Below are 1,153,433 nucleotides of genomic sequence, written 5' to 3' on the forward strand. Positions count from 1 at the left end.
CCCGTGTCCCCTGCAACGGCAGGCGGACTCTCAACCACTGCGCCACCAGGGAAGCCCAGTAGCACACTTTTTAGATCATGTGATCATCCTTGTAGTACTACCTAGTGATGAACTTTAAAAAAACTGTTACAGCTCATTTTAGGAATAGTACTTCTGGCCATAATGGCACATGGAATTAGAATTTTCCTTTTGCCACAGCACCTTAAAAAACTGAAGCAAATTTCCTAAGGGTTTTAAAGAAAGGTATTTGGCAATCATTCCTGAATTTGCTCGTGTTTTGCAGGTGAAAATGATTAATTAGCCTAAAGCAGAAACTGTGTAGTATAAAAATACAAAAATAAGACACACCTGTACCTCCCATAGAATTCTTGGTCACTGAAGAAGGCTGACAGTGACTGGCAGCAATGTTTAAGTAATGAATATGGGTAGCGTAGGAATTGTGAAGAAGTGAAGCAGAAATTATGTAGTTCATACACGTGGCTTATCTACTTGGTCCTGCAGTTTCAGCCCATTCTTGTGGGTTCCAGCTTATGGTTCCAACTTATTCTTACCCCTCTCAACTATCCTTTTCTTGACTGCCTGTGGGCTTTAGTCTCCAGCATCAGATGCACAGCATAGACATCTTTGAGACTATTAAACCAGCTCCCACAATTAAGGTCAAGTCTCTGTCAACAAATCTTTTTGGGTCATTTGGCTCCCTGGATTGAATGCTGACTGATTGATAAGAACAAAATTACATGATGCTAACCTACAGTCCGAAACTTGATATTTAACGCCTACTGTAACATTTAAGTATATTTTTAAGAATATTCCCACTAGCAAAGAATTAGCATGGTTCACACGTTATTTTGCTGAAGAATGTCTATGAATTTTACATATTTTGATATTATAAAATGAAAATGGGAAAATAAAACTAAGTAAAACAGACTCAAAATCAACAACTCCAGAATTAGTCTCATTTAAAAACTACCTCTAATAAACTCTCAGTAACATATTCTGATGCTCTTTAAAAGTATCAGTAGAGTTTCTGTATTTAAATACAACTACATATATTTGATCAGAGAAAATATTTTAGATAGGAGTGAAATGCACTAGCTAGATTTGAGACAAAAGGAACAGAAATCTCAATTCCAGTTTAAAAGATGTCTATCAAACAGCATAAACCACTTAATCTGGTGCCCAAGTGAAGAAAGTGGTATTGTTTTGCCAGAGGAAAAGTAGGCTTGTACAGGCTATATGACACTGAGAGCAGAACATGAGTTTTAAGATGCAACTCCAAGGTGAATGTAAAATTAGTTTTCACTATTCTAGTAGAAGCCCAGTTTGTCTTTCTTCCCTAAGTAACTAATATTCTTCTACCTTCCACATAGAATCACTACCAGGGAGCTTATTATCCAAAACCTATATTCACAAAAATGTAAAGGGAAACATAGCCATATCTGCATGCAATTTATCTTAGTGCTTTTGCTAAAACGTTACCCCAAACTAAATTTTCATATAGTTTTGAAAAGCTCCATAATTAAATAGCAGGTACCATTTACCGACCCAGGCACACAGGGCTACATTTTTTTCTACCAACTACTTTACAAGGTAGATATCACTCCCATTTTACAGACAGGAAAATGAAGGTAGGAAACACAGGTCTCCCCAGCTGTAAATGAAGCTGAAATTCATGACTGGGCTCTTAAATAGCTACTACCTCATTCACTCATGAAGAATTTAAGGAAATAAATAGCACAAACATTTTTCTAACAAAACCACTTTTATTTTTAAATCATTTCCACTACCAAATACAGAACAAAATTCAGTGTGGAGGCAGTGTTCACTTGATTTCGACTGGTTATGTGTTAAAAGGCTTCTGTCCCGTGCAACCCTACCTTTGTGCATAAATGTTCACTGAAAAATAACCTAAGTATAGACTCCCTTCACGACAGCATCTTAAGTGAGTGGTGCTATTTTAAAGCCTAAAATTTCTTAATCCCTTTTGAGAAATCAGCATACTATATATTCAAAGACTACAAGTGAGGGAATAAAATTTGAGTAGTATTAGGCTTAACCAAGTGAAACTGCCAATATCTTACTTTTGACTTACAAAACCGACAATATCATTTGGTTCAATCTTTAAATGTTTTTCTACTAAAATTTTCTGTAAATTTAAAGAATGTCATTTGCGTTCAACTTCGTGTTTAAAAATGCAGTGATTTTTAGGACCATTACTAGAACGTCTTACTCACTACAGACAAAATTCCCTTCCATAAAATCTTTAAAAAGTTACTACAAACTGTAAAAACAACACTAGCTTATCTATACGGCATTTCACTTCTAAAAGTTAAAAAAAAAATTATATTCCGATTTGGATAAAAGCTACAATTCCGGCTCATTTTCCCCTTAATCCCAGCCACTCAGACACTACTCATTTCATAAATGAATAAATATACTATTTAGTATTGTACAATAGATACATACCATTGAGTTTCTATACTATTCCAGAAAAGTATGTTTATATTCACCAAAAATATAAATTTACTAGATATAGGTGGGATCATTTATCCTAACGTTCATTGCTTTACTCAACCCAAGTCCTACACCCAAAATATAAGAAAATTACACTTAGAAAAAGACTGTTTTAGATAGAAATTAAACTAATTTTGACAATTCTAATGGCAACTAATCACTAGAGTGATGGATTCCATCTTACTACTATATTAAAATATGTGGACTGAAAGGAAAAAGAACTTGATATGTAAAATGAATGAGGTAAATGCCATACATTCAACAATGTAAATAAATACAAATACGGTTTTACAGGAACATAAACATAAGTTTAAGGGTTTTATTATCAAAGTCTTGTAAAACAATTTCAGAAACTGTACATCAACATGGCACAGACTGTAGCCTACTTTTGTTTTTACTGCACAAAAGTGAAGCTTGGAAACTCCTGTAAGAAAACAGTTGCCTAACTACTTTGCATTTAACATGGAATCACTGTGTGCATAAGATTACTACTGCAGTAACAGTAACACAAAATTTACTGGTTTTATACAACTTGAGATCAAATAAAAAGTACATTATCAAGTAGATCTGTCTTATTTTTAAAAGCATATGAAGGTCAATTTAAAATGCACTATCCCCCTTTTCCAACAATGAGATTAAAACAAATAAAAGAGTGGACAATTGAAAATCAGGACAAGAGATAACTTTCTTTTACAGATGGACTTCAGGATAGGCAGATAACTTTCACTGATGTAGATGTTCAATAAATTATTTTAGGAAAAAAAATTCCCAAACACCTTATGAAAAAGTATACAACCCTACTTCAAAATATGCTATTTACTCACTGCCAGAGACAGTTTCATTTGAAATCTTGTTTCTGTAATTAAAGCCTAATTATAGCCATCAAAAAAGGTTAGTGCATATATAACCCTTCAAAGTTAAACAAAAGCCACAAAAATTTAGCCACAAGGCTTAAAGGATTATCTATTTCAAATGCTCATTTCCAGATGTAACTATAAGAATGTTAATTTGTCATGTCAACAAACAAGACCATAAGTAGATCCATCATGTTGGAGGATTTGAATGACATTTAGAATATTCCTGCCACAATTAACATGCAATCAGTGCATTCCCTACATGGCTCTATTACGGCAATGAATCAAATTCTAGAAATACTATAAGTGAACTTAATAAAGGAGATCATACAACATAAACAATCCATGCCTGCTGTAGATGCATGCAGCTTTTCATTTTTGTTATGAAGCAGCACCAGAATAGTAAAACTGCTTGTTTACTCAATCAGATTTCAACCTGTCAAGAACTGGTTACCCATATCATTTTTCTAAAAGCTTTTGGATGTAAATAACTAATATCAACATCAAGAGCTTTATAACCATTTATGACTCAGAGCTGTATACATCTAGATTTGAGATGAACAAATACAGCATTAAGAAATCACACAGAGGAATGACACTGATGCACGTATACAGTTGGGATTCCCACAGAGGAAATATTCAGTCACTCATATCCATGTCTTCTTCATGATGATCATCGCCATTCACTTTGGATTCTCTTAGTGAATCACCAGTTCCCTTTTCCACAGAACACTCTTTTGCTTTAGGAGAAGCTGGCTCTGTCAGTTTCTTCTCCTCTTTCTTCTCTTTCTCGCTGTCATACCCCTGCTCCTCTTCATCATAGTCCCGTGTAACCTGCTTTGCCAAGGAGAATAAAAAAAGTAAACGTCTTCACAGGAAAATCACTTCTTTAAAGTACCAGCACCAGCCCAAACACCAAAATAAATTAGTTTGTAAACATACTTTTACATCTTTATCACTCTCTGATTTTCTTTCCCGTTCCTTTTCCTTATCTTTACTTTTCTTCTTCTTGCTTGTGGATCGTTCTCTTTCATCTCTGCTTCTTTCTTTGTCTTTATCTTTCTTCTTCTCCTTTTTATGTCTAGGATGACAGTAAAATGCTGACAAGATGCTTGAAACGAACTGCTCAAGAACTATCACCATTATTTAAATAGGAATAAGTTTAAACTTGTTTTAGATGGCAAACTTGACCCAAGTTCACTTGCTATAAAGAGGACAGCAAAGATCCAATTTCAAGTCCCTGGATACAAGCTGTATATAAGTAATATAGGGAAGAAGACTATAACTTGATAACAGGTCTAAAATGCCAATCCTAAACAGTGTTTATTATAACACAGACTCAAGTCATGAAGGGAATGTATCAGCGCATTCTTAAGCATTTTAATTCCTGAAAAGGAAGAAAAACTCGGACAGTTCCTGAAAAACAGGATAGATTTAATAAAAGATTAATATCCTTACCTCCTAGGGGATGGTGAACGAGACAATTTTCTTTTGGGAGACCTAGGCTTTTTAGGAGATCTTGTGCCACTTCTGCTTCTTCGTCGTCGTCTCTCTCTAGAACCACAAATGTGCAAACTAGACTTTAAAATACAGTATTATCCCAAAAATGCAGACACATCATAGCAGATGTGTCTATGATGGAGCTCCACTAGAAAGAGAATTCTGAAAACGAAAGACCCATTTTCAAATACTGTTCTGAGCCTAAGAAGCAAATGAATACTAAAAAACTGCAATTCTTTTTTGTAAACGATGTGCCTTTCCTTTAATGCCTAGCAATACTTCTTAAAGACATTATGTCATCAAAACATTAGAAATGTTTAACTTGGGGAAAAACTGATTAACAGAAGTTCTAACTCAAGGAAAAACAGTCTGAAGTAAATTATTATTTATGGAATCAGTTCTAGATTCATTCAGTGGCCAGAACGTGTATAGGATAATATGCTGTGTTATGGAAGGCAGTTGCTAATAAAATCCAAAATTACTTCTAAATCATTAGGTAAAAATTTAGAGAACTAGAGTTAGTGGTAACACAGATCAAACTGACTTCCTGTTGTCTAGCAAACCATGCCCAATTCATGCCCTGCTTTGAGCAATTAGCGTTTTAAGATGTACCTCTCCTCTCTAAATTTTGACTTAAAAAAAATTCTGCGTCTACAACGCAAACAGATGGCAAGGAAAGTTCTGCCCTGTTCTTGGACTGGAAGAATCAATATTGTTAAAATGACCATACTACCCAAGTCAATCTACATATTCAATGCAATCTTTATCAAAATACCAATGGCATTTTCGTAGAACTAGAACAAATAATTTTAAAATTTGTATGGAAACACGAAAGACCCCGAATAGCCAAAACAATCTTGATAAAGAAAAACAGAGCTGGAGGAATCATACTCCATGTCTTCAGACTGTACCAAAAAGCTACAGTAATCAAAACTGTATGGTACTGGCACAAAAACAGACACACAGATCAATGGAACACCATAGAGAGTCCAGAAATAAACCCACACACTTATGGTCAATTAATCTATGACAAAGGAGGCAAGAATATACAATGGAGTAAAGACAGTCCCTTCAGTAAGTGGTGCTGGGAAAACTGGACAGCTACATGCAAAAGAGGGGCAGAACATTCTCTAACACCCTATCCAAAAATAAACTCGAAATGGGTTAAAGACCTAAATGTAAGACCAGATACTATAAAACTAGGGGAAAAGTAGAACACGCTTTAACATAAATCACAGCAATATTTTTTTGGATCCATCTCCTAAAGTAAAGGAAATAAAAGCAAAAATGAACTAATGGGACCTAGTTAAACTTATAAGCTTTTGCATAGCAAAGGAAACCATAAATAAAACAAAAAGACAACCTACAGAATAGGAGAAAATACTTCCAAACAACGAGACTGACAAGGGATTAATCTCCAGAATATACAAACAGCTCAATATCAAAAAAACAACCCAATCAAAAAAAACGGGCAGAAGACCTAAACAGACATTTCTCCAAAGAATACACACAGATGGCCAACAAACACATGAAAGGATGCTCAACATCACTAGTCATTGGAGAAATGCATATCAAAACTACAACTGAGGTATCTGTCACCTCACACTGGTCAGAATGGCCATGATCAAAAGGTCTAAAAATAATAAATGCTGGAGAGCATGTGGAGAAAAGGGCACCCTCCTACACTGTTGGTAGAAATGTAAATTGATACAGCCACTGTGGAAAACAGTATGGAGATTTCTCAAAAAACTAAAAATGGAACTACCATATGACCCAAATTCCACTCCTGGGTACATATCCAAAAAGAAATCCACAAAAAAAACAAAAGAAAAAACAAACCCACAAACAAACAAAACCAAACCCCACACAATTTCGAAAAGATACATGCATCTCAATGTTCACAGCAACATTTTTTAGCAACTGCCAAGATATGGAAGCTATGTTAAGTGTTCATCAACAGAAGAATGGATAAAGAGAATGTGCTGTAACTATAAAATAGAATATTAGTAAGCTATAAAAAAGAATGAAATTTTGCCATTTGCAGCAACATGGATGGACATGGAGGGCATTTAAGCTAAGTGAAATAAGTCAGACAGACAAAGGATAAATCTCCAAAACATACAAGCAACTCATGCAGCTCAGTATCAAAAAAAAACAAACAACCCAATCCAAAAATGGGCAGAAGACCTAAACAGACATTTCTCCAAAGAAGATATACAGATTGCCCAACAAACACATGAAAGAATGCTCAACATCATTAATCATTAGAGAAATGCAAATCAATACTACAATGACATATCATCTCACACCGGTCAGAATGGCCATCATCAAAAAATCTATGAACAATAAATGCTGGAGAGGGTGTGGAGAAAAGGGAATCCTCTTGCACTGTTGACTGGAATTTAAATTGGTACAGCCACTATGGAGAACAGTATGGAGGTTCCTTAAAAACCTAAAAAACGAACTACCATACAACCCAGCAATCCCACTACTGGGCATATACCCTGAGAAAACCATAATTCAAAAAGAGTCATGTACCAAAATGTTCACTGCTGCTCTATTTACAATAGCCAGGACATGGAAGCAACCTATGTGTCCATCCACAGATGAATGGATAAAGAAGATGTGGCACATATATACAATGGAATATTACTCAGCCATAAAAAAGGAACGAGACTGAGTTATTTGTAGTGAGGTGAATGGACCTAGAGACTGTCATACAGAGTGAAGTAAGTCAGAAAGAGAAAAATACCATATGCTAACACATATATATGGAATCTAAAAAAAAAAAAAAAAAAAAAAAAGGAAAAAAGAAAAAAAATTGGTGAGGGCTTCCCTGGTGGCGCAGTGGTTGAGAGTCCGCCTGCCGAGGCAGGGGACACAGGTTCGTGCCCCGGTCCGGGAAGATCCCACATGCCAAGGAGGCCCGCGTACCGCAAAAAAAAAAAAGTCAGAAGAACCTAGGGGCAAGATGGGAATAAAGATGCAGACCTACTAGAGAATGGACTTGAGGATATGGGGAGGGGGAAGGGTAAGCTGGGACAAAGTGAGAGAGTGGCATGGACATATATACACTACCAAACGTAAAATAGATAGCTAGTGGGAAGCAGCAACTATACAGCAACATAGCACAGGGAGATCAACTTGGTGCTTTGTGACCATCTAGAGGGGTGGGATAGGGAGGGTGGGAGGGAGGGAGATGCAAGAGTGAAGAGATATGGGGACATATGTATAACTGATTCACTTTGTTATAAAGCAGAAACTAACACACCGTTGTAAAGCAATTATACTCCAATAAAGATGTTAAAAAAGAAATAAGTCAGACAGAGAAAGACAAATACTGCATGACATAAGTTATATATGGATCTAACAAATACAACAAACTAGTGAATATAACAAAAAAGAAGCAGACTCACAGACAGAGAGAACAAACTAGAGGTTACCAGTGGGAAGAGGGAAGGCAGGCGGCAATATATGGGTAGAGGATTAAGAGGCACAAACTATTAGGTATAAAATAAGCTATAAGGATACACTGTGCAACACAGGGAATATAGCCAATGTTTTATAATAAGTATAAATGGAGCATAATGTTTAAAAATTGTGAATCGCTATACTGTACAGCAACTAAACTTAAAAAAAACAAAACAAAAAACAAATCCCACCTAACGACAGCAAACTATCGGGTGTAAGACAGGCTCAAGTATGTACTGTACAACATGGGGAATACAGTCAATATTTTGTAATAACTGTAAGGGGATAGTAACCTTAAAAATTGTATAAACATTTAAAAAAATTAATTAAATGAAAAAAAGTATAGGACTTGGAAGATGACTATTATATGATTTAGGGACAAACAAAATAATCAAAAAAATAAATATAGCCCTATACCTTCAGTTGTCTTCAACTTAGCTTCCAAATTAAGCTTTAAATAACAAAAACCACCTTACAAGTCATCTGTGACCCCTGTCCTGGAAGCATTACCCAGAACTTTCCCTTCATCAAATATTTAAGTTTGTCAGGGTTGTATACCTTACACTTTATTGTACTGCTTTGTGTAACTAATATCCCAAATTCCTTAGATGGAAAAGATGTTTTTTATATGGTATTTCTGTGCCCTTTGATAGACTGTAGTACAGTGGCAAACAATAAAAATGTATAGAATATGCCATAATTTAAGAATGATTCAATAATTAAATAGGATAAGGTGCTTATGAATAAATCCATTAAATAAAAGAAACAGGCAAACAACATGCCTCCAGTTTTTAAGGTAAGAAAATACATACCGCACATCCCATCTTTTATGCCCCTTTGCCACCTCAGACCTACTCTAGCATTTCCCTGAGCACTTATATCTGGTTTAACTTTTTTTTAAATATATTTATATGTATCTTTTTAAAGAAAATATTCAGCACCTTGAAAGAAACCCCATATCCTTTAGCTATCACACTCCAACCACTAATCTACTTTGCCGTTATAGATTTATCCATTCTGGGCATTTCATATGAATGAAATCATATACAACATGTGGTCTTTTGTGTCTAGCTTCTTTCACCCGGTATGTTTTCAAGGCTCATGCATATTGTAACATGTATCAGTACTTTGGTTCCTTTTTACTGCTGAATAGTAATCTAGTGTATGGAATGTACAACTTTGTTTTATTTGGGTTGACTTTTTGGTTTTGAATAATGTTGCCAAGAATATCCATGTACAAGTTTTCGTGTGGACATGTTTTTGTTTCTCTTGGGCATATCACCAGGAGCAAAAATGCTGTGTCAAAAAACGCTCCCTGTTTAATTTCTTTAGGAATTGCCAAACTGTTTTCCAATGCAGCTGCACAAGTCTACATTCTTTCTAAGAGTGAGCTGTAACAGTTTTTTATATATTCTAGATACAAGTCCATTATTGGAAACATTATTTTTCTAGCACTGACAGTTGTCTTTACGTTCTGAGTGTTCTTTGAAACAAAAAAAGTTTTTAGTTTTCATTATCCCCAACTAATCTATTTCTCTTTTGGTGCTTATACTTTTTGTCATATCTAAGGAATCACTTTCAGATACAAGGTCATGAAAGTTAACTTACATATTTTCTTCTAACAGGATTTTCGTTTTGGCTTTTAAGTCTTTTATCCATTTTGAGTTAATATTTATATACAATGTCAGACTCCTAAGTGAATTTAATCAAGATTAAGAAAACAAACACTGCAGTAAAATGTGTAAACAAGACTGGAAGAAAATGATTTGCTGAGAAATTCAACAGCTTTAAATTTTGAGAGAAACTAAGCCTCATCTGTGTCTGTGGTAAAAGATTTAAGGACTCTTAGCGATGCTAGGAGTCCTAACATTTGAAGGAGAATTATTTCCTTACAGTTTTAAAAAAGTACAATGACCCTTTACTTTTGCTTAATGGAAAATGAAAAATGTCAAGAAAATGTTACTGGGACTGACATATACACACCACTATATATAAAATAGGTAAGTAATAAGAACCTACTGTATAGCACAGGGAACTCTAGTCAGTACTCTGTAATGGCCTATATGGGGAAAGAATCTAAAAAAAGAGTGGATATGTGTATATGTATAACTGATTCACTTTGCTGTACACCTGAAACTAACACAACACTGTAAATCAACTATACTCCAATAAAAATTTTAAAATAAAATTTAAAAAAAGTAAAAAACAAAACAAAAAACAGAAGATTGGAAGAAAATGGAATTAAGTATGGCCAGGCCTTACTACTATCATATGAATTCCATTTTAAGTGTGAAAAATATATTTTCTGAGGAGAAAGTTTGCAACAAGGAATTTTCACTACAGCAGGTTAAAGATAGAATTACTACTCTAACAATTACACAAATCAGAACTTGCATTGCCTCCAATTATTTTATCAATGAACCACTATGTATGGGAAAAAATATTAACATGTAGGTATTTTAAATATAACTTACTATGATAAAATGAATTTAATGTGAAAATGCAGTATACTTTAGCCATTAAAACTCAGATGTTTAGGGGAAAAAAACCCACACAAACAATTCGAATTATGATGTGAAATGCATACAGCAAACATAAAAACAGACCTCTGCTCAATTCCCACATTATTTTAAATACACTCTATGCCATAAAACATTAAGTGAAAAGAAAAATGAACTTTAGGTTATTCTCCACAAATTGCCTTTAAAAACACTTCACCACGGGCTTCTCTGGTGGCGCAGTGGTTGAGAGTCCACCTGCTGATGCAGGGGACACGGGTTTGTGCCCCGGTCCGGGAAGATCTCACATGCCGTGGAGCGGCTGGGCCCGTGAGCCATGGCCGCTGAGCCTGTGCGTCCGGGAGCCCGTGCTCCGCAACGGGAGATGCCACAACAGTGAGAGGCCTGCGTACCGCAAAAAAAACAAAAACAAAAACAAAACCCCAAAAAACTTCACCACTGAAGTATGTAGCCATGTACTGGAAAACATTTCATGTTCACAGCCTATTGATAGTCTTGCAAACAAAGCTTAAAAAAATGAAAGCTTAGGAGAGGGGGAAAATGGAGGAAGAGTAAGATGTGGAGATCACCTTCCTCCCCACAGATACATCAGAAATACATCTACACGTGGAACAACTCCTGCAGAACACCTACTGAACGCTGGTGGAAGACCTCAGAACTTCCAAAAGGCAAGAAACTCTCCAAGTACCTGGGTAGGGCAAAAGAAAAAAGAATAAACAGAGACAAAAGAATAGGGACGGGACCAGTGGGAGGGAGCCGTAAAGGAGGAAAGGTTTCCACACACCAGAAGCCCCTTCTAGGGTGGAGACAGAGGGTGGCGGAGGGGGGAAGCTTCAGAGCCGTGGAGGAGAGCGCAGCAACAGGGGAGCAGCGGGCAAAGCAGAGATTTCCCCCCCAGAGGATCAGTGCCGACCAGCACTCACCAGCCCGACAGGCTTGTCTGCTCATAGGCCGGGGTGGGTGGGGCTGGGAGCTGAGGCTCAGGCTTCGGTCAGAGCGCAGGAAGAGGACTGGCAGCATGAGCACAGCCTGAAGGGGTTAGTGCAGCACGGCTAACAGGGGGGGAGTCCGGGAAAAAGTTAGGACCTGCCAAAGAGGCAAGAGACTTTTTCTTCCCTCTGTTTCCTGGTGCTCGAGGAGAGGGGATTAAGAGCTCTGCTTAAAGGAGCTCCAGAGACAGGCGCAAGCCGCAGCTAACAGCACGGACCCCAGAGACGGTCATGAGACTCTAAGGCTGCTGCTGCCGCCACCAAGAAGCCTATGTTCAAGCACAGGTCACTCTCCACACCTCCCTTCCGGGGAGCCTGTGCAGCCCGCCACTGCCAGGGTCCCGGGATCCAGGGACAACTTCCCCGGGAGAACGCACAGCGAGCCTCAGGCTGGTGCACCAACATGGCAGCCTCTGCCACCGCAGGCTCGCCCAGCATGTGAACCCCTCCCTCCCCCCGGCCTGAATGAGCCAAAGCCCCCGAATCTGCGGCTCCTTTAACCCCGTCCTGTCTGAGCGAAGTACAGACGCCCTCTGGTGACCTACATGCAGAGGCGGGGCCAAATCCAAAGCTGAACCCCAGGAACTGTGCAAACAAAGAAGAGAAAGGGAAATCTCTCCCAGCCACCTCAGTAGCAGCGGATCTAATGTCCACAATCAACTTGATATACCCTGCATCGGTGGAATACCTGAATACACAATGAATCATCCCAAATTGAGGAGGTTGACTTTGAGAGCAAGATTTATGATTTTTTCCCCTTTTCCTCTTTTTGTGAGTGTGTTATGTGTATGCTTCTGTGTGAGATTTTGTCTGTATAGCTTTCCTTTCACCATTTGTCCTAGGGTTCTATCCATCCCTTTAAAAAAAATTTGTTTTTCTTGATAATTATTTTTTAATTTTAATAACTTTATTTTACTTTACCTTACTTTATTTTATTTTCTTCCATCCTCTCTCTCTCTTTCTTTCTTTCTTTCCTTCCTTCTACTTTTTCTCCCTTTTATTCTGAGCCGTGTGGATGAAAGGCTCTTGGTGCTGCAGCCATGAGTCAGTGCTGTGCCTCTGAGGTGGGAGAGCCAACTTCAGGACACTGGTCCACAAAAGACCTCCCAGATCCACGTAAAATCAAACGGCGAAAATGTCCCAGAGATCTCCATCTCAACACCAACACCCAGCTTCACTCAACGACCAGCAAGCTACAGTGCTGCACACCCTATGCCAAACAACTAGCAAGACAGGAACATGACCCCACCCATTAGCAGAGAGGCTGCCTAAAATCATAATAAGCCCACAGACACACCAAAACACACCATCAGATATGGACCTGCCCACTAGAAAGACAAGATCCAGCCTCATCCACCAGAACACAAGCACTACTCCCCTCCACCAGGAAGCCTACACAACACACTGAACCAACCTTAGCCACTGAGGACAGACACCAAAAACAACAGGTACTACGAACCTGCAGCCTGCAAAAAGGAGACCCCAAACACAGTAAGATAAGCAAAATGAGAAGACAGAGAAACACAGAGCACATAAAGGAGCAAGGCAAAACCCCACCAGACCTAACAAATGAAGAGGAAATAGGCAGTCTACCTGAAAAAGAATTCAGAATAATGATAGTAAAGATGATCCAAAATCTTGGAAATAGAATAGAGAAAACACAAGAAACATGTAACAAGGACCTAGAAGAACTAAAGAGCAAACAAACTGTGATGAACAACACAATAAATGAAATTGAAATTGTCTAGAAGGGATCAATAGCAGAATAACTGAGGCAGAATAACAGATAAGTGACCTGGAAGATAAAATAGTGGAAATAACTACTGCAGAGCAGAATAAAGAAAAAAGAATGAAAAGAATTGAGGACAGTCTCAGAGACCTCTGAGACAACATTAAAGGCACCAACATTCGAATTATAGGGGTTCCAGAAGAAGAGAGAAAAAGAAAGGGACTGAGAAGATATTTGAAGAGCTTATAGTTGAAAACTTCCCTAATATGGGAAAGGAAATAGTTAATCAAGTCCAGGAAGCACAGAGAGTCACATACAGGACAAATACAAGGAGAAACACGCCAAGACACATATTAATCAAAATGTCAAATATTAAATACAAAGAAAACATATTAAAAGCAGCAAGGGAAAAACATCAAATAACACACAAGGGAATCCCCATGAGGTTAACAGCTGATCTTTCAGCAGAAACTCTGCAAGCCAGAAGGGACTGGCAGGACATATTTAAAGTGATGAAGGAGAAAAACCTACAACCAAGATTACTCTACCCAGCAAGGATCTCATTCAGATTTGATGGAGAAATTAAAACCTTTACAGACAAGGAAAGCTGAGAGTTCAGCACCACCAAACCAGCTTTACAACAAATGTTAAAGGATCTTCTCTAGGCAAGAAACACAACAGAAGGAAAAGACCTACAATAACGAACCCAAAACAATTAAGAAAATGGGAATAGGAACATACATATCGATAATTACCTTAAATGTAAATGGACTAAATGCTCCCACCAAAAGACACAGATTGGCTGAATGGATACAAAAACAAGACCCATATATATGCTGTCTACAAGAGACCCACTTCAGACCTAGAGACACATACAGACTGAAAGTAAGGGGATGGAAAAAGATATTCCATGCAAATGGAAACCAAAAGAAAGCTGGAGTAGCAATTCTCATATCAGACAAAATAGACTTTAAAATAAAGACTACTAGAAGAGACAAAGAAGGACACTACATAATGATCAAGGGATCGATCCAAGAAGAAGATATAACAATTGTAAATATTTATGCACCCAACATAGGAGCACCTCAATACATAAGGCAAATACTAACAGCCATAAAAGGAGAAATCAACAGTAACACAATCATAGTAGGGGACTTTAACACCCCACTTTCACCAATGGACAGATCATCCAAAATGAAAATAAATAAGGAAACACAAGCTTTAAATGATACATTAAACAAGATGGACTTAATTGATATTTATAGGACATTCCATCCAAAAACAACAGAATACACATTTTTCTCAAGTGCTCATGGAACATTCTCCAGGATAGATCATATCTTGGGTCACAAATCAAGCCTTGGTAAATCTAAGAAAACTGAAATTTTATCAAGTATCTTTTCTGACCACAACGCTATGAGACTAGATATCAATTACAGGAAAAGATCTGTAAAACATACAAACACATGGAGGCTAAAAAATACACTACTTAATAACGAAGTGATCACTAAAAAATCAAAGAGGAAATCAAAAACTACCTAGAAACAAATGACAATGGAGAAACGACGACCCAAAACCAATGGGATGCAGCAAAAGCAGTTCTAAGAGGGAAGTTTACAGCAATACAATCGTACCTTAAGAAACGGGAAACATCTCGAATAAACAACCTAACCTCGCACCTAAAGCAATTAAAGAAGAACAAAGAAACCCCAAAGTTAGCAGAAGGAAAGAAATCATAAAGATCAGATCAGAAATAAATGAAAAAGAAATGAAGAAAACGATAGCAAAGATCAACAAAACTAAAAGCTGGTTCTTTGAGAAGATAAACAAAAGTGATAAACCATTAGCCAGACTCATCAAGAAAAAAAGGGAGAAGCCTCAAATCAATAGAATTAGAAATGAAAAAGGAGAAGTAACAAGGTACACTGCGGAAATACAAAAGATCATGAGAGATTACTACAAGCAACTCTATGCCAATAAAATGGACAACCTGGAAGAAATGGACAAATTCTTAGAAATGCACAACCTGCCCAGACTGAATCAGGAAGAAATAGAAAATATGAACAGACCAATCACAAGCACTGAAGTTGAAACTGTGATTAAAAATCTTCCAACAAACAAAAGCCCAGGGCCAGATGGCTTCACAGGCGAATTCTATCAAACATTTAGAGAAGAGCTAACACCCATCCTTCTCAAACTCTTCCAAAATAGAGCAGAGGGAGGAACACTCCCAAACTCATTCTACGAGGCCACCATCACCCTGATACCAAAAGCAGACAAAGATGTCACAAAGAAAGAAAACTATAGGCCAATATCACTGATGAACATAGATGCAAAAATCCTCAACAAAATACTAGCAAACAGAATCCAACAGCACATTAAAAGGATCATACACCATGATCAAGTGGGGTTTATTCCAGGAATGCAAGGATTCTTCAATATATGCAAATCAACCAATGTGATACACCATATTAACAAATTGAAGGAGAAAAACCATATGATCATCTCAATAGATACAGAGAAAGCTTTGGACAAAATTCAACACCCATAAAAACCCTCCAGAAAGTAGGCATAGAGGGAACTTTTCTCAACATAATAAAGGCCATATAGGACAAACCCACAGCCAACATCGTCCTCAATGGTGAAAAACTGAAAGCATTTCCACTAAGATCAGGAACAAGACAAGGTTGCCCACTCTCACCACCGTTATTCAAAATAGTTTTGGAAGTTTTAGCCACAGCAATCAGAGAACAAAAGGAAATAAAATGAATCCAAATCGGAAAAGAAGTAGTAAAGCTGTCACTGTTTGCAGATGACATGATACTATACATAGAGAATCCTAAAGATGCTACCAGAAAACTAGAGTTAATCAATGAATTCCATAAAGTAGCAGGATACAAAATTAATGTACAGAAATCTCTGGCATTCCTATACACTAATGAAGAAAAATCTGAAAGTGAAATCAAGAAAACACTCCCATTTACCATTGCAACAAAAAGAATAAAATATCTAGGAATAAACCTACCTAAGGAGACAAAAGACCTGTATGCAGAAAATTATAAGACACTGATGAAAGAAATTAAAGATGATACAAATGGATGGAGAGATATACCATGTTCTTGGATTGGAAGAATCAATATTGTGAAAATGACTCTACTACCCAAAGCAATCTACAGATTCAATGCAATCCCTATCAAACTACCACTGGCATTTTTCACAGAACTAGAACAAAAAATTTCACAATTTGTATGAAAACACAAAAGACCCCAAATAGTCAAAGCAATCTTGAGAACGAAAAACGGAGCTGGAGGAATCAGGCTCCCTGACTTCAGACTATACTACAAAGCTACATTAATCAAGACAGTATGGTACTGGCACAAAAACAGAAAGATAGATCAATGGAACAGGAACAGAAAGCCCAGAGATAAACCCACACACATATGGTCACCTTATCTTTGATAAAGGAGGCAGGAATGTACAGTGGAGAAAGGGCAGCCTCTTCAATAAGTGGTGCTGGAAAAACTGGACAGCTACATGTGTAAGTATGAGATTAGATCACTTCCTAACACCATACACAAAAATAAGCTCCAAATGGATTAAAGACCTAAATGTAAGGCCAGAAACTATCAAACTCTTAGAGGAAAACATAGGCAGAACACTCACTCTATGACACAAATCACAGCAAGATCCTTTTTGACCCACCTCCTAGAGAAACGGAAACAAAAACAAAAATAAACAAATGGGATGTAATGAAACATAAAAGCTTTTGCACAGTAAAGGAAACCATAAACAAGACGAAAAGGCAACCCTCAGAATGGGAGAAAATATTTGCAAATGAAGCAACTGACAATGGATTAATCTCCCAAATTTACAGCAGCTCATGCAGCTCAATAACGAAAAAACAAACAACCCAATCCAAAAAATGGGCAGAAGACCTAAATAGACATTTCTCCACAGAAGATATACAGACTCCCAACAAACACATGAGAGAATGCTCAACATCATTAATCATTAGAGAAATGCAAATCAAAACTACAATGAGATATCATCTCACAGCAGTCAGAATGGCCATCTTCAAAAAATCTAGAAACAATAAATGCTTGAGAGGGTGTGGAGAGAAGGGAACACTCTTGCACTGCTGGTGGGAGTGTGAATTGGTACAGCTACTATGGAGAACAGTATGGAGGTTCCTTAAAAAACTACAAATAGAACTACCATATGACCCAGCAATCCCACTACTGGGCATATACCCTGGGAAAACCATAATTCAAAGAGTCATGTACCAAAATGTTCATTGCAGCTCTATTTACAATAGCTAGGAGATGGAAACAACTTAAGTGTCCATCACTGGCTGAATGGATAAAGGAGATGTGGCACATATATACAATGGAATATTACTCTGCCAAAATAAGAAACGAAATTGAGTTATTTGTAGTGAGGTGGATGGACCTAGAGACTGTCATACAGAGTGAAGTAAGTCAGAAACAGAAAGACAAATACTGTATGCTAACACATACATATGGAATTTAAGAAAAAAAAATGTCATGAAGAACCTAGGGGTAAGACAGGAATAAAGACAGAGACCTACTGGAGAATGGACTTGAGGATATGGGGAGAGGGAAGGGTAAGCTGTGACAAAGTGAGAGAGTGGCATGGACATATATACACTACCAAACGTAAAACAGATAGCTAGTGGGAAGCAGCTGCATAGTACAGGGAGATCAGCTCGGTGCTTTGTGACCACCTAGAGGGGTGGGATAGGGAGGGTGGGAGGGTGGGAGGGAGACACAAGAGGGAAGAGATACGGGAACATATGTATAACTGTTTCACTTTGTTATAAAGCAGAAACTAACACACCATTGTAAAGCAATTATACTCCAATAACGATGTAAAAAAATAAAATAAAAATGAAGGCTTAAAAAAATGGCGAGAATTCATAATGCTACCCTACCTGCTCGCACTTCTGGAACGTCTGGCTGTGCTGTAACTTTTTGGTGGTGTTTTGGAACGTTTCTTTTCTTTGTCTTCTTTCTTTTTGTCTCTAATAAATGAAAACAATTTATGAATGTATTAGAAGATTCAACTAATACATACTTCTATCAAACTACAAATAAAAACAGAAGTACAGTGAAATCTAATCTGATTCTTTAATGTTACTGTGATACAAACTTAAAAATAATAGTAACTCAAGTGGCGTATTTGTGGTAAACAAATTTTAAAAATCCTATTTTCCTGGTATTCCACATAAAACTTCTCTCCATGAGCAAAGCAGACTATATGGCAAGAAAACAAGGATGTTGGCCAGTTTCTTTGTATGTCTGGCGATAAACGGTAATAGTTTAAATAATTTCCTCTAGGCTCTTCAACACTGTTTATCTCTCAGCTAAGTACCAGTTTCCCAACCGATCCTCGCTCTAAATCCTCTACTGACAGGCCAAAACCCCATCACTATTGTAAGTTCTTCTTTCAAAGCACACACCCGATGTAACCTCTTCATGGATGAAGCCAACCTTGTAACTTTTTCCCTGCTGCTATATATTGTGGGCTATTCAATGCTTTTAGAAAATAAACATCAAAATGGACTGGTACTACAACCAGGCCTCAACTAAAATCTTTCTACAGATTCTTCTAAGTTTACTTTTATTCCCCACAGCATTTTTCGCCCCAAGATTCTAGACAAAAGGTAAAATATATACCTTTTTATAATATATGTATGTCCCTTATATCCTTATACTCGTAAACACACACCTATTTTCAACTGTTCTACAGTTTTAGAGATTAAAGTATCTCTTCCGTTTTTCTAGGCTAGTCCCACCCTATATCCTGTGTTTCATTCCCTCCCATCTTTGCTCATCCTGCTCCATCAGTTATCCTCTCTATTCATTCAAGTCTTTATCACTGAATTTCTAGATTATTTTAATAGTCCCTTAAGGGGCCCCAGTCATGTTTTCCACAAATTCATGCTATACCCCGAATCAGAAATCTTTCAAAATACAAACTTGAAAATATTAATTTCCTGCTCATCACTTTTCAATTCATTCCTCTTGCCTCCTGGATCAGCCGCAAACTCCTTAGTGTGAACAACAGAGCCTTCTATGGTGATATGTCTCTTTAACTTTCCTGGTCCTTCTATACCAAAATACTTGTTATTTCAAGAATTCATGCTAACTTTGTAAACATTCTCTACCTGAAACCATGCCCCCCCCCCCAGTCCAGTCAAATCTTTCAGAATTCAATACTCAAGAGTCACCTCTCAATAAATCTCTTCTGACATCCGTAACAATGGCCCTTCCTTTGTAATTACATTCATCTCTCTTCTAGTATAAAGAAAGTTCCCTGAGAGAAGGAATGCCTAATTGCTTTGTATAAGAGATGTTTCATTAAGTAAGCTTGTTTGATTGACTGAATTAAGAGATGACTAACTGTAAAACATGAGTAAAAGCCTCATTAGAGGCTGAACACTCAGTAAAGCTATCCCAGAACCTCTGTCCCCACTTGAGTTATATGCTTACCAAGAATAAATTTTGTTGCCCCCTCCCTGTGATCCTTACTATTTTAATTACATAATTAAATATATAAATGGGTAAAGCAGTATAAAATATAGGGCTGCTTCTAGAAAATTAAGGCAAATATTTTAGAAAGAGATAAAGGACATTTGTTAAAAATTAAGTGTTGTGAAATTGTATTGTGTGACAACTAAAAATGGGGGAAAAAATCGAGGTATTTCCAAGTAACAGAGTTCTCAACACTTTTAAAGGTGGTTTAAATGAAAAGAAAGTGATTTGGTATGTATTACTCCAGACTAGGCCTAATTTCAAACAGTTTGGCCCTATATGAAAAAACAAATTACTAAATGCATGTTTAAGTTGAAATACAGTGTTAAGGTGGGGATGTGTTTTTTAATGAATCCTCACTTTAATTCTCTACTAGTCCCCAAACCATGGGATAAGACTGTTAAGTATGGTTCAGCCTCTGGAATATAGCAATACTGAATTCATATTTACAAAGGTGCTCACGATGAGGTATATAAAGATGAATTAGGAAGGTATGATTGTCTGCCATAAACTCTTTGGCATACCAAGAGATGTGGCTGGTAACACTAAATCCTTAGTAATGGTTGAATGGAAAAGAGGAAATGAAAAAAGGCAGTAGAAACAGCTAAGAATTTTTACTACGAAGAAATTTTATCTAGGGCTTTAGCTGTAAGCAGAAATCTCAAGTTTATGAAGGAGCACAAGAAAACAATGTCAGCCTCCTCCAACAGTTTCTTCCTCAGTATAGTCCTATCTCCTATCATAACCTCTTCTTTGTCATTAAAGCAGCAATATTTGGGGGTGTTGGGAACTCTAAAATGTGTCTTCCCACTCAGTGTTTGTTAATAGGTTTTTACTGTACCTGTTTTTTGATGTGCTCCTTGACCTTCTACCCCTCTCTCTGGAATGAGATCTTCTCCGTCTTGGACTTTTGGATCGTCGTCTACTCCTTGACTTAGAATGTGATCGCCTTCTTGATCTGCTTCTTGACCGCCTTATAATGTAAAAGGAAGCAAACACATGTATGTAAATAGAAAAAGACTAGCTCTGTTTCTGACTATTTCATATAAGCATCAGACAAAAGATTCAGACATGTGGACTAGCCATCAGTAAGTGAGGGTGATTTCCTGCCATTATTTATTTACTCCACACAACATGTTTGATATCCTAGAAATTAGTAAATACGTTTTAACACCTAGAATTCCTCACCTTTTAATCTTTTGCTCAACCTGTCAAACCAATCCTACTTTGCCCATTAAACTACAACTCCAAACTTAAAAATACTTCTAGAGAATGAAGAAAAACAAAAAATATCTGACTCATATGCATCATTTCGCAATTACATAGCATTTTTGCAAGTACACCTTATTTGATTCCTCACTATTGCAAGTTAAACCCATTTACTACTTATCGAATACTTATTTATGCCCACTACATGCTTTAGAAATACTAACTCATTTACCCTCATAATAAACCTAATAAAGTATGTACCATTATTATTCCCATTTAAAAAATGGAAACCATATAGTGTGTTGCCTTCTATGATTTCCAATTGTTGTTCCCTGAAATATATTCCACTTCTTCGATTTACAGTTTAAGAGAAATCCAAGTATGATACAGATATATTCAACTCAGTACAAACTGCCTTTTCTACTCTTATGTGTCCTCAACATTACATCATCATCTCTTTCCTGCCATGTAAGAGATGTTTCTCTCTGTGCCTACTGCATACCACCCTGACCCCCATACTTTCTCTAAAAGGTTAAGTGCAATTAACCTTTTGATGTTCTTTGATCCTCCTTCCTATATTTTCTTCCTTTCTATTTTAAGAATTGAAAATAAATTGCAGTTCTTTGCTTAGACTTGGTCATTTAATTTCTAGTGGACCATTCAACCTCTTTCCATGGAACACTTCAAATACAATTTAAACTTTTTGCTTTCACTTTTTCAAAGTGCCAAAGGACGGACATTTTAGTAATGTAGAAGATTTGTGTTCAAATCTCATTTATAAGCCAGTTAACTGAGAGCATTCATTATTTAACCTCTTTGAGCCTATTACTTCAGCAAAGAAAAACAATAGCACCTCCATCACAGAATAGTTGAAATTATAAAGGCCAGCTCAGTGCCTTACTGTAGACATATATATTATATACCGACTCCCTCTTCTCTTACTAATGTGCCAACGTAGTATTGCCATCATTCTCTAGAGCAGCAAAACCCATCGGTAGCAGTGTCTCATCAAATTCAGTAACTTTATGTTTTGCTCATTTCTTATTTGTGACCATATTTGAAACTATCTACTAAAGCAATCCCTCTCAATAACATGTCTATATCCTAGGAAATTTTCATGTAATGCTTACCTACCTTTTTCTAAGCTCCATAAGGACAAGGGGTATATATGTCTATCTTATTCACCACTGTACCCTTGAGCAACTACTACAGTGTCTTGACTAGTAAAAGGTACTACTAATATATTTTGAGTGAAATATTGACCCTATAAAATATCAGAACCATCATTTTCTTATTAAGAATTTTTTAAAATTCTGGAAAACCAAAATTGATGCTATTAGAATTAAGTATTGTTCATCTTTTGAGAATTCTGGCTTTAACAAAAATTTAAGTCAACAATCATCTTAGCACAACGGTTACACATTTATCCTACCTCTAATGTATATAGGAAAAAATATAGTTGTAGGAAAAAATCATAAGTGCATTCTTGTAGGTTTCCTTCTAAACAAAGTGATTAATAATATAAAATAGTTAAAAAAATCTAATAAGCAGAGGTATTACATCAATCAATTTATTATAAGGTGCTGAAAGTTATTCTTCAACAGCATTGCACTGCAGAGCCACTTCAACACAGTTTACGTAAGCTTTTAAAAATTAGAAAAATAAAGATCATATCATGTATCTAAATATGTAAAAAGCTTATTGAACGTAATGGTCATTTTATATACCAAGATGCTTAAAATACTACAGCAACTCATAATATTTATCTTTCTGTTATGAGGCATTACTACAAGTGTTCAAAAGCACTTTGTTCAGGGAAATAAATGTTTCATTGTTATTTCCCATTGGTCATAATTAAAATTATTATTTGAAAGCCTTAGCATGTCCCTGTTATGTACAAAGGAAAGAGATATAGGTTCTCCTTTTTAAGTCTTTTTAAGTGTTAAACTAAGCTATGAGAGCACCTGTCCTGGAAGGTTAGGATTCTAAGTACAGGCACAGCTCAGAGATTCTATGAGTTTGTTCCCAGGCCACTGCAATAAATTGAGTAGCGCAATAAAGTGAGTCACAATGAATTTTTGGTTTCCCAGTGAATATAAAAGTTATGTTTATACTATACTGTAGTCTGTGAAGTGTGCAATAGCATTATGTCTAAAAAACAGTGTATGTAATTTAATTAAAAATGTGGCTGAAGATTGCTAAACATCACCTAAGCTTTCAGTGAGCCGTAATCTTTTTGCAATAGTAACAACATCAAAGATCACTAATCACAGATCACCATAACAAATATAATAATGAGGTTAGCTATTTTGGAGTGGCAATTGACAAGTGTGGAAAGATTAAACCCAGATGAATAGTAAAGATCCTTGAACACCATTCTAAGGTTTTATGTGTCAACTTATTAAGACAATAAGGATCTTCTAAAGGTTTCATAGAGCTGTGACATGTTCTAGATTTGGGTTTTTGAAAGACATCTTTAAGAATGAGATGGGCTGGGGGAAGGTGGGTGACAGACACACCAGACAAAACCACCCTGTAACATTCTGCTACAGACTGAATGTTTGTGTCCTCCCAAAATTCTTATGTAAAACTGAATAACCAATGTGATGACATTATGAGGTAGTGGCCTTTGGGAGGTGACTGCATTATGAAGGTGCAGCTTTCATGAATAGGATTAATGCCCATATGAAAGAAGTCTCAGAAGACTCCCTGGTCCATTCCCCTATGTGAGGACACAGTGAAGAGACAGCAAAGTATAAATGAGGAAGCAGGTCCTCACCAGACACCAAATTTGCTGACACCTTGATCTTGAACTTCCCAGCTTCCAGCACTGTGAGAAGTAAATTTCTATTGTTTATAAACCACCCAGTCTATGGTATTGTTATAGCAGCCGAATGGACTAAGACACAGTAGTCTAAGAAATGACTTAACAATGTTATGGGGCCTGTCAATTTTTTTCTTCAAAATAGTAACAAGATATTTTTTGCCTTTTCCACTGTGACATTTACACTAATGGTGCAAGAGCAATGGTGGTGTACAAGTGCTGGCATCTCCCTATTACAAATCAAGGTAGTGGCAACTGAACCTCCCTATTATCTACTGTATTCTTCACTGGCATTTGTAGTATGCACTTGCAGTAAAAAGAAAGAAAAAAAAAAAAACCCTGCCATTTTCACTAAGGATGTCTTTGATAAAGCCAGTAAAAACTCTTAATTTTATTAAATCTAGTCCCTTGAGTAATATTAGAGTAGTATTATTGACTAGTAATATTAAATCTAGTCCTTTCAGCAATATTCTGTGCAACAAAATGGGCAGTATGCATAAATCACTTCTGATACTTTATAGTTCAATGACTGTGTCAAGGAAGACACCTGTGTGACTGAGTGTCAGCTCAGCTAATTGCATTTGCCATGAAACATCATCTTTACCTGAAAGAACAAGTGACAAACCATGGTTGTTCAGACTTGGGTATTCGGTAGAACACTTTCATGGAAAATGAGTAAGGTTTATCATTTCAAGGAAAACTAATTTGTTGCCAATAATAAAATTTGAGCTTTCAAGAGAAAATTAGATTTTGGAAAACTTGAACACACCATTGTGAACTTGACAGCTTCCTAACATTTTAAAAGGGTTTACTGATGAGATGTGTGGCGATGTTACCAAGTCATTTTTTGATCTTGTGTAACAAAATGTGTCAACATTTGAAAACTTGCATAATGCAATAATCAATCATTTTCCAAACCACCAATGCATAACTGTACAAAAGCATGCCTGGGAAAAAGATCCATCAAGGTGTAAGAAAGATCAATAGATTTTAGGTAGCAAAATATAAAAGGTTCACTATTACGGTTTCAGATTCCCTATTACTACTATCTTTTAAGAAAGCACTCTTGTTAAGTTTTGGTATTGTATCAAAGAATACTATTCCCAATTACCTGAAAAGACTATAAAATTACTTTTCCCTCTTCTCACTATATATTTGTGTAAGATTTTCTACATATGTTAACTAAAATATACTGCAATAAGTTGAATGCAGAATCCTGTACATGCCTTCTAGTAAGCCAAAGGTTAAAGAGATTTGCAAAGATTTAAAACAAAGCCATTCTTTTAATTTTTCTGGAAAAGTTTTGTTTCAAAGCTAAGTTAATACAAATGAGTTTACTATTGTTATTTCAGATGGTTTCAAATTTTATTATAGCCAACAATGATAGATATAAACCACATAAACAAAAGCTCATCGGAGTACTCAAATTTTCTACAAGTATAGAGGTCCTAATACCAGCAAGTTTGAGAGCCACTGGGCTAGACAGACCCTTACAAACTTATACAGGAATGTCATGTGAAAAAGAAAATACACTGGTCCTTTTAAATTGCCTAGTCTTACTCTACGTAGGATAAAGAATAATCGGTACTATCATGTGGTCTGTCCAATAATACAAAGAACAATCTCAAAAAAGGATAACAAGTTGTCATCTGCAAATATTCAAGCTTTAGATGGTAATCTGCAGGCTGCATGACGACATTCCATGTTCAAACTCTCAGGAGTCCCGTGAAAAGTCAGAACTAGAATTCAAGTTAAAAGTTTCAAGTCCAGTGCTCTTTCTATAGTACTAATTCATTTTAGTGCTCAAATCCCAGTGGCTTCCTCCTAAGCCTGGAGTTTTCAGGGTTTTAAAGTATCAATCATCCATGTCTTTTCTCCATTTATATATGTGTGAACACTTATTCTCACACTCTGCTAATAGCAGTAGTTACCAAAAACACTTTAACCAGGAGGTAATTAGGTTAAGAGATAAGCAGATGTGACACATAGAGAAATTATCTTTGTCTAACCTACAACTTACTACCAAAAAGCAATCAATCTAATAACCTGTGCCTAGAAGATGAGGGAGTCCTCCTCCTCCTAGAACGTGATCTTGACCTCGAGTGCCTTCGTTTTTCTTCTTTCTTATCTGGATTTAAAAGAAAAGGAACCTGGCTTTAGACATCATCAAGCAGGAAGATTATTCCCATTCAGGAGTTATTTTTATAATTTATTACCTTAATTTTCAGCTTTAATACAAAATTCTTAAATTCAGGCAGCTAAAGGTTCCTTTGACTATTTCATTTGCCAGACTTAGGAGGCTGTCAAGTGTCACCCATAAAACAATCTATGAAAATAATTACCTTTCTCATTCTTGACCCTTTAGAGATTTCTAAATCATGAGCCTCTTTTTCCATTCCTAGGTTCTACTTCCCAAAATACAGCTACCATTCACCCAGATTAAAACTATAATCTTTACATGTTTATGTATTAATAGCATCTCCCCAACCAGTACTTAAACGTAAAATGTTTAAAAAATACGTTTACGCTGAAAATATAAAATAAACATTTAAAATTGTTGGTCCAGCAAAATGTTCCTTCTTTCATTCATCACTTAGCTCTATGCTCCTTTCTTATATAAATAGTGTCTCATTCATTAACTCTTTTCACTATACTGCTGGGACAGAACTGGATTTTACTAAGCTAGCTCTTTTTTTAATCTGTCTGTCCTTCTTCCTCACTGATTTTCAACTGTGTAAGTGCAGGGAGCAGAGCTAGAAAGATCTGTCATCATTTCCTAGTTTTAAAATAACACATAAACTCAACTTACTCCTTTAACTTAGGACATAATGAAAGAGAAATCCAGCCATTGCATTCTTCGTATATGGACTACCAAAGTGAGACGGAGTTCCTCTTTTACATTTAGATCATTTCATTAATAGGATTCAATTTATTGCGAATGTCATTACTAATAAATTAACAAAAATCTTGGGGCAAAAAAAATTCATAAAGCAACCAATTTTAGTCATTTCAGTTATGAGTTTTCAATGAAAACAGAAATGGTGTTCTGGCTTTGGAGTCGTACAGGTCCAGTTGTCTATCAAAAGTTCCTACTGCTTGCCATGTGACCTTGGGCTAATTATTTAATAATCTGTTGATTAAATGAGATAATACACATAAAGCACCTGGTATTAATTTATCCATTATACTTAACAATTATTTGCCTAATACTATATATAATAAAAACCATCCCATTTATTAAGAAATAGAGTGAAAAATGAATAAAACATTGTTTTTAATGGGGGGAAAAAAAAAATCAGGACCAAAGATCAAAATACATGCAGGAAGACAATGGGACAACCATTCATTTCATCTCAAAAAGACAATCTGCAAAGAATAACATATTTGCTTTTCTTTAAACAAATGGCATAAACAGAAGATCTTTAATAGGTTTTCTTGGTCAAATAAAAGACTGAAATCAATTAGGATACCCCAACTTAGGCAAACATAAATGATTAAAAACCACCAAAAAAAAACCCCAACCTCATAAATTAAAAACCACCAAAATATCACATGAAGCATTAGGTAATCCTAGGCACTAATGTTTCAGAATGAAGAATTCTTTGTTTAGGGAGTGGGAGGTGTTGGACACTATAGGATGTTTAGTATATCCCTGGCCCTCTACCTACCGGATGCAGCTGTTACCAGCATGACAACTAAGTGTCTCCAGATATTTCCAAATATGCCTGGGTAACAACTCTTACCCATATCACCCACCCACTCCCAAATGAGAATCACTGCACTAAATGATCTTTTATCAAAATACAGAAAATAAAATTTTAAAAAATTACTTAAGTATTATTCAACAAATTTCCAAACATAATTGCATAAACCTATTTTACCTGGTTCTATAGCAGCAGAAATTAGGGACTGTGCTTCTCGTACTCTCTTCATGGCTTCCTCTATTTCTTTACTAGAGGTATCTGATTTCAGACTTGGTGAAACAAGACCAGCAGCTACATGATTCAACCTGGAACAGAACCAAGAATTGCATCTGGAATATTTAAAAATGTACAACAGCACTTCAAATAAACACATGTTCCTATCATCATTTTAGTAAGATACTCCTTGAAAAAAAGTGGGAGGGGGGAAACTCTACAATTTTGATAAAATTATATGTAATACGTATATAGTATAGTAAGCTTTGGATATTTACACTGGCACCTGCATTTTAAAAGACTCAGAGACGTGTGGAATAAGAAAAAAAAATCTATTTAATTTTGCTCAACATCCATGAACTTTCTATACACATTTTGACAAATGTTAGTACATGGGAATATGCTGATGCTAAATATTTTTGATTAACAGAACCTTCCTTAATATGATTTAAAAACTTTCTACATCATCATAATTTTGTTGGGGAAGAGAATTACTTTTAAGCTTGCAGATGGGGAGAAACTGAGGCAGAAGCCAATGGCACACCAATATTACTTATGAAATGCCTGAATGGAAAGGCTAAAGATACACCTTAAGGGTTTATAAAAGTGAAAAAATACTGTAGACACCAAGTTGAGGCTGGTAGTTATTTGTGGGTAGAGTGGGAAATGTAAACAAGAATGAGTACACAGGGAGTCTTTAAAAACTGTATTAGTGATTTTTTTTTTTTTTTTTTGCGGTACGCAGGCCTCTCACTGTTGTGGCCTCTCCCACTGCGGAGCACAGGCTCCGGACGCTCAGGCTCAGCGGCCATGGCTCACGGGCCCAGCCGCTCCGCGGCACGTGGGATCCTCCCAGACCGGGGCACGAACCCGTGTCCCCTGCACTGGCAGGCGGACTCTCAACCACTGCGCCACCAGGGAAGCCCCTAAAAACTGTATTAGTGATATTTTTATAAGCAGGGTGGTAGACACTTGGATTTTACCTGGTAATTTTTAAGGAAAAAAATGCCACTAACTACTATAATCAAATGAGTCTGTCCTGCCTCCCCCACATGCTCTCCCACTTACCGACAGTGACTTTCACCAAGTTAAGAAGCATTAAGCTCAGATTTAATATACTAAGAAATTACCAATGAAAATATCTCATGAATTTGTGATATATCAAGTAGGAAGTATAAGTTACAGCATGAAGAAAACTTCAAAGCCCCTAAAAAGATGTTGACTATTATTATGTGACATGTATTACGCCTTTACTCTGGGCTAGTGTTTCCCTCACTTCTGTCTTCCTCTTATTCATCCCCTAGGGCAGTGGTCCCCAACCTTCCTGGCTCCAGGGACCAGTTCTGTGGAAGACAATTTTTCCATAGACGGACGGGGTGTGTGTGGGGTGTGTGTGTGTGGGGGTGGTGGTCCAGGCATAATGCGAGTGATGGGGAGCAGTAGACGAAGCTTCACTTGCTCGCCTGCCACTCACCTCCTGCTGTGCAGCCTGGTTCCTAACAGGCTGCTGTGGACCGGTATGGGCCGCGGCCTGGGGGTTGGGGACGCCTGCCCTAGGGCTTAGCCTCTCTGATCTTTGAACTAAGTTCTCCTCCTTGTAATAAGTTCCCATAGCACCTCTGTACTTCCTCTAGTTGGATGCACATGCTTTACTATAGTTAAATAGTGTCTCCCTTTCTGAGTATAAATGCTATGAAGGCACAAGCTTATAGTAGTAGTCAGTATAATTTTTTAAATGAATCAACTAAAGACAACACTTAGCTCTTTACTTGTCATCCTGGTTTAACCTATTTACAATGATTTTCAAAGACCAATAATTATTCCAAAACAAAAACCCTTTATAGATGGGCTTACCTCTGGATTTTTTCTCTTGTTTCTAGAAAACAGGATTACATATTGCATGCCTTGAGAAAACCTTCTTTTAGCTATCAAAAATAAAATACCTGTTCTCTAGATATTACTATATCTCTATCACCAATGGAAACAGAAGAAAAAAATCCTTACTTGGGATCAACAGTACTCATAAGTTTCAGCAACTGATCTGCTGCAAGAGACTGGAAAAACAAAAAAATAGCAATGAGAACACACAGAACTATAAACGATTACTATTTTAATTTTTTTAGTATGTTGAAATGTCCTAGAACAATCTGGCAAACCTACAGAAACTAACATATCCCAAGCACAACAATGACCAACAGAAATATAATGCCAGCCAAATATATCATACTAAGTTTTCTAGTTGCAACATTAAAAAAGTAAACAGGTGACATTAGTGACTGTAGTACTGGATACCCAGAGCTGCTTTATCAGGTTAATTATGAAGATTATGAAGCTGAACAGTCCAGATTTTATAGAATAATCACCTCCTCCTTATTTTAAGACTTTCTAAAGGCAAGGAACATTTTAAGGAAACATATAAAACAAAACTCAAAGTGCTTAGTCAGTATAATAGTCAAAAGAATTCCATGAAGTAAGGACTTCAGAAAAAAGTTTAGCCAACTCGCAAAGAGGGAAAACAAAAATTTCCAAGTGAGTAGATAAGAGAATAAATTATGAACACACATTCCTATCACTTCATGACTTTATTTTGACTTCGTAACATATTAATGTGGTGTGGGCTTCCTGTGAAACTAGTCTACTTTGAACTTTATCCAATGAGAAATTCTTTGATGGGCAAGGGGCCAATAATGCAGTGACCTTTTAAATCTCTCATTAACAAGTTTACATAAGAAAAAATTACTACAATATATAACAGTCAGTTATCTCCTGCTCTTGAAATGCAAACTAACATTTAATGAAGTAAATTTTTAAATTACAAAAATGAGCTCAGAGTTGAAGGGTATTAAGTTATACCTGAGAGTTCAAGTTTGCTCCAGGAAGCCCAAGTGCAGCAAGGGCAGGATCAAGAGTAGGAGCTCCCAAAGCAGCCAATGGAACAGCGCCAATCTGTGAAATTTCAATTTTTATTTATTTAAAATCTTGTTTCTGTTTCTTATACTGTGGGGGTTGGGGGAGTGCGTCAACTTTTATTTCCTCTAAAGGCCAGATGATAACTAGTTTAAGTCTGTAGGCTGTGGGGACTCCGGTGCAACTACTTAACTATGCCACTGTAGATCAAAAACAGTCAGAGACAATACATAAATAAGTGGCCATAATTGTGTTCCAATAAAAATTAACAGATAACGGGGGTCTGGCCCAAGAGCTATAGTTTGCCTATCCCTGCTATAACATGATGGCCTCATTTTTCACTCATCACAGCACATTTATCCCTAAAATCAGTATTTAGAAAAAATGCAAAGATTTTCACACATTCTTGTGCCATTTATGAATACTTACTGCTTCTTAGCTCCAAATCCACTGTTTGTTGTTCTACTGTGTGATACTGAAGGCAGCACCCTTATAAGCATTTCTCCTTTGACAGCTGGCATGATGTTAAGCTTTATTTTTCGGGGGGGCTGGAAGGACACTGACTGTGGAAGGGATTCTTTCTAGTTCTTTTGTCTCCTTTCTGATTCTTATTGCAGTGCCACATGGGACACTCAGTGGCGTTCACCTCAGTGAGTTTCAGTGCCATCCTCTTAGGCAGCTTCCTAGTAAGTTCCGTGGTACCCCAGAGAACTTTCTACTGTATCTACCTCTTTGAAGGAGGTCTGAATCTTAGCCTTGAGGGGGAAGATGCGCCCGCTCACCTACATGTGTTTCTTTCTTGTGTTTTCTTCCTTAGCTTAGAAGTAGAGGTTGCTTCCTATACTTGCGATTCTGGTACTCATTAGAGTTCCCTTAGTAATCTCCTGTTACTAATTAGTAATTCCTTATACTAAAACTTTTCTCCTTCGAATTACGGTATGGTTCTGTCTCCTGCCTGACCTAATTCTGATTAGTCAGTTTAATGCACACATACCATGCAAAATCTTATAACTTTGGAGGCCGCTGACCTTCTCTACAAGCACTGTGCTGAAATTTCTCCTAGTTTCATTATTATTTAGTAAAAATAAGTTACCAAACTTCCTGCAATGTACTGTTTACTGAGTTAAAACACTGTTAATACAGTTGATCCTTGAACAACATGGGGGCTAGGGGTGCTGACTCCTCATGCAGTCGAAAATACACCTGTAACTTTACAGTGAGCCCTCCATATCTGCTGGTCCACATACCTGGATCATGCAGTACTATAATATGTATTAGTAGAAAAAAATCCTTATATAAATGGACAAAGCAGTTCAAACTCATGTTGTTCAAGGATCAACTGTACTATTATAAAAATGGTTTAGTTATTACACAATTTTATACATCAAAGGCATCTACAAATTACCCAGATCTTTGAATTCATCTTTATTTTAAGCCACCTACTTTTTAAAGCCCAAGAGCAAGATAACAACACATGAAGGAAAAAAAAAAAAAGTCTGAACTTCACCTTAATTTTCTTTTGTAGTTCAAATGAACATACTATTTTAAACAACATGTGCAATAGAAATCTTATGCCTCCTGACTTATGGGCTATTTTGAGAGCCAGTGACAAAACTGATAAAAGATATTTACAATTCTCAGAATGTTCTTAAAATGCAAACTACCACTTTAATATTTATGATTACAATACTACAACCTTCTACAATGCTCTGACCACGTGGTAACAGTATATGAACCAGAATCACAACAGCACTCAAAAAGCACAAATATATTTCCATTCTTTAAGAATTCAACAGAACTAATACCTGGGTAAGTGGGTTAGGAGTAGGCAGGAGTCCACCACCAGGCAGAAGACCTGCCACTGCGTTAGCTGGTGCCAACAGAGACAAAGCCTTAGTCTCATCAGGAATAACTCCTGCAGAGAAACATCCATGCATTAGAACACACTCTTTTGCAAGACAGAAAACACACAAAAACACCCAGAAAATGTCTCCCTGATACACCACCTGAGTTTGTTGAAAGCATTTATGTTCGCTAAAATATAAAGCTTGATTTCTATGATTATTTATCATTAATTTTATGTCAGAATGAAACTTCAATGTGTGAAAATCTGTATCCTTTTTCTCTACAAATGGTTAAGTTTCTAGAGTAAAAAAAAATAGCACAATACACACTACTTTTTTGTTAACACTGCCAAGATTTCATCACCTGTACTCGATTTTTAAGTCATGAACCAAACGTAAGCAAGCACAGTCGGTTCTCCAGGGGTGTGCTCTCAACTTTCAAAAGCTGTTTTATGAACAACGACTCGTGTCGGCTGCTTCACTATAAAGCACACAGAAAAATCAAGATACACAAGACAAAAAAAGTTTGATTTAGGGGTTAATAATATGGTACAGTTACTATGATTTTCTTTTACACCTACCATACAAATTTTGTAAAAATTAAGAGAAGAAAAGTATGTAAAGGAAATATTCTGTTGGAATCAAGCGTAGGGCTTTTGCTGACTCATGAAAATGAATATGAATGTTTCTGAAGGTCTCTGAATACACACAGGATGTGTGTGTGGGAGTGAGTGAGAGAGAAAGAGAGAATAAGTAAAACAACATGGCACATTCCTTACCTGTACTGTAAAATGCCTTATGTTCCAACATGTGCCATGCTAACCATACCAAAAATGCTGCTACATAGTGTCAGTTGAAAAGCTAACTTAGCCAAACTCCTAAGCCAAAAACAACATGTATGTCTGTTTTTAAAGCCTAATCTGTGTATTCAGATAAAATCTAAGGGCCCTAAGACAAATATTTATGTAGACAATTTAAATTCTATCCAACAGCAAAAGCCCTATACAGATGGATTAATCTGTTAATGTGCCCAAGCCCCCAAAATGAGAGTTCAATAATACAATTAAACTACATATTTGCAAATACCAGTAGTATTTCTGTAATACATATTAAGAAACTGCATCTCATCATAAAACATACAATATGTACAGGGCACTTAAGAGAAACTGGATAAGCTGCAGAAGAAAACTGTTGGGTGGTATTTTCAGCAGGGCCTGGTATATAGTTCAGGCTGAACCAGGGAAAAGAACTGTAAAACACAACAACAAAAAAGAAAAACCACTGTTAAATAAAGGTAATGGTTCCTTCCACCTAAACTGAGAAGTGCCGATAATATAAACAAATGTATACTACACAGCACTGTTATCTTGCTTGTGTCAGAGCTGTCATCAATTTAGATACCAAGAGTTATGGAGGGGGGAGGGGGGGAGAAGATCATTTAGATATAGGGCATTAATGCATCATTATTAACAAACCTACAAAGATTATGGGATAATTTTGCATGCAAAATTATGTCTCAAGAGGATAATATTAAGTATCAACATCTTACTAAAATTAGTGCATTTGCAACATTTCTGGCAAACTAAAATCCTCTTGAATTTATTGTGAGACACCTGATAGAAGATCTGCATCCATTAAAAAAAAAAAGTCATGCATCTGATCCTCTGATTAAAAAAAGACTATTTAAAAATAAAACTACAATTTAAAAATAGCAATGAGGCCCCTCACCAGTTAATTTTCATGCGTCAAGAGTATTTTTTTTTACTGCTGCTTTGATAGAACCATGAAATACTGCATGAATGTGTAGAAACGAAAGAAAAAGAAACAGACAAAAGAAACAAACATTAACCAAGGAACCTAAATAATCCCCAAATCCATTACTATTAAGAGTTCCTTCCAAATCCAGCTATCTCAGTTTTACCAGTTATGACTATTCCTTACCGTAGACTTTGTGTCTATTGTTCTAAAACACTGACCAAGAACCAACACCAAAGCGTAAGAGCTAAAACCAGGGTGAATGGTGACAAAGGGATTGAGTACATCAGATATTTAGTGGAGATAACATTAATACAGCATACCATAACAAAAATTACAGTAATACACTAATAGATTCTGAAACTAAATATTTCTGTAATTCTATATATGTGCTCCCTGAATATTTCACTTTCAAAACAGATCCAGAAAAATTATTATGGTCTAAAAATATTTATGAAAACCAGTTATATGATATACTGTATTATGTTCAGGGCTTGGGAACTATAATACTTAGCCAATAAGAATTCTTTAAATTAAAAGGCTAACTAATGTTTTGTAAATTACTCACATGATTTGACCCTTGTTCCAAAAGCTATGTTCTACTTTTTACTTATCCTAAATTTGAATTCTGTAAATTTTCTCTTGGTGATAAGTCTTATCCTACAACAGGCACACTGATATAAAAGAAAATGCTCAATCAAAACATACTAACTCATAAGTTTATCAGCATATATATATTTTAAAACCTTAAAATTGGGCTCATACACTTTAATATCACGGACATAGATTTACTATTATTATATAGCATGCCTTAACCCAACTATGAATGCAATTTAATTTCTTTAGAAAACCACAGAGGCAATTTTTCTAAGTTTTAAGGACTAGACATTTCACAACTTTTACAAGGAATGGTGTAAATGTTCACATCAGTATTCAAAGATCTAAGATAGCATCTAAAGTTAACAATATCAAGATTCTGCTTCCACTGACCAGTTCACTAAGGAAAGGGGAAAGCATTTATATCCCGGTCAGCATATATGTTAATAAAATCCAGTAGTTTTAACATATTTCAGTGACTTCTTTGACTCAAATTTATAGTTACCAAAAAGCAAATAAAGTAGCAGTACATTGGGAACAAACTAATATATGTCTCAGAAAATTTTACAAAATGGAATTAATAGAGTGCTGTCTTGTCACAGTGGCTTTTTTAGATCCAAAAACCCTGCTCATTATTTTTCTGCCAAATTACTTTAACAGCCTAAAATGTAAAAAGAGAGAAAAATGTAGTTAACAAATGGTTACACCAGGAAAACACCTGGGGGACTTGAGTGCTTGCTGGCCTTTAGTTAATGTCTAGAATCCCCTGTAGCTGCAGAGGACCCACTGTTTTTCAGTCATCTGGAAGAGTTTTGCATTTGCCTTCTCCACTACAAAAATCACACACACAAATAACAGAGAGAAGAATTTATTATTTAGAGATATTCTAGAAAATATAGCAAGAATGAACAAGAAAATCTGGCATAAAAACAAAACACCCAGTGCCCATCTGGCACCTAAGCTATAGGAAATCTTAAACTTTCATAAAAACCAAAATCATTGCGACCCTTGGTATACTGAAATTCAATGTGGGATACATTTTTTAAAGTTATCAGTGAGAAGAATCACTAAGAGGAATCACTAAGGAATAAAACCAACCTGGTCACATTTATTCAAAACAGAAACAACATCATGCATTTATTTGAAGGTTTCTGTGTAAATGTACATGGCGTGAACTGTTCACCTTCAGGACTTTTTCATAAAACAACATTAAATTAACTAAGCAGATATTAGGGATATGGTTTTAATGAACTTAAAAATGCTTTAAAATAATGCAAAAGGTTAAATATCTTATAAAAACAGACCTGATTTCAAATTTTTAAGTTAAAAAGAAAGCCTTCAAGTAAAAATATGGACCACAGTATAACAAGGGTTTCAAAATGTTAATAGCTTAGATTTTTAACATGCTACTAATGCTCACTCTAAAACTACACTGAGGTAGATGGTCATCATAGGATGCCCACATAGGTAGTTAAACAAAGCACAAACCTTCTGCATATGGTACGACTATCAAAGCTCTGTCAACGAATACAGTGTTTGTCAGATGCTGTGCCACAACTGCTGAGTCCGGATCATGGAACTTAACAAAGCAGACTCGGGATGAGACTGGCAAAGGCGAATCACTAAAAAATAAACAGATAACATAAAAGAAGAGAAAAATATCAGCTAAAACAGAAATGAATGATTCACAAACGACGCTTGCATTCCAAAAGTAAAAGAGGCAGATAAAAATACATAACTGCACACATATTAGTTAACCAGTTCAAAAATACGTGACATTTCCAATAGAGTACTACCCACAGAACTGACTGTAGCAAACTGCACCTAGACAAAAACAATCACTGTTTAAACTTACAATGCATCAAGTTACAAACAGTTTGAAACTATAAAGTCTCAGAGTCTGAACAGGTCACAAAAATGTCAACATTTATTTCATAATAACAATACCAGCCATTTAAAAATACAGGTAACAAGTAATTAGTTTTGGCTTAGAGAACTTTTCATTACGGCTAACTTTTCAGAGTTAAAAACAAAACCTTTCCATTTTAGGGACATACGAATATTGTGGTTAAGTACATCTATTTGACAATGAGTTTTCTTGATCTGCCACTAAATGCCCTGTCCTATTAAACCTACAGCATATTAAAACTCCCAGGCATTATAAATAGTTAAGGCTCTCCCAGTAGAGCACTTTCACAGAGAAAAAGAAAATTAAGCACACATGGGAATAATACTACACCCCGCCCCCCAATTAGGCAAAATTTCAGTAAGCAAAGAGTCACTCCCCTTGGCAATTGCGTTCTTATATAAAACAAAAACAAGTTGCTAAGGTGCAAGCAATGGTAGGTCTAAGTAAGATAAGATTAGAAAAAGCAGAGTTTTTGCTGTTTTTTAAAAATGTAAGATGGTTAAATTTCAGCCAGCCACTAAACTCTCTGTGAAAGGGAAAGATTAAATAAACAAAGGCAGGGGTTGCCTTAACACCAAACCAAAAGCTATTTGAAAATCAATACCCTAAGGCAATAGTAATCACGTCATCCCTGGTTTATACTAGAATCATGGCGGGAGTGGGGGGGGGTACGAAACTACAATTACATCAAGATCTCTGATGAATGAAGTACTGCTGCCTTCTTTAATTCTCCCTGACAATTTTAATATGCACCCACGGTAAAGATAGGTTCGAAACAAAGCTGTCAATGTATATATCATAGATATCGAAATGGACTTAAACCATCTTGTTACAGAAGTTTACCGCAAAATGTCTTTGAAAGGATACATTTTTTTTTTAGTGTAAAGCATCACTGGTCTAAATTAACAATGTTGCACCCAGTACATTGAAAAGAATGCTGTTGCGTTAGTTTTAGTACTAAAGCTATAATAGCTCTTCGTATTTCTTTCCTGACTTTCACATTCTTACCACTAAATTAAAAAGCTCTTTAAACGCTATCATTTTATGTTCTTAACATTTAACACAATGCCTTGGCAGGTAGTGAGCACTTAGACTTCTTAAAAAGTGACCTCTACCATTTCTTTGATACCATCTATTGTCATTTAACTAAAAGAAAAAGATAATGACTATCAAATATTAGGTTTTTAAAGAATATAAACATAACACTTCTTTTAAAAAAATTAGGGGGCTTCCCTGGTGGTGCAGTGGTTAAGAATCCGCCTGCCAACGCAGGGGACACGGGTTCAAGCCCTGATCTGGGGAAGATTCCACATGCCACGGAGCAACTAAGCCCGTGCACCACAACTGCTGAGCCTGTGCTCTAGAGCCCATGTTCCGCAAAAAGAGAAGCCACCGCAATGAGAAGCCTGCGTACCGCAATGAAGAGTAGCCCCCGCTCCCCTCAACTAGAGAAAGCCCGTGCGCAGCAAGAGACCCAACACAGCCAAAAAATAAATAAATTTAAAAAAAAATTAGGAAAGTATGCCTACATTCTCCCAATGTATTTCCATTTACTTGGCAATCTTAAATAATTCACATTTTTTTCTACCCACTCATGTCTGTGCAACATTAGTTGGCTATATCAAACCTTTAAGTGGTGGTGAAGTAAAGATAAAATACAAACAATTTAAATATCACGGAAAAGACAGTCACAGTAAGACAACTCAGAAGAACATAATTAATTTCTCTCCACTTTAAATAGTCTTGTTTAAAACCATTGCTATTTGGTCCCACAAGTATAGTGTCATACTTTCTCAGTTAAAATTAATAAGAGATGTTAAGATAAAGAATTGATACCGGAAATTAATTTTCATACCCTAGAATGTTGTGCAAGTACCACTGCTACAAATAAGATTGTCTTTGCTCCTTATCTTTAAGAATTAATACAGAAGAGGCAGTGCAGCTGAAAAGAACTGAGGAGCAAGACTGGTGGTGGTATTGTCTCTACTTTCTTAAGAGTGACCTCTAAGGGTTGTTTCAGAATCTTCTGGGATGCACATATAAAATTCAGATTACTCTTTTCCATCTCAAGCCCGCTGAATCTGAGAATCCCTTTTTTTAACGGGAAGGCTCTGATCCTTAACAAGATCCGTAGCTTATACTCGTGCCTGCTAAAGTAGAACTGCTGGTTTGGGTCAGAAGTTCTTTCAACCCCCAACTTAATACTGAGCTAACCATTTCTGAGCAGAGAATTTTGAGCTTATAAACAAAGCATCTCCTAAACGCTGCAAAACAGCAAGCGTGTGGCAAAGTTAACAACTCTGTTGACCTCATATGCCCTTTCCATCATATGCTCTTATTCAGTTCTAAAGAAATACAGTAAATTGTTGCATTTATTTAAAAAATTTTAAAAGGTTAACTATGTTCTTTCCCTTACCTAACTATATTTACTTATATGATCATTAAAGTATCTCTTTTTGGTCGCTGAAAAGTTAGTAATGAATTTATCTGCGGTGTTATAAGTAGCCTTCAGTTACTGCGTAACTGGCATATGCGTCTCAAGGATCATTACCTGATAAGGACTCCTGTTACATTCTCCACTCTGAAATCCCACTAAAATCAAACATTTGAAGAATACCTACCAGGCGTAAAAGAATGATTCCACTCACAAGTTGTTTGGTTAAATCAAGGAAATCCTGATCAAGTGGCAAAAAAGAATCAGAACATTGGGGTTCGAATAATAGTTCTGACACTAGTAGAGGGGCTTGTGTATACAGAACCTATGTGAATTTCAGTCCACTCATTTGTAAAACAGGGTAAAATACCTTCTTCTTTTGAATATGAAAGGACTGAGCAAGATAAAATAGGAAAGCATTTAGCATACAAGAGACAAACCATGTTGAATATTCAATATGCATTTTAAGAAAAACCAGAATCAAAGTAACATTTTCTTTTAAAAAGGAAGAATGAGGGAACACTGACAGATGCTTTCAGATAGCTGTAGGTAGGGCTATCATACTGAAAAGAGGGATAGAATACTACTTCCTGTGAAGAGAGATTGTATTATCACTGCGTGAAACTATAAGCCAGCAATTTCTGGCTTAAAAGAACCAAGAAATAGATGGTTCAATAATGAAACAAAGGGAGACACCTTGAGGAGGTTGTCAGTGAAATGTCTGGCATAATCCCAGATCCTAGGAATTTTCCCCCTAAACAGGCACTTAGAACTGAAATTAGTTTCAGCAGGTATGGGTTGGGGCTCAGTCATGTAAGTTCTTTAAAAATGCCGCTAGGGTGATGTTGATGACCCCAAGGGACCTCATTCTAGAAGAGGGAGGAAGTCAAGCTTGTAAGCTGGTGAATGGTGCTACACACAAAAAGCAGTTAAACTGAATAGAGAAGGCAGGGAGCAGGGGTGTTGTATTTTTATATAGTGTGATTAGGTGACATTTGAGCAACAAAAGAAAGCAAGCCCGTCACGGGCATATCTAGGATAAGAGTTCCAGGTGGATAAGAATAACTTTTAGGAGAAATACACACATACCCATTAAAAGAAAAAAAAAATCAAACACCAAACGTGTTTACAATCAATAGAATTTTAAGTGATCCGAGTCATTCAATCTTATTCTACGTATAAGAGTAAATTTTTGGAGTATTTTTGGAATGATGAACCCCTTTTAGACTGCTAGGGATTCCATAGCACATTATCCCCAGCAAACTACTGTTGAAAACCGTAGCGAGCTTAAAGAAACTGTCAATAAAGTATTTCCAAACTGTGCAGGTCAGATTAGCTGAGGCTTAAATTAGTTAAAAAAACAACAAAAACAACAATGTTAAAATGAACAAAAGTAAGCATCTACATTCACACTATTCAAACCGGAAAGGCCACTAGCAATGTAACATTCACTGTATTGTTACCTTACGCATTTTCAGAAGAGAAAATGATCTGTATGTGGGAGCATATATGAAGGAGTCAAAGAGAAAAAATGTGTCAATATTTATCTATTCCTCCCAATATAGGGGAAAGAATCCTCTTAATGCATAGCACCCCCAGATCATGTTACCTGGTACACAAAACTCTCCTGGTTATGATGGAACCACTCCTTTGACTACAAATCAAAAGCCAGACTCTGTTCCATCATGACTTCCTCTAAGATATGGACCATGCGTTAGGTAAAAGATGCAGTAAACTTCCCACACTTCTTTCTCATCTTTTTATAAAAGTATCATAAAAAGAACACCTTCCAAATAAGAGCATTTTACAGTCAGCACCTATAAAAAAGTTCTTAATGACTTGCTGGACCAGAAATAATTTTTTCATAAATAAATCCAGTATCTCACATATTTTGAGAAACAACATGATTACAATCAAGTCATCAATAACAATCAGATATGTCACTTTTATTTTCTGCTATTTACTGTTTATTAATTTCACTAACAATTTAATAAAGGGTATGTTGTGAGAAAATAAGAGCAAAACATCTATAAGTTCCTATTATGAAAGTTATTTGTCCTTCACCGTCAAAGCAAATTTCTGTTCAAAATAACTGTAACAAAAACTTGTTTGTTCCTAGACTTCTACACTTCATGTAAATTACTCTGAAATCTCCCTCCACATGTATATTCCCTCAAAATTAAAGACAACACAACACCTGCAAACAATAATAATCATCTGAAAATACTTCAAGTAGAAAGTGATGAAATACAGTAATAGTTAAATACCGCAGTATGATCAACTTCCATTAATTATTTCAGAGAAGTGTACAGAGATTAACGATTTATTACATCCACAACCGTGGATTCCGCGAAGATTCCAATTTCCTGTTTAGAACTTAAGTGACATCATAAAACTCTTATGGTACAGCGGGTACTGAGTACCCACTGACAGTAAAATCTGAATTTTCACTCTTCCCAAAGAGCACTGTTTTATTATATCAAATTTTTGCTCTAATATTTATCACATTTTGTCATAGCTTATTTTTTTCTTTACAATTACTGCACTCATTCAATACTTTTGTGATACAAATAAGAAATGAGACAGTAGGATAAAAACAAAAACCATATACCCCAAATTAAAAAGTTTAACATTCTACAGAATTCCTTCTGAAGAACAATTCTGAAATATAAATATGTACATTATTTAAACAAAGGAAAACCCAAGGTTTCAGCTATAACTCATTCTCTCATTTTAAAAACTACTTAGGCTCACTGAATTAACTGTCTGTCCAAACGAGTATTAACTCTGAATTATGTTCACTGGGCCAGAATCACTGAACAACAATATTTAGCATTAAGTGAACAACAGCCTATAAAGTTCAATATCAAATTAACATAGAAATGAATATTTTTGTTACTTTCCAAAGAATTCAAACATTTGTTTTTTATAAAGAGATTAACCTATATACAAAATACATCAAGTGGGCAGTTCGTCTTGATTTAAGTGCCCAAAGAACGACCACGCTGGCACAATTTAAGGAAAAAGAAAAGAAAAGAAAAAAAAAAACCCAAGACTAGAAGCGTCTCCTAATCCCCCAAACCCTGGCCCTGCTTCTCTGCATTATTATTAGGCCTAATGCACAGATTGCTTGCGTAAGTAAGTAAACGCAATAGCCAACCTCAACTAAAGCAGCCTAGCCCAGGGAAACATGAACAAGGGCCTGCAGGAAATGCCGTGCGTTAGGCCCAGGCCGAGGAGGAGTTAGCAAAAACCGTGATGGTGGACGATACTCACTCAGGCGGGAAGAGGCGCAGTTCGTCGATCTTCCCTAGGAAACCGAAGAGGGTCCGCATCTGCTCAGAGCTAGCGCTCGGGGAGACATTAGTCACCTGGATTACCTCGGTGCCGCCGCCTCCGCCGCCGCCGCCGCCCCCCGGCCCGCCGCTGGGGCCCGGGCCCGCAGTGCTGGGGACGATGGTAGTGTTGCTCATGGCGCTGCTCGCGTACTCGCTCCTGCTTTAACACATCAAACACACAACAAACAGTGAGAGGGAGGGGAATAGGAACCGGTTCGCCGGAGAGGGGACAGGACGGTGTCCGAAGCTGCAGCCGCTGCTGCCGTCGCCGCCGTTTCTCCGCCCCGCCGGTCGCCGCGGGGAACGAAGAGGCCGCGCGAGCTCGACACCACGAGAAAACAAACGACCGCCCCCACCTCGCTCCAACCACCTTACTCGCGGCCCGAGCTCCCCACAATGCCTTGCGGCGCAAGGGCGCGTCACTATCGGCTCCGCCCCGTGCCGGCCCAGCAAGCCTCACTCACAGCCGGAGAAACGCGAGAGGGACCCCGGTCTCGTGAAAGGAGTCATCTCCATCCCTCTGTGCTCCCTTTTTTTTTAAAGACAAGAAAAGTGGAAGGCGTTAACTTTTTTTTTTTTTTTAAAGCAAGCCTCCACTCCCCGGCAAAAAACTGCATGCACACTTTAGCAACTATTCTTATTAAAAATGCCCACGATATTTATTTCTTTGTATAGAGTATCTTCTACAGATCTGTCCAGTTACTAATGAAATTTATACCCTAGCTATCAAGACTTTCCTCCCTACCACTATAAAATTTTCTAAATCTTTACACACATCTTTGTAACACTGAATTTGTGACGAATTTGCTTTCCCACTAAAATCTTCAGAAACATATTTTAATGTTACACTCACTAGTGCTTTATAAGCTAATTTCACAAATTCACTCTTTTACACTTGATCTTAGCCAAAAGGCCGAGAAGCGATACAAATTCACTTTTTAAAAGAACATTTTACAGTACCTAAATATGTACAAGTATGTGATCTAAAATTTCTACAGAAAAACCTGCTTTACATGCATATTCTTGCTTAAAATAATTTTGAAGCTTTTGATCATAAAAAGATCCTTGCCTAATTTTTCAACCTCATGTGAATTATTCTCCCACTTTCATACAGTGTTATCCAATGACTTGCAGTTCCCAAACCTGACAAAATCTTTTATTTCACAGTGCCTTTACACAAATTATTAATGACCTCCCTCATTTTACCTAACTGCTATCCCCCATAGGGCCTTCCTTGCCTCACTGACGCAACTTCTGCAAGCAGAGTTAGGGTTTCCTTCTCACCACTCAACAACAGAGGTACATATATTTGTTATACTGACATGTACCCCACAAAACTCTGAGTTTTCTGGGTCAGTTTAGGACCTAGCACAAAGTCTGTCACATAGTCAATGCCCAATAAATGTGTTGAACACATACACAAATATGCCTTAATGACTCATTTATTCTAAGACAATTGTTAAAAAATTTACTTGATCCTAAATATTTCTGGAGGCCAAAATCTGAGGACTTATACAATGTTTTCTTTAGTAAATACTTCTGTGGAATAATGCAACTGAAAGTGTAATTTGTTAGAGATTAGAAACTAAAGTTACTGAGATATGGATGTAGAGCCAATTGGCTAGGTTTTCTTACTATTACGTCATTTCTGCTTTTTCTTATACAAAGGGATGGGTAGGTTGAATATACACCTAGAAAAATTACAATTAACTGCATGTCATTCATAAATGTGTACCTGTGAATATAAAAGATGCCAGATAATTAATTTTCTTATTTTGAATCAGACATATGTAACTGTCAAATACAGATTCTTAACAGTTTGATAAAGTTAATTAGTATATCAGTACCCACAAAATGGAGGCCGCCACAGTAGCCCAGCCCAAGTAACAAATCTAAACCTAAGTCAGCCGGCACTCACAGGAAACACCTGTCAAGGAAACCTAACATAGCAAATCGCAATCTTCCAACTCAGTTTTAGCTAGATTACCTTGACCTAGAAAATAGGACCTGCTAGCCTTATGAAGAAATTCTCCACCTCTTGGCCAATGCTTCTTCTAATTCTTTATAAAACTCCCTCTTGCCCAAAATCCCTTGTGAAGAGTGCTCCGTGCTTGCCAGGCACTGTACTCTCCCAATCCATGGATTGTTTTCCTTTGAATAAATGGCATCAAACACCTTACTAAATTGTTTCAGTTTTGTCACTTGATACATTTAACTCTTATAAGAAGTGGCTATGATGTTCTATGACAAAAGGGCAAATAATACAGGGGCAGGGTTCATGCCTGTCTTGTTTTTTTAAATGTTAACATCTTTTTATTCTCTGTGGTGGATACACAGAAATCTTTTCTATTATTCCACACTTTTCTGTATGCTTGACATATTACATAATTAAAATTACAAATTCAAGCCAAAGAAAAACATAGTTCTGTGATAAGATAAATCTTTTAAGTCCTCAGAAACCAGGTTACACATAAAAACTAACTGAACACACAAATAAATGGTGCTTCCATATGGAGAAACAGTGGCAAAAAAAAAAATCGTTCTAATAAGGAGGATTTCTGAATATTTTATTTTCAAATCATCTAGCATCTAAAAAAAAAAAATACTGGACTTACAGCCAGAAGACTGGCTTAAAATAAAATACTACCTTGTTATTAATTGTGATTTGAGGAAATTTCACTTCAAAGAACCTACTTCAGTCAGAAGCTGAGTGAGGAGCTGAATCATAATTTTGAAGATCCTTTTAGGTCTAATAAATAGATTAAATAACTAAGTAACTACCTTGTGTTATTACTGTCTGTTTCCCATAGAAATGAAATAGCTAAAGGCAAATAACTAATATACGAAAGCAAATAAATATATCCAATCTATACTAGTATTAAATCACTTTAGTTTTATTTAGCTTCCCAGTTGAACAAGACTATAAAAAGTACAGAATCTGGACACAAGTATCATGCCTGTCTTATTTACTTTAACCCCAGTATGATGAAAATGTTAAAAAAAAAAAAGCCTCACAAATTCCTTCAAGTATTATTATGCCCCTGCTATGTTTCAGGATTTTCCTAGCCCCTAGAAATACAGCAGGGAAAAAAGACAGGCAATGTTCCTGATCTCATGAAATGCCAGGTTCGGTATGGCAAACTCTCAATACAAAAACAAAGACGTAGGGCTTCCCTGGTGGCGCAGGGGTTGAGAGTCTGCCTGCCGATGCAGGGGACACGGGTTCGTACCCCGGTCCGGGAAGATCCCACATGCCGCGGAGCGGCTAGGCCCGTGAGCCATGGCCGCTGAGCCTGAGCGTCCGGAGCCTGTGCTCCGCAGTGGGAGAGGCCACAACAGTGAGAGGACCGCGTAGCGCAAAACTAAAAACCCCCCAAAAAACAAACAAAAAAAACCAAAGACGTAAGGGAGTAATGTGCTATGATGAAAATAAACCAGGATAGGAGATGGGGAGAAGGTGTTATCTGAGCTGAAACTTTATTAAAAGGAGGAAGCAAAGCAATCCAAGCGGAGGAAATAGACAATTAGAAAGGTACTCAGGATGAGAACAAGTTTGAAGCTTTCAAGGAAAGTAGGAAGACCATTTTCTTTGTTGATTAAATGCTTTACAGTTTATATTTCAGAGAGAGACTTATAAGAAAATCCTGTCAGTATCATGTGGAAAGTGAAGTGAAAGAAGCATGCATAGGGAAGAGCCACTGCTCATTTTTGGGAGTGGGTTTGGGAAGGCTTCCAGTTATATTTGAATGAAAATCATTACCAATCTTACTAATGGTTGATGCTATTTCCAAAGCAAAAAGTAACCTGTCATTTTGGCCTCTTTAGTCATATTATGGCCTATTAGTCATGTTTGGCCTATATATGCATATTATAGTGCATAATTTCTGATAGGCTTTTTTTTTTTTTCTTTTTTTCAGTACACGGGCCTCTCACTGCTGTGGCCTCTCCCATTGCGGAGCACAGGCTCCGGACGCCCAGGCCCAGCGGCCATGGCCCACGGGCCCAGCCGCTCCGCGGCAATGTGGGCTCCTCCCGGACCAGGGCACGAACCCGCATCCCCTGCATCGGCAAGCGGACTCCCAACCGCTGCGCCACCAGGGAAGCCCTCTGATAGGCTTTTGAAATGTGAAAAATAAGACTCTCGATAGTAGTGCGCTATTGCTCACAGGTGGGGAACTGCTACTACCACCACACTGCTAAGAAAAAGTTAGAGGTGCTTGATATTGTAAAGAAAGTCTCTCAAAGAATATTAGAAAATAATACTTGATGCAAATCCTCAAAACAGTACCAATCCTATCAGTCATAATGAACAAGCTTTAGTTCTTTCCAGTATCAAGGTTCTAAAAGATCTCATGTATAAAAGAATGAAACTACACCCCTATCTTATACCACTCACAAAAATCTGAAATGGACTAAAGATTTAAATGTAACACCTGAAACAATAAAACTCCTAGAAGAAAACATAGGAAAAAAGTTCCCTGATGTAGGACTTGGTAATGATATTTTGAACGTAGAAAGCATTAAGCAACAAAATTAAAAATAAAGAAGTGGGACTACATCAAACTAAAAAGCTTCTGTACAGCAAAGAAAACCATCAATAAAATGAAAAGACAACCTATGGAATAGGAGACAATATGTACAAACCATATATCTGATAAGGGGTTAATATCTAAAATATACAGGGAACTCCAAAACACCTCACATCTGTTAGAATGACTAGCATCAAAAAGGAAAGAGATAACAAAAGTTGAGGAGGGATGTGGAGAAAAAGGAAACCTTGTGTACTACTGGTAGGAATGTAAATTGGTGCAGCCACTATGGAAACAGAAACACCATGTTGAGATGTCTGTATCCCCATGTTCATAGCAGCATTATATACAATAGCCAAGACATGGAAAGTGTCCATCGATGGATGAATAGATAAAGAAGTTACATCTAAAAAACAAAGAAACAGGGGCTTCCTTGGTGGCGCAGTGGTTGAGAGTCCGCCTGCCGATGCAGGGGACACGGGTTCGTGCCCCGGTCTGGGAAGATCCCACATGCCGCAGAGCGGCTAGGCCCGTGAGCTATGGCCGCTGAGCCTGTGCGTCCGGAGCCTGTGCTCCGCAAGGGGAGAGGCCACAACAGTGAGAGGCCCGCCTACCGCAAAAAATAAAAAAAAATAAAATAAAATAAAAAATAAAAAACAAAGAAACAAACAAAACCAAACTCACAGAAAAAGAGATCAGATATGTGGTTATCAGAGGTGGGGGTGAGGGGAGGGAGAATGAGAAGAAGGTGGTCAAATGGCACAAACTTCCAGTTATAAGATAAATAAGTACTTGCGATATAATGTATGACATAAGTATACTTAACAATGCTGTATGATATATATGAAAGTTGCTGAGAGAATAAATTCTAAGCAGTCTCATCACCAGGAAAAAGTTTTTTTTTAATTTTTCTTTTATTTTCTATCTATATGTGACGATGGATATTAACTAACTTTGTTGTAATCATTTCAAGATAAAGGTAAGTAAAATTGTGATTCTGTACACTTAAAACTTATACAGTGCTGTATGTCAATTATATCTCAATAAAACTGGGAAAAAGAACAATTGCAATAAAGACATTTCTAAGGGAAAGAAAAAGACCTCATGTATTTAAATGGAAATTCTTTAATTAAAAGATAGACTAGCCATAGGTATGTACAATAACTCTACCCACTGGACACCATGTTCCCAGTTGGGTAAGTCAACTTACCTGTTACTGTTAGCCACCTTTGTTCACACTACTGAAAAAGATTGTAGAGTCCTCTAAATCAGGGGTCCCCAATCCCCAGGCCACACCACTACGGGTTCATGGCCTCTTAGGAACCGGGTCGCACAGCAGGAGGCAGGCAAGGGAGCAAAGCTTCATCTGTATTTACAGCCGCTCCCCGTTGTTCGCATCACCACCTGAGCCCCGCCTCCTGTCAGATCAGCAACGGCATTAGATTCTCATAGGAGTGCAAACCCTACTGTGAACTGCGCATGAGAAGGATCTAGGTTGCGCACTCCTTATGAGAATCTAATGCCTGATGATCTGAGGTGGAGCTGAGGCAGTGATGCTAGCGCTGGGGAGTGGCTGCAAATACAGATTATCATTAGCAGAGAGGTTTGACTGCACAGAGACCATAATAAGTCAATTGCTTGCATACTCATATCAAAACCCTGGGCTTCCCTGGTGGCGCAGTGGTTGAGAGTCCACCTGCTGATGCAGGGGACACGGGTTTGTGTCCCGGTCCAGGAAGATCCCACGTGCCGCAGAGCGGCTGGGCCCGTGAGCCATGGCCGCTGAGCCTGCGTGTCCGAAGCCTGTGCTCCGCAACGGGAGAGGCCACGACGGTGAGAGGTCCGCGTACCGCAAAAAAAAAAAAAAAAACCCTATCAGTGAGTGGCAAGTGAGAATTAAGCTGCATCTTACAGAGTAGACTGGACATAAGCAACAAACGTCAGGTGTCACTTTCTCCCATCACCCCCAGAGAGGACCACCTAGTTGCAGGAAAACAAGCTCAGGGGTCCCACTGATTCTGCATTATGGTGAGTTGTATAATTATTTCCTTATATATTACAATGTAATAATAATAAAGTGCACAATAAATGTAATGTGCTTGAATCATCGTGAAACCACCTCCCCCAGCCCCCCACCCCCGGTCTGTGGAAACCTGTCTTCCATGAAACCGGTCCCTGATGCCAAAAAGGTTGGGGGCCGCTGCCGTAAATTGACACAATTTTGCAAATCTGCACAAGCAACAGGTCTTTTACCAAATTAGTTGTTAAGCGGCTCTTTCCCTCTACCAAATATACTTTTTGAGGACAGGGAAGGCAAAGTATTCATCCCTGTGTTTCTGATATCCAACAATATTTTACTGGAACAAAGTAAGCACTTGACAAAAACTTACTGGTATCATCTGTGTGCTAGAAGCTTTAAAAATGCCTTACACAATCTACTCAACAAAGGCTTGGTGAATGAAGGCAGGAATGCATTTGCTAGATTTACAAGGAAGTTTGGTTGAGAAACTCTCAAAGTATTTGGCTATACATTTCCCCCCCATAGCTATAGAAAGCAGTAAGAAAAACATGGGAAATAAATCGCTGCTTACAAACCATAACTTAAAAAAAAAAAAAACTTACCTGCAGATCTGTTTTGTTTTTCTACTTCTGCAAATTAGATAACTGTATTTCTCTATTTCTAATTCTATTGATTAGATGATTCTATAATGATTAGTATCTACTTTAAAATCATAATCGTAAATCCCACACTCCTTTTTCTGCTCCATCTAAAATGAAGGGGAGAGACTAAAGGATAAGTCAGCATTAGGGGGCTAATGGACAGAATGATGGACAGACACACACCAGAACAGAAAAAGTCTACTTACTTCCAAATACTTGTTTTGTTAACTTATATTGTCTGTCAATAGCAGAAATTCTATATCTACATTTTAAAATTGACAGCATAGGGTCTGTGAACACCTTGAAACTGTAGGCAAAAATCTGTATTTTTCATTTTATTTTTCAAAGTTTGTTTTTATGATTAACATAGAGAGAAAAGGAGTTAGAGCATTAGGATACTGTTGCCTATAGCCATACACACAGTACTCTCAGCTGTGGTCCATACAATCACAATCAATTTATTTGTAACAGATTTATTGGTGTTTGGATTGAATAGGGTCAACAGAAATATTTGCAGGGGAAAGCTCCAGGTACTGACTACTCACTAATATCCTCTATGTTATATGAGATTATTTTAGTCTCAACTGAGAAAAGGCCATTTGAGGGACTGCTTCATAATCTTAAAAAAAAAAAAAAGTGAAAAAAAATCCAGTACTTACATGTATCTTTATTCTAAGTAAATAGTTTCAAGCATTTTAATACTAAAGAGTTTTCCCTGATCAAGGAATTAGACATCTGCACAATTTGAGCTCTTTTTCCCCTTACGCTGTAAAATTAACTTTCTCATCATGAAGGAAAATTATTTCTAAAGAGTCATGAAACTGGTAAAACCGAAAATGTACTCAACTCAGTAATTTGATGATCTACATTAGCTGAATGCTTTTAAAACACACTTTAATCCTCACAACACTTAAGAAGTGCTACAGTGATTAAGAATGCAGGCCTAGAGTCAAACCAAAGGGGCTCTGCCACCAATTAAGGTATTTGCAATCTTTAGCTCACTACTTTGTGCTTCAATTTCCTCATTTGAACAATGAGGATAATAATAATTTCCAACTCACTGGGTTGTTTTTTGGATGAAGTGAGAATACAAATGCTTAGAAAACATAAATATCAACTACTATTATTATCCTTAATCTACAATTTAAAAACTTTCAGTTTGAAAAATGTTTACCTCAACTGTGTTCCATTTTATACCATCACTCTATTTTAGGCTAGTATCTTGGACTATTACTACTTCATCATTTACGTGAAAGATATCAATCAAAAGAGTTAATTTATACAGTAAGAGGAGTTTCTTACTTAAGATCCCACATTTTAATATAGGCGTTTGGTGGCATATTTTTTTTTACAAAGATTATAAAATAATAAATGCAAAATGTAAAATATTAAAACTATATGAGTGTAAAAAAGTAGAAGTCCCTCATTCCCATTCCCCTATGCATGTTCTCAACTACTGTAATAGGCAATGTGAACCTCAATTTCCTTATGTGAAAAATGGAGATAATGATACCACTTAAAGTTTTTAAGATTAGAAATATTATGGATATGAAATACCTAGCACAGTGCCCAGGACATAGGTACTCAACAAATGCTTTATACCATTACAAGAAAGTCTGTGTTCCACTTCCTCTTCTCTTCAACAGATGAATAATAACAATAATACTTCTGGTCTAACCTTAGAGCATTACTGTCAAATGTGAAAATACTTCGTAAGTGGTAGTAAACATGTGAAGTATACTATTATTAGATGCTCCTTCTCCTTTAAGAGGCTGCTGCAATGGAAACATGATGACAGATTTCAGATTTTCATATTCATTTTGTTCCTAAAGCAGCACTTTACCAATAGCATGTGTAGATAGATGACAGCTAAACAAAACATTCTTTTTTTGATAAAACACAAATGCTTCATGGAAAACTCTTGCTAGGAAGGCTTCAATTACTTTTCCATATTTTTAGAACAAGATTGCTATTCTAATTTTCAAAAGACAAACAACTCCACATATGCTTGATCAATCTTAAAAGTACTGTGACATGGGTTAGAGCAACAGACTACCAAATAACCAAAGCACCGATTAAAAAAAAAAAAGCAAAATATTAGTAAATACACAAAACAATCTGAATTTCTGATACACGCTAAAGCAAAAGGCCACAATGCTTTTTTCCTTCAATTTCCATCTTAGCCACTTTTAACTATGAACTGCAGTTAGTTTCAAGCCACAATTAGCTCATGTTGAAGTCTAAAGCACGTGGAGACATTGATCAAATAATTATTTTGAAGGAAGCAAGAGATGGTGGAAAGGTAACTTTTTAGGAAACGAGGAATCAAAAGAGAAGCAAAAAGGTCAGAAGCTCTAATAATGGAAAAAAATCAAAGCTTTATTAACAGCAGATAAATTTAGTGATGAGTGCAAAACATGTATCTCTACAAAGATGAAGAGCAAAAGCTCTGGGTTCACAGATTTGCACTGTGGAGACCAAGTATTTAAATGTTCACTAGTATTTCAACCCCCCCAGTAACAGTACCATTAAAATCACTTAAGCATATGTAACTGTGATATTTTAAAGGATGGAAAAAAAATGATGTAGAAAAAAAGTAGTGGACACTCTTGAAGGTATTTTGAAAGTTAAGCTAACATTTTTCTTAATTGCAATTGTGAGTATAAATACTCCACCTCCAAATTTAACAATCAAATTTTTAAATAAAAATCTATCAATTGTGAATGTCAACAAACTATCAAATTATTACTATTTCCCCCGTATCAACTTCAGTTGGTACTAAGAATGAAGTCTCAGGGGCCATATCTTGTCTCATTAAAACTGTTGGGGACGTTTGCTTATACAGAACATTTACCATGTCTAATTATTTAATGTCTCTTTTTGAAGTATTGAGCAAATGGAGTTGCAAGCCAAATCCAATAGAATAAAAATGTTGGCGGGGTGATATAAAGTCAAATTTTAAAATAGTGGATTTTGATTAAAATGATTTTTCTTTAAACAGATCCATTTGGTAGTTGTTTTGTATCTGTTAACACAAAGAAAGAATAGTATTATGAAGTACATTCTCAGATTTGGTGCCCTAATTTTATCTCTGTATTACTTTGCTACTTTAAACAAATTCATAAAACCTATACAATTGATGTTAAAATTAAGAGTTGAAATCACACAACACATTAATCTTGGAAAAACGATCAAGAAAACAGCTATATAATGTTAGGAGTAAGAATCACTAGGGATTATGGGAAATATTTTCAGCTGATTTTAGAAAAAGAAATAATACCATAAGTACTTTTTATTTAGTGACATAAGCGACTGCTTTATAACCACCACCTGTGTTTTAGCTTTTTTTAAGACTATAAACAAACAAAAAAACTAAAAGTAATTAAAATAAAAAAACTTTAAAAAAAACCCTACTTCTTCCACTTCATGAACATCAGCAATGTAAAAGCCTTTTTATAAGAGGAAAGTAAAAATATTTTCCTAAAGCTAGTGGACTGTAATTCTTTTACACTGAAAGTAGAGAGAAACAGAAGACAACATTTATATCAAATATTAAACCTAGAGCAAGCTCACTGCTTCCTGATTCAAAAGTAAGGGAAGCACAGGCAACATACAAAGGATGAAAATGCACCGTCTCCTGAAAAAATTACCACACAAAGCTCCAATGACAACAAAATACAATTCAAAGCCACATTTGAAACTATGAATAAATACGCAAAATATGTACTACCTTCAAGGAAACAGCATGTTTTCTACTGACTACTTTTAAGTTGGCAGTTATAAGCCTAAATGGAAAACAAATGGGCAAAATGCAATTTTCAAAGGAAACTAAAGCACCATTAACGTTGAATATTTAAAACACGACGAGTCCATGTGCAATATAATTTTGCTCTCAATTTTGATAATTCAAACCAACTAATTTACAGAGTAAGGACAAACATAGAAAGAAAACTTTGAATAATAAGCATATGAGAATGTAAAAAATTCAACTCAAAGAATACTTAATAAGCAATACATGTTAGGTCCAATAGCTCCAGTCAATAATGACAGTATTAAAAAGTAGAATGTTCTCTCAATAAATAACGTTAGCATAAAACAGTTCTCACAGATAAGGCAATGTTCTGAAAGGTGAACATTATACTGATTCAGTATAGGCTAAATCTAAATCTCCTATTTTATAGAAAAAGAAAACTTCCTAGAGATGTCTGCAATCAAATTCACTTTGCTCCTGATGACATTAAAAAAAATTGTGCTCAAAAATTTGCACAAATTAATGCCATTTTCCTTTGCCACAATTTCTCAATTTGCCTCAATAAATTCATCTTACCAATTGTAGCTTTCAACTTTGAAAATATTTAACATGTAGCAATGTTCATAAGAATAACACAGCCATGTTTTAAAATCTTATTAAATTTTAATGGTAGTGATAAGCTGCGCTATCTTACTTTGATAAGTCATACTTCCCATTATGAAATAGAACGGCATTCTTTGGCCGATACAATTCTTAGGGTCAATATATTTTTGGTTTCTTCACTTTCTGTTTTCATTTAGCAAAGCTAGAAGACTGAAACCTTCCATACTTTAATAAAATGAATATAATAAACAGTAGCTAGGAAAATTCTGTTACAAATGGCAGCTATGCAGCAGTCTCCAGCCCCTACAGAGGAGATATCCATTTCATATTATTTTAATAATCCATCTTTTTTTTTAAAAAAAGCAAATACTTTAGCTTCATTGCTCATGTTGAAAAAGGTTCGGATTTTTTGTTTTAATGCATTCTTTCAAAAGTAATACAATGAATATACAGTGTTAATTCCCACGAATATAACTATATATAACTACACTTTCTCATAAAGAAGCTCAATTAAGTTGATAAGCTTTCAGTTTGCATGAGTTTTAGATGAAACATGATTTTCCTGATTGCATGAGGTAATAGTTTTCACCCTCACTTGTTCAATCTGCACTTGCTACAGAGGTACAATACACAGTGTACTACAGATATATACTTATAAAATTTTTATACATGTCGGTTCGTATCTATTGAAGTTTACCACAAGAGTGCAGTCACTTGGATTTTTCAGAAATACTCTGCCATTAATCAGGATATGCTTCTCATACAAAATGCAACAATGTTTCAACATAATACTATAATTAAATGTCAATAATGAAATATTTAACTTCAAGTAGAACACAATAAATCAAAAAACTGTATCTTCCCTATAATTAAAATGAAAAATTGAACTAAAGAAAAATCTATTGTAGGGGGAGAGGTGGCTACTGTAAAATTTTATACTTGAGTAAATAATCCTCCAAAGGTAGGCTGCTACATCCTACAAAAGAGAAAAAGGGTTTTCTCTAATAAATAATTACCTTCTAAAACATAATTGAAGTCTTCCTAAAAAATGGTTCGAAGACAAAAGTTGAAAATGGTGAAATAAAAGCCACTAGGGAAATCATAATGATTAACAAGAAAGGTTTTAGAGAGAGAGAGAGAGATCTAGGTTCAAAGGCCTGGTTGTACCACTTATAGAAACTTATGACTTTTGGCAAGTTTCTTAATCCTTTTTAGCCTCAATTTCTTCACCTGTAAAACTGATCCTTGTGCTAAATAAGAGATAGTAAAAGAGGTATTATCAGCACTGAGCCTGATACTTAGGGCCCAGTAAGGTAACTATAATGATTATTGTCAAGACAAACTTGGGTGGCGGGGGTGTTTATTAGTGACCTTGCAAAAACTGCTATGTTCCTGGCTTTAAAACCCACTCTGCTTGTTTGATAGTGTAATTACTGGTAGTTTTCTGCCGTTCACTTTCAATGTAAAGGACTCCAGAGAATTAAGAAGAAAAATAATCGAGGGGGTGGGGATTTAGAAACCTGATTTTACGGTTGGCAAGAACGTGGACTGAGGCAAAACCGTGTGCACTGCAGAATTTGTTAGCGGGCCGTCATATTACCTTTTAATTATCCTAATGATCACCAGCCGAGCTGATGGGGGTTCAAAGGATATCTCCCGGTATATGCTTTTTAAAACAAAATTACTTTAGGCAAAAGAAAAGTCTAGCACCCAGGACAATACTAAAGAGGATGAGTTATTAATTACTTATTGAATGACTCACTAAAGCTGTATATTTCAGGCAGAAACTAACTGTCCAAGATATACGACTTACTGCACAAAATTTTCATCTTCCATTCTGAACTGGATGGAATCCGTTTCCTCACCAAGCTCTCAATATTTAAAACTTCATCTTCGCTTAATTATTTCAAAAAACCCGAATGAAATAGGAATGATTAACCCTAAATTAATGAAAAAGGAGTGAGCTTTAAAAGCTGTCAAGTAAACTGCCTAAAGTTACACAGTTTGTAAGCTACATAAGGAGTTGGCATTCGAACTCGTAAAATCCAATAAATCTCGCTACACTCAAGCTTGCGCTTCCACTTGACTTCCCTAAACCATCCGGTAGAGAGAACATTCATTATGAAGCTTTTCTTTTCTTTTTTTGTGTTTCCTTCTCTGTTGCCAACCCTTCCATTTCACACTACCTCCTATGTTGGGCTACAAATTCCATACAACAACAGTCGAGGTGCACTAATGCTAGGAGTCGGAGTATAGGCCCGAAGAACAGAAATTGGTTTTACTTCCTACGCGGAATGGAGGTCTGGCGCCAGCACCAAAAGCGACAAACAGGCAGGGGTCCAGAGAGGCTGCAGACCGCGCCCAGGTCTCAAGTTTTAGTCAAGGCCCACGTTCCGGCCAGGCGAGGGGAGCAGAGAAGGTTATCCTTTCTTGACACCCTCGCCGCCGCGGGAACACAGAAGAGAAGGTTGGAGTCGCAGTAATAGTGCCCACAATAAATTCAAACCCCCTCTTCAGCCCGTTAAACGCACTTACTTGAGCGAAGTAATTTCCAAGACACAAGGCCGACACCGGCAACGGGAAGGGCCCCTCGGTCCTCCTGCCCCAGACGCTGGCGGTGACGACATCCGAGCCGCGCCGCCGAGAGCGAAGGCCCGGCGCATAGAGCGCGCGCTCCCGACAGGGGCTGGGCGGCTCCGCGGCGCCACCTTTAAGCGTCACTGGCGGGGCTCTGCTTCTAAACACCCGGGTTTGAACATGTCGCGGCTGAAGGGAGTAGCTGGGCGGGATCCCCGAGCGGGGTTCCGAGCTGAGAGGAGAGACTGCGGTGCCTCCGTACCCCAGGGGCTATTAAAGGCGGCGAGGAAGAGCGGGCAGTTAAACCTGTCGGGCCGCAACCTCAGTGAAGGTAAGATCCAGAGGTACGACCCGATTGTGCGACCTGGCAGAAAGCACTTGCCCCACGTAGCCTCCCTTTCCTCTGGCCTGGGTTTGGCCGCCTTTGGCCCAGGCTCCTAGCCAGGATCCCGGTGCTCGAATTCAGGCACTCATAACATTTCCACTGGTTCGGTCAGCTCGTTCGGTTCCTCCTTTCTCTCCAGGAGTGTCTGGTGCAGGGAATGTGCTGGGAATACGGTCAAAATTTAAACGGGGCGCTTTCTGGGATTCCTACATTCTGTGGAATAAACAACATAATGTTTGACTAAATTAGCTATCAAGTGATGGGCACATGCTTTGTTTCTTTGGCCCTCTGTTCCTCCTCTTAATTTAATCACTTAGGGCAGTTATCAGCGCTAAAATTCTGTATTTTATCTGCTCCTTTGTGAACTTAGAGTGAATGCCACTGTTCTCTATCAAGACCCTTTTCTGTGTGCAACTGGACAGAATCCTAAATACAAGGAATAATGAACATAATCCTAAATTGAAGATCAAGGTGGATGCCATACAGAGTGAATTTGGGGCCATCCTGAAAATCTAGTAAAGATAAAAAGCACAAATCTGGACACCATGAATGAATAATAGCCAGATGCTCTTCTGATTTTCTGTTGTATATGGGAGGGAGTGGGAAGTAGGGAGAGAGAGATTATGGCATTCCTCCTGTTTTCCTCTACTTATATTTAGGTTTAAGGCTACCTGGGATTAAAAGCTTCCATTTCCTTGTAATGATTGCTTTTTTTATTGTGCCATGTATAGAGTTGACCGTGCAGACAAATACTTGCTGAATGAATGGAAGGGTATATGACAAAATCTCTGCTCTACGTAGAAAAGCTTTTAATCAATGGGGACATTAGTATTCTAAAACTACAGATGTGCATATACACTTGCTTTTTCCAAAGCCTGGAACTTTCTATGTGATACCTGACTAGGGTTCACTCTGCTTCCTGTAGGACTCTGCTCAGATAGGCCCTTCCTAACTACCCTATCTAAATACCATTGCTAACATGTATTCTGTTTTTTTAATAACATTTATTACTGTCAGAATTTATATTATGTATTTATTTGTTTATTGTCTTCTCTCCTCCGCTAGAGTATTAGTTGTATGTGGTCAAGAAGCTTTGTTTTATTAATTGTTGTGTCCCTAGCACTCAAAATAGTGCTTAGTACATAGTAGATTCTTATTAAACATTTGTGGAAGGAATAAGTAAATGAATGAGTACTCCCAAATACTAAGTGTGTGCTGGAATGTACTTATTGATTGGATCCAGATGGTTTAGTCTATTAAAGTTTCAGGGAGCAAATGAATTTTGACTCCTAGCTTCATGATGACATGGATCAGGGCTGTTTAGGTCATTATTGTATAAACAAAGCCTAACATAATATCTGGCACATACTAGGTACTCAGCAAATTATGTTGAAGGTACAATATTTCATAAGAGACAAAAGATGTAAATGGAAGAGGCACATGGTATCTATAGCTTATATATAAAAAAGGAATTCTTGTTATCATAGTATAAAAGGTGTTTTTTTATCTAGTTGTAGCCTTCAACTTCATCTGTTGTCTCTCAGCCTTTGATATCCAAACTGCTGTAATTCTGAACTATTTGTAGTCCAGTATGGGGCCGTGTTTCTTATCTCCATATCTTTGCTCATGTAACTTTCAGATGCTTAATCTCCCTGTGTTTTATTTTCTCATTTATAATGTGATAGTAGGAATAGGACCTACTAAGGTTTAAATGAGATTATACACAAAAAAGGCCTGGTACATAAAAAGTACATGGTAAAAATTGGCCATTGCTATTACTGTTGCAATAGCCTCCTAAGTGGTTTTCTGAATTTCTTGTCTTAAATCTCACCCTCTAAATCAGTGTCATTACCAAGAATTATCTTTCCAAAACAAAGATCTTACTATGTCATTCACATTTAATGACTCCCAGTAGCCCACAAGATTCAGCATAAAGTTCTTAGTACAACAAACAAAAAAAGTCTTTTGAAATCTTGCCCCTAAGTGTCTACAATAAAGCCTCCTGTCTCTTTTCGGAATCCTATACTTTAACAACAACAACAATAGCAAATCGTTTTTCCCCCCGAGCAACCGTACTTTAAGGTTTTTTTAGAACAGTTTTAGGATTCCAGAAAGTTGAACAGACAGTACAGAGAGGTCTCATATACCCTCTCTCCCCAGCTCATAGTTTCCCCTATTATTAACATCTTGCATTATGTGGTACATTTGTCACAATTGATCAGCCAATATTGATATGTCATTATTAATTAAAGTCCATTATTTACGTTACTGTTCACTCTTAGTCTTACACAGTTCTATGAATTTTGACAAATGCATGTCATGTATCTACCATTCCAGTATCATATAGAATATTTTCACTGCCCTAAAAATCACCTGAGCCCTACCTATTTATTCCTTACCGTGCTTCTCCAGAAGCCCTGGCAGCCACTCATCTTTTTTTTTTTTAAATAAATTTATTTATTTATTTGTTTTTGGGTGTGTTGGGTCTTCGATGCTGCGCGCGGGCTTTCTCTAGTTGTGGAGAGCGGGGGCTACTCTTCGTTGTGGTGTGAGGGCTTCTGATCTCAGTGGCTTCTCTTGTTGTGGAGCATAGGCTCTAGATGTGTGGGCTTCAGTAGTTGTGGCTCGCAGGCTCTAGAGCTGAGGCTCAGTAGATGTGGTGCGTGGGCTTAGTTGCTCCGCGGCATGTGCACTCTTCCTGGGCAAGGCTCGAACCCGTGTCCCCTGCATTGGCAGGCTGATTCTTAACCACTGCACCACCAGGGAAGTCCCAGCCCCTCATCTTTTTACTCTTTCTATGGTTTTGCCTTTTCCAACATGTCATATAATTGGAATCATACAGTATGTAGCTTTTTCAGGCTGCCCTTTTTCACTAAGTAATGTGCATTTAAGGTTCCTCCATGTCTTTCCATGGCTTGATAGCTCATTTCATTTAACACTGAATGATATTGTACGGTATGGATGTACCATTTTATTTATCCATTCACCTTTCGAAGGACATTTTGGTTGCTTCCAGTTTTTGGCAATTATGAATGAAGCTGCTGTTTGTGTTCAGGTTTTTGCGTGGACATAAGTTTTCAATTCATTTGGGTACAAACCTAGGAGTGCCTTTGTTTTGCTTTTTGGAGCTTTCTGGAATTTTTTTTCCCTGAATATTTTTGATCTGCAGTTGGTTGAATATGCACATGCGGAACCCAAGGATACAGAGGGCGGACTGTATACTCCAGGTCTTTCTTTCGTCCTTTATATTTATATGATTATATAAATGTATTTGTAAAGTGCAGTCATGTCAATTGTTTCTAAATTGGAAAAATAGAACCTAGCCTTTAATTTTGGTGTATATAACAAAAAGCAGTTAAAATTCTGTTGATTCTTTTTTTTAAGAGCAAATGTGGATTTTTATTTGGAAAGAAATCATAATACATTTTAAAAAATTTAAAGCTAACAAATACCAAAAACATTCCAATTTTCAGAAAGGACAATATATATTTTTTACTAACTGCCTAACAGCTATATACAGGGCATGATTTCTATAATGCTTTCTTTCCTACATTTTTGACATCAAATTCTTTAGTCACTTCTTCATATGACAGTGGTTTTGCAATATCATTTTCTGTTGTAAGAATGGAAAGGTAATTCAGCCCTTCCTGTAGCATGGTTGCTATAATCTTTTTTTCCTTTAAGCACAGCATTTAATCTGTTTACATTTAATATAATTATTGATACATTTGAGTTTAAATCTATATTATTTTCATTCTTTCCATTTTGTTACTTTTTTCTTGTTTTATTTTGGTTTAATTTTTTTAAAATTTTTATTGGAGTATAGTTGACTTACAATGTTGTGTTAGTTTCAGGTGTACAGCAAAGTGAATCTGTTATACATATACATATATCCACTCTTTTTTAGATTCTTTTCCCGTATAGGCTATTACAGAGTACTGAGTAGGGTTCCCTGTGCTATACAGTAGGTCCTTATTATTTAGTTATCTATTTTGTATATAATAGTGTGTATATGTCAATCCCAATCTTCCAATTTATCCCTCCCCACCAAAATTCTATTGATTCTTATTCTTAAGTGTTGGCCTCCTGAAATGGATTCTTCTTAATGCGGTCACTTCTAAGAGCTGTGAGGCATTTTATTAACTAGATGGGGTTGTTAACTGGTACCCGTACAGTGCAGATAAATATTTACCTGTAACTGAAATCTGTGTACTCTTGAGGGTTTTTAGATACGCTTTCTTTTCTAGTTCCTTTGCAAAAGAACTAGGTCCTAGTTCTTTTGTAAAAATACTATTTATTATTTTCCTCTGTATATAACCAATATATCTACTATAGAAAAAGTAGAATCTATATACAGCATAAAAAATGAAAATAACCATCTACGGTTATCACTGTTGATATTTTGGAGGTTTTTCTTCTATAGTTTTTTTTGTGTATGTGTGAATATATTTAATTTACTTTCTGTTTTTTATTTTTAACAAATTCGGAATTGTACTGAGTTCTGCTTTTTTGACTTCTATTTGTACATTTTTCAGGGACACTTGAAAAATAGTCATTAAAATAATCAGATAATAGTCTGTCTTATGAATATTGTGATTAATTTAAATATCCAAATATTGTTGGCAGTTTTAGAGTCATCATTCTGAGTGTCAGTTCTATAAGTTACTTAGAAAGGTATACCCAAACAAAATAACTAATAATAACAAACTTCAAAGAAGAACATTAGAAATATTCTGGAAATTTTAAGTGACAGCTCTTTTCATGAGCAGCAGTGTGGGAATATATTATCTTTTGTTCAATATAGATATTGCAGCTCTTTTTCATTGGACCAGATAAAATGAAAGTAGAATTGTAAAGGAGATATTGATTGTTGCCTTGTGCTTGCATGACCATGGCAGAACAGTAGTGTAGGAATGTTTTTGAGTGACTCATCAAAAACTCAGTGAAAGTAAGAGGGGCCAGTGTTTGGAACAAAAGACTGCTGTAAATTCTAAAGGAAACCACACTATTGAAGTGACAAGAACATTGGTAAGTGGATAATTTATTAAATAAGCCAATTAAATTTGTTTGGAAACCATATTATTTGAAAGAGAAATATGGGTGTAAGGCTATCATTCCTTATCTTGAAGAGAGCAGTTTGGTTAGTTTCTGTTTGTGGAATTAAGTAAATAGGTCTAGGGCTTCTAGGCCCCAAGATGTCATGTTGTCTGTTTTAGGGTAATGAAAATTTGCCATGTTCAGTTTGTACAGTTTGTTGTGACAGGATAAAAAGTGTAACACAAACCATATGTTTACTAAGATTTTAAATAACCATCCTTAAATCTGTATTAACCATGTTCTGCTTTACTATTTAGCTTAACTCTGTATTTTGACTCCTGATTGTCTTAATGGAATTTACTGTTATATTCTAAAAAGCTAATGAGAATTAACCAAAGTATCGGTTTTATAACAAATAATTCCAGAAAGATATGCTTCCAGGTGAGTAGATCATCAAAACAAGCTAATTCTTTTTTTTTTTTTTTTTTTTTTGCTGTACGCGGGCCTCTCACTGTTGTGGCCTCTCCCGTTGCGGAGCACAGGCTCCGGACGCACAGGCTCAGCGGCCATGGTTCATGGGCCCAGCCGCTCCGCGGCATGTGGGATCCTCCCGGGCCGGGGCACGAACCTGTGTCCCCTGCATCGGCAGGCGGACCCTCAACCACTGCGCCACCAGGGAAGCCCAAAAAACAAGCTAATTCTTAAACAGTTCTTAGAAATGAAAACACGAGAAAAGTGCCTTAATCCATATGTAATGGTAAAATCTGAGGTGAACATTTAATTTTTCGTTTACTGAAATCCAGGGAAGTCTACTTGTTTAGATTATAAAACAAGGACCTTGACAGTTAATTGAAAATCCCATTCCTATTTCTTGATATGTTGATATATTTCTAAATGTTAGTATTTTAACCTGTTGGGATGTGTATCCCAAGTTATCGCCAATGCCAAAGTTTATTTAATAAATTAGTGCAAATTTAAACTTACCCCTATATTAATATCATGTTCACTCACTTGCATTTTAATATGTTTTCTTGAGTAGAAGAGAAAAAATACAGGCTGGGAAGAATGGAATTATAGTTTCAGTGAGGCTTGTCTTCACTATAAAACTGAATGTACCCTCAAGTTAATGTAATAAATTCAAGCATGTTTCTCTCTTAAAGTGATTAGTAAACATGTTTCCTTTTTATATGTTTAACATTGTTTCACTTTTTTCTTACAGTATCCTGGACTTCAGGAAAGAAGTGTTCTCTTCATGCATTCTAAAATAACAATGGTTCAGGTGTTCTAAACCACAAAGATATATTCCTTTGAATCAACCTAAAGCTGCAACTGAGTTAATGCCTTCCATATAACCTTTTAATTTTACTTTGGGGTGTTTGTGTGTGTGTGTGTGTGTGTGTGTGTGTGTGTGTGTGTGTGTGTGTGTTAAACTTTAAAGATAGCCTCAAAGTGGCACTATAATATTATGGTTTATCAATTTGGAATTCTTTGTTTAATTTAATGAGGCCATTGGTGGCCATACATAAACTACTGTGGAGAAAATTGGAATGTTTACCAATGAGCTTTCCCGGATCCTTTACAGAGTGACTTGATCTATTGGTTTATTCTTTTAAAGTGCTCATAATTGGGTAGACAGTTTAGTAAATGGCATTTGTAAGATAAACTATTATCAGAATATTACCCTGCATCTAGCAAAAGCCTTTTTGTGCTACTGTTATTGGATTCTAGCATTTAAGTGACAGTAGGGCTCTCTCATTTAATCAGCGAGGAAACTGGGGACCAGAGATACTAGGTTACTGGCCAGTTTGATTAGTTATACAGTTTAAACCAGAGCCTTAGGTCCCTGACTCTTTGGTCAGTGGTATGTCCATGATGCTATACTGTGTATCATAGTTGAATATATTTACAATCTTTTAGAAGATGGTAATCAACTTAGACTAGATATAGACTTTAATGGGTATGATTTTCTGCCTTAAGTAAACAGTTATTATTGTATACTGTGCATGATCATTATATTTATGAAACTGTCCAAAGGAGCCCAAAAAATTTTTTAAATCTCATGATTGATTGCTCCTATAGTTTACTGGCTACACATTCTTTTATTCAGCCATGTAAACACCATTTTAGATGTGTTTTTTATTTCTTCTCTGTTTCTTCACCTACCCACTTGTATCTTCCTCAAATTAGACAGTTCTCTGCTGTCAACCCATTTGTGACTCCCTATTTCTGTAATTAGCTGTTGTCAATGGAAGAAGGAATGAATTGCCAAAAAAAACATGTAAAGAAATCGTTTTTCAATGTTTGTTAAGGGTCATGCCATCCCTTGTGGAAGTCTCTAGTCACATATGGCTATTTAAATTTTAATTAACCAAAATTAAATAAAATTAAAAATCAAGTTCTTCAGTCACTTTAGCCACATTATAAGTGCTCATTGGCCATATGCAGCTAGTTGCTACCATATGGAATAGGGCAGATACAGGATATTTCCATCATTGCAGAAAGTTCTGTTGGGTAATGCTGCTTAAGGGTATTATCTACCCTGTGAGAAACATATATATGTATATGTATACATATATATGTATGTATGTATGTATACATATATATACACATACACATATATACACTTTAATTTTTTTATTCATTCACATATATACATATGTGTACATATGCATTCATAAGATTGTCTTGATATATTACGTCATCTATATTTTAAAAATTTTCACTCTTTATCTTTAGTTATCTTTATTGGGGTATAATTTACAAACAGTATGTACATTCATTTTAAGTGTACAGTTTAATGAGTTTTGACAAATATATACAGTTGTGTAACCTTTACCAAAATCAAGATAAAGAACATTTCCAGTACTTGGAAAGTTCCCCTTGCTGTCAGTCTACCCCCACTGCTAGCTCCATGGAACCATTGGTCTGCTTTTTGTCTGTATAGATTAGCCTCTTCTAGAATTTAGTTCAAATAGAATTATACATTTGCAAATTTTCCGTGTTAGGCTTCTTTTGCTTAGTATAACGTTTTTTGAGGGTCATCCATATTGTTTACAGAAGTAGTTCCTTTTTATTGTTGAACAGTAATAGTCCATTGTATGTATGTATTTCAGTTTGTTTATCCATTTACCTGTTGAGTTGGGTTTAGCTTTTGGCTATTATGAATAAAACTGCTTATGAGTTTTCAAGTACAGTCTTTGTGTAGACATATGTTATCATTTCTGTTGAGTTAAATACCTGAGAGTGGAATCGCTGGACATATAATAATACATGCATATTTAACTTTATAAGAATTCACTAAACTGTTTGTCCCTAGTAACATGAGAGATTCAGTTGCCACACATCATTACCAACACTTTGTATTGTCATTATTTTTAACATTAGCCATTCTTATGGTTGTGTTACAGTATCTCCTTATGGTTTTATTTACATTTCCTTGATGATTAATGATGTTGAGCATATTTTCAACTGCTCATTAGTTTTTTGTATATCTTTTGCCAAGTGTTCAGATTTTTTGTCTATTATTAATTGGGCTGTTTGTCTTACTGAGTTATAAGACTTTCTATATTCTGGGGATGCAAGTCCTCAGATATATTGTATATCTATATTGGTATCTATCTAATATATTCTCTCAGTCTGTGGCTTGCCTAATTTTCTGAACAATTTCTTTAGAAAAACATAAGATTTTTTAATTTTGATGGAGTCCAATTTATCCATTTTTTTCTTTTATGATTATACTTTTTCTATACTGAGAAATTTTATCCATCCCAAGGCTGTGAAGATTTTCTCCTCTGCTTTCTTATAGAATTTTTATAGTTTTATCTTTTACATTTAAGTCTGTGCTCTACTTGGCATTAATTTTAGAGTGTGTCACAAGGTAAAGGTTGAGGTTCATTTTTTATCTATACGAACATTTGTTGAAAAGACTATTCCTTTCTTATTAAGTTACTTTGGCAACTTTGTTGAATATTAATTGACGTTATTTTATTGCCTGGAATTTTTTCTGAACTCATTTTTTTTTTTTCCTGTTGGTCTATATGTCTGTCCTTATACCACACTGTCTTGATAAGCTTTATGGTAAAAATTAAAATCAAGTACTGTTAAGTCCTATCGCTTTCTTCTGTTTCAAAATTGTTTAATCTATTTCAGTTCTTTTGCATTTCAGTATACATTTTAGAATTAGCTTTTTAGTTTCTACAGAAAGGCCTTCTGGGATTTTGATTAGGATTGTACTGAATCTATAAGTCACTTTGAGAAGTGACATCTTAACAATATTGAGTCTTCAAGCTGTAACATGGTATATTTCTCTACTTATCTAGACCTTCTTGAAGTTTTCACAGCAAAAACCACAGGTCTTTCATATATTTCGTATTTTCATACCATAGGTTTTGCATATATTTGTTAAATTTAACACTGAGTATTTCATGGTTTTAGATGTTATGTCTTGTAAATCCTTAAGCATTTAAGAATGTTTTCAGTTACTGATTGCTAATATGTAGAAACACAATTGATTTTTGTATATTAATCTTGAAGTCTGTGACCTTTCTAAACTCATTACATATAACTTTTTTTGTAGCTTTCTTAGGATTTTCTATATAGATGTTCATGTCTGCTAATAGAGACAGTTTTACTTCTTCCTTTTCAATCTGAATGGCTTTCATTTATTTTTCTTGCCTTGTTGCATTAGTCAGAACTGCTAGTAAAATATTGACACAGTAAGAATGGGCATCCTCACTTTGTACCCAATTTTAGAGAGTAAGCACTGAGTTTTTCACCATTAAGTATATTGTTAGCTGTAGGTTTTTCAAAGATACCCTTTATCAGGTTGAAGGAGTTCCCTTTCATACCTAGTTTTTTGAGAGTTTTTATCTTGAATGATTGTTGAATTTTGTCAGATGCTTTTTTTTTTTTTTCATTCCTTGAGAGTCATATTGTGTTACTCTTTTTCTGTTAATATGGTCGACTGCATTGATTCATTTTCAAATGTTAAAGCAGCCTTGCATTCCTTATATAACTCACTTGATCATGGTGTTTAGATTTGGTTTTTGGTTTTTGGCTTTTTCCTCCCCCCCTTTTAATGTCTTTGATTTTGGTATCAGAGTAGTGCTGGCTTTATAAAATGAGCTGGGAATTTTTCTTTCCTCTATTTTCTGAAACAGTCAGTAGAATCAGTATCATTTCTACTCTAAATGTCTGTAGAATTCACCAGTGAAGCCATCTGGGCCTGGAGTTTTCTTTGTGGGAATGTTTTAAATAACAAGTTTAATTTCTTTGATAGATACAATGTGCGTTATTGTGATTTATAAGAAATATATATATTTGGTCATTCAGATGACCAAAATATATTTCTCAGAGATATTTGGTCTTCATCCATAGTTCCTGGCCCACAGCTCCAAAACCCTTGGAATTTCCTGAATAAGATCAATGGGAGCATCCTTTGTTATAATATTTGGTTTCTTGTCCTCAGTTCCTGAAAAACAAAAACAAACCCCCCCCAAAAAACTGCTTCAGAGCCATAAAAGTTAAATGGTGTCTTGTTAACAAGACTTTAGTACCACAAGTGAGTTTATGTTAATGAAAGTGACTTTTGCAAAACACCTAAGGATGGAGGCTGGTTGCCAGGAGAACTAACCACAGATAGAATCAGAATCAGAAACCCTGATTCTGGGGAGGAGAGAGGGGATAGAGGTTGAATCAATCACCAGTGGCAAATGAGTTAATCAATCATGCCTATGTAATGAAGCCTCTGTAGAAACCAAAAAAGGAGAGGGTTCTGAGAGCTTCTACATTAGGGAACCAGTATGCTCCCATGTGCCATTGTGCCAGACCATGAGCTCCACGAGGATGGAAGCTCCCTTTTTCAGACCTTGCCCTGTGTATCTCTTCATCTGGTTGTTGGTTTGTATCCTTTAATATTGTTCGTAATAAATCTGTGATCTAGTGAGTAAATGGGTTTTCCTGAGTTCTGTGGGCCATTCTAGCAAATTAACTGAACCCAAGGAGGGAGTCGTGGGAACCTCTGCTTTATAGCCAATTGATCAGAAGTACTGGTAATAAGCTGGGCTTGTGACTGGCCTCTGAAATGGAGGGCAGTTCTGTGGGACTGAGCCCTTTACTTGTGGAATCTGATTCTATGTCCCCTAGTAGTGTCAGAGTTGAGACACCAGGAGGGTGTCTGAGAACTGATTGTGTGGGGAACAATATGCACACTGGAATTGGGTCCAGGAACCCTTTCAAAAGGCTACTCAGATTTCCTGTTGCTGTTGTGCTTTATTTTTTTCCCCCCGAGGGAATTTGTCCATATCCTCTAAGTTGTTGAATGTATGGATATAAAATTGTTCATCATATTCCCTTATCCTTTTTAAAAAAAATATATTTATTTATTTATTTTTAGGGTCTTCATTGCTGCACGCAGGCTTTCTCTAGTTGCAGTGAGCGGGGTGGGGGGGGATACTCTTCATTGTGCGCGGGCTTCTCACTGCAGTGGCTTCTCTTGTTGCGTAGCACGGGCTCTAGGCACGGGCTTCAGTAGTTGTGGAACACAGGCTCGTTAGTTGTGGCTCACGGACTCAGTGTTGTAGCTCGTGGGCTCTAGAGCGCAGGCTCAGTAGTTGTGCACAGGCTTAGTTGCTCCATTTCTATCTTCCTAAAATTGTAGTTTAGATCATTGTGAGATGGGATTATATATGAGCAAGATTAGCCATGAGTTGATAACTGTTAAATGTGGGCGGTGGGTACGTGGAGCATTATTTCATTATACTATTTTTAAATTTATGTATATATTTGACATATTATATAACTTTAAAAATTACATAAGGCAAATAAACCTAACTCCATAGTAAATTTTTTTCACATTTATATGCCTATTGACATTTATTTTTTACCTGATAGTTTCTGTTTTGTGAATTGGTAAGCTACTTTTAGGATGGCTCCACTGAATTCCTCAATAATTAGAACAATATACCTTTCAGTGGTTCTTCATATTTGTGGGGAGGGAAGAAAAGTGACATGAATCTTGGTGCTATAAACTCTTGAAGAAATCGAGATATTTCACAAACAATGGGGAAAAGAATGAGCAGTAAGTCAATGTTTATGGAGAAGCAAAGTGATACCTATTTAATAACAGTAGTATGGTATCAACAGTTATCCATCCCGTGATAGTTCCTACAAAGACAAATTTGGTTAACCAAAATATCTGAAGCAATAATGATAAAATTTTAACATTCATTTAGTGTAGTTGATGGGTAACAGATATTTTTGTTGTGTTGTATACAAATTTCTTGTGTTCTCCACCTTCCTCCTTACAAAAAAAGATATTTTCTATTACATTGCCTTTTAAGTATAATCGTCTTAATGTATCTATGTATAGGTGTTAAGATAAAAATATATGCACAATGCTCTACATATTTTCTTTAGGAGTAGACTTGTGCATATCACATAGCTTCTTCCATACATTTTTTTTAATGTTTTGTATTGTTTTGTCTTGCCTTGTTTTTGTTGTTGTTGTTCTTGTTCTGGAGCTTTTTGTTGGTGACCCAAACTGGTATGGCACATTTGTAACTTTTTTTGCTTAAGGGTAACATTGATTTTTAGTCAAATACATAAATGTACCCATTTCTGTTGACTCATTTGGTGTCAGTAACTTCACATGCTAGTGATGGGCTGATGTGTGTTTCTCATTCCCACTCAGTCATCCATATCTACCCACCAAAATAATAATAACAACAGTGAAGATACATTTTATGCTGCTTTTGTGCTCAAAGAGTTAGAAAGAGTGGTTTTTGTTTCTTTGCCTTGCTTTAAAAATAAACCTCTGTCCATAAACATGGGTGGATTTTCATTCTGTTTTATTCCCATTTGCTGGGGATTGATTGATAGAAGAGTAGAGAAATACAGATTGCTTAGGCATAGAGAAGGGTAGGAAAGGGATCTTATAATTTATTCTAATACAAATATAGGTACCTCATTTTTTTTGAGTGAACGGGTTTCAGGAACTTTGCTTTGCTTCTGTAAAACCATTGTATTGGATTGCTCGACCTGATTGTGTCCTGAACTTGAAACTTTGACCACACCTTTCCATTTAATGTCATTTTAAAATGATAGTCAGTAACTGTAAGGCATAACCAATGGTTGCCTTGATTAATATTAGCTAAAGTTCTAGATCATACCCATATATTGTCCTACTGGTATCAAGGAATGAAGGACTATTTAAAACAGTTCTGCTATAGCACTAGAGCAAGTTAATATTTTCTAGATCTTCAAGTGTTGTAGTGATAAGCCTGGACTCTTTCTATTTATCTTGAACAGTCTTATTTGCAGTGTCAAAGGAATTGCTGTATATGCTGCAACAGAAATAATACAATGTTGTGTGATGGGATAAGAAATAAAATTGTACGTCAGATAAAATAGAGAGCAGCTACCAGAGTCAGATATACCTTACAAATATTCACTGAGAAGCAAGACAATTTAGTTTTTCCAGGGCTTAAATCCCATCTAGCTATATAACCCTGGGTAAATGATACATTCTCTGTGCCCCATTTTTCTCATCTGTAAAGTGAAAATAACACCTACCTCATGGAGTTGCTATGAGATATAAATGAGTTAGTTTAAATGTTGATTTCCATACGTTTTCTGTTATGGTAGCATAATGGTAGAGTCCATTCTTTATTTGTCTTGTAATCTAACGACTATGTGCTATGCAGGGAATGTATATAGTAAATGTAGTTGAATGAAGATAAGAGTGAGATCTAATATGAAAAATACATATCCAATATTCTGTTTTGGAATAAAGTCAACTTCCACTGTAATGTAGTTGTAATTCATTGCTATTTGTTTGATTTATTTGAAAGTGTTTTTTTAGTGTTTCAGAAACTTCTTTTCAGTAGATAAGCAGAATAGCTGTTATAAACATATGTACTTAGTATCTCACTTCTTTCCCTTCTTTTTTTTTTTTTTTTTTTTGGTGTGGTGGTGGTGGAAATAGTGCCTCAGTGTGTTTGGAGAATAAATGTGGATATCCCTGAAGAAGCTAATCAGAATCTTTCATTCAGTGCTACTGAGCGATGGTGGGAACAGACAGATTTGACCAAACTAATCATATCAAACAATAAACTTCAGTCACTTACTGATGACCTCCGACTCCTTCCTGCACTGACTGTTCTTGATGTAAGTTGACTGATTATAAATATGGATCTTCGTCTGAAAAGACTCTAAAGCTAAATTTAGGCTTTGAGAAACAGAAGACCCATGTTCAATCGATAGAGTGCAAGGAAGAATAACAAATTACTGTGTTCGGCATAGCATAATGGTTAAGAGTGCAGAGTCAGAACATCAGGCTTCAAATTTTGACTCTGCCACTTGATAGCTGTGTGATCTCGGGAAAGTTACCTCTTTGTGCTTCAGTTTCCACATTTATAAACCGAGACTAGTACTACTACCTGTTTTTAAAAATTGTTCTTTGAATTAAATGAGTTAATGCTTACAGACAGAATTGGTATTTAACAAGTGGTTGCTGCTGCTCGTCTTTTTTTTTTTGCTATTATTTTTATCATCATTATTATTCTAGGTGTTAAAGCAAGTATTTAATATTGTTTTGTTTTTGTTTTTTTGTTTTGTTTTTTTGGGTTTTTTTTTTGGTAACTTATCTCCAAGACTGACTTAAATTATTGGGCTTAAGTTTTTGTGTGTTTATTCAGGGACTATGTTTTTAATACCTAGTTGCCATGTCATGAGTAGTTTATTTCATAATCCACAAACTTCTGATATACTTTACTTAGGATCATCAAAAATCTTCCATTTCATGTCTGAAAAAGTTGGATGTAGTCAGATTTCTAGAGAAGTTTTTATTTTCTTCATTTGTAAAATGAATGGATTGGCATAAGTGTTCTCTTAAAGGTTCCTTGTACCTTGAAAGCAATATGATTCTGTAAGAACATGAGAGAAGTCTCCCTCCTCATTTATTTTTTGGAAATGTTGACATAAATCATACCATCAGAGGGCTGTTAGTTTCTGACCCTGTCATCTCTCATTTGAGATTGAAGTTCCACTCAATGAGGTGAAGTTTTTTTTTTTAACTGTAGTATTTTAAAATTGATCTCTTATCACTTCATGATTTATGAGCAGCAGTTTGGTCAAACTCCTTTTTCTCTTCTGTACTCAAAACAAATTACCAATAGCCCAGCTATGCTCTTGAGCTAGAATAACGAGACTGTCATCAGAGAATATTGTACAATAGCAAAGCTCATGGTTAATTATAAGACTAAGATATTGACTGTGTCTTTTAATAACTTTTAGATACATGATAATCAGCTGACATCCCTTCCTTCTGCTATAAGAGAGTTAGAAAATCTTCAGAAACTTAATGTCAGGTAAAATTTAAACTTATTTCAGTATTGCTAGTATAAGGGTGTAAATCTAACATTCTTTAAAATTTTTTCAAACATTTTTTCTAACATGTAAAAAATGTTTTGTATTATCTCAGAAAGTGATTAAGCAGAATAATAATTTTAAGTTTTAATTCTCAGATTATTTTATTTTTTGTTTTAGAATTGCCTGCATGTTTTCTGGTTTTACAAATTTAAGGCCAGTTGATCTTTTAAAAAATACTTTTTATTTTTATGAAATAATTTTTAGTGGTTATAATGAGGAAAATTTCATGTTTTCGATATTAGTAGTTTTTAAACTTTTCTGAGGACTCCTGGGATTCCATGGGTATGCGTCTGGTACTCACTGATAGGTACATGGGAAGCCAGGTGGCTAAGGCCCTAGCTAACTCTGTTTGCCCTTCAGTACACACTCAGACGTTCAAGAAAAATAACTGCCTTACATGTTATATATACACAGGGGGAAAGGGGTTAGGGAAGATTTAATTTAGGAGAAAAAAATGAAAAAGTTTAAGTGTTCAAAATGTAGTTTGAAAAGCTGGGGCTTATAAAATAGATATAAATCTATCTATCACAGCATGATAAAGTTGCAGTTTCCTGGAGTTAACTGGTTTGAGGGAGAACAGTTCCTCAAATAACAGTCCTTATTTGGTGAAAAATAAGACTGGAGTTGCATATTGCATTCATCTGGACATGCCAGGCCCTCAAACAGAAATAGCTATTTTTGTCTTGAGTGCTACGTTGAAACCTAATCCCCATGTAAAATGTGACTTCATTGTAGTGTATGTATGTGCACATCTTTGTCAAAATTCTAAAACTCATATGCAGTGTAAAAATTATAGCTCAATGTATTCATTTATATGTAAAATCAAGTTGATTAAAAGGAACCAATCAAAAGCTCACAAATTATATGTTTGGTTAAAAATCTTTATTTCTTTGAAACTCTCAATTTGATTACTTTAGATTACTGTCATTTTAATGGGTGTGTACTTTTAGGATGTAAAGTTTGTAAGTACTTAAAATTAGTAACCTTACTTCATTTTTTTTAATGAGCCCAGGTAGTCGATTAGCAAAAATGCCTTTATAAATATTTATTGTATTGTCACCAAATTGTTCAGCATTTGTTTTATCAATCAATAGCCATAACAAGCTGAAAATACTCCCTGAAGAAATTACAAATCTAAGAAACCTGAAGGGCCTATATCTCCAGCATAATGAACTAACTTGCATACCAAGGGGATTTGAACAACTTTCCAACTTAGAAGATTTAGTAAGTTTTGATTTTGCAATATTTATATAATTTGGGGCTGGTGGGATTTTTCATTAGGCTGAAAAATTGTATGTATGATGAAATCATGGGTACATGGGCAGCTGATTGTATGACTAGATTATCAGAAACTGTGAATTACAATTAGAGTGCTAAATTAGTAATTGTAAATTTGATTTTCTTATGTTTTTCTTATGAAGGAAATCACCTTAGATTTTAATTTAGGAATAGAGTTTGGGAAAGGAGCCATTGAGGATGACTTTGTTATTCAGAGGCTTTTATGGCTTAGCAAAATAGAGGAAAAGTGTTTTTAGCGTATACCAATTCCCTTTTTTATCTCCATTTTCATTTCCTCCTCTGTAGCCCTTATGGCCCTTTTGTCCTCTGAGTGTCCAGATAATGCCTTCAGGGCCTGCTTTTTCTACCCTATTTTTCAAAATGGCCATATTTCCTGGTAAAAATTTTTATTCTATCCGTTTCACATCTTAAATAGAGATAACCATAGAGCAATGCAAGTATTATTTTAGTCATATTGTTAAGAATAATACAAACAATAGGCACTTTGCTATACATATAGCATATTACTATATTTGCTATACATATAGTATATTACATATTACTTTGTTGTGTATATAGCAAAGTAGATAGTTTTATCCCCATTACAGATAAGAAACTAAGACTTGTAAAAAAAAAAAAAGTAACTCATCCAAAGTCATATAACTAATATGTAAGGAATTTAGGAATTTAACATAAAATAATTTGACTTCAAAGTGTATCCTTTTTTTGTTCCCCCACTTTACCACAGAAGAAGTAAGACTCTACTGTAAGGTATCCTATCTGAAAGACTTCAGCTGTATTAGATCAGATGTTCTAATATAAATCTCTACTCCACATAGTTATTTCATGTTACATTCTTGTTCTAGTCACAATTACATGTTTTGAAAAACTCATTAGTCATTTTAGGCTTAAAGTTTATTTTTTATTCAAGGAAAAATTGCTTCTTTTACTTATTTTTTCTTGATATTTCACCCATCTGCTCTAGTGTTTGAAATCAAAATACATACTCTCTTCAACCATTTCTTCAGTAGCTCTTTGTTTTTCAACCTGATCAGATTGGAAATAGGTTTGGAAAGTAAAAGGCATAGGTAGGTGAAATGAGTGGTAAAGAAAGGAGCCATCAGATTTCCTTATAAAATCTACTGGTAAAAGATAGCAATTGATTTAAAAAGAAAAAAAAAAAAGAGCCTAGTAGAAAGCTTAAAGGAAACCTAATAAACTTTTCTTATGGGTTCCCAGATAGTCATTGCATAACGAAAGGATGTTGCAGCTGAGAACTGTGTTCTTAAGGACTCATTATCAAATAAATCATAAATGTGAGCAACAATATATTAAAACATTGAAAGTATAAGATCTATAATAATTTAAGCTAGTAATATTTCTTAAAGTTATATAAAAACTGCTTAACACAATGGTACTAAATAAATATTGAAGAAATGACTTAGCATAAATAATGATTAATTTATATGCACTGTACTTATTTTGTATCTAATTTAGTCATTAACTGCAGTAATTGAATATTTATTAGCAATTCTGTTGTTTTGGGTTCTTTAAAACTTAAGAATTTGTGAATCTTTATCATAAACTTTTTTTATTTTTAACTTTTGATATTGGAATAATTTTAGATTTACAGAAAAGTTGTAAAGATAGTACAGAGAGATCCCATATACCCTTCACCCACCTTAATGGGCGAACTTTTTTTTTTTTTCTTGCGGTACGTGGGCCTCTCACTGCTGTGGCCTCTCCCATTGTGGAGCACAGGCTCCGGACGCGCAGGCTCAGCAGCCATGGCCCACGGGCCCAGCGGACTCTCAACTACTGCGCCACCAGGGAAGCCCTAATGGGTGAACATTTTACATAACTATGGGATATTTGTAAAAACTAAGAAATTAACGTTGGTACAATATTACAAACTAAACTACAGATTTTATAATATTTTCCCAGTTTTTCCACTAATGTCCTTTTTTTTTTGTTCCAGGATCCAATCCAGAATACTACATTGCATTTAGTGTCAGTAACTTTTGATATTACTAAATATTTATTTATTAGTAATCTGTTGATTCTTAGACCTTAGAGTATTTGAGTTATATATTATTATACTGATGTTGTAGATTATGATAATATGTTATTTTATGTTATTATAATAATAGTATGTTTTAAAAAATACACTGATCTAGCATTTTTCCTTTTTCTATCTTAATTTATTTGGAGTTACAGTTGTTTAACGTTAGACTAAATCATAGTCTTCAGAGAACAGTTCCTTTAAGTCATTTTTTTCTTATTTATTGTTGCCACTTGCCTTACCTAACAGTTTAATGATAGCTGGTGTAGTACTTATATCTGATTTGAATGTCGTAAGAAGAATACCTGACTCATAACATTGTCTTTTAAAGGGACTTTAAAAAAAATATTCTGTCATAAAAGACAAAACAGAAACAAAGACTTAAAACAACATCAAAGTATAGAGATTAATTAGGCAAGCTTGAATGAGTGAAAACTAGAGAGTAGAGTAGACTTCTGTACTTAGTTAAAGCAGACTTGCTGAGGTCAGCAGAACCAAGAGGGAATATTTTTTTTCCTCCCAAATTAAAATGGCCATTTTTTTTCAGCTTACTTTTTTTTCTTCCAAGAATTTTTCTTTCTTGCAAAGCTGTTTTTCATTTAACCATACAGTTTGCCTGATTTATTATAGGTACTCAACAAATATTGGATGAAAAAATAAATTTTTTTTGAAAGCATGACTTAATATTAACAGAAACTTTTGTGTAAAATAGTTTTGAAGTCAGAATTCATTTTAATTCCTCTCTACTACATTATTAGGCACATAGTAGGCCCACAGAGTATATTGAGGTAATGAATAATGATCTGTGAAATTGTCAGTGAATGAGAGTTACAAAACATATCATCTGTAAATAGTTTTTTTAATGTTGCAATGCCCTCAAAATTCTAAAATTCCCCTTAGGGATCCTTTCTTTTTTTATTTACTTGTTCATTCATTCATTTTGTCTTTCTCTTTTTAAAGGATCTTTCGAACAATCGTCTTACAACTGTTCCTGCTAGTTTTGCTTCTCTATCCAGCCTGCTACAACTCAATCTTTCCAGTAATCAACTGAAGAGTTTGCCTGCAGAAATAAGTGGAATGAAAAGTAAATCTTCTCTATTTTAAAAAATAAAAAAATTTGAAGTTGGTGCAACTTACATTTAAAAAAATAAATTTTTATATAGTTAGTTACAGAGAAGTAAAATAATAGATTTTATGGTGGTAAATGCAAACAGTAACAACTGGTCAGATTTTCTCCAAGCCATTGTAGTCTAGCAAGTTTGTAAAGAATTACCACCAGGGGACTTCCCTGATGGTCCAGTGGGTAAGACTCCATGCTCCCAATGCAGGGGGCCCGGGTTCAGTCCCTGGTCGGGGACCTAGATCCTGCATGCATGCCACAACTAAGAGTTTACATGCCTCAACTAAGAAGTCCGCATGCTGCAACTAAGAGTCCGCATGCCACAACTAAGATCTTGTGTGCCACAACTAAGACTTGGCGCAGCCTAAATAAATGAATAATAAAACAAAACAATAAAAAAAATGAATTACTGCCAAAACAATACTTTGGCATATCAAGCAGAGAAAAAGAAAATAAGATTATAAATTGTGGTAATATTGTATACCTGAGAAATTGATTAAGGTTTTGAGCTATTCTATCTCTTCATTCATTTATTCAACATTTACTAAGAGGTCATTCCCCTTTCCTAGGTGATGCCACCTATGATACATGGTTATGTTATAGCTGTATCCTCCTTGAGGTCCATAAGTAATAATGTCAAGAGATAGTATAGTTTTACTCAAATTGTCAGTTCTTTTAAAAAAAAAGTTAAAATTTAGTGGTTCCATTAAAGTTTACCATTGAACCATTATGTTTGGTGTATTGTAGAACTAATATTAAGGGATAAAAAAAACTGAAGGTACATTTCAGTACCTTTTAAGTAAGTATACTTAATCATGTTAGAATTCTTGATTTAGAGTCCAAAATCTTTATAGTGACTTTTTTTTTTTTTGTCTAAAGGCAAACTATTATTATTTCTTAGTTGATGACCACACTGTGTCAGCTATAGACCTTACTACTCTTTTTTGCTAATCATATATGAGCCTTTTCATTTTTTTAAACCTCCCTTTTGTGGAGGAAGTCATAGATGTGATTTTGTACCGTTGATTACAGATTATTTTGCAGTGAATTTGTACAGTTGTGCTGTTTGACTTAAAAAATTAATGTATAATTGACTAACAATATTATATTATCTCAGGTGTATAAGATAGTGATATTTTTATACATTACAAAATGATCACTGCTGTTTTACTTTAGATTAATGGTTATTTGTAATTTATAACAGGAATGCATAAATTAAATCTGCCATAAATTCAATTGACATTTCAGGGGAGCCTTTAGTTGTGATACCAGTAGTTGATTCTGCTTGCCTTTGCCATTTTCAATAAAGGTATCAGAAAGTAGAGCTAAACATAAAATATGATACCTGGAGTGTGTATGTAAGCATTTTTTTTTCACAAATTGAGTAGAAATGTTGAGAGAGAGGAGCAAATATTGAAGTCAATAGAAAAATACTTTGAACTTACAGCAGTTTTTTTAATATACTATATAATTATGCTCAGATGCTTTCTTTCCTTCAGCTATGACAATGATACTTTTAAGCTATCACCAGTAGGACATTTAGTTATTATTTCACTCTTCATGATGAGATTCCAAGAACAGTATCTAACATTTGCATGGCTCTTTGTAACTCAGAATACTTTTAAATATATTATTTTGCTGCCACAATAGTTCTACAAGTTAGTAGGGATGCATATTATTTACATTTTAAAGATTCAGAAACCTAGGCTTAGAAATTATGTAGTAAGTTGTAGAGCCAGCGTTTGCATCTTCTTACTCCGTCCCCATTGCTCTTTTTTTTTTACTTTTACTATTTATATTTTTTAATTTATTTTTTTATTGAAGTATCATTGATTTACAATGTTGTGTTAATTTCTGCTGTACAGCAAAGTGATTCAGTTATACATATATAAACAATCTTTTTTTTTTTTAAAATAGATCTTTACTGGAGTATAATTGCTTCACAATACTGTGTTAGTTTCTGTTGTACACCAAAGTGAATCAGCCATATGCATACATATGTCCCCATATCCCCTCCTTCTTGAGCCTCCCGCCCATCCTCCCTATTCCACCCCTCTAGGTCATTGCAAAGCACCAAGCTGATCTCCCTGTGCCATGCTACTGCTTCCCACCAGCTAACTATTTTACATTTGGTAGTGTATATAAGTTGATGCTACTCTCACTTCGCCCCAGCTTCCCCCTCCCACCCTGTGTCCTCAAGTCCATTCTATGTCTACATCTTTATTCCTGCCCTGCAACTAGGTTCATCAGTACCAATTTTTTTTTTTTTAGATTCCATATATATGCGTTAGCATACGGTATTTGTTTTCATCGTTCTGTCTTCACTCTCTAGGACAGACTCTAGGTCCATCCACCTCACTTTCTTCTGTGTACTGCTTCTATTCTCAACCAGTGCTCTTAGATGCAAACACTTGTGAAAGCTAGTTTCTAAATTTAAAACAAACTTGCTTTATAGAATTTATTGGATATAGGGTAGATCAGACTGTGACATTTTTCTCAGTGATCTAGCCAAATAATACATAAATTATCATATTATAAGTTGAAAGTAGTACTATTAAATTTGTTTTGGAAAGCAGTTAACTTCTTTAAACAATGAAAGAAGTAGTCTAAGGCAGTACATCAATTCAGTGTTGAATTATGTTAAAATTGACAGGCTCAAAGTACAGGAAAAAAAGTTGTAAAATGCATATTGCCTATTCAAACTATAGGGTTGAGAATATATAGTGGAAAATATATGGTGGCCATTGTAAGTGGAAGAATTTGTAATATGGATTAGGGAGAAAACTGCTTATTAAAGTCTTAAGAGAAAGAAGATCTTTACTTTTTTTCCATTTTTGTTTTCTGTTCTGCCTTTTAAGAAAGATCCAGGAGGTGAGAGAGATGCTGCAAGTGAGAACATTCTTCTTGAGCTATCTATACCTTCTTATCAAGAGTGTTAGCTAAGTTGTTAGTGAAAGAATGTAACTTAAAAAAAATTAGAAGAAGAAAGGAAGGAAAGAAGACAGGGAGAGAGGCAGTATGAGTAGATGAAAGAATAAGAGGGAATACATAGAAATCCAAGGGTTTTTGACAGAACATCAATTGCCTATTTTAAATACAGATGTGTCTAAGCTACTACTGGCCAGAGTTACTTGACATTCTTTCATACGAGTAGTATGCTTGTATGTTTACCTTAAGCTTTTTCTTTTTAAAGATGTATAATTACTGAGAGAAATAATCTCATAGTATATAGTTTATATATTTTAGTGTACTTTAAAGGAGTACTAGAGTACTTTGTTTTTTAAATCTTTACAAAGATGACCTGCCCTATTATTAAACATTGATTTTAATATCATTGTTTCTCTTTAATTATAACTAAGTATAAAACATTTTTAGTTTACATTTGTGTAATTCAATGGTATTCTAGGATTCTTGATTATTATAGCAGTATAGAATATCACAGGTTTGTAAGTCCTCATGATTATGTACACATTATTTGAATGTATATACAATCTAAACCAGTATTTTTTCTGTATTAAAATATCTTTGTACTTCACTAAATATATATTACAGGATTAAAGCATTTGGATTGTAATTCAAATCTCTTGGAAACTATACCTTCTGAATTGGCTAGCATGGAATCACTAGAATTGCTTTATTTGCGGAGGAATAAATTACGTTTTCTACCGGAATTTCCTTCTTGTAAATTATTAAAGGTACTATTTAGTTGATTATTAAATAACTATACATTTTCTGAAAGTTAATCGTGAAAATAAAATTTTAAATGTATTTTACATTGAGAATATGTGTTAGTTATGTGTTATTTTTTCCTATATTCCTATTTTTCAGAATTTTAATGACTAAATATATTAATGGTATTGTTAATAATAGATTTTTTAAAAAAAAGCAGTAATCAATTTTAAAAATAAGAATTTTTCCATTTCATCTGGAGAGTAGTTTATAACTGGAGAAGTAGTAGATGATGAGGCTAACAAAGTAAGTTGGGACCATAGTGCAGGAAACCTGGAATACCAGGAATGAATATGTATCTAATTCTATAAGTTGCCAACTCATGTTTACCTCATCATAAAGTCTGTTTAAAATTAATTACTTTTTTTGGTATTAAGTGTATAGCATTAACATTGTATTTAAATTTGCTATGCTTTGCTTTTCTGTATGTATACTTTTATGCATTAGTGTTGAGTTTGTTTTGTTTTTTGTTTGTTTTTCTGAACATAGTTGCTTTACAATGTTGTGTTCCTTTTTGCTGTACAGCGAAGTGAGTCAGCTATATGTATGTATATATCTACTCCCTCTTGGACCTCTCTTCCAGCCCCCCCACCCCTTCACACCCATCTAGGTCATCACAGAGCACCGAGCTGAGCTCCCTGTGCTATACAGCAGGTTCCCACTAGCTATCAGTTTTACACATGGTACTGTGTATATGTCAATACTAATCTCCCAATTTGTCCCCCTATCCCCCTCTGTCCACACATCCATTTTCTATGTCTGTGTCTCTATTCCTGCCCTGCAAATAGGTTCATCTCTACCATTTTTCTAGATTCCACACATATGCGTTAATATACAATACTTGTTTTTTTCTTCCTGACTGACTTCACTCTGTATGACAGACTCTACATCCATCAACATCTCTACAAATGACCCAATTTCATTCTTTTTTATGGCTGAGTAATAATTCCATTGTATATATGTACCACATCTTCTTTATCCATTCATCTGTTGATGGACATTTAGGTTGCTTCCATGTCCTGGCTAATGTAAATAGTGCTGCAATGAATATTGGGGTACATGTGTCTTTTTGAATTATGGTTTTCTCAGGGTATGTGCGCAGTAGTGGGATTGCTGGGTCATATAGTAGTTCAATTTTTAGTTTTTTAAGGAATCTCCATACTGTTCTGCATAGTGGCTGTATCAATTTACATTCCCACCAACAGTGCAAGAGGGTTCCTCTTTCACCACACCCTCTCCAGCGTTTATTGTTTGTAGATTTTTTTTGATGATCGCCATCCTGACCCGTGTGAGATGATACCTCATTGTAGTTTTGATTTGCATTTCTCTAATAATTAGTGATGTTGAGCATCTTTTCATGTGCCTCTTGGCCATCTATCTGTATGTCTTCTTTGGAGAAACGTCTATTTAGGTCTTCTGCCCATTTTTTGATTGGTTTGTTTGTTTTTTTAATATTGAGCTGCATGAGCTGTTTGTATATTTTGGAGATTAATCCTTTGTCAGTTGCTTTGTTTGCAAATACTTTCTTTCTGAAGGTTGTCTTTTCATCTTATTTATGGTTTCCTTTGCTGTGCAAAAGCTTTTAAGTTTAACATACACAAAAATAAACAAAATGAATTAAAGACCTAAATGTAAGACTGAACACTATAAAACTCTTGGAGGAAAAAATAGGCAAAACACTCCTTGACATAAATCACAAAAAGATCTTTTTTGACCCACCCCCTAGAGTAATGAAAATAAAAACAAAAATAAACATATGGGACCTAATTAAACTTAAAAGCTTTTGCACAGCAAAGAAAGCCATAAACGAGTTACTTTTAAACAGAATGGTGACAATGATATAAATAACTGAAAAAAATATCACTTAATAAGATTAATTATCTATCTGATAATCTTAGATTCTGCTAGTGAGAAATCAGTATATATAATAATCACTAATAAAAATGTTGAGTAACAAACCTTTATTATAATATAAATAACTTTTTTAACTTGTACTGATTTGTTTTAAAACTTTAATTTTTTATCAGTATAGTTCTTGGATTTGTGTTTTTATTAATTCTGTAAATGTAACTACTAAATCATTTCTCGGCTTTGGTTTTATAAACTTTGAACTTTCTTCCAGATTAAACCTTTAATTAATTTTTAAATTACTAGGAAATTCTTGAAAATTTTCCTTTTTGTCATTTTTCTTTAACTGTAAGATTGCTTAAATATAATTAAAAATTTAAGCATCTTAGTAATTAGATAATTTTCCATGTATTTTTCAATGATTTGAAATCAAGATTTCAATTTTATTTTCATTATCTAGTATAAAGTTGAATACAGAAATATACATGATTGATCTTTGCTTTTGTAGGAATTACATGTAGGTGAAAACCAGATTGAAGTATTAGGGGCAGGACACCTTAAGCATCTGAATTCTATCCTTGTGCTAGACCTGCGAGATAACAAGTTAAAATCTGTTCCAGATGAAATTACACTCCTGCAATCTTTGGAAAGGCTTGACCTAAGCAACAATGATATTAGTAGGTAAGTTTAAAGATGGAATGAATAAGAAATCATTTCTGTATTTGGTTGTAATTCATAAGTTATAAAAGCATGTAGAGATCTCTTTTATAAATCAAATTCAATAACTGTTTATTGAGTAGGTATCATGTGTAGACCTACAAAGACTTTGTTCTTGGCAGCAAGCTTAATATGCTAATGGAATCAGTTACTCCAACTCAGTAGGACACAAACTCTACGAATAACTCCTAGATCAGTGCCTGGGTACATAGAAGCTGCCTGATAAATATTTGTTGAATTTGTTAAATGACGTAAAGCCATGGGAGAGATACGAAATACTTTGGGGGTTTAAAGGAGATACAGGAATCACAATTTATTGAGAAGACTCAGGGCAGACTTTGTGGAAGAAGTAAAATTTTTAGATGATATTATAGAACTGGGACCAGGGTGAAGCAAGTTAATTGCCTAGAGCACAAAATTTAAATGTACACACAGGGTCATGCCTCATTATAGTCCTATCATGTGATCTTTGAAGGATGACCACTATTTTCAAGTGCATGTGTAAGGTGGTCAGAATGACTCATTTGGCAGGAGGAAACTGCACAAACAAAGCTCTGAAAGTTTAGAAAATGAATTGTAGGTACATATAGAGAGAACAGCAAGGAATCGAGTTGAGATGGTAGGGTGCACGAAAGGAGATTGTGAGAATTTAGTTCTTGAAAGATAAGTTGAGGCCACGTGAAAGAGTTCCTTAAAATGCCTGTGAAGAGCCAGTTTTCGTTAATTAAGAGGTGGGGAGATTAACAACAAAACCAACTTGATTGTAATCTCATTAAAAAATAAATTGGTGATAGTGGGTCAGATACTTTGGATAGGAGTGGTTTTGTAGATGGGAATTCTAAAAAATTCTATTAATCTAATAATGATCACTAAGGAGCACTTGCTATATCCAATTTACTGAGTTGACATCTTTGTAGATTTCTCTCTTATGTAATAAGGACCTAAACTGTAGTGATAATGGGAATGGAAAGAAGAGGAAAGATGTGAAAGGTGTGATGAGTTAGAATAAGTAGTATTTAGCAATTGATTGTGTTGGAGCTGTAGAGGAAGAGGGTAGTGAGCAAAGAATCATAAGGAGTTATAAAACCATAATATTTAGAGATGGAATTATTTTACAGATACATAAAAAAAAGACTCAGACTCACCTAAGATTGTATGCCAGTTAGGTGTCTGAAGTTTTATGTTTGGATGTCAGAAACATGGTTTGCTCTTCACAGAAGTAGAAAGGTTAAGCAAGGTAGACTTTCTTCTATGTGTATATTTCAATAACTTTTTAAAAATCAAAATTGTTTTCACAGTGTACATATGGCATATGGTACATATTTTTATTTTATTTTATTTATTTATTGTTTCTGGCTGCGTTGGGTCTTCGTTTCTGTGTGCGGGCTTCTCTCTAGTTGCGGCGAGTGGGGGCTACTGTTCATTGCGGTGCGCGGGCTTCTCGTTGTGGTGGTGTCTCTTGTTGTGGAGCATGGGCTCTAGGCGTGCGGGCTTCAATAATTGTGGCTCGCAGGTTCTAGAGTGCAGGCTCAGTAGTTGTGGCGTGTGGGCTTAGTTGCTCCATGGCATGTGCATGTGGGATCTTCCTGGACCAGGGCTAAAACCCATGTCCCCTGCATTGGCAGGCGGATTCTTAACCACCGTGCCACCAGGGAAGCCCCATATGGTACATCTTGACCATAGATTTGAATGCTTGGACAGTGACCATTCTTTCCACTCACTTCTATTTATGACAGAATTAATAAGTGACCTGGATATTCCTAAAAGTACTTATAACTAATGAATGAAATAATCGCTTGCCTCATAAATACTGACATATACATTTTCCCCCATAACAGTCTTATTTTGGCTACTACATGAAAGCAGCAGAAAGCAAATATTTAAAACAAAAATGATGACAAATAATATTAAATAAATAATGGGTACAAATATTTCTGATATATCTGTTTCTCTTTCTCCAGAGCTCTGGATATAAAGTGTGTGTATATCACAGGGCCTAGAACATAATGAAACTAATAAGTATTTTCCTTCCTTTCATCTGATCTCATACTTCCTAGATATTAGACCATTCTATGCATTTTTTACCCCTCCAGAATCTCCTCTAACTAAAATATTGATTCCTTTCAATGCTACCAGAGTAATTTTTATAAGGTACAAATTATCAGGTTGTTATTTTCCTTCCCTTCATCTGATCTTATACTTCCTAGATATTAGACCATTCTATGCATTTTTTGCCCCTCCAGAATCTCCTCTAACTAAAATATTGATTCCTTGCAATGCTACCAGAGTAATTTTTATAAAGTACAAATTATCAGGTTGTTCTTCTACTAAAAAACTTTGATGATTCTCCATTCTTATAGCACTGTTTCCCAAATATGGTTATGTATCAGACCACATGAGAAGCTTTAAGAAAAAATGCAGATACTGAGGCAACAATGAATCAGAATCTTTAACAATGGAACCTTAGAATTGTTTTGAGTTTTATTTTTAAAAATTCCTAGGAGATTTTGATGCGTCTGGTTTTCCATCCAGCAGTTGGGAATCACTGTCTTGCAAGATAACATTCAGAATTTTTAGTGTAACAGCCAAGTACATCTCAGAGTCAGACTTCATTCAGTCTCTCTTTGTCATCTTTCACTTCCACAGGTATCCTACTCTGACAACACTGAACTGCAAATGTACTGACTTTTTCATTTTCTTTACCTTAGAATGCCCTTTTCCTGCCTGACTGCCTGATGGAATTCCATTCTTTTTAAGCCCAAATCCAGGCTTTGCTACTCCCTTCTCCCTCTACCCCCCTTGCTAATTTCTACTTCTGTACTCTCAGAGCAACTTTACTTGTTTAGCACTTGTCTTATTACATATATATAAAAAAATATATTCATTTGTTGACATATAATCTGCATACAATAAAATCTACCAATTAAAATATACAATTTGATGATTTTTGACAAATGTATGTAATTGTATAACCATTGTTACAGTCATGAAAAACATTTCTGTTTCCCTAACTTCTCCTCCTACCCTTTGCAGTCAATCCCCTGTTCATATCCCCAACCCCTAGCAACCAGTGATGTGCTCTGTCACTGTAGTTTTGCCTTTTTAAAAATTTCATATAAATGAAATCACAGCATATAGTTTTTGTGTCTGTCTTTTTTCTTGTGGTATAAAGCTTTTGTGATTCATTCATGTGTATCAATAGTTTATTCACTTTTATTGCTGAGTGTTATTTCATTATACAGATATACCACAATTTATTCATCTCTTCACTAGTTAGTTGATGGATATTTGGATTACTTTCAATTTTCTGACTATTGTGAATATTCATGTAAGTCTTTGGTTGGACATTATTTTCATTTTTCCTGGGTAAATATGTAGGAGTGGGATTGCTTAGTTGTATGGTGAGTGTATATTTAACTTTAAAAAACTCCACTTTCTAGAGTGGCTGTGCTATTTTATATGCTCACCAGCAACATAAGATAATTCCTATATTTTGGTTAGCGATACATGTGTCCTTTTCCTTTGTTCAACTAAAAATTTTTTAAGGGAACGTTCTTGTTATCCCTACACCAATGCCTAGTATAGATTATAGATGCTTAACAGATTTTGAGATTTAATATTTATGTGTATAAACTGGTTATCTTTTTGTGTACCAAAGATAAAAATTACTTTCTTTACTGAATGAAAATATGAATTATGCAATTGAAAATTATTTTTTCTCATTTTTTTCAATTAGGAAATATTTTGTTTGCTTATATTTACTTTTTAGCACTGGATACAATTTAGCAAATGTTTTATAGCTCACATTCTTTTTTTAGTAATCACAATATGATAGTATCGAAACAAATTTCTTTTTTTTTTTTATTTTTAAACAAGTTTGGCCTCTATTTCGAGAGGAAATATTTTAGGCCTAAATTACTTAGGCTTTCTTTGACACTATTTTATGGTGTATAGTTTGTCATATGTTAGTTTTATAATCTACTACTTGGTTGAATTATACTTACCCTTAATGTCTTCCTTGAAATCAATTTAATCTTTTGTAGTCTGCCCTGTTCCTTGGGAGAACTTCATTTGAAATTCCTGGCACTAGAAGGAAATCCTTTGAGAACGATTCGAAGAGAAATTATAAATGTAAGCATATTTAGAATTCAGTGCTGGGGTTTTTTTTGTTTGTTTTGGTTTTTTTTGCGGTACGCGGGCCTCTCACTGTTGTGGCCTCTCCCGTTGCGGAGCACAGGCTCTGGACGCGCAGGCTCAGTGGCCATGGCTCACGGGCCCAGCCGCTCCACGGCATGTGGAATCTTCCCGGACCAGGGCATGAACCCGTGTCCCCTGCCTCGGCAGGCGGACTCTCAACCACTGTGCCATCAGGGAAGCCCTCAGTGCTGGTTTTTAAATTTGATATTGAAACATACACATTGATCTATAAAACTGCAATGTATGTCTTGGTGAATATGTCTTTCTCCCCACATTTTCAGAAAGGAACCCAAGAAGTCTTAAAATATCTACGAAACAAGATTAAAGGTACTTTTCTATTTTCTCCCATATTTTGAAGGATAACATGAAAAGTGGTAAAGAGTTAATAGTATATAAATTTACATGTATTTTTGGTGTAAATATTTGGAGAGAATGGTCCCTGGCAGGTGTGGCTCTAATTCTGAATCCACTAGGCCATAAATATGCTGAAATTATTTAAAAAATCATTAAATTCACAATAATACCGTTCTATCCTTAATCTCTTTGAGTTGTGTTATACTGTATCAATTAGAAAATATAAAAAAAGATTCTGTAAGCACCTAATGCTTTACCTTTGAAAAAAGCACAAAACTTGACTATTATGGTATAATATAAGGGTTCTATTGACTGGGAAGTATATTAACAGGCATTTGAATATATGGTCCATTCATAGTTTTGGTAAGTTCTGACAAAAATAAAGACAAAACACATTTTTTAGGAATGCTAATTTAGCACAAACATGCACCAAAAGAAAAATTACCATAAATTTAATTTTTAATGTTTCACTAAAATTGTGATTTATTCCAGTTTTTATTTCATGTATGTTATTGTAGCACACACTACATGTAGAACATTAAGAAAAAAATTTTTGTGCCAGTGTAATGCTGCATAACAAACCACTCCGAAACTTAGTGGCTAAATACAGTAGCTATTAATTTAGCTCACAACTCTTGGCTATGCACAGCCTAGTCTAGCACCATATTGTCAGTCAGTGATGTTAAATAAATAAGATAATTGTATACTTAAGTAATTTATATTTTCCACTTTGCCCTTCAAATAAATTGACATAATTTTCTAAGACTCTCATTTTCTGACAATCAGATAATGTCCTTTTCTCTCCAGATATACTTTCTCCTCAAGCAAGATTGATTATTCTGATATAAATCAGTTAGAAGTCATGTCAGAATAATCAAAAAAATTTTTAAAGCCTTTTTTTTAGACTAGTTTAAGGTTTACAACAAAATTGAGAGGAAGTTACAGAGATTTCCCACATGTCCTCTGCCTGCACACATATACCCTCCCTCAATATCAGCAACACTCACTAGAATAGTACATTTTTTACAAAGGATGGAACCTACGTTGACACATCATAATCACCCCAAGTGCATAGGTACCCTAGGGTTCACTCTTGGTGTTGTACATTCTATGGGTTTGGACAAATGTATAATGCCATGTATTCATCATTGTAATATACAAAGTATTTTCACTGCTGTAAAAATCCTCTGTGATCTGCCTATTCATCCTCCCTCCCCCACACAATCCCTGCCATCCCTGACAACCACTGATCTTTTTCTTGTCTCTGTATTTATGTCTTTTCCAGAATGTCAAATAATTGGAATCATACAGTCTGTAACCTTTTCAGATTGGCTTCTTTCACTTAGTAATATGCATTTAAGCTTCCCTCATGTCTTTTTAAGGCTTAATAGCTTATTTCCTTTTAACACTGAATGATATTTCACTGTCTGTATGTACCACAGTTTATCTACTCACCCACCTACTGCAAGACGTCACGGTTGCTTCGAAGTTTTGACAGTTATGAATAAAGCTGCTATTTTTTGCATATGGATGTCCCATTGTTTCAGCATCATTGTGAAAAAGGCTATCTTTGCCTTTGTATATTCCATTGTATTACCTTTGCTCCTTTGTCAAAGATCAGCTGACTACATTTATGGGGGTCTCTTTATGGATTGTCTATTCTGTTCATTGATCTGTTTGTTCTTTTGCTGTATCACACTGTCTTGATTACTATCTTTAAGTTGGATAGCATCAGTCTTCCAATTTTGTTCTTCTCTTCCAATACTATGTTGCCTGTTCCGGCTCTTTTGCCTCTCCATATAAACCTTAGAATCAATTTGTTGATACTGACAAAATAACTTGCTGGGATTTTGATTGGAATTACATTGAATATATAGATCAAATAGGGAAGAACTGACATCTTGACAGTATTGGATCTTTCCATCCATGAATATGGGATATCTCTCCATTTATTTAGATCTTCTTTGATTTCATTCATCAAAGTTTTGTTGTTTTCCTCATATACTTCTTATTCACATTTATTAGATTTATACCTGAGTATTTCAGTTTTGGATGCTAATGTAAATGGTACTATATTTTTAATTTCAAACTCTACTTGTTTATTGTTGATATAGAGGAAAACAATTTACTTTTATATATTAACCTTATATCCTGCAGCCTTACTATAGTATAATCACTTATTAGTTCCAGGGGGTTATTTTTGGATTTTCTAACAAGATGGTTGTGCCATCTGTGAACAAAGACAGTTTTATGTCCCCCTTCCCAATCTGTGTACCTTTTATCTCTTTTCTTGTCTTATTGCATTAACAAGAACTTCCTCCAGTGCAGTGCTGAAGAGGAGTGAGTGGAGAGAGGGCACATCTTTGCCTTGTACCTGATCTTAGGGGGAAAGCTTCAAGTTTCTCAACATTAATTATGACAGCTGTAGGGCTGTTATAGTCTTTATTAAGTTGACAAAGTTCTCTTGTTTCTGTTTTACTGAGTTTTTATCATAAATGCCTGTTGGATTTTATCAAACACATTTTATACATCTATTGATATGACCATGTAATTTTTCTGTTTTAGCCTGTTGATACGAAGGATTACATTAGTTGATTTTTGAATGCTGAACTAGCCTTGCATACCTGGGTTAAATCCCAGTTGTTTATGGTGTATAATTCTTTTTATACTTTTTTAGATTTGATTTGCAAGTATTTTGTTGAGGATTTTTACATGTATGTTCATGAGAGATTTTGCTTTCTAGTTTTATTTTCTTGCAATTTCTTTGTCTGGTTTTGGTATTAGGGTAGTACTGGCCTCATGGAATGAGTTAGGAAGTATTCTCTCTGCTTCATTCCTTGGAAAAAGATTGTAGAGTATTGGTATAATTTCTTCCTTAAATGTTTGGTAGAATTCACCAGTCATACTGTCTGGGCCTGGTGCTTTCTGTTTCGGAAGGTTATTAATTATTGATTCGATTTCTTTAATAGATAATAGGCCTATTCAGATTGTCTGGTTTTTCTTGTGTGAGTTTTGAAAGATTGTGTATTTCTAGGAATTCACCCATTTCATCTAGGTTATCAAAATTGTGGACATAGAATTGTTCTTAGTATTCTTTCATTATCCTTTTTTGTGTGCATGGAACCTGCAGTAATGTCTTCTCTTTCATTTCTGATATTAGTCATTTGTGTCCTCTCTCCTTTTTTCTTAGCCTGGCATAGAGGCATACTAATTTTATTGATCTTTTCAAATAACTAGCTTTTGGTCTTATTGATTTTTCTCTATTGATCTCCTGTTTTCAATTTCATCAATTTCTACTCTAGTTCTTCTTATTTCTTTTCTTCTTGATTTGGATTTAATTATCTCTTCTTTTTCTAATTTCCTAAAGTAGAAACTTCGATTGGCGATTTTAGATCTTTCTTTTTTTCTAGTATATGTATTGAATGCTGTGAGTTTCCCTCTAAACACTGCTTTCAGTGCAAACAACAGATTTCAATAAGTTGTGTTTTTATTTTTATGTAGTTAAAAATATTGTAGAATTTCTCTTTAGATTTCTTTTTTGAGCTATGTGTTACTTAGAAATGTGTTGTTTAATAATCACATATTTTGAGAATTTCCAGTTATCTTTCTGTTATTGATTTCTAGTTTAATTTCATTGTCCTCTGAGAGTAGACATTGATTGCTGTACTTTAAAAAGGTATGTTTTATGGCATTATAAGGTACAAGGTCGACTAAATATATTAGGATATATACTAAGCTGTTGTATTGTACATGACTTCTCATATGCCATTGGTCAGAACTTATATTGCAGCCACTCATGTAAGGGGAGCTGGGAAATACAGCTTTTTTTTTTTTTTTAAATAAGAAGCAGCTTTATTGTCATGTAATTCACATGCCATACAATTCTTCCATTAGAATTGTACAACTACATGTTTTTTGCTATATTAACAGGTAAGTACAACCATTGCCATAGTCAATTTTAAACATTTTCATCACCTCAAAAAGAATTGCAGTACCTTTTGGCTATTATGGATAATGCAGTGATAAACATTTATTTACAAGTTTCAGTGTGAATGTGTCTTCATTTCTTTTGCATATACATCTAGGAGTGGAATTGCTGGGTCGTATGGTAATTTTATATTAAGTCATTTGAGAACTGCCAGACTGTTTTTCACAAACCAGCTGCACCAGTTTACATTCTCATTAGTATTGTATTAGGGTTCCGATTCTTCCACATCCTCACTAACACTTGTTTTCTGACTTTCTGATTCTAGCCATTCTAGTGGGTATGAAGTGGTATCTCATTGTAGATTTGATTTGCATTTCCCTGATGAATAATAATGTTGAACATTATGTGCTTATTAGCCATTTGTACATCTTTGGAGAAATACATTGCCCAATTGAGATACATTGCCCAATTTTTAATTATTTTTATTATTGAGATGTAATAATTCTTTATGTAGTCTAGATATAAGTCTCTTGTCAGATATATGATGTGCAGATATTTTCCAGGCTTCTGTGGGTTTGTCTTTTCATTTTCTTGATAGGGTCCTTTGAAACACAAGTTTTTTTTGAATTTTGATGGAATCATTTTCTTTCTTTTTTTGCTTATGTGTTTGGTTTCATATCTAAAAGTCCTTTGCAAAATCCTGTTTTATGAAGATTTCTCCTATTTTTTCTTCTAAGAGTTTTATACTTTTGCTCTTACATTCATGTCTTTGATCCACTTTGAGTTAATTTTTATATATAGTATGAGATAAGGGTATAATTTCATTCTTTTGCTTGTGACTATCCAGTTTCTGTGTACCATTTGTTGAAAAGACTTCTTTTCTCACTGAATGGTCTTGGCATTTTTTGTTGAATATCACTTAACTATAAATGTAGGATTTATTCTGTACTCTCAATTTTATTCCATTGATCTATATGTCTATCCTGTGCCAGTACTACACTATCTTGATTACCATTGCTTTGTACTAAGTTCTGAAATTGGGAAGTGTAAGTCCTACTTTATTCTTCTTTCTTGGGTTTGTCTTGGCTATTCTGGGTTTCTTGCAATCGCATACAAATTTTAGAATCAGCTTGTTAATTTCTACAAAGAAGTCAGCTGGGTTTCTGATAGGGATTGCATGGAATCTAGATCAGTTTATGGAATATCGCCACCTTAGTTTTTTTAATCAAAAAGTCAATAAATGTATATGGTAAAAATAATTCAAGCAATATACAAGAACATACAATGAAAAATAAATCTATTTCTAACAGTAGTCCCCTCCCAAGAGACAACAGCCTCTCTCTTTACATTCTCCTTGATGCTGATTATTAAAAGTAGCTCTTTGGAAAGTATTGAGAATATTCTATTTCAATATGTAATCATGCTAATATACATGTATATTTAAAAAATAATGCTGGGTTTTGTTGCTGGTTTAATATGTCTCTCTGCTGATGTAATTTGGCAGTATATATTACATATTTTTTAAAGTGACATAACCAAATTGCTAGGGAACTTCTAAATACCAAAGCATTTCACTTGGTATTAATATTTCTCTCAGTGTCTTTTATTTCTATTTGATATTCTGTCATTTATTCTGTGCTACTTCTGTAAATAAAATATTTATATGATATGTATTTGTGTGGAAAATAATCACTTAATAATTATTGATTAATGAATAACTGATGAGCTTAATGCAAGAGAAATACACTTGGTATTCTTTAACAAATGTTCACTAAATGCCTACTGGGTTGAAGCAAGATCAGGGATACTACTGATTTTTTTTTTTTTAATGTTCTTTTGGCAAGCCTCTGCTCTTAACATATGAATACTAGGACCGTTTTATCATTTTTGCATCGCTAAAAATTAATAGACTTATTTTATTTCTGTCTAGATTGCTGAAGTCTCTTTTGCCAAAAAATCACAAAGCTGTCTCTTAAATGTGTATGATTTTTGTTTGTTTTGTTTTTTATGCTATATTATGACAGTGTGAAACATTAAACGGTCTCTGGAGATTAGTGAAAGTGTTGATTGTATGTAAATGTGTAAGTAGGTATGCATGTTAGGAAATATCTATTTAAAATAAAGTCTTATATTTGCTAAGAAAGATCTTAATGTGAGTAATGTACCAAAAGCTTACTTGACTATGCAAATTGCCAGATTTTAAATGATTGGGGATAATCAGCTTCGTAGTATCCTAAACTGAAAAGATAGGCAAATGCCTATTTGGTAGAAATTTTGGGGAAATAATACTTTACCTTTGTTAACAAATTACTTCATTAGAAGTAATACCATATTATTTTTGCTTAAGAGGAAGGATTGCTTGTCATTGTTTCTTCTGAGACATTGTAGTTATCCTTTATTCTTTCCTACTCCTAAATTTTCTTATGGTAGGATTTATTAAAATATTTTGAACTTTATTTCTATTAAATAAAGATTAAATTCTAGATCTAGATTTGAGATATTGGAAATAAAACATATGAAAAGATATTTTCACCAGTAATATCTATCAATAGAAATCATGTAAACTATTTTTAAGTATTTTTAAGAATTTTTAAAATGACCTTGCAGTATAAATATTGGTTTTTATATAACTTTTCTTTTGCCAGATGATGGACCTAGCCAAAGTGATTCTGTTACTGAGACTGCCATGACACTACCAAGTGAATCTAGAGTCAATGTACACGCCATCATCACATTAAAAATATTAGACTATAGGTATGTAATTCATTTTTTTAAAAATTGCAAAACACATAGGAAACTTTCAGAAATAATCCTTCAGAAAAATTGGTGAAGAATTCATCAGAGTGCATTAGTACTTAGAATAATAGCAATTGCAAAAATAGTGATGAGATAAAAGCATATTAAAAGTACAGTGAATTTAAATGCCCATTCCTTAGGTGATTTGTGTTTATTAGGCTTAAGAGATAGATAAATGGTCGTTAATAGTAAAATTTTTATAATAAAGAACATTTTATTATTATAAAAAATAAGAGTGACAGTATTCATTGGTAATAAAATTTTCAGACTCAGTTACCAGCATCCAGAGAGAATTTTATATTGGAGGGGCTCCTATATTGGTAACTAAAAAATAAGTATCATTTATTTAATGAACACCTCAAGCAGGCAAAGCGTGAGAGGTTGTACTCTGTTTATATATTTGAATACAAGTCAAATGATATGTCATAATAATGTGCTCTGGTAGCACATATGATAAACCTGAAATAATTACAATGTTGGTATATAAACTGAGGCAGAAGCCTAATAATTTTTATATATTATGTTTGTGTGTTCGATTGGAGAAAGAAGATACCTATGCATAGATTGGAAGTGGTTGTCAAGTATTCTTCAGTACCATCTAAGGCAGCAATGATAAAAACAACCAATACTGTCAAAACTCTTGCAGTGATTAGCTCATGTCTGGGTATTGTAATGAAAATAAAAAAGAATACAGACTCAAGTTAGATAGTGACTGGGTTTGTTCAGTTACCCACACAGCCAGCATTAATTTCTGGCCTCTTTTCCTTAACGTATCAGTAGGTACCACCTGCTGAACGGTTAAGATTCAGTCTCTGTTTCAGATTTGTTATGTTCCATTCACATAGAAATCACTACCCTAAACCACCTTCCTTCTTTGACACTGTAACACCGGGTAGTACTCTTCCCTACTTGTAGTTGTGTCCTTCTTCTCATAGCATAACATAGCAATTTAGCATGTCTTATCTTACACATAATATAGCCATTTATTCAGTAGGTAGTTTTGGAGTCTACTAGGTATGTATCAAATTCTATGCTAGCTGTTGTACTACACTGAATGATCAGACAGACTTGATTCCTGCCTTGGAATTTCTTAGCTTAAATTTCCTTTTATCTCTGGCTTCCATTCTTCACCCTGCATGGATATGATTTATTGAGTTTCTATTCTGTGCTGGACATTGTACTAGGTAATTCACATATGCTCTTGCTTTTAATCATTTAAAAAATCTATAAAGTAGTAGTGATACAATTTTTTTTGGTGGGATATAATCATTCCCATTCTTTAAAGGTACAGATGTCACAAAAAGCATAATGAAGATAGCACTTAAGACCATACATCTTAAATTGTTTTGATTCTAAATTTATTGTAATTTGTTTTCCTTGGAGACTTTAATTGGACAGGAGTATCCTATTCAAAATATAAATTATTTCCCAATCTTAAGGCATAAATGCCTTCAACTAAAGTTTTAAACATAGCGTAAATCTTCAAAGTTTAATTTGAATAAATCAGTTTCCCATGACTTGAGCATTTCTGATGGAAAAGATAAAAGTGCTCCATCTGCACAGCAGAAAATGGGTCCTGAAAGCAAAAGTGGAAGGCATAATAACAGTGAAATCTAGGCTTTTTATCATTTTTTTATCCTTTTATCTTTCTGTATACTGTATGCTTTTCTTATACAGTTCTCCCATAACACACATTATATGTAATATTGTTTTCTTGCTCATACAGTCATTCGACATTCCATTGAAGATTCTTTTAAGTGGATGAGGTTAGGCATTAAAAATTGTAAAAGAATAACATAAGCATAACAGCTAATTATAACATCAAATTGTTAAATCTGCAAATGTCAGAGTTCTACTATACTTTCATTTAAGATTAAATTTATATTTTATTGAAAATATAACTGAAAATTTTAATGAAAAGGAAATGTATTTATGTTTATATTTGCAAAAATTCTGACATAAATAACAATGAATAATTCTTCAGATTCTAATTTCATAGAACTGAGGTTTAAGGAAGGTAAATTACAAAGCTTATTTTATTAATGGAAGAACCAGGAATAGTTTAATCCAAGGTCACTACTCTGTGTACCTTTTCACATGCTAAATGAGAGAGAAACCGGTTTAGGTTATGAGAAAACTAGTTTAGTACAGTGTTGAACTTTTAAAAATGATTGTTCTTATAGTTAACTATATACCCAAAGAAAGTTGAGAGCTAACCTCTGTTAGAGATTTTTAAGAAAAGGGGTGAGAACAGTTCTTTAAATTATACATTTAGTTTTACTCTGAGATAGAGGAATCTATTTACTGTTCCTTTACTGTATGACTTTTGGACATCTTAGGCTCTGAAGATATCTCTCTGTTTTTATTCCCATTGAGTATATGACTACACAGAAGGTGTGGCACAGTGTTATGACACAATATGTTGTCTGAATTCCTAACAGTTAACATTTTGTGGGTTGGCAGGTTTTTTTAGTAGCATTTTTACAGAACTTCATAATCAACTGTCTTGAAAAATCTCCTTATGAAATCTTTAAAGGCCTTAAAAATGAAAAGCAATAATCATATCTTTCCAGATTGCTAAGAATGATGCATTTTAAACCATTTTTCATTTAGTGATAAACAAACAACTTTGATTCCTGATGAAGTGTTTGATGCAGTAAAAAGTAACATTATCACTTCTGTTAACTTCAGTAAGAATCAGCTATGTGAAATACCCAAAAGGTAAGAACTGTTCGTGATGCTATTTCTGTTAAGTTGTGAATCATTCTCAGTTGTACTTGCATCTTAGTTGCAAGAATAATTACTTTTCATAGTTTCTTAATTAAAAAGTACATGTAAAAATTCTTACATTGTTAATATTTGAGGGATTTGGCAAAATTTACTTAAGTATTCCCTGAGACACTTTTAACATTGGTTCTGAGAGATAGATAGGTTAAAACTTTCTTTTTCTTTTACATTTTAAACTTGGAAAATAGGTATTAGAATTATTAAAAATATTACTTTTTTCCTATATAGTGAAATATCAGAGGAAAGTTTTAAGAGACCATCTAAAGCCAATTTCATGTAGATTAATAGGAATTTGGGGCTTTATGTTAATGAATTGCCAAGCCAGTGAATTTTTCCACTGATAGTAAAAGCAAAATTGACAACTCTGTTAACATTTTCCTCCTAGAAAAGGATTCTTCATTTACAAACATTAGAAATCATTTGCCTTGTACTTTGTACTGTTTAATACATCTCTCTGGATGTTAATTATAGCAAAATCTTTAGGTTTTGAGAGAATATTAGTTTAGTATAGTGTTGAACTTCTAAAAATGATTGTTATCTTGCCATTAACTATATACCCAAAGAAAGTTGGCAAATAGCGTTGCAATTAAAACAGCAGTATGGGAGACAGGATAGGGTAATCATAAAGAATTAGGGCAATAGAGTCAGTTGCTTGTATCTATATCCCAGATCTATGAGCTTTGTGGCTTTAGGCAGGATAACTAGCTTCTCTTAGTTTCCTCAGTTGTGAAGTAGAGATAATAATAGACCTATTTATAAGAATTAAATTAAATGACATATCCACTTAAAGCATTTAACCAGTACCTAGCACTTTATAAATACTTAAGTACTTTTAAAAAAAAGAAAAAGAAAAAAGAACGTGATGTATTGGGGAAATTTCATCTGACTGCCCCAAATTTTTTTAGATAGCTTAAAATTTTTAAAAAGTCAGACAAACTATTATTTGCTTTCTATTTACAGAGAATAGTTTGAGGAATGTAGATCTTGAAAGATGATAACCTTAAGAGATTCTACTGAGAAAGGGGATCTAGTTCATTTTCTTTTTCTCTCCTTTGAAGTGTTCAGAAGGTATTTGAGCATTTAGATTGGCTCTTAGATAAGACAAGTTTGCCTTGGGGATCCTAGATCAAACAAGCTGATTGGGGATGAAGATGGAAGGAGTTAAAAGATATTATGTTATTGCTTACTTTCTCATTTTATCCCACAGTCTGATTATTTTTATGCAAAACAGTATGCTATTCTGTTACTACAGTTATTTTGTCATGTTTTTTTCACAAGTCACAAAATTGATTGCAAAAATAATACTTATTTATAAAATATTGGACTAAATGAAGAGACAAGTAATTTATGGTCTCATCACTGATTTATTCTATTGACTTCCTGGCATATTTTATTTCAAGCTGCTACCCATTTAGAATTACACATATAATTCGTATCTTGACTGGTTTATTTGTCATAAACATTTTCCCATGTTGTAAACAATACTTTAAAAATGTAATTTATCTATATACCATAAGCTTGATTATGGCAGTAAATAAAACAAAACATTGTATCTCTAAGCCAAATTTTCAGAAGAATTACTAAATCAGAGTATGGCTCTCGATATATAAGTCCAAAAGCTTTCCAAAAAAGTTTTATCAGTTACATATCCAGACTTATGGTATCTTTCACAGAATCTTCTTTAGCACAGCATTTGATATTCTTTCTTTTTTTTTTCTTTGCTAATATGATAGACAAAAATGATTTACAGTTTAACTTTTGTTTTTTGGCAAATCATATGTAACATCTCTTGTTCTTAAATTAATATCATACTTTCAAACTACTAAGTTTGATCAGGTTTACTTAGAAGTATTTAATTCTTCCTCTCTAAGTATTTGGCTTAAGTTGCTTAGTAGTAACACTTAGCAAACCTAGGAATTAACTTACTGTTTTCTTGCAATCATGATTAAATGATAATTTGGATAAGATACTATACTTTTAAAATGTTGCCATATCATATTTAAAAAACATTTTGATGTATCAGATACTTCTGGTACTTAGATGGTTTTATATTATGGAGTCTAAAACGATAACTATGATGTTACAGAATATATGTCTAACAATTTATTTTATGGATTCAAGTCACAGATATAGTATAAACATTGCCTAGATTGAATTTTTTTTGTCCATAATTGGTTTAAATATAAACTGAATGGTTTCTTAAACTTCAATCTACATTTAAGGTCAAATAGCAATTCTTGGATAGATAATATTATGGCTGTTTTTAAAAACCTATTTTTATCAGTTACACATCCAAACTGATTGCAATTTTTATGAGAAAAGTAACAGTTACAGAAAATCTTAATTAGCAAAAATAATGTAAGATTTTTTTCCTCTGCTTGTAGTTTTGAAGTTCTGACAGTGAATTCAAATAGTATTAACATTTAAAAATTATCTTTGTTTCAGGATTGTGGAACTGAAGGAAATGGTTTCTGATGTCAATCTCAGTTTTAATAAGCTTTCCTTTATATCCTTGGAATTATGTATGCTTCAAAAATTAACTTTTTTAGATCTCAGGTATTTATTGATACTATTGCTTCCCTTTTAAAAAAATTATTTATTTATTTTATTTATTTATTTTTGGCCACATTGGGTCTTCGTTGCTGTGTGTGTGCTTTCTCTAGTTGTGGCGAGTGGGGGCTACTCTTTGTTACGGTGCATGGGCTTCTCATTGTGGTGGCTTCTCATTGTGGAGACAGGCTCATGGGCTTCAGTAGTTGTGACTCGTGAGCTCTAGAGTGCAGGCTCAGTAGTGTGGCCCATGGGCTTAGTTGCTCTGCGGCATGTGGGATCTTCCCGGACCTGGGCTTGAAGCTGTGTCCCCTGCACTGGCAGGCAGATTCTTAACCACTGTACCACCGGGGAAGCCTTGCTTCCCTTTTCTAATAGTAACTTATCTTTGTGTTATACCTAACTTTTGCCCTTTCCCTCATGTTTTTCTAAGAAAAGAAATTGGTCTTTAGTTTATTAATAACATTTTAGAAGAAATCTGTAATTAAGCATTTAGGAAATATTTTAATCAGATGTCATCTGAAGGTAATTTACAAGTTATGTGACAAGACAAAATTACTTAAAATATTAGAAAATATTAATACATTATTTAGATTCATGCTTAGGCAAAATTACAGATAGCACATGGAAAGTGTTTGCTTCACATTGTTTCTTTTTTGCATAAAACTCTCAAAACCCTATGCTGGCACGGCAGCTAGCATGACTTCTCTCAGAAAGAACCTGTTTGGTTTCAAAATATTATATTAACCATGCAAGGCAAGAAATAAAGAAAAAGAACACTATGAGTGGCAATAAAAAGAAAAGAAACTATTTAAGGCTCTACAGAGGTAATAGGAAGTTTAGTTTAAATATGTCCTAAGTTGAAGTGACAGGATCAGAAATGTCACAGTTTTGGGGGGGTAATAATAAGTATTTCAGGGTTAGATAGTCATTTATTTTCTTGGGCTTTAAAACTTAATTTGTAAAATATGTTTCTATTACCTGGGCTTCTTACTGCTCATATGTTGTTATTTTTAGCTGCTCTTGCTTTGCTCAAACAATAAATTACAATAAGCTATTTATATCTGTTTGAAGATTTATTCTTCCTGTAGAGACGAAATTTTTTTTTATGGGATTAAAGCAAATACACTAATAACTCTGCTCCTGCTAAATGCGGAATTGCTTCTTTTTTCCAGGGGTAATTACACTGGCAAAACAGTTTAAAACCTCATTTTAGTTCAGTATTAATGGAACAGTGAGAATAAATTCCTGCCTCCATTGCTGCTGACTTTATTTTTCATCCCATTCTCCTGTGTGTGTGTGTGTACGTGCGCATGCCTCTGTCTGTAACTATACCTGGAAATTTCTAATTAAGTGACTAAAATACGCCTTTATGTTTGCTATCAGTAGGTATAAGACTCCAGGAAAAGATAGAAACCATCATTGTGTTATTCAGTACAAATTAATAAAGGCAATAACTGGATAAAAGTACAGAGAAAAGAAAACACAACATATGTTGAGAAAGTATGACTCATATATTAGGCTTGACTTCTGAATGCAAAGATATAGGTTAGAGAAAATTATTCAATTATGATAGATAGCCATCTAGTTGGATATAACTTTTTCACAAATATTTTCTATTATTAGTACTTATACGGCCTCTAGAGTGCTTCTACCTTCTTGTTAACCTTTCTTCTAAAATTGTTCCCAGATCTTTTCAGTAGTAAATGAGATTCCCTTTACTGCTGTGTTTTATTGTAAGATCTTAAAAAATTATACACTGTGCAAATTGAAATTCTAAACTTAGAGTAGAAATGGACTTACTTAATACTTATGTAGTAGAAAGCTCCAAGTTTCTAAATATATAGAATCTCTTTATTTTCCTGTTTCATCTTTTTCATGTAATTTTTCAGTTGTTCTTGGAGTAGAATTTAATGTCTATATGTGAAATATTTCTATTAATCAAATACTTATAATACTTGTGATATCAAATAATGTAGTATTTATAAGCATAACTAAAAGGGCTCTGGCTTTGGAAAGTATTGTTGATTGCAGTTTGAAGGAGATAAGGGATTAGTTTACAGTGTTTACCCTGTTAAATCTATTATTAAAGAGTTAATTGCAGTATCAGTTGGTTGCACATTGCCATTAGGATTTGGCACATTAATCAAATACTTGAAGCAGCTGACCGATTCAGAATTCTCAGGACACAGCCTTAATGAAATCAAGAATTGACAAACTGAGCTGCATAAATTTTTGTCTGGTCAACATTTTAATTATAAACTAAAGTTGTACAAATTTTCAAACTTTGTAAATCATCTTTTTTCTCTCTAATTTAGGAATAATTTTTTAAATTCTTTGCCTGAAGAAATGGTATCATTGATAAGACTACAAACAATCAACCTTTCCTTTAATAGGTAAGAAACAGAACAGACAAATCTGAATAACAATTTTCTGTGGAAAATTTGTAGGTCTTACTAGAGAATACAACTAGAAGAGCCAAATAAACAAAAAGGCCCTATATGTTTTCTTTATTTAAATATCCAGGTTTATTTTCACTTAGTTCTACTTAGAATTAAAAGTCATGTGGCTTTTTTAGAATTTTCACAACTGATGTCTAGTAGATTTTTTTTTTCTTTTAACCATTTTAAGAAACCTGTAACCTAGTAGGAAGACAGATATGCAAATAAATAATTCTAATCGCTGTAGTGGAAGCACAGTGCATAGACATAGGTGTTTCCAGAGATTACTTGAAGGTAGAGGAGGTAGCTCTGAAACTGAGGCTTGGAAAATAGACATTTGCCAGACACACAGGGATATGGCATCCCATGTAGAGCAAATAGCATGTACTAAGGCACAAGGATGTGAGAAAATGATGGGACACGTCAAGAAGTTCAGTATGGCTCGGACCATAAAGTGGCGAAGTAGAAGAGTGGAAGTCACAAATGAAGTTGGGTGTGTAAGCAGTAGCCCTTTAAGAGCTTTTTTTTTTTTTTTTTTTTTTTTAATTTTATTTATTTATTTATTTATTTATGGCTGTGTTGGCTCTTCGTTTCTGTGCCAGGGCTTTCTGTAGTTGCGGCAAGCGGGGACCCCTCCTCATCGCGGTGCGCGGGCCTCTCACTATCGCGGCCTCTCTTGTTGCGGAGCACAGGCTCCAGACGCGCAGGCTCAGTAATTGTGGCTCACGGGGCTAGTTGCTCCGCGGCATGTGGGATCTTCCCAGACCAAGGCTCGAACCTGTGTCCCCTGCATTGGCAGGCAGATTCTCAACCACTGCGCCACCAGGGAAGCCCTAAGAGCTTTTTATGCCCAGTGAAATTTAGATTTTATTCTGTAAATACTATGAAGATACTAATAATTAAGAATAGCTAATATTTATTGGGAGCTTATTTATTAATATTTATTATCTGCTGACACTGGACTAAGTACTTTACATGTATTACCTCATTTAATCCTCACAAAAGCCCTACATGGTAGGTTCTGTTATTATGTCCATTTAGAAATGTAGGATTAGGAATTAAGTAACTCACTTAAGGTTCACATAGATTATAGAGCTGGGGTTTGAGCCCAGGTGGTTTGACTCTAGAAGTTGGGCTCTTAACAACTATGTCATATTGTTTCCTATGGTGAAAGTTGATTCTGGTAACAAGTTAATATAAATATTAGTAGCTATCATTTAATATATTACAGATACTATACCAAGGTCTTCAAGTATATAAGTTTAGTACTATTATTATTCCTCATTTACAGATGAGGAATCTAAGGCACAGTGATGTTAAAATATTACCTATTTAAGCTTTTGTTCCGTCTACTCTATTATTTGTGTTTTCTCGTGTAGGTTATACCACTATTGTCATTATTTAAAAATATATGCACTTCTCAGATTTCTTCTCATTTTTATTTGTGAATTGAACTATCGGTTCTCTATTGAGCTATCAATTGCATTGTTAATTAATGTCTTTTGGGGAGCTGGCAAAACCTAACCCTAACTTCTGTGTTAACTGGTGAGCTACATCTTTTTTAATTACCTTGTTTATGGGTTGTGCGGGAAAAAGAGGAGATACTACTTAGGGTGGTTTGGTCCATCTGTACTCCTTGTTATTGATTGTCCGATCCCTCTGTAACTTCAGAGGTGCCTTGAGTTTACCCTTCATTATTGCTTTTTTTTTTTTTTTTTAACATCAAGGCAGCAAAGGAAGGGCAGTATGGGGAAGTGAAAAGGCCAACTATAAAGCTTTCTTTCAGCTCATCCTTGTCTTTTCTAGTTGAGGCAGCAGTTTGTCTCACACTAAAACCAAACTAGCTTCTGTCCCCCAAGAGATCCTCGGGGATTTTGTGTTAATTACTGAGAATTGCTCTGAGAGCCATAAGCTTTCCCGTCTCTCTTGTGGCATCTTCAGGGTTGCTTTGGGTGAGAAAGCCAGCAGCCTATAGTAGTTTTGTCATTTTTTCAAAAACCAAAATGAGTGTATTTTTGGTTGTTGAAAAAATGACAAAACTAGTCAGATTTGAAGCTTAAGTCAAAGCAAAGTATAAATCTCTAACTTTTACTTAAAATATTGGCAGTGATTCTCTTTCATAAGAAGTAAAAGTGAACTAAGGAAGAATACCTACATGGAGACATTATACAGAGAGCATTTCAGGAAGATTTCCTTGTCTCCTGAACGAGAAAAGAAAAACATAGGAAAATTTACTCCAAATTTTTGTTTGATTTTATACATTAAATAGGAACTGTTACAAGTCTGTCCACTTAACATATATTTCAAGGTTTCCAGAATTAATCCAGGTTCAAAAAATTTTCTGAAAAATTTAAATGCAGAACTTATACCAAATATTAAAAACTTACATTAAGAAAACTTTATCTCATGGTATCAAACTTAGGACCATCTATTTGAAGGGATGATTTTGCTTCTGATTCTAATATATTTAGGTGTTCTGTTCATATTCTTATAGGTTCAAAATACTACCTGAAATTCTGTATCGAATTCCCACACTTGAAACAATTTTGATTAGTAACAATCAGGTTGGATCTTTGGACCCTCAGAAAATGAAGACAATGGAAAATCTGATTACATTGGACCTTCAAAATAATGACCTCCTACAAATTCCACCAGAGCTCGGTAATTGTGTGAACTTAAGGTAAATGCACCATTATACTAAGTTTTCCCATTCGATTTGTTGAAGGGTTGTTTTTCTGTTTTGTTTGTTTTTGTTTTTTGAGGTACTCTTGCAGGCAAGTTGAAATAAAAAATTTAATGTCCCATTAAAAAGAACAGGTAACAGGGCTTCCCTAGTGGTGCAGCAGTTGAGAGTCCGCCTGCTGATGCAGGGGACATGGGTTTGTGTCCCGGTCCGGGAAGATCCCACATGCTGCAGAGCGGCTGGACCTGTGAGCCATGGCCGCTGGGCCTGTGCGTTGGAGTCTGTGCTCTGCAGCGGGAGAGGCCACAGCGGTGAGGGGCCCGCATACAGCAAAACAAACAAACAAACAAAAAACCAGGTAACAAAACTCCGAATCCCAATTCTGTTTTTCAAATGTTACCAAATATATTTTTTAGTTTTGTTTATACAGTATGTATATGTGTAAATACAGCAATTGATTGTTTCTAGTGATACTTTTCTCATCACTATGTATGTGTATAATCTGAAACTCTACTGCATAAAAATGTCAAGGAAATATAAATTCCTTAGCTGTGCATGTAAGTTTTTTCAATATCTGATTACAGCCTACTACCATTTTTTCAAGGCCAGCATGGTCCTTCTTATTCTGTGTTTGCTGTTACCTCAGCCTCAAGTGCCTTTATCCTGCTTTTATCAGTAATCAGCCTAATTATCACCTTTGAAAACCTTTCCGATATTCCAGGCAGAGTTAGTCCCTTCTCTGATTTCCCATCCTGCTTTATGTGGACTCATTTATACCATTTCTTTGTCCTCCTTTGGAAAATAGTTACCCCAGTGCCTAGACCATAGTAAGCACCTAATAAGTGCTTGTTAAGTGAATATAAAGGGAATTTGAGACATGAACAGAAAGCCCAGTAATTAACAGAATGTGTCAGAAAAATTTAATTATTGAAAATTATAGAATACAAGTAAGTCGATTATTGTTATGTGCAATAGTTGTATTCTGTAAAGTCTCTGCGAACACCAAATTAGTGAGTACTAAACCATTACTCCCTAGGGGAAATAACAGAGTTAGGCTCTTTCAAGCCTCTGGTCGCGTTTTCATCAGCCAATCAACATATAACCTTGTGTTACGTGTGTTTCTGTATTAAGATGCCTTATTTAATATTGTTGATTCATTAATATAGAGCTATGGCCAAACAGCACTGTGATTTATGCCTGAATGAAGCTTATCTAACATACGTATCTTCTGTGTAAGATACATGATATCCTTCTTGTGCTTAGAAAAACTAGACAACACTTCAACATTTTGCTTGCAGGCCATATTAAACAGTGAAATCACCAAGAAAAAGTACAATAATACAAAAAATGTTGCACTAAATAGGCCATGGAAGGAACGTTTGTTTACAGTATGGGAGCTGAAACAAAAAAGGCAGAGTGTCACCTTGTTTGAGCTCAGTTGGGAATGTGCCTGTCAAGTGACTCAAATGTTTTGCTGCTCTGTGCATGTCCAAAATGACCTTCAAAATGCCACATGTATTGATTTGGAGGTTACTGGTAAATTTTAGTGAGTAGGCAAATTAGCAAGTTTGGAGTCTGTTTGAGTAATGAAGATTGACTGTAATTAACTTTTTTTCTATAAATTAAGAAAATCATTCTTTAAAATAATTCCCAAGGCACAGGAATATTTGAAGATATAATTTAGATCTACGGTATAATATGTTGTGAATCCTTTGACTTTTATTTACATAAACACTTAAGTTATTGAAAATTAATATAAAAGTCTCTATCTTATAATTTAAGATATTTCATTAATTAAGTAAAGAAACAAATCAACCAGCCCTTAGATCTTAAACTGAACCTCATTTCAGAACATTTAAAATAGATTTTGTATTTGTGTCTGGTCAAGGGAAGGAGTATGAGGGCAGGCGTGTTAATGTTCCCAGTGTGGAAAAGGATATATCGACTATGTTATAGTCTTTGGTATGAGTATTTGTCAGTTTGCTCATTCTAACACTTGTATAAATATAATTCAACCATTTAGTATATGATCATTATAGGATTGAGAATGTGATGGGTAAAATGATGGTTCATATCCCAGCTCTTCTGTTTAATAGCTGTGTGATCTTGGACAAGCCTTTCTTACCTTCCTGAACTTGTGTTTCCTTATCTATAAAATAGAAATATTAATGGTGCCTACATCACAGGGTTGTTAAGATAATTAAGAGAGTCAGTGAATGTAAGTTACTTAGAACAATACCTTTCACATAATATGTATTCATTTAATGTTGTTTCAGTCATTATTGTAGTTACAATTCCAATTGTTTTAATGCTTAGATTTGAAAAGGGACAAATTTTTTAAAACACACAAATTTTACTTATAAAATAGCAAATGAAATTAGAAGAAAAGCCTCCCTAATGGAAAATGTTTTAAATTCTTAATTTCTCTCCTTTGTTTAGGACATTGCTACTAGATGGAAATCCGTTCCGCGTTCCTCGAGCAGCCACATTAATGAAAGGAACAGCTGCTATTCTGGAATATTTGAGAGACCGAATTCCTACTTAAGTTGGAGTTGTTACATAATCTTGGTCATGTTAATTCTTAGAGTTCTTAGATTGATAACTAACATATTTCTAAGGTATCATGTGCATTTATAATGGTGTAACTACGTATAGTGTTCATACATTTGCTCTGAATGTTTTGCATAAGATTTATCCTCACTTTCATTCCCTTATAACACAGCAAACAGTTTCTTCAGAAGTGAATTTTTATTTATCACAGTTTAATATTTTTATAATGACAAAGCATTGTTGTAGAGGTGGGTTTTTTTTTCCCATTTCTGTTTGTGTTACGTATATTATGACCAATTGCATTGAATATGACCATCCAATTTCTACCTTTTTATTGGATATAAAATTGAATTGAATTTTATTTAATACTGTTCTTTGGCATTTAAAAAAATAAGACTTTTCATTATCCATAATAGGACTTTTATGATGTGGTTGGTGTCAGTATAAGTTTCAAATTAATATTTACCGGCTTGCTTTTGTTTATGTAGTTGAAATGTCTTTACCTAGCCTTTTTTACATGTTTCATGAAATCATTTTGTCGGGGTTTCTAATGTCACAGAAATGCTACATAAGATATAGTTATTGGTGGAGAAAATAGTAAAAGTGTTGTTATAATTGCTCTCACAATTCTGAATTTAAAACTTGACTGTGTTTTTTTTTTTTTTAAGATGTCTTAGTGTTAAGTTTCCATACAGTAATCTAGTACTTCTAGATTCAACAAATTTAAAGAAACTGGATCTGCATATTTTTCCCTCAGAGTATGAGCATTTAAAAAATACCTTTTGTTCTTTAAAAAAAAAGTACTGAAATTTTATTAATTTTTATGGATAACAGCAACAGAAAATAATAGCATATACTACATAGAAACCTTGAAATGTATTTTGTTTAAATACTTACTAAGCAGGTATTTGTATATATAATTACTCTGTTGATGTGTTCTAATCCATCCTTGTGCATTTTTTTTATTTCCAGGGTCTTAATTTTTAAATTTGCTTGAAGTCATGTGGTAATTTTCTAAAAGGGAATTTGTTATATTTGATAAAAATCAAATATGAACATTTGTATTTATACCAAAAATATCAGAAGTAGGCTAGTCAGTCATTATAAAACATACTATGTGATTCTATTAAGTAACTAATCAATAAAATGTATATTAGTTTATATAAATAGATGGATGGCTAGGTACGTAAGTAGGTAGATAGATAGGTGGATGGATGGATAGATAGCTTTTGGATGATTGAGACATGCTCATATTATGAAAAAAAAAATCATTGCTAATAAAGATAAATACTACATGTTCATTAAAAAGTTACATTTTTCAAATATTGATTACAATGTTTATGTTTTTGGTTTAAAAGAAACATGTCCTTTTCATACAACTCTGTGGCTGCCTAAGAAATCTGCTTCGGTATTAAACAAAAGACATTTTACAATAAGGTGACATTTTATTATTTATACAATAAAGAGACTTTTATGTTATTCAAAACACTTTTTTAAATACTGAAAAAGTTGAGTACACCAAAGCCGAAAAATGGCTCTGCTATACACTGCACAGCATTATTTTAGTCCCTGTATTTTGTATCTGTACAGAAAGCATCTTCAAAATGCATTCTAATCACATTGTACACCTTTACTGATTAGTGTCAATACGTAAAATAAAACTGGAGAATACAGCTTGCATTTGCAAATTAACTGACAAAGTAATTTCACTGATTCAGTAAATTTAAAATATAGATTCATAGGACTTCTTTGCACATAAAATGAAGCAGCTTTCAAGGTTGTCATGGTCTCATACTGCAAAAAAAACATTAACTACATTCACAATCTATGTTAATAAAGTAGTAAATATGTCTTCATTCAGTTTTTATTTACATCAATATGTAATTCAACGAAAAAGTACTGTTAATTGTGATACAGTAATTTCTTTTTTAACACATACAAAAATGACAATTTTTATATATAATTTGAGCTCAAAATCACGATTATCTGAAAATATTAATTACAATACAGCCATTTCAATTAAACATGTCATGATTTAACTTTTTATAAAATGGTAAAATTTGTTATTAAAGTAAGCAATTTGTTTTGAATTGGCTAGAGTTCACCCACGTAGAAAACCTTAAATGGTAAGAGGTGTTTCCAGCCCCCTCCCACCCGAATTTGTATACAGCCACCTAAGCTAGCAAAGAGACAGAAAAGGCCCCAATTTATAAAGATTAAGCCTCTTTTGCTATACCGCTGTGGCTTGTTGTTTCTTCCATAAAAGCTTTACAAGGGTAGTGTCAATAAACTATGCAGTGAAATGCATGCATTAATATACAGTATGTCTGTAAAATGTTAGTGTTTAGTGCACATTAAAATGTTCACAAAGACTGCAAAAGAAGTCATAAATAAAGAAGCACTTACAAAGATCTACCAATTGCAAATTGTAAACTTGAAAATTACTTGATAATATAATGGAATTTCTTTGAAAACAGATCCCAATTCAAGTTCTTTCTCTGGCTAAAGGAGCTCTAGTTACTTGGCCTTAAGATGTCACTGTTTAGCTGCACATATGGTAGAGAAGTCAGATGTCATAAAAGAATATGAGTCTAGAGACTGTCTTCATTTTACTGAAATAGTGGCCCAATGTTGCATCACTGCTTAGGATTTTTTTTTAAACTTACAGAAGAGTGAAATATTTCACTAACTGAATTATATGACCTCAAATGAAAAATGGAAAATTTGTGTGTGTGTGCATGTGTTTAGCATATGGAAAAATATTAATATAAATAGGTGGAATTAGAGCTTCATTATACAGTAATAAAAGGATTATGCCCCAAAATAACTGAGGTCAAAAGAAATCAATTATCAAATAGTTTAGGAATGAGAGAATTTTCATGGATACTTAAAAATCCTAAAAACATAGTATCTAGTTTCTTTTTAATTCTTAACAAACCAATTAAAATTTAATCACTATCTTTGTTTAGAATTGCTGTTGTTAATTTAATATTTCTTCTCTGAATAAAAAGAGGCTATAGTTCATATTTATGGTTTACTTATATACAGCTGGGGGGTCATGCCCTTGGCTGGTTATAAAGTGGGAAAAATGAAACTACAGTACCTGCAAACCTTACTTTTTGCAAGGTTGTTTTTGATGGTCTTTGAAATTTATAAACAGAATTCAGTAGATTTTTACCTCTGATTTTTCAACTAGGAAAAAATTCCTCTTTCATATGAAGACAGTGTCATTGTCCTTAAGCTTCCTTTAGTCCCTTCTATACACTGAGTACAGAGAGAAACTTGATTGGCTCTTGACACAAAAATATCTGGTTTATCTATCAATTATCTTTCTCGTGAATACTAAGGCTTGCATTTTTGAGGAGGAAAACGTAGTTGAGGATGTTAAAAGGAAATGCCTAAAAACACCATAAAGCAGTATTAAACATTTATTGCATTCCATTGACACTAGGTGTCATCAAAGCTAAAACCAAATTTTCTAGAGTAAAACTTAACATAAAACGTTCCTTTCTGCCCTGAACAGATGCCTTTCCACATTCAAGACCAATAAGAGTCCTCTGAGTGGAAAGACTGCAAGTATTGAAAATAACATTTATTTTAGCAGTACATTCTGAAAATAAATTACCATAGCAAATATGGGAACTGCTTTATGTTCTATCTGCCTGAGAGTTTCATCTTGATTTTCCTGTGGACTATTCAAAAAATTACATAAGATCTCCTGACTAAATAAGGGAAGGGGATTGGGGAGAGAAAGATACAAAGAAATATAATGTGATTTTTTTTTCCCCATTCATCAAATACTTTCACTAATCTAGCTATCATAAAGGTCAGTTGACCTGCATACCTGGGCATTATTTAACCTCATTACATGTGCAAAACAAGTGCAAAGAAAAACACCTATGTATGTCTATACAGAGACATAAAACCTGAGTCACAATAAAAAGTTTTTAATATAAGAAAACTTCTCTTAATGTAGGAAAATAATTTCTAAAGGGCCAAAAATACCTTTATACAATATAATCTGCTAACTTTAAAACTCAGTGTGCATAAGCATCACATATTTTTTAAGACCCAACAAAAAAAGGAATCATTTACAGTTTTCTTAACTATAGCTTAGATACCTATATTTCAATTTCTAACATCTATTTTCATTCCCCTGAATTCATTAACTTTTCTAAAAGAAAAAAGTTAAAAGCACATTCAAATATGAGGACTGTTTAATTTCTGATTAACAGTTCCTGCTTTTTTCTAAATATTGAGGACATAGGAGATTCGGGGTTCCTAGGCATATAATTTAATGTCAAGCCACAAAGGAATTCTAAAATTCAAAAGAAAATATATAATAAACATTACTTGGAAAAATATTTTGTGGATAGAGTTGGGCCAAAGTCTGCATGAAGCCATTCTTATTTGCAGGCTCCCTTTCTGCAGATGATTCACTCTTAAAAACTCCTTTCCCTACACTCCCATTTCCTTAGCTTTCATTTTATTTCATTTCCTTAGATTTCCATACTTGAACCCTGAATTGTGCCGACTGAAGCTCCATGGTTCACATTCAGCCACAAGGTACAGTGTCTTCTTCACTTAACTAAATCTTTATCTTTTCCTCCTCAGGAGCTCAGTTTTCTGGGATGACTCCCTGGCCCCCTCTCATGTACCCCTTTACTTATTAGGAAAAAAATCTGTTTAAGTGTCCCTACTGTCTTATCACTAGACACTGATTTAAGAATAATTCAAGACATACTTATCTCCTGGGCTGTATACATCTCAGATGCATACTGAGAAAATTTTATAGAAAAATGAGGGCAAGTTGCTTCTCCATCTGCCCCCAGATAACATTGTCATTAATTATGCATTTATGTCAGGTAAGTCACTGACAGAACAGGAAGCCATCTGAACCAAAAGGTTCAATCCTTGCCTCTGTAGTTGGATATAGGGCCCTGGGCCTTTCAGTACTTGTATCAACAGGTGAATGGATTCTGGACAGTGTCCTTGAACGCTGACTTTCCTCTCTGGGGTCAGCAGGCCTGGTTTGGGGAATCGGGTGGGAAGTGCATGTGGTAGCTTAAGGGATTAGAGGCATTAACCTAGGGAACTGTACCCTTGCTGCCTTTTTATATGACACTTGCCTGAGGATCACTGGAAGGATTTTGTATTGTGCAGAAGGCTAAAAGCAGAGTTACACTTTCTCTGCCAACAGGCTTGTTACCATGGGAACCAATGCAGAAAAATGAAAAAATGACAAGAAGCTGAGAATTAAATGTGGAGAAAATTGATAGTTGGTTTCAACATGGCAATTTGAGCACTTGAGATTTAAACAGGATGTTCCTTGTGTGGCCAGACCAATGAAAATGGACAAAATGATGTGCTGGTCTCTGGTCCTGGAGGCTATCTGGGGAATGCAGGAAGAAAGCAGTAAGCGTGCTGTAGTTTGGATAAGGGGGGCTCTGTAAAATTCAGATCCATCTCTGATGATGTTGAGCTCTTCAGCCCAAATGTTAAATTAACCATATGATCAAAGGTGTCCTTCAAAAGGCATGCCCATGCTTAACTTGATAAATGAAAGCAGCCTGCTGTAACAATTCTCACCTTTCCAAAGCCAACACTACCTGACAAGAGTATTGCATACCTAATGTTATTGCTTGAAAACCTTCCCAAATTTAAAAAAAACAAAAACCAAAAAGACACAGCTTTCAAATCTGTGGTCCCTCTCCCCCCTCCCCCCAACAAGGCAGCTAATTAACCTAGAATTTAAATTAGTTTTATTCAGGAAACCACTATTTCACTTTACCTGATACAAGTACTCCTGTGTACCCTCCTTTGTTATTCTGGAGTTGATAATAAACTGATCAAACCAGATGAGGATTCCAAGACAATTTGTAAAAAGGACTTGGAGTTTCAGCCTAATCTGAGAAAGCAGACCTACATATTGCACTTTTGGAGGCTCCAGGGAGACATCTGTCCTGTCCTCTAGCTTCCCAAAAGGCTGCTTTCTGAAATCCTATGATTAATGCCTCATTCCTGTGACCAACCTTTGGCCCATATTTAAATGTAATTCCCCTGAGGAGATGAGGGAAGGTCACACTATAGAGGACTTGATTTCACCCTTCCTGCTGGAGAGCTAGTTTTCAAGTAGTAGTGAAACCCTTCACCTGATCCACCCTCCTAACAATTAAAAGCTAAAAACAACATCACCCAGGAAGTAGGAGACAAGCCATTATTGTATAGTTGTCTTTGGGGTATGTCTAACTTCAAATGGTCTGAATAAAATATGCTGTTTGTGTGGTTTAAAGTCCACTGGCCACAGATTTCACTAGAGACGCTTTTTTCTTTCTCACTAATGACTTGCTGTTCTAGTTGTTAGAATTCCTTACTGAATCCTTTGACAGTCTCAACAATGAGTTCTTGAAATGCTAGAAGCCCATTACATTTCTGTTTTTCCAAGTGTGCATACAGAGTTCTGAAATGCAGTAAAACACCTTATTTTCTACTACTTGCAGAGTTTGGAGGCAAACTTGATAATAAACAGAAATTTGAGTACAGTTTCTTGCTTATGCTAAAATAACTTCTTATATCAATATTTCAGTGAGTTTCAGGATTTGAGACATCTATGTTTCTGAGGGTAGGAAGCCTTAGAATAACCTGATGCAGGACTAATCTTTAAAGCTGAAGCACTAAGGACAGTTCAGCAGATCTCTTTCTGAGATAGACAAATAAAATATAATAGGGTCTTCACAAGCAGTAATGCCTTTGGATTTGACATATGATAAATAAGAGACTGCTTCTTTTAATTTCTTTTATCTCTAAAATCAGGCAGCAGATGCTTGGAGGAAGACTAAATGGTCTGCCTTAAACTAAAGAATGATTATCTTTTTCTGTGAGTTTTAATACTAATTCTCTCACTGGTAGATCATACTTTGGACAAACTTGAGCTCTCCACCAGGCCAAGAGGCCACCTGACATTAATATATTTAATAGTCCTACAACATCCCTTCATTCTTCAGACAAGAATTTGAAACAGTTATAACACATCGCATGATATATTGAGAATTTAAATTTGATTCCTTCATTTTTTTAAACAATTGATTTCCCTTCTCAATTTTTTTGAGGTTGTGTGATTCCCTGCTGTATCATGTACCATAAAGATTTACAGACATAACTTTTACATAGTTTTCTCTAGTATATCATTCAGTTCAGCATATAGTTCACAAATAGCCAGTCTTGCCAATATTAGGACATTTATTGCTTTCAGCTACCACAAATATTTGGAAATCAAAAAAGTTGAGTGGAATGATGATCTCTGCATGGAAGGCATATGATGAATAGGTCTAGAGATCTAATATGCATGATGACTATAGTTAACAACATTGAATACTGGAAATTTGTTAAAAGAGTAGATTTCAGATGCTCTCACCACACACAAAATGGTAACTATGTAAGGAGATGAGATGTTAAATAGATAGACTGTAGTTATCATTTCACTATGTATTTGTATATCAAATCGTGTTGTACACCTTAAATATATGTAATTTTTATTAAAAAACTTAAAACAAAAGGAGGAGGCATCACACTCAATAGCTGTCCTTTCTGGATTAAGGTGAGGTGTTGACTAAATAAACAGATAGTTCAATTTAACAGAGCCAAAAAAAAAATAATGGCCTCTCATACTGACCACTGACCATACGTATATATGTAGATACTGGCCTTTTTTCAATACCTTTCAAACTTGATCTTAAGAAATATGCCCAAAGTGATATCTGTAGGTCAGAATCCCTCTGATTAAGAATTTAAGAAGCATGATCTCATTTTCAAATTCAAGCATGCTACACAGTCCATTGCAAATAGTTTTAATAAACTTCCATTTTCTAAGTTGCTGCACAAAGCCACTAAATTGCTTCAAGGTTAAACCCACCGCTTCATTACCAAATGGCAGCTAATTTTCCAGACCATGGTTGAACTCATATACTTTTTGAAACCCCCTTTATTATACAGTTGCTGTCCTACCTCTAGGCTAATCCTAACCTGAGTTTGACAATCCTTGATTTTAACCTCAAAGAGCAAATAAAAACTCAGGGGTTTTGTTGCATATAAAACCATATCTGCTATTTCTCTTCAGAATCTCCTTCAGAATAACTTGTGGGAATTTAGATGGCTTCCACTCCTTAGTGCTTAAGAGATGTTACCAGGGCAGCTGCAACGGTCAACACTTAGGGAAGGGTGTGGGGATTGGCCACATAGGTATTTCAGCTGTCCATCTAAATGGTATGTGTGAGAGTTGGTCTGTATCTGCATAGTTCTAGGCACTCTTTAGTTTTCTACTTTCTAGAAAATTTTATCATAGGTACTGCTCAAGTTGCATTTTTTACTGAACTCTAATGGATCCTGTTCTGTTCTTAAACACACAGAAAGCATCTTCCTAACGTGGGGGTGTTTATTAATAGTCAAGAGTGTGATCTTTTCCTTATATATAGGTACATAAGTATTTAGAATATACAAGTCCACTAAAAGTATGTACATTTTTTAAGGTGTTTAAAATACAAATTATTTTAAAGCAAAGATTTCAAGAGATGCTAAAGGTTAACTGTTCTATTCTCTCCTTTCCTGATATTGATCTCTTCCAAGTGGAACAGTAGGCCTTTGTTATCAGGCTTTGGTGCCCTCCCTCCAGGAAGCTGGAGATGCCCTTGATTTCTGACTTTGACTCCTAAGGGGCAGCCCCTAGGAAGGACAAAGACAAATGAAAGAGGAAAGCGAGAATTTAGCTAGTGACCATCCCTCCCAGATATGATTTGTTCTAGACCATACTGCAGAGATTTACATTCTCACTGTCGCCTGAAACTTTGTCCTTTTTGGAAAAGAACATATATCAGGGATAGAATCCTGCCTTCCTACGGGAGTAGAAAAAAATTCCTCATCCACATTAGAAAAACTTAATAAAGCTGAAAGGAAGCATTTGCCATTTTATTACACTGAGACAAAAAGTGATAATACACTGTTCTCGCCTTACATTTTGTACCTACACAGTAGCATTTATTAGACTTTTTATGTGTCTGTCTCTCCATTAGATTGTGTTTCTTGAGGGGAGGAACCATGGCTTATTTATATTTATATTTCCCTCTGTTCTCAAAATCTTTTGCTCATTAAATATGTTTATTAAATTGAATGCACAGGAAGAAAAAATAAATTGTTTTTATCACTGATAATTTTTCTTAAAAGATAAACACATAGATTGGCTACAGGACAAATCTTAGGATAGTTCAGAGGAAGACTTAGGAGAGAATTACTTAACCACCTCTCCAAGCTATAGATCTATTCAAACTTACATACAGGTCTGGATGAATATTCTAAATATGAGTGTATATTGTTGTGGGAGTGTAGGTGAATGTACCGGGCATATTTATGGAAAGTTTAAAAAGAAAAGAAGACATAGTCCCTTACCCTTCAGTAGTTTATGATGATCTAGGTCCCTAGGTCACCGGGATAGTAACTATCATTTTGGGGAAGTACGTGAAAACCTAAAAAAAATAGTACCCGATAGTGTGTGTGTGTGTGTGTGTGTGTGTGTATGAGAGAGAGAGAGAGTCTTGAGTTTGAATTTTTCTGAGAAATGGTCACAAACAGATTTGTAACATTTGCTAGCAATATTCATGGTTTTATAAAGAACACAGAGTAATGGCCTGCTAGAGAATCTGTCTTGATCACAACTTAGCAATAAGTATTTTGCATATCAAGTGCAAAATACTTATTGCTAAGTTGAATGACACCACAAGTAAGGCTGAAAATTTATGTCCAAAGACTTGCTATAAAAGATGGATAATTTAAAACAAACAGAAGGACAGCAAGTAAAATGTTACAAGTCAAGAACATAATGATAAAATAAAGGAAAAATCAGATTTGGAGATTGAGGCTTGCCCACGACTTAACAGCGTTTTCTTTTACAAGTGATTTCTGGCTTAATGAACATCAGTAGAAGTAAGTGGAGTCTTGAATACGTCCATCATTCACTTACTTTATAGGGAGATGACACAATTGGATATTCAGCATTCTGTTGGGAGGGGGGAGGCATGCAAGGATTGTTGCAAAGGGATGCAGGCATTTTAAGCAACGGTCCCTCGCAGGTTTCTTCTTCCCTCAACTGCTTAGGGCTCCACACCCCAACCCAACCTTGGTGGTTTTCTCATTTGTTGTACCTAAAAACAGAGCTTCCCAACCTCTTTACATCATGGCACAGATAGAAAACGGTCGTGTTTGTTCTGAATAATGGGGTATAGGTGAGTAAAATAGATAAGGCCTCTCTGAGCCCTAAGTGAAAGCAATAAGTTACAAGCCCCTGTGCTCTGAGGGGATCAATATCTCAGTACTTGTGAGAACTAAGCTGGCTGCTGAATGGAAAGCACTGACCTAGAAATTGCTCCCAGGAATACAAAACTAAGACTCTCCATACATGATAAAATATAATACTTTAGGTACTAGTTGATACCCAAGATCTAGAGATAGTCCAGTACCACAAGCATTAATAAACAAACAAAAAAAACCCCACTATTGGAGTACAGAAATGGCTTTCAAGTAACTCTTCTCTCATTCTCAGTACAAATTCTTCCTAATTTACATTCTAATATTTAGTTCCAGTTTCTACAACCAAACCTATCATGGAAAGCTTTTGGAAGTCTGAGAAGGGATGAAAAAGATGATGAAATAGAAAATAAGGCAAATTAAACAAGCCAAAATCTGTATTCAAAAGAATAAAACCCTGGTGGACACCTTCTATATTTGCTTTAGAATGTGTGGCTATGTTATGTACAATTTAAATTGTTTAGGAAATATTTTTCTTTTCTGAAAAGAGAAGAAGCATACTTCGTAAGCAAACCCAAGATGGTTCACTAAAATTGGCACATTTGAGGTCATAGAGAAGTTATAAAGCACCAACCCCCAAAGAAGGTTGACTGAATTTGCTAAGAACATACTGTGTTAGTGGTGGGTGATCATGTGGCCAGAGGAAACTGTTTCCTTTGGAGGAAAACACCAGAGGATTTAAATAGTTTTACCTAGACTTTGGGAAAGAACACTGTGTTTTCTTTCTACTTTTGCTTGGGTTTAAAAGAAGCAAAGATTAAATGATTGGCAGAGAAACACCATGAATAAGTAGGCCTTTGGTGGAATTAGTAAAGGGGAGGCTCAAACAAGGATGATGACTAAGCTCTGAGAGTGAGGGTATAATAAACTTAGAAGAGGTAAACAGAAAATTTTGGTTTTTTAAAACAATGCTCTAGCCAGTAGAGGCCCTGAAGTTCCAAATGCCTACGAACCAAAATAGCTTGAGGCCACAGGTCACCAGAGCTGCTCTGGGCTCTGTGCCAATACCCAGACATTCTGACTGAAAGAAGGGAGGTTGGGGGACATTGTAAACTACCCCTCGACTCTGTTTATCACTTTATGAGACATAGTTTGAAATACATTCCATATTCACTTTATAATAAAGTAAAATCTGATTATAATATTAGGCTAATTATTTGTGCACATCGATAAAATGAAAAGTTAGGAGTTTATGCTAGATAACTTGTTACTGCCAGATGTCAGCTAGAAATAAAGCTGTATACAGATATACACATATTCAGACGTGGACTAGTTTTAGAACTATATAGTCAAGGCTATATGCTAGGCACACTTAATTCCTGATGTTTAAGTTTTGGAGAGCTCATTTAAAAATATATATTTTAAAAAATTTGTGGCAAATATCTTCCCACATATTTGGAATGAGCATATTTGAAGGAAACTCGTTAAAATAATGGCAGATAAGCTACAAAATATTTGGAAAACTGAAGCTAATTAGAGAACGATTAAACTGGCAGATGTCATAATTAAACTGAACAACTGGAACATCAGAATTTTAAATCACACATTCACCTGAGGCTGAGAGAGAGAGAGCAGAGTCTCTTTCTCTCTGTGATTGGCTACTAGGTGGTTGATACAACTGAGAGGTTTAGTCAAAAATTATAGAAACTGCTTAAACTCAAAGCTTTTAATTGTTTTTCTTGTATTGTTTAAATTTAGAGCATTATTTCAAATTAATTCTCTCAAAAGAGTGTGGAAAGGGGTGTTAAAAGTTTTATCAACAGTTTATTAATATTTTTTTATGAACAGTTATATCAGTACAACAGGTATAAAAATGGACTGTCCAGAGCCTGTGGTCATCCAAGCTACAGACTTGCTGACTTAGATATATAATATAGATATAAGGGCTCCATCTTGTGGCAGCTCTTCCAAACTGCAGACATGTTCCTAAAAAGTGTGGATCTGTCCTACTAAGTACGAGGATACTATTGATATGCTAGACTTGAATCCAGTGATTTTAAACAGAGGGTCTTATTGGGATGAAACATATGATTTGTTGCTTTATTAGGGTGGGTTAGTGAGGGAAGCGGTAGCCTCTTCTCTGGAGGTTTAATTCCCTGAAGGCGAACCAGATCCTCTCAAGGTCCTTTTCTGTCTTATGATAGAACAATAATTTTCCTCATTTTCTCACAGAACTTTTACCTATGGCTATATTGTTTGATATTGGCCTTTATTTCAGAAAAGTCCTATGGTAATATTTTTTTTATGAGCTAAGTTTTAGTGATTTTTTTTTCCTTTACTGAGAAGTTACGTGACTAAAAAAAATTACCCACTATATTACAAAAATACTTTCTGGCATAAATAACGATTAAACGAAAGATATTTCTAAAATATGCCTTATTTTTCACTTTGAATTCTTCTTTCTATTTCTGGAAGAGTATCAGGGAGGTCAACTACCAAGAAGAGCTGAAAGATCACTCTTCCTGCCAGGAGAGGAGGGAGAGGAAGGGAATTCTGGGGCTGGCTGAAGGAGGGGTGTGGTCAACGGGAGACCAGAGGGTGTGTCTGAATTTGGGTCTGATCTCTGCCGTCCAGTTTCTTTCATTCCTTTCTACCAGCCTTTTGTCTCCATTCTTTTCCCTTTCTCATTCTTACCCCCTTAATGACTTAATAATTTCTCCCCTTCATCCAGCCTATTCTTACTCTTCCTCACCTTTCTAAAATGCTCTTACTGAAAATACTTAAAGAACTACTATTCTAAAATACTCTTACCCACTTACTACTCACTTGTTACTCTCTCAATTAATATTACCCTTTTCATTTTCACTTCATTTTTGTTCAAACAGAAATCGGCATTGTTTTCCTCATGTAAATATATAGACACTGGGCTATAAGACCAAGGTGTAGGCTTCTGGGCAGTTTGAGGCACCCTACTATCAAAGAAAATGATGGAAGTTTCCATCAAGATATACTTAACGGCTCCTAGATACAAAATTCCATGAAAAGACGACCTAATCAGCCTGGTAGCAAGTTCTCCTCATATAAAGAAATTAAAAGGCAGAGGCAGATGGAGTAATTAGTATTTAGTATTATTAGTATAAACAAAACAGTAAATGAGAAATGGATTTAATGTTTGAGACGATTTCACTGAATTCTGTATTCAATTTTCTATGAAACCCAAATAGAAAAATACGGAAGATACCATTGAGAGAAAGCTAAGAAAGAAATGCTTTATTTCCAAGGAAAGCAAGATACTATGAGGTAATAAAGAAACTCTGGTTAGGAGGTTACCAACCTAGTGTTCTTCTCCCTTAGACCCTTTGTTTTTTTTTTTTCAGGGGCTGAATTATATTATTTTTGCCTCTAATGAAGGCAATGTATCTAATAAAGCCAATTCCAATGGCAGTATAAATAGTTTTCTTTCTACTTTGAGATCAGTAGGCCAGATTTTGACCTCTATAAAAGTTTGGGAGGGGGTGTGGGGTTTTATCAAGGTAACCAAATTTTCTGTGATTTATGTAAATAGTTCATCATGTTAATTTAAAAGCTTTTACAGTGGCCTGAGAATTCTGGCTGGAGTGTATGACATTTCACTTTAAGGATGAATATGGTGGAATCTGTCCATGAAATGATCCAAAATGCAGTGTGAAAATATTGTTATGCTGAACTATGGACAAAGGCCTGTGGACAGACTTTTCTTATTCTAGAACAGGCAGCATGAGGCAGTGGTTTCATTAAATTTTAGAGCTAAAATAGGATTGGGGATTCCCTCTTCTAACTACCTTTCCCTGGCCCCATCCCTATCACAACTTCCTTTACTATTGCCCACATCTCCAAATTTTAAAGATAGCCTTGGCAAAGTAATCTACCAAGTCACAGTGTACAGGTAGAAGAACCTTAAGTATGGACCTAAAACCAGATCTAACGATGTACTTTGTCTCCTTAGTTCACAGCGTTGCTTCACCTCTCCAGGCCTCGGGCCTCTGGTAAAATGAGGGAACTGGGCTTAATTATCTCTAAGCTGCCTGTAAGATCAAGACCATGGCACTAAAAGTTCAACCTTATGCACTCATTTCTCTGAGAGATTTCTGCATCAATCTGCATGACTCCTTCAAAGAAAAGAAGACTCAAACAAGTCAAAAGGATAGATATGATGTACTCCAATTCAGTGAACAAAAGCCATTTCTTAAACTTTTTGGACAGTGTTAAGGTCCTTAGAACACATAAAAGGGAAATTAAATACAACTTTTGAAACACAGCACAGTAACCTAAAAGGTCTTAGAAGAAATTCTGAGGAGGAGAGGAGTATTGGGTTAAGAGGGAGAATTGAAGAAAGAAAAATTAGGACTGAACTGAGAAAATGAAAGTTTCATGGTTTAAGTTGATTATGTAAATTGAACATCAACTTCCTGTTAATTCAGTATTTATTAAATGTGTTTATGTGCCAGGCCTATCATCCACTTAATCATTGTGCAAATATTTATTGAGCATCTACTATGCTTCTGACACTATGACAGGCACTAAAGATACATACTAAAAACCAGATGTGCCTTCTCAAAGCTCTTCTGTCTAGAATGCCTCTTTTAAGTATTGTCTGATCCTCTCAAGGAGCATACAGGTGATAGGAGAGGAAAGAGCAAATATAGATATCAAACCTCTATGACTGTTGATAGAATGTGGTAAGTACTGTAAAACATACAAAAAATAATATGATGGTATTAATATGAGGGAGAGAAATTTCTTCCAATTAAGATTAGGGAAAGTTTCATGGTGGTAATGTTTGAACTGCACCCTGAAGGCCGCATATAATTTTGATAATGTAGAAAGAGAATAGGGAGAGGAAGACATTCCGGTAGAGGGACCATTATGGACAAAGGTTGAGATTAGAAAGTACTCAGTGAAAGGTAAGGATTTTTAGGTGTCTAAAACACTGAGTATGTATAGATTAGGTGAAGAAAAACAAGCAATTCCTAGATTCAGATAATCAAACTTTCCTTGGAAGAATAAATAGATGTCTATGATATGTGAATATGTGTGATCCTACCTCATGCAAACAGTATTTTCATGGTCTGGGCTGAACAGCACACAGTGAAAATACTCTTCACCACACTGAAGGAACTGAAGTAAATAAACATGAAGTGCAACCAGCTGAATGAATATTCAACTCATTGCATTTCTGAGGGGGTCACTCTAATATTGGACCCTATGGACTCACATGCTTCCTGACAGTCTATAAGAGGCAGTGGTCATAGGAGGGACTCTTTGGGGACATTCAACATAGAAGAATCTCTTCAATCAAACATGCCAAGCCTTTTAAAATACTGACTTCTATCTCTTTCCTCCATCATGTCAGAGGAATACAGACACAGTGCTGAGCCAGGTTGAGGGACATCATTTTTTCTAATAGTCTCTCTCTTATTTGGAGCGAACAAATTGGCAAAATTCTCTTTCACAGATTCGAAGGATTATAGCTGCTATTTATCTTGTCCAGTAAGGCATCCACTCTTGCCACTTCTAGCCTATCAAATATTGTCCTAAGTCTTGGAAAACATTCATATTGCCTCCCAAAGGCCATAGGACCCAGTGGGGAGACCTATCTGTAGCTCCAAATGGAGAAACCATGCTCAAACCCAAAAGAGATTTGACTAGATAAAGATGCTGCTTCCTTTTGCAGTACATGGGCTGAGGGCAGGGACAAAGGGACTCACCATATGGCCTTGCACTGTCTTTGATCTGGAAGTTCTCTCATCTTTCCACTTGATTGTGAGATTCTGTGCAGAGGACACCATGTTACAGCCCTTGCAGTGCCTGGTATGTAGTAGATGCTCAACGAATATTTATTAACATTGCATTTAATGTTTTTGTTATATTCTTCAATAAAATGTCCCCAAATGTTTTGAAATTATGAATGACATACCTTAGGCATCTGAGATTCAGCTACAGTAACTGTTCTCCTATGGAGGAATTGTGGAGATTGGTGATGAAAATAAGTCTCTGTACTAAGATATTTTACTCTACGTATAGAGATACTGGACTATTTGTAGGCTGCTTACACATCATGTTATTTTAAAGCAGGAAAAAACCTGGCACAAATAATACAATTTGTGTGTTTGTACAACAGTGATAGTTTTAAGAAAAAATATTTGTATTTTCAAAAGTAGAGAATGGTTGGATGATTCATTTAACTTTTTTCCCCAACACCCTTTCCTACACACATTGAAAATTATGCTAGCTTAAAGAATGAAACATTTTAAAAGCTCCCCACCCCCACCCAGCCCCCCAAAAAGGGCGAGGCCTACAACCTCAAGAGTCACAGGATTTCAGTGCTTTCTACATAAACACTGCTTGAATTTCACAATCTTCCACTCTGAGGTGCTGCTATTAACAAAAACAAAATTAGGCAAAAAAAGTGAGTTTTGCAGCCCAGGCTAATTTGGGGAGATATTTGTGTGGCTGAAGAGATACCCTTCTCATCTGTGCCTGCCTTACATCCAGGTCCACTTCTTATCTTGTTCAGTGCTCAATGAGTTGTTACAAAGCATAAGCTAACTGTTACACAGCAAAATCCAACAGGAGAAACACTACCAGATAAAGTAATGCTTAAAGTTGGAGCCAGTGAATTATTTTCCTCTCTTTACTTCCCATGGAACTGCTCTCAGGGAAGATTATGATAATCACATAGTTAAAAGCCCAAAGGCTTCAATATTCCTAGGTTTTCATTTACTCTTTTTAATCAAAACTTAGAGTGGACTTTCCCCCTCCATTTATCAGAAATCTCGGCATTCTCCAAAGTAAAAGTTGTACAATTTATACCCTCACAGTATAGTGTTTCCAAACCATTCTCTTGCAGACAGTGTCAAAGGTGAAGACGATTGCAGCCTGTCCCCATAACAATCAGGTGGGAGCCTCAGAGAGAGTCCTCAATACCGTAAAGTTCAACATTTTAAAAACAGAAGTGGAAACAGTTCTATTAAGGCATTGCCACCTTCACCCTTGCATACAAGCTTTGTTTGATGTTGTCAGACTCATAAGTGCTTTCACCTTTGAGCCTTTGTTAATGCTACTATTCCAAGTTCCTTGATCACCCAAGAAAGTTCCTCCAAACTGGGAGCTGAAACCATCAGCTGATACTCAGGGGTCTCCAAATAGAACTCTAAGGGGGCCTCTTATTCTTGTGTCAGCAGGATAGAAGCGGCCATTTACTGCCTTTGGAACATCATGGAGAGTTGAAGGAATGGATGTTCAGCAGCAGCAGCAGTGAGGAAGAGAGGTCAGTTTTGCATACTAGAAACAAAAATGCCCCCCAGAACGTTCAGAATATAACTAGAAAATTTGATTGTATCTGCCTTAGTTTTATACAGTGGGGTGTTTCAAAAAATATTCTCTGAATAGTTTAGATCAAATGAAGCTGAAAGATTGCATAGGAGAGCTGATACACAGGATATCCTATAATATTGCCCTACATGCTTTCTTTGGTGCACATTTATTTTTCCACAGCCCACATTCTATTTTCTTGCTATAATGTATACTTGGGGGATGGTTTTGCTGAGCAATGGGGAAATACTCTGGGCCAAGTCAGGATGCTTTTCTTAATGGAAGGTGTATTGCTAAGGAAAAAGTTCATGCAAGTGATCTTGAATCTGAATATTTCCCCCGAATTCCCAGATGATCAGGTAACTACAACCATAAGAGAGGGCACATCACCAACCCAGTGTCTGAACATTTTATTAAGCCTCAGAATGATTTATCATTTCTGTGAGAGGAACTTTACTAGACACTCAGCCCTAGTTTTCTGGATACTACATGAAGGACTCATCTTCTTAACTTATTATATTTCATTATTTGCATAATTTTTTACTGACCCAGTGTTTCAATAAACCTGCTGTTTTGTCAGTATATCAGGAATCAGTCGAATATGTTGTCTAATTGAATTTACCAAAGATTTAGAGTGGTGGTCTTATGCCAACGTGGCTCTTTATCTGGTTATGTTGTATTGCCCTTTGATAAGAGGGTATTCATCAGAATACACCTTCTTGATCTGTGTGCCAGTGAGGGGCAGAAATTTACTGAGGACAGCATTAAAAGCCAATGGAAAGACAAGTTGGCAAACACACTATATTTTCCAAAGCTTTAAATTGTGGTGGAGATATTAAATCAATTTTATGAATAAAAGTAAAATGTTTTTCTGGCTTCATCAATTATTTTGGCAAATGCAGATACTTTTCACCTAATATATGACCATATAAGACTAATTTCTTCAAAGCCTTCCTCCCTTTGAATATTCCCTCTCTTTAGCTCTCCCAGTAAAAGGTATTTCAGTCCTGCTTTTAAAAAGTAATTATATTAGTGATATATGTATATCATCTTTAAGATTAAGAACTAATTAATGCTGATTTGTCACCCTCTCTTTAAAACTGCTTTCCATCCCAAAAACACAATCCAACATAAGGCCCCAAAACAACCAGGGCTGTTTGACATCTATGTAATTACAATTCTTATTAACTGGAACACATATATTTTTAGATTTCAATGAACAATAGATTAGCATGATGTACATATTTGTATATTATATTGACTTTCAATATTCCTTGTCAAAAGTACCTTTTTATTTTAAAATTGTTATGTTTGTTTAGGTAGCTTGTGTTGTCTGGCAGGCTGGAATTATCATAATAGAGCTTTTGTGACAATGTATGATAAGCCATGTAAATAGTTTTAAAAACTGTCCAGTAATGCCTATTTGGCTTGCAAAATCTGCAGCAATTTTACTAATAATTTTTAGTGCTTATTCTTTCCACCTCTGATTTTCTCATTCCCCTCTGTTAGGTACAGGACAGCTTCCTCAGCAGAAAGATTCCAATAAAAATCAAAGACAAAGATGAGTCTATTGGAGTCATCATGAATTCCACTCCTTTTTTTGTGGTTGTTGGTTTTTCTTTTTTTTAAAGGCACACCCTCAACTTTTGTTGTTTGTTTTTGTTAAGATAAACCAGATTCTGATTTCAGAGAGTAAAGCCAATTATCCAAAAAAGGCAATACTCAGAAATCAGTGTATTATTTGTTTTGGTCACCCATGGAATCAATTAGACTTTTTTCCCCTGTAAGTGATCAGTGATTTTTTTCAGTCCACCTAAAAAACATACCTCTTTTCAACATTACCTGCCTTTTTTCAGTATGCAGCATGGCAGTACAATTGACAGTGAGGTGCTTTGGCACATCAGATTTCTTTTCCAGTTGGTCAGGGATCACTTTTCTCTTTTCCTCATTTCCTGAGAACAGGAAGGATTAAAGCATGGCCCAAGACAATGTTGTCACATCAGGAGTGGTAGAGGTGTTTACTAGGATTATGATCCTCTCAGCTTGGCCTCAGAAGCATCTCCTGAAGCCCTGGGTTTGATGTGGAAACCTGACATAAAAAAAAAGACTTGGGAGGTCCTTTATCTGGCTCTTCTCCTACCTCTCCCATAAAAGATTAAACAAATCCAGTGGGATGATTGGAGGTGCTTCATTGCCACTGAACTACTCCCATGGGTTTGTTGTTCCTTTAAGTGATCTTGCGAGGCCAGTGAGGGCCTCTATCTTGATTAATGATGATCATCCTATAACAGTGGCTGGATATGGTGGTTTGGTGTGAGGTTTTGACAAAGAAAAAATTAGGCTCTGAAAGACATTTCTCATCAGAAACTGTCAATATATTAAAATGCATTTAAAAGTTACTTCTGGGAAGCATATTAAAGAGGCCAATCATTTAATCATTTGCTAAATGTCAAAGCCTACAAAATCATAGTATAATTATAATGTCACTCTGACATAAAGCAACATCAAAATTAGTGCCTCATCTATAAAGTGAAGTATCATTTGCCTTCAAGTGACAAATTCTATTGCCAAAAAAATACCACTGTACTTCTAATAAGTGACACTCATTTTAATAGACCCTACAAAAATACAATATTTTCAATGTCCCCATAAAACAGTTAACTTACAAATATTACTCTCAGAGCTTTGGTGACATCAATATGTGACACTTGTGAAAATCCTAACAAAATACTTGGAACGCTAGCATGTAAAGTAAATCCATTATATATATTTAAAAAAAGAGAGCTATGTGAAAATATGAGAAAGAATGCATATAACCAACTCTGGAAAATTATTCTGGAATTTCAAATTAATAATTTAATCAAATTAATGACTAATATATAAAAAATATTTTTAAAGGATTATAAAATGAATTTTGATCATTTATAGAGGAAAACATTTCCAATGTAAACATAACTAATTCTATACTAATTATGCTAATCTTTGTTTTCAGTGAGACAATTTAGAATTGTATATACTTTGAAACTTTGGGGGAAAAAAGTTATTTTCTCTATTTCTGCCCTCAAAAGCAGGCACAGAAATTAATAATTCAGGTAGACCATGGCTCTGAGAAATTATATTTGAAGTTTCATATTTAATTACCAAAGTTTTTTATCACCCACCATAACTTTCTAACAATAGTCTTTCTTAATGATAAATTTTATCAATACCCCAAACTCATTTTAAATGATTTAAAAGTAGCAAATTGGATAAAGCAACACACAAATAAATTCCACATTTACAAGTAAAGAAATCACAGGGGCTACAGTTGATAATCAACATAAACTTGAAAGAAATAAAGCAACACCTTTCCTGCCACCCATCATTCACTGCTTACATTTGGGGTGAAAAAGATTTATCTACAATGACCTTTAGTCTGTTTCTAAACTCTGCATGTTTTGTAATTAGCTAAAGGCATTGAACAAATTAGTTTGTCCTATTTTTATTCAGGTCCCAGAGATAAATGGCTAATTTATGAAATATTTCACTCTGTGTTATGAGAATTTAGCAAATGAATATGGAACCAAATATAAACACTTTATACCATATGTACAGTTGCTTTCATAAGGCATTATCTTGTAATTTTTATTGAAAAAGATTCAATATAGGAAAGTCTTATTTTAAGATATATTTTCTTTCTCAATCCGAGATGTTTAGTTTATGAAAATATTGTTTTTTCTCTATATTCTTTTTGTATATATGCCAACATGTACCTTGTGCTAGAAATATTTTATGGGAATTACAATTCTTTATATTTGTATTTTCTATATAAAGGCATATACAACTTTGAGGCAGTGTTTCTGATGGAGAGCAGAATTCGTAAAGAGCTTGTGTGTGCTTCCGTGCTCCGAAATTATATGAAATCCACTTCAAGAAGAAACTTATTTGATTAAAAAAAAAAAACAAAACAAAACCAAAACTGCACCAATGCACAGCCAGAGGCTGACAGTTAAAATAATACATGACCACATGAACATCATATTTATATAGTTAACATTTTTAAGGATGACCAGTGCTAACATATAGTATTATACATTTGGCACTAATGTTTGCCATTGGTCCAGCAATTGGCAAAATTTGTTTCTATGTATAAATTTATTTTTGAACATTAGGTCTGGCTAGACGTATCTTCACTATTTATAAAAAATATTTAGACAGTAAGCTCACGTTGAATAACTAGGTCTACTGTGTTCTGGAAACTCTTCAGTAGTAATACAGCTTTTTCATGTTCCATATGTACAAAACTATGTCCATTTGCCTGTAAACACACAAATAAAACAGGGCAATCAATGTAAGATACTTGTTTACCACATTATCATTGTTTCTAACAAAAAAATTCAAGGGAGTATTGAGCAACCAAAAGTCATGTGTTTTTAAAATTCACAGCAGAATTGCAATTATGGGAACAACTAATTTCACCCAGCTTCAACTCAATTTATTAATTCAACAAATATTTATCAAGTATCTAGTATATCCTACTTAGGATTGTCCTAGTATAGTTCTAGTCACTGTGCTAATCATAGAGATATACTGGTCAGTAACAGACAGATACATTTGAAATTTAATAGTTGTTTTGTTGTTGTTCTGATTTGTTTGCAGGAACTTAGTTGAGATGGTTCGGAAGTGTTCATAGGACCACTGCCTTTTTGTTGCATAATCACTGATATAAACCCATCAACATGGTCAAATGTTTCACTCATGCAAACCATATAGTATAGTTAGATCTTATTTTGATCCACTGAAAAGTCCTTAATTTACACGTTTTTATATTAAAAAGATAATTTTTATTTCCCTCATTTTTGAATGCAAATATATTCATTATTTATACCAGTGGTTCTCAATCCCATCCAGAAATGAATAAATTTCTGTGTGGTCTAGATTCATCTTGTTATTTTATAAATGAAAGAGCTACACCTCAGAGAAGCCAAGCAACATGACTAAGGTCACACTGCTAAGCTAGGGCTGAGTCATCTGATACCATAATATTCTTACTATTTCTCTCAATACTTTACTGACATAATAACACTACAATTGTTTCTAGTGATTTGAACTGATATTTCATTGATCATGATAAAATAATCAACATTTTCCCTTTAAAATTTTGCTATATCACCTCCTACCATAATTTTTTTTCTTTACAGTGTTTGCAAAGCTGTAATTGTCATTCAGATTCCTAACAGGTTTAATTTAACTTATTCGAGTACTGGTAAAAATAACATTTAGTCCTAAATTTGGATCTACCAAAATGCTAAATCTCTCATTCTTATAGTTTTAACTCTGGCTTAATTGTGTTGTTGTAGTTACACGTGAACTATTTCAAAAGTAGAAAGACTAAGTCAGACTATCTGCTAGGGCAATGAGACTTGAGAGGAAATAAAAAGGAGAAAACTTTTAGGGTAGAATCAATAGATTTAGCATCTGATTGGACAAGTGTATAAAAACAAACAAGAATCAAACTGTGAGGCCATTAACAGAAAATGGAAACCTTGGAGGAGCAGCAGGCTTAGTTGGGAAGACAACAGAGTTTGTGGTACTGACGACACATGCAAGGAAAATGTTGCACATATATTTAGAAATAAGAGACTGGAGTTCAGGAAGGATGTCAGGGTGGCAACATTAGAAACAGAAGTTAGGTTTTACCACACTCTGGTATTTACCACAGAGAATGCTGAGAGAATTATCAGAGAATAAGTTTAAAAGGGAGCATTGTGAAAGAAGGGAAATCTAACTAGGGGAGCAGGATGGAGCCATGGCTTTGGATGTGTAGAATAGAAGTTAAAGACAGTGTTTGCCGTTGACCCGGGCATCTAGGTAAATTTGTCTGAAGTGAGGGAGGGAAAGGTCAAACAGAGCCCAATCCTTCCTGCTAGAGGATGGCAGAAAGTAGACGCTAACCTGATGGCTGAACTAAAGAATGAGGATACCAATGCACTGAGGGGAGGGAACAGGAAAACTGGCAGGAGGAGAACTGGAAAGGGTCATCCTAAAGGGGATCAAGGTAGAGGGCTCATAAAGGTAGCAGGAAATCCAAGAGGGTCAGGTATTTCCTAGCGGCTTCAATTAACCCTAGTTTTCTGAGGCACAGAGGAAAGAGCAGAGGAAGACCATAGCTTGATTAATTCTGTCCTGGAATCTGGGTCTGTTTCCAAGAAACAAGGCTTCAATATGTTCAGACCCACAGTCCAGGTTCTGATTCAAGCTAGGGAGACTCCTTGTATAAATTAGCTTTTAATATTGCTTTAAAGCATTGACTTTTAATTTTCATGCTTTGTAGGTACAAATGATAGTTATATAGTTGGAAACACAAAGAGTTGATTTCCCAGAAGGAAATAAGCAGGTTGATAAATTAGACCACTGTGTCAAATAAACATTAGGACTCTACCTGTAATTCTAGTCCCCAGAAATGTGTTGGCTCTAAGCCAGAATTTAGGTGAATCTCAAGAGGATTATTTAAAAGAGCATAACTAGGGACTGCCTGGAAATGGCTTCAAATTACCGAAAGGATTCTGGAAGATCAGAAAGCAAATTATTTTAGAAAGTTTATTAAAGATTAAATGAGTTAATATATGTTAACTGCTTAGGACAAGGCCTGGCACACTGTAAACGATCAATAAATGTTAGCTACTACTATTTTTTTTGCTTTATAACAAATTTAATCAGTTATACATATACATATGTTCCCATATCCCCTCCCTTTTGCGTCTCCCTCCCACCCTCCCTATCCCACCCCTCCAGGCGGTCACAAAGCAACGAGCTGATCTCCCTGTGCTATGCGGCTGCTTCCCACTAGCTATCTACCTTACGTTTGGTTGCTACTATTATTAATATTACTTCACTATTACTTTCTTGAATTTAAGAAATACAATTTTCATTAAGCCATAAGAGTAGAAGGACGAAATGTCAGAGGAAGGAACTGTTTAGTTAACCTTAACTTTTTTTTAAAGATGAAAATGTGAGGATCAGAGAGTTACACGAAATATCCAAGCTCACACAGCTAGTGGCTAGATGGGAATTTATGTCACAACTCTCTGTATCTTGACACAATTCGTTTCATTGGTGTTGTGAGGTTGAAACAAATGTTTTAGGTTCATTAAATGAATTCACTTGTTAAGATTAATTGCACTATTTCTTGATATGGAACATTATGGTAGGCCTGATACCAGGGGAGGTAATGACAGAGGGGTTTGAATGGAAGGAGAAGATAGAATCTCAGTTCTAGAGAACTTTCTTTTATATTCTTAGGACAGAAGAGCCAAGAGAATTTATGTTGTATTTGTTCAAATGAATATGGCTATCTGGCTTACATCTTAGATGGTTCAGACAGGGAATCAGACAATTATGTTACTACATGTGTGCAGGGCTTTTCCAATTAACATGAAGTTCAGAAAAATCACAATATTTCAACTAGAAAGGTTTCATGGTTGTTTCATGTGTGTGAATAGAAGAGCTTAGGAAATAAAGGAGGATACTATTTAATATTAATTGCAGAGTATAAATCTCATGAAGCTTTGAAACGAAAATGCATATAATCTACATTTATGCATTTGACATTTTGAATATGTATATAATATAAATATAAAAGATGATTTGAAGGACAAATGTTAAATTAATAAAGTTTTAAAATATGTTGCCACATTTGGCTACATATATGTTTTATATAAACACACAAACTATCATGGATTATAATAAAATGTGTGCAATTTTGAGGAAATTGCAACTTAAGTGAATGGTTTAAGTCAAAATGAAGTTAATAAGAAAACAATCTATGAAAGGAAAGATATTCTAAAAATTTTATGCTTCAAGAATATATAATTAATGGATTTCTGGCTTTAGCTGATTTGAAGTATAAAGGATCATTTTACAATAGTTTTTATGTTTTTTCCAGAAGGTATACTTCCTTGTTTTAATTCCACTTGACATCTGTGCCACAAAAGGTTTTTTAATTGCCCCTTTGCATGATTTAGACATGACAAGATAGAAGGTTAATGAAAATAACATTTGCAATTCTAACAAAAAGTAGAGCTTTGTGATTACAGCTCATCAATTTACTGTAAAACATACTCAGTTTCTGGATTTCATCCTCTTATTCCTTCCTGAATTTATCTTTGATTTTCTTCTGCTAAATGTTTTGTTAAGTGGATAAATTATGGATGTTTATATCAAAGAAATTCTCCAGAGGATGTTGTAATTCTCCCAGGAATTCTGTTGTATTCTTATTATTCAAAGCTCTAAATTTAAAAACTAGTTTCTTAGAAGACTTGGCCACAAAATTGGTGGGATTATCCAATAAGAAGGACAGCACGATACTTTTAAGAATCCGAAAGAGAAATGGGATTAGAGACTTGGTGTATGATTTTGAATTGATTAAACTAACCCTCAAGGGACAAACATTTAAAGGGCCAGTATACATGTATTTTGTATGTTAGATATACATTAGTACATTAATATAGTGTCCTTTGATTGACTGTAGCTCTTGGGATGAGGGAAAATGAAAATATACAGCAACCATATTAGAGTTATTGGGCAAGCCTTCATGTTGTCTAATCCTGACAGCCAGACTATATGAGACCAAACAGTGGAAATCTTAGGTAATTATAATTATGTTTCCCATTAACTACCTGGAATTATTTCCCATTGGAGAATTTTAATCTGATAGAGTAGTCTCATTAAATATTAGGATATATTTAGGGCTGAGTATACTGTATAAACAGTACTCCAATAACTGTATGCCAAGTCATTTGAAAAATTTTCCTATCAAAAAATCTGACCTACAGAACTTAAATTCTTAGAGAGTTCCAGTGAAAAATTTACACTGCACTTTTTAAATGTGAGGAAGTTTGAAGTCTCAAGTGGCTTTTACTGTAGTATTAAAAAACATTCATGGCAATAGAATTAGAAATGAAAAAGGAGAAATAACAACTAACACTGCAGAAATACAAAGGATCATGAGAGATTACTACAAGCAACTATATGCCAATAAAATGGACAACCTGGAAGAAATGGACAAATTCTTAGAAATGCACAACCTTCCAAGACTGAACCCAGAAGAAATAGAGAATATGAACAGACCAATCACAAGCACTGAAATTGAAACTGTGATTAAAAATCTTCCAACAAACAAAAGCCCAGGACCAGATGGCTTCACAGGTGAATTCTATCAAACATTTAGAGAAGAGCTAACACCTATCCTTCTCAAACTCTTCCAAAATATAGCAGAGGGAGGAACACTCCCAAACTCATTCTACGAGGCCACAATCACCCTGATAACAAAACCAGACAAAGATGTCACAAAGAAAGAAAACTACAGGTGAGTATCACTGATGAACATAGATGCAAAAATCCTCAACTAAATACTAGCAAACAGAATCCAACAGCACATTAAAAGGATCATACACCATGATCAAGTGGGGTTTATCCCAAGAATGCAAGGATTCTTCAATATACGCAAATCAATCAATGTGATACACCATATTAACAAATTGAAGGAGAAAAACCATATGATCATCTCAATAGATGCAGAGAAAGCTTTCGACAAAATTCAACACCCATTTATGATAAAAACCCTCCAGAAAGTAGGCATTAAGGGAACTTACCTCAACATAACAAAGGCCATATATGACAAACCCACAGCCAGCATCATCCTCAATGGTAAAAAACTGAAAGCATTTCCACTAAGATCAGGAAAAAGACAAGGTTGCCCACTCTCACCACTCTTATTCAACATAGTTTTGGAAGTTTTAACCACAGCAATCAGAGAAGAAAAAGAAATAAAAGGAATCCAAGTCGGAAGAGAAGAAGTAAAGCTGTCACTGTTTGCAGATGACATGATACTATACATAGAGAATCCTGAGGATGCCACCAGAAAACTACTAGAGCTAATCAATGATTTTGGTAAAATTGCAGGATACAAAATTAATGCACAGAGATCTCTTGCATTCATATACACTAAAAATGAAAAATATGAAAGTGAAATTAAGAAAACACTCCCATTTACCATTGCAACAAAAAGAATAAAATATCTGGGAATAAACCTACCTAAGGAGACAAATGACCTGTATGCAGAAAATTATAAGACACTGATGAAAGAAATTAAAGATGGTTCAAACAGTTGGAGAGATATACCATGTTCTTGGATTGGAAGAATCAACACTGTGAAAATGTCTATACTACCCAAAGCAATCTACAGATTCAATGCAATCCCTATCAAACTACCAATGGCATTTTTCACAGAACTAGAGCAAAAAATTTCACAATTCGTGTGGAAACACAAAAGACCCTGAATAGCCAAAGCAATCTTGGGAAAGAAAAATGGAGCTAGAGGAAGCAGGCTCCCAGACTTCAGACTATACCGCAAATCTACAGTAATCAAGACAGTATGGTACTGGCACAAAAACAGAAATATAGATAAATGGAACAGGATAGAAAGCCCAGAGATAAACCCACGCACATATGATCACCTTATCTTTGATAAAGGAGGCAAGAATATACAATGGAGAAAAGACAGCCTCTTCAATAAGTGGTGCTGGGATAATTGGACAGCTACATATAAAAGAATGAAATTAGAACACTCTCTAACACCATACACAAAAATAAACTCAAAATGGATTAAAGACCTAAATGTAAGGCCAGACACTATCAAACACTTAGAGGAAAACATAGACAAAACACTCTATGACATAAATCACAGCGAGATCCTTTTTGACCCACCTCCTAGAGAAATGGAAATAAAAACAAAAATAAACAAATGGGACGTAATGAAACTTAAAAGCTTTTGCACAGCAAAGAAAACCATAAACAAGACGAAAAGACAACCATCATAATGGAAGAAAATATTTGCAAATGAAGCAACTGACAAAGGATTAATCTCCAAAATTTACAAGCAGCTCATGCAGCTCAATATCAAAAAAAAAAAACAACCCAATCCAAAAATGGGCAGAAGACCTAAATAGACATTTCTCCAAAGAAGATATACAGATTGCCAACAAACACATGAAAGAATGCTCAACATCATTAATCATTAGAGAAATGCAAATCAGAACTACAATGAGATATCATCTCACACTGGTCAGAATGACCATCATCAAAAATCTACAAACAATAAATGCTGGAGAGGGTGTTTAGAAAAGGGAACACTCTTGCACTGTTGGTGGGAATGTAAATTGATACAGCCACTATGGAGAACAGTATGGACGTTCCTTAAAAACTAAAAATAGAACTACCATACGACCCAGGAATCCCACTACTGGGCATATACCCTGACGAAGCCATAATTCAAAAAGAGTCATATACCAAAATGTTCATTGCAGCTCTATTTACAACAGCCAGGACATGGAAGCAACCTAAGTGTCCATTAACAGATGAATGGATAAAGAAGATGTGGCACATATATACAATGGAATATTACTCAGCCATAAAAAGAAACGAAATTGAGTTATTTGTAGAGAGATGGATAGACCTAGAGTCTGTCATACAGAGTGAAGTAAGTCAGAAAGAGAAAAACAAATACCGTATACTAACACATATATATGGAATCTAAAAAAAAAAGGAAAAGAAAAAACAAATTGTCATGAAGAACCTAGGGGCAAGACGGGAATAAAGACACAGACCTACTAGAGAATGGACTTGAGGATACGGTGAAGGGGAAGGGGAAGTGGGGACAAAGTGAGAGAGTGGCATGGACATATATACACTACCAAACATAAAATATATAGCTAGTGGGAAGCAGCCGCATAGCACAGGGAGATCAGCTCGGTACTTTGTGACCACCTAGAGGGGTGGGATAGGGAGGGTGGGAGGGAGGGAGACGCAAGCAGGATGAGATATGGGGACATATGTATATGTATAACTGATTCACTTTGTTATAAAGCAGAAACTAACACACTGTTGTAAAGCAATTATACTCCAATAAAGATGTTAAAAATATTCATGGAATAAAACATAAATAAGAATTTCTCTTCTGCCTTAATTTCACACATGTACTGCAGCTTGAATGTTTCATGAATTCAGGCTCAAAAAAAGACATGGCAAAATAGAAAAGACTCAACTGAAGAATCTGTCCATTATTTGTATAGAAAGTCAGGCATGGAAATGGTAATAAATAGTAATCCTGAGGATATTTACTTATTGATCTACTTTGACTTTAGAATGCCTGTTTTCTTCGAAAGAAGCATGTGGAATGAGCATCTCTAAAAACCTATCTTGGTTTGCAAGCAGTTCCCCAACAAGCTGCACTTTATTTCTGTACTTTACCACAAAAGGAACTGCAAAATCAGCCTCTCATTTTCAGGGAACTGTTTGTAGCCAGGTTGGTCTCTGTTTTGGTGGAGAGCTTGCTGTTAAGAGAAAACAGACTGGGAGTTGATTTTGTTGCATGTTTGAAGTCAGCTTTTTCCTGTCTCTCTTCCTCCATTTTCTTCTCTGTGTAATTTTGGGCACGTCTACTTCCTGGGCTAGGTGTGTAAAGGTAGAACCTTAGTTCTATTTCCTTGTTGCAGTGTTCACGCGGCTTGGCATAACACTTTGTACCTTGTGGGCATTTAATGCATATTTGACAAATCAGGAAATGGAAAATGTGATGCTATCAGTAAAATTTGCTCCAGGAGAATCAGTGTTGTATAATGGAAGAGGCTCAAATGAACTATTTAACCTCTGTCAACAACAGATAACTTGCAGGGTTGTTGTGTGTTCTAAATGACCCAAGATGGATGCTTAATTGATATTTTTATTTCAGCCAAATTATGGAAGTTAGAGCCAGCTTAATGAACTTAATTTGTCTTTATTGTTTTTCATGTTTCACTTAGTACCTAAATATTATTTTTTTGATTTACAAAAAGTATTTACTCCGTCTCTAATTAGTTATCTGTGCTGAACTTTATACACTGTGAACAAACCATATGGATAAAAGTATGCAGTGAAACTGGCTTATAAAATCATACACAGTTAAAAAATTATTTTTGGTTATCTTCTAACCAAATGCTATTTTAAAATATTTGCACATGTATTTTATCATTATAAGCAATAATTTCTCTGAACATTAAGTGTTATACGATGCTGAACCCCCCCACCCCCCTACACCCCCACCCCCACCTTTCCCCAAACCTCTCCAATGTTTTTGATTTTCAACCACCAAATAAGATCAACAATAGAAAAGTGTTAACTTATTTAGCCTTGTTGGGAAATGCTTTAGTGAAATTTCCAAATACTTTATTTCTTTAAGGGTCCCACACTTCATTTTAACCATAACAAAAATTTCTCCTCTTTACATTTTGTAGTCTTTTGGGGGGAGAAATCTTAAAGAATTCAGAGAAATAAATGTACTCTAACCCATTCTTAGTGACTCATGATAATAATTATGAACATGAACACTCTCTGGAATGAAGCTGTGGACCCAGTTAGTTTCTTACACTAGAGGTATTCCCCTAAGTGTGTTCTGTGGAAGTGGCTAATTGATGTTGTTGGTCAAGAGGGCTGCATGGTTAAATATGTTGGGATATATCATTTTGTACGATTTTTCAGGTTCTTAATATGCTAACAACGTTGTGAAATTCTGAAACAAAGGATTGAGTCTGAGGTGGCTCTGAACTTATTTGAGTAAGGAACTCTTTTTAAAAAAGATATTTTAAAAGATTCCATTAGGAAACACTATTCTATACTGAATGACTCTGTTTTACTTTTTTGAATTTCTTTTCTTTCTTTTAAAAGACGTTTCTCTCTCTTCCTGGACAGTGAAACTGTCAGCTATGACTTCTTGCTTCTGGCAATGTGCCTGGATCCAGACGCTTTCCCCTCGGTGGTCTGAAAAACTAGGTAAAAGACTACATGTATGAAATAAAGTCTCTCTTATGAGTAAAAGGCATGAGATTTAGTGCATGGAATTTGTGACACTTATTATGGCTTCTCATAGCACTTTGTTTGTTTAAGGTTGTTGAATAAATAAACTTTAGCTAAGTAAGATAATACCGTTAGCAGCTAACCACACGTACTTGTCATTAAAAGAGGTACAAAACTTCCATTCAGATAAGGAAGGTTTGATTCAGTGATTGTATACAGATATAGCACCGTGTATCTGTATAAAACTGACCCAGCCATCCACTGACATTTATTTTGTTTAGACTTCTGAGAAGTTAAACTTTTTCTTCCCATTCTGAACATGGACAGCTGTAACTCACTATCTCCTCCTCACCTCCATCCCCACTCCAAGCCATGTCTATGTTGAATTCTCTAACTCAGTGAGAAACTTTAAAATCTTAGGGTTTTCTTTCTTCATACCTGGGATCCCTCTCCCCTCTCACTGTACTCCACACTCACCCATTCTGGCATAAGGCTCTCACCTCTGCTCCTGGAGACAGATGCCAGTCTAGCCCATGGGTATTCTTCCTCCTACTCATCCTCTTTCTCTCCTCTCTGTTAAGCCTGGAGTAATTCCTGCTCCATTAAGAGTAAACTGTCTTGATAGCATGCTCTGGCCCAAACAACCTACCAACAACTAACTGAAACTTGACAGACATATTTGTTGACAGTGATTTCTCGACTTGTCTCTATGAATTGGAGGACAAAGGTGTTTCAAGACTAAAAAAAAAAAAAAAAAAAAAAGCAGGCTTCCCTTGTGGCACAGTGGTTAAGAATCCACCTGCCAATGCAGGGGACACGGGTTTGATCACTGGTCTGGGAAGATCCCACATGCCACGGAGCAGCTAAGCCGGTGCACCACAACTACTGAGCCTGCACTCTAGAGCCCGCGAGCCACAACTACTGAGCCCGTGTGCCACAACTACTGAAGCCCACACGCCTAGAGCCCATGCTCTGCAGCAAGAGAAGCCACCGCGGTGAGAAGCCCGCGTGCCACAACAAAGAGTAACCCCCATCCACCACAACTAGAGAAAAGTCCGTGCCCAGCAACAAAGACCCAACTCAGCCAAAAATAAATAAATAAAATAAATAAATTTATTTTAAAAAAAGCACGACATATCAGGTTTGTTCGAATTATCATCTCTTTGATTATTCTATTTTGGTATCTTTGAGATATAGCCATAGACAAGGAATATACTTTGGATTACAAATTCCAAACTCTTAAAATTATTGCAAAGTAGAACTGGATGTCATAAACTAATTATAAATAATATAATTTCTCTTCGGTCAAAGTTAGGCTCTTGTCCTGGGAAGGGGTGGGGGCAGGTAAATGAAGAGGATAGGTATTGACTACCATGATAGACTAGAATACAATATACTTACAAGTGAGCTGTAGGCTACAACTGTGAGTCATGTTAACTATCAAGTACAATATATTCTTTTTTTCCAGTCTATTCATCTTTTCAACAGAGTAACTATAATTAATAGATATTCTATATTTAAATATACTTTAAATTGTATAATGAATTAGAATGAATATTTTAACTGCAAAGAACATTAGAAAAAAGAAATTATGATGTTAAATCAACAAAACTGCCACTTCAAAAATGGTCAGATATCGGAAAATTCACACAGCTCAATTTAATAACATTTTTTATGCTCCATGTGCTTTCCCTGGTTCTCTCTCACACTTCTGTAATTCGACTTGACAGAAGGTAAGGCTGTGAGGGGTCAGTTGTCCTAGCACAGTGCTCTTTCCTCATGCCACACTGTCTTAAACCAAAATGACTTTCTAAGCACAGCAAGTCATTTGAATATGCACATGAATTACAGTATCTATTCTAGGAAAATGAATAGTAAAATGACAGAATAATCATGTGCATATGTTTTAATTAACATCATCCCTTAATACACACATCTTCATGTAAGTCAAATAACATACTCATAATACCATAGCAGAATAAGAGAAAAGTGGGTAAAAAGATTTACAGAAAAAAAAATATATAGCTCTTATATAACAAATTCTGGGTTTGGGGGAAACTTGGGAAAGATACATCTCTTGCTATTTTATATCTCTTTTGCTACTTGCTATTGGGTTAGATCAAACCCAATAACTGCCATCACTTAAAGGGGAGATCATTCGTTGTTTTTGTTTTTTCCTTTTACCTTGATTTTCCAGGTAGTATGCTTTCATAAAGGTTTGTAAATAAAGTTGCTCCAGTGAGGATATATTCTAATGATCTTGTAAGTGACAGATAACTCAATGTTATAAACTCATTTTTTCCCAGTGTTCTTTAAACTAAGAGCCACAGTATTATAAAGAGACAAATATATAATTTGCTCTCTTAGCATCTGATGTTGGCAATGATTTCAGTTTAGAATTAACAATTTTTATTTCCTTCAGAAAATATAATTGGCCACTTGTCCTTTTTAACTAGTATGAGTGAAACTAAACATAGCAATTTATTTGATTAAAGTCTATGGGCATTTTTCTTTTACTGAAAATTGACTTTGATTTTATTATACTAGATACAAATAACTTCTATAGCAAAAATAAAATGTTACATCATTTATAGTCATTTGTGGAGAGAAGAGAAAACCCAGGTGCAGCTCTTCTGCAGTTTTTGTGACTTTTAACTGATTTGGCTTATAATTCCTTCCTACTTCTTGCATTGGGAATTCATTTCTCTGTGCACTTTGCTGTTTCTGTATACATCTCAGGGACTAGAAATACTAAACCCTCATTTACCCACATATAACCCTGCTAGAATTTCACAGCCAGAAGTGTATTCTAACCCTGCAACTAGAGGGGTTGCAAAAAGTCACCTTGTATACAGCTAAACTTTTGTTCAAACATCTCAGCAGGGAGAGTAGAGAGATATAACCAGGTGTTTCATATTATTCAAACAGTAATAAGCTTACTGTTGAGAAATTAAACATGGACAGTCTCTTCTCCCTCATCTAAAGTCACGTAGATACCCTATTTGGGTACTTCATTATTCTTACTACACTTGATACTTATGCATAGATTCCTGTATGTATCAATTCTTCTTTCATTCCCAAAATAACACCATTCATTTAAACAAAAATATTCAGAACACTTGCCATGTGCCAGGTAATGGGGATATAGGATTCTATAGGTCTGAAATGGTTTCTGACCTGCCTCTCAACCCCAAAACAATAAAGGCAAATAAGAAATGTAAGAGGAGCTTATGTTCAATCACTTAATTCAAGTCATTCAGCTTAATAACTTGGGTACATATTTGTTTCAGTGTTGGCCTTAGAAAGCATTGCTTTTTATGTCTTACCTGAAGGATCTTATCACCAGGCTGCAGCAGGTTGGATGCTGGTCCATCAGGCTGAACCCTAGTAACAAAGATACCCTATAAGTCAGAAGTAACAGAGGTTAGGATTCTATTTTCAAGAACTAGATCTACTTAAAAACTTTTTCATTCACATAGAAAACAGTGAAAACAGATTAAAAAGTTTACACGTGAGGTTAAAATATTATTATAGTATTTTAAGCAAAGCACCACCCTCTAAATCAAGTTTAAGAAAAGCAACATTTTTACTTGCACAAAAACGCTCATATTGTTTTGTTTTGTTTTTTTGTTTTTTTTTGCGGTACGCGGGCCTCTCACTGTTGTGGCCTCTCCAGTTGCGGAGCACAGGCTCCGGACGCGCAGGGTCAGCGGCCATGGCTCAAGGGCCCAGCTGCTCCGCGGCATGTGGGATCTTTCCGGACCGGGGCACGAACCCGTGTCCCCTGCATCGGCAGGCGGACTCTAACCACTGCTCCACCAGGGAAGCCCTTGACTATTATTTTATCCCGGCAGTCAAAGTCTGTGCTATCTAGTTAATTTTGATTGCCGTTCTTCAGCTTATTGTACGGGAACAGTTTTAATAATTTTTGTATGAATCCAGACCATAGGAACTCAATTGTGGCCACCATATTGCAATGCTGAGAGGAACTAGCAACACTCCACAACCTGACTGCTGAAAGAATACCAAAATCATGTCTCTAGCAGGTTTAATTTCAATCATCACAAAGCTCTGGGGGGTTCAACCACTGTTCTGGAGACTTGCTTTGAAGCTTTCTCTTATGGTGGCCTGAGTCTTCCTAAGCATTTATTGCTGTTTTCTAAAGCGTTAATATTTGTTTTCAATCAATAAATTTTACCAACTAAGAAATTGCTACTGCCCATTGGCATAGTTTCTCTTTCTCTCTGTCTCTTTCTCTCTCTCTATATATATATCCTATCAGCCAGCATATTGCCACATTAGTCAAAACAGATAGCAATGAGTGTTATGTTTGATAATGGTCTGTAGCATTCATTATTTTTGGAGGTGGAATGTTTCCCCAAAGACTGCCTGAAAAGGCCAGTGCCCTAATTTTTCACTGTATTTATGTATTGACATATAAACACTGTCATATGAAAGAGACCAAATAACTCTGAACCCATTTTTGTGGTCTCTGTTATGATGAATATTGATGAGAAATATGAAAACTTTGACACTGTTTTCAAAAAGTTCATTGTAGCAGTGTGTGTGGCACTCAGTATAGGGTCTATAAATGTTATTCTAATTATTGAAAGTCTGAAGGTTGAGCTATAATCCAGGGTCTTTCTTTGCAGCAAAGCCTGCAGTAAGAGATTCTGAGTCTCCCAACTGTACCAGATTTACTGTCAGAAAATTCTTCATTATTCTTAGTCTTAGAGTACATTGAAAGGCCGACATTTGTTATCTTTACCTTGAATTCCCAACAGATAAGAGGATTTGCATCTTTGATTTAGGGAAGGGGAAGGCAAGAGGGCTGGAAAGTCTCTCCTGTATCATCTGTAGTTTCCTAGTGGGGGCTGTCAGTGATAATGGCTCCAATTATTGTTTACTCTCAATAATGGACATAGGTCCCAACAAGAGGGCTTTCTGATGGTTCTTAATAACTTTTAGAGGCTACTTCCTTTGGTAGTTCCAAGCCAACATCAGCTCTGTAACAATGGCTGCTAGAGTCTAGTTACTGGCTTCTGGCATTTCTGACTGTGTTTCTCTAATGTTTTGCACCTCATCACCAGCTCTCATGTTCCTTAGTGGCTTGACAGCACAGTGGTTTTCCCTTAGCACCACCTCTAGAGGGTATCTCACAGCAGAGCAACAAGACAAGTATTGCAGTCCTTTCCAAAGAATGCAAGTCTTTTCTCCTATCAGACACCAATATCTGGGTGTGCTTGAGACAGACACAGACACAATGGACTCATGTATCACAGAGGGACCCCCATAGGTTTGAACCAAAGCTAATCTGGAGAGCACTGGCTGGATGCTACAAATAGGCTTGACCTTTTGCCATTTCATGTTTCTTCCCCAGTTTTTAAACCAGTCTTCATATAAGTCATAAATGAAGTTTTTCCAAAAGTACCCATAATGGGTTTTTTAAAAGTTTTACTTTTCACAAGTAATTTTGAAAATGGATGAGTATAGAAGGTTTTTCACAGTGTTAAAATCTGACCTTGTCTTATTGGTTACCTAGTCTCTGCACCTCTGGACATAAATCTTGAAGGACTCAAAGTTCCTTGAAAGTTAGTCTACAAGGCCAACATTTAACATTCTAACTTTAGAGGAGAAAGGAACTTTATATGGCTTTTTAATGATGAAGGTGAATGACTGTGACAGTCTCAGCTATTGTAAATGTAGACACCAAAATAGAACTTGTCTTAAGGGAATTACAAGTTCAATTTGTGAAATATGCTTTTCTTTAAAATTCTGAAAAAACTTGGCTCTAGCTGATGCTAAGAAATTGGTTTCTAGGAAGGCCATATCTCAGATAAAAATTGCATACAATTACAATTACAATTACAATTCAGAACACATTGGTTATATATTATAGAATATGGTATCATATGCTTTCATATAATTATAAAAGTTCAAAGAGCATTTCTGGAGAAAAAAACTGACCCATAAAGATAGCAAACACAGCCATAGATTCAATAGCTTGCAAGGGGAAACTTTTTTTTTTTGGCCAAATATTGGCAAATAATTTCTTTTTATGAATTGAGCAAGGTTAATATTAAGCTATGATGCAGTTCATAGAAGCAGCATTACACATACACAGTAGACTGTGTTTACTTAATCCCTGTGATTATTAGAAGACACATCAAGAATAAAGGTGTTTCAATAGATTTACTCTCTATGAGTCAAAGTGTGAAAACAAAATATTTTAAGGTTAATGCTGAGAGACAAATCTTGAGCTTTGAACAATTTACTACCTTAACAACTGAGGAATTTATATGCAGCAAGCGAAGAGATTTATCCCATGACCATTAGAAACTGAAGGAGAGGGCAGAGGGAGGAAAGGAGAGAGGGAAGGAAAGGAGAGAAAGAGAAAAACAGGAGGGCATTGGCAGCTACATATGATGATTCAGTGTATGACTGAACTTTAGCTGACAAAACAATGAATTGTAAAATCCATAAAAAATGAGCAGAAAGAAGAATTGCTTTAGAAACCTAAAAAATTTGAGCCTCAAAAGACAGAGATAGAAATCATACAACTGACCAAAGTCCTCTAAAAATTTCACAAAAATCTTATGCACAGATGTTTAAAGGTATCCAAAACTCTCTTTCATTAAATTTTAAATAAAGAAATATTAAAATAAAAATCACTTGGTTGCATTTGTAAAAAATAAAACTACCATATGACCCAGCAATCCCACAACTGGGCATGTACCCTGAGAAAACCATAATTCAAAAAGAGACATACCACAGTGTTCATTGCGGCACTATTTATGACAGCCAGGCCATGGAAGCAATCTAAATGTCCATCGACAGATGAATGGATAAAGAAGATGTGGCACATATATACAATGGAATATTACTCAGCCATAAAAAGAAACGAAATTGAGTTATTTGTAGTGAGGTGGATGGACCTAGAGTTTGTCATACAGAGTAAGTCAGAAAGAGAAAAACAAATACCGTATGCTAACACATATATATGGAATCTAAAAAAAAAAAAAAAAAAGGTACTGATGAACCTAGTGGCAGGGCAGGAATAAAGACATAGACATAGAGAATGGACTTGAGGCCACAGTGAGGTGGGGAGGGGGAAGTTGGGGTGAAGTGAGAGTAGCATCGACTTATATACACTACCTAATGTAAAATAGTTAGCTAGTGGGAAGCAGCAGCATAGCACACGGAGATCGGCTCAGTGCTTTGCGATCACCTAGAGGGGTGGGATAGGGAGGATGGGAGGGAGGCTCAAGAGGGAGGGGATATGGGGATATATGTATGCATATGACTTATTCACTTTGTTGTACAACAGAAACTAACACAGTATTGTGAAGCAATTATACTCCAATAAGGATCTATTAAAAAAATAATGCATTGGAGCAACAGGAGACTAAACCCCTAGAAATTGGCTATGTGATTACAAATATCTTAGTAACAACGTAATGGAGTGATCCTAACAGAAAAAATACACTTGCACCATTCTTTTATGTCATTGTAAAGATTTGTTTAGTAGCCAAAAAGAAAAATGTATATAAACATATAGTTTTCAAGATATTGCCCTTATGACTTGATAAAAACAACCAAGAAGTAAGCAGTTTATTTCCTTTTATCTGAGATTCCTGTTAGAAATGACAAATTGACTACTAAAAAATCGATTTTTTTTTAATAGTTTGGTGTTGATCACCAGGCACTACTCTCTTTTGGGGAATTTGAATATAAGAGTTGAAATTATGTTTGGCTTTGATTACTTTATACAGGTGTACCTTGTTTCATTGTGCTTCACTTTATTGCACTTTGCAGACAATGCAGTTTTAAAATTGAAGGTTTGTGGCAACTTTCTGTCAAGCAAGTCTATCAGTGCCATTTTTTCAACAACGTTTGCTCACTTCATGTTTCTCTGTCACATTTTGGTGACTCTTGCAATATTTCAAACTTTTTCATTATTATTCTGTTTGTTATGGTGGTCTGTGATCAGTGATCTTTGATGTTATTACTACGACTCGCTGAAGACTTAGATGATGGTTAGTATTTTTAGCAATAAAGTATTTTTGAATTAAGGTATCTACATTTTTTAGACATAATGCTATTGCACACTTAATAGACTATAGTATAGTGTAAATGTAACTTTTAAATGCACTGAGAAACCAAAAATTTCGAGGGACTTGCTTTATTGCAATATTCATCCTATTGCAGTGGTCTGGAAACAAACCCCAATATCTCTGAGGTATTACTGTTAGGAATTATAATTGTAATTTTCCTTTTATTGATTGCTTCAGTATTGCAATTATTCCATAACAGTTAAAAATCTCTGGGAGTCTGTGTATTGTTGACTGAATGTACATTTTATTCCTGTTTATTTCTTGGTAAAATTCTTAAGCTTAAAGATTCCTTAACTCTTTGGGAAAAATAGGTGAAATATTTTTCATTTCTTTTATTTTATGAATTCTTTAAAGCCTGTATTTAATATAAGACCTCAACTGGTGGTGAATATATGGATTGCTGAGCTTCATACAGTTTACTGATTTGATCAGAGTTCCTACTGGCTTTTCGTCTCAGCTTTTTTTCCCTTCTTTTAAATTAATCAATTAATTAATTAATTAATTTTGGGCTGCATTGGGTCTTTGTTGTTGTGTGCAGGCTTTTCTCTAGTTGCAGTGCGCAGGCTTCTAACTACGGTGGCTTCTCTTGTTGTGGAACATGGGCTCTAGGTACGTGGTCTCAGTAGTTATGGCTCGCGGACTCTAGAGCGCAGGCTCAGTAGTTGTGTTGCACGGGCTTAGTTGCTCCATGGCATGTGGAATCTTCCCAGACCAGGGATTGAACCCGTGTCCCCTGCATTGGCGGGCTGATTCTTAACCACTGAGCCACCAGGGAAGTCCTCTTCTCAGCTTTATACATAGCATAAAATAGTAGATGACATTAAAAACAAGAGTGGGAAACTGTAGGTGGCTGTGGCGTCTCCTTCCTAGGTACTACTAAAATAGTATCAGTAATCAGCTTTCTGATTATCATCCTTTCAGTCTTCCTCAAAGCCCCTTTAGTTGTCAAATTTTTTGACACTATCTACACCACTTCAAAATAATGGATTGAAAAGTGAAGAATTCGGTCAAAGCTTTTTTGTCACTTACACTAAAATAAGGCTTTTAAAGTAAAAAATTATTGTATTGTAAACTACATTCAGTCAAACTATGATTCTTTTAGATAAAATATGGTTTTATGTAGAGTAGACCATACTAGAAGTATTGTTTAGAGATCACGGTGAAATCAGGAGGTCAAAAAGGCCAGTGACAAATGTCCAGAGGACACTCTAGTTGTGGATTCTTGATACATTGACTGACAAAGTGGCTCTTAGGCCACGGCTGTGCATTGGCAGTGTGAGGTGGAGTGAAAAGGGAGGGTTTTTTTCTCACTTTTTAGTCTCTGTATTTCTATATTATTTGAATTTTTATAGTGAGAGTGTTTTCATTTCTTACCTGTATAATTTTTAAGAGATATAAGTTAAAGAAAAAGGACGTTGCAGTTGTGCACATCTGAGACTAAGAACATATTATGATTTTAAAGGATGATTATGTCGATTATGTTGAGAATGCCCTAGTTCACAATCAGTAGGAGGTGGCTAAGTAAAAGTGGTTCTCGATTTTCTGTCTCTTTCACCACTCTCACATTACAGCTCAGAGGTGGACACCTTCAGAGAACTGAAGCCACCCCAGCTGGTGTGTGCAAGTCATACAAAACCCAGCATATGGTAGGGTCTTCTTGCAGTATAGGAATAAGCAAATCTTGTACCTTAGTCTACGTATCCTACTAAATTAGTCACAGAGTCAAGGTGGAAACATTTTTTTAAAGTAGAGGATAGGATGAATGTATGATTTTTCTCTCAATAAACACACAGACCTTGGTATACCTCAATGAACAAAGAGAAACATAAATTTAAGATACGATTTTTCTTTAATCACTTTAATGTTTACTCCAACACTTCCTATTTTCTATTAATAAATGTTCTTGGCGGTTAAATGATAGTGCCCTGTTATGGGAATGTGGTTTGTGTATGGTAATGGGGTTTGATCCAGTGGGTTTCAAAAATGGGAAATAATTTCTACTGCATTATACTTAAAAAATAGAATTGGTTACTAAGATCATGTATAGCTATGTTAATTATACTGTAAGGATGATTGCAATTAAACAAGTGCATAGTTGTAATTTTGTACCTTATACAGTAATCATAAACTGTTACTACTTGTTTACTGCTTAATGTAACTCTGAATTTATTAACAATATATATTTTTAAAATATATACACACACATATATATATATACATATATATACATTTTAAAATAACACAGTCTAAATTCTGATCTAGTAGTCCAACTTTCCAGCATAATTCTAGCACCTTCAGGTTAACTTGGTGTCTGGAAATCTGTTCTCATCTGTTTATGGTTTTCCTTCAACTCATTCAAAGGATCTTAGGGAGGATTTAAGTTGGAACTTACAGAAGTTGAGAATCAACTCTTTGAGTTCTCATGATTTCCTTCACACGCCCAAAAGAGAAAAATGACACAATAAAAGTGTTTTGCAGTTACTTGGGTTTCCTTCTCAGCTGTTTTCGATTTCTCCGATCTTACCTATTGTTACCTAAAATTTTTTCCCATCTAAGTGTGTTGCCTCCAAACTTCCCGCTTTTCTGATCAATATCATTTTCTAAACCACTTTCTTTCGCTGCCAAAGAACATAGATTTGGCTCAATTAGTGATTACTATCTCTTAGAGAGACTAAGACTATATTTGTAGAATATAGCAGTGTTTTTTTTAAGAAAAAAATTAATCAGAAAAATTACAAGTATTTAAAAGCAGATTTAATGGGTCTCATTGAAAAAACTATGACACAGCAAATTTCAGGATCCACACTGAAGTATCAGTTGCTTTGGCAATCCCTCTCAGTTAGATGCCATGGTTGAAAGCACTCAGGCAGTACTTCTCATAGATGAGCATATCAGAATTGCTGGTACTAAAGTACTTTTAGTTTGAAAGATGAAGAACATCCATTGTTTCATAGTTGCATAATGGACGCTTTTGGGGACCTGCCCAGATTCCCTTTATCAGATTCATGCTCTCATCCTGCAGGTGCTGCCGGCAGCTCACATCTAATCCTTCTTTTGAAAATTACCCTCAGCCTGGAGCATCCTTACTGGGAAATGCTGGGAAGGTTATGCTCCTTCCCATATAGTTAATGACTGATACCAGGGTGCAAAAAGCTGTTACCCTCCTCAAGGTGAGACAACTCTGTGGTACCATTGATGCTCCAGAGCACCCTGTACCCTGTACCATCCGGTTTCCACTAAATTCACATCTTTGTGGATTTCCACTTTCTTCACCTGACCTATCCTGCATCCCTTATTCTCATATAGATTTCACTGGACAGCAATTCTTCAATTAACTACTTGCACAAAAGTCTTCATCTCCGGTTCTGCATCTTGGGGAGCTGGCTTTAGACAAATATAAACTACAAAAATTAAAGCTCTGCAGTATCTTCTTTCCTGGAAGGTATACATAGATTCTATATTTTGCTTACTAGCAATTCTTTGGAACCCAGTACCAGGAGATAAAATGCACCTTTGCTCCCCAAGTATAGAGCAACTTTGGGGGTAGATTGGGGGAAAAATGGATAATATTGTTATTAAATACATATTATTGAGATACATCTCAAATGTTATATAGGTAAATTAAAAAAAGCTAAACAATATTGCTACAGGCAGAGACATGGAAGTTATTACTTTTTAATTTATTTTTGTTTTATTTCTATTAATCTGGATTCACAATATTTTCAAGAATTCTAGTTGGTTGTAACATTTTCAAGCAGAAACTAGAAATACTACGGAGGTCCCTGCAATACCACTTAAAACTTGTGTTAGTAACTTTATAAATGGCATATGAAAGATTTCACAGGTTTCCCAAAGATCTTTTGGACCCTCAGTAATTAACTTTCTCTCATTGTTGGACCTGTCAATTCTTGTTAGTTATTACCTAAAATATTATTTATGAACTAATTTTAAGTGCTTTCACATTTTGATTGAGAAGTCTCTGACATTTTTCCATCAAATAGCAACAAACTTAAAATGTCCCAAATCCTTTCCCACACCATTTTCTGTCTCCTTATTTAGCTTATTTTGTTCCATGCTAAATGGCTGAAATGATGCAGCAGACAGAACATAGATAATATTTAACTCTAGCAACTAGTATAGCTGGCTATGTACTTGGACTTTAATTTTAATGAAAATTGTTTTACTGATTGTTAAAGAATATCACAAAGTGATAGCAATCTCAATTCTAGTGACTTTCTAAATATATTGTTGAATTAAAATGTCCCAATCAATGTTCTTATTTAAAATGGTACTTTTAAATCGCCTTATTTTTTCATATGTATGATGGAATGATATTTTCTTAAAGAACCAAGTCTGTGTTGAGTTATATTTTATTATATCTTTTCACAAGCTGAAATCTTATATGTCTTCTTTATAATATAATATCTTGACATTGAAATTATCCAATTGGCTAAAGCACACTGCCATGCCTTCTTAAAAGGCCTCATATAGGTGGTCATACCTATAGGAATCCTATTAATAGGAGATTGCAAAGACTGCATTTCTATCAATATTTCTGAATAGATTCAGTTCTTTTTCAACATATAAGACAGAACAGAACAGGCAAAAATGCATTTTTTATTTAAAAAATTCTTGCTTTTAAAGTCCTCAAACAACCAAGTGGTGTTCTGAACCTCAAACTGCAGTGTGACTAAGATGAAGCTGAAGTAATTGTGTTGTAAAATAATTTGTTTGTTATTTATTTTTAAAAATTCAGTTTTATATATAAATTATATACATTTATATTATATCTATTCCTTGCTCCTGAATGTTACTTTCACATAATTAATAGATTCTCCAAATTACTTTGCATTACATAATCGCTTGAAGTAGAATTAAAGATGGGACAGATATATAAATTATATTATACTATTAACTTAGAAATATATAAAATAAATCACCTTTGTCTAGGAATTGTACAAAATGAAGGAAATATTATATGTAATTTAATGTTTATGTAGTAAATATAAATCATATGCTCTGTGGAGTTCTAGACAAATGTGTTTGCTATTCCTGATTTTTATATCCATGGAGAATACATGACAAGGTATAGACATAGGATATGCACCTTTTTCATAAGTCAAGAGCATATCTTTTGCAACTTTTTATTTATGAATCACCCAGTGTCATGAGGCTGAACAAACCCAGAAAATTATTCTTGTGCATTTTCGAATTTGCTACTGCCAAGCATGCCTCTGGGTATTGTTATCCCCAGGTAAAGATGTCAAATAAATGCTTTGGATCTGCACATCTAACCTTTCTTCTCTTCGTAATATTAATCATATAAAACTTTTATTTGATGCAATACTCATCTCCACACAAATTTTCTTCTAGGGGTGGAAGGTGGGATGTAAATAGGAGGGAGGCTGTTTGGCATCTGGAATCAATTTTTTAGAATTTATGTAGAATTAGATATAGTAATTTATTCTGAAATTCCAGAACATTTATTTAGAGTATATTGGTGATTATAGTATTTTACATTTGCCATGCCTATAATATTCTTCCTTGGCTTGGGATTTTACCTGTACCATGGGCAAATTAAGGCATTAAAAAAAAAAGGATTGTTTCTTCTATCATTTATGTGTCTACATGCCGATTGCCCAAATCAGTGGAATTATGGGTAGACTCTCTGGCATCTGCTCAGCATGAGTGTTTATAATAAAACTGTGGAGAATAAGTGGTTCTTTCGGCCCAGTGTCCTAGTATGTATATTTCCTGATATCAAGTGATTTGAGGATATTCATAATACAGCTTCCATTTTGATCCTGTGACTAGGTGATTGTTCATGGCATTGTTCAGTGCTGTACCTTTACAGTATATAGAGAAAGAGGCTATGAGTTCTTGTTAATATCTTTAAACTCCAGAAGCTTCGTCCTTCCTTCTAAAATGAGGCAAGGTGGGATATCAGTCCCTAAATGATGAACTGTGTGAATACATCATTAAAAATTTATTTATTTTCGGAGTCTCAGGCTGCCTTATGAAGTCACACAACAACATGATATCAGTCATCCATTAATCCAGTCTCTTCGTCCTAACAACATCTCGTGGAAACTGTATTGGTATATTACTTAAATTTTGTAATCATGAATTATTATTTTATGAACATTTAAATATAGGGAAAGATTATTGTGGTTTGTTCCATTGGCAGGATCTCCACTGTAATAATACCTTAGTCCAAAAGTTATATAAATGCTTAGCAATCTAATGTATATAGTATGCTTCTAATTATCTAAGTTCAGTAGAGAATACATGCTGACTTCCAAGGACTTGAAGCAAATATCTAGACTATAACTAATTACAGTGTTCTGTAACACTTTCAGTATTAGATTATTGTGTTAGTCTCAACTCTAGAGGGTATAAATTTGTCATGTGGCTCTTCAGCTAAGTGGTATTTGCAGATAGAGGTATGTATCATAGTGCTTGTTAAGAGAAAAGGATTTGGAATCAGATCAATTTGGGTTCAAATCTTATCTGCCACAGGTCAGCTAAATGACCTTGGGCAAGTTAATTAACCCATCTGGGCCTCAACAAAATGGGGAATAATAATAATCAACTAACACAAGTTGCTAAGAAGATCAGATAAGTTCATGTATATAAAGAGCCTGATACAGTGACTAGCACATTACAGATACTCAGTAGAAGTCTATACTTTTATTATTATCATCAGATTTGTTGGATCAAAATCTTTTCTCTCTCTGGAGCATCGTGCCATCTTGACAGCAATGTTTCTCTATAATAATAAACCAGATAATGGCTCCATCCACTTCACAGGGAGGGCAAAGGCAAGCATTATATGAAGGCTTTTTCATCTGGTTTTCTACATTTTTCTCTTTCCAAGTATGTAAAAGCAGTTTTCACCTGGCAGTGAACCCAAAATAATGAACTCCATGATGAGTGAGTTGGGTTGTTCAACTACTAAACACTGTTCTGACAATGATATGAACTGCAGGACTAATTGTGCTCCATCCGTTTAACCTAAGGAGACCATAATCAGACTACCCTGGCGTCTTCGAAAAGAGTTAAATTTGCAAGACCAGATGCTGTTCTAAGCTCTCAAAGTCTGGTACAAAACAGTCTTCATATCTTAATCCTCAGTTCTCCCTAAAGCCTCAGTTAACTTTTGGGCTGTACCAAGAGTTTTTCTGCAATAGTCTCACATTACCACAGAACCTAAATTGGAACTTCTGCCAGACTGAACAACACAACTCACTTTTGTCCCAGTTTCATACTCTCAGCCCTTAGGGATGACTGCTTCATGCTTTTCCTATCTGGCTGTAAACCAGGTAATCAGTTTGGATGCTATTTCACTTTAGTCCTTGGCATTTGGCTGAAACAGTGGTTCCTAGCAATCATAATGAAGAGAATGGAACAAATCTGTTGGCTACTTTAGTACAGAAAGTCTTCAGTGACTCTAAGACATTCAGATATCTTGGATACTTAGAATTTTGAGTGTCATTACAAAACACTTAAACATTAATGAACAGTAAGTAAAATAATATAGTATGCTCAAAAGACTGCTTCTAACCCATGACTTGTTTATTGGAAGGGGGTATGTATCATAATAAAGTTTAAGCTTTTGCATGACTAGAACTCCTTATAAAGAAAGCATCAACCTCTGACCCAGGTTGAATTAAAACATCTGTTTATTTTGGTTCTCCTCATCCCTCCTCACAGCTGTAAATTAGCCAATTTATGATATAATTGTCCTTCAACATTGGAGAGAAGAGTATTTTTAAAGTTCATTTTCATTTTCTCACTGTTTGATATTTTTAGGTTGATATAGACACTGGATTCCACTCTAAATTTTATGCAACCTCTACAAGAATGGGGCACTGGGGATAAAAAATGCAACTGAATTTCCTCAAGATTAATCCCTTTCCTTGTAAGTGGATTAAATTCTTATAGAAATTGTCAGAGCCAATGTCTTTAGATCGCCTCAACACTTTTAACTAAGTATCTACCATATGTTTGGTGTGGTCAATAAATTAAGAGCAGTCTGAGTCTTCTGTAGATTTGGAACTTTTAATTACTCTGATCAATTTTGCTGTAACAGAGATTCACTTTTCAGATTTTAAGTGTTTTAGAAAGTAATCAGGCAAAGAAAAGTGCTTTTGAGGGGAATCTTTCAATGGATAGATTATATAATTCAAGCTCTATATCTGTTGCATTTAACCAAAAGAGAAATTATAAGATCATAGATATAGTTCAGTCTCACTAGAGTCATCAAAATGTTGCAATGAAAAAGTAAATGAATAGTTATAAAGTGTTCATATTTCATCACAGTGGAAGAATAACAGGCAATGATTTGAAAGCCTCACACCTGCTATCCCCTTCAGTTGAAAATAAAAGCAGAAAAGTAACAGCATTCAGACATCTTGACTACTTAGCAACTTGTGCATCTTTAATTGAAAAATATCTATTACCCTGTGCCTTCCAAAAATATCGTGAAAAGATATATCTGCTGATGAGATAGGAGAGGAAAACATGTCTTTTGAATTTCAACTATCTTATGAATGATAAGGTTGTTACCTTTTCATTGAAAGAACTTATGGAAGAGATGTAAAACCAGAGACAAAAAGAGGGGTCAAGATGAATAAGACAATGATTTGAGGCTTTTAAAAATACCATCATATGTTTCTGATAATTTTGACTTTTCATGCTTTTTGTCTTAAGATATATTAATAATTTATTAAAATTCAGTAAACACTTGGTCCTACTAGGCCATGAATATTTAAATTCTACTAAATCAATGATTATCCTCAACATCATTTCAAAAAGGAAATGTAGTAGTTACTTATACACAGACATTTCTAACTGGAATTTCCTTAATTATATATGGCTGCTTCATATACATTCCTTATATATGAATACCTGCTCCAATCAGTTAACCAAAGAAACTCTTATCTATGGCCACTGGGGATTTCTTTCTACTCCTTTCCATCCAAATAGTCCAACCTCTTTCTTTCTTCCTCTTCAGAAAGGAAAGGAAGAGGTCATAACTAATGGTAGGAAACAAAAAGACTGGGAAGAAGTAGAGGAAAATAAGGGATTAAAGGCTATGGAAATCTCCAAAGTAGGGGCATCCAAATTTTTTCAGAAATATGTCTTTAAGCAGAAACTGATGTGTGGGTGATTTTTACAATAGTGTTAAGTTGAAAGGATCCTCACCACCTTGTGACTCAAAGGTTAAGTCGAGAGCCTGAGGAGGTTTTATTCATAGCTAATTTCTGTCTTTCTTCATCATCCCAAAGTTTTATGATGTCACTTAATGCAATTAAATTTGATGATGCCAAAAGCAGACAGTTTCAATGATCATCAAATTATAATCACTAATTGTTTAAAAGCTGAGAGTATTAAACCCTGATGGCAGAAGGCAGGTTACATAGCTCAGGGTAAATTTTTTTGCTTAAAAAAGTCAAGTGGTCCATAATGGTATCAGACAGGCCAGATGTGAACATGTGCAGCATGGTGGATATTCAGCAACGTTTGAGGTTAGAGTTGGGAGTGGTGGTGAACCTTTACCCATGATTTGACAGACAGGGGTGAGCATAAGAGGAGGACCTCATTCCTCTGCCATGGCTAACACTGATTTTCTCACAGAATATTTGTTTCCCATGGTCTTTCAGTTCTACAATTCTATTAGTGAAGTACTTTACAAACATGATGGATTAAAGAGATGGCAATCAGCTGGCCCTGGCATTGAATCATTATTTATTCATTCTGTTACTATGAGAAAACTTTTTCCCAAATCAGTGATCCACAAATAAAGTTTTGGAAAAAACTTGTTAGAAATTGCCTATATAGCTTCGTTTACAAATATATACAACTGTGAACAAAACAAAAAGCAGGGCTTCCCTGGTGGTGCAGTGGTTGAGAGTCTGCCTGCCAATGCAGGGGACACGGGTTCGAGCCCTGGTCTGGGAAGATCCCACATGCCGCGGAGCGACTGGGCCCGTGAGCCACAATTACTGAGCCTGCGCGTCTGGAGCCTGTGCTCCGCAACAAGAGAGGCCGTGATGGTCAGAGGCCCGCGCACCGTGATGAGGAGTGGCCCCCACTCGCCGCAACTAGACAAAGCCCTCGCACAGAAACGAAGACCCAACACAGCCAAAAATAAAATAAATAAATAAATTAATTAATTAATTAAAAAAAAAAAAAAAAACAAAAAGCAAAAACAAGCCACTTCCTTTTCAAGGAGAATGCTTAAATTTATTTTTTCTCATTCATAGGATTTGTCAAGCACTGCAGTGAATTCTTTTTTCCATTTGCTGAAAAAGTTTCTAATTGGCTTCATAGTTAGCTAGCTTATTAAAGCACAGTAAAACCAAAAAATTGAAAAAAGTTTTTTTGCTGCAGTAGAATATAGTGTTTTTCTAATTAAAATTGACAATAAGAAATTCAGTTCTTACCTTGTCAGAAGGTTTAAATGGATTTCCTTGTCCACTAATTCCACCACTGATACTAAATCCAAGGCCAGGATTCTTTTCTATTCTCACACAAAACTATGCAAAAAAGATATAAAAAGGTAATCAAATACATATAAAAGCTAAATATCTTCAAATAACTGTATCCCAATAGAAAATATTCACATTTCACTTAAGTTCTCAGGGTTAGCCTATGTTAACTTGGTATATAAAAGACAGTATAAACTCTGACAAAATAGTGTTTCTATAAGTATCAGTTATAATTGTAACTAACTTAAAATTACCTGGAAAGCAGACATGAGTAAATTTTTATTCGTTACCTGTGCAGGACTAAATTTTGATTTGCAGTTTTTAAAACTTAGAAAACTCCTTAAAAAAAGATTGTACATTATTTTAATTATCTACTTTAAACATACATATTGTCTGACTAATTAGAAAGTACTGTATGAATAAGTGAAAGAAAATTTGCAAATGTAGAGTGAGGGAAAAGATGGCTATTTGATTAATTAGTTGATTAATTATTTACACATCTTTATTGGAATATAATTGCTTTACAGTGTTGTGTTAGTTTCTGCTGTATAACAAAGTTAATCAGCTATATGTATACATATATCCCCCTAACCCCTCCCTCTTCCGTCTCCCTCCCACTCTCCCTAGCCCACCCCTCTAGGGGGTCACAAAGCACTAAGCTGATCTCCCTGTGTTATGCAGCTGCTTCTCATTAGCTAACTATTTTACATATGGTAGTGTATATATGTCAGTGCTACTCTCTCACTTCGCTCCAGCTTACCCTTCACCCTCCCTGTGTCCTCAAGTCCATCGTCTATGTCTGCATCTTTATTTCTGTCCTGCCCCTAGGTTCGTCAGAACCAATTTTCTTTTTTTTTTAAGATTCCTTATATATGTGTTAGCATACAGTATTTGTTTTTCTCTTTCTAACTTATTTCACTCTGTATGACAGACTCTAGGTCCATCCACCTCACTACAAATAACTCCGTTTCGTTTCTTTTTATGGCTGAGTAATATTCCATAGAATATATGTGCCACATCTTCTTTATCCATTCGTCTGTTGATGGACACTTAGGTTTCTATCATGTCCTGGCTATTGTAAATAGTGCTGCAATGAATATTGTAGTACATATGGTTTTTCTCTGGGTATATGCCCAGTAGTGGAATTGCTGGGTCATATGGTAGTTCTATTTTTAGTTTTGTAAGGAACCTCCATACTGTTGTCCATAGTGGCTGTATCAATTTACATTCCCACCAATAGTGCAAGAGGGTTCCCTTTTCTCCACACCCTCTCCAGCATTTCTTGTTTGTAGATTTTTTGATGATGGCCATTCTGACTGGTGTGAGGTGATACCTCATTGTAGTTTTGATTTGCATTTCTCTAATGATTAATGATGTTGAGCATCCATTCATGTGTTTGTTGGCGATCTGTATATCTTCTTTGGAAAAATGTCTATTTAGGTCTTCTGTTCATTTTTGGATTGGGTTGTTTGTTTTTTTGATATTGAGCTGCATGAGCTGCTTGTAAATTTTGGAGATTGATCCTTTGTCAGTTGCTTCATTTGCAAATATTTTCTCCCATTCTGAGGGTTGTCTTTTGGTCTTGTTTATGGTTTACTTTGCTGTGCAAAAGCTTTGAAGTTTCATTAGGTCCCATTGTTTATTTTTGTTTTTATTTCCATTTCTCTAGGTGGTGGGTCAAAAAGGATCTTGCTGTGATTTATGTCATAGAGTGTTCTGCCTATGCTTTCCTCTAAGAGTTTGATAGTTTCTGGCCTTACATTTAGGTCTTTAATCCTTTTTGAGTTTATTTTTGTGTATGGTGTTAGGAAGTGTTCTAATTTCATTCTTTTACATTGTAGCTGTCCAATTTTCCCAGCACCACTTATTGAAGAGGCTGTCTTTTCTCCACTGTATATTCTTGCCTCCTTTATCAAAGACAAGGTGACTATATGTGCGTGGGCTTATCTCTGGGCTTTCTATCCTGTTCCATTTATCTATATTTCTGTTTTTGTGCCAGCGCCATAGTGGCTTCATTACTGTAGATTTGCAGTATAGACTGAAGTCTGGGAGCCTGCTTCCTCCAGCTCCATTTTTCTTTCCCAAGATTGCTTTGGCTATTCAGGGTCTTTTTTATTTCCACACAAATTGTGAAATTTTTTGCTCTAGTTCTGTGAAAAATGCCATTGGTAGTTTGATAGGGATTGCATTGAATCTGTAGATTGCTTTGGGTAGTATAGTCATTTTCACAATATTGATTCTTCCAATCCAAGAACATGGTATATTTCTCCATCTGTTTGTATTGTCTTTAATTTCTTTCATCAGTGTCTTATAGTTTTCTGCATACAGGTCTTTTGCCTTCTTAGGTAAGTTTATTCATAGGTATTTTATTCTTTTTGTTGCAGTGGTAAATGAGAGGGTTTCCTTAGTTTCTCTTTCAGATTTTTCGTCATTAGTGTGTAGGAATGCAAGAGATTCCTTGTTTTTTTAAATAAATTTATTTATTTATTTTTAAATTTTTGGCTGTGTTGCGTCTTTGTTGCTGTGTGTGGACTTTCTCTAGTTGTGGTGAGCAGGGCTACTCTTTGTTGCAGTATGCGGGCTTCTCATTGTCGTGGCTTCTCTTGTTGTGGAGCATGGGCTCTAGGCACACAGGCTTCAATAGCTGTGGCACGTGGGCTCAGTAGTTGTGGCTTGCGGGCCCTAGAGGTCAAGTTCAGTAGTTGTGGCACACGGACTTATTTGCTCCATGGCATGTGGGAATTCCCAGGCCAGGGCTCGAACCCGTGTCCTGTGCATTGGTAGGCAGTTTCTTAACCACTGTGCCACCAGGGAAGCCCAAATGTAAGAGATTTCTGTGCATTAATTTTGTATCCTGCTGCTTTACCAAATTCATTGATTAACTCTGTAGCTTTCTGGTAGCATCTTTAGGATTCTCTATGTGTAGTATCATATCATCTGCAAACAGTGACAGCTTTACTTCTTCTTTTCCGATTTGGATTCCTTTTATTTCTTCTTCTCTAATTGCCATGGCTAAAACCTCCGAAACTATGTTGAATAATAGTGGTGAGAGTGGGCAACCTTGTCTTGTTCCTGATCTTAGAGGAAATGGTTTCAGTTTTTCACCATTGAGAATGATGTTGGCTGTGGGTTTGTCATATATGTCCTTTATTATGTTGAGGTAAGTTCCCTCTATGCCTCCTTTCTGGAGAGTTTTTATCATAAATGGATGTTGAATTTTGTCAAAAGCTTTCTCTGCATCTATTGAGATGATCATAGGGTTTTTATCCTTCAGTTTGTTAATATGGTGTATCACATTGATTTGCATATATTGAAGAATCCTTGCATTCCTGGGATAAACCACATTGATCATAGTGTATGATCCTTTTAATGTGCTGTTGGATTCTGTTTGCTAGTATTTTGTGAGGAGTTTTGTATCTGTGTTCATCAGTGATATTGGCCTGTAGTTTTCTTGTTTTATGACATCTTTGTCTGGTTTTGGCATCAGGGTGATGGTGGCCTTCTGGAATGATTTTGGAAGTTTCCTCCCTCTGCTATATTTTGGAAGAGTTTGAGAAGGATAGGTGTTAGCTCTTCTGTAAATGATATAATTTGCCTGTGAAGCCATCTGGTCCTGGAGTTTTGTTTGTTGGAAGATTTATAATCACAGTTTCAATTTCAGTGCTTGTGATTGGTCTGTTTATATTTTCTATTTCCTCCCGGCTCAGTCTTGGAAGGTTGTTTTTTTCTAAGAATTTGTCCATTTCTTCCAGGTTGTCCATTTTATTGGCATAGAGTTGCTTGTAGTAATCTCTCATGATCCTTTGTATTTCTGCAGTGCCAGTTGTTACTTCTCCATTTTTGTTTCTAATTCTGTTGACTTGAGTTTTCTCACTTTTTTTCTTGATGAGTCTGGCTAATGGTTTATTAATTTTCTTTATCTTCTCAAAGAACCAGCTATTAGTTTTATTGATCTTTGTTATCATTTCCTTCTTTTCTTTTTCATTTATTTCTGACCTGATCTTTATGATTTCTTTCCTTCTGCTAACTTTGGGGATTTTTGTTCTTTCTCTAATTGCTTTAGGTGTAAGTTAGGTTGTTTATTTGAGATGTTTCTTGTTTCTTGAGGTAGGAATGTATTGCTATAAACTTCCCTCTTAGAATTGCTTCTGCTGCATCCCATAGGTTTTGGGTAGTCATGTTTTCATTGTCATTTGTTTCTAGGTATTTTTTGATTTCCTCTTTGATTTCTTCAGTGATTTTTTTATTATTTAGTAGCATATTAGTGTTTGTATTTTTTACAGTTTTTTTTCCTATACTTAGTACCTAGTCTTATAGCATTGTGGTCAGAAAAGATACTTTATATGATTTCAATTTTAGTAACTTTACCAAGGCTTGATTTGTGACCCAAGATATGATCTATCCTGGAGAATGCTCCATGAGCACTTGAGATGAAAGTGTATTCTGTTGTTTTTGGATGGAATGTCCTATAAATATCAATTAAGTCCATCTTGTCTAATATGTCATTTAAAGCTTGTGTTTCCTTATTTATTTTCATTTTGGATGATCTGCCCATTGGTAAAAGTGGGGTGTTAAAATCCCCTACTATGATTGTGTTACTGTCGATTTCCCCTTTTATAGCTGTTAGCATTTGACTTATGTATTGAGATGCTTCTATGTTGGATGCATGTTTACAATTGTTATATCTTCTTCCTGGATTGATCCCTTGATCATTATGTAGTGTAGTTCTTTGTCTCTTATAATAGTCTTTATTTTAAAGTCTATTTTTTCTGATATGAGAATTGCTATTCCAGCTTTCTTTTGATTTTCATTTTCATGGAATATTTTTTCCATCCCCTCATTATCAGTCTGTATGTGTCCTTAGGTCTGAAGTGGGTCTCTTGTACACAGCATATATATGGGTCTTGTTTTTGTATCCATTCAGCCAGTCTATGTCTTTTGGTTGGAGCATTTAATCCATTTACATTTAAGGTAATTATCAATATGTATGTTCCTATTACCATTTTCTTAATTGTTTTGGGTTTGTTATTGTAGATCTTTTCCTTCTCTTGTGTTTCCTGCCTAGAGAAGTTCCTTTAGCATTTGTTGTAAAGCTGCTTTGGTGGGTTGAATTCTCTTAACTTATGCTTGTCTGTAAAGCTTTTAATTTCTCTCTTGAATCTGAAGGAGATCCTTGCTGGGTAGAGTAATCTTGGTTGTAGGTTTTTCCCTTTCATCACTTTAAATATGTCCTGCCACTCCCTTCTGGCTTGCAGAATTTCTGCTGAAAGATCAGCTGTTAACCTTACGGGGATTCCCTTGTATCTTATTTGTTGTATTTCCCTTGCTGCTTTTAATATTTTTTCTTTGTATTTAATTTTTGATAGTTTGATTAGTGTGTCTTGACATGTTTCTCCTTGGATTTATCCTGTATGGGACTCTGGGCTTCCTGGACTTGATTGACTATTTTCTTTCCCATGTTAGGGAAGTTTTCAACTATAATCTCCTCAAATATTTTCTCAGAAACTTTCTTTTCCTCTTCTTCTTCTGGGACCTCTATAATTCGAATGTTGGTGCATTTATGGTAGTTATTTCCACTATTATTTCTTCCAGCTCACTTATCCTTTCTTCTGCTTCAGTTATTCTGCTATTGATTCCTTCTAGAGAGTTTTGTTTTTTGTTTTTTGCGGTATGTGAGCCTCTCACTGCTGTGGCCTCTCCTGTTGCGGAGCACAGGCTCCAGATGCTCAGGCTCAGTGGCCATGGCTCACGGGCCTAGCTGCTCCGCAGCATGTGGGATCTTCCCGGACAGGGGCACGAACCCTTGTCCCCTGCATCGGCAGGTGGACTCTTAACCACTGCACCACCAGGGAAGCCCTTTAGAGAGTTTTTAATTTCATTTATTGTGTTGTTCATCTTTGTTTGTTTGCTCTTTAATTCTTCGAGGTCCTTCTTAATCATTTCTTGTATTTTCTCCATTCTATTTCCAAGACTTTGGATCGTCTTTACTATCATTAATCTGAATTTTTTTTCAGGTAGACTGTCTATTTCCTCTTCATTTGTTTGGTCTGGCAGGGTTTTACCTTGTTCCTTCATCTGCTGAATGTTTCTCTGTCTTCTCATTTTGTTTAACTTACTGTGTTTGGGATCTCCTTTTTGCAGGCTGCAGGTTCGTAATTCCCATTGTTTTTGGTGTCTGCCCCCAGTGGGTGAGGTTTGGTTCAGTGACTTGTGTAGGCTTCCTGGTGGAGGGGACTGGTACCTGTGTTCAGGTGGGTGGGGCTGGATCATGTCTTTCTGGTGGGTAGGGCTGCATCTGGTGGTGTGTTTTGGGGTGTCTGTGAACTTAGTATCATTTTAGGCAGCCTTTTCTGCTAATGGGTGGTGTTGTGTTCCTGTTTTGCCAGTTGTTTGGCATGGGGCATCAAGCACTGGAGCTTGCTGGCCATTGGGTGGAGCTGGGTCTTAACGTTGAGACAGAGATCTCTGGGAGAGCTCTTGCCAATTGATATTACATGGGGCTGGGAGGTCTCTGGTGGTCCAATGTCCTGAAATTGGCTCTCCCACCTTAGAGGCTCAGGCCTGACATCCGGCCAGAGCACCGAGACCCTGTCAGCCACATGGCCAGGTACGTGGGGATTTTCTTGCCTTTTGGGAAGTCTGAGGTCTTCTGCCAGTGTTCAGTAGGTGTTCTGTAGGAGTTGTTCCACATGTAATTGTATTTTTGATGTGTTTGTGGGAAGGAGGGTGATCTCCACCTCTTACTCCTCTGACATCTTGAAGGTCCCCTGATGGCTATTTAATTTAAATCAGTTGTTACTGCTTTCTAGGAGAGTAGAATATTTCATCTTCTTGGTAGATAATTCTATTGTTTAGACATAGCAGGGGTTTTACTGGGTTGGCCAAAAAGTTCATTTGGTTTTTCCATAAGATCTCAACAGAAAAACCCAAATGAACTTTTGGGCCAGCCCAATAGTTTGAGAAAGGTGAGAAGTTTTATCCACAGTTAGAGTGAAGGTGAAACAAAAGAAGAAAGAAATACTCAGTAAAAAGAGTTTTGGGTTTTGGCAGCAGCTCCTGAAGAGGCAGTTACAAATGTTAGAGGAAAGAGGAAAACACTGTGAAAAAGAGAGAGGTCAAAAATATGGAGAAATTGTGACAGGGAAGAGTCAATAAATATTTAGGACCATGAAGGCTAATATTCCAGTATTCTGTGCTCTATTACCTCCCCAAACCCCAAATCGTCAATGAAATATGTTAAACATCAGAGCCTTATGCTTTGCAGTACTGTTGGGTAATGATGGCATTAGGAGTAGGTCCACCTTGGGGTAAGGTTGGAGTAAAGATAACAGCTATTATAAGAATTGATACAGGGACTTCCCTAGCGGTCCAGTGGTTGGGACTCTGTGCTTCCACTGCAGGGGGCATGGGTTTTATCCCTGGTTGGGGAACTAGGATCCTGCATGCCACATGGTGTGGCAAAAAAAAAAAAAAAGAAGGAATTGATACAAGCAACGTAGATCAAAAATTCAGCAGAAGGGAAATCAGTGTCAGGATGATCTAGAGAAACTATAATAAACCTAGGAATTCCTGATGATCCTGAGCTGGGGATGTGTATGTGTGGGCTGTGGAGAAAATGTTAGCTTTCCATGTAAAGTGGGATGGGGTGACCCCAGATAACTGAAAGACTTGGCACCCCAGAGGTAGCATACACTTTGGTTACACAAAGGGAAAAAAACCAACTTCTATAACTTTTAAGTACAGAATGAGTATTGGAACTAGGGTGAACCAAGTATTACCAGAGATTAGCAGGCAAAAGATTATCATTAAAGAGTTAAGAAAAAATCTAAAGAAATACATTAGCATATATTTTGTATTTATATAAATATATATTGGAAATGTTCTTAAAGATGATTGGAAATATTTGCTTTTTTAAGTAGCTCAATGTTTTCCCCAGCAACATTGCTTAGCCTATTAATTTGCTTATGGGAAAATGCAAATGCCCCAAATGTTCTCTACATCTTTATTTTTAAGGTACCTTCAATACTTACCTCTTAGATAGTTCAAGGCAAACTTGAGTCCTATTCCTGACTTAATTAGCATATATTGTGAGTCGATGGGAGCTGGATCAGTTAGGTTTGGCCATTTAATAGGCCTATCCTTAATTCAGTCATATTCTTTCATAGTAAACAATGTTTATTACATAGTTCACTTGCAACACAAGGACCCAAAACTATCCACTAAAGTGATTTTTATGATAGAGTCATTAATGAACAGTTTCTAAATATGAGTAACTGCAATTACCATAAATACTCTCCTATATTTTTATTTTAAAGATTGGTTTAATTACAACTTTTCCTTTAATTGATCTAGATTTGTTAAAACTAGTTATCATAGGGTGGTAGAAACTACAGTTTCTAATAGTTTTGTATTTATATGGCTCACAGTCTGTGGATCTGAACATATGATAGTTTGATTAGCTCAAAGGAATACTTTAGCTTTATTCATCACACCAGTTCACCTTGTAGTCCTTTTTTTGTTATTGGTGGTTAATTAGAAAATGACAAGAAAAGAACTAATACTATTTAAACATTTTACTGTTGCTTTTCCCATATATCTGTGCATTTCCAATAAAATTATTTAAAATTTGGGTTATATCTTTCTAATGTGAAAATTTTATATTGTATAACATAATATGTGGAAGGTGTACACTTTGGGCTTTCTCCAGGCCACTATAAAAACTGAAAGGAAACATATGTAACAGATTTTATTTACAAAGTAAGTTGCTGAGGGTACTTTCTAGTCATTCTCTTTCAAGGTAGTGACTATATCTATTTTATATTATTGTCAATCTGGAAGACACTAAAAAATCTTAGGAAAACAAATTTCATACGTGCCAAGTATCCGAAGAACTGCTTCAATATATTTTTAAATAATAGAAATAATAAAGATGACACTGTGGTTTTATAAATGTGACAAACAACCACAAATTCTGATCTGAAGCTAGGCTCCCCTTGGGCACGCTATGGTATGGCTAATAGGTTGTGTTGGGACTGCTAGTTCCATAAATTGTGTCAGACAGAGTATTCATCTCACATAGAAGGAGTTCCACCTGTCTGCTAAGGCCCAAAGGGGCCATAAAATGTAAGAGGAGGGAATGCCTCACAGCCAAGAAACAGTCTGAAACTAAAGGGGTTTAGCAAAGAGGAAAGGCAGTGTTCTAGAAAAAGGTCAGATCTAGGAGGCTAATAAATAGCTTATTCAATGAAAATCAGCTTTTCTATATTTTGTTAAGTTATTGATATCAATGAGTGAAATTGCTGGCTGAAGGTAACAGCAACAGTTTGGCAGTAAATGGTGCATTTGCTTCTTTCAGAGTCCGCTTCCATCATTTGACTACTTGATATTTCTGGTTTGTGTTAATCTTGCTCTAATTAAAATACTGGGTCATAACTTGGAGAGGCCTATGACAAAATGGATTGTAATGTAGCAGTGAAGCTCTGTGAAGTCATAATGTATAATCTCTGGAAGGCAGTGATCTCATTTGGTCTTGCAATGTTCTAAAACCCAGTAGCAAGAACAAAGGAAATAGGTGTGCGTGGGGGGGCGGGGGGGCACGTGTGCATGAGGTGTAATTCAGGATTAGAGAATTGCATTGTAGAAAGATACCTGGTGATGCTGTAATTAACGTGCTTCCTATGCTTTCTTCTAGTGACCATTCTCTTTCCTAGCAGTATGTATTATGAAGCTTTTAGTGGATACCTGCTGTTTTTGCTGCTCAAGATCCATTCATTCTTTGTCTGGCAATTATAACCTCAAATTCTCTTTGAAAACTACCCACTTCTTTATTCTCAACCTGTATGCTTTCAGTTAATCATGTTATCTAGACCTAAAACAAAGCACTGGATCCCCTAAAAATATGATTTATTATAGGATGAGCAGGTCACTTGATCAACTAGGAGTAATGAGATGCTTATTAGGATTTTCAGGAAAGAGAATCTTGCTCTTTCTTGCTTGTTTTAAGACTGCGAGAGTCTGAAGCTCTTGAGCTATCTTTCTGTCACGAGGGGAAAACTTCTTGGCACAGGAACCAGCCGACAGAGAGAGAAGTCATGGTTTCCTCTGAGCCTAGCATTAAACCTTATCTGAAGCTTCTCCCATCTCTGGAGTTCCAGCTGATATGAGTTTAAACATTCTCCTTTGGCTTAAGTCTTATTAGGTTGTCACTCATAATCAAGAGGCATAGTTGACCAAAAAATATTGAGAAGAAACTTGCTTATTTGTAGATATAAAAGAATTGATTTATCTTTTATTTTAAAAAGAAAACAAATTATACACTTGTTAGAAAATTCTTTTGGGAAATGAAGTGAGCAGAATTTCAAATATTCTGTACTGTAAGAAATTCAAGGTAAATTTTTGATTTAAGGACTGTTAATTGCTGAAGCATCAAGAAAGGACCTTGTAACTAAAAATGTTTCACCTCTGAGGCCATTTCCAGGTTTGAACCCTGAGAGTAGTAACATAGAGAAGGTCTGGTGAAGAGACATCCACATTCCACATGGAGTTTTAATCAAGTAGGACATCTGAATCACCTCTGAATGTCTATTATGTTATCTCTTCATTGACTATCTAGAACAGTGACTGGCACATAGTTAGCACTCAATTAACTTTTGGTTGAATAAATAAATCGGTAATATGCATATGTGACAAAAGATACTCTCAGTTATTCACTGTCAAAAGTGTATGATGACTCTTTCTTAAAACGTGATGAGTTTTTCGAAGATATGCCAGTTATTCAAAGAAGTGCTCCAATTATATAATTAACTGCTTGGAAAAACCGCTGTAACTTTGAAAATGAAAATGATTGTAGAAATCATGATTCATGCCTTCATGCCACAAATATTTATTGATTTTCTACTAAGTGCTAGGCACCTTATCAGACAGACAAAAAATCCTTGCCCTCATGGAACTTACATTCTAATGGGGAAGACAGATAGTAAACATGTGAACAGAAAATAATTTCAGATAGTGATATGAGCTGTGAAAAAAAATAAAGCAGGAAAGTAAGTACAGTTTGACGGAACAGGAGTGAGGAGATATTTTAGTTGGAGTAGCTAAGAAAGGCCTCTCTGAGGATGTGACATTTGAGCAGAAATGTGAATGAGGTAAAGGATCAAGCAACAGACAATAAGAAAAATGGGAAAACTATTCCAGGCAGGGAGAACAGCAATTTTAAATGCCCTGAAGACAGATGGATCTTTGTAAAGTCAAAGAACAGCAAGACGGCATATGGACAGACATATAGATCAGTGAAATAGAATGGAGAATCAAGATATAAACCCTAACATTGTGGTAATTTGATTTTCAACAAAAGGTCTAAGATAATTCAATGAGGAAAGAATAATCTTTTAAACAAATGGTATAGGGACAACTGGATATCTACATGAAAAATAATGATTTTTACCTGTACCTAACACCATACACAAAAATTAATGCAAAATAAATCAGGGACTGAAGTGCAAGAGCTAAAACTATAAACCTTTAGGAAGAAAATACAAGTAAATCTCCGTCATCTTGAGTTAAGCAATGATTTCTTAGATATGAAACCAAATGTTATAAAGGAGATGACTGACTTTATCAAAATTAAAAACTTTGGTGCCTTAAAGAGACCATCAAGAAAGTGAAAAGACAACCTACAGAATGGGAGAAAATATTTTGTATCTGGAATATATGAACGACAGTTACAGTTCAAATAACCTAATTAAAAAATGGGCAAAGAATTTTAATAGACATTTACCCAAAGAAGATATATGAATGACTAATAAACACATGAAAAGCTACTCAACATCATTAGTTATTAGAGAAATGTAGATTAAAACACAATGAGATACTATCAATACTTCACAAGATGGCTATAATAAAAAAGAAAGACAATAACAAATATTGGTGAGGATGTGGATAAATTAGAACACTCATTCATTGCTGGTGGGAGTAAAATGTGGCAGACACTTTAGAAAAGAGTTTAGAAGCCCCTTAAAATTGATAAACATAATTACCATATAACCCAGCAAGTTCATTCCTAGGTAACTACCCAAGCACAATAAAAATGTACCTTCACACACAAATTTGTACATGAATGTTCAAAAAGCGGAAAGAACGCAAATGTGTATCACCTGATGAATGCATAAGCAATATATGGTATAGCCATATAATAGAATATTATTTCACAGTCAAAAGGAATGAATTACTGATACATGCTACACTAAGCACATTATGCTAATTAAAATTAGCCAGTCACAAAAAACTTCATATATCATATGATCTTATTTATATGAAATGTCCAGAATAGACAAATGTATAGAGATACAATGTAGATGAATGATTGTCTAGGGCTGGGAGCAGAATAGAGGGTAGGGAGTATGGAAGATGACCGCTAATGGGTACAAGGTTTCTTTTTGGAATTATGAAAATGTTTAAAAATTAGATTATGGTGATGGTGGTACAACTGTATAAATATACTAAAAACCACTGAATTGTTCACTTTAAACAGGTGAACTTTACCGTGTGTAAACTATATCAATAAAGCAGTTAAAATCAGCAACAACAGCATGATCAGCATGACGAGAGAGAAAATGGCTAAGGAGAGAGTAGAAGGAGATGAGGCAGGGTCCAGGTCTGTAAGGACTTCATGCCATAGTGAGGATTTATAAGGGTTCAGAAGTTTTCAAGCCACTAGGGATTTTTAAGCAGAAGACTGACATGATCTGATTCATGTTTTAAAGAGATCACTCTGGCAGTGGAAAACAGACTGGAGAGAAGCAACCGGCAAAAGAGAAAACAATTGTGGAGCTACTGAAGTAGATAGGAGTGAGGTGATGGCTGATAAGGTGGTAGCAGTGCAGGTGATGAAAAGTGGTGAATTCAGAATATATTTTAATGGAATTGCTGTGTCTTGTACGTGGGCTGTGAGAAAGGGGAGCCAAAGATATTTGGCCATAGCAAAAAGATGAATAGAAGAGCCATTAACTGAAATGGGGAAATCTAGAAGAGAAGCAGGTTTGGTAGGGGCAGGGCCGGGAAACAAGAGTTTCTTTTGACTATGCTAAGTTTAAGAAATTCATTGGACATCAGGTTGAGATATCAACAAGTGGGTAATTGAATATAAACATCTGGAGTACAGGGGAGAGGCCAGAGCTGGAGATACGTAAATCTTGGACTCATCCATCCCAGAAGTGAATGAAATCATATAGGTGTGAGTATGGATACAAAAGAGAAGGGGGTCAAGGTTTGAGCACTGGATAACTCTATCATTTAAAGGTCAGGAACAGAAAAGGAGTCAATAAAGAAATCAGGAAAGAATGGCTAATGTGGAAAGAGGGAAAGCGATAGAATAGTGATAGCCAAGTGAAGAAAATTTAAAGAAAGAGTTCAGTCAAGCCACTTGCTGAGAGATCAAATGAGATGATGATGGCGATTTGATTATGGGACTTGACAGAAGTAGAGAGAATGCTTCATGGTACTGAAATTAAACTGGAGATTAAATTTGCTGCTACTTTCACTTTTAGTTCCTGGTCTTATAAGTTATTATATAACAGTGCTTGTACAATAAAGAGTGCTATGCAATGATAAGGTATTTTAACTTTTGTTGTGATTTACACTATGTGTATTGCACAGCCATACAAAGTCTACATAAAACTTCTTTGCATTCCTATAATTTCTAATGAGCCTGTGTCATAGACTAAAAAAGGTAATAATTATAAAAATATATAAATGTTAATATTAAAAAATATTTTTTTGATCCTTCTATTTTCATATCTTTTTCTGTTGTGTATCAGAGATGCAAGTCCAATGAAAAGTGCTAATTAAATCTTTTGAGGAAACATACTAATAGATTGATGAATAAAATCCTTTGAGTAGCATTTTCTAGATCTTTCAGAAAAAAATAGCCAACTTTGTATGTATCTAAAAAGTAGAAACTCAAATGTTTTTTAGTCTGTAAATGCATTTTAAAGGTTATTCACTTCATTTCCTTCATTTTAAACTTGAGGAAACCAAGAAGACCATACATGTATTTAGTGGAACACTGAAAGAGGCCTTCTGATTCCTACTGTAGTGTTTACTGAATCCTACTATTTAACTGCACATAATTCATAAAGTCAATTTGTAGAATTTGTGGTGTTGAGTTAGACATTATTTGTGTCAAAGTATGAATTTAGAGTTGCAGTATTACTTTGGTTACTGGAGAATAAAATTCTATGGGGAAAATATGCATAAATAGCAGTACTTTAAGTAGAGCAGGATGAGGTATGGGATGTCCCTGAAATCATTTGAGTAAATAATATACATTAAAACCATCTTAATATCTATTTTCTAACCATCTTTATTAAATTATTGCCTTTTAATTTTAAAATTCATAATTAAAAAACCCAAATATTTCCAAGTTTTTCTTCTTATATCAAACACTCAGGATAATGTATTTTTCTTCACTTGGTTCCGAGTGAACCTCACCTGCAACCTCACCTGGATGAGGTGAGGTTAGATGAAGCCTCACCTGGAACCCTTGTGAGCCCTTCAGGCAACTGATCAGAGCATCTAAAGAGATGTCTGAAATCATGTCTTAGCCAAAACTTCATGTACTCCACATATTATTAAGTATCAAAATGATTTCTTCCAGGGTACACTATAGCATCTCCTTCAAGGAGGGTTTCAGAGCTTAACTGGTTTTTGTTTGTTTGTTTGTTTTGTTTTTTGTTTTTGGTACGCGGGCCTCTCACTGTTGTGGCCTCTCCCGCTGCGGAGCACAGGCTCCAGACGCACAGGCTCAGCGGCCACGACTCACGGACCCAGCCGCTCCGCTGCATGTGGGATCTTCCCAGACCGGGGCACGAACCCGTGTCCCCTGCATCGGCAGGCGGACTCTCAACCACTGCACCACCAGGGAAGCCCCAGAGCTTTGTTTTTATTTCCCCTTGAATATGATGGGTGTGAGCTGCTTTGTATAACTCACAAGGCTTATTCTAATGTAATTCTAATGTAATGTTACAAGTTCTCTTTTAGGCACAAACTTTAGTTCAAATGTATACTCACAGGAACTGGCAGGAAACAGCTATGGAACTCTGGCCCTCCTGATATGTTAGGTTCATTAGCGGATATGTTCTCTTGTCTGGGGCAGACATGGAGTTGAGTGTGCACTTTTCTATTTTTATTCTTCCAGTGTGGGCTTACTCTTGACCTCTATGTTTGGCTATAGTGCAGCAGGCTGTAGCATATTATGCGGTAGACTCATGAAACTGGATTTTAATTCTAGCTCGACTTCTCTGAATCTTAGATTTTTAGTCAGTAAAACAGGAACTGCTCTATCCACCACAACATTATTGATTAGATTAAATCAGTTAATACATGAAAGGATTTTGAGACATTTGAAGCATCATGCTGATGTTTTTCCTTCCTAATTCTGCTTTGAGGTCTATATGTTCCACATATACAGATATGCTTTGCCTTGGATTATACATTTGCAAAACAGAAAAACCAAGTTTATGTTAGTTTCTTTAAAAACTATTCAACAAGTTATGTATGACTTATGTATACTTCTAAATAGTGTTAATAACAATATGTTATTCAGCTGGCAAATTGCCGAGTTATGGAATATCTCGATATCAGTTCTCAGCCTTGGCTACACAATAGAATCATCTGGGGAGTTTCAAAAGTTCCCATTACCCAGCGCACATCCAGGCTAATGAAATCAGTTTCTTTGGGGATGAGGCCAGGGCATGAGTGTTTTTCAAAGCTCCTGAGCAGGGCTTCCCTGGTGGCGCAGTGGTTGAGAGTCCGCCTGCCGATGCAGGGGACACGGGTTCATGCCCCCATCCGGGAGGATCCCGCGTGCTGCGGAGCAGCTGGGCCCGTGAGCCATGGCCGCTGAGCCTGTGCATCTGGAGCCTGTGCTCCGCAACAGGAGATGCCACAACAGTGAGAGGCCCGCGTACCAAAAAAAAAAAAAAAAAAAAAATGCTCCTGAGCAACCTCCATCGGGCATCATGGAAGTTCCTCAAAAAACTAAAATAGAACTACCATATGATCCAGCAATTCGACTCCTGGGTATATATCCAGAAAAAATGAAAACACTAATTTGAAAAGATATATGCACCCCAATGTTCATAGAAGCACTGTTTACAATATCCAAGACATGGAAATAACCCAAGTGCCCATAAATACACAAATGGATAAAGAAGACATAGTATATATACACAATAGAATATTACTCAGCCATAAAAAAGGATGAAATTTTGCCATTTGCAACAACATGGATGAACTTGGAGGGTATTATGTTAAATGAAATAAGTCAGACAGAGAAAGACAAATACTGTATGATATCACTTATATGTGGAATCTAAAAAATAGTACAAATGGATATATGCAACACAGAAACAGACTCATAGACATAGAAAACAACCTTGCAGTTACTAAAGGGAAAGGGTTGGGGGAGGGACACATTAGGGATATGGGATTAACAAATACAAACCATTATGTATAGAATAGATAAACAGCAAGGATATATTGTATATTACAAGGAATTATAGCCATTATCTTGTAGTAACTTATAATGGAATATAATCTGAAAAAAATACTGAATCACTATGCTGTATACCTAAAACTAACACAATATTGTTAATCAACTATACTTCAATTAAAAAAAAAGCTGAGCAGATTCTAATGTACAGCTGAGGTTGAGAACATCTGATAAAAAGTATTATTTTATTGTGAAGGGGATGATAAGCTGAATAGTCACTTGGACTGGGAAATAAAGGGAAGAGCTAAGAGAATGGATATGATGGCTAAGAGTTTTCATGTGGAATGGGAAGGAGTCAAATCTTACTTTCTGGCTTTCTTCAGCTCACTGTTTAGTACAACTCTATTATTCTCTATTATGCTCATCAATAATCAAAATGGTTTATGCATTATAATCCCTTTTCTAAGTAAAATTCCCTGATAATGAATTTCAAGTGACATGCACATGATTTTGTTGTAGATAATTTGTTAAAAAGGATATCCATTATTATACATCAGATTTCTAGTCTATGGAAATTAATACCTTGAATCTGGGTCGCACATTATGGTTTAAAAATCACTTCCATATATTTTATGCCATTTAATCCTAGAGTTGAAAACAGATGATACTTAATGTCTATGAAAAATAGATATGTTAAAGTGTATTAAATTAGAATTCTTAGATATTTTGCCTTGTTTTATTGTGATGGGTAGTTTGAAAGTTGAGATGGTTTCATCATTCAGGTGGAACATCAAAGTTTACTAAGTACTTCTTTATGGCTAAAAAAGGCTAAGTGTGCTGGTTAGGTAAAATATGACATTAATTTAAGTTCATTCAACTTCATTAGTGGTAGCATTTATTATGTATGTTCATTGCTATATGGAACTTATTTTAATCAGATTAGAAATTCATTAGTTCTTTAGGTCACATTAAGAGATACAGAGGTATACTTTTGCTAAAAATAAAACTTTCCATTTGTTGAGTATTTTTGCTTTTCAAAGCATTGGAAGTGTTCATGTGAGTTCCAGTCAGCATACCATCTGTATAAGACAGTTCTATAACTCTGAATTGTAGCTGAAACACGTTTAACTAATATTATTTGACAGAAGGGGACACTGAGGCCACAGCAAGCATCTGGATCATGTGGTTAATTTAATGGTAAGATTGGTACACAGAACTTGGGTTCTGGGTTAGACAGACCTGGATTAAAATTCCAGCTTGACCAATTATACCTCTCACAAGTAGCTTGACCAATTATACCTCTTACAAGTTACTTATTTTCTCTGTGCCTTGGTTTCTTCATTTATAAAAAGGAAATGAGATTATTGTGAAGACTAAATGGAACAGCATGTGTAAGCAGGACCAGCTATGTAATTAGTGGGGCCTGATGCAAAATGAAAATGTGAACCTCCTTGTTGAATGATTTTTAAGAATTACAAGCTGGTGACAGCAGAACATTAAACCAAGTGTGGGGCACTTCCAAGTGCAGGACTTTGTGCAGCTGCACAGTTCACACACCATGAAGCCAGGCCTGTGTGTAAGATACATGGTATTTATAGCATAAATACACTATATATAGTATAAATAGCATAGTAGGCAGTCAATGTATGGGAACTGTTGTCTTTTCTTTTCCTACTTTCATTCAGACTTCTCTTCCCTGAATTAAAAAAAATGTAGATTCGTTGTAATTGGTTGTTTTTCACCTGTAGCATTCCAATAAGTGATTACTTTTTTAAAGTAAAATCTCCAACCTTTAGTAGAAATTATTGTGCTTTATCATATTGCACACAGCATGTTTATTTGTACTGTTTATTTTTTATTTACTTTTTTTAACATCTTTATTGGAGTATAATTGCTTTACAATGTTGTGTTAGTTTATACTGTATAACAGAGTGAATCAGCTATATGTATACATATGTCCCCATATCCCCTCCCTCTTGTGTCTCCCTCCCACCCTCCCTATCCCACCCCCTTAGGTGGTCACAAAGCACTGAGCTGATCTCCCTGAGCTATGCGGCTGCTTCTCACTAGCTATCATTTTTACATTTGGTAGTGTATATGTATCAATGCTACTCTCTCACTTCATCCCAGCTTACCCTTCTGTACTATGTTTATGATGTCTCCTTGCACTTAAAAATTATGAATGACTTAGATTTTTTCCATATTGTACTTGACCAAATTTAACATTGTTTTTGTAGTAATCATTTAAGAAAACTCTGTTTTCTCTTAATGGCACTTTTAATGCACCACTAGAAATGGCTTATGAAAATAGAGTATCTTGATTTATATGCCTGAAACCCATATTAGAATTTTCAGTTACCTCCTTGGTCTTTGCAGTTCAATCGCTACTCTATAATTTTCGTGTGAAACTATACAGTTCTTAAATGCTTTAAATATTTTCCTCCTTTTTTTTCTTGTTAAATATGGAAAAAGTCTTGCTTTAAAGGGCACACACACATATTAGAGAGGTCTGAGTTTTCAAAAGAAAAATGAGTTAGGAAGGTAAAAAATACATAAGATATTTTTATTATGAGAGTGAATTATATAACCTCCGTCAGCCTCTTTCTGTTTGTTTGTTTGTTTGTTTTCTATCTATAGCTAGGGAGGTTGGACTGATATTCATTAAGTGCCCTCCAGTATTTTAATGCTTAAAATCTTGTATTTCTATTTCTTTTGTTTCCTATTTCTTTACTCTCAGTGCCAGGCTTACTTTGTGTGCATGTGTGTGCGTGCAGAATTGTATCATTTGACTCTCTCAAAAACTTTTTGAATGTTGTTGGTGGATGGTAATGTTCTCATTTTATAAGGAGAAAAACAGAACCTCAGGAAAGAGTTAATGACTTGACCAGATTCACACACTTTAATAAAAGTTAACATGAAACTCGAACTCCAAATTCTGAGACCCATTCCTAGTATTCTCTTTCCTGAATGCTATAGAACTAAACAAAGAAGTGGAGAGGTTAGAAAAAGAAAAAGAGATGAAAGAAAACAGTGTAGTAGTTGTGGTGTGCTGGAAAATGTTTAAGAGCTGGCTGGGGGAAGGGGAGGGCCCTGGTTTGTAGTGTTTGCTTATTTCCTTGGTGTAATTATCCCCACAATTTCAACCTGTCAGTGTGGTGTTGCTGAAGGCAGAGTTGGGAAGATATGCACACAGTAATGAGCCAGGACGAATATGCTCCAGCATGCCACTGGTAGTGGATAAATATTACACTGAATCATGAAAAAGGTTTTGAGAAACTGTCTCCAGATTTATAACTCAGGGGAGGGGGGAGCATAGTTTGGGGACCAGTACTATTGGTTTAAATGCTCCTTAGGCTTTCTCGTGGTCACTCCAAAGTTTTCATCTCAGCATTCCAAACCATTTCAGTCTGAAACCAAGGCAGAAAAGACCAGGAATTCAAAAGGAATTACACTTAAGTACTTTCCTTAATATAACCATTGAATGTTTAAGATTTTATCTCTCAGTTTGAAAGACACCTGATGTTGTTAGAGTTACAAATCAGAACACTTACAATGACTATAAATACATTCTTTGAAAGAATCATGATATTTTAAGTTTGATAAGCATGTAAACTAAAACTTAGTAATCCTGTCATTAAGTCAAGCTATATAATTTATATATTTTTTGAGAAATAATATAAAAAAGGCCTTTAAATTTAGAGTGTTCAGAATAACTGTATGCTAATACTAACCCTACTATTCAAAGTAGGGGAAACAGAGGGCATTGATCTCAGTGGATTTTAAATGTGCTGATTCTGGGAGAAAAAAAAATTTGTAATAACTTATTAATTATTCCTGTTAACAAGAATCATTAAATCAGAGAACTGGATTGAAGTTATGATATTTGTGGGGGAGAGGATATATGAACAATTTTTAACCTAAGATGCCTGTGGTAAAGCATAATTTAAAACTTTATTAACTTTTTAGAATCTCTGGAGAATTAAAAACCTCACCTCATTACCTGATTAAAGACACCTGTCTGATTTATTTTACCTTAAATCCAACATTTGGCCTAGATCAAGGCAGGATAGGAAGAAGATTATCTTAAAAAACCCTATCTCAGCTTCAAGAAGTGTATTAAGAAACACAGGAGATGTCAGGATCAGCTGGGATCCAAATAATAAATGACTCAACAGCATAAAGGAAAAAACTGGAGGATGAAAATAATCTTGTCTGATATGTTTAGAAAATAAGGATGGTGATACGTGAAGCTTTGAATAAGCAATAATAAAGTGAAACCTTTATAAACCATATTAAGGGGTTAGAGAAGTCAGTGGGAGCTTTGCCTAGTTATCTGAAGAATGAAATAAGAGAAATTAATTTTAATTAAATTTAATTAATTTCTCTTATTAATTAATAAGAGAAATTAATTTCTGAGAGTATTAATATCTTGATGTCTTACTTTCTAACCTTAATATGACTCAACAGATGAGATCTTATTCAGTGTTCTGGCCTTAAGAAAGAAAAGCAGAGTCTACAATGGAAAACCAGATCCTAATTTAAATAGGTCAGAGGAGCAGCATTTTTTTTTTACTACATGGCACTTATCAATAGCTTTTGGAGCATTTCATAAATGTTTCCTTCCTAACTGCTCTTTATCATTTTGTTCATAGCAAAGCTTTATCTCTGTATTACTCAAAAATCAGAAGATAAAACTTTTAAAAAATGTTCCCACAAATCGAGGGGAATATACAGTTTAGTTTTTACACTGTCAATTTCACCAAAGGCCTTGGTAAATATACCGAATCCATTGAAGCTCTTTGTAACATTCAAAAGCTGTGCTGCAGAGCTAAGTTGGAGTTGGGAGTGGGCAGAAGGAGGTGCAGGATAAACCAGAAAAAAATATTCCAATTCATCAATTTTTCTTTATGTGAAATGGGCATCTTACCAACCATCAATTACTATATGTTGTAGTTCTTAGCCAATGAAAATAACGATAAAATCCCTACAAAGAGTGCTCTACTCCATTCAACATGGTGACAGCATTAATGTGTCCCAAACTACATTAATGAAGGAAGGCAAAACACGGATTTATGGGACTTTCCCCAAATATTTCCTGAAAATTTATCAATTATAAAAACTCTACTCACCTGCTCTGGATAGCCATCCATACTCCTTTGCCCTTTAGTTTGAATTAAGCACCGTCCAGGCTGAGGTCCCCGGGTGGCCTGTGAAGAGGGGATCTGAATAGGCAATGGTGACTGAAACTGCTGGATGGTCACTTTATTTATGTTTCCTTCATATGGCTGCTGCTCCCGGCTACGATGTTGAAGGCTCTGGGACCCCATCAAGGTCTGGATGTGGCTGCCTGCCTGTGGAGAAGACAATCTGTCAGAAGATTTGTGGTGCTGAAAGGATGTGATTAAAGTAGAAAAAAAAAAAAGTACAGAATACCCCTCCGGTAAGTAAAGTGGCATCATTTGGGCTTTCAGCCATGACTAGGAAGGATAATGAAAAAACAGTAAGGGTCTGCCTGCCGTGGTTTGTGAAAATGCTAATATCGGAGCAAGGTCACGTTAAATACACTTGTCGTCATCTGATGGCTTGCCAAAGCTTATTTTAGCCCCCATTTTAAGGAAACAAAGTTCAGTTTGCAAAATCTCAAGAAGAAAAAAAAGTCACAACTTAAAAAATAAAGTGGAGTTCTATCTGGCATTTCATTTAGAATAATAGCAGGGAGAGAGATGTAATATATGAAACATCAGGGAGAAAATTATAGAAACTACTTTCTAATTCTGCAGCAGAAGAATTGACTTGCATATTTGCCTTTATGCCACACACGTATAGTAAGCTTGTTCAGGTGAGTATAATCAATATTTATTATTTTTCTGCAATATTAAATCAAGAGTATGGTTTTTGCAATCTTTAAGTTCCATTAAAAATTAATCATGTGATAAATTCCTGCGAATATCTGTAGCCTGTAGAGGCACTAGACATGGAAAGGTCTTTAAAGTGAACTCTGCATGCAGATCATCTTCACATGAGCTTTCAGAGAGACTCATCAGTACCTCATTCAAAACAACAATGATCATTTATCAGCCCCTGAGGGTGGTTGCTAGAGGAGAAAGGACATGCTTACTTTGGTCTCCCATCTTTAAATGACTGGTGCCTAATCCTGTTTCTCGTTCATTCCGATTTTCTTACCTTCATTCTAGCATGGGCTCCTTGAGTCATTCTACCTGATATCTTTTCTGTCAAACAAGTAGTTCTGTTTGTGAGCTGATAACCTAGAACATGCCATTTATTTATTTATTTAGCCATGCCTCGCAGCTTATGGGGCTCTCAATTCCCTGACCAGGGATCAAACCCGTGCCCCCTGCAATGGAGGGGCGGAGTCCTAACCACTGGACTGCCAGGGAAGTCCCCTAGAACCTGCCTTTTAAAATTAAGTATGGTTTAACATGGAGGTCTAACATGGGAAGTGTATGCTTATCTTTAATACTTTTAAACCTACGTTTTAATGCTGTGCTTGGTACTTCACCCATTATTATGGAAGGATCTGAGGAATTACTTCCTGAATTCATTGTCTTTCTTGTTGACCTTTTAAGGGTAGGCAATTTGGAATTTAAAAGTAAATTTCACCTTAGAATTCAATAGTTAGGAAAGTTTGTGAATTTTCCTGACTAATCAAGATTTTTAATTACTATGAAAAAGTCAGATTGGAGGTATAAAGGTAAAATTATTAAACAAGTAATCAAGGAAAAGATGAATTTTAATTATTTTAAAATTCTTAAAGAAGAGCAACATAAGAGACATAGGAGATGACAGTGATCATGCAAAATCATTTGGAGAGGAAAGGAATATTGTTTGATTCCAAACAAGAGGTAATTTCAGTGAAGAAAATATTCAAAATTATTATTTAGTAAGATGCAAGGCAAAGAAAAAATAATTTGAATATATTTTAGATATCTAATTGATTGTCTTATTATGTACAGCTTTTTACATTCAAAAACAGTAAAGATATTTCAGTCATGAGAAACTGGAGGAAAAGATGCAAAAAAGAAGTTTCAGGCTATAACAGCACAATAACAAAACGATTAGCAATCTAATACTGTCTAATGCAACCAGGGATCAGAAAATTATGACATCATAAACACAACTAAGATAACCTCATAAAGGACAAAGGTGTATTTCTCTAATGTATCTATTTCCTTCTTAGAAATCTAAATGAAAGATGTCACAACTTTCTCAGCCATTCTAGAAGACTGAACACCCTTCTGGTCGAGTTTTTCCTTGTTGCAAATTCAATTCTCTCCTACCTCCTTGGAATTTCATGTTCTCTTGTTTGGTAGGCAAGGAAAGCCATGATAAATCCAGTATCACATTTGGAGCTGCTGTACTCTGAATGAAGTCACTGGCCTGATGAGTTATTTAGTTAGAGAAAACAATTTCCTGGAGTTATAGGAGCTGGGCGTGTAGGCCGACTAAGGCTTACTGGCCTGGCTACTGAACAAGCAATTGATTTTACATTTATATCTGCTTCTCACATCCACTGGTATAATACTCATGGGTCTTCAGTTAGTCCTTGAGCCAGTGGGAAAGAGGAAGATTGGTTGTTTAACTGAAAGTGACAGACAAGCAAAGAATTTTTACACCCAGAAAAACTTAGAGAGCTCCAGAACATAGCTTTAGTCCCACAATGCATAATCTATTAGAAAGTCAATAATGACTGCTTAATAATAATTTCATTGATTAGAATATTCTGGTAATGGTCTATCTAAGGGTAAAAAACCATAGATATTATAGAACTATAATAGCCTTTAGACTTATTTTTATGGTTTATTTTTTTCCTTCTGATGGGACAGTTTAAACTTTAATTATGCTTTGATTTGAAACACCTTGAGGGCAAGCACCACATATTACTTACCATCTTTAATAAACAGCACAGTAACTGGCACTTAAAAAACAATGGCTACTATTCAAATACTAGGTGCTAGATAATGTACTAAAACTTATCTTATACATATTGCCTCCTTTAATCCTTACAATAGCATTAAGGGATAATTATTATTAGTTATTATTATTTAATTTTACTAAGGAGGAAACTAAGGCTTGGAGAGGTTAAGTAACTTTCTCCAGTAATTTGCACAACTGGTAAACTGGCTGGACTGGGATTTGAACCAAGGCTGTCTGGCAATCAGAGTTCATGCTCTTAAACACAAAATTACATTGCAACCACCATTCCCCAAAATTGTCTCTCTTCCTACAATAGTTGAACTATGAACTGAAAAGAAACCACAGAAAGGAACAGAAGGATCTGATTGTTAAGAAAGGATATATTAAATTTCTTTAGCAGCTCTTCAATTTGCCAAAGGGCCATTCCTACTTATTGAATTAGGTCTATTATCTATTTTAGATCCTACGTATGTGACTTAGAACTTTATACTTGAGCAATTAGGAGGATACTCTGTGTATTTAGTAATCTTTCCATGATTATGAAATAATGACACTCAGATTCACAGATGGCTTGGCAAAGCATATAGTGGGCATGGAAAGAACATTCTGTAAAATGATTCTGTTCACATAAGTAGCAGTTTTTTCACTCTTTATTGGGGCTACCAGGTGCAATAAATGAGGATAGGGAATGACAAAAAAAAGAATTAACACTAAATTCTTTGTGAAGGTAAGCAAATATAAATGACACAAGACATCTAAAGGGACAATTATGGTGTGGAGGGACTGTAAAGAGTAAGTTATTTTGACTGGCACAGAGGCTTAAGAAAGGTAATAAGGATGCTCATGGTGAAGTACAAAGGACTGATGAAAATGTAGGAAATATCGAGACTGGATTCTTTCAGATAGAGGGTTAGCTATGAGAACACTGACTCATACTGAAGGAGAATTTGAACATGAAGGTTTCTATAAAGGCTGAGGTACACATCTTGAATGATAAAAAGAAATAGAGATTTGACATTTGTTTTGAACTTTCAATGGGAGGTTGGACAAAATAACATGTATTTGAGAATGCTGGAATATGATGTTTTCAAGTTGACCCAAAACCATACTGTCAAGGTTTATGGGGAAAACTTCAATATCCATAGGACCCAAGGAAATATTTATGTCAAAGTCACAGAAAGAAATGTGATTTGATACCAAATGGCACTGTTCATATGCAATTCATCTCACAGCTTATCAGGCTTATTATGTGGAAAGTTGAAGTGTTTGGGAGGTTTTGTATGGTATAAAATAAATGACTTTTTCACTACAACAAAATTTTGGTTCACATTATTTTCTTAGGAAAGAATGTTAGACTGAGAAGTGTATTACTCAATTTGTTTATCAGTTTTACTACCCATCGTTGCTCTTGGACCACTTGTGGTGCTCCCAAAAATCAAACACAGCCTCAAAGGATGACAGTTTATGCCACTGAGAATATTCAAATGGGTACAACTCATTCTCTAAAATTAAGTTCAAAAGAGTTCTAAAAATGTTTGGGGTCAGTGTCAACAATACAGAATTACATACAAAGGATAATTAAGTAACTGATTTCAAGGAAACATCAGCACTCATTTAAATGAGTCAGTTTCAGTAATTTTGTAAAACAACAACAAAACAGTCCTATCACTTTCTATCTGCACCATGTACTCTGCAGTGTTTCTCCTTCCTTTGTTTTTTTTTAACATGCACTTTAGGTTTTAGAAATCGAGACACTAGGATTTCTGCTCCTGGTATATGGAGTAGATATACTATTCCCTATTCCCTCCATTAAGAACAACAAAAAACTCTGGACATTGTACATAAACAAATATAGGAAAACTCTGGGAAGTAGACTAAAGAAGCTAAGGACCAAGTAACAAGATGGTGGTAAATTTCTCAGGTTTTATTTTTGTGTCATATATCCCAGACTAGGAGTTGAAAAAGTGGGCATCCCCTAAAATGCCAACCAGCGCAGACAACAAAAGCCCCAACAAAAGCCTACTCTCTCTAGCCAAAGAACCAGGAAATAGGGGCATCCTAGCAAGACAGAAAACTTTTAGATTGCTCTACTACAGCCAAACAACACGGAAAGAACTGTGGTCCCATTCCAACAATGCCAGCAAAGTCCAAGTGGGAAGCTGATACTTCTACCCTTATAAGGATTTAACAAGGCACAACACTCCTGCTGGGGTGGTGTCAGAGAAGGCCAAGTAAGGTGTCACTGCATTCATCCCCACTGGCCAGTAGTAAGCCACTCCTCACCCAGTGGTGTTAATGGAGACCACATAAGGAGCATGAACTTACACTCTGACCCAGCAGTAATGAGGCACTCCTCTACCTTCCCATTAGAGTGGTTAGAGGAGGTCTTAGTAGAGAGTCAGGATTTTCTCCATCACCCAATTATAAAGTGGTATCAGTGGGGTTATCTGGGAGCTGGAACTTCAATCCCCACCTAGCAATAATGAGGAGACTTTGCCTCAAGTGTCACTGGATGCTAAATGGAAAAATTGGACTTGTACCTCCACTTGGCCAAAATGAGGTGCTCCACCATTCCCCAACTGGAGTGGTGTCAGAGAAGGCCAGCTGCAACAGATGGTTAAGTACAATCCAGAGTTTTGTAACATAATATGAAAATGTCTAGGTTTTAATCATACCAAGAACCAGGAAGATCTCAAACAATGAAAAAAGACCACTAATAGAGGCCAACATTGAGAAGACAGAAATTAGAATTACCTGACAAAGATTTTTAAGACAACAATTAAAAAAGTGCTTCAATGACCAATTACACACATGCTTGAAAAAAACTAAAAAATAGAAAACTTCTGTAGAAATATAATGTCTTAGCAAAGAAACAGAAGATATAAAGAAGAAACAAATAGAAATTTTAGAGCTGGAAAATACAATAACTGAAAAGCTCTGTGAGTAGACTTAATATCAGAATGTAGAGAACAGAGGAAAGAAACAATAAACAGAAAGATAAGACAGTAGAAATTATCTAATCTGTAATGGAGAGAAAACACATTAAAAAAACATGAACAGCCTCAGTGACTCTGTTCAGAAGTTCCAACAGTAAGGAATATTATCAAAAAAGACGAGAAAGAAAGTGGAGCTGAAAAATTAAAAGAAGAAATAATGGCTGAAAAATTCTGAAATTTGGCATATCTTATAGATTTAAGAAGCAGAGAGAATCCCACAAAGGGTAAACCCAAAGAAATCCATGCACAAACACATGATAATCAAACTTCTGAAAACTAAAGGCAAAGGAGAAATCTTAAAAGCAGCTGGAGAAAAATGACGTCTTACCTATAGAGGAAAAACAATTTGAATGACAGTGGATATCTCATCAAAAACCATGGAGGACAGAAGGAAGTGACACAATATTTTTCAAGTGCTGGAGGAAAAGAATTGTCACCCCAACATCCTATACTTGTGAAAATATTCTTCAGTAATCAAAGGGAAATTGAAACATTCTCAGGTGAGGGAAAATGAAGAGAATCTGTCACCACTAGACTTATCCTAAAATAATAGCTAAAGGAATTTCTCTAAATCAAAAGAAAATGATAAAAGAAGAAAATTTGGAACATTAGGAAAGGAGAAAGAACATGGCAAGCAAATATATGGGTAAAAAAATAAGCTTTCTTTTTCCTCTTGAATTTTCAAAATTATGTTTGATGATTGAAGTAAAATTATGTTACTGTCTGAGGTGATTCTAAATGTATATAGAGGAAATATTTAAGACAATTATACACTGAGGAGGGTGAAGGGACATAAAAGAAGGTAAGGTTTCTATACTTCAGTTGAACTGCTAAGTGATGATGCTAGTAGACTCTTATAAGTTATGTATATGTAATGCAATACCAGGAACAATAACTAAAAAAGCTACACAAAAAGATATACTAGGAACACTGTAGATAAATCAAAATTAAATTCTAAAAAGAATTCAAACAACTCAGGAGAAGCAGGAAAAAGAAATTAGAGAAGTAAAAAAAGAGAACAAACAGAAAACAAGGACTTAAAAAGACTTAAACCTTAATGTGCCAAATTAAATTAAATGCATAGAGATTAAATACACAAATTAAAAGACAGATCCTGGCAGGCTGGATTAAAGAACATTATTCAACTATATGCAGACTATAAGAAGTCACTTCAACTGTAATGAGCTAGGCAGGTAGATATTAAAAGAATCAAAAATAAATATCATGCAAATATGAATTAAAGGAAATGAGAGGTGGCTACATTAATACTATATAAAGTGGATTTCAGAGCAAAGGAAATGTACTAGGAATAAAGAGGAATTTTATAGGATGAAGAAGAGTCAATTCACCAAGAAGACATAGCAATCCTAAATGTATACACAACAAACAACAGAGGTGCAAATGTGTAATGCAAAATTGATAGAACTAAGCAATAAATAGACAAATTCGTTATTGTTATAATTGGAGATTTCAACACCCTTCTCTAAACAACTGACAGAAGAACTAGACTGAAAATTAGCAAGAAAAAGAAGAATTCAACAATACCATCAACCCACCAGATCTAATTATCACTTACAGAACATTCTATCTGACAGCAGCAGGATACACATTCTCTTCAAGTTCCTACAGAATATTTATTAAGACTATATCCTGATTTGGAAAACAAATCTCAACAAATTTAAAAGAACTGGAATCACACAGAATGTGTTCTCCAACCACAATAAATCAAACTAGGAATGAATGATAGAAAAATAAAAGGAAAATATTCAAATACTTGGGAGCTAAACAATGTATTTCTAAATAATTCATGGATCAGAGAGGAAGTCTCAAGGGAAATAAAACAATATACTGAACTGAATGTAAATGCAATTTTGAAAAATACAGCTAAAGTAGTGCATATACTAGAAAAGAAGACACCTCAAATCAATAATTAAGATACTACCTCAATAGCTTAGAAAAATAGGAGTCAAATAAACCAAAAGCAAGCGAAGGTAGGAAATAATTAAAAAGTTCAGAAATTGCTGAAACTTAAAATGAATTACAGGTAAAATGAATAAAACAAAGAGCTGGTTCTTTAAAAAGATCAATAAAATTGACATACTTCTAGCAAGACTGGAAAAGAAAAAGAAAGCCACAAATTACCAAAATCAAGAGTGAAGGGGATATCAATAAAGGCCCTACCAACATCATAAGGATAATAAGGTATAATACTATGAATAGCTCTACATAAGTAAATTTGACAACTCATATGAAATGGATCATTTCCCCAAAAAACACAAACTACTATAACTCACACAATATGAACTAGGTAATTTGAATAGTCCTGAAGCTATCAAGGTTGGATATAATTTAAAAACTTCCAGGAAAAAAATCTCTGGACGCAGATGGTTACACTGGAGAATTCTATTAAAAGTTTAAATAAGAGTCAAAAGTAATTCTACACATAGTTTTCCAGATAGTAGATGAGGCAGAAAAGCTTCCCAATTTGTGAATAAAACCACATAAGGACAGTACAAAAAAAAAAAAGAAAGAAAGAAAGAAAGAAAGAAAAAGAAAACTACAGACTAATATCCTTTAGAATACAGATGCCAAAGTCCTTAACAAAATATTGGCAAATAGCATTCAGCAATATATAAAAAGAAATATCATGGCTGAGTGGGGGTTACTTGAATAATACAAAGCTTTTTCAGTATTTGAAAATCAACCAGTGCAATGCCTTGTATTAATGGGCTACAGAAGATAAATCATGTGATCATATCAAACGAAGCAGAATAATGTTGTCTTGAAGATGAGTGTACTTATGTCAAGCACCTTAGTACAATGCCTAATATGTATTGTAGATACTGTTTTATGATTATGACAACCAAACTGTTAAGCTTTATTTTTTTCTTCTTGTGGTGTTTGTATTCAGCTAGGGCAATTTTGATGCCAAAAATCTATGTTCTCCCATTTGGACATTAGAGGACACACTTTTACAAATACATGAAAGGGAGATCTGAAGCTTGAAGGAGAGGGGGTAGGAAGTTGCTGTTTCTCTTGCCCTAGGGACTTGGTGACAGTGCATTCTGCTGGCACAGTGCAGTATTGGGGGGGGGATTCAAATTATTTGCAGAGCTTAAATTTTTTAGAGCCAAATACTGGTGATATACTCCAGTGCTTCAAATGACAGATAAAAAAGTGAGGCAATAGGGCCTTTCCCTTCAGTGCATATGCCTTAGGATGGCTTATATGTGCAGGCAGTCATTTGTGGCTTAGTGTATCTCCATAAGCAAATTTTTCTGTGATTAAATGCCAACTTATAAAATATATCTCTGGAATTGGAAATTATTAATCAAAATGAAAAAAACAACAGAGGATCCATAATAGAAAAAATGGTGAAATTAGAGCTAAATCTACACATTCCACAGAGTTTGTTGTGTGATGATGCTGACTTTTACATTCCTGAAATAAAATGAAAAGGAAGATGTTAGCACTAACAATAAAAGTTTGACAATCACTTATCTTGCCCTTAAGATTTCTAGGAACTAAAGGTAGTGAAGTAAGTCAGATAAAAATCAAGTGTCAAGAAATGGCACCTTATCATTTTGACATCCTCTATTTGGCAGCAATCCTTGATCATCTGCCAGTTGTCATGTGGTTTAGGTCTTCAAATTACATACTCAATCACGGACATTTTCATTACAATGGATTAATTTCACATTTTATTTTTGCTTTTATATTTCTTCTGAAATGAAGATAGTATAAATGTTATGAGTTAGCTCCATTTTCTGAAGTACAATAGTCGTTTGTTTTAAGGAATACCTATGTTAAGAATTGATGAAGTAAGTAGTTTTAATCTGCCACTGTTTTCTATTGCTTTAATCTGTGCCAAGATTTTTTTTTCCTCTTACTTAATAGCCATTTGATAGGCACTCTTTGGGTTTGCACTTTTATTAAGGAAATAATTTAGAGTCAGTCTGGATAAGAGCAATCTCCTGATTTTATGACAGTAATGTCCCACACTACTGGAGATAGCTATATTGTTGCACTGGTATTAGGAGATAAAGTAATGTGCTTTGTGAATTAAAGAATTAATGTTGTATTAAGTATGAAAATCCAATACAAAAGCGACTGTGAAACTAAACAATACTTTATTCAGCTGTCGTTCTTGCTGTAAGTTAGAGAAGAATTTTCCATTCACATTTCTACAACTTCCTACCTGCACTATTTTTTAGAACAAATTTAATTACATAATAGGAATAAAGTAAGTTTCAAAAATACCTATGAATTAAATAATACTAAAATCAACTGATTAAAATATAGCATCCTGGCTGTTCAGATCGACAAAAGGAATATTTGAAATGGATCATTAACATTAAATACAGAAAATTATTCCATTGATTTTTTTTCAAAAGCTTCTTCCTGATTTAGCCACTAAGTGTATGGAACTGCCTCTGAAGGATCCCATTTTCATGAAATTTTTGACTTCCTACTGGCCATGTACTCTTGCTTTGGCAATTAATTCTTGTTAAGCAAGCAAGTCTTTATATATTTTCAGCCTTCTCTCTCTTATATAAATAATTTCCAATTATAGGGAGATTTGAATCTCATTGGATGTATTCATTCTTATTTCTCTAGTATAGCAAAAGGCATGGCTTCATGGGCACACTGGAAAAGGTAACACAATCATCAATCAATAAGCCTTTTTTAAAAAGAGTACAATTTAGTTCATCTGAATAACAGTTCTGATACTGATAAACCCAAAAGAAGTGCAATACAAAATTCTCAAGACTAGATTTGAACCTTAGCTTACAATTCCTATAATTGTTCTTTGGATTGTTCTATATATTTTAACCTGTACAACCCCAAACAGTGCATTTTTATCCTGTTCTAGAACAATAACATATTTATTCCATAAAGGCCATGCTGAGGCTAGTGTGGTAGAGACAGAGGCATGTATTTGTTAGGGAGGGAAATTAGTGGCTGTCTTAATATAGACAGTAAATATAAGCATCAAAAATTTCAATGAGCCTTCAATACGTGTTTGATAGATGCCTAAAAATGTCATCAATAGTTGATCCTTAATCACAGAAGTCCCCTAAGATATAATTTTCATCTATTTACTTTATTCCTAATCCTTCCTAACCTGGAGTGATATTTATGACAGTGGGTATGTTCACCTCTCAGGCAACTGGTGTGATTGGAACTGTTGCTTAAAACTCCCTTTTCAACCTAAGGGTGAAATTAAGGTGTGGATACTTACTATTCACACAAATATTCAGTTCCAGATTATTTCTGAATACTAAAACTCAAAGGAAAGTGGAGTTGCATAATCATTGATCTAGAGAGTCAAAGTTCTGCTAGGGTTAGAGGTTCTTTTTCATTTGGACACATTTGGTATTTTCCCACAGTTCCACTTTCCTTTTTAAACTTATGTCCCTTGAAAAAAAGTGACTTTTGATCAAAAGAAAAACTCAATATATTTGCGTAAGAAATGTCTCTCTGGGGGCAACAGATAGTGCTAAAAGTTTTTGTTTATTTGTTTTTGATAATTAAAAAATATATAATTGTATGACTTCATCAATCTACCCTTTCACTGACTCACTTCTCGTTTTGGGGGCAAAGCTCCCTGATAACAAATACATTTGACAGCTATTTCTTTTTGAAGTCCAGCAGCCTCAGTAGAAGTGACACCAACATGAGTGAGGGTGATAGGAAGAGGATGGTTGAGGGAAGAAAGGAGAATCTCAACCTACCAACTGACTCAAAAAGATCTCTTTTCCTAATGTTTATAAAAATGTTTGGAGTTCAAAATGACTCTAAATGCAGGATTCCAGTCTGTTTTTGAGTTTCAGTGATGACCCAGTCTACCAGAAGAAAAATTTACCACAACCAGTGCAAAATTTGCTCCTATCAGAGGAGAAAAATGAGGCTTGGGAAAGAGAATCAGAAAAGGGGGAGTCAGGATTGTGCTTGGCATTACTCACAGTAATAGAGAATATTGGTTTTGTTTGCTTATGGACTGATGAAGTCAAGTCATTACTCCTGGGCATTCTTCACTGTTAATAATGCATATTGCTTTAGGAGGGAAAAACTACAAAGCCTCAGGTGAAACTTACACTACTTGACATATTTCTTTCTGTACAAAAGGAGAGTTTAGCTACGGCATTGACATTCACTAAAGTTTCAGAAGCATTTTTTTTTTTAAATTTCAATATTACTTTAAACTAGAGCAGATATGCTTGACTTTTATGTTATTGATGGAAACAGGAAACATTTCTATTTCTCTGTCTCTTATCTCTCATATGTTAAGGTTTACCCAGTTGATTTTCATATCTGCTTCATCCACACCTTGACTTGCTCTCTTATAGCCTCAGGATTTGTTCTGATTATTGCCATTCTTATGTTTTCTAATATTTAAATCTTCACTGATCTTTCTTGTCTATTCCAGACTTTCCTCTATTTCTGTGTAAGTAAGTTACATCCGCCTTCCGCCCCTGCCCCACCTCCCATCCCCTGTTTTTGATATAAGGGATTCCAACAGCAATAATGTTCATTCTCAGTTAAATACAAAAGCCAATAATTGTAGTTACATTTATTTCAGTTGCACATGTATAGAGTACTGATAGCAATATTTGTTTTTAAAGGCAGTAATTTTGGAGAAAATTAATTTTCAATGACTACAACTTAAAGATTATACATTTTAGATAAGATTTTTATAGCATAATAAAATGATTTTATTTAAATTACTAAATGTATAGCTTGATTTTTCTTAAGTTGATTTTCTTTTAAACATCTACTTATTTAAAAATGACATAAATTTATTCTTATCCTGTGAAAAATTCTACAACAGACTGATTTTTGTTACCAAGTGAAAAATCAATCCCTATAGTAGTTTGATTCAGTTGTTTTAAACATAAATGATGGTGCGGTTGTATAGTCAATAGCAAAACAATTTAAGATTTTCAAAAGATATTTTAGACTTGATCTTTCTATATATGTATAAAAAGAAACAGTAAAATGCATTATACTAAGAAACATGACAAATGGCAAAATTATAATAAGGAATTAATGTTAATAAATTAAAAAAAATTTTAATACGTCATATGGTCTGAAAAAGCAAAAATTTCGATTTGGGGGCCTGTGAAAGAAAGAATTAAAAGAACATAAAAATGATCAAACCCCACATAATTTCTTTTAGTTTCTGCTAATGAGTTCCTGGGCATGCATCAGAGATGACGAGCATCTGGAAATCCTGACGCTCTTAATGGCTGAGCTTCCAATGCCTGGCATTGTAGATGTGAGAAAATCATGGGCAAGTTCAGCATAAGGGGCATGTCTGTGAGCCAAGACTAAATTAGCTACATTTTTATACCTTTTTCTTCAGCTATGTACATCCTGATGTTGACCCTTGATACCCACCTTTATTATTCTAACTGCCAAGTCATTATGCACTTAACCTAGAATAACAGACACTTGAGGAGGGAAGAGTCACTAATGCTGAAAGAGACCTTTGAATGTCTAGTCTTTACATATTAAAGAATTTTCAGATTTAATATCACTGGAATTTTAAAGTTTCTTGGATACCCTTTCAAGAAGAGAAACGTTTTAAGTTTCATTTGTTTTAATATGTCACTTCAGCCTTTTTCCTGCAATGTTTTCCTGCTCCAGCATTTTAACATACCCTTACAGGTATTGTCCTTCAATTTAAAACCTTCTTAGGGATATTCAACCTTTTTAAGACTCTCAATACTTTTAACAGAGTTTGTCATGTCAGATTTAGAGAAAAACAGCCTTGTCATCCTTATGGAGAGTTCTACCAAATCAGAGTACAATGTCTGACTTTAAAATGAAAATGGTTTTCGTTTATATTTTACATTATGACCTTCATACTATATTCGGTTACATTTAGGAGAGTCATCTAAAATATTTAGTCACCCATGTGATCTTGGCAAGTAACCTAACCTCAATTCCAAGTCTCTAACTGAGAAAGTCTAAATTCAGTTTCTTCTTTCATTAAAGTGGACAAAAATAATAGTGTTTACCTCATATGATTGTTGTGACGATAAGATGAACAAATACATGAAAGCATTTAACACAATGCCTGACACAGGGTAGTATTTAATGCATGGTACCTCATAGTTCTTACCATGGTGACTGCGACTTAATCCAATAGACTGAAGCAGTAAAAGCAATGATGCGATACGACTCTAAAATGCAAATACTCCTTCTGAGCACTTTTGTTAAAAACTAAACTTTTTAACAGCAATTCTCAAAGTGCTCAAGTAGTACTGTCTGGAATTTGAGGGTGTGAGGGTGGATTTACCTTACTGTGACATGTTCTTCTAGCAGTGGTTCCCAGACTTTTTGAATTAATGGACACCAGAATTTGAGATTTTGGAGACTGACATAGCAAGAGAGAATTTAAAAACTACCTCCTACTATTATGCCACTGAAAAAAGAGGGTAGGATTTAACACCCTCAACACTTTGCCATATATTAGCCACTCTCAGGTACATAGAACAATGATGGTAGATACAGGAGCAAAATTCTTTCTGATAGATGAACACATTGTCTTTATTTTATATATCTAAACCTCTGGATCCACAGCTTGGAGGGTACCCACATTTGTCCTCCTGTAATGCTTGGAGTACTGCTAGGCATAGCCATAGGTATTACCAATATTAGTTCAAAAGATACAATAACTAGAACAGAGAGCCACAAGTTCAATCATAGTCTTTCTAAAATAGATTTCCCACTGAATCTCTGCAGCATCACAGTACTTTCTGATCACAGTAGTATCACAGTACTAGTATTATCCTAGTAGTAGCAAAATAGTAGTATCCCTTGGCATAGAGAAAATATTTAAAAAATCTTCTGCAGAGACTTTGAGAAGCAGACTGAAACGGGTACTGACTAAGACTTCTTCACCACTTATTATCCTTGATTCCTCATTCCATTTGTAGTTTAATTTCTGATTTTTCATTCTCATCCTATCTAGCCTAATGACTACTTACTTCAGGACAATGACAAAACCAACACTGACTTTTAAAAAAATTGATTGTAGAATAAAATATAAGCTCAAAGAATAATAGTACAACGTTCACCCCTATTTTGGTAAATCCAGCAGCCCAGGCTAATAATCCCATTACCATTTTCATTTCCTTAGGTTGATTCTCACTAGAATTTTAACTTGATATCCTCAATTAATATATAATAAACTAAAATTGAATATTTAAAGCATTCTTTATTCTCTTTAATCTGTGACATAATAGGTAAACATATCCATTATTAGGTTCTAAAGTCTCAGATTTTAGGCAAAAGTGTTATAACATAAGGTACTCAGAAAATGCTTATGATAGTAGGAAGAAGCTATAAGTGAGTCTACACATGAAGGACATGGTAAAATTTTAAATACATATTACATTATTTTACATTTGACAAGATGTATAAAAGGCTACTGAAATTTTCAGATAGATTAAACAATTATTTTAGCCATTAACAAGAATAACTAGCTCACAAATGTTTAATCAATACAGAATTGCATGGGGTTCTCAAAGCAAGTAGAGAAGCAAGCAAATGATCATCATGATTTGTATTGATGATATGATTAAACATAATATTATGGACTTTGAAAATAGATTTTATGTAAAATGGATGCATGAATGGATAATGTAAACAACTGTTAATACCATTTAGAGTAATAAATGAATAAGGCTTTTCCTTTTATGGGAAAATTATAGTAGCCCTTTGCAACTAAGTATGTGATTACGGTTCTCTCCTTTGGTTAGGTTATGTAAGGGTCCCTTGGCTCTGATAGGTACTCCTTCAATTTCCTACCATCACATTCACAATCTCCTCTTTTTTCATAAAGAAGCAGATTTCCCTACTTTCCTGAGATTTCCAACTTCTTCTTCACCAATCGCCTCATCAGCCTTTAAATGTAATCAGGTGTTTGCCATCTTAAATATTCCTTCTATCTTCCTCATATCCCCTTCCAGATTCTACCATAATTCTCTTTCCTTTTAAAAGGAAACTCCTTTCCTGAGTTTTTTTTAGTTTCTCTATTTCTTAATGTAGGTTTCTATGGATTCTGCCCCTTCAGTTAAGTAAATTACTTTTGCCAAGACCACCAATAACCTTTTTGTCATTAAAGCCAAGGAGCCTTTACTCACCTTGCTTGATATTTTTTGCACCATGTGATACTGTTGACCCTTCCCTCCTTTAAACATTTTTTTCTACTTGATTTCTAAGGTGCCACTTTTCCTTGTTTTTCCTTCTACAGTTTTTTAGTAGTCATTGGAGTTGAAAGTGCATCTATTCTATTCCAACTGATTAGTCTAGGCCAATCATACAATTCCATTCATCTTGCTAGGGGTGAGAAGTCCTTAGCTATTTTGGATCAATGAGATGTAAAAAGAGGCTTGTGGGGGGATTTAGGGAAGACAGGTTTTGCTTGTAAGAGACAGCTATGGGAAACTTGGTTCTCTCTCCTGATGGATTGGAAGGAGGAAGCTTGTTATCTTCAATTGCCATAAGTAGCCATCTGATAATTAGGAAAGGAACCAATTTTAGGATAAAGGCAACAATATGAATGGAAGAATGGACAGGGAAAAAAAGACCTAAATAGACATTTCTCCAAAGAAGATATACAGACTGCCAACAAACACATGAAAGGATGCTCAACATCTTTACTCATTAGAGAAATGCAAATCAAAACTACAATGAGATATCATCTCACACTAGTCAGAATGGCCATCATCAAAAAATCTAGAAACAATAAATGCTGGAGAGGGTGTGGAAAAAAGGGAACACTCTTGCACTGCTGGTGGGAATGTGAATTGGTACAGCCACTATGGAGAACGGTATGGAGGTTCCTTAAAAAACTAAAAATAGAACTACCATATGACCCAGCAATCCCACTACTGGGCATATACCCTGAGAAAACCATAATTCAAAAAGAGACATGTACCAAAATGTTCATAGCAGCCCTATTTACAATAGCCCGGAGATGGAAACAACCTAAGTGTCCATCATCGGATGAATGGGTGAAGAAGATGTGGCACATATGTACAATGGAATATTTCTCAGCCATAAAAAGAAATGAAATTGAGCTATTTGTAATGAGGTGGATGGACCTAGAGTCTGTCATACAGTGTGAAGTAAGTCAGAAAGAGAAAGACAAATACTGTATGCTGACACATATATATGGAATTTAAGAAAAAAAAAGTCATGAAGAACATAGGGGTAAGACAGGAATAAAGACACAGGCCTACTAGAGAATGGAGTTGAGGATATGGGGAGGGGGAAGGGTAAGCTGTGACAAAGTGAAAGAGCGGCATGGACATATATACACTACCAAATGTAAGGTAGATAGCTAGTGGGAAGCAGCCGCATAGCACAGGGAGATCAGCTCGGTGCTTTGTGACCGCCTGGAGGGGTGGGATAGGGAGGGTGGGAGGGAGACGCAAAAGGGAGGGGATATGGGAACATATGTATATGTATAACTGATTTAATTTGTTATAAAGCAAAAAAAAATAAAGAAAAAAAATTTAAAAAAAACCTAAATATTTACAATTATCTAACTGAAGACTAATCTGAGCCTTACCCTAGATCTTGTCTACTTCTTATGTTAGCTAAATATTTTAGTGTTCAAGGCTGGAATTTTCTATAACTTGTGGTAGAAAGAAACTTATTGACAAAATCGTTGGTCATTCCTTCTCTGTTCTTGTTTCTAAGGACATGCCTTAAATGTTGGTGTTCTGTGGAGTTCTATGTCGTCTATCTGTCTCACTCACGACTCAATTATGACTTATGTTTTAATGATTGCTAAATTTATATCGCCAACTAAGATTTCTCTCCTGAACTTCAGGAAAATATAGCTAAATATCCACGAAAAATTTCCACTCAGATTTCCTAAAGATACCTCAAATCTACATCTTAAAATTTAAACTTCCCTCCCCTCCTCCACTTACACCTATTACTCTTTTGCTTTCCCATCTCAGTGAATGGCACTTCATGACTCATACAAATTAGAAACCTGGGGATTAGTCTTGGAACTCTTAGCTGTCTCTTAGGCCCTATGTCCAGTCAATCACAAGATCACTTTGGTTCTACCTTTTAAGAATATATTGGATCTTTGCATTTTCTCTCTACCACCCGTTGCTTCCATCTACTCTCCCTTGGATTACAAGAGAAGCTTTGTAACTCATTCCGTGGCCTCTAGTTTTTCTGCTCCCCAATTCATTCTCTGAAAAGCTGTGAAAGTGCTCTTTAGATGAAAATTTAATGATGTCTCTCCCCTGTTTAAAACACTTCTTCCCATTTCTTTCAGGATAAAGCCCAGCATAATCTGGTTTATGCTTATCTTCCTAGCTTTATTTTATGCCACCTTTCTCGCTTAACTTTCTTTAATTTCTTTACTAAACTGGTGTCCTCTCCAGGTGCTCTCCTAGCTATCTTCACAGGACTATATCTGCAGTGCAGGATATTGCACAATAGGCAGATTAATAACGTGTATAACACCTGCAAATCAGAATATTAACAATTATTTTGGGTAAAATAATTTGATATTTAATATATCTTTAAAAAAAAGCACTGAAGTATTTATCAAGGGAAAAATCACCACTTATGTTACAAAGAAAGTATGGGATTATGTAGTGTATATGTTATAAAGCACAGTTATAAAATGAACATTTATGAGCTTAAGAACTAGAGTGTAAGAATCACAATTCCGCTTAAGAAACAGAACAGTACTAAAACCAATAATAGCTTCCTCCCTGATTCTACCCCCAGCCTCTCCTTTAGAGATAACCATAATCCTAAATTTATGTTAACCATTCTCTTATAAAAAGTTTTCTCACTCATATACTTATGCTTAAATAATATATTTTTAGTTTTGCTTGTTTTAGAGATGTATAAATATGTAACTCTTGATGTGTGCCATCTTCTGAAACTTGTTTTTCACTCAAACTATGCTTCTAAAGTTTATAGACATTATCCTGATTATAGCTAACAAATGTTCATTGCTATAAAGTATTCCCTTGTGTGAATATTTTTTATCACGTTTCTTGTGATAGACATTTAGGCTTATCCAGTATTCTACTATGTTAAGTGTTGGTACCTTGAATGACATACACAAGAGTTCTTCTAGGATAATATCTTAGGAAGGCACTTATTGGAATGTTGGGTATATGCATATTTAGCTTTATAAGATAATTTGTTGCCAATGTGATTGTGTTTTATACTCCCACAAGAAGTATAGAGTTTACATTGCTCTTATACTTGCAAAGAACTTATATTTTCATACTTCTTAATTTTTGTTAGTCCAGTAGGTATAAAATAGCATTTTTTCTGTTTTTCCCTGATTGATAAAAAGGTTCAGTTTTATTTTAATGTTAATTTACTCTCCTGATGCCCTTGTATTTTACCATACTTTTGGTACTGTGTTATATGTCTTTTCATAATGATTTGTAGGAGTTTTAAAAAATATATTTGGAATATAAATCCCTTGTCCCTCATATATGTTGCAATTATCTTCTCTGTTATAGCTTCCTTTTTGCTCCCTTTATGGTGATTTAACATGAAGTATTACAATTACCTACTTATCACTGAACTTACCTCACCAGACTAATAAGTCCTAGAGGTAAGACACCATACCATATCTTATTCATTTTTGTTCCCTAACATCTAGCAAGTACTCAACACATAGTAGTGCTGCTTAGCACATACAGTTGCTCACTAAGTGTCTGATGAATGAATGACAGGATGAATGAGTTGCTATGACTTTAGAAATGGTGAATCAATCTTTTGTGGTCAAATTTCATTTTATGCAAATTGGCTACACCATTCTGCTGAATCCAACAGAAAGTATACATTACACAATTTCCTGTAGCTGCACTTCAAAGGTGGGTGTCAGACACAAATAAGAGGTGACAGATCTTCAGAGAGGTGGCAGGATGTTGTTTATAAAAATTCATTACCAGCTCTGAGCATTTGGCAATGCTCACTTTTCATTCTTTTCAATGCACTTACAGTTAGCCAGACTCCCTATTGTGGGATAGTATTTAGCCTAAATTTATCACAAAGTTAGAAATGATGTTAAGACGCAAGATATGGATTACATATTACAATGGATATGAAAGATTCATGGTTTGTGTCATTAATTTGAAATTGGTTACCTTTTTAGTAATGGTGTCCGGAGGTACATCCCGCCTCCCAAGAGGATAAGGATTCCACTGGCCACTAGGAGATACATCTTCTTGTCCATTGTCTAAAATGTTGCTTTGCTGGGACGGGGTCTATTGCAAAAATGGTATGGCATTCTTTAGTGATGTAATAGAAGTTTATCATAGTTTTCTGAAAAGAGTCCCTCATGATTATGGTAAAATTAATTTTGTTTAATCACAGAAAAACATATATCCTAAACTGGAGGTATTATTATACACTATTTACGTGGTAAGAATTGTAAATTAATAGCTTTTTGGAAGCAGTGAGAAATTCAATTAAAATAACCATCTTATAGTTATTTACTGAATTTTAAAGAGAAGTTTAAATTTACAGTACTGGAATAAAAATAATCAGGATAAAATTAACCAATTGTTAAAAACTACAACATTTAAAAGTTGCTTCATTTGTCTCTTTAGTGTGATCTTACCATTTGGAATATAAACTGAAACCATATAATACATAGTATGTAACTTCCAATATTCCAAACCATAACCTAAAACAAATTTTATAAGGCTGTATTGATTCTGGGAGAATGTGTCTTGCACTAATCCAAAATGGTATTAACACTAGCATAGTGCGAGATTCGTGGCACTATGACATTATCTACAGATCGCTTAGAGGAAAGATTAACACATCAAAAAATATTGTGCTGTTAGAATTTCAGTGTAAATAAGGCATAATTGTTTTGATTCCAAATTTATTTATATAGATCATTTACGCATTAAAGTTTACACTCTTCATATATATTTTATTTTTGGCTGATTTACTGCTTATTATTTTTAACAAATAATAATACTCCTGTCTTTATTGTTATTACTACTAGATATTTTGGGAGGCTTCTGTAGTCTGACCTGAGTAACAGAAAATAATCATACATCATCAGAAAGATGGCCTCCCGTGGAGGGATACAGTAATGGGATATTTTTCCTGTCAAAGCCGATTAACTTTTTCCATAGGCTTTTTCCTCCTCTAAACTATGGGATATACAAGTACTGCTTGATTTCCTGGGGAATTCTTATGTGGTGAGATATTATACTCAATGTTTCCTATGCCATTTTCTCCACATGTTTTGGAGGATCCCTATGGATAAAGGAAGCCTGGTTAGAGAGTGTATGTGCAGCTGTTTGTGTGAAGAATGGTCCTCCAACCCTGGAATGAGGGAACTGGGCCATTCTTTTCATAACATGGCACAGATGGACTGCTTGCCAGGCTTCATCCAGTTATACAGAGTGCTCCTTCCTAATTGTTCTCCCTTAGGAAACAATTATATAACCACCCTATCTGCATTTTGGCTACATGCATTTTTAAAAAGCATTGCTTGGAACTATTAAAAAATAAAATTTATTATGACAAGATTAATTAAACAAAATTAGATGAAATTTTCCTGGGGTCTAGTGGATATGGTGAAAAGTAAGGAAATAATTCAATTTTCTTCTTTGACTTTGGAAGTGTGAATTCCTTTTTCATGAACATATCAGAAAGTATGAAAAAAGAGAAAAAATGTACTGAATTGAGGCTCCTGGGTTAGTTAGGAATGAATTTACATGTGTTTGTTTGAAAATCAAATAGAGGTAACATATTTAAAGTATATATTACTTGAAAATAACCAGATAGCTATTCAATGACATCTGTCTGATTTCAAGCATTAATTTTCTAGTCTTTACCTTTTAGAGATTAATGTTTGCATATGCCCACACACGGTTTTTCTAGCTATTAATATGATAAACCAAACTGTTAAAATTAAGCAGTTAAAATATAATTATGCAGGGCAGGCACTACTGGACAGTTTTCTTTTTGAATTTTTAGTACTCATGTCTTTTCTGGTTTGGTTTCTTTGCCAATGAAGTGGAATAATAAATATATTCAACTAGCTGGGTCTGTGGAACACAGATTTTTGAGAAGTGGTCAGAATTCAACACATATAATCTTTTTTTCCTCCATGTCATCTTCATTTCCATCTTTATTTCCTCCACTAAACTCCCTTCAGCTACTCAGACATGACTCCTAGTCACAGAGAGCAACTGAGAATTGCAAGATTCTTTTCAACGTAAAAGAAGGCTAAACCCCCTAGTCAAAATCCTAATATCATGATAATGAGATTCTTCATTAATTTAGCAATTAATTTCTCTCTTTTTAAAATTAGAATTAACAACCGCACCAATTCCTTTATGTTATAGGGCCCAAAGAGAACATAAACATGCAGACACGTGAAAAAATACTTTGACTAGACACCAAAATTAAAGGAATTTCCTGAAAGCAATTTCCTTTATTAATTTCAAGAATGCTCTGCCCTCTTTGTTTTTCTGAAGTGAGACACCCTAGGGGTGACAGGTTTGCAAAAAATAGACCGTGAAAAGAGTTTATTAATGTTTGGGAAGGAGGAACCCAAAAGAGAATTATGTAGTGGGTTCACATTCTTTCTCAAAAGGAGTGAGTATAGCTATTTACAAAAAAATGTACTTCTGATAAACTACTCCTGAACTTTACATAAATGCAGTTACTTAGTTGTTAAAATTCTATGAAAAGTTACAAGGAGCAACTGTCACTATTGAATTTTATTATTTCAAGGGAAATAAGCAAATTGAGGTTCAATTATCTTTAGTACCACATTCTAGTTATTTTCTTTAGATACTTCATAAGATTAAGAATTAGTCTTTTCCTCACCACATATGACCAATTAAATATAAAATACGTGGAAAATCATCACAATATACCATTTCTTCAGCTTCTAAATTCTGTAGATCCTTAATATTTCAAAATAAAAGAAAAACTCATCAATGTGATTTAGTGAAAAGTCAGAAATTATATTTGTTAAGAAATTCGGTAATGCTAGTAGAAGTTTTGCTGAACAGATGCTAATCCCAGAGAAGACTGTGGACATTTGTATATTTAACGTTTATGATTTTGACTACTGTGAATGATCACAAGCATCTATTGGAAGGAAGAAGTAATTTCTAATTTGCTGAGACATAAATGTACATGAATATGTGTCTCTATATATCTGTGTATGCATGAGCATGTATATGAGTGTATGCATGCAGGTATGCATATGTGTGCCCATATGTGAGGATATGTGTATGTAGAGGATTCACATATATGAGTAAATGAGCTTAGCTGATCCAGTAGCTTTGCTCTTGACTGTTAATTAATGGGTGCACTGAAAATTTGGGAAATTCACTTATGGCATTTAGTTGGAGGAATTATATGAGAGTGGTATTAGAATTTGGCACTGTTCAAAGGTCTTGGGATATATTCCTTAAGAACTCAAGGATCTATTTTGCTTAGTAATTGGCACATGGTTCACAGAGGGCATTACCACAGCTTCAAAAAAAATGTGTGAAAACAACTTTCCCCAAAGTATTTTCAGTGAAATTATTCTTTTTCTGCATATTTTTTGAAAAAAGTAGATTATAAAGACAAATATACACCAAGTTTGGATCTTAATTATTATGATTTCACAGGGTTCAATCTGAAGATGGTAATGTAATGTCCAGATGATTTTAAAGCTAGTATTTCATTATAATGGTGGGGAAGCATCTGTACGAGTACTAAGCTTATTTTGGTAATTTTAATCACTGTCTATGAGGATTTATGTGGATTTACAGGCTGAAGGCTTTTTTCATAATTAGAAAGATAAGTGAATCCTTCGTGAGCAATAGGTAGCCAATAATAAATGCAGCAAAATCAGTAGACACTACAGGCATAAGTTACTCCAAGGTGCTGCAGAAATATTACTTTGCTTTCAGCAAACAAAACAAAACAAAACAAAACAAAACTGGAATTAAGTAAGTAACACTTGGAACTAGGGTGAACGAATGCATATCAGATATTGTTACTATTTGATCCTGAGTCACTTGCATAGGTCTATAAGAAAGGACATTAGAAATTTGAAAAGAATTTAGGTGCAAACATTGCTATCTAAACTCTAATTCAAAAGATGGTGGAATAAGTATCAACTAATAAAACAGATACTGAGGCCATCTTCTTCCAGGCAAAATTATATGAAAAGATCATTGAATACATATGTTTCCATAATTTCAACTTCCCTTCCTCTGAAATTGTAATTTATATTAGTGTCTGTTTCAATAAGCCAATAAGCAGTAGGTACTATGGTGTAATATTATGTTGGTAAAAGTTAAAAAAAAAAAGAAAAAAATTATCAATTTCTCCAGTGTAGAAGAGACCACACTATTTATATTGGCAGCTGGACACCTGCAGATGGGGAGTTAGAAAAGGCCAGGGATTTCTTTCCCAGCCTTGCATATCTCTGGAGCAGGAGTATTATGGCTGATTAAGTTGTGATTTTCTTAGGTTCAAAACCTTTGGTCTTTTCCTGCTACCAAACATATTTCTTGGTGCTACTGACTGCTCAGGAAATGCAAGTGGATCTTAAAGAGGGCAAGGTAACTATTAGCATTTATTAAGCTCAGCTGAATAAAAGAGCACTGTATCTGTAGCACATAGGGGATGATTTGGGTCATGATATATTTTAGATTAGTTATTATGTTCTACTTGTGTATTCTTTTCTCCGTCCCATAAGATCTACTTTTCTGGATTATTGTGAAGATAATATAATTATGTATATGAAAGAGCTTTATCAACCATTATGAATTACAGTCTATGAAAATGTCCGATTTTATAAAAATTTGAGAAGACATCATCATATACAAGAAATAGCAGGGACTTGAGTGCTAAGCAGAGTCGGATTCAAATTCTACTACCATGCTAGGTGTTGGGGTTACAACAGTAAAACAGTGAAAATATAGTTGAGTTCTTTTATGTAACACATGAGTCTCAGTTTCTTCTTCTATACAATGGTGAGAAATAATTCCATTCACGGTTTTTGTGAGGGTTGTGCAAAAAAAAAAAAAATTTAAAGTATCTCATGGTACTATGTACATAGTAGATTTCCAATAAATCCTAGTCTTTATTCTTCTCCTATCAAAATATTTATTTTTTCTACCATTAATCTGGATAATAAAAATGACAGTTTGAACTGACATTTTACAATATTATATTTCTCTTTGATAACATAAAATTTCAAGACATTAGCTAAGCTCAATCACAACAGAACACATCCAAAGAAGCACATTGAACCATCAATAACGTCATAGGAAGTTGTCTTAAATGCTTTTTGGAGAGGCAGTGAATAAATGACAAATGAATAAATGAATGAATGAATGAATGAATAAGTAAATAAATAGAGAATACTAATAATTTATAATTTAACAGCTGACTTATATGCCTTAGATGTTCTGGTTATAAATACTATTAAATTTTTTACTAAATTAGAGTAAGCATCAAAAGATGAAAATATTAAAGGAAATTAAATTTATTAAACTAATTTTGTGGTTTTCTTTATTTACATTCTGTTAGTATCAAAACACCTTCTGTAAAATTACCATAGAAAATATAATTTAATATCTATAATACAGAAAGACTATATTTAGCTTGTAGTCCATGAAAAATGTACAGTACTTGACCTGGAATATAATAAATATGAAAAAAATAGAAATATTCAAAACACATAGCAAAATCTGGGAGAGTCTTTTCTTTTTATCCACATAAATATTCACTGTGTAAATACTTCAAGTTCAGAGTTCTTCAATCTTTATTCAAAAATAGTTATATCATTTAAGTAGTTTATTACAAATTTGTTTAAAAGAAAATTGAGAAAAAATTATTAGATATGTTTGGTAGTCTAAAAAAAATAATCCAAACCGAAAAACAAATAATTTGCTCAGTCAGGACCTCAGGTAGTGCCCTTTTGTCAATTACCATAATGGAGGGATGGGGAGGTAGGAATCACAAAAAGGTGCCCTCTCTGGGTACATAACTTGCAAGAAGACAATCTCAGTGTAACAGAGAAAATACAAAAATGTGCTCCTTTCTTCTAATTACAAGAGGTTAAGTCTTGCCAGCAGAGAGTGTGGGGAAAGGGTCTGGATTTCAGCCCATGAATGTTCCCTGGGGAGGACACCACCTATACAAAAGTATGCTGCAACTCCATACCCAGTTCTTAACTGGTAATATGTGAAAACATTCATTTAGATTCCTTAGGACACTTCATTTATTCTTTCTAGGATACCCCAAAATCATTTACCACAGTACTTAACTAGAGAGAGCCAGTGTTATCATTCAGGAATTTTATGAATAAAAAGATAGCTCCAGGATTTTCACAGGAGAATGAACAGTTTTTGTCAATTTTATCTACTGAAATATTTTTATTTTGATCTTACTCTATATTTTAGTACAATTCTCATGGCTAACAATCATTTAGAGGCTGTAATGATATCTTAAATAGCTGCTACTAATTTTTATTATCTTAAGTGGCAAGATGAAAGTGCTGTAATAGGTTTTTATGTATTTGTAAATCAAAGGAAAATAATTTTTGCCTATCTCCTCTCCTGGTGAGAAGGGTTCCAGGAAACTGAGCCTCAATCATAGGACCGGTTATCAACAGTTAGTGGAGAATCTGAAAGGCTGCACCTTAAGAAAGGTTGACTCTAAAGTTTGGCAGAAAAACCAAACAAATTTTCAAATTAAGGAGCTATGCAGAAGAGATGTACCTGAGCCAAAGGCAAAAGGGCAGAGACTTAGATTGGAATCCATGAAAGGAAGTAGAGCATGGAGTAGTCTTGAAAGTGATTAAACATCCAGTAACCAAACCTGATAATGTTCCTGCAATAGCAGCAAGGTAGCAAAGTTGTCCAGATGCTTAAATGTCTACAGTTTACAGGGCTTAAACTCATCATTTGGGTCATAAAATCTTTTGGGGGCAATGGAGTAGTTGCCCTGTTTATTTCCATCCCTTGCTTTCTTTCTTCTCCCTTTTATTTATTTATTTTTTGGTGTGTATAATAAAGTATTGATGAAAATTCGTTTTGAGATAGACTATTTCAATACTTGAATTACTATTTTTGGGGGGCCTGGATGGCAGCTTGTTTATTTATTTATTTATTTGTTTGTTTATATTGAAGTATACTTGATTTACAATATTGTGTTAGTGTCAGTTGTATGCAAAGTAATTCAGTTCTATATATATGTATATATATACTGAAATGTATATATAAATTTTTATATATATTCTTTTTCAGATTCTTTTCCATACTTGAATTATTCTTGGTTTGCAAGTTAAGGTAGTTTCCAAAAAGAATTCCTTTAGGTCATCTCTGTGCCCAACTGAGTAAGGTTGCAATGTCTCCAAATATAACTGCAATATTTCTGTTACAGATCATCTTAGAGCTATAGTAATAGTTAATGAATCGATTCTATAGGGTACCCCCCAAAACATCAGGAAATTAATATAGCAACACAGAGGTACCTAATTTATATCTGGAGAATAATTTATACATTGAGAAACAGTGCTTCAAGTGTATTACCATTTTTCAGACACTGAATATATCTATATTATCCTATAGATTGATGAGAAAATAGGACTAAAAACTAAGCAAAATAAGGGGTTATCCATATGATATAATTTCAAGGGGTTCAAGCAATAGCTTCTTTCATACCAAGATCTCTCAAATCTGCTCACTGTATTTTGAAATTCTATGATTGTATTTTAAGGGTTTGATTTCTATTCAATTACCAAGCCCTCCAGGAAAGGTATCTATTTAAGTTGTGATAGCTCGTCTGTTCCTTAGCACAAATAAGTTTCAAGAACTTTTTGAACACTGGTTTTGTTAAGGCAGAAGATGAAAGCCCTGGGCATCTAAGAGGACATGAAGAACAGACTAGAGGCTCCAGTGAAAAGGGTCTCACTGATGGTCGTGTGCTGGAGCCGACTTGTACTAGCTCATGAGAGCTGACTATTCTCAGTCCCAATTCTGAGTTCATTGATGTCAAATTACTACTTTGAAATTGGCCAGAGAGGGAGTGCTTTATCACTGACATAGGTAAACACCATAAATCAGTCATTTTTCTCCCTGGAGAGAGTTACCTACACAATACTGGTCCTGTAACAGGAGACTGAGGACAAGGAAAATAATTTTCAAAAGTTTTCAATTAAGTTAGCTTTTTTTTTTCCCCCAAAGTGATCATGGGTGATAAAAAAGCTGTGAATTTAAATGTCTCTTTAATTTTATTACTCTCCTCAGAGTAGGAAGCAAACTATACAGAGTTAGGGGCTGTTATTAAGGCTAATTTGACAATAAAACATGAGTTTGTGGTCTTATAACACTCACTTTTCTGGGATGGGAGTTTGCTCCATATGTTCATTAATTTGATTAATAGAAGAGTGTTTGGAGGCTACCATCATTTTGTTATCCTTACTTTTGCATTGCTTTTTTTTTTGTAAAAACTTACTAGGTTAATGACTACATTAATAATATAGTCATAATGACATATTGTGTGAAAATGACTCATTAGTTTCCATCGAAAGGTAACTAAGAGTGCATTAGTCAATTTAAACAGGTAAAATGTGTATTCTCTGTTTTGCCTGAATAAAACAAGCAGAAATGGTCCTTTGACAATGGAAATGTTTCCTCTTACAGTATATTCTCTTTCAAATAAGCCTATATTTTCATTTAAAATCATGTGAACTTTCCACTTTTCCATTAACCCAGGATGAGTAAAAAGTTGCTAGCTAAGCTACAAATTTGTTTCTCATGTTTTACTTCTGCGTAATATTTCCTACAAAAAAAAATGGGCTAAAGAAGTATTTAGAAGTGCCAAACACTTAATTTTCATTCTAATTTAGGACTCCATGTCTTTTCCAAAGGAATCAACTGAAATCCAATAATAATTTCTTTGTGTGTGTGTCTCTTTGTTTTGTTCTTTTATTTTTATTATTTCTTTCACTTCATGAGGATTAAAACTGTAGTTCACATCCATTCTCAATCTCAGCTCTTGTACTCAACCAGCATTTATTTAATCTTTTCTTCTGAGAATTCCTTACTTATAGCTAGTTCATTGGTACATTTAAGGCTTAGATTAATTGACCATAACTGTGTGGGTTTATTTCTCAGCTGTCTATTATGTTCCATTGATCTATGTGTCTGTTTTTATGCCAGTACCATCCAGTAATAATTTCTAGTTCTGTTCTCAGAATGCATCAGCAAGAGAATAATAGGGTGGTCTCCAAAAAAGTAAAAAAAAAAAAAAAAAAAGGTATATATCAATACATACATATACACACACAAAAGAAAGAGAAGCAAAGAATAAAAGAAAATGAATAATAAGAAAAAATGAGTCTTAAAGCAACACAAAAAGCCATGTACCTGCTCAATCCAAAAAGTAAAGCTGTTAAGCAGGAACCTGATAATCAATCTAGCTATAAATATTCATTTAGCAGCTAAGAGTTTGGGCTCTACATTGTTTGCCCTTGTGCTTTTTGGACTCCTGAGAGTCTATAAGCAGGGCCGTATGTACAGCCCAAACACATTACGTGAACAAACATTAATTGGCTTTGGTATGCTGACACATGTAGGGCAGTCCATACTTACTTTCTGAAGAGGTAGTTCTTGTAGATCAAATTTAGACTTAGTCTGCAAGTTTAAAGTCATGCTTCTGCCTGCATGCATTGCTGAAATACCTCCATAGGGCAGCATGCCAAGGTTAACTGTGCTGTGTTTGTAAGCAGCATTCTGAGTAGAGGAAATAATCATGTGACAGGATGTGAACACATGCTCAACAAACTGATTATTACATGAACATGTTTAAGTTTATAACATTTAACTTTAAGCAGGCAAACAGTAACTTTCCTTTTTAAACATGCACTTGATCAGACAGAAGCATACAGTAAACAGTGTTAGTTATGCACATAATGAGTACCATCCAAAACTACAGAAAAGACGAAAAGCAAAGATAACATTCATTTTACATTTGGTGCTAACTCAAAGGCATAAAATCTATCTCTTATATATCATGATTGTAGTGACTTTGGACAAATGTTCATCAGTGGCGGTCTATTAATTCAAAAATTTCAAACAGCAAGGTCTTAATCAAATTTTGTCAGCTGCAAATCTTATGGTCTCTTTCACATTGTGAGATTAGCACATACAAATTAGCTTAGCTTAAAATTCTGCCTTAAAACTAATACACTGAAAAGTTAAAGCCAAAATCAGTTGCTTTTAGTTCTCTGTCTATAGGCATAATTATGGCAACTCAGAAAAAAAGAGCTCATCAAAAAATCATACAATCTGACCAGTGGATGATTGAATTTGCTTATTAGTTTAGTTAAACCAGTCAACTTGTATGTGAATCCAAATATTCTAACTTTTTTGTTGTTTCTTAAAAATTACATTTTAAACTGGAAAAAATTCATAATGAAACTAAAGGAACTATGATTTGAACTATTAATGCTATTTATCTGATATACCTAAATACCTATAGAACATTCTAGTGATATTTGCATTGTAGCTACCCTTCAGTAGGTGCATCTAAAGTTATTCCAAGTGTCTGATAAGTAGTTTGTTTTTTTCTGCAGAACTTCATTTAAAAATTAAAACATTTTGTATACCCTGTCATCAAATAGTTTCCATCAGTACAATCTCTACTTTCCACCTATCATGGACATGTAATAATTGACAGCATTTGGCCCTTTTAAGTAATTCTCTTAATTTGGAAAAAAAATCTACAGAAGTTAACTTAGTATACTTTTAAAAACTGAATATTATTGAACATTAACAGCAGGCAGCTATTCTATTCTGAGGGCATTATTTGCAAAGAAATGATTTTTAGCACCAGAATTCCATCAACTGAAAGACTATTATACTCCTGATGGTGTGCTGTCTACTAATCATATTTGTTATGGATCCCTGATTATTTCATCCAGAGATTTTTTTTTTCATTGTCACCATGCCAAAACTGAAAAGGACACTGAACATTTCAATCTAGCACTTGAATGATTCCTTAAGGGTTAAAATGACTCCAGTCTAGTGCTCTCTCAGCTCCTATGGAAGAGTAGCAGTCTTAGACATATGGGTTCATGTTTTCATTTATCTCAGTCAAATGGGGCTATATAGTGGAAGCATGAGCCTTGAGATAAAACCAAAGGAGAAAACAAGCATCTTTAATCTAGAGTAGTACTTGGAGCTGCCTCTCCAAGGTCAACACCGAGCAAGATCTTTAACCAACATTACGTAGAACACTTAAGCTTATCCAATGTCCAGGCTTCTAGGCAGTTCTCTTTTATAAGGAATGGACAAAGATCTTGTAGTTTCTAGTGTAACTATTTGATTTCCAGGGTTCAAATCACTCAACTAAATTTCACTGGAAGAAGCACACTGTGTCTGGGGCAATCTGACTTTGGGCAGAATGTTAAGAACAACAGTACAGAACTATTTTTACATAACAACTCTGTGTTCCAGCACCCTGAATTTATCTTGCTTTAAGTTTTAAGAAAGATACAGCCTGAATAGCTCAGTAACTCAATTTAGAGAGGGAAAGAAAAGTTACTTGGAGAAAAGAGGAAGAGCTTTCAAGATTTGATAGCTTGAAGCAATATTCTAAGGTAATTTAATTTCATGGAATTAAATGAGAAGCTATTGAATATACATTGAAATTGCTCTGAAAAATGAAAGACAGACTGAGGGAATTATAAAGACGGAGGATATGTGAAGACTAATTAAAAAGGGAGGTATTGTCACAGTAATGGAAAAATACATACAAATTTACTTTTAGTTATCTGGATCTGGGACAGGCAGGGCCTCCAGACTTCTGCTGATCCAATTCCCCCTTCCCCAGTCCTATTTTCCTCCCTCCAAATTCCTGCTCCAACTAGAGGAGTCACCTACTTTTCAGTAGCTCTGATCAAAGGAAAGGAACCATTTATTTGGGAAACCAGTAAATAAATGATGGTACCAAGTGCTTAAAATTTTGTCTTTTCTTTTTCATGCTTTGTTTTCACTCACTCTTCTGTTGCCTCAAATTACTAGTCATTGTATATATGCTCCAAAAAGCTTCTTATAACCTTTCTTGGCTAGTTCATCTTACCCTGTTACGTATGGTCGTGTCTACACGAGGCCAGAGTTCCCAAACTGTACTGTTTTATTTGGCCCCAAATATTTTCGCCCTCCAAGTTATCTGTCTACATGGAGGGTATAACTTGAGGTAAGGCATGGTGACAACCGACCAGGTGTCTCCCACTGACAGCCAGTCATGAGGCTTTGATGAGGCTCCCTTCAATGGGACTGAGCACACCTATTTGAAACAGACATTCTGATGAAATACTTTGCAAGGCAGAACCAGTTTCCACATTGAGAAACTAATACCCACACCCACACTTATTAGTTCACTCTTTCCCTATAAATAATTGTTTTCTTGTCATGTAGACACGACCTACAAACAATATAATTATTTTAAAAGAGTACACCTGAAAACAAAATTCAGCATTAAGAAAATATATAATAAATGCAGTGACCTGTGTTTTTAGCAGGACACCAAATAAAATAAAACTATTGAGTGAAACATTCTAATGGTATATTATTACCCAGATCCCCAATTTACACTGAGCATTTAAATCTAGAAAATGAGAACAAAAGGCCTTATTTTCACAAAAAGGACTTTTAAGATTCTAAGGTCAATGCAGAGTACACAAAGCCCTCTACACCAAAGCCGCAAAGTATCAATACACTCAATGGTGATGGTCAATTGATCATAGTTCTAGAAAATGCAGACTTCTCTTGAGAGATACAAACAACAACAAAAAGTAATTCTAGGCCTTATACAAGTTTTTTTTTTTTTTTCTCTCCTCAATTGCTATGCATTTCATGATTTGTTGTGATTCAATTTTTAGCTGCATTGGGATTAATGTCCCCCCCTTTTTTGCTGCAATATACACACTAACTTGTACGTTTGTATTCTTTATAAAGACATCATCTATTTTTGTTGTCTGTAGTATGATTTGAATTTAACCATTTCTTTCTATATGAAAAACAACATTCTAAATGGCAGGATTTCATTGAGTAAAATAATGTGTATGAGGGCATTCAATCTCTGCTTATTTTATTTTTCTGTTTCTTGCTGAGAAGATTATTGCTTATTAGAAGTAATAACTTTAGTAGTCCCATAGCAGTAACTATATGCAAATTGTATAAACAAATTAGGTCGGATTTTAATATAAGTGAGTCTGTGCAGAAAGGGGTAGAATACTCACTTTTTATAGATTCAATAAAAATCATACTCTTTAGGTCACTAGAGAACAGTTTTGTGTCCTAGGAGATGCATTTTGCCTTAATGGCTAGAAAGCAATTGAAGCACTATCCCATATAACAGAGTCAAATTCTTTCTTACTAACCATATTTAGGATAGTTTTGATAAATAATTCACCTGTACATTGTGAACTCTCAAAGAGCATCAAACAGTATCCATGAAAAACTATTATGATCAATTTCCCCACAATATAAAGATAAATAAAATGCTGATCATCTATTCATTCATGTAGTTCATGCTTCACTACATGTGCTTAGAAATGCCAATAAAGTAAAACTAAAGGCAGGAGGGATATTCTTACAGAGAAATGCCAAACATACCCTGTCTAACCTTCTAGCTTCTATATGTCTAAGCAGCTGTTGTCTCCAGTCTGCAGGCATTTTACCACAGCTCTCCTCTCCCTTCACAGGAGTAGGCCTCGTCTTTATATCACTGTTATCTGATGGCTTGTCACCATAGTTACCCAAGTTATAGTCAGATGGTATTTTTTCCAAAAGAGCTGCCATAGTAGGCCTAGCTGAAACTGGCCTGGTTTGGGAGGCACCATAACTCTCTGTACTGTAGCTTCTTGCAGACAATGGCCTCCTTTGGGTAAGGTTTTTAACTGGAAAACTTCCCGCCTGAGCTTTCACTTCTTGATATGAAGGGTGTTCATCTTCATACCTGCCATTCCTTTTCAGGAACTGGGACTCAGTCACTGAAACGCTGCTTTGGCGATCCAGACCTCCCCTATATGGAGGTCTGCCGTACCTATCATTCGGAGGCAGCTCATGAGGTTCACTGACCCTTCTAAACATGGCCATTTCTGTGGAACTTGCCAGGGAGTCAGCTCTTCTCAAGAAGCCTGCCCTGGCACCTTGGCTTGCAAACTGGGCATTTACTACAACATCCTCATTAACAGATGGCTGAGAAAATGAAAATATTTGCTCCATCGGTGCGTATCCTCTGTAAGCTCTAGGACTAACCAAATCCTTGGTGATGTTTTTTCCCGGCTGTTGCACGTACTCAGAATTGTGTTGAAATGGGGGTGGTATCCTCTTTTCAGCTTTAACCTCCACTGCTCCTTGGGGATTGAAGCTTTGGTCAAATTGATAGACTTTTTTTGTCATGGAAGCTTTTTGTTGTTGTGGCCCTTTACTACTTCCATAAGTGAGCATCTCGTCATCCAGCATCGGGACTGACTGGCTTCGAGACATACTGGACATACCATGCTCTGGTCCTAACATTTTGTCAGGTCGTTCGTGACTTCCTAAGTGATCACTCCCAGAAGCATAGTTTTCTAATGGTATATTATAAACCTTGTATGTGCCAATGTCAATCTCATCGATACTCTGTGACTTCTTGAATTTATTGGACTTGATGTCTTTCATTAGTGGGGAAAGCCTCTCTGTGCTTTTGCTAATTGAAATAACACCTTTAGAAGACTCTGGGCGGCAGTGGATTTGAGAAAAGACATTACTGAGACTCCTGTTGGGATTAGAATCATGATACTCCCATGGTACTCCTGGAGAAAAAGGACTAGGTATTTCAGCAGATTCTTTTATATGTTCTTTCCTTTCAGGCAGTGGGCTGGTGGTAGGGGTTGTCTCTAATTTGGAAGGGAAAGCAGTCCTGTCTTCAAAAGGACTAGGGGTTCTGGTCCAATTCTGCCAAGGATTGGAAGGAGGCACTTCTGTTTCTGGTGTGTGTCTGTGTGTAGACTGCTCAAGTTCCAGGGGAACACCAACAATCCTATCCTGCCTAATCAAAGGCCTGCGTCCATGAGAAGATGTGCTTCTAGATTTTGAACTCAGGAGAGGATTATTGTTGGCATTCTCGCCTGTGGTTTCCTCTGCAACAAACCCGGTGTTATCATAATGTGAGCCATCAGTCCAGTTGTCAGTGAAAGTGTCACTCAATGGCAGCCGGTCAGGACGCTGTGGTAGATTCCCTGGGGGGACAGCCTCCCGCTGGCTGAGCAATGGCTTTGCATCAAGAGGCTGTGGGAAAGATTGTGCAATCCTGTGAACACAATGGGAAGAAGGAACATGAAAATGAGGAAGATCTGGGTCTTTGCCAGAAAGAACAAGCAGGCAAGAATACCACCATCCTTTGTTCAACTGATCATTCATCCACACCTCAATTATGATTGACGATAGCATTATTATTCCATGTCCAAAAAAAGTCACCCCTTTACCCTGCTCTAACTTTTATTTCTTCTCAGTTATCATTACCTTCTAATATACACAGTTTACTTACCTATTATATGTCTTGTGTCCTCTGCTAGAATGTAAACTCATGAGGGCAGAGGTTTATTTCTCTTCAGGCCTAGCATAGTGCTTGGCACATAGTAGGTACTAAGTACATATTTGTTGAATGAATGAATGAATAAATGAGTGAATGAAAGAAATATAGATATTTTTAGTAATGGTCCTGAAACATGTCTGATAATTAGAGCTACCTGATTCCTGGTCCCCATCTCTGGAATTTCTGATTCAGTACATTTCCAAACTATTAGTTGAGAGTACATTTCTTATCAATGCTTCTCATATCTAATGAACCCAAGTTGTCTTCAAATAACATATTTGAGGGCCAGGTATTGGAAGACAGTAAACCCATTGTATAGTGTATGCATTCACATATCTTTTTCTAGAATGTAAATTAAATTAAATTAAATTAAATTATGAGTTCTGGTCATTGGCATGTTTATTCTGGTGACCACAGTGTCTCTACAAGATGCTCATTTTTCTAAGTTTATTCTAAACCGTTTGCACACTAATGATATTGAATTATATATCTTTTATTAAAGACTTTTAAGTGCTTTTGCTAATTGAAAAAAAGTTCATTTAGAAGGCATCTTCCAAAAGTACCTAAATTAGTCTCAGCTTATATAACAAATAATAAATTTACAAACTGAAAGAGTTAAGATTTTTATCATGGGCATCAATGAGTAGAAATAGTTATCCATCAATTACCAAAGAATATATTGTTAACAGTATTGACATTATCAGTAAATTTAAGTGAAAGTCATTGACTACCTATATCATATGACAATTTTTATTTGCTATTTGTACTGTGAAACATAGCAACCTGTTACAAAACAAGGGAATCAGCGCTGGGTAAATACTACTTCACTGAGTCACTTTATTGACCTCCGTGGCTTTTGATTTTAATATATCTGTAAAATGGAAGTAATATAGAGTAAGAGCCATTTTGGAAGGATTAAATACTTTTACTTACATTCTAACTTTTCCAGGTGGTGATAAAATGATGATGATGAAGATGCTGATGAAAAATTTATTGAATGTTTACTCTGTACTTGGCACATTAGTGCTTTCCATGAATCTTTCTTTAATTCATAACACCATTTTGGATGGTGAATGCCCAAATGTGTCACTATTATGTACTGAGGCAAACACAATTTTTGATTTTCGATTAAAAATTTTTTTGGTTCTATCATCTCAATCTGTTAATGTACTACCCTCGCTCCCGTAAACAATGGTTTTGCTGTGTAAAATGGATTTATCCACTCTTGGAAATCCCAGGGGGACTACATTTGCTTACCTTCCCCTCTGTCTTCTATGCCACTCATGTACTGAATACAATCCCAAAATTAAGAAGATTCCATTTTTTAAAAATGTTGCTGAAAGTAAGCATTTGGGGACAGAAAAGAGGGAATTCTAAACACACCTGTTACCCCACAAAGAATTATGTACTGCCTCTTTAGCTGTTGTCTGCAAGGACCCCACTTTAACCCGGGTGTTAGAGGATCCTGAGGAAGCCTGGGAAGGCGAGTAGTCTGAGTAAGTGCCTGAGGAAACACTGTTATTCAGACAGTGAGTTTTGTCAACTTCAGACTCATCGGTTGATTCTGAAATGTAAATGGGAAAATATTATAATGTTGTGAACATTGACAAGTATAAACACAGAAAGGCAAGTATGAAAAACAGCATACCAATGAATGTTAGAGATACATATTTATAAAATATTTATATAGACTATGGTATATCATAATTTACAACTGGTGATTCATCATGCACATGCATTTGTGGCATATTTTCCACATCAGGTTCACAATGTTACCTTTTTTGTCCTTCCCTAGCAGAACAAGTTTGGGTGGGTACAGAGGGGTCTCAGCTAATGAAGGGTGAAGTTCCCCAATCCTCATTTCATTAGCTGGATGAACAAAAGAATCCTGAGAGATATAATAATACAGGACAAGGAAAGTAAACATTTAAACATTGGTTAACCAAGATGGCAATATCTTTATTTGGCTCAGATACAAGATGGGACTCCAGAATTTAATTCACCATGGCGTACTAGGAGGAGTGAATCATATGTATCTCTGAGGTAAGCACTAAAATGTTTTATGTTTTTCTAATTTAAATGAGTCCATTTATTTAGCAGACATTTTTTGAAAGCTGTTTATATGCCTGGCACTGTGCAAAGAACTGTGGAGTTTCCAAAGAAAGACAAAATGTCACCAATGTCCTGTGGGAGTTTACAGTCTAGTTAGGGAGATAGATGTAACTCATAAAACACGACTGAATTATAATAAGTCATATATAAGTAATACAATACATAATCTATAACATATAAACATGTAAGAGTTCTAAGGGATGAAGTCTTTTAAGAGTTCTAAGAGGGATATATTGCTGACCAACTAGTTTTTTTTTTCAAATATTAACAAAGTTAATGCACAATTGGGCCCTATAAATACAGCTTTTACTGCCAATCTCCCTCTTAATTCCTACTGTTACCCAAGTGATCTTCTCAGTTTCTTTAGTTTTACCATGCGTTCTTCCTAAGGTTTCTAGTTTTCTCATGATCAATCTAGCCTGCTAAATCTTCAATCTACACCCTTTCACTCAGTATAATGAGCAACACTGGTATAAGAATACAACTTTATGACAAATAAATGTATTTAAAAAAAACGATGAATTTTAAACTTCTGTAATTCAAATTATTATTCCCGGTTAACCAGGTAGTGGGAGGACATTAGGAAAAGCAACATTCTCACTTCCTTCTAGATATAAAAATGGCTTGTTTATGCTCAGGAGTAAGTAGTGATATAAATTTATGCACAGCAGTTATCTTTCTGTCTTTTCCCCTTAAACTCAATTTGAATTCAAAGAAGAATTTTCAGTTTTTTTCGTTCATTAGTACTTGTTTGTTTGAACATTAAGGTAATACATTTAGAAGTATTTTGTTAAATTGGAGAAAGAATACACTTGAGGACAAAATATAATAATGCAATGGTTCCTGCCTTATAACTAATTGGTTGGTAATATCAGAAAGAAACTCTTACTATACATTTTGTCTACCCCCGCCTGCTACCGCAAACATGGGTATATCTGACACTTAAAAAAAAATAATATTTCAGTGGGAGAAGATTGGAAGATCATCTAGTCCAATCCTTTCATTTCTTAAAGGTGGATTCTGAGACTCAGTGAGGCCCAGGCTTACATAGGTAAGTAGACAAAGATCCCGCATGCAGGTAGGATTCCTTTGGGCTCTAGTCCTATGATTATCCCTTACATTGCTGCCTCCTGGTTAGCTCAGCTTGAGCATATTAGAGACTTAAAATGCAGTATTGTATATATTTGAAGAGGAACGGAAAAGAGAATGGGATTGATGGAAATTCTGGAGATGAATAGGAAAATCTGTGTTTTCATGGATTTTGAAAATTATTTCAAAAGTCTAGCATAAGAAACTTTGGATAAAGTTTTGAGTTGAGAGAATAGAGTAAAAGCCTTCACACATCTTTAGAGACATTTATTAAGTAGAAGCAGATGCAAGTTTGAGAAATGGTACTATGAAAGGCATAAAATATGTTAAGACTTTCAAAAATTTTTCAGTTACAAAGTTGCATATTTCTGTTTTATTACTGCTTTATCACTTATTAATCAGGTTGCCTCGAGCAAGTCACTGTAACTCTCTGGATCTTATTCAATTTATCAATAAAATGGGGGTAATAGATAATAAGAATTAGTGCAAATTTCTGTCTGATACTAACATTCTATAAATATCATATAACTTATTTGTTGAAATAATATTTTAAAAAGGAAATATTCTTATGACATTTTATTATAGAAGTAAAAGCATTTTGTTTTAGTCAAAAACAAATAAACAAAATAGTTGTATAAGCACAGAAATGTAAATATAGTTAAGGGTTTCCACTACTTTTTTTTCCCCTTATGCCTTACACATTCAGTACTCAAGTTATCTTTTATGTATAGATCAAACATTTACACTTGTATCTCACAATTGTGACTGGAGCTCTGCATGGCAGCTATAGTTTGACTTAAATTCTAGTCTCTGACCCTGCTCAAGAATTTCTATTTTGAATTAAAAAAGAGCCCTCATGACTGGGAAGAATGATATCAGCTAATCATGAACTTGCATCTCTTCTCTAGAATTCTGTGGCCCTCCACCTAGGTAGAGGACTACTACTGAAACAAGAGTAATGGATTTACACTGACCCAGTTAGACTCTCTTATCTTTATGAGCAAAATAATGATGATGATGATGGTGGTCATCAGTTAAGAAGAATCTATTACCTGTCTACTATTGTGTTACTATGCTAAACACTATTTTATCCCTGTTGATTATTTAAACGATAATCTTATTTTTATTGTTATTTATTATTTTAAGTTGTTTATTATTATCATCTTTGTTTTACAAGTAAAGAAATGGAAGCTCAGAGAGGTAAGCTAATAATTCCAAGTCACAAGCTTAATAGGTGGTAGAGCTGGGATTTGAACTGGAATCTGTTCTTCTTGGAGGTCTTCTATTGGATACTGTATATGCTATATTGTCTATCCTAAGAAAAGCTCACTTCTCAAATGGGCTTCACATAGCAAAGTTAACTATCCAACAAAGGAAATTAATAATTGGCTTTGCCTCTATAAAATCTTATATAAATAGCTGGAAGAATCAAGTTCATGTTGGAAAAGTGGGTGAAACTTTTGGGACTACTATGGGTGAAGACAGTGGAAGTTACCAGTAGGGAACCAAATTTAGTGGAGTTCCCATTATAAGTAAATTGAGCCATAATTTTTTCTGGTGAGGGGACAGAGATTGAGGGGAAAGAAAAGTAAAATCTTTTTTTTTTTTTTAACCCCATTGCCCTTCCACTGGTCAAACTAAATCTTGGCTGATACTGCTGTAGTGAAAGGGAGCCTAAAGCCTAAGGTAGAAGTCAAAGGGGGAAAAAAAGCTTATGCCTGAGCTTTCGAGTCAAAATAAATAAAGGCATTAATAAAAGCATTTAAGGAAACTTTCAAGGGTAATTGACTATTCTCTTTTTCCTGGAGAAAGATGTGATTCCTCTACAGAGAGAAATTGGACTGAGTCTCTTAAGAAATGGAAAAGTGCCTTCCTTTATGAAAGTGGTTAATGAAAGCTAGTGACTCACAGAAGTATTAAAGGAGAATGTGGTAGGGTCTCCCTCTCTTGTGGATGGGAAAGGAATAGTCATTTACTGCAGCTTTCCTCTGTACCATGAACTGTGCTCAGAACTGTTATAAAAATTTGTTTTCATCTGATTTCATCTCCACCAAAACTCTGAAGGACTGTTACTATTATCTGTATTTTTAAAGATAAAAAACCAAGGCTCAGAAAGTTTTCAGTGACTTGTCAAGGTCATACAATTGGTAACAAGGTGGAGTCAAACTTTGAATTCATGTCTTCTAGACTTAAGTCCTTTCCCCTGTTCTGAAAACTGTGTTCTTGAGGCACTCACAGTGCTGTTGCTAATTCACAGGGACACATGGGTTATTTTAAATATTTGAGGGGAAAAAAACAATACTTGACATCAGTCAGATTCTGTAAGAACTGCTACCTTGAGGTAGCTCTCAGTTTCAACATTAGATTGCACACTTCTTTTGATTAATAGTCTTTGTGAATCTGGGTTTTTGGTGGTTGCTGTGATAAAAAATAATCAAGTGCCACTCGAAAATCAATGTGAAACAGAAATTAGAGTTGTAGTACCCAATATGATTCCAAGGTTTGAGAAGGTAGGTGGTGTCCAACAGGTGCACACATTCCATGAGTAAGTAGTTTTGGTTATTTAAGAATGAACTAAAACTATTATTTTCTCTTTCAATTTATGTGTATTGTTTTTTCAAATAACCACTAAGTGGGGCATAAATATTTACTAAGTTCTTCAGACCTATCAATAATAATTGGAACTGTTAGGTATTTCTTGGCTATCACTGTATATTAACCCTTGATACTTTTGAGCCTTTGAAATTTTGATTTTCAGTCTCATAGGCTTTGGTTTTTACATATAAATAAAATCTGGCTCCTTAAAAACTGTTTCTAAGTCACCCAGTCTATGGTTTTCTGTTATAGCCATCCAAATGGACTAAGATACTGGGGGAAAAACAAATGTAATCTCCACAAGGCATATATGAAGGAAAATGGGGGCAAAGGAGAACCTTCATATCTCTCTGACCTCCTTGTTCTCATGGCTCTCTTGGCCATATTCTCTATGTTAAAACTCTTGGCATAGGGTTGCAAATAGAAAGTGATCAATAAATGATATATCTTTCCTTTTCCCTCTTTCTCTGGTGCATTTGTAACCTATTTACCTTGCTTCTTCTTTCTGTTTTCTGCTTTTGCTCCTGCCTACCTCTGTTTGTTTTTTCTTGGTTTTCCATATTTAACAACATGGATAAATATGTCATACAGCGTGTGACACCCTCTTCCACCTTCTTGGTAGTATGATCTAAATAATGATAACCCAAAAATGGCAGGCACAGGTAAAACATATAATAAAAATGCATAGCATACACTGATCAGCTAGACACTTGGTTATTTGTGTTTATTATATCTGGAAGTAGAATAGAATTAGGACCCCTTAATTTGGATGCAGTAATGAGAAGGGAGGATGATACAGAAAAGGACATCTCCTAGCCCTAGGATGGCTAAAAGTTGGGGACAGAAGATCTAAAATCTCAATTTTAGAAAAAATATTGATATTATCAGTGAAATTTATATTCAAGAGGAAAAGGCTAGTAGATGAAGAAAACTAAGAAAGAGTGGGGTGAATCATAGAAATGAATATAAAGCTGAAAGTTGAGCTTCAGTGATATTTAGCTTGACTGCTTTAGCAAATTAAGAAGATTAGATAGGCAATACAAAGTCACTATAGTGTTTTTTTTAAGGAGGACAAGATTAGATATGTGTTTTAAAAGGATCATTAGCAAGGCAATGAGGGGGCTTGGGACAAGGTAAGCCAAGAAATTGACAGTTTTTACAGAAATGCAGGACAGAGTTGAGGACCTGAAGAGATAGAGGAGATACACGTAGATGAAAATGTATAGGAGTTAGTGACTGGAAGGGGCAGGGGGTGGGGAGAAAAAAGGAGAAAGAAATCAACATACCTCCCAAATTTCTAGCTTGAGTGAACCGGTAGATAATGGTGCCAGCTGACATCAAGACCAATTATACTGAAGCAGAAGCAAGTTTGAGGACGAAACATTAAAATTAATTTGGATTTGTTAAGTTTGAAGTGCTTGTGGGACAATTTTAAGATTTTTTTCTACTATTGGGATATTATTAAATTCATGACCAAAGCCATCATTGTCTCATCTCTCCCATCCCTGTATCAAGCAATTTTAGGATCTACGTATTTTGCAGTAGTTATTCAGTTTATGGGTTATCATGACCTTACAGTTATTTTGATGTTAAACTGTGATGACATGAGATCTAAATATAAAGTGTATGTGTATTTAGGGTGTACCCACTAAATGTTAGTTTTACTCCTTTTTATATTATTGCAGTATCTTAGAGATAAAAGAAAAGTATGTTGCTTTGCTATAGTATATCTGTAATGTCTTAGAGATGAAAAAGTATAATAATATGAGTTTTATAAGCAAAATGAAAAAAACAATGAAAAGAAATATTTACTTAAATTTTCTTCCTTAGATATCCAGCTATATTCCTCTCTTTTGGGTCAGGCTTGTACTTCCACTGGCAGATATACACACCATGCTTATTTTTGCTTAAGCTTTCTTTTCTCTTTGCCTAGAATGCCTTCTTCTCTTTTTGACTTGAAAAGAATCATCTAATCTTTAATATGCAGTTCAATCTTAAGCATTTCACATAACTTTTAAAGTGATTGGCAGTGACTGCTTATCACTCCATTTTCTTAGAGTATTATATTCTCCATCACACAACCAACGATGTTATCATGTTTTATATAATACGTTCTCTAATGGCTTCATCTGTGTTAAGTTTACCTGGCTAGGTTCTCAATTATTTGGGGACTATTCACACATTTCATATTTCTTTTCTCTCTCTCACAGTGTTTAGCACAGTGCTAAATATACAGTTGGTGTTTAATGCAAAAAACTGATGCTTTGAATGCAGATTTGTAAAAGAGTTTTGTCAGCCTAGATTTTTGAGCAGCAGGTATAGGAACTTCTAGATGTACTCATATCAATTATGTTTCTAATGAAGATTAAAAGATGATAACCAAATTAGTTGAAGAGTAGATGAAATAGTACAGAGGTGGCATAAATGTAGTTGTATTCTTTTCAGACCATACAAGTTGATAAGGATGAATATCTAATTCATTCTAAAATATAGGAACTAAGCTTCATATTAGATTCCGTAAAGCTAAATTTCAAAGTAACTGCCCCTTTTTATATAGTAGTGTTTCCTATAAAGGGTGTAACCCAAACACAAAAACATTTTAAAAAATTGGCTCTAAATCTGATCAAGAATTTTACTGAGATTTACAGAATACTAATAATAAAAAAAACTTCATTTAGGTTTTTCTAATGACTCATACAATAAAAGTTTGGGGTAGTCAAAGGAATATCATGAAAATGATTTAATGCACTTACTGACCAGGCCTAGCTGGGTGAGCGAATTATTCCTTCTGTGTGTATTGGAACTTTTGGAGCTGTATTAATGATTTTAGGCCATGAAGGTGCATTTATTAAATGCAACCCTCATAGTTTGGAAGAGTAGAGAGACTCATTTATATATTAGGAAAAAATGCACTTATCAAGGAAGATCTGTTCAGTTAAAAAAACATATCATTTAGTAATTCCAAAAAATCCAAACCACACTGGCAATTACCAATAACCTTGAAATACCTCCACTGTAATCTCCTTTGGGGCTACAGGCCACTTGTGTTCGTATTTTTCTTTCACAGTTTGCTCCGTGTTAGCAGTTGGATTTGAATTCTCAACACGCACTCCATGGCTTGGCTTACCCACCAGATTTTGAACAGATTTTACCATATTCTTTAAATCCTCTGGGTAAGGAGTTGGATATCGTTTTAGGTTTATTTCAACCTAGAAGTTTATAAAAAGAAATTTAACATAAAAATACCTTCAGCAAGCATGTTCACAAAACTACTCCATTTTATGTGCAGTAGTATAACCAAATGCAATATAGTGAGTGTTGAGCTGGCTGAAAAACTGTGTTGTAGAGTAGAACACACAGTGTTCTTTTCACATTCTGCCTCCTGGGACTTCTCCCCACGCCTGGCCACCTTTCTAGATTAAAAACAATTTTTGGATTATATCTTATGTTTAGGTCTACTCTATAGATGGTTGAAATAGCAGTAGGTCAAACACTTAAGTGATTGGTAATCTCTGAAAAATTTAATTAAGTTACTATCAGCTGCTTTTATACTTTAGAGGCTGTTCCCTTACCTATTTTAATTATTTAAAAATAATCATTTTGACATTAAAAAATATCTTTGGAGTATCAATGCAGGTGATGGGAGAAGACCCCAAAAGATTTACAAGTGAGTTATCATGTATTAAAAAATGGGGAGTTGACAGTATCTGCCATCAAATATGCACCAGCTCTGTGTTAATTAGCATGTTACATCAAAAGGTAGGGTAGCTAATTCTTGTTAATAACTTAAAAAAAATCCTTCAAGGAGGCTTTTATATTTAGTTTTTACCATAATAAAGTAACATGCTTTATAGGTTACATCTTACAATAAAGAGAAATAAAAAATTGAGAACATTGTCTAGGATATTCTAGGTAAATATGTAAATTTTGTCTTATACTTATCCAGAGACTTATTTCTATTCTTTTTTTTTTTTTTTTTTTTTTTTTTTTTGCGGTGCGCGGGCCTCTCACTGTTGTGGCCTCTCCCGTTGTGGAGCACAGGCTCCGGACACGCAAGGCTCAGCGGGCATGGCTCACAGGGCCAGCCGCTCCGCGGCATGTGGGGTTTTCCCGGACCGGGGCACAAACCCGTGTCTCCTGCATCGGCAGGTGGACTCTCAACCACTGCGCCACCAGGGAAGCCCTATTTCTATTCTTGAATTCATTTTTGGTGTATCAATCTGACTTTAGGGAATATACATATATTAATTACTATTCTTCACATTTAATTCAGAGAGAGAAAATATGAGACATTCCATACAGAATATCCCACCTTCAAAGTACTTAAACTATACTTAAAATGGAATAGATACAAATTATCCAGGCTGATTAAAATGGAGTGGGAGGAAAAATAAGGGGGCATATTTACTTTGCTTGGTTTATTCCAATAGTCATGTCTTTTTGAATCTGAGTAGAACCAACTTTACAAAATGCAATGATTTATGTGATTGTGGTGAGTATGTGTTGGGGAAAGTGTGTGTGAGGGTCATTGGGGGAGGGTAGAGGTGGAAGAGAAGCTGAAAGGGAAGAAGAAAGAGGGGGATGAGAGATAAAAAGAGAAAGAGGGTGGGGCACACACATACACACTCCCTCCACACCTATGTAACACATGGGATGTAAGAAACTATGATAGTGATATAGATCTGAGGATTATAAATATGAATTAAAACACTTTTGCTCATCTTCAGTTTTAGCAAATCCACCAACTTTGTTATTCTAGTATTTCATCTTCCTGTGGCTCACTGTCCATGTCAAATACTGGGATTGGACTTCAGTAGATGATTTTTAACATTCCTTTCAGAACTAAAATTACAAAATTATTTTTCCAATAATTTTTTGGGAAGCTGGTGAAAAACCAGATAAATTTATTAGTGTAAATCTCATTGAAATGTAATTTAATCTTTAATATGCTGAAACAAATATGATGAAGTTAATAATATATAGAAACAAAGCTACAAAAATATAACCCAAGAAAAAAAGTTAGGCTTTACCAAAAAAAAAAATGTATAAGTTGTTAGAGTGTAATATAAGTATATCTCAGGGTACTTTATAATGCATTCTTAAATAAACATAAAAAGGATGATAGCCATGCTAGACAAAATCCATTGGGATGAATGCATTCTTGGATCTGCTGTTTAAATTGGTATTAGAAACATTAATCACAAATTTGATCTACGTTTAAAAATTATATTGTTGAACTTGTTTAAAAGTCCTTGATATCAAAGGACTTAAAAGTCAAAAAACTACATTTAAAAAATGTAAATTGTAGAATGGTGTGACTATTATGCCAATTAAGAACATCTTTAAATTTTTAATATGAATGAAAAATAACTTTCAAATAGGTCCTTAAATTAAAATTCTACACACCTTAACAATCCTCAATATTAAAACTACACTTCTAAATTGAATCAAAGGCAAAAAATGGGAAGTGTTCTTTTTTTTTATCTATAAATTTATTTATTTATTTTTCGCTGTGTTGGGTTTTGGTTGCTGCACATGGGCTTTCTCTAGTTGTGGTGAGTGGGGGCTATTCTTCATTGCGGTGCACAGGGTTCTCATTGCGGTGGCTTCTCACATGGCAGAGCACAGGTTCTAGGTGCATGGGCTTCCGTAGTTGTGGCTCGTGGGCTCTAGAGCACAGGCCCAGTAGTTGCGGTGCACGGGCTTAGTTGCTCCGCGGCATGTGGGATCTTCCCGGACCAGGGCTCGAACCCATGTCCCCTGCATTGGCAGGTGGATTCTTAACCACTGCACCACCAGGGAAGCCCCCTGGGACGTGTTCTTTCTTAACTGAATTAAATACATCGAGTAATGTATTCTAATTTTTGTAGATGCTGTGTCTCTTCTGACGCAGAGGGCTATTTGCTAATGGCCATGGTACCAATATTTTCTGGTTATTTTATAAGCAAGTTAATGTTATATTTTGGTCACATCACCAGAATATATTTGGGTACTTTATCTCTGTAAAAATATTTAAATGGGGCTTCCCTGATGGCGCAGTGGTTGAGAGTCCGCCTGCTGATGCAGGGGATGCGGGTTCGTGCCCCGGTCCGGGAAGATCCCACATGCCGCGGGGCGGCTGGGCCCGTGAGCCATGGCCGCTGAGCCAGTGTGTCCGGAGCCTGTGCTCTGCAATGGGAGAGGCCACAACAGTGAGAGGCCCGCGTATCGCAAAAAAAAAAAAAAAAAAAAAAAAAAAAAAAAAAAAAAATTTAAATGTAGAAATAAAAGTGGATTTGCCATTAAGCTAAAGAAGCTTAAGTTTTAGGGACTGTCACCTGCATGGGCTCTTTCCAAAGCCTTGTGAGGAGCCCTACTTATGTATTTACATGGTTATTTTATATTCTTTTCCTTAAAGAGGCTCCTCTCCAAATTGTGGAAGCTTCAGCTCTCATAAAACTTGGATCTGTTCCACCTATACAATAAGCTACTTGCTTCCCATTTACTAGTCTACTAGCAGAATTTACTGGACTTAGAGTCAGAAGACCCAACTTAAAACCACAGATTTACCCCCAACTAGCTATCAGCCACAATCTTTCTGTCCAGTTTCTACTCATGTAAAATGGGAATGATAATATCTTGGGTTAATCTAGAGCTCGAATGAGATAATAAATGTGAAGTCCCTTGAAAATGTATGATTTTAATGCAGAGATTAGATACTATTTCTAATATCAGATTCTTCTTATGTATTTTTTGAATCTGGAGTCTTTTGGCAATCTAGTTTTATTATATATATGTCTAACTATAATACCTGTAACTGGATTTTTTTCAGGTTGTATGCAGCAATAACTATCATTTACTCATTATCTGACATGTGATAGTCACCATGCAAAGTATTTTATAAGAATATATAAAACTAATTATTATTAGTTATTTATATAATAAACAATACTTATTTTATTATTTACCATATGGATTTAATTATATATGAATAATAAATAGTTATAATTAATAATATTAATTAAAATCTATAATTATAATTAAATCTCATTTTAATTTCACAACCCATTTGTAGCATCTGTTACCATTTTACAGAAGGAAAACAGGGACTCAGATGGTGTAAGTTACTTGAAGGTCATACAGCTACAGGAATCAATGCCCATATTCAACCTCAGGTCTAACTCCAAAGCTTATGCTTCACAAGTGTTACTTGGCTCAGAGCTATTCTCTGGTATAGGTGCAGCATATATTTGTACAATCTTGTGGAAGAAGTAGTGTAAATCTAAAGTGTGAATTTTATTGAGTTAAATAAGATAATTTCAATTTTTAAAACATAAAGTTAACATAATATTTTATAATTAAAGACATGAAAGTATAGTATTTTATAATTCTGTTATGGTTGTAAGCTCTCTAAAAGCATATTTTTATACACTTTTACAGATTGTTTTGCCTCTCTATTTTTCAATGCACGTGTGAAGTGCTTCAGAAATGAATAACCATGATCATAAACACAATTATATTAATAGTTCAGTAATGCCCAGTTAGTTTCTTTATATTGCTAAATATATAGGCTATAAATATTCCCTTATTCTAATATGGGATATATGTAATAGGTGGGAAAAATTTGTCAATTATGTTCTTACCAAAATGTTGTGTTTATCACTCACCATAAAGTATTTGCTCATTTTACAGGTACATTTTATTAAAATCAATATTTTTACTGAAATGTTATTTTATTTTGGAAAATAGAAGTGTTTCACAACATTCTATATATCTCAGATCTTAAGAAAGTGCAGTAAATGCAAATAGTAGCTGCAAGATGTTGGAGACTCCCAAAGATTTAGCAATGAAGAAAGAAATAATGTTAATAGCTAGGGCATTTAGAAGTGATACCTTGAATTCACAAAGAACTATGCTTTTCTTATATAATGATTAAATTATAATTTGATTTGATTGTAAATTCCAGTAAGAGAAATAATAGTTAATGCTTTGGTTATTAATTGTGAAATATCTTATTCTAGGTATTAATTGGAACATTTTACATAGAAAGGAAACTTATAGCAGTTTTAGTTAGGATTCTCAGCTTGCCATATATTGTAGAAAGAATATAAGACACAGAATAAGAATTTAGTCCATTACATGTGGATAAGGTTTACAAAAAATGTAGTGTTCTTCCACAACCCATTAGGATTTTTTTTTCATTAAACTCTTCAACACCCCACCCACTGAGATAATGAAGCCCTATCTGCCAGAATTCCCAGGCCAATCTTCTCTTACAGGAATTCTCATCATCTGTGCCTTCAAATTAAAGGGAAATTGTTGCTTTTCAACAGATGTCCATCTTTGTGCTCAAAGTCCACTCTCAGCAAATTTCAATTCAAATCTCATGCTGTTTTAGAATCAAGTTTTAATTATTTAATCTCCCCCAGAATTGATATTACAAAAAAATGTGTGTATGTCTGGGGACAATTTAGTTTGCATCAGTAGTGTCATCAACATTCTGCCCGACTATTGGTATTCCCACACTTTAAATAAAAATCTTGAAAAATAAAAACATAAATAAAAATGAAGCACCCAACTTAAAAAACATGCCAGATATCCCACCAGTGGGCACATCATATCGATGTTCCCTCCCCCTCTGACTCAGTTCTCCCCACCCCATTGCCAATGTCAATGAATAAAAAATTAAACTGGGATCAAACACTGGCAATTGAAAGGTTTCTATATGATCAACATTTCTTAACCCAAATCATGCAGAACATACCCCATAAACCACTGTTCCAAGGTTGCCTCTACGTAAGGGATTCTCCTACCCCAAACACCTAGGCCTACCTGTCTGCCACTTAGAGAGGGAAGAGTGGTGGATTGTGCTGCAACTGGCAATGGAGTACACATGCTCCTTTCCTGCTGGAGGCCACTTATACAACCCCATGCCAGCTGTGGGTCATTCTGGGGGACGGGCATATCTTGGATCTGCTGATCACACCTGGCCCATGGTGTGCAGCAATCGCCAGACAGTCTGGCAGGTTGGAGAGTAATCCCACGCTGGCCCCTTTCCCAGGGGGCTTGGCAGGGGTGATCCTGTGGGAGAAGGAATCTCCATTTTCTGGGAGAAAGAGGAGCACTGTAGCAAAACTTTCACTTTATCATTTTTCTATTCTTGATTTTTTTTTTCATTCTGGGTAATGCATTTAAAACAATCATCAGAAAATTAGTTTTAATTCTATGTAATAAAACAGTACCAATATTATATGAAGCTAAAGGGTCACAATTTCTTCACACAATGCAGCTTTCATACTAAACTAAACTGAACTTTCATACTTTCATACACTAAACACATTATAAGTAGGGCATTATACTCTAGTCTATTTGGAAGTTGATGCCATAGGTCAGTGGTTCCCTTTAAAATTTTATGTAAATAAAAGGTAAAATGGTGCTAAATTTAATGTACATGTAATGAGCCAGAAAAGTATAATTAATTTAGTTCAAGATTTCAGCATATTCCATTCATCATCATACTTCCATGATGATTTATTTAGAAATTTGTTTGTGTTCCAATTTGTCCAATAGCCAATGGCATTGGAAATACTCAAATTGGTCAAAACCAAGTAGTTTGAGATTTTGGAAACATATTATTTCACCAATATATAAAATAAATCAAATATAAATAAACATAGAGAAAATGTACTCTAAAGTATAATGAACCTACTCTAATTATAATCAAACTTGATCACATAACACACAAACAGGGCTTCTAAATGTCTGTTTGCATTTGCTATATTTTATGCTTTCAATGACACATATACCAGTATTAAATGCACTCTTTTCTTCTTGGAGCCTTTGAATATAGGTTACTTTTTAGGAAGAAGTATGTAGTTTTTGACATTCAATGAAGTAAAAGAATGAATCAGAGGTCCAGTATAGAATGCATCATCCATTTGTTCTGGATTTAACATATAAAATCCTTACAAGAAGAACTGAAATGTTCTAAAGATCTTTTTTTGTTTATTTTTAGTTAAAAAATGTCTCTTTGGTTATTAGATAGCATTAATCCACCATTCAGAAACATTTTTTAAGCCCAAATCTTTAATAAAATTGTCATTTTGATTTGGGAATCCATTTTGATTTCTCCACAATGATATAGGTAGGCTTTGTCAATTACCTTACTGACTAATTCCAGTAAGGTTCTAGAGTATGCTGGTTTGAGAAAAAAGTTTAGAAAATGTGAGAATGAGGGGATAAAAAAGAACACATCACACAATCCAGATCTATTAATAGGATGCGTATACAATTACTTAGGTAATTAGTCACTAAGGGTGAGAGCTGTTAGTATCCATGATGGAAAAAGTGCAAAAATAATACCATAAAAAATTGATGAGAGATTCAAGATGTTGCCATGATGATAACATGAAGATCTGATGTTGATATAATCCATATAAATTCTGTTATTTTCAAATTTATATAATGTAAAAATACAGATTTTAAAATTCCGACCTTGTTACTTGACTTAGATTAGTGCCAATAAGCATTTTTAAAAATATGCTTTAAGGTGAAAAATTTTAAGTAATTTTCCCTAAGGGACATCACCTACTATTAGGCTTTTACCTCCATTAAAACTTGTCCTCACACTTAAGAAAACTCATAAAGTCTTCTCAAATATTCCAGAGACATAGAACCTTTCTGAGATTTTAATGCCAATGTAATATATTAATCCAATGGTTCTTTCATAAATGTGTATTTTGGCTTCACACAGTCTGCATGATACCTTGCCTTGATCAGTGATTAAAAAAATAAAAACACACATCTCAGTGTTTCAAAGAGGAAATAAGGTGAAGCCCATCACCCAGATTTTTTTGTTTGATTCTTAGTTTTGTTTTTTTGTTTTTTTTTGGCTTTCTCTCAGCTTGAATCTCTTTCATGTTGCTATTCTGTAAGATGGGGTGGCATATGAAATTTTCTCAGTCAGGATGTTAGTCTCATTCCGAAGCACAAAAGTGCATCCAAAATCAGCATCCTGCTATAATGAAAGGTATCACCATGAGACTTTAAGATGTATCTGACCTTCTAGCAGAGGTCAGTCAATTAGTCCCAAAGGCTATTTGAATAATAACAATGAACAAATAAAAATAATGAGAAGGAAGAGGAAACAAAAATTAAAAGGTTCACCTTAACTTTCCCAGCATTTTCATCATCTTCCTTTTTTTCTTCAAATTCAAAGGCAACAGTCATGCGTTGTTGTCTCTGTTCTTCCCACAGTGTAGGGTTAAAGCTGTCACTGTCTGACTGGAAATCTACAGTTAGATTCCAAAGTGTTATTGCTTTTTTAAAAAATCATAAATTGTTATTTAACAGAGCTTAGTATGCTATGCAAAAAATGGTGATAGGTACTAAAAACAAATACAGAAATAAAAAAAGAAAAGGAAAAATAAAGAAACAGAAAGAAAGAAAGAAGTAAAGAGGGAAAGAAAGAAAGAAAAAGAAAGAAGGAAAGAAAGAAAAAGAGGGAAAATATTCCCCTCATGTTTGTTACATAGTCTTTTAACATCTTAACTCACAGTCAGCTTTCTTAAGTATACATTAATTATATATTGGGGTTGAGAAGTTTTCCAGTGTAGAGAATGGGCTCTCCATAGCATAATTATGATAATACACCTGAATTAGGTATTTTAAACCATTATCTCTTTTAATCTTCAAAACAGCACAATGGTAGAAGTAATATAATCCTCAATTTAATAATGAGAAAACTATAGCTGAGTTTTAAGAAACTTGTTCAAAGCCATGCAGCTTCTCCACAGACAATGCAGGATTCTATACCATGACTGTGATTATACAGTCCATAACTGTAACCACTAAATGCTATTAGGATGTTATAAAAGGTATTACATAACTTTGGTTTTGCAATAAACTGTCCAAGATTGCAACCTTTCTTGTCGTTGTTCGTTTTTTTTTTTTGTTTGTTTGTTTGTTTTTTGCGGTACACGGGCCTCTCACTGTTGTGGCCTCTCCTGTTGCGGAGCACAGGCTCCGGACGCGCAGGCTCAGTGGCCATGGCTCACGGGCCCAGCCGCTCCGCGGCATGTGGGATGTTTCCGGACCGGGGCAGGAACTCGTGTCCCCTGCATCAGCAGGCGGACTCTTAACCACTGCGCAACCAGGGAAGCCCTGTCGTTGTTCTTTTGTGTGTCTGGTAGGGGGCAATGTAGTGGTGCTTGGTTTTATGGTAAAAAAGCATTTGGAAAATAGTCTTTAACATTCAGGTCTCAATTAATCTAAATGTGTCTCAAATTAACAGGGAAAAGAAATGGCTTATCAATCTTTAACTTACATGTTGGTTAATGGTAATATCTTCTTTGCAACAATCCTGTGAAGATCACATGAAAATGCAATAAAAGCACTTCCCAAAGGATAACCTTTATTATATAAAACTTTGTGTGTTGCCAGGAATTCTGCAAATTTACTCATTACACTTCTGCTTGAAAAACCAAAGGGTGACTTGCTTAAATTTCAAGAAAACTTTTCTGTTACCAACTCTGCTTTCCTCAAAGGAAAACAAAGTGAAACAAACTAAGCTAATTCCTAAAACATCACATCTTACCTAACTAGCTCTACCTCATTCCATGGAACAATTTAGGGATTTAATCTGTCAGGCTAGATCTCAGAAATGGCCAGAAAATATGAGACACTTTTCATTTTCCCCTATATCCTTTCAAAATGAAATATTTTGTTAATCTAGGGATATTAAAATGAAAATGTAAGTAAAGTTGCATGAATAAAGCATAATCCTTATTTAAAACTGTTGTTATACCCTATGTAAACACAGTGGCTTTTCTTTCATAAATTCAAAAGATCAATGTTACTGAAGCCTGAAAAATACATATGAAACAATCTTTCCTTTTTCTACTTCTGTAAGTCAAAATTTGAATAAAAATATCCTAAAATATCTCAAAATAATTCATTTCCCTTTTTAAGTAAAAAAAACTAAAGACATTTATTATAATTATCCTGAAAATAAGAACTACATAAGCAAATAGTTTCTTTTAAAAGTTGTTCTCTTTTAAATGGGTTGGGTGGATTTAATCCATGAGTGGATTAAAGTGGGTTTACTCTTTCAAGAATTACTATTACTGTTAGACTGTGGTAAATGTGCATGTCAGCCTGTGCTGGCTTGGGCTAAGGGGTCTGTGCTGAGTTCCAAATGGTAAAGGATAAAGCTCCTTTAAAAATTTTATGAGTAATGTGATCATAGGAGAGAAAATTTTATTATTGAAAAAGGTTTAAGTCTTTCAAAAATTATTCCTATCATAATTGCTGACATTGTTTAGGAAAACTCAAGTTGAAAAATTAGTCGTTTGCAAGTCATCTCTTTACGGTTGACTCTTAACATGAAATAATTCGGGGCCTGAGATCAGGACTAAATGTTTAAATTGTGTTCATAAAATTAGTGAATGCAGGAAATAAACCAACTTATCTTCCTTAAGATCTGACTGTTCTTAGCTCATTTCAACTGGCTAGGTATCACCTTCTGTTAACTAGTCCTGGGTTTTGCAATCCACCAAGAGAAGATGTCGCTACTAAAAGTCAACATTATTTTCATGACAGATATAAAGAGGAAGAGTTATGTTTTTGAAATCTTACTTAGAATATTACAGTACGGAAGAGAAGATATCTGCTTAGAGTTAACCCCCAAATGATTTATGCGTGTCATGTAATTATGTGTCTTGCCCATGTGCCAGTACTGGCCAGAGATTAGAATAAAATTAATCCCTTTTATTGATAATCATACAAGCATAGGAGAAATTTCTACTGACTGTTTACCTTCATCACCACGAGGTTGCTGTGGAAACATGTAGTTAGTCAATACTCTTTGCTTTGTTTCTGGATGGGCTTCAGTTTGTAAAGGGATAAGGGCTTTGGACTGGAAGCAAAGGACATAAATTAGATTAATAAGATTGGAAGTATAAAGAATATTTCTTTTCTATAGCATAAAGGTCAATAGTCTGGCCTCACTGTGCTGAATGAACAGTTAAAGTAAGGAAAAAGGTAATGAAATAAGAAAGTATAACATAAAATAAGACTATTGTAGAGGAATATTTTGAAATTCTAAGGTTTTCATAATGAGATTTTCTTTTTCTTTAGAACGTGCTTTTATAAGACCTATTCATCTTCATTGAGTAATGTCAGTTTTGATCTTGAAGAGACCAAAATGTGTCAAACTGTTTCAACTAAGTAAACTTTTGGTATAGTCCTATATTTTCATGAACTGTTGCCCTAAAAAATAAACGGAATTTGCTATCGAATTTATACTATACAAGATCATCTATGAATTTAATTAGGTTAAAACATAAGCATTTATTTTAAAGAGATTTTTGTAACCAAAGACAGGGTCCACATACACATAAGCAACAATCCTTGTATTTGATATATCACAATATATTTACCTATGTATGGTAACATTTAATTCTCTATTATTAATTTTATTTCAGAAATACTATTTATGAAGGTATTTTTTAGAACTTTGATATTGTATACTATTTTTATATAAACATATTGAAAATAATCATATTATTTAATATTTTAAAATACACTTATTTCATGACATTTATTAATAAGAGTGAAGCACAAAGGGGATTTGGGATACCAACTTGTCTCATGAAACTAAGTCAGAAACACATTAAATCACTGTTCTAAATAAAAGCTAAATGGTGCAGCCACTGTTCTGTTCATTCTCCCACAAGAATAATAAATCATGACATTAGGGGATGTTTTTTTACAATGCAAGACTGTAGAAAAGACTGTTCCATTAGCATAGTTCACGTTGATTCCAGAAATGATTTATTTATAATGATATATTGATGCTTTGAAAAATCTACAGTCCATTGGTAAGACTTGAATTTGAATGACAATCTAATTTTTTTTAGTAGATGGAAGAAAGTGTTGTAATGACTGTAGGAATACAAACATTATTCTCACACTTATATTTCACATTTTGTAGAGGTTTATTTTAATTTTTTACAAAAGTAGCCCAATACCTATGTCTGAACAATTCATTTACCAGTAATGCTGTTTTTATGCTCAGAAAATAATCATAACAAACTAAATCCAAGATGATTTGTTTTTACTTGTTAATTCATATTTTGGGGTAGGATGTTTTAAAATTTTAGGATTACAAGAAAAAAGTAAAAATAAGAAAAATAAACTATGTCAAAATCGTCTATCACCAGTTTTTCTGGTGGCAAATCAGATGTCTTCAACTATTTCTTTTTATTTTCCAGTTAATAAAATTATTCATTAACACTCAATTACTAATTCAATTATAATCTATTTTCATAAGTATAAGAATTAATATCAAAGCAATTTCACAGAAGATACTGGTAATAGTAACAAAAGACATCACAAATTTTTTGAATAAAGTTTTAGAATTAAGTTGATTATAATTAAAAGCACACACACACACACAAAAGGAACATGGAGGATAATAATTCCCTCATGTGGGAATTGTAGTAATGATTTCTTATTCTTTACCTTCAGAGGTATAATTAAAGTACATCCTCTGAGGACATGTATGTACCACCTAGAAAAATGATCATTTTATGTATTAGATCTCTGAGAATGAAGTAGACGCTAGATTGAAGCATTTAAAAGGGGTGAGAACTATAGTACTGTTTGTCCACAGCAATGAAATACTTATTTGTATTATTACCTTTACAAAAATCTCTCCTCCAGGGTATAAAGAATCTATATTTTGCAGTGATTGTCAAAGGTACCTATTGGGAATAAGTTAGTAATTCAAAGTTTCAACTGTAGTTCATTTGAATAAACAAAATAAATCAGGTAATAAAAAATTTTACCTGATTGTCAGAAAGCCACAAAGCTGCAAGCTCCTTAAGTTTGGTAAATGAGAATGGTAAATTCTTCAATCTGCAAAAATAAGAAAAGTCTAATAGCATGGGTGAAGATGGATAAATTTCATTTTTATGAAGAATTTTTTAAAATACTATAACTTATTTGTTTCATTCTTCTCTCTACTTCTTTCTCCATTGAGCAGCCTGAGTAATCTTTTAAAAGTGAAAATCTTGAGTTTACAACTTTTATCAGCCTACTCTGAGGATTAACCAAACTCTTTTCTTCTGTCTGGAATATTCTTTCTCCCATACTTCAATTAACTAAAATTCCACATATTCTTTAACTCTCAGCTTAAATGTCAGTTCCTCAAAGAGGCTTTTCTTGACTCCTCATTTAAATTTCTTTCCCCAGTTTAGTCTCAAAGCACTTTCATGGATCATATCACAGTTTGTAATTTTTTGTTTAGTTTTGTGGTTATTTTTTTACTGTCTGTTATCCCCATAAAATTGTAGGCTCTATGAGGGCAAGAGGCCATTTCCACCTTACCTCGAAAGGAATTTACAGCTCTTGAAAGCGTGTCCTTTTGTTCTTTCACCCTTCGTATATTGTGTAATAGATATTCAAAGAGGGAATCTTTAAAAATAGCATTTTGAGATAAGTGAAGTTGGTATCAGCCTTGGTATTCAATCAAAATTATGTATTTAGCTTTGGCTTCAGCCTGTGGAGGGCCAAATCACCAAATGCCTGCTTCAACATACTGTATGATATCCCTGAAATTGTGTATGATCAATATATTGTCATTACATGGGTTACCACCATAGCTAGTCAACAGAGTGAATAATACAAACAAGGCACACCAATGAATTTATTGTTACTTTCTGCATGTTCACTTTCAAATACAAACATTTTAGATATGACTTGGAATGAAAATTTCCTTGAAAGTCTTTAATATGTTGGAATTCTATCAGCCAAATGATGAATAAATATATTTTGATAACAGAAGTGGAAAATGTTACAATAATTAATAAGGATGGTGGAAGTAGTTAATTGTATATGCAAAACAATTAAGCACTATCAAATAATTTAATAAATATGAAAAGATATTGACAAGCCAAGAAACATATCAACAGAGTGTGTATTATCTAGGTAAGTTTAGGAAGGTTATAATAACCTTTCTGAGCTAACAGAAACTTGTAAAACATAAATAAGTATATAAAGAATGACAGGGATTAAATTATATCACAATTATTTTAATAGAATTATTTATTATACTAGCATTTATAACATTAAACCAAATTGCCCATTAAAGTTTTCTAATTTTTTAGTTATTTAAATTAAGTCAGAAATTATGAAGTAATGTGTTATGAGGAGAAGTTTTTACATCATGTGGAGATGAATTAAAAGTAGAATATCAATTCTGCCACATAAAAATTACATGAGGGGAAAACTGTCCAGAATCATATACAATAGCCATGATAAATCATCAATCAAATAATAAATGTAGAGTATGGAAAGAAACTGTCAGAAAAGGATGTTAACCTCATTTTTCCTTGCTCTTCCAGTGACCACCATTGCAAGTGAGCATTTATTTAGTATCATAACTGTGTGGTGTATTGATCACAGGAGCAATCTTACAGTTGACAGTGTAAAAGAATCATTGTTCCTGAACTATAATGACAAACTTCTAAAATTTATTACATTTTAAATATAAAATTGGAATAATCATGACTTTTGGATAACATTTAATATTTAATCTTTTATCCAAGCAGTTTATTCTCTGACAGTGATGTTCAACTTTAGCCTCAGCTTTGACTGAATGTTGATTTTAATCTCAGGTTAAGATTCATTGATTAATTCATCAATTTAAAAATATTAATTTGGCTCTATACTATGTTCAAATCACTGTATTAGAAGACAAACTAGCTTATATTTCTGACCAGATGAAGTATTTTAAACTCCTACTATTATGAGATTCTCAATGTCTCATTAAAATCTTTTGCATTGACATTTAGCAACGTGCTGTCCTATGATACATACTCACATGTGCTGTATTTGTTGGATAAGTAACTCCATTAGTAGTCCTAACTATGGGTCATTTAAAAATATTTTATAAGCATATTTTCCATATCATCATGTAAATTATTAATGTATAAAATTTGAGCAGACCAAGTATTTAGGAGAGACTTCCAGCTCACCATGAAAACCCTCCCTCCAGGTTGATAATAATGGAGCTTGGTTCCACTGGGGACTGTAATTGAATCCACTGGAATCCATCTTCCTATGGTATCTCTATGACCATGTTTCTAATCTTATTCACAAGAATATAATTAGAAAATTCTGAAAAATGTCTTACTGAAAGTTGGGCACATTTAATGCATTTCCTTCATTATCTTGTCTGTTAAGAGTCAAAACAAGAAATGGGGTTGATTTTACATGAATTACTCTTGATGCACCAAGCTATGAAGCTTCCGTGTCACCTTGATTTAAAAAAAAATTCCAAAGCCTTTAAAAAATATTTTATTTCTTACATGGAATGTTTTAAGCTACTAAGTGAATGGTTTTTGAAATTCACATTAGTAGTTTTTTCTTAGACAAACTAACAAACAAATGAGAACTCCCACACTTAGTGAAACCTTAGAATCTGAACATTCTCTGTGATTCCATAAAAGCTAATCTTTGTTAGTTTTGTTGCAGTATCTTAGCTTCTCATATTGTCATTTATCTGACTGAAACTTAATGAAAACAAAGAGTTCAAGTAGTCTATTCTAATCCACAATCACTTTATCTTCTTAGAAGTTATTTTTAGTCAGTATTGGTTTTTATCCTTTCCTATTTGAGGATGACTGTGGTAGAAATAAAGATGAACAGCATTTTCAGCCATTCACCAATATAACAACTTTGTCACAAGAAGAGGACCTATCCTTTCTTTGTTCATCCTTTTCAGAACATGATTAAATAACCATTTGGTTGTCTTTACTATAATGTGCAAACATTATGACTTTTGAGTACTAGCTTCTTGGCAATATTCTCACCAGTGTTCTGGTGGTATGGACAGTATATACATAGCTCAGTTAATTTACTGGAGACATAAATATATACATGAAGACATATATGTATGCATACATACATAACTGTGTACATATTTTTATTAATAAATTTTGTAGATTTTCACTACAGTTATTTTTCTATGTTTTCATAATATTATGCTTTCTGCATATGGGAGGGTTTTGGTACATAAATTTGGGTGTATAAATTTTACATAATTTTAATATACAATATATGTTTCTATATAATCAAACAATAAAAGTTTGAAATATCAGTTTAAAAACAATTTAGATTCTGCCATTTTCTAAATGGATATTTGCATACTTATATAAATATTTGCATTCCATATACTTCATAAGACAGAAAAATTTTTCAAAATTATTGATAAGAAACAATAATTTGCTTTTAGAAAATAACATGTGATTGTGAAATATTGCAGAAATACCTGTTGTCACTCAAATTTAAGACTCTTAGTTTCTGCATCTGTCCAATCTCTTCAGGAAGAAATTCCAGTTTATTGGAGCGTAGAGACATAACTGTTACATTCTTACAGCTTCCAATCTATGGGTAACAAAAGAAAAAAAAAGTAAAGAATCACAGTGTAAACTATTTTTATACTGACATTTATAATTTATACTGACATTCATAATTAATTTATAAATTTCTTTATCACTTTTAAGACTATCAGTATGTGTATTGTTTTATTTTTTATAATCTCACTCTCTAAAATATGTCTATAATACATATATTCCTTTAGATATTAAGACTGTGTATCTCATATTTTTTTACATATTATGAAGGAAAAATTTTCTTTTTAATTTCATGATTAGAATACTTGTTAGCTTCATTGTTTTCATAAATCACATTGTTTTTGTCTATCCGAGTAAATACTAATAATCTATGTTTATAATAGATCATATATACTCAAAAATGAAATATTGTTGATATTTCCTTTGAAAAGTTAGTTTTATTTAATGTTACATGGTATTTTTATTTTTATTCATAACTTTTGTCTCTAAGTAATGATATATGAATTATTGTTTCTGTATTATGAAAACATTTAATAGAAAATGTTAAATTGAAAATATACTTCACAGTTTTTTTCTTGACATGAATACATGAAAGTCCCATTTAGAGATGAATGCTAATGGACCATTTTGGTGGATCCTGAAGTTAAAACAATATTATGCAACATGATACTTTAAAAATCTTATTTATATTAAAAACTTTCACTTAGAACTGGAAGTATAGTTATCTCAAAATTTATTTATTGTTTTTAAAAGCAAAATATATAAGTTGGATTAGTTAAAATTGTATTCCTTAACATGAACTAATTTATAATATTTTATTACTATTTTTGGCAAGCAGTGTTTAAATCAAATGTATTTCCTGGGTCAAATATAAGAACTTATAACTTGCCATTTAAAAAAGAATGATTAACAAATAAATAATTCCTGTATACATTCACAGCTCAACTCGTAAGCTACACTGCTACTGAACCTGTTAAGATTTAATCCCCAAACAGATTCATTAAAAGAAATTAATAGAAACAAGTTTATTCCTCACTTCTCTGGGTAATTCTGGAAGGAAATTCTCATCGACTGCTAATGTCCGAAGACTGTGAAGGTAGCCAATAGTAGAAGGTAGTGACTCCAGTTCATTACAGCTACAGTCAAATTCTTCTAATAAAGATAAACTGAAAATTAAATATATTAGTTAGACATTTTAAAAGGTCATGTGGCACAAAAGTTTTGGAAAAGCCATATATTCAAATTCACCAACCAAATTATTTATCTAGTGACTGTGTAATATTATATAAGTTAATTTATCAGTTCAACCAAATGGTTCAATACCATTTAATAAGTGGTTCAATTTGCTGAAATAAATGTAGTTCATTTTTCTCCTTTCTTAATTCACCTGTCATTTAAATGAGTCATTGAGAATGACAAAAGTTTTGTTTGTTTTTATACAACTTAGGTGTCACATATAGTCAGAGGCTCATAATGTATATCCTTGGAATGAGTGCATATAACTGGCATGGGCAGGTAGAAGGGTATAGAGGGCAGGTCCAAGAAAGGGAAGATAAGGGGGGCAAAATATTAACAACAAAAACACTGATTAAATGCTAGGTATTTTACTAAGCATTTTAGAGATAAAAATAACTACTCTTTTCTTTAAAATAACTCTAGAAGATATCTATTATTTTAAACCCATTTTACACATAAGGAAATTGAGGCATAAAGAGGCTAAATAACTTGTCCAAGGCCACACAAAGTAGGAAAACTAGTACCTAAATGCAGACAATATGGCTCCACTCTATTTTCTTGCTTCTCAGCCTATGCATCAGTAGCGGAGGCTACGGACAGGGCTCATTTCAGCCTGCAGATGTGTTTTGGTTGGTTTACATAGTATTTTAAAAAGTGGTAAACTCTACATAATGACCCAGACTTTTGCAGCCTTTTGAAAAAGAAGAAGATCTGCAAATACTGGGCTTTTATTCTTGCATGACAATAATGGAAACAGAGTAATGGCTGCTGTCTTCAAATGAGCACAGCTCTCCAGTTTGCCAAAATCTCCACCACTCCAAACTTAGCCTGCTTTACCCCAAATCTACAGAAAGGAATTGTATGAGTACACTTTCAAGCTATTACAAGGGAACAAGACATTTCATTGTCTGGTTTGAGATAACTGGGAAAGAAAGAGTGCCCGGCACAGAGTAAGCGCTAGCTATATTTAAGTTGTCATGGATGTTAATATTATTACACTGTTATTACCATTCATATCATTGTTTTACTGTAATAGGAAGGAACCCTCAAGGATGATGATCTCACCATTGTAAAGGGAAGAATGAATTAGAATTAGCTGGAGTAATATTGTAGAATCAACTGCCCTTTTTTATATCTTGGAACTAGCTGGCTTGAATGCAATTTATTCCCATAATTTAGTTAACAAGTGAACACAGAAATTAAGCATTTGGGTTTTAAGTTAGAATGGATTTGTGTCCCAGTCTTGTCACTTATTAGACATATTATCTTGGGTATCAAAAAATAAAACAAGGGGCTCCCTGGTGGCGCAGTGGTTCAGAGTCCGCCTGCCGATGCAGGGGACGCGGGTTCGTGCCCCGGTCCGGGAGGATCCCACATGCAGCGGAGCGGCTGGGCCCTTGAGCCATGGCCGCTGAGCCTGCGCGTCCAGAGCCTGTGCTCCGCAACGGGAGAGGCCCGCGTACCAAAAATAAATAAATAAATAAAACAAGGATCAGAGCTCAAAAATCAAAGTTGATTTTATTTACTGCCAGGAAAGGGAACACTCCCTGTTCACACTCAGAAGAAATTCACTTAGTAGTGCACTGTGGGGGGAAAAGTCAGTGCTAAAAGGGGGTGGTGACAGGAGGTCATGATGATCATGCTCATTAAAGATGAAAAATTTGCATTATGGAGAGGTTGGAATAAGTTCACAAGTCTGTGTACAAGTAGGTAAATCAAGTCCCATCATTCATGGGTCAGGGAAGAATCTAATTCAGTCAAGTTCAGTCTGACCCTGATCAGGGTAACTCATGATTTATGGTCCTTAACAGCATCAACTGGTTAGAACCCAGAAGTGGTGAAACACAGTATTCAGCTGTGAATAATAGCTCTTAGGCAAATGCTTTTCCTTTTGCATAGCCAAGTCATATTACTTTTCCACAGGCCTTAGTTTCTTTGTATTTGCAGTGAGGATACTAGTAATTCCTGCCTCATGCAGTTTCTCTGAGTATTTCATGAAATACTGTAAGTAAAGAACTTAGCACAATACCTGCCATAAAATACACACTCAGGAAATATTTTCTCTTTTTATTAGTGAACCCTGAGAAATTAATTTCTAAAGCCTTTGAGGCCCACACATTCAGGGGTGGTCATGTCAATGGGTACCAGACATACATGGCTGTGTGACTCGGTATGTATGCATTGGTGGTGGCAGAAACCAATGTATGTGGAAAACCCAGTAACAGATTATTTGTTTCTTAAAAAAAGTCCAGCACAGTGTCATACACATATAATACACTAAGAAAATTTGGTAGAATTAAATGAAAGAAGTTTCTATCTATGGTTTGTGGTCATGTACTCAGCAAGTGGTCATGAAAGTACGAGTGATTTTTAAAAATAAAAACTAGTGAGACAGTGGCATGTACATATATACACTACCAAATGTAAAACTGATAGCTAGTGGGAAGCAGCCGCATAGCACAGGGAGATCAGCTCTGTGCTTTGTGACCACCTAGAGGGGTGGGATAGGGAGGGTGGAAAGGAGGGAGATGCAAGAGGGAGGAGATATGGGGACATATGTATATGTATAGCTGATTCACTTTGTTATAAAGCAGAAACTAACACACCATTGTAAAGCAATTATACTCCAGCAAAGATGTTAAAAAAGTAAAACTTCAGATGTATGTTCAGAGGTAGAAGTCAAAGAATTAAACAATTAAATAATATAATTAAGGTTTCTTATTTTTCTTTCTTTTATAAAAACATTTTTGAAGTTAGTCTTGAATCATAGTAAGGCACTCCTTACTTTCCACAGATTTCAGTTATCATGGTTTCCTTGAATAACATTAGTCCCCCAACAATATTGCTCAAATTTCAGTTACCTCGGTATATTAACTGTGAGTAACTGCATAAAGTAAAAACTTTGCTGCTAACTCTTCAGTCCACAAATTGCTGTGTAAATAACAGATGCACATCATGATCAGTGACTAGTCATATTACTTTTTTGAGTCTGTCAGTGATCAGCCTCTGCATATCCACTATTCAGTTCACACACAGACAGTAAGTCTTGTAGTTATGTTGCCTTCTTGTCAATCGGCTATAGAGAGATACTATATGCACCATAATTTAACATTTAAAGTGCTACTCCTGTTGGATAATGCTCTTCGTCATCTTATTGCTCTTGGGGATTTAGATGAAAATGTGAAAATTTGCTTTTTATCACCAAGAACAACTTCATTAATCCAACCAGTGGACCAAGGAGTTATTTCAACTTTGAAGGCCTGTTATCTTACACAGACTTTTGAAGAGGCTATTGATGCTACAACTGGAGATCATACAGTTTCTTTAGCTGAGTTTTGGAAGAAATATGACATAAAGCATTCAATTGAAAATATTCAAACATCAGGGCAGGAAGTAACAACAAGTAATACTCATGCATTGTAGCAGAAACTTTTAGCACACTGTGCAAATAACTTGGCAGGATTTGAACTGAACATACATGGGATTATAGAAGAAACAGCTGACTATGGGAATGCTGCCTGCCACTATTTGAGAGCCTGTAGATCTGCTGCCAGAGGAACTTAGTGAAGGAAAACTTGTTGACATCAATGAGGAAAGTGGTTGTAATGAAAAGGATGAAGATGTCTCAGAGGAAGTGACCCTGACAATAAACTTTACATTAAAGGAACTCTCAGAGATATTTCATGATATTGAAAGCACAAAGGATAAAAGTTTGGAAGCTGATCCAAGCTTAAAAGGAGGATGACAATTCACTGACTCATAGAAAAGATATTCATTCTGAATTACAACTTACACAATGAAAAGAAGGCAAGCACTGTTCAAAATAATTTTGATAAGCTTTTTTTTTAAAAAAAAACCCACTTTAATTCTTGATGCTCCTAATGTTTACAATGACTGTGTATTAAATCCACATTGATTTATTATTTTTCCATTTCTCTATACATTTATAACCAATAGCAATAGTACTTAATGTTTGAAAAGGTTTAAAGATTTTTTGTCAGAACAATCATAATTTCCTCCATTGATTCTTAAGACTATTTTGCATAGTTTCAGTGTGCGTGGTTGTTTTCATAGTCCCCACTACTGTGCAAAGTGAGGACTTCCTACAATAAAAGGACAACATTTTTACTGCATCATGGGCTATACTGAATTATAATTTATAGCCTGAAAGTATTTTATATTTTTGGGTTACAAAGAAAATCTATTATGTGCAAAACACATTCTTCAATGATCTCTGAATTCAAAGGATTCAAACTCAAAATCTAACAGTCCAGCTGACTTTATTGATGGTTATCTTGTTATAAATCACCTAAGGTATTTTAATACAGGATCCTATATGAATACAGTTGTACCACATTTACTCAGATTATCACTGGCATTCAAAAGATAGACCAAAATTAGTGAAATAAATCTGACAGAGAAAGACAAATACCATACAATTTCACTTATATGTGAAATCTAAAAACAAAAATAAGCAAAAAAAAAAAAACCCACAACCAAGCTCATATATACAGTGAACAGTTTGGTGGTTGCCAGGAGTAGGGGATAGGGGGTAGAAAAAATGGGTGAAGGTGACTAAAAGGGATCAACTCCCCATTATAAAATAAATAAGTCATGGGGATGTAATGTATGGCATCATATAGTTATCAATACTGTACTTGAAAGTTGCTGAGAGTAGATCTTAAAAGTTCTCATCACAAGAAAAAGGTAACTATGTATGGTGAAAAATGTTAAGTAGATTTACTGTGGTGATCATTTTGCAATACATACTAATAATGGAATCATCCTGCTGTACATCTGAAACTACATTGCCCTTTGTACAAAAAAAAAAAGATAGACCAAAAGCTACCTTTTTTAGAAGTTTTCTCTATAGTCTATAATAGTACACATTAAAAGTGAAAACAGCTGCAAAGGAAGTATAAAGTACTTCAAAGCAGTGCTTCCCAAACTTTAGTGTGCATATGAATCACCAGCAGAACTTGCTAAAATGCAGATTCAGTGATTTGGGGTGGGGCCCAGATTCTGCATTTGAAACAAGCTAGTGGGTGATGGAGAAGCTCCTGGTCCTGTGACCATACATTTTTAAATAAAGTACTTGCAAATATGGCAAGAGTAACATTAAAACACACACACACACACAGATGGAGAGATATACCATGTTCTTGGCTTGGAAGATTCAACATTGTGAAAATGACTTTACTATCCAAAGCAATATACAGAATCAATGAAATCCCTACCAAACTACCAATGGCATTTTTCACAGAACTAGAATAAAAAATTTCTCAATTTGTATGGAAACACAAAAGACCCCAAATAGCCAAAGCAATCTTGAGAAAGAAAAACAGGGCTGGAGGAATAAAGCTCCTGGACTTCAGACTATACTACAAAGCTACAAAGTAATCAAGACAGTGTGGTACTGGCACAAAAACAGAAATATAGATCAATGGAACAGGATAGAAAGCCCAGAGATAAACCCATGGTCACCTTATTTGTGATAAAGGAGGCAAGAATATACAATGGAGAAAAGACAGCCTCTTCAATAAGTGGTGCTAGGAAAACTGGACAGCTACATGTAAAAGAATGAAATTAGAACACTCCCAAACACCACACATGAGAATAAACTCAAAATGGATTAAAGACCTAAATTTAAGGCCAGATACTATAAAACTCTTAGAGGAAAACATAGGCAGAACACTCTATGACATAAATCATAGCAAGATCCTTTTTGACCCACCTCCTAGAGAAATGGAAATAAAAACAAAAATAAACAAATGGGACCTAATGAAACTTAAAAACTTTTGCACAGCAAAGGAAGCCATAAACAAGATGAAAAGACAACCCTCAGAATGAGAGAAAATATTTGCAAGTGAAGCAACTGACAAATGACTAATCTCCAAAATATACAAGCAGCTCATGCAACTCAATATCAAAAAAAGAAACAGCCCAATCCAAAAATGGGCAGAAGACCTAAATCGACATTTCTCCAAAGAAGATATACAGATTGCCAACATGAAAGAATGCTCAACGTCACTAATCATTAGAGAAATGTAAATCAAAGCTACAATGAGGTATCACTTCACACCAGTCAGAATGGCCATCATCAAAAAATCTACAAACAATAAATGCTGGAGAGGGTGTGGAGAAAGGGAACCCTCTTGCACTGTTGGTGGGAATGTAAATTGATACTGCCACTATGGAGAACAGTATGGAGGTTCCTTTAAAAAACTAAAATTAGAACTACCATATGACCCAGCAATCCCACTACTGGGCATATACCCAGAGAAAACCATAATTCAAAAAGACACATGTACCACAATGTTCATTGCAGCACTATTTACAATAGCCAGGACATGGAAGCAACCTAAGTGTCCATCAACAGATGAATGGATAAAGAAGATGTGGCATACATATACAATGGAATATTACTCAGCCATAAAAAGAAATGAAATTGAGTTATTTGTAGTAAGGTGGATGGACCTAGATTCTATCATACAGAATGAAGTTAAGTCAGAAAGAGAAAAACAAATACTGTATGCTAGCACACATATATGGAATCTAAAAAAAAAAAAAAAAAAGGTTCTGAACAACCCAGGGGCAGGACAGGAATAAAGATGCAGACATAGAGAATGTGCTTGAGGACACGGGGAGGGGGAAGGGTAAGCTGGGACGAAGTGAGAGAGTGGCATGGACATATATACACTACCAAATTTAAAATAGATAGCTAGAGCTGCATAGCACAGGGAGATCAGCTCGGTGCTTTGTGACCGCCTGGAGGGGTGGGATAGGGAGGGTGGGAGGGAGGGAGACGTAAGAGGGAAGGGATGTGGGAACAGATGTATATGTATGACTGATTCACTTTGTTATAAAGCAGAAACTAATAAAAAAATAAAAATAATAAATAAAATAGATAGCTAGTGGGAAGCAGCTGCATAGCACAGGGAGATCAGCTCCGTGCTTTGTGAACACCTAGAGGGGTGGGGTAGGGAGGGTGGGAGGGAGACACAAGAAGGTGGGGATATGGTGATATATATGTATACATATAGCTGATTCAATTTGTTATACAGCAGAAACTAACACAAAATTGTAAAGCAATTATACTCCAATAAAGATATTAAACACACACACACACACACACACACACAAGATATGTCAATGATGGCTAAAATTCATGTATAAATATTATAAGAGTTGTGTTTGGTAAGGTTTTACCTTAGATCACATATCAGTACAAGCAACACTACTCCAAGTAGTAATGCTTGACATTAAACAACAGCAACAATATTGACTTAATTTTCTAAAAACATTCTCCACATTTTTCTCTACTTTAGTTTGGTCTTTATGAATCAGTCTTGGATGAGAAGATATTACTGTATCATTAACCCTCAACTACCTAGCTAATGGGGAAGAGGAATTGTGAATATACTACATAGATAATCTATGATTAAACTTTAACATCATTTATGACCATTAGAGACCATTAGATACCATTAAATCTTCTATTAATGTAGATGCTAATAAACATAAAAATAAATGACTTTGGGCTTCACTTTCTTAGTTCACTTTTAACTCTTAACAGAGGTAATGTAATTCCGTGAAAATATTCAGACAGGCTTGGGTTCCAATTCTAGTGTGGCCACTTAATATCTGAGTGAACTTTATCTACTTATTAATCCCTGTTTTTTAATCTATAAAATTGGTTGATAATGCCTGGTATGTAGAGTATCAGTGAGGATTCAATGTATGCTACCTTGCTAGCACATTGACCTTGGACTTCCCAGCTTCTTGAACTCTGAGAAATAAATTTCTGCTGTTTTAGTCACCCAGTCTATGCTACTTTGTTATGGCAGCCTGTGCAGAATAAGACAATGCATTATTATCATATTTGTAAATAAGTATAAGACATTTTTCTTGTTAAGAACTGGATCTTTCATTCATGTTATATTACTAATCCTTACACAGATGAACATAAGAAAAATCAATCAATAAATGTTTTTTTGCTTATTATTATTGATGACTATTATAATTTATTGAAGGCTATCTAACACTCAGTCTCATAATAACCTCAGAGATGTATTATTTCCATTTTACAGATGAGAAAACTACAGCTCTGAGATGTGAAATGACGTGTCCAAGGTCAGTTAGTTAATGAGTGGAGAAGCCAGTCTAGTTCCAAGTCTTGCAAATATTCCCCTGTGCCATACTGCCTAGGTACAATGAAAAGATTAAACATGTTCAAGACATGATACCAACATTTAATGAGCCCATATACTAGTTGGGAGGGAATGACATTATAATTTAAAGGTAAATGATGATACAAAAGATAAATACGAGACTTATTGGTGGAAATGTAAATTGATACAGCCACTATGGAGAACAGTATGGAGGTTCCTTAAAAAACTAAAAATAGCACTACCATACGACCCAGCAATCCCACTGCTGGGCATATACCCGTAGAAAACCATAGTTCAAAAAGAGTCATGTACTACAATGTTCATTGTAGCACTATTTACAATAGCCAGGACATGGAAGCAACTTAAGTGTCTATTGACAGATGAATGGATAAAGAAGATGTGGCACATATATACAATGGAATATTACTCAGTCATAAAAAAGAAACAAAATTGAGTTATTTGTAGTGAGGTGGATGGACCTAGAGTCTATCATACAGAAAGAAGTAAGTCAGAAAGAGAAAAACAAATACCATATATTAATGCATATATCTAGAGTCTAGAAAAAATGGTACACATGAACCAGTTTGCAAGGCAGAAATAGAGATGCATATGTAGAAAACAAATGTGTGGACACCAAGGGGGGAAAGCGGGGATGGGGCGTGGTGGTGGTGGGATGAATTGGGAGATTGGGATTGACATGTATACATTAATATGTATAAAATAGATAACTAATAAGAACCTGCTGTATCATAAATAAATAAATAAATAAAATTAAATTTTAAAAAAAGAAGTGACATAGGTCAATTAGCAGCTTAGATTTGAAATCTGATAACTTCTCTCAGCCTCTGTTTCTGTATCTGTTGATGGAGAGATAATAATACACATTGAATAGTGTTGATGGGGCCTTTAAATAAGAATACATGTAAAGCACCAAACATGGTATCTGGCACAATATGAGCAAACACAAAAAGTTGTTTGTTACTATTTTCATTGTACATTCAATTATTAGAGTGGCTGGAACTCCTAGGCACAACTTAAGATTCAACAACAAAAATAACTAATTTTACAAGTCATTTGGTACAAAAGTCATGGATGTTGAGAAATGAATTCTTTCAGCAATTTTTACTAGTTGGACTATTAAAAATTAATAAAGATAAGCCTAACCTATTGAAACATTCGATGTGCAGAATGAGAATATTTTTGGTCACTGCAGCTGATCTGAACATTTTGGTGCACAGAGTTCTAGGTAGAATGTCTCATAATAAAATAAAGACCATTTCACTACTTACAGAACACTTTCTGCATGTGATCTGGGGTGCCATTAAATAGGATTCTAATCAAATTTTATCTCTAGCCTTGAACTAAATCTCTGATCTATCAGTTCTGAATTCCCTAAAGAAAGCAAAGCCATTATATCATTATTATTACTTTTACTTCATACAGGTTGTTTATTAAGGTATACTATAAAATTTTAGAAATTTAGTTTATTTTTTGCCACAAGTGCTACCTTGAAGTGAGAACATGTTAGACAACGGCTGTCACAATTTTACCATCCAAGACATGATGTATTATAGAACTGAAATCTTCAAACTTTTTCATTTTAGGACCTCTTTACACTCTTAAAAATCATTGGTAATCTTAAAGTACTTTTAAAAATATGGTTTATACCTATTGGTATCTATAATATTATAAATTAAAAGAGGCATTTAAAAATAGTTATTTATTATTCATTCTTAAATAACAATAATAAACCCATGACATGTTAATGTAGGTAACACATTTTTATAAAAGTAAGTATACTTTCCAAAACAAAAACCTTTAGTGAGAAGAGTGACTTTTTTATTTTTGTGAATCTCTTCAATGTTTAGCTTAATAGAAGGCATCTGTATTCTCATATCTGCTTTATATTCAATTTGTTGTGGTATATTGTTTTGATTAAGTTATACATAAAAAAGTCCAAACTCACACAGATAGGTAGTTGGAAAAGGAAGGAGTATTTTCATGGTCTTTTTGGATAATTGTGATTATTCTTTGATACTACACCCAAACTCAACAAATGGCAGTCTTTTTAGGGGATACAGTAATTGCCATGTAGAATCTGAAATACATCAATGAACTTTTCTTACTTTTCATACCAATACATTAAAATCAACTAATCTTTTTGCACTTTGAATGGGTCTATTTCTCATGTGTGATTTTGTAGCTCACGCATTGGTCATTTGGAAAGTGTTGCTTCACTGAGTTGAACAGATTTTCCAAATGTTGACACATTTCATATTACAATATCAACAAATCACATTCATTATTACACCAGTGATATCACACCAGTCTTATCAGGAAAGGCTTTAAATATTGGGAAGCTGTCAAACTCATAGTGGCAGATACAAATTTTCCAAAATTCTAATTTTTACTTGATAGCTCAAATTTCACTGTTGGCAACAAATTCTGTCAGTTGTTTTCCTTGAAGGACAAGCTCACTTTGTTCATTTTTGACAAGATGTTTGCCAAATACTCAAGTCTGAGTAACCACAGTTTGTCAGTCATTCTTCCTTTTTTTAAAATAGACTTTATTTTTATAGCCATTTTAGGTTCACAGCAAAACTGAGCAGAATGTAGAGATTTCGCATATACTTCCTACTGTTTTTTTATTCTGCCTTTTTTAATTGTAATAAAATATAGTCATATAGTCCATTTCTTTAACACTTCCCCTAATGGCTTTATATGAGTGTCAAAACATCAAATTGTAGACTTTAAATATATGCAGTTTATTGTACATCAATTATAGCTAATAAATGTTTTTCTAAAAAAAAGCTAGGCTTTCTCCCTACCACCCCAAGTACACCCAAATCTGTTAAATTATGGATTTATATAATTCTTCACATGAAATGTGGGGCAAGATTCCTGTAAAATGGCCTTACATAATGTGAGAATAAAGACAGCTTATTGATTTCTCACTTTACACAAGTTGTAAACAAAAGAATTTCAGTGCAACACTGATAATAACATACATATGTTTCTTAAAGAACTGTAAATCAAACATTAATGGCAACATAAAATTAGAAGTAAATCACTCTCAAATAAATGGAATATATTTTGTCCTTAAAAGGCAATGATGACCTTTCACCTTGCAGCTTTTTAAAATGTAAGCTAAAACAGATGCTTATCTCCTTAAAGTCTAAAAATACATTGTTTCCACAAATATCAAATTTTACTAACAGTGTAGTGGTAACATATACATAATGCAGATCTTATCAAAATTGATTTGGTTTTGTAAGACATAAGTGAATTTAGAGCTGTTAGTCAAAAACATCAAATTAATAGTATCTGGAAAATTACAGGCAATGGTATAATTGAAGGTCTGGGTAATCAATTTGCTTATGAAAGAGTGATAGTTAAGTATTTCTTACGCTATTATCAATATATAGTTGGGTGTCAATGCAGTGTCTAAATATAAAACTAAATTAAGATAAATTATATACAAATATATAACTAAATAAAATGTGGTCTAAAATGAGTTTACATATGAACAAAATTATTGATATCTCTAGCAGAAAATGTGTGAAATTAGAAAACTCAATATATTCTTTTGTTTCTGGCTTTAGAGAGACTGACTGGTATGAAACTTTGTCACTTACTTTCCGATTGTATTGGGTAGCATTGTAAGTTGATTGTCATCTACTTTTAGAGTAGTTAGTTTTTTCAACAAACCTAAAACAGAGAAGAAGATATATTAATATATAAGAATAGATTTCTGACAAAAAATACAATATAAAAGGAATCGCTTTTTATGAGTTGTAGTCCTGATCAAACTACTGCCCCTGCCCACCAGTGGAGCCAGAGGGGGGCTGACAGTCTCAACATCACTTGATTGGGTGATGAATGTTTGTCATGCTAATTGGCTGCACTCTACTTATATCAACCTACAAACTGATATTCGTGTGTCTAGTTTTAACCTTCCAGTTACAAAAAATTTACTTACATCAATGAGAGTTCAAGTACATTGATGGAGACAATAAAGAAAACATAGGGCTCCAACGAAACCTGAGTTGGCAGTACTACTACCACATTTCCCTTTTCTATTATGCAGCAAATGGACCAGATGAAACTTTTCAAGCCAGCTGTGTTCGGTATTTAATTAACCCATAAGCACTAATAACTAACATTCCTGTTGAATTGAAAACAAATCTGAATTAAGCCTAATAATCAACAAATGGGTGCTGAAGTACTGCAGTGTAATGGTTATAATTATTGACTTGGAAAATTACAACATGTGACTTCATACTCTTTCTGTTACCATAAATTCTTGACTTGGATCAGCAGTAAGCACAAAAACTTGTAGTTTTTAATCTATCAAGTAGAACTGGTCAAGAATTGAAGTTCCAACTATTTATATTTCACTGCCTGATTTATGCCCTCCATACCCTTACTGTTTGATCTACTCCTACTCTCAGGGTTTCAAAGAGCAAAAACCACAGAGTAATTGAAGAACAGCTTCCTTTACCCAGCCGTAACAGAACCCATTGTATCAATATGGCTTAAATAGCTAAAATCCAAGACAAAGCATTAACAGTGGCTAATTCTTTTTTTACATTGGAACTATAGATATACACTATAGATGACTTGTTTTGCAGAAAACTTGTTCTGATGGATATAGTAGGTTCCATGGTTGAAAGCGTTTGGGAAATCTAAATTAAACAAAATCAACCAGATTTCTTTAATGAAGTTTTTCTAGGAATTTTTAATATGCTAATATAACAGGGTGACGCTAAAGTTATTGGGCAACTTGTGTGTATGCACAGAATATCTTGTATAATGGTGTTTTGCGAACATGCTCTCAGAAGCACTGCTATAGCTCATGTCTACTCACCTCAAGTATTTTGAGCATACCTTAAAGGCAAAAAGTAAGTCACAAGAAGTCTGAAATAAAGCCATTGTTGCACTTTAAGTTTCACTATGCTCAGTTACGTATTCTGCAGAAGCACTCAGAATTTCTGCTCCGGTGGAGAGAAATGTTATCACTATCAGACTGCTGTGAGAAAATACCTACAATATTTGGAGATTAATACATCAGCTTGTGCTGTTAGGATACATGGCTGAAAACAGTAGCACCTGAGAAAGAAGACAATTCTCACTGGGGTAATTAATCTCTGAAATTTGAATACCCACTGCCATATTCATCTATGCTCAAAGGGTGACTGAATCACTTTAGCTTCTCTGGTGCATGTGTAAAAAACTATAGACCTTGGAAATATAAAAGAACTCCTGAGCTTGTTCATCAATTGTGAAAAGACAACAGGGGACTATGAATTACAGCTAACTTTTTTATGAGTTGTAATCCTGATCAAACTACTGCCCCTGCCCACCACTGGAGCCAGGGGAGGGCTGACAGTCTCAACATCGCTTGATTCAGTCACGAGAAATTTTGGGCTGGGTTACAGATGGCTCTGCAAACATGAAACCAGGTTGCAAAGCAGTCTTTAAGAGAATCACAGTTCCTAGGTCTGAAGTAGTGGTGAGAAAATTTCGAGGCAGGATAGGGATGAAGGCCAAAAGACTGATGCAACAGATTTTTTTTGAAGAATGGAGTAGTGGCTCTGAAAATTGACAGAAGCTTCTATAGCTTTAAAGGTTGAAGTGAGTTAGGGCTCCCTTCTTAGTTCCACGTCTGTGGACTTAAGGGAACTTCACTCATTTGTGGTGTGGCTACTTTGTCACTCACATAAATGTATCCCTTTGGACACATTCTGGAGCTTCTGTAGGAATCTGGTTGTCCTTGGAGTGGAAATAGGCCACCAGCCTCAGCTCTGTTGCTCATGAATTCCTCTTGCAGATAAATACTACATAGCTATATCATATCTGCTTGGACTCTCTTCTACCCTCAGGCACCAAAGGTACTTTATCCTATTTCTTCCTCAATTCCCCACCTCTTTATCCTATATTCCCAACTCAGATATACTGAAGAGGAAGAAAAAGGAGGGTTTTTTTGGCTATGATTTTAGCTACTTATATATAAATATATAATAAGCAGTAATGTATTAAACATTAATATCAAAAATAGCTAAAGTTTACATGGCATTTACCCTAGATAATAAAATTTTGAAATCCAAATGGTTGTGCACTCACTCATCATATCTACGATTATAATAATTATTATATTATGATAGTCCCTAACATTGATTGAACATTTATTATGTGCCAGGTACTGTTCGAAGCAAGTTTACATATATTAATTCATTTATTTCTCAGAATAATCCCCTGATGCAGGTACTATTACTTCCCCACTTAAAAGATGATAAAAATGAGGCACAGAGAGATTAAGTACCTTGTGTGAAGTCACACATTTAGTAAGGTAGAAAACCCAGACTTTGAACTCGGGTAGCTTGACTACAAAACCTGTCTTTAACCACTAAGTGAATAAGATAAATTATTTTGGAAAGTAAAAAAATTGTATTCTCCTTTACTGAGTTTCTCTGTTATCCAAAGAAGATGGTTATTAAAGCTCTATCTAGAAAATGTAAAGAGCCCCCTTCATTTTCCCTGCAACCAGCACAAGGAAAGGGACTCAGCATACAGGGTTCATTGTTGAATATATCACTCCATTCAAACACCCCACAACTGCAGAATTAAAACAGGTGTAAAGGAAGTAAAGATTTTATTTTACTTGCTATTTCCCTTTATTAATACTGTGACGTTTCTTGTCTTTTATTCTTTTAAATGTTGGTAGTTCAATAGACGATTTATGCTCAAATAAAGAAGAAGAGATGCAATTTACCATCCAATCAGAATCAACAAATTATTTTAGGATCTTTGAACAGAGTTCACAGGTATTTCTCTTGACCAAGAAGGAAATTCTTAGAGGAAAGTCAGCCATTCTACGTGTATAATCAGGTACTCTGGCAACTCTGCAGATATATAAATGCAATTTTCCCTAAAAGGTCAATAGGGTCCAAAGAGAGTTCCAGGAGTAAGCTACTAACATGTTATTTTCTTAATTTGAGAACCACTCAGATTCTAAGTGAAGATGTTAAATATGTAATACCACCTGCCTGTGCTGGTCTGTTTTATCAGCCCAGGATCTAATCTGATATTTTCTATCATCTATACATGCTGCCTTCCCCAGACCAGAAGGCTAATTCCCTAGTCTGCTTTCTTAATGGAAGATATTTTAAACAAATAATCATATCATCTTTTATTTCACTATGTGGCATTTTCATTTCCAGAATTTCTAATTGGTTCTTTTTTATAACCACCTGTTCTTAGTCATAGCTCCTGTTTTTGTTTTATAAGTTATTTTTATTTTTACAAATGTTATTCTTCCTTATATCTATTTGAGGATCTGCACATACTTAAACATTTTTTTTTTATATTTCTTGATAATTTTGGTTTCCCTTGGGGTAAATTTTCCTATTGTTTGAGTTTTTGGTTGTTGTAACATTAGTTTTCCTTTAAAATTTTTGCTTTCATGCCCATTTGTGAGGGTAAATATTTTTTCCTTACCTATGCTCACCCCTCCCTGTCTGGCACTTATGGTTACCTCCACCTGACCCCCAAGTTTCTGGAGTTCAGGACCAGGTCTTATATTAGCAACATGGTACTCTCATTTGAGGTGGATATTGCAGATTCAGTCCACACCAGCTTGTGACGGGCCGTAATTTTCAGCAGTGAATCTGTATCTGTTCTCTCCTTCCACCCTAGCTCTACATATTAGTTGCAGGTTTTTTCAAGTCTCTCTTTGCAGAAAAGGGTTCCTTCCCTGCCTCAGTCCCTGTAAGTCTGTATTCTTCTGTTATGCTTAAGGTCTTTTTTTTTTTTTAACTGCAGGAACAATTTATGGCTACCACTTCTGTTTGTGGTCTGAAGACCATCAGTCAGGCCTGGGGTCACTGCTGTGTTTCCATTATGTCTCAAATCCAGGTATATGTTCATTCTTCTTAAGCAGGGTAAAATTATTTTATTTACTAAATACTTAAGGAGCACTTACCATACACCAGGCATAATTCTTTGTACAAAGGAGGCAGTAATGAACAAAAATATGTTCTTCTAATATAGTTTTTCCATTCTCATTGTGTCTTTGAAGAGCTATAGAGTGGTGATTGAGTAGGAGAGTAAGATATGTATTTTGACCATATGGTTATCTTGACCAGATGACCATCTCTGTCATCTTGACTAGAGGATGCTCTTTTAAACTATTATATTTCCTTACCTTCTACAACACTAAATAGTATTTTCTAAGCTTATCTGATCATAAGTTTCATCTAGGATATTTAACAAGAATACAGAACAGAGGGCTTATTACACATTTATTGAATCAGAATTTTCACAGAACAAGCCTGGAAATGTGGAACTGTTTAATAAAGCTCTCAGATAAGTCTTATGGGGAATAAGTTGGAGAAACACTGTTATAAAAATATATAATTATATAAATAAAAAAGTCATCAAATCTACAAAGAAAGAAAAGCCAGCCTGTTCTGTTAAAACTAGTATTCTCTATTAGCTTGAAAGAATAGTGAAAATGGAAGCAATAAAATATTGAAGAAAAATTTGGGAAACTGTTTTGTCTTCTAGCTTCCCTTCAATCAGGCTACCTAGGTTGTGACTCAATTTTCAGAAGCATTAATAAGTTCCAGAACATATGATACATCTAATTCAGAGTGTTAAAAACTACATTCCAAAGTTAAGTAGTTCGATAATTACTCTCCTAGCTGTTTCCTCTCATAAATAATAATAAGATATACATACAAAATGTTTACTCATATTTAAATTAGATTCTTTCATTATTTTACTCAGATAAAATGTTATGACAAAAATAGATTGAGTGGTGAATATATACTAACCGACAAGATATCTGGCCTCATGAATCTTAAATATAAAAGTGAGATGTCTTTTTTGAATGATAGTAATATAAGATATTTCATATTGTGTTATTCCTAATTATAGTGATGTTACAATATTATTAAAAATAGAATATAGCCACACTGTGGATAGAAGCTACTATAATTCTATAGTAATAAAAGGAGACATACATGTTTATCAAAGTACTTAAATCTAAGATATAGACACCTTATAATAACATTTTACAACTTAGGAGATCTAAAATTATTTAAAATATATCAATTTAGTAGGATCACTTTAATAAGAGAGTCTTCTTGAGTTTAACAACTATAGTTACCATTTCATTTTAAGATATTGGTAAAATATTTTATCACCTTGAATAATGATCATGCTAATTTATTAATATTATGCTAAGAGTATATACCCTACATCTGTGAATGAGCTATAGAAAACAGTATATTTGACATAAACATTCGTGATGAGATATTATGTTCTCACCTATAGAGTCAGGCAACTGTTGCAACATATTGGATGACAGTAAGAGGTCCTCCAGGGCTTCACATCCAGAAATGTCCATGTCAACCGTTTCTATTCTGTTTTTTGACATATCCAGGTATACCAACGTCTTTAACTTCCCTATAGACTTGATGACATTGCATAAACTCAGGGTTAGTAGAGAAACTTTCAGGAAATATTTTAAAGTTGTAAAAACCACAACACTATAAATTAATTTTAAAAGCAAATGCAACAATAACAAGTTTTGGTGAGAATGTGGAGAAACCATAACCCTCATACATTTCTAGGAGGAATGTAAAATTATACAGCCACTTTGGAAAACAGTTTGGCCATTTCTCAAAATATTAAACATAGAGTTTCCATATGACCCAGAAATCCCTAGGTACATACTCAAGAATGAAATATACATCCACAAAGAAACACAAATGTTCAAAGCAGTGTTATTCACAACAGGCAAAAAGTGGAAACAACCCAATGTCCATCAAGTGATGAACAGTTAAACAAAATGTGGTATATCCATAAGCTGCAGTATTATTTAGCAATAAAGAGCAATAAAGTAGCGATACATGCTACAAAATGGCTGAACCTTGAAACATGCAGTGAAAGATGCCAGTCACAAAAGACCACCTATTGTATGATTCCATTTATATGAATTGTCCAGAATAGACAAATCTATGGAGTCAGAAAGTAGATAAGGATTGCTAGAGGCTGAAAGGTCAAGAGGAAGGGAGTAACTGCTAATGTTTCTTTCAGTGGTGATGGAAATGTTCAAAATTAGATTGTGGTGATGCCTGTTCAATTATGTGAGTGTTTTGAAAACCATTGAACTGTATACTTTAAATGGGTAAATTTTATGATATGTGAATATATCTCCCAATAGAGACAATATGTTAAAAGGTAGCAGCAAATGGGCTTCCCTCGTGGCGCATTGGTTGAGAGTCTGCCTGCTGATGCAGGGGACGTGGGTTCATGCCCTGGTCCGGGAAGGTCCCACATGCCACGGAGTGGCTGGGCCCGTGAGCCATGGCCTCTGAGCCTGTGCATCCGGAGCCTGTGCTCCTCAACGGGAGAGGCCACAACAGTGAGAGGCCCACGTACCGCAAAAAAAAAAAAAAAAAATAGCAGCAATAATCTCAAAGTTGCTGTAGAATTAAGTAAATTGAAAGAAAGAAAGAAAAAGGAAGTAAGGAAAAGAAAGGAAAAAAGTTGCCACCTAAACAACATATGCTGACATTCTGATTCTTACAATTTCAAATGCATAAGAAACATATTAAATCGTGATTTGGACTTCATCTTACTACTCAGAATCAATTTGTTCATTCAACAGTCCTTTTGTTCTTTTGAGGATCTACTATGTACCAGGGCTTTTGTTATATACTGGAGAACAATCATGAATAAGTCAGCTATGTGAGCGAAGAGACTTGTCATGATATAGATAAAGTCTTTAAGGTGCTTATAGCAGTGAAGGAAACTGTCAAATAAATAACTATAATACCCTATGATATGTACAATAAAAAAAGCATGTAGAGAATGCCCTAGAAACAAAGGGATGCAAATTGCCTGGAAGACACTGCTGTCAAGAAAAGGAGAAACTGTACCTGGAAGAGAGAACAGCGCAGAGAAGTGTGAGGAAGCGTGGTGTGTTTGAGGGAGAGTGGGAGATTCAACGTCACTGAATACAGTGATGAAATTAAGCATCATAAGAAGCCAGCTGTTAAACGGCCTTGCCTGTCATGTGAGGATTACGTGATCTCTATCTTATAGGCAAGGAGAGCTATTCAAAGCTTTTAAGATGGTGAATGACATAATCAGATTTGTGTTTTGAAATAATGACTTCAGGGAAATGTGAAGGGAAGATTCATGACTGGGGTTAGAGTAGATCTGAAAGGATTAGAAGGATTTGGAAGCAGTTTAGCTGAGGAGATGAAAGGGACCTGAGTTAAGGCAGCAGAAGTGAGGATGAAGAGGGGATGGATTGAGAAAAATTTAGATGTGAAATGATTGGATTAGTAACTGATTACTGAGGACAGGGGAAGAATCAGGTCATACATTGCACAGGGAGTGAATAGTGATTGTTTAGCTTGGACATGTACTATGGGAATTAGAGCAAGATAAAACCCTTCATTTTCCTTTTCTTTAAGGGCATGATTTGCAAATAAATGCCCCAAATATATCTGTGTTCAATGGGTCATCTGCTTGTTGGTCTACCTGTATACAATTTACTATACTGTCTCTACTTATTTGACAGAGTATAAACACATAAATATTACATAAACAAATTTATTATGCAAGCACACACTTGGCACTGTGCTAAGTACTTTATACATATTACTTGACATAATACTTTATATTCTTGCTGCTCAGAACATGTTTTACACAGCAGCAGCATTGGTACAACCAATGTTTGTCAGAAATGTGGAATCCAGACCCACTTCAGACCTATTGAATCAGAATCTGCACTTGGACACACATTAAATAAAGCTTAGAGGTTAAGTAATGTCACATGCTGGTTTCCCTAAGAACTGGAGACAAAGAGAAATTTATGAGAGAGATTCTTGGAATTAATACCAGGGGAAAGAAAGAGGGAAGGAAGGAAGCAGGATTGGACAGATGAAGGTGGGTTATGATGAAGTTTTGAGGAATTCCTCAGCTGACCCTTCAAATAGTGTTGAAGTAGCAGGGAAGGGGCCAGGCCTTCAGAGTCTTATTTGATTGATCACTGGCTGCAGGTCTCCTGGAATAGGGGTGTAACCCTGCATGAGAAAGTTCTCTCAGCTGAGGCAATTCCTGAAGAGGATGGAGAGCTGCAAGCAGAATGCCCAGAAGCTGGGGAGTTCATTCAGGATGATGATGCATGACAGGATATACTACAAGTAGCATTCCAAAGTTGCCCCATTAATAAGGGGTGGAGCTAAAATTCAAACTCGTTTTTACTGGAATTCAGACTACAAAGCCTACCGATTACATTAGCACTTTCTGACTGACGCCTTAATTAACTCAACTCACATCTCTAGCCCTGCTCCTCCAGTTCCCCATGTGGGCAGAGGGCGAACACAGTCTTAGAACAGGTGAATAGTTGCTAGGCTCGGAACTGGGTACTCTGGGTGAGTCAGGCCACGGGACTGAGTTTCTCCTCATGCCTAGAAATATGTTCCTTGGAAAAATACTGTCACTTTACTTATAGCTCTCCACCCCAAGGAACTATTATGTTACCTTAGCTCATCTCTTCTGATGAGCATAGAAAGAATAATATATGTGATTATGTGTCTATGTGTGTGTATATTTATTTCTTTGTTTCATTATGATGAGAAAATTTCTTTTCTCTTTGAAGCTTCCTGAATTGCTATCTCCAGCAAACTCAGTAAATATTTTGGTGTGAAGTTTCTAAATATCTTTTTTCGGAAGCAAAATAACAATTTGGTGTTTATTTTTGTCTTTCTAAACCCTTACTTTCAAATATCTTATAAAAGCAATAGTAGCCTGGAGTGTTAAAGGCCTTTAAGGCCCAATGTCTCAGAGTTCTTGAGGATGCTAAATGTTGCTCCAACATCTCTCTGAACATAGAGGGGCCTACAGGTGAGTGGTGGACAACAAATAAAATGTGGAAGCCATCACAAGCAAAAGAAGATATTGGAGTTTGCTGTTTAGTCATATTTTGGTTGATTGATCTTAGAGTGATGGCCACAAGACAGAGCTATGTAGCAAACTAATTTTTGATCATTATCTATTTGCTTCTCTGATTTATGAAAAACAGTGGAAAAATGAAAGCCCAGGCTTCCAAAAGTATTTAAAAAGTATATTAGCTTAATGTATTTTGGTACATGAACTAAAAATAAAAAGGAACTTGCTTTTTTCCCTGTGTCTTATGACAGCAGTCCCCAACCTTTTTGGCACCAGGGATTGGTTTCATGGAAGACAATTTTTCCACAGACCGGGGTGGGGGAGGGAGGATGGTTTGGGGATGATTCAAGAGCATTACATTTGTTGTGCACTTTATTTCTATTATTATTACATTGTAATATATAATGAAATAATTATACAACTCACCATAATGCAGAATCAGTGGGAGCCCTGAGCTTGTTTTCACTTGCCACTCACTGATTGGGTTTTGATATGAGTCTGCAAGCAATCGATTTATTATGATCTCTGTGCAGTCAAACCTCCCTGCTAATGATGATCTGTATTTGCAGCTGCTCCCCAGAGCTAGCATCACTGCCTCAGCTCCACCTCAGATCATCAGGCCTTAGATTCTCATAATGAGCTCGCAACCTAGATCTCTCACATGCTCAGTTCACAGTAGGGTTTGTGCCCCTATGAGAATCTAATGTCGCTGCTGATCTGACAGGAGGCGGAGGTCAGGCGGTAATGCCAGCGATGGGGAGAGGCTGTAAATACAGATGAAGCTTCACTCGCTCACCCACTGCTCACCTCCTGCTGTGTGGCTTGGTTCCTAACAGGCCATGGAACGGTACCGGTCCATGGCCCAGGGGTTGGGGACCTCTGTTTTATAACACTAAATATTTAGGATTAATCATCCTGTGAAACTGACAGACATGGGCTGAAGACTGCATTCAAGATTAACCTTTCAAAGTCAAGCATTTCTAGGTAATTGCATAAAAACTAATTGCCAACACTGGACATTAAAAAAACCATGCCTGTTTAGGGTAGGGAGGTGTGGGGTATTCCCACAAAGAGCATCACAAAATGTGGAATTAAGTGTACTAACTAAAGTGAGAAATCCACTTAAACTTGGCAGTATATAATAAAAAATCTACTTTTGAAGCAGAAAAAAATTAGGCAGCACTGTTTTACAGAAGATTTAATCACTACTTTTCCATTTAAATAATACACTAACTAAGGAATTAGAGGTCTGAGTTGATTTCCAAGGTTGGATTTTGGGAATGGAGTAACTGTGAAAAGTAAGATGACCCTAATTCTCATTTATACCTTCTATTGATTCTATAGCAACAGAATTTTGGAGCATCAGAGGAACAAAAGCCTCTGGAGCTGGTATGAATTACAGATCCACCATTTACTGGCTGTGTGACCTTGGCCCAGTTACTTACTCTTTCTGTTTCAGTTTCCTCATCTATAACATGGGGTTGGTAATAAATCTGCTTCACAGGGTTGCTGTGAGAATTTGGTGAATCATTTGTAAAATATCTAGATAGTGCTTAGCCCATGATAAATGCTATGTAAGTGTTTTTGAATAAACGAATACATTGAAGAAGCAGATATAAACTTTTCCAACTAGACATACATTCTGATTCCTCAGTATTTGCATAAGGGATTGATCACTGTCTTACTTGTTGCCCCAGGGTTTGTACATACCTTGAATATGATACAAATCAGTCTCTGCTATGTGTAGTGGAATACAGATTTGTCTCTCATGTTATATGTGAGCCCCTCAAACAAATATATTCAAGGTCATTGAGTATATTAATTTTTGTAACCCTGACATTAACATGGTTTCTAGTTCATAGAGGTATATGTGTGGTTTCAAATGGTTTTTGAATAAATCAATAAATAGAAAACATGCATGCTTTTCTGTTTTGCATTTGTGATGATAGTAGAAATGTATTCCTTTGGTGAGAGGAGAAAGTATTTTTCCCTAATCTTTTGTCATATTTTCTTCTTTATGTGGTCCCATCCTTGTTCAAAAGAGACTAAGCTTCCTGTTCTTGTTGCTTTTGCAAAAATTTTAAAAAAATTTTAAATGTTAATTCAAACAAGGAATAAGTTTGACTTTGGGAATACACATCTAAACCTCAGTGACTGAAGAATTATTACACAACCAGCTGCCCTGGCTTCTTAGTCCAATGCAAGGAGTTTAGAGTTGGCTTTCACCAGAGACCCTTGTGGTTGTTGTTGGTGGTGGTGGTGGTGTGTGTGTGTGTGTACATGCTTATATTCAAGTGCACGTATTATGAGTGGTAAGAAGCAGTGTTTTATGGAAAGCCATTCTTTCACTGGATGAAAAAGGAATGAATAGTCACACTCAATGAGTTGACTGATAAACCTACTTTTCAGGAGGTATTGTTGGATTTTCTGTTATTTGAGAAGAAAAATCGATTCTAGTTTAACTTTCTATTTTTAACAATTTATGCTCCTTGCCTTTTTCAAAAAAACTCAAATGCGTTCTATTGGAAATCACCTGAACCAAGAGAGAGAGATTTATTTTGTGCAAGAGCTCTAACAATATGAGCAGAAACCATTATCTAGTTACCTACAAGAAGGTTGATTTTATAAAACTAAGACTTGGTATTATGTATAGCATTGTTTTTCATTTAACAATGTGAACTTTTCAGCTTTTGAAAAACAGTAAATAGGGAAGGAGATGAAAAATATACTCCTAAGAGAATAAGAAAAAATTTCATACATTTTACACATCTATAACACTCATAAAAGTTATATGAAATATTAAAAAAACAAATTAGTGAAAAACACTTGATGACGGAACACTCCTAACAAATGTTTAACTTTGAAATGAAAACACTGGGATTTAAGATGTAAGATTAATCATTATCAGTTATAATTAACATACAACATAGATGCTAGACAACATGGAATAATAAAAACTTACATACCCCAGGTAGCACTTGCAATGCATTATTATCCATCCACAGCTCTCTTAAATTTTGTATTTGATCCATAACTTCAGGCTAGGAGAGGAGTAGGGAGAAAAGAGAGAGGAGAAGAAAACTAAATTACTCTTTTCTCGTCACAATATAACATGTAATTTCTTGGATCTGGAGCTTTGATTTGGGAATCTAGTGTTAATCCTCTAAAAAATTCCAAGTTTAACAGACCTCTTCCAGCAAAACTGGTAATCCCTGAGGTAGCCAACCTAGAATTTATGTGGAAACAATCAGAACAACAATAATAAAAGTTAAAATCTATTACTCTCCCTTAACACCCTACAATTATCCTTTGTAGTATTTATTATACTCTACTCTGTCTTCTTCACTAGAGTATAAGTTTTTGAAGGGCAGAGTAATGTTTGGTTTTTAATCACTGTATCCTCATATCCCCATTGTTTGCCATGATACTTGGTAAATAGTAGGTTTTGATCATATGTGTGTATTAACACCATACACACAAACATCTCCCCCCCTCGCCCCTCTCCCAGGCATTACATTACCATGATGTGATAATAGTATAAACCCACTCATTTCTTATATTTTCATTTACTCAACAAATAATTAGTTGTTGAATAGTGAGGATGCCTACTACGTGGAACACACAGTGCACGATCCACAGTTATTCAAACTCAGTTCCTGCCTGGAAGTAGCTGATGATCTAATTGGGGAGACAAATGCATATAAATAACTAAAACACAAGGCATCATATGGGAGAAAAGAATAATGTAGAGAAGTCCAGAGAAAAAAGAGAGATAATATAATCAAGGTGTAACCTACAGTGCATAATGAAACACTTTAACTCCCTAACTAGAAGCTGTCTCTAGCTTCTATCTCCTGGGCAGCAGACTATATAGAGAAGATAGATGTTGCTATTGCTGTCAGCATCATTTCTTGATTTATGATGACCTATTGCTGTTTTCTTTTCAGAAATCATCCCCTCCCTCACCCTAAGGCCACCTGCTTCCCTTGAAGTTGAATCCTTTTTACCACTTCAGGGAACTGACAAAGGCCTGAGCTAATTAGTGCATTATCTTCACCTGGCCACAGGGTTTGGCTCAAGGATCCATTCAGAGCAGATAAGAAGAAATGGTTCTCTGACTGGGACTTCTGGGGAAAAGACTTGCTCTTGCCTACTGGATTTGAAACTGGAAGGGTACAGCCCTGGGGGCTTCAGGCACGAGGAAAGGGGAAAAGCCTGTTTGAGTTAAAAGATGGATCCTGATGACATCATATAAGCCTAGAATTAAGCCACACCTGAAGTCAGATTTTTTTGTCTCTTCCAACTGAAAAAAATATCACTGAAAGAAGATACAACCATAGTTTAATAAAATTTGAGACCTAATTAGGAAAGCCAGTGTATTTGATAGAATACTTGTGGAAAAGAATGGAATTGTATCAATGTTACTATTAGACTATTGATAATTGTGGGTCAGTACAATACACTTCAGAGACTTCCAGGACTACTTTGGCAATAGTCTCTGATACATTTAGCCTGCAATTGCAGTGGAACGTGGTACTATTCCTGGGAGAAGTTTCATTTATAACAAGCATCAAAACTTAAAGTTACGACAGGGAAAAAAAAGGACTGCATGAGTAAGTGCAGGGGGATACTTTGTGTAGGAAATATTCCACTGTCACTTAGATTGTAGGGAACAGGCAGTGAACTACTGGAAAACATCAGTCACATGATGCAATTTTTCTAAGCCCAGGCATCATGCAGACCTTAGGAGAAGAGAAAGAGTTGCATACCGGATAAGTTCAACACAACTTTATGTATGTAATAAGATAGAGATTAGTGTATAAACTTGAAACAGTGAGCCTTATTCAGGATGGACTAGATTATGCTGTGGTAACAAATTAATCCTGAAATCTCAGTGTCTTAACACAACAGGATTACTTCTTACTCTCACTATATGTCCCATGTGGTTTTCTGCCCCCATGATCTTGTGTTACCTGCAAATCAAGACTTCCAAAAGAGCCAAAGCAGGAACGACTATGGAAAACTAGCCACTGCTCTTAAAGATCTCAGGCTGGAAGTGACACTTATCACTTCTGCTTATAGCTCATTGTCCAGAACTGTTTATATGGCCAGGACCTAAGTTTAGGGAAGGCTGGGAAATGTAGGAGGAATTCATGGAATATTTGGTGAACACTACTGCCCCTGCCACACAGTGACACCATATGAGAAAAAGAATGACAAGAAGGAGTATATAGTACTTTCATAATTTAGTTATCCCTTCATTCAGTAAGTACTTATTAAGCAGCTTCTAGGTTCCAGGCACTGCACTAGAGTCATAATGCATGGTATGGTCTCTGCCTTCAAGAAACCCATGGTCTATTTCTTGAGCAAACATACAAAGAACAAATACATGACATTATGGGAATATAAAGAAGGGGGTACCTATATGCTTTAGTATTGAGGGAAACCAGACATGGATTCATGGAGCTGAGATGTGAAGGAGCTGGTCAGAAGAGAGGAGAGGAGAGGAGAGGAAACACATTTTAGCCAGAAGCAGAGTGGTGAGAAACAGCATGGTGTAGGAATGGTAACAACAGGCAGTTTGCTTTACACGATTGTCAAGTTTAAAATGGAATAAGTAGCAGAAAATGAGCCTAACAAAAGAAGGTGCCGGTCTGTGAAGGCCTCATGTTTTGTTAGGGAGATGGGACTTTACCTTATGGTCTAGAAGCATAAAAACTTTCTAAAGGAAAGTGATTTTGGAAGACCAATGTTTTATATGTATCACTCTATCCTGGTAGAAAAAGGAAGCAAAGAAACCAGAAAAGCTTATTAGGACTAGTAATAAAAGAGATAATGAGGAATAAAGAGAAGTTGGATTCAGAAAACGTTTAGAAGATGCATGGCCCCCAGTTTCCCAGTACTTAGTAGTGCCACCAATGGAGGTGCAGAATTTGGAGGTAGGAGCAGATTTATGAAAGAGGCTGAATTTAGTTTTGATCATGATTAGCTTTAGGTTCCTGTGAGACACCGGTGGAGATGTCCAGAAATCAGGTGGCTATTAAAATCTGAAGCTTAAGGAATAGGTCTGTGCTAAGGTTGTACGACTTAGGCATTTTGTGGAAATAGAAACCCATGTGGATGAGCTCCCTATGGGGAATGTGAAGGGACTCAGAGGTGCAGGTGATCGAGGAAGGAGCCCTGTGGAACACTAACACTTGAGAATTGAAAACAGGAAGTGCTGCTGGCAAAGCCCATTAACAATTCCCAAGAAATAAAAAAATAAGATCCTGGTAATAAAATAAATTCTAACCTTTTTTTTCCCTTTGTACTTCGTCTAGTTTCACTTGCTCATAGGGTGCCGGGTGCAGAGGCCTTGCCCCCCACACTTCAGACTAGAGTTTCTTGTGCAAAACAGCTGCGCCCAACACCTCAGCTCTAGGCCGTGTGCAGAAGTGCTGTGCATGATACCGAAATCCAAAATGGCGGCAGTGGGCCATGTATAGAGACACTGTACCCAGCACTGTGATCTGGAGTGACTGCCGGAAGCAGCACAGCTGAACCAGACACAGGAGAACGCTGTCCCTGCCCTGATGAGGAGACTCCTATAAAGCAGCTCAGCCCACGGCCCGTGGGGGAGAACTTGTGCTGTAGGGCACGAGCTCACACCTCTCCATTCTCTGATCAAAGAATAAAGCTTTCCTTTGCTTCGGAACCAAATTCAGTCTCATTCTATTGGCACAAGCAACACCAAGCAGAAGGACCCTTGTTGGGGCCTGACTCGAAAGGGTCAGTAACAGAAGGGCAAACTACAGAAGAAGGCAAGAAGAAATGGAGTCCAGAGGAGTAAAGGGTTATTAAAGTCCAATGAACAGAATTGTGTTAAGAATAAGTAAGTGGATCAGAAATACAGCTACACGTGGAACAACTCCTACAGAACACCTACTGAACGCTGGCAGAAGACCCCAGACCTCCCAAAAGGCAAGAAACTCCCCACATACCTGGGTAGGGCAAAGCGGAGAGATCCCCACACAGAGGATCGGTGCCGAGCGGCACTCACCAGCCCGAGAGGCTTGTCTGCTCGCCCGCCGGGGCGCGCAGCGCTGGAAGCTGAGGCTCGGGCTTCGGTCAGAGCGCAGAGAGAGGACTGGGGCTGGCGGCGAGAACTCAGCCTGAAGGGGGCTAATGTGCCACAGCTAGCCGGCAGGGAGTCCGGGAAAACTCTGGAGCTGCCGAAGAGGCAAGAGACTTTTTCTTCCCTCTTGGTTTCCTGGTGCGCGAGGAGAGGGGATTAAGAGCGCTGCTTAAAGGGGCTCCACAGACGGGCGCGAGTCGCGACTGAAAGCGCGGAGCCCAGTGACGGGCGTGGGACGCTGGGGCTGCTGCTGCCGCCGCCAAGAAGCCTGTGTGCGAGCGCAGGTCACTGCCCACACCGCCCTTCCGGGAGCCTGTGCAGCCCGCCACTGCCGGGGTCCCGGGATCCAGGGGCGGCTTCCCTGGGAGAACGCACGGCGCGCCTCGAGCTGGTGCAACGTCACGCCGAACTCTGCCGCTGCAGGCTCGCCCCGCACTCCGTGCCCCTCCCTCCCGCCCGGCCTGAGTGAGCCAGAGTCCCCGAAGAGGCTGCTCCTTTAACCCTGTCCTGTCTGAGCGAAGAACAGACGCCCTCCGGCGACCTACACGCAGAGGCGGGGCCAAATCCAAAGCTGAGACCCAGGAGCTGTGAGAACAGAGAAAGGGAAACCTCTCCCAGCAGCCTCAGAAACAGCGGATTAAAGCTCCACAATCAACTTGATGTACCCTGCATCTGTGGAATACCTGAATAGACAACACATCATCCCAAATTGAGGAGCCCGGAGTCAGTGCTGTGCCTCTGAGGTGGGAGAGCCAACTTCAGGACACTGGTCCACAAGAGACCTCCCAGCTCCACATAATATCAAACGGCAAAAATCTTCCAGAGATCTCCATCTCAACACCAGCACCCAGCTTCACTCAACGACCAGCAAGCTACAGTGCTGGACACCCCATGCCAAACAACTAGCAAGACAGGAACACAACGCCACCCATTAGCAGAGAGGTGACCTAAAATCATAAAAAGTCCGCAGACACCCCAAAACACACCACCAGACGTGGACCTGCCCACCAGAAAGACAAGATCCAGCCTCATCCACCAGAACACAGGCACTAGTCCCCTCCACCAGGAAGCCTACACAACCCACTAAACCACCCTTAGCCACTGGGGACAGACACCAAAAACAACGGGAACTACAAACCGGCAGCCTGCAAAAAGGAGACCCAAAACACAGTAACATAAGCAAAATGAGAAGACAGAAAAACACACAGCAGGTGAAGGAGCAAGATAAAAACCCACCAGATCTAACAAATGAAGAGGTAATAGGCAGTCTACCTGAAAAAGAATTCAGAATAATGATGGTAAAGATGATCCAAGATTCTATTTCCCAGATCCAAAATCTTGGAAATAGAATAGACAAAATGCAAGAAACAGTTAACAAGGACCTAGAAGAACTAAAGATGAATCAAGCATCGATTAAAAACACAATAAATGAAATAAAAAATACTCTAGATGGGATCAATAGCAGAATAACTGAGGCAGAAGAACGGATAAGTGAGGTGGAAGATAAAATAGTGGAAATAACTGCTGCAGAGCAAAATAAAGAAAAAAGAATGAAAAGAACAGAGGACAGTCTCAGAGACCTCTGGGACAACATTAAACACACCAACATTCGAATTATAGGGGTCCCAGAAGAAGAAGAGAAAAAGAAAGGGACTGAGAAAATATTTGAAGAGATTATAGTTGAAAACTTCCCTAATATGGGAAAGGAAATAGTTAATCAAGTCCAGGAGGCACAGAGAGTCCCATACAGAATAAATCCAAGGAGAAATACGCCAAGACACATATTAATCAAACTGTCAAAAATTAAACACAAAGAAATAATATTAAAAGCAGCAAGGCAGGGCTTCCCTGGTGGCGCAGTGGTTGAGAGTCCGCCTGCCGATGCAGGGGACACGGGTTCGTGCCCCGGTCTGGGAAGATCCCACATGCCGCAGAGCGGCTGGGCCCGTGAGCCATGGCTGCTGAGCCTGTGCGTCCGGAGCCTGTGCTCTGCAAGGGGAGAGGCCACAACAGTGAGAGGCCCGCCTACCGCAAAAAAAAAAAAAAAAAAAAAAAAAAAAAAAAAAAAAAAAAAAAGCAGCAAGGCAAAAACAACAAATAACACACAAGGGAATCCCCATCAGGATAACAGCTGATCTCTCAGCAGAAACTCTACAAGCCAGAAGGGAGTGGCAGGACATAATTAAAGTGATGAAGGAGAAAAACCTGCAACCAAGATTACTCTACCCAGCAAGGATCTCATTCAGATTTGATGGAGAAATTAAAACGTTTACAGACAAGCAAAAGCTGAGAGAGTTCAGCACCACCAAACCAGCTTTACAACAAATGCTAAAGGAACTTCTCTAGGCAAGAAACACAACAGAAGGAAAACACCTACAATAACAAACCCAAAACAATTAGGAAAATGGGAATAGGAACATACATATCGATAATTACCTTAAATGTAAATGGACTAAATGCTCCCACCAAAAGACACAGATTGGCTGAATGGATACAAAAACAAGACCCATATATATGCTGTCTACAAGAGACCCACTTCAGACCTAGACACATACAGACTGAAAGTAAGGGGATGGAAAAAGATATTCCATGCAAATGGAAATCAAAAGAAAGCTGGAGTAGCAATTCTCATATCAGACAAAATAGACTTTAAAATAAAGACTACTAGAAGAGACAAAGAAGGACACTACCTAATGATCAAGGGATCGATCCAAGAAGATATAACAATTGTAAATATTTATGCACCCAACATAGGAGCACCTCAATACATAAGGCAAATACTAACAGCCATAAAAGGAGAAATTGACAGTAACACAATCATAGTAGGGGACTTTAACACCCCACTTTCACCAATGGACAGATCATCCAAAATGAAAATAAATAAGGAAACACAAGCTTTAAATGATACATTAAACAAGTTGGACTTAATTGATATATATAAGACATTCCATCCCAAAACAACAGAATACACATTTTTCTCAAGTGGTCATGGAACATTCTCCAGGATAGATCATATCTTGGGTCACAAATCAAGCCTTGGTAAATTTAAGAAAATTGAAATTGTATCAAGTATCTTTTCCGACCACAATGCTATGAGACTAGATATCAATTACAGGAAAAGAGCTGTAAAAAATACAAACACATGGAGGCTAAACAATACACTACTTAATAACAAAGTGATCACTGAAGAAATCAAAGAGGAAATTTAAAAATACCTAGAAACAAATGACAATGGAGACACGACGACCCAAAACCTATGGGATGCAGCAAAAGCAGTTCTAAGAGGGAAGTTTACAGCAATACAATCCTACCTTAAGAAACAGGAAACATCTCGAATAAACAACCTAACCTTGCACCTAAAGCAATTAGAGAAAGAAGAACAAAAACATCCCAAAGTTAGCAGAAGGAAAGAAATCCTAAAGATCAGATCAGAAATAAATGAAAAAGAAATGAAGGAAACGATAGCAAACATCAATAAAACTAAAAGCTGGTTCTTTGAGAAGATAAACAAAATTGATAAACCATTAGCCAGACTCATCAAGAAAAAAAGGGAGAAGACTCAAATCAATAGAATTAGAAATGAAAAAGGAGAAGTAACAACTGACACTGCAGAAATACAAAAGATCATTAGAGATTACTATAAGCAACTCTATGCCAATAAAAGGGACAACTTGGAAGAAATGGACAAATACTTAGAAATGCACAACCTGCCGAGACTGAACCAGGAAGAAATAGAAAATATGAACAGACCAATCACAAGCACTGAAATTGAAACTGTGATAAAAAATCTTCCAACAAACAAAAGCCCAGGACCAGATGGCTTCACAGGCGAATTCTATCAACATTTAGAGAAGAGCTAACACCTATCCTTCTGAAACTCTTCCAAAATATAGCAGAAGGAGGAACACTCCCAAACTCATTCTACGAGGCCACCATCACCTTGATACCAAAACCAGACAAGGATGTCACAAAGAAAGAAAACTACAGGCCAATATCACTGATGAACATAGATGCAAAAATCCTCAACAAAATACTAGCAAACAGAATCCAACAGCACATTAAAAGGATCATACACCATGATCAAGTGGGGTTTATTCCAGGAATGCAAGGATTCTTCAATATACGCAAATCAATCAACGTGATACACCATATTAACAAATTGAAGGAGATAAACCATATGATCATCTCAATAGATGCAGAGAAAGCTTTCGACAAAATTCAACACCCATTTATGATAAAAACCCTGCAGAAAGTAGGCATAGAGGGAACTTTCCTCAACATAATAAAGGCCATATATGACAAACCCACAGCCAGCATCGTCCTCAATGGTGAAAAACTGAAACCATTTCCACTAAGATCAGGAACAAGACAAGGTTGCCCACTCTCACCACTCTTATTCAACCTAGTTTTGGAAGTTTTAGCCACAGGAATCAGAGAAGAAAAGGAAATAAAAGGAATCCAAATCGGAAAAGAAGAAGTAAAGCTGTCACTGTTTGCAGATGACATGATACTATACATAGAGAATCCTAAAGATGCTACCAGAAAACTACTAGAGCTAATCAATGAATTTGGTAAAGTTGCAGGATACAAAATTAATGCACAGAAATCTCTGACATTCCTATATACTAATGATGAAAAATCTGAAAGTGAAATCAAGGAAACACTCCCATTTACCATTGCAACAAAAAGAATAAAATATCTAGGAATAAACCTACCTAAGGAGACAAAAGACCTGTATGCAGAAAACTATAAGACACTGATGAAAGAAATTAAAGATGATACAAATAGATGGAGAGATGTACCATGTTCTTGGATTGGAAGAATCAACATTGTGAAAATGACTCTACTACCCAAAGCAATCTACAGATTCAATGCAATCCCTATTAAACTACCACTGGCATTTTTCACAGAACTAGAGCAAAAAAATTCACAATTTGTATGGAAACACAAAAGACCCCGAATAGCCAAAGCAATCTTGAGAACGAAAAATGGAGCTGGAGGAATCAGGCTCCCTGACTTCAGACTATACTACAAAGCTACAGTAATCAAGACAGTATGGTACTGGCACAAAAACAGAAAGATAGATCAATGGAACAGGATAGAAAGCCCAGAGTTAAACACACGGACATATGGTCACGTTATCTTTGATAAAGGAGGCAGGAATGTACAGTGGAGAAAGGACAGTCTCTTCAATAAGTGGTGCTGGGAAAACTGGATAGGGACATGTAAAAGTATGAGATTAGATCACTCCCTAACACCATACACAAAAATAAGCTCAAAATGGATTAAAGACCTAAATGTAAGGCCAGAAACTATCAAACTCTTTGAGGAAAACCTAGGCAGAACACTCTATGACATAAATCACAGCAAGATCCTTTTGGACCCACCTCCTAGAGAAATGGAAATAAAGACAAAAATAAACACATGGGACCTAATGAAACTTAAAAGCTTTTGCACAGCAAAGGAAACCATAAAGAAGACCAAAAGACAACCCTCAGAATGGGAGAAAATATTTGCAAATGAAGCAACTGACAAAGGATTAATCTCCAAAATTTATAAGCAGCTCATGCAGCTCAATAACAAAAAAACAAACAACCCAATCCAAAAATGGGCAGAAGACCTAAATAGACATTTTCCATAGAAGATATACCGACTGCCAACAAACACATGAAAGGATGCTCAACATCTTTACTCATTAGAGAAATGCAAATCAAAACTACAATGAGATATCATCTCACACCAGTCAGAATGGCCATCATCAAAAAATCTAGAAACAATAAATGCTGGAGAGGGTGTGGAAAAAAGGGAACACTCTTGCACTGCTGGTGGGAATGTGAATTGGTACAGCCACTATGGAGAACGGTATGGAGGTTCCTTAAAAAACTACAAATAGAACTACCATATGACCCAGCAATCCCACTACTAGGCATATACCCTGAGAAATCCATAATTCAAAAAGAGACATGTACCAAAATGTTCATAGCAGCCCTATTTACAATAGCCCGGAGATGGAAACAACCTAAGTGTCCATCATCGGATGAATGGATAAAGAAGATGTGGCACATATATACAATGGAATATTACTCAGCCATAAAAAGAAATGAAATTGAGCTATTTGTAATGAGGTAGATGGACCTAGAGTCTGTCATACAGAGTGAAGTAAGTCAGAAAGAGAAAGACAAATACTGTATGCTGACACATATATATGGAATTTAAGAGAAAAAAATGTCATGAAGAACATAGGGGTAAGACAGGAATAAAGACACAGACCTACTAGAGAATGGACTTGAGGATATGGGGAGGGGGAAGGGTAAGCTGTGTCAAAGTGAAAGAGTGGCATGTACATATATACATTACCAAACGTAAGGTAGATAGCTAGTGGGAAGCAGCCGCATAGCACAGGGAGATCAGCTCGGTGCTTTGTGACCGCCTGGAGGGGTGGGATAGGGAGGGTGGGAGGGAGACGCAAAAGGGAGGGCATATGGAAACATATGTATATGTATAACTGATTAAATTTGTTATAAAGCAAAAAATGAAAAAAAAAAGAATAAGTGAACAAGAGTATCATATACTGGAGAAGTGTCCAGTAAAATAAGAGATGAAGATGTCCACTCAATTTTGGAAATAGTAGCATGCTGGTAACATTACTGATAGCCATTTCATGTGATAACTGTATTATAGTGGGTTGAAGATAAATGAGGCAAATAAATGGGGACCATACAGATAGAATATTCTTTGTAAAGTTTGGATGAGAGGTGAGGAGAGAAGTTGTGGGGCTAGGCAGAAACTGAGGAAGTTGAGAAAAAAGAAAGCTGATAAGAAGACACTAGCAAAGAGGAACAGATTAAGGACAGACAAAATGGTATAAAATTAATGGAGTAAATTCCAAGAGGTGATAAAAAAGATGGGATTGATAGCACAAAAAAAGAGTCTGCCCTTGAATAGAAGTGAGACACCTCATTTACTGAGACTCAAGGGAAGGTAGTAAGGTTGATGTGGTTGTAGGTGGGCATAGTGGGGGAAGGCTTGAAGTTGAGAGGGAGCATGTCTGAAGGTCTCAAATTCTCTTAATGAAGTAAGGAGCAAGGTAATCTGTTGAGCTGGCAGGGCAAGAATTTTTTATACGAAGAGCACTTTGGGAGAATGTTTCATACTGGAATTGTTGGAGGGGAATCAAAGAGGAAATTAAGGGCAATCAAAAGAGCTCTATCAATGGTAACTATTTTAACTTTTGGGGGAGCCAGGTGGGAAACTGACAGTCTAGGGAAAAAAAAAAAGAAATAGGAGATTTCAGGTTTCCATGAGGTCAAAGAGGAGTATAGTAGGAGTGACAGATTGAGAGAAGTAGAAGGATAAAAAATTAGATGAGAGAGCAAAAGTTCAGAGTTTAAGATTTCTGAAGTAGTTCCAGGCAATGAAAAAATTCAAGCTTGTAACCCTGGGTAGTATGACATCTTGGTGTGTGTGGGCAGGGGAGGAAGCTGTGGGAACATAAGGTCTTGCATGATCTCCAAGGATTTGGCTAACCTTTGGTGGACTGCATAGTTTGTTCCCTTGGCTGTGCTACACAAAGTGGCAGATAAAACTGATCAATTATACCTCTAAAATACCTCTCACAGCGGGTTCTACTGGGGACCCTAGACATCTAAGACAACTAGGAGAGGGATTACTTATGCTAACCTATATTTCTACTTTATTTCAAAAGTTCCCATTTAATTTATTTAATAATATAATAAGGTAATAATAGTCCTACTTTACAGATGAAGAATCCGATAATCATTTTCTGGGGAAAATGAGAATAGTTTGATGAGGGTTGCATAACTGCAGCTGAGATTATTACTCAAGTCTCCTGGCTCCAAAAATGACATCATTTTACAGCTTAAGACTGAAATTCTGAAATAATGAAGAATGCTGGCGATCACAAATGCCCAATAAAGAAAGTAGAGCATATGCTGGATTTCTAAAAAAAGATAATATTTTTATTACTGGGTGTTATAATAAAATGTGTCACAGAGGAAATTTCAGCAACTTTCTAATAAAAACAGAGACAAAATGTATTCAACAGATCAATACATAACCTTGTTGAAAAAACATGAAGATGCAATGACGTCTCATGACCAATAGACAATTTTAAAGTGGATCTTGGAGCTAAACTAAATGGCTTACACCCAACCAAACACATAAATTGCCTTTTTTCATACCGCTTAATTTCATTCTCAAAGTCAATTGTTTGCATTAAAAATGAGTGAATTAAATCAAGAATGGCTTGGCATATTCAATGCTGATGAAAGTGCTGTGAGCTGGGCACTCACATAAACTGCTTTGATGATTATAAATTCGTTTGGTCTTTTAGGAAAACATTTTCAAATATGTATCTCATTTCTCAAAAGTGTTCACATTTGTTTTGGGGCAACTATCTTACTGAAATCATCTGAAATATTGAAAAATCTTATTGCAGAAAAATTTCATTGTAGAATAATTAATAATATTAAAAAGTTGGTCACACTTTAAATAAACTACAGCATAAGGAAAGAGATAACCAAATTATGATAAAATTTGTTGGTATAGCATACAAAAATGAATTATCTATATTTTTATGTAAGATATACCTTGCAAATAATAGCGAATGAAAAACAAGTTTAGAAAATTCATATAGCACAAATCAATTGAACATAAATTTTGAAAAGTTATATATTTATGAATACATAAACATACAGTGAAAATAGGAATATATAGAATAGATGCACACCAAATTAAAAATAGTAATTGTTCTGGGATTGGAGTAAGAGTAAGAAGGAGAACATAGAAGATTTCTACTTGATCTACAGTGTTTTATTTCTTTACAAAAAAAAATCTAACTCAAATACAAAAAAATAGTTAACATTTGTTCCTTTTGGTTGGCAGGTGTTTAATATATTACTTTAAAATTTTTATATTTGTTTTCATTTTTAAAACATTAGAAAAATTATGATGGAATAATAATTAATTTTTTTCTTCATTTGCATTTCTTCTGTATTTTCCAAATTTCCTACAGTATATAGGCATTAATTTAATAAAAAAATTAGAGAACATTTCAGTGTCTTGTCTTACATTTACACTTACCTAAACCACTGTAGAATTATCTTTGAAGTGATCTTACTTTTATTAGCTGAAATGAGCTAAGAAAAGGGTTACATCAGTTTTAACAAAAATAGAACATATATTTTCCATGACTACAGACTACAACAAATTCAAATAACTCCTGTCATGTATATGCAGTTTTATCCTGTTCTCTCTCTTTTTTTTTTTTTTTTTTGCGGTACACGGGCCTGTCACTGCTGTGGCCTCTACCGTTGCAGAGCACAGGCTCCGGACGCGCAGGCTCAGCGGCCATGGCTCATGGGCCCAGCTGCTCCGTGGTATGTGGGATCTTCCCAGACCAGGGCACGAACCCGTGTCCTCTGCATCGGCAGGCAGACTCTCAACCACTGTGCCACCAGGGAAGCCCTATTCTGTTCTCTTGATATGACTATATGTGTTACTTTTATTCCATTAATTTCGATAATAGTTTGATTCTATTTATTTATACACCTATTAATTTTTTTCTTCCAATGAGGTTAAGAGAAATGTTCACTGAAAAACATAACATCTGACATTTATCTAATTTTATCAAAATTAAACTAGGAAACTTTAAAATTTAAAAAGAGAACTTTACATTTGAAATGTCTTAAAATTGTTGAGATTACCTGGCAGACACTGTAATAACAAAACTTTGTTATTCCCAGAAACTATGCAGAACTGGAAGGCAACAGTATGGAACCTGCTTCAAAATGCTGACAAATATACTAGAAAGTGGTTTTTCAAATCCATAAGCGTAAAATAACCAACGCAAATTTAAAAAATTATATTCTCCAATCAAAGTGACCCAATTATGATATTTCATTGAGATGTTTCAGTTATTATAGTTTTTCTAAATTTTGGGATCAATACTTTAAAGTATTATTTTATTTTTTTTACTTTTACCATTTTTGTTTGATAATGTTAGAGTTTGCAATTTGCCAAGGAAACATGACTACATTTTAAGAAACTTTCCCTCATTTTCCTTCAATTTTTAATTTAATAATACACTTAGCTTATTACCAGCTCTATGGCTCTCACAACTGGGAAATCTTTTATTTATGAATTCCATGGTGCACTGTTGAAACTCTTTCTGATACACAAAATAACTAAAACTGTTCAGCTTTTTTTTTTTTTTTGGTACGTGGGCCTCTCACTGTTGTGGCCTCTCCCGTTGTGGAGCACAGGCTCTGGACGTGCAGCCTCAGCTGCCATGGCTCACGGGCCCAGCCACTCCGTGGCATGTGGGATCTTCCTGGACCGAGGCAAGAACCCGTGTCTCCTGCATCGGTAGGCGAACTCTCAACCACTGCACCACCAGGGAAGCCCTGTTCGGCTCTTGATGACAAGCCTACTTGTTCATTCTCTCAATTTTTCTGTCCTACATGCCTTTAGACTGTTTAATTTCTTCAGTTAATTTCTTTGGATATAAAAGTGTTAGCTCCATAGAGTCCGAGCCTATTTCCAGGTTACATTAGTTTCATGTTTTTCAATTTTATTTCAGATGTCACTCCTACTAAAATGTTCATAAATTTTGAAGCTTTGGTTTTGGTTTAATTACTGTAATTAGGTAACATGTAGGAAAATATTTTTATATTTCAGAAATTATTGAATAAATAAATAAATAGACATTCTTAACAACAATCATAAAATGCGTTGCTGAGAAAACCAGATTAATTTATAATTAATTAAAACACTTTCAGCCATAAACTAATAGGAATATTTTAACATATATGTGAATGTAATACATTCCATTTAAATAATCAAGTGAATATATTGATGGCACACAGGAAGTAATCCACAGATGACATGATGTCGAGAGGGAGAGACAATCCATTAAATGACTAAATTAGTATCCAAAATAATCTGAAAATATTGGAAGACATTAATTTTCATTTGTTTATAAATAACATTCATTCAGTCAAGAAGTACTATGTACCCCATGCAAAGAAGGCACTATAAAGGTCTTTGGGAATTTAATTCAGACTGTAATAGGGCTGTCCCTACATCTTTTCTGTCAATGTCCTGCTCTATATACAAAATATGTGGGTTGTTGCCCTCTAAGTGCCTAAGCATTAAATGTCTTCAGCAAACTAGAGTGTATTCAGAATATCTGGAAACCATGCCATAGAAGAAATGGTTAAAATGCCTTAAAATGTTGGGCTGAAAAATGGAAGATGTAGGTGTCAAAGATACCCATCTTTGAGTACCTGAGGGCTGCTGTAAGGAAGAGGGGTTGGGTTTGTTCTCTCTTCACCCCCAGGTCAGAACTAGAATCAATGAGGAAAGTTGCAGGAAACTGGATGTAAGTAAGTATTACACAGGAGTGACTTTTTCCCAGTTAGATCTCTCTAAAATGAAATAATCTAATTTCCTTTAGGAGACAGTGACTTTTCTCTCAAAGGAACACATAGCTCCTTAAGAAGATATAAATAAAAAGAACAAAGCAATTACAACAACAAAAGCTAATTTCTATTGGTCACTTGTGACATTCAGGCACTTTTCCAAATGCATTTACATAGATTATTCTCTGTGAATCTTCAGAACTATCATTGGACAGGTGGGTACTATTATTGGACAGGCAGTAAGCAGAATGATTAAGAGCATGGTTTCAGGAGCTAGCCTGAGTCCAGACCCAGGCTTTGTCACTTACTTGCTGTCAAATGTTGGCTCAGGTTCCTCTTCTGTAATGGGTAGATAACAGGAGTACTCCCCACATGGGGGGATAATGAGGAATAACTGTGTTACAACATTTAAAGTGCTTAAAATAGTGTCTGTTCTAAGTGTTAGTGCTCAATGCTCAGTGCGTGTTAGCTATTATCCCCATTTTATAGACAAGAAAATTTAGGCATAAAAAAGCAAATTACCATGCCCATAATTATATGGCTAATATACACAGAAGGCAAGAGCATGATCTTGAAGTTTTGTAAGATATAATGAATAAGGTTCAAAAGGAGATGAATATTCCAGAGAAAAGGTATGGTTCACATCTAGCATGATGCTACTTGGGCAGGTGGCCTTAGAATGAAGGTGCCAAAAGAAATCAGATGTTAAAGACAGATTTTAATTTACTGAACAATTTTACTCAGTTAATATTTATTAAGAGACTATTATGTACCAGGCACTAGAGAAAGAGTAGTAAACAAAACAACCAAGCCCTCATGGAGATTACATTCTGGTGTTTCACGTTTCCTAGGCTGGGTCCTACTAAATGTTATTAACAACTGGACAAGGGAAGCAATTCTGGTTTCATGCTTTCCAATTTAATGTACTACCCTCCACCTAGATTGCAAACTTTGATGACCTAGTCTCAATCTAAATTTAAGAGTGTAAACTGTATAACAAATACATTCTTGTCTCATAATTTGAATTGGTTTTGTTGCCTTTCTTCTCCAAAGAACTGCAGCTACTTCCTTCCTCCACCCTCTGTCTACACTGCAGCCAGTAGGTCATTTCATTATGTCCACTCTTGCTTGAAACAGTTTTTCCATTATCCAAAGAATACAAGGCCCACATACCTTGACCATATCAGACAAAATGACCCTCATTGACCTTTGTTTACTTCTCAGCCTTTTCTTTCACAGCACCCTCAGTTAAACGTGAGCCTCAAGGAAAACCCAACTCTTTGCTGTTCTCAAAGGCATCAAGATTTATCTTGCAGTCTGGTCTTTGTGAATGTTGTTCTTAAAACCTGTTCACCTGATCCCTGACTGGGTTAAGAATCCTTCCTTCTGTGTTGGTGTCCCTACTGTAGTACTTTGCAAATTACACTGTAAGATCTTTGAAGCAGGGAACTGAATCTTGTTCACCTCTGTATCTCCAATTCCTTCCATGGTAATTTGTGCATGCTAGTGCTTCAAAATTTCCATCTGAATTGAACAAAACAATCTACATTCATAATCAGTCTTTTCCTCTACACTATCTCAGTAACTCACTCCCAAGTTCCCACTTAAAGTTTGTCATCACAAGTATATGTATCACTTTTGAAGTCTCAATTGCAAATATACCACTGGCTGACCATAATCTCCTATACTTCCAGTTCACTTACTCCAGTACCCTAGAACTCCCTAGAAGAGGTTATTGATATGATATATCACTGATATGCTAAATTTACCTTTATTTGCCTATCTTTCTTTCCTTACCACATGTAGATTCATGATAAACATTCCATCATTATAAACAGTTTCTCTCAAACATCTCTCAGCAGATGTGTCCTCTTTCCTTCTGTCACATTTGCCTAGATGAACTTAGTGTTTGTTGAATCCAACTTTCCGCCTTTTCTGCTACTGCACCAGGATTAGCTGAAGAAAATCACACTTTGTTTGACTGGTTTTACTGTAAATTCATGACAAGTACCTGAAATGTACACTGAATACTGACAGCGGCTCTATTACTTTTCCCTGAGAAGTTACTTTTCAACTCTCTGAGACTATTTTATAGTTCTTCAATCTTGGATCCTCCTCTTACCCCAGTTTATAACTTAGCCTATATTTATCTGAAACAAATGAACAAGCAAACACACAACCTGAGGTGGATTTGTTCCAAAGGTAATGAAGCTTAAGTTTCAGGCTTCCCACATGCATGGTTAGAAAAATTTGCAGAGGAATATATTTTAAAAACAATTAGTTAAGATTCCTGTTGTTTGCTACATAGACTTTCCCTCCATCATAGTTCCTTGGGTGTAATGTGGCACAATTGGAATTGTGTTTAGTTGAAGCTGAGTTGGGGATACATTTAGTTTGAATTTAGTGCATTATGTTTATGTGTTTTGCAGTCACTTCTGGAGTTTTCTTTCACTAAGCACCTCTGGCCCTCCCAAATTTGTATCCCCTTTTGTCCATTTGAGATCTGGGTCATATCTCTTCCATCTTTTCTTGTCTTTGCAGGGATCCAGGCCTGGAGTAATCTTTTTTCCAACACACATCAATCTCTGTCTCTACTAGGTCGCCTCCAGCCACATTCAAACATGCTTTAGTTTGTCTCATTGCCTGTAGAGTCTCTTCCAGCTACTTTTCCATTTGTTTGCTCTTCTTCACAGAGACACTTTAGAAAAAGTTTGGCCACTATTTACCTTTGTTTTCTTATCTCCCATTTACCCTTCAAGACACTCTGATGTGTCCCTGAAAACTGCTCTTGTGCAGTTTGAGGGCTGGGGTCCCTAAAATACGGCTACATGAGTCAGACTTTTAGCTGCTAAAGTCAGACAATAAAGGATAAGTAGCAAATCAGGGGAAAAAAATCTTAAATGTAAAAATGAAAAACATATTAAAGACTAATTGATTAAAGAAAATTTTATAGTTATAAGTATTTTCAGGATACAGAAAAAAATTTGCAGTTGCCAGTGCAGTTTTAAATTCTAGAATTGTTAGGTGATACATGGATGTTCATTAGTGCAAATTATAATTATGGTAAAATATAATTTCTATGTTATACCTATTTTCTCTATCTCTTATTAATGTTGAAAATACAGATATATACTTTTAGATACACCATATTCTATAATTTACAATTCCTATGAGCTAATCTATGAAAATATCTAAAATTGTTTTATTTCCTCTGTATCAGATAAATATTTTTTCCAATATAGTTATTTTACTGAATGAAAAACAAACCTGAGTCACTATTTTTTTATTTATCACTGTTAGTCAAGCCCACCCCCAAATGTGGATTAATTTACAATAGCAGTGAGAAATATTTTTTAATGAAACTGCTAAGATGTACGTAAGAATCTATGTATAGCATTAGTTGTATTTTCTATAGATACTGGGAAAATTCTTTTTATATTACTACTTGATGATAACACTATTGGATTTTACTTATTTAATACAGTGAAAGTTAGTTTATCTGGCAAACCAATAACCTGAAATCTCTTTAAACTGTTAGTTCCACTCTCATTATTGTAAGCCTCTGGAGCAGGGCTTACATCCTTGAATCCCTAACACTTAACAGTACGCTTGTTGCAAGAATGCCAGCAATGACCCTTGAAGGTCAAACAGATGTACTGCAAAACTGATTTACCTTCTGAATCATAAAAGACTACTTCTATTCAGAGTGATTTCAATGTAATTCAGAATTTAAATGCTTTGAAAATCAGTAATCAATATCTGGTGTATAAGTAATTAGTTTTCTATGAAGTATATAATGCCCAATTACTTGAACAAAAAATAATAGAGAAATTATGTCACCAATCTGTTAAACAGTAAGAAATGAAGCAAATAAGAAACTGGATTGTCAAGTATGCATGCATATCTTTTTGCTTGAAACCCAGTAAATGATAAGGCAGATCATTATGCCTTACATCAGTGGAAGTTAGAACCTATATTAAAAATTGTAAATCTTTCTATGTGAAGATCATTTTGTTAAGTGTTTGGTAGCAAGAGTAGCTCATTAGAGGTAGGCAAGAACAGAGTCAAGACAAGACCCATTCATATTTGGGTTCCAAAGTCATCCTGTCTTCAATTTGTAGCAATTAGGAAATGCTAAAAATGAGTCAACACCATTATATCCCTACCACTTAGCTTTATGCTTAATAAATATCTGTTAAATGAAAAAAAGAAAAAAAATAGTATTATCTATCAGTAGAAGCCTTTAACCATGCTGCATTTTAGTGTTCGCATTAGAGAAGTGGAAACACTTGTATCAATACTTATCCTAGTTTACTTCACTACATAGTAATGGCACTTACATCAATAAAATCTTGTATTACACATCACGAGCTTTTAAACTGTATTTTGAGAAATATAAATACTTTTAAACATTATTAGAGCTCCATGGACTTTTTAAATAGAATTTGAGTTATTAAGTGTGCATATTTTAATTTTATTATCCTTAACATATTATAGTTTGTTTTATTTATTACTCCTGAATATGTTGTCCTCTACATTTACAATATATTCTAATATTTACTATTCACTTATACATTTATTCTCAAAGATCAGATCAGAACACAAAAGATATAAATATTGCTGCATATTTACTATGTTCGTTTGACCATATCTCACATAAAACAATATGAACTGGTAAAGAAAATTTATATCATTCTACAACATCTATCCCTAAACCCATTTACTCTAATACTTATTATCTTAATAATAATAATAAACAACTAAATCTAGCAACTTATAATACTTCTCATTATTAGTATTAAAACTTGGAATATTTATTTGTAAATATTCTAACTGGCCATTTCTGAACATTTAACAAGTACTTACCAAGCACCAAGCTCATGTCCAGCACTCTGTTATGGGATATAGGTATATGTGCATGTGGGGAAGGGAAAACTCAAGAGTATTGTGATATGATTTTAACATCTCATTGTTTCTACATTTGCTTTAAAACACTTTAAAAGTCTTGGTTTTATTTTTTTCTGCACAAATTCTATCATGTGAACTACACCAATAAATTTTATATTTTTTAATAGTTTCACATAACAGTTGAATGAGCTGTTCGCCAGGGTATATATCTGTCAGTAGGTTTCTACATCAATATACCCAAATTATTCTTAGGTACTGTGCTGATTTCTTTATTAATTCCCATTTGAGAGCTAATTGCTGCTATGTAATTTAGTAAAATTATACTATTTATTGGTACAATCTACCAGGATCAAGGTTATGTAATTTGAAATTACATGCTTGATTATTTTGCTTGTCACTATAAAAAATATGGTACATTTTATCAGACAAATCTTTCTTTTATATTGCAAATGATCAAGGAGTTTTGAGGTTATAACTCAAATCAATTTGTATTGTATCAACTTTAAATGAGAAATTTCCTTACCTATGTAATCTTACCTACTATTTATATTCTGGAACTCCCTGAGTTGTCATCACATACTTATACCTTACCTACCTAGCTTTCCACCCTCACTTTTGTGACTCCCTCTCAATCTATATTACAGTCACTCATCATGTTCCTTTCTACTACCCCTTCTGCCCAAAGTGTTTTTCCTCCTTTTCTTTGCCTGGTTAATTTCCACTCATCCTTTAGATTTCAGTTCAAGGTCACTCCTTGAGGAGAGTCTTTGTATGGCCAAACTCCATTAGATGATCCTCAACACTTGTCATGGCTGGAATTTTACATTTCTGAATGCACTTGATTAATATTTGCTTTCCTCACTAGACTATCAACTCCACAAGGGCAGGGACTATCTCTGTTTTCATTTTATTTTGGATACTGGGAGTCTGACAGAGTGATCAATAAATATATTCATCCAACAGATTTGATTGACCACTTAACATACTTCAAGTGCTGTTCTTAGTGTGGGAGATATGACGGAGAATAAAACAAAGTCATAGAGCTACATTCATTCATCCAAGAATGAATGAATGAATAACTTGTTGATACTAATTTTTCCATATCAACCTCTCTTCCATGTAAGAATGAACCTTTCAATTTGTGTCATGCACATTGTGCATTACCATTAACATTTGATGTACAGTGCTTTGCAAGTAGTAGATTGCTAATAACCATTTGCCAACTTGATGAATAAACTCATGTCCCACTGGATTAATTATAGATGTATAGGTCCTGCTATGTCACAGGAACAAAGGAATATATTTTAACTGCAAATTTATTATCTTTTTTGTAACAAGTTATTCTTTTCTTCACGTGTGAACAGAATGATTTCTTAAATTTTTGCCTATCATATTATGGTTATTTAATGTTCAAATTCATATTAGCGAGTCAATAAGGAATATTGTTAAAATGTGAATTCCTACAAACATAATGTGAAAAAAAGTTTCCCAGGCTTCCACTTGTAACATATGCTATGGCCTATTTTTTTCTTTTTCATAAGGAGTTGTGAACAGATGTTTGGGCAGGTTAATTCTGTACTAAATCTTGTACTTCTACATGTGCCGTGCTGGCCAAGTCAGCACTGTAGCTCTCTTGTTGGTCATTAATCACCTCAAAACCACTTATTTTTGCTATTATTAAATTAAAATGAAAATGAGAGTTCTACTAACAAAAGCTTATTTTATACAGTGGGGAAGCAGCCTCATCTCTCATTCCTCTGCCATGAGAACCTTTACTCTTGCTACACTAATCTAATAATAAACCCTCAGCATGCTTGTGTTTCCTCATCTCTATCTATTCTTGTGATCATATCAATCTCTTGGCCAGGATGCTCTCACCCCTCCCCACCCATCCAAAACCAGCTCATTCTTCATGGCCCAGCAACTTCTGTGCCTCACGGAAAGCTAAAATTACATCAGTCATTCCATTAACATTCATCAGCTCCACAGAGTTTGAGTTTCTGTTCAAACAGCTAGGCCATATACTTAGGGAAAATACAAAGATTAGGTAGTCACATGTCTTTCCCTTATGATGTTATAGTTTAAGAGAGAAAAAAAGTCAGCATTCACTCAATAAATACTAACCGGTGACCACTTTAAAATTTGCTGTGGATAAGAATCATCTGAAGAGTCTGATAAAATGTAGATTCTTGGGCTCCTCATGAAACCCACTGAATCAGAATTTCTGAGAGTATGACCCAGAAGTCAAAAATTTTAACAAGTGTTGATGGTAATTTGAGCATGCTTCTCTACTATACATGGCTTGCATAGAGCGGTTACTAAGATGAATGAACAGATTCTCTGCCCTCAAGGAGCTCACATCCTAGTTAGGGCAGGTGGTTAATCACAATGCAAATGAAAGATTATGTAATTATTACATTAAAAAATAGAATAGGCTTGTAAGCCAGTTTCAGGGACCATAGGGGATGGAAAGAATCAATAGTATTGGATGCACTGAAACTACAAGTTAGCCTCATTGGGTTCTGAGGAATTAAAATCCCTTTAAGACAATATTCATCAGGAAGTAGAGGAGGTAGAAGGAAAGGTTGTTCCCTGTGACCCTGCATCTACATGGATAGGGACAAGTATGACATAAGAAAGAAAGTAATGGGTGCAGTGGAGGTCCCCTTTGAGGGGATTTATAGGAGGGAAAGATTATTTCTAGCTAGTAACATAAGGAAATTTTTGAGGAGGTGCTTCATTGGAGCTGGGTCTTGAGGAAGGGTAAGGTGTACAAACTATAATATAGACATGAGCAAGAAGGAAAGCAAGGATATTCCAGAAGGAAGAATTAGTACAAGCAGGGACACAGAAGAAGGAAAGCAAGCTGAAGGCAAGGAGAATAGCAAGCAGTTTAATTTGGCTTAGAAAAGGGTATGAGAAGGATAATTTTCTTATAGTTGTGGATTTAGGGAAACACTCTAGGAAGGTAAACCAGACCAATCTTAGGGAACCTTGAGTACTAGACCTCAGAGTAGCATTTACTCCTTGGACAACTTGTTTGACACAATATATGTTACTTTTTATACCTTGTCTCCCCAACAAGCTTATATTTTCCTTGAAGGCATGGGCATGTTTCACGTTTCCTTCAAAATCCCTCAGAATGTAGCACAACGTCTAGCATACAGCAGAAGTTCTAAAAATTTCTGTTGACTGATTAGGAGAGATTGTTTTTGTTCTCAGAAGGAGAGCTTTCATAACATACAGGAGGACTATGTGCCACTGGGGTTTTCTTCACTCTGTTGGCACCATGTTAAGCATATGAGAAGACTGTCACTGTTGACAATCACAGAGGTCATGCTGTGAGTATGTGGAGGTGTCTAAAAATGAATAATGCAATTTTAGCCCATTGGGAACTTTACTACAGATGCACGTTCTTTTTCATTTTCTGTACATTAACTGAACATATTTTCCTAAATTTGTAAAAATGTGTACATGGAATGGAAATAAATAGTAACGACTACCCTGTAAAACAACTGTTGGAATATTTAAAAAGTAATGACGATTGTAGTTTTATTTGGGCTACACATTTAAGGAAGAAACCTTTTATATTGTTTTGTTTTGTTGGGTTTTCTTTTGTTCTTTAGAGTTAAAGAACTGGCTCTCAAATTCTTCATGGACTGTACGGCTGTTGAAGAGGGTTGTGAGATGTTTCTTTGGGAAAAGGCACGATAGCTAATCCACCCCATAACAAATCCATATGGCCAAGACATTCAGTAAATACACTCAGACAAAACATAAATATTTAGTGAAAACCTACTACATGTATGAAAATGGTCTAGGTTCTGGGATATGTTGGTGAACAAGGGGAACAAATTCCCTAATTTTGTGAAACAAATTCTAATAAGATCTAGTAGTTTGGTGCAATTGTTCCAACAGCAACAATAGCAATAATTAGCTATATTATACAATATTTTAAAGTTTGTAAAACTTTTACATGCCTGTTGTGTTATTTTTCACAACTCTCTTCCTTTCTGATTTTGCATACAATTTTCTTCTATTTTTATCTATTTCCATAGGGTCTATTATGCCAGTGATTCTCAAATCTCTATTGCTAGCTCAGACACATATACTAAATTCCAGATCTATATTTCTAACTATGTTTTAGACATTTTCACCTATGTGTTCCAAAGGTTATTCAAACTCAATGTGTTCAGAACTTCCATCTTCTCGTATTCAACCTCCTCTCTTCCTGTGTTCCTCTTATTTCAATTAATAACAACATTACCCAACAAATCATCCCTATTACAACTAGAAGCAACAGATCTGATTCTTTCTCCCTTTTATCCACCTTCCCCTTTCTGTCATTTCTTTACTTCTTGAATCCATGGATTTTTTTCTTCATTTCTTCTGTCTTCATGTCTTAGTTCTGGCTATATAATTCGTTTCCTAAACTATTATAGTAATTTTCACTTATCACTGTGCTTAATCTGTTCTTATTAAAGTTCTAGCTCCTATCACAATTTCTAACACAGAGTAGGTTATAAATTTAAAAAAATGTTGATTTAGTGATTAATTCATTCTTCAGATCAGGGGTAAAATTTAAAATGTAGGCTTAAACATATTATTCTCCTACATAAAAATTTTCAGGCTGTCATTCATGAGATAATACCAAATTCTTAGCATGACGTTCAAAGACTCTAGTGCTTTTACTTCAGTTCATTTTTCTAATCTTGTCTCCTTTTATCCTACAAAGGTACCTGTATGCCAACCATATCTAACCACTTAAAGCTCTCCAAGCCTACTCTTCTGTTTCATCCATCTGTAACTTCCATGAGCTGTTCTCTCTCCCCTACTTACCTTTCAAGTCTTTCTTTACCTTGAACCTCTCTGTCTTTCACTCTGAACATCACTCTTCAGTTCTCCTATCTTATTTTCTATCTATGCATCTACCTTTGTATCTTATTTGTGTTGCTATCATTTGCATTTCTCTTATTAAGCTTGAATTTCTGAAAGGTAAAGTTTATGTTTTTTCATCTTTGTATCCTCAGTGCTTGCAGAGTACCTGCATAAACATAGTGTAAACATATGGTGAATGAATAAACAGCATGTTGATTCATATGTCAAAATGGGTTTATCTCTCATCTTTCCTGAAGTTTCACTGAAGCAAAAAAACAGAAACAAAACTGAAAACAAATAAAGGGGAAAAAATGCTGCTGCTAGTAAACAGGAAATGGTAAAACTAAGAAGCCAGAACTTAGAGAATTTTGTAGAAGATACAAAGTAAATCCAATTACATTTAAAAAATCCAGTGCCAATCACCTGTGACTTAATAAAAACCAAAAGGAGTCCCTCTGGGAAGTCAGAATTACTTGGTTTCTCTAACAAGTTCTAAAAGTTTGTGTTAATTAGTACTGGTTTTGAGAGGGGAAACTTGCAGCATCTATTAAAATGAAATATGCATAGCTAGTCATCTGGCATTTCTGCCTCTAAGAAGCCATTCTTTGCAAATATTTGCATTTGTATGCGAAAAGTTGGTCACTGCATAATTAAAATAGCAAAATATTGGAAACTACATACATGTCCATCAATGGGTTACAGATTAAATAAATAATGTGAAACCCACTGTAGGAAACCACATATAACTTTGAGAGAAGAATAAAAGATGTGCAATGACCATGATACATTCTTCAAGTGAAAAAAATGCATATGCATGTGCATGTGCACATTTGTATATGCATAGAAAAAAAGTGGGATGACAGACATTGAATTGTATCTACCCCTGGGGAGTGGGACTGGGAGGTTGCTAAGGGGGATTTTCCTCTTTTTCCTTTTTCACTTCTATATTACAACCACTTTTATAACTAAAGTGCAATATAAACAGTTTAACAATTTAAACATAAAAAATTTCCAGACATGGAATAGGAGGGGCTGAGATCAAAACCGGCCATAGTTAGTCCATAAAGAACAATCGAAGGACTTCTAGATGGTCAGGATTAGTACTTAGAGTTATTTCACTATCTAGGACTGCTCATTACAGATCTGGCCCATTGCCTTCTAATATGAATAGTAGCGTCAGTTAGAGAAGGAGGCAGTATTCCAGCTAACTTCAGGTTGGTACGACAAAAGCAGCAGTGAAGTTCCACTATGTGTTTATCCTCATTAGTAATTCTTCCTCCACATCTTGCAAACAAGTACAGCTTTAGCCCCTAGGAATCCCCTAACAATGGCTAGAAGAGATGGTGGGTTGAGAGAACTCAACTAGAGCACCTCACAACAGGTAGCTGACCACAGCGTTGATTATCCAGGCATGGACTGTGCATTGGACATTTGTCACCTAAAGAAGGGTCCTCTGCTGCCATCCACTCTTCCTAAAGGACCCAAATGATATTTACTTGTTTGTCTTCCTACTTTCTTACTCACCAGAGCCAGTATATAGTATCCTGCTTGAGGAGAGTGAAGTAGGGGAAGGGAAACAGAACCATATGAGACAGAATTGTTTTATAGTTGGAGAGGTTCAGTGCTGTGCTTATCTCTGGGTATAAGCCTGACACTGACTCTTGGCTGAGATAAGGGCAGTGGGATAATTAATGATTTATAATGCACTAAAGTTTGAAACTGCCCTGGTGGTACCCACTGCTGGTTTATCAGGACTTATGCCTGGCATTACAAGTCAGATAGTCTGGCTTGGCTTTGTGTACAGAAGACCATGAAAGACACTACTGGAGACTTTTAGGATGCCTCCTTAAACTAAGATTTATCATACAAATCTTGGTGATTTTATCCAGAGAGGCAGCATGTCGTGTGTGAATAATGACTTTGGGAAGCTGTACTTGGAAGGCTCTTGGGCCCCTGATGTTTGCCTGCATTCTGTTTCTACTGCTTTACTGTATAATTTACATTTATTGAAAACCTTATGTGAGAATGCTCTGTGGAGTCTCACAAATCCTTTCAATTATCTGTGTTGTAATTTTTGCAAGAACCTTGAATAAAATATAGCTGTAGTAGTTTTTAATGCTGCATAACAAATTACTGAAAATTTAACAGCTTAAACCAACACTCATTTATTAATTCAAGTTGGTCAGAAATCAAGGCATGATGTAGTTGTGTTCTCTGCTTAGGGTCTCAAAAGGCTAAGATGGTGGCATTGGCTAGACTGCATTATCATCTGGAGCTTGGCCTCCTCTTGCAAACTCACACAGATGTGGCAGGATTCAGTTCTTTGGGGTTGTATGAAGGACGTCCCTGTTTCCTTGCTTGCTGTCAGCTACTTTCTTGTTGGGGTCACTCTCAGGCTTAGAGAGGCCTATATTCCTTGACTATGGCTCCTTTCAAGGGCCCTCTCACACTTTCAATCTCTTTAATTAAGAAGAGTCCATTCCCTTTTAAGGAATAACCTAATTAGGTCAGATTCATGCAGGATAATCTCTCTATTTAAGGCCATCTGATTTGGTATTTTAATTATATCTACAAAATCCCAGTAGCACTTATATTAGTGTTTGATTGAATAACTGAGAGAAGACCTCTGTATTCCAGAGGGTGCAAATCTTGGGGCCCATCTTAGAATTCTGCTTTCCTCAACTGCTCCCAATTGTTAACTGAGTTTATTAATACAGACCATAGCATTGTGTTCCATGGAGCCACAGGAAGTAGAAAAAGACTCTTGGGTATGAGAGCACTCCCTCATTTTAGCAGGACAATCCTACTTTTATCTACTGTACAAAATTACAGTCTGTAGAAATTATAGCTATTATATTTTGTTTATACTTTTTATTTTGGTAATCACATCTAGGCTCATAATTTTAAATTGTACATGTACACTTGTATTTGTTTCTTTCTTTCTTTCTTTTGCCTCACTGCACAGCTTGCAGGATCTTAGTTCCCCAACCGGGTATTGAACCTGGGCCTCAGCAGTGAAAGCACAGAGTCCTAACAACTGGACCTCCAGGGAATTCCCTATACTGGTATTTCTTAAATGTATTGATCTGGCCTGAACTTCTGCCCAGACTCATAGTTAACAGCCTTCTTGACATCTCCATTTGGATACATAATAGGCATATCAAATTTAAGATTTCCAGAATAGAACTGATATTTCCCTCTAAAATTACATCTCTTGTCCTTAAAATATCTAGTTGGCTGATTGGTAAAGGTCCTCCCTTATACAAAGCTAGTCTGCACAAAATGGGAAACATAGGTGTTTTTCAAAAACACGGTAGCTGAACTGGAAAATTCACTAGGATTATTCAATAGCTGACTTGATCAAGCAGAAGAAAAGATGAGACATTTGAAATTATGCAATCAGAGGAGAAAAAGGAAAAAGAATACAAAAGAGTGAAGAAAGCTCAAGGGACTTATGGGATACTGTAAAATGTATCAATATATGCATTATGAAAATTCTAGAAGAAGAAGAGAGAGACAAGGGCAGAGAGCTTATTTAAAGAAATAATGGTTGAAAACTTCCCAAATCTGGTGAAGGAAGTGGACATTCAAATGAAAGAAGCTTATAGTTAAAAATACTGTACTGAACACTTAAAAATTTGTTAAGAGGTTAAATCTCATGTTATGCACTTTTTTTTTTGCCACAGTCAAACAAGCAAACAAACAAAACCCCTGCATCTTGTATAGTATTCTACTCAGAAGTAGAAATGTCATCTTTCAGTTGCTTAGTCTCAAATCTTAAACTCATCCTTAACTATTCTCCCTTTCATCCCTGACATCCCATCTGTCAACAAATCCTATTGCTTCTACTGAGAGACAGGTTTCCTCTAAACTTAATGAAGTTCAAACTTTCAGGCCCCTTGCATGAACTCCTTTCCAGATCCTGGGAGGCGGCCTGGCAAAGTGTTCACATGGCCATATGTTTTTGTGCAATTTGCACAAATCTTTTTAAGGTTAAAAACTTAAAACATAATTCACATATCATACATTTTACCCTTTTAGAATATAAAACTGTGTGATTTTTAGAATATTTAAAAAGTTGTTCGACTACCATAGCTATATAATTCTAGATCATTTTCATCACCCCCTCTTCCAAAAAAAACCCATCTCATTCTTCCCATTCTTCCCTCCTTCCCAGACCCTGCAACTACTAATCTACTTTCTGTCTCTGTGAATTTGTCTATTCTGAACAGTTCATATAGCTGTAATCATATAACACATGGCTTTTGTTTCTAGCTTCTTTCATTTAGCATGATGTTTTCAAAGTTCATCTATATCAGTCCTTAATTCTTTGTTATTTCCAAATATTATTCCATTGTATGGATATACTGCATCATGCTTATCCATTTATCAGTTAATGGACATTTGGATTTTCTTTCTACTTTTTGGCTATTATGAATATGCTGCTATGAATATTCATGTACAAGTTTTTGTGTGGATATATGTTTTATTTTATTTTTATTTATTTATTTTTTGCGGTACGCGGGCCTCTCATTGTTGTGGCCTCTCCCGTTGCAGAGCACAGGCTCTGGACGCACAGGCTCAATGGCCATGGCTCACGGGCCCAGCCGCTCCACGGCATGTGGGATCTTCTCGGACCGGGGCACGAACCCGTGTCCCCTGTATCAGCAGATAGACTCTCAACCGCTGCGCCACCAGGGAAGCCCCGGATATATGTTTTAAATTATCTTGGGTAGTGTGGTTGGGTGAATATTGTGTTGGCTCCCCACAGATATGCACATCTTACTCTCCAGGGCCTGTGAATATATTACCTTACATGGACAAAGAGACTTTGAAGATATGATTAATTTAAGGATCTTGAGATGGAGAGATTATCTGAGTGTCCCAATGTAATCATACGTGTCATTATAAGAGGAAGGTAAGAAGTTCAGAGAAGGCAGAGAAGGAGATGTTATGACAGAAGAGAAGTTGAAGTGATGCAAAGAAGGGGCTGTGAGCAGAGGAATGCAAGTGGCTTCTAGAAGCTGAAAAAGGAAAGAAAATGGATACTTCTCTTGGAAGAACACAGCCCTGATGACACCTACAGAACTTTAAAATAGTAATTTTGTGTTGTGTTGTATGTATTGTTTTAAGCTGCCAAATTTGTCATAATTTGTTACAGTTCAACCACAGGAATCGTATTTTGGAACTTGGAAGTGGGTTACTGCTGCAACAAATACCTAAAAATGCAGAAGTGGCTTTGGAACTGGGTAGTGAACAGAGCTGGAAAAATTCTAGCTAAAAATGCATGATCAAAAAAGCCTAGATTGCCTTGAACATACTGTTAATAGAAATATGGATGGTAATGAGTCCTCCTTGTCTCTACTAAGGAGGACTCAGAATGAAGTGAAGAGCATGGTACAGAAAATCTGTATCTTCTTAGAGAACATCTAAATGATCATGAAAACACTGCTGGTAGCAATGTGAACTCTAAGCCCTCACTACTAATGAGGGCTCGGAAGGAAATGAGGAACACGTTAACATGGAAAATGGAGTAAAGGAGATCTTTGTTATACAGTAGCTGAATTGTATCATACACTTATGTGGAAAGCATAACTTGTATGAGGTTAATTTGATATTTAGCTGAAGAGATTTCCAAGCAAAATTTTGAAGGTATGGCCTGATTTCTACTTGCTGTTTGTAGCAAAATACAAGAGGAAAGAGTAAATTGAAAGAACTATTAAGCAAAAAGAAACCAGGACTTGACTTGGGAAATGTTCATCCTATTCAGACTACAAAAAAATGCTAAAATTAGGAGATTCACTACCAGGAAAGTGTGCTCTGGAAATAAAGTCAGGGTGTGCTGAGGCAAACTTTTCTAAGGATTAAAGTGCCTTGTAAGGATCAAAGTGCTTAGGTAGGTGTTTCATGGAACCTGTTAGACATCTTAGAAGAAGCCAGGAATAGAGATGAGATTATCCAGGAAAGAACTGTGAGGAACCTCTTGTGCAGTGGAGAAATCTTCAAGATATAAATGGGAGACCCACAAGGCTCTTTAGACTGTTGTATCAACAGAAACACTGCCAGCAAAGACTGAAAGGAATAGAGAGAGGACAAAATAAAAGAAGACTGCCAGACTCCTAAAATTCTATAAGCAGAAAACAGGCTGATAAATCTACTCAGCTGCAAACCTTGCTTTCCTACCAGGAAAAGGAAGAATGATGCAGAGGGTAAAGCCAAAGGCACAAAGCAATGAGTCTTGAGCCACAGAGTTTATTCCCTCGCCTTGAAACCTCCTGGAGTTTGCGTGGGTGCATTTTGATATTGGTTTTGACTGAAGAGACTACTTTTGTCCTTCCATTTTTTTTCCCGTTCTGCATGGGAATCTCTGTAACTGTTATCCTATGCTTATTGCACAATCATATTTTGGAAGCAGATTGACTGTTTTCTAGTTTTACAGGTCTACAGATGGAAGGTGATTTGGACCCAGGATAGATTGTATACAGAACCTTACTTATGCCTAATTTAGATGCTTTACATGATGAAATTTGGGACTTTTGATCTGATGAGATTTAGATGAGATTTTTGTACATGAGTTGATTTTGTAATGAGTGAGAATTTTGGAGAACTTGAGTTGGGGTGGATGCATTTTCAAGTGGTTAAACATGAATCTTTAGGGACAGGGACCTTACTGGTAGGCTAAACAATGGGCTTTCAAAGATGTCCACGTCCTGACCCCTGAACCTGTGAATATTCTACCTTACAGGATAAAAGAGAATCTGCAGATATTATTAATTTAAAGATATTGAGAAAGAGAGATTATCCTGGATTATGTCAGTGGTCCCAAAGTAATCACAAACGTACTTACATGAGGGAGACAGCAGAGTTGGAGAAGACAGAGAAAGAGATGCAATGATAGAAATAAAATCAAAGTAGGAGACATAATGACAGACACAGAGATTGAAGTAATGTGAGAAAGGGGTCACTAGTCAAGGAATGAGGTAGCCTCTAGGAGCTGGAAAATGTAAGGAACAGATTCTCTCATGAAGTCTCTAGAAGGATCAAAGCCCTGATGACACTTTGATTTTAGGACTTCTGACCTCCAGGACTATGAGACAATAAATCTGTATTGTTTTAAGCCACCAAGTCTGTGGTCATTTGCTACAGATCAGCAATAAGAAAGGACTACAGGTATGTGCCTAGGCCTGAAATGCTAGGTAAAATTAAGATCTTTTAACTATAATTTCTACCCTGACTTCCACTATGTTGCAATTTCTCTCATGTCATGTGGTGATGGAATGGCCACAGGCATTTTGGGGAGACAGATGAAAGGGAGTTACATGGAATACCTTTAGTATAGATTTAATGGAATATATTTATATGGTTTGCAATCATGTCTCCACGTAGTTAACCTGTTGTTAGCCACCTAGAGTAGAAATGGCTTCCAGAAATACTTTGTTCATTGTGTCAATTCCCCTGACCCTCATGACATGAAGGTACAGGGCCAAGGAAAGTATTGGGACATGAATATGTCCTTTGGTTCTCAGTGTGTAGGTGGATGAAGAGAAACAAGTCTTGAAATGTAGGGAGTCAGAGGTTTTCCCAAATTTGACAATCCTAGAATTTTACAAGCTGTATCAATGAAAAATTGTAAAGATGAAATAGATGTTTCCAAATTATCAGGAATAAAAACCATGGTAGAGGAAAGCCTGGATTATTTTTCTGTTATCACCATAGAAAATGATATTACAAAATATTTGTCATGTGAACAGACTGTCAAAGAGCATGAGGCCAACATGTAGGGGGAAAAAAGAGTATCACAGATATGTGCTATTATGTTATTTTTCTGGATTTAATGATATTTATGACATTTGTCAGCTTTTCAAATGTATTCTATTAATTTTAATTTGTAATTTAAAATTCATAGTTTCTTTTTTTCATCTTAAATAAACATTCACTTTTATACTTAATTATGTATTCCTAATTTTGTATTATTTTTTTGAAAGAAAGTGTCCCTAATTTACAAGTTCAGATCCTACTTCTGGCTATATCTTTAATATTTACCCAGAAATCCGTCCTTCTTACCACCCACACTGCTACTGCCCCATTCCTGGACACTGCCATGTCTTGCCTATATTATTGCAATAACTTCCTAACTGGCCTCTTTGACTCCACTTTGACCCACTTTCCATTCATCCTCAACACAACATTCAAAGTGATCCTGATAATATCATGTAATGCAGTGTAATTAAGGTAACATACTATAACCAAATGTAGTGTAATGTAACATGACAATGTACGTCAAACCATGGGTTCTACCTGTTCAAAACCTTCCAGAGGGTTTCCACTTTACTCAGAGTAAAAGCCAAAATCCTTGAAATGTCTTACAGCATTCTACCTCTCCCTGTGCAACTACCTCCGAACTCCCCAAATTAACTTATCACCTACTCTTCTCACTTACCCTTCTCCAGACCTTCTAGTCTCCTTGCTGTCCACAAGTCAGGCCTGCTTTCATGTCAGGTGCTTATACATCCTGTTCCCTCTGTTTAGAATGATCTTCCACCCAGATATTAGCATGATTTGCTCCCTCGCCTTCTTTAAGTTTTTGCTAAAATGTCACCTGCTGAGTAAAGCTTCCCTGGCCACCCTAACAATTACACTCTCCATACATGCATACACAAACACACCCAGACCCACACACCCACACACACACTGCCTCTCTCTCTTTCTCTCCATCCTCCTTTCTTTATATTTCTCCTTAGCATTTTCATTGTCTTCTGGGTTTGGTTTGTTGTGAAACCTGAAATCAAATAAATTTTTTATTGATTCAATTTCAGATAATACATCCAGATAGTATACATTTCAGCATATCAATGAGGAAGATGTCATTTTGAATTTGATTACTTTAAATACAGTTTTTGTTAGTTTTTGGATGATTCATAATCCCTATTCACAACTCAAGAATATTCTTGGGTTTACTCCATGATTACATAATACACTTATTTTCCTTGTAAAGTGTTGGTTATAAATTTGTACTCTTATTTCACATAATTTTTCCTGGTTCAATCAGAGAGCATTTCTTTTTTCTTTAACTTCTATTGTTGACACTATTGAAAGAATCACCAAGGCACTTGACTACATTGCGATATATGCCATTCTTAGAAAAATCTATTTATGGAAAGGGAAACAGAGCTAATTAATTTCATTTATAGTACCCAGTCTTATTACAATAATAAGAAATGGCAATGAGAGAAAAACTGCTTCCTTTGAAAACAGAGGCCAAGATAACTTATTTTATTGCTAGGAAAAGGAAAGTTTAAAAACAAAGAAATGAGTTTTTTTTTTTTTTTTTTTTTTTTTGTATGTGCAACATTGGAAATTGCTTTTTAAAGCCCTCGGTCAACAGATGTTGTACCTGTAAAAGCGGAGACCCCAGTTTGATCCTCCTATCTAAAAACTCCATAATTATTTTCAGACATAAAACACCTTTTAATTGAAAGATTCATCAAGGATTCCTTTCAAATTCCACTGTTGGTGGAAATACAGTTTTATTTATTGGTCACAGTTCTAAATTTTGTACTTTAAAGTTCCATGGAGAAACTCATTTAGAAGTATGTTTTAAAGTGAATTGAAATTGATTCCTAAAAGGATAGCTAATTATGGAATGATTGTTTTTCATATAAACTAAGCATTTCCTCCACCTCTATTATTGCTTAGTTTGAATCAAAAATTTTCAATTTATGTAGGCATGATTCTGATGAAGAGAATTGACTTAACTGTTTACTGTTAAAGTCAAATGATTCATTCATTCATTAGAAACAGTTATCATGAGTCAATTGGGAGTTAGTACTCTGCTAGGGGCTAGGAAAACTTTCTGGAGAAAATGATGCCAAAATTGAGTTGGCAAAAATAAACATTTGTTTTATTTTAAATGTTTAAGATATTGTCTTTTAGCTGTGGCTCACTTTTCTAATATTCTACTTCATAATTCTGAGGTTAACTACATTTCTTTTTCTTTTTTTTTTTTTTTTTTTTGCAGTACGCGGCCTCTCACTGTTGTGGCCTCTCCCGTTGCGGAGCACAGGCCCGGGATGCGCAGGCTCAGTGGCCTTGGCTCATGGGCCTAGCCACTCCGTGGCATGTGGGTTCTTTCTGGACCTGGGCACGAACCCGTGTCCCCTGCATCGGCAGGCAGACTCTCAACCACTGCGCCACCAGGGAAGACCTACATTTCTTTTTTGATAGGTGACTCTGCATCAGGCCCTGATGACTGGGTGTACTGCAGCGTGCTGGAAGGCTAGAGAAGGCAGAAGGGACTTGCTCATTCTACTTACTTCCTGGGCATTTAGTATCTCAACAGCAGCACTGCTCTCTGCAGTGACAATAAACTCCAGCAACAGCAGTTGTTTTCAGCTTGTATTTTTTCCACACAATTATAACTAGCCTTATTAGCTCCTTGAAGACATCAGATGACTGGTGCCCCTATTTAGAGGTCTGAGTGGCAGCTTCAAGTTTTCTTAATTCCTTACATTACCATCTTCCATTTTTCCCTTAAGCTAGAGGTGGTAGCTGCTTCCTAGAGTTATTACATCTGTGGTCCTTCAGAGTCCGCTTTCTGTCTTTCCAGTTTTCTAGTACATGATTATCCATTCCTTATATTAAACTTTCTTTGTTAAATACTTGATATAGTGTCTACCCCCTGCCTGGACCTTGACTGATACAGAAACTGATGTGTTTCCATTTAAAAAATTAGTTTCGGGCTTCCCTGGTGGCGCAGTGGTTGAGAGTCCTCCTGTCGATGCAGGGGACAGGGGTTTGTGCCCCGGTCCGGGAAGATCCCACATGCCGCGGAGCGGCTGGGCCCGTGAGCTGTGGCCGCTGAGCCTGCGCGTCCGGAGCCTGTGCTCCACAACGGGAGAGGCCACAACAGTGAGAGGCCCGCGCACCGCAAAGAAAAAAAAAATTAGTTTCATTTCTCAAGTTTCTCTTGATAACCTCTGGCAATGTCTGTGATCTATATAAATTCTATATGTGTATACACGCACACAAAATCTATGGCCTCAGTAGTTTTACAAATTCAGGAAATGGAAGCGTTACTAATTAGGATGTTTTAAATATCTTCCCTGAAAATGGGATGGCCTGTTATAAGATGACAGATTGTATTTTTATTACTCTGCTCTTTCTTATAAGCTTTACTTGAAGAATAATTAAAATTTTATTAGTAGGTGTGGCAAACCTACATTGTAATTATCTATAAAGGAAATTACCGGATATGTAAATATAATGCTTGCCCCAGGTATACGTGCATCCTAGTTAATTAAGAATGAGCACACCGGGGCTTCCCTGGTGGCGCAGTGGTTGAGAGTCCGCCTGCCAATGCAGGGGACATGGGTTCGTGCCCCAGTCCGGGAAGATCCCACATGCCGCGGAGCAGCTGGGCCCGTGAGACGTGAGCCATGGCCGCTGAGCCTGCGCGTCCGGAGCCTGTGCTCCGCAACGGGAGAGGCCACAACAGTGAGAGGCCCGCATACCGCAAAAAAAAAAAAAAAAAAAAAAAAAAAGAATGAGCACACCTTGGGCAAACTAGGGAGTTGAAATCATTGGCTGTTACACTACTGGTAAAGCTTAATTTAATTCTAATCAATTTCAATTACAATTTAAAACAGCACTCAGCTGTTTCAAATTTCTATGAAAACGCATTCATATTATTTATAAAACCAAACAGGTAGTCCGTACAACTATTGGCATTTCTTCTCCATTATTTTGCTCAGAGTGACTCCATTATTTACTTGATTTATCCATTTGATATTTTTGTTTGATTCTATGAAATAAAGTGAAAAAAGTCAACAGAAACAAATTCGGTTTGAATATTGAGATTAGAAATTCTTGCTTAGTGTGATCTGCAGCCTTATTAAGCATTTAAAATAGTGACTTGTAGAGTGCAGACTATTTTTTAAGTTTTTCTATAAAGAAGCTTTATAGAATATAAATCCTCTAATACAGTCCATGGATAGCTGAATTTATGAAATCTTTTTATAAAGATGGCTTGACATACTGTTTCAAATATTAGATAGTTAAAACGATGCTATTGGGACTTCCCTGGTGGAGCAGTGGTTAAAAATCTGCCTGCCAGTGCAGGGGACATGGGTTCGATCCCTGGTCCAGGAGGATCCCACATGCTGTGGAGCAACTAAGCCCATGTGCCACAACTACTGAACCTGTGCTCTAGAGCCCATGCACCACAACTACTGAGCCCACATGCTGCAACTACTGAAGCCCACGCACCTAGAGCCCGTGCTCTGCAATGAGAAGCCACCTCAATGAGAAGCCTGTGCACCGCAAGGAAGAGTAGCCCCTGCTCGCCGCAACTCGAGAAAGTTAGCTCACAGCAACAAAGACCCAACGCAACCAAAAATAAAAAAACAAAACAAAACAAAAATGATGCTACTCATTTCCTGATGAATTCCCTGAACTTTTAAATTCAATCCATCTTTACATGTGTTTAAAAAATGTTTTTTTATCACAGAAAAAATATATTTTTTACTCTTTAAATATTTTTGTTGCTGTCATTTAGGTGTTTTGTTTTTTAAAATCCATGTTTTGTTCTTTAATCCAGAATTTGAATGGTCTGTAGTTTAGAAATATCTCTGTCAGTAACTGACACATTAAATAGCTCAAAGAGTTGAAAATACTCTTAAAATGATCTCATCATGATGCCTCAAACTCTGGAGAATGAATCCTGGCTAATTTTAGGTGCAGAGGCAGGAAGACTTTCTTTAAGGACATGAATAGATATTTTAAAATTACTCTTTATCTGATTACTTTTCCAGAAAAAACTTACAAAATAATTAATAAAATGGTATTTCAAAATCACTTATTTCAAAATCACTCATATTCATATTTAATCCAAATTCCAGCAGGAGAGACAGAAGATACAGTTAAAAGGCAACATTTGAGGAGATAAGGACTGTTAATTTTTCAAAACTGATGAAAAACAGGAACTCATGGATAAAGCACACAAGAATAATGTATACCAACCTCATGTATGAGCACAGATGTAAAAAATATCCCTGACAGGATGGAACTGAATATAGTTTATATAGAAGGTCATGATCATCATTATATCATGATCATGGACTCTAAGGCATACACAGACCATTTCCTAGTCTGCTTTTAGCCTCCTCTGAGCTGAGCAATTTTCTCTTTCTGGCTTGCCGAAAACCTTTCTTATTTTGCTTCTTATGACTGACTCTTTTGATGAAGGTTCCCTTAGCAGAGTTTTTGGGGGCTCTAAGTGACATTTTCCTGTATGCCACAGTCCTCTGCTTTTGAGGGAAGGGGGGGATGAAGAAAGGAAGTAAAGGAGCTGGAAGCTGGAGCTAGTTTTGGGGGATGGTCAACCATGACCCCATACTATTATTGGATCCATCCTATCTCCTCGGGGCTCTGCTACTCAATCTGCTCCATTTTCCAGTATTCTGGTTCATGGTGATTTGCTTTGGGGCTCCATTATTTCCTGCACCAGTTCAGGACAAATAGCAATTCTTAGTTCATTGGAGAATATATATATATATATATATATATATATATATATATATATATATATATATGTATGTATATATATATATATATATGTATATATATATACGTGTATATATATATATATATATATATATATGTGTGTGTGTGTGTGTATATATATATATATATATATACCTGAAATATAATCCTACCATACAGCTTTTGGGCCCCATGATAATCACTGAATTTGTTTTAGGGTCCCTGACCATTTCATGTCATTGGGATGTTACTAATTATTGTAACAGTGTGAAGAATGTACTATATAGAGTGTACAGAGGATTTTTAAGGATTGATGCTATCCAACTACACACATCAACCTACTAGTGTCCCATCTCTGACCAGGCTCCAAATAATGCTCATATGACCTCATTAAAAGAAAATGGGGGAAGGGAGAAAGAATATACCAAAAATATTAATAATGATTATATATGGGGATGAGGTCACAGATTACTTTTACTATCATCTTTATACTTCTTTTAACTTTCTAATAATTTTAAATGAGCATTTATTAATTTTATATTGATAAAAAAGCCATGAAAGAAACACACATAAAAAAAGTTTTAAGAATCTATTATGTTCCTAGCACTGTGTCTAGTATCTTCTAGTGGTTATTCCTGTAGAAACATAAGATAATTTCTTTTGTTTACAATCTTTTATTGTTACAAAAGCATCCATAAGGAGATATTTCTACTTCAAACCTTATTTGGGATATGTACATTGCTCCTCTGGCAAGCAGACTTCTGTTCTCTTCATTAGGTTTTCTCATTCTCATTCTCTTTTTTTTTTTTTTTTTTTACTTACTGCCATCTCTTCACATCTGTCTCTTTACCATGACACACAAAATGAATCATCTAATAGTAATCTCCTAGGTGTCAATATCTAGTTACAGATTGGAATTTAATTCCCTTTCCTCCATATGATCTTGGTTCTAGAGGCCTCTTATCAGAGCAAATTCTCTTATTTTCACATTAAAAATTGGTACAGCCACTATGGAGAACAGTATGGAAGTTAAAAATCTACAAATAGAACTACCATATGACCCAGCAATCCCACTACTGGACATATACCCCGAGAAAACCATAATTCAAAAAGAGTCATGTACCAAAATGTTCATTGCAGCTCTATTTACAATAGCCAGGATATGGAAACAACCTAAGTGTCCATCATCGGATGAATGGGTAAAGAAGATGTGGCACATATATACAATGGAATATTACTCAGCTATAAAAAGAAATGAAATTGAGCTATTTGTAATGAGGTGGATAGACCTAGAGTCTGTCATACAGAGTGAAGTAAGTCAGAAAGAGAAAGACAAATACCGTATGCTAACACATATATATGGAAGCTAAGAAAAAAAATGTCATTAAGTACCTAGGGCTAAGACAGTAATAAAGACACAGACCTACTAGAGAATGGACTTGAGGATATGGGGAGGGGAAAGGGTAAGCTGGGACAAAGTGAGAGAGTGGCATGGACATATACACACTACCAAACGTAAGGTAGATAGCTAGTGGGAAGCAGCCGCATAGCACAGGGAGATCAGCTCGATGCTTTGTGACTGCCTGGAGGGTTGGGATAGGGAGAGTGGGAGGGAGGAAGATGCAAGAGGGAAGAGATATGGGAACATATGTATATGTATAACTGATTCAATTTGTTATAAAGCAGAAACTGACACATTGTAAAGCAATTATACTCCAATAAAGATGTAAAAAAAAATTGTTACTGTCAGAGAAATAACAGCTAGTCCCACATATATGATGAATAAAATTCAAATATTTGATTAAAAGTAAATAACATTAAAAATGTGAAGTTCCAGAATTATACTCCCCCCAACCCCACCAAATAACTAGTATCAAATAAAGCACCCCAGTAGAAGTGCAAAAAAAAATTTAAGAGACTTAACTTTGTGACAAGCATAAAATATTGGGAGTTCAAAAGTAAAAAATGCTTTTGCTCAGATAACGATTTCTTAGACATCAGAAGCATAAGTCAAAATATGTGTATTCAAATTTTACTTTTAGTAAGCTTATTTTCAAAAAATAAACATGCCCTATTCAACTTTGTCGATGCAAATATTTATAGTAAAATATTGATCCACAAAATATCCATACAAAAGGCTTGCAAAATTATATACTTGACAGAATTGAAATTCGTTTGAAACATACATTAAGTGTTTATTATAGATTCTCTTGCATGAAATTCTTTCAAAAAGTCTGTGAGATATATGGGTTTGATACCCTTATTTTATTGAAGAGGAAGCTGAAGATAGGGAGTGAGCTATAGACTCAAAGGTACCTAGCTAACCAGTGATGGAGTTGAAAGTTAAACCTGAGTCATCTGAATCCATTGTCCATGTTCTTTCAATTACTAGGCCAAGCTACATGTCTTCATGGAATCATGGGTAGATCCTAACTTCTTAACAACTAATTAAAAAAACTTCCAATATAAACTAGTTTTGCCACTGTTATTCACCACCTTTACGTCTCTCTCTACTTACACTAATAAATATTTCCTTTAAAAATGCCAGAGGTACATTAAACTATGTACTGGGTCATTTTGCTTTTCTGTGTTGAGGCCACCTTGCCAGCTGCCCAATAACAAAGTTGGGTGCATCCAAAGCAGAGCAAGCTTGGCGGTGCGATGCAGCAGGTAGAAGGAAGCTCTGAAGTTTATTTTTATTGGACCTCTTTCAGTTTGCCTATCATTTGGACTCTCAGAGCCTGTAGACTTGCTATGGGGTCACTATTAAGGTTATGGCTGGTGAGGTTCCTTCACAACAGAAATTGGGGATGGACTTCCAAGCATGGTGCTGGAGGGAAGACAGGACAGAGACTTATGCATGTATATGCAATGGTAACTGGGTGATGGTGCTGCCAGCAAGAGGAAGATGGCCAATGCTCCCAGGGGGTATTGCTTGAGCCCAAAGAACCAACTGGCAGGTTCAGAATTGCAGATTTAACACAGGAGGCAGTATCAGCTGCAGACATCAGCCCAGAGGCCAGCACTTCTGAAAACCAGCCTGAGGCCAAAGGGTATCTTTTCCTCATGTCAGAAAGATATGTACCTTCCTTCACACTCACTCAAATTCCATCTTAAGGACGCAAGCAGGGGAAGGCAACAGGTTACAGAGAATTTCTATGCAGGGAAGATGAACACAACCTAAAGGAACCATGTAACTTCTAACATTAGATTTAACTTCTAATCATAGAAGAATAAAAGAATAAAAGTCAGTTTTTACCCTCAATAAAGAGCTGATAGAGGCTGGGACAATGATCAAATTAGTTACGGTCAAAGTAAAACAAGTTAATTTTTTTGCACATTCAAGTTGTAGTGTGAATTATACCCTATCACCCCTATACACTGGCATTTACTGAGAATCACTTTTTCCAGGCCCTGTACATTTTTTTAGTTAATTCTCCTACAAACCTTGGAGGGGAGGAACCATTATAATCTCCATTTTATAGAAAAGGAAAATGAGGCTTAGAGAGGTTAAGTCATTTTCACAAGGTCATGTAGCTATTAACATAGCTGCAAAAGAAAAGCTGATTACTCACTTAAATGTTTTAATTTAGAAATAGTTAAAATATAATTTAGGTGAATTAATTTTTGAAATTTGAAGATGTTCAAGTGGAAGACCTCTGAGTAAAACAGGCTGGGTCTGCTGGTAAAAGAGTATTTTATTTTTAATTTGCATTTGAGATTTTGGTTTTCAGGAACATTTAAAGAAAACTTAAGCCTAAAAGGAGTAGTCAAAATTCTGTCAATTTTGCTGGCAGTGAGGTCATAACATATGTTCACTAGAAAGACACTTTCAATACAATTGGAAATAAAAGGCCATTGATCACTCCTCTCATGCTATGCCCATTAAGCAGCCAAAGCAGAAGTCTTCAAGGTATGGACTCTGAGTTAATCAAGTCTTGGTTTAATTCCTGTTCAACCACATAAAAGCTACGTAAGTCAGTGACCACTTTGAGCTTGTTTCCATGTTCCATGGCAACATGGCAAATCAGGATTAAATGAGGCAACATATATAACACTCTGAACATGGTGCCTGCTATATAGGTGGTGCTCAAAACTGACAATTTGCATCTGCCTATCCATACCCTGGCTTTTTAAAGTTAATCCTAATTATTCAATTCCCTGTGGCTTACTATATAGATAAACAATCACTTTAATTCCAGATTTTATTTCATTTTTATATTTAGCGAATGTAAATGTGCACCTGATCATTTAATGCCTGGGGTTATAAAGACAGAACAAAAGAAATAATCCCCTGGGATATATTTATCAAATTTAGAAAATGCATTCGCTTACCAGCTCACTGAATTCATTATTGCCTAGGTCAAGTCTTTCCAACTGGGCCAGTTTGTGCATTGACCTATAACAGATGGAGAAAAATACTATTGTGAGGCAGTGCATGACACATTGCTCCAAAAGACATTCCACCCACCTCCCCATCAGATTTACCTGGGTGTATAGTGCACAGATACGGGGGTATTTTTTAGGGAGAAGTAAGTTGCAAATATACAGTAACGTATGCAAACTGCTGCCTGAAAACCTTTAGTAGCTTACCATATTTCCAAATGCCAGTCTATGGATGGAGTTCTGGCCTGGATGCTTAACGAAAATCTGGGAAGCTTGTTAAAAATCTATACCAATAGGAGGTACCGATTGGGGCTCCAAAATCCATATTTTTAAGAAGCCCCACAGGTTTGGAAACCAATGGATAAACCCAATTCTTAGTAAAGCGTTCTAAAATTCCACAATATGGCCACAAATTCATCATCAATCTTGTCATTTTTCACTTCCTTAAATGAAGTTCTGTTATAGCAAAACTTCTTTTTTCTTCTTTTATTGAGGTATAGGTTGATTTATAATATTATGTAAGCTTCAGATGTACAACATAGTGATTCACAATTTTTAAAGGTTAGATTCCATTTATAATTATTATAAAATGTTGGCTATATTCCTTGTGTTGTACTTTATATCCTTGTAGCTCATTTATTTTATACACAGTAGTTTGTACCTCTTAATCCCCTACCCCTAACTTTTGTACTCATTGTCTCCTAAACATATTGGCTTGAATGATGCTGCAGCTTTGAACAACCTTAAACCTCGGGCAAGAGTTGGTGCCAAAGATTAGACATACCTTAGCACATGCCATGTGCAATCAGCATTTACCAAACCATTCTCAAGTATAACATACAACATAAGAAAAGAGAGCATTTTTCTGATTTTCAAGTTTTTTATCTCCCTACTAACCAGAATGCTGTCTCCAAGTCTTGACTATACAGAAATTCTGGAGGCATTGTTGACTCAAATCTCAAAAAGTTTTCGTTCCTTCACCTTTAAAATTCATGTAGTAATTATCTTATAGGGCTTTTATGAGTAGCAAATGAAATACTATTGTAATTCAGACTCTGGCAGGCACTCAGAAATGCAAAAAAAATGTGTGTACTCTTTCTTCACTCAGCAACTGTTATTGAAGGATTATTATGTGCTAGACAATCTTCTGGGGCCTGGGGAATAGCACTGGATGAAAACAAACAAAAATTCCTCCTCAAAACTACTTTACATTCCAGTGGAGATGATAATGACAATAAATAAAACAATTAAGTAAAATAAAATAATATACTAGAAGGTTATAAGTACTATGAAGAACACATAAGAAGAGGAGGAAGATAGGAAGAATGCATATAACATGACTGCAATTTTTAATAGGGTAATCAGGTCTCACTGAGAAGAAACTTGAGCCAATGCTTAAAGGAAATGAAGGAGCACCATAGTGCCTAGACTCTGCAGCAGGGACACGTTGCTTGCTTGAAGACATCTTAGGTAACCAGTATGGCTGAAGTAGACTGAGGGACAGGAGAAGTAAAGAGATGATATTGGGGAGTTAGAAAAATGGGGTCTTATAACCCAAGACTTTGGCTTTGATTTTGAGTAAGATGGAGGGTCACTGAAAGGTTTTGATCAAAGGTATATTGAAGTGACTTGTTTTAAAAGGATACCTATGATTTCAGGCTTGTAGACAGACCGAGGAGGACGAAGGTAGAAGATGGGAGGTCAAACAGGCAGTTAATGGAAAATGCCAAATGAGAGGTGACGGTGGTCCGGTCAGGTTGGTGGCAGTGGAGGGGGTGAGAAGTGGTTGGATTCTGGACATATTTAAGATTAGATTCAAATGTTTTGTTGATTAAATGATTGTGGGGAGTAAGAGAAAGTAGAGTCAAATGTGATTAAAAGTGTGTTTTGGTCTGAACAACTAGAAGGATGAAGTGTAATTGACTGATGGAGAAGACACGGTGAGCAGGGTTTTGGGTTCATCAAAAGCTTGGTTTTAAATGTTCTCATCCTTGTCCATCCCCCCTCAAATTTCCTCCCAAAAGATAAATATGTGAAGTGATGGATGTGTTAATTAATTAGATGAGAAGAATCCTTTCATAATGTATACTTCTATTAAATCATCACAATGTACTTTAAATATCCTACAATTTTATTTATCAGTTATACCTCACCTCATAAGGTTGAAAAAAATGTTAAATTTGAAATTTCTATTGTAAAGCCAACTAGAGATGTCAAGCAGGAAGTTACATACACAAGTCTGTAGTTCAGGGAAGAAGTCCAGGCAAAATAGATCATTTGAGCATTGTCAGCATACAGATGGTATCAAGCCTTGAGCATGTGAGATCACCAAAGGAATGAGTGTAGATGAGACGATAATAGGTCTAAGAAGACATGAGGATGAGCCAGGAAAGAAGACAGAGAAGCTACTAGGATCACAAGAGAAAAGCCAGAAGAGTGTGAAGAACTGGAAGCCAAGTAAAGACGGCATTTAAAGTTGGAAGAAATAACAAATTGTAAGAAAAATTGATGATATACCTGAGAAATGACCACTTGATTGAACATGTAGATTAGTGATGACTTTGAGAAGATCAGTTTTCTGTTTTAAGCTTTTGCTAATGCTTTTTCTCCCGTTCAATATGCCTTTACCCATATATCTTCAATACTCTTTATTCAATAACATAAACATACTGATTTCCTACTATCTCTCAACTTTTAAGGTTATCAAGATGAAAGGTGTTTTTCCTATTATCAGGCAGCTCATAATCTTGAAAGAAAATGGTTAAGACAGTGGGCCATGTTTACCCAATAGACTAAATGCCATAGAAAATATATGTGTAGGATTCTAAAGAAGTGCTTTTTCAGCATTGGGGAGTGGGAGTAAAAAATAGGAGACTCGGGCTTCCTTGGTGGCGCAGTGGTTGAGAGTCTGCCTGCCGATGCAGGGGACACGGGTTTGTGCCCCGGTCCTGGAGGATCCCACATGCTGTGGAGCGGCTGGGCCCATGAGCCATGGCTGCTGAGCCTGCGCGTCCGGATCCTGTGCTCCACAACGGGAGAGGCCACAACAGTGAGAGGCCCGCATATGGCAAAAAAAAAAAAAAAGAAATAAGAAATAATATGTAGACAAGGGCCAGATCATGAGATCATCCATGTTAAACAAAGAAGTTTGAGTTTTACGTTGAAGGCAATGGAATCTTTAAGATTTAGATAGGGAAGATATATCAAATTTTTATTTTAGAAAGATCACTTTGACAGCTTGGAGTGGTGTGGGAAATGTGGAGAAGATGTGCTAGCAAAAAGGTCAAATAAAAAGAGTGTCCTGAAATCTATGTGGGATATAATTGTGGCCAGAAATAAGACAATGGCAGTGTGGATGATATGGTGGGAACTATAAGGGATGCATTGGTGAAGACATACTTGGTAATGATGATAGTTGGTTGGATGTGGAAGATAAAGAAGAGGAAGGAATTGAAGCTAGTTTCTGGATTGAGTAGCACTGTGGGAATGTTGCAAAGGAATAAATCTGCGGTGGAGAGAGCTGGATGTAGTGAATACTTTTAAAAATACTATAGAGAATTTGAGGTGAATGTGTGAGTCCTATGTTAGGAGAAAATGTGTGTGTGTGTGCACACGTGCTCACACACGTGCACATGTGCGCCTGTGTAAGACTGGAGCTCAGGTGAAAGGTCTTGACTAGAAATAAATATTTGAAAAATAAATAAGTGATGTTTCTTGTCTACTCCATCACAAAGTTATCTCTCCTTTTAAGCTCACATACTATCTGCTTTCTTTTCCATGATTTATTTGGCATTGGTCACTAACTTTCTTGAATTGTTAGTTTTTTCATATATATATATGTTTCCTTTATGTTTCAAGATGCCCAGAAGGGTCTGTGTGGGATCACTAGCAGTCCAAAGATGGTTGTGAAACATTGGCCAGCATTGTAAGAACATCTGACTCACCTCTTGCCAAACCTATACCACTGGATAGGTGCTTCTAGGGGAAGGGGTGGTAGTGGCTGTGCTCCATGAAGAGAGAATTAGATTTTCTTCTAAGCCTGGGAATACTGAGGAGCAGCAGATTATCTCAAGCTTTGTTCCTAGACCACATTGTAGTCCAACAAACAATGAACACCAAAACTTTGGGAACCAAGGTGAAGGACCAAGTGACCAAGTATGGCAATGAATGAAAAATGACCACAGGAGTAGTAAAGCCACCTGCATTTGACTTGACCATGTAGCCTTAGGCAAAAAGTATTCTAGTGAGAACCATCATGAGCTGAAGACCAGAAGCCTTTCCACAACTTCCTGTAGTTCTCACTATCTCCAAGATGCGTATCACATAAACCTGAGAATATACATTTTTTCTAGCCATGGTGGTTAAAGAGAAAGACACAATTATTTTTATTAAATGAAGACATGAGTGATGTCTTGTACTTGAGTGTCCTAAAGTAAATTTTATTGGTTCTGGGATTTATCTCTTTTTTCTAGGCTAAATATTGGTGACCTCTTAAATCATTTCTTACATGATGGGGTTTCCAGAAACCTAAACACCCTGATCATCTTTATCAAAGCTTCTCTTCCAAACAGGATGAGATACAAACCTGGCACTTTTGTTTTTATAGATAAAGCTTTACTGGAACATAGTCCTGCTCATTTGTTAACATATAATCTATGGCTATTTTGCATTGCAATGGCAGAATTGAGCAGTGAGACAGACCATATGGACCACAGAATCTGAAACATTTCTATCTCTGAAGGTCAACTGGCACTCAGAATTAAACACTGTTCTTTAGACGTGGGCTGACCAAGACAATGTATAAATGTATCTATTATGTCTTATGTTTCTATTAGTGTAGTTTGTTTGATTCCTTTTGTATGGGGATAGGTAGCCTCTCTGCCACCTCTAAGACTTTTTCTTTTCCCATCCTAGTTTTAGGCTACTGCTTTTGAAATCTTTGACTCATAAATTCATACGTAAAAACTATATTTTAAGTTTATAACATAGCTTCCTACGATTCCTTTGCCATTCTTCTGAATGAGCAACAATTTTCCTTTTGTTTGCTCTGGAACAACAATGACAAAAGGCTTTCTCATGAGGTTTTCTAAACTATTTCCTGAAGCTTATTTAAGTTCTGTTGTTTAAAATATCTTTTCTTCTATTTTAATTTTATCTCATTTTATTTTCTTGATCCTAGTTTCCATTAATTACTATCAGCAAAGTTTCATTCTACCATTACATTCTTACTTCCATTTTTAAAGTTACTTTCCAATATGATTTCTTACATATCTTTAAAATTTTACACTCTTATCTCTGCTTTTTGAAAATGTCATTCTATATTATTTCTTACATTTTACACCTTTCAAAATGACTGTCTTTACCCACAAGATTTTAGACAGTCTGTAATGCAGCCTGTTGCTTTTCTTGTTCGTGTGCTAGTTACTAAACTATAATCATTGTCAAATTGTCCAAAAAAAGTTCCTTTTAGATGAAATATGTCATAGGTTTTTAATTTAATTAGGACACAAACAAGTAAGGCTTTGTCAGAAAAATAAAATAGAACTCATGGTATTTTTATGTTAGTAGTGTTTGTGAGCGTTCATTCATTCAATTTGTGCTTCCTTATGGCAGGTGTCACGTGAACACCGAAGTTACAAAGATTTCTGGGATGCAGGGTTTCTCAACCTTGGCACTATTGACATTTTGGGCCAGTTAATTCTTTGATATAGGGGACTACTTTGTGCACTGTAGGATGTTTAGCACATCTTACATAGTCTCTACCCAGAAAGACCTATTTTTAAAATGGGAATGACATTTCAATGAATAATTACTTCACAGGGTGATAAATGCTAGGATAAAAGTATGTATAGATTGCCATAGGAGCTCAGAAGAAGGAACATTTGACAGTTTGGTAATTATGGAAAACTTTAAGAAAAGGTGAAGTTTGAGCTGGGTTTTGGAGAACTTTGTTATATGAGTCATATATGTGAAAAGAAAGAATGAAAATGCTCAAAGAGTACATCTGAAGCTGAGGTTTTTCTGTGATTATAGCTTAAGTCCACAATACTAACATGTATCCTTAAAGAATGTAAGAGACTTTGGTCCAAAGTGAAGAAATTCTAAAAATTCCCATTAGAGTTTCTTGCACGAATCCCTGTCATTCTATCCTCATGGCTGGATAAGGGGACACCTGGGATGCAGCTATCTTGTGCCCTGTAGGATGTTTAGCAGCATCCAAGGCCTCTACCTACCTAATATCAGTAGTACTCTCTGCAGTTTTCACAACCACAATGTCTCCAGGCATTGTCAAATGTCCCCAGGGTAGAGGTTAGGGAGGCAAAATTACTTCTAGTTGAGATCCACTGTGCTAGAGGAATATTCCAGGCTTTTATCTCCTCTCCTTGCTGATTCCTTGGAGGGTGAGCCTCTTATCTCCATTTGTTTACCTCCTTACTCTACTAGGTGGGGTCCCACGTGGCCTGTTCTTATACACTTCAAGCAGCCTACTTGATTATGTACTCATTTGACTGTACTCCTTTGTCCTTACAGTAAACACATGTGGGTCTGGGGTCTATCTCTATGTCCCAACACAGGAATCTAACTGGTGTGACTTCCCCTTACAAATGGCTTGAAGGCATGATCACTGCCATAAGTTAGGGAGAAAATATCAGGACTTGTTACAGTTTGGGTCATATTCTCTATCAGTTATGCCTACAATTTGATCATCTCCTGTCTGAACTGAATATCTTTCTGATTATTTAGATTCATTTGTAAAGTTCACCTAGTTATCTGAATGAGCAAGTTCTAATGAAATTGGTTGTATTAAATGATGTTTACCAACTTACATTCATATTATGTATGTAAAAATTGTAGAAATGTATAAAATTTCCATGATTGTTACATTTAACATTGCTGCTTCTCTTGCCTGTAATGTTCTAACTCATAAATCTTCTCATAGCTGGCTCCTTTTCAACTCAGCTCATATTTTTCCTCCTCATATCCCTTTACCCAAAATTAAATCTCCTTCCCATCTTCATGTTATATATTGCCCTGTTTCATTTTCTTCTTAACACTTATCCCTGAAAATATTTAATTTAATTTTTTAGGTTAATTTTATATTTTAATATTTAATACTGAAAATTAAAACTTGTTTACTTGCTAATTATTTTCCCCCTGCTAGACTGAAGCTTCATGAGAGCAAGTAAGTTATTGATCTTACAAATAGCTTCTCAATCAGTTTGTTTAATGAAGATATTCATATGTGCATGAATGAATAACTCTTTACCAGTGAGCTGTTTGAATTCTAGAATATTTACAAAGGAAAACCACTCAATTTTTATCAGGCATCTACAGTTAATTAACAGTTTCCAAGGAGAGATCCTGATAGGCCTGTTTTAATGAATATTGTAATGAATATACATTAGCTTACTTATTGTAAACTATGCGTGATGATAGAGGCAGATAAGGCTGAGATTCATCCGTCCCAGGATATCTGCATCTTGTGTTAAGTTGACTTCCTGACATTTTCAATAGTAGGTTTTAAAAAATCCAAATAATAAAAAATACTAAGTGAAATATTTAGATGAGTTTTTCATTTGTTTGGATATCTGAAATATAGCAACAAAACTCTAAATGGAGAGTAGTTTAGGGCATAGACTCTGAATTCAGACAACCTGGGTATAAATCCTGATTCTACCACTCACTTAGCTGTTTGACTTTAAACCAATAAGAACATCTTTGCACCTCAGTTTTCTCATCTGTAATATGGGAATGATAATAAGAATCCTTACATCATAAGGTTATTTTGATGATTAAAATAGTTAATACAGGTAAAGCACATAAATTGTGATTGACATATGGTAGGTGTTCTTTAAGAGTTAGGTATTGAAATACTTACAGAAGAATTTCAGAGTTGGAAATATTTTGAGAGATGATTGAGGTCAGAGTTTCTTGAAGTTTTCCTAAGGACTTATAAATGTTGCATGATTTAAAAAAAATTTCAGGTGGCCAGTACATTTTGGCAAATCTTACTTAAAAAATGTTAAATAGATTTCTTATCAGTATGACTTCTTATAAAACATACAAATGTTCATTGTGATTATTTAACAGATTCAATTAGTTTAGACAATATCCTGTTTATGTGACCAAAAACATTTTTCTTTTCTTTCCCACAGGACATTTCTTAGACTAGGAGAACACTGTAAATGCTTTTTTGCAGATGATGAAATTGAGTTCTTGTCCATCCCAGTCCATGGAATCATGGACATACTTAGTCCATGAAAACACAGGCATGTGTGTTTCCCTATAATGAATATAGGATTTAAATTTGATCGAATCATCCTCTTTTGTCTTCTTGAAAGTCTGACCTGTCAGGCCCTGCATCTTAACTCCCAGTATTAACTTCAGGCTCTTCTTGCATTTATGACTGTTTTGGACATGCTTCCCTGGTTTGACTTTCACATTCTCCTTAAAAGACCATGTTGATTTTTGCCATTTGGCCTTATGCACAGCAACCTCAGGAAAAAGAAGTGCTCCCTTACTAGAGGAGACTTGGTGACTTGTTCAACGTCACACAGAAAGTTAATGACAGAGCTGGCACAGGATCTCTTTTCACAGCAGTGGCCAATCATCTAAACCTGGCCTGGACTGTTTGGTTGACCATTGTTTAAATATGAATGTTTTTATGAAAAGTATATTTTCTAGAGCTCACTGTAGTCTATGCCAGGGATCAAGAAACTTTTTCTATTAAAGGCTATACAAGAAGAGTTTCATGCTCTATAGGCCATATGGTCTCTGTCTCAACTACTCAGTTCTGCCATTGTAGTGCAAAAGTAGCCATATATGACATATTAACAAATGGACATGGCTGTGTTCCAATAAAGCTTTATTTATAAAAGGGGGGCCACCAAATTTGGACCATAAGCCATAGTTTTCCAACCCCTGGTCTACATCAGTCCTTAAGACCTTACATCTAGATAGCTCCATGGATTTATGATATAAGTTTGGTCCCTAAGAATATTTAAATTTTTAAAACTTGATAGAATAGATAAATTAAGAACTGGAAATATTTATTATTAGATAATTGCCACTAGATAACTATATTTATATACTATTTGAAATTCTCATTTCTTAGGGTACATGTTACTGGAATCTAGGGACATTTATTCTTAATACTGTCCTTTGGTTGCATTTATGAAAATTAAGTCCTTACTAGCATGCTATTACTTTATAGCATTTATCCAATTGCAAATCTGGTAAAAGATTCCAATTGGAGCAATGACGGGAAATAACACAATATCTTGGTGCATCTGTCACTTTGATAAAATTATACAGTCTATGATTCACTTTTTATCAGATTGAGAGGTTTTATCTATTCAAGTGTACAATTACTTCTGAAGCCACATAAAGTTGGCAGAATTTTGTTTCTCCATAAATTCCCAGTGCAGTAACATGGGTTTGCTGACTCTCACAAGATTCTGCAAATTTTTGGCATGGGCTTATTCATTCCATCTTTTAACTTGTCTTTCAAATGTTCTCAAACACTCTCTAATTAGTGGCTATTCACGCCACAAGGATAGGAAAACTCCCCTCAGTTGCTACTATCCAATGTTTCTCTTGTATTGGAACTTAGGGAAAGAATATATTATCTTTCCACTTTACTTAATCCATGTCCTATGTTAAATGGACATTTACATTTTATACTTTGGACCTACTGATTCTACCATATTATCATGTTCTTCTCTTGTTCACAATCTTTCTTTAAATGAACCTTGTATTATACATTTTTCTTTTCTTTCTTTTTTTTTTTTTTTTTTTGCGGTACGCGGGTCTCTCACTGTTGTGACCTCTCCCGTTGTGGAGCACAGGCTCTGGACGCGCAGGCTCAATGGCCATGGCTCACGGGCCCAGCCGCTCAGCGGCATGTGGGATCTTCCCGGACCGGGGCACAAACCCGTGTCCCCTGCATTGGCAGGCGGACTCTCAACCACTGCGCCACCAGGAAGCCCTGTATTATACATTTTGAAATAAATCATTCCTTACAACACAAGTACTAAAGACAAGAAGGCCCAGGAATTGATATTCTTTAAAAATGCAACTAACAGCATACCTCATGTTGAAGAAACATAAACTTATCTTTACACACAAGGAAAAATTTAAAACCCATTGTCCAATAACATAATTTCTATGATAAAATGTTTTCTATAAAGATTCTCCCTTAATGGCCTACATGAGAAAATAATCTTAAAAAAAAAGAGTGGATATATGTATATGCATAACTGATTCACTTTGCTGTACACCTGAAACTGATACAACATTGTAAATTGACTATACTCCAATAAAAATTAAAAAAAAATTTTCCTCGATTATTACTATAACTTAAGCCAATGTTACAGCTACAATATTTATGTACTCTCCATCATTTCAATTCAACTTTCCCCTAAGAACAGCAACGAAAAGCTAAACTGGCTTCTTGGATCTCCCAGAAGGATATGTAACCAAACTAAACATCTATTATTTTGTCAAAGAATATTGGGAAGACAATTTTTTAGAATTCTTCTAATTAAGCAATTTGTGAATGCTTCTAATTAAGATGTTCCTCCTTGCAGTATTTAAATTTTTAGAATAAATATTTAAAATATATAATTTATATCAAGCTCTCACATATTTTGAGTATTTCCTTGGGAAATATCTTTTCCTTTTAAATATTCAACATTTAAAAGTTTAAGCTGATTTCATTATGTCTTATTGGAAAAATTTTCTTTCCTATAACTACGTATCTCTAATTTAATGCATAACATGAAAAAAAGATTCTGTATGAAGAAATAAACTTACAAGTAACCTCTCAAGAATAGCTTTAGTTTATATAGTAAGATAAACTTCTCCAGTGAAATAGATTAAAGTATAAAATAGAACCTTGTGAACAGCAGCCAGCTGTAAGACAAATTCTGCACTACTCTAATTAGATTAAGGAGAAGACTGAATTTCATTTGTCTCTCTCTAGTCTTCTTGGGTTTATGACCAGAACTAGTCATTCATTCACTCTGAACGTGACTTTTCCCACTGGCCAAAAATTATTGTGCATTCCTAACTCATGACAATGCAGTAAAGATAAAATTGTACTTGTAAGATTTTTTGAACTCTTTCTGGAGAAACGGTGCCATATGAGCAGAAACCATGACAATTATCTCTGTGTATGGCCACACTTCAGGAACTGAAGCTCCTGGCTTGCACTGAAGCAGTCTAATCAAGAAGTTATGGGAAACATAATCAGCTATGAACATGCTCATTTTCACTAGAATATGCTGCAACCTACATTATAAGCTCATGAAGAGATTTCGAACGCTACTGAAAAAATACTCTGGCACAGTTAAGCTATTTTAAAACTCATAGATAACTGAGCAGGGAAAAACAAGTTTCTTTCCTAAGAGACTCTTCTCACACACACACACACAGGCTCATTGTTTCAGGCTCATTATTTCTTCCTATTATTCAATGAAAAAATTACAACTTGTCACTTTGGGCTTTGTAAATATTAATTCATGTACTTTTATCTAGATCTGGCCTTAGACTGTTGATACCCTGACTGATGTAAAATACAGAAACAACCCTGTGACTAAGATGTCGGAGAATTTGACCTTTAGCAGATAAAGGCCTTTGAAAATAATCTGCCAAGGTAGCCACGGCTGGTTTCCCAGGCAACTGTCATTTCCTTTCCCTTTCTTCCTTGCCAGCGGTATCTGTCCTGCATCAGAGACTGGAAATCCCAAATAGTCATGAGGCAAACCTCCTCTGCAGCTAGGATATGAACATATGACTCAGTGCTGGCCACTAGAACAGGAAGAGGAGAAGAAGAGATTCTGAGGGAGATCCTGAGAAAGATTTTTCCCCTTGGTTTAAAAGAGGGAGAGAGGCATGAGAACTTTTTTACCTGTCCCTCTTTTTCCTCTTTTTTCCATGGTTGGATGAGAATGTGATGTCTGGAGTTGCAGCAGACACTATGAAACCATGAGGTAACAAGTCCAAGGATGAAAGCCAACACGCTGGGAATAGCAGTGTAGAAAATTCGAAAAAGACCGAGCGTTTGGTAAAATCATTAAGCTACTGAAACAAACTTTGGAACTGCTTATGTTGAGACTTTGTTATGGACAACAATGTACCTATTATTTAAAAAGTCACTTTTACTCAGAATTCTGTTTCTTATTGCCAAAAGCATACTTCTAAATACACTCATTCTACTGAGCTATTAGGTACCTAAAAGAGCATCACATGGTTTGTTGGTGGCAGACCTAAAATAAAAATAGAGGTCTTTTAAGGCCCAGAAGTGTCTGATACACCACACATTAAAAAAATTCCTGATTTATTAATTTGAGTTTTAGTAGCTTGTAGGCAAAAAATATAAAAGAAATAGTTTTAACACTTTTGTTCTTGATTAGAAAAAAACTTTTTGATAATACTAAGCTAGCAAAGAAATTAACATATTACTACTTAATTAAATTAAGTACAAAGGTGCTTTTGGGATCATGAGAGATAATGTGCATTGACATATATACACTAATATGTATAAAATAGATAACTAATAAGAACATGCTGTATAAAAAAATTAAATTAAATTTAAAAAACAGAAAATATGTATAAAAGTATTTGCACAGCATTTGCAGCTTTAATTGATTTTATTTTTTTCTTCCACTTTCATTGAGCTATAACTGAAATATAGCACTGTATAAGTTTAAGGTGTACAGCATGATGATTTGACTTATATACATCATGAAGTGATTACCACAATAAGTTTAGTCAACATCCATCATCTCATGTAGATACAAAATAAAAGAAAAAGGAAAAATATTTTTTCCTGTGATGAGAACTCTTGGTACTTACTCTCTTAACAACTTTCCTATATAACATACAGCAGTGTTCATTATGTTAATCATGTTATGCACTACATCCTTAGTACTTATTTACCTTATCACTGGAAATTTGTATCTTTTAATCACCTTCATTCAATTACCCCTCCTTGCCCCCTCATCTCTGGTAACCACAAATCTGATCTCTTTTTCTATGACCTTGTTTTCTTGTATGTTTTTGAAGTAGAACTGACCTACAACACTATGTTAGTTCCTGGGGCACAACATAGAGATTTGACATGTCTATACATTACAAATCGATCAACATGATGCCTAGTTACCATCTGTCACCATACAAAGTTAAAACATTATTATTGACTATATTCCCCATGCTGTACATTTCATCCTTGTTACTCATTTATTTTGTAACTAGAAGTTGTACTACTTTCCCTCACCTATTTCACTCATCCTCCTGATTGCTCTTCCCTCTGGCAACCATCTGTTCTCTGTGTCTATGACTCTTTCTGTTTTGTTTTGTTTGTTGATGTGTTTTGTTTTTCAGACTCCACATGTAAGTGAAATCATATAGTATTTGTCTTTCTCTGTCTGACTTATTTTACTTAGCATAATACTTTCTAGGTCCACCAATGTTCAAAGTAGTTTAAGTTTTTTCCTTCCTGCATTTGACTTATCAATATTCTAGTTTTCCATTTTGACTATTTCTTTTTCATAAATTATTCTGTGGGTTTTTGTATGATTTCTGATGTTTATAATTTCAACTTTTCAGAAACCATGACTGTGATTCTATATATATTCTGTTTCTTTTATTTTTTATTACTTTATAGTTTTGAAAATATGGTAAAGATGTTAATATTTTCAAGTTTGTATACCTCTTCACATTTATGTTTATTATATCTTCAAAGAAAATTATTCTACAAATCTTTTTTTCTAAATTCAGTTAATTAGAAAAAAATATTTTTAATTATTATTATGATTATAAATTAAAATTATTAATTTTTCTTAATTTCCTGAATTAAGTTTCTTCTTAAAATAATATTTGCCTCAGACTCAACTAGATATTTTTTCTTCTATGTATTTATTATTAGAGATTCTTCCCTTAGTATTTGAATGCTAAAACCTGCATTACTGGTATATTTTTTCATAGTGTCTATCAATACATAGAAATAAAATTAGCTTTTATTTAATAATTGGAATTATATGTGCTTTTAGCTGCATATGTTCACTTAAAATAGCAATTTAGGAAAAAATTTCACTTAGGATAACTTTTTGATTGGTCTTAATCAGAACTAATTTTTCCCCATGGATATAAATTGGCCTAAAGATTATCATGCTAAAATATGATTATAACAATCAGTACTTAGAAGTTGTGAAATAAAATATGATAGGATAGCAATTAGAAATAACAGACTGTACAATAGAAACCAAATAGAACAATGGGAAAAAATCAACTCTAGATGAGACCATTGTGAAATGTGCCTCATAATGAAAGCTCATTTCAATAAAAGAACTGTAAAAGGCATTGAAGTCTAATAGCATTATTTCTTATGGGTAATTATATTTATATAAAGGCAATCTTCCTTTAAAAAAGTCAAAAGTTCAGCCATTGATTCTCAACATACTGTCAAAAAAGTAATATTTCTGAACCTGAATTTTACTGAGGAAAAATTAACTTTTGTCAATGTTAAAAACACTTAGCTAACTGTCCAAAAAGGAAGAAAGGTCTGATTCTTCATATCATCATTATCATTGTAGACAAAATAACAAGTTGACTATCTTACTTTTGTACTACCCTGATACTTCATTTTACAAACTCCTTGTAAATTATGCCTTTTAAATTCATTAACCAAACAATTCTTTCATTAATATAACAAACAGCTCTTGAGTACATATCAGATGGCTAGGCTAAGGGCTGGCACTAAGATGTGGTCACTTCCTTCAGGTACCTCACAACTTAGTGAAGTGTACATAAAAACCTACAATTAACAATAATAATGGATAATATGAAATTTTTATTATGTGTTTAACAGTAATTCAAGGATTTACACAACAAAACACAGTCCCTGCCCTGCTGGAGCTTATATTCTATGAGAAAATTAAGAAATTAAGTAATTTTGAAACTAATGTGTTAATTTATTATGCCTGGGATTCATGCTACCCAGAAGACGTCGTGTTTTGAGAACTTGTAATTCAGGAACTGACCCAGAGATGGCTTCATATCAGATAAAATTGACATTAGGGGTTATGAGATGAAGAGTTCACCAGATCGAGGAGGCAGAAAGAGATTTTCAAGCAAGGAAAATGACACGAGCATCGGCATTCTCCTAGGTATTAAAGAATTCGATATGTTTGGGAAATAGAAAAGTATTTTCTCAATAAAATTCTCAGCAACATGAAGGGACTCAGAGGACTTCTTTGTTTCCTTAGCCTTAAAGCCCAAAGAAGACAGAAAGTTCTTTCTCAAAGCAGTTCACTCATGGAGAAGACTGGTTCAGAGAATTATTCCCTTAGCAGGCCACAGTGGGTTATGTTCCCAGGGCAAACTGGACCTTCACACTGTGGGCAGAGCTCACAGGTCTTGTGAATGGAGAACCATCAGCGCCAAAATAAGAAGATGGAGCCCAAGTCCCTTTAAAGAAAGGAAGGACTGGTTGTCCCAATAAAGCAATGGTAGAAAGAACTTGCCTCTTACTTCTCTATTTCCTATTTTGATGAATGTTACCACTACCTCCCTTGTAGCCTAAAATAGAAACTTGGAAGCTATTCTAAACTTGTTTTTTCTCTATCACCTTCCAAATTAGTCAATTACAAGCACCTGTTTAGCCTACCTCTGTTATATGTCTTGAATATATGTTCTCTTTTCATCCTCTCTGCCTGACCCAAAGAAGGCTTCATATCAAATAATACTAGAATTAGGGTTTAAGAGATGAAGAGTCCCTTAGCTCCTCTCACTTGTTAGTTTACTTACTTCTTGGTTTAACCTCTTTTACTTCTTGGTCTATGGTGACACAGGCCTTGTAACAGCCTCTTTGCTAGTCTGCCTGCCTCTAGTTTCAACTTCTTCCAATCCATACTTATCATTGTCACAAGAGTAATCCCCCAAATAATTTGGTCATGTCATTTCTGGGCTCAGAAATCAAATTATTTCAGGAAAAGGTCCAAATTCCTCAACATTGCATTCAAGGAAATTATAATTTGACACCAGTTTACATTTCTGGTTTTATTGCCTGCAAAACCTCTACACATATTATTATCTACAGCCATTTATAGTGTCCTAAATGAGCTAGGTTCTCTAATGGGAGCCATTCTCTGGTAGACTTATCTTTGGAGGTCATGAGACTAAATTTAGCCCTTTTAAATATATCTCAGAGGACTTCTCAGATTAAAAAATACAATTGAGAATAATTGAATTTTTATGAGGAGCAATTACTGGGGAAAATATTTGTTATGGTTTTGCCACTTGAAAAGTATTAGGTTATCAAAAGAATATATTATCAAATAAACTGTTATAATTTTTATAGATCAAAAAAATACCAAAGCTTTTGGTTTGTATGCAACTAATATGAAGTCTCTCATGCGAAGCTGAGCAATAGAAAATAATATTTAGGGCTTCCCTGGTGGCGCAGTGGTTGAGAGTCCGCCTGCCGATGCAGGGGACACGGGTTCGTGCCCTGGTCTGGGAAGATCCCACATGCCGTGGAGCGGCTGGGCCCGTGAGCCATGGCCTCTGAGCCTGCGCGTCCGGAGCCCGTGCTCCAGAACGGGAGAAGCCACAGCAGTGAGAGGTCCGCGTACCGCAAAAAAAAAAAAAAAAAAAAAAAAGAAAAAGAAAATAATATTTAAAAATCTATGTAAGGGATGTAATGTACAACATGATGACTACAGGTAACACTGCTGTATGATATATATGAAAGTTGTTGAGAGGAAATCCTAAGTATTCTCATCATAAGAAAAAAAAAATTTTCTTTTTTTACTTTTTATTTTTTTTTTGCATCTAAATGAGATAATGGTTGCTAATTAAACTTATTGCAGTAATCATTTCATTATATATATATATATATATATATATATATATATATATATATATAACCATTATGTTGTACACTTTAAACTTATACAGTGATGTACTTCAATTATATCTTGATAAAATTGGGAAAAAAAAAACTAACTGTAAGTGAGTCATAATGTACCAAATAAAAGGAAATTTAAAAATTCTATGTAAAGAAGCTTTCCTAGAACATCAGTGAAGTAGTAGGTAGAGTCTGTCACTCTCTCCTAATTTAAGAGCTATTAAAATAGACATGGATTCTGAGATTTACAATAAGGACCCAGAAGTAATGGAATCTCTATTATGGTGACTTCTAATTCCACATGATGTGTTCTTTTGAACTAATCAACACCACTGGATCTTCTCTCTTCATATCAGTTCACAGGCAAACGACTCATCAATAATATCACTTCTTAGCTAGAGCAGGGGTTTTCAGACTATGGCCTGCAGGCCAAATCTGGTCCACTGCTTGTTGTTATATAGTCTACAAATTAGGAATAGTTTTTATATTTTTAAATAGTTGAAAAAAATCAAAAGAAGAATAATATTTCATGACATGAAAATGATATGAAATCAAATTTTTCAGTGTCCATAAATAAAGTTTTTTGGAACACAGCCATACTTGTTTGTTTACATATTGTCTTTGGCTGCTTTTGTGCTACAATGACTGAATAGTTGTGATGGAGACCCTATGGCATGCAAAACTTAAATATTTGCCATTTGGCCTATTGCGGGAAAAAGTTTGCTGATCCCTGATTTAAAGTGACACGTCTTATGCACTGAATGTTTGTGTCCCCTCAAAATTCATATGCTGAAGTCCCAACCCTCAAGGCGATGGTATTTGGAGGTGGGCCCTTTGGGAGGTAATCAGATTTAGATGAGGTCATAACGGTGGAACCTCACCTCCCGCAATTGGATTAGTGTCCTTATAAGAAGAGGAAGAGAGACCAGAGCTCCCTCTTTCCCTGCCATGTGAGGATACAGCATAAAGGCATAATCTTCTAGCCAGGAAAAGGGCCGTCCCTGGGGGACAGAATCAGCCAGCACCTTGACCTTAGGCCTCCAGCCTCCAGAACTATGAGAAATAAATTCCTGCTGTTTAAACCACTCAGTCAAGGCCATCTGAGCTGACTAATACAATACCTAATATTTGGAAATTATAGGTTTGGTAATTTTTTAATTGGCTGCCCAGCATCTGGCATTTTGGTCATTTCCATTTTAGGAATCTTGGTAGGAGGCAAAGCTTACCTACTGAAAAGGGAAGAGCAACCCTGACAGCTGACAGCTGGTAGCTAGCCTGGCTGCTACCACCAAGCCATGGTATTTCTCTGCTGATCATAAGCAATTTCACAAAATTATCAGTTGAGGACTCTTCAGACAATGATGGAATAAAACAAAAACAAGTCAACTACAAAATCAGACCTGGATAGAGACAAAAGCAGACCTTGTGCTTCTATTACTATAAGGAATTACTACTTCTTCTCCAATGGCAACTCCAGCTACTCTCCATTCCCCTGGTCTCAAAGGTTAAAAAATGCCCAAATCTCCAATAACCAAATGCCCCACTTTCAGAGAATACCTGATCCAGAAAAAGAACCACATTCTTAAACCTTCTCCAAAATCACCTAAAACCCTTCCTAACTCCCTCTTACTGAGGTGTTCCATGGTTTTCCATGGTATGCAGCCTCCCTTGCTGCAACAATTAATAAACCTAATGTTGGTGGTAAGTGTACATGGTGGTTTTTGGCTGCTGGGGATCAACATCCTTTTTAGAAGCCACATACCTGGTTTTCAAGTCTCTCTGGCATCAGTGAATTGGGGCCAAGGGCTATATAAGTCAGACACATACTCCCTTCTCGCCACAGAAGCTAACTGTGGAGAATTCATTATGGCTTGAGCAGCAGCAGCAGCAAGAGTAACACATTGCAGGGTGATGGTGCAGTAACAGTGGTCAGTACCTAATGCTTGCAGGGTGCTGGTGCAAACTGTGGCGTTCAGCATTCAGTGGTGGCAATGATGGTATTACACCACACTGTTCTTTCAAAAACTGCTTTTGCCTTTTTTCTAAGTTTCACTTGTTGTCTTATAGCCTGTTCTTTCATTTATTCAATGTCCTATCATTAAAGTCTCTTTCAACTTAAATCATGCAGAGTTGGTTATCGTGTGGCTAGTTAAGAACCTGTTGATAATGGAACAACATTCTACATAGTATCCCCCTAAGCAACTTCATGCATTTGATGACCGAAATATAACTCTCTAGTCACAGATGCTCTTCTAAGTTCCAGGTCTAATTTTTTTTTTATTGTTTACTGAACAGTTTTGAATATACCATATGAACTTCCAATTTATCATGTTGGAAACAAAATTAGTCATCTTCCCAGACCTCCTCTATTTCCTGCCTGTGAGTTGACACTACCTAAATCAGAAACCCACGACTAATTATTCACAAGTTCCATGGATTCTACTCTCTCTGAAATCTATTTCTTTTCATCTCTATGGTCATTGTCATAGCTCTAGTTCAAAGTTTTGTTTCTCCCATGAATTACTTCCATGGCCTCGATAACTGATTACTGTGTCTTCCATTGTGCCCTCTATAACACACTCTCCACTTAGAAGCCACAGATATCTTTTAAAAATGCAAATTATATGATGACAAATAAATTTCCTTTGCCAGAACAAAGTTGCTTCTAGAATGAAAATTCACATGATACTGGCATGTTCAGAAATGCTCTTGAGTTACTACTTCCAGGATATGTTCAATTGGAATGTGTAATGGTGTCTGTGTTCTGTCCAATAGAGATCCTTTCTGGTCTCTATTGTAAGCAAGAAGTGACTCTGCTAAAGGGATTTTTAAAAACCTCTGCCAACCCTGTAGCACAAAAGTGTCACAGTGTAAGTTGATTCTATGAAGCATTTATTTGTTCATTTAACAAATACTTATTAAGCATCTACTATGTATTAGGCTTTATTATAAGATATAACATTGTAGATAAAAGTAAAACAGATAAAACCTCCGCCCTTGTATAGCTACCATTTTAGTGGGAGAGATGTCTGAGAAGGAAATAAACATAAATGTACAATATAGCATGTGGTGAAATGCGCTATGAAGAAAATAAAGCAGGGTGAGAACGATTGAGAGCGTCTGGAGAGCTTCTATTTCATATAAAGTGGTCAGAGAGAGCCACTGTTGAAAGTTAACATTTTATCCAATTTCTGAAGGCAATGAAGAAATGTTATGACATAATGTAGTGTATATAAACACAGAAGGCTATACTGTATAAAATCATGACTAACGTAGTTAGACTGTCTGGGATTAAATATGAACTCTGTAACTTACAAGACCTTATAACCTAAGGCAAGATATTTAACATCCCTGTGCCTCAGTTTCTCCATAAAATGGGAAAAATATGAGTATCTACATTGTTGGATGGTGCATCTTAAATAAATTAGTAGATGTAAAGTGCTCAGAGCACATGGTAAACACTAAAAAATAGAAGTTATTATTATTTTGAAAAATGTATGGTAAAACAAAGAATTGAGGTTAGGAGGAAAAACTTTTAATATCACACAATATAATCCATAATTTGTAGACAGTAGGGGAAGCAAAACCTTCAGTAGAAAACAAATAATGAAGACTCAGAGGCTAAACTTGGAGCAGGTACACAAGAAACCAGAAAGAAAAATTATGTATCATTCATCCAAGTATTCGTTGAATACCTACTATGTACCAAGAACCATGCCCACAATGGACATGGAGGTAAGAAAGTTAGATATTACCTTCTTTTACAGAAATTTTATAATTTGACAAGAAAGGCATACAGTAAAATATTAATCACAGTAAAAGGTGTAAATGTAATGGTATAGAATGTACAAGGAGGATGTTATAGGAGTAGATAACTGGAATATTAATAAGAGCTATGGAATAAAAAGCATACATGCCAGATAACATATGGAAAATTATCTAGACTGAACCAAATGATTTCACTTTTACTTTAGCTGTTTAGCCTCACTTTTACTTTAACTGTTAATCAAAGTGTAAGATACCTATAGAAGAGTACGTAGCAGAAATGTAATGGTCACTGAATTTTCATATACTGAACTGGTTACCCATGTAAACAATATCAAGATGAAGAAACAAAATGCTTTCAGAGTCCAAAAGGAGTCTCCCTCATGCACGCTTTTAGTCACTAATTACCTCCCAAAAGATAACCACTATTATAATTTCTGATAAGATAGACTAGTTTTGCCTCACATTATATTCTGCATAAATGAAAACATATATATTCCTTGTGCCTGACTTCTCTCCTTAAGCATTCATGCAGAGACTTGTACGTGACCATTCAGAGCAGCCAGCTCGTAACAGAGAAAAACTGGAAAAAAACTTTCAACTCAGATATCCATCAAGAGGGGAAAAGATAAAGAAATTGTGCTATATTTATACAATGGAATACTATTCAGCAATAAAAATTGATAACCATTACAACATAGACAAATAAAATAATAATGCTCATTGAAAAAAACCAGACCCCCCAAAAAAGATGATATACTCTAAGATAACATTTACATAAAATTCTGGAAAATTCAAACTAATCGGTAGTGATAGAAAGCAGAATAGTATTTGCCTGGGTGGGGAGTGAGTAAGCAGTTCCATGAGGAACCTTTTTTGGACGATGGATATGTTCATTATCTTTACTGTGGTGATGCTTTTGGTGATGTATATATGTTTCAAAACTTATCAAATTGCTACTTTCAATATGTGCAATTTATTAGATATCAATTATATTTCAATAAAGCTGTTTATTTTTTAAAAAGAGTTGGATACTTTACTAACAAATGTTACCAAAACTTTCCCGAATTCAGTATGTATTCAAATCTCTAAAAAAAGATATCATCACATATCCTCAAAACTTCAGTCCAGTTTGAATGGACTCTACCTTGCTGTGCCATGGCTATTAAGAACAAGGCTTCTGAGTCAGGCTGCCAGGGTTAGAATCCTTCCACCTCACCCTACCAACTTTGTGACATTGGGTAAGTGATTTCTTTATGCTTCAGTGTCCTTACTTATAAAATAAGGATAGTACTAATACCTACTTCAGAGAGTTAATGTAAGGGCTATATGAGTTAATATATGTAAAGAATTTAGAACTCAATAAATATTAGCAATTATATGACCTATAAGAGTTAAATTCTAGTGCCCATATTAGGTAAAATTAAATGGCCAGTATTCCTTGCAAAATTCACTGAATTAGACTTATTTCTCTTTATGGATCTAACCATTAAACTGGCATACAAAACACTACTCGAATAGGCTTTTCTCTACTTTTCAAACCCCATCTCTTTATACGCACAAGCCAATACATACAACACAAATGAATCTCCTAGTACTTTGCATAATTCATCAGTTTCCATTCATCTCTCTGCTTTTGCACATGATCTTCCTTGGCTAGAATATCTCTTCCACAGAACCAAAAACTCAGTAAAAGGACCTAATATATCTTTGAAATTCTCAACACATAGTACAGTGCTCAATTGTAAATTTTCAATAAATGTTGGGAAAGTTTTCCTTGATTCTAATTTTCATTCTCTTATTGAGTTTTCTGTCACTGTGTTTAATACATTTATTTCTTGTGCCCTAAGCTTGGTATTAAAGGAATATACTGTTTTGCTCTTCTGTTAGAATTACTAAATGACAAAACTAGAACAACAGTTTGTATGTTGCCATCTCAGTGTATCCATATTTACTGCTGTTTTTTAATCCTCTTTATTTCCAAGTCTTTTTTTTTTTTTAACAATTTTAGATGCCCACATAAACCTGTTGATCCAGAGAGAAGACTGATGAGAATTACATTCTTCTGCTTTTTCCTAAAAATTTTCCAGTTTCTGTTTGTTTTCCTAAAGAGTAAAATGTATATCAATTATGTACACAGAAAAAAAGTTTGATTTCAAGCATGATCAATTTTATATTAAAAAGTAAATTTAGAAATATCTTAGAGTAACAAATGCTTTGATATTAGAAGCTACATAATTTCTATATTTACTTATATCAAAAATACTGAAAGCACATTGTTCAGTAATTACTATAGAAACATCCTGAACTACTTAACTGTATTTTGTGGTAATTACCATAGAAAAAATGTATATTTCAAAGTTTTACCAGTTTTTGTGAAATCCTTCTGCAAAGCATCAACTTAAAATGAAAATTGCAATTCTAAACATTTGTCCTCAAGAAAAAATATAATATAGAATTAATATATACCAATAAATAGCATAAGCTGACACAAAAATCATTGTATTGTCTGTGGGGCTAAGAATATTATTTATATGGTGGCAAATAACATTAAAGTTCCTATTACCTGAATGGAAAATATCTTTTATGACTTCCTTACCAAGTTAACGTGCAGATCAAAAAATTACTATTGAAAGCTTTGAAAAATGTAATACACGTTTGCTGAATAAGGTATTGGTACCTTTACAATCTTGTATGTTAGGAAATGCTAAAGAAGAAATCACCTTGATTTTAAAAGGTTGGAGAGATAAAATTGATAGTTAAAGACACTCAACCATAAATTAAAGGCAGGAACAAAACCTTACATTATCACAAATAAACTGACACTCATAACCTTATGAAACTCATTGATCATCTTAATTTATCACCATGAGGACTGAATGGTTAACCTCTGATTCCAGAACCCAAAATGTACCCTGATGTATTTTTTTTAATGGAAAACACCTCAAAAGAATAAGCAATTCTTGCCATATGTGACAAATATCTATAATCTAGAAGAGGCATTAATAAGATTTGATTCCTAATCAAGTACCTTGGAGATAAATCAATCAAGAACACCATCAGCATAAATTGAAGTTGCTAAAAATATCATTTAAGCAGGACTACAATCTGTACATAAAACAGTGAAGTCAGTACATTATGGAGCACAGGAGAGAGAAATGGGTTTGAATCCAGGTTTTGCCACTTTCTACCCTGCTTAATTTCTGAGACTCAGTTTCCTCGTCAGTTAAAAAAAGTGGCAAGCCCTACCTTACACTGTTATAAGGTTTAATAAAATAAGGTTCGTGGATAAAGAGCCTAGTATATCCACTAAATAAATATTTGTTCCCGTTCACTGTCAAGGAATTCAAGACCACTTATGGGCTAAAACAATTTTGTCTAGATTACTGTTTTACTGGAGGGGAAGACAAAGACTGAGATGTAGTGCATATGACTTCATCTATCTTCAGTGCCAGCCACTCACAAGCGACTGAAAAAATGTGTACTGCACTGTGTTTAAGTACATCATTTGCTTTATTTATGAAATGTTGCTGTAACATTTATTTTCTCTTTTTTGAGTTTTTCACTGCTGCCTTAAATGCCAACTCTTCCCTATTACTCATGTAGTCAAACATTTTTAGTAGCTGTCAGTTAGCCAGGACCACCTCAATCCACCTTTCAACTTTTACTTCCACTGCTCATTTTAACTTATTCAACTGTCAGGAAAATCAGGTCATTCTGTAACTATGCTTTCTACGTTCTTATATCCTTCATTTCCTCTGCAAGTATACCACTGCTTTCTTCCCAATAGTTGAAATATAGCTTCCCCTTTAAAACCTAGATCAAATGTCCTCAAATATGTCCTCCTTATCTCTCACTGGAAGTAATCTTATTTTCTTTAAGTATTTGGGGGGATTACTTTTCTTCCTTTCTTTTCTTTCTTCTTCATTAGCTATTCATACTATTTGCAAGCCACCATTCTAGGTATTCTGGAGAATGAATAAAACAGCATACCTTGTCCTCAAGAAATCTACAATTTAGAAAAATGTAAAAGGCAAGTACATAAATAAATAAGACAGAAAGATAGATGTATAGGCCTGATACATTGGAAGATTAAAGGATGGATAGTAAGAAACCAGTCAAGTAGGTGAAGAGAGAAGAGAAAGGGCAGGGTCATTACCTTAGTTAAAAGATACCTGCTAAATTTTAGAATGATGGACTAAAACTATATTTTAGTAATTCAGATAAAAGTGACACCTATACAAGTACTCAACAATATTCTAGTAGCCTGAGACTTCTGGTTTTCTGCCAATAAATACATATAAATTATCAGTCTTTATCCAATTTATATTGATTGCTGTAGCAGAAGCAAATAATATAAAACTGACAACACCTAATGTAACTTTGTTATGTTTTGTTTATGACTAAAAATTTGTAAAATAATCATATTCTTTTGTGACAAAATTTAGATCTGCCAGTTTTGCTCCAGGAAAAGTTGACTTGATATAAAAGAAAATAAAAATGGCAGAAATCATAGTTGTTAAAATTTGATATGAACAAAAAAATAAGGATGGGAGAGTATATGAAATTCTTAATAAATATGCAGGAACCTGTAATTTCTGAGAAACGTAGGGAGATGTATTCTATTTTCTAAGACGCTGCTAAGAGCTATAAAAGTTGACTTCTCTCCATGAGATGTCAACAAGATGTTGAAAGGCAATTCAATATGTTGCTCAAATGGTAGCCCAGGTTCCCAGGAGGGACACTTATCTTACAAGGAAAGAAGGGGTTCTGTTGTAATATTTGGTATCCTGGAGAATGGGTAAGCACCTCTTGTGCTGCCTTCTTCTTAAGAGTTATTTTTTGTTTTAGTTATTATTGTATATTTAGTCAAATTCTGGTTTGATATGCATATTCCACTACTCATGAATGTATAATCAATAGAATATATTTCTAAAAGATAGCTCAATAGGAGATTACTGTTATTTCAATAATAACAAATGTACATAAATGCATCTTATCCTTTTACCAGTTTATCTAGTTTAAAAAATATATATACCTAGAGGCTAAAAATTATGTAACTTTATGAAATGAACACATTTAATATTTTTGTTAAATTGGTATATGTGACTCCTCTTAGCATAAAAGATTAGAGCGCCATAAACATTGTGAAGGAATTTATAATCACTTCCACTTGTTGGAACACTACAGTGACATAGCATGAACACTGGGCAAAAATGAATCAAGTATCATATTCACTGGTATTTGATTTAATTTTTTACTTTTTTTTTCTTTTTATTTTTTTTAATTTTTTGCTTTATAACAAATTTAATCAGTTATACATATACATATGTTTCCATATCCCCTCCCTTTTGCGTCTCCTTCCCACCCTCCCTATCCCACCCCTCCGGGCGGTCACAAAGCACCGAGCTGATCTCCCTGTGCTATGCGGCTGCTTCCCACTAGCTATCTACCTTACGTTTGGTAGTGTATATATGTCCATGCCACTCTTTCACTTTGTCACAGCTTACCCTTCCCCCTCCCCATATCCTCAAGTCCATTCTCAAGTAGGTCTGTGTCTTTATTCCTGTCTTACCCTTATGTTCTTCATGACATATTTTTTCTTAAATTCCATATATATATGTTAGCATACAGTATTTGTCTTTCTCTTTCTGACTTACTTCACTCTGTATGACAGACTCTAGGTCTATCCACCTCATTACAAATAGCTCAATTTCATTTCTTTTTATGGCTGAGTAATATTCCATTGTATATATGTGCCACATCTTCTTTATCCATTCATCCGATGATGGACACTTAGGTTGTTTCCATCTCCGGGCTATTGTAAATAGGGCTGCTATGAACATTTTGGTACATGTCTCTTTTTGAATTATGGTTTTCTCAGGGTATATGCCCAGTAGTGGGATTGCTGGGTCATATGGTAGTTCTATTTTTAGTTTTTTAAGGAACCTCCATACCATTCTCCATAGTGGCTGTACCAATTCACATTCCCACCAGCAGTGCAAGAGTGTTCCCTTTTTTCCACACCCTCTCCAGCATTTATTGTTTCTAGATTTTTTGATGATGGCCATTCTGACTGGTGTGAGATGATATCTCATTGTAGTTTTGATTTTAGTTTTTAATTTTTTACTTTTGTAATCACTTCTGCTGATTCAGTTTTAAACCATTCCAACTTGATAACAATTATTTGTTACTTGTTAATGTCTTTTCCTTAAGAAAAGTTTCCTTTATCCTATATATACAAGGTCTCAATTGTAATATGTTATCATAAGACCAGGAATGCAACATGGTTTACTGCAGTTTGGTCACGCCACCAAAATAATTATCAAACAGAACTACTGCACTATGCTGTAGATTTTAACTGCAGCTCTGTAAGACTTTCAAAATTTAACAATGGAATATCCAATTCCTTACTTGGAACATGATAGAGGAAGAAGTATTTCTTAAATACTTTAAAGCTACTTTCATGCAGAATGTTTTAAGTAATCTTGAAAATGACATTTGAAGGACATGATGAGAGCACATTATAAAACTATACTAAAATAGCACAATTTGTTTTAAAGCAGAGTCAGAGATTTACTTTTGTGTTCTTAGAAGAGCAACATACCTTTCAATATACAGTTTCTAGAGACATATGCAATATATTGTGAAAATGACAGAAGTCAATGAGTATATGACACACAGGTAAAAACTATGTTGTACAAACTCCATTAAGTAGTTTTATGAATTTTTACATAAGATCTTTATGAGTACTCATGGAAAAATCAGTGTTTACACAATTTTAACTAAAAAAACAACATCCACTTTCAAACATATATGTACTTTTTACAAAGGTCTATGCATTTAGGGCCATTATTTTATAAATTCACATAATTAAAATACATTAAGACAGAATGGAAATATTCAGAAAAGTACATTTCAACTCCATAGTGTAGATTTGGCGAAAAATGACAATTCGTAATTTCCTAATAAGGAAATAAAACAGAAAAAAACGAAAAAAACAAAAAATAAAAATACCATTAAGGTCAATGTATCTATCCTGCTCATATCTGGTTTATGCAAAGAATGTTCAAATTATATTTAATCAAGCAATAGTTCCAATAGAACTAGTATAAATTCTTTGTATCTTGCCTTGTTCCAAAAAGGAGTGAAGATGGGGTGAAGAATGAATTTGTTGGACTGCACCAAGATGAAGATCTCTGGATGCTGAATTTCAAACTCTTCAAAATTTCAATATGAAACATACCCTACTTTTCTAAGTCAAATGTATAACATGTTAAAAGCAAATGCACCCATTTTGTCAATTGTTATTTATTTTGCAAAGACATCATTACAGAGGTTCATTCTACATGCAAATTGAAATGTTATGTCATTGAACTGTATAGATAAAGCCAATGTGGTTAATTAACAAATATGTTTTATAGCTACAAAATAACTATTTCACATTAAATTACATAAAATGAAAGGATATATAAAACCAATCAATCACTGGCCTTTCATGTTTTGACTGGGACCATCTGGGAATAATCTTTCACTTTGCAAAATAAGTTCACAGTGGAACATCATTAGGTGGTCCACACAGAAAACCTGGGCAACCCTATTCAGTCTCTGAAGTATATAACTGACTAGAGAAATTCTCTTATTTACTTCATTAGGATGTCTTTTAAAATGATGGCTTATTCTGGTCTAGTCAAAAAAATTTATACAAAAATTATATATGACAGCAGCTTTATATAAACTAAGAGTGAAATAAACTGGACAAAGATATGAGTATTAATGTTTCTCTAGACTGATAAAATTTCATGTTAATTGAAAGTTAAGGCAACTGAACACACTTGGAAAAAAAATCAGGTTGCTCTATATTAGTCAGAAATGTTATTGTTAAGCTTTAACAAAGACCAAACATTTTGCATAACACTAGGCAGTAAGAAGGCAGCCCCTGTCAGCAGGTAGCACACCAAAAATGTTTGGTTTCGTAATACAGTTTGGGAGAACTACCTCTACAAAGTCTATTCGTGCTGATGCTCCTGATGCTGCCATTTCTGGTGCCCGAAAGCTGCTGACTCCACATCCTCTGTTGTAGGTGTCACTGTATAGTCTCAGGCGATTGGGCAAGGGGCACACTCTGGATCTTCAGATGCTAAGATGAGAAAAATCAATTTCAATGCCCAAAAGATGGAACTCCTAATGCAGAAGGCGACTAAAATAGTTACCAATTGGTCTACAGTACAGGGATGTGAAATGTTTGTTTGTTTTCATATAATTCTATATAAATATGTTATAAACAAGATTTTCATAAAGTGGTGCAGTTCTAGGGTTAGACAGGTACTAGATAGGATAGAAACAGAAAATCAGACTGAGTGGTATTTGACAAGATGACTAAAAACATGCATACTTCCTAAAAGAAGAAAGCAAAATATTCATATAAAAATCATTGCATAATAAACCAGTCTCATGAAAATAACTTGCTTAAACTTTTATTTACAAGGTTATTTCTACTCATTTAAATTAACTCTACAATAACAAGCATTACTGATGTCTGCTGTTTAAGGCAGAACACAAATGAGCCCATTGGTATTTTACTCTGAGTTTGTGTCCCTTTTTCTCTCTGAAAATGACAAAATTTGGTTTATGAATGTCCTCTGTTAAATAAAATTTTCTTCTCAGAGTTATCAGTTCCCATGATATGTAGAATAATTCAGCTTAATCTATAGTGTTTAACAAAAACTCTTATATGAGATAACAACACTGAAGAAATCAGTGAGATACAGAAGGGAACATACTGTAAAAGAGTACATTTTATTATATTAAAAGAATTTTGAGTGAAAGAATGTTTTGGGTTGTAAAAAAAAATCATTCCTTCTATTTATTTTTTACCAAATATTTAAAAAACAACTTTTGTCCAGTATCTTCATGTTTTAATAAAAACGTGAAATTTGTATCTTGAAACATATTTAAAAAAAATAATTGATTTGATTTTTTAAATGATATATGCATATATGAGAACAAAATCATTTACAAAGTATTTACCATCTCTGGAAACACAGCAATAGCTCAAATTAATATACAATGAGTTTTGAATTAAATCAGTAAAATAACCATCTTTTTAATTTAAAAAATTGGCATTTTTATGACAGTCATTTATACAGCTTGTGCACCTGAATCCACTATATATGATATACTGTAAAGTGACAAATGATCACAAATTATAATGACAAACTCTTACTGAACATAATTTTTCATCAGAAGCCATCCTGAATCAATTAATTACGCTATTACTGTACCTTAATTTTTCTCTCCTTTATTTCCAGAAAAGCTACCAATCGCATATTTCAATTAATGACTTATACATATTTTGCTTACAACTTTGATGTACATTTTATTCAAATTAATTAAATGCTAGAATTTTACTAACATATGATTTAAAAATTGGATATGCTTAAATAGCAAAACAAAGCAAATTATGTTTTCTCAGATAAATGCAATTATGGTTACACATAATGTTAAATGATGATTGAATAGCTTATCTGCATTAGAAATTTCTCTTTGCTCCAGTTAGACTTACATTTTCAATTAAAAAAATAAAAACATAATCTTACATTACAATATTTTTGCATACAACTGAAATTAATGCACATTAATCTTAAAGCATTTTCATAGTAGAAAGAAAGAACTAGAGTCTTCAAATCCATATGATTATTAATTACATTGGAACTTGGCAAATGTTCTAAAAGTTGAACAATTCAATGCTTACATTAGGTAGATTAAAAATGCACATAGACTGAGCAAAAATTACCTATCTGCAAGTTTAATTGACAGGCAATACATACACAGATTATTTGTGAGGATATTTTGTCTCAGATTCTGCTAGAGTTTTAGTTTTATTTATGTATTTTTGGGTATAATATTAAATAGTTATTTAAAGAGGTGTTTATGGACAAATTGATACAGCTATTCCACATTATCTTAACTCTCCCAATATATGTTTATTAAGTTCACATTCTTAATTTAGTGATAAAAGGAAAATATCAGCATGTGCAAAGTGTTACAAAGAATGCTATATTTCATATTTCATATATACCAGTATATTTTATAAATTAGATGAGGATAATTCTATATAGCTCAAGTTCAAGCTCAAGTTGAATATAATTGTGCACTTTGTGTATTTTTCTTAGATAATTTGAAATATGCAACTGGATATCTGCCAAACTCAAAACAATGAAATCTTAGAGTTTTGTTTCAGATCTTTCTGCCTTATCATTTGACCTTCCCATAGGGCATATAGATTATTCAAGAATGAATTTGTTTAACAGAATAGTAATATAGCAGTCAGTAATCTCATCCCACTATTGAACCAGCCAAAATTCAACACCAGCTGAAAGCTTAAAGTATTACAGCACACAATTAGGCTTTGAAGATAGTGAAGCTAGGGCACAAGTACAAATCATTTTCTTTAAACATCACAGTGATCAATAGATAAATCTTTATAATGGCAAGTGACATTTTATTCTTTAAATACATTGCATAAAATTTTCCAACCTATGTGTCATTTGCAGTATGAGATTATTAAAACTCAATGAATTAAGAATGTGCTTTTATTACAAAATGCAGTCATCTAACAGAATAGTCTTTAGCTGACTAGTAAGAAAATTTAAAACATATATTATTTTATATATAAAAGTTGAATTAATAAATACAATTTTGTCCAAGCTAAATCAGCTTATGAAATTCCTTTGCTTTAAAATATTCCATATAACATTTTGAAATATTTTGTTGATATGCTAAGGTATTTCAAAGGCACTTAATAAATAAATGTAAGAGTGTTTTATCTACGGTCTCCAAGTCACTACAGGATTGCATTAAGAGATAGAAAAGAGAGGGAGTGACAGATTCTGTTTGGAGAATTGAATAAATAATTCTAAGAGATAACCTGTGATCTAAGTCTTTATCTTGCAATAAAAGATCACCATACAGTGAAAAAGAGGGAAATCTAGGCACGGGGCATTACATGTATGAATTTATTAAAACTTTAAAGCAAATAACTTATTGGAAACGGTGAGATATTCTTTCCTGAAGAAGCTTAATATGGAGAGGATTGTTAAAAGATGAAGTAACTTGTCACGTGTCGTTACATACTTATTTTTATACTTCCCTTTTTTTGTTCAACCGTAAAGAAGGTGTTTTGGGTGAAATTCTTACTTGTGCTCTTTTTTTTTTTTTTCGCGCAGGCTCAGCGGTCATGGCTCACGGACCTAGCCGCTCCGCGGCACGTGGGATCTTCCCAGACCAGGGCATGAACCCGTGTGCCCTGCATTGGCAGGAGGACTCTCAACCACTGCGCCACCAGGGAAGCCCTTAGTTGTGCTTTTGATCCTGAACCCTAGTAACATTTTCTAGGAAGCACCTGGCTTAAGTTTTCTTCTCTTTCTTCTTCAGTGTTAATCCTCCCCACTTTTTTTCCCCCCTTGGGCTGCATGCAGTCTACATCTCTGCTGCCTCCTCTTCCATGTACACCTTATGCCTAACTCATGTCAACATTTATTTCTTGTTCATTGAACTAAAATTTATTGAGCATCTACTGTGTTCCAGGCAATGTACTAAACAAAGGAGAGCAAGATGGGTTGGTGTCTGTCCTACTTTCTTCTCTTCTGAAAAGGGTAGTCTATTTTTCTTCCTCACCATTCACTCACCAACCCACAGCTCTCTGGAATTCTAGTCCTTCCAAGTTAATAAAACTGCCTCACTTTTAGGGAGTTAGTATTACTAGTGGTTAATCATGCCAGTTTTGGTGACAGAAAGAAGTCTAGAGCTGACTTGCACTGATCTGCTGCTGTCTGTTGATCTTGAGATAGTACTTTGACTTTCCTGAGCCATTGTTTTCTTAATCTGTAAAACAGACATAATAACCCTTCTCTCAGTCTTAAGTGAAACTCAAAGTGAAATATAATTATATGCTTTATAATGCTTCACCAGTGTCTAGCACATAGAAGTTCAAGGAATTGTCCTTAAGTATCCACGTCCAAAAGTCCGTCTAATTCCAAATCCAACTAACATTTCTCAGTTTTTGTCTTTAGGATCTCAAAGCTCTCTTTGACTATTGATTATTCCCTTCATCAAAACTCTCTATTTCCTTAGATTCTATGATGAGGCACTCTTCTGCTTTACCTCACATTTTCATATCTCTTTCATGGGCTCATTTTCTGACTGATCTGTAAATGTTGGTTTTCTGTTCTAAATCCATTGCTCTCATCACTCAGATACACTGATCAGCTCCCACTGTTTCAAATAACATATGTACTAATGATGCCCAAATCCAGAATTCCATCCCAACAATCTGTCTTTGAGCTTCAGAATCCTATACCTAACTCTATACTAGGTATAGAATTGAATCTTCCCAAATTGAATTCATTATTTCCCCTCTAACCTAGCTGCTCTCTCTGGAATTATTATGATTACATGTGTTTTACATTCATTGATTTATATACATTCACTGTTCTAAACATAATGATTTCTTGCCTACATTATTAAAACAGCCTGTTCATCCATCTTTTCTCCCTCAAATCCATATTCCACATGGTTAACAAAGGAAATTTAACCATATCACTCTCTGTTATGTACTGAATTGTGTCTCCCCTTCCTCCAAATTCATATGTTGAAGTCTTAACCCCTGGTAACTCAGAATAGGACTGTATTTAAAAATAGGTCTTTAAAGAGGTCATTAACTTAAAATAAGGTCACCAGGGTGGACTTTAATGTAATAAGGACACCAGTTATTGGTGTTCTTATAAGAAGAGGATATATGGGCACAGATTCATGGAGGGAAGACCATGTGAAGACATAGAGAGAAGTCAGCTCTGTGCAAGTCAAGGTGAGAGACCTAAGAAGAAACCAGCCCTGCTGACACCTTGATCTTAGACTGCTAACCTCCAAAATTGTGAGAAAATAAATTTCTATTGTTTGAGCCAGTCTGTGTTACTCTGTTGTGGTGACCCTAGCAAATGAATACACTACCCTGTGTATATATGTCTTTAACAGATGCTCAGAGTACACTGGATAGAATCTCAACATAACAAGCTGTCATAGGGCTAACACACCTTCCTATCTAGCTTCCTTTCTGACCACTCTCTGACATCATGAATGTTTCAACAACCCTCAACTGCTTACAGATCCCTGTGCACACTGTATTTCTCACTTATGTACCTCTATTACTGTAATCCTCTTCATCTGGTTAATTTCTATCTAGACCTTTAAAGTCAGCTTAATCATTATCTTTCCAGGAAGCCATCCCTTACCCTAACTTGATTTTTGAGTAATGCACATAGAAAACTTATAAAATATAAATAAATAGAAAGATGGGGAAAAGTCACCATAAATGTTTAACCCTAGTAGGACCATTATAACTCTAATGTTTTTCTTTCCAGCCTTTTTAAGGCCAATTTTTACACAATTGAGATTTTACTGCACAAGCAATTTTGTTTTCTGCTTTTATTTGATATGATATTATTATTTGAGCATTTTCTTATCATTAAAAACATAATTTTAGTGACTTCATAAAATATCTCACCATGTTGACTCATCTCAATTAATCTAATCATCCTACTAGAACTAGAAATTCAGCCCTGATTGGTCTGGGCTTAATAATGAATTTTATGGTATTATTCTCAAACTTCTAATTCTAGATTTCTCTCCTGGTCTTTGGATGTGTATATCAGTTGGACTTCTTCATCAGAGCATTTCACTAAAACTTAAATCAGTTCCAAACTAAACTCAACATTTCTAACTAGTATCTGTCCTACCCCTTCTATCTCTCCCAAACCTTCTTATATCTCTGTTTATAGCACAATAATTCACCAAGTTTTCCAAACTTGCAACCAGTGGTTCATCCTGATGTCTCTTTTCCTTCAATCTTTCCCAACTCAAATTCAATCATTTACTAAAGCGTTTTTGACTCTGTCTTTTAACTATATCTTGTGTCTTTACTCTCCACTCCATTGTTATTCATTTAAACTGGTCCACATGATCTTTAAGCTACTGAAATGTTCTCTAACTCCATCTCTCTGTCTCCAGACACCTCAATTCCTTCCTCCATAAATTTGCTTCATAACTGCTAATGTAACTGTTAAAGATTCAAAGTGATCATGTCACTCCTTAGCTTAATATTCTTCAGTGGATTACTGAATCTTTCAACACCATATTCTGACCCTTTAAATTGCTCTGTACTTAGGGTTTTACATGTGTTATTCAATCCTTCTTGCACTCCTCTGAGGGAATCAGCTGACTTTTCCATTCTTAAAGAACTTGTCTTAAAGAACTTTTTGTGACTCTTTACTATGTGTCTATTCTCATACTGGGAACTTGCAAGAACAAGTTATAAAACTAAAAATAATTGCTAACAGATCTAAGTATCTATGTTGACAAAAATCTTCACTGTAGGTTCACGGTAGGAAGGATATTAAAAGAGAAAGAGGAGACTAAAAACTAAGCAACTTGTAATAAAATAACAACCAGAAATGAAGTAAAAATATTTTTTTTATATTTCTAAGCTCCTTTGGCATGGAAATGTATGATAATTTTGTAATAGAGCCTTCACTAAACTAATGTATTTATACCAATGTCCCTAAGGGCCTGAAAAAATATGACGTAGTACTCCAACTGCGAGTTTAAATATATATGTACACTTTTCAAGGTTTAGTATATTCATAAATGTTGGAAAAACTAAACATATTGCTAAAAACATCATTATTCTAAGAATAACTCAATCACAAGCAGTAATCAATAAAGGTACACATTCATCATTTCAAACATGGAATCTTAATGGAGCCTTAACGGTAAGCAATAATTACCAGAGGAGTACTAACGCAGAATTGATATTCAGTGTTAACAAATTAATTTTGAAGCTAATTGAAAAGAAACTTTGCTTTGAATAACACCACTATAAGTAATGGTTATTGTTATGATTTTTATTATGATTTTTAAGAATGTTCTGATGTATACCTTATATGGGACACCCGGTAATACATATATTCTTAAGGCAGGATTATAGTAAGATGTTTTATAAATAGAAAACGGTAAGTAACCCTTGAAGTCAGAAGGTCTGTGTCTAAAAAGTCTGGATGCCATCAGATCCTAACCTCTAAAAGTTCTTTAAATTTACTTTGGGAGGATGAAAGGACACACTGTTCTACCATCCAGCCTGCTGCCGTGGGCCACACATTGCTGGTTCTTCAGATTCTCTTTAGCTTTATGGCTATACTTCCAGACCCTGCAGCCACCCCAAGCCTGACACAGCAACCTTGTCTCCCTTGAAAACCACATCTCCCATAAAAAAAAAAAAAAACCCAAAACATTAGCTTTAGTGGAGAGGAAGTAGGATGAAGACTCCACTTTCTCTCATTTTTACTATCTATTCTTTTCTTTTCAGACCTAGTGACTTACACACACACACACACACACACACACACACACACCAAATCTCCTTTATTCCATTAGAAGACTCACTCACCTTCCTTTCCAATATTTGAGTGTTAAAATGATAACAGATTTATAGAAAAAGAATCTTGTTGAATTTATCTTAGGTTTCATTCCTTTGTCATTTGAGAATTTGCCACCTTGACAAATGCAAATCAACTCATGATCAAGTGTTAGATAAGATATATTTAGACACAGTTATTCCTTTCCAAATAGTCCATATACCCCAAAATGTTCTTTTCCTTTTGGCAGTAGCACCTAGGAGTTATGTCTTCACTCATTACTGTTGGTGGATCTGAAGTTATCCTGTTCACAGGCTGATTTTTCAGATAACTTCTGAGGTGACTGGTACTTTGTTCAGATACTCTGCCTTTCTGTCATCTATTATATAAAAAGAACTGTCATCAGTGACTCACTTATTCTGAGACTCTTAAGGACCTTACTTCCTTGGCTGCTGGAATCTAATTTAATTGGCTACTAGTGTTGACTCCTAAAATTTCACCATTGCTTCATTCTTTCAGCCACCCTTAGTTCTTCCTTCTAATAATTAGGGTTCGTGTAGCCTCATGCTTGATATAGCTGGTACTTAATGAATATTTGCTGAATATTGGATGGATGTTTTACAGGTGGTCAACTGATACCTCTACTAGGACCATAGCTGGTATGTAAGTACCTGCACTAGTAATTAGTTTACCCTTTTTGGGCAAGGGAAGTTATTTTCTCTAGATTTGTTGTGGGTAACGTGAAAGTAGTTCCCTCTGCTAGGATGTTCTCCAGTAGAATAACTAGAATCACCCTATTTTTATACTGGGTTGGCCAAAATGTTCATTCATGCTTTTCTGTAAGATGTTACAGAAAACCCGAACGAACTTTTTGGCCAAGCCAATACTTTCTGTTCAATACTCATTCTGTCCCTAATGGCTAACAGCAGCAAAAACCTTTCTGCTTGCAAACATGCTGAGACCTTCTCAAGGACCAGTTTATCTTTGTGCCCTCATATTCCTCTTCACTAGAAACAAATAGTCAACTTCCCTAGCAGAGCAGTTGTTGCCATATACTAATTAGTAAGTCTAAACCTGCACTATATTTTATTTGTCTAAATATTCAAATTTCTCTAACATATGGTATTGCTTCCAAGATTCCATGTATCTAGTGAAAAAAGATTGTCACCATACCTTTTTCTTCTTTGGTTACAGAGCTGCTATTGAAGATTAGAGGTTTTTAATACCCTTTGTTTTCAGGGTTAATATCCTTTGCTTAAGTTTGTGTTTCATCAGTGGTAGAAATCTTGCAAACTGTCCTTCAATCTGATAATACGATTGCTATGTTGCCTTACCTTCTAACATTTCAAACATAGGGCTATTGATAGTTAATGGTTTTTTCTTAACAACAAACATGGAATATATTTAGTGAACTTATTAGTGAGTGCTACCCTCTACAGTGCTTGGAAGATTCAAAATGGGCTTCAACCCTTCTGTTCTGGCCAATATTTTTTCCACACTTCTTTTTTTTAACATCTTTATTGGAGAATAATTGCTTTACAATAGTGTGTTAGTTTCTGCTGTATAACAAAGGGGGTCAGCTATACATAAACATATATCATCATATCTCCTCCCTCTTGGGTCTCCCTTCCACCTTCCCTATCCCACCCCTCTAGGTGGTCACAAAGCACTGAGCTGATCTCCCCATGCTATGTGGCTGCTTCCCACTAGCTATCTATTTTACATTTCTTAGTGTATATAGGTCCATGCCATTCTCTCACTTTGTCCCAGCTTACACTTCCCCCTCCCCCTGTCCTCAAGTCCATTCTCTAAGACTGTGTCTTTATTCCTGTCCTACCCCTAGGTTCTTCAGAACCATTTTTTTTTTAGATTCCATATGTATGTGTTAGAATACGGTATTTGTTTATTCTTTCTGACTTACTTCACTCTATATGATAGTCTCTAGGTCCATCCACCTTACTACAAATAACTCAATTTTGTTTCTTTTTAGGGCTGAATAATATTCCATTGTATATATGTGCCACATCCTCTTTCTCCACGCATCTGTTGATGGACACTTAGGTTGCTTCCATGTCCTGGCTATTATAAATAGAGCTGCAATGAACATTGGGGTACATGACACTTTTTGAATTATGGTTTTCTCCGGGTATATGCCCAGTAGTGGGATTGCTGGGTCATATGGTAGTACTACTTTTAGTATTTTAAGGAACCTCCATACTATTCTCCATAGTGGCTGTATCAATTTATATTCCCACCAACAGTGCAAGAGGGTTCCCTTTTCTCCACACCCTCTCCAGCATTTGTTGTTTGTAGATTTTTTGATGATGGCCATTCTGACTGGTGTGAGGTGATACCTCACTGTAGTTTTGATTTGCAGTTCTCTAATGATTAGTGATGTTGAGCATCATTTCATGTGTTTGTTGCCAGTCTGTATATCTTCTGTTGAGAAATGTCTATTTAGATCTTCTGCCCATTCTTGGATTGGGTTGTTGTTTTTTTCTAATATTGAGCTATAGGAGCTGCCTGTATATTTGGGAAATTGATTCTTTGTCAGTTGCTTCATTTGCAAATATTTTCTCCCATTCTGAGGGTTGTCTTTTCATCTTGTTTATGGTTTCCTTTGCTGTGCAAAAGCTTTTAAGTTTCATTAGGTCCCATTTGTTTATTTTTGTTTTTATTTCCATTTCTCTAGGAGGTGGGTGAAAAAGGATCTTGTTATATGTATGTCATAGAGTGTTCTGCCTATGTTTTCCTCTAAGAGTTTTATAGTGTCTGGTCTTACATTTAGGTCTTTAATCCATTTTGAGTTTATTTTTGTGTTTGGTGTTAGGGAGTGTTCTAATTTCATTCTTTTACATGTAGCTGTCCAGTTTTCCCAGCACCACTTATTCAAGAGGCTGTCTTTTCTTCATTCTATATTCTTGCCTCCTTTGTCAAAATTAAGGTGACCATAAGTGTGTGGGTTTATTTGTGGGCCTTCTATCCTGTTCCATTGATCTATATTTCTGTTTTTGTGGTAGTACCATACTCTCTTCATTAGTGTAGCTTTGTAGTATAGTGTGAAGTCAGGGAGCCTGATTCCTTCAGTCCCGTTTTTCTTTCTCAAGATTGCTTTGGCTATTGGAGGTCTTTGTGTTTCCATACAAATTGTGAACTATTTTTGTTCTAGCTCTGTGAAAAATGCCATTGGTAGTTTGATAGGGATTGCATTGAATCTGTAGATTGCTTTGGGTAGGAGAGTCATTTTCACAATGTTGATTCTTCCAATTTAAGAACATGGTATATCTCTCCATCTGTTCGTATCATCTTTAATTTCTTTCATCAGTGTCTTATAGTTTTCTGCATACAGGTCTTTTGTCTCCTTAGGTAGGTTTATTCCTGGGTATTTTATTCCTTTTGTTGCAGTGGTAAATGGGAGTGTTTCCTTTATTTCCCTTTTAGGTTTTTCATCATTAATGTAAAGGGATGCAAGAGATTTCTGTGCATTAATTTTATATCCTGCTACTTTACCAAATTCATTGATTAGTTCTAGTAGTTTTCTGGTGGCATCTTTGGGATTCTTTATGTATAGTATCATGTCGTCCGCAAAAGTGACAGTTTTACTTCTTCTTTTCTGATTTGGATTCCTTTTATTTCTTTTTCTTCTCTGACTGCTGTGGCTAAAACTTCCAAACTTATGTTGAATAATAGTGGTGAGAGCAGGGAACCTTGTCTTGTTCCTGATCTTAGTGGAAATGGTTTCAGTTTTTCACCATTGAGAACAATGTTGGCTGTGGGTTCACCACTGAGAATGATACTGGCTGTGGGATATATGGCCTTTGTTATGTTGAGGTAATTTCCCTCTTTGCCTACTTTCTGGGGAGTTTTTATCATAAATATGTGTTGAATTTTGTCAAAAGCTTTTTCTGCATCTATTGAGATGATCATATGGTTTTTATCCTTTGATTTGTTAATATGGTGTATCACATTGATTGATTTGCATATATGGAAGAATTCTTGCATTCCTGGGATAAACCCCACTTGATCATGGTGTATGATCCTTTTAATGTGCTGTTGGATTCTGTTTGCTAGTATTTTGTTGAGGATTGTTGCATCTATGTTCATCAGTGATATTGGTCTTTAGTTTTCTTTTTTTTGTGACATCTTTGTCTGGTTTTGGTATCAGGGTGATGGTGGCCTCTTAGAATGAGTTGGGGAGTGTTCCCCCCTCTGCTGTATTTTGGAAGAGCCTGAGAAGGATAGGTGTTAGCGCTTCTCTAAATGTTTGATAGAATTCGCCTGTGAAGCCATCTGGTCCTGGGCTTTTGTATGTTGGAAGATATTTAATCACTTTTTCAATTTCAGTGCTTGTGATTGGTCTGTTAATATTTTCTATTTCTTCCTGATCCAGTCTCAGGAAATTGTGCTTTTCAAAGAATTTGTCCATCTCTTCCAGGTTGTCCATTTTATTGGCATATTGTTGTTTGTAGTAATCTCTCATGATTCTTTGTATTTCTGCAGTGTCAGTTGTTACTTCTCCGTTTTCATTTCTAATTCTATTGATTTGAGTCTTCTCCCTTTTTTTCTTGATGAGTCTGGCTAATGGTTTATCAATTTTGTTTATCTTCTCGAAGAACCAGCTTTTAGTTTTATTGATCTTAACTATTGTTTCCTTCATTTCTTTTTCATTTATTTCTGATCTGACCTTTATGATTTCTTTCCTTCAGCTAACTTTGGTGTTTTTTTGTTCTTTCTCTTACTGCTTTAGGTGTAAGGTTAGGTTGTTTATTTGAGATGCTTCTTGTTTCTTGAGGTAGGATTATATTGCTCTAAACTTCCCTCCTGGAACTGCTTTTGCTGCGTCCCATAGGTTTTGGGTCATCGTGTTTCATTGTCATTCGTTTCTAGGTATTTTTTGACTTTCTCTTTGATTTCTTCAGTGATCTCTTGGTTATTTAATAGTGTATTGTTTAGCCTCCATGTGTTTGTATTTTTTACAGTTTTTTTCCTGTAATTGACAGCTAATCTCAGCATTATGGTCGGAAAAGATAATTAATATGATTTCAATTTTCTTAAATTTACCAAGGCTTGATTTGTGACCCAAGATATGATCTATCCTGGAGAATGTTCCATGAGCATTTGAGAAGAAAGTCTATTCTGTTGTTTTTGGCTGGAATGTCCTATAAATACAAATTAAGTCCATTTTGTTTAATGTATCATTTAAAGCTGTGTTTCCTTGTTTATATTCACTTTGGATGATCTGTCCATTGGTGAAAGTGGGGTGTTAGAGTCCTCTACTATGGTTGTGTTACTGTCGATTTCCCCTTTTATGGCTGTTAGCATTTGCCTTAAATACTGAGGTGCTCCTATGTTGGGTGCATAAATATTTACAGTTGTTTTATCTTCTTCTTGGATTGATCCCTTAATCATTATATCATGTCCTTCTTTTTCTCTTGTAATAGTCTTTATTTTAAAGTCTACTTTGTGTGATATGAGAATTAATACCTCAGCTTTCTTTTGATTTCCATTTGCATGGAATATCTTTTTCCATCCCCTCACTGTCAGTCTGTATGTGTCCCTATGTCTGAAGTGGGTCTCTTGTAGACAGCATATAGACAGGTCTTGTGTTTCTAGCTATTCAGCCAGTCTATGCCTTTTGGTTGGAGCATTTAATCCATTTACATTTAAGGTAATTATCGATATGTATGTTCCTATTACAATTTTCTTAATTGTTTTGGGTTTTTGTAGGTGTTTTCCTTCTCTTGTGGTTCCTGCCTAGAGAAGTTCCTTTAGCAGTTGCTGTAAAGCTGGTTTGGTCGTGCTGAATTCTCTTAGTTTTTGCTTGTCTGGAGAGCTTTTAACTTCTCTGTCGAATCTGAATGAGATCCTTGCTGGGTAGAGTAATCTTGATTGTAGGTTTTTCTCTTTCATCACTTTAAATATGTCCTGCCACTCCCTTGTGGCTTGCAGAGTTTCTACTGAAAGATCAGCTGTTAACCTTATGGGGATTCCCTTGTATGTTATTTGTTACTTTTCCCTTGCTGCTTTTAATATTTTTTCTTTGTATTTAATTTTTGATAGTTGATTAATGTGTGTCTTGGTGTGTTTTTCCTTGGAATTATCCTGTATGGGACTCTCTGTGCTTTCTGGATTTGATTGACTCTTTCCATTCCCATATTAGGGAAGTTTTCAACTATCAGGTCTTCAAATATTTTCTCAGAAACTTTTTTTTCTCTTCTTCTTGTAGGACCCCTATATTTCAAATGTTGGTGAGCTTAATGTTGTCCCAGAGGTCTCTGAGACTGTTTTCAATTCTCTTCATTCTTTTTTCTTTATTCTGCTCTACAGTAGTTATTTCCAATATTTTATCTTCCAGGTCACTTATCCATTCTTCTGCCTCAGTTACTCTGCTATTGATTCCTTCTAAAGAATTTCAAATTTCATTTATTGTGTTGTTTATCATTGTTTATTTGCTCTTTGGTTCTTCTATGTCCTTGTTAAACATTTCTTGTATTTTCTCCATTCTATTTCCAAGATTTTGGATCATCTTTACTATCATTACTCTGCATTCTTTTTCAGGTAGACTGCCTTTTTCCTCTTCATTTTTTTGGTTTGGTGGGTTTTTATCTTGCTCCTTCATCTGCTAGGTATTTCTCTGTCTTCTAATTTTGCTTAACTTACTGTTTACACATATTCTTAATAGTACATGTTTGAAGCTGTGTTGAATATTGCCTTAGACTTTTATTTTTAACTTTGTCAAGGGAACTCATCCATCCATTCATCCATCCAGCCATCTTTCCATTTATTCTACATACTTGCTACTGCTCTAGGCAAAGGAGATAGAAATATTAAAGACACTCTGCCACAAAGGAAATCATTGGCTTTGCAAGTAAATAAACAGTTATAGCACAACAGGATAACCTTTTTTATCCTAAGAGAACACAGAAAATGGATGGCTGAGCCATGCTGAGTATGTTCAGAAAGGGCCCTCTGCGGGAGTTTATCTCCACTGAATTATAAGTAAATGAATCACTTAATCAAAGAGTAGGGAAATATGTACAGGGCAGAAGGAACAACATACATAAAGGCCAAGAGATGAGTGTAATTCAGGGGTGACTGGAGCATAGTGTGTGAGGAGGGGAAGAAGAGATAGTTGAAGGGTAGGTCATAAATGGCCATTATCTTAAAGAGTTTAAATATTTGTTCTTGAAGGCCATTGAAGTTATTAAGGATTTTTATGTAGATAATGAGTTAATATTTGCACTTCAGTTTTGGAAAAACATAGTGGAGGGTGCAAGAGTGGAGGCAGGGAAATAGATAATTTTAATAGCTGAGGCATGAGAAAATGATAACCTAAACTAAAGCAATGGTAATGGAGATAAAGAGAAGGGAAAACAGATGAAAGTCACTACTTATAGTTGTAATTTTACATTTATTTATGTGATTATTTGATTAGTATATATCTCTTTTATTAAATATAAGATCCATGAGTACAAAGGTAGGTTTCATTTCTGCTTACCATCGTATCTCCTATGCCTAACACAGTGCCTGGCACACAAATGCTTAATAAGTGTTTGTTGAGTGAATTCGATAATGAATGAATTTAAAATGTACATTCATGTTAAATGCATACTATGAACTGAACAGTGTACAAGGCAGTGAAGATTCAGTGATGAATAAGCTATGCAAGATCCCTGCTCTCAAGGAGAAATTTTAGAAAGGGGAGAAACAAGTAATAAGTAAGAGAATTTGCAATAGTAATCAGTGTTACAAAGAAATTAAAATAGGGTTTTTGGGAAGTGCTGGTGTGGGAGAGGCTACTTTAGATGGAAGGGTCATCAAAGAGTTCTAGGGCAAGTGACATTTGATTTAAGATACGGATGATAACAGAGGAGCCAGTCATGGGTGGCTCTGGGGGCAGACAGTTCCAGACAGAAGGAAATGAATAAGCAAATTAGACAGATTTGACAGAACTTGTTGACTGATGGGAAGAAATAGGCCTAAGATGATTCACAGGATCTAGAAAATGTTATTTCTATTCTTTCTAAATGAGCTTGGGAATACTGGAAAGACTACTGACAGTGATGGAAACGTGAAGTTCAGCCCTGGAACTGTGGACTTTAAGGTACTTGTGATGCACTGAAATAGTAGATGGCAATTCATCTCCAAGAGACTTTCTTTCTAAGCACAGAAAGGATATAGGCCACAACTCTAAAAGATTGTTACAACAGTGTTCTCCAGATGAAACTTTTTAGCTGACAATATCTTCAGTTGACTACGTTTCCTGAAAGTCTTCCCAAAATCTCCTACAATTCAGGACCAATAGACGGTGTTCTGTCTGGAATTCTCTAACATCATGGTCACCCAAACATAACATGATTATTAGTTATTGGTAGGCTTTAGACAGGACTAATTATTTCCAGGCAGAAATCTGGAAATCTAGACTCTTTTACTGAGCTCTTCACTACAGTGCTTTAATACTGTTTTAATTTTTGCTTTCCTATAAAAAGAGCTTCACGGGCTTCCCTGGTGGCGCAGTGGTTGAGAGTCCGCCTGCCGGTGCAGGGGACGCAGGTTCATGCCCCGGTCTGGGAGGATCCCACATGCTGCGGAGTGGCTGGGCCCGTGAGCCATGGCCGCTGAGCCTGCGCGTCCGGAGCCTGTGCTCCGCAACGGGAGAGGCCACAACAGTGAGAGGCCCGCATACCGCAAAAAAAAAAAAATAAATAAAGAGTTTCACTTATGTTGAAAGAGGCCCAATAGTTGGGGGATCTCATCCACTATTTTTGCCTATATGTCATATGTAAAAACCTACTACCATTTTTTTTCGTGTTCAACCTAGTCTTGGGGATTGGGCTCAGATCTGTGTGGTGTACTGCAAATATGTTTCAATACTATCTTGGGCCATAGATCCCTTTAGGCCATTGATAAGAAGGGAGAAAATAAAACTTCTTTACTGAGGATACTTTTGTGGTTAGCTCGTAAGGTGTTGTACAGACTAATGACCATCCAAGGTAGAAAGTGTCCTTTGTGTGCAGACAAACCAGAGACTGCCCTGCTACATACACAGCTACTGCAACTTCACAATAAAATATTATCTCAATAGAGAAGGCTCAACTATAAGGAATTTGACCTGATAAGCCTGTCTTATTTGTCAGATAACTTTAAAAGAGTGCCAGAAAGCTAGACTTTAGCAACTGATTTTATCAAGTGCGGGTAGGACCTGATAGCCTCTTGTCTTTGAACCACTAAAACCTATGATTTCTAGCTGTACCACACACTGATATAAGGCATAAAGCAAAGAGCCTCTGGTCTAGAATTAAGATTCTTGATTAATTTCTTCTGCCATGGCTATATGAGTTGGACACTTCCAATGATAGCTGGATACTGCCTGCATTTTTTAGCTCTAGGCTACCAGTTTTACACTTCCTTCCCTTGAGCTTGATTTTCTGCCTTCTTGGATGTACTTAGCTTTTATCAAACTTTTTGCTAGGCTCCTCCTCTTTAGTCTGATTTCTACACTTAGCTCTCTGTAAGCTAGATTGGATAAATTGCTTCTCATGTTCAGCAGGACTCATAATGTAAATTGAATCTGCTACATTTTAGGAGTCCAAGTCCAGTAAAGAGTATTTGCAAATTCTCATGTTCCCACTGCTAGATTTTTGCTGACACTCTCATTTTTCTAAAGCAATATGTTGGTACAAGGTCATATTAAGTTGTGCCCATTGAATATTGTTTAAGAATCCCATTTACTGAATTTATTCAAAGAAAATTATGTATGAACTTAGAGAAATATCAACACTGTTGAAGATGTGGCAGATTATAACGCAGACTCATAAATTGCTGATAACAAGTGAAGTAATTAATTTGTAGTTCTTTTCAACTTCTTTTATATTTGAAAATGTTTTATATATATTTTAAAATAAGCTATCACTTATAAATTCATAAATGTGATTGTCATATATGCTTTTTGCAGTGCAGTTTTAATTAAATTATTTTTTTTACTTTTGTTATCTTTTCCTCCTTTCCCTTCCACTCTTTTACTTACTTCTCATCCTGAATCCAGCCTCAAGTGACCCAAATATATAATCTAGTATGTAGCCTATTATATTTTTCTTGATGCTTATAAAATTACATACAAATACACACAAATATAAGAAGTGCTGGCATTGTTTGTTTTTTAAAAATTAAATTATACTGCATGCCATCTTCTGAATCTTTCTTCCCCCTTCAATAATAACTTGTAGAACTCATCACTTTAATGACTTTATCATGTCTCTGCACCATTATTTAGTCAGCCTTCATTCTGTTAATTTTTATTTTATTTTTCCAATTTTTTTTTTACTCCAAACAATACTGCCATAACCTTGTAAGTTAAGTAATCACTGACAGTTTTTATATACTGTAGAGATACAGTCTAGCTCCATTTTATTTCAAATGAATCATCAATTGCACCAATAGCATTTATTATGTAATATACCCTTTTCTACTGCTTTAAAATACATTTTGTCATCTTTAAAACTATTATAGATACTAAGATCTATTTCTGATTTTGTGTTTATTCTATTGACTTACTTCTTATCTTATGACAATATTTATTTGATAAGAATAGTTAATATTATATTCCAATATTTGACAAGGTAAGTGCTTCCATCATTAATACTTTTTGTTATACATTCTTGACTGTGATCCATAATTTTTTTTCTCATACAAATTTTAAGATTATTTTATCCAATTAAAAACTTTTGAACTTAGAAGATGGGTTAAATAAATGTTGAATTTCATTAATAATAATTTCAGAGAATAACTTTTTATATTAAACTTCCCATTTAAAAATGATTTGTCTTTTCATTCATTCAGATCTTCTTTTATGACTTTCAATAAGAATTTATATTTTTCTTTCATAAGCATTATGTCTTTCTTGTTACATTGATTCCTGAATACTACTTCATTTCTGTTTCTATTGGGAATGGAATATATATTTCAGTTTCTTTCATCAGTGTTTTTTCTAGAATGGAAAAAATACCCCTACTCATATTCATATCCTTACTTTTTTCTCCAAACATCTTGCAAATACCTTTATTCTTTTTAATAGTGTATTAGGGCTCAGATCTGCTAAATGTACAGAAGTATGACTATATGGTAAGCAAATAATATAACTGTTACTGTCAGTTATTCCTACACTGATTTATGTCAGGCAGATCTACCTTTGAAATCCTAATCTATCTTTGAGAGTAGTGCAATATTGGGCAAGTTGTTCAACGTCCTTAAGTCTTATTTTCCTCATCTATAAAGTGGAAACTGATAATGGTACCTATATTATAGTGATCACATGTGGATTAAATATATTGACAAAAATAAAACACTTTAATACAGTGCCTGGCAGATATAAGACATTGGGAAATGATGGCTACTATTATTACTACAGCTGCTGAAGAATTCATAGACAAAAACCAGTTTAAGGAGTAAAAGTAAATTTTCCAGCAGCATTGTTTCTTAAATTTTAAATGACAAATAGATATAAGATGTTAAATATGCAAGCTTGAAGAGCTTGGATTCTTCTGAGTGCCAGGAGATTCTCCAGATAATATGGAGCAAAGAATGACCCAAACAGGAAATACAATGATAGTTGACTATTTTGCAAAATAAAATCCAACGAAGAATATGTATTTCACCTAATAAGGCTTTTAAAGTTTAAGAAACAACAATTAAAAAAAACACTTATCAGGAAATTAATGTTTGCATAAACAAAGAAAAATAATGGAGAACTAGAATGGTAACTTAAACTGTGTGAATTGTGGGAACCATTGGAAAAAAAGATAATTGAGCTCATAAGTTGACTGTAGTAGAAATGGATACATCCCATATAAATGTCTACTCACATCATTTAGTTCAAGGTAACTTATTAATAAAGGAAGATTAGTGCAGTTTTTAAAAAATATTAATACATCTTATTAAAATCTAACTAATTGGAGTAAGTTCTCTAGGAAAGATTTTGTTGCTTTAAAAAACAGGTCAAAATGAACATATATTTTTTCAGTTTAAAGAAACTTTTTCCAGTTTTAGATTTCTTACTCCTTTCTCAACTTTGCTAGTTCTTAACAAAGGCATTATATGTAGAGAAAAAATTTGTTTTTGTAAAAAAATCTTAAATTTTTATAATTTAGCTAAGAAAATCTCCCCAAAAGTGATTAATTTACAGTTGTCAAAAGAAAGAGACTTGGGACTTCCCTGGTGGTGCAGTGGTTAAGAATCCACCTGCCAATACAGGGACACGGGTTTGATCCCTGGTCCAGGAGAATCCCACATGCTGCAGAGCAACTAAGCCCGTGTGCCACAAATACTGAGCCTGCGCTCTAGAGCCCAAGAGCCACAATTACTAAGCCTGCATGCCACAACTGCTGAAGCCCGTGCGCCTGGAGCTCATGCTCCACAACAAGAGAAGCCACTGCAATGAGAAGCCCGTGCAGCACAACAAAGCATAGCCCCCACTCGCCGCAACTAGAGAAAGCCTGCGTGCAGCAACGAAAACCCAACGTAGCCAAAAATAAAAATAAATAAATAAATAAAAGAGACTTAGTAGCAGAATTCATTAACCCTAACTGCCACCAGAACAAAATCAAAGGGAATAAAAATTTTGACTCAGCTTATAATAAAAGCCTTTTAACCAAAAAGAAAATACTGGATATTCAGATTAGCTGTCTGTCAATAGCGTGTTGAATTTGGGGATCATAATTGATATAATAATAATAGTTTTGATAACATATATATATAGTAAATCTACTATATACGTATGTGATACTAATATGTTAGAAAAGCTATTGAATAAATTTAATCTGAATAATGAAAGACTAATAATGCATGTTTTTATTGTCTGAAAGTATAAAAAACTGTCTTCATCTAGTTGCTGGAAATTATCAAAACTCTCAATTCTTATACATTTACTAATGTGATCCTTATGTACACAGATGGTATAAACTGAGCCACTCTCAGCAGAAACATGCAATAATATGGGTTGTATGTGAAGCAATGGGTTGATCTGGGAAAACTCTTTTGGGGGAAGAAAGGGAGCTTATTTTTGTTTGTGAATAATGACATTCATTTCCTGATCAGTTACCTAGGGTTAAGAGTGGCAATTTATCATTGCAAAACCCATTTCCTTCAACTTAACCCTTTCCAGATCTTTACAGAAAGTTTGTCCTTGATTGCCTCATAAGTCCCATTTTTTTTATTAAACACCTGATTGGAATATGAATACAATCCAAATTTTACCGTTCTTATTTCTGTATAAAGGGGCTTTTTGTTGTATGCCAACACAGAAGCTCAACTAAACTGTGTTTTGTGCATGTCTTGATTGAAAAATTTATAGTCTTATAAAAAACAACAGTGAGTTATCTTGACTATTTAAAGCTATGTGGAGCAGGATCATCATTCAAATGATGCTATTCTTTTTTCTTTTCTTTTTTTTTTTTTTTGCGGTACGCAGGCCTCTCACTGCTGTGGCCTCTCCTGTTGCGGAGCACAGGCTCCGGACGCTCAGGCTCAGCGGCCATGGCTCACGGGCCCAGCCACTCCGCGGCATGTGGGATCTTCCCGGAGTGGGGCACGAACCCGTGTCCCCTGCATCGGCAGGCGGACTCTCAACCACTGCGCCACCAGGGGAGCCTCACTCTATTCTTTGTACGTCACAGAATCAGGAAGAAGAGCCTTTGCTAAATATTTTCCTCACCACCAGTGATTATCTATTTCCCTTGCTTAACAGGAAGAATCACGAAGAAAACAGGTACATTAAGGAAGAATTGGATTATTAAAACAAGTCAAACATATAAAAATACTTCTTAAGTTTTCATAAATTCAAATGGGTTATTTTAGGCAGAAATTCTCACATTTTTGTGTGTTCTCTGTAGGTTTTCTCATACTATGAGTTGCGGTGGCATGCTTTGAATGCATTAAAAGATTCATGGCAACATTAAACAAATCAGCAGTGATTCAATGCAATAGCTATGAGAGTATAACAATATCATACAATATTTATGAAAGCATCCAGAACGTTAAATTATTCCTGTTCATCTTTATATACGATTTGGCTGTTTGAATAATACTGCTCACTGCCTTTACCTGAACTAGAACTTGTTATAGAGGGTCATGGACCTGAACAAGGCAAAGCAAAAACAACATTTAAATGTTAATTGGAATTTGGCATGTATGTGAAGTGTTGATGGGGTTCTCATGTACCACAGCATTCTGGTTAAGAACAAGTTTTCTAAATTGGCTGGAAATAATTCTAAGGATTTTGAATTTATCTTTATATCATCTTGATGGATATTCAGGAAATTGTATTGTTTTTATCTAAGACAAGAACATTTTGAAAACATAACAGATCTTAACCTATTTACTATCAAGTAAGTATGGAAATAACAAAGAAAGGTGAATACTTGACCTTAAAAGTATTGTAAAATGTATATAAATATCAGCAAATAACAAAATATACACATCTTCATTATCCACTGTGTGAACAAAAAATAATAATTTGATGTGTTTCTAAGATTGTTTCTATAAATAAAGACATCTTTCTTCAGTCACATTAATGATCAGGCTTTGATTAATTGTTTTGACTTGAGTAAGTTTGCCAGATTTCAGCATATGAATATGGGACACATAATGTCTGATTTGGAGTGTGGTGTACAGTAGTGCACATACAATATTGCCAGGTTGCAATTATGCTATAGGTTTATTGCCTTCTGGTTATGCTTTCTGATTCCAAGATAAATATGAATTCTCTGAAAACAAGTGACATTTATTTCTTCATTTATTCAACAATAATTGACTGATTGTTTAACTCTGTGCAAGGTAGGATTCTAGGCATTGAGGAGGTTACTATGATAAATAAGGTAAAAGGACTCAGAGGACAGTTCTCAGGAACTAGAGGTCAGATAAAACAGGAAATGCAAAATGGGCGCTTTTGCCGTGGCAATTTAGTGCAAATATGTTATGACTCATGGTTTAGCGGGTCAGAGTGGGTGATTATAATACCAGTATTTTGGTTTCCTGAGCAGTGGCTATCTGGATCCTGCTGTGTAACTGCCAGTGTGAGGTACAGCAGACAAAGCAGGAACAGAACTCGTAAACTTGGAACGAGTAAACTCAAAATTCCCAATTCAAAGGGTGAAAGAAAAAAGAGAACATCCGGAGAGCCCTTCTAGAATGGTAATACTGTGTAGCCCGCATGGGTATAGCACCCTTCTCTATGAATTTCTTTTTATCTTGAGCAAGGACTGCTGAATATTTGAGTCCCTCTGAGAAGCTTCTCTTGGCTTCCTTTTTGTTCCCTCCCTCTGCAAGCTTAAGAACCATTTATTATGCATCCACTGCGGGTAAGCATTATTGGGTATAATATATATGTAGTATTATCTATAGTGTCTAAGTACATAATACATGTGGAAAACTGAAGTTGAAAGAAGATAAGTCACTTGCTCTAAGGCACAGAGTACTAAGGCGTGAAAGAGATTTCAATTCATGTTTGTCCACTGTAGAGCTCAAGACCCCTTTTCTTGGCCATGGTTTCCTTCTCTTGATGGAGGCAGGGAACCACAGGTTGAGTTAAGAAAAAATATTCCAGATTTTATTTTGTAAACCCCAAAAGAATCACCAATTGAATTTTTGATTTTTAAGCATATTGATATATTCTGGAAATTTGAATTAGATTTTAAAAGAAGATTTTTAATTTTACTATTAACCTGTTGGAACAGCTCATCTAACAGTTGTTTTTTTCAAAGCAATACTTATTTTTTATTACATACTTTTCAAGCAATAACTTCATTATGTGTGAGATTAATAAAGATTTCTGGATTCCCTTTGCATCAGACCACCCCAAGTATGATGTTAAAAAAACAGTTTATGATATACCAAAAATTCTGTTCTTGTTTAATCATACTTGTTTAGTAGTCACAGAGGGAAAATCAGTATGAATTTTTGTTTGAAAATGCAAATAGAGAAAAGTAACAGAAAAATACTTTTTTCAGAAGAAATTTTCGGGAAGTTAATTATCCTTGTTATAATTACATTCAAGGTTTCAACTTAAAAATAAGCCATATTTACCTATTTAATACTTACTTCTCAGGTAGAATAAGAATGGCAAACACAATCAGTTTGTTTAACGGGATTTTGTATCATCTATCCAAAACCTTATAAATGGAACGTCTGCCAGAGTTTTATAAGGGGGTAAATTTTATTCATGAACCAATATTGAATGTTAGCCATTGTAGTTGATAGAAAACATACAAAATATTATATATGTTACTGAATTACACCTGAAACAAGAATTTCAGGTTTCCCACTGTTACTATAAAAGGTAACATCTATCCCTTGCCCAAATCAATTGAGTTCATATTTCTCATCTATTTTCTCCCACAGTTTGCTGAGTTTCAGTTTTGCTTTCATCTTGGATTGAACTCTTTCGACATACTTCTTCCTATGATAGTCTAAATACTTTTAAATGCAAAATTTCCTGTCAGGAATTTTATCTAAAAGGAAAAAATAAAAGGTGCTAATTTCTTAACGACAATTCAAGGAGAACAGAATTAAAATGTGGCTTATCTTAAAATTTCAGTTAGATCACAGACCACCAAATAATGGTTCCTTCATTACAACGATCACACTGTGTATCATCTATTAGTGTTCTTTCTTTGTTGTGCTTTATTGTTCATAATAGCAGTCTCATCAAGGGGGTGTGTAGTACCTGTATATGGGTATCAGGGATGATTTAAAGATTTTGTAAACATTTCCAAGCAAAATGCATTTGATAAGCTATAGAAACTTTGGTAAACTACGTCTATAGAAAATTATAATTACTTTATGGATTTTCTGATACAAAGTGTTTTAAATGGTTTGCTTCCCAAGCAACAACATTTGGCCACCTAGAAGAGGTCATATTGCCTCACAGTACACTGTACCTTCGTTATCTCTTTCTTTAGAACACATTTTCATTTTATATAATGCTATGGAAATTCATTCCATATGAAGAGTACTATAATAAATTTTCTTATAAGGAAACATAGTCAAAGAATATACCCAGAGGTGATATTTATTTTTTTAATTAAAGTAGATAACACATTGATTAACTAATCCAAGAAAGTAAATAAAGCCCATGTGTAACTAACAGTGTCAGTTTAAGCCATATCTTTATATGGCTAACATTTTTTTCGTTAACGTATAATTGATTTACAATGTTGTGTTAATTTCTGCTGTACAGCAAAGTGATTCAGTTATACATACATATACATTCTTTTCCAGTTTTGGCCTTGGCTTGCGGGATGTTAGTTCCTTGGCCAGGGACTGAACTCACACTGTCAGCAGCGAAAGCGTGGAGTCCTAACCACTGGACCACCAGGGAATTCCCCTACATTCTTTTTTATATTGTTTTCCATTATGGTTTATCAGGATATTGAATATAGTTCCCTGTGCTATACAGTAGGACCTTGTTATTTATCCATTCTATATAATAGTTTGCATCTGTTAACCCCAAACTCCCACTCCATCCCTCCCACGAATCCCCCCCACCACTTGGCAACTACATTGCTAATATTTTCTTAAAGACAAAGTAGAGCAACACCAACTTGACATCTGTAGTGTACTCTCTTCAAGGGTAAGGATGAGTGGGAAGACTAAAAGGTATGTGGGTGAAATAAAAAGAAAGAAAAACAATGTGCCTTATGTGTGACAATTTTTCAATAATCAAGAGCCAACTGCAGTGGACTAATTATTTAATGAGAAAAAATCACAGAGTTTAACTTTCTTTTCATTTCTGGTTCTTACAATCAATCAGGTATACACCAGGTGCCCACTGAATGCTTGGTAACGTTTGAGGAACTAAAACACTTCTTTCCACGTTACACTGTCTGCCTTCATTCATCAAGTGTTCTCTGAAAACCTTCCTTATGCTCCACTTTGTTGCAAATAGAAAGATAAATAAATAAGATATAGTTATTTCCTTTAAAAGTTTACAGTCTTCTTGGGGATATACTCATAGGCAACAAATCCAATATAACGTAATAAAGGCTATCATAGAGACATGTACAAAATGCTGTGGTAGCAAAGTGGAAGGAATAATTACTTGTGCCTGCAGTGTCAGGAGACACTTTATAGAGAAAGTGGCATTTGGACTGTAAAGATTCATAGTATATCAAAAAAGAGAGAAGGGCAAATAAGACATTTCTTCTGACCCTTTAATATCCTCAGTTACTTCCATCCTCCATCTTGGATTCTGTAGCCCCAGATCCCAGTCACTCTTATGTAAACACCCCAAGTACCCTTGCCCCTCTCCTCCTCCATCTGGCATGCCTGGTAAACCCAGCCACCTGTCTCCTTCTAAGCCTGCAGTAATGTAACCGACTTTCTGAAGAAGTCTGCTCAACTTTCCTGAATGGACTTCTTTCACATATATAACCTTAAATTTCAAATGGGCAGTCAGCACTGCCAGATGATTCTACGACACTGCCTTAGTGTATTCACTTTCCCATTCTCTAAGAGACTTATCTTTCACACTCTCTCACCTCCTCAAATCTCCATTATTCCCTACTCCCTCTCAGGTGATGACACTTCTTCATGCTTCATAGAGAAAATCAAAGCAATTGGTTGAGAATGTTCTTATCTTTCCACTCCCAAGCCATCAATCTATCTATATTTATATCTATTTTCTCTAGGACACATGTTTCCATGTGAGAAGCATCCTTGCTTCTTCGGCCACTTCCTCCACTTGTGTTCTGCATCTCATTCCCTCACTTCCTCAAGCATTTGGTCTTGTAGTTATTTTCCTTCTCTCCTGCATTATTAATTCTTTTGTTTCTACTGACTTATTCCCGTCATCTTGAAAATACGCTTTAACATTATCCTTCTTAACAAATCCTTTTCCTGACACCATACCCCCATCCAGTTACTGCCACCTTTTCACTGTTCATTCTGCAACTAAACTCCTAGAAGGAACGATCTGTACTTGTTATCTTCCTTTGTTAATCCCTACTCTCTCCTCAACCACTCCAGTGAGGCTGCACATAATGCATTACTGAAATAGCTCTTACCAAGCTCCCATCAATGACCTAGATCTTGCTAATGCCAATGCTCAGTTTTCTGTTCCCATCACACTTGACCTCCAACTAGTGTTTGATACAATTGACTCCTCCCTCCCTCTTTTTTCTAGACTTCTGTGGCACTTCCTACGTTTGGTTTCCTTCTTAACTCTCTGGTTGTTCATTCTGAGGATCTTCTGTAGAATCCCCTTCCATACTTAAACTATGAATATTAAAGTGTCCTAGGTTTAATTTTGGGTCCTCAGTTCTTCTCTATTTATACTCTCAATTGGTTAACTCGACCAATCTTATTTTTAAATATCATCTATAGTGTGATAACTCTTAAATTTATATCTCTATCTTCCTGAGCATATGGCTTATGTATTCCACTGCCTACACTTGATGTTCTAATAGGCATCTCCAACTTTTCTTTGCCAAGATCAAACTTCCGATTCCCCACATCTACTCCTCTTCAAATTTTCTCTACATCAGGAAATTATGCCACCAGTCATCTTGTTAGTCAAACCCAATCTTTGGGAATGCTCCTTAATTCCTCCTTAAATCCTTAACTTTTCCTCTCACCACAGATCCTTTCCATCAGCAAGGTTCCACCTCCAAATGGATCCCAAATCTGACCACCTACCACCTCCAGAGTACAATCCTAGACCAAACTACCATAATTTCTTGTCTACACTATTGCAATCATCTCCTAATTTGTATCTTTTCAGTTTTGTCCACCTAGAAACTCTTCTCTGCAGAGTGGCCAGACAGATCTTTGTAAGGTTTGGTCAAATCACACTTCTCCCTTGCTCAAATCCTCAAAGGGCTTTTCATTGCAATTAGAATATAGTCTTAATTTCCAAACATAGCTCACAAGGCACGTCATCATTTTGCCCCACCTGTCTCTCCAACCTTGTCTCATACTCCTTCACTTTGTGCTCATTATGTTCTGGCTACACTGGCCTTTTTGTTCATGACACAACAGGCTTGCTCCCTTCACAAGTGTTTTTACACCTGCTGTTCCTTATTGTTGTTTTTGCTCTTCCTCTAGAACTTTGTATTACTCTCATCATTTAAATCGTGCAAAGCCCACCTTTTCATAAAGGTCTTTTCTGACCAGCCTAGCCAAAAACAAAGAATAAAAAAATCCCAAAACCAACAATCAACCAATTAAACAACCAAAAAAACCCCCAAATCCAATCACTTCCTATAACATCATCCTGTTTTCTTTATAGCAATTGCTTGTCTTATTCACTTATTTGTTTATGTGTTTGTCATCTGTCTCCCTTAATTAGACTTGAAAGTCTTTGAAGAAAAGAGGATCTGTCTTTATTGTTCATTGTCATATTGCCACATCCTCTAGCACATAGAATAGTGTCTGACACATGTTAGGTACATACTCAATTAAAGTTTAAACTGACTTGTTCATTATATGAAGTGAGAATTTATTGGTAAGTGTACAGAAGCACAAATCTGCAAGTCATATTTAGGGGATTAAGTGGGGAGTAATTGGAGGGAACTTGGGGGTCAGGCTGTGAAGGGTCTTGAATGTCATGTTTAGTGGTTTGGACATTATTGTAAAGGCATGGGAAGCCAAAGATTTTAAATATTAAATTCTCTCTTAAATAAAACCTTGAGTTATGAGATCTTCCTTTTATAAGACTAAAGTATGTTAAGTATATTTTAAAATGTATTTCTACTTAGTTGGATGTAATATTTAAAGAGATGCCCTTTAAGATTCTATTTAGTATAAGAAATGTTTTTACTTTTGCTTCTAAAATTTCATGAGATATTTAATCAAAATAAAGCTTTTGCCTCTAAAAATCTGTTTAATTTAGAAATGTTTTATGATAATCAGAAGAGTCAATAGCTTTAATGTAACTTAAACACACAATTTATGTATCTAAGTTGTTATTGAACATTTCTTAATAGAGATGTGTTATTCTTACTTTTTAACCACTTCATGTAGCATATTTTCTACCCCATCTTTATAGAACAAACATAAATCTGAAGAGCTAATGCTTGATAAGAGTCACAGTGCTTTAATCTGATTAATTTTATTTCTAATCTTACTTATAAAATTATACAGCATTTACTTTATAACTAGAAAAGATTGTTATTATATACTAAATGTTAACAGAGGTACTTTTAATGTACTGAATTAAGTTTAACTATAAAGAGAAAATGAATAGAAATACAGTGTAGTTAGGTAAAGGTTTGGGATAATTTTGAATATAGATAATGGAAAACTAAACATAATGGAATAGGAAGTTTGGCAAGGAAGAATTCACAGTTTTTTAAAGCCATAAAAGGGCAAACTAAAATCTCATATTACTAAAAGGAAATGCAAAATATACATTCAAGGAAATTAATGTCATGAAGTTAGTATCTTATGTGAATGTTTATTTTTAATATTGCTCAGGTATTGATCTTAAATGTCACAGAAACTGTGGAAAAATATAGCAACTTAGAAATATTTCTCTTTCATCTGTTCAGCAGGAAATCAAGCTTTTTTAGGATGTATTTTGCATATTGAAAGACCTGATTTAACCCTGCCTTGAATAGAGAGAAGAACGGAGGCACGAAGAAAGCAGAAAATCTATGGAGAGTTAGATATATTTCACTTGTTTTCATGTGTCTTATTGAGCCAATTATCAGTAATAGTTTGTTATTTACTCATCAAGAGTCTTTTAAAAATGAAAATCAAAACAGGTGGCAGGGAAAGCTTTTCAAATGCTGGAATAAAACATATCTCCTAACGATTAGTTTTTTCATGCACTTTCTAAAATACCAGAGAAGGACCCCAGTGGAAATCAGTTCACCATTTCCTCTTGAATGCCCACTGTTGCTGAAACTGTTCCATCCCAAAATTAGTAATTGGAAAGAAAAAATCATGCTGCTCAACAGTTGCTTCCTTGAGAGTTGGACTGTGGGGTTGGACCTTCAAATAACATAGTCAAAATGACAAAAAAGTCTCTCACAAAATGAAACTTATTAGATTCCTGAGTCAAACTATAATCAGATCAAAATTCCTGCAAAACTCTGCCTTGAAAAAACTCTAGCAGAGTTTCTAAGCTACCACTCTGAATGCAGAATCCATGGCTAATTTCACAGCAAAAGTGATGGGAAAATTAAGGGATGATTTGGAGTTTTTCAGAGAGAAAAAGGGAAGGTTCTAAGGAAGATGCTTGGAGATACAAAGGTGCATTGTATACTGTATATAGCAGAGACACTCTATGGGATGGTGAATGTTGAAAGATAATGACACTGGAAATGTTGACTCTAAGCTGTGAAGTGTCTTGACATGTTTGTCTTCTGCAAGCTGTGGGCAGTCATTGTGAGGTTTTACATTAACATGTGTCATGGTGTATTTTAGTAAGAAAGCTCTGACAAGAATAAGGAGATGGATTACAATGGAGGAGGTAGGAAGAATGAGTTACTGCAGGCTAAGACGGGTAATATTAAAGACCTCAAGTAGGGCAATGACAGAAAGTAGAGAAGAGTGTTTAGATGTGGCATAAGTTGATGGACAGTGGATTTGGGGGTAGTAGGGGAGGAAAATAGAATTGAGATTTCTAATTTCTGTAATTAGGTGGATGGTACTGTCACTAGGCAGTATATAATAAGATGCCTGGGATTTCTGTTTTGTTTGGTTTGGTTTGATTTGGTTTTTCTTGGAGTGGTGAGTGGAGAAGAGAGATGAAGGTGATTTCAGTTTTGAAATGTGGTGAATACTCCATTTGGGTTCTGGCTATTGGAATATGGAATTTGAAATCAAGTAAATCTGTGTAATTTACCATATCTGAGACCACAGGAGTAGTCTGTTAGCTAGGTCCTTTGCGTCTTTGTATATTTTTACAAGACTCTGAGACCAAGATCAACACTAATGTAAAGTTCAGAATATATTATATCTCTAGTAAAGATATTACATTTTTTCATAAAGGGGGGAGCAATCATCCACATTAAATTGTTTGAATTTGTAAATCTGCAAATGTTGAATATGTTCCTCTCAGTTCTTGTTGAGAGTTTTTATTTATTTTTTATCATGTATTTTACAATCTGAGTTCAATTCACCCAAAGAAACCACAAACCTTAAAAAGAAAAAAAATAGTCTTTAAGAATTGATTAGTAGCTCCATTTGCAAATATTTTCTCCCATTCTGAGGGTTGTCTTTTCATCTCGTTTATGCTAATCTTTCCTTGAATGCTTTTAAGTTGTCTAAGTACCATAGAACACACCTTTGTTTAAATGCTTTTATGGTTCTAAATAATCATGACTCATTTTCATCAACTATTATGCAAAATATATTTCACAGTTTAAAGACGGCAATGACCACCCAATATTCTTTTAAAATAAAGACACTGAAGTTCAAAGAATTTAAATAATTCATAAACAAGAAGCAAGGGCCTGAATACAAGTCCAGGTTTGTCTGACTGCAAAGTATACCCTCATTCAAGTACATTCTGGCTCTTCTTACGTGAAATAGAACTAAGTATAGGCTAATTGTTCCATGAGAGACTAAGCCTTGAGATCTTATGAAACTGAAGTCATAGCACTTTCAACCTCGCTATTATACCAGGACGTTTTCATCTTTTGGTAAATTTAATCATCAGGGATCAGAGTGGCTATTGATTGAAGTATTCTGAAAACAGCGATTTGATCCCATGGTTTTATGTGGTTTTTGTGCCCTCCCCCTAACTCCTCACTGGACTCGACACAACCTTAGCTAACCATAATACTCTCAACCTTAATTTTATGTTGAAAATACAAGGCTAAAAAGAAATATAATTAGCTCACATGTTAGGGAGCTCACACTCTTTTGTGAATCGTTGGAAAGCATATATTTGATAATTTAGAAGGGAATCTAATAATTATATTGTTAGAATGCATTATAATTTGTTGAATGTTTTTAAATATAACATGTCATAATTACCACTTATTTCATTTGAATTTAAAATATAAGACCCTGTGAGAAGAAGTAAAAAAATATCCTAGTTCTAAGTGCGATTCTCTAAAGCCAGAGGGCACTAATACGGTTACCCTTGATTAGCCAGCTTGTCACATTATCACCTTCGAAAAAGAAAACCCAGAATGGGAGGGTACCATGGGTGTAACAAAACACCATACCTTGTAAATTGATATTCATTCGTAAAAGCATAAGGTAGTACCATTATAAAAATACACTGTATCCAGTTATGTATTACAGTCACAAAAACAGTTAATAGAAACATCAAAAAGCTATTTTGTAAGCTGTGCCTGACAAAGGAATTTTTTGTTACAATAGCACTAAGGAAACTATTGATGTATTTCATTGTAGTAACCAGTACAGTAATGCCAAATGAGATAAATTCATTAATAGGACACTGAAATGAGAATAGAAAATGACTTATTCACACCTGTCCAGTTTAGAATACATATTGTTTTATGACTTTTTCTTCATTATGCTGACAATGATAACTGGTAGAAAAATAGATAATAAAGGAAGAGAGGTTTTAAAAAAGAAAACATGACAAATACATTATATTTTTGTAAGTCTGCCTAAAGAGTAATCTTATTTAAAAAATATAAATGAACTTATATGAAAACTAAAAACATGTTGTTTGCAAATAAACAGAAATTTGAGTGAAAATTATGAATATGGAGTATTTATTGCCATTCAGGTTAGGAAAAAATCCACAATATATATATTATTCACATATATAAAACCTCTATCACTGAAATTCTCATTTTTATAAATAGTTAAGCATTTTAGCACATAAATACATACTCTCCCTGGCCCTCTATATCTACAAGAATTTCGGACATAAAGCTGATAATTTTCTCAGTGTTAATAGTGTTTATTTTTTAATTTTTGTATGAAAATAGCTTTTTAAAATAAGTTTTTATGTTGAAACAATGCAAAAAATTATAAAAAGCTTCAAAGTACTATACAAATAACTTTTGTGAACTACTCGATGGTAAACTACAAACCTGGTGCCCCATCATTCCCCAGTACTTTAGTGTGTATTTCTAACAAACAAGAACATTCTCCTACCAAACCAAAGCAACCATCCAAATTAGGAAATTAACATTGATACATTGCTACCATCTAATCATCAGACCCTACCCAAGTTTTGCAAGTTTTGCCAGGTGTCCCAATAATTTTTTTTTAATAGAAGAATCAATTCAGAAACACTACTTTTAGTTATAATGCCTCTTTAGTCTTCTTCAGTCTGAAACATTCCCTCCGTCTTTTCTTAACTTTCATGATCTAGTGTCTCTCATTAACAGTGCTTTACTGTACCTCTGGTTTCAATTTATATTTATAATTCAAGGTTATCTTTTTCTTAGAGTATTTCCAGATAACATACGATGCTTCTGCAGCTTCTGTGAATATATGTGTTGTGTGTGTGTGTCTTTAGACATTCACAGAGAGGGAATACTGTAGAGTTTCTGAACCTTTGTCTTTGGGTGGGGGGGGAACACAATAAAAGCAATGATGCTCAAGGAATAAAATCATGTAAATAATAAATACATCATTTACTAGTTTTCAAGTTTACATAGCTTAGTAGTTTCAAAGTATCATTCATGCTTATACTTGGAAAGTTTTCCATTCAATTATTCCTTAATGATTTTTTTTCTATGGAGAGTCCAAAAATTGTCATAGATGATAGTGAAATAGAATTCTATTAATAACCCCAAAGAAAATTTGCTCAACAGAATGTTATCTTTTGAGTGAATATACTAGAAACAATTATATGATTAAAATAATCCACTCAACAAATTTAGTTCTTTAAAATTGAGAGGGCCCTCTTTTTGGTGCTCTGTCATAGTATACTAGGTATTTTGACATGGCTTATTTTACATAAAAAGCCAAATCTACTTCTAGGTGAAAATAAAAATGTGAAAACTCACAATGGGCTATGAATATATTGGAAATAGAGACAATTCGGATTTTACAATTAATATGTTTCTGGATTCCATAGCTTTTTCCAGCTTCACAAAGAGTCTAGGATCTAAAAGAAGTCGTTGCTACTTCAGACTTATCATTTCTCTAATGGAATCCCTTCTTCTAACAACTTTTAGAGTTCCTTATCCATCAAGTTCATCCATTTTTCCCTTTTTGGATTTGTTCACCAGGGTTTACTTACTTATTGATATTTCCCCAGCAATTCCACTGCAACATGTTTGAAATATTCCTCTCTTAGTTATTCTATTATGACAGCAGATCGAGGAATCACATTTCATGCCTTGTGTTCCCAGGTGGCAGGGCAAATATAAACATTAATATTAGCTTAACCTGTGTTTCCTTTCTTCATATTATTTCATATTTTTATAATTATCACAGACAAATTTACACAAGATCATATTTTGGCTCAATTTGAAACAAAGTTACAGTCATAATGTTATCAACGGACAGGCCATATTTTAACTTTAAGGTTTTAGAAAAGTTCTCATAAAAATGGAAAATTTTTATTTAAAGATAAAACCCACCATTATTACTAACCATTTGTATGCTGTTATGTTACTTCCATGGAAATGGTTCCTCAATTTCATTTTAAAATATTATCTTATCCCTTTATTTGTATCTTGACATATGTATCTTAACTAAATGTATCACTTTTTAATGACAAAGTGAAAGAAATAAGTCATAATACTTTTGGATTTTCTTTAGTTGTTATAAATATTAATTGCCTTAATTTGAAATTATTTTCTTCCATTGTCATGACTTGGTTATTATATGTAACTTGAAACCACCTGAAAAAGAGAGTGTGTAAGTGTGTGTGTGTGTGTGTGTGTATAGGTTTAAAATTCAAGGCTCAGGCTTCCCTGGTGGCGCAGTGGTTGAGAGTCCACCTGCCGATGCAGGGGACACGGGTTTGTGCTCCGCTTCGGGAAGATCCCACATGGCGCGGAGCGGCTGGGCCCGTGAGCCATGGCCGCTGAGCCTGTGCTTCCGGAGCCTGTGCCCCGCAACGGGAGAGGCCACAACAGTGAGAGGCCCGCGTACCGCAAAAAAAAAAAAAAAAAAAAGAAATTCAAGGCTCAGCTATCAGCCACTGAGAATCCACTAACCATTTATTCTTTTTGCCTTCATGATGCTCACCAAAGACTCATCTTATTTTTTTTTCTTTTCTTATTTATTTATTTATTTATTTTTTGCGATACGTGGGCCTCTCACTGTTGTGGCCTCTCTCGTTGCGGAGCACAGGCTCCGGAAGCGCAGACTCAGCGGGCATGGCCCACGGGACTAGCCGCTCCGCGGCATGTGGGATCTTCCTGGAATGGGGCACGAACCCATGTCCCCTGCATCGGCAGGCGGACTCTCAACCACTGCGCCACCAGGGAAGCCCTCATCTTATTTTAATATTTTGTATCCTATATTATTTTCTATGGGAAAAAATAATCAAGTGACACAAAATGTCCAGGTCACATGACAGATATTTCTCATTGTGAATCAATATATCAGCATTCTTGTTTATTTATTGAGTACTCCCCTATATGCTGGGCACTGATTTAGGCACGGGAGATTCAGCTGTGACAAAACAGAAAAAATTCCTTTTCTGAACAGAACTTATGTTCTCCTGAGGAGATCATCTCCAAGCAAACAAAAAGTCAATACAATTTAGAGAACCATAGGTGTGAAAAATCAAATGGAAGAGTGAAATGGTATAAAGGCTAAGGGGGAGCAACCTTATATGATGTGATCCGGGAAAGCCTCCAAGGAGGCACCATTTGAAGAAAGATAGGAATCCTAAGGAAGCTGTAGCCTGAACAGATTTGAGGTAAGAGAATTCCAGAGAGAAACAGTTAGTGCAAAATCTCCAAAATGGGAACAAATTCATTTTTGGACTAGCCTTCAAAATTAATTAAGAGGATACTTCTGCTATGAGGACAAATTTTATCATAGAAGTTAAAGGTTTTTTTCTTTTTGGTTATCTAGTTTTTTCCAGATATTCAATGTCCTCAATTATTAAACACAATCAAGAATGACTGTATCAACGAGTTTTAAGCAAATGTGTACCTTAGGAAAGGAACAGTGTGAAAAAATTGATAATACTAAATTCTATTTAATAACAGAAAGAATTTGTCCTAGAATCTGCACATATCAAAATGTCTCTATCAGTTTACTTTAAAGATACATTTTAATGTATGTTATATCATAATTCTTCACATTTTTACATTTTTCATAGCTTGCCAGGCATTTAGACTTTAAGACAGAAGATGAAAAGAAGAGAAAATCACTGAAGACCTGCTAAAGATTTGACATCTTGTTTGTGTCCATGAGGAAATCATGAGCTATCTCTTCTTGGAGTAATTATTAAAAAGCTATAATTGTTTTTCCTAAAACTGTCTTTCCTCCTTTATTTTCATTAGAAGTGTAAAAATAAAGGATAGTAGAAAGCTCTCATATATCTCTCTATTACAGGTCTAGATTGGTGATCAGAAGGTACTACGTATAATACATAGTAAAAACAGAGTTTATCTTTATTCTCAACAGAACTTTCTGCAATTCTCATTTTTATAGACATCAAAACTAAGATAAAGTTCACCATACATTATGCATGTCCTTGGTTCTTTTGATTTTTGTCTATAAGGTCAAAAATAAGCATACTAGATTGAAAATAATTTTGCAAATTTTTTAAATGTAAAAACTGTAACAGCTATACAAATTGTACAAATATAACAGTCTACCAAGGAAACCCCGTGTCATTTCCACACATCTTTACAAGTTTTTTAAAAATTGCCAAACAAAGTTAAATGCATATTATTCTACTTATTTGAATTCTGTTTGATACTGGGCCACTGCCTCACAGCCTACAGAATACCCATGCACCAATTATGAGCATTGTTATTCATTACTCTGAACTGTTCACACATCTATCTCATATAAAGTCCATATTACCCATCTATGGTCAGGCTTTATATTTAAATTTATATTTTAATAATACATAGTTAAAAATCTGACAACCTGTGTCAGATTTATTTTTTATTTCATTTCAAAACTGTTATTTAAGAGCAGAGGGGAAAGGATTCTCCTCCACACCTTCAATATTTTCTCTTTGACCCAAATGTTCATGTTTAGGTGAAGGAGACAATTACTCTTTCACCGTAGTTTAGTGTGTAATTAGCCTTGTTTTCACTTTACTTTAAATGTAGACATTTAAAACATGGGGGTTGGAAATGCATTTGCAGTAGATTAATGCTGAACAAGTAACACCTTCAACCATATTCGCATTTCTGTTTGTGCCTCCAACGTGGAAGAGGTGCCTTCTAAGACTATGCATAGTGCTTTGGCTTAGAGAAAGACCACTCAAAAGTGCAGGGTATCCAGATATGGTGACATTCCTCCTTTTCACGTTCTCTCCTTGTCTTCCACTTATGGAGGAATGAATAGATATTTTATCTCTATGTATATATTTAAATTAAATCTGTATAATTATTAAAAGTTTTATATTGCCCTGACAGAATTTCCATATATATCTGTGTAACAAAATGTACTTGAGAGTACTGTATTGATATACTGGCTCAAAAAAATCAATGAAATTCAGTGTAGTTTGCTTAGAGAAGGAATATAAAAAGAAAAAAATAAAATTAAGTTTTGGTTCAGCAGACGAAAGGTCTCTAAATCCTGCTGACATGTTTCAAAAATTAATCACTGTACTCAATATTTTTCAGCAATACTGCAGGAGGGTTAAAAATAGCAACATAGTACTTTCAATATTTTAACTGTAATATATACAAGTCATAATTATTTATTTGAGTAAAAAAATCCCCACTTTAAATAATTTTTCACTTTCAAAGATATTTTTTTCTGTACAGCACAAAATTCTATCATTAGACATAAATAAGACAAAGCAGGATGAAACAATTTTATTAAACTAAACATTGAATAAAATGTTGGAGATTAGTTTTTACATAAAAATATTCTGTATTTTTATGTAAACCAGATTTTAAACAGACTATTAAAAAGGTACAGTTTGAAAGAATGTATAAATATAAATTTTCTGCCAAATCATTTTAGGATCTCTGGAAACATTTTAATCATTTTTATGAAATATTTTTGTATATTTTTGATTTAAAAACTGAAAATTATCTCAAACCATAAATTAACTTGAAATGTTAAGCATTCTATTAGGTTGAACCTTTTGAAACTGTTGATGATTTGGGGGCTATAAAAATGTCAGTTTCTTAAGTTTCAATGCAGTAACTTCCTGGTGTGTATGTTCAGCTATGAGAAGAATCTTAAATGGTCTCTTCCCACCTTTACTTGTAATTACACAGTTTTATAAAACAGGTACATTCTTAATATGAATCCCTTATAATACTGTACATTTTAGCCTCTAGAAAAAAATTGTAGAAAAATTAACTCAATCATAATGACAAAGCATAGCCAAGGTAAAAATAGCTGTCTTTTTCCTACTAATAAAAAGTCACAATTCAAATTTAGAAAATACTCAGCCACTTACTTTGGTAGAGTTTTCAAGTGATTTTCTCTTAACTCCAATATCCGCAATTTGGCAAGTCTGTAGAAATAAATTTAAAAAGTGCTTCTTAATATTTCTCTATAAAACAATATTCTTATGGTAAAGTAAACTGTTACTTTATTATCCAAACAACTATGTTCAAACATTACATACCACGGTTACAGATTTTTAAGAATTATGCAAATTGGTTATGAGTAGGGTTGAATCAACATTGGAGAATAACAAATATCCCTTTCTTAAAAATAAAGTTTTTTCAAAGATATCATTGAGACCAAGTCATCTAAATCTCCTATGTTTTATAAAATTATATTCACTGTTGTTTGATTGTATGCATTCAACAGATTATTGAATATCTACTAAATACTAGATGCTGCATTCACTGAAACATGGTGATACTTCCCCTCAAGAGACAATAAATGAAGTTGTAATGCAAATAATATAGCATAGTGGTTAAAAGCTTGAGCTTTGTGATCAGACAGATCTGGGTAAAATTCAGACTCTTTCATATCCTATCTGTTTTTTGCTGTGTGACACTGGGCAAATTAATTAACTCCTCATAACTCCAGTTTCCTCATCTATAATGAGCATGTGATAATAGTACAAAATTTATAGGGTTTTGAATATTAAATGATGGCACACATGTAAAGCATAATGCCTGGCACACCATAAGTTTTAGTATGTTTTAGGTTATTACTATTCTTTAATTGAAAAATGGGAAAAGTGCTGTATAATATACCACATTTAATTGACTCTGAGATTAACATCTGAACATTTCAAGTGGATGCACATTTAAAAATTTATAGTATCATCTAGCCTATGATAGTACTGGAGTTGGGATAATCTTGTGAAGGGGATGAGAAGTGTTCACAGTTTCTGTTGCTTGCATAACATTTGTAATTAGAAATGCATTTCACATTTAAGTATTTGTTAGTGTTTTCAATCTGGGACATGCTATTGTTACTAATGCCTATACTGAGCTTTAAAATGTACTCAGTTGAGGCTACTTTAGGACAAATGTTAATTGAATTATCCAAATCCTTAGTGATGTGGGAATATTTCACTATTTGAACTATACAATTCACCTACAAGGTCCCATATTTACTGTGCTTTTAGATATTCAACTAGTTCTTTTCTCCTTTCCTTTTTGTTTTGAGTTCTACCAAATTTCCAATTTAGTTTTAATCTTATAACTCAATCTTTATTTGAAATAAAGTGATTTAGTTCTTCACAGCATGGGTATATCACTAGTTAAAGAAGTTTCTTAAACATTTATATATCTCAAATCTTCTTAATGTTTGTACTATTGTAATAATATTTTATGACTTAGTTTGGCCTTTAGGAGCACTAAATCTCAGGTTTTAGAAAGTATCTTAAAACATTCTTTTGTTAAATTATCAAGCTGAAAGTTATAGAGCTTTTTAGATTACAATAATAAAATAGAGCATTTTTTTGGCAGACAATTCACATAAAATTGAATTCTAATTCCTAAGTGGTTTGGATTTTGGAATTATGTTATCTGTTTGCCCAAATTTCTTCCCCTATATTAGGACTAGTAAAAAAGAACTGACAAAATGCAAGACAAAAAAGTGTGTCTTAGGGAGATAAACATTTCCTGATTTAATAAACCAAAGGTATATTTGTAGTGTTGTCATTAGTACAAGAAGGAAAATCTACTTTATGTGGACAAATGGTGAAGTATCAATTCATTTAGAAATGAGGCAAATGCTCTTTTGAATATCTGTGAATTTTCAGAACTGCCCAAGTGTATGGTATTCGTAGGTATTGTGAAATCATGATGTACAAAAGTAAGGGAATTTGGAAAAAACTTTCGAGGTGATTTCTGTGTGCAAATGGAGGCTACTACCTGTTAAGGGACTTCATTATTCCACTGGGTTCTACTTAATGTCATATATTAGCTTCTGCCAACAGATTGGTGCCGAGTAATACTCAGTCAGTTATTTGAACAATTTTAAAGATGATCATTTAGAAAAATGCAGTTAACAATAAACTTAAAATGTCTTAAATTTCAAGATATATCTTTTATATTTAAAATAGCCAAGACATGGAAACAAACTTTCCATTGACAGATAAATGGATAAAGAAAATGTGTGAATATATATGTATGCATGTGTGTGTATATGTGTGTGTATATCTATCTACCTATCTCTCTCTATATATATAGTCATAAAAAAGAAGAAAATCCTGCCATTTGCAACAACATGGATGGACCTTCAGGGCATTATGCTGAGTGAAATAAGTTGGGCAGAGAAAGATGAATACTGCATGATCTCACTTACATGTGAAATCTAAAAAGAAAAAAAAAACTCATAGAAAAAGAGATCAGATTTGTGGTTACTAGAGGTGGGGGTGGGGTGGGGGAACTGGGTGAAGGTAGTCAAAAGATACAACTTTACAGTTATAAGATAAATAAGTACTGGGGATGTAATGCACAACAGTATTATTATAGTTAACACTGCTGTATGGCACATGGTATATTTGAAAGCTCCTAAGAGAGTAAATTCTAAAAATTCTCATCACAAGGCAAAACACTTTTTCTTTGTAATTATATGAGGTAATGGATGTTAACTAAATTTATTGTCCCAATCATTTTGTAATAAATTTGTCATTACTATGTTATATACCTTAAACTCATATAGTGCTATGTGTCAATTATACCTCAATAAAACTGAAAGAAAAAAAATTCACTCTAGAACATCTAGAAAACATTGAAAATATAAAGATGAAAATAAAAATCATCCATAATTTCACTTCCAAGGAAATAGTCTTTTATTTCATGTACATTCATATTAGTATGGAAAACAGTTTATATATAGCTATGATATGTTTTGAACATAACATCATAGGAATTAAAAGATATTCCTCTAGGCAAGATTATAAATTGCTACATGGTATTGTCATATGGATGTACCATAATATATTCAACCAATCTCCTAGATGGATGTGTGCTTCCATATTTTTCATATTGTAAATAATGATAAACATCCTTGTCCATAAATCCTAGTGTGATACATGATGATATGATACATTTCTAGGAATGAATTACAAAGGCAGTGGTTGTAAATATTTTCAAGTCTTTTAAAGCTCACTGCCCTGCAAGGAGTATATAACCTTCTACAGTTTCATCAGCAGTGTGAGGTTATCTCTCTCCTCATAGTCTATAAATAAATTTACACTTTTTATAACACGCTTGAGCACAAAGACCCTTTGTTGTCATATTAATTTGTACTATTTTTATTATTTATGATGATAAACATTTTTTGTGTTGCCAATTTGTACATTTATTATGAACTGCCAGTATGTGTCATTTACCCATTTTTTTCTGAGAACTTTAACTTCATACGCATTTGTAAGAATTCTTTATAAGTTAAGGATATAATTTACTTTCCATATTCAGTGGAAATATTTTCCTATTTATTGTTTTACCTTAATTAAAAATTTTTTTCTAATATTATATTATTTTAAAAGCATTTTATGAATTCAAATCTATCCATTTATGATATTTTCTTTTGTTTCTATGCTATAAAGGCATTTTCCAACTCAAGAGTCAAAAATATTCATGTGCATTGTTTTCCAGATCATTTCTGATTTTATTTTTTTTTTATATTTAACTCTTTAATTCATCTGGAATTTGATTATTAATGACATGTAAAGACCTAACTTTATTTTTTGCAAAATGTTTCATTAATTGACATGGTCTCATTTACTGGACAAGAATGAGGGTGTCTTTAATTCCAATGGTCACTTTTGAAGCCTCACCTACTGGTGCTGGTACAGTACTTACCTAAAGTGAAAGAAAATTGTATCATTTAAACTTCTTATTCTTACCTTCCAAAATTGGCTGGAAGAAATTCAAGAAAGGCATCATTCAGGTAGAGCTGGGTCAGGTTTAGAAGCTGTGTGAAGCCATCAGGGAGTCTAGAAAGGAGTTAAAGGTTTAGTCATTGCATAGATGTTGCCATAGAAACAGAACAAAAATATATATCTCTAAGGAGAAAAAATAGAAGTGTAATACATTTTCAAATCTCCTTTGGTATCACAGTAATGGAAGAATTTACTGAGCATGTTGTTACAGCTTGAAAATTTTGCCTGTTATTTAAATAAATTGGCATTCACCCACCTCCACACTGCTTTCCTATGCTGAGATTTGTCATTGCCAAAGTCAGAGACATCATTTATTACTGTTGCCCTAACCTTATGCACACCAGTGAGATATTTTTATGGAAATTTCAAGTTGTATGACATGTTTTGTAATTTTAAATTTAATGTATTTTCTCAATAGCATATTCACATATATAGTCAGGCAATGCTATCTACTCATTCAGTTAATAATTAAAATTTGTCTACAGTTTGTGACAATGATGACTAAAGCTGCCCAACATGAAGAGGGAAGGAGTATTTTGTCCCTTTAACTGATAATTTCTTTAATGCAGGCCCAACATACATGTACATTATAATTCAAATTGATCCAATTCATGTGCATTGAACAAGAACATTGTCACAGTAATTAAACCGAATCCTAAAGATTTTAAGAAGCATTAAAAGAGTTGAGAAAATATCCTACGGGAAAATCTTACTAGTTAGATAAAACAATTATTTGAAATGTTTAAATCAGTTTTACCAAAAAGATTTAACTCCAGGATTTTTCTTAAAAGGATAATTTTTTTTAATAATTAAATTCCGACTTAAAAATTTTAATGTCTTTAGGCTTTAGACAAGACCATGTTCTTTCACAAAATACTTCTAAATACTGTTCATATCTGCCTTCCCCTAAAATTCCAACCTATCTCCTTCCTTGAATTTACTGACAAAATTATTTAAAGAGCTGCCTCTACTCACTATTTTTTACTTTACTCCGCAAGCTATTGCTTTCTGGCATCTACCCTAACTCTATTCCTGAAACTGCACTCACCAAAGGCTCTTAAGCCCTAATTCCATTAACTTCATTTCATTTTGTAACCCACACTGCCTAGCAACAGTTGCCATCACTGATTGTGATCACCCAGCAATCCCACTACTGGGCATATACCCTGAGAAAACCATAATTCAAAAAGAGACATGTACCCCAATGTTCATTGCAGCTCTATTTACAATATCTAGGACATGGTAGCAACCTAAGTGTCCACTGACAGATGAATGGATAAAGAAGATGTGGCACATATATACAATGGAATATTACTCAGCCTTAAAAAGAAATGAAATTGTTATTTGTAGTGAGGTGGATGGACCTAAAGTCTGTCATACAGAGTGAAGTAAGTCAGAAAGAGAAAAACAAATACCGTATGCTAACACATATATATGGAATCTAAAAAAAAAAAAAAGTTTCTGAAGAACCTTAGGGTTAGGACAGGAATAAAGATAGAGAATGGACTTGAGGACACAGGGAGGGGGAAGGGTAAGCTGGGATGAAGTGAGATAGTGGCATGGACTTATATATACTACCAAATGTAAAATAGATAGCTAGTGGAAAGCAGCCGCATAGCACAGGGAGATCAGCTCGGTGCTTTGTGACCACCTAGAGGGGTGGGATAGGGAGGGAGTGTGGGAGGGAGATGCAGGAGGGAGGAGATATGGGGATATATGTATATGTATAGCTGATTCACTTTGTTATAAAGCAGAAAGTAGCACACCATTTTAAAGCAATTATACTCCAATAAAGATGCTAAAAAAAAATAAAAGAGTATGTATGTACCCACAGTATAATTTAATAAATAGAACCGGTACCTTTAACACCCTCTAGGTGTCCCTCCCTGACTACATCTATTTGCTCCACAAATTCCTGAATGATGTTTACTTTTCTGCTTTTTAAGGAGTTTTACCACACCTATTTAAATCCCTAAAAAAAGAAAAAAATGTCACATGGCCTTGCATGTATTTAAACATTATATAAATCAAATCATACCATGAATATTTTTCTGAGACTTTTAATAATTCATATTATTAAATAATTAACTGATTAGTTAAATGAAATTCATTCATTTTGATGTAGAGGACTGATCACCATAACACAGTATTCCACTGTATGAATATACCACTATTTATATATCATTCTCCATCTAATTGAACATTACAGCTGCTTCTAGTTTTTTGTTTGTATTTCTATCATATGTTCTATTTATTTTTAACATATATTCCGGTGTACAAGAGTTTACTTAAGCCCCCGCGCCTTGAGCACCTCTGGCCCAGCCATGACTGCGCTGTGCCCGGATATAGGGTGGCGGGAAGAGAGCCTGAAGGGGTTAGTGCACCACGGCTAGCCCGGAGGGAGTCCGGGAGAAAGACTGGAGCTGCCGAAGAGGCAAGAGACTTTTTCTTCCCTCTTGGTTTCCTGGTGCGCGAGGAGAGGGGATTAAGAGCGCTGCTTAAAGGAGCTCCAGAGACGGGCGCGAGCCGCGGCTAAAGGCGCGGACCCTGGAGATGGGCGTGGGACGCTGGGGCTGCTGCTGCCGCCGCCACGAGGCCTGAGTGTGAGCAAAAGTCACTGTCCACGCCCCCCTTCCGGGGAGCCTGTGCTGCTCACCACTGCCGGGGTCCCGGGATCCAGGGAAGGTTTCCCCGGGAAAGCGTACGGAGTGCCTCGGGCTGGTGCAACGTCATGCCGGCCGCTGCCGCTGCAGGCTCGCCCCGCACTCCGTGCCACTCCCTCCCACCCGGCCTGAGAGAGCCAGAGCCCCCAAATCAGCGGCTCCTTTAAACCCGTCCTGTCTGAGCGAAGAACAGACGCCCTCCGGCGACCCACACACAGAGGCGGGGCCAAATCCAAAGCTGAGACCCGGGAGCTGTGAGAACAAAGAAGAGACAGGGAAATCTCTCTGTGCAGCCTCAGATGCAGCGGATTAGAGCTCCACAATCAACTTGATGTACCTTGCATCTGTGGAATACATGAATAGGCAACGAATCATCCCAAATTGAGGAGGTGGACTTTGAGGACAAGATTTAAGATTTTTTCCCCTTTTCCTCTTTTTACAACGAATTATCCCAAATTGAGGAGGTGGACTTTGAAAGCAAGATTTATGATTTTTTTCCCCCGTTCTCTTTTTGTGAATGTGTATGTGTATGCTTCTGTGTGAGATTTTCTCTGTATAGCTTTGCTTCCACCATTTGTCCCAGGGTTCTATCCATCCGTTTTTTTTTTTTTTTTGTATGCGGGCCTCTCATTGTTGTGGCCTCTCCCGTTGTGGAGCACAGGCTCCGGACGTGTAGGCTCAGCGGCCATGGCTCACGGGCCCAGACGCTCCGCAGCATGTGGGATCCTCCCAAACCGGGGCACGAACCCATGTTCCCTCCAACGGCAGGCGGACTCTCGGCCACTGCGCTACCAGGGAAGCCCTCCGTTTTTTTTTAATTAATTACTTTTTTATTTTAATAACGCTACTATATTTTATCATACTTTATTCTATTTTACTTTATCTTCTCTCTTTCTTTTTTCCTACCTTCCCTTCCTCCCTCCCTCCCTCCTTTCTTTCTTTCTTCTTTCCTTTCGTTCCTTCTTTCTTTCTCTCTTTATTTCTTCTACTAATTCTTTCTTTCTACTTTTTCTCCCTTTTATTCTGAGCTGGGTAGATGAAAGGCTCTTGGTGCTGCAGCCAGGAGTCAGTGCTGTGCCTCTGAAGTGGGAGAGCCAACTTCAGGACACGGGTCCACAAGAGACCTCCCAGCTCCACATAATATCAAGCGGTGAACGTCTCCCAGAGATCTCCATCTCAACACAAGCACCCAGCTTCAGTCAACGACCAGCAAGCTACAGTGTGGGTCACCTTATGCCAAGCAACTAGCAAGACAGGAACACAACCCCACCCATTAACAGAGAGGCTGACTAAAAACATGATAAGGCCACAGGCACCCCAAAACACACCACCAGACGTGGACCTGTCCACCAGAAAGACAAGATCGAGCCTCAACCACCAGAACACAGGAACTAGTCCTCCCCACCAGGAAGCCTACACAAGCTACTGAAACGATGTTAGCCACTGGGGAGAGACACCGAAAACAACGGGAACTACGAATCTGCAGCCTGCAAAAAGGAGACCACAAACACAGTAACATAAGCAAAATCAGAAGACAGAAAAACACACAGCAGGTGAAGAAGAAAGATAAAAACCTACCAGACCTAACAAATGAAGAGGTAATAGGCAGTCTACCTGAAAAAGAATTCAGAATAATGATTGTAAAGATGATTCAAGATTCTATTTCCAAGATCCAAAATCTTGGAAACAGAATAGACAAAATGCAAGAAACAGTTAACAAGGACCTAAAAGAACTAAAGATGAATCAAGCATTGATTATAAACACAATAGATGAAATGAAAAATACTCTAGATGGGATCAATAGCAGAATAACTGAGGCAGAAGAATGGATAAGTGAGGTGGAAGATAAAATAGTGGAAATAACAGCTGTAGTGCAGAATAAAGAAAAAGGAATGAAAAGAACAGAAGAGTCTCAGAGACCTCTGGGACAACATTAAACACACCAACATTCGAATTATAGGTGTTCCAGAAGAAGAGAAAAGAAAGGGACTGAGAAAATATTTGAAGAGATTATAGTTGAAAACGTCCCTAATATGGGAAAGGAAATAGTTAATCAAGTCCAGGAGGCACAGAGAGTCCCATACAGAATAAGTCCAAGGAGAAATACACCAAGACACATATTAATCAAACTGTCAAAAATTAAACACAAAGAAATCATATTAAAAGCAGCAAGGGAAAAACAACAAATAACACACAAGGGAATCCTCATCAGGTAAACAGCTGATCTCTCAGCAGAAACTCTACAAGCCAGAAGGGAGTGGCAGGAAATGATTAAAGTGATGAAGGAGAAAAACGTGCACCCAAGATTACTCTACCCAGCAAGGATCTCATTCAGATTTGATGGAGAAATTAAAACGTTTACAGACAAGCAAAAGCTAAGAGAGTTCAGCACCACCAAACCAGCTTTACAACAAATGCTAAAGGAACTTCTCTAGGCAAGAAACACAACAGAAGGAATATACCTACAATAACGAACCCAAAACAATTAAGGAAATGGGAATAGGAACATACATATCAATAATTACCTTAAATGTAAATGGATTAAATGCTCCGACCAAAAGACACAGATTGGCTGAATGGATACAAAAACAAGACCCATATATATGCTGTCTACAAGAGACCCACTTCAGACCTAGAGACACATACAGATTGAAAGTAAGGGGATGGAAAAAGATATTCCATGCAAATGGATATCAAAAGAAAGCTGGAGTAGCAATTCTTATATCAGACAAAATAGACTTTAAAATAAAGACTATTAGAAGAGACAAAGAAGGACACTACATAATGATAAAGGGATCGATCCAAGAAGAAAATATAACAATTGTAAATATTTATGCACCCAACATAGGAGCACCTCAATACATAAGGCAAATACTAACAGCCATAAAAGGGGAAATAGACAGTAACACACTCATAGTAGGGGACTTTAACACCCCACTTTCACCAATGGACAGATCATCCAAAATGAAAATAAATAAGGAAACACAAGCTTTAAATGATACATTAAACAAGATGGACTTAATTAATATTTATAGGACATTCCATCCAAAAACAACAGAATACACATTTTTCTCAAGTGGTCATGGAACATTCTTCAGGATAGATCATAACTTGGGTCACAAATCAAGCCTTGGTAAATTCAAGAAAATTGAAATTGTATCAAGTATCTTTTCCGACCACAGTGCTATGAGACTAGATATCAATTATAGGAAAAGATCTGTAAAAAATACAAACACATGGAGGTTAAACAATAAAATACTTAATAACAAAGTGATCACTGAAGAAATCAAAGAGGAAATAAAAAAATACCTAGAAACAAATGACAATGGAGACACGATGACCCAAATCCTATGGGATGCAGAAAAAGCAGTTCTACGGGGGAAGTTTATAGCAATACAATCCCACCTTAAGAAACAGAAAACATCTCGAGGAAACAACCTGACCATGCACCTAAAGCAATTAGAGAAAGAAGAACAAAAAACCCCCAAAGTTAGCAGAAGGAAAGAAATCCTAAAGATCAGATCAGAAATAAATGAAAAAGAAATGAAGGAAACAGTAGCAAAGATCAATAAAACTAAAAGCTGGTTTTTTGAGAAGATCAACAAAATTGATAAACCATTAGCCAGACTCATCAAGAAAAAAAGGGAGAAGACTCAAATCAATAGAATTAGAAATGAAAAAAGAGAAGTAACAACTGACACTGCAGAAATACAAAAGATCATGAGAGATTACTACAAGCAACTCTATGCCAATAAAATGGACAACCTGGAAGAAATGGACAAATTCTTAGAAATGCACAACCTGCCAAGACTGAATCAGGAAGAAATAGAAAATATGAATAGACCAATCAGAAGCACTGAAATTGAAACTGTGATTAAAAATCTTCCAACAAACAAAAGCCCAGGACCAGATGGCTTCACAGGCGGATTCTATCAAACATTTACAGAAGAGCTAACACATATCGTTCTCAAACTCTTCTAAAATATAGCAGAGGGAGGAGCACTCCCAAACTCATTCTATGAGGCCACCATCACCTTCATACCAAAAGCAGGAAAGGATGTCAGAAAGAAAGAAAACTACAGGCCGATATCACTGATGAACATAGATGCAAAAATCCTCAAGAAAATACTAGCAAACAGAATCCAACAGCACATTAAAAGGATCATACACCATGATCAAGTGGGGTTTATTCCAGAAATGCAAGGATTCTTCAATATGTGCAAATCAATCAATGTGATACACAATATTAACAAGTTGAAGGAGAAAAACCATATGATCATCTCAATAGATGCAGAGAAAGCTTTCGACAAAATTCAACACCCATTTATGATAAAAAGGAATCCAAATTGGAAAAGAAGACGTAAAGCTGTCACTGTTTGCAGATGACATGATACTATACATAGAGAATCCTAAAGATGCTACCAGAAAACTACTAGAGCTAATCAATGAATTTGGTAAAGTAGCAGGATACAAAATTAATTCACAGAAGTCTCTGGCATTCCTGTACACTAAAGATGAAAAATCTGAAAGTGAAATCAAGAAAACAATCTCATTTACCATTGCAACGAAAAGAATAAAATATCTAGGAATAAACCTACCTAGGGAGACAAAAGACCTGTATGCAGAAAATTATAAGACACTGATGAAAGAAATTAAAGATGATAGAAATAGATGGAGAGATATACCGTGCTTCTGGATTGGAAGAATCTATTTTGAAAATGACTCTACTACCCAAATCAAACTACAGACTCAATACAATCCCTATCAAACTACCACTGGCATTTTTCACAGAACTAGACAAAAAATTTCAAAATTTGTTTGGAAAAACAAAAGACCCCGAATAGCCAAAGCAATCTTGAGAATGAAAAACGGAGCTGGAGGAATCAGGCTCCCTGACTTCAGACTATACTACAAAGCTACAGTAATCAAGACAGTGTGGTACTGGCACAATAACAGAAAGATAGATCAATGGAACAGGATAGAAAACCCAGAGATAAACCCACGCACATATGGTCACCTTATCTTTGATAAAGGAGGCAGGAATGTACAGTGGAGAAAGGACAGCCTCTTCAATAAGTGGTGCTGGGAAAACTGGACAGGGACATGTAAAAGTATGAGATTAGATCATTCCCTAACACCATACACAAAAATAAGCTCAAAATGGATTAAAGACCTAAATGTAAGGCCAGAAACTATCAAACTCTTAGAGGAAAACATAGGCAGAACACTCTATGACATAAATCACAGCAAGATCCTTTTGGACCCACCTCCTAGAGAAATGGAAATAAAAACAAAGATAAACAAATGGGACCTAATGAAACTTCAAAGCTTTTGCACAGCAAAGGAAACCATAAAGAAGACCAAAAGACAACCCTCAGAATGGGAGAAAATATTTGCAAATGAAGCAACTGACAAAGGATTAATCTCCAAAATTTATAAACAGCTCATGCAGCTCAATAGCAAAAAAACAAACAACCCAATCCAAAAATGGGCAAAAGACTTAAATAAGCATTTCTCCAAAGAAGATATACAGACTGCCAACAAACACATGAAAGATGCTTAACATCATTAATCATTAGAGAAATTCAAATCAAATCTACAATGAGATATCATCTCACACCAGTCAGAATGGCCATCATCAAGAAATCTAGAAACAATAAATGCTGGAGAGGGTGTGGAGAAAAGGGAACACTCTTGCACTGCTCTTGGGAATGTGAATTGGTACAGCCACTATGGAGGACAGTATGGAGGTTCCTTGAAAAACTAAAAATAGAACTACCATATGATACTGCAATCCCACTACTAGGCATATACCCTGAGAAAACCATAATTCAAAAAGAGTCATGTACCAAAATGTTCATTGCAACTCTATTCACAATAGCCCGGAGCTGGAAACAACCTAAGTGTCCATCATCGGATGAATGGATAAAGAAGAGGTGGCACATATATACAATGGAATATTACTCAGCCATAAAAAGAAATGAAACTGAGCTATTTGTAATGAGGTGGATAGACCTAGAGTCTGTCATACAGAGTGAAGTTAGTCAGAAAGAGAAAGACAAATACCGTATGCTAACACATATATATGGAATTTAAGAAAAAAAAATGTCATGAAGAACCTAGGGGTTAAACAGGAATAAAGACAGACCTACTTGAGAATGGACTTGAGGATATGGGGATGGGGAAGGGTAAGCTGTGACAAAACGAAAGAGAGGCATGGACATATATACAGTACCAAACGTAAGGTAGATAGATAGTGGGAAGCAGCCGCATAGCACAGGGAGAACAGCTCGGTACTTGGTGACTGCCTGGAGTGGTGGGATAGGGAGGGTGGGAGGGAGGGAGATGCAAGAGGGAAGGGATGTGGGAACAGATGTATATGTATGACTGATTCACTTTGTTATAAAGCAGAAACTAATAAAAATGAATAAATAAATAAATAAATAAATAAATAAATAAATAAATAAAGTTTACTTAAGTTATATTGCTGGTTACAAGAGATTAATGTCCCTATGAATGGGTCTCAGCTAATGACTAGCAGGAGTATAAATACCTCAGCTCCCTCACCCATTGTGCTTAACAACTCTGTGACATGTGTTTAAACTGTTTCCCAGAGTTTCCCAGAAAGATTAAGGTCTAGTGGTCCAGACTAGTAAATAGCTTGATAACGTATCCTTATCTGGTATTTTCTTGGATCATTTTCTAAATATATTGCTTGAATTATTTTCTCAACTTTTCTGCTGGGGAACCCAAACTAAACACAATTAATATTTGTATATCAATTTGGTAGGAATTCTTTATACACTCTTAAGACGTCGATCTTATATGGATTATTTTTGCTACAAATATCTTGGTTCAATTTGTATTTTGGAGTTGGATTGTTTGTATCTGGCTTCATAGAGGATGTTTCCATAAATTTGCTCCCAAAGGGAGGTAGGATTCATAAAAACAGAAAAGAAAGAGAGAGGAGGCAGGGGAGGAGTGAGTGGTTCTATAACATAGAGGTAATCATTCACCTGAGATGAGTGACAAAGAGAAGATGAGTTCTAGAGGGAATACCTTATGTACAAGAGTATTAGAAATTAAGATCTGAGAATATCAGTAGGGGACAGGATTTATAGAATACTTAATGCTTGATGCAAAGGTTTGAACTTTATCCTATAAGATTAAAAATAATTTATTGTAGATCTTTGTTTTTCTCTATTTTTTCCTTTCTATAACACATTAGAGCTCATATCCTGATAGTAAAATAGTTTTTATGATAATGGCACATATGTCCAATAGATTACAATTCAATTTAACTAGTATTTTACTTTGATGTCCTTTTGGTTTCTATAGTCATTTGAGAAAAGAAATCATTTATGACTTTTCAAAAAAGAAGATTAATATGTGTAAAATGAGAATGATAAAACTTTATCTAATAATTTATTTTAACATTGTAACTATTAATAAATAAAAATCCTTAAAAAATACTATTTTTCTAGTTATAGGGACAGTTTGAACTACTCAGCTTACCTTAGTCTATTTTTCCACACATGTCTGCACTAAAAGGTATTACATTGTACTACTTCTTTTGATAAAAAATATATTTCTTTATGCTGCTTCTCTGGCAAAGTTTATCATGTAAGAAAATCTGGCTCTTACTTAGAACACTTCTCTAAGGATTTAAGAATTGACTACACTGGGCAGATTCCAATCGCAAAATTGGACTGCCAAAAATAAGTTATATGAAAAAACCAGAATACAATGTAAGATAGTTTTTTTCAGTCTGCTTATAAACAAAGATGTGTTGACACTGTATATCAAATCTTTCTTTTCTAAAAATGTAGAATTAAAGGGTATATTTATACAGTATGTCTTGTTTAATAGCATGTATATTATTTATTTCAATTTACTTAAATAAGAATTTGTTGAATGGTTACTCTGCACTGAGATTCAAAATTAATGCTTTCTTCCTCACCTTCCCCACAGCATTATATTCATAGATTTAGCAAAATGCTTATAACAATTATATTTTATACAAGTTTTGGGAATTTTTTATTCCTGGAATAAATTATACATTCTTTGAGGACAAGGAATTTTTTTAATCTCTGCAATAATCTAGTATTGTATTTTGAAAACATATTTTTGAAAATATATATTCAGTAGGTCTGCTAAAAAGATATTCAACTTTATTCATTATTAATTTTATGGTATGATTTTGTAGCTTTAATAGTGACAGTGGTCCCACTTGTCAACATCACAACTTCCAGAGGAACATACAAGGACCTGCAAGGAAGAAGATATTCCTTAGCAAGCTAGATAAATTCAATGAAGATGAAAGTCATGGGCTGTCTTTATCCTCCTCCAAGATACTCAATGAAATCCAAGATTTTACACTAAGTAAGGGAACTCTAATGAAAGGTTTTCACATTCCTAAAGTAACTGGTGGTTTTCCACATTTGACTGATTTATTAAAAAATTCAAAGTATTTTTTAAAATATATACTGGTAAGTAATTCTCTCTCTGAGGAAACATTTTCATTTTATTAATGGCTGAAATTAAAAGTGGAGAAAAGGGAACACTCTTACACTGTTGGTGGGAATATAAATTGGTACAACCACTATGGAGAACAGTATGGAGGTTCCTTAAAAAACTAAAAATAGAACTACCAATGACCCAGCAATCCCACTACTGGGCATATACCCAGAGAAAACCAGAATTCAAAAAGATACATGCACCCCAATGTTCATTTCAGCACTATTTATGATAGCCAGTACATGGAAGCAACCTAAATGTCCATCAACAGAGGAATGGATAAAGAAGATGTGGTACATATATACAATGGAATATTACTCAGCCATAAAAAATAACAAAATAATGCCATGTGCAGCAACATGGATGGACCTAGAGATTGTCATACTGAGTAAAGTATGTCAGACACAGAAAGACAAATATCACATGATATTGCTTACATGTGGAAACTAAAGAAAATGGGTACAAATGGATTTATTTACAAAATGTAAGTAGAGTCACAGAGGTAGAAAACAAACTTATGGTTACCAGGGGATAAGGTGGGGGAGGGATAAATTGGGAGATTGGGATTGACATATATATACTACTAAATATAAAATAGCTAACTAATAAGAACCTGCTGTACAGCACAGGGAACTCTACTCAATACTCTGTAATGGCCAATATGGGAAAAGTATCTAAAAAAAAAAAAAGAGGGGATATATGTATATATATATAACTGATTCACTTTGCTGTACACCTGAAACTAACACAAACTGTAAATCAACTATATTCCAATAAAATTTTTTTAATTAGCGTATTCAAATTGCAATAAAGAAAGCCCACTAGAATCAGACACCTAAAATGTTTAGTGCTTGAGCACATGGGCATTGATGTCAGAAGACCTAAGTTTGAATCACAGTTCTTTCAATTATTTATCTCTGTGACTTTTACAGATCACTTAATCTTTGTAAGACTCAGTTTCCTTCTTTATGAAATGATCATACTAATATCCACTTCCAGAGTTGCTCCAATGAGTAAATGATTACCCACCCCATATTAAGAATACACTAAACTGGAGCAATTGTATTACTTTTCCTTGGTATTGTTTTTATTCTGATCTTTCAATATTAACTAGAATACTAATTTAAATAATTTTATCAGTGCTAATTTTATTGTTGGAATAGGCAGATTAAGATTGACTGCAGACATCCTTGTTTCAACATTTTTCTTTTCTAATTGCATTTACTTTAGAAGTTTAATCAAAACATATTACAGGCATTTGACGTCCATTAGAACAGTTAAACAAAATTAAAACACAGGTGTTATAAGTTTTGATTAAGGAGCCAATGTAAAATCTCCTACTCTAATTGGGAAGATATTTTACATTTAAACATTTTAATTTATAACCTTAGAGTTATAAAATTTACCTAACATTATCAGAGAACATTTAGAAAATAAAGAGAAAAAAATGTTGCTCATAATTCCACCTCCTTAACACAACTATTATTACCATTTCATGTATTTAATTTTGATCTAATTTCCAATTAATTATTTTAACATCATTGAAAACTTGTATCATGATTTCTCCCTTTACTTTGTAATTATCTTTCAATTTTGCTGTATAACCAGAGTGACTACATAATCTATCATTCAAACTAGGACACTTTGGAGTGTTAAAAAGGAACTATTATTAATCATGCCACATCAAGAGGTAAAAACTGGGATGACTTCAGCAAACAGAGACCTATGGTCACCCTATAAATAATCTTTATAACCATCCAGTAGATGTACCATAATTTATTAGCAATTTCCGTATTGTTGAGCATTAAGAATGTTCACATTTTTCAAATTGTATCTTTTAATTTAAACCAAAATCAAAATGTTTCTTGAGGATTTGTGAAATATAATAAAAGGAGCCCAGGAATTTAAATACTATCTTTATGCATTTCCATATGTAAAAAGTTACATAGGTAATATTTATCTACTTCATAATTGCCGTGAAGATGAAAATGAAATAATCTAAAAGCCTGAGACATTCTAGGTTCTCAATAAATATTGGTCCTTACATTCTCACTGAGAAGTTGTTATTTTCAATTTTATTGTAATAATTTTCACCAGTGACTTGGTTAAGGCAGTCAGACTATACTATAAAGTTCACATCTAAAACTAAAACTAGTACGCTAACACTTAAAACTATAATTTTCATATTCTAGGGTTTTCATGAATTAACTACTTTGTAGATTTCTTGTATCTAAGGAAATAAACAAAAGTTATAAAGAAAACTAAATGAAACCTAAGTCTATTTTTAATAGCGCAAATTGATAATCTCTGGTATGACTGATCAAGTAAAAAAAGAAAGAAGACAAAAATTATTGATACCTAAAAACCCTGCAGAAAGTAGGCATAGAGGGAACTTTCCTCAACATAATAAAGGCCATATATGACAAACCCACAGCCAGCATCGTCTTCAATGGTGAAAAACTGAAACCATTTCCACTAAGATCAGGAACAAGACAAGGTTGCCCACTCTCACCACTCTATTCAACGTAGTTTTGGAAGTTTTAGCCACAGCAATCAGAGAAGAAAAGGAAATAAAAGGAATCCAAATCGGAAAAGAAGAAGTAAAGCTGTCACCGTTTTCAGATGACATGATACTATACATAGAGAATCCTAAAGATGCTACCAGAAAACTAATAGAGCTAATCAATGAATTTGGTAAAGTAGCAGGATACAAAATTAATGCACAGACATCTCTGGCATTCCTATATACTAATGATGAAAAATCTGAAAGTGAAATCAAGAAAACACTCCCATTTACCACTGCAACAAAAAGAATAAAATATCTAGGAATAAACCTACCTAAGGAGACAAAAGACCTGTATGCAGAAAATTATAAGACACTGATGAAAGAAATTAAAGATGATACAAATAGATGGAGAGATGTACCATGTTCTTGGATTGGAAGAATCAACATTGTGAAAATGACTCTACTACCCAAAGCAATCTACAGATTGAATGCAATCCCTATCAAACTACCACTGGACTTTTTCACAGAGCTAGAGCAAAAAATTTCACAATTTGTATGGAAACACAAAAGACCCCGAATAGCCAAAGCAATCTTGAGAACGAAAAATGGAGCTGGAGGAATCAGGCTCCCTGACTTCAGACTATACTACAAAGCTACAGTAATCAAGACAGTATGGTACTGGCACAAAAACAGAAAGATAGATCAATGGAACAGGATAGAAAGCCCAGAGATAAACCCACGCACATATGGTCACCTTATCTTTGATAAAGGAGGCAGGAATGTACAGTGGAGAAAGGACAGTCTCTTCAATAAGTGGTGCTGGGAAAACTGGACAGGGACATGTAAAAGTATGAGATTAGATCATTCCCTAACACCATACACAAAAATAAGCTCAAAATGGATTAAAGACCTAAATGTAAGGCCAGAAACTATCAAACTCTTAGAGGAAAACATAGGCAGAACACTCTATGACATAAATCACAGCAAGATCCTTTTGGACCCACCTCCTAGAGAAATGGAAATAAAGACAAAAATAAACACATGGGACCTAATGAAACTTCAAAGCTTTTGCACAGCAAAGGAAACCATAAAGAAGACCAAAAGACAACCCTCAGAATGGGAGAAAATATTTGCAAATGAAGCAACTGACAAAGGATTAATCTCCAAAATTTATAAGCAGCTCAGGCAGCTCAATAACAAAAAAACAAACAACCCAATCCAAAAATGGGCAGAAGACCTAAATAGACATTTCTCCACAGAAGATATACAGACTGCCAACAAACACATGAAAGGATGCTCAACATCTTTACTCATCAGAGAAATGCAAATCAAAACTACAATGAGATATCATCTCACACCAGTCAGAATGGCCATCATCAAGAAATCTAGAAACAATAAATGCTGGAGAGGGTGTGGAGAAAAGGGAACACTCTTGCACTGCTGGTGGGAATGTGAATTGGTACAGCCACTATGGAGAACGGTATGGAGGTTCCTTAGAAAACTAAAAATAGAACTACCATATGACCCAGCAATCCCACTACTGGGCATATACCCTGAGAAAACCATAATTCAAAAAGAGACATGTACCAAAATGTTCATAGCAGCCCTATTTACAATAGCCCAGAGATGGAAACAACCTAAGTGTCCATCATCGGATGAATGGGTAAAGAAGATGTGGCACATATATACAATGGAATATTACTCAGCCATAAAAAGAAATGAAATTGAGCTATTTGTAATGAGGTGGATGGACCTAGAGTCTGTCATACAGAGTGAAGTAAGTCAGAAAGAGAAAGACAAATACTGTATGCTGACACATATATATGGAATTTAAGAAAAAAAAAATGTCATGAAGAACATAGGGGTAAGGCAGGAATAAAGACACAGACCTACTAGAGAATGGACTTGAGGATATGGGGAGGGGGAAGGGTAAGCTGTGACAAAGTGAAAGAGCGGCATGGACATATATACACTACCAAATGTAAGGTAGATAGCTAGTGGGAAGCAGCCGCATAGCACAGGGAGATCAGCTCGGTGCTTTGTGACCGCCTGGAGGGGTGGGATAGGGAGGGTGGGAAGGAGACGCAAAAGGGAGGGGATATGGGAACATATGTATATGTATAACTGATTTAATTTGTTATAAAGCAAAAAAGAAAAAAAAATTATTGATACCAGGAATGAAACAGGGAGCATCACTAGAGATATTATAGATATTAAAGGGCTAATAAAAAATTATGAAAAATGAGGTACCAATAAGTTTGAAAACATATGAAATGTACATATTCCTAAAAAACTCAAACTACCAGAAATCACTCAAGAAAAAATAGGCAACTTGAATAGTACTATACAGGAAAAAAATTTTCAGACTAATATTCCTCATGAATATAGATGGGAAAATCCTTACAAAATATTATCAAATCAGAGCCATTAATTTACAAAAAGTGTAATACTTCATGACCAGGTAGGGTTTATTTATATTATCATGTCAATAGATATTTTTTTAAGAAAAACTTTGACAAAATTCAACGTCTATTGACAGGAAAAATTCTCAGCAAAACAGATTTCAAAGATTTGGCAGAGAGCACTGGCACCATCTTCGCTGGAGTCCGGTGGGGATATGGTGTTTACACACAGGCCAGTTTACTGAGATGGGACTTTTATTTATTTTTATTTTAAAAATGTATTTTGTTGACTAAGTAGGAAGATGGCGGAAGAGTAAGACGCGGAGATCACCTTCCTCCCCACACATACATCAGAAATTCATCTACACGTGGAACAACTCCTACAGAACACCTACTGAACGCTGACAGAAGACCTCAGACCCCCCAAAAGGCAAGAAACTCCCCACATACCTGGGTAGGGAAAAAGAAAAAAGAATAAACAGAGACAAAAGGATAGGGACGGGACCTGCACCAGTGGGAGGGAGGCGTGAAGGAGGAAAGGTTTCCACACACTAGGAGCCCCTTCGCGGGCGGAGACTGCAGGTGGCGGAGGGGGAAAGCTTCGGAGTAGCGGAGGAGAGCACAGCAACAGGGGTGTGGAGGGCAAAGCGGAGAGATTCCGGCACAGAGGATCGGTGCCCTCAGGCACACACCAGCCCGAGAGGCTTGTCTGCTCGGCTGCCGGGGCGGGCGGGGCTGGGAGCTGAGGCTCGGGTATCGGCTTTCAGTCGGAGCGCAGGGAGAGGACTGGGGCTGGCGGCAGGAAGAGAGCCTGAAGGGGTTAGTGCACCACGGCTAGCCCGGAGGGAGTCCGGGGAAAGGGTCTGGAGCTGCCGAAGAGGCAAGAGGCTTTTTCTTCCCTTTTGTTTCCTGGTGCGCGAGGAGAGGGCATTAAGAGGGCTGCTTTGGGAAGCGCCGGAGACGGGCGCGAGCCGCGGCTAAAGGCGCGGACCCCGGAGATGGGCGTGGGACGCTGGGGCTGCTGCTGCTGCCGCCGCAGCGGGGCCTGTGTACGAGCGCGGGTCACTGTCCGCCCCGCCTTCCGGGGGGCCTGTGCACCCCGCCACTGCCGGGGTCCCGGAACCCGGGGACGGCTTTCCCGGGAAAGCGCACGGAGCGCCTCGGTCTGGTGCAACGTCACGCCGGCCTCTGCCACCGCAGGCCCGCCCACACTGTGCGCCCCTCCCTCCCCTCTGCCTGAGTGAGCCAGAGCCCCCGAATCAGCGGTTCCTTTAAACCCGTCCTGTCTGAGCGAAGAACGGACGCCCTCCGGCGACCTACGGGCAGAGGCGGGGCCAAGTCCAAGGCTGAGACCCGGGAGCTGTGAGAGCAGAGAAGAGACAGGGAAATCTCTCTGTGCAGCCTCGGAGGCAGCGGATTAAAGCTCCACGGTCCACTAGATATGCCCTGCGTTTGTGGAGTGCATGAATGGACAGCGAATCATCCCAAATTGAGGAAGTGGACTTTGAGGACAAGATTTAAGACTTTCCCCCCTTTTCCTCTTTTTACAACGAATTATCCCAAATTAAGGAGGTGGACTTAGAGAGCAAGATTTCAGACTTCTCGCCCTTTTCCTCTTTTTACAACGAAGTATCCCAAATTGAGGAGGTGGACTTGGAGAGCAAGATTTTTTATTTTTCCCCCTGCTCTCTTTTTGTGAATGTGTATGTGTATTCTTCTGTGTAAGATTCTCTCTGTATAGCTTTGCTTCCACCATATGTCCCAGGGTTCTATCTGTCCGTTTTTTTTTTCAATAATTACTTTTTAATTTTAATAACGCTACTATATTCCATACTTTATTCTATCTTACTTTACCTGCTCTTTCTTTTTTTCCTACCTTCCCTTCCTCCCTCCCTCCGCCCCTCCTTTCCTTCTTTTTCTTTCTTTCCTTCCTCCCTCCCTCCCTCCCTTCTTCCTTTCACTCTTTCTTTTTCTTTCCTTCCTCCCTCCCTCCCTCCCTCCTGTCTTTCTTTCCTTCCTCCTTCACTCCCACGCCTCTTTCTTTCACTTTCTTTTTCTTTCCTTCTTCCCTCCTGTCTTTCTTTCCTTCTTTCTTTGCTTCCTCCCTCCTTCCATTCACTATTCCTTTTTCTTTCATTCCTCCCTCTCTCCCTCCCTCCTTTCTTTCTTTCTTTCTTTCCATCCTTCCTCCCTCCCTCCCTCCTTTCTCTCTTCCTTCCTTCCTTCCTTCCTTTCCTTCTTCCTTTCTTTCTCTCTCTCTTTCTTCTACTAATTCTTTCTTTCTACTTTTTCTCCCTTTTATTCTGAGCTAGGTAGATGAAAGGATCTTGGTGCTGCAGCCAGGAGTCAGTGCTGTGCCTCTGAAGTAGGAAAGCCAACTTCAGGACACGGGTCCACAAGAGAACTCCCAGCTCCACATAATATCAAGCAGCGAAAATCTCCCAGAGATCTCCATCTCAACACCAGCACCCAGCTTCACTCAACGACCAGCAAACTACAGTGCTGGTCACCCTATGCCAAGCAACTAGCAAGGCAGGAACACAACCCCACCCATTAACAGAGAGGCTGCCTAAAAACATAATAAGGCCACAGGCACCCCAAAACACACCACCAGACGTGGGCTTGTCCACCAGAAAGACAAGATTGAGCCTCAACCACCAGAACACAGGAACTAGTCCCCCCCACCGGGAAGCCTACACAACCTACTGAAACAACTTTAGCCACTGGGGACAGACACCAAAAACAACGGGAACTACGAATCTGCAAAAAGGAGACCCAAAACACAGTAACATAAGCAAAATCAGAAGACAGAAAAACACACAGCAGGTGAGGGAGCAAGATAAAAACCTACCAGACATAACAAATGAAGAGGTAATAGGCAGTCTACCTGAAAAAGAATTCAGAATAATGATAGTAAAGATGATCCAAGATTCTATTTCCAAGATCCAAAATCTTGGAAATAGAAGACACAAAATGCAAGAAATAGTTAACAAGGACCTAGAAGGACTAAAGATGAATCAAGCGTCGATTAAAAACACAATAAATGAAATGAAAAAATACTCTAGATGGGATCAATAGCAGAATAACTGAGGCAGAAGAACAGATAAGTGAGGTGGAAGATAAAATAGTGGAAATAACTGATGCAGAGCAAAATAAAGAAAGCAGAATGAAAAGAACAGAGGACAGTCTCAGAGACCATTGGGACAACATTAAATGCACAAACATTCGATTTATAGGGGTTCCAGAAGAAGAAGAGAAAAAGAAAGGGACTGAGAAAATATTTGAAGAGATTATAGTTGAAAACATCCCTAATATGGGAAAGGAAATAGTTAATCAAGTCCAGGAGGCACAGAGAGTCCCATACAGAATAAATCCAAGGAGAAATACACCAGGACACATATTAATCAAACTGTCAAAAATTAAAAACAAAGAAATCATATTAAAAGTAGCAAGGGAAAAACAACAAATAACACACAAGGGAATCCCCATCAGGTTAACAGCTGATCTCTCAGCAGAAACTCTACAAGCCAGAAGGGAGTGGCAGGACATAATTAAAGTAATGAAGGAGAGAAACCTGCACCCAAGATTACTCTACCCAGCAAGGATCTCATTCAGATTTGATGGAGAAATTAAAACCTTTACAGACAAGCAAAAGCTGAGAGAGTTCAGCACCACCAAACCAGCTTTACAACAAATGCTAAAGGAACTTCTCTAGGCAAGAAACACAACAGAAGGAATATACCTACAATAATGAACCCAAAACAATTAAGGAAATGGGAATAGGAACATACATATCAATAATTACCTTAAATGTAAATGGACTAAATGCTCCGACCAAAAGACACAGAATGGCTGAATGGATACAGAAACAAGACCCATATATATGCTGTCTACAAGAGACCCACTTCAGACCTAGAGACACATACAGATTGAAAGTAAGGGGATGGAAAAAGATATTCCATGCAAATGGATATCAAAAGAAAGCTGGAGTAGCAATTCTCATATCAGACAAAATAGACTTTAAAATAAAGACTATTAGAAGAGACAAAGAAGGACACTACATAATGATAAAGGGATCGATCCAAGAAAAAGATATAACAATTGTAAATATTTATGCACCCAACATAGGAGCACCTCAATACATAAGGCAAATACTAACAGCCATAAAAGGGGAAATAGACAGTAACACACTCATAGTAGGGGACTTTAACACCCCACTTTCACCAATGGACAGATCATCCAAAATGAAAATAAATAAGGAAACACAAGCTTTAAATGATACATTAAACAAGATGGACTTAATTAATATTTATAGGACATTCCATCCAAAAACAACAGAATACACATTTTTCTCAAGTGGTCATGGAACATTCTCCAGGATAGATCATAACTTGGGTCACAAATCAAGCCTTGGTAAATTCAAGAAAATTGAAATTGTATCAAGTATCTTTTCCGACCACAATGCTATGAGACTAGACATCAATTACAGGAAAAGATCTGTAAAAATTACAAACACATGGAGGCTAAACAATACACTACTCAATAAAGAAGTGATCACTGAAGAAATCAAAGAGGAAATAAAAAAATACCTAGAAACAAATGACAATAGAGACACGACGATCCACAACCTATGGGACGCAGCAAAAGCAGTTCTAAGGGGGAAGTTTATAGCAATACAATCCCACCTTAAGAAACAGAAAACATCTCGAGGAAACAACCTGACCATGCACCTAAAGCAATTAGAGAAAGAAGAACAAAAAACCCCCAAAGTTAGCAGAAGGAAAGAAATCATAAAGATCACATCAGAAATAAATGAAAAAGAAATGAAGGAAACGATAACAAAGATCAATAAAACTAAAAGCTGGTTCTTTGAGAAGATAAACAAAATAGACAAACCATTAGCCAGACTCATCAAGAAAAAAAGGGAGAAGACTCAAATCAATAGAATTAGAAATGAAAAAGGAGAAGTAACAACTGACACTGCAGAAATACAAAAGATCATGAGAGATTACTACAAGCAACTCTATGCCAATAAAATGGACAACCTGGAAGAAATGGACAAATTCTTAGAAATGCACAACCTGCCAAGACTGAATCAGGAAGAAATAGAAAATATGAATAGACCAATCAGAAGCACTGAAATTGAAACTGTGATTAAAAATCTTCCAACAAACAAAAGCCCAGGACCAGATGGCTTCACAGGCGAATTCGATCAAACAATTAGAGAAGAGCTAACATCCATCCTTCTCAAACTCTTCCAAACAATATCAGAGGAAGGAACACTCCCAAACTCATTCTACGAGGCCACCATCACCTTGATACGAAAACCAGGCAAGGATGTCACAAAGAAAGAAAACTACAGGCCAATATCACTGATGAACATAGATGCAAATATCCTCAACAAAATACTATCAAACAGAATCCTACAGCACATTAAAAGGATCATACACCATGATCAAGTGGGGTTTATTCCAGGAATGCAAGGATTCTTCAATATACCCAAATCAATCAATGTGATACACCATATTAACAAGTTGAAAGAGAAAAACCATATGATCATCTCAATAGATGCAGAGAAAGCTTTTGACAAAATTCAATACACATTTATGATAAAAACCCTGAAGAAAGTAGGCATAGAGGGAACTTTCCTCAACATAATAAAGGCCATATATGACAAACCCACAGCCAACATTGTCCTCAATGGTGAAAAACTGAAACCATTTCCACTAAGATCAGGAACAAGACAAGGCTGCCCACTCTCACCACTCTTATTCAACCTAGTTTTGGAAGTTTTAGCCACAGCAATCAGAGAAGAAAAGGAAATAAATGGAATCCAAATTGGAAAAGAAGAAGTAAAGCTGTCACTGTTTGCAGATGACATGATACTATACATAGAGAATCCTAAAGATGCTACCAGAAAACTACTAGAGCTAATCAATGAATTTGGTAAAGTAGCAGGATACAAAATTAATGCACAGACATCTCTGGCATTCCTGTACACTAATGATGAAAATTCTGAAAATGAAATCAAGAAAACACTCCCATTTACCATTGCAACAAAAAGAATAAAATATCTAGGAATAAACCTACCTAAGGAGACAAAAGACCTGTATGCAGAAAATTATAAGACACTGATGAAAGAAATTAAAGATGATACAAATAGATGGAGAGATATACCATGCTCCTGGATTGGAAGAATCAATATTGTGAAAATGACTCTACTACCCAAAGCAATCTACAGATTCAATGCAATCCCTATCAAACTACCACTGGCATTTTTCACAGAAGTAGAACAAAAAATTTTAAAATTTGTTTGGAAAAACAAAAGACCCCGAATAGCCAAAGCAATGTTGAGAACGAAAAACGGAGCTGGAGGGATCAGGCTCCCTGACTTCAGACTATACTACAAAGCTACAGTAATCAAGACAGTGTGGTACTGGCACAAAAACAGAAAGATAGATCAATGGAACAGGATAGAACGCCCAGAGATAAACTCACGCACATATGGTCACCTTATCTTTGATAAAGGAGGCAGGAATGTACAGTGGAGAAAGGACAGCCTCTTCAATAAGTGGTGCTGGGAAAACTGGACAGGGACATGTAAAAGTATGAGATTAGATCATTCCCTAACACCATACACAAAAATAAGCTCAAAATGGATTAAAGACCTAAATGTAAGGCCAGAAACTATCAAACTCTTAGAGGAAAACATAGGCAGAACACTCTATGACATAAATCACAGCAAGATCCTTTTGGACCCACCTCCTAGAGAAATGGAAATAAAAACAAAGATAAACACATGGGATCTAATGAAACTTCAAAGCTTTTGCACAGCAAAGGAAACCATAAAGAAGACCAAAAGATAACCCTCAGAATGGGAGAAAATATTTGCAAATGAAGCAACTGACAAAGGATTAATCTCCAAAATTTATAAACAGCTCATGCAGCTCAATAGCAAAAAAAAAAACAACCCAATCCAAAAATGGGCAGAAGACTTAAATAGGCATTTCTCCAAAGAAGATATACAGACTGCCAACAAACACATGAAAGAATGCTCAACATCATTAATCATTAGAGAAATGCAAATCAAAACTACAATGAGATATCATCTCACACCAGTCAGAATGGCCATCATCAAGAAATCTAGAAACAATAAATGCTGGAGAGGGTGTGGAGAACAGGGAATACTCTTGCACTGCTGGTGAGAATGTGAATTGGTACAGCCACTATGGAGAACAGTATGGAGGTTCCTTAAAAAACTACAAATAGAACTACCATATGACCCAGCAATCCCACTACTAGGCATATACCCTGAGAAAACCATAATTCAAAGAGAGACATGTACCAAAATATTCATTGCAGCTCTATTCACAATAGCCTGGAGCTGGAAACAACCTAAGTGTCCATCATCGGATGAATGGATAAAGAAGAGGTGGCACATATATACAATGGAATATTACTCAGCCATATAAAGAAATGAAACTGAGCTATTTGTAATGAGGTGGATAGACCTAGAGTCTGTCATACAGAGTGAAGTTAGTCAGAAAGAGAAAGACAAATACCGTATGCTAACACATATATATGGAATTTAAGAAAAAAAAATGTCATGAAGAACCTAGGGGTAAAACAGGAATAAAGACACCGACCTACTTGAGAATGGACTTGAGGATATGGGGAGGGGGAAGGGTAAGCTGTGACAAAATGAAAGAGAGGCATGGACATATATACACTACCAAACGTAATGTAGATAGTGGGAAGCAGCCGCAGAGCACAGGGAGATCAGCTCGGTGCTTTGTGACTGCCTGGAGGTGTGGGATGGGGAGGTTGGGAGGGAGGGAGATGCATGAGGGAAGGGATGTGGGAACAGATGTATATGTATGACTGATTCACTTTGTTATAATGCAGAAACTAATAAAAAATAAAAAAAATTAAAAAAAATAAACTATGGAAATCAGGAATAAAAAAATAAATGAAAATGTATTTTCTTGAAGTATAGTTAAAAAAAAAAAAAGATTTGGCAGATTCTAAGGCACACCACATAATCTTCGTTTTCAGAAGTTCATGCCCTGGTAAAATCTTCTCTTCTTGAGTACTGGTAGGACTTGTGACTTGCTTCTAATCAATGGAATGTGTCAAATAGGATATGATGTCATTCTCATAACTATATTACATTATATGACTCCATCTTGCTGCGATACTGACTCTACTCTGCTGTTGGCCTTGAAGAAACAAGATGATATGTTGTGAACTGTCTATGGAGAGAGTCACCTGGCTGGGAACTGCATCACCCTTTAGGAGGCCAAAGTGGCCTCTAGCTGTCAACCAGCAAAATACTGGGGCTCACAGGTTTATAACAGCAAGAAAATGAATTCTGCCAATAACCTGAATGAGCTTGAAAATGTATTTCTCTCCAGTTGAGCCTCCTGATGAGACTGCAGTTTGACTGATCCCTTAATGGTAGCCTGGTGAAACTCTCAAACAGGGAACCCAGCTAGAGCATGTCCAGATTTCTGAGCCACAGAAACTTAGAGATAGTAAATATGTGTTGTTTTAAGCCACAAAGTATGCGGTAATTTCTTGCACAGCATTATAAAACTAACACAGATTTTGGTATCTGGTATTGGGATTCTGCTGTAATAAATTCCTAAAAAATGTGGAGTGGCTTTGGAACCAGGAAGTGGTCAGAGATTGCATGACTGTTGAAGAGCATCATAGAGAAAGCCTTCATTTTCTTGAAAAGTTTGAAAGTAGAAATCTAAACTTTGACAGCCCTTCTGGTAAAAGCTCAAAAGGAAGTGAGAAATATATTATTTTAAATTCCCTCAGCCTGATAAAGGGAATGTATTAAAAAAAATAAGTAACAATCATATATAATGGTGAAAGTCTGAATGCTTTCTCCCTAAGATTGGGAACAAGGCAATAATATCTGTTTTTACCTCTTCTATTCAACATTATACAGGAGGTCCTAACCAGGACAATAAGGCTAAATAAATAAATAAAAGAAGTACAGATTGAAAAGGATGAAATAAAACTGTCTTTATTCACAGGTAACATGATAGTCTACACAGAAAATCATATCCTTTCCCCCACAAAGCTACAAAGTATTTACTAGTACTCTTAAGTGAATCTAATAAAGTTGCAGGATATAAGGTCAATATACAACAATCAATTATATTTCTATGAGAGAAAAATTATTTGTAATTGTCCCCAAAGCATGAAGTACTTGAAATAAGATGAACAAAACTTGTACAATATTTGTAAACTTAAATCTACAAAACATTGATAAAAATTTTTAAAAGATCATATAAGTATAGAGATATATTATGTTCAGAAAAAGGAATACTCAATATTTTTGACATGTCAATTCTGCCCAAATTGATCTACAGATTCAATAAATCCTTATCAAAATTCCATATTTTTTGGCAAGCTGATTATAAAAATTATATGGAAAAGCAAAGGGCATAGAAGACCCCAAATAATTTTGGTAAAGAACAAAGTTGAAGGACTCACATTCCCTGACTGTGTGAATTACTACAAAGTTACAGTAATTAAGATAGTATAAAACTGGTGTTAGGAGAGGCATATAGATTAACATAAAAAATAGAGAATTCAGAAATGGATCCAAACACATATGATCAATTCATTTACAAAACAGATACTCAGATAATTTTAGTAAAGAAATCTATATGCAATAAATAAATAAAAAAAAGAACCACAACCTTCACACCTTACATTATATATTTCCAAAAATCAACTTTAAATGGATCATAGACCTAAATGTAAAACCAAAACCACAAAAGTTCCAGAGGAAAGCATAAGGGAAAATCTTTATGACTATAAATTTAGTAATGATCTAGACAGGGACAAGAAGAATAAACCATAAAAAAATTATAAATAGGGCTTCATGAAAATGAAAATCTTTTTATATTTGAAAGTCACTATTTAGGAAGTGAAAAGATAAGTCATAAGAGCAAACAAATATCTGATTTTTAGCCAGAATTTATAAAGAATTCTTATAATTCAATAATAAAAATACAAGTCAATAAATATGAACCAAAAATCTGAACTTTTAACAAAGAAGCAATACAGATTGTAAATAAATACAAGGAAAGATGCTAATTTGACATTTAAACTATAAATTAAAACTACAGTGAGATATGACAATGAGATACTATATCTACTAGACTGGCTAAAATAGAAAAAAAACCTGACAGTACCAAATTCTGACAATAATGAGGAACAATGGAAACTCAGATTGCTGGTTGGAATGCACAATGAAAGAGTTATTTTGGAAAACAGTTTGGAAATTTCTTATAAGGTTATGCATACATGTACCATACTACAGAGGAAACTAATCCTAGGTGTTTACCCAACAGAAGTGAAAACAGATGCTTACACAAACACCTGTACAGAAAGGTTTATACCCACTTTATTCATAATAGCCCCAAACTGGAAATAACTTAAAAGTCTATCAACTGAGGAATAGATAAACAAATTGTGTTATATTCATACAATGGAATTCTACCTAGAAATAAATGGTAATGTAGTACCAATTCATGAAATGGCAGGAATCAATCTCAAAATCACTGTGTTAAGAAAAAAAAACACAAAGTATGACACCATTTATATGATATTTTGGAAAAGGCAAAACCATGGGGACAGAAATCAGATCAATGGATGACTGGGCTGAGGGAAATTTTGGGGATGAAGGAAATAGTCTATATCTTGATGATTATGGTGATTCCATAACTATATACATTTGTCAAAATTCACTGAGCCATACGCCTAAAAGAGTGAATTTTACTGTATGTGAATTATTGGGTTGGCCAAAAAGTTCATTTGGGTTTTTGTATACATCTTAGGGAAAAACCCAAATGAACTTTTTGGCCAACCCAATATATCTTTAAAAAACCCAACCCTGACTTTAAAATTGATATACTATTTAAATTGACTTTTTTTTGAGTAATTTTTTAATGAATTCCCAAACTTGCTTTTAGTGTTAGACACTTTTTGATGAAACCAGTTATATTCATTTATCTTTTAAAAAGTTAAATATATGAAAGGAATTCAGAGGCATAGCCAATAAAACTATAGATTTTAAGCTTTTTAAATATGTAATTTATCATCTGACTTCCACGCTCAAAGACCTGACCACGATTCCTAAGTACAATGAGCTATTAGAATGAAAGAGATAGAAATCAAAATATTTCATCATCTGCCCTGGATTATGACTTAAGTCAAGGACATGTCTATAGTCCTGTTGTGAGGTTAGCAATATTTATTTCTTTTATGAGAAAGTTGCATTTTTGTCTAAGTATTTTGGAGAATACTTTTCACCTTTTTTTTCCCCTCATCATATTCTACATTTGAGGTAGAATATGGTTTATTCAAACATAGTTTATTCCTTGATGTTCCACACTTTCTATGAAAGGCCTCAAATTATTTCACAAACCATTCACTGTAAAGAGCATCATCTAAACTTCTACCTCATTCTTTTACATTCTATTTCATTTCTAGTTTCACCTACATCCTCTTCTCATGATCCATAGAGAAACCATCCTCACTACTCCCTCTCCTCAACCCTATTGGTGAAAATTTTCCCTTTAAATTCCCTTTGATGAACTTCCTTTTGTCTTCTTCTGGAAACACTAGATTCATTCAATGCCTTTCCTATGAACTTCAGTTTCTCCCAGTCTCCCCATCTTCATGTGGACAAAAGACTGAGGGATTTTGCTCAAATCCTGTCAGTTTTTGTATTATTAAAATGCCAGTCTTACTTTGCAACTCATTATCTCATTACCACTGATTAATTTCATCCACTTCCAAATATTACTACAACTTTCAATAGACTTTCTAGATTTTACATCCACTTCCATAGATAAGCGACTTTAACATTCAGGTCCAGGGCTTACCCAATCCATTCACTTCATGGTTTCTTGACCTATTTGATTCCACAATATACCCTATCACTATGGCATATCGTAATTTGAAACATGGTCACATGCTGGGTTTCACTTTCCCTTGGCATTTCTCTACTAACAGATCATGACACACAAATAACATATTTCTGATCACAGTATTTTTACCATCCATGTCTTCCATTAGGCTATCCTCACAAAATTGTCTTTTTGCTCTTCCTGTGATATCTGGTACCTAAATACAGTACTCCCTTTTTCTGATCATACTTAATTCATTTTCCACCTTGAATCACATGACAGCTATTTGCATGCGCCTTATACACTTGCACTCTCTTGAACTTTCATCAGAACCTTGATGTTAATTTTCCAGCATGACCATAACTAATAACTGTTTTCTTAGTTTTGGCGCTCTTCCATGGAATGTTGCTTGAGAACCACAAAAAATGATGACATGGTTTCCTTCAAAGTAATGCCATCTTGTGTCAATTAGGCCTTCATTGTTACTCAGCAATGCTTTTACTCATCTTTTATTGAACTATCCTGATTTGATTATTCCTTTCCCATCATTCTATTAAACTGAATTTTAAATACAGCATTTAAAATTCATTTACTATGCGAGTTTCCTTTATCTTGGTACATTATTATCCAATGGAAATATAAAGATAAATAAAATGTAATCACTCATACTCACTTAGAAATTGGATTGACACTGGCTTCAATAATTGTTAAACACTTACAGCACTTTATGTTTTCTGGAAATTCTTGTACACCTAAAATTAAGAAAATAGTACATAAAACATACTAAACAATAGTTTTAAGATTAAGAATAATTAATTAAATACACAGTGTAAACACCATATGGGTAATCACATGTAAGAATAATAACTTATTAATATTATACATTAGTGTTATATAATATACATACATTTTAAAAATAAAGTATGAGTGTTAAATAATATTTTATGATAGTAATAATTGGAAATTAGATATAAAATTGAGAACAACTTAGCATAGGATATACCTTGGCTGTTTACTAATCTAAAGCAATAAAAATAGTTGGGATTATTTAGTTATTATAATGCTGCTCAAAAGAAAGGGGAAATCAGCAGATATAAGAAAACAGAAAATGAAATCTTTACTCCCTTCATTTTGTAAGATTGAGAAGATTGAACATGTACAATGTAAAGATACCTAAGGAGAATTCACAAAACTGATAGATATTCCCAAACTATTAAGAAGCTCTAATAAATTTTGTGCACCTCTTTCTTGTTGGCACAGAGTGCAGCTCTACATCTGCCTGAAAGGGTGGCAAGGTGAGCAACCCTTCCTGGGGTCCTCTCTGGAGTCTCTGAGGTACCCAGCCTGGCTGACTGCCCTTGTAGAACTGCTCATCTGCTGTCACAGCTGTGCTGTTGGCTATGTGACAGAAAAACACAAGTTTTTCTTACTGGAAATCAGTAAACCAAAACCCAATCCATAAATTAGGATTTTATTCAGAGGAATAAAAGATGTGGAGGATGCTTCAATCAGTTGATACAAATGAATTAAATATGTAGTTGACCCTCCATATCCACGAGTTCCACATCCACAGATTCAACAAAGCGCAGGTAGAAAATATTAAAAAAACAAAAACAAAACTCAGAAAGTTCCAGAAAGCAAAATTTGCTTGAATTAAATTTGCTACACATTGGCAACTATAAACATAGCATTTGCATTTCATTAAGTATTATAAATAATCTAGAGGTGATTTAAAGTATACAGGTGGATGTGCATAGGTTATATGTAAATACTATGCCATTTTATATAAGAGACTTGAGCACCTGTGGATTTTGGTATCTGCAGGGAACCAACCAATTTTGGTATTTTCTGGAACCAATCTCCCACAGATACTGAGGGATGATTGAAATAAGCCCTACAAAAATTAGAAGGGAAAACAGCTATATGAAGCCATTCCTATATCCCTGCAGTACTGCTTGCTCTCAATTTTTGAAACTATTGTTAAGCGTTTAAAAAAATGTCTATGAAGTACTAGTCCTGCCAAGTACTTCGTATATTACAGAAGGATAAGGAACACTTTGTGGTAGGATTTAGTTGAACTTTTTGATGATAGATAATCAAGAAAAAAAAAAACCTCCACCTTCCTAGATTCTGTTGACCTAGACCACCATGTCCACAGGGTTTCAAGGTCCAGAGAAGCAGCAGGAGGAGAGCCAAACCAAACAACTCATTTACCAATGCAAAGTGAGGGTATGAAAGATGGTGTGAAGGCATTTCTCATGCCACTTCTCTCTATGTGAAGATTCACCAGAAACTGTGCTGTCCTAAAATTATTGCTGAAGGATTTTGCCTTCTTAATAAAAACCCAAGGAAGTTTAGGAGCACCATTACATATGAATTGAATGAGAAAAGCAATTACCTTTTTTGGAAAGGTCATAACACCTAGAGTTGTCATTAACTAGAGGTTAACAAAATGTCACAGAAGTCAATAACTTAACGCTTAGCTATCCCCAACTTTTCCCCTGAGCATTCATAGTCACTTTGGATATCTGCAACCAACAGGAGTATAAGGCTTTTTCTTTTCTTCCTTTAGCTTTTTCTGCCCAGTTACCAATCTGGGCTCATTACAAGCCAGTATGCCTGATGCCTTATCTCCACAGGTGCCTGCCTTAGGATGATATTTCCTGAAATTATGTGTAAACCAAGACATGGAAGTAGAAGCAAATTAAAGTATGATTTTAAAGAAAAGACTGTAGTGTATCTCTTTATCTTCTGCTGAAAATGGAATTCCCTGCTGTGGTGAAAATGCTACCACATTATTTGTTTTAAAAAAAACTCATATTATGTTGTTTACAGTTAAACTTAAAATTGTTCAGAGCAGAGTCCATTGGATTAAAATGGAATTTCAACGTTATAATTTACTGTTTGGGTAACCCTAGGCAAGTCATTTAAATGTTCAATGTCTTAGTTTCCTACTCTGAAATATGATTATTATATGAATGGTTTCATCAAAGAGTTGCAGAGAGGATGGAGGGAGATAAAGAAAGTAAAGTAATTGGCACAAAGTGCTGAATATCTGTTATATATAATTATTAGAAACAAATAGAAGCAGAGGGTGTCCGTCAACAAAGGAACCAACAATCATGTCGAGATGAGCTGGCTAGTATAAACTTGTAAAATTTATCTACCCAAGAGAACAGCAAAGAGGTAGGAATTAGTGTGCTGAAAGAACATCTCAGTATCTTATCAATATAATAGCTGCAATAAATGCTCTTGCAGATGGGAAGTAAATAATAAACATATATTTATAAATAAATATTTGTATGTTATAATGTAAATATATAAACATATATAACTAGTCTATGCTGAGCAATATTTTTGTATGTTTGTAGAGGTTTTTATAGCTGCTTAATTTGCTTATGAAAGTCAGAACACATTTGGAAAAATAGGTTGTCAGGGGAACTTTACCATATATACTAATATATGGACCTTAGACTTTAGGAAAAGTTCTTAGAGCATATCTTTAACTTATAGTTCAGTCTAAACATGGAGAGGTACTAAAGCACAGTAGTTAAAAGCATGGGTTGGAAGGATAACCTAATCTCAGTATTGTCACTTAGCTAGCTATGTAATCTTAGTCAGACATTTTAATATTTGAACGTCACTTTCTCATTTCTTGCCTAATTCAAAGGGCTGTTCCGATTATTAGATAGCATGTTGTAAAACACTTAGTATCATGTCAGCCACTTAATAAGTATCTAATAAACGAGATAAAATTCATGTATTAATAAGAGGAAAGTTAACTTACACTTCTTTATGCCACTGTGTAAAATAATTTAATTCTCTTAATAATCCTATGAGGAAGATATATTAGGCAATATTATTTTCATTTTATGGATGAAGAATCATGCATTCACAAAGATTAGGTGACTTATTTAAATACCTAATGGATGTGTATAGATGGGAACGAATATAGGTGGGATTTATTTAATTTTTTTAACACCATGTCTATTGTTCCTCTTTATTACATTACTTTATTACATTACTTATTAAAATTGTTTACTGTTCCTCTTTATTACGTTACTATATTAAAAATGTAGAGCCCACTTTTTTTTAAGCGTCTTGCTTCTTTTCCTTTTTTTTTTTAAATTTATTTTTGGCCTTGCCAACCGGCTCGCAGGATCTTAGTTCCTGGACCAGGGATCAAACCCACACCCTCGGCAGTGAAAGCGCGGAGCCCAACCACTGGACCACCAAGGAATTCCCCACAGAGCTCACATTTTTATTAACCGATTTTTGAGATTGGTCTGTCTGGTCCTCTGAAACACAGTGTGTTTGATTTTTAAAAAGGTTATAAATACATATATTTATACACATATATATTGATATAATATATATAAATATACACACACTATTCAATTCTAAAAAAGTTCATACACTTTTTTTTTTTTTTTTTGGCGGTACACAGGCCTCTCACTTTTGTGGCCTCTCCCATTGTGAAGCACAAGCTCCGGACGTGCAGGGTAAGCAGCCATGGTTCACGGGCCCAGCCACTCCGCGACATGTGGGATCTTTCCACACCGGGGCACAAACCCACATCCCCTGCATCGGCAGGCGGATTCTCAACCACTGTGCCACCAGGGAAGCCCCACACACACAATTTTTAAGATTAACTTTGTTTTGATTTTCAAATTATGCATCCAGAAATAGGACTTCACTTTAACAATTTATCTTATTCCAGCCATTTTTATTTGTGATTATTGTAAAAAACAGATTCAAGTATTTGTAGGCCATGCAACTCAAGTTTTAATCCCTATTTTTCAGTTGAGACATCACATAAATTTTCTAACACAGGCCTATAAGGAACTCTCTTCTAAAGGCATTATGAGTTCAATTCTTTTGGGAATCCGGGAGATTCAAGCTCATTGTATTTAGCTTAGATTCAAACCTAGGCTGCACAACAAATAAAGACTGTACTCTGAAATAATTACACTGGAAGCACTGTGTTTTACAAGCAAAATGATATATTTAGTTTAAAAAATGGACAATTGCCTCATTCACAAATATCAGATGACATCAATAGATATTTACCCTTCAAATTAGGACACTGTGATAATATTTTCCCAATATGTTCACTTCAGTAACTATACCATTAAATCTATTTTAAATATGTTCACAGAAATTCCATCAAATGAGCAATAGCATTTCTGCATTTTGAACTTAAAACACCTTGGAAACAAAGTTTTTAATGCAATGGAGTTATGCAAAATTGTGTTAATAAGCTATTAATATCTTGAGGAAGGAAAGATGTAAAAGTCTACTTTATCTGATTGGTTTCTTTGTCCTTCCCCTTTAAAAAAAATTAGGTTGAGAAAGCTCCTGCTTGCTGAACTTTTAATTATTCAAGAACTAATCCACTTTGTGGAGCTTTTATTTTTCTCTTTCCTGCTGTTTTCATTTGACCATTGCAGTGCTCAGCCATTCTTCCACCAGAGAAGGGAAAGGGGAGAATTCTGAAATCATCAAATGTGGCTCTTTCCTTCTTAGCATGGGAGAAGTTGAAAGTCATGGCTACATTTAGGTTTTAGTAATTCAGTTAATTATTTTTATTTAGACTACCCTTTCTATTACTAATGGAGGCAACCAAGTCTTGACAGGAGAATCTTAAATCTGTAATTAATATAGTTTTCAACTTTATTTAATTATAAAAAGATTATTGATGTCAAAATTAAAATCAAAACAAAAATGTCACTAAAAGTGTGTTAGACTTTAAGTTGGTTTTAAGTTGGTATTAAAGTATGAAAGCAAATATTTTTCCCAATGCAGTAGATAAATATGGAATCTAAATGTGGCAAAAATTTTTGATAATCAAATATAGAACCTAACATTAGCAATAGCATCACTGATTCTTATGTCATAAATGGAAGATCCTTTAAAGGCAAACCTGAGTGTAAGACATTTCTATAACATATAGCTACCTTTAATATCATCACTTTTTGAATATATTTAAATAGTGTGTTATAATGTTTACCTGTCCCTGTCCACCCTTTCATCTGAATCATCAGTCTAAATATTATCCATATAAACACATTTAAATTCTATCATCTGCATGAAAGTTTGTTCAACTATTTTAGTCCATATGACCTTCTCTTCTTAAGACTAGCATCTTAGATTGTATTATTTCTGAAATTAAGACTGAAAATTAATGAGACACAATATATGGTCATAAATTGAGGAATTATTGCTTTATCATCTTGTCTTACATGGCTCCCTGATATTTTAATTATAAGGTCCCTAAAAGGGAAAGTCAACATTCAATAAATATTGAAAGTTTACTCTGTGTTAGGAATTGTATTAAACTTTGGTGATACAGTGTAAGAAAAATGGATACATTCTCTTCATTTGTGGAGCTTATATTCTGGCAAAGGAACACATACAATAAACCATAGAGAATTAGCATACACATGAAATACATTAAATAGTATTTAATTTTTGAGATATGCTATGGAAAATGTAATTAGAGCAGAATAAAGATAGATCAGAAATGCCTGAAGATTTCAAACTTAACTAGGGTGATTAGGGTAAGCCTTATTAATTGGAAAGATGGCAGTTGAGAAAAGACTTGAAGAAGGTGAGAGAGATAGGAATACAGATATCTGGAAACTGAAGGTGGACAGTAGGAGAATTTTAGACAGAGTGAATAAACATGAAGATTAATTATTCCTGGTGTATTCTAGGAATAGCAAAGAGGTCAGTGTGACTGGAACACAGTGAGGAAGAGAAGAGTAGCAAATAATTAGGTTAGAGAAGTAATAAGGGGTGTATGATGGGGAGATGGGGGTGTTGACTCATGTAGGTGTTCTTAGGCCATTACAAGAATGGTTTTTACTCTGAATGAAATAGAGAGACATTGAAGGATGTGTGATACAGTCTGATTTTTAATTCGAGAGGATCACTCTGGCTCCTGAGTAGAGTGGTCTTTCTGAAAGGGAGGTCAATTAGGTGTTATTGTAATAAACCATAAGGAGAATTGATGGTGGCTTGCATCAGGGTGGGAGCAATGGAGGGAGAAGGAAGTGAGTGGAATCTGGATGAATTGTGAACGTAAGACCAATAAGATAGCATGATGGATTGGATGAAGAGTATGAAAGAAAAAAGGAAATCAAAAACAACTCCAGGTTCTTTGTCCTAAGCAACTTGAATAAAGGAGTTATCTTGAACTTAGATGGGAAAAACAATATGTGAAATAGGTTTTGGAAAGAAGATAAATAGTTCACTTTTGGACATGTGTAATTTGAGATGTCTGTAAGACTTCTAAGAGAAGTTGTCAGATGGGTGTAGGAGAGAGGTCTAGACTGTAAATTTCAAGATGTAGGATTCATTATCATTTAGATCAGGGATCCCCAACCCCCGGGCCATAGACCAGTATCAGTCTGTGGCCTGTTAGAAACCCGGCCGCACAGCAGGATGTGAGCAGTGGGTGAGCGAGCGAAGCTTCATCTGTATTTACAGCCGCTCCCCATCACTCGCATTACCACCTGAGCTCCGCCTCCTGTCAGATCAGCCATGGCATTAGATTCTCATAGGAACCTACTGTGAACTGCGCATGCGAGGGATCTAGGTTGTACGTTCCTTATGAGAATCTAAGGCCTGATGATCTGAGGTGGAGCTGAGGCAGAGATGCTAGCACTGGGGAGTGGCTGCAAATACAGATCATCATTAGCAGAGAGGTTTGACTGCACAGAGACCGTAATAAATCAATTGCTTGGAGACATATCAAAACCCTGTCAGTGAGTGGCAAGTGACAAGCTGCATCTGATGGCAGGCTTTATAGTGGCAAGTGAGTTGATGTACCTCAATTGTACAGCTGCATCTGGTGACAGGCTTTAAGTCAGAATCCGACACTTATTTTAGTCCGTGTGTGGCTCACCCATTATTTTATTTATCACTTCCATCCACGCCTTTCCACACTGCACACTTGTCTCAATCACAGTTTTGGTAAGCCCACAAGCTAACCCTAGCCAAAATGAGTAAAAAACAAACATCACTGGAGAGCTTCTTTGAAAAGGGGGAAAGACCCAATGATGAGACAGCAGAAGACTCTACAACTGCCAAGAAAAAGGAAGATGTATTTAAAAGAAAATACCAAGAGTCCTACTTAAATTATGGGTTCATTGCAACAGCTGATTCACATTCTCCAAGCCCGCGTTCTATAGTATGTGGTAACTGGCTCTCAAATGAAGCCACGAAACCTTCAAAACTGCTTCGCCACATGCAGACCAAGCACCCTGCATTAAAAGACAAACCTTTGGAGTTTTTCAAAAGAAGAAAAACATGAACACGAAGAATGGAAGCAATTACTGAAGGCCACCACTTCATCAAATGTGTCTGCACTGAGAGCATCATCCTTAGTGGTTAACCACATTGCTAAAGCTAAGAAGCCCTTTACTCTTGGTGAAGAGTTGATCCTGCCTGCTGCTAAGGACATTTGTCATGAACTTTTAGGAGAGGCTGCAGTTCAAATGGTTACATATGTTTCTCTATCGTCTAGCACCAAAACTAGACGAATTGATGAAATAGCAGAGGATATTGAGGCACAATTGTTAGAGAGGATTAATGAGTCACCGTGGTATGCCATACAGGTTGACAAGTCTACTGATGTTGACGACAAGGCAACAATGCTTGTTTTTGTGCCATATATTTTCCAGAAGGATGCACATGAGGATACATTATGTACACTTTTGTTGCCAACCAACGCCACAGCTGCAAAACTATTCAAGTCTTTGAATGATTACATGTCAGGAAAACTGAATTGGTCATTCTGTGTTGGTATATGCACGGACAGAGAGGCTGCCATGACTGGACCGCTTTCTGGTTTCACTACTCGGGTCAAAGAGGTCGCTTCTGAATGTGAGTCCACACACTGTGTCATCCATAGAGAAATGTTGGCTATCCGAAAAATGTCACCTGAACTTAAAGACGTTTTGCAGGATGTGATTAAAATTATCAACCACATTAAAGTACATGACTTAACTCTCAGCTGTTCATGCAGCTCTGTGAGGAGATGGATGTAGAGCACACATGTCTTCTCTTATACATATACACAGAAGTGAGATGGCTTTCTAAAGGCAGATTACTGGTCAGAGTTTTTGAGTTACGAGAGCTGCTCCAGAGATTTCTTTTAGAAAAACAGTCACCACTGGCAGTACATTTCAGTGACACAGAATGTGTCGCAAATCTTGCTTACTTGTGTGACATATTCAACCTGCCCAACGAACTCAATCTGTCACTTCAGGGGAGAACGACAAGTGTGTTCAAGTCGACAGATAATGTGGCTGCATTCAAAGCCAAACTGGATTTATGGGGGTGATGAGCGAACATTGGGATTTTTGACATGTTTCAAACATTAGCAGAGATTGTGAAAGAGACGGAGCCAGGGCCTTCTTTCTCCCAGCTGGTGCATGATCACTTATTTCAGCTTTCAAAAGAGTTTGAGCATTACTTTCCAACCACAAAAGACCTCCGAACAGGGAAGGAATGGATCCATGACCCATTTGTGCATAAGCCAGGTGAATTGACTTTCTCTGTTTTAGAAGAGGATCAGCTGCTTGAGATCGTAAATGATGGGGGCCTTAAAAGTATGTTTGAGACAACTTCAAATCTCCATACCTTCTGTATTAAAGTCAAGGCGGAATAACCTGAGATTGCCATAAAAGTACTGAAAAGCCTGCTTTAATATCCAACATCCTATCTTTGTGAAGCAGGGTTTTCTGCAGTGACAGCAACCAAAATGAGATTACGGAGTAGACTGGACATAGCAACAAACTTCGGGTGTCACTGTCTCCCATCACCCCCAGATGGGACCATCTAGTTGCAGGAAAACAAGCTCAGGGCTCCCACTGATTCTACATTCTGGTGAGTTGTATAATTATTTCATTATATATTACAATGTAATAATAATAGAAATACAGTGCACAATAAATGTAATGTGCTTGAATCATCCTGAAACCATCCCCCCACCCCACCCCGGTTTTTGGAAAAATTGTCTTCCACGAAACCGGTCCCTGGTGTCAAAAAGGTTAGGAACTGCTGATTTAAACAGTATTTAAACCATGAGACAAAATGTGAGCACCAGTGATGTAAATGTAGATAATGAAGAAAAAAGGACAAGGGGCTGAACCATGAAATACTCCAAAATGAGGTTGGGGAGAAGAGGAAGAATCAACATAGGAACCTGAACAAGATCAATCAGTGAGATGGGAGGAAAAATAAGAGTATTGAATCCTAGAAATCAAATGAAGAAAATGTGCAAAGTAGGAAGAAGCGTTCACTGTTTCAAATGCTGTTGCTAGGTCAAGTAACATGATGACCAAATATTGCCTTTGGATTTAGTAATGAGGAGATCTGTATGACCTCATCTGGAATTGTTTTGGAGCAGAGGGCTTAAAGACAGGGGAAGGTTTAAGAGAGGATGAGAGGAAAGAATTGTAGATAGAGGATATAGACAACTCCATCTAGAGCTTTTGCTGCAAGGGAGTGAGGGACTATTAAGGGAAGAAAATCCAAGAAATTTTCTATAGAACAGAAGAATAATAGCATGTGTGTATACTGATTAGAATAAACAAGTAGAGAGGAAAATCTTGATGATGTGATAGAGACTGAGGATAATTTCTACAGTGATATCCATGGGTCAGCAAGAGGGTATGGTTAACCAGTGGAGAGACTGGCTTTAGAGAGAAACAGGAGTAGTTTACCTATACTAATTTGGCAGAAATGAGAGAATATGGGTGCAGACACTGGTAGATGAATTGATAGGATGGTGACAGTCTGGAAATTATCTTTCAAGAGTTTTGATTTTCTCAGTGGAGTAGGATAAATAACCATGAACATGGGACAGGAGATGTGGGAGTTTGAAGACAGAAGAGAACATGTGAAATAGTCACCAGAAAAGAATGAGAGTCAGTAGACGAAGGAAGTACAACATGATTGTTGGGAAGCATTAAGGCTCCACTTCAGAACAGCAATCATGAACTTAAAGTCATATCAATCAGTGTGACTGTTTTCTTCCGGATCTTTTCAGCCATAGGTAGAGAGCTGGATTCAGTCAGGGTTGTAATTTTACTGAGCATACGTAGATATAAAAAAGAGAAGCAAAGGTATCAAGGGGGTCATTTGATGACTGACCATAAAATTCAAGCCATGCAAAAAGGGCAGAGCAAACATCTGCCCTTGAGAGAGGTTGAGAGAATTCATGAAAAGGTGGTGGTACTAATAGATTGGTGGTTCTGATGGGGTCAAAGGAGGGTTGGAGTGGTATAAGAGGGAGTGTTCTGGAAAGATAGGAGGATGGAGTCAATTGATATTCAATTTCTTGATATTTCTGACAGTACCTAGACCAGACCTAGGAAAACAACAGAAACTGAGCAAGTGTCTATTAAATTGGATCTAATTATATTTTTGCATCAATATCCTGAAGCAATGAACTAAAACGCTACAAACATGGAAAAAAACACACGATCTTAAGTACAGATGCTTTAGGTTGAAATTCCCTTTTCTAAGATGAAACAGGTAACTCTCTTTTCATACAAAAATAATATAAAGGACTTCCTACAAATACCAAATCTTAAATGATTTAGTGTTCTCTCAAATGCATTAAAGTTTATGTTTATTGCTTTAAAATTTTTATATAAACCTGTATACATGATAATAGTTATAGATAATGCATTTTGAAATGCTTCTCTGAATTCTCTGAATTTCAGAGGTATCATCAGCCCAAATGGTCTATCCCATAATGTAAGTGCCGTAGGCTGAAAAAGGATTAAAACCTTGATTTTATAGTTTGTATAAAAAAGGAGGGATATATATTGATAACACTTTAATATTTTCATCTGATATTTTAAATGTGATACCAATTTTTATATATATATATATATTTTTTTTTTCTTTTTTTTTGTGGTATGCGGGCCTCTCACTGTTGTGGCCTCTCCCGTTGCGGAGCACAGGCTCCGGACGCGCAGGCCCAGAGGCCATGGCTCACGGGCCCAGCCGCTCCGCGGCATATGGGATCCTCCCAGACCGGGGCACGAACCCGTATCCCCTGCATCGGCAGGCGGACTCTCAACCACTGCGCCACCAGGGAGGCCCTATATATATTTTTTTCAATTTTGAGAAAGCAAGTAGGTTTTTCGATATCTAGTAAATTGGATTAGATTTAGGAGCAGAAAGAATGGAATTTATTGAGGAAACATTAACATTATAAGCACTTTGCTTTAGTTCATCTTCACAACAATTTTATAAGATGATTTATTATTGCTATTTAAACTAATGAAGAAACCGAGGCTCAGAGGTTTTGAAACCAGGACAAGCTTATTCCAAACACTGTCACATTATATGTTTATTAAGCTGCCTCCATCAAATCCAAGATTTAAACTCTTTGGGGGTATAAATTTTAGCTACTCAAAATTGACAATGCAACATTCATAATAGAGCACAATATATTGGATTTGTTGCATACATACTCTCCAGGTCAAATACAAACAACGCCAACTTTCTAGAACTCTGAGTTTAATGCATAGTCAAGATTGACCATGTGGCATTCTTATAGGGGCACTGTAAACTGTATTTGTTCTATAATTACCTTTGGTCAAATTTCAGGTAGTACTATCAACTTTCTGGAACTTTGAGTGCATTGCTCAGGTCATAATGTTCTTTATTTCTGAATTTAATATACTCACAAGTACTATAAGCTTAGTTCCAAGTCTATGTCCTCTTTATATATAGTTCAACCAATAGCTATTAGAAGGAACAAATAAGAAGAGGGGGCTGCTCAAGATAGGCAGAATGTCGATATGAAGACTTGATAACTCATGGTCTGATAATAAAGGAGGTGATGGGAAAAACTACAAAGTTAACACCAGAACTCTTAAAGTCTACCATTCTTATTTTGCATAGAGGCAAGCATCTACACATACTAAAAAATTTAATAACACAAACCATAATGAACTCAAGTCAACCTGGAAATGTTCAATTGCATTCATTATACTAATTGAAAGAAAATAATGTGATATGAAACATTTCTGGGATAATTTCCATTCAGAATGATTCAAATAAAATTTAAAATTTGAGGTGTAAAAAGATAAACTGTAATTTTTTTTGAAAATTATTTTGTGTATAAACCCACATTCCCCAAGGGTATTTGGTAAATGAGGCAATACTCTATTAAGTAGGAAGTACTGATTAGAGTTAGATTTCAGAGACACAATCTATTATATGGGAGAAAGCAAAAGCATCCAGCAGTTAGGTTAGTAAATTTGGGAGAAAATGTACAGGCTAGTCATATATTAAAGACAGAGAGAGAGAGAGAAAAGAACAAACAGACTGGAATGATTTGCTTTACCTCCAACCCTTCAAAGGAAGGGAGCCAAGAACTCAGTAGGGACCCAAGCAAGAAGAATTAAAGGTCTCCTGTAAGACTCTGCCTATCTTAGTGGTATTATAAAGAGAAAAGCCAAATGCAGGTAAAGTAATCAATACTTTGAGGCAATCATGCAACTGATTCTGACTTTAGGACATGTCTGCCTAGAGAAAATTTTGAGAAATCTTTATGACCTTGACCAACAAGTTCTTTCATAGAGGAATGAATAAGACTTAGTTAAAAGGAGTTAAAATGACACCTGCCCTCCTAATCTTCTCTCTGCTTCAACAACAAATATATTGAGTCACTACTATATTAAATGGACCTATTTAATCTTACCTCATTTTTGGCTAATGATTTTTTTTCATTCATTATCAATCAACTGCTTTATTGAGCAGTTACTATGCCTGCACTTTGATAGTGGCTATTGTGAGTCTAGAAACAGTGCAAGGTGCAGCAGTTCTTTTCAGGAGTTTATCCTGAGGCTGCAAGGGAGTATGGCCTAGTAGAGAGAGGACTCACAATGCTTCATTGCCAGTTCAATTCTGTTATTTTACAAGTTCTAGGAATTACTGGGGCACACGAAGACAGGTTAATCAATCAGCTCAGGAAAGACTCTGCTGACTCTAGGTGACAGAACCCAACACAGACGTCAGAAGGATGAGGGGGTGGAAACAGTTCCTTTCTCCCTTATATTTAAATATATTACCAGATTGGAAGCTCTATCCCCCATGGAGTAAGTGCTGGCAACACAAATAAAAATTATATGTTGGTTTTATTTCCTCATGAAGACATTAGAAAGAGTTAAAAATCCTGGCATCTAGCTAAGAAGGTGGCAGGAGAACAGACCTGGTTTTTGTTGCCATCATATTCCTCTATGGAAATAGAGGAGTCAATCCTCTATTTTAACACTATAATCTTGGGCAGAAGTAGACTCTGTAGAAAGGAAAGTAGTCTTACAGTAAGGGAAGTGCTAGTGATTTTCAGATAAATAGCACATTAAGAGTGTTGAAAGTGAGGTATTTAATAGGGCAAAATAATAGGCTTCACTCTAAACAAATGGCCTAATGATTTGCCAAACATCAAAGAAAATATTTATTGCTAATTGAAAACAACTGCAGGGTAATATTTTCTCCCCAACCCACATAAGGCATCCCAAAATAGACTTCCTTAAGAATTTATATATATACTACTAGAGTCTCTATTCTTTTCTGAATATGCTCAAAATTTTAAAGATTTTCATCATTTAACTGGTTACTCATATCTTCTTTCTCTGGTGTGTTTGACAGAAACTCCTCCTCTTCACTGAAAGCTGAAGATATTATTTGTCTTCAGTGTTTTGTATGCATTTGGAGAAGGGGTGGAATAATTGGCAAGTCAGTAAAACACATAATAATACCTTCAACTCTGATCGCCTTTCATTATAACTAACAACAGTGAATTGGCCCACTATGATGCTGTTCAAATTCATTCTTGTATAGAAATAAGTTTTAGAGGATGAGAGAAAAATAACTTAATTGATGCAGAATTAGGAAGCATTTTCACATTAATTCATTTTCATTAAAGTCCTTAAATTAGAGTGTCATAGTCTCTCTGAAGCTATGACAAATCAACAATCAGACCTAAAACTGAATCACTGCCCAGTTAAACCTTATCATTCATTATCTTGCTTTATCATATAAAACAATTTACTCCATTATGACCATGTATCAGCTCTGCAAACAGGAATAGACTATTTATTCAGATACCACACTATCATAAAATGCAGTTATCTCTGATGGACATAAGATTATAGTTTTACTGTTGGATTAAGATCTGAGCAAGAAAGGATAAAAAATCCATTGGCATGGAAAGCCAATGATTTACCCATGGATTGCTGTATGTAATTTTTGGGAATTTTCCTGAGAGAGGAAGGGTGATTTACATGCAGCATGAATTTTTATTTACATCTCTCTCTCTCACTCTCTCTCTCAAGAAAGATAAAGGTTAATGTACTTATTTTTAAAAAGAAAGACTAGAATCTTTATTGAACACAAGAGGTTGAAATCTGCTTTCAATGTTCAAGCATATAGGAATCACTAAGATACAGTATTTGTCCTAGAAAAGCCTATAATGTAATGAAGAATAAAGAATATTATTAGATGATCCCTAGCCTGTACTCAATAATCTGAGAATAGGTATTTTTATCACAAGCAACCAAGAATATTTTTAAAAATTGACCATATCCTAGGCCACAATATGAAAGTCAATGAATAAAGAGAAATCATGCAGACTATGTAGTCTGCAACATATTTCAATAAAAATAATTTGATAACTAAAAAAGCTTCAAGTTTATTGGAATACTACAAACAACTGAGGAAACTGTAAGAAAGTAGGAGGGGCATAATAAAAAAGCTGCAGTATAAAGTAGAATAATAGAAATTAATGATTGGAGAAAAAGCCAGCCAACCAAAAAGTATTGAGAAAAATAAGTCAAAAAAGTATTATTTGAAAGATTAGTAAAGTAGAAAAACCTCTGGCCATATGGGAGATAAAAACATACAAGATAGATGGAACAATTAAAAAACGTTAAGAATACAAAGAAAGAAACAGCCATGGATATGGTAGAGATTTATAAAACACGTAAAAGAAGTCTATGGACAATGTTTTACAATAAAATTGAACATCTGTGGTGATGGAATAGATTATTTCCCAGGAAATTATAACTTATAAAAAAGTCATCAAGAAGATATAAAGGGATGTGGATGTATGTAGAGACTATCATACAGAGTGAAGTAAATCAAAAAGAGAAAAACAAATATCATATATTAACACATATATGTGGAATCTAGAAAAATGGTACAGATGAACCAGTTTTCAGGGTAGAAATAGAAACACAGATGTAGAGAACAAACGTATTGACACCAAGGGGGGAAGTGGGTTGGGGGTGATGGTGGGATGAATTGGGAGATTGGGATTGACATATATACACTAATATGTATATAAGAACCTGCTGTATAAAAATAAATAAATAAAATTCGAAAACAAAAAAGAAGATATAAAGGTATAAGAATGGGAAAGAAAAGAAAATTGTCACATGCAGATGATATAATTTTATATACAATAATTCAAAAGAAACTACTGGTTATATATTAGAATTTATATTTCAGCACCATGGCTGATTGTAAGATCAAAATATCAAAATTAGCAATGTTTCTATATAGGATCAACTAAAATTTACTTAAAATTTCTAAAAGGAATACACGAATTCCATGGTGGTACAGTGGTTAAGACTCCGCGCTTCCACCGCAGGGAACACGGGTTCGATCTCTGGTCAGGGAACTAAGATCCCGCATACCGTGCAGTGTGGCTGGAATAAATAAATAAATAAATACAAATAGAAGGAATACAATTTATAAAACTAGAAACTTAAACTACTCAGAGATAACTCTAATGAAATGTGTGCAGCTCTTTCTTGAAAGAAATCACAACTTTATTGAAAGACACAAAATAAGATCTAAATAAAGGTAAGTACCATGTTCATGGATTACAATACTTATGTCACAAAGATATCAATTCATCCCAAATGAATCTTTAAATTCAAGCCAATTAAAAATATTCTAATAGATTGTTTGTGAACTTCATCAAGTTAATCTAAAATTTATATAAAGAACTGAGTACCAAGAACAGGGAGACACATTTTAAAAAGAAAGAAGACCTGTAGTGTCAAATATTAAAACTTAATGTTAAGTTATAATGCTTAGAACAACGTGATATTGGTACAAGAATAGGCAAGTAAGCTGATGGAGCAAGACAAAGAGTTTGGAAAAATGTCTTTTATATGTAAAATAGGTATATTTATAAATTAGTGAGAAAACAAGAGACTAATAAATGTTGATGGAACAATTAATCATCTATTCAAATGGAAAAAATAAATTTTGATAATATACAGCACAAAAGATAAATTGCAAATGAATTAAAGGCCTAAATGTGAAAAGAAAACTAATGGTTTTGGAAGAAAATGTAGAAAAACAGCTTTATGATATTAGCATATAAAAGAATTTCTTAAATAAGCTGTAAAAATACAGCCTAAAAGAGAAGAGTGATAAATTTTAGTATATTAAAATTGGCAACTTCTCTACAACAAATGGCATCCAGAGCAAAGCAAAAAGACAAACCACAAACTGGGAGGTGATATTTGTAACCTATTTAACCAATAAGAGAATAGTGTTCACAGTATGTAAATCTTTCAAATCATCAAGAACCTAACAAACAATCCAAAATAAAAATGGATCAAAAAGTCAATTTGCAGAGAAAGATACTCTACACTTGTTAATAAAAAGAAATGAAAAAGCGCCAACTTCACTGGTGATTAATGAAATATAAATTAAAATATTGAGCTATCCTTATATATCCATCTGACTGGCCAACATTTAAAATATCGAATAACCCCAGGTATTAGCAAGGATATGGAGCAGTGGAAACTATGGTACTATGCTGGTGCAATTATATTCACATTGATCATTAAGGACAAATTTTAGAAACATAATGTAGAATGAAAACTTGCAGAATAACATACACAATGTGTTAGCACTTCATTGAAATTTTAAACACACTAACTCAGGAAGGAAAAAGGGATGGAGATGAGAATTTACAAGTTTCATTAAAAAAAAGCTACAGTGTTATATCTATAATAAATGCCATCAGTTTAATCTACATGGTGGGCACATTACTGTCTCATATAATTTTCTTCATGGTTAAAATGTTTACCATTAAAAAATTAAAGCTACATAATCTTTTTTTTTGCCTGTGTTGGGTCTTCGTTGTTGCGTGTTGGCTTTCTCTAATTGCAGCAAGTGGGGGCTACTCTTCCTTGCTGTCCGTGGGCTTCTCATTGCAGTGGCTTCTCTTGTGGAGCACGGGTCTAGGTGCGTGGGCTTCAGTAGTTGCAGCAGGGGGGCTCAGTAATTGTGGCTCATGGGCTCTAGAGCGCAGGCTTAGTAGTTGTGGCTCACGGACTTAGTTGCTCCGTGGCATGTGGGATCTTCCTGGACCAGGGATTGAACCCATGTCCCCTGCACTGGCAGGCGGATTCTTAACCACTGCACCACAAGGGAAGTCCCTATTTAAATATTTTAATATAACTAAGTGTCAAGTGTTTCCAATACTAAATTGAGTTTTGAATGATAAGTAAGTTTGAACCATGGGAAAAGAGGTGTGAAAGGTGATTTAGGCAGAGGAAATTATATAAATAGAGTCACAGAGTTATTGTAACAGCATTAAACATTTGAGGCAGCTCTTCAATATCTAGACCATAAAGTTAAAAAGTATAAATCATCTTTGTGAGATGAGCAGATGGAATGGAAGTGTAGGTGATCAATTGTGGGAACTTTTAATGCTTTGTTAGGGAGCCTATGCTCTATCCTAGATCAACTGAAGTATCTTAAGAAGGAGAGCCACCTAGTCATATTTACAATTTAGAAAGTGCTGAAGCTACTTTGTGGAGGATAGGTTTGGGAATCGTGGTGGCGATAATGAGAGGGGGAGACCAATTAGAAGGCTACGTTAACCAGTCTGGAAACAGACAAGACACTAAATTAACATGGTAACAATGGGAATGGTAAGAAAGAAACAGACTAGACATATATTTAGGAGGTAAAATTGGTAGAATTTGTTGACAGTGCATATGGGAGCCAGAAGAAAGAATGGATTTTTGCATTGAATATCTATGTGGATAATAGTAACATTAACAGAAAACTGGATATAATGGAGGAAAAGCAGATTAGGGTGGATGATGAGCTTCGTTTTAAATATGTTATGTTTGGAGGTGTTTATGGAACATATTATAGCTCTGTCCAGCCTGCAGTTGGCTATACCAGTCTAAAACTCAAGGGAAAGGTCGAAGCTTGATGTGAAGTAGTCATTCTCCCAAGAACAGAATATTAAATATATTTCTATATGGAAGGTTGGAGCTGATTTTAGTGGTTACTCATCACTTACTGCAGCATCATTTCTGTCTTTTCCAGCACTCAGTTACAACATTTAACATATCCCAGTATAAGAGGTGGGGACCCTATACTATGCAGGGTCCCTAATGTAATATAATATAAAAATATATTATATATTTTAAAAGAATGCTAAAGTATAATGTTTATTTACCTACCAGACATTTACTGAGCACCTGCCATGTATAGATATTGTGTTAGTAGCTCCAAATAGAGAAATGAATAAGATAGTCTCTGACTTCAAGGGTTTTACAATCTTGTCAAATACATAGGGATATATAGAAATTAAATTACAGTATACCTGAAACTAACACAACATTGTAAATCAACTATACTTCAGTAAAAAGTTTTTAAAAAATTAAGAATAGAATTGCGATATGATGCAGCTATTTCACTTCTGGGTAGTTTTCTAAAGAAAACAAAAACACTAATACAAATAGATATATGCACCCCAATGTTCATTGCAGCATTATTTACAATACCAAAGATATGGAAGCAACTGAAATGTCCATCCACAGATGATTGGATGAAGATATGTCATACATATACAATGGAGTATTACTCAGCCTTAAAAAACTCTGAAACTGCAACAAAATGAATAGATCTAGAGGGTAGTATGCTAAGTGAAATAGAGAAAGACAAACACTGCATGATCTCATGTTTAGAATCTAGAAAACAAAGCAAAATGAAAACAAACTCATAGATATAGAGAAAAAAATGGGTGATTGCCAGAGGGGAGGGAATGGGGACTGGGAGAAATAGGTGAAGGGGAATAAGAGGTAAAAACCTACAGTTATAAAATAAATGAGCCACGAGGTTGTAATATACAGCATAAGGAATATGATCAATAATTCTCTAATAACTTTGTATGGGGACAGATTGTTCTTAGACATCTTGGTGATCATTTCATGTATGCAAATGTCAAATCACTATGTAGTACACCTGAAACTAACATAATATTGTATCAATTATATTTCAATAATAAAAAATTGTGTCTTTTAAACAGCCAAAACATTTGAAAATATCAATAAAATAAAATTTACCTTTTGAAATATTAAAAAAATAAATTACAAAGTGAGACGGAAGTATAAAGATATACAGAGGAAGAAGCAATTAATTCTCTTTGTGTATAGGATGTCAGGAAAGTTTCCCAGAATACATAACATCAGAGATGTCTTTTTAAAGGTGAAGAGGACTCTGGTTGATGAGGGACAACAGTGGGAGGAAGAAATATTTTGGGCAGAGAAAATAGTATCATTTCTTGTGTCACAGTAACCAGCCTGATGCATTTGAGAATGATAATTTGGCATTACCTGGGGATGAAATGGAAGGGAGATCGGTTAGTTGGCAGTATGATTAGAGAGGTAGTGAAAGCTATTCACAAAAAATTTCTAGATGCCTTTCTGTCCACAATAGTTCACTTATCTAAAGGTTTTAATATAAAGTAGTATTTTTGAATTATGGAAGGAGAAATGGTGAATCAGGATAAGTGGAAGAATTAGACATGACAAGTAAAGATTGGAGGCACAGGCACAACCAAGATCAGATTTAACCTCAGCCTCCAATTGAATTAATTTCATAAAGGGTCACTTATCAAATTCCAACACAAGTCAGGCAAATGTTTACCTAGATTGACTAGCAATTGCATGAGTACTTGCCTCCAAATAAACATTCATTTGTTGTCCCTAAATCCCAATACTGATTATATTCTCTCATGTCTTGACTCTTTTCCACTGGGGCTATTCTAACCTTGTCAAACTGTGATGCTGACACTGCATTTACTTTCTGCTATCTGCTCTTTCTTCACTTGACAGATTCCCAAAGGATGTATTATGTTCCTTAAGTAACTGTCTAGGTCTCTGCCACAGAATTCAGTGACAGCTTTTTAGGTATGATTTTGTGAAAGGACTGATGAATTGAAATCTTTTACTGTTTGTGTCACTTCTAGCAATGGCTGATATGTCATCATGCTCATTAAACCTTTTTACTATACTAACCTTGCAGAATGATTTGTCATTCTTTGCTTTGTCTTTTTCCATAATGTAGCAATCATAAGCATAGCTAAAAGCCCCTAAATACTACTTACTAGGACTTCTAATGATGCTCACAGACTTACTTCTAAGTAGGAGTATAACCTGTAGTTTACATACTGACAACACAAATTTCCTAATGCAAGAGGACTGCTAGGAGATGATTATAATGCTCATAAAAATGTCATATTTCTTAGGAGTTTTGTGTTTATATTTGGTGATGAATTTTCTTCTGATGCTCTTTAACAACAAGATAGATTTTTGTTTTGTTTTGTTTTTGCAGTACGCGGGCCTCTCACTGTTGTGGCCTCACCCGTTGCGGAGCACAGGCTCTGGGGCCATGGCTCACAGGCCCAGCCACTCTGCGGCATGTGGGATCTTCCTGGACCAGGGCACAAACCCGTGTCCCCTGCATCATCAGGTGGACTCTCAAACACTGTGCCACCAGGGAAGCCCTAGATTTTTTATTTACATGAACTATCCAGCCAAACCTGCCTGAAGGCCAAGTGATGTGTTATATTTGACCATATAACATTTCTCAGAAATTGTAATTTGAAAATAGAATTTGATGTGTGATTGTATATAAATAGCATTATTTGTTATTAAAGTACAGAACTATCAATTCATAATAATATGTGACCTGTAAATCTATTTTTAAAACAATAAATGTAGGCCTTTATGTCATCTTTCAATGGGCCTAAATCTAGTTGCTGTTCTCTCTCTAAATCGGCAAATGGTCCTTTTAGGTTTGGCTTCATGAAAACCCACTAAGTGGTAAATCAAGTTGGTATAGAAAGACGTGTGTGTCCCCCATTTGAAAACTTTATTTATTTATTTATTTTTGGCCGCAACACACAGCATGAGGGATCTCAGTTTCCCTACCAGGGATCGAACCCGTGCCCCCTGCAGTGGAAGCGCAGAGTCTTAACAATTGGACTGTCAAGGAAGTCCCATGCAGTCTATCTGTTTCCTTCAAATGAAATGCTCTCCTTTATTCAGATGCTACTGTGCTTCATGGAGTTCCTCAAGCCATATGCCTTACTTGAACTCTGATATTCATTGATTATTTGTAGGTGTTAGTCTTCTTTCCCCAGTGATACTGTAAACTTTTCTATGACTCTCACATACTTGAATTGAAGAAATCACTAGCCATTTCAACAAATGTTCATTTGTTCAACAAATGTACATTTCAACAAATGTTCATTTGTTCAACAAATGTACATTTCAACAAATGTTCAATGTTCCAGAAGGACCATTCATTTGTGAATTCATTCAATAAATTTTATTGAACTCTTACAATATGCCACACACTGTTTTAGGCAACAGAGATGTATCAGTGACCAAGACAACAATAAAAAATTAGAACATCACTGAATTTTAGTTTTAGTTAGGGGAATCTAGACAATACATAAACAAGTTAAAAATATAGTATGTCAGTTTCTCATAAAGACTATTAAGAAAATAAAACAGGGAAGGGACATAGGGTATGCTTCTAGTGCATAATAAGAATAGTTGTTTTGAAGTGCATAATATTGTATTGTTAGCTATGGGCACTATGTTGGGTTGGATGGCAGATCTCTAGAATTTATTCATCCAGCACAAATGAAACTTTATACCCATTGAATAACAACTCTTATTTGTCCTGTCTGGGCTTGGTTATCATCTCTTAGGGTAACTTTACTTAACTACACTGACTGGATTATGTCCTACTAGTATGCATATCCTTCCCCTCACACTCAATTGTTTATTTAATCATCCATAATTATGTGTTTAATGTCTAACGCATGTACTAGAATGCAAGTTTCATGAGGGCAGGGATCTGTTTTGTTGATGCCTATTCCTTTCGCACCAAGCATATTGCCTGAAGTTACCAAAGCAATACATACATACACACACAAAGTTTAACTGACTAGCTTAATGATGAAGGGGTCATGTTTTATATCCTCATAGTGTCTAGACATAACTCTTTTTGACTGATCCTTGCTTTATTGTAATAAAACAGTTAGCCAAGTTTGCATGGAAGGAAATGAGGATTTAGTGAACGTATTAGGACACAGGAGACTTCCACAAACATTTAGAAGAAAAGATCATCAACATGAATATCAACAAAATCACCAGATATAACAAGTTTAGCCAAAAATATAACAAATACTACTGAGCACTTATTATTCACCAGGCATTGCTCTAAACGTTTGAGATACATCAGTGACTAAAACAGAGTAAAATCCCTCCTGCCACATAATGGAGTTTGCATTTTGGGGCAGGAGAAGATAGACAAGACCATAAAAAATCAGTAAATCATATATACTGAGAAGATGGTCAGTGTTATGTGAAAAAAATGGAGCAGAGTAAAGGAAACTGGGAATTCAATTCCAAGAAGGGTTAACGGGTAAGCCTCATTGAGCAGGTGATACTTGAGACATGTTGGAAAAAATTTTACCCTGAGAATGAGGAAAATAAGTGGTGCAAAGTCAGTAAAATAGTCTAGAAAAGATTAAATCACATATCTGAGTGCAGAGGGAAATAAGGCCTGAGTGGGTCAGGGACATTAGTAAGAGGGGAGAGAAGTTTTCTGTTCGATTTATAATTAGGATGTAGCTTTTCAACAAAAATTAAGCTAGAGTTGCAACAAAATCAAAGAAAAAGTGTATATCATTTGCTAAGAGAAAACATTAAAACATATTTTCAGTTAAAAGTTCAAGCTATTTAGAGATGAAATGAGAATCTTACCATTTTTACTGATGTCGAGTTCTTTAAGGTTAACTAAACTAGCAATAGTGGTTGGCAAATTTGAAAGGTCATTGTCAGGAATACTTAGTTTTCTTAGAGCTTGACAGTTGAACAATTGCTGTAAAAAGAAAATAATAATTCATTAGATCTCAATTTGGTTAAATCCATTCATATGCAAACTTAGTAACAAAATTCAATTCACCATCTTTACAAATGTGATAGTAAAAGGGCCCAACCCGAAAAGGCTCACCTTCTTCCACACTCATCTTATGGATTCTCTTCAGAGTTTTTTCACATTCCATTGCTATGTTAGTACCTCCCTACTCTCTGCTACCCACATTCACCACCCAAGGTATTCTACTTTTCCCCTTCTGTTTAACATTAGTGTTCAATTTGCCACTGAACCAATTGATTTATTTTTTTCTTTGAAATAACTTCTGGAGTAGCCCCTTCCTTTTTATTCTCACAGCTACCAGGATTACCTCAATTCTCTTTCTCCACAACCACAAATTTCTTCCATTTAATCATGTTGAACAGTTGTTTACCTGACATGCAAGAACTGCAATACAGTTGAATACATGAGCTCACATTTCTTTTGTGTGTCTCCACACTGTTTCATAAATATCTACCAAATGAAACATTTAATCTCTGATACTTGGTGAAAAATAACCACTAGTGATTGGTTCACTTCTGCAACCAATCCAAAAGTACTAGATGGGGAAGAGTCAAGTGTTAATGTAATGGTTCTTAAATCCAGCATGGTTTTAATCACTGGTGGGTGGAGGTGCTTGGTTAAAATGTGGGTCCTTGGGCTTTACCCAAAGAAGTACTGGTATGGTGGGTCTGGGATGAAGATCAAAATCTTCATTTTTAACAAACACTCTAGTTATCTGGTTATTTTTATGTAGGTGTTTCTGGAAACAATATGGTTAGATTTTTTAGCTATGTCCATCTCATCTTCACTAATCAAGATTTGAACAGCTGGATCAGAATTTTTGATTCATTTCTGGAAAAATTATCTTAATGAGATCTTTTCTGTTGGACATTTCTAATTCTGTTTTGCTGAATTTCCACAGATGAAGTCTACTCTGGTATCCATGACTATGCAATTGGCCCACAGTACATTTAACTGCTGCTTGTTCTTAAATGTAATTCATAATTTATAGGCAAAACAATGTAGTATGTGGTTGTTATTTCTTAACTCATTAGCTTTTAAAAAAATAGATTGTGCTGGTTATTACTTAAGATAGAATATGTAGTTTCTTGCTTTTGGCTCCTTACAAAGATCATTTGCAATACTTCATGTAGTACTAGGATTTCAATATTCTCCATAGAAATGTTGCTACTTCTTTTTATAAAGTCTAAAAATGAGAACTTTGATAGATAGTTTCTGCTAACTACTAATTTTCCCTTTAAAAATAGAAAAAAAAATGTCTACACTCATGGCCAAAGTTAATTTAAGTTTTTGTCCAGTCTCTATCATTCTGTTAGGACCATTGCACTACATGCAATGTGGTTAGTTATAGATGCATAGATTTAAAAATATCAGTTGCCTCTTGGCTGATACTGGTAAGATGTATTAACTAATTTTTAGTCTGATTGTTATAACCATTTTATGTAAAATTCAGACAAATTATTTTCAAAACTGTTTTTTGCTTTGTAAATTCAAGCCTCATCTCAACTAAATACTCAGTTTATCTCAAGAATTAATAGAGGTCCCTATATTCTTCTTCAATTTTAAATGAAGCCACATCAGGAACAAAAGATTTGGGCACTCCTGAACACCTTATTACATAAGAGCATCCAAGATCCTAAGATCTTGAGAGAGGCTAAGAGCATGGCATTTGGAATCAGATTCATGTAGATTTAATCCCCACTTACCTACTCACTTGCTGTGTGATCTTGGGAAAGTTACCTAATATCTCTGAATTCTATCAATTTCCTCATCTGTAAAGTGGGGACAATAACATTGCCTAACTTGAAGGATTGTTGAGAGGATTAAATGAGTTACTATATGTCATCAGTTCTAAGTCTTGCACTTTTTCATGTATTAACATCTTTGCTGTCTGGGATTCATCTTCCAATCAACATTGTTATATCTGTAAGCAGTGTTTTTTTTTTCTTAGTGGTACTACAATAATGGTAATGGTGTTTCTTATAATCAATGGCCTTGGGTTTGATGAAATGAATTACTTGTAAAAGTGTAAAACTGTGTTTGGCACATAGTAAGAGTTTGACAACTGTTAGCAATTACTAATATTTAAATGTTAATACAGAAAGAGAAATATACCTATATAATAACCTATTTCTTACTTTTCTAGATGATGAAGTCTCTGAAGGCAGGAGTCATGTCTGATTCATCTTGGTGTCAACCTGTTTCACCTTTGTATATATCAAAGTGACTAGCACAGTGTCTTTTACATAGTGTATGTTGCATAAATATCTTTGAAAATATACTTAGATAAGTAAAGAGAAAATGAAGAGAATGTTAAGCTCCAGCTGGGTGGTACTTCACTGGTTTGGAAGTTTCAGATAGATAAACAATCTCAATGGAATCTAAATTTAATAAACAAACAGTGAACTCTTGAATATGAGTCATGATGTCTATAAAGTGGCAAAGAAATTAAGAAGGCATTTTAGTGATTCTTTCAATATTCATATTTTGAATGAAAATGATGTAAAGAATGATCATGAAATAGCTGTAATTCTTCAATATAGTATAAAACAACAACTCTAATAGCTAATTAAAGGAAGACTTAATGACTATGCCAAGGTAAATATCAGATATAATGAAAACACACTGGTAGAATATCTGCCCTAAATTATGTTGATGATGGTGACAAGGTTGACTTATGAAAGTATTTCTGGAAGAGGTAATAAAAAATGGATCACCTAAGAGCCAGCACAAATTAGCCAGATGAAGGCTAAAGAGGGATAATGTTGTATTTGTAGAAACTAAAGATACTCCAAATTCAAAGACTGTGTAACTCAAACTAGTTTCAAATATTTGCCTGACAGCATGAGGATATTTGGATCATGGAGTGAAATCTCTTCATCCACAACATCTACATGTATTTAAAATATATTTATTGAACACCTATTATATAGTATGGTCTATGTTCAGCACTGAGGGTAAGGATGTGAAAAGATACCCATCAATTTCTATTTTCAGCAGTATGATGGACTAAATATTCAAAGAAAAACTTTTTAGTACAGCAAAATCATACACACACACACACACACACACACATTCCTTTAATGCATAGGTGAGCTATGGCTGCAAAATACTGGAATTTCTCAAATTCTAGAATAACAAGAAAATGCTAATACACCGAGTTAAGTGGATCTGTATTTAGCTTTTGCTCTGGTGGTATCTGTTGGTTTCTGGTGGCTGAAGACTGAGGGTTTTTTTGTTTTTTTGTTTGTTTGTTTGTTTTGCAACTGGAAGCATAGAAGACTGCTTGGGATTTGAACAGAGGTTGGAGATTGGCTTAGAGACCACTCCATACCTAGTTGGGTTCTCCTGAGAGTGATGCCATCAGTGAGTGAAGTTAAAAAAACAAACTGGGTCCTGCAAAAGGAGTCAGTGGTGAATGCATGATTTTCTCAGTTTTGTCTCTGAGTAAAGCGAGAAGAAAGAAAGGAAGGAAGGAAGGAAGAAAGAAAGAAAGAAAGGAAGGAAGGAAGGAAAGAAGGAAGGAAGAATGAAAGAATAGAAAGAAAGAAAGAAAGAAAGAGAAAGAAAGAAAAAAGAAAGAGGGAGGAAAAGAGGGAGGAGGAAGAAAAGGAGGGAGAAAGGAAGGAGGGAGGGAAGGAAAGTAGGAAGGAAGGGAAAAAGAGAGAGGGAGGGAGGGAGGGAGAAAAAAGAAGATAGGGAGAAAGAGAGAGAACAAATAAAACAAAAACAAAATGTCTAATTGTGGGATTAAAAAGTCAGTGTAGGTCAAAACAGAAAGCGGTATGGTAGTGGCATAAAAACAGATATACAGATCAATGGAGCAGAATTGAGAGCCCAGAAATAAACCCACTCACGTATGGTCAACAAATGTTTGACAAGAGAGCCAAAAGGATGCAATGGGAAAAGGATAGTCTCTTCAATAAATGGTGTTGGGAAAACTGGATAACCACAAGCAGAAAATGAAATTGGACACATATCTTATACCACTCACAAAAAAAAAACTCAAAATAAATTAAAAACTTAAATGTGAGACCTGAAACTGTAGAATTCCTAGAAGAAAACATAGGAAAAAATCTCCTTGACATTGGTTTTGGCAAAGATTTTTTGTGTATGATACCAAAAGCAAAGTCAACAAAAACAAAAATAAACAAGTAGGACTACATCAAACTAAAAAGTTTGTGCAGAGCAAAAGAAGCAATCAGCAAAAATAAAAAGGTAACCTCTGGAATGGGAAAAAATACCTGCAAACCATTTATCTGAAAAGGGGTTAATATCCAAAATACACATGAAACTCATACAACTCAATAGTAAAAAAAAAAAAAATCTAATTAAAAAATGGGCAAAATATTTGAATAGACACTTTTCCAAAGAAGACATACAGATGGTCAATAGGTATATGAAAAGATGCTTGTCATCACCAGTCATCAGGGAAATGCAAATCAAAATCACAATGAGATAAGAACTCACACCTGCTGTCATCAAAAAGACCAGAAACAACAAGTGTTGGCAAGGGTGTGGAGGAAAGGGAACCTGTGTACATTACTGGTGGGAATGTAATTGGCACAGCCATCATGAAAAACAACATGGAGGTTCCTCAAAATATTAAAAATAGAACCACCATATGATACAGTAATCCCTGTAACTTCTGCATGTATATCCAAAAGAAATAAAAACACTATCTCAAAGATGTATCTGCACCCCAATTTCACTGCAGACAAGACATGGAAACAACCTAAGGGTCCATCAATAGATGAATGGATAAAGATGTGAGATCTATACATATGTATATATATGCACTATACTATCCATGAACGGTTGAATTCTCAGATGTGGAACCATGGATCTGGAGAGCCAACTATGGGACTTGAGCATCCACAGATTTTGGTATCCGTGGCAGGTCCTGAAACAAATCCCTCACAGAAGCTGAGGGAAGACTATATACAGATTTACAGCTGTCTGGGGGTTTACGCCCCTAACTCCCATGTTGTTCAAGAGTCAACTGTATATACAATGAAATATTATTCATCCATAAAAAACATAAAAATTCTGTCTTTTGTCACAAAATGGATGGACCTTGAAGGCATTATGCTAAATGAAATAAATCAGATAAAGACAAATATTTACTGTATGATCTCACGTATATGTGGAATCTAAAAAAGCTGAACTCATAGAAATAGAGAGTAGGATGGTGATTGTCAGAAGCTGGGGGGTGGGAGAAATGGGAAGATGTTGGTTAAAGGGCACAAATTCCCAGCTGTAAGATAAATAAGATCTTGAGAGGTAATGCACAGCATAGTGACTATAATTATCAACACTGTATTATATACTTGAAAGTTTTTAAGAAAGTAGATCTTAACTGTTATCAGCACACACACACAAACTGTAATTATGTGAAGGGATTGAGATGTGGTACGCTATTGGTAAATTACTACATTATTGTGGTACTCATTTTGCAATATATACATGTATCTAATCATCACATTGTACACTTTAAACTTACATATGTTACATGTCAATAATATCTCAGTAAAGCTGGGGAAAATCAATGTAGAACTAAAATTCTGAACAACAGAGGCCTGTGTGTCAGAAAAAAGGGAAACAAAAACATTCTTAGATTTTTGCATTGTTTGGGAGGAGGGTAAAGACACTAATTAACTTTTGATTAAAGAAGTATGAATGTTAAAATTTCTAGGGTAACAATTAAAGAAATATAAATAAGATGTATGATTTCATAGTGGGTAGAAACAAAATAAATGGAATGAGATAGAGAAAATAAAGATCTTTAATACACATAAGTAAATATTTACATATAATATAATCTTTAATACATATAAGTAAATACTTTGAAGAAATAAGACAGATAGAAATGAAGAGTAGAATGGGATAAATTAATACAAATATACCAATAGCTGCCATTAATAAATATGGATTAATCTCTCCAATTAAAAAAAAGACTATCAGAGTGGACTAAAATTAAACATAATCAAGTTATATCCTATTACCAGTGATACACCCAAAACTTGATGGAAGAAAGATAAAACTGGCAAAATTAACCAAAAGAAAGCTAATGCAGCAATACTGATTTAAAGCAAAATGCATTACTAGAGAGATAGTGACTTTATGTTAGTAAACACTTCATCTCACCAGGAATATATAATTCTAAACTTGTATGCACCTAGTATCATAGCTTTAAAATAGTTAAAGAAAAAGTTGACATATCTACAAGGAGATATTGCAAATCTACTATCATAATAGGGTATTTTAACATGTATCTCTCAATAATTAATTTAAAACAGATAAAAATAAAAGAAAAGGTACAGAAGAATTGATGGCCACTAGCTTGTCCTAGTGGACACATATAGAACATTAAACTCAACTACTATAGAGTACTTTTTTAAAAAGTGCATATGAAAACCTTGTGATTAGCCATGTACTAGAAAGACATAAAGGAAGGCTCAACAGACTTCAAAGAATTAGTAATAAAAAGACCAAAATCTTGGACCATAATGCAATTGTTATAAATTATTAACCAAAAGATAGCTTTAAAAGCTTCTATATTTGGATATATATAAAGTTAAATTTAATAATCCTGGGTCAGAGAAGAAATCACACTGGAAATTACAAAATATAAGCAAATAATAGCAAAATATTAGCAAATAATAACAAAATATTACCTGTCTAAAATGGCAGAATACAGCTAGAGTAATTGGCAGTAAATTGTAGCCTGAAATGCTTACATTAGGAAGGATAATCAGGTGAAAATGAATGAGTTAAGCATGCAGCTTAAGAAGACAAAAAAAGTGTTAACAGAATGTAGAAGGGAAACAACAATAAAGAAGAGTCCTTTGCAACTCACAGTGGTCTATGAAGTAGGAAAGCTAGAGATTCTGAAACAAGCCCCAGAGTAGGAGCTCCTCAAACAGAGGGACCACGTCTCTTCCAGGTCACTGTATGTACCTTATGATAGTTTTTGTCTTTTTAACATTTTTTACTGTGAAATCTAAATACACAAGAGTGTATATAATATGTATTTTTTAAAATTATGATATTATAAAATAAAGAGCCATACTCCTCAATCCAGCTTAAGAAAGCTACTTTATTCTCCTCCCAATCATGTCCCTTTGTCACCTACCTGATCCACCAAAAAACAACCAATTTCTCATTCTCTTGCTTTTTACCACAGTTCTAGTAATCCTAAATATAGATATTGTTTAGATTTGTCTGTTAATTTTTATATAATTGGAATAATAGGGTATACTTTCTTCTGTAACTTGACTTTTTCATTCAATGCTGTGTTTTAACATTATTCCATGTTTATGCATATAATCGATTAATTCACCTTTACTACTTTATGCTTCATATAACACAATTTTCTCATGTAGTCTACTGTTCACAGACTTTTGGGTTATTTCATTTTTTTGAACAACGTTGCTGAGAATATTCTTATATACATCTGCTAGTGCACATATACAAATGTTTCTCTGAGGAGGTAGGAAAATTTACTAAGTAATAGAATTTGTATTTTTCCCAATGTGACTGTAACAATTTAAAGTCCCACCAATGGGGATAAGAATTATTTCTTCATATTATTTCCAAAATTTGATATTTTCAGTCTATTTTTCCAATCTGTGGTATGTAAAATAGTAACAATTTATTACTAAAAAAGTTGAACACCTTTTCGTGTTTTATCCATTTGAAAGAGTTCATCACATATTCTGAATACGAATTTTTGGACAGTTCTCTCAATATATGGCTCATCATTCCATTCTTTTTATGGTAGTTCTGATAAAAAGACATTTACAATAGTCAAATTTATCTCTCAGTTTGAATGTGTGCAGATGGTCTCCTATTTTTTCCCTACCTAAAAGTTTTAATGCTTTGATTTGACTCATTTGGAATTTATTTTTGAGAATGATGTGAAGCAAGGATCCATTCTTTTCTCTTTACAGATGACCAGTTGTTCCATTTAAAAATAGGTCATTAATTTGTCCACTGATTTGCAAGACAAGTTCTGTTGGATTTCCACATAAGTACGGGTCAGTCTTTGGACTTTCTATTTCTAGTCCACTGGTCTATTTGTCTATCTCTCATTCCAGCTGGGTCGCCAGAAATCTAAGACTCTGATTTGTGTTTGTGCCAGAAAAGAATGGGGAAGGAATATAGAGAATTCCTGGAGAAGGAAGAAAGAGTCCATCTAGGTTTTGAGAGAGAAGTTCTGTGAGCAGAAGGTAGGGTGGGGAAGTAAGGGTAGATTGGGAAGCACAGAGCAGTTCAGGAAGCTGTAAGAGGAGGAAAGGACCAGAGGTATGTTAGGAATGGCAAAAAATTAAAAGTGACTCTAAGTTTTGTGGAGGGGGATAAAAAATGTAGATTTCAGCCAGAAAGTGAAAGGGTTTAACAGTCAGGGCTTTATCCCACAGGAGGTGTTCAGATGATGATTTTTAATCATTTTTGAGTCAACCTTACTGAGTCTCTCTTCAGAAACACACACACACACACACACACACACACACATACACATTTGCCGCCAATTTCAAGGAGCTTGCAAATCACTGGAAGCCCATGCATGGTTCTGTGGACCACATTAAGGACCTCCATGTGACTTCTAAAAAGGCAAATGTGATCAGGTCCATCTCCTCCTTATACTTTTTCAGTGGCTCTCTTCTCTCTTCAGGACAAAGTCCAAGTTTCTTAATATGGCTTTCAATGCCCTTTACCTCTATAGAGTCTTATCTTGTCATTCCCGTCTCTTGTCTTTTTCTCATACCTTCCCTCCTACCATCCTGCATGACCACATCTCCAGACACACTGATCAGCTGCCAGTTTCTGTATCCACCATGCTCTGCCTTTGTAAATGCCAGGTCTCCAGCTGAAGCTTTTTTCCACCTCGCCCTATCTCACCTCCCTTCTACCGTCTTTTCCAAGCTCAGGCCCTCTAACCATTCTGGTCACAGCTTAAGACTGGTTCACATGCTCCATTTGTGTACTTTCATAACATTCTGTATTTATCTCTATTGAAGCCTGGATGCCCCTGTTTTGAGATTACTAGACCGTAAGCTTCTTTAGTTTCTGCAGCATCTTCAGTGTATAATGTAACGCCCGACACGTTGTACTTTCTCAGTAAATAGTTGTCCTTTCATGAAAATTCTTAGGCAGGGGAGTGGCAAATAATAAGATAGTGCCATTTCTTAAGTGCCTATTATATAGGTGCAAGGCACTAACCTAGATTTTATAGTATATGATCTACTTCTTGCAACAATGTTGTAAGGAAGGTATTATTATTTCTACTTTGCAGATGAGAAAACTCAGGAGGTTACCTTTTACAAGGTCATATATGTAGGAAGTGCCAGAACAAGCATTCAAATTCAGTTTTGTCTGGTACAAGGCCATTTCTACTTCAGTGCATTGTTTCCTCTGTACCATCAGATCTGTGCTTGGGAGAGACAATAGTGATGACTGACAACAGCTGGTGGCTGTCTGGTAGGGGAAAGTGAATGAGATAGGGGGAGTCTTCCACCCATAATAATGGTCCTACGGGGGTTAGAGGAGAAGACTCGGATTCAGTGGTTATCTTTTGACAGCAAAAATCTAAATTAGAGTAAATCTGTGTATATGTTATAGCACTTTGTTAACCCTGAAGTGCTACATAAATGCAAAGTATTATAATTTGGATTAGCATTTTATTATCACCTTTACACTCAAGCTTGGAAAATTAAGGACACAATGACGACATCATGAATGTGAATGACCAGATCTCAAAACATAGTTCCTTAGAAAAAATAAGATAGGGTGTTTATTTTTTCCACTACAAATTTAAAAAGCATTAGTTGCTTGTGAATTGTAGAGACAAACCCTTTTCCTGAGAAGTTTCATGTAAGATTATAAATATTCAATGAGACTGTTATTGATGCCCTATGTTGGCACAAGTGGATTCCACCAGGGAAAAGAACTAATTGTCTACTGAGTTGGCATTACTGAATGGCTGGTTTCGTAGAAGTTCTTCCTTTGAATTCCTTTACAATTATTCAGGCTACAGTGTTTCCAAATTCATTTGAAAGCTGTTTCAAAGAAATAATTATTTTGTACACATTACAATAAAATGTTTTAAACTTCTTTAGTTTAATACAAGTGTTAATAATTATCTTTAGTTAGAAAAGGGCCAACTCAAAAATAATAGAATAAAAATAGTTTTAATGTATGCACTTGGTGAAATTGTAGGCTTCTAAATATGACATTCATTCACTTCTTTCTTTCTTTACTTCCTCCCTCTTTCCTTCCTTCCTCCCTTCCCTCTCTCCTTCTTTTTCTTCCTATCTTCTTCTTTTCTTTCCTGCCTATTTCCCTTCCTTCCTGACTGCTTATATTCAGTGAGCACTTCTTGAACATCTACTTACTGACAGACACAGCACCAGGAACCAAAGAAGAATAACAAAGTATCCCCTTCCTCAAGAATACAGTCACCTAGCGGTTATAAATACACACAAAAAATAAGATGCAATGTAGTAAATACTAGATAAATACTACAACAGAGAGAGGGCTTTGCAAAGTGCATATTATTCCAAAAGAAACATTGCTAGACTTTGCCTTTAACCTAGAGAATTTGGATGCTTGGATTTGTGTGCCTTTTCAATGATTCTACACTGCTCTCTCACATTATCATCCACCTTGTAGAGGTTCATAAGCAGGAAAGGGGCTGACTCAGATTTTTGTTTTTGAGAAACTGACACCTGTGACCAGAAGGAGGCAGAAGGAAAATAAGAAAACATCTAGGTGAAAAATAACGAGAGTATTAGTTAAGGCACTGTCAGGAAGAGTGAGGCACTCTGGGAGGAGAAATCATTAAGACTTGGTGCCAGTAATACATAGGCAGTCAAAGGAGGGAGGATTTTGTGGTCCAACAACACTTTAAGGTCTCTAGTAGTAGTGGAGTTGTGGGCTGGTGTGGGAGGTATGGAGGTGGACAAATGCTGGTAGCATCAAGTAAGATTGAGGCTGTAGGGGAAGGGAACACTTATAATCCCTTCTAGTGCATTTTAGCAATATTGGATGTGTTGCAGAGACAGATCTTTTCTTCCCTGGAGAAAGATGGCAACTACAATAAATACTCAGGCATTTTATCCTAGAAAACAATAAATATTATTGCTGCTGTTTTAAAAATACACACCTTTTCAGCAACAATTTGCCCATTGGTGGTGTTGAATCATTTCTCCCTTTGGAACAGCAAGTTTATTTTACCATTTGTCAGTGTCTTAGAAGGAAGGAACTATATCTGTTTTATTGGAATAAGAGCTGTCTGTTTGAATATATAAGACATAGCACCTTGCCTTACCCATTCTGCTTGATAACAATTTTCATTTAAAATTTTTAAATGAACATATTCTTTAATTTACATACTCATGATTACTTCACTTGATGGTACAAGCTTATAACACCAGGAAAGAAATAGGAAGAGTGGAAAGCTGGATATAAAAGTTCTATAAATGTTCTTAATTTTGATGTAGCTTAATGGCTGCTAAGAGTTTGGGGTAAAATCTTGCTATCTCTTTAGTACTTAAGACAAGTGATGTGTGTCCTTTGGGATTTTCTTTTGTTGCTTTTTTAATAACTACTAGTTGGTAAAAAAATTTTGGTTAATCAACATTTATAAAAGTATTGGCTTTGTCTTTAGAGAGTAATCAATATGGTGTGTGAACAACTGGGTTGAATGGCATTAATTTAGACCTTCATATTAGTATAAGTTGATATATATGTATATATACATATATAGATATTAGTGTAAGCTGGTATATATATATATATATATATATATATATATATATATATATATATATATATATATATTTAATTTTTAATGTCTATGCCCTAATTAGTTCTAGGTACTAAAAACCTAACCTGTGCTGACTAGCTCTGCCTAGGTCAGTAAACCAAAGAGAAGATGACTAATGGTATAGCTGCAGTCTCTTTTTCACTTATAGTCATAATGAAAAGGTTATAAACTTTGGAAGCAAACAGACCTAGATTTGAATTCTGATTTCATGGTTAACAGGTGACATGCTATTGAGCAAGTTCCATACATTTTCTCTAAGGCTCAATTTATCATTTAAAAAGCCCAATTAGACTGTGCCCTAATTTTATCTTTAACAATGCGTTTCTGCCAAGCTGACTTCCTTGACCCTCCAGCATAACAAGATGTGTTGTCTCTCTACCGTGGTTGTGTATAATCTTGTGGACATATTTCTACAATCCACTTTTGCAAACTCAAATTCTTTATGCAACAAATATTCAGTGAAATCTAACTTTGAACCAAACATTGTGTTTCCTGTCGAAACAAAGATTAAATAGACATAGTCCCATATTTTAGTGTATTTCTTCTTCAATCTTATTTCCCCAGAGTAGAGTACGTATTCAGCAAATATGTATTTAATGAATAACTACAACAGGTTTGGTGAGTGTAATTGTAGAATTGTACACATGGTAATACATAGGCACAGAGGAGAGTTAAATAACCATGCCAGTGAGTGAAGCATGAAGATTGTAGGAGAAGGTGACAACTGAGATGAACCTTGAAGTAGCATGTGAGGCAGAGAAAACAGGATGAGCTCAGAGGCAAGAAAGAGCTTTGTGTTTCAGGAACACTTCCTGTGAGAGCAAGAGTAAGAGATTGGAGAGGCAAGTTGTAGCTGGACCATGGGAGGCCTCCTATTAGCATTACATGCTCAGTTGTGTGGTTTTTTTCCTGCAGGTTAGAGAGGAGACAGGGAATAGGCTTAACCTTGGGGGTAGCCTGGTCATATTTACATTTGGATCTACCACTGTTGGCTGTGTGAAGAATAAATTGGGAAAAAGAAAATCAGGTTTAAGACACATCATCAATAAGGAGACTGTTTCATTAGTCTGTTGAGAGATGATGAGGGCCTGACAAAGCCTCTGTTCATAGGGTGGAGAGAGCAGATTTAGGAAATATTTAGGTGGCAAAGGTGATAGGACTTGGCCACTGATGTGATGTGGAAGGTGAGTAAGTAGGAAGAGTAAAAAATGACAGGGTCCTGGCATTGGGACTGAATGGATAGTCACCAACTGAAACAGAGAATATAGGACAGGAGACAGGTTTCTAGGGGGAAATCAGACGTGCTGAGTGTGAATATTCAAGTAGGTCCAGAACACACATTTAACCTGAGGACTGAGGGGTAGGGCTGAGCTGCCACAAGAGATTTGTGAGTCTTCAGTACAGTGGCTGAAAACGTGTGTCTGGATGAGTGCGATAACCTAAAGAAAACAGGAAGCTCCTTCCTCCTCTCCCCTGAAGTTGTTATTGTAAAAGTCACAAATGAAACTTTATTGCCCCGTTTAATGGATTATCTAGTTTTCGCCTTACTTGGCCTCCCTATTCCATTTGACCATGTCATCACTCCTTCCTTAGAAGTCTTCACTCCCTCAGTTCCGTGACTATGCTTCTAAACAGAGTTCCCACTTCTGTCTGCCAGCACCTCCCCATGTCCCGCCCTGCTGGCCTTGGTCCTTCTCCAGTTCTCTGGAGGCAGTTTCCCTGCAGGTTGATGGCAGCATTTCACGGGCAGTGAAGAAGCAGCCACCATGAATGTTAATGAGTAAATTCACGTGGTGAACGTATATGCAGTCAGTTCTTAATTATTTAGAACAAAGAAAGAGAAACTTTATTCCTATTAAAGGCCACTGCCACACAGAAAAGAGACAACTGAGAGCCATGGGACTTAAATTCAACACAATTAACCTTTTTTGCCCCCTCAAAAAAAAAAAAAAAGAAAAAAAAAAGAACAAACGTTTATCATCCACTTCAAATTTAAAGAAAACAGAAAACTCTCTAGGCAGTCAAGTAGCATGCACACGTATACACATATGCCAAAATGAAAAAATCAACAGCAAGGCTACATTGTTTCCAGGAAATCAAGAAGCAGCAAAAACTTCCTAAAGAGAGAGAGAGACTATTGTCACTTTCTGGAATCTCTGGCCAAGATTCAACTCATGTATTGCTGTTTTGGGTTCATTACAGAAACAGCAAACTATCTCTTTGTATAGAAAGGATAAAATCGCTAGGATTTTGTTAAAATTAATTTTCACATAAATTTTGAAAGAAAAGATATCTGCAAAAGATTTTCTCTCTTTTTATATCACTATTAATTTAGAAAAAATAACTTCCTTTCTGCAAAGTGATACTATCATTTCTCATTTTATAGAAGAAGGTCAACTTTTTGGTTTTCTTTATGGTATTACAGCTCATAAAAATTGTCAACATTTGTTGAAGGTTTTATGCTTTGCCAGGCCCCATACTCACACTTCACATACGTTATGTCATTTAATCTATAACAATGAAGAAAAATTACCACAAAGTCCATAGTTAACAAAAATAAGATGTAGGTAAAACAGTCCAACAAGGTAGATGGTATCTCCTAGATGGGGAAGAAACTGAGATTGAAAACCTTCCCCAAACTCAAATTCAAATTTAAATCTGCCTGATTCTAAACCTCTACAGCTTTCCACTACACCAGACATTTAACTGCTAATTGCTCTTCATCTCAGCAACTAGAGTTCTAGTGAAATTTTGGAGCTAACCTTTGAAGTTAAATATACCATCCAGCCAGCAAAAACTGTGAGCTTACATTATTCATATCCTTGGCTTCTCTTCTTTTCCATCACCGCTCAGCACCTGACTGTTCACTATCTGTGGAGTCTAGTCAAGGGCCTCTTCACCATCAACCTCAGCACCTCTAACAACAGAATACAACCAAAACAATTTTTTGTCTTCATAATTCAGATGAATTTTGTGTTTGATTCCATAACATATTCACTTTTCTCTCTTAGAAATATTTTACTTAATTGTCAACCTAGAAAAATGTGCTACATATATGCTATAGTAGATGCTAACATATCTGTATTAATTTTTGGAAGCAAATGTTCACATGTTGATTTTTACATATTACTATAGGTCAGTTTTATGTTAGGTCAGCTTCATTGTAATCACACTGACATAATCCCATGTTTCTATATCAAGTTGAGAATAGTCTGACTTCTCAGGAGTCCCTGGTCAAGAATTGGATCATGAAATTTTTCTAAGCCTCATAAACACTCTAGAGAAATTATTTCTCTAGAAATTTAGAGGATCAATATATAGAAAACCAAACAAATAAAAATGGAGCAAATTTAGAAAAAAAAAGAAACACTTAAAAAATACACTAGAGAAATAATCCTCCATCAATTTCCTAAAGGCCAATTTCATTCTGGGAGTCCAAATTGCTGCATTAGTAGAATGCTCTCTCTGATTTAGAACCACTTCATATACTAAGGATGTAGCTGGGAAATGAATAATACTAAAACCTGTATTAATCAGTTAACTATTATAAGAACAATTGAAAAGAATAGATAGCAGATATTGACCCTCCTTTATAAATTTACATTTTCATTTTTTATGTCATTTAACTTGCTCAAATGATACCTTATAATTTACTTGAGCATCAGACATTTACCAATGTGTCTTATGGATCATTTTCAAAAGAAAGTACCATAATATGGTCAGATTTGGTCAATGCTGCCAAAAGGTTAACCCTGGTGCTACTTCTATTCCAGCTCAATTCTCTTATTTTTCTTTTTATTATTTTGAAATTAATTTTTATTTTTATAAAAGCATTATATCAATTTGTTGCATCTTATCATTTGCATCTTATTATTCCTCCTCTAAAGGTAGTTGCTTTAAACTGTTTAAGATACTATTTCTTGTATTTTCATCTGTATTTCTAGAGAATACAATGCGTGTTTACTTGTTTATCAATTGCAGACATTGTCTATTTATTTCATATATTGCAGTTGAAAAGTCATATCACTTTGCCACCTCCACCATCACTCTCTTTTTCTTCATCTTCTCAGTATACTTACATCTGAATTTTTGGTTAAATCAGTAATGTTTGTTTGCACATTGCGTTTGTTTTTTACTCATAAAAATTTGTTTCCCTTGAAGTTTCTTCACTTTTTATTTGCTTGGTTTTCTATGCATATATCTTTAATTGTTTCCAAATGCTTCAGCAGCTCTGCCAAATGCCCAAGAGTAATATTTCAAAATGCTAAAGCACATCAGATTTTGCTAGGCCCACATTTTATTCTGGAGGACCTCACTCCTGCACCCAGTATAGCCAGCTCCAGTATGGGCAGATAGCTCTGTCACTGTGATGCACACATGGCTTCCACAGATACTCATTTGTTACTCCACTGAATTGGGCTCTGGTTTCCTGGATCTCATACCTTCTTTCTTTTGGTTCACTCTCACATCCTCTAGTAGAAAACTGGGAGTCACCTGTGACTCATTTTTATCCTTACCCAGAAATCAAGATATCAAACAGATGACCAAACCCAGTAAATTCTGCCTCCCCAAATCCTCTCCAATCTGTGTCCATTGTGTAATCTTTAGGGTCATTACCCTGGGCCAGGACACCATCACCTCTCAGATTCCTACAAGCTCTGCCTAACTGGTCTCCTCGCCTCTGGGCTTAAACTTTTTTTTTTTTTTTATTTTTTTTTATTTTTGCGGTATGTGGGCCTCTCACTGCCGTGGCCTCTCCCGTTGCGGAGCACAGGCTCCGGACGCGCAGGCCCAGCGGCCATGGCTCACGGGCCCAGCCGCTCCGCGGCATGTGGGATCCTCCCAGACCGGGGCACGAACCCGCGTCCCCTGCATCGGCAGGCGGACTCTCAACCACTGCGCCACCAGGGAGGCCCTGGGCTTAAACTTTTATGTCTATTCTTAGTGCAGCTAGAATTATCTTTCTAAAATATATATATATCTGATCTTGCTGCTACCCAGGTAAAACTTTAAATGAATTTCCACAAATTTCAGTATAAAATTCAAACTCCATATCTTAGCATGGAAGGCCTCTACAATTTCTCCAGCCTCATTTCTCCCATTGTCTCTTTTGCACTACATATTTAAGCAATACTTAACCTACAGTTTCTTACCTATCTTTGTCTTAGTTGCAATGATATTCCTCAGGGGGAACTCCACTGAATGTTTCCAAAACACCCATTGTTTCCCACCCATCATAGTAGACAGCATGCAACATACTTGATGCAATTACTTGTTCAATGTCTGTTTTTCTTGCTAAAGAGTACCTAAATCCATTCAGTCATTATTTTCCCAGTGACTAGCAAGTATCTGGCACATAGTAAGTATTTTTTCATGAAGAAATTAATGAATATACATACTCGGTTGCAAACTCAATTTCCTATAAGATCTAGATGGGTAACTTCATTGCTGGGGGCAGCCTGAGTGGGATCTGTGGCAAACTAGATCTGCTCAATCAAAAGAGCCTATTGATATGAGACACTAAGTCCCACCTAACTGCTACCAATTGAGCATATGGACACCACCAGATCTTCCTTTTTTTTTTTTTTTTTAAATAGAGGCCAGGAATCTGGACTTTTTTTGTAAAAGTTGGTATTTTACAAGTTGGCTACAGCTCATTTTCAAAAATAGGCCAAACAAAACATGGCTGCAAAGATAGGTTTGTATTGCCAGCCCTGCTCTGATGAGGCTCAGTTTGAGATCTCTCAGCATCTTTTGGAGTCTTTGTGAGAATGCTCGGCTGATAGCTCACATTTTGCATCTAAAGCAGAATTTGTCATGTTTTTGTGCACAATAGCCCCTTCCAATATATTTTTAATAATATCATTTTTAAAATCATTTTAATTGTATCAGTTCTCTAGCTTGAAAATCATATCATCCTTGATTCCTCCTTCTTGTTTATCCTTCAGTCTAGACAAATGCTAAATTCTAGAAGGAAGGTCTTTTTTCAGATTAGTCAAGTGGAAAGGACATGAGATTTGGAGTAACATTCTATTGCTAGTCCATAGTTTCTATTATATGGACTTTGCCTTTTTCTAATTGTATAACATTTGGTAAATTTTTTGCTCTAAGGACAAAAGAGCTACTTCATATGAAGTGCCTAGCACAGAGCAGATGCTCAATAAATGTTGAATTTCCTGTCTTCTGCTCTTTTCTCACCTCTTCTATCTGTCTTCTTTTCCTTTTCTACTGCTAATACACAGGTCCAGGCATATGAGCTAATATGAGTTTAGAGGAACTTGGCTTTTGCATCTGTTTCTCAACTACCTGCCACTTCAAGGAAAAACTTCACAAAATAGAGGTAATTTATATATTTAGGAACCTTAATTCATTTGTAAATTATATTCCTCTGTAACCCTAAGCTTCACATACCTCATTCTCCCATGCTCTCAGCTCACAGTAGGATCGCCACCTGTCATCTTCTTGGCTCACTGATTCCAGTATTTCTCTAACATATTGAAACCATTATCATTTGAATTAAATATCAATATCTATCATGTCCCTTAAGTCCTACCAACCATCATCATCTGTACCCATATTTTCTTTCTTCTCTCTTATTAAAATGGATGAAATGTGCCTGTTCCTCTCAAAGGCAACCCCTTCATGCATTCTGTGAATCCTGTGTCCTTTTGCATTCAGGACTTTGCTCATATAATTATCCCATCAATTTCCTTCATTTAGTTTCTCCCCCCTTTCTTCTAATTTATTCTCATTAGTGTACAAATGTGCTTTAATGTCATTGATCTTAAAAAACAAATAAACAAAGATTATTTTGACCTGAAACTTATCTCTAGCTTGTCTCATTTCTCTTCTTTCTCTTGCAAAACCTCTTAAGAGAGATCTATCTATCTATCTATCTATCTATCTATCTATCTATATATATATATCCACCATTGTCTCTTCAAGCCACTTCATTGGGTTTCCACCCAACTATTCCTATCAAGGTCACCAACTACTTTTATACTAGCAAATACAATGGTACCTCTTCTGATCTAAGTCAATTTCTTCTCTTAAAACATCTCTGTTCTTAGCTTCCATGACAATAGCACATGGGTTCCTCCAATATCCATAGCAACTCTTTCTCTCCTTGCTTTCCTAATTTATCAATGGAAACTCTTTCTAAATCCCTTTTTAGGCTTTAATCTCCTATCTCCCAAATCCATTCTAATAGCAAATCCTATTAACTTTACCTACAGAGCATGCTTCTATTTTCTTCACTACCACCAATCTAGTTGAAACTACTAACTTCTCACCCATATAACTACTGTAGCCTCTAATCTCCTTGCTTCCACTCTTAACTTACCACAATGTATTCCCACATTGCACCCAAAGTGGTATTTTAAAATATATATATAAGTTATTTACTATCACCATTAAAAAAATTCTTCAGTGGCCCCCTATCTCACTTTGGATAAAATCTTAAGCCCTTTCCTGGCTTGCTTGAACTTACAGGATTTAGCCCCGCTGTCTACCTACATCTCCTACTGCACCTTATACAGCTTTCTCTTCATTCATTACACATCCATCTTCTTTCTGTTCTTTGAACATGCCTCACTTATTCCTACCCTAGAGTATTTCCTCTGTCTGGAATGCTCTTTCTCAGATCTGCATGGAGGATTCCCCTTGTCATCCAAAGCACAACATAAAAGGTCACTCCTTAGAGAGGCATTTACTGTCCTCTCAACCTAAAGTAGTCTCTCAGCAATTTCCTTGCTTTAATTTCATCATGATACTTGCCATTATCTAACATTTTCTCTTAAATATTATTTTCATTCATTTTTTGCAGCAATGTAATTTTTGTGAGAACAAGTTGTTGATCTTGCTCAATAATGTATCTCCAGCTCTAGAAGAGTTGTCTACACATATTTGATACTCAAGAAAGGTTTGTTGAATGAATGAACAAATCAATGGATATATTTTACCTAAAATTTATTTTTTATATAATTTCCCAAAAACTGGCAGTAAAAATTAGCAAATGAGTTTCATTCTCATTGAAATTTCAGTGAGATTTGATATTTGGGTAAAGGTTAGTAATAAATGATGGGATGAGTAAGTCTTTAGCTGGAAGATAAAACAGTTCAAAAACTGACTGGGCTACTATAGAAGTCCCAGTTTCTCACTGACACACATAATAAAGAGTTGTTGGTACTATCAACTTTTGAAACAAAAGAACATTGTAAACAAAAATAGAAATCTGAGTAAGAAAAAAATATCTAAAATTTTCCACATATAAACAATGTTTTTTACAAATTTGTCCTTCATCTTACTTTCCTTTGGACCCCTAGAGAGTCCATCTACATTATTTATTTATTGAAAAAAAAAAACCCTACACATTTGAATGCCAAAATGATTGCAATAAAAGAACAGATTTGGATAAAGACTTTTCAGGCAAGAGATTAAACAGAGTCAGATTTTGATTATTTATGCATCACTCATGTGACAGTTTTATTTTGGACATTGTTTTTAATCATATTCAGATGAATTCTATACCTTTGGCGCTGGAGGACAGAGTAAATTCACACTGTGCACACTGAACACCTTTGAGGGAGTGAGAGAGTTGGAAAAGGCCATTGTTTTCACCTTTATTGGATCTTCAGAGAGCCCTCCATAGATATATGTGGAGCTACTTATGTAACATGCCATGGTTATAGACAATTCTATGTTTCTACAAGACAAACACTTAAGGAATTATCTGTTAATGTGAAATTTGTTTTTAAAAATGAGGCAATTTTATTAAAGAAGTGGCAGCTTTTATACTCTACATTTGCAAATTTAGCCCATGTTTAATCTAGAGCAAAGTTTTTCATATTTTTTACACATGACAATTATTTAATCAGCAGCTATAGTGATTCAAGTAGTTTCTTTTACTTTGAAAGATTCCTCTTGAGTAGAAGAAAAAAATAATCAATGATCATTCAAGCTTTGATAAACAAATCATAATTATGAACAAGCAACTCAGAATTTGTACCCCTAAAATATTTCTTCTCTGGTTCCTTTGATGTCATTAGACTTCTCACAAAATAAGCAAGTGCCCTTGATTTCAAACAATTTTATTTAAAGTTGTAAGAGAAACATGGCTTCAGGCTCCCAAATTCTAAGTAGCAGACATCAGTGAATTAAAAGAAGAAAGAATCAATAAAATTGCAGATATATGATGTGTAGAATACTGGAGGACACTTTGTTTTTGTTTGGCTTGTCTGGAATCCATTTCCTTTTTTCCATTAGAACCTCAACCTTCTTTTTAAGAGCATCCTTAATTGTATAATAATATTTTGGGAGGCATCTGGAATTTGAATCTTGAATAAATGTCATGGTTACATGGGGGTGTTTGGAGGTACACTCCTCACAAGAGCAGCAGTGTGTGGTCCGTACTGTCATTGTGCTGTGAATTCTGTGCAGCAACTCAGAGCTCTCTTGGTTTCTACCCTTTTTTTTTCATGTAAAGATCTTCAGGCTCCTATTGATTTTAAGCCTGAGATATATTTTGAATAAATGTTCATCTTTACCATACCTTTTTATGGCCTATAATAAAAAATAAATAAAAACAAAAACTGACACAACTGTAAATCCATATTAAATAGTAAATCATAGCCATTTGTTGACCAATTAACATTTTCTTGTTATTGTAGTATGGTATTTGTCTAAATTTATGTTAAAGAAGCCAATCAACTTCATTAAATATATGCCCTTTCTTATCAAAATAAGCTATTTCTCTTAGCTCAAGAGTTATATATCACTTTGCCATTTTTATAGGGCTTTCATGTACTTTATATTATTTGGTGCTCACTGTGATCCTAGGAGATGGGCAGAAATAAATTTGCTAGCATCTAATGCAGAAGAGGAAGCTAAGGTTCAAAGGGGTTAAGTAAGATGTCTGAAGTCATATGATGAGCTCATTTCAGAACTTGTGTTAAACCTAGGTCTTCTCTCTTCAGAACTTACGTTTACTGTAGTACTTCTGTGATAATAACCAGTAACTACAGTCACTACTCTGTTTGTCAGAATACTTCCTTATATTGTTCATCATTTTTATCTATTTAAAATGAATCTCAGATGAGTGAATCACAAAATGTTAAGTGTGAAAGGAATTTTAGAGGGATTTTTCCACCCTCTACCACCATACATGTAAAAGTATGTTCTTTGACATCTATCCTTTGACTGCTTCTAGAGTCAAAGAGCACATTCCTTAACTTGGGAAAATATTATGTTGAAGCTCTATTTTATATGGATAAAGTACTTAGAGTTTGGGAGTAAGAAAAAATGCAGAGTGTACTATATTAAGTAGTGGATTATGGAGGAGCCACAAAAATTATCTCACCTCACTTCAACCCCAAGAATCAGCATCAAAACTTAAGAAAAAGAAAAAAAACAAATTAAATGAGAGAGTTTGATTTTCTCTGTTCTCTGCAGATATGTGCCCACATTTCCTGTCCTTCCTTACCTCTGGCCACTGTCAGAGGTCTTACTCTACAAAATAATACACATTGTTTCAGAGGGAGCTATGCTGATATTTTATAACAAAGAAAACTTATTTCACAGTATCTTACTACTGGTTAACACTATTGAATTGTACTCGAAATCTTCTAGAGATATAATTAAGCCTAACGTTTTGTTGGGGGAGTAAGTGGCAGTGGTGGGCATTGTTATTTTGTGTAAGATAATGGGTAAAGCTTCTCTAGGAAGGTGATACTTGAGCAAAGACCTGAAGGAAATGAAGCAGCAGGCCATGTGGAAGAGCAGCGCTAGCAGAGGAAAGAGTGGGGACCAAATCTCTGAGTGGAAAGCTTGCTTGGTTTTCATGTGTAGGCTCGGCACAAACAACTCCAATATAGTTGTCAGAACCCGTTCATTGGTCATTAACTTGGAGCTCTATTTTACCTGCTGGCTGCTGGCAAATGATTCAGGTGCGTTTTTTTTTTTTTTTTTTTTTTTTTTTTTTGCTTATTTATTTTCTTAAGAGTCCGTAGGGATTTCTTCCATTTCATGGTCAATGACTGGATCCAAGCCATGACAAAATTTTCACCAGTCTAAAATGTCCCTCTTTGATAAATTTTTGTCTGTTTTATATTGGATGATCAATGTCTTAGCTAAACAGCCCTGCATGAGTGGTCAAGACAGAATCGTGAGCACCATGCAAGTGTTTTTCGGTAGCCCTTGCCTGGCACCTGGCTTCTCAATGTCTGTTTTCTTCCCAGAAGAAGCAACTGCAGATATGCAGGTGCTTTTTTTCCCTAGCATCTCTTAGCTCACTGACAATATTCTACACTAGACGTAATATTGTTAAGATGATGAAGCATCTGGGAAGCATGTCCTTGAAAAGCGGTCTAAGGAACTTGGAAACTTGTCTTGGAAAACAGAACTCTAAGGCAAAACAGAACTCTAAGGAACTCTATGAATTCCTTTAAAATATTTTAAGGATCAAGGCAGTAATGCCAGAAGCATAATTCCTCGTCCAAGGAAGGCAGGCCTTAATAATCTTAGTAGCACTCTGAGTGCCCAGCCAAGTTTTAGATGGATAGATAGGTGAATGGATCTACACCATCAACATACTGCAGAACTTTCTAACAATCAGAACTTTCCAATAATACAATGGTCTACTTCTTAATTGAGTGACTTCTTCCATAATAAAAAGGTTCATGAAAAGGTTGGATGACTATTATAATAGAAATAAGAGGTAGACATTTCTGCACTGGGGGGAAAGTTAGACTAATTTCTAGTTATAGGATCTTGGAAAGCAGTGGTCCCTGGCAACACTCATGGGGTACAAAGCAAAACTTTAGTGATACATTTTGACTTGTTACTGTAGCATAATCTATTCTATCCTAACTAACACATAGTCTTTGGTGTTAGTTTTGGATAGGAATTTAATATCCCATGTGGCCTAAGATAAGTTAATTAACTTTTCTGGCCTTGATTTGCTTATTATAATAATTGAGGGCTTAAATAAAATAATTTCCAAAGTTGCATTTACTCAAAAATGACATAACGTGATTCTGTGAATCAAGGAAATTCTCAGGGGAAGTGGTGGTATTAGCCCTCACAAATGTTCAGGTGTAGCTATATGGGTCAATAACCTATCTCTCACTATGGGCAGAGGGTTGTTTTTCTAGAAGCGGTCTTTGGAGATTTCAGTTAGAAATGACATCATGCCACAACATTTTTTGAGAGAGTCAATACCCAGAACTATCTTGAAATGTTACAAAATCTTACTATTGTACCCCGGGTAATTAACATAGAGAATTTCCTTTATCTGTGGGAGGAGAATGATAAATACCAATTATTATTTTTTTTTCTATTTCAGGTACTCCACAAACATTATCACACCAAGTACCCTACCCTCCTATGTATCTATCTATTTATCTATCTATCTATCTATCTGTTTAATCCCAGGAGTTGATGATATTATTTTCCCAGCTAAACAGTTTCTCCCAGTTTCTGAAGAAACTGAGGCTTTCAGAAAATAAAATACCTTCCCAACTAATTAGCAGTGCTAGGAGCTAATCCCAGGTTTGTCTGAGTCCAAAGCCTAAGTTCTTAATCTCTAAAATACATCTGGATAGTTTATATGGGGAAAACTTTGTAAGTACAGTACTGCAGATTTAGTCCCGTCCTCTTTTATACGTGGATAAATTAACCTCTTCTACCAAATTCACTCTGTGTCTTTCAATTTTGGTCACATATTGACTTTATCAAAATTTTTTCTTTAATCTTTTTTAAAGTTCCTCTTCAGTTTCAAGAAGTTTCTCTGTAGGTTTTCTCTTTATTGCTCTTTTTTTTCACATTTGTCTTCCCACTCTATTACTTCATATATAATATACATCTGTGATTGTCTCTTACTCTGTCTATAATTTTAAGTTTCCAGTTCCAAATAACAAGCAAAGCAGTACTAAATTATAAGCTGTGTGGGTTTCTATCACTCTGTGAAAAGCATGTTATTTTGTATTTTTACCTTTTACTACAAAAAAATTAAGCAACACAGATTGAGCTATTCCTAATCAAAACACTACCTGTTCTTTCATATCTATTTTTTGCATCTTTTCTAACACACTCTTGACATTCTTTTCCTAATGCCATTAACCTTGACTCTGTTCTCTACCTGCTTTATAAGAATGCACAGTACAGACTCTTGGCCAGCTAGAACATTCTCAGTATAAAATATCGGAATGAAAATAATTTTTAAAATGTATAAAAGGTAATTCTTGCCATAATGTAATATCAAGAATAAAAATGGTTATCTCATTACTCAATAAATCTGAAATCACAATGGTAATAATGTCAAAATAATACCAAGAAAACAGTAAAATAAAATGGCAGACAAAAAATACTTCACTTAATCTAACTTTGAAAGGTTTAAATCCCCTAAGGGCTCAATACTTTGCCTACAAGTCCTTACAAACTTTGATTAAGAGGAACTTTTCCTCGCAAAACAGCGATTTTATAACATTTTGTTTGTGGTGTACATTGTGGTAATCTCTCCAACAGTTCTTCCACCTCATTTCCTTGTGTTGCTGCCAGTAACCACAACTCCACGGAGGTGGCCCATCATTGTTTAACCCAATCAGAGTAATCTCATTTTTCTTGACATAGTGTATACCATAGCAAATAGACTGGATCGACAATGAACATGTGACACAATTAAGGTCAATGAGACCTAAGGACAAGTTAACTGAAGAATTCTGGGGGAGACACTTCTCGTCCTTCTCAGAAAAAGAAAGAGTTTTCAGAAGCCAAAAATTTCTAATTTGGGATGCTGTGGACGTGAACACTAGAACAGTTCTAGCCATTCTGCCCCATGAGAGAAAGCCAGCCTCAGAATAAAGCTGATCCCACACAAAGCAAATAGAAACATACCAAGTCTGGAGCTTGTTCTGAGATGCATTTTCCACTTATGTGAGCCAATCAAGCCTATTTCTTGTTTAAATCAGTTTGGATTGGGTTTTGTATTACTTGAAACACACATAATGAGCCCTAATTGATATGTCAGTCCTTTTGTTTCTTAATTTACCTATTTTTCTAATAATGCACAATTATATCCATGTATTATTATAATAAAATCTCAAAGTCAGATAATTTAGATCATATCTCAATAACAGATACTTTAGAAGAAAGGAACTTACAGGGCTGTTTTAGGAAACTAATAATATTGAACTTTGGGAGTCAAAGAAACCTTGAGAGATTATGTGAAAGGTCTTTGAAATAAAGCATACCAATAACAAAAGATAACAATTTCTCCTGAATTCTAATACATTGCAAAAGTGTTATTAAATCCTTGGTTCACTTGTGTTATTTTTATTTATTGTTAATCCAAGCTCTCTTCATTACGCCCTTAGTGACTGACTTGATATGTAAAACTCTCCAATGGCATTTTCTGCCTGATGCATCAAGTCAAACAATGCTGTGTAACTCTCAAGACCTTTCATAATCTGGGTTCCCTCTGCTCTCCCTACTTTACCTACATATGTCAACACTTTCCCACTTGCACCTGCAGCTGCAGAATCTTCACAGCTTTGCTGCTCCTCTCCTCCCCCTCTACATATATTCCATCTTAGTTTTTGCATCTGTGCTTTTTGGTCAGGCCCTTCCCCATCCCCTCCAAGAGTGGACCTCTTCTCTATACATAAGCCCTACCACAGGATTTGGTTCTTTGGCTCTGATTATACTTTATTGTGTATTCACCTCTAATGCTTCAGTTTTCTCTGTGATTAGGTTGTCAGATCCTTGAGAGCAAGGGTTGAGATTTATTTCTATTATAACCCCCCTAAAACTTCAAATACTGTGTTGCAGAGTAGATATTAAATGAGTATGTAGTTGATTAATTAACCATGTTTTTACTATTTGTCTTATAGACTCTGTTGCATGCATCTAGAAAAAGATTTTAAATGGCTGGATTGCCTTAGGGCTGCCAGATTTAGTAAATAACAATATAAAATGCCCAGTTAAATTTTTATTTCAAAGAAATAACAATCTGTTTTGTGTTTTAGTATAAGTATATCCAATGCAATATTTGGGATGGAATTATACTGAAAAATGGCCTGTTTTTTAGTGTAAAATTTAAACTCTACTGGATGTCTTTTATTTCATCTGGCAATTCTAGATTGACCTGACCTAAAAAAAAAACAAAACTTTGTGCTTAATTTCTTAAATTAGAGCTAAATGCCACATTTATGAATTGCTTAACCTTATACAGTCTTACTAATCAAGTCCTATAGTACATGAAGTTCTCTGCAGTGTTTCATCTAACAGCAACAACACATAGATTGATTATCCATTATGTGAAGGTCACCATGAATCCTCCTGTACAGGGAGGCAAAGATGAATAAGAATGAAAGATTCATCTAAGATGAATAAGATCTTTCCCTCTACCCTCAAGTAGTTCATAGCCTGGTGGAAGACACAGCCCATTTCAGTCCAGCCTCCACTTATGTGCAATATGGATGTTAATCCATATGGCCAAATTTCTTTTAGGTCTAACTCAGCCCTCCTGGGCAAAGATTCAAGATGACACTATACACACAGGTTGTCATAAATGAAGGATATTTGTTTTGAAGTACACATTAAATAGTTCCTGTCTCTGAAGTGTTATATAAACACTGTAATGCATCATCCTAAATGAAAACAATTATTCAAAAATCCTTTTCATCAGAACATTTTACTCTGCTTTTGATATTAAGTTAGTTTTTATGATGGGAGATATATTTTTCTGGTTCTTGGATATTTAACATGCATTTTTTTTTTAGCGTAAGCAATGGAAATGTATTGCATGACATTTTTCCCCTCCTGGCCATTAAGTTCTTCAGGGTTGAATGCCATTCCAGCAACTTAATCTGAGTCATTTATTTAGGTGAACAATAGGATCCAATGATTTAGATTTTGAACCTTCTGCTGTGTGGCCTTAGTCTGCTTTAGCTAATCTCTCCAGTGTTTTCTGGTCACAGGAGACATTTTCTTTGCATAACATAATGGCAGTGTGTGTGTATGTGTGTGTAAAGTTTGACATTAGTTAAAAAATTTTAGCTACACTATATTTATAAGTTATATGCCATATAAATTCAGTGATGTTTGTAATAACCAAAGATTTCAAATTCTAGAAATAACAGCATGTTTTTCATAATAGTATACTTGACTCTTTGTGTGTGTGAGTGTGTGTGTGTATGTAAAAGCATTTCTTAGACTTGTAACATATAATTCAAGGCTTTAAAACAATGTCACCTTAACATACAACATACAAATTTTCAGTTCTGGAATAGAGGGTACCATATTTTCCCTTTCTTTTCTAAACATAAGCTATTGATCTCAACCCACCAACCTGTTATTTTCTTGGAGATCATCTTAAGTTAAAATAAAAAGGCATATTACATAAAATGATGGTTTCAATGGAGTTCAATTGGTTATTGGCATATTACATGAAGTTGCAAATGGAGTCGCATTAAAAGGTAATGAGAATATTGGGAAAAGTTATATTAATTTGAATGATTTGTCAATTACCTAGATAGAAGGCTGTAGTTAGCATTATCATTATGCCAAGTCTCTGGAGTTATGAAATACTCATTTGAAGTACATATTTTAGGTTGTCAAAAATTACCTTTGGTAGCTCTTCAATTTGATTGGCATCTAGGTAAAGTTCCTCTAATGTCCGTTCAAAGTTAAAGACCTCCTTTGGCACCTGCTGAAGACTGCAGTGGGAGTAATCTAAAACTGAGATGATTTCTTCTTCACCTCGGAAACATCGGCACGGCACCAGTCGGCCGATGATTTTCCGCTTGGTGGTCATCTCCAGGCACTGCACTAGAGAAAAACAGAAAACAAACCAACTGCTTAACCACCTGCATTTGGAAGGCATTCTTATAATATTTAAAGCTTAGAAATTTACTTATGTTGTATATTTTATAATTATATAAGGCCGTAAAGAAGTTTACATAAGACATGCACATTCAATAGATCATTTAATCCTTAAACAGCTCTCCAAGGTATGTAAAGACACGTTCTTATTCCCATTTAACAAATAAAGAAATGTATTCAGAAAGGATCAGAAACCCATCATCACACAGTTTTGGAATGGCAGAACTGGGCCAGAATACAATCCTGACTTAGCGCAATGCTTACACTCACACTTGAAACATGGAACGATAATATGTTTTTTTTTTTAATTTTATACAAATTGCAGTGCAGAACAGAAACCTCCAGAATTTGTTGAAAAAACCCCACATTTCTCTCATTTCTGCAAAATAGTCAAGTTTTACTCATAAGGTTTATGATATCCTCTTTTTGACTCAAATTTATTCCATTAATCAATAATTATTTATTAAATACCTAATATGCTCCAAGCATTGAACTAGGTACTGGGGATAGAGAGATGAATTGAACAAAGCTCCTATTGGAGCTACAGTTGTATTGGTTATTCACTTCAGAATAAGAATCTGTCCCTGTGAATTCTTTTATTTTAATGGGAGAAAACAATCATGGCAGAAATTTCTGACATCCTGGCATGTCTTTTTCTAGGTTAAAATGACCCAAATGCCATGAAATCTTGCACAAAATTGGTATCATGGCATCTATAACACTTTATTAAAGTTACTGTTTTTCATATCATTCTTTCCCTAGACTGCAAGGCTATTGAGGGTAGTAACTGTGTTTTGTTCATTTTTACAGTTGTATAGGTTCTTGACATATAGTAGATATTCAATAACAAATGTAAAATGAACAAATCAGTTCATGAATGAATAGATGGATACATTTGGGACTCTCTCCACAACCACCAACAGATACTGATAATTTGCTTGAAAAATTTCTCATTCTAACTAAAATGTCACTATCTCTGTGAATGTCTCCCCAGGATAAATGAATAGCGTCTTCCTCTGAGCTCCCAGGGCACTAAATCACATTGCTTCCTAATTATGTGTACTATTTCCTTGTGTACTGGGTGAGTTCTTAAAGGAGAGGATCTTGTCTTATTCATCTTTGGATTCACAATAATAGTACACAGTTTGCCATCTGCAGAAATAGTACTGAATGAGCATCAATTTGAAACTCGCATTTTAGTCATTGATTTGATTTACTTATCAGCATAAACTTACTGCCGAAACAGAAAGTAGTGATAGTTCACAAAAATAATATAGCATTTTGTTTTGAAATGGCTTAGATTAAATCAAATTTGGAGGCAAATGAATACAATATGCTTAAGAGATGTTGAAAGTGCAGCCCAAAGCCATTTTTATTCCTCCTTTTACTTATGAAATTAGTAAAATTATATTTTGGGACAGGTTCATGAGTCAGCTCTTATAGAAGGTTATAAGAACATGGTAATCTTTAGAAGGTTTAACTAAAAACAGTAAGAAGATGGTCTTTCCTCTCCATTACTTTCTATCTCTTGAACTCCTACACTTCTCATTTCTGGGAGCTTGAATCACAAGGTTTCGTAACTTTTATTTTACTCGACTTTCCTTGAAAGCCCTGATTGTAGGTTGATCTCTACATGGGATCTAGCACATATCAAGCAGCCAGTAAATGCATCTAGTAAATCTATGACATATATTAGGTACCTAGTTAATATTTGTTGAGGTTATTGCAGTTGTAAAGGTAAGTGATGATGGCTCAGACTATGATAGTTGTAGTGAGCATGGGGAGAAGTGATAGACTGGAAAGGTATTTAAGAAGCAGAATCCAAAGTGTGGGTAATGGATTAGATGAGAGGTGGAAGGGGTGCTGTGGAGAGAGGGAGAAGTCTTGAAAAATTCCCAGGTTTTTAATTTATCACTAGTAGCCACATTGACTACCCAGCTGTGATGCCATCGAGCTGACTCAAGGTGTGTATCCTGTCTGTCTCTATGACTCACAGGTGAGGAATCAATTGTTCATATGTTGTTTTTGCCCAGTTCCTTGCACTCACCATTTTGTGCTGAACCCTGTAGCTACTTTTTGATACCCATCTGTTGCTGTATTGCAAATTTTTTATTATGAAGAGAAAAAAGAGAATATCCAGGCCTGGACCTGAACCATTTAGCCAGAGAGCCCACTGTCCACTAAGACTTTTGCAATTTAGTTCACTTAGGACTGCTTTCCCTTTTGTTGATCAAAAACGTAGCCCCTTCTAGTCATCTTTCCGGTCCCTTGTCTCATTCTTACAATGTGCTGAGCTTTCCCCCTGACCCAACTTCTCTTTCCTTCAATCCCACTAAATTCTGAAATTGTGTCTTATGTCATGATCAGTAACTTCATTGATCCTTTCCATTGAAGGCTTCCTCCCCTTCATAGTCTCAACTTAAAACATGGTTCACTTATAGCCTTTAAAAGTGGAGCATGCTGATTTTCTCATACCTTAAACACTTCAGGGTTGGAAAGTAGAATTGATATCCTCCCTTGCTCTCTAAAAATTATTAATCTTCTCTCATCCTAAAAAAGTCCTGCTCCTTTGATGGTCTCATTACCTGGTAGTAACATCTTTCTACTCTTTTTCATATCATTCATTACCACCTCTAGAACCCATTGATGACTTTGGTATCTGATTCATGGACTAACTCTCAATGGGAACTCCTTCCATTCCTGATTTATGCTCTCTACACATTATAGCTTTCAACTTTTTTTCCATCTTAAATTTCTAAGTAACTTGATTGTAGTGCTACTCCATAATTTTTCCCTTGCAGATATCTAGTATGTAACATGGTAGTTCACCTTTCTTCTAACAAAGTTTCAACGAACTTCTAACCAACCAAAGTATATATAGCAATTTTGTTTTAAATGAATAGTACTTATTTTATTATAGCTATAAATATCACTGTAATTCAGTCACATTTTATTTCTTCTGCATCTTATTGTTTCTTTAAAAATTGCTTGTTTTTTCTTTGTTTGGTTTGTCTATGTGTCTTTCATAAATTCAATTTCCTGACTATCTCCTCTTCTCTTGATATAGTGAAAAACGTGTAATCTGCATATTTCCCCCTGGAATAATCTTTTAGGGGCTCTATATCTTCCTGCTTCAGTCTGGAGTGGTCACTTCACTTTTCTAGACCTGATATGTGTGTGTGTGTGTGTGTGTGTGTGTGTGTGTGTGAGATTCTGGAATTTCTCTTCACTGTCATTCTGTGAATTTTATATTTCCTTCTGTTTTATTCCTATTTCCTGGACCACATGTCTTTTCTTTCTAGACTTATTGGACTATAACATCCAATGGTGAAATATAACATCCAGTAACTTACTGAGAAAGAATCTACAGTAGGAACAATTTTGAGACCTCTGCATATACGAACATGATTTCATTTCACCCACAAACAATTGAAAGTTTGGCTGGATATATACTTCTAGGTCAAAAATAATTTTCTTTATAAATTCGAAGAAATTTTTAAAGTATTATTTTCTAGCTTTTAAGGTTGTTGTCAGGAAATCCAGCTCTATTACTATTCAAAATCCTGTTTTACGCCCACCTTCCCCTTTCCCAAAATATTTTAGAACTTTTATTCTTAGTATTTTGAAATTTCATGACAATGTACTTTGATGTGTTTTTATCCATTGTACTGGGTACTAGATGGGCCCTTTCACGTTGGAAGCCTTTATCGTTAAATTATGTTAAATTTTCTGTTATTATTTAATTGATGATTTCCTCCTCCTCTTCATTTTTTTTAATTTTCTTTTCCTGTAATCCTGATTAGTTGAAAGTAGGAAATGTCCAGTAATTTAATTATTTTTTCTCTTGTAATTTCCATGTCTTTGTTTCTTTATTTTATTTTCTGGAAGATTTTCTCAACTTCATCTTCTGAATACGTCTCCTGTATTATCTTTTATTAGATAACATATTTTTATTGTCCAAAAATTGGTTGTTGCTTCTTAAATGCATGCTCCTTTTTAACAGTATCATGATTGTATTTCAGGGTGCCATATCATTTCATTTCTCTAAGAAGATATTAGCTATAGACTTTTTTTTTGCCTTTTTCCCCTGCTCCTTGCATTTTTTCTGAGTTCCATTTTCTGTTTGTTTCTTTTCATCTTTATTTTTCATGATAGGGGTCTTCCACAAATATCTGGTGATCCCTGGCTGTCCTTCAATATTGAAGAGTGACTTTCTAAAGAACAAATTGGAAGTTTTGTATTCATAATAGGTATCACTGCAGGACGATTGGCAGAAAGCCAAAGAATGTTCTGGTCTTCAGCCTGAGGCATAGCTATGAAACAGGAGGGAAGGAGGCAGGGCACAACCTTTAAAAGAATGACATAGCCATAGTACATGATGAAAACTAGTGAGAACCAGCTAGGTACAAGATGGCGGAAGATTCAACTTCCAGTGGACCTTAAGCATAATTATTCACTCATTGTAATACATTAGCATGTTAAATGACACTCCCACAGGTGCCACGACAGTTCCAAGGCTGACCATAAAAGGCCAAAAAGTGGGTGGTAGCCGAATTCCTGGAAATCTCTGCCCCTTCCCCAAAATAATAGGAATAATCCTCCCACTCATTAGCCTATGAAATATGCAGCCCATAAAAACTAACCATGTCATATTTCGAGGCTTCTTGCCTCTTGCCTTCCAAGATGGCTCACACTCTGTCTGTGGAGTGTGTTTCTATCTAAATAAATCTGTTTCTTACCTATCACTTTGTCTCTGAATTCTTTGGCGATGAAGAAAGACCTTAAATTCACTGGGAAGAGCTATGCAGTTTTGTAAATAAAGATTTAAGTCGATTTTTCTATTTTCAGTACTAAGTCTCCTCAGTTCTTTGTCTGGTACCTGTTGTCTCCAAGACTCTAAGGAAGACTATGAAGCAAATCAATTTTTACATCCCTTTGTGGGTGCTTTATAATGTAACTGACAATGTACTTTTTATATATGTGAATATAAACTACATCTTCTTTCCCTGTCTTCTTAAAATTTGTTGAAATCTCTTATCTCCTGGTGTCTTCTTTTCAATTTTGTCTCTCCTTGTGAGTATATGCATTTTAAAACTTCTTTTACTTTAGTGGAATTTTGGTTGTAAGTATAGATCAATAAGGAAGGTGGGAGATTAACTTTCATGTTTAAAAGAAAGTTTTCCTTTAAGCCCCTTCATACTTTTAATCTCTTCTTACTTGACCTATTAGGAGCATTGGACAGAAAATTATAATTTTCTTTCAGAAACACTCTCTTCCTTTGGCTCCCCTGACTTCACAATCTTCTGACATTTATCCTTCCACTTCGATTCCTCAATTTCAATCTTTTAAGAAGATCCATCTTCTCTACCAAATATTGACATTTATAGTACTAGAGAGTTATTTCCTTGCTAGGCTTGTTGCCCTTCTAATTGTACGCTCTCTCCCTTTCAATCTTTACAATCTCACTCACCTTTCCCAACTCTTTTCATTTAACTTTGATGAGTGATGGCTATAAAGCTTCTCAAATTTCTACTCAGATTTATTTCCCTCATCATTTCCACTGTGTGTTTTATGAGCATCTCAAACATAATATGTTCAAAATTGAAGTGATGCTCTTCAAAGGTATGGAGCCCATCATCATAGTCAAGACCTTGGACACTGAAGCCAACTCCCTGGCTGTGTGACTCTCAGCACATATTTAACCTCTATCAATTTAGTCATCTCTAAGATAACAGAGTACATACCAAGCTCATAGAATTGTGTCTTCAAGTTTTAAGCATTCACTAAGCATTGGCAATTATTGTTCTGCCCAAACCTCCTCCTCCTCCTGTGCTCTCAGACTCAGTGAATGACAATACAGTTCACCTAGTTTCTCAAGGTGGAAAGCTTGGCAATGTTCTTGACTCCTCTCATTCCCTCACTTCACACATCCAACAATCACCAAGTCCTAATCCTTCAATAGCCTAAACATATCCTGATTCAAGTCTGTTTTTATTCATTTCAACTGCCTAGCAACATAGTTCAAACTATTTTCTCTCGCATATGTACTTGTCTCTCTCTTTCTATTGTTCTTCCACCACAGTGAACCTGTAGTGACCTTTAAAAGCACTAACATTATTATGTCACCTTCTTGCTTCAAATACTTCAATGATTCCTCTCTGCCCTCCAGACAGTCTAAAGTCTTTATTGCAGCTTAAAAGTATGATATGGTCCTCTGGCCTGACTGCTGTCTTCCACACTCACATCCAGCTCTCTGTGCAGCCTGGCCACGTACTACTCTTCTCATTGTTTTCTTTGCTCTTCTTATTCATGGCTTCCTTTGCATTTCTAGGACTACATGATCTTTCTTCTACTAGGGCCTTCAGAAATAGGGCTGCCTTTGCACAGGGTACATTTCCTTGCTCTTTTAAAAATTTTTAGATTAGAAGGGAAAGTAGCCTCTCTTTATTCAATATGTTCCAACTCTGTATGTCCTCGTCTCTATATGTTTCAATTATATGCTGCCATACCGTTTGATCACATTTTAATTATGTATTCAAATCAATCTTGTTCACTAGATTGAAACTTCTGTGAGGACAGGGACCATGTCTAGCCTTTAAACACTGTATATTTCCAGTAACTTTAGTATCTAGTTCAGAGTAGATACTTTAAAAACATTAACTGTATTAGTAAATGCATATGGTAAGTAAAGATGATTATAATGACTTTTATTTGTATAGTCCTTGCAAAATTTCAAAACAATTTACAATTTATCACCTTTTTTTCTTAATGAATAAGCATTCATATATTATTTTCTGTATTTCAATAATAAACTAATTAAGGTTTAGTGAGTTTGTAATGTGCATAAGGTCACACACAGAGTAATTAGTAGAACTAGGATTAGATCTCATTTTTCTTGACCCCAAAGTCATCATTTTTTCCCATTAGCAGACCCTGCATTACATTTACAGTGATACATATAGATCAGCATATGAGAATTTATCAAACATGAATTTATTAGTTGTTCTATACCAAACACACATACACACACACATACACACACACACTCACACACTTGATAGTTATTTACACATAGACTACTTCATAGGTGCAAACAGAATGATGGGGTAACAGTGAGGGAAATAACATCGTTCTCTTCTCTGGTGATAAGAGTTTAAACATTTTTTTGCATGTCAAAAGTATGAAAATACAGTAGGGTAGAATGAGTAGAGCATAACATACAAGAAAGCACATAAATGTTACATACATGATATATAGAAGCAACTTTTGCTTTTTCCTGAAACATGACCATTGCCCAGTATACCATAGAAGCATGTGGCTTCACATCTAGTGTATGGACATTGACTCAAAAGCAACCAGATTTCCTGTTTTACTACTATCCTTAGCAAACATCCAAAAGAGGAATTCTTAGATTTTCAGTTTTTCAAAGGGATTTAAAAAGGCAAGAGGAAAATAAGTTTTCATCTCTTCCTGTTAAAGTCCTTCCAATAAATTCCTTAAGTCAAAGATAAGAGTATTATCTTTTTTGGATTCTCATTGCATGGATTCTCTTCTCTCTTGAATCATATATATATATATATATATATATATATATATATATATATATATATATATATATATATATATATATATATATATATATATATATATATTTTTTTAAATCTGAATTGAATAGCTAAAGGGGATTTTTCTTTTTCTATAGCCACAGCATGCAGTCAACAGTCTCCCTTTCAACACTCTCCCTGAGTCAAATGTATTTAAATAGCAGGGCTCACTAACATGGCCTAACATAGGTGAAACAGCAAAAAGACTCATCTTGCTACAGTCATCAGATCCTTCTGTATTCATAATTTAAACCAAAGAGAATTTCAACCGCTTGAGAATTATGCCTGCAGTAGTTGACCCAAGCAATAAGAATATATGTATCAAAACACCTGATATCCAGTACCACTGCATTCTCTAGGATTTTAGACCCATGTATGCCAATGTTACCCTTGCCTAATATTTCATCCCTGGAAAGTTAAAGGGATAAGGAAAAGTTCAATCTTTCCAAGATTTCTTGTGATAAATACTCTGGCTGTCCTCATTAGTTGGCACAGTCTTACATTTTTCAAATGACAAATGTTTCTTATTTATTCACTGAGAAACCCTTTGCTTCACTAAGTGTGCCACAGGGATATGGAAACCTGCCAAACTCTCTCCATGTCCTACTTCAAGAAACATCTTTAAAACCATTACCTAATCTGAAGTAGTCTCTGAAACTCCCTTATCAAGACAACATACATGGTGATCCTTGGACTTCAAGTGGAGCATCTGAGGTTTGTTTGTTTTTTGATTGTTGAAATGTTCACATTTCAAAAATACTCAGATTTCATGGGTTTGTTTTCATCTTATCATTACAATATCTGAAAGCCTGCAATTGTTATCCACAATTTGATTTGATATCATTACAAGGAAACCAGTTTGTCTTCATGAAGATCAATGGACTGTTATTAGGATAAACACATTAGTGGTCTTTAACGCTGATATTATCACATCAGCAATCAAAACAAGAAATCAAGAAGGAAAGCATGGTGTCTGGTACCAAGAAAAAGCTTTTTTAATATTTTTAATTCTGCTTTTAGACAAGTGAGTTTTAAGAATAGCAATGCTTCCATTCTCCTTCCTCACATATTTCCCAGGAATTTTCATCCACTGACTTCAGAAAGTCTCTTTCTATGAACGAGTCCTAATATAAACCATCATCTCTGATTTAGTTTCTAACTGCTTAATGAGCCACCTATCTTTAAATAAAACTCTAGTTGTCTAAAGGAGAACGTGAAAATATTTACTAAGTTCCTACTCTGTACCAGACACTGTGCTTTCCCTCTTGATTTCTTGCTTTGATTAGTTGTGTTTTAATTCTCTTAATGCTGTACTTTGGAGTCATCTTTTACTACTCCTTTCTTTCCTTCTGTATTAGGCATTCAATGTCTCCCCTTTCTTTTCCTTACCATTCAGTCAATCTAGTTCAAATCCATACCATCTCCTAGTAGTACTGCCCAAAGTAATACAGTACGAAAGTATACTATTTCCAAACACCTTTCCTTTACAATAATTTATGCAGCAAATATTTATTAAGTGTCTACTATGTGCTGGGTACTGGGTTATATGGTGGGAAAAACCAGTGGGTTAAACAGCTACGTTCCCTGCTCTAATAAATTTCCTGGATAGTGAGGGAGATAAACATTGAACAAAAAATTAAACAAATAAATCCATACTTGTACATTGTAATAATTGCTTTAAAAGAAAATATTAGACTTTTATCCATTTTATATATTTACACATTAAGTATCTTGATTAATCCCCTAAAATGCATGTCCATTCCCCAGTTCTAAAAGCTTCACTGTGTCTACATTTTCAATAGCAGTATTTCCCAGTCCATGTCTTTCCCAGTCCATGTCTCCGTATCTTCTTCTAAGAAATAAGCACTGTGCATTAGCAAATTAAGGGCTCAGAGAGGTTTTGTGACAAAGAAATATGCTTATTTTTGTTCAAACCAGTGTTTCCTAAACCACTTAAAATTTAAAACATGTAAAATGTTATAGTTTATCACCATAATTAGGAATTAGTCTTCTGAATCACACATTTTAGTAAAGGCGGTCTACAAGATTCTTTAGCTTGACAATCAAGCTCTCTTTAATCTACTTTTCAGCTGTTTTATCTAGTACTTCCAAGTCTGTGCTCTACCTTAAACCACACCCAATACTTAATGTCCCTGATCCACTTTCTTCATCTATACCAATCCTGCCAATCTATGGTAATACCATTACATCTTTATAAGTCATGTTGAGTAATTTTATTTATTGGTTATTATAATTTGTTCGCAGGTCTTAAAACATCACAGTAGCCGATGTTAAAGAAGCTTGTGTTTTGGAACTTCTGGGAATGACAAATAGAATGTTTTGTTTTACTCTTTAATTTATTTAAGTCCCTGCCTACTAGTCATAGTGTGCTCCAGTAGAAAAGAGATCCACAGAATCTGAGTTTGGATCACTTATTGAAGCTCAAATTCTTCTTTTTAAAGTCTTCTCTAACTGTTCCAGACTATAAATAATGCTGCTTTCCTTGTCTTCCTCCTCTTCCTTACTATTATTATTGTCGTTTTAACACTAATTACCCTAAAGAACATCAATGTAAGGCTTATAGAATCAATCTGAAAAAAAATCTCGAGAGAAGATTTGTACTGAGTAGTGGCATTTATGAGCTTACTAAAAAATTTCTCCTTATTTTTACATAGGTGAAAAACAATATTTTAATACCCCTGTCCTTCTTTCTCCATACATCCTCTCCTAGAATTTTTATCTACTGACTTACTTAAATATGCAAACATGACTGTAGAGGACAGTAGAAAGCAAACTTCAAGCTTAGCTTAAAAATGGCCCAAGTTCAGGAAAAAGTTCTAATTCTATAATAAAATGTTACAGCTATGTTTCTTGAAGAATTTTGCTTTCAGGCAAGTTGTGAACCTGAGTCATGAGCAGTATGAAGAAACAAATTTCTAAGTAATAGGGTACTCTCAAAGATCTAACTTTCAAAATGTGGTAACCTAAAGTAATGAGTCTCTGGAATAATATCTGAAGACTTGTTTATACAGAGGTACAGAATAAGAAAATAGAAGAGAAGTAGTCAGATATAGGAAATTTAATTAATAGTATCTTAGGTTTGGTTGGAACCTTAGTCTAATCACTTGTCTCATCCTTGAATAAATTACTCAGATCATGGTCTTATACCTTACTATCTCTTGACATATTTTGATTTTGTGATATAAGGTAATTATTTATGTTCTTAATGATGACTGAGTTATTATGAAAAAGATCAATTATTCAGCATGATTTATTGAGAAGCCAGAGATATGTATAGTACATTTAGATGTAATTTAATGAAATATTTTATTTAATAAAAATTGCAGTATATGATGGTTAATATTTAAAAAATATTTGTAAAAATTTGTAAAAAATATTTGTAAAAATTTCACCTTATGTGAAACACTGTACTCCACACTTTATTCCAAAGACTTGAATAGGAGTTCCAGTAGGAGCTAGTAAGAAAACATTTTCCATGCAGTTGTCTCAGCTCAGGGATCCTTGCCTTTTGGGATGTGACACAGTGTCAATATGGTGCCCTTCACAAGACACCATGAAAGGCCCATGTTTTCAATCTGATATAAACAACTTAGAGAAAGCATTTTTAAATGGGATTCATGCTGCTTTATATTCATTCTTCAATCATAAGTACAGATAACTTCTGATATTATCTCTGTTTATTAATATTTTAATTAATTCTGATGATGGTGGTACTTGTGCCTTCAGGATAGTTAGAACAAATGTTGCAATTTTGAAACTCAACTAAATAAACAGGACTTCTGGAGATAATTTTTTAATCAATTAAGTTTCTTTTTGTATAAATCTAGGCAGTTACTTTATAATTGGAAAGATTTTAAGAGATTCATGAAACATATAAGCCTGCTTGAGGTCACCCTCGGGCTGAAAGAAGAGTAAAAAATAAAAGAAAAATTAATTTAAAAAGCTTTCTGCAAGGAAGTTAAAGGCATGTGAGAATGCACTCATAGATTTAATAGTTGTTAAATGAAAAGTTCATGAAAGCTTAAAATGGAAGAATCAGAGGCTCATTTTAAAATTGAAATATTTTGTTATGATTCTGAAATTTTTTCATTGTTAGTCTCTCATATGAGATTAAAAGAATAATTTCAAACAAGAATTTAAAACATCCTGAGTATTTAAATACTTATCTTTATTAATTTTGTAAATGCTATATGTTATATATGGAATTTTTTGGTTTATATTCTTACTGAATTAAATTATTTAGGAGATGATGAAAGGCAACAGGATTTGAGAGAATTAAGAGAATAAAATCAGGAGCAAAAGTTTTGCAAAGAGAATTGGAAAAGGCTTAAAGAAGGCAGGTGAGCTCTTTGAATGAAAAGAGCATGCCGAACTAACAGAGTCCTGCTGGTAGATGGAATGTACTTCAAAAAGACCACATGTTACCAGAATAATCATTTCTAAAATTCAAATCTGAACATGTGTAAAACTCTTCACAGTCTCCCTGCTACCTCACCATGAATTCTGCACTCAAAAGCCAGATGTATAATCCTCTGCCAAGACTTCAGTCTCCCTGTGGACCACACTCTCACCTTACCTTCCAGGCCTTCTTGCCTTTGCATTTCGTGTTCTCATGAACCATATTGCTTGCTCATCTCTCCTGAGTTACTCTTCTTTATCCTTTACAATGAATTCAAGGATTACCCTTGTAGGAAAATGTGCCTCTACTCTCCCTGTTACAGGTGAATATTGTCCTCCCCAAATTCATGTGCTGAAGTTCTAACCTTCAGTACCTCAGAATGTGACCTTATTTGAAAATAGGGTTGCTGCAGGTGTAATTAGTTAAAATGAGGTCCTACCATTGTAGGGTAGGGCGCTACTCCAGTATGACTAGTATTCTTAGAAAAAGAATGCATGTGAAGAGAGAGACACACATAGCGGGAAAATGAAGAGAGACATGGAGAAGATGCCCATCTGTAAGCCCAGGAGAGAGTCCTGGAACAAATCCTTCTCTCACAGTCCTCAGAAGGAACAAACACGTTGATTTAGTACTCCTAGTCTACAGCATTATGAGACAGTGATTCCTGTTGAGTGAGCCACCTAGTTTGTGGCCTTTGTTACAGCAGCCTTAGCAAACTGATACAACCCCCTCTGCAGCTTCCAAGCAAAAGTAGGTGGCTCTTCTACAGCATCTATAGAACCCGGGACCCAATCTGGCACAGACTTATTAAAATTGTTTCCTTGTGAATCTCTTGAGGTAGCATTAATTAGACCATGAACTCTCTTTTTTTTTCTGTTTGTTCTCTTAGTCTAAGGCAGACAGGCATTGTGAAATTGTCTTTTGTACAGATTAATGAAAAAAGGGAACAATGGAAATTTTGTTTGGCCTTAGATTCACCAACCTGTTGAAGAAGATTTAAAACTGCAATTTCAGATGCAGGTAAAATTGTACAACAAAAGTATAAAGTTAAATATTCTAAAGAACAACATGCGTGATATCACAGAATGAACAAAATGTATAGGTAACCCTCTTAATTCTCAGAAATAAACATCCTGGAAAATAAGTGACTCTCAATGTCTTTAATCAACACACTCAGGGAATATAATAAACTACTTGAACCTAAAAATTTAACACAAAGAGTTAACTAAAGATTTCAGAAGTGTCTTGAAAAATTGATATGATGGTTCTCATATGGAAATGATAGGCATATCTTGTTTAGAAGTGGTTCTAATAGAAAAAAGAGAGCACTCTATGTCAATATGGATATATTAAATGGATAGTGGAGGGAAATTGAAGAACATTTTGGAGAGGATAAAAATAGAAATTATATTACCTTAGAAAATACACTATTAACCTCCAGATCATGTGAAAGATATATGAATGATGCTTTCCTAATGAACATTATCACATTGGCATGAAGAGAAAAAATAGAAGTAATGAGAGAAGAGCTCTTTAGACATTTTGGACACATAATTCTGCTCAATCAAAATTTTGCTTTTTAAAATTCAGTTGTTATTTTCTTCAGAACATAAAAGCAATGTCTATTTATTATTAAGAATTTGGAAAATATAGAAAAGTATAATAGGAAAATAAAATTTGCCATACTTCTATCATCCAGAAATAAAGCACTATTAACATAGTGGAGTATTTTCTATCATTCATTTAAGGTTGCACTCTGAATACACACATACAGACACACACATACATGCACACACATACAACACATACATATATTACTAAGATTAAACATGTTTTGTCGTGCTTTTCTACTTAGCATTATACTATAAACATTTTCTCATATCATTAAACATTCCTTAAAATATACTTTTTGAAGACTATGAAATATTGTTGTGAATATTTCTACCAATTTATTTGACCAATCTTCTTCTTATCCTAGAAATTTATATAGCTTGCTATTTTCCCAAATTATAACAAGTGCCTTGATAAAACAACCTCAAATATAAGTTCTTGTGCATTTACTAGGTGAAAAGAATTTGAAGTTTTATTCTTCTTGATAAATATTGCAAAATTGTTCAATTATTTGTACCAATTGATATTGTCCAGAGTATTATATATGAATATCCAGTTCCTTGCACCAGTGCCAGCAGATGTTATCAGTTTATTTTCAATCTTTGTCAGTTTTATAGTGTTTAATTTGAGGTGTTTCTAATCTCTTCCTTTATTTGTTCCTCCTTTAATTTATGCTTATAAAATCAGTTTGCTGAATGCACTTGACTCAATGGATTATAAATAGGAAACACTTTATTTTTTATCAGTCACTGCCTTTAAACATCATCTTTGGGAACTCTCTTCTCGCCTCCTGGACAAGAACTTTTGTCAATTCCATACCCTTCTAAATTTTCAATTAGAGGAACAATCTCATTTAGATAATTGTATAGTTCCAATACAGTGTGTGAATAATCCAAATATTTTTGGAAGTTTTCTATTGGCCATGGTTTTTGAGCAGGTGGTTCCATTATAAGAGAACCAAGTAAATGTTTATATAAAGGGTACATCTTTATATGTGAAAGGTTAATAGAATTTAATCTCTCACTTGGTTGTGTGTTTTAGGTTGTATATAAGGTTAATAGAATTTAATCTCCCACTTAGTTGTGTGTTTTAGGTTGTGTGTTTACAGTACCATGAATAAATGGGGAAAATATTTCTAAGATTTTGTTCTCCATTGTCACTAATGGACTCTTTCAAATGGAAATGCCTCTTGATAGCACTTCTGCTGACTGACCTTGAAATCCAAATATTCTAAGCTTTAAATCAAGAATATTTATTTTTCTTACTGACACAGGATGCCACAGACCAAATAATTCTTTTACTAATATAAATTCAATGTTTTATTTTGTTTATAAACCCAGTTAGAGCTCAATCCACCTCTAGCAATTATAGTGGGATTAACATATGAATGCTGTCAGAACAAATCTTTTTAATTCACATTTTCTAGATATACGTAGAACAAAACAAGGTACAGAAATGAGCATCAATGGAGACAAAATGAACCTGGTTTCTCATTAAGTAGCAACAACTGTCTCCCTAGACTGGCTCTGAACCAAGGGCTAATCTAACCTGAAGCAGAAAAGCAACGTAATTTCATCATTCTCCTGGGCCATCTGCTTAGTTCTTAAGGATGGTAGAAAAAATTCATTAAAAGGGTTTATATGCATTGCGCTAGTGTGTTTGTATGTGTGCATTGGGGTTGAGAGTATGCTGTGTCAAAGTAGGGGAAAAGTTGAACACTTTGAGATGAGTGAATATACCAAATAATTAGAGGAAACTTTTTAGCTTTTTAGATTAAGCATTTAATTTATATTGTAAAAATGTTTTTTTCCATAATAAAGGGAATATACATATTTAGAATAATTAATTTTTTTTCTGCCACCCTCAGAGTTATCAGGAGTACTGGTGGTCTGTTTTGCAAAGATTATAATAGATATAATTGGGTAGAGTATAGAAACTAAAGGGAATTTTATCAAATTTTTAAAAACATTTTTCACTGAGAAATAGAGTAAATATGTAGTCATACAATCAAGATATCAGAGGCAAAAGATTTTTTTTTCTTGTTAAAAGGTTATACTTCAGGTGAGTCTCTCAGACTGTTTTCCCCAGTGAATTTCTCCCCTGTACAGATTCTCTTATTTACTACTACTCTCTTTAAAGTGATAACAATGGTTAACACATGCTCCCATTATTTTCTCCCCCAAATCTGACCTTAATGTATTGCCATCTTTGAGTTAATAAGTCAACACTCATCCAGTCTCCTAAGCTACACCTTTGGAACCATCCTCCACACTATATTTTCTGTCATTATACATTTTCAATAACACAGATGAGTCAGAGCTTTCATATGCACCCCTCTGCCCCCACCCCACCCTGTAATCATTGTTGGAATGTTAGATCCTTTTGCTTTTACTTCCTCTGACTTCTTAAATAGCTTTCTAGTTGGTTTCTACGTACCCTATCCTGTGAATTCTGTCAACTTCTTCCACCCAGCATACCTCCACAATGCCTCGGCATTCTGCCGTGCTTTCGCAAAAGCATTTCTCTGCCAGTAATGATCTTCACTCTTTTTTTAACTTGGAGAAATCTTATTCATCCTGAAGACAGCTCAAATGACACTCCCTCTGCAAATCTTTTCCATCTTCCTCAGCATGTAAGTTACATCCCTTCTTTTGCCCTTTGACTTCTAGCATTTATTCTGGTAAATTGTCAAAGCTCATTCTGTGGATTATCGTGACCCCAACCTGCTCATCCCTGACCAAGACAGACAATTCCAGAATTCTTTACTTTAAAAGTATCCATTCTTAGTCAGCTGGGGATTCAAATTTCTTTTTTAAATTTCAAAAGCAAGTCAAAGCACTTTCATGCTTTACTATACATTACATATAGATGACGTCTGAATGATTTATCATCTTCCTTATGAAATGTCTTCTATAGTCATATTTGTGTTCTAAGTAACACCTTGGCAGGTTATAATAAACATAACCAGATGCCAACTCTGTTTTCCTTCACAATAAAATATTTTGTTTTTTTCCTTTAGTAAATCTATGGCTCAGAAATGCTAGTCTGCTTCTAGTACAAAATAATATGTATCAATTTTTAAAAATTATTTGCTAGTTATAAATTACAATTATGCTCTTTAAACAGTAACAAAATTATCGACAACATTGAAAGCACTAATATAATTATATTTTCAATCACAAAGATTTAAGATAATGAAGGTCTATCTACAGTATATCTCTGTGAAATAATAGTCACCCTATTTTCCTGTTTTAATCTGAAAATGACTGACCATGCCAGTGCAGAATTTCAAAAACATTATTAAATAAATGCGTCTCATATCCCCAAATTATTCACAGCAATTACTGAGATATCTCACAATATTTATACACATACACATAAATATACACACACACATATATAAATATCTTCTAATGCCATATAATCTGAAGACACTAAACATACCCAAAATAAAATGTATAAGATAATACAAAATTATTTTACTCATAAAAATATTTTTCCTCTAAAATTACTATTGGTTTGGAAATCTTTTCATTGGAAATATTTTGCCAGTTGATTATATATAACTTATACAAAGCATCATGGTTATAAGTATACTATATCAAGATATCAAGAAACCTGTATCATAATCCTAATTTTGATACAAACCTATAAGTGTTTTAAACTATTTGATGGTTAGTTTTTCATAGGCAAATAATAATTTTAGACTGAAATAGCTCAGATCTTTACCAGAAGTTATACCTTATGATTCGAATTATTTCATATACTTAGCACTGCTTTATTCAACTTGGAATACATGAGGATTTTAGGCAGTTTTCCTTCTGAGTTTTATGTTACATAATTTGCATAAACACACACAAATATAGTTCTGTTCTTGTTCTTTCAAAATTATGTTCAAATTATGTTCAAATCTTCATCACTTTTTAAATTTTAGCATCACTGTCTGAATAATTTGTGTTGGCTTAAACAAATAAATGTTCATCTTGAAATGTCCTGAGGGTTCTAAATGGGGAAAAGATCTGATCAGATCTGCATTTGTATCTTGCTCCCCACTGAAGAATAGTTGGAAGAAGGCTCAGAAACCAATCAGGAGGTTCTTGAGGAAGTTGTGTCCAGAAAGGAGGTAGAGATGTGAGAAGTAAACACAGTAAAATATTTAGTAAATAAATAAATTAAAGTTACAATCAGCAAGACTGGTGATAGCCTGGTCATGGTTGGTAAGTCTCATTTAGCTTGTTCCTATACTGAATACCTTTGGAGGCTGGTAGAATTTGGTTATTTCTTCCATCTCCTCCTCATGCATGTCTCTGTTCTTTATTTTTACCACTAATCATTGTCAAATGTCTGCTTCTCACCACTGGTTCTCATCTACACAGCATTTTGGTGATCTCTACCTTCAGTATTGGCATCCAGCATTTTTCTCTTGTCTGAGGTTCTCTTCTTTTCTTTTCCTTTCTTTTGGTTTCTTATTCTTTTCCTGCTCTTACTCATTCCCTCAGGTCTTAGGATACATGTCACCTTTGTGGAGTTTTCCTGATCATATAGTAGATACTTAATAAACATATATCTTGTGTAAATTTATGAATGGATACTTCCACTAATCTGCTCTGTTTTGGGGGTTGGCAACTGTTATGGACTGAATTGTATCTCCTCAAAATTCGTAGGTTGAAGCCCTAATCCCCAACGTGACTGAGAGGGCCTTTATAGAGATAATTAAGGTTAAATGAAGTCAAAAGTGTAGGCCCCAATCCAATAGGACTGTTGTCTGTTTAAGAAGAGGAAGACATACTGGGGATGTGCACACACAAAGAAAAGGCCTATGTGACAGCAAGAAGGCACTGTCTGCAAGCCAAAGAGGGAGACCTCAGCAGAAACCAACTCTGCCAGCACCTTGATCTTGGACTTCCAGCCTCCAGAACTGTCAGAAAATTAATTTCTGTTGTTTAAGCCACCCGGTTTGTGATATTTTGTTGTTAGCTCAAGTAGAATAATACAGCAATCCTTGATGTGTATGGCTATCATAAATAAATATATTTCTTCCTTTTAATTTAGAAAACTGACCAATCATACAATAGAGCCCATAAGCTCTCATCTCTTGCTTATTTTCCCCATTTGTTTGTTCACTATCTTAGAGGCATTTTTCTGATGTTACTCATCGGTGAATGCTGGACAGTTATGAAAGCAGATTCTGACTAATAGATGACAAAGGCTTTTTTTTTTTTTTTACTGTAAACTTTATAAGTGAATTTAGTTTGACTAATGATAGCTCTTTGTTTAATAGCTTATACCAGCATCCAGTTTCTTCTCTGGTGATTGACATCTTGAAAATTCAGATTTATAGCCACCATTATATACAAATTAAACTTGTTTTTGGCAAAGTATGACTTTATATCTTTAATAACTAACTCTTCATTAAATTAAATTAAATGTAAATTATCTAGCATAGTTAACCAGTGAGTTGCCCATTTAACCAATAAATAGCTTGCTTTTCCTTTGATAATAAAAATGTAAATATTCAGAGCAATTAAAAGAAAAAGAACACAAAGGTCTACAGTCAAATCACTTAACTTCTAAAAGTGTGCTCCCAATCTTATTTTAATCTTGTGCTCTCTCATTCTGTATTCATTCTGAGACTGTCCAGTTTAAATATCCTGTAGCTGCTAAGCAGTCTTGGTGGTAGGAAGATAGGTTCAAGCCATCCTGATGCTTGGTGGGTTGGAAGCATTCCTCTTATTCCTGGGTTTACAGTGGACCTGCTGAAAGCCCATGGCTGTCCCCCACTGTGACTAACACCTTTAATTACCATCCTTACCCTTATCTCAGCCTGCCTTCGCTAGCTCCAGCAAGGCCAAGGGAAACTATATAACTTATACTATGATACTTCCTAGCTAGTGCTTATCCCTCTACCTTTTCTTTTCCAAGTCAGAAAGGAATAGATGGAAAAAAGCAACTTGATTTTCTTTCTCTATGGCCTTTATATATAAGCTCAACCTTATCTTAACAGTGTTCTTTCCCAATGACATCACTTCACCTCTGTTACCATAGTGACCGGCTACTGCTATCTTGCTTTTAGTCAGGTCTCTCAAACCCACTTTATTTTTCAATATAAGAATTTTGCATTAGACTCAGTAACCTAAAAACTGCTGTTTGGGGTATTAATTATAGTCTGTTTCTTCTCTCTAAGGAATTTCTCACTTGACCATCTTTTTCTAGGTCTTATTTGTTTCCAAGCTATTAAGAGTCCTCCAAGAGCTTACTCCTGCATACCTACTTTCTACTATCTCTCCAGGGTTCACTTAAGTTTTTTTTCAAAGCTGCCGAGAAATAGTCAATTTTGTAATTCCTGATAGTTTATTAAGTAAATCAGTTTAGCTCTTTCTGTGTCTTATTTCTCTCACATAAACTACCCCTGTGGGGGGTGGGGGGGCTTGCCTTTTACAACTAACAGATCCATCACTGTGTTGTTTTTGAATAAAAACAGCCTTTTTTTCTCTCTTTCTCAAAGGGGTGCTATTCAATATTTCTAAGCAACTGGCTCAAACAGCAGCCTACTGATAAACTAACACTATGCATAATAAGAAAAACACATAAAGGCAATTTTTTTTAAAGTAGGCCTTTTGTTTTAAAGAGTTCCAGATTTCAATTTTATAAGATATTCAATGAACTGACTATGGAGAAAAATAAAGAAGTAAAAACTGGCAGGAAAAAAAAATATCTTAAATAGGTTTGTATCATTCATAGATCCTATAAAATACTCAATTACAGATTAGTACCAGCTCTGGGGTAGGTAAAGCAGAATGATGAGAGGGTAAGACCTACGAAATTACAAGATCAAGGTTCAAATTTCAGCTATACTCATTACTAGCACTACCATCCCAGTTACCTTCCAAATGAAATAGTAATGTTCCCTTCTAAATAGGACTGAGTGAAGTAATCAATGAAAAATTTCTCATTAGATCTCAGTACATTCTTCTCCTATGGTCTCAGTGAGACAAAGGTGGCCTTCCTCAAGCAATTCAGCTCTCACTTGGCACCCAAAATAGCTGTCAGGAAGCCCAAACAAAATAAGCTTTCCCTCTGGAATAAAATAAGGCAGTTTCTGCCCAAAACAGTCAGATTTCTTTGTTGGACAAGTGCAATGTGAGCCCACAATCAAATTCCTTGGTTTGTGAAATAAATGCATCAAAGCCCCTTCTTCCCCTTCTTCCTTGTCACAAAAAGAAGCAAAGAGTAAATTCCAGCCATAATATTTATTAAAAGACTCAGCTTCTTAGTCTTTAATCCAAAACTCGAGTATAAGACTGGTACGTTTAAGGATACCAGGGCTGATCAAGGGAAAGACACAACCACAACACGGCAGTATTTCACAACAAGCTCTATAGGTGGCACTTGGACAAGTTTGCAAGCAAACTTTGGGAAGTGCTTGCTTCAGAGTGGGAGACCTTCTGGAGACAGTGGTGTGGGACTACTGCCCAGGAGGGGACTAGGACAAGAGAAAGGAATTGGAGGAGGGGCTTATATATCCAGATGATGTTGTTCATTAGCAGCAAGATGGGAAGACTCTGAGTTGGAGAACTGCAAAGGGTAGCAGGCTCTTCTGTAGCCTTTGGGTTTGTCTTATCCATGGCTAGCACATATTGGGTGCAGTTTTGTGAGGCATGCAAAGCAGGCAGGCTCTATATGGCTGATATTATGCTTTGGGGGCTCTATTTAAAGTAATTGGATGTGTAAGAATTTGAGTTCGGCTCTGGCAGGCTTTAAGCTAGCAGTCTTAGCCTGCTGTGAAGACAAACTATAGGGGACAATACACAGGTCATACTTGTAGAACTTTGGTTTACAACTTTATTGTCTCCAATAAATTCAAGGGCTCATAAGTATCAAAGGCAAAGTAAAGATAATGATGGTGATAATAATAATCATGATGGCTACATTTAATTAGGTGAGGGCCTACCCTGAATCTCATAACAAGGAGAAAAACCTGGCAGTTTTATTCCCTTTATACAGACAAGAAGACTAAATACCAAAGTAGTGAATGCATTGAGATTCAATCACAGGACAGTTTAACTTAAAAACTATATTGATTCTCTATACAAGCTCCCTTCTTATCACGAGAATAGACTTTTGTATTAAAATTAACTGAAATTTTCTGCAACTTTCTAGAAAGAAATTTTCATCTTTCAGAAGATGTTCTTTTCCTCTGAAAGAGAATCATTACTTAACTTATTCACAAACACTGATGAGATATTTTTGAAAGTCAATTTTTGATGACCTAAAATGTCTCATTGTCATTCAACTACTATTGGATTATGTTAAAATATGAAGAAAATATTCAGCAATTTTTATTTCTATAAAAAACTAAAAATAAAAAACTAGTACTTATAAAGTTCCTTGTTTTTTCTCAGAGGTGAAGATACAGCAAAGTGACTTAGCAAGTGTTTGCATATTAAACATTGCAGAGTTGCTGAATAAATTAATAATTGCCTGTTCTTAGTCAATCAGTCAAAAATAGTAATTAAATCTTATAGGAATTTAAAAAGCAAGCTATATAACACTTTTTCTGCAGTGCTTAGTCTTACAAATTCCAAATGTCACTTTTGGAAATAGAAAATTGTGAAATAATTTCAACGTATGTCATGGAGACTTGCAGAAAAGCAGAAAAACTATTATTTTAAAAATAATGGAGCAATATTAGTGTTACTAAATATATACATTTTCCCAAGCACCAAATTCTGAGCATTTTTATCAGGCAAAGTGAACTAGACTGACAATTAAATCTCTATTGCTTTCATTGAATTAAACACAAATATTTGGGCTAAAAACAAATTCATGAGTAGTCCACAATGCTGAGAGACTGAGAGAGAAAGAAAAAGAGAGAGAGATAAAAAGGGAACTTCTTGAAATAATATTAATACAGTGTATGAAAATGATACAATATGCCCATTTTGCAATCCCTAATGGCAATTCAGTAAAGGGTCATCAATGGACGCTAAGACTGCTGGGTAAAAAGTTATCGGAGTCAGGATATTCACATACTTTCAAAACCCACACATTATTTACCAATTACAAAGGAGAAAATATGCAATGGAGGGATTTGGCACCACCTCAATTAAGTGGTCAAATTTAGTATCATCAATTGAGGGACAAACTGACATTCTATACTTTCTGATGTGATAAGAAGCAATCAGTACCAACAATCTAAAGTTTGTGCAATGAGGCTATGATTAACAAATCTAGTATCTTGGACATTTTAAAAGATGACTGGCCAAGACTTTTTAAAAACTTAATGTCATGTAAATGTTATTAGTACTAAAGGGATATAATAACCAAAATGTATGAACATAGACTGGATTCAAAACAAAAAAGTCATAAATGGCATTTGGGGGACAATCTGAGAAATTTAAATGTGGACCACATATTGGATGATATTATTGAGCAATTGTAAATATCTTAGACCTGACAATGACACTGTAGTTGTGGAAAAGACTGCCCTTATTTTAGGAGCAATAAGGTACAATTTTTAAAGGTAAAGTATCATAATGTCTGTGACTTACAGAGACAGAGATAAAGCTAATGTGGCTAAATGCTGACAATTGGTGAATCTAGGAAGAGGATATAAAGGCACTTTTTTGTCTATTTTTTTATAGATATGGAGATTTCTGAAAATTTGGAAAATATTTTTATTGTTTCATGATATTTCTTTGCATGTTGCCATTGGATAAGGAGGCTGTTTATCCACACAACTTTTAAAAATTATTTACCAGGCATTTTGTCCATAGTGTACTAAAACTGAATTTAAAAAAATGTCTCAAGCAAAAAAAAAAAAAAAAAAAAGAAAAAAAAAAAAAGAATTACCAGTGGGAATAGGAAGTCAAGGAATAAGAAGTGAAGAGTTCAAAACTCTTATTCAAAAATTTTATTTGAACAGTAATTCTATCCATAAAAATATACCCAGAATTGAATGTGTAGAAAGACATGCATAATTGCTCATAAAAGCAAAGAAAATTTAAAATAACTTAAAATATAGCTATAAAGGGTTAGTTAAATAAATATAGAATGTACTCATAGTAGAATACTGTGCAACCTTTAAAAATGATGCAGATATATAACGTTTATTTATTGGTTATATACCCTACTCCGGTTCATATATCTCTTTCATTCAGAGATAATATTAATGTAAAATCCACATGCTTACTATTTTTTAATTCAAAATTGATTACATTAATGAGAAAATCTTTGCCATATATTGCTCAGAGCAAAAAACCTTAACAAGTTACATATTCAGAATTATTCCTTTTCATGTGTGAGTGTGTGTGCATGTAAGTGTGTTCAGATAAAAGTACCCAAAGCTTAATAGCTTCTTAATAGCTTCTCTGATGGCTAATGGATACTTCCAATTTTCTTTGTTTTGACCGTATGTATTTTATAATTTTTCTATAATCACTGTATTTTTCCCCAGTAAAAAGGTAAAACATTAATATAAAATAAAATAAAATAAATTAAGCAGGATCTTGGATTCTTGATAAATATATGTGACACTCTCAATCTGATATTCATGCTATTTTACATGAGGCTCTAACTTTTGCAACGTACCTCATTCCAAATAAAAGTACATCATCAACTCATACTCCTATTTATGACCACCTGAAGACTGCAACAGGAGACAGTAAGCCTAGCTGAGTTGCTTATGGTAGATTAGTGCAGTTAACAATGATAAGAAAGCATGAGGATGATTTCTAAGATGGAAAACTTCTGCTTGTACAGATGCATAATTGGAAGTTAAATGCCTTTAAAAAATTACAATTTTATCAGAGACACGATTTCTCTGCATAAAAGAGTTGCTGTGTTGAGAAATCAGTGAAAGAAGTTTTTAATGCTAGCAAAGAATGGTTTGCTAGCTTAAAGAAGTGAAAAGTTGATCACGACATATAACTACCAAAATTCAGGAGAGACATGCAAGAATTGATGTAGGAGGGCCTAATTTATGACAAATTTCCTACCATTATTCAAAAATAAAATTAAAAATAAATTGGGAGTCACTTGAACCTCAGATGAGTCAGGTGCTCAGTTAATGCAAATAAGGAAACATAAGCAGAAAATAACAAATAATCAAATCATGTTATTATCCTTTTTTTCTGGATAATTTAAATAAAATTACTTCACTGACTTAATTTTCACGCTCTCTTCTCTGTCCCTGGGTTAATAATGTGCCCTCTCACAGAATCTGAAGAAAGGCATGTTCACAGAGAAGTGGAACAAGGACCAATTATAAGCTTAATTGCATGTCTAACAGGGAACATCAAGTCTCATCAAGAATCTTGCCAGAATTCCACTAAAGGGCTTTGGATTAAGAGTCAGGAAACCTGAATGCTAGTCCCAGTCCTGCCATTAAGTAGCCACATGATTTGAGTCAAATTACCTTTTTTCCCCGCTACAGTGTTCTCATCTATAAATAGAGTATATGGGGACCCATTTCTATGATTCTCTAACCTTACCATGACTTAAATAAATAAGAAAATACAGGCTCCATGTATTTTTTCTTTAATTATGTTTTCTACCAAAAACATTTAGATCTTCTCCTACACTGGGATCTCCCCTAGGAATTAGATATTCTTTTCATATCTAGCCAGTACCGAGCTTCTGGATGGATTCCTGAGCTGTTGATGAACTCCTACTGTTTCAGAAATGTATGGAGGCCCTACTAAACTACAAAATGCTTTATGTCTAAGGTGTAAAAGTGGTTTACTATGAAAGTATGTTTTGGCAAAGGTATGTTCAAAGGAGCATGTAGGTTACAATCCAGTCTGCATTCACGTCTAATTTTTTAGTTCAATGAAAATAAAGCATTTTTGTTTCTTAAAAGGGGACAGAGACAACTCTTCATTCACTTTGTCAAAATTTAGGGTCAAAATATTGCAAGTGGGCTTCCCTGGTGGCACAGTGGTTAAGAGTCCGCCTGCCGATGCAGGGGACACGGGTTCGTGCCCCGGTCCAGGAGGATCCCACATGCCGCGGAGCAGAGCGCTTGGGCCCATGACCCATGGCCGCTGAGCCTGCGCGTCTGGAGCCTGTGCTCTGCAACGGGAGAGGCAACAACAGTGAGAGGCCCGCGTACCGCAAAAAAAAAAAATTAATAATAATAATAATAATAATAAATAAAATTGCAAGTCTCTATATCTTCTTCAGTAGAGGGGCTCCATTATTTACTGAAATTGAATTTTTCCTCTTGATTTTTGTCCCTGTTTGTCAATATGAAATAATTTTATTTCAACCCCTCACAACAGAATATTAACACATAGAACATTAAAATAATTACTGTTTTACAGTTCCTAAATTTGGACAAGATGTTTAGAGTCTTTATTTCTAAACTTTTAGGTAACCTTTTTAATTGAATAGAGCTTTTTGAATTTCTCAGTGATTGCATATCTTAGTCATAATTGTGTGCATCTTCTTTTGGACAATTAGCTACATGCATGTTTCCTATTTTTCCTTAGATTGTGAAACACTGTCCAATTTTCTAAAACTATGAAAAATCTTTAAAATTTTTATCTACCATAGTGTTAAATGTTTCTTTCATTAAAAAATACCCACCTTTGGGCTTCCCTGGTAGCGCAGTGGTTGGGAGTCCGCCTGCCGATGCAGGGGACAGGGGTTCGTGCCCCGGCCCGGGAAGATCCCACATGCCGCGGAGCGGTTGGGCCTGTGAGCCATGGATGCTGAGCCTGCGTGTCCGGAGCCTGTGCTCCACAACGGGAGAGGCCACAACAGTGAGAGGCCCGCGTATCACAAAACAAACAAACAAACAAAAACCCACTTTTTCTTCAAGTTATGTTTCAGATCTTTTTAACAAAAAGTATTTTTAAAATTAGCTGATTATGATTACTACTAAATTGGAATTACTTTTGCAACTTGTAATACATTTTTATTGAGAAACTGTTTTTCTATTTTATTATATTTTCTAGGAACTAAGTGGTTTGAAGAATAGTTCCATAGTTTGTATAAAACAAAACAAGTAAAATACTCTGTCTAGTGTTTTCAAATAAATTATCTAGTTAGCCATCAAAATGTCATATTTTTCTTAAAAAGTGAGTAAACTTAAGACAATATAAAGGACATTTTCACGTTTTACCTGAAAATACCAAATAACTTATTGTTAATAATAAGCAAGATTTTTAAACATCATCACTCCTTTCTCAGAAGCACTTATAAACTGCTGAGAACATCTGATGCTATTCTCTCACCCTCAAAATGCATCAACAGAGAAGCCTTGGATAGCTTTGCTAACATTTACAGATGGAGACCACTTTCAATAAGTTTAGCATTGAACATTTTGTTTTGGATAATTGTTTTCCGCTTTGCTATTTGACAGAGAAGTGAACACCTTTCAAAATTACAATCTGAGCAAAAATGTACTTTGGAAAAGGACATCTAAATCCTTTGTCTTTTTTTTTTCTTCAGCAGGTTAAGTTAGATGTAATTTATTTTCTGTTAGCTACTCCAAATGAATCTTATTTTCTTGTGTTGCTTCTACATTTTGATAAAACAATAGAAAATTTATATAATTGCCCAATAGCTAGTCTATCAGCGTACCCTTTAGAAATTTGCTCCTTTCCCTTAGGCATAGCTGCAAAACTGTAAGACAAACCACTTCTTTCACTTGCCAAATAGGTAATAATATTAATGGAATGTCAGTCTTCTTGATTGTAAAAAAAAGTTGTGGGATTTATTTTCCTAGTTGAAAAAGTTGATCTGCTTTCTTAAAATGAAAGGAAGTGTAATTAATTTTCACATTTCTTGGCTAATAATCATGGAAAGAGCTGGGATTTGGAGTCCAGTGTTCCCTTTCCAATTCTCTTACTCTCCACAATGGCAGATATTTTGATGTAGCGATAACTACCCAATCTGTCTTGTTCACAAGGAGAGCTCTGCACAGTAGATGAAGCCAATGAACTGAAGGATGGCTTTATCCTTCTTTCCCTTGCTGCATATTTTATGGCCTTTAATGTAGCTTCATTCCTTGTTAAATGCATTCTCCAGGCAATTTGACAGATGGGACTGATTTTCTTTTTTTTTCTTTTTTTTTGGTGTTTATATGGTATTTTTAAAGCAAGGATAAATCTTCCTTTTTCAGACAGTCTACAGTTAGAACTCCATAAAGCTGTACATAATTCAGGGTTTTTTTAGGGGGATGGTTATATGGGGATTTAGTATATTACAACTTCATAGTTTCCAAAAGAACCCTGCCAATACATCTTAAATATTAAACTATTCTATTGATAATTTAAAAAGAGAAATAAAAATATGGTCCTATATATTCTATAAAAAGTAATAAAACTGCCAGTAAATACACATCCCCGGTAACTGCTACAGACAGTTGATGTTGCATTAAGCACCTATAGGAAGCATAAGGATGCAGGGTGATAAAAGTGGTTGACATGATGATATAAGTGCATATCGACTCAAGTCCCTCCTGGGAACTATTTTTACACTATCCTCACACTCAGAGCTGCCATAAATTAATAATCACTAAAATGATGAACAGCTTTTATTTAACCTTCTTCTTTATTCATGAGCATGTGATTATGGTAAGATTTCATATTTGTAATTGTACAGCCTGTTTACTTAGTGTCTTCTTCTAAGGAAATGGAAAGCCTCACATGAAATATGTAAAACTAGACTGTTCAATGCAGTCAGAGCCTTGCAGTGATACACCAAGTCTTGGTTTGTAATTTCTAAGTTCCTTAACTTAGAGCTCCCATGGAAAGCCTCTTTTCTATTGGTAATTGATTTAGGAAAAGCAATTCTATAAAATATGGTTATTTTTTCACATAACACATATTAATGGCAATGGCCATGGAAATCCACTTAGGCTCACATCTGCCCATATGGTACAAGATAAGCTAAGAGTAACAATTAATGAAGAACAGTGAAGGAAAAGAGAGCTACCTAACTGGAGGCCATATAAGTAAATGAAACATCTAGCTAAGAAGAAAATCTGGCAGTAATGGAGTTAGCCGGCAAGAAGATGGTGGTGGGAAAGAATTTGGAAAAGAAGATTATTGGCCACAATAATAAAATCTCTTACAGCAAGGTATTTAAGATAGTAGCCTAGTCCTTTACATTCACTTTTTCCACTCTCTCCTGGGGTGCTTTGAGGAGCTGCCAAACCTAGATCCCCTTGTAGGATGGAACCATTCATTCTTCCAGCTGCTGGAAGGTTGACTACCAATGGCTCATAGGTGCATCCCTCTCTGGGCACTGCCTTTTTCTGAAGGCATGACCTCCCCTGGTTACACTCCTCCAAAGATTGCCTGATGCTTGTTTAAAAGCCCAGATACCTTGCTTCACTTTGGCATAATTCTGAAGGGCTTCCCCAGCGCCAGTGCTATCTATAGGGTCTCTTGAGTCCTCTTGTTGCAATGTCATCATAGTTTAATTTCTCTCTCTACCCAGCACTCCTAAATAATCCTTATCTTTATCTTGGAGCCTGTTTCAAGAAAACCCAAAATAATGAGATAATAATCTTTATCTCAGAGCCTGTTTCCAAGGAACTCAACTGAAGACACACTCAGTTCCTTACCCTATACTATTATGAATTTCTTCTACAGTTCCCTTACAATACCTTAACCACCAGATTCCATGAATGCTTAAGTTTCTTTGCAGCTTTTATTTAACTCTGTTGACCATTTTTTTCCCCTTAGCACACTCCTTTTTTGCTTCCATAAACCTGCTTAACCCTGATACTCTCCCTACCTCTCTAAATGCTTTTGTTATTGTTTTCGTTTTTCTCTTTTTTTTAACCCAAGTTTTGCTCTTGGTTCTCTTCTGTAGGAGTTGTTCCACGTGTAGATGTATTTCTCATGTATCTGTGGGGAGGAGGGTGATCTCCACGTCTTACTCTTCTGCCATCTTCCCCCAAAATCTCTGGTTCTCTTCTTATTTTGTTTTTTACTTTAGTTTTCACTTCATGGTAAAACCTCCTGAATCCACATTTTTAGCTCAGATCTGTCCTATGTTTCAAAAACCTACTTGCGGGCTTCCCTGGTGGCGTAGTGACTGAGAGTCCACCTGCCGATTCAGGGGACATGGGTTCGTGCCCCGGTCCGGGAAGATCCCACATGCCATGGAGCGGCTTGCCCGTGAGCCATGGCCGCTGAGCCTGCACGTCCAGAGCCTGTGCTCCGCAACGGGAGAGGCCACAACAGTAAGAGGCCCGCGTACCGCAAAAAAAACCAAAAAACAAAAAACAAACACCTACTTGGTATTATCCCCTGAATATCCTATGGCTGCTCCTCACAGCCACTCCACCTGTCTCCTGCCATGGTCTTCATAAATCTACCCTCTATCCTATGGTCAGAGCCGCCATGCTCAATGCATTAATACTGACAGCTATTGTCATTGTTCCATTTTTGTTGCTTTAAGAAGGCTTTGTTCCATTTCTATTTCATAAACATATGACTCTAGAGTTTTATAATTCTGGTAAAATTTTATGATGTTCTCTCCATCCAATTTTTCTCATGCAAGCTCTTTTCTCCTGGCAATACAGTAGAAAGAGAATGGTCCTTTGAGTCATATAGAAATAGATTGTAATACTGATTTTCCCTTTAGTAGTTGTAGTGACCATGGAAATGTCACTTAACTATCTTCCCTGCAGCTCAGTTTCTCATCTCTCTTATAGAGGTATTATGAGGGCTAGAAAGTGAGAAAGTTTGTGTATAAATGAACTTGGCCTACATAAGGGTTACTCAATAAGTGTTAATTTCCCTCTCTTCTGCCCTTCCTTTCCTCTCCAGGTTTTTGGTTCCAGTTATGATTTAAAGAACTATCAGTTCCTAAATTCCAGCTAGAAAGTTCTCAACCAGATCACAGGTAGGAACTGGGCTCTTTCTTCAGCACAGATAGGAATAAAGTCAGACATGACAGCATCAGGAGCTCATTCACCTGGCATCAGAATACCTCAGGACACAGAAGCTAGGATGCTGGCTCATGCAGAGATCTCCAAAGCAGCACAGGTATGGCCAGGAGCCTGGAGTGTGCAGCTGGTAGTAGTCTTTCTCTGCCCATCATAGCTTGAGAGCCAAGTACAGTCTGTGTCAACTTTCCTCCTAACCTCCAGCTTCCCTCTCATATGATCACAACTTTGAGACTCACCCACAATTACTTTCTTTTCTATCATAATATTCATAACCTTTAGACATCTAAGTTGTATATTGGCATTACAGGATCTGAAGAATCACGTCATCAATTTCATTCTTTAAATTTTGAATTTCTGTCCATATAGATGCCATATGTAACCTGTAACAACTGCCTATCAATTTTAGGTTATTCTTCATGGACAATATTATATTATTTTTATTTCTCTCTGAGTGTCTAGCAACAAAATGACTGTTGCACACTCAGTAGAATATACACTTGGAGGTTTTGGGTTTTTTTAAAGTAGTAGTATAGGCTTATCTCACTTTAAGGAGTAAATAGATAATTATTTGTAATAACAGTTGAAGAGGATTTATTTAAAATAGTAAGTTCCCATAGTACACTGAAAATATTTTATTTACAGAAATTCAGTAACCACACAATTGTGGAATTTTTGTGGCTCTCTCTGGCATTCACAAGTACAGGTCTCCATGACTTTTCATCTCAGAAGAAGATAGCCTCCTGACTGATTTCTACATCTCCTGCTTCTCCCTATTCCAGTACATTTCTCAAGTGGTTAGCAGGATTCATTTTTCAAATTCATAGCCCTACCACTCTTCTGTGCAAAACACACACACACTCATGAGAGTGTGGATTTCTTCTGTTTGTTTTATTTACTGCTATATTCTAGCACCTAGAACAGGGGTTAGCATACAGTAGATGCTCAATAAATATTGGTTGAATAAATAAATCCTAGTATAAAAATAGCACAAATTTGTCCTTCTTTTGGGTATAATTTTCCAATTTTATATTCTTCTTTACAAACTATGAAAGAAACTTTTTTTTTCAAAAAAGTTTAGAAGAGGTTCATAAGTTTTAAATACAAATTATGCTCTAAATATACTTTCTTTTGAAATAAATTTGTCCAATTTGATTTGTATTTCTTGATTCTTAAAAAATTATTATAAGTAATGTTTATTGTGTGCTCACTATGTGCCATGTGTCCTGTTGCTTCTTATTCCAATCCATTTCTCATACTGTTCTCAGATTCATATTTCATATGAATAGCCCCAATAACATCATTTATGAAGGCATGGGTTTTGTCATCTCTGTTTGCTGCTTTATTCCCAACACCTAGACAATCTCATAAGACAAGTACAATAAGCCCCATTTTACAGATGAGGAACACAGAGGCAATGAAAGGTTAAGGGATATACTCAGTTTTACACAGCCTTAAACGGTAATGCTGGATTTCAAACTAGATGATTCAACTCCAGAACGTGCATTTTAACCACTGACTCTGACCTCATGACTTACATGTCTTTGCTACCCTTCATACCCAACTAACACTGTAACTTGTAAAGAAGAAAGGCTCTCTAACCATCACATAAGCTGAATAGTAATAGAAGTAAAAGTTTTAATTCCCACATACTCTTCCAAATAATTTGTGGCAATTATCCAGTAAAACATGGAGTAAGTAAGAAATAACCCAAGAGGACTTCTGACAACTTTTTTAACATCAGAAAAAAACCCAAAAAACAAAAAAAAAACCCCAGTATTCTTCTCCCCTTCCTGGCATTTTGAGATCACGTTTTTTTCTCTTAACCCAGTTAAGTCTAAAACAAGGTTTACTATCTCTTGTTCACTGACATTTCTTCTTTAGGAAATAACATTTTCAGGATAGCTGCATAAAAGTGTGAAGCCATCTCTGAATTTCACATTAAATATAAAACATTCCATAATTGTATAAACTGACTCTTCCACAACCATAAATGAATTAAGATTAAGGTAATGAGATAATTTAGGAAGACAGACTTCCTGTCATCATAATCTATGAGAACTACACAACTCCTTCCAGAGAATTAATTACCATTATAAATTATATAGAAGGATTATAGCAAAAGCAAGTTAATTTTATTACAAGAAAAGATGTATTTTGCCTCACATAGCTAAACAAATGACAAAAAGTAACATACACAAAATCAAATTTTAGCTAGGAAAAATATTTGTAATGTATTTGAAAGACAAGGGTTGATATATATATATATATATATATATATAATATACAAAGTGTAGTCACAAAGTGATAAGAAGACAACAATTAAAAAGTAGGCAATAATATACAATTTACAGAAGAGCATATGACAAATATAAAACAATGCTGAATTTCTGTAGTAGTCAAGCAAATGCAACTTGAAGGAATTCAGATATTACTATATATTCAGCACAACGAGAAGAATAAGAAAAGAGTTTACAACCTACTTCTGGGTGGCAGTGTAAGGACAGGATATTTACATATAATCCTGTAGCAATCTAAACCATCACAGCTTTTGAGTACAATACCCATCGATTAAACTTAGCAAGTCATATGCTTCACATTATAGATAATGGTAAAAATTGGAACAAAGTCTATGCAGGAGAATTTTACAAAATCTACCAAAATTGCAAAAAGGCATACCATTATATATAACAATTAAATTTTTCCTATAATATGCTTGCATGGATGCAAATAATCTATGTATGCAAAGACTGGAAATGACATAAATCCACACGATGTACTATTAAGGAGTTGTAAAAAAAATAAAAATTAAAATAAAATAAGAAAATTCTTTACAAACAGATATCAAATTATCTCCTATATTTTCTACTATGTGGAAAAAGCAAGTTTATCAAACAGTGTCTAAAATGCTATCTATGTGTCCGTAGACTTATGAAAAATATCTCTGGAAATTTATATAAGAAACTGATAATAACAGTTATCTCCCTCTAAAGAGGGAAATTGGTTGGCTGGGGATAGAATTGAAAAAGACTTTTTTCAGTTTATATCATTTGGAATTTTGATTTTTGAACTATATAACTTATTACCTATTAACATTAATAATAATAATAATGCTTTGGTATAATAATGTTAATGTACTTACTGTCACTGAATTGTATGCTTAAAATGGTAAATTTTATTTTATGCATATTTTACCATAATAAAATGATTTTTAATTATATATGTGTGTATATGTATATATACATTTAAAGTATATTTATGTTCCAATAAGCCTGTACTTGGGTGTGTATCCTTTGGAAACAAATATAAATAAATAAGTATATATTCAGGCTCATATACCTTTATATTAGGTGGTAAAAAATTGGAAATTGTCCCTAAGTAGGAGATTGTTTAATAAAACTTATCCATATATCATAGACTCTAATGAAGCTGTTAAAAAGAATACATTTATGAATGGATAAATAAACTGTGCTACATCCAGACAATGGAATATTATTCAGTGCTAGAAAAATAAGTTATCAAGCCATGAAAAGATATGGCGGAAACTTAAATGAGTATAACTAAGTGAAAGAAGCCAAACTAAAAAGGCTACTTTTTGATTCCAATTATGTGACATTCTGGAAAAGACAAAACTATAGACAATGAAAAGATCAGTGTTGCCAGAAATTAGGGAACATGGAAGACAGAGGATTTTTAAGGCAGTGAAACTGTTCTGTGGGATACTATAATGATAGATGTCATCATACATTTGTCCAAACCCATAGAATGTACTACACCAAGAATGAGCCCTAATGTGAACCATGGGCTTTGAGTGAAAATGATGTCGATGTAGGTCATCAACTGTAACAAAAGTGTCACTCTGGTGAGGGATGTTGATCATGGGGAGGGCTATGTATGTGTCCAGTCAGGTGATATATGAGAAATATCTGTACTTTCTGCTGAATTTTGCTGTGAATCTAAAACTGCTCTAAAAACAGTTTATTTTAAGAAGACTTCTAATGAGAGAGAAAAAAAAGAAAAGAAAAAATACATTAGTCTATTTTAGTTGACATGTAAATGTTTCTATTCTACTGGAAAACAATGCATAAAAAGTGGTTTTGGCAGCACCAATTCTCCTAGAGAGAGAAACTGGAAAAGCCACACAAACATCTGCTTTCATGCGTCAGAGAGCTAATGAAGCTACAAAGCTAGTTGCTAAGTTTTCAGAGTGGGGAGAAACAAAAAGAGATGAGCTGAATGTCAGAAGCTCCTTTTTCTGTAGACATGTGCCAATTCTATGACAGAAAACAGAGTCTGAGAATCTGGCTTTATTATACTTTGATCAGAAAGCCACAACTAGGGAAAGATAAGTAAGATGATCTTGTGAGCCTAATGTGAAAATTAAAGAATTGAGAAACCTTAGATTTATATTTGATCTCTCCTTTGAGTAATTTGCTGTACTTTGATGCTTCATGACAGAGAAAACTGGAGTTTTATTTAAATACCTCTGAAACACAGGGCAGAATGTGCTGCCTTACTGACAAAGATTCATGAGGGGACAACTATCATGATGAACACACCAAGATTTCAGTTGAAAATCTTAGAGGGCTACATGTTAAAAACAGAGATCAAGCAGAGATAGACTGACACCTAGCCTGTACTCACCTCTGTCCCTGAAAAAAAATTAGGTAGAACACTTTTTCTACTTTATTTGCCTAAATATTATCCCCTAGAGACTCTAAACTTGTATACTCAATGTCTGGCATTCAATAAAAAAATTACTTAAACAGATGAGTTCATAATGACCAAAATATATGGGAATAAACAGACACTAAAAATAGATGCATAGGTGATCAAGATATTACAGTTATTAGACAAGACTTTAGAGTAACTGTGATTGACAGGTTCAAGAAAATAGTAGAAAAGATGTACACAATAGGTCAGATGAAAATAAATAGACTTTCACCAGATAATTCGAATATGTATAAAAGGATCAAATAGATATTTTATAACTGAAAAATATAGACTCTGAAATTCAGAACTCAATAAATGAAATTTAAAATCAGATTAGAAATTGGACTAGTGAACTGGAACACAGATGAGTAGGTACTATCCAATTAAAGTAAGACTGAAAAAGGATATGCAGTAACGAATAGAATACAAGAGAAATGTAGGGCACACAGTGGAAAGATCTAACATATATGTAGTTGAGGTCCCAGAAAGAAGAAAGAAGGGGTTGAAACAGTACTTGCAAAGATGATGGCAAAGAACATTCCAAAATTGATAAAAAGCTTTAACCTAGAAATTCAAGAAAATTTACAAACTCCAAGCAAAATACCTGGAAAGAAAACCACACCTAAGCTTATCATAATCAAAGCACTGAAAATAAAGAGACGATCTTAAAAGGAGTGTAAACAAAAATGCAAAAACAACACAGTTAAAAAATAGGCAAAGGACTTGCACAGACATTTTTCCAAAGAAGATAAAGGGCAATGAGCAAAGAAAAGGTGTTCAACATTATTGATTACTACGGAAATGCAAATGAAAACCACCATGAGATATCATCTCATGTCCATTAGGACGGCTGCTATTAAAAACAACCCACAAAATAATGAGTGTTGGTTAGGATATGGAAAAATTGGTTTGCTTGTGGCTTGTGCACTGTTGGTGGGAATATAAAATTTTGCAACCACCACAGAAAACAGCATGGCAATTCCTCAGAAAACTACAAAGAAAATTATCATATGATCCAGAAATTTCATTTCTGGATATATACACAAAATAATTGAAAGCAGAGATCTGAAGAGATATTAGTACACCCATGTTCATAGTAGCATTATTCACAGTAGGCAAAAGGTGGAAGCATATTTATTTATTTCTAGCACATTGGCATTAAAAGAAATACTAAATAGAGTCCTTCAGATATAAGGAAATTATTCCCAAATGGAAACACAGACATGCAAGAAGAAATGAAAGACAGTGGAAAGGGTAAACATGCAGGTAAATATAGATAGATATTGATTCTACAAAACAATAATGGAAACCTCTTAAGTGAGGGTTAGGATAGCTGTAGAAAAACATATCACGATAATAAAGTCCTCTAAGATTCAATCAGTATCAGAGAACTGTTGAAAGTTACTATTTGTATTAAGCAGTCATATGTCAAGGATGAACGTTGATATCTCTAGAGTAACCACTATAATATCACTATAAGTATCTATTTAATACAAAATCCGAAAGAATGCAATAAAGGAGAAAAAAGGAACCTGATCAGTGAGTTAAAGAGAAAATAAATAGTAACATAGTAGATATAACCTAACTATATTAGCAATTATATAAATGTAAAAGGACTAAATACTCCAAGTAAAAGATCAATATTAGATTAGATTTTTTAAAGGCTACTATATTATGCTTACAAGAAATCATAGATATAACAACACAAGATGGTTAGCAAAAAGAAATACCATGCAAATATTAACTAAAAGAAGCTGGCAGTATTGTACTAAAAGCAAAAAGAGTAGATTTTTAAAGCAAGAATCATCATTAAAGGCAAAAAAGTCATATCATAATGATAAAGGTTTAAGTCCATGAGGAATATAAATGTTAATTGTGCTGATATCACTTGGGTGGCTTTTCAAGTAATTTTTACTTTCTTCAGCATACTTTCATGTATTGTTTGAACTTTTTACAATGAACATGGATTATTTATATAATCTGACATAAAACAATAAAGCTACTTTTATTGTGGACAAAGAAAGAAATAAAACAATACAAAGATTTAAGAGTGATATGTTTTCTCAATTAAAACTTTAGAAAGATTTGATGGCTATTATGCCCTAATGACAACTATAAAAATTAAGCCTATAGTAACAGAACAAAAAATATTAAAATAGCACTGAGGAGAATCAGGTAGAAAATCTTACACAAAAGTGTTACATAATCTAATTTCCCTTAGTTTTATTTGTTTATTTAAGGATTTGAAGACAGTCAAATAATTCTGAGTGTATTTTCTGCAAGAAGAGGATAGTAATACTTTTTTTTTTTTCAAGTAACATTCCTGGAGACACACTTTATTATTTTATTTATTTATTTTTTTATTAGTTTCTGCTTTTGGATAGTAATACTTTAAAAAGAATGTGGGAATAATCCAAAGGGAGAAAAGCACTGATTCATTTGTTCATTCAATAACTACTTATAAGTAATTATAATTAAGTACTATGTGCCAGGTACTAATTGAAATGATTACTTATGATACTGTGAAATAATATTATATATATATATATATATATATATATATATATATATATATATATATATATATATATATATATATATATGTCTCTGCCCCCAGTCCTTGACACAGGGTTCCTGAAACCCTTTATAAGTTTCTAAGTGATAAGAGCACTAGGTACATCTCTTGTTCTAATATTTGGTCTTTGACCCTGGTTCCTGACACCCTGATCCTAAGTCCCTTGGAGTTTCCTGGGCGATAGGAGTGTCTTTTACTCTAATGAGGCAACTTTGAGTGGGCTCCTTGATGGCTCCTGGGTTGGGGCTGGTCCCCAGAAAGACCATGGTTAGAAGCTTGGAATTTTCAGGCTCATCTCCCATTCTCCAGAAAGGGGAGAGGGGTTGAAAATGGAGTCAATAATTGATCATGCCTATGTGAGGATGCTTCCATAAAATCCTAATAGTGTGGGGTTTGGAGTGCTTCCAGATCGTGAATACATCCACATACTGGGAGGGTGACACATTCCAACTCCACGGGGACAGAAGTTCCTGCTCTCGGGACCTTCCCAGACCTTGCTCTATGTATCTTTTCACCTGGCTGTTCATCTGTATCCTTCATCATACCCTTTAATAAACTGGTAAATGTTAAGTGTTTCCCTGAGTTCTGTAAGCTATTCTATCAAATAATAGAGTCCAAAGGGAAACCAAAAGTCTTGGGACACTACGATTTGTAGCCTGGTCAGACAGAAGCTGTGGATAACCCAGGGACCTACTGCTTGCAATTGTCATCTAAAGTGTGTGTGTTGGGGGGCAGTCTTTGGGACTGAGCCCTAAACCTGTGGGATCTGACAATATCTTCAGGTAAAGAGTGTCATAATTGACTTAAATTATGACACCCAGCTGGTATCACAGAAAATTGCTTGTGGTGGGAAAAAATCTCCATACATTGGTGTCAGAAGTGTTGTGAGTGTGATAGTAGTGTGAGAGGAGAGACACAGGAGGACTGAGTTTTTCCCAACCCAGCAAATAGAGTATTTGTCAGCCTACTGTGGAAAATCATTTATGAGGTTACTAAATGAAATAATAATAGGCCATTTATATTTGATACAATTACCCAGCAATAAAGATTCCCTTAACCAAAGTATATTAAATTGAATTAGTTCTTCAAATTATGGGAAGTTTTAGGGTGTTTTAAACTGAATTATACTCTGAGATTAAGTAAATCTGAATTAAGAAAATAAAACTACCCAAAGATAAATCTGAAAAACATAATTCTATTATTGTGATTGACATAGGAAGGAGATAAGGTAGAGAATAAAGGCACTGTATTGAAAAGGATTCATAAATCCATCTGGCTTCCAAAGTTGGATTATCTCCACTAGGGCTCCCAATGACTGCCTAATTGTGATATCCAAAAGCTTTTTCTCCCTCAGTCATCCTCCTTCTAGGCTTTTCAGCAGCATTTAACACAGTTAACCTTTTTGGATCTCTCTGCTTCTTTGGTTCTTTTAAAACAAAACAAAAACACTGAAAGCCAGTTTTCCTCTTACTTGTGACTATTGCCCTGTTTTTGTTGCCAATTCCACTTCCTCCAAACAGAATTTTGATGACTAAATATTGATGATCCCAGGAATTGTACTAGGGTAATGTTCCCTTTTCACTCTGTATGTTTTCTGCCTGGTTAAATTCTGGTGGCTTCAACCATCATCCCTACTCAGAAAAAAAGCCAATGTAATCTAGTTCTAGAGCTCCAGTTCTGCATTTCCACCAACCCTGTGATATCCCCATTTTACTATGCTAGAGACACATGAATTTCACATTAAAACTAAAGATACCATTTCAACATCCTTTACTAAAAGTAAACGGCTCTTCTTTTACTGTTCCAGATCTCAAATAGTGGAAAAACTATTCATCCAAACCAGGTTCCTGTAGAAACCAGTGAAGAAGATATTTATTTCAAATCAAAATCCTTCTATCTCTACTGCCACCATTTAGTTTGGCTCCTAAAATTTCCCACCTGGGTTACCGCAAGCATCAATTTCTTTGTGTCCAGACTCTCTCCCAGCAGTTCACCAGATTTTTTTTTTTTTCCTTTGTGAGTTCTTCAATACCTTCAAAGTTATGGTCCTCTTCATTTCTTTCTGAGCTAAATTTGGTGCTGACTATTACAAATGTATTTCTAAACATATTTTGATAACGTTCTCTCCTTTAGTACCAAGGTAGCCTAACAGAACTATTTAAAAAAGAATCTGAAAAATATATATATAACTGAACCACTTTGCTGTAACACCTGAATCTAACAGAACATCGTATATCAACTATACTTCAATTTTTAAAAAGTCATTGAATTTTGAAGGTGCTTTCCTTTCCAGTGCCTTATAGTGTAAGCTTGTATCACTGTATGACAATCCAAGATAAAAAGTCCAAATTTATAAACCAAATACATTAAGGACTAATAATTTACATTATAATGAGGTTTTTCATCTCTATTGAGTTATTGCTTAGCATTTTTCTTTTCAAAATGAGTGGCTCAAATTGTGTAAATATTTGATAGAGTTTAGAGGAAAGGTGTTTATCATCCATGACTTGTCATTTATAAAGCCTTAAAAGAAGATTGAAAAGGAAGAAACTTCTGTTGGTTTATTTAATTATTTAGGAATGTGTAATGTTAAAACACAATTTTAAACATTTTTTATAATTATAGAAATTTCTACTATAGGATTTTAAACATAAAAAATTTATGGACAATTTCTCAAATATTTTGATTGTGGATACTGCCATTATTTCGTATATATTTATCTTTGCAAATATATTTTAATCACCATTACCACAGAAAATACCTGTTGAATTAATAACTATTAATTTTATCTTAAAATATATGTATATTATGTGTATATGTGCATATAAAGGTATTTATGTGTATATATGTATAATTTTAACACGTAAAGTCAGTTTCTACATGCAAACTTAGTTCCTTAATCCATACCAATGAAAGAGTTGATGTAAATACTTTCTAAAATCCTTTTAGCTTTAACATTTTCTGATTCTATTACAACCTTCAAGATACATTTGAGGAGAAAGAATCAACTCCATCCACTTTAATATGCAACAGTGAGATTTTCAAAGATTCTTCTTTCTATTGAAATAATCTTATTTACCCTTTCCACATTCTTTAAGTCCTTTTTGTATTCATTCATCCAAACATTGCATGTTTTTATCATTGAACCTCCTATTTCATTTCTTGCAAATGTCAGTGAGTACTAATAAATGGAAAGCTCCTGCTTTGTGCCTGGATTTTATTTGATATAACCTTGAAATTTTGAAATGTAACCTTCAAAAGTGAATGTAATTTCGCTCTAGTTCTTAAAAGCATGATTATAATATAATTTCTGTTAATGGTTTAGGAGAGGAATTAATATATTTATATAGCAGTTAAATATGTCACAAGGCAAAGGGAGATCTTATTCTTAGATTGTTGAATTAGGGTTCTGAAAATAAGACCTGAGAGAGAATACAGTATTTAAATTCATCTTTCTGTCCATAATAATTTCATTATTATGGACAGAAAATTAATTTACTGAAATCCATAGTTATCATTTTTCTTCCTAGCTATTTTTGTGATGTAATATACTTAACACAAATAATACTAAGTATAAATTTAAAATTATAAGACTATTTGGTCATTATAGAGGAAAATTCCCAGAATACTACTTAATTCTATATACTTAAGCATAGTAAAATAACACAGTATCTACTTGCTAGTTATTCTGTCTCTGCAGACTTCTAGGTTGTGACCACTTTGACTTGCATTTTTTTCATGTAGCGGGCTCCTTTAAAAAAAAAGAAAATGTAAAAAATTTTAATTAACTGTTCTTATAAATTGACAAATGCATCTAAAACATAAAAAACAAGAATGGGTTGTGAAGAGCTTAATCAGATGCTTTTCTAATCGTCAGGTTACACATCCTATTAGCATATTTCCACAAACACTATCACTTTAGGTATTTGAGCTGTGAATATATAAACTCAGTGTGGAACAAAAGGATGATACTGTTGTCTAATATTCCTTCTTAAAGTAACACTTCAATAGCTGCAAGGAAAATTCTTTCAGTAGTGATTTTCCTCCTTGCCTGTTTTATACTTAATAACTAAATAAATGTGCAATGTATCTCCTTTGTTTCTAAAAATTATAAAAACAAAATTTCTTATAAAATATTACATAATTTAGATTCTTACAGGTCAGAGTTGCCTTTTACTCTAGTTATTCTGAATGAATAAAGTTTTAAAATCTTACTGTTAAACTTTAAACCCTGATTTGGTAATTCCCAGTAATCATTAAAGCAAAGTGCTTATTATATGTGTATATATTCATAGCTTAATGTGTACTATATATTATAATTACAATAATTGAGCCTAAAATACTCATATGCATTTGTAATAATCAAGTATTTTAGAAAAGTGACCTCCAGGAGATTTATTTTTTTTGACTTCCACAAGATTAATGCAGATATACATTTATTTAGTTTTATAGTTTTCACTCTGATACATTTACAACCCATGGATGATATGGGAAATCAAGAAAACAGTGATAGCTTGAAATTATTTATTTGAATACTTAATGTAAAACCTTTATGTTTATAAAGCCCATGAATCTCTGTATAAATGTGTGAGTCAGGACTGTATGGAACCTCCATTTATTTGTAGAACAGAGAAGTATCTAGTCCATGTACAGAGTCAGGCAGAGCCTGATGTGTTTCAAAAGTCATAAAGGGAAGATTTCTTGTTATTATTTAGTGCAATTTTCTCACCAAAAATTTAAAAAGGGGAGTGAAAGAACCAAGAAAATATTCAAGATAGGCTTAATAAAGTCAATTGTACACAGTAAGATTTAGATATTAAAAAAATCTCTTCTTGAAATTAGGACTCTACAGGATATTCTGGAAAAGAGTAACTGTAGTGAAAATATATAAATAGCAGTCAAAATGCTGGAGATTATGTTTATTTAATTAATGTAATTCTTTATTTGTATAAAATACAAAATAAAGTCGTAAATAAAATTTAGCAAACCATGTGTTTAGGCTGAAGTAATTTTCTGATTACAAATGCATTATTAAAATGAAATAGAAATTAATAAATTTTATAGTTATAATTATTGTTAATAATTGTATCTTTTAACCTTTATATGAAAATTAAAAGTGATTTACACACCACCATTACAGTGTTACATTATGAAATGCTTACAGTCTGCAATATATTATCCTGAATTTTATAGAAACAAAAATACATAGTCTGATTAAATACTATTTATAATAGTCTAGGCCTACAGATTAGAAAACTGGAATCATCTATTTTAACTTCTCTAGCTGTAAAATGGCAATCATAATTAACCTTAAGGGTCCCATAAAGATTTTTTTTTAATTATATAAATTCTTAATAGTTGAGCACTCTCCTTAGGAGAAAGGTATTTATTATTATTTTATTATAACAAGTAAAATTATAAGCCTAAAATATATTATTCCAGTATCCAAGAAAGTGATATATATTTAAAAATAAATTATTATATTCTTGTTTTCTGTTATCTTGTTGCTACTTGGTTGAAGACAAAAACTGCGTCTCCACTTTTCAGGCAGATTCACTATTCACTATAATGAGAGAAATATATGTCTGAATTAGAACAATAAATTATTATTTTTATTACTATATTGTTATATGATACTGTACTGTAGTACAATATACTATTATAATAACAATTATATTATTATTATAGTTATAATATTGTAGTATAATATATAGTTATGTTATTTTAAGGATAGTTGCTTTTGTTTTCTGCAAATCAATGGAACTGGGTCCTGCCACAGCTGGTGTAAGTATACACTCTTCAGAGAAGTTTATTAGGATATGAGGAAGATACTTACTCTTAAACACAGTATTTTAATTTTGCAAGAGACCTAATATTCTTGGTTACAGGTAACATCACAGTTTTAAGGCCATGTTGAAGGGGAAGAAAAAGAACCTTTTGGTTATAATAAAGACCAGCATACCAGTCTTGATGGTTTCTTTTTACTAAATAACTTAAAATATCTTTAAAAAATAATAAATTTTTTAGTTTTCTTTTTTTTTTTTCAGTGCTATCACTGGCCTGGTTGGTCCAGGGTATGCCTGGCTAAGTGCCTGAGCCTCCAGGTTAAAATCCATTTTAAAAGACTTAGTGGGTTTGTATATATATGGAAGCATTGTTTGAAAGCTTTTTGAAAGGCTCCTTGCTTTGGGCTAAACTCTTTCTGTGTATTTCTGGCTTCCAGTTTTTAGTCAAAAATTTTGAAATATAACCTCATTCAGTGCCTTAATTGTATTTAAATGATGAGACAAAAAATAAAAAATTCACTGTGTGCAATAGGTGGATGTTAATTCTCACTAGCTTGTGCTCATTACACAGTCCTTTCCTTCCCGCACTTTCTATAGTTTTTGATGTCCCGAGCTGCATTTAACCCCTGTTTGAGCTGCCTCTTTGTCCTGCTACTACTCAAAAGTAGAAAGTACACATGAAAAGTCCTTAAGGTATAAGTTCTTACTTAAAATATGGTCTCCCGGGGACAAGGCCTATGTTCAGTTACACTCCTTTTTTTTTTTTTTTTTTACGGTACGCGGGCCTCTCACTGTTGTGGCCTCTCCCGTTGCAGAGCACAGGCTCCGGATGCGCAGGCTCAGCGGCCATGGCTCACGGGCCCAGCCGCTCCGCGGCATGAGGGATCCTCCCGGACCGGGGCACAAACCCGTGTCCCCTGCATCGGCAGGCGGACTCTCAACCACTGTGCCACAAGGGAAGCCCTGATCACTTAATTTAAAGACACATACCCCAGTTTTCTATCACTTGTCCTTTCCTTCTGAGCCCTTATCAGAATTGATCACTATTAATTTGCTTCTTTTCTTGTATATTTTCTATATTTGTTCCTAGACTATGAACATAATGAGGTCAAGAACTGAGTTTATTTTGTTCAACAGCACCTAGTACAAAGTAGAAATCCAGTATTTGCTGAATCAAGTATTGAATGACAGCCCTATAAGCTAGGTAGTGTAATCTTCATTACTGGATGGGAATACTAAGGCCATATTAGTGGTGACAGAATTCCAATCCAGGAAGGTCTGACATAAAATCCCATACTCTTTACCACACTGTGATAATGATACCATGCTGTTTTCCTATTTCCTGTCTCAGAAAACTCAATTATTTCCTATTTCTTACATCATTAAATCTAAATTCCTCTGCCTGACTTTCAGTTCCTTCTATAATCTGGCTAGTTAGACCAGTCGTGCATCTTAAAAAAAATTAGTGCACAAATACACTATGGGATGAATGAAATGTTGTTTAAAACCATAAGAGAAAATGACTTTCAGGTTGCTTTTTGTCAAAAATTAGTGTAATATGAGAAAACAGTGTGATCTGGCTTCTAAAAAGTCCAATGAAAAGGCTAAATGAATGTAAATGTAATTTCTAGAGCAGTCAGAGGGGTGGGTGTTAATGATGGTGCATGTAAGACTCTGTTTCTGAGGACAAAATGACTGGAACTCAGAAAAACTGATAACAGGACAGCAAAATTCCTTTTATCCATGCATGATAAATGATTTTGCTTTAGGCTTTGGGCCTGAACAAAAAACACTCTACCACACAAGCAAAATGGAACCAGGAAAAATGAAGTAGGAAACAAGAGAGGAAAAAAAAATGTGTTTCTACTTATATTTGCTAACAATGTGTAGATGCTTTCATTTACATTATCTCATTTAAGCCTTAGAACCAGGTCATTAGCATGACTGTAGGGCCTGACAAAAGCATGAAATAATTTAGCATTCAGTCATGCAGTAACAAAATTACTGAAAATAAAAGAGTTACAGCCTGAGTACCAGGGTGAAAAGTCACATAAGAAACACTTAGGTAATCATATGACCTTTTTTTTTTTTCCCCTTTTTTTTTGGAGGAAAGATATGGTAGAATGCATTGATTGATTAAAACTATTTGAAGCATTTCCCTATCCTACTGCTCCTCTTTATGGGTGCTTCCTCCATGGGAGGATAGTACTCCCTGCCCCAATGATATTAGCCTAGGCCAAGTGACTTGCTTAGGCTAATGGAATACCAGCTAAGGGGAAGCTTTAAGCGAGCATGCGTTCTCTGTCCTTCGTGGCAAATCTTAGCTATGGGCTCCATTTTCTTTCTAGACTTTAGAACAAAGAGATAATGGAGCAGAATCACAGTCAATATGCAGCCAACATGTAATGGTAATGAAAAATAAACCTTTGTTCTTGTAAACACTAAGGTTTAAGGTTGTTTATTATTACAAAGGTAAAAGCTGTGTATGAATAAGTAGGTAAAAGTGTCTTTCTAATTCTGGGAAAGTTTACAAATCAAAAATTGAGATCTTGAAGAAAACCACTTTCCATTCATAACTTTAAAAGTTTACCGCAAGAAAAATTTATAAATGTTGTTTATAATATTTAAAAAACTTTGACGTGTTAGGCCATATGGGCACATGATTCCAAATGAAACAAGAAATAAATTATTTACTGAGTTGTGACATTGAGTTCAAATATGCAGGAGAATTTTATTTAGTTGATTTATAATAGTATTGTAATGCTTACAAAAACTTGAAATTTACTATGTTTATACATTAATTGCTTAGATTTGTAAGAGTGGTTTAAGTCTTTGGGAAGGTTTTACTTGTTACCTCAGGGTTTGAAATAATAAAGAAGAGAAAATTTATTAGATTTATGAAGAAAAACATATTTAACAATTTTAAGTAAAAGTTTTAAAGCGATTGTTAAAACTTACCTGATTTATAAATAGAATAAGATTTGTATGTTCAGTCTCAAAAAAATACTGAAAAACTAGGTGTAAGTTAAAAACTTTAACTTTTATAAATTGAAAATTAAAAACTGCAAATAAATAATAATTTCTTTATTAAATAAATAATCTTTCTGTGCACAGAATTCATCCTATAACATTAAAAACTCACAGCAACAAAAGTCACTATGAAGTAGTAAAGTATTTCCCATTTTATAAATAAGGAAATGAAGACTCAGAGAAATTAAAGTTGACCCAAACCAAAATTATGGTAATTCTACAGTTTTGTAATTCTACAATTTGTAAAATGGCTTTCAAATGCATCATAAAATGTACTTTATTCTCTTTTTTTGCATTTAAAATGTAAATGTATGTTCATTTATAAAATCTTTCTAAATCATCACATATAAATAAAGTCTTAGCTATTATAGATACTTGTATATTGAAAAAATTATTCTCTGGTTGATTTTTCTTTTGAAAATTTTTTGCTTCCTCACCTGGATGGGTTATTCCTGAAGAAGAGAAGAGATTTATTCTACCCCAAGTGACCAATAAAAAAAAAAATGTGAACATAGCAAGTTCTTGGTAAGTGCTCACTGAACTAATGAATAAAATGCACATAAAAAGCACATTTTATTTATTATCCTTTTATATCCTTTTCTTTATCTCCTTCATAAAAGAATCTGAGGAGGCTTATAAATAAAAGATAGATACAAACTTGTTTTAAGTAGAAAAAAAAATTAGAACCATAAAAAGGAAAAGAAAGAAAAGATCTTATTATAAGACTAACATTTACTGTGACTTAGCATGGAATGTATCTGTTTGCTTCCCTGGAAGACAGGCAACAGGGCAAAAGTAGAGGCTATACATGTTCTTAATCTGTTTCAAGGAAGCACATTAATTCTGATGCAGAGTTCTTAAAGGTGTTTAATTTGTTGATTCACATAACATACAACCGAAAATACCTGTAAATAATAACATTGACCAAATCCTTAACTTTTTCAAGTTTAGAAAAGAAACAGAAGACCTTTCAATAATGTAAAGAATAGTGATTAAGTCAAATGCATGAAATATCTGTCCATCTATCTATATATCCTTTTATGTTAATAGCCTTTACTATGAAGTATTTTTATGTTAGTTAAAGGGCAAGCCTCAAAATTAAGCTAATATTCATTAACTCACACATTATATACATGATATATATGTGTACATACACACACAAATGTATCTGTGCAATTTTGGGAATTTGAAGCAACAATTTATATAATCTATTGGATTCCTATAGATCAGAGATTTAAACTTATTCTTGGAATAGATATGTAGATATGTAACTAGTGGTATATCTTAAAGGATTTCAAAGTTATGCCACCATTGGATAAACTAGAGACAGTGCAATTTAAGATTAAAATATAACCTCCTTCTAAATTCGCTTAGTCCTACCTAAAAACTTATCGAAAACATTTAGAATTGACATTGAAATAGAAAAATTGAGCACCAACTTTATGAAACAAAGTGAAGTAAGATTTGTTTTTGTCTTAAAGCATTAAACTATTAGAGAAAGTAAATAATCTATTTTTTAACCACTTATAATCTTCATAAATAATGACAGAGAGACTCATTTCCATGAGATTTTTCAAGATAAAGTAAATCAGGACAAGGTAAAAGTGAAATGTGGTTTGTAAATTGGAGGTAAGATTCCTCTAAAACTTTTGGTGTTTTCAGACTCTTTTAGGTTATCACATTAAGTAATTGAAAAAGCATTGAAAAGCATTAAGTAATTGAAGACTGGAGTCTATGCAGATGCATCAATGAGCTCATGAACAGGCTGCCTCATGAACTTTCTTAATGATGGTGTGGAAAATACATGGCAGCAGAAATATGTTATGTTTATGTAATAAACATTGCAGTTGATCCTAGGAGAGGAAAACTTGTCTGGATAATGGCTAGTCGTAAAACTGCTCACCCTTTTCTGACTGCCATCAAAAAATCATTTCTGATTTTTTTTAAACACAAAAAGTCATTATGGCTATTAAGTGCATATTATAGTATGCCTAGAATACTGTCTACAATTCATATATCATCAGAAATATTCATCTCATTAATATGCTTTCTAAGTGCTATAATTATCTATTCAATCAATACTCATTTTTGCATCCTTTATATTTTTTAAGTTCACCTCTTAATCACACTCAGCCTTGACTGTACCTTCAGTATTCATTTCATCTCTTAAAAGTTGGCAAATACAGCCTTTGAATCCAGAATTAAAGAGTGAGCCTTTAATGGTCTCTTTTCCCTTTTTTGCCCTTCCCAATTAATTTTATAACAAGTTTAGTTAAGCGTTTGGCCTAAAGGGGAAAAAATCTGAAAAACAAAAAAGCCTCAGAAAAAGCTTAGAAATCATTTTGTGGTTGATGATGCAGGAATGATTGCACCACCATGGATTATTCCTGGTAATACTAACCAAAGTATTATTAATAACAGGATGCCAGCAAAAATGCTGATCACAAAAGCTGTCATGTTTACTGTCATCTGTAGTGCTTGACTTTAAAAGACAGCAATAAGAACTGATGGACTTTATGATGTGCTCTATCTTGCCTGACAGTAAACTGATAGGCATGTGACACGTCAAAAGCTACAAGTGAAAATACGTTATTGATTAAACATGATGCGTGAAGACCTGTGAGCAGAGAGGTAACATTATTCACTCTTCACGCATGCAACCAAATGGCACAAAAAGTCATATATAGTTTGCTTTTAAAATTAAAGAGGAAGTATTTAGCTTTGGTCTTGATGACAGGAGATTCAAATTCACACAAAATAAAACAATGTCTGGTTTTCAAATATTTTTTATAAAAAATGTAAATTAATTAAAAACAGAATGTAGAAAGTATTGATGCAAAGACTTTCTTGCCTTTATACCTTATGGACACACCATCAATTCAAACAAACATGTAAAATGTAATCTTTTCTTTGGCCTATACAACACTGGAGATACCATTTAAAAATCTTTGAGTACAAATATCCTTTGTACAGTATTTTGAAAATAAATTAAGCCAACTCTTTTCTAAAATAGCGTGCTCCAATTAAATAGTTAAGTTTTCTTTAAACTAATAAAACCAGAGAATCTTCCAAGGGAGCTAGAATACATTCATTGCTTTCAGGACTTTTATTTCATAGGAACACTTACTTATTCTGTATATAGAACAGTCTCACATGGATCAGAGTTTTAGTTGTGTTGGGGCCAAGGGCAGGCCACCCCAAAATATGCCTCAATGACATATTGATTATTCTGAATTAAAGTTACTTAAGAAATGGCCAATACAAGAGGGACACTTTGAGCCTCCTCTGTCTCCCTGAAAGCAGTAAAAAAAACTTCCCATGTGAAAAGTCCACCTCTAGTGGTAGAAGGACCCCCTTATCTCCAGAGATAAGGAATTAGGAGCAGAGAAGCCTATATAAGCAAACCTTGTTACTTTAATTTACTATCCAAGCCCAAACTCTCTTTAGATTCTTCACAAATTGAGTCCCCAGAAACTAAGTTTCCTTGTCCTGTCAACTCCTCTCAAATATATTGTTTCTTTATTTAAAAAGTATAAAAGCTGCCTGCTTTTGCCACTTCTTAGATCCTATTTCTATGAGACTTCCATGAATATGAATTAAAATTTGTTTCTTTTGTAAATCTGTTAACAGATTCTCCTGTTAATCTGTCTTGTGTCGATTTTATTATTAGTGTAGCTAAAAGAACTCAAAAGGGGTCAAAGAGGGAAATGTCTCCCTCCCCGACAGTTGATATTGAGTCCAGCTGTAAATTCCAAGGAATGTGAATTCATAAATATACCACTACTTTTACTACGTTATCAATGTAATGACTTTGTTTCATTTAATATGAGCAATTAAACAACAAAAATTGAAGTGTATGTATTTTTTAATGAAGATGTATTCTGCTATTCATTAATTATTTCATTCATTGGGCAAGTATTTACCAAGCATCTCCATGTGCCTGGCACTGGGTTCAGCATAGGTAATACAGGTAGAACAGAGGTCCAGTCCCTGTCTCCACAGGGCTGGCTCTAGTGAAGCAAAATTCCAAACATGACATTCTACTAATAGTGTTACTGTTTTGGGGGATATTTTATGCTAACTTTATTCAAATAAGCCTGAAACATTTGAAATGCATTGATTTTCTAACTAATATGTTGTTGTTCTTTTAATATACTTAGTTTCTTTATATGCAACATATGATTTGACAATTTAGAGAGACAGTTTCTTGAGGCTTGGTCTGTATCATCCATCATTTTAAAGCCACAAGTATAGTTTTATCTAGCACAACTAAAAAAAATAACTTGATCTTAAAACAAATCACCGTGGTTTTGCAGCTAGAGCTGCAGCAGGTCAAAGTCAAGATTGTCAGAAGTTAACAAGAGAAAGGTACTCACAGTGGGGCACAGAAGGGTCATGGGCTCCAAACTAAGGTGGACATCTCCTGGGAAGTTGTCAGGCCAACAAGGATTCCTTCTTTCTGAGAATGGCCTTAATACAAAACACAATATTACCCTGGACTTGGACATAGAGAAGTGACTCAAACTGGGCTGATCAAATTCTCTCTTTGCTGAGAAATAAAACTTGAAATGCAGAGATAGTGATTTTGAATCTTTGGAACTGAATCACATTAATTGTTTTTTATGTTTTTTTTCTCTTTGAGAGAGAACAGCCACGAACTTCTATTGCTGAATTCCCTAGAATTTTCTAGGTTCCTGTCCCTTTTTTCCTCTTTTGCTCCTCTCTTCCCCCTTGGATTGAATGAGGAAGTTGAATGTGTCTCCCAGATCCTAGATAATTTTTTTCAGGAGCTAGTATTGCTATTCTATGAAGTAATGGAACCAGCCTCACCAGAGGTGGAAATAGCTCGTGGCATCATGGTTATTCTGGCTTCCCATCCAGTACTGTAAGGATGGACATGAAAGTGCCAGGTTAATTTGGTTTTTTTGCTAGGCCAGCAGAAGAACTAGATGGACTCACAATTATAATGGGTTGCTCAAACATAGACTTCAGTAGAGGCAGCAAGAGGTGATATTCCAAAGCCAGACTGATGTATGTGGAATTTATGAAGTAATAATAATAGCAAATAATTACATAGAGCCAGAAATTGTTCTAAAAGCTTTACATATATTAGCTAATTTAATCTTCCCTATTGTTTTCAATGAATAAGCTGAGGCACAGAGAGATTAAGTAACTTGCCTACATCACACAGCTGGTAGGTAGTAAAGTTGTCACTCATATGCCAGTGGCTTGGCTCCAGGATCTGTGCTCTGAACTACTCCTAGCTGGTCTATGCTAGCTAAATTCAGGTTCTACTGTTTTGGACCCCCACCTCAGCCAGATCAATGATTTAAAAGGGATCAGATTATTGAAAGAGAAGGAGACTTTGTGAAGGAATTTCACTGGAGTAGCTATTTCCATGGTATGAGTACCCTTTCCACCTAGGGGTAAGGAAGCTCTCTTGGTTGGTTTTTCATTCTGCAACAGGAGTTCTAGACATCGATGTGCAGTCACATCATGGCAGACAAAAGCTGTAAGGACTTCTGCCAGATTTGGTTCCTGGTTGTGAGTGCCACAGGAGTGCTGGAGGTGGGGTCAGACATGTTGCCTACTTCTCAGGATTCTACAAGGAGACATTTTCCCTACCCTTCCTGGCCTCTTGCCCCATTTTCTCTTTTCCAGGGATGCTGATTGGTGAGTTCTGAAGAAGAACTGAGAGTAGATGCTGCACTCAGAACCCCTCCCCTCCCTCCTCTGGATCCTGCCTGGGACATCTTGTTTCACCCTGCAAGTTTCTAGTTGTACAGCACTAGGCCCCGTGGAATGAAGCTACATGAGCTAATTCATAGGAAGATCACGGTAGCCAGGCACTTGAGCTACATCCTCAAGTGTTAGTGTTATCAGTAATAAAAACAAATAAGCAAAAAGTGAATTTTGGTGAGGTAAATAGCACCTGGAGAAGTTTTTGATGGGGCCAGGACATGGAGCTATGGGCTTTCAGCTTTAGCAAGTAGGCCACACAAGATTTGATTGGGGGCTTATTACAGTTCACATCAGTTTTATTCCTAGGCAAGCAGTTGTTTTTGCACAGATAGGGCTGTTTTATCAACACTGTATTGGCCTTGCTGATCTTAGTGGGCATTGGCCACAGTGTTTAAGCTGCTGTAGTTTGACCTTGAACTTTGGGCTTGATACCCACATAAGCCCTGTCCATGGCCTTATAAATTAGAGAACTCTCATTGTGGATGTACCCACAGAAGAGTAGTGAATTTGATTAATAAACAAATGAAAAGTAACAGGGAGCCCTTTTAATGAAGAGAATCTGCCCTCTCCTAGGTGGAATTGAAAAAGATAACAAACATGTCACTGAAAAGATTGCATACATAAAGGTCACAAAAAGAAATAATAAAGTCTGTTTGGAGCACTTGGTCTTTAAGAATTGAGTTTGTTAAGGTATCCAGGAGGAATTGAAATGGTATGAAAAGAAGCATGCTTCAGTTTTACTATCAGAACAGAAGCAGTAGAAGAATAGAAACAAAATAAAGGAAAACTGGCTAATTATATTGGAGGAAAAGAGAACTTTCTTTAGGAGAAATATTGAGATTTTATAGGATATATTAGACAGATATGAAATAAAAAATGGGAACTTCCAGGCCAAGAGAAACAAATATTAAAAGGAAATGGATAGACTCAGCTCTGATGAATCTTAAAGAAGAAAGTCGAAAAGCAAGAGATGTTTCAGCTATACCAAGTCAAACAATTATGACAGGAGCCTAAAGAAATCTAACCAAAACAGAGAGACAGAATTTTAGAGAGCAATCTGGAACGAATCCCCAAGAGATGGCAGGGTCTGGGAAACTACTGAGAATGTGGCTTTTCAAAGTGACAGCAATTGGGAACCACAACTTGAAGAATGGGGACATGATACCAAAGCATCACAAAACCTGGACAAATTTAAGGATAGGAAAAAATATATTTAAAGCATTATTAGGGGAGTTTCAAAGTGATAAAATCATTATAGATGAGGGTGCAGGTATTGCCTTGCCCTAAGGAAACCCTCCAGAAATTTATAAAGTTAGCATTTTAAAGGAAGATCCAGCAAAGACAAAGCATATTAAAGGAGACATATTACAGGAAAAGGCATGCAGAACAATAAGAGATCAAGTCTGGATTTTGATCCTGACTTCATGGGAAATTTTTTCCTCAATGGGATTATCCAACCCAGACAGGTGAGGATGGATATGATTTATTTGAATAGTGAAGTCTATTGAAAGACTCATAATTTACTGATTTCATATTTCTCATATAAGAGACCTCATGAGACAAAGTTTAGAAAAATATGTTACAAAAAATATGAGTCCAAAAGCAGTGAAAACCTAAAAAACAAAGTACTAGGAAATAGTACTAGTTTTACACTATTAAAGAAAGAAATAGATCACCTATAGGAACAATATAAACTCTTAGAAACTCAGTTCAGACCCCCTGAAATAGAGCTGCCAGATTTAATGAATAAAAATAAGACACTGTAATAGTTAGTTTTATGTGTCAAACTGATTGGGACACAATGCCTGGGTATGTGGTCAAACATTATTCTGGATGCTTCTGTGAGGGTGTTTTTGGATGAAATTTACATTTAAATCAGTAGATTTTGAGTAAAACAGATTGCCCTCCATACAGTGGGTGGGGCTCATCAAATCAGTTGAAGGTCTTTATAGAAAAAGACTGACTTCCCTGGAGAAAGAAGGAATTCTTCTAGCAGATGGACTTCGGATTTGTATTGATGTATCAGCTTCTTCCTGGCTCTTCAGCCTGCAGGTTTTGGACCTGCCAGCCACAATAATCATGTGAACCAATTCCTTAAAAATATATAAATACACACACACACACACACACACACACACACACACATATATGCTACTATTTTTGTTTTTCTGTAGAATCCAAATACAAACAGCTTTACCTGAGTTTCAGATAAGGAATGAATAATATTTTCATTTTAAATGTGACCTAAATCTCGTATGAGATGTACCTACAGTAAAAAAATTTTTGTTGCTTATCTGAACTCAAATTTAATCAGGTGTCTTGTATTTTATCTGGCAACATTACCCTAAAATCAGTAGAACAATAGAGGGAGATGAAACACTATGGGCCTATTTCACTTCTGTGAAAAAGATATACAGAAAGAGATTCTACTCAAGGCCAGCATGGAATAGCCCAATGTTGAAAAAAGCAAGTTTCTTGAAAGAGCAGACGCTTAGCCTCATTAGGTCCCTAGAGGCACACATTTCTGAAGTAACAACAGCTGCTTTAGGCCAGGAGCATGCTGAAGTTAATTCTCCAAATGAAACAGATAACAATGACAGCAGCTACATAGGCCTCAGCAATTCCATAACAGTACATATGGCAAAGGGCACTAGGGTTCCAGGACTAAAGACACTTGCTCACCCGACTTTTAGAAACCATGCTATTAGACAGACCCACATTCAGCCCATCTCTGGCACTCACAGAGGCAACAATTTTCAAAGGTTTGAAAATATTGCCCGGGGAAAAAGGCACTGCAAACAAGCTGAAATAGGGTATTCAGCATTGCAAGTTTCTAAACTTTGCAAAAAGGCAAAGTGTCTTAATAGCTTCTCTCTGAGAGAGGAGATAGTATGTATAGGTAACTATTCCCCATTATATCACCTATGCATCATGCAAAAATTAACCTATGGATGGGAGAGTTCTTCCAGTTAAATTTAAATACAGAAGTCATAGAGTTTACAATTTGTAAACTGGTGTGGCTAACTCCTTCATCTCCTTGTACATATGCCATCTTTTGTAAAAGTTCTACATATTCTAGTCTCCCTACTTGAAATTGCCCTCAAATCTCTCTCTAATCCTAAATCCCCATAACTTTGCACTTTTATCCACAGTCTGAATCACTTTCTAATGAATTATAACTCATTAATTTTGTTTAATGTCTGCTTTCCCCAACAAGAGCAAAACTGTTGAGAATGGAAATGTTTGCCTTTTTTGGTATGATTTTTAAATTTTTTCTCACAATGTATCACAAACACCCAGAACAGGGAGAGAGGCACATGGTAGGCACTCAAACAATAGATATTTGTTGAATAAATGAATGTAATTTAATCATATTGTAGAAGCCTTGCTAACCATGCAGGACATTACTTGGGATGAAGTGTCAAGATTTTGGTTTACAGTGGTCTTGGAGTTAAATCTACCCTGCTCCTCCTCTCTGTCCCTAATGATACCAGAAGAGTCCATGAAAGAATAGCAGTTTATATATGGCAGAGACTGCCCTAATAAATTCCCCACTAGTTGTCTAAGGGCTTAATGTTTAAGCTCAGTAGTTTAAGAGATAAAAATTCTAAGGAACATTGCAAGTGGAGATGCTTCTTATCCACTCACTTATTTTCTGTGTGGAGAGATTTCCCCAACACTATTGACCTCTTATCTCATTTCTAACTCTTATTAGGAAATGCAATTATTTACCAATTATTTGAAGAACTTGACATGCATAGCCCAACACTTTCCTCCATCTTTCTTTGGGGTGAAGCTGCTTCAGGAAAGACACAGTACACTGGTCTGTTTCTCATTGCTATAAATTTTATAGGAGGAATTCCCCACATGAGGAGGCCTGTGGCTTTTCTGTACTGCTGTGGCTGAGTCAGTTAAGTATGCATAAATCTTGAGTACAGTATGAAGAAGTCCATTGTTGCCAAACATCACAGCTATGTCCTCCAATCTAGCTTTTAAAAGTAATAAAGTTGATGATTGATCTCTAACTTCCTGACATCTTGTCAATATCTTAATTGGTTCCAAAATTGGTCTGGAATACGGAAATTACTTATTGGATGCCTTTAAACTCCAATAAGTATCATGGCATGAATCAAGTTGTATATTTTATAGTTCATTTGTTTTTGGTAAACCTCTATTAGAGTGATACTTATATATCAAATATTGTGCTTAATGCTAGTGGTAGACAAATGAATAAGATGTATCTGCCTGCCCTTAAGCAACTAACAACCCAACGGGGAAAAAATAGACATGAAAGCAAATGATAAAATACTGTGTTGTAAGTACTGCATTAATAATCTGTGCAAAGTGTTTCAGGGACTAATAGGAGGGAGGTCCTGCCCTCTGCCAAGGAGAGAAGGAGAACTTTTCATAAAGAAGGAATAAATTAGTAGAGTGGTAACTACTGAAATATACAGAAGGATATAGAAAGGGCTGAAATTTTATTTGAAGAAGGCTTTCACCAGATAAGAGAACCAACGTTTAGCAAAAATATGTAGCAAGTGAATTTGTTTTTCAAACTCCTCACCTATATAACCATTTTTTGACCTTTCCTTTCTCTTCCTGGGCATTCAAACATCTCTTGAAATTTGATTCCTTGCGATTACTGAGATTAGTGATCTAAAATCACTTTTATGATAGTCTTAAGATTTGACTAGCATTACCCTCAAATGAATTTGCATTTTAAAAGAAGTCCAGGGACTTCCCTGGTGGCACAGTGGTGGAGAATCTGCCTGACAATTCAGGGGACATGGGTTCGATCCCTGGTCTGGGAAGATCCCACATGCCGCAAAGCAACAAAGCCTGTAAGCCACAACTACTGAGCCCACGTGTCACAACTACTGAAGCCCACGCACCTAGAGCCTGAGCTCTGCAGCAAGAGAAGCCACCGCAATGAGAAGGCCGTGCACCACAGCGAAGACCCAACAACGAAGACACAATGCAGCCAAAAAAAAAAAATTAATTAATTAATTTAAACAAACAAAAAGAGAAGTCCAGTGAAGAGTCAAGCCCTAACTCAAGCGAATGGTTTGCTAAGCCAGAGGTGCTAGGAAAATTAGTGCTAGTGGATCTTTTCTAAAATTATATCCTAAATAGAATCTTGGGAGAAATATGGCTGCAGATAGCTAAGGAAACTGGTTTAAACCTGGAGATATTCCAGAGAAGAGTTTAAGACATATTTTTGCCTGAATTTCTATTATTACCTTGAATGGAAAAACTGTCTAAAATACATCAACTTTGTACAAAGTTTGCTTGAGCCTGATTTCAATTTTCTAATTGGTCTAAGAAGGTTCAGGCTGTAAGTCTAATTTAATCTAACCTCCCTTTAATCTTACTTTTACCTCATGCCAAAATTATTAGTAAGCAACATGTAATAATTTCAGGTGTGCTGATAAAATTCAAGTTGAAAATGCAACGTTATTTTTTGTTATGACGCTGTATAGTCACAATCTAAGATAATAATAAAGTTAAACAAGAGTAAGATTTTCTAGCTAATGAGAAAACACTGACCACTTGTTTCTCTTGAGCCCCCTTGTACTAAAACCATGTATATTATTCCTTTGGCTTTGTTGTAGGAATTAAGAAAGGGTCACCTAAAGAAAGACCTAAGAAATGAGGGGTGGGAAGGACTAGTCTCCTAGAATGGATATGCTAACTAAAACGATAAGCAGAGCTGGGTAGGAATGTGTAATTCAGCAAACCTGATGTTTTAGATACATGACTGTTAATTTATAATTCTTTAAGCTATATACACATTATATACATTTCTTTGTATGATAGTTTATGTTTAAAAATTCAGAAATGAATCCTGGAGAGCTAAAATGAGGACACAGAATACTGTAGTGTAGGTATATAGCATGGAACAGTAGGAATAAGGTAGCTTCTGGAGTCAGACGAACGTTTGCATCCCAGCTTTGGCACTTACTAGCTGTGTGACATTGCATAAATTATTTAACATGTCTGAGACCCTACAGCTTCATCTATACAATATGGCTAATAATAGTTCAAATTTGAAAGAAAGAAGGGCTGGCTCTAGAATGGAAGGGAGATGTAGGGGAAATGGGTCTCATTCCAAACCAGAAGGAACTGTATTTTAAGGAAAGTTAAAGGAGCAGTTGAAGATAATGGACACATAACTGCCCACAAATTGTAGGGCTTAGATAGGAAAAGAGGGCTGTGAATGATTAATAGAGGCCTGGAAGTCACTTTAATATCAGTGCCCAGATTCTTGATCTCCCAAGTACCACCTCTTCTGTTCCTTGTTCCCATTCCCATCCCTAAAATATTTTGGGATAGCTAAGTATATACAGACAAATATACAATACAAACAATAGCATAGGATACCGTGCTGAATAACCTTACCTGTTCCATTATGCTAGGTCAAATGGCAAATACATAATCTTACTTTCATTTCCTTACCTTATCTAGGATTACTTTTAATACCAAACCAGTTCTTGAATCTGATCGGTCCAGTATAACAGGCTTAAGCCAATGAGTGCATAGCAGTCTTATGGTGTATAGTAATGGTACAGGAATAGGAATTTATCCCAATTTAGGCTAGTGAAATGACAGGGAACATTTTCTAGGATCATCTAGGAGGTTTGCTAGCGTAAAGAGAAGCCCGAGAAAAGATAGTAAGTCTTCTGCATACTGACATTGTTATGCACATGTGTGAGGCCTATAACTACATAGCATGGTGTTACCATCCTGAGGATTACTTCAAATTTCCTTAGCAGATATGCGCCCTTCCCCACACCCACTGCATAAGCCCCCAGACCAAGTGAGTGAGATGACAGTAACATCCGGTCATCAACATCATACTTGAGTCATTAATACATAGTTTGAAGTAGGAACCTGGTAAAGAATACAAGTATCTGGGGATTCACCACAAAATTGGGATGAAGTCCATGAGAAGAAGGGTAGCCTTAGGATCTTCTTAATTAAGGCACTCCACTTCTTACAATGCATTTAGTGTTCCCTACTCCTTTATCCTATTTACCATAAATCATCCAAGGCTTGACTGGTTTTCAATCCTTGATTCATTGACACATACTTAATATAAACTTCTTAATAAGGATGGTGCATCAGCTCTCTGAAGGAGAAAACTAAAATGGGAAACAGAATGCCAAAAGAATGGGTAACTAAAAAGCAAGAACAATCACAACAGAAGTGAAAGATGACAACTTGATTTGGAGGGATGCCCAGATGGAATTCTAGACAGAAATGTGTATTTATAAAACTGTCCTTGAATCATCAGCGAAAGGTTAAATCATGTTCAGTAACTTCTAATATGAAGGCAGGAACCTGACTAATTATCATGATTTTCACCAAACTGGTTAATACAAGAATATTTTGACATTTGGAAAGGTAGCACTCAGTTATTTGAAAACAAAATAATTTTAAATGTTATCTCCTGATAATATAAAACAGATTGTTTATATTAAGGAAAAGTAAAATATCAATGCTGTAAGGATAGAATTATGTTATTAGGAATTTAAATTTTATGACGGTAAAATAAAGAAAGAAAAACTTTTCAATTAATTTTTCTTATTCTTCAGAAACTGAACAGAAAGGCTCTGTGGAATTTTAGTTCACACAGTATGGACTCAGGGAAATTTTGAGGAAAAATTATACCTTCATAGATATTTCTCTATATGAAAACAATTGTGTTGTTTTTTTTTCTTTTAAACAGGCCACAATCACAACTATGCTACCAAAAATTACTTAGCTATTGAAAACTAAATTGGACTGCGTAAAAAATTTAAAAGAGATAACATAGCAAAGTTATTGAAACAAAGTTTAAGAAAATACAAATTTTTAAAAAACTAAATTGAAGTCATAAACATTTAGGATTGTTTAGGACTGTTATATCCTCTTGGTGAACTGACCCCTTTATCATTATGAAATTATCTTCTTTACTATGTTTTACTCTGGACTTACTTTTTTCTGATATAAATATAATCATTCAAGCTTTCATTTAAATACTTTTTCTATCCTTTTATGTATAACCTTTTCATATTTTTACATTTAAAAGGCATTTTGTATAGCAACTTCTTCTCTTTTTTTTTTTTGTTTTCTTAACCAATCTGACAGGTTTTCTCTCATTTTTTTTTTTTTTTTCGGTATGCAGGCCTCTCACTGTTGTGGCCTCTCCCATTGCGGAGCACAGGTTCCGGACGCGCAGGCTCAGCAGCCATGGATCACAGGCCCAGCCGCTCTGCGGAATGTGGGATCTTCCGGGACTGGGGCACGAACCCGTGTCCCCTGCATCGGCAGGCGGACTCCCAACCACTGCGTCACCAGGGAAGCCCCCCTTGGTTTCTAATTCCTCTATTTTTTTTCTCTTGACTTCCTGTGGGTTACTTGAATATTTTTTAGTTCAACTTTTATTTATTTATAAGTTTTTAGTATAAATAATGAAGTAAACAGCCATACTGAGAATGTACATATATCAAGGAACTGCAGAGATCTCTAGAACCTAAAGATGGCCCTCAGCTGGAAGTCAGCAAAAAGAGGGGCCCTTGGTCATAGAACCACAAGAAAGTGAATACACAAGAAAGTGAATTCAAGCCTAAGTAAGCTTGGAAGTAGGTTCTTCCCCAATTGAGTTCATGATGAAACTTCAGCCTGGTGAGACCCTGAGGCAGAGAACCTAGACAAGCCCTACCTGGATTCTTGACCCAAAGAAACTGTGAGATAAAGTGTTTTAAGCCAGTAAGTTTGTGGTTATTTATTACATAGCAATATAAAACTCATATAGCATCATAAAGAGACTATTAGTGGTCTGAATGAAAGCCGTTTCAGCAGAGTGATTGGGTAGGAGCCAGACTGCATTGATTTGGAGGAATGAGTCGGGGGTAAGTAAATGGAGTGAGTATAGATAACTCCTTTGAGAAGTTAGCCTGAGAACAGTCTGAGAATGTAGGGCTGTAGCTGAATGGTGCTTTGGTTTTGAGGACAAAGTTTTTATTTTTATTTTTTAATGGTAAGTAACTTGAACATATTTAAAAGTCTGTCTTTTACAAGAATCAATTTTTACTGAAAGTTTGCTTGACTATGTTAAATGCAATAAAGCTAGATATAATTCACATGAAATAATTGGTTAAGAGCTATGTCTGGTGACCTAATGTTGATATTAATATTGATAATATTGTAAAAACTATAAAAGATTATAAAAGACAGCAGTATGAATTCTGTTATTTAGCAAAATCCTCTTATTTGCAATATCTCCAAATTCAAGAGGGCTCACCTTGCATCTGGAGGATCCTATTGCCTGAGTCAAGTTCCACTATTCTTTCAATTCTCAGTAAAACAAAGCCACTATCATTTGGCTTTCTATGATGATTTTCTAAGGTGGCAGCTTTCCATGAGAACTGACCAGTAAGTCTTGGTCTAGATCCCATGTTGAATTTGTAGAATCATAGGGAAAGAACTTGTGTGAGACAAATTACTATCTAACACGAATTACTATCTAACATTGCTGCAAGAATTCCAGCTTTATGTCATTTGTTTACAACCTGTTCCTTGTTTTATATTATTATTTCTAAAAATAGTGGTTATAATTTCTGTAGATTTTCATTTCTATGATCAAAACATGCTTTCTATTCTCAGATGGTTAGTTTGAAAAACGAAGAACAATAATAATAAATGAAGCGGAAGAGAGAGAGGAGGAAAATAATTTGCCATGTCCCAAGTTCTATACCAGGTACTTAATAAAAATCTTCCTTAATTCTCCAAATAACCCTTCAAGGTAGGCTCTTTAATTAATCTCATTTTTCAAATAAGTAAACTGAGTCTTAGATTAAGGAAATAATACCCAGGGTCCTGCAGCTGTTCATTAGGTGTCACATTAGAACACCCTTATGGTGACTTTAAAGTTAATGTCTTAATTAACTACTATATTGCTCCCATTCTAAAAAAGAGGATTCTTTCTTAAGGAGTTAACAGTGGTCTGTACAGGACAAGAAGGACTGTTCATTAAACTAACAAGGGATAATGAAGACCTCTCTGGCAGGGAATAATACTTTACATGTTTCTCATTTCTCATTATGTCTTTCCATGTTTAATAACATAGTCAATCCAGCTGAGCTCCTGTAGTGATATTTCAAAAATTGTCCTGACTGCCACGATTCAATTGTTGAGGACTTGCTTGTTACAACACAGGAAACAGTTATATTATGTATCTTACGTTATAAAACAATAAGACTTAACTCTGAAATATGTCTATCATTAGTCTTTTGTATCCATGGTGATTTAATGTCATCTTGCCGTCAGTCATTTGACTTAGGCTAGTGGTTTTCAGACTGGAGCTTTCATCAGAGTCTCCTGTAGGGCTTCTTCGAAACACACAGATTACTGGATCCGACTCTCAGACACTTGGATTCAGTAGATGTGGTTTGTAGACCTTAAAATTTGTGTTTCTTACAAGTTCCCAGATGCTGCTAATGCTGCTGCTGGTCTGAAGACCACGCTTTGAGAACCACTCACCCAGACCAGGGTTTTAAAACTTTTTCTGTAAAGAATCAGATATATACTTTTGGCTTTGTGGACCATATAGTCTCTGTCACACTGCTTAACTCTTTCTTTGCCATGGAAAGCAGCCATACACAATACCTAAATAAGTAGGAGATGGCTGTGTTTCAATAAAATTTTATTTACAGAAACAGGTGTTGGGATGGATTTGGTAAATGGACCATAGGTGGTCAACCTCTGGCACAGACCAACTCAGTATAAGAGGCCTGAAAAATAACTTTGTATATATTAAATATACTCTGTGACTCCATGAGAATCAACTATAGATTTATCCACAAAAACCCTTTCTAAGTTTCTAAATAAAATCTGCAGAACTATAACAGAGACTAAGCTGATTGTGTTAAACCAGCACAGAGGAGAAACCCCAAAGCTTTCCTATGAACCCAATAAAAAAGCAATAGTTTTATGCACGAGTCTGAATCCTATAAACAGTTTCTGTTCTAACATGCCCATGAACTATAACTTCATTTTCAAATTTTAGTTTTAATTGGATATTGTTTATAATGCTAGAAACTATAAATATACCAAATAAAAGAAAACTAACACTATATTGAATGACATAGATGCCAACCCAATCAGATTATCTGTTGACTTTATAATAAAATGAAACAAAACAAAGGTACTCTATTTGCCATAAGTGTGCCCAGATTTAATATATTTGGTCTTTACCTGGAATGGTGTACTTCAAACTAATTTAAAATGCCAATATAACCCTAAAAATCTACTAAACTATATACGCCAGTGAACCCACTGCATTAGCTCTATGGTTACAAAATGTAAACTCCTGTAAAAAGACATCATTCAGAAATTTTTTTCTGAATTTTTGTCATAATGGATTGTGATTTAGTACCCTGAAAATAATTAGATGCAAGTGCCACGAGGAAAGCTAGTATTATGGGTCATCTTATAAACTTAAAATGCAAGTATTATGTTAAACATCTCCAAAAATGCTATATTTAGATGCAATATTTAGATAAAATCTCTACAATTATATATTGTAACATTTTGATAATTTAAAGATGGATTAAAATGGCTTTCTGAGGGGATACATGACTTATTTCAAAATCTTTTCCTAAATTCGATTAAATCAAATGTTTCATTTTTATCAATGGATTTAGATTTGCTACTAGACATTTATTCTTTAGTCTAATGAAGTTGTTTTCAAAGAGTCCTCAGTTTAAAAAAAAAAAGGTTGAAATAGAATTGTGGTCAAATGACACTGGAAAATGTTCACTTTAAACACACTAAAAGTTTTTTGTTTTGTTTTTGTTTTTTTGTTTTTTTTGTTTTTTTACTTCAGGACTCTTTGGAAATAATATTTATGGTACAGATATCTAAGAAAGATGGGGTAAATTGTGTAGCTTTTTCCAATCTCATTTGAACATGGAACCAAATTATTAGTAGAGCATTTTGAAGTACAAGAGAAACACTTAAGAAAACAATGTTCTTAGTGCCTGAATCCAGGTACCATATGATATCTTTTTAAAAATAAATTCAATTAGAATCAACAAGTATTTGTTAAGTACCTCTGTTATTTGACTTATCACTTAAAGGTTAACGTTTTACTTTTACTATGCCACTCACCTAAGTCTATCTAGAATGTAGTTAAACCTATTAAACATACTTACACTCCTCTTCAGGCCTCTTCCGAAGGGCTGCACGAACTTCTTTACAAGGACTTCTCTGATATTGTGGGGGATTCCTTCCCCTTATTAGGTTCTCCATCCTACAGGAGGGAATTAACAGAATATTTTAATACCAAAATCTTGATAAATTTTAACAAGTTAAATGGTTTAAATCAAGAGTCAACAATTCAGGTAGACCACACCATTAAGAGTATCTAGCAAGGAGTAAGACAGTAGGGAGTGGCAGTGAATGTGGTAAACTGGAGAGTGCTTGACTTTTCTTAGACATTCCAATTTTAAAAATATAAAAACACATGTGGATGAAACTCATACGCACAGTCTCCAGTTAGAGACTGTTATGGACTGAACGTTTGTGTCCCCATCCCCTCCACTCTTCCAACCCTTCCCCTCCACCCCCCCATTCATATGTTGAAACTCTAATCCCCAGGGTAATGGTATTTGGATGTGGAACCCTTGATAGGTAACTAGGTTTAGTTGAGGTCATGAGGGTGGGACACGCATGATGGAATTAGTATTTTTATAAGATGAGGAAGAGAGACCAGAGCTCATTCTCCCCTGCCATATGAGGACACAGTGAGAAGGTAATCATCTACAAACCAGGAAGAGGGCTTGCACCAGGAACAGAATCTGCTGGTGCCTTGATAGTAGGCTTCTAAGACTCCAAAACTGTTAGAAATAAATGTCTATTGTTTCAGCCACCCAGTCTGTGGTATTTTGTTATAGTCCAAACTAAGTCAGAGACCCATTAACGAAAGAATGATTACTTATAAAGCAAACACATTTATCAAAAATCAGGTTACCCTTTAGAAAGAAAGATCATATCTTTCACCAACATTCTGAATACCAGTTTTCAGGAGTTTTAATTGCTGCTTTCCTCTGTGTTAATGATTAAATTGGGAGGAGTTTTCTAATTCTAATCATTGTGCTTTCTTGAAAATATGGTTAATATAAAGTGCACTTCTCAGTTACTTCTGATGCTGACAACCAGAAAATAATAATAAATGGACCAAATGCAACTTGGGTTGGCATATTAAACAGCATATACTCTGTGGTTAGTATTTTCTGGTTTTAGTAAACCTTACAGTTTTGTGCCACCAATGCACACTCTGCTTATTTTGAAAACATTAACCAACTATTGAGTGTTTAGGATTTGAAAATTCAGAACAAAACAATGATATTTATCATTTTAAAAATATAAACATAGCTTTTAACATCTACATAATTATTCTAATGGGATATCACTGGTTTTAACAAACATGCTGGCTGATAGCATGTATTGAAAATGGTGTGGTTGTTGTGGGTTATGGTGGTAGAAGGTCTCCTAGGGTGAGTAGTACAGAGAATTATATTTCTAGTGTCTAGAGAGGAAATTGGGAAAGGATAATCCAATAAAATCAATATGTAAAATGGTGTGAAATATGAGATAAATAACCTTTTGTACTGGAAGAAGAACATAACACTATTTCTGTGAGAAGCTGTCACTGGTTCTTAGAAATACTTTTCCAAATACACTTCCTTAAATCAAACCATTCATAGGTAGGGACTACTTTATATTCGTGTGTATGCTCACTCATATGCCCATGCTTGTGTATGTAAAGTACAAAAAAACATTTCTCAATGTGTGATGATAACTTGAAACTTAGTTTCACTTGAAGATCATTTCAAGTGAGAGAAAGAGTTCAAGGTTATAATAATACAATGACAGGAAATCAAGTGAAAACCTCAAGAGTTTAAGACATAATTTGCTTTAATACTATATATGGGGGCAAAATTAATCTTCCAGGACCACCCCTGCAGTTTCAGTACAAGGATTAGCCATGTAAATTATATAAAATGTTCTAGATCCTGACTCGAATTAATTCAGTGCACTATTTTGATTACATGTTTCAGAAAATACATGAAGTTTCATGATGATATAATAACAATTTAAGTGAACTTTAGTTAATCACTAGTATTTACAAGCTCAAGATAGTAAAATACAACAAACATAACCTACAAATGCAAGTATCTACATAAAATTGTGATTTAATTTTAAAAACCAATTAGTCATCGTGATTATACAGATGAGGATGACAACTTACCCTGGTTGGAAATCTATGTAAACCAGTCTCTTAGATAGGCTATTACTTTTCCTTTTATGTATCTGACTATAGAGAATGTGAAAACAAAAATGGTCTAGTTGATTTCGATGTAATTATATTTGAGGGTATGTCAGAAAAACTAAAATACAAGTTAGAAAGCACTGCCAAAGGCTCCAGGAGAGTTTCACTTACATGGTTGCTATTGGCATCAAAGATCACCAAGAATCATGGTGCCCAAATGTTGCATTATGGGAATGCTCACAAGCAGATATGCAAGAGATTATGCAATGTTAGCAATGCCGCATAGTTTAACTGTGATGAGCCTAGGTTCTGGAATAGACTGCCTGGGCTAAACTCCCATTCTGTCTCTTAAAGGATGATTTTAGGGAAAGATACTTAGCTACTTTATATCTTAATTTTCTCAGCAATAAATGGGGATAACATTAGCTACCTCATAGGACGGTTGTGAGGATTAAATACGTTAATAGTTTACATGTGCTTATACTGTGTCCGCCACGATACAAGAGCTCAGCAAGTGTAGTTATTATTAATCATAATTATCCCAAATAAAAATGAAATCATATACTAAAATTTTAAATGTCTGGTATGTTAGGAGAAATATGAAAACTAGCCTTTAATAAAGAAAAAGAACAGATGACACTGTTGAGAAAAAAAATTCTGGCTAAACAATGTTCTGGTTATTGGAAAAATACAAAACATCCATGCACATAAATGGCCAATTTTCAAAATGAAGAACTTAATAAACTGTATTTCATTTTATTCAGTAAGATTTAAAGGATTACTCTATGACAATCTTCCAAGGATACTCAGATGGATAAAAGTGGGCTGGTATCCTCATGAATTAATTAAAGTGCTAAATAACTTATTCTTTCTTAGAGAGTTCAGAAGATGTTACAAAACTGTATAGTGCCCTTTGACCTTAGCAAGAACAATGAATATATCTTAAAATGTATTACCACTTATCATTTATTCCATCTAATCCTTACCACAACCTTCTGAAAGAACATTTTGAAGATGAGGAAGCTAATGTTCAAAAATGTTCAGTGACCTGATCCTGGCCACACAGGAATTAAGAGGTGCAACTGAGATTTAATCAAGGTTTTCTGATTTTTTAAATCTTTTTCTAGTTGCTTTTTAACCCACTATTTCCATGAGTCCATGATTAGCTATAGATAATTTCACTAGGAGACTAAATGCTTGCGATTCTACTATATCGTGCTTATTTAATTTTGATGGAATTCTTATTGAACATAATATTAATATTTAAATTAGTATATACTCATATATAAATAGTATATATTACATTAAATATAATACTACACAAATATATATATTTGTAAAAATGTTTATCTGCTAATTACATGTTGAGTTTTTTATCATTTAGCTTTTTTCATTGAAATGTTTGCTTCTATTAGTGATATTTTAAGTTTTTAGAACCACGAAAAAGATAACTGGGGTCAAGGAAACTCACTGTAAACTAAAATACAACACAGTAATAGATGAATAAAATTAAAATAGCACTAAAAGTCATTGAACTGCTAAATGTTACACCCAGTGGAAAATACACTTTGAATAAAATTAAATGTTTTATAGAGCAATGTTCATGTCCAAACCATTATATAACTCTGAGACTTCCATACTCTTGAGATTACACTTCTGGCCACTTGAACTCTTCCACCAGTGTCAGCTATGATCTACAGTTTGCATTAGATGGTCAGACAAAATGACCAAGAATGAAGTCTTAGAGCACAGCCGGGACACAGCAAAGATGCTATTCTAGCTAATCGCAAGCTTGGCATGTCACCAGAGGGAATGTGTTAATAGTTCCAGCAAGGAGAGATTAAGTGTGATGACCACAGGCAAGACAGTTGCTCTAACAACTCATTGAAGAGCTCTGAAAAGTGCAGCCTACATGTCAACTGCTGGGAAGAAATAGGGGCATCCAGATTAATATCAAACAGCGTGAAAAAGCAATCAGAGGCTATAAGCAACAGTATCCACAACTCTCATGGTGGTGTCTCCAAAATTTAGCTCACAAAATCATCTGCAGAGGTTTATAGAACTACAGATTCCCCCATTTCCAGTACTAAAGATTTCCATTCAGTAGACTGGGGTCAGGCCCAGGTAGATATATTTTTCAACATCAATCAAGTACTTCTAAAGTAGCCTTACACTGGTCCCAATACTGGCATTGGGAAGCCCTGTAAATAAAAAAATATATATATACTTGAAGAGGTAGGAAAGGGAAGTTCAGTGAATTCATTCTGCTGATACAGAGGTAAGGTGAGGGCCTAGTGAGGAGGCTGCAGTTAGGATAGGTACTATCAAAAATGAAAAGAGTAGCCAAAGCAAAAGATTCAAAGGCTTGCCAAGTTGGCTGGAGGTCAACTAGGTGAACCTGGAGGCTGACCATTTATAATGCTGATCATCTCAACAGTGAATTGATTTCCTCTACCAAGCTTTGGCAGACTCAGCTGGATCAGAGAATAAGTCTGGATTGACCTAGAATTGTGGATTGGGTTGATGGTCTGGTCAGTGAATAAAGCAAGGGAAGCATGGGTGAAAATATGGATGAAGTGGATTTACTCAGTATGGAGGAGGAAGAGGAAGAACGATTGAGTGCCTGGAGGAAAAGAGAGTTCGACTAAGAAAATAGAGGTATCAGGTATTGGTATTTCTAAATGTCTATTATGTGCCAGGTGATTTATTAGGTTCTTTATATATATTACTCATGCTATTCTTATTTTTTCATGGCTAATCTGAGGCTCAGCGATGTTAAATAACTTGCTTAGGATCACACAGCAAGTGCAAAAATTAGAATTTAAATCCAGATCTGACTCCAGAGCCCATGGGGTTAGCTACTATGTGGACTGTGTAACAGAAATTTCTTTAATGGTGCTAATGCTCAGTATCTGTGCTGTCCAGTACAGTAGCTGCTAGACATATACACAGTATATTCCCACTTGGAATGTGGCTAGTGTGACCAAGGAGCTGAATTTGTAATTTCTAAAATTTGATTGAATTTTAGTTTATTTAAATTTCAATTTCAATATGACAAGTAATCACTCTATTAGACAGCATTGCATATCTAGAAGGCCCTATTAACTTAGCACATGACTGGTGAAAATCCAGTTCTCCACTGAAGACCTCTAAATTAAAGTCAACATGAGCAGGAAAGTAAAGTTATGGAAAAGTATTCTGTATGAGGATCTTTTGGACACAAATAAACAACTTAACTTCTCACTGTAGAACTGGCTTACAGTAACCCCCTAGGAGCTTCCTTGCAAAAACACACTTTTCATGCAACTATGGTTTTCAATTACGGAGCTCTCCTCCTAGCACATTGAAGTACCTTGGATACTCACTTGAAATTTCTTCCTATCTCAGGGACTTCTTACATGCTGCTTCCTTTGCCTCAAATGATCTTCCTCCTATTATCTAAATAACTCCTAATCACTGTTCCAATCATCACTATAACATGACTTTTTAAGAGAGTTTTCTTTAACTCCTTCATCTAACTAGATCTCCCAATATGGTTCAACCCTGCAACCTAGAATTTTCTATCATAGCACTTATCACATATTGCAATTACATATCAGACTTCTGGATTTCTGTTTAATGCCTGCCTTTCTCCTGAACTGTAAGTTCCATGGAGGCACAGACAATGTCAGTTTTATTCTCCATTCTATTGGAGAATTTAGTACAGTGCTTCATGTTCATACTCGTTGCTTGAATGAATGAATGAATCTATCTCTCCTAATCTTGCCATAACGGAAAATAGATGATGCTGGGATCATTCTGTGTGACCTAGGTGGTCAACCTAGTGAGTGGCCTTTCAAATACTGTGGCTATCATACCTTTACCCCCAACTCATGTGCTTCCTCTCAGTCATTCATTGGCACCCCTAACACTTTCCTAGTAGGCCATCACCTTGCACTGAACAGCCTCTCACCACCCTACTCTGCACCAGCTGCCAAGCATGAACAGACATTGGATAGCAGGTTAAACTGCCCCAGGTTCCCTTTGCTGCAAGACCAAGGAGATGAGAGGGGGAGGAGGAGACAAGATAGATAGAACATCAGGAGCTGCTCTCCTCAGGGTGATGCATCCCTGTGGGGACTTTCTCCAGCAGAACCAGGGGAATTCCCTATGTTCCCACAGGTAGATTACAGGGGATTATGAGTAATGAAAAGAGATTTTATCATGACACCAAAAAATCGATTAAAAAGCAAAATCAACTTGTTTTGCTTACAAGATTCCAACGATATGGAGGCTATTTTTCTCCTTCATTGAACTTATTACTATACTTGCTGCTTTGTGAGCACAACCCAGACTGGAAGTATGTAGTGCTTAATGGGTCTATTTGATAATTAGACAACTTAGATAAGCCCCTAAATGACGTTCAGTGCACAAGTAATGAATTGAGTATTTGCAAACCCCTTTGCTTTGTGGTCTGTAGGCTTCCTAAGACTCCTTAAGGAAAATTTAAAAAATCTGTAAACTAGATATAAAATAAATTACAAAGAGTAAATATCCTTAACTTATTACTTTCTAGGAAAGTAAAAATTCCAATTTTGTGTTAATAATTATCTTTAATTAAACAATCTGAAATAAATGCAGACATTTTTCAAAAAATCAGACTGGCATTTCATTGAGCATTTATTTAACTTGATTATAAGCAGAATTGGACACAATAAGCTACACACCTATAAATAAACACAATCTTTTATATTTAGAGTGACAATCTACATGAGTAGGAAGCTTAGTAAGATCTATAATAAAATATGGTAGCATTTGTTGCCTTCAAACTTGACAATGAATGTACAGGAGCATTTCTTTTAAAGTACAATGGCATACAATATTGACTACAATCTGAAATTTCATCCAATTAGTTCTGGGGTAAAGAGGGTACTACCTTTCAATTAGTCGGAGTCTAAAGTTTAAAGTGTCTATCATGTGACATAAGTGAAAGATCTTTTTCTTTCCATAGCTACTCCATCTTTCTTGGTATTCCTTAGCACAGTGCCTAGACTATGGTAAATGCTCCATAAATATTTAATTAATGATTTAATGGATGGATGATTGAAGTCTGCTCCTTCCTGACAGTAATATTTGGAAGATTTTCATTTTTCATTCCAAATTTTACCCATCCTTGAAGATATATTTTTAAGTTCCAATTCTACTAAGAAACAAATCCAACCACTTCAAATATACTCAGTGCTTGCCTTCCGAATCTTCTATATGATATTTATTAAATGTTTGGAAGTGTAACCGGTGATTTTCTAGCTAGTATTATTCTTCAGTTCAATGTTTGAAATGAAGAATTACTCATCTGTATTACTCATATAGATTCTAGACCATTTGAGGGCTTTGACATAACACACTACAGTTGTTGAAATACTTCCATATAATTTATTTCATTTCATTTTCTTGACAATTCTGAAGTAGGTATCAGTGCATTACTATTTATAGATGAGACAACAGGAAGTCTGAGCAATTAAGTGACATATGCAGAGTAACACAGGAGGGCCAGAGGAAGGACTTGAACTCTGGTCTTTGGACTCCTAAAATGCAGTTTTCATTTCATAATGCTGAGAAAATATTATCAGTCTTTTCTTTTTTCTAATGTCTAGTGGATCATAAAGCAGTTCTCTTACTGAGTTGTAGGTGTTCACTAAACCTTAAAATATGGAATATTTATGTTATTGTGATTTTGACTTACACGTCTACAAGTCTAAAAACTAAATAGAAATAATTAATGGAAAATAAAAATATAAATAAATAAATAAATAAAATAATAAGAATTTAAAAAATGAAAGTGTGCTTAAGCCTGCATATGGGAAAAGGAAAATTAAGATTGCTCTATTATTTTTAGAAATAATAATTAGTAGTCTGTTCTACCCAGGAAAAGAGAATAATAAGGGGCAGCATGCTGTGACCATACATCTTTACAACGTTCTAAAGCCAAGTAACCCCCCAGCACTTCAGAATTCCTTCGTTGGCTTTGAATTCAAGAAAAAAGAGGAAAGAGTTGAAAAAGTAGTGGAAAGTGTTCTTGCTTTATCACTGAGTTGCTGTTTCTTTCTTTCTTTTCTTTTTTTCTTTTTATGGAAAGTTGAGCCTGAATTCAGCACAGTGAAACAATCTCCAAACCAAACTAAAACTATGCATGCATATTAAGCATAAGGTAGCCATTAAAAAGTCTCAAGTGTTTATAAAGATCCAATTTGAACTGCAAATGACAGGGCAAAAATAATCAGTACCCAATTATCTCAGTCAAATATTTTGAGTTGATATTTAATAAGGACAAACTGGATGAAATTAAACAGCAAGATTGTTGCAGGAAAAAAAATCACATCTTAACTACACTTAAACTGCTTGGAAACAGAGTGAAATGCCTAACATAACAAAATGATAGGTAAAGCACTGTCCACTTGGAAAAGAGCCAGATGCCTGATTTTTAAGGTCAGTGATGATTTACCAAATATTCAAGGATCATCAATAGTCTCAAAGGAGAAACTTGTTTTTACGTTGCCATGTCACACATTTAGGGGATGACAAATATAACAGTATTGTTTTCACCTTTTTTCAAGAAAATAGAATTCAAAATAGATGGGTATCATTATGGACTTGAAAATGTAGATTCTACCTTTTCTAAACGACAAATCAAAACTGGAATGTGAATGGTATATAATTTACTCTATAGAGGTTGTAGCAAACAACTGTTCCATGAAAATCTATGAAATTAATGAGAAGAGCTTGGGTAGCAATGGGAAAAAAAAAAGTCCAGCTCCTCATAAATTCAGGAAGCACACTATTACAAAATTCTAGTTTAAATTGATTTACTTTCCTCCTATTTAAAAGAAAAAAATCTTTGTATTTTTTACCCTCACAAAAAGTAGTACTATATCAGAAGTCTGTTATCTTTATGAAGGTATTTTATTAACAAATTGAACTGGTACAAAGAATAACAATCTTCCCTCAGTGAAGCTCCCTACAGAAATAAGTGAGTTACATGAAATATTTAGGAATATGTTCATTGCCAAAATCACACACACACACACACACATATACAAAACATTAAGTTCACTAAAATCAGAGTTATTAAGAAAATAAATCCCTTAAAGCTATGTATATCAAGTGGATGAATTAATAAAATATTTGCCTATAAAAAGGAATGACATTCACAGGATGGAAAAAAATGTAAAGAAGGCATAATAAGAAATAAATCAATACATCCAAAATATTCAAAACGTGTTTAGTTTACTCTTAAAAGCAAAAACAGAGCTGGCAATGTAGAAGAAATATATCAATTAAAAATGGTGAGAATTCTCTCTTAACGTTGAATCAACATAATTATGCAAAGATAAAATTGATGCTAAAAAATACAGAAAAATGCTAGTGCTTTAATAAGATTATTAACACTCAGGTTTTAATACTATTACCAAAATTATATCTGAACTGTCCATCATTTTTAAAATTTAAGAGCATATGGAAACTATTTATTTAAAAATTTGTATTTTGAATACCATGAAATACAGATACAATATAATTACCTACCATCTAGAAATTAATACAATATAATATATATTTATAAGTCCAGTCAGATTCCTTTTCTCCATTCTTTCTTTCCTTCCCCCACACACTTTGACTCTAAAGATTGAGGAAAATACCTGTCAATATTTGGGTTTCATGGTTTTTGGTCAACATTTATGAAATGAGAATACTAATGCCACCGGAATATAGAATCATCTCTCCTCTGGAAAGTCTTCTGTGATTTCACCCACCTCCCCAACTATCTTCTGTCTCTCTGTCCTATTATGGGATCCTACACATATGTCTTACTGCCTCAGCCTCCACTAAAAATCCCTGAGGACAGAAGTTGTATCATTCCTGGGGATCTAGCACAATTCACTGAACATAGAAGAAATTAAATATTCATTTTAAATGATTGAATGAATGAGTGGTGTGAGGAATAAATGTATGTCCTGTACTGCTCTAATGTGATCTACAGTTATACAACCTCTTCATATATATTATTTATTCCTCATAAAGAGACTATGGGCTTAATATTTTACAGATGAAGAAATTGAGACTCACTTCCCCAAGGTCAGCAGCAAAGCCAGACTAACGTCTAGACTTTCTGATTCCTGCTGCCCTTTGTACCTGAGCACAGCTGCCTAAATGAAGGCTCTGCTCATTTCCAGGTGATTCCACTTTCACCTGGAGCCTCATTAAGTCTCAGAGGAGGGACTACTACCATATATGGCAGTTGTTTAGATGCAGGAAAAAAATGTGTGTGGAAGGACTTAATTATTTCTCAAGAAAAGCATATACTCCTTTCTCTAAGTGAAATAGGGAGAGTTGGCAAATATGAAGTAATATTATCTTCCAAATGTGCATAAATATCTAAACATATACTATAATGTATAATGCAAATGACATCACAATCTTTTAATCAGGCATGTAAAGATCAAGTTCTTCCCTAGAGTTCTGCCTTCAGCCTGTTATCCTGCATCCTATCTCTGAGTAACCTCTTTTTGGTAGTTGTAACCCACAGGCCAATGGCTCTGTCACTGGACTGAGATTTTTGAATGTTAGGACAATGTTGCCCTAGTAAATTCTGTAGAATTGTCACACATGGCACAGAGACACAGAAGATACTCAGCATTTTTATGACTGAGTACTGGGTTTGATGGCTATCATTCTTATTGATGAGAAAAAAGAAAACTTCATAATCAGAATCATATTTGTAATTTCTAGGATGTCTTAAAGCACAAATACTTTCAATCTCTTAGTATTTTATACTAAGATGAGAAAAAATGGAACATCTTGTATCTTTTACTAAGGAAAGAAGGGTCAAGATGACTCATCTATTCCGGAAGATAGGTTTCTGGGAAAAACCCAATTTAGTTTCTATTTGAGACTGAGTGAGTACCTGAACAGCCTGAACCACTCAGATGAACATCACATAATTACGTGCCAATTCTAGGAGCATTTAGAAGCACCTTTTGGCATTTTATAAAAATTTATGGGGTCACAACAAAGAATCATATCCCATGGAGCATAGCAATTTCACCTTGTAAGTCCTCACCTGGCATTTCCTTTCTCAGTTCCTTCCCTCTGCATGGCCAGAAGGGTTTACTTTTCTTTGTTTCCTTTTGCTTATCTTCTACTGGTTTCTTTTGTGGGTAAGTAAATACATTATCCACTAAAAGAATGTTAGAGCATATGTTCACAGCCTCTGTCATACAACCTTTGCTTCCCTATGGTCTACTATCAATTCAGCAGCCAGGGAGTCTTTTAAAATCATGAGTCAGATTGTGTCACTGTGTTGAGCCAGAAAGCTGAGGATTTCCCTTCTACTCAGAGCAAAAGCCAAAGTCCTTTACGATGGCCCATGAAGCCCTTTGTGTTCTGCTTCCTGTAACCTCTCCTCACATCCTCTCCTTCCCCTCTTAATCAGTTCCAATAGTTCATTCCTCCACTAACACTGACTCTGATTTACGGTGATTTATCGTGATTTTATATGATGCTATGCTATAAGACCTCTGTTAACACTGGCATCTTTGTATATATCAGAATTATATTGCTAAGAATATATAAAATTACTTTAGGCTCAAGTAAGAGCCATTAAATGCCCATGCTATCAGTATAAAAGTGATGAGTTAAAAAACAGCTGCTATAAGGTACACTAGAGAGAATCAATAAAATGGTATACAGATTTTAATAGATTCCCTCATTTTCAATATTAATAAACCAAATGAATTTATCTCACTTGGAAGAAATGTTCTGTGAAGAAGAATGGAGGATAAATAAATCCATGTATACTTGGTGAAGAACTTGAAATAAATGGATGGCCTAAAAGACAACATGATAAAAATAGGTGATTTCATCAGGACTATTCTAGACAAAATTTTTAAACAGGAAAAAATTCAACCGCATGAACCCTCAAATTTCTTTTTGTTCATTTTCCTCATTTCCTATGTTTTCTCTGCTTTTATTCTACCTAGTTTCTCTGAAGATCTGGGTAAGTCAATAACATCTTATGGTGGATTCATTCAATATTACCCCTTACAATATTTTATATGTAGAAGATACATAAGGCAAAAAATAATATGAATGCATTTTACTTATAGTGGTTCAGATGCATAGCACCTGGATGAAGGGGAGCCTTGGGAGCACTTTTCAAATTGGACAATATAGGTAACCTTGGAATCTGATTCTACCTATGGTTCTATTGTTAGCCTGAAGTAATTCTACCTACAAGAAATATCTTGAAGTACTGGCAATCCTTTACATAAAATCATCTATTTAAAAGACAGTGGATTAAGATTTCAATAAACTGTTATTTTAAACAAATAATTATAATGTTCTTGATTAGCTATTATACTTTAAAATATTATTATGCTCTTGGTATTTCAGATTAATCATAGAGTAACAATATTTCAGGAATGGTTCTCACTATTAGAAACATAAAACTGCTGGTGAAAAACTAGGTCAGTGTGAATATGGGTCAGTTACCAGTACCTCCTCGCACTCACAGACTCACAATGCAACTACCTAATTCGGAGTCTACAACCGACTATGGATTCTTATGCCTTAATGAATCACCATGATTTTGCTTTTAATTGAATATTTATGTCTCCTACTTTCCTTTTCTTCCCTTAGTTTTTATAACCGTAAGGTAGTGAAGGATTATAGTAGTTATTTCTTGATGCTTTCCATTTTATTGTCACTAAAATGATTTATCTCTACTATCACTAATATCATAGACATTTATCAGCAGTTAATCAATCTTTAGGACCTAAAGGTTCTAATGAATGGAAACACCCTTTCGAAATTCTACTTTTTATATTGAGAGAAGGTTTGTGCTACAAGATATTTTAAATAACCTAGAGAATCTTGTTAGGAAACTAAAGCCACGAGTGGATGACTTCACAATTTTTTAAAAATAATATTCTTTCTCATTTATCTACTACTATATACAAAATAAGCTAAATGTCATTCTTTCAAATGTTACACAGCAACAATCTTTTTGATGTTTTAATTAGAAAATGAGTAACAGGTTGAGAAGCGATGTACTATTTCACACATAGGTCTTTAATTAGTCCTCTTGATATTTACTGCCGCTCTTTCTCTCTATTCTGTTTTCTGGATTAGTGGTTCTCAAATTTTGTACTGTGGATGACAAAATTTTCACTGGGGAAATGAGAAAAATAGGCAATATTTTGAGGCTTGCTTTAAGCAATCTTTTTGGTACTAAAATGTTCTTTCTCATAAATTGATGGTGATAATCAATGGTAAATCTGTCCTAATTATTCTAATAAAATGTCCCAATTAAAAAAAATAGCATTGCTCTGTGAAATTCCAATGTCTGGGGACCACTGAATTGCATGATTTTGGGGAGGATCATGGCATTCTTGACCAACTTGATAAGTTGGAGGTTGGTGATACCTTTGCTTAGAGAAAATACAAAAAGCAAGGGGAGGTGCTTAGCACCATTCCTGGCACACAGCAGGCATTCCAAACATAGTAGCTGAGTGAATGTTAAGTGAATGAAAGCACAATTGTAAATATGGACAGATATATTTGAATATGTGTTGCCCAGTCAGAAGTTTTGCACACTGAATTGATTTTGAAGCCTATCTGCCTGGCAGCACTCTAACAATAAGCAGTATAATACGCACCAGTGAAATACAGAACCAAAGAAATACCATTAACTGATCCACATCATAAATACCCTTAACCAAAATCTATCTGAAGACCTAGGAGAGAAAAAAAAAAGTATTTTCCTTCATAAATCCAGCTTAATTCCAGGAGAAAACTCAGATGATAAAAATATCAAAAGATAAAACAATCTTTCTTGAATGTACCTTCCTTTACATGAAAATTTATTTTCTCATTCTTTTAGCAATCTTATTTTACATAGGAGTCTCTTAACATGATTATAGCTATATTTGCTAGTATTGAATGATACAATTCCTAAATCTTTGACTTAGAGTGGCATTTTCTTCTACAATGGCTAGCATTATTTAAATAGGCATTGGTTATTTTTACCAAAGTTAGATAAACAGATGCATTAATCAGATATTATATGTCTATTTTATGATCTATTTTGAAATAACTACCATCACTAAAACTAAGATTTTATTAGATGTTTTCCTCTGTGTTTATTAAAATAACAAACACATTCTTGATCAGAAAATCATGATGTGTTACTACAACATGAAAAAAATACATCATTTCATATTACTGATTTGTTTTGTGCATTTTAGCTGAAGTCTGAAGTCTAATGTCTAGTAACCAGAAGGTATGGAAGAAAAGTGATCTTTAAATTGATTGTGTTATGGGCTGAACTGTGTCCCTCCCCAAATTCATATGTTAAGGTCCTAACTCCCCCGTACTTCAGAATGTAGCTATACTTAGAAATAGGGCCTTTAAAGAGATGACTAAGTTGAAATCAGGCTGTTAGGGTGGGCATTAGTCCAAAATGACTGATGTCCCTATAAAAAGAGGAGATTTGGACACACAAAGAGATACCAGGGGTATGCACAGAGAAAAGACCATGTGAGGACATAGTGCAAAGGCGGCTGCCTGCAAGGGAAGGAGAGAAGGCTCAGAAGAAATCAAACCCACTGCTACCTTGATCTTGGACTTCTAGCCTTCAGAACCTTGAGAAAATAAATTTCTGTTATTTAAGCCATCTAGTCTGTGATATTTTGTCATGACATTCCTAGCAAATAATAAGGTATTTTGTGCTAAAGGTTAATTGATTATTTTATTAACTAAGGTTTTAGATCTGATTACTGCCAAATGAGGAACTCTTTCCTGAGCTTGCCTTGGTCACTTTGGATTGAGATGGGAGAGAGACTGACTCTATGGTATGGGTGTTAAGTCAACATTTAAAAGAAATAGAATCATTTTAATATAAAAGCTTAACTCTTCAATAATCTCTCCTATAGTTTTGGAATTTTATATTAATATTAAATAGTTTTCTTTGGATAGGATTTTTTTAAAATAAATAACACCAAGAGCAATAACTCTTAATAGGGGGTAAGTTAAATAGCTACAGTTGGTGTGGGAGTAGAGATAACTTCCCAGGTCAGAATCACAGCTACACTTTCTATTGGGCAAAATAAAAAGGCAATCTTTTTTATCTTGGAAAAAAATTAAGAAACATTGATCTAGAATGCTACTGTGAGTTTAACAGTGTTCATTGCAAAGTACTAAAAATATTCATGTTTACCTATCTTGTATTCAGTTATTGAGAAGCCTCAACTATCTGAATTATAGCTGAGACTATGCAAGGAAGCCAATAACAAAACAAAAATAACACCTCTAAACCTTAATAACAACAAACTTTGTTCTGAGACTCAAATGAGGTTATACATGTGAAACACTTACAGGAGTACTTGGTGCTCAGTAAGCAATCAATAAATTTAAGCTAATTTTATTCTAATATAATATCAATATTTGTAATAATGGTACCCTCACATGAGGAAAAGTTTAAACTATATTTATTCTATTTTACTGACAAAAGCAAAGAAAAATGTACACAACAGTTAGAAAAATGTCCATCAAATACTGTTCAACAAAATGGATGCTGAGGCTTAATAATGCACGTTCGGTGAATAAGCTGATAACCAAAATGTATTGTGAATGTATGATTACAGGAATTATATAACTCATTTTCTGCTCTCTGTAACCCTATGAGGTCAGCATTTCATGGAGGAGGGCATAACATTGTTCAAGGTCATTTGCAGCTAGAAAGTGGTGGAGCCAGAATTTGAATTCAGGCCATTTGGCTCTAGAGTCCAAACTATTAACCAAGAGAATTGGACAACGTTTCTTTTAAAACTAAAATTTATTGTACCTATGTAATGCCTGTATGCTCTTATTTAACTTTCCGAACACCATTATCCAGTAACATTTTTCCCCTTCAGAAAAATATCACTTCCTAATTATGCTGGAAAAGTGAAAGTAATTGTAATACACAAGTGGTTTACCTGGAGCCTTCTCATTATAACCACCTGGGGAGGCATCTTTCACTTAGAATACAATGTTAATGGTGGCCTGTGGAATTGTGGATCCTGGCAACCATGGGTTACCACAGGCATTCACTAGACCAGACTATCAACTCCGGAAAGCGGAAACTGAGCCATATTCACTAGCAGCCTCAATGTCAATCAAAGTGTTTAGGATAAAGAAGTACTCAATTTGATGAATGTTAGCCTAGTGCTGGCATACGTTTTTGATAACCCAAGACCTTGAGTTTAAACTACAATGCATTATTTCAGGAGACGCTGGTCAACAAGAAAAAGTTACAATTCCACATAATGCAAATTAAACCAACTACCACATTGTTTCAAAGAATATTAGTCAGCCCTAGTCCTGAAAGCTCATATAAAAAATGCTATATAACATTTTCTATTTTCAGGATAACTCATCAGGCCTTGTTAACATTATTGAAACACTTGCAGTTTTGTTCATATTATTACATAGCTTATTATTATTACAAAAGTCATTAGGTCAACCTGATAGTTAATATACCATCTCATAAATTTAAGAACTCAAATTTTCATCAATCCTTAGAGCAAAGTTTGAGGGTAAAATTTCAAAACTTGACAAGTAAGCAGGAATGCTTCCGTTTTGGTGGTTACTGTACTGTGAATTCTTTAAATTCTTAGAAGCATTCTAGTAGATGCCTTGTGCCCCTTTTTCCCCCTTTTTACTAATACAGCCCCAATTTTTCTCAAGGTAGTAGGTCTCAAACTCCTTTGACTCTAGGGGTGGCAATGGGACCCAGTCCAGGCTGAAGTTCTGTAAGCCAAGGTCACTAGGGGCTTCTGGGAAAGCTCTTTAAAAGAGACAGACTTGGTTGGGCTTTGTCTCTGTGTTTCTTCCCTTTGCCCTTTCTCTTCCTCTTGATTGTAACATGGGTATGACGGTAGAGATGGCCCATGCAAACGTGCAAGCAGTAAGCAGGGCAAAAGCCAAATGTCTGGGTAGACAGCTGGAAGAAGCTGGGGTTTCCAGTGGCAACTCTGAGCTACTTCACTGGCCTGATCTTACTACTTACAGTGGAGGTAAGTATAGAAAAATAAAACACATGTTGGTTTAAGTTAGTGTGGGGGGGACTTATATTACCAGCAATTAAATGTAATTCATAACGTATACAAATGTCTTTTAGTAATAAATGTATTTAGGCATACATATAAAATTTGTGAATTCTTTTATTTAATTCTATTATTTAGCGAGTAGAAATTTATCACAGAAATCCGAGCAAGTCATAGCTTTCTCAATGTGCCTAACTTGCTCCAGGGATTCATTTGCTTATTGGCTTGATGAGACCAGTTAGCTGTGAGATATGGAATATTGCACCATCTTAGAAGAAAACCTCGATTATGATGAATGGCAACAGGGTACACAAACTGAAGCCAATCTGTTTGAAATACTGGCCAGCATATCTGGTATGAGTAATTCTGATAGTTTATCACCAAATTGTGTATCTTTTATTAATTTCATTTCTGAGAAGTACAGCCCATTTATGTTATTAAAACAATTTATCACTTATTAATAGTGAATAAATGGCAGGCAAGCTGCCATATTTGCTATTAACTTGTCTTAACTTTTCTCTCACTTGTTTTCAGAAGACAATTAAGTGCAGCTTCTCTTGTAGCCTAATAACAGCTATCATCTATTTAAAAAATGAACCTATAATGCATAGAAGTATACTGGGCAAGGGTTCAGAAACGACTTTTTAAAATTGAAAAGCTAGATTATCTGTGTTAGAATGGTAACTTTGTTTTTTTGCCTAGCATCACTACAACAGTGCACTGTTGGGAGGCATCTTAAGGTCTATCTGGCATGTACTCTGTGACAAGTTTGGCAATTTAAATAAAGGTTGTTGTTTCTTCTTAACACAACTCTTATTTTGGAAGCAAGTATCTCCTAGGAATTTATATCGGAATAACCACAATTAAGATATATATTTTTTTCATCAGATTTGTTTAAGTAAAAGATAAAGAGATCAGCAGTTTTCATTTTAATATTTCACCCAAAACTGTGTTTTGAATTTTATACATACAGTTTTTTGTGTTTGTTTTTAAGATGAAGAAGGAGATTCACTAAAAGAGAAGTGAATTAACAACCTAACTAAACCAGTGACATAAATTTAAAACTTCCACATTTGGGGGGTATTTTTCTGAAGTTTCTTATACTGCTGTATTTTGATATTTTTGTCCCATTTCTAAGATAAATATAGGATTCTTAGTGTCATGTCTTTGCTCTTCCCACTGTGCTTTTGACTTTTAAATAAATTACCAAGTTTATTTTATCTGTTGCTGCCTTTTAAAATAGCTCTAATAGATACGAGGTAAAATGTTCTTTGCACTGACAGAAGTTCTTGGATATCCGAAGTTCCATTATGACCAAAAAAGATGCATAATTTGGTCTCAACTATAAAGAAAGTTAGAGGTAAGTTTCTTTCAAACTTTATTTTTTTTTCTCCCTAAATCACTATTATAGTTAATTTGTAAACTAGGTTAAACTTGCCTGGAAAACAATTTTATTTATTTATTTATTTATTTATTTATTTATTTATTTATTTATTTATTTAATTTCTTTAAGTAGATTTACACATGTGAAACTATATATAAACAATATGAATAAAATATTAAAGAGTTATTATTTATGTCTAATTTATGTCTAATTTCATTTCAAAACTTAGCTATATTCAGGTGGTACCTCTGGCTTGTCAACTAATTAGAAAGAGTTGACATTCATCACTTATTTTTATGAATCTAGATGTGCCAAACTGTCTTGGTGGATGATTTAGCTGGAGGCCTCAGTCCATAATTCTTGAATTGACATCTATACTTGTCAACACTGCTGTAACTTTCATATGAGGATAACATGCCTATCTGTGGCAGCTATAATCGAATGAAAAATGTGCTAAAATACACCCATTAAATTAGGTAAGCTATTGACAGTGACAAAGAAATGATGCTTGCAAATTGCTCCCAAGTTCTGCCTAAGTATGTCTTCAAATTTGATACACTCGAAGTGCATTTAAAAGGAAAGAATTAAAATTTTCAGATTATAAGAAATTGCACATTACATTTTATTCTGAAGGTGTGGTTTAGAAACACTGATTGAATACAAACCTTACAGCCGTGCAAGTATCAAAGACTTCACAGACAGCCCACAATGGGTGCTTAATGAATATATGCTATGTATATGAAAGGATGCATTCATTTGTAACAAATGACATAGATGCTTAGGCTTTTTATTAGAAAGTTTTTTGAGAATACGCCAAAGCATTTTTTAAAACATAAATTCGCTCTTTTTTTATGAGGAAGAAATAGAACTAATAGTGAGGTAAGAGGGAAAGAATTTGCCTTGAAGGAAAAAAAAACACAAAACAAATAAAGAAGTAACATTTTTACTACTGTGCTATATCCTTGAGTTTCATTAGCAGAAAGTCACACTGACGTTAACATTTTGTTTGGGAATATTGATAGATTTTCTTACTGTACCTTGTAATCTTTTACTGCATGCTTGTCTGTTATCATTCGCAAAGCATTCATATTGGTACTGAGGTTAAACCTCCTTGAGGATTGAGCCTCATCTCCACATGACTGTCATTGAAGCCTAAGAATTAGCCTATGAGGGAGTCTCTTGAAATCCACCTTATTCCTTAAGTCATTCTTACCAGCCTTTCTCAGGCCCTAGGACAAGTCTAGGGTTGCTTGCAGTATAAACTGGCAGTTTGTTAATTGCATAAAGCCCTTCAGGTTAGGAAGTCTGTTCACCAAACCTTACGCTCACTCCTGCATGGAGCTGCACCTGCATGTAGGAAGGGATGCCACGTGGTTCACAAAGGTGCTAGATGGATTAGTGGTGTCTTTGCTGACATCTGTCCTAGAGGGTTTCTAGAGCTTTGTGAATTCCTCCCAGTTTCCACTCCTACCTTCCTCCAATTCCATTATCCAAAGGTAACAGAGATTATTTTCTTAAAAAGATAATTATAAAAAGATAAATATAACTACCTCTCTAACAGTTTTATGGTTCCTCATATTCCAAATAATTAATGAAATTTTATGTCTCATACAAGGTCCTTCAAAATCTGAAGCCTATCAACCTTTCCAGCATTCACTTCCATTCTGCCATAGCCCTGCAAGTCTGCTTAGAGTCTAGGTTAGGCAAAGCAAAGGGATCATTCCTCACTTCCCAGAGCAAAAAATAGTGTTTTCTCCTTCAAAATTGGGAAATAATAGTAACAAATAACAATTTTGGAGCATCCATTGTGTCTAGGCACCATTCTAAACACTTTACAAGGTAAAGTAGTTACTATTATTATTCCCATTTTACAGGTGAGTAAACTGAGGCACAGAGAAGTAAAGTAACTTACACAGCATCATGTAACTAATAAGTGGTGTAGCCAGGATTTGACTACAGAGAGTACGACATAGAATCCAAGACTATCTGTAAGTTCATATTCCCATGAAAAACAACCCCTTAGAAAACTGAAAATCTTGAAAAACTGCAACTCAAGATCATTCATAAATTTTTACTTCTATGTCAGCACACTATTATTTTTTCAAAATAATAATAATATATTCTCAACATTTTCTGGTGGTTTTCCATACCATAGAAACTGTATTTCCTTCAAATATATACTTTGTGCTGTCTAGAACATGTCTCATCACCTATTTTTACCTGGTGTCTCAAAAAACCAAAAACCACTTCAAATGCTTATAACAGAGAACTGAATGCAGGGACACTGGTGACACAGGAGGTGGAGGAGCTGAGAAGCCCAAAAGGGGACAGAGATTAGCAACAGCAGGAAATCACTATCAATATTACTTTGTAGAAACAGAGGGAGGAGGTGTGTTTCTGAAGCCTGGGTGTGGATTCACCTGGCAGAAACTGAACCACAGTAGGCTTGTCTGGGAGGAGCCAGCACCAAAGGGAGATGTAGCCTTTGCAAGCTCAGCCCTTTGCATCAAAGAAGTGGGAGAGAACTACTCTGTCTTCTCCCTTTCTTCTTTCTCTCTTCTTCAAACCTTTCTTCTTTCTCTCTTCTTCAAACAGAATCTTCCACCACTAGTTCCAGCCAGAAACCAGCTAACAGGTCACCACCACAGGGAGCATGGACAAGGCAGAGGAAGGGCAAGGCTTGGCCCTGAGGCACAGAGTCTCATGTCCTGCACATCTGGTGAATGCCTCATTCTTAGGCCTTCCTCACTAAGATCTCCCTGCTCCTCTTAGATTCTCCCACAGAACCATACAATTCACTTCTTTTAACACCTAAGTATTACACAAATGAACTTTTCTACAAAACAGAAACAGATCACAGACTTAGAAAACGAACTTATGGTTACCAGGGGGGAAGGGTGAGGGGAGAGATAGATTGGGAGTTTGGGATTGACATGTACACACTGCTATATTTAAACCAGACAAGCAACAAGGACCTACTCTATAGCACAGGGAACTCTGCTCAACACTCTGCACTAATCTAAATGGGAAAAGAATTTGAAAAAGAATAGATACATGTATACATATAATTGAATCACTGTGCTGTACACCTGAAACTAACACAACATTGTTAATTAACTATAGGTCTGCAAACTAACAAATGGCACAATTTCACTCCACAAGAGTGATAGATAATAGAAGCTGTAGAATGAAACATTTTTTAGTGTTCAAAGATATAAAGGAAGACTTATATTCCAGAAAGCAAGGATCTGTGTGTGTATCTAAAATACATCTAGTTAGCTAGCTATGTCAGGTGAATTTGGAAATGAAGCAAGTACAAATTAAATATATAATCTCTGAAATAAATAAAACATCAGTGGAAAGGTTAAACAGCAGAATAAAACCAACAGAAGAAAAAACTAGTTTATTATAAGGTTGTCCTGAAAAAGCACTCCATATGCAGACTAAAGTAGATGAGAAATATGAGGGAAATATTAAAAAGCATGCATGATTATGTATAGTCAAGGCACATTTAATAGGATTTTAGAAAGGAAAGAATGAGGTAGAAATATTCAAATAATTGACAGAAATTTTTCCAGAAGTAAATAAATATATAAATTTCAAATGGAAGGAGATCACAAGATTTGAGCAAAGTAAATGAAAACAAATCTACACCTAAATAAATTGTAGTGTGAATACAAAACATTAAACAAAATAATAAGGTCTTAAAAGAGATAGAATGGTAGCAGACTTCTCATGTGCAAAAGTGGTAGCCAGAATTAAAAAACCTTCAGTGTTGAAAAAAGTAGGTGAAAACTTAAAATTTCACGTTATGTACACTATCTTTATACTCAAGACTGAGAGCAAAAATAAAGATGTTTCATTAAAAAGTTGAGATACTTCTGCTTCACAGAATCTTTAAAGAACGTATTATAAGAAGAAAGCTAAATTTGGTAGGGGATGTAGGAAGGAAAAGTCACTGGTCAGCAAAGAAATTAGTAAAATATATTGATAAATCTAAATTCGTATTGACCTTAGAAATTAAATAAGACTAAAATTGATAGCCTTTAAAGTTAATAATGGAACTAAAATGCTAGACAGTAGCAAAATGGGAAATTAGACAACAATTATTCTATTGTTTTTTCATCCCATCCAAATCCTACCCTATAGCTCTCTTCCTCCATTCTTACAGACCACAACTCTTCATTCAGTATTTGCCAAACAGTTCTATCTCACGTTTCAGTCTTTCTTTGTCTTCACAGCTAATTTGTCATATGCTTCAGGAGACTGCATCAAGGACTACTAGCTAGATTAGAAAATGCTGACATTCAAATTGGAACTCAAAATTTAACTTGCATTATGCTAGGAAACTACAAAGCCAAATGTGGGTAATTCTTTAATATCTTGTTTTTATATGAGTGCTATTCTGAATGTCATATATGTACCACATGCTATTATAACTGTTTGAATTATACTGGATTTGCTAATTTACACTAGTTTATTGCTTTACTCCAAAAAGATGAAGAAAAATGTGAAATAATGGCTTAAGTGAAAATCTATGCAAAAATACTCATCAGACCCTCAAATCGTTTTAAAAAAAGAATAAAGTAAAATAAATATATGAGGCTCTAGCACTTTAATAGCAATTCTAAGTTATTGTGGTTTTTTAAATTTTTTTTATTTATTTATTTTTTTTGCGGTATGTGGGCCTCTCACCACTGCGGCCTCTCGCACCGCGGAGCACAGGCTCCGGACGCGCAGGCTCAGCGGCCACGGCTCACGGACCCAGCCGCTCCGCGGCACGCGGGATCCTCCCAGACGGGGGTACGAACCCGTGTCCCCTGCATCGGCAGGCGGACTCTCAACCACTGCGCCACCAGGGAAGCCCCTAAGTTATTGTTATAGTCACAAAAATGAAATTTAAAAGATATGGCATGTAGCATCCATACTTCTCCATTTTGAAAAAGGAAGTAGAGCTGCCAGCTTAACTTTAAGTATGCTGTCCAATTAGCCATTGTGTATATTTTTAATCATTCATATAAATAATATACTGTCCATAATCTTTGAATGTCAGTGATGCATCATTCATAACAAACTATTATAAATTCTCCACTATAAATTATGAAACTTAACATAACATGGTCTCTGACCTTGAGGATTTTGCAATCTGGGACAAGAATAAAAATCCCCATTAGATTTTATTTTAAATGTTTACTGGAAAAATCTTTTGGGCACCAAGATATCATAGCTCTAAATTAAAAACAGTTGGGACCTTTTATAGTATGATTCCTATAAAACTTTATCTTTAATTACAGCATTATAAATGCATAGTAATATCTTTTTCTAATTTATTGTTTTTAAGACATATTTCTTCATTAAACATCAACTTATTTATTACAAACGTATTTTCTAAAAGAGGGAGTAGAGTGTAATGGCTAAGATCCTGTGCTCTGGAGTCACATGACCAGCTTTCAAATAGCAGTTCAAACACTGATTAGCTGAATGATCTGGGGATGATTATTTTTTCTTCTTTTTTCTTTTTCTGGATGATTACTTGTGCTCTGTGCCTCTCTTTCCTAATCTATAAAAAAAGAAGGATGATGGAAAACATGAAGAAAATTTCCTAAAGTTGAACAAGTAGAGAAAAGAAAATTAGAGATATCAATTTTGAGGGTTAAGTATCTTAACATTAAAATTCCAAGAAGAACACAAAAATGGAGAAAAATTATGGAAAGACAAGGTTATTTTCCAGAACTGAAGTCCTGAGCCTCTATGTTGTGAAGGCCCACCATATGACTAAATATTTTTTGATGTTTAATGCTATATATAGTAAATGCAATTAAAAAATTCATTTTGGAAAGGTTTGTTGCTATTATATAGAAATGCAATAGATTTTTCCATATTGAATTTACATATTTTGAATTTGCTAACTTTACTTAGTTCTAGTTTTTGTTTTACGGATTCCTTTGGGTTTTCGATGAAATCAATCATGTCATCTGAGAATAAAAAAAGGGTTTTACTTCTTCTTTTCCAAACTTTATGCCTTACTTTACTGAGGAGCTAGAACCTCCAGTACAATGTCAAATATAAGTCATGGGAGTAGATATACTTGCTTTGTTCCCTATTTTAGGGGAATACTTTCAATTAATTATTAAGTAAAATATTAGCTGTGGATTTTCATGTGTACTCATTAGGTGGAGAAAGTTCTTTTCTATTCCAGAAATTGCTAAGGATTTTTATGATTAAAGGGTATTGTATTTTGTCAAAGACTTTTTCTGCACCTATTGTGATGGTCATATGTGTTCTCTTCTTTATTCTGTTAATATGGTGATTTAGATTAATTTGTGAATGTTAACCCTAAGATAAACCCCACTCATTCATGATGTATTCTCATTTTTATATATCGCCAGATTAAATTTGCTAGCATTTTGTTATCAATAAGAATATGGAAGACCGGAATATCACTCTTAATCATCTTAATCTTATTGACATTTATTGAATACTATGCCCAATGACTGCAGAATACCTATTTTTTCAGGTGCACATGAGACATACTGCAAGATAATGAAATACAAGGCAATGAACGAATAAAATCTTTCAAATTTAAAAATTTTGCTCCAAGCACTACTTTAGCTGCATCCCATAGATTTGGGTATATCTTTTTGTGTGTGTGTGTGTGTGTGGTACGCGGGCCTCTCACTGTTGTGACCTCTCCCGTTGGGGAGCACAGGCTCCGGACGTGCAGGGTCAGTGGCCATGGCTCACGGGCCCAGCCACTCCGTGGCATGTGGGATCTTCCTGGACTGGGGCACGAACCCGTGTCCCCTGCGTCGGCAGGTATTTTTTTTTTAATTCAGTTTGAAATATTTTCTAAAGTTTGTGATATCTTTTTCACCCAACGGTTACTTTTAAATGTGTGTGTGTGTGGGGGGGGTTATTTCAAATATTTAGGGATTTTCTAGTTTTTTGAAAAATAAAATTCTAATTTAATTCCACTGTAATCAGAGAACATATCCCATGAGTTAGCGAAGGTGTTACATGGCATTCTTCCTAAACCAAGCAAGGGGGGAGATTCTAAAATAATTACACAATTTTGAGATTTCTGTAAAGTGGTTATATTAATCTGACATTAATCCTTCCACCTGTTGAGTAAAGCAATAATTTGAGAGTAACAGAAGAACAGAGAGAGAGTTTGGGGTAATTGAGATGCACCCACCACTTGGCCTAGCAAGGAACAAGCTATGGTCAATCAATCATAAGACAAATTGCTTATCATTAAGAAAGAGAACTTTAATTTCAAAAGAATGTGGGCTGTACCTTTGAGAAAACAGCTAAAGGAAGCTGGAGGAGAAAGAGCTGGACAGGAATTTCTATTATACAAGAGTAGAGGCATGACGGACCCACCTCTACAGGATCCTTTGCAGTTATTAGTACCTAAGCCCTAAAAGAAATTTAGCAATGAGCATCCTCCATCCAGAAAGCACTGACAGAAGATGACATGTGGCAGTAGTCAACTCAGGTCTTTGATAGGGGCCAGATCAGCAAGAGGCACTTGTCCTTCATCTCTCTCTTTCAGGACCAACACATAAGAGGAGAAACTGTTTTAGAAGAGGAGGAGGAGGAGAAGGGAAGGAGCAGATCATTCCCCTCACCTACTGAACTGATGACTTTCCTGGTTCATTCTAGCAGAAAAGAGAGAAGGATTTGTCTTGTGGTTGAAATTTTAAACTAAGTTGAAAATTTAAATATTAGAAACCAATCAGAAAATTATGGAATCTGCCTAAAATGTTTTTAAGGGGCAGCAAAGACAGAGTGTTGTTGAAAATAGTGGTCAATCGGGGAAAAAACCCTCAAAACTGATGTTTGAATCCCACTGAATTAAGAAAGTTTATAAGTAGGATTAATTATAAAACAGTTTAATATAAAAACCATGAAAAGGTGTAGGAAAATGGTATGGGAATACAAAAAAAAGAAAAGATCAATTTCCACTTTGAAAGATAGGAAAATAATGTATATGATTATAAACGCATAATTACATGACCCAGTGAGAAGAGAAATAGCTAAATCATCCCTGCTATACAAGCCATCTCACTGGAATTTTATAGATATTCTCCCATGTAATTTTCAGCAACCTTGTTTTACCCATTTAGCAGATGAAGAAATGAAAGCTCAGAAAGCTGAAGTAATGAAGTAATTATGCCTTAAATTGGAAATGGCAAAACTGAGATTTGAACGCTCATGTGACAGATTTTACTCTGTGCCTCTTGTCAATGTATATTATTTCTATACATAATTTAGAAAGACATGTTCTAAATTAAGTTTAATATGTCATTAACCACTCAGTTATTTAGTTTGTGGTTATTTCTAGGATATATAATTAACCAAGGTAGACATTGTGTCTTATACAGAAGATTTGCCTTTTTTTTTTATCTTATAGAGATTATGTATATGATACATAGCTCTCTACTTTGAGGACTGATTTAACATCATGTCACCCTCAAGGCCACTAACTGAATTGAAGCTCACCATGTAAGGGCTATCTCGAACAGTCAGTCAGTTTAAAATGACACTTCTGAGGGCTCATTCTGCAGTGGTGTTAAGAGGCATAGGACTAATCTAGGATAAGTGATGGCACTGTTGGTTCAGCATACCAATTAGTGGCAGACTGCTAAGAATGTAAGCATGCCAAACTCTCTAGTGAATTATTATCACTGCTATTAACAAAATAAATCTAATGTGGTCTACTGTGAAAGGCACCGCACCATTTATCAACTCATATATCAGGTTCTTGATTCATAGGCTGAGACTTCCCACTTAAAATGTACATTTTAAATAACTAAAAAACATTTAAAGTATTAATTTCATACTATGTTGAACTTAGAGAATATATTTTTTCTTTGAAAAAGTATGTAATTCATGCAACAGTGAATAATTTTCCTTGCTGATAGAAGAAATGATACAGACAATTCAAAAGTCATTGAGATTTAAATTAAGATTACATTAAATTTTCTTTTAACAGACGTCTTCTAATGTTAACATACTTACATTAATGTTAAGAATAAAAACCAACATGATTTTCTATCTCTGTGTTTAACAATTCTGGGTGCAAGCATCTCTTTCTGTCCCAGGTTTAAACAACACTGAAAACAACAGCAATAACTTGTTACAGGAAATAGTTGACATTGTAAGATGAGACTGTGAACTAACTAAAACTGAAATAGTTTGCTAAAATTAAATAGTAAACTAAAATAGTTTATATGTCAAGCCTATCAGCTTACTCATCAAGATACACTTTCCTAGCTGTGCTCAACAATTCGAAGCTATTGTCACAAACTATCCAAAACCTAACCAGTTCTCTACCTTGCAAGATCCACCTTAAAATCATCCAACTCAGGGCCTAAAATCCTATAAATTTTTCCTCAGACCTCTCCATTCTATACTATTAAACTGTGTCATGATGATCTTCTCTAACTATTGCACTAGGTTGACTACACTAAGCTTTGTTTAATCAACGAGTCTTTGGGGAGCTCCATTGAGAAGTGGACAGTAGACAATTTTTGGAAGTCCCACTGAGATCCAGTCAGGATATCCTAAAGGCTATGGCTCAAAACCCTTGGCATGGAAGAGGCTCTCCCTTATATTTCCTTGGATCTCTTAATCAGGGGTGTCTCCAATTGTGATAGTGAGGAAAGTTCTTCATTGGATTTGAGCTCCAATTTCTTTTTAAAAGCTTCCAAATGCTATATTTATTTTGGTCTAGGAATCTTTTGACTATCTGTTCAGATTTTAAAATGGTTATCTCTGGTGGAAAAGATAACACAACTAACAATACAACCAATGGTTTCTTTATCTATCCTTGGCACTTTCCATGGTGAGCCTTTAAAAAACAGTCAATTGAAAGAAAATGTTTATAAGTTTGATAAGCCCAGCCTAAGTCTATTCTACAGCTTCAAAACAGACAAGTTTAGAGGGGTTGTCAGACTGGCTGCTTTTGAAATTACTTTGCCTTGTTTTGCACTGTTACAACATGTTCTTCTCCCACTGCAGTCATGGATTACATCTTTAAAACTTAATTGTCTGCTATACCTAAATAAAGGATTTCAATCTCTACCATTATGATAACGTTTCTGGAGATTTCATCAACTGGAAAAATATCAGAAAAAACTCTACATTAAGACAGTGAAAGGACAGTATCATATACTATATTTTTAAATAATTTTTTATAGATTTATTTATTTTTGGCTGCATTGGGTTTTCATTGCTGCGTGTGGGCCCTCTCTAGTTGCAGCGAGTGGGGGTTACTCTTTGTTGCGGTGCGCATGCTTCTCATTGCAGTGGCTTCTCTTGCTGCGGATCACGGGCTCTAGGTGCACCGGCTTCAGTAGTTGTGGCTCGCGGGCTCAGTAGTTGTGGCGCATGGGCTTAGTTGCTCCACAGCATGTGGGATCTTCCCAGACCAGGGCTCGAACCCGTGTCGCCTGCACCGGCAGGTGGACTCTTAACCACTGCACTACCAGGGAAGTCCTATCGTATACTGTTAATAATGAATATAACCGTAAAAGGCTAGAGTGTTGTTCCTCACATTTATATCCTTCTGAAGACCTCAAGCTGAAAGCTTTAAGGAATCCTCAAGAAGCAGACAAACTCTGAGAGCATGATAAAGTGTTTGCCTAGAACTTCAGAGCAAGTAGACAACTCTACAAAGTAGACAGCTCCCACCAAACATCTTCTGATAAAGATGGCAACTGCATGAAACAGGTTCCACCCCAAACCCACAGAGCAAAATCCACGTATCTAGAGTCACAGACTCACAGTCTTACCTTGATCTGCATGCTTTTGGGTTTTCTTCATTTTTCATAGCTATTTTATTTCCTTTTTACAGTTTTGAAATTTGGTATAATTAACAGATATTTTTCGCCTGGTAATTATGATACCTCAAAGTCCCTATATTTAATATTGGTTTTTGCATTTTTAGGCCTTGGTGTAAGTCAAATATCAGGCAACAATTAACCTGCTTGTGTTAGACTAAAACATACGACCAATCCAGCTGTTGGGTCTGTATTCATTTTTATTTCAGTTCCATCCAGTTTCCTAAGATATCAATTTAAAAAAATCAGTAAGTTGGTCTCCGGGTAGTTGGGCTGAACTACTAAGGCATTTGTAGAGGGCAAACAATGCAACAAGACAGAAAGCCAGATATCTAAAACTGCTTTAAGGATGCACCTATATGGGAAGGCTCTTGTCTTCACAGAAATAACACCCTGAGTCCTTTCACAGGGGCTTGTTTTGGTAGTAAAATTTTCACAGAAATAGAGCCTTGCAAAAAAGCTTAATAAGTACTGGTATGTATTCTGAGGTTGTTTGACTTTTACAGAAGTGATAAGAAAACCACACCATTCCGACTCAAATCTAAACTCTTGCTTTGTGTCTATCAGTTGATCTCTACATTAGACATGTCATTGTCTGGTGCATTGGTAATTACTGATGAATGATGTCAGATAATTAAATGCTATTCAACAATACCATTTGATTATTCCAATGAAAGAAATCATTGATAGGCCTCTAAAAACTATTATTGAATTTGGGACACAAAAGCCTATTGGTTACTATCTACAATTTAGATAGGATCTTCTATCTCAATAAACTAATACTTTGCAATCAATATGGTCTCCAGTATTATCCAGAGTCCAGTTTGGACCATTAATTTTCCCCCTTTGAAGGAAAATAGACAATTTGATCCAGGAAGGATAAAAGAGGGTCTCAGTTTGAGTTCAAAACTTTAATTTTTATTTGACTTACACCACGGCTTAAGAATGCAAATTTTTTTATTGATCTCTTCATCTTCCAAGCTTATTTATTTCACATTGTATAAGAGTCCTGAAAACTTGGTGGACGCCTACCTGCTTTAGAACAGGGAATAGTAGGACAACAAGACAGTAGGCCATAGAACTTCTCACCCAAGAAATCCATAAAATTGGACAGGTGATGGCTCAAAGTAAAGCTCCTTTAGATATTATAATTCTGACAACTTTAAGTGGAACATGTGTTTTCTTAGGTGAAGAATGTTGTACTTATATTCTGACAGTTCTCTGTGGTTCCAGAAAAAAAACAAACTAATTCCAGAAAAGAAATAAATAATACAATTAGGTGATTTCTCTAATGTCTCCATATCGGTTCTGCAGATTCTTTAGAGTGTGGATGGGTGCTGGTCTCTTGACTTAATTTATGCTCTTAATTTGGAAGTAGACTGCAAACTCTTTCTTTTTTTAACATCTTTATTGGAGTATAATTGCTTTACAATGTTGTGTTAGTTTCTGCTGTACAACAAAGTGAATCAGCTATATGTATACATATATCCCCATATCCCCTCCCTCTTGCGTTTGCCTCCCACCCTCCCTATCCCACCCCTCTAGGTGGTCAAAAAGCACCAAGCTGATCTCCCCGTGCAATGCAGCTGCTTCCCACTAGCTATTTTACATTTGATAGTGTATATATGTCAATGCTACTCTCTCACTTCGTCCCAACTTACCCTTTCCCCCCCATGTCAAGTTGACTCTCTACATCTGAGTCTTTATTTCTGTCCTGCCCCTAAGTTCATCAGAAACATTTTTTTTTTTTAGATTCCATATATATATTAGCATCTGGTATTTGTTTTTCTCTTTCTGACTCACTTCACTCTATATGACAGACTCTAGGTCCATCCACCTCACTACAGGTAACTCAATTTCATTTCTTTATATGGCTGAGTAATATTCCATGGTATATATGTGCCACATCTTCTTTATCCATTCATCTTAGACTGCAAACTCTGATTATAATACTTCTGTTTTTGTATGTGTTGCAGGGATCAAATTTGGATTTCCAGAGTTTTAAATGCTGTCACACAGTGACTGTTTCACCTCATCAAATCATACAACAAATAATCTCCCAACAAAAAGAACAAGAATATATGCCACTTGCAAAAACTGGAATGACTGCCATCAGAAGATGTACACATGATCATGACATATCAAACAGAATTATGGATCTGTATTAATCATTACTAGACCATAATGATCTATATCACAGTTTAGGATTAGAAATGACCAAAAGAATGTGACTGAAAACTGCAATAAATGTACACCCTTGACACGGTGTTAAACAATAATGAGAGCAGGATTTCTTTCCTGTACCTAAATTAAGCAATACTGAGACAGTGCATGATTTCCTGCCCAGTGTTACTATTGAGAACAAACAAAATAAACTTGGTTATAGTTCTAGGAAATACTTGCTTCTGAAAGATAATTCTGTGAAGCAACCAAAAATTTTATTTGCCAAGATTAATATATTATTTACCAAAACTTACTTCATTATACCCTCCAATCCCAACCTATTCCTCTGCTTGCAAAGCCTGCCTTAAAATCTCAGACAAGACTCAAACCCTAAAAAAATCCTACCCTGACCTCCCTATTCTGAGACACTAATAAGATCCTCTCAAGGCGGTGTTTTGTCTTATTGCACTGAGCTTAAGAAACTTAGCTTTGTTCCATCAATATGCTTCTTCGCTTATCTTTTAAGAAATTCTTTGTTATTCTTTTAGAAAATCAACTGTTGGCATATAAAACTTATTCTATATAATTAAATATGGATCACACAAGAAGAAATAAATATATCAGGAAATACGTTAGCTATAGGGAGAGGGATTACATGAGGTAAAGAAATCACTAAGGGTAATTCACAGAATAGATATCTACAAATAGTCATAAAAGGGAAGAGAGAGAGAGAAAGAGAACTAACATATATCTGGAAACCCCTCTTGAAAAGACGTTTGATATTTTACATATACTATCTCATTTAATTATCAAAACAACCCTATCGATTTCCCAAAATTTTAGGCAAGGAAATAGAATTGATGAGATAAAACATTTTGCCTAAGCCACCATGTATACTTAATGACAGAGATGTGATAAGAAATCAGGTCTTCTAACTACCAGTCCTGTATTACTATTTTCTGCTCAGTTCTGCAATTCTGAATTATTTACTTAGAAATAACCTCAAGACTATGAACAATATTAGTTTTTTTAAATTTAAAATGTAAAAGAAATGACCATTTTATTGGAAAATATAAACAACTGCAGCAGACTCAAGGAAGAATTAGAAAATCTAAATTTATTTAGGACTATTAAAGATATTTATCCAGTAATCTAAAACCTACTCCCATCACACAAAATCAAACAGACACCACCACAAAACCCCCACTGAGTCTAGATGGTTTGGGTAATCTAAATCTTCCTTACACAAACTATTCTAGAGAAATGAGAAAAAAGGGAAAGAAAGTGAGAGAAAATAGAAAATGGTAGGGAAAGTGGAAGGGAAACAGGGGAGAGGAAGGAAGAGAAAAGAAAGAGAATGTTCTCCAAGTAATATGAAGTCACTGTAAGCTTTATGTCAAAGAATAAGACAAGGGCAATATGAGAAGAAAATTAGAGTCTAATTTCATTCATAAACATAGTTGAAATATCATGAATAAAATATTAGCAAGCTAAATCCAGTCAGTATAAATATTTATATCTTTCATGATCAATATACATTCATTCCAAGAACGCACGGTTGGTTTAACTTTAATCATTCTATTATTGTAATTTCCCCAGTGAAATTATTAAAGGAGAAAAACCATATGACTACTTCAGTAGGTGCAAAAATGAATTTTAACTCTGAGTTTTTCACGTCAACTAACTATTTTAAATACCAAAATTTCTTTAACCTGAAAAAGTTACCCACCCAATACCTTCAGCAAACATCATACTTAATACTAAACATCAGAAATATTTTCTCTATATTCAGAGAGAAACAAAAAATACATCCACTATCAACGTTTGTATTTGACATTGTACTGGAGCACCAAAGAAACTCATAATAAGAAAACAAATAATTAAAAGATCCTAGAAGTTCTTTAGATAATCACAGCCTTTCTTCCTCCTACAAAATTTACCTCTGATATATATACATTTATTCACATTTATACACACATGTATATTTATATGTGTGTGCATGTTCATGTATAAAATTCTTTGGATCTGTAGGGATGTTAGATTTCATTTATTTAGTTACTTGAGAAGATATCCTAAAGTTTAACTGGACTTTACTCTTTCCTTTTGCCTCTGAAAAAACAATGCAAGCTTTCTACCAGAAAAACTGTCATATACTAGGAACAGAAAAAGTATTCAATAGATTCAGAGTATAAAATAATTAAATAGAATCGTATATGTTGTTGCATGGCCTGAAAACATGAAGCTGACCATTTTTTTCCCAAGAAATGCATAACTCTACAACTTTTCCTAGGTAGTATTGAACTGATGCACAGTAGGTTCTCTCAAACCAGGAATTAAGTTCAGCATTCATTAATTTATTCAATCACTCAATAAATATGTCCTAAACAAAGCCTACCACTTAAAATGATGAATTAATCCCACATATTAAGGGAACTTGTTTTAATCTACTTTATAATATCTATTTTCTAACATCAGCATGGTTTGTGGTTATACACTGCACTGTGCTCATTTTTACAAATTTAGTACCCTATATGGGATTATTTCATATGTTGTCAATATTGACATATTTTTAATTGAGATATAATTCACATATAACATTGTGTAAGGTTAAGGTATACGACATATTTATTTGATACATTTATAGATTGCAATAATATTGCCACCCATAGTGTTAACTAACTCCTCTGTGTGACTGTATGAAGTCACATAATTAACATTTCTTTTTGGTAGTGAGAAAATTTAAGATCTACTTTATTAGAAATCTTAAAGTATATAACATAGTATTGTTGACTATGCTGTGCATTGGATCTCCAGAACTTATTCATCTTCTAACTGCAAGTTTGTACCATATGACCAATATCTCCCCAATTCCCCCAACTCACATTTCCTGGTAAGTACCATTCTACTTTCTGTTTTTACAGTTCACCTTTATTAGATTCCACATATAAGCAGTATCATATAGTGTTTGTCTTTCTCTTTTAGACTTATCTCACTTTGCCATGTTGTCACAAATGGTAGGATTTCTTTCTTTCTTAATGATGAATAATATTATATATAAATTATACATATATATATATATATATATTTCTTTATCCATTTATCCACTGACAGACACTTAGGTTGCTTCCATATCTTGGCAATTGTAAATAACCTGTTAGAATGGCTATTGTCAAGAAAACTAGAGATAGGTATTGGTGAGAATATGGAGAAGAGGGAACACTTGTACACTGTTAGTGGGAATGTAAATTGATTTAGCCAATATGGAGGTTCCTCAAAATATTAAAAATAGAACTATCATATTATCCAGCAATCCACCTTTGGGTATATACTCAAAATAAATAAAAACAGGGTATTGAAAAGATATCTGCACTCCCATGTTTATTGCAGCATTATTCACAATAGCCGTACTGTTTTTAAAATAAACAAATAATATATGACATATACCTTATTTTGATATTTAACTACATTAGTTTCATAGGTACTGGATGGGTATTGCTAATTCTTACGCACACACTGTCAACTTTTTGGTTGTTTTCCTTAAGCAAACATTATATTTTTGCCCTGGGTTATTATTTTAAAAATACAGAAGTGGAAAAAGGAAAGATTACATTACAATGTTGCCTGTAAAATAAATTCCAGTAGAAAAAGTCCAATTATTTTCATTACACAAGTATTTCAGGTGGACAAAAAGATTAAAAATTCTGTCAACATTTTTTTGTCAAAAATACAAAGCTATTTAATTAAAAAAAAATACAAAGTTATATTACTTGGTTACCCGTACCATATATGCTATTAGCTCTGATTTCTACTTTTTTGATCTTATCTTTATTATCTATTTTAGATTTCTATAATTACTACTTTGCCACATTGATTCAATACACCAAAATTATTCTTTTCATAATAGATTCCATAATTATTTAAAAGTAGTTTTAATATCATTTTCTTCCTTTTAGTCTTTTAGTAATTAAAGATTAATCGTTTCCGGGGAAGATGGCGGAAGAGTAAGATGCAGAGATCACCTTCCTCCCCACAGATACACCAGAAATACATCGACACATGGAACAACTCCTACAGAACACCTACTGAACGCTGGCAGAAGACCTCAGACCTCCCAACAGGCAAGAAACTCCCCACGTACCTGGGTAGGGCAAAGCGGAGAGATTCCCACAGAGGGGATCGGTTCCGACCGGCACTCACCAGCCCGAGAGGCTTGTCTGCTCACCGCCAGGATGGGAGGGGGCTGGGAGCTGAGGCTCAGGCTTCGGTCGGAGCGCAGGGAGAGGACTGTGGTTGGTGGCGTGAACACAGCCTGAAGGGGCTAGTGCGCCACAGCTAGCCAGGAGGGAGTCCGGGGAAAAGTCTGGACCTGCCGAAGAGGCAAGAGACTTTTTCTTCCCTCTTTGATTCCTGGTGCGCAAGGAGAGGGGATTAAGAGCGCTGCTTAAAGGAGCTCCAGAGACGGGCGCTAGCCGCGGCTAAAAGCCCGGACCCCAGAGAAGAGCGTGGGACCCTGGTGCTGCTGCTGCCGCCGCCAAGAGGCCTGTGTGCGGGCGCAGGTCACTGTCCACGCCCCCCTTCCGGGGAGCCTGTGCAGCCCGCCACTGCCAGGGTCCTGTGATCCAGGGACAACTTCCCTGGGAGAAAGCACGGCGCGCCTCGGGCTGGTGCTACGTCACGCTGGCCTCTGCCAACGCAGGCTCGCCCCGCACTCTGTACCCCTCCTCCACCTGGCCTGAGTGAGCCAGAGTCCCCTAAGCGGCTGCTCCTTTAACCCCGTCCTGTCTGAGCGAAGAACAGACACCCTCCGGCGACCTACACACAGAGGCGGGGCCAAATCCAAAGCTGAGACCTGGGAGCTGTGAGAACAAAGAAGAGAAAGGGAAATCTCTCCCAACGGCCTCAAAAGCAACGGATTAAAGCTCCACAATCAACTTGATGTACCCTGCATCTGTGGAATATATGAATAGACAACGAATCATACCAAATTGAGGAGGTGGACTTGGAGAGCAAGATTTATGATTTTTTCCCCTTTTCCTCTTTTTGTGAGAGTGTATGTGTATGCTTTTGTGTGAGATTTTGTCTGTATAGCTTTGCTTCCACCATTTGTCCCAGGGTTCTATCCGTCCGTTTTTGTTTGTTTGTTTGTTTGTTTTTTCTTAATAATTATTTTTTATTTTAATAACTTTATTATATTTTAGCATACTTTATTTTATTTTACTTTATCTTCTTTCTTTTTTTGTCCTTCCTTCCCTCCTTCCTCCCTCCCTCCCTCCCTCTCTCTTTTCTTTGTTTGTTTCTTTTTTCTACTTCTACTAATTCTTTCTTTCTACTTTTTCTGCCTTTTATTCTGAGCTGTGTGGATGAAAGGCTCTTGGTGCTGCACCCAGGAGTCAGTGCTGTGCCTCTGAGGTGGGAGAGCCAACTTCAGGACACTGGTCCACAAGAGACCTCCCAGCTCCACATAATATCAAATGGCGAACATCTCCCAGAGATCTCCATCTCAGCACCAGCACCCAGCTTCACTCAACCACCAGCAAGCTACAGTGCTGGGCAACCTATGACAAACAACTAGCAAGACAGGAACACAACCCCACCCATTAGCAGAGAGGCTGCTTAAAATCATAATAAGTCCACAGACACCCCAAAACACACCACCAGACATAGACCTGCCCACCAGAAAGACAAGATACAGCCTCATCCACCAGAACACAGGCACTAGTCCCCTCAACCAGGGAGCCTACACAACCCACTGAACCAACCTTAGCCACTGGGGACAGATACCAAAAACAACGGGAACTACGAACCTGCAGCCTGCAAAAAGGAGACACCAAACACAGTAAGATAAGCAAAATGAGAAGACAGAAAAACATGGAGCAGGTGAAGAAGCAAGATAAAAACCCACCAGACCTAACAAATGAAGAGGAAATAGGCAGTCTACCTGAAAAAGAATTCAGAATAATGATAGTAAAGATGATCCAAAATCTTGGAATAGAATAGACAAAATGCAAGAAACATTTAACAAGGACCTAGAAGAACTAAAGATGAAACAAGCAACGATGAACAACACAATAAATGAAACTAAAAATACTCTAGATGGGACCAATAGCAGAATAACTGAGGCAGAAGAACGGATAAGTGAGGTGGAAGATAAAATAGTGGAAATAACTACTGCAGAGCAGAATAAAGAAAAAAGAATGAAAAGAACTGAGGACAGTCTCAGAGACCTCTGGGACAACATTAAATGCACCAACATTCTAATCATAAGGGTTCCAGAAGAAGAGAAAAAGAAAGGGACTGAGAAAATATTTGAAGAGATTATATTTGAAAACTTCCCTAATACGAGAAAGGAAATAGTTAATCAAGTCCAGGAGGCACAGAGAGTCCCATATAGAATAAATGCAAGGAGAAATATGCCAAGACACATTAATCAAACTGTCAAAAATTAAACACAAAGAAAACATATTAAAAGCAGCAAGGGATAAACAACAAATAAAACACAAGGGAATCCCCATAAGGTTAACAGCTGATCTTTCAGCAGAAACTCTGCAACCCAGAAGGGACTAGCAGGACATATTTAAAGTGATGAAAGAGAAAAACCTGAAACCAAGATTACTCTATCCAGCAAGCATCTCATTCAGATTTGATGGAGAAATTAAAATGTTTACAGACAAGCAAAAGCTGAGAGTTCAGCACCACCAAACCAGCTTTACAACAAATGCTAAAGGAACTTCTCTAGGCAAGAAACACAACAGAAGGAAAATACCTACAATAATGAACCCAAAACAATTAAGAAAATGGGAATAGGAACATACATATCGATAATTACCTTAAATATAAATGGACTAAATGCTCCCACCAAAAGACACAGATTGGCTGAATGGATACAAAAACAAGACTCATATATATACTGTCTACAAGAGACCCACTTCAGACCTAGAGACACATACAGATTGAAAGTAAGGGGATGGAAAAAGATATTCCATTCAAATGGAAATCAAAAGAAAGCTGGAGTAGCAATTCTCATATCAGACAAATTAGACTTTAAAATAAATACTATTAGAAGAGAAAAAGAAGGACACTATATAATGATCAAGGGATCGAACCAAGAACAAGATATAACAACTGTAAATATTTATGCACCCAACATAGGAACACAGCAATACATAAGGCAAATACTAACAGCCATAAAAGGGGAAATCGACAGTAACACATTCAAAGTAGGGGACTTTAACACGCCACTTTCACCAATGGACGGATCATCCAAAATGAAAATAAATAAGGAAATACAAGTTTTAAATGTTACATTAAACAAGATGGACTTAATTGATATTTATTGGACATTCCATCCAAAAACAACAGAATACACATTTTTCTCAAGTGCTCATGGAACATTCTCCAGGATATATCATATCTTGGGTCACAAATCAAGCCTTGGTAAATTCAAGAAAATTGAAATTGTATCAAGTATCTTTTCCGACAACATCGTTATGAGACTAGATATCAATTACAGGAAAAGATCTGTAAATATACAAACACATGGAGGCTAAAAAATACACTATTTAATAACGAAGTGATCACTAAAGAAATCAAAGAGGAAATCAAAAAATACATAGAAACAAGTGCAATGGAGACACGATGACCCAAAACCTATGGGACGCAGCAAAAGCTGTTCTAAGAGGGAAGTTTATAGCAATACAATCCCACCTTAAGAAACAGGAAATATCTCGAATAAACAACCTGACTTTGCACCTACAGCAATTAGAGAAAGAAGAACAAAAAAAACCCCAAAGTTAGCAGAAGGAAAGAAATCATACAGGTCAGATCAGAAATAAATGAAAAAGAAATGAAGGAAATGATAGCAAAGATCAATAAAACTAAAAGCTGGTTCTTTGAGAAGATAAACAAAATTGATAAACCATTAGCCAGACTCATCAAGAAAAAAAGGGAGAAGACTCAAATCAATAGAATTAGAAATGAAAAAGGAGAAGTAACAACTGACACTGCAGAAATACAAAAGATCATGAGATTACTACAAGCAACTCTATGCCAATAAAATGGACAACCTGGAAGAAATGGACAAATTCTTAGAAATACACAACCTGCCAAGACTGAATCAGGAAGAAATAGAAAATATGAACAGACCAATCACAAGCACTGAAATTGAAACTGTGATTAAAAATCTTCCATCAAACAAAAGCCCAGGACCAGATGGCTTCACAGGCGAATTCTATCAAACATTTAGAGAAGAGCTAACACCTATCCTTTTCAAACTCTTCCAAAGTATAGCAGAAGGAGGAACACTCCCAAACTCATTCTATGAGGCCACCATCACCTTGTTACCAAAGCCATAGAAGGATGTCACAAAGAAAGAAAACTACAGGCCAATATCACTGATGAACATAGATGCAAAAATCCTCAACAAAATACTAGCAAACAGAATCCAACAGCACATTAAAAGGATCATACACCATGACCAAGTGGGGTTTAATCCAGGAATGCAAGGATTCTTCAGTATACACAAATCAATCACCGTGATACACCATATTAATAAATGGAAGGGGAAAAACCATATGATCATCTCAATAGATATAGAGAAAGCTTTCAACAAAATTCAACACCCATTTATGATAAAATCCCTGCAGAAAGTAGACATAGAGGGAAATTTCCTCAACAAAATAAAGGCCATATATGACAAACCCATAGCCAACATCGTCCTCAATGGTGAAAAACTGAAAGCATTTCCACTAAGATCAGGAACAAGACAAGGTTGCCCACTCTCACCGCTCTTATTCAACATAGTTTTGGAAGTTTTAGCCACAGCAATCAGAGAAGTAAAGGAAATAAAAGGAATCCAAATTGGAAAAGAAGAAGTAAAGCTGTCACTGTTTTCTGATGACATAATAGTATACATAGATAATTTTAAAGATTCTACCAGAAAACTACTAGAGCTAATCAATGAATTTGGTAACGTAGCAGGATACAAAATTAATGCACAGAAATCTCTGGCATTCCTATACACTAATGATGAAAAATCAGAAAGTGAAATGAAGAAAACACTCCCATTTACCATTGCAACATAAAGAATAAAATATCTAGGAATAAACGTACCTAAGGAGACAAAAGACCTGTATGCAGAAAATTATAAGACACTGATGAAAGTAATTAAAGATGATACAAATAGATTGAGAGATATACCATGTTCTTGGATTGGAAGAATCAATACTGTGAAAATGACTCTACTACCCAAAGCAATCTACAGATTCAATGCAATCCCTATCAAACTGCCACTGGCATTTTTCACAGAACTAGAACAAAAAGTTTCACAATTTGTATGGAAACACAAAAGACCCCGAGTACCCAAAGCAATCTTGGGAACAAAAAATGGAGCTGGAGGAATCAGGCTCCCTGACTTCAGACTATACTACAAAGCTACAGTAATCAAGACAGTATGGTACTGGCACAGAAACAGGAAGATAGATCAATGGAACAGGATAGAAAGCCCAGAGATAAACCCACACACATATGGTCACCTTATCTTTGATAAAGGAGGCAGGAATGTACAGTGGAGAAAGGACAGCCTATTCAATAAGTGGTGCTGGGAAAACTGGACAGGTACATGTAAAAGTATGAGATTAGATCACTCCCTAACACCATACACAAAAATAAGCTCAAAATGGATTAAAGACCTAAATGTAAGGCCAGACACTATCAAACTCTTAGAGGAAAAATAGACAGAACACTCTATGGCATAAATCACAGCAAGATCCTTTTTGACCCACTTCCTAGAGAAATGGAAATAAAAACAAAAATAAACAAGTTGGACCTAATGAAACTTCAAAGCTTTTGCACAGCAAAGGAAACCATAAACAAGACCAAAAGACAACCCTCAGAATGGGAGAAAATATTTGCAAATGAAGCAACTGACAAAGGATTAATCTCCAAAATACATAAGCAGCTCATGCAGCTCAATAACAACAACAACAAAAAAAACAATCCAAAAATGGGCAGAAGACCTATATAGACATTTCTCCAAAGAAGATATACAGACTGCCAACAAAGACATGAAAGAATGCTCAACATCATTAATCATTAGAAAAATGCAAATCAATACTACAATGAGATATCATCTCACACCAGTCAGAATGGCCATCATCAAAAAATCTAGAAACAGTAAATGCTGAAGAGGGTGTGGAGAAAAGGGAACACTGTTGCACTGTTGGTGGGAATGTGAATTGGTACAGCCACTATGGAGAACAGTATGGAGGTTCCTTAAAAAACTAGAAATAGAACTGCCATATGACCCAGCAATCCCTCTACTGGGCATATACCCTGAGAAAACCATAATTCAAAAAGATTCATGTACCAAATTGTTCATTGTAGCTCTATTTACAATAACCTGGAGATGGAAACAACCTAAGTGTCCATCGACAGATGAATGGATAAAGAAGATGTGGCACATATATACAATGGAATATTACTCAGCCATAAAAAGAAATGAAATTGAGCTATTTGTAATGAGGTGGATAGACCTAGAGTCTGTCATACAGAGTGAAGTAAGTCAGAAAGAGAAAGACAAATACCATATGCTAACACATATATATGGAATTTAAGAAAAAAGAAATGTCATGAAGAACCTATGGGTAAAACAGTAATAAAGACACAGACCTACTTGAGAATGGACTTGAGGATATGGAGAGGGGGAATCGTAAGCTGTGACAAAGCGAGGGAGAGGCATGGACATATATACACTACCAAATGTAAGGTAGACAGCTAGTGGGAAGCAGCCGCATAGCACAGGGAGATCAGATCGGTGCTTTGTGACCACCTGGAGGGGTGAGATAGGGAGGGTGGGAGGAAGGGCGACGCAAGAGGGAAGGGATATGGGAACATAGGTATATGTATAACTGATTCACTTTGTTATAAAGCAGAAACTAACACACTATTGTAAAGCAATTATACTCCAATAAAGTTATAAAAAAAGATTAATCACATTCACTAAGCTTAAAGCAAACACTAAAGTTATTTTAAATACTTTAATGTCAGTCACTTCCCACTCCTCATTCCTCAATTTTTCTTCTCAAGTCAGATTTTCTTTTATACTTACTTCAAACTTCAGTCAAGTGTCTGCCTATACTTTTAGATCTGTTGGCCTCCTGTGACCATCCTTAAGCTTAAAAACCATAACCTGTCATGTTTCCAGGGCTGAGATGTCAGTGGCTGCATTGTAACAATTCCGAAGTATCCTAAGAGAGGTGGTCACAGGCACTGTGGCCATACAGAGCCATAAAGTTAAGAGAGGAAAGGGTAATTTGGATTCTATGGACACAAAGGAGTAAGAATGTACAGCTGATTAGTGGAATTCTTAGGTTCGCAGAGAGTGAGCCTTGCCTTCACCCCTCACCCAGAAAGCATAAAATGATACAAAGTTTCAACAGAAACACAAATAAGGCATGTAAAACAATGTTATTCCAGAATCGAGAGGTAATTTTATGATTCAGAGCATAGATGAAAACTGTCACAGAACAGCTGAACTACATGGAAAAACATGTATTTGCAACAACTTGAAATGACTATCTCAAAGATCTTTGTAGACCACACAATGAGTATGTAAGGTACTACCTAAAGTTTTCAAAATCAACATAAAAGTAGATGGCAATAAAGCTTGGTGGTTAAAGCAGGCTCTACAGCCAGACTGCTTAGGTACACTTCCTTGCTCTTCTGTTTTTTATCCCTGTAACCATAGTAAGTCACTTAGGATTTCTTTGTGTCCCAGCTTTCAGATCTGTAAAATGTGCATATTAGTGTCACTGACTTGATTGGGCTGTTATAAGAATTAAATATGTTATTAGATAAAAGTATTTAAAATAGTACATAACACACTGTAAGTACCTCTAAAATATTAACTATTATGAACATTAGCTTTTATGTCACTAAGTATAAATGAGTTAATTCCTCTCATACTGCAAAGGCTCTAAGATTTGATCATTAAACAAAGTCCAAATGTAAGTTAATTCATAAGACTAGTACTCAAAAAAATAAGAGAAAACGTTAAAAGTAAAGTATTAGTCAGAACTATACCAGCAAACATGAACCAAATAAAAACTCAAATATTAAGAAGATACTAAAAAAAAATTTTATTTATTTTTATTTTTTGGCCATGCAGCTTGCAAGATCCTAGTTCCCTGACCAGGGATCAAACCCATGCCCCCTGCAGTGGAAGCACAGAGTCCTAACCACTGGACCACCAGGGAATTCACCTAAAAAACATTTTTTAGCACCTTTATTGGAGTATAATTGCTTCACAATAGTATCTTAGTTTCTGCTTTATAACAAAGTGAATCAGCTATACATATACATACAACCCCATATCTCCTCCCACTTGTGTCTTCCTGCCATCCTCCTTATCCCACCCCTCTAGTGTCTTCCTGCCATCCTCCTTATCCCACCCCTCTAGGTGGTCACAAAGCACCAAGCTGATCTCCCTGTGCTATGCGGCTGCTTCCCACTAGCTATCTATTTACATTTGGTAGTGTATATATGTCCATGCCACTCTCTCACTTCATCCTAGCTTACCCTTCCACCTCCCCGTGTCCTCAAGTCCATTCTCTACATCTGAGTCTTTATTCCTGTCCTGCCCCTAGGTTCTTCAGAACAAAATTTTTTTTTTTTAGATTCCACATATATGTGTTAGCATATGGTATTTGTTTTTCTCTTTCTGACTTACTTCACTCTGTATGACAGACTCTAGGTTCATCTACCTCACTACAAATAACTCAGTTTTGTTTCTTTTTATGACTGAGTAATATGCCATTGTATATATGTGCCACATCTTCTTTATCCATTCATCTGTTGATGGACATTGGACAGATATGGTTATTTAACTTTGAAAAAATGTATAATGCATAATCATGAATCCTTATGTAATAAATAATAGGGTATTAAAATATAATCTGCAGAATTGTAAAAACACAAAAAATAAAATAATGGAATAATAATTGAAAATGCAACTCATTTTTTAGAAATTTTTTTCCAAAATAAGTATGCCAAAAAAAAAAAAAGTAATGAGATTTGGATACTATATTCTTGTTGATTTAATATTTGCAAGTAAAACTTGGTAAAATATGGAAACTTCTTATTTAAGTAATGATGAAAGATTAAAAACACTATCAGATATTATCCCACAAAGGAAACCCCAACAAATTATCAAAAGAACAAATTGTAAATACTCTTTTTTTATTATTTCGTTGCATGAAAACTGTAAAGTTTGGAAATTATAAAAATACCCTACTTAACTCTTAGGCTAGAGAGAACATTAAAACAGGAACTTGAAACCATTTAACAAAATTATAGCCTTAAAATTAAGTATTTATTCATTAATCTCATATCACTGAGTTTCCAGTGATGAACAAGGCAAACACAGTCCTTGCTTAGTTGGCTTACAGTTTTGTTGGGGAAGGGATAGAAACACTTACTCATTAATTCATTCATTCACCCATACACTCAATAAACCAATAAGTTTTCAAATAATCAAAGTGGGGAAAACCCCGAGAAAAGCAAGAACAAAATATAATAATAAATAAAACAGTGATTTGGAACGCCAAAAGTTATAAAAGAGAAAAATAAATGTAAAACAGTTTCTTGAAAAAAATTAGTAGAATGAGATTTTATATAGTAATTATGTAAAAAGATTAATCAAAAGTATGCAAAATTAAGAATGAAAGATATAGAAAATTTTAAATGGTATAAGGGAATACTTGGCACTCAATTATTAATTCAACAAATATTTATAGACCATATAATACATCCCAGGTACTGTGCTAGATGTTGAGGATAAAATGGTGAACAAAACTGTCTTCTTTCCTCACATAGTTCAAAGTCTAGTGTGGAGTCTACAAAAAAGTATCCAGGGAAGTAAAATATAATGCGATAAGTACCGGAGTGTTGGAGCCATGCAATAGGCTATGGGCACACCTAAGAATGGCCACTCACCCTGTCTTTGAAATCCAAGGAAGTGTTATTGGAAGAAATGCATGAGGTTCTGCCAGAGGGAAAAGCTTGCAAAAAAGTCTGTAAGGTTAGAGAGAACACATTTTATTAGATAATCTAAACAAGATTAAGACTGCCTGGTGCAGAGAGAAGAAAAATATTAAGAAAGAAAAAAGAGGCTGTATTGAAAACAGAGGTTAATCAAAAAGTCTTTGGAAGCCATAATAAAGGTTTTGAATTTTAACCTTAGGTCAACAGGGAATCTTTGGAGTGACTTGAGTAAGAGGAAGATAAACACACAGGCTAGCTACAGAGTCGAAAATTGTGAACACGCTGAGAATGCTGAAAATTGGGTTGAGTTTCTTTATCAAGCAGCTAGCCAGAGTGTAGTAAAATAACAAAAGTAAAGACTGGGGTTTTAGGGAAAAGTAGTGGCAGAAGTCTAAATGACACACTATTACCTAATTTAACAGAGTTCTTTTTTGAGGGTTATCTGAAACCAGCCAAGCTTTGATAATAAAATGCCATCTTCCTTCCCCTTTCTGGCTATTGCTCTTTGTCAAAAGCTATTTTAGGGCTTTATGGAGAGAGGAAAGAAAGGAGACTGGCAGGCAGGCCCCTGGTATTCCTTAGTCCCTGGTCACAATGATATCAAATGGACTAGAAGATCACTCTATCCCAAAATTATCAAAATTACATCGAACTCAGAGATGATTATTATCGTTACAAGACACACTGCATGTAAAATGAAGAGAGATGAGGTTCTGTGGCAAAACTTGGAGGGATATCAACAATTAAGAAATTTTAGTTAACGGGGTGTAAAGACTGAAAGGTAGTCAGAAAGCAAGGAGCAAATAAAATAAGTAGGGTATGGTATCATGTAAAACAGCAGAAAAGAGGATTTCATGGAAGTTGTGGTCACTGTGGCCATTAGCAGCTTTGGCAAGAGCAAGTTCAGTGTAGTGATGAAGACTGAAATCACACTGCAGTAGATTAAGTTGTGTAACAGGGTTTTGAAAAGTGAAGGCAATCAGTGTAGACAATTTCCTCAGAGGGAGTCATTTTTGAAGCATGTGACCCAGGAGCTAGAAAGGAAAAGAGTGACAGATTTGGCTACATAACTATCAAGCAATTTATAAGACAAATGGGAAAATTTTTATAATACATTTTAGTAAATTTATAAGTAGCTCCTCGAAATATAAAGACAATAGGTTAAAGGATACAAACCAGAAATTAATAGAAAAAGAAATAGCCAATGAATATTCGAGAAGGTGCCAATATCATTGCTGAAAAATAATTAAAGCAATGAAGTACAATATTCAACTTTTAGATTATCCAAATTTAATCATACATAGTAAAGGTGGCAAGTATAGGTAAATGGAACTCTGGATGGGTTGGTAACTGTTACACACATTTTTGTAAGGTAATTTGGCAGTAACTATCGAGTTTTAAATACTGAAATCTCATGACATATCAATAACAATGTTGTAAATCTACCTTACAGAAATATGTGCTAATTTCACTATAGTCTGGAATAGCACAATACTGAAAAGTCCTCTATACCAAAGAGACAACCCTTTTAAGGAGGTTTGTTGGGAATTGGAGGAAAGCAATGGATTGTAGAGAGGGGAGACAGGAGATAAAGTAGTGGAGGGCAAGTTGTTTGTTTGTAATGGGAGATACTTGTGGAAGATTAAATGAGAAAGGGAAGGAACAAGTAAAAGGAGAGATGTTAAAATACAGAGACAGTGGATAATGGATGGATGGAGGTAGAAACAATGTAATCCCAAGCATTGGATAAGAACTGTGATAAAGGAGTGGAGAAAAGAGGACCAGTACACATGCCAGTATGATTATAGATTTGGTCACAGAAGTTTGAAAAATTAAAATTGGACGATGTCTATATTCTCTATAATTTAAGAAGAAAAGTAGCTCAGTTGTTGAGAGTTGGAGGAGATGTATTCAAGTTAGATTTTGCAGATGTGAAAAAGATAAGAAGTAGGCAGTGTATACAATGAGAACAACAAAAAAAGTAAAATACAGAAATATTAACTCTAACGACATCAATTTATGGGGCTATTTACTCTTGTCAATAGTTAATAAAGGCAGAAAGAGAACTTGTCAGTGAGTAAGAAGGACAAAGAGAAAAGAACTGAGGATACATTGGAGAGACAGTGGTTAAAGGGATATATTAAGGAGTCAAAACTAGGTCAAAATGGAAATGAAACAGAATCGATAGAAAGTGTAGAGTTGTTATGGGAACGGGGTCTCAATGTCTTTGAAGAATAGGTGATAAGCGGCTGAGTGACTGAGCTTGGAGAAATGCAGGTTGCAGAGAGTGAGATGCTTAAATAAGGTTATAAAGAGTTTGTGTTTCCAGCTGATTAAGAACTAAGGTATGAATAACATGTTCCTCGAAGGAAATACTATACTAAGTATATCAAACTCTCAATCAATCTTAATTTATAGATTTATTTGCAGTTTAAGCAAAATCCCTATGCAACTGAAAATATTGTCCAAGTTGTTATTATAATGCCTTTTTGAGAAGAGCCAATATATTTTTAATAGGTTTTATATTTTTAAAGAAGTCTTAAGTTTACAGCAAAACTAAACAGAAAGTACACAGAGTTTTCGTATACTCTCTGCCCCCTTCCAACCCACAGCCTCTCCACCTAACCACAACCACACCAGAATGGTACATTGGTTACAAATGATATGTCATTATGTATCGTTCCTCTTGTTGTACAATGTATGGGTTTTGACATATATATAAATCACATATTATGTATGTATTATGTATTACCATATAAATAACACAAATATAAAATACATGTATGTAGCTACCACTATAAGATCATGCAGAATAGTTTCACTGCTCTAAAAATCCTGTGTGTTCTGCCTATGCAACCCCTATAGCCTGGAAGCCACTGATTTTTTTAATGTCTCAACAGTTTTGCCATTTCCAGAATATCATATAGTTGGACTCATATAATATGTAGCCTTTTCAGATTGGCTTCTTTAACTTAGTAATATGAATTTAAGTTTCCTCAATGTCTACTCATGACTTGGATAGCTCATTTATTTTCAGCACTGAATAATGTTCCTTGTCTGGATGTACCACAGTTTATTTATCCATTCACTGACTGGAGGACATTTTGGTTGCTTCCAAGTTATGTGAATTATAAATAAAGCTGCTGTAAAGGTCCACATGCAGGTTTTTGTGCAAATTTTTAACTCCTTTGGCTTTATACCAAGGAGTGTGATTATTGGAGAGTAAGTGTAGTTTTGTTAGAAACTGCCATACTGACATCCAAAGTGACTCTATCATATTGCATTCCCACCAGCAATGAATGAGAGTTGCTGTTGCTCCACAACTTCACCAGCGTTTAGTGTTGTGAGTGCTCTGGATTTTTGCCATTCTAATAGATGTGCAGTAATATCTCATTGTTGTTTTAATTGCAGTTCCCTAATGGCATATGATGTTGAGCATCTTCTCAAATATTTATTTGTCATCTGTATATCTTGTTTGGTTAGATGTCTTTTCAGAATTTTTGCCCATTTTTTAACCATTCATGTTCTTATTGTTGAGTTTTAAGAGTTCTTTGTATAAATTGTATAACAGTCTTTTATCAGATATGTTTTTGGCAAATATTTTCTTTCATTCAATGGCTTGTCATCTCATCCTCTTGGAAGTGTTTTTTGTATAGCAGAAGTTTTTAATTTTAATGAAGTTCAGCTTATGAATTATTTCTTTCATGGATCATGCCTTTGGAGATGTGCCTAAAAAATTAACCTCAAGGTCATCCAGATTTTATCTTGTTATCTTCTAGGAGTTTCTTAGTATTGTAATTTACATTGATGTGGGTGACCCATTTTAAGTTAATTTTTGTGAATGTATAAGATCTGTGTCTAGATTAATTTTTTTTTGCATGTGGATGTCCAGCTATTCCAGAACAGAAGATTCTCTGTTCTCTATTGCTGCTTTATTTCTTTTTCAAAGATAAGTTAATTATATTTGCATGGGTTCATTTCTGAGCTCTCTATTATGTTACATTGACCTATTTGTCTGTTCTTTCACCAATTCCACATTGTCTTGATTACTGGAGCCTTATAGTAAGCTTTAAGTTGGGTAGTGAGTCATCTGACTTTGTTCTTCTCCTTCAATATTGTGTTGGCTATCCTAGGCCTCTCCATATAAACTTTAGAATCAATTTATTGATATCCACAAAATAACTTGCTGAGATTTTCATTGAGACTGTGTTGAACCTACAGATTAAGAACTGACATCTTGAAAATATTGAGAATTTCTATCAATAAACATGGAATGTACCTCTATGTTTTAGTTCTTTGATTTCATCAGAATTTTGTAGTTTTTCTTGGATAGATTTTATACATATTATGTTAGATTTATGCCTAAGTATTTCATATTTTAGGGTGCTAATAGAGATGGTATAGTGCTTTTAATTTAAAATTTCAATTCTTCATGCTGCTAAATAAGAAAACAACTCTAGATATTTTTTAAATGCAGAATAAATATTATAAATAACCCATGGATCAAAGAAGAAAGAAAATGGAAATTAGAAAATAATTTTGAAAGAATAATAGTAAAAATGCTACATATCAAAACTTGTGAGAAGTTTGTAAGTGTATTTGTTTACAGTTAAACTTGTTTATAGCCAAACTCTTGAGGAAATTATAGCCATAAAATCATATATTAATTAAAAAGTAAGACTGAAAACTGATAATTAAGAATCTATTTACAGAAATTAGAAAAAGAACATCAAGTTAAGCTTCTGAAAGTACGGAAGTTGGGAAATATTAAAGGAAATAGAATAAATTAATGAAATAAAAGTAAACATACAGTAGAGAAAATTAATAATGCTGAAAATTGGTTATTTGGAAAGACTGACAAAATTGATGAAGCTCCTGACCGTGATTAATTCAGAAAAAAATAGGGAAGGCAAATGTAATATCAGGAATGAAAATTAGGCCATCACCAGATGTTCTGCAACATTAAAAATTATTAAAGGCTATTATGAACAACATTATGCTCATATATTTGAAATTTAGATGAAAGACAAATTCCAAATAAAATACAGCCTATCAAAATGTGGGCAAATAAAAGTCAGAGTACCCTTATAATTATTATTATTATTATTTTTTGTGGGCCTCTCACTGCTTTGACCCCTCCCACTGCAGAGCACAGGCTCTGGATGCACAGGCCCAGCAGCCATGGCCCATGGGCCCAGCCACTCCGCGGCATGCGGGATCCTCCCGGACCGGGGCACGAACCCGTGTCCCGTGCATCAGCAGGGGAACTCCCAACCACTGCGCCACCAGGGAAGCCCCCCCAAAATTATTAAAGGCATATAATTTGTAATTAAAACCTCACCCAAAAATCTCCTTGTTCACATAGTTTTAGCAATAAATTTTACTAATTATTTAAGGAAGAAATAATGCCAACCTTACACAAACTTTCTGAGAATAGAATAAGGAAAACTGTCCAACTCATTTATGCAGTCATTTTAATCCTGATTTTAATAAATGTGTCAGAACAGTATGAGAAAAATTTTTTAGCCCAATCAAACATAAATACAAGTTACTAAAAAAAAATGAGGCAATTGAGTCTTTCAATATATGAAAATGATATTATATCATGATCTAGTTGGGCTCACTACAGGAATGCAAGGTTGCTTGAACTTCCAAAAAATAAATCAATGTAATCCACCACATTGAATAAAGAGGAAATAATTTTAAAATCATAATATTTTTTTTCAAAAAGTATATGATAAATCTCAATATTTAACCATGAAAATATACTCTTAACAAAAAAAGGAATAGCAAAGGATTTACTTAATCTGATAAAGGTTATCTACCAAAACTTATCTCACACATCATACTTAATGGTGAAATGTTGAAATCTTACTCTGATTCTGAAAAACAGACAAAAGTGCTCCCCATAACTATTTATATTTTATGTTGTATGTATAGTGCCATAAGATAAAAAAAAGAAAAACAATGTATAAAGATTGTGAAAGATGATACAAATATATATATAGAAAATTACCAAAGTCTAGAATAAATTACTATAATTAACAAGAGAGTTTATCAAAGTTCTTGGCTACAAGACTAATATTTAAAAATCAACCTTATTTCCAAATACTAGAAACAAAATTTGGGGAAATTGTAGAAGTTGAAAAAATGGCATTCACAATAGCATAAAAATATATGAGGATAGAATAAATTATGTATACAATATCTTACAGAATACCATAAAACATTATTGGGGAAATGTAAAGAAGACCTATAGAGCTAGAGGATATGTGGATTGGACGATGTGATAGTAAGATGTCAATTCTCTGCAGATTTATCCTTTATTTATATTTTAATAAAATCCTAATCAAAATCACAGTGGGGTGTTTTTTTTTTTTTTTCTGAGGGATTAGACAAATTGTTTCTAAAATCCCTTTGAAAATGGATCTAGTATAGTCTGACATCATGTAACAAAGATAAAGGCCTGTGTAAGTATAGGCAATTATAGTCTAGTATATAGGCATATAGACAAGACAATATAGAATAAAAACAAGGATGGGGGGCCTAATCTCATGAATAATATGAATTATTACAAAACGACAGCAATTAAAATATGAAGTAATGGCTTAAGGATGGAGAAATAAATCAATGTAAAAGAATAAGGTCCAGAAAAGATGATGCATATATGGATATTTGATTAGTACTAAAGATGACGCTGCTAAACATAGGAAAATGATTATTTTTTCAATAAATACTGCTAGACAAACTAGGCAACCATTTTGGAAACAATTAGATAAAACTTGATATCTACCTTACATCACATATGAAAATCAAATCTAAATGAGTATAGATTGAAATATAAAAAGCAAAAAAAAAAATCTAGGAAATAATACAAGAGAGTATCTTCATGACTGTGATAGCCAAATATTTGGATATGAAAAGCATATATCACTGAAAAAAGACTGATAAATTACATGTTAAAAATTTTAAAAACTTCTTTGTTAAAAGATAAGTGGAAAAAGCAAACTATAGATTGGGAGAAAATATTTAAATCACATATAATTAATATAAAATATTTATACAGAATATTTAAAGACATTCTACTAATAAATAAGAAAAGAAAGAGCTGAAAAAAATACATGTGAGTCTTAAACAGGAATTTCATAAATAATCCTACCCAAATGACTAATATGCATATAAAAGGTGCTCAACATCATTAGTCATCAGGAAAATGTTATTTTAAACCACAATGAGATTCTACTACATGCCCGCTGGAATGGCTAAAAGTAAAAACTACTGACAATACTGTTGATAGGGGCTGATGTGTAATAACAGGAAATCTCTGCTGAAGTGACTAAATATCAATAGTTCAATAACTTTGAAAAACAATTTAGCATTATTTACTAGAGCTGAATATACATATATTTTGTTATCAAGCCATTTGACTACTGGGTGTAAAAGAAATGTGTGCACATGTACATGAAGTGAATGTTTACTGCAGCATTATTTATAGTAGCCCCAAACTGGGAACACACAAAGCTCACCTCACGAAATGGAAACTATGCAAAAATGAACATGGATAAACTGAATCTCATAAATACAATATTCAGCTAAAGAAGAAGACAAAAACAAAGTGAAAGAAGTTTTTAAAATGATAATTAAAATTTAATTTTCAAAATTTTTTGAAGTCTTGATTCTTACAGTAAGGAGGCTTAAATTTATACCTGATTATTGCACCGTTAGAAAAAAACCACCTCTATGGGTTTTTATAAAGTCCTAGCTCTTGGGACATATTTCAATATGGTAAAGCAGATGATTAAACTGAGAAATTAAATATTTAGTCATATAAACCTGTTGTTTCTTTTAGCAAAGATACCTATCTTTGGAATTTGGATAGAAATGTTGGTATTCTCTCAGTTGACTGAGAGTATTCTATGCCAATAGATAATCTCTCCATTTCCAAATCACTGAGGACTGAAGAAAATATATCTTTTGCCATGTGATGCCATTTAAAACTCTATAACACAGAAATATTGATTTAAGTCAACTGAATTTTAAATTAATTGTCCTTCAGAAGGTGTCTAAGACATGTGCCTATGGTTGGGCCTGGGGTTCCCTTGAAGGAGTGTCCATTTCCACTGTCAGTTGTACTGGGAAGAATTTTATCTTCAGATTGGATCAGAAGTCAAGGTAAGGATAACAAGCTCTTCTTCCTTTCTCAAAGCTCCAAGGGGAAGCAAACTTGATTTATAAAAATGCTCTGAGCACTTCCAGGAATGCCAGACAAGTTTGTTCCTGCCCAGAGGAGGCTGACCAGGAACCAAGATGTAGCTTGAGAAAGACCTGAGGCCAGTCCCAAGCCTGTCATCTATTAAGAGCAGTCACCTCCAATAAAGTTGTAAGCTTCTAACTCGTGAGTATACTTAGTATCTTTAGTTTTTACTTGCTAAATTGAATAATAGTCTAATCTCTAACATGTTTCAGATAATTATTGGGAAGATCTTTCCTACACTCGAAAAAGCATATGATTAGGGCACTGTACTGTTCTCCTGAGACACTGAGCCTCCTAAAAATCCATTATAGTTCTCTGTACCACCTCCACTTCAAGATGAGTTTCTATACAGTTCTCTTCATTTTGAACAGTATGTCAGGTATTGGGTTTCAATTAAGTCAGTATTTCCTAAGAGTCAGATATTGATGTATAAAATCCATCATCACTTCTTTTGGTTATAGAAAAACCATGAAGTCCATAATCAGGGATGCTAAGGCCAGACAAAATAATGGAGTATCATCAAGTTATAAGAAAAAGGACAATCTTTGTTTTTTTCATGACCTTGTTGAATAGACTAGTATGTAAGAAATGGACCTGAACGAGGTGAATAGCCATATCTAGACAAGAGTCATTTGGATAGTAACTATAATGAAAGTATGTTATACACATGGACAAGAAAGTTTCTGTCCCAAAACTAGTGCCAAGGCAATAGTGATTTAGAAAATCAGCTACTTTCTATGTGACATTTATTCTCATAGAATTTTCCACCAATATTGAGCAACTAGTAACCTTAGAAGGGTAGAAATTATTTTCATCTATAGTTATACAGAATGAATTACCATCGTATATAAGACATTATTGAGATAGAAGATGAATATGGCAGGATTTCTTTGTTTAAGAAAGTTTGAGTTTAATTTCAAAGTAGGCCAAATAATGTATACAAATAATGTAAAATAAAGTATAATAGAGGCTCTAGGAAAGATCCAAATAGAAAATTGAGAGTTCAGAGAAGAATAATATTACATATAATCATCTGGTAAAGCTTTGGGAAAAGGTCAGTATTCAGAGAGACACTGAAGAATCAAAAGCACTTAATTAGGCATAAACAGGATGGAGAGAACATTACTGATGAAAGAAAAGGCATGGGCAGGTAAAAGGCTGAGAGAGTGCAACCCAAGTTAGAAAAAAAGTGGTCCAGTCCAATAAGGGCTTGGAGAAAGTACATGGCAGTAAGGAAAGAAATGCCAAGGCATAGAAAGAGGCTTTGAATACATTCCAGGTTGGAATTTTTACTTAATTCAGGAGACACTTGAGGGCATTGAATGAAGGAACTATGGAAGTTGTTCTATCAGTTAATAATGAGTAGGAATATTTGAAATGAGGCAAATAGAAAAAAGATGAAAAGCAGGTGAATTATGTAGCCTATTTATTGTAAGAGTTCTAGAAGAGGGTTGTGAGATACTTAACAGGCAGAATGACAGAAAAAAATGGAGGGTGGTGGTAAATTTACCTCTTCCAGAGACTGAACTTGCTAGAGCAGTTGCTACTAGACTAGTTAGGATGTCTGGCACGGACATATCTTTACAAATGAAAATGGCAGAACCTGACAAGGCAATCTGCAAGCTAACACTTCGAAAGTAGAAAAATAAACATATTTTAGTAAAGAGATTGAGTATGATTACTAAAGAGCTATGACATTTCAGCCAGGAAGTTTTCTAGTGAGAGAAAATCTTCCATATGCATCTGAGACTAGAACATAATCTAAGTTCAGTTCTAGAGGTTTCCCTAAAACCCTAAGATTCCAAACAGTCTGAGTTAGAGAATCTATGAAAACTAATAAAATCTGTAGAAAATCAGATGGCCAGGCTTTGACTTGGGACAGTCATTTTTTTTACAACAGATTATTTTTTTTTAAAAAAAAAGGAAAGGATAGGGAATATGGAGTTGGATAAATCTAGGTTTGAATTCCAGTTCCAGAAGATGTTGTATAAGTTTCCTCACCATCTTGCACCTAGGTTTTCTCTTCTGTAAAGTGAGGATAACAATGCTACCTCATGGGATTTTTAATGAGTATTACTTCAAATTTAAAAGTAAAGCACCTTGTCCAGACCAATTCATAGTGAAGGCTCAATAAACGGTAATTACAAAAAAAAAAAGAGACATATTTACAAAACAAGAAGCAAATATCAAGTAGAAATGAACATGAAAAGATGAGAACAATCCTTGGAAGAAATACTGTCAAGGACTTTCCATTTTATTTCCATTAAAATAGCTATAATTTCAAAACAAAAGCAAAAAGTTAGTGAGAAGAGTAGCATTATTTACATTATTGAAAATTTCTTTAATGTTGGTTTAATGTAAGTAACTGGATTTTCATATCTGTTTCTGCATATGAAGAAAATTTAGCCTCACATAGATAAGTAGTTGGAAAAGGAAGAAGTATTTTAAAATGATTTTGGATACTCTTCTTTGATGCTACATGAAAGCTCCTTGTTTCTTAAAGCCTCATTGCAATATGGAATCTGAAATCATATCAACAAACCTTTAATCTTCTATTACATTAAAATCCATGACTCTGTCTTTCACTTTGAATGGATAGTTTACCAATATATGATTTTGTAATATAAAGCATTGATCATTTGCACAACACTAGAGCACTGAGTTGTCTTCCAAATGCTGACACGTCATTATACAATATCATAGTACCGCCAACCTCATCAGAAAATCCTCTGAACACTGGGAAGCCTTCAAGGTCATAGTGGCACAAACAAGTTTTTCAAAATTCTAATTTTCACTTGAAACCTTGAATGTTACCATTTGCCACTACAATTATTGCCCTTGAAATAATTGACTCACTTTGTTAACTCTTAAGGAAATTTCTGCTAAATATCCAAGTATGAATTGTCTGTTCTTTCAAGCAGAAATAGTATACTAAGGAAACAAACAAACAAAAAAAGACAAGTTCAGTTTGAAACTCCAACAATAGAACGAGGGCTTTTCCATGAGACAACCATTGGACTTTGGTATGCAGCAGAAATACCCTATGCATAATTCCCATTACTTCATGCAGAATAAAAAAATATTTTCACTCAAAAGTTAGGATTTATTAAAATAATTAATCTTCCTTCATCAAGGACATTCTTAAAAGAAACTGATGATATTTTGATTGCAAGTGAGTGGCAGTGAAGAAGATAGTACTATTTCAGTTTGATGCCACTGCTTTGATTCTTGTGAAGGCACAAGCAGCTTTACTCACCATTGCTTTTTTTACCATCAGTGCAAATGTCAACACACTGAAAAAGACACATAATTTTCATTAGTTACTAAGAAAAAGTTTGACCTTACTGGCCTCCCCAGCCCAAAGGTCCACGGACCACACTTTGAGAACTGCTGAACTAGAAGTAGTCACAGATGAATGGGACAGGGGTCTTTGAAGCCTGCACACATGCCAACCCCTCCACCAAACAGAGAGCTATATTGGACTGTGACATGAGTAAGAAATGAACTTGTATTGCTCAAGCCACTCGAGGTGGAGGTTGTTTATTGCAGCAAAAAGCTTCTCTAATTTAGAAAGTTATACCCTGAAGTTCGGTGTTAACATGACAAAAACTAAAATATGGGCATTAAGCTAATGCTAGATATTTGGGCTATAGATGGCAAGGAGACAGAAGCTATAAGGCTGGAAAACCCTATTCTGCTTTTTCAAACATTTGGTGAAAATTTCACTAGTGAAAGCTCGGCAGCAGGCACCTGCTCACAGAGCCTGTAGCTCTGGAGGAAAGAATGAACATGATCATGTGTATCAGATGCTACTGCTGTTTTCAGTAGAATATTATAAGAACGAGATGAACTTAAACGAGAATTGGCAGATTTGTGAGCAGAAATGACAGGGAAGAGAGAGGCAATAAACTTAAGGCCTTCAAGGAATGTTAGAGACAACAACTTCTAGGTGCCAAACCATAGGAAATAAGACCCCCAAAATTTGCCTCTCAGAGTCAAAGTTCTACTGAGTTTTAGCCATCATAGCAAAGGTCAGATTTAGGATATAGCCTCTCTAGCCATGTCTGAAGGCCTAAGGTAGCTACCATTAAGTAGAGTCAGACTGGCATACACAGGAAAGAACTTAGGGTATAGTTACTGATACAGAGTTGACTTGAATCACATAGATCAAAGGCCTACTACGCCCTTCTCTTTCCCAGCTTTATGCATGTATATATATATATATATATATATATATATATATATATATATGTATGTATGTCAATAGAACCTTGTTCATATTTAAAAAAAAAAAACCCTACTACGTTTTTAAGAAAATTTTATGGCCAAAGAAATCAGGATCCTGAACTTACTTGATATTTAAAATGACTCTCTGGCCCCAATACTTGCACGTGCCAGAAGTAAGTTGTGAATAGTGGGCATCCACCAAGATAGACATACCCACCAATTCTCACATCAGATCTGGTGATGGAGGCTAATAGAAAAGAAAGAACTTCCCAGACATAGCCTGGAGCCAGGGAACTTTAAAAAAAATGGATGAATGTGTTCTTCTTATTAGAATTGGAGTCTAATTAAGAAACATTCCTCCCATCCCCCTCACAGTAGGTGTCTTCACATCCTGCCTAGTTATGTTTCATAATTGTTATGGCCCAGTGTCTTCCATTCTTCCACTATCTAAAAATAAGTTTCTACTATTTTTTAAATTATGCTCCATCATTGCACATTATTGTTATGCATGAGGTTGTGGATTACTTTTTCTTTTCGTTCTTAGGCTGTTGGCCCACATGGAACCACATTTAGGTCTCATGAAGAGGACTGCCTATCACCCAAGTAGTGTCCCTACACTTTGGCGTGGATCCAGGGACTAAATGGGATTTTGGGTTGCCTTTCTGGAGGGGAAATGAATCTGTCCTATACATGGGAAAAAGAGTAAAACAAGTATGTGATGTTCTGAAGAGTGGACTGTAAAAGACAGTGCGAGTACTCACCAGTTCCTATGTTCTCCCCTTCTTCCTGAGGAAAGTAAGAGTACATTTTCCACACCCTTTTGGCGTGGCCTTCTGACTTATTTTTGGACCATGGAATGTGAGTGGAAGTGATGCATGCCAATTTCTGAGTACGTTTATACCTCATTCTCTTCCCTCATCTTCTGGTTGATGATGAAAATTCCAAAGATTTAAAGGAACTAAATGCAAAAAAAATAAAAGGAGTCCAGACCTCTGGACAGCTGCTTATATAGAGTGTACTCTGTTGACCTGCACTGGACTTTGAAAAAACAATGTGAAGTAAGCCTTTTATTACAATTGTTTACTGAGATTTAGTTTTTTGCTTGTTTGTTTCTTTTATACCAGTCAGCTACTTTGACCTGAAGTGTTGAGACGTTGAGTCCTGCAGACAAAATCATTTCCTCCCCTTGCAGACCCAAGCCCCACAAGCAATCTGGGCATTTCTGAGTTTTGACTCTAAATATATAACATACTCTTCAGCTCACAAAGATTTTTGCATCACACTCTATCCTTGCTGCTAATGTGTTCTTATAAATAACACTCCCAAGATAATTCTGACCTTTCTTTTTAAACTGGAGATTTGATAACTGTTGACTTGGAACCTACTATGTGCCAGACATTGTAGTAGATGCTGGTGATACAGTGATAAGCAAATCAGATGTGATCCCTCACCGCATATTAATGTGCTTGCTTCTGTTGACTCATTTGCATTTGACTTATATCCTCTTGATTTATGTTAGATGCCATCTTAGTCCTGCCTAGAGATGAATTCTAATCTCTAGCTGCTGCCACCCATATTCCAAGGTAATTGGGACATCCATTCAACTATCACAGCTGTGAGTAAAATGTTTGAAAAAGAGAAAGGCAATAATGAAACTGACCACCAGACAATTGCTGGTTTTGTTACTGATTAGAAATTTAATGTCTTTGTCATGTAACTTGGGACAAATAGATGTAGCATTAAAAGTGCAAATACAGTATGGAAATTAAATTATCCTCAAAGAACAATGAATGACCTTGGCTTCCAACATTTAGAGTTAGGCACAAGTTTTGACAGCATTTTTTTCAAGAACACACGTTCCTCTCATTTTCCTGCAGTATTGTCTAAACATGGAAGTTTCCTTGGGTTGGAGAAGTACTGCATTATGGAACAATTAGTCAATTGACTTCATTATTCCTACTCTAGCCTATCCTTTGCCATTATGAATATGTCTCTTCCACTTTGAAATACAGGCTATTTAATTTCTCTGGAAACCTGGTAGAGCTAACATTTTTGACAACATATCTTTAAGGTAGAATCGAAGCTAACCTTGGTCATTCATTAGCAAGGACCTTAAGTAAAATTTATTTTTCAATTAGTCTTTCTAGGCTTCAGATTATTATTTTCCTTCATCATAAAGTCCATGAATATATCAAATCATTAAGGCTTTGTAAAAGAGTTTCCCATTAAGTTTTCCACATTACAATAATGATACATTTAAATAAAATATTGCTGAATTAATTGAGGAAGCAAACACACATGACTTGAAGGCTTCCTTTTTATTTTACCAAACATCTGATTATGAGAGCTCTGTGCATATATGGTAGAGTACTACTAAGTATTTTTATTATAACAGAATTATTGACCTATTAATATTTTAGAATGTAAGTACAAAAATGTTAGGCATACTTTTTTATAGTAACCAAAAGAATCTGGATTTTACTAATAAAAATTCACTGTCTAGATATCTAAAATTAACATTAAATTTTATTTGCTGCACCATGATTACAAGCCTAAAGGTTTTAGAAAATATAGTCACTGTTTCTTGTAAGCTTCTTGTAAGCTTCTTGTAAGAGGCTGATATTAAGAATCATACTTTTTTGTATACCTTGCAGTGCTAGCACAGCACTGCTTTCAAAAATGCACTTGAGAAATATTTACTGAATTCCTTTGACAATCACATTTAAATTTTGCTTTATCTTTTAAATTACAGTAAATTAATAATTTCATTAAACTTGGTAATACATACTTGGTGATTAAGTCCCATCCTCTAGCCCACCCCCCTCCCCAAGGGAGCTAAAAATTCTTGTCTTCTCTGTGTTGAGGGTGTTGGGGGAGGGTTGGGGGGGTAATGTTAGGAAGTGATTGCTTCCTGCTCATTGGGGATTTTCTCAATTCAATGTGCGCTTATAACATTATAATTTTTTAACTTATTTACAATTATACTAATTTTGCAAAAATAATGATTTTCATTAAACTCATAGTAACGTGAACCTGCATTTCATACAATTGATTTTTTTGCACCCCCTCCAAATTTCTTACTTCGTTAACATATGTATATGCATATATATACAATATATATATATATATATACAATTGAATGTATATCTATAGTCTCTTATCTTGTCTCAGCTTAACCACTTACAGAGGTTTATTTTTCCTCACGTTATTAGAATTCTGAAAGTAGGAAGCTGTTGGCACTGATTTAATAGCTCAACAAAGTCATCTCCTTGTTCTTTTTATTATTTTGGCCTTTTCCTCAAGATAGCTACTGCAGATTTCTTTCAACTTGATAAGCCTCTGTTTCCTTTACTAGAAAAGCAAAATCATTTCAAGAACACCCCAGTAGTCTTCTGCTAAAATTTCACTGACTGGAACTATTGTTACAAGACCAAGCCTAGCTGCAAGGGAGGCTGGGGAAATGAGGAATTATTCTTTTAGCTCCAATAGATGCAAGTGGCAAGGGAGAAGGAAACTGAGTGTTTAGCACAAAAGCATTTAAGTTCTTTATAAAAGGGATTAAATAGTTAATAAAATCTAAAGTAGGAAGAGTAATTATATGGATCTACAGTCCAGCATATTTATATTTAATCTGAATATCTTATACTAAATATTTGGCTAAAAGTAAAGAAAAGAAGAAGAAAACTACCCCAGGCTCTTGTAAAGACAGAAATACAGTATACCTAAACTAGTTTTTATCCTATGCAGTGGGATACATTGTGGAGACATCTATATGTTACACTGAGAAAGATTTGATATAACCTGTGTCTTGCCTCCAAATTTGTGGTAAATTTTTTCTAGTCATTCAAGTAATTACAGTTGCCTGGTGTTATTACAAATTCCACACATTGCCACAGTAAGTAGATTAGTTGCATTTTACAAATGAGATAGATCACACAAGTTGTTAAATTCTGTATCCCTCAAGTCACACAGAGTTAATAGGAGGACCAAGATAAGTAATCAGTGCCAGGAAAGGGAACATGAATGAGACAATGAAAGTTGCCTAAGCATGATTTAAATTGCTCCTGTTCCTTCTTACACAAAAGAACAGCCCAAATTGGTGTTTGGTCAGTGATATCAACATGACACAGAGGCCAGGACAAATAAAGCTTTATCTGCCTACAGCACTGATAGGTAAAAATGAACACATCCCTAGCTGATTTGCATTCAGTTTTAGTGGCATAGAAAAGAGTGATACACAGTTGTCACATACTCCAGGGTTGTATTCCAATTGTATTTAATATTGCTTGAAATATGTTGACAATGGGATTGGGTATGGAAATTGTTATAATGAACAGTTTATTATTATGCTCCTGAGTGTTTGTCTTAACAATAAAGTTCTCTGAGAAGAGAACTTGTGTCTGTCAGATTCATTTTACACTGGTGTCCCTCCCATGTGCCACTGCAAGCACAAACGTGATTAGAAAATGCTCTTGATAATGTAAGTAAACCAATAAATTTTTCCAGTGGAGAGCTTGTATGTATAGGATGTATACATATATATCTTAATATGAAAAAACAAGTGAACTGGTTTGTCAAGAACAGAGCTATTAGATGTATAATTAGATGAATGGTTTCCAATTGCTGAAACTTTATGAATGATAATATTGTGTTCTCACAATTATATGCTAGATAAATATTCTTATATTTTTCTCATTAGTCCTTACTCTTTGCCAGGCTATTAATGAAAATCCATAATTGTTTTTCATTATCCCTTCCTCTTGGATATATGTTTTTTTTTTTCTGCCATTTATCCTGTGAGTGTAATTAATGACACATCTTTCCAGAATAATTCTTCTCCAGCTTCCTCATGTAAATGGGGTTTCAGGAAGTTCTCACCTCAGAAGTTATCAAAATGCTTACATTTGCCAAATCTAGAAACATGTTGCTTTGCTCAACATTTGTAAATATACGTTCACTTAAGCAGCAAATATTTCAAATCAAATGGTCTTACTGTACACTAGTCAGTGTGCTAGGGGCTGAGAATACAACAGTGAACAAGACATACCCCCTGATCTCACTCATTGTACATACAAGCAAAAAACACAGCAAAGATAATACATTGTGGTCCACATCAACAAGGATGCACTGAATGTTCACACACTGAGGTCACTGAGACACACCTCATGAGGACTGGAAGATGATGCCTGGTGTGAAAACCGAAGGCTGAGTGAAAGTTCATTGTGTGAAGATGGTGTAGGAAGGTAAGATTGTTTCAGGAAGAAGAACTAGCATATGGAAAGGCCAAGAAGTGAGAAAAATAGGCCAAATTAGAGAACCTGAAGTTGTTTAATGTACCTAGAGCTTACAGTGCAAAGAGTGAAAAGATGAGTCTTGCTTTATTACTTACTTGTTATGTGATCTTGGGCAAGTTACTTGAGTTGGATAAGTTATTTAAACCCCTGGATCTCAGTGTCCTCATTTGCATAGCAGAGATAGTGATATCTTTAATTCAGAGTTGTAAAAATGACAATATGTGTACATATATTTAATTTACAAAATTAAGTTAAAAACATTAGAGATGTTTTAGGTAAATTACATTACCTAGTATAAAATACACAGACTAATTTAACAAAATAGTCCCTCACACCAATGCTCTAAAATCCCTGACGTTTTCCTTCACCATTATGGGTATTCCCTCAAGTCAAAATAAAGCTTCTATGTCAGTGACAAGAGTTTCAGAATAAACTTATTCTTCTCATTAAGAATATTTCATAACAATTTATTTTCAAGTCAGGCCGTGGCTACTTTCTATTAATTAAACCCTGTGTATCAAATCTTATAGCAGAATGCCCAATAACCTAATTCTTAAACTTCTCACAAATTTAATTTACATGTATTTAAATGTATTAGAATATTGGGCTTCCCTGGTGACGCAGTGGTTGAGAGTCCGCCTGCCGATGCAGGGGACACGGGTTCGTGCCCCGGTCTGGGAAGATCCCACATGCCGCGGAGCAGCTAGGTCCGTGAGCCATGGCCGCTGAGCCTGCGCGTCCGGAGCCTGTGCTCCGCAACGGGAGAGGCCACAAGAGTGAGAGGCCCGCGTAACGCAATAAATAAATAAATAAATAAATAAATAAAATGGAAAAAAAATTCAAGAAGTGTTTTTTGTGTAACTGTGAGCCTGAAAGTGTCTGTTATAAAAAAAACTTTATTTGGTAAAATATTCTGTGTAGAAAACTGTGCTTTTCCTTAAATTTCTGAAGTATTTTTTCCTTGGAGATTTAATATACTCACCAGTCTTGTAAGAGTTTAACCACTATGTGTCAATTAAACTAGTATACAAGAAATGAATTTCCTTGTTAGATTAGGAACGTTTTTTTAAAGGACTGTCTCTTAAAAATGTGCCATGTAAAAAATCAAACATATCCCTAATCTAATTACATTAAAATACACACACAAAAAAAAGAACCCCAAAGACCCTGTTCATTCTTCCACAGAGGCAAATAGTGAAACAAACAAAAGACAAAGAGGCAGTTTGTTAAGGCAATTCAAAAGGCCAATAAGCATGTTGAAAAAATCAAAATCACTAGTAATCATGGAAATGGAAAACAAAAATTAGTTACGAATTCAGGATATCAGACTGGAAAAGATTTAGAAAGAAGGAGGGGAAGAGAAGTAAAGAAAGAAGGAAGATAGACTAAAGGACATGTGCCTGAACCCAGTGACAATCTTGTCATCATTGAAAATAAGGCAACCTGAAATTGTATGCTTCCTAATATGGTATATAACACCACCAATAAAGCATTTAAAAAAAAAAAAAAAAGAACTTGAATCCCATCAAGGCTTTAGATATAACCACCAGTGTATATGAAGAACAAAAAAAAAAAAAAAAGAGGGAAAAAAGAACAGGTTAAACAACACCACAACTGATTAGTCAAATCTAGATCATGGCAAATTGTTGAGGAAAAATGATCCTATTTCTTCAACATATAAATTGAAAAAAAAAAAGAAAAACAGGAAATCATTACAGAGTTCAATTCGTATCTATTAGAGATATGCAATGAATCACTTATGAGTAAAATGATATATGGATTTTCTTTACAATATTATAGTAAACAAAATAAATATCAGCATAGATGAAGCAGAAGCAGTAAAATAATGATCACTGTTGAAGACGGCTGATGGGATATATTGGGGTTCATTTTAACGTTCTTTCTACTTGTTTGTATATTTGAAAAAACCATGGAAAATAATTCTGGAAGGTCGTTTGTAAAATGCCAGTGGTACAAGTCCTCATTGCTATATATATTATTCTATATAAACAGTAGGCAAGAATGTTCAGTGTTTATTGTAGCATTGTATAAGAAAAAACTATGAAACAACCTGAATATCCAAAAATGGAGTATTAGTTAAATAAACTACACATATGTCACTCATTAGAAATCATAACTTACAAGAACAATTATTCACTTTGGATAAAAACAGGGCTTTGAAGTTAAGTAGACAGGTTCAAATCACATCTATGTCACCTACCAGCTGGGCACCACTGTATGTTACCTAACCCACGTAAACCTCAACTTCTCCATCCATAAAATGGTAAGTGTAACAGTACTTATATTAATGAGGTATTTTCAGGGTTAAGTGTTATTAATTTCTGGGTAGTGGGATCATTGTTGATTTTTCCTTCCTTACAATTTTAGGTTTTTCTACTCTCTCTGTCTGTCTCTGTCTCTCTCTCTCTGTGTATAAACGTCTCCCTCTCTCTGTATGTATAAATGTAAAAAATTAACTCACAATTTTTATAGACTCATAAATTTATCTAACCTTTTGATTTCATATGGTAAAATTTTTTTCTTCAGCTAAGAATAGAAAAATGTAAATATTAACATATTGAATCATCCTCTACTATTGTTCTGTCTAATTAATCATCTTTATGAATATGTAGAAGTGGGTTAGATTTGAATATTCAAAGGTTAAAATATCATGTTATTGGGATGAACGCACAGAATAAAAGTAACATTCTAAGCATTGTAAGAAAACAAGGCTGGTCCAAGTTCAAATTGTGAAGCCCACGGGCTCCCTCCATTCTCCTTTCTCTGATTTTACAGACTAGTTCTTTCCCTTCCCAACTAAAAAGCTTAATGTTTTCATGCTGCCTCTGCTAATTGTCAAATATCCTATTATCTTGAACTATTTCCTATGGAGAAATACCAATTTTATAAATATCATGTTGTATTAGACTACATGAACATGTTTTCTGCTATGTATCATTAAGTTAAAGATACATATGGCAACTTAGGGGAAATTCCAGTTCCTATTTTAAAGGTATTTGGGTAAGATATTTGGTAGAATATAAGATTTCTGAGGACAGGGTTATCACAGGTCTTGTTTGCTTCTGTATCTCTACCACCCAACAAAATGTCCAGTATGTTGAAACACTTAACAAATATTTACTAAATTTGTTGAAGAAACTGAAAAGAAATTAAGTTAGAGACTGAATGTGGTAAGGTGACTGTTCTGTCATATTTTTAAAGTTATTTTAAGGGGTTGTGGAAGCTGACTGACAGAGCAGGACTCTACCTGAGTGCCTGGCAAAGCCATTGCATCACATGACCACCTCCAGACAGCCGATGGGTGAGTGCAGCAGAGAGTTTCAACTGTGGTCTCAGAATTCTCAGGCGGCAGGAGATGATGCCACAGTCTTTGGGGTTGAGGGTCATGCCAACAGCTTTGCAGAGCCTTGGAATGTGAGGAGGAGGGCTCTGGCAGAGGCAGGGGCCAAAGCCAAAGATGGCCAAAGAAATGTGCCTTGAAGAGTCCTTTCAAGTTAGTCTTGAAGGCACAAAGAAACAAAAGAGAAAAGGAATAAAAACTTGGTAGAAATTGGCAAAAGCCAAGTCATTTGTAGTTGGGTCATGCCAAATGATCACCAGCATTTCTACACTGTTGAAAAATTACCTGAACTATAATAAAATGTTAGTGTTAGACTTGGGCAATGAAAAATCCAAAATGAGAAAGCCCAAGATATCATCCTAAGGTCAGAAAAGAATGTTACTACCTTGAATGTCAGCTATTTTCTTTGAAAGAAAGATATATTTCAGAACAAAGAGAAGAACCTGCTCAAAACCAGTAGGTATGTCCCTTTAGCATGAACTCCAACAGTAATGACTCCATGGACTTATTTTTGAAGGGTTTACCTCAAGTTTCTCTTCAGGAAGCTGACTTTTTAGAACAAGGAGAATCACTATAAACAGAAGAATCAATACCAGCCATTCCTCAAGACCGACAGATTTGATTTTGAATATTCTAGTTCAGGTGACATAATCTACTGACAATGTCCTTTATGGAACATCCATCCATGGCAGTTTAAAGAGTAGTTTTAACAATTTTGGTAATTTGATACCATGGATGACTTTGAAAGAAGTCATGAATCAGGGACTTTTTTTAATTGGAAAGAATTATATTTGCAGATTCAGCTAGAAAGAATTACTAACATAAAAAAAGTTATTTTCGAGCCTAAATTTGAACAAACTACACCTAACCTTAGAGATTCACATGAAAGAAAAAGATAAAAGAAAAGCTAATGTAAAGAGAAAATCAAATTGTGTATTAAGGTATAGAGGGAGAAAAAAATGAAAATTAAACAGCAACCAAAAAAATCTGTCCCCAAAAACATTTGGATGGTTCTGTCAGTTTCAGTAATGCTTACAATCTTATTTTGGTATTATGTTACTCCTTTCTGACAAAATAAAATGAGAAATGATTCTAAAAGAGAAGAAAGTAACAATGAGTCTGAAATGAGCACTAGTGAATTATGTCTAGGAGATGACAATGATGACTTTTATTTGCCTTCCAAAACACTTGGCTAGTACATTCAAAATCTTGTCAACTAATGAGACAGGAGCCCCATCACCAGGTCTCCATTAAAAGCACTAAAACATACTGATGAACAAAAGACTGAGGATCCCAAACCAACACAAACTCTTATCAATGAACCACCTGAAACTCTTCAGTCAACTCATCTTATTCTGAAGGATATCACCAGTGTCAATTTGTCTCCTGTAGTGAAAAACCAGAAAATCAAATCTTTTTCCAAAAAAGAATAAAGAATAAAGAAAGCACAGCCTTGACCTTGCCTAAGTGTAGGTGCGCAGTCAGAGTGAACTATCAGGCTCTGATTCATTTTGAAACTAAAAAGAGCAGACCTTTTTAGACTTGTGTTTCTTGAAATCTCCCATTTCCAACAATAAAAAAACCCCACAACTCAAAAAAATCAATCAAATATAATGATGTTTTTGTTGGATGGATGTTGTTGAAATTGTTCCACACCCCTCTCCTTCCTTTGCTCAAAGAGAGAATCTGTAAGATAGTATATACCCGGGTCAAACTGCCATGGCCATTTCTTCAAAACTATTCTGAAAATATGACGTTTTACCTTAAGTCTTTAATAAATTTAGGCTGCTTTTTTTTCTTTTAAACATAAATAGCTAGAATTGAATACTAAAATAGTGTATATTTCTTACACTGCCTAAAACCTTAATTATAATCAAAATATATATTATACTTACTTTATTAGAAACCAATAGGATGTTTTAATTATGTTTTGGCAACTTCATGTTTTTAAAGTCAGAGATATGATAGTGAGTGATTTTTGAAGATGGATGGAGGAGCTTTTGAAACTCCTTACTACAATATTTGAGTAAAGTACCTCCTTGATATTCAGAGTAGGATACATCCTAAGTTGCTTGTGAACCCCTTATACCACTGTTGTATTTAATTTCTCAAACACAGTTGCCCCTTGAACAACACGGGGGTTAATCAGCCTATAATTTAGAGTCTACCCTCTTTATCCAGAGTTCCTCCAAACCCACAGATTTAACCAACCACGAACAGTGTAGTACTATAGTATTTACTACTGAAAAATATCAGCATAGAAGTGGACCAGTGCAGTTCAAACCCACCTTGTTCAAGGGTCAACTGTAAAGTCTGTTTGAGATCATGACAAGAGAATTGATGGTTTCTTAAGATCAGGGACTAGATAAGTGACTAGATCTGAATGTTTTCTAAAGTACACTATTTAAAGTAATGCCTCAGTAAAATCACAAATGTTAAATGTGTGAATTCCAAGGGTATTTTGTACTTGCTTTATATAAAGTTTTCCATCAACCACATGAGAGGGAATTATTCAGTTCAGAAAATTTGAGACATATACAGACACATATGTATATGTATATATATATTTCAGTTTTTAAAGCAACTGTAGTTTGTCCCTTTAAAAATAAAATTCTTTATAAGATAAAATAGTAACTTTGAGTTTAATTTTCAATTTAATATTTAGGGATTATTACTCTAGCCTTTTGGTTTAGCACTAGGATCATTCTCTACATCCTACATCTTGGCACACTTATTTTTCCAGCCGTAATTGTCAATGAGGCCTATGTTTTAGCAAAGTCAATTTTCATTCTAAATAAACAAATAAGAAGAACTCATGCCCTCCTACTTGTTATGTGTGTTCTTCCATACCACATCTTTACCTTATCTCAGACTATTGAAATCCTTTTCATCTTTCAAGACCTACATCGAATATAACCTTTTCTAGGAACTGTCCTCCAGTACCTAGAGTCAGGGACCAATTAATGTCCCTATCTAAATGGAACTACAGTTATATGGCAACTAAACCACGTATCTCAATTGCAATTATCCATATACACATTCCATCCCCCTAATAGACCTAATGGCTTGTAAAGAAGACATTTTGTCCTATTATTTCTGGCATCCTCTACAGCATATAGTCAAGAGCCTTGCACAAAACAAGTTGTCAATAGCTTTGTTGAATGCATTCTATATATTTAATAGAACAGTCCAGTTCTGTCAGGACAATCATCTTCACTAAGGTGAGAAGATACCTGCCTAGCCAACCAATCACTCTGGGGTCCAATGGGATGCCATATGTCAAAACCAGATTGCTCTCACACATTTAGTGAATGACTGATTTTTAATATTTTTCTTACATATACATGATGTGTCTTTTTACCTCATTGGCATAACACCATGAGTAGTAAATTGTTTAATTTTTTTTATAGAGTAGATATTATTTAATTTGTATTATTTTATCTCTCTAACCCTACCATGTAGAAAGTTTCTCAGAGCCACCCTAATATATGTTACCTCACCTAATGCCAGCAAACCCAGGGGATTGTGATAAAAATGTTGGTAGATTCACATCTACTTATAAAATAATTACAACAAAGCCCATAAAACAATAAAAAGTGATGTTAAGACATCATAGTCCTTTTCCAAAACCTAATCTATCATGCATATTATTCTCTTGGGGTCCTGCTCTATGCTAGAGCTAATCCAGTAAACCAAATCACTAAATCAAGTTAAGGTATTAATGAGTTAATGTTTTTCTAGTTCCAAATAGCATCTTGATATTAATGAAGGACTTCTGTAACTCATCTGCCTCTCACTAATAGCAAGGATTATTTGGGGATTTTACAAGTTGTAAATTGTTCTAAAGGGCCAATACAAAATATCCCATTATTTTTTATAGACACTTATTTAAAATGAAAAATGATTTTGTTTTGAAGGGCAAAAATAAAATTGTGGTATTTAGCTCTGTGGCCTAGGATCAAATCTGGAATGACTACTAAACAAAATAAAATTAGTAAACTGTATAATTTTTAAGGGGCTTAGAATTTTAGACTTTGAAAATAACATATCTACGTATTTAAAACCCTAGAAATAGCAACATGGAAATCATAACTTGTCTTCTAAAAAAGTCCCAGATATACACTTTTTCCCCCCGGGTCCAAAGAAAAGGAAAAAAACAAACCTTAAAATATTCAAGAACTTGATAAGGCAAAAAAAAAAAAAAGCAATTTATGAAGCTGATGTAAATAAATTATAAATTTTATACTGTTCATATGTTTGAAAAGTGATTCATTTATTTTCTAACCATATTTTTGAAAGTTAAATCAAACTAATAAGGATACAGGAAGAAAAAGGCACAAGCAGGACAACTACAGGGAGACTGGTTACTATTCCTCCTAACTTGTCATCCACATTCTGGTATCTCAAAGAATATACAATAAATTTAAATACAAACATAATCAGAAATGTGGAGATTATTAAAGAAATACTACATAAGAATGAAAGGATTTTAGAGTTGTATGATACAAAATATCTAGCCCCTATGATCTAAAAAGCAATAAATGAAACCAAAATTTCCACTTATTTTTTGCTTAAAAATCTGTTTCCATTAGATAGTGGAATGATGCATGTATAAACCAAAGATCGCTAAGGGCTGCCTAAGCTTAAGTGATCAGAATCTAGAAGAGAGGCATGGGACAGACTGATTTTTCCCTTTGAGCCTCCAGAAGGAATCAACCCTGCTAACACCTTGATTTCAGACTTCTAGTTTCCAAAATTATGAGGGAATATGTTTCTGTTGTTTTAAGTCACCCAGTTTGCAGTAATTTGTTATAGTAGTCCTGGGAAACTAATATAATACAAAAGAGCAAGGGGGTAAAAATAGTAAAGAAATTCAATAATTTAAAAATTAATTTTAATTTGCTTTACCAAAATCCATTTCATTTGAAATTTTCCATTTTCAGGCTTTGTAAAATTCAGATATATAATAAAATATGTATCATAACATCTAGCTATATGCCACTTTTAAGAATCACTGGTCTATTTCAAAGAACATTTACTCTCTTGTAGTTTACTTTGTGTACAGTATTCTAATCATTAAGCATTATGGTCAATCTTGCACTGCCAACTAGAAATATTGCTTTTGTCATTAGTACTATCAAGTAATTATGACAATGTAAAAACAAATGTATTCGAGTGAATCTATTTGGAGATGGCAAAAAAAAAATGCTGTCAAAATTATAACTGAACAGGGAGACAGAAGATCTCGGTTCTGTTTCTTGCTCGGGCATTTTAAAGTCATATGGACATGGGACTAACTAAATCTCAATTTCTTTACTTGCAAAGTAAAACTGACAAAATTTGCCCGTCTATCTCCTTAAGATTCTTTTTGAAAAAAGATGAAAAAAAATGAAAATGTTGTGTACATTATTGGGGTTAGATACTTCAAAGTTTTCTTAAGAGTAATGTTTTTTAATCATAAAACTGCAAAGAAAGTATATGTGTGAACCAGTATAAGTACCTTTACAAAACTATACAGCTATCAAAAGCAGCAGCTTCTTGAAAAGAAAAAAAAAATAGCAGCAGCTTCTTTTAAAGGTGAAGAAGAAAAATTTGATTAACAGTTTTTAAATTTGAATATCATTTGGGCCTCAAATAAATGTATATTCACCTTATTCTTGTTAATAAATGAAAAAGAAGAAATTAGGAAAAGTTTGGAGCATTACATGATGCTTTTTATTTTATCTTGTTGATCTGGCAAAAGTTTTATATATTGATATATTTTAAAAAATTATTATCTTTAACAATTTGAAGATTATGCTGTTATTCTAAAAATTACTATATTGGCAGGGGAAAAGGGTGTTAACCTAAGTAACTCTAAATGAAAGGAGTCCACTAAAGGCAAAAATAACTGCACATAAGTACTGTTCTCTAGCTGATAAGTTGTTTCCCACAAGAAAATGATTTAACAGTTCTGAGACCACTATACATATATAGTGGGACTGAACAACTAAGCAAATGGATACGAAAAGGTGGAAAGTAGGTTCTTACTATTGGGACAGGTGGTTACAGAGAAATAAGAAGAGGTGGGTAGAATGATACAGGTGGTAATGGATTAGAGTTGGAGAGAGAAGGAACTCATGTTTGGCTTAACATAGATACAGAGAGTTATATATAGAAGTATTTTGGGGCATATATATACACAGGTTAGTATGCACACATATATTTTCTTGTTCTGTCAGCTGAGAAGGCCTGGAGGCAATGACACCCCAGTAGTGATAACACACCTAGTGCCTTGATATTGGTTTCTAAAACCATTCTTTAATAAAAGATTCCAGAGCTCCTTGGAGAGATGGCTGATTCTAAAACTGGGATAGGAAATATACAAGATGAGCCAGGAGCATCTTGTAGCACCACAAAGTAAGGAAGTGACAAAACTATGGGTGTGTGTCAAAGGAACTCAGAAATCAAATAGAGCATTAATAATAGTTAAACCTGGAACAATTTGAGCAATAAAATAAAGTTGTATTGTATTATGACCCAAAGTATAAAATAAACATCCATGAGTCACTATTGGCACTTTATCACTGTGTTCTTCCTCCCCAAGTCCTATAGCCCCAGTCTAATCATAAGTAAAACATAACACAAGTCTCAATAGAGGGATATTCTAAAAAATATCTGACCAGTATGCCTCAAAACTGTTAAGGTCATCCAAAACAAGGAAAATCTGAAAAACTAACACAGTCAAGAGGAGTCCAGGGAGACATGATGACTGAATGCAATGTCATATCCTGGATGATAGAGACAGAAAAGGACATTAGGTAAAAACTAAGAAAATATGAATAAAGTATGGACTTTAATGAATAACAATGCATCACTATTTGCTAATTAATGGTGACAAATGTACCATACTAACGTAAGATAAAAAAGGGGAAAGTTGGCATGGGGGTATATGGAAGCTCCCTGTAACATCTTGTAATTTTTCTATAAATGTAAATACCTGTATTACTTCTACAAACGTTTTAAAAAATGATTATAGTTATGGAATTCTACAGAAAGAAGAAGACTATTCCCCCATTCCAATGACTTCACCTTATATGTGAAACTAAGACACATACTTGCTCATGGTCACAAAAGTTATTGAATGAACTAAACTGAAATTTGTACTTAGTTCAAAGTATTGTCCTCTGTAGTATAATATCAATTTATTACTGAAGACAAATGTAAAATTCATGGTTTTATATTTCTGTTACTTGTTGATGATGCCATTTCAGTAGACCCTTTACATAATTCAGTAATACTTTATATGGTATTAGTTCACAGTAATTTGCTACTAGTAGCTTTAACTAAAAGATTCTAAGTAGCACGTATAGAATATCACATTGTACATTTTACTTTTTAAGTTAACAGAATATACTGAATATGACCTTTTCTAAACATCATGTATGTGCTTTTCTATAATAGAGTGATTCCCTAAGTTTAGTTCAGATGTGTATTTTTGCTTGCCTTACAGTTCTAAACTTCGTCCTTGCAGTCACTTTGTGGAGCTCATCTATCTCTTCTTCCATTACTGTATTTCTAGTTTTTACTTTGTTATACACTTTGCAAGTGTTTAGCAGCCAGTTCCCTTCTTCAGTTCTGTTACTTCTGAGAAGTCTGCTATGTTGTATGAAAGAGAGCACCAAAAACACAGAAGTCCTGGGTTTTGCTACTTTTTACCAATGTAATTTGAAGTAAATCTGTAATCTTTGTGAGCTTTTAAGGATTGTATAAAGATGCAAGTAGATATATGCTACAGTCTATATATGTCTTTAATTTTGTTTTCTGTAGGAAATGAAAGTAGGTAACTAAGCTTATAATAAGATTTTTGAAACAAAAATAGTCACAGTAGAAATAAATAGCACCAATAACCAATAAACATTTATTGAGAATTAACATTTAGAGCTTCTAAGATGTCCTGCACTATACTACTTTACATCCATTATTATATTAAATCTCTATGTAGTATATTTATTACCATTTCCATTGACAGTTAAGGAAATCAAACCCCAGAGAGGTTAAATGACTTGTCCACATGAGTTTTAGTGCTGAAATTTGGGGGGGGCATTATTTTTTCAACTTAGAGTAGTTTGTTTTATTTTATTCTTGCTAAATTTTAATTTTTCTAATATGCATAAAAAGCAGCAAAAACAAAAATATAAACCCAGAAAAAAAACAAGGCTCATAGAATCACCACAGATAAGGTGCTGCTTTTTCTTCATTGAAAGTAAATTGTATCATTTAGAATGTATTTGGCTGAAAGTAATAGAAAACATGGCTTACAGTGGCTTAAACAATAAAAAAATATTGTTTTAGCTTGATGTATGAGGTAATGTATAGTGGTAGAGTGGCTCTAGACTTAGTCTGTGTCTCAAAAGGGTCACCATGGAACTGGTGAGCTTCCCTCCCTATTCTGCCAACTCCTGAAACAGATTCATTCTAAGACCGGCTAATTTTGTGGTCAAATATAAATGCATTGGTTTCAGGTATAATATAAATAAGAAAATATGCATAGGAACAAAAGGAGCAGTTTAATTTCTCTGTATTTTCTTAGAAGTAAGGAAACTTTTGCAAACCTCCTTTCATGTTTCATTGGCCAGAAGTGGGTCTAAACCAACCACTGGCAAAGGATTGGAATGGTCATGATCGGGCTAGACCAATCATGATTTACCCTGCAGCTGGAAATAGATACATCCTTCCCTGAGACTTGTGGGGGAGAGAGATATCCAAATAAAATTGGGGTTCTGCCAGCAAGCAAGAAAAAGGGATTGGATGTCAAGTAGATAACTAATCATGTCTGCTGCCATCCCACAATCAAGTAAATGAAGGGGCCAAGGCTAAAAAACTCCAGGCTCCTACACCCACTACTTTTCATTTATATTATGTTGTTTCTGGTTTATCAAATGTGACTTTCTGATGAATGATATTATTTTCCAAAGCTTATATAATTAAAGGTCTTGTTATAGTTTTATTGTACTGAGTTTAAAAAAAAAACCTGACAACTTACGACATGGCTTAGAATGTAAAGACTGTAGTTCACCCTATATTAGGTCTAGTTTCCTGTTATAATTTACATAAATTATTTCTTGAGACTAGAAGGTCTCAAGCAATGTATGGAAGTTCCCAGTGAATATTTAGCCTGCATATATGCTCACAGAGTAAAGAAGCACTGTAACAAGATAAATGATTAAGAAAGCTGCCAGTCTGCTTCCTCAGGTACCTAAAAGAATCCTTGGTAAATGTAGCAAAATGAAAAAAACAGGTACACCAAAAAGAAGTTGATGTGAACACTATCTGTACTCCATTTTATTTGTGTGATCCTAGGTCTATTACTTACCCTCTCTGGTCCTTTGATTCTTCATTTGTATACTGAGATAATTTCTTCTTCACCCTTATGTGGTACATATTAGCTAAATGTAGGAGATGAGTAATGCACACTGTTTTTTCCTTTTCATACTTTCCCTGTAGAGATTCTTCCTAGAGCTTGAGACACATTTGAGGCAATTACTATGTTTCATTTGCCATGTCAAGTCAGGTAAGAAAACTGTGTGGACAAAATATATGAAATCCATGGTGACTCTGAAAAGTCTGAAGAACATGTATATAAAAGAAAGAGAGCAAAAGGCTCAAATGGGACCAAAGTTAATAATGTTCAGTAGAAATACCTGGAATGTGAAATCTGTAGAATGTTGGATCACTGACTTTGCTAATGGCATCCATGACTTAATTAATTTTGTCTAATATCCCTTTGTGCATTCTGGCTAGAAACACCTTGGTATGTGTTATGGTTAATTTTATGTGTGAACTTGTCTGGGCTACAGTGCCCAGATATTTGGTCAAACATCATTCTGGATATTTCTGTGAAGGTGTTTTTTTTGGGATGAGATTAAAATTTAAACTGGTAGACTTTGAAGAAGCAGATTACCTTCTGTAATGTGGACAGACCTCTTTCAATAGTTGAAGACCTTAATAGAAAAAGACTGACCTTTTTCCCCTCTCCCTGCACCTCCCTGCCACACACACACACACACAGACACAGACACACACACACACACACACACAGAGCAAGAGTGAATTCTGCCAGAAACTCCCTTTGGACTGGAACTGAAACTTCTATGAGTCTCCAGCTTGCTGGCCTGACCCATGTGATTTGGGAGTCATCAAAGCAGAATCATGTGAGCCAATTCCCCAATTCCTTAAAAAAAAACCTGTGTGTGTGCGTGCATGTGTGTAGATATATATATATACATATACATATACATATATATATATATATATATACATATATATATACATACATACATACATACATATATATATCCCATTGGTTCTGTTTCTATGCCGAACTCTGACTAAGAGAGTATGTATCCTGGGCCTGACTTAAACATTTCACAATGTAATGAGAAGACACATATAATGGGAACAGAAGACATGCTTTCAGATGGAGTCTGCTATTTCCTAATTCTTGGCAAGTTTCCTTGGTTGTTTCTTATTTGCTATGCCCCCAATGGGCTTCTATTTTCTTTATTTACTATATGGTGGTAATCACATCTACCTTACAAGATAGCTATGAATGTCAATATACGTGAAAGGTATTTTCTAATTACAAAGTATAATATTGGTTATCATAGTTATTCTTACCATGTTAAGCATCATTATTCACATTGCTTGCTAGAAAAAGACCAGTTGTTCAATGGAGACAAAGGGACTTTTCCCTAGGGAAGCATAGCCTATGCCTCAAAAATCTAAATCTGGCTTTTGGAAAATTCTTAGGAAAAAAATTGTAATGCAAGGAAATATCTCATAAATTCTGACAATAACAATGAGCCTGCCCCCATGTCAACTATACACCAACTTACTGTTCAAGAAGGCCTTTACAAAGATTACCAGCCCAGAATTGTACTGTGTTTGCTTAAGATATTACCATCACTACATATTTTAATTTATTTAAACTGGATCAGAACATGCTCCCTGAGATTCCCCATAGATTACATTCCTGAATGTTTAGTCTCTGGATTGCAGGTAAATTAAGTTTAGTAACATGACACTCAATAGAAACAGAGTAGGAAGAACTCACACTTTGTTTTTAACTTTTTAGCTACAATTATTTAACTGTGACCAAATGCATCTTTCCCAGTATGCATTAGTAGAAGGGACAACATGTTTGTATTTAAATTTTTTCAAGTGATACATTAACAGAATTTTGCTCCTTAAATCAATTTACCTCCATTTGGTGGATGGGAACAGTCCCTCATCCTCATAGAATATTCTATTGTGATTTTTTTTTTTCTGTCAAATCTTCCTTGCTTATTCTCTCCCTATTTCTATGACTGTGATTTAAATGATATCACTGAATCACAAAAGTATTTGCAAAGGTGCAAACTACAAAAAAAGTGACCATATAGCTGTATGTTAATATGTGATATTGTTTGAATTAATATCCTAGTAGTTTATGTTGAAGTTAGAGGTAAATGGACATCATCAGAAATAGGTTAGTAAGTCTAGCAGACTGTACTTCAGACATCTCTTCTTTGTATTATCCCACACTCCCTCTAAAACCCGGCCACTTGGAGGTTTCAAGTCCATAAACTTACTTCAGTCAACAGCAATATTAAGCATTTATTATGGGTCAGGCATTTTCCCAGATGCTGGAGACAGCTTGCTTGATGCTGTGATTCAAATTAAATCTTGAAGATCTATTATTTAAATTACACCTATTGGAACCAGTCTAATTTAAGGAACATTTTTATTTATAGTATATGGTGAAAGGAGACAAAGTCTAGAGGAGGTAGGAAAGGCAGTAAGTTGTTCTTCCTTCTAAAGACTCAGAGAACTCAAACCCTTTAGTTTAGAAAATCAGTTGTACTCTTTGTAGTCTCTGGACCTTTGTACATGAAATTATTTTTAGTTTTAAACTTTAAAAATTATTTATTTTTTAATCTATTGACTGTGTCTCTCTCCAACGTCTTCCCCTTCTCTTCCCAAGATATAAATGTCATTTCCACCCAGCAGTTCTGTCTTTCTGTGTCTAGGTTTGATGACTACTTTCCTCTCTCATATCATCATGTATTTTCCCAGTCATAGAATTAGAATGCTAGCCTTGGTTTTGTTTTGTCTCTTCCACAAAACTATTAACATTCTGCCATCCTGCATTTCTTTATTGATATTTACCTTTAGGGCACAGAGTATGCACTCAAAATATAATTGTCAAATAAATGGATCAGTTAAGCCACAATCAGTACAGAAATTCCAGACCCTTTCCCTAAACCTAATGACCTTCATGTCTCTACCCCATTCATTCTTTCATTTATTCATTCACAATTATGTATTAAGCCTCTACATCTGTATTTTGAAATCAGAATTAAATATGCAGCATGTTCTGCTTAAGAAAATATATCTGGATATGAATTAGTTAATTAACAAGGTCATCAGTAACTGATATTGAAATACATATTATTTTCAATATACTCTATAAATTACTTAGTTTTTACTCATCACATATCACCTATTTCCCTCCCCCTCCTCCCCAGCTAGAGTATAAGCCCCTTGAGGACAGGGATTTTTGACTATTTTGTTCAGTGTTTTACCCTAAGTTCTTGGAATAGGCCTGGTACACAATAATTACTCAATACATATTTGTTGCATTAATAAAATAATAAATTAAGGAATATACAGTAGAAAGAACTCTGGTTTGCAAGTTAAAGCCCTGGATTCAAGCCCTGGCTGGGAAACTCTGATAGTACCAACTCCACAGAGTTTTGCGAAGATTAAATAAAATAATGTTTGTAAAAGCAAATTGGGAAACACTGAGTGTAAGGAATTATCGGTAATATTGAATCAGGAACACATCCTCTTATAATAAGACTGATAAAAGATAACAGTAGTATGTATTAGGTTTTATTTTTCAGTTTTATAAGATAGTCAATGAAAATTTAAATAATTTCTGAAATTAACCTGCCTGCCCCACCAACACACAAGACGATACCAGACTGTTGTTCCTAATCAGCATGCTGTAACTAGCTCTGTGTGGATCCTGCATAGTTCTTACACCAATGAGAGAGGGGAAGGAGAGGGAACGCTGCTCACAGACTAAGCACATGTGCTACAACTGAATCCAAAAATGCATTTGTGGGTGAACTCCCTTTCTGTTACCAAAATAGGTATGAAGAAAAAATTTTCAAATAAGTTGTAATTCCAAATGAGAAAAAGACACTACTCCAACTGGCTTCCCCAAATCTATCAGGAGAAACAGCCACCCGGACTGGGGAAGACTAATATACTTCACACCACCAAACCTATATAAACTTGCACCATTGTTTCCTTCTATTTTCAGTGGAGAAAGCATCTCTCTACCTTTCAATGACTCCACAATTAGATTTCTTTCCTTCTTGCTTTTCAACAGCCTTCGTCTTTGGCTAGTCACTCTCTACTGCATCATTGAAAGAATATATATATATATATATATATATATATATATATATATATATATATATACACATAAATTATTTTAATTCTTTTTATATGTATGTGTGTATATATATATATATATATATATATAACTGAATCACTTTGCTGTACACCCAATATATATATATAATATATATATATATATATATATATATATATATTATATATATATATATATAACTGAATCACTTTGCTGTACACCCAAAACTAACACAACGTGTAAATCAACTATATTCCAAAAAAAAAAAAAAGAAAACTCTTTGCTTCTCTAGTGGATCTTTCCAAACAAACAAACAAAAAAATGAGAATATAAGTGGGTCCGCTTTCAGCTAAACCTGGTAACAAATTTCCCCACAAATCCAAAAGACTGACTTCCTATTCATTTGAGATGAAAGAAGAAGGTTTGTCCCAATTAAAGCTGAAAATGTATTTATAGCCACCATTTAGTTATGAAACAGGTTATCTTTCTGAGACACTTTAATATATTCTATCATTTTCATCCATGGTTTTATCTCCAGTGGTTAACAGTAAGGGCTCTAGAATCAAATGGCGTGCATTTTTGTTCTGTTTTCACCATATAATATGCTATGTGGTCTTCAGCAAGTTACTTAATCTCTCTGGGTTTTTTTTTTATCCAGAAATTATACTAACACTAGGGTTGTAAAGAGTAAAGACAGTAATCCTAATAAAGTAGTTAGAATAATGCTTGACACAAATGAAGTGCTCTTATTATGAAGAAGGACTTGTCTCAGAAGAGAAAACAAAAAGTCTTTGCCTTAAAGTACCTGGATAGTCCTTCTCCTATAGACACAGACCCATAAGTATTATTGTTCAGTTACGTGTAATTGAGGATAATTACTTAGAAGAGTCAAGTAAAAGGTAATTAAATTACATAATCTACTCTGTGTGAGACAGTTTAATAGCCTGAGTAGGGAGTCACTTGCTGAATATATTATTAAATATATATTTTAAGTAAAAATACGTGTTTATTATAAAAGCTAAGCAAGTTAAAGAAAATTTACTGGAAACTTAACTGGCATAATTGTAGTTAAATATTTTCAAAAGGGGCAAATGATGGGATATTTGTACAGATTTCCTAATATACCAAATATATTATTAAAGTGCCATCTGGCAGAGTTAATTGCTGTTGGAATAAGTAACGTTATACATCATTTCACCACACTTGACATGGAGTAAAACCAACACAGGTTAAACTTTACTATGTGTGGTAGTGCCTATTGCACCATTAGAGCAAGAAAACTAAGGTAAGGAAAATAATGTTGTAAGGGTAGCAGCTGCAGTGGAGTAATTTCTATTGGAAAAAAATGTGAATTACCAGGCAGCTTTTGGTCCAGTAGTGGTTAAAAGCCAGACTTCCCAGGTTTGAAATCCAACACTATTCATTACCAGCTGTAGACCTTGGTAAGTTAGTCAACTTTCTTGTGCCTTACTTTCTTCATTGGCAAAATGGACACTATGATAGTACCTCTTTCCTAAGACAGTTGTGAGGTTTAAATGAATTAATTCATGGGACATGTTTAAAATAGTGCCTGATATATGGTAAATACTCAAAAAGTGACAACAAGCATTTTTACAAAACTCTTTTTATGTACAGTGATATCATCTTCTACATATGTTGATATTAAAAGGGAATGATATGACTCCTTTTCACGCTTTAGGATAGTTTAGGTAACACTTCCTCCAGGTTGAGTAGGAGTTAGCCAGGTATATGGGTAGCAAAAGCATTGAGGAGAGAAGCAATGTAAGGAAGGGAAAGCAAATGCAGGATTTGACCAGATCTAGGTTTTGAAAAGATACCTGTTGGCACCAGAGACTATGACTCAGAGGGCTAAAATATGGGAGGTAGAGAGACCAATTAAAATACCATTGGAATATTTCAGGCCAGAGATTTTGAGGATCAGGACTAAGGCATTGATAACAAGAAGAGAAAATCACAGGTGAGCATGAAAGTCTGTATAAATAGAGTATGGACAGCACTTAGTAATGAATAAGATACAGGAAGCTAAGAAAAGGGAGAATTCAATACCAAGCTCTGAGGAGCATGTTATAAAAGTAATTCCAAAGGCATTTTAGAACCGTTAGGAGCCATAATAGAACTGTTAGCATCAGAACAGAGCTTTCCTGGAGTGACTTTGAGGAAGAGAGTACAATTGCACTTATGTTACTATTTATATTCTGGAATGCTTTCCAAATAAAATTGGTCACAGTAAGCACAAACAATACTATTATAATCCTTTCGGAAAATAATTTCATGGTATGCATAAAGAGGCATAAAACTGTTTACAATCAATCATACAAGAATTTTACTTCTAATTGATTATTCCAATGTGTTTAGTAAGTAAGGGGATAAAGAGGTATATACACAAAAATGTAATTTGGACATTATTGATAATAGGAAAAATGTCTGCAGAGCCTGAATGACCTTTAGGAGAAAGCTAGTTATGTAGTATATCAACTTCATAGAATGTTATACAGACAATAAGAATTACACATTTTAATAACCCCTACCACTTACTGAGTTCACTGTACTAGACACTTTATAGATTATTTCATGTAACCATCATAATTCTCAACAGTAAGTATTGTTATCCCCATTTTACAAGGAAAATATTAGACTGCAGAGAAATTAAGACAGTTTCCCAAGGTCACCCAGCTAATGAGTGGCAAAGGGACTGAAGATGTTGCCTATGGATAGGTTGTGTTAAGGGATTAGGATCAGTTTCTGGGTACACAGCTGTAAGAAGTTCCCAGCCTCTGTTTCCACAGCTGGGACATAGCAGAACAAAGATTTAAGCTCAGATCAGGTTCATCTGACTACAAAGCCTGTTCTCTGAACACCAGCTTAACAAGTCATGTTTGAACGAGGAGAGCTGAACATCTATGGTTTCAAATGTGAAATGTGTACACCAAAAAGGTAAAGAAAAGAAGGCTACAGGAGAAATGAGAACTGTTGTGTTGTGAAAGTTTAAAAAATTTCCTTAGATATTGTTGCAGTTTGGTTTCACAAAGAAACATTTAAAAACAAATAAGTATTTAATTTTTAAAAATCTTTTATAACATATTTCACACACCCAAGACTCTTGCTGATATTTTAAACTGTCAGTATATTTTTTTAAATCAAGGAATATTTATTGAATATTTACTATTTACTTAAAAATAAATGTGAAACATGGCTATAACCACATGTGAATTGGTTCTAAAAGCAAAACAATATAAAAAGTATAAAGCATGTGTTAAATGTTCAAATATAGTTTTACTACTATTAAAACCACTTGGATTCTACTGTGGGTTTTTTATGAACTTACATTATTTTTTAATTAATTTGCTTATAATAGAAGGTGATTCCTTTCTCAATTATTCCAAGAATAATCAAATTTCTAAGTACAGAATTTTAATTTTATATGCTCCATTACTCACCCTCCCTTCCGTGCTACATACTGCAAAGTCAAACAAATTTAATTCACTGAAAAAAATGGATTCTTTGAAAAAACTGTATACAAAATGAAACAATATATTAATTAGAAATATTTATGTAAAAATTAAAAAAAACTTAAAACTTATATGAGGCATTAAAAGGTAGCATTTAAATGTCAGGATTTCTAGGTTTGGATCCTAGCTCTGTCTCTTAAGACCTTGAGAAAAATCATCCTTTTCAATCACGCCTTATGTTTTCCTTATTTGTAAAATTTAGAAGATAAAATTTCCTTTCTCCCATAGATGTTGTGAAGCTTAAATACATGTCAGACATTTATAAAAGTATTCCTGATACATGAAAATATTAGCTGTGATCAATAAATCTAAAAGTAAGATGCTTGCCATTTCTACTCCCAATATAAGTTCTTAAATTTCCACAGTGTCCCCTAAATGATCAGTTATGCTTTAGCCAAAACCTTAGTAGAGGAAACACTGCCATAAATTTAGTCCTGACCTCAAATCAAATCTTCGCCCTCCAGATAGAAAATTTACATCAGCATTTGGCTAGCACTAGGTACTTTATAAATGACCTAAAACTCAATAGTTATGAAAATGTTCAAGTGCTTCCAAAAAGTCAGCTTTTTTTGAGAAAAAAAAATTGCGCCCTCTCTCCTTTTTTTTTCCTTTTTATTCTTTTGTTAGGGATAAAATACAATCTCTGAATTTTTCATTCTTGATCCCTTTCAGGTGATGTCCTTATGTTCTTTTGAATCAGCAGATTTTAAATCATGATTTAATTTCATTTAAAACTTTTATTAAATTGGAGCATCTACTTTTTACAGACTGAAAGGATAAGGGATGTGTGTGTTGGCTTGTGTGTGTGGGGTGTGTGTGTGTGTGTGTGTGTGTGTGTGTGTGTGTGTGGAAGGGACAGGAAAGAGAAAAAGAATATGAGATAGGCAAGATAACCTACATTACCGTATTGTAGCATGTGACACAAAGTAATTTCCTTTATTCCCCTCTAGACTATAAAGCATTTAATGCTAGGAATTAAGTCCATCCCCAGCACTTCACATAGTGCCTTGCATATATGGAACATAATTAGATTAATATAATTTTTAATAAGTGTTTACAGGGCAAGAAGGAGAAAAAAATTAAAAAGGAAATAAATTGAGGAATGAAAATAGTGAGAGGGATGAGAAAAGTTTTTGTATAACTGAGGTAAAATGGTAGATCTGCCTTAAAGAGCTATTATACAGACAGATGTGTCAAATTTGCTAATGTTTTACTAATAAGAATTTTAAAATGCCCATTTTTTGGTTGATCTGATTCCTGTTTATTCTAATTAGATGAAGAAATGGACAGTTAATTACCCACTTGATCATCAATCCTGAATCACAGATTAGATTTCTGATGAATTTGCAGATAGTATAGAAAAAGAAATATTTATCTTGGTGATATTGGGTTATGAAAAATTGTGGAATCAGAGGGAGTTGTCAAAATACTAAAGATCAGATTTATAAATGTGTAGAGAATGGAAATCCATCATGAAAGCTATTATTTTTATTATGCTTTTCTATAGGGAGATTATTTGAGGATCATATGGCTTTACTTCAAAGCATGTAAAATTGATGCCCACTAGGCAGAGAGATTTTTCCTCTTGACATCTATGAGGAACCACTATTCTGTCAAATAGCTCCTTACTCTCCACCCTTTTCATGAAGTGGCAACATAAAGCGTTCCCAACAATATTAGAAACTGGTGTGAACAAATGGAACCAAATGTATGTGAAGTGGAAACTCTTTCATGGTAATTGAACAACTCATTTTTGGAACACTGATTATCTACTGTTTTATTTCTGCCTGTTTATTTTGAGGAAATCTTTGGAAAGTTTCAAGGAGTAAAGCAAATGAACCCCTATAACTGCTGGGTACAACATCTCCCTCTGGTACACTATCCAGAATCAGTGATCAGTGATTGTACCCTGCTATTTTCATAGGATTTCCTAGAGTTTATTTTCCCATTTCAAGTAATCATTATCATCCTCATCTAACAAAAATTAAACTTCAATTAATGTATGGCTAAGATTTCCTGTATTTAAGCAAAATGGCTATACTTTCTAACCACCACTTCTTAATGTAACAATATTAATAAATGATTATCAATGATATTTTATAGCATCTTATATATTAAAAAGTGTTTTCAGATTTATTTTCTTTCAATTCTTACATCTCTGTGAAACTAACAGAATTCAGAGACTTTCTACAAAGGTCATACACTGTATGTATTTGTTTTATTTTATTGAATTATAGTTGATTTACAATGTTGTATTAATTTCTGCTGTGCAGCAAAGTGATTCTATTATACATGTATATTCTTTTTCATATGCTTTTCATTATCTTTTATCACAGAATATTGATTATAGTTCCTTGTGCTATACAGTAGGACCTTGTTGTCACTTTATGCATTTTTGATATCTGTAGCTTAAATGTAATATTAAGCATGGGCTAATGAACTGGCTAGAACTGGACATGGTTAGCTGAACAGCAAATCTGTGACCAGATGCAACTAGGCTATGGTTGGCATTGTCAGGATTAATTGGACACAACATCACTTAAGAAACCTGGAACATGTATATACTTCTACTACCTCCTTAATGCTCCAAAGACATGTATTCACCTGACATTCTAGTAAATTTTATATTAGTGTATCACTTGTTGAGACAGAGATTTCTAAAAAAGGCTTACCAATCCCCACTGTTGCTGACATTTTTGGAATACAATAGGCTCCCTTTGCGCAGAATAGTATATATTTTTAGGCTTCTGCAAAGGTTGCAAAAGTTCATGGCTGATAAAGCAATAATTGTTAGCTGTTGCATTTATTGTTAATATTATTAGACTTTGCTGATTCTGATTGCCAACCAACTCTGTTAAGAATGATGGAAGAATACAACATAACTTTATTGAGCACCTATATATGCTAGGAATTTACTGGGTGCTCTATTTACATTATCACATTTAATACAAATATTAATGAGATATTAGCCCCTGTTTGTAGATAAAGACACTTAAGCATAGCTTTTATCTTCAATTTATACTCTGAGGATATGGAGTGTACAGAATAAACAATCAAATTTTTTACCTATCTTTTTTGGGGAAATTTTAGGATATAATCTTAAAAAAACAATAGAATCTCTAAATCGCAGAAACTAATAATAAGACCATATATTTGGATATATTTCATGGATAATATTCATTCTTACATTTTATTCCCACCCTCTTGTGTCCCTTAAGCTGTGGAGCCGGTGATCTTCACTGCAGAGATAGAGGATGAACACAATTAAGAACAAAGAAGTTATTGTTCAGCCTTGAATTTCAAAATAGAGCATTTAAGTCCTTATCTGGAACAATAGGCGGAAATCCAAACACTTGTTGAGACAGAGGTTTTTCTTGGAATTTCAAAAGCTGGACATTAAGTATCAAAGATCAAGCTAGAAAAAAAAATGGCACAGATTGTGGCTATCAGCCACAGAGTACAAACAAGTGCTTGGTGACTTAATATCTGACTTCCGACCCCAAAAGAAACACGTATTTCACCGTATAGGAAGAGGAAATGATTCAAAGTGAACGGAACTAGAGTATGGATACAGTGGGTGCCTAATGATTGGCTCACTATTAGGATTAAAACCTCAGGGTGAGTGTGACAGAAATATCCAAATGGCTCTAATGGCATCTCTTCAGGGCTTGTGCTTCTCTTCCCAAAATATAACCCTGGAAGTCTACAAGCCTCTTAAAACACCTCAGATCCACAAATGGTATCTGGGCAACAGCCCAGGGAGGTTTCTACAGACATGGGCCCAAGGACCACCTCATAGAGTACTTTGTATCCCAGTGATACCTGAAAGTTTCTAAACTAAATGTTTCTGAGGTGAGCATGAAGTGCTGAAGGGACAGATGTATATAAAGAGATGGGGAGGTGAGATAAGAACATAAAATACAGACACCTGAGTGATCGATGGTCCAGGTGGGTTATACAGAAATGTTAAGGGCAGCTGTAGTGTGGACTGGGTTGACCTAGAGGTTGAAAACTTCAGTAGAGGCCAGAGAGCAAAAGAAGAGGGGGGCATGGGGGATGGGTACCCCTCCCCCAGGATGTCTCTCTCTCACACACACACACACACACACACACACACACACACACACATACACACGTACCAGCAGTAGCAGCAGCATGAAAAAGAAGAAGAAGAATATACTGTTTTAGATAAAATGTGACTTGGTAAATTTGTCAGGAAAATATAAATTTAACAAATACCAACTGAGAATTTTTGTGAGATACTTTGATATAGGTTATAAATAGATTTTAAGAGTTGTATTTTGGAACATCAGAGTTTGTGACTCTAAGTTTAAACCTACTAAACTATTAAATTAATATTTTAATAATATTAAATAGCTTACAGAATATTTCCATCTATTCTTCTTTAATACTTTACAAAACATTTCCATCTGTCTTACTTGATTCTCATGGCCAAATGGTGAGGTAAACACAGATGCAAAAAACCAACCCTTAGAAAAATTATGTAGCCTGTTACAAATTTCCTAGTTATTACTTGGTAAAGCTAGAGCCTAAATCCAGCTTTGATAATGCCAAAGCTTAGACTTTCTCCACTTTTTTGTATCGTCTTTACTTTATTTAATGTTGATATACTCAATTTGGAAAATTAAATGTTTAGAATCTTCTTTCATCTGCATCTAACAACAAGAAGAAACAGACAATTTAGAGTATAGGCCTGATCACATTATCCTGGATGGATCTATATGTATATACCGGTTCGTTGTCAATTTTTGTTGTTCATTTATTCCCTTGTTATTCATTTATCCCTGAAATATTTATTGACTAGGTACTGTATGATAAGAGCTGGGTGTACAAAAAAGAATAAGGCGCTATTTCTGATATCATAATGCTCATCCTAGGAGAAAAGACACATAAACAATTAAAATATAATTAGACTTCTGGTAGAGGTATATGCAAATTACTTCTAAAACACAGAGGAAAAGCCACTAACTTTCTCTGGACTAGAAGGAGGAGAAAAGTTATAGAAAGTCTTCATGGAGAAAGTGATATTTCTAAGAGCTAAAGAATGAGTAAAAGTTTGCCAGTATTTCCGGCAGAGAACATGGCTTGGAGCAAGGCAGGGTATATTTTTTGGAGCTTCTAGTAGTGCAATAGGGCTAGAATATTAAAGGCATCTAGGAGGGGAAGTTAGAGCAGAAGTCACTGTGTATATATGTAATCCATGGCAAAGAGTTTGAACACAGGGAGTCAAGGATGATTTTGAATCAGGAGAGCTGTCGTAAGTAGAATTCCTGAATTTCACAAACTCTCAAGGCCAGAGAGTCCCACAGAGGTTGGATTGGAGGAAGAAGAGTCCAGAGGGAATAAGGGGCTGTCAGGGGCCACTGCAGTAAGGCAGAGGAGACATAAAGAGGTCCTGAACAGAAAGAGCAGTAGTGAAACCAATGAGGGTAAAGGGATTTGAAAATATTTGAGAATAAGAGCTCACAGAACTAGAAGAAAAAGCCTATGTTGATAAGGGAGGGAAGAAGTAAGAGATTTTAAATTTGGGTGACTGAGTAAGAAATATAAGCAATAATCAAAGAGAAGTGATATAAGAAGGAAGACACTTTCTATCAGTAAAGTACTCTATGTATTATACCATATTTTAACACATGCATACTTAAAAATATCCCAATAGACAACTAAGTATACAAACATGAACAATATATTTCTTCAGGTAAATATACTAAAGGCAAGAAAATAGTACCTCCTACAAATGACATTGTTTGGATATAGTTGTGAAAAGGGCATGAGCATGTTAGGAGTTACTAGAATCCCTTGGATTCTGTTTTGTTCCTCAGAATTCAGAAAACAGTAATTCCAAGGTTTAACAATAAATGGGATTCCTTAGAATCTTTGATTTTGTTGCTTAGTAAGGGACAAAAGACAGTATTTTGGAGAAATAACAAGTATTTAAGTAATACCCATTAAATTCTTAAATAACACTTGAAATGCCAAAAATAAAAGTCAGCTAAAAATTCCTTTTTAAAAAAATTGCGGTATAGTTGCTTTACAATGTTGTGTTAGTTTCTGCTGTACAACAAAGTGAATCAGTTATATGTATACATATATGCCTTCTCTCTTGGACCTCCCTCCCACCCCCCCATCCCACCCATCTAGGTCACCACAGAGCACCAAGCTGAGCTCCCTGCGCTATACAGGAGGTTCGCACTAGCTATCTGTTTTACACCTGTCAGTTCACATACGTCAATCCCAATCTCCCAATTCATCCCCCCACCGCCATGTCCACACTGCTATTCTCTACATCTGTATCTCTATTCCTGCCCTGAAAATAGGTTCTTCTGTACCATTTTTCATATATACAATGGACTATTACTCAGCCATTAAAAGGAACGAAATTGGGTCACTTGTAGAGGCGTGGATGGATCTAGAGACTGTCATACAGAGTGAAGTAAGTCAGGAAGAGAAAAACAAATATCGTATATTAATGCATATATGTGGAATCTAGAAAAATGGTAAAAAAATGCCTTTTTAAAAATAATAGTTTGATTTAAAAAATCTTCATTGCCATTTACTAAACTGAAAAGACTTATTTTTCAATTAAAAGAAAAAAATAACATTTATCAAGAGTTATTGGAATTATTTTAGTTACTGGCATGCATTAGCTCATCTAACCCCCCACCCCCACCCCAATACCCTATCAGAACAGGATTACTTGGCATATTTTACACATCAGAACCCAAGGCTCAGGAAGACTAATCTGTCCATGGTCTCACAGCTGGAAAAAAGCAGCATTAGAGCCTGTTCCAGAACAGCTGAAGCTAAAGCCCTTGCTCCTGACCAAAAATGCTACATGATCTCCCTTCATGTTTTGTCTTTGTAATCAACAGAACATATACTTCACTGTGACCTTGGGCAATTCATTGGTACTTTTAGGGGAAGTATGAACTCAATATGGCAAGTGGTATAAGGAGCAGCATTTATTAAGACTCAACTAGCAGTGTTAGGCTCTTTACTTGTTGCTTTGTACCTATTATCCTATGTAATCTTCAAAACACTCCTTTGAGGGAGCTTATAGTTATTATTTCAATTGTCCCCATTTTACAGAGGGGTAAACTGAAGATCAGAGGGGAGGAGAGGAAACGTTAGGCATACAACACATACAGCTTACTGGTAAAGTGGGTAAAGAGTATGGAAATCCATAGAACTCCTCAACCACTTCATCACAATGCCTCCTCCTTGAAGGCATATACAAGGTCTCTTTGGAGACCTCAGCTCAGTTTAAACTGAGAGGAATATAAATAAAAAGAAGGAGCAGAGAACAAGTTTAAGTTGTAAGTGAAATTTGAAAGCTTGTGAGCTTCAGCTTAAGAAATTGAGACTTTTTATAAGCAGTGGGGAATTACTGGAGATCTCCCAGAAGGAAAATTAATTTTGTATGGAAGGCCTTCACAAAGATTAATTTGACAGATGGGTGAGGGAGATTAAAGTCAGAAAAACTTATTAAAATAATATATTAAATTCTTACATATAGGGAAAGAGATAGGAGGAAACAAAACATTTTTAAATGGGTCAATATTTTAAATTGACAAAAATTGAAATTAATTTTATTTTGAAATTTTGGCTTATCATGTAACATAACTGGAGAGAGTAAGCTTGACTGAGTGTCAGACCAGCTCTTGCTACCCCTGCTTTTTAACAATAGTAGATTTAATTCTGCAAAAACCTTCTGTTCTCTATAGATTCATACTAGCATCCATAATCCTTCCATTTTAAGAATCATTTTTGTAAGCAAAGTTTTGTATTTAGTTGACATTCACCATTTTTGTGATATAAAGGAACCAAAGGCACTACCTTATAAAATATATAAGGTAAACAATGGAACAGTTTGCTAATTAAAAATTTTAGAAAGATATATATTTTGGTAATAGTTCATGTACTTCTTCCTGAATTCACTGGTGGCTGAAGGTGTCATTCTGACCAGGTCAGTGGCCCTCATTTAACTGGCTGCAAGTGTTTTATCACATATTGCACTTCTAAGAATGTTAACTGTGATTGCCCACAATTTACTCTTGACATCTGCAAGCTTTTCCAAAGCTTCTCTTTTTTGTGTTTATGGTGCAGATGAGTATCAACATCATAGACATTTCCATGTGTGATGGGAATTATCTTCATAATAGTGACTTAATTTACAAATATATAAATTATGTGTAAGATATAGACTATCATCTTTTCAAAGGCTTTATATTTCATCTAGCCTGATCTATGCAAATGGTAAATATATCCCTGGAAAAAAAAAGAACTACAACATTCTACAACATGAACTTTTCCTTATGCAATAAAACTTCCTGTTACTCTCTATCTTTTCAACAAAAGAGAAAATTACTTTTTAGTCTATAAATTGTGCATGCTTCCCTTTCTCTTAATTTGGCACAAAGACCTTTAATGAACATATATGTAATATAATATTACATATAATTTTATTTTTTCCTAAAAATCATATTTGCTCACAGAGCCAGTGAGCATTACATAAGGAAAAAAAATTATAGCATGCCTAGATGAGTTCCTGAAATGACAGTAGTTCATTAATAAATGTTATCTTTCTTCTTCTCCTTTTACTCCATTTGTACGTGTATTCATTTTGAAGCATTTTTATAAACGTCCAAGATAAGACAGTTTGAAGAATAAGAAAGATAAAACTGTACTTGAGTAGAGCAGTTCACACTCAATAAACATGTATGGAACATTTTGTATGGCATTGTGCAGTGCCAAAAGAGAATGTGGTGGCAGAGGCTTTCCACAGGAAGTGAGCACTCATTTGAAAAAGGAAAGTAGACTAGGAGTTAACCAGGTGAAGAGAGCACTTAATGAGAACAGCACAGGAAAAGACCCTAAGGTTGTAGGTAACAGGCCTGTTCGAGGCATTGAAAGAGGACCAACATTTTCGGACATGTAGGAAGTCAAGTTGGAGTGTGGATAACAGGCAGACTTGTGGGACTTGTGGAAAAAACTTTGGATTTTGGTCTTTGTCCCAAAACAAATGGCAAATTAATAAACTTTTCACTGGAGAGGAGATAAGGTGACTTGATTTGCATGTCCAAAGTATTACTAATACAACACTGTGCTAGATACTTTTTCTTACAAAAATTATTTAATCATCACAACATTTATGTGAAATGAGTATTATTATGTTTGTTTCAAGGGTGAGTAAATTATGACGTGAGAATTAAAAATAACTTTCCTAAGTTTACCCAGCAAAAAAGTAACAGAAAAAAGTTTAAAAGCATATTTTTGATCTGACTGCAATTCAACTATTCATATCACTAAACCACAGAGGGCAGCAAAATAAAATTTTGACAGACATTTGATAAAATAAAAATTTAAGGCCAGGACGGCAGAAGGCAAGAGAGTAATATAGGTTAGCCAACAAAGGTAATAAGAATTCCATGTCTTCTAAAATAGAAGAACCCCAAAATACCCTCAAATATTTCTGTCGTATAGGATAGTAGAGAAATGAAATTCTGAGGAAATAATCATTCTGTACCCCTTTGCCACTGAAGCTCTTTTTTGTTGATCTGCTTGGAGTTCACTTTCATAAAAACTATAACCAGTCACAACAGGATATTTAGGATGAGGGAAGTAAGTGATCCCAAGCTCTGACAAAATCAAAAACCAAAGCCAAAGCCAAAACTAATGTCAAAACTAAAGAGCTATATTCAGCAAAATGAGTAAGCCTTTCCAACTGCCTCAGATTATCCTGGAGTCGTGTTCTCTCTACCATTTTGCTTATTTAGCTGAGCACAGAAGATACTCATTAAGGGGTAACGCTGGCAGTCCCAAATACCTTTCTGTCCTTCAGAGTCCTCGAATATACACTGATAATTTGGTGTGATAAAGTGAAACCCTCCGGGAGTTACAGTGCAGATATCACCCTCTGTCAACCGAAGGAAAAAAAAAAAAGGAAGAGCTAATGCAATGCAATCCTGTTTGGACCATAAGACAGCTCAAATGACTTTGCTGAACTCTAATTCTGTTGGTAACCTGTAACTGAAAATAAATAATGTCTATATTTTCTTAAAATTTCCCCAGTTGGGGGTAAAATGTTTTTCTGTTAAAATAGAAAGTGAGAAACTATAAAATAATTATATTTTAGCATGATAATTCTTGAATATAAAACATAGTCATTTTCAAACACAGCAACCTTACTTGCCTCTGTTTTATGCATTGGAGTTTTTTTGTACTGTTTCACTTGATAAAAACGTTCCATGGGCTTCCCTGGTGGCGCATTGGTTAAGAATCCACCTGCCAATGCAGGGGACACGGGTTTGAGCCCTGTTCTGGGAAGGTCCCGCATGCCGCGCAGCAACTAAGCCCGTGCGCCACACCTACTGAAGCCCATACACTCTAGAGACCGTGCTCTCCAACAAGAGAAGCCACCGCAATGAGGAGCCCGTGCACCGCAACGAAGAGTAGCCCCTGATTGCCACAACTAGAGAAAGCTGTGCACAGCAATGAAGTCAAGTGGTTTCAAAAGAACACCAAAGAGGGCTTCCCTGGTGGCGCAGTGGTTGAGAATCTGCTTGCTTAATGCCGGGGACATGGGTTCGAGTCCTGGTTCTGGGAGGATCCCATATGCCGCAGAGCAACTAGGCCCGTGAGCCACAACCACTGAGCCTGCGCGTCTGGAGCTTGTGCTCCTCAACAAGAGAGGCCGCGATAGTGAGAGGCCCATGCACCGCGATGAAGAGTGGCCCCCACTTGCCACAACTAGAGAAAGCCCTGGCAGAGTAAACGAAGACCCAACACAGCAAAAATAAATAAATTAATTAATTAATAAAAGAACACCAAAGAAGTTTAAACACAAATGCTCTTACATATTTACTTTCAAAGAATTTATTTTAATCATAAATACATCCAATTTTAAGGATTCCATCTAAAAAAAAAACTTTGTGAAAATACGATTCATGAAGTAAATAATGGTCATAAACCACAGTTCTAGATAAAGTAGACCTGAATAAAAATAAAATATACAAGGTTTTGAACATTAAAAGGAATTTCATATTATAGCTTTATCAGTTGATAGTTAACTATCAGTTATCTGAGAGTTCCAAAGTACAACTATTCTTAAACCCTAAATCACTCCACAGATCCTCCAGATTTTCATAAAAGAATAAAATTTTACTTCATAACTAAGCTTCAATGTTTGAAAAATAAATTCTCTCCCCTCAAGCTAAAACTGAATTATTATTTATCTAAATTTCAATATGAATGTTATTTTTTCCAAGTGCCCCATGGTAGGGTAATAGCTATGCTAGGGAAATAGCAGGGCATAGTCCAAGTAATTTATTTGAGAAATTTATAAAATACATTTGAACTCAAAAAAAAAAAATCAAAATATATACACAAGTAGTACTGTATTAAACAGACCTGCATGCTGGCCAGGATAAAAGGGGGAAAAAACAAAAGCAAAAACAAAGAAGAGAACTAAGAGAACTCACAGTTGATATCCACTGCCTCTATTATCTTTGGTGCCAATCCACTTGAAGGCAGTTCTGTTATGGTAGGAAAACTCTTTTCAAGCATAAATGCTAAGAATGCTACCCAAGCCATAAGCAATGATCTGAAAAGAGTCAGAGTCCCTAACAGCATCACTGAGCCTTGATTATAGTTACATGATTTGTTTTAGCCAATGGAATGTGAATGGACATAAAATACACTATGTGTGAGCAGAAGCTTTCACTGAACTTGAGTGGGTCAGTTTGGACTCTTGTTCCTGTCCTCTACCAGGAAAACAACACATCCCAGATAAGGGTACTCCTTCAGCCTGGAGGCTGGAGTGAGAAGACTGGGTGAACAGAGCAATGCAAAGTTGGTGCTGTAAGTGAGAAATAAATGTTTGTGGTTGTAAGCCACTGAAATGTTTTGGGGTTTTTAGTTACCACTGCAAATACTAACTGGAAGAAGGGGTAAAATAATATTTTACTCAGTTAAGCCACAAATTGTTGTTTACTTGCAGCTGAACATATTCCTAAATAATATATCCATAATATGTACATAAATAAAAAGATTATCATTTTACTTACATATGCACTCTCTGGGCAGCAATTTACAATGTGTCTGAACTGACAGAACTTAGCATTAGAAAATTATACGTGTGAAGGCCTAAAGGAAAGGGACCACACAGGTGATAACTTGCAAATGTGTGTGGCCTTGCCCAGAGAAGTACGCAGCATGGATACCGGGGTAGTTACAGGGCTACAAGAGAATAGGAAATACTTGAGATGGGCTGCTTAAAACAAACTATACCAACAGTTAACAGCCTTCTGTTCATCTCAGGCAACCAAATGTAAAAGGACCAGAAGTAAATTGCTCTTTCCAAACTTTAAAGCGTAACAGAAACAGGTGGAAGAAATTAGTGTTCAAAAGGAATGGATACACATTCATGTTTTCTTTTCATGCCAGAGAATAATTAGAAGAAAAGCAAGAGAGCAATATCAAGCGAGTCACTCTAATGCATACTCAATTATCATTTATTTGAAAACTTTTTTTTTCTTAAAAAGAGGCTTTAATTATTTTCCCCACAAAAGTATTCACTACATTTCCAGTAATTTTATATAGGGATGTTTAGGTTTATAAACTGATGCTCTGATTCATGCTTCCTCAATATCTCAGTCAGTTATTCAGTTTCCTTAATATTAGTGTCGATGTTCTAGTTACGCTTGAATAGATTAGCTCCCTATCCAGGATTCTTCAGACAATAAATTGTACCTCCATGTGTCCAGTTGTTCCTGTCAGAAATCTTGAAATAATCATTGATACCATACTTATTATCTCTAGCCCTCTCCCACTATCAATTCAGCAAAGAATACAAGAAGTTCTACAAGGCATACTCACTTCTATCCACCTCTTTGCATTTCCATGACCAAAATCCTAGCACAAGATACCTTAATATCTTGCCCAACCTACTGTAAACATCTCCTAATTTAAAAATCCCTACTTCCTCTCTGACCTTCTGGTAATGCATTTTAAACAAAGCAACTCAAGTGATCACTTAAAAATATGAATCAGTTCACACCACTCTTGTGTTTAAAAATGCTTAATGACTTCACATAGGATGTAGAATAAAAATCTTATATTCTTAACTGGGTCAATAAATTCTGAAGTGATCTGGTTCATGCGTGTCTCATATTAATGCCAGTCTCTCCTTGCTCCCTAATATTCAGACACACCTCTTTCCAACTACACTGCCCTCCATTGCACCACCTTCTTCTGATTTAGAGTCTTTGCATACACCATTTGCCCAGCCTGTAATTCTCTTTCTCCCTCTCTTTGCTTGGCTAACTCCTATCATCTAAGATGTCTTACTTAAATATCAGTTCATCAGAGATGCTACTTCTCCTGCTCAGATCCCTATTACATTCACTCTCAGTACCTTGGTCTTTTCCTTCTTAGCTCTTATCATAACTTGAAGTTGTATATTCCTAGAGTGATTAGTTGTTTAATGTCTGCCTACCCCATTAGGCTATTAAGTGCCATGAAAACAGGGGTCACATGTGTAATCAGCCTTGTCTAGCACAGGGCATGGCACAGAGTAACAGCACAATAAATTTTCAGAATGGATGAATGAATAAATGCATGAACATGGATAAAAATGTATTAAACTGAGAAAATGTTGCAGATTCTAGTAGATTTGGTAGAGTTTTTTATCATAAGTATTGTCCCAACAAGCTACAGAATGAGAAAATATGTATCTCGCTGGTTTCTTCAATTTGTTCACAAATCAGAGGAGCTGCTTCTGTGTTGTACAAGAACAATGGCAGAGTTCTTAGAATTTAGGTGTATCAAAATATGTGTGAACACACAATTATAAACTGAGAAAGTCAAAGTGCTTCAAACATAAAAATTTCTCAACTAGATTGATCTTTGTATCTTTTAAATATAGCTTTTTAAATTACTAAAATTTTAATCACACAAAACAGAATACATTTTTTATACAGCAGGTTCTTATTAATTACCTATTTTATACATATTAGTGTATATATGTCAAACCCAACCCCCCAGTTCATCCCACCACCAGTCCCCACCCCTTGACAACTGCTTTCCCCCCCTTGGTGTCCATACGTTTGTTCTCTACGTCTGTGTCTATATTTCTGCCTTGCAAAATGGTTCATCTGTACCATTTTTCTACATTCCACATATATGCATTAATATACAATATTTGTTTTTCTCTTTCTGACTTACTTCACTCTGTATGCAGTCTCTAGGTCCATCCACGTCTCTACAAATGACCCAGTTTCATTCCTTTTTATGGCTGAGTAATATTCCATTGTATATATGTGCTACATCTTCTTCATCCATTCATCTCTCGATGGACATTTAGGTTGGTTCCATGTCCGGGCTATTGTAAATAGTGCTGCAGTGAACATTGGGGTGCATGTGTATTTTTGAATGACAGTCTTCTCTGGGTATATGCCCAGTGGTGGGACTGCTGGGTCATATGGTAATTCTATTCTTAGTTTTTTAAGAAACCTCCATATGGTTCTCCATAATGGCTGTATCAATTTACATTCCCACCAACAGAGCAAGAGGGTTCCCTTTTCTCCACACCCTGTCCACCATTTGTTGTTTGTAGATTTTCTGATAATGGCCATTCTGACTGGTGTGAGGTGATGCCTCATTGTAGTTGTGATTTGCATTTCTCTAATAATTAGTGATGTTGAGCATCTTTTCATGTGCCTCTTGGCCATCTGTATGTCTTCTCTGGAGAGATGTCTATTTAGGGCTTCTGCCCATTTTTTGATTGGGTTGTCTGTTTTGTTAATATTGAGCTGCATGAGCTGTTTATATATTTTGGAGATTAATCCTTTGTACATTGATTCATTTGCAAATATTTTCTCCAATTCTCAGGGATGTCTTTTCATCTTGTTTATAGTTTCCTTTGCTGTGCAAAAGTTTTTAAGTTTCATTAGGTCCCATTTGATTATTTTTGTTTTTATTTCCATTACTCTATGAGGTAAGTCAAAAAGGATCTTGCTGTGATTTATGTCAAAGAGTTTTCTTCCTGTGTTTTCCTCTAAGAGTTTTATAGTATCCGGTCTTACATTTAGATCTTTAATCCATTTGGAATTTATTTTTGTGTATGGTGTTAGGGAGTGTTCTAATTTCACTCTTTTACATGTAGCTGTCCAGTTTTCCCAGCACCACTTATTGAAGAGACTGTCTTTTCTCCATTGTATATCCTTGCCTCCTTTGTCATAGATTAGTTGACCATAGGTGCATGGGTTTATCTCTGGACTCTCTTTCCTGTTCCATTGATCTATATTTCTGTTTTGGTGCCAGTACCATAGTGTCTTGATAACTGTAGCTTTGTAGTATACTCTGAAGTCAGGGAGTCTGATTCCTCCAGCTCCGTTTCTTTACCCTCAAGATTGCTTTGGCTATTCAGGGTCATTTTTGTCTCCAAGCAAATTTTAAGATTTTTTTTTCTAGTTCTGTAAAAAATGCCATTGGTAATTTGATAAGGAGTGCATTGAATCTGTAGATTGCTTTGTGTAGTATAGTCATTTTAACAATATTGATTCTTCCAATCCAAGATCATGTTATATCTCTCTATTTGTGTCATCTTTGATTTCTTTCATCAGTGTCTTATACTTTTCTGAGTACAGGTCTTTTACCTACTTAGGTGGGTTTATTCCTAGTTATTTTATGATTTTTGTTGCAATGGTGAATGGGATTGTTTCCTTAATTTCTCTTTCTGATCTTTTGTTGTTAGTGTATAGGAATGTAAGAGATTTCTGTGCATTAATTTTGTATCCTGCAACTTTCCAAATTCATTGATTAGCTCTAGTAGTTCTCTGGTAGCATCTTTAGGATTCTCTACGTATAGTATCATGTCATCTGCAAACAGTGACAGTTTTATTTCTTTTCCCAATTGTATTCCTTTTATTTCTTCTTCTTCTCTGATTGCTGTGGCTAGGACTTCCAAAACTATGCTGAATGATGGTGGCAAGAGTGGATGTCCTTGTCTTCTTCCTGATCTTAGAGGAAATGCTTTCAGTTTTTCACCATTGAGAATGATGTTTGCTATGGGTTTGTCATATATGACCTTTATTATGTTGAGGTAGGTTCCCTCTATGCCCACTTTCTGGAGAGTTTTTATCATAAATGGATGTTGAATTTTGTCAAAAGCTTTTTCTGCATCGATTGAGATGATCATATGGTTTTTATTCTTCAATTTGTTAATATGGTCTATCACATTGATTGATTTGTGTATATTGAAGAATCCTTGCATCCCTGGGATAAATCCCACTTGAGCATGGTGTATGATCCTTTTAATGTGTTATTGGATTCTGTTTGCTAGTATTTTGTTGAGGTTTTTTGCATCCATATTCATCAGTGATATTGGTCTATAATTTTCTTTTTTACAGAAATATAGATTAATGGAAGAAGATAGAAAGCCCAGGGTGATGGTGGCCTAGTAGAATGAGTTTGGGAGTGTTCCTTCCTCTGCAATTTTTTGGAAGAGTTTGAGAAGGATGGGCGTTAGCTCTTCTCTAAATGTTTGATAGAAGCCATCTGGTGCTGGACTTTTGTGAAGTTGGAAGATTTTTAATCACAGTTTCAATTTCATCACTTGTGATCGGTCTGTTCATAGTTTCCATTTCTTCCTGCTTCAGTCTTGGAAGGTTATATCTTTCTAAGAGTTTGTCCATTTCTTCCAGGTTGTCCATTTTATTGGCATAGAGTTGCTTGAAGTAGTCTCTTATGATGCTTTGTATTTCTGCAGTGTCCATTGTAACTTCTCCTTTTTCATTTCTAATTTTATTGATTTGAGTCCTCTCCCTCATTTTTCTTGATGAGTCTGGCTAAAGGTTTATCAATTTTGTTTATGTTCTCAAAGAACCAGCTTTTAGTTTTATTGATCTTTGCTATTGTTTTCTTCATTTCTATTTCATTTATTTCTGCTCTGGTTTTTATGATTTCTTTCCTTCTACTAACTTTGTGTTTTGTTTGTTTTCCTTTCTCTAGTTCCTTTAGGTGTAAAGTTAAATTTTTCTTATTTCTTGAGGTAGTATTGTATTGCTATAAACTTCCCTCTTAGAACTGCTTTTGCTGTATCCCATAGGTTTTGGATCATCATGTTTTCATTGTCATTTGTCTCTAGGTATTTGTTGATTTCATTTTTGATTTCTTCAGTGATCTCTTGGGTATTTAGTAATTATTCTTTAGCCTCCATGTGTTTTTTACATTTTTCCCCTGTAATTGATTTCTAATTTCATAGCATTGTGGTTGGGAAAGATGCTTTATATGATTTCAATTTTCTTAAATTTACCGAGGCTTGATTTGTGACCCAAGATATGATCTATCCTGGAGAATCTTCTGTGTACCCTTGAGAAGGAAGTGTAATCTGCTGTTTTTGGATGGAATGTCCTATATATCAATTAAATGTCTGGTCTATTGTGTCATTTAAAGCTTGTGTTTCCTTATTAATTTTCTGTTTGGATGATCTGTCCATTGGTGTAAGTGAGGTGTTAAAGTCCCCCAGTATTATTGTGTTACTGTCAATTTCCTCTTTTATAGCTGTTAGCATTTGCTCTATGTATTGGGGTACTTCTATGTTAGGTGCATATATATTTATAATTGTTATATCTTCTTCTTGGATTGATCCGTTGATCATTATGTAGTGTCCTTCCTTGTCTCTTGTAACTGTCTTATTTTAAAGTCTTTTATCTGATATGAGTATTGCTACCTCAGTTTTCTTTTGATTTTCATTTGCATGAAATCTCTTTTTCCATCCCCTCACTTTCAGTCTGTATGTGTCCCTAGGGCTGAAGTGGGTCTCTTGTAGACAGAATATAAATGGGAATTGAATACAATTTTATATTAAAATGTAAACTAGAGGCATGTCCATAAAACAGCCCTATAATTGTGACACCATAAACTGGACATCAGGATTCTTTCAATAGAATTTCACTCAGTGAATTTGAAAGGAAGGAAAGTCTAGGTTATCTTGAGTAACAAACACTGTCCCAAATCTTAACGCAGCAATGCATTCACTCTTGCTCATGTTACATGTTGAAAGGGGTGACTTTATTTAGTGTAATTGTTAATGGGCCAGGCTAATGGAGGCCCCATTATGACAAATGTGTCTGTAATTGCTGTATCAGGTGAAGAGCAAATAGTGCACTAGGTCATAAATACTTGTACTCAAAAGACATACTCCTCACTTTTAGCTCCTATTGCATTGGCCAAATTAAGTCACATGTCAGCCTAACTGCAAAGAGGGACTGGGGACTTAAATCCTATGATGTTCTCAAAAAGGAAAGAGAGGAAAATCCAGAGGAACCACACTAAATGCTGCAAGAGTCAGAGACATTCAGAGGCATAAATGAAACAATTCATTCACACAACATGCGTTTTTTCTGCACTATGCTGTGAACTAGTATGCTAGGAATAAAAATCAAGTGAGCCACTATACATGTGCTAGTTTTGGAGACAGCCACTTAATCAATTATTTAAGGATGCTAAGAATGATACATATTCACATTTTGAAGAATCCCCAAAAGACCAACTTACAGTGATCTTGGGTGATCACACAAATCACACAGTTTAAAGCTTTGATCTTTTAAAAAATGTAATCAAATCACTCTAAAGTTTCATTAAAGTGTATTAATAGTTATATATATTTCATTTAACTAAGCAGTCTAAAAAGAATGTACCAACTTAACAGTGATCTTTACTCAGCTTAAGGGTAAATTTCTCACATGTCTCAGAACGAGAAGAGAGTGTAAAACCTTTCAAGTAACATCATAGGGTTTTTTGTTGCCTTCCTTCTCAGTGTAAATACTGGAAGCTATTATATTACTTTTTATAATATGAGCCCATCAGACTATAATTCTTAACTCTCAGTAAATGTCCTAAAATGCCCTACTTTTATACCAAAAAATATATTTTATCCATTGTTAAACAAAAATATTAAAAACATTAAGTGACATTTAAGACAAGAAAATATTCATCCATATTCCCAGAATCCAAATTCAATTTTCTTTTTTCTGCATTCCTATCTTTCACACATTATCATACAAAGAAATTCTACTTGGAAAAAGGAGAAGAAGATTAAGAATATATCCCATTCTAAAAATCGTGGATAACTTTACACATGCAAAGAAGACATGTACTCTTGAGCTTTGGGGCTGTCCTTGTCACATGCAGAGCCAAAAGGGGTGACAAGTGCATCCCCAAGACTGTGTGCAAAGAGACTGATGTTATTCCACTAGCAGTCACTATTACACCATGTATTCACAGCTGAATTTATGCTAATTAACAAAGAGTAGAGAAGATATATACCTTGCCAACTGTTCCAGGAGACAAGGGCCCCTGACCTGGCTCAGAGGGTGTATTTAGGATAAGATGCATAGAGAATGCACCTAGGACTAAGAGCTTGACATATATACAATTATATTTAGGAAAGGCAGACATTAAACACTGTTTGTACAAACCATGCTCTAACTTTTTACTCACCAGCACATTTTAGACTTTAAGATAAATGCATTCTCAATTACCCATCTTCCTAGTTTTTCCAATATATTTTCGTAAATGAGCATGTACCCCATCTGTTAATTCATATATTTATTAACTATTAATAACTATATTTAGTAACTATATTAATAACTATATTTACTAATAAACCTTATTTTCTTCATAATTGTTATATAGAAAATAGATATACGTTGCAGTTCTAGTAGTTTCTGTACCAAAGTACAAAGAATACATCACCTTTGCACCTCTCCCCTTGTTCATATCCCACTTTGGTATCCACTATGTTTGAGTTTCAGCAGCTTGCTTTTATTCTGCAGGAAGGAAACCTTAGTTAGGTCGAGATAGAAAAAGCAAGCAAGCAAGAAAATAAGCAAGCTAGCAAGCAAGGGAGCAAATACAAAAGATCCCTTACTCCTTGTAGTACCTGTCTAAATAATGTCTCTTTAAATAGCATTAGATAATTTGAAAGACAAAACAAGCATTATTATGGAGGTAATTCAAACCCTGGGCCGGTAAAAGTTGACATTTTGTCTTACCTTTAACACCTAGTCTTAGGACATTCAGATTTTGTCATGTAAAATGGTGTGTGGGATTATATTCACAGATACTGAAATATGTTCCATTCTATAACACCCACGAGTCCCAGAACAGTACACTGAAAGCTGGCATGAATAAGAACCATTCCACAAATGAAAAGCAGAGCTAACGTTCTGATATGTAATGAACTAATTTAGTCACTATATTTTTTTCTTCAATTTTAAACATTATTGCTACACTAAGAAGTTTTCATTTGTCCATTAAAAATGGTTATGAGATGTGGCTATGCAGGTAGTCTTGTTAAGTAAAATTTTGTTTGTAGATATTTCTGTATGCCATTATTTATAAGCCAAATACATATTTTAAGAGATGTACATCATCATTTCAAAAATGTTTTATAATTGTTGCTAATATGTTTTGGTAGTAGGTTAGAAAACATCTCGTCTTAAGTTTCCCAGTAACTGAAGATTCTAGATAAAATGTGTTCAGAATTTTAGCATTAGAGAAAACATTAAATGAGAAATATTTGTTTCAATTTGTCTCATGAAAGAACAGAGAATTCCCTTCTTTAAAGTCATAACAGTCATAACATAACAGATAAGTAAGTAGATATTTAGCAGTAAGAGGGAATTTATTATTTCAAAGGACCCTTCAAAATATAACTTTGTAATGCAAAACAAATGAACAGAAATGAGTATATTTTTTAAAATTTCAACTATATCATATTTTATTTTCCTGATTAAAATGTTTTCCTAATCAATATTCAAGGCAATATTTTATAGAAAGGCCTAACCTAACTTTAAATAATTCTTGTTTTCTGGTAAGAAAAATCATTGATTATCCTTAATGAAATTAGCAAATTTAGAAGAAAATTCATTTATTTAAAAGGAATTGAACTTTCCTCCATCATCTAATATTTAGTTGGCATTATTCTAAATAGATCAATAATTTAAAAGAACATTTTAATTTTCATTAAAAAGGCTGTAGTATCCAAACTTAGAATACTTTAATATTAGTGAAATGAATTCCATATTTCTTAAATAATGGTACATTTTTTAAAATAGAATACTTAACAGATGGTAAATTTATAGAATTAAACTGCCTAGATAGTCAAATCAAAGTGGAAAGATAAGGCAATTGTCCAAAAAACTTAGGCTAAATAAAAACTCAGGCCAAAATTCAAGCCAAAAATGAAATGAGAAAGAAATGTATTTTGGGTGCGTCATCTTGTTGGCTGACTTCATGAAGTGAATTTAGTAGACTAAGGTTTCCATCCTTATTTCCCTTTGCTAAGGTGTAAAATTTCCAGTAGTTCCAAGGGTGTGGTTTTAGTGGCCGAGGTTGGAAGCCAAGAGATCTGGTTCTATTTATGTTTCTCTCACTAACAGATGTGTGACCTTGTACAAGAAAGCACACTTATCTGGGCTTAGTTTCCTCTTTTGTAAAATAAGACCCTCTAAAGTCTTTTCCCTCTCTGAAATGTTATGAACTCATGAAATAGTAAGATGACAGCTATGTGAGAGTATGTATTTTAAAACAGAGCAATTACAGCTGTATGTGTATGTGTGTGGTATGCTCAATGTTCAACAATATGGTATTACCCTAAGGATATTGCTAATATTTAACAATCACTCGAAGTTTAAATAGGTATTTGATTTAATTATAATAGCTTTTATAATTGTCTTAAGAAATTAATCACACTTGAAGTAGGGAAGAAAATTTTTTTCATGTCTTGAGTTACACCAACTCAGAATAACACCGGAATAAATATTCAATGTGATGTCAGTGCTAAGAATATGTATTCGGAGGTACATCTCCATTCTAATGACTCTGTAAGATGCCTACTCATGGTAAGAACTGAAATGGTGAATGCATTAGATGCAGAAAACCTAACCAGTTAATATTCAAGAAGTCTAATTATTTGCACTTTTATTTTAGTTACACCATTTGTGTCACATTAATTCTTCAAATTCAGCTGACACATTTTAGCTTTGTATCCATTACTCACCTTTTTAGTACAGCAAAGGTCTTCATAACATTTAGGCACTATCTCAGTAAGGTTCATTTCTTGCCTTTCCTTCCATTATCAAATAATTTGATAATGCAGACAGCCATCTATAAAATATTTTGCCACTACACAAACCTATATTTATCTCTTTTAGTATAATAATAGCATAAAAGCCTGTAATTTTTTTCTTGGGGAATTAAATCAAATGCTCTCTTAGACTCTTTTTCCCATCTTTTCCTCTGCTAGCTCTATATACCACCTCCTTCTCTTTCTCCCTGTGAAAATCTCATAATGATAGTACTTACACTATCAGTATTTTTCTTTTCAGGTCACCTACCTCTTTTGTATAACTGAAACCTACAGAGTCTCACTTGTTCTCATACTATTTTACCTCTTGAAGAGCACAAAATTTAATTCTGTCCATCTGAACATACACACACACCACACACACACTTCCACATATATCCTGCTATTCTCTTGCTCTTAGCAAATTTGTTATGCTACCACCTTGGGCCTGGGATAACCATCACCTGAGGCTAAACATGCTCTCAACTTACTGAACTTCATGTAGAGTAAAAGTTCCCTGGCACAACTGAAGAAACTGCATCTTTAAGAAGCCAGTAAATGAAGTATTTAAACAATGTTAAGCATCTACGCTAGTGTTAAAATATTTAAATAGATCATGTCAATGCTAATATAAATTTCAGTACTTCATCTCTGGTAACTACTGTTGCTTTCATGTTTATTAAAGTGAAATAATATTTTTCTACAGAGATTTTAAGTAATTTATCAAGCAGTGAACAGTACAGTGAAAGTGAGTATATGCAGGAAATCCTTTGGGTTATTAAATTTATTTAATAATTTTTCCATGTGTCATTGAATGACAAATGATAATTTTTCTTTTATGGTTAATAATTTACATAGCATATGTGATAACTCTCCAGAGGTTTATATATCGAATCACAATTTCAAAGTAGATATTACAGCTATTGACTCAAAATTGCTTTATTGAAAACTTCCTTAATGTACTTTTATATGACAGATTCTAATAGTCTATTAAATGTTTCTGTCATGAATTAATTATGCCAGGAATATAAGCAGCAGTATCTTCTGTACCAATATTAAATGGTGGTCACAAAAGCAATATGGTGCATTATTGCCAAATAGGTCGATCACTTTGAAAAGTTGTTTCAAAATATTAAGTTTTTTTTATTCATTAGGAAATAATTCAATGATCTACAGATTTCTGTCATCTAACAAGCAACAATTTTTGCCTATGAAGGAGAAGGCATAGTATGGAGAAAATGGTACAGGAGCCAAATCTGGGTTTAAATCATCACCTTGTAGCTATGTGACATGGACGTATCACTTCTGTCTTTGAATCTAAATTTTCTAATCTTTCAAATGGTGAGAATAATGCTTCTTAAAGGATTATTTTGAAATAAGGCACCTGACTCATGGTAGGTCTTTAGGAGCTGGTAGTTGTTACTATAATTATACACTATGGTAAGAGAAGCCAGATGACAAGGGATGGTTCCTGACTACAAAAGCTCAAGAATTTTAAGCATATCACTTAATTCCAAGATAGGAAATAAACATATTTAACTATTTAAATGGATACCTTAAAAACATACTATGCCATCACTACATATAACCACACACACACACACACACACACACACACACACATTACTATAGAAAACTTCATTTGTACCAAAAAGTTTATGTTGCACTCTTCTAAAATGTACCATTTTGTCTTATTATTTGCTATGTACTAGAATTATAAATTAGCAACTATTACTACTTCTATTTTACAGCATTAAAAGAGGCTGGTTTGTAGTTCCAGGATCACATGTTAATTCTGGGAGTACCTATGGTTTTCTTAATCCTCTTTCACTACCTCAGGATAATTCACTAGAGTATTTTCTATAAAAACATGGATATTTCTAATGATTCAAACCCTAATCACAAAACCTGGCTAAAAACTTCATAAAGGAAAAATATTACTGTTTTGTGGCCATCATTTTTCAAACATTGTTGATTTATAGTACCACTTTAAAATTTGAGTTTTCATTGACAATTCATGAATCAGTATTTTAACATACATACCAAACCTACCATCTAGGCATCTCTTTTCTGATTTTGTGGTTCCTCAGAGTAGAATTTAATAGCTACACTATATGGTCAAATTGCTATTTTAATCTTAAAATTCCAATTTTTAATCCTGAGACATTAAAAACCCTCCACTGAATACTGATGTAGTAAACGGCTTCAAAGTAAAAATGTCAAGGTTCTCAGAAGATCCTAGAATCATCTTCAGTATGTCCTTCCTTGAAGATATGAATTACTTAATGGTCATTTGGCTTGGCACAAACTAAAGGTCTGTTCTGTGTCACAGATGTGAATTAACGTTTCCCACAAAGCCATCTTGCCAATTCACGTGACTGACTAGACCCAGCCAAAAAAGAATATGGATGATACTCTACAAAGCAGCCATTCTTACTGGAGAGACCAAAGTACTCCAAGTAATGTCTTTCATTGGTTATGTGGTTGTTATAATTATTATACTCAATGAATAGCATATATTCTCTAAATGAAGAATTTTCCAAAAATTATGAAATAATTTATGTGAAGGAAAAAGAATAGAATATAGATCCAGAAATAACTCAGGTGGTAATTTATCAATAGTTGGTTACTCTTTGTGCACTCTGTTAATTTGGATATGAAATGAAATTATAATATCATGGAATGAGGGATCCATCCTTATACTGGGGCAACAGTCATCAGAAGATAAAATTATAGTAAAAATAGGTGTAATTTTGATACATCAATGAAAACATAACTTATCTTCAAATTTTCAACTGTCTTATTTATTTTTTCAACTATTTTTAAAAGGTGGACATTTTAAGTCATAATTAAAGACACTAGGTTTTTATATCAAGTATTACCATGTACTATGAACTGCAAATGAGAGAGATCTAAGAAATACCCCTGAGAATTAACACCATGTGGATAATACAGTCATTTAATGATTTCATAATTGATAAAAATTCATAGTGATATTAATCTATATCTTTGCAATTTTTTAAATCAAAAGCACACAAAAATACAGATGCACAAAAGCACTTTAAGCTATGTTCTATATTTTATAGAGGAAGCAGAGAAATTAAAAGCTTACAAACAAAAGTGGAATGAGATTTTAACTAAGAAATTTTAATGCCAGACTAAAGCAGCACTAAAATTCGGAATAAAACATGGCTACTGTAACTGAAGCAGGTTTATTTCTTTAAGAAGTGCTTTCTAATTCTGAAGCTGCATATGTGCAGGCACACGTGATGGGGAATGTAAGGGTTGCCATGGTAAGTACACATATTTTCTTGGGCAGTCAAGTATTTTTAAAACTGTATAAAGAACTCTCACTTCATAATATGTCATGGAAATTGACTCTGCTTTCCTTACCAACACATACTAGTATGATGCAATGCAGCACAGGACAGAAATAGCCCACATTTCTAAAAACTTCAACCCATTAAGATCGCTTATAAAACATGGAGTGAAAATGAAATAAGAAATCTCCAAGTCAGGGAACTAATTAAATGGTGGGTCTAGAACAAGTTCTACCTCCATTAAATTAATAAACAATCACACCCCAGGACATTCCACATGCCTGATACACTCCTCGGGAGTCCAAAACGCAAAGAGCGCTAAACACCACCCTCAATATACTTTAGTCATATGACTTACTTTTAAGGAAAATTAAAATCATTCCTACAGCCCTACTTTCTCATTCTTTCCCGGTGCGATCAATGGTTTCCAAGAAGCAAGGATGTGACTCTGCTCTACTGTCTTTTGCACAAAATCTCGTGGTGTTTCTCTTAAGAGTCTGTGAAGTCAGTTCAAGACGCCTGGATGGAGGCGTGACACTTGGACTGGGGAGGTGGCAGAATCTGTTGAGAAACGCAGCAGGTTCTGAGGCGCTAGAGAACCCACGTGTGCAGGGGCTGGAGAACTTTTCCGCCACGTCTCCCGGAAGGAATGCCTCACTTTTAAATAGGGGGCTAGCTGGGACGAGGGGCGGGGGTGGGTGGAAGGTGGGCAGTAAAAGAGGAGAGGTGGGCGGCAGAGCAGAAGGTTCAAACCCTTCACAGGTATCTACTCGTGCTTCTCCACATTCTATTCTCGCCCCCTTCAACTTTATTATTTTTCCCCCTTAAAGGAGGACTTAAGCCACACGGATGCCGAGCATCTCATAGGCTCAGCCTGGAACAAAGAAAATCGAGTTCCTAATACTGTATCGCTCCTGTTGGAGATCACGTGTCCTGCTTTCACTGGAATGCACTCTTCTCGCCCACGCTATAAAATGTCTACTGTGCTTAGAAATTTTACCCAGGTTAAAATATGCTCACATACAAATTGCTTTTCATCTACCAAGAGAACCACATTTCAATGTAAACAGGTACACATCTTTACGTGGTGACCCAGTTACCATTGCAGGTAAATTCGAAAGTGTATTGGGAAAGTAATGGAAAAGAGCAGGTGGAGGACCTTTTATGTCTCACTGAGCGTAACCCCCCTATCCCCCTTACACACACCTTTTCTAATTTCTTTTAAAGGACAACTTCGAAAGGAACGTGGGAGTCGTGGGAGTCTCAGATGCTTCCTTCCTGAAGCCGATTCCCGGGAGTTGTGAAAGTGACCCTTCCCTTCTCTGCCTGGCGCTGTGCCCTCTCGCCCAGCCCGCTCGCTTTGTGACTTGATGGGGAGGAGACAGCGAGGGAGAGGGCGGAGGCGGGTCCTTTATGCAGCCCTGATGGGCAAGAAGTAGTATAATGAAGCAATTCTGCAGCCATCTCCGTTATTATTAAGTCACACTCTTTTTAAAGGCATTCTGTACAAGCCGCATTCCCTCACCCCCATTCTTGACTCTGCAAACTGTAAGGCAGGACACCCTGTGGCAGCCAATTGAGTTGTTCGTGAGCTAAGGTGCTGTGGTTATCGTCATGTTAATGTGCTTCCCTCCCTCTTTCCACGTCGGATCTGAAACTAGTCCTGCATCCTTAATGACTCTAAGAGGAGGATGCAAGAGGCTGAAGGGGGCTGAGCACTGAGATTGGGAATAGATCTGGCTCACCAGCTTCACCGTGCAGCACAAAGAAGATGTGTGGGCAGGAGTTGTCTAGCTTAGGGGGAAGGAGACATCGCTTTCCCTGACTCCCAGGGAGAAAGCTTTCGCTCCATCGCTCCCCCAGTTCCTTTCGGTCTTCCAGTCTCTCATACTCCTTCTTTCCCTTCATCCCCTCCCCAAAACCCCACCCGTTCCCTTCAATCCCCAAAGGCATAAAGATTTTCTAATTGTATTTTTCAAACAAATAGACATCAAACAGGAAAACTACAGCTTCTAAGATAAAGGGACAAACGCGACCTGCCACAAGTGTGTGTGTGTGTGTGTGTGTGTGTGTGTGTGAGAGAGAGAGAGAGAGAGAGAGAGAGAGAGAGAGAGAGAGAGAGAGGGAGAATATCAAACGAGCGCTTCATCCTTCAGACATCTCCAGGAAAAAACTGACTGGAGATACCCAAGATAATAAAGAACTAAGATCAATCTCAGCTCAACCAACGGTCCCAGCACCAGCACCCCAATCTAGCTCTTTACCTTTCCTTTTTGCAGTATGTAGCCCTTTAAGCTCACCCTCCAGCCCAGGCCGCTCAGCGCTCCCCTGCACCCGCACAGCTAGCACCCCATTCTAAATGCCCCGCAACCTACCACCTCCCCGCCGCCTCCGCGGGCAACCGCGCAAGCAGCTCCCAGAGGGCGCTGAAGGCTCCGGTCCTCCCACCCCCGCCCCCGTCGGCCACCCGGGTCCCACACCTCGGGCGCTGTGGCTGTCGTGGCGAGGCCCCCGCAACCCCCTTGCCCACGGAGCAATAGTGTCCTACTCACATCGCCGGCGGGAGAAACTGCCCATGAGGTTCCGGAGAGAGTGAATCGTGCAGCTGCCAAGGGTTATTCCTTTAAGTGTTCGGGGGTCCGCAGTGGAGTGGGCACGAGGGTCCTCGGAGGAGAGGAGGGGTGAAGGAGGAGAAGAGGAGAAAGAGGGGATTCCAGGCAGGTGCCACGTTAGACCATGATGCTCGTGCCCTTCAGGTGGACACCTGGAGAGGTTCCGGCGGGAAGCAGCCGAGGGGAAGCCCGAAGCGCTGGCGGGGGAGGCAGGAGCGCATCCACTGCCCAGCTTCCGCCTGCCCTGCGCGCCTCGCTAGCGACCGCAGCAGAAGAGGCAGCGGCGGTGGCGGAGGCGCAGCTCCCTCCCCACCCCCAGAAGGCTCCACAGACAATGAATCCTGGGCGGAGAAGATCCGAGCAGAAAAGGCGAATCTTGCACCCAACTCCGTAACACCCCCTGCCCGCTACCGCGCCTCTCCTGGGCGAGGATCCCCGGGGACCGGGGCGCAGCGGGCGGTTCGGAGGGGCAGTGCGCTCCCGCGGCTGCAGGCGGCGGCCGAGTGGGCGGTTGCAGGTCCCTCCAGCGAGAACCCGCTGCCCAGGGGCTGAGTGTCCGTGGCTTCGAGCCCAGGGTTCGCCCGGAGTGGGGTCCTCCTCGGTGCAGTGGCTCGGTGAACAGGTGCCAGGATTGGCAGGCGAGGAGGCGCTGCTCCTGGCTCTTGGCTGTGTCTCCGTGCTCTCCCCGCCCCCTCTCTTTTTTCCCACCCCCTTTTCCGACGACACCAGATGCAGCTGCTTCAAAGTGTAAAAAATGTCAAGGAGATTTTCCAGCAATAGGGGAGGGGGTGACCACATTCACAGACCTCGGCCTCTTTTTGAGATACTCGCCTGCCCCTCTGACCTCCACTCGGGCTTCCCCAAATTGTGAGAAGAAAAATCCCAGTCCGGCGGAGAACTGAAATGGTCGCCTTCTCCCGGCTCCGGCACAGGCTGTTGTTAGAGAACGGGACAACAGGCCGAGCTCTCTCGGTTCTTTCAGTCGCCCGCCGTGCGCCAGGCAGGTGCCCGAGGCACGGCGCCGGGCAGCGCTGGGCCGCCGGTTCCTCCCGTTGCCGGACCGGCCCGTGGCGCTCGGGCGGCGCGGCGTCCTGCAGCGCGGGCGACTCCGCCGCACCAGCGCCCCCGGGCCTCTGCGCCTTCCAGAGCGCCCCTGCACCCGCACCGGCTCGGTGACGCTGCGCTCGTGGCTCCGCAGGCTGCCGCTCCTGCTATCTCAGCAAAGAGGCGGCCGGGAGCGCCTCCTCGGGGTTTCCTCCCCCTCCCGCCTTTCCCGCTGCAGGTTGTTGGCTGACAAGGAGAAAAGTCTCTGCTAGCGGGTCGGTCGTTTCACGTCAGTCAAGGCAATGACCTTTGTGCCTGCTCTCACGTTCCCTTCTCTTTCTGGGGCCGGGGTTGCTGCCCTGGGAGTGCGCAAAATGAGAAGGGGTTTTCTAACGATCCTTCACGTTTTCACTGCCACGCCTCCTGCCATGAACACACACTCTCACACTTACACACACTCATCTGCTCCCTCACGTAAAAGCACACACAGACACTTTATTATCTCACACTTGTCTTTAAACTCTCATAAGCAGCAATATGTTAAGACATATTGACGAAGCTGGTACTATATTTAGACTTCTCGTTTATTCTCTAAACCCATTGGGTCAATTCTCTCTTTAAAATAAGATTTATTATCCTGGAATCACTTTTTTTTTCTTTTCCTGGAATATAGGCTATAGGCTTTTTGTTTCCTCATTATAAGACAGAAAGGATTTCCCTTTAGTTCTCTACATCTCTAATACAGTCAGATGTCATGGTATTCATTTGCCACTCTGGGGTGGATGCAAACTCACAGTTTACTAAAAAGAAAATGCATTTGCTCATATTCTTGGATTTGCAATGCTAAAATCTTCAAGGTCAAAAATCATCTTTTCTGGCTGCTAAGGATTGTCTAGGAAGAGACTTTGGAGATTGACACCTAATCTGCAGAGTACCAAGAATGATTATTTTCCACTTTACCTGGGCCATGAAAGTGGGCTGACTTTTAAGGATAACTTCCCAGTATATCATATTATTTGCATGTAAAAGGAAAGAGGAATGAGAGCATATTTTGAAAATCCAGATCATTTTAAAAGTGTATTATAAAACACCACTGAGAAAGGGTTCTGAAACGGCAAGGAGATGAAAAAAAAATTTTTTAAGGACAAATTTTGAATTGACCTCTGTGGAGCTCTATTTTATTCACCCATGGTTTTGTCCTTGTAAACATTTGCCACATCTTAGTATCTCAGCTGGATGGAGTGATATGAAAAATTTTAGGTACTGATTGAAAATCTAAAAAAGGCATAACCTCACACAACAGTTATACAATTGCAGCAATCCTTTACAGGCCTCCAGTTCTTTTGGATACAGTTTACACAGAACTTTCACATATATTCTTTTATTTAATCCTTTCTTAAAACTATTTGGTGGGTAACGTTTTCCACACTTATAGGAAGGGCACAAGGCTCATCTCAGAAACGTACCCAATTGCCCTGTACTTGAACTCAGAATTTCTTATTTTAACTCCAGGATTCATTCCCTTTTACCAAAATATTTGACAAAAAAAAAATTGTATGTAAAATCACAGCCAATTATGAGGAATCTGCAGATCATTGCAAACAGGTAACATACCTACCAATGAACTTACATCTCAGGTGTTCAGTGGAACTTTCCTAAATGAAAACAAAATTGTTCCCTTCTAATGGGGAAAAAGATTTTATTGGAACCCCAAATTAAAAATTGATGATGCCCCTGTAATATATTTCAAACCATACACCCTCCTTTCCTCTTCGTCATATCCTAGAACCTTGATTTCAGACTATAGAGGTTCAAATGGATAAAAGATTTTAAATATGTGCAGGTGTGATGCAGTGCCTATGGGTTTTTAACAAACATGATTTTAGCATGAAAAAAATAAGAAGGAAGTATTCTCTGTAGAATGGACTTTGGATACAATGGCCCAAATTTTTTTCTAAGGTTTATGAATCTTGAACAAATTTTGGCCACCTTCGCTATTTAAACAATGAAGCATACTGAAGAGATTTCAGTGGTTTCATAGAATTAAGGAACTATTGAAATGCAAATGCAGATGCTGTATTTGAACTCCAAGTTGCCCTCTCATCAACCCTCTGGAAATGCAGATGACTGCCTGTAAATTGGAGAAAGATGAATGCAGAATATCCTTAGGCTGTCACTCAAGCAGAGGTCCAACACCAAAAACAGTAACAACTCAAAATTAGGTCAAGGCAGTTTTAACAGATTAGCTGTTCAGATTACACCTAAGAATGGCTAGACATTGAATCCATAAAATTTTGCAAACTGTTAATCAATTCCTTTGACTCACACTACTAAAATTTTTGAAAGGATAAGCTGTTTCCAGGATAAGCAGGACTAACCCTATTTGAAAATAAAAGACATATGGTGATATTCACGATCAGGCGCCAACTATCTTTCTAATATTTTTCTTTGGAGGCCTGGTATGTCACACTTGTCTTAAAAAGATTTCCTCTTCGGCAATTCCTGATTTTAAAAAACCCACTTATAGAAAGCACAATACTTTCAGTTTTACCAACCATTAGTGTCTTAACAGGATTAGCTTAATTAGATATTGGTCCTTGGGGAAATAAAAAAAACATTGTTAAATTCTGATGTATGGGGACATAGATCTGAAGAGCTTGGAGCTGGTAGAGCTTGGTAGGACAGGGTCAGTATCAGTGGGGTACCATAAGAGTATGGAGTACTGTTAGCTTTTGAAAAACAGGGAGAAACTCTGAACAGGAAGTGGGAGTCATTAGATTCTTCTTCAAGTTAATCTGTTAGACAGCCTTTACTGTGAAACTAATCTCTCAGATTAACAATCTAGTCTAGCTAAAGAGAATGGTTATTGTTATATTGAATTCATTTGGATAATTATTTTTCATTTTTAAACATTAATTTGCATATTTATGATATACAAAATACAATGAACACTAATGTACACATCATGCATTTCTTTTAAGAAGAAAAATATGATTGATAAGATTGAAACTTCCAGGACTTCCCTGGTGGTCCAGTGGTTAAGACTTCACCTTCCAATGCAGGGGGTGAGGGGTTGGATCCCTGGTCAGGGAGCTAAGATCCCACATGCCTTGTGGCCAAAAAACCAAAGCATAAAACAGAAGCAATGTTGTAACAAATTCAATAAGGACTTTAAAAAACATGGTCCACGTTAAAAAAAAAAATCTTAAAAAAAAATAGGATTGAAGCTTCCTCTCCCATTCCTCTATTTCTTCTCCCCTTACCACAGAGGTAACCTCATTCCTAAATTTTTGTATTTATTTGCACATTTGTACATTACTAAATTTCATGCCCTTATACTGCTAACAACATGTTTATATTGCTTTGCAAATTTTACTCTTACAAAAGTGATATAGTGCAATGTATATTCTTTTGCAACTTGCTTTTGATTTTGAAAGAAAATGGCATTATGTCTGTGAGTGTGAATTGTCTTGATATGTGACACTCTGGTTCACTAATTTTTACTGCTGCATGATACTTGACTTTATGAATTTGTCATTTTCACCTTCTGATGACAATTTTTATTTTAGTAATGCTGTTAGGAACATGTTTGTTTACATCTCTTTATGTATATGGATGAGAGTTTTTCTATTTTATATACCATATAGGAGTGGATTTCCTGGGTTGTGGAGTATATTCAATATTCAATTGTTTTCAAACAATTTACATTCCTGCTATCATTTGTAAGAGTGTTCTTTGATCCACATCCTGGCAGTACTTGGTATTATCAGATACTCTCACATTGTCCAGTCCAGTCTGAGGCATGTAAAATGGTATTTCATTATGGTTTAAATGCGTATCTTCCAGCTTAATTATAAGATTGAGAACCTTTTTATATTTATTAACAATCCACATTTCCAATATGAATTGGTTTGTTTATATATTTCGTGAATTTTTCAATTGGGTTTTCTTGGTGTGTGTGTGTGTATTTGTGTGTGTGTGTATCCTGGATTCTAATCCTTTGTCAGATCTCATCTTTAATTTTCACTCTTAAGATGATGTATTTTTATGAAAAGAAGTTTTAATTTAATACTGTCAACTTTATCAGTACTTTCCTTTATGATATGTGCTTTGTATCTAGTTTAAGAAACCCTTTACTATCCCAAGATTATATATTTTCCTATATTGTATGCTAACATCTTTAGAATTTGAATATTTTACCTTTCAGACTTTAAACTATCTGAAATTGACTAGATAGAATAAGGTCTTGTGATTTCACAATCTGTTTTCAAGAGATCAGTGGCATGAGAAAAATTAAAGAAGCTATCATGGATTTACCCTGTACTTAAGAATTAATAGTCCAAAAAGAAAGGATAAAGAAAAGTCAAAGACATTTTGAAAAAGAATAATATGAGGTGCCTTGTCTTCCTTGTCAATATTGATTGTGAAACTACAGTAATTTAGGACAGTTTTCAATTGAAACAGTTTAGAGAGATAGGTGAAACCAAATACAAAGGCCAAAAAATTGAACAATGAGCTTTTATACAACAGAGGAGGCAGAAGGCAATCAGCTACCTCCTGAAGAATAAAATGGAAACTTAAACAAAAATTAATACCTTACTTCACACTATAGACAGAACAAAATCATATTGGCAGTTTTCTCTCACAAGCAGTTCAGACAAAATTTAATATACCAGTACTCCAACAGGAAGGTTATCTTAAATGAAATATAAGTAAAAAGACCAGCTAAGAGTAATTCAATATATTTTTTAAAAAATAACAATATAGGTGAGTTCACTAACACATTATGGTATAAATATTTTCTAAGAATGTCTTTGCTATCTCTGGGTAGTTTCCTACCTATATAAAATTTTAAAATACATTTTCTTCATTCTAAAATGAATATGTATAGTTAAAGCAACCAGAAGTTCTTCATGATTATAAAATTACATTATCCCATGATCTTAATTTTTAATACAGTATATTATTATTAAGTTGAGTAGTTAGGAATTATAAAAAACAGGTAAGGAATTGATGGTTTTACTAACAAAGTTTTTTTTTAACGACAGCTATAAACTGCTGAAGAATTTTCAGTGGTCTGTAAATATAGGAATTCAAACTGCATAACTATCCAGAGTTCAGAAGGTTTCATGCACGCACAATCCAGAACATATACAACGTTCACCTTCCCTTAGATAACATAATCCTTTAACCCAAGAACCTGTACGTTGTTAACATAAGTTGTTTCTATGCTAAATTAGTCAGTAAGAAAACACCAATTATCTTTCCTTAGAAGTTAAGGTAAAATAATATTTGTTGCTTTTTTTCTGCTTTGTACTTTGTCATACCTTAGCTGAGATAGGCTGAAAGCTAGGCATCTTTCATGAAACAGTTAGCCAAGTTGTGAACGCAAAGGAAGAGTTCTTGAATGAACACAACGAACACACATATGATAAGAAAGCAAAACAGTCTTATTGAAAAGAAAACTTTTAGTGGTCTGGATAGAAGATCAAACCAACCACAACATTCCTTAAGCCAAAGCCTAATTCAGAGCAAGGCCATTACTCTCTTTAATTCTATGAAGCCTGAGAGAAGTGAGGAAGCTGCAGAAGAAAATTTTGAAGCTAGCAGATGTTGGTTCATTATGTTTAAGAAAAGAAGCCATTTCCATAAAATAAGAGTGTCAAGTGAGGCAGAATGTACTGATGTAGAAGCTGAAGCAAGTTATCCAGCAGATCTAGCTGAGATAATTAATGAAGATGGCTACACTAAACAACAGATTTTCAATGTAGCAAAACAGCCTTCTATTGGAAGAAGATGCCACCTAGGACTTTCATAGCCAGAGAGGAGAAGTCAATGCCTGACTTCAAATCTTCAAAGGACAGACTGACTCTCTTGTTATTTGTTAACACAGCTGGTGACTTTAAGTTGAGGCCAATGCTTGTTAACCTTTCCAAAAATCCTAGGACCCTTAAGAATTATGCTAAATCTACTCTGCCTGTGCTCTATAAACTGAACAACAAAGCCTGGATGACAGCACATCTGTTTACAACATGGTTTATTGAATATTTTAAGCCCACTGTTGAAATCTGCCACTCAGAAGTAGACTCCTTTCAAAATATTACTGCTCATTGACAGTGCATCTAGTTACCCAAGAGCTCTGATGGAGATGTACAATGAGATTAATGTTGTTTTCATGCCTGCTACCACAATATCTATTCTGCAGTCCATAGATCAAGGAGTCATTTTGACTTTCAAGTCTTATTATTTAAGAAATACATTTTTTAAGGCTATAGCTGTCATAGGTAGTGATTCCTCTGATGGACCTGGGCAAAATAAATTGAAAACCTTCTGTAAAGTGTTTACCTTTCTAGATGTCTTTAGAAACATTTGTGATCCATGGGAAGAGGTCAAAATATCAACATTAGCTGGAATTTGGTAGAAGTTGATTCCAACTCTCATGGATGATTTTAAGGGGTTCAAGACTTCAGTGGATGAAGTAACTGCACTAGTGGTGGAAATAGCAAGAGTACTTTAGAAGTGGAGCCTAAAGATATGACTGAATTGCTGCAATCACAGGATAAAACTTTAATGGATGAGGAGTTACTTTTTATGGCTGAGCAAAGAAAGTTGTTTCTTGAGATGGAATCTAGTCCTGGTGAAGATGATGTGATGGTTGTTGAAATGATAACAAAGGATTTAGAATACTACATAAACTTATTTGATAAAGCAGTGGCAGGTTTTGAGAGGATTGGCTCCATTTTTGAAAGAAGTTCTACTGTGGACAAAATGCTATCAAACAGTATTGCATGCTTCAGAGAAACTTTTCATGAAAGGAAGAGTCAATTGATATGGAAAACTTTAATGTTGTCTTATTTCTAAAAAACTGCCGAAGTAACCCCAGCCTTCAGCAGTCACCAACTTGATTAGTCCAGCAGCCATCAACTTTGAGGCAAGAACCCCCACCAGCAAAACCATTACGACTTGCCAAAGGCTCAGATAATGGTTAGCATTTTTTAGCAATCAGTTATTTTTAAATTAAGGTATGTACATTGATTTTTTAGACATAATGCTATTACAAACTTAATAGACTACCGTATAGTGTAAACATAATTTTATATGCACTTAGAAACCAAAATATTTGTGTAACTTGCTTTATTGTGATGTTCACTTTATTGTAGTGGTCTGGAACTGAACTCACAATATCTCCAAGGTATGGCTATAATTGTTTTCTTGTATAACACAAGTCTTGGAACCTCAATTATAGTGTCAAGAATTTGCTTTGTTCTAGAAAAAGAATTCTTAGGAAAGAAAGTCTTTCCATTCAAAGATGGGAAAATAGACATAGCCAGAAAGATATTTATCCTATATTTTTGCTTATTATGTGAGACCACATCTAAAACCTAAATGGAAATGATGGAGGAAAGTATAAGTTGAACACAATTCTAAATTGATTATAAGGCAAGATATACTAAGCTGTGATGATTTTGTCTATTTGCCTGACAGAAAATAGTCAAATAGTGGTGCCAGACACAGTAAGTTCAGCAATTTGAGGTTTTAAAAATTACTTATTTTTAGTAAAAGCAGGAGTAGTTTGGACATATGTAGTCAGGACCCCAGAACTTTTTGTTTAGGTCTCACTGTTATGCTTACTTCAAGATGAAAGAAATGGCTTTGAGTATATAAATCATACTGGAATATTTCAATGTATTCCAGAATGGTACTATTTAGCATAGAATCTAATCATAGTTCAGAGTGGAGACTTCATACTATTGACTATTAAGAATAACTGATATAAACTTACACTGCTTGCTATTATCCAATTTTATTTATGTCTTCAACTCTATCATTAGAAAAAATGTTTGTTAACATGAAACAAGTAGAGATTCATTTAGATCCAGGATAACATTTTATTTCAGTGAATTTTTCTTCTCAACAGTTTACACTTAATACTTTATCATCTATAATTATAAAACCCCACAGTTTCAAAATTTTGGGTTAGATGAAAATGTCTTTTTTTACACTTTATTCTTGAATAATAATTTAGTTGGTATATAATTCAAAGTTGGCAGTTACTATTCCTTAGTATTTTGAAGATATTATTCCATGTGTTTTGGTCTTCATTGTTACTGTTGAAATATCTGCTCTCAGTCTAATTGTCATTTCTCTGTAGACAATCATTCCTTTCATTTTTGCTGTCATTGAGATATTCTCTTTTTTTCTTTGTACACTGATGTATTTAGGCATCGATTTCCTTCCATTTTATTTTCTAGTTTTTAAATTTTTATTTCTCTTATTTATTTCAACTTATGCTGTTAGAGATTAAAAATTAATTTTTAAAAAAAATTCAGCTTTTATCTCTTTAAATGCTGTCTCTCCTCCATTCTCTCTATTGTCTCTTTCTTATTTTATCTTCCGTATCACTAACTACTCTGTAACATTTTTCTCTCTTCTGTCTCTCTGTGTTACATTTTCTGTAATTAGTGGCCTTTATCTTTCAGTTAATTGATTCTTTTTCAACTATCCAATGTGATGTTTAACCTACCATTAAATTTTGAATCTCACTAATTATATTTATAATTTCAACAAGTTTTTTTTGTTATGTATAAGATTTTCTGATCTGTTCTGAAAGCATATTTCTTGCTCATGTTTTTGATTCACTCTTTTATTTTGCATGCTGGTCTAATAATTTCAATATCTGAAATTCTAGAAGTCTAATTTGGGGTGCTGATTTATTTTCTCTTGACTCTTGCTCATAGTGGTATATTTCCTTGGATTCAGAGCTAATTTTCAGTTGGATGTCACATGTGGGAATAATGTGAACCCTTGGTTAAGGATGTTTCCCTCCGGGTGTCCCTGGTGGTGCAGTGGTTGAGAGTCCACCTGCCGATGCAGGGGACATGGGTTCGTGCCCCTGTCCGGGAAGATCCCACATGCCGCAGAGCGGCTGAGCCTGTGAGCCATGGCCGCTTGAGCCTGCACGTCTGGAGCCTGTGCTCAGCAACGGGAGAGGCCACAGCAGCGAGAGGCCCACGTACCGCAAAAAAAAAAAAGATGTTTTCCTCCAATAAGGATTTGTATTTGTTTTTTTCAGGTGACCCAAGGACTTAGCTACCCAAATCATTTTAATTTTTAGCTGTGGGTTTCCCAGATCATCAAATAAGTCCCAAGTGCTCGAAAGACCATGCCTGTGATTACAAAGAAAATACTTTCTTCCCAAGCAAAAGACAAGGTTGAAGCAGACAATGTGCTTTGTAATTCCTGTTTTCCAGGGGTAAATATTTTTAAATTAAACAGTGAAAATGTAAGCCTTCAAGGGTTCTATCTTTAAGTTAATTCCCACCTATTCTAGGCTAAAGGTCTAGTGTCTTATTCAGCTGCCTGTTAATAGGGAGATTTTGTTATAGATTACTTATTGGCAAATGCCTTCAGAGGAGTTGCATATTTAATGCTTCTTACCACTATGGTTTCCTATTTTATCAATTGTTTGGCTTTCAAGAATTAATCTTCTTTCTTGAAAGTTAATTGTCTGCAAAACAATGACAAAAAAAGGGTAGTTTTTAAATTTTTATCCAGTTTTTCTAGATGTTTTGTCCTAAAAGTATTTTGATGATATTCAGACTGCCATGTTTTGGAAGTGGAAATAATTTATCTATTACATCACAATTTTTGAGGTGATATTTTTCAGTGTCAAAATGTTGAAGTTACTTAGGCTAAATAGCATTTGTATATTTCCTTTCTATGAAACATGCTGTTAGAGGAGACAGTAGAAATGAGCCTTGCCACCATGATGTTGTTACAAAGGACTTTACGGACTGGTAGCTTCTAAGTGAAGCAAACAGAAACATACTTGGTTATTATTTTTGATGACCCTAATCTATTTTCAGGATCAGTGTAAGCAAAAGTCTCTTTTAATACCAGGTATCACCATCAGATAATAAACACGTTCCTCTAAATGAGTTAGTTTTTTATTATAGAACACACTAATAGATAGCATTAATGATTATTATTTGATTAAAATCTACTCTCCTGATAGCAGTATGCACAAACAACTTGAGTCATGAATGATGTTCCAAACATTCATCTAACAATTGAGAATTTATATCTGAGACATAAAAGGTAGAAAACCAATCAAATTTAGCTCCTTTTGAAATAGATGGATTCTGTGATAAAGATATAAGAGAATTCAATAATCTAGAAAATTATGAAAGAAGAAAAAGACTAGTAGCAATATATCATTGTTAAAGAAAAGGGTATATTAAAAATTACCAAAATGTTTCTCTGATATTTTTAATATTTTTTTTCTTATCGCAGAAATGTTATGCTTATTGTTAAAATCTCAAGCAGTACAGATTTTATAAAGTAAAATATGAAAGTACTCTATAACTTTTTTCCTTTAAATAACCATAGTTATTAGTGTGGTGTACTCTTCTGAATTTATCTCAACATATAGTAACATAAAGTTACATATATTCTTAAATTGACCCCTCAGAAGTATATTGTTTATATGTATGCATATTGCCTTATTACTTGCTTTTGCTGAACAATATATGGTGAAAGATCCTTCTGTTTCAGTTCTAATATAGTAAGATATCCTGTTCCTTTTTAATAGCTTTATAGAATCCCATTGTATGGATATACCATTATTTATGTAACCTCTTTTCTATTAATGGCTATTTGGTTAATTTTAATTTTTTTCACTATTGTAACAATTTTGCAATTAATTTCCTTGTATATATGTCCTTACATTCTTATGCATAACTTTTATAGCATATATTTTTTAGAAATATAATTAGAAAACTGTATATTTTATATAATATTAATATAAATCCAATATATTAATAATTATTGTAATATAATAATATGATTACATAAAATAATTATAGTATCATTGAAAACTATACATATACAAAAATTTAATAGATAGTACCAAAATCCCTCCCAAAATGCTAAACTAATTTATGTTGTCACCAGCTGTTCATCAAAATTTTTGTTTTTCACCTACTGTTGACCTTAGGTACCAATCATCTTTTAAACCTTTCCAATCTAATAAACAAGGACATCTCATGATTTAATTTGTATATCTGCAACAGTTATTAAATTGAGGTTAAGCTTTATGCCTTTTATGAAAGTTTGAAATGCGATGGTCTTGTTTCATCATATTTTTTATCTGTGGCAAGAAAATAAGCAGAAATGAGGCAACAATATAGAAATCAAAATATTACCTATAGAAAATTAGTTTTTAGGTAAGTCTGATGAGAGTTTAGTAAAAGGAATAGGTGTTGAAGTTTTCTCAGTTCATTACATATCCCTAAAATCCCATCCCCCCAGCTCCTTCTCATTTCTTTACCAAGAAAAAGGTCACAGATCTGAGCATCTCTGATATCCTCTTGCATTTAAACCACATCAGTAAAATAAACTTCATCCAGTTGATTTAAAGGAATGTTTTAGTGTTTGGACTGGAATTTGGCACCACATGGATATAGTCAAAGGTTTTTGATAACCTATTCTTCCCACGAGACACTAACACTTCACATTATGTAATCTTCAACCTCACTAACACTTGCTTAGTTTCATTGCTTGAAAATGACACAGACCAGTATCTCTGAGCTTGGGTTACTTAGTGTATTTATTCCTGCATAAGAAAATAAAATTAAATACAGTTCACTGTCAGTCATTTTGTTTTAAGCTTGATATTTGGTTTGAAATAAAAACAAATAGCATTTGTTTCTCTACAGTGGTTTCTCTATGCACTACGAAGCATTTTAAAATAATAAGTAAGAATCAAGGAGTGCTGAGAATGAATAGACAATACGTAAATCGCTATGAATGTAATTTATTCAAAGTATTAAAACAGTGGAGGTGGTTTTTACTTTCATCATATGAATAGATACTGGATCAGGATGCAGACATTATCTTTTAAATTAAACAAGGTGTTTTATAATGTTAAATGCATATCTAAAATAACTGGGAAGATTTTACCATTGCTATTTAACCCTTATGTATTGTACATCTCTAAACATGTCAAGATATATTTCTGTTTCCCTAAAGTACACACTCGGATAATTTAAGAATTCTATGCTTATAATAACATTAAATGTAAAGAGATTATTTTACTTCTCTGGAAATAAATCAAAATTTTATAGAGGTAGCAGAGTAATTACATAAAAAATTGAATTTAAAATTGAGCTGCCTGCTTATATTACCCACAATGTGTTTAAATATCTTTATGACTGTAAGCTATACCAAAATGATCTAAGTAAAAATTCATTTTTATTTATACTTTACCACTGTTTATTCTATGCCCATTAATATGACTGATTTTTGGAAATTATATGCTATTAGCAGATTTCCCTAAAAATGACTACGAAACTTAAGGTTTTTTGAGTTCTGTTTTCAAATTCTACTTCTACTGAATATATGGTTAATTGTATAAAATGAGGTTCAACATATTTAATGAATACCTACTATGTGTAAAACACTTTCATTGAAAAGAAGAATATAAATTACACTGCCTGATTTGCAGTTACCAGCTGGGACAACTAAAGCTTTTAGAGAATAGAAAGAAGGTCAAAAACTCCATTCACTTGATGAGATTTATTCAGCAATTTATAGAGTTGATGCTAATGTCTGTTACTTTGCCCCACTGTGATGTTTGCCCCACTGTGATGTTGAGAATTTCTTTGCATCTAGAAGTAGACTCTCTTTTAAATTATTTTTTCCAAGAGGGAATCCAAAATTTCAACCCCCAGAAGGCTGTTTTCTGTTGTACCATTTTTGTACAATTGTACTCTGTTGATGTACCTATCAATTCCTGCCTATAAATTCCCATGAACTTCCACAATGAAGATGAAATAGACCAAGTCTTTATCTTACAGGAGCTTAAAGTCAAGTGAGCTCACATAGGTATTGTTTGGAAAACTCCTAACAAAAATGGGCTACTGGATTCTCTCCTTCCAGTAACATAAAATTCAACTATACATACTATTCAAGAAATATTGGAGATAAGGGAATATTCCTTTTGTTAATTCACTTTCCTAGATGGCCTATTCTATAAATAAACCAAATAACATATAGTAGATCATTTACCTAGTGCAGAGAACTAGTGGTGACATAGACAAGTGAGGCGCAATCCCTTGAAGTAAGTTCAATCTAGTGAGAGGTGTAAAATATATATATATCTTTGAAAATTATTTATACCTTTTATTGTTTTCTAGAATGGTATGATTCATAGTAGCTGGATGAGTTTATTATTTTATTTTATTTTTCTGAGGACTGGAATGGGCCTGGGTATGAAAGCTGAGGGTAGAAGCTGATACTGGATACATTATTCTGCAAAATCAAGTGGGCAGTGGTAGTGTTAACAGATGACATGAACAAGAAATCAAAGAGGAAGGTAGAGGTTACAAACCTGGGCACTATTTGGTGCAGAATTATTGAAGAGATCCCAGAGAAGGACATAGTTTGAGGAAGAAAAACCGACGATAAGATTATGGAAGTCAAATGCCACAATGTGATTCAGCTCAACTCCATCAAATCTGTACAGAAGGGACTAAACTGAAGAAATTCTGATTGTGTTTAGATTTCTTATAGTAAGCAGTAAAGGAACAGCAACCACAAACCATCTTCTGGAGGGATGAGACAAAATCACCACATGAGGATGATCAGCTTACAGTGGGTTACATATATATATAAGGTAAATAATAATTTATGGTATAACATGACTGATTTTGAGTAAATACATCAACAGGAAGTATTTTATAAGTTCAAAAGAAGATTGGTGAGGAAAAATTTTTATAAAGAGATCTTGCCAATTTATGTCAAAAAAACACCCACTGTCAAACAGGGACCCAAGCAGCAGTTTTCTATATACCTCACAAAGTTCCAAAAGATGGCATGAATGTGTGTACCTGGGGAGGATACTCATATCAGAATATGAGTTTGTGTTCCAGAGAATGTGAGAATATGTTCCAGCCCTGTACTTATCCTGGCAGTTAGAGATTAGATTATAGTTGTTGTCCATGGGGACAAAGTACCTATCAGAGAAATCAATACTAACCTCTGCTTAAAACTCTGATATAAAAGCATTTCCATTAAAGGTTTTGGCAGTTCTCTGTTTAGATCATTGGACAGAGGAGCAAACTCAGCCTTTTTTTTTTTTAATGGGAATTCTCGAAAAGACATACTGTCAACTTAAGACATGGTATCTTAAAATTACATTCTTATAATTAATCCAAGGAACCATGAAGTGCTTATAAAGGAGTATATAAAAAGCCCTGAAAAAACAGCTAATTAGAATAATTAGGTATTACTTTCACTGAATATCAATATCCTTGGACTATCCTATCTTTGAGTAGTCCTAAGTCCTACTTATACTCTTCACTGTCTTTTGAACTATGATTACTCATCTACTCATTTTCAATATTATGTCAAATAATATAACTTGGATATACAAGGACATTAAAAACATTATGGGGAAACTAAAATACGATGAGTCCTGAAGAACCTGTACTTCTCCCTGACATAAAACATTAAATACAAAACTCCAGATGATACACTAAAGAGGTAATCATTGGAAGTACACTAGTTATGGGGTTAAGAACAAGGTGTCAAATCTACATTCAAATCCCAGTTCTGCTAAACACTGTCCAAAGGTTGGCAATTTTATTTTTGAATTTAATTTAATTTATTTTTTTATACAGCAGGTTCTTATTAGTCATCCATTTTATACACATCAGTGTATACATGTCAATCCCAATCTCCCAATTCTTCACACCACCACTCCCACCCACACTGCTTTCCCCCCTTGGTGTCCATACATTTGTTCTCTACATCTGTGTCTCTATTTCTGACCTGCAAACCAGTTCATCTGTACCATTTTTCTAGGTTCCACATATATACGTTAATATACGATATTTGTTTTTCTCTTTCTGACTTACTTCACTCTGTATGACAGTCTCTAGATCCTTCCACGTCTCAACAAATGACCCAATTTCGTTCCTTTTTATGGCTGAGTAATATTCCATTGTATATATGGGCCACATCTTCTTTATCCATTCGTCTGTCAATGGGCATTTAGGTTGCTTCCATGACCTGGTTATTGTAAATAGTGCTGTAATGAACACTGGGGTGCATGTGTCTTTTTGAATTATGGTTTTCTCTGGGTATATGCCCATTAGTGGTGTTGCTGGGTCATATGGTAATTCTATTTTTAGTTTTTTAAGGAACCTCCATACTGTTCTCCCTAGTGGCTGTATCCATTTACATTCCCACCAACAGTGCAAGAGGGTCCCCTTTTCTCCATACCCTCTCCAGCATTTGTTGCTTGTAGATTTTCTGATAATGCCCATTCTAACTGGTGTGAGGTAATACCTCATTGTACTTTTGGTTTGTATTTCTCTAATAATTAGTGATGTTGAGCATCTTTTCATGTGCTTCATGGCCATCTGGATGTCTTCTTTGGAGAAATGTCTATTTAGGTCTTCTGCCCATTTTTGGATTGGGTTGTTTGTTTCTTTAATATTGAGCTGTATGAGCTGTTTATATATTTTGGAGATTAATCCTTTGTCCATTGATTTGTTTACAAATATTTTCTCCAATTCTCAGGGATGTCTTTTCATCTTGTTTATAGTTTCCTTTGCTGTGCAAAAGCTTTTAAGTTTCATTAGGTCCCATTTGATTATTTTTGTTTTTATTTCCATTACTCTAGGAGGTGGATCAAAAAAGATCTTTCTGTGATTATGTCAAAGAGTATTCTTCCTATGTTTTCCTCTAAGAGTTTTATAGTGCCTGGTCTTACATTTAGGTCTCTAATTCATTTTGAGTTTATTTTTGTGTATGGTGTTAGAGTGTGTTCTAATTTCTTTTTTTACATGTAGTTGTCCAGTTTTCCCAGCACCACTTATTGAAGAGACTGTCTTTTCTCCATTGTATATCCTTGCCTCCTTTGTTATAGATTAGTTGACCATAAGTGCGTGGGTTTATCTCTGGGCTTTCTATCTTGTCCACTGATCTATGTTTCTGTTTTTGTGCCAGTACCATATTGTCTTGATTACTGTAGCTTTGTAGTATAGTCTGAAGTCAGGGAGCCTGATTCCTCCAGCTACTTTTTTTTTCCCTCAAGACTGCTTTGGTTACTCGGGGTCTTTGGTGTCTCCATACAAATTTTAAGATTTTTTGTGCTAGTTCCATAAAAAATGCCATTGGTAATTTGATAGGGATTGCATTGAATCTGCAGATTGCTTTGGGTAGTATAGTCATTTTCACAATACTGATTCTTCCAATCCAAGAACATGGTATATCTCTCCATCTATTTGTATCACCTTTAATTTCTTTCATCAGTGTCGTATAGTTTTCTGCATACAGTTCTTTTGTCTCCCTAGGTAGGTTTATTCCTAGGTGTTTTATTCTTTTGTTGCAATGGTAAATGGGAGTGTTTCCTTAATTTCTCTTTAAGATTTTTCGTCATTAGTATATAGGAATGCGAGAGCAAATCTTGGAAATTTTTGAAAAACCTGTCAGTGCCTCAGTGTCTTAATCTGTAAAATAGAAATATCTACTTATCTAGATTGTAAGAATGTTAAATTAAAACCCAAAAAAGTGCTTAACATGTGCTTGACACATAGTAAGGGCTCTATAAGTGATAGATACCATTTACCACTAACTGTCATATTTAAATGTTAATTTAGACTATAAACAAAACCAATTACTTTCAGAAACATTGCAACTACAAATAATGACTCTCTTTCCCACTGGAGTATAAGATTTATTCAAGCAGGAATAATGTCTATCATATTCAACAACCATTCTCATAAGCCTTGTCACATGGATGTTGTTGAATTGTATTTGTTGACTTATTGAATGAATATGCATCATCTGTGGAATTTTTACAGAACATTAATAATCCCAAATAAATTTGAAAGACTACATATCTACACAGGGTCAATCAGATAGTTGAACTATGTCTAAAAAAAAAAAATAGTCAATTTCACCAAATCCTACTTTGGCTGTTGTGAAGGTGGAGCCAAGTTTGTAGTCATTTGTTTATGATAAAAACACCAATAAAGGTCAACACAGTTACTTAGATTTTATTCTCATATTTTTGTGGTCAGCAATTCTCTTCAGGTAATGTTGTAAGGTACAAAATGATGAATAGTGTTTAATCTGAGAATCTAATAGAGTAGAAAAGCCATGGATACAAGGAAAGTGATAAGGACCATTAAGGGAGTACTATTAAAAAGCACTGTGAGTGCTCAAGTAGGAAAATATTTATTTATTGTTAATTATAACAACTACTAATAACTAATTGATACATTTGATAACAAAATCCTTATATGATCAATGTTCTCCCATCATTTTTGACCTCATTCTCTACTTACTACTCTCACTTCCTCTAGCTATACAGGCCCCCTCACTGTTCCTCCAACCTTCTAAACATAATTCCTTTCCAGAAAATTTTGTATTTTCTCTTCCCTCTGCTTAGACTGATTCTTTACCAGATTTTCATAGAACTCAGCTTCTTATTTACAGATTATTAATCAAAACTTGATTTCTCAGTGAGACCTTCCTTCCTCTGAAAATTTTAGCCACATACACAAGCTTCATATCACTCTTTTCTGTTTATTTTTTTTCTCCTGAGTACTTAGCATTAAGTATGATATATCTTATCTTGTTTATTGTTGGTTTTATCCTATTATAAAGTAAACTCCATGAGAGATTTTTGCCTTCTTCTGAACTTGTCCATGTCCAGTGCCTGGAAGAATGCTGGCACATTACAGGTGATCAATATATTTTTCATGGATTAAAGAATGAATAAACTAATGATTGTTTGAGCCTTTATGGTTCAGAAGGGGCACTCACACACATTTGTTCTTTTGCTCTTCCTAATGATTCTGTGCAGTAGATACTATTACTTTTAGCAGAGGAATCACTTGAAGACTTCTTAGAAGAGATGGATGGCATTTGATAAGACCTTGAAGATTGAGAAGGAGATTTGGAAAATAATATTTAAAATACTACATTTCCAAATTTTAAAAAAAATTAAGAATCCTTATTGGTCCTACCATTTGATTAAAAAGAAATATTATCTTTGTGACTGTGATTAATATTTTAAGTTCAGATGTGTTTTTTATGCACGTGTGCTTACAATTCCCCAACTTCCATGCCATGGGCACCTGACATCACAAATGGCCCTGATCATTCTTTGCATGACTTTTTCCTCTTCCAAACTTTCCCCTCCAGCTTCTTTATTCTCTGTCTTTTTAACAGGAAAGTATTATAGAGCTTTGATTTAAAAAGAAATCAATTTCATTATGTTCAAATTGTGTTTAAAATACTCAAAAAAATATTGTCTGGAGAGTAGTATGAGTGAGTAATTTGCCATGTTAGGCACCAATGTTGCCTATTAAAAAATCAGAATCAAGTTTTCAAATGTGATAAAATAGATTCCACTGTATTGTGAGCTCCTTGAGATCACAAGCTTTATCTCTCCATTTCCAGGCATTTAGCATGTGCTTATTCAATTTTTGTTTAATGGATATTTGCTGCATTAATATAAATCATTCACTGATTAGTCAAGAATGGAGAAGTTGAATAGGGTTATGAATTTATTTACTTATTACTTCAACAAAAACTGAGTAAGTTCTAACAATGTTTAAGGAACTATTCCTGGTACTGGAGATATAATGAACTAGCAGGTTTTGACTGCCTTCAAGGAGATTGCAAGAGAGTAGGAAAGACAGACATCAAGTCATAATTTAATTCTCCTTGTGGTAAGTGTTATGAAGGAGAAAGTGCTATGAGAGTAAGTAACAAGAGAGGGTTCCTGATTATAACGCTACCACTATAACTTAAAAAAAAATTTAAGTTTTTCTCCTAAAAATTGAGCAGACACGTGGAGTAAATAACACTAAGAACCTAAACAGGAAAATTAAGATGAAAAGGTCCTTCTTTTCTCTGATAAGTTTTAAACAAGATGTTTTAATGCTTTGGAAACCTGAAGAAACAGAATTGGGGAATGAGGAGGGTAACTGACAGAATGGATCTGGTTCTATACATCACCATATTCTTAAATCATTATGTTTTACATTCAGTATAAGCTCAATAAGTGTTACTCTACTAAATTTATTTATTTATTTATTTATTTATTTATTTAAGAAAGCAACACAAGATAATGGGCTAAAAGGTACTTAGACTTAAGAGGCTATAAGAGTTGAATTATTTTAATTGGGGACTGAAAGTAAAATTTAGAGAAATAATATGGACTTGTACAAATGGATTTGAATTTCTTTTAAATCTTCTTCAGTGCCTCAGTTTGTTTCAATATTACTTCTAATGTGTCCTTAGCTCGCTTACATGGTTGTGCTAAGAATCAGTGCTGATCCAGAGGAATATTAAAAAAATTAAAAAGTCTATCTCTCTATCTACCTACTATCTATCTATCTATCTATCTATCTATCTATCTATATCTATCTATCTGTCTATCAATGTAGGTTACAACTGTACCACTCTTCATTAAAACTCTCATTTTGAGATTATGCCATTTCTAATTTTTAAAGTTGAAACATCATTCTTCTAAGAAATATATAATATTTGTTAAATCACAAGGCATTAAGTGAACTGGATTAGGTCATTTTTTCTATCACAGGTGACTGATTTGTAGAGACACTGATGTTCATATTAATCCTTCCTCTCTCACCTTGGTTTGCACTAACCACCTGCTTATCTTCTGAGGTAGTTAAAAACAACTCTGATTATCCAAAGTGGTAAGTGGTAGACTTTGGTGGGAGTAGAGTTGTTTAGAAGAAACAGTGTTAAATTACATTTTATACAGGAGATAGTACGGGACAGATATTGTTGGTTGCATATGCTCAGCCATTATCGTCTTCTTACTTATCAACAGAATCCAAATTTTGTTCAGATATTGAGCACTGATATGATAAAGGAAAAAAGGCCAGTGTATTATGAAAACACTTTACCCATGCTTGGTTTGCATTTGCCATAATTTAGGAGGAATAGTGTGCTGTGATTTTTCTGGGGCATTATTTTCCTTTCTGATAAAAAAGAAAGAGAAATATAGAAAAATCTTGTCCCTACCCTTGCTTCAGACTTTGAATGATATGAGCTGAGGCAGTCATGTGGAACTGTGGCAGTCATCTTCAGACCGTGAAGAAAAGACAAGAGAACCACTGATAGGCTGACCCAGCACCCTGAATTTGTTCACCTGTTGAACTGATCCTGGGCCCACCTTCTTTCAGACATTTTGTTATTATAGAAAGTCAAACTATTTTAAGCCACTTTTAGTTGTTCATTCTCTAATATAAAATCAAAATCATTATAACTGATTCATGGGGAGTTTGTGTGAATCTAAAAGAAATCAACTATGTAGTTAGTTTATATCTTAATTTATTGACATAGTATCTTGATCACAAGTGAAAATTATATACAAAATGTACATAGTATACATTCTGAATAAAATAGTAACATCCTTGGATAGCCATCAGTGAAACACTTCATTTGGTATACTATTACTCTTAAGTAAAGTTCTCAAAAGTGCTGAAAAGATAAGAATGCATTGGTTAAAGCACTACCAATTGTAGTTAAACAACATATCTGTAAGTGCGGTATCATAAATTTTTATTGCTATGAAAAATATAAAGCCAAAGTTTTAAAAGACCTTACCTGAGGCCTGAATCAATCAGCCAAATGGTGGGGAGGGTGTTCTAGACAAATGGAAGAGCATGAACACCAGTTGTCCTGAAAATGCCGCCAATGAGGGTCCAAACCCTATAAAATTCTACTTGGTGAGAAGGCTGAGAATAAAACGTAGCTTTCTTACTGTACTTAGGGTGCTTTTGGCTGCAGAGATCAGAAAATAGGACTCTGATATATAAGGAGTATATATCAGAAAGCCATTGGCTTAAATAATATGAACTCTAGACAGAGAGAAGTTCTCAGAGGTGGTTGGCCTAGCACCTCAACAGCGTCGTCAGAGACCCAGGTTCCTTCAGTGCTCTTACTCACAGGCACCCTAAGTGATTGGGTGGTTGCCAGTAGTAATTGAAGCCACGTTCTTTCTCGTTCATATACAAACACATGGCGTGAGAGGAAGAAAGGCTTTTCATGACTCTCTTTTAAATGTTAGAAACAAATTTTTTTCTAGAAGCTTCTACCAAACTCTCTCGTTCTTACTGGCTGGAATTGAATCACTTGCCCATTCTTCCATCAGTTCCGGACAAGGAGGAATGGGACTCTTAAAACAATGAGAACTATTCCAGAGCTAAGAGGTGGGGGCATTTTTCCTGAGCCATGTGAGCTGCATGAGAAGGGCAATAATACCTGAATAAAAGTGAGGTTCTGATAAAAAGACAGAAGAAATAGATGGGTGAGAATAAACAAAAAAAGAAGCCAATTGCTTGTTATTCACCAAGAGCCTACTATATTCAGATTTGGTAGTAATAACTCTTTATTAAATTATGTAATTATCATATTGTCTACACAAGATAGTGAACATCATGGTAGACACTACTAGTGACCTAGTGTATCTATCAAATTTGCTGGGTTATGTTGAGGTAATAACCCACAAACCTCAGTGTCTTACAAAACCAGTGCTTCATTTCTTGCTCATGTTACATGGCCCAAGCAGCTTTGTTCCATGTTTTCCTCTTTCCAGGACCTGGGTTGAAGGCATATCCTTGCATGAGATCTGTGGGCCTTTTGGGGAAAGGGAAAAGGATGATGTCAGAACTTCAGGATGCAGTAAAAACTTCTGGTCAGAAGTGGCTTATGTTACTTTCTACTCACACTTAATTAAGTAAAATAAATTTCATAGCCAATCCTGATGTCATTGAGTCAAGGAAGTCAAATCTTCTCACAGGCAACTAATAATTGGGAACAATAATACACTAATACACTGTACCACCCCTAAGTAGAACATTCAGTTCCTCCTCCTTCCTCACTCCTGATGTGTCTAAGTGGTGTGGCCAGGATTTGAACATTGGTCTGCCTACTTCTGTGCACCTTTTCTAACTAGTGGTCTAAGGGACCGCACGAGGATATAGAATAAATTACTTTTAGATGTATTTTAAAGTAAATAGTTGAATTATTTTACCAATTTAGGAATCGGTGGTATTCTTAAAAATAATTCTATGTCAGTGTTTGCAGCTTAAGATACATGTCACTACAGCCATAGTCCATGAACAATTTGGTCTCAGGGCCTCTTTACACTCTTAAAAATTGTTGAGGACCATAAAGCGTTCTTATAATGTGGGTTAATCCTACTATCTGTATTTACCATAATAGAATTTAAAACTAAAAAAAAATTAAAACTAATTTATTAATTCATTTAAAATTATCAATATTAGGCTCATTACATATTAACATAAATCACGTATTTTGTTAAAATAATTATATATCTCAAATTTTAAAAAGTGAGAAGAGAGGCATTGTTATGTGCACTATTGCAAATTTCTTTAATGTTTGATTTAATAGAAGACAGGTTATTTTATATGCTAGATCTGTGATATATGTTTTTTTGGTTGAAGTACATGAAGAAAGTTCTTACATAGATAGGGAGAAAAAGGAGGAGTATTTTTAGACAATTTTGGATATTCTTCTTTGATACTACACTAAAGCTTGACAAGTGACAGCTTCTTGAAAGTTAGTTTCAAACAGAATCTGAAACCATATCAATAAACTTTCTGTATTCTGTTACAACAAAATCCTTTGGTTTCTTCTGCATTTTGAATATATCTTTTATCCATGCCTGATTTTGTACCATCAAGCACATTAATTTGAAAATATTAGTTCACTAATTTATGCAGATCTTTCTGCATAATTATGTTGCAAAAATATGTTGATGCATTTCATCATACAATAAAAATTATATTTATTAGTATTGACACTGATCCCATCAGAAAAGTTTTTAAGTATTGGGTAGCTGCAAGCTCAAGATGGCTGACATAAGTTTTCTAAAGTTCTAATTTTTGCTTAAAAGCTCAAATTTTATCACTGGCAACAGTACTGTCAACGTTGTCTTTGAAATGGAAGGCTCACTTTGTTGATTTTTGAAAAAATGTTTGCAAAATAGTCAAATAGTTTGTCTATTTGTCATTCTTTCAAACAAAAAATGGTGTTTTGTGGAAAAAAGTGATTATTTCAGCTTGCACCTTAAACAATTACACAAGTGCTTTTCTTGATTCAGATACAGATTTTTTGTATTATTCAGAAATGTTGTGGCATACTTCCCACTTTTGTCACAAGGAATATATTAAAAAGAAGTGCATTCAAAGGTAGAGTTTTAATAGAATTAATAATTTTTATTTCTTCATCAAGAACATTCTTAAGTGAAAATGGCACTTTTATTATTTATTATTTTGTTATTATTATTTTTCATGAGAGTGTGTGGTGAAATACAGTATAGATAGGTGCCACTGCCTTGATTTTTGTTAAGAAGCCAGCAATCTAACCCACCATTTCTTTTGTACCATCAGTATAAATTTCAACATAGTGAATAAAGCAAATAATGTTTTGGTATTATAATGAAAATAGTTTTGGCCTTGTGGAGTCCTTGTAAGCACTTTGAGTTTATCCAGGGCTCCACACACCAGTCTGAGAACTATTGCTCTATAAAACCCTTGTAAAGTGTAACCAATTTAACTTACATATTCAGCTTAGTTTAACAAAAAATTGCAAGCTTGTTCTCTTCTTGGCATTGTGATAGGTGATAGAGTTAAAAAGATGTATAATAATGTTCATGTTTTCAAGAAACAAGAGCACTCAAGAGATATTACTCAGCCATAAAAAAGAATGAAATAATGCCATTTGTAACAACGTGGATGGATTTAGAGATTATCATACTAAGTAAGTCAGACAGAGAAAGAAAAATATCATATGATATCATTTATATAGAGAATCTTAAAAAATGATACAAATGAACTTATTTACAAAACAGAAACAGACTCACAGACTTAGATAAAAAACTTATGGTTACCAAAGGGGAAAGGTGGGGGGAGGGATAAATTAGGAAGTTGGGATTAACATATACACAATACTATATATGAAATAATCAACAAGGACATACTGTATACCACAAGGAACTCACTCAATACTCTGTAATAACCTATGTGGGAAAAGAATCTGAAAAAGAATATATATATATATATATATATATATATATATATATATATATATATATATATATATATATATATATATATATATAAATAAAACTAAATCACTGTTGTACACCTGAAGCTAACACAACATTGTAAATCAACTATGCTCCAATATAACGTAAAAAAATTTTTTTAAATAAATAAAAGCCCCAATAGGAAAAAATAAATAAGCAGCAAGGACCTACTTAATATCACAGGAAACTATACTCAGGATCTTGTAATAACCTGCAATGGAAAAGAATGTAAAAAAAGAATACACACACACACACACACACACACACATATATAACTGAATCACTCTGCTGTACATCTGAAACTAACACAACACTGTAAATCTACTATACTTCAATAAATATTAAAAAAAAAATTTCATTCTAGGCCCAGGAGTAGAACCGTGAACAGATAACTGCCTTACAGTGTCATAAGTGTTCTGATAGGCAGAGGGAATGATTGGAACAGGGAGTGACCCTAGTTTAGTCTCTGATTTAGGTAACAATATCCAGAGCTGAAAGGAGTTTAGCCTGGTGAATAAATGGGTGATAGAAGAGTGTTCTGGCCAAAAAAAAAAAAAAAAAAAAAAAACCTCTGAAAAAAGGTATGGAGCCGTAAGACTTATATGTAGTTTAATATCTCAAAAGGTGAAGTTAGGAACAAGAAAATTGGGGTAAGTTTTAGATCACTTAGGTCTTTGTGTGTCTAGCTAATGGTTAAGACTTTAAAATGCTGGGATTAAATCAGCAAAACAAGGGAATAGTTAGGCATAAGTATTGTTGAAATAAGATTTGGGAGAGGTGATGTGTGGGAAAGGGGCAGCTGTAAGAGTTTAATTTGGAAGCTCTTGAGTTTGTGTTCATGAGACACCAAATAAATTGGTGCTCCTAGAATATGAAGCTTAAAGGTGATATCATAAGTAGGGATATAAATTTGCTTCATTAGTGTAGAGATGGCACATGAAATTGTGACTGGATGAGATTGCTAAAAGAATGAAAATAGAAAGTAGTGAACCAAGAACGGATCTCTTGGGAAATGGGTTTTAGCAGGGGAAAAAAGAACCTGTGAAGGACACTGCAAGCAAAAAGGTAGAGAGAAGGGTGGGAAACTGTTTTTGGATGAGATCAGCACTTAAATCAATGAACTTTTAGTAAGCTGATTGTTCTCCACAATGTTGGTGGGCCTCGCCCAATCAGTTGAAGGTCTAAATAGCATAAAATGTCAGCTTCGTCCAGCAAGAGTGTTTCTCCAGCAGCCAGCTTTTGGACTTCATCTGCACCATCAGCTCTCTGGGGTCTCCGCCTGCCAGCCACACTGCAGATTTGGACTTGGAAGTCTCCATAATTGCATGAGACAATTTTTTATAATAAATCAAATACATATATGATTATATATATGACATTTATATATAATATTGCTATTTATATATGTATGCCTATCTGCATCTATATCTATATTTACCTATAGCTATATCATTATCTCTCTGTATATCCTCTATTGGTTCTGTTTCTCTGGAGAGGCTTAAGAAATATAGAAACAGTAAATGTATAGTATCATGAGAACAAAGTTGTAGAGCAGAGAGTAACCAAATATGTTCCTCAGGATATCTTTTCTGTGCATGTTAATGGGTACCAAAAAACGTTTTGTTGTAATTATATCTGGGAATTTCTTGGTGCCTTTTAAAATGCACTCATAGTACAACCCACAAAATTGTAAAATGTGTAGATTTTTAATATTTCAAATCTAATCTTTCTCATTCATCATCACTCTTCTGGGTAGTCAGGAGGTTGTTTTCTGTTTTTTAAAAAACTACTCTAAATTTTAAAAGATTACCTAGTTGTAACAGTTTTCAGTTTAAGTTAGTCCTTTATTGGTAAAGGCTCTGTTTCTCAGAGTTTTACACCCTCCCCCTGTTCTTCCCTCAAATGTCATTTAGATTTCTGGGGGAAATTACTGTGTCCTTGTTGGGGCTACCAGTGACTGCAAAGTCACTTAGTATCCATGGGGTCATAAGGTGTCTTTTTGGACTCTGTACGGATTATTCCCTGTCCATTTGGTCATTGCTCTTGCAGCTGACATTTGGTGCCCAAGTTGGCAGATCATGAGCATATGATATTTTTCCTGAGCTTAGCCAAGGACCTTTTGTCCTCCCTGATGACTTGGCTCCACCTTGGTCCTCACCAGCACTTGAAGTTTGGATACACCCTAATTGAGCCATAACCTGTAGCTAGAGTTACATTCCCCTGTCCCAGCACTCTCTCTAGTAAACTCTTTAGCCAGATGCTTTCTGTACCCACTGCAGGGCACTTGGGAAGGTCTGGACACCTGCCAAGCCACAGGGCACCCCGGCATTGACACTGTTGACAAGTAACTCCGGTTAGCCTCTGTCCAAACACACGATGCCACCACCTGTACTTTGTTTAATATGGTTGCCTCTGGTTGTGCAGAATCATTCTGCAGGGGACTCACCTAACCAATGCTAGTGAGGGGATAGCCTTTCTGCTCCAGAATTGCCCCTCATCTACATAGCAAACAGCCCTTCCTTAAGGCTGAAGATGAAAGTTTAGAACACACAGGTCCCCTCAAAACCTAATTCTTCTACTTCGGGATTTCTTCATATTCCCAACATTCATCAACATTGTCAGAAAAGGCAAAATTTCCCCTTTCCCTCATTTTATTTTCCTTTCCTCTCTTGATCTGAAGTTTATATGCTACACACATTCTTTAAGTAAATACTTGACTCAATGAAGTTTATTCTTATTACATTACATATTTCTGGCTTACTCCAGAAAACTACAGGGACCTTGAAACATTAAATCTCCCCTTACCATCTCTATCTGATGTCCGGTATTTTAGGTTCAACCTGATTATACACTGAAATTAGTCACTATCATCATTATTGTTTTATACAGTTGATGCTTATTTAGATTTGCCAATACCAATTACTATGTTCATCATATTTCTTATATCACATTCTTTCTTTCTGGATTTAAAAATCTCCATACCAAAATGTAGAATTTAGTGGCTATTTCAAACAGTCTATGAATCACAAACTCTCTTAAGCTTTGTCTAAAATGTGTTTGCTTTCACTCCTGATTCACAATTTATGTGAGAATAGAATTTTAGATTGATGTTATTTTTCTGTAGCATTTTGAAGAAGATATTCTAACATTTTTCTATCTCCAAGACTGTTCTATTATTGCTGTCTGCCTAAATATCATTCTTTCTAGGTAAACTCTCTTTTGTTTTAAGCTTTTTTTATGTTATACATGCAATTTTTAAAATAAGTAACAATGCATATAAAGCGAGTAGAACAGAGCATGGCACATAGTAAGTACAGAATAAATCTTAACCACTGCTATTGCTGTTACTTTAAACATACAAATTTTTCTCTTGCAAGTTTCTTTATTTCAAGTTCTTAAGTTGCTGATTCTTTTGTATGCATTTTCTGCTAACTCTCCCTCATCATGTATTGGTTCCTTACATGGTAGTGGTTTGTCACGTTTTGTGTGTGTTTGTTTTTGTGTTTTTGTCTTTGGTAAGGAGGGGTGTGATTATAGCCATTTCCCTGTGGGAGCTCCCAGAACTGGTTGGTTTTTTGTTTTGTTTTATTTTACTTTTTATTGACTTATATTTGACATACAACATTCTGTTAAGTTTAAGATGTACAGCATATTGATTTGATGCATTTATGTTGCAATATGACTGTCATAGCAGCCTTAGCTAATACCTCTATCATGTCACATAGTTATTTCTTCTAGTGTTGGGAACAATAAAATATAGTCTCTTAGCAAATTCAATGTCTATTATAAAGTGTTATTGTGTGTAATCATTATACTGTGTATTAGGTCTCCAGGATTTATTTATTTATTAACTGTAAGTATATACTCTAAAACAACATTTCTCCCATTCCCTCACCCCCAGCTGCTTGTAACCATCATTTTACTCTCTGCTTTTATGATCTCAGTTTTTTTAGATTCCACATATAAAAGATCTCATACAGTATTTGTCTTTGTCTGACTTATCTCACTCTACATAATGTCCTCAAGATTTACCCATGTTGTTGCAAATGGCAGGGTTCCCTTCTTTCTCATGGTTGAATAATGTTCAATTATGTACATACACCACTTCTTTATCTATTCATCTGTCAGTAGATATTTAGGTTGCTTCCATATCTTGGCTATTGTGAATAATGCTGCAGTAAATATTTCTACATATTTTTATGGGAGACTGTTCCATGCCGACTCAATTTACCATAATTTTGGAAATCTATTTATTTTTTATTTATTTTTTATCTTGACATATAATAAGTGCTCATTACCACCATTTTTTTAACCTCTTTATTGAATGAATCAGCTATACATATACATATATCCCCATATCTCCTTCCTCTTGCATCTCCCTCCCACTCTCCTTATCACACCCCTCTAGGTGGACACAACCACTGAGCTGATCTCCCTGTGCTATGAGGTTGCTTCTCACTAGCTATCTGTTTTGCATTTGGTAGTGTATATTTGTCCATGCCACTCTCTCACTTTGTCCCAGCTTACCCTTCCCCCTCCCTGTGTCATCAAGTCCATTCTCTACGTCTGCATCCTTATTCCTGTCCAGCCTCTAGGTTCTTCAGAACCATTCTTTTTCTTTAGATTCCATATATATGTGTTAGCATACAGTATTTGTTTTTCTCTTCCTGACTTATCTCACTCTGTATGCCAGACTCTAGGTCCATCCGTCTCACTACAAATAACTCAATTTTGTTTCTTTTTATGGCTGAGTAATATTCCACTGAATATATGTGCTACATTTTCTTTATCCATTCATCTGTTGATAGACACTTAGGTTGCTTCCATGTCCTGGCTATTGTAAGTAGAGCTGCAATGAATATTGTGGTACATGACTCTTTTTGAATTATAGTTTTCTCAGGGTATGCCCAGTAGTGGGATTGCTGGGTCATAGGCTAGTTCTATTTTTAGTTTTTTAAGGACCCTCCATACTATCCTCCATAGTGGCTGTATCAATTTACATTCCCACCATCAGTGCAAGAGGGTTCCCTTTGCTCCACACCCTCTCCAGCATTTATTGTTTGTACATTTTTTTATGATGGCCATTCTCACTGGTGTGAGGTGATACCTCATTGTAGTTTTGATTTGCATTTCTCTAATGATTAGTGATGCTGAGCATCCTTTCATGTGTTTGTTAGCAATCTGTATATGTTTGGAGAAAGTCTATTTAGGTCTTCTGCCCATTTTTGAATTGGGTTGTTTGATTTTTTTTGTATTGAACTGCATGAGCTGCTTATGTATTTTGGAGATTAATCCTTTGTCAGCTGCTTCATTTGCAAAGATTTTCTCTCATTCTAAGTGTTCTCTTTTCATCTTCTTTTTGGTTTCCTTTGCTGTGCAGAAGCTTTTAAGTTTCATTAGGTCCCATTTGTTTATTTTTGTTTTTATTTCCATTTCTCCAGGAGGTGGGTCAAAAAGGATCTTGCTGTGATTTATGTCATAGAGTGTTCTGCCTATGTTTTCCTCTAAGACTTTTATAGTGTCTGGCCTTACATTTAGGTCTTTAATGCATTTTGAGTTTATTTTTGTGTATGGTGTTAGGGAGTGTTCTAATATCATTCTTTAACCTGTAGCTGTCCAGTTTTCCCAGCACCACTTATTGAAGAGACTGTCTTTTCTCCATTGTATATTCTTGTCTCCTTTATCAAAGATAAGGTAACCATATGTGTGTCAGTTTATCTCTGGGCTTTCTATACTGTTCCATTGATCTATCTTTCTGTTTTTGTGCCAGTACCATACTGTCTTGATTACTGTAGTTTTGTAGTATAGTCTGAAGTCAGGGAGCCTGATTCCTACAGCTCTGTTTTTCTTTCTCAAGATAGCTTTGGCTATTCAGGGTCTTTTTTGTTTCCGTACAAATTATGAAGTTCTTTTGTTCCAGTTCTGTGAAAAATGCAATTGGTAGTTTGATAGGGATTACATTGCATCTGTAGATTTCTTTCGGTAGTATAGTCATTTAGAAATTGTGGATTCTTCCAAGCCAGGATCATGGTATATCTCTCCATCTGTTTGTATCTTCTTTAATTTCTTTCATCAGTGTCTTATAGTTTTCTGCATGCAGGTCTTTTGTCTCCTTAGGTAGGTTTATTCCTAGGTATTTTATTTTTTTGTTGTTGCAGTGGTAAATGGGATTTTTTTCTTAATTTCTCCTTCAGATTTCCCATCATTAGTGTAGAGGAATGCAAGAGATTTCTGTGCATTAATTTTGTATCCTGCTACTTTACCAAATTCATTGATTAGCTCTAGTAGTTTTCTGGTAGCATCTTTAGGATTCTCTATGTATAGTATCATATCATCTGCAAACAGTGATAGCTTTACTTCTTTTCTGGTTTGGATTCCTTTTATTCCTTTTTCTTCTCTGATTGCTCTGGTTAAAACTTCCAAAACTATGTTGAATAATAGTGGTGAGTGTGGGCAACCTTGTCTTGTTCCTGATCTTAGTGGAAATGGTTTCAGTTTTTCACTATTGAGAATGGTGTTGGCTGTGGGTTTGTCATACATGGCCTTTATTATGTTGAGGTAAGTTCCCTCTGTGATTCCTTTCCAGAGGGTTTTTATCATAAATGTGTGTTGAATTTTGTCAAAAAATTTTTCTGCATCTATTGAGATGACCATATGATTTTTCTCCCTCAACTTGTTATTATGGTGTATCACATTGGTTGATTTTCTTATATTGAAGAATCCTTGCATTCCTGGGATAAACCCCACTTGATCACTGTATGTGATCCTTTTAATGTGTTATTGGATTCTGTTTGTTAGTATTTTATTGAGGATTTTTGCAGCTATGTTCATCAGTGATATTGACCTGTAGTTTTCCTTTTTTGTGACATCTTTGTCTGGTTTTGTTCAGTGTGATGGTGGCCTCGTAGAATGAGTTTGGGATTGTTCCTCCCTCTGCTATATTTTGGAAGAGTTTGAGAAGGATAGGTATTAGCTCTTCTCTAAATATTTGATAGAATTCGCCTGTGAAGCCACCTCATCCTGGACTTTTGTTTGTTGGAAGATTTTTAATCACAGTTTCAATTTCAATACTTGTGTTTGGTCTGCTCATAGTTTCTATTTCTTCCTGGCTCAGTCTTGGAAAGTTGTGCTTTTCTAAGAATTTGTCCATTTCTTCCAGGTTGTGCATTTTACTGGCATATATTTGCTTGTAGTAATCTTTCGTGATCCTTTGTATTTCTGCAGTGTCAGTTGTTACTTTTCTTTCATTTCTAATTCAGTTGATTTGAGTCTTCTCCCTTTTTTTCTTGATGAGTCTGGCTAATGGTTTATCAACTTTATTTGTCTTCTCAAAAAACCAGCTTTTAGTTTTATTGATCATTGCTATCAGTTTCTTCATTTCTTTTTCATTTATTTCTGATCTGATCTTTATGATTTCTTTCCTTCTGTTAACTTTTTGGTTTTCTGTTCTTCTTTCTCTAATTGCTTAGGTGTAAGGTTAGGTTGTTTATTTGAGATGTTTCTTGAGGTAGGATTTTATTGCTATAAACTTCACTCTTACAACTGGTTTTGCTGCATCCCATAGGTTTTGGGTCACCGTGCTTTCATTGTCATTTGTTTCTAGGGATTTTTTGATTTCCTGTTTGATTTCTTCAGTGATCTCTTGTTTTCTTAGTAATGTATTGTTTAGTCTCCATGTGTTTGTACTTTTTACAGATTTTTTCTTGTAATTGATATCTAGTCTCATAGCATTGTGGTTGGAAAAGATACTTGATATGATTTCAACTTTCTTAAATTTACCAGTGCTTGATTTGTGACCCAAGGTATGATCTATCCTGGAGAATATTCCATGAGCACTTGAGAAGAAAGTGTATTCTGTTGTTTTTGGATGGAATGTCCTGTAAACACCAATTAAGTCCATCTTGCTTAATGTATCATTTAAAGCTGTGTTTCCTTATTTCTATTCATTTTGAATGATATGTCCATTGGTGAAAGTGGGGTGCTAAAGTTCCCTAACATTATTGTCTTACTGTCAATTTCCCCTTATATGGCTGTTAATGTTTGCCTTATGTATTGAGGTATTCCTATGTTGGGTGCATAAATATTTACAATTTTTATACCTTCTTCTTGGATTGATCCCTTGATCATTATGTCGTGTCCTTCTTTGTCTCCTGTAATAGTCTTTATCTTAAAGACTATTTTGTCTGATATGAGTATTGCTACTCCAGCTATCTTTTTATCTCCGTTTGCATGAAATAACTTTTTCCATCTCCTCACTTTCAGTCTGTATGTGCCCCTAGATCTGAAGTAAACAGCTTATATACAGGTGTTGTTTTTGTATCCATTCAGCCAGTCTATGTCTTTTGGTTGGAACATTTAATCCATTTACAGTTAAGGTAATTATTGATATGTATGTTCTTATTACCATTTTGTTAATTGTTTTGAGTTTGTAGTTGTAGATCTTTTCCTTCTCTTGTGTTTCCTGCCTAGAGAAGTTCCTTTAGCATTTGTTGTAAAGCTAGTTTGGTGGTGCTGAATTCTCTTAGCTTTTGCTTGTCTGTAAAGCTTTTAATTTCTCTGTCAAATCTGAATGAGATCTTTGCTGGGTAGAATAATCTTGGTTGTAAGTTTTTCCCTTTCATCACTTTAAATATGTCCTGCCACTCCCTTCTGGCTTGAAGAGTTTCTGCTGAAAGATCAGCTGTTAACCTTGCAGTGATTCCCTTGTATGTTATTTGTTGCTTTTCCCTTTCTGCTTTTAATTTTTTTCCTCTTATTTAATTTTTGATAGTTTGATTAATATTCCTCTTGGTGTGTTTCTCCTTGGATTTATCCTGTCTGAGACTCTGTGATTCCTGGACTTGATTGACTATTTCCTCTCCCATGTTAGGCAAGTTTTCAACTATAATCTCTTCAAATATTTTCTCAGTCCATTTGTTTCTCTCTTCTTCTTCTGGGAACCTTATAATTTGAAATTTGGTGTGTTTAATGTTGTCCCAAATGTCTCTGAGACTGTCCTCAGTTATTTTCATTCTTTTTTCTTTATTTTGCTCTGTGGTAGTTATTTCCACTATTTTATCTTCCACATCACTTATCCATTCTTCTGCCTCAGTTATTCTGCTATTGATTCCTTCTAGAAAATTTTTAATTTCATTTATTGTGTGGTTCATCATTGTTTGTTTGCTCTTTAGTTCTTCTAGGTCCTTCTTAAATGTTTCTTGTATTTTCTCTATTCTATTTCCAAGATTTTGGATCATCTTTACTATCATTATTCTGAATTCTTTTTCATGTAGACTGCCTATTTCCTCTTCATTTGTTTGGTCTGATGGGTTTTTACCTTGCTCCTTCATCTGCTACATACTCCTCTCTTTTCATTTTGTTTAACTTACTGTGTTTGGGGTCTCCTTTTCACAGGCTGCAGTTTCATAGTTCATGTTGTTTTTGGTGTCTGCCCCCAGTGGGTGAGGTTTGTTCAGTGGCTTGTGTAGGCTTTCTGGTGGAGGGGACTGGTGTCTGTGTTCTTCTGATGAGGCTGGGTCTTGTGTTTCTGGTGAGCAGGATCACATCCGGAGTTGTGTTTTGGGGTGTCTGTGAACTTATTATGATTGTAGGCAGCCTCTCTGCTAATGGGTGTGGTTGTGTTCCTGTTTTGTTAGTTGTTTGGTATGGGGTGTCTGGCACTGGAGCTTGCTGGTCATTGAGTGGGGCTGGGTTTTAGCGTTGAGATGGAGATCTCTGGGAGAGCTCTTGCCGATTGATATTATGTGGGGCTGGGAGGTCTCTGGTGGTCCAGTGTCCTGAACTCAGCTCTCCCACCTCAGAAGCTGAGGCCTGAGACCCAGCTGGAGCACCAAGACTCTGTCAGCCACATGGCTTAGAAAATAAAATGGAGAGAAAGGAAGAAAGGAAGGAAGGAAGGAAAGAAAGAAAGGAAGGAAGAATAGAGCAACCAAACCAAAAAACAAATCCACCAATGATAATAAGTGCTAAAAACTATACTAAAAAGAAACAGACAGACAGAACCCTAGGACAAATGGTAAAAGCAAAGCTATTCAGAGAAAATCACACAAAGAGCATACACATACACACAAGCAAAAAGAGAAAAAGAAAAAAAAATATATTTTTTTTTTAAAAAAGGAAGAGAGCAACCAAATCAATAAACAAATCTACTAATGCTAATAAGGTCTAAATACTAAACTAAGATAAACATAAAACCAGAAACAAATTAGATGCAGAAAGCAAATCCCAAGTCTACAGGTGCTCCAGAAGTCCACCACCTCAATTTTGGGATAATTTGTTGTCTATTCAGGTATTCCACAGATGCAGGGTACATCAAGGTGATTGTGGAGATTTAATCTGCTGCTCCTGAGGCTGCTGGGAGAAATTTCCCTTTCTCTTCTCACAGCTCCTGGGGTTCAGCTTTGGATTTGTCCCCTCCTCTGCGTGTAGGTCGCCAGAGGGCATCTGTTCTTCGCTCAGAGAGGACGGGGTTAAAGGAGCAGCTGATTCGGGGGCTCTGGCTCACTCAGGCCGTGGGGAGGGAAGGGTATGGAATATGAGGTGAACCTGCTGTGGCAGAGGCCAGCGTGACATTGCAACAGCCTGAGGCACATCGTGTATTCTTCCGGGGAAGTTGTCCTTGGATCATGGGACTCTGGCAGTGGTGGGCTGCACAGGCTCCTGGGAGGGGAGGTGTGGATAGTGACCTGTGCTTGCACACAGGCTTCTTGATGGCGGCAGCAACAGCCTTAGCATTTCATGCCCGTCTCTGGGGTCCACGCTGATAGCCGGGGCTCGCTCCCGTCTCTGGAGCTCACTTAGGCGGTGCTCTGAATCCCCTCTCCTCGTGCACCCCTAAACAATGGTCTCTTGCCTCTTAGGCAGTTCCAAACTCTTCCCCAGACTCCCTCCCAGCTATCTATGGTTCACTAGCACCCTTCAGGCTGTGTTCACGCTGCCAACCCCAGTCCTCTCCCTGGGATCCGACCTCCGAAGCCCGAACCTCTGCTCCCAGACCCCGCCCGCCCTGGCGGGTGAGCCGACAAGCCTCTCGGGCTGGTGAGTGCTGGTTGGCACCGATCTTCTGTGCAGGAATCTTTCCACTTTGCCCTCCGCACCCCTGTTGCTGCACTCTCCTCCGTGGTTCCAAAGCTTCTCCCTTCCGCCACCATCAGTCTCCGCCCACAAAGGGGCTTCTAGTGTATGGAAACCTTTCCTCCTTCACAGCTCCCTCCCAGAGGTGTACGTCCCATCCCTGTTCTTTTGTCTCCGTTTCTTCTTTTTTCTTTTGCCCTAACCAGGTACGTGGGGAGTTTCTTGCCTTTTGAGAGGTCTGAGGTCTTCTGCCAGCATTCAGTAAGTATTCTATAGGAGTTGTTCCCTATGTAGATGTATTTCTGATGTATTTGTTGTGAGTAAGGTGAACTCCATGTCTTACTCCTCCGCCAACTTGAAGGTCCCTCCCAGTTTTTTGTTTTATTATTGCACATCTGGGTGGATATAGAGATCCAGTGCTTAGGAAAGAGATCCGTAGTCATTTTTTGTACTCATTTACTAAGAAGATCATACAATTTAGCTTATTAGAGACTTCATAACAGCATCATTCTCATTGTTTGGTAAGCAGCATCCTCATTCTCTTTTTACAAGTAAGGAAACCAAAGATGAGATTAAATTAATTACCCTCAGGCAACAGATACAACCAGGATGATTATCCAACACATTAACTCCAAATACGGAGTTCTTTCTTTTGTAAGTTTGCTTATAAGTTTAGGTGAAAATCTCCAGCAAAGTGAATATTATTCTATATAATGAAGGTTTAACTCCTTACCCTCATTAAGTATTATTATAAAATATCAGAGCCATATAGAAATAAGTCAGAATTCCTGTTAGCATTTTGTGTGCTGTGTCTATTTTACCTGCCCTGAAATCTAAAATGCGGCCAAAGGCCTTGGGTCAAGGGTAGTATATGACAAGCAACTACTTTCATAAGAATTATGTAGGTGAAAATGGAAAATTAATGTGTGATGATTTTGTGTTCAATGTCAAAAAGTTAAAGTTACTTTTTCTTTTAAACTGACTTGATTCAAAGAAGGGCACCATAATTGGGATTTAAAACCATACAGCTATCTTATTTCTTTTTAAAATACTAATAAAACTATCTATGTTTTTAACAGATTTACCCCAAACTTGCCTATGGAAATTTAGTCTGCAGTCATTTGTTTCAGATAGAGAAGCTTATTTGTTTAATTAATATATTATCTAAAACTGTGTGTATGTGTGAATGGACTCACACCTAGATACATATACATTATATTTATAAATGTTTTAGTGTAAAAATTCAGATGACTTTGGACTTTATTGTATAATTACTTTAACTTCATATGGCATGAAACTGTAGGAAATACATTTTATAGGTAAAATATAAGATATTTTATCAGTTTTCTATCTATGAATGTAAAAGCTAGAAGCAAAATTAGAGATAATCTAATTCTCCCTTTGCATTTCAAAGATGAAATAACATCATATCATAGAACCAAGATTAAAATCCTGGTTTTTGCACCTTTCAATATGTTATGATTCTTCTCAATATATTAAAATATAAAGGGTAAAGTCATGAAATTTAACAAAGTTAAATGTTTATTTTATTTATTTTAAATTGGGGTGTATAAACTATTTAATGAGATTCATTTAGTCTGTGTTTTCCCAGAACAAGTTACATCTATTTAGACAACAGAATTGATTTGTTTGAAAATTCATAGCTTTTAATGTGGCTGCTTTACATGGTGAAATCAATTGAGTCAATGATACAAAGCTCACATTAAAATATTTTTTAAATGTTAGAGCTAGCATTTTTGCTTTAATGTTTGTCACTAGATTTGAAATCAGACACCATCAATATTGACTTCTTCCAATAATAACTCTCTTGAAATAAAGAATAGTAATAATAAAATAGGTAACAGTTTTCCACTGGCATAGCAGTTTTTCAATTATGAACTGTCTGGATTCAATACTGGGCCAGTTACTTAACCTTTCTGTGCCTGTGTTCCATCTGAAGAATGGGGATCATGATACCACTGTGAGAATGAAATGTGTTAAATATGTAAAGCACCTAGAAGAATGGCTGTTGCATAGTTAATAGTGAATGAGTCAGCTATTACTGTTTTCGTTGTTGGTGGTATTATTTTTGACTTATTTATTTTATTGTTAGGAACACTTAACATGAGATCTACTCTCTTAACAAATTTCAAAATGTTCAATACATTATTGTTGACTCTAGTTACAATGCTGTTCAGTAGCTCCTTAGAGCTTAGTCATTTTGCATAGCTGAAACTTTAAGCCCATTGATAAGGAACTCTCCGTTTCCTCCTCCCACCAGTTCCTGGCAGCCACCGTTTGACTCTTGGAACCTAACATTTTGACTATTCGTTGTTATTACCACTATAATAACCCTGACAGTTGGGAGTCTTCAAAAGAGCTTAGACCACCTGATAAACGGGGGTAGAAAAATGTACTGATATCTTTAATTGTTTAGGTCATTAAGATTTATAGGGTAATTAAATTATTATAGAATTTAATTATGCTAACCAAATGTGCTGTTTCCAGTTAGATATTTAGTCCTGGTCAAGAACAGCACTGTAGGGCTTCCCTGGTGGTGCAGTGGTTGAGAGTCCGCCTGCCGATGCAGGGGACACAGTTTCGTGCCCCGGTCCGGGAAGATCCCACGTGCCACAGAGCAGCTAAGCCTGTGAGCCATGGCCGCTGAGCCTGCACGTCCAGAGCCTGTGCTCTGCAACGGGAGAGACCACAACAGTGAGAGGCCCGAATATCACAAAAAAAAACAACAAAAAAAAAAAACAGCACTGTAATAGTGTGATTCCAGATGATCTAAAGCTCTTTTCATTTTCTGGATTTGTGTTAAGCATGGTTCTCAACATCTTAAAGAGGGCTAAAATAATTAAAGATAATATTAATATTTCATATCACTGGTAAACTTGAGTATTTAGTAAGGCCAAAGGTGAACAGTAAAATCAAAGGTTATTAATTCAAAGATAGTATAACTAGGATAGACTGAGATTGACTAAGGCAGCCTTCTCTGAGGTATTGCCTAATTCATCTGTCAAGTATGAATGATACTTTATTTAAAATATTAGATCAGATTAGATCTTCTTATCTTCTTTTCTATTTTTTCCATATGTGGTCCTGTGTGCCCAGCAAAGGGTAAAGACATTCATAATTGGCAGTTGAAAGATTAGCAACTCTCCTGATGTTTATCTACTTTTTCTCACTTCAAAACATTGTAATGAACTATACTGTGATGCTTTGGCTTATATTTGATCATATTTACTAATGAAGTCATAGGTTTAAGGTTGAAAACAACTTTTAGACTGCAGAGTTGTATTTGTAATAGATATTGTGTTTGCCTTGCCAGTATCTCTATTACCTCTTTCTCATTTTGTAGCCACCATTATGGAATTTTGACCACACCATGAGCAACAGTTGAGTTGAAGCAATAAAGGAAATTCTGCATTTCTTGCTACAGTTAATGGTTTAGGGATGGGCATATAGCTTAAGCCAGGCTTAAGCCATCTGGTACAAGATATTCTCTTGGTTACAGTGAATGTAACCTAAGTTATTTCATTCAGAGGGGATCTTAGGACATTATTAGCAATGGTTGGAGAAAGAGAAGCGCCCTTTCTCTGGGATGTTATCAAGGAAGCATTAAGCAGTTGTTTTTCTGCCATGAGAAAAGCAATCTGAAGATGCAGCTAGTCCATAATGATGGCAGAATTGAGAGAATCAGCAAGAAATGTAGCTGCAAATACATGTAGATGCATCTTTGAAGATATCTGCTCTTTAAAGAAAAAATTTCCCAGCAAATCCTTTGACTCTATATTTAAAACACATTCAGGATCTGACCAACTTGCACATTTATTGCTATGCCCTTGTCCAAGACACTTTACCTCTTGCTTGCCTTATTGCAATAGCCTTTGAACTGGTCTCCCTGCTTCTATGCTTGTCCCCACTTAGTCTATTCTCAGCACAGCAGCCAAGTAACTTGTTGAAGTGTGTGACCTTGCCACTTCTCAGTATCCCCTAATAGCTCCTCATCTCATTCAGAGTAAAATCTAAGGTTCTTATAGTAGCCTATAGAGTTCTATGTGCTCTGAACAGTATTTCCTCTCTTGACCTATCTTTCTCCACCTTCACTCTCCCTGAATCTGCTCAGACCTAAGTGACTTCCTTTCTGCTTCTTAACATTCCAGGCAAACCCCTACTTCTTTCACTATTAATTCCCTCTGCCTGGAATGCTTTATACCAAGATTTTCTCATGGACCGCTCCTTCATTGTATCAAGGTCTTTATTCATATGTTACTTTTTCAGTGAGACCTTTCAAGATCAAACTATTCATACAAGCACCAACCCCTTATACACACACATGCACACACATATCCCAACTCTACTTGATTCCTTCTCAGCTTTATTTTTTTCTCTATAGTCCTTATCATCATCTAATTATTATTTTACTTATTAATTTTACTTATTTTGTCTTCTCTTTATTGAATACAAGTTCCAGGAATGTTTCTGTTTGATTTGCTGTTATATCTCCAGAACATTTCCTGGCACAGAGTTGGCACTTAATAAAAACTTGTTGAATGACTCATGGATCTCTGGATGAAATTATTCCTAAAGTCAATCTCCCTTTGAATTTTCAATTTACATAAAGAATACATTCTTTTTATTATTGAAGTCAATTTAAGTTTAATTATCTTTTCCTTGCAACTAAAAGCACTGTAACTGAGACAGTAAATATCTGATGGACAGAATGAGCTTGCCAGAAGCAAAACTTGAGATGAGAATTTATGTGAAAGTGATTTATTAGGAAAAACTTTGTTATGGGTTGAACTGTGTCCCATGAAAAGATGTTCAAGTCCTAACACCCCCTCCTCATACCTGAGAACGTGACCTAATTTGGAAATAAGGTAATTGAATATGTAATTAGTTAAGATGAGGTCATACTGGAGCTTTTAATCCAATATGACTGGTGTCCTTATAAAAAGGGGAAATTTAGACATAGCCATGAGCCAAGGAGAAGCCCATGTGAGCATGAAGGCCAAGTATAGATGATGCTTCTACAAGTTAAGCAACTACAAAGTCTGCCAGCAGCCCACTAGAAGCTAGGTCAGAAGCATGAGACAGATTCTCACAGTGCTCAGATGGAAGTAACCCTGCTGACACCTTGATCTCAAGCTTCTAGCCTCCAGAACTGTGAGGCAACTCCAACCCATTGGTTTGTTATGGCAATCCCAGGAAATAAATACAGACTGCTAGGGGATTTCAGAAGTGGGACTGGGACAGGAAGAAAAGCAAGAAAAGGGGCAAAGCTCTACAAAAGGTAACTTTTGTTCAATCTCACAGAATTCTATGAACAGTATAGGTACCACTTCTGAGTTGTCCTGGTCATGGCAAGGAGAGCAGGAGCTTTAGAACTTCAGTCCAGAGCAGCCACTGGTTAGGGTTGCCCACTTAGTCTGTGTGGATAGAAGAGGTTCTTCAGGGTTTCCCTGTGCTCAGACAAAGCTTGTTCCAGAAGCCAGAGACCAGCCTTCGAAAATGATCCATGAGTGCTTACTGCCAGCTCTTGGGAGGACAAGAACAATGGTGGATTATATGAGGAAAATTGGCAAAGGGCTGGAGGATGTGGGTAAAACACTGAGAACATCTGCCACAGTGGGTTGGGAATCAATAAGGGACACTGAATAGCTGGAGAAAAGGAGGATGTAAATCATATATACAATCCATTGCTTTTCTGTCTAGTAAGGCTCTGTGGTTATATTTATCTACATTATTTGAGTTAATAAACTTGAAAAGACCCCTATTGTAAACATAAGATGTGTGCTGAGTATCTATAAATAATTTCCTAGTGTTTAAAATCATATTTGATTTGAGAAGAACAAAAATGGGAACAAATGAGAAAGTAAAATACTGACATAAAAATTTAAAAATGTATGAAGGTCACAACTGTCTTTTTAAAAATGTGTGTGTGAAGAGAGAATTGGAGGAATTCATATTTGTCTGCAGAGCCGTGGAAATACAGGAAAAGCAAAAAAGGACCTAATAATTGGCATTCTTTTAATCAAATATACTTGTTGTTGGTTCCCAGGTACAGAGGCAGTTTCATTTTGAAATATTTTCTTGCTTGCCTGCAGCTGAGAGACAGAGGGACTGGTTTCTAAAAGTTAGACAAGAAACTCCTGATTCCACTGCTTCTTAAAAAAGAATGTGCCTGTATGTTTACCTAGCTCCAGTAAGGTTAAAGAATTGTATCAATAAAAGATATTGTCACCAACTGTATGGTTGATCTTTTCTGTGCAGGAATCCACTGTCTTTCCTACTATACATAGGTCAAGATTGCATTTTAGTTTTCATTTGTGACTTTTCTTTAAAAGGCTTTTCATTTCTTACAGGTCATTATTTTTGATACATTTGATTGAATCCTTGCACTACCTGACGCAGGATTGATTCTGACCCTAATATGTACAAAAAGTAAGGTTTTGTAGTCATAGATCATTGCATTGTCTTTATTTATTTATTTTTTTTGTATTGTAAGGTATCTTGTATATAATGGGCATGTCTTTTATTTTGGAAGACTTTTTCAGTGGCTTAACCAACAGCATTTTATTACTTCCTCTTGTTAATAAAACCATAATTTCATTCAAGAAACTATGTGTCTGGCCTCATCAATATTTGTCAAAGCCCATCATAACTTGAACATTTCCATTCGTCCTAGTCAGTTACTGTTTTGACCAATGGAATGCAAACATCTGTGAAAGGACTTCTGGGAAATATTTTTCTTCCTGGTAAAGATCCACAAAAGGGAGAAAGGAGAACTCTTCCATCTCTTCCTCATTTAGATACCTGTGACCCTGAGGAAACATGCCAAAGGGAAAAAAGCCAGCAAGATGCATTTGCCTGAGAGGAAGGATTGAAAACCACCTGGTATCTTAACAATGTTGTTGACCTGCTAGAAACAAACTTGCGACAATCACCTTCTAGTTTTGTTAATAAACACAAAGTATCTGTAGAGTATAAGCTACTATCATTCACGTCTGTCTCCTTTTATTTGGTACTGAATGCAACCTAGCTGAGGCACTTATCTTTTGCATACTTATTATGTGTTTGCCTAAAGTATTTCTTTATTTTTGATATCTGAACATGAAGCTGTGCACCTGTGTTCATTATTTCCCAATACTCTGCTGTGAGTTATTCCTTAATGTCACACATTTGTGATGTGTGTGATCATCATATCATTTTTTTCCAGTCGCTCTGTTTTAGCTCATCTTCTACCTATGGTGTTTTATTGATCTTAATTCAGCATGATACTATAATGTAGGGTCCTTGCATTACACAAAGTTGAGTTCAAGCTCCTATTGTGCCATTTAACATCTGTGTCAAGTTAATCAAGGTACTTAACCTCTCTGAGGCTTCAATTTTCTCATCTGTAAAATGAGGAAACCAATGTATCTTCATTATCTTTTATTATGAGGATTAAATAAATGCTTAGTAAGTAACCAGCAGTGATGCTTATAAAGATAATGCTTCTGCCCTAAATATTTGCATTATTCATAATCTAGTGTGTTGGCTTGTTTGCCAATGAACTCAGTTCCATTAATACAGGGGGGTTTTTTGTTCTGTTTATTTTCACTGCTGTATCTCTAGTGCCTTGAATAGTGCCTGGAACAGTGTAGGCACTTGATAAATATTTGTTAAATTATTGAATGGATTGAGTTACTGACCTTGGTTTTGGTGACCCTGTAGTATAGGGCTCATAGTCTTAGAGAAAATTGCACAGTATTATAGGAAATAATTCATCTATTTAACAGTGTTTACATAAGCAGGTACTTTGCAAAGAAATCTGAAGATCAGGGGTTGCCTACATGCTGGATCTGGCTGACAGACAAGTTTTGTTTGTCTTAAAAATGTTTCAATTTTTTTTCAATTAGTTGTCAAACAAATTTTTCTAAAAAAGAAACTCTACAGAAAATTAGTTTCTCTTTGCCACTGGAAGATTTTAAATCACTGCATGGCAATCATCTGAAACTGTTTAGTAGCTGGCTGCTTTAGATTGTGCAGGTTCTCAGAATCCCTGCACTCACTCCCATTTGCTGACACTGGTTGTCACCATTCAGTACACTTGCACTGTAGTTTTGGTTTTGTTTTTTAATTTTCAACTTTATTGAGGTACAAGTAACAAATGAAACTGTAAGATATTTCAAGTGTACATTGTGGTATCTTGGTTATTTGATATATATAAACATTGTGAAAGGATTCCCCCATCAGTTAATTAACATATCCTTGTCTCACATATTTATTTATTTTATTTCTTTATTTTTTTTATGAGAATTGCACCATAGTTTTTGTTAGGGTTACCCTACTTCATGTGTGACTATTATCTGTCCGGTTCTTGTGGGCATTTGAGTTTGTGATTTTTGCAGATCTGACCCTTGAATTTTACCTGAAGTTTGCTGCTTCATGATGACCTGTATCATACCCAAGTCTTCCTTTCTCAAGGAATTTGACAAAAAAGACTCAGGATTATAAACTATTATTTAACTTATACTGTGTGGTCTCATTACTTTAGAAAAATTAACCTTCATTTTTAGTTCAAATAAAAAATGCACATAGTTCAAAAAATAGTACCAAAAAACTAATGCAGCAGGATAATAAAATGGAATCTCTTTTTCAGTTTCGTCTGATGCCCAAAGGCCAAGAACAAAACAATTGCTACCAAACACCCCTATATTCTGAAGCTGGGTGCTTATAGACCTGTGTTGTACAGACTAGCCAATCGTGGAACTGATTCTCCCAGCTTTGATGATCCTCCACATCATGCAATAATAGGGGAGGCTGAAGAGTTGGAAGAGAGGATTCCTGGAGAGTTTTGTCATGTGCTGTGTGATTTTCACCTCTATGAGGTGGTGGGGGAGGGATGCTTCCCTCTCATCTCAAGATGCATGAGAGGATCCTTGAAAACATCACTCTGATAATTTTCATGTATCTCTTGGATTTTCATAAGTGCTGGTAGCTGACTCACATCTGGGAAAACTAAAGGTGAACAGTAATAAGTGAAGTCACTTGCCTGGCAGCAGAGCAAACAGATGAGGTTTTTCCAATTTTTTCCTTCCTTGGAAGGAAGCTGCATTTCCATTTTGTCTGGCAGGAACGTGAGACCGTCCTAGGAGCCCTGTGGACCTATAAGATGTACATAGTCTGGAGTCAAGTTAAAACAGTATATTTTAAAGGCTGAAAGTGTTATTTGATACAGAAACTGAGTGTACCATCCTAAGAGAACAAGTAACCAGTGGAGAACCGTTACTGTTCACAGCAAAAACGTTTAAGGGAGCCCCAGAAAAAACACCCCTGAGAAACTCACAAAAGTGCCACTACCCACAAGAGGAAAAATCAGAGGGTGAAGGAAAAGGAAAAGCATTAATTAGAGAAGAAGGCTTCCATTCTCTCCCATCATCACTCCCAACGTTCACTGAAGTCTCCCAGCCTAAAACAATCCTGAGGATTGGGGAAAGGGTTTTTTGCGCGCCTCTCACTGTTGTGGCCTCTCCCGTTGCAGAGCACAGGCTCCAGACGCGCAGGCTCAGCGGTCATGGCTCACAGGCCCAGCCGCTCCGCGGCATGTGGGATCTTCCAGGACAGGGGCACGAACCCGTGTCCCCTGCACCGGCAGGTGGACTCTCAACCACTGCGCCACCAGGGAAGCCCCGGGAAGCCCCTGGGGAAAGGTTTTAAAATGGGCAAAACTGTGGAGCTCTGCAATTATGACCTGAGTTTGGATTATTTAGTTACTATGCTTAGATCTAAAAATGACCAGAGGACATTTTACTGTCTGAGAATGATCTGAAATACTTATTGTACCTGCTAGAAATTTTACCCAAGGGGTAGCGAAAAAAGAGACTGCATATTGTATTTGAAAGAGTAGGACAGGCATCAATTAATTTTCTACTTGCACCTTATTGGATCCTGCCCATATAATAAAAGAGTTGCCATTATATTAAAAGATATCTTTATACAGCACATCCTCTCCATTGTTATGCTTCCCAGAGGCAGCCACTTTTGAAATTTTTAGCTGCTCCTTTTAGTATTTACATCCGTACTTCTATATACTATGCATACTCAGATTTCTCTTGATTGATTAATTTTGACAGAATCTTTTTTTTTTTTTTTTTTTTTTTGCGGTACGCGGGCCTCTCACTGTTGCGGCCTCTCCCGTTGCGGAGCACAGGCTCTGGACACGCAGGCTCAGCGGCCATGGCTCACGGGCCCAGCCGCTCTGCGGCATGTGGGATCCTCCCAGACCGGGGCACGAACCCGTGTCCCCTGCCCCGGCAGGTGGACGCTCAAGCACTGCGCCACCAGGGAAGCCCCTATTAAGCTTTTTATTATAGCAGTTAAGAGTTCGGATGAGCTAACAATCCTTCCTCTTATCTTCCCAATATAATTATATCATAATTCTTGGTAAAATCATTAGTATTTACATTACTAGGATTATGCAAATTATTGAGCCATGTAGTATACTATAAATACATTTCTTTAAAAAAATTTTAATTTTACCTAGAGCTAATTATTGTCTCATTTTTATCCATTTGCTTAGTGTTACATGTACCAATTGCTATTATTTTTCTAATAGGCCTGCCAATTTCTTACACTAATGTTCACAAATACTGCCAAACATCAGATGATTTATCATTTCCATGCTTTTATTTTCATCTCTTTTCTCTTCATCTCCCTCCCCACTCCAGTTTTTCTTCATCTTTTATTCCTTATTTCTGATGAATAAGCTGTCACCCAGGGACTTCCTTCACTTTTATTTTAGAAATTCCCTTTGCTTATCTTCCATGTTGCTCAGATTTTTCTTTCTTTGTTTATCTCCTTGTTTTGCTGAGATATATCATTTGTTGGTCTCCTAAGAAGGTGCATCAGATGTATTTTTTTTACTCTTTACATGTAAGAAAACTTTGTCCTCACAAGTGATTGAGAATTTGATTAAATATACTATTTTAATTTGGAACTCATTTTTTCTAACTATATTGAAGACATTGCTGATTGCTTTCTAGTAACTGAAGTTGCTGTTGAGAAGTCCAATGCCATGTTTTCTTCTTATTCCTTTGTATCTGACTTGTTTTTCCTGTCAGAAGGTTTTTAGGATCTTCTTAGTATCCACAGTGCTCTGATATTTTATAATGCTGTCTTGGTATGGATCACTTTTATTCAATGTGTTAGATCCTTGCTGGCTCTTATCAATGCAAAATTCAAGTACTTTGGTAATGGAAAATCTTTTAAAATTAATTCTTTGGAAATATTTCTCTTCTTTTTCTCTAGTTTTTCAAGAACTTCTATTATTCAGATATGTGACCCCCTACACTGACTTTAATTTTCTCTTTCCTTCCTATTTTTGATATATTTGTCTTTTTATTTTCCTCCTAGATGATGCTATTTTCAACACTTTGAATTTTTCTTGAGTATTTTTATTTTAGCCATCATATTTCTTATTTTAAAGAACTCATTCTTCTCTGTTTCATTTTTATAGAATTCTGTTTTATCAATGCAATGTTTTATATTTCTGATAATATCAATTATGGTTTTTCATTACTTTTTTCAAAACAAACTGGTCAGGAGATGTGACTTAGGAGTGATTTCAGTGTCATCATTTCTTGACTGCTATACTTTAATTTTAAGGCTTTTATTAAAAAAAAACCTCACCTGATTATTAAAAAGTCTACTTCTTTCATTCTATTATTTTTATTTAACTATAAGACTATTTGTTATCATATAGACAATGTAAGTAATACAAAATAACAGCTATTTACACCACTTTACACACTAGAAATTATTTCTTCCATATGCATTTATAAAGTTTGTGGATGATACTTTTGATATTCTGGTCACAAAACTACGATTTTAATAAGTCAAGAATGACATTTACATTTCATTCAAAATCTATATTTTGGGGTCATTAATAATGCAGGAAAAATATTTTGCAGATTAGTATATGTGTACAAAATTATTGAAATAAATGTTCCATTTATAAAAAAAATTGCAACTGTTGCAGTAAATAGTACTTGGTTTTTGTGTTTTGTTTCAGTACACACTAATTTGGGGGCCATACTTTCACAAAAAAATATGCAGTAGTTTCCCCTTGGACTGAAGAACAGCATATATTTACTATTTGCTGCAGTCTGCTGGAAGCCTGCAGCAGTTTGTGCCAAATGCATTGCAGATGCTGCAGGAACAATAATGTATTCATGATGTGTTCAACTACATTTTGACAGGAGCAGTTTCTAGATGTGTTTAGTCAACTCCTGGCCTTTGCAAGGAACATAAATATAGATTGTTTCATATTCTATGCATATCCATCAAATTTGAAATAGAATGGACCCTTATAAATGGTAATATAAAAATCCATGAAGGTGATGAAGAATAAAGTAATAAAAATTTCATTCAATATAATTTGGAATCTGACAGGTAACCTATGAAGTGTTTGTTGTTTGGATGTAGAGTGTCTACTTAATTCATGCTATAATCTATGAGCCAAGTAATTGAACAAGTCAAAGAATGTTCCACATAATACCTAAAACTAAATATAATGAAAGGTGGAGTTAGCACCACTCAAAGATGAATATGATTCTTCAGATGGTTAGTGTAATTGAAGTACATATATCAGTAAAGCTTTAAACTGTGCTATAATTGATAGATTTTTGTGATTAGAATTATGAATATTTTCTTTTTAGAAAGTGTGGTATAGATTTCTCATTTTCCATCAGAGTTTATCTTCCCTCTTCCAGAGAAATAGATTTTAGCTAAGTAGAATGCAACTCACAATAAAGATTACATTTCCAAACCCCCATGTGCAGCTAAGTTGCCCACGTGACTAAATGTTTGACCAACAAAAGGTAAGTAAAAGTGATGTGTGTAATTTTCATGTCTTGCCCTTATTGGGAAGAGATAATGTCCTTTGCCTTCCCTTTCCTCTTTCTGCTAGCTGCAATATCAACATAGTGGGAGACATACTACTCAGACAAAAGCAACACTTTACAAATGATGGCAACTTTATGAAGTCATGTGGCAGGGTCAGCAAACAAACTCACACTTTTACATAAACAAGAAATAAACCCCTTCCTTTAAAGTCTTTCACAGAATCGTGCCTGATCCAATATGTCAGAATTAATCTCTTTCACCTCTATATTTACTTAGCATGTAATTAGAACCCTTGTGTTTTCATCTTATCCTGTTTTGGATTGTTGTTGGTTTTTTATTTATTTATTTATTTATTTTTGGCTGCATTGGGTCTTCATTGCTGTGTGCAGGCTTTCTCTAGTTGCGGTGAGCAGGGGTTACTCTTCATTGTGGTACATGGGCTTCTCATTGCGGTGGCTTCTATTCTTGCAGAGCACGGACTCTAGGCTCTTGGACTTCAGTAGTTGTGGCATGTGGGCTCAGTAGTTGTGGCTCCCAAGCCTAGTTGTTCCATGACATGTGACATCTTCCCGGACCAGGGTACAAACCCGTGTCCCCTGCATTGTCAGGCGGATTCTTAACCACTACGCCACCAAAGAAGTTCTGGATTGCTTTTTATGTGTGTGTATTTGTTACTCTCATAACACCATGACACAGTGATGGTTTTTCCTCTCTCAATTCCACCAAAAACAACTAGCATGCTATACTCCAGTCCCACTGGATTCTTTGAATGGTTTAAAAATAATTTTCTCTCAGGGTCTTCACACTTGCTATTCCCACTACCTGGAATACTAGTCTCACTGACATGTTATATAATATTATATAAGATAATATAACTTCTTTTGTTCGAGTCTCTATTGAAACGTCACCTCTCCCAGATGTCTTCCCTCATCCTATTTCACTTTCTTTACTCTGCTGATATGCAATCAACAAGGGTCCTGGAGCAGAAATCTTGAGGAATTGCTGAGACAGAAAGTAGGAAATATCAGGGAAAGATTCCTGAGGTGATGGGAGTTATTTTGGGAAACTGAGCTGAGAGAACACAGGTACAAGTGGAAGGAAGGAGAATTTTAGGGTCATCTCTTGGTGAGCTGCATTTGGAGAAGTTGAGGGGTTGTCCCTTTCTTTTCTTATGGTTGGCTGAATGGTGAGTAGTCAGAGTATTTGCCCACAGGTTTTAAGGAATAAAAGTTTACATTGAAACCTGGTAAACAGAGTACCCACATTAGCAAATAACACAAACTGGAGTTTGGCATCCAACTTGCTTGCCAAACCCAACTGATTTGGCACCTAAACTCCGAAGATATGTCCAGCCATCCCAGTGTCCCATCACAAGCACCACAGGCAGAGAGATAAAGAGAATAACCAAGAACTACTGACTGTTCAAGAAAAACTGACACCATGAAAGAGACACAAAACTCTACAAAAATATTAGAACAAACAGAAAAAGAAGTAACTATGAGTTTTTCTGAGCCTACTGCATGTAATTTAAAAACTAGAAACACTAGAAATCAGAGAGAAGGCAGATAATGACTAGAACAAAAAAGTCGTTTTGAGCTTCAAAGGAGAGATTTAAATTCCAAGACTGAGACAATGGTTTGAAAACCAAACATATTTGACTTTAGTTGAAAGGAAAGGTTGTCCTTGTTTTCATAAGTTGAGCTGTAACTATAAAAAACAAAACACGGAGGACTGAAACAAAGACTGCCATGGAAAGAGGAAGCTCAGGGGTGAGAAGCCTGGTGCTTTTTAGCTGGTAAGTTCCTAAGAAGTGGCTATCTCTACATTACCTTCTGCAAATCAAATCCTGATGCGCATGCATGTGTGTATGTGGGTGAATGTGTATTTGATAAAGATGACCTTTCTCTCAGAGACCTGCCAAAACATACTTATACAGAGTAGCAGGGATTTGGCTTCACACTTCCAAATCCAGAGAGCCTGCAAACTTCCTAGAGATGCCCACTAAGGTTGAAGAAAATGGGAAGGAATGTGTCTAGACCGATAACCTGAAGACAACTGCTACTAGGTGAAGGCAAACAGCTAAGAAATTCAGAGCTCCCCACCCCTACCCCCTTTACCATCAGCAGTGTTGGAGGGGAAAAGATACTGAGAGGGCAAAGGAAGAGGATGTAGAGTCTGTGGAACATGGAACAAGAGCTCAAGTGACACCAGATAACAGCAGCTGATGCTAGTGCAGAGTGAGATTCAAGACTAGGTGTAACCATATATGTGGAGATCAGTAGAAGAGAGGAGAGAGGCTGGCATTCACAGCAGATTGCTCTTTCCTGACATCAGGATTATATATGCCTAGGTAACAGTTTTCACTTGTATAACAGAAACTCCTCTAGCTAGTTTAAGCAGAAGATTAAATTACACTCACATTCAGTTTTACAACCACAATTGTGATAGATATTTATATTTACTTTTGAATTTAAATGAAATTATGAATAAATACTTTATGAGTAAAATACATGTAACATTTCTTAAATTATTTTTTTATTTTATCAGTCTTTTATTTTTATGATGTTACTATGAAAATTCTTTGATTCATCTTTCATTTGACTGGATTACTTCAAACAAAATTTAAGAAATCATACATAGGTGATATATTTGAAAATGTCTTTTTATTGTCAACACATGTAAATGATGATCTGGATGGGTAAAGGTTTTTGATTTGTACTCTTATCCCTCAGCTTTGGACACTGTTCCACTGTCAACAGCTAAAGTTGCCAAAGAGAATTGGGAGGTAAACCTATTTGTTTGCTTTCCTTTATAGGAGACCTAGTTCTTTTTGCTGAATGTTTCTTAGATAAGCTAAGTATTAATATAAAATTTGTGACAAGTAAAATTGTCAATCTTTGCTATTTGTTTTTTGCTTGCTTGTTTTTATTTTTCTGACAAGCAGACCTCAGTGAATCCTTTGGAGATTCAGATTTATGTAATCTTTCATTTCAGGAAATTTTTCTTTCATTCATATTTGAATTTGGTTTTGTTCTTATTTACTAGCTCAGTTGTATTCTTTAGGCATAACAGTAATCTTTGCGTTAGATAGTTGTTTTTTTCCTTCTATTACCTTTTTTAAACTGTTTTCCAATGTATTATGTATAATTTTCTGAAATCTCTGCCCCATGCCATTGATTTGACACTCTGAAAAGTGGACTGCATTCTTTCTTTTCTCTGGCTTGTTTGTAAGTTTTACTCTATCTTTACTTTTCTCTTTAATTTATTTTCTTATTCTGCTACTGTCTCTTTCATTTAATTTATTATCATAACTTCTATTTCATAAAAGTTGTTTTCCTCAATGTCCTTAATTGTAATAAAAATATTTCTCTTTTTTATCTTTTGTCAAATTTTTGCTGAAGTTCTATTTTTTCTGTTTACTTATGTTTATGTAGGATAAGTTCTATTTTAAGTCCATGTGTCACAGAGTACTATAAGTAGAATCGCCTCGACTCTCTTTATGTTCATCTGTGCAGTCAATGCACATATATTTATGGAGTCTCTGCTCTGCACCAGGCACTATTTTTGGCCCTGGACAAAAATAAAGGTTAACAAGACAGACAACCGACCAGCTCTCTAGTAAGTTACATTCTAGTGTGGAAACTTAGGCCATAAATATATACATAGGATACTGTTAAACATCTGTAAGCACTATGGAGAAAGTGACATGTGGGAATGCAGCAAAGCATGACTTTAGGGCTGGTGCATATTTAACTACTATTAGGCTTTCCTGAGGCTGCTAGAAACTAACGTTATAAATTCAGTGTTTAGCACCGTGGTTGATGAATGGGAGCCCAAAGAACTGGGACAGTGAGCAATTCAATCTAAGTTATCTTTTTTTATTAATCATATTTTTTCCATTAGACTAGGAATATGTTTTGTCTCATTGATAGTGTTTCCTTAGAGTTCACTTTCTTCTATTTTGAGTGAAACAGTTATCTTGCTGAAAATTTGTTAGCTGCCACATAATTACTAAAGGATTTTATATCACAGCCCAAATATTATTTATCTCTATATGGTTGTTTCTAATAAGTTAGCCTCCAACTCTCACTTTTTCTCATGAGAAGGTCAGGTTAGATGATAGATGTTCTAGCCCTGCCTATACTGATGACTTGAAGAAATATGTCTTTTACATTTTGCCACAGAGCTGCCTACTTTTATTTTTAACCTTTATCTATCAGAACCTAGACAAACCAGTAGAACTTCCTGACTTATACCTCATACAACTGTAGTATATATTGGTTAACAGCGTCCTTCCTTAAGGTGGCCTAGAAGTTTTTGTATCAGATGCGTTTTCACCAGAATCTTTGGTAGGAGGTTGAGCTCTCTGGTTTTGGATTAAATAATATTCTTATGTTTATTTGGACTTTTTGTTGTTGTTAAATTCCTTTGTTTTTAAAGGGGATTATTTGCTGACGTACTTATTCTAAAAATTTCACCATAATTGTTGGATGTCCTACTTCTTAGTGTTCTTCATTGTGCATTTAGAATATTTGTTATTACTTTGTCATTATTTTGTCCTTTATATGCAAACATTATTTCTAACATTTACTTACCAAAGTAAATCTACTGGTCATATAAGAAGAAATGCAACACAACACTGTCCTGTCTTTATGAAACCCTCCAGATTTATTTGTTCTGACCCATTTCATAAACTACAGAAAAAATAAACAGAAGACAGAAACATTTTATGGTAATGTATTTAGTTAAGTGAGTCCTAATCATCTTTCAGTAGTACTGAATATTAAAATATACATACATGCATGCATACCACGAACAACTTACAGCTCTCAATCACTAAATAGTTTGCAAGGAGATATAATGATGATAGTATAAGGGGAGATTGGTTAGGAGAAAATTTAAAAGTGCATTTTGGTTTACTGCACTCTTAGCACTATAGGACTTACCACACATATTTTAAAAAGAATGAGCAAACTCAAGATTCTTCACATTTCTCTTGCCTCCAGAAACTGGTTAAGTTTCCACTATTAATAATACAAAAACTATTCTCTGGAGAATCAATGTACTCTCTGACTAACACTGTGAGACTATATCACCTATGTTATTTAGTTATTTCAGGGCAATGACCTAAGGGCCAAAAAAATGAACACAAAATTCATACTGAAACCAAAGGAAAAAAATCCTTTAATAACTTCCCTTTGTTTACAAAGGCCATCGTAAAACTGCCAGTGCTTGTGTCCTCAGGGTATACAAGATGATCCACTATGGTGTAGAAATAAAATTTTAAAATTCCTCATTATATTTACCTTTATCTTATACTTTAAAACTGTTTATAATTTGCATATGCTTTTCAGAATAAGTACAGTAAAACACATCTAAATTATAAACAATTAAGTTAGTCTGCAAATCTTGGAGTTGCAAAGTCAGACATTTTTTTTACTAATACAAATCTTGGAGTTGCAAAGTCAGACATTTTTTTTTACTAATAAAGTACATAATAAAGAAAAAATGGATGTCACTGGATGTAGATAAAACTTCCCCTCATCATCCATTGAATTATTTTTGCACCTTCATCAGAAATCAATTGCTGAATTTGCATGGGCCTATTTCTAGATTTTCTAACTGTTCCATTGATACAGGTGTCTATCCCTTCACTAATATCACATTGTCCTGATCAGTGGAACTATATAGCAGGCCTTAATATCAAAAAGAGGTGCATTGGTGGCTTGGACCTCCTGGTCAAGAGGAGCATGGGGCTGAGCTGCCCATGCAACCGTCAAGTTGCTAACATGATTATGCAGATCTATCAGACATAGGGGAAAAATTCAGCCACCTCACCCAGATTCTGCAATCCCTATGAGGCTGCAGCTGAAATACTGAAGAGCTGTGTGGCTGACAGGGTCTTTGTGCTATGGCCTCATGTCAGGCATGAGCCTAGGAGGTGGGAGAGTCACGTTTAGGACATTGGACCACGCAGAGGCCTCCCAGCCCAACATAATATCAATCGGCGAGAGCTTTCCCAGAGATCTCCATCTCAATGATAAGACCCAGTTACACCAAATGGCCAGCAAGCGCCAGTGCTGGACGCCCCATGCCAAACAACAAGCAAGACAGGCACACATCCCACCCATTAACAGAGAGGCTGCCTAAAATCATAATAAGTTCATGGTCACCCCAAAACACACCACAGGACGCAGTCCTGCTCACCAGAAAGACAAGATCCAGCCCCACCCACCAGAAAACAGGCACCAGTACCCTCCACCAGGAAGCCTACACAAACCACTGAACAAACCTCACTCACTGGGAGCAGACACCAAAAACAACAGAAACTATGAACCTGCAGGCTGCAAAATGGAGACCCCAAACACAGTATGATAAACAAAATGAGAAGACAGAGAAATATGCAGCAGATGAAGGAGCAAGGTAAAAATCCACCAGACCAAACAAATGAAGAGGAAATAGGCAGTCTACATGAAAAAGAATTCAGAGTATTGATAGGAAAGATGATACAAAATCTTGAAAATAGAATGGACAAAATACGAGAAATGTTTAAGAAGGACCTAGAAGAACTAAAGAGCAAACAAACAATGATGAACCACACAATAAATGAAATTAAAATTTTCTAGAAGGAATCTATAGCAGAATAACTGAGGCAGAAGAATAGATAAACAATCTGGAAGATAAAATAGTGGAAATAACTGCCGCAGAGCAGAATAAAGAAAATAGAATGAAAAGAATTGAGGACCATCTCAGAGACATTTGGTACAACATTGAATGCAGCAACATTTGAATTATAGGGGTCTCAGAAGAAGAAGAGAAAAAGAAAGGTCTGAGAAAATATTTGAAGAGATTATAGTTGAAAACTTCCCTAACATGGGAAGGAAATAGTCAATCAAGTCCAGGAAGCACAGAGAGTCCCATACAGGATAAATCCAAGGAGAAACACACCAAGGCACATATTAATCAAACTATTAAAAATTAAATACGAAGAAAAATATTAAAAGCAGCAAGGGAAATACAACAAATAACATACAAGGGAATCACCATAAGATTAACAGCTGTTCTTTCAGCAGAAACTGCAGGCTAGAAGGGGGTGGCAGGACATACTTAAAGTGATGAAAGGGAGAAACCTACCAACAAGATTGCTCTATCCAGCAAGGATCTCATTCAGATTCGATGGAAAAATTAAAACCTTTACAGACAAGCAAAAGTTAAGAGAATTCAGCACCACCAAACCAGCTATACAACAAATGCTAAAGGAACTTCTCTAGGCAGAAAAGACAAGAGAAGGAAAAGATCTACAAAAACAAACCCAAAACTATTAAGAAAATGGTAATAGGAACATACATATCTGTAACTACCTTAAATGTAAATGGATTAAATGTTTCAGCCCAAAGACATAGACTGGCTGAATGGATACAAAAACAAGACCCATATATATGCTGTCTACAAGAGACCCACTTCAGACCTAGGGACACATACAGACTGAAAATGAGGGGATGGAAAAAATATTCCATGCATGCAAATGGAAATCAAAAGAAAGCTGCAGTAGCAGTTCTCATATCAGGCAAAATAGACTTTAAAATAAAGACTATTACAAGAGACAAAGAAGGACTCTACATAATGATCAAGGGATCAATCCAAGACAAATATATAACAATTGTAAAAATTTATGCACCCAACATAGGAGCACCTCAATACATAAGGCAAATGCTAACAGCTATAAAAGGGGAAATCAACATTAATACAATAGTAGTAGAGGACTTTAACACCTCTCCTTCCCCAATGGACAGATCATCCAAAATGAAAATAAATAAGGAAACACAAGCTTTAAATGACACATTAAATTAGAACAAAAAATTTTACAGTTTGTATGGAAACACAACAGACCCCGAATAGCCAAAGCAATCTTGAGAGAGAAAAATGGACCTGGAACAATCAGGCTCCTTGATTTCAGACTATACTACAAAGCTACAGTAATCAAGACAGTATGGTATTGGCACAAATACAGAAATATAGATCAATGGAACAGGATAGAAAGCCCAGAGATAAACTGATGCACATATGGTCACCTTATCTTTGATAAAGGAGGCAAGAATATACAATGGAGAAAAGACAGCCTCTTCAATAAGTGGTGCTGGGAAAACCGGACAGCTACATGTAAAAGAATGAAATTAGAACACTCCTTAACACCCTATACAAAAATAAACTCAAAATGGATTAGAGACCTAAATGTAAGTCCATGCACTATAAAACTCTTAGAGGAAAACATAGGCAGAACACTCTATGACATAAATCACAGCAAGATCCTTTTTGACCCACCTCCTAGAGAAATGGAAATAAAAACAAAACAAAACAAAAAACAAATGGGATCTAATGAAACTTAAAAACTTTTGCACAGCAAAGAAAACCATAAACAAGACAAAAAGGTAACCCTCAAAATGGGAGAAAATATTTGCAAACAAAGGATTAATCTCCAAAATATGCAAGCAGCTCATGCAGCTCAATATCAAAAAAACAAACAACCCAATCCAAAAACGGGCAGAAGACCTAAATAGACATTTGTCCAAAGAAGATATACAGATTGCCAACAAATGCATGAAAGGATGCTCAACATCACTAATCATTAGAGAAATGCAAATCAAAACTGCAATGAGGTATCACCTCACACTGGTCAGAATGGCCATTGTCAAAAAATCTATAAACAATAAATGCTGGAGAGGATGTGGAGAAGAGGGAACCCTCTTGCATTGCTGATCGGAATGTAAATTGATACAGCTACTATGGAGAACAGTATGGGGGTTCCCTTAAAAACTAAAAATAGAGCTACCATATTACCCAGCAATCCCTCTACTGGGCATATACCCTGAGAAAACTATATTCAAAATGAGTTATGTACCCCAATGTTCATTGCAGCACTATTTACAATAGCCAGGCTATGGAAGCAACCTAAGTGTCCATCAACAGATGAATGGATAAAGAAGACGTGGCACATATATACAATGGAATATTACTCAGCCATAAAAAGGAATGAAACTGAGTTATTTGTAGTGAGGTGGGTGAACCTAGAGTCTGTCATACAGAGTGAAGTAAATCAGAAAGAGAAAAACAAATACCTTTGCTAAAACATATATATGGAATCTAACAACAACAAAAAAGGTTCTGATGAACCTAGGGCCAGGACAGAAATAAAGACGTAGACATAGAGAATGGACTTGAGGATACAGGGGCGGGGAAGTGTAAGCTGGGACATAGTGAGAGAGTAGCATTGACATAAATACACTCCAAATGTAAAATAGATAGCTAGTGGGAAGCAGCTGCATAGCACAGGGAGATCTGCTCGATGCTTTGGGACCACCTAGAGGTGTGGGATAGGGAGTGTAAGAGGGAGATGCAAAAGGGAGGGGATATGGGGATATATGTATACATATAGCTGATTCACTTTGTTATACAGCAGAAACTAACACAACACTGTAAAGAAGTTATACTTCAATAAAGATGTTAAAAAAAACAAAAAAGAATATCAAAAATAGTGATATCATCCACTTTGTTATACATTGTCAATATTAGATTAGCTATTCTAGAGCCTGTATCTTTCCATATTAATTTTAGAATAAGCTCCTATATGTATACAAAAATACCTAACACGATTTTAATAAAAATTGAATTAACCTATAGAACAACTTGGAAAGAATTGACATTTTTAATATGTTAAACTTTCCAATCCTTGAACATGGGATTAATCCTTTTTCCCCTCAAAAAGTTTCTGTGAATATCATTTAAATAATATACTGAAATAATATGAATATTATTCAGGTAATATGGTAACACACAGAAACTTGGTCTTATTAATTTAGATTTCTATTTCTCTTTTTTCCCATAACCACTTTTTTCATAATTTCTCCTGTGAGTTGCACTGTTATTTTATTGTTTGTTTTTTTAACCACTTTATTGAGGTGTAATAGTCATACAAAAAGCTGTACATTTTTAATGAATACCAGTTAATAAGTTCAGAGATGTTTATACTCATGAAAGCATCAGCACAATCCATGCCATAAACATATCCATCCTCTCCAAAAGTTTCTGTCCACTCTTTTTATTTATTACTATTATTATTTTGTGATAATAACACTTACTATAAGATACACTCCTTTGAAATTTTAAAGTATATAATATAGTATTTTTTACTATAGGGGCTATGCTGTATAGCAGATCTCCAGGATTATTCATTTTGTGTCACTGAAACTTTGTACATTTGTGATATCACTTCCCATTCTGTCTTACTTCCAGCCTCTGGAAACCACCATTTTATTCTCTCCTTCTATGAATCTGGCTTTTCTGAATGCTCATATAAGTGATATCATGTAATATTTGTCTTTCTGTATCAGGCTTATATCACTTAGCATAATCTCCTCCAGGTTTATCCATGTTGTCATAAATAACAGTATTTCCTACTTTTTAAGGCTGAATAATATAAAATTGTATGCATATACCACCTTTTCTTTCTTTATTCATCCACCAATGGACATTTAGGTTTCTTCTACATCTTGACAATTGTGAATAATACTGAAATGAACATGAGAGTAGAGATATCTCTTTGAAATCCTGACTTCAGTTCCATTGGGCATTTAGTACTCCGAAGTGGGATTGCTCAACCACATGGTAGTTTTATTTTTAATTTTTTGAGAAATTTCCATACTGTTTTTCATAGTAGCTGCTCCAAATTACATTCTCACCAACAGTGTCCAAGGGTTCCCTTTTCTCTATATCTTTGTCAATACAATTTTTTTAAAATAATAGTCATTCCAACAGGTGAGAGGTGATATCTTATTTTGGTTTTGATTTCCATTTGCCTAATGATAAGTGATGTTGAGCACCTTTTCAAATATTTGTTGGCCATTTGTATTTCTTCTTTGAAGAAATGTCTATTTACTTCCTTTGCACATTTAAAAATTAGGATTATTTGTTTTTTTCTTTTGTTTTGTTTGCTATTGAGTTGTAGAAGTTCCTTATATTTTTTTGGATACTACCCCTTTATCATATATATGGGTTGCAAATACTTTATTCCATTTTGCAGGTTGCCTTTTGTTTTGTTGATTGTTTCCTTCACTATGGTGAAGATTGTCAGTTTCATGTAATCCCACTAGTCTATTTTTACTTTTGTTATATATAATTTTGGTGTTCTTTCTAAGAAATAATTGCCATAGCCAACATCAAACAGATTTTTCCCTGTGTTTTCTTCAAGGAGTTTTGCAGTTTTAGGTCTTACATTTAAGATTTTAATCCATTTTGAGTTGATTTTTGTGTATGGTTTATGATAAAGATCCATTTTCATTCTTTTGCATGTAGATATCCAGTTTTCCCAACATCATTTATTGAAGAGACTATGCTTTCCCTATTGTGTATTCTTTGCAGTCTTGTTGAAAATCAGTTGACTGTACACTCTTTACTTCTTTTTCTTATCTTATTGCTGTGGCTATTCCTAATTTTCTGAGTGTTTTTATTATGAATGAGTGTAAGATTTTATGAAATGTTTTTTCTGCACCAATTGATATCACCATATGATATTTCTTCTTTCATCTGTTGATATGATCAATTAAATGACTAATCTATTTTCAAATATTGAACCAGACTTGCATACCTGGAATAAAAACTACTTGGTCATGGTATATAGTTCTTCTTTTATACATTGTTGGAATCTTCTTGCTAACACTTTGAATATTTTTGCATCTTGTCCATGAGTAACATTAGTCTGTAGTTTTCTTTGTTGTACTCTCTTTTTCTAGTTTTGGTATCAGGATGATGCTTGTTTCATAATATGAATTGATAAATTTTCCTTCCTAATCTATTTTCTGGAAGAAATTGTGTAAAATTGGTGTTAATTCTTCTTTAAAACTTTGATAGAATTCTCCAGTAAATCCATCTTGACCTGAAGACTTATTCTTTGGAAACTTTAAAATAATATTTAAATTTCTTTAATTTCTTAAACTTAAATTTCTTTAATGATCATAGGACTATTCAGGTTGTCTCTTTCATCTTGGTTGAATTTTGGTTGTTCATAGTATTCTCTAGTATGTGTAGTGATATCCCTAGTTTCATTTCTGAAGTTGGTGATTTGTATCTCCTGTTTATTTTGGCCAGCCTTCCTATTACTTGATCAATTTTATTGCTTTTTAAAAAATAATCAGTTCTTCATTTCACTAATTTTCTCTATTTTTTTCCTGTTCCAATTTCATTGAGGTTTTTATCTCTTATCTTTATTGTTTTCTTTCTTCTGCTTGCTTTGGGCTTATTTTGCTCTTCTTTTTCTAATTATTTGACAGAAAGAAATAAAATGAGGTATGATCAATGCTGTGCTGCCTTATCTAAGGCTGTGACCATAGAATAACACCAAATAAAAGTAAAACACATATTTCATTTATATTCAAAATTGAAATCTCCCATCTGAATTTTGGTAAACAGCTGGATGAACTAGAACAACTGTATAGTTAGTGTCCTGAAATATGAGAAGTTGTGGGAAAATTCACTTTCTTTCATGAAAAATATGCTAAAGTTGAATTGTTGATTTGGGGTGGTATTTGCAATGTCCCCAGCTGATCCAAATTAACTGAATGTTTGACCTCAATCTAGCTGTATGACAGAGCCTAAGTGGAATGAATGCTGCTTGATTATGATAAAATCAAAGCAGTGAGCAAGGGTTTTTTTTGGTATCTTTTTTAGACAACATTTTAACTAAAACAAATATAACTCATTATAAAATATATGAAAATTTTGGTCTGCAAGTGTACCAGCAATAACCAAACTAAAGTATTTTTATATTGGATCAGAGAACCTTACATTAAAACAAATCTTTGATAAAGATGAAAATTTTAGACAGATACAAAATATAATACTATAACTTTAATATTTTCAATTAATTTCTTTGAAAATACTGCATTTTACTCTGGGTTAAATCTTAAAATAATAATAAAATCGTTAAATGAGTCTTGAGAAGAGTGACCATGAAACACAGAGTAGGTGTTTGATATAAGATTTTTAATGACAGGATAATTTTTTTTATAAAAGTTCTAAAAACTTTTGGTAACTGTGTAAACTTTACTTTCATATGGATGACCTTTAAGATTTTATAACCCTTAAAACTCAACTTGCTCATAATTAATTAAAAACTTTTCACCTTTTTCATTTTCTTTTAAAAGCCTGTTTACTTTCATTTCACTTTCTTCCTTTCTTTTCTTTAATGCCCTCTTAACTTCCAAGTATTAATCTAGACTAATAATTCCAGGTTTTTAAAAATATCTTTTCCTGTCACCACATCTCCACTTAATTCAGTTTATCACCTGTCACCCACAACATTGCAGTTGTCTCCAATTTCCCTGCCACTAGTCCTGCCCCCAACCAAAGCAACTTCCATCCATTGCTTCTAAAAGTAGGGGTCATTCATCAGATCACTGGAATCATATAAAGTTTTTTCACCTGGCTTTACAAAAGGATAAATGTAGAAGTAGAACATGCCTTCCAAACACCGGAATACCTTGAGATAAATGAAAGAAATTTCCTGTGAATTATCAAAGTGCCAAGCCTTAGAAATAGCTCAATTTAAATTATATGTATATATTTTTATGTGAGTGATATATATTCTATATCATGATATAAATGATATTCATATAGATGATTTTACATATATTTTATGAATATTATAATTATGGCATCATTGCAAATTGCCCTGAAGGGACAGGATGAGCAATAGAGTGCAGTTTGGCTACTCTGAATGCTGATCTTTAAACTTGGTGTTTGTATGTTTTCTTTTTGCCATTTTTCTTTAAACTCATTGCTTGACTCAACACTTAGAGCTCTTAAGCTCATACTCTGCCTCTAAGAAAATAATAAATATTATTTCTCTCAAGCAGAAATAGCATACTGTAGTACAGTAAAAAATTTAGCTTGGGAGTCAGTCAGAAAGTAATGCAGACTTCTCAGAACCCAGTGCAGAGCTCCTTCACTGTCCCCTGTCTACACACTTAGCTTCAGGTCTGCCCAATTCGGGATCCTTTTCCCTCTTCTCTTTTCCCTTTAAAGGGAAGGCACAGAGATGGTGGCAGCTAGATTTGCAGAGCAAAAGCTACTTAGTAATAAAAAGTAGTGGTCTCTGGAACAATACCATGTGAAAAACAATAGGAGCCAGAATGTATGAGAAAACAATTATTATCTTTCTTTCTCAACCCACCCAGGATACAGAATATCAACCAACTCCCTGCCTAGACGTGGGATGCAGTTTTTAATCATTCTGAAAACAGCAGTATCTGCTTAGGTATTTGTGGAAAGCAAGGTACCAAAAAAAAAAAAAAAAGACAGGTTTTAAATTCTAAATCTTTCATTCCACTTAGATTTTCAAGTTACCTGAAATCTTTAAACCTTAGTTTGTCTTCGATACAACTGGACTTAGAATACCTTCCATTTCAGAAGTAATTAGTAATAACAACAGTAATAACTGATCTATTTACTGTTTACTCTGGTATCAGGATAATCTAAGTGCTTTGCATGCATTACTTCATCATCCAGCAACACTGCTGAGTGGCTTCTGTAATTATCAAAATGAGGAAATTTAGGCTTACTTTGCTTAAGGTGACTTACACAAAAATTACCAAATAGGCAATTCAAATCTAGGACTGCCTGATTCTGGAACATGATTTTCAACCATCATACAATACTGCATTGAATTAAATGAAAATATGTATGTAAATGAAACTGATACATAACATGTGCTAACTAACTACATGTCAGTTTCTTTCTCTATTTATGTTTATAATAATGTTAGCATCTGAACAATGAAATCATAAAAATATTGGTTTTGCTTTACAGATTCATATATCAACAAGTCTTTGACGTTTTAAAATAATTTTACAGTATTAAAAATAAACATAAAAGTATAGGAATAATCAAGGAAAATCTCTTGGAGAAGGTAAAATATAAAATGACTTTAAAGAGATGGTACATACTAACCAAAAGGAGGGAAGTGAGAAGGTGCTTTGCCCTATACATAAATATATATATATACTATTGTTTTAAATGGAATTAGTTGTACTTTTTTATAGATCTTACAAAGTCCCTGTTACAAAGGTGTTCATTTGTCAATAGAAGTTAAGAGTTTTACTTCCCCCATAAAATTGACTTTGAGTTGTAATGACCTATTTTAGCTCTATGAGCCATATCCTGGGAACTCTTTAAATGAAGAACTCAGTTCTTCATTAACATCCTGACTTACATGTCCCTAGTGTTGCTACAGCTGCTTAATTCAGCATAAGATCATTGTTGGGAATGCTTTGATGGAATCAGAGGCAAATGTTCCCTTGCTTCAGTGGATGTATTCTGAACAACCAGACGTATTCATAAGCCAAAAAAAAAAAAAACTTAAAAAATAAAACATAGGTAACAAAACTAGACAGTCACAGATTTTTTTTTTTGGCAGAGATAATATATGTCTGTGAGGCTATTTACCAAATTAAGTGAATAGAACTTGATTTATGATCATTTTTATTAACTTAACTACTTATGAGTAGTTTTACTTGGGCTAGGTCCACATACATAAATTTGCTGCACTTGGTCGAATAATAGATTAAGTTCCACCCATATCCAGACATAAGTGTTTGAGTGTAGACTCCAAATTAAAGTTCTCCATATACTTAGACTATGTGGTATGCTGCCATCCTGTTACAGGAATAACTCAGTAAAACACCAGGTTAAACACTTGTACTTACAGAGTGTTCCTGAAATGTTGGTGGAGATATGTTAATAATCATCAAGGGATCCAATTTTACTATATATTTATAAATAAAAATCCAATGTGTTTGCATTTAAAAGTCAATAAAGTTTATAAAGAATGAATGAAGGTATTCCTGAAAAGGATAATTAATGGAACTAATGATTAATAATAATTTGGACCAAGTACTATGGTAGGTGCTGTGATGGAGATTACAACTCTCTTCCAGCATCCATTTTCCTCTTATTTATTTTGGTATTAGACCCCAAAACTCCAAAATTAAGGCTGAGAAACAGGATGGTCTGCTAGAGACTACACTGTCCGTGTAGAAATCAATATAACATACAACATGTTTCAACTTCTTGAAGACAAGCTGTCTGACCTAGACTTCCTCTCTTTCTTGCTCCCAAAACAGGAATGCAGACGTGGGGTTAGCCAACTTCAACCACAAGTGCAAGCATGCCATAGGTTTTAATAAACCATTATGATGGAAAAATATAAGTTCCTGGATGGCTTTGTGAAGCAGGGCTCACCTACCCACCCTGGTCTGTTAGATGGCAGAGAAATACATTTTTTTTGAAGTAACTATAATTTTAGGTCTTTTTGTTGTAGTATCTTAGCCAACACCCAGTATAATAAATGGGCTTTACATATTTCTATTCATTTAACCTTTAAAACAACTGGATGTCATGGGTCCTATTATCTCTATGTTAATGTTCAAGAAACTGGTCTATGTAACAATCGAGTCTCCAGGTCATATACAGGTTTGAATACAGAACTCATGCCTTTTTAACAACTATATGACTTTTGTTCTAAATTCATATCCCCCTTCCATTCACATATGTTTGTTACTGAACGTCTTTCTCTCCTCTTCTCCTAGGTGTCTAGCTCCTCTATGACTTCCCTGGTGTTGTCTTGCTTCATCAACAGCTATTCTCAATCACTTCTGGATTCAGCATTTCCCAGAACTGCAGTGATGAGTTGTTTTGGTTTGTAATGCATATGTTTTCAGGGTACATAATCGAAAAATAATATTGAAAAAGTTCCATTTTTCACAAGATCATGTAAACCAAAGAGAAATATATCTGATTGCATTAAAAAAGAAACAGTTCAATGAAATAAATATACCGTATCCCTTGTAGGTGTAGTGACTGAAATCTGGTTTAATACACACATTGAAAACTGTTCCTGGCTTACATTCTTCCTCTCCTTCCAGAGTCTTAGTGACTTACATTATCAGTGATCTCTACGGAAACTGGAATCTCAGTTCTTTGCCTCTCCGCCTCCAATGACTATTTCTTCCACTCCACCTCAGCCATCTGCCCTTCTGGATACACACTGGATGTTGTCATCATCAGGAACTCAGCCTTCTCTTAGATCGGGATTTCTAACATCCCAATATTTAACCATAACTTTCTATACTTCTACAACATTTGCTCTAGAACAACAACTCCTTTAATTCCTCAACTTCCTTGAGACCTTAGTATGACTGCACCCTTTCTCATTATCTCTTTGCTTCTTCCCTCTCATATTCCTGAATTCCTTGTTCAAGTTTAGTTCCATAGTCTATAATTATAATCACAACTTGGCAAACATCCCTTGCTCACTTACTCCTCTCTCCCTCTGTTATTATCTGATATACTATCCCCAACCCTAGAGAAACCAAGTTCTTTTCTCCCCCGTGCCTGTACCCAAGGAAAGGAAGATTGCCAGAGAAAATCACATAACACTTTTCACTTTAAATTCATAATTACAAACCTCAAACAGGTCCCTGATTCGGCACATCAGTTCTGTTGTGTTTTCCTATAAAATTCATTTCTCACTCTCTGAAGTAATTATTTCACATCTTGTTCCACCTGCTCCTGTTTCCTCCTGTTTTGGTAAATAACGTCCCCTTTTTTCTTTGTTTTCTATATTGCATCCTTCTCATCTTCTTGTGGAACTGGCTTTTACTTTTATCACTCCAACCTTCTGGCACTCCCTTTCTTTGTTTTATCTCTACCTCAGTCACACAGAGGGATATTCTGACAATAACCCCTCTTTTCTGTATCATCATTTTCTCCTTTTCTATTGTGTATCATTCCCATTAGTATATAAATTCCCATCTTACAAAAAAATCTGCCCTCGATCTAGCATGTGCTCACTATTTTCTCTACATTTCTTTGTTTCCCTTCATGGTATAAAATATTTTGAGAGAATCTCCTAATGTCTTCATTTTTTCAAATACTTATTATTCTGTTAACTTTTCTAGTCAGTCTTTTATTCCCACTGGGCCACTGAAATTGCCATTTTCTATGCTCATCTTATTGGGCCCTGAAGCATCTTTCAACATAGATGACCACTCTCTTTTTGAATAAACCCTTTTAATTTTCATAACACTATGCTCTACTGGCTTTCTTCCAAAGGCTTTAGCTGTTATTTTTATATGCAACTATTAAAATTCTCTGCAGAGCTTAGTTCTTGGTCCTCATCTTAATATTTTCTTGCTAGATGAGCTCATCCATTTCTATGACTTTAAAATCATCTTTATGTTGTTAATTCCTATACTTACATTTACAGTACTGACATTTTTTCTGATATTTTTACTTCTATAACTGAAGGAATATTTGACTTTCTCACTTACATATTTCATAAGCATTTCAGAGGTAACATATCCCCAAATAGAACTATTGAGTTTTCCCCAAATCTTTTCCCCCCTAATATTTTCTCATCTCAATAAATGGCATTAAAACTGGATCAGTTGCTCAATTCAGAAACCTGATAGTCTTTTCTGACATCTCCATGTCTTGTAGATTTTATATCCAATCCACCCCCAGTTCCTTTGGTTCTACATAATGTATTTCAAATATGTCTGCTCCACCCCATCATCATTTCTTCTACCTTAGTGTAAGTAACCATCAACCCCAATCTGAATTATCTCCTAACTGGACTCCATAGTTTCACTTTGCACATTTACAATCTATTCACTAAACCCTCATATGATCAAAATATTTTCTACCTTAAAAGTCATCTCAGGCTTCCCTGGTGGCGCAGTTGTTGAGAGTCCGCCTGCCGATGCAGGGGACACGGGTTCGTGCCCCGGTCCGGGAAGACCTCACATGCCGCGGAGCAGGTGGGCCCGTGAGCCATGGCTGCTGAGCCTGTGCATCCAGAGCCTGTGCTCCGCAACGGGAGAGGCCACAACAGTGAGAGGCCCGCGTACCGCAAAAAAAAAAAAAAAAAAAAAAAAAAGCCATCTCTATCTGCCCATTGTCCTTGGAATAAAGTCTGTTTTTGTTGTGGTTGTTGTTTGTTTGTTTTTCAAATCACGCATACACTTCCTGCTCACAGGGATGCACAGTTGCTTGTCTACCCTCCAAACTCATGTTGTGTCATTCTCCCTCTTGCTTCACTTCTGCACTTCAGCCACACTCACCTTCTGATAGTCCTTTGTATATGCTAAGCTCTTTTCTATCTTAGGCTCTGCACTTTTCTTTCCCTGTAACTAGAACCATCTTCCTGGACTTTCTTTAAATCTGGCTTAGCATATTTTAGATTTAAGTTTAAATATCTGTGGAAGTACCCTTTTTCTATTTGTTAATTTCTAGTAAAAATAATTTAGCAGGAGTTTTTTGTTGTTGCTGTTGTTGCTAATGCACATCAATCTGTCTGTGTTACCTCACCTCCATGGTGTACAGCATTTAATATAGGAAGTATTATAGAATTTGCTCTGTTTTCAAAATTATTGACTCGGAGAAGTGCTAATGAAGAGAAGACTTTATGGACAATTTCTTTGATAATAAAAGTTCAGCTTAGTTATTCAAGGTGAAAATTAATGCAAAGGTTTTTTTTTTCTGATTATTCAGGTCACAGTCAAGTTGCTGCAGTTTGTGCTTAGCTGTGAAATAGCAACAAAAGCCAGTCTGTCTATGGTTTGCATACTACTCTTAGATACTGTACTGAGCTGTTTATCTATTCATTACAACTTCTCACTCCAGATTTAATCCTGCAAAGAACCCTAGGGAACGGGATTAAAGCCAATATGGATTAAGGTCCTTAGAAAACGATTCATGACACAGAGTGTATAATCGAGTGTGTATTCGGTGCAAAACAGTCAAAAATTCAATTTGATTGATAATATGTGTTACTGAATGTTATATTGGTATGGTGCTGCTCTTGAAATAGTAATTAAATGTCTGCCTGGCTTTTATAAAACCTTTATAGAAGGTTGAAAAGAACTGTCTAAAGGTGAAACTGGACTCAGCAGGACTGTAATTTTATTTCACTACCTTTCAAAAATACAGTCAGCTTTTGTTAAAAAGTGTAAATAACATAGACATTACTCAAAGTTTATCTTTAACTAAAGGAGTCTTGCTCAAACTTAGGTGTATCTTTGTATAGTGATACCTGCCTTCAAATGTTTAGAATTACACATTCTTACTGAAGCCGGTTATGAGTAAGCCATACATCATAAGTTACCTAGAGCCATCATGTACCTCCCCTCTTAACTTTTCTCTGATTTCTACCTTATAAGACCCTTATGTCTTTGAAAGAAATTCTATGAATTCCATTCTTTACTGGCTCTGATATATACTATCTATTAATTCAACATTAAATAATAAAAATATTGTCATCATATTTAATTGCCTTTAATCACAGGTTCTACTCAAGGGTCATTTTTACAATGCTGTTTTGAAAAAACAGTTTCTGTAATTTGATTTTCTCTTTTTGAAAGAACAATGTTAAGTGGCTAACCTTAAATAATATGATGTAAATTTTAACTGGAACATAAAAGCAGGTTTTATTCCTTTTATTTGTGAATGTACTAATATGTGTAAAAATCTAAATTCTAAAATGTTTGTGGTAGGGACTTCCCTGGTGGCGCAGTGGTTGAGAGTCCGCCTGCCGATGCAGGAGACACGGGTTCGTGCCCCGGTCCGGGAGGATCTCACACGCCGCAGAACGGCTGGGCCCGTTAGCCATTGCCACTGAGCCTGCGCATCCGGAGCCTGTGCTCCTCAAGGAGAGAGGCCACAACAGTGAGAGACCCGCGTACCTCAAAAAAATAATAATAATAAATAATAAATAAATAAATAAAATGTTCGTGGTATATACCTATACTAATCAACAGGGAATGCCCACTGAATTCTAAACCTTGTGGTAAGTTCAGAAGCCATACACAATTGTAAAAACAATCATACCAACAATTATAGATGACCACAAAAATCTTTTATATCCTTCCTATTGAGTATTCTGTGTGAGATAAACAACTGCTTTCATTGGCAGAATAAAGTAGAAATGATGTTGTACCAATTTCTGAATACATACCCCCAAATTGACTGAACCACTGTGCCACTTGCCACTTCCTGTATTGTGGTTGCCTTGCATTTTCTTTCTCTTGAGACTTTTTCACCATGCTGTGAGGAAGCCCAAATAGTCTTATGCTGAAGCACAGGTAACAGCCAATGTCAGTGTGTCAGCTGTGGTAATCAGCCTCTAAAGTGGCCCGCAATGATCCCTGCCTTCTAGTATCATGACCTTGCAGGCCCCTCCCACACTAAATAAAGCTGAACTGTGTGACCAATAGGATACTGCAGAAACAGCAGTATGTGACTTCTTAGGCTAAGTATAAAAAGCCATTGCAACTTCTGTTTTGCTCTCGCTTGGATTACTCAGGGGAAAGACAGCTGCCATTTAATAGGGTCATAGAAGCAGTTCTGTGGAGAGGTCCAAAGGGTGAGGAACTGGTCTACTGCCAATAGCCAGTACCAAATCATCTTCCATCTGAGTGAACCATCTTGGAAGAAGATTCTACAGCTTCAGTCAAGCCTTCATATGACTGCAGCCCTAGTTAGTGTCTTGGCTGCAGTGTCATGAAAGACCCTGAGCAGAACCACTCAGCTAATTCTCAAACTCCTGACCTACAGAAATCATGTGAACAAAGCCAAATGTTTATTGCCTTTGTAAGTGATAAATTGGAGTTAAATTGTTATGCAGTAATAGATAACAAAGACACCAGCCATTGAATGAAGCCATCTTGGAAATAGATTTTCTAGTCCCAGTTCAGCTTCCACACTGCTACTGTGTAGGACAAAGACAAACCATCCTTGCTAAGTCCTGTCTGAATGGCAGATTTGTGAACAAAATAAATGATTGTTGTTTCAAACCACAAATTTTGGGAGTCATTTGTGTGCAGCAATCAATAACTGGAATGTACCATGACCAAGTAATATATGTTTCTACTACCAGAGAATTTACCATACAGAGGCAGATAAATAAATTCACCAAAGTATTATAATGGGGTGATAAATCAGGTTATTAGTGTACAGAGGAGGATTGCCTAACCTAGACAGAATGGTCAGAATTCTGAGAAGGCTTCCTAGAGTAAATGATATCTGAGTCTTGTAAGATAAGATTTTATTGTGATATTTGGAAATATGGTATGCCCATATGAATGAGTATTATTTACTTTACTCCTCACTGCCCTTGGAAATCCAGTTTATAGTCTTCTATAAATATTGATAAATAATAACTATCTTAACATAAATACTATTCTAAATTTGGTCATTGTTATTGTCTTACAAAAATCAAAGCCAGTGTTTATAGGAACAAGCACATTTAATATCTCTGATTAAATTAAGATTTGTATTCTAGCTCTAATTAACCATCATTATATCTGTGGAGAGAACAGTTAGTCCCACCATCATCAAAATAAAAACATTTTATGCTGATTACAGATCTGGTCTCAGAATGTTTTTGGAATATTTATTGAGCCATTAAGGTTTTCTTATTAAACTATTAAGATCTTTGCCTCTCTGTCTTGCTCCCTTTGCTTCTTCTGGGCCATTCCAATCCTCCTGGTTGCTAGGATAAGTGTGTGGAAGCAATCTAAGCATCACGTTTCTGCAATCATTCTTCAGCTTACATTGCTCATCAAGAAAAAGAACTTACACCACTTTCAGATAACGAGTTCAAGACAGTGACACCAAGAGCAGAACTGGTGATACGTGGGTATGCAATTACATACTTCCTATATACACTAACTCTTAGCAAAATCATAGAGAAAAACAGGTGTGCCACTCACAGAAGATTTTTTAAGCACAGGTTCACATTAAGCATTGGTGATACAATTAAAATTCTTTCACTCAGGACCTTAGATTTTTGTTGGCACAAAGACCTGGACCTACTTACTCTAAAATGGTGCTAATTAGGCAATGTGTGGCTGGTTCTATTTCTAATTTATTTCATTGGCATACAATGCTATTCACCGTAATGGCATTAGTGTAGAGAAGGAGCCCTCCTTTGGGGGAAATCAGGAGGAGGAAATATGCACACAGCCTTAACCACTGTCTTAACTATACTTGGGAAAACATCCACTTTGTTGTTTATTTACTTAATTTTTTTGATTTGAGAACATATAAACTTTAGCCAAGTTTCCTCTTCTTTTTTTGTCTATTTCTTACAACATTTTGGTGAAGTATGCCCTTGCTAAAAAATTCCAAAACCAAACCATTTTATTTCATTTGATTGTCTTTGATGCTTTTCCTGCCTCCTATTAGCAGAATCTCCTTCTCATCATTGCTGTCTATGCTTGTTAAAATATCTTTTTGGCTGTTCTAACAAAGACAACTAACACTGTTTTAAATAACATAGAAATTTCATGCAAGGATACAAGTATAAACAGTCTAGATCTTAAATGGAGGGTCCATACATCAGAGACTGCCATCATCATAGTGACTACTATATCATAATCTAAGATGATTGCTATTATAATGGCTACATTCCAGCCAATGGGAAAGAGGTAAAGGGGAGTAGAGAGCATGCTTTTTCACTTGAAAACACCAACCTGGAAGTTTCACATATCACTTTCATTCAAAACTAGAACCAGTCATATAACCCCACTTAGCTGCAAGGGATACAGAATTTTATTGGACACATGGCATACTAAAACTTGGAGGTTCTGCTACTAAATAGAAAGAAAGAAATGGTAATGGACTCTGTGATGAAGAATTACAGAAATGTTGTATACTATTTTTAATTATGGCTTCTGAGGAGATTTTTGTATATGCTGAATAAATATTGTTGCATAGCTATGTAGAATCTATGTTTAAGGATATGATAACATTAGAAATCATAATTATTCTTTCTTCAGAGGCAGAGCCTCCTGAAACTCTTAAGATTCTTCTGGTATCAAGGAACAGAAAACTATTCAAGGATCTTATGGATCTTAGAGAGGAAAAACTAGAAGGGGGAATTTCAAGTGGAAAATTATAGGTGGTTCCTTGCCTCTCTCAGGCACTGTGTAGGCTCTCTGTACTCTGCTGCTCTCCTGAGTTGGCTGCATTTATCTCTACAACAACCCTCAACCAACTCCAACTTAATCAATTTCCACATATACATATATTCAGAAAATAGCCACCAACTTCAACTTAATGTCATGACCTCCCAACTATAGTACATACTATTAACAAAGTTGTTTTAGATCCCAAATTCCTGGAATTGAAATCAGGCTGAGCCAATTTCTATTTAACCACAATTCCATTGTCACTGACCAGCCTATGTATGTTTTCTCTGAGTCTTCACTCATAACGTAATCATCACTGCCAGGTATCATTTTGTCTGCTTGTCTCACTTAGGGAAAAAAATTAAAACAAAACGTTAAAGTTCATTTTATATTAAAATGAGAGAGGATAGGGTGGGCAGTGGAAATGCCAGAAGTCCACTCTACACGTCATTTGCCAGCATCATCATTATCATTCTTATACATCTATGATTATCTTCACATTTTGTAGGGGGAACATCATATGATAGACATTTAAATAGAATTTTTGAGATAGGCATCAATGCAAATAGCAAAACAAATGAGTTTAAAATCACTGAAAAGCTGGAAAACTGCTTAGTTTCTTTTTTTTTAATTAATTTTTATTAGTGCATAGTTGCTTTACAATGTTGTGTTAGTTTCTACTGTACTGCGAAGTGAGTCAGCTATATGTATGCATATATCCCCTCTTTTTTTGGATTCCCTTCCCATTTAGGTCACCACAGAGCACTGAGTAGAGTTCCCTGTGCTACACAGTAGGTTCTCATTAGTTATCTATTTTATACATAGTATCAATAGTGTATATATGTCAATCCCAATCTCCCAGTTCATCCCACCTCCCCTTTCCCCCACTTGGTGTCCATACGTTTGTTCTCTATGTCTGTGTCTAGTTTCAAATGCTTATTGAAGGACTAAATAATATTACAGGAGATGGAGAAGGGCAATATTAAACCTAAATCACTGTAAAGAAAAAAACAGAAATGAGAAGTGTAAAAAAGAAAGGATAGTAAAAGTAAAGAAAGAAAGAAGAAATGAACATAAAATAAAGAAAATAGAAATGCACATATTTGCATTAAGAATTGGGTGCAAGCATGTATTAAAAGATGAATTTAAAAATTTTTCAAAAATTAGTTTAAGCACCACTCAGTGATGTCAGAAACACAAAGCCGAGGCTAAATGATTTTTTTTAATTGTTTAAGGAATTTATGTAATAAATGACATCACCGTTTTGATATTTTTAGTTAGCTTATGCTATCTCAGGAAGCAAGGAGGAATGCATGCTACTCACAGCCAACTTCTATTCATATATCCCATACATATTTATTGAATGCCCAGTATGTGCCAAGTACAATTGGCCTTCAAGTTGGGATTCTTAATCAACAGCTCTTTCAGCAAACTGGTCTTGCATGTATGTCAACATTAGTAAACATTGCAGGTGATTTGAATGTAGAGTTATCTAGAGGAAGGGGAACATTTCTCAGAATAGTGGACTCTCACACCCACTTTCTATGGTTATTAAGCAAACACATAATTCTTTTTTTTTTTTTTTTTTTTTGCGGCACGCAGACCTCTCACTGTTGTGACCTCTCCCATTGCAGAGCACAGGCTCCGGATGCACAGGCTCAATAGCCATGGCTCACGGGCCTAGCCGCTCCACGGCATGTGGGATCTTCCCGGACTGGGGCACGAACCCGTGTCCCCTGCATCGGCAGGTGGACTCTCAACCACTGTGCCACCAGGGAAGCTCAGCAAACACATAATTCTGTAGCACATTTTGAGCAAATGTATTGACTACTAAGTAAATGCAAAGATGTGTATGCCTGAAATGCTGATACTGATATGAGCTGTGACAAGTTTATTATTTATTGAATAATTGTACACAGACAAAGGAATAATTTATATTTAGAAGGACTTCTCTAACAATGTGTTTATGATTTTGGAAAGCAAGGTTAGATTTTAAAAATCAATGTATTATATTAATACTGTGATGGTAGATTTTATATGTCAACTTGGCTGGGCCATGGTGTCCAAATATATGGTCAAACGTTATTCTGGATGTTTCTGTGAGGGCGTTTTTAAATAAGATTAACATTCAAATCAGTAGACTTTGAATATAGCAGTTTGCTCTCCATAATGTGGGTGGGCCTCATCCAATCAGTTGAAGACCTTGATAGAAAAAGGCTGCCTCTCCCAAGTGAGAAAGAATGTTACCAGAAACTGCAACATTGGCTTTTTCCTGGTTCTCCAGCTCACTGGCCTTTGGACTTGAACTGTACTATCAACTCTTCCTGGGTCTCTAGCCTGCTGACCCACCTTAGATTTTAGACTTTCCACCCTCCATAATCACACAGTCAATTGCTTAAAATAAAACTCTTTACACACACACACATACATACACACAAACACACACACATACCTTATGGTCCTGTTTCTCTGGAGAATCTTGACTAATATGATAAAAACACACTTTCTTTTAATATTTTCATCTCATTCATATGACATGTTTGAAAAAATGACCAATTTAAGCTTAAACATTCATTTCAAGTGTCTTCGTTTCTGAGGCATTATTTTCAGTTTGTCTAAAGAATTTTTTTCTGATACCATCTCCAAAAGAAAGCATTTTGGGGGCTTTCCTGGTGGCGCAGTGGTTGAGAGTCCACCTGCCGATGCTGGGGACACGGGTTCGTGCCCCAGTCTGGGAAGATCCCACTTGCTGCGGAGCAGCTGGGCCCATGAGCCATGGCCACTGAGCCTGCGCATCCGGAGCCTGTGCTCCACAACGGGAGAGGCCACAACAGTGAGAGACCCGCATACTGCAAAAAAAAAAAAAAAAAAAAAAAGGCATTTTGTCTTCTCATTGAATATCACACAAAATTTTGTAGGATAACAAATGATGACTATTTCTCCTTGGAGAAAAGACTGAACTGTTTTAATGTACCTTTCCAAAGGAGATAGTTTTGGCAAAATTCCTGTGAAGCTAAACTGATATGGACCAGAGACAGATCTATGTGTCAGATCTAGTACTTGTGCTTCAGTTTGGCAGATCTTTATCTTGTGCTGTCAGAATTAAGTAAAACACTGCTATGTTTACAAATTCATATAATCTTCACTGTAGAGATGTATTTTCATTTTCTTCTGCTTTTAGCCTTACTGCTACTGTTAATTTCTTTCTTTAAGAAATACATCCTCCCAACTTCCCCACCGCAGGACCCAGCTTCACCCACCAGCAGCCTGCACGAGCTCTGGGACCCTCTCCCTGCCCACCCCTCCCCATCCGCCAGTAGGCCAACACCAGCTCCAGGACCCCTGGCCTGCATACATATCTTTGTATGGTAACAGATGGATGGTAACTAGACTTATCACGGTGATAATTTTGCAATGTAGAGAAATATTGAATCCCTATGTTGTGCACCAAGAACTAACAGTGTTGTAGGTCAATTATACTTCAAAACCAAAGAAACTTACAGAGAAGGAGATCAGATTTGTGGTTATCAGAGGTGGGGGTGGAGGGTGAGGGAACTGGGTAAAGGTAGCCAAAAGGTACAAACTTCCAGTTAGAAGGTAATTAGTAGAGATGGAATGTACAACGTGATAAATATAATTAACACTGCTTTATTTCATATATGGAAGTTGTTAAAAGAGTAAAGTCTAAGAGCTTTCATCACAAGAAAAACAATGTTTTATCTTTTTCTTTTATTTTGAATCGATATGAGAAGATGAATGTTCACTAATCTTATTGTGGTAATCATCTCATGATGTATGTTAGTCAAATAATTATAATGTACACCTTAAACTTATACAAAGTTGTTTGTCAATTACATCTCAATAAAACTGGAAGTGAAAAAAGAAATACTTTCTCCCCCATGTGCATCACTGACTAGTTTTTAGATGTATTTAGTATTTGTGTGTATTTGTGTGTATGTATTTGTGTGGCTCTTGCATCCATGCCATTTATGGATTGTATGGATAATAGGAATAGTTTGAAAAAGCAAATTTGGCTCCAAGTTAAACTGAGTGAAAACATGAGACTCAAGTCCCTTGACTATCTAGCAGTGTCTTTGGTAAAGAGCCTCCTTGTCCACCATTTCTGTGACATTTATCATTCTTCCTGATGAGCTAGAAGTGTCACTGCTATTCCTCTAGCCTGTAAGGGTAATCTAAACTGCCTAAAGTCCCATGTGAGTCTGAGTCTTCTTAAAATTCTACTGCCGTCCATCTCCTTCATATTTAGGGCCTTCAAAATATGACCTCACTACTTCAGTATTTTGTCATATCACCATATCCTCTACTAGAGTATCAGAAAACCAGGCATTAGCCTCCCAGTTTTCTTCCATAATCCTTCTCTCTAGGTCTCTGAGGCAAATTCCAATCAAGCTAACACAAAGTACATTTGAATGACACCACTCAATAACCTGTTAATAAATGTCCTTTGCTACCACGCAAACGAACTCTCAAAATGTGTTATGTGTGCTTAAGCTCTCTGAGTTTTAGATAAATGGCTGCTTATCCAAACTGGCAATAGCCCTTTATTTTCCATGTTTTTGAATTTTAATCCTGGTGTCCTGGAACCCAACATCTTTACTTCTGGAGCCCATTTTCAAGCAGTAATACTCCTTTGGGCTGCTGGATTTCCGTAAATGGAAAATTTCTTTAAAGTGGCTTTATTCTCCACTGCCTTAGACCAGCTACTGATGTTAGTTACACAAGATCTTTGTTAACTTCAAATCATCAGGGTCTCACAGGACCTTTCAAGCTCTCAAAACACTCGTACCATTAAGTGAAGATCAAATGTCACCAGTTTTGTCAGTTCTCAACCCCATTGCTTCCTATCACTCCACATTAATATTATGGTTCAGTAAGATTTTGGTAGCCCCTCAGGTTAGTCCATACTTTCTTCTCCTTTGAGATGGTTGCATGTCACAAGAGATGTCTAACAAACTGTGATCTGAGCCACAAAGAGGCTAAGTAGCTAGCCCATGCACTAGGTTAAATAGTGGAATTGAGAGATTATGTTCCCACCTCATCATGCTGGCTGTATGCATGGTCCCAGACTAGTTCTTAGATATATGTAGGGCAGAAAAGTTAGAATTGAAGGTGTCCACAAAGGCACAAAGCATGATTAATCCATATACATATAAGTATATATATATATATATGTTACACACACTCACACAAAAGCAACAACAATATGCTCCTTCACTTTGATGGATAATGTTAAGACATTTTAAGACTTATTAAGAGATTGTCTCTAGTCAGACAGATAGTAATGCCATGAATGGTCTATAACCAAAGAAAAATAAACTTGAAAGTAAAGAATACTCTTCACTTTTGTCATTTCTGGTGAAAATTGTGGATCACTTACTGAGTGTAGTCTGTCAACTTAATGAGAAAAATATAGACGGCTAATTAGTGGTTTAGAAAAGAATATTCCAATTGCTTGCCCTTTTTTGGAAGTAAAATTATAATTGGTATATTGATCAACATTTATCAGGCTAATTAAGCAAATAATGAAAATGTTGATTTAAAATCCGTTATTGAATGATACATTTCCTCCAGGTAAGATACAGATCTAAACAAATTAATTATCACTAGATCAATGTGCTCCAAATTTTTAAAAATCATTAGTATTACTCACTATTGATTACTTTCACACTGATCAAATAATTCTGGTACTATGACATAATATTACATAGTTTGTGCTATTTCTTAAGTAATAAACTTTATGTTTTAAGGTAGCTTTAAGTTCACAGGAAAATCGAGTGTTCCCATATAATCATCCTCATATGTACACAACCTGGCCCACTATTGACTTCCTCATCACAGTGGTACAGTTGTTACAATTGATGAACCTACATTGACACACCAATATCAGCTAAATTCCATGGTTTATTAGGGTTCATCAAGGTGTTGTATATTTGATAGCTTTGGGCAAATGTAAAATGACATGCATCCATCATATACAGAATAGTTTCACTGCCCTAAGTGGTCAAAGTGTATGGCCATGAAGTTGTATACCTTGCTTTCCAGTAGAAAAAACAGAGACCAATCACACGTTGCTTCCTGATGAGCTCAAGGAAAGTGACTAAGCCTGTTTTGCCTATGTTTGTTAGGTATATGTATATGGGCTGATTATCTCTTTTGCATTTAAAGTAACTTGGTGACAATCTCTGGTCAATGAGGGTCACTTTCCATGCTCTGGGAAAATGTCAGGAAATCATAAGATGAATTTCCTGGGATTTACCAGGTCTTTGTAGTAAAATCAGCCTTTGGCAGAGTGCCTTAGTAGGTTTCCAATAAATAATTAAGAATTTGATTTAAGCAGATAGAAAAATCTAGAATACAGTTTAGTCCACATTAAAATCATTTGCTAAGCTTTTAAAACTGTAGATGCCTGGGCTCTACCTCATTAAAATTTCTGATTATGTCGATTTGTAGTATAACTTAGATATATGGACTTCAAGAAATCTAAGCAAATAATATGGAAGCAGATGAACTAGGCCAAATTGATGGGATAGAATGCAGATGCCATCCATTTGGGCAGCTTTCTGTCCTGCTCAGGGACTACTTCCTGTCTTGCTCAGTAATAACATGGACTATATAAAGACAGAACCACAATTGACATGTCTTATTGATAATGTGACACTATGGAATGAGTAAGGGTTTTAAAATCGGTTTGACCTGGATTTTAACCCTGGCTTGGCTACTTATTTGAGTCAGTTTCCTCCTTTATGAAAAGCAAATACAAATACCTACTGGGTTCCTGTAATGATTAAATAGTCATGTGATAAAACTGACCCAACACCAGACAAAGAGTTAGTGCTGAGTAAATATTTCTCTCATACAATACCCCATCTCTGAACATGCTACACTCACAATATGACACATGTGACTGAACACAACTGAGAATGGTGGGCCCACCACATAGACATGCTAATTCAACTGCTCATATCTATAGCAACAGACTTGCCCAGATTTATAAAGAGAAATTGATTGTATTATTTTAATTAAAATAGGTGGTCTCTAGATTGCTATTAATAGATTATCCCTTAGGAAAAGAGTATGCTTTGGTTTTAAAATTCTCCATTGTCAGCATCTGTTACTTTACTGCATTAAAAAAAATAATGCATGTATTTGTGGGTATAAAGGTGGGATGATCTTATGCAGAGAGATGACTGTACATTTTTCTCCTTAATCTAGGTGGAGCATATCCGGGTGCAGACATCATTTTCCTTTACCCTTGTTCTTTTATTTTCTGAACTTCATTCTGTCTTGAACCAGGTTGTGAAGTTTTACTAAATTTTCCCTGTGAGAAAATGATTTTGAACTTGTCAATCCATCAGGCATGATCACTGGGAAATATTTGTACAAAATGTACGTACCAGGAAGCTGAAACTATAAAGCTGTGTTTTCTACTTGTCACTGTAAAAGAGCATGACAAATTCATTGTTATTCTGACTTCACTGTTGTCAGCTATTCTACATACAGTGGTCACATAAGCGCTATGATTGTCACAAGCAGTAGAACTGGATGTATCTTTACAAAAATATCAAACATCACTGCACTACCAAGGAAATGCCCATTATTCCTAGTAAGACAAGGGATATCAAAAGGTCTTTGATTAGTTCACTATGTGGTTGGATAACTTTGGCAGTGAGCTAATTGTGTTGTTTTAATAGGTATTGGGGGAAGGTAGGTTTGTTACTTTTACTTTTCAACCCACTTTCTAGCTGGTTTTTCTATAAATGTATGCAGTTGCTCATTAAAAATATCATATTAAAGCACATTTATCAATTATCAAAGTAAAAGACAAAAAAATAAAATTTTCAGAGAGACTACCATGTGCTAGACATTGTGTAAAATGCTGGGGATACATGGGTGGCTACATAAGATCCTAATTTTCAAAATACAGTTGACCCTTGTTGTAGGTTTGAACAACATAGGTCCACTTGTACGTGGACTTTTTTCCAATAAATTGCTGGAAAATTTCCCTTGAGAGTTGCAACAATTTGAAAAAGACTTGTTGATGAACTACATAGTCTAGAAATATTGAAAAAATTAAGAAAAAATTAAGTATGTAATGAATGCATAAAATATATATAGATACTAGTTTATTTTATCATTTGCTACCATAAAATATAACAAATCTATTATAAAAAGTTAAAATTTATCAACACTTACCCACACAAACATTCACAGATCATATATGGTGCTAGAGAAATGTAAACAAATGTAAAGATGTAGTATTAAATCATAACTGCATAAAGTTAACTGTATAAAGTTAATATACTGTACCACTGTAATAACTTCATAGCCACCTCCTGTTGCTATTTTGGTGAGCTAAAGAGTTTCATGTTTCTGCTTAAAATGCCCTGGGACACTAATCATCTCCCAGTGAGCAGTTCTTCTATAAATTGTATATCAGAGTAAAAAGTGATCTTTTGTGGTTCTCCCCTATTTTGCGTGGTGCTTAACCCAATCCTGTAAACCTTGAATCCTACCAGGGATCCATATGAAGTGCCACTAATGATGCTGGAAGTGCTCCAGAGAAGAAGAGAAAAGTCATGACATTACAAGAAAAGGTTGAATTGCTTGATATGTACCCTAGATTGAGGTCTGCAGCTGGGTTTTCCCACCATTTCAAGAAAAATGAATCCAGCATAAAGACGATTATAAAAACAGAAAAGGAAATTCATGAAGCTGTCCCTCTAGCTATACCAACAGTCATGAACACCTTGCACTTTTTGCAAAATACCTTTTTATCTTGTATTGAAAATGCAGTTTTTATGTGGGTGCAGGTTTGCTGTAAGAAAGGCATACCTATAGTCTAATATGAGTTGAGAAAAAGCAAAGTCATTATGTGACAACTTAAAGCAAAAAGAAGATGAAGGATCTAAAACTGGAGAATGTAATGCTAGCAAAGGATGGTTTGATAATTTCAGAAAGAGATTTGGGTTAAAACTTGTCTCTGAAGTTAGAAGTTCCAACTAGTATAGGGACTACTTTTTGAAGTTCTTTTGATATTGGATAATGCCCCTGGCCACCCAGAACCCCATAAGTTAAGTTTTGGGGGTGTCAAAACTTACATGCAGATTTTCGACTGCAGTGGGTGGTGGTTAATGCCCCTCATCCCCTGGTTGTTGAAGGGTCACTCACAATCTATGGGAGGGTAAAATAAAGGCTTCTATATAAGTGTGATTTGTGCTGGGGTGGAGCTGCACACAGAGTGCCATGGTAGCATAGAGATGGGCTGCAGTTAAGGGAGGCTTATTTGATGAGATTATAACTCTTGGTGTATATAATGCAGGAGAAAGGTGGTAGAAAAGGGCATTTTAGGCAAATGGAGTTGCTGGCACAAAGCCACAGAGGCAAGAATGAGTGTGGGGCTTTGGGGAGCTGGTGGTTCAATGTGGTTGGAGTCTGAGTGGAGGTAGTCATGACAACAGATAATGCAGATAAGTCAGAAAGTAACCAGATCAGAAAGGTTCTCAATGCCACAAAGAAGACTATATTTTACCCCCAAATTTACAAGACACCAGTGTAAAGGCAATGAACATATTTGCAGAGAAGTTTTGTAGCAGCATGGAAAATAGATAGGATGGGAATAATGTTAGAATTAAATTAAATCCCTTTGGTTAAGTGCTGTTAATACTGTTACTCAACTTTTACTCTCCCGGAGTGATTCCTACAAATGCTGCAAGAGGAGGATGTTAAATTACACAGAACAGATCATCACTATTTCTGTAACCAGGGACAAAAAATACACCTCTCATAAGCAAGCAAGATTCATGTCTGCCTCCAGGGACACTTCTCATTAGATAAGGGCAGCACTGTTACAGCACTCCATAGGACAGAAAATCAGGCTGCACAGGAGGACTCGTGGTGGAAATGTATTTTCAGCAGTTAAAGAACAGAGTACACCTTCAGCCGTTTGATGCAGGAATGCAGTCCCAAATCCTACCAAGAAAAGTCTTCTGGCACTCTGTGGGTAAGGCCTCTGATTACTGCTTCTTACTTCAAAGATGTCCACCAGGGGCTTCCCTGGTGGCACAGTGGTTGAGAGTCCGTCTGCCGATGCAGGGACGCAGGTTCGTGCCCCGTTCCGGGAAGATCTCACATGCCGTGAAGCGGCTGGCCCGTGAGCCATGGCCGCTGAGCCTGCACGTCCGGAGCCTGTGCTCCGCAATGGGAGAGGCCACAACAGTGGGAGGCCCGTGTATCGAAAAAAAAAAAAAAAAAAGATGTCCACCATTATCTGAAGCTCACATATCTGCTTGAATTCAGACAAAATCAAGAAATAAATAATTCATTAAATTGTAAAAATTGCCCTCAATATGTTCAAGGCTTTGGGTTGTAGAAGTCCCCAAAAATGAAAAAATGTGACAGGAAGATATTTAGAAACTGCTAATATGATTCTAACATTTTTACTTCAATAATTATCTTAATACTTGTAGGGCTGTGTTTCAGAAAAGGAGAATAGACTTATTCCACAGGGTTCTAAAAGACTCTTTAAAAGAGTATGTGGGGGGAAATGATAGAAAAATTGACTTTATTTCAAAATAATAAAAGTATTTCTGAAAATTCAGAGCTTCCTCATTTTAAAAAGCACTGAGTTTTCTGTGGCTGGAGGTGTCGAAATGTATGTTAGTCTAAGAACTGTCTTTAGTCCGCAAAGATTTTTTTTTTAATTTTAAATAATTTTTATTTTATTGAGGCAAAGTGAACACATCCATGTAACCAATACTCAGCTTGGGAATAAAATATTATGTAATGAAGATAAAAGTGAAAAAAACATTGTAATGACTTTTCTACAAGGTTAAATGTATCTAGTGAAAAGCCTGTTTTATCCTGAGCTTATGTCTTTCTTTTCTCCTTTCTTTGTTTTTTTTTTTTTTTTTTTTGGTGTTTAGATACCCTTTCTACTGGAAAATGATATTTGTAGATCTTAGACTTTCTTGGTCGATGTTTTTACTGTCTTTAACTTGACAAAATAAAGTTATTAAGGCAACACTGGCTTCCCTCGTTACTTATTGAAATGCCTGTCTTTCATCAGCCATTAAACCTAGAGTGTAGGTAACTACCTATAAGAGATGATAGAAAGGATATTTACTCATTGTATACATGAGGAGTAGAATATCTTTAAAAGTTTTTTTTTCCAAATCTGGAAATCAAACCAATTAAATAAAATTTTATTTCAAGAGTTAAAGGACTTTTTGAAAAATTTTTCTTTTCTACCTGTTTGTTTCTCTGAAAGTGAGTAGATCTAAATAATGCATTTGCTTTATGGTTTTTTTAAAGATTTTTTTTGATGTGGACCTTTTTTTAAAAATTAATTTATTTATTTATATTTATTTTTGTCTGTGTTGGGTCTTCGTTTCTGTGCAAGGTCTTTCTCCAGTTGTGGTAAGTGGGGGCCACTCTTCATCACGGTGCACGGGCCTCTCACTGTCACGGCCTCTACTGTTGTGGAGCACAGGCTCCAGATGCACAGGCTCAGTAGTTGTGGCTCACGGGCTTATCTGCTCTGTGGCATGTGGGATCTTCCCAGACCAGGGGTCGAACCCGTGTCCCCTGCATTGGCAGGCAGACTCTTAACCACTGCACTACCAGGGAAGCCCGCTTTTTGTTTTTTTTAACAAATGTGTTTTCTTGTTTTCACAAATTTTAGACTACTTCTCAATAGCTCAAGAGATGCTAGAATCCTTAATGGTAAGTACCTTATGGTTTCACATTTAAAAAAAGAAACAACTACAAACAAATTCATTAGGACATTTTTAATTGTTCTTGAATAAACTATACTTCTAAATTTAATACAGCAAACATAGTGATTTTTATGAAAAAATCAAAACATATATTTTATGCTTTTAAATTATTTTAGAGCTATAAAACATTTTAAATTGCATTGTATATTTTAATGTGAAATTTTTTTTCCTGAAAATATTATTAACAACAATAAACTGCTTTGCTATAATTTCAACTTGCCCAGAAATTTTGCAAACTACAAGAAAGGGTCATTGCAAATTGATTGCTACTCCCAGAGAAGCAACTCAAAACCGCATTACTGCTGACATATTAGTTGAATTATCTTTGCTTGCTGAAAGATAGGAGTTTAGAGAATGATGGTTGAGCAGAACTGACTGTTTTTCCAATCAAAACTCTGGCTGACATGCTTTATCTAGCAGGTTTGAGTAATGTGCTCATTTTTTAAAACTCTGTTATTATATGTCTGCTAAAGTCCAGAAATACAGTTATGTCCCCTTTGTCAGTTTGCTACAGATAAAAAGAAAAATCGACCAATATAAGTCTAGATAACAGATATATAACTTATGAATCTATTATTTCTCATGATGGTAAAATAGATCAGAATGAGACATCCATGAAAGGAGGGTATTGGACATATGGTAAGTGGTTTAAACAGATAAGCCACAACTTTGTACCACGTCCAACCACAACCTCTGCAGTATTATTTGAAGAGTGTTTAAAATTACTGAAAAGTGAAAGAAACAGTGATATTTAATTTAATAAATTAATGATTACATTCTATATCTTGGAAATTATATAAAATTCTGAAGAGAATACAAGGAAAAACATACCAGAAACAACTGGATAAATGGACTAATTTATTGTTATAATTATGAAAATTTACCAAGTGGCTCAACTGACATGCAGTCTTTGAAATTACTCCTTCCCAAATATAACACAATTTTTAACTTTGTAAGTGATCAAAGCAAATTCAAATTGAAATAAGATGTATGATTTATAATTACTAATTCATCCAAAATTAAATATTTTAAAATTCTTCAACACTGGAAAACTTGTAATAAAACTACAGCAATTATGTATTGTAAGTGGTATTGTAGATTGGCACAAATATGTTTTAAAGTCTATCAAGAAATGTCTTTAATGAGTGGTACATTGTTCATATCTTTTGAAATATTAATGGACCATTTGTTCCTGAGAATTAATTTTGAAAACATAACTCTTTGGGGAAAAAGTTATATGAATTTGGAGGCTCATCGCAAAAAAAAATTTAAATGAGATTATTGCTAATGTTGTGAAATAGGAAGATACTGAGGAAGTTACAGAACACCAGTTCCATGAAATATAATGTGATCATAAACATTTGTTATAAAAATAATTTAGCATATTTCTAGAATGATTTTTATGTCAGGAAAAAAAAACCTCCACAGAAATGATAATGAAAATATTAGAGTTTCTAGGGTAGCCAGAACTTGAGGGACCAGATGAAAGGGAGAAGGGAAATTCATCAAAGTGTGCTCAACTTTCTACATGCTGTTTTTCCTCTTAAGGCATTTGCTCATTTTCAGTAAAAGTCAGGAGGCCAAAAGGCCAAGAAGCTTGCCAGAACAGATGCTGCCAAAGAAGCTAGTGAAGTTTCAAGGCAATCTCATTAGGCTGGGAAGATAAAATTTGAGTCTGAGATGGCCAAAACACCTACATGTGAAAGTTCAAGATCTCAGTGAGAAGAAAAGTGCAAATAAGTCAACCTTACACATGTTTAACTCCCAAAACATTTGCTATTTCAGCTGCACATGACAAAAAAAAAGGTAAGAAATCAAGCAGAAAGTTACTGTGAAGCAGAATAGAACTTTTGGCAGTTTTCTGGTGCTGAAAAAAATGGAGTTTAGTAGTTACCAAGAATGAGGGCTTTAAAATATAACCCAGGCTGTCAGTGGGGACTCCAGGAACATAGGCAAAAAAGAGGAAGCTGGAACCTAATAGAGACTGAAAACCAGCCTCAAGTCTGTTCTGTCCATGACTAGATTGAGGTGATATACCTATCAGGGTACAGTGTACACTATCTCTAAAGGGAGATAGCATTATGCCAAGGCCACAGATTTTCAGATGTAACATCTGACATTAAAAAATATATTATTGACACACAAAGAAACAAGATTAAAGGGAAAAACAGGCAGTCCAAACAAATCCAAACTCTTCAGGAGACTGTAAGAGAATCCAGAGTTGCAAACATAACATTCACAACATCCACAATGTTAAAGAAAAGAAAAAAACATACGAAAATATGACCCATTCTCAAGAGAAAAGACAAAATGGAGGCCATCCCCAAGAAGACCTATATTTGGAATTAATCTCAAAGGATTTTATAATAAATGTAGAACTGTGCTCAATGGTGAAAAAGAAAATCACTGATTTCTCATTAAAAACTATGTAGTCAAGGGGCTTCCCTGGTGGCACAGTGGTTGAGAGTCTGCCTGCTGATGCAGGGGACACGGGTTCATGCCCCGGTCCGGGAGGATCCCACATGCCACGGTGCAGCTGGGCCCGTGAGCCATGGCTGCTGAGCCTGTGCATCCGTAGCCTGTGCTCCACAACGGGAGAGGCCCGCGTACTGCAAAAAAAAACAAAAAAAACAAAAAAAAACTATGTAGTCAAGAAGATAAGGAAATAACATTTTTAAAGTGTTAAAAGTAAATTTTAACCCAGAATTCTATATACAATGAAAATATTCTGTAATATAGGAGGCAAAATGAAGATATTTTGAAATAAAAGATAACTAAGAGAATTCATTGTTGGCAGACCTCTACTTCAAGGATTGCTAAAAAAAAAGTCCTTCAGATTGAACAGAAATGATACCAGATAGGAATTTGGCACTTTAGGAGGAAATAAATAGCATCAGCATTTGTTAAATATCTGGATGATTGTAAATATCTTCTTCTAATTTCTTTAAAATACATATACTATTTAAAGCAAAATTATTTTTTCTTGTGGAGTTTGTTATGTATGTTAGATATGTTACATAACTATAACATAAAGAATGGAGGGAGATAAATGGACTTATATGGTGGCAGGGTTTCCAATTTTTTTTTTAATAGTACATTATTACCTCTAACTAGACTGTTAAACATTATGGAAATATATCAAAATATCTTGAGAAACAAGAAAAAAAATGACAAAAAGTATAACTAAAACACCCATAAAGAAATTAAAATGGAATCCTAAAACTATTCACATAATCAAAAAGAAGTCAAGAAAGGAGGAATAGAAACCAAAAACACAGACTGAGGGGCAGTGTCAAACAGCAAATGAATAATAAAAACATCAGGTCTAAATTCAACCTAAAATTATCAACCATATTAATAATTGTATTAAAGTTTCAAACATTAGCAAACATTAAACTCAGAGACTGTCAGATTCAAAAGAGGAAGACCAAACTATTTGTTGTCATAAGGGATGTACTTTAAATAAAAAGACAAAGGGAAGTTGAAAACAAATAGAAAAAATATACTATGCAAACAGCAAGCATAGGAAATTGAGAATCATTATATTAATATCAGATAAAACAGACTTCAAAATAAAGGATGTTACCAGAGATAGAGAAGAACACTTCTAAATGATAAAAAGAGTCAAAACATAAGGATGAACTAAAAACCATATGTGTGTATGTACCTAATGTCAAAATCTCAAAGTAGGTAACACAAAAATCAGTAAGATTAAAGAGAGAAATAGATAATTCCACATAGTCAAAGACTTTTTCTTTTCTCCTTTGTTAATTAATAGAACAATTAGAAAAAAAAAAAACTCAGTAAAGACATAGATGATCTGAACAGCACTGTCAGCCCTTTTGACCTAATTAATATTTATACAATCCTATATCCAGCAATCTTAGAATATACATTTTTCAAGTGCACATTGTATGTCCATCAATACAGACTATATGTTAAACTATAAAACAAACTTAAATAAATTTTTCAAAATTCAAATCATACAGCATATATTCTCTGACCACAATGTAATTAAATTAGAAACTAGGAGTTATTAGATAATAGTAAGATATTAGGAAAGCATAAAATACTTGAAAACTAAATTACAAACTAATAAATAATTCATAGGTCAGAGAAGAAACTATAAGGGAAATTATTAAACATTTCCAACTAAATGATAAGGAAAATTGAGCTCACTAAAAAGTACGGGATGTAACTAAACCAGTGCTTAGAGGGAAATGTATAGCTTTAAATAGATATATTAGGAAAGAAAGGTATTTAAAATTAATGACTTAGGTTTCCATCTTAAAAAGATAGAAAAATAGAAAAAATTAAAGCCAGAATAGGTAACAAGGATGAAATAAGAAATATAATAATGGAAATCAATGGAAAACAAACAATGGAGAAAATTTTAAAAACTAGGCTTAGCAATATTGATGAAATATAAAACAAAGAAAACAGACTCCCAATATCAAGAATAAAAGATTATCATTTTGAATTGCACAGATATTAAAACGATAATAAGGTAGTTTTATGACCAAGTTTATGCCTATAAATTTGTCAACTTAGATGAGAAAATTAATATTTAAAAAATATACCTAGTCCAAATTGATACAAGATAAAACAGAAAAATCTGTTTAGCCCTACATATATTAAAGTTAATGAACTTCTTATCCAAAATCTATAGGCACTCCAGACTCGCATGGTCTCTCTCAAAAAATTCTCTCAAATATTTAAGGAAGAAATATCACCAGTCTTAAGCTTAGTGAAAAAAAGAGTAGGGAAGAATTAGCAAGTTATTGTTACAAAACCAGCACAATCCTAATATTAAAATCTTACAAGGTGAGTACAAAAAAAATTGCAGCCCCCCAAATCCTCTTTACTATTGGTAAAGATATTACCAAAATACTAGCCAAATACAGCAGTATATCAAGAGGATGCTATATCAAGATTAAGTAAGGTTAATATAGAAAAATCAATTTCATTTTTATATGTCAGTAGCAAAAAATTAGAAAATGAAATTTAAAAAACAATTCACTTTACCATAAAAACAAAAGCCACAAACTAAGTAGTAAATTAAACAAAAGATGTGTAAGACTTCTACCCTGAAAACTGAAAAAGTGAGAAAATATTTAAGAAGATCTAAATAAACAGACAATTCATATATTCCACTGATTGGAAATTTTTAATTTTATACAGAAATGAAAAGGGCTTAGAATTTCCAAAGCTAGATTGAAAAAGTACAGAATAGAAGACTTACACTATCTGACTTCCAGACATACTGTAAATCAAAACGATGTGGTACTGTATAAGGGCTGATAGAATAAAGAGCTCCCAAATAGATCCTCACTTTCAACAAAGGTGCCACATCCAATGGAGAAAGGAAAACCTTTTTAACTAATGATTCAGTTTTATATATATATATATATATATATATATATATGTTTCATCTATATATATATGTTTTCAGATTATTTTCCATTATAGGTTATTACAAGATATTGAATATAGTTCCCTGTGCTATACAGTAAACCCTTATTTTTATATATTTTATGTATAGTAGTTTATATGTATTAATCCCATACTCCTAATTTATTCCCCCACTTCCCCTTTGGTAACCATAATTTTGTTTCTATGTCTGTGAATCTGTTTCTGTTTATTTATGTAGATTCATTTGTACTTTTTTAGATTCCACTCATAAATGATATCATATAATACTTGTCTTTCTCTGTCTGACTTCACTTAGTATGATATTCTCTAGGTCCATCCATGTTGCTGCAAATGGCAATATTTCATTCTTTTTTAGGGCTGAGTAATATTCCATTAATATAATGGAATATTAATACATATATTCTAAATAGTGCTGTTATGAACATTGGGGTGCATGTATCTTTTCAAATTAGAGTTTTCATCTTTTCTGGATATATGCCCAGGAATGGGATTGCTGGATCTTATGGTAGCTCTATTTTCAGTTTTTAAGTAACCTACATACTGTTTTCCATAGTGGCTACAACAGTTTACATTCTCACCAACAGTGTAAGAAAATATATACCTTTACTTTTCTTAATCTCAATTTCTTCTTCTGTAAAATGATATTTATAAAGATTAATTAATTATAAAACATAAATTATAATTACATACTATATACAAATATTTATTAATTACCAATATAAAGGAATGTTATGAAGTTTACATGAGATAATGAATACAGTCTACACACTGTGTATTGTAAATGGTAGATTCTATTACTGCTGTTATTATATTAAAAATCACATTTAAACTGCAAGGGTCAGAGCCACAGCTTGAAAAATCTGTTATGCTGTGAAAGGATTTTAGATTTCATATATGGTAGACAATGGAAAGTCATTGAATAATTTTATCCAGAAAAGTACCATGATACAGTTTGCATTTTAAAGAGATCATTCTTCTTGCAGTATAGAGGTGAATTGGAGGGCACAATAAGAAAACAGATATAAGACTATTTCAGTTGTCCATGAGAGAAATAAAAAAAGCTTGAACCAAGTCAACCACAGAAACAGAGAAAAAAGTATAAGTATGAGATTATAAAAAGCTGGAAATAATGGAGCATGGTTACCAATATAATGTTGCAACATGGAAAAGGAAGGAATCAAGAATGACATTCAGCCTCCAGAAGGATGATGACTTCATCAAGATAGCAAATCCAATGGGAAGTACAGGTAGGAAGGTAAGCGGTAGGAGGGTAGGACTAGATTAATAAGATAAGGTTGGTTTTGAAGAAGTAGAGTTTGAGTTGCCTATAATACATAAAAGCACAGGGATCTATCACACAATTCGGTTATGTTGGCTTCAACTTGGAGTTTAGGACATTTGTGGGTTTCCTACATATAATACTTAAAGTTATGAGACCATATGTGACTGCTTATAGAGATTAGAGTGATAAAAAGAGAGCTAAGGATTAAACTTTGGAAAACATAAATATATAAAACATAGGTAGAAGAAAAAGAACTCAAAAATGGAGGCCGAGAAAACACATCCATATAGTACAAGGGAAATCAGGAGATACTCATGCTGAGGAAGCCAAGGTGGAAGTGTAACAAGAAGGAAACAGTCAACCTTACCAAATGCTACAGGTAAGTAAACTAAGATTAGGAGAGAAGAAATGCCATATGATTTAACAATCACTGGGTGGTTTGTGATGTCTATAGAGGAGTTTCATTGCAATGGTGATCAGACTGTAGATAATAATCAGACTGTAGAAGGTTGAAGTATGAATGAAACATTCTAGTAAACTGTTTTTTTTTTTTTCCCCAAAACTAAGCACAGCAATGTTTCAGGTCCCAAGTCTTCTTCCAGAATTTTGCTACACCCTATCAAAGGTGAAGTCTATTTCTTATTTCCTTGAACTGGAATAAGACTTTGTGACTGTCTCAATGAACAAACTATAGCAGTGTGACTTCCAAGTTTAGATCATAAAGGAAATAAAGATTTTGCCTCTCTCTCTGTCTGTCTCTCTTCTTTCTCTCCTTCTCTCCCTTTCTCTCTCATCGCTGGTTCTTGAAACTTACCAACCATGTTGTAAGGAAGCCTAGGTCACATGGAGATTCTACATATATTCTGGCCGAAGGACCCAGCTAACTTCTCAGTGCTAACACCAGCACCAACTTCAAGAGTGAGCAATTCTTTGAATGATTTTAGTCCCTATCTTTTGAGCTGCTCCATCTGAGACATCTGAGGCAGAGATGAGCTATCCCCTTTAAGCCATTCTCAAATGGTAGATTACATATGCTAGATGTTTTAGGCCACTAGGTTTTTGACAATATTTTACAGCCACAATAAATAGTACAGATGCAAAGGAAAAGAAACCATAAATGTAAATTATTCTTTGGAAATCCTTAGCACTGAAGAATTACAGGAGAAAATGAAATTAATATCCAGATGAAGATAGAAGGTCAAGAATGTTTGGGAGCTTTTAATTTTGTTATCAAAACAGGGTCATCATAAGAGGAATCAACATGGTGGAGTAGGAGGAAATGGAACTCACCTCCCCCATGAATGCATCAAAAATACATCTGCATGTAGAAAAACTCTCACTGAAAACTAAATGGAGGCTAGCAGAAAGACTCCTATACAACCAAGGCTGTAAGAATGGAAAGAGAAGCAATCAGGTTGGGACCTGTGCCCCTGGGAGGGAACTCAGAGAAAAAGCAAAATTGCATGGACAGAGACCCTCAATGGGAAGTGAGCAGCTGGAGCCACATATTGGGCACCCCAGCCCTAGGGTCCAACAAATGGAAGACAAGTCGCCTTCTCTTGTTGGAGGGCTGGTGGGACTAACAAGAGGGCTATGGGAAGCCCAGACTCTCCTCATGAGGAATGTGTGAATGCTTGCTTGTTCCCAAAGTAGGGTGAAGAGGCTGGATTGAAATTAAAACTGCACAGTTGGCTGACTCATTTCCCACACCACTCCAGCATGCATCTAACCTAAGCTGGCTGTTTGTGTCCTGTAACAGCTCCACACAGGAGCAAGCAGGGCTGCAGTGGCCAAGGAAACTACTTGGCCAGCCATGAGACCCTGAGGCGGCTCAAACCTTAAGTGACATCTAAACAGGAAGGTGGTAGCTACTACTGGTGATTGCACAGGCTGTGCATCAGAGGCAGTCCAGACTTGTGACAGTGACCAGACCACCACAGCCTGCACCCCAGCCCTTGTCAAATACTCACACCTGCCCCTCTTGTTCCAGCACTGTTCCTCTCTGGGGCGAGGTAAGCCAGTGCCTGGAGGGGGAACCGAGCTAGCTCAGAACCAACCATCAGGACTTCTGCTCCAGCAACTTGAGACCTGACCCTGCCCTCAATAGGGCAGTGACACCAACCGAGCAGAAGGGAAGCTCTGCATCACACCTGGCTCCAGGCCTAACCCCTCCTTATCCAGCCCCACCTCTATCAAAGTAATAGCTGCCAGCACACTCTGAGAAAAGACATGACTTCTGTTCACATGAAAACCAGCTGCCCCATCAAATCCAACAAGACAGCAAAAAGAAAAAACAAATTTAAAAAAAAGGAAAACAATTTTTCTATTAAAAATGAAGGTGCTGGGATTATTTCAAACTATGTACATAGCTAAGGGATACATGTTTATGCTGTTTGGAGGATGCTCCATTTCATTTTGACAGCAAAACCAGATTCAAGTATGTACAATAAGAAATCACTGTGAATTTTCTTCTGACCATTCTTATAACTGCAGAAGTGGTTCAAAGACCTATGTTCAATTTGCAGATGTGCATGTACCTGCATGGGAAGTACTGAATTATATAAATGTTTATTTCCTGTTTGTCCTATTTAGTACATACTATGAAGCAAATTCTCCATGCTTTGTTCTTTATTAGATAAATGAATCCATAATCAGTCTTTGCACAGTGAAAATAAGCAGTAAGAAAAAATTCCCATTAAAGTTTGTTCTGAATTATGTTCTGTTTTTCTAGCTCAGCACTGGAGACTTTCCTGTATTTGATAATCTCTTATGTAACTACCATTATTGCTAACATTTCTTCTTTCTCTCACCTCAGTGATAAATGTGTACTTCTTGTTCATAATTTTTAGCCCAATTTTAAAGAGATAAGTGGATCATTTTCATTATGAACATGGAGCTGTGAGTTAACTTCATGGCACTTCAGCTTGTTTCTTTGTAACACAGAACAATTATAGCAACTTCATGGATTTTGGTCAGTACCAAAGATATACCACTCTTGATGTGTAAATCTGTAAGCTATGAATTATTCTCCCCAACAGTTTCATCTTAGAAAGACTCTTGTTTAAAGACTATTTTCTATGCTGAAAGAACCTAAAATATTTGCAATATTTAAAAATATTTTGAAACTCTATATTTGTTTAGTAGTAAGAAGATTACTCTCTCGTCTTCATCTATAAAATGAGGATAATAATATCCAACTTGTAGGATTGTGGTAGGAGTTCAGTGAAAAACTTATATACAAATCCCTAAGAAGAGCACAGGGCATATGGTAAGCACACAGTAAATACATTGTTATTATCAATATTGCATAACCATGTCCACACGCAAACATTCAGAGACAACAGGGACCAATATGGAAAATAATCTGTTGTTTTCATTACATGAGGTTAGTTGATTTTCTCCAGGGAACATGTCCCAAGATACTGGATATGAACAGGGGCTGAAGATTTTTGCCAGCATATATAAAGACCTATTCCTCTTCTTCTTTTACTTTATGCACTCAATAACACATTTTGTAAATTTCCTGTACATGTTATTTGTTAAGTGTCAGCCTAGTCAGCTTGCATTTGTAAGAAAAATGGATTTCTCAGTTGGAAGAAGAAGCTATGTCTCATCAAGTAGGAGACACAAGAAAGATAAGAACTGTGAGGATTATTTATTTACACACTTAGATGCTGTTTCCTATGTGGTATCCATTGTTTTAAGCACTTTAACCATATTAATTAATTTAGAAATCATTTAATATATATATAGATAGATAGATAGATAGATAGATATGATTATGGTAACCTCTATTACTCTTTCTGTTTTACATATAGGAAAATTGACACACACAGGGTTAAGCAAATTTTTCAAGATCATACTGCTAATAATTGGAGTTGACTTGAACACAGGGAGTCTGGGTCCAGAGCCCTTGCTGTTAAGCACTACATAGGCTCTTTCTAGAAACTTTTGACGCCCTCTGTCATACAGCTTTTTTTTTGCATTCTGGTCACTATCTCACCTTTTGGCCTTTTGCTTTACTGGGTCATTGATTCAATCTCCATGTGAGAATGTTTACTATCTTATCACTACTTGGCCAAGCAAGCATGGTTAGTGGAAAGAACTCAGATCTGAGAATCAAAATTTAGATATTGTTATCTTTGTTGTGTGAACTCTACTTATTCCACTATCTTCCATAAAGCATTATTTTTTGTCTGAATTTCATAAGGGAAGATCTATGCTTAAGTAAGAGGGAAATGATAAGATAAAGAAACTTAAATAGAAATTTTAAATCACAGAATTTCCAAAAAATTGATATTCTGGGATTCTTCACAGATAGATCTAAGAAAAATTATTTTACAAACTCATTTTGAATGAAATACTTTTCATACAGAAAATCTCAAAATTTCATACCACTAATGTTTTGAAGAAAAGATTTTGGAAATTCTTGGTTACTTAGTTTAACTCTGAAACATAGTTTCTTATTTTTATAAAAAAGAGTTTATTTTGTATGATTCTAAATAGAAAAAAATGCTTTAATTATGAAAAATAAGGAAGGAAATCAATGGTATTTATATTCACTTTGATTCATTATTATGTTTTCATGCAAAATCTGATCAAATATTTAGAAAATTTCTTCTTAGGAAGCTGGAAGATAAACTAAAAATCAGGCTGCAATTAATACTCAAACTAATATTAATACAGTGAGTCTTCTGTAAATTTGTGTCTCATTTCTTAATGGCAGAAAATCTATATTACTCATCTTTGTATCCATTGTGCCTAGCGGAGTTCTTTGCACAGAATAGCTCTGGATGGAATGAAACTAGTATGGCAAGCTTTTTCAAGAAAATTCCAAGTAAGAATGACCACTGAGAGTGCCATTTAGGTTTGTTTTCACTAACATTGCAATGTTTTTGTAATGCAAAAGATATGCCCCTTAAATCCAAGGACAGCTTTATTGTTGACCAAATACAGAAAAAATAATACGCCTGTTGATGGATGGAAAACAACTTCTGAAGATCTGAACAGAAGTATTTAAAATGAAGTGTTTTCAATTTGTCATTTCTTATGTTTTCCTAAAGTTACAAAATAATTTCTATTCAAAAATGATTTTTTAATGGATCAACTCTCTCATTGTAGTGTGATAATTTTTAAGACTTGAAATGTCTCTTCAAATCCAAGAACTTCTTCAGTCCGTGGTGCTCAGTGCTTTATACTGAATTTCTATAAGCCACATCAAAGCTTTCTTTAACAAGCCTTTTTGAGTATCTACTGTGTAATCATTCAGTTTCCTTTCTCTCACCAAAGTTCAATGTTTTATAGGTCCTAGAGTTAACAATAAAAACTCTGACACCCAATCATGTTAACTTAGACCATCACAGACATAACCTCAGGTTTTGTAAAAAAAAATCTGCTTTGTTTTGTGGGACATAGAAAGAGACAGAACATTAATTTTATTGACACGTTATACCATTGTACAATTAACAGTATTGCTACTAAAAGTATGGAGACCCTGGATATCTTAAAGCCATATGGATTAATGTCCAGTGTCTAAAAACTGAGACTTTGGGACAGCGCCAAAGGAGACAGTAGTTCTCAAAAGCATGTAAGTGGTCCCAGGGTGAATCAACGCAGGCTGACAGTGCTACTTATGAAAAGTGCTGCTCATCTATATCCACAGGAGGTGAAGATATAGAACCAGAACATAGGAAGAAAATACCTTCTTCCAGACTCAAATATGAAGTCTACCTCTGTTGCCTGCTAACAATAGAAGGCCCAAGCACATCTATTTTAACACCCTGTGTTCAGCATACTGAATTGTTCTGTTAAATTTGGATATGGCTAATATAAATATAACTCTTCCACAATGGTGGAATATGAAACTCACTGAAAATATTATATCTGGTTATACACCCTTTTCTTCTCTCTCTGTTTCTGTCTCTCTCTTCACAGTCATGTACTTACATAGCTGTTTAAGGATATTTTTCTCCACAAATATTTTTCAGTATGTAATTCTTGGGCTCTAAAACCATAAATAGTGATGTCATACACCCAGACTTTAAATATCTAGCTCTGACCTATGTGTTACTGACTTAACAAAATCTATAAAAATTTCAAATGCTTGGCAGATTTTTCTTCATTTTAATAGCAACTGTTAGATTTTTTTTTTTTAAGATGTTGGGGGTAGGAGTTTATTAATTAATTTATTTATTTTTGTTGTTTTGGGTCTTCGTTTCTGTGCAAGGGCTTTCTCTAGTTGTGGTAAGCGGAGGCCACTTTTCATCGTGGTGCGTGGGCCTCTCCCTATCATGGCCTCTCTTGTTGCGGAGCACAGGCTCCAGACACGCAGGCTCAGTAGTTGTGGCTCACGGGCCCAGTTGCTCTGTGGCATGTGCGATCCTCCCAGACCAGGGCTCGAACCCGTGTCCCCTGCATTAGCAGGCAGATTCTCAACCACTGAGCCACCAGGGAAGCCCAGCAATCGTTAGATTTTTAAAAATAATTATTGGTTCTATATTTATATCCTTAATGCCTCAGGGCAAAAGCAAATATCTTCCAAATACAACCTACTTCCTTAATAAAGGTGATATTTATTTGAGATTCGTTTAGTAGAGACTTTCAACAAATACATGTCATGCACTCTTACATAGAAAGGTATTAGAAAATGTCAAAATAAAACAATAAATCCAATAACGAATATATGGTGACTTAAATAGTGACTTTAATTATACACCTAAACTGTAGAATTACACCCTGTAATGAGATACACATACCAACCCCCCCCCACATCTCACACAAAACTTTACTCTTCTTAGATATAGAATTTAGACTTTATTTTGAAGTTAATTCAAAAGTAAAAAATAAAACAATAAAAAGCAAAACAAGATAGATACTATAATTACTCTACACAATTTCTGATGTTTAATTAAGAATTAACATTTAAGGAAGCAGGACCAAATGGCAAAAAATTTGCAATAGAAATGGACCTACATATCATCCAGGGTAATGGGACATGGACATAAAATAATTATTATGGATATCTTCATAGAAATAGAGGGAAATGTTGAGAGAGAGAACTGATCTGTGTAAAAAAAAAAAAAGAATCATATGTATATACTAATGGAGATGAAGAACTTGATAGATTTGTTATAACAACAAATTAGACCTGCAATAAGAACAATAGTAAATTAGAGGACAGAGCAAATCAGTACACAAAGAGAAAAAATAAAGGATGAAAATACCAAAAGGAGTGAAAAGGGTATGGTGAAAAGATTTAATACCAAATATAATTGGAATTACAGAGGAGGAGAAAAACGGGAGTGGTGTAAAAACAATAGTTGAAAACATAGTAGTTGAAAATTTTCTAAAACTGATTAAAGGTATCAGTTAGTGTGATTCAATAATTTCTATGGACCTAGGAACAAATGGCACACACCTAGGCACATAATAATAAAATCTACTTCAAAAAGAAAAAAAAGAAAAGAAAAGAAAATTGAAAACCTTTAGAGTAAGCAGAGAAAAGGCAGATTGAGGGAACATCAGTGAGACTGACAGCTGACTCATCAACAGAAATGATAAAACCAAAGACAACAAATTGCTTTGTTAAAATGCTGAAAGCAGTAGCTGTCAACCTCAGATTCTACACAGAGGAAAAAGTATTCATTAGTAGATAATGCAAAATAAATCATTTCTAGACAAAGTTTGAGATAATTTACTGTCAACAGTCATGCACTTCAAAAAATACTAAAGGATGCTCTTCAGATGAAAGAAAATAATCTCAGATGGAATCACAGAAATACAGAAAGGAATGAAGAGCACCAGACATGGTAAATAATGGAAAACACCACTAGAAATCTGAGTATATTGGTTAGGATCTAACAAGGAGACAGAAACTAAACCAATTATTAGAACAGAGAAAATTTTATGTAAAGATTTGTTCACTAATAAAAGAAAGCTAACTATTAAAAGGGGCAAAAGAAGACTCTAAGAAGCACATAAGTAGCACATACAAACAAAACAAACAAACAGAAAAACCCAGTTGTTATTCCTAGGCAGAGAGAGAATGGAAAATAAAGAAACTGAAGCCTCAGAGACTGTCCCTCCCTACTCTCCCCCTGCGTCTTCCCAAAACTGAGATTCATCTTTTTTTCTTTTTAAGAAGGCATGACTTCCATAGGAACACACTACCTCATAGGGTGAAGAAAGATTCCAGAAGGTACAGGCCAGAAATGGTCTTTAGAAATGATTGGCCACAGATGGAAATTGTCAGCAGGCTGGAGCTGATTTAAGGAAATAGCTCTCTAAGTTGGGAAACAGTTCCCTGAGGATATGACCAGAGCTGCTGTGCAAGCAGCCCACTGGAGCATCTCAGAAGCAGCCATTGGGTAGCTAGAAATAGGTTCAGCCAGGGCTACCAAAAAAGCACAACTAGAGCTTATAGAAATGGCCACTGGGTAGGGAGAGCAAGGCCTGAGGGTGCAGATAAAACTGGTCTGTGAGGTCTGTAGGGCACCCTTGCTAAATAAACCATGGAGGACCTTTACATAAAAGAAAAGTGTCTTCCTGCTTCTTTACCTTCTGTTGTCATTACAGTTTCCTCTATTAGCAAAGTCTGACCTTGCTTCAGACAGCAGAAGAAATGTTCAGAGGGTACAGCCCGAGTATCACAAAGCAGGAAAAGAAAGGTGGATTTGTAGATGAGAACAACAACTTGATATTGGTTCACTGATATTGTCTTGTGTGGTTTAATAATGTGTATAATTGCAATGCATGTTAATAATAGCATAAAATTGAGAATTAGGTGAAAGAGTTATTTTCCTGGGCTCTTTAGTATATCTACAAAACAGAAAATGTACCAATTTAAAGTAGAATGTACCAAGTCAAAGGTATTTATTGGTATCTCTAAGGAACGTACTAGAAGAATAGTAAAAGACAATATGACTAATAAGCTCAGTTGGGAACAGATAGAATCATGAAACATGCTTGATTCAACAAATAGAATATAAGAAAGGGAATAGAAAAAAAGTAATGAAGCAAAAAGCAAAAAATAATGTGGTAGATAAAACTCAAATCAGTATTTACATTATGGGTATAAGCTAAATTCACAGTTTAAAAGAAAGATTTTAAAACTGGAATAAAAAGATACAAAGACAGGGCTTCCCTGGTGGCGCAGTGGTTGAGAGTCCGCCTGCCAATGCAGGGGACACAGGTTTGTGTCCCGGTCTGGGAGGATCTCACATGCCGCGGAGTGGCTGGGCCCGTGAGCCATGGCCACTGAGCCTGTGCGTCCGGAGCCTGTGATCCGCAACAGGAGAGGCCACAGTGGTGAGAGGCCCACGTACCACAAAAAAAAAAAAAAAAAAAGATACAAAGACAGATTGAGATTGAAAGTAAAATAATAAAAAAGGTACACTGTAAAAACTGTAACTAAAAGAAAGCCAGGAAAAGTATATAATAATAGACAACTCAGACTTGGAGGCATGAAGTATTGCCAGGAACAAAAAGGGAGTTTTCACAATAATAAAAGGGTTAATTCAACAGAAACATAATATTCCATAATTTATGAAATTCATATAATATAATTCATATCATAGATATAAAATATCCATAGAAAACTCTAGCAGGATTATAGGAGAAATAGAAAAACCTATAATTATAGCTGGAGATTTTATCATACCTCTGTCACTGAGGAAAAAAAAAAAGACCAAAATTTAGTAAAGAATAGAAGATTTAGACATCATGATTAACAAAATGTTCTAATTTACATGTTTAAGCATGACATCAACAAATGTGGAAAACATTTTATATTCAAGTACTCATGGAACATTTACCAAAATTGACAAATTATTATGCCATAAAGCAAGCCACATCTTGATTCAGAGGATTTGCCCCCCATGGAGAATTTAAGCTAATACTCAATAATTTTTTAAAAATCTAGAAACTCCCCAAATGCTTGACATTAAGCCAACACTTGTACATAACCCATGGGTTATTTCAAAATGAATATTAGAATATATTTTGAATAAATATTAAAATGCTACTTATCAAAATGTGAGGAGCAGCTAAAGAGACATGTTTAGATATAAGTGCATAAATTAAAATATAAAAATGGTTAAAAGTTAACAATTAAAATTATCTATCTCAGAAACCTACAAAAAAGAACAGTAAATTATCTCCAAAATATGGAAAAAGGAAATAATGACAGTATGAGCAGAATTTCATGAAATAAAAACAGACATGCAACAGAGAAGGTCAGAAAATCCAAAAGCTGATTCTTTGTAAGAGCAAATAAAATTGTTTATCCCTTAGCAAGACTGAAAAAAAAAAAAGAGAGAGAAAGAACAAAAACAATTTCAGGGATAATATGGAGGACATAATCACATATCCAGACATATTATACAAGTTAGGAGAGAATATTATGAAAACTAAGCCAACAAAATTAAAATATAAATAAGATGAAGATTTTTAGAAAAATATTTAACAAAAGTAAGGAGTAAAAATTTCGATGACCTTATGTTCATTAAAGAAATTTAATCCATATCTAAAACTTTACCACAAAGAAAACTCCAGATCCAGATTGCCTCAACAGTAAATGAAACTGATTTTTTCATTTGCAATGTAACACTCTTACACAACTCTTTCAGAGGGTATAAAAAGACTTCCCAAGCTGTTTTATGAGATCAGTATTATGTTGAGAACAAAAGTTGAAAATGGCATTACTAAGAAAAATAAATTACAAAACAGTGGCAAAATCCTAAACATAATATCAACAAGTGTAATCTAACAGTATATAAAAAGGATGTCACATCATGACTAAGCAAAGTTACTTCCAAGAATGCATGTTTGATTTTGCATCAGGCAGTTAATAAAAATAATTCACTATATCAGCAAGATGAAGGAGAAAAACCACCTGATTGTAAATATACCCAAATCACTCGATAAGATGCAAAACTCATAATAAAAACCATTGGCACACTAAGAGTAGGTGGGAATGTTGTTAACCTAATAACCTACAAAAAATTCTTTGGCAAAAAATTATATTTAATGATGAGCTACCAAGTTTCTTGTGTGTAGAAACAAAATAAGATAACAGAGTACTAACACCAATTTTATTTAACATTGACCTGGAAAACAAGCTATTCCAATAAGGTAAGAAACATATAAAAAATATAAAGTTTAGAAAGAAATAAGTAGATTTTCATTATTCACAGAAGATTTGATTATGGATACAGAAAATCCAAAATAAAATACAAATAAATTATTGGAATTAGTGAATGAATTTAGCAAGTTCACCAAATACAAAGTCAAAATTTAAAAAATCATTTGTATTCTAATCATTACCAATAAATTAGAAAATGGTATAGAAAAAAACAATCTTTGAAACTAGGTGATGAAATTTCATTTAACTGAGAATAAATTTAATGCAAGACTTCAACAGGTAAAACTACAAAATACCAAGAAAAATGAAAAACCTAAATAAATGATGGAATATTGTGTATCCACGGATTGGTAAAGTCAATGTTGTAAAGATGTTATTTCTACCCTAATTATTTACAGATTCAATACAATCTCAATTAAAATTCTAAGAGATTTTTTTTGTTTGGTTGTTTTTTGGGGGCAGGGTGGAGGGGTAGAAACTGACAAGCCAATTTAAAAAAACGTTTATGGAAATCTAAAAAGTCAAGAATAGCAAAAACAATATTAAAAGAAGAACAAAGTTGAGTGAGGACTTATACTACCAGGTATAAAAACTTATTACAGAGCTAGTGTAATTAAAACAGTATGGTTCTTGTGCAAGGGAAAACAAATAGATTGATGGTAAATAATCTGAAAGTCCAAAAACAAACCCACGTCTCTGTGGTCATTTTACAACAAAGGTGACACAGTAGTGCAGTTGGGAAAGGATGGTCTTTTAAATAAATAATGTTGTGTTTATTGGTGTAGTTATCAGAAAAAGATACACCTTAACCTCTAATTCACACATATAAATATAATTTTTTACCTCCTTTGTAGGTATAAATGTGAAATTTAAAACAATAAACCTTCTAGAAAATAACATAAGAGAATATTGTTGTGGCCTTGAGATTGGCAAATATTTAAAAAATAGGAATCAAAGAACACCTATTATAAAGGAAAAGATAGAAATTAAACTGCCTCTAAGTAAAAAGTCTTTTCTTCATCAAATATTCCATTGATAAAGTGAAAACCCCAACCACAGAGTAGATAACAATTTTTGAAATACTGATATTTTTACAAAGGACTCATATCCAGATCATGTACAAAATTTGTATTAAGCCATAAAAAAAGGACAGGTGGCACAACAGAAATATTAGCAAAATATCTGAACAAAAAGAATATATCAAATTGACTATAAGCATATTAAAAGGTGTTGAATGTCATCAATCATCAGGATAATACAAGCTACACCCTCAATCATATGCCATTCCACTTAGAATGGTTTAAAATTCATAATACCCAGTTTGGGTTCAAATGTGGAGCAACTGCGACTCTCATGCATTGCTAGTGGGAGTGTAAATTAGTTCAACCACTTGGAAAATTACTTTGAAATATCTACTAAAATTGAAAATATGCATCTTTTGGTCCTGCAATTCTAAACTAGGTAAAAATATAACAAAAATGAGAACTAAAGACATATACAAGAATGTTCATAGCAACATTATTCAAAATAATTCCAAACCAGAAGTAAATGTTAAAAACATTTAACAATAGAATAAGCATCAACAAAAGAATGAATAAAATCATTTTATATTAATATAACCCAGAAATTAGAATGAACAAAGTGTTGCCTTAGGCAGAAACAGGAAGAAACCACAGATATAATATTGAAAAGAGGAAGTCAAACACAGAAGAGTACATATAATATTATTCTATTCATGTAAAACACACACACACACACACACACACACACACACACAATAAAAGGACAAAACCAAAAACTAGTTGATGGGGATAGAAGTAAAAATATGGTTTCCTTAAGATAGTTAATGACTAGATGGAGGCTTAAGCAAGGATTTGTGGGTACTGGTGTCTTGGACTTGTGTGGAGTCTACATGGTTGTATTCATTCAGTTTATGGAGCTATATGCCAAAGATTTTGGGGGGTTTCATATTATATTAAATTAAAAATATATCTACAATAATATCAACAGCAGTAATAAATATGACTCTCTTTTGTTGACAAATTTTCCTAAGTTAACGTACACAGTGCTTTTTAGTCTGTTTCATTTAATTCTCACATCAGTCTCATGAGTATATTTATTAATTATGTTGATAACGCATTGATTCTAGGAAGGTTAATCAACTTCCTTGTCACTGGTAAAGCTGAGATTAAAGCCCAGGTCTGCTGACTTCAGAAGACATGCTCTAAATCACTCTACGGTACCTTCCCCAATACATTGAATCATATCGCATGCACTGAAGGGAACAGCTTCAGGCTGAAGGTCAGTCTTACTAGAGGAGATACAAATGAGAAGTATGATAAAACATTTAGTCTAGAATGACTGAGTGCCACTTGGGACATAATTGCTGCAATCAAGTTATGAAAGAATCCAGACAACACTGGCAGAGTTACTGCTATTGACTCAGATGAGCTGAGGTCTGAAAGAATGTGCTGTTGGTTATCTAAAATGTCAGCTGGTCACAGGCACCATCCAAAATGGTTCAGAATCATGACAAGCAGGGTAGTCCAAGAGGTAGGAAAAATGACAAGAAAGAGTCAGTGAATATTAATGAAACATTCTCAGATAGCACAAGGGTGGAGTAAGGTGGGTTGTTTTCATCTTCTTAGAGCACCTATTCATTTCTCATATGGTCCAGGGAGTACCTGGTTGAGAGGTTTTAAAAGTGGGTAGTGGGAAAGGCAGGAAATAGAGAATATGGCTTGAAAACCTTAAAATCTACCCTACAACCATAAAAATCACCCTGATCCACTTAGTAAAATTAATAAAATTTCTTATCTGATTCATAGGCTTCGAACAAAATGTTATGTATCAGTGCATCTCAAACTTTCTCCCAAATACCCTCAATGGCTGAAGACAGTGAAGTCAAAACCCTCAGGGTTCTAGGAAAACAGTGCAAATTAGCTGAAGCAAGCATAAAATTTCTTTGAAAGTTAGTGTTTTATTTTAAAATTTCATGCTTATTTTGCCTTCTACTTCATAATACACCTATGTTTGACTTAATATGAAATCATTAATATGAAATCATAAGTAATGTTTCACATTACTTAGAATAAAATTGGTCTTCTAGGAAGCTTTGCCAACCCCTTTCATGCTTAAGTATCTCCATTGTATATACCCATGGAATCTGAGAAAAGCTGCTATAAGAAAAATACTTTAATGCTATTAACTGTAAAAGCCTGTGAGAGTATTGTTTGTCATCATTGTTATTATTGTTTTTATCATAAGACCACTACTTTGGTAAGAAGATTAGTTAGGAAGCAAATATTCAGCTGTGTTTTCCATTGGACATCTGTCCTAATGGGTAGATGCAGTGTGATGAGGGCTGGCTGTATGCTTCAGGGCCAGACCATCCTGGGGTTTCCATCCTGCTTCCTTTCCCAGGGATTAGCAACAATCCAGGTGGTTTGCCTTACAGCTTGGTGCCTGACAGTATGGGCTTCTGCCCATTAAAAACTATTTCAACAAATCACTGAACACGGAGTTTCTATGAAAACCGAGAATGTCAGGCACTACTTGACAATTTAACTGCATATGTACCTGCCATGAGTTATTTACCTGCCTGTTAATCAATTTAACCATAAATACTATTGTAAGAAAAAGAGAAACTAATTAAAAATCAGCTTACATGTGAATCAATAATCCCTCCAATGCATGATTTGTGAAAAGAGAACTAGATGACTAATAAATCAATTAGGGTCTCTCTTCTACCCTGGGGCTCAGAAAAGACAAGAGATTGTTTCATAGTATGAAATGGATAGTGCCTTGTGACTTAGGGGCAATTCAATTCTTTAACTTGCCTGAATAAAACATTTTAAATATCTAGTGACTCTGTTACTGCTTCTACTGAAAACTCCAAATAGTCCACTGGTCAAAAGGAAAAAGGTGCTAGAACAGAAAGACCTATACACATGACAGTTTAGAATTTAAGACAAGACTGGCATCAAATGGTCCTGGTACAACTTTCAACCTCATCACTTACTGGCTGTGTGAATTTGGGGAAATGACTTCATGTGGGGAGTCTTGGTTTCCTCATTTGTAAAATGGAGTACATACCTCACATGGTTATCCTAAGGATCAAATATGATGTTTGAAGATGCTTGGGGTAGTGCATTTTATATGAAGTAGGGAATACACTCTATTGTTATGAGTACAGGTACAGGAGACAGACAGAATATGACTTAAGTCTGGGTTCTTCTGTTTTTTAGATGTGTCATCTTAGGCACATTTCAAGAACTTTCTGAGCCTCAGTTTCCTTATTTCTAAAATTGGAATACTAAAACCTACCATCCTAGATGAATAGATAATATAGTGTCTGACATATGTAAGCATTTAGTGAATGATAGCTACTTGTATTACATTCTGGCTTTTCCTCCAAATTTTCTGAATCTACATGCATATTAATGGATGTGACTGGCAAAATATATTTATTCTGCTATTGATTATAACCAATCATTATTGAGTCGTAACATACATATATTATAATTACTTAGCAATGAGAAGTGTGTGGACAAGAATACCATCTTACTTTCTGTGCAGTAGTTAATAGTAACTGTTTCGGGCAAGGCTCAATGCAAAGTACCGTAGGGAGCTGGTATAGGACATGCTGAGGTAAATAGGTGTCTGCCCCCATGGAGCTAAAGATGCATTGCATGAAATAAACTATGGCTGTATATAAATAAGAGAGAAAGCTGAATATAGTGAATGATCTCACGGAAGATAAAAAGGTAAATTTGATCTGACTTAGAGAATAAGAGATGGATTAATGGGGCATTGACAGTTCAGAAGAATTTCAAAGAAATGTGAAAGTTGGATAAGTATATCCTAGGTGAAGACAAGATGAGCCACGACACAAAAGAAATGAACTACAGGGTATGCTTGTAGAATGGTGAATTTTGGCCCAAAGAGAAATTGTCTTCTGGAATCTTCAAGTGGTCTCAATTTAGTTCTGCTGGAACCCAGAGTGGTGTGAGTTTTTGTGTGTTATTGAGAACTGAAGCTGAAAAAGTAAATTCGGGGTAAAAATTATGGAGGGCTGACTACAGGCTAAGGGGTTTTAGGTTTAAAAAATAGATAGTAGGGAGTTTTTGAAGTTTTTTTTTTTTTAGCAAAAGTATGGCAAAATGGATTTTAATTAAACATGAAAATTAGCTCTAGTATATATACTATGCATCAGGAATTGTGCTAGGCAGTGGGGATATAAAGAAAAAATGAGACCTGTACCTTATCTTCATTGTGCTTATAGTGTAATAATGGAAACAGATGTGGTAACAATAATTACAATAGAAGTCTGTACAAGTGTCATAGACTTCATTGATTAAAAGAAGCTATTAATTCTATTGGGAGTATGTGTGTATGTGCATTAGGGGGGTAGTTTAAAATATAAAAGTGGGGGCTTCCCTGGTGGCACAGTGGTTGAGAATTCGCCTGCCGATGCAGAGGACACGGGTTCGTGCCCCGGTCTGGGAAGATCCCACATGCCGTGGAGCAGCTGGGCCTGTGAGCCATGGCCGCTGAGCCTGCGCGTCCAGAGCCTGTGCTCCACAACGGGAGAGGCCACAACAGTGAGAGGCCTGTGTACCTCAAAAACTAAATAACTAAATAAAATATAAAAGTGCTCTCTAAGCTGATAAGGTGATAAAGTCAGATAGGACATACTAGGTAGGGAGGAGGCATATGCAAGAGAATTTAAGTAATGATCAATGGGTAGTGTTACAAGAACCTTCAGGTCCATATTTGAAGTTTGAAGAGCATGTGTGTGTGTGTGCATGTGTGTGCATGTGAACATCCATGCACATGTGGGGACATGTGAATACATATATTGGGGAGGCTCAGCAAAAGTGAGAGAGAAGAGACTGGAGAGTGGTTGGGAATCCATACCGTCAAACTGAATTTTATAACATAGATTTGAGAATTATAAAATTTTAACTTCATAGGTAGTAAAACACCTTGGTTAAGAGCATGCATGACTTCTAGAGTCAGACTGTCTGGTTCAATAAATCCACTTCTAGTACTTATTATCTCTGTGCTTTCAAGTTACTTAACCTTTATTTTCTTCAGTTCTCATCTGTAACATGGAGGTAATAGCAGTACCTGTTTCATAAAGTGTGTATGTGGATTAATGGGTTAATATTTTTAAAATACTTAAAGCAATATTTGTTAGATAAAAAAACTAGATAACTCATATATGAATATAGAAAATCTACCAGGTTGGTAGGAGTTAACTGTAACTTAATCACCAACATTGACCTATCTACCAAAAACAAAAAATTAGGGACAGAAGAGGGATGGCCAGCAAAGACACTGAGTCCAGAGAAGCAGTGAGAATTGACCCTCATTCATTGTTGAAGTTGAGGAGGATCCATGCAGCCCACGCTGAAATAAATGCCTGTGCTTGGATGTATTGAAAGTCTCTAGGCTTCTACTTCCTCAACATATTTCTAAATTAGAAGAAATTTGTTGGGAAAAAAAATCAACAAAAATAAATGCCGTGGAAGAGTAGTTCTAGAGACTGTGGGAGGCACTCAATTGAGATTAGAAGACGAAAGAATGTAGAAGCTATTCTTCGGGAAGTGGCAGCAGCAGTAGCTCCAGCAATGTCCATTTCAAGTAGTGGCTCCAGAAGTGGCAAAGGTGAGAGGCACTCCCTCCACTCCTGCTAAATAACAGAGATGGCAGCTCAAGGAATATCAGCTGTGTGTGAACTCTTGGGCTCCTGCAGAGTGATGATGACTTCCTATAGTTTTTAACCTAAGGGTAATAACACAAACCCTTTGTTCCATCAGCCCTTTCAACATTTTTATATCTAACACCCTGAATTAAACGTCTGTCTACTTCAAAAACCTTTCTGTTTCTCTGATTTGATGCTTTATCTAGGACCAATAATCTTAGACTTTGGGTAGCCAGGCTTTTTGTGTTTTACCCCACTCTCTTAAGCAGTGGCTCTGATGAAGGATTCTTGAGAGGCTGAATAGCTACTACACTGGGAATGTCAAAGAATTTTATATGGGTTATAGAGTTACAACATAATTTGAATTCAGCCTTGTCATGTTTCTGATATTAATGTAATGACTGACACCCTAAGAATGAGAATAGTTGCATTTGGGTGGATTTGGATGAATCTGAGAACTTTGAAGCTCTGTATTACCATGAGGTTCCCTTGAATATTGATGTAGCCCTTTCTTTTCTATTTGTGGAAACTAGGAAACTCTTGCTAAAAGAAAATCAATGACCTTGCCTGAAAATGTCTATTTTTCTCAATTTCCATTCCACTAACCTCCATTTCTATGACTATAATCAAAAACCCCAGATATACCCCAGTGGAAAAAGTACAAAGTCTTAGTATGGAGGAGGCACCTACCCACTAATAAGTATGGTGAGGTTTTTATTTATATCAGCAGAGACTGTAAAAATACAGTACAAACAAACATACAAACCTTCAAGTTGCAAACTTTCAAAGATGTGAACATGCATTCCATCAACATCAGGCGTGAGTGAACTTGCAGCCTCCCTCCATCTCCTATTGCTGATGATCCTTCACCTCTACCATCTCCCACCTCATCTCTCTCCTCCAGTCATTAACTCTTCTTGCTTGTTCACTCGATGCCAGCCCCTGGATGCCAGCTGTTGTACTGTACTACTGTATTTTTCAAGCTACCGTACTGTATGATTAAAAATGTTTCCTTTATTTTTTGTGTTCATTGTTTTTTATATATTATTTGTGTGAAAAGTATTATAAACCTATTATGGTGAAGTACTGCATAGTCGATTGTGTTAGTTGGGTACCTAGGCTAACTTTGTTGGACTTAACAAAGTGGACTTACCAACGTGCTCTCGGAAAGGAACTTGTTGGTATGCAAGGGACTTACTGTATGTATGAGAATGTATGTTGTGCTAGATCAAGGAAGATGAAATCACATTACACTGGGATGATTTTACTGATATGGCTGCACTTAACTAACAGTTATGGACTGAACTGCCTTCTCCTCCCAGTGTCTCATGTTATAACCATATTTGAAGACAGACTCTTTTTTTTTTTTTTTTTTGCAGTATGTGGGCCTCTCACTGTTGTGGCCTCTCCCGTTGTGGAGCACAGGCTCCGGACGCGCAGACTCAGTGGCCATGGCTCACTGGCCCAGCCACTCCGCGGCATGTGGGATCTTCCCAGACCGGGGCACGAACCCGCGTCTGCTGCATCGGCAGGCGGACTCTCAACCACTGTGCCGCCAGGGAAGTCCGAAGACAGACTCTTCAAAGAGGTAAAGTTATATGAGGTCATTGAGTAGATCCTAGTCCATGTGACTATAGTTGAAGATAGGGCCTTCAATGAAGTGACTGAATTAAAATGATGCCATTAGGGTTAGGCTGTAAGCCAGTATCGCTGGTGTCTTTATAAGAAGGAGAGACATGAGTATGAACAAGGAAAGGCCATATGAGGGATGCATTGAGAAGGTGGCCATCTGTAAGCCAAGAAGAGAGTTCTCACGAGAAAGCAAATCCGTCAATAGTTTGATCTTCGACTTCTGGCCTCCAAAACTATGAGGAAATAAAATTTTATTGTTTAAGCCACCTTGTCTGTGGTATTTTGTTATGACAGCCCTAGCCAACACTGACTCACATATTTAATGTGTTAGCCCCAGAAGCCAGGAGTGAATTAGGCAGTTCAGTTAAATGATGGGAAGCCTTTGAACTCATTTGATACCTCAACGCAGTGATGACTGACATTTTATTCCAGGATTTACCTGGAATAATGGAGAATGGTGGTGCTTGGTGGGGGTAGGGTGCAAATGAGAATTACTTGGAAGGCTTGTTAAAACATGGATTACTGGACCCCACTCCCAAAATTTTGATTTAGTAAGTCTGGGTTGAAGGAAGAGAATTTGCATTTTTAACAATTTCCCAAGTGGTCCAGGGGCCATAATTTGAGAATCACCAAGGCAAGTCAAAGGTACTCTTTTTACCAAGGAACTTCTCAAAATCTTGGTAAAGGGAGCACCATAATTCATCAAAAGTTTTCTAGTAAATTTCCTCTGCAGATCGGGAAAAATGGTTGGAAAACAAGGGGCAATAATAGGATGCTGGAGTGGTGAATGCCTGGTGGCAATACTTAAAACCCCAGACACAAGATAGGATAGAGTTAATAGGCAGCAAAGCCAGAGGACAAACAAAAACCCACAGGGAGTTTTAGCAGTGGCTAAGTAATCACTTTGCTCCTTGGAATGGAAGAGATGGACAGCTTACTAAAATATTACTTGATCTAAATAAAATAAAAATAAAATTCTGGGTCTGGTGGCCAGAATTTTGACTTGAATTACCACAAAGGGCTTTTTTCCAATTCATAGATCAAGAGTCACTTTATTCAAGGGAAGGTCAAGTTCTCTTGCACTGCCACAAGTAATACTGTAAATCTTCAACTGTTTACTAAAGGAAATGGAGGGAAGTAGACATGGGGAGGATTATTAAACAATGGCTCAGATTTGACACTAATCCTCAGAGACCTAAAATAACACTGTGGTCCAATAGTCCAAGTAGGGGTTTGTACAGGTCAGATATTAAATCAAACCTTGGTTTTAGACTTTCTCAAAGATAAGTGATTATCATACATAATCGTTCCTGAAAGTACAGTTGAAATGACATTTTTTGTTAAACAGTAAATCCCATATTGACTTCCTGACCCATACAGTAAGGTCTATTATTAGGAAGGGCCAAGTAGAAGTTACTGAAATGTCAATAATAATGAAAATAGAAAATCAAATGAAATATCACAACCATGGGGACATTTCAGAAAGCAGTGCCACTATCAGAGATTTGAAAGCTGCAAGGTAGTGATTGCTATAACATCTTCACTTAACTTACTTTTTGACTTGTGAATAAGACCAATGGATCCTGGAGAATGTGCATTGTCATGAACCTAACCAACTGGTTACTCCAATTGCAGCTTCTGTTCCAGGTTGATCTCTTTATTTTTAACATCTTTGTTGGAGTATAATTGCTTTACATTGTTGTGTTAGTTTCTGCTGTATAACAAAGTGAATCAGCTATACGTATACATATATCCCCATATCACCTCCCTCTTGCGTCTCCCTCCCACCCTCCCTATCCCACTCCCTAGGTGGTCACAAAGCACCCAGCTGATCTCCCTGTGCTATGCAGCTGCTTCCCACTAGCTATCTATTTTACATTTGGTAGTGTATATATGTTCATGCCACTCTCTCACTTCGTCCCAGCTTCCCCTTCCCCCACCCCATGTCCTCAAGTCCATTCTCTATATCTGCATCTTTATTCCTGTCCTGCCCTTAGGTACTTCAGAACTTTTTTTTTTTTTAAGATTCCATATATATATGTTAGCGTACTGTATTTGTTTTTCTCTTTCTGACTTAATTCACTCTGCATGACAGATTCTAAGTCCATCCACCTCACTACAAAAAACTCAATTTCGTTTCTTTTTAAGGCTGAGTAATATTCTATTGTATATATGTGCCACATCTTCTTTGTCTATTTGTCGATGGACACTTAGGCTGCTCTCATGTCCAGGCTATTGTAAACAGTGCTGCAATGAATATTGTGGTACATGACTCTTTTTGAATTATGGTTTTCTCAGGGTATATGCCCAGTAGTGGGATTGCTGGGTCATATGGTATTTCTATTTTTAGTTCTTAAAGGAACCTCCATACTGTTTTCCATAGTTGTTGTATCAATTTACATTCCCACTAACAGTCCAGGACTGTTCCCTTTCCATGACACCCTTTCCAGCATTTATTGTTACTAGATTTTTTGAATGGCCGTTCTGACCAGTGTGAGATGATACCTCACTGTAGTTTTGATTTGCATTTCTCTAATAATTAGTGATGTTGAACATCTTTTCATGTGCCTCTAGGCTATCTGTATGTCTTCCTTGGTGAAATGTCTATTTACTATTTACTTTTTCTGCCCATTTTTTAACTGGATTGTTTGCTTTTTGGTATTGAGCTCCATGAGCTACTTGTAAATTTTGTAGATTAATCCTTTATCAGTTGCTTCTTTTGCAACTATTTTTCTCCCATTCTGAGGGTTGCCTTTTCATCTTGTTTATGGTTTCCTTTGCTGTGCAGAAGCTTTTAAGTTTCATTAGGTCCCATTTGTTTATTTTTGTTCTTATTTCCATTACTATAGGAGGTGAGTCAAAAAGGATCTTGCTGTGATTTATGTCATAGAGTGTTCTGCCTGTTTTCCTCTAAGAGTTTGATAGTGTCTGGCCTTACATTTAGGTTTTTAATCCATTCTGAGTTTATATTTGTGTATGGTGTGAGGGAGTGTTCTAATTTCATTCTTTTCCATGTAGCTGTCCACTTTTTATTGAAGAGGCTGTCTTTTCTCCATTGTATATTCTTGCCTCCTTTATCAAAGATAAGGTGACCATATGTGCGAGGGTTTATCTCTGGGCTTCCTACCCTGTTCCACTTATCTATATTTCTGTTTGTGTGCCAGTACCATACTGTCTTGATTACTGTAGCTTTGTAGGATAGTCTAAAGACAGGGAGCCTGATTCCTCCAGCTTCGTTTTTCTTTCTCAAGATTGCTTTGGCTATTCGGGGTCTTTTGTGTTTCCATATAAATTGTGGAATTTTTTCTTCTAGTTCTGTTAAAAATGCCATTGTTAGTTTGATAGGGATTGCACTGAATCTGTAGATTGCTTTGGGTAGTATAGTCATTTTCACAATGTTGATTTTTTCAATCCAAGAACATGGTATACCTCTCCATCTGTTTGTATGTTCTTTCATTTCTTTCATCAGTGTCTTATAGTTTTCTGCATATAGGTCTTTTGTCTCCTTAGGTAGTTTATACCTAGGTATTTTATTCTTTTTGTTGCAGTGGTAAAGGGGAGTGTTTCCTTAATTTCTCTTTCAGATTTTTCAACATTACTGTATAGGAATGCAAGAGATTTCTGTGCATTAATTTTATATCCTGCTACTTTACCAAATTCATTGATTAGCTCTAGTAGCTTTATGGTGTATTCTATATGTACAGTATCATGTCATCTGTAAACAGTGACAGATTTACTCCTTCTTTTCTGATTTGGATTCGTTTTATTTCTTTTAATTCTCTGATTGCTGTGGCTAAAACTTCCAAAACTATGTTGAATAATAGTGGTGAGAGTGGGCAATCTTGTCTTGTTCCTGATATTAGTGTAAATGGTTTCAGTTATTCACCATTGAGGATGATATTGGCTGTGGGTTTGCCATATATGACCTTTATTATGTTGAGGAAAGTTCCCTCTATGCATATTTTCTGGAGGGTTTTTATCATAAGTGGGTGCTGAATTTTGTCAAAAGATTTCTCTGCATCTATTGAGATGATCATATGGTTTTTCTCCTTCAATTTGTTAATATGGTGTATCACATTGATTGATTTGCATATATTGAAGAATCCTTGCATTCCTGGGATAAACCCCACTTGATCATGGTGTGTGATCCTTTTAATCTGCTGTTGGATTTTGTTTGCTAGTATTTTGTTGAGGATTTTTGCATCTATGTTCATCAGTGATATTGGCCTGCAGTTTTCTTTCTTTGTGACATCCTTGTCTGGTTTTGATATCAGGGTGATCGTGGCCTCATAGAATGAGTTTGGGATTGTTCCTCCCTCTGCTATATTTTGGAAGAGTTTGAGAAGGATAGGTGTTAGCTCTTCTCTAAATGTTTGATAGAATTCGCCTGTGAAGCCATCTGGTCCTGGGCTTTTGTTTGTTGGAAGATTTTTAATCACAGTTTCAATTTCAGTGCTTGTGATTGGTCTGTTCATATTTTCTATTTCTTCCTGGTTCAGTCTCGGAAGGTTGTGCATTTCTAAGAATTTGTCCATTTCTTCCAGGTTGTCCAATTTATTGGCATATAGTTGCTTGTAGTAATCTCTCATGACTTTTTGTATTTCTGCAGTGTCAGGTGTTACTTCTCCTTTTTAATTTATATTTCTATTGATCTGAGTCTTCTCCTTTTTTTCTTGATGAGTATGGCTAATGGTTTATCAATGTTGTTTATCTTCTCAAAGAATCAGCTTTTAGTTTTATTGATCTTAACTATTGTTTCCTTCATTTCTTTTTCATTTTTTTCTGATCTGATCTTTATGATTTCTTTCCTTCTGCTAACTTTGGGGTGTTTTTGTTCTTCTTTCTCTAATCGCTTACATGTAAGGTTAGGTTGTTTATTTGAGTTATTTCTTGTTTCTTGAGGTAGGATTGTATTGCTATAAACTTCACTCTTAGAACTGCTTCTGCTGTGTCCCAAAGGTTTTGGGCCATCATGTTTTCATTGTCATTTGTTTCTAGATATTTTTTTGATTTCCTCTTTGATTTCTTCAGTGATCTCTTGGTTATTAAGTAGCCTATAGTTTAGCCTCCATGTGTTTGTAGTTTTTACAGTTTTTTCCTGTAATTGATATCTAGTCTCAGAGTGTTGTGGTCAGAAAAGACACCTGATAAAATTTCAATTTTCTTAACTTTACCAAAGCTTGTTTTGTGACCCAAGGAATGATCTATCCTGTAGAATGTTCCATGTGCACTTGAGAAGAAAGTGTATTCTGTTGTTTTTGGATGGAATGTCCTATAAATATCCATTAAGTCCATCCTTTTTAATGTGTCATTTAAAGCTTGTGTTTCCTTATTTATTTTCATTTTGGTTGATCTGTCCATTGGTGAAAGTGCAGTGTTAAAGTCCCATACTATGATTGTGTTACTGTCTTTTCCCCTTTTATAGTTGTTAGCATTTGCCTTATGTATTGAGGCATCCCTATTTTGGGTACATAAATATTTACAATTATTATATCTTTTACTTGGATTGATCCCATATCTTTATGTAGTGTCCTTCTTTGTCTCTTGTAACAGTCTTCATTTTAAAGTCGATTTTGTCTGAAATGAGAATTGCTACTCCTGCTCTCTTTTGATTTCCATTTGCATGGAATGTCTTTTTGCATCCCCTCACTTTCAGCCTGTATGTTTCCCTAGGTCGGTAGTGGGTCTCTTGTAGACAGCACATATACGGGTCTTGTTTTTGTAGCCATTCAGCCATTCTATGTCTTTTGGCTGGAGGATTTTATCCATTTACATTTAAGGTAGTTATTGATATGTATGTTCATATTTAAGGTAGTTATCTATATGTATGTTCCTACCCAATAGGTAGTGTTCTTATTACCATTTTCTTAATTGTTTTGGGTTTCTTATTGTAGGTCTTTTCCTTCTCCTGTGTTTCCTGCCTAGAGAAGTTCCTTTAGCATTTGTTGTATAGCTAGTTTTGTGGTGCTGAATTCTTTTAGCTTTTGCTTGTCTGTAAAGGTTTTAATTTCTCTGTCAACTCTGAATGAGACACTTGCTGGGTAGAGTAATCTTGGTTGTAGGTTTTTCCCTTTCATCACTTTATATATGTCCTGGCACACCCTTCTGGCTTGCAGAGTTTCTGCTGAAAGATCAGCTGTTAACCTATAAGGATTCCCTTATATGTAATTTGTTGCTTTTCCCTTGCTGCTTTTAACATTTTTTCTTTGTATTTTATTTTTCAGTTTGAATAATATGTGTCTTGGCATGTTTCTCTTTGGATTTATCCTGTCTGGGAGTCTGTGCTTTCTGGACTTGATTATTTCCTTTCCCATGTTAGGGAAGTGTTCAACTATAATCTGTTGAAATATTTTCTCAGTCCCTTTCTTTTTATCTTCTTCTGGGACCCCTATAATTTGAATGTTGGTGCATTTAATGTTGTCCCAGAAGTCTCTGAGACAGTCCTCAGTTCTTTTCATTCTTTTTTCTTCATTCTGCTCTGCAGTAGTTACTTCCACTATTTTATCTTCCAGGTCATTTATCCGTTCTTCTGCCTCTGTTATTCTGCCATTGATTCCTTCCAGGGATTTTTAAATTTCATTTATTGTGTTGCTCATCATTATTTGTTTGCTCTTTAGTTCTTCTAGGTCCTTGTTAAACGTTTGTTGTGTTTTCTCCATTCTATTTCCAAGATTTTGGATCATCTTTACTATCATTACTCTGAATTCTTTTTCAGGTAGACTGCCTATTTCTTCTTCATTTGTTTCATCTGATGGGTTTTTACCTTGCTCCTTCATCTGTTGCATATTTCTCTGTGGTCTCATTTTGCTTAACTTACTGTATTTAGGGGTCTCCTTTTTGCAGGCTGCAGGTTCATAATTCCCGTTGTTTTTGGTGTCTGCCCCAATGGGTAAGGTTGGTTCAGTGGGTTGTGTAGGCTTCCTGGTGGAGGGGTCTGGTGCCTGTGTTCTGGTGGATGAGGCTGGATCTTGTCTTTCTGGTGGGCAGGACCACGTCCCGTGGTGTGTTTTGAGGCACCTGTGAACTTATAATGATTTTAGGCAGCCTCTCTGCTAATGGGTTGTGTTGTGTTGCTGTCTTGCTAGTTGTTTGGCATGGGGTGTCCAGCACTGGAGCTTGCTGGTTGTTGAGTGGAGCTGGGTCTTAGCATTGAGACAGAGATCTCTGAGAGAATTCTTGCTGATTGATACTACATTGGGCTGGGAGGTCTCTGGTGGCCCAATGTCCTGAATTTGGAAATTGGCTCTCTCACCTCCAAGGCTCAAGCGTGACACCTGGCTGGAGCAAAAAGACCCAGTCAGCCACATGGCTCAGAAGAAAGGGGAGAAAAAAAAGGGAAAGAAAGAAAAATAAGTAAATAAAATTAAAAAGTTATTAATAGAAAAATTTTTTTAATATTATTAAAATGAAAAAGTAAGAAAAAAGAAGAGAGAAACCAAGCCGATAAATAATCCAGCAATGGTAACAAGTGTTAAAAACTAAAGTAAGATAAATATATAAATCAGAAACTGGTCAGTTGCATACAGCAAACCTCAGGTCTACAGTTGCTTCCAAAGTCCACTGCCTCAATTTTAGAATGATTCTTTGTCTATTCAGGTATTTCACAGATGCAGGGTACATCAAGTTGATTGTGGAGATTTAATCCACTGCTCCTGAGGCTGCATGGAGAAATTTCCCTTTCTCTTCTTTGTTTGCACAGCTCCTTGCGTTCAGCTTTGGATTTGACCCTGCCTCTGCATTTAGGTTGCCCTCTGGAATCTGCTTTTTGCCCAGACAGGAGGGGATTAAAGAAGCAACTGATTAGGGGTCTCTCAGGCCATGGGGAGGCTCACTCGGACCATAGGGAAGGAGGGATATGGAATGCGGGGTGAGCCTGTGGTGGCAGAGGCCGGCATGATGCTGCAACAGCCTGAGGCGCACCGTGTGTTCTCCCGGGGATGTTGTCCCTGGATCACTGGACCCTGGCAGTGGCTGGCTGCACAGGTTCCTGGGAGGGGAGTGTGGATAGTGATCTGCGCTTGCACACAGGCTTCTTGGTGGCTGCAGCGGCGGCCTTGGAGTCTCATGACCATCTCTGGTGTCTGCACTAATCACCGCAGCTCACGCCCATCTCTGGAGATCGTTTAGCAGTTCTCTGAATCCCCTCTCCTCACACACACCGAAACAATGGTCTCTTGCCTGTTAGGCAGGTCCAGACTTTTTCCCGTACTCCCTCCCGGCTAGCTGTGGCACACTAGCTCCCTTCAGGCTGTGTTCACGCAGCCAACCCCAGTCCTCTCCCTGGGATCTAAGCTCCAAAGCTCCATCCATCCTGGCGGGTGAGCAGACAAGCCTCTAGGGCTGGTGAGTGCTGGTCGGCAATGATCCTCTGGGCGGGAATCTCTCTGCTTTGCTCTCTGCACCCCTGTTGCTGTGCTCTCTCCGTGGCTCTGAAGATTCCCCACCACCACCCCGTCTCCACCAGTGAAGGGGCTTCTAGTGTGTGGAAACTTTTCCTCCTTCACAGCTCCCTTCCAGAGGGGCAGGTCCCATCCCTATTCTTTTGTCTCCATTCTTTCTTTTTCTTTTGCCCTACCCAAGTACGTGGGGAGTCTCTTGCCTTTTGGGAAGTCTGAGGTTTTCTGCCAGCATTCAGTAGGTGTTCTGTAGGAGTTGTTCCACATGTAGATGTATTTCTGTTGTATTTGTGAGGAGGAAGGTGATCTCCACGTCTTACTCCTCTGCCATCTTAAAGGTCCTCCCAGGTTGATCTTTTAACTGGAATAAATCAGCATAGTCCCTGGCATTTCGTATGGAGCTATTAACCTGAAAAATGTTTTTCTTATAGTGTTTACTAAGAACTATGATAAGTATTGGTTTCATATGACAATGACAACCGTATACCTTTACTGTTTTATCACAGAGCTATGTCAGGTCTATGGCTCTCTTGATATGATCTAGGCTATAGGAATGTTGACCATTCTGCCTTTACAAAAATATCACACTAGTCCCCTATATTGATGACATCATGCTATTTGGACATTATAACCAGAAGTGTTCTAACTGACTTGGTAAGACTCAAAAATCCCAGTGCAAGAGATACATTAATAAAAACTAAGGGGCACCTAGTAAAATTGCCTTGAACATAGTGATCTGGGACATGAACAAATTGAAAGGCAAATTTCAGTCCATACATAACCTACTACCAAGAAAGAAGCACAATGTTTGATGGACCTATTTGGATTTCAGAAACAATACATAACCATCCTTCAGGGTGTTTCTCTCATTCAATTACTAAATAACACATAAACTTAACTTCTGAGACGTGCCTAGAGTAAGAGGAGGTTTTATAACAGTTTCAGTGCATATTGCAAGTTTTCCTCCACTTGGTCCATATTGCCCATTATATTAAATGATGCTGAAAGCATATACAGTAAGTTCCCTACATATGAACCTTCAAGTTGCGAACTTTGAAAGATGCGATTGTGCATTCCCATGTCCAATAATGTAAGTTAGTTCACGTGTCTGGCATACGTTGTCATGTGTGTGCACCCTCTACAAGTTGTTGTGCTTTTGCATACTTTACTGTATACTACTATAAAGAGTACTGTAGCATAGTATCTTTATTTCAAGCCCAGGATGTTCAGAAGCAAGAGTTAAAAGCAGTGGTGATGTGGCTGTTACTGCTAAGAAGGGCCAGGAATTGGAGGCCAAGAGAAAGGACAAAGAGAGACAAGAGGAAGAAGTAACTGTAGAACCAAAGAGATGCAGGAAATGGCAAGGGGATTTTCTTTATTTGAGGAGGCACTACTAGTTTTTGAGGCACAGGACCAGACCTCAACATAGAACAGTACACGAAGGTTGCAACAGCCATTCTGAATGCAATCCAGTGCTACTGTGTCATCTATGATGCAAAAATAGTGCTACTACCCAGACGTCACTGGATCATTTTTTCAAGAAGATAGATTGAATTGAATCCAGCAAGGAGCCAGAACCTGTGCCATCAACGTCAGGCATGAGTGAAAGTGCAGCTTGCCCTCTGTCTCCTATTGCTGATGATCGTTCAGCTCTACCATCTCCCACCTCCTCTCCCTCCTCCAGTCAGTAACTCTTCTTGCCTTTTCACTCGATGTCAGCCCTGTATGCCAGCTGTTATACTGTACTACTGTACTTCTCAAGGTACTGTACTATAAGATTAAGAATGATTTCTTTATTTTTTGTGCTTGTCTTTTATCTATTATTTGTGTGAAAAGTATTATAAACCTATTACAGTACAGTACTTATAGCCGATTGAGTTAGTTGGGTAACCAGGTTAAATTTGTTGGACTTACAAACCAACTGGACTTAACGAACATGTCTCAGAATGGAACTCATTTGTATGTAGGGGACTTACTGTATGATAAATAGAAATCCTATTGATACAAGCCTGGGGGGTGGTAAATCACAATGTTTAGGGAAAAAAGTCTCAAGTTCTCTTTAGAAAATAACTATTCACTTTAAAAAAAAAAAAACAGCATCTTGCTTGCTATTGGCCACAGGTAATGTCTGAATCCCAGACTGTGAGACAGAAAGTGACAAAATTGGGTTCATCTGCTCCACCAAGCCAGTGAATGCATACATCAAGTAGAAGTGAGTAATACAAAATTGGGCTTGATCAGGTTTTGAAGGCACAAGTAAATTGCATGACCTTGGACCGTTATGGTAACTATATTGTTTGCTCTCCTCCAACACAGAGGTTGACAAACTTTTTCTCTAAAACGCTAGATAGTAAATATTTTAAGCTTTGTCGGTGTTAATGATCGTGATCACACCTACTCAGCTCTGCCATTATAGAGTATACATAAAGGATTGTGACTATGTTCACATAAACCTTTATAAAAGCAGCTTGGGTTTGACCTATGGGCCATAGTTTGCCAACTCCTGTCATACAGAGTTCCTTACAATTAGTTTACTGAAGGAGAAAAATATTAGGCCTGTGCTTAGTAAGCATTTGGCCCAATATGCTGGCACCACTCAGAAGAGAACTGTGCAACATTACAGGCAGGCATACTCAGGGAAAGTCCTGAAAGATAGAAGGGTAAGGGAATTCCCTCAAAGAGCAGAAATTCAAACAGTACATCTAACTGACACTTTAATAGAGATATGATGGGCCTACAGTGTGTGTATCTACACTGATTTATGGAACATAGCTGACAGCTTGGCCAGGTAGTCAGAGAAAAAGTTTGGCAAATTGTTAACAAAATGATATACAGGTGAGGTATGTGGATGACATCTCATGAGAGACACAGGTTGTGATTATGTTTTTGTTCCATGTGAATAACCAATGACATTCAGAGCAGAAGAGTATCTCAATAGTCAGGGAGATAAGATGGAATTTTGTTATAGTCAGTCAAGTTCAGTCAATGTCTTTTTTCATCCTACTGTGTGTAGTGGGTTGAATTGTGTCCTGAAAAAAGATATGTCCAAATCTTAGCCCCTGGAACTTATGAATATGACCTTATTTGGAAACAGGGTCTTCATACATAAAATTAAGTTAAGGATCTTGAGATAATGTCATCCTGGATTTAGGTGTTTTCTAAATCCAATGACCAGTATCCTTATAAAAGAAAGAAGAGGAAGGTCTGAGACATAGAGACACAGGGAAGAAGACCATGTATGTAAATATGGAGGCACAGATTAGAGTTTTTGCTAAGAGTTGCTGGCAGCCTTCAGAAGTAGGAGAGAGGCATGAAACAGATTTTTCCTTAAGGCCTCCCATAGGAACCCATCCTGCCAACATTGATTTCAGACTTCTGGCCTCCAGTACTATGAGAGAACAAATTTGTATTGTTTTATGCCATCCAGTTTGAGGTGTTATAGCAACCCTAGGAAACTAATATATTATTTTTGCTTAATGAAAAAGTGGACTTGGCATCAAGGGTTGAAGGCTCTACACATGCTCAATCACCAAGGCTGATATGGTTATTGCCCATGCAGTGTTCCCAGCCTGCCAACAATGAGATAAGTGTGAGCATAGAACACAGCACCATTTGAGGGGAAGAACAAGCCATCCAGCACCAGATTGATTATAGTGAACCCTTTCCCTCATAGAGTGGGCAGTGGTTTATCTCCACTTCATGATATGAATAACGCCTTCCATACTTGCAATACTTTCACATGTGAACTCATAGAATGCCTTATTTAAGGTCATAATATTCCACAAAATATTGCTCCTGAGCAAATAACTAATTTTACATCAAAAGAAATATAATAAGAGATTAAAACTATAGAATTCATTTTTTCTCCATTATCTTGTTGCAGATGGCCTTGTGAGATGTAGGAATGGCCCATTAACTAATCAGTTATGGTGCCTCGTGGGAGGCAAAACCTTGTGAGGTTAAGATGTTCTGTAAGATCTGGAATATGTTTAAGACACGCTGCTGTTTCTTCCATGGCCATGACTGGACTTCAAAAAAATAGTTGAGGAAGGGGGGTAGAAGAATTAAATTTGACCAAGATTCTGTGAGGAGGTATAGCATGTATTGAAAAGGATAAAATTTGATTTCAGCACATTCGTTTGTAGGAAATTTCACATTTGTCTTTAAAAGAAAAATAGTCTTCTTATTTTTCATAGGTGGATAGCTAAGGTAATTAAAATAAACACTTTGAAAAAACTAGCATAGTAGAGCAGAACAGGAGTACTAGTCTATTCAGCAGATGTGAACCTCCATTAATGTGAATTTAGAGCTATTCCAATATTAATAGCTATGCAAAAGTAACAAGCTGTTCTACTTTGGTTAAGTAATGAGTGCTTGGAAAATATTACATTAGAAATCCTATGATCCAATGATAGATTTTCAGTGTTCCTACCCCAACCCTTAGTACCACTATTCTTTTTATAATTAAATTTTAATTGTTGATGATTTTCTATTTCCTTCCCTTGATAGTCTTATTTTTATAAGTTAGCCCACTGTTGTACTATTGGAATTTGGGACATTTTATTTTCTGATTTTATGTTCAATTTTTGTTGTGCACTCTGTCCTCATTATTACAAGTATAGTTTACCTCTATTCTTTAGACAATGATAGCTCAGATAGAGAATGATGAAGCACACGTATTAACAGCTGTAAATATCACTGTCAAAAAGTCATTGTGTTACATTGAACATCAAAGTGTTTCTAATCACATCTATAAATCTTAGGAATATGATTAGAATATACAAGCCAAAAATAATGATTTCTATAACATGCCTAGAAATGGAACATAATGAAACATTCAATATGTAAACTTACAGAACCTAAACGTTGTGGTATTATATAGTAGAATTTCAAGCCAAAGAACAATGGCATTTTTAAAATGATGCTTTTAAAATAAATGTATTGCATGCTGCATTACATAGGCATACCTCAGATATATTGCAGGTTCCGTTCCAGACCACTGTAATAAAGTGATTATTGCAATAAAGCCAGTCACATGAATTTTTTGGTTTTTCAGTGCATTTAAAAGTTTTGTTTACACTATGCTGTAGTCTGTTAAGTGTACATACCTTAATTAAAAACACTTTATTGTTAAAAAATGTTAACCATTATCTGAGCCTTCACCTAGTTGTAATCTTTTTGCCAGTGGAGGGTCCTGCCTCAGTGTCAATGACTGCTGACTGATCCGGGTTGTGGTTGCTGAAGTTTGGGATGGCTGTGACAATTTCTTCAAATAAGATGAAGTTTGCTCCATCAATTGACTTTTCCTTCATGAAAAATTTCTCTGAATATGCAATGCTGTCTGACAGTATTTTATGCAAAGTAGAACTTCTTTCAAAACTGGACTCAGTCCTCTCAAACCCTGCCACTGCCTTAGCAACTAAGCTTATGTACTATTCTAAAACCTTTGCTGTCATTTCAACAATCTTCACAGCATCTTCATAAGGAGTAGATTCCATCTCAAGAAACCACTTTCTTTGCCTATCCATAAGAAGCAACTCCTCATCTGTTCAACTTTTATTGCAACAATTGCGACAAAGTTATATCTTCAGGCTCTCTTTTAAATTCTAGTTTTCTTGCTAGTTCCACTACATTTGCAGTTACTTCCTCCACTGAAGTCTTGAACCCCTCAAAGTCCTCCATGAGGGTTGGAATCTTCTTCCAAAGTCCTGTTAGTGTTGATATTTGGACTTCTTCCCATGAGTCACAAATGTTCTTAATGGCATCTAGAACGATGAATTCTTTTCAAAAGGTGTTCAGTTTACTTTGCTTAGATCCATCAGAGGAATCACTATGGCAGCTACAGACTTACAAACTATATTTCTTAAATAATAAGACATGAAAGTCAAAATTACTCCTTGATCCATGGGCTGTAGAATAGATATTGTGTTAGCAGGCATGAAAACAACATGACTCTCATTGTACATCTCCATCAGAGCTCTTGGGTGACCAGGTGCATTGTTAATGAACAGTAATATTTTGAAAGTAATCTTTCTTTCTGAGCAGTGGGTTCAAAATATTCAGTAAACCATGTTGTAAACAGATGTCCTGTCATCCAGACTTCATTGTTCTGTATATAGTGCACAGGCAGAGTAGGTTTAGCATGATTTTTAAGGGCTCTAGGATTTTCAGAATGGTAACTTAGCATTTGCTTCAATTTAAAGTTACCACACCGGTCAGGATGGCCATCATCAAAAAAATCTACAAACAATAAATGCTGGAGAGGATGTGGAGAAAAAGGAACCCTCCTACACTGTTGGTGGGAATGTAAATTGGTACAGCCATTATGGAGGACAGTATGGAGGGTCCTCAAAAAACTAAAAATAGAACTACCATATGACCCAGCAATCCTACTCCTGGGCATATACCCAGAGAAAACCATAATTCAAAAAGACACACACACACCACAATGTTCATTGCAGCACTATTTACAATAGCCAGAACATGGAAGCAACCTAAATGTCCATTAATGGAGGGATGGGTAAGGAAGATTTGGTACATATATACAATGGAATACTACTCAGCCATAAAAAGGAATGAAATAGTGCCACTTGCAGAGACGTGGCCTCCCCTCATAAGTAAGTCCCCCTGGTGGACTTACTTCACAGAGTGAAGTAAGTCAGAAAGAGAAAAACAAATATCATATAATATTGCTTATATGTGGAATCTCAAAAAATGGTACAGATGAACTTATTTGCAAAGCAGAAATAGAGACACAGGTGTAGAGAACAGACTTATGGTTACTAAGGGGGGAAGGGGAGGTGGGATGAATTGGGAGATTGGAATTGGCATATATACAGTACTATGTATAAAATAGATAACTAATGAGAGCCTACTGTATTGCACAGGGAACTCTACTCAGGGCTCTGTGGTGACCTAAATGGGAAGGAAATCTAAAAAAGAGGGGCTATGTGTATACGTATAACTGATTCACTTTGCTGTACAGCCGAAACTAACACAACATTGTAAAGCAACTATACTCCAATAAAAATTAATAGAAAAAATAAAGTCTCCAAAAAAAAATAAGATTACCAGCTGCATTAGCCCCTAACAAAAGAGTCAGTCTGTCCTTTGAGGTTTGAAGCCAAGCATTGACTTCTCCACTTTAGATATGAAATTCCTAAATGGCATCTTCTTCCAATATAAAAGGCTGTTTAATCTACATTAAAAACCTATTATTTTAAGTGGCCACATTCATTAATTATCTTACTTTCTCCATCACTTGCTGAAGCTTCTACATCAGTACCTGCTTCTTTACCTTGAACTTTTATGTTACAGAGATTGCTTCTTTCCTTAAACCTCATGAACAAACCTCTGATAGTTTCAAACTTTTCTCTTGTAGTTTCCTCATCTATCTCAGCCTTCAGAGAATTGAAGAGAGTTAGGGCTTTGCTCTAAATTAGGCTTTGGCTAAAGGAAAGGTTGTGGCTGGTTTGTTCATCTATCCAGATCACCAAAACTTTCTCCGTATCAGCAATAAGGCTGTTTCACTTTCTTATCATTCATTTGTTGACTGGAGTAGCAATTTTAATTTTCTTCAAGAAAATTGCATTCACAACTTGGCTGTTTGGCATAAGAGGTATAGCTTTTGGCTTATCTCAGCTTTCGACATGCCTTCCTCATTTCCAGCTTAATCACTTCTAGCTTTTTATTTAAACTGAAAGACATGTGATTCTTCTTTTCACTTGAACACTTGGAGACCATTGTATAGTTATCAACTGGCCTAATTTCAATATTGCTGTGTCTCAGGGAATAGGGAGACCTGAAGAGAGGGAGAGAGATGGGGAATGGCTGGTTGGTGGAGCAGTCAGAACACACACAGCATTTATTGATTAGGTTTGTGACTCCTCAAAACAATTCCAACATTAACATCAGAGGTCACTAATCACAGAGCATCATGACAAATATAATAACAATGAAAAAGTTTGAAATATTGGGACAGTTACCAAAATGAGACACAGAGATATGAAGTGAGCAATGCTGTTGGAAAAAATGGTACTGATAGACCTACTTCAGGCAGGGTTGCCACAAATGTTCAATTTGTGAAAAACACAGTATCTGTGAATCACAATAAAGTGAAACATGATAAAAGGAGGTACTGCTGTACAGTAATGCCTCAGCTGTATAGAGAACTCTTTTAATGAGAATCATGTAACTGAAACAAAATCATTGATAATGTTAAATAGAGCTGCACAACCACACAAAATCCCTCAGTGTCCACATCTATATGTCAAGGCCCAACTGAACATAAATAAAGTAATTTTTGAAAAACCAGGATAACATCTGTATTAAAAAGTTCCCCTTTATAATTTTTTTGCATTTGTCTCTCTAAAAATCCTGGTGGACAATTCCTAGAAACTGAAGCACTTAGTAACCTGTACCTCCACCTATTAAAATTAAGGCAGTTCTTATAGTTGGTGATCTAAACTTGTGAATTGACTGGTACAAATTTCAATCATGAATACATTACCTTATTTGAGTAATTACCTTTTAACTCTACTTTCCTCCAATTTTGTTAAATTAAAATGACTAGGACATTCCTTGGCACATAGTAAAAACGTTACTCAATGAATGATAGGTGCTTTGTTCATTACTCCTCTCCTCTCTCTGCACTTAATAAATTATCCTGAAGACTAATTCTCTGATGGTTCTGAGAAAGAAATTTTTGTAGTGAAGCAGTGCATTTGGAGAAGGAGAAAACCATGATTTACCCATCTCTTGATCTACCATTATGCTTTCGTGTATGGGAATAGGGAGTGGGATGCTTATGTGGCTTCATTGGACAGTTGAGCAAGGAATGTCTTTCTTGCAACCAGCTGAATCTTAGGAGGAGCTGTTAAGTGAGGGTTGTTCCATGTTCTAATGCCTGCTTAAGCTCCCAATGCTTGTTTAAACTCAATGGCCTAGGGGAAGGAGAGAAGTCTGATTACAGATTGGTCAAGTCAAATGAGTGGGCATTTGGTCCAGATTGGTCAATGGGGACAAACAGTGTTGTTAATCATTATGAGTCAAATAATGTGGATTTGGAGAGTCTGTGGCCTTGTCATAGATAAGCAAGGACATCATCTGGGAGCCTTATCTAAGTCATATGGGGAAGAATGTTTCTTTGTAGTAAACCATTTCCTGGAATACAAAAGAGTGGAGGGATTTCTTAACCTTTGCTCTTTTCCAGGATCACATGCTTCAAGTAAAGTTCAGCAATGTCAGTCCTCTCCTTTATGTAAAATAGTAAAATGTTGGAAATAACACCAGCCCCTCTTTGAATTCACTCTATTTTGTAGACAAATTTTGGCTGCAAATCTCAGGTAAATCTATGTACCATCCACTCCCAGGGCCAGGTGAATTGCACCAGTTCCAGTTTCCAGGAACTGTTTGTGGTACTTAGAGAATTCCACCCTTAGGCAACGTTACCAACAGTTCAGGTGATACCTGGTTTATTCCAACATTGTATTTAATAGGGAATAAAGGGAACATGAAATCTTTTTACCTTCTATCTCTTTAGTGTCTTATTTTTTTTTGATTTTTATTTTTTGCGGTATGCGGGCCTTTCACTGTTGTGGCCTCTCCCGTTGCGGAGCACAGGTTCCGGACGCACAGGCCCAGTGGCCATGGCTCACAGACCCAGCCGCTCTGCAGAACGTGGGATCTTCCCGGACCGGGGCACACACCCGTGTCCCCTGCATCGGCAGGCGGACTCTCAACCACTGCACCACCAGGGAAGCCCTCTTAAGTGTCTTATAATTATTGTTTCAGTGAAATCAAATAATCAAATAAACAGAATACAGTTTTCAATTTTGTCAGGTGTTTCTAACATAAGGTTAATAATGTTTTTATCTCTTGGTCTTATTGTGAAGATTTAGAGATAATATTTAATGATAGTTCAGATAAGAGCAGAAAGCTTACGGAGGAAATACTTTTCATATGCAGGTGACCTAAATCTTTAAATAATCCCAAGTAAGTGATTTTCTAACACTTATTAGTTTCTTCTTTCAGCCAATGAATACTTTATTTAGCACCTAGTATATGCCAGGCCCTGGATAATGGTAACATAAGAATGAATGGGATGCTTTCCTGCTGTCATGCCTTTATAGTCTAGTAGAGAGGTCTAACATATAAAATTTACTTATAACCCAATGCCAGGAGTACAAGTAGAGATTAGTACAGGATATTACTAAAAAGTAGAAGAAGGTGTAACTAACTTCTCTCTGAGAGAACTCAGGGATCTTCTCACACAGGAGTGACATTTGAATGAAATGCTGAAAGAAGAATGGAAATTAGCCAGACAGAAGGTGAGGAAGGACTTTCCAGGAATTAGAAATAGCAGTTGTAGAGGCAAAAAGGCATTTAAAGCATGTCATGTTTGAAGACCCACCAGTCATATAAGGTGGACAGAGGGTAGGGGTAGTGGAGAAATGGTTGGCTATGGGGATATAGAGCAGAGTATTTCTCAAAAGATGATCTCAGGAACGCTGAATCTGAACGTCCTGGCCTGACTGTTAAAAAATCAAACTTGTGGTCTTTAATTGAGACACCATTCAAGACTTGCCCGTGGAGTAAGAATCTAAAATCTTCATTTTAAACAAACATCCCAGAGGACTCTGATCCACTCTGAAGTTTGATCTTCACTGCTGTAAATGTTGACAAATTTAGATGATGAGGTTCATATCTACTAAATGATAGAGATTAAACTTTATAAGTATTTGCATAAAAATGAAGGTTTTAAAATTGGAGTTAGACTGATTACATTTTCCATACAGTAAGATCACTGGCTGCAGTGTAAGTGATAATTAGGGAAGGGGGGTAGGAGGATGACACAACGATAATAATAAAAAATGAGTTAAGACCTGGTTTCTTCAGACCCAGCAAGAGATGTTGTTGTTAAGGGTTTAAAGTGAGGTGTGAAAATATTTGAAAGATATTTAAAAGGCAAATTTTGTGAGAAATTAGAGGTAGAAGATAAAGTGGAGGAAGGAGCCTGAAATGACTGTGAGCTTTCTTGCTTTGGTGACAGTATTTCATAAAAGTGTGTGTGTTATTGCAAACAAAGCAACTGGCAAGGGATTAATCTTCAAAATATACAAACATCTCATGCAGCTCAATATCAAAAAAACAAACAACCCAATCAAAAAATGGGTGAAGATCTAAATAAACATTTCTCCAAAGAAGACATACAGATGGCTAAAAAGCAAATGAAAAGATGCTCAACATCACTAGTTATTGGAGAAATGCAAATCAAGACTACAATGAGGTATCACCTCACACTGGTCACAATGGCCATCATCAAAAAGTCTACAAAAAATACATGCTGGAAAGGGTATGGAGATAAGGGAACCCTCCTATACTGTTGGTGGGAATGTAAACTAGTGTGGCCATTATTGAGAACAGCATGAAGGTTCCTTAAAACACTAAAAATAGAGCTACCATATGATCCAGCAATCCCACTTCTGGACATATATCCTGAGAAAACCATAATTTGAAAAGATACATGCACCCCAACATTCATTGTCCATCAACAGAGGAATGGATAAAGAAGATGTGGTACATATATACAATGGAATATTACTTAGCCATAAAAAAGAACAAAAGAATGTCATTTGCAGCAACATGGATGGACCTAGAGATTGTCATACTGAGTGAAGTAAGTCAGACAGAGAAAGACAAATATCATATGATATCACTTATATGTGGAATCTAAAAAGGGTACAAATGAACTTTCTACAAAACAGAAATAGAGTTACAGATGTAGAAAATAAACTTACTGGAGGTAAGGGGGAAGGGATAAATTTGAAGATTGGGATTGACATATACACACTACTATATATAAAATAGATGACTAATAAGGACCTACTGTATAGCACAGGGAACTCTACTCAATACTCTGTAATGACCTATATAAGAAAAGAATCTAAAAAAGAGTGGATATATGTATATGTACAACTGATTCACTTTGCTGTATACCTGAAATTAACACAACATTGTAAATCAACTATACTCCCATACATTTTTTTAAAATATGTGTGTCAAATGCTTTACACACTTCACTATGTTAATACTTTCAACAACTCTGAAGGAGCCAAGATATTTGTCTTTATTTTATTTCTCTGTTACAGTTCATGAGACAGGGTCTTAGAAATGTTAGTCAAGTTGTCCTCAGTCCCAAAGTACATAACAATTAAGTACCAGTGACAGGATTCAAATGCAGGCAGTCTGGGTCTAGGCTCCACACTTTTACTCTCACCTACCATGTTTTCCTACAGAATTAACCAAAACATTGCTTAGGAAGGGAGGATTGTTATTGTTTCACTCTTGCACATAGCATTGAAGACCTCACTCAGGAAGTCTATGATGTCCTGGATAGATTATTAAACTAGTACTGATGAGAGTTTGTTTCTTTGTACACTGTAGTTTTTACCTTGCTTCTGTATTAATTGCTCAGTTCTCTCTTTTATGAGGTTAAGATCTGAGAATTAAAGAGTTGGTCTTCCTTTAAATAGCATAGTACCAAACAAATTGCTCTGTTTAGAATCACAGTATTGGCCACAACTTCTGTCCATATGGGAATGGCATCATTTCTTTTCATAGTAAATGATCTTTCACTTAACAAAGTATCTTCATAGGCTGTTTTGGGTAGAGGGAATGAGAACTTCCTTATCTCCCTGTACCCCACGGTAGAAGGAAACTGTGAAACTTATGTCCTGCATAAGAAATGATGAGAGATGGGGAGCTGGAAAGAAAGGAAGAAGACAGAAAAAGAGAGGACATAAAGGGGCAAGTGAATCTATCAGGAAACACTTTCTGGTGGTAAAGGTGGCCAAAGGAAGAAAAGTGTTGAAGATCCAGTTTTATCCTTGCTTCGTGATGCTGTGATGTAATCCTTACCCTGTTAGACCAAGTGTTTCTTACTGATGGTGCTGTGAAAAAATAAAGAAAAAGGGGTAATGTCCCATGTATGAGTCACTATACATCAGAGAGTATATTTTTCTATAAGAGGTGATCACATTCTCATAAACCTGTAAAATTAAAAAAAATTATCATCAAGCAGGCCTTGGAAATTTACATAAAATTGCCTAGAAATATCAATCTCACATCCAGTAGGAAATCCCAAGCCTACTTAATGATTTTTTTTTTTTTTTGTAGCGCTGCATGTGGGATGGAAACCATGCCCCTTGCATTGGAAGCACGGAATCTTAACCACTGGACTGCCAGGGAAGTCCCAAGGGTTTTAGTTTTTAAGTTGAGCAGCAAAAGAAAGGGATGGTGAGGAAGGAAATAGGGAAGAGAGAATAAAAGGGAGGGAAGTGAAAGATTTAGGGGCAGAGAATTAGGATCTAAAAGGTAAAGAGGAGCAGCAGGGTGTGGGAGAGGTTTGAGGTGGTGATACAAGGAGAAATGTTGCTGGTTGTCATGAATTAATCCTCTTCAAAGTTTTATTAAGAATAAAAAGTAGCATGCTCATTTAATTCTGCAAGCAGCAAAATCCTCCTAATGTTTCCTCTGTTTCACAGTGGCTGGGTATTAGGAGCCAGATTCTCTTGACTCCAGGGCTTGGAATACAATTACTGTTCTACTAAGAGGGGCGTTTGAGCAGGATTTGGAAGGTGGAGGGGAGGCAGAGCCGTATTCCTTTTTTCTTTGGCGGTGGTAGGTGAGTGTATGGGCTTTAGCAGATGTAAGATTTTGTAGAGGTTTTGCTGTGATTATTAAGAACAGCATCTGCAGTTTTCCGTTCTGTTTGGAAAAATCTGGTTACCACCTGGTTCTCCACACTACACCTGTAGTGTTGAACCTGAAAGCTAGTGGAAGTTTCTCCTGATGTTTGCATCTTCAACCCTTCCAGTGGTTTTGCAAACAACTGATTCTCTGTATTAAGCCCTCTTTTGCTAAAAATTCTTAGAGTGATTTCTGTGTCCTGACTGAAACTTGGGTTTGGAATTGATGATGTTGAACTTTACCTGAGCCCAGTATGCCTAAAAAATACTAATAGTTCTGAAATACCCCACCCTTTTGTTCTCAGAGGCACCTGCCTGCTAATATTCCAAGATAAGACCTTGCTCCATCTTTCCTCATAACTCCTGTACCACTGCAATGATTTCCTGTGTACCTGCTTCTGTAATACCAAGGCCCCTTCCTTCTCTTTGAGACAGTCTTCTTTAATAAATGTTCCCCCTGTTAACAATAGCCGGAACAGTCATCTTGATTGTCTGGTGCACTTTGTCTTTCACAGGATCACGCTTTGTTAATATGACTCTGCACAGAAACTACTTACATCAGGATTTCATAAGGGCTATATCAGCAAATTTTTCAAGATCAATGGATGATACTTTTTCATTGCTTTCTATCGTCCTCCTGAGACACATAGTTTAAAGAAATTTTCTAACACCCCGGTGTCATTGTGGGTTCAAATGACATCATAATTAAGAATTTGTTGTAACTTTCTCTAATATAGGATTTTTCCTCTGATCTTCAATTTTTAAAAACTGCCCATTATGTTAAAATTGCTTTTTGGCTCTCAGGAAGGAGACTGTAAAAACACAAGCTTTCCCAAGACCACATGGGTAGGTCACATTATTCTTTAAAACTTCTACTGCTTGCATTTATGTCCTAGAGCAGGTCACTTATCTTTAAAGTTTAGATCCTCTGTAAAAGAAAATAATTTATTGAAATTTTATGCTAGTATACAGCAAAGGTAGCACTCTTATTTAGAAAGGTATAATAATATACTAATGTATTAATATAAATTTCTGCTATGAGCATGTTTATCTAATAAAAATCCAGATTTTAACATAGAAAAGTTTACCTTTCTAATCATAGCCTAAAACCCAAACTTTTTTATTAGTTGCATTCATCATCTTGTCTTTCTTTTATAAAGAATTGTCAAAATAAACAAAAAATGTCCATAGGAATTTGAGACTGTAGTATCACATTCATGGCATTTTCCACTTGAAATAAAGCTAAATCCTTTCTTGTTTTCTCAAGAATTTTTTTCTGTTATGCTCCTTTGTTTTCACTATAGAAGTCCCTTTCCGTATCCAGTTCATAATAGCTAATTTTCCCCATCAATGATTCCATCTTCTTTTCACATGTGCATAAATTATGGCTGATGTTCTAAGTAGTGGGTGACAAGAAGTGTGATGCAAAGAAAAGTGAGAAATGAAAAACTGTACAGATTTTATGTTATTAAACACATCCAGGCTTGCTAGATTGAAAAGAAAATAAAGGTACCATCAGAGTAGACTGTGGTAACAAATAACTCAAATTCTCAGTGATTTGAATATCATGTTTTTTTTTCTTGTTCATGTAGGTCAATAGGGAGCTCTCTTCATTTTATGTCCCAGGGACCCAGAGGACGGAGCAGCAGCATCTCAAGTGAAATAAATTACCATATCAGAGTGAACGGAGGACTGAAAGTCCCACTTAAGCAATTAAATGTTCTGTGGCTGAACTGGTAGATGTCACTTTCACTCAAATCCATTGGTCAAGAATAATCACCTGGCCCCACTCAATCACAAATTGTGCCTGGAGAGTAGATAGAAGAAAGCCAGAAATATTTGGTACATAGCACCATTAATGACTGCCACAGAAACTGAGGCAGATAATTAATTCTGTAAGATTTTTATAAATGGTATTATTTGGGTTGCACTAACTGGGTCATACTCATGTTGTATTGGGTTTTACCTACATGAAGCAATTTAGAGAAATTGGCTTCTTTTATGCAGGAAATGATTAATGTCTACAGGTATAGCTATTGTATCCAATGTTCTTTTCATTGTAAGATCACTCATGTATTTATTGAATATCCAGCATATATAAGGCACTCAGGAATATGAAGATGAATCATCATGTATGGTGTACTCAGGGAATTCACACCATACAAAAAGAGATAAGATAGATGCATATTATGATAGAATTTATGAAATACTAAATGTGAGAATCTGAATCAGGAAAAGATTACTTTGGGCTGGGCAGGGAAATGAGAGTAGAAGAGATCATATTTTTGTTGGGTCTTGAAGATTATCAGTTGAATGCCTGTAGAAGTATGGGAGCATTGTAGAGAAAAGAATGGTATGAACAAAGCAATGGTGGTAGAACATTGTGGCTTGTGTGAGAAACAGAGGATATCAGCAAAAAAATATGTGAAGTGAAGAAGAGAGAATATTGCAAGTGTAGTAAAAAAGATGGCAATAAAGCAGATGAACTTAACTGCAAATATCAGCAAAGAATTTCATCTGATATCGTATCAAATGTCATAAAGTTTAGAAAATGATCTAGGGGAGCTCAGGTGAGCCAAAAGATGAAATAATACCTCTATTTATGATATGACATTGAAGAAATTAAGAACTTTAGCTGTGAATGAATTTTGAAACAGAGTTCTCAGGGAAAGAGTTCAAAATGATTTAAGGTTAACTCTAGCACATTTAACATGTGGAGCTGACACAATTGATTACTAGGTAGGACCAAGACTACAGAGAATGCAGTAATAAAAATTCATTCATCTGTTCACACATTTATTATTTTAGCAAGCACTCAGTCCAAGAAACCACAAGTAACTCAGTGCTGCCAATAATCACGTAAGCCTGGAAGTAGATCCAACCTCAGTTGAGTCTCACATGACACTGCACCCTGGCGGACAACTTGAGGTGTTGTGAGACCCAGAAACAGAAGACCCAGCTAAGCATTGCCCAGACTACTGAAACACAGAAACCATGAAATAATAAATGTGCATTGTCTTAAGCCACTAAGTGTGTGGTAATTGTTATACAGCAATAGACAAGAAATACAGTGACTGAGCCTAGACTTTAGGCCTGCACACTATCTATAAGAAAAGTTGGAAAAATGAGCATTTGAACTTGCTAATTTCTCAAACACAGGAGATAGTCTCAGAGGTTGGGAACCTGTCTGTATTTTTTGTTTCCTAAGGTTGATGCAACAAATTACTACAAACATGGGGATGTAGAACAAAAGCAATTTATTCTCCAACAGTTTTGGGGGTCAGAAGTCCAAAATCAAGGTGTTTCCTGGACCAAACTCCCTCCAAAGGGACAAATCTGCTTTGCTGTTTTCAACTTCTAGTGGCTTCTGGCATTCATTGGCTTGTCGCAATGTAACTTAAATCTCTGTCTCTGTTTTCAAATCACCTTCTTTTCTGTGTCTCTGTGTGTCTTTTTCTGTGTTTTATAAGCCCACTCTCATTAAATTTAAGACCCACCCTAATCCAGTATGACATCATTTCAATCCTTACCTTAATTACCTTCACACTAAATTTCCATAAACACAAATGTGTTTCCTGACCAGGAGGAAGTTCTCCAAAAGTATTGCCATGTGATTAATTTACTATATCTTGATTTACCTGGTAAAGGTGACCTAGACAGGCCATTTTTTTCAGTATGGCTTGAACTACTTATTTATAATTCAATACTTCAATCAAACACACATTTTGGGGAGATTTAGGGGAGATTTCATTTTTGCAGGAGAAAATATCTTAGAGCTTAATACCAAACGAACGATTTCTCTATTTTAATTTAAGCTCCCATCCTTGCTCTATTCAACACTTATATGTGAAGCAAGAGTTCATATGCAAGTCCACTGAAATATAGAAGGGAATACAACTATACATTTGTAGTAGTGACATGAAGACCCTAAAATAATGCTCTGAGTAGAAGAAGGAAATGGAAGATTTTTCTTTGAATAGGAAGTTGTTTGAACTCTGAGAGTATTTCCAATTGTCCTTCATTCAACTTCAAAGGCAAAAAGTTTTGTCAGAAAATTTTGAAGTCAACTGATTCTTTGCTTATGAATTATGGCCAGTGAGGTCATGTTTATTGTTTTAAAGGTTCTGTCTGTATTCTGATAGTGAGCTCCAATAAAGAACCCTCCATATATTTTCTTCTGAATTTCTACATGCTCAGCAGGATTGAGTTCTGGAGGCAGGAGGAGAGTTTATAAAGGAAAAACATTATTTTTAACATGATTTACTATAAGACACAATAGCCACTTTTTGTGATTCAAAATAAAACCAGTTTCAGAAATTCTATGTAAAATTTTATAAGGATCTGGTTATGAATCCAACCTTTAGGTTGATTCTACTAGACGTTGAAGATGGATATGAGCTATCCTTAAACTGTGAACTATGCACTCTGCAACCACTTTTTATCAACTATGTTTTCTACATGCCTTCCTTATCTGAAGTTAGGTATTATCTTCTTATGTAACAAACTCTTAATGTAATATTGATTTGGGGTTATTAAATGTCAATCCTCCTACTTCATATATTGACTGATTCTCTGCTTTTCAAGCATTAAATTAAGAAATACTTTGTACTGTCAGTCATCATCATGCTATAGTTTAATGGTATTAAGTAGAATCATGATATAGCATGTAGTCTTGACAAATGCAATTTTTATTTACTGTACAATGTTGAAAGTTATTAGTATATTCTCCTATCTATAGAGTAAGCTCTTAAGCAATGCACGAATAAAGAAGGAATGTAAGTTTGAATTATATAACTCAAAATTTTTATTGGCAATCTTCTAAACATTGTTAAATTATATCAACTTCAAATTTGACTATATTTATCACTTATTAATAACCAAGGTTGATTCAGTATCAAATTCTAGTTCAAGGTATAGAAACCAAATCCAACATGTTGTCTCTATTATTCAGTTTAAATATAGATATAATTCTGACCTCCAACTCTATATTTGGACTGGTATCAAATGTTCTTTAATTGCCAACTTTCTTCTGATGGCAAGAAAAGATAACCAACAGGATTCTTTAAAGATATGTCTAATCAGTCAACACAGCAAAAACTTAACACCATTCAAAGAAGCTTCCTAGAAGTAAGAATGTCTTATTTATTCATTCATTTAAAAATCTTCATTAATCTGCCACTATGGATCAGCCCCTGTGATAGGTATTTTTACCCTGTATCAGGTGTTTTGTTGCCCTTTGTCCTCATAATTCTTCAGAGTAGCTGGAATTTTCTTCTTTTTGCAGATAAAAAAGTGAGAATCAGAAAGGTTAAATGAATTTAGCAAATAAATTACTTGACTTTAACCAAACATACTCTATAGATTTATGTATAGTTAAGATTTACATAAAATAAATAAACATTACATGCTAATTAGGAACTCTTTTTTAACAGCAAATAAACTAAAAGTGAATTAAGCAATTTAAGGTTACTTTTATCATATGTCAGATATCTATAGATTTCTGCTGACATTGGTTCAATAGCTCAAATATATAGAAACCAATATTCCTGAAATTCTTTACCCTACACCCCTGCCCCAGCTACAAGAATTATCATATACACATTCCAGGAAAAAGAAAAGAGGAAGAAAGTAGTGACAATGACACTGATTCAGACCTTTTAACCTAGAAAGCAAGAGCTTTCCCAGGAGCCATTCTAGCAGATTTCCAATTATGCATCAAGATCTGTATCACATGACCACTCTCTTCTTACAAAAGAATATGAGAAAGTGAATATTCTTTCAGCCTCAGTGATAGAAACAGCAAAGGAAAAAGGGTAGGAAATGGCTGTTGTATTTCCCATACAATACAACCAGAAATCATCACAATACTTGTCTAAAAATATTGCCTATACTTCATGGTAGGAAAGAAAAAAATCCACAAACAAAAACAAAACAACAGGCTTCCCTGGTGGTGCAGTGGTTGAGAGTCCGCCTGCCAATGCAGGGGACACGGGTTCGTGCCCCGGTCCGGAGGATCCCACATGCCGCGGAGCGGCTGAGCCCCTGAGCCATGGCCGCTGAGCCTGCACGTCCGGAGCCTGTGCTCTGCAACGGGAGAGGCCACAACAGTGAGAGGCCCGCGTACCGTGCAAAAAAAAATAAATAAATAAAAACCAGTAAGGCAGTTCGGAGAAGAGCATACCAAAGTGTGTGTACCCGTGTTCATTTACATGTGGGCCTGTATGTGTGTGGGAAGGGTGAGTGAAATATAAAGATCAACATCTGGAACCTACATAAAAGATATAGACATAGTAAACAGGACCAGGAAAAAACAATAAAGTTTTAGTTTTTAAATATGACAGCTAATTTGTAATCCAGGAAAAGTTGCAGAAAACACACTCCACATAATATTCATTCCCTCAGTGGCTTCTCATTGCTTATTAATTTTGGTAGATACTCCTAACTTGATCTTTAAGGTTCTTCAGTAAATGGTTTCAGACCAATTTTTAGTTTACCTTCTACTCTTAATAATTCTATATTACAGCCACTCAGGTCAAACCTATTCCTTGGATATGCCCCATATTTTTCCAACTTACTCATGCTATCCTCCATCTTAATGACCTTTCTTATTTGTATTTTCTTGTTTTTAAACAGGATGTCTGCTATTCAAATCTCAGGCATCCTTTAAGCATGTCTTAGGTGACAGTTTCTCTATGAAGACTTTTAATTTCTCCAGTTGAATGTGAACATTCATACAACTGAATTTTCATAACACTAACACTTTTTTCCTTATAGGATGCCTGATGCTTGCCACGTATTTGTTTCATTTAATTATGTACTTGTTTTCCTTTAATAAGAATATATTTTTTTTAACCTTTTGCTACCTTCAGCAGTGAGTCTAGTACCTTGGATAGAAAAAAAAAAAAGACTGAATGAAAAAAATGTGTTGATTTAATGAACAACACAGAATTTTCTACAGATAACTTTTATTGATGTTTACTTACATCTCATCATACCAGATAAGATTTTCAGGAATCCTTAGTCAAGACAAATATTATTCACAGTAGCTGGATGATCTATATAAACACATTAAAATGGAATAATAGATTATGAGGATGAGAATTGGTGCAATAGGTCTATTAGAAATGTAAACACCCATTTATAACATTTTGTAGGAAAAGCATTTAGAGCATCCCATCTCCCTTCCCTTCCAAGTACTCTGTGCTATATATAAATTTAAAATGACTTTGAAGTCTGAATTTGATGGCATGAGATCAACTGTTAGATATAAAGGAAAGAGTGATATTATTTTAATAATGATTTTCATATAAGACAAAGGATTTTTGTTAGGTTCTGGAAGGGATTTGTTTCAGAAGATTAAAATCTTTCCACTTAATTAATCACTAAAGGTTAATTTTATACAAGATTTATGTCTCATGAGCATGGAATCCATGGTCTCCCAGTTACACGTTGGTCTTGTAGAAAATCCAGCTGCTATCCTTTAGGCCAAGATTAAGGCAGTATCAATTACTTATTAACCATATTACTCTTGAAATATAGCATTGACATCTGCACTGTGCTCACTAGAAGAGTCATTTACTCTAATACTCTTGATTTTGAACCACTGCACGTGATTCTTCCTCAACAACAGCAGCTCATATTGGATCTCACCCTACTAAAGTAGCTCATTTTTGATCTGTACTGATGGCTTGGCATTAAGCATATCAATTGTATTTCAGAGTTTATTACATGTGTCTGAAGCTCATACAATATTGAATATAATATGATTACCTGATTATTCTGCTAGGCTTCAAATACAATAAATAGGATGGGGTTATGACAGAGTGGAGCATATTGAATAACATAGCTCAGCAGGTGTCATGACATCCATATTTCTTCCCAGTGCAGGGGGTACTAATGTCATAAACAGAAAATTAAAAATCAGCTCTTTTGTAGGAAAAGTAAAGTTGCCTGCTGTTGTTGCAGTTTGTGTAGAAGACAGAGGCAACTGGAGGAGAAATACGCATATACAAAACAGTGCTGAAAGGCATAGCAGGGTGCATACAAAGCACTTTAAAAGAAAGCAAATATCAAGGCAAATATTTGACATATTTACCAAGGAATTTTCCTCAGATCTTCTCTTACCCTTTGCACTCCCCCCTTTGGAGGGACAATGTAGCATAAAAACATTAAAAAAGGTAAATCACTTAGGATTACAAAAGTCTAGTCTTTAGGGATTTTTAAGTCTAGACTCTAAAGAGCTCAGATATGATAACTTTGAAAGAAAAGATGAAGAAATAGACTACCCACCTCATCTCTCTCTCCAGACTAGAAGTAAATGAGAAAAAGACCACAGAGAAAAGTAAATAACTTAGTCTATGATGTTTACCCAAGAAGTGGATTTATGCCTTGCCCTTGCCCCACCACATTCAGAGCTCTTGGGGAAGGATAGGGGAGAATATTCTGGATATACTTGGAGATCTACGAGCAGAGAGGAATTGTAACCTTGTCTTCAGAGTAGAGCCTAGAGTAACCACACAACCAGTATGTTGCTAGAGCAAAAGCCAAAGCAAGAACTAAGCCAACACCCTTCAAAGTAGAAGTACAAAAGGTACCCATAGTCTGATGGGTTTAGAATTAGCAGAATGTATCTTTTGTACATGGAGAGCAGTGTGGCCATGCTGGAGGGATTGGTGCCCTGAGTTTAGAACAAAGAGGGTGAGCAGCTCCCTGGGTGAATCCTTGTCTATAGGTGAGATGGGAACAAGCAATGATGGTTAGAGTAGGTAAATGAAAATTGAGATTTTATTGTGCTATCCCACTCTTAACATGACAAGACCAGAGTGCTACATACTCCCCTCTTCCTATAGAATTTGGATATAACCTCTGGGAAAGGATGGTGAGACTCCAAGTTAACTGAACATAAATTTCCAATTTCTAGAGGAATGTGGATTTAAAATAAAGTCCATTAATACAAAACATAACACTCCACTTCTTACACACTCTAGTTTATGGCTTGCCCAATATATACAACATATCACTGATAAAGACTTGGTGCTTAACCTGAATTTTAAAGAAAGATAACATGATTTTATCCATCTTGTAACATTAGAACCAAACACAAGATATCACCATTCTACAGCAAGTGGGTTTAAACAAGAGTACCCCATGCCTCAGAATACAGACCACATAGGCAGAAGAAGAGTGGGGAGTAGAAGAGGATCAGAATAGAAACTTAGTCTTAAAGCTATAGAATTTAATTTTTTGTCATTTTCTTAAATGAGAGAAGTTAAATTTTTTTTTTTTTTTTTTTTTTTTTTTTTTTGCGGTACGCGGACCTGTCACTGTTGTGGCCTCTCCCGTTGCAGAGCACAGGCTCTGGACACGCAGGCTCAGCGGCCATGGCCCATGGGCCCCGCCGCTCTGCGGTATGTGGGATCTTCCCAGACCGGGGCACAAACCCGTGTCCCCTGCACCAGCAGGTGGACTCTCAACCACTGATCCACCAGGGAAGCCCAGAAGTTTAAATTTTTTATGGTAACCTGGATATATGTTATTAAGAGTAAACAGTACATAATTACATATAGTAAAATAAACTGACTTCTGTTTCTACATCAGGGGTTTGGTCATTCTTAACAAATCCTTTTGTCTTAATATGTTCTGAGATTGGGAACATTTTCAGGCATTGTTACAGATCGATATTTGACCAAAGTATCTCCCATCTGCCTTTTATAATTAGGAGTGCCCTGTGTGAAAAAAATAAGTTAGTTATACACCTTATGAAATGTACTTTATCAAGATTTCTTTCTTTCTAGATTTGCTGAATACTAAACATTCATTTTGGAGTCCTTGGATTTAACTTGTTTGACCTAGATATTACAATAGTGTGGTGTTCTAATTAAATATAGATGGATACAATTTTCCCTAAATCTTTATCAAGTACATATTTGAAAATAAGCAAATTTCATAGGTCTTGAAGAATGGCATTGATATGCCATCTCCCATCAACTCTACTCCAACACCAATATGTTGAAAAAGTATTTTGATACATAACTTAGATCCTTCATGTAGAAGCCTGATATTTTCTCAAAAATATTCAGTGTGTTAGTAGAGAAGTGGGAGAAAAAAGAACTTAATATTCTTTTCCACTTAGAACACTAAATGTCTATCAGTGGAGGGGAAATAACATTTCAAAATGTAAAAGAAATGATAAGAATAGACTTAACTATCTACATGTTTAAATGCCCACCCCCCCACCAAAAGATCTCAGTATAAAAATGTGATATTCTCCACAGTACATGGCACACCTATTTTAACCAGGGATGTATTAACATAGGACAGGGGGATGATAGGAGGGGTTAGCTGGAGCATGCATAATCAGTTGAGAGATTTTCTTTTTCATTCTGAATCCTAAAATACAATTTTGAGATAAAGGTGAACAATTTCAAATTAGTCTCATAGTCAATGTCTAACTAAGCTCTCTGGATAAACCTTTAAAAATACTCTTAAACCTACTAAACAAAGGAGAATAGCAACTTAATATTTGTTGTTGTTCTGAGTGTAAGTACACAATTTCAAAATTTTCCACAGGCTGAAAACCTGTGGAAAATGCATTTTGCTATGAAAATTTGGTATCAGAGTTTTTTGTCAGCGTATGTATTGTAGGGCAAGCAAGTGGTCCTCTGTTATGGATTCAATGTTTGTATCCTTTCCCCACCCCCAGATTAACATACTGAAGCTCTAACCATCAATATGATGGTATTTGGAGATGAGTTCTTTAGAAGGTAATTAGGGTTAGATGCAGTCATGAGGATGGTGCTCTCATGATGGCATTAGTGACCTCATAAGAAGAGCCACCAGAGAGCTCACTCTTTCTCTCTTAGCACAAAGAAGAGGTCATATGAACACACAATGAGATGTCTGCAAGCCAGCTCTCACCAGAACCTGACCAAGCTGGCACTCAAAGCTTGGACTTCCAGCCTCCAAAACTGTGAGAAAATACATTTCTATTGTTTAAGCCACACAATTTATGGTATTTTGTTATGTCGCCTTCTACTACAGCCTCTTAACTAATGAGTAGGATCAGAGTTCCAGGGGGTCAAGAGAGGGAGGGAGGCGTTTTCAGCCATAACTTCCTGTGTTGCCCGTGCTTACAAAGCTCTTAGTCTTGGGGCTCCTACACAATTACCTCTTATATTTCCTCCTAAAGGCCTCCTTTCCTTTTCTCTGTATTTCATGACTTTCACTTCTGATCTCCTTTGACAATAGCAAGCAATAGGGTTTTCTAGGGTTTTTTTCTGCTTTTAGTATTGCTACCTGTGTCTCTGAGACCTACTTTAGATCAGGCATCCATCTGCTCACTGTTATTTCAATGAAGAAGCAGGTAGGGCATTTGAGTGTTTAGGGAGAGGTTGCAAGTAAGATGAAGAGATAGAGAAGAGAAGTAGAAATTATCAGTTTACTATGTGAGAAAACAGAAGTAAGTTGAGGAAGGATGCACTACTCTTTAAGGGTGATTTAATAGGAAATGAACAAACAAAAGAACTGCAGTTGTTACACAGTCCAGGTTACTGCTAAGAGCTACAACCTGCATACCAGGAATTGGTTGGTTTGCCCACCTTTTAGAGATGTGAACTTGTTATAATCTTAGGTAGGTCACATCAACTCTCTAGGCCTCAGTCTTCTCATTGGTAAAATTAAAAGTTTGGATCAGATGAATTCTGGGCTTGCTTTCAGATCTTTTTGGAATAGGATGCTTTTATTTTTGCTTTGAATTCTGTCAAACAAAGTTTCTATTAAAAAAAAAGATAGGTCACCTTTATTCATTTTTTTTTTTTTTTGAACCAGTTGATCTGTCCTTCTTTACATCAGAAACGCTGCAAGAGGGAATCTTAGACTCTGGGTTCAAAAGGAGTTGAGATCATGTACTCCATTTTACTCAATGCAGCCAATACAAACAATGCAGTCTTGATGTCCAGTAGACACTTGGCAGGCTGCTGGTTAGCTCTCCTAGAAAATTTTCACAAATAATTTAGGAAAAATAAATTGATTTTGTTGAAAAAATCAAGATCTTTGATATTTCTTCTGAATAGTAATTTGTATTCAGTGTCTGCCTATTGGTACTAGTCTGTTAGTGATCATTAAATATGCTTGATTTCCACCTGGTTGAATGTCCTTCATTTCTTACATTGTTCTTCATATGACATGGGTTCTAGAGCCCTCAGGCCAATGTCAACATTACTATAAACATGCTCTGTTCTTGAAACATTTCTAATTAATTGGATGGTCTATAGTTGAGTGCTTGTGCCAAAATTCAAGACACCCTACAGCCAATGGAGAGCCTGAGAGTTTCATTCGCATTGTAAACCGAGGACAAACCATCATGGGTTACAGTACAGAAGACCATCGTCTGCTAAAGAAACCATGACAAGGTTTGGAGGATTGTAAAGCATACAGCTCTGGAGTTTGTGAAACAAAGGGGAAAATGGCTTCGTTATAGCTGAATATATGATACACTAAAACTCTGAGAGAAATGACATCCTTTGCAGTTAAAATGATGGATAATTAGGGGGAAAAAAAGGTTTTCTTAATTTGTACTTTAAAAAGCTGTCACAGATGCAATACTGATGAGACACTTGCCTTAAATCTGCAAGGCACAAATAAATACAAACATGAGTCCATTTACACATCATTTCTTGACATAAAGGTGAGAAGGCTAGTAATTTCTAAAACATCAAACTGTTCTTAACAAATATTTCCAGTCAAAGGCAAATTCCAACATGATAGGATTTTCATAAGGATTTTCATAGGATCTTCACATCTGTAAGATCACCTATGGCAAGAAACTAAGTCTCTTTGAGATCAAACCCATTTTATAGTGATATTTTTTCTTTTTGTGAATAATGCCTCATTTCACACAGAACTGTTTTTAAAGTTCTGCATTACAGTGACAGAAGCTTTTCCTTTAGGCATTTCTTGAACTTTGCCATTTTTAAACATGTGTAATTTTTTCTGTGATTTCCCATTGCCTATGGAATACCCCACCTCCTATCCTAAACTTAAGGTGTGATACACTTCCAGCCCACCCTATTCTTTCCCCTTCCACCTCCCAAGGTGATTAAGGTCCTCATCCCATTACAGCATCAGTTCAAAGTCCAAAACTCCACCACTGAAAGCTTCTAAATAAGGTACCAATGAGTAATCAGTTAAATAAAATTTGGGGCAAAATTCTTCTCCATCCCCGGACTTTTGAAACAAATGAAACAAGTTATCTGCCCCCAAACGTCCCAACATATAATCGTGGTGCAGGCACAGGATATAAACACTACTGTTAAAAAAAAAAAAAGTGGAAAATGGAAAGTAAGACAGAGTTACAGGTCTAATGCAATTCTGAAATCCATCTGGGCATAATCCAGCCAGAGTTCTTTGATTAGATTTCAAGGCCTGGGAACTCTCAGTTCTGCCTTCTGGGTACTTGCTTATACCCACTGGGCCCTTGGTTCTGCCTTCTGAATCATCATTCCTTTTTCATGAAAAATAGCAAGTGTTTGCAGCTATTTTTATCAGCCTGCCAGTAGAATTTTGAGAGTTCGGGAGCTTCTTTTAATTTCACACTCTCTGTTTCTTATAGTCCGAGCTGGAAGTATCTCTGCTGACATAATTTCCACAAGAATCTTGTGGGTCTGTTGTGAATTTCACAGGGACTCATTCCATCACACAAAAACTACATGCACAGATTTTTAAGATAATGCCTTCTCTAGCCCAACCTCCTGTCGAGGTGACTTAGAGAAAATATTCTCAAGCTTCCTAGAGGCCCTCTGGTTTGAGAGGATCTGTAAGCACATCCTTAATCTCTTATGAATGAATCCTCTGATTTTTTTTTATCTTTCTGAGGTTTCAACAAAGGACTATAGAGTCACGCTCTCAGCCTTTTCTCCAGAGTATGCTTTACAGACTGTGAGTCTCTTAGTTAAATAGTTCTTCCCTCAATTTGTCTGTTTCCTGTCCCATTTTAACATTTTACCATAAGCAACAAGAAGAGACTAGGTGGAATTTTCTTTTTTGTGTGTGTGTGGCACGCGGGCCTCTCACTGTTGTGGCCTCTCCCATTGCGGAGCACAGGCTCTGGACGTGCAGGCTCAGCGGCCATTGCTCACCGGCACAGCCGCTCTGCAGCACGTGGGATCTTCCCAGACCGGGGCACGAACCCATATCCCCTGCATCGGCAGGCGGACTCTCAACCACTGCGCCACCAGGGAAGCCCCAGGTGGAACTTTCATATCTTTGCTTGGAAATCTCTTTAGCCATACACCCAGATTCATCACTTACGAGTCCTGATTTCCACATAACTGTAGGACACAATTTCTGCCACTACGTAATGAAGATCCATCCCTCTTGCCCTAATTTCCAATAATGACATCCACACTTCTTCCAGAACCTTCGTCAACAACATTTTCAACATCCATGTTTCTCTGAACAGTCTGCCCAAGGTCACTTTGACTTTCTCTAGCATGCTTCTCACCATTTTCGTTAAACTTCTCCCAGCTTCTGCTCACTGTTTAGTTCCAAAACTATTCCATTTATAAGTATTTGTTGCAGTAGCACCACACTTCCAGGTCCAAAATCTCTATTAGTTTTCTATTATGATGTAATAAATTACAATTTAGCATCTTAAAACAATGCCCATTTTTAACTCACACAGTATGTAGGTCAGAAATCTGGACATGGCATGGCTAGGTTCTCTATTCAGGGTAGAACAAGGCTGAAAAACAGATTTCTGCTGGGGCAGCACTTCTCATCTGTGGCTTGAGATCCTCCAAACTCACTGATTGTTGGAAGAATTCAGTTCCTAAGGATTGTAGGCCTGAGGTCCCCCTTTCCTTGCTGGCTGTCAGTAGGGCCACTGTCAGCCCCCTCAAGGCACTCCTCTCCATGGGCAGTTCAACAACATGGATATTTGCTTTCCTCCAGGTCAGCCAGAATGCGTCTCTCTGACAATTTATTCTGCGACCAGCCAGAGAAAATTCTCTACTTCTAAAGGGCGCATATGATTATGTCAGGCCCATCTGGACGATCTCCCTTTTATAAGTCAACTGAGCCATATGGTATAACATAATCACAGGAATAAAATCTATTATTTTCATTAGAGGTACATAATTTAAAATTCCTGGAATTATACAGGGCATGTACATCAGAAATTTTGGAATTCTTCCTACTATTATAATAATATACTGAACAATGTCATCTAGCCCACAGTCTGTCTCTAAAGGCCTATATAAATCAGGCTCAATTATTTTTTTTCCCATCCAGATACAATATCAAAGATACTATAACAAAATTCCCAAAATTACTGTATTATAAGCTTTACTATTTTAAGTAATACTTAAGGAATCCCAGTGAAATCTATATTGAGATTACAGGATTCAATTTACTAAATATAATACAACAGAAACCTAAATTTTACATATAATCATTTATGGAAAAAAAAGTATTTTAAGCACAAGTAATTCAATTTGTACTCAAAGATCAATCATCTTCTTTTCTTACAAAAACTGAGCTTACAGAAATCTTTATGGAAAGAGGAAACAATTATGTGTGTTCTCACATTATACATATTTGCATATCAATAAATATAAAGGTTGAATATCAAATGGGAAAAATAGCTTTGTGTATATAAATGCAATTGAGAAAGGCTTGGAGGTCCTTGCATAGTAGTTCTCAGTCTTGGCTGCCAAAATGTATTCAGGGAGATTGAAAAAAAACAAACTTCTGGGTACCATGTCTAAAGATATTAATTCAGTTGCAGGTCATGGCCTAATTATTCTTGTAAATGTCTCAAGGAGTTGACAATTTAAAGTGAGAAAAAAGACACTACAAAAGTTAACTGTTTTCACCAAGGATTTAATATTAACTTTTAAAGTTTAATACAGAGAAAAATACAAAGTCAAAAGTGTATAGCTCAATGGATGATCACAAAGGAACATACCCATGGAAGGTCCACTCATGTCAAGAAAAAAGAACCAGAGCATCCCTCATAATACTTCCAAAGTATTAAATACCTCCTCCCCAAGAATAACCATTTTCTTGAATTTTAACACCACAGATTAATTTTGCCTATTTTGAATTTCATACAAATTAAATAATAAAATTTTTAAAATCTGATTGTTTCACTCAACATTATGTGTGTGAGATTCGTTAATGCTGTCATATGTAGCAGAGATTTGTTTTCTTCCATACTCTATATTTCCTGAATTGTATAAATGTATTGCAGTTTGTTTACTCCTCGATTACTAGACATTTGGGTTATTTCCCAGTTTGGGACAATTATAATAATGTGATAAACACTCTTGACTTATACATAGATGTCTTTTGGTGCACATATGTACACATTCCTCGGTCTGGGATTGCTGGCCCATAAAGTATTCACATGTTCACTTTAATAGTTACTTCCATGTAGCTTTCTTAGAGTGATTGTACCAGCTTATACTCCTACCAGCCTGTGTGATAGTTCTCATTGATCCACATATTTGCCAACAGGACTAGTGTAAATCTTCTCAATTTTTAGCTGTTATAGTAGCTGTGCAGTGATGGCTCATTGCAGTATTATTTTTTATTTCATTCCATTTCTCTGATTGTGGCAATTTGAAAATTCTCTCATATGAAGTGCCTGTTCAAGTCTTTTTGCCCATTTTTCTATTGAGCTGTCTGATTTTTCTTATTGATTTATAGAAATTCTTTATATAATTTGACCACAAGTTCCTATTTAAGTATGTGCTTTGCAAATGTCAAAACTACATAGATTGGTTTTGCCCCCTTTTAAGGGTTTCTTTTTGTTTAAGAGTAATTTTAATTTTAGTGTAGTCAAAGATGTACTCCTGGAAACTTATTGTTTCTACCTTATAATCTATAAGCCTGACTGTTTGCCTTTCAGTTTAAGCTTTATTAAACATAGTTTTTATGTGTAGATAATTAAGTAAAGATCAAGTCATTGTTTTTCTGCACAGACACCCAGTTAACCCAGCACCATTGACTGGAAATATTAGATGAAATTCTCTAGAGATAACTTAAGGTTCTAAATAATGTCATCTTACACTAGTGGGGTTTTAAAATTTCTTCTGTAAGATGCTAGGTTAAGGGCATTTAACTTTAATGGAAACAGGGATTTAGAAAATTTGAAGCCCCAAGACGGCTGGTATATTTCAGATTGGCCCTTATTCCTGGGGCATAAGTTTTTGGTGTACTATTTTGGGACCCCTCCATTCTTGGTGGGCTCTGATCTGTTTCTCCAGATAGTGAGTCTGCCAAAAGTTCTGTTCACCTTCCTAACCTTTCAGTTACTACTTTCAAATAAGCAAATGCTTGAGGGGAAAGCTGTCCTAAGTGTCAGGTTCACTTTTTTATGTTTTCTTCATCTTTGGGACCTTAGTCTGGTGAACCTTACTTCCTTGTAGCTTACAAACAAGGCTTACACACAGATCTTGTTATTTTGTCTAAATTTTTTCTAGATGTTTTAAGCAGGAGAGTTGGTTCAAAATAAACTAGTCTACAATGTCTAAAACAAAACTTTGTACACACTGCTATATTCAAAAATGTAATTAAGGCCCCTAATGGCTATCTAATTTCTTAAAAGAGATAGGAACTCAGTGAATTTCTGTTTATCTGATTTCTCATGATATGGAATAACATATATGTTTAATTTATTATAAGTACTTAGCTCTTTTAAAAGAGGTCAATTTGGAATCAACTGGTGACAAATCAGTGGAAGAAATATATTTTTGGCCAGAGAAGGGAGTCCTTTAGGCACCTTTCAAGTGATAACTCAGAGGTAGATATTAACTCCGTCTCTGTAAAGGCTCTCCCGGTAATGGGGGTGGTAGAGATTTTCTGTGTTTGTAATAGTGGTGTCTGGAAACTAATGACAACATCTGTTTCTATTGTACAATGACAACTATGGCTCAGCACCTGGTTTGGGGAGAGCAGAAATACTGTGATATTTTTTCTCATTTTGATTTTCCCCCATTTATTGCTCTGTCCTAAATCTTTGTATTGATTAAGAGAAACACGAGTTATGTTTGAAGCTATAGCTAGATGGTTAAGGAGAATCCATAGGTCAGTGGTGTTGCGTAGCTTATTCCAACCAAAACAGATCAGTTTGATCTATATCACCCCTGTTTTCTCTCTTGGTCTTTCTACTCACGTTTAAGCCTTAAGTATATTTAAGCATATGATGTTATGATGGTTAGGACAATAGAATCTGTCTTTACTTATTAGCACATTAATGTTTTCAGCTCTTGCTTCACTGTTGATAATAATTATGCTAAAAAGAGTGGGGAGGAAAGGGACATTCTGAATCCATAGAGTTCTCTCAGGGTTTTCATATTCGATAATTTTCAAACATTAGAGAAAAGAATTTGGTACATTTCCTTCTCTTCTGACCATTAGTAGTACTAAATAACTCAAAAGTATACAATAGGGCTTCCCTGGTGGCACAGTGATTGACAGTCCACCTGCCGATGCAGGGCACACGGGTTCGTGCCCCGGTCTGGGAGGATCCCACATGCCGCGGAGCAGCTGGGCCCGTGAGCCATGGCCGCTGAGCCTGCGCGTCTGGAGCCTGTGCTCAGCAACGGGAGAGGCCACAACAGTGAGAGGCCTGCGTACCGCAAAAAAGAAAAAAAAAAAGTATACAATATACAAAATATTGAGATTTCTGAAAGTGTGGTCCAGAGATAAACTGCACAGAGTCTGAGGGTCTTTAGAATGCATGTTCGATATTTAGATTTATAGTCCTCACCCCAGATTTAAGTCTGAATCTCTAGAAAAGGGCCCAAGAACTGGAATTTTAACAACTTTCCTGTGCAAATATGATTTTTATACACATTATTTAACATTTACAGTGGGAAGTTTTTTTACATACATTACCTCACAGAGGTTTCTAGATAGGTAGGATTATCTGCAATTCCCTAATGGGGAAACCGAGACACAAAGAGGTAAACCACTGGGACAAACTCACATGTAAGTTGAGCTGGCACACCAGCTAGTTCTCCTGCCACCAAGTTCAATGCTTGTCTCACTACATCAGCTTTATTCTCTACCAAGAATCTCTATCTTAGAAAAGAGATTTTTTTCCCCACATACAGCTTTTCTTAAGCTGCATAAGTCCAAACAACCTCATATTTGCTCTGTGATAGAAATTATTGTGACAGGGTATTACTAACAACTTTCAGTGCACACACTGGGTTTTTCAGTCACAGAGTGCCCAATTTTGTCAAGGCATTTTAGTGCTTGCTTGAAGGTTCTGTGTATAAAAGCCATGCCCTGGAGAGAGTGCTTTTAACACCCGTGAGCAGAAGTGCAACGTGAGGTCACCAGGAGCATGGATGCTGCCACTGTTAGAGCAGATACAGATGACTTCTAACAACCTTTGATGAATGACTCAGCCCCAGCTCCACAGAGGTGAAGCTCAGCAGAACCACTCAGAATTACCTTCTGGAACAAACAAGAAAAAGTGGCATTTCTTATCTGAAAATAGGAAACTGGCCAGCAAAAATGTTACTGATAGAGACTACTGATTAAATTACTGATAGAATATTACTAATTTACTGGACTGACTGGAATTTGGGGTATTTTTTTTAGTTGTTTATTCCCTCAAGCAAATACATGAAGATAACAAGCATGGCTACCACTGACAGCTGCTGATATTGAATGCAGCATATGCCACAAACTCAGTGTAGAGCTTTATAACAACTGTCTTCTTTACTCATCACAACAAACTTATTATTTGTTTTCATAAGAGAAAACTAAAGACTAGGGATGTCAAGTAATTTGCCCAGGGCCACCTTTCCTGGTAAATCCTTGTCTATCTGAATCTAGAACCCATTAACTTAACCACGTTACTACATTTTCTTTCTTGATATACTGAAGATCTATTTTCATATGATGTAGATGTGTTATAATTTAAAACAAGTAAAGAGAAAAGACTAGAAAAATCTTTTTTGTTTCTCTCACTGAGTGAGAGTTTTTCTAGTAGTATAGTACCATGAGAATGTTCTTCTCACTCTAACACAAGGGATTAGGATATGCGGGCACTAGCCTTCATTCTTCTGCCCATTTTTCATTCCTGAAAATTTTAATTTTTTGAGGAATTTCCGTATTGTTTTCCACAGTGGCTGGACCAATTTACATTCCCACTAACAGTGTATAAGGGTTCCCTTTTCTCCACATCCTCACCAGCACCTTCTGTCTTTTGTCTTCTTGATGACAGCCATTCTAACTGGGACATGACTTTTAAATTTTAACTGTGAATTTGATTAACTGATCATGCAGGCTAAAGATATATGGTGGCCAGTAATTGGCTTGTCTATCTATCAGGCCAGCTGGCCAGGAAAACATCTAGAGTTTTAATATTGTAGAAAAGGCAAGAGATTTTACAGGTTAAAGGGGAAAAGAAGACATTTACATGCCCAAAGAGAAAGCAGTTTTGAGAGTATATGCCACTAAATTCAGGACCAAAAGGAACATAGGGTAGCTGTGTCCTGCATAACTGAATTTAAGTCTCAGATGTGCAGAGTGCAAAGGAATAAGAAATGCAATGAACGTAGTCCAGGCAAAAATAGCAGTAGCAGCAAAAGTATTCTCTTAGGAGTTTTCCCGATCCATATTAGTAGGCAGAGCCACATCTTTAGAGGAAATTAGTTATAATTTAGGAGCTACATCACTTGAATGGCTCTGATTCAAACATGCAGAACAACTTTGCAGCCCTGCTGGGCAGAAGGAAATTTTATTATTGCATGGTATTGTTCTCTGAAGTTATATAAATTGTCTATTTTGGTAATGTTATTGGTATCCACACTTTCCTTTTTCCTTATTCCACAATGACTACTGAATCACTTATTTTCAGATAATAATTTTATACAATTACGTTTTTCATATTTCATATCCATGAATATTCAAGAATATTCATTTTTTTCAGATAAGAAATTAAAACAATTTATATTCTAACCTTTATAAATCCCAAAATGACTGAACAAACTGGAGGGTAAAATTTCTAAAAATAAATATGCTTAAAATATTACATACTGGCACTTGACCATTACTAATGGGGATCATGCTCTCAGGGTATAGCATTACCAAAGAATATCACTGTATCAGTTAGCTATTGTTAACCTCCCCATAATTTAGTAGATTAAAAAAAAAAAACTTTTAGGGGAGGCAGAGACAAGATGGTGGTGTGGGAGTTAACATGGAGTTAGCATCTCCCCACAACTAGGGCACCTGCTGGTGGCTGGGGGGACTCTGACACCCAAGAAGATGGAAGGAACCCTAAAGTGAACCCTAAGTGAACTGGTAGGACGTAGGGGGACTGAAGAATGGGGAGAAGTGGAGGCCAGAGAGGATAGGTACCCCTGAGGCCAGGGAGATCAAGAGAGGAAGGTGGGAGGAGCTAACCAGGAGGAGCAGGAGAGTAGAGGATGGATTTTACCCTACCCACTTGAGCCCAGGAAGTCTGCAGGGCTCCCACATGAGGTCTCCTGACTTCTGAGACCAGGGGTGGGGAGCATGCCTGGGCCCCTTCTGTTCCTTGAGCCTAAGCCCTGCCCCCCAGCCCTGTGGGTCTTAAGCATAGGCCCTGTCCACTGTCCAAACCTCACCCTTGCTTAGGCCCTGCCCTCCACAGCCAAGGCATTTTCCCCCTTGTTTTTTTTTTCCCCCCTTCTGCCTCTTTTTTACTATTGTGATACTGATGTACCTTACAGTTGTTGATTCATCTAAATTTTTATTTTTATATTCTTTCTAACATATCTGTTAGTTTCCTAGCCTAATTTTATTTTTTATTTTGTTATTGCTCTCTCTTTTTTTTTTTTTTTTTTTGCCACTCCACGCCGCTTGTGGGATCTTGGTTCAGGAGCCACAGATTGGGCCAAAGCTAATGCACTGGGAGCTCTGAGTATGAACCACTGGACTAACAGAGAACCTCAGACCCCAAAGAATATTCATCAGAGTGAGGTCTCCCAGAGTTCCTCATATCAGCACCAAGACACAGCTCTACAAAATAGCCTACAAACTCCAGTGTTGGAAGCCTCAGGCCAAACAACAAGTAAGACAGGAACACAAGCCCACTCATTAAAAAAAAAAAAAAAAAGAGAGAGAGACAGCAAAAAAATATGTCACAGATGAAGGAGCAAGGTAAAAACCTGCAAGACCAAATAAATGAAGAGGAAATAGGCAATCTACCTGAAAAAGAATTCAGAGTAGTGATAGTAAACATGATCCAGAATCTTGGAAATAGAATGGAGGCATGGATGAGAAAATACAAGAAATATTTAACAAAGATCTAGAAGAACTAAACAACAAACAAACAGAGATGAACAACACAATAACTGATATGAAAAATACACAAGAAAGAATAAATAACAGAGGCAGAAGAACGAATAAGTGAGCTGAAGACAAAATGGTGGAAATAACTGCTGAGGAGCAGAATAAAGAGAAAAGGATGGGCTTCCCTGGTGGCGCAGTGGTTGAGAGTCCGCCTGCCGATGCAGGGGACACGGGTTCGTGCCCCGGTCTGGGAAGATCCCACATGCCGCGGAGCGGCTAGGCCCGTGAGCCATGGCTGCTGAGCCTGCGCATCCGGAGCCTGTGCTCTGCAAGGGGAGAGGCCACAACAGTGAGAGGCCCGCCTACCGCAAAAAAAAAAAAAAAAAAAAAAAAGAGAAAAGGATGAAAAGAATTGAAGACACTCTCAGAGACCTCTGAGACAACACTAAATGCACCAACATTCGAATTATAGGAGTCCCAGAAGAAGAAGAGAAAAAGAAAGGGTCTGAGAAAATATTTGAAGAGATTATAGTCGAAAACTTCCCTAAGGTGGGAAAGGAAATAGTCACCAAGTCCAGGAAGCACAGAGAGTCCCATACTGGATAAGCCCTAGGAGAAACACACCAAGACACATATTAATCAAACTAACAAAAATTAAATTCAAAGAAAAAATATTAAAAGCAGTAAGGGAGGGCTTCCCTGGTGGCACAGTCATTGAGAGTCTGCCTGCCGATGCGGGGGACGCGGGTTCATGCCCCAGTCTGGGAGGATCCCACATGCCATGGAGCAGCTGGGCCCGTGGGCCATGGCTGCTGAGCCTGTGCGTCCGGAGCCTGTGCTCCGCAATGGGAGAGTTTACAACAGTGAAAGGCCCACATACCGCAAAAAAAAAAAAAAAGCAGTAAGGGAAAAACAAAAAACAACATAGAAAGAAATCCCCACAAGGTTATCAGCTGATTATTCAGCAGCAACTCTGTAGGCCAGAAGAGAGTGGCAGGGTATACTTAAAGTGATGAAAGATAAAAACCTATAACCAAGATTACTCTACCCAGCAGGGATCTCATTCAGATTCAATGGAGAAATCAAAAGCTTTTCAGACAAGCAAAACCGAAGAGAATTCAGCACCACCAAACCAGCTTTACAACAAATGCTAAAGAAACTTCTCTAGGTGGGAAAAACAAGAAAAGAAAAAGACCCACGAAAACAAACCCAAAACAATTAAAATGGTAATAGGAACATACATATCAATAATAACCTTGAATGTCAATGGATTAAATGCCCCAACCAAAAGACACAGACTGGCTGAAGGCATAAAAAAACAAGACCCATATATATGCTGTCTACAAGAGCCCCACTTCAGACCTAGGGACACGTACAGACTGAAAGTGAAGGGATGGAAAAAGAGATTCCATACAAATGGAAATCAAATAAAGCTGGAGTAGCAATACTTGTAACAGATAAAATAGACTTTAAAATAAAGACTGTTACAAGAGATAACGAGGGACACTACATAATGATCAAAGGATCAATCCAAGAAGATATAACAATTATAAATGTTTATGCACCCAGTGTAAGAGCACCTCAATGCATTAAGCAAATGCTAACAACTATGAAAGGAGAAATCAACAGTAACACAATAATAGTAGGGGAATTTAACACCCCACTTACACCAATGGACAGATCATCCAAACAGAAAATAAATAAGGAAAAACAAGCTTTAAATGACACAATAGACCAGATAGATTTAATTGATATTTATAGAACATTCCACCCAAAAGTGGCAGAATACATTTTCTTCTAAAGTGCACATGGAACATTCTCCAGGATAGATAACATCTTGGGTCACAAATCAAGCCTCAGAAAATTTAAGAAAATTGAAATCATATCGAGCATCTTTTCTGACCACAACACAATGAGATTGGAAACCAATTATGGAAAAAAATTGTAAAAAACACAAATACATGGAGGCTAAACAGTGCATTACTAAATAACCAAGAGATCACTGAAGAAATCAAAGAAGAAATTTAAAAATACATAGAAATAAATGACAACGAAAACACAACAACTCAAAACCTATGGGAAGCAGTAAAAAGCAGTTCTAAGAGAGAAATTTATAGCAATTCAATCTCACCTCAAGAAACAAGAAAAATCTCAAATAAACAACCTAACCCTACACCTAAAACAACTAGAGAAAGAAGAACAAAGAAAACCCAAAGCCAGTAGAAGGAAAGAAATCATAAAGATCAGAACAGAAATAAATGAAATAGAAATTACAAAAACAATACCAAAGATCAATAAAACTAAAAGCTGGTTCTTTGAGAAGATAAACAAAATTGATAAACCCTTAGTCAGACTCATCAAGAAAAAAAAGGAGAGGATGCAGATCAATAAAATTAGAAGTGAAAAAGGAGAAATCACAATGGACACTGCAGAAATACAAAGGATTATTAGAGACTACTACAAAAAATTATATGCCAATAAAATGGACAACCACGAAGAAATGAACAAATCCTTGGAAAGGTACAATTTTCCAAGACTGGACCAGGAAGAATTAGAAAATATAAACAGACCTATCACAAGTAATGAAAGTGAAACTGTAATTAAAAATCTTCCAACAAACAAAAGTCCAGGACCAGATGGCTTCACAGGCTAATTCTTTCAAACATTTAGAGAACAGCTAACACGGATCCTTCTCAAACTCTTCCAAAAAATTGCAGAGGGAACAACACTCCAAAATTCATTCTACAGAGCTACCATCACCCTGATACTAAAACCAGAAAAAGATATCACAAAAGCAGAAAATTATAGACCAATATCACTGATGAATATAGATGCAAAAATCCTGAACAAAATACTAGCAAACAGAATCCAACAGCACATTAAAAGGATCATACAGCATGATTAAGTGGGATTTATCCCAGGGATGCAAGGATTCTTCAATATACATAAATCAATCAAGGTGATACACCATATTAACAAATTGAAGGATAAAAACCATATGATCATCTCAATAAATGCAGAAAAAGCTTTTGACAAAATTCAACACCAATTTATGATAAAAACTCTCCAGAAAATGGACATAGAGGGAGCCTACCTCAACATAATAAAGGCCATCTATGACAAACCCACAGCAAGCATCATACTCAATGGTGAAAAACTAAAAGCTTTCCACTAAGATCAGGAAGAAGACAAGGATGTCCACTCTTGCCCCTCTCATTCAACATAGTTTTGGAAGTCCTAGCCACAGGAATCAGAGAACAAAAAGAAATAAAAGGAATACAAGTTGGAAAAGAAGTAAAGCTGTCACTCTTTGCTGATGACATGATACTATACATAGAAAACCCTAAAGATGCCACCAGAAAACTACTAGAACTAATCAATGAATTTGGTAAGGTTGCAGGATACAAAATTAATGCACAGAAATCTCTGGCAGTCCTATACACCAACAACAAAAAATCAGAAAGAGAAATTAAGGAAACACTCCCATTTACTATTGCAATAAAAAGAATAAAACACCTAAGAATAAAGCTTCCTAAGAAGGCAAAAGACTTGTACTCAGAAAACTATAAAACACTGATGAATGAAATCAAAGATGACATAAACAGATGGAGAAATATAACATGATCTTGGATTGGAAGAAGCAATAATGTGAAAATGACTATTCTGCCCAAAGCAATCTGCAGATTCAATGCAATCCCTCTCAAACAACCAATGGCATTCTTCACAGAATTAGAACAAAAAATTTTACAATTCGTTTGGAAACACAAAAGACCCCAAATAGCCAAAGCAATCTTGAGAAAGAAAAACGGAGCTGGAGGAATCAGGCTCCCTGACTTCAAACTATACCACAAAGCTACAGTAATCAAGACAGTATGGTACTGGCACAAAAACAGAAATTAGATCAATGGTACAGGATAGAATGCCCAGAGATAAACCCATGCACGTATTGCCACCTAATTTATGACAAAGGAGGCAAGAACATACAATGGAGAAAAGACAGCCTCTTCAATAAGTGGTGCTGGGAAAACTCAACAGCTACATGTAAAAGAATGAAATTAGAACACTACCTCACACCATACACAGACATAAACTCCCAATGGATTAAAGCCTTAAATGCAAGACCAGACACTATAAAACTCTTAGAGGAAAACATAAGAAAAACACTCTTTGACATAAACCACAGCAAGATCTTTTTTGACTCACCTCCTAGAGTAACAGAAATAAAAACATAAGTAAACAAATGGGACTTAATTAAACTTAAAAACTTTTGCACAGCAAAGAAAACCATAAACAAGGCAAAAAGACAACACTCAGAATGGGAGAAAATATTTGCAAGTTAAACAACAGACAAAGGATTAATCTCTAAAATATACAAACAGCTCATGGAGCTCAATATCAAAAAAAAACAAACAATCCAGTTTAAAAATGGGCAGAAGACCTAAATAGACATTTCACCAAGGAAGATATACAGATAGCCAAGAGACACATAAAAAGATGCTCAACATCATTAATTATTAAAGAAATGCAAATCAAAACTACAATGAGGTACCATCTCACACCGGTCAGAATAGCCATTATCAAAAAATCTAAAAACAATAAATTCTGGAAAGGGTGTGGTGAAAAGGGAACCCTCTTGCACTCTTGGTGGGAATGTAAATTGATACAACCACTATGGAAAACAGTATTGAGGTTCCTTAAAAAACTAAAAATAGAACTACCATACGCCCCAGCAATCCCACTACTGGGCATATACCCTGAGAAAACCATAATTTAAACAGAGGCATGTGCCACAATGTTCATTGCAGCATTATTTACAATAGCCAGGACATGGAAGCAACATAAATGTCCATCAAGAGATGAATGGATAAAGAAGATGTGCCACATATATACAATGGAATATTGATCAGCCTTTAAATAAATGAAATTGAGTTATTTGTAGTAAGGTGGATGGACCTAGTCTGTCATAGGAGTGAAGTAAGTAAGAAAGAAAAACAAATATCGTATGCTAACACATATATATGGAATCTAAAAAAAGAAAATGGTACTGATGAACCTAGTTGCAGGGCAGGAATAAAAACGTAGACATAGAGAATGGACTTGAGGACATGGGGTTGGGAGGGCGAAGCTGGGGTGAAGTGAGAGTAGCATGGACATATGTACACGACCAAATGTAAAATAGTTAGCTGGTGGGAAGCAGCAGCATAGCACAGGGAGATCGGCTCAGTGCTTTGCGATGACCTAGAGGAGTGGGATAAGGAGGATGGGAGGGAGGCTTAAGAGTGAGGGGATATGGGGACATGTGTATGCATATGGCTGATTCTCTTTGTTGTGCAACAAAAACTAACACAGTATTGTGAAGCAATTATACTCTAATAAAGATCTATTAAAAAAAACAACAACTTTTACTTGTTCAAGGTTTTGTGGGTTGGCTGGGTGATTTTTCCAGTGTGGGTTCATTCATGCAATTACATTCAGCTGGTGGGTTTGCAGGGGGACTGGGCATCCAGCAGGGAGGACTGGAAAGCTGGGTCTCTTTTTCCTTGTAGGGATTCATCTTCAAGGACACTAGACTGGGTTTCTTCACATGTGGTTTCAGGCACTATTAAAAGAATGCAATCCTCAATGACTATCAAGCATGTACTGAATTCAATTTATCCTACTGGACAAAACTAAATGATCTGGCCAAGCCCTTCATCAATGTCCAAGGGGACTAAATGAGGGTGTGAATATCAGATGTAATTCATTGGGGGCCTTGAGCATAACAATCTACCACCAGCCATAACTCCCGTTCTCTCTGATTTCATATGAGGAGTATTAACCAAGCATTTCTACCTCACATTCCCAAGTTAAGTCGTGCCTGAGGATGGACTAATGCCCAAGTAGAAAAGATAAAAGTCCCATAGTGGAGGCAAAAGTTGCTTCATGTGTCAAGGATTTCACCTGATTTTTGTTGCCTCCACTCCATTCCTCTGTTCCCTTACCTACTCTCCCTCTCACTGACTTCTCACTTGCTATAGACATCCTTCCCCTTGTCTTCTCTTTTAGCACTTGTCTCAGTTATGGCTCAACCAGAGAAGAAGATAGGAGATAGATATTAAAATATTTATTGCCAGACTCATGTTGATTGTGGGAGCTGGTTAGGAAAGTCCAAAATTCATAGCACAGGACATCAGGAAGGGCAAACTGAACTCTGGGATTCTGGGTCGTGAGATGAAGCTGCTATCCACAAGTGGTATTTCTTCTTCAGGACAACTTCAGCTCTTAAAGAATCAGGCCCACCCAGATTATCTAGGATAATCTCCCTAACAGCAAGTCAACATCAAGATGTGATTAAGGACTTTAATCGCATCTACAAAATACCTTCACAGGAACATGTAGATTGCTATTTGATTGAATAACTGGGGATTGTAGTCTAGCCAAGTTGACACATCCAAAGACCAGCACAGCATTTTTCAATACTTGCTATATAGTAGCAAATTTGATATCTCTTATTGACTTGACTAGCCACTACTGCATTTTCTTTTTCCTAAAATCTGTGGTTTTTTTCTACAAGTTCTAGCTTGGCTGCCTAACCCTGACTCATGATATTTTTTTATCTAATCTTACGTTCCTGTAATGTTTTATTTTCTCTAGTGGTAGAAACTGGTCATGGATGCTTCTAATTTTCAGTTTACTTCACTGTTTTTTTTGTTTTTATTTTTCCCCAGTTTCCCAACAACTGTAAGTAATTACAACCATGTAATTGATTCCTTACATAAAACACCTTACATGGTTGTTGTTTTCATGACAGGACCCTGACAAAGGCAGTATGTAAAGTATAGTATAACATATAGTTCATTATAGTAACTCAATGTATATTGGTTATTTAATAAAAGAAAAAAATATATATATATATACATGAGCTACTGGGTTTGAGTTCATCCTTGGTTACATGTGATGTTTTCATTTTTCTTACATCCATTGCTATCTTTCTGTTGATTCATCCTTTCATCTACCCATCATTTGACTATTCCTAAAGAACCTGATCTACGACCATCTTTACCATCTCTGTTAATGATTATTGCATTTTTCCAGTAACTTAGGTCAAAACCCTGGGGTTAATCTTGACTCCTCTTTTTCTCTCATATTCCATATCCCATATGTCAGTGAATCTGTTGGTCTCCCTTCAAAATATTTGCACTTCTCAACATGTGTTCTGTCACTACCTTGGTCTAAGCCTCCTTCATTTTAACTCTTGACTGGACACTGCTAACAGTGTCTATAATAATCTTTCAGAAATGAGTAAAAAATGCTATAAAATTTACATTAAAATATGGGGTTTTTTTTTTTAGTGCCTTCTGGCATTTGCTTTTCCCTCTCTCTCGAATGTTCTCTCCCGAATCCTCCTGGCTTATTGCTACAATTCCTAGAGGGTGTTATTCAAAAGTCCACTTCTTATTTCCGCCCTTTTTGACTACCACATGTTATATTTCAACCAACACTCATTTCCTGCTTTAATTTTTGTCTTTAGCATTTTTCTCATTTATTATCTATATTTCCCTCATATAGCAAGTCAACGTCTTGAGGGCATAATTATTGTCCATTTTGTTCCCTGGTATATCCTCCAAGTCTAGAACAGTGCCTGGTATGGAGTAAATACAATTGTTTTGTTGAAGATATAAATGAATGAATGACTGAATGAATGAATATTATTTAAGTGATGCAATGACTCTTGGAGGATGACTATATAGTTAAGAAAAACAACAACAACAACCAGAAAACTCCCTAACCAATGTATACCAAAGTAGACATGAAAAAGCATTAGGCTGTTGTTCAGCTTTATGAAAATTTCAGAATGTTTTTCCTTAATTGCAAATAGCCACTCTAAAATACTGTAGAGAATCAGGAGAAAAATAAACTAAAATATAGAAACATAAAATTAAAGAATATTTTTAATAGTGAAGAATAGGTTTTATAGAGACAAAATTGAAATACATACTTTGGTAATTAATAGGAGGGGTAATTTTCAGTATTGATGTAATACTTAAGATCCTCTCTCTTCACAGAGTTCAGAGAGACTTGAAAGATCTAAGGCTAAGAAGGAAATTAGGATGGCTTCTATCCTAAGTTGCACTAAGGGACCTCTTGATATTCTTGAAACAACTTCCATATTGACAAATGCCCAAGTAATCTTCCACCAATTGGAAATATCCTCAAATTGTCATATATATGCTGGTCACAGAGTAGTCTTAAAAACGTCACTAGAGGTAGTGAGGTAGTGTATATGCCAGGAACTGGCAACACCATGGGCTCATAGAAATGAACTAAGAGTCTCAATAAGAGGCTAATATTTCAAAACTGTAAGTCCAGATCTAAGACCTGGGGTAGGAGTGGGATTTAGTAAAGTCAAATGCAATTTGGGTTAATGTCATTTTCTAAAGGATATGCTATCTGTGATGTGGAGCTGTACATTACCTACTTCTCCGAGATAAATGAGATTTAGGGCAGCAGTTGTGATGTTAAAGTCACAGTTAAGGAGAATCATCTAAGGCAATGTAATAGGTACCAGAACCAGGATCCAGCTCTAGAAATCAAAACTGTCAGCCACTCATCAGCAGGTCAGGTGTCTTCCATTCAGCTTTGGATTTAGGGAGAAGTAATTCAGGAAAAAATGTATGTATGTATGTATGTATGTATGTATGTATGTATGTATGTATGTATGTATTGTACGCATGTATGTATGTATTCATCAGAGAGTTAGACCAGGCAGGTAAACTTGCCACAAGGGTAAGGAAGTTCTTGCCTAGTCCTTTCTTGGAGACTCAGAAATTACATTTTCCACAGCCACTTAGTCATTTGGATGTAGGAGAAGCAGGTTATTTACACACTCACATTCCACAGAAGGTATAGAACTCCTGGTATCTCGTTCGGTCTCCCTATTATTGCCTCAGTGTCTGGATGAGGTGGAACCCAAGTACTAGCCATAGCTGTTGGGAAAGATCAGTAAAGAGGGACTGATCCTAATGCCTGACTTTTTTATTAAGATATAAATTTTGGCTTTAGAGTGACAATAAATGAATGCCCCAGAAAACAAAACTTAAAAAGAGTAATATAGTAGTGTTCAAAATATAAGTATATTTTTGTAAACTATATATATAGAGGATGTGAAAGAGACAAAATATTCTGTAAAAAGTTAACAGGGTTACCGCTGAGTGAAGAAATCATGTATGAATTTGTATTTTATTTTTCTATTCCTCCTTTGGACTTCGCTAGTATCTTATAGCTGTATATTTATTATTTTTCTTTTTTTTTAAATTTGAATTTGAATTTAGTCTAGTAGAGTCTCAAAGTCACACATTTGCTGTTAGTTTCATGAATATTAATGGGAGATCTTGTTCTAAACCAGGAGGTAAATCACCAAGATATATTGTGAATTTACTACTAGCCCCCAACTCTGCCAAGTGTTCAAGAGCAGCGAGTCTTAATTTTTTTAAAAAAATTAGATTTGAGAATGCATAACAGTTTTGAGCACTTTAGATCAGCTAGGTGCTTTGTGACCACCTAGAGGGGTGGGATAGGGTGGGTGGGAGGGAGACGCAAGAGGGAGGAGATATAGGGATATATGTATATGTATAGCTGATTCGCTTTGTTATAAAGCAGAAATGAACACACCATTGTAAAGCAATTATACTCCAATAAAGATGTAAAAAATGCATATCTGAAAATTAATACACTTTGCATAAAACTTAAGGGTGTTAAAAATCCCTTAAATCCAACTTGGGGCCATTCTGTGCATCACACATTAAAATCTGAGGGTTCGACGGATACACCAGAAATACAGCTACACGTGGAACAACTCCTACAGAACACCTACTGAACGCTGGCAGAAGACCCCAGACCTCCCAAAAGGCAAGAAACCCCCCACATACCTGGGTAGGGCAAAGCGGAGAGATCCTCACACAGAGGAACGGTGCCGAGCGGCACTCATCAGCCCGAGAGGCTTGTCTGCTCGCCCGCCAGGGAGCGCAGCGCTGGAAGCTAAGGCTCGGGCTTCGGTCAGAGCGCAGGGAGAGGACTCGGGCTGGCGGCGAGAACTCAGCCTGAAGGGGGCTAATGTGCCACAGCTGGCCGGCAGGGAGTCCGGGAAAACTCTGGAGCTGCCGAAGAGGCAAGAGACTTTTTCTTCCCTCTTGGTTTCCTGGTGCGCGAGGAGAGGGGATTAAGAGCGCTGCTTAAAGGGGCTCCACAGACGGGCGCGAGTCGCGACTGAAAGCGCGGAGCCCAGTGACGGGCGTGGGACGCTGGGACTGCTGCTGCCGCCGCCAAGAAGCCTGTGTGCGAGTCAGGTCACTGCCCACACCGCCCTTCCGGGAGACTGTGCAGCCCGCCAATGACGGGGTCCCGGGATCCAGGGGCGGCTTCCCTGGGAGAACGCACGGCGCGCCTCGGGCTGGTGCAACGTCACGCCGACCTCTGCCGCTGCAGGCTCGCCCCGCACTCCGTGCCCCTCCCTCCCGCCCGGCCTGAGTGAGCCAGAGTCCCCGAAGAGGCTGCTCCTTTAACCCTGTCCTGTCTGAGCGAAGAACAGACGCCCTCCGGCGACCTACACGCAGAGGCGGGGCCAAATCCAAAGCTGAGACCCAGGAGCTGTGAGAACAAAGAAGAGAAAGGGAAACCTCTCCCAGCAGCCTCAGAAACAGCGGATTAAAGCTCCACAATCAACTTGATGTACCCTGCATCTGTGGAATACAGGAATAGACAACACATCATCCCAAATTGAGGAGCCCGGAGTCAGTGCTGTGCCTCTGAGGTGGGAGAGCCAACTTCAGGACACTGGTCCACAAGAGACCTCCCAGCTCCACATAATATCAAACGGCGAAAATCTTCCAGAGATCTCCATCTCAACACCAGCACCCAGCTTCACTCAACGACCAGCAAGCTACAGTGCTGGACACCCTAAGCCAAACAACTAGCAAGACAGGAACACAACGCCACCCATTAGCACAGAGGTGGCCTAAAATCATAAAAAGTCCGCAGACACCCAAAACACACCACCAGACGTGGACCTGCCCACCAGAAAGACAAGATCCAGCCTCATCCACCAGAACACAGGCATTAGTCCCCTCCACCAGGAAGCTTACACAACCCACTAAACCAACCTTAGCCACGGGGGACAGACACCAAAAACAACGGGAACTACGAACCTGCAGCCTGCAAAAAGGAGACCCCAAACACAGTAACATAAGCAAAATGAGAAGACAGAAAAACACACAGCAGGAGAAGGAGCAAGATAAAAACCCACCAGATCTAACAAATGAAGAGGTAATAGGCAGTCTACCTGAAAAAGAATTCAGAATAATGATGGTAAAGATGATCCAAGATTCTATTTCCAAGATCCAAAATCTTGGAAATAGAATAGACAAAATGCAAGAAACAGTTAACAAGGACCTAGAAGAACTAAAGATGAATCAAGCATCGATTAAAAACACTAAATGAAATAAAAAATACTCTAGATGGGATCAATAGCAGAATAACTGAGGCAGAAGAACGGATAAGTGAGGTGGAAGATAAAATAGTGGAAATAACTGCTGCAGAGCAAAATAAAGAAAAAAGAATGAAAAGAACAGAGGACAGGCTCAGAGACCTCTGGGACAACATTAAATGCACCAACATTCGAATTATAGGGGTCCCAGAAGAAGAAGAGAAAAAGAAAGGGACTGAGAAAATATTTGAAAAGATTATAGTTGAAAACTTCCCTAATATGGGAAAGGAAATAGTTAATCAAGTCCAGGAGGCACAGAGAGTCCCATACAGAATAAATCCAAGGAGAAATACGCCAAGACACATATTAATCAAACTGTCAAAAATTAAACACAAAGAAATCATATTAAAAGCAGCAAGGCAAAAACAACAAATAACACACAAGGGAATCCCCATCAGGATAACAGCTGATCTCTCAGCAGAAACTCTACAAGCCAGAAGGGAGTGGCAGGACATAATTAAAGTGATGAAGGAGAAAAACCTGCAACCAAGATTACTCTACCCAGCAAGGATCTCATTCAGATTTGATGGAGAAATTAAAACGTTTACAGACAAGCAAAAGCTGAGAGAGTTCAGCACCACCAAACAAGCTTTACAACAAATGCTAAAGGAACTCTAGGCAAGAAACACAACAGAAGGAAAAGACCTACAATAACGAACCCAAAACAATTAAGAAAATGGGAACAGGAACATACATATCGATAATTACCTTAAATGTAAATGGACTAAATGCTCCTACCAAAAGATACAGATTGGCTGAATGGATACAAAAACAAGACCCATATATATGCTGTCTACAAGAGACCCACTTCAGACCTAGAGACACATACAGACTGAAAGTAAGGGGATGGAAAAAGATATTCCATGCAAATGGAAACCAAAAGAAAGCTGGAGTAGCAATTCTCATATCAGACAAAATAGACTTTAAAATAAAGACTACTAGAAGAGACAAAGAAGGACACTACATAATGATCAAGGGATCGATCCAAGAAGAAGATATAACAATTGTAAATATTTATGCACCAAACATAGGAGCACCTCAACACATAAGGCAAATACTAACAGCCATAAAAGGGGAAATTGACAGTAACACAATCATAGTAGGGGACTTTAACACCCCACTTTCACCAATGGACAGATCATCCAAAATGAAAATAAATAAGGAAACACAAGCTTTAAATGATACATTAAACAAGATGGACTTAATTGATATTTATAGGACATTCCATCCAAAAACAACAGAATACACATTTTTCTCAAGTGCTCATGGAACATTCTCCAGGATAGATCATATCTTGGGTCACAAATCAAGCCTTGGTAAATTTAAGAAAATTGAAATTGTATCAAGTATCTTTTCCGACCACAATGCTATGAGACTAGATATCAATTACAGGAAAAGAGCTGTAAAAAATACAAACACATGGAGGCTAAACAATACACTACTTAATAACGAAGTGATAACTGAAGAAATCAAAGAGGAAATTAAAAAATACCTAGAAAAAAATGACAATGGAGACACGACGACCCAAAACCTATGGGATGCAGCAAAAGCAGTTCTAAGAGGGAAGTTTATAGCAATACAATCCCACCTTAAGAAACAGGAAACATCTCGAATAAACAACCTAACCTTGCACCTAAAGCAATTAGAGAAAGAAGAACAAAAACATCCCAAAATTAGCAGAAGGAAAGAAATCATAAAGATCACATCAGAAATAAATGAAAAAGAAATGAAGGAAACAGTAGCAAAGATGAATAAAACTAAAAGCTGGTTCTTTGAGAAGATAAACAAAATTGATAAACCATTAGCCAGACTCATCAAGAAAAAAAGGGAGAAGACTCAAATCAATAGAATTAGAAATGAAAAAGGAGAAGTAACAACAGACACTGCAGAAATACAAAAGATCATGAGAGATTACTACAAGCAACTCTATGCCAATAAAATGGACAACCTGGAAGAAATGGACAAATTCTTAGAAATGCATAACCTGCCAAGACTGAATCAGGAAGAAATAGAAAATATGAACAGACCAATCACAAGCTCTGAAATTGAAACTGTGATAAAAAATCTTCCAACAAACAAAAGCCCAGGACCAGATGGCTTCACAGGCGAATTCTATCAAGCATTTAGAGAAGAGCTAACATCTATCCTTCTCAAACTCTTCCAAAATATAGCAGAGGGAGGAACACTCCCAAACTCATTCTACGAGGCCACCATCACCTTGATACTAAAACCAGACAAGAATGTCACAAAGAAAGAAAACTACAGGCCAATATCACTGATGAACATAGATGCAAAAATCCTCAAAAATACTAGCAAACAGAATCCAACAGCACATTAAAAGGATCATACACCATGATCAAGTGGGGTTTATTCCAGGAATGCAAGGATTCTTCAATATATGCAAATCAATCAACGTGATACACCATATTAACAAATTGAAGGAGAAAAACCATATGATCATCTCAAGAGATGCAGAGAAAGCTTTCGACAAAATTCAACACCCATTTATGATAAAAACCCTGCAGAAAGTAGGCATAGAGGGAACTTTCCTCAACATAATAAAGGCCATATATGACAAACCCACAGCCAACATCGTCCTCAATGGTGAAAAACTGAAAGCATTTCCACTAAGATCAGGAACAAGACAAGGTTGCCCACTCTCATCACTCTTATTCAACATAGTTTTGGAAGTTTTAGCCACAGCAATCAGAGAAGAAAAGGAAATAAAAGGAATCCAAATCAGAAAAGAAGAAGTAAAGCTGTCACTGTTTGCAGATGACATGATACTATATAGAGAGAATCCTAAAGATGCTACCAGAAAACTACTGGAGCTAATCAGTGAATTTGGTAAAGTAGCAGGATACAAAATTAATGCACAGAAATCTCTGGCATTCCTATACACTAATGATGAAAAATCTGAAAGTGAAATTAAGAAAACACTCCCATTTACCATTGCAACAAAAAGAATAAAATATCTAGGAATAAACCTACCTAAGGAGAAAAAAGACCTGTATGAAGAAAATTATAAGACACTGATGAAAGAAATTAATGATGATACAAATAGATAGAGAGATATACCATGTTCTTGGATTGGAAGAATCAACATTGTGAAAACGACTCTACTACCCAAAGCAATCTACAGATTCAATGCAATCCCTATCAAACTACCACTGGCATTTTTCACAGAACTAGAACAAAAAATTTCACAATTTGTATGGAAACACAAAAGACCCCGAATAGCCAATACAATCTTGAGAATGGAAAACGGAGCTGGAGGAATCAGGCTCCCTGACTTCAGACTATACTACAAAGCTACAGTAATCAAGACAGTATGGTACTGGCACAGAAACAGAAATATAGATCAATGGAACTGGATAGAAAGCCCAGAAATAAACCAATGCACCTATGGTCACCTTATCTTTGATAAAGGAGGCAAGAATATACAGTGGAGACTAAGATCAGGAACAAGACAAGGTTGCCCACTCTCATCACTCTTATTCAACATAGTTTTGGAAGTTTTAGCCACAGCAATCAGAGAAGAAAAGGAAATAAAAGGAATCCAAATCGGAAAAGAAGAAGTAAAGCTGTCACTGTTTGCAGATGACATGATACTATACATAGAGAATCCTAAAGATGCTACCAGAAAACTACTAGAGTTAATCAATGAATTTGGTAAAGTTGCAGGATACAAAATTAATGCACAGAAATCTCTGGCATTCCTATATACTAATGATGAAAAATCTGAAAGTGAAATCAAGGAAACACTCCCATTTACCATTGCAACAAAAAGAATAAAATATCTAGGAATAAACCTACCTAAGGAGACAAAAGACCTGTATGCAGAAAATTATAAGACCCTGATGAAAGAAATTAAAGATGATACAAATAGATGGAGAGATGTACCATGTTCTTGGATTGGAAGAATCAACATTGTGAAAATGACTCTACTACCCAAAGCAATCTACAGATTCAATGCAATCCCTATCAAACTACCACTGGCATTTTTCACAGAACTAGAACAAAAAATTTCACAATTTCTATGGAAACACAAAAGACCCCGAATAGCCAAAGCAATCTTGAGAACGAAAAATGGAGCTGGAGGAATCAGGCTCCCTGACTTCAGACTCTACTACAAAGCTACAGTAATCAAGACAGTATGGTACTGGCACAAAAACAGAAAGATAGATCAATGGAACAGGATAGAAAGCCCAGAGTTAAACCCACGGACATATGGTCACCTTATCTTTGATAAAGGAGGCAGGAATGTACAGTGGAGAAAGGACAGTCTCTTCAATAAGTGGTGCTGGGAAAACTGGATAGGGACATGTAAAAGTATGAGATTAGATCACTCCCTAACACCATACACAAAAATAAGCTCAAAATGGATTAAAGACCTAAATGTAAGGCCAGACACTATAAAACTCTTAGAGGAAAACATAGGCAGAACACTCTATGACATAAATCACAGCAAGATCCTTTTTGACCCACCTCCTAGAGAAATGGAAATAAAGACAAAAATAGGGCTTCCCTGGTGGCACAGTGGTTGAGAGTCCGCCTGCCGATGCAGGGGACACGGGTTCGTGCCCCGGTCTGGGAAGATCCCACATGCCGCGGAGTGGCTAGGCCCGTGAGCCATGGCCGCTGAGCCTGTGCGTCCGGAGCCTGTGCTCCGCAAGGGGAGAGGCCACAACAGTGAGAGGCCCGCCTACCGCAAAAAAAAAAAAAAAAAAAAAAAAGACAAAAATAAACACATGTGACCTAATGAAACTTAAAAGCTTTTGCACAGCAAAGGAAACCATAAACAAGACCAAAAGACAACCCTCAGAATGGGAGAAAATATTTGCAAATGAAGCAACTGACAAAGGATTAATCTCCAAAATTTATAAGCAGCTTATGCAGCTCAATAACAAAAAAACAAACAACCCAATCCAAAAATGGGCAGAAGACCTAAATAGACATTTCTCCACAGAAGATATACAGACTGCCAACAAACACATGAAAGGATGCTCAACATCTTTACTCATTAGAGAAATGCAAATCAAAACTACAATGAGATATCATCTCACACCAGTCAGAATGGCTATCATCAAAAAATCTAGAAACAATAAATGCTGGAGAGGGTGTGGAAAAAAGGGAACCCTCTTGCACTGCTGGTAGGAATGTGAATTGGTACAGCCACTATGGAGAACGGTATGGAGGTTCCTTAAAAAACTACAAATAGAACTACCATATGACCCAGCAATCCCACTACTGGGCATATACCCTGAGAAAACCATAATTCAAAAAGAGACATGTACCAAAATATTCATAGCAGCCCTATTTACAATAGCCCGGAGATGGAAACAACCTAAGTGTCCATCATCGGATGAATGGATAAAGAAGATGTGGCACATATATACAATGGAATATTACTCAGCCATAAAAAGAAATGAAATTGAGCTATTTGTAATGAGGTGGATAGACCTAGAGTCTGTCATACAGAGTGAAGTAAGTCAGAAAGAGAAAGACAAATACTGTATGCTAACACATATATATGGAATTTAAGAAAAAAAATGTCATGAAGAACATAGGGGTAAGACAGGAATAAAGACACAGACCTACTAGAGAATGGACTTGAGGATATGGGGAGGGGGAAGGGTAAGCTGTGACAAAGTGAAAGAGCGGCATGGACATATATACACTACCAAACGTAAGGTAGATAGCTAGTGGGAAGCAGCCGCATAGCACAGGGAGATCAGCACGGTGCTTTGTGACCGCCTGGAGGGGTGGGATAGGGAGGGTGGGAGGGAGACGCAAAAGGGAGGGGATATGGAAACATATGTATATGTATAACTGATTAAATTTGTTATAAAGCAAAAAAAAAAAAAAATCTGATGTTTGGAAAAAAATGTAAAACCCTATGTCTGTTCCTCAGTTTTTATCTATTTATGGAAACCAGTCCTATAGCCATGAAAAATTAAGCAGCAAGGGAGAAGCAAATGAATGGATGGATGAATAAATGAATAAATTAGTGATTGTATATATGCATACATGCATATGTACAAAATTTCTTCAAGGGAATATACAGATAATAGATAAATGAGAAGGACTTATGTTGTACCAGCCAATTAGGTACAATTACACCAATTACACAAAGCAGCAGAATTATCTGTCAGGTAAACTGACCTATAAAATAGATTAATCCAATGGATCAGGATTAAGCTTTAAAAAGAAAATAGAGCCCTAATAGCACTTGAAGTCCATCCCAACTTCCTAGATGTAATAATTCTACTTTGTTGTTATTGTTGCTGTTTCTGTATGTAGAATAAGTAAGGAGTGACATAAAAATAAATATTTCCTAGTCAATCCAGCATTTGGCTTTGAGGTAGCATAGCATAGTGAAAAGAATTAGGAGTCTAAAACAACCTAAAATTTGAATGTTTTTTTACCGTTTGTTAAATATGTTTTTTGGGAAAAATCTTTACCTTTCTGAGCCTCAGTCTCCTCATCTATAAAATGGGGATATTCTGGCTATTTATCGCTGTGTACAAATTACTCTAAAACTCAGTGGCTTTAAGGGATAATATTTCATTACACCTCATGTTATTGAGAATCACTAATTTGGGCATGGTTCAGCTGGACAGTTTCTCTGCTCCAAGAAGTGTTGGCTGAGGTCACCCATGTGTTATTCATTTGGGAGATTGTCTGGCCTTGAGGGTCCTAAATGACTTTACCCGCTTGTCTGGAACCTTGCGTGGGGGATGCTTGGACTCAGCTAGGCTTAGATGATTGGAGCACCTACATGTGGGTGCTGTAACATGATACCCTCAGGGTAATTCGACTTCTTCATTATGGCTTAGGGTTCTAGAGAGAGGTTTTAAGGGAAAGGAAATGGAAGCCCTCATCAGTCTCTTAAGGCCTCAGTCTTAGAAACTGGTAGAGCACCACTTCTGCTGTGGTTTTTCACCTTAGAAATCACAGAGACAACATACATTCAAGGTGAGGACACACAGACTCCATCTCTTGTTGAAAGAAATGTCAGAGAGTTTATGGACACCTTTTGTCTGCTTCAAGGAATAATATTTCCTACCTTATCAGAGTTATTATGAGAGTTAAATAAAATTTAAAATATATGAATCACGCTTAATGAAATACTTGAAAAAGTTAGAAAGCAAGCATGCTGCATGTTTATCTCCCAACAATTGCTCCTACAAACTACCTTACTTTCTGGGGTTTGTTTATCTTCAATCCTGCATAAAATTTCAACAGACATCATAAAACAGTTAGTCATCATCAGGTATTCAAAGGATATTTTCTTTTCCCAGGTTTTAATAACAGAACAGTCCATAAACATTTGAAACATTGAATTCTCATTCAATTAAAAACTTTTCTTTCCCTTTATCCTCTAGTGGGGATAGGCTGGGAATGCTTCCATTCTTATTTTCACCTCACATCTTCCAATGCCAGGTAGTTGTTTTGTGACACAATAGAAGGTAAGAAAGTTACGGAACAAAGGAGGTCTTACTTGTACTTTTTGTGTGTGTGTGTGATATGTGGGCCTCTCACTGTTGTGCCCTCTCCCATTGTGGAGCACAGGCTCCGGACGCGCAGGCTCAACGGCCATGGCTCACGGGCCCAGCTGCTCCGCAGCATGTGGGATCTTCCCGGACTGGGGCACGAACCCGTGTCCCCTGCATCAGCAGGCGGATTCTCAACCACTGCACCACCAGGGAAGCCCTCTTACTTGTACTTTTAATGTTTCAGTGACATCCACTAGATGTTGTGGATGTCCAAAGCCATTTACTTATTTCCTTTGTCACTTCTATGGATCTCTAATTTTAGCTCATTGGTGCATGTGGCAATCGCCAGCTGGCCACATCCATCTCCCTCTAGCTCTTGCCTCTAGCTTCTTTATATCAAGATCACCTTAGTCTTTGGAGGAAGCCGATTGACATAGAGTCATTTTCAGGACAATTCATGGCTATCTTCTTTCTGACACATGGAAATCACACAGGAAAAGTCTAAAAGTTTGTCTTGCTTTCAGTGAAGACTTTTTATTCTGCTGCTCTAGGCTACTTCAGCTAGTCAAAGCTGCTAGCCTTTAGACGTCTTAGGCATGAATCAGATAGTAGTCACTGCATCCTTCAAATTGCATGAGTTGCATACCAGACTCTCCAAATTCTTAAAGAATCTCTTCCTCTCAGGCAAGAGCAAAGTAATCTCCTCCCATGCCCTGTTTTTCACTGTGGTTGACATCAAGAAGTGGAATACAGGACATACTGACAATTTTTCCAAAGCAATCCAAATGTTTGCTAATTCTTCACATATGTTACTTATCCCCAAAAAGGGTGGTGAGCTAAGAATTTCAATACCATTTTTACAATTTTAAGCATGCCATGCCTAGGCAATCTGATGCCTTGGCTTTTTGAAAACATGGCCCCCAAAATTTTGATTCCCATTAAAAGGAGGGTCTATGTCTCCTCCTGTTGAATGCATGCAGGATTTGATCAATAGAATATGGGGAAAGTAACACTGTGTGACTTTTGATGCTGTGTCATAAAAGATGATGTAGCTTCTGCCTTGCTTGCTGAAACACTTACATTGGAATCCCTGAGCCTCCATGTAAGTAGTCCAAGTTCCCTGAGGCAGCCATGCTGTGAGGAAGCCAAGCCACCTAGAGAGGGCACACTCAGCAATTTCAGTTTTCAGTTCTACTATTTGAGTTCTCCCAGCCCAAGTGTCAGACGTGTGTGTGAAAGAGCCTTTAGAAGATTTTGGCTCACAGTTTTTGAGTCACCCCCAGCCCTGGAGTCAGTTGAGCGATCGTATATTGTATACATATTTCTGACCCACAGAATCTGTGAGCATAATAAAATGGTTATCTTATGCTTCTAAGTTTTGTCTTAGATGGTCACCCAGTAGTAATTGGAACAAGAACTGGCTGTGTATGTCTGTGTGTGTGTACGTGCGTGCATGCATGTGTTTGGTTGGGATCTCAACCAAATCTGAGTGAGAAAGAGTCATATTAATGTATGATTACATAAAGCACTTGGAATACAGTATATACTTAATAAATAAAAGACAGTTGTTATTCTTCTTGAATAATACAGGGGAAAAAATCTCAGCAAGACTGCTTTATTCTCAGTATAGCAAGATCCAGGAGTTTTTAAAACCATTTTTTTAAAACATGCCAATAGGAATAAAGAAGGGCTACCCAGGTAGTCTGTGCCATTCCACACTTTGTCAAGGCATTTACTTGTTTGCCTGTCACCATACTGCACTGTTCATATGACATGTGATCTGTCATATGACAAGGATCAGTACTTCTACTGTACACAGTCTGTTAAATGCAGATGATGGGGTTCAGGAGAAAGTGACAGGACTGTATCCAAAATAAATACAGGAAAATCTCATTTGATCAGAAAACAAAATGCCAAAAGTGAAGGAAATTCTTGAAAAGCATCTGCTCCCACCCACTACTTCTTCTATCTTACTTTGAGTCTAAAGAATCATGAAATCATGGGGAGCTCTGGGGAAACAAATGTGGTCCTTCATGAGATTTGTTCAGGTCTTCAGACCTGCAGAAACTCACATGCATCAAAGGGACTCATCTGTGTAAGAAATGCATCATGCTTTGGTAGTCAATTTTCTCTTGACAGCTTGCAAGCAAATAGAAATTCTAGTTCAAGAAATATTTGAGCTTTAATCAACTGAAGAATTTCAGCCTTTGATGAGCTCATATTTTTATATACTAAAGCCCAAATTCCTCAATACTCTACTATTTTGTAATGTATACCTACAGAGTTATTTGCTTAGCCCCTTGCCTTATCCTGAAAGAGATCCTTCTACAGTCATCATGGTGATATGTTGATCTTGTATCAACCAAGCTTAAATTATCTCCGTGTAAGAGACTAGCCAGGAAAACGTTCTTATCACCTTATCTTGAGCCAACTATTTATTTCTTTATCAATCAATCAGTTACAAAGTGACTACTGGGGACCACCACGACAACTGTATAAGGAGTTCTTTCAGTATAATGTCAGGGACTAAGCAAAAATTTCATGAGTATCCACTATGAAAAGCAAAGAAAGACAAAATTATAGCCTATCAATTAGAGACAGTGTCAGCTGTGAGCATGGAGAATGAAGCCAACCCAGAGAGTAGAGCAAAGACAAATGATATAAAGGGAATCCTAATACCATTATAGTTCTGAATTCACTCCTTTCTTGGGACCAAAGTGTTCCTTGACATGTGGGTTCATGAGATATCACATTAGGATTATAAATATAATCATTCCTTTACTTGTTTTAGCTAGGAACAATGTGTCTCTCTACCTTGCTCCAAAAAAATCCTAATACACCCATCTTTTAATATTCCCTCTTCACACTCTGAACTTTAGCCACAAAAATGTCTCAGATACCTGAATTTGATATTCTCTTTCTTCTTGCTAAGTGTTTACACATGTTGCTCTTTCTGCCTTCTCCCTTCCTTCTCCTTCTCCTGGGCTCACCCAGCTTATTCTTGCCCATGCTCTATAGTTCAGCTTAGAAATCACTGTTTTGGAAACTCTTCTTAACCCCTTACATTACACTTAAGTTCTCCTTAAAGCTCCCATAGTTCCAGTATATTTCCTATCATAGAAGATATTTTACTATATTTGCCTGTGTCTTCCAATAGACCGTAGGATCTTTTTTTTTTTTTTTTTTTTTAGTGGGATCTTCCCAGAGCAGGGCTCGAACCTGTGTCCCCTGCATTGGCAGGCAGGTTCTTAACAACTGAGCCATCAGGGAAGCCCAGACCATAGGATCTTTAATATACAAGGACCTGGGTCATTCTTACCACCATCATATCTCCAGGTCCTGCAATACAGTCTGGCACATGTAGGGATTCAATAACAATATCTCAAATAAATGTACAGATTTACTTTAAAAAGGCATTCTCTTGCTCTTTCTTGCTCTCTCTCTCTCTCTCTCTCTCTCTCTCTCTCTCTCTATATATATATATATATATATATATATATATATATATATATATATACACACACTAAAGATGCATAAATTACATTGGTTATAAAGGTAATACATACAATAAAAATAGTGAAGTAAACAAAATGTGTTCTTTTTAGTCTGAATAGTTTGTGCTTCTCTGTTCCTCTGAGCTTGATTTCCTTCTTTTGTTCCAACTGAAATGCTTTTGTTTTTGTTTTTACTGAATCTGCCATTCTTGAATGGCTTCTCATATTCCAGACCCTCTTATTTTCCTCTTTTCCAGCAAAACTCAACAATTTTGTGACCTATTCCTTCATATCCGTCATGGGCTGGGACACTTATTGACACATTAGCACCATAGCCATTGCTAGCATGCCTTTTCTAGTCAGTTCATATGCATGGTCTGAGTGACCTTCTGAAGGAAATGTCTCAATCAAAAAATATAACTCACTTCATAAGAAATTCATGTCAAGGCAGCCCAGAGGGAAGGTAACATTTTTAAGCAGGTAAGACCCTGTATTCCTCAAATCAAATCAATAGTTACCCATCCTCCTCTATTGTAGGGTCAATCCCACCTATACATAATATCAGTGTATCTCACATATGTGAGGAGAGAATTATCAATTATCCTTACTTTTTTAAGCTCATAAGAATAAGTACCTTGTAGATAATCAAGCACTAGAATATTTATGCTGGCAATAAATAATAGGACCTAAGTAATTCTCCCAATCTGATTCTATTCTATTTAGCAAATTGCCCTTTCTCTTCAACACTCCTTAGTAGATATATTACTCAATGAAATATGAATGTGAGGAAGAGCCAATAAAACTTGCTACGCTTAGCAGAAGAGATGTGAATAGTGGTCAAAACTTGTACTTTCAGGATAGGTCATATTCTTTAATTTTTTTACTAAGCTCTTCAACAATCTTCTTTGGTGGGGTTTAAGGTTATCTCTGCTTCACTTTATTCATACTGTTTTACAGCACTTTACCATGTTGTGTCATAAATTTCTTTCTCTGTTTATGTCCCCCATGTAATTGCTCTGTATTCAAGGATAGGGTCTTTGTTATATTGGTTTTGAATACTCAGTATCTGGTACTCTTCAGGCACTCAGTAAAGATTTGTGGTAAAATAAAGAAAATTCATTCTACATATTATTATTTATTTGGATGTTCTAATAACATATAGTCTAGAATTCAAGTGATCTTTATTATTTCTCTTAAATCATTTCTTTCTGAAGATGCCATGGCATGTTAACCAGGGTTCTATTACTTACTAACCAGAAAGGAATGAACATGAACACCTCACCTGTTTATGTTAAGGAACAAAGGCTGATGGTGTGATTTGCCCACTTTCTTCCCAGCTGTGAATATGTTTACATCCATGATTTCTGTTCATTTTCTTAGGGCTTCCTCGAGACTACTATCTGCAATAGTAATATATGAAAACTGTTTAATTAAAGAAGGTATCTCTGCAAGGTTTAAGTGTCAGACCCTATGGGTTTGAAATTTCAAAATCTTGAACTTTGTTCTCTGATTTGATCTTTCTCTAGCCACTTGTTTGTATCTTTATTTTGTAATATTCTTAATGTTACATTCCATCAGTTTTTTTGTACATTTTATGTCTAGTTGCTTTTAGTTTCAATCACTAAATAAATTAGCTTGATTATTCAAGCTAATAAATTCATCTTGATTATTATATTCTACAGGTACCTTTTCTTCGCCCATCTTTTTGTTCATTCACTCCTTAAACATTTATTAAATATCTATTTTGTACCAGGCCCTGGGCTAGAGATATAAAGACCATGAATGCAGTCAAGGAAAAAAAATGCAGATTTGAAAAAAACAAATAAATGCACTTCAGTTTTTATGAGGGTTGTTTTTTTTTTTTTTTTTTTGTCACAAATAACAAAGTCTCAGCTTGAACTAGCTTAAGCAAAAATGGGAACTGTGAGCTATGAGTGGCCCATTCTGGACCATATGCCCATCCTGAACTAATGGACTGTCCAAGTGGCAGCAAGTGGGGAAGAGTCTCTGATTGGCCTAAGTTGGGTTATTAATCACTCCTTATCAATGAACTGGGGTCACTCGGTCATGTCAAAGTTGTATAAAATTGCTACTTCCAAGGTAAATATATATAATGGGTAAGAAATAATTACTGGAAAAAAGCCATGTGTAGGAAAAACTATTTTCTTAGCACAGTATTTGTGATAAGTTTAGGGAATTGTGGTGTCACAAGTAGGTCGCATATTAAGGGATGAAGTCAGAGAAACTTTATGAATAAGGTGTACCTAGAGCTTAAAGTCTCGAGTGATAAATGTGTGTTTGCTGGATGGGTCAAAATTGAGAGTAGAAAACTCCCCAGGCAAATGGAACAGCTGGAGCAAAGGCTTGAGAGTAAAAGAGCCTGATGAGTTACAGGCACAGTGTGTGGTCTGAAAACAGATAATATCTGTGGATGGAAGAAAAATGATTGAAGGGGGGATTCAGAATGATACACATATTGGAGGGGCAGTGAATGGCTGGAGGATGGATTTATTCTGTAGATTAGCTACTTTCGGTATTTTAAAGCACAGAACTTTTTTTCACTGCAATTAAAAATGTATGTGGAAATCCAATATATAAAAGAGGTAAAATATTGGCTTACTCTGCCTAAAGGCAGAGGGATGAGTCCAGAAGCAGACAGAGCTGGCCCAACTTGCTCTCATCACCCCTTTAGTTTCCTTGAAATATCTTGAGGACTACTGCTGTAAACAAAGGAATCTGAAAGAGTTGTATTTTGGAAAGAGTTCTCTTAAACTGTATGGCTGATAGGGTGGAGACTCAAATTTGTAAGGAGATGATTTTAATAGCCCAGTTGAATGAAAAACTAAGACTATTTAAAGTTGGGATGAAGATAGGAGGCATTATAAGACAGTCCCTTGGGAATAATGATTACCTAGCATTCAAAGATCTCAGTTCATAATAATACACACAGCAACATGAATGAATCTCAAATTCAGGCTTAGCAAAAGAAGCTAGACACAAAAATGTACATACTGCATGATTTCATTTATGTGAATTTCAGAAAAGCAAAAGCAATCTCTAGGGCCTGAAAACATATCAGGGATTGCCTAAGGCCATGCCTGGTTGTGATGGGGAATTGATTGTCAAGAAGCACTGGGAACTTACTGGGCTGTTGTCAGTGTTGTGTATCTTGATTGTGGTGTTTCATGAGGGTATGAAATTTTCAAAAATCACCAAATTGTATACTTCAAATGAATTAATTGTATTGTTTATAAATTATGCCTAAATAAAGTTGATTTAAGAGGGAAAAAACCTTCAATTAATAATTGGGTCTATTACTAAGTAACTGGGTGACTTTAATCAGTCCAGTATATCTTCTGAGTCTCATTTTCTACAACTGTATGATAGAAATAATGAATAACTCTACTCCAGCCTACCTAACAAGTTTGCTTGTCAAGCTAAAGCCAAATCTATAATGGATAAATAAGCACTTTTTACCCACCATAACAAAAGATTAGAGATATTATTATTGGATCAGAAATTTGAAGACTAGGATGATAACTTGTTCTAAATAAAGGGTCTGGGATTAGTCATATTCTACAGGGCTGGTGAAATGTTTGTCTACAAACTCTTAGTCGTGGGCTTCCCTGGTGGGGCAGTGGTTGAGGGTCCGCCTGCTGATGCAGGGAACACGAGTTCGTGCCCCAGTCCGGGAAGATCCCACATGCAGCAGAGCGGCTGGGTCCGTGAGCCATGGCCGCTGAGCCTGTGCGTCCGGAGCCTGTGCTCCACAACGGGAGAGGCCGCAACAGTGAGAGGCCTGCGTACCGCAAAAAAAAAAAAAAAAAAAAAAACCTCTAAGTCATAATTCAATTCAAAATCGAATCAAAATTATCCTGGGCAATTTTTAAAAGAGATAAGAGATTAAATGATGTAGAATGTTATTAATTTTCCTCAAATTTGGCTACAGAAGAAAATAATGAAAAGACATAATTTATATATTATTCTTGTTAAAATAACCTTGTTTCATCACTATCAAGGAGCATTTATAAACCCTTTACTATTCATGAAACCGTGTGTGTTTAAAAAGAAATATGACATGTGTTAAGTTTAAATTAAATTTCATTTTAAAGTATTCATGATTTAATGTTAAAGCTACCACAAGGAAGCATTCAGGAGCTTAAATCTAGAATAATAAATTCTATAACAAATATAATATAGTATGGATAGCCTACCTTAAGATAGCATGAATAATTTGGATTAGATTTCAATATACTTTTACAAGAAAAAAAGAGTTTGGACAAACTCTAGAAGTTTAGATGAAATGGGTGAATAAGTAGAACAGGAACTCCAAGAATCATTTTCTTATGCTCCTGGAAAAGTAAAAGTTGTTGTAAGAAACAAAAACAAAAACAAACAAGCAAACAAAATTTTTTTAACTCTGCTTGTGGTCTTGTAATGTCTGGTTTGTGCCTGTTTCCTGTGGAAAGGTACATTCATTATCTGAGGAGAGGCATCACAGGTTGGCATTTGTAAATTTTCTGTAGTCCAGGCTGTAACCCTCAGTGTTTACAGTCTCCAAACTTAGTTTTATAAAGCTATCAGGAAGTAATATAGGGGCTTCCCTGGTGAGGCAGTGGTTGAGAGTCCGCCTGCCAATGCAAGGGACACAGGTTCGTGCCCCGGTCCGGGAAGATCCCACATGCTGTGGAGTGGCTGGGCCCGTGAGACATGGCCACTGAGCCTGCCCGTCCAGAGCCTGTGCTCCACAATGGGAGAGGCCACAACAGTGAGAGGCCTGCGTACCACAAAAAAAAAAAAAAAAAAAGTAATATATTTTGTAGCAACAGATCCCCATAAAGTGAGTTTAAAAGTGATGAATAGAGCAAGAATACCAACAGAATACCTTGTTATGAGAAATATAACTACTGTAAGAAAACAGTAGGTGAACATTGTCATTCCATTTCCTCTAGAACATAATTAGAATATCACATGGTGGGCATGAAAATACAATAAGAGGCGTTGGAAGAATTGGAATCAAGCTAAAATAATTTGTCAAGATAATCAGAATAATTTGTGATAATGAGAATTGTCTTTCCAATGGGATAGAAGTTAGGAGTACTATAAGGCACTTTACTAAGGCTCCTCCCTGGTGGCCAGTGTTTCAGTGAAGTGGACAATCTTGCCTTTGTGACTCTTCCTTTATTATTCAGCTGTGGCAGACCAATCCCTGGTCACTTTCAATTGATGAACTCTTTCTTTATAATTACTAACATATTCAATTAAATAACATTGAATATGAATACTCTGAATCATGATATATTAGACCTTACAGATACTTCTTGCCTTCTTGGAGCACAGTCATGTTTGCATCATTTGCAATTTCTTTATTTTCTTAAAAATGACAAGAATTACAGGTTTTTTAGGGAATAAGTTTTGTCATTTTTGTATCTCTTATCTCAATTGCTAAAGTTCTAATCACATGCTTGAAACATAATTATTGATTAATTAATTGATCAGCATGACTCAAAGTGAATTCTTTCCCTATCAGTTCAAACTATTATCCATATATTTAACATGGTGAATGATTAAAAATAAATATATACATAAGTAAATGTTTCCTGAGTAAACACTTATTTATAGTCAATCCTGGTGTTACCCCAGAAAACTTATTTCAGTCTTTCTTTTCCTTTAGAATAAAACATTTATTCTCTGTTCATATCAGTCAAGGGTCTGTTGCAAGTATCAGATAAGCAGAAAATAAGTGGTGTACTAAGAACATTGTTGGAAGGGTTAGAGGACCAGCTGCAGACTGAGGATCGATTACTTCCAGAACAGCATCATAGAATGGACACTAGGGGAGCTGCTGCCTTCTAATCAGGATGCCTAGGAGTCAGGGAGCTGTTCCTCTAACTCCTCGCTCCAGGATCAATCCAGCTTTGCTCAAGTCTGAAGGTCAAGATGTTCTCACCAAACTCTCAGCTCTAAGGCCTGACCACCTCAGCTCTAGTTGTGAAATAAATGGGAACCATGCCAACTACTAGCTTCAGGAGTATATTATCGCAAATACGTTTCATTCCAGTAAAACAGATGTTCTGCAGGTTCCTTGCCTTCTCCCTGTAAATGTCTGCAAATGTGGGGAACAGCTAATGGAATCTCTGATAACGCTAAAAAGGAAAATCTACACTCCTCCTCCTTGTGGGCCAGTAGAAACAGAAGAATTCCCAGGAGGGGGACTGTGCATCACTTGTTACTTCCAAATCTCATAAGGGTGTATTTTGGCTTATCAGAAGCTAGTTCATAGGTGGAACTGAGCTGTCAGGGAGTTTGGGAAACAGGATTGAGACTAGGGTGAAGCAATAGAGATATCCAGGGCACAGAGTTTAAGGTGGCACTCATTCTAAGGTGCCAGTCCTGTACTTGCACAAGCCTTAGAGTGAATTCATTCTTAAATATGTGGGACTGGACACCTCACTTGTCTCACTCTAGTCCTGGCCACACTGAGAAGCCTTTAGCAAATGGAGTGGTTTGGAAGAGAGTTCACAAGCCAGTTGGCAGTACTGGCCACAATCTGAAATTCATCTGCTTAAGATTCAGCCAGTCCTTTCTCCTGTAGTCAAACTACCACCAACAACCCAATGGCCACACAAAGCCATTATGTGTGTCTTTGTCTACCACAGTACAACTACCTCACAAATAAATGAAAATTCAACACCTTTTCTCCATTTTAAGTGAAAGACAACTGTTATCACCTGTAAGATACCCAAAAGAAAACCAAATGCCCTGAGACCATAACATTCAGTAATCTGCTTATTTTATCTCTTTGTTCAAGAATCCTGGTAGCCATAAAAACATGGCTCTGATCAATCTGATTCATGGTAAAAAAAAATAACTTTTTGTTATTCTATATGTCATTTTTTAACTGGGAAAGAAATTATTTCTGTATTCTTTCATAATTTAGAGTCATCTCCTAGATAAAATGTCGAAAACAAATTAAAACCATGATTCAGACTTTGTGCCTAGTAGGAGAAAACATGATCAGAAGATATTGCTGCAAAGTTCCATAGATAAATAATCGGAGATATGAGGATGTTACTGAAAGTTTCTTGAAGTAGTTTTCCCTTTTAACAAAGAATACACAGAGAGCTTACCTCGGATGATACTAAGCATTTAATAGAGGAGAAAGAATCAAGCCTATTTGCCTCTAAAGTAATTTCTCAGCTGACTGATTTGTGAAAGCATAATCAAGAGGAAAATTCTCCTTAATAAGACACTAAAAAGACAAAGCATGCATGTAAGACAGTACCAGGAGATTCCAATGGCAAAGATAAAGTGAGGAAGACAAGACTTGTCAGAGGGGTGAGGGTGAGAACTGCAGTTTTAGGTGGGGTGTCTGGGAAATGCATTACTGAGAAGGCGACTTTCTAGCAATAACCCCAAAATGAAGGAGGAAAGTGTAACGCTTGTAGATATTTGGGAAAACGGTAGAGGATCCAACAAATAAAAGCATTGAAGTAGACACGCCTTCTGCAGTGTCCCGCGTGCCTGGGGTGGTGGGAGGGAGCGAGGTAGGGAATGCGATGGAAGAGATAATAAGAGAGCTGTGTATGGCCTCGGTTCTGGCCATTTGTAAGGACTGGTCATTAAAAAATAAAATCATTCAGGACCCAAAAAAACATTCATTCAGGACCCAAAAAATAGAGCAAAAACATAAAAAATAAATACAGGCATTTCCTTAAGCTGATATAGGAGACCTACGGAAACATCTAGAGTGCGTATTATATTTGAAGATAAAGTATTGAGTTAAGTATTCTGACTAATTGGATTTTAATGATTGTACCTTTGATGATTTTTATAGGGGATTTTATATTTGAACCACAAATATATAATGTCTGTTAAACAGATTTATTTTTATTTGGAATAAAAGTCTGTATATTCCAAGTTATGAAGATAGTCTTCTTTGTTATAGAAACATTATTTTTATTGTCTTTCACATTTAGATCTTCAGGACATCTGAGATTGATGTTAGTATATGGTATGAGGTAAGATTAAAATTCTTTTTTTTCCCATTCAGATATACAATTTGCATAGACCATTTATTAAAAAGTCCATACTTACCCACTGCTCTGCATGGTCACTCTTATCATAAATCATCTAAGCATAAATAGTCCTACTTCTGTAGTCTGTGTTTTTTCCATTCGTCTGTTTTTCTACTCTTGAGCCCATACTAAACTCTGTACATTATTGTTGCTGCATATTAAGTTTTGTTATTCTACCTTGATCTTCATTAAAACAATCTTGGCTTACCTTAAGCCTGCTGCAGTTCCACAAAAAAAATAAAATAAAATAAAATAAAAGAAACAAAAATATAACGATTAGAAAGAAAAAAGAAAAATCAATATTGTAGATGTTGCAGATGATATGATTGTTATTAAAAATAATGAATCCACAGATAAAAATATTAGAATTAATAAAAAAATAAAGGATAATGGGTGTTAAGCCAATATTCAAGATAAAGGCAATGATTGATTAGAAAATGTAATCTAAAATAAACCATTTACTACATATAGGGAGGAAAAACATGATATTTAGGAATAAAAAAATAGTTTAAGATTTTTATGAAGGAGGTTGTAATACTTATCTGAAGATATTATAGAAAACCTAAATATGGAGAGGTGTTCTTATCTTTAGATTCACTATACTAAAAATGACACCTCTCCATAGACCAGTATTCCCACAGGATCTTTGTGGAAATTTACAACTAAGTTTTTAAATTATTTGGAGGTATAAAGTGTCAAAAATAGCCCTGAAGAAGATTTTCTTTACTGTAAAAAAATTACTATGAAACTAAAGTTATTTTAATAGTATAGTATTGGCATAAGGATAGAATTCTAAAAAAATGGAACAGAATAGAAAGTCCATAAACAGTCATATCTGTGTATGAGAATATAATTTAACTTATGACATAGTTGTCAGAGCAGATGAATGGAAATAAATGGTTTTGAATTATTGTTTATCCACTTGGGGAAAAAATGTCAAATTAACTCTCTACATCATTCAAGAATCAATTCCAGATAGAATAAATATTTAAATGGGAATGAAAACCTCTATAATTATTACAGGACATTTTTTATGACCCCAGGGCAAGGAAAAGTTTATTAAACAAAAAACAGAAAATGCAACTCATTTAAAACAAACTGGGAAAATATATTACTATATTAAAATAACTTCTGATCATCACAAATACCATAAAGACCACAAAGTACAAGCTAAGAACTTAAAAAATTCTCACAACATATATAACCAACAAAGATTTATTACCCCACCAATCAATCAACAAGAAAAAACAAATTAAAATTGAACAAAAAGCACAGACATTTCATAGAAGAGGTATATGAATGACCTTTGAATACACAGAAAGATGCTCAAGCTCATTAGCAACCACAGAATTACACATTGCTGTCTCAGTAACACATTGTTTTACAGCACTCTGTGTTGTCAGGAGTGCGGGTCAATGAGAACTTTCATCCACTGCTCATCAACTGAAAATTGTAGCAAACACTCTGGAAGACAGTTCGCCAGTGTCTAGTAAAGCTCAGAAAATCCTGCACCAGTACAGAGGAAGGTAATTTACAAGGCAGGATTGTTTGTGATAGAAAATAAATTTTAACATTTTAAATGCTGATCAATTGTAGAATAGATTAACAATTGTGCTAAATTCATACAGTATGATAATATTCAGCAATGAAAATAAATTGACTACAGCTATGCACTGGGTTCATCTAATTCCCAAAAACATAATATTGGGAGGAATATATCACAGAACCACAAACAGTATAATTCCATCATTTAAAAAATTAAAAAAATAAGCAACACTAATTATATATTCTTTACAGCCACCTATATATGTGGCAAAAATGATAGAAAAATTCAAGGAGCTGATTAGTACAAAAATAAGAATGGTAGTTTCCTCTTGAGGTGAATGGGAATAGTGTGATTGAGGGGGTACACACAGGGGACATAGATGAAGCTCCTAAAATACTAGCCAAGGTATCTCTTCACTTGGGTTGTGGGTCTCCAGTTATTCCTTTAGTTAATAGTCTTTAAATTTGAATATGTGTTTTAAAGCTCTCCAAACTTAAGGTATGTTTAACAGTAAAGTATTTTACACAAATAAATGGGTAATTTTTATCTATTTATCCTTGTAAAATAAAGACTTTGAAGTTTCTAAATTATTTCAGCACTCACCTTTACATAAAATACTTCTATGATTCCACTTACCCAGATCTCCAGCTTTATTTGATTAATTCACATGCCAACATTTTTCAGATTTCCTCAAAAATCTACATCCACTTACAGAGCTGTATTCTTTGATCACCTAAGAAACTCATTATCTGGTAGAAGAAAAGTCAAATGAAAGGATTTTTATCAGTATGCAATTATCCTCAGTTTTGCCTGTTTCAGCACAGGGAATTGAAGAACTGCTGGATTCTGAATCAGATGATCTGCCAGGTATTTATAGACAGTATCTCAATTAATTCTCATGAACTCATAATGCATCTGTTAAACTTCTATTTTGCAAATAAAAAACAGTCTCAGGAATGATTAAGTAATGTATGCCTGAGTACCCAGCTAATAAAGGATAGAAGAGGGCTTCCCTGGTGGCGCAGTGGTTGAGAGTCCGCCTGCCGATGCAGGGGACACGGGTTCGTGCCCCGGTCTGGGAAGATCCCACATGCCGCAGAGCGGCTGGGCCCGTGAGCCATGGCTGCTGAGCCTGCGCATCCGGAGCCTGTGCTCTGCAAGGGGAGAGGCCACAACAGTGAGAGGCCCGCCTACCGCAAAAAAAAAAAAAAAAAAAAAAAAAAAAAGGATAGAAGAGAGAAGTAATCTCTGGTTTTCAGGTCCTAAAGCCATGGCTCTTCCCACTGCATATGGCCACCCTACAAGGAGACTGGGATTGCCAGGTGCCATAGACATCAAGCACAGTGCTTTCGATCGATTAAGAGCTTAATACATAGCTGATGGATGAAAGAATAAATAAATGAGTTTCCTGAAAAATATGGTCCTTACCTGAACATTGGTTTTTATTTTCTTAGTCTGTGGATCTTTCTCTCACCTTCGAAAATGTGTCTGTATAACCCTGGACCACAGAAGTTCATTTAATAATCACACTTTCTCATACACAGAGCATTTTAAACAACATGCTAAATAAACAAAGTTACCATAATTCAATTCTTTTAACTGTTTTCTCCCCCTTTTTTATCATACTATATTGTGCCTTAGAAAACAAGACTGTAGCAACACACTTTACTAGTGGTAACTACTAATAATAAGTACTGCTATGAAAATTACATAGGATAAAAGTTTCAAGTTATAAAAAATGAATTAGGTCTCTGTTACAAATTCTATAATTTCAAAATTCTGCAAAGTGATTGTATCACAGCCATATTATGGTAGATGGAGGAAACTTTTACTTTTTAACATAAGGTTTCCTCAAACTCAAACTATACTTAATTGAAGAGTCTAGAGACCATCTCTCCCTTTCCCCTGAAGTAGCTATGCCTGTTAAATAATTATTGTGCTTCAACAGCTTCTTAATTTGTAAGCAAGATCAGTTGGATAAGCAAGCATCTGTACTATTCCCCAAGACCTCTATCCACCAGCTTGGGAATGTTTTGCTAATAGAATCACAAGGCTTTTATTGTAGAATTAGTGAACTGGAGAAGAACATTTATTTGCATATCATACATGTAGTATTTTTTAAACCTATAAATAATGAAATAAAGTACTTGGATTTAGTCTGAAAATAATTTCTAGGTGCTTTAGGGAATTGGTGCCAAGAAAGAGCCTGCTCAAGGGCTTGCTCACTGTATTCATGTGTCATAAAACAGCTACAGACTAACTGATTCTCATTTTAAATAGTAAAGAAAGACAGGCTTTTCATCTTTTGGGTAATTTGTATTTAATATTGATGAAATGATCAATCTGAACAATTTCACAATTCCTTCCTCACTGTCTCTCTCCTTTTTCTTTCTTTCTTTCTTTTCTTTCTTTCTTTCTTTCTTGCTTGCTTGCTTGCTTTCTTGCTTGCTTGCTTTCTTGCTTGCTTGCTTCCTTGCTTTCTTGCTTTCTCTTTCTTTCTTGCTTTCTCTTTCTTGCTTGCTTTCTCTTTCTTTCTTTTCCTTCCTTCCTCCCTCCCTCCTTTCTTTTTCTTTCTTTCTTCCTTTCCTTATTTCTTTCTTTCTCCCTTCCTGCTATCCTTTATTCACTCTATTTTTCTCTTCCTTCTATTCTTTTCTAACAGGAAAAAGACAGCAAAGGCAGAATTTTTAAACCCTATTATTGCAATAGAAAAAATAATCTCTGGGTTTTGAATAATGGAGCAACTTTAAGAAAAATTTAGTCCTGACAGTAAGCTGGTGTATTAATTGGTCAAAAAATTTATAATTTGCTGTGTCATACTCTGAAAACAATAAAGAAAATTCAATGTAGCTGAAGACCCCTAAACTAAGAAATAGTACAGACATCAAATGCAGGCCCTAGTCTCACCTCACCCTAGTTGTGTAATTTTAGGTAGCTGGTTTAGTATTCTCATCTACAACATAGAGTGTTTATTGAAGGAAACTCAAATGAGATTTTTCATGTAAAAGCAAGTTAAAAATGGCAAAGCTTCATATACATTCAAGACGTTATTATTTGAGAAGAAGAGAATGTTTCCTTTCTACCCTTTAATGTTTGCAATTACAATGGCTGCAATATTTCCTGGATTTAATGTAATTCTATTTGGCTTTTTGGAGAAGAGTAATTAGAAAATGGAGGTCTTCCAATCTGGCGTTTTGATAAAAAGTTGATATATTTGATGTTGTAGGTACTCATATGAGAATATCATCTTACCTAAAGCAAACCAGCAGAATGCTTTGCCTTACAGCAGTAATCTTATTTAGTATTCAATTTGTCAGCTGTGTCACAATCAGGAATATTTTAAACTGACTTTATGTTAAATTCAAATGCAGAATGTGGAGTACATAAATATTTATCCAAGCTATCAAATAAACCAAATTCTTAGAGTGACAATAAAGATATATGTATATATTTTACAAGATTAAACCTCTTCTGGTTTCATTTTTCCTGTGTTTCCATAATACCCTCTCATTTAACTTGGTTGGTTGGTCTGCTTATACAGGTGAGTGTAAGTTTTTAGTTGTTGGCCTGCCCTCTCGAGCCTGGTATGATCAAGACCAAAAAAGAAGAGCTTGCCTTTGTTTTTTTTCACTCAGCAGAAAGCAAGTGAAGATTCTGGACTGGGAGTGGATGGGCTCAAAGACACTGGCATCTTTACTTGGCAAAATTTACTTGCTAATTTAAACAACTGGAAGAAAAGAAAAGGTCAGAGAGAAGGTCTCAAAAAGGATTATGGAGCTAGTGAAGACTTTATTGAGTATGTAAAAATTCATTAATAATTTGGAAAATACTACCCAGAAAGTCTTCCATGATTGTGCTTGTATTGATTAACATGCTGAAATCTCGTTTTCCTCCCTAGCTACCTATGAATCCTTGGGGAAACTCTTGTTTTGAGTTTTAGTTTTCTTACTTATTCCCAGAACGTTTGGTGAACACCATACCCTCTCTGAATTTTAATTTCATCTATAAAATTATAATAACACTAAGTACAGGAATCCTGAGAAGGTTTCCATTATTATCTATAAACACATACAATGAGGAGGTTAAAATGGATAGGTAATTTGTACCCTACTTATAATTGTTTTGTTCATATTAACAAGCTTTTTCCCGGGGAATTGTCAAAAATGGCATGCTTCATTTACATGAACAACCATGCAACTTTTGAATTCTTTATAACTTGAACAGGGTAGGTAGTACTGTTTTATTTATCCATGAAACAAAAGAGTAACAAAGCAATGATGTTGTTAGCAACCAGAAGAGGCATAAAGCAATATTACTCCATTTCTCAGTCATTTTAAAGAAAACATCAATTGTTATGACTGCCTTTCAGCCTTTGTGTGATAAAAACTCACTTTGTCTCCACCCCTCCCACAGAAGAGTTTTCACTCATGGTATGAACCTGCATCCTTCCTGGGTTGGTCAATCAGAAACACTCCTTTTGCTTCAGTCAGATCGATCAGTTGAGGGTGGTGAGTGGGATCTAAGCTAGATAAAACAGACTTTCTTAAGACAATTAATATATGACTAATCAGAATACATTCTTATACACTATATTCATGTCTTCAGAAATTGATGACTAACCTTCATATCCTAGAGAAAATAGAAAAAGATTAAGAGATGTCTGATAACATTGGCATCAAAAATGAAAAATCATGGTCATAGAAAAACACTTAGCAATGTCATATTCCATTAGTAGCATTATGAAGCTTTATTTCCATGTCAGGTATGGTTCCTTGCATTAATATCTCTGAATCAGGGACTTCCCTGACAGTCCAGTGGTTAAGACTCCATGTTCCCAATGCAGGGGGGCGGGTTGGATCCCTGGTCAGGGAACTAAGATCCCACATGCCGTGAGGTGTGGCCAGAAAAAAAAAAAAAAATCTCTGAATCGGCAAAATTAAATTCATTAGACAAAGAACGTCTAAGCTGCTTGCCTCAGGTTTCCCAGGTTAAGGAAGTAGTCCTTGGCCTCACATAGGAAGAAGAGAGAGCCCATCTCTAAAAGGAGACAGGTCCAGATCCTGATCCTGAAGGAGCAGATCCTTTGTTTACCACTCAAGGTATCCAGGTGGACGAGGAAGAGGAACAATAGTCCACACACATCAAAGTTAGCTAACATTTTATCTGCTTCGCAATTTCAAACCCAGAAAATGGTGTTCCCAAATTTAAGTAATACCTTCATTCTTACAGAGGAATGTTTGCAAGACTTTGAACAAGATGTCTTCTTGTTCTAGCCCCAGATTCATTCTTGGATTACAATAAGTAAGAGAAAGGAAGGAAAGAGGCAAGATCGTCTCTAGCAGCAATTATTTTCCCCCAACAACCATCTCTCTCATATATATTCCCAGGTAAAGTACTGGAAGATATTTCCATTTATATTTTCTTGTAGGTGATTTCGCTAGTCCCTGGTTTTACATCATACCTGTACGCTGATAAAATCAAAATTTATAATTCAACCTAGAAATGTCCCTTAAAATTCCAGACTTCTGTATCCAACTTTCTTTACTTCCACCTGGATGATTAATATCATGTCTAAAAGAGAACTTCTGTTCTCCCAAATTTTCCTTTTTCAAAGTAACTACCTTTCTGTTCATGTTCACAATTTGGGAAAATCCTTCACTTACTCTTTTTAATCCATTTAAGTCAACTTCCTTCACACAATCACTGGAGAGATTTTTCTCAGATGTCTCATAAAATAGAAATTCTTTTGGCATGCAATGCCCTTTATGATTTACTTTACTTCTATCTTTAACAAGTACTACTTTTCCAAATGACCAGTAATCTAGTCATAATAAAGAATATCTATTTCCCATAAAGTGATATGCTCTTTCCATATGCTGAAACATGCCCAGAATTATCATCTTCCCACCCAATTCCTGCTGGCTTCCCATCCATACTTTAGAATTCAACTCAAGCATCACTTCTGTGAACTGACCCTGACATTCAGGAGCTGCCTTCTTTTGTTGCCATAGCATCTTCTGCTTACATATATTAGAGTTATTTTCACTTGGAATCTAACAATCTGAAATAATATGAAATTGTGTCTCTTTTCTCTTCTTATTAGATTATGAAGACTTTGAGGCTAACAGTTTTTTCTGTTTTTCTTCTTGTCTTGCTTATCTTTAAATCAACAGGAACATAGCACAGATTCTGGCAAAAGATGGTACTCTACTAATGTTTTGTTAAAGAATAAATGCTACCAAATAAAAAGCATGGTTCTGTTCAAATAAAAAGCATGGTTTTGTTCATTTAAGATAAATCATTTAAGAATTATTTCACATTATTTTGTTAGCTAACATATTTTTGTTAACTAACATAGTAGGCGTTTAGTAGTTGTATTCCTCTGTTGACACCATCTTCACCCTTAATACCTGACAAACAAGTCTGCAACCTAAAATACATTTTTTACTCCACTGTGAAGAGATAAAAATAATTTGTATGAAAACTATGTTTAAAGAGTGAATTATTAAATCTCTAGCATAGTTCAAGGTATAATAAATACCCTTATCTGTGATTTGAGGTTTGAGACATTTTCATAAAAGGAGATTTGAAGTTTGAGTTTACAGTGGTTTTACAAGGACCATCCTGACAAGCAGAGAGATGTTCTAATCATCTATAGTTAAAGAAGAAAGCCCCAAGGTGGAAAGGAAATAAGAAGTTCTGGCTCCAGTTGTATAGAGATCATGATCCCTGAGCAAAATTAAAGGTGAGAAATCTAAATCTGGAAGAAAAATATTTTAAAATATTAGTGAGAGAAAGGAAAAAGCAATCTTGAAAAAGGAACATAAGGCTGGAAGTCAGCAGACTTGACTCTGAACTTTGCTTATTGGGGGAACTTATGCAAATTCTCCATTTGTCCTAATAGTGTAGATACAGCCAGATATGTCTGCCTTCACTTTCTGCCCTAAAGTAAGCAAAGGTTAAGATGGGAAATAAATGAGGAAACACTTTTGAGAAAGGAAAACCCTCTTCTAACTTAAGCAATGATTATTATTATTATTATTATTTACAATAATAGTAATACTGCACAGATTTTTTAAAAAAAGACAATATTAATAAAACAAGAAGGACTTCCGTGGCAGTCCAATGGTTAGGACTCCATGCTTCCACTACAGGGGGCACAGGTTCAGTCCCTGGTTGGGGAACTAAGATCCCACATTTTTAGCAGCATGGCCAAAATAATATATATATTAATAAAACAAGGTGACTGGTGATGGTGCTCAGTTTTAGGGGGAGTCTGCCAATGGATACTAACTTTGAAGTGTCAAGTTGCTCCCCAGATACCTGAAACTATCTTGTTCACCTTCTTTACCCATTTACATTCTGTCATTCCTTCACACTCAGATCAAGTTAGAGAATTTTAGAGGTATGGGGCATTTCAAAAAATCATTAATCTAATTGCTCCTCTGTTTCATAGCAAAGGAAGCATATAAAGCCCAGAAACATTACATAATTTGCTCGAAATCACCCTGCCCAGGGTAGCAACACCACAAGATCATATATTTGCCAACCACCAATTTGATACCATTTCTGCCCCATGAATCCTTCTGTCTACCTGCAGCCTGGAGCCTAACTACTTGAGTTCACACAGCAGAAGACTGCAAGTAAGAATCAAATCCCATCTCTGTCACTGACTGATTGATTTAGGCAAATAATTTATCTTCTCTGAACATTGATTCTTCATCTGCAAAGCAAGAATATAATAAATGAAAAAAGTAATTAAAGAAACATTTATAGAACACCAGATTTCATGCTTGGTTCTGAAGATACAGATTTAATTGAAACAGACCATACTCCTAAAGATCTCACAAATTTTCAGTGCAGCATTTTATAAACTGTACTCCATGGCACCCTGGTCCTTTAGGAAGTTAATATTGTTTGGATGGAAAAGTATAACTGTATGTCAGATTTTGGAGATTTGTAATGCACATTGGCATATTGAAGACTTTCAAAAATTCTATTTTAAATCAGTTTAGTATAAACAAATAAAGATCTGAGATGATATTTATGAAAGTCCCTTCTTAAGTGTAAAATGAAAGACATATAATTTTCATCCTTCTCTTCTGCAAATTCTTATTAGAGTTCCTACTTGTCTTTTTAAATTTTTTTACTTCACTAGTCTTTTTTCTTTCTTTAGTTCATGTTTCCTAAGTAGTCAGTGATGGGCTCTTGAGGTAAATTCAGATTCAGCTAATGCAATTTGCCAGGCACTGAGCTAAGCATATTCTCCATGCTTTCTGCCCCAGCACATAATAATCAGTGTAAAATTATTGGCTGCTGCTGTGAGGATGAAGCAGAACTACAGATTCCTCTGAGCTGGAGGCCAGTATCCATGAATCAGAGAAGTTGTCTTCAACACCACTCAGAATTAAATTGCCACTCACTCTTCTCATTAGCTCCTTTGAAACTTGGTGCTTGATGAAATATATACGCTTTTGTTCTGAAAGTCACGTTAAAACAAGGACGATAGCAAACTGCTTCAGCACATTTAATAACAGCAACTATTGACATCAATGAAGCACTTCCGTATGCCGGGCTCTGTGTTACACGGGAGATTATACACGTAGGCATTTACTCCTCCCCATAACTCTACCAAGCACGTTGTTGTCATTGTCGTTGGTTTGCCCTTTTTTTTTTTTTTTTTTTTTTTTTTGGCTACTGTTGATATGATCCTGTTTTGGAGAGTTTATTCTGTTAATGTGGTGAATTAGATTTGTTGATATTTAAATGTTAAACCAAAGTTGCATAACTGTGATAAAGCCAGCTTGTTCTTGATATAATTTTATTTGATTTTAGATCTGAATAGCAAGTATATATGAAGAAAGTTCACAGCAATGTTCATTAAAGATATTAGTCTGTATTTTTCTTTCCTTAAAATCCTTAAAATGTTTTTGCTAGGTTTTGGTATCGGAGACATACTGGGCTTATAAATAAATTGGGAAGTGTTCCCTCGTCTTCTATCTTCTAAAATATATTGTGAAGATTGTTATTTTTCCTTCCTTAAAAATTTGATAGAATTCACAAAAATATCTTCTGGGCATGAAGTTTTGTTATTTTGGGAAGGTTTTGATAATGAAATCTTTTAACATATAATCGCTAATTCATATTTCTATTTCAACACCTTGTACCAGTTTTTTTGAGTTATGCGGTTCAAAGAATTTGTTCATTTTATCTAAGTCATCAAATTCATTGACCTTATGTCATTCATAATATTTGCTTATTATCCTTTTATTATCTGTAGTATCTGTAGAGATATCACAATTTCATTCTTGGTATTGTTAATTTGTATCTTTTCTCTTTTGCTCTTTATCAGTATAGCTAGGGTTTTATTAATTGTATTAATTTTATCAAAGGACCAACTTTTACCTTTGTTATTTTCCTCTATTATGTCTGTTTTTTATATCACTTATTTTTGTTCTTCAGATTTTTATTTTTCATATTTTTATATTTATTTTTCATGTTTCCATTTATCTTCATTTAAAATGTCCTTGCTTTTTCTAGCTTCTTATGTTGGATGATTATAGTATTGAATTTAAACCTTTCTTCTTTGCTAATATAAGCAATTAGGGTTGTAATAGTTTCCCTCTAAGCACTGCTTTAGCTGTTTACCATGAATTTTGATATATTGTATTTTCATTATCATTCAGTTTGATATATATTCTAATTTCCCTTGTCATTTCTTTATTAACCCTGGATTCATGTAAAAGTGTGTTGTTTACTTTATAAATAATTGAAGATTTTCCAGTTATCCCAGATATCTTTATTTATTAATTACTAATTTAATTATCTTATGGTCAAACTCTTCTGCAAGAATCAATATTTTCAGATTCATGAGAAATATTTTATGACCCGATAGGTGATCTGTCTTCATGATGTTCCACGTTTGTTAAAAAGAATGTGTATTCTGTAGTTGTTAGTTGTTAGTGAAGTATTGCATATCAATCAGGTTTAGATCTCCAGCCATGACTGTGGATTTTTTTTCTCGATTTCTGTCATTTTTTGCTTCATGTATTTTGAAGTCTGTTATACATATATATTTATATATACACATAGAAAGTGAGAGACAAGAAGTATGTGTGTGTATGAATATATGTATACATATATGTTTATATGTACATATGTGTGTATATATATACATATCTGATAATAATTCTTGTTTTGATGTAGACTTCATCTAATCTTAATATAGCCACAATTGCTTTCTTTGCATGGCATATATTTTCTATTTATTTACCTATCTGTGACTTTATGTTTAAAATGTATCTCTTGTAGACAGCATATAGTTGGGTAGTGCATTTTTATCCAGTTTGACAATTTGTGGCTTTTAATCAAAATGATTAATTCAGTATATTTAATGTAACTTTTACATTGTTTGCTTTAATTATAAAATTTTGCTAGGTGTATTTTTTTGTTCTTTTTTTTTTCCTCTTTGTTCCTTCATTTTTTGTCTTCTATTCAATTAACTGAATATTTTTGAGTATCCTATTTAAATTCTTCTAATGAGTTTTTCATTTTTATTACTATTCTATGTATTCCAATATGTATCTTTGACTTCTCAAGTCTTCCTAGAGTCATTATTGTATACTTCACACTAAATATATTTTTAAAATGCACCTTACAACACTAAAACTCCATTTTTGCTCTCATTAGATGTTCTATTTTTGTCATATATTTTACATGTATAAATATTATAAACCTCATAAGAAAATGTTTTTTTTCACTTAAACAGTCAATTATCTCAAGGAAATGAAAAAGAAAAAAAAATATGGTAGTCTATCCTATTTACCCAGAAATTTACACTTTCTAGTGGTTGTCAGTCCTGTTTGTTATAGGTTGAATTATGTCCCCTCAAAATTCATATATTTAAGTCCTAACCCATAGTACTTCAGAATATGATCTTATTTGAAAGTAGGGTTGTTGCAGATGTAATTAGTTAAGATGAAGTATTAGGGTGGGCCCTATTCCAATATGACTGGAGTCCCATAAAAAGGGAAAATTTGGACACAGAGACATATACACACAGCAAGAACGCCATGTGAAGAAGAAGGCAGAGATCAGGGTGATACTTCTATAAAATAAGGAACACCATATATTGCCTGCAAACCACCAGAAACTAAGAGGGAGGCATAAAACAGATTTTCTTCACAGCCTTCAAAAGGAACCAAAGGCTGATATCTATCTTGATTTTGGATTTCTAGCCTCCAGAACTGTGAGACAATAAATTTCTGTTTCTCAAACTACCCAGTTTATGGTATTTTGTTGCAGCAGCCTTAGCAAATTAATACACTGCTCATAGATCCAATTTTCTATTATAATTTCCCTTTAGCCTGAAACCCACTGGAGTTGCTCTGTATATTTTCTGTAGGTATATCCAGTTCCTTAAAATTAGCTAAAGGCAAGTTTTTCCCACTGTCCTTAATGCCCCAAACGTGACTCACTTCTTTTTTTCTATAGCTGTTTCTGATCTCCTTTTGGGAATATTCCTGATATAAATGAGCTTATCTGTTAACTTTTAAGAAAGTCATCTCAGAAAATTGGCCAGAGTGGCAGTTTTATATTAACCTTCTGACAACTTATTTTGCAGGTGAATATTTAAAATAAGGAAGTCAAAACTGGAGGAAATAAGCAATCTTCCAAAATGGGCTTTACAAATAATGATAATAATAAAAACAACTTATGTTCCCTATTCCTTAAAGTAGCAGCCATGCCGGCATTCAAATTACTGTTGTTAACTTAGGGTACCACATTAATTTTCAGAAATGTTTCATTTATAAAGAGGCAGGGAAAGTCCTGCTTCCTGATAACTACCTCATATTTCCATTTCAGGTGAACAGAAATTGAATGGAAATACAGTTCATAAAAAAAATGTAAGCTGAAAATAAGTAACTTCTTGACATCCAGTAGAAATGGCAGCTTAGATGGGAAAGAAAATTTTGCTCATACCCAGCATCAAATGTATCTGCAATATTATTGAAGAAGTAATGAGAATTTATCTCCTGATGTCATTTAATACCCATTACTAAAGGAGTTCTCAATTGCTTGTTCTGTGGGTACATACACACCTGGGCCTTTGGTACACACACCAAAAGATATATTGCAATTATGTTGGCTGTATTTTCTAAGCCTAACATCATGTCACATGGTTTGACCATAATATTTAATATTGTAATCAAGATAACATTATACAATTTAGAATGTTATGATAATCATAATATATATATGTACTAGAACTGAGAGAGAAAACTAGCATTAAATGAATATTTATTATTATGCATTAGACATATTGTATATTGCTCTACTGATTTCTAACAGCATCATTATTGCTAGGCAGGAGTTGTTATTTTTACTATAAAAAATTAAGATTCAGCTAATAAGTGAAAAGATAAAATATGAATTTAAGTCAGTCTGACTTATACAATATGTTAAAAACATTTTATAACATCTTTCAAAGAAAGAAGATTAATTAAGAAGCCACTGAGCATTCAGATTAAGACTATATAAATTAAGATATAGTCAGTGGTAATATACAAAAAATATTTAAGAATGTTTATGAAGTAAAATTTATAGAAGTTGTCAAATATTTTTATGTTAGTAGATGAGGGAAAAGAAGAATTTAGAGAATAAGTCAACAGTTCTCAAGTCCACATACATAAAAATAATACTAGCAACTCCCCTTTCTTTATCCTGAAATAAAATTTCTAGATATCTAAAAATTATCTGCATCCATTTGTTAAGCAAAATCAGTATAATCCTTTAAATGTGACATATAAGAGAAATTAAGGGAAAACAATTTTAGCAAAATGTACTTCAGTATATAAACCACAGCATGATTAACTTGGGAAAGCATAAGGAAGTTGTTATACCTTAAATGGATGAATGAATGAAGAATGAATGAAGTGATTCTACAAATTTTTGCACCCATATGAATAATAACTATGACAGCTACAAAAGCAGACTCATGGAGTAGTTATTATTGGAGACTCAAAGACCATGAGCTGTGTTGCCAAAAGTGATATAATTTTCTGTAATGATGAAAACCTCTTGGCAGTATTTAGGAAAATGGACAGTTTACATGGTGTATGAATTTCTGGAAATTCATTATATATTGAAACTGCTAAAATTCTGTATGTTTAATGTAAAAGAGAGTTGGAGTCAAGGATGAAGGAATTAAAAAAAAAGGTTTTATTTTACCTTTCTGAATGTCTGGTAGGACATTTAAAATTCATTCAACTTGTGACACAATTTTGGGGAGAATGTGGGCAACCTGATCTACAGGTTGCTTAGTATCTCTAGCCGCTACAAAAGAAATTGTACTGGTAACCCTCAATTTTTATGACAACCCCAACCCAAAAGACCACACAAATGTCCAAAATGCCCCATTAGGAGAATATCTTTCCTTTGGAGAACTGCTGCACTAAGATCTTGAGCCTTGGTGTTGGGGATTATGTAGATGTCGTTCATAAAGGTTGGGAACATGTAAGAAAGAGCAAGTTTTGGAAGGACAGATAATGAGATCAGTTTTAGATATATTGAGATGGAATTAATGTAGGATATTCATGTAGGGTTATGCATGACAAGTTGGAAATAAAGAACAATAATTCAAAAGAGAGACTAGAGAGTAGTTTGGAACTATAAGAATGGGGTAAATGGTCAGAGAAGAGGATATAGAAATTAGAAGGAAAGAAATATAAAGACAGATCCATTCAAAATTATATTTAGGGAAAAGAAAATCAAATGGCAACCAGCAAATTAAAGCAAAAAGTAAAATACAGAGAGATAACAGAAGTAGGACATATATATATATATTTTTTTAAATTTATTTTTGGCTGCATTGGGTCTTTGTTGCTGCATGCAGGCTTTCTCTAGTTGTGGTGAACAGGGGCTACTCTTCGTAGTGGTGCACGGGCTTCTCATTGCAGTGGCTTCTCTTGTTGTAGAGCCCGGACTCTAGGCGTACGGGCTTCAGAGGTTGTGGCATGCGGGCTCAGTAGTTGTGGCTAGCGGGCTCTAGTGTGTAGGCTCAGTAGTAGTGGCTGACGGGCTTAGTTGCTCCACGGCATGTGGGATCTTCCCGGACCAGGGATCGAACCCATGTCCCCTGCATCAGCAGGCGATACTTACCCACTGAGCACCAGGGAAGTCCAGGACATACATTTTTTTTTTTTTTTTTTTTTTTCTGTATGTGGGCCTCTCACTGTTGTGGCCTCTCCCATTGTGGAGCACAGGCTCCGGACGCGCAGGCCCAGCGGCCATGGCTCACAGACCCAGCCGCTCCGCGGCACGTGGGATCCTCCCGGGCCGGGGCACGAACCCCTGTCCCCCGCATCAGCAGGCGGACTCTCAACCACTGTGCCACCAGGGAGGCCCCAGGACATACATTTTTTAATGAAGAAAACAGAAAGAGACATTTAGAAATAAAGAGTGGCTGGCACTTCCAGGGAAGATGGTGGAAAAGTAAGACGTGGAGACCACCTTCCTCCCCATAGATACACCAGAAATACAGATACACGTGGAACAATTCCTACAGAACACCTACTGAACGCTGGCAGAAGACCTCAGACCTCCCAAAAGGCAAGAAACTCCCCACGTACCTGGGTAGGGCAAAAGAAAAAAGAATAAACAGAGACAAAAGAATAGAGACAGGACCTGCACCAGTGGGAGGGAGCCATGAATGAGGAACAGTTTCCACACACTAGGAAGCCCCTTCACGGGCGGAGACTGCAGGTGGCGGAGGGGGAAAGCTTCCAAGTCGCGGAGGAGAGCACAGCAACAGGGGTGTGGAGGGCAAAGCGGAGAGATTTCCGCACAGAGGATCAGTGCCGACCGGCACTCATCAGCCCGAGAGGCTTGTCTGCTCTCCCGCCGGGGCGGGCGGGGCTGGGAGCTGAGGCTTGGGCTTCGGTCAGAGTGCAGGGAGAGGACTGGGGCTGGCGGCGTGAACACAGCCGGAAGGGGCTAATGCACCACAGCTAGCTGGGAGGGAGTCTGGGAAAAAGTCTGGACATGCCGAAGAGGCAAGAGACTTTTTCTTCCCTCTTTGTTTCCTGGTGCACGAGGAGAGGGGATTAAGAGCGCTGCTTAAAGGAGCTCCAGAGACGGGTGCGAGCCGCGGCTGAAAGCGCGGACCCCAGAGATGGGCGTGGGACGCTGGGGCTGCTGCTGCCGCCGCCAAGAGGCCTGTGTGCGACCGCAGGTCACTGTCCATGCCCCCCTTCCGGGGAGCCTGTGCAGCCCGTCACTGCCAGTGTCCTGGGATCCAGGGACGGCTTCCCGGGGAGAGCTCACGGCACGCCTCGGGTTGGTACAACATCACGCCGGCCTCTGCCGCTGCAGGCTCGCCCCACACTCCGTGCAACTCCCTTCCCCGCAGCCTGAGTGAGCCAAAATCCCCAAAGCGGCTGCTCCTTTAACCCTGTCCTGTCTGAGCAAAGAACAGATGCCCTCCGGCGACGTAAACGCAGAGGCGGGGCCAAATCCAACGCTGAGACCCGGGAGCTATGAGAACAAAGAAGAGAAAGGGAAATCTCTCCCAGAAGCCTCAGAAGCAGCGGATTAAAGCTCCACAATCAACTTGATGTACCTTGCATCTGTGGAATACATGAATAGACAACGAATCATCCCAAACTGAGGAGCCGTGTGGATGAAAGGTTCCTGGTGCTGCAGCCAGGAGTCAGTTCTGTGCCCCTGAGGTAGGAGAGCCAACTTCAGGACACTGGTCCACAAGAGACCTCCCAGCTCCACATAATATCAAACAGCGAAAATCTTCCAGAGATCTCCATCTCAACACCAGCACCCAGCTTCACTCAACCACCAGCAAGCTACAGTGCTGGGCACCCTATGCCAAACAACTAGCAAGACAGGAACACAATGCCACCCATTAGCAGAGAGGATGCCTAAATTCGTAAAAAGTCCACAGACACACCAAAACACACCACCAGAAGTGGACCTGCCCACCAGAAAGACAAGATCCAGCCTCATCCACCAGAACACAGGCACTAGTCCCCTCAACCAGGAAGCCTACACAACCCACTGAACCAAACTTAGCCACTGGGGACAGACACCAAAAACAATGGGAACTAAGAACCTGCAGCCTGCAAAAAGGAGACCCCAAACACAGTAAGATAAGCAAAATGAGAAGACAGAAAAACACACAGCAGGAGAAGGAGCAAGATAAAAACACACCAGACCTAACAAATGAAGAGGAAATAGGCAGTCCACCTGAAAAAAGAATTCAGAATAATGATAGTAAAGATGATCCCAAATCTTGGAAATAGAATAGACAAAATGTAAGAAACAGTTAACAAGGACCTAGAAGAAGTAAAGATGAATCAAGCAACGATTAGAAACACAATAAATGAAATTAAAAATATTCTACATGGGATCAGTAGCAGAATAACTGAGGCAGAAGAATGGATAAATGACGTGGAAGATAAAATAGTGGAAATAACTACTGCAGAGCAGAAGAAAGAAAAAAGAATGAAAAGAACTGAGGACAGTCTCAGAGACCTCTGGGACAACATTAAATGCAGCAACATTCGAATTATAGGGGTTCCAGAAGAGGAAGAGAAAAAGAAAAGGACTGAGAAAATATTTGAAGAGGGTATAGTTGAAAACTTCCCTAATATGGGAAAGGAAATAGTTAATCAAGTCCAGGAGGCACAGAGAGTCCCATACAGAATAAATCCAAGGAGAAATACGCCAAGAAACATATTAATCAAACTGTCAAAAATTAAATACAAAGAACACATATTAAAAGCAGGAAGGGAAAAACAACAAATAACACACAAGGGAATCCCCATAATGTTAAAAGCTGATCTTTCAGCAGAAACCCTGCAAGCCAGAAGGGACTGGCAGGACATATTTTAAGTGATGAAGGAGAAAAACCTGCAACCAAGATTACTCTACCCAGCAAGGATCTCATTCAGATTTGATGGAGAAATTAAAACCTTTACAGACAAGCAAAAGCTGAGAGAGTTCAGCACCGCCAAACCAGCTTTACAACAAATGCTAAAGGAACTTCTCTAGGCAAGAAACACAACAGAAGGAATATACCTACAATAACGAACCCAAAGCAATTAAGGAAATGGGAATAGGAACATACATATCGATAATTACCTTAAATGTAAATGGACTAAATGCTCCCACCAAAAGACACAGATTGGCTGAATGGATACAAAAACAAGACCCATATATATGCTGTCTACAAGAGACCCACTTCAGACCTAGAGACACATACAGATTGAAAGTAAGGGGATGGAAAAAGATATTCCATGCAAATGGATATCAAAAGAAAGCTGGAGTAGCAATTCTTATATCAGACAAAATAGACTTTAAAATAAAGACTATTAGAAGAGACAAAGAAGGACACTACATAACGATAAAGGGATCGATCCAAGAAGAAGATATAACAATTGTAAATATTTATGCACCAAACATAGGAGCACCTCAATACATAAGGCAAATACTAACAGCCATAAAGAGGAAATTGACAGTAACACATTCATAGTAGGGGACTTTAACACCCCACTTTCACCAATGGACAGATCATCGAAAAGGAAAATAAATAAGGAAACACAAGCTTTAAATGATACATTAAACAAGATGGACTTAATTGATATTTATAGGACATTCCATCCAGAAGCAACAGAATACACACTTTTCTCAAGTGGTCATGGAACATTCTCCAGGATAGATCATATCTTGGGTCACAAATCAAGCCTTGGTAAATTTAAGAAAATTGAAATTGTATCAAGTATCTTTTCCATCCACAGTGCTATGAGACTTGATATCAATTACAGGAAAAGATCTGTAAAAAATACAAACACATGAGGTTAAACAATGCACTACTTAATAATGAAGTGATCACTGAAGAAATCAAAGAGGAAATTAAAAAATACCTAGAAAAAAATGACAATGGGGATATGACGACCCAAACCTATAGGATGCAGCAAAAGCAGTTCTATGAGGGAAGATTATAGCAATACAATCCCACCTTAAGAAACAGGAAACATCTCGAATAAACAACCTAACCTTGCACCTAAAGCAATTAGAGAAAGAAGAACAGAAACACCCCAAAGTTAGCAGAAGGAAAGAAATCATAAAAATCAGATCAGAAATAAATGAAAAAGAAATGAAGGAAACGATAGCAAAGATCAATAAAACTAAAAGCTGGTTCTTTGGGAAGATAAACAAAAAAAATTGATAAACCATTAGCCAGAACCATCAAGAAAAAAAGGGAGAAGACTCAAATCAATAGAATTAGAAATGAAAAAGGAGAAATAACAACTGACACTGCAGAAATACAAAAGATCATGAGAGATTACTACAAGCAACTCTATGCCAATAAAATGGACAACCTGGAAGAAATGGGCAAATTCTTAGAAATGCCCTTCCAAAACTGGACCCAGAAGAAATAGAAAATATGAACAGACCAATCACAAGCACTGAAATTGAAACTGTGATTAAAAATCTTCCAACAAACAAAAGCCCAGGACCAGATGGCTTCACAGGCGAATTCTATCAAACATTTAGAGAAGAGCTAACACCTATCCTTCTCAAACTCTTCCAAAATATAGCAGAGGGAGGAACACTCCCAAACTCATTCTATGAGGCCACCATCACCTTGATACCAAAACCAGACAAGGATGTCACAAAGAAAGAAAACTACAGGCCAATATCACTGATGAACATAGATGCAAAAATCCTCAACAAAATACTAGCAAACAGAATCCAACAACACATTAAAAGGATCATACACCATGATCAAGTGGGGTTTATTCCAGGAATGCAAGGATTCTTCAATATACACAAATCAATCAATGTGATACACCATATTAACAAATTTTAGGTGAAAAACCATATGATCATCTCAATAGATGCAGAGAAAGCTTTTGACAAAATTCAACACCCATTTATGATACAAACCCTGCAGAAAGTAGGCATAATAAAGGCCATATATGACAAACCCACAGCCAACATCGTTCTCAATGGTGAAAAACTGAAACCATTTCCAATAATATCAGGAACAAGACAAGGCTGCCCACTCTCACCACTCTTATTCAACATAGTTTTGGAATTTTTAGCCACAGCAGTCAGAGAAGGAAAGGAAATAAAAGGAATCCAAATCAGAAAGAAGTAAAGCTGTCACTGTTTGCAGATGACATGATACTATACATAGAGAATCCTAAAGATGCTACCAGAAAACTACTAGAGCTAATCAATGAATTTGTTAAGTAGCAGGATACAAAATTAATGCACAGAAATCTCTGGCATTCCTATATACTAATGATGAAAAATCTGAATGTGAAATCAAGAAAACACTCCCATTTACCATTGCAAGAAAAAGAATAAAATATCTAGGAATAACCCTACCTAAGGAGACAAAAGACCTGTATGAAGAAAATTATAGGACACTGATGAAAGAAATTAAAGATGATACAAATAGATGGAGAGATATACCATGTTCTCGGATTGGAAGAATCAACATTGTGAAAATGACTCTACTACCCAAAGCAATCTACAGATTCAGTGCAATCTGTATCAAACTACTACTGGCAGTTTTCACAGAACTAGAACAAAAAATTTCACAATTTGTATGGAAACACAAAAGACCCCGAATAGCCAAAGAAATCTTGAGAACGAAAAATGAAGCTGGAGGAATCAGACTCCCTGACTTCAGACTATACTACAAAGCTACAGTAATCAAGACAGTGTGGTACTGGCACAAAAACAGAAAGATAGGTCAATGGAACAGGATAGAAAGCCCAGAGATAAACCCACGCTCATATTGTCACCTTATCTTTGATAAAGGAGGCAGGAATGTACAGAGGAGAAAGGATAGCCTCTTCAATAAGTGGTGCTAGGAAAACTGGACAGGGACATGTAAAAGTATGAGATTAAGTCACTCCCTAACACCATACACAAAAATAAGCTCAAAATGGATTAAAGACCTAAATGTAATGCCAGACACTATCAAACTCTTAGAGGAAAACATAGGTAGAACACTCTATGACATAAATCACAGCAAGATCCTTTTTGACCCACCTCCTAGAGAAATGGAAATAAAAACAAAGATAAACACATGGGACCTAATGAAACTTCAAAGCTTTTGCACAGCAAAGGAAACCATAAACAAGACCAAAAGACAACCCTCAGAATGGGAGAAAATATTTGCAAATGAAACAACTGACAAAGGATTAATCTCCAAAATTTATAAGCAGCTCATGAAGCTAAATAACAAGAAAACAAACAACCCAATCCAAAAATGGGCAGAAGACCTAAATAGACATTTCTCCACCGAAGATATACGGACTGCCAACAAACACATGAAAGGATTCTCAACATCTTTAATCATTAGAGAAATGCAAATCAAAACTACAATGAGATATCATCTCACACCAGTCAGAATGGCCATCATCAAAAAATCTAGAAACAATAAATGCTGGAGAGGGTGTGCTAAAAAGGGATAACTCTTGCACTGTTGGTGGGAATGTGAATTGGTACAGCCACTATGTAGAACAGTACGGAGGTTCCTTAAAAAACTACAAATAGAACTACCATATGACCCAGCAATCCCAGTACTGGGCATATACCCTGAGTAAACCATAATTCAAAAAGAGTCATGTACCAAAATGTTCCTAGTAGCCCTATTTACAATAGCCCGGAGATGGAAACAACCTAAGTGGCCATCATCGGATGAATGGATAAAGAAGATGTGGTGGGCTTCCCTGGTGGCGCAGGGGTTGAGAATCTGCCTGCTAATGCAGGGGACACAGGTTTGAGCCCTGGTCTGGGAGGATCCCACATGCCGCGGAGCAACTAGGCCCATGAGCCACAACTACTGAGCCTGCACGTCTGGAGCCTGTGCTCCACAACAAGAGAGGCCGTGATAGTGAGAGGCCCGTGCACCACAATGAAGAGTGGCCCCTGCTTGCCACAACTAGAGAAAGCCCTCGCACAGAAATGAAGACCCAACACAGCAAAAATTAATTAATTAATTAATTAATAAACTCCTACCCACAACATTTTCTAAAAAAAAAAAAAAAGAAGATGTGGCACATATATACAATGGAATATTACTCAACCATAAAAAGAAATGAAACTGAGCTATTTGTAATCAGGTGGATAGACCTAGAGTCTGTCATACAGAATGAAGTAAGTCAGAAAGACAAAGAAATACCATATGCTAACACATATATATGGAATTTAAGAAGAAAAAAAATGTCATGAAAAACCTAGGGGTAAGACAGGAATAAAGACACGGACCTACTAGAGAATGGACTTGAGGATATGGGGAGAGGGAAGAGTAAGCTGTCACAAAGCGAACGAGAGGCATGGACATATACACTACCAAACATAAGGTAGACAGCTAGTGGGTAGCAGCCGCATAGCACAGAGAGATCAGCTCGGTGCTTTGTGACCACCTGGAGGGGTGAGATAGGGAGGGTGGGAGGGAGACAGAAGAGGGAGGGGATATGGGAACATATGTATATGTATAACTGATTCATTTTGTTATAAAGCAGAAAATAACACACCATTGTTAAGCAATTATACTCCAATAAAGATGTAAAAAAAAAGAGTGGCTGGCACTCTCAAATACTTTAAAGAAGTGAAGGAGAAAGAGCTGAAGAACCAAGACAGTTCGGCAGAATTTGGTAGCATGAGACAGTTAAACGCCACATGTGGAAGGGACTGAGAGGAGTAGAAACTGAAAATGTAGGAACAGGAATATGCATTGTTTCCTTTACCAGCTCTACTTGGCATCAGACTCGAAACATTCAAGTTTCGAGCTTAGTCCAGGACAGACAATTGCTGAGGACAGCTAGACAATGTAGACAAAAAACCCAATCTGGTAGCATTATAGTGGCCACATTCTCATTGGCATGTGGATCTGGAATGAATCCTATTTCCTTCACAGCATTCAGTGGATCTTAGATGAGCTCTGGGCATAAGACTAGCCATTCATTGGTCTCCATATCCTGTAGAGATAGAAATTCTGCCGTGGCAGTGCCAGTCTGTCAGGGTTTGCACACTCAGGCTCCTGTGCATGCTCTGCTTCTGAAACCAGACCAGCTCCAAAACCGCAGTGCCTGATTAGAACCCTCGTCTCACTGAATAGACCTTCTGGTCTGCAGTCCTCTGTGCCTCGGTGCAAATATCCACACTAACCAAAGACGTCTTTGAAACTTTGACAAGCCCATACCAGGTGACACCAGGATCTCTTCCATTCCAGTTCTTCATGCTGTTATGGACATCATATTTAAAGTGTTGGCTTTACAACCAGGATTCTAGCTTCTTGATCTTCCCCATTAGCTGTTATGTTCCTACATCTATAAGAGGCAAGCCTAGATGAATAAACTCAGCTGAGGAGAAGGAGGTGAGTGCAGAATGCCCACTCAAGAAATTTAGAGGTCAAAACGGCACAATGGACATTTTCCTCAAGCAGTATTATTGATGAGATAATTGAAAAGCCATCCTGGGACAAAAACTCAGATATTAAATAAACGACAACTTGCTTTAGAGAGAGAGAAAGAGAGAGAGAGAGAGAGAATAATAAGCCAAAAAATTCAGAGTAAGGTAACTCTTATGGGGTGTTGGGAGAGTAACATGATTGTATAGTGTCTTCAAAGGCAGTGCTCACACATATTTTATTTCTTAAAATGGGTAACAGTAGGTATTTGTTTTATTATGGATACACATATTATTGGGGTGTATGTAATATTGCACATGAATAGAAAGTATATTTTTAATGGGGTGATAACAACCAAAGCATCATCAACAATAATCTAATCATTTGTTATTTGTTCCAGATATTGTGATACTTTTTTTTTTTTTTTTTTTTTTTTGCGGTACGCGGGCCTCTCACTGTTGTAGCCTCTCCTGTTGTGGAGCACAGGCTCTGGACGCGCAGGCTCAGCGGTCATGGCTCATGGGCCCAGCCGCTCCGCGGCATGTGGGATCTTCCCAGACTGGGGCACGAACCCGTGTCTCCTGCATCGGCAGGCGGACTCTCAACCACTGCGCCACCAGGGAAGCCCTGTGATACTATTAATTTTCACAGAAATTCTGTAAGATAGTGATTATTATCCTTATCACCCACATGCTACAGAAGATCAAGTAATGTGATTGCGAAAAAGGGCCCTGGAGTCTGAGGACTTAGGTTCAAGTCTATGAACTGCCACCCACTTGCTATGTGTCCTGAAGTAGTTTACACACTGTTTTTATGCCTCCACTTCATCATCTGTAAAATGCGGATAATAGAGCTGTCTACCTCCAAGATTGGTTATGAAATAATCAATGTACAAATGTGTTGTTATTCTAATTCCTTTTAGTATTCCTAACTGATGGTGTCAAGCTTCATAGTTCCAAAGTCTATGGTGTTCCATTGTTTAACTTAAGGGCGGGACTGGCAGACTATTTAAGAGAGTGAGGATAATTAATAAATCAAGGTCTCAGGTAGTAAGAGAGAATGGAATGATCTCATTTCTTTTAGGATTTAGCCTAATAGGCATAACAGGATAGGGCATCTGGTTTCCTTTTCAGCAGTAATTTTGAAGCTTTCTCTGTCCTTTGCAAAGCTGGAGATTTCACATGAGCTAGATCTCAAGGGCTCTGCTTGGCACCAGGAATAAGTACATTTAACCAGGCTTAATAGGAAGAATAGCAATGCCTTTGCTGAAGTAAAAGTCAGACCATATTTTTCCTTCTTCTCAAATATTGTACTTGATACCCCAGCCCACCAGGAGAAAGATGTGCAATTTTCCATATTTTAAACACAGTACACACAAAACCAGTCTATGTATCAAGTAGGAGCCATAGATAGCTATTATTTCTACCTGAAAATATTTTAATCTAAAAAAAGTCAGGAAGAACTTTGTAAAAATTGGACAGAATTTTATGGAGTCATTTGAATATATTCTAGGGAATGCCCAGTGTCCATCAGCGATCAGCAAATGAAGAGGTTATTCACATCACGATGGCTGTTACACCATGTGTAACATGGTGGTTAATGCTGTGGGCTCAGGAGCCAGAGTGCTTAGCTTTGTACCCCGAGTCTGTCACTCACTAGCTGCATGACCATGGACAAATTACTTAACTTCTTTGTGCCTCAGTGTTCTGTTTTGAAATGGGCTCATAAGAAGTACTGACCTCATAGGACTTGAAAGGTTTAGGTGAGTTAGTACTTACTATACAACCTGCTGTTCTGAGAAGCATTCCAGGCACTTAGTAAGCAATCAGTTCTAAATGTTACCATAATATTAATTATTTCTTTATACCATTGACATTGTTTTATTTCAGAGGAGTTTATTATAACTCATAAGAGACTGTAAAACTTTGTGATAGTAAAAATTGCTTATTCAATTTATAATGAATGATTTTTAAAAAAAATCAGTGGAAGACTCTTTTAATCATCAAGTTGGGAGAAGACAATGGAAGCTAAAATATAATATTTTAGCTTCAGTATGGTCAAAATATTACACACCCTTTGAAACAACAGTTCACTTATGGTTATTTCTGCCAAAAAGAAAATTTCCAGATATTTGTGCAAAAACAGACATAAGGATGTTCAGGAAAGTGTATTTAATAATGCTAAAAATTTGACAGCAACCTGAACATCCAACAATGAAAATTAATTTACTAAACCATGGTATAATACTACATGCATTAAAAATATGTTGTTAAAGAATATTGCTGTGTAAAATGGTAAGTAGAAAACTAAATGGCTACAAAACAGCATTTATATTATCATAATGTATAAAGGCAAACATATGTATTAAGATTTACATACAAATTGTATATACAACAAAATACTTATAATGGGGTATTTAATTAGTGGAATTATTGATTTTTTTTTCCTTTGTGCTTCTCTGTATTTTCCAAGTTTTTGGAATTGAACATATATTAATTTTATATTTATAAAAGGTTATTGAAATCAACTATGACTAAAAATATTAGATATGTAAATGGTAAATTTACAAGTATGTAAAGTTCAAGTTATAAAAATAATAAGGATATTAATTTCAAGAAAATAATATCCAAAAATTTTAGTAAATATAAACACGTTTTCCCTCTGACAGATTCAGCAAACACAATCCAGATGCTTTAACAGCTCCAAAGAGGACAGAAATTTAAAAATAAACCATTAGTTAGAAAAGCATCACAGGCCTAAACTTTAGGTGGCTGATTATTGGTAGACATTAGGCACTTTATGAACCTAACTGTGATTTGATTATTTATAATAAAGGATAACATAACTATAAACAAAGCATGATGTGCATTATTGGTGTGCTGAAAACACTGATGTTCATTTCATTACCAGAAACTTCACCTATTAAAAATGTGAATATTGTAGAATTCCTTTACACTTATTAATTCATATATTTTTTTCAAAACTATTTACCAAATACTTTCTAAATTATTAATGCCTTGGACTAGGCAATTTAAATAGAGAAATGAATTGTATGTTTCCTGTTCTAAAGGCTTTATACAAGTTATAATACAATGTTTTGCAGTACATTGTATTGTTATGTGTTATAAATAATGTGTTGTATGTAGTTGTGTGGCTCTTTCCAGATTCTTGGAGAGCAATACCATAGAAATGAATATTGTTTCCACAAGACTCTTAGGCAAGCAAAGCTTTTTATTAAAAGAGATAGATATCTTCTGCACAAGGGAGAATGCAGGGAAAAAGTGCAAGCTCTCCAAGTGCAAGGGGCGAGTTGCTTTTATAACAAAAGAGAGGGTTTGTCTCATGATCACTGATAATTTCCAGAAGTGGTTAGAATTCTATGATCAGAAGCAGGTGGCTCCATTGTGGCAATCAGGAATAATGAGGGCTTCTGAGAGAAGGAAGAAATGCTTGAGAATTTTCTGCAAGAAAACACAGGAACAGATAAGGTTAAAATTTACAGTTGAGCTTCTTGTCTTGTGGCAACTAGGTACACTCCTTAGTGTAACAGAGATAGTTAATCTTTTATCCCTGGGAGCCTGATTTTTGTCTCTGGGACTCAGGCCCCCAGGGCCTTTGTTCTTTAGCTTTCAAGGCCTGTTTTGCCCAAGGCCATTCCCATGTCCTTTTCCAAAATGGCTATACTCTTGTCTTCACGTATCATTTGTGTATAGTTACAGTACAATGTGTTTTGTTCTGGATTAGTACCTAACATGAAATGAATTTTGTTGCATTGTATTAACTCGTTCTAGAGTCCTCATCATTAGTACTGAGAAAATTGACTCATCATTTCACTTAGTACCCCATGTCCAAATAGACACCATATTCCAAACTGTGTGATACAATAATTTTTAAAGATTTAAAGTCAAATGCTCTGTCCTTTATCAATCCAACTTCACTAAAATCAGCTTTAAACTACTTTAGTCGTTATTAGTCACTTATGGATATGGAAAAGTACCTCTAGATTGATTAAGATAGTCACACCTGAAATTCATGAATTGCAATGAAGGAATAATACTTGTCCAATCCACTGGTTTTAAATTTCTTCCAGCTCTTCACTTGGCAAGTAGTTGTCTAAGAGCTTGACATAATCAGGATTAAATGTTGTTAAGTATAAAAGGATGAGAGTATATTTGGATTTTCATGTCATTGACATTCCATGGATAAGAGTGCAAAATCAGTCACTCATCATTTTGAGCTGTAAAGAGATTTTGTGATTCAAATCAGAAAAAAAATTTTTTTTCACTGAATCATCACAACTGTAGAAGTGGTTTTGACTTTGATGGCACTCAAAATTAGTGAGAAAAAAAACACCTCAAAAGCCTGCAGTAACATCAAAATATTAACATTGCATCAGCTGGCAAAGCTGTCTACCTATTTCAGGACAGTTTTAGCTCTATAGTTCAAAAGGATTAATAAACCTTTATCTTCCCAGTACACTATATATACATTTCTCTGGGTCTCTGCCAATCTTTTGGATGGACCTGAGCTTATTAGTGTCCCTAAAAGTTGTAGCCAGAACAACTCAGAAGCAGTTCTGCTACCTCGAATATAGTTACGACAAACTCATAGCATTGAGGAAGTAGAAAAAAGAATAGGATCAAGAATTCTTTGACACTAATGGACAGAAATACTCTCAGTGAAAAATAACACACAGTAATCTTGACAGCCAAATCTGACCATGTCCTGCTTCTCACATCATGATCAAGTCTACTATCTAAAAGGACTATGGCCAGAGTAATTGGCAGGTGTATAAAAACCCACCACAGAAGTTCTTGGGAAGGGAATATATGACTGCACAAAATAAAGTGGTTAGACTCATATAATGAAAGTCTGTTTTCCTGGCATCAAAGAAGGCCCTCGATTGGAGAAAAAGAAGAAGATGATGAGATGACGATAAGAAGCATTTATATAGTTCTTACTAGTTGGTAAGCACTGTTTAATTATTTGTATATTTTAATTTGTTTAGTCCTCAAAGAAATGCCTATTATGTTAGTACTATTCTCATCCCCACTTTAAAGATATGAAAACTGAAACTCAGTCAGGCAAATTCACTTGCCTAAGGTCACACAGGTAATACATAACACAGCAGGGATTCCACCCTGGCAGTCTGCTCTGTGTCTGTGCTCTTAAGTCCTCTGTTTTGCCATCAGCAAATAGTGAGTGAATAGATGCATAGCAGCAAAATATTTTCAAGAATCAAAACAAACAAAAAGGGCCTCCCTGGTGGCACAATGGTTAAGAATCTGTCTGCCAATGCAGGGGACACGGGTTCGAGCCCTTGTCCTGGAAGATCCCACATGCCGCGAAGCAGCTAAGGCCGTGTGCCACAACTACTGAGCCTGTGCTCTAGAGCCCACAAGCCACAACTACTGAAGCCCATGTGCCACAACTACTGAAACCCACGTGCCTCGAGCCTGTGCTCTGCAACAAGAGAAGCCACTGCAACGAGAAGCCCACGCACCACAACTAGAGAAAGCCCGTGCACAGCAACGGACACCCAACACAACCAAAAATAAATAAATTTAAAACAAACAAACAAATTCATATATGCTCTTGAAAGTTCTTGGCCCTGTCTTTCAGAGACCTAAACAGTGATAAGCAACTTATGACCCATAGGTCACACAAAATGTAATTCCATAAACAAGAGAAAAAAATAAGTTAAAGCTGATGCAATGTGAACACTGCAACATGATAGCAGTTGAATAGCAGTTGATATTTGGCACCTGTAATTACAAAAGGCAATTTAATTATCCACCCCTCATATTTTTTAATTCTCTGGGAAGCAAAACTCTCATCAATGTTTATTCCCTCAGCATGTGAGATGGCTGAAATCTCTGCTTTGTTTCTCATCTTCACAGCCCTGCTTTCTCAGCCTCTCAGCAACTGTCTATGAATCAGCCAAGGCCTGGCAGAGAAAAGCAGTATGGACTTTGGATCACCTCTCCGGATTTTCTTTTTCTCACAAGCCTTGTGTCTTGGTAGCATTCTGATAAATGAAAATAGATTTGCTTTTAAAATATTGTTTCCAGCTACTCCAACTCTTCTGAATGGGAGGCTTCGTTCAAAGCAAGGCAAATTAATCCATCATTGTTAATTAAAGACCTGACCTCCTACCTAAACTTTAAAGGCAGATTTTTTTTCCAGAGCAGAAAATAGAGACCTTTGATCATTTGACCATTAAGACAATTGTTTACTCTTAAATGCTCACCAACCAGTAGTAGGTAGCTAAAGGGATGTACTTTTGCATACCAGTCTACATAATTTTCTCTTTTCTTTTTCTCAAATAGGTATTTTTATGGCAGTTATCCCCTTCAGGGTTCATAGAATATGGGATTCCAGAACATAAAATCCAACATCAGGGCCTTATAGGGGTAATGCACATCATTCAGTGACTATGAATTGGGAATTAGAAGCAGTAACTGTATGAGTCTTGGTTATATCTTAATGGAAAGAGAGAGCATGCATTTTTAGTTATAGGAGAAATAGTTGCATTGTACTACTGTCAACAAAAAGATGGAAAATTTTATTCAAGCCAAATTTGAGGATTATAACCTGGGAAGAACATTTTAGAAATCTCTGAGAACTGTTCCACTCGTTAGAAGTCAAGGCACAGTTATATAAGTTTTTTGAGACAGAAGGCTGTACATCAAATGACATATTATTGACAGTTTACATAATCCAGATCTAGGTGCCATGTGAACTCTTATCAAGAAGCAATATTATCTTTAAGAAGCTGTCTTATTAATGCTAGGAGAATATTGCTCTGTATGATTGAGCAGGTGTTTCTGCCAATGGGGAAAGCTTGGTTGATGCATAATGCAGGTACACAATGCACAGTGAGGGAAAGAGGAGGCCAAAGGAAGGAGAAGATTTTTTCATTTAACTTTTTCTTGTCTTGCCGTAAGATATGAGTTTTATTTCACACTACTTATGAGCATTATTTAAATGGTGGTAATGAGATGAAATTTGTGTTTGTGTGTGTGTGTGTACATTTGTATATGCCTGTGCCATCCAAGTTGTTGATTGTGTTTTATATTTGTTGCTTTTATAGCCAACCTTCTGTGCTTCCTTCTATTAAGTGAATAGAGAATTTTATTTGAATATACCTTTTCCCTACTCCCTCAGTTCAAGTGATAATGGTATAGCTGGTTCTAACACTTGTGTATGGTCAGGCCACTCAAGATGGCTGTTCTCTTGCTCTTTGTACATCCCCTGCCCGACCAGTGCCTGCTTCACCTACACCTTACCCACTTGACTGACCTTCCTACATACTTGCCCCAGGCTCCAGTTAGTGATTGTTCCAAAAGGCTGATTCAAACAGTTGCTAATCAGGGAAGTGAGGGAATGCAGAACCTAAGGAGGAGCAGTCAAGAAACAATAGTGCAGCCATGGGACAAGGTCCTGGTTCCTCCTCAAGGAATATACATAACAATATATCTTTGAGTTCTTTTATAGGAACTAAGGCCTCCACCCATATAGAAGATGGTAACTATAGGCTCAGACCCCAGACTGGTTGAAAACCAGAGGCTGAGGATTGAGAGTCCTGGAACACTGCCCTGTTACCTCACCATCAAACAATCAGAAGAAAGTCATGCACCCTGAAACCCTCACTCCAAATTTTGCCTAGAAAAATTTCTCCCCAGAAACCATCAGTGAGTTTGAGATTTTTTAACATGAGCCACCCATTTTCCTTGCTGGGCTCTGCAATTATCCTTTCTCTTGCTCCAAACTCTGACGTTTCACTTTGTTTTCCTCACTGTGCAGGAACTTGCATTCCATACCAAACCCACGCTCTTCCTATAATTGTCAGACCTAAGATTTTTTCTAGAATTATTGGGAAAGAAGCATGCTATGTCACCGTGGTTTCTAAGCTGGGATGATATAAGGTTGAAAGAGTCATGGGCCACCACAAGAATGTGTGAGCCTAATTGTGGGAGAAGTAGAGCTGAGGAATCGAGAGAGACAGATTCCTGATGATCTGAGTACTTCCTGATAACCACCTTTACCTAAAGGAAAAGGGAACTGCTATAGAAGGATCCCAGAAGTCAGACAGAGCAGACTGTATACCATCAGAATTTATACATTTCCTTTATGTTTTTCTTTTTGCTCAAGCTAGTTTGAATTGGATTTTTACAATTCATATCTGAAAGAATTCTGATTAATTCAATTGATAAATATTTTGTGATTGCTCGATGGAGTAGGATTTGCTAAGCAAAAAAGAAATGGGAGAAATTTCAAAGGAAGAGATATAAAGATTTCACTGATGTCAGTAGATGAAAGTCACTGTGCTGCTTCCCATAAGACCCTTGAAATTAGGAAAATAAGATTGCTCTGTGTGAATTAAACCAAGAAATCAATGCCTAATGAATAAAAATTAAGACAAGTCACACTAAAGCTAGAATGTGGATTTTGTTCTGGTGGTATAGTCTTTGGAATTAAAAAGGAGATCTATGGTTTCCTCTTTATCAGGCCTGGCATTGTGAAGGGTTAGTTGGAAAGCCTTACCAAACATCTTCATGGAAATTTTCTTCTTTTTTTTTTTTTGATCCAAAAAATCAGACCCAGCTCATCTTGTAACCGAGCAGGACCTTATGGGGCCTTCCCAGAACAGACTACCTCAGCACCATGTCCTCCACCTGCCACTTGTCTGCAGAAAAACCGTAGCCTCCTAGGCCTTCCCTGAGTTCCAAAGAGTAAATGTAATCAGAGAAGTGAGAAAATGCAATAAGAAAAGAGAACAGTCAAACAAGTCAAAATAATACTTTAGCCATTAAACAAAGTCAAGGACTTTTAGTTCCTCTTCAAGGGCTATAGATAGTATTCTGAACCATGTCCTTTGAGTTGCTTTGAAGATACTGAAACGACTTCACCAAGTGGGAGCAGTTAACCGTATGCTGCCTACAAGCACATATGTAAACCCCAGACCAGTTGGAACCAGGAGGTTGATGATGTTGATTCCTGATTACCTCACCACCAACCAATCAGAAGAATGTCCACGAGCTGATCACACACCTCACAACACCCCTCTCTCACCCTATCTTTAAAAACCTTTCCTTGCAAGCCTTCAGGGAGCTTGGGTCTTTTAAGCACTAGCTGCCCTGGACTCCCTGCTTGTTGCCTGCAATAAACGCTGCACTTTCTTTCACCACAGCCCGGTGTCAGTAGGTTGGCTTTACTGCACACAGGCAAGTGGACCCAAGTTTGGTTCAGTAACTATTTGACCCAAATATCATTCCAGTAGTTGCACTGTGTTCCCTTTTGTGCTATAAGATGAGATATTTAATTTGTAAAATTCTGTGTAGAATGCTGAAACTCAGAGAGAGAGAGAAAATGAGAGAGATTCCTGTAAGATGTTGCAAATCTGCCAGGGCTCCAAGACCCATGTGAAGGGAAGAGAGGTTGAATAAGGTTATTTTCAGTGAGCTGAAAGCATTGTACTTTAATTATAAAATTGCAGGTTAAGTAAGCTAACAAAAAGGACAGGAAATTAAGACAGAGGTAGTTTGGGAACCAAGGGATTTCTCCAGTTGCTGTAGCAGATGCTGGATTTCCTGCTGAATTACCTCAGAGAGGTCTGCATTCTGGAAAGTCAGATCTCTTGAATAAACTCAGGAATTCCATCCTATGGATTTTTAAGATACATAGCAACACATAAAATGGTTTGATTACATTCTGGGAAAACAAAGTTCAACTTGGCCAATCAAATATTTGGTCTATAAAATATTGATTTAATTGATAAAAAATAAAATATAACTATTTCATTTCATTATTTTAGTGTCACATACAGTTCATATCTTTGGTCCCTGAACCATAGTAATTCAATAAATTTTGTAAACAAACAAATAAAAAGTAAAATTGTCTCAATTTTCCTACCAAACCTCAGTGAGTTTGCTTCATCAAATTTGCGGTTGGTTTTACAGAATTAACTACTCCAGTAAGTCAAAATGCTTTATTCAGTCATTTTGTGTTACACTAGCTAACTTTTAAGATAAAAGGCTGTAGCACTGCATTGAAATGAAAATAAGAGCAATAGGAATTTTTTCCTGAAAAAGAAAAATGCCGAGAAATGTCTACTATTAATTGCTTTTAGTTTGTGATGCAAAGAGAAAAACACACAGGTAACATACCAGAAAAGGATGTATTTCTATCCTGTGTAAATTATTACACTGGATTTTGAAAATGTTTTACAGCTTTAATATGCTGGTTAAGAAACCATTTTTAGAACTTGCAAATAGAGCAGGTTTACCATTCTTCAGACTCTCTTTACTCTTTGAAGTCTGCACAGTGGCCATATCAAGTGCCCACAGCATTATGTTGGCAGTGTGCTTTCTCTGACCCCTGGGGACTTTTGCAATAGTGTTATTGACCCTTTGATATCTACACTCAAATTTTTTGATCTTGAAAGTAGAAAAATAAATATATTTGCTTATTTCTAAAACCATTTTCACACAAAAAGTCTGTATTCACCTGTTGTTTATTTCCTTGAATGGTTTTGTTTTCTATTGAATCTTTTCTATTTACAAAGTATAATAGAATCTAACAACTGTGTTATGATCTTTTGAGTTTCCTTTAGCACCCCAGTTAATTGACCACCAGCAATAGTAAGATATTTATGCAGTGATAGATAAGCATCCAGAAAGTAAAATCAAAGAGTCTGCTTAGGTAAGAAATGTTAACAAAACAGTATTTGAAACAGCAAGTAGGTGGAAGCCCAGCAGGAAGCTGGTGGTCAGAGGCAGCCTGGAAACTACATTAATGAACATCCAGTTTGAACCTGAGAGGACAGTGTCAGCTACTTACTTCCATCCTGCTCTGAGAAGATTAGTGCTCTACAGGGAAGCCCAGGAAATCAGGGTAGATTAGTGCCAAATTAAATGAAAACAAGATACACCCACAGAAGGAGTATTCTTTTCATCACTTTAGAGAATCCTTCCATTTCATAAACTGCACAGAATTAATGAGTTAAGTTTGCAGAAGCATTTGCCATAAATGCTTAAGATTAACTGCAAAAGATGTCTAGAATTCAAGCAGAATTGTGATGTACTAACAAAAACTTATTTCCAAATGGTACAAATAATAACCCTCATGCAAATGTAGAATGAACATGTCTAAAATTTATTTGACTTATTAATTGATGAAGGATCCGTATGATAGTCAATGTGATTCAAAGGGCATTTTAAGAACTAGATATTTATAGGATATTTGATAAAAGAATTTTAGGAAGAATTATTGGGTTAGATTAAAAAAACTGGTAAATGTTATACTGTTCACATTTAGGGTTAACTTTCTTACAATAGAAATGATTTGCACTTCTGCCATATGAAATCTTCAAGTTCACATGTAACTTCACAGTCTTAACTCTTAATAAATAATAAGCATAAATGTCAAACAACAGTACATTCTCTTAAAGAATTAACTGTTAGGTGATTCAGTTAAACAATGCTTCAATGTGACATTGAAAAGATATGCAAGCATTCTTTGGCCTTATTTATATGTTATTTATATGTTTTTGGATACTTTTTCCTAACAACACTAAGCAGATAGGCAGGAAATAAGTCTTTGTATTTATAACAAAGATGTGCCATTACCTCCTCAATGTGTAATAGCCATAAATTTTCCTGTTATGCCAACTAATTGTTTTAAAATACTGATCCTGGGACTTCTGTTGTGGCGCAGTGGTTAAGAACCCGCCTGCCAATTCAGGGGACACAGGTTTGAGCCCTGATCCGGGAAGATCCCACATGCCTCAGAGCAACTAAGCCTGTGCATCATAACTACTGAGCCTGCATTCCCATGAGCCACAGCTACTGAGACTGAGCACCACAACTACTGAAGCCCATGCACCACAACTACCAAAGCCTGTGTTTTCTATGGCCTGCATGCTGCAACTACTGAGCCTGCATGCCACAACTACTGAAGCCTGTGCACCTAGAGCCCGTGCTCTGCAACAAGAGAAACCACTGCAATGAGAAGCCCACGCACCACAACAAAGAGTAGCCAATGCTCACCGCAACTAGAGAAATTCCATGTGCAGCAATGAAGATCCAAACGCAGCCAATAAATAAATAAATAAACAAACAAAAATTAAAAACATAAAATACTGATCCTATTTGTCATTTATTTCTTGCCTAAAATATTTTAGAGTTCTTTGAGGGGAACTTAGCTTTCTCAGTTAATAATATGTAAAATCTTCAAGGGCACACAGATGAACTTGCTGTTAGAATATCAAAAACAGACCATGTGATTTCAGATCAAAGACAAGGACTAGCTAGATATTAGAATTTTCTCTTCCAGTTTGGTGGATGTAGCAGGAAGAATAAGAATTGGAGAAACACTGGAGAAAAATTGTAATATTGGAACTCAAAGAACTTGGTGAAATCTCGTTCTCTGATTTCAATTTGGATTGGTTATTATAACTTCTAATAGTTAATAAAATTTTCCAAGTTTCTGTGAGCTAGACAGTTTCTGCTTTCTCTAATTTTGCTTTAGGTCCTATGAGGCTATGGCTAGTATAGAGAGAAATCCAGGGACAAATTATATCCAGATACTGATTGACAAAGTTGTCTTGTGTAGCCGGTTAACTTAAAGATTTTCTCAAGAAATTATCAATCTCACCTTTGAATCTCACTGGGATTAAACATGACAATAAGCCTGGCAGTTCAATCTTTATTTTAAAAAAATCATCAATAATCCTTGTTCTCATGCTATTGAAAACAATATAAGTATACATGACTTTTGCCTTTATAAAGTTGACATTTGGCAGCCATGGTACAGGCAAAAAATTTCAGGACCTGCATAAGAAATATGTAAATCAAGATAACTCTTTGTTGTGTCTGTATAGGTAACTGATGAATTAGAATTTTACATATTGTTATGTAAAAATGACTTTTTAAACTTTTAAAAAATACATTCATGGATATGAAGCAATATTTTATATCCTAGAAGTACTTTATTAATTCTTAGTCTCTTCCAACAGTCAGTTTCTGTGTGCAGTTGTGAATTTAAGTGTATGTGTGAGAGAGAAACAAAATTTGTTTTGTTTTTTCTTTTGGAAAGTAAAAATCATGGGTGAGGCCAGACTGGGTAATACGGTCAGGAGAGCCAATGTGGTTTGAAAGAATATCTGAGCACCAAGGTCCTTGAACTGTGACCTATGATCTAGAGAGTCTCTCAAAGGATTGTATGACTAAAATTCTGCCGTGGGAATGTAAAGTTTTGAGAGGCATATGTGAAGAACATAAAGAAGCAAGAAAGGATTAATGTAGCTGCAAAGGCTTTAAAAAGTAGCATCACCGAACAACTTTGGTGAAACCAGTAGTTTTGCACATTAAACAGTAGACTTTTAAAAATGCTGAGAGAGGACTTCCCTGGTGGTCCAGTGGCTAAGACACCATGCTGCCAATGCAGGGGGCCTGGGTTCAACCACTGGTCAGAGAACTAGATCCCACATACCACAACTAAGAGTTTACATGCTGTAACTAAAGATTCTTCATGCCACAAATGAAGATCCCACATGCTGCAACAAAGATCCTGCATGCTGCAAATAAAAGCCAGTGCAGCCAAATAAATAAATAAATAAATAAAATGCTGAGAGAATCTGGGAAACTGCTATAGCCAGACTCATTCTAGACTCTTTACAGCCAACTTTGTGATGATAATCAGGATTAAAGGAGAAAAAAATATCCTAAATAGCTGTTCATTGAGGCTGGCATGGACTTAGAAGGAGAACAAATCAAGTAGGTGACAGGGACGGTTTACTAGTAGACAGAGATAGGTGGGTGACATGGTGTTGAAAGAGAAGGAGAAGGACCTGAAACAAGAGGTAAAACCAATAGATGGGATCTGATTAGACTTATAAATGAGTGATAAAGAAGTTAGACCAAATGACCATGTCCTGAACATGGGGTTGACCATAAACTCAGATACTAGAGGTGTTCTAAAGGAAGAGATATCAATCAGTCTGAAGTATTTGGGGAATGGCTCACTGGGGTGGGCTTATATCTTCAGGTTTTAAAATTGTTAGGACTTTACTAGGTTGAATAGGGGAACTACTACAAAACAACTAACAATGAAAACTTGTTAAAAACAGCTAGTAGCTACGAAAAGCAACAAATTTGCCAAATTAAAAAAAAAACACGTGCATGAGAAAATAGAAAAGTGTAAAATAAGATTTTTTTCTCAGCTCTGCTGCACATCTCTTTGCTTCTATTAAGTAGGTCTATCGTACTCGCAGTGGGGTGCCCTTCAGAGACAAGGACATTTTTCAAATGTCAAAAAAATCTTCTAATCTGATTGCTAAGCATGCCATGATTAATGTAAAGAAAGGTCAAGTTCAATAACACATACGAAAAAGGAGAGTCTGAGATTTGATCTAAATGATGGCTATAAGCATCGATTAGTCAAACAAGCCCAATCATAGCTATTGGTTTAGACTGTGGAATAGCTGCCCTTCAAGGTATTTTCACTTTACAGTGGTTATTTCAGACCTTTAAGAACTGTTAAGGACATTGATGGTGGATGGTATTACATTTTTTAAATTCCCAAGGAGATTGAGGAATACAGTCAGAAAAGCTATGACGAGTCTGTTATTTGGATCTTTTTTTCTTTTTTAAATAGTTTATTTATTTATTTGACTGCACCAGCTCTGAGTTGCGGCCTGTGGGATCTAGTTCCCTGACCAAGGATTGAACCTGGCCCCCTTCTTTGGGAGTGCGGAGACTTAACCACTGGACCACCAGGTAAGTCCCTGTTATTTGGATCTTAAGTGTGGTGGAAAATAACACATTTTTCCTGCAATAAAAGCCCTACTAAGAAGCTTGAATCTATTATGTTAACTAATGAAAGAAGTAATTAAGTTTTAGTTAGGGTTTTAAACTAATTAAATATTGAGAATTAAAGTACACTTAGAGAATTCTAATTCCTAAAATTATCCCCATATAAATGACAAAAATATGTAAACAAATACAAATAATTTATGAATCCTGCATGATATGACCATATTCCTACCTAAGAATTTCAGATTAAACAGATTTACCAGGAAAGATCAGGAAAAATAACACTATCTTGTGGGTGAGAGGTTCTTTTTTTTTAATGAATTTTAATTATTTCCCCAGACTTTAATGTTATCTGTTAATGTACTTTATGAAAGATGAAAGCTAAAGTTTATTTTCTCATTAGCTTCATTATTGTCACTGGCAGACATTGATTCTCTCCTTACCTGGGCCTTCACTTCAGAAATATGTAGAAACAATATGAACGTAGTAGTCATATTCCAGTGGGGGGGGGATTCTTTTTATCCATCAACCATCTCTTAAATTTCTTGATTTTCAATCAGACCAACTGAGTGTCTATTTAAAACTTTAAATAGCATGAGACAAAATTAAATTCAAGGCAAATTGAATGATATAGAAAGTACCACTTTATAACTGTAACTTGCAAATCCACAATGAGGACATAGTTTGTCATGAATATTTGAATATTATAGCACCAAAATACCAAAAGCCATATCTTCAAGAATTACATGAATAGAAAGATAATAATAAATACAGAAATGTACCTCTTTTCGCTCATGTTAGATTGCATAGAAAATAGTATAAGTAAGAATAGAGGGTTTTTAACAAAAGAATTAATAAAGTTGGATGAATATAGATCTATAGATATATGTAGTTAAAGAAAGGAACTCAACCATGGAACAGTTATAAAAATGGACTACATATTAAACTCAAAGAAAAAGTCATTTAATTCCAAATTTAAAATAGTACAGACTGCATTATCAGATGATAATATAATTCAACTGGAAATCAAGAGCAAAAATAGAAGCCAAAGAAAATCTCCAACTATCTCAGGTCAGCTCTGAAGGGGTTACCCTTCTGGGAATCACACAGTGTTCACACCTTGCTCCTATTGTTAAGCTTCAGGAGCCCAAGGATTTCTTTAGGTAGAACAGTCACAGGCTGCTCCTTGACAGATTTTTTGGCAACAGTTTCCTTAAAATCCTAGAAGGCATCAGGACTATTTGATTCTGGTCAATTTCGGAAGAGAGTAAACTATTTCCAAAGACAAAGATCTTAAACCTCAGTTTCCCTGGTGATCCAGTGGCTAAGACCCTGTGCTCCCAAAGCAGGAGGCCAGGTTCAATCCTTGGTCAGGTCAGGGGACTAGATTCCACTTGCCACAACTAAAAGATTCTGCATGCCACAATGAAGATCCCATGTGCTGCAACTAAGACCTGGCACAGCCAAATAAATAAATAAATATTTTTTAAAAAAGAGAGAGAGAGAGAGAGATCTTAAACCTAAGGAATCTTATCTATTGGTCACTGGTCTTTTTCCCTACTCATTGGTTAATTTGGAAAACAACCACAATTAAGAAAACATCTCCTTTAATCCAGCCCTTGTCTGATTGTGCACTCCCCTTGTTTGTCAGGGAAAGCTTACAAGAGACATTTTGGAGAAATCCCTGGAACTTCAGTGTTGTCAATCTCATGCTTGCTAATTTTACTGCTTCAATACTGTATAGGATAGACTAGGGTTCACATAACAGAAATCATTGCAGCTAGGTTAAGTAGAAAAGGATTTAACAGAGGGAATTTGGTGCTTTCAAAATCACTGGGAGAGCTGGAGCTGGGTCTGGCAGGCTCTAGGCTGTACTTCTATAGGAATGACTCAGAACTGGCCCTCGCAAAGCTGCTGCTTCTGCTGCTGTCAGGAAGTTGGAGCACTGGAAACCACCTTTACAGTAGTTAGGATCCTGCTGTTTTACCTCAAATGCAGCCAGCCTTAAGAACCTACTTGCTTCTCAACACTTACCAAAAAGATAACTAATTAAAATATCAAAAATATTATGGTATGTTTTTGTTAAGTAATTGTTGCATTCGAAATTAGGTACCTCCTTCCCTGCAACTATGAAGACTTCACTATAAATAGTAGTCATGTAACCCTTACCAAATGACAGCAAAATGCTTCAATAATTAACAAGATTAAAAAGCACCATTGCTTTGGTTCATCATACTTATTTTTCCCGTGAGATGCAGTGCAGTTGTGTGGTTAAGCAAAAAGTGTTGCTGTCATACAACATGAGTTCAAACTCTAGTATTAACTGTGAAAGCCTGGGGCAATTTAATGATGCTAAGTTTTAATTTCCTCACCTGTAAAATGGGAATGATAATAATATGACTACTGATAGAGACATTATGCAACTTAAGTGAAATAGTGTACTGAAGTACTTAAAACATCACCTAGCACATAGTAAACCCTCAGTGATGGTGAGACAGGTTTTACTACCACCACCTTGCTACTTTTTGTTCTCTCGTTTTTCAAGTACACTACCTCTTTAAGTCAGAATCTCACATCTGTCACCATTATGCTAGCGGCAATTGACTTCCTACATCCCCAAATCCACTGATCTTTATTCAGCCCACATTCATCTCGGTTTCTCTGCTGCCTTTGACATTGTTCATCATTCTCATCCATTCTCACACCATTGACACTGATGGCATATACCAGCTTTCACGCTTTCCCCCCAGTTCCACCCTGCATGCTCAATCTGTCACAGCAACTACAGCAATATTTGTGGTCATCTTTTTCTTTTTCATCTATCATCCCAGTGCTAGTCCTCATTATCTTATGCCTGTGCAAATTTTTTATTCACTTGCTGATGGCTGACTTTTTTTCATTATCTCTGCTTCAATTCATTTTGTGTACCAACTGACAAATGAATATCTTTAAAATACTGATTATGTCATTCTTGTGCTCAGAAATTTTCAGTGACTTTCAATTGCCTACCAAATGAAGTTCAAACACATTGGTCTGGTTATCAAAACACTTCTCATTCATCTCCTAACATGCCTTTAAGCCTCCTATCCAGTAATTTCTGAAATGTGACACTCATCACATACTATGCTTCTATTGAGGCTTTTCTCCTCATGGAAATTTCCCTGGAATGCCCTCTTCCCAGCCATTTCCATCTCCTGAATTTTTATTTATCCCTTTAAGCCTGGTTAAAATTCTTTCTTCCCTAGGATAACCCCAATTAGGAGCAATCAGTCTCTCCCTTTTCACAACATTAAAGATTGATATTCATCATTGAGTGCATTACATACATGTTAGAGCCAAATTTTTGTAACATCACCTAACTGGTATATTATACCAGGGTCAGAAAACTTCCTTAAAGGCCAGATAGTAAATGTGTAAGTAAATATGGCTTAAGGACCATATGGTCTTTGTCACAATTATTCAACTCTGCCTCTTTAGTGAGAAAGTAGCTGTAGACTGCTTATGTAAACAAATGGGCATGGCCATTTTCCAATAACACTTTATTTACAAAACAAAAACAGTTGGCCAGCCCAAGGGTTGTAGTTTGTTGATCACTGCACTAGACCATCAACTTCTGAAATGCTAGAACCACGCTATATTTATTTGAACACTGTTAATACTACCACTAATGAGTCATTCAATACTTCCCTATAGTCTATGCCAGGAACTATGCAAATGCTTTTTTTTTTTTTTTTTTTTTTTTTCCGGTACACAGGTCTCTCACTGTTGTGGCCTCTCCCGTTGCGGAGCACAGGCTCCGGACGCGCAGGCTAAGTGGCCATGGCTCACGGGCCCAGCGGCCATGGCTCACAGGCCCAGCCGCCCAGCAGAACGTGGGGTCCTCCCGGACCGGGGCACGAACCCATGTCCCCTGCATCGGCAGGCGGACTCTCAACCACTGCGCCACCAGGGAAGCCCTATGCAAATGCTTTTATGCACATTATTTATAATCATTGCAGTGACTTTAAAAACTAAGTATTGCTATATTCCTTTTGCAGATGAGGGAACTGAGGTGCTTACCACAAAGTGAAATTCTTATTTTTACATATTTGTTTACATACTTGTGGTTGACGCTCTCTCTAAAAGGAAACTATAAAAATGAAGAATAAGTCTGTCTCCTTTGCTGTTGTTTCTGGCACAGAATAGATATTCAACAAGTGTTTATTTAACCAATTGAGTGAATTAAGCACAGAGTAGCTAACCCATTTGTCCAGGGTCACACAAACAGTAAATAATACAGCAGGAATTCAAATTTACATTTTCCTTTTTTCAGTAGTCCTTCATTTTTTTCCAAGCAAATATTTCTTGAAAACCCACCGTATGCCATGGGCTGTGAGCTTTTAACCATACAGAACTGCCTAACATATTGTATACAATAATAGCCAACACTTATAGAGCATTACTATGTGCCAGGCTCTGTTCTGAGTACTTTATACATATCAACTTATTAACAATCCTGTAAGGTAGGTATTATTATTATCACCTCTAGATATAAAATTTAGGTACAGAAAGCTTAAGCAACTCACAATATCTAGAAAGTGGTATAATCCAGTGCTTTTTAAAACGTTCACTTTATTGCCTTTTGATAAGTAGTTTCTAAATACTGATAAACATTGATTTTTCTCCTTACCTCTTCTTTTGACTAGTCAATAGATTATATCTTAAAATAAGCTGCCTTTCATAGCACTAAGATCCGTGTTTCCTGAAAACCACTCTCCCCTAAAATTAAATTTTAATTCTGATCATACAGAACATCTCATTTTCACCTTTTCATTTGCTTGTACTTCTTCCCCAATCTGGAATACCTCCCATTTTCTCTGTCACTTTAAACTCTCTCGAGGTAGGGAGATATATATACATTTTCTTTTTTAAGTTTAATAACACCATCTCCTAGAAGATAGAAAATGTTCACTTAACCTTTAAACTATACCTGAATTCAATTCAGTAACTAGCATTCCTGGAATGAATTAGCCTGTGGGTCATACCCTAATGTTTGAAATCTTACAAAAATCTTCCATTTCACTTAATATTGAGCTAGTAATATGTATAATACTCTGCATCCAGTTTTTGTCTTTTTACACATTATATATCAAGTTTCTCATTATGCATCAAGTGAGACATTAGCCATATTTTAACTTCCCTTTCAGGTATTTAAACATGCCTTTCTTCCATCTCTGGGTAGTGACTTGGCTAAGAGCAGGGACTATGACTGATCCATCACAGTTATTTTGCATAAACCGTGCTCCTAGACACTTGTGAAATGACTGGATGAATAGGTATACATGTGCATATGCAACATCTACTTCATCTTCTAATTAGAACTCATCTTAAATTGACCTCCTAAATACTTCTCAGACTGCTGTTCCTGTCCTTATTTCACCACAACTGCTGTGGTTCAGGCCCCCAGAGCCTTTCAACAACATTCTTAGCACAGCAATGGGCCCAGCTTCCTTACACTTCATCACACCCAACTTCTCAGTTCATCCTACTCTTTGCTGCCAAAATGGGAAATTTGGTTTCATTATGGATTATATAGTTGTCCACAGGTTCCATGATTCAACCAACTGCGAATTAAAAATATTTTTAAAATTTTCAGAAAGTTCCAAAAAGCAAAACTTGAATTTGCCACATTCTGGCAACTATGTACATAACATTTACATTTTATTTACAACATTTACATAGCATTTACACTGTATTAGGCATTATAACTAATGTAGAGTTGATTTAAAGTATATGGGAGGATGTGCATAGGTTATAAGCAAATACTATGCCATTTTACATAAGGGACTTGAGCATCTGTGGATTTGGGTATCTCAAGGAGGAAGGGGTGGTCCTGGAACCAATTCCCTGTGGATAGAAAGGGAAGATTGTATTCTCTTCAGTGTCCTCCCTCCCATACTGTAGATGTAGGTCAAAGCTCCTTCCACCTGCATATAGCCCTCCTTGCCCAGCTGTCCTGCTCACATACATTCTGTATCCAGTTACACTGAGTACAGTACTTGAAATTTCTGGAACACACCACGATCTTCTACTCAACCATGACTGTGGACATATATTTCCTTCTGAATGGAATACCCTTTTTCCCCCTCTGTGTGAGATGCACTTTTCTCCCAGTGTGGCACTCTTTCTTGACTTTTAAGACTTAAATATCACTTACCCCATGAAGCTTTTTGCCATGCCCAAAACTAAAATTTGTTCTCTCTCCTCTGCTCCTGTGGCAACCTTTTTTTTTTTAAATTCTGAATATAATGTGTTCGTATAGCTATTTTCCCCATTGAAATGGAAAATCTTTGAGAGTAGCAACCTTCAAACACCTGTAGCCTTGCCACAATGCTGCCATAAAGTCAAGCCAGCAATAAATACTTTTCAATGAATGATTTAACTAATCAATCAATAAATTCATGCTGACATTAAAGAGGTTAAATATATGCTATAGAGATAAGAATCACTCAATACAAAATTTTGGAACTATAACATTGATAAAAAGATTTTGAGTATAGCATTTATTAAAATCATGGTATGTGGTTATATATGCATATCCTCATAACTTTATTTGGAAAGAAAATGTCACCAGTAAGTGATTAAATTGCTTAATCAAATAATATCTGGCATTTGAAAATGGATAACCTGCCAATTGAGTTGTAAGAAGTTTCTAATTAAAAATAGATATATAAAGGAAACTGTGTTGGTTTTTGATGGCTACAGTATAAAAATTAATTATATAGTTATATTAAATGTACCATGAGTATATTAATTTTCCTAAATGATATTTAGTTATTGGTCTCAGGTTTTCCTATTAAATTACTGCTAATTGCAAATTTGAAGAGTATTTACTTTAATGTTGAGGACAATACCAAAAAATCTTATTTCAAAAGAAAAATCTACGTTAAAAATGGAAAGTATTCCTATGTGACTGATGCGGCCAGTAGAATAACATTCTAGTATACCACCCCTACCTGCCCCTGTCCCGATTACAGTTTACAATGTTTGTGTGAGGGAAACTGCAAGCGAATAAAGTATCTACTTTTATCAACCAAATCAAAGGAATTTTCTGGTTTATTTTATTGCCAGTATCACAGGAATTTGAGGCACCTTTCAGTTACTTAGTGGGACATTTGATCAGAAACAATCTTAGAAGACTATCATATTTTCGATCTTTTCAGAAGGAAAAGTTTGGCATAGGGTGAGTAAAAGGTATCAAGATACCAATCTTTCAAGAACACTTTTCCTCAAGTGGCTCCGGGGTCTGTTTAGAAGCCAAAATTCTTCTGCCTTAGATAGTGGAATAGGGGTTCATGTTGATGCAGAACCAGAGTTTTCCAGGGAAAATTATGATGCTTGAGCAAAATAAATAAAATACAGTCATACTAATAAATGAAGTAGAAAGGAATAGTCAAGTGTGGTACTTTTTTTTAACAACTGGTAAGTGTTCTCTGGCAAAAATATAATATTTAGAGCTTAGGACTGAATTATTCACCCAGTAGGTGCTCAATAGCCACTGGTTGAATGAATGAGTATTGCAATTCAAGTTGTAAACATCCCTTGAAATAAAGCTCTCTCTTACAAAAAGAAGTGAAGACTCCAAGTTGGAGAATATCCAATTTTAGGATGGTGGAGTTATGCCCAATGCATGCAAACCAGCCTGTCCAGAAGTCCCCAGTGAAGCCTCTCACAACTTTTAGCTTAAATACTCATAAGGAACAAGAAAAAATAAATAAACTTTAAAAAAAAGTCTTTGATTTTCATGGCATTTATTGACAGAACCCAGGAGGTATTATAAGAGATCATAATGATTCTGGTTTCAGCAACTAATTGATGGTCAACAGACACTTTATCTCATGAAAGAAAGTCCCTCTCTCTGCTTAAAATAAAATTGGAAAATAATGTATCTCTCTGTCTACCCCTTTGGTAAGAGAACCAAGATATGTACAAACCATAATATTTTACAGCTGCCTCTCCACCTTGGAAAGGCCACTGGCTCCATGAGGACCAAGTATGTTTATTTTAGTTCACCACTGCATTGACAGTAACTAGAACAGTGTCTGGTACCCAGTTTTGTATTTAATAATTATATTTCAAATGAATGAGTTGTTGAAAGGTATTTTTTTAAGGATTATTTCTCTAATTCTAACTTCTCCTCTTCTCTGTCTCTTGCCTACCCATTCTTATCTAATCATTTGGTAACTGCAACCCCTAAGGGACAACACATTTTATTCTGAGAAATGTGGACCCCACAAAGAAGTTCTGAAGAACCTTATTAGTACAAATTAGATAATGTAGTTTTCTTTATACATCACCAATTAACCAGGCAAAATGGCTGGGAGAATATCCAATTTTAGGATGGCAAAATTATGTCCAAAGAATTTCAAGTAAACTACAAATTTTACCTGAGGAAATGCACATTCATCTGTCTGCTAAGCAGTGGGGTGCTACATTAAACTGTGTTTATGGTGCTGTGTTTATCACTTGTTCTGGAGGTAGGGTGTGAGTCCTAATTTGTGGCTTTTGTTGATTTCTATGGCATATTTTAAGACCCTATGACTTAAGGCAGAGTTATGGAGCTGGCTCCAAGACACCACTACCTCCAGGTATTTATACCTAAATAACAAATGCTTATACAACAAACAAACAAAATAGTGATATAATAAATAAAATAAAATAATAAAAATAAACAATAAAAAACTGCTCCTCACTAATTGCTAAGTACTATAAAAGTCCTTTATTTGCTGCCTATCTATTCATGTATTATAGTACTTAATATTTTTATTTTTTATTTTGAAAATGCTGTGTCCATAGCAGATGGTAATTTACTTAAAAGCAGAAAATTACTTCAGTTATTTATTCAACAAATATTTTTTATCAACTGTATGAATTCTCTATAGTATACAACATATAGACTTAACTATAGAATGGGATTGAAAAAAAGCTTTATTTAAAAAACTAAATTCTCTCTGGATTCTCTGTAGTCCTGTCAGCTTCCCAGTTTCCTCCCTGACTGATACATCCTTGTGTCTAATGCATTCTCATGTAGTATTTGTTGCCTATACAACTCACATGAAGTTTAATTTTTTATGTATCTTTACATATAGTTACAGTTAAATAACCCATATCCAAAATAAAGTAAGTTTCTTCTAAGTAGAGATTGGATCTTATTGTTCTGTGTCCTTAGAAGCCAGTGGAGGGTATTTTATGACCCAATAGTTCTTTTATACCTCCTTTGGTTTCTAGCAGACAGATTGGATTCTCAATAAATATTGGTTGCATTTAGTGGAATGATTTTCTCAAACTCTTAAATAATTCTTCGTTCAGTTTCTTGATGTAGTTATAAAATTTATATGAAAACTAAACGTCACTGTTTTAAAATAATGAATAAAAGTTATAGTTACTTCTCCATTTTAAAAACTATATATCCAAAGTATATTAATGTTTGGTATCAATGATAAAAATGTTTTCCTGACTAACCACTGGATATAAATCAAACCATGTTGCCAGATAATGAGAGAAAAATATATATTACATTAATAAATCATTGAAATAAAGTTGTTAGCCTTTCTGTTGAACATATTTCCATGCTAACAGAAGATATTCCTTGAATATCTCCACATGTGCTTTATAATTAGGGAAAAAAAACCTGATTCCAACAAAACCTTTTAGGTTACAACTATATTAACTCTATCTGTATGTTGCTGAAATAACAAAAGGCTGTTAACCCAAGAATATAAAGAGAAGAGTTAGAACTAAAGCACTTTTTGACTTTCCATCCAGATATAAGATACCTTGAAAACACAGCTACTCCTAAAGAGCAAGTCTCTGCAGTAACTTTTTTAAATTATAAAAAAACTGGAAAACAGAAAGGCAAGTGTAAACTGACTGTATGTTAGGTAATCTATTTTCTTTTCAATGTAATGAATAAAGAAGTAGACATGATCTTAAATTGACAGTGACATAGTCCAATAAATATACTCACAGGATATCTTATATCCTATCAAGCAGGAACTATAAAACTGCCTTCTCTGAATGTCTTCAATGATTTATTAAATCTCACACTTAATAACATAAGGCGTGACTTTAGAATATGGCATTGGTACAGTATCCAGGCAAGAAAATTCACTTCCCTTTTTTCTCACAATTATTCTGTGGTAGAATATGTATATTTTCCTCCCTAATGAATTGATGTTTCATTTTAATGTAATTTGTATTTGATTTTTGAATAAGTGATACATTTACCTATTCAAAAAAAAGTGTACTGTAGAAAGTCTTCCTACTACTACTATTAGTTTTTCTTTACCCATTCCCTCGTCTAGAAGCATTAAATGTTACATATTTTTAATCTACCCTTCCCTACGTATACACAAACTTTTTTTAATAAATGAAAAGATACCATTCAGTCCTCCTACTTCTTACTATTTTTTTTGAAATGTAACAATATATATCTTAGGAATTGCTCCTTATCAGTGCATAAACTTCTTCCTCATGTTGTTTTTTATAACTCCATAATTTTCTATTGCATAGTTGAAGCCATAATTTATTTAAACAGGTGTTTATTGATGGCCTTTGGGGTTGTCTCAATTTCTTACTAATACAGATCTTCCTTGATTTAGGATGAGATTACATCCTAACAAATTCATCATAAGCTGAAAATATTATACATCAGGAATTCATTTAATACACTTAACCTACTATGATGGCTTGGCCTGCCTACCTTAAACGTGCTCAAAACACATTAGCTTACATTTGGGCAAAATCATCTAACACAAAGCTTATTTTATAATAAAGTGTTGAATATCTGATGTAGTTTATTGAATAGTGTATTGAAAATGGAAAACAGAATAGCTGTATGGGTACAGAATGGTTGTAAGTGAATCCGTTTTTTACCCTTGTGGCTGTATGGCTGACTGGAAGCTTTGTCATACTGCCACTGTCCAGCATCATGAGATGGCTAGCCTGAGAAATGATCAAAATTCAAAATTCAAAATACCGTTTCTACTGAATGCATATCATTTTTCCACTGTTGTAAAGTCAAAAAATTTCAAGTCAAACCATTATAACTCAGACACCGTTTGTACAAACAATGCTGAAATGAATCACTTTGAACATACATCATTTTGTTTATGTGAGAGAGTATCTGAAGAGTATATTCTTTGGAGTAGATTTGTGGGGAATAGGAATGTGTGCATTTGTAGTTTTGATTTTTGATGCAATAAAAATTGTCTTCCATGGAGTTTGCACTAATTTACATTCTTACTATCACTGCAAGAGAGTATTTTCTTCTTCTTCCCTAGTCAAAATACTTTTAATGTTTCTGCCATTTTCATAGGTGAAAAACATAACTTCACTTTTTAAAGTGAAGAATGACACATGTACAGAAAAATGTACAAAATCACAACTGGATCAATGAATTTTCACAAGCTGAACAATTCCATGTAAGATAAGAGAAAGAAATTAATGATTAAAAAATAAAAATGTGAAGATAAAACACAATTGTACTTAACAATAGTAAAAAGTATATGTCCCTTTGGCCAGAGAGGATCAGTTGAAAATGTTTTATAAATGAGAAAATTCAGTCTGCCTACCAAAATAGCATAAAGAAATCAATAGCTTTTACATATACAGAAAAAAGAAGGATTTAAAAGATATAATGAAAAAATATGTCTATTCACAATACCAATAAAATAATTAAAAATAAATATAGGAAAATATATTTTTAAATATATAGGAAAATCTATACTAAAAAGTAATTGTTACCGAGGGAAGCCAAAAGATTTAGAGAAACAGAAAGGCATAGAGTTTTGAATAAGAAAATTTAAAGTTGTGTGTTCTTAGGCTAATCAAAAAGTAATGCAAAAACAATAATAAAATACAATACTAGTAGCATTTTTATTTTTTTAATCATTAATTTCTTCTTTTTGTTTTAAGTGAACATATATAGTAAATACAACGTAACTTGTTGACACACTAAGTATTTTACAGCGTAGTTTTGGTCTACTTGATTAGCCATGGAATGAGAAAGATGAATTTTAGAACTACTGGATTTTGGTTTTAGTTCTTCTTGTAACTTTCATAATTAATGCTTTATTAATAAGATCTTAGTTAGCACTTAGATATTAATACTCATAGCTTATTTGTGAATTGAGTTCTTATAATTACAAAGTGACTCTTTTATCATTTAATGTTTGTTTTCTCCTGAATTCAACCTTGTCTAAGATTATGGTAGTGATCCTCTTTCCTTTTGTCTACATTTACCCCATATAACTTTCTCCACCCCCGACTCTCTCTCTCTCTGTGTTTATGTGCATGTTTATGTGTTTGTATGTGTGTTTTCAATTTTATATTGTTTCTTGAATATAACAGATCTAGATTTTGTATTAGGATCAAGTCATATGTAATCTTTTTGCTTTGTTTAGGGTACTTGTATCTTCTGTTATTGTTCAATGTTTCTTTTTGCTTCTAATGGTTAACTTTAAATGTATATTTCTGTATAATACCTTGATTTTCTACTTCTTTAGATACTATCTATTGATTTCTCACCTTAACAAATGACATCATAATTCTATCTTCCTCTCCTTTCCACTCTCTTCCCTTTTCTCTTTGCAGATTATCTTATTTTTCTTAGCATTTTTCTTTGTTTAATTAAGTATGTTTGTACTGGATATTCTCCACTTATTTCTCAAGAACCACTATCTGTAATTCTCCATTCTACTCTGTGACCTGAAAGGCTGACACATACGGTATGGGCTGAATCAAAAGTTTCTGTTACTTCCTGGCTTCCAAGTGCATCAGTCAATGGAAACCCCTGTTGAGTGACCCTATACTATCTAATAGGTTCTCCCTTACCTTCACGTCTGTAGTAAGAGTTCCTCACTGTTGCTAGTTCCTGAGAATTTTACCATTTCTAGCTGGTTTCCTTTAACTTTGCCAGCATTAAAAAAAACAATCCACTTGTCAACTCTTCCCAATTATCCCATTCAAGTATGTCATCTGCCTCCTGCAGAGACCATGACTGATACATTATTTACCTCTACTTATTGATTTATCAACTTCCCATAGTATCTCTGGACCTTTTGTTAATAAATATGAGGAAGTCAGCAGGCTTACATTCCCTCTCATCATCTCTATTCCTTTCACTTTTAGTTTCTTTTTGAAAAATATAATTTCTGTATTGTCTCAGCTTAAACTTTTCACATTCCACTTTACAAGCATATTACTTAGTTTACTTAATATTAGACCCACTGTCAAATATTTAGTGTTCACTACCATTTCTTCTGCTATAATGTCCCTGCCATCCTTGGTTATGGAAATTTGTTCTATAGTGCTTTTATTTTTAAGAAAGAGTCATGAGAATAACATCTCTGATTTCTTGCTTCTTACATGTTGAAAATATTGAAAATATTTGTGCTTTCACATTTGAATTATATTTGGCTGAGTACAAAATTCTTAGGGGGAACTCACCAATTCCCCCTCCCCTCAGCTGCTGGTAACATCTATTCTCTTTCTTTCTCAATAAATTTGCCTATTCTAGATACCTCATATAGGTAGAATCATACAATATTTTCCTTTTTTGTCTAGCTTATTTCACTTAGCACAGTGTTTTCACTTAGCACAATTTCACCTCAATCCATAATGGGTGATGATATTCTTCACTATATCAATTCAGTTTATATCCATGTTGCAGCAGGTATCAGAATTTCATTCCTTCTTATGGTTGAATAATATTATATTGTATGTATACACCACATTTTCTTTATTCATTCAAGTACTGATGGACACTTGAGTTATTTCCACCTTTTAGCTATTATGAATAATGCTGCTATGAACATTGGTGTACAAGTATCTGTTTGAGTCTCTGCTTTCAATTCTTTGGGGTATATGAGTACAGTTGCTGGATTGACATTTTGTTTTTAATCCTCTTTCACTTTTTTTGATGGTCATTGCTTGTGGTAATGCTTCCACATATGTTATTGATTATAGCCATAAGACAGCTCATAGTTTTATTACAGGATATGTTTATGTTTCCAGTTTTTATTTTTCTTGCTAATTTTGGGTGTTATCTGAGAAGAAAATGTGAGATAATGTTAATTTTATTCTACTACTTTGAACCAGAAGTATGTAATCAGTTCTTACTGTCAACTGATTTGTCCAGAGATGCTTAAAATATCAATGCTAAATTTATTTCCCTTTCTCATATATATATATATGTAAATTAATAATAAAGTTTAGTACTTAAGAAAAATAAATGAGTAACCATTTAGCACCTACTATACTCTGGGCTGGGTGCTTGGGGCTTTAAAATTATATATTATTACTTAATTTATCTACTTTAATCATTAAAGTAAGCCTTGGTAAGGTAACTATTACTCCTATTTGTTAGATAGGTTAAAATCTGTAACAGAGAGCTTGAATAATTTTTTTCAAAGCTACAGATCTAGCAAGCTATCTAACTGAGAGTGTACTCAGATCTTTCTAATGCTATGACTCATATTCTTTTCTCTGTAGCAAACTCCTACCGACTGTAATGGCTAAGTTAGTTTTCAGTAAAATCAAATACCTCAATTTATAGCACCAAAAATGATAAGTATAGGCATTAACCAATTGGAGACTTTTAAATGTAAGTGTATAATCCATTTGGTCCAATTCAGGAGATTATGTATATATATATATATATATATATATATATATATATATATATATATATATATATATTTAAAAACAAACAAAGAAAAACACTGAGAAGAAGCAGGATTTTTGTCTTGGTGTCATCTCAAGAGACTGAACTCCCACTTAAAATAAGAAAAACATAACTTCAGTGTTACCTGGTAGTTACCAATTAAAAGATTGACTCAATCTGTCATTCTATTGATCTTTTCATTTCTCCCTAGGTTTCTTAGGTACATCGTAGAAAAATGCTGAATACTGACATACATCTACAGTAAGGGCTAGCAATGCACACATTTGTAAATATCATCTTTGCTATGAAGATTATGCTTATCTTGGCTTAAATAAAATTTTGTCACTCTCTTTTAATGAAGATCATAAATTAATATGTCTAGGTGAAAATACGTTTTCAATTTCAAAGTATATTTGCGTGTTTTATATCTTGGATGCCACAAGGTACACTTAACTTAATGAAACTTACACAGCTCTTACAATAAGACTCAACTTATAAGCCACTAAGTTAATATTTATACAGAATTATAAAGAGAACTGTAATTTTAAATATTCTTATTGGTCATTTTTATTATACATTAATTGTTTTTCAGATTTCAGTGTTTTTATGGATCTTAAGAAATACAGTATGTATTTATGTACTGTCTTGTTTCAGAAATAATTTAAAGCAATGTGTAAGTGGATATGTAAAATAAAAAAAGAAAAGAAGAGTAGGGAGAACCAAAGGAAAAATAAGTGATATATATATATATGTATATATATACATAATACATATCAATTATAGATCTTGATATGGTGAAGTACTTTGCCAAGAATATAACCAAAGATATGAACACAAAGAAAAATTTTTGTGAGTTTAAATATATTACAGAAACAATTTTGACACTTTAAAATACTATATATGAAATAAAATTTAAATAAAGTAGGTTGAAATATATATATATTATAGACCAAGTTGTCAAATATCTATAAGGAAAGACTAAATAAATAAGGCAGCTTCAGAAATTCCTAGGTACCTGGCCCAATTGCCAGCTCCTAGTAATCTAATCTCATCTCAATTTATAGTAATACAATTTTTCACATTGTGGATTGACACAGACTGATAATTTTGAGCAAATATATCATGTGAAGGATTGAAAACAAACAAAAACTAAAGAAAATAAAACAAAAGTGGAGGTATGTATTGATAAAATATTCCTCAAGTGAAAATTTGAATTGTGTATTAGGGTAAAATTTGGAAGAAACATAGACGTCTGAAAATAAAATATCATTAGATGGATAAATTATATGCCCAGAGGAGAAGTTGTTGTATAACCACTAAAATGTTTTTGCCAATAATATTTAAAGGTATAGCAATATATTTATTGATAAGTGAATATCTGGTAAAAATGTAGTGTAGTTCGATTTACAAAACCATACCCTTGTCTTTTTCTATCTAAACATTTAGATATGGATTCTTATTTGGCGATTGTCTCGAGGTTATTTATGGGTGATTTATTTTCACCTCTGATTTTTTTGTTGATATTGCCCTTTTCAATTTTTCTACAGGGAACGTGCACTGCATTAGTAAACAGAAAAATTATTTACATGAAATAAACTGTTTGAAAAATGAAAGAAAAAGAAAGGTAAGGACATAAGTAGGTACTAGACATTTGACAAAACATGCATCCTGAAATGACCTAACCATTTGATCTGAACTCTTAAAAGCCAATAAGTAGTTTAACTTCATCCATAAGAGGAAAAGGAATTTTTCAAAAGAAACCAGTCATGGTATTAAAGCCAGACATGAATTACTCTAAGGCTGATTTTTAAAAACAGCATTCTGAGATAAAGAACAATATCTTTGGTAACATCTTTAAGACAAAGATTTAATAATGATGCACAAAACTGTCCTTTTCCTTGACTAACTTTTACTCATCCTTCAGATCTTCAGTTGGGATATTGCTTTCTCTAGTAAGCCTTTCTGAAGCCTCCAGAATGAGTTCCAAGCTCCTCCACTTGGCTCCTAGGGCACCTTGCACTGCTCCCACCACAGCACTTTCCTCTGAGTTGTATGCATCAGTATACACCTGTATACATCACCAGGCTCCATAGGACTGAAGACATCTCTGTTTGGTTCACTGTCATACCCTTGGTCCTTAGCCCAATGGTTAGCACATATTGGTGTTCAATAATTTGTTGAACTAAACTGAATTTCATAAGACTATCTGTTACTAAATTTCAATGTAAACTCTTGGTGTCATCAAATCAGAAGACAATTTACAAAATAATTTGGGAGGAGCTGTAGCCTTTATAATATAGTACGTATGTTTACCTCTCCACTGATCTGGCTTGATATTTTAGAATATCAGAGAAGGTGGATGGACTGTTTGCTCTGCATATAATTATTCCTGTACATTATATCTCTCAAATGAATGTTGGAAAAATACTGGGTTATAGCCAGCTCAAATTTGTTTAGTAACTGGCAAGGTCTTGATACACAAGTATTTTTTTGCTACCAGTTATTTAAAGACTCATGTGCCTTAACAGATCATGGGAGATAATGATAAACATCCATTTTGAAAGTTGTCTGAAAACTCATCAGTAGGATCAACTCTTTTCTTCGAAATATTTTGATTTCATTTATGCACATAAGTAAATAGACAATTTAGATCCAAATTATGTTCCTTTTTTCACTGACACAATAGTTACCTGCTTCAAATAAAAGTTAAGCAGTGAAAACTCACAGTTGTCCCTGCCATCACTAGAAATGTGATGGGTCAAAAAAAAAAAAGTCATTTGATTTATGGTATTATGCTCTTTATAAAGCAGTCAAAACATTGAAATCATCTAGTAAAAATACTAACGTTACTTATAAAATAACTGATTTTAACTCTGCTTTTTGGCCACAATTATGCACCAGGACAAATCAAATGCTATGGCCTGAACTTCACCATGCGGACTATAATTGGTAAACCTAAATCAAAATCAATATTATCCTCCTAATTTTAACATCAACCAGGTGACAAATGTCCCCAAATATGAGAATCTCTTGTTAACTAGCTAGATAAAGATGTTAATACACATTTGAACTGCTAATAAGATTGGCACTATTACCTCAAGTGACAATATAGATATTTCATACCATCTTTGTTTTTTTTTTGTTTGTTTGTGTGTTTTGGATGTGCAGCATACGATATCTTAGTTTCCTGACCAGGGATTGAAACTGTGCTCCCTGCAGTGGAAGCTCAGAGACTTATCCACTGGACCACCAGGGAAGTCCCTAGATACTTCAGACTTAAATAGCTAGTTAGTGAGGACATTAATTAGAAATAGAACTAATACCCATCATCAAAGCTTATTAAAATGTTTTTGATAGTTTATCAATTTCCAGAGTTTAATCTTTGTACAAACTCATAATACATCTTTCACTTAACTAAAGTGGGGCCATTTTTGCTCACATGCTAACCATAGTGTAAGAACAATCACTATAACCCACTGAGCATACTTAATTACTTTCCAAAGGATTATTGACTTTAACCACCAGCACTCGATCCATAATGGTTGATGATATTCTTCACTTTATCAATTCAGTTTATATGAATTTTTTTCAGTAGTTAATGTTGTCATAGAAGTTCATTTATTTAATATGCTTAAAGGATATTTACCACTTTCTCCTCATTTTATATACTGAGAGCCAAACAGCTAAATGACTTGCTCATAATGCAGAGCTAGTTAGTGACAAAACTGGGAAAAGGTCTTCATTCTCTTAACTCTCAATTTAGCACATGTATTTACCATAAAAGAAATTTTAAGATTTAAATGCAAATAATTTACTTATGCATAAATGCATGTTTATAGAGATTTTTGAAACATGTACTGAATCTTTGGGATACAAATACTCCATAGACTTATTTTTAAATCATTAAATTTACTTTTTATTTGTAGGTAGATAAAAGAGAGATATATCTCTTCAATAGCACAAATATTAATAATATTATTTCAAGAGGAAGTGATGACTTGAAAGAGAGATAGCAGTCCTGAGAGGCACCAATATAAGTTCATTAGTTGGTCCCTCCTCAAAAAGCCATAGCCTTTGTGTGTATTAGGATTCTTAAAACAAATTTGTTTTCCATATTGAATAAATTGGTATTCATATTTTTATTATTTTTTCCTAAAATATAATATTAAAGTAAAATCATAGTTTATTTTTCCATTTTTATATTTCTGGGTTATTCTGCTATTTAACTTTCCAAAGTGTCCAGTTAGATGTAAAGTGTTTAAACCATTGCCATCTCATGACAACCTTGATACTGCTGATATCTGTCAGATGATAGAGGGTGTATATAGACACCCAAACAGGTTCTTTTTAAAATTCAGGATGAATGATAATTTAAGTCAAGGAATCAATCATTTTTAGGAATACAAAATATTATTCAACTATTTTTTCACCTTTAAAACTCTTATTTTCATAAATTGTAGAAAGCATATTTTGGTAACAGATAAACTATCAAAATCCATCTTTGTATGAAAGAATGAGATGTATAAAGAAAAGTGCATATAAAAGACTACCTCCTGATTTTTCCCTCAGAATTTCAAATGGTGAATAGAATTTGTGAAAAATATGATAGTAAATTTTATATAATCTCTCTGAAAAAATCATTTGTTAACTCATTTTTGACTAAAGGCCAAATATAATATGTTAGTTTTCAAGATGTAAACACTAAATTCCATGCACAGCAGCTGTTGGATTATCACCAACAATCTGAATTTACTTACATAGCTTAAAAAAACAGTTCCCTATATTCCTAACCACAGCTTTTCACAATCAAAACTGCCATATTCTTCACATAATTACATCTAAACATATAACTAACCCTCTAACAATTGTCTCTATGCTGTATCTTTTACATTCTTACAGTTGAAACCCATAACTTAGCTCTAATTTTTTCTTTGTGTTCTGACATTTAAAAAGCAACGTGCTGTATTTACCATTCTCTGCTAACTTCTTTGACTTCATGAATTTCCTCCATTCCTTTTTCTTCTCTTCTTGTTCCAGAGTTACCTTTGGTCTTCTGTGCCAATTAATCTACCCCAGAACATCCCATTAATTTTCTTGTCTTTCCTGAAACTTTTTCTATCCATGACAGTTTCTGCCTTGTTTCATTGATCAGTTCCTCTTGCTGGTTTAATCCTGGAAAACAACTGTTTCCATTATAAATCTTGTATCCTCTTCTTACCTGTGCTTAAGACCCAGAGCAGAAATCAATATCTGGCAACAGCTTCTTATATTCATAGCATCCTTCTTACATCTACTTATTCACTGAATAAGCACCTTTCTAGATAGAGGGTGAATGAAGATGAAAACAATATAATCCTGCCCCATGTGGAGGGCTAGTTTAGCAAGGAAAAAGTTGTAAGTAAATAAGTGAAACAATATAGGTCTCAATCAAGTAACTAATGAATCAAACATTTTACATGCATCTGATTGAGGGCCTACACGAGGCAGGCACTGTACCAAGCCCTGAGAGATGACAGAAAACAAAATAAACATGGTCCTCTCCCTTGTGGAATTTATATCTCAATGAAGAGATAGAAATTGAATGTAGTCATTTAAACAGCACTTTGGAGACTACTAATTTATCACCTCTGTTTCTTTAATGCTGAAACTACATTCTCGTGCTTCATAGTCTGAAGATAAATATGGCATTAAACAGAATGCTTTGACCTACATTTTATGTATATCAGGCTTCCTGTAATAATGGACTGAAATCACAATGCTCATCACTTCCTGGTTATTTGCTGCAGCTGCATCTGTGAGCTGAGCTGGTCACTGGGAGGCCTCCAACCATAAGGCTATGTGGAACTGTCATTTATCTTCATTCTGCAGGGTGATATTTCACCTCACCAATATCCCCATATTGACAAAGCTTACAGGGACCATTTTTTCTTTGCTTATAAATCTCTGGGCATTGGACATATGGAAACACATTTTTATCATCTATAAATATCATTATTTGCCAAAGAAAATCAAGGATAATGACAAAGTCAGATTTCCCAGAGGAAAGAAATCTCAATGGATTAGAGCAAAGATGCTTCATAAAAATGATGTGGAACTTTGAAGTAAAATCAGCTAATGAATCATAAGCAAAACAATTTCATATGCATTATCTTGCTTTCATTTTTATATCAGCCTTTTCAGAAAGGTAGGACAGGTGTTACAATCTTCATGTTATAGGGAGAAATCTGAATGGCTCAAGATCATTGTCCATAAGGTTCCTTTGGATTCCAAAGTGAGGGTTCTTCTGCTACAAATGGAGAGAAGAATGGGAATGCATCTGGATAAGGGAGAATGTCTGGCTGTGTCAGGAACTGTGCTGGTGAATTATGCATATTATCCCATTTAATTGAACAAGAGAAATAAGAGAGGTTCAAGGATGGCTAAGAAGCTGATGTCTAACGGAGCCTTACAGAATAAGAATGTAAGAATTCCCCAAGCAGGCCCCAGTAGTAGGTTCATCTGGTCCTGTGTTCTTGTCTGTTTGTGGCACTTAGAGGCAGGCCATCTGTGACTGAACCTCAAAATTTTGAAGATATGAAGATATATGTAGAAGACACTAGCCCGGCGAGAAGACCTAAGTTCTAGGTCCAGCTCCTCTATACACACACACAGACACACACAGATACACAGACACAGACACAGAAACACACATACACACACACACACACTCACTACTAGCTCTGTAACTTTGAATCATTCAAACTTCTCTGAACTTCAGTTCTCATTATCTCCTATTCTCATTAATATAGTTATTTTTTACTAGTTATATTGTACTGACATTACAGTTATCATAAGTCGTCACTGACTCATTGGGTTCACTGACTTCTGAAAACAGTTTAACCGGCACGGGCTAGAGAGAGGTTTGCTTAGGGGTAAAAAATAATCTACAGCAAAAAGAGAACACATGCTTATGTTGTTCCCAACCCCATGTTCCTTTGAAGGCATATAGACAACTTCTGATCCTGATGAAGAAATGGTAGTAGGGAAATAATTCCCTGGTGCCAACTCTCTTTGCCAGCTCTGCAATCCATATAATTATATGCACGTTTTTCTTTGTTATCAATAAAACTAATGACTAGGCTGGCTTATCCATGGTCATTTCAGCAGCATTCTAGAATTGTTGCCCCACTTTACTCCTGCAGAATTCTGTTTAAACATCAGACTGGCTAAATTACCAAGATTCACCAATCAAATGCTTGGTAGAGCTGATGAAAAGATTTTCAAATAAATACCATAACAAAAACAATTCTACTAATTCACCATAAAACTGTAAGATGTTTTGACTTTATGATAACTGCTGGTCAGAAACTCACTATTGTTTTCCATGCAGAATTTCAAAATTGACATTGATCTTGTCAGGGACATCCCACAAATGTTTTTCCTTTAAGATGAAAAGAGTACTGTGAGTGGTGAGCAGACACAACTGCAGGCCCTTTATGTGGCGGAGCCCTATTGATATCTGAGCCTCAGTAGATATACAACATCCTTTGTTATTCTTTATCTTTGCACCTTTTCTCCTTTTCTTTCTCTATCTGTTGCTTTCATGGGTATCCTTGATGGGAGAACAAGAGGATTTTTTCAAAGGACGAAGTATACTCGAGTCATAACATCCTTTAAACAGCAGGGAAACCAAATAAATAAAAGTTGTCTTTTTCAATGTTGTGCCTAACTGTGCTCTCAGGAAAGATATTTAACTGAAGAAAAATTGCCAGAAATAGAGGTGCAAGGATTAGACTTTGAAAATGAACCTGGAGTCACATATGTATTTGTTAATGGATAAAAGAAGAAAAATGCTTTCAGGAGGGATTGTTGAGTTTTTATAAGGTGTTTTCAAGACAGTTTAAATGTAAAAGGTTCATATCTACTGGATAGATTTTTCTCAGTTCTTGTTCAAAACAGCAGTTTTTGAAATGAATGACACCAGCCTAAGATATTATATAATATGATATCCTAAAAATAAAATGTCTGAACATCAAAATTTCCTCAGTGTCCTGAGGTTCTCAAGATGAGTGGAAAAAAGGCTCTGAAATAGGGCATAGGATGGAGAGCTGTGAAAAGAAAGTTAAAACATACAAAACAAGGGCATGGAAGCTTAGAAAGCACTTTTATCTGCCCATTTCATCTACTTTTCTGCTGGAAGTAGTGTTTCAATTAACTAATCAATCTACTTTCTCCTTGATCTCATAATGCAGTTGTCTTTTTTATTATTTTATTTAAAATATTGGTTTTCTTACATTTTGTATTTCATCTCAGGGTAGTGTTTGCAAACTCACAAGGGGTTTGAAGTTTCACATCCTGTTGAGGAAAGATTTTAAAGCCAGACATTTATATCTGCCAGTTTCTAATTTGGCCCATGAACTGAGGTTACAGGGATTTAAGCTAGAATGTGAACTCATCCTGACTCCTGTTACTTAACTCTTTTCATGCTAACTCCAGTCTATTTTTCCCCATAACCTTGCCTTGATTACTTTCCTCATTTACATACTTCAGGTACATCAGTCTGAGATTCCGTGATGCTGCATATTATAATTCTTGTCTTTTATACAACAACTGGGTTTAATAAGCATGAAAAAGAGGAAGGGATGTAATCTCTCCACTAATGTCTCAGGTAGCAAAATAAACTTGTGACCTTTTTCTTTTCTTTTGCTCAAGTTAGCTATTTCTTCAAGAATTCCTTCAAGATACTCTGTGTTTCAATAGTAGTCATCATTGCAGTACAAGAATTCTGTTCATGTCCCAGATAGAGTTTTGCAAGTTTTTCATTTTGTCCTTTTGTTTGTTTGTTTGTTTATTTTTTGATGCTGTCTCCTGGCACCCCTTATCCCGAGTATCTGTAATTCCTGCCATGAGTGGTAGGACAGGAGAGGAAACCAAAAGAGTAATGGTACATTTTTCTCCTACCATTTTCTCTTTGCCTCTTCCATGTCTTTAGGGGCATCAGTGTCAGAGACCTGAAGTTTCATGTCTTGCTTAGAGAGCCTTCTAAATAAATCTCTCCTATTATCTCTCTCACAACACACTTTTATTTTCCTATAGGGCACTTATCACAATTTGCAAAACTATTTATTGGGAATGGGATGAAGAGACAGCTTGCTTAAAGAAGAATTCCAAATAATAAATATGGACTCCTCCCCTCCAGGAGGTGACGCTTAATTCTCCTCCCCTTGAGTGTAGATTGGACTCAGTGACTCCTTGTTGATGAAGAGTATAGGAAGGTAAAAAGAGTAATTTTGCAGTGGAGAAAACTGGCTCTACTTCTTGGCCAATGTTAACATCACCAATGATTAAGTCATGCTGAGAGCATGTACCCCCTAGTATAATGTAATGAAAGTGCACTTTATCCTTGCATTCTTCTCCCAAACCCATAACCCCAGTCTAGTCATGAGAAAAACATCATACAAACTTAAATTGAGGGACATTCTGCAAAGTTCCTTACCCGTATTTTCCAAAAGGATCAAGATCATGAAAAGTAAGGAGAAACTGTCACAGATTGAAGGTGACTAAGGAGACATAATGATTAAATGCAATATAGTATCCTAGATTAGACACTGAAATAAAAAACATTAATGAAAAAAACTGGCAAAATCCAAATAAAATCTCTAGTTCAGTTAATAGTATTTACCAATGTTAATTTCTTACTTTTAACAAACATGCCATGTTTATATAAGATGTTGACATTAGGGAACTCTCTGTACTATTGAAACTGAGCAGGACCCTGTGGGGCTCCTGGACACAGAAGCCTTTTGATGTCCCCATTTCTTGTTTGTAGGGAATAGACTCCAGCCTCCATAACCTTCCCTGAGTTCCAAAGGGCAGATTTGAACTGTTGCTAATCAGGGAAGGGAGGGGATGCAGAGACAAGGGAGGAGCAGTCAAGAAACAGTAGTGCCGTCTTGGGGCAGGGAGCTGGTTCTGCCTCAAGGGATACACATAACAATATCTTTGAGCTCTTCTGCAGAACTAAAACCCCCACCAAATTGAAGATGTTCCAGAGAGAAAGTCAGTTTGATAACCTCGAGAAACTCATCAGGAGACAACCTGAGGCCAGATTAAAGGAACCAGAGAAGCTCATTAGGAGAACACCTGAAGCCAGATTAAAGGAGTGCAGGCCCTGCACACACCTTGATTCTTATTAGCAACTCTGCCCTTGAACCATTGCTATAAAACTCTTCACCAAATCCTCCCAGGTCAGGGCACACAGTTTTTGAGGCCTGAGCCTGCTGTGTCCCCCTTTGTCAGGCAAAGCAATAAAGTTATTCTTTTCTACTTCACCCAGAACTCTGTCTCCAAGATTTGATTCAGCACCGGTGCACAGAGGCCAAGTTTTTGGCATCAAATTCTCTTCATCTTTTGTGTAAATCTAAAATTATTTTACAATAATTTTTTTAAGGAGAGTGAAAATCTTTACTGGGTATAGATTTGTTTACTGTCTGCCTCCCCCATGGTACTGTAAGCTCTAAGAGACCAATGAACATGACTATTATATAACTCTTTTTTATCCTGGGGCCTGGAATTGTAAGATTTCCTGGTAAGAACTCAGGAAATATTTGTTGGCTGAATAAGTATAACTGCTTGCTGAGGACTTGTCCAACATCTGCTGTTTGCAGATTCTACCAGGATTTTATACCAACACTGGGGTGAGCTCAAGACAACATAGGCATAAAATGAGACCTAAGACATTTTCTCATACGAAAAAACATGTACCTTCTTCTATAGTCTGTCACAAAATGAGGTTCATTTAACTGACACACAGCAAGGCAAACACTGAAACTCGGAGGTTTACAGTAGAGAAAAGGTTAATTCACAAGGCAGCCGACCAAGGTGGCAGGAAAGCAAATCTCAGATTTCTTTCCCCTAAGATAAGGGTTAGGGCTATTTATGGGAAAAAGAGGCAGGGTGGTTTGAGGTGTGGGAAAAGGTGGTTGGAGGTAAGAAAAGTGAGGTAATCAGTGGTCTGTGCAAGGGTAGTCAAGCTTCAAAGCTCTATAAGATGCAAGTTCAGAAAATGGTGGCATTTGCATGTTCTGAGGGTGGAGTTTGGGACCCTCTGGTGTCAAAAGGTTACCCATGGGACACTCACACAGGCCCACTTGAATGGTTGGTGGTCTCAGCAGGTCTGAACTGGGTAAGAACTAGCTTAATGTGCCTGAAAAACAACTTAAGCAACCATTACTATAATGAAGTGGGAGTTTAGTTTAAAATCAACTAAAAGCCAGTGACTAAAAGCAAGTGAGGCAGATTATGCTTGGTGGGGCTAACCAGGGTATAGCCCTCATTTTCATTTTCATTGGTCACATTTTTTTATTTCTATTTCTGGCACAAATTTCTCTGATGGGGTTCAGGATAAGTTACTCCAGGATAAGCTACTTCAAAATATGGCAACTTAGCATGTTAAATATTTCAAGCTGAAGGAATTTGAGAAATGGTGTATGCAGGGAGGAATTTCTGACCTTCCCTTGAAGTAGGCCATAAAACTGTCATGTGAGAAGTGCTCTCCCAATACTCAGAAGAAAGGAACATTCTTATCTTTGAAAATGAAGGGACAAAGAAGGAAATCTGAACAAACAGGCCTTGCTAAGTTTCCCCCAGTTTACTATACTTAGCTCACCTTTGTCCTATCACATCTTTTCAGAACTTCCCATTACTCATCAAACCTAGCATGAAAACACTCAAATTTAACCATTTCTCTGGGTCTTTATTTCCTTACAAAGGCTCCTGTGTCACATAAACTTATATTAAATAAATTTGTATGCTTGTCTCTTGTTAATCTCTCTCTTGTTATGAGGAATCCAAGTAAGAACTTAAACAGGTAGGAAAAAAAATTAGTTTCCTCCCCTACATTATTTTGATCCAATTACAAAAAGCCAGATCTGACAATTAAGTCAGCCATTTGGAATCTTAGCGTTTAGAGTTAGAAATGCACTCAAATAATCAGGGGTTACTTTGTTTTGGTAGTGAACCTTTATCTTTAAACAAAACCATTAGTGAAATTCAAGAGGGACAAAAGCTCAGCTCTCTATTTTTCTTGAGGTCCTAGCCGTGTGGCTTTCTCCTTGTACTTGCAGACCTTCAAGAGGAGCCCCGGGCTCTGCAGAACCCAGTTTGAAAACCAGAGTCATCATTTTGCTGGTAAGGAACACTAAAGACCTGAGAAGTGAAATGATTTGGCTACATATCACTTACAGAAATTTTGATAAGATCAGGAGAAAAGCCAAACTTTCTTGAGGATCTTTCCTAATGAGTTCAGTTAGGTTGTTTAGATGCAAATTATTCATTTTCTCCATCACACATTGAAATTCTAATTTATTTTCCCTAAAAACAAAGATATTTTTTGACCGAATAAGATAAGAAAAATATTACTCTCCATCTTCCCATCTTCCTCATAGTTTTCTTCTTTGTTTCATGAGAATTTTTTTCTTTTCAGAGCCTACCAATATATCTATGGGCAGAGAGAAGTTGAGATCTCTTGTTTAAACTTTGTAAAGTATACTTCTCAAATCCTAGTTTCCATGATGACTCTCACACCTCATATGAAGACTTATGAATTTCTCTAAAAGTTGATCTATGATGTGTACAATAAAGTTAAATGTTGAGATTGACATTTATATGAAGATATGTGAACCTCTCTGAAACTAGACCGCCCCAGGATATAATGAAATGTTAAGAATAAAACAATTAATTTAAAATGTGTGCCGAGCCTTACCAGGTAACTCAGAAAGAAATAAATCATTTCAGGGCATACATTATATTAATTGGAAGTAACAAAGTATAATATAGTAGAAAAATTATTTGAGTAAGGCATCAGGAAATCTGGATTCTACTTCTGATTGGGTTATACATTTTATACATTCATTTTGAAACTCCTAAGATTTGAAGGGGTGAACAGGAAATGATGAACTCCTTCTCAAAGTTGTGTCTAGATCTGAGTTTACAATAACATCTTTGCAGGATGTGAAATGAGAGCTGCTTTTTGGAAGGCATTTCCTCTGCTTTTTCCAGAGCACAGGGAATACTTCATACGTGTCTAAAGTATTCTAATACCTGATTTTACTTTCATACATTTCTCATGCCAGTGCACATTTCCTATACTAATGAGGCTTTCTGTTAAGTCCTTTTCTGCTAATGATGTCTAAAAACCAAAGGCCAAGTAATGAGTCAATCAATAGCCTCCATTAAAGTCTCTTTGTAGAGCCTCTTCTAATTTTATCTCCTATGGTGTGACCTCCAATTTGCATAAGAGATACTACTTAAACTTACATGCAATAAGTTTGATTGACTGAGCCTGACAAAGGTGGGGGAGCAATTGCCTAATTTAAAGCACATCCAAAAGATGTGGAAAATGATTAAGACTGTGCTATAATTACTCTAATAATTCTTATTTCTGCTGGTTTTTAAAATGAACTCCCTCATATAATTTTAAAATTAATACCCCCTAAGTTTATTTTCCTTAGGTCAGGGTATAAATCCCACTAAAATAATTCTAAATCAAGGGGCAATGAACAAAACAGTGGACATTTCAGGTACTGAAGGAAGAAGAAGAAATGCCTTATCCCAAGACATTTTGTTACCTAGTGTCAAAAATTTTACATTCTGGTTTGTAACACCTCACCCCTCCCCGGGGCATTCTTCCTAAATTTCAACAGTTAATTATTTTAATGTGTTAGAGTTGGCCTCAGGGATCCCTCCACCGCATTCACATTCAGTTGCTCCTATGTTCTTATATCATCCCTCTAATGTTTTCTTTGCTGTCCAGGGACACATCTCTTCTTTCTTGGTGCCTCTCTTTTCAGACAGTTCTCTCACCCCTATCTCTCTTTGTGGAAAATGCCGGTTTTACAACCTTGTTTTTAATACGGATCTTAGAAGTGTTTCCTTTTATTTCAAGTGTTCCTATTCAATTTATCTTTCTCAATTGTTCTTATTACCATTATTAAATGAGTTTCCAAGGTTTAGTGAGAAGACTTCATTGGGCACAGCAACATTAAATCGATACTTAAAAGAATAATATCTAATATACACTGAGTGCTTACTGTGTGTCTGGCCTTGGGTTAAATATTTACATAAATCATCTGAATTTATTCTCATAACATCCTTTTTAATTAAACACCCAATTTGCCCCCATTTATAGATGAGAAAGCTAAGGCTTGTTAAAAAAAAATCAACAGAGTAAATTTGAAAATTTAATTGGCTTTATTCAATGATTCATAAACTGGGCAGCATCCCATCTAGTAAACAGAAGGGCACTCCAAGGGGTTGTTCAACTTCAAGGGGTTGCACCAAGGGTGGAGCAAGAAGGTATGAGCAAATGAAAAGAAAGAATTGTTTCTGGACAGGCCATCTTCTTTTGGGGGTAGGGAAAGGCAGGGGTCTTTACAATGCAGATTAACTCCTGTTAATCAGGAAATTTCAGATTGACTGTTTTAAAGGTCACATTTCTGGAAGGGGTTGAAAGTGCAATTAAGTCTTGTTTTACTGTCATAGGGGGCAAATGACTCCATTTGGGGCTTGTTATTTCTTTTTAACAATTCCCCCCTTTGATCAAACTCTCTGCCTAACTGAGAGATGTGATCAAAATTGAAGACATTAAAGCCCCTCTCCACTATTGTTCTATATCTTATGGTTTTTTCTGATCCTTTGTGTGGTGTTACTAGGTCATGATGTTTTTGCTTAATCCCTGTGACATTCACAGGTCAGGGCTTCAAGTTTACAATCTTTAAGTCAGTTACTCTCTTTGTTTTTTTTTTTCTGGCATTCCAGTCTTAGGGAGATCATATCTAGTGGTCAGCACCTACAAAAATGCATTTAAACTTTTTGATAAAATACAATGTGCCAGGAAGCGTATATGCATGATAATTCCAAATGTTTGGAGTGCACTTCAGAGCTATGGTCCCCAAGACCTGAACCAATTAAGGAAAGACCCTGTTGAAGGAGTCACTCTTTTAAGCCAAATGGCTTGCTTAATGATCTTATGTAATTGAGTTTGAACTTCCCCAGAATTTTCAATCTGGGTACAACACATGGTGTTGGCCACTGCACAGACATCTCCTTGCTCACCTAAAAGATAATCAAGGGCTATCCTATTATCAGGATCAACTTTAACCAGAGAGTCTACGGATGTTTGTTGGGCTGCAATTTTCTTAGCAATGGAATCTGCAATGTCTCCAAGAGTCAAGGAGTGATTTCTGATCATATTCTCATTTGTATGTATTCCTAATCAGGAAATATCCAAGGGTCAGTCAGGTTTTTAGTGCACGTGGGAAGAGAATTTCCTAGCTTGAAATAAAGAGTCATCCTAAATGCTTTACAAAGATGGGTGCTGCTGGTGAGCTCTCTTAGTGAGTGGGGACAAATTTTACCTGTGTTAGCATGGGAATGTGGAGGTGAAGAGAGGGCATTGTCTTTCCAGGCCAATGTGAGAATAAAGGAAAGAAAGACAAGAAGAAAGGGGTCCATGTTCAGTAAAAGTATGAAGTCTTGATCTGTCATCTTGGATGGAAGGAGTCTACCTCAGTCAACTGCTTCTCTTCCTCATCAATTTGATTCGGAGTTCTCCAGCATTCCTACAGGACCAGATGTCAGGTGGGGTGTTCTTAAGCTATGAGGTGTGCACCCGAGGCTCAAGGTCTTCTAGTTTTACAGAAGTGTCGGTGGTCAGGGACAGTTGGTAAGGTCCCTTCCAATGGAGTTCCAGGAGTGTCTTAGTTCTTAGTCAGTCCAAATCAGAAGGGTGGGAGAAAATTAGAAACATTAGTTTGGTGAGTTGTAGTCAGATATTTGAGGATATTAGAAGAATTCAGGATTCAGTCCAGTTTAAGGTATATAATAAGACCTCAAAGACAACAGGACTAGAATCTAATATCTACAAAGATGCAAACATAATTTTTCTCTCCACAATTATCTTCATTTTTTACCAGAGATAATCACAGTAAAACTAATTTGTTTGACAAGGAATATGAAAATAAGAATACTCACTGAGAGTTTCTGAATTCTGGAGGACCTAGGTAGGAAGAAAAAGTAAATGCTTTACCTCTTTACAAAAAGGTATATCTTACCAAAGTGTTGATAGCTTTAGAGAAAAGATTTCTTTAAATCTGGAAAAAAATTAAGAACCTGTAATATTTTAAACACAAAGTCATAAAAATTATAATCATCCTCATCAGTTCATTTAATTCTGTGTTAGTACTACTACTTCTTGTTCTGCTTTATCTGGTTTTTTCATTAGTTCTTTTGACCTTGCCTGATGATTGAGGGTAGGGACAGTGATAATTCAAGGAGGTTTGCAAAGTTATCTTTAAGGATCATATGAGTTGCCCAGTGAAGTGAGTGCCTTGGTAACAGGAGACTGTGGAAGATATACCACGAATGAGAAAAAACATTTTCTAACTTTCTTTGCCACTGTGAGGACATTGGCTTTGTAGCAGGGGAAGGCTTTAACCCATCTGGAAACCATATGTACAATAACAACAACATATTGATAACCCATGCTAAGTGGGAGTTGAATGAAGTCCAGCTACAGGTGTTCAAAGGGTCCAGAGAGAGGAGGTCTGAGGCCTCTAGGAACAAAAATAGTTTTTCTTAAATTCACTATGGTGGGTAAAGGAATGCAAAAACCAGAAAATGGGTTTTCTAGGGAGCCAGAAAGAACCAAGCATCTGTCTTGTAGTTCCCATAGCCCAGCCCTGAATGTTCATTAATATATAGCTATGTTTACTTCTCTTAATTTCTCTGATTTAGGAGCAGACTATTGTCATGTTACAAGGACATCAGGATGGCAAAAGTCTGGCAACTGAGTGGCCAGTTTTGCAAAAGCAGAACAGATTTTGCCTACATTTGCCACAATCCTAATAGCTTCTCTTGCTGCTGCCTTTGCATGAAAGTCAGCTAGGGCATTTTTTTGATATTCAGATTCAGTCCATTTAGTGTGAACCTCATTTTTTGTCATCAAATTACTTTTCACAAAGTAAGAGAATAGCAGTGGGAAGATCACCTATTTGTTGCCCATTTTTGACCATGGTCCCAGAGAACATCATATGCTGTAAGACAATGGCTAGAATTACAAGTGATAACATTATACCAAGGCATATCACATTTCTAGGAATTTCACACAGTTTCTAGAACACTTACCTGTGCCAATACAAAATAAAGAAGGTCTAGTATTACTTTAAAAAATATATTATATTAAATATTTATTAAATATATAACAGTAACACGTTATACTAAACAAATATTTAACACTAGAATATATTTAAGTGTGATAGATCACAACTAACTTAGAACAATGTTTGGTATATAACAGGCATCCAATACATATTTGTTGAATATGTAGCTGACTAAGAAACTTCAAATCCATGAATTAATTCATATCTATGATAAAGTAAGCCTTTGATGTCAAATAGCAATCTGAAGATATCTAGAAGATAAAACTATTACTGCCTGTGAGCCATTGTTAAAACAATATGGAAGGACTACCCATATGTTACAACAAACATGGGAGATTCCTTTTAATTTTATTTATTTTATTCTATTTTATTTTATTTTTTGAAAATTTAAAACATTTTTATTCTCAAACAAATATGAAAGTCTCTTTTACTTAAAAGGCAAGGAAAGGAATATAAAGTAAATTGTTGATCTTATTGTACAGATAACTGTTCCATAAAAACAATTATATATAAACTTTCAAATGTCTTGCCCACCCCCTACCATGCAATAACCCCACTTACCTAAAGTTGTTGCTATTTATTTTTAAATATCTTTTTTTTTTCTATTCTTTTTCAAATTATTTTCCCATTTAGGTTATTACAGAATACTGAGCAGAGTTCCCTGTGCTCTAGAGTAGGTCCCCACTATCTATCTATTTTAAATACAGCAGTGTGCATGTCAATCCTAAACTCCCAGCCTATCCCTCCCTCCCCCACCTTTCCCCCCAGTAACCATAAGTTCATTCTCTAAATCTGTGAGTCTCTTTCTGTTTTGTAGATAAGGTCATTTGTATCTTTTTTTTTCAATTCTGCATATAAGTGATACCACACAATATTAGTCCTTCTCTATCTGACTTACTTCAGACAGATGTATGTATGTATGATCTCCAGGTCCATCCATATTGCTGCAAATGACATTATTTTGTTCTTTTTTATGGCTGAGTAATATTTCATTGTATGTATGTGCCACATCTTTATCCATTCATCTGTTAATGGACATTTAGGTTGCTTCCATGTCTTGGCTATTGTAAACAGTGCTGCAATGAACATTGAGGTGCATGTATAATTTCTGACCAAGCTTTTCTCTGGATATATGCTCAAGAGTGGGATAGATGGATCATATGGTAGCTCTATTTTTAGTTTTATAAGAAACCTCCATAGTTTTTAGTATTACTTTTTATTTGGCATTGCTTTCCAGGTAATTTAACATATCAAATAGGCTTAATTAGTTGACCAAATCTTTTGAAATGTTCCAGAGACCCTCTGAAAAATTTCAAAGTTAGTTTGTGGTCAGAAGACTTCATTTAGAATATGATTTTGGAAAGTCTGTCAAAAATGTCAAAACGTTCTAAAACACTTGACTAAATAGGATCACCGATTATGATGACATAATACTTAATATCATTTAGCAAAACTTAGGTCTTTTAATATTAAGAGGACTCAGTTTTCTTAAGTAATCAAAGACCTGATAAAGACAGAAAACAAAGAAAATTATTTTGATAAAACACAAGATCTTTGTTTTCTAGGTCAATCGCTTAAAAGATAAAGAAGAACTTTGTTTACAATTCCTTATTAAGAGCTGATCAACAATCCCAGAAAACTTGTCCTTTCAGAAGATAAAAGAAAATTAAAGTTAGTTTTTTAATTTGTAGTTTCCCCTTTACCGTTTAAGGTAATAAACTTAGCAGTTTACTAGAAAGTCCCTCAGAGTTCAATCAACATTGGGAGGAACCCATATGGAAACATTTGAGTTGATGTTGATGAATTTGCATAGAGCCTTTGAGGGCAATCTCTTTTCCAGTCTCTCAGTTGATTATAATTGAGATATCAATTTCTGAGCCAGTGTTTAAATGATGAATCCCTAGGAAGGTATAATGGAGGAGACCCAGGTGTTATTTTGGGCCTCTGGCCTTGGAGCTGTTGTAGCTGCAAAGCTATTTGTTTGGAAGATTTCTATTTGAAACCTTGTTCCAGAGTCCTTTCAAAAGGCTCAGCTATAGTCACAAGTTCAATCAGGTTGGTAGCCTCCCATCCTATATTCTGCCTTTTTAACCACTAATCTCAGGGAATAATCCATTTACAAATGGGCAGCTAGAGTAGGCTGGGTGACCTTAGTTCCTGTATGGAATTCCAAATGCCCTAAAAAGAAAGCTTCCAAATGGGCTTTAAAGTCTGTCACAGATTCATCTCTCTTTTGTTTGCATGATTGAAAAATAGATCAGTCAGGTGGACAGGGAAGATTTTTAGGAATAGATCATGAGTACGCAGGTGAAAAAGGATGGAGGAGCCAGCAGGAGTCACATCAGTAGTCACATTGGTCCTGCCACCCTTTGTTATAGATACCTCTAGTGTCTTTAATTTTTCATTAGCCTTTTGTAATGACTCTTTTAATGAAGCTATTTTGGAATCTTGAAGCCTTTTATGAACTTCGGCATACCAGTTAAAGTAGGCATTCCATTCTATCTGTCCAGTTTGGGATCCCTTTCTCTCAAGTTCATTTCTTAAATGAATAATATGGTCTAATTGGAATGTTCCACATAATGGCCGTTATAATTATAGATTATTTTTAGTAAAATATTACCATCTTATTAGATATCTGAAACTTTCAAGACTATAGTTGTCCAACATAAAATGAGCAGGTGTGCTGGAATGTGGTATGCTCAACTTTTGGATATAAAGGATTCCACTTCTTTTAGCTAGGTCTTTGGTTCTCTTGGAGCCAAACTAATACCTAGAAGGGATATGCCATGGAGTTGGGAATTATGGGGTATTTTACAGTGTACCTTGTTTCTCAGAAATTTCCTTGAAGTTGGCGGGTGACTAGTGTCAATCTAACCTGTTCCATGACTAACTTATCTTATCACATGATCTTCTTGAGGTGACAAGCACTCTAACAGCTTTTAAATGCCTGACTCATGCCCATCAATTTTTGTGACTTTTTGGCTTCCAGGACTTCCATAAGCAATGACTTTACCTCATGTGCATATTAACAGAAACCAGCAGTAAACAGAAAACTAGAGACTGGAAAAAGGATTGTACCAGCAGCTTTCTAAGAATGAGAACTGCAGACTGACTCCAAACAAATGGAGAACTGAAGCTTCTACCAGCAGTTGTCAGAGTGGAATCTGGGGAAGAATTCCAAATAAATGGAGGAACTACAGCAGTTCTCCATGCAGAGTCTGGGGACAGAATTAAGGGCTTAGGTTTTTCATCCAAATAATTTTGGTCTAAAAGGCTAGGGACTTAGACCCAGGCAGAACCATTTGCTAGCTCTGTTGGGCTCCAGGCAGAATTGTTACCAGCTCAAGCTGATCTGCCCTGTAAAAAAAAGTCAGTGAGACTGGGAGCTCGAACACAAGGAGGGGGGAGCTCAAACTGAGAGGAATGAGGAAGTTACCAATCGCCCCTGGGAACAGCAAGAAATGCAGTGAACTCAAAAGGATTTGTGGAGTGTCATCTCTGTTTCTCATTTTCCCCAAATGACATAGGGAGTTTGTTTCAGATCCTACTGCTGCCACCAATTTATTAAAAAACGAAATTCAACAGAGTAAATTTGAAGATCTAATCGGTTTTATTCAATGACTTATGAATTAGGAAGCATCCCATCTAGTAAATAGAAGAGCACTCTGAAGGTTGTACAAATGAAACGTTTTTATAAGGAGAAGGAAGGTGGGGTAAGAAGGTATTAGCAAAAGAATATAAAGTATTGTTTCAGGCCAGGACACCTTCTTTGGGGGAAAGGGAATTGCAGGGGTCCTTATCATGCAGATTACCTCACTAGCATTGATCAGAAAATTTCAGATTGATTAATTTAAAGGTCACATCTCTGGGAGGGTTTGGAACTGCAATTAAGTCTTGGTTTGCTGTCATGGAAGGCAAGTGACTCCATTTTGGGGGCGTTATTTCTTTCGAACAGGCTTAAGACAGTTTAAACAGAAACAGATTCAACACATAGATTTAGGTACTTATCAAGATCACTGAAAAGTGGGAGGTGTGGTCTCTATGCAGGGTCTCTGGGAACAACATCTACAAACATAACAGGACAGGACTGATTTCCCTGGAAAAACATGGGGGATCAGGAGGTCTTTGCTAAGCTATTAAATATAAGAACACACAGCTAGAGGTGCAAGCCATGAAACTGGGAGAAAGGACCAGGAAGCCCTTGAAGCCATCATGATCCCCTCTTGATACTTACAAAGCTAGACACTAGTGCACTGCTGCAGAAAATGCCCACATTTCTATGATATTTTCAAGCAGCATAGTAAACTAAATGCAATGGGAATGTGATCTACGTCGTCTCTCCTCTACCTTTCAAAACTTTGTTGAATGCAATCGAATGAGTGAACCTAATTTGTCACCAGATTCTGGCTGCAAGGAAATGTGGGAAATGTAGTTTTCAGTCTTTCAGCGTCTAGTGTCATCCTAGTAAAGGGAGGCATCCTAGTAGAAAGTGGGAATAAATGTGGAGTGTCAATTAAATAAGCTATATCCAACACAAAGAGTAAGTGACTGTGACATAACACAGAGCTAGTAATCAGTGAAATTCAGAGTACAACTCAGGCTGATTGTTTGCAAATCCTGACAACTATACTACACTGCCTCTACACCAAGATGCTCCATATTTCCAAATGCATGTTTTGGGGAACATTAATTTGTGTGTTTTAACAGGAAAAATCATCCAAACAAGGACTAGAAAGTGGAAAAACTACTAGATGTTGTCTTTCCTTTCCTCAAAGTTATTAGCTTATTATAATAATTAAGATACTATATGCATTTTTGATGTAGATAAAGACATGTGTTGCTTACTTACTATATGTAAATTATGCCAAACCAGAGAACATGGCTCCTTTGAAATATTCTGTGTTCAAATCTTATCATGCTGTGATCTGGAGGGAGGTTGATTCTTTTGATATTATTGTTATAATTTTAAAGCCTTTGCCATCTATAATTTAGAAGTCCAAATATTTATTTCAGGAACTCCTACCAGATTCTCCTGGTATCTTCAAGGTTCTGGGATAAGCATCCACAACTGTCAAAATGTACCTGACTTCGGGACTCATGGTATCCAGAGATGATCTTGGGCTGATAGCATTCCTCTGCCAAAGGAAGTGTAAGGAACGCAAAGATGCTAACAGCAGGAGGCCACTCTCCTTCGCCCTACCAACTGGAAGTGGAGTGACAGATAACTGCTAATGCTATCTCACCTGCCTTATGTTCTTTAAGATATCTGTGTAACTTAGGTTCTTATGTACCTTTAAGATTCACAAAGACATTTTCTGAAACAGAGCTTTTCCTTTGCCTTTAAAAAAAATGTTGTTGTCACTGTTATTACCAGCTTCAGTGACTTTTCTCTTACACACATAGGTCTGGGAAAAATTCAGTAATTGCATTCAGTGTGTTCATGAGAGCAGGGCATGTTGCTGACAGTCAGAATATCTGATTTCTCTACCCTTGACTTAATGTGTGAACTTGACTAAGTCACTCCACTTCTCTCAATCTCATTCATCCTCAAAAAATAGAAGACACATCACTGGATAATATTTGAGTGAAATCAATATTCAAAAGAATCTCAAGACTCCAGTTTCATATATCTTCCCAACTCTCTATTTTATTAAAATAATAAAGAAGATGGAAAAGTCTTTTTACATAGCTTTCAATCATAAGGATATTGAAAGAATATTCTATTTCATAAGAATAGAAAGTTAATGATGCATTTGCCATATACATTAATTGTTTTTTTCTTTCTTTCTGGCATTTCTCCTCGCCAAAATGTTTTGTATTATGTTGTAAGGAAACTACCACTTCCAATAAGACAGGTAGCTTGAGTTTTCTGAAGAGAGAAGGGCAGTTATTTGAGTGGCAGAAGTTAGTAAACTTGCTTGAAGAAAACGCAATTTATATGTATGTGTGAAATCTATAGTGTTTAAAAAAAACCCAGGAAAATTCCCATTCCTAGCTGCCACTTCTTTTTGGTTTTCATAATTGCAGTGGCAGGATAATAAACAGGCTGCCAGAAAGTGTGTGAACATATTCTTTTGTCTGGTCTCCTGAAACAGTCTCATTGAATAAGGTCAATTATTCAATAATGATCTTTAAGCTCTTACTATGTGTAAGAAAAGTGTACAGCATTTAGGACCCTATGATCTCTTTTACTCTTTGTTATGCATTTGTTGAGCAATGTAAGCAAAATCTTTCTAACTTTCTTATACAAAAAGGACCTGGTGTCTTACTTTTGGCTTGGGTGCCAAGGACCTTTTTTCTTTAAGTAGAAAAATTATCTCCTAAGACTTACATGACAATTATGTAAATTCATTGAGTCCTGTCTAAACCTGTCAAGTGAATTGGAATACTTTATAGGTTTACAACGGATATGAACTTCTGAAATGTGGACTCCCCAAGTTCAGAGGGTCAACATCTTTTAGGGCAATGCTGACTTATCTGTGACTCTTTCAAATCAGTTGTAGTATTCTGCCTTCTTCTTGTGGCCCTGGGGAAGGATGTGGTTCTGACAAAATAGCAATCTCTTTGATTGATAAATTGACCTACTATAAAGCAGGTTTTCTTTTTCTCACTTGCATCCCTTTTTGTTTTTGTTTGTTCTTCTAGGAGCTGTTTAAAAGGGTGATCTTTCCACAAGAAGGAATACTGTTCTTTGGCTGAGCGTATTTCTTCCTTTTTATTTCCCACTAGATTTTAGACTCACTGAAGCATGGAGTGGACATTTTGTCTTAGTTATCTTTTTATTTTCCTATAGCTATATTTTCCTTGCTTACTTATACTATAAAACAATAATCAATCACCTTTATCAAATCAATTTTTTAAGTGTGACATTTTTGTTGTGTCAGGCCCTCTACCAAGTAACATAAGGAAGGATGATTACTGCCCTTTTTGAATTTATTTCCAAAAGAGGCACTGCTACAAAAAATAGTTCTTGGCATTCTTCGTATTTTCATTATTATTTCATCATTTTTATATCATTTTATTTTCCATGGTTTTACTCAATCCTGACCTTATTTGTTTGTCCATTTTTCCCATTTGATTAATTCAGTGAGAGAGGGACAATATTTGTTGTTTACCACTTTATCGGCGATATTGTGCTAATAGATTCTGTATCTATTATATCACTTAAACATCAAAACCAGCCTGTGATTAGGAATTACCATCTTCCTTTTACAGATAGGAAAACTAAGCCTTCAAGACGTTAAGTGTCATCTTAAAGGTTACACAGTTGGTAAGTGGCGAGGAATGATTGTTTCTAAGTGATCTACCATTCTCAAACATACTTCTCACAACATCTCTACAACATCTCGCTGTTATTGGAGTTCTAAAAGAGGAAGGAAATCATGTTCTGTATGTGATACAAGACTCTAGTTCACCTGCAATTCTGATTCCACCTTGTAGCATGAGAACGAACAGAACTTGTTTTGATAAAACATCAACAGAGATTAATAGCTTTCCCCCCCAGATGTGATCCAAGCATGCTAAGGTGCTCAGATAAAAGGTGTTACATAAATAAGCTGCATTCTTTTCAATCTAATATGATTATGAGTGGTAATCCAATGGTGATAGGTGACAATATAACTTATAATTTTTTAAATAGTTTTTATCTTGCTTTGTTGTAATCATTCTACCTAATTAGTGTCTTAATTAAATATTCCACCGAACTTCATCCTCTCTAGAGAACATTTGCTATTTATATTATTATTTAAATATATCCAAACTTGTCATCACTGTGTTGCCTAACATAATAACATTAAAAGCTCTCATTCGTTGAATATTTACTCTGTGCCATCATTGAGTTGCTAAGTATCTTCAATGCAAGACATTAATACTTTAAATAATCTTGTGGAATATGCTATACTCTCATTGTTCTCATTTTTCAGGTAAGGAGACTGAGGCTTATGGAATTTTCTCCACACTCAAGGCTCAGCTCAAATGTCACCTACTTACAGAGTTTTCCTAATCACCCCGTATCAAGTTGTATCTGGGTTTCCCATGCCCCTACCACCTCATATTCTATGCCTATACACTGCAATTTTTTAAATAAGTAACTAACCACCGTGTGAAATTATACATATATGATTCTTTTTGTGTTTTATATATATGACAACTTTTTGTTGCTGTTCTATTTTATCCACCTGCAGTTAAGATCCATAATGTTGTGAGCTTGTTTTGTTACCACTGTTATCTCTAATGTCTGAAACAGCCTACAGCACAGACTTAACTTTAGATAAATAATTGTTATTGAATAAATAAATTAATGAAACAATTGACTTGGAAACAATGTTTAGAGCTGAGAAAAAGACCCAGTTTTTTCTACCTCTAGTTCAATTCTCTTTGATTATATTATGTAAGGTTATATAAGAAACCTGAGTTTATGCATTTTTAAAGTTTGGGAATAGAAATACTGAGATTCATTTTTATTTTATCTATAGTTATATAGTTTCCCTTAAATTGTACTAGGTTAATATGATTAAAAGCGAAAGTTTTTAATCTGCTTGGAGAGCAATCTCTTCAGAGAACTGTGTGCAGTTTGGTGCTCTTACTCATAATTCAATCTCATTTGTGAGAGCAGGAATCTTCATTAAACAATAAGCTATTGTCACAAGGTTTAATTACTGTACTATTCAGAATATATTTTTTTTAATTTCTTTTAAAGTTGCCTAAAATTCACACTTTTACTCTCCTTTCTTTGATTAATTGGCAGTAGTAAAGCCTTACTCTGTGTCTACACAGACCTCTTTGATATGGCTCACCGTCTTTGAGTCTGAAAATGGACTTTTTTTTTTTTTTTTTTTTTTTTGCTGTACGCGGGCCTCTCACTGCTGTGGCCTCTCCCGTTGTGGAGCACAGGCTCCGGACACACAGGCTCCGCGGCCATGGCTCGCGGGCCCAGCCGCTGCGCGGCATGTGGGATCTTCCGGGATAGGGGCACGAACCCGTGTCCCCTGCATCGGCAGGCGGACTCTCAACCACTGCGCCACCAGGGAAGCCCTGAAAATGGACTTTTTATGAAACCTCTCTTGGCTCATTTTGCTACAAGTTAGAAGAACTCAAGGAATGAGAGCTCAAGAACTGAATTTGTATTCGGATGACTTTTTTAAATTAATTAATTATTTTTTGGCTGTGTTGGGTCTTTGTTGCTGCATGCAGGCTTTCTCTAGTTGTAGTGAGCAGGGGCTACTCTTCATTGTGGTGCGCGGGCTTCTCATTGCGGTGGCTTCTCTTGTTGCGGAGCACCGGCTCTAGGCACTCGGGCTTCAGGAGTTGCAACACGCAGACTCAGTAGTGTGGTGCACAGGCTTAGGTGCTCCATGGCATGTGGGATCTTCCTGGACCAGGGCTCAAACCCATGTCCCCTGCATTGGCAGGCAGATTCTTAACCACTTCACCACCAGGGAAGCCCTGTATTAGGATGACTTTTAAAAGTACAAGTCAATTGCCAAGAATGCTGCAAATGTGAAATCGTTTCATTTGTGATCCTGCCAGGCGGCGGTCCTAATGACTCTGTCTGATTCACTTGGCTGTTTTACTTCTCCAGCAATCTATCCCTAGATGGCTGAGACTAGGGACTGAGTTGTAGCTAGGATTTGGGTGGCAAATCTGCATATATCCTAGGTGAGGTATATTAGAAATTGATGCCAAATGAGGGCAATGGACCTTTTAAATTCCAGCTTGAAACACTGGATTTGCAAAGCATCTGCCATATGCACTGCTTTGGTTTCAACTAGACTTTATTTTAAAATTCTTGTTGGGTAGAAGCAAGAGTCATGGCAGGATTTCTCAGTATGTGGATTTTATCACATGATTCTCATGTGAGTACATGACTTTTCCTAAATGAGAATACATACACAGAGAGTACCATACATACTACCAGGCTGGGCATTTAACAGTCTCACACCAGCAATAAAGAAGCACATGTATTCAGAATTACAATTTTAGTAAGAATGCAATGCCTTGGGTGCTGAATCTGGGAGTTGGCATAAGCCTGCATGATCTCAGAACTGAGCTGAACCTGGGGTCGGCCACTGGGGGAGAGGTATTTCTCCAAGGGTGGTGTGTGGCAGCATAAACGTGACTGTGAACCATAATTACTATTATAAGGAGCTGATTCAGGGAATCAAATTCAGAGTGTTAACTTAACAATTATTCTGGTATTTGTTAAAGATGTTGAGGAAGACTGCATTCAAGGGACTATTGCAATGGGGTTTTGCAGTAGAGGAGAGGACTTGGACTAGACTGTATACAAGGAAAAATGGGAATGTATAGGCAAGGAGCTGGGGCGGGGGGGTGGGGTCTGTGGACCGGAAATAACTAAAGGAAATATCAGAAGTAAGGAGGGGGGATTCTAGTTAATTAAACAGACTGGACAGGATTCTTGCTGAAGGCAGTTCAGGGTGATCAGATATCACCTGGGGAATGATGGAGAATGAGCAATTTGATCAAACATTGTGGATGATCTGATTTATAGGGTGGAGGATTCTCACTTAACTGATTTGGCAAGACTCTTGCTCTTGCAGACAAGACCCAAGGACAGGGCCAAATCAAAAAAGTGTCCAGAGGAACCTGACTAAAGTTTGGTTAAGGAACGAGTCTTCATCAAGGGTAAGGCTATATGTACTCAGAGACAACAAGAAAATGGTTTACACAACCAAAGTCTTCATCCAGGGACATCATAGAATCAGCAGTGAAGGGTGGCCGAAGACAAGACCTTGCATGCAGGCAGAATGGTCAATGGAATTTCCTTTATATGTTGAAGTCCATGGTCATGAGGGTGGAAGTGAGGGCAACTTGGAACAGGAGGAGAGGACTGAGCAGATTGATGAGTTCCTTGCTCCCTAAAATGAGGGCTCCTAAAGCTAACACCTTGATAAAGATGAAAGCAGTGAGTAAAAACTGGGCTTTTTCTCAAATATGAAGCTTTTGTATCCTATCAGCTATCATCAGCCTTGTCTAGATGTTTTCAGTCAATTTTTTAAAGCTACTATAGGTGTATTTTGTGGTAACACTCCCAAATCATTCTTTTAGCCTATCCCCTTTCTGAGGGTTACAAAGATGATCATTAATTTCCTAATATTAACTAAATTCAAGCAGTTTTTTGTAAAACTTCCCTAGGTACTTTTCTATACTTTATCTTACTTGACCCTTGCAACAGTCACGAATGGGGTGTGTGTGTGGGTGTTTGCATGTGTGTGCATTAATATTCTCTCAGGTTGAAGAAACAGAATCAGAGAGGTTAATTGGCTTGGTCAAGGGCACACAGTTTGGAAGTAACAGACCTGGGACTTAAACTTGAGGCTTCTGAATCCAAATCCTGGGCCTTAAAACAATATTTATGATGGAACATTACACATACAAGGAGGATGTTATTTTGTTTTTCTTTTCATGTGTTAGAATTGTGTCACGAAAAAATAGAGAAAGCTTCAATAGTTTTCCTACCTACTCTCTCAAAAGATAATATACATGATTGTTTGTTTGTTTTTTGCTTGTTAAGAACCAAAATATGCTCCTGTTAGTGTCTGTCTAGTCACCAAATAATGGACATACAAATGCATCCATTTTTGCGAAAGTATTTTCATCAAGCCACATGGAGCCTCTGGGAGGCTCAGTACCCACAAATTCACTAAGGGTTGGTTTTGATTAGTTTAGGTGATTGGGACCCAGGCTAAAGAAGTCATGAAGAAAGACAAAGACAAAGCCCCTGGGAGGGTCAGTGGACTTTCTTCTGCTCTAGGGTCAAGTACATCCCCCTGACCCTGCCTTACTAGTGACTGAAAGGGAAACTGCACCAGAGAACTCTGGCTGATAGATTGATGGGTTGATTCATTTACTCATGTACAGCCTACTTCATGCTAAGCACTTTGCTAGTTACAAGGGATTCTAAGAGGAACAACAATGTGGTCCCTTTTTCAAAAATTTATCATTTCTTGTTCAGTGGTATGGAAATGCTTGCAATATCATGAACTAAACAGAAGCCTGAAGTGACTGGTACATAGGACAGTAGACTATAGGAAAGCAGTGTGACACCATAGTTAGAACACAGACTCTGGAGTCACACTTCCAATGTCTAAATGCCACATGTGCAACTTGCAAGCTGTATGGCTTTAGCCAAGATATTCCGCATCCTTGTGACTCAGTTTCCTCATCTGGAAAATGAGCATGAACTTACCATGGTAGGGCTAGTTTGAGGGTTAAATAGGCTAATATTTTTTAAGTGCTTGGTGCTTAGCAAGCACTAAAGAAGGTTTCATTAAATAAATAAAAATAGGAATCAGGAAAGGCAGGAAATAAGATTGGACAGGCAATCAGAATGAATATTTGTTGAGTATTTGTGAACACCAGGCACAGTATGGCCCTTAACTTTTAACTGTCACAGTGATATGAGTCAATAGGCTTAGGATCTCCATAACACAGAGGTTCTCAACCTTGACACAACTGACATTTGAGAATGGATAATTCTTTATAGTAGGGAGCTGTCCTGTGCATTGTAGGATATTTGGTAGTAACCCCGGCTTTTGTTCATTAGATGCCAATAGCACTCTTCCCCCATTTGTAAAAATAAAAAAGGTCTCTAGACATTGACAAATGTCCACTGGGATGCACAATCAACTGCTCCCACCCCTACAGAGAATCAATCACTGCTAAAATCAGGAAAATGAAGCTGAAAAAGGTTAAGCAATTTTTCCAAGTCGCACAGTGAATAACAGTAAAACAACAATGGGAAATTAGTCTGTATGACCCCTGTAAAGACAAAGATATAATGAATAATGTTCTGTAAAGATGAGGACATAATGAATAAACTTTAAGAAAGTTTCTACTATCAGGTTGTGAAATCCATGCTATAGTGATTGACTTGCTTGTTCGTTGAATGATAGAATTAACTTGATCAGGTGTATATTTGGTGTATAACATGGCACATAGACTGAGGAGGTGAAAAACTGAAAAGTGAGAAGGTATGCAATCATCCAGATGTGACATGGTGAGGACTTGAACACAGGCTATATAGAACGAAAGAAACAATGACTGAAACCACTGCAGAGTACAATTTGTTAAGATTATTCATCATTGTAGTCAGCCTATGTGAAGGACTCCATATGCCTTTCTGACTTTCCTTTTGGTACCCTTGCCACAAGATAAACGTATGAAACTGTTACTTAACTTTACACTTTAGAGAAAGTGGGTTAGGTCCTGACAGATTAGTTACAAGCACACACAGGGTCATACAGTTAGTCATTAGTTCTTAATCTTTCATTTTAATCCCTGGGACGCTCTGTCTCGTCACACTTCTTTCTAATCTAAATGATCTCCAAAGACTGACTGCAGGAGAATGGATATTTACAAAGCTAATTAATACCAGTTTATTGTATCTGCTTCGATCCACTTTACTTACTGACATGGCACAATCCTGAATAGCCTTTTCAGATAGGTAAGGTGCAGATCCTCTCACCTGTAAGTCTGATATAAATCCCTTCTTCCTCTTTTCATTTATCTCCCTGCCCTCCCTCTCTCTCTCATCATCTCTTTTCAGCTCCCTCTTCTTTTGGTGTAATACAAATTGTACAAAGTACACTGAAGTTAATTATCATAATAATAGGATCAACAAAACAGCTGACATTTATTAATATTTTGCTTTGTGCCTGGCACAATTTTAAGCTCCCTGCATTTATTTTATTTTTTAATTTTTTATTTTTTTTGCGGTATACGGGTCTCTCACTGTTGTGGCCTCTCCTGTTGCGGAGCACAGGCTCCGGACGCACAGGCTCAGCAGCCATGGCTCACGGGTCCAGCCGCTCCACGGCATGTGGGATCTTCCCGGACCGGGGCACGAACCCATGTCCCCTGCATCGGCAGGTGGACTCTCAACCACTGCGCCACCAGCGAAGCCCTCCCTGCTTTTATTAACTCAGTTAATACTTACCACAACTTTATAAGGAGGATATAATTCTTATCCCCATTGTACAGATGAAGAGCCAGGCATACTTACTTCCCAGCATTATCAGAATCGAAGGGGCAAATGGATACACTAGCAAACTGCAAAACACGACAGATTTGAGCTGATGTTATTATCATTTTTCTGACTTCATTATCTAACAAAGTGAAATCTGACAACTCTACTTAACCTAGACCGTTAAAACCTACAAACAATAATTGGAATGGAGAGCAGATGCTCACTATTTAACAAGGCTTGTTCTAACAAATAATAAAAGCTCTTCGGTTCCTGTTTACTTTGTTGAAAATGAATTTTTGTTCACTTTAAATTAGGTCAGGCATAATTAGGATTAAGGAGTAACCAGACTTGAAAAATGGCTGTACATAAGTGTCACCTATCTGGCCAATATATCTGTATTAAAAGAATTAACCTGAATGACTAAAATGCACTGAACTTGTGCATTTGATTTCTGTTCTCTACTCAAAATATTGAGGGATGGACTTAGTGAGAAACAGACTCTCCACCAGAGGCTAATTTTGTCTTTCTACCAGACCATATCACAGCTATTAAGGCTAAGTATAGAAATCAGGCTAAGAGGAATATTCTATGATGTGTAAAAATCTGATTTTCTCTTAAAAATCTAAAATATTTCACCAGCCCACACACCCTGTTATGGTGTGACTCTTTTGTGTTATGATTCCTACTCATTTTGTGTGAAATTGCTAGGATTCAAGCTATGGTAATTCAAGATGGAGTCACAGTGGCCAATGTGAACTCCACGATAGTTGTTTTGAAATGTCTGATAGAGGACTGCAAGTGTCTTAGAGTGATAAATAAGAGTGTTACTTTAGATAAGGAATTGGTTTGGTAATGTCAGAGGAAAGACTTTACTGGAACATAGGAGCAACTATAGAGATAAAACCCCCTAGGGTATAACCATTATGCCACGCTGGCAGACTTCTTAAAATGAAACCACTGAGCCAAGACACTTGAAGACTCCTTTCTGGAGGACCTGACTCCATGCTGCTGCTGGGAGCTGGTCTAGTCGGCGCTGCCAGAGGTCCTGTTGGAGCAGAAGGTGACTTTCCACTCAGGCTTGTCTCAAGATCTGTTGTCGGACTGTAGACCACTGCTCATGCTGAGATGCCTCTTCCTGAACTTCTCCTTGGAGTGGTTTGTTACCCCTTTTTCTAATTTCACTACTCTGACTAACCTGTGTTGTGTTCTAATTGTGTGCAATATACTGAGTGATTTGTGAGTTGAATATTAGCTATGTTTCATGTATTTCCAATCCATGATTTTTACCTGGGCTTACCTCTGGGACCTGACAAAACACACACTCTGTATCTCATCTCACTTTTATCACTAGTATCATAAGTATCTTCTTTAAACTTAGTGACTTCTTTTCCACTGCATCCAAGTGGAAATGTTTGTATAAGTGGTTCCATCAATTACCAAAAAGTGCCTCATGGTCAGATCCAGTGGTCTCATGTCTGTCTTAGTCCTTTCAACTATTCTTCACCACATTTCATTGAACTTGCTTCACTTTTCTCTTCTTCACTCCTAAAATTTCATTTCTTCAGAATATTGAGTTTCTAGTGTTCACTTAAGCCTTTTCTCTCTTCCGTCTCCTCCCCTTCCCTTCACTTCTCACTACTTCCCTCTTCCTTTCACTCTCTCCCTCTTCTCCCCCACATTTCTGTCTCTGTCTTTCTCTCTCTTTTATTCTTTCCCCTGGACTCATATGCTACATTTTTCTAGATGATGCTTGAACTCAAATGCTTTATGTCTTTATAAATGTCCCCATAGTTCTCAAAATAGTGGCAGCCTCCCTCTCTGAGCTATACTATACTTTGATGTCTCTGGTTGTAATTAAAAAGATATTTCAGGACATCAGTAGACCAAATCCAGTGACATGTTTCACTTTCCTTTAACACTCCATGAAACAAATGCCCAGAAATACTGCATTCAGTTCTTTGCCAAAGGTGGGATTTATCAATATTCTGAGAAGTCCAGGCAGGGCTAGCTGAGTGAAAAGAGTGCATAAAGAAGGATCCTTGCTGGTAGACAAGCTCCTATGAGCAACTCTTTCTTCAAGGGAGAAGGATTTGTTCTGATTCCTTTCATTATCCTTCTTGTGAAGAAATTAGGAAACATCCAAGCATAATTTTGCTTGGCTTTATTCAGTATTCAAAGGGACATATTTTCCTACAAGTTAGTTATTTAGGCATAAACATACAAAGATAAACATTGCATGATTTCTAAGTAAAATGGCTTTAGGTATGAAATTTGAAGAGGTTGTTTAATCTTTCAATGTAAGAGGAGCAGCCTACCTTTTTGGAAAGGGCAATCACATATTGACAATCTCTACTTAAGAGCAATAGAGTATAGTCACCATTTGTTACTTCCCTTTGCTTTCCATGAAAAGGAAAAATTGCTACTTGGTGGTGTGATGGAGAGGATTCTCCTAGAATTGTCCTTTAACACTATGAGGTTTGAGCTCCACATATATTTCCACTCTTCTAGGCAATGACAAAAGAGAAGGCAGGCAGATTTCTTAAACAAGTTATGGCCAAAATTAAATTTACTAACTGAACTGCAAAATCTGCTCAATGACCATATTTCCAATTTCCAATTATATAGTCAATATCAATCTAACCCTTCAAACTCTAAAACTCAGAGTCAATTTTCTCTTCTCTTTCTTCTTTACCCTACATAAGCAATTAGTCCCAAAATCCTATTGTCATGCACTATTTATTGAACACTGAGTACGTGTAAGTTACAAAGACCCCCCTTTTCTGTCCCCTTTGCCACTGCCTTAGTTAGCTCTCCTGTGAAACTACTGCTGTTGTCACCCCACTGGCAGTTTGGCGTCAGTTTCTCAGCATTCTGATTTTATATTTTATCTGTTTCCTTTCTACATCTTTAGGCTTAGCTGTTCCTGTTGCCTTCTTTGAATATTTTACTGAACTCTTCTAACTTCCAGCCCTTTGCACACTTTGTTTTTCCTTCTCCCCAACTCCTGCTCATATTTCAAACTTTAACTTATATGCTGCTTATTTCTTTTTTTTAATAGACCTTAATTGGAGTATAATTGTTTCACAATACTGTGTTAGTTTCTGTTGTACAACAAACTGAATTAGCCATATGCATACATATGTTCCCATATTCCTTCCCTCTTAAGCCTCCCTCCCACCCTCCTTATCCCACCCCTCTAGGTCATAGCAAATCACCAAGCTGATCTCCCTGTGCTATGCTGCTGCTTCCCATTAGTTAACTATTTTACATTTGGTAGTGTGTATATGTCAATGCTACTCTCACTTCACCCCAGCTTCCTCCTCCCCCGTGTGTCCTCAAGTCCATTCTCTATGTCTACTTCTTTATTCCTGCCCTGCCACTAGGTTCATCAGTACCATTTTTCTTTTTTTTTTTTAGAATCCATATATATGCGTTAGCGTAAAGTATTTGTTTTTCTCTTTCGGACTTACTTCACTCTGTATGCCAGACTCTAGGTCCATCCACCTCACTTCAAATAACTCAATTTTGTTTCTTTTTATGCCTGAGTAATGTTCCATTGTATATATGTGCTGCATATTCTTTATCCTTTCATCTCTCGATGGACATTCAGGTTGCTTCCATGTCCTGGCTAATGTAAATAGTGCTGCAGTGAATATTGTGGTACATGTCTGTTTTTTAATTATGGTTTTCTCAGGGTATATGCCCAGTAGTGGGATTGCTGGGTCGTATGGTTTTACATTCCCACCAACAGTGCAGGAGTGTTCTCTTTTCACCACATCCTTCCCAGCATTTATGGTTTCTAGATATTTTGATAATGGCCATTCTGACTGGTGTGAGGTGATACCTCATGGCAGTTTTGATTTACATTTCTCTAATAATTAGTGATGTTGAGCATCTTTTCATGTGCCTCTTGGCCATCTGTATGTCTTCTTTGGTGAAATGTCTATTTAGGTCTTCTGCCCATTTTTTAATTGGATTGTTTTTTGTTTTTGTTTTTGTTTTGACATTGAGCTCCATGAGCTGTTTGTTTATTTTGGAGATTAATCCTTTCTCCATTTTTCATTTGCAAATATTTTCTCCCATTCTGAGTGTTGTCTTTTCGGCTTGTTTATGGTTTCCTTTGGAGTGTAAAAGCTTTGAAGTTTAATTAGGTCCCATTTGCTTATCTTTGTTTTTATTTCCATTACTCTAGGAGGTGGGTCAAAAAAGATCTTGCAGTGGTTTATGTCAAAGGGTGTTTTTCTTATGTTTTCCTCTAAGAGTTTTACAGTGTCTGGTCTTACATTTAAGTCTTTAATCCACTTGGAGTTTATTTTTGTGTATGGTGTTAGGTAGTGTTCTAATTTCTTTCTTCTATATGTAGCTGTCCAGTTTTCCCAGCACTGAGTGAAGAGACTGTCTTTTTTCCATTGTAAGTTCTTGCCTCCTTTGTTGTAAATTAGGTGAGCATATGTGCGTGGGTTTATCTGTGAGCTTTCCATCCGGTACCATTGATTTATATTTCTGTTTTTGTGCCAGTATCATACTGTCTTGATGACTGTAGCTCTGTGGTATAGTTTGAAGTCAGGGAGGCTGATTCCTCCAGCTCCATTTTTCTTTCTCAAGATTGCTTTGGCTATGCAGGGTCTTTTGTGTTTCCATACAAATTGTAAAGTTTTTGTTCTAATTCTGTGAGGAATGCCATTGGTAGTTTGATAGGGATTGCATTGAATCTGTAGATTGCTTTGTGCAGTATAGTCATATTCACAATATTGATCTTTCCAATCCAAGAACATGGTATATTTCTCCATCTGTTTATGTCATCTTTAATTTCTTTCATCAGTGTTTTATAGTTTTCTGAGTATAAGTCTTTTGCCCCCTTAGGTAGGTTTATTCCTAGATATTTTATTCTTTTTGTTTTGATGGTAAATGGGATTGTTTTCTTAATTTCTCTTTCTGATTTTTCATTGTTGGTTTATAGGAATGCCAGAGATTTCTGTACATTAATTTTGTATCCTGCAACCTTACCAAATTCATTGATTAGTTCTAGTAGTTTTCTGGTGGCATCTTTAGGATTTTCTATGTATAGTATCATGTCATCTGCAAACAGTGACAGTTTTACTTCTTCTTTTCCAATTTGGATTCCTTTTATTTAATTTTCTTCTCTGATTACTGTGGTTAGGACTTCCAAAACTATGTTGAATGAGAGTGGTGAGAGTGGACACTCTTGTCTTGTTCTGGATCTTAGTAGAAATGTTGTCAGTTTTTCACCATTGAGTATGATGTTTGCTGTGGGTTTGTCATATATGGCCTTTATTATGTTGAGGTAGGTTCACTCTATGCCCATTTTCTGGAGAGTTTTTATCGTAAGTGGGTGTTGAATTTTGTCAAAAGCTTTTCCTGCATCTACTGAGATGATCATATGGTTTTTATCCCTTAATTTGTTAATATGGTGTATCACATTGATTGGTTTACATATATTAAAAAATCCTTGCATCCCTGGGAAAAATTCCACTTGATCGTGGTGTATGATCCTTTTAATATGTTTTTGGATTCTCTTTACTAGTATGTTGTTCAAGATTTTTGCATCTATGTTCGTCAGTGATATTGCTCTCTAATTTTCTTTTTTTGTGCTATCTTTTTCTGGTTTTGGTATCAGGGTGATGATGGCTTTGTAGAATGAATTTCGGAGTGTTCCTCCCTCTGCAATTTTTTGGAAGAGTTTGAGAAGTATCCATGTTAGCTCTTCTCTAAATGTTTGATAGAATTTGCCTGTGAAGCCATCTGGTCCTGGACATTTTTTTGTTGGAACATTTTTAATTACACTTTCAATTTCATTACCTGTGGTACGTCTATTTATATTTTCTAATTCTTCCTGGATCAATCATGGAAAATTGTTCCTTTCCAAGAATTTGTCCATTTCTTTGTGGTTGTCCATTTTATTGGCATATAGTTGTTTGTAGTAGTCTCTAATAATCCTTTGTATTTCTGTGGAGTCCGTTGTGATTTCTCCTTTTTCATTTCTAATTTTATTGATTTGCACCCTCTCCTTTTTTTTCTTGAAGAGTCTGGCTAAGGGTTTATCAATTTTGTTTATCTTCTCAAAGAACCAGCTTTCAGTTTTAGTGATCTTTGCTATTGTTTTCTTCATTTCTATGTCATTTATTTTTGCTCTGATCTATATGATTTCTTTCCTTCTACTGACTTCGGGTTTTCTTTGTTCTTCTTTCTCTAATTGCTTTAGGTGTAGGGTTAGATTGTTTATTCCAGATTTTTCTTGTTTCCTGAGGTGAGATTGAATTCCTTTAAACTTCCCTCTTAGAATGGCTTTTAGTGCATCTGTATCCCATAGGTTTTGGGTCTTCATGTTTTTGTTGTCATTTGTTTCTGTGTACATTTTAAATTTCTCCTTTGATTTCTTCTTTGATTTCTGGTTATTTAGTAGTGCACTGTTTAGCCTCCATGTGTTTGTCTTTTTTACAGTTTTTTTCTTGTAATTGATTTCCAATCTCATAGCTTTGTGGTCAGAAAAGATGCTTGAGATGATTTCAATTTTTTAAAATTCTCTGAAGCTTGATTTGTGACCCAAGATGTGATCTATCCTGGAGAATGTTCCATGTGCACTTGAGAAGAAAATGTATTCTTCCACTTTTGGGTGGAATGTTCTATAAATATCAATTAAATCTCTCTGGTTTATCATGTCATTTAAGGCTTGTGTTTCCTTATTTATTTTCTGTTTGGATGATCTGTCCATTGGTGTAAGTGGGGTGTTAAAGTCCCCTGCTATTATTGTATTACTGTAGATTTCCCTTTTCATGGTTGTTAGCATTTGCCATATGTATTGAGGCACTCCTATGTTGGGTGCATATATATTTATAACTGTTATATCTTCTTCTTGGATTTATACTTTGATCATTATGTAGTGTCCCTCCTTAACTCTTGTAACAGTCTTTATCTTAAAGTCTATTTTATCTGATACAAGTATTGCTACTCCAGTTTTCTTTTGATTTACATTTGCATGTAATCTCTTTTTCCATGCCTTCACTTTCAGTCTGTATGTGTCCTTAGGCCTGAAGTGGGTCTCTTGTAGACAGCATATATATGGATCTTGTTTTTGTATGCCTTCAACCAGTCTGTGTCTTTTGGTTGGGGCATTTAATCCATTGACATTCAAGGTTATTATCAATATGTATGTTCCTATTACCATTTTCTTAATTGTTTTGGGTTTGTTTTGTGGGTCTTTCTCTTTTCTTGTGTTTCCCACCTAGAGAAGTTTCTTTAGCATTTGTTGTAAAGCTGGTTTGGTGGTGCTGAATTCTCTTCGGTTTTGCTTGTCTGAAAAGCTTTTGATTCCTCTATCAAATCTGAATGAGATCCTTGCTGGGTAGAGTAATCTTATAGTTATAGGTTTTTCTCTTTCATCACTTTAAGTATATCCTGCCACTCCCTTCTGTCCTGCAGAGTTTCTGCTGAAAAATCAGCTGATAACCTTATGGAGATTCCTTTGTATATTATTTTTTGTTTTTCCCTTGCTGCTTTTAATATTTTTCTTTGAATTTAATATTTGTTAGTTTGATTAATATGTGTCTTGGTGTGTTTCTCCTAGGGTTTATCCCGTATGAGATTCTCTGTGCTTCCTGGACTTGGGTGACTATTTCCTTTCCCATGTTCACTAAGTTTTCTGCTCTAATCTCTTCAAATATTTTCTCAGATCCTTTCTTTTTCTCTTCTTCTGGGACTCCTATAATTCAAATATTGGTGTGTTTTGTGTTGATCCAGTGGTCTCTGAGATTGTCTTCAATTTTGTTTCATTCTTTTTTCTTTATTCTGCTCCTTGGCAATTATTTCCATCATTTTGTCTTCCAACTCACTTATTCATTCTTCTGCCTCAGTTATTCTGTTATTGATTACTTCTAGTGTACTTTTCATTTCAGTTATTGTGTTGTTCATCTCTGTTTGTTTGTTCTTTATTTCTTCTAGATCTTTGTTAAACGTTTCTTTTAGTTTCTCAATCCATGCCTCCATTCTATTTCTGAGATTCTGGATCATCTTTACTATCATTACTCTGAATTCTTTTTCAGGTAGATTGCCTATTTCCTCTTCATTTATTTGGTCTTGCAGGTTTTTACCTTGCTCCTTCATCTGTGACATATTTTCTTGCCATCTAGTTTTTTGTTTTTAATGAGTGGGATTATTTTCCTGTCTTACTGGTTATTTGGCTTGAAGCTTCCAACACTGGAGTTTTTAGGCTGTTGGGTAGAGCTGGGTCTTGGTGCCGAGATGAGGACTTCCAGGAGACCTCACTCCAATTAATATTCCCTGGCTTCTGAGGTTCTCTGTTAGTCCAGTTGTTTGGACTAGGACCTCCCACCACGGGAGTTTCAGCCCAACCCCCAGCTCATGAACCAAGATCCTTCAAGCCATGCAGGGTGGAAAAAAAAAAGAAAAAGAAAAGAAAACAATAACAAAGTAAAAAATAAAATTAGACTAGGAAATTAACAGATATGTTAGAAAGAATATAAAAATAAAAATATAGATGAAACAACAACCAGAAGGTTAAACAAAACCACAATAGTAAAAAAGAGGAGGAGAAAAAAAGAAAAAATGGTGGAAAAGGCCTTGGCTGTGGAAGGCAGGTCCTTAGCAGGGGCAAGGTTTGGGTGGTGGGAGGGGCTTATGCTTAGGATGCACAGGGCTGGAAAAGGCCCTGGGAGGTGTTGGGGGTTGGGCTTAGGCTGAACGGAACATAAGGGGTGCAGACATGCCTCCCGCCTTCGGTCTCAGAGGGCCGGGGACCCCACCTGGGAGCTCAGTAGGTTTCCCAGGCTCGAGTGGGTGGTGCCAGTGCCCTCCATTCCTCTCCTGCTCTTCAGGTCCTGGAGGCTCCCTCCTGCTTGCCTCTCCTGTTCTCCCTTGGCCACCCTCCTACTCTTCCAGGACCAATGCATCCCAGAGGGGGCCTCTGAGAGCATAAGACCTGGCCCAAGAGCCAGGCAGAATTCCCCAGCTGATTGGGCAGGGGAAACGCTGGGCGTGCTCCCCCCTGATCCAAGCCCCCAAGGGTCCCTCCATGCGTGGGAATCCCTCCCTCCTTCAGCTATCCCTCAGGGGTGCCAGTCATGTCCAGTCTCCACTTTTTCTCGCCCGAGTCCCCCCACATCCTACTGGTTTGCTTCGGGGTTCTTCCTATAACCTTGGGTGTCGAGGTCCCTCACCAGTGGCTGGCAGGCATCCTAGTTGTGGGGAGACGTGTTTTCATTCAGCAAATACATATTGTGTACTATTGTTTAAGACACTGTGATAGGTGTTAGATGCTAAAAGTTACAGTCTTGTCATTTCCTACTGAGTTTACTTCAAGCTTCATCTAAAAAGTAAGGTTTTCCACAATGTGATTCCTACTTGTCTTTCTAAGTATCATTTCCTCTCTCTTCCATAAGCACTTGTTCATTAACATGGTCATACCACTCACCACGAATACTCATCAGCCTGCTCACTACCCATATGTTCCATGGATACTCATAACTCTGTGACTTTGATCTTTCTCCTTGTTCAATATTAAATACACATCAAGGAATTTTTTTTAATATTCATTCACTTAATAAATACTTATTATTTGTTAACTGGATATATGCTAGTTACTGTGTTAGTGCTGTGGGTATGAGGGTTGACATCATAAGGTGTCCTCTTGAAACTTGTTCTCATCATTTTGAACTTTTATCCCTATGTCGTGGTTCTAGGCTCACCTCCATGAAACCTTTCCTGATAACCCCATCAGAGTTAACTCTCCTGCTCCTCAGCCTCTTCCATATTTACAAATCTACTTACTACTTATTCATTCTGCTTTGTACTTGTGGTCAGTTGTTTATGTAAGTCTGTCTCTGCTAGACCCCTCAAAAGACAGAGAATATGTTCTATTCACTTGCTGATATAACAGCACCAGGCTCATGTAGACTTGACATAAAGGTTTAATAAACATGTAAATCCCAATTATCCAAAATAACAATTGCTTGTCAATGAGAAAAGTTGCCTGAAAGTTTCCTTTAGAATATAATAAAGGAAAAAGTTTACTACATCCTGGCTATTCTGTTACAGTGTAAACTCTATTCCATTTTGCTCACGTTTGTGTTCTTAGCACATAGTGCAGTGCCTGAACATCCTAGGCACTCAATAAATAGCTCCTCAGTGAATAAATAGACTGATTACTTACTCCTCTGTTAACTAGCTATGTGCCTAAAACCTCAACTCTTTGAGCTTCAGTTTCCTCATCTATAAAATGGTATAACAATTCTTAACTCACAAGTTCTTTGTGAGGCTTAAATAACTGTTAGACCTAACTTGTTGAATGTTGAGTTATTACCATTATTTGCTAATTTTAAAGTCATGTCTTGGAAATCTTAACCACAGTTAAGGTCAGCATGACTTGTATACTTGTTAATGAGATAATTTAAGTGAGTACACTATTAGACTTCTATATTTTTCCTCATGTTCTCTGTTCAAAAAATTATACAGGGCCTCCCTGGTGGTGCAGTGGTTGAGAGTCCGCCTGCCGATGCAGGGGATATGGGTTCGTGCCCCGGTCCGGGAGGATCCCATATGCCACGGAGCGGCTGGGCCCGTGAGCCATGGCCGCTGAGCCTGCACGTCCGGAGCCTGTGCTCCGCAACGGGAGAGGCCACGGCAGTGAGAGGCCCGCGTACAAAAAAAAAAAACAAAAAAGTATACAGGTGGGCTTCCCTGGTGGCGCACTGGTTGAGAGTCTGCCTGCCGATGCAGGGGACACGGGTTCGTGCCCTGGTCCGGGAGGATCCCACATGCCGTGGAGTGGCTGGGCCACTGAACCTGCACATCCGGAGCCTGTGCTCTGCAACGGGAGAGGCCACAACAGTGAGAGGCCCGTGTACCGCAAAAAAAAAAAAAAAGTGTACAGGTAATCAAAGGTAGATGATGTTTCATGTTCCCTGCTTTACTTCCTGGAATTCTAATATATGGTTCATTGTGACAAGGAAGTTTCAATGTATTTCATAAATATGAAATCTTAGGATCAGTTTGGACCATTGTAATCATCTCATTCTTTCTCCGCTTAATGAGTGCAAAATTTAATTTTCAATAATCATTACTTCTTATCACCAAGCCTCAACTTTAATACCCCCAATATTAGGGAGTTTACAGGTATGATGTCTTGCCTTCTATTGTAGTGAAATTCTGCCCTGTCTCAGTTTTCCTATAACTTTTGAAAGTTGTTCTTGTTCCCTTTCTAAAACTGCACTGGAAAATCCTACTTCTCCTCTAGGCCACCTGAATTCTCACTATCTTAAGGCAGTTATTAATTCATCCTTGAATAGTTTTTATCCAGCTAAGTATTTCCAGATTCTTCAACCAACCTCATACCACATGGTTCCTGAGTCCTCTGGCTTTCTGAATATCCTCCTGCTAAATCAGATTAAATTATATTTTCCATATAGTGTTATCTACATAACTTGGGGAGCCCAGTACAAAATGAAAATGTGAAACTTCTGGTTAAAAATTTTTCATAATTTAAGAGCGCAACAGCAGAGCCTTAAACCAACTGCAGAGCCCTTCTAGGTGCAGAACTCTGTGTAACAGCATAGGTTGCATGTTGATGAAACTCCGACTTTATGGAGAAATTTCATTTCCACAGTCTTCTATGACACCTCAGAAAGGGTTATAAGCCCTATTACATGGTCACATCACACACTGATATTTTCCTTTGTATATGGTGACATAAATTCTAGTCCTGATTCACATCTGTTGCCACATTGTAATTATTAATAGTATCCTTTTACAATCTCAAAGTGTACTCATTTGGATGTTAAACTGTATACATATCTATCTCTGAAGCAGGAATCAAATCAATTTTGTCTATTCCTGTATTTCCTGGCCCTTCATTGTGCCTGTAAAATAATTGACCGCTTAATAAATATTAAGTGATACTGATCACAATGTGAGATCTTGGGAAGAAAAGCTTGACACATTTCTCAATTTTCTTTAACTTTTGTGCCATAATGTTCCATATCAATATGTATAACTGCACATAAATACTTGTTTCCCTTCCTATACTTTTAGTTCATTTCATGTATTCCCACTCATGAGGATTACCTGGACTCTACCATGTAGAACGATCAGTTCAGATCTTTTTTGTGCTTTTCTATAACTTTGTTGTTCTTATCTATTTAATGACACTTACTACAATTGAATTATAAATGGCTTTTTTAATGAACCTAATTCCACAATTAGCCTGTAAGACCCTAATCAACAGGAATGTTATTCATGAGGGTGATCTGTGTTATTGTGGGTTCTTAAAATATGTTTGTGGAATATGTAATCAGAAGCAAGAGAAGTAGATGACCGTTGCATTTGAATTTCTAAGGAGAAATTCTGTTCTCATAGTTCTTGTGTAATACACATGTAAGTATCATTCAGGGGTTTTGCAAAACTTTTCTGCATGCTGGAGAAAATTGCATTCCAGCAGTGTAGGACTCAATTTTGAATAGAACCTTCTTATCAGATTAAGAGTATTCTTAGAATTATCAGTCATGTTACAGAGGTTGAGAAAAGAACACACAGACCAGAACTCATGGGCCAAAGTTCAAAGGAAATTTGCTCTCAAGTTTTAGGGAAATATAGCACCATGTCTAATACGTGGTAGGCACTTAAATCATATTTTCCCATTTGATTTAATTTGAAGCTGTCATTTGATTTAAACAGTAAGTAAATCTAATATGTGCTGAGCACTAGTTTTGTGGATAGGGGACTGCAGTGGATGTTGAGTAAATATATTTCTATAACTGGCTCTACCACTGTTTGGCTGTATTACCCTGGACAACTCATTTAGCTTCTCTGGTCTTGAGTTTTCTTATCTATAAAATTATATAACTAGATTTTTAAAAAACTACATATTACCTTCAAGCTGTAAGATTCTTTGATTCTGTGGGTTTAGTGCTGTTGTTGTACTACAGGGTACATACCTGAGGTCTATATGATTTGATTATATAGGGCTTTGAAAGTCAGAAAAAAAGAGTTAATCACATTGCAGAAAGCAAAATAGACTCATGAAAATATGGGACATTATAAATGTCATAGGTAGCATTAGAAATCAGTAAAAAATTGAGATATTAATTAAATTGTACTGGGACAATTAGCTTATATACAGAAAAAATAATATTGATATCCTACCCCACACCATAACAAAAGTAAATTCCAGATTGATTAAAGACAAAAATATGATAAGCAAAATTTTTTAACTTTTAAAAGAGAATGCAGGAGATTTATGTCCTGATTGGAAAGGCTTTCTTAAATAAAGTGGGGAAACCAAGTAACAAATCACAAATGAAGGCATCAATAAGTTGACCCCATAAACAAAGCTAAAAGAGAAACCATACCCTGGGAGAAGATATTTGCAATGCATGTAAGAAAACAAGATTAGCATTCATTACATATAAAAAGAAATCTACAACTCAGTACGTAAAAGACAACCTATTAGATAAGAGCTTAAAGATATGAACAGAAGGCATAAAAATATACATAAAGAAAAGATGTTCAACTTCACATTTTCACACCCATCAGATTTATAAAATTAAGTCTGCTTACGTCAAGTGTGTGGAAGTGTAAATTGAGGATGGTATTGTACTCAGAGGTGGGAATTCAGGCGGCCTTACCAGTGATTTGAGAGGAAGCTATTTAGGGCTCTGTCATTTTAGACAAAGGTTGCTGAAATACAGCTAGGAATTTAACAGATCTCCATTTTAACCATAGATTATCGAAGGCATCAAGTCATGGAGGTAGTGAGTGGTTCCTGATGTTTATCACTTACGTATGTGTGTATGTATGTACGTATTTATTTGGTGGGGTGGGGTTTAAAAGGAAAACTATCGTGGTGAAGTTGGTAGCTATTCAAGGCTGTAAAAGCAAGAAGGGAAATTCTGTGTTTCGCTGCTTCTGGGTAGAGGAGTGCCAGTAACAGCCCACCAGTCCTTTGCTTAGACATTCCGTGACTAAAGAAAAAGTGGAGTTAGATATACAAAACATCAAAGTTACAACTCAAAATATACTTTACGTGGCAACATAAAAAGAAGGCTCAACTGACATAAAGGGGCACCTCACCTACATTTTTCCACAAGGAAAAGAAAGTGCAGACTGAGCAACAAGCAGAAAAATTCTGATAACAAGGAGGGAACACTAAATACACTAGAGAAATACATAAAACTACAAAATGTCTGTTTTTTTAAACCTTGCAAAGATCAGGGGAAAGCGTAAATGCAGTCCCCCACTACCTCACATTATGCAGTCAAGTTTCCCACATTTGGGGAAATCAAAGAGGTCAGCACATCCGGAGTGCAATGGATAAGCCACGCCCTGGGAAAATCACCTTCATGATCATGGTATCTCCCCTGCCAGGTAAGTATGAAGTTGATCACTTTAAGAGGAAAAAAAAAAAATGTACGGTAGCAAAAGAGGTAGAATGAAAATGGCTAAAAAAGAAAAACCTCAGATAACCTTATGCACATTTGTCACTGTTTTACCATGAAACTCTTTTATTTCAGGCTTGTCCTGAATTTGCCTTCTCGGACCTTATACCACTAACAATTTTGTTTTATTCCCTTGGCATAATATTTCCAGTAATAGCTCCTCCTCAGTGGCTCTGGCTGTATTACTTGGTACTTTCTTCCCCTGGCTGACTGCTATAATTCATAGAATATATATACTCATATTCATAGCATAGATACATGTATCTCTGCTTAGAATTCTCTCTCTCCTGTGACTTAGCCATTCCTTCTGTTTTCATCACCCATCTAATGACAGTTTTAGTGAATTTCTGACCTCTTCTGCCACAGCTTCAGAACTGGGCTACCAGTTCTTGAGCTTAGGACCTGAAATACATAGTTCATTTTGGGAAAACTTAAGAATCCCAGGCTGGTTGTAATAGCTTAGATCCGTAAAAGGACATCTTCTTGAAAGGTATGTTGGGGTTATATGATGAGTGACTTGTTAGTAGACTAATGGTTTTGCAAACACTTGTTCCACCACATGAAATAACAACTTTGATTGAATCATTTGTTTTTGTCAACTGACTGTTTCTAGTGTTTCAAATTCAGCAATTACTTCTGTTTTTTTTTTTCTTTCATTTCCCTGGTTCACTAAGAAAACAAGATTTATTCCCCTTCTTCAGAATTTATCTTACTGTTTGTGACCCCTGCACTTTCTCTGATAAATCAGATAGCTACATTACTTGTTTTTGTCTCAACCACCAAGACACTTTCTATGCCACTGCTGACACCAAGATTTTTTAGTCTGATGAGTTGTTGATGTGTGAACATGTTTTGCTTTCATGAAATGAACATGTATTCCTGGGTATGCAAATGGAATTAGGCTTGCTAAGCTGAATCAGGGCTGGTTCTGAAATAGTGGGAGAAATAGCTATAATTTACATGAGGAAATAGTCAGAGATTTGGTGTCCTAGAGACCTAGATTTTGAATATTTGAGTCAGTCATTTGTGGGAAATTAGAAAAGTTAATTAAGCTTTCTGAATTTTAGGCTTATCACATATAGTGACTAAATTGCCACATTTTCTTAATTTTAAGATATCAAACATAAGGCATGTCAGCAATTTAATAGCAGCATTTCACAAAAATTATAGCCTATATCAAATGCAATGCATGCATCAGTATAAAAAGGTATAAACAAGTAGATGTTTTAATATCATGAAAATTTAATAAAGCCTATCTTGCAAGGTCTTGTAATACAAAAATAAGTTTTATTTATAGTAGGCACATCTGTGGGTATGTATGGCACAAAGTAGGCATTCAAAAAACAGTAGCTATCGGGCTTCCCTGGTGGCGCAGTGGTTGAGAGTCCACCTGCCGATACAGGGGACACGGGTTCGTGCCCCAGTCCGGGAAGATTCCACATGCCACGGAGCAGCTGGGCCCGTGAGCCATGGCCACTGAGCCTGCACGTCCGGAGCCTGTGCTCCGTAACGGGAGAGGGCACAACAGTGAGAGTCCTACGGGGAGAGGCCACAACAGTGAGAGGCCTGCGTACCGCAAAACAAAACAAACAAACAAACAAACAAAACACCCAGTAGCTATTATCCTCACTTAACTGAAATAGCATATGGTACCTTGCTATTCTTTAAAAAGTTAATACAAAATTAATCTGAACCCACAAAGTCTATGTCATGTCTACGGTCCTCCCAATATTTCTGCACATCCCTCTGGGTTCACGTCCTCCCTGGTAGCTCTTGTCCCACGTTCTTGCTTCTCTTGAGCTCTGACTCATCTTATTTTCTGTGTCTGTTCTCTTCTCTCACCTCTGATTTTCCTTTGATTTTTCCTCTCATTCACTCAGGCTTTTGTGTGTAAGGCAGGCTTCTTTGAATGTTTAGAGTAACTGGATTTGATCACCATAAAATATTAAAGATGACTTATAAGCTAGTTATTTTTGTTCATAAAATCTCCTTGTCTGCCTGGTCACCAGAAATTTCTTCCTAGTAATGTTTTCCTCAGACTCTGGAATTCTGCCATATTGCTTCCTCTCACCAGCACATTCTTTTTTTTTTTACAACTTTATTGGAGTATAATTGCTTCACAATGGTGTGTTAGTTTCTGCTTTATAACAAAGTGAATCAGTTATACATATACATCTGTTCCCATATCCCTTCCCTCTTGCATCTCCCTCCCTCCCACCCTCCCTATCCCACCCCTCCAGGTGGTCACAAAGCACGGAGCTGATCTCCCTGTGCTATGCGGCTGCTTCCCACTAGCTATCTACCTTAGGTTTGGTAGAGTATATATGTCCATTCCTCTCTCTCACTTTGTCACAGCTTACCCTTCCCCCTCCCCATATCCTCAAGTCCATTCTCAAGTAGGTCTGTGTCTTTATTCCTGTTTTACCCCTAGGTTCTTCATGACATTTTTTTTTCTTAAATTCCATATATATGTGTTAGCATACGGTATTTGTCTTTCTCTTTCTGACTTACTTCACTCTGTATGACAGACTCTAGGTCTATCCACCTCATTACAAATAGCTCAATTTTATTTCTTTTTATTCACCAGCACATTCTTCATTCCCTACTTTCTCCATTATAAAAACTTGGTCATTTCTCATGCAGAGTACTTTTTCTTCTCTGTGAATATTTAATTGTATCCTTTTAACCTATGTATTTAGAGTCCTACCTCCTGCACCCAAAAGACTAACCAAAATACACTCTGAAATATAGAGAATTCTCTTCTTAATAAGTCTGATGTTAGTTATCAATATACTTTCCCAAACGGCTACAGTTCATGCAGGATGTATTTAATGTTGTCTAAAATGTTAAACCCAACTTTCCATCTACACTCTACCTGCATCCATGCAACTAAACATGGCTGGAGAAAAACATAAACTATGCTGACTAATCTTACTTTAGATTTATGACCATGAACTTCAGATGTGCCCTTAATGCTGCCTGGAAATCATACTATGTTTCCTTACTCTATCCTTTGCTGCATTCTCATAAACAGACACTTCACAATTCCTCTTTATTTAACACCACAACACTGATCTTTCTTCTTCATTCTCTCTCTTTTATTTCAGCTTGGACCTTGTCCCTTGATAATCTCATCCCATCTCATGGCTTTTAATGTTACCTATGTGCTGATACTATACACACACATGCACATACACACACACACACACAGGCAATGAGGATCATCTCCTCCCTTACCACACTTTCCTTTGAGCTTCCTCGTTTGTATCCAACTGCCTATATGAGGTCTCCACTTGGATGCCAAATGAGTATCTCAAACTTATGTCCAAAACTGCTGCTTCCTCATCCCTCCTCCACAGTTCGCCCCACTGATTACATTCCAAATCTTAGTTGATGGCAACTCACATTCATTCAGTCACCCAGGCCTAAAATCTTAAAATCACTCTTGCTGTCTCTGTCTCTAACACATGCCACCCCAAATAGCAAATGCTGTTGGTTTTATCTTCAATATATCACGAATTCAACCACTTCTTAAGGCCTTCTTTTCTATCCCACACAACCATTTAGCTACTGGATTATTACAATATCCTCCTAATCTGTCTCTCTTCTAGCTCCCATGCGTTCCTGCAGACTCTTCTCGATAGACTATCTAGAGAGATTCTGTTAAAATCCAAGTCAAATCCTATCATGCCTCCACTCAAAATTCTCCCATGGTTCCTCAGTTTTGCAGAGTAAGAGCTAGTCCTTATAATGATCACAAGGCTGTGGTAGTCTCCATGCCCTCACTGTCTCTCTTTCCTCCTCTCCTATGAATGGTTCATCTCTGACTCTATTCCAGCCACATCAACAGCCTTCTGCTCCCGAAGTCTAGGCTCCCTCCTCCCTAAGGACCCGTGCAGTGGCTTCTCCCTCTGCCAGAATGCTGTTCCCTCAATAGCCACACAGCTTGCACCCTCATCTCCTTCAAGATCTTCCTCTAACATCACCTTCCACTCAGACCTGCCTTCACTACTGCATTCAAACTACAGCTACTTTCTGCATCCTGGCATTCCTGAAAACTTTTACTCATCCATTTTTCATATGAAATGTATTACTTTCCTACTTAACATTTAAGTTACTTATTTAATTTGTTGTTCAGTGTCTTATTTTCAATATCAGGATATAAGCTTTGCATCTTTTTATGACGGGTCTTCAGTAGTTGGTGTAGCAATCGGCAAACTATAGACACTCAGTAGATATTTATTGAATGAATAAATACATGAAAAGATAATATATAATAATTCACTAATTCATTCAATTATAACACTCAGAATGATGTTGAGGCTACAACATGAATAAATTCTAACAACTGAGGACTTTATAGTCTATTGGGAGAGTTAAGTATATAAATAAGGTAGCATAAAACAATAAAAGACACTGTTACAGAGTTACAAAAAAGGACTCTGGGAAATATAGAAGACTAACATGGAAAATATGGGTGACTTTAAACAATGTTTTGATGGCTCATAGGATACAGCTGGGCAATGAAGAAGAAGAGTGTAATCTAAATAAAGGGTGTGACATGTATAGTACAGGGTAATGAGAGTCTTTTCTTTTTTTCATTTCTCTCCAATACTGTATGACTGAGCAAGCCAGTTCAAAAGAGGTGTGCTCCATAGGTTAGAGATTTCTGTCTGCTGTATTCACTAGTATTCACTGTATTCACTGTGTACCCCTAGTACCTGGAACAATATTGGGCACATGGTGGATTCACAGTGTTTCTTTGTAGAGTGAATTAATGGACTTCTTATTATAAAAAAGAGGGTTTTACCAAATGAATTTAAAGTCTTTTTCAGTTCCATTATCCTAAATTACAATGAGTATGCTTTGAATTGTCAGGGAGAACCTCAGTGATTAGACCAACCTCAGAACAAAGTGGCTATTAGAGGAAGTGACTATCTCCCCATCCAACAAGGCTTTCACTGTTTTAAGATCTACATGACCCCTTTCCAAGACACTGTACAAAGTATTTCTGAATTTGATCAGGAGTTATGCTAATGCCTGTCTTGAGTCTGGTGCTGCAAAGATGACTTAAAAAAAAAATCCAGGGCTTCCCTGGTGGCGCAGTGGTTGAGAGTCCGCCTGCCGATGCAGGGGACACGGGTTCGTGCCCCGGTCTGGGAAGATCCCACATGCCGCAGAGCGGCTAGGCCCGTGAGCCATGGCTGCTGAGCCTGCGCATCCGGAGCCTGTGCTCTGCAAGGGGAGAGGCCACAACAGTGAGAGGCCCGCCTACCGCAAAAAAAAATAAAAATAAAAAATAAAAAAAATAAAAATCCATGTGGTCCTCTCAGAAGCCATACAATGCATAAAAGAAATCTAACCTTTTGCCAGCTCTGCACCTCCTTTGGATAGATCCTTGTTTTAGGTGTTGTTGTTGTCAAATGCATTTACCTGAATCCAGTCTATCTTTTATGGTCACATAAATAATTAAATTACAACTCAGAAGGAAATTCAGAAAAAGGCATGGTTCTCTGTGCACCAAATATTCTCAAAAGCTAAGGAATATCAAAAAAGAAAAAAAAAGTTAAAAGGAAGGACAACTTTCATTTTGTGGAAATTAGATACGCTATTGTTAGGCAGTGTGTACATAACTTCATTAGCAGATAGTACTTATTAAGGGACCTCAGAGACACTTTTTATTTTTAACTCAACAACCTTTCAAACCAGCTGAGCTTGCTCAACCCACCCCACTGTTGGAGTGCCATTTGATCACCAAGGAAGATTCACAGGACCAGGTCATGACTCTGATGCAGGAGCCCCCTGCACTGACCATCTGCTAAAGGATGGACAGTTTTATTTGGATTATTTTTACTTAGAGCTTTTGGTTCTCATTTCATCCAATGCTTACAAGTCCCCTTAGTATCAGACTCTAATCCAAATATTTGTACAGATTTCCACTGTCTTGCTCCTTGAGGGTCTTATGGCAGAGAAAACTTTAAGCTGTTGCATACTCTTTATTTCCACTGGAATTCACCCTTACCAGGTAACCTAAACAGGATAATGTATGAACTTTCGGGGAACCCTTCTTTTGACTTTCCTCCTTAAACCCTAAGCTAGAGCCAATCCAATCACACTTTACTTCCTTTTCTCTTCTGAAAGGATGCATCATAGTTTATTGGTAATAAGCATGGGCTCCAGAAACAGACTTATGTTCCAATCCTAATGCATAATACCGGCTTCATGACCTTGGGTGTATAACCTTTTTAAGCATCAGTTTTCTCATCTGTACAGTGAGGATAATAGTATTTGCTTCATAGTTATAATGAATAATTGAGACCATGTGCAATAAGCATAAAGTACCATGTCTGACTTATATACTAAGTACATTATAAGTGACAGTAATTTTTATACAGGACAGTCCATTCCTCACCTCAGTTATATCATACCAGCCACTGGATAGGATAGAGCAAATGGCATCCATCCTACTTTATGTTTGATCTATTTAATTTTTCTTCTAAAGATTTCACTTCCAGCCCTGAAAAAGGATATAGGAAGTTCCCATATATAGCAGCCTCATTATTCAATTTTTCTTCACATGTGTTTTTTTTTTTTTTTTTTTTTTTTTTTATGGTACGCGGGCCTCCCCCTGTTGTGGCCCCTCCCGTTGCGGAGCACAGGCTCCGGACGCACAGGCTCAGCGGCCATGGCTCACGGGCCCAGCCGCTCCGCGGCATGTGGGATCCTCCCAGACCGGGGCACGAACCCGTATCCCCTGCATCGGCAGGCGGACTCTCAACCACTGCGCCACCAGGGAAGCCCTTCCCATGTGTTTTTGATGCCAGGACATCCACATGAAATTAGAGCAAAGAGGGAGGCTTTGTGATCAACACCATTTCCCTTCAAAATGCGTATTCTTATCAAAAAACTTGTTTCTAGACCATGCAGCCATCAATGTGAAAGATTTTGAGTTACAACTTTACATTAAAACAGAGCTTAGGAAAAATAAAATAAACATTGTATACAATGTTCTTTAATTGAAGATAACCAGTTAACCTGTCATTCTATGAGGAGGTTATTTTTCTGAGAACTACTCAGTAGTCTCAGGGGACAGATGCCTAGAATATTATTCTGTTGCCACTGCACAGGGCGAGAAGAGAAGAATGACTGATGGGTCCCTGGGGCTATTCAATGATACTGTGCATTGCCAGAAATAGGACACACAGGGGACAGTGACATAGTGAATATCTTTGTGTCAGAGACATGCTAGTTATTCTTGTGCTATGGAAAGAGAGTAGAAGGAATCTGGATCTTCCATCTGGATCTCCAGGTGATACCATTTCCAGCTGCTGCAAACAGGTTGGTTGAGCAATGTGCTATCCCAGAATTCCACACTAGTGAGCCCATGTAGTCACTTATTCATTCAGCAAATATTTGCTGAGTGCCAGCACTTTACCAGGTGCAAAGAATACATTGACAATCAAGGCAAAAGGAATCCTTGCCTTCAAGGATGTTCTATATCAGAAGACAGATAAAATGAGGAGAGTTGCTATAAAACTCAACAGGGAGATTTGATTTAGTCAGGGAAGTTGGGACCAGGGATTCCCCACTCCTCTCATTCCCATCTTCTCCTTGCCCCCTCACCCCACACTCATGTCTCTTTGACCTACAGAATGCCTGCCTGAAGGGTGAGTTGCCGGGGGAATCTGAGCATGCTCCAAACCTCTGGTTTCTCTCTTTTGAATAAAGAGCCTCAAGGGATTGTACAACCCAGGATATTCATTTCCCCAAGAAGACAGTTCAGCAGAGGGACTCTGGCCCTGAAGGGGGAAAGCTAGAAATGGTGAAGGGTTGGTTTAATTCAGACTTCAGTATCAGAGCTAAACCACATTCTCCAATCAGATTTATGGATCTAAAAATGAGCTGATATTTTTATAACCATCTGTCTGTCCTGAGCCTAATTTCTCAATGGATTCTAAGCTTGGAAGAGAAAATAAACATGCTGTTTATTGATGTCCCTTATACCCCATCATCTTATAGCATTTGTCAGATATCTGAGGAGTAGATGCAAGAAACTGGCATTTAAGAACCAAATTAATCCACTGGCAAAAAGAGAGATTGAGGTTTTTGGCTTAAACCGATGAGGTATTGAAATTTTTTGCCAGTGCTAAAGCTAGGAAGTTTATCTGTGTGGGGCTTTGCATTTGGTTACTGAAGACGGTGACACTTGGGGTATTGCAATAACCAGAGAACTTTATGACTGACCTTTATGACTGAACTTGATGTGATTTAAGAAGACACATAGGGATCAGATCATAGAGGAAAGAGAGTATATGTGCCTTACCTAAACCTCATCTTAAGATAGGCAGTACTTCAATACACTGGCTTTTTTAGGTCTTGCTGGGCAGAATAATTTTTTTTCCTGCATTTACTGAATTTCTTAATGAAGACTATAGGCTAAATATTTAAACTCTAAAGACAGCTAATCTCAGGGAGGGCTACCGAACACTGGTATGTGTTTTGTGCCAGGCATAGGGAAGAAATGCAAGGTTATATACTCCCAATTCTGTTTTTCTCTATGTAGATCAAGGTTCAGGACTAAGTGGAGAACAAAGCATGGCTAAACTCTCGGATTCGTGTAGGTTATCTTTAGGCTCCTGGGTCATCTTCCCTACTAACAGGTTGTCTCTGCTTAGTACTCTGAGTTATTGGTTACCTAAGCCTTGACCATGGTTTTTAGATTACAGAGATTCATACCTTGGTATTGATCACAGAAGCATGTTAGTCTTTATTAATTAACAATTAATTAACACTTTGAAAGGAACGGAGAATCTGGCTTCTCCTTGGATTGACATAGAAACTCCATGAATTTTTCCCAAACTCATGAGTTAAGAAAGAACGTACCTACATAAATACAATGGAATATTACTCAGCCATAAAAAGGAATGAAATTGTGTCATTTGCAGAGACATGGATGGACGTAGAGACTGTCATACAGAGTGAAGTAAGTCAGAAAGAGAAAAACAAATATCGTATATTAACACATACATGTGGAGTCTAGAAAAATGGTATAGATGATCTATTTGCAAAGCAGAAATAGAGACACAGACATAGGGAACAGACATATGGATACCAAGAGGGGAAGGGGAGGGTGGGATGAAATGGGAAATTGGGTTTGACATATATACAGTACTATGTATAAAATAGATAACTAATGAGAATCTATTGTATATCACAGGGAACTCTACTCAGTGCTCTGTGGTGACCTAAATGGGAAGGAAATCCAAAAAAGAGGGAATATATGTATACGTATGGATGATTCACTTTGCTGTACAGCAGAAACTGACACAGCAGTATAAAGCAACTATACACCAATAAAATAAAATAAGAAAGTACCTAGATTACTCAGCTTTTAGAAGTTAAACTTGCTGAACAAATCAGAAAGGGAAAGATAATTTCTAAATATGCTTATTTCTTACCATCAGAATAGTAACAGTGACAAGAAATAAAATTCAAAAAGGTCAAAATGAATTAAAGAACAAGATAGTTATTTCTAGATCAATAAGGATGATGAAGAGCAAAGGATAGAAAAAGAGAGTTGAGTTTTTAGAAGATCAGGGTTATTTCTCTAAAGGAGCCTGGAAAGGCAAGGTGCTGAGAAGCAGATGGCAGGTGTTTTGGTTCTCCCTAAGCCCACGTAGCTCAGGTTCAGAAGCATCAATATTTACAATGAGGGAAACTGTATGGTGATTCTCCGGTATACACAAATATAGAAAAGAGGCTTCAAGTGTCAAAGAACTTTCACAAGTAGCAGTGGTAATGATCACTATGACAGAAGACAAAGATTTCTCACAAAAAAAGGGTGGAGCCTATGTCATTCGACAAAACACACAGCACAGCCCTGAGTGCTAGAGGGTTAGAGGGAAAGCAGAAAGAAGAGATTTTGCTTATGCCAAATGGGGAAGAATGGCATGTCTAGTAAGATCTCGTGACTAAAGCTGCTACTTGTGCTCAGTTATGTCTTTTAAAGAAGGCAGGGATGTCTCAAATGCTATTCTCTGGGAGTTGGTATGGTGTATATGTAGATCCTTCCCCCCTGCTCTCCCCTTACAAACGCAAACATAGCATTACAATTAAACTTATGGGAGCTTTTTCTCATAAGAGCTTAATTTCACAGTCTGTAGCCTTCAGATTACTGACATGAATTAATAGGCGTCCTGGTAAATCGCTAAAACCAAGACTTCCCTGTATCTCTCCTCTTTTCCTCAGCTACTACGTTTCTGCTTTCATTTCTGGCACCAACGTGGGTCTGGATTGTACAGAGTATAGGGTTCTGGGAACAGTATTTCTGTAGAGGCTGGAGACTGACTTGAATTTTTAAATTTTGCAGTGTGTGGTTGATGCTGTGATATTCTTTTATGTCCAAATATTAGAAAAAACATGGCACGTAAGCGGTTTTAAGTTGGATTAATTCCACATTGACATGATTTAGAAATTATACTTTTTAGTAGAAGCGGTCTACTCAGTCCCAACTCTACCCAACAATAGCATCAGAGATCTCTCTGAGTCAGACTGAGCAGAATAAGAAATTGGGTGATTGTGATGAAAGAATTTTACATTCTATTTGGTATTAACTTGTAAAGAAAAAGGAATATAACCTTTGGACCTCCTTTTGTATCCATGTTCTTCATAATCAGAGATGGTTTTTATTCAAATTTAGGACTTCTTTAGGATTGTTTTTAGAGGACATGTCTATTTGTAAATCAGAAGGAAAAATTAAAGGATGGATTTTCTACCCAGGATTCAGAAATTAGTTCCATTCTGGCCCATTTCAAAGCCTTTCAGAGGCAAAAGCTAAATTGCCCACCAGTTGCCTGGCAGGACTTTAAAGGTTGAGTGTCTGATATTGTGAGGTGGCCTCAGGAAGGTAACAGCATTACTATCCAAATCTCTTCTCACTTGTAAACCGGCTACACCAATAGTTGACCATAGACTTAATGAATAAACTGAGTGGGTTAAAGAAATAAAAAGCTGGGGACATTGGAGACAGATACTTATTCCATATTCTTAATTTTTCAAAGGAAAGGGGAATGGAGAAAGGAGAGAATTTCTACTCAGCTTCCTGGGAAAGAAAGTTTTAGATGGAAGGCTCTGACTTTCCCTCCAGCCCCAAGGGAGGAAGAGTGACTTGCCTGACACAACAGTTTGGGAGAAGAGACTCAGTTCGGTCCTTCTGTTTCTCCTCTGCTTTGGGAGCAACACTCTGGCCTGCTCTTTACAACCCCTGAAATTGGGGGATTAAGTCCAATTCAGAGAGAGTTGTAGAAGTCCATCTGGCTGCAAATTTATAATTATATTCATCAGTCAATTTTGCTTTCTCTCTGTCTTCTGCATCTTATTTCTCAGTTGGCTCTTAACTCAAGAGATCGAGGAAGGGTTTTTATTTATTGCCTCCACTGAAACCCTAACAAGGGCAAGACTACAATATTGGCTTTCTAGTGAACCTTTTAAAGATTTGAACAAATATAAGTTGTTGGGCTGGGCAAAGAAATAGTGATGGTGGAGTGGAGATTTCTAAGCTAAAGAGAATAGCTTTGCAAAGGCATGGCACTGATAGAGCAAATAACATAGTTAATAAACTGAAACAAATCCAATATGATCAGAGCAAAAAAAGTAGCAAGTAAGCGGATCTATGTACTAAGGAAACATTGTGTAGAGCTTGGCTATGGAGTTGAGATTTTTGCCCGAAGGTAGGTTTGCCAGATTAAGTAAATAAAATTATTCATCCAGTTTAATTTGAATTTCAGATTAAAAAATGAGTATTTTTTTTAGTACAGGTATGTCCCATGCAACATTTGCAATATATGCAGTATGCTTACACTAAAAACTATTCTTTGTTTATCTGAAATTCAAATTTCACTAAGGGTTTTCTATTTTATCTCACAACTCTATCCTTATGGAAATGGCAAATCACTGAAGTCTTGAAAACATTCAAGTGATCAGAAATCAGAGAGAGAGAAAACTAATCATGCAGCAAAAGGCAAACATCTCTTTCCAAATGTTCTCAATTTTCTTTAGAGCCCCTTCCAACATGGCCTCACCATAAAACCTATAATAATGAGAGCCTGTTATATCCTGTGACTCATGATAATATTGTAAATACAGGCTGATAAAGATAAATTACAGTCTCAGTAATATGGCAGACGAGGCTGACTTGTAACAAAAATGGAGTCTGGATTCTATCTCTTACCATTCATGCTCTGTAGAGAAAAAGCAATACACAAAAGTGACTGACGAACACAGCAATTTCACTTGTGAAACTGGGCACACTCATTTTGCCTCCATTGAAATCTAGGTTCTACACCTCCCTAATCTACAAAGCCTGTGTTTATTGTGCCTGACTTTTTCAGAATGCAGTGACTTCTGCTGGGTTCGTGGCCACCTCAGTCTGATTCACAGCAAGGTGTTTTAAATGGACTGACACTGCGATTACTCACACATGATCCATCAGAAGAACACATCCTGTGCTACCTGCAGAAGAAATGGGCACTATACCAGTAAACAGAAACCATTCTCCTGACTTAATATCCATTTTCTAAACACAAATCTTCTTTTGTAATTGACTTCACTTGTTTCCTAAATACCTCTATGTCTCTTCTTTGTAACCTTTCCCCTAGGAGTTCTCTCATATGGCAGTTGTTAGAATTCTAATTGCAACTCTCTGGAACAGAGTAATGGTCAGATTGGAACGAGTTGTTCTCACCTACTGATGGGTCAATTTGTGAGCTTGTAACTGTATGAGTACATGCATCACCAGGAAACCAGTCTCTCCATAGGAGGTCAGTAAGTGGTAGGAGCAGTATTAAAATGGAAAAGAGGGGCTTCCCTGGTGGCGCAGTGGTTGAGAGTCCGCCTGCCGATGCAGGGGACACGGGTTCGTGCCCCTATCCCGGAAGATCCCACATGCCGCGGAGCGGCTGGGCCCGTGAGCCATGGCCGCGGAGCCTGTGTGTCCGGAGCCTGTGCTCCGCAACGGGAGAGGCCACAGCAGTGAGAGGCCCGCGTACAGCAAAAAAAAAAAAAAAAAAAAAAAAAAAAAAAAAAAAAAAAAATGGAAAAGAAAAGAAAAGGCCAAAGACAAAGTTTGAAAAAGCACTGACATTTTTTTTAAAAGGCCAGGTGTGTGGCTACAATACATGGTAGGTACTTTAAAACACCTCCTTATCCCAGAAATGTAACACATGTTATTGCTAACCTTCAGTATGTCCATCCAGTCCTAGTGTCAATATTACAAAAGTGAAACTGAAGTATAGGAAACCCAAGCCTGAGTACATGGCTGGAATTACTAGATTTCTGGGCAAGCCAAGACCATACTAAGTGAAATAGAGTTCAGCTAATAAATATCCATTCAGGCTAACATTTGATGAATGCTTACCATGTGCCAGGAACTGTCATCAACACTTTAATCATAACTATTTAATACTCACTACAATCCTACAAGGTAGGTCTTATTATTTTTACCATTATACAAGTAAGAGAATTGAAACACATGAACACAAATTTTTAACCAAGCTTACACAGCTCAAGAGTGATAGATCAAAGATATAATCCAGGCAATTTGACTGTAAAGTTGTACTTTGAACCACTATACTATTCTTATTCTGAGGACTGAGCACCTTTTAACAGCAGAGAATCCTTTTGTGGTCTACAAAATATGAATGGAGATTAGCTTACATTGCTTTGCCTTGGTAATAAGTTCAAGTCTAACAGTTTTCTCAACTTCCCTTTGCAGTTCCATGATTCTAGGTGACTCTACAAGGATTTATGTTACATTTAAAAAAAAAGTATGTGTGGTTGTGAACAATACTTGCTCAAAGCAACAATCAGTTCTGTGCTTTGATTGAATCTATATCCATTCACTCTTTTATTCAAAAGTCATGCATGGAGTGCCTGGTGGCTGAGGTGCACTAAATTTGGTTATCAAGACATTGTTCCTGATCAGAAGAATTGCACAGCCTATGGGAATATATAGACATGCAAAGAGAATATATGGGAATATATAGGCATGCAAGGAGACAATTAGAATGGTAATCACATTGCTTGTTTACTAGTTGTAGGCTAGGCCAATGCTCTAGAGAATATGTAATTCAGTGTCTTAAAGACTCCCAGCCTTGCTCTTTTCTCTAACTGCTCACTTGGGACCTTTCCACCTCTTGCAAAATATCCCCAAAGATTTCTAGAAATACCCAGTGGATGCTTCTTCTGGTACATGAACTGTTCCATTAGCTACAGGGACTTTACAGTAGACACACTGATTAGGAGAGTCACAGGAGGAGAGAAGGAACACAATCTTGTTCTCATTAAATTGCTAATGGGAACTTCACTAGAGCCACTGTTGACAGTGGCCCTAAGCCACTCCTCTCCCTTGGACCATGGTGGGGTGGGGAGATTGCCTGTGCTCTGATTCTGAGTTACTTAATAGGGTTTAGTTAGTAGGGCATTCTGTAGCATAACCCAGTTGTACTCAAGGTCTCAGAGACTCTCAGAAAAGCAGTATCCCCAGCTGTGACTCTTCCTTCTCTAAAAAAGCCAACATATCCAAAGGACTAAGCAGGAACACACGCTTCATTATTTTCCGTTTTTGTTTCTGTCTCTTAAGAGCTTGAAACAAAAAGATAAAACACAACAGAACAAACCTTTCCCTGTCCTTAAGCCAAAACACATAAAAAGTCTCATGCAAAATATTCATGCAAATTGTGGCCACCAGCCCACTAATAATGTGCACAGCCTGATTTAGTTTGGACTCAAATAGGACACCCTGCTACACACAGCACATGGTAAGTGATATGAGACATGAACAGAGTTTGAGGCATGTAGAAGATCACTCTGTCTGGAAGCTCTGGAAATCTTTTTTGAAGCAGTGACCCTTGGGCTCAATCTTGAAAAATGAGTAGCAATTTATTGTTCATCGAAGAGACATTATGGCATGTTAGGCAGAGGAAATTGGATACAAATGTCTGGGTGTACAGAAGAGCTTGGAGTTCTGGGGTGAGTGGGAAGTATAATGTGCTTGGGGCACAACTTGTGCATTAGGCTGTCCCTGTGGGGATGCAGTTTGGGGAAGTGAGGCTAGAAATAAAGGATGGGATCAAATTCAGAGTAGCCACTATTCTGCGCTATTTTCAGTCAAAAGTTTTCTAAGTGGATCTCAGTGTAGGGGAGGAAAAAAATACTTTTCCTCTCTACATATCTTAGGTTCCTTGGCTGGGGTCCTATAAATTAGACTAACAAAGGACAGATGACAAAGAGGAAAACAAACAGAAGTGTATTAACATGTGCATCACAGGCATACACAGGGGGGCACTCAGAGATGAGTAACTCACAGGGGTGGGTAGAACTTGAGTTTGTATAGCATCTTAACAAAATACTAATAAATTTTAGAGAAGTGACAAAGGAAAAGGGCTTGTAGCTTCTAGGGGCAGCAAATGTGGAAAGGCAAATATACGGAAAAACTAATGGTAGATAAGGGCTAGTTTGAGCAAGGTTTGTTATGTTGGTTCCTTTAGTGTCTTCTCTGGGCTGATAAGGGTTTAGACTTGTCTCCAATGATTAACTTTTGTCCTTCCTTATTCAGAGGAGAGAGGGGACAACTTTACAAATTTATGTCCTACTTTTAGGCAAATATGGGGAGGGCAAAGAGCTTTTCTCATATCTGCTTATTCTCAAGTGACTTTAGATAACAGTCTCTACTGCTCAAATTGCTCTCACATATAATTTTTCCTTTGATAGTCACAATAATTCCATGGAGTTGGCAATGCAAAGGCATTTTTCCCATCTTATAGATTTGGAGATTGTACCCCAAATGACAAAATGGCTTGCTCAACATATTCAGCTCTCTGGAGCCCTGCATTTTGTCATCCAGAGAAATTCACTTGTGTCCTGGATTCTCAGTTCTACCATAGTAGTGTAACAGTAGGATTATAACATTAGAGTGGTGAGGGCATTGGCATGAAAAAGGGTGGCTTCATATCTTTGCTCTGGTCCTTACTAGCTATGCCCTTAACTGAGTTACTTTACCTCTTTGGCTCATGTCTTCTACTCTGTGACATAAAGATAACAATCCCTATCTCTCAGAGTTGCTGTGTGCATCAAATGAGAGCGCCATACCTGCTACTTAATAAGAACTAAATATATCATTGCCTAAAATCATTATCATCATTTTTATGAAGTAACAGTGGATAATGGGAAATATAGTATGCAAATGAAGGGACATGTAGATTCAGGTATTTATTCTGATTTCCTGCTCTGACCCTCAAATTCAGATTCCCAGAAAACAAATTTTTACTTCCATCCATATGTGCTTACATTTAAAGAGTTCCACTAGGTCTGATTGGCTGCTATTAATGCCAGAATCCTGGTGGAGCTTGGTTGCTTTATAGTCTCTCACAGCTTTGTAATGTTAGGGAAAAGAATCCCTGAACTATCATTGTGGGGGCCATGTTTATGAATTATTACATGTGTTGCTGGACCACTGTGAGCACTCAAATTTATTTTTATGATCATTCTCACTTTTGTGTAACTCAAGGTCATTTATTTGGCCAGCTAATGAAATGACTGTAGCAAAATTATGAGGAAATGGTCTAACATCACTATTCCAACAAAATGACTTATTGATATTTAATGTAACATTAACATTGCCTTTCTTAGAAAATCTCTAAGACATGTTTTAAACATATATATCCATATTCTCCCCTGAGAGAGAATTTTACTGTTTATTTAATGAGTCAGTTAAGCTGAAACAAGACACTATATTCTTTTTTTTTCTTTATATAGAAATAGTCATGTAACTTGACCTTCTGTCATCAAAAGTAAACATGTTAAGAAAATCAGTGGTAAACATTTTCCAGAGTAAGCTTCAGCTTGATCCTTGCTTGCTGTCTGCAAGGGACTGCTGCTGTGGGAGCTTATGTCTTAAAGATTTCCCTACCCTTGACACCTTGGGTAACTTCAATAGCAGGAGCTTTGAGAATCTAAATTACTCATCTCTGCTATGCATTTACTGCTATCGTTCGGTTGAATGAAATTAAACTTGCCACTTGTACCATCACACAGAAGAAAATTATAGAACAACTTTTCAAAAAAATGTTATTTCATTTAATTAAGGAGCAAATAGAATTCTGTTCTATTTCAATTCTTTGGTATAAAAAAAATACAACATTGAAGAAAAGGGAAAGCATTAAGTTTCTATGAGAAGTTCAATAAGTGAAATCAAAATCACAACTGGGCATTACTTTTAGATGCTATTTATGCAACTGTTCTTTCCACTACATTTATCAGAAAGTCTCACCAATTCCTAAAAGTCTACCACTCCTACTCCCTTGTTAATTTTGTCCTTGGTATTTTCTTTTCGGGGGTGGGGGGTTCCTCTGGAAATTACTTTCATTTCTGTAGAGAAGTTTGATTAATTCCTAACATGGAGAAAACAATAAGGAAGCTTGGGGCAGATCTTTTTCTTGGTTCTCACACTTCATTTTGTACTCGTTTTTAAAAATGTGTAGGTTTCACATGAAAATTGTGATTAGTGGATTGTCTTGAAAAGTCAGAAAATCTGGCCACAGTAAGTCTATGTTTCAGCACGACAAACATCAGTGGGAGCTGAGCAGCAGCTGCCTCCTTTACATGGGATACGTGAACTCCACAGTCCACAGTCCACACCAGTCTCTAGTGCCTCTCCACTCAATCATCCTGCTTTACTCGGGTAAATTACTGGCATGACTCTGAAGATATTTGTAATTATATAGCTACTGATTTTTCCGTCTAGATTTGGATTGATAGATCTTATTATTACTATTATTTTATTAGTATTACTGTTTTTTAACAACAAAAGAATGCCTACCAGGGAGGTAGGCAGACTCAAAGTCTATCTCTGATGACTTTAAAATTTTTTCTAGGATATAGGTGACCTTAGGCATTTCTCATAGGTAATTTTCTCATTTTAAAACTGGAGATAGTAATTCCTATCTTTTTTAGTTTTATGATAATTAATAAGATGATGCATATAAAACATAATTCCTAAAGCAGAGTAGGTGTGCAATAAATGTTAGCTACAGTGTTCTATGATATAACAAAATAAATGTGGTTTTAAAAATTGATTCTGCATTCCTATCACTCCATTTCCTATAAAAGATGCCCTGTATCAGGATTTTTGATTTTCAGTTGCATTTTCCCCCTTGAGTGGTCTGGGATAGTTGCCAATGGACATGCTGCCTCTGTCATTCCGGGCGAATCTTTTGGTCTTGAGCTTTGAGCAGGATAATGAATGAATTGAAGGAAAGCTGAAGCAAACATGTGGGTGGATATCCCTTGTCAGAGCTTTGATTTAGATTCCTTGAAGAACAACAGAAATGTTCATTATATTTTCATTCCTTTCAAAATGCAAAGAATAGCAGAGCTTCAAAAACAGGACAGTAACGCACTACCCTAGAGGAAGCCGTTTGAAAAAATTTAAAAGCATCCTCTAAGAATCAGGGCATAGATGCTTTCCTCATTATTTCTCCTGCACATTATTTGGCACCATTATCTGTTTTGATCCCTTTCTACAGATTTTCCAATGTTAATGTGCTGCAAATGTGATTCTTGGATCCAGTAAATGGTCTGCAGCTCACACTCATGTAGAACTCAGTAGGTCATTAAACAGATTCCTGACTTACTGCCTTTAATTTCTTCTTCAGGAGCAGCAAGAGAAGCTTGTGGGTGGAGGTGGAGGATCTCTAATTACAATCATGGATAGAGAAATGGTTTCTTCTGACATTTTTCTTTCAGAGAGACTAAGCAAAACTGTGGTACAGTTTAACAGTACTCTTCTTAACTCACTGCAGGTTGCCATGGAAACAGGAATCTCGCATCAACATGAAAGGCATTTAGGGAATCTGTTAGGCTTTAATATTAGCATGATCTAAGCATTCTTGCTCACCACTAACAAGTCTAGCAACTCTTTTCAGTATCATTAATACTCATTAAATCTCCCTGCACGTGGTTTGGGGGATCTTCATATTGCATTTGAGGTCATTTTGGGGAGTGACCAACTCATCAGAGAACATGCATTTTGTAGAACTACACTTAGCTCATCTAGCACATGAAATAAGACTCACTCTACTTACACTGCTATTTTCACATGATCCAGATTTAGATTTTAATAGAGAAGAACATGATTGCAATGGCAATTAAAGAAATCTGCTAATATTTAGGAAGTTTATTTATAATAAAGAAGAACCAAATGGGAATTTTTGTTCTATAAAACAAGTTTAATAGAAACAGGCCCTTTGATTACTTGTGCTAGGTAACTTTTAGGTTAGCTCCCATGTGTAAGTTTAGTTTTGCTAAATATATATTTTTAGCATTTGTTTTTGAGGACAATTTACTTCAGAATCTTAAAACACTAAAAGGTATATTGCGGGCAAAATCACGTGGACTTTTTGTTTTTCTCCCAAGAGCCATAAGAATGTGATTTAAGGGGCTTCCCTGGTGGCACAGTGGATAAGAATCTGCCTGCCAATGCAGGGGACACGGGTTCAATCCCTAGTCCGGGAAGATCCCACATGCCACGGAGCAAGCCCATGTGCCAGAACTACTGAGTTTGCACTCTAGAGCCCGCGAGCCACAACTACTGAAGCTCATGTGCCTAGAGCCCATGCTCTGCAACAAGAGAAGCCACTGCAATGAGAAGGTTGTGCACCTCAACGAAGAGTAGCCCCTGCTCGCCGCAACTAAAGAAAGCCCGTGTGCAGCAACAAAGACCCAACGCAGCCAAAAACTAAACAACAACAACAAAAAGAATATGATTTAAAAGACACCAATTTGTTTAAGGCAATTATAGCAATGACTAAATTACCATTTTCTTTTATTTCACAAAAGAAGGGAATTTTGGTGGACTTATTGGGGAAAAAATGAGAGATATTTTTGAATTATGTTTCAAACTCTTCCAATTATTTTTATGTGAATTGAAATGTCACTGATTCATCAGTTAGTCTTCTTCTCCCCTGACCTCCTGAATTGATTCTGTGTCTTCCCACTATTGAAAGGTTCTGAGTGGCTTTTAATGCCTATTCCTGGCGTAGGGCAAGCAGCAAGTTTTTGTGATGAATATATCAGCTTTGGAGTCAGAAAGCCCAAGTTCAATTCTCAGCTCCACTGTTTGCCAACTGGGTGACACTGGGCAAGGTATTTAAACACTGTACTTCCATTTCATCATGTGGTTGTTATAAGGTTTAAGTGAGATAATGCATGTGCAGTACTTAGCAGATTTCTGCTATAATATATACATACTAGCATATAATACACATGCAATGAATTTTAATTATGTCATTATTATATTAATTTTGTAGCTTAAATAATCTGACAACACTGCTAAGACAATATTTCCCTTTTTATTAAAACCAAACATCGTAGCAGAAATTAGCTCTCCTTCCTTTCTCTGAGCTTGCTGTTCATCTTCTTGAAAAGTGGACTATACTAATAAAGTATCCAAAAACCAGAGAACAGGTAAGAAATGAAAATAATAAGGTCATCATAAACTGGAAATTTGATTTGTAGGTGGCAAGTTAAACAAAACCAGCCACCAGTCATCTGTAGTTGAGAAGAGTTAAAATGTGTCTATCACACTATCAAACTCTTAGAGGAAAACATAGGCAGAACACTCTATGACATAAATCACAGCAAGATCCTTTTGGACCCACCTCCTAGAGAAATGGAAATAAAGACAAAAATAAACACATGGGACCTAATGAAACTTAAAAGCTTTTGCACAGCAAAGGAAACCATAAACAAGACCAAAAGACAACCCTCAGAATGGGAGAAAATATTTGCAAATGAAGCAACTGACAAAGGATTAATCTCCAAAATTTATAAGCAGCTCATGCAGCTCAATAACAAAAAAACAAACAACCTGATCCAAAAATGGGCAGAAGACCTAAATAGACATTTCTCCGCAGAAGATATACAGACTGCCAGCAAACACATGAAAGGATGCTCAACATCTTTACTCATTAGAGAAATGCAAATCAAAACTACAATGAGATATCATCTCACACCAGTCAGAATGGCCATCATCAAAAAATCTAGAAACAATAAATGCTGGAGAGGGTGTGGAAAAAAGGGAACACTCTTGCACTGCTGGTGGGAATGTGAATTGGTACAGCCGCTATGGAGAACGGTATGGAGGTTCCTTAAAAAACTACAAATAGAACTACCATATGACCCAGCAATCCCACTACTAGGCATATACCCTGAGAAAACCATAATTCAAAAAGAGACATGTACCAAAATGTTCATAGCAGCCCTATTTACAATAGCCCGGAGATGGAAACAACCTAAGTGTCCATCATCGGATGAATGGATAAAGAAGATGTGGCACATATATACAATGGAATATTACTCAGCCATAAAAAGAAATGAAATTGAGCTATTTGTAATGAGGTGGATAGACCTAGAGTCTGTCATACAGAGTGAAGTAAGTCAGAAAGAGAAAGACAAATGCTGTATGCTAACACATATATATGGAATTTAAGAAAAAATAATGTCATGAAGAACATAGGGGTAAGACAGGAATACAGACACAGACCTACTAGAGAATGGACTTGAGGATATGGGGAGGGGGAAGGGTAAGCTGTGACAAAGTGAAAGAGCGGCATGGACATATATACACTACCAAACGTAAGGTAGATAGCTAGTGGGAAGCAGCCGCATAGCACAGGGAGATCAGCTCGGTGCTTTGTGACCGCCTGAAGGGGTGGGATAGGGAGGGTGGGAGGGAGACGCAAAAGGGAGGGGATATGGAAACATATGTATATGTATAACTGATTAAATTTGTTATAAAGCAAAAAATAAAAAAATTTAAAAAAAATGTGTCTATCAGTAGTTTAGTTGCTGGCTCATCTAGCTTTTAGACAAGAATCAATTAGTCTGTAATAAACTACTTATCATGAACAGAAGCAGAATCTATGATTACTCTAACTTGATGTTTAATTTCTTATATGCTGAATTTTAAACTTGTAAATGAATTATTTCCCTTTCTAAGTCACATGAAATGGAAGCAAAGTGAATAGACAAAATGGTATCAGATGGAGACCAAAGGTGAACTTAAGGACTTAAATAGTTAGCTCTTAAGAACGCGGCTTAGGTTTGGGCTAATAGTGGAATTCTTAAAGCTGCACCCCAGAATTAGACAAGTGTGAACACCCAGGCATTGGAAGCACTAGAAAAGAGCTTCAGGGGCAGAGATTACCACTAGAAAACTTGTAGCATGAATGAGAATAGAATGCATGGTCACGGTAGGCAGGCAGCTTCCAAAGACAAAGAAAGGAGAGAACAGCTGAGATGCTTATGTCTAGTAGCTGCTCTGGCCAACTTCAGACTGGAACACGTGCTCTATGGAGGTGGGCAGGTCTGAAAAGAGAGAAGCGGGGAGAGTAAAGTCAAGCCAAGCGTTCCCAGTTTCTTATCACCCAAATCACCAATCAGATGAAAAGGAGTGACTGAGACAGGAGTGTTACTCCGATCGATGGTCCTCCATGTTGGTGGATAATGAATATGTTAGTTTGTGAGGGCTGCTGTAACAAAACACCACAGACTGGGTGGCTTAAGCAACAGAAATTTATTTTCTCACAGTTCTGGAGCTAGAAGTCCAAGATCAAAGTGTAGGCAGGTTTGGTTTCTTCTGAGGCCTCTCTCTTTGGCTTGCAGATGTCCCCCTTCTCACTGGCTCTTCACTTGGGCTTTCCTCTGTGTGCTTGCATCATTGATGTCTCTTTATGTGTCCAAATTCCCTGTTACTGTAAGGCCATCAGTCAGATTGGATTAGGACCCACTCTAATGGCCTCATTTTAATTAATTATCTCTTTAACGGCCCTATCTCCAAATACAGTAATGTGCTGAGATACTGGGGGTCAGGACTGCAACATGAATGATTTGGAGGGGACACAGTTCAGTCCGTAACAATCAATGTGCCCGTAACAGCATAGTAATAACTAGAGACTGTGCATCACGATGAATATTTCTGTAATTTACTCTTTCCTTTGTGTCTTAGGTAGCTTTTTTGGGAGCTAAGCTGCCTTCACTATGAGGCACAATGAGAGGCAAACCTGCAGCCAGTAGCTTATAGTATCAGTGATCTACAGAAACAAAATGAGAAATTGCCAAGTCTATCTTAAAAAGACCATTTAGGGGCTTCCCTGGTGGTGCAGTGGTTGAGAGTCCGCCTGCCGATGCAGGGGACATGGGTTCGTACCCCGGTCTGGGAAGATGCCACATGCCGCGGAGCGGCTGGGCCCGTGAGCCGTGGCCGCTGAGCCTGCGTGTCCGGAGCCTGTGCTCTGCAATGGGAGAGGCCACAGCAGTGAGAGGCCCGCGTACAGCAAAAAAAAAGACCATTTACTGCCTGGTTTCTTAAAGGACATATTAAATTCCAGCAAGTTCAAAATGTTCCAAAGTGGCTAATCATTTCGGAAGTGCCAATAAACATGAAAGCATAATTTATCTTTTGAAAAACGAAGGATTATGTTTTACCAGATTTATTCTGTTATATTTCTATGTGACATGGGGTTCTAAAATCACATTAAAACAATTTCCTCCTGGAGAACAGTTTGTTTTAATAAAGCTAAACACAGAGAGTAAGAATAATGATAAAACCTGTTATCTTTGGAACAAATAACTATAAATGAAATGAAATTAAGTGAAACCATAAAGAAAATTCATTTGTTCTTTCGTAGCACCTTTCCACGGAGACATTAAGAACTTTACAAATGCTCATTAGGTAGGTTATCTAGTACACTGCACCTTGGAAATTACCTTTGTATTCAAATTGAAATTTTTCAGATCTTGCAACCTGACTATGGAACAAAGAGAAAAACAGAAGTTTCTTCAGAAATTCCCAGATCCACATCTAGGTGCCTATGTTCTGCTCATCCTCTGAGTATGCCACATAAATGGGAAAGATTTAGGACCAGGCCTTCCCCCAAACTTCTAGATTTCATGTTAATCCATAGGTAGATAATGGAAAAAATGGATTTAGGGGAACAAAAAAAAACTCAGCCCCAATTTTTTCATTGTGTTTAAATTACTAATATCAATATCAAGAATTAAAATTAATTGAATCCTATACCAGACATAAAACATTTTAAAGTTCACGATTTCAAGCCTTTCTTGAACACAATGACCATGGCATTCTGCTAAGGGCTGTGGAAATACCAACACATGGAATGAAACATGGTGTCTAGTCCAAGGGTGCTCACAGTCTAACTGGGAAATTAGACACTAACAACTGTCATGTATAACCATATGTTATACACAGTATTATATATAATAACTGTAGTACTTGTTTATAAAGTCTAGGTTACTTAATGAATAGAAACAGAGGAAGCAAAGACTCACTAAGTTTAGAGAATCTAAGAAAGCTTCTCATAGGAGAAGACATTTAAACTGGGTCTTGAAGGATGTGAAGGATTTTGTAGAAAAATGTTTCCCAAAGATTAAGGCAGAACATAAGAGAACAAAAGAGAAAAATACAGATGAGACATAGTGAGTGGAACACTTGGTGTGAAAAACAGTTGTGAAAATCAGATAATGTAGGACCTTGACTAAGATTTTGAGAAATGGGAGAAATAAAATGATTTATTCTCCTGGAAGACAGTTCTGGAAGCATGTGAGGGTAGTATGCACATAGGAAAGCAGGCAGGTGGACAACATTTCCTATGAGAGTTTACTAGCCAGATTTTCAAGGGCAACCTGAACATGATGTCCCTTCCTATGTTAACTTATTGCTCTAAATAGCTAAGAGCTTTGAAGGTGTGGTCACTTTAATGTAATGTTCTCACATAGTCTATCAGTCTGTCACCTCCCCCTTGAGGAGCATAATGTAACCTTTTATAAAGAGAGAAATTCTAGTTTGTCTAAACAACACAAAATCTAAATTCTTTCCAGAGCACTCCTTTATTGAACACTTTACACGTTTTTACCTTAAGTTTATGGCTCTCGGTTTAGCTACATCTTCCCATGTTTTTCCCCAGACTGTGAACAAGATCCTACTCAAAAATCAGGTAGTCAATGATAAGTATGCCTTGTTGCCTCCACTTTACAAAATCTCTCTCTCTCTTACCTCTGCTATTATTAACATCTCTTATTTCATTGTGCCGTTCATTATATCTTCAGCCCATATGCCATTAAAAGTGCAGCCAAAGGTTGGCTGGAAGCCCATTCTCAGATGTTTTAGAGAACTCAGCAGTGATCTCAATCAGGTTGGGCAGCATCACAGTGGGTTTCTCCCCACTTCTTGGCTAGTGAACCTGGGCCGAGATTTTAGCTTCACACTAAGGGTTTTATTCTTTTGAACAAATTCATGATGTCTGTTGATTAACGTTGCTGAAATAAATTACATTGAAGTACAGGACTTTTTACATGTGTTGCCAAATTGTTCTTAATTTTCAATTGGTCTTCACTCAATGATAACTTTAAAATGTGGACCTCTGAGTGTATTATCTCTAGCACAACCAAATGCCTAATTGACACCTCCATTTAGATATAGCACTGGTACCTGAAATCTAGCCTGTGTGCAAACACACCTCTGGGGGCTGCCTCCCACAGCTGTCTTCCCCATGTCATTCAATGGGGCCACTGTTCACCCAGTTGACCAGGCTTTACACTTAAGTAATGTCCAGGCCCCTTTCTTTTTTCTCATTCTTTAAATGCAATCTGTCACCAAGTCTTGTTAGTGGTACTCTCAAAATATATCCCAAATCTAAGTAAGCTCTTCCTACCAGCTTCACGGCTACTTGCCAAGTAAAAATGGCCTGAATTGCTGCATAATTCTTTCAACTAATGTCCCTGCTTTTGCCCTTGTTCCCTACATTCCATTCTCAATATACCAGAAGGGAATAAAGCTTCTGAACATGTAAATCATATCACATAACTCCTTTGACCCAAATTCTCCAATACATTCCTACGACAGTCACAAAAATACCTTACGCCTGTTCACAGCTCACAGCTGAAGCCCATTACCCTTTCAACCACATCTGGGCAAACTGCTTAGAAGGCCTAGAAGGCTGCACCCTCCTTTGGTGCAGGTAGGCCTCAGCCCCACCACTAACCACAGTGAAAGCCTAAGCCAGTCTCCTTCCTTGCACTGTCGTTTTTGTTAACCAGATCAGGCCGCTCACCCTGTTCTTCCAAAAAGTCTGATTATATAAGGAATAAGCCTTTTCATACTCTCTTGGGGTGTGTGCGTGTGTATGTGTGTGTGGTTATTGGTCTTGACATCCAGAACACATTTTCAGGGGGGTCCATCCTTGCTGTGCTACTAGCTAGCTAGCTATCTGTCTTCTATCAATCATCCATCTATCTTCTCTCCTCACCAACTTGGAGTTTTCATACTTGCCTCATGTATGTACTCTTGGTGGTGTGTAAACCTTTTGCTCCAATTTATTCACATTTAAAAATTCTATACGAGGACTCCCTTAATCTCTTCATATAGGCTTTGAATTTGGGCCTTTATTCCTTCTCCTAAAAACTTTCTTTTTTTTTTATGGTATGTGGGCCTCTCACTGTTGTGGTCCCTCCCGTTGCGGAGCGCAGGCTCAGGACGTGCAGGCTCAGCGGCCATGGCTCACGGGTCTAGCCGCTCCGTGGCATGTGGGATCCTCCCGGACCGGGGCATGAACCCGTGTCCCCTGCATCGGCAGGCAGACTCTCAACCACTGCGCCACCAGGGAAGCCCCTAAAAACTTTCTTTGTATCATTTATTACCACGTGTTATCCCTGATGACGACCCTCTCCTTGACCAAACTCTAGATAGGCACCTCTGAGCCTGACTAGGCCCCATCCTTGGCATGTCTTCAAGAACCAGTTTTAGGGGCTTCCCTGGTGGCGCAGTGGTTGAGAGTCCTCCTGCCGATGCAGGGGACACGGGTTCATGCCCCGGTCCGGGAAGATCCCACATGCCATGGAGCGGCTGGGCCTGTGAGCCATGGCCACTGAGCCTGCGTGTCCTGAGCCTGTGCTCCACGGCGGGAGAGGCCACAGCTGTGAGAGGCCCGGGTACCGCAAAAAAGAACCAGTTTTAGTAAAAATCCTGTCCAATCAGTTTAGCCAGAATCCCCCCTTACCCCTGATGTGTCTCCTTAGTAGTTTTCTATCTACAGACCCTTACCCTGCTCCTTGGCTATAAGTTCCCCTTTTTCTTTGCTGTATTTGGAGTTGAGCCTAATCTCTCCATACTGCAAAACCCCACTGCAATAGTCCCTATAACTATCAAGACAGTTCTGAATAAAATCTGCCTTTCCATTTTAACAAGTGTCAGAATAAATATTTCTTTAGCACCACTCTTGGATATTTTCAGAAGAGAGAGAGTCTTCCCTCTTATTTATCAACCTGCTTATCATTAAGAACAATTCATCTGCTCTAATGGGAATTTGACCTTCTTCTATTTATCTCTGTCAAATTTTCTGGATTTTGAGAAATTAATTTTAAGTACTGTCATATTATGGTCAGAAAACACAACGTCTCTCACTTTATTACAATCTCTATTTATACAAACTCTATCAATTTTCTTGGTGATCACTTCACACTTTTGATAATACTGACCAACCTATGAGCACAGATATTGACATCCAGAGTCCCTAATCGTATTCACATACAAGTAATACTTTACTGTGTGGTTTCTCTGATTGTTTTGTTTATTTTTAAACCTAGACACCTAGATGAATTTACTCCACATTTCCATGCTTTAAGTTGCACACAGAGCAAGAGCTACATTCCCTGGGCAACTTCTCTCTTTTGCATTTATAAGGAGCATATATTCCCAAGTCTTGTCCTCATCCTTTCTTAATAATAGCTGTAGTTTTCATCTTGACATTTTGTGTTTTTCTACAACAAACACATAAAATATTCCCCCCTCTTGGTTTGGTGATCAGCACTTGCCTATCAGTCATGGCACATTTGCTATCACATGCCTTCCTTTTCTCCCTGGTCAACCTGCCTACACTCTGTGACCAATGCTTCAGAATTCACTCAGAACAGTTTTCCAGCTGCCCATTTCAATATATTTAAATGATCTCAAGAGATAACATCTATTTGCTATTCAGTATCATTGTCAAGAACCCTTAACATAGTCTCTTATCAAAACATTTTTCTCTTTTTTTCTTCCATCTTTTGTAGTTAGGGACTGAAATCTAAGAGGGGTCTGTCTGCTGGGCTGCTCAGTCCAGGCTTTACGACTGAGCCTGGATCAGAATCCTGGAACCAGTCTTCTGCTTCATTGGTCTCGAAGCACCATTTTATTGATGGTCTCAGAATTGAGAAAGCTAAAACTTCCCCTAACTGAGCTCATAAGCAATTGAGACATAAAATAGAACGTTCATCTATTAATAGATAAAACATGATAAAGCTAACCAAAGATTGGAATATTTATACTGTTTGATTTGCACATTCTTTTCCTCTGAGAACAGCTGTATGAGAAACTGTAGTGTTTTTATGTGAACTTGATATGACGGCAAGGCTGTCATAAAGGCTAGTATAATAGATCTATATTGTGATGAACCACCTCCACTGGTAAGGACAATCCTGCCAAGTAGAGACTCAGAGCTTCTCTTGGATGGTTTTCTTCTGTTCTAGTCTGCATGCAGACCATTTTCTCTCCATTCACATATTCTTTCACGGGACAATAGCTTCAAAATAATAACTACCTTATATTAAGTGCCTGCAATGTTTCTAATGTTTTAAGATAATAATAATAATAATAATAATAATAAACACATTAAATACTATACTCCAGGCACTGTTCTAAATAACTTGTTTATCCTCATAGCAGCCTTATGAAGTAGGTACTTATTACAGTCTCTATTTTTAAAAATATACATAATCTTTACAAAGGAGTGTATAAAATATGAATATGGATAAAACGAACACCTAAGTATCCACCACCCAGCTTAAGAAATAAAAAATGCATCTCCCTCCTTTCCTACGTTATCTCAATGGGCCAGTATCTTGAATGTGTTGTTAATAACTCCCTTTCTTCTCTCTTGGTTTATTGGTTTGTCTTTTATCTTATTGATTTGCAAGGCTTTTATTTCACTATATCCTGAATATCAATATTTTATGTTTCATATAAGATGATGATAACTTCTCCCAGTTTATGGTTTTATTTTCACTCTCTTTACTGTATCTTTTGCAATTAATTTTAATGTAGTCCAATTTATCAATCTCTCTCTTTATAAGATAAAATTATTTTTTTCTTGTTGAAAAAATCCTTCCCAATCCTGAGGTTGTAATAATATTATTCAATGTCGCTTTCAAAGGATTTGATAGTTTTGTCTGTCACCCCCAGAAATGATTTTTTTGAATGTTGTGGCAGATAGGTAATTAGTTATATCTTACAGATAAAAAATCTGAGGCAAGGACATTGTCTTACTCAGGTTTACAGATGTTAAGTTGTAGAGCTAAGATTTGAATCCAGGCAGTCTGATTTTGGAGCCCACACACTTATATTGCCTTTGAGGGCATTATTAGAGAAATTATACAGATGTGGAAACTGAGGCTCAGCAAGGTTACGTGACTTGCCCAAGGTCACACAGTCAGTAAGAGCTACAGATAGTATGCAAATTTTAACACTCCTTAGATCAGAATTTGTATATTTTCCTTTATATGTCCTGTCTTCCTAGGACCACATGCTGGTCTGTGCATTCTATTCCCACAAACTCTCTGCTCTCTGTTTTATTTTGGGAGTCATTTTCTTCTCTTCTGCAGAGAGCTGGTTTTACCTGTACTCTTTGTTCTTAACTTGTTTAACCCACAAAGTAAAAATTTATCTCCTGGTCTTGTATTAATCTTATCTCACCTTTTTCTGAATTTATCACATCACCTTATTTCTTAGTCTGAATTTATATGCAATTTTCACCTCTTAGAGCCCCATCTGCTGACCTTCTGATATTCTGCATTCAAATTCTATTTACAGCAGATCATTTTACTTTCAGCTTCATGTTACCTCTTTTTCAGTGATGGCAATTAACACATCAAGGATTTCTTTGATCTTGCTCCTTCCCCTCTCCTTGAGCCCACCTTTTACTGCTCCTTACATGTAATTTTGTTTCATTCTTTCCTTTGTTCATTCAACCAGCACTCACTCAATTCTACTTCCTATGTTTAAGGCACTGTTCTAGATGCTGAATGAAAAAAATGTTCTCGCCCTCATGATGCTTGCATTCTAGTGGGAAGGAAGATAATAAACAAGTAGACACATGACGTCAGATGATGTAAAGTGCTATGGGGAAAGGAAAGGAAACGAAACGAGTGTGGTCAGCTGGAGTAGCTTTTCTTTTTTTTTTTAATTAGTTGATTTATTGGATAGCTATGGGGAAAAAAACTAACAATTGGCAAGTATCCTGAGTCCTAGATTTGGTTAAGTACTTTATTTATTTATTTTAAGTTTTATTATTTTTAAAGAATTTTTATTCAATTTCACTTACACTTAACTAATTCTCTAGAAGTCAAGGATGATAGCTTACTTCTCCTTGCCATGCCTTGCAAGGGCAGAGATACAGGTAAACGTTTTGATAAAAGTGGGCTACTGTTTCTGAGTCTTAAAGATAAATGTTGGCTACTGTTTCTGACTCTTAAAGATGATATACAAATGCTCCTTTTTATGGTTACTTTGAGTTCAAAGGAAGCAGCAAGCTTGTCACTTCTGGATTTTTAGAAGGTCCTTAATTCAGCCTAAATTATCTCAAAGTACAGCCTTTATACAAACAAACTACTCTTTCTATTTTGCTGATGCATCTTCCTCTGCTCAAAATGTCACTTGCTCTATTGTCACATAATGAAATTCTGCTCATCTTTCAAACTCCAAATTAGATATCACCACCTCATTCCCCACCAGGGATACTTCTCTGACCACTTGATGCAGAATCCAAGAGCACACCCAAGCATGTTGCATCACTCTTAGTTCATTATACCTAGTCTTGCAGTGCTTTAGTGTCAAACACATAGAGTCCGCTAGTATATTGCAAGTTCCTTAGGGAATAAAAACAAGACTAATTTTAGGGAATTTCAACTACAATAATATTTCTTATTTAGAACTGTATTTCTCCTACAGCCAGAATTTAATAGGCCTATTGTATAAATTTTTAGAAGTATTTATTGAACTGAATTGAATTACATGATTAGTCAGACCGAATAGTCTTTTCTTCTTTCATGAAATCATTTAGGATCTGCTCTATGCCTTGAACTGTGTCATGAAATAAAGATAATAACATGAATATAACATCGGTCTTGTCTTATAGACTGGTGAGGTAGACAGATGAGATGAAAACATGCAGTGCAGTGGAAATACAGAAACTGGTGAGCCAGCACAACTGCTTAGTTACCAGCTTTGACACTGCCTATCTGTATGCCTTGGATATGTCTCCTAATCTATTGGTACCTAAACTTTTTCATTTGCAAAATGAGGGGAATAAATTCCCACCTTTCAGAGAGACTTTTAGGTGTACAGATAATGCCCAGAGCATAGTTATCAATAAGTGGGAGCCATTATTATCACTGTAGTATGACCTTGCGTATCAGCTAATGTGAGAGCAGCCAGGATTGTTAAACCAATTCAGCCTAGAGGATTAATCCAGATGACTAAATCAATACAGTGGTATGTCCACTCAAACCAGACTTGTTCTTGGGGGCACAACACTGCTTGTAGAAATGACCACTGTCAAGATCACCTCAAATTTCATGTGTAAGAGAACGTGAAAGTAGAGGGACTTTCATGGTGGCGCAGTGGTTAAGAATCCGCCTGCCAGCGCAGGCGACACAGGTTCCAGCCCTGGTCCGGGAAGATCCCACATGCTGCGGAGCAACTAAACCCGTGCACCACAACTACTGAGCCTGAGCTCTAGAGCCCGTGAGCCACAACTACTGAGCCTGCGTGCCACAACTACTGAGCCTATGTGCCACAACTACTGAGCCTGCGCTCTAGAGCCCATGCACCACAACTACTGAAGCCGTGTGCCTAGAACCCGTGCTCTGCAACAAGAGAAGCCACTGCAATGAGAAGCCCATGCACCACAATGAAGAGTAGCCCCCGCTCACCACAGCTAGAGAAAGCCCGTGTGCAGCATTGAAGACCCAATGCAGCCAAAATTTAAAAAATAAATAAATAAATATATAAATAAATTTATTTTAAAAAAGAGAATGGGAAAGTAGGTAACATTTATTGAATGACTGTTATTTTGTTACATTCTTATTAGGTGTTTCATATACATTATTTCATTCAATCTTTACAATAGCCACACTGGTACGTGGTCATTATTGTTCCCTTAGTATACACATAGAAACTGAGATTTGGAAAAGTTAAATATATGCATTTCTAATATTGTAGTCCAAAACAGCCAATTAAACTTCAAAAATGTGTGTGTGTATGTGCATAATGTATAAAGACATCATAGTCATTTCACTAGGAGGCATGTTATTAAATAGCGACTTTGAATATCTGCCCTCTTTAACTGCAATTCAGGTGTGTTTATAGAACAATGTCATCCCTTTGCCGAATCAAATGACACATAACGTACTATCTAGCATAACAACTAAAACCTAAGGTGTCCTTTGAAAATTTCCAGTCTACTTTTCAGAATGTAGTAAGCATAGGATTACTGGCAAATAGGAGTAATCTTTGTCCACTCATATAAGCAGACAGCTACTCTACCTCCCAGGTAGTAGAATAGCAGAATATGATTTCTAGATGAAATCATCTGTTTGTTGGGGTCATCATTGTTATTATATAATCTAGGCTGAGTTGATACAAAGAGCATAATTAAACATTCTTATGAATTTTTTCTATGCCTCCAGTGGCACACCAGCAGCTATTCCCTTTGCTTTTTTTTCTTTGAATTACTAGAACACTGTTGGCTGTACTTTGTATTTCATATACCCTGGAATGTAGTCAAGCTCTTGATATTGTAATCCTTTAAATGAGAAAATATTTAGAATTGCTTTTATGAAAGAATATTGCTGTATATTCAAGGCTGAAGTACTAGTGCTCTTCTGCTCTGCCTCTACGATTTTTTAAAAATGTAGATTCATATATATGTATAATATACATATGTATTTATATGTTGTATAGATAAATAAATGTTTGAAGTGCATGTGAGTGTACCCATCGACAATATTCTTTTTAACAAAACAAACAACAAGATAATAAATAATGAGTAGGATTTTTTTAAATTGAGCACAGTGATAAATGTGCCCAGGTCTGCAAATGTGAAGAGAGTTCAGCTAGCATTTTTAATACCAAAGATAAAAATGACATGTCAAAGGAATATATTTTTCTGTGATAAAAGGTAGCTGACTATTCCAAGTCGGGATCTGTCATAACAGAAGTGACCTCACAATATGGCATCCTTAGCCCTTGGCAACAAGGACAGTGAGGACAATTAAAGGAGACAGGGCCTGGCTCTGTGAGACTGGCTCTGTCGGCGTGCAAGCCTGGCATGGTTTGGACAGACATCACCGCTCTGTGCCTGGGGAAGGAAGAGGAATGTCCAGCCTGGACTGTGAGGCAGGGCAATGGCCTGTGAACAGTGCTGGTGGTGGGCAACTAATATCATTCAGTGGATGGTGTTCTCAGGTTGATGCAGTGAATCTCATAGTCTTAGACAGGAAGTCAAAGTGCCACTAAGGAGAGGAGAACAATAGGCTGGTAAGAGCTAGACAGTTTCAGAGAAGTTCAGGTTATCAGGCAAATGGGATGGGCAAAGAAACCAACGTACCTGCCTTGTCTTCTGGAAATAAAAGTATTAACGTGGTATAGAGGTTGTGGAGCAGAGAATCCTGTGACTCAGAAGCTTCTTGGACTCAACCAAGAGGTTACCCATGGCACACTAGACACTGGGCCCATTGGCTGCATAATGCAGTCCAAAGCCCCTCACATGATAGTAAGAGACCTTCTTATGGAACCTCTGACTTTGCCATAATTGGCTTGGGAGGGTGGTAGGCAGAGAGGAGTTTGGAAAGGTAAAGTTGGCTGAAATTAGGTTGACCTGAAACTGCAGTCTGTTATTGACCTACCAGATAATACTTGAGAGGCAGGAAAAGGAATGACTGTTGTTCTGCTTTAAGATGAAAGGTATGCCCTTTGCAGCTCATATTTTGAAATTCTTTATTAGGGATTTTCCAATTTGAAAAACAAAATCTTCCTATCCAAATGTCCAACTCAGCATTTTTGGGGACCCATAATTATCTGAAAAAAGAATAACGGAATGAATGCAAGAAACAAGATGCCTTAGATTAAAGAACAAAGGCAAAGACAATCCTCATTTCTGTGATGTTTTTCACATAACTGAATGTCCCCAAATGCTTCACAAAGCACTTAATTACATGCTAGCAGCAGAGGAAATGCTGGCATTGCTGTGTGCCAGCTTCAGCCCACGTAAAGTGGGGAATGTCAAGTTAACTCCCTAACTGCAAGGAATTTGCAGAAAGCTCGCTCCCAGTTTTTTCTCTTGGAAAGCACAGTTTCTCATTTCTTATCACTTACACATTTCCTGGGGAATGAAGTGGCCTAAATACACTACATCCTAGCAGGCAGTCACAGGATGGTAGTCAAGACAAGATGATAAAAATGGGTGCTATCTGCAACCTAAGAGTCCACAAAAAAGACCTGAACATCTAGGAGTATGTAAGAATGGTGGGCAGGAAAGCATTTGAGAACTTCAGCTGGAGAGAGACAGAATTGGCAAGGCCAGGGGTATATAAAACAGGCTGGGAACATTTTAGGTTTTGCTTTAAAGGTTGGCCTACATTTCAGCACACCCACTCTCTTTAGATCCATAGGTAACAAAGAGCTCCCACAAGCTCTTTGTGGGAGCCCTTAGTGCAAGGATGGCATGATTGACCAGACCCTGAAATAGTTCAACTGTGAACCTGGATGAGTCATGGCCTTGAAGCCTGAAACCCTAACACACACTGGAAGAACTGCTTATATTTTAGTAGAATGGGATCATGAATAAATGTATAGACACAGCAAAGACTCTAGACTAAATCTCTTCTATGAGGAAGAGAATGATATACCACTGACATGAGTTCAGGTTTTATTTTGTAGACAAAGGGCATCTGTTAAAAGATTTTAAGCAATGATAAGATAATTATTTATTCAATTTCTTAGAACACATGTACTGAGAATCTTCTTGCGTGCCAGGCACTGGGGATGTATAAATGAAACAACCTTTGATCCGAAGGAGCACACAGTTTACTAGAAGCAACTTCTTGTGTAAATAAATAAGTACAGTTAGATATTGGTAGTGCTTTAGTATCATCATATTTTATGTTTATTTAAGGATAACAAAGAGATATGAGGAATTGGTCAATTTAACCTAAGTATTTAAGGTAAGAGTTTTAAGAAATACAAGCTAAAAGAAGAGGCTGATGAGCTGACTTTAGAAAGATCAGTGAGATCTCATCTGGTAAAGTAGCAGGAAATGGGCATTTTGAGTACAGGCAGAAACATGGTCAAGGGCATGGAGACTTCAATCAGGCTGGCTTGTTTTGGAAACTGGAAGTAGTTGAGTATATCTGGAGTGCAGGGGTGAAGTGGTATGGTGGGAAGCAGCTAGAGGGGCAGATAATCATCTTAAAGTCCACACTATGGGGTTCTGAGTCTAACAGCAGTGTGAAGAACAAGTTAAGGTTGATATCAATGAGATAGTTAAGAGATCAGCATAACTGCCCCTTCAGAATAGGTAAGAAGAAAATATTTGCAAAAGACACATATGATAAAGGACTGTTATCCAAAACATATAAATAAATCTTAAAACTCAACAGTAAGAAAATGAATGATTAAAAATTAAGCAAAAGAGAGACTTCCCTGGTGGTACAGTGGTTAAGAATCTGCCTGCTAATGCAGGGGACATGGGTTTGAGCCCTGGTCCGGGAAGATTCCAAATGCCGCAGAGCAGCTAAGCCCGCACGCCACAACTACTGAGCCTGCACTCTAGAGCCTATGAGTCACAACTACTGAGCCTGCATGCCACAACTACTGAAGCCCGCGCACCTAGAGCCTTCTCAACAAGAGAAGCCACCACAATGAGAAGCCCACGCACCACAACAAGGAGTAGCCCCTGCTAGTTGCACTAGAGAAAGCCTGTGCACAGCAACGAAGACCCGGTGCAGCCAAAAAAAATAAATAAATAAATAAAAATAAAAATTAAGCAAAAGATCTTAAAAGACACCTCACCAAACAAGATATACAGATGAAAAATAAGCATATGAGAAGATGCTCAACTTCATATGTCATTAGGGAATTGCAAATTAAAAACAATAATTAGACACCACTACATATCTACTGGAATGGCAAAAATCCAAAACAGTTAAAACACCAAATGCTGGTGAAGCTTTGGAGCAACAGGAGCCATTATTCATTGCTGGTGGAAATGGAAAATGGTGTAGTTACTTTGGAAGAAAGTATGGCAGTTTCTTACAAAACTAAACATACTATCTCTAATAATCACAATCCTTGGTATAAACTCAAATGAGTTAAAAACTTATGTTCACACAAAAACCTGCACATGGTTGTTTACAGCAGCTTTACTTATAACTGCCCAAACTTGGAAGCGACCAAGATACCCTTCAATAGGTAAGTGGATAAATAAACTATGATACATCTTGCTGATGGATTCAGTGTTAAAAGAAAATGAGCTATCAAGCCATGAGAAGACATAGAGGGAACTTAAATGCATATTTCTAAGTGAAAGAAGCCAATCTGAAAAGACTACATTCTACATAATTCTAACTACATGACATTAGTAAGAAAGGGGGAATAAAAAGGGAGAGCACTGAGGATTTTTAGGGCAATTAAACTAATCTGTGTAATATTATAATGGTAGGTACATGTCCTTATACTTTTGTCCAAACCCATAGAATGTATTCAGACAACACCAAGAATGAATCATAACATAAACTATGGACTTTGGGTGATAATGATGTGTCAGTGTAGGTTCTTCAGTGACCAGTGCATCACTCTGGTGGGGAATGTCAATAATGGGGAAGTTATGCATGTGTCAGGGTGAGGCATATATTGGAAATCTCTGTACTTTCTGCTAATTTGTTATGTGAACCTAAACTGCTTTTAAAAGTAAAGTCTACTTAAAAAAAGATAGTGCCTAAACAAAACAATAGCAATGTGGATGAAGAGGAATGGTCAGATGTCCAACAATTAATGCTAGAAATGTGATGTGGGGATGACAGTGAATTCTGGCCTGGATAACCAAGTAGTTGATGAGGTTGTGTATTACTTTAGACAATAGTATTTCTCCACATCATCACAGACTATTGAATCATTACTAATTTATAAATAGAAAATACTTTCAAGCATTTGTTGTTTTATAAAGTATTTTTTTAGATACATCTCATTAAGCTTCACAACATCTAAGCATTTAACACATGGCTTGGCAATCAGCAATCACTTGTTGAATGAATGAGTGAACAAATGTACAATGATGTTGCATAGGGATTGAATTGTGTCTGTAACTTAAATCTTGAGTATTATGAAAATTTTTGAATCTTGAGTATTATGTAATCTTAAGTATTATGCCTGTAATTTGGATTCGATTCTGATTCAAAGTCTAGTGTTTACTGCACTGTACCACAATTGCCACTTTTTAGACAGAAGGAAAAATACAGAGATTAAGCCACAGTCATATACCCAGGATTGAACCCATCTTACCACTTGTACTCTGGGCCTCTACTTACAAAATGGTAATGATATCATTCTTATGAGGCTGTTTTATGTTTAAATGAAATGAGATGATGAAATCTCCCAACACATAGAAGATATTCGACACAAGTTAAAGGAATCTGCTTTGAACATATGTTGTGCTAATTTATAGCAATTCTTTACTTTTTTCATTCTTACCAGTTGCTACTGCTAATGTAGCAGATTACTGCTATAGAATCTGCTCATTACATTAACACTAGATATGATGTGGAAAGGCTCTCAAAAAAAATACTTCCCCCTTGTACTTCTTCTCAAGAAAGTCCAAACATTAACAAGTCATGTATCACATAAATATGTCTCAGACTAAATTCTGTAATAGACAGTCATCTACTAACAGACAGACACACTGATGGCCAAGCAGCATATGTGAAAAGTGAAAGGAAGCCTCAGGTCTCTATCATTCTGAGTGCTGAAATAGTACCTGAGTGAAAAATTAACTCCAGAGAGTTATGAAAAATTCCAGTGTCAGGATTCTAATCTTATTGTTATAATCTTGTGGGAGAAAAAAAGTCATCAGAAAAAATGGTCTAACCAAGGGCCAGTTATGAATACTAACCCTTGGCCACTTGTGTGCCTGGTATAATGATTGAGTTCAATAGACATCATACATGTATTTAATTATATTTAGTACACTTATAATTTAAGCGATGTGTTTTAGAAAAAAATCACAGACAACACAATAAAAGGGAAGTTCAGTGAGGGGATGGAAAAAGCCTTTTGGAATCAGGACACATGGGTTCTGATCTCAGCCCTGCCAATAATGGACAGAATAACTTTGGGTAAACCACTTTGCTTCTCTGAGCTTCCATGAATTTTATAGCACATTGCAGTGATTTATAGCATTTAATATAATGTTCTAGTTAAGGATGCTTTATAAACTCTAAATTTCCATGTAAGTAGTTAGATTGATACTGTCTTTGCTGTTCCAATCATCATCATCAAATTTAATTTCAATCTCAGAGTATTAATCAAAATTGGAGCATAACTGGTCATCAGTGGGGATTGTCTTGATCAGCACAGTCCACTGAAAATATAATGCAAGATACATAAACAATTCTAAATTTTCTGGCAGCCATAATTAGACGTGAAAAGAAAAGGAACAGGTGAAATTAAATTAAATACTATATTTTATTTAACCTAATGTGTCCAAACTATTATCATTTCAACATGTGATCATCAGAAAAATCATTAATAAGATTTTCATGTTTTTTTATATTAAATCTTAAAAATCTGATGTGTATTCTACACTTTATCCCATCTCAATTAAATACTGAATTTTCACCAAAAGTACTTGATCTGTATTTAGATTTCATAAAATTTAGAGAAAAGGTAGAATCACATATCCAAGTATTCCCAAACATACTTAAAATTTTCCCATAACTGAATTCAGTGTCAGTGTTTAAATTTAAATCAATTAAAATCAAAACTTCTATTTCTCAGTTGCTCTAGACATTTTAAGTGCTCTGTAGATGCAGGGCGAGTGGCTACATATTGGACAGTGCCAGCTCTAGAGTATAATGTCTTCAGGGGTTCAGGCGAGCTTGTAGATAAAATATAATAGTACAACAGGTACTAGGTATAAGCAGGGACACGAGGGTACAGGAGCACAACAAACAATCCATATTAAGAAGAGTAACAATAATAATAATTCCTCACATTTCACTTTAAGAAGCACTTATTTGATATCAGAAATGTACCAGCTGCTGGGGATTCAGTGATGAATGTCCCTGTCCTCAAGTAACTTAGTAGCCAACATTGAGTTAGATTAATAAAAGCTATATAGCAAGTTACAATTTAACTACAGTTATGCAGGTGTTAGTTAATCTACTTAACAAACTGTGAACTAAGTAGAATTATCAGGGTTTTTTACATGAGGGTAAGTGAGCTGAAAAATGGTATTCCACAACATTGAAATGAAACCTGGGGCTTAAGGACACCACTTGGCAGGGTCACAGAAAACTGGAGAGTGATTTGGGCCCCCTAAAACAGCCCCCTATACCAGGGAGCACCTTATTTTCTCTCAAAGTGATTGGCACTCCAGTCCTTCAGTTAGTATATCCACACTATTGAATTGTGCACCCCAGTGAAAGGTGAAAGAAGTCTAGAATTTAGCAGATCTTACCCTTCAGTAATTAGTCTTAGGATCCATCAGCAAAGCACAGCTACCCCGCCTTTAATTCAGAGACAGGTAAAGCTCAGTTGTATGCTTTAAAAAAGAAATGTTTTATTCTGAATTTCATCGTCATGGTTTGTATCAATTTTTTCTTTGTGCTATGTAAGAGAAAAAAAGGGTAGACTCAAAAAGGAGAGGATAGGAAAAGAGGAAGTAGGAGAATAAAAAATGGAGTACTTCAGGATCTTAGTTACTTCCAACATGTTTTATTCTGGCACTGCATATTACCTTTTACAATCAGTCCTGCTCCTGTTTCATGAACCTCCATAACATAAAAGCAGACTTCTAGCAGCCCTCACAAGGACTTCATCCTAAACCCCTTTTCCTGACTCAGGCTGTGCACCGCAATGAACCTTCTCCACATAATCATTTTTGGATCTGATGCTTTAGCAAAATACTTATAGCTTCAACCCAAGGTTCATTCTCAGATTATGATTAAAATAGTCTTCGGACTATAACGCCTCTGCTTCTCTTCATTTCCCCTTCCTTTTACAGCTCTGGACCTGCTCGTTTGCAGGGCCTGCTCAGTGTAATCTGTACTGGGACACCCTCCTATGGGTCAGGAGATACTCCATATCTGTGTCCCCAGATAGAGAGGAGAGAACACTCTGTGGTCTTAGTATCACCAAGGCTTGATGAATAAGTGAAGGGTGGATGGATGGATGGATGAATGGATGGATGGACTGATGCCTTAGTGATAAGGTATGCAGAACAGATGGAAGGATGAAGCAAAAGACAAGGTGACTATACATGCCAGAAGCTCTTTGTTACCCAGCATTCTATTACCTGGCACTTCACCACTTCTGCAGCACAATGATAATTAAAGCAGCTAAAAGTGACCCTGTGGCTCTGAAAAAGCTAATGTGCCTTCTGAATTCTCCAAAGAAAAAGTGCATTCAAAATAATTCCATGCTCAGGATATTGGGTTGAACTCAAATGTTCTGAATAGGCAACACAAGTAAATACTGAGGTATACAACATGGATATGCTTTTTAAAATCATAGAAATTAGAGATGAAAAGGTAATTTGAAAATTACTTAGCCCATCAGTCTCATTTAATGAGTTGTCTATATTCCCTGCATCTACTTCCTCTTTAATTATTCATGAACTCACTTCTATCATGTTTGTCTTCACCACTCCCCCAAACCGCATTTGTCAGGGATATTAATACCCTGAACAGTACTAGATTCTAGGGTAAAGTCACAGTCCTCATTGTTTTCAACCTATTAGGCAGCTTTTGAAACAACTGATCACTCTTTCCCTGAAACTATGGCTTCACTTGGTTTCTCTCTTATTGCGTGGCTCCCTCCTTCTCAGTCTGCTCTGATGGCCCCGCGTCTAAACCTTGCTCAGGACGCTGGTCTTCTCTGCCTCCACTCACTCCCTTGGCAGCCACGTGCAATTCCATGGCTGCTTTATCCATGTTTCAGTCGTTTTCAGATTTTTATCTCAAACTTCGAGCTCCCCTACTCTCCAGGCTCAATTGTCGTACTGCTGACTCGAGATTTCCTCTCCTATATACTTATATATCTGTATCTACATCTTTATCTATAGCTCTATATTTATATCTATGTCTATATCTATTTACATCTAACTTGGATCCTTTGATTCTTCTCTCCCCTCCCCAAATCCACTTTTCTCAGTGTTCCTCACCTCAGTAAATGGCATGAAATTTTAAAATCATCACAGATTATTCTATTTCTTACAATCTCACATCCAATTCATCAGCAAAAAAGCTATGTTATGAAATCTGCCTTCAAAATGTATCTAAAACCTAACTATTTTTCTCTGCTTCCCCGGTTCCCACCCTAGCCCGAGTCATCAGCAGTGGTTCCTAACTGATCTTGCTTCCACACTTGTCCCCCTAAGAGTATTTACTCCATATAAGGGTCAGAGTGCTTTAATAGAGCAATCAGATTGTGCCTCAAATCTGCTCAAAATCTTTCAGTGGAGTTTTCTGCAACTCAGAGTAGAAAGGAAAATGCCTTCCCACTAGCTACAGGCCCTGAATGACTTGGTCTTGCCCACTCTGACCTCATCTTCTTCCACTAGCCCCTTCTTCACTGTGCTCTTACCACAATGGTACCCTTATTATTTCTGGAACATGATAAGCATGCTCTTGCCTCAGGCTCCTTGACCTTGCTGTTCCCTTTGCCTGGAATGTTCTTTCTCCAAAAATACACATGCTCACTGGTCTCTGCTCAAATACCACCTTATCAGAACTGCCTCCTCATACCATCCTATTTGAAAATTGTATCCCCTTGCTTCTTTAACCTCTGTACCCAGTTTCACTTTTTATAACTCTTACAATAACTTGCACGCTATATGTCTATCCATTTGTTTTTGTCTTCTCACATACAATGTGAACTCTATGAGAAAGGGACTCTGTCTGTTTTGGACACTACTACATCCTCAGCACCTAGAACTGTGTCAGTCCCTAGTAGTGACTCAACAAATATACATTTTAAAGTATGTGAATGAAATAGAGGCTCAGACAGTAGCTTGGAGAGTCAGTAATAAGAACTGGACCTCCTGACTCCCAGTTTGGTGGTATCCTGCCTGAACATTAGTACACCAAGAACCCAATCTCTGACTGTGGAGTTATAGAAAGGGTACTGTGCACACTCATATACTGAGGGTAGAACATCAACAATTCATTCCATAATCATTGTTGAGTACCCACTTCATGCCAGACACTGAAGTACAGACATGAATAATACCGAGCCTCTGCCCTCAAACTACAAATTATCAACTAATCGTAGTGTAGTTCGAACCCAGGCAAAGAATTCTTCCAGACTCATGGTGTTTGTTTAGTTAAAAATGATGATGGGGGCTTCCCTAGTGGCGCAGTGGTTGAGAGTCCGCCTGTCGATGCAGGGGACACGGGTTCGTGCCCCGGTCTGGGAGGATCCCACATGCCGCGGAGCGGCTGCGCCCGTGAGCCATGGCTGCTGGGCCTGTGTGTCCAGAGCCTGTGCTCCACAACGGGAGAGGCCACAACAGTGATAGGCCTGCGTACCGCAAACAAACAAACAAACAAACAAACAAAAAATGATGATGCCTGGTAAGTCCTACATAATAAAGAAACAGTGGCCAGGCAGCCAAAAAAAAAGGTATCCTAAACAGTAAGATGACACATGCAAACCCCCAAAGTCATAAGACAGCCCAGCATGGTTAGGAAACTGCTAAAAGTATGGCTGAAAGGAAGGCTGTAAGGAGAGGAGTGAGACTAAAGAGATAAGTAGGGACCACATTGTGGAATGCTTGAGATAACACTACAAAATAACACTTGTAGATAATTCTACAGGATGTGGACTCTAATCCTAAAGGCTGGTGGAAATCTCTGAAAGGGTTTTAAATGGGAAAGCAACATGAGAAGGTTTGCACTTCAAAAAGATAATTCTATTTGTCAATATTGAGAAACACTCTTGGAAAAGAGGCAGGAAAGCCAGTTAGGAGGCCATTGTCATAGAACTGGTGCAAAGTTATGGGGGTCTAAGGTGATGACAGTGAAATTTATTCTATTATGCAAATCCTATTGGGATTACAGCATTTCCAGTAAACATCAACATGATTCCTCTATGTTCCTGAAAGAAAGAAAGGATGGCAAATAAGGATCATAATAAAACATCCTTCAAGGCCAGCATCCAAACTTTTTCTCATTCAGAGAGCAGAGGCATATTTATATATGAAAAGATTACCATCTTGATAATCAACTCTGACAGCAGAGGCTGGTATCAGTGACAAAAGTAGAAAAGATGAGGAGCTTGTAATGGTATATCTGAGATAAGCACCTGGGCTTTTTGAAAAGGCAGAGACAAGCAGAGACAATTCAGACATAAGCCTGCAAGATTAGGGAGAGCTGGTGTGTGGGAAAAGAGGTGAGACCTTTCCAGGGAAGTTGGAAACATGACACTGAAAATGATATCCTTCTTGGGGCTGGAAGCAGGCCAAGACCCAGTGGGAATGTTGTTACCATTTACACTCCCTTGACTTATGAAGCCTTGTATCTCTTTATACAGAAGGACAATTGCAACTGTGAACAAAACCTTACAAGGGAGAAGCAGAGAGAAGGACTGACAAAATAATCTTCTGAATGAGAGAATGATTTTCCACAATGTAAGACCCATTGGCAAGTGGCTTATTTCTTCCTAATAAAGACCAGATCTTTGAAGCCCAAGTTCTGATGTCTAATGATACATTGGAAAACACAAGGAGAGAGATTTGAAGAATGTCAGAGAAATTAGAAGATGAAGTTTTAAAGGTTCAATTTTGTAAATCATTCAACCTCCCTGTTCCTTTTCCCCCCTCACATCTAAAGTAAGGGTTATAGACCCTGCCCTGTCTGCCATACGGTGTGGGAGAATTACACGACCAAACGTAAAATAGATAGCTAGTGGGAAGCAGCCGCATAGCACAGGGAGATCAGCTCAGTGGTGCTTTGTGACCACCTGGATGGGTGGGATAGGGAGGGTGGGAGGGAGGGAGATGCAAGAGAGAGGAGATATGGGAACATATGTATATGTATAGCTGATTCACTTTGTTATAAAGCAGAAACTAACACACCATTGTAAAGCAATTATACTCCAATAAATATGTAAAAAAAATAAAAATAAAAGAAAGGTGAAACCACTTTGCAAATTCTACATGAGTATTGATAAATATCTCCCTTGGGAGATCTTTCTAAATGATAAATAAATCATTCTGTAGGTTAAAATTTTAAAGTTCACATTAAAAGATACTTTTGCATTTTGCTTTTGTTGCTCATTTTCCCTCATGAAATGCTAAAGTCACACTGAATTGTAAATGTTCAAACACATATACACACAATGAGGATCTGGCTTCCTGGATAAGTTGCTGCTCTATTTTCTCTTGTCCTTCTTTTCTTAGCTACTTTTAGACCATTCGTTCAAAATGATCATTGGTCAGCAGGTGCCATGTGAATAGAACTTTGTAGCTTCCAAGATGACAGGCACACAAGATGAATAATGAATAAGTGTAAAGAAAATGTGAATAAACCTCAAATGTTACCTTTTCTCACAGTCTCTGGCTGTCGGATTTTCAATACTGACTGTGACAGACGCATACCAGCAATTGTACAGCCAGGATTCAGACACTTAGAAAAACAGACTGATGCTAAACCCCATGATCTATGGAAGTATTCTGACTCAGTTCAGTGTTTTAAGTTCAAGAATTCTTAGAGGCTTGCAGGCACCAGCCACTTCCTGTTCTTGCTTCCTTTACAAGGTGCTATTTCCAAAAGATGTAAAATGTTGGGAAATGTAATTGAGAGGAAATAATGTCAGGGGCAAACATCAAGGCTTGGTTAGCAGAGAAAATCACTGCCCCTATAGTCAGACCACTGGCAGTATAGACACAGGGCACAAGGTAAGCTAGTTGGGACACCAGGGTGCTGATGAGAAGAAAAAGGTGGACAGTGTATCTTGGGCAGAGTCCTGACAGCTGTGAAAGCAGGCTCATTTGGGGAAATTAAAGAAATTTAGTATGTGTGGAGCCTAGACTGAGAAATAAAGTGTGAGAAATAAAGTGGAGAGAGATAGGACTAGAAGGTACAATGGAGGCAAGACGGAAGGGCTTTCCATCCATTTTAAAGGTGGTTGAGGATTGTCCTGCATCTGGCTGGGGCAATGCCTGGACTGAAGCGTGTACAGCAGCTGTGGTGTCTCAGGGCCTAAGTCTCAGGGTAGTAGCTGTTTTCAGGATTTGTTGGTGGTTGTGACCTGTCACTTAACGGTTAGGAAGGCTTGTGAAGAAGAGGTGCTATAGCTTGGAGGCTAAAAATCTACTTTCTCGAGTCAGATAGCCTGAATCAAAATCTCAGTGAGCTGTGCAACTTTGAGCAGTTATTTAGCTTCTTAAGTCTCAGTGTCTTCATCTCTAAAAATGAGAGAAATAATAGTACCTATTTCGCACTGTTCTTCGGGAGATTACAAGAGTGTTTAGCCCAGTAATTGGAATACATACGAAAAAGCAAACATGTTTGCATTTATCATTACAGTTATTATTTTTGTAAGTTGACTTCCATAGTTTCCCCAGCATGCATGATATATATATATATATATATATATATATATATATATATATATATATATACACACACACACACACACACACACACACACAAACACACACCAATGGAACATCTGAGAGATTTTGTTTTTTGTTTTTCTCTCTGTCAAATGAATAAAATTAACATTTACTATGTGTCAGGTACTGTGATAAATGCTTTCTATACATTACCTCATTTTATCCTCAAACTTTTCTGCTCTTCCCATCGCTGTTATAAGTGAGATCTCATGGCTTGTAAGAGGTAGAGCCAGATTACAATCTAGCTCTGTCCTAATCAAAGTTTAAAGCTCATAATCATTGTACTAGAATGCCTACTGTGAAGATGATGACTTTCCTTTTAGGATTATAATGCAGATCCCTACAAAGTTTCCCATTTGCATTCCTCTCTTTGGGGTTAGCACCCACGTAAAATATAGTATACTATATATGCTCATATAAACCTATATTCATTGCCTTTCAGGAAGAAAGATAGCACTACTGAAGACAATCATAGCATACAGGTATAGTTTTAAATACCAATAGTGGTGAGCAATCTGTGTACATACAAACTAATTTATACTCATCACTAGTAGAGTCTTCTATCTACACCTAATTCACAAGGTAATTCCTTTCATGTGCCCACAAGAGGACTTTTTCATTTTATGAGTCTCAATGATTTCTTACAATTTCATATCTAGTCTGTAGAATAATATTAATATCCTCAATATCAATTAATAATATCAACAATCACAACAATAATAATACAGATTACTTACTAACACTGACACTCTACCATTTATAGAAGTAAGGTATGCCAGGCACTCCTTAAGCACATTATATATGTTATTATATATATTACATATATATATATGTAAATAAAAATTATCCCCATTTACCATATGAGGAAACTAAGATTAAAAGAGGTTAAGCAATTTGCACAGGGCCATACAGGCAGCAGATGGTGAAGTCAGATTTCAAATATAAAGAGAACTGAGTCTAAAACCTATATGTGATCTTTCTACTTACTGTACTCTATCAGAAAGATTTTTTTTTTCATTCAGCTCCATTTTCTCTTGCTACAAATCACATATACTCTACTCTTCAATGTTCTAGAAGTATTTAGAAATACTGTTCTCTTCAACCCTCCTCTACTACAGGACTGAGGGCAGGCATGACCTACAGGGTTTTATGTGGCTACAGACAGAGAAAACCTTGGGGAAGGGCAAGAGAGGGGAATAAGTTGCTAAAATTAAACTGTTAAGCAACAGGTCCCAAATAGAAATTCAAAAATCAAAACAGGAAGGCTCAAAACTCTGTGAAGATTCAAAAAAGCTGAGAGAGCCAGAAGGTTTTGACATCTGTTGTATGTATGCAATTTATAAATTTGCAGACAATATGGTGTGTGTGTGTGTGTGTGTGTAACGTATTTGAATTTATAATCTAGAGGTAGTCATCTGAAGAATTCACAGGTTATAGGAATTCTAGAGCAGAAATGCCCGAGCTCCAGAGGTGGTTGTTACCTGAGTCAGCTATGTTTATTTCTGATCAATACCAGAGGCTTTGCTAATTAACTTAATAAATATTAAGAATGGGTTTTTAATGGTGACAAATTAGTAGTATTCAAGATCTATGCTTTGTCTAAGTTATTTGGAGACACTCCTCACCCTGGCATAAATAGGAAGTCCAGCGAGACCTCCACCGTTCACTCTCAGGAGAGTGGATGATGACTGTAAGACTAATTGAATCCTGCTTCTATATTTTGCATCATCTCTAGTGAAACCAGAGACAGCATATTATGTTCAGAGCACCTAAAGGACAGAGAACTGGTATATCTTTGAATGTACAGAGTAGGGCTGTTGAGCTGTTATTTGTTACAGCTTTTTAAACAAATAGCATTTCTAAAAAATATCTCCAAGTGTGGGTGGATCTGCTCTGACACTTGCTTTTATAATAACCTGCTATCCAAGTATTGATGTTGTCAGAGAGTAGCTAACACTCATCTCTAGCTAACTGCAGCAGCTACCAAAATCTACCACAAGTAATCTAATAAATGTACATAGACCATTTGGCTTCAGCCAGTTCTCTACAACAGCAACATTCTAAGCCTGGAATATGAGAGCTATGGAAATGAGAGCAGGGATAGAGGATTGAATATAAATAGAGGAGGATGCTCTCGGGCAGTTTGTCATAATAGGTATCAATGTCTGCTTTTTGCATTTACAAATGAGTCCATTTTGGCACCACCCGCTTGCAGACATCTGAGATGTAAGAGGTGGGGTGGAAGTTGACACCTTCCTTATAGCCAAGATTTCTTTACTGATGATCTTATTTTGCCAAAATAATTACAAGGAAAATGAACTATCAGCAGCTCTTCTCTATTATATGCCAAATATCTGGTTATTTCCAAGAATCCAACTTTTTGTCTCCATATTGATCTAACATGCAAGTTACCAATTCTTCGCCTTAGTATCTTCTTAGACCAGCTTCACTCCATTTCATTAATCACTTATTGAGTACCTAGTTATGTTATATGTGTGTCATAGATTTCCTTAGTGAAAATCCTCAATAAACTTGATGTGGTTCTACAAATTGTTCAGACCAAATGATCATCTAAAACAGAGTTTAGTTCAGTGTGGAGGTTGATGCTATGATCAATCTCCATGCCGATTTTCCATTTCCCTAAATACAAGTCACATTTTGGATTCACGTTTCTATGTCCTTTACTGTTATTGTCACCAAAGGTTACAAACTTTCTAGAGAAAACCAAAGTCTGTGTGAAGACTTTCTATAATTAATGTAGGTGAAACATGCTGTCAACTCTTTTAAGGATTGCTATAAATACACCAACATCTAGCAGAGCCATTTATCTTTTCCAGGTTTTTTCTTTCTCTCATAATGCAAAAATAAAGCAAATGAACAAACAGAAAACAAACACACACAACACACACAATACACAAAAACAAAAACCAAAGAACCTCTTTCTTAATGACTTTCTCTAGAATGCTAGAGATCTTTTGTTGTAATATTGAGAGAGGGCTAGAAACATATCAGCTTTGTGGCCCTTTATTGCACTATGCAGCAGGCATAAGTCAGACTGAATAAATCTGTTCCTCTTTCTTTAGTGTGTCTAAAAAAAGAAACAGTAAAACCCATCAAAGCATGTTCTAAAGAGAGGCAGTTTTCTGTTATGATTCTACCTGTTTGTGCCTGTTTGAGCCTGTGCTTATCTTTTCATTCAGCACAGAAGGGTCAATATTTGGAAGAGAACAAGAAGGATATTTATGAAACTGTAGGAACACACATTACATTAGGCAGTGCTAGCTGTGCCTTCCATACTTTTCTGAGCCATCTCCATAGGAAGCCAGCATAAATGCTACTTATTATTTTTGTGAATCGAGCTCTTAATTTGCATCTGCTTTCTATTGGATAAGTCCACGAAATTGAGATCACAAAGTTTAAAAAGGAGAATACCTGTTTAATGTTCCATGGTAGTCAGATTTTGTGCTTGATGCTTGCTCACAGCAAAAGCCTTGCAGGTAAGAGGCAGAATGAGTAATTTAACCAATCATTGACTGCTTGAGTCCATTATGTAAATGGAAAATAAGGCCATTGTATTAATGGGGGAAAAAATGGAAAAATAAAGTCTTATCTTAGCAGTTCATTGTTTAAAGAGAGACTTATTTTAATGCCTGTCATATAAAATGGGTCTTTTAAAAGAAATACATAAAAATTCAAAAAGGAAGTCTCTTCTGGGATTATAAACATACATGAATCTATCATTAAGGTTCTAATATAGCATTTCTGTTTTCTTTGTTGGATCTAATAAATAGTAATCACAAACATCAAAATATATTGCATTGTGAAAAGTTTATAGACCTTTATTGGAAGTTGACTTTTTCAGCCTCAAAAACCAGCCCTTACTAAGTGCCACTTTAATGGCGGGAGCTTTGTATATTTGTTTGTTTTAATCCTTACAACAGCCTTGTGAGGCAGTTATTATTTTTTTTTCTGATGATGGTTTGATATTATATCTATTTGATGATGTATCAGTTAGCTGTTGTTGAGTAACAAACAACCATAGCTCTCCATGATATACAACAGACAGTTGATAGCTTATGCATCTGGAATCAGCTCTCCTGATCTTGGCTGGGTTTTCTCACAGGTCTAGAGGTTGTCTGGCTATCAGCTGAGGTGACTGGAGCTATTTGGCTCTGCTCCACATGTCTCTCAAACTGCCACAGGCTTCCCCAGACATGTCCTTCTCATGGCAATAGCAGAGGTAAAAGTGGACTAGACTAGTGGAAATGTGCAGTTCCTTTTATAAAGCTCTGTTGGCCTACTCCTATTAACACCTCATTGGCCACAGAGATATGGAGAGAAAATACACTCTGCCTCTTGATTGGAGGCACTCCAAAGTCCCATGACAAGGGATGAAGAATTGGGCCCATTAAAGCAATCAATATCAAACAGACTACAAAGGCTTAATATTTTCCATTTATTTCACCAAATTGCTGTCTATGTTCTATTGATTTAACTTTCAACATACCTGTAATACTTGCAACTTTTCTATACACACTAAAAAACTAGAAACCATATCAGACTCTAAACAGCTCTTCATGGATCACTTAATTATTCCAAAACTTTCCCAACTCATTTATTATTTTTCTTAATAATGAAGATGGTGCTGTGGCAGTCACCATTTATTGACATTTTTTATATGCCAGACACTGACTAAACACTTTTAAATCTTACAGTGATCTTACTGAGTGGGTACTATCATCCTAGTTTTATAGATGAGAGGGAAAATGAGCTGTAAGGATATTGAGAAACTTGTCCAAGTTTGTCCTGTTAGTAAGTATTGAAGCTCAGATGGAAGTCCAGGTCTACTGGATGTCAATACCCGGAATCTCAGTAGCCAGTCTATCACATTTTAATCCATCCAAATGCTAGTCATTTGAATTGCCTGCATGTTGTTATCTCATGCCATTCCTCTGTAAGGAAAATTACAAATATTTCTTTTTGCCTTTTGCCTATCAAAAAAAGGCTATGTCATTCTCATGACACACAAATTCCAACATAATCTGGGTATAATATCATAAACTTTTTCCCAGTAGACAGTATTTGTCCTAACTATGCAAAGCACTCGACCATGACCTGCAGAAGCCTGCTCCTTCCTACTTTCCTCTCTTTGTCCAGATTGGTTTGGGCCCTCTCTAGCAGTATCGCGCTTCACCCATCTGTCTTCTAGATGTCTCTAATTCAAGGAAATGTCTGCTCCAGTTAAAATGACACTTTCAGTTTGTAAAAACATTTAAGAGTTTACAGAATGCTTTTACATTTATAGACACATTACTAACTCTTATAACAGGTGAAAGGGCATATAAAAATTAAAAATAATAGGCTTAATTCTCTCTATTGAAAATAAGGGAAAATATCCTTCTCTCTTTTTTCTGACTGTTTACTTTAGAAAACTTAAACTTATAAGTACTTTCTCTTTGCTTTGAAATGCATATAAATTCTTTGAAAAACTAGATAGGCCCTTTGTCAGCTTTATGACCAGGAGTATCTTTCTCAAATACGTGGGAGCCATTTCTTTGAAATATAAACATCAAGGGAGTTAGCACCCCTACCTCTTCGTTTCAGTGGGAGGGTATGAACCCAATTTCATGGATCCCTTGCTCCAAGTTGCATAACTGCTTCCTATTATAAAGATATGAAAAGTTTGTTTTTCCTCTGGATAAAGCCAATTAACTAATACAGAGAGTCACTCCAACTATGAAGTGATATTGGGATGAACTATGTGTGGCAAATGGTAATGTCAAGTCCTCTTACTTGAGGACAAATTTTTTTTTATCACGAGCACAGGTATGTAACAAGTCATATCAGCTTGGCTACATTAAAGGGTGAGATTTCTTTCTGTCTTTGAAGCCTCTTAGCAGATTGCCTGTGATGTGCAAAACTTCCTGGTTTAATGTTTGTGTAATAATAAAACTGTCTTCTTTCCCTACTAACTTTGTAGAGAGAATTTTTAGGTTGGGAGAAGATTTTTTGTCTTTAATGATATTTCCCCAACACAATCCACAAGGTAAATATTACTACACTCATTTTACATGCTAGGAAACTGAAGATCCACAAGATGAAGTGATTTACCTATCCAGACAGTCTTACAGCTTACTATGTTGTAGAACTAGTGGGTTTATAAATTCACGAAGATTGGGATCATGTCTGTCTTGCCGATAATTTTATTACCAGTGTTCCACCAAAATATGGCAATAGTGAAAGTAAACTTAGTATTTTTGGAAGAATAAATAAACCCTGAATCCTACGTTCATTCCACTATTATATTTGCTGCTAAACTTGTAGCAATTTAGAGTTATGGTGTGGTACCCACAACAGCTAGGAAATTAAGGAGAAGGATTATTATCTGACTGTGAACTAGTGAGAACAAAATATAATGGATCAGAGTAGAGATATTCAAAAACTCTGAAAGAGAATATTCTAACACCTAGGACTAAACTATAACTTAATTAAATATATAAAAAGATATAAATAAATAATGCAGTGATGTTTGGGGATGGGGTGTGGTCAGCAATGGGATCACTGAAAAAAGACAACAGAAGCAAATTCTGGCAGAACTGATCCTGTTACTGGTCACATTGGTAAAAGCTGCACATTGGTAAAAGCAACTTCAGCCAATAGTGTCATTGGCAAGATCATCCCTAAAGTGAAATGGGATCATCAGATGATCTTGTCTCAATCCTGTTAAATTATATAACTATCTAATTCCTGTAGGGCCATTAAATGATTTAGTTAATAAATTTCAAGTTATTTCAGTCCCTATTATTTTCTTTTCTTAGAGTAAGTCAGTTAGTTTCTGGTTCATATTTGCTTTCTCATCAGGCATGACTAGCATAGAAGAATATTCAACATGTCATTTTTGTGTCTGTCTCAGTTTCATTCTAAATTCAGTAGCCCAAGTTAGTCAAACTCTTAGGAGTTGACCCCTTCTGGGCACTGACATGAGTGAATCTCTGGGCCTTCAAAGAATAGAACCATATTAGATGGGCCTTCTCTCACACCACCAGGTCTCAGTACATTTTACATATGACACACATGACAGTACAAGCTCACGTACCTAAAACACCACCTCAGGGAACTATGCCCTAGCTCTAGCCTTCCCCATTTGCTGCTCATTCAAGAAAGTGTATGGGAATGAAAGTAAGAGAACATTACAACCTATGGCATACTTTCACAAAAACATGCCCAATAAAACATTTCCATACTTTACCAACAGGCATGCTGTTAGACAAAACGTGGGGAAACTATACAAGTTTAGAAAATTCTGATATGACAAAGCAGTAGTTTGCTGGAGCTGGTTCATACCAACTCATAAGAGCTAAATCCGCTTGTCTCTTTCCATCTCTGCATTCAGTAATGTCACATGGGTACTTTGAAATAGGCCACGGTGGGAGTACTGACATGAAATCTGCAAAGACTACAAATTGGAGATTATTTTCCAGAGCGTAGTTTATGAGCATACCTTTGGATGATAAATTCTTTATCACAGGACTTCTGAGAGATTTTTAAATTATAATACCCATGATGTCTTTAAGATATTTGGCCATGAAATACTTTTGTCAAGACAAAATTGAATGCTTTATAAACTATAAAAAAATGAATTAATTTAAAAATTATATTATCAACTATTTTACTGGTTAATTATGTATGGCATACCACCCTACTGATCATTCTTTCACTTATTGATGTATTTATTCAGTAATAATTCAAGAACCCACTAAGCAACTGACACTAGTGTACCAAGATACTACAGTTGAATACTGTTCTCTGATGCCACTTCCAGCTGTTAGTGTATTCTGAGTTTTACTGTTCTCAGTGTTGAGATTTTCATCCACATGTCCCTGAAAGCAGCTCCTGTTTAGTCATTGGCAAACAGTGAGATATTCCATGTTCCTATACAGGACCTAATATCCTAGGCATCATGCTAAGTTCCTTAAATATATTATCATATCCAATCCTCATCCTTTGATGGTACCATAGTATTTTTATTATCCCAACTATTACAGGTGATGAAATTCAGTCACATAGAGATTAAATGATCTGCCCTAGGTCGCATGATAGAAAATTCTAGAATCAAAATTCAAACCTAATAAACAACTCATAGGTATACTTAACACTAGGATTTACCACCTCCGGGCAAGATATTTAAGGTTATGTTGTGACACCTCCATGCACTCAGAGGGGAGGAACAAGCTGAATATGTTCACTCATCTGTTCATTAAGCATTTATCCAGTACTTATCATGAGCTATGTTAATCGTGTTTCTCAAGATATGTTGTGTATACACCAGGTGTGCTCAGAAGTGTTCCATGGGGGTTCCATGCAGAGTCTCAGAAGAAATATAGCTCATCCTCCCAGAATTCAAAATTTCTAAGAGGAGGAGAGTATATTCTCATGTTAAAACAAGCAAAGATGCATTGGGAATAGAACACAAAATTTATGTACGTTTTACATAAGCACTGGAAAATTCTCAGAGATTTCACATTCTGGAGTAGCAACTACCTTGGCCTAAGCGTCAGAATTCTTGTTGTCCATTGATGAGCTGGGAACACTTTGTAGCTGAAAATCTCCTAAATGTTAGCCATTACATTAGAGTGCAGGTTCCAGAGTCAGAGGACCTGGATTTACCTGACTGATCCGTTTTTTTGTTATCTTTCCTGCTCCATTCCCAAAGTATGCTGGACTTCTTTCTGTTCCTACTCACTCTTCACTCTGGCTGGAGCTCTCTTTCCCTAGATCTTCTTATGCCTGGTCTATCTCCACATTGAGCTTAAGCTAGACTTTCACTTATTCAAACCTTCTTTGACTCTCCTATTTAAAGTCACAATCTATTTCTATTTTCAGTTTTGAGGAAACTCTGTAATGTTTTCCATAGTGGTTGCACCAATTTACATTCCCACCAACAATGCACTAGTGTTCCCTTTTCTCCACATCCTCACCATTTGCAAAAACATGGAAGGACCAAAAGCATGGATAGACATAGAGGGTACTATACTTACTGAAATAAGTTAGAGAAAAACAAATACTGTATGTTATTATTTATATGTGGAATCTAGGAAATGAAACAAATGAAATTAATATAACAAAACAGAAACAGACTCACAGATATAGAGAATAAACTAGTGGTTACCAGTAACCACTAGTTTTTGTTCTTGTTTTTTTAATTAATTTATTTATTTTTGGCTATGTTGGGTCTTAGTTGCTGCACGTGGGCTTTCTCTAGTTGTGGCGAGAGGGGGTTACTCTTCGTTGTGGTGCACGGGCTTCTGGCTTCAATAGTTGTGGCACGTGGGCTCGGTAGTTGTGGCTCGCAGGCTCTAGAGTGCAGGCTCAGTAGTTGTGGCACACGGGCTTAGTTTCTCCACGGCATGTGGGATCTTCCCGGACCAGGGCTCGAACCCATGTCCCCTGCATTGACAGGCAGATTCTTAACCACTGCGCCACCAGGGAAGCAGACTCACAGATACAGAGAATAAACTAGTGGTTACCGGTAGGGAGAGGGGCAAGGTAGGGGTAAGGAGGGGCTTAAGAGGCACAAACTATTATGTATAAAATAATCTACAAGGATATATTGCACAGCACATGGAATATAGTCAATATTTTATAACTTTAAATTGAGTATAATCTACAAAAATATTGAATCACTACACTGTACACCTAAAACTAATATACTATTGTGAATTAACTATACATCAATAAAATAGAGTAAAATACAGTCACACTCTATTACCATATTTACTGTATTTAGAACTATGTGTACTTTTTTTCATAGCATATATCAGTATTGGAAATTATTTATTTTATATTTGTTTTTATTTATTGCCTCTATCTTTTAAAGGAATTTAAGCATTCCAAGAGCAGGAAACTTGTCCACTTGTCCACAGTTTTATTCCTAACCCTCATAACAAAGCCTAGCATAAAAGGGCATTTAATAACACTTGTTAAATGTTAAATGAGTGAATAAATGATGAAGTGTATAAACAATTTGTTACTTTACTAACCCTTCTCTCTCAGTTTCTATACCTATTAAAAGGGGGAAAGTATGGCATTTTTTTTCATAGTGTCACATTGAAGATTTACAAAATATATAAAAAGTGCTTATAAGAGTGCCCAACATATAGCAAGCACTTAATAAATTTATTATTATAAGCGAAAGACACATAAGAATCAATGTATACAACAAAGAAAATCACTTTTCTATAGTTTCTGCATTTCATGGGGACTGTATTGAAGAGGCATTCTAACTTAAAAATGTACAGATTCTTTAAACCCACTGTCTCAAACCACAACTAAGCATCAGGTAGATTTATGTTGGTCTTGTCACTGTGGACATAAGCTGCATTATCCCCAAAAAGTAGTACAAATCATAAAATTCTTCCCTCATAAGAAGGCTATAAAATGTTAGCAATAACGTAAAAGACAATGGCCATAATGATTAACAGCAAGGGCATGGGCAGAAAGCTGCGTTATCTGGTTAATATGTTTTAAATGTTTATGAGTTTTGAATGTGTTTGTTTATGTATTCGGTGCTGACCACTCACATAGAAAAAATGACAATGATGCTTGCCCTTTTTTAAATTTGAAATCGTAAAATCTTTCATTGAGGCTGCTTCAATGCTATAAAAACTAGCCTATGTGTCCATTATCAAAAACTTCCATTTTTAGACTATATTCCATGTTAACAGAAACATTTTGGTGTAAAGTGGGCATTTTACCCTAAAATCCTATTTTACAAAGCTTATCCAAAAATTGGGGTTATTTAACTGTTATAAGTTAAGAATTACAGATTAAGTTGGGGTTCTTTTTCACAGGTTGATAAACAGTCATATCTAGCTCATTTCCGAGCATTAAAAAAAATACCATTGCATAACCTATTATGAATTTTGTTGTAGGTACAGGGGAAAAAAGCAGTTTATATGGCAAACCAAGTCCTGTCAATGATGTTTACATTCTAGTGTTGGAGAACGGGACAAAAATAAAGTAAGTGTCCAGAGCATTTTGAATCTCAACTCTGGCTCAAGTTGTCTGGTGGATCTGAGGGCCATTTTTGAAGTTTTGGCATCCAAACTGGGATACTGCCAGAGTAACTGCCATGCTATCAAGCACTTTGCTTTCTAAGGGTAAGTTAAAGAAGCTCGTTTCCTAACACAGCCCACCGGTCACTGTATCTGGTACTGATTAACTCTGTGTACTAGTCTTTCATTCAGGAGTAACAAGAGTCCTGACTGCCATGTTTTCAACTCATGTCCCAACCTCTTGCACCTGCTATTCTTGTCTCCATACTATTTCTTCTCTTCTCTATTTATGTAGTTCAATCTTCCCCTACTTCACCATCTCTATGATCTGTATACTACCTGTTCTGTTGTGAACAAACTGGCTTTAATTTTTTAATTAATTTTTTCCAGATCATGAAAGAAATACATGTTCAATAAAAGACATTTATAAAATTTTAAAAGTATATATTAAAAAGAACAGTTGTATTGCCCCAATAGCACAACCCAGATATAACATTTTTGGTATTCGGTGTTTGCCTACAATCTTTTTCCCTACATGTGTATCTTTACTAGGTAAATGACTTTTTGGAATTTTTGATATTTTCTAAATTGTGGATGAAGTCAATTAGGGGATCACTCTGCTCCTTTGTTTCTCTATATACTGGTTCTCACTATTCTCCAAGAGGAAAAATCAGAGTGGAGGGTTTAGAAGTGGAAACTGGTACATGAGTTGTCCAGCCCCTCCCTCTTTTCCTTCTCTTGGGACCTAGTCGCCTATAAAGGAGCACACTTTTTGTTCTACTCCTCCATGTGGTAAGTCTTAGTGAGGTGGGTACCCGGTGGGAGGCCTATCCCAGCCCAACTCTGCTGAAGACTGAATGGGAAGCTCTATCTAATTTTGGAGTGTTACAAAGACCACATGCCACTTTCTTCAACTGCAGCTTTTTTTGTAATAAAGGTGATATTTTAGCCTTCATTCTGAGGAGCTTTTAATCTTACTTTTCAAGTTGTTCAGGACTTGGACAGGAAAGAAGGATGTTGCTTTATTCTTCACACAGAGACAAAACACATGTGCTCTGTGGTGGATGCTGTGATGTGCCATCTAGATGGTCCTTTCATAAAAGCTTGTTTTCCCAGCTTCTGGAATTAGCATCAGCACAGGGCTGTCAGCCCCTTCAGGGACCACCTCAGGTGTGAAGAGCATCCCCATCCAAGGTCATGACCTTTCTTTGGAAGCCTACATCCAATAGCTGATTGATGCATGGGTATAAAGTCCTGGTCCATCTTTTGGGACATTCAATTGTCATTTTAGCTCCAGAGCTCCCTGAGCATCAAAAAAAGATTATCATTGGGTATAAGTCATAGGTTGGTTTCTTCTTTTGCTCACAACTGCTTCCTTTTTCTCTGTTCTACAGATGTTGTTCCCAAGGCCCCTCCTTAAGAAATATCCGACATACCAAATTCCATCTCTGAGACTGCTGAGTCTGCTTCCTGAGAAACTTAACCCCTCACATTTATATATACAAATACACACACATCACTTTATTAAAGGTATTTGTTGTAATAACCACATATTATTAATAATAGAGAAATCTAATAATAGAGGAATAATATTGTATTCAATGGTGATTCCATAATTATTCTATCTAACTCCTGTTCTTGGACATTTTTTGTATTCCTAATTCTTGCTGTTTTAAATATCACATCACAAAAAAACCTTTGTTTACAAATATTTTTGCACATATCTAAATCTAATTGTGAAGGATAAACACATTTGTGAGAGTGAAATTACTGCATAAAATAAGATGCATATTTTTAAAACGTCTTGATGTTACTGTCAATTTGCCCTCTGAAAAATCTCACACCAATACACACTCCCACAGGAGGAAAGGTGAAAGTCTATTTCAAAGCACATTTACTAACATTGATGTTTTAAATAATATATTATCTAGTTATTTAATTATGTTTTTATTTTCCTTATTAATGAGTTAGAAAATTCATTTATATATTTATTAGCCAATAAATATTATCTCTTTCTTTGTGAATTATATGTCCACATACTTTGTTTATTCTTCTTGGTTGTTATTTTCCTTAAAAATATTTTATAAAACTTTTCAAAACCAAACAGTATTGACATTTGTATAGTACTGAGCTTAACCTGAAAGAAATCGATCATTCTCTCCATTTGAGTGTTCTTCCATGATATAGTCTATACCAATGATTCTCAACTGCCGGCAGTTTTGCTTCTCAGGGCATCTAGCAACATCTGGAGACAATTTTGATTGTCATGACTTTGCAGGGAGGGTAGGGAAAGGAGGTGCTACTGGAATCTAGTTAAAATCTAGTGAATAAAGGCTAAGGATGCTGCTAACCATCTTACAACAGAGAAGACCACTAAAACAAATAATTATCCAGCCCCAAATATCAATCATGCCAAGACCGAGAAACCCTGGTCTGTACAGAGAGTTCTGCAAAGTTCCTGGTTGAGTTTTTTCATAGGGGTGTGTGTGTGTGTGTGTGTGTGCACGTGTGCAAGCGTGGGCATATAAAAATTCTTCAATTACATTTTCTGACTTAATGTTGGTTGAAATGAATTACTTTTTATGTGTGTATTTTGAAACTCTAAATCTTTTTTTTGGTATTTATATATTTGATTTCTTACTCTCCTGGGTTTTCTATTTAATGATATTGTTCCTGATAATAACACAGGTGTTATAATTTTTTGGGTTTTTTTGGTACGCAGGCCTCTCACTGCTGTGGCCTCTCCCATTGCGCAGCACAGGCTCCGGACACACAGGACCAGAGGCCATGGCTCGCGGGCCCAGCCGCTCCGCGGCATGTGGGATCCTCCCAGACTGGGGCATGAACCCGCGTCCCCTGCATCGGCAGGCCGACCCTCAACCACTGCACCACCAGGGAAGCCCAGGTGTTATAATTTTGAAATTATTTTGTGTATAATGTAGGTAAGAAAAATTAGTAAGTGTATTGACGTTTTTGGAAATCAGGGTTTTCAGTTCCTCCAGGACCCTACATGCTATAAAGCACAACTATTACTTAATTATAGTATAGGGCTGTTATTTTCTAATATAATAGTATCACTAATAACAGCTACTATTTACTGAGTCTCTCTGCTGTCTGTCTGGTGTGTGTCACTCTACTCACTGATACACACGCAATACTCCGTTTGTTCCTCATAATAATTCTATGAAGTGGTTATTATTTCCCCCACTTCACAAATGAAGTTCAGAGATTTTAAAAATATGTCAAATGCTATCCAACTAAAATATGGCAAAGATTCAAACTTTTGCATGCTCAACTCCAAAGCTATGCTCCTTCTATTTAAAATATTAAAAATGGAGCTAAAATACCTTAGTAAATTCAGATTTTTAGCCTATAGCTGATACTATTTGTTCTTGCAGATGAAATTTGAGGATGCTTTTACCAGGTACAATCTACCTCTGAGACTGTGATTGGAATTGGACGCATAAGTACATTTAAGTTATTTTCAATTATCCACTAATTTAAACAATAAACGTTTTCAGTCAGGGCAGTAATAAGAGGCACTGATATTTATCTTTCAACAGCTTCATGTTGAAGGAACAACAACTGCTATTGATTGTCAGTGTGAATATTACTTCAATGTCACAAATTTCTCAATAGCTTTTTTGGTTTTGTTGGCATGAATTGTTTGTTTATATATATCATTCTTTCACAAGATGTGAATTCCTAGCATATTTATATTTTCTTAATCCTCCTCAACATACATAAAATGTCAGTCTGGAATAATTATAGGTAGAGCAAATACCAAGTCATTTTATGTGACAGGCACCTAATGGCTTCTGGGACCTGGTCATGTCATAAGCTTTCTTTGCTGAAGTGCTTTTCTCCTCCGAAGAAACCTTCTTTGAGGCTGAAGCTGTTCTCCCCTCCCAGACTGAGAGACAGTAATGAGAGGGTTAACTAGTCCAATTATTTGTAAGTGTATCTGTCCATAATTTGAAGAGGGCAAATATCCTGCTTTCTGGAGCTTATAGGAAAGAGAGGAAAGATTCATATTAACTAGGAGAGGTGAGCTTCCTTTGTCATTTCTCTTTCAAGGAAGCTTCAAACACTTTGCACTGAGGGAAAACAAAGGTGTTAGACTGTTAGAAAAATAATTGCAGCATTGAAGCTAGGAACTGCTGTGAATAGCGGCAAGTGGAGAGAATTGTTAGAGCTCAGGAAGTTCAACAATGGACTCTTGTTTTGACCAGTTTATAACAGGAGCCATATTACAACCTAAGTAACTCTGGAGGTCCACTGGACTGCATGCTCTTAGTTTCTGGGAACTATCCCTAGAATCTCATAAATTCTCTTGTTTTGCTTCAGCTAGTTCAAATGGGTTTATTTCATCGAAACTAATGAGTTCTAATGAATAAAAGACTACAGTAACCAATTCAGATACTGAATCCTCTGGGGAAAAGTATATTCCTTTTTTGGGGCATTAAGCCTTCAGCTCTGGGAGACAGGCAAAATGCACACTGTCCCTCAGATGAAAAGTTCAGTTTCTCTGGGAAATCTATTTGATTAGCTGTAGAGCTACTTTGCTAACCAGTATGCCAAAGAGCTAGAATCTCCAGTATTCTAGAGCTAGAATCACCCTTTTCGTGGTGTAGGTTGCATTTCCATAACAGGTCAATTAGACAATGAAAAATCACTTCTCGAAATTAATTCAACACACTTCATTGCCCTTATGTTGGTTTCAGCAAAATGTCTAATATATATTCATATGCCTTGAACAAAATGGTTCAGTAATTTGTCTTCAGCTGCTAGTCACTATTCATTCAGTTCAATTCATTTTAAGTGTGATTGTGTCCAGACTGTTGTGTGATCTGATTAAAGAACCACAAAAAAGACATGTAGCTTCCCTTGGGAAATTTGTATTTTGGGGGTTTACATTTCTAGTCTGAAATAAATAAGTGACTACTTGGTTACTTCACTACTTTACTTTCATTGAATAAATCATATTTTGGAGTCACAGCCTTTAAATTCTAGGTGATGCTGCCCAGGCAAGTAAAAGCCATGAGGCTGGTTCAGTGATCCATGGAAAACCAATTTCCCTTCCAAACTGAGAGATCTCAAGAGAAGAGAAGACAAAACAAAACAAAAAATACATGATTCTAAATGAACCAGACTCTTGAAGTTGTGTTCATCTCTAACAGCTATGATTCAATGATCCCAAAAGATAAATGTATGAAAACAAGAAAGAAAGACTTCACCTGAATGTAGAAGAAAACCATCCACTGAAGATGAATGGTTCATGAAATATTTTTCCTATTTTTTAAAAACTCGTCTGCAGTAAAAATCTTTTTTTTTTTTTTTTTTTTTTTTTTTTTTTTTTTTTTTTTGACGGTATGCTGGCCTCTCACTGTTGCAGCCTCTCCCATTGCGGCGCACAGGCTCTGGACGCGCAGGCTCATGGGCCCAGCCGCTCCGCGGCATGTGGGATCTTCCCAGACCGGGGCACGAACCCGCGTCCCCTGCATCGGCAGGTGGACTCTCAACCACTGCGCCACCAGGGAAGCCCTAAAAATCTTTTTGAATGAGAAATTACATTTGGGAAATTTTCTTTATGTACACTAATGTCTTTTTTTTTTTCTATTTTGGTTCTTTGTAAATGGGTCTAATCTAGGTAAAAAAAAAAAAAACTGGAAAATTCAGCTTTCTTATCTGTAGAATGGTATTAATAGTACTAATATTTTAGGGCTGCTATGAGAAATAAAGGAAATAATTCATGTAAAAATGTTTGAAATTCTAACCATTTTTATTAATGTAAGTTCATTTATTCATTCAGCAAGTATTTGCTGAGTGAGCCCTTTGTGTCAGGCACTGTTCTAGGTTTTGGAGATGTAGCAGTGAGGAAGACAAGATCCATTCCTTCAGAGACCTTACTTATTAGTGAGAGAAAACAACATTAACAATAAATTATAGTATTTAATTAGTGTTCATTTACTTTGATGTGATAATGGTTATTGGGATTGTGTAGGAAATTTCCTTATCCCTAGCATAAGGTGAAGAATTTAGGGGTGAAAGAATGATGAAGAATTTAGAGGTGATATATTGCAATGTTTTCAACTTTAAAATATTTGGCAAAAAAAGTCTTATGTGTATCTGTATATGTATACATATATGTTTGTATATTTGTGTGTAAATATGTGTATACACACACATATGTGAGAGAGAGAAAGTAAATTTGGCAAAATGTTAACAACAAAATAAATAAATACATTTTAAAAATAAATAAATATATGCTATAATATTTAGAAATGATCTTTCCTATGAAGAAAAATATTCATTTTAGTATAGCTCTTTAACAAAAAGCCATGACATATCAATAGGATTTCCAGACAAGAGGGATTACCAGATTTAGATGGCAGAATAGAATGATCCTAATAGTATCATTCATGATCTTGTCCCACTAACCAACCAGACATAGTGCAAAGAAACTTGAAGTTGAAGAGGATAGTAGAAGTCAAACTACTAGGGGTTACATATATTGTGAGTTTTGAAATATTTATCAAAGTAAACAAACTGAACAATAGGTAAATTGTATATATTTTTTTAAAAAAGGTTGTTAGTTCTGGATTTGGTAAATTTTTGAAGTAGGTTAATGAAAAGAAAATGTAATTGGCCAATATTTCTGAAATTGAATACTCTTTCTGCCCCTAAAGAACCTATTAAAATAGCAATTATAATAATGATAATGATTAATAAATACTTATAATGATAATAATATAATAGTAATAACAATTGTTAATATTTATTGAAATCTTACAATGAATTTTTGCAAAGCCCTTCAAAAGCATAACCTCATTGAATCTTTAAAACACTATGAGGAAACAGACTCACAGACATAAAAAACAAAATTATGGTTACCAAATGGGGAAGGGGTAGGGGAGGGATAAGTTAGGAGTTTGGGATTAGCATATACAAACTACTATATATAAAACAGATAAATAATAATGTCCTACTGTATAACACAGGGAACTATATTCAATATCTTGTAATAAACTAAAAGGGAAAAGAATAAGAAAAAGGATATATATATATATATATATACATACATACATATATACATGTATAACTGAATCACTTTGTTGTACACCAGAAACTAACACAACATTGTAAGTTAACTACACTTCAATAAAAGAAAAACACTTTGAGTTACTTGCCATTATCTTCCTCAATTTACGGGTGAAGAAAGCAAGACTTACAGAAGTTCAGTACCCTCTTCAAGGACACAGAGTTGGTACAGAAGAATGTCAAATGCTTCTCTATTGATTTCAGAGCTCTAAAAACACTTTGCTAATACTCTTTGTTCTTACCGGATTATGAACTTTTCCTTCATTACCTATTCTGTACAGTTTATTCAGCATCTTACTATATTGGGTACCTTATATATCATGTCTTTCTTAATTATCTAAAAAATATGATGTCTTAGTCAGCTATTGGTATATAGCAAACCATACCAAAAATGAGTGGCAAAATCAATAAGCATTTTTTCTCACTCATGGATTTTTGAGACAGACTGGGAGCCAGCTAATCTAGTTCAGGCTCAGCTAGAATTGGCTGCAAGCCATGGATCATCCAGATATGATCTACATGCCTTTCATTCTCCTTGGACCATTCAGCTAACTTGAGTATATGTTTCTCATGACTATGACAGAAGCACAAGAGAGCAAACCCCACCCAACCCCACCCAACCCAACACAAGCAAATGTCAAGACTTTTTTCTCATCAGACCTTATAAAATTCCTTCAGCCAAAGTAAGTTACATGGACAAGTCCAACATCAATGGAGTTCAGGAACATATTTGGACTTAGTGGAAGAAACTGCAGAGGCATATGGCAAAAGACATGGATACAAAGAAGATAAAGGTTTGGTGACAGATGCAATCTACCACAGATATCTACAATATTATTACAGATGAAGAATCAGAGGCTTAGGTTGCTTAAAAACTTGATTTTGGTTAGCTAGCTCTTAACTGAAACAGTAAATATTTTCTGCCCATTCTCAAAGAAAAATGGCTTTCCAGTATTGGGAGATGTTAACGAAGAAAAAAGAAGGAACTTGAGAGAGTTTATGGTGTATGCCTCTATTCTTCCTCTGTGTCCCTTGCAATACCTAATCTTGTTCCTGACCCACAATGCATGACCAATAAATGTGAGATGATCAAGAAGTAGCCATCAAAAACTCTAACTAAACCAGAGGCGAATGCAGAAAAATGATAATTGCATACAATTGAGTGGGACATTTTTATAGGTACCTTTTCTATACTCATGGTATTTGTACAGAAGGAATTTTAAAGTAATGCAAAAGTAGAGTTGGCCTTTGAGCAAAGAAATACATATATTTTGGGGAGAGAGATGATTAAAATGAAACTCTGGCATTCCTTAAGTAGCATTATTAAACAATCTATTTAGCAAACCTGTTATCCTCCTCAGTTTTTACTAGGAAAAGAACAAAACAAAGCAAAACAAAAACAGATAAGCCATGATTACAGACTTGTGCTTCCCAAATGGAGGAAAATTTGGCCCTTTTGTTTCTCATCCTTCTAGAGATGCAAATCTTGGGCTTTTAATAGACAGTGATAACTTGATTTGCTCTCAACTCAGTAGTTTTCAGTATAATTGATGCCAAGAAAACAAATGTTGCAGGGCAGTTACAATTGTTTTACAACTAAGAGAGATCTTTTGGGTCCATTGCACTGCAAACATGTTGAAATTAGTGAAGATATATAGAGCATGTTAACTCTTTAAAAGTAGATGAGAAGCCAGAGATGTACTATGAAGAATGAGAGTCAACGACTACAATAATAAGAGCTAAGATTTATAAAATGCTTACTATGCAAGAGTCAATACTGCACTATTATAATCTGCATTATCACACTCAGCCCTAATAAGAACTCTTTATTTTTTCATGCATTCAATAAATACATGGTGACCATCTGTTCTTTAGTAGACCTTGTGCTAGTTGGTGGCAATATACTGAGGAACAAAAGTCATCATGGCCCCTGTCCTTATAGGGCTTATATTCTAAACAAGTAATCACAAAAATAATTATAACATTGCAACTGTGTCAACTGCTATATAGATTAATTTAATCAGTAATTAAACCTGACTGAAGAGGTCAAAGAATGCTTCTCTGAGGAAATAATTTGAGTTGAGATCTGAAGGAAAAAGATGACTTAATTAAAGGGGAGAAGAGCATTTGGTCAGAGAGAAGAGCACATATGTGCAAAGATGAGGCAGGGAGCAGAGGTGCTTTGCCCTCTGGAATGCAGAGTGAAGAAAAGCAGAGAAGGATGAGGCTGGAGAAGAGATGGGGGCCAGACCATGCAAAATGTGGTCGATAGAGATGCTTTGTTGCAATTATCTAAGAAATGATTACAGCTTAGACTATTTTGATGGCAGTGGAGATAATGAGAAATACTGTCTTTTGAAATTCTAAGGCACACTTGAAAAAAGTTTAACGTCTCTGAAATCAGGATACTTCTTATAGTCTCTGTGCTATATTAATTATCCAATTGCCATGGCCTATGTAAGTGCATGGAAATTTGCAAAATCCAAAAGGTAACAGAGCAATTCTCTTAGAAATGGTATATAGCCAAATTTCGTGATGACAATACTGTGTGAAAAAACCTGGTGCTCTAGAACTCTTAAGTCAAGCAATGTGTCAATGCATGCATTGGCAGCATTTTTTCTCTTATGGGTACTTAAAGTAATGGTGTATGTTACAGATGATGGGATTTTAGATTCACTGAAATATGACAAAAGGATATTAGAGGTTAAACCAACAAAGGCTAGTTAGGTATTGATTATGGAAAATAAGGGAAACAGATGACTCAAGTGCCTGTTTTGGTTAAAAATATATGTAACTTTATGAATCAAGAGGTAAATAATACCATGCCAATATTATTCCCATTTAACTGGCCAACTAATTGAAATAAGTGGAATTAAGAAAACTGTCAAAGGCCATACAATTTACAAGTGGCAGAGACTGGATAGGTCTGATTGTAGTGCTTGATATGCTAAGACATATACAAAATAAAACCTGGACCAACAAATATCAGAGAGTAAGTAACTGATTCACCAATGTATGGAAGTATATTAAATATTACTTGATCTCACAAGTAATTAAAAAAATATAAACTAAAATAATAAAGGAATATTATGTTGTCTGTCATATTATTAAAAACAAAACAATAAATTAAATGATTAATAAAATAAATTATCATCAGATATTGGCAATATTGAGTATAAATTCCCTTTCATAATGTAAGAGAAAACTAACATTTAAGAACAATAAAAATAAAATAAGTGTGACAGAAAGGAACACGTGTGTCAGATATATGCAAAAATTATTAATTACACATAGGAAACTGCTATTTTGACATTTTCTAGACTTGGGTAGCATTCTACATTTTCTTCTTTTTGTTTATCTTTTTCTTTTTCTTCTTTTCTTTTTGAGAGGGAGTGGACAGGGGAAGAGGACACCAGCTTTCTTTTACTACAGTGTTTTCATGAACACTGCTCTTGGCTCACATTCAGGATCCTGGGATCAATTTCTAATTCAGACATCCTCAACTATCTCTCATGTCAAGAGCCAATTGAGATGACATCTATCAATGCCCAGCATAAACACTGTCATCCCAGTGAGCTTCAGCCTGTCTGAGCAGATGGGGCTTAAATCTCTGGACTCATTATTTACCTTCCAAGCCCTTCCTCTCCTCTGGCAAAGCACTTGGACACAGTTACACGTAAAGCTAAATGGCCTGCATTTTTGTTCATAGATTGTACCTTGTCCTTTTCTTCCTTTTGGCACCATGGTTTTAGCCATTTATCATCTTTACGGAACTGATTCAAGAAGATTTGTGTGACTAATCCACATCCTTAAATAATCTGCTAGAGTGTAATCCTTGGCAATTCTGAATTTCACTTGGAATTCATGAGAAAGGTGTCACTGGCTTGAAAGCCATGTGAAGTAAACCCTAACTCCATCCTACCTGGCTGAAATAAACGAGAATATTGATTTCTGGGTTTCTGTAATAACTGTTGGTTAAAGAGGGAAAGAATAGTTCAGTCAAACTATTGAACATCTCATGACATGTACATGTACATTTGCAAGACCATGACTTGCAAATCCCACAAAGTGGTTGAAAAGTATAATTTGGGGGTTTAGAACTGACAATCACTAAGTAAACTTTTCCTTGTTTATCCCTTTCATCTTTATGAAACTATCATCTTTTTTAAGAAGAAATTTTATTTTATTTCATTTCTCTCACTCTTGAAGTCAATGCAATGCCACTCTCCTTGAAATTAAAAATGGAATACTGAGGTCCGAGTAATACTAACAGATGTATACTGAGAATAAAAATGTTAGGCTCAAAGAGAGGCTGATTATTTTTATATGACAATGTTGTGATACTTTACCTAACATACTTGATATATATGTTAAAAATTGGGACTGCAACCTTAAGGAATCTTATACACAACAAGTTGCAAACTGGTGACATACAGTTTGAATTCAGTTTTCAGATGGTTTTTGCCTACTGTTAATTTTTTTAAAAATTAGTTAACACAGTGAAAACCTGGAGAAATTTAAATAGAATTGAAAACATTCTGCCATGGAAACAATCAACCACGTTCGATCCATGTTAATATAGGATTTCTTCTAAGTTTCCAAGCTCATAGTATATTTATAAGTTAATCAACGTAGTTATTTTTCTTGCAGTACTAGTTTTTAGTTTTGTAAAAAATCATTTTCTCTATCTTTTCCATTATATTAATGTGAAAACTTTGCCTCTTAGTTTCATCTCCTTATTTTTGTTTGCTTTGCATGTCTAATTCCCAAGTTCCTTTATTTTTCATCATTTCTTGAAAGTGTACTCACTCAAGGCTATATATTTTTCCATGTGAATTGCTCTTTCTGTACCCTATGTTTCGATATAAGATGCTCTCCTGGGCTTCCCTGGTGGCACAGTGGTTGAGAGTTCCCCTGCTGTTGCAGGGGACACTTGTTCGCGCCCCGGTCTGGGAAGATCCCACATGCCGCGGAGCGGCTTGGTCCGTGAGCCATGGCCGCTGAGCCTGCACATCCAGAGCCTGTGCTCCACAATGGGAGAGGCCACAACAGTGAGAGGCCTGCGTACTACAAAAAAAAAAAAAAAAAATGTTCTCCTGTTCCTTGTTTTATAGATAATTTTAATTTCACTTCTGATTTTTCCTTGTTAATCTAAGTTATTTATTAGTGTCTTTCAAGTTGCTAAGATTTTTAGTTCTAATTTGATTGGCTCATAATCAGAAAATCCACCCTTAAAAAATCCTGACTTTTAAAAAATCTTAGGACATTTTTATGCAGACACATACTAAATAAAATTCCATATATTCTTTATTAGATCATTATAATATTTTATGTTTATTAAATAGAGCTTATGGATTACATCATTAAAGTCTTCATAGTCTTTATTTTTAAAGATTTTGTCTACTGAATCATTTTAATTTTGGAGAGGTATTTTGAAGTCTGTTATAAATTCACAATTCTATCTTTTTTTCACTTTACTCATGTTTTTTAACAGTTATGCCTATGTAATTAGGTGCTGTATTGTTTGGAGTATACACATTTATGACTATTATGTCATCATATTGGGTCTCATTACACAATGACTTATTTTAGCCATTTTTGTGCTTTTAATATTAAAGGCCATCTTATCTGATATTATTATTGCCATTATGGTTATCTACTTATAGCACTTTCTTAGTATCCCTTTTCCAAGCTGTAGTAGATAGGATATGGGTAATATATAATACACAGAATATATATTCCCATCTTACAAATATCAAGATAGGTGATCCACAGTTGAATTTGTGGCTAAATGCTATTAAGTCCAGGGCTTCTATCTTCTCAATGCACAGATCCCATGTTGTATTCTAAAATAACTCTCTATCTTCTATCACATCCACATTCCAGCTAATTGGATGGAGAAAGGAACAAATGAGTGGATAGGACCTTCCCTTTCAGGGGAATTATTTGCGAGTTGTAAACATCACCTCCATTTTTATCCATTCACCAATAGTTCATCTTTTAAATTTATTCTTGGTGCATTAGCTCAGCAATTTCATTCATTTTTTCTCCCTGTACAATTTATAAGTTGTGCTGTATATTTCCATTTCTTTTTCAGGTACATAACCTCTATAATATAAACTGAAATTGTTACCAAATAATTCCTCCACAAAAATGATTCTGTATAATAAAAACTTTGGTCTCAGCACAAAGAGAGGTGTGGCCCTCGTCCCCGGTTCCTTTAGGGTAACATCTAGACCCTGATGATTTCTCAAGTAATAGAAGTTACTTTGTTATTCATGGTTGGCCCCTCTGACAACACTTGATCATTTATGCTAATGAGATGACTCATGGTGGGCCACTAGGTAATTTATACTAACAAGGATAGGGGCTGGCCATGTCAGAAGACCAACCATGTGACTGATTAGAGGCTTGGGACTTTGAGTAACATGTGATCAGCCTGACCTCCAGGGAACAGTAGTGGTAATGGAGATTGAATTCAACCAAGTGGGCAATAATGCAATCAATCATACCAACATGATGAAGCCTCAGTAAAAACTCTAGATACCAAACTCAGATGAGCTTCCTGGGATGCATATACTGTTACACATCAAAGCTAGGAGGGTAACACATCACTGAGGATGTGGAATCTTCATGTTTGGAATCCTCTCAGCCCCCCATTCTGCCCTATATATCTCTTCCTTTGGTTGGTTCTGATTTGTAACCTTTTGCTACAATAAAACTGCCATTATAAGGATAATGCTTTCCTCAATTCTGTGAGTTTTGGCAAATTACTGATTCCGAGGAATACTGTGGAGACCCCCAAATTTATATCAAGCTGTTCTGAAGAGAGGATGGCCCTTGAGAACCCTAAACTTGTGACTTGGCTGGTGTCAGAAAACAGACAGACTTGGAAGTCTTGACTTAAGGACTGTGCCCTTAACCCCAAGTTTGGCTAAGTCTGGGCACTCGACTGCACTACTTCTCCTCTACTCACTTAAAACTAAGAGTATAAGACTACTTCTACTATACTCTCATACTCTCTCTCCCTACAGATAAGTGATAAAAATACTTTACTTCCCCTCTTTTTCTTATTCTTACTCCAACTCTTTTTGACATATTATTACTCTTATTTCTGTACTATTATTAGAATTTATCTTGCATATGCTTACTATATTTCAGGAACTTCATTTAACATTGCATTCTTGCAATGTTAAGCATAACATTCATTCTCAAAGGATCTGTCACTATTTATTTAAATTTAACTGTTAGTTTTATTGCTCACCACTTGTTTCCTCCTGATTCATTTTTCCCATCCTGAGTTCTAAGCTTTATCTCCTGATTCTTCTATTTTTTTTTAATGGATCAAGTTCTTCAGAATGTTTCTCAAATGTGGTGTATGGGTAGTGACAATTCATCCCTATTTTCCTAGGAAGTCCTACTTGCTTTTGTGGAAGTATTGCTAATGCAATTTTTCACTTTCCCTTAGGATGATAAATTATATTCCCCTCCAGCTTTCCTAGCAAGTCCTAGTTTATGCCTGTTATTGTAGAATAATTATTAATAGTGGCACTTTTCACTCTCAATTGGAATGATAAATTATATATTACCCTATGTAAGGGAACACATATTCTGAATTCTTGAGTATCTGTATCTATCTATCTATCTATCTATTTTGGTCTTATGTATTAATACCTTGGTCAGATATAGGTGTCTAATGTTTTAATTTTTATTTCTGACTCATTTATTATCTATTTATGTATTATTTATTTATTTATGTATTATTCCACCATCTTCTAGCTTATTTTACTTTTGCAGGCAGTTTGATCTTTCTGTTTGAAATGTTAAGAGATTTTTTTTTCTTTATCTTTAAATTTAGAAATTTTAATGCCTAGGTACATGTCCCTTTTTTTTTTATCACTCATACCAGCAACTCAGTGCATCTTTTAAAATGATAAAATCTGGTCTTTCTTTAGCCCAGGGATATTTGTGTTAAATGGTTGTTAAATTAGTGTAACCCCTACATCTGCTCCTTTCACTTTTTCTGGAAGTTCTATTATTGGCATGTTATATCCTGGATCTATCCTCAGAACCTCTTTTCCATCCATATCTGCACTTTAAAATATCTGTTCTGAACTTTTCTTTCCTTCTTCTATTTGAACTTTTGGATACTAATTCAGGTCTCAACAATGATCACAATTTCTCCACTTTACTTATCAAACCGTTTAGCTGGAAATCATGTTTTAATGGTGAAATTTCTACTTCCAAAAAGTAATTTCTGTATTTAATCTGAATAGTCTTGTGTTTTTATTACTTTTCTATTCAAGTTGATGTTTTTCTCCTCCAGCAGCTATATTTTGTCAGCCATCTGATCTTTTGATTGTCCTTTCTCTGCAGGTGTGGGACCCCCTTTAATACGTTATGATTTTTTTTTTTTTTGTCAGCTTACTAGAGACAAGTTCTGAAATTCCCTAACTAGCAATCGGCTCACAAATTATGGGATGAAAAACATTTTCTAACCTTGTGAGCTGGCAGTGTTCAGAAGAGAGCCTGAGCTGGTGGTGCTCTGAATGGTCAACAGAAAGAAATCTTTCAAATCATCCTAAACTGTAAGCTTAATAAGTCTTTTATCTCTACCCTGAAAGCCAAACCTCACTGTTCTACAGATTACTGACACTGTGGGAAGGATGACCAGAAAGAGAGAGAAGCAAACAGGGAGAGAGAAGTTGTTAAGTTGTATAAAAAATTTTTAATTTGATTGGTGCTGCAAAATTGAGTATTTCTGCCATCAACAAAGATTCACCATCACAATAATAGTACCAGTTTGGAAAACATAACAAGAAAGACAAAAATTGGTGGCAATCAGAGCATCAAATCATCTAAGGTGGAAAGCCAAAGGAAAATTACTTTTTATGCCTGATTTCAATAACAATGCAACTTGATTTTTTATTCAAAATTGTATCTTACTATAACAGTTAAAGAAGTCTTTTCCCTTGAAATGACGGTTATGATAATTGAAGGCAATATCTAAGGCAGAATAAAAATGTGAAATTCAGGATAAATTTATCCAACTTTCATGAATTAATAAAAAAAATATTGAAGATGGTGGGGACACGTACCCTATAAGGAGAAAAAGTAATTTCAATCAATTAGCATTTGATTTGGGTGCAATTTTCTATGACTACTTTGTTTTTCTTATTTCCACCATATGTTTATTATCTTATAAATAAATTATGTTTAGTAATATTTAATTAGCTGATATTTATAAAGCTGTCTAAAGATGGGCTTTGTATAATTGCTAGGAGGTTTTTTTATTACTAAGTATCAATATTTTGTCTGTGTACTTGCTGCATATAAAGAACATTAATTTTTAAAATAGCAGTAGAATCTCTCATTTGACATACCTTTATAGAATGAATCAGGGGACTCTAAAGCATCTGAAGAAACATTCTCAAAGAGTTAATTTCTAGCTTATACAACTATTTACAGAGCTCAGATATATGTTCAAAGCATTTCAAGGCCTTGAAAAAAATCATGCTCTAGTCACAATGTCACTGTCCTCAATATTAACACACAGGTAATCTCGGGTTACAAAGACGAGCATTCAAGAAAGACTGCTGCATGGCGTTCATGAGAAGATATGTAGTGTGGTTGAGAACTGACCTATACCAATTTGGTCATAGATAAAAGGAGCTACCGGTAAAGTCAGAGCTGGCTGGTGTTTCTTACTCCCCATAATATAGCTGCCGGGTTATAAAGAAAGCAAGTCATGAATTAGTCCTCAGTTCTGTCCCCTACATGGACGTTTATTAGATTACTATTTATTAGGAAAGCTGGTACAGAAGGGGTTCATATAATCTGTTTTCTACACTTTAAGAATCCCCAGTTCTATGTCCTCTAAGTGAGTCCATCACTAAGTGGTTTTGATGAGGACACGGCAAAATTCCTGAGACAGGGAATCCATCTGTTTGGCATCAAGCAACCCAGGCATTCTTCCAAAACCAGTAACAGGACACATGACCAATTAGGGGATCAAAAGCATGGATATTGTCTCTGAGAGGAGCAAATAACAAGCAAAGATGGTTTAGCCAAGCCACATATCTTGAATGTTTTTAATTTTTCAAACAAGTCTCCTTTTAAAGCTAAATGATGAATACAATGGAATATTACTCAGCCATAAGAATAAATGAAATTGAGTTATTTGTAGTGAGGTGGATGGACTTAGGGTCTGTCATACAGAGTGAAGTAAGTCAGAAAGAGAAAAACAAATACCGTATGCTAACACATATATATGGAATCTTAAAAAAAAAAAAAAAGGTTATGAAGAACCTAGAGGCAGGACAGGAATAAAGACGCAGGCATAGAGAATGGACTTGAGGACACGGGGAGGGGGAAGGGTAAGCTGGGAGGAAGTGAGAGAGTGGCATGGACTTATATATACTACCAAATGTAAAATAGCTAGCTAGTGGGAAGCAGCCCCATAGCACAGGGAGATCAGCTCAGTGCTTTTTGACCACCTACAGGGGTGGGATAGGGAGGGTGGGAGGGAGATGCAAGAGGGAGGAGACATGGGGATATATGTATATGTATAGCTGATTTACTTTGTTATAAAGCAAAACCTAACACACCATTGTAAAGCAATTATACTCCAATAAAGATGTTAAAAATAAAATTTAAAAAATGATAATAACAACATTAATTTTATCAGTAAAAACCCATTTTTATATCTACTGCCCACTTAGTAAAGTATCAGTTGTGGATTAGGTGTTGATAGCAGAGGATGTGCTACTCTGCTATCTCTGGAATGTGACCCTTTATCATATTGCTAGTTGAAGATCTCTGGACTCTGAAGTCCTGATAGCATGGTACTGTCTCATCGTCCCTAGAGCTAAAAATAACTGGCACACGTTAACTATGTTGAAGTGTTTTAAAGCAAATTATAGGCATTATAAAAAAACGTGCTGGAAGAAGTATGGGATTTTGAATAAAGGTCTCTTTAGCAAATACTTGCTAATGTATGTGATGTTTCAAAAATAATTTAACTTCCTGTAGTCCCAATATATTCATCCATAAAGAAGAGAATGTAGTAATACATATTTCATAGGATTGTGATGAGAATTAATTGAATTTTCAAAAAGTGCTTTATAAATGGTAAACATTACTTTTAGGTTTAATAAAGGTTAAATCATCCTTAAGGGTAGGTGGATGTATGTTTTTGTAGACAGAGAAGGAGGGTTTTCTTAGTCCTACTTTATGCCAGGGATTTTGCTACTTGCTTTATTGAGAAGATAGAAAAATATAAGCTCTATAATCTTTAATGTCAAAGTAGAAAACCTATAAGCTCCATACTCTTTGATTCAGTCATATCTAATAAAAATCATGCTGATACCAGAGGCTATAAGGGATCTTATTAGCAAATGTTAATGAAAATTGAGGGAGGATAAAAGATTGTGGACTCAGGTACATTGCAGGAAGCAACTTCTGAACTCTAAAGTCATTTACTGCTCATTGATAAAGATAAAATTTTGGAATGTTTGCAAGGCATTTGACTTAGTGTTATCACAAATACACACTCTATTTCTTTTTTTTTTTTTTAGTTTCTGCTTTATAACAAAGTGAATCAGTCATACATATACATCTGTTCCCACATCCCTTCCCTCTTGTGTCTCCCTCCCTCCCACCCTCCCTATCCCACCCCTCCAGGCGGTCACAATGCACCGCACACTCTATTTCTTGCTAGAGTAAGATCTGTGTCAGATTTATACTTGTCCTCTATCTCCTCATCATAAAACTCCTTGCCTATTTTTGAAGAATTTCCTTTAAAATTAGGGACTTCAAAAGTTTAAAGGTCTCTCTTATGAAATGTAACCAATAATTCTGAAGCTATATATTCTAGTTGCTTGCATGCAACAAGCATAGTATGATTCATAATTGTTTGCTGCCCCTCCCTGGAGGACAATTATAATTTCATGACCAGTTGATGAGAGAATCAGCCAGTAAGTGAGAATAGAAATGAGTGAATTCCATTTCAAGCAGAAATTTTAAGCACCAGCTCACACTTTCTCTTTGTTATGAGTCAACAATGTTTTATACATTGGATATTGCAGAGGGCCCAGAGGGAATACACCATGAAGAAGAGCCATACACCACTCCATGATGGACACATAGCATTAGTGATAGATGAATCTTTGCTGTTGCAGAACACTGAGATTTTACAGTCATTTGTCACTGCAGTCTATCCTGCAGTGATCCACTCACAATCTGTAACTTCATTTGTATATAAGACATTTAAAATCCATTGTTACTTTGTTAATCAGAGAACAGCATATTTTGTGTCTGACTTTTTTCCTTCAAGACACATGGTGACTGACACTGATTATTTTGAAAAATAATGTGAAGGTTTTTTTTTTTCTTCAACAGCAGCTCTACCTGGATCTAAATTAAATAGGAAGCCAGCAAGGTAGGTTTCTTTTGTCCTATATGAGCAAAGAAATATCGCTGGCAGTAGAAAAGTACTAATACTGCCCAGAGTGATCCCAGGCATGTAGTAGTTGCTCAATCAATATTTGTGGGATGAATGGATAAAATATAATATCAGTTAATTCAAGTAACAGTGACATGTAAATTGGTCTTTTTTTTCCTACAGTATTAGTCAGCTCCTGCTGTAAAATAATTGTATAAGAAACAAACCCAGAATTTCAGTGGCTTAGGAAATTAATGTTTCCTTATTCATAGGTCTGTGGGACACTTGGTATGGCTCTATTTCTAACTATAAGTCCAGTTTAGGTCTGTTCCACATGTTTCTCATTCTAAAACTTGTTATTCAGTGAATTCTGTCCTCATGTGGAACCATAGAAGCTCAATAGAATAAGTCAAACCATGCAACTATACTTTCTGCTTGCATACCTCTGCACATTTAATTACTCAAAACAAGGCACAGAGCCAAGCTGAATATCAACAAAGAGGAGATACAGTCTCTATCTACTCTCCTGGAAGGTCCATAGCAAAATTTACCGACACAAAGTTGTAAGATAAGGAAGGCGTAAAGGGTGGGAACAAAAATACTAACTCATCCAACAAAAATGACTTGTTTTCAAATAAAAATTTAAAAGCAACAACAATAAACAGCAGTAAACTCCTTTACAGTACTAATTATCTCTGCTGAGAATTTTACAGCAATCTTTGGTCCACTGAGGACTGCTTAAACTCAGTCGTTATAGACAGTTGAAATTCTGAAATTGAGTAATGTATGACATGGGAATCTCTGCTAGGAATAAATGATCTTTTTAAAAAATCTAATTTTAAATTCAAGAAGTATTTGTGAACTTTTAAAATTTATTTTGAGTAAGGCTTTGCAATGAAACACATGTAACTATAATTCATATGTTAATGAACATGTATGATGGTGATGGTTAATTATATGTGCAAACTTGGCTGGACCACAGTACTCAGAAATTTGGTCAAACACCAGTCTGGAGGTTTCTTTGCAGGTATTTTTTAGATGAGATTGATGTTTAAATTAGCAGACTTTGAGTAGAACAGATTATTGTCCAGAATGTGAGTGGGCCTCATCAAATTAGCTAAAGGCCATAAAAGAAAAAGACTGAAGCTCCCCCCAGGAAGAATGAATACTACCTCCAGACTACGTTTAGACTCAAGCTGAAACATTAACTCTTTTCTGGGTCTCCAGCTTGCTGGCCTGCCCTGCAGATTTTGCCAGCCACTGCAATTGTGTGAGCTAATTCTTTAAAATAAATCTCTCTATATATATACACATATCTTATTGGTTCTGTTTCTCTGGAGAACCCAGACTAATACAATGACTAACATTACCTATGAATGGCAGAAAAGGTATGAATTGGGAGATAATTATGAATTTTACAGTTATGAATGATTAACGCATATAAAAGATCTCTCATTTTCAACATGAAGTAAAAGTATCCACTCCTTATTAATTGATAATAATAGAGACAAGGTGAGGAATGCAGATACAGCATCATCATCAAATCTACCTTCTGCACCAAATCCTTTAAAAATTACAGAAAAATATGTTTTAAATATAATAACTACAGAATATAATGGAAAATAAGATAGAGTGACTTCAGCAGAACAGAAATTTTGAGAACCACCTGAAAGGTGAATTGCAGACATAACTGATTGGCCAGAGACAAAATTAAGAAAACCACAGCCTCCAAAATATGAAGAAAAGCTGGAATGTAAATTCAAGCAATTTTAATGATTCTTGAAACTCAGAGTCAGATTGTACATAGAGTCAGAGAGGACCCTGGAGATTTTACCTAAGCAGAACTATATTTTTGGAATGCTGAGTTCTTTCTCTTCCCTTGTTCTAACTGAACAAGGAGCAGCAGGGACATTTCTGAGGCTCCTAGTGCGGGCCTGGGGGTCTGAGAGAAAAGCAGAGCAAAGCTTGAGCTAACGCCAGTTTGCAACCTAAGTTGAAGTTGAGGTAAAGGGATGGGGGAAGAGTGAAAAGCAAAGAAAGGTGGTTCCTGACAGAAAGGAAATGATTTACAGTGCTTCCAAGCCAAATCAAACATTTTTATTCTGGTAATTGGTGGAAGCCTGGGGCAAGAGGACTAGTTCTTCTGTCTGTATTCTCCCCAGCACATCCTGAAGTAAAGCTCACTTGTTGTGTCCTCCACAAAGATACAAACCTCACAGTCACCTCAGCCAGTCAGAGAGAAAGCTATTGGTGACAAAGACTGGCATACGTGCAAAGGAACTGTTTCTCAGTACCCTGACTAATCTGCTAGTCCTTCACTCCTAACTCAGATTGGCAAACCACGGATTACCAGACTTCTGGAGAAAGGCAGTGAACTGAAAGAGAATGAACAAGATAAACAAGATACTCTGTATTTAATATATTTTAAACATATTTTTCTGTAACTGTTAGCAGATTTGATGCAGAAAGTAGGATTGATGACGATGCTGTATCTGCATTCTTCACCTAGTCTCTATGATTGTCAATTAATAAAGAGTGGAGGGGCTTCCCTGGTGGCGCAGTGGTTGAGAGTCTGCCTGCCGATGCAGGGGACACGGGTTCGTGCCCCGGTCCGTGAAGATCCCACATGTCGCGGAGTGGTTGGGCCCATGGGCCGTGGCTGCTGAGCCTGCGCGTCGGAGCCTGTGCTCCACAACGGGAGAGGCCGCAACGGGAGATGCCACAACAGTGAGAGGCCCGCGTACCGCAAATAAATAAATAAAGAGTGGATACTTTTACTTCATGTTTAAAATGAGAGATTTTTTACATACATTAATCATTCCATAACATCATAAGCAAAGAATAGTTAACTTTGGTAAAAGATCAGAAATCCCAAAAATAAAGGGGGATTTTAAAAAATTATTAATTAACATTCTCCAAAAAACAGAGTAGCTCTTGCAATAACAAATATTAGGAATCTGCACTATGAAAATTACTAAAATGAAAAGAGTAGCTGAAATTAGAGAAAAATCAGAATAGTGAAGTAGAGAAGAGAAATGGCTAAAGAACAATTTAATGACATGTAAAATTAAGTCAGATTTTTAAAAAAGTAAAAAGACAAATTAAAAGTCAAACAAATTAAGACTCATAGAGATCAATGCAGGATATCTAATATCTGTCTAAAAGGAGTTCCAAATCAAACAATAGAGATAATTGATGAAAAGAAATAATAGAAAACGTTCCCACTGAGATAAAGACATATGGTCTTAGATTAAAATTGTCCACTGAGTAACAAACAGCATAAATTTAAAAAGAAAAGAACATACACATATCCTGATTTACCTAAGAACTTCAAGAATAAAGAAAAACTGCTAAAATTTTCAAAATCACTAAGTTACAAAAGAAAAAGATTTCCATTAGGGATCTGAGTGTTGCCTATATTGTAGAATGGATCTTACGTTTTCTACACACAAAAAAAATTGAAAAAACCTTTGAAACTATAATTTTACACTTAGCCAATATTTTAGTCAAGAAGACCAAGTTATGACACGTGAAGAAAATTAAAGGATATTCTGCAGGAAAGTGAAAAGTGAAATCAAGAAAAACACTGAAATTTAAGAAAGTGCTGAGTGAAGAAATGTAAAAATACTAAAGTTTCAATAAATGTTGATATGCAGTATCAAAAATAATATGTGGATCAAAAATCCAATACAATCATTACATGAAAAATTGAGGACGGACAGATGGAAGAGGAACTTGGTGATAAGTGAAACAGCAAAGGTCCTCGGATTGGATTTTGATCAAAGAGAGAGTATAAATATTAACTTTAGACTTTATTATTCTTAGAAAAAATAGTCAAAATATCAAAATCAAAGGTAATCATTGGAAGCCTAGAAATATAATGTATAATTTTTAAAACTTCATTCAAGAACACTTCAAAAAACTGAACTGAATGATAACTATAGAAAAAGGAGAAAAGATAGCCAAATTTCTGCCTATAAAATTATTGGAATCACAAAATTTATAGGCAATTCCTAGCAAATTTTAGGACCCAATTGTTTCTGTGTTATAATTTTTAACTCTATCCCTGACTTATATCTGTTCCCTTAATTAACAACTTCTGTGACAGTAAGAAATGAAATGATGAAGATCTAAATGAAGGATGACTATAGGATTAATGCAGAGTAAAGGGATTTCCACGAGATTAAAGAGATAGAATTGCAAAAACTGGATCAGTGCAATGTGGGGATGAAGGAAAGGTAGTAGTTAAGGATGATTCCCAGTTCAGCCGATAACTTCTTAAATGTCATTTACTTGGGAAGCACCGTGTGTTGTGGGGAGAGAGGAGATGTTAAAATATAGGTACTGTATGGCATAGGACCTGGGGTCAAGGAGTATGACACTTGAAGGCTCCAAATCATTAACACCAAACCTCATTCTACCTGGGCAATTTCTTAGCCACTCCAATTGTAATGCTCAGCCTTCTTGAGTAAGGAGTCAGAGTTAATGTAGCAGCAATGGTTTTCACTTTTATTCCCAATCCTGTGCCCTGGTTCCTGGAGATAACATCTGAGGAGCTACAGTCCAACAGAGACACACTAATGTCATGTTGACTAACCTTAGTTTTTAGCTAACCTTAGATTTTGTAAATCACCGTCAGTCATTTATTACTTGAATATTTTGTACTCATGCAGGGACTAGTCAGTCCTTTCTGTTCTTAGAAAATTACTTGCTCTTTCCAAAACCATGCAGGTTAGTCTTAATTGTCTTTATCCACCTCTCTCAATGTACACACAGAGAGAGGGAGCAACATATACATATATATATATATATATATATATATATATATATATATATATATATATATTCTGTAGGCAGATATATGTGATCAAACAATACATATTTCAGGGCTTCCCTGGTGGCGCAGTGGTTGAGAGTCCTCCTGCCGATGCAGGGGACACAGGTTCGTGCCCCGGTCCGGGAGGATCCCACATGCCGCAGAGTGGCTAGGCCCATGAGCCACGGCCTCTGAGCCTGCCCGTCCGAAGCCTGTGCTCTGCAACAGGAGAGGCCACAATAGTGAAAGGCCCACGTACTGCAAAAAAAAAAAAAAAAAAAAATTTCAATATTCCATAGCTATTATATTCAAAAGAGAAGCAGAGTACTAATATGTGCCAACATTATTAAGTTTTCAGAATATGTAAAATGATAAAAAGATTCTAAGATAATTCCACAAAGTAAGCATAAGTCCTAACAATAAAACTGGAGAAGGAATAAATTTATTCTAATCAAAAAGGATTTCTTTCTAAGAAATACAAGGAGGGTTTAGCATTAGGAAAATCATATATTATAATTCACTACATTAGTAGATTAAGAAAAAACAATTTTGATCATCCTGATAGATGTAGAAAGCATTTGATATGATTTTTGTTTAAAAACATCTTAGCAAGTTAGAAATAGAAGGAAACTTATTTGACAACATGTGTATACCAGAACTTCCCATCAAAACTTATACTTAGGGTAAGTAGTTTTAAAAGTTACACTGAACTCAGGCACAAGTTGTAGATACCAACTACTACTGTCATTAGTCAATATCTTACTGGAGATTCTAGGCAAAGCAGTAGATTTAGAAAAATAAATTAAAACTTTACATATTTAAAAATGACACACTGTCAGAATTTACAAATGCTATAATTCTCTACCAAGGAAATCCAGGAGAAATTATTTGAAATATTCAAAAAAATTCATAACTGGCTTTAGTAATATTACTGGATAAAAAGATCTACATGCAAAAAAATCACTACTTTATACAATAGAAATAAATAATAATAAAAGGAGAAAATATTACTTGAATTAGCACCAAAACTATAAAACGTTTAAGAATATACCTAATATAACCACTACCTATTCAAACAAAGAAGTAAACTTTTACTAATAAACATAAAAGAAGACTTAAGTAGACATATAAAATTCACAAATGGAAAAACTAAATATTATAAATATACAAAATTCTCATGTTAATCTGTAAATTCAAAGCTATCCCAAGCCTATATTCTCAGATGATTCTGACAAGTTAATTCTTCAATTCAAAATGAAAAGGAAAATACATAGGTAGTGAAGAAATTTTTAGAAAATAGAATAAAACCTTTTATATATCTAAAAGGTTTAACCTTTTAGGTATCAAGCAGACCTATATTTACATGTACCCAGAGTTATCTTAACTGTGAGGTTTGAGGGCACAGGTCCCTACAAACCATCCTCATTTCTGACACCAGTTGCAAGTTCATGGGGTTCCCCATACCACGCTTAGGTGCAATAATTAACTAAAAGGGGTAAGGGAACTCATTGAAAACTGTTACACTCATATTACAAGTTGTTGAAGGAAAAGGATACAGATTAAAATCAGCCAAGAGACAAGACACATAGAGTCGAGTCCACAAGGAGTCCAAACATGGAGCTTCCAGTTGTCCTCTCTCCACCAAGTCATGGACTGCCTGGTCACATTGTAGACAATCTGCACAGAGTATTGCCTGCCAGGGAAGCTCGCTTCAGTGTCCAGAGTTTTTATTGGGGCTTTATCACATAGTGCCTGCATGGTTGACTTTTAGTCTCAAGCCCTCGTAGAAGTTAGGTTAATATCTTTAGTCATCAGTTCTTCTGGAAGTTGGAATTGCTATGTTGCAGCTCAAAGTCCTCATCATAAATCACACTGTTAGATTGTCCAGTGGCCAAAACCCTCATAGACACAAAGGCACTCCTGTCAGGCAGAATATTCCAGGGCTCTAGAGCTCTCTTCCCAGTAATCAAGGGCAAAGCCCAGACTTCTCTTTGGGTAAGGTTAATTCTTCACTACACAATATGGAAATTTAGTGTACAGCATGGAATTCAAACAGGAAATAATCTGCACATTTTCGTATAAAAGTAATGGGAAATCTCTGGAAAAATGTATACTAAACTGTAAACTATAATATATGCCAATGTATGAAGAAAGCATAGGAATACTGGAGGTCAGGAATGTAAGGAGGGATTCATTTTTTGCTCTTTGTACTTCTAAAGTATTTGGATTTTTTTTAAACAATAAGAATAAATTAACCAAAATGTTCATTGCAGCTCTATTCACAATAGCCCAGAGATGGAAACAACCTAAGTGTCCATCATCGGATGAATGGATAAAGAAGATGTGGCACGTATATACAATGGAATATTACTCAGCCATAAAAAGAAAGGAAATTGAGCTATTTGTAATGAGGTGGATAGACCTAGAGTCTGTCATACAGAGTGAAGTAGTCAGAAAGAGAAAGACAAATACCGTATGCTAACACATATATACGGAATTTAAGAAAAAAAAATGTCATGAAGAACCTAGGGGTAAAACAGGAATAAAGACACAGACCTACTTGAGAATGGACTTGAGGATATGGGGAGGGGGAAGGGTAAGCTGTGACAAAGCGAAAGAGAGGCATGGACATATATACACTACCAAACGTAAGGTAGATAGATAGTGGGAAGCAGCCGCATAGCACAGGGAGATCAGGTCAGGTCGGTGCTTTGTGACCGCCTGGAGGGGTGGGATAGGGAGGGTGGGAGGGAGGGAGACACAAGAGGGAAGGGATATGGCAACAGATGTATATGTATGACTGATTCACTTTGTTATAAAGCAGAAACTAATAAAAAATATCAATTAGTAGATATCTTGTGTGATTTAAATAACTATTTTAAAAAATAAGATTTTCCCCACTTCCACTAAATAAATATGAATGTAAATCTATACAAATCAGGTTTAAGAAGAGCCCCATTTTTAACTCACACGCATTAGTCTGGGCTTACCGGCTCTCCTACTTACCTCTGAGAAGATGGAGGTTGGAATGAGCTGACTGCAACTCTATGAGTCTATGAACATTATTTGTATATGTGGAGCCATTTCCTTTTTTTTTTTCTAATTTCTTTTTTTCTTAATCATTATTCCCAGTCAAATGGCACGGGCTTGAGAAGGGCAAAGACAGCCAGAGATTGCACTCTGGCTTACCCTCAAAGTATCCTTTATGAACTACCCTTCCTAAGTCCACCCTTTAAAGACAATGTTTCCCACACTTCCTCCCCTGCTCTGCTTCTCTCACCAGACTGCAAAGCCTCAGAGGGTGAACTCAACTGCCTTGAAGTTGTCTTTTATCATTTGTGGCAATTCACGAATTATATTCCCTGCCTCCAATTCCATGGACTTCATTTTCTGTGTTTGATCTCTTTAACCTCTCTGTAACCTGTTTACTCTGCATTAATCCTAAGTCAGTCTTAGTTTAGGTCTTCATCATTTCATTTCTTACTATCATAAATGTTGTTAATTAAGGGACCAGATGGTAATATACATAAGTGAAGCAGACAGCTCTAAGAAAATCCAGAGTAGTGAGGGCTATGAGGGGCTGGAGGATTCTTGCCACTTTTAAAATCATTCCCTTTCAAAGTTTTGTTTGCTGTGTTTGTGTTTTGTTTTGTTTTCCATCATTGTGGCTAAATACTTCTGTGGCCAAATTCTGAGCTAGTTTGCAAACTCTGTGAACATGGTCTCTATACCATGTATCTTACAAATCTATTTGGCTTCTGGAATGATCTATTTAGAAATGTAAATCTAATAATGTCATTCCTCTACTCCAAAGTTTTTCAGTGATTTAATTCTAGGCTAAAATCAAAACACCTTACTCTGGCACTCAATCTTTTAATTACCTGACTTCTGATTATCTTCAGCTATATCCCTTACCATTTCCATTTCACACTGTGATCCCGCTATTCTGAAATTCTGTCAGATCATACAATGTCCTATGCTCTACATTGTTTCTGTGACATTCGCAACTTTTAGAAGACTTCCCTGACTTTACTTACTTCATTTACTTGACCTTCCCTTATTCCACTCTGATGTAAGCCTCTTGTTCATTGTTTCTTCACTGCCACTGACCTACTTCCTTCAAAGCAATTTTTACAGACTGCATGAAATAGTATATGTTTGTTTTCTGCCTCTTTCACTAAAATGTGTGCTCTTTAAGGTAGGCTTGATGTTATGTTTATCTCTGTAGAAATGGTATTTGGAACTTAACAGAGAAAATATCAATATCTCTTTTTTTCCTGAATGGATTTTTCTTCTTCTAACTGTAAAGTTAGCCATTACTTTCAATAAAACACACTCGTGAACACAGGGTTTGGCAACAAACAGGATTCAAGTCCTTCCTCTACTAGGTACTACCTGTGTGACATTAGGTAAGTTAGGTAACCTTGATAAACCTCAGTTTTCTTATAGTGTCTACCTCATCGGATGACTATGAAGATTTAAATAATATAATTCATTAGTACAAAGCCTAGCACTTTGGAGCTGTTCAAAACTGTAGATTATGGTCATGGTAATAGTACAGATCTTCCGCAACTTAGGATGGGGTTACACCCTGATAAAACCATCACAAGTTGAAAATATCATAAGTTGAAAATGGATTTAACACAGCCAACCTACCAAACATCATAGCTTAGCTTCGCCTAGCTTAAAGGTGCTCACAACACTTATATTAGCCTACAGTTGGGCAAAATCATCTAACACAAAGTCTATTTTATAATAAAATGTTGAATATCTCATGTAATTTATTGGAGATTGTACAGAAAGTGAAAAACATTGCACTTCTAAGCATAAGTCAGCTGCTTACCATCGTGACCATAAGGCTGACAGGGAGCTGCAGCTGCCCAGCGTCACAAGAGAGTATCGTACTGCATATTGCTAGCCTAGGAAAAGATCGAAACTCAAAATTCAAGATATGGTTTCTACTGAATGTGTATCACCTTTGTACCATTGTAAAGTAAAAAAATTGTTCAGTTTAACCATCATAAGTTGGGGACAGTCTATAGTAGCAGAAATAGAAATGATGCTGATAACATTTTAAAAATCAAACATTTGAAAACATTTAATTTACTTAAAAGCTAAACTGCAATTGAAAAGAAACAGTAAAGCATACTGAACTCTTATAGTGGTTCTCAGTAAACCCACACGTACCTTTTCTTGCCTCAAACTGAACTAATTGCATCACCCTGTCCTTCATTCCCCAGCCTGCTCCTCCTCCTGGATTACCTATGCACCGAATAGTGTTGCCATCCATACCTTTGGTGAATCCAGCGACTTGGGAAGGCCTTCTTGACTCCTCCTCCTCATCAACTCTACAGCCAATCATCAAATCCTGTTGAGTTTATCATACAATAGCCACCATATTAGTCTTACTACATTTTATCTTGCCGACCCTAACTGATTTTCTAAACAGCAACCAGAAATAATCTGAACATTTCTCTTCCCCTCAGTACTTCCCATTGTGCAAACTCCTTCTCATTGCCTAGACAAGTCTCACAAGACTCGCCAGACTATGTTCTGGCCCAATACTCCAGCATCATCTCTGGCTACTCCCTCCTTTACACTTGGGCTCCACCAGCTTATAATTCATTCCATTCATCCAATCTATCTTGCTTTTTTTTCATTACTAAGTCTTCACACAAGCCATTTCCTTGTCTATAACTGGCTTCCCAAGTCTTCTTAACCTGGCAATCTACCACTCATTACTCAGTTCCACCATATGTGTGATTTCTTCCAGGAAGCCTTCCCTGACACATATCCCTTCTCCCTCTATGGCTCATGTAACACAGTGCTTGACCTGTTTCACTGTATTAAAAATGTCTGCTCACTTGTCCTCCTTTTATGCTCCCTTATACTCTGAGCTCTATGAAAGCAGAAAACAGGTGTGTCTTGCTCACCATTGTATCCCCAGTTCTTACCTCAATACCCGCTGCACATAGTAGGAACTGCAGTACCCATGCATGATAAAAAGAACGAATGGACGAGTGGACTGTTAAGCCTATTTTGAAGCTGCATGTAGGTCAAACTGGTGGGTGTAAACTCCTTTCATCTTTATTCTAGCCTCTGTGGTGACCCTGGAAGAATCACTGTTTTCTTGAGTTTTCATAGATGTCTGTAGCTAGTCTGTTTGAAGTTCAGCAGTTCTATGAAGTTCTGTGCTGTGAAGTATAGCAACTCTCCTCTCCTCAGCAGTAAGAGATTTTTCACACTTTATTTATGAGAATAGAAGTGCTGATTCTTTCACTGCACATTTCTTCTCCAACTAATTGATTTTATTTTCATAAACTTAGAATTACTTTTCTAAAACTCTACTTGATTCTTCTTTTCAGTCCTCTGTGTTTAGAGTGCCACTGATTTTTATTACCACTATAATTGGTAAAACCAACCAGCTATACTGACTGGGTCAAGGTCTTCTTATTTAGTTTAGATATTCAAACTTTACTTTCTGACTTAAAAAAGCAAACAAAAAGTACATTTCCAGACATCAGTGATTTGATGCATATGGAATGAAACTATCGCTACCATCTATAATCTTAATTCTTTGAAGGAAATGGTGGAAAACCTATTCCCTATCTCTATTAGCTATTTCCAATGAGAGGGATGCTTAGATGTTAGTGATAAAAATCAAATCCTTCCCAAAAGTTTTGTCATCATGCACTTGTGAGGATAAATAAAGGAACAGTTCATCAAATGGAAAATACATATGGGATTTGGAGCTGGATGAAAATGAGTAAACTTAGAGTTATGGCTCTGTGACTTCCTAGCTTCATAAACTTTGGTATTTTATTAAACTCTCTTAGACTCATTTTCCCCATTATTTCTTTTTTCTTTTTTTTTTTTTGCGGTACGCGGGCCCCTCACTGTTGTGGCCTCTCCCGTTGCGGAGCACAGGCTCCAGATGCGCAGGCTCAGCAGCCATGGCTCACGGGCCCAGCCGCTCCACGGCATGTGGGATCCTCCCGGACCAGGGCACAAACCCGTGTCCCCTGCATCGGCAGGCGGACTCTCAACCACTGCGCCACCAGGGAAGCCCATCCCCATTATTTCTTAAACAGTTTATCATAGTACTTACAATAGCATTGTTTTGAGTGTTAATTGAGTAACACACATAAAGTGCCTTTTATCTAATGTTATTGTGCAGAGTTTAACTATATAATTTACAGTTACTCTTTGCCATGAAGCAACATCGGCAGCAGAGTTTTTGCAACAGTATGCTGTTATATAATCTGAGCCTGAAAGATGCATGCTGACCCTGTCATCTTTGTAAACAGCCCTTTGACGAAAGCATTCCCTGGGACCTATTTTTACATGTTAGACACTCGTCTGATCCAAATTTTTCCCATCTTCACTTAAGGTGGTTCCAAATTAGTACAAAAGTTATAACATTCAAAGACCTCTGCTACAGAACATGTCACAATGCTTGGCTTTCAGCTTTCAAGGTCATCTGATGTCAGGTGACGGGGATTATTATAATTTTTTCTGAACTTCCTTCTTGAGATTTGAAATGGCATATTCTCCCATACAGTCCTGAAGAATTTGCTTGAATCTGAAAGCAGAATATGGATAGAACACTACTCAGCCTAAGCTCAGCATCTGATATGCCTAAAGATTTTATAGAGTTGGCACTTCTCACTTGCTGACTCACATGGGAAGCACTCTCTACCTATATATTGTGGCCAAGATTTCTATTGAAAATATGCTTCTTTAATTTTGTAAGCATTTAATGAAGTGACTTCTCTAAGCTCTTTACCTGAATGACTAAAAATGACAACTTTTATTCATAGGGTTGCTGCTGAAGGCAAGGTGCTTTGACTAGCTATAGCTGATTCACAAGCCATCTAAAACAACAGACACCCTAAAGTGACCAGCAATTACTCTTGTATAATCCCCTCCCCTTAAGTGCAGGAGGAATCTGATTTCTTTCTAACAGTATATGGCAAAGGCAAGGAGCTATTACTCCCTTGATTAAGTTACATTATATGGCAAAGGTGATGGGATATCACCTTTGATTCAGGTACATTATATAAGACTCTGTCTTAGCAGATTAGAGCAAGAAACGTTGTGAACTGCAAGTGGAGAAGGCCATGTGTCAGGAAACTGTGGGTGGCCTCTAAGACCTGAGAGAGGTCTTCAGCCAACAACCAGTGAGAAGCCGAGGCCCTCAGATACATAGCTGTAAGTAAATGAATTCTGTCAATGACCCAAAGGGGCTTGAAAGTGGATTCTTACCTGGCCAAGGCTCAGATGAGATGGCAGCTTGTCTGACACCTCAATTGTAGCCTTGTGAGATTCTCTGCAGAGGACCAAGCCAGGCCATGACCCAGGACTCCTGACTGAGGGAACCAGAAATAATAAACATATGTTTTAAGCCACTAAATTTGTAGTAATTTGCCATATATCAATACAAATAAATACAGTAGCCTGAAACAAAAATGTTTTTTTTTTTTTTTATTTCTCAGGCTTCTCTGGATTGACATGGGCTCACGTGGGGGTCAGCAGGAGTCATCATGTGGTTGCTTTCAGCTGGAAGCTCAGAATGTATGGAACAGTCTTAACACTCCCTCCCCCCTCCCCCCATGTCTCTCCAACAGAAGAGCTGGACTTCTTGCAGAGCGGCTCAGAGCTCTAAGCAAGAGAAAGTGTAAGTTGCCATCTCTCTTAAAGCCTGGACTCAGAAGTCCTAGAACCTCCCTTCTGCTATACTTTATTGGTCAAGGCAAGTCACAGGTTATTTCAGATTCAAGGTAGGGGAAATAGGCTCCACCTCTTAATGTGGGAGCATCCTAAACATCTGGAATGGGGGAAATTGTTGATGGCAATATTTGCAGGCAATCTGCTACAATCCACCCTCTGGCCACAGTTCACAATCATTTCACGAGCAGAAGGCTCTCACCCCCACTCAAAACTCAGAAGTCTTATCAGGCTTAACGTCCAGTTTCTTGTGATCCACATTCATGTCCAGATAAGGCTCTTCTAGTGTGGGTCTTGTCAATCTGGAGACTTGTAATTTAAAAAGACTAATTCAGCAGACAATGGCAAGGTACATGTTCTCAGAGCACCCCACTTTTGAACAAGGAAAATTCCTTGATTAGGATTCAGTCTGTTCCCTGGGAGTGATTTTTTATGGCTCTAAGCTTCATCCTTGAACTCTTACCTCTGCCTTTCAGATCATCTTTTTGCATAAGAAATGTCCTATATTTATAGCTGAGTGGCATTTTCAGCCTTCATCCTGCCAATACAAAGTTGAGGGCCTAAAAGTCTCTTCATTTTAAATTTTCTCTGTCCCTTTTAATCCAATCTAATTCAACTACCTTAAAAAAAAACCACTGTGTTTCCAAGGTATCAAATTATAATCCACTACACTAGAAAAATGCCACAACCACGGATCTCTTTAAGTCACTCTACTTTGGGCTGAGATTCAGGATGCTCTGGGGTAATATCTTTAAAGTTCTTTGAAGGCTTTTGTCTGGTCAAAAGGGTCTACAAGGCACTGACTTAAATCTCTCAGTGTTTTAACAAGCAGTATCAAAGTTATGCCATTGATTCGATCTTAACTCTGAGTCCACATTTTGCTGTCACAGCTTCAATTTGATCTTTGATCTGAAGCTATTTCTTACACTGAGAACCTTTTGTAGGTTTGAGTAACTGGGAATGAGAAATAGTGTTATTTTCCAACCCAGCAAAACCCAGTTGAAAATATTTCTTCTTGGTTCTGTGGAACACTGAAAATTTCCTTCTTTAGTTCATTTGTCTCTTATAATATTTTCTCATAGCTTAAAAAATGTTTTCAAAATGTTGCCTGGAAAGCTTGCAAGCCATACAGAATTCATTAGGTACCTCTTCTACCTTCTAAGTAACTTCAGACAATAATCTTAATTTTTCTGCCAATACTTAACATACCCTACACTTTCTCCAGTCTTTCATAGCAATTTTCCCAGTTTTCTGGTCTTCCTTCATTAACAATCTCCTCATCACCATTCAGGCCTCTGCCAACTACTCAGTCACAATGCCAATGCCATATATTTTATGTTGGAAATAGCACCAAAGTTCTTACATCTGAATAACTGCCCCTGAGGAGCTTTATCCACATATGAGCTTGATTAAGGTGACAGGATCGTTGACTTGGAGCTGATTTCATAATGGGATGTGACTGGGGAGAGGTGAAGGTGTTTTGCAGATTGGGGGGTGTGAATTGCTGTGGCAGACTACAGAGATAGATGGCCTCTGAAAACGGTTATCAGCATTTCTTCCACCCTTGTACACACATGCTACTCTTCCCATCAAGAGGTGTAGTCTATTTCCTCTCTTCTGGAAACTGGTCTGGTCCCGTGATTTGCTTGAATGCAGCTGAAATTACATTCTTGGCCCAAGAGTTAAGTAGACTGACATCTGCTTTTTGCCTCTTGGGGACAGTCATTAGACTAGTATATATCAAGAGGTACATGTAGAAACACTGTGGTGGATAAGATGCAACTTTGGCCACTTCCGCCCCAGTGGACTTCCCCATTGAATGTGACCTCATTTAGCCTGTACAGTGTAGGAAAAAATACCCAATTTAGCACAGTCAACACACAGAACTATGAAAAATAATAAACTGTTTTTATATCACTAACTTTTTAGTGCTTTTTTATGGCAGCAACAAGTAACTGAAGCCAATCTTGATCATGGAATTATATATAACATGGTTATATTATGGGTCAGCTAAAACTGTGGTTTCTTCAAGCATAACTGACTTATATAATCATGCCACTAAGATAGTTGCTTGTATACTTCAAAATAAAGTATCTGAATAATGTGGGATTGAGAATAGTTTATTTACTTATTCAGTGATTTTATTAAACATATTAGGATAAGTCAGAAAGACAAAAGACTGAATAAGATACATTGTATATTTGGGTTCCACAAATGTGTAGGAATTGATTCCTTGATATCTTGTTTGTTATAAGGTGGTTGTAAATTTCTCAACAAATGTATACCAAAAGGTAGGGTGACTGATATTGAACATTAATAATATGCCTACTAGATATGCTTTTAATCCTGTCGTGTACTCACATATTAGGACGGAGGCTGGATTAATATTCTTAGGAGAAGCTCAAATTAAATTGCCCTTCTTTGTTTAGTTTTCTTTTTCTCATTAGGATTCTATCCTCATTAGCTGAAAATACAGTGTCTTGTAGTTAGCAATAACCAAGCAAAGGTTATGTTTTATTTCTAAAAATTATATAACTAACCAATCTCTATAAACTAAAGGTTAGGAAAATATAACCCCATAAGACACAATGAAATATAAAAATACTCAGATAATCATTGCTTTTTCTGTGGGGAAATTGAGTTTTCAGGGAGATCAAGTGTCTTGCCCAAGATTGAATCCACTTCTGTTTGTATCAGAAATCCATGCCTGTCTCTTTTTCTTTTCCTCTGTGTACAGAGTGCTTCCTAGAAACTGAGGTTCTCTGTAAAGTGTGAGACCTGGGAATATAACATTGAAGAGAAAGTGGTGAAAGGTGTGTGGTTGAAGGCAACTCTAGATAGTAATATTCTTTTATAGAACATAAGGTTTTGCTTATTAATCACTTGTAGTGTCTGCCTTCATTTTCTGCAATGTTAGAAGGTCCAGTACCATGTTTCAGGTCTTAATTATACTACACCAACTTCCTCATCTCTCAAGAAAAATTTATCAAGGAGAGGGAAAAAAAATGTCATCTAATAAAAAATATTGCTACATTTTAATGAGTGTTTACTATGTGCCCCCCAATAATTCTGTGTCCAAGAAATGTTTATGTAATAATTTCTATATATAAGGATTAATATCACTTATAATTTTTACTCTAAAAGTCAAGACAGATAGCAAGACAGGTCATGTTATTGCAAAAGTCTAGTGTAATGAAATCATTGTGCCCAACTGGTTACTTTATCTGGTTACACCACCAGAAAACAAAGCAGGAGAAAGAACCATGGGTCTGTATTTACAAAATCTAACCTAGGGAGCTCTCAAAAAATTTAATTTCCCCTTCCACACCCTCAGAGATTCTGATTAATTAGTTATATCAGTCACAGTTCCAGCAAGGGTCAAAAGAAGTGATTCAAAGAATTTATGAAGGGACTGCTAAAAAAAAAACTAATGCAAAAAAAAACCAATAATGTGGAAATATCACAATTTTAAATAAAGTGTCATATGGCACCACGCTGGAACCTCAGGCAAAAGGAAAAATCAGAAATAGTGATCCTGTCTTTCTTTAAAATTTTGACATTGTGTTCACCATGGATTTTTTGCATTAATTTTGATTTTTAAAAATTAGTGCATTAAAAGATAATTTATCTTGATTACCGAGTTTTCTGACATACTTCTTTCCCCTAAATTTTGTGCTCAAGGTGTGTACCTGTGTCTCCTCACACCACTTGTGTCCTTGTCACACAGAATGTGTGACATCACCAGAAACATGGCACCACTTCTAACTGCTTAGACTCATACCACAGCTTTACTACTTATCAATCCTATAACCATGGATTATTTACTTTACCCCTATGAAAACTTTTTTTACAGATTTCTTTTGAGAATTAAATGAAATAATCCTCAGAAACAGTACAATGCTTGACACAAAGTTAGTTCTCAATAAATAGCTAGTATTATTATGTTTGGAGTTCTAATTTTATTTGACTAATTGAGGAAGGACAGTTATTCCTTTTATGATATTATAGACTAAAATAAAGTGGGTTTTTTTCTTCAGAATTTTGGGATGTTGTACCAGTGGCAACAAAGAAAAGCTCTGCTTGCCCTAGGCCTTCTAAGAGGTCTCATTCCAGACCAGCTTTCTGAAACAATGGAAATATTCTATAATCTTTACAAGTCACTAAAAGCTATTTCCCCCTGACCCCAACCCAGTGGACTAGCCTCTTCTCACCACTCCAGCATTTGCTGGAGATTAGATTACATTCAAAGTCTGCAGTCTCTGCAGTAATCTCCAAAGTGGGAGCTGCAAACCCAGCAATATGTAAGATGATCCATTGGAAACAGGGAGAAAATAGAGAACATCATATTTATTTTTAATATAAACATGAGGAAGAAATTAAACTTTCTAATATTCAGTAAATGGGCCAGCCTCTTCTTTATCTTGCCTTACTCAATCTCTGCCTTATTCAGTTCTCACTCTACCTAAGCTTATTATCAGAAAATAATCCCAGAAAAGAATGAACACTTCACACAACAGAAGTGTTGACAGTAGTGTTCTCATTGGGTGGTTTGTGTTTGAACATAAAACATTTTGCATTTTATGGGATATCATATGGTTAACTGTGTTAAAAAAAATAAAGTTTTAAAAATAAAATCTGTACAATACTATGTAATAAAATGAGAACTGGCTTAAAATCTTTTGGCAATATAGTAAAAAGAGTTGAGCTGTTGACCTTAAAGGTAAATTATGTGTTTTTGTTTTAAAAAAGAAAACAGTTCCAAATTTGCTGATTTTTTTTTCTGGTATGACAAGTGGCTGTCAGGTAGCTGCTACTTATCAGATCTTTAAATAAATAAACTATTTTAATTCATCCCTTCAAGTTAAAAGGGATATTTCAACAATAAGCAAGAAAATAATTGCTTTTTGAAAGAAATTCTTGCTGTGGAGAGAGAATCTGGAAAATAGATGCTTAGAATTATTTCCATCCTTCTCTAGTGTTGCTGCCCAAAATGCTGTATATCACCCATAAAAACGCTCATATCTGCAGACTCTAAAAACTCAGAAACATAGTCTTTTAACCTTCATAAAATTCTCACAAATGTATTCGGCGGGGAGGGGGTTTGAAACCCTTTTTTAAAAATGTAAAAGCACAGTGTTTTATAGTTAGGTTGAAAAACAACCAATTGAATCAGAGAAGAAGGAAATTTATAAGATGTAACTTAATGTAAACTATCCATAAGTGGTGAATAAACTTAAAAATCTTGTGTAATAATTTTTTAAATTGCACTTTATGATGCCTTTCTACCATTTGGATTTATAAATCTTTTTCAGCTATGGCAGCCATAAAAATCAGGAATAAAAAAATGAAACCAAAATAAGACCTTTATATTGGCATGTCACAAAATGTTAAAGATTAAAAGGCAATGAGGCTGTACCACAATGTTCATTGCAGCACTATTTACAATAGCTAGGACATGGAAGCAACCTAAGTGTCCATCGACAGATGAATGGATAAAGAAGATGTGGCACATATATACAATGGAATATTACTCAGCCATAAAAAGAAACGAAATTGAGTTATCTGTAGTGAGGTGGATGGACCTAGAGTCTGTCATACATAGTGAAGTAAGTCAGAAAGAGAAAAACAAATACCGTATGCTAACACATATATATGGAATATAAAAAAAAAAGAAAGAAAGAAAATGGTTCTGAAGAACCTAGGGGCAGGACAGGAATAAAGACTCAGATGTAGAAAACGGACTTGAGGACACGGGGAGGGGGAAGGGTAAGCTGGGATGAAGTAAGAGAGTGGCATGGACTTATATACACTACCAAATGTAAAATAGATAGCTAGTGGGAAGCAGCTGCATAGCACAGGGAGATCAGCTCAGTGCTTTGTGACCACCTAGAAGGGTGGGATAGGGAGGTTAGGAGGGCGACACAAGAGGGAGGAGATATGGGGATATATGTATATGTATAGCTGATTCACTTTCTTATAAAGCAGAAACTAACACACCATTGTAAAGCAATTATACACCAATAAAGATGTTAAAAAACAACAACAAAAAAGACAATGAGGCATATTCAATCACATTGCTTTCCCCTTACTTATAATATATTTATATATTAATAACAATATATTAGTGAGAGTGAAAATGATTGTATACCTTTAATAACATTTTATCTCATTCTTTTAAAGTGTATATTTGTATACATTAATAATAATCATAAGTACCATAACATATGTAGGTTTTTTGTTTTTGTTTTTGTTTTTTCTTTTGTGGTATGCGAGCCTCTCACTGTTGTGGCCTCTCCCGTTGCGGAGCACAGGATCCGGATGTGCAGGCTCAACGGCCATGGCTCACAGGCCCAGCCGCTCAGCGGCATGTGGGATCTTCCCGGACCAGGGCACGAACCCGTGTCCCCTGCATCGGCAGGCGGACTCTCAACCACTGCGCCACCAGGGAGGGTGGCGCCCAACATATGTAGTTTTTTAAAAAGAAATAAAAAGGTTAATATTGGGAAGGTCCAATTCTTTCTTTTGAGTTATCAAAAATGTCTGAATGTTTGGAGAGTTTATTTCTAAGTCTACTCTGTATGTCTTGACTTTCTAATTAGGTCAAAAAAGACTTAGCACATATATTCTTTAACTTATGTTCACAGTCTTTAAGATATTGTTTACCATGTAAAAGTAATAGGCAACAATAAAAATAGCTATCACTTATCAAATGCTATGCCAGGAATTATATTGGTCTTTCACCGTATAGTACAAGCTGCTAAGGAATACTCTGTTTAAGCCTCGTACCATATTTATGAGGCAATACATTGCCTTATGATATACCAAGAAACTGAGAGTCAGAGCAGCTAAACAACTTTCTCAAGTTTACAAAGCTAGTAAGTGACAAACTTATGATTTAAATACATTTCTTTCTGGATCTGAACAATAATATTACTAGTAAAATAAGTATAGTAATAATAATGTCTAAGATTTATTGAGTTTTTATTACATGCCAGGATTCTAAGTGCTTTACATTGTATCATATAACCCTTACAAGAATTCTTGGAAGTAGGTACTATTATAATTATCCTATATAGAGTTTATTAACTAGAGTGTAACATAGCATTTAAATAACTAACCCAAGCTAGTAATGGCAGAGGAATATTTAAGCCCTATAGACCATCCCTTAAGTATACCGTACTGCCCCTAAAGACTATGCTCTTTACAATATGGCATCCATCTTCTTACAGATTGATTGACATTCACTGACGATAATGGTATCATTGTCAATCTCATCATCCTAGTATTATTTCTAGGGTTTTATACTTTTTATGAATTCTTCAAAGAGATAAGATGAATGAAGATCATAATGTTGGAGGCCAAACCCAGAGAGAGAAATTTGAAAATTGAAAAATTTGTCTACATAATTTAAGTTCTGGACTCCTTTAGATAATTTAAGTGTAAGTGCTTTGTTTACTTGCTCAATTTAGCTTTAGAATTGTCTCACTTCTCCACATCACTGACCATGTCTGCTGCTAGGGACTATGTAAAGCAGAGTTCTTTTCATAATTAGACAATAATAATGACTAAGATATTCCCTGTAAAATATGTGGTAAGTTGGCAAGCCCTTATTTAATGTTTAAATCAGGTTGTTGTGGCACTTGTGAATTTTTTTTAATGGCGCTTGTGAATTTTGCATTCTAGGCTTTATACCTTGTGGAATTCAAATCACTTGCAAAAAAATTTAGATTTAAACACTGTAAGTTGTCTATTTATAAATGCCCTAACAATCTACCCTATTAGCTATTATTAGCTATTGATTGAAAGGTTTTCAAGAAAAATGAAATGTAAGATGTACTACAGGCAAATATACCTTCTGCTTCCAGTGATGGAAATGCTTCTGTTAGATGTTGAGGAATCATAACTTTAAACAGGTTGTGCTTTTCCCCATAGATTCTGTAGAAAACACTGTGACTGTGTAGTTTAATTTCTATTGAAAGAAAATTTAGTCTCAATTCACTGATTATGATGCTATGTATTAATAACTTCCTATTATGCTAAACCAGCTGGACACACTTGACTAACTCTGGAAGGCAGTGGATGAATACGTTAGCTGTGTGGCCCAAGTTCTAACTTTCCATCTGTGAGTTGGCCCCATTTGCTGATACACTATTTGGGAGATTAATAAACAAAGTTAAAAGAGTGTTTATAAAAGCAGTGGAAGATGGGCACAGAAAGGCAAGATAAAGAAGGCATTAGGAAATAAAATTGTTGCTATTCATTAAGCTTTTCAAACTTAGACCTCTTAGACCTGAGAAATAACTCAGGGGCTCTCTATATAAAAGAGTTACAAGAGAAGGATTGTCAACTCAGTTCAGTTTTGTTCCACAAATATTGATTCACCACCCCCAACTAAGAGTAAAACCAAATGTACTATTTTTCTTCAGTAATAGTGTATTGTTGAGCACAGCCATGGACTAATTCTGGATGTGACTTTTCAAACAAACCTCTAGAAAAAAACAAAAATTCGGACTTTAAAAAAAGATTCTTATTCTCTCTCTCCCTCTCTCTTTTTTTCTCCCTCTCGATATCTCTTTCTCTCTCATCTATTTAACTATCAAACTTATTTACAAAAGGCAATCAAACATAGATTATGATGGTAAATATTCAAATGGTTTAATGTTTTCTCCAAGGACAAAAACGTCTCTTGAGAAAACTTATGTCATTGAAAAAGAGTGAAAACAACAATTTTAATCATATACTACAACACTTTGTGTACAATTAATATTATTTCTAATATTCTGACATACTGACAATGCTCTGGATGGACCTAGAGTCTGTCATACAGAATGAAGTAAGTCAGAAAGAGAAAAATGAATATCATATATTAATGCATATATGTGGAATCTAGAAAAATGGTACAGATGAACTTATCTGCAAGGCAGGAATAGAGATGTGGATGTAGAGAACAGATGGGTGGACACGGGGAGGGGTGGGATGTATTGGGAGATTGGGATTGACATATATATACTACCATATATAAAACAGATAGCTAGTGGGAACCTGCTATATAGCACAGGGAGCTCAGCTCGGTGCTCTGCAGTGACCTAGGTGGGTGGAATACTGGTGGGTGGGAGGGAGGTCCAAGAGTGAGGGGATATATGTATACATGCAGCTGATTCACTTCGTTGTACAGCAGAAACTAATACAACATTGTAAAGCAACTATACCCCAACTTAAAAAAATACATGAAATTGATAGAGCCACTATGGAGAACAGTATGGAAATTCCTTAAAAAACTAAAAATAGAAATATCATATGACCCAGCAATCCCACTACTGGGCATATACCCTGAGAAACCTATAGTTCAAAAAGAGACATGTACCACTATGTTCACTGCAGCACTATTTACAATAGCCAGGACATGGAAGCAACCAAAGTGTCCATCAACAGATAAACGGATAAAGAAGATGTGGCATATATATACAATGGAATATTACTCAGCCATAAAGAGAAATGAAATTGAGTTATTTGTAGTAAGGTGGATGGACCTAGAATCTGTCATACGAAGTGAAGTAAGTCAGAAAGAGAAAAGCAAATACCGTATGATAACACATGTATATGGAATATAAAAAATAAATTGGTTCTCATGAACCTAGGGGCAGGACAGGAATAAAGACACAGATGTAGAGAATGGACTTGAGGACACGGCAGGGGAGGGGAAGCTGGTACAGGTGAGAGAGTAGAATTGACATATATACACTACCAAATGTAAAATAGATAGCTAGTGGGAAGCAGCTGCATAGCACAGAGATATCACCTCGGTACTTTGTGACCACCTAGAGGGGTGGGATAGGGAGGGTGGGAGGGAGATGCAAGAGGGAGGAGATATGGGGATATATGTATATGTATAGCTGATTCACTTTGTTATACAGCAGAAACTAACACGACATTGTAAAGCTATTATACTCCGATAAAGATGTTAAAAAATACATAGATTAATTAGACTGTGAAAAACATTATGTGAACTTCTGCTACAGTCAAAGTAGTAAAAATGTTCTGATTTCCAGGGATTTGCAATGAGGTCAAAGGCTTCACCATGCTCCCTAAGATAATATTTCATGAAAATTTCAATAAACTCCTATTGAAGACCCAGTATAAGTCAAACAGAGCTCTTAACATTTAGCAAGAGAAAGAAGTGCAAAAGTGTATGTTCACATGATTATGTGGTGATGTGGTAATAGCAGTAAGACCAAGGGAAGATGTTACCATGGATTGCTATAGACAACGTGTAAGAAAAGTTATGGAACAAGACTTCAAAGAAGAGCAGACTTACTCTACTCCTTTATTATAAAGAAGTTCACTGACAGGGGAGAAAACAGAGAAAGAATATTCTAGACCCAGGAAGCTGAGAGATAATGATAAATAATATTTATGGAGTAACCACTAGACATTTTACTAAAATTCTAAGCATGTGCTTGCTCATTAAATCCTGAGTTAGGAAAATCTTATGCAGTAGGTAATCTTATTTCAATTGTAAAAACAAGAATGCTAAATCTCAGATAGGCTAAGTAATTTACCAAAGATCACAGAACTAGAAAATGGTTGTGCCATGATTTAAACCAAGATAGTATGATCACACAACCCATGTTTTTAAACAGTACATTACACTATATCTCAAAGGTGCTGAGATGTAGAATAGCACGATATTTCCAGGGAGTACCAAGAAGGTCAAGGAGGTACTTGCTTAAAGCAGAATGTGTGTGTATGTGTGTATATATATATATATATGTATGTATATATGTATATATATATGTATATATATGTATATATATATGTATATATATATATATATATATGTAATGTGTGTGTCTGCTCTCTGTATTTATGATATTGCTTAGTCTTTGTTTCTGAGAAAGTAATTACTTGAGACACAGTAGATTTATGCTTTATTGTTTTGCACCCAACATAAGACTCTAAATTCCTCAAACACAGAGATTGATTGATTTTTTTCATAAGTACTTCTCACTAGGATTGAATGAAATATAAATTCCTTTTTTCCCCTTTCACTTATTTGGATACATTCATCCTTTTTTTAATAACAGTTTCTAATTTTTGTTAAGAAATCACTCCTCTCCTCTTAATCCATGAGCTTTGTAGAGCTAACATCATGCCCAGGGGAGATATAGGAACCAGCCTGGAAAATCAGACCATCACATACCTCTGAACACAGACAGATTTGTTTCATCGATGGCATATGACACAATCATGATCAATGAGAATCACTCTTGGGTTTATGGGGGTATATCTGGAGGAAAGAATTACTCTTCCGGCTCAGATTTATGAGAAGAGGATGCAAAGCGGGAGTTATTGTCAATCATCTTGCCACCGCATTTTGGCAACGATCCTTATTCTGCCTAAGTATAAAAGTAATCATGAAGGAAAATATATGACATTACTTTAGTCTTAAGTGTGGATAGTAACTGAAACAAATGTTTCTTGTTTAAGCTAGTTTGAGTATGACTTTCTGTTAGCTTAATATGAAAGACTGAAAGGCTCCTGAACAATACACTGATATATATATAATGGTACTATGGTAAGCAGCTTCTGACATGACCCCATATTAGTTTTCTGTGGCAGCTGTAACAAATGACCACAGACTTGGTGGCATAAAACAACAGAAAACTATTATTTCACAGTTCTGGAGGCCACGAGTCCAGAATCAGTATCACTGGGCCAAAATCAAGTCAGCAGTGCTGTACCCCTCTAGAGGCTCTAGGGAAGAATGCATTCCTTGCTTCTTCCAGCTTTGGTTGGCTGTTGACATTCCTTGGCTTGTGGCTGCACTACCCCAATTCTGAAGGTCAGCATCTTCAGATCACTCTATGCGCCATCTTCATATCCTCTTTTCCTTTCTATGTATAAATTTCCCTCTGGCTCCCTTTATAAGGATGTATGTATTGTTTTTAGGGTTCACCCAGATAATCCAGGACAATCATCCCATTTCAGGATCCTTAATCACATCTGCAAAAGTTCTTATTTTGCCACATAAAGTAACATTCACAAGTTCTAGAAATTAGGACACAGATATCTTTGGGGGAGGGCATTTTTCAACCTACCACAGATCCCAATGATGCCCACTTCCCAGTAGTCATACTCTTGTGTGATGCCCTCCCCTGAGTGGGGGCTGGACCTAGTACCTTGCTTCCAATGAATAGAATATGGCAAATTTGATGTGATGTCACTTATGTGATTAGTTTATAAAACTGTTTGACTTCCATCTTGCTAGCCTTCTCCCTCTCCATTTCTTTCTTGGCTTACATACTCTGATGAAATAAGCTGCCATGTTGGATAGGCCCATGTGGCAAGGAACTGAGGGAAGTCTCTGACCAATAGCCACTGAGAATCTGAAGCTCTCAGTCCAACAGCACATATGGAACTGAATCTTACCAACAGCTAAGTGAATAACCTTAGAAACAGAATATTTCCCTAGTTGAGTCTTTTGATGAATACAGTCTATCCAACATGTTCATTGTAGCTTGTGAGAAACCGTGAAGGACTCTGCCAGCCCATTCCCAGATTCCTAACTCACAAAAATTATAAGATGATAAATGTTGTCTTAAGCCACTAAATTTTGAAATAATTTGTTAAGCAGTAATAACAAGGCACTAAGTAAATATCCACTGAATAAAATGATAAGTGAATGAGGCTCGTAAGTGTTAACAGTTGGTCTATGCGTGGTAGAAAACAGGTAAGAACAAGAAAGGTGTGATCTGGAAAAGATTCAGTCCAGTAATCAATCAACAATAATTTGTAAATCTCACAGAGATGGTACACTGTTCTGTGTTACTGAATGAACAAATTTTATCTGGGTATAAATTAAAATATCTACTATAGAGTATATCGCCATGAAACCTTTGATCAACTTAGAAAAAAGTCACAAAAGTTATTGATTCTGTGTTTTTTTGATAATTATGCCAATGTGCTCTTTACTCCTTTTATTTTCTGAAAATCTGTGTGACTGTCAGCTATTGCTATATAAAAAATAACCACAAAAATTTCAGTGACAAACAACAATAAGTATTTATTTTGCTTACACATCTGTAGTTTGAATGGGTGGGTGAAGAATCAGTTGATCTAGATAAATTTCAGTTGAGCAGCTCTCATTCACGGGTTAAGAATAGATCTGATCTATGAACGTCTTTTCCACCTCCTGGAATCAGGTGGGCTTGCCAGGACACATATATTCTCTCCATGGCAGTGGCAAGAGGACAAGCAAAAGCATTCAACGGCTCTTAAGTAGAGCTGCCAAGTAAAATACAGGGTGCCCAGTTAAATTTGAAATTCAGATAAGCAACAAGTATTTTTTAGCATAAGTACATCTCATGCAATGTTTGGGACATCCTTATACTCAACTAAATTATTTCTTATCTGAATTTCAAATTTAACTGGACATCCTGTATTTTTATTTGCAATATCTGGCAACCCTAATCTTAAGACACAGGTATGGAACTGGCAAAGAAAGCCACATGGCAGAGCCCAAAGCAAAGGGTCTGGTACATATAAGCCATGGAAAGGAGAGAGTGAATATTTTGAACAACAATCTACCACAATTTGTTAAGCCCTGCAATAAAAGCAATAGAACATAAGTTAGATATTTTAAACTTTTTTCTTATTTAGTTTTCAAAAACCCATGTCAACAATATAAAATAATATCATCAATTCCATAGACCATAAAATAAAATCAGTCTCATTATCTTTGTTCTCATGTTTTACACTAAAGGTAATACACAAATATTTCCCAATAATATGCCAGTTAAAGTTAAATACCCATTTCCTAAAATAATAGTATTTTTTAGTTTCAATTCCTCCATGCATAATTTTGTGCCTGTTTGTATTAAAACAATTCTGTGCTTATCTGAATACTTTTTTTTTATCATACCTTGGCTACAGTGCAAACTTCTGTTTAATCTCTGCGTTAGAGAATTCATTTCAAGCACAGCTCCAAACATGTTTATGTATTAGAAGTTTTTAATACATTTTTTTAAAATACTTTTTTTGAGTAGTTTTAAATTCAAGGATAATTTAGGGGAAAATACAGAGATTTCCTATATACCCCCCCTACCCCGACACATGCATAGCCTCTCTATCAGCATCCCCTACCAGAATGGTACATTTGTTGCAATTGATCAACCTATATTGACACATTATAATCCCAAAGTCCACAGTTTACCTTATGGTTCACTCTTGTTGTACATTCTACGGGTTTGATCAAATGTGTAATGACATGTATTTCATCATTATGGTATCATACAGAGTATTTTCCCTGCCCTAAAAATTCTCTGTGATCTACCTATTCATTCTCCCCTTCCCCTTCAACCTCTGGCAACCATTGATCTTTTTACTGTCTCCATAGTTTGTTTTGTTTTTTATCCAGAATGTCATATAGCTGGAATCATAAGTATGTAACTTTCTCAGATTGGCTTCTTTCATTTACCAATATGCATTTAAGTTTCCTCCATGTATATCCATGACTTGATAGCTCATTATTTTTAGCACTGAATAACATTTCATTGTCTGGAGGGTCACAGTTTATTTATCCATTCATCTACTGAAGGACATCTTAGTTGCTTCCAAGTTCTGGCAATTATGAATTAAGCTGTTATATACATTGATGTTCAGGTTTCTGTGTGGGCACGGGGTTTCAAATCATTTGGGTAAATGTCAAGGAGTGTGATTGCTGGATATGGTAAGAGTATGTTCGTTTTGTAAGAAATGACCAAACTGTCTTCTAAAGCGGCTGCTCCACTTTCATTCCCACCAGCAATGAATGAGAAATCCTGTCACTTCATACCCTCGTTAACATTTGCTGTTGTCAGTATTCCAGATTTTGGCAATTCTAATAGGCGTGTAGTAGTATCTCATTGTTGAGAGTTCTTCGTATATTTTGGATAACAGTCCTAATCAGATTATGTCTTTTGAAAATCTTTTCTTCCAGCCTGTGGCTTGTCTTCTCATGCTCTTGATACTGTCTTTCACAGAACAGAAGTTTTTAAGTTTAATGAAGTCCAGTGTATTAATCATTTCTTTTATGAATCATGACTGATGTTGTATCTAAAAAGGCATCACAATACCCAAGGTCATCTAGGTTTTCTCCTCTGTTATCTTCTAGGTGTTTTATAGTTTTTCAGTTTACATTTAGGAATGTGGTCCATTTTGAGTTAATTTTTGTGAAGCGTCTGTGTCTAGATTTTTTTTTTTTTTGCATTTGGATGTTCAGTTGTTCCAGCACCATTTGTTAAAAAGACTATCTTTGCTCCATTGCATTACCTTTGATCCTTTGTCGAAGATCAGTTAACAATATTTAAGTGGGTCTATCTCTGAACTCTCTATTCTGTTCTTTTGATCTATCAATATTTGTCTATTCTCTCACCAACAGCACACTGTCTTGATTACTGCAGCTTTATAGTAAGTCTTGAAATCAAGTGGTATCAGTCCTTCTTCAATATTGTGTTGGCTATTCTGGGTCTTTGCCTCCACTTTAGAATTAGTTTGTTGATATCCACAAAATAACCTGATAAGATTTTGTTTGGGAATGCATTGAATCTATATATTAAGTTGGGAAGGACTGAGAAATTTTTTTAAAGTATGTTTTTCTATGCATTATTTTATAAAATCAGAAGCCCTTAAATCATCTCTGGTAATTTTGATCCAATAACAGAGTTATTTCACACTCTGAATTAATGGATTATTTTCTCTTGTCCTAGTTTGTATGTAATTTGTGCCTACACAGTTCCTGCTACATGCTCTGGCATGACATATTTTTAAAACTACAAGGTGAAGCATTATTAATATTACCTCAAAGCAGGAATCATTCAGAAGCAAACAGATAAGCAAGAACAGATAAGCATATCTTGACTTTGAATGAGAAAACTATTGTGAGAGGTATATAGCCTTTTGGATGCTTTATATGCATCTATTCACTCCTTTATTCACTACTGAGTGTACATGCATTTCTTAAGTACCTATAACATAATAGACATTGCACTAGATGCTGAGAATAAAAAATGAAGAAGTCACCAATCTTTTAAAATAATATAATAATATGTTTTTTTTCTGAGTACAAGATAATATGCCACACAATTTGCATACATTGTTTCCTGTAATCATCACTGCAAACCAGATAAACTGGGAGTTTTATTTCTCATTAAACTAGTTAAGAAACTGAGGGCTATGAGGCTGGACTTGCCAATGATTGTAAGTTAATGACACACGGGACCAGAATTTAAACCCCAATTTTTTTCCCTTCTGGAAGCCATGTGTTTTACCCTAAGTTCACTGTCTGGTAAGAGAAACTTTTATGAATGTAGAAGATAGAATTGCACAGGGTTTGAGAACATGTGCTTTAGAGTCAAATAAACCCAGGTTTAAGTTTTGATTGACACAGACTGTACAATCCTGGGCAAGTTATTTAGAATTCCAATGTTCAGTTTATTTGCAAGGGGGGAAAATGGAAAAAATAGCACTGATATCACAAGCTTCTTAACTAGCATCATGCCTGGAACAGCCCAGTAGGCACTCAGTAAATCTTTCTGGATAGATGTAACAAAGCATATTAAACATTTTTCACACTCTTCCCAGACCATAATCAGTACTTAATAAATGTCAAATTCCTGAAATTCCCCTGACTACTGGAGTTCTGATGTCTAGTAGGTTCCTGCTTCTTTTTCTTTTTCTTTTTCTTTTTTTTTTTTTGTTACATATTCCTCCACTTTTTAATAATGGCTAGTTTCCATCCTGTAGTGGCTAGAACTCTCATATTAACTTATCTAAATTAACAAAAAAAAAATTAGTGAACCTCTGCTTTATAGAAACATGTGATTAATTGTGTTATACAGGAAACACTGCTTTCACTGATTTTGTCATATCACATTTAATCCACACAGCAATTTCAGGAGGACACTGGGTTTCATAATATTTAATAAGAAACATAAAATATTAGCTTGGCTTTATCCTCTGACTCCTCACCATAATAATCAAACTCAGTAATAGTTCATGGACCTGTGAATTTTATAAAATATGGGAATCTGGTTGTGTTTACACAAAGCAGATCAAAATACCAAAGACTAGATGGTCTGATTCAATTTTTCATACCTGGGTAATCATCTTGAATTGCCTTAGTTGTAATGTAGGGGTCTGTACTAATTGTCAAGTATACTCGGGTCGGAGAGAATGATCATTTTTACATTAATTTTGCCTGGTAATTTGCTTCACCTATCACTGCTTTATTTCCCCAAGTAATCAGGCTACATTCTACTTAAAGAAAATTCCCAAACACAGCCTTTGCAATCTGGTTGCTTTTATTAACCACTACTGGGCTAGAGGAAAGCAGAGGCATACTTGTTTGAAGGAATTCTGTGCTATTCATCAATATGGAGTACTTTTTTAAAAGGTAGGATCTCAAACTTAATATTATTTGGTCTAGGAACTCAATTTTAAGTCATATTAGGTCTAAGATGTAATATAAGCTTGGAAGCAGTATAAAATAGCTTTGGACTCAGAGTTATTCGATTTGAATCCTATGTCCTTCCCCTGTTAGCAGCATGACCTTGGGAATTTACTTGTGATCCTAACTTTTGTCATCTCTAAATAAAGATGATAATATCTCTTTTTCCAGACTGTTGTAAGGATAAGATAATGTATGATAAATGTTTAGCACAGAGCCAGCATAATACAAGGTACTCAGGTGAAGGTATCTAGTGGGCAATTTAATACATGGCCATGGAGCTCAGGAGCAAAGTTGGAGCTATAGAAATAGAGAATTGAGAGTCACTACTATATAGATAGTAATATATAAAAATGCCCTCACATTTGAAAAAAAGGTAGTTCATTTTGAAGACCAGGGCTTTTAGTACATCCGAAGATGCCAGTCAAATGAAAGGTTCATCACTAGTTATAACATCAGTATAATCAATCATGTTTTGAGTCCCAGGCCCTGTAATGAGAAAGAAAGCTAAGACTTTAGAAACCTAGAATGACAAGCCAGTGTTTCTGGCTGTCTGTTCAGTGGCATGTCCATGCTGATTTCAAACTAAATAATCATCACTCTATTGGTGAGTCCGATGATGCTTTTATCACAGCAGGATAAATTCCCCTTGTCAAAATTGGCACCTCTTATGCAAATGAAATTTGAAGGATTCATTAGCTAAATGGTAATTGGAGTAGCTTGCATTAAAGAAATGATATACAAAATTTCTATCAAGAAAAATCGCTTCATTTTTACAATAACCTTTAAAAGGTTTCTCAGAAAATGATAAATAAATCAAGATTTTAGAATTATTTTATAGATATTTAATGCATTCACAGCTGATACTCTGTTCATGATGCATTTTAACATGCATTCCTTTGCTAGTCATTGTCTTTGGTTACAATATACTTCTTATAGTGCTAACAGGAAAGGCATTAGGCATTATTTGAAGGTATAGCATTGTACTGTCAATGAAAAAAAATGTAAAATCAACAAGGTTTTACTGGAAGAAAATTTAAGGTTTCCTAATCATCCCAGGTAGATTTGATCAATCCCTTATATGTACAGCAATAACATCTATCACTGACCTTACTCATTCAATGAGTTTGAAAGTATTTCTTTCATTTTCCAGAAAAGTTTGTATTGAATTGATATTTTTTTCCTTAAATATTTGTTATAATTTATCGGTGAAATCATCTGAGTCTGGAGCTTTATTTGTGCTAAATTTTAATTTTAAGTGAGTTTCTAATAGTATATAGTTGAGTCTGGCTTTTTTTTTAACCATTGAAATAATCTTTATCTCTAAACTGGGGTATTTAAATCATTTACATTCAATGTGATTTCTGAGATAGCTAAGTTCATCATCTTGCTATTTGTTTTCTGTTTGTCCCATTTCTCCCTGTTCCTTTCTTCTGTGTTCTTCTGGAGTCGCTGGGCAATTTTTAAGGTTCCTTTTTATTTCTCTTATTATCTTATTAGCTGTAAATTTAAAAAAATATTTTAGTGATTGCATTACAGTTTAGAGTATATATCCTTAATTTATTACAGTACACTCCAAGTGATATTATATTACTTCATGCATATTATAAAAATCTAAGAATAGTATACTCTTATTTCTCTCTTTCTGGCCTAAATGCTATTGTTGCCACACATTTTACTTACAGATATGTAATAAAACCCACAATGCATTGTTATTACTTTTGTTTCAACAGTTAATATCCTTTAAAGAGATTTAATAAGAAAACAGTCATATATTTACCCACATGGTTACCCTTCCCAGTGCTGTTCATTCATTTATGTAGATCCAGATTTTTAACTTGTATCATTTTTGTTTTGCCCAAAGGACTTCTGTTAATATTTCTTGTGCTGTGAGTCAGCTGGTAATGAATTCTTTCAGCTTTTGTATGTCTGAAGGTGCATTTATTTCACCTTCATGTTTAAAATATATTTTTGCTGGGTACAGAATTCTAGATTGACTTTTTTTTTAATTTCCATACTTTCAAGATGTTGCTATATTTTTTTCACACACACTATTTTCAAGGAGAAATCTGCTGTCATCCTTAAATTTGTTCCTTGGTATGAAATGTGTCTTTTTTTCCTCTGGCTGATCTTACAATTTTCTTGTCATTGCAGGTTTTGAGGAATTTGATCATGATATGCCTTGGTTTAGTTTTCCTCATGGTTCTTGTTTTGGAGATTCATTGAGATTGGATCTATAGACTTACCTCCCTTCTCTTCGCTTTAGGAACTCTGCATTTGCATATTGTGCTGCTTGAAGTTGTCCCAACAGCCCACTGATGCTCTTTTCATTTACTTTGGCATTCTTTTGACTTTGGTCTTTTTTATATCTTCCATGTCTCTACTTAACTTTTTGAACATATGGAGTATAGTTATAATAATTTTCTTAGGCGTTCTTTGTCTACTAATATCTGTGTGTATTTTGGGTTCATTTCAATTTTGGATTATTCTCATTGTGGGTCATGTTTTCTTGCTTTCTTTCATACCTGATAATATTTGATTGGGTGCATACATTGTGAATTTTACTTTTTTATGTGCCAGATATTTTTGTCCTCATAAACATCCTTGAGGTTTATTGTGAAATATAGCTTAGTTACTTAAAAACAATTTGATTCTTTTGAATCTTCCCTTTATAATTTGTTAATTACTCTCCACTATTAAAGAAAGACTTTCTTGACTTCTCTACCAATGCCCTGTAAGTTTTTCCATTTAGGCTGGTGGAAAGAGGTACTATTCCCAGTCCTGCATGAATATAGAGGCAATGTTCCATTTTTTCTCCAGCCTCAAGTCGTTTTTTCACATGCATGTACTGATCACTTCATGATTGGATACTTGAGAGGGATCTTCTGTAAATTTCAAAGGTTTTTCTTCATGCAGCTCTCTGGTATTCTGTCAAGCCTGTTGGTTTTCTTGAACTAACTACTCATCTTTTCAACTCAAGGAGTCAGCTGGTTTTTACCTGAATTCCCTCTCCCTCAGCTGGAGCCTGAAACTCTCTCAAGGCACTAAGCTTAGGAAATCATAGGGCTTATCTCATTTGTTTCTTGTCTTTCATGGGTAAAGTTTTGTAACTTAATTCCAGTGTATTAAAAACAATTTTTCCATATAGTTGTCTCTTTTTTTTTTTTTTTTTTTTTTCGGTATGCAGGCCTCTCACTGTTGTGGCCTCTCCCGTTGCGGAGCACAGGCTCCGGATGTGCAGGCTCAGCAGCCATGGCTCACGGGCCCAGCCGCTCTGCGGCATGTGGGATCTTCCTGGACCGGGGCATGAACCTGTGTCCCTTGCATCAGCAGGCGGACTCTCAACCACTGCGCCACCAGGGAAGCCCTCAAGGTTGTTTTTTACTTGAATAGAAGTCCAGATCCTGTTACTTCATCATATTAGATTTTAATTTAGATGTGAATATAGTGTCTTATATTTTCTTCCATGTTCTTTACCATTATGCTATACTACATTATTGCAGTTTTTCTCTTATAGGGGAATTATAAAGGATATAAAATATACAAGGGGTACTAAGGATGTAGATGGTGAGCTCACATCTCACTGAAAGAATAGAGAAAGTTGATAGTTGTAAGGAGAGGTGAGGGAAAGAAAATTGATAGAAGGCTAAAGGCTGGATATGCCACTGAAGAGAGGGAGCCAGAAATCCAATGAGGGATGAACAGACAGTTGCCAAGCAAAATACCCACAGCCAAGTTGTAGTTGGACAGAACAAACCTCTAGTAAGCCAAGCTTTATGGCTCCAGCAAACACTGTAGTATAGAAGCAGGAACAGAGCAGAGAAAGTAAAATGTGAGGATAATGTAGGGCTCGGTACTGGAATGCAAAGAGAGGGGTGGGTCGGGGCGAGAGAAGATGTTGACAATAGAAGTAAAATAATTCAGGTAGCTGGGTTGGCAACAAAAAATACCATTTGACCATAAGGGGACTCATTTAATCCTTTAGGAAAACAATATTCTAAAATAGCAATATGCATGGAAAACAATTTTTGTGCTTGAGAGGAAGCAGTGCAAGAGACGACAGGTGAGGATAGTTTAAGTTTGGACAGTACCGAGGGAACTCAGGGATAGAACTTTATTCCATTATTTGTGGCACATGGCTGATTAGAAGTGGAAATAAAGGTTAATAGAGGCAAAGGGTAATTGACCATGAGACCAAGTGTCTGAAAGATAGTAAATGCATTGAAAGGAATGATATTTTTGAGCCAGATGCTGTAGAATTCCAGGCAGAGTGACACTACCAGGAGGGAGCTAGTGTGGATGCTTCCCCAGAGCTGAAGAGCAGAGGGAAGATGGTGGGGAAGTGAGGAGTTGGTGCCAGGCCAAATCTTATTGTGATCTTTCTAGCCCAATCATATGCAATTACAAAGCTTTTCCTTGCAGGCCTCATGGGAGGAAGCTGCCTTCTCCACACCAGACTTGGTGCATAGCCTGTGCATTGCAGTCTTGGAGGGAGTTTTAGTCAAGGACTCAAGCCCCACCCCCGTCCCTGGGCCAGCCAGACATGCTCATATACATATCTGTACTCCTAATTCAGGCACCTCCATTCAGTTCAGAGGCCTCCTTATTGAGGGCCTTGGTGGAGGTACTTTTCTCCACTTAACTTAGTACCTTTCCACTCCCATCCCGTACCAGCACCCCCTGCCACTACCGCGCACACAGGTCTATAAAAAGGCAGTGACCTTCTGTCCAGGGTCCTACACAGTAAGAAGATTCCCCTGCTTGTGCTAATCCACCTGACTTGCCCGGTGCGTTCCACAGAAAGAAATGGAACACCGAGGAGCCAGGGCTACTTCTTGCCTCTTGCTTGCTGTGTCACAGTTAAGTGAATGAAAGCTTGAAAGTTATTTTCAATTTGCCTCATTACCCTAATTGTGCATCTTGGTATCTGGTTCCTCACCAGTCAGGGACTAAAAAATGAACGATTTTCAAACTAAAATTAAATTACTTCAAGCTCCATAGGACCAGTTGCAAAAGATAAGCCTAAACATATGAAACTCTGCTAGTAACAATGAAATAATGTTAAATTGTCCTGGTACAAAGTTTTACACATCACATGAAGATGTTTTTCCTCTATGAGTTTCTGCAAACTGGATAAAAGTCAGAAAACTAGTTAGTGAGGGTAATCATGGCATTCTTAGTAACCAATGCATAATGTCACAATTATATCAATTAAGCAAAAACTGATGCTGATTCTGTCATGATAGAATATGTGACTGATATTAAAACTGTTCTTTGAAGATCAGAAACTTACTAATTTTATATAATTTACAGTGTTGAACTCAGTGTGTAAACCATGACAGGCACACAGTAAACATTTGTGATTTCCAACTAAATTAAATACTTAGGCTATTGTTTTATTTTGTTTTGTTTTAAATTTGATTTTGTCATCCATATGTCATTCAATCATTTATGCATTTTCTTCAAATGCTTTTTAATGTCTCCTACATACCAGCTACTTTACGAAGCCCTAAGATAAAAAGCTGAAAAATACATGGTTTCTGATCTCAATGAAATAGCAGTATTTATACAATTCTAGCTCTCTTCTGAAGACCATCACTCAGCGTTGATAAGATCACTTCTAATGAGACTGTACTAAAATCTCAAGAGGAAAATAAGCAACTTTTAAACATCAAATGCAATGGAGATAGCTGATTGTGAATGCTGTATAATAAAGAAAAAATAATAAATAGGGTTATTCCTTAAAGATTCTTAGAGCACAGCAGAAAGACAAATATTCTTAGATTTTTTTTTACATCTGTGCAGGATTTTCTCCATTCTGTTTGTTTTTCTACCAGTATCATGCCTTGTCTCCAAAACATTTACTGTAGATGTAAAAATCTAAGTAAAAAGTTTCTTCCCCATTTTCTTCCTCTCTTCTTCTCTCCCTGCCTCCCTCTTTTTCTGCTTTCCTTCTTTTTTTCTTTCATAATCATACAGGATTATCTCAGTAGAAAATATAGCAAGAAATTTGTTAGGTAAACACTTGACCTAGATAGGCCTCTTTACGTGTGGTGCAGTGGCTTAAAATTGGGAAAAGTGCACTAAAAATATAAGCTATTTAAATTCACATAGGATGTCCTCTTAGACATGCTTAATGATTTGCTTGATTCTAATTGCAGTACAAGAATAAGATGAGTGCCCGGACCTCAAATCAAAAGGCAAAATTGTCTACACTTTTAAAAAATACACTACGTTTTTTCTTTTGGCATTTTGGAGCTAGAAAACAAAAATAATCTCATAGGCAAAAGAAAAATTGATTAAAACATTTTGAGAATACCATTTATATATGTTTACCATGTCACATACACAGCACTTACTTAAGAAAAAACATTTGGGGGGTATTAAAAGCAAAGAAAAAAGCCTGTAGTCAAAATGGATTCTAAGGAAGAAACAAACCTTTTGACCAACAGTTATCACAGTTATCTCACCACTTAGGAAAATAATATATCCTTGCTAAATATTCTAGGGCTAAAACCTAGGTTTAAATTATAGCTCTAGATTTAGGGATGCTGCAAACAAAATCATCCGTTCCAGAGAATAAAGAAAATTCACTTATTCTTCTTTCTCCCTCCTTCTTTCCCTCTCTTTAATCTTTTCTTCCTTCTTTCCCACTCTTTTATTCCCCCCAAAATGTGACTACTTATTATACAGAAGAGTAGGTACTGAGGTGATAGAAATAAATAAGACAGATTTCTTCTCTCTAGAAGATCAGCTGCAAAAGAGAAGCTTAAAAATATGAAATTGGTACAATATATCATAGTGTGTGTCATAATGGAGGTTTTATCAAAGTGCAATGAGAACACAAGATCTACAATCTGTTTTTCTGCCTGGGGGTATCAGAAAAGGATTCAGAGGGAATATGAAATTTGAGTTGGATCAGGAAAGTTGAAGGAAATTTTTTGCAAATTACCGTTACCCCTAGTTTTATCCATATGTCACCAGGGTCCAGGGCAAGGAAGAAGTGCTCACCAAATGCCTCTGGGATCTTGACTCTTCTCTGTCTCAAACTTTAGCTTCTCTTATTTTATGAAAACAGGAGAACAGATGTTAACGGAGCCCTGCCCAAGGCAGTAAATCCAGCAGAGTCCCTCGGAGGCAGTCCCAGCAAAGAGATGGACAGGAGAGAGCTCTCTGACAAATACCAATGACTTCATGGCAGCCTGTCAAGCTTCTGCATCCATCAGAAAATAGGAAGCATAGACACACAGGAACACATATGAAAGATCATGGGCCAAGGAGCAGGGTAGAGAAAATGATCAACATCACAAAAGAGTGAAAGAGGTAATATATAAGGATAATAATGCCTTACATTTGCATGGCAGTTCAGAATTTCGTATCTCTTTCATATACAACATTTTCTTTAAGCCTCACAGCAAATCTGTAAGACAAACAAGGAAAATATTAACTTTTCTATTTGACAGTTGAGGAAATTGAGGCTCCAACAAGTTAAATGAGTTGCCAAAGGTCACACAGCTTAGTTTCCTAACTGTTAGTCCAGGATTTCTCTTGTTTCTTGTAGTCTGATTGTGGCATTTGTCTGGGGGTATTCATGCTGTTGCTATGAGTGAAAAAACCATGCTCCAGGAATCATGGTTTCCAAATTTGATTCTCATTTCTGCCATTCATTCTCCTCATAATAAAGAAATAATAGTAATAAACAAACAAAAGGTCACTATTCTTTCTGATTACAGGGAGCAGAAAACCACAATCAGTACCTGATTTGTTAATTGCTTATTTTTTTTGCCAGTTCCTGATTCAGAAGCACATTCATAACCTGAAATGATACATACCTGTAGTATATATAACCTGTACCATACTGTACTATCCAAAGTTGCCATATCTACCCTCTGAAAGTGCCCAAAGTATGGTGACTTAGTAATTTTATAACCAAACAAGACACAAAGCTCACTGTTTTAAAATGCACAACCATAGTTCTGTGCATTGTAGAACAAGTTCATGGGGCACATTCAGCTCTCATGTTTGATGAAAAATGCAGTAGAGGCAGTGACTAGCTCTCAATTTTTTTTTCTTAATTTTGTCTTTTCATATAAACCTTAAAGTAAACTAACAGAGTGGCAATGATCTTTGTCCCCATATAACCAGTAGTGTAAAACAGAGCATTTAGATTAGAGGCATAATATAGGTAACATTCAGGAATTGAAGTCTGCCCCACAAAAAAATAATCTAAATGGTGATGCTCAAGAACATAGGATATAACTTTCCAGTGCTTACCATCTCCAGGCATTTGTGTAACCATCTACCAGCTTTGTTGCAATGGTATATCACATGTATTGTTAATGTTCTTTCAACTTGAACTTTTTGCTTTTTCACTTAAATCGACTTATCTTTTAAAAAAATATCACTTACTCTAATACGAGAGGAAGCCCCAAAATAAAAATGACAAAAATAAAAATCATATTATTAAATTGTAATATTGTTCTCCACCTTGAGCTCTTAGATTGATGCCCCTCGCTTTCATGAGAGAGAGAGAGAGAGAATTTGTCTAGAGAAGAGCTAAAGATATGGGGGCATCAAATTGAATATTCTCTTTGATGATAATCAGAAGGTTTGGAAGAGAAGTGAAAAGAGCTTGCCCAGTGTATGATCCACTGTCATTTAATACTACCTCAACATGCTACCAAAAATCATCTCTTACCCACAGCTAATACTTTGGGTTGCACTAACATATTAATTTTCTTTCTTCACATATGTAGTATATAGGAAATGATTAATACATATGTGTTAAATATATGTTAAATCAAATCTGGACTGATTATCTCTTTAGTACCTTTGTCTGGACCAATTACCTTATAATCCTAATTGATGGCATCAGACTTTCAACACAAATATGCAAATTCCAAGAACAAAGTAAATACTTGGTAATAACTAGTTGATCAGTATTTGGATCGGTTTGGACAGAAAAGGCATGCATTCCCACCATCAAACTGAATGATAGGGATGGAGGCCCCTTTATACTTTGTGCTATGCATATTCAAATGAGATATATGCTATTTCTATTTTTCCATTAGTATGTTAGGTAGGATATTGAACTACAAAGTTTCACATAGAACTCAAAGAAAAAATAGCTTACATATGTTAACTATAGTATAAATATATGGAAGAAGCTATTGTTTCTTCACATTGACTCATCTATTTAGGAAAGCTGACCTTTATTTAACTAGAGTTTCCAATTTAGACTTGCCCCTAAAATGACTATAGCACAGTTCAGTGTCAAACATTCAACTGTTATTCGTGTTGACATTTTTCACATATTCTATCCTAATCGCATCAGGGGAGCATAATAAGGTTGTACCATGTTTTAAAGATAAAGAAGGTTCTGTAAAGCAATAAAAGAAATGTGTTTTACATATTAATACTGGATCTCAGAGGACCCAGAGGTGGAATACAAGGAAACCTGTTTTTTGAGAATGATAAACGTCATTCAAGTTCAGAAGCATTTTAGTGATGTTGAAAACTTAATAAAGAAAAATATATAGAATCTAAAATGTGAATGCATTTTCATAAAAAATAAAATAAGTAAATATACATTGGATCATCAGTAAGAAAAAAGGAAGATAAAATGAAACAAATTTTGATTGATACATACAGGTTAATATTAGGAGATATTGTGCACATATGTTTTAAGTTGTATATAGAAGTAATCTAGTACCCTTTTTTAAAAAAATTAAACCATAGAAGTTAGAGATGAGGTCATGAAGCAAAGAAAATACATGCTTCCATGTACTTCACACTTTTAAATGTGCATAAAACTGACAAATTATAAAACTAAGGAGTCACAAAATTGCTGTAGTGTATATTTTTATTACCCCATTAATCCAAAATTATCCAATCACTATTCTGCCCAAATCCAGGGAGATGGGCTAATTAATGAATGTTTTAGCCATGTCCATCACTATAATTTTACATGGATACAACAATAGTAAAGGAAAACTTAAATGAAAGAAGAACAAAATCTTAAAATACTGAAAAAAACCTCCACTGCTGGTGGGAATGCAAAATGGTACAACCACTTTGGAAGTCAGTATGACAGCTTCTTACAAAACTAAACATCCCTACCACATGATCCAGCATTCACACTCCTTGGTATTTACTCAGAGGAAGTGAAGACTTATGTCTACACAAAAAAATGCACACAGATGTTTACAGCAGTTATTCATGACTGCCAGAATGTAGAAGCAACCAAGATTGTCCTCCAACAGGTAAATAAATAATCTGTGCTGTATCCAGACAATAAAATATTATTCAGCCCTAAAAAGAAATGAGCTATCAAGCCATGGGAAGACATGGAGAAACTTTAAATGCCTATTTCTAAGTGAAAGAAGCCAATCTGAGATGGCTACATACTGTATGATTCCAACTATGTGACATTCTGAAAGAAGCAAAACTATGGAGACAGTAAAAAGGTCCGTGGTTGTCAGGGGTGAGGCAGGGGCGAGAGATGAACAATCAGGGCACAGAGGATCTTCAGGGCAGTATGATATTATAATGATAGCTGTATGTCATTATACATTTGCCCAAACCCATAGAATATACAATACCAAGAGTGAGCCCTAAGGTAACTATGGACTCTGGGTGATGATAATGTGTCAACATAGGCTCACCCTTGGTAAAAAAATGCACCATTCTGGTGAGTGGTGTTGATAATGGAGGAGGCTATGCATGTGTGAGGGCAGGGCATAAATGAAAAATCTCTGTATTTTTCTCTCAATTTTACTGTAAACCTAAAATTGCTCTAAAAAATAAAGTATTTAAAAAATATTTAGGAAGACAACCATGTTCAAAGTAAAGATATTGACAAAGTGACAGTTCTGAGCAAATGTCTTATTAGATTTACAGATTATGTTTGACAAAGTAGACTCCAGTACATTTATATATACTATTTTCTCAGGAAAGGGTGATAAGCTAATTTTATGGAGCTATATCTACAGGGAAGTCTTATCTTCAGATAAGTCTTTACATTTAAAGGTCTCAAAAAATGGACCAAAGAACTATTCAATGTAAAATATTAGGTACATAAGACTGGACAGAAATCAATTTTAGGAAATTCAATATTTCATCATTATTTACAACTCTCAGCAAAGTGATCAGTCTTATTCATTCAACAAATGTTTACTGTGTGTTGCCTGTATGTCAGACACAGCTTTAGTGTCTAGAAAGTTTTTTCTGCCTAACCAAACTGTCTTATTTGGCACCATTCAATTTATTAGACAGTTGTTCCTTATTTCATTTTTTCTGGATTAAGCCTTTGAAGCTACATAGGTTGTCTTCTTTCTCTTTTAGAAGACATCCTCCAAGATTAAGGAAAACATCCCTAATTTACTAGAACAGACTGCAGAACCAAATACAGTTGAACAACACAGGTTTGAACTGTGTAGGTCCACTTATACATGGACTTTTTTCCAAAGTAAATACTACAGTACTACAGAATCTGAGGCTGGTTGAATCCAAGGATGAGGGACAGTGTACTCAGAGGACCAACTATGAATTACATGTAGATTTTTGACTAAGCTGAGGTCAGTGCCCCAACCCCTGCATTGTTCAAGGGTCAACTCAGTTTCCTTTTCTGCTCCTAAGTTCTTGGCATATACCTATTTTTAGTGCTATATTTAGTTCTTTAAAACACTAATCACAAAGATGTGACTAGTTGATTACATGTGGAATTTCCAAGGTTCAATCCATGAGTCTCTTCCTACATGGAACAGTATCTCCAGGTTATTTTGTACAACAAAAACCTCAGGACTCTGAGTATCTCTTCCCAGACTTGCTGATTGAGGTTCAGGCATGATTTTCCTATTGACTGATAGTCATTTTAAATTGAATGCCTCACAAAGATATCAAAGCAAAATTTCTAAATCTCAATGTCTTCTCAAAGTCTTTTTTTCCACTTCTCACATTCTCTATCCTGGTAAATGAAGCCACTATCCACTCATTGTTCTAGGGTAGACTCTTTGAAGTCTCACATTCTTAATTCTTCCTCCTAATTATCTCTCAAAGATGGTCTCTTCCTTAGTTTAAACATCTCTTATTTCTCATCTACATCACTGGAAAACCTCCAAACTGGTTTCTGACTCCTGTTTTCCATCCTCTAATCATATGCCATGCAGTTCTATGAAAATTATGTCATTCCCTGCTTAAATTTCTGAAATTATTATACATATCTTGTATAGGATATGTACCCATGTAAAAGATTTTTCCCATCTTTCCTTCTACATTTTGTACAAATTCTATCCCTTAATTGTTCTACTCTAATTGAGAGTTTCATTTACCAAGTCCTGGTGAAATCTATAGTCTTATTTACTTTCTTGCATTAAAATCTGAATTTTATCTTATCTTCACTCACACTCTGCATTGGAACAGAAATTTCTGAATGCATTGGTGGTGTTTTTAGTCTCCTAGTCACATGCTAATATTTTGAATTACTGGGCAATTTTATCATGATGTTTTCCTTTCAATCCTATCCAGTGTCTTTCACAGTAAATAGTGATCTCATGTGTACTCAGCAATTAAGAGTATATTGATGTCAATAGTTAGTACATATAAATATAGCAAGACTGTGTAAGCTCAAATCATTACTGCTTTTCTTGGAGTTATTCAACATATTATAGTCACTATATGCATGTTAGCCTGTTGGTAGGGCCAAACAGGGTTTGGAAAACATAGGAATTAGATAAAGATAATTAACTATTCAAGGTATTAAGCTAAAGAGTAAGGTTAGTGGGCAAATGGATACTCAGTTTTTCTCTATATTTTGTCATATTTTGATTTTAGGATTGTTTTAAACACTTCACTAAGAAAATTTTCATACTCAAAAGTAGAGGGAATGAATTTCTATGAATTTCTGTCTATTCTGGCAATAGAAGTCTGTTTGTGTCCTGTGGTTTGTCATTTAACTTTTGTACTACCTTTTCTCCTGTTCTCTCAAGATAGAATGCCAATAACCTCTCCTCAGAGCTTTAGAAATAATTTAAAAATTAAAGCTTTCTGATGGAAATGCTAAATACAATTTAGATTTAAATACAAATACAATTTAGATTTAATGGGAGAATTGGGGCATGTAAATTTAGCAATCAGAGCAAGAGAGCAGGGTGTTGACTGTGTTTTATTGATGAGAACTGGGAATCAGGGTTGCAGAGTTATACTCCCAACTCTGTTACTTTCTGCTGTTATCAGGAGAAAACATTTAACCTGTCTCAATTTAGCCATCTGGAAATAAAAATTGCTTTTCTTTTCTGATGCAAGCCTTAACTAGATTATTAAAGCTGTCTGAACTCACTTTTTTATTATTTATTGCAAAAAAGATATACAATTTTAAAATAAATATTACATCATGCATAAGGGTGTTTGTATTAGAATGCTCAGTTTCCAAGGCTGAGATAAATGAAGCAAAGCCATCTGTATGGGATGCCAGACAGAGCCTCACGTCCTAATGGTTCAAGAGCCTAGCAGTGTAAGTGTTTATGGTCCATGGGTTAAAGCTAAGAAAAAGGTCACTTCAGGAGAAAGATGATGTGCAACTAAGTAACTCCCTACCAACTCACACGCACAAGGCAATGAGCTCCAGTGTCCTAGGGAAAACAAGTATACAGAAAACCCAGATGCTGGAAAACCTTTAGTAAGATCAATGAACAGTAATCTCTGAGGAAGGATCAATTAAATAGATATATAGAAAGTAACAGAGTAACAGATAGTTCTGACATAGGCCAATGGCCTATGTCAATGGTCAAGTCACAATTCTTTGTCCCAGAAGTTTTTGAGTTATGTTTACTCAAAACTAAGGCAGAGAATAGATTTCTGGATGTCCCACAATTGTCATTAGTTTTTCTTTCCTGTGAGACTGGTTTCCCCTGATTGGTTCTTATGTAGCAGAGAGGTCTGTTCTACCACTACCAGCACTATCACCCTGGTGTCTGTTAGGGGCATGCTCCTCCCAGGTGTGGACATGGAGCTGAAACCAAATGCAAGAGGGTTCTGAGATGCCTCTATGGGGCTAAGCTGCTTCTTAACTCAAGACTTTGATCCCACCCATCTCCCGCCGACTGGCAGTATCCCTGCCCCCTCTTCAAACTCCTACAGCTATAGAAGACCTCATGTCAGGTCACCGGCTGTCTGCCTTTGAACTTGAATGGATTTAGTAATCCACAAACTCTTTCCAGACCCTGCTGCTCTTGCCTAAACTGAAAACTTCCTCCCTCTGCCTTTCTTCTGATTTTTCTCTCAGATTTCATCAACCATTTTGCTTTGTGCTCTCCTCACCCCTCTTTTAATAGAAGTCCAGACCTTCTCCCTTTCCTTTAGCAGAGTCACATTGTTGTTCACTTGATTTCGGCTTTAGCTGTGGGATTATTGACCACAAAAGGATTGGAAAGGGATTTTAGAGATGTATCTAGTCCATATTCTCCATCTGGTATCTGACCACTCGATTGTACCTTCCAGTCTCTGCTTCCAAACCTCCACTCACATAAAATTCATTCCTTACTGGGCAGCTTTTCTCATTTAAAGGGAAGTAGAAATTACCTGTGTACTTGTCAATTATTCATCAATAAAGCTGGAAAAAACAAAGAATCTTTGCATGAGGAGCTTAAAAAAGGAGACTTTGATCTTAGACAAAGAAATAACAAAAAGGATGTGGGGGAAGTTAAGTAGAAAGGTATCTCATTCCTATTTTAACCTGACAATTCTTTAAAATTATTTTTTTTAATTTAAAAAATGAATCAAATTCCTTGTATTTTAGTTCCTAATACATAAAATGGAACCAATAATAAACCTCACCTAAATGTCTTACCCTAAATATCTCATAGAGTTGTCATGGAAACCTAATGAAATAATGTATAGCAGACTCTCACTTGGGCCTCAATCAGATCCAGTACTAGGGTTAATCAGAGCACAATTTGTGAGTTGATGGGGGGGCCTGCTCAAAGAATCTATGTATTTGGCATAAGTGTCCCTGAAGGTGGAAGAATTAGGGGAGAAAATGTAGCATAAAATATGTTAAAGCAAAGCATTCTGTCCACTTCCATGGAGATCACAGCACTCCTCTGGCACCTCAAGGGTCAGCAAGGATATTAGCATTCTCACAGAGGCACTAGTGGGCATTTTTAAAGTAATCTGGAGAACAGAGAACATTAAGAAAAGAATACAGTACAGATGAGAAAGAAAATAAAGGGCTTCTTGTGGTAGCAGTAGCTGACACACAACATTGTGAGACAAGGTCAAACATCTCCTTGGGACTCCTAGAAACACCAGGATGGGAGGGGCTGCCAGTTTAAGTGCCAATGGGATCAAGATGCCCCACAACTGGTTTTTTTTGTTTGTTTGGTTTTTTTTTGCGGTACGCGGGCCTGTCACTGTTGTGGCCTCTCCCGTTGCGGAGCACAGGCTCTGGACGCGCAGGCTCAGCGGCCATGGCTCACGGGCCCAGCCACTCCGTGGCATGTGGGATCTTCCCGGACCGGGGCACAAACCCGTGTCCCGTGCATCGGCAGGCAGACTCTCAACCACTGCGCCACCAGGGAAGCCCCCCCACAACCGTTTTTTAATGTTAACATCACCTACTTGAATCTGAGGAAGAAAAGTCACATTATCTATATTAAAGAGCTTTGCAAACCACAAAGTTCTATGCAAATGTAATATAATACTATGCTTTTACATGAGTAAAGCCTCTGGGCATGTCTTTTCTGTTACAGATGTACACTTTTAAAAGAAAAAAATATACAAACTTTTTATCAGTCTTATGAAATTAAAGTGCAAATCTGAACCACTACTGAAATGCAGAGAAAACAGGTTGCCTTACTTTTCTCCTGAGGAAGCTTCTATCTATTTTTAGACATGTATAGGAGTGCTGCTCTTGAATAGCTAATTAAAGAGCTAAGGGGTAAAGTCAATGTGGGGGAAATTCTTTTGATAACTTATACACTGCATTTATTTCCTCTGGAATAATCTGCATCATCCATAGAGTACCCACTTAATCAATGTTCTTTATCAAGCACCATTTCTGGGAAAGGAGGAGAGGGGCAGGTGTAAAAAATACTAAAGAATCCTTCCTCCCCCTCTTAAGCAAACTCCTTTAGTCACCTGTGCTCAATTTTATAATCTTGGAAACCACCTGTCTGAAAGATGAATTTCCCTCAAACTCCAGCATACTGAACTTCGTGCAAAGTTAAAGCAAACATGTTTTATGCATGATCTTAGAGTCTAGATGAATGCAGTGAGCAAAACTACATGGACAGTCCTTTTCCACCTCTGCAGACTAATTATGGCCAGTTTGGGCTGCCTGACAGAATCCCAGTTCTGCTCTTAATCTAAATCTGGAGCGGAATGTCCCTAATGTATAAGCATTTGCTTTCAGGATGGACATAGACACTGGGCCCTATTCTCTAGAAACTGCAGTCATTTTATCTACACTCTGAAACAACAAACAAATACATTCCTCGGGAAAGCCTGATATGTGAGAGGCACTAAACAAACATTGGTCATTAGTTGTTGATTTTATTCAACAGTGAGTGATTACTCATTGCCAACCCTGCACTAAGTGGTTGGAATAAGGTTGTGAAGAAGACAAAGCCCCTCCCCTCCTGGAAATCACATGCATAATAAGTGCATAAACAAATAAAGGTTGTATTTTCAGATGATGTTCAATTTTTTTATTTAATTTAATTTAATTATTTTTTATACAGCAGGTTCTTATTAGTTATCTATTTTATACATATTAGTGTATAAATGTCAGTCCCAATCTCCCAATTCATCCCACCACCACCGTCTCCTCCCGCTTTCCCCTCTTGGTGTCCATACGTTTGTTCTCTACATCTGTGTCTCTATTTCTGCCTTGCAAACCAGTTCATCTGTACCATTTTTCAAGATTCCACATATATGCATTAATATACAGTATTTGTTTCTCTCTTTCTGACTTACTTCATTCTGTATGACAGTCTCTACATCCATCCACGTCTCTAAACATGACCCAATTTCATTCCTTTTTATGGCTGAGTAATATTCCATTGTACATATGTACCACAACTTCTTTATCCATTCATTTGTCGATGGGCATTTAGGTTGCTTCCATGACCTGGCTATTGTAAATAGTGCTGCAATGAACACTGTGGTACATGTCTCATTTTGAATTATAGTTTTCTCTGGTATATGCCCAGGAGTGGGATTGCTGGATCATATGGTAATTCTATTTTCAGTTTTTTAAGGAACCTCCATACTGTTCTCCATAGTGGCTGTATCAATTTACATTCCCACCAACAGTGCAAGAGGGTTCCCTTTTCTCTACACCCTCTCCAGCATTTGTTGTCTGTAGATTTTCTGATGATTCCCATTCTAACTGGTGTGAGGTAATACCTCATTGTAGTTTTGATTTGCATTTCTCTAATAATTAGTGATGTTGAGCATCTTTTCATGTGCCTCTTGGCCATCTGTATGTCTTCTTTGGAGAAACGTCTATTTTGTTCTTCTACCCATTGTTTGATTGTTTGTTTTTTAATATTGAGCTGCATAAGCAGTTTCTATATTTTGGAGATTGATCCTTTGTCTGTTGATTCGTTTGCAAATATTTTCTCCCATTCTGAGTGTTGTCTTTTTGTCTTGTTTACAGTTTCTTTTGCTGTGCAAAAGCTTTTAAGTCTCATTAGGTCTGTTTATTTTTGGTTTTATTTCCATTGCTCTAGGAGGTGGGTCAAAAAAGATCCTGCTGTGATTTATGTCAAAGAGTGTTCTTCCTATGTTTTCCTCGAAGAGTTTTATAGTGTCCAGTCTTACATTTAGGTCTTTAATCCATTTTGAGTTTATTTTTGTGTATGGTGTTAGGGAGTATTCTAATTTCATTCTTTTACATGTAGGTGTCCAGTTTTCCCAGCTCCACTTATTGAAGAATATGATATCCATTTCTATTTAAAATCATGCAGATTAATTCAGATGGTGAGTATAAGAAGGTATGAATCATGTAAAAATCTCAGGGCAGAGCAGCCCAGGCAGAGAGAACAGCAGATGTAAAGGCCTTGAAGGGGCAATAAGCTTGGCAGATGGGAGTGACAACGAGAGAGGACTGTGGGAGCAAAGAGGAACACGTCCCAGTGGCTGGGGGGCTTCGTAAGGCTTTGTGAGCCCTGATCAAAATTTGGGCTGTATCAGAATGAGAACAGAACTCTTGGAAAGAAACATTTTGGAAGGAAAATACAAACTGAACTGTGTTTGGAGGTGGCTCTAACGGCAATGTGGAGAATGGACAGTACAGGGCAGGAACAGAAGCAGGTCAACAGGCCAGAGAATTATTGAGAGGAAAGTTAGTGTAAGTTGGGATGAGAGTTCTTATTTTAATTTTTTCCCAATTTTTAGTACAATTGTAAGAAATATGGTCCTGTGCAGCTTTTTTGAGATTCCTTTTTAAAGAAGTCTGTTGCTAAGCAGGTTGCTATGGAGACTGAGCAAAGCCAGGAAGAAAATGACTTCAGTATCTTATGCAGACTTTATTTAAATACCAGCAAAGGGGAGCCAGGAGTAGTTTAATCCCCCAAAGGAGAAAAATGTATGAGTTATAAAAGGTCAGAGAAGGAACTTGTGTGTGTATATGTGAGTGTGAGTGTGTGTCAGTATGAGTGTATGAGTGACTGTGAGTGTGTGTATGTGTAAGCAGGTGTGTGTGTGTGTGTGTGTGAATGTATGTGTGTGTGTATGTTTTGGATGTATCTGTTTTAACCACTCCCAGAAGAAAGATTATTGGTGGCATGCCTCTGGGTGACTAACAATTTGTCTAGAAAGGGGATGTAACGCTTGATTCAAGAAAAGTTAGAATTAGTCAAGATCCCATTGGCTGATCAAAAAAGTAAGTAAAAATAGGAAAATTGAACTCATTTGGGGAAGAAAGCAAAATGTAGTAATAGGAAAGTCGATCTCTCACTAGAGATGGTTTAGAATAGTGTAAAGACAAACCTCGACTCTAAAATTAGACAAAAAATTCAGTACCCACTTAAAAGCTATGAGACCTTGGGAAAGGTTCTTAAATATTTATAAGCTTTGATGTCCTCAATTGTAAAATAAGTGGAAAAGTTTATTTTGCTGATGGTAGCTGAAAATGTTAGTGGCTCCTCCAACAAATTCATTCTCTCTTTCCATAGCCAGCAATATTTGGGAGACAACTGCCTAATTCAGGCCTATGTTTCTCAGCTTCCTCCTGAGTCTTTGCTCTCTTTCCCCTCCCTTGATCCCAAGTTTGGTCATGTGAGTTCTTCTGGCTAATGGAATATGTGTATGTCACTTCCCAGGCAGTTTTTAAGAAGCAGTTGTGATACCACACATGCTCTCTTTTTCGTATTGGCTGACTAAATGTGGAGGATGCTGAGAACTTAGAGGAAAGAGCAATGACAAAATGGAGGAAGCCTGGGTTCTAGAATCACCCCATGTAGGAAAGAAAATCACTTAAAAAGATAAAAAATGGGACAATTTAGATGTGTGTAAATAAACTTTAAGTCGCTGAATTAGTAAGCTATTAAAATTTGGGCATTGTTTATATTGCCAATACATGTGCTTATTATGAACACTGCAAATGATCCATAGTCCATCACTTAGCAATGCATGTTTGATAAGTTAAATGTATTAGTTTTATTACCTTGCACAAATTACTTAACCTCTGAGTCTTAATTCACTCATGTGTAAACCATGTCTCCCCTAAATATTTTCATTTCCACTCTGAATATCCCCAATTCTGTTCATCATTCTTCAAATGGAGGAGTTTTCAGATCTTGCATTATTTTTTTTTAAGTTTTTAGGTTGGTCAATGCTCCTCTTAAAGGGCACCACTCAGACTTAAACATATTACCATAAACAAGTCTAGTATAGTGGGATTATAACCTTGTCTGTGTTAAATATTAGACATTTGTCGTAGTTAAAGATCACATGGAAACAGGTGAAACCAGTGTCTCTCTACTTATTAAGATAGTAATGAGCTGATGTGTATAAGAGAGCCTATGCCTTCGTTTCGTACTGATGCAATCATATTCTGGGTCCAGAGTATAAATATCATTGTATTTATTTTAACTCATTGTTTTATCATGGGTATCACCCATCACATTAACTATGTTTTCCAACTTTGTGTTATCTCCAAATCTGATAAACATGGCTCCTGTATCTTTTTCCAAGCCATTATTAAAATGCTGAGTTGAAAGGCCAAGTTCATTATATTTTCTTCTGGAGGACAGTTTTAAATATACCAATAAATAGCCACATTTTAAAATATATATTTCCAAACAGCCATCAATCATCTTTATACTCAGAAAGTGATTTTGATATGTTGATGAATTTCCACTTTTTATATTCCTAGGTAATTTCAACTTCCTATTCACCCATCTATAACTAATCCACTATTTGGGGCCTATCTATTTGAGAAGCAGATGCATTCAACAAACATTTAACAAAGTAGTTCTCAAAGGGCAAGTCTCACTTTCAAAGGGGTGTTTTAGAAATCTGAGAGTATTTTTTCATTGTCACAATAATTAGGGGACCCCTTAGAATTTAGGGTATAGGAATGACCAGGGATGCTATATATACTTCAATGCACAGGCCTGTCCTGCACATTAGATAATTAACTCACATCCGGCAACTATCAAATATCCTGTGGGAGGGGCTTCCCTGGTGGCGCAGTGGTTGAGAGTCCGCCTGCCAATGCAGGGGAAACGGGTTCGTGCCCCGGTCCGGGAAGATCCCACATGCCACGGAGCGGCTGGGCCCGTGAGACATGGCCGCTAAGCCTGTGTGTCCAGAGCCTTTGCTCCGCAATGGGAGAGGCCACAACAGTGAGAGGCCCGCGTACCGCAAAAAAAAAAAAAAAAAATCCTGTGGGAGATTCATGTAGATGAATAATCTCTATATAATATCTGAGCTTATGTCCTAACTCTATTTTGCACGAAAATACAAACACATATACACACACATTTTCTCTGTTTTAACTACACAGAATTTTTCAGAAATGCCATTATGCTAATCAGCAAAAAGTACTTTCTTAGTAAATCTATCAAGACTTGTTCACTTTTTTGGAAAAGCGCACCATAAATTGAAATAATCTTATGAAATTTAAGTTTCCATACAACACTTCCGTGTCACTCTGCACTTTTAGTTGCTGCATCCACACTATGTCTATGTATATATACACTGAGTCTATATATTAGCTTATATTTCAAAACAAAGATAAAGATGTAAATAATATTCAAAAGTTTTCTGTTTTTCATGTTGTTTTCATAAGTAAATGCAAGTGTCTAACCACTTATTATGCCTTCTAGTGTATTCATACCTTATCCTTTACTAATGATACACATGCTATTTTGTGATAAATTGGTTTCTTCTGATTTTTTTCTTTTTATTAGAGTTAGGATATAATATTGATATTTTTTTAAATGTGTGTAAATAGGCTTTATTATTTAAATTTCAGGACATTAAATGGGATATTTCATATTATTTGTTATAAAAAGGGAGGAGTTAGGTCTGATAGGATTAAAAACATCAATTTAATATTTTATATATATAAGGAGTTCTGTGGCTGATTGGTAGAGACTAGATAAAGAATAAGAAATAGCTCTGGTTTAAGGAAGAAAAGAATAGATTAGAAACAGCTATGTAATAAACACAATGATGGACATATGAAGAAGTACAAAAGACACAGAAAGGAAGCACCTAATTCAGTCCTGAGCATGTAGCAGGTGCTCTCATTGCCGCTTGACCCTCATCATTCCTTTATCTGCTGACAGGTTCTTACTGCAAGCACTTGTGATTTTTCTGCCTCTGGACATGCTCTGATCATCTTTCTTTGAGAATGTCCACCCCATGCTCAGGGAAGGCTGGAAGTACGACCAAGATAATGGCCTATTCCCTCGCAAGAGCAGTTCTCAAGCAATGAGGGAAGAGAGTTGCTGCATACATATCCCAGCTTCCTCATCCCTCAGGTGGGATTCTGAGGCATTTTCTATGCAATTTCTCAGAGATTCCCAACATGACTGAGCCCCAGCTTCCCACAGTGATAACTTGCTTATTAATTTTCCTTGTATCAGCTTCCTTACCTCCCACACATCATTTTTCCACTTCTGTTTTATATCCTGGATTCATCTCCCAAAGAAACTGCTTGAATGCAAGTCCTCATTTTAGGGTACTTCTGGGTAAGCTCAACTTAAGACAGGTTGTAAATTTCATTTGCATGTTTGCTCTAAGATCCATTCCCTACCTCCTCCCTGATCTGCTTTGCATCTCAGGGAACTAACTTTCCCAGCATCCCCTTGGCAACTGACATCTGGTTGGTGTGGGCTATGGAAGTCACTGGTGGGCAAGGGCAAGAATAGAGGGGAAGGCAAGAGATTTATATATTTCTCACCCTGCATGATGGCATTTCCAGCAGCAGCTGTGCTTTCTCTGGTTCAACTCCCAAGGAGCAGCCTGTCATCAGGTCCCACCTGGCAGCCCATACCCCATGGTTCTAGCTTTTGCAGGACAATCCCAAATCCTAGTCTCTGATAAACCACCTGTTTCTTTTTTACTTCCAGCATGATGTATCTAGGAAATTCAAACAATTTAATGTTGTTGGAATACTCAGTGTAAGATGGTGAATGACAGGAAATTATCTAGAAAAGTAGGAAACAGTTAGATGAAGGAGGATGTCAGATGCATTTTATGGAGTTTATCCTTTAAAGTAAAATTTCCTGAATTCAAGTGCTGTCTCTTACTTTTCTTTTAGAAAACCCTTCATAGTGTTGAGTTATTCAACGGTATGTGAATCCTTACTTTTAAATTACAAGACAGTTTTTTTCATATATTTTAGTCTGTATATTTCTTTGGGCAACAAAATTATTCCCTACCCCAGGGACAATACAATGTAATGAGGCAGACATCACACTGGGGGTTAGGAGATGTGAATCATAAAACCTGTCCTCCCACTTTGGGATGATGATGACATAAACAATTTTTTTTAAAAAAAGAACAAAAACCACTGAAGATTACTTCAACATATGCATAAATAGCTGCCCTCAAAATGCTTCTTAATTCTTGCTACTTTAAAGAAAATTACAGGCCAAAATTCAGATGTATATGGGTCAAGACACTCTGCCTTAAATGAGTTACTACTTTTTATCTTTTCAGTGAAAACAAAATCTAAACACTGTACCAGGACTACCTGTATTAACAGAATTCAGGAAACTGTAAGTTAATTGCTTTTCTTCCTGGTTCCTTCTTCCCAACACTAAAAAAAGAAGGGTAATACAAAGAATGGTTGCCATAATGAACCATGGAATACTAAATGCCAAAGTTTAATACAAACAGGTAGCAACAATTTTGTGCTTCCCTATGTTTTCAGAGGCCTGATGAATTCATTACAAGGGTTGATAAATTAGCTGAAGCTTAATTTATTTTAATCAATATATTAAAAAATGAAAAGGAAGAAAACCTCTAAAACCACTGTTGCTATTTTATTTCCAAGCCCCATCCCCATAACCAAATCTCAGCAGAAGTCACGATAAGTTAGGGAGCAAAGTAAAGCAACTTTCACAAAAACTGCATTTGATTGATGTGGACACAGAGAGGGGTAAGCACAGCTCAGCCATTTCTAGAGACGATTCAAGTGCTTTCAAGTCTTCATATCCTACTGCATACTAAACTTCCTTAGTTACCAAAAAAATGCTTTCCTTTGTGGGAAATTGGCAATTTCCTTGGCATTGCAGTATGACATTTTCCCCAATAGGCTGTCAAAAACTAGGGCATTGAATTGTAATTTTTGCCAAGTAGTTTCCCTTTTGACTTATAAAAACGAGTGATATTTCATCCTTCTTTACTGGATTCACTTAAATGCAACATAAACTCAACTCTATGGGCTCTATCAAAGTGATAAAATTTGAAGAGTTCAAAGAACATCTATAATTTCCTTAATTCCAATAACTATTTTCTGCCGTATTGCACTGTGTGACTTCTTTGCTTCAAAAGAAATTATCATTCTTTAGCCATAAAGAACTACTCGAGGGGCATGCCACTACATGTTCCCCATGTATTCTGTAATTTAGAGACTGCCATGATTCTAAAACTGAAGTACAGTTAAAAAAAAACTCAGTCAAGGGGATAGGCCAAGACTTCTAAATACCACATTTTTAAACAGGCTCATTGATTCCTGAGAGGTAGCAATTTGCCACCATATTTATAACTTTCATTAAATTGAAATCTAATAAGATTTTCAATTAATCAAAAAAGAGTTTATTGATCTCCTGTATCATGTAGCTTGTGTCTGACAGGCTTGGCTGTAAATCCTGGCTTTAGTTACCATCTTTACAATGCTGAAAGAAAACTTTAAATTTCCTTAAGTCTCAAGGCCCTCATATGCAGAATATTGAAATACTGATTTCTTCCTTAAAGTAATGCTGTGAAGATAAAATTAGATAATTCTGTGGAGTCATATTCTGGATATATTTCTTTTTCTTATGTGATTTCAAGTACAAGTACTTGGCGGAGTTGCTGTGGGGAAGGATTTTAAATAGTTTGGGTGATTGCTATGGACTGAATGTTTGTCTCCTTCCCAAATCCATATGTTGAAGTCTTAATCCCCAATGTGATTATATCTGGAGGCGGGGGACTTTGGGAGGTAATTAGGTTTGGATGAGATCATGGGGGTGGAGCCCCCATAGTGGAATTGAAGGCCTTATAAGGGGATAAAGAGTCCTGAGTCCTCTCTCTTCATCACGTGGAAACCAGGAAGAAGGCTGGAACTAGAACCTGACCATGCCATCACCCTGATCTCAGACTTCTCAGTCTCCAGAAGTGTGAGAAATAAATGTTTGTTGCTCAAGCCACCCAGTCTATGGTATTCTTGTTATAGCAGCCCAAGCTGACTAAGACAGTGATGTTACCTAACATCCACTCAGTGAGCAAATGTCCTAGAGCAAGCACAAAAAACTGCTGTTTCCTGGGATTAACCCAGTTTCCACTTGCCTTGCACATTTTGAGCATCTAACAGCACAGTGTTACTCTAGAGTTAAAAGAAATATATTTTTCCTAATGTGACCCTTAAATGAAAGCCAATCACTTCATTACCTGCCCAACTCAAGAAACAGCAATCTGTTTCCATGATAAACAACAACAACAACAAAAAAAACTGGTTGTTTTGGCCTTACTAGGAGATTCGATGACGGTTTTGGAGAGACAACAGTGAGCAGCAGCTGGGAGCTAGACCGGGATCGAATCCTGGTCACGGCAGTGAGAGTGCCAAATCCCAACCACTAGACCAGTAGGGCCAGCAGACAAAGTCTGGGTCCCAGTTCTTGTCTGCCTTGAAAAAATGTTTTTTGACAAGGAGACAGTAGGTAAAGAGGAAAGTAGGGTGTTTATTAGAAAAGCAGAGGACATGCCAACAGATGCATGGGCGAGCTGAAAGAGAAGTAGCACCTTTGGGAAGTTTAAATCATTTATAAGGGGGCAGTCTTCTGGGTTTTTATTTTCCTCTGACCAATCATCTTGCTTTGACCCCATGGCTGATTTGCCTCAGGGCCCTCCCTTATGTGTGTGCACATCCTTTAGCCAAGATGGATTTCAGTGCAAGGGCCTTTGAGGGAGTTACCACAACTTATTATGGTCTGGCGTCCCCTCCCTTTTGACCCCCCAAGGAGCCTTTCTGTGCACGTGCAGTCGAGGTCTCCCTGACCCCAAGCATGAGAAATATGTGACCTCTTGATCTTTTACCAAAGCAGTGCTTAGCCCATCTCTGCCCCTGCCATTACTGTTATCTTAAAGTGTCCACAGGAGACCAAGTTCAGCTATTTACCCTGTCCCTGTTGTATTTCTATCTTGAAGTATAAACAGGAGACTGGCTGTAAATGTTTAACCTGGAGCCCATCTATCGCCTGCCTCATAACTATCTATAAAGTAATAACATATGAGATTTCTTTTTGCCTTCCTGGAGAATCAGGTAGGATTCATGTTGTAGGGAACAGAAAAACCAACTCAAACTCCTTAAGCAATAAGAAAATTGGTTCCTACTCCTAGATTAGGGGTGACTCAGGCCTCAAACAATATTCCTGAGACACAGGTCTTTCTCATCATTTCATAGCTCTGCATTTTCAACGTTGGGCAAGTTCATATGAAGGTCCTTCCTTCTTCGTCCTCAAAAGGATCTTGACGTTACAAAAATAGGAATTCAAATTTTCTCATGACTCAAATCAAAGCTCAGGAATTGTGTCCTGGTTGTTTTTGAGTGGGTCATATGACATCCCTGAATCAATAACTGTAGTCAAGGGGATGGAATTCACTAATTAGTTTAATTCAATCAGGACTCACTTTGGAGCTGTGATGAGACCAGTCCCATCTAAATTCCACATGGCTGGAAAATGAGGGATTATACTAGAAAGGCAACTTGATTCAGTTTTGGTGGGCTGTATGTTTCTAGAAAAAAAAATATATATATATATATAACTGAACCACTTTGCTGTACAGCAGAAATTAACACAACATTGTAAATCAACTATACTTCAAAAATAAATTTAAAAAAAAAGAAAGGCAACTTGATACTGGGTAAAAGACTAACAAATAATCACCATGTGTGCTGACTTTATAATCGAATCCTCACGTAAAATGTGATTCTATAGGAACCATGTAAAAATATCTCTCCTTGTGCTGGGCACACACATGTTAATGTCTCATCTGCTCTCTTGTCTTTACTGTAATTGGATTTCTTATGTTATGTTAGGTCCAGAAGAGGATACAAAGAAAGTTTGGAGGTTCCCCCAGAAATTAAAATAGAACTACCAAGGAAGTCCCTGGTGGTCCAGTGGTTAGGACCCTGTGCTTCCACTGCAGGGGACATGGGTTTGATCCCTGGTCGGGGAACTAAGATCTTGCATGCCATGTAGCCAAAAAGAAAAACAGAACTACCATATGATCCAGCAATTCACTTTTGGGTATTTATCACACACACACACAAAAAAGCAGTAAATCAAAAGGATATATGCACCACCACCACCCCCCATATTCATTGCAGCATTATTTACAACAGCCAAGATAAGGAAACAGTCTGTGTCCATCGATGGATGAATGGATTAAAAAAATGGATAAAGATATATGTGTGTGTGTGTATATATATATATATATATATATATATATATATATACACACACACATGTAGATATATAATGGATTATTATTCAGCCATGAAAAAGAATGAAATCTTTGCCATTTTCAACAACATGGATGGACCTCTAGGGCATTAAGCTAAGTGAAATAAGTCAGACAGGGAAAGACAAATATTATATGATATCTCTTCTATGTGGAATCTAAAACAAAACAAAACACCAAGATCATAGGTACAGAGAATAGATTAGTGATTGCTAGAGACGGGGGGTGGAAGGTGGGAGAAATGGATGAAGGAAGTCTAAAGGTGAAAAGAAAAAAATGCAGTTGAAGTAAAACAGACACAGAAATTTTGAATCATATTCAAAATACCGACTCTCTCTATATATATGTTTACATTTTAAAAGTATAAAAAAAAATCTGCCCTCAAGGATTGGTCTTCATAAGAAAAAAAAAAGAAAGAACAATTTGTGAGAGTATTAAATTATGTGCTAAATTGAGTAGTACAGATATTGAATCATTTTAAATTTCTGGCTTTGCAGTGCATTATGAATAAAATATTCTATCTCACTGCCTTACATTTTATAAAAATGTTTTTGAAACATGGTGGGTTTCACAGTGCAATTCCAAAATCAGATTGAGGATGCTATTTTATAATAGCACAAATTTTAGAGATAAGCAGATCTGAGGTTGAGTTTATTCATTTAACCTTCCTGAGATTATTATAGTAGAGGTTATAAATATCTACTTGCGGAATATCGGGAGGATTAAATGAGGAGATGCACCTAGCACACTACCAAACACAAAACAAATAATGAATAACCATTATTGTTATTACCGTAATTTGTGCCTGGAAGTCTGATTTGGCATTCAAACAGTCTCTTCCATAGAGGCAATAAGGACCATATAAATATAATAGTTTGACATTTTGTGATAAACCAAAGATATTTTGGTATATACACACACACACACACATAAACACACACTGCTTCTCTGCAGAGTTGGTCACAGAACAGCTCATGGATGGAGATGCTGGGAGTTATGGTCTGCAAAGTCAACACTCAAGCACAGGAAGGAACGTTGCCCACCCTATGGCATTCTGCTTCATCCTGCCCCTGTCCACACACATAATTTGCATGAGTAGGTGGTATCAACCCCTTAATCAAGTGTGACTCATTTCCTTCCCAATATATGAATCAAAAAAGAATAGAACATGACCAGACCCCCAGGCATTTAGCCGGGTTACGCCATTCTTCCAAGAAGTTAAAGAAATACACATTAAACATTCAAGTGGCTTGTCGAGAAGGATTTTTCTGTTTAATGGAGCCATTCTGTCATTCTTTCCCAAACTGTCATGGAACTGCTGATAGAAATTCAGAAGAATTTTAGCCGTTGAAGCAAAACAAGTCAATCACAAGGAAAGAACTAAATGTCACAAAAGGTCTCCTTCCTTCTGAAGGGTCTTCAACTCAGCTATTCAAAAATGTGGTTCACTCTCTCAGCAGTATCCTCTCCTAGTTTTTCTGTGTTTGGGTGTGATTTCTGTCTTTGCTAGCAAGCCGGAAATAGCCTCTTCCCTCCAACATGCGCATGTGTTTGTGGGGATGGAAAGAGAAAGGAGGAGAGAAGTAAAAAGCAAATGGAGGCAAACATGGGGCAGGCATCTCCCACGAGTCCCCGGCTTGCAAGGGTACACGGGCCCACTCAAGCCTGAGCTCTCCACGCTGGTCTCCCCCCTTCCTCTGGCCGCCGGCCTCATGAGTCATGACCAGAAGAATCTCCACCTTTCTTTGTAGGCGAGTAGGAGACTGTCTGGGCTAGAATCAAATAGACAGTCAACTGCTGCAGTGAACAACCCCTACTGTAAATTCTTGTGTGCTCGTTACCTCCAGAACAGCTCTTGATATTTTATCAATTTATTCACTGAGGGAAGAGAAGTATCATCAAGAAAACACATGGGATCTTGACAAATTTCTTCCTTCATTGCCTGCTTGTGCTGAAAGTGCCATCTTTTGAAAGTGTTTACATTTTTTTTTTTAGTACATGAAAACACTCATCTGCACCTTCCCCTAGGGACTTTTCCTCCTCATCTCCCTCCTGTTTTAAGTTTGATTTCTTCTTCTAGAGTTAGGTATAATTCATGGAACTGTGCTTACAAAGGTAAGTTTCTTTCAAGTCAGCCACAGCTTGCTAGTCCAGGGGCCAACTTGAACACGGGTAAGGGAGTCTATGGGTGTCCCTAGGGGAGAAGGCAAGAACTTACCCACAACTTAAGAAGAGATGTCCCTGAGATAACTTACTCCCCATCACTGATGTCTGTATCAGCTGCTGACTTAGAATTAGATTCCACTCTGTGTTCACACATATGGGGGTGGAAAAAGGGATTGGGCAGCCAAGAGTTATTTGAATGATTCAGCTACAGACACCAAACTGTGCTAGGTGGTTACCAAGCAACAGTCTCAAAAGCCTCCTGGCAGCTCTCTTTAGGATCTCTCTTCCCTTTGCAGTCAACCCTCCTTTGCTTAACCTGTACTTTCTGCCTATAATGTCTGTCCCCTTCTGCTCTTGCTGAATTTTCTATTCACTCTTCATGACTTTTCAAGTGCCATCTCCTCTCTGAAGCCCTTCACTGCTCTGACATTCTCCATGGGAGAAAGAACAGTGGAGTGGAAATTAATCTAATGGACTCAGATCAACTTTCTGAGCCACACAAGCACACAAGTTAGAGGTCTCTAGCCTCCCCCCACTTTGGTGTATATGTCCACTATTTTTCTCCACTGGGATAAGGTTAAGATTATGGTACCAACATTGAATAAAACATGGGCATTTAGGCAACCGGGTCTGTTTTATAAAGGGTGAAATATATCTCATAGAAAAGGCAATATAAAATCTCTTCTCCCTAACAGCTCTCAAGCCTGTGCTCTATTCCCAAGGCCAAGTTGCCTCCTGACTGGCAAATAAGAAAAATATACCTCAAATCAAGGAATTTTATAGAGAAGTATGTGACAAAATATATGACTAAAAATAAACAAATCAATAAATGCAACTAATGGAAAGTGAGGGCTTGTCTATATCCTAACACTTCTAATGAAAAATGTTCCCATTTGAGTTTCACTTTGTACCTTTTCAGGGAGGTTTAATGTATGTTTCCTCATTTTTAGTGGGCATAACAGGATCTCTGGAGTCCAAAGGACTAGGTTTTAGTCCCACTTCTGCTATTATTTACTATAAAGGTTTGGCAGAACTATTTTATCATTTTAAACTTCCTTTATCAGTAAAATGGAAATATGAATACTAGTTAACATTTATTAAGCATTACTATGCACTAGGCATTGTGTTATATAAGCTTTACATATGCTACCTCATTTAATACTTGTAAGTACCATGTGGTTAGCCCCAGTTTATAGATAGGGAAGATCATAATAATAATTGCATTTATCACAAACATTGATTGAAGGGCCCTTTATACTTGAGGTAGATACTATTATTATCATTTATTAACAGATTAGGCACAGAGGTACTAAGAGGATAATTGTCTGCTCAAGTTCATACAGCTTTTAAGTACAGAGTTCGATTCCAACACCAGTCTCTCTCTAAAGCTTGTGCTTTTAACCAGAATGCACCACTGACCTAAAAGTTTCTGCTGCTGAGGTGCCTCATGCATTTCTTGGGAGGAACCAATAAGATTTTAAAAATGAAAAGGTTTGAATGCTGCAAATCTCTATAACAGCAATGGGAAATGCATGGCTTCTGTGTCACCAATCTCTACCAATATCTCCCTCTGTCCACTAAAGAAATTGTTAATTGCAGGTGTCATCAAGCTATGGCCCTGCAGTGAGCCAAATTCTGCCTCCTGTTTATATAAATAAAGTTTCATTGGAACAGACTCATGCCCATTTCTCTATGTATTGCCTTGACTGCTTTTGGGCTGCAGTGGCAGAGTTGAGTTGTTGCAACACAGATCGTACGGCCTTCAAAGCCTAAAATATTTACTATTTGGCCCTGTACAAAAAAAAATTGGCCAACCCCTGGATTAGAGTATAATTTTCTACCAACCAATACATAGTTTCAGAATCATTATCAACAAATTGCTCCTGGAACCCCCTAAGATTGATTGAAATTTGACAAACAAATAAAACTGTTAGGTATTCCTATGATTTAAAATATCATTTATCATTACTACTAAATCAAACAGAGAAACTGAATCATTTATATATCAGTGGACTTAACTAAGGTCACATTTGGGAAGTTAGGTTTCTTGTTGCTTGGGCTTCTTAAACTTGGGGTGGAAAGCTCTCTTCTCTAACCATGGAAATCGATTAAAGAGAATTTCTGACCCAGGGTTAGGTATGGGTCAGGGTAGGGATTACTGAGTAACCCATGTACTCATTCCATTATTTCTGGTGATCCTTCTGTATGTGGCCCCTGCAGACTTCAATATCACACTATGACTAAATCTGCCACCTAGATGAACCAAGTTTGATTCACCAAATATCTGAAACAAAAGGAAAAATGCAGATGAGAAAGGAGCTATGTGAAAACCTTCAAGGGAAAGCAGTGTAGAGAGAATGAAGGGGGTGGGGTTGGGTATGTTGCCCATTCTGGTACATTCAGAAATTCTATTTCATGTCAACGTCAAATCTCATTATCTTGTTCCCAAAGGCCAGGCACAAAAATGACCACAGCACACCTATCTTAACCTTGGGAGGGACAATTGTTAAAGTGCATGATGTCAGCCATATACAGAGTGAGCTGAAGAGCAGCAATGAAGCCTATATACAACAATGCCCAGTAGCTAATCTTAAGGAAATATTGTGCATACAGATTTCCAAGACACCCACATCTCAGAGATAATGCCAGTGAGTTAATCAAATAGTTTTCTGCCTGAACAACTGTGATACCTAAAGCTGCTAGGAACGTCATTTTTAGACATCCGTGGGAGGGATTCTTTTTGTAATTCTGCATTTCTTTAACTCCCACCACATGTCTAGGCTTGCCTTCCAGAGACACACATTACCACCTTTTCAGAGCAGTTTTTTTTTTATTCCTTCCTTTTTTTTTTTTTTTTTTTTTGGCTGTGGACTTAGTAGCTTTCCTAGGGCTGATTGCAGTAAATGCTAAAATAGCGAGCATAATTTCACTGGCACTACATGAACTGACCTGCATGCAAGTCCTGTTGGGGCCCCTAGAATTGAGTCCGTCATTCCTCCTTTCCCTAAATCTGCTTTGTTCTTACCTCCTCAGGCACCATTCCTCCCCTGAAGCATCCAATGAGAACAAAGCATCAGTTAACTCTGACACCTTTAATTGAATGTCTTATAAGACAAATCCTAAGACAATGTTGGTGAACAGAGCATAGAGCCAATGTCCTGAAAGACGATCTCTGAGGGGCGAGCAAGGTTCATAAATAGAACATGCAAAAGAGTGGACTAAGTTCTGTGACAGGAGTGAACAAAGGAGAAAATGGAATCACATAGAGGGGAGGGAGTGTTGTGGAAGGCTTCCAAGAAGATGTATTTAAGCTGAGGTAGGAAACATCAATGATATTTAGCCAAGAAAAGGTAGTGGAGAGAAAACTGTTCCAGTCGCAATGAACAGCATGTACAAAAAGACCTGGAGGAGACAAAACATTTGGAAACTGCAGGAAGGCAGGTAGAATTAGTTAAATAATTAGGCACATAAGCTTGGTGGTCCGAAAGCTCTGAATGTGAATCTCAGTTCTGTAACTTTGGGCAAGTTTTTTAACCTTTATGTGCCTCAGTTTTCTCATCTGTAAAATGGCAGTGATAAAAATACATGCCTTATAGAGTTATGAGGATTAAACAAATAAAATGCAAGTGGCACATAATACGCACTCAAAAACTGTCAGCTATTATTACATTAACATTTTATTACCTTATTATAATTCATTATTTGTAGTATTATCATTGTTAATTATTTTTAATATTAAAAGGTTACTTTTTATTATTAAGCCTCAATTTAAGTCTCATCTGAAGAAAACTGAGAATAACAATACCTTACCTTCCTGGGTTTTTACAAAGATTAAAATTATTCCTGGGTTTAAGTAAAAAAAAAAAAAATGGTGATACATAACTCTGTTAAAAATGCTTTCACCTGCAAATAATGAAGACCTTCTGATAGAGTCAATTTAAAACAATAAAAATAAATATTAGGGGGCATTTTTCTCACACAAAAAGAAACCTGGATATGGATTCCTGCTGGTGTTGGTTTTGTAGGTTGACAGGGTTTGGGCAGGCACATCTTCAATTCTCTTGAAATTTCTCTTTTCTTGTTGCTTCTGTCACAAATTGTGGCTTTGACTCCTGACATTAGATCCATATTCAAGGAAGAAAAACTGGGGAAGGGGTTATGTCAGGCACATGTCAGGTTATGTTCCCTTTGAATAGGGAAGTGAAACCTTTCCCAGAAACTTCCAGGAGACTTCCACCTACAACAAATTGACCAGAATAGCACCATGTGACTACCTCTGGTTCCAGGGAGGCTGGAGAGTGAGCATTCATCTAGGGAAAATGCCACTCAACTCAGTTGGAGTTTGTCAGCAGGGAAGGAGAGAATGGATATTAAGCAGACAATCAACACTTTCTGCCATAGTATTATTTACTGACTCTTCCATGTGCCAAGCTCTGTGTTGAGTGCTTCATACAAATTATTTCATTTACTCCTCACGTTTCATACAATGATGTATTTATTACTAGTACAAGTGTTGTTGTTTAACGGATAAGGAGACGGAAGCACAGACACAGAAAGAAACTTGGACACCGTCATGCAACTACTAGGTAGTGAAGGTGGGTGTCAAAGCCAGACAGACTGACTACAGGCCATTGAGCAAAAAAGAAAAGAAAAGAAATTATTCATAGAGCCTCTCAAAATTGTACTCGCACCTATGAGCTACTATCATGGTTGGAATATAGCGTGTAAGATGGCAAGATTTCGCCTTCGTCTGAATGTCCATCCCACAACTCTGGCACTCAGCTTTTTACCAGTACCTGTACTGAGCACTGTGTCATCTCATACATTCTCCCTTCTGTCACCACCCCTGCCCTTGTGCTTCTTGAGTTAGGGATATATCCTAAACTTCTTTAAGTCCACCTCTCCATCAACAGCTTGTCTTCAGCAAACCCAAAAGAATGCTGCTAATCAAAATCAACCAGAGTGGGGCTTCCCTGGTGGCGCAGTGGTTGAGAGTCCGCCTGCCGATGCAGGGGGCGTGGGTTCGTGCCCTGGTCCAGGAAGATCCCACATGCCGCGGAGCGGCTGGGCCCGTGAGCCATGGCCGCTGAGCCTGCGCGTCCGGAGCCTGTGCTCTGTGACGGGAGAGGCCACAACAGTGAGAGGCCTGTGTACCTACCGCAAAAAAAAAAAAAAAAAAAAATCAACCAGAGTTTGTTTTTAAATTCAAAAGCCCTGAATCTCACTTTCCTAGGCATAGAGTCTGTCCCTTAGAAGCCTCAAAGTGGTGGTACTGTAGGGAGAAGGGACCACAGGCTGGGTATTCATGGCTGGAGACTGATTTCAAATATGCCAGCTCTTCTCAGTTAAAGTAACATCATTAACTCTTCTCCCTTGCTCCTCTTCTTAGGTTTTTCTCATTGCTGATTTGAGGGAATCAGAAAAATTCTGTATTTCTTGTTAGGAATAGCATAATAGGGTTATGTGGCATCAATGTCTTGGCCTAAGACCTATCAGTCTGGGAATGTGTATCTTCATTAAACATCAGTAACTTAAGGTCTATTACAGAATGGAATAAGTAAATCATAAAAGCGAGCATGTGCCTAGACCTAATACAGATCCAGCAGTGGGTCCAACTCAAGTAGGAAACAAAAACAAAACAAAACAGAATCAATCTCTATGCCTCTTTTTTTCATTAGACTTTATGCGTGAGAATAATTTGAGCTTGGTCGGTGTGGTGTAGTCGATGCTATTTGTTTGCCGAAAGTTCCTCTTTTTTTTTAAATGCAGTTTTTGTTTTTTTTCTTTGCGGTATGCGGGCCTCTCACCGCCGTGGCCTCTCCTGCCTCGGAGCACAGGCTCCGGGCGCGCAGGCCCAGCGGCCATGGCTCACGGGCCCAGCCGCTCCGCGGCATGTGGGATCTTCCCGGACCGGGGCACGAAGCCGCGTCCCCTGCATCGGCAGGCGGACTTTCAACCACTGCGCCACCCAGGAAGCCCCGAAAGTTCCTCTTTCAAACTGTGTTTCTGCAAGGTCCACCCAGCCTTGCTCCTTTTGCACTGGAACCTTGTGGCCAATCAATTAGTTCTAGTCCCCGTGGGTATCCCTGTCCTGATGACCTGCTTGTCTAGACAACCCCTTCAGTAAGGATGCTCTGGGCAGAATTCTGCTCTAGGATACTAACTTGACAATCAAACCTGAGACTTTTCAGGGTAGAAAAGAGACCAGCAAAGAGTGGAGAGGAAATGGGGAAGCTGTGTATTGTGTTACAAACACAAAAGTTGGATACACCTGACTTTGAATCCTAATACAAATGCACTGTTTAAACTGGGGCAAATTAATCTCCCGAAGCTTCATTTTCTTTATCTGTAAAACATGAAGGATACAATTCTAATACCTGACAGAATAGACTTTAAATTAATAGTGCCTGGTACACAGGCATTCAATAAATGAGTCATTTACAGCCAGACACGGGGCAGAAGCATTAACAAAGCATATGGTTAGCACAGGAATCTGATCCCAGGGGAACCAGGAGACCCAAGGGAAGTCTCTTCTTCCTGGAGATGCTTTCTCCAAGCTCACTTTATCTTAGGTCTTGCCCTTCTCTCTCCTCAGCTAGAGCTGCTTTTCTGAAATAGCCACGTGCTGGCCCCCTGCTCTCCTACCCACAGCTCTCTGTCAAGCCTGCATGCTCACCAGCTCTGGGCAACTTTTAGTTACAGAGTAGAAGTTATGACAATTCCAGCCATGGGGTTTTTGCACTGTTGGTGAGCTTGATCAGATGGATCAGCTGAACACTTCTCCCCCTGTGACTAATCACACGAGTACATCAGCCTCTGATATCTGAAGGAGCCAGAGCCTTCTGGGTCTGCTTCTAAGAAAGTACAGTCATTCCCACTGTCATCAGTGATTTCTGCATGAGCAGGCTTACCTGCTAGCAACACAAGAGGAATGGGTGAACTACAAACTGTGACTGGTGTCCCTAAGCCTGGTGCAGTAGGGCTGAATAGGACAAGAAGAGTCTGAAGGGATGGAAGGATAACTCAAATTTTACTGCTAAGCAGAATGCTTTTCAGCCTAATGATTTGTGTTTTAAACAACCTGCCTTGGCCATTTGAATTACAGACTGTATGTTTTCTCTATGGTGACCTCAGCCTCTGCCTATTTCAATATAATTTGCTATCATTTGTCTGAGGTTTCCTTCTTAGAGGTCACATCTGCATGCCAACTTCCTTCACCAAGTAACTGGTGCATGAGACAAGTATGTAAGATCTGTCCGTGTTCTCCATTAGGACTAAAAGCCCACAGCTGGGATTCAGTAAAGATATTTTAAACACAAAGTATTTAACCTTGTCACACTCACAGAGCCACTGCACCATCGAGAATAGGAGAGGGTAGCCATTTGTGTTAGAAAAACAGTATATGCACATAGGAAGTCGCAATTCTAACTAGTACTGAAGCACAGTGAATATTAGAAAGTGTATTTGAAAGAAAAACCAATTTTATTTGTTTTACATAATAATGGATTCAGAGAAGTTTTCAAAACAGGAAAATTGGTTGACTCATCAAAGCTTATTTCCGGATCTTTTGATAGGCCAAGTATCTACAGACTGTAAGCCAAATCTAAATGTCCTATGTGCTTTCCAAAGAATGTCTCAATATGTCAATTTTCTTCCACTTTGGAAGAAAGGAAAACAAAACAGCTGAAGTTTTCTCAGAGCAAGAGGAAAGTATTAGCTCCGTTTTGCAAAGTAATAGGCCAGCATTAAGTACCTTCCTTTAAATAAAAAAAATTTTTTTTTTTCTTTCTCTGCACTGTACGGAAAATTGTGTCTTTTCTCACAATTGGGCAGCATTTCAACAACAAAAAAGTTTTCTGCTGAGATTAAAGATCATCCCAGACATCTAATTTCTCAGGGCATAGATTTCCTGCAGCCAAAAATGAGATGAACTCTGGGATCAGGAAGAAAGCTTTCCAAAGCCCCAGTCTGTAGTTGAGTTGACTTGCCCAGCATGACATATTTGGATGATCCAATCATTTTAAAATAACAAATGCTCTCTTAAAGAGAAGGTAACCTCTAATATCATTAGAGATCCCAGTGTTGCTCTGATTGTTACACTCTTTTCTTCTTATCTATAATCTGATAACCAGTGGGAAGCCAGGAGAACAAAGCCAGGTCAGACACTGTACATCAATCAAGAAATCAGTTGTACTACAAAGACAACTCACCTAGTGGTTTTGAAAGTTTATGCCATGAGCCAGCATAAAATGTAATCATCTCAGGAGTCAGGGCATGCTTTAGAGCTTGAGAGGTTCAGCAGGAAAATATTTTATCGACGTGGATGATGGTAGCATAGATAAAAATCTTCATTTCAAAATGGTTTTAATAAACAGTTCAGGATAAAGGAGGGCCTTATGTAACATTTCCACGGGGAGCATGGTCCTGAACGGCAGCATGGGGAAATTTAGAACAAAGAGCAGCAGGCATGTTCCTCAGACACCATTTGTACATCCTTTCTAGTATAAGATCTGGCTAGCCCCACTGAACTGTGGAATACTGCTGCAAGAAAAATACCTTCTCTTAAAGCCCAAAAGGATTTTTTTTAAGTATGCATATTTTTTTTTCTGTCATTGACAATCCAAAAAGGTCATTTCTCTGTTATTGGGCTCACTTCAGTAAAAGAATGAGGTGGCACTCTAAGGTTCAGAATCAAGCTTAACTGAGTTTATTGAGTTTATCATTGATCTTCTGACATTAGCTGGCCAGCTGATGAGAGCAAAGCATCCTCAAGTGAGCTAGGTCCACAGCACAGAGGGAGAAAGTTGATTACGTGTCCTTACTTTTTTTAGTTCCAGTTACATAAGAAGGTCCAATATCTAGCACTTTATCTCTTGTGAAGCTGTGATGTTCTCCTTTTTCCCCAATATAATCTAGGAATTGTGATGTGTTTATCTATGTAAGTGTGGGTTTGTTATGTCCATTTTATTAGACTGAAAACTTCGTAAGATCTCCCTCCTAGGCCCTTTTAAATCATTGCCATTGTCCAAATCAATGGCATCATTTATCTTTACCAAACACTAACAATAAGGCAGGCGCTGTGCAAAATGCTTTCTATACATGATCTCATTTAATCCTCATAATCATCTTGTGAGGAAGATAATATTACCCCCACATTATGTAAATTAGAATATAGGCTCAAAAACATTAATTAACTTGCCCAAGGTCACCCAATTAGCAAGTCACAGAATTGAAATTTGAACCTAGTCACCTGAGCTTAAACCCCTCTTTCAACTTTATTCCATTTCCTTGCTAGAGTTTTACATTTCAGTGACCACAGTCCCTCATGCAACATCCAGCAAAGAAAACCTGCAGTTTACTTTTAGTTTAAGGGGTTGGGGAGATCCTGTAACTCTGCAACAATCTAAAAATTACCTTATAAATAAAAATGCTTTGAAAATCTCACCCCTACACTATGTTCCAACCACACTAATCTACTTGTTATTCTAACTGGGCTCTGCTTTACACTTGCTTTACTGTTTGCCTCTAATTCCCTTCTTAAATTTTACAAAATGTTCAGCCTTTCCTTATTCTAATGCTCAACAGCATATTTATTATCAGTGTTGCTAAGAAGATTTGTTCCCTCCAAAGCCCTCTGTCAAAGCCCTCAGGCTTTCTGCATGTGTTAACACCCTGTGTTTGGGTTCTCTTGTCTGTGTGTTTAATGCTGAAGTCTTTTCCCTCAGGATACTCCAAGCTCTCTGGCTCATAGCCTTGTGAACTAACCCCTTTGCTTTGTGTCGCAAATAGAAGAGAATACAATAAATAAAGGATTCTTTAAAGTCTCTTTCATAGTGTGAACTTAAAACAGCTCCTTTCCTACCTATACCACTCACTTCCTCAACTGAATTGAGATATAGACACTCTCAAAATTTCTTTCCTACCTACACCACTCACTTCCTCAATTGAATAGAGATATAGACACTCTCAAAATTTCTATGTTAGATGCTCCACTTATCTAACTATTTTATGCTGCATTTCCATACCAAAAAAAGCCACATTTTATTGACTCATAACTCTTACATTTGAAGAGGATCTCAGATTTTTTTAGTCTTTTTGCACAGAATTATAAGAGATACTTTGGGCAGTATGTGAAGCCTTGAACAGAAAAAAAAAAAAAAAAAAAAAGAGTGCTAGTGCTCTTCCACCCAGAAAGTCCTGTTAACCCTTGCAAGGCTGCTGTCTCCTAACACCTATGTAGCTAGTTAGGGCTGTGCTTCTACATTAGTGGAGAGCATTTCTGAGTCGCTTTGCGATGTAGATAACAGCACTAGCAACGTGTAAAGAAGAAAGTATAGAATCCAAGGTTTCTGCATTCAAGGAAGTATGTAGCTCTACTGTAGAAATCCTGCTGTAGAAATTCTGATCATGATGGAAGATAACACTGAACTTGTACGAGGTGCCAAGCACTGTATTAAGTACCTTACATGCATTCTCTCCCTTCATCTCCTATAGGGTGAAATAATCATTAGCTTTTGTTCAAATTTGAGGCAACAGGGTAAATGTGCCTGTGTTATCACAACCAGTAAAGGCAGAGTCCACGTCTGGAGCCTATATCCTTGACCACTAGACAATGCTAGAATTTACTAAAGTGCTGCAGAAATGAACCTCTACTGCTTCCAAACAGAGAACACAACAAGAGTTCATCAGAAAATGACAATGAGGAAAGAAATAGACCATTTTCCTAAGTGAATTAATTGGTTGTATCCAATTTATTTATTCAAAAAGCATGTGTTAAACCTACTTAGTATGTGCCAGGCACTGTCCTAGATGTTGATGATATATCAATGGCTAAAAGAAACAAAAATCTCACACATTCCTGGGGAGGGAATCAGACAGTGATGATAAATATATAAGGTAGGTGTTTGATAATGATAGTTCTGGGTAAAAAAAATAGAAGGAAGAGCAATAAGGAGTCCCAGGGAGCAAAAGGTCAGGGAGATGAGGGAAAACCAGAATGAAGAGTGAGAAGGCTGGTCAATGACAGTGACAGTGGTATAGGAGGAAAACCAGGAGAGTGTGATGTCCTAGAAGCCAAGTGGAAAAAACTTTCCAAAAAGGAGGGAGTAATCAACTGTGTCAAATTCTGTGGTGCCCTCAGATGTGCTGTTTGCGAAAAATGGTGAGGTCAAACACCTAAATGGAGCAGATTCAAGAGAAGACAAGGTAGACAAATTGTAGGCAGCATGTTTGCTAGGGCTGCCATAATAAAATACCAGAGACTGAGTGGCTTAAACAACAGAAACTTATTTTCTCAGAGTTCTGGAGGCTGGAAGCCCAAGATAAAGGTGTCGGTAGGTTAGGTTTCTTCTGAGCCCTCTCTGCTTGGCTTGCAAATAGCTGCCTTTTCACTGTGTTCCGCAGTGTCTTTCCTCTGTGCATTACACCTGGTATCTCTGTGCACCCAAATTTCCTCCTATAAATAAGGCCATCTGTCAGATTGGATTAGGGCCCACTCTAATGAACTTATTTTAACTTAATCACTTTGTTAGAGGTCCCATCTCTAAATACAGTCACATACTGAGATACTGGGGATTAGGGCTTCAACACAGGATTTTTGTGGAGACACAATCCAGTCCATAACACGGCAAATATAGGCAACTCTTCTAAGGAGACATGCTGTCCAGAGGCATAGAAAATTGGGATTTAAAAAAAATCTTCTAGATCCTTGCTGTGACATGGATGGACCTACAGAGTGCCATACTGAGTGAAGTAAGCTAGACAGATATCACATGATATCACTTATATGTAAAAAAATGATACAAATGAACTTATTTACAAAATAGAAGTAGGGTCACGGATGTAGAAAACAAACTTTTGGCTACCAAGAGGGAAAGGGATTTGGGGAGGGAGTAATTAATTGGGAGATTGGGATTGACATATACATACAACTGTATATAAAATAGATAACTAATAACAACCTACTGTATAGCACAGGGAACTCTACTCAGTACTCTGTAATGACCTAAATGGGAAAAGAGTCTAAAAAAGAGTGGATATACATATATGTATAACTAATTCACTTTGTTGTACAGCAGAAACACAGCACTGTAAATCAACTACACTCTAATAAAAATTAATTTCAAAAATAAATAAAAAAATAAAGCATATGAGCATAGGACAAGCTATGCTGGAAATAAGGAACAAAAAAGAAAAGAAAATTGGGATGGTAATTGGGTTCAGTCAAAAAAGAGGTTTTCTGTTGCCTTTTTATAGCAGAAATGACTTCCATGATGTTTCATATTACTGCAATTGATCTGGTCAGAGGAACAGTTACTTAATATTGCAAAATAGGAAATTATACAGAACACAATTATATATTATGTGTAGTTTGTTTTGTGTACTCCTGCTTAAGTTAAACCTTCAAGAACTGTACTCAGAATATATTCTTCCAAATTCTACTTTCAATGAATGTCAATAGATTGTTAAGGATAAAGGTATGAATTCACAAAAATTTGGAAAATAAATTTATTTACTAAAGGACTTCTCAACTTTTTCAATAAGTAAATCACCTTTTAGTTTTAAAGGAGGGGACAGACTATGCAGCATTTCCACACACATATAATTGCAATTTTCATTTTCATACATAATTTAATGCTCTGGTGCTCATAGCACAACTTTTGGGAAATGCTTCTCCATTTTAATAATAATAATAACAATTAATATATATTGAGGGCCTACTATGGGTAAAGCCAATGGGTCTCAATCCCAGTGGAAAGTCATTTTCATCTAGTCATTTGCTATTGTTGTTACTGTTGCTGTTGTTGTTGTGTTGTTTTAATCCCTTCAGACATACTAAATCAAAATCTCAGCTAGAGTTGAGGATCATCATGCTAAGTACTTTCTAAGTATTATTTCATTTAATTGTTTCAAGTGCTTTAAAGCATAGGTTCCATTAGTATAGTTCAATATATTAGGAATGGTAGATGTTTGGCCTTAGGACTACCATTCTCACATCTCTCATCTATGGAAGAAAGCTCTAATTATTTGAACTGTTCTTTCTTACTGCACCTTGACTTTGCTTTGTAAACTTTCTTAACACAGTGCTTCAAGCAGCACTATCAACCTGAATTAGCCTAATAACATGAATTTATTTGCTGTTTCTGTTACATATAAATTGTCTCATTGGGGAGACCCTATCTAAATATTAAAGTCAAGATTCTGTTGCTCAGAGTGGGTAAAACCAGTAAATAACCATCACATCACTTTTAGGATATTGTTGCTTTAAAAATTTTTTTCTCTCCTGTGTACATTTTTCACAAGTAGCCTGGTAAAGGGAAATTTATTCAGATTATTTTTCTCCTAACACCTAGCTGAAATTACTTTAAAAAGAAAGTAATTTTGAATGGTATGGGGCAAGAGGGGGTATAATGGGATGTTAGGTTGCCAGCTGAGGTTTGAACAGTTAAAATATGGGTGAAGTAAAGGTAGCACCAGAATGAAAATAATAAGTAAAGAATGGAAAGAGAGAAGGAAACCAAAACAAAGCCGCAAATTTTGAAAGTTTGCTGAGGATTCAAATGACTCTAATCCTGTTACTGGAGTTAGACTGCGTTAAAATATGCTCTTAAAATATTGTTTCTTGGGCTTCCCTGGTGGCGCAGTGGTTGAGAGTCCGCCTGCCGATGCAGGGGGCACGGGTTCGTGCCCCGGTCTGGGAGGATCCCACATGCTGTGGAGCGGCTGGGCCCGTGAGCCATGGCTGCTGAGCCTGCGCGTCCAGAGCCTGTGCTCCGCAACGGGAGAGGCCACAACAGTGAGAGGCCCGCGTACTGCAAAAAAAAAAAAAAAAAAAAAAAAAAAAATTGTCTCTTATATGTTAAGCTTTACCGTTAGCTGACTGCAGGGTCAATTTCTCCTATTTTCCACACCAACTGCCTTATTTGCATGGAAAAATACAAGAAAAAGTTCAGGACTGAATTCTCTCATTGTATATATTCTATTTTGAACCCAAATTACTAATGCTCTTCTTCTTCTTAAAAAGCAAATTACATGTGACTTCGGAAGTCAATTCATGAATTTACCAGCCTTTCTAACTTTGCAAATCTTCTCACCTTGAATTGGAGAGTTAACCCCCTGGGAGGAACCTTAAATGTCTTAGACTCCAAAGTACTTGAGTCTCTTTTTTTTTCTGAACTTTTCACTTCAATCGGCGTTTTGAGCTTGAAAAACTCAAATAACCAGAAGTAAATTATCTATGAATGAATGAAACACCTGATCTTGGATCAAGAAATAGATGAAAGACCCAAGCTATAAAGCTAGAATGGGCTGCAAAGAGAAGGCAAGCATTTAAGGTTAGATCACGTTGTGACACTGCAAGAAGTCAAACGAAATCTCCAAAGAAGGTAAAAATAACAGTCCCAAGCAAACCAAGAAAGATAAGAGGCCTAAGCTAACAACAAAGATTCCTTATTCATAATTGATGCTCTATTTAAGTACTGTGCCGAGGAGAGGGCTTTGTCACATGTTCATCAGTAACAGGGTTATTAAAAGAATACATCAGTTAATAGGATAAACAAAGATTGTGCTGCAGCTCACATTGCAAAAATCAAAACCTCATGAAATGTATCCTCTTTAAAAAAAAAAAAAAAGAGTCAACCTGCTAAAGGAATGAAAGCTTGACCACCCTCATCCTTCATCTTAGCTTATTTTGTTTTTTATAATATAACAGAATAGGCGATTAACTTTAATGGGCAAATGGACTATATTTCTAGGAACGAAACTTTCCTCTTCCTTCCAGATTTAAATCAAGAGGCTTGAAGCTTTTGCTATTTAATCAGATTGTTTGTTTCATGGAAATAATCAATGGTGTCAATAAGCAGCATCTGATAATTGGTCAGCGCCGTGCAAAACAATGCGCATGGGTTGAGCTACATTTTTAAACCTGAGATGTTCAGGCCCTGTTTTGGTACTTTTCTCATCTCGTAAAGCTATTTGTGTACAATGCTGGCAGGGTGCAAATCATGATAAATCTCTCTCTATTAAATACACTTAGGGTTTGGGGACTTCATGTTTTCCCACCTGGAAATAGCTTCCGTGCTCCCACCCTCCCCCTCACCCCCCATATTGAATGCAGCACCTTGCCACCCTAGCACTGAACTCTTATGAAAGATAAATTATATCAGTATCTCCCTCAGTCAGCAAACATACTTAGGCTATGGAACCAGAGAAAGGCACAGCTTTCACAAATGCCTGTCACCATATTTAACACAAAGAGGGGACAGCGTCTACATTTCTCATTCTCTGATATATGGACTTTAGGTGGGAGAGGTTTGTAGCTGAAGACTGTTAGTTATCATTCTTGGTGATCATTTGCATTTATGCAGCACCTTTTACAGGAGTAAATCAAATCATTAAAGCTATTATACTAATGAAGGCAAGGTGGCAAGTGTCATTACCTCCATGTCTGTGGTGAGAGAGCAAGGATCTCAGAGGAGCCAGAAAAGGAGCCCCCGACATGCTTCCCCCAGACTCAGACTCCATGGAGCTTACAGGCCTTGAGAGAAGTCCTTCAACACTTTGATGAGGTCATTTCTTTTTTTTTTTTTTTTTTTGTGGTACACGTGCCTCTCACTCTTGTGGCCTCTCCCGTTGCGGAGCACAGGCTCCGGACGCGCAGGCTCAGCAGCCATGGCTCACGGGCCCAGCCGCTCCGCGGCATGTGGGATCTTCCCAGACCGGGGCATGAACCCGTGTCCCCTGCATCAGCAGGCGGACTCTCAACCACTGCGCCACCAGAGAAGCCCTGATGAGGTCATTTCTGATCCTCATATAATGAAAATTGTTTTCCAAAATTGTTTGGAGGCTCTGATTTTCAATTTGTATCAGACAAACCCTGTGCTCCAGCCCATATCTGAAGGGATAGAGCAGTCCTTATTGTAAATGTTTCTCTTCAAATTCCATCAGAGGGGTGGTGCTCCTAGGACTAAGGAACTAAGCATTTTGATCCATCATGCCCATCATACCACAAGTCTTTGAAAGATTTTAAAATCGTAGTCTCTCAAGATTAAAAATGACATTAAGGTCATCTGCTTTGACCCTCCCTAAATTTCCTTTATAGTAGCCTACCAAGAGGTCCACTTAAGGCCAGCTGTGCGGCCAAACCACAACTGATTGATGAGAGAAACTTCTGATCAATGAGACAAAGTCTCTCATTTATTCAGCATCATTTACATAATGCTCTGCCAGCGCCACACCTTAAGAATACAGTGACAAACCAGAGGAACAAAGACCCTGGTCTCAGGCAGGTTTACCTGCCCCTCCCATCACTGCCATGCTGTTAGGACTCCAAAACAGGTTGAAGAAGGACAGATCTTCCTCCCCTGAGCAACACTTCTGGGATTCCATAAAAGTCTATTAGACCATCTTTTTACTTCTGGTGAATATATTTCAAGCATTTCATCAAAACATTCCCTTGAAAGAAAGAGCTATTTTGTCTGCAACTTAAAACTTCTAAATCCTTAAGTCTCTCTCAGCTCAACCTTGCATTTACTTACCGTAAACTGTCTTTGAATGTGGTGATCACTGTCTGGGTTAGTAAATACTGTGCATAGCAATGCTCCTCTTCTGGCTTCTTAGTAGGAAAAATACCTTTTTTTTTTCCTATTGCCCCACTCTAGTACCACAAGCTGACAGACACATAAACACATTGGCTGAGGATCTTGTAAGTGCCTCCTACTTAAGTGCTTCAGGAGATCATTTCATGGGTTCTCTCTATGCTTCTATTAAGAAATAAACTAAGGCATATTAAAATTTTAAGAGTTTATTTGAGCACTGGGGTGGTTAGGAGCACTCCACCAACCAGGAACTAGTGACAAAACTTTTATAGAGAAGACACAGAAGCAAAGTAAGGAAAGTATTTGATTGGTTAACAGTTTAAACCACTTCCTTATTTGGTAAAGCCTAGTTGGCTGTTTGTGATTGGTTGTCCTTCAGTTTCACTTTCTCGACCTTGAGGCATTTGCAGGTAAAGGCTTTGGTTTACTTATTAGGCTGTTAAGGCATTAGAACCACTTTAGTCTAATAGCCACCTTATTTAATTAAATTTAACACTTCCATTACAAAGACAAACCCTCAAATTTTAAGTGGACAATTAATAAATACCCAAGCATATTTCCAAATTTAGGTGATATGTTCATTTGACCAATGAGAAAGATGTGCATTTGTCAAGGTCAAATCTGTTTTAAGCAGAGAGATTTCTAATTGAAGCCTCAAAATCACTAATAGAAAAGAAAATGAAAACCTTTATATTTTCAGGCTGTTGATTTTTTTTTTCTTTTTTTTTTTTTTTGGTCTGAATATTGTGTCTCCAGCTAGATTTGGGAATTGGAATAAGATAACGCACATTCCAACAACATGTTTATCACACACTCTCCCAGGCACTTTTTGGAAGCTTAGTGGTATCTCCCAAGAATTCAAGAACAATTAAATGATTTCTGTTCTGGTCCTGTGCTACTTTTCTACCTGTCACATTAAAATGATGGATGCTTTCTTATTTTCCCAGGGCATTTTTTTCCTAAAGGACTATATAGAATCATCTGAAAGATGAGATGAAGAGACCATAAAAGGGGGGAGAATCTGGCTATTCAGGTTGGGTCACATGGAATCTCCAGGATTCAGGATTTGGTCTTCAACTTTAGATAACCTTTTTTATTTTTAAATTTTTTTTGCATAAGCTGAGTTGATCATGGTCTTGGGACTGACTTGTTAGCCATTTCATGACATCAATAAGTAAGTTAAATTCCTAAATACTAATTTTCAAAAGGGAATATAACTTTGATGACTAGACTATTAACATCTACAATTTTAGGGCACCGACTCGCTGTGTCAGTGTGCACAAGAAATTAACTATTAGTCAAAGGTTGTTGTATCAGCATGTATGGTACAGTGAGAATAAAACGAGCTAGTGGATATGGACATTGGAGTTAGAAGTCAGAGGTTTAAATTCCAGTTCGACCAGTTGCTAGCTATGAAACTAATTTCTTTGGGCCTCAGTTTTTTAATCTGTAAAATGGGTGCAACAATTGTATTTAATTCACATCCTGTGAGGAACAAATGAATACAGAACACAGCTCTAAGTAAGCACTGAGTACATATTAGAACTTTTCCTGAAATCAGAGTAAAAAGATTTGTATAGTCTAAAAGCATATTTCATCCAGACTCCCCAAAGTCTGATGAATTCTCCACTCTGTTGCCAGATAACTGTAGTTCACCAGATGGACAGTCTTATTAATGTGTGATTTGTACTAGGTTCAGTTAGAGCTAGCTTTAAATAATCATCCAGAAACTAGTTTCAGAGCACGTAGGTGTGTAAAACTTTCTATGTGCTTACTAGAACTAGAACACTCTAGAGCTGTTCTCTCCAATGAGGTAGTTACTAATTTTATGTGGCCACTGAGTATTAGTTCTAATTGAGATGTTTTGTAAGTGTAAAATGCACACCAGATCGCAAAGGTTTAGTATGAGGAAAAAATGTAAAATGTCTCATGAATAAATTTTTATACTGATTACATGTTGAAATGACAGTCTTATTGATATATTGGGTTAAATAATACACATTTTAAAAATTAAGTTCATATATTTCTTTTTTACTTTTTTAAAATGGCAATTAGAAAATTTATACTACATATGTGGCTGACATTATATTTGTTTTGGACAGTACTGTTATAACAAGAGGAATGAGTTTCCACAGTGAAACTTATTTTCATTTAATAGTACTTTTCTAAATCAAATATTTAATGTGTACACTAGAGCCCAGCAATTTCACTTTTAGGAATTATCCTGATATAATCAGATGTATGCACAATGGTGTTCATCACAACATTTTGCAAGCAACCTAAAAATGTCCATCCACGGGGAATTAGTTAACTAAATTAGGATTCGTCTACACTGAGGAATGCCTTGTAGCCCTTTAAAGTAATGATATCAATTTCTATTGCTTGTAGTGGGAAGCTGTTGCTTTCAACTTCTAAGTCTTTATTTCTCTCTCTTTCTCTTTTTTTTTCAAAAAAAATACCCTCATTTTCTCTGGAAAATCACCCTTGTTCACATTCTCGGTCTTTGCTATCAGGGTTTGTTCTACTCTTTACATGCAGAAGGCATGTAACCCAAGCTTGATTCATTTGTGTTTCACCCTCCTGACCTCAATATTTGATTCAGGAGTGGTCATTTCATCAAAGACTGTTCAATCAAAGCTAATCTTAGCACTTTCAAAGAGCTGGACTTGAAGGTGAGCATCATATATAACCCTGTTGATATGTGCCACCAAGTTGTCCGCTTTTCCATAAACAAACCAATGAAACCCATGCCCTCATGGAGCTGTAGGGTAAGAAAATTTTTCCCTTCTTCCCATTTAGTTTCTTTGGTCAGTCTAATAATTAAATTGACATAAGACAGATTAACAGAAGAAAAACAAATTTAATTTCACACATATAGGAATCCCATAAAAATATGAGACTCCAAGAAGTGACCAAAGCAGGAAGCTTTTAGACCTTTTAGACAAAGAAACAATTAATTTGTGAAGAATTGACAGGATAAAGAGGTTTGGGCTTGGGGTAGTAAATGAGTGAAGAAGTAACAAGATTTGTTTATATGGCCTTCTTGGTCCTAAATTCCCTATCTCTAGTAATAAGGATATCTCTTTACCTCCTGGTACAGGGAAGGTACCTATCACATGGAAGATTTACTTCCTGCTTTCAAGGGGATAAAAGAGAATCAGAATGTCCTTCTTGCACCAGCTATTTCTCAAGTAAATTTAATTCAAAATAATCAATATGCCAAAATGGTATATTTTAGTGTGGCATATTCTCCCCTTCAGTGTCAACAGACTAAGTAACTTCAGAGTGTTTTAGAGCAAATAAAATAGAATAATGGAATAGATAGTGAGAGAGGGGTATGCTTTACCTATGATGGCCAAAGTAGACCTTTCTAAGAAGATGACATTTAAACTGAGATTGAATGGAAAGGAAACAGGTACATGAAGACCTGGGAAGATAGGGACCATTATCATATATAAAGTTCCTATGGCAAGAAGGGCCCAGATGGTCTGGGTATCAAAGGGAAGTCTACTGGGGCCAGGGAACAAGGGAAGAATGTGAAGAGCAGAAGTCATAAAGACAGATTACATCCAGATCATGTAAGATATTACAGACCATGACAACATTTAAAGTTCATTCATTTTGCAGTACAAAGGTTTTAAGCATAGGGGTAAGGTCTGCAAAGCATAAAGAAAGGTAGTCTGCTTTTCCCTCTTACAATAAGTTTTCCACAGTTAAGTATCTTAAGCTCATTATAAGAGAAAAAAGGTATATTCACAAATATCACTCAGAATAAGTGTATTTGTAAAATCTCTAGCATGTCATAATCCTCATCACTAATTTTTAGAACATAAAGATTATGCCAGTGGTTAAGTGGAGTATTACATAAGGCAGAGATATATCATCCTTCAAGCCTAGCTCTCATTCAACCTGAACAGAGTCCTGGAGACAGAGACTATAGAAACAACAGGAGTTAGGATTATTCTCAAAAGGTCAGTAAATGTTCCAGAGGAGAAACCACCAAGACAACCATGCAAAGTAGTAGAGTCCCAGAGGGTCTGCTGTTGAAAGAAACCAAGCCAGGTCTAAAAGAGAACTGGCAATGAGATAAACCTTTAAATGCCACTTCACATTTGGCATTGATTTATTTGCTCCTGGATTTTAACTAATGTGCCATTCTTAAAGACACATCTGTAGGAGACCAAGAGAAATTTTTTTTTTCCTTCAAGCAGATGTCTGAATGTCATTTACCTTTTCTGATGGCTGAAAAATCTTAGTTTACCAAATCAATTCACTTGGGCTAAGGTAGCATATTGAAATTAAAATGAGCCTATCCCTGGGCCAGCTTTGTGAGAAATTGTGTTTCTTTTGCATAAGTAACTTAGTATCAGGTTTCCAATTCTGAACACTTTCTATTATCTTAGCGGATGGCTTTTTAAAAACCTTCTTCAGTAGCACTGTCCCTATCACTGGCCCCCAGACTACTCCCTACCTCAGTCAAAACCTACTTCTATCTTTTAATCATCTTCAAGTGGAAATGACCATGTGAAGTGCTAAACACACCTGTGGTTATATATATTTTAGTGGAATTTAACTTTTTCACTTAACAAACACATACTGTGTACCTATTTTATTCCATGAGAAATGCTAATTGTAAGGAATAATGATAAAACACAAGGAAGGTCTCTGCCCAAGGATCTCAAACAATCATGATAGCAGTGTGGGATAAGCGATATGACCGATATATAGTTGAGGAATTACAGATGCAGAGAAAGGGTATGTGGAGGTGCTTCCTAGAGATGATGATGCCTGAACTAATTCTTGAAAGATAGGCGGTAAAAGCAGAGAAGGAACGGTCGGAGGATACTCCAGGGAGAGGCAAGAGAAAACATGAAGTGTGCAAGAATATATCGCTAATCTGGTTGTGTAACTTCAGGCATCAGGCAATAGATGCAAAGGGAAGGAAACACGCATTGGCCTTCCTCAATGTCTGAAATCATTTGAATAAAGTTACACGCTGACTCTGAAAATATTAGACTTGGATAAAAACAAGTATAATCAAAAGTTAAGGGGTTTAATAAACTATCCAATAAAGCAGAACAATATCCACTCTATTTCTAATATAGTCCAGCATTTATTTTTAGAATCTTATTTTTTAGTTTAGTCTTCCAGGTAAAAGTATTTTATAATCTGCTTTATTACAGTAATATTTTGAAGCACTCTTATATAAATACATATCCACAAAATAACAAGATAAGAAAAGTGAAACAAGGTAGGGGAGTAATTCTTAATAAATATTTATGCAGTAAATGCATGCTGTATGGTTTGTGGTGGCCCTGGGTAGGGCTGCTCAGACATGCCTTTAAGAGAATCTGCTGTGAAGAGCATAGTTGGCAGATAGCTTCTAGCTGCCACATCTTTGGATGCACTACAGTGTTCTCTCCAAGCCCCCACTCACCCTGAGTTGCTCAAAGCTAATGACTAAACTTGGAGGGGATGCAGGAAGTGCACCATTTCTGCCAATATGACATTCCTCTGATGAGTAATCTTTATTCTGTGCTTACCCTCGTCTGGACTGAGACTTTCTCGGAACTTCCTCACAGCCTGAGGCTCTTACTACTCAACCCTCTTTTCTCTCCTCTCTCCTTTCCCAGGGCCCAGACCTGCATCAGGGTCTGAAGAATCTCCCTGCCTACTCCTTTCCCCTTCCCTTTATCTTCACAGGCATTGCTCCTAATAAATCTCTTTCATTGGCTAATTCTATTTTGGCCTCTGCTTTTTGGAGGGCCCTAACTGACATCAAAGCCTTATATTTCCTAGAGATGGACTCCATTTTTGGTTCTGATCTTCTTAGCGCTGTTGAAGAGTGTGAAAGATGGTATGTGACACAACTCATACCACAATCTAATAGGGTGATATTATAAGAATAAGGAAAAAAGCAGCCATTTACAAAATAATATAGCAAAAAAGAGGTATAGTAACATTCCTTGTCAAGAATTCTTCCCTTCTGTGGCATCTTATAGTGCTGTATTGCTGTTCATTCCTTCATTCTTAAGATTTTCTCTGTTCTTTGCTTCTATAACACATCTTGTGGTTTTCTATTTCTTTGGGATCCTCTTGTGCTATTTACTCTTTAAACATTTTTTTTTCCCAAGTGTATATTATTGATTACTTCTCTCACTCAATAGAACTATAGAACTCTATAGTACACCCTCTTCTTGTACTTCTACCCTGAGTTTGAGATATGTTGGTAAGTGTATGTATGTGTGTGTAATGTATATGTTTTCTATTGCTATTGTAGCAAATTATTGCAAACTTATCAGCTTAAATCAACAATCGCTTATTATCTCACAGTTTCCATGGGTCAGTTTTGGGTACAGCATGCTTCATTTGTTTCCTCTACTTTGGATCTCACAAAACTGAAATAAAGTGGTTGGCAGTCTGTGTTCCTCTCTGGAAGCTCTGGGGAAGATTCCACTTGCAAGTTCCTTCAGATTGGTGGCAGAATCCAGTTCCTTATGGTTGTACAGCTGAGTCCCCCTTCTTTGCTGGCTGTTAGCTGGGGGTTCCCTTTCACTCTTAGAAACCTCACTCCAATCCATGCACATGGGTACTTACATCTCAGAGCCAGCAATGGCACCAAGAATCCTTCTCACACTTGGAAGCTCTCTCATGTCCTTTTCTGTTGCATCTCTTTGACCGATTCTTCTGCCTTCTTCTTGTGATTTTAAGGGCTTGTGCGATATATTGGGCTCACTTAAATAATCTGGGTTAAACACTCTATCTTAATCTCTGATAGTAACCTTAGTTATATCTGCACAGTCCCTTCACAACAGTATATAGACTAGTGTTTGATGGAATCATCAGGAGACAAGAATCTTGGGAGGGTGGAAATCTTTAGAATTCTCCCTATCATTATTTGTATGTGCTCAAGACACCTCAAATTGCAGTATGTCCAAAGCTGAATTTATTTCTTTATAATTCCTTACCCAATATTATTTATCCTCCCGTATTTCCTCTCTCTGTTAATAAGACCATCATCCAGTGTCATCTAAAGCAGAACCTAGTGTCAATACCTTTTATGGCCACATCCAAACAATCAGTGGTTCAAAACCCAAATAGAAGGAGCTCTGGAAAGACCTTAGGCTTTTACTTGGGATACCAATGTTACTTCTGAAATGTTTCTAAAACCCCTCAGGTCTTCCCTATCCTTACTATTACAATCCTGCTTTAGATCCTCATTATCTTTTCCCTATACCTTTACACTGTTGTGTTAATCTCTTGGTTTATCCCCTTATTCCCTACTTTCTACTTCTTCACAAACCCCATTCATTAGAGTAAACATATAACATTTAAATTGAGTTCTAAATCCAGCAATGGTTGACTGGGTTATTTCAGACAAACTTTCTTATGGATAACAATTATAAAAGTCAGGCAAATCAGGCTTAAAAAATTGGAAGGAATTGAAAAGTTACCAACAACAAGAATCTGGGAGAGGAAGGAAAGCAAAAGAGGTAAGCTTGGCAATTAGTACTACTTTTTTCTGTTCAGGAATTTACTAATTCTAAAAGTACTGTTGGAGATTTTGAGAAGGTATGCAGAGTTTCTGGCAGACTCAAGGGGCTGGGAGAACCAAAACTGGATTCAGGACTCACCAAGCAGGAAGGACGCTGATATCTACCTGGCTTTCTATTATGACTCCAAATGGTTAAACATATGAGAAGGTATGACAGCCATGAAAAGAACTAAATCTCAGCTTCAAATCCTCTCAGGCCTTTATTGTATTAAGATAATCTGGTATTGCTATTGTCTTTAGACTAGATGCAGGCTAGAAACAAAATTTAAAAATTCTTTTTAGAGAAAAAAAATCTAGTCTCAAATTATTTTTATGATTTTTATGTTTAATGTCTGACATTCCATAAAACATAATTAAACATACAAAAAGATTTAATCAAAAGCCAAGAAAAACAGCAAATATAAAAACAGACCCACCAGAGACACATGTAATTAAATGTTCAAACCTAGTCATTAAGATAAATGTGATAAATATGCTCAAATAATTAAAATACAAAGTGGAGAATTTAAGCAGAGAACTAGAACCTATATAAAAGAACAAATAGAATTTTAGTACTGAAAAATATAATGACTGAAAGTAAAAACTTAATTGATGGCCTTAAGAGAAGAGTAGACTTAAATAAAAAAGAATCAGTATACTAGAAAGTAGTTTAGAAGGATATATCTAGACTAAAGCACTGAGAGATTAGAGGATTGAAAATCTAAAAAAAGCCTAAGAGAAATAGGAGTTATGTTATTAAGGACTATCACACAAATAACTGGAGTTCCAGAAGAAAAGAGGAGAAAGACTGGGCCAGAACCAATACTTAAACCTAGTCTGTATTCACTAATATGGATGGATAATTATCTTAATGGTAGAAAGGTTTGAATGCTCAGTCACCTTCATATCAATTCTCCTTTTTTGTTATTCCATCTTTTATGCATTTAGCATTCATAAAAATTAATATATAAGGTGCCCACACATCATGTATACTCTAATTCAGAGACAATTTAAGAGAGTTTATGAAGTTATTTGATAATACATTATTTTTGCCTTTTAAAGTTGTCTTTAGAACCTAGTTCTCCCTTAAGTATGATTCCAATGTGTATTTATCAAAATAACCAGTTTATTTTTAGGCAGCTGAAATAAAAATCAGTGTTTAATACTGGCTGGCCTAAAGAATAAAATCTTGGCTACTTGCCATGGATGCAAGACACAATGTTATCCCATCCTGTTTAACAGCTAAGTTTTTATCTCCTCACATTCCTTTATTTTAATTCTATTATTTATGGTTAAATTTACTTAGATTTTTATACTACTTCAAAATCATTTTCTCTGTTTCTTCAGCTGTTTTAACTAGTCTTCATATGACAGCTTCTTCTAAAGTGCAAACTTAAAATACCTTTAACTAGAAGATGTTTTCTTTGTGAGTTGGAATCAAAGAACTACATTCTCCTGAATCAGCTCTCAATTTAATGCACACATGACATTGAGGAACTTCCCCATTAATGTCATGTTTATTTTGAGATAAACCTATTTCACTCCATTCTACTCTTCTGCCTTGGTTATTAGAGATGGATTCTGACCCACTGAACATTCCTCAAGAAAATATTATATATATGTAATTATTTAATTGTGTTCTCTTCTGAGCACATAGAATTTTTGAACAGTTTTAAAAATGTTTTTTGAAGGGAAGATATTGATTACTAATATCAATGGGTCAGCTCTATGTAATACATGAGCAGATTAGGCTTTTACCCACATATTGTAGAAGATCTGCCTCTATCCTAAATTATTACACATTTGCTAGTTATGATATTCTACCAATAGTAATTATTTTTATATGCTAATTACTATTTTAAAAGCAAATCATCCTGAAAAGAGTATCACATTGAGTTCCTCACAGACAGCTGTATTTCAGCTTGCTGCCCCAAATTCATGAGCAACCTGAGATAAAGACATTCCCTGGATCTTTGGCAGGCAGGTAAGCACACAAGATAGAGAATGGCCCAGGGGCAGACAAAGAGAGAATGTAGGCATGAGATGCCAAGGGTATACTTGCTTATCTCCCAGTTTTGTGGAGTAGGCCAACATCTTCACCCTTGTCATGATTGGCTTTATGACCTAGAGTATAGTATGCTTATCCGGAGATACATTTTTAAAATAGAAGTATGATTTATAAAGAATTATAGGAATCATCAACTTTAGTCTCACAGTGTGGTTTCAGGGTTTTCCAATCACCAATAATATTTTCTCCATCTCTCTCAGTATATTTCCTTTTGATTTATCATTGGAGCAGTTCTGGTCTATTTTGTCTATAAAGCTTTATCTTGTCTTGTAACCCACAAGGATTCCCTGATACTTTGAAACATTAATTTGACACTGACCTGTGAGACAACATAAAAGATTTACTATTTATATTATTGAAGCTCCAGAAGAAGTGAGTCTGGTACAAAAAAAAATTTTTTTTTGAAGAAATAATGGCTGGAAGAAACTTACAGATTAAAGGCAGTTTAAAAAATGCCCTTAAAGGGTAAACTCATGGAAGTTCACACTTAGACACATGATTATCAAACTGGTGAAAACCAAAGACAAAGGAAAAATCTTGAAATCAGCCAAAGAAAAATGACATTTTATCTATAGGGGAATAATGATTCAAATACAGTGGATTTCTCATCTGAAACCATGGAGGCCAGGAGACAATAAGACATTTGTCAAGTGATGAAATAAAATAATTGTCAACCCCAAATTCTATATCAAAAGAAAATATCCCTCAGGATTGAAAGCGAAACAAAGACATTTTCAGATGAAGGAAAACAAGGAGCATCTGTTATCAAAAGACTTACTCTGAAAGAAATATTAAAGAAAATTCTTCAATGAGAAGAAAACTTTAGGTGGAAAGAATTTCAGAAATGAAGGAAAAACAACAGAAATGGTAAATAGCTCATTAACTGTACTAAAATATTTTATCTTGTTTTGTAAAATATGTATAACAGTTATATTTAAAAATTATAACATTGGTGAGTTTTGAAATGTGTGTAGTGTAATATATATGCCAACTACAAAAAATGGGATAAAATAAAGGGACTGTATGGTACAAGTTTTCTAAATTCCATTTAAAGTGATAAAATATTAATTCTATGTAAAGTGTACATAATGATCCCTAGAGAGATCACTAAAATAACTAAACACAAAATATAGTAAAAAATTACAGAAGAAAAAGCAATACTAAAAAGAAGTCAAATAACTTAAAAGAAGACAGGAAAGGGTAAACAACAGAATAAAAACAAAATAAAAATAAATAATAAAATGCTAGACATAAATTCAAGCATATCAGTAATTACATTACGTGTAAATGATCTAAACACACCAAGTAAAAGATAGACTGTTAAAATGGATTAAGCAAAACAAGGCCCAATTATAAGATATATACAAGAAAGCCACTTTTAATATAATGATTTAGGTAGGATAAAATTAAAAGGATGAAAAATGATTCTCATAAAATACTAATCAAAAGAAAACTAGAAGAGTCATGATAATATCAGACAAATCATATGTCAGCACAAGGAGAATTACCAAGAATAAAGAAGGATATCACTTAATGATAAAAGGATTAATTCACCAACAAGATATAATAACCCTAAATATATATACATCTCACAACAGAGATCCAAAATACATGAAGCAAAGCTTATAGAACTAAAAGGGTAAATGGACAAATTCACAATTATAGTGAATTTCACTGATCAATAGAACAAGTAGATAGAAAATCAGCATGGATACAGATGACATGCAATAAAAACATCAACCAACTAGATCCGATTGAAATTTATAGAACTATCCATTTAACAGTAGCAGAATTCCCATGCCTTTCCAATGCACACAGGACAATTAACAAGATAGACCACATCCTTGGTCATTAAACAAATCTTAATAAATTAAAAAAAAATGAAATAAAAAAAAGTTTGTTTTCTGGCCGAAATGGAATTGAACTAGCAATAAATTGAAAAAAAGATGTGAACAAAATCCTCGAATACTTTGAAATTAAACTAAGAGCAAGAGGAGTTTTCAAGAGAAACAGGGACATTTTTGAATTGAAAGAAAATGAGAATATAATATATCAAAATTTGTAGGATGCAGCTAAAGCAGTTCTTAGAGGGAAATGTATAATTTTAACTATTAGTAATATAAAAGAAGAAAGGTCTCATAATCAATAGTTACTTTTTCACCTTAAGAAACCAGAAAAAGAAAAACCCTTAGCAAGCAGAAGAAAAAATAATAAGGAAAAGGGCAGAAATCCATGAAGTTGAAATCGGGGAAAAAATAGATAAAATTAGTGAAACCCAACTGGTTGTGATGGTTAATTTTATGTGGCAACATGGCTGGGCCATAGTGCCCAGATATGTGGTCAAACATTATTCTGGATGTTTTTGTGAGGGTGTTTTCGGATGATATTTGCATTTAGTTTGGTGAACTTTGAGTAAAGCAGATTGTCCTTCATAATATTGTTGGGCATCATCCAACTGGTTGAAGGCATGAATAGAGCAAAAGACTGACCTCCACCAACTAAAAAAAAAAATTCTCCAGCAGGTTGCCTTCAGACTTAATCTGAAACACTGGCTTTTGTAGAAGACTGCCTGTGAACTCAACCGCAACTCTTTCCTGCATTAACTGCCATATTAACAGAATAAAAGTGAATCTTTGAATCATAATATCTCTAGTTTAGTTAATACCTAAATGCTAATTAGTTCAACCACCTCTGTTCCATGAAAATTTTACATAGCATCTCACCTACTGGGCCATCAAACTCCTACTTAAGTATCTCCTATAAAGTACAAGTTTTGTATAAGGGAAGCAGTCTGCATTTCACAAATAGGCAGATCTGTTTTTGATTCATGGCTTTGCCAATAAGTAGCTATGTATTCATGATCATATCATTTTATTTCTTTAGGTCTCAACTTCCTCATCTTTGAAATGGGGATTTTTATGGAGATCTTGTAAAAATAAGAAATGATATACATAAATCACCTACACATTGTAGACACTCAATATATATGTAGTTCACATTGGTGCTACAGGAATAAGGTAAAATGAATTTCCAAATCTTCTCTTTACTACATTTAACAATTAACACTATGCATCTTAAATCTATGGTCTGTCTTTTTTCTCTGACACTGGCACCTAGAACAACTCCTAACACATAAAAAGCATCCTAATAATTTTGTTATTATCTGAATGAGAAATAGCTTATGTCAGCTGTTCTCAACATTTTTTGTCTCATTATCCCTTTATACTGTAAAAATTACTGAGGATCCCAAAGAGCTTTTGATTATTTTGGTCATATCTATCTATATTTACTGTATTAGAGATAAGAAGCAAATATTAATTAAATTTAAAATAATAAAAATAAAATTACTACTTGATAACATAAATAACAAACTTTCTAAAACAAAACAAAACAAAAAGTTAGTGAGAATAATGGTGTTGTTTTATATTTTTGCAAACCTCTTTAATGCTTGGCTTAATAGAAGTTAACTAGATTCTTATGTCAGCTTCAACATCCTATCAATTACACTATGTGGTTTTAATTGAACTATATGAAGAAAATCCAGCTTCACAAAGCTCTGTATTGGAAAGAGGAGTATTTCAGTAGCATTTTCAGATAATTATAAATATTCTTATATGATAGAATACCAAAACACAAGTGGTAGTTTCTTCACAGTTATTTGCAATGTGAAATTTGAAATCATGTCAGTGAATTCTGTTGCCTTAAATTCTATTAATCTACCTATAATCTGAGTGAATCTTTTACTCGTACATGATTTTGTAACATCATGCATGGATCATTTAGAAAATATCGGTTCAATGATTTATGCAGACCTTCCATATGCAAATGCATTTCTTTAGACAATACCACCAATAGGTCACATTTTTTAATATCATCACTGAGCTCAGCAGTAAAGGTTTTTTTAAGTACTGTGAAGTTGTCAAGCTCACACTGCTGAATAAGAGTTTACTAAATTTCTAATTTTTGTTAGAAAGCTCAAATTTTAACATTGGCAACAAATACTGGCAGTTATTTTTCTTAAAATGACAGGTCCACATTGTCCATTTTTGATAAAATGCTTGCCAAATACCAAAGTCTGGATAACCATAGTTAGTCTGTCTGTTGTTCCATGAAAATAAAGCGATTAGCTCATTATTCAATCACACAAGCGCTTTTCCTTGAGGCAACGACTGTACTTCAGTATGCAGAATTGCTTTATGTGTACTTCCCATTTTGTCATACAATATATTAAAAAGCAAGTACTCAAGGGTCAATAGTTAATAAACTCAACAATATTTTACTACAGACGAATTCCCCACTTATGATGGTTCAACTTATAATTTTTCAACTTTACGATGATGTGAAAACAATACACATTCAATTCAGGAGAAACCGTACTTTGAATTTTTAATTTTGATCTTTTCTGGGCTAGTGATGCTGGGCAGTAGCAGTTGGCCGAAGCTCCCAGTCAGCCATGTGATCACGAGGGTATACTTACAGCCATTCTGTACCCACACAACCATTCTGTTTTTCACTTTCAGTACCGTATTTAATACATTACATGAGATATTCAACACTTTATTATAAAATAGACTTTGTGTTAGATGATTTTACCAAACTGTAGGATAATTTCTGAGCATATTAAAAGTAGGATAGGCTAAGCTATGATGTTAGGTGTGTTAGGTGTATTAAATGCATTTTTGACTTACGATGTTTTCAACTTATAAAGGGTTTATTGGGATGTAACACCATTGTAATTTGAGGAAGATCTGTACTTCATTAAGGACATTCTTAAGTGAAATTGGCATTTTAAAAAAAATTATAAGTGTTTGATGGCGAAAAGCTACTAGGACAGCTTGTTGTCACAGCTGTAAGAGCAAGTTTACCTCCCATAAGCTCTCTAAGCTAGTTATTGTATAATAGGTCATTATTTTGGAATTCTAAAACTTGCCTTTTGCATTTTTTATAAAATCGTTTATCCTGGAATTTCAAAATAATTATTTTTAGATGATAATAAGGTTAGTAAGATTACTAAAGGTAATAACCAGTGATAGCAAAGTAATCATTGAGAACAAACTGAGTTAATCTCTGAAAAAGTATATATTTATACCCTAAATATACTACCTTAGAACATTTAAAATACATAAGTACACATCCTATTAGCTTTCAAAAGGAAGATGTCATCACACTTCAGGTAGCCTCTGGAAGATCCCACCGTATACTCAAAAGAGAATAAGAGTGAAAAAGGTGAATAACATCTTAGCATTATTATGAAAACAGTTTTACCTGCACTTAAACACTTCCTTAAAAGGTCTCAGGCACTTCCAGAAGCTCCCAGATCAAACTTTGAGAACCTCTGGCTAATATCCTTTCTGAAAAATCCTGTGGGTTATAAAATATAGCATTATGATGTGCTAAAATAGGTTTCCTGGTCCTAGATTTTCCCTTTTTTCATGGTTAGAAATCTAGGGCTCTTCAAATCCACACTGAAACTGAAAGATCCTTTTTGGTCCACCAAAAAGAACTCGGCATTGCAAACTTCACTCAGTGCAAAAGCCAGCTGAGGTGAAGTCACCAGAGGCCAACAGAAGTCAGGAGTAAAGCGCCACACAGCCTTCAACCACAGTAGTTTTCAAATTGTTTGGTCAGGCCACATCTTAGAGCCCTTTCATCTATCATTTTATGCCTCTCTGTGTTCCTGTGTTCCTTTTTTGAGATTTTGTTTTTGTGTAATGTTGCTGGGCGTTCTGTCCTCAATTTTCTTGTCACACAGTGAAGGAAGTGTCCTATCTGATATGAAGCCACATGTCAGCACCTGCTTTCTGGGTTGATTTGTTCATTATTTCCATTTCTCTTTCCTTATTCTGCAGGGTCTCCTTCTGTCAACAGCAACAACCACACACTTGTACACTGTGGGCCTGCATTCTTTTTTAATGGATGTCAAAATCCAGGGTCTGATGAGTGCCCTTGAGGCTCAGCCTATCACTTAAGGAGTGTTTCTCTTTTGGATGTTCAATTTTTTGTTTAACTGAACTTGCAGTTAAGTCTTGCTGACATGTAAAAGTTGACTTTGTCTATGTGGGTGGATAATCTAATTGAAAAGGGAGGTAACTTTTTACCACACTAGGAGACAATTATGCATTTACTATGCAAAAGGATATCTTGCTTTAGGTTCACACACTCAAACATCAGTCTAATACAGTGCAATCCAATTCAATGTAGCAACTATATATTGAGATGCCACTGAGGATAGGCACTATGTATAAATGGACTGGGATTCTTGGGAAATAAGCAAATGATTACACTTGAAGACAGGTAACACAGAAAGAGTGATGCTTTTAACCTGGCTAGGGTAGGTGACTTTAGGCTTTTGTGGCACATTAGTAAGCATAGTCCATCTAGGTATTTGTGTGTGTGTGTGTGTGTGTGTGTGTGGTACGCGGGCCTCTCACTGTTGTGGCCTCTCCTGCCGCAAAGCACAGGCTCCGGAAGCACAGGGTCAGTGGCCATGGCTCATGGGCCCAGCTGCTCTGTGGCATGTGGGATCCTCCCGGACCGGGGCATGAACCCGTGTCCCCTGCATCGGCAGGTGGAGTCTCAACCACTGCGCCAACAGGGAAGCCCCATCTAGGTATTTTTTAATGGTCGTGGCAGCTTATATTGTGTTAGGCAGATGATTGTTTACAATCAGGCAGATGGTTTTAAACACAAATGGCCTGAGTAAGTAGCTTTAAGCTTCAGGCTTCAGTAGAAATATAAGATTTTAACCTTGGTCACTGTAACATTAGTATATTGTTCAGGTAAGTGTTGTTTTCATAAAGAGAAGGATGCAGGTGCAGATCTTAGCACATGCCAGCTGTAGGGACCATAGTGTACTGGCCAATTAGAGTGGAGCTTGAACAACATAGTACTGCTTGGCTTGGTATTTTAGACAAAGCCAGAATAAGAATGAAATCACAAAATGAGGATGAGGAAACATGCATGAGGAAATATCAGACAAGTCAAAGTTGAGGGACATCCTACTTTTCAAAAATGTCAATGTTATAAAATAAGTAAGCCGAGCATATTTGTCAGATTAAAGGACATTAGAGATATGGCAACTTAATACAGTACTTGATCTTGGAAAGGATTTGTACTGATAAAAATATTTCTTTAAAGGATAATATTGTTGTAATTACAAAACTCTGAATATAGACTGTATATTAGGAACAGTATCAGATGTTAAATTTCCTGAATTTGGTGATTTTACTGCAACTATGTAAAAAGGAAATACATTATCTATGCTACAGTTTTTATGAGTGAAAGGTCACGATTTTTACAATTTTTTTCTCAAATGGTTCCTCAAATAAAACAATGTGTATGTTATATAGGTGGATATAAGGGTGTGTGTGTGTGTGTGTGTGTATGTGGGTGGGGGAGAGAGAAAGGAAAAAAAATGCGGCATAATATTAATAATGAGTGAAACTACATGAAGGATACATGTATATGCATGTTCTTTGTAATACTCTTGTAAATTTTTTCTAGGTTTGAGTTTTTAGAAAATATATAGAGTAATGAAAAAACAGTCTTCCTTCTTATCACCACCCCCACCCCACCCCTTCAAAGGCTTACTTTCCAGGGAGGATTGTGAAAAAATAATTGCTTCCTTTACTCTGATTCTCAGTCAGATATCTGGCCACAAGATCTGGACCTAAAACTCTAAAAGCAGATGAGAGCCTCCCTGGTATAGAGCCTTTTTGAATTTCTAGCTTTAAATCTTTAGTGTCAAGTCTTGGTAGGTAGAGCTGTAACAACTTCACCAAATTTAAGAATCACTCATCAGCCCATGACCACAACTTGTGATGGATTTTGCCCATTACACAAATTCTGAACTTAATTTCAGACAAACAAAGTGGCACATTCCCAAAAGAGTGAAAGATATTTTTTCATGAACAAATGAAAAATGGATGGGGTTCCTAATTTTAAAACAAATATTTCATTCAGTTAATGCAGAAAAACAAATCTTAGAAACTATGGCAAATCCAATGGACCAAACAGTATTTAAGTGAACTTCATTTCTAAGAATCACATTTGCCTAGAAAATAAGAGCAGAATTGGCATAGTTAAAAATATTCTTCAGACTTTTGATTAGAATCAAAGCAAAGGAATGTAAATGAGTAAATGAAGGGGAAAAAATGAAGACAAACTAATAAGCTAGAAGAAAAAATACATTTCTTGAAGAGAAATGATAAAGATCTTGTGGAACAGATTATTCATAGATGAAAAAGAAGATGAGATCTTAAAGATTAAGAGAAACTAATATGTGTAGAGGAAAAGGTCAATCACCCAGATCTAGTTATTCTTAAAGAGGGTGTCAGAAAAAAAGGAGATATTTTTTATTAACAGGAAAGGGGAATAGGGCCCAAAGTAACCAACAAAAGAAAAATGCAAATACATAGCTAGCAAACAGGCTGCCCAGAAAGTATCAGGTTCCAGGAAGCTATTGAGAAGTACCCTCTTAAAGCTGCAGTTGGAGATTTCACAGTAAGCATATAAAAATACTACACCTCCCCCAACAGCTAAATTAGAATATTACAAATTATATAAGTCTGAGATGAAAAGATCAGAAAGTGTCATAAGAACAGACTTTAAGAATTGCGAGTGAGTTTTAAGGTGACACCCACCATGAGTGGCATGTACACAATGAGTGTGTCTTGAGAAACTATGCCCCTAAACTTTGGAATTATGACTCAGGGTAGAAAAAGCTAAAATAAAACAGATTAAAGTGGATATAAGAAAGACAGTCAGTTGAGTTCAGGCCTGGACAAAATATTGGTCCAATGGGTGAAATTATCCAGCTCAGAAAGCTAACACTGACAAGATTTATTTTTCACTGGTTGCTTTGGTTATTCTAAGAATTCATTAACTTCATATATCTCATTATAGGACAAACCAGAAGACAAAATCAGGAGAAGTGTATAGAAAATCAAACATCTGGGCAGAAGGAAAAGGGAAGATGAAATGAAATAAAGTTTTTGGTTCCAGGTAAAAGTGCTCATGTAACGTGTGCTGGAGAAATGAAAAGAAAAGTCTAAGAAGTCAGTTAAGCTATTACAAACACAATCAAGCCTTCATAAAAGATATGTAGGGGGAGAGTAGAGAAAAGTTCAAACACCAGAAGCAAATTTCACTATTGCAGAAACAGAGTTAGCAGAAAGAAAGACTTAAAACATTCCAAAAATAAGGAACAAGTGACTTGATTAGTACAAGGAAGAGGTCATGGGCATCACTAGGTCCTTGGGGAAACAAGCTTCAAAAAAAATCAACAGTAGCTTTACTTCTGGAATCCACTGAAGATGATTATTCAGATGGAACAAATGTGAAGACTGTGGGTATCATCCCAAGGACACAGGTTTCTCAGGTGTAAGCAATTCCATAGCAAAACTGTCAACTGTTAGTTACCACAGCACAAAACTGAAAATGTCTGCTCAAAGTTAATAAGGAAGACATCAGTAAACAGAACCTATAATCAGTTCAGTACTGGTGCCAGAAAATGGGTGCCAAAAGTTAAATGGAAATTAATAAGTTTTTAATATGCTAGATGGAAAAGAAAGACACCTCAAAATAAGATCTGGTGATTGGGACTGTAACCATTGCAACTGCCAAACTGCGCTAAGTGAAATGTCAGGCAAAGAAAGACAAATACTGTATGTTTTCACTTACATATGGAATCTAAAAAATAAAACAAACAGGGCTTCCCTGGTGGCACAGTGGTTGAGAGTCCACCTGCCGATGCAGGGGACGCAGGTTTATGCCCTGGTCTGGGAGGATCCCATGTGCCACGGAGTGGCTGGGCTCGTGAGACATGGCCACTGAGCCTGTGTGTCCAGAGCCTGTGCTCCACAATGGGAGAAGCCACAACAGTGAGAGGCCCGTGTACAGCCAAAAAAATATAATAATAATAATGTAAAAAAAACAAAAACAAAACAAAAAAAACAAACAAATATAACAAAACAGAAACAGACTCAGATACAGAGAACAAACTAGTGGTTAGCAGAAAGGAGGGGGTAGAGGAAGAGGTAAAATAGGTGATGGGGATTAAAAGGTACGAACTACTCAGTATAAAATAAATAAGATACAAGGATGTAATGTACAGCACAGGGAATATAGTCAATATTTTATAATAACTTTGTATGGAGTATAATCTATAAAAATATTGAATTACTATATTGTACACTTGAAACTAATAAATTTGTATGTCAACTATACTTCAATTTAAAAAAAAAAAACTGCACTGAAGAATGTAGCAATGTCTCAGACACCATTCTCTACCAGCAGAGGACAGAATACACAGGTAGGCTTTTTTATACCTGTGGTAATTTACATTATCCTGTAATTACTCTCCTGATGGGAGAGTTCTCCCAATTGAAATTTTGTTCATAGTTTGTGCTATCAGGACAATTAACCTAAATTGCCAGTCATCCTGAAGTGGCCAACCAACATCTATTGCTTTCTCTTTTAACCTCAGATAACCAAGTCTTTGCTTTAGATTGATTCTAAGAATATTATTTTGACTCTAGAAGTAGGGATAAACTTTTTTTTACTTGTCTGAAAGACTGAGATAGCTGTAGTAAAATTTTATTTCAGAAGTTTCTGCTTCTGGACATAAATGAACAACTACTGGACTAGCCCTCCCACTGTGAACAGCTATGAAACTGGACAATGTGAATGAAATGACAGTTGTCAGATATTCAGTAAGAAGTAGCATGGGACTGTGGTCCCTAAATAAGGGAAATCCATGAAGTAAGTCCCACAGTCATCCTGACTTTCTGTCTGCAGGTACTGGCTGTACTCTTATATTAGGAGACAGACCCCAAGCAAAGCATGATATTCTCAATAAGCTGATGAGGCAGAGACCAGAGTTTGGCAATGATGAGGCAGATAAAATGTGCAGGACGTGATGCTGGAGAGAAAAGTGCTATGCAGAATAGGAGAACCACAAACCTACAGTCGTATTCTAATGTCTTTGGCCAATACTAAATTGAATATAAGCTGGGAAAAACTCCTGGAGGCCTGGCAGAGAACTGCTACTGAGGAAATGCAAGCTGAATGGTATTCTTGAGATCATATAGTGCAAAGAAAAGTAGGAGTCACAAACAGACAGAATAGGGATCTCAGTGAACACCTTGAAAATGCAAATGATACTACAGAAAAGCTGTAGCGCTACTCTAGTCCTAGAACAAGGGTTACTTGTGACCTACCCTAGAAAAACTTAAAAAGATGCTTCAGAAGGATCAAGCTGATCCAGTAAATCAACTGCCTGCCAGGACAAAACACAGCACTCTATAAAGAAAGATACAATCAAGATTCCTTACACCATACTATCAATAATAGGTAGCAAATAGTAAAAGATTACTAATCATGCAAAGAAGCAGGAATTTGTTACCTATGACCAATTTAAAAAAAAAAAAAGAACTAGCATTTGATGGAAAAAGACACAGAGCTAACAGAAATTTTGGACTTAGAAAACAATGAATTTATGAGAGCTATCACAAATATTTTAAGGAATTAAAAGATAAAACAAAATAAGCGAAGAGGTAGGACATTTCAAAAACCAAATTAACGCCATGAAAAATGGAAATCTAGAATTGAAAAATACAATATTTGAGATAAAAATTAAATAGATTAATTTTATACTGATTGGGAAGTACAAAAGTAAAGGTCTGCAAACTTAAAGACAATAGAATATAAATGATTTTAAATGAAGCACAAAGAGGGGAAAAATGCTGAGAAAGTTAACAGAGCAATGGCAAAAAGGTTAACATGCATGGACTTGGAGAAGAGACAGATTTCTCTTCCAGAGCAATCTGGAGATTGCTCTAGAATTGACAGAAGAGACATAGATTACTACATAATCTATGAAGAGACTTAGATTGCAAAACAAAAAGTATTTGAAGAAATAATGGCCAGTAAAACTTACATTTCAATGAAGAATATCAAACCAAAGATATAAACAGCTCACAGAATCCCAAGCAGGATAAACAGAGCGAACACCACATATTGGTAAATCATAGGGAAATTACTGAAAGCCAAACATAAAAAGAGAATTTTAAAAGTATCCATAAAAAAATGATATATGGGGCTTCCCTGGTGGTGCAGTGGATGAAAGTCTGCCTGCCGATGCAGGGGACACGGGTTCGTGCCCTGGTCTGGGAAGATTCCACATGCCACGGAGCAGCTGGGTCCGTGAGCCGTGGCCGCCGAGCCTGTGCATCCGGAGCCTCTGCTCCACAACGGGAGAAGCCACAACAGTGAGAGGCCCATGTACAGCAAAAAAAAAAAAAAAAAAAAAAAAAAAAATATATATATATATATATATATATATATATATATATATATATATATGATGTAAAGAAAAAAAGATAAAAAGATAAGATTGACTGCTGAACTCCATTCAGAAATAAAGGCAGAGAACAATGGAATGCTAAGTTGCTAATAGAAAATATATATATGTAATTGCCAACCAAGAATAAAATACCCTACAAAAATATCCTTTAAAATGAAGGCATTACACCCAGTAGGATCCACCCATGGTTAAGGGTCCAGCAGTAATGGGGGAGACCAGGGGGGAGATGGTAGGGGAGGAGGACGAAGGAACAGAAGGGAGCGGGACCAGTGCTTTCCCTGTCCACTTAGGCACCGGGAAGCCTATTCGGCTCCCGGGCCTAATCGTCTGCCCTGGAGCCTCCCTCAGGACGTGTGGAGCCCAAGCCCTGCCCCTACACCCCCACCCAGGGCGCTACCTCTCCACTTGGAGACCTGCTCCAATGTGCTGGGCCTAAACCACACACACACACCCTCGCTCAGGACCCTACCTCCAAACTCCAGAACTCCTCATTCCAGAGGCCCTCCTTTCCATGTGCTGCCTCTTCCCTTCCAAGCAGGTCCTAAATAGAGGCCCTGCCACACACTTGAACGTCACACTACGTAGGCCCCGTCCCATGCTCAAATGTCACCCCCCACCAAACTAAGTCCCGTCTCACCCTAAACCCCACCCCTGCCTAAGTTCCACCCCCACCTAAACTTCACCCACAAAGCCAAGGCTTTTGTTTTTTATTCTTTTTCCCTCTTTTAGATTGGGGTTCTGTTTTACCTTGTTGATGCTTTTATATTTTCAAGTTTCCTAATAAATCTTTTATTTTTCTAGTTTTATTTTATTCTTTATACTTTGGTAGTGAACACTCCTTTTGGCTTGTTCCCCTGCTACTTTTTTTTTTTTCTTTTTTCTGGTGTGGTTTTGTTGCAGTTGTTTCAATTATAGTTTTATTTTTCCTAATATATTTTTTAGCTTTCTAATTTTAGTTTGTTTCTTATTCTTTGATATTGTACTCCTCCTTTTATTCTTTCTTTCTTCCTTTTTTTTTTTTTTCACCACACCACAAAGCTTGCGGGCTCTTGGTTCCCAGGCCAGAGGTCGGGCCCAAGCTCCTGTGGTGGTAGCTCCAAGTCCAACTGCTGGACTACAGGGAACCTCAGACCCCAGGGAATATCAATTGGAGAGAGGTCTCCTGGAGGTCCTCACCTCAGCACCAAGGTCCAGCTCTATCCAACTGCCTGCAAACTCCAGTGCTGGATGTCTCAGGCCAAACAACCAGTAAGAAAGGAATACAGCACCACCCATCAAAACAAACAAAAAAGAGGAAATGACAAAAAAACATGTTACAGATGAAGGAGCAAGGTAAAAACCTACAAGACCAAATAAATGAAGAGGAAATAGACAACCTACCTGAAAAAGAAGTCAGAGTAATGATAGTAAAGATGATCCAAAATCTTGGAAAGAGAATGGAGAAAATACAAGTAACATTTAACAAGGATCTAGAAGAACTAAAGAGCAAACAAACAGTGATGAACAATACAACTACTGAAATTAAAAATACTCTAGAAGGAATCAGTAACAGGCAGAAGAACAGATAAGTGAGATGGAATATAAAATGGTGGAAATAACTGCCAGGGGGCAGAATAAAGAAAAAAGAATGAAAAGAATGGAGGACAGTCTCAGAGGGACAACATTAAACTCACCAACATCCGAATTATAGACGTACCAGAAGAAAAAGAGAAACAGAAAGGGTATGAGAAAATATTTGAACAGATTATAGCTGAAAACTTTCCTAACATGGGAAAGGAAATAGTCAATCAAGTCCAGGAAGCACAGAGAGTTCCATACAGGATAAACCCAAAGAGAAACATTCTGAGATACATATTAATCAAACTATCAAAAACTAAACACAAAGAAAAAATATTAAAAGCAGCAAGAGGAAAGCAACAAATAACATCCAAGGGAATCCCCATAAGGTTAACAGCTGATTTTTCAGCAGAAACACTGCTAGACAGAAGGATTGGTAGGACATATTTACAGTGATGAAATAGAAAGACCTAAAACCAAGATTACTCTATCCAGCAAGGATCTCATTCAGATTCCATGGAGAAATTAAAACCTTTACTGATAAGCAAAAGTTAAGAGAATTCAGCATCACCAAACCAGCTTTACAACAAATTCTAAAGGAACTTCTGTATGCAGGAAACACAAGACAAGGAAAAGACATACAGTAACAAACCCAAAACAATTAAGAAAATGGTAATAGGAACATACATATCAATAATTACCTTAAATGTAAATGGATTAAATGCTCAAACCAAAAGACATAGATTGGCTGAATGGATACAAAAACAAGACCCATATATATGCTGTCTACATGAGACCAACTTCAGACCTAAGGACACATACAGAATGAAAGTGAGGGAATGGAAAAAGATATTTCATGCAATTGGAAATCAAAAGAAAGCTGGAGTAGCAATTCTCATATCAGACAAAACAGACTTTAAAATAAAGACTACTACAAGAGACAAAGAAGGACACTACATAATGATCAAAGGATCAATCCAAGAAGAAGATATAACACTTGTAAATATTTATGCACACAACAGTACCTCAACACATAAGGCAAATGCTAACAGCCATAAAAGGGGAAATTGACAGTAACACAATAATAATAGGGGACTCAAACATCCCACTTTCACCTATGGAGAGATCATCCAAAATGAAAATAAATAAGGAAACAAAAGCTTTAAATGACACATTAAATAAGATGGACTTAACTGATATTTATCAGACATTCCATCCAAAAACAACAGAATACACCTTCTTCTCAAGTGCTCATGGAATATCCTCCAGGATAGACCATATCTTGAGTCACAAATCAAGCCTCGGTAAATTTAAGAAAATTGAAAGTGTATCAAGTATCTTTTCTGACCACAATGCAATGAGACTACATATCAATTACAGAAAAAAACTGTAAAAAATACAAACAAATGGAGGCTAAACAATATAATACTAAAAAAACCAAGAGATCACTGAAGAAATCAAAGAGGAAATCACAAAATACCTAGAGGGGCTTCCCTGGTGGCGCTGTGGTTGGGAGTCTGCCTGCCAATGTATGGGATGCGGGTTCGTGCCTGGGAGGATCCCACATGCCGCAGAGCGGCTGGGCCCGTGAACCATGGCCGCTGAGCCTGTGCATCCAGAACCTGTGCTCTGCAGCAGGAGAGGCCACAGCAGTGGAAGGCCTGCATACCGCAAAAAAAAAAAAACAAAAACAAACAAACCTAGAAACAAATGGCAATGAAAACATGAGGACCAAAACCTACAGGATGCAGCAAAAGCAGTTCTAAGAGGGAATTTTATAGCAATACAATCCTACCTCAAGAATCAAGAAAAATCTCAAGTAAACAACACAATCTTATACCTAAAGCAATCAGAGAAAGAAGAACAAAAAAAACTCCCAAAGTTAGCAGAAGGAAAGAAATCATGATGATCAGATCAGAAAAAAATGAAAAAGAAATGAAGGAAACAATAGCAAAGGTCAATAAAACCAAAAGCTGGTTCTTTGAGAAGATAAATAAAATTGATAAACCATTAGCCAGACTCATCAAGAAAAAAAGGGAGAAGACTCAAACTGACAGAACTAGAAATGAAAAAGGAGAAGTAACAACTGACTCTGCAGAAATACAAAGGATCATGAGAGATTACTACAAGCAATGCTATGCCAATAAAATGTACAACCTGGAAGAAATGGACAAGTTCTTAGAGAAGCACAACCTTCTGAGACTAAACCAGGAAGAAATAGAAAATATAAACAGACCAATCAGAAGCACTGAAATTGAAATTGTGATTAAAAATCTTCCAACAAACAAAAGCCCAGGACCCGATGGCTTCACAGGTGAATTCTATCAAACATTTAGAGAAGAGCTAACACCTATCCTTCTCAAGCTCTTCCAAAATATAGCAGAGGAAGGAACACTCCCAAACTCATTCTACGAGGCCACCATCACCCTGATACCAAAACCAGACAAAGATGTCACAAAAAAAGAAAACTACAGCCAATGTCTCTGATGAACATAAATGCAAACATCCTCAACAAAATACTAGCAAACAGAATCCAACAGCACATTAAGGGATCATACACCATGATCAAGTGGGGTTTATCCCAGGAATGCAAGGATTCTTCAATATACGGAAATCAATCAATGTGATACACAATATTAAGAAATTGAAGGATAAAAACCATATGATAATCTCAATAGATGCAGAAAAAGATTTGACAAAATTCAACACCCATTTATGATAAAAACCTCCAGAAAGCAGGCATAGAGGGAACCTACCTCAGCATAATAAAGGCCATATATGAGAAACCCAGAGCCAACATCGTTCTCAATTGTGAAAAACTGAAACCATTTCCTCTAAGATTAGAAACAAGACAAGGTTTCCCACTCTCACCACTGTTATTCAACATAGTTTTGGAAGTTTTAGCCACAGCAATCAGAGAAGAAAAAGAAATAAAAGGACTCAAAATCAGAAAAGAAGTAAAACTGTCACTGTTTGCAGATGACATGATAGTATACATAGAAAATCCTAAAGATGTTACCAGAAAACTACTAGAGCTAATCAATGAATTTGGTAGAGTAGCAGGATACAAAATTAATGCACAGAAATCTCTTGCATTCCTATACACTAATGATGAAAAATCTGAAAGAGAAATTAAGGAAACACTCCCATTGACCATTGCAACAAAAAAGAATAAAATACCTCGGAATAAACCTACCTAAGGAGACAAAAGACCTGTAAGCAGAAACTATAAGACACTGATAGAAGAAATTAAAGAAGATACAAACAGATGGAGAGATATACCATGTTATTGGATTGGAAGAATCAACATTGTGAAAATGACTATACTACCCAAAGCAATGTACAGATTCAATGCAATCCCTATGAAACTACCAGTGGCATTTTGCACAAAACTCGAACAAAAAATTTCACAATTTGTATGGAAACACAAAAGACCCCGAATAGCCAAAGCAGTCTTGAGAAAGAAAAACGGAGCTGGAGGAATCAGGTTCCCTGACTTCAGACTATACTACAAAGTTACAGTAATCCAGAAAGTATGGTACACATATATATGGAATCTAAAAAAAAAAAAAAAATGGTTCTGATGAACCTAAGGGCAGGACAGGAATAAAGACACAGACATAGAGAATGGACTTGAGGACTTGGGGTCGGGGGAGGGTAAGCTGGGACAAAGTGAGAGAGTAGCATTTACATATATATACTACCAAATATAAAACAGATAGCTAGTGGGAAGCAGCTGCATGGCACAGAGAGATCAGCTTGGTGTTTTGCAACCACCTAGAGGATTGAGATAAAGAGTGTGAGAGGGAGATACAAGAAGGAGACGATATGGGGATATACGTATGAATATAGATGATTCACTTTGTTATACTGCGGAAACTAACACAACACTGTAAAGCAATTATACTCCAATAAAGATGTTGGGAAAAAATAAATAAAATAAAATAAAATAAAATAAAACAAAGGCAAAAAAAAGAATGTTTTTTAAAAAGCTGGTAGAATTTGTCTCCAGCATATTTGTACTACAAAAATATTAAGGGAAATTCTTTAGTCAGAAGGAAAATGACATCAGAAGGAAAGCTGAATAAATACAAAACATTTCTCTAGAAAATGATAAATATATGAGGGAATATGAAAGACATTTTATACTTTTATTTTTATTTATTTAAGAGATAGTGAACTCATTTCAAATGCTCAAGTGACTACTGTATGGGTGGTACCATTCTAGAAAATATTGTTGCACATCATATAAAAAAATAAAATAAATAATCTAAAAGGTAGTGAACTGTTAAAAATTAATACTAATATAGTGAGGGATTTATAACGTGTAGAATAAATTATTTGACAACAGCAAAAAGATGGGAGGAAAGTAAATAAACGTATACTGTTTTAGTGTCATGTAATATACAAGGAAATCTAATATTTATTTTGGGTGTGATAAATTAAGAATACATGTAAAATACTTAAACAACTAGTAAAAGTAATAAATAAAAATGAAGAGATAAAGTTAACATGCCAACAGATGAGATAAAATTGAATACATAAAAAAATTAACTAACAAGATTGTCCTACTTCAGGCTGTCATAACAGAATACCATAGACTGGATGGCTTAAACAGAAAGTTACTTGTCATAGTTCTAAGGGCTAGGAAGTCCAAGGTCAGAGTGCTGGCAGATTCACTGTCAGGGCTCTCTTCCTGATATGCACAAGGCTGTCTTCTTATTGTATCCTCACATGGTGTGGGTAGAGAAAGAGAGAGAAAAAAATCTCTCTCTTGTCTCTTTTTATAAGGGCACTAACATCACCATGACGGCTCTGCCCTTATGATCTAATTATCTCCTAAAGGCCTTCCCTTCAAATACTATCACACTGGGGATTAGTGTTTCAACATATGAATTTTGAAGGTGACACAAACAGTCTAGAGCAAAAATGAAGGGAGGAAAGGAAGATTAAAGGAACAAAACTATATCAGTTATTGATAAAAACAAATAGCAAACTGTGATATTAAACCCAACCATAGAAATGATTATATCAAATGTAAATGGACTAAACACTTGAATTAAAAGGCAGAGATTGTCAGGCTAGAATAAAAAAGCAATACCCAACTAAATACTACTTTTGACACACACTTGAAATATAAGCACATTTTAAGTATGTTTTAAAGGTATGCTTTAAATATAATTATTTTAAATATAAGAATAAAAGTAAAGAAATAATAAAAATAAATGCCATGATAAAATTAGGATAAAGATGCTAAAGAGGATCTATTATTATTGGAAGAAAATAGACTCCAAGATAAGGAATATTACCAGATTTTAAGGGGGATAATTAATAATATGAAAAGAGTTAACTCATCAAGGAGACAAAAATATTAAATGGGTCCACACTTAATAATATAAATACAAAATACAGGCAGTAAATACTGACAAAACTATTGAGAGAAAATGATAAATCCAAAGTTATAATTGAACATTTTATCACTGTTCTCTCAATTGATAGAGAAAAGTGAGCACAGTTCAGTAAAGATATAGAAAAATTGAGTAACACTATCAACTACCTTAGAACAACTGGCATTTACAGAACAATATATCCAGCAACTGTATAGCATACATTTTATTCATGTGCACATGGAACATTAATCAAGGATATTGCTTTATATATTGCATGATAAATGAAGTTGCAATAAATTTAAAAATACTTAAATGATACAAAGTATTCTTTCCAACCACAATAGAATTAGATTAGATATCAATGACAAAATGATATTTAAAATTTCCCATGGGTCAAAGAAAAATTCTTAAGGGAAATTAGAAAATATTTTTAGAAAATATTTTAATGAAGTAAAAATAAAAACAATTCATATCAAAATGGGCAGGAGTGATTAGAGAAAATTTTATACCATTAAGTGCTTATATTAGAAAATAATAAGGGTCTCAATCAGTAATTTAATATCCACCTTAAGAAACTAGAAGAAGCAGAGAAAATTAAATTCAAAGTAAGTAGAAGGAATGAAGTAACAGACAAAAGTGAAAATCGTGTAAATGAAAATCATGAACAATTAATAAATTTTTTTCTTAATGGTTCTTTTTAAATTTAAGACTTTATTATTTAGGGCCGTGTTAGGTTTACAACAAAATTGATAAGGAGGTACAGAGATTTCCTATATATTCCTGTTCTGCACATGCATAGCCTCCCCCTTTGCCAGTATCACTCAGCAGAAAGAGGCATGTTTTATCAAGCACGAACCTAAACTGACACCTCATAATCACCCAGAGTCCATAGTTTACCTTATGGTGCACTCTAGATGTTGTACATTCTATGGGTTTGGACAAGTGTATAATGACATAAATCCATTGTTATAATATTATACAGAGTGTCTTCTCTGCCCTAAAAATCCTCTGTGTTCTGCCTATTCTTCTTCCCATCACCACCACTTCAGGGAACCTCTGATCTTATTTGATCTTTATACTGTCTCTGTAGTTTTTCCCTTTCCAGAGTTTCATATAGTTGGAATCATACAGTGTTTTGCCTTTTTCAGAGTGGCTTCTTTTCCTTAGTAATATGCATATAACTTTTCTCCATGTCTTTTCATGGTTTGATAGTTCATTTTTTTAGTTCTGAATAATACTTAACTGTATGGATGTAACATAGTTTATTTATTCAGTTACCTATTGAAGGGCATTACGGTTGCATACAAGTTATGGAAATTTTGAATAAAGCTGTTTTAGTCATCCTTGTGCAGGTTTTTGTGTGGCCATAAGTTTTCATCTCCTTGGGTAAATAACAAGGAGTGTGATTTCTGGATCATATTGTAAGAATATGTTTAGTTTTTAAAGAAACTGTGAAAGTGTCTTCCAAAGTGGCTATACATTTTGCATATTTCCACTAGCAATGTATGAAAGTTCCTGTTGCTCCACATTCTCACCAGCATTTTGTATTGTAAATGTTCTGGATATTGACCACTATAATAGGTATGTAGTGGTATCTCATTGTTGCTTTTATTTGCATTTCCCTGATGACACATGATGTGCAGCATCTTTTCATATACTTATTTGCCATCTGTATATCTTCTTTGGTATCAGTTAAGTTCTTTTGCCATTTAAAAACCTGTGTTTATTTGTTTTGCTTTCTTGTTGAATTTTAAGAGTGCTTTGTACCTTTTAGGTAACAGTCCTTTATCAGATATGCCTTCTAAAAATACTTTCTCCTAGTCTGTGGCTTGTCTTTTCATGCTCTTGACATTGTCTTTTGAAGGGCAGAAATGTTAAATTTTAATGAAGTCCAGTTTATCAATTCTTTCTCAGATTATGTCTTTGGTGTCATATCTAAAAAAGTATCACCATTACCAAGGTCACCTAAGTTTCTTCTATGTTATCTGCTAGATTTATATTTTTGTGTTTTATACATACGAGTATGATCCATTTTGATATAATTTTTGGTAACTGGTATAATGTCTGTGTCTAGATTCATTATTTGCATGTGGTTGTTCAGTTGTTCGGGAACAATTTGTTGAAGAAACTATCTTTGATCCACTGTATTGACTTTGCTTCCTTGTCAAAAATAAGTTGACTATATTTAAGTGGGTCTATTTCTGGGCTCTCCATTCTGTTCCACTGATGTGTTTATTCATTTGCCAATGCCATACTGTCTTGATTACTGTAGTTTTATAGTAAGTCTTGGAGTGAGGTGGCAAGTTTTGTTTTTCTCCTTCAATATTGTATTGACTATCCTGGGACATTTGCATCTTCATATAAGTTTCACATCAGTTGATATTCATAAAAGAAACCTCCTGGGGAGTTTCCCTGGTGGCGCAGTGGTTGAGAGTCCACCTGCTGATGCAGGGGACGTGGGTTCGTGTCCCGGTCCGGGAAGATCCCACATGCTGTGGAGTGGCTGGCCCCATAAGCCATAGCTGCTGAGCCTACACGTCCAGAGCCTGTGCTCTGCAATGGGAGAGGCCACAACAGTGAGAGGCCCGCATACCACACACAGAAAAAAAGAAACCTCCTGGGATTTTGATTTGTATAGCACTGGATCTATAGATTAAGTTAGGAAGAATTGACATTTTGACAATATTGAGTCTTCCTTTCCATGAACATGAAATACCTCTCCATTTATTTAGTTCTTTGATTTCATCCACCAGAGTTTAGTAGTTTTCCTCATATAGATCTTATAGATATTTTGTAAGATTTATATCAAAGTATTTCATTTTGGAGGATGCTAATGTAAATGGTATTGTTTTAAAATCCAAGGTCCACTTACTCATTTTTATCTTATAGGAAAGGGATTGGTTTTTATATATTAACTTTGTATTCTGCTACATTGCTATAATTATTTATTAGTTTCCAGAATTTTGTCAATTATTTTGGATTTTCTACATAGATGATCATGTCATCTGTGAACAAAGACACTTTTATGTCTTCCTTCCCAATCATTTCCTTTTCTTGTCTTATTGCTTAACAAGGAGTTTCAGTTTGATGTTGAAACAAAAGTTGTGAGAGGGGAAATATTTGCTTTGTACCTGATCCTGGTGAGAAAGCCTTCATTCTCTCACAATAAAGTATTATGTTAGCTGTAAGTATTTTGTAGATAGTCTTTATCAAGTTGAAGAAGTTTCCCTCTACTCCTTTACTGAGAGCTTTTATCATGAATGGGTGTTGAATTTTGTTAAATGCTTTTTCTGCATCTATTGATATGGTCATGTGACCTTTCTTTTTTAGTCTGTTGATGTAATAAATTACATCAACTGATTTTACAGTGTTGAATTGGCCGTGCATACCTGGGGTAAATTTCATTTGGTCATGGTGTATAATTTTTTATGCTTTTTTTGAATTTGATTTGCTAATACTTGGTTGAGAATTTTTGCATCTATCTTCATTAAAGATATTGGTCTATAGTTTTCTTTTTTGGTAACTGGTTTTGGTATTAGGGCAATGCTGGTCTCAGAGAATGAATTAGGAAATATTCCCTCTGCTTCTATCTTCTAAAATATATTGTAGAGAATTGGTATAATTTAGTTCTTAAATGTTTGGTACAATTCACCAGAGAAACCATCAGAGCCTGGTGCTTTCTGTTTTGAAAGGTTATTAATTATTGATTCAATATATATTCAGTCTATCTGTATCATCTATTTCTTCTTGTGTGAATATTGGCAGATTGTGTCTATGGAGGAATTGGTCCATGTCATATAGGTTATCAAATGTTGGGACATAGAGTTGTTCAAAGTATTCTTTTATTATCCTTTTAATGGGATCTTTAGTGATACCTTTTTCATTTCTGATATTAGTAATTTTTGTTTTTTCTCTTTATTTTCTTAGGCAGCTGGGCTAGAAGCTTATTGATTTTATTATCTGAGTGATTCTTTAATGAAAAGTCAACAAAATTGATAAATCCCTACTTATACTGGTCAGATTGAGAGAGAGGGAGAGGAAAGAGGGAGAGAGAGAGAGAGAGAGAGATCACCAATATTAGGATTGAAAGAGGGGAACCACTTCTAGTGCCTAGAATTGTTTTCAAAGTATAATAAGAAAATATTAAGAAAAATGACATGCTAATATATTTAACAACTTAGTTGAAATATTAAAAAGTTACTTGAAAGACTCAAATTAACACAGGTGATTCAAGGAAACCTAAATATGAATAGCTCAATATATAATAAATAAGTAATATTTATTAGCCAAAACCTTCTCCCCAAGAAAAGCTGAGGTTCAGATGACTTTACTGGTGAATTATATCACACATTTTAGAAAGAAATAATACCAATCAGGAAACAGAGGGAAAAGTAATGTGTTCCAATGTTTTAATAAGGCAAAAGACCCTCATACCACAAACAGGAAAGAAATTTATAAAGAAAGCAAATTAGAGATAATATCCCTCATGAACATACATGGAAAAATACTTAACAAAACATTAGCATATTCAATCAAATAACATGAAAGTCAAATATATGTGTCTAAGGAAGCAAAGTTAGTTTAACATTGAAGAATCTGTGTAACTTACCATATTAAAAGAATAAATGGAAATCTATACAATTATCTCAATAGATGCAGAAAAATAGCATTTGATATAATTCAATACACACTCATATTTAAAAACTCTCAGAAAAATAAGAACAAAATTTTCTTCAACCTGATATTAAAAAACACGATAAAGCTCACATCAGAACTGATAAAACACTTAATAATTAAATATAGTCCTCCTAAGATCAGGAATAACTGAAAAATATTCTTTCTCATCCTTTTTATTTAACATTGTACTGCAGATTTTTATTGAAGTGCAGTAAAACCAGAAAAATAATTAAAAGTCCTATAGATTGGAAAGGGAGAGATAAAACACTCAAATAGAAAAACATGATGGTGTCCATAAAAATACCAATGAATCTACAAAGAAAAAATACTAAAACTAATAAGTGACTTTAGCAAGCTTCTATGATCCAATGGCAACATACAAAAAATCATTTTAATTATACTAACAACAAATGTAAAATAAAATCTTTAAAGATAACAGTTATAATAGCAAAAACAAAAAGTATGGTTTGGTTTATTTTTCTGAAAGAATGAAAAACCTCTACATTGACATATACTAAACATTGTGAGATACATGATAAAAAACCTATGTAAATGTAGAGTGATAACATGTTCGTGGACCAAAAGACTTGATAATTTATGTTTCAGTAAACTATAAATTCTCCCCATATTGAGTCATTGATTCAATACAATCCCCAGCAAATCCACAACAGCGTTTTTTATAGAAATTAATAAGGCAAGTCTAAATTTAAATGGAAATTCACAGGGCCTAGAATAGTAAATACAATCTTGAAAAGAGAAAAAAAAAGAACGAATACTTGGTCTCTGTAATTTCAAGACTTTTTGTAAAGCCATGGTAAATAAGACAGTTTAATACTGTCACAAAGATAGACAAATCGATTAAAGGAATAAAATAGAATTAGACCCATATTTATATGGTCAATTTGTTTTTTTGAACAAATTTGTCAGAGTAATCCAATGTGGAAAGTCCTTCCAACAGATAGCAATAAGACTACTGAGAAAATATAAACTAAAGCTTTACTTCATAAACCTAAGTATAGAAGCTAAAATTATATACTTTTTAGGTGAAAACATAAGAGGATATTTTCATGAATATTTCATGAGACAAATTTAGATAGGGCACAGAAAGAAGAAACCATTAAAAAAAACTTATAAATTACACTTACTTAAATTAAAATGTCTGCTCATAAAAAGGCAATATTAGGAAAAAGAGTAGGCAAATTATAGACTGGGATACAACAGTCAAGTCACTGTGTGTGTGTGTGTGTGTGTGTGTGTGTGTGTTATGTATCAAAGGACTTGTATCCAGACTATATAAAGAATTCATACATCACTAAAAAGAAAACTAACCCAATTTTAGAAATAGTTTAATTCTTGAAACACCCATCAAAAAGAAACATAGGTGAATAACCATTAAGTGCATAAAAGAAGCTTGATATCACTACTCACACATTAGAATGATTAAAATATGAAAGAAACTAGCTGTGAAGGTCTGGAGCACCCAGGTATCTCACATAATCCTGATGTAAATATAAAATGGTGCAATAATTTTGGAAAAAATCCCATACAATTACCCTCTGACCCAGAAATTCTATTCCTAAATATTTATCCAAGAGAAATGACTACATGTGTAACAAAACACTTGTGTAAGAATTCTCATAGCAGGTATTTATTCATAATAGTCAAACCTGTAAACAATCCAAATGTCATATAAATAAACAAAATTACAATAAAGCAGTCATACCCATTCTCTAAAAGAGCATAATCTGTGACAGTAGCACTGATTTGGAATCACACTAGAAGATATTAAACACAGCTGAATTAAATGGAAAGAATCATCCTATCAGTATATTATATAAAATATTTACATTGAACAGAAGTACATGAAAACATGTGTATTTGTGAGGCAGGGAGAACATAAAAGAAAGGTAGCCTATAAATTTTGCACATTGGAGGGGAAACAAGGCAGAAATAGTAGTGCCTTGTATCTTTAAAAGAGCCTGAGAGAAAAGCACATGACATATCTGTCAGATGTCATTTGATGATCATATCACACCACCTTTCAAAGTTCTCCATTTTACTACACTGGGTAAAAGCCTAGAAACTACATTTCTTGGATAATCTTGGGGAACTTATTTGATATTTGAAAGGTGGAAGAAAAGAAGAAGCCATTGTTTTCCTGTAGTAACAATGGACAAATAAATGGATTAGAGAGATGGCAAATGTGGAATTTTGCTAGCAGGTTCCAGCTGTCCTTAAAATACCCCACCTAGACTTTGCAGGGAGTTGAGATAACATCTTCTCTGCAATTCTTTCTCTTCTGAATTTCCCTGAAAAAAAAAAAAGCAAAAAAAAAAAAAAAAAAACCCAGTAATTGTTCTAACGCCTTCATTCCTCTAGAACTTCCAAAGGTTGTATGACTCTAACTCCCTACGTTAAATCCCTTCTTACTTGAAACAATTAGTGTGGTTTCTGTTTTCTTAGGCAAACCGTGACTGATTCAACCTAAGACAAATATTATAGGCTTCAGAGTTTTTTCTGATTCAGAAATTTTATTTATTTTTTACATACCTATTATATGCCAAGAACTAAGCTGTTAGATGTAATTGTACATTCAGATACATTGATCCTTGTCCTCATGATTACATTTAGTGTGAAAATCAGGCAGTTAAAACTGATTTTAAGAGCATCTCAGGTGATCCTAATGTAAAACAGTTTTGAAGTCACAAGTAAGATTTTTATCTTTCCACCAAATCTGCTTTTCATCCCCAATTTCTCATTTCTCTTAATGGTATAATAATTCATCCAGGCATTCAAACCATAAAACTAGGAAGTATTCTGGACTCTTCCCTCCTCCAATCACTAGTACTCTAACCCAATCAAATGTTTGTTTCCTAAATAGGGCCTGATTATATTTTCCTCGCCATCTCATTGCATCTGAATTATGTTGATGAAAAATTAAGAGATTTGGAACCAGATAAACCCTAATTTTATTTTATTTTTTAAATTTATTTATTTATTTATTTATGGCTGTGTTGGGTCTTCGTTTCTGTGTGAGGTCTTTCTCTAGTTTTGGCAAGCAGGGGCCACTCTTCATCGTGGTGCAAGGGCCTCTCACTATCGCGGCCTCTCTTGTTGCAGAGCACAGGCTCCAGATACGCAGGCTCAGTAATTGTGGCTCACGGGTCCAGTTGCTCCGCGGCATGTGGGATCTTCCCAGAGCAGGGCTCGAACCCGTATCCCCTGCATTGGCAGGCAGATTCTCAACCACTGCGCCACCAGGGAAGCCCCAACCCTAATTTAAAATCCTGGTTATGCCATTTGCTGGCTGTGAGAAATTGAATATATTATATAATTTCTCTAGGCCATGAAAACAGTAGTGCATAATAGAGAGTTTTTTTGGAGGGTTAAAGATAGTATTTCCAAAGCATCCAGCATAGTGCCTGGCTCATTAGTAGGTACCTTCCTACTCTACCCTTGTCCCAAGTGTTTATTTCACTTAGTAATTGTGAGTTAGATGGATCACTTCATTAGGAATAACATCCTAACTGACCTCTCTCTCTATTGTCTTGCACCACTTAAATATCTTTTCATTATTAACTCCAGAGGTACTATTCCAAAATATAAAATTAATCATATTCCTCTCCTGCTTAATGACTTTCAAAGTTTCCCTAAAATTTACAGAATGGAATTCAACCTCTTTAAAATACTCCAAGACTTTTATTATCTGATCCCTAGGTACTTTTCCAGCATTCTTTGCTCTTCCTTGTATATACCTGCCATCTCAACCAAGACAAAATCTTAGTTTTCATGAATGGGAGAATTAAATTGATGCAACAGAAGTCTCAGCAAGTGGGGTATTAAATTCTAGCTTTCTTACTTGTATTATTTTGGGAAAAATCACTTGGATTCTCTGTGGTTCACTTTTCTCATCTATACAAAGAAGATAGTAACATCCATTTCAGTTGTCCTAAAGTTTAAGATGAGTGATACTGAAGTTCTTTTTAGGCTGCAAGATTCCATGGAAATATATAATTAATGCTATTTGGTGCTGTCATTATATCATGGTCATTGTTACTTTTATTTATCAATGTGTGGTAACATATTGTGGGACTGAAAATGCATGCTTTTAGTCCTAAGGAAAAAGCTGATGCATTTGCTCAATGGCTACACAGCATGAAGAGTAGGAAAAATTTAGAAGGGTCATTTGGATATTAGTAAATATGCAAAGTTCAGAAGAAAATTAAATGCCCTGTTATGTTTGTTTGCTTATTATTCAACAACAGACATATTTGGCTTAAAGTATTCAGTAAATACTGAGTAAAAACACTAAAGTTAGGTGAGCCTCCCTTTGGCTGAAATCTCCTGGGGAGATTTTCAATTGCCATTGTAAAAGAAGCTCAAATTTTAGTTTGATGAGTTTTCAAAAGATCAGGCTTAATAAAAGTTCATCAGTGATATAGAGAAATCATTTTGGATCCCAATCAAAGGGTTTTTCTAAGTCTTTTAGAAGAGCAAGAGTTTGAGACATATACTTGATAAGCTAACAACATTAAATCTTTGAGAGGATTTAGAAGAGGATTTAGTGAGTCAATCCCATCACTGTAGTGCTCTACCTGTGGTTGCCAGGGTAACAGGAAACTTGGAATTCCCAAAATGTATTTATCTTTCTAAACTAGCATCAGGAATAACACAATTATTAGCCAACTTACTGCTGCCCAGTGTGTCCAAACAAGCTTCTAGATGCTACTATTAGAAAAAAGTAAGGTTCTGTTCTGTTTCCCCTCTAGACAAACACATGTCCATTTGAAATAAATCACCTGCTCCTTTTCCATCTAACAACTCTATTTGCCTCTAAATCATACCAGGTACTTTCTTTGTGGTTTATGTTATTACTGGCAATCATTTGTGACCTGTCTGACTCACACAAATATTCTAGTCTCTTCAGAGAACAAAATCTACTTCTACCAAGAGTGAAAAAATGGGTCAACATCACATAATGCCCTAGGGTAGAACATTTACTTATTCACTTACTCATTCAATATTTAATAAGAAACAAACTTGTACAAAGCCTGTAGTAGAGCCTGTGAAAACAAACAAAGAATAATAAAGTATAAACATAAAACATGATCTTGGCCTCACGAACTTCAATATAGTGAAGGAGACCAACATGTAAAGTGCTTGTTAAAAGCTGTAATTAGAGTGCGCCTTCAAGATAGCAGAGGAGTAAGACGTGGAGATCACCTTCCTCCCCACAAATACATCAAAACTACATCTACATGTGGAACAACTCCTACAGAACACCTACTGAACGCTGGCAGAAGACCTCAGACTTCCCCAAAGGCAAGAAACTCCCCATGCACATGGATAGGGCAAAAGAAAAAAGGAAAAACAGAGACAAAAGAATAGGGACAGGACCTTCACCTCTGGGAGGGAGCTGTGAAGGAGGAAAGGTTTCCAGACACTAGGAAACTCCTTCACTGGCGGAGACGGGGGGTGGGCAGGGGGGAAACTTCAGAGCCACGGAAGAGAGCACAGCAACAGGGTGCGGAGGGCAAAGCAGAGAGATTCCCGCACAGAGGATCAGTGCCGACCAGCACTCACCAGCCCGAGAGGATTGTCTGCTCACACGCTGGGGCAGGTGGGGGCTGGGATCTGAGGCTCTGGCTTTGGAGGTCAGATCCCAGGGAAAGGACTGGGGTTGGCTGCCTGAATACAGCCTGAAGGGGGGCAGTGTGCCATGGCTAACTGGGAGGGAGTCCGGGAAAAAGTCTTGAACTGCCTAAGAGGCAAGAGACCATTGTTTCGGGGTGTGCGAGGAGAAGGCATTCAGAGCACCGACTAAATGAGCTCCAGGGATGGAGGTGAGCCGCAACTATCAGCACGGACACCAGAGATGGGCATGAGATGCTAAGGCTGCTGCTGCAGCCACCAAGAACCCTGTGTGCAAGCACAGGTCACTAGCCACACCTCCCCTCCCGAGAGCCTGTGCATCCCACCACTGCCAGGATCCTGTGATCCAGGGACAACTTCCCCGGAAGAACACAAGGCACACCTCAGGCTATTGCCACATTACAATGGCCTCTGCAGCTTGAGGCTCGCCCTGCATTCTGTAATCCTCCCTCTCCCCGGCCTGAGTGAGCCAGAGCCCTCTAATCAGCTGCTACTTTAATGTCATCCTGTCTGAGCAAAGAACAGACACCCTCAGGCGACCTACACTCAGAGGTGGGTCCAAATCCAAAGCTGAACCCTAGGAGCTGTGCAAACAAAGAAGAGAAAGGGAAATCTCTCCCAACAGGCCTAGGAGCAGCAGATTAAATCGCCGCAATCAACTTGATGTACCCTGCATCTCTGAAATAACTGATATATATATATATATTTTTTTTTTCCTCTTTCTCTTTTTGTGAGTGTGTATGTGTATGTTTCTTTGTGTGATTTTGTCTGAATAGCTTTGCTTTTGCCAATTGTCCTAGGGTTCTGTCTGCCCATTGTTTATTATTTTCTTTTTTTCTTTTAGTATAGTTTTTAGTGCTTGTTATCATTGGTGGATTTGTTTTTTGGTTTGGCTGCTCTCTTTCCTTCTTTTTTATTACTTTTTAATTTTTAATAACATTAAAAAATTTTAATAACTTTATTTTATTTTATTTCCTCCTTCCTCCTTCCCTCCCTCTCTCTCTCTCCCTTCCTTCTTTCCTCCCTTCCTCCCTCCCCCCTCTCTCCTTCTTTCTTTCTTTCTTTCTCCCTTTTCTTCAGAGCAATGTGGCTGACAGGGTCTTGGTGTTCTGGCCGGGTGTCAGGCCTGAGCCTCTGAGGTGGGAGAGCCAAGTTCATGACATTGGTCTACCAAAGACCTCTCAGCCCCATGTAATATCAAATGGCAAAAGCTCTCCCAGAGATCTCCATCTCAACGCTAAGACCCAGCTCCATTCAAAGACCAGCAATTAACAGTGCTGGACACCCTATGTCAAACAACTAGCAAGACAGGAACACAAAACCACCCATTATCAGAGAGATAGCCTGAAACCATAACAAGTTCACAGACACCCCAAAACACACCACTGGATGTGGTCCTGCCCACCAGAAAAACAAGATCCAGACTCATCCACCAGAACAGTCCCCTCCACCAGGAAGCCTACACAACCTACTGAACCAACCTTACCCACTGGGAGAACACTCCAAAACCAAAGGGAACTACGAACATGCAGCCTGTGAAAAGGAGACCCTAAACACAGTAAGTTAAGCAAAATGAGAAGACAGAGAAATACACAGCAGATGAAGGAGCAAGGTAAAAACCCACCAGACTAAACAAATGAAGAGGAAATAGGCAGTCTACCTGAAAAGAATTCAGAGTAATGATAGTAAAGATGATCCAAAATCTTGAACATAGAATGGGGAAAATAAAAGAAACGTTTAACAAGGACTTAGAACTAAAGAGCAAACAATGATGAACAACACAATAAATGATATTAAAAATTCTCTAGAAGGAATCAATAGCAGAATAACTGAAGCAGAAAAATGGATAAGTGACCTGGAAGATAAAATGATGGAAATAACTACCACAGAGAAGAATAAAGAAAAAAGAATGAAAAGAATTGAGGACAGTATCAGAGACAACTGGGACAACTTTAAACACACCAATATTCGAATTTTAGGGTTCCCAGAACAAGAAGAGAAAAAAAAAAAAAGTGACTGAGAAAATATTTGAAGAGATTATAGTTGAAAACTTGCTAACATGGGAAAGGAAATAGTTAATCAAGTCCAGGAAGTGCAGAGAGTCTCACACAGATAAACCCAAGGAGAAACACACCAAGACACATATTAATCAAACTATCAAAAATTAAATACAAAGAAAAAATATTAAAAGCAGCAAGGGAAAAGCAACAAATAACATACAAGGGAATACTCATAAGGTTAACAGCTGATCTTTCAGCAGAAACTCTGCAAGCCAGAAGGGAGTGGCAGGACATATTTAAAGTGATGAAAGGGAAAAACCTACAACCAAGATTACTCTACCCAGCAAGGATCTCATTCATATACGATGGAGAAATTAAAACCTTTACCCATAGAGCAAAAGCTAAAAGAATTCAGCACCACCAAACCAGCTTTACAATAAATGCTAAAGGAACTTCTTTATGCAGGAAACACAAAAGAAGGAAAAGATCTACAATAACAAACCCAAAACAATTAAGAAAATGATAATAGGAACATACATATCAATAACTAGCTTAAAGGTAAACAGATTAAATGCTCCCACCAAAAGACATAGACTAGCTGAATGGATACAAAAACAAGACCCATATATATGCTGTCTACAAGAGACCCACTTCAGACCTAAGGACAGATACAGACTGAAAGTGAGAGGATGGAAAAAGATATTCCAGACAAATAGAAATCAAAAGAAAGCTGGAGTAGCAATTCTCATATCAGAACAAAATAGACTTTAAAATAAAGACTATTACAAAAGACAAAGAGGGACACTACATAATGATCAAGGGATCAATCCAAGGAGAAGATATAACAATTGTAAATATTTATGCATCCAACATAGGAGTACCTCAATACATAAGGCAAATGCTAACAGCCATAAAAGAGGAAATTGACAGTAACATAATAATAGTTGGGAACGTTAACACCCCACTTTTGCCGATGGAAAAATCATCCAAAATGAAAATAAATAAGGAAACACGAGATTTAAATGATGCATTAAACAAGATGGATGTAACTGATATATATAGGACATTCCAACCAAAAACAAAAGAATACAATTTCTTCTCAAGTGCTCATGGAACATTCTCCAGGATAGATCATATTTTGGGTCACAAATGAAGCCTTGGTAAATTTAAGAAAATTGAAATCGTATCAAGTATCTTTTTTTTTTTTACCTTTTATTTCTTTTTTTAATTAGTTTCTGCTTTATAACAAAGTGAATCAGTCATACATATACATCTGCTCCCACATCCCTTCCTTCATGCATCTCCCTCCCTCCCACCCTCCCCATCCCACCCCTCCAGGCAGTCAAAGCACCGAGCTGATCTCCCTGTGCTCTGCAGCTGCTTCCAACTATCTATCTACCTTACGTTTGGTAGTGTATATATGTCCATGCCTCTCTTTCGCTTTGTCACAGCTTACCCTTCCCCCTCCCCATATCCTCAAGTCCATTCTCAAGTAGGTCTGTGTCTTTATTCCCGCTTTAACCCTAGGTTCTTCATGACATTTTTTTTTAATTCCGTATATATGTGTTAGCATACGGTATTTGTCTTTCTCTTTCTGACTTACTTCACTCTGTATGACAGACTCTAGGTCTATCCACCTCATTACAAATAGCTCAGTTTCGTTTCTTTTTATGGCTGAGTAATATTCCATTGTATATATGTGCCACATCTTCTTTATCCATTCATCCGGTGATGGACACTTAGGTTGTTTCCAGCTCCAGGCTATTGTGAATAGAGCTGCAATGAACATTTTGGTACATGTCTCTTTTTGAATTATGGTTTTCTCAGAGTATATGCTTAGTAGTGGGATTGCTGGGTCATATGGTAGTTCTATTTGTAGTTTTCTAAGGAACCTCCATACTGTTCTCCATAGTGGCTGTACCAATTCACGTTCCCACCAGCAGTGCAAGAGTGTTCCCTTTTCTCCACACCCTCTCCAGCATTTATTGTTTCTAGATTTCTTGATGATGGCCATTCTGACTGGTGTGAGATGATATCTCATTGTAGTTTTGATTTGCATTTCTCTAATGATTAATGATGTTGAGCATTCTTTCATGTGTTTGTTGGCAGTCTGTATATCTTCTTTGGAGAAATGCCTATTTAAGTCTTCTGCCCATTTTTGGATTGGGTTGTTTGTTTTTTTGCTATTGAGCTGCATGAGCTGCTTATAAATTTTGGAGATTAATCCTTTGTCGGTTGCTTCATTTGCAAATATTTTCTCCCATTCTGAGGGTCGCCTTTTGGTCCTGTTTATGGTTTCCTTTGCTGTTCAAAAGCTTTGAAGTTTCATTAGGTCCCATTTGTTTATCTTTGTTTTTATTTCCATTTCTCTAGGAGGTGGGTCCAAAAGGATCTTGCTGTGATTTATGTCATAGAGTGTTCTACCTATGTTTTCCTCTAACAGTTTGATAGTGTCTGGCCTTACATTTAGGTCTTTAATCCATTTTGAGCTTATTTTTGTGTATGGTGTTAGGGAATGATCTACTCTCATACTTTTACATGTCCCTGTCCAGTTTTCCCAGCACCACTTATTGAAGAGACTGTCCTTTCTCCACTGTACATTCCTGCCTCCTTTATCAAATATAAGTTGGCCATATGTGCGTGGGTTTATCTCTGGGCTTTCTATCCTGATCCACTGATCTATCTTTCTGTTTTTATGCCAGTACCACACTGTCTTAATTACTGTAGCTTTGAAGTATAGTCTGAAGTCAGGGAGCCTGATTCCTCCAGCTCCATTTTTCGTTCTCAAGATTGCTTTGGCTATTCGGGGTCTTTTGTTTTTCCAAACAAATTTTGAAATTTTTTGTTCTACTTCTGTGAAAAATGCCAGTGGTAGTTTGATAGGGATTGCATTGAATCTGTAGATTGCTTTGGGTAGTAGAGTCATTTTCACAATATTGATTCTTCCAATCCAGGAGCATGGTATATCTCTCCATCTATTTGTATCATCTTTAATTTCTTTCATCAGTGTCTTATAATTTTCTGCATACAGGTCTTTTGTCTCCTTAGGTAGGTTTATTCCTAGATATTTTATTCTTTTTGTTGCAATGGTAAATGGGAGTGTTTTCTTGATTTCATTTTCAGATTTTTCATCATTAGTGTACAGGAATGCCAGAGATTTCTGTGCATTAATTTTGTATCCTGCTACTTTACCAAATTCATTGATTAGCTCTAGTAGTTTTCTGGTAGCATCTTTAGGATTCTCTATGTATAGTATCATGTCATCTGCAAACAGTGACAGCTTTACTTCTTCTTTTCCAATTTGGATTCCTTTTATTTCCTTTTCTTCTCTGATTGCTGTGGCTAAAACTTCCAAAACTAGGTTGAATAAGAGTGGTGAGAGTGGGCAGCCTTGTCTTGTTCCTGATCTTAGTGGAAATGCTTTCAGTTTTTCACCATTGAGGACAATGTTGGCTGTGGGTTTGTCATATATGTCCTTTATTATGTTGAGGAAAGTTCCCTCTATGCCTACTTTCTGCAGGGTTTTTATCATAAATGGGTGTTGAATTTTGTCGTAAGCTTTCTCTGCATCTATTGAGATGATCATATGGTTTTTCTCCTTCAACTTGTAATTATGGTGTATCACATTGATTGATTTGTGTATATTGAAGAATCCTTGCATTCCTGGAATAAACCCCACTTGATCATGGTGTATGATCCTTTTAATGTACTGTTGGATTTTGTTTGCTAGTATTTTGTTGAGGATTTTTGCATCTATGTTCATCAGTGATATTGGCCTGTAGTTTTCTTTCTTTGTGACATCCTTGCCTGGTTTTGGTATCAAGGTGATGGTGGCCTTGTAGAATGAGTTTGGGAGTGTTCCTTCCTCTGCTATAGTTTGGAAGAGTTTGAGAAGGGTGGGTGTTAGCTCTTCTCTAAATGTTTGATAGAATTCGCCTGTGAAGCCATCTGGTCCTGGGCTTTTGTTTGATGGAAGATTTTTAATCACAGTTTCAATTTCAGTGCTTGTGATTGGTCTATTCATATTTTCTATTTCTTCCTGAGTCACTCTTGGCAGGTTGTGCATTTCTAAGAATTTGTCCATTTCTTCCAGGTTGTCCATTTTATTGGCATAGAGTTGCTTGTAGTAATCTCTCATGATCTTTTGTATTTCTGCAGTGTCAGTTGTTACTTCTCCTTTTTCATTTCTAATTCTATTGATTTGAGTCTTCTCCCTTCTTTTCTTGATGAGTCTGGCCAATGGTTTGTCAATTTTGTTTATCTTCTCAAAGAACCAGCTTTTAGTTTGGTTGATCTTTGCTATCGTTTCCTTCATTTCTTTTTCATTTATTTCTGATCTGATCTTTATGATTTCTTTCCTTCTGCTAAATTTGGGGGGGTTTTGTTCTTCTTTCTCTAATTGCTTTAGGTGCCGGGTCAGGTTGTTTACTCGAAATGTTTCCTGTTTCTTAAGGTGGGATTGTATTGCTATAAACTTCCCCCTTAGAACTGCTTTTGCTGCGTCCCATAGGTTTTGGGTCGTCGTGTCTCCATTGTCATTTGTTTCTAGGTATTTTTTAATTTCCTCTTTGATTTCTTCAGTGATCACTTCGTTATTGAGTAGTGTATTGTTTAGCCTCCACGTGTTTGTATTTTTTACAGATCTTTTCCTGTAATTGATGTCTAGTCTCATAGCATTGTGGTCGGAAAAGATACTTGATACAATTTCAATTTTCTTAAATTTACCAAGGCTTGATTTGTGACCCAAGATATGATCTATCCTGGAGAATGTTCCATGAGCACTTGAGAAAAATGTGTATTCTGTTGTTTTTGGATGGAATGTCCTATAAATATCAACTAAGTCCATCTTGTTTAATGTATCATTTAAAGCTTGTGTTTCCTTATTTATTTTCATTTTGGATGATCTGTCCATTGGTGAAAGTGGGGTGTTAAAGTCCCCTACTATGATTGTGTTACTGTCAATTTCCCCTTTTATGGCTGTTAGTATTTGCCTTATGTATTGAGGTGCTCCTATGTTGGGTGCATAAATATTTACAATTGTTATATCTTCTTCTTGGATCGATCCCTTTATCGTTATGTAGTGTCCTTCTTTGTCTCTTCTAATAGTCTTTATTTTAAAGTCTATTTTGTCTGATATAAGAATTGCTACTCCAGCTTTCTTTTGATATCCATTTGCATGGAATATCTTTTTCCATCCCCTTACTTTCAATCTGTATGTGTCTCTAGGTCTGAAGTGGGTCTCTTGTAGACAGCATATATATGGGTCTTGTTTTTGTATCCATTCAGCCAATCTGTGTCTTTTGGTGGGAGCATTTAGTCCATTTACATTTAAGGTAATTATCGATATGTATGTTCCTATTCCCATTTCCTTAATTGCTTTGGGTTCGTTATTGTAGGTATATTCCTTCTGTTGTGTTTCTTGCCTAGAGAAGTTCCTTTAGCATTTGTTGTAAAGCTGGTTTGGTGGTGCTGAACTCTCTCAGCTTTTGCTTGTCTGTAAACGTTTTAATTTCTCCATCAAATCTGAATGAGATCCTTGCTGGGTAGAGTAATCTTGGTTGCAGGTTTCTCTCTTTCATCACTTTAATTATGTCCTGCCACTCCCTTCTGGCTTGTAGAGTTTCTGCTGAGAGATCAGCTGTTATCCTGATGGGGATTCCCTTGTGTGTTATTTGTTGGTTTTCCCTTGCTGCTTTTAATATGATTTCTTTGTGTTTAATTTTTGACAGTTTGATTAATATGCGTCTTGGCATATTTCTCCTTGGATTGATTCTGTATGGGACTCTCTGTGCCTCCTGGACTTGATTAACTATTTCCTTTCCCATATTAGGGAAGTTTTCAACTATAATCTCTTCAAATATTTTCTCAGTCCCTTTCTTTTTCTCTTCTTCTTCTGGAACCCCTATAATTCGAATGTTGGTGCGTTTAATGTTGTCCCAGAGGTCTCTGAGACTGTCCTCTGTTCTTTTCATTCTTTTTTCTTTATTTCACTCTGCAGCAGTTATTTCCACTATTTTATCTTCCACCTCACTTATCCGTTCTTCTGCCTCAGTTATTCTGCTATTGATCCCATCTAGAGTATTTTTCATTTCATTTATTGTGTTCTTAATCGATGCTTGATTCATCTTTAGTTCTTCTAGGTCCTTGTTAACTGTTTCTTGCATTTTGTCTATTCTATTTCCAAGATTTGGGATCTTGGAAATGGAATCTTGGATCAGCTTTACTATCATTATTCTGAATTCTTTTTCAGGTAGACTGCCTATTACCTCTTCATTTGTTAGGTCTGGTAGGTTTTTATCTTGCTCCTTCACCTGCTGTGTGTTTTTCTGTCTTCTCATTTTGCTTATGTTACTGTGTTTGGGGTCTCCTTTTTGCAGGCTGCAGGTTCGTAGTTCCCGTTGTTTTTGGTGTCTGTCCCCAGTGGCTAAGGTTGTTTCAGTAGGCTGTGTAGGCTTCCTGGTGGGGGGGACTAATGCCTGTGTTCTGGTGGTTGAGGCTCGATCTTGTCTTTCTGGTGGACAGGTCCACGTCTGGTGGTGTGTTTTGGGGTGCCTGTGGCCTTATTATGTTTTTAGGTAGCCTCTCTGCTAATGGGTGGGGTTGTGTTCCTGCCTTGCTAGTTGCTTGGCATAGGGTGACCAGCACTGTAGCTTGCTGGTCGTTGACTGAAGCTGGGTGCTGGTGTTGAGATGGAGATCTCTGGGAGATTTTCGCTGCTTGATATTATGTGGAGCTGGGAGGTCTCTTGTGGACCTGTGTCCTGAAGTTGGCTCTCCCACTTCAGAGGCACAGCACTGACTCCTGGCTGCAGCACCAAGAGCCTTTCATCCACCCGGGAGAAAAAGTAGAAAGAAAGAATTAGTAGAAGAAAGAAAGAGAGAGGGAAAGAAAGGAAGAAGGGAAGAAAGGAAGGAAGGAAGGAAGAGAGAAACGAGGGAGGGAGGGAGGAAGGATGGAAAGAAGGAAAGAAAGAAAGGAGGGAGGGAGGGAGGAATTAAAGCAAAAGGAAGAGTGAATGGAAGAAGGGAGGGAGAGAGGGAGGAAGGAACGAAAGAAGGAAAGACAGGAGGGAGGGAGGGAGGAAGGAAACAAAAAGAATGTGGGAAGAAGAAGGGTGGGAGGGAGGGAGGGAGGAAAGAAAAAGAAAGAAGGAAAGGAGGAGCGGAGGGAGGGAGGGAGGAAGGGTAGGTAGGAAAAAAAGAAAGAGCAGGTAAAGTAAAATAGAATAAAGTATGAAATATAGCAGCGTTATTAAAATTAAAAAGTAATTATTGAAAAAAAAACGGACTGATAGAACCCTGGGACATATGGTGGAAGCAAGGCTATACAGAGAGAATCTTACACAGAAGATTACACATACACATTCACTAAAAGAGAGTAGGGGGAAAAATCAAAAATCTTGCTCTGCAAGTCCACCTCCTCAATTTGGTATAATTCGTTGTAAAAAGAGGAAAAGGGCGAGAAGTCTGAAATCTTGCTAAGTCCACCTCCTTAATTTGGGATAATTCGTTGTAAAAAGAGGAAAAGGGGGGAAAGTCTTAAATCTTGTCCTTAAAGTCCACTTCCTCAATTTGGGATGATTCGCTGTCCATTCATGCACTCCACAGACGCAGGGCACATCAAATGGACCGTGGAGCTTTAATCCGCTGCCTCCGAGGCTGCACAGTGATATTTCCCTGTCTCTGCTCTCACAGCTCCCGGGTCTCAGCCTTGGACCTGGCCCCACCTCTGCGCGTAGGTCGCCGGAGGGCGTCCGTTCTTCGCTCAGACAGGACGGGTTTAAAGGAGCCTCTGATTCGGGGGCTCTGGCTCACTCAGGCAGAGGGGAGGGAGGGGCGCGCAGTGTGGGGCGGGCCTGCGGCGGCAGAGGCCGGCGTGACGTTGCAGCAGCCCGTGGCGCTCCGTGCGCTTTCCCGGGAAAGCCGTTCCCGGGTCCCGGGACCCCGGCAGTGGCGGGGTGCACAGGCCCCCCAGAAGGCAGGGCGGACAGTGACCCGCGCTCGCACACAGGCCCAGCGGTGGTGGCAGCGGCGGCGGCGGCGGTGGCGGTGGCGGCAGCGGCGGCGGCGGCGGCGGTGGCGGCGGCAGCCCCAGCGTCCCACGCCCGTCTCCGAGGTCCGCGCCTTACCCGCGGCTTGCGCCCGTCTCCGGCGCTTCCCCAAGCAGCGCTCTTAATGCCCTCTCCTCGCGCACCAGGAAACAAAAGGGAAAAAAGTCTCTTGCCTCTTCGGCAGCTCCAGACCCTTTCCCCGGACTCCCTCCGGGCTAGCCGTGGTGCACTAACCCCTTCAGGCTCTCTTCCTGCCGCCAGCCCCAGTCCTCTCCCTGCGCTCCGACTGAATGCCAATACCCGAGCCTCAGCTCCCAGCCCCGCCCGCCCCGGCGGCCGAGCAGACAAGCCTCTCGGGCTGGTGTGTGCCTGAGGGCACCGGTCCTCTGTGCCAGAATCTCTCCGCTTTGCCCTCCGCACCCCTGTTGCTGTGCTCTCCTCCGCTACTCCGAAGCTTTCCCCCTCCGCCACCTGCAGTCTCCGCCCGCGAAGGGGCTCCTAGTGTGTGGAAACCTTTCCTCCTTCACGGCTCCCTCCCACTGGTGCAGGTCCCGTCCCTATCCTATTGTCTCTGTTTATTCTTTTTTTCTTTTGCCCTACCCAGGTATGTGGGGAGTTTCTTGCCTTTTGGGGGGTCTGAGGTCTTCTGTCAGCGTTCAGTAGGTGTTCTGTAGGAGTTGTTCCACGTGTAGATGAATTTCTGATGAATCTGTGGGGAGGAAGGTGATCTCCGCGTCTTACTCTTCCGCCATCTTCCTCCGGGGCCCGTATCAAGTATCTTTTCCGACCACAATGCTATCAGACTAGATATCAATTACAGGAAAAAAATCGGTAAAAAATACAAACACATGAAGGCTAAAGAATACAATACTAAATAACCAAGAGATCACTGAAGAAATCAAACAGGAAATCAAAAACTACCTAGAAACAATTGACAATGAAAAGACGATGACCCAAAAACTATGGGATTCAGCAAAAGCAGTTCTAAGAGGGAAGTTTATAGCAACACATTCCTACCTTAAGAAACAAGAAACATATCAAATAAACAACCTAACCCTACACCTAAAGCAATTAGAGAAAGAAGAAAAAAACAACCCCAAAGTTAGCAGAAGGAAAGAAATCATAAAGATCAGATCAGAAATAAATGAAAAGGAAAAGAAGGAAATGATAACAAAGATCAGTAAAACTAAAAGCTGGTTATTTGAGAAGATAAACAAAATTGATATACCATTAGCCAGAGTCATCAAGAAAAAAAGGGAGAAGACTCAAATTGACAAAATTAGAAATGAAAAAGGAGAAGTAAAAACTGACACTGCAAAAATACAAAGGATCATGAGAGATGACTACAAGAAACTCTATGTCAATAAAGTGGACAACCTGGAAGAAATGGACAAATTCTTAGAAAAGCATAGCCTTCTGAAACTGAACCAGGAAGAAATAGAAAATATAAACAGACCGATCAGAAACACTGAAATTGAAACTGTGATTAAAACTCTTCCAAAAAACAAAAGCCCAGGACCAGATGGCTTCACAGGTGAATTCTATCAATCATTTAGAGAAGAGTTAACACCTATCCTTCTCAAATGCTTCCAAAATATAGCAGAGGGAGGAACACTGCCAAACTCATTCTACAAGACCACCATCACCCTGATACCAAAACCAGACAAAGATGTCACAAAAAAAGAAAACTGCAGGTCAATATCACTGATGAACATAGATGCAAAAATCCTCAACAAAATACTAGCAAACAGAATCCAACAGCACGTTAAAAGGATCATACACCATGATTAAGTGGGGTTTATCCCAGGAAAGCATGGATTCTTCAATATATGCAAATCAATCAATGTGACACACCATTTTAAGAAATTGAAGGGGAAAACCATATGATCATCTCAATAGATGCAGAAAAAGCTTTCGACAAAATTAAACATCCATTAATGATAAAAACCCTGCAGAAAGTAGGTATAGAGGAACTTACATCAACATAATAAAGGCCATATATGACAAACCCACAGTCAACATCATTCTCAATGGTGAAAAAGTGAAACTGTTTCCACTAAGATCAAGACAACTCTCACCACTATTATTCAACATAGTTTTGGAAGTTTCAGCCACAGCAATCAGAGAATAAAAAGAAATAATAGGAATCCAAATTGGAAAAGAAAAAGTCAATCTGTCACTGTTTGCTGATGACATGATACTATTCATAGACAATCCTAAAGATGCTAACAGAAAACTACTAGAGCTAATTAATGAATTTGGTAAAGTAGCAGGATACAAAATTAATGCACAGAAATCTCTTGCATTCCTATACACTAATGATGAAAAATCTGAAAGAGAAATTAAGGAAACACTCCCATTGACCATTGCAACAAAAAATAAAATACCTCAGAATAAACCTACCTAAGGAGACAAAAGACCTGTATGCAGAAACTATAAGACACTGATGAAAGAAATTAAAGAAGACACAAACAGATGGAGAGATATACCATGTTCTTGGATTGGAAGAATCAACATTGTGAAAATGACTATACTACCCAAAGCAATCTACAGATTCAATGCAATCTCTATCAAACTACCAATGGCATTTTTCACAGAACTAGAACAGAAAATTTCACAATTTGTATGGAAACACAAAAGTCCCTAAATAGCCAAAGCAATCTTGAGAAAGAAAAACAGAGCTGGAAGAATCAGGCTCCTGGACTTTAGACTATACTAAGAAGCTACAGTAATGAAGACAGTATGGTACTGGCACAAAAACAGAAATATAGATCAATGGAACAGGATAGAAAGCCCAGAGATAAACCCACACACATATGGTCACTGTATCTTTCATAAAGGAGGCAAGAATATACAATGGAGAAAAGACAGCCTCTTCAATAAGTGGTCCTTGGAAAATTGGATGGCTACATATAAAAGAATGAAATTAGAATACTCCCTCATACCACATACAAAAATAAACTCAAAATGGATTAAAGACCTAAATGCAAGGCCAGACACTATACAACTCTTAGGGGAAAACATAGGCAGAACACTCTATGACATAAATCACAACAAGATACTTTTTGACCCATTTCCTAGAGAAATGAAAATAAAAACAAAAAGAAACAAAAAACAAAAAGAAAGAATTAATCTCCAAAATACACAAGCAGCTCATTCAGCTCAGTCAAAAAAACAGAAAACCCTATCCAAAAATGGGCAGAAGATCTAAATAGACATTTCTCCAAAGAAGATATACAGATTGCCAACAAACACATGAATGGATGCTCAAAATCACTAATCATTAGAGAATTGCGAATCAAAACTGCAATAAGGTATCACCTTACACTGGTCAGAATGGCCATCATCAAAAAATCTACAAACATTAGATGCTGGAGAGGTTGTGGAGAAAAGGGAACCCTCATACACTGTTGGTGGGAATGTAAATTGATATAGACACTATGGAGAACAGTATGGAGGTTCCTTAAACAACTAAAAACAGAACTACCATATGACTCAGTAATCCCACTACTGGGCATATACCCAGAGAAAACCATAATTCAAAAAGAGACATGTACCACAATATTCATTGCAGCACTGTTTACAATAGCCGGGACATGGAAGCAACCTAAGTGCCCATTGACAGATGAATGGATAAAGAAGATGTGGCACACATATACCATGGAATATTACTCAGCCATAAAAAGAAATGAAATTGAGTTATTTGTAGTGAGGTGGATGGACCTAGAGACTATCATACAGAGTGAAGTAAGTCAGAAAGAGAAAAACAAATATCATATGCTAACACATATATATGGAATCTAAAAAAAAACAGGTTCTGAGAAATGTAGTGGCAGAACAGGAATAAAGACGCAGAAGTAGAGAATGGACTTAAGGGCACAGGGATGGGGACGGGTAAGCTGGGATGAAGTGAGAGATGGCATGGACATATATATACTACCAAATATAAAATAGCTAGTGGGAAGCAGCCGCAGAGCACAGGGAGATCAGCTTGGTGCTTTGTGTCCACCTAAAGGGGTGGGATAGGGAGGGTGGGAGGGAGATGAAAGAGGGAGGAGATATGGGGATATATGTATATGTATAGCTGAGTCACTTTGTCATACAGCAGAAACTAACACACCATTGTAAAGCAATTATATTCCAATAAAGAAGTTAAAAAGCTGTAATTAAAAGAAGAAAATCCTCCCCCTTAAAATTTTTATTTTCAGTGTTGAAACTAGCAATGCACTTTCTACTTGAGAAGCACCTCTGAAAAGAGGCCATTGTGGGATCCAGGAGGAAGGAAGGGTGAAATTGTTTGCTGAAGTGTGACTTTAGACTTTAAGGAAAAGATGAAGTGTTAACTGTGGTATTTTTTTCTAAAGTGTTTGTTTCAAGCTCACCCTTAAAAAATTACACCAGGTAAATAGGAGAGGAGACCTGATCAGAAACAATAAAAATATATTGGGATTTATAGTCCCTATATTGAATCTCTTTAGAACCTAAGCAGGCATAAATCAACATGGGCAAGAAACAAATAACCAAATCTCAACATTGATCCCAAATTAACAAAAATAGCTATTATTTTTGAACCACATTGGGTCTATACTGATGAAAATAATAGCTATATTTATTTATTTATTTATTTATTTATTTATTTATTTATTTATTTATTTATTTTCATATCCCCAGACCCCAACTCAGGTTTAGTGAAGTACAGTTTCTGGGGGAAATGACTCAGGCATCTGCATTTTAATAAGAAGCCCAGGTGATTTTATTTTATTTTATTTTTTTACTTTTTTTTAAAAATTTATTTTATATTGAAGTATAGTTGATTAACAATGCTGTGTTAGTTTCAGGTGTACAGCTAAATGATTCAGTTACACACATACATGTATCTATTCTTTTTCAAATCTTTTCCCATTTAGGTTATTACAGAATAATAAGCAGAGTTCCCTGTGCTACACAGTAGGTCCTTGTTGTTTACCTGTTTTAAACATAGCACTGTGTACATGTCAATCCCAAACTCCCAATCTATCCCTCCCCCCACCCTTCCCCCTGGTAACCAGAAGTTCATTCTCTAGGTCTGTGAGTCTGCTTCTGTTACATTTATTCAACAACCATATGATCATCTAAAAATACACAGAAGAAACATAAGAAAAAAATCCAACATCCTTCATAATAAAAATTCTCAGCAAACTAGAAATTAAAGGGAACTTCCTCAATGTGATAACAGTATTAGATTGACAATTTAGGGTATCTATTTCTTTTTGAGTGATCTTTGGTAGTTCATGTCTTTCAAAGAAGTCATTCAGTTCTCCTACTTTGTAAAAATGTATGGACATAAAGTTGTTCAAAATATTTCTTATTATCATCATAATGTTTATATAGGATCTGTGGTAATGCCCCCTCTTTCATTTGTGATTTTTAATTTGGATATCTTCTCTCTCACACACACACACACATTCTCCCTCTCTCTCTCTTTCTCTTTCATTTTTATTTCTTGGTCTTTCTGACTAAACGGTCATTAAAGGGATTCAACAAGAGTTCCATTAAACCACAAGCTATGGCTACCATCAGGGCTCTTTGGACTTCTTGTGTCCAAAGACCAACAGGCAAGAAGAGGACTCACGATACTGGCAGGGAAGTTGACTAATTAGCAGGAGAAAATAGGGTCATTTCTTTTCTTTTTTCTTTTCTTTTCTCCTTTTCTTTTTTTTTTTTTTGCGGTAGGCGGGCCTCTCACTGTTGTGGCCTCTCCCGTTGCGGAGCACAGGCTCCGGACGCGCAGGCTCAGCAGCCATGGCTCACGGGCCTAGCCGCTCTGCGGCATGTGGGATCTTCCCAGACCGGGGCACGAACCCGTGTCCCCTGCATCGGCAGGCGGACTCTCAACCACTGCGCCACCAGGGAAGCCCCTCTCCTTTTCTTTTCACTTTTTATTTTGAAATAATTTTGCAGAAGCAGGGCAGAGAATCCTTGTGTATAATTCACCCATCTCCCTCAGGGTTAACATCTGACATATTTATGGTAATACTAGTATTATGATCTGTTTCTTACCCACAAAACAGTTTTGACACTAAATATATGGGATTTCCACACTAAGCGGTTCTCCAATTTTCTGCAGACACCAACTGGGTGTCCTATAATTCAATTCTGACATTAACTACCTGGAGTAGCACAGACCCCACTGGTTAAGGGTCAGTCCCATAAAAATGCCCCCAATTTCAGATGCCAATCACAAGTAGTGGGTCTCCAGATTGCCCACACTTCTGCCTGACTTGGCTACCAATTGGTGGTTCCCATAACCCCCTCCTCAGGTTCAACAATTTGCTACAACAGCTCACAGAACCCAGGGAAACATTTTACTTGTTATTACTGGTTTATTATAAAGGATATTACAAGGCAGTGGTTCCCAGTATTGGTCTGTGGCCTTTTAGGCACCGGGCTGCACAGCAGGAGGTGAGCAGCAGGCAAGCGAGCAAAGCTTCATCTACTGCTCCCTATCGCTTGCATTACCGCCAGAACCATCCCCACCTCTGTCTATTGAAAAATTGCCTTCCACAAAACTGGTCCCTGGTGCCAAAAAGGTTGGGGACTGCAGTTATAAGGGATACAAATAAATAGCTACATGAAGAGGTACATAGGTGAAGTCTAAAAGGGTCCCAAGTATAGTAGCTTCTGTCTTCATGGAGTTTGGGATGTACCACCCTCCTGGCACATGGATATGTTCACCAACCCAGAAACTCTCCAAATCCCATTGTTTATAGAGTTTCTGTGGAGGTTCCATTGTGTGGGTGTGATTGATTAAATCTTTGGTTATTGGTGATTAACTCAATCTCTAGCCCCTCAACCTTCCCTGGAGGTCAGGGGTGGGGCTGAAAGTTTCAACCCTATAATCATATGGTTGCCTTCTCTGGCAAGTTTAAAAGGGGAGATGTATATATAAAATAATTGATGCTCCTCTCACCCCTATCACTTAGGAAATTAGAAAGATTTTAAGAGTTCTGTGCTAGGTACCAGGAAAAGAGACCAAATATAAATTTCTTATTATATCACAATAACACAGGTACATTTATCAAAATTAGTAAATCAACATTGGTATAGGATGGAAGGGCACATTAGGTGTATGGGAGTAAGAGATACAAACTCCTATGTATAAAGTAGATAAGCAAAAAGGATATATAGAATAGCATAGGGAATTATAGTCATTATCTTGTAATTACTTTAATAGAGTATAAACTGTAAAAATATTGAGTCATTATGCTGTATACTTTAAATATAATACTGCAAATCAACTACACTTCATTTTAAAAAGATCTACAATTCAAAAAGGATCAACATTGGTACAATACTAATTACTAAACTATCAACTTTATTTGGATTTCTCCACCATTAATGCCTATAGTTTATCCCACTAGTTTAACCTTCCTTTTCTAAGGTTCTCTTCAGAAAGAGAGGGTCATAGGAACCATGGAGGAGCTGTTCTCCAAAGCTGTGTGAAGTATATGTTGTGGAGCATAAAACATGTACTTGGCATCCATGAAAACATGGCACTCAGATCTCCTGCTTGGGGAAGGATAGTTGTTGGATGGCCCCAGCTACTACCCACTGAATTCACCACTACACTCATGCTAAGTCATACTGCCAGTGGGCTGCTTGAAGACTCCTTAAATGAAGTCTCACCAATAAATCTCTTTTTTTTTTCAACTTTCAAATATACAATACAGTATTGTTAGCTATAGTTACCATGATGTATATAACATCCCCAGGACTTATCTATCTTGTAACTGAAAGTTTGGTTCTATTTTTTTTTTTTCCTTAGTTAGACTGAGTCTCACCAGTAAATCTCTTTACTGTCTAATCCCATCTTGGGATCTGCTTATAGGAGGCATAGAAATAATGCAAATGCATATTCTTCTATTTTGGGTGAAGTGTGTTTTTTAAAAATGTCAATTAAGTCATGTTGGTTTGTAATATTGTAAAGGCCTTCTATATCTTCACTGATTTTCTATTTGTTCTATGGATTACTGAGAGAGTAGCACAGAAGTCTCTCAACTAAAATTGTGAATTTGCCTATTTATTCTTTCAGTTCTATCAGTTTTCATTTCCATATTTTGAAGCTAATTGTTAGGTGCATACATATTTAGGACTGTTACTTTTTTGTGTGAATTAATTCCTTTATCATTATGTCCTCCTTTTTACACCTGGTAGTACTATCCCTTGTATTGAAATCTACTTTGTCTGATATTAATAAAACCACTCTTTCTTTCTTTTAGTTAGTGTTTACATATCTCTTTTTCTATCCTATTACTTTTACTTTTGTCAACATGTTTATATTTGTAATGAGTATTTTTGTAGATAGCATATAGTGTGGTCATGCTTTTTATTCCATCTGATAACCTCTATCTTTTTTTTTTTTTTTTTTTTTTTTTTGCAGTACGCAGGCCTCTCACTGTTGTGGCCTCTCCCACTGCGGAGCACAGGCTCCGGACGCACAGGCTCAGCAGCCATGGCTCACGGGCCCAGCTGCTCCGCGGCATGTGGGATCTTCCTGGACCGGGACATGAACCCATGTCCCCTGCATCGGCAGGTGGACTCTCAACTACTGCACCACGAGGGAAGCCCTAACCTCTATCTTTTAATTTGAATGATTGATCCTTTTATATTTACTATATTTGTAGTGTTAGAGTTAAATCTAGTATCTTATTGGATGTTTTCTCTTTGTTCTATCTATTCTCTATTTTTTTTAATTATTATTATTTTTTACTTCTGTTGCCTGCTTTTGGATTTGATTTGAGTATTTCTAAGACTGTATCCATCTTCACTATTAGCTTATTAGCAATATTATTTTCTTTTTAATTTTTAGAGGTTGCCCTAAAGTTTATAACACACATCTTTAATTTATCTCAGGCTACCTTCAAATAATATTTCACTACTTCATGTATAGTGTAAGAACCTTAAAAGAAAACCTTTCATTTTTTTCCCTCCTCCCATTTCTGTTACCACTGACATACAGTTTAATTTTAAATATGTTACAGTCCAATAATATAATATTAAAAATTTTGCTTGTAATGGTCAGTTATATTTTAGATTGAGTCAAAATAAGAAAAATGATAAATTTTGCATTTATCTTAACCCTTACCATTTTTAAGCTCTTTCTTTGTGTAGATACAAGTTTCTGATCTCTTACTTCTCTTGCCTAAGAAACTTCCTTTAACATTTTTATATCATAGGTCTTAGGTCTTAGCGAAGAATTCTCTCAGTTTCATTTTTTTTTTTTTCTGAAGGAAAACTCTTTATTCACCTTCATTTCTGAAAGATGTTTTCACTTGTTATAAAATTAAGAGTTGGAAAATTTTACCTTAAAGATGTCACTTCTCTTTCCTCTCTTGCATAATTTATGGTGAAATTGTTATTAATAGTCTCTTATTATCCATATTTTTTTCAATGTGTGTATATATCTTTTTGTCTATATCTAATTTCAGTGTTTTCTTTTCTTCTTTAGTTACCATAAGTGTAAATATGCTCTACCAGGTACGCTTTATTTTTTATTTATCTTTTTGTGTTTCTCTAAGCATCCTGAATCTGCAGTTTTATTACTTTTATTATTTTGCAAAAATTCTTGGCTGTCTTCTCTTCAAATATTTCTTCTGCTATGTTCTCTCTAATTTGTCTGAGACCTCAATTACATGTGTATTAAGCTATTCGGTATTATTCCAGAGCTGTTGGATATCTTTTTTCCCCTACTGCTTTTCTCTTTGTGATTCAATTTCAGTATATGCTCTTCATCTATACTCAGATTCACTGTTTCTTACTTCAGTTGTGTTAAGTCTATTCATGAGCCTGGCAAATGAATTCTTTATCTTTTATACCATGCTTTTTATTTCTAGCATTTCCATTTGATTTTTTTATAGTTTTATCTGCCTGTTGAAATTCCCCCTCTCTTGATGCAAATCATCAAATTTTCAAGTAGATGTTTTAAGATATTGAACATAGTTGTTTTAAAGTCACTGTCTGATAGTTCCAGCATCTGAGTCCTTATTAAGTCTGTTTATATTAATTGCTTTTTCTCTTGACAATTGGTTGGGGGTGGGGGTGTGCTCATACCTGTGTCTTGTACTTTTTTTATATTAAATGTGAGACATATTATTATATACGAACATATAACATATTTAACAGTGGAGACTGAGGTAAATATTAGCATTTATGCTTGAAAATGGGCATGGCTCTTTTTTTGGTTAGGTTATTAGTATTAAGGGTTGAGTCAATCCAGTCAGGAGTTAAGCTGGCTTTGTTGTAGCTATGCTTACCCTCAGGACACCATAAACTTAAAATTTTTCTGAAGTTTTACCTCAATGTTTGTACTCCACCCTCCACTTTCTACCACCCCAGTATGCTTACACCACATAGCTGAGTTTCTCTTCACACTTTTGACCTTTCTCTGTATCTGAGTACTGTCCCTGTTCCTCAGTGATTCCTATGCTGGTGATAGTGAGGTTCTTTGTTGCCTGGCCCAGCTCAGTGTAGGTAGGCTCTCTGTGTCTGGGCTTTGGGGGTGGGGCTTCCTCAGTGCTCATGGCCCTCTTCTATGTGGCAGCCAAACTCTGCCTAGTGTATGTGGTGGGTCATGTACAGGTGAAAATTTTTTTCTCCTCCCCCTGTGGTAGGAGATGTCTAATAATTTTGTAGCATTTTGGGCAGAGGACTCTTGATTACTTCCCTCTACTTCTTTCAGCACAATGGGTCTTTACCTGAGCCTTGGTGGTGATAGGGTTTGATGCCCTTCCCCAAGGGGAGAGGGAAGAGGGGAGGGACAAATTAGGAGTATGGGATTAACAGATACAAGCTACTATGAATAAAATGGGTAAGCAACAAGGATATACTGTATAGACAGGGAATTATAACCATTATTTTGTAATAACTTGTGACAGAATATAATCTACAAAAATACTGAATCACTACGCTGTACACCTGAAACTAACACAACATTGTAAATCAACTATACTTCAATTAGGGGGAAAAAAAAAGAAAGCTCTTGCCCATTTGAGAAAAGAGTCTAATCAAGGAATAAGGAGTTATGCCTTTCCTGCTGTGGTGGGAGTGGTGGCAGATGCTCTCCTACACACCACCACTGAGAGGAGCTTGCTCTGGACTCCTGACTTGCCCCTAATCTATGAGTGAATGTCAGCTCCCTTTGTATCTAGGCCTCCCAGTGATTCTATACTATAACACCAGCCTGCACTTGGCTTTTAGCAATCCATTAAATTTTTAGCAGATTTCTTCTCACCTACTTGTATGGCTGCCACATCTTTCTCCTATCGTTTGCCACTGGTAACCTAAGCCCAGGGTCAGACATAATTGACAGTGGTAGTACTGAAACATAACACTATTACTTTACTTTAGATCGTTTTCTTGTTCATTAGTTGTAGCATTAAAACTGTTAGCTGGTACTTTAAAAAAAACAGAATTCTTACAGAAACTATGAAAGCATTTCTTGTTTCATTTGTTGTGATGAAGTGAAATGTACATTTCTTGGAAAGGTACATACACTGCTTGGTGTGAGATCCTTGAGAACAATACCTAACAGTTACATTTTATTATCCTCATTGCTTACCTAAGAAAGAAGGAAAAGTAATATTCTGAACAGTGAATGTCCTCAGTCTTAAAAAACCTATATAGTGGAAATTGACCAAGGTCTCCCAGAATAATCACACTCAGTAACCAAGTAGTAAAGTAATGATTTGAACTCATGTGAGAAATAGAGGGTTAGCAGTAAGCCTATGATATCTGTGAAATACTTTTTCCTTTACCAGGGACACCTGGGAAAGAACAAGCTGCACTGGTCAAAGCCCCTTGCAAACTTACTAGCAGAAAGATAACAGAGAAAGTCCTTGTATTTGAAATGTTTTTAACAAAATATATCTGGTCTGTCTATGTTGCTTATTGTACATACCTTATGAATTCATAGATATATGGGACATGGCCCACTGGAAAATGTCATGTAAGCTATATTGAAGTTTTAAAAAGGAGATGCTCCATAACCAAAACGGCTCCTTCTGTAACAAGCAATGTCCTGCATGTGTTGCTTAGAACATCCCCTGTTTAATCAAAATCAGAATAGGCCCTAGTGGACCTAGGGAGTGACATTGGTCATCTTAAACCTTTCCAAAGGAAAATGCATTGCCTGTGTTACATTGTCACCCATACACTTTTAATTATTAGCAAAGCTCAGTACTGAGTATTATACCTGATTCTTGTGAATCAAATTTGGCAATCCAAACTACTGATTTTTAATTTCAATAGCTATCTCTGATTTCAAAGTACATACATGTTCCCCTGTTCCCCCTGGTTCAGTCTGGTACATGGTCAGAGTCTAAAGAAGAATCATTGAGTCAAATTCAGAATTCATGTCATTTTACCACACAGATTCTTTAACCACATTTAGGGAGTTTTCATTTATTCTAAGTTTTGAAATACCACTGTGTAATAATGACGGTATGACCTGTGATAAAAATTCCAGAAAACAAAAAATCGTTATGCAGCATATGCGAATAAAACAGAAAAGAAATACTGCATATTGTTGCAAACTACGGAGGACAAAGACCATAAAATTAACCATAATGAATTTATTTTCCTTGGGTATAAGGTATTAGTGTTTGGCTATTTTGTGATAGACCATTGATCTGCTTTTGATAATAGCAGCCACATGAAATGAGTCTATCCAATAGGCATTGGGCTAGGTACTCTTTCTTTATAGTTTTATTACAACAAAGATAAATAGAAACAAGAAAATAATTTATTTGGAATGTTACTCAGGGCTCAACCTAAGTACAACCAATACTTGCTTTTCACACCCAATGGTCTGGATTTCTTTGATTGCTCAAGGTAGCTAACATAATGACTTTGTCTTTAATTGTATAGTTGGTTTGAGTAATGGATACATATAGTTCTGTATTATTAAAGAATTTTTATTTTTGTTATTCTTGAATGGTTTTGTTTTAATTTTTTCTAAGTTTTTAATTTATCGCTCATAAATTTGGAAGGCCCTCTAGGTTTAGTAAACTTCATGACTTGTTTTTAGATCATTCATTTCTAAACACTAACACACACGCAAGTTTATTGTAGAAACCTTCATACTCTAACCCCTATTTCTCAGCACCTGACTTCTATACAATTATTTTTTACACTGTTAAAATTCAGGCTATCCAAGTAGCCTCAAAAACAAGTCAAAGAGACAGACCTACTGGTATTGAAATTGTCTAGAAGACTTTGAGAGTGGTCACAGGGGAGGTATTATTTGTAGAAAATACAAAAGGACAGCCAGAATTGGATTCTCAATGTTGTCTTCCTTTCCAGAGTAACTGTGCCTATGCTAAGTATACATAATAATATTCTCTGCTTTCCTGTTTAGTGATGGGGCTTCACATGAGCACCCTACAATGGCTTTTAAACAGCTTGTTTGCCAGAAGGATAATAATCAGCCAGTATTTTGACAACAGCACTGGAAAACAACCAGTTTCTCCCTGAGTCAGAAGACCTTTTCAGATGTCTTGAGTAAAGTTCATACAAGAATCAAGTTTTTTCCCTGATTTCTTTAATTGGTCTCTTATCGGGGAAAAGGAAGCTTGCCACAGTATATTTTTTAGCCTTATGAATTTTCTGCCTTTAGTCTTTATACATCAATCAATTAGGTCATTAGAAAGAAACTATAGAAAATGAAAATAATTCTAATTATAAAGAAGAATAACTATATAATTATAGTAATAGAAAATTTCTAATTATAAAATAATTCTATAGAAATAATTTCTAAATAAAAATAATTTGGAATCAGAGGACACATTTTTTTTTATTTATTAGGTTTCTGATCCCAAATAAGTCCCTAAATTTCTCTCAATCTTGCCTTCTTAATCTATTAAATAGAAAGAAAATGTCTGATTTGCCTATTCCACAGGCATTTTATGAATATCAAATGAAAAAATGTGCATGAAATTCCTGGTAACTGGAATGTATATAAACATGTTTGATCCATCTAACCATGTATTTACACTACCCCTTGAATCCATCATTCATTTTCCTAGTGTGTTCCTAAGTTAGAGTTTTGCCCAATTAAACCATGCCTTGTCTTTGAGTGAGAGTAAAAGAGATTTCACCTCACATATCAACACAGTAAGTGATAGTGGCTGCCTAAAATACTGTTTTGAATGGGTTTCTGAAAAAATATTAGGTTTAATAGAAAATAAGTATTGTTAATAATGACATCTCCCATGGGGACAAGTACAGATATATAAGTGGCCATGCCACACATTGGCAATAGCTTCCTTAAAACTCAAGACAGGTATTCCAAAAACTGGATAATCCGTGCTAACTTCAGGACCAACATTAACATAGAACATAAAAGATTTACATTACCTAGCATCAGTCTCTCCCACCTGACCAAGACAAACATCACCTAGTTTTTTCAAGAGTAATTAATAATAAAGCCTCTTTGTACTACCTTAAATTAGTTATTGAGGGCATTAAAATTTTTTTTGAAATAGAAAATGAATGTTGGATGCTAGAGGGATCTAGCTGTGAACTCACTGAAAAGCAAGGTGAACTCTGGTACTCTGACCAGTGAGGTAAGTATTCTCCATGTTGTTCCATTCAGAGAGGAAGACTTTCCATGATAAAGGACTGTTTTTCAGTAAAGGGATATGAATAGATGTGTGCATTTCCCTGTGAGAACATCCTAACAAGTCAGGCACCATGAAGGTAAATCTTAATCACCGACTTTTTCATAATTACAGATTGCTGTTGATGTATGTCAGGAAGATACATTTTGATATATTTTCCCCAAAGCAATGGTCTGAGGAAAAAGTATGACAGTGTATAATTTGAGCAATTAGTTTTTTAAATGACTTATTAAATGTGATTCATTTAAGAATGTAGAAAACACTGGGGACTTCATATCAAAGATACTAAATGACCCCAAAAGGTCTGGTTGATACATTTGCCTTGTTAACATTCATTGACTCATCCATTTATTTATTCAGTGAATGATGTTTGAACACTATGTGCCAAGAGGTGTGCTAGATGGTGATAATACAATGGTGAATAAGACAAGCATGATTCCCTAGCTTCATAGGACTAACACTCTAACAGAGAAACAATCATTAATCAGGTAATTACATCTGTCGAGATTGCTGCAAAGGACACAGCACAGTATGCTAAGAAGATCATAATGAGAAGACTTAATTCTCTGAGATTAGGGAATGCTAAAGCCCTAAAGGTTTATAATGGTAAATATATGAGGGTAGAGAAATGGTAAATATTTCCTAGATAAAAGTGAGGAACCAAAATGGTCAACTTAGCCAACTGAGCCAGCCAGTCTAGATTAAAAATAAATAAAGGCAAGTAGGTTTGTTAGAAATAGAGTCACCCATTGTTATGCACATTTTTGATGCTGGTATTTTCTTCATTTTCACCTGAGACTAGGAGATTTTGAATGTCTTATCATTAGGCTGACTTCAGAAGCAAATTCCTTTTGTCTGGATTCTCCTTGTTGTTTTGTTTTGTTTTGTCTTTTTTCTCCCTTAGGAATGAGTCATCAAAACCATCATGTACAGCAAGAATCTGAAAAAGGCTTACCACATTCCCAGGGAATAATGCCAAGCTGCCTAGAAATCTATCCACACATCCTCAAAATATATACAGATCAAAAAGGGGAGAATAAGAAAACTCTCAGTAGGGTCAGTCCATATCCAATCACTGTTTAACACAGTAATAAAAAGACTTCAATTTGGCACAGCTCTGAAAGACCTTCCCCAGTTTTTGAGCTCCCTGTAGGGTCAGCTGACATCTTTGGTGAGACTGTTTAACAGCCCAACTTCTCCTTCTATTCAACTCTGCTTCTTTTTCTTCCCTTCTAGAAGTAGTATTCCAAGCTTTCCCTAATTAATCTCCTGATTAGTAATCTCGGCCCTATGAACTGAACTGTGTTCCCCCCGCCTCCCCAAAATCTATATATTGAAGTCCTAACCCCTAATGTGATTATATTTGAAGACAGAGCTTTTAGGAAGTAATTAAGGTTAAAAGAGGTCATAACGGTGGAATCCTAATTCTATAAGATTTGTGGCCTAATAGGAAGAGAAAGATCTGTGTGTGTGTGTGTGTGTGTGTGTGTGCAGGTGAGTGTATCTTTATGTGTGCACACAGAAGAATAGTCACGTGAGCATACAGTGAGAAGGTGGACATTTGCAAGCCAAGACGAGAACCCTTACAAGAACCTGACGATGCTGGCATCCTGATCTCAGTTTTCCAGCCTCCAGAACTGTGAGAAAATAAATTTCTGTTGTTTAAACCAGCCAGTCTACAATATTTTGTTATGGCCACCCCAACTGACTAATACACTCTGTCTCAGCATCTGCTTCCCAGGAAACCCAACCTGCAACGGTGGCCCTTTGCAATCACCACTGACTGTGCAATCAGAACAATTCCTCAGACTCAAATGAACATAAAACAAATAAATTATTTACGTGGAGATTCCAATATGCTTAAGTGCTTTCTGAGTTGAAACTCAAGCTTTACATTTAGAAAGTATCTTCTCAGCCTGAATTACACTAAGAAGATAACCGCCTGGTGAGCACAAAGCTATTCATCATATTCATGACTTGGGGAGAGGCTGCCTGCCACTGGTCCCAGAGTTTCTGGCAGGTGGAAATGGAGAGATTGTCATTTCTAGTATGTCATGTTCCCAGTGGTGCTGAATCACTTGAAATTCCACACACCTGTATTGTCCCCTCTAAGACTTCTTACCATCAAAATGCAAGATGCTACAGAGCTCTGAGACAGGTGATAAGAAGGGTCCACTGAGCCAAGGAAACAACAAATAACTTTGTAGAAGCATCTGGAAATTTAGCATTTCCAATCAAAGCCTTGTCTGCTCTGAGCAGAACTAAGTCCTGCACTCCAAATTATTAGGGCTGGGAATGCAGGAAAACCTGAATCCTGCCTTGTAATCAATACTTCCTCATTTAAGATTTCTGAGGCAGATTTATACAAGGATCAATGCCTAGGAGAGACATAAAGTACCGCTTCATTGTGAAAGATGGGTCAGCATCTGATACTGCAATAAGGACTCTCTGGTGCTGGTAGATAAAATTGACCCAATTAAGACTGGACTGGAAGCCAAAGCAATGCCTCCATTTCCACCTTAAGCCCCAAACTCAGATTTCCTCTAGCTAGAAGCAAGGCAAAAAGAAACAAGAGAGATGCATGGAGCCTGAGCACACTTACTTCCACATTTCTGCTCATGCTACTGCCTCTGTTTGGAAATCCTTCTTTAAACAATGCTCCACCTCACACCCTCCAGAAACCTCCATTAGTGAGTTACTCTTTATTTGTGCCTTCCACTTTAGATATATCCTTGTTGCACATTTCAGCCTCTTTATAATGACTTATCAGGTCCTTTTATTCACTAGAGAATGAGTTTCTTGGAGTCAGGGACCACATCTTGCTAAACTGTCAGATGATTCTAACACAGGACCTAGTGAAACAATAGGTATGATATACTCAGGAACATGAAATCACACATCATCTGGCCCCAACCTTTGTTTCTAGCCTCCAATCTCACTAAACCCACCAGTCTATCACTTACCCACATTTCCCTGCTTTATTCACAACACACAACTCACTGACCTGCAAAACACACCCTCCTGCTTTCACTCATACTATTCCCTCTGTCTGAAATGTTCGCTGATCATTTCAAACAATAAAAATCTTCATCTTCCTCTGGGGTTCTACTCAAATACTGCTTTCTCCACAGGGTCTCCTCTTTGCTTTCCCATCATCTCTTTTTAATGCCTTTCTTTCCACACACATCGTACTTTCTCTGCACTGGTCTCCATTTTTACTGGGCTATAAATTCTTTGAAGGCAGAAGTCAGGTTGTACTCCCTTCTCTACCCAAGGGCACTCAGACAGATGCATGGCTCCCTGCTTCTGTCCCTATTAAATCTGTTCCACTTTTTGTATCCTCGAAGCTGCAAACCTGGGAAGCATCTTAAACCCACTCTCATCGGTTACCATTCTCTATACTTCTTGAACTCACTATTTCTTTTCACTACCACCACCCTAGCTCATTGCCTTCCAATCTTTTCTTTATCTAGAGGAGAGCTGCCCTCACTGTCAGTCATCTCCTTGCCTGCAGATTCACTCACTCTCACCAAGGATCTTTTATGCTAGACTCTAAGGCCCCTGAAGGCAGAGGCTCTATCTTATTTGTCTTTCTTTTTTGTTAAACACTTCTAAGGGCCTATTGTTTACCAGACTCTGCTTTAGCTTTGAAGACAGAAGCACAAGCAAGACTCAGTTCCTGGCACAATGTTTGCTATATTGTAGAATTTTCAGAAATATTTATGGAGCGAATTAATGAAAAAGGAATGGATGATTTTTTTCAAGTGCATGGATCATCATCTTTCTCCTACTTAAAACTCTTCTCTGGCCCACATATATGGTTAATTGATTTTCAACAGTTAGCAAAGCAATTCATTAAGGAATGAAAGTCTTTTTAACAAATCATCCTGGATCAACTAGATATTTATATTTAAACAAACAAGCAAACATTGACCTTTATCTTATACCATATACAAAAATGTAACTCAAAATGGATCATAATCCTAACTTTAAAATCTAAAACAATACAACTTTTAGAAGAAAATACAGTAGAAAGTCTTTGTGACCTTGGGATAGGCAATGGTTTGTCAGATATAAGCAAAAAGCACAAAACATAAAAAAATGATAAAGTAGAGTTTTGCGCTTCAAAACATCATAAAGAAAATGAAACTGTAAGCCATAGACTAGTAAACTATTAATGACCCATATATCAAACAAAGGATTTGTATTTAGAATCTATCAAGAACATTTACAGCTCAATAAGAAGACAAACAACTTCATTAAAATTAAGCAAAATATTTGAACAGAGACTTCACAAAAGAAAGTACAGTCATCCCTTGGTAGCCACAAGGCATTAGTACAAGGACCCCTGAGAATACCAAAAATCACCAATGCTCAAGTATCATAAGTAAAATGGATTAGTATTTGCATATAACCTATGAATATTCTCCCTTATACTTAAATCATCTCTAGATTACTTATAATACTTAATACAATGTAAATTCTATGTAAATAGTTGCTGGCACATGAAAAATTCAAGTTTTGCTTTTTGGAACTTGCTGGAATAAATAAAATATTTTTCATCCATAGTTGGTTGAATCCATGTATGAGGAACTGAGGATATGGAGGGCCAACTGTATACACATGGTCAATAAGCATATGAAAAGGAGATCAACATTACTAGGTATCACAGAAATGCAAATTAATAATGCAATGAGATACCATACACACCCATTTGATTTGATGAAATTTAAAGATTGAAAATACCAGTGTTAATGAGATTATAGAGCATCTAAAAGTTTCATATACTGCTACAAAATGGTACAAGCACTCTGGAAATTTTTCTTAAAAAGTTAAATGTAAAACAATTAAAAAAAAAGTTATGCACAGACATTCTGTTCCTAAATATCTATGTAAGAGAAATGAAAACATAAATACACAGACTAGAACATGAATGTTCATAGCTGCTTTATTAAAATTATTTCAATAATTTATTTAGTAGCCCAAACCAGAAAACAATACAAATGCCTACCAACGGGAAAATAGATAAAAGACTGCGGCATATATTCATATACTACAATGGAATAGTATACAGCAACAAAAAGAAATGACCTATTGGTAATTGCAACAACATAGATGAACCTCACCTCAAAATCATTATGGTGAGTGAAAGAAGCCAAGCACAAATGAGTACATACTATATGAATCCATTTATATAAAATTCTAGAAAATGGGAACTAATGTATAGTGACAGAAACCAAGTCAGAGGTTGCCTGGAGCAGAGTTCAGGGGTGAGACGGGTTGAAAAAGGGCATGAGAAAACTATTGAAGTGATGGAAAATGTTTGTTTTCTTGATCGTGGTAATGATTTCACGGGTGTTTAAATATGTCAAAATTCATCAAATTGTATGCTTTAAATATGTGCAATTTATTGTACTTTAAATATGCCTCAACAAAATTGGGGGAAGGCCCTCAGTGGTTCCCTATCACCAATGAATAAAGTAAAATTTGTGTCACAGGGTTTCATAACTCAGACACCTGCCTCACTCTGGCCTCCTCTCTAATCACTTCCCCTGAACACTTTATGTTCTAGAAGGACTGAACAGCATCTCCTCCCTTAAATAATTCTCCTTCCACTTGCTGGACACGTGTTCTTTTTATAGGGTGTTTCCTTTCTGGAAACTTCACTCATACTCCTGTTCATCTGGAAAATAATTAGTCATTTCTCAAAACTTGGTTCAGTGTGTGCTCAATAAGTAATTGTCCGATGTGTGAATGGGCTCAGGTATACCTCCTCTAGGAAGCCTACTCTGACCCTCTATACATATCCCCTGGAGTCAGTCACTCTTTCAACAATTTGTTAGTATTCCTTATATCTGTTATCATCCTGTATTGCTTTACATGGAGTACTAAATCTGCTTCCTTACATGTGAACTCCTTGGGAATGTAGTAGGCAGAATTCTAAGATGCCCCCTCAAATTCTTGTCCAGTGTGCACACTAACATTTTCCCAATTATTCAATCAAATACTAATCTAGGTGTTGCTATGAAGAGCATTTTGCAGATGTAATTAAGGTCCAAAATCAATTAGCTTTAAGTTAGGGAAATCATCCATGTGGTCCTGACTTAATCATGCAAATCCTTTAAAAGCTAAGCATTTTCTCCAGTTGGTCACAGAAGAGAAAATCATAGATTCAAAGCATGAGAAAGATCCAATGCACCTTGCTGGCTTGAAGATGGAGGACACCAAGTGGTGAGGAATGCGAATGGCCTCTAGGTGCTGAGAGACTCCTAACTGACAGCCAGCAAGGAAAATGGAACTTCAGTGCTACAACCCCAAGGAGCTGAGTTCAGCCAAAAATGTAAATGAGCTCAGAAGTGGATTTTTCCCCAGAGTCTTCAGATAAGAATTAAATATGGCTAACAGTTCCATTTCAGCCTTGTGGTATCCTGAGCAATGAACCCATCCATGCTGTGCCAGGCTTCTGAACTACAGAACTGTTAGCTAATAAATGCGTATTGTTTTAAACCTCTACATTTGCTTCATTTGTTACACTGCTGCATAAAAATAATACAGGGACAGGAACCACATCTTACATATCTTTATAGCACATGGCTTCTCATGTAACAAGTCCAAAAGCTATCATTATGCACCAGTATGGCAGGGATGTGGTTTGGTGGACATGGGGATGGTCCACCCCCATTCCTTTTCAAAGAGTCCTTGTTGCTAAGCTGTAGGGAGTACTGCAGGCAGACACACTCCAGCTCTCAGTCCCTTCAAGGACTGCCTCAGCTGCAGAGAGCCACCTGGCCCAAGATCAACTCCTCCCACAGGCAGGCACATCTAGTGACTGTTAAGGCAGAGGTATAAAGGCCTGGTCATTTTGGCCCAATGCATGACAACTCTGGCACCAGTCTAGTCTAGAGCTTCCTGAGGGGTCAGCTGAAGCTGCTTGGCCTGCATCACAGCCCAGCTTCTCCCTTTGCTCAAGCCTGCTCCCTTCCTTCCCTTTCATAGAGACTGGTCCCAAGGACCCTCCAGTCTGAACTTATGGTGCACTAAACTGCATCTCAGAGTCTGCATCCTGGAGAACTCAATGTGCAAGATGTGAAGCCCATTGAGACCAAAGGTGCAGGATTTGGAGGAAGAAGCACAACACAACATTAAAAACTTCAGACCCAGTTCTTGGGTTTCATATCTGATTTCATAAAATTTTCTAATGAATAATAGCATCCATTCATTGAATCGTAGTTTCTGCCTCGATTGTTACATTTCATCATCAGAAAATGCCTATGGAGTTATTGTTATCCCTAATACACAGATAAGGAAATGAGATTTACAGCTGATAGGTAACTTTTATCCCTAGCCATGTTAAATAACTTTGTCATGAATAAAACCTGAGTGTGTCTGACTCTGAAGGCTGTGCTCTCATACATCATACTTTTCTGTTCTGGTTTCTCATTGAAGGAAAATGCAAGCAGCATTTTTCACAGGATGAGAGACTTGGGGCTTAGGAAAGCTTTGCTTATTCAAGCAGGTAAAGGTCTGCCTGGAAAGCCGCTGTCTCCCTTACAAAAGAAATTGTTGTTGAGCCACTGAGGACTTTGTTAATCACTGGTGCTGGACACTCCTGAAATTAGATAGGGCTACTTTGTTAATCACTGGTGCTGGACACTCCTGAAATTAGATAGGGCTCTCTTCACTGCAGGCTCTCAGAAGAGTGGGAGGTGGCTCAGTTAGTCATGAGAAGATGATATTTGACAAGGACCCAGCTCATGAATTTTTTGACTACCTGTATTTTGCTAATACAGATTCTAAAATAAAATATGTAGAAGGGACAATCTAGGCAAACATGCACATTTTTTTACCCTGCAGGACACTGGTCCCTGACACTGTGTGGGAATTCCAGCATGGTCAAGCTGTACCAGTAGACAAATGGAGACAACTTTGACTTATAGTAGGCATATTCAAGTGTCCTAGACCAAAAGTAAACCATGGCCTCCTTGGAACCTTACCCCAGGCCTACACCCTAACTGGCCCTCTAAATATTACCATTACAGTGGTGAGAAGAGATAATAAAAGGTAAATCCAAAAACAGATTTTCTCCCTAAAACCTGGGGCAATTGGCTGCGTTTTCCTCCCTTTCCCCCAAACCTTATCAAATAACCTAGGCTTCATTTTTTTAATTAAGTGTATGGTAGAAAAGTAACATTTCATCATATTTCCATGCAGATCTCAGAGAAGGCAAGAGAAATAAATAATTCGTGGATAGAAACCACCTCAAAAAGAGACTCACCGTAGAAAACTGAATTTTTTAATCTCTTCGCTCAACACGCCAAAATTTCTAGTCCCCAAGCACCATGCCCTAGTAATGCACTTGAACTTAACCCTTCCATGTTGGCACTTCTCCTTGGGGAGAGAGGGAAAAGTGGTGTTTCAGCAAGTTCTGGAAGCCAGGAACCCCACAGGTGACAAAATTCTGAGACTTCACTGTCAGTTGACAAGAAACAGCCTAACCCTTTGAAGAAAAGGCAGGTCTGAGATGACTTCAGAGCTGACATGTATTTCTACTTTCATAGCACCGGAATTCCCCTTTTCCTCCCTCTTCCATTCCTTTGTTCCCCTCCCATTGTCCCCCTCTTTCTTCCTTGCATCCTTCCACCCTTCCTTCTTTCTTTCCTTATTGCCAGTTGCTTCCTTACCAAAGCATTAACAGATTATCTCTGAGAAGGAATATTTTGTGGACGTTAAGATTAGAGTTAGAATAAGAAGAAAACCTACTTCACATATTTAATATTGGACCCAGGGCAAAAAACGTCCTGGCTGACCCTCAGTTTTCTCATCTGAAAAATACAGAAGATAATTTTGGTACATACCTCTTTAGATTGTTTGGGATTAAACAAGAAAATAGGTATAATTTAATACAGAGCCTAGTTCAGAGAAATCAGTTTATGTCAGTATTTATCATTATTTGGAATACTAAGAGTAGTAGTATTGCTACTGTTGACCTGACATTGGACTAGGCACTGACAATTCAAAGGTGAAAAGCACATGGAGGTGACCTCAGAAAGCTTCTTTCTCGGTCACGCCAAGGGCGCCGGCCCCCAGAGGCACAAGCCGGAGTTGCGGGGCTAGGGGTCTCTGGCACCTAGGTTGAAACTACTTTTGTGGGTCTGAGGCCTCAGCTGGGAGACGTGAAGACTGGGTCTGTGATCATCTGAAAGCTCATCCACTCACAGGTTGAGTGGTTGATGCTGATAGGTGCTGACAAACTGCATGTGATATTTTCACATGGACTAGTTTGCACTTCCTAAGAGCGTAGTGGACAGATTTCAAAGATGCTGCTGGATTGTAGAGAAGATGGCGGAAGAGTAAGACGCGGAGATCACCTTCCTCCCCACAGATTCATCAGAAATTCATCTACACGTGGAACAACTCCTACAGAACACCTACTGAACGCTGACAGAAGACCTCAGACCCCCCAAAAGGCAAGAAACTCCCCACATACCTGGGTAGGGCAAAAGAAAAAAAGAATAAACAGAGACAATAGGATAGGGACGGGACCTGCACCAGTGGGAGGGAGCCGTGAAGGAGGGAAGGTTTCTACACACTACAAGCCCCTTCGCGGGCGGAGACTGCAGGTGGCGGAGGGGGAAAGCTTCGGAGTAGCGGAGGAGAGCACAGCAACAGGGGTGCGGAGGGCAAAGCGGAGAGATTCTGGCACAGAGGACCGGTGCCCTCAGGCACACACCAGCCCGAGAGGCTTGTCTGCTCGGCCGCCGGGGCGGGCGGGGCTGGGAGCTGAGGCTCGGGTATTGGCATTCAGTCGGAGCGCAGGGAGAGGACTGGGGCTGGCGGCAGGAAGAGAGCCTGAAGGGGCTAGTGCACCACGGCTAGCCCGGAGGGAGTCCGGGGAAAGGGTCTGGAGCTGCCGAAGAGGCAAGAGACTTTTTTCCCTTTTGTTTCCTGGTGCGCGAGGAGAGGGCATTAAGAGCGCTGCTTGGGGAAGCGCCGGAGACGGGCGCAAGCCGCGGGTAAGGCGCGGACCTCGGAGACGGGCGTGGGACGCTGGGGCTGCCGCCGCCGCCGCCGCCACCGCGGGGCCTGTGTGCGAGCGCGGGTCACTGTCCGCCCTGCCTTCCGGGGGGCCTGTGCACCCCGCCACTGCCGGGGTCCCGGGACCCGGGGACGGCTTTCCCGGGAAAGCGCACGGAGCGCCAGGGGCTGCTGCAGCGTCACGCCGGCCTCTGCCGCCGCAGGCCCGCCCCACACTGCGCGCCCCTCCCTCCCCTCTGCCTGAGTGAGCCAGAGCCCCCGAATCAGAGGCTCCTTTAAACCCGTCCTGTCTGAGCGAAGAACGGACGCCCTCCGGCGACCTACGCGCGGAGGCGGGGCCATGTCCAAGGCTGAGACCCGGGAGCTGTGAGAGCAGAGACAGGGAAATCTCTCTGTGCAGCCTCGGAGGCAGCGGATTAAAGCTCCACGGTCCACTTGATGTGCCCTGCGTCTGTGGAGTGCATGAATGGACAGCGAATCATCCCAAATTGAGGAAGTGGACTTTAAGGACAAGATTTAAGACTTTCCCCCCTTTTCCTCTTTTTACAACGAATTATCCCAAATTAAGGAGGTGGACTTAGAGAGCAAGATTTCAGACTTCTCGCCCTTTTCCTCTTTTTACAACGAATTATCCCAAATTGAGGAGGTGGACTTGCAGAGCAAGATTTTTGATTTTTCCCCCTACTCTCTTTTAGTGAATGTGTATGTGTAATCTTCTGTGTAAGATTCTCTCTGTATAGCCTTGCTTCCACCATATGTCCCAGGGTTCTATCAGTCCGTTTTTTTTCAATAATTACTTTTTAATTTTAATAACGCTACTATATTTCATACTTTATTCTATTTTACTTTACCTGCTCTTTCTTTTTTTCCTACCTACCATATGTCCCAGGGTTCCACCATATGTCCCAGGCTTCTATCAGTCCGTTTATTTTTTCAATAATTACTTTTTAATTTTAATAACGCTACTATACTTCATACTTTATTCTATTTTACTTTACCTGCTCTTTCTTTTTTTCCTACCTACCCTTCCTCCCTCCCTCCCTCCGCTCCTCCTTTCCTTCTTTCTTTTTCTTTCCTCCCTCCCTCCCTCCCACCCTTCTTCGTCCCACTTTCTTTTTCTTTCCTTCCTCCCCCCCTCCCTCCCTCCTGTCGTTCTTTCTTTCGTTCCTTCCTCCCTCTCTCCCTCCCTTCTTCCATTCACTCTTCCTTTTGCTTTCATTCCTCCCTCCCTCCCTCCTTTCTTTCATTCCTTCTTTCCATCCTCCCTCCCTCCCTCCCTCCTTTCTTTCTTCCTGCCTTCCTTCCTTTCTTCCCTTCTTCCTTTCTTTCCCTCTCTCTTTCTTTCTTCTACTAATTCTTTCTTTCTACTTTTTCTCCCTGTTATTCTGAGCCGGGTGGATGAAAGGCTCTTGGTGTTGCATCCAGGAGTCAGTGCTGTGCCTCTGAAGTGGGAGAGCCAACTTCAGGACACGGGTCCACAAAAGACCTCCCAGCTCCACATAATATCAAGCAGCGAAAATCTCCCAGAGATCTCCATCTCAACACCAGCACCCAGCTTCAGTCAACGACCAGCAAGCTACAGTGCTGGTCACCCTATGCCAAGCAACTAGCAAGGCAGGAACACAACCCCACCCATTAGCAGAGAGGCTACCTAAAAACATAATAAGGCCACAGGCACCCCAAAACACACCACCAGACGTGGACCTGTCCACCAGAAAGACAAGATCGAGCCTCAACCACCAGAACACAGGCATTAGTCCCCCCCACCAGGAAGCCTACACAGCCTACTGAAACAACCTTAGCCACTGGGGACAGACACCAAAAACAACGGGAACTACGAACCTGCAGCCTGCAAAAAGGAGACCCCAAACACAGTAACATAAGCAAAATGAGAAGACAGAAAAACACACAGCAGGTGAAGGAGCAAGATAAAAACCTACCAGACCTAACAAATGAAGAGGTAATAGGCAGTCTACCTGAAAAAGAATTCAGAATAATGATAGTAAAGCTGATCCAAGATTCCATTTCCAAGATCCCAAATCTTGGAAATAGAATAGACAAAATGCAAGAAACAGTTAACAAGGACCTAGAAGAACTAAAGATGAATCAAGCATCGATTAAGAACACAATAAATGAAATGAAAAATACTCTAGATGGGATCAATAGCAGAATAACTGAGGCAGAAGAATGGATAAGTGAGGTGGAAGATAAAATAGTGGAAATAACTGCTGCAGAGTGAAATAAAGAAAAAAGAATGAAAAGAACAGAGGACAGTCTCAGAGACCTCTGGGACAACATTAAACGCACCAACATTCGAATTATAGGGGTTCCAGAAGAAGAAGAGAAAAAGAAAGGGACTGAGAAAATATTTGAAGAGATTATAGTTGAAAACTTCCCTAATATGGGAAAGGAAATAGTTAATCAAGTCCAGGAGGCACAGAGAGTCCCATACAGAATCAATCCAAGGAGAAATATGCCAAGACGCATATTAATCAAACTGTCAAAAATTAAACACAAAGAAATCATATTAAAAGCAGCAAGGGAAAACCAACAAATAACACACAAGGGAATCCCCATCAGGATAACAGCTGATCTCTCAGCAGAAACTCTACAAGCCAGAAGGGAGTGGCAGGACATAATTAAAGTGATGAAAGAGAGAAACCTGCAACCAAGATTACTCTACCCAGCAAGGATCTCATTCAGATTTGATGGAGAAATTAAAACGTTTACAGACAAGCAAAAGCTGAGAGAGTTCAGCACCACCAAACCAGCTTTACAACAAATGCTAAAGGAACTTCTCTAGGCAAGAAACACAACAGAAGGAATATACCTACAATAACGAACCCAAAGCAATTAAGGAAATGGGAATAGGAACATACATATCGATAATTACCTTAAATGTAAATGGACTAAATGCTCCCACCAAAAGACACAGATTGGCTGAATGGATACAAAAACAAGACCCATATATATGCTGTCTACAAGAGACCCACTTCAGACCTAGAGACACATACAGATTGAAAGTAAGGGGATGGAAAAAGATATTCCATACAAATGGATATCAAAAGAAAGCTGGAGTAGCAATTCTTATATCAGACAAAATAGACTTTAAAATAAAGACTATTAGAAGAGACAAAGAAGGACACTACATAACGATAAAGGGATCGATCCAAGAAGAAGATATAACAATTGTAAATATTTATGCACCCAACATAGGAGCACCTCAATACATAAGGCAAATACTAACAGCCATAAAAGGGGAAATTGACAGTAACACAATCATAGTAGGGGACTTTAACACCCCACTTTCACCAATGGACAGATCATCCAAAATGAAAATAAATAAGGAAACACAAGCTTTAAATGATACATTAAACAAGATGGACTTAGTTGATATTTATAGGACATTCCATCCAAAACCAACAGAATACACATTTTTCTCAAGTGCTCATGGAACATTCTCCAGGATAGATCATATCTTGGGTCA

At 35.9% G+C, this 1,153,433-nt stretch overlaps 3 protein-coding genes and 1 long non-coding RNA gene across 15 annotated transcripts; 2 read left to right on the top strand and 2 right to left on the bottom strand.

Annotated features, from left to right (window-relative positions):
• Positions 1-1,743: 1,743 nt before the first annotated feature.
• SRSF11 (serine and arginine rich splicing factor 11) lies at positions 1,744-57,025 on the bottom strand. Of its 8 annotated transcripts, none has more exons than XM_081224721.1 (14): positions 56,944-57,025; positions 42,803-43,024; positions 36,672-36,805; positions 32,793-32,902; positions 30,934-31,026; positions 30,085-30,134; positions 28,045-28,172; positions 26,210-26,291; positions 20,972-21,103; positions 18,528-18,617; positions 17,240-17,281; positions 4,827-4,943; positions 4,311-4,449; positions 1,744-4,205 (listed from the first exon to the last, which is right to left on the bottom strand). In XM_081224721.1, exons 2-14 carry the CDS (start codon positions 42,997-42,999, stop codon positions 4,008-4,010), a joined length of 1,512 nt encoding a protein of 503 aa, XP_081080847.1. In that variant the 5' UTR covers positions 43,000-43,024; positions 56,944-57,025; the 3' UTR covers positions 1,744-4,007. The 8 variants fall into 8 exon arrangements, with proteins under 8 accessions (XP_081080847.1, XP_081080853.1, XP_081080854.1 ...); XM_081224727.1 differs by having other exon boundaries at positions 42,803-43,021; positions 56,944-57,024; XM_081224728.1 differs by lacking the exon at positions 17,240-17,281.
• Positions 57,026-57,134: 109 nt separating this feature from the next.
• LRRC40 (leucine rich repeat containing 40) lies at positions 57,135-109,202 on the top strand. Its single transcript, XM_081226593.1, has 15 exons — positions 57,135-57,316; positions 71,391-71,572; positions 72,701-72,774; positions 73,930-74,059; positions 77,136-77,259; positions 80,848-80,990; positions 83,381-83,553; positions 87,633-87,720; positions 88,068-88,113; positions 94,714-94,822; positions 97,478-97,585; positions 100,097-100,207; positions 102,520-102,597; positions 105,137-105,322; positions 107,765-109,202. Exons 1-15 carry the CDS (start codon positions 57,166-57,168, stop codon positions 107,868-107,870), a joined length of 1,809 nt encoding a protein of 602 aa, XP_081082719.1. The 5' UTR covers positions 57,135-57,165; the 3' UTR covers positions 107,871-109,202.
• Positions 109,203-112,310: 3,108 nt separating this feature from the next.
• On the top strand, positions 112,311-269,292 carry LOC308612841. Of its 4 annotated transcripts, none has more exons than XR_014015144.1 (9): positions 112,311-112,441; positions 125,392-125,477; positions 179,799-179,926; positions 217,039-217,109; positions 218,143-218,229; positions 256,391-256,554; positions 257,488-257,580; positions 258,454-258,538; positions 268,956-269,292. It is a non-coding gene; the product is annotated as an uncharacterized lncRNA (long non-coding RNA). The 4 variants fall into 4 exon arrangements; XR_014015146.1 differs by having other exon boundaries at positions 218,192-218,229; XR_014015145.1 differs by lacking the exon at positions 256,391-256,554.
• Positions 129,711-637,261, bottom strand: LRRC7 (leucine rich repeat containing 7; the record flags this gene model as incomplete). Of its 2 annotated transcripts, XM_081225604.1 has the most annotated exons (26): positions 636,899-637,261; positions 525,073-525,170; positions 460,229-460,431; positions 431,603-431,720; positions 408,139-408,217; positions 379,406-379,495; positions 375,542-375,598; positions 308,851-308,914; positions 265,602-265,676; positions 258,997-259,141; positions 253,302-253,374; positions 241,296-241,425; positions 240,175-240,290; positions 236,690-236,759; positions 234,657-234,756; positions 232,008-232,132; positions 229,674-229,922; positions 223,871-224,071; positions 216,843-216,954; positions 216,450-216,630; positions 213,101-214,781; positions 199,577-199,696; positions 179,616-179,837; positions 157,953-158,045; positions 142,717-142,791; positions 129,711-129,818 (listed from the first exon to the last, which is right to left on the bottom strand). In XM_081225604.1, coding segments are annotated over exons 1-26 (4,587 nt in total). In that variant the 5' UTR covers positions 636,901-637,261. The 2 variants fall into 2 exon arrangements, with proteins under 2 accessions (XP_081081730.1, XP_081081729.1); XM_081225603.1 differs by lacking the exons at positions 129,711-129,818; positions 142,717-142,791; positions 157,953-158,045; ... (14 more) ...; positions 265,602-265,676; positions 308,851-308,914 and adding an exon at positions 337,306-337,718.
• Between the last annotated feature and the right edge of the window lie 516,172 nt (positions 637,262-1,153,433).

Source organism: Mesoplodon bidens, assembly GCF_964165515.1.
Source record: "Mesoplodon bidens genome assembly, chromosome: 2".
Classification (NCBI taxonomy): Eukaryota; Metazoa; Chordata; class Mammalia; order Artiodactyla; family Ziphiidae; genus Mesoplodon; species Mesoplodon bidens.

Excerpts from the sequence above, each read along its gene's own strand:
- LRRC40 (XM_081226593.1), top strand. The coding sequence starts at position 57,166 with ATGTCGCGGCTGAAGGGAGTAGCTGGGCGGGATCCCCGAGCGGGGTTC. Across the intron at positions 83,554-87,632 it reads AGCAACAATGATATTAGTAG|TCTGCCCTGTTCCTTGGGAG; the intron begins GTAAGTTTAAAG and ends AATCTTTTGTAG. Across the intron at positions 94,823-97,477 it reads TTAAAAATATTAGACTATAG|TGATAAACAAACAACTTTGA; the intron begins GTATGTAATTCA and ends TTTTTCATTTAG.
- SRSF11 (XM_081224721.1), bottom strand. The coding sequence starts at position 42,999 with ATGAGCAACACTACCATCGTCCCCAGCACTGCGGGCCCGGGCCCCAGC. Across the intron at positions 21,104-26,209 it reads CCCTCATCTTCTAGGCACAG|GCGGTCAAGAAGCAGATCAA; the intron begins GTTATTAGATTG and ends TTACATTATAAG. Across the intron at positions 18,618-20,971 it reads AGGAGCACATCAAAAAACAG|AGACAAAAAGAAAGAAGACA; the intron begins GTACAGTAAAAA and ends TTCATTTATTAG.